The 1153433-nt window shown below is 43.6% G+C and overlaps 9 protein-coding genes and 3 long non-coding RNA genes across 32 annotated transcripts; 5 read left to right on the top strand and 7 right to left on the bottom strand.

The window, feature by feature from the left end:
- The first annotated feature begins 279233 nt into the window (after positions 1-279233).
- Positions 279234-850732, top strand: KIRREL3 (kirre like nephrin family adhesion molecule 3). Of its 4 annotated transcripts, none has more exons than XM_079105291.1 (18): positions 279234-279568; positions 282027-282454; positions 719869-719946; positions 749639-749788; positions 755197-755346; positions 800754-800911; positions 809903-810053; positions 816397-816502; positions 821892-822040; positions 822868-822995; positions 823963-824089; positions 827854-827954; positions 830681-830879; positions 832174-832209; positions 835757-835939; positions 837238-837347; positions 842478-842564; positions 843301-850732. In XM_079105291.1, the coding sequence occupies exons 2-18, from the start codon at positions 282400-282402 to the stop codon at positions 843742-843744; spliced, it is 2412 nt and encodes an 803-aa protein (XP_078961417.1). In that variant the 5' UTR covers positions 279234-279568; positions 282027-282399; the 3' UTR covers positions 843745-850732. The 4 variants fall into 4 exon arrangements, with proteins under 4 accessions (XP_078961417.1, XP_078961418.1, XP_078961419.1 ...); XM_079105293.1 differs by having other exon boundaries at positions 279235-279568; positions 835757-835864; XM_079105292.1 differs by lacking the exon at positions 832174-832209.
- On the top strand, positions 406490-421547 carry LOC306640765. Its single transcript, XR_013757887.1, has 2 exons — positions 406490-415041; positions 415498-421547. It is a non-coding gene; the product is annotated as an uncharacterized lncRNA (long non-coding RNA).
- LOC306640763 lies at positions 779669-835398 on the bottom strand. Of its 3 annotated transcripts, XR_013757883.1 has the most exons (5): positions 832980-835398; positions 802088-802189; positions 799701-800411; positions 783968-784120; positions 779669-780510 (listed from the first exon to the last, which is right to left on the bottom strand). It is a non-coding gene; the product is annotated as an uncharacterized lncRNA (long non-coding RNA). The 3 variants fall into 3 exon arrangements; XR_013757884.1 differs by lacking the exon at positions 799701-800411; XR_013757885.1 differs by lacking the exons at positions 799701-800411; positions 802088-802189.
- A 2960-nt stretch (positions 850733-853692) lies between the features above and the next one.
- ST3GAL4 (ST3 beta-galactoside alpha-2,3-sialyltransferase 4) lies at positions 853693-901523 on the bottom strand. Of its 10 annotated transcripts, none has more exons than XM_079105305.1 (12): positions 901383-901443; positions 893327-893406; positions 862078-862153; positions 861691-861799; positions 861123-861203; positions 860808-860905; positions 860528-860588; positions 859887-859982; positions 859582-859771; positions 858730-858873; positions 854665-854808; positions 853693-854373 (listed from the first exon to the last, which is right to left on the bottom strand). In XM_079105305.1, exons 3-12 carry the CDS (start codon positions 862091-862093, stop codon positions 854287-854289), a joined length of 1026 nt encoding a protein of 341 aa, XP_078961431.1. In that variant the 5' UTR covers positions 862094-862153; positions 893327-893406; positions 901383-901443; the 3' UTR covers positions 853693-854286. The 10 variants fall into 10 exon arrangements, with proteins under 10 accessions (XP_078961431.1, XP_078961434.1, XP_078961432.1 ...); XM_079105308.1 differs by having other exon boundaries at positions 861691-861775; XM_079105306.1 differs by lacking the exon at positions 901383-901443 and adding an exon at positions 900919-900991.
- A 9684-nt stretch (positions 901524-911207) lies between these two features.
- On the bottom strand, positions 911208-950358 carry DCPS (decapping enzyme, scavenger). Its single transcript, XM_079105315.1, has 6 exons — positions 949168-950358; positions 947206-947380; positions 923487-923632; positions 918696-918809; positions 913463-913573; positions 911208-911616 (listed from the first exon to the last, which is right to left on the bottom strand). Exons 1-6 carry the CDS (start codon positions 949360-949362, stop codon positions 911350-911352), a joined length of 1008 nt encoding a protein of 335 aa, XP_078961441.1. The 5' UTR covers positions 949363-950358; the 3' UTR covers positions 911208-911349.
- Positions 950359-963914: 13556 nt separating this feature from the next.
- TIRAP (TIR domain containing adaptor protein) lies at positions 963915-977023 on the bottom strand. 2 transcript variants are annotated; one of them, XM_079105317.1, is made up of 4 exons: positions 976764-977023; positions 967384-967541; positions 965369-965950; positions 963915-964522 (listed from the first exon to the last, which is right to left on the bottom strand). In XM_079105317.1, the coding sequence occupies exons 2-4, from the start codon at positions 967448-967450 to the stop codon at positions 964503-964505; spliced, it is 669 nt and encodes a 222-aa protein (XP_078961443.1). In that variant the 5' UTR covers positions 967451-967541; positions 976764-977023; the 3' UTR covers positions 963915-964502. The 2 variants fall into 2 exon arrangements, with proteins under 2 accessions (XP_078961443.1, XP_078961444.1); XM_079105318.1 differs by having other exon boundaries at positions 976883-977013.
- Positions 977024-977219: 196 nt separating this feature from the next.
- On the top strand, positions 977220-981521 carry LOC306640764. The gene is made up of 2 exons (XR_013757886.1): positions 977220-977402; positions 977542-981521. It is a non-coding gene; the product is annotated as an uncharacterized lncRNA (long non-coding RNA).
- On the bottom strand, positions 980969-987175 carry FOXRED1 (FAD dependent oxidoreductase domain containing 1). Its single transcript, XM_079105296.1, has 11 exons — positions 987029-987175; positions 986538-986758; positions 985729-985839; positions 985387-985505; positions 984146-984240; positions 983759-983860; positions 983011-983087; positions 982679-982839; positions 982414-982543; positions 982073-982177; positions 980969-981623 (listed from the first exon to the last, which is right to left on the bottom strand). The coding sequence occupies exons 1-11, from the start codon at positions 987138-987140 to the stop codon at positions 981369-981371; spliced, it is 1488 nt and encodes a 495-aa protein (XP_078961422.1). The 5' UTR covers positions 987141-987175; the 3' UTR covers positions 980969-981368.
- Positions 987176-987370: 195 nt separating this feature from the next.
- On the top strand, positions 987371-993337 carry SRPRA (SRP receptor subunit alpha). The gene is made up of 14 exons (XM_079105295.1): positions 987371-987628; positions 988174-988257; positions 988543-988706; positions 988914-989074; positions 989303-989462; positions 989583-989736; positions 989963-990054; positions 990158-990276; positions 990409-990495; positions 990794-990966; positions 991062-991275; positions 991685-991848; positions 991936-992034; positions 992194-993337. The coding sequence occupies exons 1-14, from the start codon at positions 987512-987514 to the stop codon at positions 992320-992322; spliced, it is 1917 nt and encodes a 638-aa protein (XP_078961421.1). The 5' UTR covers positions 987371-987511; the 3' UTR covers positions 992323-993337.
- A 283-nt stretch (positions 993338-993620) lies between these two features.
- FAM118B (family with sequence similarity 118 member B) lies at positions 993621-1033889 on the bottom strand. Of its 4 annotated transcripts, none has more exons than XM_079105311.1 (9): positions 1033805-1033889; positions 1015282-1015351; positions 1013331-1013423; positions 1009638-1009890; positions 1000848-1001075; positions 998220-998348; positions 996748-997033; positions 994379-994438; positions 993621-994146 (listed from the first exon to the last, which is right to left on the bottom strand). In XM_079105311.1, the coding sequence occupies exons 3-9, from the start codon at positions 1013414-1013416 to the stop codon at positions 994133-994135; spliced, it is 1056 nt and encodes a 351-aa protein (XP_078961437.1). In that variant the 5' UTR covers positions 1013417-1013423; positions 1015282-1015351; positions 1033805-1033889; the 3' UTR covers positions 993621-994132. The 4 variants fall into 4 exon arrangements, with proteins under 4 accessions (XP_078961437.1, XP_078961440.1, XP_078961438.1 ...); XM_079105314.1 differs by having other exon boundaries at positions 994379-994435; XM_079105312.1 differs by lacking the exon at positions 1033805-1033889 and adding an exon at positions 1032582-1032615.
- Positions 1033890-1033957: 68 nt separating this feature from the next.
- RPUSD4 (RNA pseudouridine synthase D4) lies at positions 1033958-1043312 on the top strand. 3 transcript variants are annotated; one of them, XM_079105297.1, is made up of 7 exons: positions 1033960-1034262; positions 1034553-1034718; positions 1036183-1036384; positions 1039199-1039292; positions 1039368-1039512; positions 1040784-1040881; positions 1041546-1043308. In XM_079105297.1, the coding sequence occupies exons 1-7, from the start codon at positions 1033990-1033992 to the stop codon at positions 1041783-1041785; spliced, it is 1218 nt and encodes a 405-aa protein (XP_078961423.1). In that variant the 5' UTR covers positions 1033960-1033989; the 3' UTR covers positions 1041786-1043308. The 3 variants fall into 3 exon arrangements, with proteins under 3 accessions (XP_078961425.1, XP_078961423.1, XP_078961424.1); XM_079105298.1 differs by having other exon boundaries at positions 1033962-1034175; positions 1041546-1043304; XM_079105299.1 differs by lacking the exon at positions 1039368-1039512 and having other exon boundaries at positions 1033958-1034262; positions 1039199-1039314; positions 1041546-1043312.
- A 10178-nt stretch (positions 1043313-1053490) lies between these two features.
- LOC306639935 (small ribosomal subunit protein uS2-like) lies at positions 1053491-1054537 on the bottom strand. The gene has a single exon (XM_079103608.1). It carries the CDS (start codon positions 1054470-1054472, stop codon positions 1053585-1053587), a length of 888 nt encoding a protein of 295 aa, XP_078959734.1. The 5' UTR covers positions 1054473-1054537; the 3' UTR covers positions 1053491-1053584.
- Positions 1054538-1153433: the final 98896 nt, after the last annotated feature.

Here is a 1153433-nt window from a genome sequence, read left to right as displayed (position 1 = left end):
GCCTTCTGTACATACTGTTTCAGATTTTGCTTGTTATCAATTTTCTTTTAATTTTAGTTTGTAGTGACTTGTGTTATTGTGCCTACATGAAGATTCCAGTGAAAGAAGTTGGGATCACTAGCCAAATGTTTTTAAATGGGTACAGTTCTCTTTAAATCATGCCTTACCCATTACTATAGAAGCTGTACTTGAGCTATTTCCCTCTAAACTATTGTAGACCTTACAAAATCTCAAACAGGAACTGTTCTTCTTTATCACATGCTTTTTGAAACAAACTTCAGGTCCTCAGGTCCTCTAGCCAGTTTCAAGAAAGTTTCTACCATCCCACACCATCATACCCCTGTGCCATGCCCACCTCCTTTCTGCCCAATATCCCACTCTAACAGGATAGCCATCTTGTTCCTCACCCAGGCACAACAGGAAGTGCAGGTGAATAACAGCCAGGCACCATGCCCAAATATTGAAGGATGGGAATGAATGCAGGAAACAACCAGCTTCCATTTCTAGGTTAGCCAGACATGAGACCCACCTTCAAAGGGTTTCAGAAGATACATGGTGTCTCTTCCCAGTGACTGATTCTGTCATGCATCCTCCTGTGTCTTTCCCTTCTTCCCCGTTTCACTCGCTGTCTGGTGCCTGCTTTTTAGGATCACTTTCAAATACATTATCTTCATTCAAGACTTTTCTCAGACTCCGTTTTCTGAAATACCAGGCTAAGACATCTCTCCTGCTTAACATCTTGCTCTGTACCTAGGTTTTCAATTCCTTTATGTTTTTTAAAGCATCTTTCTCAAGTCTCTATCTTAACATTTAGGCTTCTGAATATTATTCCTATAGTCTGGTGCTGCTCTTTTATATTTTGCCTTGATATTTATTTTTCACCTTCAATATTTAATATATGTCCTTTAAAAAACAGGAACTCAACTTTCAGCTTCACAGTTCATTAAGATTTATATCTCTTTTCATGATCATTAGAATAATTTCTGATTATACAGCCATTTTCCCCTGAGCTTTCTTACTATTATCTATTCTTACATTGTATCATCGTTTATATCTGTTTCCTTGAGGTTATACACCCACATGTGCATTCTGATTATTTTTAATGTTGCTGTTCTGGAGTCAAATCTCTGTCTTTCCAGGCTCCCAGGAACATCACAAGACTTTCTCCAAGGCCCCTGCTGCTCTCGTGACAATGACCACTTTTGCCTCAACCGTCAGAATTAAATTAGTACAACAATTTCCTCCTTGTGACTCTCTTTTCCATTTAAAATACAAAATAAGGGCAAGTCATGGCATGGCTTTAACAAGATGCTCCACTTTTAGAAGATTCAGACTCTCAGGTGCTGCCTAGGCAGTAAAAATATACCACCAGATCATTATCTTTCTCCTGAAAATATTACACTATGTTTAAGGTATATCTCTAAGCCCGGTTTAGAAGGTCAGTAATATCCTCCACCATTATTACTCTTCTGTTTATTCTTGCTGTGCTGTCAAGCCCCAACCATACACTGACAGATTTCTACGGGTGCAGGTAGCTAACACATGGTGATATCCTCCTGTCCTTTCTATTACTTACTTTTACTTAAACCAGACTTCTTCCCTCTAGTACTACATTGCAATCATGTCCAAAACTCACCAAATTTCAGTAATAGTTTAATAAGATTATATATTTATGTGTTTTTGTGTATGTATGTATTATTTTTAATGTTGCTGTTCTGTAGTCAAATCTCTGTCTTTCCAGTATGTATGTATGTATAAATATGCACATATACATGTATCAAAATACAAAGCCATATTTTGTTTATCAAAAATACTATGTCTGGCATGTATGAGTTTGACCCTATTAATATTCTTTGTATCATAGCCATTATTTATTTGCTTATTGTTTTTTTACCCACAAGGCACACATTTTACCATGGTATTAATTTTGCCATTTAATTTAGACCTTCCTTCATCTTTTCTTAAAATGCGTGTTTATTCTGTTCACTCTGATCACAGTGATGAGTGTGCTTCTGTATTCTCCCAGGGGTTTGAATGATGTCTTTCCCATTTCTCAGAGATCATCATTCTTTTATAATGAGCCATGATCCAGAAAACCAATTTTTTCCTTACTATCCATATAGTCAACAGATTAATTCTCACATCCTCCTCCTAGTAATAATACAAATAACTGGAGTTATAAGTAATTGGGTTCCTTCTACACATCAGCCATAACGTCTTTTACATACATTACATCTAATCCTCCTGGCATTCATAATAGATGAGGACTCCTGAGTCCTTTCTCTGGGTAAGAAGACTAAGTTCTCATAACCAGAAGTTGAGGATCCACCATTCTCCCTATGTTTGCCAGATTCCAAATCTTTTTTTTTTTTTTTTTCCATTACTGCAACATGTTCTCTGAGTATGCTTCAATGTTGTTTTACTGTGCCTCTGCTGTCATTACCCTAGGGAAGATAGGAAAGAAATATACATATATATATATTTTTTAATTTAGTTATTCAGTTGCTTGTCAGGTATTCAGATGCAATAAAGGCATTTGCATGTTGTCTTTTGACTATACTTTTTTCCTTATGAAATAAATAATGTTCTCAGTACTTGGTGACATAGGTGCACAAAGAAGGCAGCATGTTGTGCAATCTGCCATGGTATGTGTACATTGACCATTTCTGTGTTGCTCACCAGTGGCAGTAGGTTGCACATACATCTTGTCGTCTTGGGCCCACAATGGGATTCCCTACATCTGCATTATTGCTCCATGTAGAGCGGGCTGCTGCTGCTTCTGCAAACATCCTGACTTTGTCCTCTACTGGATGACAATCAATCTCTTGGGTAGCACTTTTGTAACTGTTATGTTCACTATTCAGAGATAGAAGTACTGACAGAAATATGTGCCACTATAGTTAATTGACAATTAAAATAGTTGAACACTGTAACGTGACATCCAAATAGATCTTGGAGTTAGAGTCCTCCTTGCCATTTGCAAGTACTTGAAAAGATAACAAATAATTACCTTCTTTCCTTAAATGAATGCCATTATTACTTAAAATTTCACTTCACTCATTCTCCCAGGTGTCTAGAGTCTGAAACTAATGTCCACACTGTCAAACTGAGACTCCACAGAACCAAATCAATGCCCAAAGTCAAATAACCTTGACATTTTCTTCTGGGGGCAATTCATATCAAAGAGCTTTGCAAGTGATCAAGGCTTCAGTCATTTCAAGTTATCTGTTCTTCTGCAACTTACTTAGCCTCTTTGTAAGTCAAGTCCTCATCTTCTACAGAGCTGCACCTCAGTGTTCCTAACTGCCATCTAAATCCACAGTATACCTGAGATCTCAAATACCAATGAATTGTGAAGCTTGAAAATTGGTGAGGATTCCCACGGATGCTCTAAAAGATTCCCTAAACTTCCTGTCCCATTGTTAGAGATTTGTTGATACTGTGATTAACCCACCAGTTTGTTCAATGTTGCAATTACTCTTTTGGACAAGTACCCATAGGGCCTCACACCCCAGTCTCTTTGCCTCTGAAATAGTTTCTTATTTTCTCTTGAAGGACCTGTCTTCTTGTTCTTGGCAGAACAAATTCTTAATAGCCTGTAAACAAGTTATTGGTTTACTTTCCTTCCCAAAGAAAAGTGAGGTTATACTTTTGTTTTCTATGTGAAATAAAAAAGAAAATCTAAAAAGGACCAAACAAACTTCCTCAAATCACATGGCCAATAGGTAAGAAAGTCAGGACCTACATGTCTTCTGGACACTAAATCCTGAATTTTTAAGCTCCACACTTTCAAACCTGTGGGAAATCCCTTTGAAAGGGATTTACTGAAAAAGTATGTCAATGTCATACCACAAGGCAGACAAACTTTAAGAGACAAGTTGCGGTTTAGGACAGTGCTGGATTAAAGTGTGGGGCAGTCTATGTGTAATTCCACATGGATGAGTGAGGAGGATGACATGGACACTGGGAATGCTGAAGAAGGAAGTCCCAGCAGCAGAGCCGCAGTTGCAAGGAGGTAGACCCTTTTGAGAACAAGACTAATCAACCTTACAAAATTTGTCTCAAGCTGATAATACATATTTTTGAGGTTGTTCTTGGGTCAATACCCAAAACATTATCCAGGAGAGACTTCCCTCAGTTGCTAATATGATTAAGCAACAATCTTACTTTGTAGAAAACAAAATATGTGAGGTGCCCAGCAACTGCAATTCTTAATAAATATTAATGGATGAGGAGGAGAGAGAGAAATAGAGATAGCAATGGTGTTTGGCCTTGGGACATCATGCAGAACCTACCTCTTTAGTTTCAATATCCCCAGTGGACTAGATACTAGTTTTGCTGCATTGATTGCTGTTTCATAATATAAAATTTAATTATCTCTATTATTTTACAATAAGCTTTTCTGCCTTGGGGCCTCTGGCACAGGGTACAGTTAGTAACAAATCTAATAAATAAAGAAATAAAACACTTCATTTCCTTTTCAGAAGGAAGTTGTGTTTTGCTCTGTGTGCTTTGAGCTTAGGGGAATTCACTTGAGTTTTTCCAAACACACTTGTTCATTGGCTCAGAAAAGGCAAAGGTATCTTCCAGAAGGAGGATTTCAGAAAGGCGACCATCCTAGGGCTCTGGGATGTTAAGCCACAGGAACCATTGTGTTTCTTCGTAGCAGGGACAGGGGTAAGTGCCAGTGCATCTCCACACACTATCAAGGATTGTTTCTCCCTCTCCATGCTTTTATTACTGGATTCCCCCTTGGTACATTTGTTCAGTCCAAGCAGCATAGAATTAAGAGCCCTGACTCTGATTAATCCTTCACCCATTTACACTTTATTTACTCAATTGTTTTCTTTTGAGCAAAGATTTCAGTATTAGACAGATACAGGTTAGCAGATACAAAACATAACTGTTGAGTGATTTAAAAAGGTTATTGAGAGTGTAATTGAAGTCAAACACTAAGCCGATCGTACACAATGGCCTAGTGAGATGAGAAATATCTAGACTTTAGGGAATGCATAAAAAGGGTTGCTATCCAAATATATACTGTAATTCTCAAAATTATGCATTTAATAAACATTTTATAAGCATAAACAATGCATATTCAATAGGTCTGGTACTATTGAAGACAATGAGATCTGAGAAAACCACCTTGTCTTTAAAGGATTAATAAACCAGGAATAAATATAAGTGAACATGCAAAATTATCTTAGAAGGCAGAATGTAGAAATCCCTGGAAAATAAGAAAAAATAAAATGTTCTATCAATGAGCATATGAGATCTGGTACAGAAATGGGGAAGGCATCAAAAGACAGGGTGCTGAAAGTTGACCTGGAAAATCAATGATCTACAAATACATGTATCAACAGAAACCAATAGAGAATACCACTGAGCCAAGAAGTGATTTCAAAGAATAATTCACTCTCTTTCTATAAATTTTAAAGTTTCAAAAGTTAAAATATGCTGTTTGGAAAGTATACAGAATTAGAAAAGTAAAGAGATAATTATTACACAAATCAAGAAAAGCTATTTTAACTCTGAGGAGAGGCAATAGTATGTCATTGGGTTTAGGTCCAAAAAAACGGTCTCCAGGGAACTGGTAGTGATATATTCTTAACCAGATTAGTGCTTAATGAGTTTTGCTTTATAAATACTCCTTAAGTTATATATAACTATACAATTATGTGTTTACAAATGTTCTTCTGTATTATGTATTTCAAAATAAAACATTTAAAATATATATTTACTATAAGTGACATTTTTAAATAATATGGTATAAAGGAAAATAGTTGGTCACTGGAAAGATCAAGTTATTTGGGACAGTGAGATTATATTATAATCCTATTAGACTTCATATGATTAAAGCAAGATTGAATTGAAAATAATAAGTAACCCATTTGTATTTCCTCATGGGGGAGCATTAAAAAGTGAACTAATTTAATATAAATAGGGATTTAAAAATAATAATGGGAGGGGACTTCTAAGACTTTGAGGATAGACAAAGAATGTTGGTGAGGATCTTTTTTAAACCACAAAATAACAATTATCCTAATAAAAGCACATGCCATAAACGTATAAGTATGTATCATGGAGTCAAGGACTCTGAATACAGTTAGGTCTTAAAAGATGACCTACACAATATTTTTTTTCACTATCTTAGCTTTTGTCTGAGTATCTTCTTCACTATACTCTCTTTTGCTAATCTCAGAATCTACAGTAGGATTGAAGCTGTCTTGGTCTAAGATCTAAATCTTTGGGGATAGTTTCCTGATATGGGGGGGGGGGAGAGGGGAGTGGTATTTATATTCTGAACCAAAAATGATACTATGAATATGGTATACCAATGTTACTTCCACTTTTGAAATTCATATTACCCCTTTCTCACAAACCCTAATCTCCCAACTATTCTACCTTGTCCCTTTGAATGATCTTCACCTCTATTCAGCTTCAACTCTTCACAGCATGATTGCCTACTGTCTTTGAAGCTACTAAACCTCAATATTTCAAATTTAATGAATCCTTTCTTAAATAAATCCAAATCTTCCATATTTCTATTTCTCCCAAAACTTCTTAATTTTCTATTGCCATATAACTGAATACTGTCATATAACACTGAATAATTTTGCATGTTCTCTTATGTTTACTCTTGGCTTATTAGTCCTAGAATTCTTGTCTTAGAATTCTGTTTTCAATAACACCAAACTTAGAGAATATACATAATTTATGCTTATAAAATATCGATTAAATACATGATGCTGAGAACTACAATGCATGTTTGGGTAATTTATTAAAACGTGGAATTCCTTTAGCTCAAAGATCTAGAGACTGGGATGTTCAATATCACAGTTTTAGCATCTGGTGAGGGCCTTCTTACGACTCCATATCATGGGAGAAGGCATCAAATACAGAGACTGAGCAAGAATGCAATCTCATGACTTTCTTTCCCCTCTTATAAAACCACTGATATAACATTATCAAAACTCTTGTGGGTCTCCCATATATGTAATGGAGGTTCAAACCGTTAGACAAGAACACCCTTCACAAATCTTCGTATAACCCCCATCTCTATTCCTTGCTTTTGTTGAAATGATTGAGTGGACCTATCCATTACATGCCTAATCTCTTCAGGAAAAGATTGTCAGTTATAACTGTATCCTTCTCTTATAATCATAATTTTCTAATAGTGAATCTCTACTTTTAGCCTCTATTTCAATGTAGATAGACAAAAATTTACAAATTACTATGGTCATCTTCCTTTTTGTTTAACATTTATTTCCTGAATTCATCTCTTTCTTCTCACATTTTATTATAAGCAACAAAAAGAAATCAGGTCACACCTTCAAAATATTGCTCAGAAATGTCCTCAGCTAAATATCAAGTTCTTCCCTTACACTTTCTGCTTTTCACACAACTACAAGATATAATTCAGCCATGTTTTCTGTTGCTAACAAGGATCACTATCCTTTCAATTTCCAATCCTGTGTTCCTCATTTCCTTCTAATCCCTCATCAGAATACTTTTAATGTTCACATTTATTTCAACATGCTGTATTCTATTACATACACACACACACACACATGCACACACACACACACACATGCACACTAGGACTGTGGACACTTTTTCTATATTATTCCTAACTTCTTTCTGAACCCTTACCAGAGATCACCATATTTCTACCAATGGGCTCTTCAGGGAAAACTAGGCATTATTTATTATACATTGCAAAATTCTTTCATTCCCCACTATTATCCAATTCCAAAGTCACTTTGACATTTGTTAGTATTTGTTATAGCAGTACCCCACTTCCCAGTACCAAAATCTATATTGGATTCATAGAGGTGCTAGAGCAAATTATTACTGAGTAGCTTAAAATAGCATAAATAAATATTTTAAGAGTTCTGGGGGCCAGAAATTAAGGTGTTGAAGGACCAAACTCTTTCCAGACGCCCTGGAAGAGAATCTGTTCCATGCATTTTTCCTAGTATGTGGTAGCTGCCAGCAATCCTTGATATTCCTTGGCTAGTGGCCACTTTGCATTCCCTTCTCCTCTGTATGTGTGTTTTTTTTCCACCTATGTGTTTAAATACTCACTTTATTCCCCATTATAAAGATTCATGTGATTACATTGAGGGCCTATCCAAGTAAATCACGGTAAGTCCTTTTCTCATGATTACTAAATAAATCACATCTTATGCCATATAAAGTAATAGTTTAGTTCCAGGAATAGGAATAGGATATAGACATATATTTTGGGATACCACCATTCAGCCCACTACAGAGAAATGGTGAAAATTTTTGAAGATAGTAATACAAGCATGCATATTATTTCCATTTACACATTTGCATATTTTTAAATCAAATCTTAACCCTTATTGATAGTAATATTTGTATTTCCTCTTGGAGGACTCCCTACCTACTTTCTCAGAGATAGTCTCAATATCTTTTAAAATATGAATTCCTCAATCATATTCTACTTTCAATAGAAAGCCTTGCCTCATATTTTACCAGGAAATGAAGTTCACCAAGTATAAGTGCCCTGGGATTCTCTATTATCCACTCTTCTAATTCATTCAATGAGATAACTAAACTCTTCTGTTTAAGATATATCTGTAAATCAAAATTTTTGAAATGACAAAATTGCATACGTAGGAGGTACTTACATTCTGGCAAGGGAATAAAAATTAAATATAATAAATTACTACATTTAATATGCTATATGATGATAAATACTGGAGTAAAGAATAAAGGGAAAAGGAAATTCCTGGGGATAGAAAGGAGTAGTTAGTAAAATGAGAGTTAGGATAAGCTTTATACAGAAGGTGAAACTTAAGGAAATGATAGAATTAGCCAGGTCGATATCTGAGGTAAGAGCATTCAGACAAAACAAAGACCCTGCTATTGAAGTATTCCTGATGTCTTTAAGAATCAACATGGAAGTGTGACTAAAGCAGAGTAAGAAAAGCAGAGAGTGGTGGTAGTTGATGAAGTCAGAAAGATAAAGGGGGTGCAAGAAGGCGGATTAGTGTAGAGTCTGTCAACAATTCTAAGGACTTGGGCTTTTGCTTGAAAGAAACAAGAAGCTATTCCAGAGTTTTGAACAGAGGAGTGACATGATGTGACATTGATGTCTAAGGCATCACTCTGGTTGCTGAGTTATAGAGTAGATTTTGGGGAATGGGGAGCAGGCAAATGTAGAAGCAGGGAGACTGGTCGGGATCCAATCACAGTGAAATAGATGAGAAAGATGCTGGCTCAGGCAGCAGTTATAAAGGGTTATAAAGTGTTAAATAGCTAGATTCTGGATCTATTTTCAAAGTGGAATCAATACAAGTTGTTGGTAAGGTATTAGAAAATAGAGTTAAGGATGTCTAGAGCAAGTAGGAAGATGGAGATTTTCTCTTTTTATTTTTCCTTCATCTGAAATAAGAAAGATGGAGGATAAATCATATCTGAGGATGGGAGGAAAAGGTCAGTAGTTCAGTTCAGGACACAATGCATTTGAGAGGTGTATTAAGTGGATGTGTTGAGGAGGCAGTTAGATATGTATCTAGAAAGATAAGCCCCAAATTTGAAGGAGAATTCTGAACTAGAGATACAACTTTCATATTTCTGTATTTTCATATTTCTGTCTTTATGCATGAGTCCTTTTTCCTTTGGGAACCAAGAGAAGTGGTGCCTTTCACAAATCTAACACCTAAGCTAAGTCATTGATTCCATCCTTTACTCAAATTTGTTCCTTTAGCTATTTTTTTTTTTTTTTAATCACAAAGTCTCTGATTCTAGTTTGGTTTTGTTCTCTTTTGCCCAAAGTCAACTGTAGAGCCTTTTAGATCCACACCAACACCTCTCAACCTATGTTAAATAGCAAGTCTTCAATCTCTCCTATCACTGGTTCATCTTCATACCTTTACTGTGTCTGGCTTCCATCTTGCAAGATTCAAAATCATGAAAGAGCTGCCTATGTTTGTGTCTCTAATTTCCATGATTCAATAGTAAAACCCGTGAAGGGCTTCCAGTCGTCCATGAGCTCAGCTTCCAACTAATTTTTGATTAGCACCAAATTATTAATCAGACAGGTAATAGTCAATCCTCTCCTTTCTCTAGTGAAAATCCTCATACATTAGGATGAAATCTAGGCACAGTAAAAAGGTTATGACTGAACTTTGATGCTTTAGAATCAACTGGAACAATCTAATATATATTGGATCACTGTGCTCTGGCCACGGGTAGCCCATCTGATGACCTCACATACCCCAAACGCAGCCTCCGTGCCTGGTAACGTGCTGTCCATTGGGTCTGGCATTCATCTTCCCACATTCCCATAGTTTACTCCCTCACTACACTCAGATCTCGTTGCTGACATCAGATTGACCCATCAACTGTCCCTCTCTACACTAGCAAATTTATCACTTCTCATCCCTTTACCTCCTTTCTCTCTTCATTGCCACTTTTAATACCTGACATTTTGTTTGTTTTGTCATCTGACTCCACACACTAAAATGCAAACTCCATGAAAGAAGGGGCATTGTTTCCTCTGTTTGTTGCTGTGTCCCTAGCATTTGAAATGAGGCTTGGCATGCAACAGGCTTTTATAATTATTTGCTACATGAGTGTGTTTATGGTTGAGGGATCTTGATAGATTCAACAGTTCTCGTGCCCAAAGAGCTGGCAGCAAACCTGGCAAACAAATGCCATGAATTTCCTCCTTCCTTGCCCTCTATTAGGACACTACATTGGATGAGAACTTGAATTTAAAAATTGAAGAGAATAGCATGGTTTAAAAAAAAAAAAATCTTCCTTTTCACTTCAAGTAAATAATTTAAAAGATCCAGAATTCCTAGAGTGTCTGAGAGCAGCAGCTAAAGTAAGAACTCCCATCCTTCCTTTGAGGCTACCCAAACAAACAATCAACAAAAAAGGACTTGCAAAGCAGACATAGTTTCAGGATCAGTCACCTTCCTGCTCTGCCTCCCTTCCAGCAAAAAGATTATCTCTCCAACAGAGAAATAATTCAGGAGCTACCACCATTGAAAAGAAAAGTAAAGGTCATTTCCATTCAGTTGTGCGTAGGGAAGCTGTTTCAGGACTCACATATAATGTAAAGGAGCTCAAGGGTAGAGGTGGAGAGGTTCTACTGAGTTTCACTAGAAGAAAGTGAATTGGCAAGGGTGGAGTTGAGATGAAGGGGATTAGAGGAGGGGAGAAGGAAAATTCAAGGTGCGTCTGAGAACCAAGATAATGAGGAGTGCATGAACAAGTCTCCTACTTATGGATGCTGTTTTCAATCTTCAGCTCTACACAGAATAAAGACTTTCCAGGAGCCTGCCCCATACCCCCATGCCAATCTTCTCCTTCATTTCCTACCAGCATCACATACAAGCAACTGATGCATGTAGCTCATTTTCTTTGAGCTTTTATGAGGTTTTTATTGGTGAGACCATCCCACTGTGTTCACATTCTGTTTACCTACAATACCACTATAAGGTATTCACTGGAAGAGCATTTGAAAAGTGGGATGAAAGAAAATGAAAGCTCATCCTCACCTTGAATCACATATCAGGAGCTGAAATTAGATCCCACCTACTGGGAAAGAAGAGAACCTGTGTCACCCAACAAAGCTCAGCCCCCTCAGCACATCCAAAGTCTCATGTCCTTACCCCCTGGGCTTTGGCACCAGGGGTTCCATAGCTGTGCCCAGGATAAAAGCACTGTCCCCAGCTTGCTCTGAGGCACAGACAGCCCGCTTTTAATTAGGTGCAGGAGCCGTTGTTAGATTTGTATTTTTCTATCTTTTTTTTTTTTTAATGTTTGATGGCATGATGTGTGTTACATATTTAATTAAAGAGGATCTAATGAGTACTTCTAACAGCCCTGGGGTCAGAAGAGCCACTGCAGAGATTCATGCAAATGAGCTGAGCTTTATTGGTTTCCTAGTGAGCAGTAGTGATGTTGTCCAAAATGGCAGAGTCAGTGGGAGTCCATCAGTTTTCCAACTTCTAGAGCAAAAACCCAAAGGGAAGCAAACAAAGAGATGGGGAGTACAATTTTCAGGTATCGTGTCTGGGCCCAGAAATAAGTCTAAATTTAAATGGGGGTAAGTCTAAACTTTATGAAATAAAGTGAACAAACAAGCCAAGAGAGCACTCAAGAGAACCAAGACTCAAGACCCAAGAACACACTTTTGGACAAAGGAAGATGAATCAGAAAAACAGCATGAAGGAAAGAGATGAAACAAAATATGCTAACATACTTGGATTTTACTTTATGGGAAATGGCTCATTAAATATTTTTTAATGTGCTTTTTTCACTATGCTCTGTTACAGAGCATGACCTGTGATTTACCTAAGATATATCTATATCCCCATTAGACTCTGAACTGAATCCTCAAGCATCTGTCTTAGCCTCCCATCACTCCTATTAAGTCTCTCTGTTATATCAGGTATCCTACTATCTTGTAATTGCTTCTTGAGTTTGAGTTTCTGTCTACCCTGACTGAGAGTTGATTGACTGTAAGAATTTTGTTTCTTTGATTTTTGATTTTTATTTCCTTTGTTTTCTATTATATTTTTCCTTATTTTTGTTTATATGCCTGGTGCCTAGCAAAGTTCCTGGAATATAATATTCTCTCAGTAACTTATTATTGAATGAATGGATAATCCAAATGCAATCTGTCTTATTTGAGGCTTGTTTTGGTATACTTCTTGCTCCAAAACAAAGACAGACTGCAAAATTGTCCCTGTTTTGTGCTTTTTTTTTTTTTTTTTTTTTTTTTTTTTTTTTTTTAACTAAAAGTCAGCTACTTGGGCACTACTACAAAACATTTTAAACATTCCCTAAACTAAGAGAGAAAATAAGAGATTTAATGCATTGTCCTTGCTAGAAATCTAGCTGTGAAAAGAAATTCAACTATTAAGGACACATTTTGAGATAATGGGGAAATTATTGGTATTGGTTAATATTCAAAAATTATTTTTGTTGATATGATGATAGCATTGTGTTATATAGAATATTGCCTTTGTTGTGCTTTTTGAAAAAGTAGCTACAAATTATTTGACACTTGTCACATGGAAAGGAAGTGATTTCTGTCTTTTCCCATGAATATTGGTGGGTTTCCCCCTGCTCTCAGTGGGTATGAAACCAAAAGTCTTCTAAGGCTGCAACAGAAAAGTCAGATTCCACCTTGATCTTCTGTACCATCAATCTCTGGAAGCCACTTTCTTGAGATGTTTCCTCTCAGAACCCAAATGCCAGGCTATGATATGGGTCGGTTCACAGGTCCAACAAAATCTTGGCTTTGAATCATTCCTGGTCTTATCTGCAGAAGCCTCCAGATAATTCCAGCTGTTTTAATATTCCCAGCTGAAACCCTAGTGATTGTGGAGCAGGGTCAAGTCATCTCTATACAATCCTGACACATGGAATCTGTGAGTGAAATATCATCACAGCTGCTATTTTTTGCCACTAAGTTTGGAGTGGTTTATTAATAAAAAAATTAAATAAAGGATTTAATAATTTTTGGAGAGGCATGCTAAGGTAGTTAGGGATGAAATGCTTACTTTTAGATGGTTTTAAATTAATATGGACAAATTCAGATAAGAAAGATCGAACAAATTCCAAAAATCACTGTCAATTGTCAGAGCTAGATGGTGAATATGTTGTTATTCATTGAACTATTTTTTTTAAACCTTCCTTTGTGATCTTTAAATTTTTATAACAATTTTTAAACAGTGCTTTTAAATCTCTCTTTTCCTAAAGTTTTGTTTGTCAGGAAACCTAATTTGTCACTCACATATAATTGGGTCAGTCATAAATTCCTCTGTAGAACCACCTCTGAGTGGGTCATGAGCCTTTTCCTTGGTTGGGTGTCTGTCCTACTGAACAGCAAGCAAATCACCTCTCTTCTTTGCGATGTGTCATTTTAAAAGGCAGAGGAAGGATTTGGATTATAATTACTAATGCTTTCATATGTTTTCTTTCAAATTAAGGACTTTTTTTGAAAGGCTTAGCAACTACTATGTTAGTGAAACAGAACAAAAGACCTTCATTAAATTTAATATTTGTTGGTAAAACTAGGACAAAAACAAAAAAAAAAAAAACTCTTACATTCAAAACTGAAAAATTTTCCAAAGCAAATCTATAAATTAAAATTCTCATAAAAAAGCATTTTCTAACTCACTGTATGGCAAATCAAGCAAGAAAAGGGGAGGGGATGCTCCAACTGACGTGTTTCTGCCTCTATCCTCTTAGTCCCAGACTTTCATTAATAGCACAGGAGGAACCCCTCCCTCCTTTCCCAGTCTGTGGTCACTTCCCCAATCAGTCCTCCTGTGTTCCTGAAGGCCCCAGCTTCCCTGAAAACAGGTGAAGACTTTGTAAACACAACTCTGTTGTAGATAAAATTCCCTACATTTTTGATACTTTGTTTGCTTTGGTACCTGGGATTGAAGCATAGGGCACTCAACCACCAAGCTACATCCCCAGCCATCTTTAGTTTTTAATTTGTGACAGGGTCTTGCTAAGTTGCCTATGGCCTTGCTAAATTGAGATTGGCTTTGAATTTGCATCCTCCTGCCTCCCTCAGCCTCTTGGGCCGCTTGGATTACAGGTGTGTGATACCGTGCCTGGTGGTACTTTCTTTAAATACTCCTTCTCATGTGGTCACAGAAATTGAAACCTAGTTTTCTTTGTGATAGTACTACTTCCTTTATACGCAGTCAATAATAGTAACCATAATAATAATGAAGGAGGAGGAGAGTGATGTATATTGCATGTTTACTATATAGTTTTTTACTACTCATTTTTATTAACTATTGCAATTAATCCTCAGAGCAATCATGTGTGTGGTTATCATCATCATCGAAGTGATGAGGAGGCCTAGTCCCAGGGTAGTTAAGTAGTTCACCCGTGGACCATCCAGTTAGGAAACAATAGATAGAAATCAGGTAGTCTGACCAAGAACCTGTGCTTATAACCAAAACACATTATTCTCTTCCCCAGAAACTTCTCAACAAACTTTATTTCTGCATCCCACAACCAATCCTTGACACCAGAAACTGGAAGAAAGGGTCACCTTGTGCACTCTGCAGCTCCACACAGTGTCCCTCAACATCCTCAGGCTTCTGCTAATCTTTGAAGCCCATACCATCCTGTCCTCATTATCTGCTAGCTCCAGGACACTACTGGGTTTTTCCTTTACAGCAACCTGTGAGAGCCATTATACCTCTATGATGGCTTCCTAATTCCACGTACCAATATTCATGCTAATGTTCCTATAACTCTCTGACATCTTCAGAGAAGAGCTAACCTCTTTACCATCTGTTTACTCTATCACCTCCACTTAGAAAGGACTTTCTTACTCGGAGGCCTTGAACTTGGAATGGTTCTTTTCTGATATCACCCTTCTTATGCTGTCCTTTCCTTTTGTCATCACATCTACTGAATTGCTTCTTTGTTGCAGCTTCAGTCCCAGTAACTGTGCTATTCCTTGTTCTCTTGTAACTCAATACCTCTATTCTTAGTTCACTCCCCTCCCTATTCACCTGAAGCTATGCTGACTCATTTCTCCACCTTCAAATGCCTCACTTTTCTCAGCAATTTTTCCTTGATTGTTCTCAAACTGGGAAAACTACCCTTTGATTTTTCTATTCACTCTCCAACACTATAAAACGCAGGCTTGGGGTGTGGCCCAGGTGTAGAACACATGCTCGGCATATGTGTGGCCCTGAATTCAATCTCCAACACCAAATTAAAAAAAACAAAACAAAACAAAACAAAAACAAGCAAAAGTGTTTCGAATACCACGTTAAAATTCAACTCTAGAATTTCATGAAAGCACATTGAATATTTGATAACCATTTTATTTTAATTGAACTCAGATGGCATTTTCATTTGACAAAAAATTCTTTTTGTCCTTATCAACACATTACATTTCCCATGGAAGTTGCTTGAACTCTTATTTACTACCCATCCAACCTACCTACATGGCAGCAGATAATCCTGAGAATGTGTGTATAATCTATCCTGAACTGAGATGCCTTTCTTTCCTCACTGTCTCATTCAAATCTCCTAAACAAGAGCAACCTTTTCTCCTTAAGACCAGAGAACCACCTGTTAGTCAGCTTTCTGTCACTGTGACCAACACACCTGACAAGAACAATTCTGAAGAGGTAAAGTTCATTTTGGTCTCACAGTTTTAGAGGTTCAGTCTGTGGCGAATCAACTTCATTTCTCCAGTGAGGGAGAACATTATGGCAGAATGAAAGAAGCACACAGAGCCACAGTCCAAAGCAAATTACCGGAGAAGTTCCCTTTTATTTTAAAAATGCACACACTTATATAGGGCCGGGAAGAGGCTGATTGGTTGGGGCATGAAATGGGGTGAGAGTTGATTGGGAGAGCCTTGTTGCTGGGGGGCAGTGCGATGGTTGATTGGGTGAACCGTGTTGCTGGGGGAGGGGGTGATGTTTGATTGGCTGAGCCTTGTTGCTAGGGGTCTGGGCCAGGTATCTAGTGCCGATTGGGAAAAGTAAGAGCGGTGACCTTATACAGAAGAGCATGGCAGAGGAAAGGAGCATAGTTCATGGCAGCCAGGAAAAAGAGCAAGAACCAGAGACAAAATATAAATCCAAAGATGCACACTGCCGCTTGCCGCCGACCAGCAGGACAAACAACACGTACACTTCAGAAGTTCATGAAGCAGCTTCCACTTTATTCGGATAACACCCTCAATATATAAGCAGTCTCATCCATAAGGAATTGTAATCAGATATGTCCATCCAATCCTATTAAAGGTCAAGCGATCACGAGCTCATACATATAAGATATATCTGTCCACATGCTAAGCGGCTGAACTAATTATCATACAGCCAATGGTAAACGCTTCCTGTTTTTCTCAAGGTACATTCAGCACGCCCTTTGGCTCTCTGCCAGTCGCCATCTTGGATGCATGTGGCATAACCCTGGGCCCCAGGTCTTGCCCGCCACAGCCCACCAGTGGTCTGCTTACTCCAGCCATATTCTACCAGTCTACACTTACCACCCAGTATAGTAAACCTTTGAAATACTCATCCATAAAGTGGATTAATCCACTGATCATGTCACAGCTCTCATAATCTTATCATGAGCTTCTAGGGAACACCACATATCCAAGCCATAACACCATCTAGGTTCTTTTCCCACTACTCACTCCTTTGTCAAAAATCTTGTTTTGTCTACAGTTCCCCACTGGTTGTCTTATAGCTTCAATCCTTCTTTCTCTGATTTTTTTTTTTCCAGTCACATACATATTTCTATCTCTTCTCACCTATTAAAAAGCAATGTCCTCTGCTCTCTTGATAATCTATTTCTTGCTCTCTAAGCTGCTACACTGCCCCCTCAACAGTGCTGTGTCCTGCCCTCTGGGAAGAGAGCTGCATTCATAGTTCCTTCTCACCATCTACTCACTCATGAACCCCCTGCAGGATGGCTGCCCACACCATTCTCAGAAGGTTCTTCAGAGATGACAGTGATCTCCAAATCACTAAAGCCAACAATGGTTTCTTTGTCCTCAAAACTCTGACTTTTCTAAAGAATCTGAAACCTCTTTCTCATGAAATTCTATGAATCTGTTTTTTCTTACCTTCCTCTCTTCTCAATTCTTCTTTCTCTAAAATAGGACCCCAATATCACATCCATGTCTTTTATCACCTGGTTCTACAAGATTCTTACCCTTTCCTAAGCTCCTTTAAATTGTCACTTCTGTGTAAATTTACATAAAAATACATATTTTTGTTGCCTACCTAGTTTCTCCTATCTAGTCTAATTTCTAGTCTAGCACATATTTATGATCCAACATTTAAACCCAAAACCCCAAACGAAGTCACTTACAATAAATAATTGATCCTGTTTAGAGTACTACCTACTACTCAGTGCAATAAGTCATAAAGTCAACCATCTTTGTCTAAGCATTCCCACTCTGACTAAATAATTTCTCTAGGTCTCTAGTTGGACATCAATAGCACATACAAGGCAAGCTCATCACAATGCCCCTCTGCTCAAGAGCCTTCAAACCATCCTGAGTTCTTTGAACTAGTAGCCAAGATCTTCCAGGATTTATCCACTCTAATTTTCCAGCATTACCTCGTCTATCATGTGTTTATTCACTTATCCCATAAGCCAGTGTTTGAGGAGTATAGTTTCTTTTCAAAATAGTGTGCCATTTGCTCATGTACAAGACAATGATGCCTATCTCAACACAAATACTCAACAGCAGAGTGTGGTGATCAGTGGCCCAACCCCTACAATTGAGATGGAGCAGCTTGGAATCCCAGTTCTGCCCATTTGGGAGTTTTAAACCCTGAGGAAATTGCATAATCTCACTAAGCTTCATTTATACAATGAATGTTTTAAGAATCAATTGAGATAATGCAAGCGAAGTGCTGCCCACAGTCCCTAGCATGAATATAGCATTTTAAATATTTACAGATTTTACGATGTCAAAATGTTTTATGATGGCAGGTATTTGCTACTTTCACATGGACTGCACCCAAAGAATCTTTATTCCAAGGTAACTTCATAAGCAAACAATGGATTTCTACCATAAAGAACTGGGACTGAAACTCACTGAGCAGCATTTGGTTGTAGTGGGTTAGAAAAACCATGTGATTTATAGAATCTCTCACTTTCCTCAAGGTCATTTATTTTGATAAGTAAAACTGTCCAAAAGAGCTAAAACTACACCTTCCAGTCAGGGACATGGTGTGGGAAAGGAATAGGCCAAAGAAGACACTCATGTGTCTGCTTCTAGAACTAGCACACAAACATCTGGGTTTTCTATTTGTTTTATTATTTGCTTTTAATTTTCATTGCATTTTATACTTATAGTACTGGGCATTGAATCCAAGGACACTCTACAACTGAATTGCACACCAGGCCTTTTTTTAATTTTATTTTGAAACAGGATCTCATTAAGTTGTCCAGGCTGGCCTTGAACTTGCAATCCTCCTGTCTCAGCCTCCTGAGTCACTGGAATTACAGGTGTGCACTACCAGGATTAGCTACGCCTAGGTTTTCTGAGCATTCAATTAGCAGTCCACAGTAACTCATTTACTCATTGCAGTTTTCTCTGCTTATTTTCTTGAATCAGACTCTGCCCCATAGCCAGCTGATCAGGTTCTTGCTGAATGTGGAATCAGAAGTCAGATTTCTAATTCTACCAGGAGATTCCTATGTGACTGTTACCAGAGTCCTAATCCAGAAGCCTGACTCTGCAGGCGTGAACTGAACAGGTTTAGCCATTCATCCTAAAAAACAAAAGGAAAAAGTAATAGTGAAAAGGAGGAAAGGAACCTTAGTCAAAATGGCCATATTGGAAAGGCCAAGTTAGATCAAGGGTCTCAGTCCTGTCTTTGGGGTACCGATATGAGCTTTAGGATTAAATAGAGAAAGAATTTGGGTAGGGGTGAGAGCTTTGCATAACTAAGTAGTCTTGGTCAAACTGTGATTGGTCATTATCTGGTTGATCATTATCTCAGTTCTAGTTCTGTGATGTGGCTCTGGAAAAGTCCTAATCACTTGAGGGGGCAGTCTCCATTTGCTGCTCAGGATGCTTGTCCATCAGACCTGTGATCCTCAAAGGGGCAATCCAGTTCCCAACAAAGGACAGCTCCTGCTTAAAGTGGGCAGTCTCATCATGTGCCTGCAAGGCTCCATAGTTCCTGGAAGGTGTGGCAATGACTGGAGACTTCCAGGTGCCACTCCAGGGGTCTGAAGCAAATCTTGCCTCAGTCTTGAAGGGAAATGAGTTAAGTTCAATGAATTTAGGGCTAATAAACCCTGTATTTATTTATTTTAGAAGAAAACTCCTTAAATGATTATCATGCCTATGTGTAGAGATGAGCAGGGTTGTGACCCAAAGTTTAAAATAATAAAAAGAGACAGATGTGAAGGTAGTAATGACCCGCTTTATCCTGCTTTTAGTTACCCATCAGGCATCTGTAAGCCCGAATAAATAGTCAATGCTTTTAGCAAAGACAATTTCTAGTTCTGTTATGTGACCAGGAAGAAGAACATACATTTTCTGGGCTTTATTTTCTCATCTGTAATATAAATAAGAATTTCCCCTACTCTCACCTAAAAGCCCAGGGAATGGCACATATTAGGTGCTCAATGAATAATGTGCTAAGTGGAGAAATAACTACTCGGCAGTCAAATGAGCAATTAGGAACAATCACACTTTGAAAAATGCAGCAATAATTTAAATTAACATAACACATTTTTAAATAGAGGATGACAAGTACAATAGCCCCCTAGGTTCAAAGGATTAAAGCATCTCACCGTACTCCTCTGCTTCCCAAAGCCCTCAGCCTCTTGCAAAAATGCTCCTGAAACACTTTGCACTGGCAGTGTACAGAAGGCAGAGCAGGGCAGCCATCCTACTGAGCAGCTCTCTCTGCATTGCCAGCTCTCGGGAATCTAACTAAATATCAATAATTTCTCCAGGATACCTGTTACCACTTCCTTTTAGCATTAGATGAGGCCAGAGAGTTAGAGAGGCTCATGGGTACAGCACTAGCTCCTGGCTCCTGTCACCTGGTCTGTCTGCTCTTCATGTGACCCCAGCCTGCAAGCAACTCCCAGAGGTGCCTCCCTCGCACGCGAGCCCCCAAGCTCACTCTGATTGGTTCCTGGAGTCTCAGCCTCTTGGCTGGGAGGCAATGACTGAGGAAAACCTTGGCACCACAAACCCCACAGCCATAAATTTCACTTACATCTAGTAAAACACAGGCATCCAATTAAACCCATAATCCTATAAACTTGCCAGCAATCAAGCTCTTGGTTTAAAATGAAGACAGACAGGTGCACTCAATCAATACCACTGAGGTTACAGCCTGTGTTTTGTACGCTGTTCCTACATTGAATCTTCTGTTGTTCTTGCTGCTGTTTGTTTTCTGCCTGGGTAGAAATAACAAATGCTCTTGCTTACTCTTCCATTACATTGTCCTGTGCAGTGACGTGTGGCTGAACCCAGAATTCAGTCTGATTTGGGCCATGCAGGAGAGCCCACCCTATACCCGTCAGTCTGGATGGTCATTGTCCAGTCAGAACACAGATTTAGATTCTGGTGTCTCTGGTATACTAGTGAATTTCTTCATCCTCGGTGGGAAGCTCTGCCTCAATGTTCTTGTCTGAAGTTTCCATCGATTTCTTTGGACCTCTGAATACCATCAGGAGCTGCAGCCCACCCAGAATGATTTATGTTACATTGGATCTGTGGTTATCAAATTTATAGGGGACTCAATTTAAGGATTAATGCACATGAAGATTATTAAACAATAATTTATCAGTTAACATTTTGACAGGCAATAGCCCTCTGAAACTACAAGGGGAAGAACTGTGTAGGACTTCTAGAACCTTCCTCAAATTCTAGAGTCTCTGGGCATTTTCTTCCTCTCTTTTCTTTATTGAGGACATGCTTCCTTTTTTTCTTTCTCTTCTCTTCCTTCCCTGGATCCATTGTTTTTCCTCCGACCCTCTACCTATTTGGCCAACACCTAGCCAAGGCCTATTGTACATAAGACTTTCTTTGCACGTGACTTTTCTTCTCCCAAACCAGCCCCTTAAGCTAACTTATCTTACCTTTAAATGAAAGTAAAATCATAGGTTTGTCTTCATTGTGCTCTGATTTTTCCAAGAATAAAATGTCTATATATGCCTCTCAATAAACTTCCTTGACTATGACTTAGTATCTCCCAGAGCTTTTCTCACCTCCCATACTAACTGAAATAAATATTCACCATGGGAAATTCAAATACATCTGAGAAACACATCTGTCATTTGCTAGAATCAAGAGATTTCAGTAGCTAATGACTTGTTTTTGTAAATTATAAGTGGAATTTCAAGTTGGGCCTTTTGACAATTGGCTCCTCTAGTGTGAATGTCCTCTGTTGGCTCAGGGATCAGGGCATGGCATTTGCCAAGACTTGTTTATTATCCTGGGATCATGAATCATTACAACATATAGAAGAAATGTTCCCAGCAACATGCAAGTCTCATCCCTGCAAATAAAAATATCAGAGAGATAGGAAGGCTTTGGAAGACATTCATGACTATTTTCCATGTAAGCAGTCTGTATATCCTTGTTCAGGGAGGTAGCTTTAAAGTTTAGGGAAAGTAATGTGTAGGTGACATCAAGAGAAGTTTGGAAAAAAAATCCAGCCACATAGTGTTACCAGCATCCTGGACAGAAACCTGACTCTGGGAGTACCATCTATCCAGGTCTGGCTGCTAGCCCCAAAACAACAGCAGAAATGGTCACAGTGAAAAGCAGGAAAGTTTAATCAATATGGTCATATTGGGAAGGCAAAGAGAGATCCAACATCTAGCCCTTGTCTTCGGTGTGCTGACAGGTTTGGGCTTAAAAAGAGGAAGAATTGGGGCCAGGAGAGAAAGATGCATGCATAATTAGTCTTGGCCAAACTGTGGTCTGGTTGCTCATTCTTTCAGTTCTAGTTCTGTGAGATGACTCCAGAGAAGTCCTTATCACTTGAGGGGGCAATTTCCACTTGCTGCTCACAATGTTTGTCTATTGCACCTGTGATCCTGAAAGGGAGCAATGGCTGGAGACCTGTGTGCCACTCAGGATCTGAAAGAGGACGCTGCAAATCCTGCCTTGGGCTTGAAGGGGTATGAGATAACTTAAGTAAATTTAGAGCAAATAAACCTTTTATTGCTTGTTTTAAAGATGAACACTCCTTAAATGTCTGACATGCTTAAGTGCAGAACTGAGTGAGAAACGGACCCGAAGTTGAAGATACTAAAGGAGAGAAGTACAAAATTAAGGCAGAGAGGTCAAGCTCTAGTCTGCTTTCAGTTACCCAAAAGGCACCTGCAGGTCTAGGTAAGGAGTCACTGCTTTTAGCAAAGGCAGCATCTCAAAGCTCCTGTTAAAATAGTAATATTCTTACCTTAAAAATCATACAATTCACATCCACAAAAAAATGTGTATGTATTCTCATACAGGCATGGTAATGCTGAACAGTAAATTAGCTCCATGACCTTTACTGGTCAGATACCAAGGTAGGAAGACAACACAAGAGCAAATTTGCTTTTACACCTTCTACCTCTCAGAAAGCTGCAGGTGGATCAGGAAATAAACCCCACCTGATCCCAGTCAAGCAGCTGATTTTACAAAAACAGTTACCAAATAGGTTCTTAGATATCCAGAATAGCACCAATAGCAATCAGAACTGGTAGTCCAGGATTTAAGTAGTCTTGTTTAATTTTCAAGACAGGCTCATGACGAACATTATTTGTTCTCCCCATTAGTGAAATGGTAAGAAAAATAGCTGAAATCAAGACACAAAGTTGGGTCTTCTGACTCTATAGTTTGACCACTGCACTGTGCTGCCCCCACAGGGCTGCACACCAGTAAGAACTGGTCTATACACCACAAGGAAAGCGGGCAAATGAGGACATTACCTGGCAGCCTCAGCTCTGGAAGAGCAGCTGAGCAGCTATTTTCCCTCCTGCTTCTCCAAACGTGGCGACAGGGATAAATCCCAGAAAGAGGGTAGACTTCAGCTAGTGTGGATAATCTCCTTCAGATGCCAGTGGATGGGAAATATATAGATATATATACTCTGTCATTAAAATAACCCCATTTTTCTAAGCTGCTAATAGGATTATTCAAAATGTTTAAAGCAAAATCCCAAAGCCTGTTATTGGTTTGCCAAAGAACTAAGTCCTTTTTTTTTTTAATTTTAATCTTTCTATGAATGTCATTCTGAGGCAGGCAAACAAATGGGCACCAGTCTCTCAGCTCTGCTGGTCATTCAGCATCCAAAGACTTCCAGGGTCTAGTATGATTGGCTTTCACTGAGTCCCTGGATCCGGTTACTTCCCTTAGTCATCCTCTCTGCCTCTTACTTTCTGGATCACCTGCTCCTTCCTTGAGCCATGACAAAAACACAGAATGTATCAAAAGCTAGCTCAGGGAGTTTTCCTAAGGTGCCCTGCAGGTGCGGATTGCCATTTTATCCATCCTCTTAGCACTCAGCGTGGGTTGGAGGAACTGTTTTTCAGTCACTTCAAGTTAGTGTGTTTCCCCCATTAATTAGATTTAAAGGAATTTGAAGACTGAGACAGATTTCTGCTTCCTTTATCTGGATTATTGTAGCCCTCTATCTGTGATTCTCCATCCCCACCACACCTCATGAAGCCCCTATGAATTGGCATATGCACCCTGCATAGTGCTGATTCCTTAGGAGAGGAGTATCAGGCCTTGAGGTAGGCTTTAGCAAGGAAAACTGCCCTTTGAGGTCGTGACCTTAAGACCAATTAAACATTATGGTCCTTTGGAAAGAGAATGCCCAAGTAGAGTGAAAATAGAGAGATGCATAAATATACAGTCAAATGTTTGCAAACAGGTTTACAGGGTGATTGTAGAAGGTATTTATGAAAATTGAAGCAAAGAACCTCTCCAGATAGGTAAATCACTTTTGCATATTTCTTCTGCCTCATCTTCTTTGTTAACTGTTTCTTTCTTCCCATTCTCCTTCCTTCCTCTTCCTCACCTGTATCCACTGTCACATGACCACATAATATCACTAAGATTATGGTTTAAAGATCACTTCCTCTGTGAATACCTCCTCTGGATCACCTATACTGCCCACTCCTCCTGCAGGCCCCTGGCAGCTGGACAGCTGTCCCTTCCAAGCCCTAGTTTCCACAATACTTAGAGTTTAGCTCTACTTACTCTTCTGCTATAATCAGTTATTAATTACTTTAAAATTTTTTCAGTTCTAAGAACATGAAGTGAGGTAGTTGAGCATATTCTGAATGCTCAATGAGTATTTAAGTTATAAAAGAATTGATGAGTGATGGAATGATGCAGCATGGTAAAACTTGTTGCTTCTCAACCAGGTTCTGTCCCCATGTCTCATTCTTTCACGTTTCTACTTAAACACAAACAGCTAAAACTGGAGTCCACCACCCTTCTACCTGAGGGGGGTCAGGTTTTGTAAACAGTAGCAGGAAATCAGAGTGCAATAATATCATTATATTTGTGTTTTAGGTGGTCAACATCTTCCCATAGCCTTATGACAGCACAAACACTAGGGAGATACAGAGACCTTCTACCTGGGTACGTGTTGAAGCCTTCCCAGACTGTTTGGAAGGTTAGTTCATTTGTCTGACATACAGGGTGAAAAGCTGATATCATGGTGAAATAAATATATAATAAGGCCATTCAATTGTCAATGGAAGGAACAAGTTCCAAGTTCCCCCAAAGCCATCAGGGTGCCTTGAAGTGAGAGACAGGTAGAGACACTAAAAGAAATAGAACACAGTCTACTTGTTTTGTAGCCCTTGGGCTTGGATTTCAGTAGAATCTGTATCTGGGGAGAACCTTGAGGACGTGTGCCACACTCAGGTGACTGTGTTCTTGGAGCAAAGTGATGGCACAAGTGCTGAGAGGGGAAGAGGAGGGTGAAAATGTAAGAGGACATTGGGAAAGTGGCCAGTCAATCACAATTTGCAAGTCAAAATCTATTGGGGGGTGGGAGTTTGAGAAGAAGTCAATGAGTTTTGAAAGTTGTTCTTTTCTACAATAAAACATTTGATCAGAGACTTCATCTTTTATTGAAAAAACAACCCATCGCACATCAAGTCCCTCTTCCTGGGAACATCAAAGGGACAGATTTGTTTCCCCTGTTCTGTCTTCACACTGCATATTCCTCCACACTTCTACTCAAGTGAAAAGGGATAGTTATCATTGATTCACCCTGTTTTTTCATCCCCATCAACTGATGGAAGAACAGATTCATCACCCCTGAATCTGTCCCCTAGGTGCCCCTTCTTCAAGGTCATTGCCTTCTCCAGATCGGCTTTGTTCTCAGAACTGGCAGAAATGCAGCTGATCCCTGAGCAGCCCTAAGCCTTCCCTGGCCACTCTATCTAAAACAGAGCCCCTCCATGATTCTCTCCCTGAGTGTTGCCTTAGTATTTTTCAAAGCTTGCAATTATTTTATTTACAGTTTTCATTTTTCTTTTCTTTTACCCGCTCTTTGATCATTACTAAAATGTGAGCATCCTGAGGGCAGATGCCGTATGGATCATTTTGCTTCTTCCGTTATCTCTGGAGATGACTGCTATACCTTGAACATAATAGGCTTTGGGTAAGTTGAGTAAATTCCAACAATTCAGATGAATTTAGAAATAAAATGCAAAAGTGATGTAATCATAAAGTAATGCACTTTTATGACTTTCAGCACATATAACATATTTCTGACGAGCCCTAATTTATTGAACGGATACAACTCATTTATAGCTGGCAGCATCTATTTGTACCCATCTGCATCCCAGTAATTAATGCCAAGTTCTTAGAAGCAGCCTGCTCCCTTAAGAAGACAGAATCTGTGTTTAAATTTAATAGAGGTGGACTGGATAATAGGAGGACTTGATTGTATTTTCTTGAATTGTTCTGTAGTTTTCTCACATGTGAGACTCTTTTAAACCAACTATAGGCTCCTCAGTAGGGAGGATTTTGCCCTATATTTTCTCTTTATTAAAACTCTAAAAGCTGAAAGCTTTTCTTTCAACTAATTCTAAACAAAGGCCATGCCCTTGACATATGAGATAAAGGTTTTATGAGTGTGTATGGGCGCATGTGTGTGAGTGTGTGTGTGTGAGTGTGTGTGTGTGTGTGTGTGTGTGTGTGTGTAAGATCGTGACACCCCATCATTGTTCTAGTCCTGCCTGTGAATAATGTGTTAGAATCTCATATTTGCTAATCCAGGCAAAGACTCCACTTCTGCTGTGCCTCCCTGGTGTTTTCTGTTGCTATTCTGAATATAACTAAAAAGAAAATGTGGTTTAATTTCATGTAAATAGTCTAAAACATTAATTCCATGAGAGCAGGAGACAGCGTCTGTTTGGTTCATTGCTGATTTACCTGTCTGCACAGGGCACAATGTTTGGTGCACTGTAGATGCTCAGTGATAACTAGGTTTGCACAATTTCCACAGGATGCTGCCTCTTCTTTCTGGTCCAGTCCCACTGGGACTCTCAGTAGGTGTTTGCAGAATGAGCACCTTTTGGTTTTCCTCGACAGTTCAGGATCTGCCATCAGTATTTTTCTATGGGTTCTGTTCCTTTGGATAAGCTCTTTCTGGGAAATAATAACTTCCAGCAGTTTGAGTGTCTCCATGCTTTATCTGTAGGCAGTTTGTCAGAACAGCCCCAAAAAGCAAGGGCCCAGGGACCTCAAAGGATCATTTGGTACTCTCCAGCTCACAGGAGCATCCCATAGGTCTGAGCCCTGCAGTGTCCTCAGGGAAGGAAACTTCTCATCTTGACTCCCTCTGGCACTTGCAGAGTTAACACTTTAAGCATTTATCCATGTACCTTTTCTGCTCTCAGATAACTTAGAAATGGTTGGATTAAGAATGTCAAACTTGGCCTTTAGGTAATCCTCAGTGCAGAAGGCAGCAGAGTTAAATTTGAAGGGAAAAATGGTTAAAAGATAAAGAGGTTCTGAAGCAGGATGAGGCGCTGGCATTCCTCTTTGCAGGGGAACATGCACACATTTTCAAAATCCTTTTCAATTAGGTAGCTTGGTATTTTCCGCACATTTGCCATGGCCCCTCTGGTGTGGGTTGCAGCGTGAGGAATGCAGAGGAAAGCCTGGAAGATTCTCCCATTTGGAATCTCACAGCTGGGAGAAACTCCGTGTTTTCAGTTCTGGCTCTGTCCAGCTCAGATTGTGTTCCTGCCACTTACAAATTGTGGGATCACAGACAAATCACTTAACCTCTTGGAATTCATTTCTCCCTCCAAAGTGAAGTTGCTAATAGTATCTGTCTTACAGAGTTGTTACCACGAGTTTACACACACTGATATTTCCTACAGGATTTGGGGCATAGCAACTGCTTCATAAATGTTATGCACGCTGCCATCATCATCTTCTTCATCATCAGCCTTAACGGTCCTCACCCCTCTCCTCTTCTTCACCCAGTAGGACAATGTGGCCAGTCAGCACCATACGATGGGGACTCACTGTCATTGCTCCTTGCTCCCAACCCTGGGCAGGCTCTTGCCAGCTAGTGACTGGATGAGCTCTAGCTGGAAGCTAGCCTCTTGGCTGATCTGGACCTCCTCATGTTCACACTTTCACTTTCTTCCTCACTTTGACTTTGGCTATTTTAATAAATAAGAGTCCTTACTCTGTGGCCAGTGTGGATGTCCTGCTGTCCACTTAACTCATACCATCCCTGTGTCCTTGCTTAGCCACCTCACTCATTCTCCTCAGATTTTCACTTCTTCTCTCTAAATGCAATTCAATGCCACTTTCTGCATGACATTCTTCCTAGTAGTCAGATATTAAACTCTGAATTTCTCTAACCCTGTATATAGCCTATTTCTTTGTCAGGGACTCAGTCAGACACCCGCTTATTCATTATTAATGTAGAATGCACTGTGTGTGACTTTGGGGAAATTATTTAACTCTCTGGGATTCAATGAACCATATACAAAGCAGAACTAATTATATACACCTTGATATGAGTGAACTAATATAAGAAAAGTCATATAGCACAGGGTTAGGTTCATTTAGGTATTGGATAAACAGTGGTTTGATGGTTCTGTATTTATGTAGGTCCTTAAGCGCAGGGTTTTTAGTCAGACTTGCTGTGTACCCTTACTTTATGATGATTAATACCTATTTGTGGAATGAATGCAAAAATAAACTATTTCCTGCTCACAAATCTTTTCCTTTCTCAATTAGCGTTTTTGTCTCCGTGCTATTCTGCTGTTTTCTTTGTATGCACATGAGTGCATATGTGTGTGTTTGTGTGGGTGTGCATGCATGTGCATGCACAGGATTGTTTAGAAGTTCATCTAATAGGCTTATCCCTATATGTAAAATAAGTAGAATTTTCTAGGGATCTTAAAATTGACTTCCAATACCAAGGTGTCACAATGACAGAAATTCTACCATTAGAGATACACTCATATGAGTTAACAATAGACTCACCCAGCACTCTTTTGTAAATGCCAAAACCTTGAATGGAGGTCACTCATGTCTTAATGTGAATTCAATTCTCAGGTACTTTTTCCTTCCTTCAAAGAGACAGTAGGCTTGGTACAAAGTAGGTTTCTCCATGTGGGGAAATGACAGGTTGGGTACTGCAGACAAACTGCCCCTAAGGCCTCCTGAGTACAAATTCCTCTCTGCAAAAGCATTGTCCTTGTCCAAAGGTATCATGCTTTCACTATAAATTTGCCAAAGCAGCTCATGCCCCCAGCCCCAACCCTCAGAACTGTGGCATGGGGGAGGCCGGGTGCAGGCCTTTCACATTCATTCTTGTGACCCCAGTACTTCCATTAAACCTTGCCCTTCCCACCACTGCTGGGAGATAAAGGTCACCTCTCTAGAACTAAAACAGCATAATTATTTGCATGCAACTGTCTTTATACTCAATAGGACACTGTAAAGATCCAAAGCCATGAGGCCTACCATCTGTTCCAAATGCAGCACAGAGATCTCTGTAAGGAAAAGGATATTCACAAGGAAGGAAAAGAGTTTTGAGTATCCAAAGCTCAGTCTGTGTGAGCATTTACAGGTCATTGCCAGTCAGTGTTGCTGTGCCCTTGCAGCTATAGATTTTTGTTATTTTTGTTATTTGTTTTCTAAGTACTTTGGGAGGTAGGGTACTGGGAATGGAACCCATGGGTGCTTTATCATCAAGTTACATCTGCAGGCCTTTTTATTTTTTATTTTGAGATAGGGTCTTGCTTATGGTCTCACCAAATGAATGAGGCTGACCTTGAACTTGTGATCCTCCTGCCTCAGCCTCCCAAATTGCTGGGATTGCATGTAGCACCATGCCTAGATCTCTCTAAGAACTCTTAAACTGCAGTCCTCCCCCACTCTTTCATTTTTAGTTTTTCATGATAAGAGTGATTTGAAAGGTCTCAATTAATTGTTCTGTAGAAAGTTCCTTTTTGTAGTTTCCTATTGTTGCAAAACAAATTACCTTAAAGTTATCAGTTTAATATAACAGAAATGTCTATGTCACAGTTCCCAGGGGTTCATTATCTGAGTCTCAGTCAGCTGGGTCCTTCTCTCAGGGTTTCACAAGGCTGAAATCAAGGGAGTCAGCAAAGGCTGCCTGGTCATTCCAGGCTTAATCCCTCTTCCCAGCTGACTGATTGCTAGAATTGAGTTCCTAGCAGCTATAGGTCTGCTATACAAAATACCTCACATTGGTTAATTTGTAAACAACAAAAACTTATTGCTTATAGTTCCAGGGCCTGGGAAGTCCAAGATAAGGTCATCAACAGATTTACTGACTAATTACAGTTTGCTCTTTGATTGTAAGATGGTACCATCTTGTTGTGCCCTCAGATGATGGAAGAAGTGGGCACTGTGGACTCAAGTGGTAGAAGTGGTCAACACTTTTGTAAGAACACTGATTCCATTCCTAGGATGGAGCCCTCGTGACTTAATCACTTCCCAGAAGAGCCCCCTGTAATACTATCCTATTAAGTGTATTGCTCCAAAATGTGAATTTGGGGGATTCCAATATTTAAATAGTAGCAACCCAATAAGAGGAATTATCAGAAACTGAGAACATAGAACCCAGAATAGGACTTACTGAATTCAAATTCTGACTTCAGCCCTTATCTGAGGTCTGCCTGCTAACTGAATTCAAATTCTGACTTAAGCCCTTATATAAGGTGAAATGTAGACATTAATATTTCCACATCAAGCCCACCTTCAACATATTTAGGGCCCAGAAGACTGAAAAGAATAAAAATGGCAGCCTGCGTGCATGTAACCATAAAATTTAAGCTAACAAAGCATTAAATAAAACATGTTCTATCCTCTCACTGTGACAAATATAGTTTTATAATGACCTGGAAGCACAAGGCTTTAGAATTCTTGGACTCCATGTATATGAGGAGCATGTTCCAGGCTTTTGTTCATGGCTCCCTCTCCTCCCCTTCTCTTCTCACCCCTGGCTCCATTCTTCATTGCATGCTCACAACCAAGACCACATGGAACTCTGTGTCCACAACCAAAGGGTGGCCAACCCAGGGCCTGGAGATCTAAGATCACACTGCACACATGCCACCAGGATAGACCTAGCAAGAGGTCTACTCAAAATCTGAATTGTTCTTGGAAATTTTGAAAAGGGACCTGCAGGGTCCATAGTGACAGCTAATGTATCTTCTTAGCCTCGTGGAGAAGTTTCTTACTGTCTGGGCAGGGGCAACACAAGTAAGGAGAGCCCAAATAGGCCCACTGAAAACGGAGTCCAGATGGAGGCCTCTGTTATCTGAGGACAACTGACCTGTTTCACTGGGTGGCAGTGAGAAATAGTTGAGAAAATATGTGTTGAATACACAAACCAGGGTTTGGTTCACAACAAGATTTTGGTAAAGGTCAATTCTTTAATTTTATGATCTCCTATGAATTGAGAGATGGAAATATTTCCAGTTTCAACAGCAACTGGCACTGAATCCTTCTTTTGCTCTCCTGCATTTCTAGCATCTTCTCAAACCTGAAAGCAAACAGAGAAGGAAATCTACAGGCAAGTTGTTGTTTCAAATCATCTTCTGCAGGCAGGGATGACGTGTTCTAAACCATGCAAGTCAAATTAAAATCCCTACATATTCCTGTACTTCAAATAGAGCCTGCCTGATCAAACCACTGATCACAGACAGGGACAAAACACACATCTCACTGTGTTTGACACCCAGATTCCTTCTTCATTTGGCCTGTATTCATTCCTGTCTCTTTGAATCCCTCATTCTGTTTGTGAGTTATCGTTAATTACAGAATAAATCAAGAATACATGCTAATCTGAGGGATCTTGTCTTTGAAATGCTTCTTTCTGCCTTCCCAGTTTGTGGAGAGCTGTGTTGGGAAGGCAAACACATCCTCGGCTGGCAGACTTTGTCTTCCTTAGAATTTAGGTGTGATCTATATTCAAATGACAGTTTAATGAGCCTTTTCCTATTTCCAGAAACCTTATCACATCATTAAAGTGTAGAAATGAATAATACATCTAGCGGTTGGATTAAGCTGAACTTGAGACCTGATGCATCTTCAAAGGGGGGAAAATGGAGCAGAAGCAAAATTGAGGGATGCTGAGCTAAAGAGAAGGGGTTAAATGAGGAGGGCAGGAGGGGCTATTTTTATTCTTATGTATCAACATAGGTAAATGTCACCAGTATTTTTCAAAGTCTTAAAGTGGTATTCCTATTTCTCTGGGCAGGCTGGAAGAGAATTTTGGAAAATCATCTGCTGCCAGGCGATGGCTGAGAATAAAGAGTTTTGCCTGATGCGACTTGATCAGGAGCAAGCCCCACGCTGCCCACCTCGGTGCCCCCACCAATCCCAACCGCTTTCTCAGGGGAGAGAAGTCACAGTGACTAGTGTCTGAGACTTAGTGTCAGAATCTTTGCTCTATTTCTATCTCCTAGGAGCTGTGTCCTTGGGTTGAGTAGCTTGGTCACTTTCAGCCTGCATTTTTCCATCTATAAAATGAAGATAATAAGGATTCTGGCTTTGATAGATGGTGGTCAAGATCCAAGGAGTAAACGTGACTGAATCCTTAGCATATGCTTGGCACATGGTAGGAGCACAGTGCCTTTTGCCTATTATTTTACATCTCTTGGTATCTACACTGTTTCTTCTGCTAGGAATGAAACTCCTCCTCTTTATCTTCACCCATATCCACTCTCCAAACTCAATTCCCCAGGTCTTTCTCCTTCTGAGAACTCCTGCTCATCCTTCAACCCAGTTGAGATGTTCTCCTCCATCATCTTCCCTTACATCCCAGCATTTCAATCAAGTGCATCTTTCTCCCATTCTCCTTATTTCCCTTGACATATTTTTGTGACCAAATTAACAACTTGCTGAGACTTTGTGGGTTAATAAACATTGGTTAATTGAGTTCAGATTAAATATTCTCTTCTTTTTTATATTTAAGAATACAATGGCAAGGACACATTTGTAGGTGGCTTCAGGATTCTGTGCAATGCAGACAGATGCACATGTGCTGGAGCTATCACCCCATAATGAAAGTCTTCAGTAGGTGCAGCCCAGACTGCAGACGTTCTAACTTCTACCATGCCACGTGCAGAACATGGGCATGAAAATGGCAGGTTGAGTCTACTCCCTAGTTCACTGACCCAGACAAAGTGTTCTTTACTAAAAGGTACCAATCAATCTTCCATCTCTTCTACACAGCACTTTGGGGGAGATGCCAGAATCTCTCAGTTCCACTCAATGACATTTCTCCTGTCTTCCCATCTTATCAGTCTGCATCCCTTTCATGACAATCATGGGATCATCCCCCTCAAGGTACAATTTCATCTTCTAACAGGTTTTCATCCCTCTTCCAGAAGGATAAATATAACAATGCCATTTTCTCACTTTTTTTCTTACAGTGCTTGGGATGGAACCCAGGGCCTCATGCAACCTAGGTAAGTGTTCTATCACTGAGCTACCCCATCAGCCCCATTCTCTTACTTTTAAAAATGCCTTTTTCTTCCTAACAAAAGGAGACCACAATCGTAAGCTACAAGTTAGGAAACACTACTCTGATCCCAGCTTTCTTTCAACATTGCTTCCTACTACTTTCCTTTGTGAATGTTATGTTGAAGCTAAACCTCTGTGCCATTGTATCCCTGCAGCCAGTGACTATTTTGAATGCATAAATCAGATCGTGCCTCTCCTGTGTTTAAAACCTTCCAATGTCTTGTATAACCACATTGCAAAACTGATTGGCAGTTCTACTAAACAGACCATGTGTATACTCTATGCTTTTGCAGTTTCTCTCCTGGATGTGTTTCCCACATAAATTCATGAACAAGCTGGCCTTTTGAAAATGTGCAAAGATATTCAGAACAGCATTATTTGTAATAGCACCAAACTCAAAACTACATAAATGGACTTAACAGGATGATGGATAAACTATGTTATTTTCACACAAGGAATCTACATAGTAATGATAATAAATTTTAGAGTTATATGCAAAAATAAAATGAATCTCACAATATAATTTTGAGGAAAAAAACAAGGTCAAACATGAAATAGTTAGTGCAAGTTGTATCCTTCTATTTGTGTGGAGTAGAAAAGCAGGTGAACTAGAACACCATTAACCTTAAGGAAGGTGGCCATTGGAAGCCTGGAATGGATTAAACTATGCCCCCGCATAGGTACTTTTTTAAGGTGAGCTTATTTTTTTTTAATAATGTAAGCAAGTTAAAAGTTGCTATAATTTGGATCTGCAGTGTCCACAAAGGCCCTTGTGTTGAAGGCATGGTAACCAACCCGTGGCATTCCTGGGAGATGGTGAAAACTTTAGAAAGTGGGGCCTAGTAGGAGGAAGTGAGGTCACTGGGGTCAAGCTCTCTCAAAAGGGATATTGGAACTCCAGTCACTTTGTCTTCCTTTTTCTTTCACTTTCCGAGTGCTGTGGGTTGAGCAGCCTCCTCTGCTATGTGCTTTGGTCAGGATGTACATCACTACAGGCCCAAAAGCAATGAGTCAAACTAAGTTAAGGACTAAAACTTTCAAAACCAAAGCCTATCCTGCTTCTCAACTGATTATCTTAGGTGTTTTGTCCAAGCAATGGGAAGCTGATGAACACATGACTCTCGAGATGAAATCATTTTGGATATCAGGTGGGCCCAAATGATGACTTCTGTTCTCCTAAGACAAAGGAGAGAGAGATTTCGAGACACACAGAGGAAAGGACTATGTGAAGATGGAGACAGAAATGGGAGCAATTCATTGATAAGCCAAGTTGCTAACATCCACCAGAAGCTAAGAGGGAGGCAAGAAGGGTCCCTCAAATCCTGCAGAAGGAGCTTACCCTACTAACACCTTGATTTCAGACATCTGGCCTTCAGAACTATAAAGCGAGTAAATTTCTGCTGTTTTAAGCTACACAGTTTTTCTTAATTGGTTATAGCAGCTATTGAAAATTAAAACAGGTGTGTAAGAGGCTACTGAGATACAGATAAAATTTTGGATTTTTTTGTTATTGTAGTTGTTGTTCTATGTGAGTAAGTATGCTAAGTTTATGAAAACTATTGAGCTGATCATATGTGTTCATTTAACTTCAAAAAATAAAACTATATAATCACCCTTTACTCCTCTAAAAAAAGCTTTCTTTTCATGGTACAACAGTCAGGATAATACAGGTCTTTGCAGAGTAACCAATGATCCCCCCAAATCCATAACAATAATGGTGTGTACTTCACCCAGGCAATGTGTCTTAGAGGTTTAGCTGTGGCCCTGCTTCACTTCATCGTCATGAACCAGATCAAATTTTAATTCCTGTATGAAGCCTTTCCAAAAATTCTCTAGGCAGATAAGTGATACAACAGAAGTGTCTTTCTCCAATTATATTATTTTTATTTTGGCTACTTGCTTGCACATTTATTTCTGGTACTAGGTGTGAATGCACAGATTGTAAGACTATCATCTATATGGAGTATAGCTTAATGATTGGAAGCACATATTTTATATCAAACTTGATGTCAGACAGATTTGGGTTTAAAATCCATTTCTAGTGACCTTGAGTAACTTAATTAATACCACTTATTCTCAGTTTCCCCTTTGTAAAATAAAAACAGAAGTGTGCCTAACTTTAGAATATAGTGAATATTAGAAACTATAACAAATATGAAAAGTTTTAAAATAATCTAAAGCATCTATAAGGTGCTCAATAAACATTACCTATGTGTTTAATATTACTGTATACCCAGTGCATGCCAGATTCTGACCTGAGGTTCTAGGGTTACTGGTGAACAAGACAAACTCCAGACCCTTAGTGGGCTTGGCTGTCATTGAAACTATCACTAGCTGGTATTTGTATACCCAGTAGCTGGCACAGTGCTCAACATACAGTAGGCCCATGATAAGTGCTGTGGAACCACTGGTGCCCATTCTCAATTGTACCCCAAAGTACCATGTTCACTCCTAGCCTCCTCTTAACTTCTTGTCTTTAACAGATTTTCCTTATCATCTTTTTTCTCCACGAGTCATTCCTTTAAAAAATTAGTTTTTTTTTTGGATGAGTGTTTGAACCTGATCACGTTAGTATTGCATACATAATAATCCATGTTAACAGATGCCCTATTTATGAGGAAATGTAAAGCCATGATGTGGGGAAATTATTCATTTCATGTTTTTGTTGAAGAAGCAAAACACACAGTAAATTAAGTCTGGTCTTCTTGAAATTCTGCATTTAAAGAAATTGTGATAGGAGCTGGGGAGCACACTTTGTGCAATGTGGCATTAATTATTCAGTCATTCTGAATAGGCTTCAATTGCATTACAAGGGAAAACGGAAGAGCCCTCCAGTGGCCGAATAATCCCTCTCAAATCCCAAGGGTTATTTGCTGCAGACAGTATCTGCAACTGAATGAAATGTCTGCTTCGCCTTCTGTAGGGAAAGAAAGAGGGCAAGACCTATTAAAGTCCCGTTTTCTCATTTTAAAAAAGAATTTTGTCTGATTTCAAACAGACAAGTTTTGAAGCAAATTGTTTAATGTCTTAAAGGAGAGATCATCCCTCCTTTTCAAATGCTAAGCATTGCAATCTGACACTTTTTTTAATTGAGCATCTATCCTAGGTCCAACTCTATGCTGGGTTTTGTGAAAAGAGATAGCATTTAGAGGAGGAAGAGAGTAGAACACATAGTTTCTATCTTCAAGGGACTTGCAGCCTTCTGAGGAAACAAGATTAATTCATTTGGACAATAGAGTGATCATTTATAGTACTAATCTTGCTCTTCCTTGTTAGAAACATGTTTGATTTTCTCTTCCGAGTAAGGGAAATAAGATGTCTCATGCATAAAGACAATTTTATTTACTATTTACTGAAGGCAGGCGCCGTAGTAGGTATCAGAGTAGGGAAGAGCAATATAAACATGGTCCCTGCCTTCTTGGTACTTACAGTCTGTAGGAGGAGGGTAACAAAAAATAAGTGATTGTAAAAAGTTGTGAGAAATGCTAGGATGCAAAGTACAGCTAGGAGGGCACTGGGAGGAAACATTTATCCAAAACTGAGGAGGGATGGTTTTCTAGGGGAAGTGACATTTTGGGCATTGCCTAAAATAGAGAAGTGATGAAGTTGAGATTAGAATATTCTAGAAAAAGAGATTATAGAAAGGGAACTGCTGACAGGGAGGCTGGTGGTCGAAAGGCTGAAAGACATTGAGTGTCACTGGAGGAAGGGGTGTGAGGAAGGAAGAGGTCGGAGTCCTGCCACATGGATGGCAGCTATGGATAAATTCTGCTGCCTCTAAGACTGATATCTGGATACCACCTAGGCACATCCTTCTGTTATCAACCACCAAATCATGCTTTTTCATCAGAACTTGATTTTGGTTCCAATTGTTATTTTTGACCTTGGATTTTTGTCCAATGCACACCCATGCTCAGGTCAACCCCTTGGTGCCAACCCATTTTGGTTCTGGTTTTCACTGAGACATCCCATGAAGAAACTTCAATCCTCCTCTGACATGATCATTTCTCCAGCACTGTTTTTAATATTATGGCTCCCACCTGTCCCTTCTGGTTACTAAGTCCACACTCTGGATTAGCTCCTCTGCTGGGCACAGGTGAATTCTAGAGGGGATGATCAGTGAGGCCTGAGTCAGGCAGGAAGGTCATACCCTGCAAGTTCCAAAGAGATATCAGTGTTGATACCTTGGTTATTCGAGGGGCATACCTGAGTGCTTTATATTTCACCTGCAGAAATCACCAAAGCAAGACCAAAGGGAGGGAGTGATCCAACATCAAAATCTTCACAGGAGAAAATCAGGGCTGATTTGAATGTGTAAATTGTTAGGAGGGTGAACATCTGTTCTGAGCCTTGAACTTTGCCATGAAATAACATGGTTGTCTAATGCCACCATGCATAAGTCCCTCAAAATGATTTCCTCCACAAGAACAGCAAAAGAGGGCAACACCTTCTTCCAGACCTGACCTGGTTACATGTGAAACCTTTCCAGTACCCTGGCAGACCTCATCCCAGGGCCTATTAAACTTTCCCATGCTTCACTGACATCCAGAAAATGACCCTTGGCCTTCAATATGGAGAAAAAAAATGATTCTTGAAGAGAAATAAATATGCTTTCTTTTTCATTACAGAAAAACACACTTCGAAGGGGTGAAAAGGAAGGTTAGACCTTTGAGCGATGCTGGCCTGAGGGGTCAGGGTGACAGGGTTACTCATTCAGACTTGTGCAGAAAGTAATTTGAGCCCAACAGCAGTTTGCTCAATAGTCAGCCCCAGCCATTCCCATCAGCCAACACTGCAATACCTGCCACTGAATGACTTGCTCTGTCATCACAGATCACAGGGATGCAGACTCCGAAGAGAAGAAGCACCTTGACACTTTTAATTCAGAAGGCTTTTAAAAACATAAATGGTACCCCCAGAACTTGCAGACCCTCACAGTGATGGCTTAGAGCTAAATGCAAATTGAGCTGTTAACTTTCTGTGCTTGCAACTTTGGATTTCCTTCAGGATAAATTTTCAATGCTGGGGCTGATTCTATCTTCAGTAAAAAGATTGGGAAGTATATACAGATTCTCATCAAACAATATTAGACTTTGCTGCCTTGTCCAAAAACCCTGGGAAATAAATGTAGTATTAATTTAATCATCCAACTCATTTTCCATCCATCCTCATTTTCTTGTATGTTTTTGTTGCTGGTTTTTTTTTTTTTTTTTTTTTTCAAATTGTAAGAACACTTTACTTGAGATCTACCCTCTTAACAAAGTTTTGAGTGCACAATCCAGTATTGTTAAGTACAGACACAATGTTGTACAGCAGATGTCTAGAACTTACTCATCTAATATGACTAAAACTTAATACCAGTTCACAGAAGCCTTCCATTACCCCCCCCCCATTTCTGAAGCCCAACATTTTATGCTCTGTTTTGATGATTATATAAGAATTGGTACAACTCAACAGCAAAAACAAAATGAAACAAAAAATATACAAATAATCCAATTAGAAAATAGGCAAAGGAATTCAACAGATATTTCTTCAGAGAAGACCTACAATGGGCAATGGGTGTATGAAAGTTCTTCCCCCTTGGATTCGAAGCCATCTTGAGGCCAGAGAAGGAGAAGGAAGAGAAATGTACCAGTATATCTCCAGATCCATTGATACCAAAAGGGTGTGTGTGTGTGTGTGTGTGTGTGTGTGTGTGTGTGTGTGTGTAAGAGGGTCATGTAAGAGAGACATTGGGAAATTGGGGTGGAGGGGAAGTGGACAGTAGGTTCCCAGAGACTGTATCTAATGCATGGTACCAAAGTAAATGCTTTATTCTGCCAGTCAGGGGTTTGCCCTGCCTCTGATGCTAATCAGTCTGGCTACTCCAGCCATATCACTATTCTATCTGTTTCTTCAACTGCAAAGCTGGAAGAATAGCACCTGCCCACTATAGTTGTGGTATGGGTTCACAAATGAAGCAAAGGAGTCAAACAGCTCAAAGAATAACAAGGTCCAGGCAACAAGATGAAAGTTAAACTCAGCTGGGTGTAATATAATAAGGAAGCCAGGCACTGAGAAAAGGAGAAAGTGCATGCCCCATGTAAAGCATTTCAAATTCAATTTTTAAAAAGTCAGTCAATGCATATCTGGTAGTCAAATATGGCCACAGCTCATCTATTTTTATTTCTTAAGACATACCCAGTCCTAAAATGAGGAAGCATTTGTTTCATTATTGTCATTTCCTTCAGCTGAAGCCCCAACTTGGACGTCCCAGACTCCTCCAAGGATTCCAAAGACCTGAACTGAAGCTTGCCCTGATACCTGGCTGTTTTCTGTTTCTTACCAAGCCATAGGCCGGCCCTCGCCAGCTGGGAAGAACTGCTGATTCACAGCTGAAACCTCACCACGGTGCACACATAATCTCTATTTCTGAATGCCTCCGTGGCTTCCTTCTACAGCATGCCTCTTCCACCTCCCTCTCCACTCTACCCCTGCTGCCAGGTCACATCCAAGGACTGAGAATCACTGGCAAGGATGCCCAGACAAGGATGCCCACTGCAGTCATCTGCCAGCCAATTGTCTGCTCGGAGTCATGTCTGGTCCTCTCTCCCCGAGGCTCCTGCAGGTCAGAATCTGCCACACCATATGATTAGATGTTAGAAGAGAAGCCTGCCCACTCCCAGCTATTCGGGAGCAAGACTTGAGTCTCAAAACAGCAGACTGTTGACCTGTGAACAACATCAGGAGCAAATTAGGTGGAATTTCACTGTTCTCCATGGGAAATCCTTCTATTCTAGAGGCTAGAAGCTGAAAACAGCCTTTGACTCATGTTGGCCACCCCTACAGCCAAGGGCTTCCTTCCAACTCAGGTCTTCCCATGTGAGGCCAAGAACAAGAAATAGAAAAGAGGATGCTTTAGGTTTTCTCTTTAACATGGATTACATTACTATGCCTCATAGTTTTAGAGATACCAAAGCATCTTGCCATTGATCTTCACCTGTCATTTCTCCTGGAAGCCCAAAGGATGGGACAGGATAATTTTCAAGTAGGTTTAGTGGTCCCACTCCCAACATTACTGTCTTATTCTTTTTTATGTAACTATGACAGAATACCATGGACTGGATAATTTATAAAGAAAAGAAGCCAAGTGTGACAATGCATGCTTCCAAGTGCTACTTGGAAGGTTAAGGCAGGAGGGTCACAAGTTTAAGGCCAGTCTGGGTAATTTAATGCAAGTCTATCTTCAAATAAGATTTTTAAAAAGGGCTGGTGATATAGATTGGTGATAAAGCACTTGCCTAGCATATGTGAAATCCTGGGTTCAATCCCCAATACTGGACGAAAGAAGAGAGGAGAAGAGAGGGGAGGGAAGGGAAAATCAGATCCATTTTTTCAAAGTTCTGGAGGCTGGCAAGCACCATATCAAAATGCCAGTGGTTGGCAAGGGCCTTCATTATGTGCCATCCCAATGACAGAAGGCAGGAGCAGGGGTAGGTGAGGGAATAGGGCTATTGCTCAATGGTAGAACAGTATGCATACATGAGACCCTGGATTCCAACCTCAGCATTGCTAGATAATAAACACATAAATAAAACAAGAGGGCTCTGAACATGTTTTTATGACAAATCTACTCTTTCAACAGCTAATCAACTCCCATGATAATAACATTAATCTATCAAGTCACCTCTTATTAGGCCCCACTTCCCACCCTTGTTGCATTGGAGATTGTTTCCAACACATAAACTTTGGAGACATATTAAAACCATATTATTCTATTCCTAGCCCTCCAAATTCATGACCTTCTAACAATACAAAATGTACTAATTCTCTTCCAATGGTCCTCCAAATCTTCATTTCTTCCAGTATTGACTGAAATGTCAAAGTCCAGAGTCTCATGTAAATAAAATAAGGGTGAGACTCCAGCATGACTCATTCTGAGATGAAGTCCTCTCCAGTTTAGAGTTGTAAAATCAAAACAATACGTGCTTTCAAAGCACAGTGATAGGACCAGCATAGGATTGGCATTCTCATTGAAAAAGAAAAGATAGGCAAGAAGGGGTAACTGGACATAAGTAAGTCTAAAATCCAATAGATAAAGCAAGATTGAGTCTTAACCTGAAAAATATCCACACCCTGCCTCCTGGACATATGGGGGTGGTGATTAGACCCCCAAAATCTCAAGCAGTCCCACTCCTATGGCTTTACTGGGCTCAGTCCACATTTCAGCTCTCTTGAGTTGGAGCCTGGTGCCCACAGCTGTCCTAGGCATCAGGTGCATGGTGGTGGTCTTATAGTTCTGTGGTAGTGGGGACTGTCCTACTGTCACTAGTCCAACAGGCATTACCCCAGTGGGTGCTCTCTGGTATGGATATGCCCCTGCAGCAAGTTTCTTCAGGTTATCTGGTAACATCCTTCAAAATCTATGTGGAGGTCCCTTACCCCCAACCCTTGTATTCTTCACATCTGCAGAGTATGCACCATAGGAATGCCACCAATTTTTACTGCTTGTTCTTCAGAATGATGGTATGAGCTTCACCTTGCCCTGAGTCACAGTTGTGGCAGTTACACAGGAATTCAGGAAGCAAAGACCTGCTGTGGCTCTGGGCATAAGCTTGTGAAAGTTGCCCTGGGTGCCTGCCCTCAAATCACATTAGAGGTCTGGATTTGTAATGGGAGGGGTACCCTGAAGATCTTTGAAATGTCTGGGGTGATTTTCCCATTGCCTTGAAGATCCCTTCTATGTGTAAGTTCCCTTGACCACACTCTTGGCTTGTACTTATGAACATACCTTTTCACTTTTCATGTGACCAGTCTGCAAACGTTTTAAGCCTTTCCATTCTGTTTCTCTTTCAATTATAGATTCTGACTTGAAGTCATTTCTTTTCTCCTACATCTTACTGTATGTGGTTAAAAGTAACCACATAGTTCCTTATGTATTTTTTTTAGAAATTTCTTCTACCAGATATCCTAACTCTTAATGTAATACTGCCTAATGCCAGCTATCTCTTAAATTCTGCCTTCTATAAAATCAATTCATCCAAGTTCTTTGCCATCTTGTAACAAGGATAACTTTTACACTGATTTCCAATATCTGGCTCTTTATTTCCATCTGAGAGGTCATCAAAATGCCCTTTTAAGGTTCATATTCCTACAACATTCCCCTCATGACCATGAAAGTTATGTCTAAGAAATTCCAGGCATTTTTCACATGTCCTTTCTTCTTCTCTTCTGAACCACCTCAAAAATCACCCTTTACACTCCACTTACAACAATCTAGGTTTTTGTCCTAGCCTGGACCTCCAAATTCTTCCAGCATCTACCCATTACCCATTTCCAAAGATGCTTACACATTTCCAGTTATTTGTTAGAGCAATAACCACACTTCTTGGTTCCAATCTTCTATCTTACTCCATTTTGTATAGCTATGATATAATACCACAGACTAGTAAATGTATAAAGAAAATAAATTTATTTCCCACTTCTTGGTTCCAATCTTCTATCTTACTCCATTTTGTATAGCTATGATATAATACCACAGACTGGTAAATGTATAAAGAAAATAAATTTATTTCCCAAAGCACTATGGACTGGGAAGTTCAATATCAAGATGTTGGTATCTGGCAAGGGCCTTTATGCTGCATCATCTCATTTGGAAGATGTCAGGGCAAGTAAGCATGTGAGAGAGGAAGAGGGCAAGCAAGAGAGGGAGAGAGCAGGAAGGGAAACTAACTTAGTTTCAAATAAGCCAAGTCTTCCAAAAACTTTTTTTTTTTTTTTGGTACCAGGGATTGAATTCAGGGGAACTCAACCACTAAGTCATATCCCCATTCCTATTTTGTATTTTATTTAGAGACAGGGTCTCAAAGAGTTTTTTAGTGCCTCACTAAATTGCTGAGGCTGGCTTTGAACTTGCAATCCTCCTGCCTCAGCCTCCTGAGCTGCTGGGATTGCACGTGTGCGCCACCATGCCTGGCTGATCCACTCTTTTGATAATAACATCAATCTACTCATGAGGGCAAAGCCCTCATGACTCAATTACTTCATAGGTTCCACCTCCCAACACTATTGCACTGGTAATTAAGTTTCCAAGATCTGAATTTTAGGAGACACACTCAAGGCACAGAAATCATCTAAGAGGATGAGTTCTTCTGCCCTGGGAATTTCCTCCGGATGACAAGTGGAAACCCACTCCACATCCAGTTTTCATTCCTTCCTACAGTCTTCATTGTTATCTATGCTTTCTGATGAAAGCATATATTATATTAATTATATTAATTAATTATATTATATTAATTATATATTAATAAGGATTATATTAATAAGGACATTTCTCAAAGTCCCCAGTAGAGATTGTGCAAAATGTACTTGCCTTAAACTCCCCACAGTAATTATCACTCTATGTTAAGGGTGTACATTCTGGATACTGGAAGGGGAGGTCGTGGATCACTGCTTTAGAGAGCAGAGGGAAGTAAGGGTCTGGCCTTCACCTTCTGAGCCCCAGAAGTCAAGGACCATGTCTTCCCATGTGTCACAGTTGATAGAATCTGGCGCAATCTGTTTCACTGTGTTGGCATTTGCATAGCAATTGCCTAATACGTGCATAACCCAAATAACCAAATAAGCTGATTAAAAATCCCCCTATTTCATGTGGAAATCATGAACGGAGGGAGGAAGGTAAGAGTACCTGAACTAGACAGGCACTTGAACTCTTTTCTAATCTCAGTTTCTTCACCAGTAATAAGATGGGACTGGAATAAATGATCAATAACCAGTTCCCTTCCAAAAGCAAAATTATGTGATTAAATAATTATGTAATGGACATTTAATGAATTTAATTTTTCTTCCTTCCAGAGTATCAATCCTTGGTTTCATGGTCTAGTAGGAGAATCATGACATGAGGCCACTTTAACTCTGTCATCAGATCCCTATTCGACCTTGGCTCGGTCTCTTCTCATTGCTCTGGGCGGATATTCAGGGAAGTAGTGAGTGCTAGCAAAGCACCAAAGTCCCCCTAATTAGGCATGGGACAGCTGGCTCTAGAGTTCATGCTCTAATATCATCTGCAACACTCCAGCTCAGGAGCAAAAAGAAAAGTGCTGCTGAAACTCCTAACAAAACAAGGGTCTTTACCCCAGCAAATATTTTGTCAAAAATAAAATAAATAAAACAAATAAAAGAGGAGGGGAGAAAATGGTTGTATTTGAAGTAGAATCATGAATCTTCAGAGAATGTTTCTGAAGATTTCTATGATGCACCAGCATCTCCTTAAAGTAATAGCAAACAGTTTAGATCCATTATTTAGTTTCCGTGGAAAATAAACAACAGGTTCGAGTAGAATAGTAATAGTGGATTTAGCTCTCATTCCCCATTCATCTTTTGTGCCCATGCATTTTTAAGACAGGAAAGCATTTTCCCAATTATAGCTGGAACAGGAAGGAAAGAAGAAGGTGAGCTGGTTTGCCAGGTGCCTTGGTGCATCTGCAAGACCTGGGATCGGGATGAATGTGTCCCTGGTGTGACAGTAGCTGAGCATCACCTTTAGGGTCAAGGGAGGGAGTATCTGGTCCTGTTTCGGTATGATCAATCCCTAAGTGAGCCCAGGAGGCTGTGGAGGTTTGTGGGTTCACTTTGTGTGGGTGCAGCAGACACGTCTTGAATCTGAGTTGTGGGAATCTCAGAACTGGAGCACCTGCAGCATGCAGGTTGTGTCCTCAAGTCCCCAGTTTCCCCCCTACCACTGAACAAGAGACTGGAGGCATCCAGGTACGCTTATTCAGTGACTCTGCTAAGTAACCTCTGTGATGTCCTCTCTGAGAAATCAGGTCAGTTACCTCCTGGAAAGCAAAGTGGGGAGACTGAGTGTAGCTCTGTGTGTCTCGTTTGCTGGCGGAGAGGCTGGAACTCCTGATTGTGGCCTCTCACTGTCTGACCACACTTCCTTACTTAAGAATAGAAATGACTTCACAAATCCAAAATAGCAGTAGCCGTGAAGCAATACAGCGAGGTTCAGGCACATAGGAGCCAAATTGAGAAATGAAAACAAAAATTAAGATGAAAATTTAAAACCCATCTGGTATCCAACTTGAGATTAGGGTCTTCTTGTGGGGCTCTGCCAGGATGAACCTCTGACATGCTGGGGCTGGAGCTTTCAGAATGGCTCTGTTTAATGAGGCAGCTGTGAAATTGATCTATTTTTTCTAATATCCTGTTTTGGTCACTTTGTAAAAGGATTTGAATATTTCAAATTTTGGTGCTGAATAGAGTTGTTTGTAATTCGTATATATTCAAAGGCATAGTGCACATAGAATTCCAAAATCCATCCTCTCCTCCAGGTCCAAAGGAATCCACTATCCTCTATCTACAGACATTAACCCTGAGAGAAGGAACCAGAGCATGCTGGCTCCAATCGCTCTCATCTCACCTTTCAGGCTAAATTCCTGTCTAGTAATTACTGCCTGTGATTCCTAGTGGTAATACATAGTTATCAGCAAGCACTCGTCAGAGGGGTTAGCAGAGCAGGGCTTCTACTGTAGCCTCAGAGAAGACTCTTCATTATATTTTTGCTGAGTTACTTCACCCCTTGGCTGTTTGTAGAGAGTTATCTCCTCTCTGCAGGGCTAGTTCGCTATGTCCAGTCCTGATTACGGACCATTTCACCCCTTCCTGCCCACCCCCTACAAAAGCAGAGAAGAGTTCAGCAGACCAGATTCTCCCAGGAAGAAGTAAGACTCAGGACTGTTGTACATCTTTGGAACAAGTCCTTTGTTCTTGGGTTTCTCCTACCAGGCCCACCACCCTGCAGCCTGAACTCTCGCTCTTTATCAGATTAGCGTAAGCCATGTACGTAATTGTTCTGTGTCTCAGTTTCCTCATCTGGAAAATGGGGTGCAATGATACCTACCCCATAAAGTATTTGTGAAGATGAAATCAAATAATGCAAATAAAATATTCACTTAGCAAAATTAAATTGAGTAGAGTTTCTTGTGTCTTTGATTCAAAGCTCAACAGATAAGGGTTGATGCTATTATTCTTATTACTGTTATTTCCTATTGTAGTTTTGCTATGAAGTTTGAAAGTAGCTTATATCACACAAAAATAATGCTTGCCAGTACTTTAACTGTGCTTCTTCCTTACCTGGGCCATTTGCCCTGTAACAGCAGGCACTCCCACCTGGGGCAGGGCCTCTGAACAGTGCACATTGCTTCAATTCCACCTCTGATAGCATCTCTTTTTTTCTGCTCCCAGGGTCATTATTCTGCATATGTATGTTTTCTTTCTTTTTTTTTTTTTTTTTTTTTTTTAGCTTATTGGAGAAACATTGTCCTCCTTCCTCAGCTTCTGTCTGCTCAACTCTCACAAGATGGACTTCCAAGAAGAGCTGCCAATGGATCAGAACCCACACACTTCATTTACAAGGTCCCATTTTTGCAGTCCGTGGGATTCCCACATTGACAGAAAGAGAAGGCTCTGTGCTTCACCTTTATGCCAGCCTTGCAAAAAAAGTATCATTAGACAATTTTACTATGTGCTGTAGTCTGTTTAGTGATGCTATAAGAGAATACCCAATGCTAGGAATGTATAAAGAAAAGAGTTTTATTTGGTTCATGATTCTGGTGTCTGGAGGACCAAACAGCATGGTGCCAGCATTCAGCTGAGGGTCCCAGAGCTGTGTCACCACATGGTGGAGAAGTAGAAAGGAAAGGCCATATAAAGAAGAAGGTGCACCTGTGTGAGCAGGGAAGCAAGAGACTGGGGAGAGGAGGTCCGGTTCTTTCTTCTGATGGCAATTTGAGGGAACTAAATGACCCACTCCTTTCAGACCTGACCAGTCTAGTAAGACAGTAGGAATCCACTCATGAGGGCAGATTCCCAGCACCTACTCCGTCCCCACTGGGCCTTGCCTCTTAAAGGTTCTACCACCTCAATACCACTATATTGCTATATTGGGGAACTGAGCCTCAACATGAGTTTTGGTGGGGTAAAACTCACATTTGGACTAGAGCACTGTGATTTTTAAAGTTTGGTGCTTTTCAGCAACTTGTCTTTGGCAGCATAACGTCACTCTGAACGATGGAGAAGGGACTGAGTCCTGAACATTTGAGAGGATCCGAGGACAATACCTAGCAGGATGTGGGAAGGCACAACCTCGGCAATTGTCTTTTCCCTTCCCTTTTTCAATTCTCAGAGTCACCATAGTGTGAATGAGGTCCTGTCAGAAGGCTGACCTGCCCCATGGCTCACCTCTTCACCTCTGCTTCAGTCACTAGGAGCTTCCTCCCAGTTTTATGCTTTGTCTTTTTATATTTCTGCATTGGGTGGGGGTAATCTTCTCCTCCCTCCAGTGACCCTAACCACCCTCCATTTTTAAAATAGCCTCTGATAAAAAAATGTCCTGTTTCCCAAGGAATCGTTGGTCCTTATCTTTTTGCACGTCAACAGCAGGTCCCTACTCCATAGCCCTGAGACAACTTCTTTTTTGGGACTCTCTCTCCGAGTAGTCTCTTAAAAGACTACTCTTATTAGAATCTTGAATGCCAGAGTTTAAGGTTTATCTATTTTTACAGTCGTGGCCGCTAGCAGATAGATTGGCACACAGTAGGCATTTAATACATTCCTGTTAAATAAATTGAAGTTGTTGAATAAAACCCATGGATTCCCATTATTTACTGAATCCCCACTGACTCCCTTAAACACAGATAATGAAGCCTGAATTTCTAGAGTAGTAGTAATTGAGAATCTGGAAAGAAACTCAAGTGAAATTGAAGGGCTCCTTCAAGAGTTATCAGTTTAGTACACCCTTCCTCCATGAGCAGGAGGAATTTCAGTTGTGTACAGTTCCCTGAAAATTCTGGCCACCCCTCTATAGCTAAAAAGAATGACATGTTAACTCTGTGCATGGCGCACAGAGCATAGGGTGACTGGTGTCTTCTGGGCCTCCACATTGGCAGTCAGCCTGACGTCTCACAGAAATTTGTCCAAAGGTAAAGACTGCCAGGCCTGATATTGACCCTACAGGAACCTTGAGAGGCATTTCAGAGGGTAATCCTGGCTAGGTTTGCATATAGCTGCAGAGAACTGTGTGAGTTCCATGAGGGGGCACTGGTATAAAAGTACTAATTTTCTATTTTTTCTTTTTCTCCTCTCTGTGTGTATTCCATGACAGCTCTAGGATGCTCACAATTGCCCAGAAGCACCGAAGAAGGCAAGATCAAGGAAATGGGAATCATAAATGACCAGGAGAGGTAAACAACAGAGACTCAGTCAAATAAACTCATAGGGGATGTAAGGACAAGACAAAAGCAAGGTTGAACGTTAAGAAAAGAGAGTGATCCAAACCGGAAGGCTGGGAGATGGTGCTCCTATAGATACTCCAGGGTGTGATTCACTTCTTCTGAATGAACACTAACTTACCACACATCCATATCAATAAATCCAGGAGAGTAGCATGTGGTAGACATAGCATAGATTCATTAGACTGAAATGTCTCATTAGACTGAAATGTCTCATTTTAAGAATGAAGAGACAAAAGTTCAGAGAAGCTAAGCAATTTGCACAAGCTCAAATAGCCAGTTTGTTATAGAGTCAGGATGAGAACCCAGATCTCTCTCTCCATCTCTCAATCACCAGGTCTCTTGTGAGCAGCATTTCAGATTCTTAGAAGACAACTCTCTCTGCCAAATAAACACACATTCTTGTTCTGTGTTGAAACTGGTGTCTGGAAGGAGTTAAGCACCAGGTCTGTAAGGCCAAGGGCTGCTGAGATCATTTGTCTAAGGTTTGTGCCTATGAATTTGTGTTTGTGGCCAGATGCCACATTGAACATTAAAGTCAGGTAGTCTAAGGGAAATACAACAATCAGCTATTTCTTTCCTTGTTCATGCTCTCTAACCCCTAACTTGATGAGGTCCCGAGGGATTTTTTTTCACCATACTTTCATTCCTGAAGCCTCTGCAATTTGACTTCCCATCAGCTCCTGCCCCGACTGCCCTGGTTTCGCACACCCGCATGCCCACCCACACTTACCAAACAGAAATAATTTTATCAAGTGGCCATGTTGCCGATCGCTTCTAAACAGCTGGGTTCAGGAAAAAGCTCTGGGGATGGGTTCAGATCAGGAGTTATCGTCCCTAACATGCTCTTGCTGGATTTGCATACTCGTGGACTGGATGTTTTAATTAGTGCTGTCTGCTGATTTGGTCACAGCTCCCCATGGACTGCTTTGCTTCTCCAGTGAGTGGTCAAAGAAGACTACTCTTGAGAGGTTGAGAGCTCTGATTGCTACAAAAAGAAAAACAGCACCTGGGCGTCTGCCTCTTATTCATTCTTTCATGTTTAACAACTGTTGAGACTCCATTAAATGTCCAGCATTTGGGCTAAAGGGTGGAAAGTCTAAGAGAAGTGAATGGCTTCTCCTGCTTCTAAGAGGACAGATGATGGACAGCATAATGGCTGTCTTATAAGCAGATGGTAAGTGCGGAAGCGTGATGAGTTATGGAAGACCAGGGGGGGAACTTTTATTAAGCCCTGTGTATGTGTGGTGGGGGAAGGGAGTGGTTTCCAATGCTGAGAATCAGGAAAGGGCTCCCAAAGGAAGAGCTGTTCCAGTGGAGTCCCCAAAGATATGAGGATGATAATAGGGTACAGGGTGAGTTTGGCAAGTCTCTCTAGGCAGAGGGAACAGCATGAACAAATAATTGAAGAAGATGAGCAGTATGATTGGGGGCAGATGAGGAGTATGATTGGGGGCAGTCGAACAGTATAGGTGACTTCATTTTGAAAAGGGTCAGTAGCTGGGAGTGTGTGAGAGGTGGAGAAGGGGAAGGAGAGATAAATGTATGCAGAGAACTCATATGTGACATTTGTCTACCATTTCAGCCTATTGTTTTCCTGCACATTGTCTCTTCAGCCCTGAGAGCAAACTCATAAACTTCACATGGAAGGTTCTGGTCTTTTCTGAGCTCACCGATGGTGCCCCAATTGCCAGCCCAGTGAGTCAGTTTCCATTCATCCATTTCCTGCTCTGCCACACTGAATACTGGGCCACTGCCCTTTCCTCTTCCTCCAGGATGTTCATCAGTGCTGATCTCCCTCATGGCTCTCTGGTTTGCCTACTCAATCTTTCCAACAGCGAAGCTGAGCATAGTAGCATACATACCTTCATGATTATCAAATCCAAGCCTTCAGGTCCTACCCTTCTCTTGAGATCTGGTTACCAATCTCTACCTCACCATGTAGACAGGTCCACTTGAATATCTAATAGGTGCCTTACTGAATATGTCCAGATGTGAGCTAATGATATCTCCATCAGAAGTTCTCTTCCAGCTGTAGTTCTGTGTTTGGAAAACTACATTGTTCTTAAGCAATCTTGTCTTTCAAGATGGAGACCTATAAATGACCTCTGAGACGATCTTTCACTCTCCAAGCTCATCAATCTAAAAATTCTCTTCTAAATCAGAAACAATTCCTAGTTCAGCTCTTCTAATTCTACCACACCTCCTCCTGCCTCCATTGTAACATCTTCCTGTATGGCTGCCTTTCTACCTATGCCTTCACCCCACCTGCCTGGGCTTTTACATTAGTCCCGCTGTCTACATGGGGGATATAGTCCAAGCCCCCAGGGAAGACCTGAAATCATAGACAGTACTGACCCCTACATAGACTATGTTTTTACCTATGATAGATTTTAAGTTATAAATTAGGTACAGTAACAGATTAATAATAATGACCAATAATAAAATCAAACAATTAAAACACTATACTGTAACAAAAGTTATGTAAATGTGGTCTCTCCCTCCCCTTCTTTATCTCTTTGCAGATTTATCCCTCAAAATCTTATACTTACTCATTCTTATTGTGATGATGTTCAAAGGAAACATTTTATCACTGCTCTTTGGCATACACAAATTATTAGCATCACTATGCCTGTGCTTTGGGACCATTATTAAGTAAATTAAGGGTTTCTTGAACATAAGCAGGGCAATACCATTACAGTCTATTTGATAAGCAAGATGGCTAGTAAGTGACTATCAGGTGGGTAATGTACACAGTGTGGATACACTGGACAAAGGGATGATTTGCATCCTGGGCATGATGGAGAGGTATGGTGATAGATTTTGTCATGCTACTCAGTGTGCAATTTAAAAATTATGCATTGATTATTTCTGGAATTTCCCATTTAAGATATCTGGACCAAAGTTGACTACAGGTACTGAAACTGCAGAAAACAAAAACATGGATAAGGAAGGACCCCTGTACTTCTAACATCCAAAGAAATCCCTCCATTCCTCTTCCTCTGCCTTCCACCAACCAAAAATAAAAATAAAAATCTCTCGTTTGATCTGTTTTCCTGATTAAATCTTTCATTGCCTTTAGATTAAAATACAAACTTTTAACTAGGCTTGTGTGACCCTTTACAGTCTTCCCTTAAATCATTCCCCGGCCTAACCAGCTACATTTCTACCCATAAAAACTGTGCTGGGGTGTGCTGTTCCCTTTCCTGATTTATCATCTTGCCACAAACTGTTCTCTCTGCTTGAAATTCTCCCCCTGCCCCAGATTGAGTTTGAGGCCCTTCTGTGTGTGCTCATGGTACTTTTTAATGGTGCATGTTGTAAATTATCTCCCTCTCAATCAGACTAAGAATTTTATGAATAGAATCTTAGGATCTTTGTCTTATTTACAAGCATATACTGGTGAAGCATAGTAACTGGTACATAGTAGACACACACACACACACACACACACACACACACACACACACACACACCAGCAAAATTTAATTTAGTTCCCAATCTAGTCAATTTGTAGGTCTTCAAGACCTGATTTGAAAGTTGCTTCTTCTTTGAAGCCTTCCTTGATTTCTCCAGGTCTTTATTACTCCATTTGTTTTACTGAGTTATTACATTTGTTATTCATCTACCACTGAATTAAACTCCTAAGTAATAAAGAATACCACCCAGAACTGCAGATAATCCAAGGTTAGGACTTAAAATATTACCTGATGAACAAATGAATAATCAATATTCAGAAAAGAAAATGAATATTTGGAGAAGTTAAGAATCTTGTTGGTTGAAAAGTCAACCACTGATATATATGAAGCCAAAATCTTCTTGCTCTGGGTTCACAGATTTTTCCTTTACAGCACAACCAGAATGTCTGATTCCCCTCCACAGGACCACCTCTGTGAAAATTCTCTATGAGACATCACTCATTTTTTTGGGCAATGGAACCTTCCAGTGGGTTCAGAGGGCACTGCAGTAAGCAGCCATCTCTATCCTGAGGGGATGCCAGGAATTCACAGTCTTCACAATGGGGCATCAAGTTATGCTTCTCAAATTACTCTTAGGAACAATGGAGCCTCCTAACAGATGCTAAGCCCACATCCTGTGCTTCTAATGGTGCATGGAACCTGAAGTTGACTCCAGCCATTTAGCAGCTTTGTGACCTTGAACAAGTCACTGTTCCTAACTGAGCTGTGTTTTCTTACAAGGGAAAGAAAGATAACTTTCCTTCATAAGTTTTGAGAAAAAAAGCAGATAACAGACACAACAGCAATAATACATACATTTTTCATGTATCTTGTTATTGAATCTCTGTAAATATATTGGCATAGCAGGAGCCAAATAAATGCTAACCATGAGTGGCGTCAAGCTATTCTTGGTCTGTACAACAATCTGTTCTCTTTTCAACAATTTCTCAGAGCCCTGAATCCTCTTTAGTTCTCTTTGTTAGCTTCTTAGCCCTTCATAGTGCAAGGGAAGAATAATTTTAAATGTGTTTTTATTGAATTAGAAGGCCAAGATTTAGAATTTTCTTACATGGCGCACCTCTCATGAGTCACTCTGGATCCCACGTGGACATGTTTTATTGTATATGACTTGTGCAATCCATATCATTGCCATTTAGCAAAATACTTTGATATTCTCAGGAAACAAAGGATACACAAATAAAATCCAAGAGTGATGAGAGACAAAAGGAAACCTAAGGAAGGACTTGACCATGGGTTCAAAGCACTTTCCCAGATGCACGGTGTGGATTTTCCAGCTTTTATGCTTCTCTGCAGAAAGGAAAAGGCACCCCTGGCATTAGGAATTCAGCCAAGTAATCCAAGCATCTGGGAATGTGTTAAATCTATTTCAAGGAACCCTCACAGGCTTAGTCACCCCAATTTTTATATGTCTTACATTATGAACCAAAGAATTTTCAACATATGAACCAAGTGCCCTTGAAAAATATGGAATTACTATAAGAGGTTTCCAATTTGAGTACACATTCAGTGTCATCTCTCCCACGGGATGAGGGAAATAGTGATTTGCACATACAGCTACATTTATTTCATTTTCAAGTGCATTATAAATTGTTGTAACTAAAATATATTCTATATAAAATCATTACTGAATTTATAATAGCAGTTGGCCATTACATATTTCCCTACAAAGTCAGAATTAGAAGGACTAATGATAACATTAAATTTTATTGTAGAAGAATTGACAAGGAGTGTATTCTGCAAAATATTTGGTTTAAAAAATAGTGCTAGTACTAGAAAAGTTTGGAAATCACCTTTATAAGACAGAACCCAGGTTATCCGCAAGTTGACATGGGAGAAGGTTTCCAAGAGCAACTCAGAAATATGTGCTTATTGCAGGGTGACCTTGAGAAAGAGTCTCCTGTTCCTGAAGATGAAGCTGTTCAGGCCTCTCTGCCAGCCTAATCCACCGCACAGCCCTGGCATGAGATGCAAGGAGAGCTAATCTTTCCTCCTTTCCATCTGGGGGGCCCAGTGGAATGGGGGGGGGTGCACGGCAGCAGCTGCCAACTGAGAGCCAACAGGAGGATGAGCAGGAAAGGGCAAGGGCAGCGCCACCCAGGTAGATGTGAGCGTCTCTCCTCTGCTCCTCCCAGATCGCTCTCCATCAACCCCAGATGACAAGACACCAGCAGAAAGTAAGTCTGGCGAGCACGCGGCCAGGAGAACACAGCGGTGCAGAGCAAGGTGACTAACCTCATCAAGCCATCACAAATTAAATACTGTCTGTGCAAGGGAGTTCAGCCCAGCTTGCTTCAGGAACAGGGAGTCCGGATTTTTCATGCTTGAGCCAGATAAGAGGCTGCAAGCCAGCCAGTCAGCATAGGTGAGAAAGAGATGCATGAACCACAAGCACAGCAGGCTTTGTGTTAGGTTGGCAACTAATTGCCAACAGAACACACGGGTCACTCAGGCAGGTCAGTGCCCGCCACTTTGGTGACAAAAACAGGGACCCTGGTGAACTGATTGAAGGGTCCTTTCTTCCCCACTGAGTGGCAATTGCAGAATAACAAGTCCCTGGGCGAACCACTGATTCCCACCATGCTTTTGTGTCCGTGCTAGAAAAAGGGTGCTATTAATACTTGCTTCCTTCGATTGGGGGGCTAGGCGGCTTCATTAAGTGTGGTTTGCAAAGTGCTCTGAGGTCACCCGATGAAAGCTGAGCTCTGAGTGCAAACTATTAGTGTTAATTAATTATTGTCAGTGGAATATTTACTCGGTGTTTTCAGGTTTGGGAGCCTTTGTTTCTGGTAAGAGAATGCCTTCTCTATCTTCCAGCCTCTCTTCCCATCCACAGATATATATTCTCGGTCTTTTCCCCAGTCCCCTTTCCCTCTTCATGTTTCTCATGTCAGTGACTAAAGAGCACAGTATTTAGCCTCCCCTCTCACCCCAGATATAAACATGCTTTCATATAGAGAAGAGAAATCCTTATTAATGTAAATGTAAGCTGGAAAGTAAGAGAGGGATCTGAAACACAGTATCTGTAGCTTTAGATAGGAATAGGAAATGCAAAGTCCCTTTGGGAAAAATATGCAATTAATCCTAGGCAGAATATGGAGCTGAAATACGGAACTCTTTCTGCCAAGATGGTTTCTGCCCATGCACGATTATGACCTCTGAAGAGCAATTATACGCACAGGCACAAGAAGGTATCGGGAATTCTCTGAGCCAGAAAGCCTACTGACAGGACCAGGGGCATTTCTTTTTACAAACTTCTCCCCACCTAAAAAAAGGAAAAAGCCAGTTCAACTTTAATTTGTCTCTTCAATTAGTTAGGATAACAATCGTGTAGAATTCCTAGAATAAAGTGTGCCTCTGAGATTAAAAAGAGGGAGACCACAGGCATTAAGGGAACAAAGCAACCGGATGGAACAATGCAGGTCTTCCCATCTTGGCTGCCACCTGGCGCTCACCACGCTGGCATCTGAATCAAGGGCATTGTGGATGCAAGACAAGAGAATCCCCAGCGAACTGTAGCTTTTATGAATAAATTGTACTTGCCAAAACTGGTCGGTTGTTTGTGGACATTGATTTATTTTCTCTGATTCTTTCTGATTGTTAGATTTTGGATGGTGCTCACTGATGTGAAAAAGCCATCTAGTATTGCTGATAAATCTAGAGATAACGGCAGAGGTCAAAAAAGTGGGAAGGAAGGAAGGGAAGGTGTACCTGCCATACAATGGTGAAACTTTTTATATAAAGAGTATGCCCATTTCAATGCCATTTCAGCTTATTCTACGATTGTGAGATTAGTGGGGTCATTTGCTTGTGTTTATGTTTCCTGCTGGAGTTAAGGATAGAATAGAGAGTGGAGTGGAACTGCTTTGTTCTCAGTATTCAGATATTCCTGCTGGATTTCCTTGTCACTCATTTTCCTTCTTCACTCTTGACTCTGTGTGTGTGTGTGTGTGTGTGTTTGTGTGTGTGTGTGTGAGACATGTGCATGAGAGAGAAAGAGATGTGACAATGAGCAGTAAAAGAGATCAAGAGAGAGCTTTCAGGGTGGTGAGGGACAATGGGACATTATTCTTGACTGTTTTGAGTGTGCCCTCCTAATATCTTCAAGGTCATGTGGATGGGAGCATTCAGTGCCTTCAAGGTCAGCCAGAATCTCTCTGATTCACTGGGTCTCAGTTCTTCTTTTCACTAGGGTCCTAGCTCCAAGCTTGCATCTGGCAGGTGTGCTAAAAAAAAAGAAGCAATGAACTCGGTTTAACTTCCAGGTGGAATAGCCAGGCCACAAAGGAGGAGATTTGGGGAGGGAAGCAAAAACTGAGAGGGCGGCAGGATGAGGCTGATCGACTCTGGCTGTTTCCACCTTTGGATCACAACTCTTGGAACATTACACCTAAAATAGGTCAACAGGGATTTGGGATAAAGTGGGATAAGCTTTAGTTAATTATCCCAATGAGCAGAATGCCTGCTTTTAAATCCTGAGTTGGATTTAATCACAGAAGCTGAGGATATCTTCCAACATCCAAATCCATTTGAAAATTGACCGGAGGGGCACTCTATCCAAAGAGATAGCTTGTTCAATAATCGGGTAGAAAATGCAACAATTGCACAGAGACGGGCACTTACAAGGGCTCATCCACGTGCTGGCTCCCAGTGTCATTTTAGGTAGCAACCCAGCAGACAGAATTAAAGGAGTGAGTGCTGGCTCTGATCATTTTTCCACATCCTCCCTGTCAGGCTGGGTCTCCTCAGCAGAACAAACCTCAAATTCAATACAGCAGAGACACAAGAAGAGACAAGGAACATCTACAATCAATCAGTGGGGAAACATAAATAATAGAAATGCTGGACATGGAGGAGGAGAGGTATTTTAAAGCCTCACTTTAAGGACACAATTGGTATTTGGAGTTATCCTTCCTCTTCGATAAACTTAGATGAATGAGGATACAGCATAGCCCACCCATTTTAAAAAAGAATATGAGCCCTCCTCAGGTGAATTTCTGCTAAAAGGACTAACTTTCACTGTAGGTCAATAGCAAATTGATTTACTTTGAGAACAATTTGGAAACCACTAGAGAAAACAGTTCAGATTAACCTCTACTGATAGCTTTAAAAAAAAAAAAAAAAAAGGTTTCTATTACCTTAAGGAAGCAAAAATTTCCAGAAGTGAACTTCCCACACATTCTTTCCCCAACCATTCTGCATCCCATTGATACACATATCCTATCCCCACCACTCGAAAGGGCTTGTCCACAGCAGGTCTGGTGCTGAAATTATACCACCAGGTCCCATATCGATCTGCTGGCCATGTATTTTAAATACGAGTTTCTTCATTTGTCTGCTTCCTTACTACACATTACATGTTTTGAGAGGGTAAGAATAATAACCATTTAGGTATTTTTATTCAAAATCTTAAGAAGTACTACTCTTGCCTTAAAAAGTGTTAGGCATATAGCAAATGTTCAAAAAGTGGTATTAATGAAATGGATTGGTCTGACAAACATCTACCAAGTACCTTATGTGCAAAAGATCTTATAATGTTTGCAAAATTTCAAGAGTCCTTACTCTCAGGAAACCTGCAAGCTAATGGAAGGGAGGGGCATAAGCAGAAGACAAGTAAATGAATACCAATTTGGAGGGAGAATCAAGTGAGTGCAACATTAGTGGTCCCGATGATACACTGTCAGAGTTCAGAGGAAGAAAAGATTTGACTGGGATAACCAGTGACAAGCCTCATAGAGATGGTAGCATGTGAGCTAGATTTTAAAGCAAGATTAGAGCTTTGGTAGAATTTCATCAGGAAAGTGATTTCAGGCTGGATGTGTAATAAATAGCACAGAAAAGCAAAAGGGATGGTGAAGTCAGACCATAGCCATAGACTAGTGTCTACTCCAGCCCAGGGTGTCTACCCAGATATGATGAGAGTCAAATCTAGGTTTTCACTGCAGAATCCTTTTACTGGCCTGCTTCTTTATTAATGAAGTCTCACTCAGGAACCAAAGAAACAAGGTGACTTGCAAAATCACATAGTCACTCCAGGGCAGAGTTTATCAAGTGGTCATAGGATTTCCACTCCCAAATACCAAGCAGACGAAGACCCTATCCATTCCTCTGAAAACCTCAGCCCACTGCCTCCCACATGGGCCATTTGAGAGGACTTACATAGTCACAGATACAGAGCTTTCTGCCAGACTTTCAAAGCAGGCATTTCACTTCTAAGGTGAGAACGGATATGAGAAAATTTCAGCCTAAAGAGTGATTTTCCCCCAAGGCTGTCATGAGCACCTGAGAACAAGGGTTTATAATGGAAGTGCCATCGCAACTGCAACTACGTTGCCATGATAGTGTGACACTGTCCTCAAGTATAAGCACTATAATAAGAAGCAGCATTTAAATGATGCTTGGAAGGACACCCAGGATATGTAGTCATCTTTTTCTAGATCATCACCTCTCCCAATCTATTCCATTTCCAGCTAAAAAGACACACAAGTTTCATGAGGAAAAAACTTAGTGCAAGAACAGAAAGTTTTGTAACTGGAGAAAATCAATTATGAAGGACGCTGGTCTCTGACTGGAGGCAACTGTCACAAGGAGACTCTAATAACCTCAGGGCTCTTGGAGAGTTCACCAGGGTTCAATTCCCTCCTGGCCAACCCCTGAGCCTCGGAGCACTGCTCAGGTATTGTCCCAGAGCCAGCTGTCTTAACATTCCAGTGACATTTAGAATCAATGGGACAGGACTGGGCTCTTCTGTTAGCACAGCATAAAATGCAACTCGTTGCAACAAAGCTGTTAACTGCTGTTAACACAAAAGGAGGTTCTTTCTCCACCAGTCATACAAACTAATTTATTGAGATGCTTCCGTATGATCTTGGCTTCAGCAAATTAGAAAAAATTTCTCAAATTATGAGAAAGAAAAATTTGAAATTCACATGTCACATGAAACATCATGTAGAAAACAGTCAGCAGAAAATATAAATCACCACTTCCCCACCAGGAAACTCTGCGCGTATGTATGTGTGTGTGTGTGTGTGTGTGTGTGTGTGTGTGCATGCATGTGTGCATGCATTTGTGCACATGTGTGTTTATATATACAGAGAGACACATCTTTAATTTGAAGTAGACACATAGATTTCTGATCCTCTTTGATTGGCTTACCAAGATGAAGAGTAACAAAACCTCTTCCTCCACACTGTGCTCCAGACAACATTTACCAAGGAATGTTTGATGTTCCAGGAAAACAGGCATACCCAATTAGGAAAGTCTTTGTGGTGAACACAAGACCCCGTCAACCCTTACTGTGCATATTTATATAGTAAAGGCTCTGAGGAATCCAGCAAAACGAAAACACAAACTTTCCTCAACTTTTTCTACCATTCTTTCCCACCTCAATTTTAATTATTTTCCTAACACTACAATTCTTCCTAGCAATACATGTGGAAAATGCTAGTGTAAAGTCAGATGAGGAGAGCACAGAAGTATAACAGGGTTAGCAGTCAAGGTGACCAGGCAAGCCTGTGGTACCAGGAGAGTCTACTGTACTTCCTTGGCTTTGCGTTTCCATGTGGCCGGTCTAAAGAAATGCATCCAGTTTCTCTCCCTACCCCTCACTGGGTGTACTCTCCTTCTTGTCCTGATGGAGCAGCTAGGGCAGTGACAAGGGATGAGATGACGTTAATCTGTCTGGCTCGTGGGTAACGTTTTACAAATGTCCTGGGAAGTATGTCTAAAGCTACAGTGTCCAAACAGTGTCCTCTCCAAATGGATGAAGTTTTTTAATTTCTACCCCTCAAATAGTCCCAAACTTGGGAAAACAAAAAGGGGTAGTTATTGACTCCCAAATTTAACTAACAGCAAAAATTATTTTTTCTCCTAAATTCAGTAATATTAAGAACAAAATATTGAACTCACTTCATGGGGGTACCATTCAGCATGACTGTTTTCCATAGCCACAGAACGATCTCAGGACTACCATGGTGAGAACACATGGAAAGATCTCAAAGTCAATACTGACAAAGAAATATGTAGCTCCCTGGCCTATCAATGATTAAAGTAAATTCTGTGACTTGAAGGCCTTTTAAAATATTTCAAATGCCCCCGTGAAAAGTGCACAGTAGTTTCCATAGATGTTCTTGCTCTGAACTGAAGAAGCTGATCATATTCTTTCCTAAAAGCCGGTCTGGAGGAAAAGGAAAAAGCAACAAAGCCCCAGCAGGATATTGGGAGGCGAGGTAGTGGTGTAGGAGACAATGCTTCTCAGCAGAAGGACAGAGACCAAGAAGGGGAGGCTGGAGAACTCAAACAGGGCTACTTGACTTGGGGCAAGCCACAGACCAATGAACATTTCTGACTCGCGTGCCTGTAAGTGACTGAGAAAAAATCTAGTCCGTTTTTTTTTTTTTTTCTTTTTTTTTTAAATGGTTAAATCATTCTCTAATTACATAAGAATATGGATGATCAGAGAAAAACTGCTCAGCTCATGGTAACTGGGAAGCAGGGGGCAAGGGGCTGCAGGGAAGATGAACCCTTCTAGGCACACCATGTGTCCAGAAACCCACCTCCTCTAGTCACGCCCCACTTGCCTACACTTAGTCCATTTAATCTAGGTTGGACAGATTAGATTACAGCTCTCATTATTCAATCATTTCACCTCAGAATACTCCTGCGTTGGCACAGGAGATTTTGTGGGACACTTCATATCCAAACCATAACATATCCTGATAAATCTATTGCAAGTTGAAAATATCATAAATCGGAAATTTGTGTAGTATACCTGCCCTGCTAAACTGCATCGTTTAGCCTGGCCTACCTTAAACATGCACAGAACACTTACATTGACCTACAGTTGGGTAAAATCATCTAACAGGAAGCCGACCTTATAAAACTTTTGGATATCTCATGTAATTTATTGAGTACCTGTATAGAAATAAAAAAGACATTGGAATTATAGTACACTGTAAATTATCCATCGTTTATTCTTATGACCATGTGGCTGCCTGGGAGCTACAGCTCACTGCCACTACCCACCATCTCAAGAGGGAATCATACACTGTATCACTAGCCTAGGAAAAGATCAAAATGGGTATTGCTTTTACAGCATCATAAAACCAGAAAAATCACAAGTTGGGGTTCATCTATAGTACCTAAAATCAAGATCTATTTTTTAAAGATGATGAATGAAGAATAAATATACATACAAAATAAGAAGCTATACCAGAGATACAAGTACAAAGACCTTGTTGAAATGCTTGGGAAAGCAGGTAAGAGAGTCGGATGTGGAGGCCTGGATCCTGGGGCTTCAAATTCCAGTTCCACTGCTTTGGATATGTATTATTTTGGGCAAAAACTTTTTCTCCAAGCTTTGGTTTCTTCATCTGGAAAATTTAGTGGTGCTTATTCTATATAATTGTTCTGTAGAAACAAGAAAGACTATAACTCATTCAAAAGAGTATAAATTTTTAGTAAATAGTAGACTCATTAAATGTCAGTTGTTATTAGTACGAGTACCAGTAGTTGTAGCATTAGTAGTTACTGCAAAAGCATCACTATTCCTTAACTAGACACCTGGAGTACATATTCTATGAGTGGTGATTCAGTGGGATCCTCTTCATATTCAAAATAATTGCTAAGCTTATTATATTACCACTCCACATATGAGGAGTTCAGAGAGTTTAAGCAATGTATCTAAGATCCCTGTGAACTAGTGGGGGAGGATGACTTGAATCTACATCTCTCTGATTGGCATCACCCCAACTTTTCACTTTGCTCTCCTTACTTCCTCTCAAGCAAAACCCATCTGCACAGCGAGGGTAACCAACCTAGGACCCTGGAAGACTATTTGTGTTGTAGCACACATTCCCAGTGCACTTCTATGAGCACAATAGGCTCACTTGCTTGCCATGTATCTTGAAAATTTAAGAATTTGCTCAGTCTTTCTGCTTTGTTTGTGTACTGTTTTCCCCAATCACCTCATTTCTCAGTCATTTAAACATTTTTATAGCCAGGTAAGTTTTTTAAGTTGCTTTGCTTTCTTCTGCTGAGACACTTTTTTCTCCCACCAACTCTTTGGGCTAGATTTTATTCATCACTAGAAGTTTTACTTGCCAACTTTCCTGGTTCTTATATGGACAACAGCCTTACTTTTGAAGGGTTGCTGTGTCTTCTCTCTCAATACACTGCACACCTACACCTCCTTCCACTAACTTTTCAACATGGTGGTGATCAAGTTACAGGTGAGTGAACCCAGAGTTAAAACTTGAAAAATTAAAATTTAAATGTATCTATTCAGTCCATGGTTTCTTTCTTCAAATGAAAGACTTATCAACCTGCTCAGAAGGAAAATGGGAACTAGGAATAAAAAAAAAATAGGAATCTAATCCCCTAAAATGTCACCATCTATTTATTAATAACTTCCAAGATGGAGATGCTACATCATATTATCAGTGTTTCTTTTAAAAAAAATTTCAATTTGTTTTAATTTGTTGTACATGACAGTAGAATGCACTTATACATTTTGGTATAGCATACATAAATGGAGTATAATCTCTCATTTTTCCGATTGTACATATTGTGGTATCACATCAGTCATGCAATCATATATGTACATGAGGTAATAATGTCTATTTCACTCTACTATCATTTCTACCCCCATACCCCTTCCCCTCCCTTCAGTCTCCTCTACCTAACATAAAGTAACTCTATTCTTGCCTATCTCCCCTGCCTTATTGTGAATTAGCACCCACATACCAGAGAAAACATTTGGCCTTTGGTTTTTGGGTTTGACTTATTTCACTTAGCATAATAACTCCGTTAACTTACCAGCAAATGCCATAATTTCATTCTTCTCTAAAGCTGAGTAATATTCTATCATATATATGATAGGACCTAAAATATATATATATACATATATATACATATATAATATAATAAATAAATATGTATATATACATATGCATAAAAATGTGGTGTATATATATAGTATATATAGTGTATATATGTATATATGTATATATATGTGTGTGTATATATATATATATATATATATATATACCACATTTTTTTATCCTTTTATCTGTTGAAGAGCACCTAGGTTGATTTCATATTTTATCTAATGTGAGTTGAGCTGCTATGAACATTAATGTGGCTGCATCACCGTAGTATGCTGATTTTAAGTCCTTTGGATATAAACAGAGGAGTGGGATAACTGGGTCAAGAGGTGGTTCCATTCCAAATTTTCTGAGGAATCTCCATACTGCTTTCCATAATAGTTGCACCAATTTGCAGCCCCACCAACAATGTATGAGTGTACCATTTTCCCCACATCCTCGTCAACATTTATTGTTGCTTGTATTCTTGATAATTGATATTCTGATTAGTTTTGACTTGCATTTCTCTAATTGATAGAGATGTTGAATATTTTTTCATAGTTTTTCTTAAATGAAAATAATTGGACCCCTAAGGGAACATTTCACAATGTCTGGAGATATTTTGGGTCATCACAGCTAAGGGTGCTGCCAGAGTCTAGTGGGTTAAGGCCAGGGTTGCTATTCCAAATCCTATAATGCACAAAACCACTCTCCTTCCCTGAACAGAATTATCTGGCCCAAAATATCAATAGGTTGAAAATGCTGTATGAATATGATATTCCAGAAACCATGGATATTTGCAAAGCACTTTAAAATTTACAGAAGGCTTTTGAATATGTCATTTCATTTGAGCTTACAACATTTCTCTGAAGTAAGAAGAACAGATTTCACAGTGTCCATTTAACTGACAAAGAATGGGTTCAAATGGTGGTGACTTACCAGAGGTGACACAGGTGTAATGCCAACACTCGAACCCCTGGGTCCAGAGCCCTGTCTCTAGGGTGATCTGCATTGTTACACAGCTATGTTCTTCCTGCTCTATAGCTTGCAACCATCTCTTTCCAGAAGTATTCATGCAGTTATAAACTCTTCCAATAGCCTATGAAAATAACAGGGAACAAGTGTTTATTTCCTTCTCAATAATAAAACAAAACTGAATAATTTGAAGTTTGTGAGGCACATCTTACATAAATAAAAGTTCTACAATTTGTACTTTAAATCAATGAACACAACCTTACCAGCAAGCACACACAATTTACTAGTTGCCTCTTTTCCTTTCATAGCACTCATTACTGGCAGGTGGGAGGAATGAGGTTGGTCCATTTATCAGATTTTTTTTTAATTCCCACCTGCAGAAGAACCTTCAGTTTTGCAGAAATCCCCAGTATGTGGTTTTTGTGGATACAGCTTACTCCCTGCATTTTAGTTTCCTTTAACCAGTCTGCATACACATTACCTTCCTATATTGGTGAGACCATGGAGAGAATCATAATTCTTTTTTTCTTTTTCATTTCCCACAGTAGACTAAGACTTTTCCTAGGAAAGGTACTTCCGCAAAATGTTTTAGTTGTCACAGAGAAGGGGGATGCAGAAAGCTCACACTTTTAAGTAAAAGTAGTATTTGTGATGTGACTTGAGGATTATAACCTGGAGAATCCCCAAAGATAACTCTAGTTCTTCAAAATTCAAGTTATACCTTTTGAATTCACCTGTGTCATCTCAGTCTTTCACTGAAGTTCTAGGGCTTTGCCCTGCAATATGGTGCCTCTAGTGAACAGTACTGTGTTGTACATTTAAAAATTTGTTCAAAGAGTAGATCTCATGTTAAGTGTTCCTACCCAATTTAATTTTTTAAAACCTTCTGAAAATTATTACTATCCTTAAGAGAATTACAAATTTAGTTTTTAGCATGACTTAACTCTAGCAATAGACTTTATTAGACAATGCATGGCCTTTGCAAGAAAATGGGGCCTCAATTCAAATCTTATATCTCCCTCTTGGAGTGAGATTCAAAACACTTAAATTACACATGACTTGAAACTTGTATAGATCAAGTGACACCCTACTCCGCAAATATCATTGCCATGAACAAATACAGCAAATTACTGATGTCAGAGACCCCACCCATTCCCCCTCAGGCATTAAAGAAACGGTATACTGTCCTCCCTGGAAGAAGTGGGTTCAGAGTAGAACCACAGCCAAGCCAGCAGAACCAAGTGGAGCCCTCCTTCTTGGGGTAAATGGGAGCAAGACCCTGGTGAGAGCCTCGTAGACTGAGGCTCCTCCACCTCCACCTGGAGATTGTATCCTCCACAACTCTGCCTGAGCTACTTCTGGCTAAATAAATCTCCAGGCGCTAATCATCTAGCAGTAGATCATTTCTTAGGATATAAGAGGGCTGTGGAAAATGTAAGGACCAGGTCCAGAATGTTCTGATCTGAGACCTGACTAAATGTGGCTCCTGCCCAGCTTCTCAACAAGCCAGGCAGGCTTCCCAGCCTCTCTGCAAACCTCGCTTTACAGGGCCCTCAAGGGAAGGGCAGCAGCAGCTCTGCCCATTACAGGGAAGCACTTCTTGCAGTGTATGTCATTTTAAGTCTGCACCATCTGCTCTGGGACCTCAGTATGAATTCATATTGAACATATGTAACAATTACATCTGCAAAATGAAAACAATGGAATGTTTGTGTTTTAATTGTAAGTAAATACCCTTTGTACAAACCAGCCTATATTAGTTTTTGGTTTTTTTTAACTTTTATTTTACTTTTCTCCTAGTACTTGAGAAACCACTTGCCACCTTAAGGTATGTTTTTATTCTAAGTTCTATCATTCAGCATAGAGTGAGCAAAGGTGAGATGCTGGAGCTCCCTGCCTAAGAATAAGAAATTAAGCAAAATCAAAAACTAGGCTACTTAGAATTGAGTTACTTCAAATTAGGTAGAGGGGAGTGATGGGAGGAAAAGGGGCACTGGGATAGGAAGCTTGTAGAGTGAAACAGACATTATTACCTTACGTACATGTATGACTACATGACCAATGTGACCCTATAACATGTACAATCAGAAAAATGAGAAATTATACTCCATTTATGTATGATTTATCAAAATGCATTCTACTGTCATGTATAACTAATTAGAACAAATTTAAATTTTTTTTAAGAAGAAGAAAACAAGGCTGTTAACTAAGAATTGCAATTGAGTCAGAATGCAATAAATAATTGTGCAAACAGCATGATGAACTTGGAGTCTGACACCTCGGATTTGAACCTTGATCCAATCTCTTCCCAGGTGTGTGAACTGAAGACTGTTGTTCTTCTCCTCATAAGAGAAATAACAGTAGCCACACTGTTGTAGAGTCATGAAGAGCAGATGGAGTCATCCAAGTGATCAGCATGTCACTAGGCCACAGGCCAGGCACAGTAGACCAAATAACTTATCGCAGGTTCTCAGTTCTCTAAATGTTAAGGAGGAGGAAGGTTGACATTTTATAGACAAGCAGTTAGAAAAAAATCTGACTTTCATGTTCCAGAGGTCTAGAATCCTAAAATGATGAACCTAGTTTTGAAACCTAGACATGTGTTTGTGTGTTTGTGTGAATGTGTGCATATATATATGTGTAGGTAAATTGGTCATCTTTTCATCATTGTGACCAAAATACTTGACAAGAACAACTTAGAGAAGGACAAATTTATTTTGTCTCATGTTTTCAGAAGTTCAGTTCATGGTTCAACTTCATTGCTCTGGACCCAAAAATTAGGCAGAGCATCATGGTGGAGACCATGGTGGAAGAAAGCTGCTCAATCCATGGCAACCCAGAAGCAGAGAGAAAGTTGCCAGGGATAAAACATAATCCCCAGGAGCACACCCCCCAGGGACCTATTTCCTCTAGCCATAGTTACTACCTCATAGTCCATTCAAATTTTTAATCCATCAAGTGAATTCATCCACCAATGAGGTGCAGCCCATGTGATCTAATCATTTCACCCCTGAACATTGCTACATTGAATATCATATTTCCAACACAGGAGCTTGTCTGGGTTTATATCCAAACCATAATAGTAGATATATAGATAGAAATAAGGAGATAATAATAATAGATAATAGAAAAATGAATCAGTAGGTAGATGATTGTAGATTCAGAGATGTGTTTCACACAAAAAAATGTGGGAACCATATTTACCATTTTAATGATGAATATCTCTGTAATGTAAGAAAGACAGGGGAGGGAGAAAGTTTAGAAAACCAAAACAACCACACACACACACACACACAAATAGTAGCTATGGGAAAGTATTAGAAATCAATGTCCTGAGGAGTTTGAGGTCTGCTGTGTGGATGAATGTAAAGGAGAGGGAATCTCTGCTCCTGGCAGTCAACATGGAGAAGAATTACAGAACACTCTGGATTTATTTGCATTTATATAAGCTGCATTAGAAGACAAGGAAACAATTTTAAAGTGTAGGAAACAGGATTCACCACCTCACTCATGCACCCCTCAGGATAGTTTGCTAATTTTGCAAAGCACAAGTTAATTCCCTCCTACTGGCAGCTGCAGGGTGCCATATGCATGACTGGGAAACTTACCACATGGACCCTGCCAGCAACAGGAATCAGGATGTGCTGGTCCAGGACAACACCTGTGTAGGGTCTCAGAGCTGGCAAATCTCATCTGAGCACTACTGAGGGGGAAACAGGTAGAAAAAGACCCATGGCCCATGCCTGTGCCACATGGGGTAGATTTAATGAGCTTAACGCTTCAGTCAGTTGCTTTTACCCCTAAAAGCAAAGAAAAAGCTTAGGGCCACCTGGTGAATGGTAATTGCTATTTCTCCATCCAGGAGCAGATCAGGCACAGTAATAATAGATTTCTTTTTTCCAAGAAGAGGTAGAAGTGGATGGCTAGCAATGCTTTGCCAATCCAAACTCTGCAGCATCTGTCAGCACAGACTAGTACCAATGGCAAGACACAGGGGATTAGGCAAAACTTTGGAGGGGGCAGTCTATGTACCAGAACACTGCATAGAGAGTTTGGAGGTTTATTCATCCCAGGGTGGTTAGTAAGAACACTTGATAGATGGGAATTTGGGGATGGCATTTATCCAAGTAGATGGGCTGTTGGCAATGACATGTGATAGGACCTTAATGTCTCCTAATCCTATATTTCACCTCTTTCCTTCTAGAGACTTGATCAATGGAAATATGCAGAAATTGCTAACAAATTGAGAACCTAGTATCCCCCTTGTTAATCTGGGCAGTTACCTCCTAGACCCACAGCATAGGACTTTAGTAAACACTTGTGCAATGCACTTTTCATTGTTGTTATTGAGGTCAAAATGAGGAATACTGCTTCCTACACTATATCCAACACCTTGTCCATATGTGCCTATTTTGAAGAGATAGGAAATCAAAATGACCACTATACCTACACCCAGAAAAAACCCACAGTCTGGAGAAAGGATACTGCTGGACTGATTCCTGCCTTCCAGGTCCATAACTCCACCTGCCAACAAATAGATTCTGATTGACCTCCATCCCCAACCATCTGGCTTGGTTGCTTCTCCTCCCAACAGGAGACAGGGAAGAGACAGAAGGATGGGAAGTGATTTCTCCAACATTTCTCTGGTGGGGCACAAGCAGCAAATGTTCTCTCCTTTCTAGAAAAGAAAATCAGGGACAACGTGTGCCCCTTTCCAGCGTGGGCACTCTAACACGTCGGCCATTAGGAAGACAGGGAATTTCCCTCCTCCTGAGGTCTCCTCCCAAGTGCTAGGGATCTTTGCTGCTAGCAGAGCTACTTCCGGGCTCAGCGCCTTCTGACCTCTGTCATTTAGATTTCTCACTTTCCTCTAAAGAGCTCTTTCTCTGTGCAGCCAAAAAGAGGTATACCTGGGGAAATGAACCACAGCATGCCATAGCTCAGAAGACTCAAATTCAAAATTAGATCTGATTTAGTTGGGAACCAATTCAAAGGTTAATTTTTAGGAAGACCTTTCCAGTATGCACATGGGCTTATGCTCAAATACCACACCATCTTTTATTGTTTTGACTGGAACTTGGATAATAGTGCTGCAGGTACGTCTTAAGGATCCTCTTGTTCAATCCTCTTCTCCTGTTTCATAGATAAGAGAAATGAATGCTCAAAGGGGAAACTTAATTGACAAGTTAAATTTAGCTGCAGACTTGAACAAGCATTGTAGCTTTCTAAACCCTGGGGAGTGGTCTTAGTGCCTCCATGAATCAACCTTTCTCATTTCTCTCTCTCTCTCTCTCTCTCTCTCTCTCTCTCTCTCTCTCTCTCTCTCTCTCTCTCTCTCTCTCTCTCTCTCTATCTCTCTCATTACCTGTGGTTTAAAGTTTTCCATTGTTGAAGGATTAAGTCCTACTTTGCAATGTGGCCCAGTTCTCAGCTCTCAATTCCCTCCTTCCTCATCTGCAGCATTGCTCTGCTGGTAGTGGAAAAAAGGTGTGGTCTGATTAATTTGAGATGGGTTAGAAGGGAGAACATAAACTTTTGCTCTTTCCCTTCATCATATTTGTAAATTATAGCTGAGATGCACTTGAACTAGCCCTGGATGGGAAGTTTACCTACCTGGATCCTCTGCCTCCCTGCCTGGGTCCCCTGCCTGTTGACTTTTAGTGGCTCTCCACTTGGATTAAAGCACCTGACACATAAGAATCCTGAGACATAATAATTTTTAGAATTTTTTAAATTCATGTTTTTATTTCAAGTGACATAAAAATCAACAGAAGCATAGTCTGGGTCATTATTGGGATGGCCACCTTATAAAAGAACACTGCCAGGCAATTACAAGGCTGTGTTTGTGTTTGTGTTTACAATAGTGAGGGTGACAAGTTGCACTCCTTTAATACTGAAAGCTAATGAGAAAAGAACAGAGGCTGACTAAATACATAAATTATGTTTTCTTTCAAAGTGAAGGTCAAATGACCTCAGTGTTCACCATAGGAATGACGATTTCCCAGGAGTTAGAACAGAGATAGGGTGGAAGAACTGAGTCATTGTGCTGCTCAGGGCAACAGAGGTGTGCCAAACACAAAGGAAGACACATCATGGCAGCCAGTGACCCTCTCACAGCCGCCATTTAGTTTAGGCAAATAACCTAAGGTACCATATGAAAGCATGGTGCTGATATTTAATTGATTTTAGTTTCCTGTGTACTTAGTAATGCATTTCTTTTGATGTTACAGTGTTCCTAGAACCACATGGCAGGCATTCTATAGTACATTTGTACACATTAAACTATTACAATAAAATATTCCATTGATATGGGAAGTCCGTGAGCATATCTATCAGGGTACCCACAAGAAACAGGGGGTACATATTGAAGGATTTACCTGAATATAATTTAATGAAGGGGCAACTCACAGAGATGTGAGCAAGATTAAGGGAAACAGATAAGGTTGGTGAGGCATTCAGGAGCTGACAACAGTGAGAAGCCATTTAGCATCCCAGGCCTGGAGAGCGGAGAGTCCGAGGGGCTACCTGGTGGGAGAAACAGAACCACACATCCAGAATACAGTACTAAAGCAGGCGGGGAGTGTTCAGGCTTCTGAAACAGCACTTCAAACACCACGTCCTGCTTTTTTTTATCACTAGATTCTAAGTTTCCAAAGGCAAGGGTCATGTCTTAGTCATCCTTTCATTCATAGCATTTAAGAGAGGCTGTCCTAGAACAGGACTCCATTCTAGGAAGGAAGGGAGGGAGGGAGGGAGGAAAGAAAGAGGAAGGGAGGACAGGAGGGAGGAGGGAGGAGGTAAATGAGGCCATGAATATCTGTTTTTTTTAATACATGAGCTTGCACATATTTATAGCTTCTCTGGGTGTCGATGTCCTTACAATGAATGAATAGAATAACATCTAGGTTCTCATGGATCCTCAAATACTAAAGGAGGAAAGAAAGTATAAGTTTCCAACACAGTAACCGACTTATCAAAGTCCACGAAAAATGCTCATTTGCCCACCTATCCAGTCTCCATACATCCACTGACTTTCAAGAACTGGAAACTTTTGGAATGCTGATCCATCCAGATGCTAGATTTACTCCTGAGTCTAATAAAACAATTGTGAAGTCCCCAAAGTCAGTGGGTGCTTGTGTTTCCCCTGAGAAAGAAAAAATGCTGTTTCCTTCTTGGCTGAGTAGGAAGAGAGAAAGATGTTAAAGATGTGTGGATAGAAACATGTGTTTTTCCAGCTGAAGAAAGAGCAAACACCCACTAAATATTTTTTCTTCAGATGACTGACTAAATGAATGAATGAATGGATTTTCTCCAGTGAATAAATATTCCACTTGCCTGACTGGTACCCTGCTAATCAGGTTAATTTTACCCATAGAGAAAAATTTTAGACCAGCTCAGAATGTTGCCCTCAAAAACAACAACAACAATAAGAAACAAACAAACAAACAAAAAACTCTGTGTGGGAAGCAACAGAAAGAAGTCAACATCTGCTACCTAAAGTCAAGTCACATCAACTTGGCCACCGAAGTTCCTGCCTATAAGGTCATTCACCATTCCAACTGTTTCCCAACAGCAACCTGAAATAGGACCAAAATAAATTCAAAACAGAATGTACTATAAGAGACCCTAAACAATTACATGAGTTTTGACTTTCCATATAAATTCCCAGATGTACAATGTACCTTTATTCACTGATGAATTTTGACCAAAAAATCCTAAACAAATGTCAAATGCCAGTGCATTTGAGAGGAAGGGATTTGATCCCAGGCTCATTCTATTGGAAATACTGAACCAACATTGTGAGCCTCTGTTATAATGCAACAACTCTAGAAATACCAATGTTATTTTTTAGTTGACTGACATATTACATCTCAAACTGTGCATTGGCAAAGAAGGAAACTTACTAGTTTATATAACTTGAATTTCAGACATGGGTACTTTAGAGAGGCACTGACAAATTTAACAGGGGCTCCTGTTGGATAGATATCTTACTGCAGCTCTATTTTATGTAATGTTATAAATGACAAGAATAAGAAAATAAACCAATGGGGAAAAGAGGGGAAAACTGAGGACTCTCCAGGGATAGTGGAAATTTCTCTTACCTAAAGTCATGCGAGGTTGTTACCTTTGAAGTCTTCCCTAATTTTTCTATATTTCCTTTAAGATGCTTTACCTAAAACCGTAATAATATAGAGCAAAGCTCTACTGGAAGCACCACTTTAGACCTTCAAGAGTATCTTAGTTCTTTTATTTCCATCCCACTGCCATGTTCTGTTGCCAATCCATCTGCAGTTTGTGATTTGGTGTAGCCTTCAGGTCCTTGCTTCCAGTCTTTCCTTCCATTCTTCCCAGTCTTAGTAAACTTTATGGTTGTATTTTGGTTTTGTGGCTTTGAATATATCACTTTGTACTTGTTTCATTTGAGTTTTACCACAGTTTTAATTTATAAAACATATTTTATTGTTCTTTCTTTTTCTTTGCAACCAGGTGTATGTTAGGACTAGTTTCATATTCTCTCATTCTGTACTTGGGACCTGCAATGACTAGACCATTATCCAGAGCCATTCTCTAAAATTCATTTGAAATGTACCTCTGCTTTACTTATAAGGTGAGAGTAACTACCTTCTGGGAATGGTCTTGAAAAGGATGGTTCACCCAATGGTCAGGATCATAACCTCCTAAACCTATAGTTAAAAATATTGTAGTCAACACAATTTTAAGAAACTTATTGAGATTAGCAGGCTTTTCTACAACATCTAAGAGTCATAAAAAGAAAATATACTTGTCTGCCTCACTTCTCAAAGTATGGTCCAGGGACCAACTGCATCAGCATTGTCTGGCTACATCTTGCAAATGCAGAATCTTCAGCTACACCTCAGACTGAGTAAAGATTAACTACTGAATAAAGATCTGCATTTAACAAGATCCAGGTGACTCAAAAGCACATTCATTCGAGTTTGAGAACCATGGCTGTAATTGGTTTTTATATAGCAACCTATGCTTTCTTGAGAGATTGTAAATTGATAGGTTAATGATTTGCCTTGTGATTGCCCAGATATTGGTAATTTGTAGGGTAATCACTTTGCAAGGACAGTGTTGCATTTGCCCTCTAAGTGTTCAAGTGATTTTCTGGGCCTCTAGAAGCTCTCTATGGAAGTATTTAGAAGTCCTGCATTACCAACTCATTTTAGACTTTAGTCCCCCATGCTGAAAAGAACACTGAATAGCAGTTTATTTAAGAAAAAAATAAGATTATTGATTCAACACCGACACCAAGGGCAAAATTTCTAAACTGATTGAAAAGAGCAATGTTTAAATGACATACATATTCACATTTACATACATGGTTATTTAAGTCAGAAGACCCTGACTCTTGTAATAAACTGTTCTATGATCTCATGGGCAAGCATCTCATTTCCCTGGATCACCAAAACTTTACTGTGCAATGTTGAATGATGTTTTGGAATGAAATCTCGGTTACGATGCTAACTCTGTTATTAATTATGTGATCTTTGGCAGGTTGCTTAATCTTCTTGAGCTTCTGATTTACCATTTGCAAAAGAGAAATAATAATAGTACCTAAGCAATTCTTATAAGTGGTGCACTCCTGTGCCAGCAACTCGAGAGGCTGAGTCTGGAAGATCACAAATTCAAAGTCTGCCTCAGCAACTTACTGAAGTCCTGTCTCAAAATAAAAAACAGGGCTGAGGATGTAGCTCAGTGGTTAAGTATCCCTGGGTTCAATCACCAGTACCAAATAATAACAGCAACAAAAATACAGTACCTAAACTGGAATATATTTATAATTAGCAAATAGAATAATGCCCTTTGTTTTATAGTTGCTATTATAGTTGTTAAAATTAATCAAATATCAGGTTAAGGATGTTTTAGGTCAATGGTAGAGCACCTGCCTAGCATGTGCAAGACCCTGGGTTCAATATCTTTAGCAATACACATACACACACACACAAACACAAACCTCAATACCTCAGGGAAAAAATCAAATATCCTCAAATTCTCTGAGAATTGAGAAACCCTATCTTGTTCAACTCCTATCTTGTTCAATATTTTATGGCTATTGTTTAGTATATAGTAGGAGCTATGTTTTAGGTGAAATTAATGATTAAATAATGAATGGACAGATGGATGGATTGAGAGATGAGTCTAGGATTCCTAACCAGAAAAAGAAGAGAGTTGAACCAAATGATTACCAAATTTTCTCTGGATTCTGACATTTTGATCTGCATGTGACCTAATCTCTGGATTTGGGGTTAGTACTGATCAGAGATGTACCAACTTCAAAACACAAAAATACGGGCATGTTTAGAAAAATGATGCCATGGGCCCGAGTTCAAGTTGCCAAACATTCTAGTGGACGCCGAGGGAGAAAACCATGATAGAACCAGGGGACACGTTCAGCCCATTGTTCTGGCTATGAACGTCATCCATTGTTGCTTTCAGCAAACCAGGGATCCAGAAAATAGGTAAGTGCTAATGACCCCAAGGAAAAAGCAGGCTATCTATTTTCATACGCACACCTAGAAGAAATTACACCTTCCTGACAACTTGATTTAGATGAAATGTCATGGGAAAAAGAATGTGCTCAATTTTTCAACAAGAAGGGAAAAATATCCAGTAAGGAACTCTGTCAGGTCTTAAGGGTGAGATTTTCTTGATATTAAGCTAATGATGTCCTGTGTATAATAACAACCCTTGACTTTTATTTATATAAAAATGGTTTTCTTCATAGGATCAATCATTATAGTCATTATCCATGCCTGGTTCTGTACAGAGAAAGAGCTTGGAAAATATTTCTTGAATGGAATTGTCTCATTTAATTCTCATACTATGATTCTGGTTAGTAGGTATGATGGATTTAAATGGTTTCATTTTGCTGATCAATGAAGTCTCTGAGAGATTAAAAAGATCTCCAGAGCATATGACAAAAAGTAGTAAAGTCAAGTCAGAACCTACTGACTTTATCCCAGAGTCAGTGCACTCACCATTGCACCACACTGCCTTCTGGGGTAATTGAAACTGGATGAAACTTGAATTCATTTATGCTATTAATATTTATTGAATAGAATCTAAGCCATTAAATATATAATGACCAAAATATAATTGCTGCCCCAGGTAAAGTTGTTAACAAACTACAAACTGAAAAAAAGACCAAGAAATATCACCTATTTTCCATGAGGGTTGTCCTTATACAATTAGATAATCTATTTAAGTAGCTCAAAACAAATCCATAACACCTCAAAGGACCCAGGGATAGACTTCCAAACTGAATAGGCTCATGTTCTGTCATCAGGAAGATTTCCATGTGAATCTGCTCTTTACCACTGGTAGGCCAGAAAAGACCTTGGGAAAATCAGGAGGTTCAATTTTCTGAACATAGGTTTCATCATCTGAAATAAAAAAAAAAAAAAAGAAAGAGATATATGATGTACATTTGAGGAACTATGAGAATTAATGAACTCGAATACAAGAAAACCTGTATGGTATTGTATGTCACATGACACAACTTTGGTAAACCTTATTTCCCTTCCTTTTATCACTTTCCATCCTAAGAGTCAAAGGAAAGTACATTTTCTTCACAAGGTCCTATAAAAATAAACAAAAGAAGAATGGAAAAGAGAAACAGGGTGATTGCCTACTCCTGAACAAATGTCTAAGAGAGCTAAAGCTTCTCCTCTTCTGGGGGGGCTTAGCATGGGCGGGGCCAGCCAAGACTTCACATCTAAGGGCTTTAGGGAGGGCTATCCCCAGAAACCAGAGACTGGAGTGGACATTTGCCAAGGGTCTCTGGCACCAAGCCTTCCAAATGTCTATGAAGAATACCAAGGACAAGAATGCTTACTAAAAGCCATTGTGGTGCTTCTGTGACTTGATCCCAATCTGTCTCTCTGTTCTTTACACGATTCATCCCTCCCAAAGCCATTTATACTCAATTCAAACCAAATTGTTTGATTTTCCCTCCATTTGCTCTGAGTTTCCATGGCTTGAATCATGCTGCTTTCTACCCTCATGGAGTAACTTTTCCTTTGGCTACTTCAAATCCTATTTACACAATAAGACCCAGACCAACTACTCCTCTTCCCTCAAATTTTCCTTGAAATGCTCTCCTCTTATCCTGCTGCCAGCTGAAATGAAACCTTTCTTGCTTTGGTCTCTCATTGTGTGTCATATCTATTTCTTGCTGCACTCTCATTCTCTATCTTGTATTAGTGTTATTTCTGTATGAGTTTTATCATCCCTTTTAAATCAGAAATTCCCTGACTGCGGGAACCACACCAGAATCATTTTTATGTCCTGAGGGAACCAAGAAGAGTGAACAGGAAAAAAGGCTAAACAAATATGTGTGAAGTGAATGGAAATGGCAATGGCAATGATGATGATGGTGATGAGAATGAGCAATTAGCCTTTGATACAGTCGTACTCTACATCAGTCATTGTCTCAATTAGCTTTACTGTCACTGTAACCAAAGACCTGACAAGAAAAACAGAGGAGGAAGCTTATTTTGGCTCACGGTGTCAGAGATTCAGTCCATGGTCGGCCAACACCATTGCTCTGGGTCCCATAAGGTAGAACATCATGGCGGAAGGGCATGGTGAAGGAAAGCAGCTCAGGATTTGTTAATCAGGAAGCAAAGAGAGAGCTCTCCTCACCAGAGACAAAATATATTCCAATGGTATTCCCCCAATGATGATCTCCTGCAGCCATACACTTTGTACCCACAGTTACTCCCTACAGGTGGATTACCTCACCATTATGTTATGGCTCTCATAATCTAGTCATTTCACCTCTGAACATTCTTACATTGTCTCACACATGAGCTTTTGGGGGACAGACACCTCATAGCAAAGCCATAACACTGCCCTTGTGTCTTTATACGTCTTATTTCACTGAATCCACTAAGTTTTTGTAATAAGTACAGTTATTATCCTTGCATAATAGATTACACAATTGAGACTCTGAGATATCAAATTACATACCCAAAGTTGGATAGGTAGGAAACAGGAAGAACAAGGATTTCGACCAAGTTATATTTCTTAGGAGACTATTAGGAATTAAAATAATTACCTGGATTACCCCCTTTCTTATCTACCCATTCTCATAATTTTAGGAAAGCGCTCCCTTAATTTTAGAATCACGTAGCCTCTGAAGACAACTTTCAGGCTCCTTTATTTCCTTTCTTCTTCATCTCTTTGTTTCCACTCTCTCTTTCAAAAATAAGGCTTTTAACAACCACTTAATGAAAGGACATTTGTGGTTAATTCTGTCCAGAGGAGCACTAAGAGGACAGCTCCCGCCGAGCAGACACATGCCTTTGATGTAGGCTGAGTTAAGTGCTTTCAACTTCCCTTTAAAATGAGTTAGTCCCACAGGATTCTATTTAAAGCCCTGAAGATATGCCCAAAAGCAGACGGCATAGAACAGCACTGCGTCCCTAGAGGGCGACAAGAGAGAAGGGATCCCCAGGTTCCTACTCACCCCACAAGTCAAGTTAACACAGCAAGTCTTGTTGCAGAATGTGGATGTCCACAAGAAACGGGTCTGTTTCCACCACTTAATGGTTGAGTGGTTACATATGATCAAGAACCAAAATGGGAGGTTCCAATGAGCCATAGGTAGATTAACCAGGGAAAAAGCAAAGAAAATAGCAAAAATGAACTAAGGTCTCGCAGAAGTGAGGGAATGTGATGGAAAGGGGCAAAGTGATAAGTCTCCAGATTCTTTCAGCACTCTACAGCTTAGCTGCCACATCTGGAATGTCCCTCAGGGGTTCAGAGGCAAGAGGAAGCAGTCCAACTTGGGATTTATTGACATGGTGTGGGATGAATTTTCTTTTTGGTTCTTAATGCCTGGAACCTCAGCATTTCTTGTCATCCCCTGGTCTTTCTTGTCCTGCCATAACCCAGAGTCTTACTTTTCACTGGGGTCACTGTTTAAGCTATGGTACCATTTTTCCTATATTCTGATTTCCTCAGTTATTTTTCTTTATACTCTCCATTTTGAACACAGCACGTGGCCTCATACTTTGATGGTGCTCAAGAAACATTTATGGGGCGATTTGGCAAAGACATCTAGTCTTTGTAACCCTGGCACATAGTTCATGATCAATAAATGATGATTGGAAGGGAATGAGGAATGTGTGGCCAAAGAAGGGTCTTTTGAAGCTCAATGAGCTCAATTGCTTGATTTCAGAGAGCTATTGTGCCTTGGCAAGAAGGTAGCCATTTCCAAATTTGAAACATAAATTCCATTTAATTAGTGGCATGAACTAGATGGCCACAGCTGCTGTTTCTTGCAGTGGCCAAGGACCTAGAGGGAAATGGCAATGAGGAGCACAGAGTGAATCAAATAGGCAGGGAGTGGAAAGTGGTGGGCACACACAGGCCTGCAGACCTCTCTCTGCTCTGCTGATTCTGGCCCCAGTGGAAGAAATGTCAGAGATGCAGGACACACAGCTCCTGGCACTTCAGCCTTGATATTTTCTCTCAAAGAGTCTTGGATGCTCAGTAAATTTCCATTTTTTAATTCTTCAAAAAAGCTACAGATGTGCAAAGAGAATCTATGAAGCAGCATGGTTTATTGGACTAAATACACAATTTTGTGCAAAAAATGAAAAGAACAAATTTGAAATTAACACTTGACTCCAAGTGCCTTGAGCAACTCTGCTCCTACCTGACTTCATGATCTTGTGATTATCGAGTGAGTGTATAATACAGATAAGTGTCTGGTAAAAAGTTGTATATTATATAACTACAGACAAATTAATAAGCAGTTATCAAATAAAAGAACTCTATTTGAAACCTTCTTACTCAATGATCTCATCTACTTATCCCAAAACCTCTGTGCAGTTAGTATTGCCCTGATGTACATGGGAGGAAATTTAAGAGAGTTAGGATTTACCAGTAGTCACACAGTTCACACATCTGGATTTACAAAATTATCTTTCAACCCTTTTCATTTATTAGTTTTGTACTGACTTGCTCATAAAGCAAACCCTTGGCCATGACGACCTAATCCTCCCTGTGGTAGAGCTTTTAAACCATGGGATGATTGCAGTCCTCTAGATCACTAGGCTCACCTGAAATTCAGACACAGTTTACGCAGCCCTGCAGTGCACATGTCCACACTCCCTGTAAGGCAGATTTTAGGATCTGCACAAGATTTCAAAATCTATTAGTATCAATATTTCCCTTCAAGGAAATATTGCATTCTAGGAAGGAAGATAAGCAGAAAAATGATTCACAGCACCTGATACGCAGACAATGACCACCACCACTTATGGTATTGGATGTCTAATGTGGGCCAAATTGTCTTCTGAGCTTTGGACATCTTCTAATATCAGAAACGAAGCTCACTCAAATGAGAACAAGCAACATCTTCAGAACTTGTCATAGCAAGGGAGTCAACCACCATCACTTGTGCTAGGCAGACACTCAGATGTAGACAGAGGAGTGAGAAAACCGAGGAAAAAGGGAAGTCTTCAAATGTGCCTCACTAGGAGGTCATTGGCGTGGATGAGCTGGATCAGGGCAAACAGGAAGCAGGGTACTTTTGAGATAGGTTAAGGCAGCATACTCACTTTTTTCTGGTTGTAAGTAGGGACAAAAATTAGGTAAAGTAAAGTTATTGATTAAATTGTGACCAAAAGGGATTCATTGCAACTGTGATTATGGTTAGGCTTCCTGGCTTTATCACAACAGATCCTGGGTCAGAGCTCTATTTGTATATATGGTCTGGCCATTGTCTATTTGTATATGCAAATCTCTCATAATTCATTTCAGCTTTTCAATAACCATATGACATAAGTCGTATATTATCCAAAGGAAACTGAGGCACAGAAGGATTAATTAACCTGACCAGGTTCATACAGCTAGTAAAAAGAAGGACCATGATTTTAACTAGAGAATCTCCAGAACCCATTCCCTCCCCACTAAACTAAACTAAAAGTAGAAAAATGTCAACAACATGAGAGGAAATGGACAAAGAATTTAAGCATAGAGTTTACACAAAAGAAATGCAATAACTTTTAACATAAAAAATGATGCTCAAACTCAATCAAATCAAGGGAAATAGAAAATGAAATTATAACCAGATATCATTATTTATCCATCAGGTTGGCCCATATCAAAAAGGCTGATGATGTATATTGTGGATGAACTTGTAAATTGAAAAATCTTCTGTGAAGGAAAATTTGATGATATCTATCAAAATTAAAGATACCCCTCCTTGACCCAAAAGTTCCACTCACAGATATATTTTACACAGACATCTTCTCATCTGGGAGCCACAGGTGCAATGGCTTACGTACGAAGATGTTCACTGTTGCATTTGTCAGAGCAAGCACTGGAAACGACAGAAAGGAAGAGTGAGTGGACCAGTAACTTACTGTATGTCCATACCAGGCTTATCCATGTCACCTGCGCCACATGCTATTCAAGCTGTGTTATGTGAATTCACTCATTTCAACCTCCCAACAATTTCATAAGGGAAAATCTTAACACACCAATCCATTAGTTGACTCAATCAAGGTTCAGACAGACCATGTTGCTCAAGGTCCTACAAAACAGAATTTAAACTCAGGTGATCTGCCTCTGGATTCTAGGTTCTTACCCACTATGCCAGGCTGATAACTCAGCAATCATTAAAAAAAAAATGACATGGTTCCATGTGTACCTATATATAAAATGATCTCAAAAATATATTCAAGTGAGAGAAAAAAATGGATCGGTAGGCTAGAGTGGTATATGTGTATTAATTATCTATGTTCATATATGTGTGCATACCCCCCTCACACAGTCATGTGTTGTTTAATGACAGGGATATGTTCTAATAAATGTGTCTTTACACAAAAATGACTACCATGTCACTAGACAATATAAACTTATGGTGCCTCCATCCTATGTGGTCCATAATTGACCAAAAGGTCATGATGTAACACATGACTGCATATATTAATACATATGGAATATATTAAGAAGAATATATGCCAACCTCATAGAGGAACTGGGTGACTGAAGGGCAAGAATAAGGAAACACTTCCACCATAAAAATTTTTATTTTGTAGCTTTGAGCCATAGATATGTTTTTTCTATTAAAAATAATTATACAATGAAAACACACATCACTTTCCTGCTCTAAATCCTTTGTTTTCTACTACTCTTCTTTCTAACATCTAAATCCAAACTGCATAGCATGGTCAGCCAGACCCCTCCTGATCTCCTTCCTCTCCCTCTCAAGTAAGCAAGGCTGACAACTCAACAGCCATTAATATTCTCCCTCAGGTTGAGGGAGCTCTTAGGCCTTCTTTTGTAGCTTAAACGTGACAAGCCCTTTCCTATCTCAGGGCCTTTGCACTTGATGCTTCTTCTGCCAAGCATTTCTTCTCCCATGTTTTGCAATTGCTTGACTGCTTCTCATCCTGCAGACCTTGACAGCCTCCTAAGCATTCAATTGCAACATGTTTCCCGGCTCCTGTTATTATCTACCACAGTATCCTGTTTCGTTTCATTTTTTTTTAAGTAGCATTACTCATAAGTTATAATTATTTATTTTGATTCTACTTTTTTAAATGCCTTTTGAAATTTCTTATTTCCTTCCCAGAATAGGATTTTTCTTCTCTTTTTTACATGATAGAAACAACATCTAGCAACATGCATGGCAATTAAGTAGGTACTCAACCGTATCTATTTAATGAATTAACCCTGTCATTCATGGAGAAAGAAACCCAGAATGTAGGGGAAATTGAAAGAAAGGATATCCTTTCTCAGTCTTACAGCACAAATATGTAAGAGAAAGGCTGATCTTACCAGAAACCTTTCATTCACTTATGTAAAGTGCTTGAATTATGTCAACTGCAAAATCAGGATGATGGAAATACTGTGAGGGTTGAGTAAAATAAAATTGATACATCCTGCCTTGTGGTAGCCCCTCAGTTATCACTAATTAGAAGTACCTCCTCCTCCATCTGTAAATATTTTCAGAGGCCAGAGACAGCAACTGCTGACGTCAAAGCCTGTGCAAAGAAGGGTCCTCCCGCAGGGTTGCTACTGCTATTGCTCTGGGCCTGGGGGTGATGGTGGTGCAATGAAAGCCCCTAAGTATAATAATCCTGCCCCCACGCAGGCCCCACTGTCTCCTTCTTGCAGCTGCAAAGCTGCATTTCTATACACAGGTCAGGGTGCTCCAACAGATTGCTATTTCATTAGTATTACTCAGGTTTTGTTGTAGTAATGAATTTGGAGCACAATGACTGCATGTCAGGTCTTTTCAAATGCTTTGATTAAGGAGGATCTGGACGTCTTCTTTTTACTATTATTATTTCATCTCTTCTTGGAATGTGGACTGCAAGATGGGTGGATCCTAGAAGGCAACTGATTATCACTGATCTACCTTTCCCTCTGTCCCCAAAGATCAGGGAAGTTGAGTACACCCACACAGCAAGCACCAGGACAACAAACTGTGTATGAGAGGGGCTTGAACTACTAGCACACAAATCACACTCCTCCTGACACTGTCTGTCATGACTCAGTGGATTTGTCAGGACAAGGCACTGTCTGTAGCTGTGTCCTTGGAACAGTGTCCTTCAGCCCATCTGTAAGGTATAATAGAGACGAACAGGAGAAGAGGGAAGCTGAGACTTCCCAATGGATTCCCTCAATGCCCAAGGAAGAAGATGGACCCTGGGTGTTGTTTTCCTAAGTCAAACTTCCAGGTCCTCTCAGTCGTCTTCCTGCCATTCCAGGAGGAAGAACTAAGTCAGATAGCTAGCCAAAGAAAGGAAGAAAGACTCCTGCCAGCGAGCTCATCAGTCTGTCTTCAGGCTCTGAGAGCATGAAATGGAAATGGATGGGATCCAGTGAACCTGCTCTGATTTCATTATTTCAAAATGTTCTGGACACAGATTGACTCTCTTTGTCTGGTGTTTAGCTCTTTAAAAAATATTTTCCCCCTTCTCTTTCTTCTTCTAGGGAATGGAAACAAGATGCTTAGTGATAAATTCTTTGGACAGCCGTATTTCTCCACCACAACTCTTCAACATGCCTCTCTCATCACTTCTGCATGGAAATGCTCCATCTCTGAGCCATGCCCCTCATTGAATCAACCCAGACACACTCCCTCAATGCCACCCCAAACAGCCAACTACACTTGTCAGGGAGCAGGGAGGAGGGAGCGACAGCAGGGTGGCCATTCCTCTCCATGCAGGGCGGATGGTGCCCATCAATCTCCCATCAGTCTGCTTCCCATCCTATCAGGGTTTCCATCCACTTCACAGTGATGCCCACGGTCTTTCCCTGCAATGTTTAGCTGCTTTGCTTCCAGCACCTACAGGAGCCTTGGCAGGAGGTGGGACACCTAGAATGAATGATGACGTTGGACTCATCCAAACTGTAGCTGAGGGAAGTCATACTAAACACGCCAGACACCATCTGTGCAGGACACAGACATCCAGAAACAGACTGATCATCCTGCAAAGCAAAATAGAGGTTCCATGCCAAGGGGTAATCAGAAGGCAGTGATGCTGGCATTAAATAACCTAAGTTCTCCTCTTTGAATAACAAATTTCCTTAAGTTATGCAAATATTTTTGTCAGTCTCAGTTTCTCCATCTATTAAATGGGAACTGGCTCCAAACTTTAAAAAAAAATCACACTTCACTATTTTGAATCCTTTGGCTTCTGTCAAAGTGTGCAGTATCTTCTCATCCAAGTCGACATGGTAGTAAAATTACACATAAGTCAAAAGAACACTAGCTGAGCTATTCTTTGTATGGTCTTGAAAAAAAATCACTTAACTCTTGGTACCCCAGTTTTCTCATTTACCAAGTGGGAATTCAGGTTATCCTTCTTGGACAGAACTAGAAGATGATCTGAAATAGCCTAACATAGGCATTCCAGAAGTGGTAGCTACTATGGTTGTTACTAACTTCCACATAAATTTCCACCTCCTTTCATGCCTAGCCCAATGTTGGCATATAGTAGACACTCAGTAAATATTTGCTAATTGATATACTTTCAAGCTTCAAAGCAGAGCAAAACTGTATTCGCTAATGGTGTCATTCTTGTAGAATGATTTTATAACCCCATTAGCTTGAGAGAGCTAAATGGAGCTAAAAATGTTCACGTCAAGAGTTGTAGTATCCAGGCCACTAAAACATTTGATTTTCTTCTCTTCTCCGTCAAGTGCCAACATGTGAGTGAATTTCTCTCTGCTCTCCATTTTGATGTCTGTCTCCACGCGAAACCCATTCTGGGAAAAAGCTGAAGACACCCAAACCATATCCTATTAACACATCTTCCTTTCAGAAGCTGCTGCTATTTTACAAAATGCCTTTGGGTGTGTTGCAGAGAAAATGCCTGTGACAAAGGAATACAGGCTTTGATCAGGACTGTTTTCCTTGGTGCTTCTCTTTAAGCACTGCAGGAAGTTTGCTCTCACAACAGATTGACACAGTTATCAGTGATACTCATAAAAATCATTGTGTGGTAGTATTGCTTCTGTTACCCCTGTGTTTCTAGTCTAAATACGGGTTCTGGGACATGCACTCTCCAGCTCTGATCCCTTTTCCCCTGAGACTTTAACAGTTTCACAGGGTTGGCTTATTTCCAGGACCCTGAGCATCCCTGACCTGTAAAGCTGGAGCCAATCAGCCACCAGCTGCAGGTTCAGCTCTGAACCAGCCTCTGAAACTGATTCCATTTCTAGGTAGGAGGAATGCAAATGACCCAATTCAGCAGCAATGTGGTGTCACTGCAGTTATCACCCTAATAACATGTATTGCATCAGATAGCTTGTAAACAAGTGGCCTGCATTATCTCAGTGATTCTTCTCAAAACCTTATTCGGTAGGTAGTGCTATCATTGTTTTACTTATAAAAAGACTGAATCTCAGAGAGGTAAGAATCTTGCCAGGGTCCTGTGGACTGGTGCCCATCAGTCGCTTCAACTCCTTGCATACTGCTGCCTCCTCTGGCTATTCTGCAATTTCTGCCTGATACTGTAGACTTGAGAATGCACTTCTTTGTTTGCAAATTAGAATGACCTTTTTTAACTTTATCTACTTGTTAATTTATTTCCTTGACACACAACAATTGTATAACTTTATGGGATACAGTGTGCTAATTTAATCCATGTATATATTATACAACAATCAAATCAGTGTAATGAGCATATCAGGCCACTCAAACGCATCCTTTCTTTGTGGTGAGATCATTCAAAATCCTCTCTTCTGGCTGTTTTGAAACATGTATTGCATTATTGTTAACTATGGTCACTCTACTGTATAATAAAACATCAGAACTTATTCCTCTGACGAGGAAGAGATAAAGGAAGAAATAGAGACAGGGCCTGAGAACCAGCACTTCAGGACACACAAGAGCAAGCCAGAGGTGGGTTACCTGAGAGCCATATGCAATGAAAAAATGCAAAGGTTGGTCTCAAAGTGAAGAGAACAGGTTGAACATAAGATCTGCTATTTAAAGTTTCAAAGTGAATTAAATATCCCACATGTCTTTTCCAGTCGGGTTGAGCCAAGAAAGTACAAGGGAGCTCAAAGCTCCTGGCAGGGAGGCCATCCCTGGGGGAGGCATTGGTAACCAGTATTGGTGTCCAACCCAGCATTCAATGAATTCTTGCTATTCAAAACGTGGTCTGGGGCACAATGTCACCTTTCTTCTATCCCTGCCAATGATACATACCTGCATCTAATTGAGAGGAAACATCAGACATTCTGAAATAGAGGGACATTCTACAAAATAATTAGACTGTACTATTCAAAATTGTCAAGGTCAAGAAAGACAAAATCGGTTAAGCAATTGTTCCAGATTATAGGAGATTCAAGAGACAGAACAATACCCAAATGCAATACATGATTTTGGCTTGGATTCTAGATCAAGGGAGAAAATGTGCTCTAAGGGGCATTATTAGAACAATTAACAACATTTGGATAAGGCCCATGGAATAGAAAATAGTACTGTATCAATGTTAAATGTTCTGATCATGATAAATGTAGAAGATTACCCATGTTCTTAGGAAATACACAATGAAGACTTTAGGAGTAGAGAAATAAAATAGCACCAATTTAATTCCAAATAGTTCAGGGGAAAAATCATATAAATATGTAGAGAAACAATGATAAACAAAATAGGAAAAAAATAATTGGTGGGTTTGAATTGTGGCAAAAGTATGCATTTTTTTCATGCACTATTCTTGCAATTTTTTTCTTCAAGTTTGGAACTGGTATCAACATTTTTAGGCATTAAAAAAAAGAGACTTTAGAGACATATGAGAAAAAAGAATGTTTTTTAAATCAGCTGTGTATTAGATAGATACTCTCAATTCCAACTGCAGACTGAATTAGAATCTACATTTTAACCAGAATTTCAAATGATTTAGTGATATGCCCATTCAAGTTTGCAAATCTCTGCTGCATTAGATTCAGAGCTGTGTACTTGGTACACAGTAGTCAGGCACCTTGATCAGAATCACCTGAACTCCTATTCACCCCTCAAAACACAATTCAGAATCATCTTCTCTATAAAAACATTTCCTATCCCTCCTCATAGCTGCATTCCAGAATTTCACACACTGGATTTAGTGCTTCCCACAGACACTTTCACATTATGTTGAAATTCGGTTTCATTTTCCTGTTAGATTCACAGGTAGTTAATATTTGTTGTATCCTCAGCAGTGAGGAGGCAAATGCTGGAGTGAAAGAAACTTTTTTAAATGAATGAATGGATGGATATTTGAATGTATAAATTCAACTCTGTGTATTTCAGTTCCCATATTATATTCATGACTCCAGGGAGATGCTCTGGAGTCCCAAAGAGGACAAGAGGTAATTTAGATTTGAGCAGACACCAGCAGGGAACCAAGGAGTTGGTGGGAAGGGAAGTCTCAGCACACTGATAACCAGCCTCTAACCCAACACTGCTCCTATGTACTACAAAGACAGCTAGTTTCAGATTTTCTCACAGTTCTTAGCAGCTGTATAAATTTCCACTGGCTTTATGACCCAGTAAAGTGGTGTTATAGCAACAATCCATTGGCAATATCCACTTGCCAGGAGATGTGTGGGTGTTATGAAAGTACAATAAATAACAAAAGATCAGCTTAGCCAATACTGTGGTCAAATCAGGGTTCCTAGAGAAAAAGGAAGAAAGGCCAGAGTGGCAGATAGGAGGACCTACCTGTGGGAAGCTCGAATCATTGTTATCCTAGTGGGGACCGCTTCTCTTAGCTCTGGAAGGTTTGGGTGGAAACACAGGGCAGAACATCAGAAAGCACAAATGACTGAAGAAAGGAGCAGCTTTGGTTTGGAAGCATGGTCGCTCCCTCTTGCCCTCAAATGCACGGCTAAGGAATGGATTTATAATGAGCTGCTTCTATCCAAGAAGCAAAGCAAATTTGAAAGAACCTACTAGTTACAATGTAGCCTCCCCGGTGTTTTCAGTAAAAGGATAATTTCAGATATCAAACGGACACATCCATGGGCTATGTAAGGCTGTGTGGACTCCGGGCCTTTCAACACACATGAGGTCTGCTACCATAGTACTTGAAGAAGAAAAGTTTTATTTTAACTCCATGTGGGACTTTTTAAGAATTCCCCCAGGAACAGGGTTTTGCCAAAAAATGGAGCTTAATTTAATGAGGGTGAAAAGTTTAAGAAAGAAATTTAAAAGGAACGTCCTAAAAGGACAGAAGAGACTTGGAGCAGACCTGTGCTCAACTAGTGGAAAAATATCAGTGATGGCAATGAGCAGATTCAGGCCATTAGGAGATACTGAGCCTCTCAGGGGATTTTCAATGAGATTATCTTCTGCCTGCTAGTGCAGGAAGCTTCTCTTTACTCTTAAAGGACCAGTTAGAATCACTCGAGGGTATTTAATTTACTTATTTTAACACCTACTATGTGTCAGGTAACTTCATTTGAGTCTGTAAGATAGGCAACATACGCTTTGTTACAAAGAGAGAGACCAAATGACTTGCCCAGGGACAAACACATTGTCTTCAGAAAGGTCTCCTTCCAGAGGGAGGACACAGCAGACCTTTAGAAAGCCACCTTTTGTTTATAAGGCGATCAATTCACATTCCCTGATACTTATTCCCACAGGAGGCTCTCTGTCCTGTCTGCTTGAAGATGCATGCTGTGAATCTTCATGTGGGTCCCCTTTGACTCTCCGTCTGGTCTCTTATGGGTTTATAGCTTCAGTATCACAACCTTCCTCACTCATGTTGTACCCTCATTTCACTCACCAGGAATCGTTTGGTTTCTGAGAGTAGTCAAGAGCCCTTGCACCTGGCTCCATTGCCCAGGGCTGGATCCCCAAGTAACAGTTGAAAAAATGAGGGTCCCTGGTCCTCAGTGAACTAGGATTTAAATCCAGATGTCTAAGTCCAACACCCAGACCCATTCTCCTGTGCCAAGAGTCTTTGGCACATGCGGGAGTTTTGTTTCCATCCACAGAATAAGAAGAGACTCAAGGATGCTAAGCAAATCATACAGGGCACAGATGTGAATGAAGTATTGAATTCTTAAATTTGGACTCCACTGATTAAGGATATGTGATTATTCCAATGTTGGCAGGCCTGAAAATTACCTCGGTACCACCTATGAAGAAAAAAAATTGTGTTAAGCAAATGAGTAACAGAAACTGAATCAAAAGGGAGGAGGAAAGAAGAGCTCTTGGGGAGTGTTCAGCCTATTTTTCTGGGTGAATTGTAATTCAGAAGTGGCCAGAGTATAATTGGATGAATGGAAGGACTCACACTGGAGTCTGAAAATATCACAGAAAGGGGAATGAGAAGAAAGAAAGTCAGGAGCAACTCCTTAGAAGACTTCAGAGCAAGAAAAAAAAAATAAGGTTTTCAAATATTGTATATTAGTCAACTATTCAAATAATCTTTTATTTGTTTTTACATTTAAGCAGATAACTGAAGGTTTCAGTTTTCATAGTATTAAGATCTAAATGTTTGTGTCCCTTCCAAAATTTTTATGTTCAAATCCTGACCCTTAATGGGATGGTATTTGATGCTATGTAGAGGGCTTTGCAGAGGTGATCAGATCGTGAGGGTAGAACCCTCATAAAAGGGATTAGTGCCCTGAAAAAGGAGGCCAATAGTAACTGGTATGCCCTTTTCACCATGTGAGGGAACAGCAACAGAACACCATCAATGAACCAGGAGACAGGTGCTCATCAAACACCTCAACTTCCTGGGCCCTAATCTCAGATTTCCAGCCTTCACAACTGTGAGAAGTAAACATAGGCTGGTGATAAGCTGTCCAGTTCATGGCGTTTTGTTAAGCAACTCAAATGGGCTGAGACACACAATGGTCTTCCTGTTCTGAAACAGGTATGTACCCCTGAGTCCTTGTTGGACTGAGAACCCTGGTTGAGTGTGCTCACAATAGCACCCTGTGCCTGGAACATAGATATTACCCATAAATGTGCACATGAAGAAACACTTGATTTTAACTGATGTATTAGTTATCTATACTGTTCATTTAATTGCCTTTCTCTGTGTATGCCACTAGTCTCTGAGGTTCATGAGCGGAATGCCCTGTCCTTTTGTGTTAATTAGTTTCTGAGAGCCAGCCAGAGTGCCTACATAAAACAAAAGCTATCTGTCATTCAAACAAAAATTTGAATATCTATATGTATAATACAATCACATACATATGCATATATGGATATTTATGTGTTTATGTATATATACACATTGTGAAAAGTTTAACAATCAAGCTAATTAACATATCACCTCACCTTGCTACTTTTTTGTGTGTTGTTAAAATATGACCAATCTATTCTTACAGCAAATTTCAAGGATATAAGTTAATAACTGTAGACTCCATGCTATACAATAGATCCCCAGAACTTACTTGTCTTATAACTGAAAGTTTGAACCTTTACCAACATCTCCCCATTTCTCCCACCTCCACCCCTAACCCACAGTAACACCTTCAGTTCTCTGCTTCTCTGTATTTGACACCATTAAAATTCTCATGTGAAATCATGAGTACTTTCCTGTGTCTGGCTTATTTCACTTAAGAAAATGTCCTCCAGGTTCATCCATGTTGTTGAACATGGCAGAATCTCCTTTTTAAGGTAGAACAATATCCTACTGTGTACACAAGTCACAGTTTCTTTATCCATTCATTCATAAACTAACACTTGAGTTTTTGAGTTTCTTTTTTTTTTTTTTTTTCTTTCATACCTTGGCTGTTGCACTCAGGCTGCAATGAACATGAGAGTGAGATGTCTCTTCAAAGTACTGACTTCATTTCCTGGATTATAAACTCAGAAGGAAGATTGTTGAAGTATGTGATAGTTTCAATCTGACATATTTGTACATGTGCATAACATAATCTGACAAATCTTATGCCCCAGTTTTCCCTTCCCTCCCTTCTTCCTTCCTACTGATTCCCTTCCTCTATTCCACTAGTTTCTCTTCTATTATTTTTAAATAGCACTTTATAATTATATATAAAAGTGGGATTCATTGTGGCATTGTGGTATGTTCATACACAGACATAGCATAATTGGTCAATTTCATTCCCCAGGACTCCCTTAAGCTCATCTTCTCTATCCCCTTCCTCTATTTTATTGGTCTATCTTCTATTTTCTTGAGATCCCTATTTTATTCATTTTTTCCCTTTTGAACTTAAACATACAGGAGGAAATATTCAATATTTGAAGACAGAGTCTACAGAATACGAGAAAATCTTTGTCAGCTATTCTTTTGACAACAGATTAATATCCAGACTACAAAAAGAACTGAAAAAATTCACCATCAGAGAAATGAATAAGCCCATCAATAAATGGGCACAAGAAATAAGCAGCTATTTCTCACAAGAAGAAATACAAATAGTGCACAAATATATGAAAAAAATTCAACAATCTTAGATACCAGGAAATGCACATTGAAACTACACTGAGATTTTTTTTTAATCTCACCATAGTTAAAATGGCATACAAATAACAATAAATGCTGGTGAAGATGCAAGGGAAAACATATCTTTACACATTGTGGGTGAGACTGCAAATTAGTACAACCACTTTGGAAGTCAGTGTGGAAATTCCTCAAAAGACTAAGAATGGAACCCCATATGACTCAGCTATCCCACTCCTTGGTATTTATCTGAAAGAACAAAACCAACATGAATTTTTCTAATTAGTCTATGTGGAGGTTTGGGGCTTTGTTGTTGTTTTGTTTTTGTTTCTGCTCTTTAGTTGTGTGAATTTGTTATATATTTTAGATGTTAACCACTTACCATATATATGGTTTGCAAATATGTTCTCCCAATCTGTGGGCTGCTTTTGAGTTTGTTCTTTCCATTGCTGTGCAGAAGCTTCTTAGTTATATGTGGTCCTGTTTGTTTATGTCTGCTGTTGTGGCCTATGTGTTTGATGACATCTCCAAAAAACAAAACAAAACAAAACAAAAAAACAAAAACAAAAAAAAAAAAAAAAAAAAACCAAGGTAACAGTCAAACTCCAGAAGTTTTTTGCCTCTGTTTTCTTATACAGTTTTATGGTTTCAGTTAATTTAGGAGTATGGCATAAGATAAGGGTTCAATTTTATTCTTTTGTGTGTAGAGATCCAATTTTCCTAGTACTATTTGTTGAAGAAACTATCTTTCCATGTATTTTTCCATGTCAAAAATTACATGAGCATACACTTGGGTTTTCTTTCCTCTGGTCTCTTTATTCTGTTGCATTGGTCTGTATATCTGTTTTTATGTCTGTACCATAATGTTTTGATTCGTATAGTTTTGTGATATATTTTGAAACCAAGATGTGTCACGCCTCTAACTTCATTGTTCTTTCTCAAGATTTTTGGCTATTTGTGCTCTTTTGTGGTCCCACATGAATTTTTAAAGTATATTTTCTTTCTATTTCTATGAAATATGACATTGGAGTTTTGGCAAGAATTATTTTGAATCTATGTTGTCCAGGGCAGTGTAGACATTTAAACAATATCAATTATTCCAATCCATGAAGACAGGAAATCTTTCCATTTACTGTGTTTTCTTCTATTCTTCATCAAACTTCTGAATGTACAGATCTCACACCTTCTTAATTAAAGTTACTTTTAAGTCCACTTTTTCATGATATCATAAATAACTATTTTCTTTATTTCCTTTTAGGATAGATTGTTACTGGTGTAGAGAAACTAAACTGGGTTTTGCATGTTGATTTTCTTCTACCTTACAAGTTTACTAAGATTGTTTACTAGTTTTAACAGTTTTATTGTGTACGTGGAGTCTTCAGGATTTCCTACATATATAATTATGTAACCTCCAAACAGGGAAAATTGTAATCCTCCTTTCTGATATGATGTCTTCCTTTTCCTTTGTTTGATTGCTCTTACTCGTATTCCAGTATTATGTAGAAAAGAAGTGATAAAGTGGTCATTCTTGCCTTGCAACTGATGTTAAAGCAAAAGCTTTTGATTTTCTCCAATTATGATGCTATCTGTGGGCTTTTCAGAAGTGGCCTTTATGGTGTTGAGGAAATTTCTTTCTATACCCATATTCTTAAGAGTTTTTTCATGAAAGGAGGAAATCAGTCAAATGCTTTTCCTGCATCAATGGAGATAATCATGTGGTTCTTTTTTTTTTTTTTTTCATGATGATAATATACCACATTGATTGATTTGCATATGTTAAACCAATCTTGCATCCCAGGGATAAATCCTACTTGGACATTGTATATAATATTTGTTATGTGTCACTGAATTGGTTTGCTAATATTTTATTGAAGTTTTTCATCTCTGTTTCTTATAGATATTGGCCTGTGGTTTTCTCTTCTGTTGTCTTTGTATTGCTTTGATATCAGGATGATGGTGGCCTCAATGAATTAGTTTTAATGTATTCCCTTTGCTACTATTTTTGGAAGAATTTAAGAAGAACTAGTATTAATTATTCCTTGAATGCCTGGTAAAATTCAGCCGTGCAGCCATCTGGTCCTGGGCTTTTCTTTGTTGGAAGGTTTTTGATTTCTATTTCAATCTCATTATATTTTAACTGGTCTGTTTTTATTTCTTCTTGATTCGTTCTTGGTCAGTTGTATGTTTCTAGAAATTTATCTATTTCCTCCAGTTATCCGATTTGTTGGCACATAAGTATTTATAACAAGCCTTTACAATGCTTTTTATTTCTGAGGCATTCATTGTAATGCCACTTATTTCATTTCTGATTTCATTTAAGCCGACTCTCCTTTTCTACTTAGTCTAGCTAAGTATTTGTCAATTTTGTTGATTTTATTAAAAACCAACTGTTCTTTAGCAATCCAAGGCTATGGTGCCCTGTTCCCCACCCACCTGTTGTTTATAATCTAAACACTATCTCCTCTTTTGGGGTGACTGAATTAAGTTTCTATGGAAATGTTCAAAAGTCAGATTGCTTATGAAGCTTTATCTAATTTTCTCCAGAAGAATAAATCACTTCTTCTGAGCCAAGGAGGGAAGTTTTTATAATTCTATTTTGTTCCACTTATTCTGTAGTTGTTTGCATGATGACTGATCTTTCACTGGATGGGCAACAACTAGCATAGAAGGATCCTTTCACCTTCTTCCCTCCATTTAATTACCCATTCATGTATTTGGGGAAAATCTTCTACTATATTCTGGTGCTGGACTTGGCCTCAGATATAATAGGATCCTAGATGAAGGAACTCAGCTCTCATGGAGAGGAGAGTCTGATGCATAGCAAATTATAATGCAACATGATGGACTGTGGTAGCTACTGCCTTGAACTTTATCATATATTACATCTATTAAGGCAAATTGCTTTATCTCTGTATTGGAGCTAACATTGGAAAAGGAAAGGATTCACTATTGTAAAGCTTTTATTCCTTATTTTTTTCTTTCATCCTAACCTAAAAATCTTGTGGATTAAACAAACATTCTCCTTCATGTGAGTAGTGGAGGACAATTGATTTTTCTGCATGGTTTGCTTTGCCTCTCTTAGAGAACAGTTGTGATATACCTCCCACGGGCTACTGTGCTCTTGAATTCTCCTGGTTACAGGGCTCATCATGTGACCCAAGCCGAGTCAATCAGAATCTTTCTCTGGTAAATTCTTTTGAAATAAATCTAAGAAAAGAGCCTATCTTATATTCTAGCAGTAAAGACAAGGAGGTAGGAGTCCTGGAAGTGCAGTAGAAGTGGACCCAGCATCAAGAAAAAGCTAGTGTGAAAAACTGAAGGTGGCATTCATAAAGAAACATGATAAGAACAAGAGCCCCGTCAGCACCAACTCCTGGCATGTTATGTCTGTGGTCTCATAATGAGACAATAACTTTCCATACTGCTTAAACTTATTTAAGTTGAATTCCTTAAAAAACAAAGAATTTGACTCATACAAGATCTTCTTATGTCCATCCTGTCATTTGTCACTTTCTAAGAACTTACCATACACCTTGATTATCAAGGACTTGCACATTTTTAAAAAATTGAATGCATGGTAGGAATGGTATGTCATTTCTTCTTTTCCTGTCAACATTAACTGTATTAGGACTTAAATTAAAAGGTAGAATACAAAATCTGTGATTAAGCATTATCATTCACTCCTAAATAGTGTGTGGAACAATAGAATATGAGCAAAGAGTTCTTGGATTTGATTTGCAAATCTTGACAAAATGACTTTGTAGCTTAGGAGACACATTTCTGATAGCAGAAAAGTTTGATACCCAGTCACAGAGAGGAGAAAGCATAGTATTTCTGCAGTTGAAGTGAGGAGGAAAGAGAAGTATGGAAATTTTTTAAAAATAACAAATAATATATTGAAACAATTATATAGTGGTGTTGCAAGCCAATTTCTCTAATTTAACTGCTAGTCTTTCTTCAGAACCATAGAGTTACTTACAATAACTGAGGTGTCCTAATTTGGACCTTAGATACAACACATTCTGAATTTAGGACAACATAAATATAGTTTTATTATTATTATCTCTGACCCCACAAAAGTGTTGAATTGTTGATCTTTGCTTAGTTCCATTTCTGGTATGGCCAGGGATAAAGCATATAAGGCAAGGGTTTTGATGTCGTATTTCCTCTAACTGTATTGAAAAGACCATATATACACTAAAAGGCAAAGAGAGAGAGAAAAAGAGAAAGGAATTTTTGAGACAGGTTAAACTAAAAGGTGAAGAGATTTTATCTGCAAAAGTGTGGAGAGGAGTGGTCCATGGTGGCTAATGGAGGTTGAACTTGAAGAGTAGGGCTATGCTAGTCAGAATGCAAGTGAAACACAGGGTCAAATAGAAAGTCAGAATGGAATTTAAAAACATCTTCTGACAAACAAAAATAGAAACACACCTGAAGGAGAAAGTAATAGCATCCCTTTTTAACTATAGGGAAGATTTCACCATTGTAAAGAATATTCAGAGAAGAAAAAAATTATAAAAGCGTATCTCCATGGCTCAAAGAAGTGATTTATTCTGCTGGAGAAAATTAGACAAAGCATTATAAGGAATCTTTTTTTTTTTTTTTTCTTTAATTCAAGAGAGCTATTAGTTCAGAAGAAAGAGAAAAAAAAATGAAGAGAACACTTTACAATAGTGAATTTTTTCCTTTTCCTATCTTAGCCCCAATACAGAGATAAAGCACTTTGCTTTAATAGATGATAAAGCTGAAGTCAGTAGCTACCACAGTCCATCATGTTGCATTATAATTTCCTATGCATCCGACTCTCTTCTCCATGACAGTTGAGCTCCTTCAACTAAGATCCTATTATATCTTTACTCCTGAGGCCAACTCCAGTGCCAGGATACAGGAGATTTTCCCCAAATACATGAATGGGTAATTAAATGGAGGGAAGAAGGGGAAAGGATCCTTCTATGCTAGTTGCTCCGCATCCAGTGGAAGATCAGCCATGATGCAAACAAGTACAGGTCAGAACAGAATAAGCAAAGCTAAATAAAATTATGAAAGCTTTCCTCCATGACTCAGAAGCAGCAAATTATTCTTCTGGGGAAAATTAGATAAAGCTTCATAAGTCATCTGACTTTAGAACATAGAAACTCTAGAAACTCAATTCAGGCACCCGAAAAGAGGAGAAGGTGTTTAGATTACAAACAGGAGGGAGGAGAATAGAGCACCACACCCTTGGATTGTTCCAGGACCTGACTTATACAAATAGGGTGATTTCAGTAATCCAAGGAAAACCTTTCCCTTTGACTTCATGAAAGAGCTCACCCTCACATATGCCTGTGATTTCATTGTAAGGAAAAAGTGTTCCAACCAATAATTTAGGATAAGATTTTCAATGCAAATATTCCTTGGAATAGAAACAACATAGCTTATAGTACATAGTATAGCATAACTTGGCCTTTCCTAGAAGTTAACTACAGAAGAAAAGGGAGGGGTGAAATGGAAGCATTAAGTGGTGCACATCAGAAGAGACCAGGGAGAGTTTTGTTGAGCATGAAGAAAACTGGGCCAATCCTGGGCCAGTATTTCCTGCATTAGCTACTGGGATGAGAGCATAGAGTGACAGTCCTCCTGATGCTCGTGCCTTCTAGAACATTAAATAAGCAAATATTAGCTAGCACCCTAAGTCATTCTTAACATGTCCGGTATTAGGAGATAGAGTTTAGGTAGAGACACAGCCTATCACTGAACCCCAAGCCCTACCATGCCAGTGAGAAACTGCATTTTTATGAGAATCAAATTAGTTCATAAAAATTAAGACAGTGTTTTACTTTAGTATATCTTTTATCACAATAATTCTACATAACAAATTCAAAAATCTAAAAATAATCTTGTCATTGTACACAGGTACATGGTGTGGTGGTTAGTTTTATGCACCATTTTGGTTAGGCTATCATGCCTGATTGTTTAGTCAAACTCCAATGTAGATGTCATTGTGAATTTTTTTTTTTTTTGTAGATATAAGTAACATTTATAACCAGTAGACTTTAAGTGAAGCAGACAACCCTCCATAATATGGATGGGCTTCCTTCAATTCACTGAAGGCCCTGAGAGCAGACTGAGGTTTTCTGAAGAAGGAATTCTACTTCAGGACTGCAACATAGAAAGCTTGCCTGAATTTTTCACCTGCTAACCCATCAGGCACATTTCAAACTTGCCAGCCCCCACAATTACCTGAGCCAATTCCTTAAAGCTTCTTTCTGTGTGTGTGTGTGTGTGTGTGTGTGTGTGTGTGTGCACGCGCGCGCATGTACACATTCATGCAATAAAATTATATATATATATATATATATATATTTTTTTTTCTTTTTAGAACCTACTACACAGTGCTGGGTAGGTACATCTGTGGGTCTCACCTAAGCTCCCTGGGATAGTCAACTTTTCATTGTGAGACCAAGATACCTTTCAAGGATAACTTAGAGGAGGAAAAGTTTGTTTTGGCTCATGATTTCAGAGGTTCAGTCCATGGTGGGCCAACTCCATTGCTTTGGACCCAAGTGAATCAGAACATCATGGCAGAAGGGCAGGGTCAAAGAGTGCTGCTCCGCTCATAGCAGTCAAGAAGCAAAGAGAGAGCACGGGGAAGGGGTGACAGGGAAGATGAACTTTTCCAGGGCACACCTCCCAGTGACCAACCTCCACTAGCCATGCCCTACCTGCCTACTATTACCACCCATAGTAATGTTTGGGTAGTTGGAATGGACTAGGATGAACCCCTTAGATTATAGCTCTCATAATCTGATCATTTCACATGTGAACATTTCTGTATTAACATAGAAGCTTTTGAAAACACCTCATATCTGAACTGTAAAACTCCATATATACCTGCACCCGTGGTCCTGTTCGTCTGCACCGAACTCTCTCACCTGCCTGGTTCCAGGTGCTTGAGCACTGGTGCCTCCAATTCTGGCAAGCTAGCAAGGTTTGTTCTCTGGGTAGTACAGGCACATCTCACTGTGAAGGTAAAGAAGCAAAGGTGGGAATGGAAGACCTCCTGAGACCTAGACTCGAAAATGACACAGCAGCATTTCCACCATATTCACAAAGGCCTATTTAAAATCAAAGGTGGGAGAAAAAGACTACCCCTTGATAGAAAAAATATCAAAGTCACATTGCAAAAGGTGTGGATACAGAGAAGACTTTAATTGGGGCAATTAATGAAGTCAATCCAATACCTTTACAAACAGACCAGCTAGATCTTCAAATTGATGCAGTTATTATTTATGCAACGTGACTTGATGACTACTAACCCTCTGCTGACCAGGGGCATGTGACTGTCCTCTGAATCTGTCTTAAATAGAATTTCCAGTCAGGCTATTAAGAGGAACAAGTGCTATTAGACTAAAATATCTTCCATATAACAATATGTTGATCGTATAGTTCTGTGTATTGAAAGAGCACTCTGCAGCTTGCAAAGCATTTTTACATTCATTATCAGCATTGATACATAAGACCAGTGAAATGCTAAGTATATTAGCAGGACTAAAAAAAAAAAAAAATTAAACAAAAGGAACAAAAAGATGAAGAAAGCAGGAAGTTGAGCTCTGAAGCATTTTGGCCTAAAGACAAATGCTAGGATGAGTATTTCTGGGGTGAGTTCTGTGAACCTAGGGGACAAATCTGAATTGGATTTGGAGATGGATCGAGAGAAGATGAAGATGATGGATGATGCAAAAAGGAATATATGGCACCTACTCCTAGGGCAAGAGAGCAAAACAATATCTTTGGAAGATGAATGTGGGGAAGAAAGTCTTTGTAGGTGTAAGCAAGAGTATATTAAATGTGGATATGTTTTTATTTATTTGTAATATGTTTCTTTCTACCTCTTTCTCTCCTTTCATGGAAAAATGGAGCAATGACCAGAGAACAATAGAAGGCATGACAGAGAAGAAAGGAGAGGAGGAAAGAGGAGAGGAGAGGAGAAGGCACAAGAGAAGGGAGAAGAGGCAAGGGAAGCCATGAAAGGTATCCTCTGCAAATTGCTCCCTAGAGCCCATTAGGAAGACTAGGTTGCGAGGTCAGTGGGGTATGATGTTCTGAACCAGGAGGGTGGAGAACTACAACAGCAGAGTTCCCGTCATCCTGTGAGCTTGCTGTGGCGTGCAACTAGGAAAACAAAGGCTGACCTGAGATATTCACAGCCAAGATTCCCTCTGAAACGACAGGAAATTCTGTGTGGAGAATTTGAACATCACCGCTCTAGTTGGAGTGATGGTGGAACTCCCTAACAGCTGTCCCCAGAATAAGGTCAAGAGTTACAAATGTACCCAGGATGGGACTGTCTGATCACAGCATGCAGACTCTTCCAATTGCTCAGGGCAGCGTTTTGATATTTATTAAACATCAGCAGGGTCTCTAACAGAGTCCCAATCCCTATGAAAGCCCAGGTCCCAGCCCCGAGGAACCTTAAAGGAAGAGAGCAAAAAGAGAGGCAGCCACCATAAAGTGGGGCTGAACTTTTATGGTCACTGTGAGTAGGGAAGGAGTCTGCTTTTAGGATGAGATGCTGTATTAACCACCTCCCTCCTGGAAACTTTTCTATATCAGCTGTCAGAGAGAACCCTAGACAATCAGGAAAAGAAAAATCATTTTTCTACAGTGAGAGTATGAAGAGAGACTGGAAATCAGTGATGTTAGAAGGCAGTAACAGCCCCAATCTATCTATCCCAGCACCTTTGCAAGTTGTGTGCATTAGTGCAAGTTGGGCTAAGGGAGGGGGTCTCACTAGAGGCAGATGGAAGAGAATTTAGTCTGAGTGAAGGCAGACAAGGAAGTCCATATAAGAATTTCCAAGGGATGAGAAGTGATTTGTAAAAGTATATCCACTACTTCAGACCAAACAACAACCACAAGATTGAACACAAAACTGAGTGCTTCAGTAATGAGCCAGAACATTTGCTCTGCCACTTACTAATTAACACTTAGTCTCCCTGAGTCTCAGTGTTCGCCTAGTAAATGGAATAATAATCCTCATGCACATGATTATTTTGAGCATCAAAGGAGAGAAGACCTATGGATGTGCCCAGTAAGCTATAAATGTAGCTTATTCAAATGTTAATGTCTGTAATTGGTATTATCATCATGTTTGATAAAATGGTGATTCTAGCACATATATTTGCATATTCATTAAAAGCTACAAAAATGCTGATGCTATAACTGTAGTCACTACTGAGGAACCTGAAGCAGTCTAGATCTGTCAAAAAGAAAATTACAGAAACATGACTCAAGTAGACCTGCCCTCCCACCAGAGCTGATAAGAAAAATGAAAAACAGGCTATATCCTTAGCAGGAACTCTCTTCAAACTAAATATGCATTCTTGCCAACTCTCAAAGCTATTCTGAGACAAAGCAGAGATCACAGTTTATCTCCTGGGCTTTTAATATCCCCCATTTGTATGGACTGAAAAATTGAGGTGCATGGAAATACAAAGAGGCTTGCACCAAATCCGTGTCTGCTGCAAACAGCCGGGCCTTTTCTACCCGAGAGAATGCCCCTTCAGAAGCCCAAGCTCAAAAAACACAGAAAAGATGTAAAATATTAAGCAAATAAAGACCAAGCAGGGAAAAGAAAAAGACTATATTCCAAGACATATTTTCAAAATAAGGGAGATAAATTCTGAGAATGAAACATGTTGGTAGAACAAGACAAATGATGAAATAAATATGAAAAGAAGATAAATTTCCTCTTATAGAAATATAGAAAGTCAAACTCTAAAATGTTAGACCACGGTTGAAGGAAAGGTAAAACTGGAAGAGTAAGATAAACACCAAAGGGCAATAAATCATGGGAATAACACTTCTGAGAATTATTGTGAATAAAACACATCCCACAAAGTAAGCTTGCAAGAATAAGACAAATGCAATGTGACTAACAAGTACAGATATGGTGACAAGGATGGAAACCACTGTTAGGAAGACAAATGCCCCAAGTAACACTGACCGCCCTGGCCTTCCTCAGGGAATCCAATTTACATGCATTTCCCTTAACTCTTCCTCTTGGGCCTTTCTCCAGTCTCTTTCGATTCAGGACAGGAGTGGAGGTCACCTCTCCTTACCTGATAGTGGCTTTCCTTTACTTCATAAGTGACAGCTGGCACAATCCCCCTCAGAGGAGACACTGCTCTCCTCCTGTCACGGATAACTTCTCCTTCTGTGAAAGCCAGAACCCTCCTCTCTTTACTCCCAAATCCAGGTCTGTTGCATGGAAGTGAGCAACTCCAAGTATGGCACATGTTGTCACATAACTGGCCCACCTTTCCCCACACACTCTCACACTGCCTTACCATAGGATCCTCAGATTCAAGGCTTCCCATTAAAGTCTGTCACCAGAAGGCAACTGTGACTATTCTAGGGCAAGAGGGAAGGACAACAGTTTTCATAATGACATCAAAGCAAGCTTTGAAATCAGATGTCCTAAGACATGATATTCTGTAGCAATGTAGGTCAACTGTGTGACCTTGAACCAATGATGTAAAATCCCATCCCTAAAATGTGAGTAATACTAAATATAACAGGTAATTAGAAATACATGTGTTTGAAACAACTAATGGATCTTAGGACTCAAAAGTGATAGCTTGTGAAATAACAATGATTCAACAAGATCATAGTTCTCTCCTAAATGCAGGGTCTAAGTCCTGATGGACTGGGTCCTTACCACCACAGAAAGGATCAGAACAAGAGATGAGGAACTCAACTCCCAAAGCAGAAATGAGCCCTTCAATTAAGGACGCATGCACGCATTCCAGAGCACAGTAATAGCCTTTACCCCTAACCCTCTCTAACACACATTACAATTTCCTCCTGCAGTTGCATTCAAGAGAAGGTTTAGACTGTGGATACTGGGCATAAATTACAGGGTGGTAAGTTTACTGTCTTGGTACAACAGTTTTACTTTGCTGAGTATTTTCACATCTGTCATCTACCATTATCATTACCACTCTGTAAAGTAAATAGAGCTCAAATTATTCATCTCATTTTCATATGCAAGGGGCCTTAAGTCCAGAGGGGGTGTGACCTGTTCAAGGTCATTCAAAGTCATACGACCAGTAGGTGTCAACTCCTAAATGTCTCTTTATTTGCAACAGAGGATGTGATCCCTCCCAGTCAATGCCATTTCTCTGGAAAAAAATAAATGTTCCTATTTCTGCTTCATCAAGAGGACCTTTGGAGCTAAAAATATCACATGCAAATGAATTCTCCTTGAGAGAAGATAATACACAACCAAACAATCAGTGGGGTTTAGCACAACAATGGGGAGCTAGGCAATTGCCTCTCCTTCAGACCCTCAGAGTGTGGTCCTCAAACCAGAAGCACCATGATCACCTGTGTGCTTATAAAAATACAGAATCTCAAAGTCTATTCCAAACCCACTGAATCAGAATCTGCATTTTAACAAAATCCCCAGGAGATTCATATGAAGATTAATATTTGAGAATCACCAGGAAATTATTTTGCTATTGATGTAGTTCTGAATTCACCTTGTCAGGGAAGAGTTGTACTTTACACTACTCAACCAAGATGACTTTCAGGATCTTCCTGTCCAAGAAACCATGCCCGCCTCCTTCCCCAAGTACATCCATGCAATCACCTAAATTGATCTGTCCACCTCCATACCAGTTGGCCCTTACAGAACAAAGCTTGGGAAAACTTCACTTCAGAAACAAATTCCAAAGAGATAAAAGAAGCACACACCAGACCTGACCTAGATCATCTTAAATGTCTCTTGCATACCTAAACTGCTGTGGTCTTATGTTTTTATTTTGTTATTAGTTCGAAATTTTCATTCTATGTCACTTTCAGAAGCATCTTAGCTTTCCCTGATTTCTGGCACTTCCCTGCCCTGGTAACCTGTTTACCTGGGTATATACCTACATACATAGCTGAGTGCTCTCCTTACTACTTCTACTCTTTATTATATGGAGAGCCACCCAAAAGCACTTGTCTCTACAGGGTCACTCTTATTCAAACTGCTATATCTATGGTCCATAGAAATGATTCTCTCAGAACATTCTTGGGAGAGATATACTCAGTCCATGACCCAGTTTCATTTGTTTAGAAAAATAAGGCAGTTATACCTGGCTAATTCCCCTAGTGATGTGGGACCACATTGCATCATGCATGGGAAGGTCTCCAAGGTTCTCACATAAAGGCACACCATTATTTCACAGTATTATTATCCTATTGCCCCTCAATTAAAATAAGTGGCTCTTTAAAATGCAGTCACAGCTGCTCCCAGAACATCTCCTTCTGATGCATTTGTTCTCAGTTTTCCCTTTTTCCTACAACCTTTGCATCTTTATTTAAGCTATGTTTCATACTCACCATTGTGAAATCCATGGGAATCTCCGATATGAAAATATGAAATACCCAGTTCAACATAGACCAAAAAAAAAACCCAAAGACCAAGTAAATGCTATGCGATTCTCATATTCAGACCTTAAAGACTCTTGCCTAAGAGTATTTTGCAGAAATAGCTTCCTACAAAGCAGTCAAACCCACAGGCTTCACACTTGGGCCCCATAAGAAGCCAATGGCACGCAGTGAAAGGCAACACAATATGTCAACTACATATGCTTAAAATTCGGGAAAAATCCAAGCGCACCTGACTACAAAAAGAAGATCATCATGCTTATTTTCCATGGTATGTTTTATACCATAAATGATTAGTGTTTATGATACTGTGATTTATTATAAAAAATGCGTATTTTGGTCTTTATTCCCTTATCCTAAAATCTATGGAATCTCTAAAGTGATCAGTGTCTTTCTGTGTGCTAATGAAATGACTGATGGCTAGAGGCTTATTATGGTTTGGATCAGGACTGTTCCCCCAAGGCTGGTGTGTTAAAGGCTTAGTCCCCAGCACAGCAATGTTCAGAGGTGGGACTTTTGGAAGTCATTCACTCATAAGGGCTCTAACAACAACAATGGATTAACTCATTGATAGATTAACAATTTGGGAGGTCGTGGAAACTTTAGGAGTACGGTGAGTTGGAGGAAGTAGGTCACTGGGGGACCATGCCTTGGAAAGGCATATCCTGTCCTTGACCCCTTCCTGTCTCTCTCTCTGCTTCCCAGCTACATGAAGTCAGCAGTTTTGCTCCACCATGCCCCTCTGCCATGATGTTTCTGCCTCACCTCAGGCCCAGAATCAATGAAGCCAGGCGACCATAGAATGAAACCTCTGAAATCATAAGCCAAAATAAATATTTCTTTCTCTAAGTTGATCTTCCATTTACTTTGTCACAGTAATGAAAAACTGACTAACGCAGGGCTTATGGACAGCCTTGGGATGGGAACTGGTTTCCAGGGGAACCAAACATATGATTGGAGGGTTGCAACCTTTAGCACTACTGTCCCGGTGGAAAGGGAGGTTAAAAGTTGAGCTGTTCACCAGTGACCGAGTATTTAATCAATCATACTTATGTAAGAAAGTCTCCATTTGAGAAAAAACAAAAGAGCAGGGTTTGGAAAGTTTACTGGTTGCACAACATTTGGAGGTGTTTAGAGAGTTGTGTACCTAGAGAGGGCATGGAAACACAGCATCCCTTCCCCCAGACTTTGCTCTATACATTGCTTCTATTTTGCTGTTCATCCATATCCTTTGTAACATCCTTTGCAATAAACCAGTAAATGTAAGCCAAGTTCTTTCCTCAGTTCTTTGATTCATTTTAGCAAATAATAGAACCTTATCCAGATAGTGTAGTCCAGAGGGGAATCATGGGAAATACAAAATTTATAGCCAACCAGTCAGAAGTTCAGAGGCCCAGAATACTGACTAGCATCTGATGTAGGGATCAGTGTAGGGGTGGTGGGGGGACTGAGCTCCTAAGCTGTGGGATCTGACTCTGACTCTGGTAGACAGTGACAGAATTAAAATGAATTTAATTTAATACCCTGTTGGTATCTACTAGAGAATTGCTTGGCAGGTGGGAAAAATTATTGATGATGTTGTAGTGATAGTGTAGTAGGAGAAAACATTCAGTTTGTTGCAGTTTTTCTATTATACAGTTTAAATTTTTAAACAAAAGAAAATCAAATGGAATAAGTTCAGTCTTCATAGCTTCTGTTCTCTTTACAAAGCAAGAATTCCTTCCTGTTCTTTACTCTTTGCAGATAACTTTGCTTCCTATTTCTGAGAGCAAAGAACTTTCCTAAACCTGGGTCTACTCACATCCAAGTGCATATCCTACTCCCTTATTCTCCCCATTGAAGAACAATGTTTATAACTAGCCCAAACCAGACCAGATTTCATCACCTCTCCATACTCAAGGACATTGCATGGAGATTCTCTCCAAACTTACGAATTAGTCCTTTTCCCCTCTCTACTCCTAGACCATTCCAGTCATATCCAAACATTGCAAATATTCACATTAAAAAAATTTTTAAATTATACCCTTAACTGACTTGTCTTTTTTCGTACACCCATTTACAACAAAATCCCCTGGAGGTATTTTCTGTATTTACTGTCTCCAGTTTCTCTTCTGCTATTCCTTCTTGAACATTTTTCAATCAGGCTTCTATACCCTCTACCTACCTCTAATAAAACTGCCCTTGTCAAGGTGAATAGGGATCATGATGAGGCTAAAAACAACTTTTAACTTTCAGCCCTCATTTTATTTGATCTATTGGAAGCATTTGATGGCGTTGATGGCTTCTTCCCAACTTTGAGACACTTTCCTCACTTGGCTACAAGGACTCAGTAGAAGATAATGAGTTTTCTTTTCCTCACTGGTGGATCTTCTTGGTCTTCTTTTCTGTTTTCTCCTCAGTTCCCTAACCTTTAACCATTTGAGCCTCTAAATATCTAAGCCCCAGAATCTGAGGCTTAGTCTTCTCTATTCCCCATCTGCATGCATTTCCCTGGTGATTATCTCCAATATCAGGGCCTTAGATATGATATTCAAGTGGATGATCCCAAATTTAAACAGCTGGTCCAGACGTCTGCACTTAACTTCACAGTCTGGATATTCCAAGGCATTTCAATATGCACGACATTGAAATACTTATCTTCCTGAAAGTTACTTCACTCATAGTTATTCCTTTTTCAGTTATTGGAAGATTGTCCTTTATTTGCTCAGACCAAAACCAGGGTTTTATCCATGACTTCCTCTTTTTTCACACCCATAGATAATCTATCAGAACTTTTGCTTTATTTACCATCTCAACCAACTGTTGAGAGTGTGACCACTTTTCATTGACTACACTATTCCTACCTTGGTTCAAGAATCATCATTTTTTATCTTCTAAATGATCTATGGGTTTCTGTCCTTGCCCCTACAGTCCATGTAGAAGCCAATGCAATCTTTTAAAAATATCTTAGATTATGTCATTTATTCTGCTCATACCCTCCTAATGGTTTCCAATCTTGCTTAGTGCATGGGTCAAGTTACAATTTCCCTGACTCTGTTGCTGCATGCACAAAATGATAAAAATGGTAAACACCTCATAGGATCATGGTGACAAATAAATACAATGTCTGGGACTTGATTAGGAATGTTTCTGGGATATTCTAAGAGCTAAGAAATGTAACCTATCATCCTCAACATAATCATCATGCATACATTGATAATATATTGAAGAAATAGGATTAATAATAGTGTATATTTTTAAGTTATAGTATCTAAAAATCAGAAAAGTGATTCTGCTCTACTCTCTGTCCATTTATTTGTAGAGGGCCAGACTTTATTATCAGACAGAGTACATAGCCCTCTTGGGCATGGGGCTCCTTTTCTCTTTTTTTGTGTTGTCTTGTGTGTGTGTGTCTGTGTGTGTGTGTGTGTGTGTGTTATATGGGGGTTTGAACCCAGGGTCTGGTAAAGGCATTGGTCATCTTGACAGACGCATTAGCTGACTCAGCTGGAGATGAAGGTCTCTAGAAGTGGAGACAAAATGAATGACAATAACAAAGTCAGGAAGGGAAGAGAAGTCAGTGACCACTACCAAGAATTTTGACAGGAAACCCACCCTGGCCTAGCCTGTGGGCATTCTGTCTCCCTGGCCCGCTTCTTCCTGCCCTAACCTGTGGCAGCTCTGCCTCTTGGGGAATAGGAAGCACTGGGACATTCTCAACACTAGACAATTGAACCTCTCCAAGCCCAGAGGCTCCTTGCCTCCTCCCCTGCCTCTGATCCCCTACTCCTGCCCATTTCGAGACTTCCCCACTGGGACCCTCTCCTGCTGCGCTCGGTGCCTGCTCCTTGGGAGAGCTGTGTCAGCTTCAGGCCAGCTGGCAGAGACCTATGAGAAAGTGAGCGAGTCTTCGTGCTGGCGTCTGGTGATTTTCTTCCCTGTGTGTGTGGTTTCTATTCTCCCCTAAATTGACTATTACCATTTTCCTTTATATATATATATATTTTTTTTTTCTTTCTCATTTGAATGGTGCCACTAATGCAGTGAGAGAGAAAGAAAAAGAGCCAAAACCCATTAAAATACTACAACAAAATAACCCATGGCTCAGAATGCTGAGGCGGCTTAAAGGAGTCTTCCTCCTCTTTCTCGTTATCTCTATTTTCCAGCCACCACCCCAGACCCCAAATTGGTCTCTCCCTTCAGTCTCTTCCTCAATGTCTTTATCCCCATCATTTTGTGTGCCTGAACTCCCACCCCTTGGCCCTCCTCCCATTATCCCATACTTCTTCCTTTCATCCTTCTCTGAGAGCTTTCCTGTCATGGCCTCCATCTTTGTTCCCTTGGGTCATGTTATAGGCCAGTCTTCCAGGGTCCCCAGTACTAGGGATTCTCAGAAGGAGCAACATCCTGAGGAACCACTGAGGTTAGTGGTAAACAAAAACTAGTGGAAACAGGAGGCAAGTCATTCCTCCTCAGAGCAGCCTAGTACCTGGATGCTGCTGAAAACAAATGATGAGGTAAAGTAGGGACGAGGATAAGGAGCCTGCTGGGAGAAGGCTCCTCTGCACAGGGCTCTGAGCAGCAAGGTGAACCAGGAGGAGAAGACGGCTTCTGCCACTGAGTCACTTTGTAGCTAATTATAGGTCCTTAAACCTTAGGAGTCTCATCTATAAATGAACATCATAAATTCTACCTACCTCTTAGCATTTCTGAAGACAAAATGAAAGGTGTGGAGCCAGAGTTGGGATGACCACAAACTGCTATACAAAATAAGGTGGTTGCTTTACCACTCGAGGAATCTCTTTTGAAGACAAGATATATGTTTACTGATCTGCGGCCCCAACAGATGAATTGACAGATGACCTTGCAGGTGGTAGGCAGTTACTACAAGGAACTGAATTCCCATTTTCTTCTCACACACTCTGGATCCTCCCAACAACAGTCATTGCTCTCAAAATTACTAGGATCAAATGAAACATGTTTCTGCCCTATAATAAAATATCTCCTATGCAGCCCTTAAAAACTACTTCGCTAATGAATATAAATAACCAGAACAAAATGTTCTTGCTGTATTATTATCTTAAGAGGTACAAGATACAAAATTGCCTTTATAGTCTGGTTTCAAATATTTGGTATACTGAAAACACTAAAATGAATATCCAAAATATTATTACTTCAAAATATTAATTTTTTTTTCTAGATTGTGAAGTTAAGGTGGATTATGACATTTTTTTCTTTTACAAATTTTCAATAAGGATTAAGTAACACAATGACCATAAAAGCACAGAAAGCTATTTTTAAAAAACACAACAATGGCCAGGAATAATTATATGAATACTTGTCCAATCCTACCTTGTTGTACTAAGTTCAATAATACTGAGGTCTTCTAAGATGATACATGATGTAAGGACAGAAAACCTGTAAGAGGTGAATGATCATAGAGTTATTTTATTTCTAGGATATCATACCTATATCATAATGCCTTCATTCTCTCAAATACTGATAAATCTCTTTCTCTTTTTTTTATTGTAAACAAATGGGATACATGTTGTTTCTCTGTCTGTACATGGCGTAAAGGCATACCATTTGTGTAATCATAAATTTACATAGGGTAATGTTGTTTGATTCATTCTGTTATTTTTTCCCTTCCCCCCACCCCACCCACCCCTCTTTTCCCTATATACAGTCCTACCTTTCTCCATTCTTGCCACCCTCCTTAACCCTAACTGTAACCCTAACAGTAACCCCTCCCACCCCCCATTATGTGTCATCATCCACTTATTAGCGATATCATTCGTCCTTTGTTTTTTTGAGATTGGCTTATCTCACTTAGCATGATACTCTCCCATTTCATCCATTTGCCTGCAAATGCCATAATTTTATTATTCTTTATGGCTGAGTAATATTCCATTGTATATATATATACCACAGTTTCTTTATCCATTCATTGATTGAGGGGCATCTAGTTTGGTTCCACAACCTGGCTATTGTGAATTGAGCAGCTATGAACATTGATATGGCTGCATCACTGTAGTATGCTGATTTTAAGTCCTTTGGGTATAGGCCAAGGAGTGGGATAGCTGGGTCAAATAGTGGTTACATTCCAAGTTTTCTAAGGAATCTCCACACTGCTTTCCAGAGTGGCTTCACTAATTTACAACCCCACCAGCAATGTATGAGTGTACCTTTCTCCCCACATCCACAGGAACACCTGTTGTTGCTTGTATTCTTGATAATCGCCATTCTAATTGGGGTGAGATGGAATCTTAGGGTGGTTTTGATTTGCATTTCACTTATTACTAGAGATGTTGAACATTTTTCCATATGTTTGTTGATTGCTTGTAGATCTTCTTCTGTGAAGTGTCTATTCATTTCCTTAGCCCATTTGTCGATTGGATTATTTGCATTCTTGATGTAGAGTTTTTTGAGTTCTTCATAGATTCTGGAGATTAGCGCTCTATCTGAAGTATGATTGGCAAAGATTTTCTCCCACTCTGTAGGCTCTCTCTTTGCATTGCTGATAGTTTCCTTTGCTGAGAGAAAGCTTTTTAGTTTAAATCTATCCCAGTTGTTGATTCTTGCTTTTATTTCTTGTGCTAAGGGAGTCCTGTTGAGGAAGTCTGATCCTAAGATATGATTTGTATTCCCAGTCATTTGGTTCATTTTATTATTTTATTTACTTATTTATTTATTTGACACAACTTGGTTCCTCCTTTATTTGACAATTCCTTTAGGATAATTCCTCCCTTTGCTGATTTGCTTCTTTGTTTTTCATCTCTTTCTCATGGAATATTTTGCTGAGAATGTTCTGTAATGCTGGCTTTCTTTTTGTAAATTCTTTTAGCTTTTGTTTATCATGGAAGGATTTTATTTCATTGTCAAATTTGGAGGTATGTTTTGCAGGGTATAAGATTCTTGATTGGCATCCATTTTCTTTCAGGGCTTGAAAAATGTTGTTCCAGGCCCTTCTAGCTTTTAGGGTCTGGATTGAAAAATCTGCTGATATCTGTACTGGTTTCCCCCTGAATGTAATTTGGTTCTTTTCTCTCACAGCCTTTAAAATTCTGTCTTTATTTTGCATGTTAGGTATTTTCATTATAATGTGCCTTGGTGTGGGTCTGTTGTAATTTTGTGTATTTGGAGTCCTATAAGCCTCTTGAACTTGATTTTCCATTTCATTCTTCAGATTTGGGAAATTTTTTGACATTATTTCATTGAATAGATTGTTCATTCCTTTGGTCTGTTTCTCTAAGCCTTCCTCAATCCCAATAATTCTTAAATTTGGCCTTTTAATGATATCCCATAGTTCTTGGAGATTCTGTTCATGATTTCTTACCATCTTCTCTGTTTGTTCAACTTTGTTTTCAAGGTTAAATATTTTGTCTTCAATGTCTGAGGTTCTGTCTTCCAGGTGTTCTATCCTATTGGATATGCTTTCTATGGAGTTCTTAATTTGGTTTATTGTTTCCTTCATTTCAAGGATCTCTTTTGGTTTTTTTTCAATATCTCTAACTCTTTATTGAAATGATCTTTTGCTTCCTGTATTTGCTCTTTTAACTGTCGATTGGTGCGATCATTCAATGCCTGCATTTGCTCTTTCATCTCATTGTTTGCTTCCCTGATCATTTTAATTATGTACATTCTGAACTCCCTTTCTGTCATTTCTTCTGCCATGCTGTCATTGGGTTTTATTGATGTAACATCTAGATTTGTTTGCAGCATTTTCTTCCCTTGTTTTCTCATATTGTTCAGGTATCAGTGGACCGCTGAGATATTGCAGATTTCCTCTATTGACTTATAAGGTCCCTGAAGATTTCTAGTATATCCCCTCTTAGCCTTCAGTAGGCTGAAGTCTTGGAGGAAGTTGATAGTGCGGTGCTCCACAAGGAAGCTGCCTCTCTAGGGGTGGTGGCCTTCAGGTGGGGTATATTCCCTGCTAGTGGGCAGAGGTGCCTCCACTTGATGACCAATGGTCATCCAAAGGGGAACTAGGCTGTGGGCTGAGGCAAGGCCTGTTTGGGCCTGTGTCTCTGGTTTTAGTGTCCTTGTGGGGAAACCTCACCCGGCAGGGAAGACTCACCCGGTGGGGAGGTCTAGCTGGTCAGTTCCCCTCCTAAAGGTTCCTCTCAATCTACAACTACTGCCTGGGCTGGGCTTCCTTCCTCTGCAATGTTCCCAGGGGCCCGGACCTACCTCCTGGGCCTGGGAGCCTCACTCTTCGCAGACGAGTCTCCTTAGGCTGCCTCTCCTTAGAGAATCTGCCTGCAGTCCTGGAACCTTTGCTCCGCCCCTAAGCGTGTCTCTGTGCGGCTCTTCCACCAAGAAGCTTCCTAGGTCCTGGGACCCTGCTATGCACCTAATCGCCTGGCTATGCAGACCCTCCTCTGAGCAGCCACCTGGAGCCCTGTAAAATGGCTCCGAGTCCCAGCAACCCGCCACACACCTCTTCCTCCAGACAGCCGCCCGGAGTTCCGGTGTGGTCACTAGGAGTCCAAGCAACTCACTGCGCACATCCTCCTCCCACCAACCACCCATAGCCCTGGGCAGGCACTCCGAGTCCAAGTGACACGCTGCACACCTCCTCCAGGCAGACGCCTGGAGCTCTGGTGCAGCCACTCCGAGACCAAGCGAGCCACCCCGCTCCTCCTCCAGGCAGCCCTCCAGTGTTCAGGGGTGGTCGCTTTGAGTCCAAACAACTCACCACTCGCCTCCTCCTCTGAGCAGCCGCCTGGAGCTCTGATGCAGTCACTCCGAATCCAAGCGACCCACCGTGCTCCTCCTCCTCCTACGGTCAGCCCCCCCCCCCCCCCGGTGTTCAGAAGCAGTTGCTCTGAGTCCAAACAGCTCACCGCACAGCTCCTCCTCTGGCAACCGCCTGTAGCTCTGGTACAGTCACTCCGAGTCCAAGCGACCTGCCGTCCTCCTCCTCCTCCTCCTCCTCCAGGCAGGCCCCGGTGTTCAGGAGTGGTTGCTCTGAGTCCAAACAGCTGGCCCTGCAGTTCCTCCTCTGGGCAGCCGCCCGGAGCCCCAGTGGTTGCTCCAAGTCCCAGCGCTGTGCTGAGCGGCCTCCTCTACGATGCTCCCAGTTGTCCGAGTTCACTGCTCCAGCGGGGGGAGGGGTGTCTCACCGGCAGCTCTACTTCACAAAGTTCCCTGCGTTCCGGGACCACCGCCCCATCCGGGACGCCTCCCCTACGGGAGAGACTCACCCGGTTGCTTTGAGTTGGTCCCAAGTCTCTCAATATCTCCTCTTTTGAATCCTGAGTCCTGGAGCAACATAAAATGCAGCCACCCTCTAGTCCGCCATCTTGAAACCCCCCTCTCTTTCTCTTTGTAGATAATCTAGTCTTGGATTTCATGTTAGTGACATCAATATGGGTTACCACGCAGTAGAAGGAAGAGGAAAGTGTCCACATTCATAGTTCACATGAACTTCCTAATCTCTTCCCTCAGTCATCTGACCCCTAGGGTCTACTGGTAATTCATTTCTACTTGTCCTTGAAGGACACATGCTCAGTGACCTCTGAGGGAGATTTTGCCATTGTTTCAGCCAGTGTGGTATTAACAGAGTTAAGATATCAAAGCCTTGATGGGATATGCAAAAGAAATACAACCTGGGTAGAATGTGGCACCTGGTAGTGGACAAGGAAGAGGAAAGGATTATGAATAACAACTTCAGTGTTCTCATTGCCCTTCTAAAACATACAACTTTCATCCAAACATTGACTCACGCATTACCATGTTCCCAACCTTCCCCTAGAACTCATAAGTGAATTCAGTAAAGGAGCAGGATATAAGATCAATGGATATAAGATAAATCTAATGCATTTTTATACATGAGTGATGAATCCTCAGAAAGAGAAGTTAGGAAATCTACCCCATTCATAATAGTTTCGAAAAAAAATAAAATACTTGGGAATCAATCTCACAAAAGAGGTGAAAGACCTCTACAATGAGAACTACAGAACAATAAAGAAGGAAATTAAAGAAAACCTTAGAAGATGGAAAGATCTCCCATGTTCTTGGATAGGCAGAATTAATATTGTCAAAATGGCCATACTACCTAAAGTGCTATACAGATTCAATGCAATTCCAATCAAAATCCCAATGATGGACCTTACAGAAATAGAGCAAGCAATTATGAAATTCATCTTGAAGAATAAGAAACCCAGAATAGCTAAAGCAATCCTTAGCAGGAAGAGTGAAACAGGGGGTATCACAATACCAGAACGTCAACTATACTACAAAGCAATAGTAACAAAAACGGCATGGTATTGGTACCAAAATAGACAGGTAGATCAATAGTACAGAATAGAGGACATGGACACAAACCCAAATAAATACAATTTTCTCATACTAGACAAAGGTGCCAAAAATATGCAATGGAGAAAAGATAGCCTCTTCAACAAATGGTGCTGGAAAAACTGGAAATCCATATACAGCAGAATGAAACTAAATCCCTATCTCTCACCTTGCACAAAACTCAACTCAAAATGGATCAAGGACCTGGAATCTGACAAGAGACCCTGCATCTTATAGAAGAAAAAATGGGTCCAAATCTTCAACTTGTTGGCTTAGGATCAGACTTTCTTAACAGGACTCCCATAGCACAAGAAATAAAAGCAAGAATCAACAACTGGGATATTCAAACTAAAAAGCTTTCTCTCAGCAAAGGAAACTATCAGCAATGGAAGAGAGAGCCTACAGAGTGGGAGAATATCTTTGCCACTCATACTTCAGATAGAGCACTAATTTCCCAAATATATAAAGAACTCAAAAAACTCTACACCAAGAATACAAATAAGCCACAACAAATGGGCAAAGGAAATGAACAGACACTTCACAGAAGAAGATCTACAAGCAATCAACAGATATATGAAAAAATGTTCAACATCTCTAGTAATAAGAGAAATGCAAATCAAAACTACCCTAAGATTCCATCTCACCCCAATTAGAATGGCGATTATCAAGAATACAAGCAACAACAGGTGTTCCTGAGGATGTGGGGAGAAAGGTACACTCATACATTGCTGGTGGGGTTGTAAATTAGTGAAGCCACTCTGGAAAGCAGTGTGGAGATTCCTTAGAAAACTTGGAATGTAACCACTATTTGACCCAGCTATCCCACTCCTTGGCCTATACCCAAAGGACTTAAAATCAAGCACACTACAGTGATGCAGCCATATCAATGTTCATAGCTGCTCAATTCACAATAGCCAGGTTGTGGAACCAAACTTGATGCCCCTCAATCAATGAATGGATAAAGAAACTGTGTTATATATATACAATGGAATATTACTCAGCCATAAAGAATAATAAAATTATGGCATTTGCAGGCAAATGGATGAAATGGGAGAATATCATGCTAAGTGAGATAAGCCAATCTCAAAAAACCAAAGAATGAATGATCTCGCTGATAAGCGGTTGATGATACACAATGGAGGGTGGAAAGGAGGCAAGAATGGAAGAAGGAGGTACTGTATAGAGGGAAAAGAGGGGTGGGAGGGGTGGAGGGTAAGGAAAAAATAACAGAATGAATCAGACACAATTACCTTATATAAATGCATGATTACACAAATGGTACGCATCTACTTCATGTACAGAGAAACAAGTTGTACCCCCATTTGTTTAAAATAAATAAATGTAAATGAAAACAGTGAACCCATGATTTCAAAATTCTGAGGTAAAATAAATCCAGTGTATTGTTCTTCCCCTATTTAAACCATCAGTGAAATTATGATAAAAAATTAAAATTAAACTATATGAGGCACCCTGGAATACTAGGATGAGAGGACAGTACAGACCAGGCTTCATATCAGCCCCAAAGAAAGCTTTTGACCCCTTGAAAAACCTGTGCCTCCTTTCTAGGCCCACACTGGCTACATCCTAGAGAGTTGCAGTTTAAAAAAAAAAAAAAAAAAGAATAGGGAGAGCTCTCACTTACTTGTTCTTATGTTTGTATGTATCTAGAGTTGATAATCCTCACAGTTCAACTATCTTGGTCCCATTATTTGTCAGAGAGGACTTCCATCTGCTTATCTGGGATCACTGCTATGTGAGGTGAGGTGTAGTGAGGGTTCCTGTTTTAACCATAGTAAATAAAGATACTCTCCTAAAGAGAAAGGTTAAGTATTTAAAACCTTTCAGACAATCTGAGCTGAATCAGAAGAAAGTGCAATATAAATTCACGGCCATAAAGCAGGTCTCCTATGAAGTTCTAACTTGAAATTTAATTCAGCTACTTCATGGGAAGCTAGCTATTGGCAAAATTAAGCAAAGACTCTGAAGATAAAGAGAAATCACTTGGACTCCAGGATTTATCCTATTCACCAGAGATAGGATCTTTGCAGAGAAAATCCTATTCCTGGGTCTGCCTTTTCTTGAACTCTATCCCTGGGAGATTTTTTTTTAAACATTTGAACCAAAAATATGCTTATTTTTAAGGCATCGTTTTGGAACCAACCCATGCTTTGTTTTTGTCTTTTGTTTTACCAGAAGAACAACTTCAACCAAGAAAATCTTAGCTGATAAACCTTTATATCTGTTGGATTTTACAATTGTTAATTTTCTGAAAGACTTTTGGAAAGAGAACACTGGTTTATTATGTGTGTTCCTCTAAGCCGCCATCTTGGAACTTCACTTGTTTTGCTATACAGACGTAGGATGTATTCTAGAACTTCTTTGTGTCTGGGTGATGTTTTTGTTTGGCATGGTAGCATGTATGATGCATTCCACTTGGCCACCTATCTCACCCCAGCTTCTTCTAACAGTGAATTAATGTAACAAAATTCAAATGGAATCCCATCCCTGATAATGAAAATGGTGAATAATTTCCCTGAGGCCATCTCTCTCTATATATATGCCAAGAATGGTATATACCTGGTATGCTATTTTTATTTCAAACTTTTACCTGGACTCACTCTGCTCTCACTAATATTTGAGCCATTTATCTTCACTTACACTCCGAAAAGAATATTTTTAAGCTTGTAAGCTTTCAAAGTTTGGTTCAATATTGCTCCTTGGACATATCTCAACCTTCAAAATAAATCTTTCTTCTTGATCTTGGGTCACTGGGTGCTTCATACTTTCCTGTGATGCCATTTATCTTAGCCAAAATATTTTTCTCATTGGCTGTAAATACATATACGTTTTCTTGTTTTATTCACCTTGTGGTAGTGGGGGAGAAATGAACTTTGACAATGGAACTTAGTTATTCCTTCTCTGCCATAGTCACAGGAAGGAAAAAGTAACACAGAGAATGTCAAAACTCAGAGAAAACCTGAAGTGCAAAGTCTTTTGTAACTAAACTTTACATTATAAGCTACTTTCAGAAGCCTCCAAAATGGTAGGCACAATAGTAAATTGACAATGCCATCTGCCAAATGGCCTGGAGATGCAGAGAACCATTGAGCTCATTAATTATTGATGACGATCAGAGTCAATTTGACTTCATTATAGGCCAAGAAGAGGAAATCATTGAGGAGCTTATTCTTAATGGACCTAAGTGTAATGGGGATGTTACGATAGTGGGACAGTCCATCTCCCCACCTCCTCTCTTCTATCTCTTTGAGAGCACCATTGTGACCAGAACTAGATGAGGTCTGTAAATAATTTAGGCAAAAGTCAGTTGGTGGGAGGCCCTGAATTTCAAATATCTAATATCTCTGTATGCGGCTCAAGGTTCATCAGATAAGTATACTATTCTCTCTTGAAAGGAGGGTGATTGTTTAACCCAAAGTTGGTTTTCTTCAAGAACACTTCCCCCTCTTTCATCCCCTTTTCAGGAGATGATGCAAGTCAGCTCCCTGAAAATAATAATGAGAAGCTAAGACAGGCCAGTCCAATGGGATGTAGGGAACTACAGGGAAACCCTCAGGCTTTCTGTCTGGTACTCAGCTTCCTGGGCCTTTCCCCCAATCCTTGCATGCAGCCTCTATTTATCAGAGCACAGACGTTAGAAAAGAAATGAAGCTGAGTACCATATCTGATTGGAACTGCAGGGGGCTTTCGGTAGACAGGATGCAATTACTCATCTTGGACTGCAGCCAGAGCCAACACTCCTGTGATCATTCCGTTTCCTTTGTATTTCTCTAGTACCTTCTCTAGCCTCGCTCATTGCAGTTCTCTCGTTTGAGCTTAAGAAGAGTGTCTGGTTTCCAAGCAGCTTTCCTTTTAAGCAACTCACTTCAACAGAATAGCACTGAGCCTATGATAGTCCCAATGCTGTGCAAGGCATGTGGGCTGTTCTAATCAAAATACAAGGCATAATCTACATGATCAAAAAATTTAGTCTATTGGTGAGAACAAAATCTGGATGAAAGAAATAATCAGAGAGCAATAAAGAGCATAAGAAAAAACATTACAGTCAGGGAGGGGCACAAGCTAATGTTATTGTTATTTTTAGCTAGGAAAGTATACACTTTCTTCTTAGGTACAGGTGGTAAAAAAATTTATCTTTAAATTAGTTAATTCACTTTTGGTCATATCTATACATTGAGAAATTAATTGGTAGAGAAGAGCTGGGGTTTGATCACCTATACTCTTCCAGTTAATTTTTCAGTGTGTAGAATCAATCTTTCAATCATAGGTCTACTTCTTTAAAAAAAAAAAATCATCCTTACTCTTAAAGTTGATTGATCAATGTCATACCCCACACAACTCATCTTTACTCAAAATTAGTGTGTTTTGAGCTTCAAAGCAATTTGTGTTCCCTTTGGTCCTGAGCAGGGTGGCATTTCCCTTTTCAGTATGACATATGCTTGCGTTCCTTTCTCATTAGGAACTATAAGCAATCAAATCACAACAACCTCTTCTGCTTATTTTTGAAGTATCTATGCACTACATTTATATGTATACTTTGAAATCATTATTTCAAATTTTAAATAGACATGAACTTGACTGGATATTATTGCTAAATTTACGAGGAAGCAAATCAAATGGCAATAATTAGAAATGTCCAGACTCATTAGTGCCCACTATGCAGCTACTGTGGTCTCTCTAAAAGATCTACACTAGAAAGAGCATGTTCCTTGGAAGAGTATGTTAGGAAGACTACTGTTTTTTTGATATAAAAAGTATTTTCATTACTATCCAACATACTTGTATAAGTATTATTGTGTTTGATTTCCTTCCAGAGACACAGTGAGGCAGGTAAAGTATAATGTATGATTCCCACATTCATGGCAAAGAAATGAAGGTTTAGCAAGCTTATGTGACTTCTCTAAGGTCACACTGCTAGTCAGCATCACAGCCACTTATGCTGACTCCTGGTCCAGTGCCCTCTCTGCTATAATCTCTCATGATATTGCTAGATGCTATGTGTCAAGAACTGAGAAATTAGGTGTGATAGACTTTACCCTACAAGTTAGTCATCCATAATCTCAGGAATGCTGTCAGAAGACGTGAAAGTCCTGGGTCAGAATTATTCACGGCTGTAGTTATAGCCAGAGAAATATCCCCTAGTTCACTTTATTCCAATTGCCTCACAATGACTCCTGAACATTTGATAAGTTACAAGTGAGTAACCCTAAGTATAGGGAACCTGAGACTTTTTTAAGGAGTTTTAAGCGTGCTTGCCATTTTCCCCAAAAGGAGACATTATCATTATTATTCTGGACAGTAAGAAACGCGTTCTCTTTCCAGATGGACTTATTACACACACATATTTTTAGAAGGGTCTAGAATAAAGTCAGTCAATATCCTTGTTTGCAAAATGTGCAATAATGAGATTCACACTCGATTATCATGCATACTTGTTCAGATGCACGTGTATTATGTTCTGCTTGAGTTTAAGTACCCTATGTGACAAAAACTAGTAAGTGGCTAGGTTAGAATTTAGATCAGTGTCTTCTGATTGGAAGTCTGAATTCCATATTCCACTATTCTGTACTGCCTTTCCAAGATTGAGTCAACATCTGAGGATATTGAATATTCCTACTTCCGTTAAATCATACTGTGTGGTCAACCAACTCTCATTCAGTTCTAGTGTAGTAGGAATACCAATCACCAGCTTCCCAACTGATATGCAACAACCATAAATGCTTGGAAATGTCACCTTAAAAGAGTGGGTCTTAATCACAGATGGATTTTGATGTACTGACAGACGTACCTATCTGTAAGTAGTGTGAATCCAAGTTTTGGAACAAGGGTAAATTAGATTGGACTGAATAAAAGATTGCGCAGACATTGTAACACAGGGGTGGGGACCTAGTAGGGTGGAGGAATGCATAGAAGAGTCTAGGGGCTGAATTATGTCAAGGCAGATATTTAAGAGAACAAATTTATATAATGTGATACTTATTTTTTATCTTACACTTTGGTGTTTTTGTGGAAGTGGATTCTTTGGAAGAAGAACTGGAAGAAATGCTGAGTTGCATTTCTGGATCTCTATGACTTATAGTGGTAGAACAGAGATTTTGAGGGAAGAGGAAAGAGAATCAAGAGATCATACCTATCTTAAAACTTACCAACCTGTCAAGAAGGTTTAGGATGTTTCCTGAGATGTTTCATGCTACCAAAAGTCAGTTTTTCTGACTCACATCAGTAGCCTCCTTCCTCTCCAGCTTCCAGTTGGGTTCAGCCAATGGAGAGAATTGACAAAAGGTTCAAGGGGCAGGAGGAGACTGTAGTGAAGAGCTTTTCTCTCTCCATCTCACTCCATCAATTGACTGACTCCTTCTACCTAAGGTCACAGTTCTTGACAGCCAGTCTTCACTAGTCATTTATTCTCTCTGGCTTCATACCTTGAGCTTGAGAGTATGTTGCCAACAGAATAGCTCAACATGCCAGTTATTGGGTTCTTAATTAGGCTTTACCTTTTGCTAGCTGTGTGACCTTTAGTGACCAATGAACTTTTCTGTGCCTCAAAGTCTTCATGTGTAAAATTGAGCTAATAATAGTACCTATAGTAGAGGGGTGTGTGAGGGTTAAAAAAAAAATCCTTAATGTAGTTTCCAGCATGTGGTAGAGTCAATAAGCATTAAATAATTTTTATTATCATCTGTGTTGTTGTTATTGTTATCTTTCAATGTCAACCATGTCGAAAGAAGGAAGTTTTGTTCTCAAAGGTCCATTAACTTTTAAATGGAGACCCAGTAAATGTCAGTGAACATAAGACTCTCCTAAGCTAGGCAAATGTCTAGAACACATCTTTCTAGCATATTCAGAGCATAGGTTGCAAATGTTTCAATTGGCATGTCAAATATTAATAATCTATGTTTGAATATGTTCACTCAATTCTAGAAAAGATGTCATCTCCATATCAAGGGATTAATATCATTGCTTGAATGCTTCCTCTAAGCTGAGATTTCTTTCACATTATAGGATTTTTTATTATTAATCATTTTCTTTAATATCTTAATAATGTGATAGGAAAATCAAATTAGCCTAGTAGAAATTTCCCATCAAACTGTATTAACTTCGTCTAGTAAAGATGTCAGTAGTCTTCCTAATGAGAATGCTAACAGCCATCTTAGCCTGCACACTACATAGATCAGACACACTCCCAGCCTCTTTCTTGGAGACTACATCAGTGTCATATTGGACTCCTTCCTCTTTATTACCATTTAAAACAAATCCATTTCTGATGCTTGTCAATTCTACCTTTAAATTAGTTTCCTATTTTCTGTTCCCCAAACTATTGCATTGTCTCCCTCAACTCTTTATTGCAGATTCCAACAATGGTTCCTTCCAGATCTGTTAGCATTCTATTCCATCCTACACAGCGTTGCCATATTAATCTATAAAGGCATGCCTATGTGTTTTAGTCAGCTTTTTTCACTGCTGTGACCAAAAGACCTGACAAGAACAACTATAGGAGGAAAAGTTTATTTGTGGACTCATAGTTTCAGAGGTCTCAGCCTATAGATGGCCAACTTCATCCTTTGGGGCCTCTTTTGAGAAAGAACATCTTGGTGGAAGGGTATGGTGGAGGGAAGCCACTCAGGACAAGGTCATCACAAAGCAGAGCGCTCTGTGCAACAAGGATAAAACATAAACACCAAAGACATGCTCCTGTTGACCCACATCTTCCAACCACACTGAGTGGTGCCTATAGTCACCACTTGGTTAATCCGTATCAGAGGATTATTGCACGAATTAGATTAAGGCTCTCATAACCCAATCAATTCACCTCTGGACTTTCTTGCAGTATTTCACACATGAGCTTTTGGGGGATACCTAAGAACCATAACACTATGATTATGTCATTTCAAAAGCCTTCTGTATTTGCTATGGATTGAATGAATACCCTAAAAATTTATGTGATGGAAAGGTAATCCCCAAAGGCTTATGTTAATGGAATTTGGAGGTGGGGCCTCTGGTAGGGAATTGAGATTGGATGAGACCATGAGGGTGAGGGTTCCATGATGATATTGATGGTTTTATATGAAGAGGAAGAGGATTCAAGTTAGCAAGTTTGTTCCATCTCTCCACAAGATGCCCTCTGCCAGGTTATGATGCAGGAAGAAAGCCATCCCCAGATGCTAAGCAGATGTCAGCGCCATGTTCTTGGACTTCCAGCCTCCAGAATCTTAAGCCAAATAAAACTTCATTCATCATAAGTTCTCAGTCTTAACTATTTTGTTAAAGCAAGAGAAAACAAACTTACACAATCTATTATCTACCCAAGGTCAGAGTTGGGAACACAGGTTCTTGGCATTTAAAGTACCTTGTATGTTGATCTCGAATTATTTTTCCAAATTCATCTTTCACTACTCTCTTCTCTAAATTCCTTTGCTGGGCAAACCGGATGTCTCAGCTATGCTGAATATTCACTTTCCCTTTGCATATTTGTGCAATGTTTCTAAATGCATTCTCCAGCCTGCTCTTCTGTGCACCAGGAACTAACCTGTTGGAGATGTCTTGTGTGTTGGTTCCAACCATTGGACAACATAAACAATAGGTGAGAAAGCTGGATAAAAGTTAGGATAGGACCCCATATGCCCCTTTGCTAAAAGCCACATGTGCTGTCAGGTAGCCTTCCCCATGCAGCCTTCTCTGGGTTCGTTCTACTTACGTTCTAGTAACTATTCCATCTCCTTCTCCTTAAGACAAGATTCAAGACAGGAGACCATCCCTTGTAGGTTTTGCCTGACCACATTGTTGTAGAAAATCCCTTTATTCTTCTCTACTACAGAGTTTGAATAATTTGTACCCATCTGGTCCCTGCTAGTTCCCTGACTGATAGAGCATCACACGCCAGGAGCGTCTCCAAGAAACCAATCCTCAACTGTGATTCAGGGGATGGATTTGCTAGGAAGAAGCCAACCTTTCAAGAGGGAAATGAGACACTGGTTATCTGACTTGCAATGGCATAAAGATTGCTCAAATTAACACCCATCTGGTGGCATAGGACAGGTAGCAATCAAGCAGCTGTGGTACTCTAATGACAGCAGTGATTCTAAATGTGTGAGAGAAGACGATATTGCTCCTGACAGCCATAGAGAGAATACATAGAGAAAAGGATATATTGAAGCCCTTCAACTTCCACTTAGTACTTGGGTAGAAAATCAAAATTCTCCATGACAGTCCTGAAGGAGGCTTCCACCCCAGAGTTGCTGGGCAGAATAGCTGAGCAAAGTCACAGCGGCAATTAAACATCAACATCTGCCAGGTGTCTATGTCAAGGTAAGAGCATTGGTGGGAAGGAGTGGAATCGTGGCTGTAAAAGGGGACATCCGGGGGGATAGATCCAAGTAGCTGAAAATTCTGAATCTGCGGATTCCTATGAACCTCCACTGTCTATAGAAACAACTACTCCTCATTCCAACCCTTATCATTCAGAATGTGCCTTCCCTTGCATAAAATATTTCAGTGACTGAGATGAGACAATTATAAGGCAATACTAATTCCCCTGAGAAGTTACTTCCTCCTACCAACACCTCCACTCTGCTTTGCCTCCAGGACCCTGGGAAGATTAGGTCTCAAACAGAGAAGTAGAAGGCCTGATCCTGGAAGGGTTGGCTGTGTATTAAAAGAGCTGAGGGCATCACCTACTTGTATTGCTGAGGAATAAAGAATGTAGGAGGGCAGATTCTAAATCAAGGGTGCTATGACGGTGCCACCCAGTCCCAGTGAAGCCACCTCCCTGCAGCTCCTTCCTCTGGAGCTGTAAAGTCACAGCTCCTTCCCCTAGCCTGCTCAAGCTCACAAGTGATTCCACTGCTGTCCCTGGTCCCAAGGTGCAGACTTCCCTTACCCTGCCCACAGCTCCACCACATTAACTTCCCCTAATTAGCCTGTCTAGATGTGCCCATTCCTGCCAGGACCCTGACTCATCCACATCCGATTCCATGCCTCTTACTAGAGTGCTTTTTATTCATGCCATTCATATAACTAGAAAAACCAACTGTTTTCCCTCTACATTCACACTTAACTCAGAATCCTTCACCTGTGGTCACCAAAATATGTTCAGAGTTTTTCTCACATTGACCAGTTCTCTGGCAGACACAACTGGGTGTCCTATAATTCAATTCACTTTTCACACTATGTGCCTGCAAACAGCATGAGAGCCCACAGGTTAAGGGCACGGTCCCACACACTACCCCCACTTTAGATGCCGTCACAAGTAGTAGGTTATCACCTAGACTTCTGAATAACCACCTATAAATCTGAGTTCCTGCAACCTCCTTCTTGAGTTTGATTGATTTTCCAGGACAGTTCACAGAATTCAGGGAAATTATAAATGATATTGTAAAACATACAGACAGAACAGCCAGATGAAGAGGTATATAGGGGTGAGGAAAGGGGTAGGGGTGTGATATGTCTATACCCTCTCCAGACACACCTCTCCAGGACCTTCCACCTGTTCAGCTATCCAGAAAGTCTCTGATCTCCATCCTTTTGGGTTCTTATGGCAGCTTCATGGTCTTAGGAATGGTAATCACATCACTGGCTGTGGGTGACCAAGTCCTCCTCTGGTCCCCCTTTTCTTCCTGGAGGTTAGGGATGGGAGAGGGAAGGAAAGTTCTCAACTTTAATCATATGGTTGAGTTCTCTGGATACCAGCCCCCATCCTGAGGCTTTCCTGGAGCCCACCATGATTACCCACATTAGAACAAAGATACCTCTAGCACCCAGGAAATGCCAAGGGACTTAGTAGCTCTGTGTTAGGAACAAAATCAAAGATCAAAAATTACAATGAAAATTCTCCTAGTGCCCCTAACTACAAAGGGTATCAGGAGCTCAATGTCAGAAATCAGAAACTAGAGGAAGACCAATACAGACACATTTCTTATCATTCCACATTTTTCCTTGCTCAGAATTCTTTTCCTACTGGTTCCTCATTAAAAGTACAAAACTCACGTTTTAAATGAAATTCTTCTATTCTTGAAAATGGTAGGGATTTATCTGTCCCTAACGTCGTATTGCCCTTCTAGGCACATGATTTTAGTTTCTTAGTGGTTTCTTCTTTGCTTTGCTGCTATTTCATTTTAATTCTTATTTTTATGGACCTTGTCAAGCTGCTCGATAAGTAACAACAACAACTAGTTTTTTTTTTTTTTTTTTCTTTCAGGTACTATTGTTCTGTGCTTCTTATATATATTAGCTTATGCAATTGATAAACTTCAGAAGTTACTGCTATTATAATACCTATTTTATAGGGCCCAAGTAATTTGCTCAAAGTCATATAGCTAAATGACAGAACAGATTTTAAGCCCAGCATTCTGACCCCTAGGCATACACACTTGACCATAGCAATACACAATCTCTGTTAAATCAGCAGAAACTAACTGAAGGAAATTCTGACACAAACTGCAGTATGGATGAGCCTTGAAGACACTATGCTAGTGAAATAAGTCAGTCACAAAATGACAAATATTGTGTGACTCCATTTATGTGGGGTGAATTCACAATAAGTCGCACGGTGGTGTCCAGGGCCTGGGAAGATGCAGCAATGAGGAGTCAGTGTTTATGGGGTGCAGTGTTTCAGCTTGGAAAGATAAAATAGTTCTGGAAGTAGATGGTGGTGACAGAAACACAATACTGAAAACCTGCTTGATACCATCCCACCATGTGTTTAAATTGACTAAGGTGGTCGATTGCCTATTACGTACAGCTCACCACAATAAAAAAATAAGTAAAAATGAACAGAAAGAATGAACAAATCAACAAATTAAGGAATGATGGAAGATTTTCCGGTTGACAGGACCATTTCTTTGCATCCGATTTTATTGTGTAATTCAGGTCACTGTTGTGTTGCCTGTGTGACTTTAGCCATTGATTTCAATACACAGACACTGATCTTCCCAATTTGGGGGTCTTTGAACATCACCTACAGCCAGCATCACATAGCCTGAGGCAGAACCCCAACTACCACCCCCAGCCAGTGGAGTAAAGGGTTAATTGTTCTAAATTGCTTTAAAAAATTCATCCTAGGCCTATACCCAAAGGACCTAAAATCAGCATACCACAGAGATGCAGCCACATCAATGTTCATAGCTGCTTAATTCACAATAGCCAGATTGTGGAACCAACCTAGATGCACTTCAATTGATGAATGGATAAAGAAACTGTGGTTTATATATACAATGGAATATTACTCAGCCATAAAGAAGAATAAAATTATGGCATTTGCAGGCAAATTGATGAAATTGGAGAATCTCATGCTAAGTGAGATAAGCCAATCTCAGAAAACCAAAGGACGAATGATCTCGCTGATAAGCGGATGATGATACACAATGTGGGGTGGGAGGGAGGCAAGAATGGAGGAAGGAGGAACTGTAGAGAGGGGAAAGAGGAGTAGGAGGGGGTGGGGGGAAGGAAAAAAATAACAGAATGAATCAAACACCATTACCCTATGTAAATGTATGAGAGTTCTTGAATAAAACTTGGGAACCAAAAAAGAAAAAAGGGACAATTAAAAAAACATTCAATCATGTCTGAATTTTCTAAGAGAATAGAGGTATTTCCAGGGCCATGGTGAATGTGAATAGAATTTTGTGGCTTTTTGTGCCTAGGCTTCTTTGAGACAAGAGAAAGGCACCTGGCACTACGGGCTCCATTCCCATACCCCTTCTCTTCTCTCACCTACCTGCTTTCCCTGATCCTGTGCAGAGTGTTAAATACTCTCAACCAGTGATTCTGGAGTCTGTATCTCCAACTGTGACCTCTCCCCACAAGTCCAGACTGTCTATGGGAACTCTCCATTACAGAGTGTTAACATTCACTTTAAACACAGGTGACCACAAAGGCTTGATTCTGCCCTGGTCATCCTTACCCTTACCGAAATCTGTTCCTCTCGGCAATTCTCTCTGTCAAAATAATTAACACTGCTATCCAACCACTTGCTCAAAATTTAAAGGTGATCCTTAGCCATGTCATTAACTGAATCTACCCATCCCCATATTATGAGAAGCAAATTCCCCTCCTCCTCTCTGAAACATACCTGAAATTCTATTATGATGACATCTATGATGCCCAACCTCATTTTCGCTAACTTCTATAACTCCTAACAGTTCTTTTTGTTTCTAGTCTTTCTTTCATCAGTCCATTCTCTATACATGGAGGCCAGTGATAAAATGTTAAACCTAAAGAATGTGATGGAATCCTCCTGCCTAAAACCCCCCAGTGCTTCTCCTTTTGAATTTAGAGTATAACCAAATTTCTAATGCTGCCTGACAAAACCCAATGGAATTGGGGCCCCATCTGAGTCTCAAAACTCACTTTTTTTTCTTTTCTTTTTTTTTTTTTTTTTGATACCAGGAATTGAACCCAGGGGTCTTTAACCACTGAACCACATCCCCAGACCTTTTTGTATTTTATTTAGAGACTGAGTCTCCCTGAGTTGCTAAGTGCTTCACTGAGTTGCTGCAGCTGGCTTTGAACTTGAGATCCTCCTGCCTCAGCCTCCTGAGCCTCTGGGATTACAGGCATGTGCTATTGTGGCAGCTTCAAAACTCACCTCTTACCACTCTTCCCCTTGCCTGTCACGCTGTCACCTCACTTACTCTTCTTCCAACATGTTGAGCTCTTTCTTCTGCAGCACTTGACCCTCACTGTTCCTCTGCCCATCCTGCCCCTTCCCCTCATGATTCCATGCTGTCTTCTGTTATTCAGACTTTAGCCCCAATATTGCCTCTTAAGAGAAGCTTTCCTCCACCACCCAATGAACACCAGTCACCTACTTATCCATGAATGTTCATATTTCATCATCCATAACACTTGGCACTACTGCTTTCTTTATTCCCTTTTTTACTCCTTCCTTCTCTTTCTTTGCTTTTTATCTCTTTTACCCAAGTGAAAGAGAAGCCCTGTATAAATCAGCACCATCTCTATATTAAGTATATTTTCCACAATATCAAATAGTGTCTCACAGTAAGTACTTGGTATATGTTGAACATTGCTTGTAGAAGGTATTTTCATTTCTGAGAAACTACTGGTCTAATGGAGTAAGTATTTCCTTGCCTTTAAATTTATATTTGAATTTAAATATATATTCCATCCTGGGAACCAAAATAGCAAGTTAAACTCCAGTGTAAGAAATTATTTGTAATAATTTAGTCAAATGTGAAACACCTCAAATACCTATCAGCTGGTAAAAAGATACATGAAAAGTGGTCTATCCGTAGTGTGGAAAGTTAGGCAGCAATGAAAAGAAGTGATAATGAAAAGGGTCACTGATACATGCTGCAATGTGGGTGAACCTTAAAAATGGTGCTAATAAAATAAAAGAGACACAGAAGATGACACACTCCGATTCCATTTATATAAAAAATTGAGAATAGATGAATCTATAGCAAGAGAAATAGATCAGTGGTTGCCTGAGGCGGGGTGACAATGAGAACTAACTATAAATAAGCTGTAACTGTGCGTGAGGGGTCCTGTTAGGGTGACAAAACTATCCTAAAATCGGAATATGTTGATAGATGCACAACTGGATGAATGTGCAAAAATCATTGAAATGTAAATTTATAGTGAGTGAATTTCATGATGTGTAAATCATTCCTCAATAAAATTTCAAAGGTAGAAAGCACTCTTTCCCAAGAAAAGTCTAAAAACTGAAAGCACTTGAGAACCACTCCCAAGCAATGCCTGTTTTGGTGTACCATCTCCAACCCCCTTCTAAGTAACTAAATAAATAAACATTTTTTCTCCAGTCAGTAATCTATAGTTTTTCCATTTCCAGTAACATCATGCTTAGCTCATCGACAGCTTCTCCCTTTCACTGACACTTGGCACCTCTCTTGCTGTAACATAAACACAGAGTAAATGAGTTGTACTTGCAATTCATCGAGCCCACAGGAAGAGCAAGAGATTCCAAGAAACAAATTTTGAAGCAAAAACATCAAAAAAAAATAAATAAATAACAACTCATTCTAATAAATGGCATTTTTCTAATCTTATATTTAACAAATGGGTAAAGGGTTACTTTATCACTTATTGTAAATATTTTACAATATATACATATACTTTACATTCCATAATGGCAAACCCCAGGGAAACAGCCTGTGCCCCAAGATGTTTTTCTTAACCTCCCAATGCCTGTTTCCTCTTCTCTACAACGTAGATGAAACGTGATGGACCTCACAGGAATATTTGGAGCATGAGATAATGTTTTCAAAATTCTTAGCACAGTGCATGGTAAATAAGCATCCAAAGAAAGTTACCTTTTATTTCCTGGAAAAGTTTGTGAATACAAGTATTTTATATATATATATATATATATATATATATATATATATATATAATATATATATATATTTTTGTAAACGTCAAGAGCAATGATCATGATACTATCCATGTGTGGAGTTTTCTCTGTGGGATCATAAATTTAATTTGTTTAGTGGTTATAGGGCTATTCTGATTTTCTATTTCATCTTATATCAGCATCAATGATAGCTGCATTTTCCAAAATATTTATGTCACGCTCATATTTATGGTTTCACTCTCATTCCTGATGTTTAGAGATTGGTGGGTTTTTTCTCTTTTCTTCAAGATAATTCTTGTTAGAAGTTTATTAATTTTCTATTTGTCAGTTTTCTTTTTCATCAATTTCTTTATTATTCCCTTCCTTCTATTTATTTTGGTTTTACTTTGCTTTTCTTTCTCTAACTTTTTTAAAACTTCAAGTCAGGATCTTTCTAAGTTGCTTAGGGTCTCGCTAAGTTGCTGAGGTTGGTCTCAAACTTGCAATCCTCCTGCTTCAGTTTCCTGAGTTACTGGGAAATTACCAGGGTGGCCAGTGCCATCATGCCTGACTTTTCTAGCTCCTTAAGGCAATTGATATTATGACCTTCTTCCTTTCTAACAGAGACATTTTAATGTCAAGAATTTCCTTCTAAGCACTGCTTTATCTGCAAACAGTTTAACATATTGCATTGTCATTATCATTTAGTTACAGTTTCTAATGTTCTCTGTGATTTCTTCTTTGGCCATGGATTATTTAGAAATATGTTGATTAACTTCCAAATATTCAAGTCTTCTAGATGTCTTCTTATTTATTCATAATTTAATTCCATTTTAATCAGAGAATATGCTTTATGATTTTAATCCTTTTAAATCACCGAGACTTAATTTATGGCCCAACATATGGTCTATCTTGGGAAGACATCATATGCGCTTAAAAAGAATGTTATCCACAGTTGTTGGGCATAGTGGTCTCTGAATATTAACTAGCTTAAGGTGGTTGGTTGTGTTGTTTAGATATTCTGTATCTAGGAATTTCATTTTATTTTTTGGTCAAGTAGTTCTATCAATGGCTAAAAGAAGGAGGTTAAAACTATGATCTAAAAGTGGATTTTCTATATCTTCTTTGAAATCATCAATCTTGCCATACCTTTTCTCTATCATTAGGTATATAACCCATTGTTATGTTTTCCATTTTTGATGAATTGGCCGCTTTGTCATTGTGAAAGGTGTCATTTTATCTCTGATAGGACTTGGACTGGAAGATCCTTGATTTGATGTTCATGTGGACACTGTAGTCTGCCTATGATTATCCTTCAGATGCTGCGTCTTCTCCCACCCATTTTCTTTCAAATCTCTATCTTTGCTTTTAAAGTACATCTCTGGTAGATAAACTTTTTATTCACTGCAATCATCTCTGCCTTTTATTTAGAGGGTTTAAAGACTGCTTACACTTAATGCAAATATTAATAAATTGGAATTAAGTCTATCATTTGATTATTCTCTTCCCTGTTCATACTCTGTCTTACTTCTTTTTCCTTTCCAGACATCTTTTCAGTGCTGGGTGTTGAACACAGGGCCTCACACTTGCTAGACACACATTCTTCCACTGAACTGCATACCTACTGGTTCTTACAGCTATATGCCTTTTCGTTTTTTAATAGTTGCTAGGGATGAGAATTTACATCCTTAATTCTTCACAATATGCTGTCAATATTGTACCACATCACAGAGTTTGTAAGAAACATGCAATTATATGAATCAATTTACAGCCCTCTAGTCTTTTTTTCCTGCCCTCTGATGACTGTATACATTTTATACAGGTGTTATAACCTTCTCAGTTCTATATTATAATTTTTGCTTAGTGACATGTATTTTTTCATTTGGACAAAAATCAAACATCTCTATTTTCTTATGTGTTCGCCATTTCTAATGATTTTCCTCCTAAAAATCCAAATTTCTATTAAATATCATTTTCTTTCAGCCTGAATTACTGAGTATTTCTTGTCAGGCAGATCTGCTGATAATAAATTCTCTGATTTTGTTCATCTGAAAATGATCTGTATTGTATCTTTATCTTAGAAGCATATTTTTAGTACAGCATTCTGGTGGGCAGGCTGTATCTCCAGCACTTGAAAGGAGGCATTCCTCCATCTTCTGACCTCCACTCTTTCTAGTGGCAAGTTTGTCTTCACCTTGACAATGTCCCCTAACTACTGTGTCACTTTTTTCTCTCCACCTTCAAAATTCTCTTAACCTGTCGTTTTCAATAGTTTGATGTGATAGGTGTGATTTCAGCACTTCCTGAATCTATTAAGTTCATGCATTACCGAACTTGAAAATTTTCCAGTCACTGTTTATTTGCATAGCATCTCTCATCTCTGCCCCATATTCACTTTCTCCTCTCCTTTTGAGATTCTAACTACATGTATTTCAGAATTTTCCCATTGTTGCATGGTCTCTGTGACCTTTTTTTCTTTTCCCCCTTTTGAAAGTATTTGATTTTTTGTTCTTCAAATGGTAATTTTTATTGATGTATCTTTGAGTGTACTAATTCTCTCTTCTGACTTTCTTATAGCAAATATGCTATTGAGCTTATCTGGAGAATATTTTTATCAGACGATTTTATTTTATCAGAAGATTTTATTCTTTAGTTCTAAACTTTCCATTTTATTTTTATTTTTTTATAATTTCTATTTCTCTACTGAAATTCCCTACTTGTTCTTTTGCTACAGAGGTTATTTTCTTTCATATTCCTGAATACAGTGAGAATGGAAAGCAGCCATTTTTTGTCTACTAAATCCAGTATCTGGGTCAGTTTTCACTGAACACAGCTGTCACACTTTCCAGTTTTGTCCTATTGACTGAGTCTAAATTGTCTTCTAAATACTATGTTTGAGACAGTGCAGTGATTCTGGATCTAGTTATATGGCTAGAAAGAGTTTTGATTTTTGTTTTAGTAACTTGTCAACTTAACTGGACATAGACTCAAAGTTCAATCCGTCTTTTGACAGAAAGCAGTTGATATCTGTTCTTTTTTTTCATATGGTAATGGGGATGCTTGGGGTATGTCCTGTGTGTACATTTCCAAAGTCAGTCAGAAGCTTGGGCAAAGTTTGTACAGATTGTGGAGCTTCCTTTCTCTGTCTCTCTTCTTCAAGGATTCCTCTTTTCCTCACAATTCAGCAGCTGTAAATGCTCTACCCCATCATCCAGTTCTTCAAGACACGATGATTGTGGGTTTTATCCAGTTTATCCTTCTGTGCCTGGAATGTGCTGGGATCTGGGTCCAACAGGGAAAACTGAAAGGAAAATAATGAAACCACAAATTTGACAGGTTGAGAAATTGCAGATAAGGAGTTGACAAACCTAGCACCTGATTAATCATATAGCAAAGTGAAGGATATAGTGTCACCCTTATCTGAAGAACCCTTCTACTTCTGTGCACAGACAGCCAGTTCATTACACCAGGCAGAGTTCAAGCTTCCTTGCCCTCACCACTGTTTCTCATTTCCACAAAACAGCAAGCAGGCACTGCCTTGGGTAGTGTAGGACTTTGTGGAGTGTATAACTTGCATTATTCAAACTGATATCAACTTCTCAGAAATTAAGAAACTTGCTTTACGCATCTTTGTCAATCATAGGGCCTGTGATAGAGCAGGTTCCCCAAACAGACTTTTGATTAATCGATTCTCTCCCTAATCTTATTTTGTAATGCCTCTGGTAATACAGCAACAACACAGAAGCATCTCTCAGCCTCACCTGCTTTCTCAATATTTGCTGAATCTCTTCTTGAAAGGCATTACTACTCTTGCCTATACTTGCAAACTTGATAAGTTTGCTAATTAAAGTTAGCAGGTTTTTTTTATTTTTTCAAGTTGCTCATTTTAAAGGGACAAAATAAATTATACTGTACGGAGAAAAGGGCATGATTCTTTATGAGTATTTTAAGACCTGAGAAAATACACTGGATTGGTAAATATGTCCCTATACAATGAATCTAGCAACACTCGCCCTGTCTCAAGGAAGAAGTGAAAAGAAAAAGAAAAAGATTTTCGATAGCCATAGGGTCCTTTAGCCCTTACCTGTTGATATTGGTGCAAAGAAAATCCTGTGCGGTTCTTAAAAATATGGATGCACTACATTGTCGGCATAATGAATGTTAATCTGCAGCTGCTCATACCCCAAGGCTTCTTAGTATAAATAACAAAATGCAAAATTATAATAAATGGAGGCTCTGTGCCTCTGGAAAGTTCCCAGAAGGCAGCAAATTGAAACAGTACAAAACCCCAAAGCAACAGTAACAGAAAGGAAAGTCAAGGTGCCTTGGATTGCAGAGCCCTGAAGAACTCCCAGTGAAGCCAATGGAGAGAACAGCTGGAATTCCCTGTGGGAAAAAACCAAGACTAGCTGACAATGTGACAAAGCTTGTTTTAAAGCTGCATGTACACATTTCATTCCCTTCTGCAAGGACCAAAGAGGAGACATAGAAGTCTCCAACATTCCTGGCCCTCGCTGCTTCACATTCCCACAGTTGATCTGATTTGTCTGAAGATAAAAGCAATTGTTTTAAAACACCTGTAAATTAAGGATAGCATAAGGGGCCAAAGCACAGGCAATGACGGGACAAGAGAAGGAGAAGAGCAAGAGACTAAGGGTCCCACCACACCACCCCCACATCTCCATCCTACACTTCTCTCCTGGAAACACAGGGAACTATGCAGTTGCGCGCCCCCTTCAGCCTCTCCTGGATCTTGACTAGTGAGCCTGAGTGCATTTCTTCTTGATGGCACCTAGTGGGATCCCTCTTTCTCTAACTTCCCTGAAACCTCCATGACCCTGGGTGGGATCAGTTCAATTTAAGGACGTGGTTTGTTTCCTGGTCTCACACTCCATTACTGGATGGAGAAGTCCATGAGGAGAAGGGCTCAACTAAGTCATCCTAGTAACCAGCATGACCAGCAGTACAGAGCTTGGCACACAACGGGTTGGGCTCAGTGGTGAAGTGTTTGCCGAGAATGCACGAGGCCCTGGGTTCAATCTCTAGTACTGAAGGAGAAAGAAAAGGAGAGGAGAGGGGAGGGGAGGGGAGGGGAGGGGAGGGGAGGGGAGGAGAGGAGAGGAGAGGAGAGGAGAGGAGAGGAGAGGAGAGGGGAGGGGAGGGGAGGAGAGGAGAGGGGAGGGGAGGGGAGGAGAGGAGAGGGGAAGGGAGAAGAGCTATGTGCCAATGCACAATGCATGCCTCTTACTAGCTTTGTGCCTCAGTTTCCTCATCTTTAAACAGGGATTATTAAAGTATTTAACTTATAGGATCTCATTATTGCAATTTACTAAATAAATTTAAACATTTAAAGCATTAAACCAGTGCTAAACCATAGTCACTGTTCGATAAGTGTCATTCATTATTATAATAGTTGATACTAATATTACTAAATTGGAATGTCAAAACTGTTTTATATGAAATTTGAGATTTTTTTAGAACACCTAAAAAAAGACCCTCTGTTTATTTCCCTCATTGAAATAAAAAAAATTTCATATAAATATTTAATATCTTTTTAAAAGAATTTGTTCCCTTTACTTACTGATCTTTTCTGAATAAAGAAAAGATAAGTCTCTAAAAGTTTGTAAGTTTTCTTTCCTAGTTTTTCCCTAGACAGAATGGAAACACTGAGAATCTCAAAGGGAGAAGGATAGGAGACCCAAAGAGAAAACTAGTAGAGGAAGGTGAGGAAAAGAGAGATAAAGATAAATTTTTCTGGGTTTCAAAGTTTAAATTCATAAGACAAGTGACTGGACTAGATGATTTTTAATGTGCTTTCATTTCTAAGAAGTCACAAACTATGGGACATAACTTGGTGGAATTTAAAATTTTGTTTAAGTTCAGATTTACCAGTTGTTAGGATACAATCCAATTTTCCTAATTTACTTTGGAATCTAGCCTTCTCATGATCTGGTCTTCCATTCTCTTATATGTTGAACAGGTTGAGCAGAAAGATGCAAGAATCTCTCACATAATGTGGCTCACAATGAAGGAGAGAACTGTCCCAGTTTCTGAGTGAGAGTCCAAAGCAGGTCCCATGCCAGGAATTCAGGACATAACTGCTATTGCTGGAGTCAGCAGCCATGTAGCCTACAGGCTTCTGCCCAGCTACTCTTTCTTACTTCTCTGTACCTCAGCATTATATGCAGGCAAGTTCTTCAGTGCAAAATTACTTACTTACTGTCCTAGTTTTGTGTACTTGTGTGTGAGTGTGTGCATGGGCAGGCATAGCATATATAGAACAATGCTATCCTAGAATATTTTTACAAACATAAATTTATAAAGTCACAAAATATTAAACCCACTTTATAGGTAAACTATCTACAGACTCCTACTCAAAGTTTTCCCCATAGAACAATTTGGAGCACTCTGCCTCTGAGCTAAACACATGTGGATCCTTAACTCTCATGAGTGAGCCTTCTCAAAGCACGCAATTACATTTAGAGAATAAAGTAACATATTTTCAAGGAACAGAGATTATAGAACCAAGATAAAATTATTCAGATTCTACTTTTCCATCAATGCCATCTCAAATATTGTACATTCTCCAAAGAGAAATTTAATAATAAGGGCCAGAGATCCTCAAAATAGGAAATGCTGTTAAAAAAGAAAAGAAAAGAAAAGAAAAAAGAAAAAAGAAGAAAAAAAGAAAAGAAAATCTGGTGTTACATCCAATGCTGGAAATGAGACCTCATGTATAACATGGCACCTGACTTCACTGATAGTACCCAGATCTCTTCTTGGTTCTTCCCAGACTGTTCAGGACCAATAGCACCACTCTGGCTGCACAGTCCTCCTCCGCTTTATGTCTCTGCTGTTAGATGAAGGTGCCCAGTGGGTATTTTCAATCATTCACCCTCCTCACCTCCAAACCTAAGAAAAAGGAGTGGGGGTAAAGAGAAGGTTAAAATGTCAACCTTTTCCTCCCGCCTCTTTTAGCTTTTCAAATGGAAAGAAAGGTGAAAAGTGAGATGTTTGGCTGGTTTCCAAACCAGGAAAAGAAAGATCTGAGGCCTGCCAGGGAGAGTAAAGAAAAGGGCCTCTTCTATCCAGAGTTGAATAATGAGGCATTTCATCTTGCCAGTAGAATCTGAAGAAAATATTTATTTACTGAGATGCTGCCCATGCCTTCACAATTTTTAGATGGAAGAAACTAAACTCATTGACTTACTGTTGGCTATTCTGAGAAATACAAAGTATTTAAACACAGAAGTGTTGCAAGGAAAAACCAATCTCCCCTGCCTGTGATTTCTTTAGTCTCTATAATAAATGGCAGGAAGAGGGATGGATCCTCAATGCTGGGACTATGGGATCCTGGGCCCCCATCCTGGAGGATATGAACAGCCAAGGAGAAAACCAGGGAAACCTTAGAGAGCTCTGGGTCATGTTGTAGTCCTAGAGAAGTGAAGAGTTTTGTGTCTGACAGCAAAGGTGAGCCCACATTGAAGGGTATTCATTGCTCCCAGTCTGGGATGTAGGTTGTTCTGGTTTGGATGTGAGGTGTCCTCCAAAAGCTCACATGTGAAGCAATGCAGGAAGGTTCAGAGGAGAAACGACTAGGTTGTAAGAGTCTTAAACCAATCAGTGAATTAATCGCTGATAGGATTAATTGAAGTGGTGGGATGTGGTAGGAGGAGATTGGAATTGGGTTGTGGCTTTGGGATATATATTTTGTATCTGGAGAATGGAGACTCTCTCTGATTCTCTCTCTGCCTCCTGATGATGCAAGCTGCTTCCCTCTGCCAGGCTCTCCTGCCATGATGTTTTTCCTGACCTTGAGCCCCGAGGAATGGAGCCGACCTTCTATGGACTAAGACCTCTGAAACTGTGAGTCCTCAAATAAACCTTTCCTCCTCTATGACTGTGTCAGTCATATTATTTAGTAACAGCAGCAAAAAAAGCTGACTGAAACAAAGGTGGATGGTGTTGCTACTAAGTTCCCAGAAAGATGTGCAGTGCTCAGCTAGAAAGGCACACATTAGTTCAGAAAGGGATGGCACCAGGGAATGGAAACTAAACTTATTGCCACTTGAGAATCAGGAAGGAAAGGAAGACAGAGGGAAGACTTGGTTTATGGGGCAATAGCTGGCATTGGGGCTGCTGTGGAAAAGAGGAGCCACAGGCCAAGGCTTCTGGGTAAGAGCCTGAACTCAGGTTCTTAGATGACTTGAACATCCAAATGCCCACTCAGGATGAGTGTCCAACAATCAACGCTCTACTTTGGAACTTCTTCTGGTCATTTGGGCAGGGAATGGTGTTTGGACCACAGAATGACTTTCCTAGGGATAGCTACTGTAGGGAAGTTTCTGAAACCCAAACCCATAAGCTCTGATTCTCATCAGTACATTATTTTCAGCAACATGGCAACAACCCAATGGGTCTTGTTACATTTAGAAGAATCTGATAGATATCTCATGGTTGAGGATTAGAGACAACAGAGAAACTTACAGGTTACAAATGTTTGTTGAATAAATTTAGTCCAAGGGTTTTAAATTAGTGGTTAAGGTGAAACTGACTCCAAGAATATATTCAATTAAATGAATGTCTTCAGAAGGGGCACATACTTTCCAATTTCCCAATTCTACAAAATCCTCACTATTCCCAACTGCAACGGATCTTAGCTGTTGAATGTTGTAGGTGTCTGAGCCTGTTATCCACTGTGATTTTTATTCCAATTCCCTTTTCATTGATGAGGACACTAAGACCCAGAAGTTGTGGGCATGTAGCCTTTTATGTTTGAATGCTGTCCACCATGACACATCCCTTCTTCCATGGTATATAAATAGATACAAATAGCTGTTGTATTTCCTCTAGTGCCCCAAGGTTTTCAGCTCCGCACTAATAACTGAGTCATTTTCTGCCTAGAAATTCTGACAGCATCATTCCCTCCTGCACATTGGCCTTGGGATGGCTTTGTTTCTTTGTAGACCAAGCCTATAGTAAATGCTCTGGATTTGAGTGAACTTTTCCATCTGGGTTCTCCTGACCTTTCCTGCATACATCAAATTCTGCCAGGTTCTAAGAAAGGTAATAATGCTTTTTCTCTCTTCTGTTCTCACAATTCATCACCTGATCCTCAATTCAAGTCTATTACCTTTGAAAACATTATGAAGAATTGTTTTCCCTTTGTCTGATCTCAGTTGAGCCAAATGCTCTTATTCAAGTTTGAGCCTGAAACTTCATTGGCATCATCTCTAGTATCACATTTTAGATACCTACTTGGCAACTAAGTTACTTGAAATTTGTTGAGAATTCAGATTTTCATGCTTGTTTTTTTTTTTTTTTTTTTTTTGCTAACGAGGTGAACTTTACCTTGATACTTTCTACTACTCAAAATTAAAGGGCACATGGACCAACTGTTACAGAGATGAGTCTTACTTAAAGGCTATATACATATCCATCAGACCTAAGAACAGTACTCTTAAAGCAACTTCCATAAAGGATGGAAGTTGGCTTAAGTTTCTGATCTTATGGCATTTCTTCTATAAGTTCTTCTATTATTTGATCAAAAAGCATATATTTGAAGTCTTCAAAGCCCATATGAATAATTGAATGAATAAGCACATAAACAAATTGATAAGTAAGCAAAAGAAAATAGTGAGCTGAGTGGAACAAGCTACCATTAACAAGAATCACTTCTATATGCCTAGAGAGTGAAGACAGAGTTGCTTAAGATGGTTGAAGAATTTTAGTTCAGTGATTAACTTAGAATACAATCACTTCCCCATTTTTCATAATAGAACATTTTTTTTCCCTCACATACTCTAAGTCACCCTAAAGGGAGGAGATGGAGAAAGAATCCAGGATTCCGTTTCCCAGGCCAAGTTACTCTTCTCCATCCCAGGCCCCTGTCCCCATTTGTCCCCATTGTCAGGAAATTTTTGTGTCTAGCAATGCAGACATTCCACTAGCTACTCTACTGCTCTGTTTTTAACATAGTTGTTTCTTTTTTGTTTCCTAATGTGGATACCAATCTATGAAGGATAATGCACTTTTTAAACAAAAATTTTGCTTGATACTCTATTCTCAGAGAATGGTCAATAAATACACATTTCCCTGAAACACATATAAATGGCAGAAAAATGATTATCTATCAAGCTGGCTCAGCACCAACAAGAAAGGTTTACATTATGCCTAATGGTCAATAGCCTGGGGTCATTTAAAAAATCTGATATCTTGACTGAAAAACTATGTTCTTCCTCAAGGAAAAAAAAAAAAAAAATACTATTAAAACCCAAGGACAGGGTAAAGGGCAGAGGAAACTGATGTGACTTGAGCCACAAGTGCCCCCTCACAGATGGGTAAGGTTAAACAGAGGAAGACAATGGGCAATTCAACAGGTCAGGAAGGAAAGCTGAAGTTACCAAGGTTATCTGCTGCATGATTGCTGTGGGCAAATCCTCTCCACCGCCCACCAACTCCAGAAAGGCCCCTGTGCACAGCAGCCTTCGATCCGGTCCAGGCACTCCAGCAGAATCTTCATAAGGGCTGACAGCTTGACAGACAGATGGCCTGCATATTGACAGCACAGACACCCAGCCCTGCCGCCTCACTGGTCAACTGTCAGTACTTTTAGAAAGGACACCAACTATCTCATAGAGGAAGCACAGGAAGGAAGAAAGGGAGGCACACCTTTCTCTGCAAAACAGTCACAGAATTTGTTCCAGTTGGGGCTCTGCCCTTGCTTACTTGCTTCTCTTTAATGCCAGTTAGATTTAGGCTCTCCTAAATGACCTTGACCTAGGGCTGTCTTTCAACCTGTAGACTGTTATGGGTTGCTAATCATCTGGCCAGTCATCGCATGGCTGGTCAGGCCTTGGCCTCTTTCTGCCTTCTCCTGGCTGATGCAGGCATGCCTAAGAAACATGAATTTCACCATGAAATTCTGACTCACACTAATGGGCTGTGTTCTTCCAGTCCCAGGCTCTTAACCTACCTCCCTGAGCAAGGAACCTTCAGAATCCTAAGAAACAATCTATATCTTACTTGTTCAGTTATACAGTGGCCAGGATCCCATGGATGTGCACGAAGCACTCAAACGTTTGTTGAAAGAGTGAATAAATGAGCAAATGAATGGACAAAGGGATGTTCTTGTGACATTCAACTGTAAATTGCTCCAGGAGTCTTGAATTCTCCCTCTCACAATAACCAGAGCTGGATGGAATATCACCTCTTTGAACTTGGGCTTTGTCTATACTTTTTATGGCATTTGCCACTCAGATTTATTATAGTTATTTTTAACTTAGTAATGAGCTCTTTAGAGCAGAACCTGTGCTTGCTTCACTTTTATATCACTCATTCGACACATGTTTATTGAATACTAAATGTTCTAAGAGTTTTATAGAATAAAGAGATAAATCAGGTCTGTGCTGTTTCATCCCCTGTGTGTTCTGGAAGGAGGCGGGGTGGGAGAGAAAGCATGCCTGGGTTGAAAGGTGTGGAAATGAGTAAAAGCAGATGAGAAGTAGATGATCGTAAGAGTAGATCATGTTTATTGAATGCTCTCTGTGTCATCAATACCTTAGTAAATATAAGCATTGTTTCAATCCTTACAAGACCCCTAGAAAATAGGCACTAGCATTATGCTTATTTCACAGATGAAGAAACAAACAGAGGTTCAGAATGGTCAAGTAATTAGCAAGTCAAAGATCCAGGAGGACTTTGATGACTCTAGAACTAATTTCTCCCTCCAATCACATACACATGCACACACATACACATATACACATACACCTGTACAGTGGCGCACGCCTGTGATCCCAGTGACTCTGGAGGCTGAGGCAGGAGGATCGCGAGTTCAAAGCCAGTATCAGCAACTTAGCAAGGCCCTAAGCAACTCAGTGAGACCCTGTCTCTAAATAAAATACAAAATAGGGCTGGGGATGTGGCTCAGTGGCTAAGTGCTCCTGGGTTCAATCCCTGGTACCAAAACAAAGGACCCCCTCCATGCACAAAAAAAAAACATATACACATACACATTTTGGACTGAGTTTGTACTTTACTGAAAATACTTCTATCTTGTTTCCAAAACAGTCTCACATGTATAACTATTTCATTCTATGATATGAACTGGACTTGGTAAAATGCAACCTAAAGTGCAAATGATTTCCTTCTTGCACAATACCTACAAAATCATTCTGGATTGGTCTTCTCTATCCCTGGGGTAAAATTCCAGGGAAACCTCCTAGCTATTCAAGCTTCTTTTAGTGACAAGGAGAGTCTCAATTCAGTAATTAAAACACCCAGCCCACTGTAATCATCAAAACCTCAAACTTCTTCCAATTTGAGGACTTTTCATAGACCAAAATTTGGTCTCCTTTAGGCTTGAAGCCTGAAATGAGGCCATGGGTATGGATGGATTCTTTTCACTTTCCCCACCTGCACCAATTGCCCAGGGTGGGAAAGACTGAGAAAAAAAAAGAAATAATTTTTCATGGAAGGGATAGTAGTACCTGGACAAGGACATGGAAACACACAACTGCTAGACTTTTCACCGTATTTAGTTTGTTTTGTTTCATTTTCTAAACCTCCTGCTGAGACCACTGACTCCATCTCCCTTGGTAGGATTGAAGGCTCTGCTCTCAAGACTGCCTAGGACTTTCAGAAACCCAGCCACCTGGCTCGCACTGTAGACGTTTTGCCCTTTCCTAGAAAATCTCCTTTAAATATTCCCAGCCCAACTCCCCAATGGAGCTCACATTTGGGCTTTGAGAAAACACTCCTTTTATATCAAGAGAAGGGAGGTCACTCCCAAGAGCCTTTTCGCCCATTAGTCTTCCTCAGGCAGAAACAAAACACCAGGCTCCAGGGGGATCCTGATAGGATCTCTGAGAAGCCTCTGCAAGATTTCTCCTCTGCTTTGAGAGGGGGAAAAAGGACCTTGGTGCTTTAAGACCTCCCTCCTAGTCTCTTCACCCATAACTGCTCCTACAGGTGCTGTGGGCAATCCCCACCCCTGAAAGAAGCCGGTTCAGAATCCTCTTAGCAGGTCCTGCGTAGGTGGTGAGCCCTCCCCACTGAGGCAGAGTTGCTCAGCTTCGGTTGTGCTGTTCTTAGCCTATCAGGCCTCAGGGGAACTATCTGAGTGACAGGCCTATATGTGAGACCCCATACATATTTAGCCATTACTAACAGCAGTGTCTCTCTCCTACAAATGTGTGCCAGGGAAGCTATAAGCATTTCCATTTCGTGGTCCAGATTCTAAGCATTTGCTCTAAATCCAGTGTCCACAGATTGCCAAGGTTCTTCTAGCACCCTGATTCCTCCCTGCCTTAGTAACATGTCAGGCAGGGCTGAGAATCTACTCCTGGACATCAGTTCGGGTGGGTAAGGTAGGGGTTACCAATTTATGGTTCTAGATTTGAGAAGGTGGAAGGAAGTGAGAAAGAAGTTGAACACTATGAGCTCAGCTGTTAGGGAAGAAGGTCAACAGGGACACAGTAGTGCAATATGATCTTAACAGCTATCTTATGAAATGCTTGCTAGACAGACATTCGTTATTCAAAGCAAGTAACATGTGACAACACTCCTGGAAGGTGTTTTTATAGTTTGAATCTGCAATGTCCTCCAAAGTCTCATGTGTTGAATGAAGTCTTGGTCCCCAATGCAGCACTGTTCTGAGGTAGGGCTTTTACGAAATGATCAGATATCATGAGGGTTCTGACCTCATCAGTGGATTAATCCACTGATGAATTCATAATTTGAATGGACTATTTGGAGATTGTGGAAACTGTAAGAGAGACCTAGCTTTAAGGAGTAGGTCCTTGGGAGCTACTCCTGGGGATAAAATCTCTCTGTGACCCCTTCCTGTCTATCTCCCTACTTCCCTACAGCCATACTTACCTCAGGCCCAAAGTAATGGAGCTAACTGTCCATAGACAGAAACCTCTTAAATCATGAGCCAAAATAAATCTTTCCTCCTCTAAGTTGTTTTACTTATGTCTTTTGTCAACAAGAAGATGATTAATACAGGTGTCTACCATTAGCTCCAATTTGCAGATGAAACACTGACAACTTTGGTTTCCCATGACTGCACAATAGTTTTCATTGTGTCATTCTGAGTTACTGGGATCTACAAAGACCTCAGAGACCATTAAGAAAGCAGTGGAGGATCAAGCACAATGGCACACTCTTATAATCCCAGCAGTTCAGGAGGCTTAGGCAGGAGGATAACAAAAATCAAAGACAGCCTCGGCAACTTAGTGAGGGCCTAAGCAACTTAGTGAGACCCTGTCCCAAAATATAAAAATAAAAAATAGGCCCGGGAATGTGGCTCAGTAGTTAAGCACCGCTGGACTCAAATCCCCAGTACCCCCCCCAAAAAATGCAGCAAAGGGCTGGAGTACAGCTCAGAAGTAGAGCATGTGCTTAGTGTGTGCAAGGCCCTCAGCTCAATCCCCAGCACTAAAAATAAACTAAATTAAAAATGGGCAATATAGGGTAGAGACTACCAAGAATTTCTCTGGGTTTCCTCTTTCAAATTCCATAAACAGAATACTTCAGCATTCTTAAATTTTATTTGGATTCTGCATTAATATTTAGCTTTAAAGGATTCTACCACACAAATATGACTGAAAATCTGTAGTATGGATTATAAGAAGTCATCATGGTCCCATAATTAGAGAACCAGTCTATGGAGCCAAGATAAATATAGGCTGGTGGGTATTCAGGATCAAACAGAGGAAGAGAAATTCAAAAAGATGGGGAGAAATGATCAACAGTCAGACTCACCCTCAGTGAGACCCTGAGGGAGGGGATAGGAGCGATGATGAAGTGGAGGTGGATAAGGTGGGGACATCGCACGGGAAGAAGCTCGATGGGCCTTCGCGAGTGACTACACCCGGAAAAATGGAAATCTCCGGAATAACACAAAGTTTCACATGGGGGTATTGGAAGAAAAAGGATTCTGTCAATGGAATCGATTAATGGAATTTAATGTGGATAATATCCAAAGGAAGACTTAGTTTGGATGAAAAGATGTTGAAGCAGATTTTACATGTGCACTTTTTCTCTAGAAGATTCTAAGAAAAGAGTTTGAGGGTTGTCCTTGCTATTCCCCAACCTGAGTATCAAAGAACAACAAGGAAGTGGGCCAGGGAACACTAACCTTAACCATTCAAAACCCCATCATCTTGGCAGATAGCTGATACTGCACTCCCAAGATGGTGGGCTGAAATAGTTTCCCTCTCTTTCTCCTTTTGAGGAGGAAAACCAGGAGTTTGGGTTTTACAACTTTCTTTCATCTCCTTTTCTGTTTCAAGAGATATTTTATCAACAGATAGTAACAGTAATGACAAGAAGATCAGATATTTAACCTGCATAACTGGATCAATTTTCGTATGTTTTCATTTTTTCCTTCTCTTCCCCGCAGACAAGGAACCTCAGAAATTGGTCTTTCCTTCAGAGACAGTTGCCAGCAGCAATGGGTCCCTGGTACTGGATTCAACTTCTAGAAAAGAATGTAAACCTTCAGCCAGAAGATTTTAATTCTCTCCTATTCCTTTTAGATCCCTGCCTGTGTCAGCAGGGTGTTATTACAACAGGGGACTTTATTACATCTTATCCAACAGTTGGCAAGTTCTGAATCTTAAAGAGCACTGTTTTGTAGTACACAGATTAGAGTGCTCCACAGAATTCTAAAAAGGGAAAGGAGGAAAACAAAAAACGAAGTCATCAAGAAAAGTTTCTAAGAACCCTCTCTGTGTATGCTTATTTGAAGAGCCTGTGTTATGCACTTGGAATTTACTTTAATTATTAACATTGAAGGAAAATGTACCTTTTAAGCATAGCAACTTCAAAAGGTAAATAGTCAGTAGGGTTCAGGTACCTTTTCCTTAAAGTGCTGTCATAATAGCAGTTGCAGCCACGCAGCTATTTTGGCAACTTGGTGATTGGAGTAGTTGTTTGTTTGTTCTGTTTTGTTTCCATTCAATAATCACAGAAAGCTTTATAAGACAAAAATAATAATAATCAATAAAGCTTTTACCTGATCAGTGCAAACAAAGGCACAAACTATGGCCTGGCCAAAGGTCATTCTGTCAATCTTCAGAGAGCCCTCTGCTCTCTACAATCACCAATGATTGAGGATCTGGTTTCCAAGGAAAGGCTGAAAGAAGAGATGTGTGTGTGTGGCAGTTTGCTAAATGACTAATATCTGACACATGCCAAGGATCCCAGTGCCAGGAGAAAAAGGATTAATTAGGGAGATTCAAAAGGAGGAGGATGCAAAGAACAGGTGGAAACCATGTGGAATCCACTGGATAGAACATACATACTTAGATGTCCAGTAAATGACCTGTCATTCCCCAGAGCAGTCTCTATCATTGGAGTGATTAAAAACCTAAACTGAAGCACACACCAGCCCTCTTCCCCAGAGACAATGGGATGACACACTAGTTATTTGCCATTTTCATTTCACATCTGCAGCACTGTCTAGATGGAGGTACACTCCTGGTTGTGGAACAATGGCTCGGAGGTCAGGGAAGAAGAATGGGTAAACAGTGACTTCTCCAAAGAGGCCATCAGCCATTTCATGTTATGGGGTAATTATTTCCCAATCAACTTATACTTGTCCAGGTTTCCTTGCACTTCTTAAATATTCTTTCTCACCTAGACCGTCCTTCACCTTGTTACACTTAGTGGAAGAGTTTCTTTTCGACTGCGGTCTCATGACCTTGTCTCTGCCAATTAGATTCTAAGTGTATTTTCAAGGTTAACCTGCAAAGGAGAATGTTAACAGGTACACTCTAATATTCCTGCAGGCTACCAAGAGACTTATCGCTAGGAAATCACCTGTTAGGTTCTGTTGGGAGTCATGCACATTTATAGGACAGGACACACTCAATGTATGTTGGTGTTTTTTTTGTTTGTTTGTTTTTTTCCTGTGACTGGATTATCGATGGATTATTTTGAAAATGGCCAAAGAATAGAGAAGACAACATGAAATATGGATAACATTGAGTATTTGTTCACTACATCATTCAAGAAATATTTGTTGAAGTTGTACACTCAAAATGCTGTTCAGCTCTACTCCTCAGTGAGGTTGATTCTTCATAAAGTTCAGCAAGAAGCAGTTATCTAAGGAATTTGGGCCTCATCAATTGACAATTTCAGCTAAGCAAACCCTGTACACTCTCTTTCTTGACTTAGTTTTTAGACAAATGCAACAAAGAATTCTAGGCCGAGCACCCCTTCCAATATCATACACACAACCTAATTTCAGTCTTATCATTCTTAATAATGACATTTAATTAATGCTATCACTACTATAGTCATTTTCAATAAATATTTATGGAACCATCACGGAGTATCTTGTAGTAAATCTAGATCCTTGAGGATTTTATAATCCCAGAGATATGCAGTCCCTTCTCATCTAGAAGTTTAAAGAGGTAGGTGTTAAGAAGTCACAGAGCTGACCAAACCTGGAAAAAAGTGTTCTTCTGTATAATCAGTTATTTTTGATTATGGAAAATATACTCTCTTCCCTTCTAATAACAAGCAGGGAAATAGCTATTTTCTGTTTCGCCCATAGGGATCTCTGCATACAAATAATTCAAACAAAACTAAACTTTCAAACTTCACGCTTTCCCAAGGGAATCATCTTTTATTAGAAATAGTCACTTCAAAGGTTTGAATAAATGTGAGGGTTTTTTTTAAACACTGGAAGCAATTTACATTTTTGTGTGTACATTTGCTAAATGATTCTGATCAGATTCAGGGAATTCATCCTGCCAGAAATGTTATGAAAGTGTGAAACTTCATAGCACAGTGATATCAACCAATTAGTGACAGAAATTGGCTGGGTTTTCAAAACCCCCAAATAAACTTTGGATCAGATGAATTTCTGACCCAAACTAACTGAAAGTAGGAGTTTGTGTTTATTTGGAACCTCTCATCCAGCAATATCAAAGTCTTTTAAAACATCCTAGTCAGACAAATCTGACAAATGTCATTTACAACAATAATAACCTGACATTTTCTTTAGCACCTTACCAAAGTTTACAAAATACTTTCTCACCCAATATATTTTATTTTTGTCTTCTTTATACAATTCTATGAGTTTTATCTCGTTATTCTTCTAATTTTAAGATCAGAAAACTATCGATCAGACTCAATGAGAATTGTATAGCTAAAACAGGGAAAAACAGGATCTTGATGCCAGATTTTATTTTAACATATCAGAATCTATTCTGAGCTGTTTGGGCCTGGAATCCTCAGATGGTTTTATATCAAGCAGTACGGGGACAGTATTAGTGATGGTAAAGGGAACTAAATTATCCAGAATGACAGCATATGCATTACAAATATTCTAGATTAATAGTGACTTTTATACGTCCCTTGATACTAAGTTGAACTACATCAATAAAAGACTTAAATCAAACTGCTAACTAGCCCTGTCTTAGTGACCATTAAAACCATGTAATGTGAATGAACTATCAAAGACCTGATGCTTAGTTAGTATCCAGGGATGATAATCATGGGTATATCTGGTACTGCTACACTTTTGTTAATGACTAGTATCTTTTCTGATGGATGAGTATTTGCAGTGAAATACTAAGTAATGTTTTCTCTAAGTCTGACTCTAAACTAGACAGTTTCTGATACTTTAGCTCATAAAATACTTGCAACAATCCTTAGCTATGATAAGCATCAGCTAACTTATTTTCTTTGATACACCTTTTAAAAGTTATAAAATTTGTGATGGTGAAGTTCAATAACACACAGGCTGTAGCTATAGGGACACACTAGAAAAAGCAAAGCCAGATATATTTAGATGGAGGGGAATAGCAGTAGGTAATTCATACTCGGGACAATTTTAATCTATTATGTAGCCATTGTAGGAGTTTTTATTTTTTAATCTGCTTATCTTCCATTTGGGTTTTATTCGCCTTTGAGGAGACCTCTCCTCTCTCTTAGCATAGTCTTGCATGACACACAACAGATGCCAGTGAAAACGATAGCTCATAGTCCTACAAATCCTTAGGAAATCATCAGTTTCCCACAGGGACTGGAGTCATTGATTCCCTCCTGGGAACTGCCTTTGGAAAGAATGATCTCAGAGGAATTTAGAAGCATTAATTCTGTCAGTAAGCCCAGAGGGGAAAAGTAGACACAAATTCTACTCTCAATTCAATTCAATTCAGCAAGTATTTATTGAGTCTAACACAGTCTTCAACATGGAAAAGTAGAAGATAGCCCTGGTCTGGTCTTCAAGGAGTTTGCCATCTCAGAGTGGAGGAAAGGTAGCCTGCTCCTAAAAGCACTCTTCCTGTTTCCTATTGAGTGGACAAATAATACCTAGCTCTAAATCCCGTCAGAATCAAATAATACAATTCATATGAGTTGCCTTGATACTGTGAGAACACAAGTGAAGGTGGTCTTTATCACCTAACCGTTAGATATTGTTGCTTTACTGACTTGCTGAATTTTACCAAATTTACCTGGACTCAAGTAGATTGCTGGTGTGGCGATTCTAATATGCTTCCTAGGTTAATTTTTGGTGATAAGCTAAGGAAGGAATTTATTTAAACTGGTTACAGGTAGATCTGGGCACCAAGGAAGAATATTCTTAAGTGTTGGGAAGACAGCTCAACCTGGTCTACAAAAATTTTCCAGCTGTGCTCTGTGCAGTCTTCCCTCGCCCTGTCCACAATAGTTTGTCAGCTCTTGTTTTGTTTGTTATGCATACTCTCTTAACATTGCAGACACAAAAATAATTAAAGCACAATGGTCTTTTAACACTATTCTGCATTTCCTAAAACCTTACTAGCTCACTCTCACTCTCTTGTTCTTTCTCTCTCTTTCACACACACACACACACCCATGTGCACACACACATGGGCGTGTACACAGAAACATACAGTCCCTAGAAAGGATAGAACGATCTGGATTTACTTTTCACTTTGAAGTTCTTTTAATGGAACTGTGGTATGCCTACATATGAATTGAATTTCCTTATAAATAAAGCTAATGAAGAATGAGGTTTATACAGAGTCTGTCATCTTGGGACAATGATGTGGGTAAGAGACTTAAAAACCAAGAAGTTTGACGCATTAATAAATTACTAATTAAAATTTCTTTATTTCTCCTACCTTAAAAAGCATAACTCAATGCGACCTGAAAGATCAGATTTGAGTTTAGTATTATGGTATTCTCCTGAATCCTTCTGTGTTGCAACTGAGCAGTAAAGAAAGAACTGGCACCTAGCCCATACCTCTTCTCTTCCCACCTCTGGCTCTGATCCACAAGGCAAGCACACTCAAGCTCTATCCATGCCCACTACTAACAGCCATTCCTGGTCAGCCACAGGCCTAGCAGTGTGCACATCAGTGACAGGGTACATCCTCCAAAGACAGAACAGGGAAGAGGCCCTTCCAGGTGTCATAAGTAAGCTAAGAGACATATGGGTGAAGAATTTAGGGATTCAGGGTACCCACAGAATAATCTAGAAAAGAATGCGGGCTCAGCGTGTGCTCTGATCCTTGACCACACAGAACTTTTTCCCCACAGAGATAAGCAACATTTCTACAATCCTTAAAAAGTAGTTCATGGATGAGCATCAACTATATCACATGAGTGATTCAGAATTTGCATTTTAACAATATTCTCAGGTGAACAGTACACACAGTGATGGTCAAGTGCCATGCTAAAATGCAAAGCTCAGCAGAGGCCTATCTTGTGGGGTCAAGGGCTGCACTGGCCACAGTAGCATTCTGTTCTGCTACTCAGAATATAGGATTCTTCTGGGATTCCTCCCTTGTTCCCTGATGCTAGTCTATAGTAAGTGATCGCTCTTATTCAGTTGTGAGTCATTCAGCCCCAGTGGGACTACTGAGTCCACTTCCTGCTTGTTGAATGGATGTGAGAGAGCTTCAGAGATAAGCACAATAAACACCATTTCAATATCAAAGAGCATGCTCTTCTTGCTAGGATTTTTGTGAGCCCAATACAAAGTAGGTCAAGAAACTCAAAGATAACCAATGCATTTTAAATTGGGAATCAGTTCCCAGTTACCCCATAATGGTTTGCAAATGCAGGCTTATCGCTTTCCTATTTAATTCCTTTCAGTAGATGAAGGTAGAAAGGGACCTTTATCTCAAAATATCCTTGAGTTATTGCTACTGGACTCCAGTTCCTGAAAACATAGCAACATTGATCAGGGCTATGATTCTGATCTTAAAGGGTGTCTATTATTGCAGGGACCTGCTGCTAGGCAACATTAAGAGTGCTAGAGGGACTTTAAGAGGATATTAAGAGGTTCTAAGATATGAAACAGCTCCTCTGACTGCCATCATTTGGATGCACAGATCCCTAGATGAGGAAAAGTATTGAAGGCAGACACCCCATGGGAAGAGGAAGATGGGACTTAGAAGACTCCATATTCTAGACAGGTTTCTTCCCACCTATTGCATATTTGATGCTGAGATTTTTGGAAGGATCAAAAGGTCTGTGAACATTATCTTCTCCAGAGTTATTTCTTCAGCCTAGATAAGGCAGAAAGGCTCTTTTGGGAACATTTTAACAGCAGCATCTTTTATAAGAATTTCATGTACACATGCTCCCAAAAGTACAGGATTTGTCATCTTCATTTTCTAATTCATAACCAAATAGAGACATTTGGAAGGTTGAATCTTTGTTTTGATATTTAGAGTGGGAAGATATGTACCAGAAGGTCCATTTTTAGGAAAATGACTAATTATTTGCTTAGAGTCATTACTAATAGAATGGGTTGACATAAAGTGGAAAGCAAAGAATTTTCAAGATAATTTATAATTCAGTCCAAATGTTCATAATAACTGATGCCTTAAAAATCCTAAAATAGCAGTGATTCTCAAAACAGAACCCCAGACCAGCAGAGACATCATTCAGACCCCACTCCCTGTACCCAGTCAACATCACAGGGAACAGAGCATAGCAATCCCACATTCTGATGCACACTAAATTGGGAGTTTCTCTAAGTCATTGGTTCTCAGTTCTAGATGCTCATTAGAATTACATGGGATGCACTTATCAAATGCCAGTGCTGGACCCCACTTAGACCAATTAAAATATAATCTATGTGGGGTGAGGCTGAAGTTTCTCAGTAATTTTTAAAGTTCCCCAAGTGTTTCTACTATGTAGATAGTGGTTACCAATCCTTATGCTGGATAATTTGGGTTTGATATATCCAGTTTTCATTTATTTTTTAAGTGAACTTTCATCCATGATTTGGGAGACCATTTACAAACAAGAGCATGTTGTCAAGGCCCCTGCCACCAAGGTGTGTTCACAAAGTCAACCTGGGCTATGGGAATAACCTAACTCAAAACCCCTGTGTTCCAAGCTACCAAGCATCATTTGCACAGCTACAATTATTTCAACCATGGCTAAAAATGAGAAGGGAATTAAATTAGCTTGCAGTCTTTTTACATGTTTCTAGAGAACATGTCACCTGTCACTCGGAATGAGATGTGCTTCTCTCTCTCTCAGGATGTGGTATAATGAGGTCTCTCTCTGAGCTCTGAATGCAGAAATGTATTTATGGCACAAAAAGAGATTTATGTATTTTCTAAAAATCCTGGCAGCCAATAATAGCCTTGACTGACTCTCTAGGGCTCCAAATGCAACTACATTGTATTTGGATATAAATCTGGATGCATTGTAATCTTAGCCCTGTTTCCCTCCATTAAAGGCCAGATGGGGCAAAGGGGTTTGGCGTGGAAAAGTAATAAAATTATTGATAAAATGCATAAAAATAAAATACTAAGCCAGGGAAGACCATTTCAGTATATTCTGTGCAAATTCTCAGAGATATGTGTAAGTCCCATCCTGGTGACTATGCTAATGAATTCTGAGATAAGAAGGAGTCTATACAATCAAGTTTGATGGTAACTTATTTTTTCCTCTTTAATGTCATAGAAAGTTGTAAAGAAAACATATTCAATAAAGGATTTGTTCCAGGGTAAGGACAAGATTCCAAAATTGTTTAACATCTGCCATCTGATATATCCTTTCACCTCCATCATAGCATCACTCAAGGAAGTATTAATAAGACAATAAAAAGTCGGATCTAACATGCTTCATATCTGGGTCTGTACCAGATTGGATGACTCTAGTTCTAAGGAGGCTTTGAGTGAAGCAGGGGGGTGAACAGTTTTAGAATTACTCTGGCTCTGGTCATAGCATAGATTTCAACAGTTAGATATTATAAGTACTGAATAAGAACTTAAAAAGAATTAACACAAGGCAAAATATGTTAAAATATACTAAATAAGCAGCACAATCAATTTAGGAACTTAGATAAGGAAAACACATTAGGAGTGAGTGGAATTGGAGCCAATGATACCAGAAAGTCCAAGTCTAGTGAAGTCCCTATTCCAGACCAAAGCTTTCTTGGAAAAAAAAAAAAAAATTCTTTTAAACTTAGCATCCCACATTGTTTCATCTCAATAAATTATATTCATCACTTATTAGTTAAAACCAGTTGTAGATTCTTTACCACATAAAGAAGGACATCAACAAAAGACCAAATCTGTGGAAGCTGGACCATAGAGAGTCAATTGTAAATGCCCAGGCAGATCAGCATTCCTGTAAATCCCTATTCTCTTAGATGATAGTGACCTATATTAGTTTTGGCGACTTCCATTTGGGGACTCAATTTAAAAAAAAAAAAAATGTCCTACAGAGCAAAATCAAGAGTAACTCAAATGCCCTAAAGACATATTTTTTTTTCCAACTAAATTATATGCATTTATTTTTCACCATGGGGGTCAGAATCGGAAAGCTAACAGGCTCCAGAGGGACAGTGCATGCTAATTCCACTCATGGTAAAGGTCCTTTAAAATGCCACTCATGCCTAAAGCACTGATGAGTTTGCGAGTTTGCAGGCACGAGGTTCTCTGCACACACTCCCATTGGAACCCATTAGACGGCCTATAGATAGATGGGCGCTGAACAGCCACACATGCATACACGCCATTCAAAAGTTTAAAAAAATTACTAAGCAATTACACAGATTTCCCAGCTCTAACAACAAGGCTAATGGCAGCCCATTTGCAATCAAGTACAGTAGATTAGTATGGCACAAAGAGAGCTAAACTGTTTAGCATCAGGCTCAAAGCTCCCATAGAAATTACATTCAACTGCAATTTATAGAAAATGACGGGGAGGGGTTGTGTTTTATGCCACACACACTGGGTATCACACTCATCCTTTGTGGATACAGGCCATACTCAACCCCCACCCAATGTGCATACACCGAAAGCTGCATCAATGTGCTCCCACCAGTCTGTGGAATACCCACACTAAACGCCCTCGTGGGGTACTCATAAAAAGGCAGAGACATTTATGCTGGAATGGAGCTTAGTTTTCTCATTCCCAATTTACAGATAAACCATGCCTTAACACATGTACATAAGGGCACATGTGTTTGTACATGTGCACACACACCATTCCAGGATTACCAACTGTCTCAGTATGCCCAGGACCATCTCAGTTTTAGCACTATGTCCCAGGTCCTGGAAATCCCTCAGACCTGGGCAAACCAGGACACTTGGTCACCCAGAAGAAACATAACTGCAGTGAAAACTGTCAAAAAACTAAAAAGACCAAGTAGCATTAGAGCTTTTTGTAGAGCGTTATCTAACGAAATTCTTTTTGAGGGAAAACTAACCCAATTATCCATCTTGGGTTCCTCTTAGAACCAAAAGCACAAAGTAGAGACACTATCTGTATTTCTACCTGTTCTTGCATAAATAGCAGTACCATAGAACTTACCACAGTTAAAATTAATGAGCCATCTTCACAATTGCTTGTTTAGTACCTGTCACTTGCTGTTGTAACCTTCTCATGAGGTCAAGCTGTGGTCACAGTTTTGCTTACTATTTTATACCTGGAACAGTGCCTGACCAATAGCAGACGTTCCATAAATATTTGTTGAACTGAAGGAATAAATTAAGAAGAAAAGCCTGTGGGTGTTGTGGTATTGTGTGGTGGAATATTTAAATAGAGTCACCCTAGTGAAGTGTTCTTTCTCTCTACAAATAGAAAACTCAGAGAATACACAGCTGATGCTTCACAGGCAAAAACTGACCCCATTGTACCCTTCAATCCCAATTCATTCTTTATTTACTGTGTGTAGTAGTCCATCATTGCTACAGCAAAGGACCTAAGGCTAGGCAATGTATTTAAAAAGGAGCTTCATTTAGCTCTGAGTTTTGGAGACTTAAGGGCATGGCACTGGCATCTGCTTGTTTCTGGTGAGGGCCCCTTGGTTGCATCACATCACAGCAGAAGGCACCATGGTAGAAGTGCATGCAAATGAGAGAGAGATCACATGGCAAGACAGGAAGAACTCAGCGAGGGGCCAGGCTCGCTCTTTTCACAAGAACTTGCTCTCCCAAGAACTAACTCAAAGTCCCACAAGAACTACTTTAATCCCTTCTGAGAGCAGTGCCCCCAGTGACCACTCACAAGACCTCATCTCTTAAAGATTCTACTATTTCCCAACATTGCTACATGGAAGACCAAGTTCCCAGCACATGAACTTGAAAGAGACAATGAACCATATCCAAGTCATAGCACCACAAATGCCAGTATTGCTTCAAATAATAATAATAATAATAGTAGAGGAAGAATATTGAGTGTTTTCTACATGTCAAAAAAATTTAAGGTAGAGCCTTTATCCTGCCTCATCCCAGATTCGCTGTTCTTGTGGCACAGGACATCTGAGGCAGACTGTCACCTCACCACCATGCTACCAGTGTCTGGTAGGAACAGACTGGACCTAATTCAACTCCATCACTACCCCTCTTTGAATGTGTGTGACCTACAAGAGCAGGCCTGTGTCTCACTCTGGAGGCTGATGTCTTTTCAGATAGTAGTTTCTGTGATCAACATCCCATCCCCAAAGCCTAGAAGAGTAACAGCACTGAGTAGGAATTCAAGAAATGTCTGTTTTACCAAGTGGGAAGGGGTTATAAACGATAATGTTTAGAGAAATAAATGAGTGGTGACAGAGATATGTCTTGCTTACTTTGTTTCCCCAGTCTTTGCATAGAAAATGAACACGGTAAGTGTACAGTGATGGAAATATTGGTGATTTCCATTCTAAACTCAGTCATGACTTTCTGAAATCTGAAAGGAAGAATCAAAAATAATTATTGCTATTTCTTTGCATAAATGAAGGAAAATTACCTGACCCCATTGGTTTAGCAAGAAGCTAAAGTCTCATAATATGACACAAACTTCACTTGTGACACAGCCCTTCCTTCTATTCCCTCTCCAAGAAACCTTGGCATCCACTGGCAGCCTCTCCATTTTATTTCTCCCCTCGTCTGTTTAATTTCCTCCTGCAAGACCAGCTGCAGCTCAATTGTGGACTATGTAATTCAATAGATTTGCAGATATGTCTTGAGTCAATTTTAATTCTATTTAAAGGACAGTCGATAGAGTCATCTCTGGGGCTTTCTGAGATGAATTTCATATTCCATCCACTGTACAAAGTGGAAGGGAGAAATGTACTTCTCTTTAAAGATATAACGCGTTAGGTTTCTAAAATGTTCCACGTCTGTCCTACTTCTCCATTTCAACAAGATTTGGGCTCAAACTTAGGAGATTATTTAGGAAATCTGAATGACAAAGGAGAGATATATTATAGAGAGAAAGTTATAGACTGACCATGGTCTCTTGAGTTTGCCAAAATAGAACTGATGGTCACAGTTCTTCTCAGGAATTTCTTATCCCAGTGCCTTTCCCTTTGCGGATACTACCCCTCCACCCAGAAGCCGTTCCTTGCCTTTCCATATGCTTCCATCCCTCTGTGAGAATGGAGACCATGGAGCTTCATGATCCAGCTCAAATGTCACACATACAGTGAAGCCTTCTGCTCCTCCCTCCCACTCATCCCCACTCCCACGCTGGAAGGACTCTCCCTCAATATCACTTCTCTTGGGGAACTGATCATGTTTTATCTCTTAGTTTTGCTAATAAATTCATTTGCTTTATTTTCCTAGTTCATCTCCAAGCTTTTTGGAGATAAGGATTTGTATCTGATTTATTTTGGGGCCCAACATTTTTGTCGTTTTGTTGGTGCATTATTTTAATGATGTACAACCAATATTTCCCAAAGTTTCACTGGCTCACAATAACAACAGTGATTTTCCTTGCTTGTGGGACTGGCAGTCAGCAGGAAGAGATGTTAATGTGGAACCCAGGCTGAAGAAGCAGCAGCTACCTGGTGCAAGCTCTTCCTATTGTGAATAGCAGAAGAGCAAGAGGTCAGGCCAAGTCATGCCAGTATGTTTAACTTTTCTGCCATGTCACATCCTATGCCATTGGGCATGTCACTTGACCAAGTCCCAAGTGGTATTCTCTGCACTGCACAATCACATTCAAACATAACTGTATTCCATTCACTATGTCTCTGTAGTCCGCCAGCTGCCTGGGTTGCTGAACTTCTAGGAAGTCTGGTAGAGGCCCTAACTATTCGCAAGAAGCTAAAACATGCAGCCCACTGCCTGTTCCTGGCCCAGCACAATCCTGGAAGTTAAGAGTTTGACACATGAGCAAACAGGCAGGGACAAGTTAGTCACTATGTGTGTAGCACAGTCTAGCTCCTGGTATTCCTCTAGGTTGGTGTGCATGCACATGTGGAGCAGAAAGCAGATAGGCATTACTGAGGCCTGGTTGAAAAGTTTTGGGAAAAAGTAATTCATTTCAAGACATCAGTACTAACAAGAGAATTGCCACTGGCCTTTATTACCAGAGTTCTGGAGATGAAAAAAGATCTTTGCTACTTAAGATTTTCAATCGCCCCTGCTGCTTTTTTCCCACCTGAAGTGCTAATCCTCAGCTGGCCACGTCATAACTGCCGCTGTGGCAGCATGCACTGCCGTGTGCAAATACCCACTTGTGGGTTCAGGTGGTGAATGACCAGCAGGTGTGTCTGAATCAGACAAACAACTGTAATCCTGATTTCTCTGGGACTATAGAAAATAAAAACAGGGAAAGGAAAACAGATGCTGTAAAGATAGGCCTCTTGCTTATACTTGATTTAGCCAAGTTCAAAGTGTTCTCCCTACCTTAATACAAAAATACAAATACTGTAACACAAGTAGGTTGGGAAAAGGGTTTATACACACATGCTCTCCCTCAAAAGATGAGAAAGGGGAGCCCAGAACAGGTAAGTCATTGTGGAATGGTCAACAGGGATTCAACGACTGGGCAAAGTCTGGCATGCTATGAGGCTCCTTCCCCAAGGCACCGGGCTTGTCATTAGACCTCACTCTGGAAAAGTGTTATTATTAAAGCACTTATTCCGCTATTGGATTTCATTCCAGCCAGTGTTCAAGTAGGTTTTTAATTGTACAATAAAGTCCATTTGTTTGATGCACGATCCCAGCTTTCTAAATTGTGTTTGCTCCCGTACACTCTAATCCACACTGTTCACAGCTCAGTAATTAGTCAAGTCAATCCCAGCTCTTAGTGCAAATTAACGAGGTTCTACCAGAATGGGCTTCTGAGGTTTTGATGAGACATGAGAATGTTTCTCTCTCCCCTCCTCCACTCCCATGATGTATGATCAATTTATTTAACTCAAATTGCATTTTCAATAGTTCTCTCTTTCCAGAGTCAGCATGTCTGCCGTAACTTATATTTGAGAAAGGCAGTCAGTGCCAGAGTGGTGCGGCTAGAGGAAAACTGGGTAGTAATGGAAGTGGTTGCTTGTGTGCTGCCTTGGATAAGCACAGGGACATATTTGAGCAAAGACAAAACTGTCGGTAGTGGACACTGTCCTCCTCAGCCTCCAAGAAGTACCAAGGGGGCTGTGGCTCTCTGTAAGTTCTGTTGATGTGATGCTATTAGAATAATTAATGTATATCAAAGTGGAACCTAGTCCAAGAAGATGTTTAAACAGGATAGAGTGTTCCCTCATCACATAGCTTCTTTTTAACTTCACAGAAAGCCCAAGTGAACATTTACTTCCCTATTACCCCTTGGAAATGAATTTCGATGGTGCTAATAATAGCATCACTTTAAAACATAAAGTCGTGAGAACATATTCTCCAGTGTCACCAGTATGGCATATTTGTCTTCTGTTTAATTTGCCCTCACTGTGTATTATTAGGAGTTAACACTGTAGTTTTGTTTAATAACTGGCTTCACTGCCCATGGCTGACTCCAAACTGATCACTCAGGCCTGCTGATGAAGGTCCTAATTCATCCTTGTTAGAGCAATTAGAGGGAAATTGGATAAGCGCGCCACTTCTTGCAAAGGTCTACATGTAGCTGTAGCCTGTTCCCCAAGAGGTTAAGCAAACGCTCACTTTAGCTGCAAGTGAAATAGACACTTTCCCTGTAAGTGAGATAGGACCAAATTAATTTAGACTTCAAGAAGTTTTAAGTGGGAGCTGGAACTCGACTTCTTTTCTCCTCCTCATTCTGTTCCTCTCTCTGTGCATGGCCAGGTTAAATGTTCTCTGCTATTAGAAATCAATTATGATTCTCTGCTATATTGCATACACTGTGGTGGCATGAGCTGTACCCAGCATGCTGCCTTTTCCTCTTACCCTTGACATCTGAGTGGTAATTTGAAAATTGAAAACTTCTTAGAGGATTGTGATACATCCTATCTCAGACTGGTTATATTTGATGATGAGTAAGTAGCCGTAGATGACCTGGCTTATGACTGGGAAGATGGTGTTTCTTCTGTATGTGGATTTTTTTTTTTTTTACCCAGACTGAAAAGGCTCAGGGGTGATACAGAGGGTTAAAATGGGTTGGGAGATTAGGGACCAGAGGGGAAATGCAAAAATCAGCTGAAATATGGGGGGAGATCTGTTATGGCAGAATGGTTAGGCCTCAGAGAATAAAGAAGGAAAAAGAAGTTCCATAAAAGAATCACAAAACTTCTAATCCCTAGACTGACACTTCTGCTAATTTTCCTGTGTCTTGGGAATGTCATTTAACTTCTTGGGTCTTGATTTTCTTACCTGTTCAACAAATACCTTGTGATCTCCAATGTTTCTGCCAAATCTGTGCCAGGATTTTTTTTTTTTTTTCTGCAAGTGACAATAAAATTCTTTATGTCATATCACAAGAAATCTAGAGATAAGTGGCTATTGACCTTGATTCAGCAGTTTGAGATTACCAAGGTCAGCATCTCTGCAATTCTTTGGACTTTTTTTCATCTAGCCTTGGATGATCACCAAGATACATATTGCCTTTCAGGTGTGATGTCCACATTTCCAGACTGTGCAAAAGGACAAGCAAGGAAGCTTATCTTCCTAAACTTTTGTCATTCTTAAGACAAAGATTTCCTCCTATACTGTGTGTCCCCAGATATTGCACCTGGGCACTCATGGGTGCAAGAGAAGCTGGGAAATCCAGTTCAGTTTTTCAGACACTAGAAAAAAAGGCAAAGCAGAAAGGTGTTAGGACCAGGTGCTCAACCTGCAATATCTGCCAAAGTTTGAAGTGTAGAACCACCTCCTCTTGCCTCTCTCAAACATACAGAATAAAGAAACCAGTAGGCATCACTATTGCTAATCCATATTTACAGTTTTTCTCCCCTTTTGGCCATACTGGAGAGGCCCCCTCTCCACCATGCAAAGCCAGGGACAAACAGGCAACTTGCTCTGTCCAATAGCATGCATGCAGAAGTTGCAAATGAAAGAGTTTATGAACCAGTGTGCAATTCATGATGTTTTCTCATCTCCCTGTGGCTTCATCTAGAAATATTCCAATGGTGGACCCTCCATCAGTCCAGATCTGGGGATAAGAATGAAATGGATCGGGGACCCGGACGGAACTGTTTTAGTGTGTACTGTAACAAAAAGACCTGACCAGAACAATTACAGAGGAGGAAAAGTTTTTTAAGGGCTTACAGTTTCAGAGGTCTTAGTCCACATAAGGCTGGCTCCATTCCTCAGGGCTTGAGGTAAGGCTGAACATCATGGCAGAAGTGCATGGCAGAGGGAAGCAGCTCATATGATGATCAGAAAGCAGAGAGAGACCTCAGTCACCAGATTCAAATATCTACCCCATAGCCACACCCCCAATGAACCACTTCCTCCAGTCATACCCGACCACTTATCAGGGATTAATTCACTGATTAGGTGCAGGCCATGACCCAATCATTTCTCCTCCAAACCTTGCATTGTCTCACATGTGAACTTTTGGGGGACACCTCACATCCAAACCATAACAGGCACACAGTGGACATATGCTATGACCATGACTTGAGGAATTGCTTGTTAAGACTGTATAACATACAGTACCCTCACCAAAGAAGTGGTTATTGTTGAAAATCTCACAATTATTGTCAGGTGCCAATCTAAACTCCAGCATCTCCAGCTTTTCCTGACTATGGTCATTCCAACTGTGCCTCTTCCTTCATTTTTCTGCCCTACAGTCTTAAGAGTTTCTCAAATGACCAAGTGCTACACTGGCCTTGGAGACATGATGACAGTGCAAATTGGCTGAGATGAGTGGCTTTTCGAGCTCTGCAGCTCTGCGTTGTGATGTGCCACCACCTGGAGGGGTTCCTTTCAACATCTCTTTGTTACATTTTTCTCTGGCTCCTCAAAGTGAGAAGAGAATTGGGACCTTTTCTGAGCTGCAGCACTTGAAATCATTTTTGTGCTGCAGCAAATACAATAATAATAATGGCAATGGTTTTGTAACAAAGTTTTGTGAACCCCATTATCACCATCATCATTATCACCACCACCACCGTTGACATTATTGTTATTGTTGCCTCTAATAGCATTTAACATCTAGGCAGCACTACCATGGGGCTGGGTATCTGCCGCATATAATCTCTTCCTACCGAACATATGTCTTTGAAACGCCACTGGGATAAGCAAGTCATAGAAATCCCAGGAAAGTTGGAAAAGACTTACCTGTAAGTGCAAGGAATGGTGGGGTAGAGGTTGGAGAAGCATTCCATTATAAGAAGTCAGGAAATTCATTTCTTACTCATTTGTGCACTCCCTCTGTGACCCTAAACAAGACTGTGGTGTTTGTAGGGTTCCAATTTCTCCAATATAAAGAACATACTATCCTCAAATCCTTTCTGTATTTTAATAAACCTAGGGAGACAACCATTGATCTTAGGAAAATCTACATAGTGGTCAACTTGCCAAAGTCAAGTCTGGGGGTGTGGCCAAGAGATTCAGGGCACCAGTTTCTGTAAATCAAAGGGGATCCCCAGTCTGTCAGCATGCTTTTCCTGTCCTGCAGGGAGGTCCATGTGCTTATTTAAAGGAGACAACATGAACAGGCCAACAGAACCAGCTAACTAACACTAGGCTATTTACTCTGAAATATCTGCAGTCCTGTGGTGTGTGTATATGCAGGAAAATATTGGATCAGAAGAAGCAGGGCTGGTCCCAGCAACTCATCAGCCAGAAAGCCACATTTCTGGCTAAACTTTCACATGCCACTCGGACACATTAATGCTTCATGTCCTTCCCTACATTGCTTGGTAACAGTCTGAGCATGGCCCTGGGGAATTGTCCTACACCTGTATGAGGCAGACTCAGGGGTCCCCTGGGTATTCTGAGGAGCAGTGCGTCTCTGCCCCCATTGCTATTGCAAGGACTGGCATATTCCACGGTAAATGGAACACAGGGAGGGTTAGTCCCCTAACAGCTTGCAAGTATCATTTGAAGGTCTGTTTCCCTTCAAAAGGAAATAGGAATATTATAACTCTTTCCTAAGATGCTTCTCTTTCTTAATCTTCTTGGTATTTTTTTTCTGCTGCTATTAACGAAATAATGAGCTTCGTTGGAATATCACCCGTTTCTCCATTCACTCTTTTTTGTTTGAAGGGACCACATTGCATTCAGTGGTCATGTCTTCTGAGTCTCCTCTGATCTGTAAGTTTCTTGGTCTGTCCTTGTTTTTTGTCACCTTGAAAATTTTAAAGGGCACTACCCAGGGATTTTATAGAATGTGCTTCAATTTGGATTTATCTGCTGTTTTTCTCATGATAGACTGAAACTGTGAGTGTTTGGAATGGATGACAAAAGGGAACCTTGTCCTTATATCACATATGGGGGATTCATAGTGTCAGGATGACTTATTGCTGGTGCTGATGGTGCCAGTCACCTACGTGGGTAAGATTTGCCCTCCCGCTTTCTCTGCTGTAAAGTTGCAACTGTTCCTTTTGCCTGGAAGAGAGTTTCTAGGTTCAGACCACATTCAGGGAAGAGGGTGACTCCACCTCCTGTGGGGGTGGCTACATGTATTATTTGAAATTATTTTGCAAAGGAGACTTGCTCTTATATCCTAATTTATTTATTTATTTTTTTCAGCAGGGACATTTGTATTCTTTTCAGACTTGGGGTTATCATTCACTATTATGTCACTTATTCTCTTGCTCAGTATGTTCCTGCTTTGGCCATTGGGTCTGTTTCAGGCTGACTCTGTGTCCTTCTGATATGTTTCCATTTTGCTCTTTCTCTCCATCCTGTCCTTTCTCTCCCTCCTTTTATTTTCCCCTCCCTTTCTTTCTTTTTAAATTGTCACTTCCTGGCTTTTTCTGATCCAAACTCATCTTCTGTTTGCTCTGCCCCAGCTGTATCTGCAGACATTTCTCCAAAGAGTCCTGGTTCTTTTTATTGAAGATTGACATATTGAAACCAAGACCTAGGTGAGTAGTGTGTTCCTTGTTACTGAGTGTTATTGCTTCTAGTCCATGTGAACAAACTAAATATTTTTTAAAACTATTCTTTTCCCATCACTAAAACAAATACCTGGGATCATCAACTTATAAAGAGGAAAGGATTTATGTGGCTCACATTTTTAGAGACTTCCATCCATGATCAGTTGTCCTCATCCTTTGGACTGTGGAGAGTTGGCATTCCATCATGGCAGGAACATGTGATAGAGGAAAGCAGGGGACCTCATGGCCAGGATGCAAAAAGAGGAAGAGGAAGGGGTCAGAATCCCATGATGGCCTTCAACAGCACACCTCCCAATGACCAGCAAACTTCTCACTAAGCCCCACCTCGTAAAAGTTTCCACCACAATCCAATAGCACCAAACTGGGGGCCAAACTTTTAACACATGGGCCTCTGGGGATCATTCCAGATCCTAACTACAGCAAACTACATCCATGCACATACCTCTATCTATCTATCTCTGTGTGTCTGTGTGTGTGTGCGCGCGCGCACATGTGCCTATATACACACGAGTTAATGCCAGCGTCTCTTGTCTCTGCATAAATCCAGCACCACATAGTTTCTTCTGGATTTTGTTCTGTCCCATGCTGCACATTGGTAACGTCTTTCTCTGACAGTAAAAAATCTGGCTCCTATTATCTAAAATGCATTTATTTATTTGTTCAACTCTTGACCTCATGTGAAGTCTCCTCCATCTTTTTGTCTCAGTTGGGTTTCTGGGCTACAATCTCCCAGCACATCATTCACATCTCACTCAATATTTGAAGTGTTCAAATGACTATTTGTTTAACAGCTGCCCACCCTGCCATATTAGTTAGCCCTTGCTGACTTGCTCACTGTGGTGTACCATGCAAGTATTTACTGAATAAATGAATGCCAGAAGTAAGAAGGTTAGCTAACACCCTACCTGGTTTGGCACAAGTCATTCCATCAGTCTCATTTGTGGTATTGTGCCCATTATACAGATGGATGTCTTTCCTAACTCCTCCTTGGTGTTTAACAGCAGCATCCTGTCTTTTCATGTTCAAAGCAGTCACTGTTATCTGCTGTCATCTTGGTCATTTATTTTGTCTCCCCCACTAGACAGTAAGCACCAAGTGAGTGGAGACCTGACTTTTAAGTCATTTACTATTGTATTCCAAGGACAGTATGCAATCCAAAGACGCTTGATAAAAATTTACTGCATGTTAGCAGTAAGCAGGAATGTTATTAAGATTGATGGTTTATTAATGCAGATGTTAATAATGCTCAATAATGTTAATAATGAATAATGTTATTTTTCACATTTTGGTGACCTTTATGTATAGCTGGAAACAAAACAAAGCTTAAAGAAGAAAGGAAGAAAAGAAGGAAAGAAAGAAGGGAGGGAGGGAAGAAGAAGAAGAAAATAATGTGGTGGGGGAAAGGAGAAAAAAAGAAAGAAGAAAAAGACAAAGAAAAAGGAATGAAAATCCTAAATAGTCAGTGTTAGGTTCCAGTAAGAAAACAACTTTTAACAGATGTGGGTTTAGAAATACAGAGAGTTCACAAACCCAGTCATTTCCAGTCTGACTGAGTTTTTCCAGTATTTTCTTATAATGATTCTCCGATTTATTTGCATTGCATTGTCTGCACAAGCTACTGTTACATGCCCTTTCCGGGTTTTCCTCCATCATCCATCTTTCCTCCAACAAAAATTATGAAACTTATGAAAAAATATAAATCATTCAAAACACTTCTAACTAGAGACTTGTTGGCTGAAGCAAAACATGAAAAGATCCATCAAGGGGTAGAGAACCGAGGCAGGTTTGCAGAATCACCCCATAGCCCTTGGCCCTGAGCCCCAGTTCTTTCTGGGTTTTTCTTCATTTAGCACCACCTTGAGAGTTGAAGCTTATTAATTTGAACATTCTTAAATCAACTTTAAGAAGATTCTGAAAGGCACCAGGATAATACCTCCTTCATCACCACGTGATAGTCCTACCTTGGCAAGTGCCACAGCCAACTGGGGATCTTGTTTTGAAAGGTACCCTTTCCTGGAGATCACCCCAGACCTACTGAGCTTCGAGGAGCCTTAGAATATGAGCTTTACATAAATCCCGCAGGGGATTCATATGCCAGCAACCCAGCACTGGGCTGGGCCAAGTACACCAAATAACAGTGTAAACAAGTTTGTAATAGCACTGTTTAAACTAAAAGATAAAATCCAGTCTGTTCTCAAGTATTGGGAGTTTGTTTTTTCAGACCACTAATAAATTAATTTTCAGCATTCTGTTAAATAAAGGAAGTCAAATGTTTTCCCATGGCCCACAGTAAGAAATACTGCATATTTTACATTGCATTTCAGTATACTGACAGCACACACATCGGTGTGTGGATAAGTATGTATGTAAATCAATAAAAATTCACAAAATGATGCAAATTTGTATAGAGGATAATAAAGTAAAAACATAATCGATATCAAAACTGATGTTTATGTGATTAAATATCAAATATAACATGGAAATAGGTCTAAATAAAAATACAAAAACATTCTCATCAAAACCCATACATATTGATCTCATGACCCACTAACGAGATGCAGTCTGGGTTTTGAAAATCTCTGCACTTATCACTGCCCAAATAGCTCTGCTTGTTGCTTCAGAGAACTCAAGCAATTGAAAATAACAAAACTGCATATAAAAAAATCCAAAATTTAGAAAATGTGCCCAAACGATGAGATGTTAGTGAATTTTCAAAACTGTTTCAAGTACTTTGGATCAAAAGAAACACACCAGTTATGATATTTGCTGTTTGGAGTGCCATTAATTTTGAGACCTCTGTGACAATTTTCCCATTCCCTACCACCGCTTTCTTGCTACTGACTCTATTTCCTCCCTCAGTTTGAACTCAAGGTTATCAGGTATTATTTCCTCTGTGAAGATCAGAGTCAAACAGATTCCGATCACAAATCGTGACATAGGCTATACTCAAGGAATCACGTTCTCTATTGGTTGTCCTTTGCCTTTTCTCATTGGTGAGTCCTTTCTGAAAAATAGGCAACTACTTTCTCATGTCCCTTCACTCCTCTAGAATCCTGCTTAATTTTTAGCCAAAACAACTCTGTCCAAACCAACTACCCTGACCACAACCTCTTCTTTTTGTTTCCCATCCAAATTCTCCCTGTGTGCCCATGTCTGCCCACTCACATTTGACACTTCCATCTGCCTTCATGCTGTAAAGTTCAAGGGAGTCAGAAACAATAACTTCACCTTGCTAGATACTAAGACAATATCAGAAATGCTGACAATGCTGACAATACATTGCATTTATTCCAGTCCCTCCTGCAACACCTTAGGGTGTCCTGAACTTACCAAGATACTATATACTGGAAACTCATTATGTTAGCCTGGAAAAAATGGGAAAATAATTATGCATCTTTTAAAATCTGAATGAGTTAATGTGTCTTTAAAATATGAACACATATACTAAAGAAGTTCCATTTGATTTCTTTGAAATACAATTAATAATGAAATGCAGGTTTAACGATTATGCTGAATAGAGCTATTACAGGACCTGCTTTAACATAAATAAATACTATATACCTCATATTTCATTGTTGATCCTAAACCAATTTTAAATGCTTGTTTTTATTTAAAAATATGGAAATAGCTGACTTTTATCACATGCTTATTATGGACTGTCACATTTGAACCTAACAACAGTGCATTATAATTATTCTCGTTTGCAAACTGGCAACTGAGACTTTCAGAAATCACCTGCCCACAGGAGCACAACTAATAAATCCTAGGACACAATTCTAAGGTCTGAAGCTCTGTCCTTAACCTCAATACCCAAAATATTATTTATTTTATTAACTTTCTTTGAAATCCCTATAAGAGTAAAACTTCATTCCAAACCCTAATGCAAATCATTAGGAATCTGGAAGGAGAGTGGTCAGAGTTGGGAAAATATCACCATAACTGCCTTGAGATGTTGGAAATAAAGGAATGAATTACCAGAAATGGCTCCATCAGTTTACATTTTGAAAACAATTCCCCTCCGGACCTTTATTCTCAACCCTTATAAATATTACCAGAACAATTCTCGGGGGAGACCCCTTGCTCATACCTCGCTTTGATTCAGAGAAGGGTCATTTTGAAAGTTTCAGCGAAAGCGAAGGTGCCCTTTGTGAGTTACAGGCCTGAGAAAAAATGAACGTGTGTTGGTTTGCTTGGGTATTTTGTTTTGTTTTGTTTTTAAAAAGTCAAGACCTTTTTTCCCCCAGCTCCCCCATAAGTCACAAATAGCTTTTCTTTCAAAGTTCAACCTTGTCAGGTCGTTAATCCTCCACAAGGAAAAGCACACTGTGATAGGTTTAGAAAGGTTTAGCTTTCAAATAAGGAAGTTATTAACTTTTGCATTCCTGTTTGGCCACCTTCTCGGTGGTTCTGGAAGTCTCTTGGGAATTATACACCTGAGGCCCTCTGACAGTGGGATCCACAAGCCATCCACTGCCTCTGTAATCCTCAGGGCTTAGCCCTGCACTCGCCCCAAGAGAAAACATGTCCTGGGTGGGAGAAGTCACCACAGACAGCGAGGCAGGATAGGGAGAAAGGGCAAGCTTCAGAAGGGACACTCAGGGCTAACCAGAATCCGGTTTGGGTGTCCTTGGTATCTTAAAAGATTCCCAAGAACACTCTTTTCACATGGGCTAAGAACATAATTGTGTCCTCAAATGCTCTTTGAGCACATCTCCTTCAGAGTCATTATCCATTAACAAGTATATTGCTAAAACTAGATTTTTCCAGGTAGTTTTGGGAAAGAGTAAGAAAAAGAGAGATTTTTAGTCAGAAGACCTGGTGTGAAATCTTCATCCATACTAATCCACACTTCTTAAGGTTTTTATGAAAATAAAAATAGCTGACATTTATTGAGCATCTACTATGTGCCAAGTACTATGCTATAATTTAATCCCAGCAATCTGGGCTGAGGTTATAGCTCAGTGGAAGAGCACTTGCCTAGCATGCTTAAGACTCTGGGTTCAATCCCCAGTGCCACACAAATAATAATAATAGTAATACCAGCAATCCTAAGAGACATACACACTGTTATTAACCTCATTTTAGGCATGAGAAAGCTGAGGTTTACAGAGATCAGATATCTAACTCTCAAAAGAGTGAATTCATTTTCTAGTTAACACAGTTCAGAAGCACCCCGTTCTCTTAGCCATGGGATACACTGCCTTAAATCAGGTAAGGGGTGTGAACGCCTCTTGCAAAGTCCAAGGGAGTCTGCACAAAAGTGATCACTTGTCTTGTCTTTCTCAATTATCTTTCTCAATCAGTGGCATGCTGTGTACAACTCCAGGTTCTCAAAGTGACCTCAAAACCAATTCAGCAGAGGACAAGGAGCCATCAACCACTGACAAGAGAGGTGCTCAGCAGCGTTTCTCAACTTAAGCACCCTTTAGGCTGACCTGGTGGGATTCCTGAAACTGATCGCCCAAGTTTCCTATTCAGTGAGTCTGGTGGTGTCAGAGAATCCGCACTTGTCACAACTTCCCAAATGAAGCTGCTGCTGTTGGCCAGGACCCCATCAAGAACCTCTAAGGTGATGGTTAACAGCACAGCCTTGAACTCAGAAGTCAGGTTTGCCCCTTGCTGCTTTCACAAGCTTGTTTTTGTCTCAGTTTTCTTCTCTGTTAAGTACAGATACTCCTAATGTCTACCTTGAAGACTTCCTGTAAAGATAAAAATAGTATAACATACCTAAAGTCCTTAGATTCCTACATGGGACACAGGAAGCTTGGCAGTGGCTACTGGACACCCTGTTCCCTATGGACTCACCTTGAAATCCTTTAAGGAGATTTAAAGGACTCAAATTCTGCAAGCATCAAATAGATAATCTTAATTTTGTATCCTTTTAAAACTGTAGTTTTGTTTTCCTTTGAAAAGGAGATGAAGTGACACTGGCGTCGTGTGATATATCAGTCAGGTACCAACAGGAAACAGACATTACAATCAAAATGAGGAATTTTCTAAATGGGTTTATTAACAAAGGGACTGTCCATGATGTGTGGGTGTGGGGGGACCACAGGGATAGTGCAGTAACCCAGAGTTTAATGACAGTTAAGCTGATCCCAATGCTGGGTCAGAAGAAGGAGGAGGAGAAGGAACAGGTATTATAGCCCAGTGAGAAAGAATTCTTTAGTCCAAAGCCTTGAAAGCAGCAGTAATCTCTGATCAAAGGACACAACCAGCTCTAGGCTTGCTGACAGGAAGAGAGCCCCAGGAATTAATGTCCTGAACTCACTCTCCTCCCTCCCTCTGTCACCTGCCAGAGGTCCCAGTGACTGAGCCTGCAAGACAGAGAACCTGGAAACCAGCAACATGTGTGTTGACACGTATTATTTACAGATGAGGAAACAGTGGAGCAAAATTTAAGGAACTTGTCCCGTGCTACCCTGTTTGGAAGTGGGTAGATACTCAAGCCAGGATGTCTCATTCCAGACCCTATCCACTGAGCAAGAACAGCAGAGGAAGCCTCCAGAGAGAAATAAAAGAAAATGAGATGCACAGTGTTGGTTAGTATAAAAATAAGTACCACGAGTGGTGGATATTACATAGTTGTGGGATTTAGGGGCTCAGTGACCTCATCTGTCTTGTTAAGTTTAAAAACAAAAATAAAAGAAAACAACCTTGTCTGTTTATTACAATTACAAGTTGGTAAAATATGCATATGGTAATTGATTATGTTGGCTATAAAAGGACATTAAGATGATGAATGATTTTATTTTTATATTCTCCATTTTCTAAAGTTCCATAATATGGTCAGATTGAACTTACATCTTTTTAGCATAAAAGCAATCAAATAAAATTTTTAAAAATAAAGTAATATGAAGGGTGAACCAGACAATCTCCAAGTTCCCTTGAATGTTTTATGAGCCTACAATCTTGATGTCAATCTCTCTATCTCTCCTCTTTTAATATTAAAGCAATCCTACAAATATGAATAAAGATCCACAGAATACACCTCAAGCCTGTAGGACTCAAGCTTTAGGAAATCTCTGGTGGTGGAAGTGACATGAACCAATGCAGCAAAATTGCAGAGGGTCCGGCAGGCGAGGGAACAGTTGTTTGCACCCTCTGGTTGCATCTGATCCATCTTGTATAACATTTCCATGACCTTCAGGAAGGTCATGAAGGTTGAGAAAGGGGACTGGACAAATTCATTATGGGAGATATCCTTCTTTGGAAGCAACCCTGGTAGAAGTCACTGATGAAGCATCCTTGAGACAGAAGTTGCAATGTCCCCAAATGGGCATCTTGCTCACTAATTAGACATGAATGTAAAAGGCTTCGGAGGAAAATCCTGAGAGGACAGAGTATGACATTTCAGAGATGGCCCCTGAATTAGCCACTGAGTCCCCCTAGGCATTAGGTGTATCTTCCACAAGCGTTTTCCTACAGGTAGGTACAGAAAGCCAACTCCAATGCCTCTGCCAGAAAATAGCAAATTACTCAGGAAGGACTGGATGAGGTCAAGTCTCTATATTTCTAATTGTAATAATTTTAAGTGTCATAACTACAAATACAGGAGGCTAACATAAGACTGTCTTGTTCATGGGCATGATACTTTCTCCCTTATGTTCTCACTAGGAAAAGTGACCATCCATTTCCAAAATGACTGAGTTCTATTCTTAGCATGATGATCTAACCTGGCACATGATCCAGTTTTCCCTCAGCATCTCTGCAGGGCAACAAGTCAGTGGTCACTCATCCACCATTTGCTTTGTAACTCTTCTCAAGCCAGGTTTACAGAAGAAGTGTAAGTTTACTCCAGACAGGCAAAGTGTCAAAACTTTTCAAAACTCTGCAAAGTTCCCAATGGTAGCCTCTATGTTTGGGATGGACAGATGTGAATGTATTGGGAAGCTAATAAATCTTAAATATCAGTGCCTCTCACTTATAAGAACCCATGAAGCCATGCCTAGGTCCTATAACTGATTTTATGTTCTGATTTTGTATACTTTTTTGTTGTTGTTGTTGTTGTTGTTGTTGGTTGTTGTTGTTTTTGTTGTTGTTGTTTTTAGAAAGTCCCCTTTCAGGCATCACAAAGCCTGGATCCATTTTGTACATACATGAAAGAATTTTTGACTATTCTAGGAATCTATAATTCACCCATGTTTAATTGACCAAAGGCCAGTATATGGTCCATCTTGGCTGCTATAACAAAACAGCATAGACTGAATGGCTTACAAATAGCAAAAAATTATTTCTCACAGCTCTTCAGACTGTAAGTCAAAGATCAGATTCAGTGTCTGGCAAGAGCACATCTCCTGCTTCACACACTGAATTTACTCAGCATGTCCCCACATGATGGAAGGAGGGTCTCTTTTGGGCTTTTATATAGGAAACCCACGAAAACCACTCCGGACACGAGAAATCATATAAGGGAGTTTATTAAGCAAACAAAGTGTCTCCCTGCAGGGTAAGAGGGAAAATGAGAGGAAAAGAGAAAAGGTGGGCACTAGAGAGAGTGGAAAAGCGAGGAGAAGAGAGAAAGAAAATGAGTAGGAGAGAGAAAGCAAGAGAAAAGATGGCGGGGAAGCTATCCTTAAGCGGTTGAATTCCGCAGGGCTCACAGGAGACCAATAACAGAGTAGGATACTTGCAAGCTGACTGATGAACCAATAGCTAGCTAGGATGTTCACAGACTGACAAGTAGTTGGGAGGCAGGGAAATAGCTGCAGTGGAAAGGGTGGGGAGAGCAGCTTTGTATTACACTACTAATCCCATTCATAAAGGCCCACCTTTGTGGTCCATTCGCCTCCCAAAGGCCTTAACTCCTGATACCATCTGATTAGGAGTTAGACCTCAATATGCAAATTTGAGGGACACCAGCATTCAGCCCGTTCATAGACATCCCCCCTGCTCAGTGTGCTCTTCACCACTAGTTTCCCGCTAGCTCACTGAGTAGTGTTAAGCAGGTTGAGAAGAGGAACAGTGGTCACCTGCATTGTTTAAAGCTGAAGAGTGCCTACCTAACCAACAGACTGCACACCAACGATCACAGAGGAAGTAACTGGATTACACAACAGTGACAGTGAAGAATGAGGGGGAGCTGAGATCCCCCCAGCTCCTATGGATGTTAGCACAGGGAGCAAATCCAGCCTGGTAGTAAAGAAACTGAGCTTGGGGCCGTGTTACTCAAGCCTCAGTTTCTTCATTTATAAAATAAAAACAGTAATGCTTACCTCATGGGGTTTTACGAAGACAATGTAAGACAGTATGTGTAATGTGTCCAGTGTGTCTGGCACACCCTGACTTTTCTGTAAACAGCTTCAACCATCATCATGTAACAAGATAAAAGATAACAAGATAAAAATTCAGGTCATCTCAGCATGACATGCTGTGATACTCTTCTTACATCCCATGTTACTCCCCGGTCCAAACCTTTCTCATGCCTCCCATCAGTACCTCACTGTAACTACTAAAACTTCCTAACTATATGAATTGGAAAATGTTCCCCAGAATTAAAGACAAAATTTTAAAATGACTTGTCCAAATTGACACAACAAATGAATTACACAGCCAGAATTAAGAATTGTATCCAGAGGAAGTCCAAATCATTTATGATGCCAGTAATAATTATTTTAATATCCATTTATTGGGCACCTACTATATGCAGGCACTTTCCTTGATACTATGGGAGGGTTAAAGATACAGAAGATTCCCTACTCTCAAAGACTTGATAATATACAGCTCTCTCAAAATGGGTCCTGTCTGTGGAATATTAGTTAATACGTGTAACATGAAAAAGGTGTTCTGTGAACAAATAAATTTTAAAAGCATTGGGTTAAACAAAAGTACACAAGTTTCTTAACTATACAGCTTCTCTGAAACTTATAATGCTAGTGTGCTTAACGAAACTCTGAGAGGAGAAAAATATTTGCAGCACAGTTCCAGCTTATTTAACTTTCAAAACTCTTTACTAGTGTGTTTTCTCATGGGTGTAGTGTTCCAGGAAGACACTTCAGGAAACTCTGGATTAGGGAACCACCACAGATACACAAATGAATCTCAGAAAGATCAAGCAAGTGAAGTCACTATGTCATTAAAAAAAAAAAAAAAAAAAAAAAAAGAAGAAAGGATAGAGAGAGCAAATATTCTAGTTAGTAAGATTTTGGAAAGGCACCAGCGGGGAGAGGTGGTTTAAAACAGACATTCAAGGATGGATCAGAAGCTAGGTGATTGATGCCCAGACAAGAGGATTCCACATGGCATGTCTAGCATAAATCAGCCAAGGAACAAGGCCAGGAATGTGAGTCAGTGGGTTGGCTCCATTGGATTGGTTTACAAATGTTAGCAAACAATACAAGGAAAATCAGACACAGAAAGGGTGGAGTCACGATATGAAGCAGCACAAAACCACAGCAAAGAGTCATCGGAGGTGGCTGAGCAGGGCCTGATGTGCACTTCAGAAAGAAAATTCTTAAAAAACTGTGAAGCCTGTATTGGAGCGAGGAAAGTTGGGAGGCAGAAAGCCCAGGCAAAGGTTATCTCATTAATCTCTACAAGAAGTAATCTGTCCTGAACTGAAGAGGTGCCAGCTGGGAAGCTGAGACTGAAACATTTTAGAAAGAAATATTTTAGAGATAAAATCTAGGTGATTTGACAGCTTGTGTATGTTTGATCATATTGAGTGACATCTTTTATAGTTATAAGTGGTCAAGTCGTGCATGTTGTGTTTAAGAGATTGAACCTAACTTATGTTATTCTCTGCTAGCATGGCATGGTCTAAGGGGAAGATGACAAAATTGTTAATGGACAGGAATATAAATTTTCACCACAGAAGACTTCTCTGGGAGGAACCAAAGGAGCAGACAATGACGCAATCCTTTGATGCCCCAAAGGTGATTCTTGGGTGAAACTGACCAGGAGATAGAGCTGAAATCCAATATGTTTCTCTTCCTGGATACTTTTGACTGTCAGAGGACCCCCTGAAACACCACTCACTTAAAATTCAAGGTTCTGCCATCTAAAAACCATATTTAAAATTGTTCCCCACTCTGAACACAAACAGGGCCTTTGGGCAATTAAAGCCCTAGGCCTCTGCTGTCTTGCAGACTAATTGGACAAGGTACAGCATGTGCTGCTGGGAGTCTAATTGTCCAGAGGGGCAGCAGGCTCTCTCAGGTCTCCTGACCTGGATTCCACAGCCGAGAGACGGCTCACCCACTGCTGTCTCTGGTGAGCAAGGCTGAACCGAGAAGCCCTGTACTTCATCCGTCACATAGAGACCTTGTTGCCCCATACTGTGGGTGGCAGATGTTTTCCTCCTTAATTGTTGAAGATTAAGATTTGCAAACCAGAACATAAAAACACTTCCCTCAGGCAATTACAGCCAACCAAATCCCAGGCCTTGGGAGAGAAGATGATGACTATGCTACCCTCCCTTCTTGTGAGTCAATCACCCTCGCCTGAGTTTATTTGGTCACACATGGATTTGCGTTGCCCTTCTGAGCCCATTTTTGCTCCAGTTATCTATGGCAGGAGCTGCACAATTGGGCTCCTTCAAAGAATACTACTCAAATGAAGAGTAAGTATGCCAGAGTAAGGAGGCTACATGCTTCTGTCCTTGGGGAGATTGGATTGCCATGTACTCATTTATTGAAAACTCTGTCTATCTGTCTATTTATCTATCTATCCACAGTTTCAACATAAAAGTGCAAAGCACTATGCTAGATGCTATGAGAGATAAAAGTGGAAATTCAAGTGTTCAAAAGATCACATCTAAATGACAGAAGTCGTCTTTTAACTGTGCTTTTAGCCTAAAAAGGATTTTAACAGACAAATATGAAAGAGAGAGAGAGAACTAGTATAACAAAATAGGATACGAGTAATTAAAAGTCATATTTGGGATCCAGTATAGTAAATCAGATTGAAGGCATCAAATGAGTAATTATATGCAGTTTATGCCTGAATTATGTGAACAGATGAATAGATGGATCTCAGATTATTTGCATGACTGATAAAACAGCAATAACTCTATTTATAGCTTATGAAAAATTTGCACCCTCTAAAAAGGTTTCGAGGAATTAACTTGGTTGCAGAACAATGTGCAAAATCAAATTAGAATTTAAAACACACCCACATATACACACAAATTCTAATTGTCCTATAAAAAGGAAGAATTGATTTATCGGCAATTGTTCTTAATTAGACAAGTCCACTCGGCTGTCTGGCTACCCAGCTGGCAGACACAACAATCTTCTCACATCTACACTTGGCAAAAATGAACTGCAGTTCATTTTAAATCTCTACATTTGTTTTGGAAGCATGTACACACACCCCTTTGGATATAATGAAATACATTCTGAATGATAAATATCAGTTGATTAATGTATGCAGGATGAGTTTAATAACTGTTTAACAAAAAATTATTTGACTATTGTTAAACCTTAATAAATATTTTAAATGATAAATCAGTCCATATTAAAGGCTAGCTATTAGCTCTCTTACTTGTTATTAGCTACTAACATAATTCCCTAGATTTAATATGGTATTTATCATTGCTTGTTTTCACAATCATTACTGTATCTTTATTCCTCCACATTGTCTGAGTTTATTTCTAATATTAACAATGACGTCTTTTTCTAATCCTTTCATGACTTCCACCCAAACACCGCTGCACAATTGGGCTCCTTCAAAGAATACTACTCAAATGAAGAATCTGCTTCCAGATTCTTCCCAAGCTCTCATCTTTCTAGGACATGGCTTTGACTTGGTCTCCATTTCAATGCTACTTCAGAAAGTATTGAAACCTGTGACTCCCCAGAGTGATGGACACCTGTGGAAGGGACTTCCTGCATGGGACTCTTCATCAATCTGAACTCTTCTCCTCAGTCCCGTTTTAATGAGGAGATTGAAGGTACATTTGACAAGAAAGAATCTGAGGTTCCCCAGCACAGCAAGGGGTATATGGTACATATGTCCCTCAGTGCCAGATCCCAGCACCCCTTTGGAGCATCTTTTCCACTTGAACCCTCAGAACAGGGCTTGGCTCCTTTAAGAACCTCCTGTGAGAATTCAATAATTGTCTCTGTGGAAAGTACGAGTTCCCCCTAGTGCAGCGTGATAAATCATGGATAATAATAGCTCTTTCCAAAATAATCCTTAGGCAGAAGCAAAATCCAACCGAGAAGGTTGTTCTGAGTCAAAACGTGGGACCTGGATCTGTCTTTTATTTAGCTCTATAAATACATTGAGTGCTTCCTTTGTCACTGCTGTTGACATAATGTATTATTATTACTATTCAACTATTATTCCCTTAATGTCTATATTTTGATCTCTTTATTTCCTGACAGGGCTTCATCCAATAGGTCGATTGTCCACTTTTAACCCTTAGTCCTCTGCTGATCATAGTACTGTTTCGAGTCTCTCCACTTTTAACACCAAGAATCAGTACCATACTTTAGAGAGGATTCTAGAAAAAACATCTTAATGTGAGTAGAACAGATCCTAAATTTCCCTGATTTCTCCTCCATGGTGGCAGAAATTATTAGAGATGGGATTTTTATTCCAGACATAATTCCCATAATATTTGCTACATCATTTTCATGGTGTAAGAGCAAATTGAACTTTTTATGTCTATACACAGGAACCCTCGAAATGATTTCCTCCACTGTTCTTATTATAACTCATCATCCTGTATTGGCCAGGATTGTGATTTAATCTGCAGAGATCTGGAAGTTCCACCAGGATGGTGTGTAGACTGAGTGATTCATTACCTTGTTTGCATGAGTGATTCTTAGTGGAAGCCACGGCATTCTTCAGATGGCCTGGAACCTTACCTTGAAGGCCTGTGTCTCCTACATTTCTGCTTACAAAATTCTACCTATTCTCTTGAGAACAGATAATTCATGTCCAAACACAGAGCACTTGAATCATTAAACCTACGTTTCCAAGACCCCAGGTTATTACCTTATCCACAAGTTTGTGCCTCGCTTCTTTTGATTTATGGAAGAAACCAAAATCATAATTCTATTTTAAAAGATCATAAGGCAGATTGCTTCGTTTTCTTCCCTTAGAGTGTAATTGTTCCTAATTCCACAATTACTTTGCAAAGTGACAGTGTAGTGATTAAGATCACTCGCTTTTAGCAAATTTTTCCTTATCACCAAACTCTATAAAAATTTAACTTCCTCCAAAAATTATGACGTTTTGGGGTAGCTTTTATTAGACAATTTTGGGACTTGAAAATTCTTTGTGACTGGTTCCCCCATACTCTTGCATATATATAATTATAATTAATTGCTTCTCTGCACATTTCCTTTTTCTCTGGAAGGAAAGAAATAGTTTTGGGAAAAATAAGAACAGTGGGGAAAGTGGGGAGGGGCCCTTTTCTTTGTTAATCGTGCAGGGCTGACTGCTTGTCTAGTGTACAGTCAGCATTTCAATCAGCCCATCTTTTCAAGTAGTGGCTCTGAACAGCTGGAATGTGCTATGAGACATAGGCCAAGATGAAAAGTCACAGCACTGTGTGGCTTCAAAACCAGCAATCAATTGTATAGGCACATACACACACACACACACACACACACACACACACACACACACACTGGGACTAGGAATTAAACTCTCCCAGGGGCTGTCACTATGCTTAAGGATATGTGCTTTATAAACTTGTGAGTGGTAAACCTATGCTTTTGACCTTCTCTAAATCCCAAGTCAGGTCTACACCCCAAGTCAGGAAAAACCCAGGAAAACCAATTGCTTGATCAATCAGGTGTGTGTCTCCTGGTGACCCCATCATTGGTCTTGCACACTTATGGTTTAGAAAATCAAGCTACAAATCTCGGAAGCCTCACCCCACTGTAAACCTGTGACTGAGGCTGAGAGATAGGTTGAGCTCTCCAGGCATGTGTTCAGAGTCTGTAGCTACCAGAGAAATAGACTCACATGGTCATTAGCTTTCTCCCATTACCACAACTGCATCAGTCTCTGTTTTGGGACAGTTGTTACAGATTAAGACGAGAACCATATTTGCTAAACCAATTACAATGGAAGACTTGCAGAAAAATACACAGCTTGGCATTTGATGGAGATCAGAGAGATGAATAAGTCCTCTTACTGGGGTCTCTTAATTATCTAAGATTCAACAGACTCTGGTTAACCTTCCCTTCATTATCTTTGACCCCTGCTTTCTGACTTTGGACAATGGAATTTGAAGCTGGAAGCTGGACGAAGGGCAAGGAACATATTTTCAGACTACTTCCAGGAGGAAGTACAGAGAGCTTGTGAAACTTCTGTTTTAGCAAGCCAGAGAGGTGGTGGATAATAATAGCCCACTGCTGTGTGTGTGTGTGTGTGTGTGTGTGCGCGCGCATGCACACAATTGCTGGGGCTCTCTCACGCGCATGTGCGTATATCTTAAACGTGCTAAGTGCTTTCTAGACATTAGCTCATGCAGCCTCTCTGTTCTCTGGTGAGGCAAGTGAAAAGTTCTTAATACCTATTTCACATGCATTGAGCATCAACAAAAGAAGTATATGGCATAAAACCTCAGAGAAAGTCACAGTGCTGAGTCATTTACCCTAACAGGTTGACACCTACTGCGTGCCACAAGTTGTCCTCCATGAAATAGACATACTGGAGAAAGGGGAGATAGGCTCTTTCTTCCTGAGTATCAAATGTTTTAGATCAAGAAATAAAGCAATGTATAGATATAAAATAATTAGAGGAGAAAATAGAACCACATAAAGCCCAATGTAACAGTTGGGATATGGAAAATCTCATGCTGTGGGCCCCAAGGCCACACCTTCATAGGAGACTGTTGCAGTCCTTTTCTAATGCCACAAATAAAGTCACTTGGGATGGGTGGCTCCTCTAAAGGCCTGCTGCTGTGACTTCTATTCGAGTAGGAAGACTTTGGCGGTTTTCCTTTTCAGACCTGCTCTCGAGACTTGATCTCCCTTGGAGTGCGCCAGCCCAAGCACTGCAAGGACAAATGTATGTCCCAGGAGCGGCTAATGACCTAGCAGAGATGCAGTTGGCACCCCTCGATGTTCTGGAGTGGGCAGCTGACGGCCTCCAGATGGGAGGGCGCACTTCTTCCCGTGACCTCGCCTGCCGCGGTTCCTCCATTAATGGGCCCATGGGTCACACCAAGAGACAAAGGTGGCCCGCGCCTCCTCGCTGCCCTCAGCCTCCCACCTCAAGGTTGCCAAAGGGAGCCCCAAGGGCCCAGCGGGGCGGAGAGAGGCGTTTCCCCCTGTCTCTCTGTCAAAAAATAAAATAATAATAATAATAATAAAGTCGATGATGAAAAGCCCATTATGGCTGGAGGGTGAAAATAACATTTTCATGCTAAAGTCCAGATGAGGCATCAAGACATCTTCCCATAGAAAATGATGAACTTGCACATCGGGAAGTGCAAAGACTATTTAATCAAAGCCTTTAAGAAGATCAAACCTAATCATAAGATGTTAAAAAAATATATAAAAGCAGATAAGAGGAGTTTTTGGCTGCATGACTAGAATCTGAAAATCAGAAAAGAGCCTTTTAGGTTCTTTCACGACAAGAGAAATATGTCATTTTTTTTTTTTTTTTTTCTCACTCAGCAATCCAATTTATTCACTACAGTGGGACGAGATAGGACTTAAACAGCACGGCCGGTCGGACAGCCCGGAGGACCAGCGCGCTCTCTCCAGTCCTCACTCTGCAGAGGGTCTGTTATTCACCACTCCTATTTTCCTACTTTGATTCATTTTATATGTGAATTTTAAAAGAGAGGGAGAATAGAGCAAGGGTACAATGTGGAAAGAATAAACAAGGTCTGAGAGGAATGCAGGAACCCCTGTGCTGGTCCCCCTACAGCCTCGGGGTTCAGATCTTCACTCTTATGACCAGGCTGGGATCAGCTTCACGGAGGGCCCCACATAGACAGGGGGATGCAGGAACACCAGAGAAATTCTTGGGTGGAAACAACACAATGAGGGCATGATCCAGGACTTAGGGGGTTGAAATTTAATGCCAGGGATGCTGGCCTTTCTTGTTATCACTAATATGCCAGTGTGGTCACAGGTACCCTGGCCATCTGTACTGTGAGCAGCACGCATCAGGAAGCCGTTATCTCCAATAGCTACCAGTCAGCATTTACCATGCACCATGTAGAAGCTAAACACGTTCATGAGTTATACCTAATTCTCTCAACAACCCCTCAGGATAAGCTTTGCTTTACCTCACTTGGTCCAGAAAATTTAAACAATTCAATCTCAATCATAGAATTAGGAGGAAGAAGAATCCACTTCAGAGAAGCATAATTACAAAGTCTTTGCTTTTTTACTTACCAAGCAATCAATTCTCAACTCTTTTCAAATATGAAGACCCCTTTCTACTTTCAAAAGAGAGAAAAAAAAAAAAAAACAATTCTAGAATTTTTACAGAAAAGTAGTTGTGTTTTCATATACGCTGCCTGCAGGCAGAAAATTGGTACGTACCTACATTCATAGGCCCTTACTAATCTCTCCATAGCCCCAGAGACTGCCATCACTCATCATAAGAAACCGACTGTTCGAACCATTCTAAGAAAAGCAAATGCATTGTAGTAGAAGCTGCGAATATGCTAGTTCCCCTGGTGCTCACCAGTAAAAACTGGGAAGCAGTCAACAGGCAAGCAGAGAAAAGCTGTAGCAGCTACCCCATCTCTCCTGGTATCCCTTGGAGCTCCTTGCCCTTTTGTCATGTCTTCTTCCTCCAACATATTGCCAGAAAACTGTTTTTCTCCCATTTACTCTCCAGGCCCCCTTGATTAGGGCAACTGCTATTGATGAATCAGATTTCAACTATAAGAAAATCATGGAGTAATTTCCCAGGCCCCTCATGCCTGCAAGAAATGACTCTCTGTACAGTTGAATGCATGCAAAAACACACAAAATAGAACAAGGCATACGTGTGTTAGTCAGCTTTTCATTGCTGTGACTATGATACCCAAAAACAACGACTTAAAGGAGGAAAAGTCTATTTTGAGCTCACATTTCAGATGTTCAGCCCATGGACATCCAACTCCAAGGTGAGACAGAGCATCATGGCAGAAGGGCATGGTGGAGGAGAGATGCTCAGCTCATGGAAGCCAGGAAGCAGAGAGGGAAGAGGAGGAGGAGCCAGGGACAAAATATATAATCCCTAAGGGCACATCCCCAACATCCTGTTTTCTCCAGCCAGGCCCTACCTGCCTAGAGTTACCAACCAGTTAATTCCTTCAAATTAGTAATCCATCAAATGGATCAAGTCAATGATTAGGTTATAATCTTTATTACCTAATCATTTCCCCTCCTGCACTGACACAGGAGTTTTAGGGAGACATCTCATATACCAACCCACAATAATAAATAATATATACTACTGACATACACAAAATACATATGTACTAATAACAGTACTAATTACCATAGCCTAAAATGTAAAGATGTGTCAAGTGGATTGGACAAAACAGGCATAGTAGCCATATGAAGTTATTTGAAAACATTTTACTGATGGAAGAAAATGAATTATAAGTCGATTTTGAACGGCAGACAGAAGACAAGAAAAACATTCATACAACAAGAAATAATCAAATAGTAGTGAATCAGGAAAAATAAAGGACATAGGTTTTGATGTGTTTACATATAATTGAAGACAAATAAATAATTCATTTTTCAAAAGGAAAAACAAACCCTAAATCATACACTATAAGGCCTCCTCTAAAATGTATTGCTAAGTTTTATGCTACACATGACCTTTATCTTTCTTATCACCTCCAGGGGGAAAGGACTATTCTGCAGTGAAAGGAAAAGACTGAGGACAAATGCTGGGCTTCTGCCCTTCCTCCTTGGCTTCTGGTTAAGTTTCTAAGCCCACGTGAGACCAATGGAAGAACCACCTTCGGGTGCACATTTGTACCCCAAGTTTGCTTTGGAGGATGCAGGTAGACCTAGACCTCACACCTAGAAAAGAACAAGAGGTGGACATAAGTAATTCCATAACGTCTGCCTATGCCTCTGTCTCTCTCTCTTGCTCCAACCTGTGAGAGCAAATAGCGAGTCACCTTTGGAAGGGAAGCAGGCATGCTGGACTGGCTCTGCACTCTGAGACCAGTGTTGTTTGTCCCTGGTGCCTGGGCTACTTGGAGGATATGGACCCCAACTTTGGAGTAGTTATTTTCACTCTCCTAGGAAAGTGTAACAACTCACTTTCATGATCAGCAAATGTACCTGAGGGCTTATAGTACTTTAAGACTTTCAGCAAGAAGCCCTCACTACTTTCAGGAAGTTGCCTTTAATCTTCTCATATCACATATACCTCATCAGACACACTCAGCATTTATAGATCCAAATCCTACAGGAAGCCATTAGCACACTGGTGACCAGAATGGGAGTTGTGGATACCAGCACATCTACGCTCAGTTCTTACCTTCACAGCACTTCTTTCTAGATCTGACTTGGGGAGAGAATGCTTCCCAGGTTTTCTGAGTAACCTCTCTGCACTAAATCCTACCATATTCATGATCTCCTCTAATCCTTCCCATAAGCCTTCAGGGCAGATAGCATGATTATCCTCCTTACTTTATCAAGGAGGAAATTATCTTGCCTAAAATCCAACTGTCAAGAGGGGTTTGAGTCCAGGGCAGCTCTGTCTGACCCAAGCCCCGAACTCTCTACTACTACATGTTCTGAAGACCAGAGCACTGATCCCAGAACAGGGTTGGCGTAAAGAAAGCATGCAAGATGCCTGGCAGAGAACACTGTTGAGAACAGAGTGCCTAGGAAGTGCAGGGTTTATGTGAAGCATCCAGAACAGGCAGATCCAGATTGTGGCCCCTGAGCTGAAAAGGTGGAGCACAGCAGTGAGACCATCTCCAGCAATGTCCTAGGAATGGCGATATCCTATTGGGTCAACATGATATCTTTCTGGCCCAGGAACCAGGTCCTTTCACCCTCAGCAAGATAGTGAAGGATTAAATTTTGACCTTGGGGTGCCCTTGCACCCTGCACTATTTCTCTTTCCCTACCACTCCTTCTCTTTGCCATTGTTTTAAAGATACACGTCCAAAAAAATCTTCATGTATGTGTTCATTGCCAACCATTTAATTTTATGAGTTGTTCTTTTTGTTTTTGCTCTTCTCCTAACCTTGGATCTTCTTTTCATCCTTCTCGACATTGCCCCTTTTGCTTTCTGTAATATTCCTCAATTTCTTGCTCTAATTTCCTATCTACTTTTCTCTCCTGAGATAGAAAGAGAACAAAAGAATGAAAATGGGAGCCATCCTTTGCATCTCCCTGAATGATTCATCATTTGATTTTTTTCATTACATTCTTTGAATGAACTTCATAAGATCTATGGTAACTAGATACCCCATTTGTGTCAAATGTTCTTTTGATATGTTAGCACTGCCTAAATAAGAATTTCAGAGCATCTTCATTCCTCTTTTCCTGGTTCACAAATCTGGTGGTTGGGTTTTCAGCTAACAGAGAAGAGAAGAAAGAGAAAAGAATATTTGCAGTAAGGCCAGACACCCTGAGAACAAGCCCTTGTCCATTTCCTGGATTACTCAAACCTTTGTACTCTATTGGGAAAGCGTGAATTAGACAACAATTTGCGTTTTGTGTATTCTCTCTCTCTCTCACACACACACACACACACACACACACACACACACACATGCACACACACATAACACACCCTTCACAGACTCCGAGAATGTCAGAGTTGGAAAGATTGGAAAATACGTAAACCAGACCATTCACATTAGAGATGTAGAAACTAAGACGAGAGAATCAAAGTAATTTGTTAAGATCATAAAACCAGTCAATGGTTAACCTAGGACCAGAAGGCATCCTGACACCTGTTTTTTATGTATTCTTTCTACTGACCCATCGAAAGATGGAGCTCTGAACCTTTCTGACTTCCGCTTTAGTAACCATTTTTTGGTTCTATTATCCATGAACATGTCTGAAGTCTTCTTGAAGCTATTTCTGATTTCAGTGTCATGCTCTTAAGCAGAGTCTGAAGCTGCAGGGATGGAGGGAAGTGGGAATATGAAGGGGTTTATTTTTGTGCTCCTCAGATCCCTGACCTCTTTCCTGCAGGAATCAGAGGCCTTACAACATAGGATGGAGATTTTGAGGTGAATGGTTTTGTTTGGGGAGCGGCCTCAGGGCAAGCTGCTCACTAGAATTTCCCAGGAAATGAACTATCATTTGTTCTAGAAGTGGGGTTTGCAGCAGACCCATAGTAAATCTACTCCAGTCCCACCTCTGGTCCTGGACACCTGTCTTGTTCTCACATCATAAACCTGGATGTCTCAGTCAAGGGCTCAGCATGCCTCAAAATTCTCACTGGCAGATGTGAGGTCAAACTGCTCAACTGGCTCTAAATATTGTAGAAATAACTAGCCATTCCTTCTCCAGGACAAGTTCATAAGAGATTCAAGAACAGAACACAAGGGTCCCGATCCTTGGGCAATCAGCAATCTCTCTGCCTTGGTCAGCTGTTCAAAAATGGAGACATTTTCAAATGTCTCTTAAAAATCAAAAGTAGAGGAAAAGTCCTCTTTTTAATCATCTCGGCCCCCTCCTGTTAATTTCCCAGCCACGGTGGCCTTTCATCTTACCTCCTGTTTGATATAAAAAGGCCTGGATCTAGTGGAGAACCTACAGGAGGAAACAGATAATCGCAGGACTTTGGACTGGGTTCTTTCCATTTAAACTACAAGATTACAAGATACTAGCTGCTGGAAGGATTAGCATAACTAAAGGAGTCTATGATGCAAAAACTGGGGTGACGGTGGATGAGAAAGGCCATCTAAGTGTGTGGGGGGAGTGCTACCATAAAGAGAAAATGACAGCTGGTCCCACGGGGAAATGAACCAAACTGTTCCTTTTCTTCTTAAGGAAATTATCATTTCAACTTTGCTCTGTCTTCTCTGTGACCACTTAGAGGAAGGAAGGCTCCCAATCTGCATTTAAATGGAAAGATTTCAGGAAGCAGAGAATAGCGCATAGGCTTTTCAGCACTCTCCCCCTCAAGGAGAAGGCCTTAGATGCATTAAAATTGACAGCTGCTCTTTGCAGATGCTAAGGGCTACACTCACCCATTTCCAGTGACTCTGATAGGCCAGGGGCTTTTGTGGGTTGGTTTCTCAGATGGAGAAGGTCCTTTGCTCTAAGGAAAGTATCAAATGCTGCTGTCTGGAAATCTACCGTACATTTTAATGGAACTTCTTCCTGTGTTGTTTTGATCTGTTTTTGAAGTACAGATGTCCCAGGAGAAGTGATAAAGCTCTAAACTGCTATCAGTCATCTACGTCTTGATGGTAGCTTTGAGAAGAGATCTTCATTCCTTGGGCAAGTATTTTAAAAGCAGGAACCGCCACACATATTGGAATAATTTCAGGGAATGTGATGATGAACAAGGTTTCCTGGCCTAAGGATGTTCATATCCTATGAGTTTCCCTGCTTAGGAAAAGGGAAGAGGGCGGGGAGTGGAAAGAGAGGGAGAGAGGTTGAACTCTGTGGAAGGGTGGAGGAGCTAAAGGAGGAAGCTGGAGTCCTATGCCTTTTTGACATCTTTATGGGGTTTTCCTCTGTGGTGGTAAGGTCCTTTCTGATAAATGGCTTCCTGTTTAACTTCGGGGGATATACATACCTCTCTGTTCATTCTTCCTGTCACTGAGAGCAAGGAAGAAGGGAAAAGAAGCCATTAACCTACACCAGGATTTTTTAAATTCTAAGTCTCTGCCATCTGCTCCCCCCTCCCCGCCCCCGCCAGGCTGCTTTGCTGCTAAAAGCAGAGTCCCATCCTCTTATTAAAATCTCCCCTACATTTTGCTTGGTCAGCATGAAAAGGACTGAGGGATGTGCCTTTTCATTAAGATTATTTCTATTTCTGACAGGCCCCCAGGTGGGTCACGGGATAGACTTCTCAGTCCAGTGCTGAATGATGGTCCTTCCCACAAGGTCCGTCCTAGTAATTACTTTTGGAGCTGACACTTGACAACCACTACTGCCTGGGGACCAGGACAGCCTGGTAACCCCTCTAAGGGTCTGTTGGAGGCCTTGAAGGTGCGAGTAAGTGGGGGCACATGGAGAGAGGTGTTATTTTGGTTTGAATATGAGGTGTCCCCCTAAGCTCCTGTATTAATGCAGGAATATTCGAAGGCAAAATGGTTAGATTATGAGAGCTGTAACCTACTCAGTCCATGCTAGTTTGAACGGACTCTGTGAAATGAGGCAGGTGGGGTGTGGCTAAAGGAGGCAGTCCACAGGGGGTGTCCTGGAAGAGTTCATCTTCCCTTGCAGTCCCTTCCCCTCTCTCTGGATTCCTGTTGCTGTGAATGCAACAGTGCTCCTCCACCATACCCTCTGCCATGATGCTCTGCCTCACCTCGAACCCAGAGCCGCGGAGCTGGCCCACCATGAGCTGAACCTCTGGAACTTGAGCCAAAATCAACTTTTCCTCCTCTAAGTTGTTCTCGTTGGATATTTTGGTCACAATGACAAAAAGTCAACTAACACAGGTGGGCTATGAATAGTAAGGTTTGTATGAAAGAAGCCTGGTAAATACTCCACTCTGGACTTCCAGAAGAGATGAATCTGGGTTCCCTGAGGAAGGAGGGGTGATGTCTCCAACCACGTGAAAAAGTCACCAAAACAACGAACCCATTGTAACAAGACAGGCTTCTCATATCACTGTATTTGTCCCATAGAAAAGGTCTTTATTACATTCTTTTCTTCTCAGAAATTAATTCTGAGCTCTGGCTTTGCTACATGGGGTATAGAAACTTTTTTACGTGGGTTACAGAGTCCCATGGGGGAGAAGGCTCACTGTTAGGGGAGTGTTATAGGCAGGACGTCCCAGGAAGATTGCTATCCTGTCCCCTAACCGTTGCAAGAACTGAGAATTTCCCAGGTAGATTCATGGAATTCGGGGGAAGTGAGTTAAGGGTCAATCACATGAATTAGCAGTCAGGCTGATATAGTTCCACATTCAGTTCACATTGATTGGACCTGTACGTTCAGGTCTCATTGATGGGCAGGAAAGATCCTGAGGGTAATTATATTTTATTTTATGATTTAGGAAAATAAGATCCCAAAATCTCTCAGAGATATAAGGTGCTAGAACCCTGATCTGCTGCCCCCTCAAGCACAGATTTACCGAGCCCTCATCTGCCTAAATAGGATTTAGATGATTAAGAGGCCACTCAGGACCAGGATGCCACACCTGCCAAGAAGTCATGCACCCTTTCTGGGAGGAAGAAGCCAACAAGGTGACTCTCAGAGACTGCCCTCAGCTTCCTGCTCACACTCAGGACCCAGGGCAGGTCATGGCTCTCCACAGTGTTGGTGGGGCCAGGAAGAGGGAACAACTCCAAGGCATTTAGGGGACAATGGAGCTTCCGAAGCAACTTTCCTTGTTGAGTCAAAAAGGTGTTTTCCAGAGATGCTTCTCCTACAAATATGTATTGAGACAGGTAGCAGAAGTCCATGTTGGTCAAGCCAACTGCGTTGACTTATTTATACGTTCATTTGTTCATGTCAAGTGCAGCTGGCTGACCTTATGAGTCCACTGGGGGATACAGGGATAAACAGAATGAAGACCTTGCCCTCTGGAAGCTTACCATCTCAACCAGGCCATGACATCGCCCCTCCTCTCCTGGAGCAACTCTTTATAAAGCAAGTTCCAGTACTTCCTCCTTTCTAGTATTATGTCCTGACACAGAGCAACCCCACAAGGCAGTACAAAGTGGCCCAAGGTCACACTGCTTGCCAAAGCTAAGACTTGCAGCTGACTTTCTGCCAGCAGATTGCTTTTTTATTGGCCAGCACCTGAACAGAGATAAGCAAACCGGGAAGTGGAAGGTGGCATGGGGCATTGCATTGAGAGATTGCTGCAGTAGTTGGAGAAAGGGACTGTCTTTTCTGCTGCTGCAGCTTCTTTCAGGTGACTTTCTAGTGCTGCTTCTGGATATCCCACCAAAAAAGACTGGCAGCTTCCCTAGGCCAGCTTACAGACAGGGACAAAAAGACTTTGCTGGTGGATTGGCACCTAGGACCAAGAACAGGAATTCTTTCTCACTCCTTGGCTTTCCAGAGACTTCAGGCTCTCTGCCTCCTAGAGGTCAGATCAGCTTTTAAACTGGGAAGGACTTTAGAGATAAACTAGTCAAGTAGTCCATTCCTAACCCCAGTTTACAGGGAAGAAAAAAATAGGCTCAGGTCAATTTACTATAGCCCTGAGTTGAGGCTTACCTGTTTCCCGACATTCGAATCTTCCACTGTTCCTGTAGCTGGGCTCACCAGACAAGAATGAAGTCCTACTTCAGGGAGGAGAGTGACTGGCTTTCACATGTACAGTCTATTAGGTCAGAATGAGGATAAAAAGAGAAGCCCTGATTTGAGGGTCTTAGCTTCTGTCAATCTCACCTCTTTCTCAAGCTTGATATTCACTAAACACCAGATTCTGAAAACTTCCATTTAAAGGAAATCTCTTGGCTGATTAGCTCTCTGCTTTATCCTAACCAACAGCCTTTATTGAACACACCCCAGAAAGCTAAAGTTCTCTGGAGAATTGATTGTACAATTCTTGCTTTCCTATTCAGGGACCTAAGTCTCTGGGAACACCTGGACTGGAATTCCTCTAAATGGTCTGGTTTCCACATTGACTCTTCTCTGACCATCCATGAATGCACAACCATGAGCAACTTATGGATTTATTGAGGCCAGTCAGATCTGGCAATCTGCAGTGTATGCATTTCATATGAACGCTCTGCTGCCACAGAGGTTTTGAACGAGGACCCAGCATCAGGCTCGGTTCTGAGTTTGGAAAGGATGTGTTAACTAGGGGTGTCTCCTTAGTAGCTGGGATTGTGGAAACAACAGGAAAAAGAAGGCTGTGGTGGAGATAACATCTCAAATGAAGAACCAGGGGGGATGATTTACAGGCTGGGGAGTCTAGCACCTGATTCAGCAGAAGTCCTTTGCTTTATTGCACCCTGTGAAATTCAATCATTCCTGGGGAGGGCCTTTGGCCAGGAATGGGGAGATACAGGCTCTGGTTAGGTTAGGATTAAATTGCTGATTTCAGCAAATGAAAACTAATGACCCCATTTGCAGGGGAACCTGCAAAGGTAACTCAGCCTGCCCAGTGAGAGGAGCTTGAATAGGATGAGGTTCGGGCTAAGCTTCTTAGGGTGGGCAGTGCTATTCAGATGCTTTTGAGCAAGTGACCCTTACCTCTAGGATTCTGACATTTTAAGGGTGAGTTTCTTGCTGGTCTTTATTTTCTTTCTGTGGGCACAAGGAGTGCAAATGAGAAAGTCCAGGTTTCTCAGGAACTCTTACCCGAGGGATGTCTTAAAGACTTTTGCATGGGTGAAAAATCACTTAACATTGGCCCTGTGTGAGGCTGTCAACCTTCTGCATTTGGTTTTTGCATAACTTAAAACATCTGCACCTCCCTTCAGCTGACCAGCCACAAGGGTTTGTCCAATCATTGTTTATTCCCTCTCAGGGAAGGAAAGAAGATGAATGCTCTTCTAAAGGCAAAGTAAATTTTTGTCTTCAAGTGTCTTCATCTAAAACGCAAATACAACTTAGGCCAATGCCTCATCAGGCAACACATTAGCCTGGCTTAATAACAATCAACTGAGACCAAAAAATGAGGCTTAGCATCCACAATAATGATATTATCTATCATCTATTGAATAATTACTATGTACCAGGCACTATACTAAGCTTTCCACAAAGGAAATGTCTTTCTTTCTTATTTTAATCCTCACACAGTTCTTAGGCTGGTATTTCATGTTAAATTCAGAAAAACTCAGCCATGTATCCAGGGTTACACCCTAAAGCAGTGCAGAGACAGGTGCCCAACCCAGGTAGTTGGAACGACTTACCCTTTGCTACAGGTGCTTAGGGTTCATACAAAGATAGGAGAAAGGCAGCACGGAAAGTGGGGTTTTTTGCTTCCCAGAGGAGATGGGAAGGGACAAAAGAAAGCATGGCATTGTCGGACAATTCAAGTCCTTAGAGTCACACAGACCCTGACTCATATCTCAATGCTGACAAAACCCAGCTGTGTGGGGTCTTGGCAACTCACTGGTCTCTAATTGTTGGTTTCCTCATCTGGTGAATAGGGACCTTGATACCCCTTTTCATTCACCTGTTCTCAGGCCTTTGCATGGGGTTGCCTCCTCCTGGAAGCCTTCCATAGATCTCACCTCATACCTATTTTACTCTCTTCTGAAAAGCTCATGGCACATACCCTCCGTGCTTTAGCAGTCACTTGGTTATCCTCCTTGAAAGCAGGGAATGTGTCCACTCCACTGTGATATGTTCAGACTTTATGAACATCGAAGGGATAAACGGATAAAACAAATAACACAGGACTAAAACAACATGCGGCACAGAAGATAGTCAGGAGAATAGCTCCATGCACCCCCTTACCTCAGGGTAAGGCCCAGCAACACTTTCAGAAGAGAAGATAGACATCTAGCACTTAGAGATTCAAGAGACAAATTATGTGCGTATGTGTGAGTGTGTGTGAGTATGTGTGTGTAGGATACACACACACACACACACACACCACACAATCGTTTCTGTTTCTCTGGAGAATCCTGACTAATACACAGAGCAACCACTTACGAACCAATTTCTCCTCTCCAACTTCTTTTCCCTCTCAAATCGCCCCTCCCATTCTCCTAATTATTTCACCGCCACATTATATGCATCCCCCCAACTATTCCCCATATTAACATCTGGTAGTAATACTAATAAAACTAGTAAAGGAGAGATTGCTATATGCCACCCACTGATCCAAACTGTCACAATAAACCTGAGAGGTGGATACTATGATACTCCCCATTTTACAGATGAGGAAATTGAGGCACAAAGAGGTTAAGTAACTCGCCCAGGGGTTTCTAGGTGGGGAAGCCTGGAATCAAACCCAGGTGTGAGAATGCTCATGGGAGACAAAGGGGGAGAGGACAGAGGAAGGGAAAAGGGATGTTGTATGAAGAGAAAAACGAGAATGTCCACGGTCCCCTTTGGTAGATACTGTTTATTCTCAATCTCTCATTTATATGCATCTGTTTCTCCCATTCACTACCTAATGTTACATATGTTGGGGACCATGACATGGGGGATGTTCTCTTCACCAGACAGCAGATGATCATTCTATCCTCCAGGTAAATATCAAGTCTGTCCCCTCACCTTGCCAGATCAGTGGGGTAGAGATGCCCATCTGCTGATCTATACATGGGTTGTACAAAGCTTGCTGGAAGTGAGTGCAGATATTGAACCTTCTAAGACTTATCTCCATCTCTCTCATCTCTACACACACACACACACACACCCTCCACCTTAGGCCCTGCCACAAATACCTGCTCTCACCCTCACCATGGAATGGTACAGATTACCCTGTGCCACAGATACCTTCTTCCTGGGCACCTTCCTCAGCTGAACTGATTTTTGACAACCAGGCAGATATTTTTCAAACCATTTTTGTGTTTTACTGAACAAAGAAAAAAGATGTTCCTGTCATTGTTCACTGTGCTGTTCCTTCCTCCTATTAGCTCTGCTAAGATGCACCCAAAGAAAAGAAAATACAATTGCATACAATTAGCAATGGAAATTATTAATAGGAGCAAGAGATCCAATCCATTCTACAAGTAATTCTGTAGTGATTTTAGTAATTGATAGTAATTAAACACTAATTAATTCATTTCCTAAGTAATGTATTTACTTTATTTATGGGTCTTCACTTTAATTACACTTGTTTGCATTCCTTGGGTTAAGTAATACAAATTTGCTCTCTTTTCTGAAAATGTTTATTTGGGCTTCTTTAAGTCATTGTTTGAGAAATTGTGGGAATAAAGACTAATTGCTTTGAATTGCTGAGTACATTGATTTCTCACTTTGGGGTGGGGAGTTAACAGAAGGTGAGGCTGCTGCCTTTCTCATTTGGGCCTTACCTCCTTACCCTTCACTTTTGGTCCAGCTGTCTGGCAAACAGTTTGTCTGAGTTCATCTCAGAAAAGAGCAGAATCTTGGCTATGGGAATAAGTTTCATGTGGACCTCAAATGTCAGGGAATGAAAAATCCTTTCTGTGGGCCTACTTTTGGAAGGAATAAGATGATTCTATAGGGACATGACAGGTGTGTGTCTGTTCTTTGGATCGAGTAGTTGTTGTTACTTTAGATAGATTCCCAGGACCAGAAGTAAAGTGTTAGGGCCACCTGCTCCAGTCCATTGGTGTTCAGTGACATCTCTATGAACAGGTCCTGTAGCCTGTCTTCAGAAAGTGCCCTGAAGGGCGCACTCCCCAGAATTCCGCCTCAGGACAGCTCCAATTCTTAGAAAGTGTTCCTTGTACTGAGCCTAACTCTATTCCTTCTTCCCAACTCCACCTTCCCTCAACTGTTGCCATATGGAGTATGTCAGGCTGTGGTCTGACCAAGACAACAAAAAAATGGAAATGACCTCTCTCAGTCAAGATTCTATTCTTCTCTTAATGAGTGAATTAACTTGGGTTGGCCATAAAAATAATGACTTATTTTGAGTTGCTGGCTTCTGCAAGGAGCAACAGGTAGCATGCTTAGTGTCTCAGAGATCTGTTAGAAATAATTGGCACATCAAAAGTATGAAAGAGACTCAAGGTCATGAAGACATTTCAAAAAGCCCACCCAGGCAACAATCCTACAGAAAGAGAAGTTTCTCAGTCTCACTTATTATACCTCCATTTATTTTTTAATGTTTAATTAGTTATACATGACAGTAGAATGAACTTTGATACATCATATATAGTGGAGTATAATTTCTCATTCTTCTGGTTATACATGATATAGAACAGTAGAAACTGGTCATATGGTTATATATGTACATAGGGTAATCATATCTGATTCATTCTACTATCCTTCATATCCCCTATCCCTATCTCCCCCCCTTTCAATCTCCTCTACCTAAACTAAAGTAACTATATTCTTTCCAGGTCCCCCACCCATTGTGAATTAGCATCCACATATCAGAGAAAATATTCAACATTTGTTTTGGGGGAATTGGCTTATTTTGCTTAGCATGATATTCTCCAGCTCCATCCATTTATCAGCACATGCCATAATTTCATTCTTCTTTAAGACTGAGTAATATTCCACATTACCACATTTTTTTTATCCATTCATCTGCTGAAGGGCACCTAGTCTGTTTCCATAGTTTAGCTACTGTGAATTGAGCTGGTCTAAACATTGATGTGGCTGCATCACGGTAATATACTGATTTACCTAAGTACCCTGTGTATTTGAATATATTCAATGTGTACAACCTGATTTGGCAGATGTATGCATTGCATAATAATTACTACAATCAAATTAATTAATGATTTTCTTACCACCCATGCTCTACATTAGATCCTCGGGATTTGTTTGTCTTTTAACTAAAAGTTTTTACCCTTGGACCAACATCACCCCAATTGTACTAAGACGCGGCCCCTGGAAACACCCTTCTGTTCTGTGCTTCTGTGGGTTTGACAGTTTTAGATTCTGCAATGTTACAGTTTAGACACACAGGGCCCCCAACAGGCTCGGGTGTTGAAGGCTGTATCTACAATGCAGCAATGTTCAGAGATGGGGTTTGGGCAACGTGACTGGATCATGGGGGCCCTGACCTCATTAGTAGGTAAATCCATTGAGGGATTCGTATTGTTGGCATTATTGGAGGTGGTGGAAACTGCAGGCAGTGGGGCATAGTTGGAGGAAATAGATCACTGTGGGTGTGTCCTGGGAGGATATATACTTCCCCTGGCCTCTTCCTCTCCCTTTCTCTGCTTCCTGGTTGCCATGAGGTGAGCATCTTTCTTCATCATGCCCTTCTACCATGATGTTCTCCTTCAACTCAGGCCCAAAGCAATAGAGCCAGTCAACTCTGGACTGAAGCCTCTGAGAAATGAGCCAAAATAAATTGATCTTCCTCTGAGTTATTTTTCTCAGGTGTTTGTCACAATGACAAAAAGCTGGCTAACACACATGTAAGTGAGATCCTATCATACTTGTCATTCTATGCCTGGCTTATTTGATTTGGCATAATATCTTCCAGCTTCATCACTGTTGTCACAAATGGCAGGATTCCTTCTTTTTTATGTCTGAAAAATATCTCATTGTATACACGTACCATGATTTCTTTACTCATTCATCCATTAATGAACACCTCAGTCGCTTCCACATCTCGGCTATTGTGAAAAATGGTACAATGAAGCTTTACTACTTTAAGATACTGACTCCACTTACTTTGATTATATACCCAGCAGGGGGATGGATGGGTCAGATGATAGCTGTGGTTTTAAATTTTCCAAGGAGCCTCCATGTTGTTTTCCATGGTGGCTGCAGCAATTTACACTTCTGCCAATAGTGTACAGGTGTTTCCTTTTCTCCACACCCTTGCCAACTGGTCTTGTCTCTCTCTCTCTCTCTCTCTCTCTCTCTCTCTCTCTCTCTCTCTCTCTCTCTCTCTCTCTTGATAAAGCCACTCCAGCAGGTGTGAGGTGATTTTCCAAAATGGTTGGATATGTATTTTCCCAGCAATATGTGATATTGAGCACCTTTTCATGAAAACAATGTTTTACTCCAAACTACTCAGGTGCAAAATTGGTCAGGGATCAATGACGGACTGAAAACGTACAGGATTAGGATAGAAAACAGTTTGTGTTAAAGATAAGTCATTTTGACAGCATTCTGGTCCTGTCAGTCTCTATTGTTCCACACTACAGTCCTCCCCTTCATCTTAGGAAGACAAGAACAAGTAAGAGAACAATGATTCCAGCAAGAAGGGACAGGAGAATTGAGGAAGGTACTATCCTCTGAGAAGTTCCAAGACAGATGTCTCCAAGAAGTAAACTGCAATGATAAAAGATGGAATCTCATATATATTTAGTTGCTACTTAGGGTTTTCCAATAATACATGATCAGAAGAGTCATTTTTGTCATCACGAAGCAAGAGGAGGCTCTACTGCTGTGAACAACATGGAATGAGAAGCTGAGGCTCTGCAGAAGGTTCATTGCTCACTTACTGACCTTTGTAGCCACCGGGGCCCTGACCCTGAGGCTAGAGCCCCACAGAGGAAGGGAGGAGAAGGACAGTAAAGGTGAGGTCAGAGGCGTTCACCCAAGCCTGTCCACCCAGAGCTGTCCAGCAGTGGAAGTGCTGAATCAGCCCTCACCTCTTGCAAGGAGGGTCCATGGAAACTACCTACTGCCAGTGTCTGTCTTCTGGAAATTCACCTTTGCAAGGAGGGCAAGAGGTTATGTAAAGAGCCATAGAACCGAATTATTACAGAATCATAACTGGAATTTGAGCTGCTAAAAGAGTTCTGTTGGAGTATGGGTTGGCCATAGTCATGGAAGAATGCCCCATGCTAGCCCTAGAGAAACATGAACTTGGTAGAAGACAGCTGGACACTTAAAGGAGAAGAATGGCAAGAATGACCATCATTTTCTCCCATGGTCGATGGAAACTACCTTCTACAGGAAGATAATCCTTGACTTTCAATTCCCCTGTTATTATTTGATCCTTTCGAAACCCCTTCCATTCTACTACATAACTTCTGCCCAAAAGTCTTTTGAAACCACCAAAGAAAGTATTTTCAACTATATGGAAGTGAATGTAGCAGTAATATGAATGTGCATTCATTTTAATGAAAATGGTGTGTGTATGTGACTCTGTGCACGTGTATACCATCCAGAGATACAGGCATGTATGGTTCGGTTTTGCCAGCATGCAATGCAGGATTTGCATCTTTTAATCAGCTCAGGATCCAGAAAAGGAGATTCTGATAGAAGAATCCCATTACTAACCAGCAGACTGTGAAATACTGTACCTGTTACATCCTTATAAAGAAAAATCTCTTTCATTTTCTACAAATGTGAGTATATGTGCAGGTGTGTGCTCCTGCATGTGCACACACACACACACACACACACACACACACAACCAGTTCATGTGACCCTGGTATGTCATAAGGAAAATCAGCTGAAAATTCCTGACATGGTCCCTAAAGGGTGGTGGGTACAGAGGAGGGGAACCAAGTTTCTTTGAATTTGGTTTCTCTCTGAGCTGAAATGAGATTTCAAGACCAGAATGTTCAACGTGTTTTGGAATTAAGGAAGGAAAGAAAGGAGAGAGGGAAGGAGGGATGAAGAGAGGGAGAGAGGACTCTTGCAGATGCAGACAAGTGTGAGCCCAATAAATAGTCGTTAAGTGGAAAATAGCAATGATGGGAATAAAGTGCACATGACAAATATGTAAGCCAAATCATCTCATCCTCTTCCCTTATCTCACAGTCTTTGGAGGAGTGGCATTTTAAGCACTGACTGGCAGAATATCCATTCCTCACTGGGATATCATTCAGATTATAATTTTATCTAAACTTTAAGAAAATGAAGGTCTGAAAGAGAAATGAAATCAAATGGAATATAATGGAGGAAAAAAGGATGGAACATTATTAAGAATTGACTCCATTATTTCATTTGTTGCTAATCATGATCCTTTGCCTTGATTTCCTGTCCCAAAATAGATTCTCTTCATATTCAATGTGAGTTGAGTATTGGACTAACTTTAGATAAGGTGATTCCTAATCCAGAAAAATAAGTAGAATACAATCTCTCCTACTTAAAGTGAATAATTCAAATTGGTCATCAAGTACCATGCTCATCTTTCAGTGAATATATGATATTCTGGAACAAGCTAATATTTCTGACCAATTTTTCATTCAAAGCAAATTTCATAATCAAAACCTAATTACTGAAAGACTCTCATTGACATGAGGGAGATCTGGGGCAAAGAAAGTGACCCAATAATCCACACCTAATGAAAGACTAGGATCCTAAAATGAAGTCAAATTAGCTGATCACACCACACAGAATCAAATCAAGGCTCAGAATCCAAGTGAAGGATTTCAGGAATCAACATAAGAAAATCAAGAAAACATTCAGTTTAACATATACCTCTTCTAATTTATCATGATTCTGCCTATTGCTCTCTCCCATAAATAACTTTATCTCATTTCTCTCCTATTCTCTGCTCCTATAGGACTTCCCCTCCAAACACTTGGATGTGCATGCACAGGCATGTGTGCATGAACACCCATGTGCACATATCCCATGTACTTTCTAGTACCATATGAGCATCCCACCTGCACACACAAAACCAGCTATTTATTCATTCTCATTTCTGGTCCTTCTCCTTGTATTAAATATCGTTGATTATCCCTCTTCTCCTGGTCACTGAAGCATTACCTCCTTCCTGTTGTCTTCCAACTATGTGAAATCAAATGTACTACTAATGTGGATGTGTGCACATTTCAGTCTAAACTGTGTGTGCACTGTTGTACTAACTGGGAAAAATACACAAATGTGTGTCTCCTCATTCTCCTTTTTTTTGTTGTTCTTCCTGAATGCAGAGGGTTACACCCACCATTTCTTTAGTCCTTTTGTGTGTGTTCTCCCCTAATGACACATTCACCTGGGAGGCTATAACTATCCCTCTGTACACACAGTGATCAAACTTAACTTCGGTTTTGAAATCATTCCCAAATGCTACTTCTAACCATCCAATGGCTTACTGAACTTCTCCATCTAGATGTTTCTACCAGTGTCTTAAACTTGGTACATCCAAAGTAAACTCACCATTTCTCCTATATCCCATCAAAACAGGAAATAAGCTGCCCTGCCTGCGCTCCCTGTGTGTTAGGACACTTCCGTCACCTCAGGCTCCAAACCCCCCTCATCATGCTCCTTCTCCACTGCAGTAGATTCTTTTCCAACACTGTCAACTTAGGCTTCATGATATCTCCTTTATCTGCTTCTGCTTCCTCCATACTTCAGACACTCACTGTATTAGTCAGCTTTCCATTCCTCTGACAAAATACCTGACATAAACACTTTAAAAGAGGAAAAATTTATTTCAGATCACACTTTTTGAGGTTTCAGTCTGTTTGTGTGGCCCTGTCGTTTTGGGCTTGTGGGAAAGAACAGTATGGTGGAAATGCATGGCAGAAAAGGAGGCAAAGAGACAAAGGAAGGGGCGGCTGGAGTTCTAAAACCCCCTCAAGGACATGCCCCCAAAGACTGGATTTCCTTCCAATTAAGCCCCATATCCAAAAGAACCTCCCATTGGGAGGTTATATCACCTCCCAAGAGTGTGGCCAGTTGGAGACCAAGCTTTCCACACGTCAGTCTTTGGGGGACATTCAAACTCCAGGCTATAACACTCATTTTTTAATCTCTGGAATTGCTCTTTACTGCTCTTGAGGTCTCTAGTCTTCTCCATCTCTAATTCACTTTAAAAATCCCTACCTGTGCTTCCTTCCTAAAACACTACTCTGGCCTTTTACTTACCTATCTCAAAAACTCATGTCTCCTTTTCACCAGTTCCAAAATTTAAACTCTTTAATCTGCAACTAGAGTTCCCCACAATCTAACATGAGCTGACCACATCTCCCTGGATTGTTTCACCAGCCCTGGTTCATCAACCCCACTGAACCACTGCTACTGCACACCCACCAGCACTCCTTGCTCACCTTTGTTCCTGGGGCTCACTCAGCCAGGAACACAGTGTTCATTTCCAATTCCACCTATATCAATGTTCATACCTGCTCACTAAATAGACAGCCATTCATGGTGACCATGAACACTGTGTTCAATACACATCTCTTATTCAAATCTCTTCCTAGAAGTCATCCCTGATCTCCAGCAGAAAGCAATGTTGTATTTCTCGAATCTCATTTTATCTGTTTCTTTCCTGACCCTTCTTACTTACAAATTTGGATTAAAGTTACATGGTAGTATCTCATCTCTTTCTGGAAATAGTAAAATTCCTTACAAGCAAAGCCTTTATCTATGTCTTATATGACACAGCCTAGTTCCTTCAACACAGAAAGTGATTAATATGTATTGAATCAATAAGGACATGTTAATGCTTGCATACATGTGCAATACACCTATATAAATGCTCATACCTGCTCACTAAATATGCAGCCATTCATGGTGACAAAAATATGGCTCAATCGCTTATAAATCAATCATTTAATCACACATTTATGATGTGCTCATGATGAGAACTGTATATTTAAAAGTGCATGTCCACATTTAGGCTGAAAAAGATAGAAAAACGAACTCTCTGTACAAATGAGCAATGACTTTTTCTGTGTATTGCCAGTCATTCTAAGCATATGCACCTGTGTGAAAGAAAATGCAAACACTGGTATGGCTCTGAAAATACCAGACCAGATGAAAGAGCTTCCAGGACTGGGAGAGATCCGCATGCATCGAATAGATACAAGGTCAGAGATCCAGGCCAACCCAGGCTACCACTGATGGGGCAGAGAAACCTGACCAGAGGATGTGCTCAGAACTGAACTACAGACAATCCCAGAAGGGTTCTGTACGAAAAATAGCCGCCCAAATATACAGCAAACAAGGTTGATACGGCTGATGTGTAGAAGGCTGTGTGTGTGTGTGTGTGTGTGTGTGTGTGTGTGTGTGTGTGTGTGTGTTTATCTGTATGCATGTGTACAGGGTGGGGAGGAATACAAGAATGAATGAATGAATGAATTCAGGACACCCCGATAAACTCCCCCCGGGATAAAATCCAAAGCATCTGCTTCTAAGAGATAAACAGAAAGCTCTTCTCCTCAGAGGCATGGCCAGTGGCTGAACACCACGCTAATCTCCTTTGCACCAGGTCCCAAGCACCACGGCAAATGTGTGTAGAAAAAAGAAAGAAAAAGGAAAAAAGAATGGAGGCAAAGGACAGGGAATCTCACTAAAGGCAAAAATATGAATTCAAATACTGTTTGCAGTTTGGATGAAAGCAACCAAAATTGATGTTGTTTCAAAGAGGGTCTAGGAGCAAGAGCAGAGAAATAGATTAACTTGGCTGGGTAGATGAAGAGGACTCTATGGCTAACGGGGTGGGGCCAGGCCAGCTGCCAATGAGCATGGAAATGCCACACATTTCCTAAGCGCTGTGTGCCTCAAGCCTCACAGAGCACTTTCCCATTTATTGTGTCATTTGATCTTCCAAGCACCGTGGTGAGTTAAGCGGCAGAGAAGCTATTATTCCACCTCCACAGAAGAAGTTAACTGGGACTCAAGAGATCCCCAGTCTAGCATCCATCTCCTTGACACCAAATCCAGGGCTCTGGGCCAGTGTTTCCCAGGCTTCAAGGTAAACATCACCTGGAGAACGTATCGAAATTCAGATTTCGGCCCTGTAAATGTGGAGTAGGGTCTGAGTTTCTACATTTTAACAAATTCCCAGATGGACTGGACCCTGCCAGGCTGGACATTACACAGGTTGGCACACCATATCCCTGAGTGCTGAGTTTGAAAGACTAGTCTCCATAAAAGCCAGATTGTAAGCTTTCTTTGACAGAACATGGTGTAAATGACTAAATGCTAGACCAAACGTCAGAAAAAAAATCCTAGCAAGGACTGAATAGCCTTCAGCTCCAAGACACATGAGGAACCAAAGGATGTCACCCTGTGGTCAATTCAGTGAACCTGGAAGGCCCCAGTCTCTCTCTAGGTTTCTGTTTTTCCCTTTATACAAAATCAATACACATTCTCTCCTGGCCCCAGTCGTTCCCCAAATGAAGGAGCCCAAGAAGAAGTGCTTGTTTGGATTTATTTAGCTCTGGTGAAGCCCCCCAAACACTGAGACTACAAAAGGAGCTCATCTGTACCATCACACATGAAAAACTTGACTCCTTGTTTTCCTTCAAGAATCCTAGGGTAAGAACTCAAGCAAGTATCATTCCTCGGGTTTGTTCTGAGAATGAAGGGGTGCACAAGGAGAAAAGAGCTCTCACCCAGCATCCTGTGACAAGGTGGAGACCAGACACCTGATGCTCTGGCTTTTAGTATTCAGAGTATAGCAAAGAACCTGGTTCCCAGACCTTCCTCACTGATCAAGCACCACACCTGTGTTCCATCATTTAAGGCATATTCCTTTGGGATCATAAGTCCTTTTTCACTTTAAAAATGTCTTTCAACAGCTGTACACATTCCTGGAAGGACTGCTTAAAACCTTTGAACTACAGTCATTTCACCACATTGAGGGAATTTATATACTAGATTCCGTGTGACAACCAGCTGGCATGAAGGCACTGCTGGAATGTGGAGAGGAAAGGGCACCTGGGATAAGAGATGTCCCCCTGATAGCAGTAATGAGATATTGCCAAGATCGGCCTTTGCCTGCTTCCCAGCTTTGCTGAAAGTCAGGCCCATGTCCATGTTTCTATAGGCACCACCCACAGCCCATTCTAAGTCCTTGGACTGACCTCAGAACTCACGTATCCTCCAAAGCCTCCTCTGTCCACTTGCTCCACCCATACCTGGGCTGAACTGACTGTTTCGGCTGTGACGAACCTGTGTGCTCTCTTGGAGGATGTGACTTTGGGTCTGTGGGACTCAGTTCCGATTTTGCAGCAGGTCAGCCCTGGTCAAGGTCCCCTCATGCAGCCTGTCCTCAGTGGGCTTCATTAACATGATGATGATGATGGTGATGATGATAATGATAATGATGATGATGGAGGAGAGGTCCCATATCCTGACTCCCCTCTCCAGGGCCTGCCACTTCAGCCTCAGAGAGCCCTAGATGCCCCTTCAGAGACTGCAAATCTCCAGGAAAAATTAAATCCTCACCAAACAACCTTTAATTTTATCCACTTGCCTTAATGAAGGTTCCAGTATTAATGACCTCAGAGGTTTCTTGTCTGACAGTTCTGCTGGTAACTAAATCCTGTGCTGTCCCCCCACCCCACCCAGCCTGAAATCTCAAGCATCGCCTCTAATCTTATTTTCTATTTCTGGGCTATATTGCATTAGCACCTTTTTATTTCTCCTGGCATGTTTGACAGTGAGTTCAGGCTAGTGAGAATCATCTCTTTGTGCTGGCAAATGGGGATTGCATCGGTTGTTTTAGAATAATGACTTATACTTAAAATTACCCCCAGGATGTCATAATTACATGGTTGTAGCTTTCTTCTTTGACAAGGTGGAGAGGCAGAGCTGAGGTGGCCTATAGGAAGTTGGTTGGGATGGAGGAGAGAGAGGGATAAACAGATGTGTACCCAACCCCCCTCACCCCCACGGAGTATGAGGACCCAGAAAAGAGGTCTAAACTGAAAATTTGCTGTGCTCAGGTGGGAAAGAGCCCTTCAATACACATCCGCTCGCCCACAGTCACCCCCACTTACTCCCACATGGGCACATGTGCATGGACTGTGTCTCTGCCCATCCAGAGCAGAAATGGGAGAGTGTTACCCCCCCAAGGGTGCCACCATTTTCAGGATCCCTCCAACTTCCCCAAAGCATGAATATCACATTTTCTGAGATTCACTACCATATCTGAAATTCACAAATGAAATTTGCCTTTGACCTAGCTCATTAAACAAAAGGTCTCAGCTAAAAGGCAAGCATTATTTGGGAGGGGCCCATCATTAACATTAATAGCATGAGCTGGGTTAATTTGTGGCTGCTCTAATGCAATTTTTTAAATATTTGCTTTGAGCAGTGAAATAAGCATTCTCTTCCATGAACCACATCACAGTAAGCTGTGGGTACACATTGCTGTGGACAGAATTCTGCCATGGAGCCCTCCACTCTGTCCCACTCAAGGAGCTTCCGGTGAGAAGGGAGCTGGAACTCTGGTCTGATAGCCACCATTCTGTCTAAACTTCTAGAAGGAGCTTGAGGGGGAGAACTGAGAAGTTATAAATTTTGATACCCAGAAGTTAAAAATGCTGTTTCCTGCCAAGGTCAAAGGGGAAGGACCTAACACCTGCTAGGATGATGGAGATTCTGATCCAAGAGGAAAATGAGGTAAGTCAGAAAAGGAGCAGAAATAGGACAAGAGATGAGATAAGCACACTTGAGGAGGGGTGCACATCACACTGAGGGGTCCATGGAGAAGTAGATGTGAACATGAACTTGGAGTCAGACCTGGGATCTAATCTCAATGCCATTGCCACGGTTGTTTCTCCTGGGGCAGATTATTCAGAAGCTGTGACTCAGTTTCCTCAGTTCCAAAATAAGAAAAAAACATTACCTAGGTTATGGCTTCTGCACCAACTAAACGTTAGGCGCAGGTGAACAGTGCGTGGCATGAGGTTTGCCTTTTCATCAAAAATACTATTAATGTTGCTATTTTCAGACTGCTTTTGTGACTTGAACTGATCTGCCCCCCCACCCTTCCAGCCTTCAGATTGCTGTTACCTTTCTCTCCCACTTTGGAAGCTTCTAAAATGCTACATGCAGTCCCTGGGAAGAAGGTCACGGAAATTCCTGAGGAGGTATGGAAGCTGAATCTGTTGAGTCCCAAGCAGCCGCAGTGAGGTGTGGCTGGGGTGACCCTGGGCAGGACCTCAGCCTGTATTATTTGTCTGGAAGGTGAAGAGGTCCCCAGCGTGGTGCTGGGAATTGAGGCAGGTACATGGGAAAGACAGTTTTTAAACACATCTACTTATCTGTGTAATTACTGCCACTGGGCCAATACTCAAGGGAGGAGGAACATTGTAGACCTTCTTCTCTTTATGTTTTCCTCTGCATGGGAAAGACCAGAGACCTCCCCAAGGTTTTTGAAACAAAATTACATTTTTTTTCCTGCAGCAGGGCAGACTCAGCCCCCAGGAAGGAGGCTGCATCAGGGCCTCCCAGGATTGCAATTCAGCCTCCAGCAGAAGCAAATGTTCCGAGGGCCATTTTTGAAAATGACACTAATTAAGATGGAGATTATCGGAAAAGTAAATTTCCTTCGACTCCTTGTTGAAAACACTCTGTTCTCCTCCAGTGACCCCTGTATGCGTACATGGCTTTGGCAGCCACTTGTGCTGTGGCAGCCGTCTGCCAAAAGGGGCATCTCACATGATCCCCTGCCCCCATCCTAGGTCTGTCACTCCAGCTAATCTGTCACCTGGGGGCCTGACTCAGGTTTCACCTGGTCACATATCCTGGCAGAGCCAGTGCAATCAGCACCAGGGAGGGAGGCAGAGAGGCTGTGTGAACTCATGCAAGCACTTGGAAAACACCAAGTTAAGGCTAGCTTTATTATCTGCAAGTCAGGCCCCCCTAACCTCATTGTCCTTGACTGCTGTAACAACCATACTGAACACTTCCACCTTACAAGCTGGTAATGGCTGGAAGAATTATGATAGTGGATACTAAAAAACCTTTAAACCCCAAAGCACTGCACAGATGTAATTACTAGGATGGTACCTGGAGACACAGGAGGAGAAAGTCCATCCATCTAGGAACACCCTACACACCCAGTGGAGGTCTTGGTGCATGTGTTGGTGGGGAGATGGGGGAATCCATCTAACATGGAGATCAAGGTCACTCTGACCTCTAGTGACAATGCACAAATGTGGTACTCAAGAGAACACCAGATCGGTCCCCTCAGTCCTTCTTTTCATTTATTTCTCTTTTAATTATTTTAGTCAACACATAAAAATTGTGTCTATTTATGAGGCACCTCATGATGTCTCAGTACCTGTAAACATTGGGTAGCATCCCAATGCGGGTAAGCGAATCTAGTCCTCCAACATTCATCATTTCTCTCTGTTGAAAACATTCAAAATGCTTTCTTCTAGCTTTTTTGAGACACATAATACCATTATGGTCTCTCTTCACCCTTTTGTGCAATAGCACATAAGAACATAGTTCTCTGTAATCGTAGCTTAGTACCCGTTGACCGACCTTTCCCACATCCCCTCCCCCTACTTTCTCCTGCTTTTTAGTAACTACCATTCCACTCTCCACTTCTGGGAGGTCAGCTTTCTTAGATCCCACTTATGAATGAGGTTATATGGTACTTGTCTTCCTCTGAATGGTTTATTTCATAAAACGTAATGACCATGAGGACGGTGTCCCTGTAGAGAACTTCCCAAGCCCTGCCCCTACGTGACACTGCCCTGCAAACCCCAGTCCACAGGAAGCTCTTCCTCCCTCCCCAAGTGGGCAGGAAACTACTCTGGGTCAGCAGCGTACCCTTGCTTCTCTTTCTCATGTAGATGTGTTGTCTCTTGTTGTACACAGTAAGATCTTGGGGACTCTCTGCTGGACCTCATATACTTATGTGTGGATGAGTGTCTTGTGGCCCCTCACCCATGGCCGGGAATACATAATAAGCTAAAAAGCAGATAATATCCCCTTGCTTAAACTGTGTTGACCCTCATTGTCTCAATAGCTGGCTATGTGAGGACCCCCTGGCTTCTTCATCTTCTTCATCTTCATCTTCTCTCTCTGACTCCTTTCCTTCATAAGCTTCCAGAGACCCTGACTTCATCACCCTACCAGGAAGATTCACCACAAAGGCCACACTAGGGGTGGGGAGAAGGCCCCACACAGACACATAGGTTCTCTTGTAGTGAAAAGAAATGACACCTTTCCCCACCCATTCACACCCACCAGAGAAGGAACCAGGACAAAGCTTTGCAGCAGAGACTTTTGAGGGGGCATATCATCAGGTCAGTAAAACTGGGTTGTTGTGCTCTTTGTCATTAGCACTCATCCTCTTTATCTCTCTGGACTTCAGCATCTTCATCTATAAATAGAAAGGCCTGGATCAGGGGATCCCTGCCGACCCCCACCTCCAAGGATAGCCCGCACCAAGGAGACAGCAGGGCAGCCAGGAACTACACAAAAGAAGACTAAGACCATAACTGAACCTGGACACTGGAGCTTCAGTTGTGCAGAACCCTCCATCCCCTTCCTTCCTGACCCTGGACAAGAATGACTTGAGTAGCAGCGAAGGTGCGAGCAGAGCGATTAGAACTGAATCCCCAGCCATGGCACTGGGAGGAGGAGCAGCCTCTGCCCTGGTGCCCTGGTGCCCTGGTCAACAGAAGGACCAGACCAATTGGTCTTTTACTCACTGCCCTACACACACACCGTTGATTGTCTGTCAGTTACACCTCAGTAACACTGTTAAACTTTGAAAAAAACAGGGTTTCTAAAGTTGTGCTAAAGAGAGCATCTACTTATCCCCCGTCATTTTTACAATATCATTTTGCTCTTTATATACGGGCCAGAGAAAGAAAGGGATTATGCAAGAGGATTTGTCTGTGCCCTATTATCTGGCTTTTTATGGTTCTCAAATAAATTCTCTGTTACTCTCAAAAAATAAATAAATAAATAAATAAGGGATAAGTCCTTTCAGGGTAGCAGCTAGTGTTCAAATCCGGGCTTTGCCTCTTTCAAACTGTATGATTTGGGACAGGTAATAATTACCCTGATCCTCAATTTACTCATTTGTAAAATGGAGGACATTTATACCTGTCAAATACCATCATGGTTAAGACTAAGCAATACACTTGGCCACCGGCATATTTTTAAGTGCTCAGTAAGTGGTAGTTTCAGGATAAACAGAGGTGCCAGAATTACATATGGAAGTCAGATCAGGACCACTCTAAGACTTAAACTGCTTTTGAGGTCCAGTTGGTCCTTGTGAATTTTTTTAGGTAATTTTGTTTTAAATGGAAGACATCTCAGAAATTATTCTTCAGGTTCCAAAATGGGGAAGGATTACATGTTAGTGTCCAATGCTAGCTAGACCAGCTTTGCATCAAAAAACCCAGGGCTTCCTGGGGTTCCTTTCTTCCCCTCATACAAGCTCTTGTCCCATTTTCTTTTAAAAGTAGGACCTTACACCTTGTCTCTCTCCCAGGCTCCAGCTCCAGGTTGAGACCCCCTATTCCAGGAGAATACACACAGTCTGCCTCTTGGCATCTTAGAGCTGTGTCATACCACTCTCTTGAGATGGCAATTTCTTTTTTTGTTGTTCTGTTGAATACATTTTTAAAGAAGATTCCCTTGGCCGCGGCTTCCTCGCTTTTCTTTGTGGTTAGATGCAATGACTAGAATCTTGCACGTCCTTACAAGTCAATTTTCCTTTAATGATGATTTCACCTGCTCTGAAGCTTATCAGAAGGAGGGTTCACGCACCCGGGGTCTCGGTTTGAAGCTTTCAGTGGGCTGAGGCAGCTGTGCTATAGGCAGTTGCACCTGTTTTGAATGTCATCAATGTAATGCTAATATGCAAAGCCATTTGTGATGCAAGAAACCGGAACCAACAGTGAAAGAAACTGCATTTAGTATTATAAATCACTTCCCCATCAGCCCCAGAGCTTTCTTTGGGATTCTGCAAGAGTTTCTGTAGGCAATAGGACCCTGCAACTTTCTCTTTACTGACTTCTGTTCCCTGGGAGAAAGGTTCAGAAGTACATTGTTAAATCTGAGCAAGAAGAAATTAGAGGGGGTGAAAGTGAAATAGAAGTTGTAGGTAGAGTGGGAAAAGGAGGGAGAGAGGGAACTCATCAAGCTAAAGGTCCCAGAGAAACTTGCAAAGATCTGCTCCAAAGTCCATGGTTGACAGCATTGGCAGGGGTTTTGATGGAGAGTTCAGAAAGTCAGATGCTCCACATCTGACTTCAGTCGGGCTTATCAGAAACTACAGTCTATAATCCTCACCCAACATGTCAAACAGTGTTTTTGTCACTTTCAATCAACCTACTTCCATTAGCAAAATACGAAGTGTAAAAGATCAGCATCCATAAAGGAATAGGGACAATCTGTCTAGTATAGAGTTTCTGGATTTCTGTCGTCCTTCAGAAATGCAGGCAGAACAGGGATTGCTCTCTCAGCCACCACATCTTTAAAATGGATCCAAGCTATTTTATAAGGTTTTAGGCCTGCAGAGTTTCTCTTTGATGAGAGTTTTACTGTTTTTTTATGTATATTTTTAGTTGTTGATGGACCTTTTTATTTTATTTATATGCGGTGCTGAGAATTGAACCCAGTGCCTTACACATGCTAGGCAAGGTTCCTCCACTGAGCCACAGCCCAGCCCCAGTTTTACCGGTTTTTAAGTGAGGCCCACCTCCTCTCTTTTTCCCAAAATTCATGTGGCTGGATATAGCATAAAACAATATGTAACCATGGGACAAAGCTCTAAAGATAACCATCCTCTAATATCACTTAAGCTACGTGTTCACCACAATTTAAAATAGGTTTGCAACTAGGCTGGAATCCTTTAGGCCAATACAGAGAGATCACACTGGGTTTGGCAGAGCTGGGAACTCAGAATTTTTTATAAAGTTGGCAGAGAAGATTTGGGTTTGGGGTGACAGGACTACACGATAGGAGGTAGGCAGGAAGAAAGGTCACCCTGTATCTAAGCTGCTCTGATGGCAAAGGTTAAAGTGCAGGTTGCTGCAGATTTTCAGCTCTGTTGGACAGAGAAGACTGACCATCTGCCACATGCAAGACATCCCTCACCATCTCATCCACCGAGCTCTTTTGTAGCCATAAAAAGCTCAATAGGAGCACAGGTGGCATATCCCAAATACAAGACACTGGTATCTTGAGGGCAACAGAATTTGAAGGCAAGGAGAACTATTCTAGGGCAGGGCACAGAGAAGATGACACTTGATCTGAAACAGAAGGAATTGGAGTGGAAATAGAAGGGAGAGGGGAATGAACAACCTGCACAGGGGCAGATTGCCAGACGTACAATGGAGTCACCATGGAACATAAAATCAAGAAATTCTGAACCCATGGTCTCATCCTATGTATCTGAAACATAGAGAGTGGGAGTGGAGACGACAACCCACTCAAAGATTCACCACCCAAACCTGCAGGGTCTGTTCTCCCAGTAGCATATATATATATATATATATATATATATATATATATATATATATATAATTTTTTTTTCTTTTTGTAGTGCTGGGGAAGGAACCCAGGGCCTGTGCATGTTAGGCAAGCACTCTACCAGTGAGCTAAGTCCCCAGCACCCAACCCCACCCTACACCTTCGTTTTTTCCTTTGTGGTGCTGGGGATCAAACCTTCAAGTAAACTATTTTTATCAACACTAGAGGGGGTTAGTTGCCAACTTGTGAACCCACAGGTGTCAGGTAGGGTAGTCCCTGTACTCTGCACTTTCAAGCTGACTCATGAATGTGTTGGGTGACAGCTGAGTCCATTCTGTTCTAAGCTCAACAACTAGAATCACCCAGAGCTGTTCAGTGGCATAGGCCTACAATCACAGCTCACTGGAAGGTGAAGACAGGGGGATTACAAGTTCAAGTCCAGCCTCAGCAACGACTTAGCAAGATGCTGTCTTAAATAATACAAATGAATTACCCAGAAAATTTGTGTGTGAATATTTCCTCCTCTTATTCCTAGTATAACCATTTTCAAAGCTGCAATAGAATTCTAGTCCCTCTAGATTTCCTGGGGAGAAAATACAGTTATTTACTGATTGGCTTTATTAAAAATGCACCCATTACCTGAATGCCTCTAGGCAACAGCACAAAAATATATTTTTGAGAAGATGAGAATTCAATTAGGCAGAGATGCAGATGCACCTCCAGCAATAGGCCAACTGAGCTGTCCCCTGAAAGATGGATGGGAGCCCAGATATGAGATGTCCTTGCCTGCAGATCCATAGATTCAGGCTCCCTGAGCCGGTGGGGTGGGGGAGTGCTGTGGGTATGTAAGTACCCATCACCTGGTCTGCTGTATCCCATTCTAGGATGGGGCTTCTGCAATGGCACTCAGACTGAGCCTTGGGTCTATGATAAGGCCAGGAAGGAATGCAAGATTTCAGGTAGCCAAGGCAAAAGCATTCAGATAGGATGTTGGAAACACTGTTAATTAGCTGCCTTGTGTATATTTTGGATGCATGCATCTGAATTGGTTTTGTGATTAGGTTGTGACTATTCCAGCAAAAGCCTTGGGTGGTAGTAGTGATCTTTCTGAAATTCAAATCTGATGATGTCACTCCCTACTAAGAATATCCATGGGCCCTCAATGCTTTAGGATCCAGATCATCCCTCCTTAACATGGGATAGGCAGCACACTGAAGCCAGACGTCGTGCTAACCTTCCTCGCACTCCCACCCCATCCCCAATCTGGTCACACGTGATTATTTATAGTTCTTCAAACTGTGCTGACCTATTCCACATCTCCAGGTCTTTGAAAAAGAATTTTCTGTCTGGAATGTCTAGAATATCCACATTCACATCCTACCTTCTGCAGCAGGGTAATTTCTGTTCATCCTCAAAGTCAGTACAGGTGGCAATATATCCTGGAAGACTTGTCTGGTCTTCCATCCTGGAACGAGTGCTTCCCACACACACTATATTGCAACCCTTTGTTGACATGTCTGTCTCTCTGGCCAGATGGGAGCCCCTGAAGCACCAGGCTTTGCCATTCAGGGCAGGATTCTCCCTGACTAGCAGGAAAGCATCAAAGCAAAGACAAAAGCAAAGTGTACAACCAGGCTCTGAACCTTAAGTTCTTGAAACCTTGAACTCTGCTATAAAAGAAAGATTATAGTAGTACCCATATCATTAAAATTGTTTTTAATCATGAGAATGAAGTGAAACACAGCATAGAGATAACCCAGCTCAGTGTCTTATGTCAGATACATGCTCGTGGTTAACCAAACCAAAGAAACAGGGATGCAACATACGTCACTAACATTTTCTAAAGAGACCGAGGTCAGAAAAGTTGTCCAGAGTTGTCCAGCAAGGAAGTTGAAGAACTGGAATACATGCCTGGGCTTGCTGACTCCAAAGCCCCCTGATCTTCTGTGCCATCAAGGGCTCTGGAGAGAAGAGACCCCCATTGCATGGCTGATATACTTTCAGATGACAAACTCAAGGCAAAGTGACTTCCTCTACAGAAAAATGCAGACTTCTGAGTCCTTCTTGGCTGAAGTATTCAGGAAACTGCCTTCACCCTGATCACCTAGGGCAGTGATTCCAAAAAAAAAAGTTGGTAGAGATGTGTTTATGTCTAAGAAACAAAGTAGTGTACTGGAATGAGCAGTGGACTAGAAGTCAGCTAACTACTAGATGGAATGGCATTATCAAACTAATTCCTTCCTAACTCTTCTTTTTCCCCTTTGTAAAATACATGTTTTAGAATAAGTCATCTCTGTGGTCCATCTCTAAACCTTTGTGCTACACATGGAACAAATGACCTAATGCACTTAAAGCCAAAATTAGTCTTGAATTGCCCACTCTTCTGCAGGACACACCTCTGCTTCCCTCCATGAGTGTGGATAATCAATAGTTAGGAGTACATTACTGCTCTCCACCAAGGTGAGGGCAGCCCCAGGGAGACAACAGTCATGCCTAAGGAAGATGGTTCAAACCTCCCCACGCTCCACCACTCTCCCGGGGAGAGGGAAGCAGGTGCAAGATACAGAGCTTGCACTTTCCCCCAGCACCCTGCTCAGAAGCCGGCCCACTCTGCCCTCAGGTCCAGGGAGAGTCTGTCATCCTGGAGGAGGAAACACATGAAAGAGTTGCTGTCTGCCCGTCAGCAACACTGCAAGAGACTGATTTGCCTGCAAGTCCAGCAATTGCTACTAAGAGACCATTCTCCACTGAGGATAGCAGCTGTGTTTGCATTAACTGTCTAGGGTGCCCTGCCCTCCCCAGAGGCTCCTGCACACGCTTGGCCCCATGGCTCAGCACAGAAAGGGCTTTGCTTTCAAGGAAAGGAGCGTGTTTACCATAGATGTGATCACGCTACTGGGAGACTGAGATTTGGCCAGCTTTGCAACAGCTCCCTGTTATAAAGTTTTCTCTGCCTGAACCAGATCACTGAGAGCCACTAGATAACCCTTAACACTTATCATGTGACTTGAGTCAGGAGGCAATCACAAAGACGTCATCTTCACCGTAGGCTGCTTCTTATTTACCCAAGAGAAAGCCCAAGGTGTAGCTAGCAGGAACATGGTTAGGTTCAGATGATGCTCAGCCTGCTTCATCTGTTCATGGTAATACCTATCCCATAGGTTTGTTGTGGAGATTCAATGAATTAATCCCAGCAAAGTCCCTAAAACCGTATCTGGCGCATAGCAAACTGGATACAAGAATCTGTTGGTAATTTGATTCATTCAACAGAGTGAGCATTTGGGGAGCAGCTACTAAATGCCAGGAACCCCACCGGACACTGAAGATAGAACAGTGGATAAGGAGGGCCTGCTTCCTCCCTGCCCTCAAGGAACTCAGAGTCTTTGTGCAGAATTCACGAGCATTACTGGGGACTTTCTCCAGGGCATGGTACCTGTCCACTGATGAACAGGCCTTCAAATCTCCACTTGCCAAGAGGGTAGGTGAGAAATCAGCTTCAACTATCCTGCTGCCTGAGAGGCAGGGGAGGGCCCTGCCCTCTGAACCTCCCCTGGAAGGAATCAAAGCAAGTCCCTGAGACTAAAAATCTGTCCCATTTTATTTCAATTCCATATTTATCTACTGAAAATCTATCTTTTTGTCAGGGCCCCCTGATTCCATTTCCTAGCAAAGTCATTCCAGAAAGATTTAACCCCCGAACCAGCTCTTTTACCCAACAAAATTACACTGAGATAAAGACCCCATGGCTACTCTCAATCACCCAATGCATAAGTCCTTGCTGTCAGGTGGTTAGAAAATGCTACACAGCTGGTCTCCGCTGGCAACTGAAACATCTCACCCTGTTCCTCCTATCAGACGTGGAGAAGAGCCACTCAACCGCCACAGGTAAGTGACCCCGGCAGGTGTGCCCAATTCTGAAATGCCGAGCACATATGGTCTTAAGAAAACCCAAGTTTCTCTCTGGAATTGATTTTAGTCAATTCATCATTCAACAGATACTGAGTACATAGTATATGCTAGGCACTAGGGGTAAAAAAATAAGAAGAAACATCTCTTCATTTAAGGAGTTCACAATCCTTTAGGGAAGACAAATATAGATAGCTTGCAATACAGTTGGATGAGTTTGATAATAGAAATATGCATCCAGTGGCTTCCTACTACAGCAGGGTAATTTGTTTAAAATGTTATTCCATTGTTGGCAGGTTTTTTGTCCTCAACAATTGCTACCCTCCTCTTTTCATCTATTGTCTGGCAATTCCCTGAGTATACCGTGTTGATTAATTTCTCTGCTTGTCATACCCACCCCTCCTGCTCCTTGTCCATCTGGCAAACTCCTATTCATCCTTTAAAACCCTTTCAAATTATCCCATTCCTTTAAGCATTTCCTTTTCTATACTATTGCCCTAACTTTTCATATTTCTATTTTTACATATATTTTTCTATCATCCAATGAATTATTTGTGTACCCATATCCTTTGGTGGACTATATGTTTCTTTAAGGTAAAATACAATGCCTAACCTATACTAGGTTCTCTTAGATGGTCACTGAACTGAACCCTATGTAAGATTCAATAGTAGGGATCAGGGGTTAGCTCAGTGGTTGAATGCTTGACTAGCATGTGTGAGTCCCTAGATTCAATCCTAGTGCTGACAAAATTTTAAAATAAAAAAATAAAAAGCATTCAATAGTACTACTATGACCATCAACAATAATTACTGTTTTTGAGAATTCTTAGGAGCCAGGCATTATGATGAGTTCTTCACATACATTTCCTCAGTTTTTCCTCAAAGCAACTTTGAACAAAGGAAGTATCATAGAAGAATACATTGTATAAATTATTACTTTCCTCCCTCTGTGTGTGTCTGTGTCTTTATAAATATTTCTCTGTCTCGGTCTTGGTCTATCTCATACACACACGTGTGCACACACACAATTCTATGAGCCATCTTAGAACTTCATTTGCTATTTTTAGGAGTTGATAATCTGACTTAGATATCTCCTTTCTGTATTCCCACCGTGCTCTGTATAGGTCCACATAAGTGCACACCAATCTAGCGTAACTATTGATTTGGTTGTTTGCTTCCTTCTTTAGAACTGTAAATTCCTTGAAGTCAGGCATGCCTCACCCATATTTTTTTTTATTCCAAATAACTCATGTTGCCTAGAGAGCAGTAAGTATTCAATGAATATTTATAGGGGAAAAGAAAGGGAGGGAGGGAGCAAGGAAGAAGGTGGAGGGAGAACAGGAGGGGAGAAAGGCTATAACCACTGTGGACTCGGTGGGTTATTTAGATAAAAGATATCATTCCTCTTAAAACCCCAATACTCTGCAGTCAGGAAAAGTAAAGACAAGAAGACCAGGGAGCATATAGAAATCTTTGGAATTCGTAAGTTGACTAATCACCTGCTACACGTCAAGCATCCTAGAGAGAAAACTAAGGGATACTGGTGAAGTAAACAGCCTGCAGATTCTCAGTAGACTTTATTTCTAGCCTGCTCCTTTAATGTGTGGGCCCAACACTTCCCAAAGACAGTTCCACTGACCTAACACACTCTCCTCTCTTCCTCCACGCATGCAAAAGTGTGCAGGGCCTATGGAAATTGTGTGAGCCTTTATTTAGTGCCAGCAATCTCGAGTCAGGTTTTCTATCTAGACTACCTTTCTACACAAAGCCCTGTCCTTCAAGAGCTCATAGTTTACCAAAAGCAATGGTACCACTGTCTTCATGCACCCTACAACTCAGACCATCCATAGTTGGTACATCAGTGGTGCTGACTGTGTGTGCTCAACTCGCCTAAATAGCTTCTAAATCTACTTAAGGAGCAAGGAAAGGGAAAGAATAAACACCTGAAATTGAATTGGCCTGTGACTTCAGCCTATGAATTGATTTGGAGAGAAAAAAAAAAAAAGAGTTATGCATAGAAAATAAATGCAAAATGTTCCCACATTATTTTTTTCCTGAAACTTATTTAACAAGCATTTTATCTGTGGCAAATGCCTTCCCAGAGAAAATCTCCAGATTTGGTAGAAGCTACCTATAGCCCAAAGCCAGACAACCTGAAGTCCCTCCCACCCATAATTAGCTTTCTGACTTGTAGATGGTCTCTGCAGACTCCATGGTAGAAGGTAGTGGCCACAGGACAGACAGAACTCATCTTTCTCCCAAGACGTAGTGCAGCAGAATGCTCAGAAGTCCCCACAGATGAGGGTACTCAAAGGCCCCTCAGTCGTCCCTAGATCTTTCCCCATCTTCCCCATTACTTGGTACAATGTAATAGGTGCATCTCTCCCCTCCCTGTGAGGTCCCTGTGAGACTGTTGCTTAAGGTCAGTCTTGTCACCAAAGGGTCACCCAGCTGACTCTGCTGGCAGTGCCTTAACAGGATGAGACAGACTCCCAGTCAGCCAGGAAGGAAATCCAGCCCCTGCGGTAGAGGCAGGCACTTCCCCCAGTCAGAGCCTGATGCTTCCTTCATCCTTCACTCCTCTTCGCCACCCCCCCCCCCCCCTTCCCACACACCTGTGGCTGCAAGGCCCCAGGCAAGCGTTGAGTTGTCACACCACAGCATGATGCCCAAAGCGAGCCCCGCCCACCAGGGCTCCTCAGACGACGGGAAGGCGATTATAACCTGTAATTTCTCATCTCGGTTAGCAGGTGACAGGCTCCCATAGCATGGCATCCATATGGCGTCACCCCTTCTGTTGAGCACAATTTTAGGGCAAGATTCATACCGCTTCTCCCCGTGCTCAAAATAGATGCCCAAAATTGGGATAGAATTTACATAAGTTGGCTGAAGAGACTGCGTTCAATTAAAAAGCTTTTGTTGCCAAGGAATTTTTTTAGTTGATACATATGCTCCTTTATTGCGGTCCTAAGTCGGATTTTGGTTCTCTCTCTCTCTTTCTCTCTCTTCCCCCTGCCCTTCTTTCTCCTTTACTTCCCTCCCTTAATAAATAAGAATGGGGATAGGTGTCTGTCCTGAAGGCCAAAAGAGAAACAACGGAGAAACGTGTCAGATAGAAATCACAGGGACTCTGCCCCACGAGATCTAGAAACCAGTAGTGCCCTCTCGCCTAGCCTGGGGCAGGGCAAGCCAAAAATGATCTTTTCCATGTGTATTCTGGGCTCTGCCCCAGAGAGAATGGGCTGTCCCACTTTGCAGTTACCATAAATTCAGTTTCCAGTTGTCCTGAAGCATGCATTTAAAAATACAAAGCATGTTTTGTTTAAATCATGAAATAATACTGTTCTTGAGCAAAAATTGGGGAAACAGAAAAGCATAAAGGAAGGAAAAATTCATGGGTAATTTTACCATTCAGAGAACTCTTAACATCTGAGTATTTTCTTCCAGCTTTTACTACAGCTATGTATATTCACACAAATTTGGGATTATAATATATAAATACTTTTGCATCTTAGCATTTTTGTTTAACATTGTATCATAATTCCCTGAGCATTTTTCTCTATCCAATACATTTTGGGAACAACATTTTTAATGGTCATGCTATAAGGTATGTAACCATTTCTCTATTTTCAATATTTGCTATTTCCAACTATGTTGCCATCCTATATAAATATCACTGCAATTAACAGCCTTGAATCCTTGCATGCACCTTGGATTACCTCTTCAGGAACAATTTGCATGTGTTATGATTCCAAGTGTGTATTCCCTAGTGAAGACAAGTCACCCTGAGCTTTTCACATGCTTTGGGAACGGTTCATCTTATGATTATTGCATGCATTTTTCACAATGCCTGTTTAGCACCAGAAATGAAATCGGTGTTAAAGCACATAATTTGGTAGTTGAGTATTTTCCTATGGAAACTTAAATAACCCTGGATTGGGCAGCTGCTATTTTTTTTTTTTCCCCTGCTCAGCATTCATTTCCCTTCTTTCCTGTGTGAGAGTGTACACCTATTCCCACTCTCCATTTTTAGGGTTCAAGTTGGTGGGCAGAGTTTATGACCTTTGAATTCATGAGTAGCAGCCAGTCATGATTCACAGTGGAGGGTAGTTCTGGAAATTTCTCTTTCTGGAGTTTGTCTCTTTCCTCTGTGATGACTGAGCAGGTAGAACCTAAGTCTAAGAAAGCTGGAAATCATCTCTTCTACCAAATGGGCAAAGTCCACCCAAGAACCAAGTCAACAGGGAAAGAAAGCAGAGCTAAGAAAATGGATTTCTGACATTTATAAACTCTGATCTCCTGTACCTGAAACTAGCAAAACTACCCCCACAGAGTCTGCAGTTATGTGAACCATGAAATCCCCTTTATTACTTAAATTGATTGGAATTAGATTTTCATTTGGTACAACCCAAAACTGCCAGCTAACGTAATTCACTTCAAGGATCAGTCTGGGCTCATTCACGTCCTCTGTAAATAAGCTACTGATGAACTATATGATTATCTAGCCCCGGCTGTGTGTAGGGTTCTCTGCTTAAATCTACTGGTGAAACCCAGTAAGATCAGTTTCAGGCATCTAGGGGCTTAAAACCTGGTAAGGTTATGGGGAAAAAAGATAATATGAGCTGGGAGCTGAATGTGGGGCCATGAGCAAGGCATTAGTGGATGATTCAGAGGATGCGCCCATCATGTCTTACTGAAGAGTAGGAATCACATGGTTATAGTGAAATTTAATTGGAGTTTGAAACCTTGGCAGAATTGTCATGAGTAGAGATAGAGAAGGAGGATGCTTGCCAACTAAGCACAGTAGGAGCAAAAGGGCAGAATGTAGAAAGCTCTAGTGTAAGGTTAGGGTGTGTTGGGGGACTTACAGGGGATCCTCTCTCATGCAGTGTCAGAAGCCATTAGCTGAAGAGGGAGCTAACCATTGCCTGTAGCACTGTAATTATAGGATTGTAATTGTCTTGAATTACATCTTACAATGTCATATTCTAACTATTGTCTCACCTACTTAACTGAAGGCTACTTGAGTCTGGACATAGCTTTTACTCCATATCCCAAGCTCGTGGCATATTGCCCTATATTCTTCAGATGGTCCCAAAAAACTCACTGGCCAAAAATAGCTTCAAGCTAATTGCAATGTTAGACTGAACAAAAATCTAACAGACAGAGATAACATCCTCTCCTGGTGTCAGTGCCTTTCCTTGGAAGTAGGACAGGAAAGCAAGAACATAAGTTGTCTGAAACCACCAAAGGCTCTGCAGCTCTGATAACTGGCTGCCTTTTTATTTTCCCCTCTATGACATTCCTGACACATCATGCAAGACTCAACAGGCACTTTGCTTTGTAAATAAGGATGCGGCACCTATTTAGTGAATTGCTTTAATAAGCTGTGGACTCTGTTGCTTTATTCCTCGAACTAGCCACACACGCCCACCGCTGCTCAGATGTTCCCAGTGCAGATGGTTTAGTATATGACCAAGTGCAAAGCTGGCTGGTGAGTTGTCCTGACAGAATCATCTAGCCCAGGATTTCCCAACTATTCCTGAACATAAGAGTCATCCGGGGTGCTTGGTAAACAAACAGATTACTAAGTCTCTCCTTTGGAGATCTCCATGAAGTAGGCTCAGATTGGAGCCTAGAAACCAGAGTTCTAAAGGACCACCTGAAATGACGCTCTGGGTAAGTTTAGAAAAATCTGTGACTCCACAGAGCTACTCTGAATGCATCATGTTAATTAACCATAATCATAAGCAACTATTTATCAAGTAGAAAAGTAGTTTTGTAAAGTAGAAAGACTACCATCAAAGGAATTAGACATCATAGATGCAGATCCTGCCTCAACCACTTGCCAGCTGGGTGACTTTGAACAAATTATGGAAACTCCTTGAACTTGTACTTCTGCCTTCGTAAAATAAGGAAGACACTACATGACCCTTTCCCTCCAAGGAACCTAATTAGATGGTGTGTGTAGAAGTGTATCATCGATGGGAGGGATTTTCAGGTTGCCATCTTGTCTGTGAGCAAAGACCATACAATGATCTGCTTGATGGAAGAGAAAGGTCTTGTGACAGCTGCTATCGATTTGTAAATATCAGCTCCACTGCACACTTACCCTGTGGGTGCCAACACACCAAAGCTGGAAGGTCATCTCAATGAAAAACAACTAGCATTTATAGAACATTTGATTGTCTACACCAGGCATAACTCAAGATTAATTATTCAGATCCATCAATTTGATCTTCACAACACTATGAGGTAAGAACTACTTTTACTGCTATTTTGTGGTTGGGGAAAATTGAGATATAAGGAAGGTCTAGCTAAACGACCTACCGAAAGTATAACAGAGATCTGGTTAAAGGTGCTAAGAGAGGTCACACAGGTGTAAAGGAGCAGAATCAAGCTTTGAACCCAGACAAATTGGCACCGAGCCTATAAACCTCCTGATTTCTAAGGTAATGAGCAGTCCCCACAATGACAGGCAGTTGCTTCCTTCATTCCTCCTATACAAAAATGCAAAATTTGGTAGCTTCCTTTAGACCATAGATTGATAAGCATTCACCTTCTATGGAGTACAGCACTATCCCAAGTGCCTCTTCACAGTTGTTACAGAAAATTAGAGCCTGATGGAATGTCAGCAAATATTTTGTCTATGGGTCTCAAGCTAGAGACCCATAAAAATGTGCTTCACAAATTCAAAGTGCTAAGATTTTTGGAATGACAGCACCTACATTAAGAAAGGCACAGGTTAGGAGATTTGGCATTATCTACACCTGGTCATTTGATACCAGCCCCAAGACACTTGGGTCTGCTTCTTCAATCCAATCCAACCTCTCTAAGGAGGAAACGAATAGCACAAACCAATGAAATGAATTGTCCAAGTGCAAAGCAAACTAATGACAGAGTCTGCTATAGATCCCAGACTCTATTCCACCTTTCAGATCAGGAATCTTCAAAGCCACAATGAGGAGGCACCTCAGAAGCATCCTAACAGTCACACACAACACACAACAAAAACCAGGAAGCACAGCAAGGACAGTGCAAGCCAGGCACATGGACACACACCTGTAATCCCGGCAACTCCAGGGGTGGAGATAGGAGCATCGTACTATGTAACTCTGTGGTAAAGGACCCTGGGATACAATCCCCAGTACTGCAAAAGCAAACAAACCAAAGGGACAGAGTAAGGAGGCCTGGAGACAGGGGGCACTTGACAACCCCTCCAAGTGGACTTCCCCTATGCTCAGAGCCTCGAGGGTGGCCACTCTGCCTGAACAGCACCCACTGGTTAGTGGCACAGCCCCTGTGTCACCGCTCTTTATCACAGCACCTGGAAACTGGGAGCACGTGGGAAAGACCACCGCTCTCTCAACAAGGCAGGACAGGCCAGGCTGCCAAAGCGATTGTGGCATTTTAATTGAAGTCAGCAAAGAAGAATAGGGGAGACTGGCTGCTTTCTCCTTGGCCCTGGGAAGAAAGGGATGGGGGAGGAGAGCCACACAAAGCCTCCGCTGCCGGGGCTGCATTCAGGTTGCCGCCTCGGAGCGCCTTGTAGCTCTGGAGAACTTTTAATAGAAATCTGCAGAATGAAATGGGCTACAGCTGTTTGCCTTGATAAATATATTTTATGCTACATGCCTCAGCCGCCATCTGTTTGCTGATACGAGCACTTCTTCGTGGCAACTGAGGAGAAGTCATCAAAAGGCACAGCAGGAGGTGGGTGTGGGAGCAGGTAGAGAGGGTGAGGAGGGCAGGGCAGTGGGATTGTTTTCAGGCTGGAAAGGGGACGGCCTGGGCCCACAAGGAGGAGGGAGGCAGGTGCAGAAGAGGAAGGTGCCCTGGGCAAGCCAGATGCCCACCTGTCCATGCAGTCCTCGACATGCTTTCAGCATCTGTCCCCATCCTCCTTGGATCCTCAGTCTCTCCTCCCTCCACTTTCCTTTGACTTCTAAAGTTTTAACCATAATGGTGACCCACCTCCCAGTCAGCACTGTCCCACACAAGTATGCCCAGTGGTGCCTAGCAGGAGTAGCTGACCACTGACCATCAGTCACGGCCTGACTCCCCACACCTCCCCACACCTGGTTCCACTATCCACTGAGCCCACCTCCCAACTCTGATCAGGACTGAGTGTCCAACTGATGTGGCAACAGGCAGCAGCAGCCCATGCCCCTACAGGTGACACAAGCTAGTCTGGAGTCAAAGCAAATCAAGTAGTGGTTTCAGAGTCCTTCATCCAAGCCTTCTGGCCACACAGCTACCCAGTCCTATTGGCAATTGTTACAAAAAGAGCAAATTTGATTCCTGAATCCCTCTGGCTTCCAGCCTCGCTGTGTGATCTCTCCCTCTTATACTCACTCCCACCATGACACCATCATCCATGTTGTGATGTAGCCAAAAGGTCCTTACCAGAGACTAGCAGATGCCAGCACCAGAATTTTGAACTTCAAACTGGGAGCTCAAATAACCATTTTCTTTATAAAGTACCTGGTGTCAGGTATTTTGTAATAGCAACAGAAAATGGGCTAAGATGTCTATTCTGGAGCTACAATGTTTTCATGAAAGGCAACAGATTTTTCTGACTCTTGACCAGTCATAGCAACAGAACATATTGCTTGCTTATGAGAAACAAGCATTCACAGGAATTACGAAGATATCTGGAGATTTCTTTCATTTTTTTTCCATCCATTTCTTTGGTTTTTTTGTTTGTTTGTTTGTCTGTTTGTTTGTTTTGCAGTATCGAACTCAGGAACGCTCTACCTCAAGTTACATCCTTGGCCTCTTCTATTTTATTATGTTTTGAGAGAGGGTCTCACTAAGATGCTGAGGCTGGCCTAGAACTCATGATCTTCTTGCCTCAGTCTTCTGAGTACCTGGGATTAAAGGCATGCATCACTGTGCTTGCTGCTTTCTGCTTTCTGAGCACAGAGCTTATGTGAATGTGTCTTTCTTTCTTTCTTCTTTAGGGAAAAATATGAGACGACGATATGACTCACTGCTGTCCTGAGCAGCTCCTGTTTCTGGCATTCCATTGACATTACCTACTGTTTTTTTTCTCCCACCTACCAGCTCTTCTGCCACTCTACTAAGAGGAATTCAGCCTGCCTGAAGATGGGGTAAACAGGCATCCATCCCAGGAAGCATCATGCAGGAATAAACAGCCTCCAGGGCGTCTCCCTGTCCCCTTCATCTCTACCCCTACCTGATCATCATGTCAATCAGAGAGGAAGGCTACTGCTCTGACTGCTCCTGTTGGCAACCCAAGGGCCAAAGTGGCATGACTGGCTGCAGCCACGCACCTCTTTCCATATCCTCTCAGAGTTTTAAGACTCTAAAACAGGTGGGCAGGAAGCAAGCTTTGATATCAGGGTGCAGAGATAAGCTATTATCCCTGGCCATGAAAAGCAAATGGGCAGCCCAGAGATATGTCAAACTGGCTGTCTGAAAGAAGACTGAGGAACTGGAAAAGGGACAGGAGCTTCCAAAAACTTATTAGTCAAAAACAAACGACTGAGCACACACAGCTCAGTGCCACCTCCGCCCAAGGACGTGGGCAGGGTGACTGCTGGTGACATGCTTTGAGATCCTCTGACAGAAGGCACTAAATCATTGTGTACTGAGTACTATGATTTTGGGTCCAAGAAAACAAGTGCTTTGGACGAGCTTCAGAACTGCTGGCTGTTACTCCGAGCCAGAGCAAGCGCCGGTTCCATCGAGATCCAGTCCCTGGTATTAATAAGTGTTTCCATGGCACTTGATATTTTGCAATTATCTTTTCTAACACGTCTGCTTTAGCAGAAGTAGCAGGCCAAATGTAAATCCTCCTGCCCTCCCTTCTGCCTGCAGGCTTTGAGGAAGGAGTCCTGGCTCCCCTGTACACTGTGAGAGGAGATGAGAAGGACCACCTGAAAAGATCCTAAGTTTCCAGCCTCTTCCATCCCTACCCATTTGCTGGCTTCAAAGTCACCTCTTCTTCTGCACTTCTGCCCACGTTCCCAGGCCAGCTCAAGACAAACTGCCTTCCTTATTGGTCTATTTTCAACAATCACATGTTAAGCATTGATTGTGTCCTGGACACTCATTTAGGCACTAAGATACAGCAGTGAATAAAATAGAAAATAATCCCTATCTTCATGGAAAATACATTCAATTAGGAAGTAGATAACTTGATAAATATTTAAGGCTATAAATAAAAATAAAATTGGGCAAGGGATAGAGAGCAAGAGGAGGGATTTGATTGTGTATGTGGTAGTCAGAGGGACTGATAAATGAGCAGAAATACAAAGGAAATGAGGGAACATGTTAGGCAACATGAGAAGAAGGTAGAAGGAAGGAGGACCAGCACATGCAAAGGCCCTGAGGTGAGTTCACCATGCATGTTGAGGAATAGCAAGGAGGCCAGTTGGTTGGACTGGAGACAGGGTGGGAGTGTGTTGTCGTAGTACACTGTGTGATCAAAGAGATATCAAAGGCTCTGATCAGAAGCCCCTACCAATTCAGCCAACCAAGCCCAACTGGACCCCCTCTTCCTGAACTCCTGTAGTCAACCAGCCTGAAATGGTTTATGTAGCCCTTATCTCACACCTGTTTTGTAGCTCCACCATTTCACACTTGTGTTTTCTTTTAGCCAAAGCAGTCTCAGGATCCTCAGATTTCCCCTTAGATCTCTGCATCTTTTCCAAGCCCCAAAGTCATCCCACTCACCCTTCCTTTCTGACACCCTAGCTTCTTTCCATTGCCTCCTTGAAGATGATTGCAGCTGATGAGCTGCCACCCCGTCAGCAATATAGCCTGTGAATCCACCCAAGTCCCCAGCCTCACTTGCATCCAGCTTTAATTTCAATCGGACCATAGTTCTACTGTTCCAATTAATCAGTAATCCATCTTTTGAGAAGGCATTTATTCACTCAGCAGTCATTGATTTATTCATGTAACTTTTTTATTTTAATTTGCTACATGCTAGACACTGTCCTGGGCGCTGGGAATAAGAAGATGGACAAGTGAATCTACTGGGCAAATGAGCTATAATTGAAGTAGTAAACGCTAATGTATAAGTACAAATGAAGTGCTATGAGAACACAGGGGACAAAAAAGTTAACGTTTGACTCTTTCTGGAGTGATAAGGAAGGCTTTACAGTAGGACTGACATTGTAGATGGGTATTGAAGGATGTGTAGGAGCTTCCCAGAGAGAGAAGGGAGAGTAAGACACTACAGCAATGGTTCTCATCTAGGGGAAATCGTGTCTCCCAGGGGATCCTTGGCAATGTTTGGAGGTATTTTTGGTTGTCATGACTGTGGGCAGGAGAGTACTACTGACCTCTGGCAGGTAGAGGCTAAAGATGGTGCTAGACATCTTAAATGCACAGAACAGTTCCCCAGTGAATTTTCCTGCCCTAAAATGTCAGTAGCACCAAGGTTGAGAGAGCCCAAGTTGGAATTAAAAGGAACAATACAGGAAAAGGGTCTGGCAGGTCTAGAGAAAGCAGGAGTTCAGGTGTGAAGAAGAAATAGGAGTAGATGAAAGCCAGGGTGGGAGATGGAAATGTAGTTTGAGCTGAAAAGGGAAAGGACCCGTACCTTAAATGTGAAGCTTTACCCCAGAGATAACGAAGAGCCAATTAAAGAGAAGGCTGAAGTCGATGAAAATAACAGCTGTCAACTACTGAGCCTCATCTCTGGACCAGGTGCTTTACATTACTTCTAATGAGACAGAGAGGGAGGGGGAGGGGGGCAGTAATTATTCCTTCTACTTTACAGATCAGGAAACAGGGAAATCAAAGCTCAAGAAAAAGAAGGTGTTTGCCCAAGGTCAGACACAGGGGTGATTCTAACAAAAGATCCAGATTCAAGTGTAGATCATCTATCCTCTGAGCAGCCTCCTCCAGGCTGGCCTCCAGTGGGGTAGTTTGTCCCCAGAGAGGCTGCGCTATGGGGGCAGCCATGCTGCTAGGAATATGGCAGCTGCTGGGCACCCCTGCTGGAAGAAGGAAGGACAGGTAACAGGTAAATCATTCTGGAATCCATGGCATTGGATCCAGACTTGCTGGTGTCGTCTGTGTCTCAGGAAACATGCTTTCATTACCTCTAGAGAACAACTGAGCATTTAACTGGTCTTCTTTCTTTGTTTCCTCTCTCTTCCCTCCCTCCCTCCTTCCTTTTCTTATTTCCCTTTCTCTCTTTCTTTGAATGTGTTTGGCAAACAAAGACATCTTCACCAAAACTCATTTCCTTTCCCTTCTGAGCACATAACCAGATACACCTCCTTGCTCCCTTGGTGGCCCTGTCACTGAATTCTAACACAGTGTACCTCATCAGGGTCTGGCCCATCCAAAAGCACCCATGTGCTCTTCTTGCTCACTGTTCCTGCTGATGCCTGCAGAAAGAGGTTGTGGAGGGCATATAGTTCGGTAGAGACAGGACAGAAGGAATAAGGGCCCCTGGGTCCAAAGAAAGTTGCAACCAACCTTTTACTCCTTCATCACTATTGGTGCAAACGGCAAACATCTACTGGTCTACACTACCATGATTCAGAAGTCGTTTGTTAGGGCAGATAGACTTCCTTGCCCAACCTAATGCCAGCAGTTTGGATGAAAATAGCACTCAGAAGAGCTCCCTGCAAGTACAGAAAATTAAAACTAGTGGCATCTTAGGCAGAAGTTCCAAAATAGGCAGACTGAGCGGAGCAGTCATCTACATAGTATCCTTCTAAATGTTTGCTTTATTATCTCTAGCATGTCATTCTGTTACCAAATTTGCCTCAAGATCCAAGTAGAAGTCCACAGATTCAGCAGAAAGAAGAGGAAGAGCCAGGGGAAGCAGCCCATAGCTGAGTTGCCCGTTGAGGGGCTTGCCTGAAGCCATGCCCGATAACCTCTGTTCTTGTCTGATGGGCCACGGCCACTTGCCAGATGCACCAGCAATCTGCATCTTTTGACTTGGCACCTTGCCACTCAGGACAAAAATCAGAGCTCCTTTAGTAAGGAAGAAGGCAGATGGAATATTGGTTGGGAAACCTAGAGTCTTTGTTGAAAGAATCAAGGGAAGAAGGTTTTGAATGAGAAGATACAGCCCAGGCTAGGTACGTCATTGCTTCCTGTCCTGTACATGCTGGACTTGTTTCTGGCTTTAGTGGTCCATGAGGAAAAGGCACAGATGACTCCACCCTAGGAGGAGGTGCTGGAGGGCTGGAGCACTGGCCACCCCATCCTCCCACTCTCTTGCACTCAGCCCAACCCTGCTCACACTCTTCTCCCAAGAGCCATCATCCCACTAAAGCAAAGCATCCTTCCTTTCCCTGTTGGCACCCCTTCCAGCACAATCTCCACAATAGGGAAGCAGCCAGGAGCCACCCTGTGGCAGCTTCAGCGTTCCAGGGCTCCTGGGAAGGAGTCGCGTTGGCGCTCCTGAGCACTGGCTGCTTTTCGCTCCTTCACAGTTAACACCATAAAAACACACATTCTCCTACCATAATGCTAAGCCAATTTCCATGTGGAGTTAACGCTGCTCTCTCTGCCTCTCCTGCTTGGTGTTGCTAAATGCTGTTCCCTGTGGCACTCAGCACAGGCCTGCAGGGAGAAAATAACACAGAATTAACCTCGAACATAGGTGTGGGGGTGAACAAAACAGCTTTACCAAAATGAGGATAATCATGCCCTTAATGTCAGCTCTTGGGGGTGCCACGTGGGGGAAAAATACTGCGTGGATTTTCCCATTTGATAATAGGACTTATTGCAGAGACTCCATCCCCCTCCTTCCCACTGGCAAGCCCAGGCAGTATAAGCAAAGAAGCAAGCTGAACTGAACTAATGGAAATCTGCTGCCCGACTGTCTGTCCCCTGCATAATCAGGTATAGGAGGAGAGGGACAGTCTAACTGAATAATGCACTGGTCTGGAGCCACAGCTGGCTCCCACAACCTGTGCTCTGGGCACCTGGATGCTGGGATTTCAGGTACAAACTCACCTGGCTTGGCATAATCCAGTAATTTCCCGACAGGTCAAACTGCTACTACTTCTATCTCACAGAGTCTGATTCTCTTCTATCCCTCTCATATAAGAACTGTCTGGCTCCCTAGTCAATGAAAATTCAAGGCAGTGGTTCCCAGATGGGGATTTGCTGAAGTGTAGATCCTGATGCAGTAGGTCCAGGGTGGGTCCAAGAGTCTGAATCCTAAGGAGCTCCCAGGTGAAGCCTGCTGCTGGTCCCTGTCCCATACCTTTGCCTGATGTCCTTGGCCAATAACTTTATTGAGTTAAGAAACCTGAGATTTGGAGTTATATTTGCTAGGGCATGAGTAAGAAAGTAGCCAGAACCTTGAGTGGAAGACCTTGTGATTTATAGAATTATTTATCCCTGCACCTCAAAAGGTCATATGTCTAAGACAGAAAAACATTCAAAGTCAGAGTACTCTGGCAAAAGAACCAACCAGGCAACATCAAAGTGTGTAGGAGAATAGAATCATCATTTTCAAGAGGCAACACTGACACTTCACTCTGGCAAACCAATCCAGACTTCTTGTAAATGGCCTCTCTAGAGGAGGGACCAAAGAATCTTACACTGCCTTCCCTCTTTGATATTACCAACTGACTTTGTCAATAGCATCCCAAAACTTGATGATCTTGGGAAACCAAGGCAGAGCACAAGGTGCTCATCAGAGCACAAAGATGAGGATCTTTTCATTTTAAGCTAGCTATACAAGGATCATCTGACAATGTTAGGAAGAGCAGTGCCCAACCCAGCAAAGCTTTTCAAAAGCCCATGACCTCTTTCAAGCATGTACCAGATATCACATGACAGGCCTCTTCTGGCCAGAGCTTCCTCAAGGGCAATACACTCAACCCACGAAGTTCTTTACCCCTCACCTAATCTTCTTCCTCCCCTCCTAGACATTTAACTAGCTCTTTCTTTTCTAGATTGTTCCTCTTGTTCCTCAGTTTGTCCTTGCTTCACACTTTGGATTCGATACACTCCATTGCCTTCCCAATTACAACTGTGGAACTTCAGTTTCTCCTGTGTCTATTTCTGGCTTTCGAATGAGCAATATGTCCTCAGCCACCTCAGATGAGACTCTTCCCACATTAGACACTCTCCCAGGTGATCTTAGCCACTCCACGGTGTCATTGAACATCTGTGGGCTGATAGATCCCAAATCTGTATCTTCAATGTTCCAGACTCAAATATCCACAAACACATCAATTTCAAGGTGTTCTGAACTTCACTGTTCAGCAAACCTGAAAGAATAAAGAGAACAAAGGAAACAAAGAAGGACATAACTTGCTTTTTAATCCCATCTCACAAAATGACACAGTTGCCAACTCAGCTGCTCCAGTCAGACGCCTGGGAAGCATCCCTGCATCTTCCCTCCCTCCCATCATCCCTCAGCTCTGTCAAGTTTTAAGTCCTGTAACTTCTGTATCCTACATTGCTGTAGAATGTAGAACTTGCCATTGATTTGATTGATTATTTTCAGGTCTTCACATAACTTCTTCCTCTTTTTAAAAATGATGCACTGTTAACCACCAGTAGGGTTCTGTCCCCATCTTCCTTGACTCCCTTGCAGATTATTACCATTGGTGGCTACATGAGTGGCATGAGAGAGTAATAGATGAGTGACGACGAAGTCAGTTAGGAGAGACTTCAGTAATTTGGAATTTTAATGGGTGCTATATGCCATGGCATTCATGTTATTTAGACAATATTTTACCTGATATTTTACCCCAAAAGAATGATGATTTCCAATTATTCCAAGAAAGGAGAACCACCCCCCATGACTCAGCATACAATACCAAACTCTGTCCACTGAGATCATGTCCCTGCAGGTGTAAGTTTACCACACAAATTCCCCTAGGATTTATTTCTGGTCAGCAGGGAGATAGGAGAGATGAGAGATTGTTTGGAAGATGCTAATGAGCCCATGCTCTGGCTGTTCCAGGAGCACTCTCTTCCTCCCTTCCTTTTGGCCTCCCCTGCTAATGCCGAGGAACACTTGTCAGGCAAGTCTTCCTCGTCCATGAAATGAGCCCAGTTTTCAGTAGCACCTTATATACATGACTCAACATGCTTCTCAACATGCTTTGTGGGAGCCAATAAACAATGCAGACAAGCTGCATGATTTCCTGTGATTTGAATTTGAGATTTCCACGCACTGGGGTTACCACTGGCCTATGACCTGGAAGTAGTTGAATTTCTTAGCATCAGTGTCTTCATTTATTAAACTTTCCCCTGCGCAGTTATTATATTATCATCAGAGGTGATATCAGCATTTTATAAACCATGATTCATATTGCAAAAACAAAGATTGTTACTACCAATAACAGTAATAGGTTATAAAGAGATTTTAGGGGGGAGCTGGTAGCAATTGACCAAAATCCTTAAACATGGTCAGAGAAGAAAATGAGCAGAGGAATGATAAAAATGAGTTGTGAGAAGACGACAAAGATCCCCAAATGAGAAAGCTTGGTGGGAAGAGATTGACACTCAGATTCAACAAGCAGGGGTCCCAAAAGTAAGTGTGGGGAAATAAGCAGCCTCATTTTATGCAAACTTTGGAGGCCATGACAGGAAGATTGGGTGTTTTTCTAAAGATCATGGAAGCAAATAAAGTGTTTAAAGCAAAGGAGCATTGTCATAAAGTTTTATTAAAGACAATCATTTATGCTACAATGTGAATATTAGACCCAAGTGGGACAAGACTAGAAAAAAAGAAACTTAAGACTCTTTTGCCATAGGGATATAGCTTGACATGACTATAATCATCTTGGTCATCACTATCTGGCCTGCCAGGTGACCCTAGCATGCAATCCAAACCCTCAGTGATCAACTAAGTGATTAAGATAGCCAGCTAAACATTCAGCACCAGCCAACAGACACTCAGACCATGTCTTAACTGATGTTCCACAGTTAATTATGTCTGAGAAAGTCCAGGTTCATTCTGGAGAGCTATGGGCCACATTTCTCTAGCTTAGCATGTAAACCTCATCTTCCTGACCTGAGAGGCAGAGATCCTCCAAACTTTCTGCTGCCCAAGGCACTCTCTGTCCATATGTCCCCAATAAGTTGCATTCTGTGCAATCCTGAATTTGCCTGCCTCTTTCTTTGATCTCTCATTATCTTCTGCCTTTGGTGACCAGTTCTCATTTTCTGGGTTTTCCCAAGACAGTGGCAGTGATAAAAGTGAGACATGGCAATGGCTGGGTGGAGTAGGCAGTGACAGAGGAGAAGGAGGGACTCAAGAACTGAATGAATAATAGAATCTCATGCCACAACCTCATCTCAGAAACCTCAACTCAGCAACTCTGAAGTACTGCCTCTAGGAAGGCAGTCTGGATTAGCAGGAAGACACAGGGCTTCTAATCAGAAGATACATATTCAATTTCTAGCCTTAAACATAATTAATTCAGTAATTAATTATTGAATTATGCTCGTTTCATGGATTGGGCAAGCTGCTTAATCTCTACAAACCTGTTTCCTGGGATGATAATAATTGCCCTGCCTCACTTACTAGGTAGTTGCAAGGTTCAAATCAAATACAGTAAATTTACACTTTGTAAATTGTCAAACATTGCATAAGTGTTGAGCAGTCATAGCATTCTCCAGAGATCCAGTCACATCAGAGACAAATGTAAGAGCTGAAGAACATTCAGCTTCTCATCTGGGCCTCCTGCCTGATGCTTACTGGGCCTACCTTGATTTGTAATAGGCCAGGGCTTATTTCCATGGTTCCTTAAATTTTATAAAGCCTCTCGTAGTGAGAAAACTTTGCAAGAATCTTATTAGACACAGCAAAGACCAAAATCAGCACAAAGCTCACATATAAAAGCTTTAGCAAAAAAAAATAAGGATTTCTCTAGAGGCTCTATATGTGCTTAAATGGCGCAGAGAGCTAAATTGTGAAATTACAAATGAGATGTGGAATGGCATATTTGATTATACAGAGTCATCTGCAATGCCTCATAACATGTAAGAAATTTGAGAGACTGTTTATCTGGCACCAAACTCCAGGAGGAATCTGCAATAGAGCTCAGTGAGTTCTAATAGGCATTCAGAGGAGAGGGGGCGGGCTTCTGGGGGGATTTTGTGGGCTCCCCTTCATGCTCACAGCCTTAGTCCCACTTTCTCCCCCTAAATTCTAAAGGTTCACATGGACATAATTGATTTATTTGAGAAGAAATGGAAAGATCAGCCCTGTTTGACAGGTTAAAGAGACTGTATTATAAAACAACTAAAAGGCACGGTCTCTATTCTCAACTTATGAGGAACAGGGTCCATAAGTCAGGCCTTTGATAGAAAGAATTACCCTCCCTAGCCTAGAGCTGATGGGGCTCCACACCTGGTGGGAAAGAGCACTTCCAGGCCACCCTGCAATTAGATCCTGACTCCACTGCTCACTTTTCAGGATCAGGATTTCCTCAGCTGTAGAGCAAGAGAGGGCTGTTTTGGAGTGCTGGCATTCTTAAATGAAGTGGTGCATGTGCCCAGTACCCCCACATTGGAAGTGCTCAACAGCTAGTAACACTCCCTGTGTTTTGCAGATGGTGCTATGTCTAACGGTGTACTGAAAAGTCACTCAGTGAGCCAGGGCTGAATCCTATACCTGGCACCTGAATACTAACCACAGTATCCCAAGATGTCAAGGATACAATAGCACCTTAATGACCTCAGCGTTCTACATTTCTCAAAGCAGAAGCCAAGAAGATCCAATAAAAGTTGTCACTCCCTTCCTGACACCCACCTTCCCCTGGAACAGTCAGTGCCAGTCTTCCACCTCAATTTCACCTTTGTCCTTGACTTTTCACCCCCTGCCTCCAGTCTTGGGACCCACAGGCCTCAGCCAGGCTGAAGGTGCTGTGGACAGACATTTGCAGAAGCTCAGCCTCTGGAGGTGCTGATGTTGCAACAGCGCCCAGCAGGCAGGTGCTGGGGATCCATGCGCAGGAGAGAACAGATTGAGAAGTGCATTGGGAAGTCTCTGGCACAGATGCAAAAGCAGAAGGGAAATGTTACTCTGTGCTACATCTTCCCACTTCTTACAGCAATTCAAGGAGAGGGGCAAAGAATTTGAGCTCGGAACTGTTCATTTGAATCCAGCAATGTCCTGTGTCCTCCTCCTTGTGTCTAAGCACTGGAAGTTGTGATCCGGGAGGTTGAAGTCAAGGCATATTTTTTTAAATGTGTACCCCTAACTCCAGTATTTTATAGTCTATAATATTATAGAGAAGGCAGATGAATTCAGCACAGAGGACAAAACAAACATAATAAATCACGTTTGTGTGTGCTGGGATAGAAGGGATGAAAAGGTAGGACACTTACACATTTTAATTTAATTTTACTTTTTGGGTTTTTTTCCTTTTTTTTTTTGTACTGGGAATTGAACCCATGGTTGCTTTACCATTGAGCCAAATTCTTAGCCCTTTTTATTTTGAGACAAGATCTTGCTAAGTTGCTTAGGTCCTTGCTAAGTTGCTGAGGCTGGCTTTGAACTTTCAATCCTCCTGCCTCAGCCTCCGAAGCTGCTGGGATGGCAGGCATGTGCCACCATGTCTGCCTGATTTTACTTCTTAATCATTATTAAATTAATGAGGATGGAGCTTGGTTATAGTGATAAATTAGGGTCAAGGCATCAAGGAAAAACTTTCTCTAGTTGTACCCTACTTCTTGCCCTCACGTCACAAATACCACCAAAGAAGAGTCTACAACAGCATTTCCTAAAATTTGTTCCATTTTTATAATTCTTACACACATATGGCTTAAGTAGCATCTTTCAGTTTGGAGATACATTGTTTGTCTAACCTCTTATCTTAGAGCTTGTCATAGAAAAATACTTTGGAAAACCCTAGTTATGCAATCCTGAGAGGTCAGAATTTTTTAAATCCTGAATAATGTCTTCCCTAATTTAAAAACAGATGTTTCTGAGTATGGTGGCATAGGCCTGTAATCCCAGCTGCTCTGAAGGCAGAGGCTGAGAGGATTGCAAGTCTGAGACCAACCTGAGCAACATAGGGAGATCCTCTTTAAAAAAGAAACAAATGGAGGGGACTGTGTGAGAACCTGAGTTCAATCCCCAGTTCTGAAAAAAAAAAAAAAAAAAACCAGGATGCATGTTAAAATGTCCTACATGTGCAATATAATTGTACAGCACTTCTCAGAAGACATAGAAAGTCATAAGATTATGGTCTATGCACCTACAATCTTAAAGCCCTACTGATTGGCTCTGCTAAATTTATCTTGAATGTGCCAGTTCTTTCATGTCCCCCTTGTCAGCATCTACTTTCCTCAGACTTCCAACTGGTCAACCAGGTGCCATGTCCTCCAGGGCCCTGACATAACCCTCAGCTATGATCAGCGTTCCTCATCTGCATCCTCAGAGACCCTGGGTTTACATTTTATAGCACTTACCCTATGATATTAAAATCATGTATTTTGGGATCTGCCTATGACACTAAAATGAGTAAAACCTCTTAAAGGACTTTGTAACCCATTGGTATACAGCATGGTATCTGCCACTCTTATAGACAGATGCTCCTATGACATCTGCTGACCAGCATGTAGCCTCCATTATGCACATTTGGTCATGGGTTATAGTTGCTCATGTATCTGATCACCCCACCTGGCAGGCAGGGGTTCCTTAAGAACAGGACCTGATTCATCTTGGAGTGTCCAGTGTCTAGCAGAGTACTTAGAACCTAGTTATGAAAAAATAGAAGAATGAATCAATCAATTCCCTTTGTGTTCTCTAAATTCTAACTCTAAAATAATTCTAACTGTGATTTTTATTGTCCGTGTACCCCCAGAGCACACATAGACAATAAGTGCTATTGCATTTCACTAGGGGAAGATGACTTTCAGAGAGCAGGCGTGGGAAAAGTTCTAAAGAGAAAATGTGATTTAAACTGGGCCTGGAGAGTGGCCAGAATTTGGGATTATTGATGGGAAGGAGAGGACACCCCAGGAGGAAGACAGAGCAGCAGAGAGGGTCAGTGACAGGAAAGGTCAGACCCTCTGGCCTCTACACTTGTTTTCTGGGTTTGATCTTTACAGAAAATTTTAAAATGGGGTTGGCTTTTTTTCTCCTTCTCTTTTCTCTGCATCCCCTTCAAAATTCTCAGAGATCACATGTCACCTGACTTGTTTTTCATGTAGGATCCTTCATAACTAAAGATACTGGGATAAGAATCGGTGACTGACTTATCCAATTTGCCCAGGACTATGGGCTTTCAAGAACTCAGAATTTTCAATGCTAAAATCAGGGAAATCCCAGGCACACAAGGATGAGATGGTCACCCTAACCTTACTGAAGAGATAAGGGGAAAAATGTAAGTAGCCTAATAAAACTTGCAATGAACCTTCCACTCTCCATCCCTCCATTATTGTGGACCCTAGTTCTTGATTTATTTTCAACCTGTGGAACAAAAGAAAATAGACTTACAGCTGAAAAAAAAATGTTTTGCCTAATCTATGAAGTTTTCTTTCATACATCTAGTTCCTACGCTAGGTTAGGTGCACCACAGCTCAATGCCACAATATCATTCATTTACCAATTATCATGTGGCTATAGTCTATATTCCCCAAATATATAATATACTCTTTTCTGACAAGGGTCATACCTTAAATTTATCTTTGCAACTCCAATATATCACACAAAGCAAGCAACCCAATGCACATTTGTTGAATGAGTGAATGCATTTACATCTTATTTGATTTACTAGCTGGTTAGACACTTGTGGCTCATTATTTGAATAGTCTAGTTCTGATAGATCCATCACTGGTGTAGACATTCCTGGAAACAATCAACCCTATTTGCAGCTCCCCTGTTTTAGTCAGCTTTTTCACTGCTATGACTAAATGACCCAACCAGCACAACTGTAGAGGATGAAAAGTTTATTTGGGGGTTCACGGTTTCAGAGGTCTTAGTTCATAGAAGGTCAGCTCCATTCCTCAGGGCTCAAGGTGAGACTGAACAGCATGGCAGAGGGAAGCAGCTCACATCTTAAGGAAGCAGAGAGTGAGAGAGACTCCACTCTCCAGCTACAAAATATATATCCCATAGCCACGCCCCAAGTGAACCACTCCCTCCAGCCACACCCCACATGCCTTCAGTTACCACCCAGTTAATTCCATTAGGTTAAGACACTCATGACTCAATCATTTCTTCTCTGAACCTTCTTGCATTGTCTCACACATGAGCTTTTGGGGGATACCTCACATCCACACCATAAGACCCCCATTTTGTAAGGAAGGCTGGGGCAGCTCTTGATGTTGGGCAGAAATCTTCCTTTCGATTTACACCAGTTTGCGGTCTCAGGCACTAGCTCTAAACAGAAGGGGTCAGTAAGCCTCAGGCCACACTGACCCCATGCTCCCCAGACATTTTCCTAGGTTCAGTGATGAGCCAAGCAGTTTGCACTAATGGTTCCAGCTGGTGTGGCAGTGCAGCCCAGAGGTGGAAGGAGGTGGCAAGCCCTCTCTGCAGTTTCGGGAGGCCCCGGACCCACTGAACCATAAGGTCCTGTGTTAGTTTTCCATCACTATAATAAATACCTGATATAATCAATTTATAAAGAGAAAAGGTATATTTTGGCTCACAATTTTGAAGGTTCCAATCCACATTAGTTGGCCCCATTGTTTTGGGACTGTGGCAAGGCAAGAGAATGTGGCAAAGCAAAGCAGCAATCCCATAGCCAGAAAGTGAATGAGAGAGACACAGGAAGGGACCAGGGTCTTATACTCATATTCAATGACATGCTCCCAGTGACCTAAGGACCTCCCACTAGGCTCCACCCCTTAAAGGCTCCACCTTCCTTTAGCACAACCTCGGGACCAAGCTTTTAATACACAACCTTTGGGGGACGCTTATCCAAATCATGTAGGTCCCAAGCAGCTGAGCTCTGGGTGAGGGATTGAGCTGGAAGGGGAGGAATTCCAATTTGAATACAGAATAAAGAGATAACACATGAATGACCTAATATTAGTTTATTATATTTTTCCCAAGTTTTCATTTTGAAAATTCTCAAACCATAAAAATTATATGGCTTAAAATATTATATGGTAGAAACTCATAGGCCTTTCTTTTCCCTGGATTGCTAAAGTTTTACTCTAGTAGCTTGAGATCTTTCTCTCTCCACTCCCTCATGTATGTCTTTTTCTATTGAATATTTTTGCTAAATCATTTGAGGATAAATTAGATATCTTGATCGCTTCACCCCTGAAATATTTAGCAAGTATTTTCTAAAAATTATTGCATTATCCTGTACAAGTACAATGTTTTCTGAACTCTCAGAGAAGAGAGCTCAAGATATCATCCAATAAACTGTCCATGTAAAATTTTTTCCAGTTACCTTAATAATGTTCTTTATAATATTTTTTTCTGACCTAGGTTTCAATAAAATAACTGTATTGCATGTAATTGCCATTCTCTTTAGTTGCTTTAATATAGAACAGTCTTCACTCTGTTTTCCTTTTTGATCTCTCATAGAGTTTTGGAATTCGGGCTAGTTTTCTTGTAGAGTGTCTGTAATCTAAATTTGTATGTGTTTCCTCATTACTGGCTTCAGATTAGGTCTTTTTGGTATAAGTGCTACCTAGATCATGTTGCACATTTTTTTATCCCAACCTATCAGGAAACTCCAAATGCAGTTTTGTTCCAATACTGATAAGGACTCTACATGGTTTTGAAATTTCAGGAGCCAGAACTTGTAAGACAGTCATTTTCTTTGGTTGTTTGGTGAAGGTGATGTCTGCCAGATTTCTCCACCATGAAGTCTCCTTTATCCTTTACCAGTGTGAAGTAATTTATGGGGTAAGACTAGGTAACATCCTGTTATCTAATAACTTCTACCCAATGACTTTATCATCCCTTGATTATCTTTGCCTGAATCAATTACTGTACTGGTGGTTGCAAATGGTGACTTTTCTAATTTTATTATTTCTTTCATATATATAAGTGAACATTCTTTTGTTCAGAATACCACCCTACCTTCCACAGATATACACCCTCTTTTGTTAATTTGTAATCTTAAAATATCAATAGACCCACAAGAAGTTGCAAAAATACCACAAAGGCCCAGTATTCCCCAAACCTAGCTTTCCCTAGTGATAACACTTTACATAGTATATTTTCAAAACCAGGAAATTGACTCTGGCACAATGTGATTAACTAGACTATGGAACTTATGTGGATTTTACCACTTTTCAACATTTTTAATTTTTAAATAACACTTTGGACTCTATTTCTTTTCATTGTGTTATAACCTATTACCATCATTATTCTTTTTGATGTTCACATTGTCTCAAATTTGGCTAGCAGGAACCCCTTCGCTGGCTCATGTCTCCTTTTAACAAGGGATCATCAGTCTTTGAGCTATTCTTTGCTTCCTGGTGAAACGAGATGTTCCAGGCTCCATTCCTGTAATTAGTCATTTTTTCAAGAAGCCTGGGTTTCTTTAGTAGGAAATGGTGTTTAGAAAGTAAGACCTGGTGGTTAGGTGAGCTGATTGCTACTGGCATTACTGCTTGCAGACCTTTTTGATGGGTAAATCTGAATACAGACTGATTCTTCTAATTCAAATCCCATATCCCTCACCTTTCTCATCCTGTATTTGCTTATGCTTTTGGTTCCTAACACCACCAATTTAACTCATGTGCTCAGTTTTCAACATATTCAAAATAGTTCTAGAATTACCATGCCAATACTATTACCAAGAGCAAACCTACTTAGTGAGTTCAAGATGCCTTTATAGGTCTTTTTTTCCCCCCTTAGACTATCAGTTACTAAAGACTCATAGGCAGAACACTGTTCAAAAGTTTTTGAATTAGATATTTATTTTCTGTGTGGTTATGTTGTCAATTTGATATGTGGTTAGCTTCCTTTGTTTCATTTTGTATTCAGCTTTAAGATCTGCTTTATATTCTCCCTTACTGATTTGATTTAATTTTATTTTAACATACATGAAACATTTATATGATTTATAAGTCAAAATTATATTAAAAGTTATACTCAGAGACTCGTCACCACCAACTTAAACCCATCACCCTATTCTCACACACCTTAACAGGCAACAATTTTCTTTAGATTCCAATTCATATTTCCTGCCTTTCTTTTAGAAAAAATAAGCAGATAACTACATGGGTTTTTATTTTGTTTGATTATTTCTTACACAAAAGATAACATACCATATGCATCCTTTCACACTTTGCTTTTTGCTCTTAATAACCTTTCCTGGAAATCATTCCATATCGATTTATGAGGAGCTTCTTCACTCTTTTTTACAGTGTGTGTACTCTATTTCATGAATGTACCAAAAGCTATGCAACACATCTACCATAGACAGGCATTTAAATTGGTCCCAATGTTTTCATACAATAAATAACATCTCAATGCATAACCTTATTACAAGTGGTTCATTATTTGTGGAAATTTATCTCATGGTAAATAACAAGAGTTGTGAAGGTCAAAGGGTAAATGCATAATTTTTTTTAGATATGTCATGTTCTCTCCATGAAGACTGATCATTCTACTCTCATCAGTGGTATACAAAAGTACCTGCTGCTTTACAGTCTCATTCAACTATGTTGTCATCCTTCTGAATTTTGCCAATCTAATAGGAAATAAATAGTATTTTGAGAATAGTTTTATTTTATAATTCTTTAATCATGAGCAAGTTCAAGTGAATCTTATATGTTAAGCTAAAGTGCATATACTCCTCTGAGAAATGTCTGATTCTTTTGTTCATGTTTAAGGTTTTCAGACTTTATTCATTTCAAATATTTTTAGGTGGTAGAGAAGCAACCTTTTACCTTTGAAGTATATTACATATACTTCAAGTCTGTTACTTATGTCAGCTTTGCGATTGTTTTATCATAAAAAAAGTTGGTTTTTTAATATAGTCAAACTTATTAATATTTTTTCTTATTAAATCTGGATTTTGAGTCATGATTAGAAAAACTTTTTCTAGACCCCAAAATAAAATAATTTACCCATGCTTTCTTCCAGTAGTTGTGTGTTTTCATTTTTTGAATTTAATTCTCTGATTCATATGGAGTTTATTTTGGGATAGGGTGTGAGATATGAATCCATTTTTATCTTTTCCCAAATGGGTACCCAGTTGTCCAACTCTTTAATATTTAAAGTCCTTTTCCCGAGTTTCTTGAACTAGAGGCCTTCTGCACTAAACAAGTCCCATAGTCAGTATTAGACACATCAAAACAGAAATCAACACACACAGTTTTTCTTCTATGTTTGTTCAAAATAATACTGTCAAACCCTGAAAGAAAGAGAGGACACAGGAAAAAAAAAAAAATCCGAGAATAAGGGACTCCAAATTTCTGAGTATGAACATTTTTGTAATATCAGCAGTCCGTGCTAATGGCAAAAATTTTAAGTAGTGTGAAAGGTTGTATGATGAAAAATAAAATCATCTCTATATATCATCTTACATTCCCTCCAGAGTTAATCAATGGCATCAGTTTCTTAGGTACCTACCACAGATGATATATGTCCCTGCAAAGAAAGGAAGAATAGTGAAGAAAAAGAAGGAGGAGGAGGAAGAAAGAGAATTTACACCTTTTAAAAGACCTCTGAATGCAAGCAAGCACACACATTTTCACAATTTATCACCCAATGGTCCTATGGGTTCCATATTTTTATTCCATCTTATTAGCAAAAACTAGAGGTTTAGAAAGGTAAAGTAACTGCTCCCAAGATCTCAGAAGGAAAATAAAGGATCTTGAATCTACACTGTCCCCTCTGTACCATGATATGGATATGCAAGGAGTGGATGTTTGAAATTCTTAGAGGCACTCTAAAAGTAGGGCCGATGTCCCCACAGAATAACTTGACAGCAGGAACAAAGGGGTATCCAAGCTCCACCAAAAAATTAGCATGTCCTGCCATACTTGTGTTCTGCTTTGACAGGAAGCTCAGGTGATGCTAAGGGTTAGTTGATGTGAACCAGGGCAAAAATCTACCATTTCCAAATACTCAAATATTTCTATCAACCTTACTACTAAGAGAAAAAAAAAATCACAAGAAAAACTAGATTGTGTCAAGAAATGTTAACAGTTATGACTCAAAGACACATGGCGGGGGGCAGGTCTGTTGACTCAGAAAGGTCCATTTCTTAGTCACTTAGCAGTTTTTACCACACTTTAATCTTCTAGAAAAAGAAAGTTTTACAAAGTGGAGGGAGGTAAAAATAAAGGATTGCAACAGAAGGATTTGCTTCACAACAGCAGTTCGTGGCAGCATGCAAGGAAAATATAGAGGAGAAAGCATCATTATGCTGTTCCAGAGAGAGGGCTTTTGAATAGGGAAGTAGATGGGTGTCAATTTCTGTGTATTAAAACATTCAAAACACACTCCCTTCTCACAGAAGTTCTGCTATTGTAGTGGAAATGTATTTTTTTCCTCTCATCTTCACAGATTACAGACTCTGTAGAGAAGTACACATGTTAAAACCAGAGAGTGAAGGTTCAGATCCCCTGGAAAGTTCACAGGCTGTTTTTGGCTCCCACAGGATTTTACTGCTTCTGGACTAAGATCCTTGAACTGCTCCACTTCTTGAGATCCTGGGAGTCTCCGATAGATACTTTATCAGGAAACAGCAGAGATCTACCTCGTGATCAACCTATCCATTCCATCCCATCCCCTTTCCACTGATCGTTAATTGTCTCCACCATGAAAGATTTTGGAAGCACTAGAGTTGGAGATTTGTACCTGAACTTGACATGCCTGCATTCTACATGCTCTGTTCACCAACTGCCCTCTGTACTTCTCTTTCTTTGTGTGGATGCCCATCCATGCATGGATGCAGAGACTTTCATGGATACCCACGTGTACATGAATGCCACTCATTGCATGGATGCCCATCTTTTCATAGATCCCCTCTTCTCACCGATGCCTATCTTGGCACAGATGGACATATGCCCATGCAATTAGCTATTTGCTGGAAGGAAATCTCCACCCCAGCACTTAAACTCTGACTTGTGGGCCTTCCATTAATCTTCCTTTTCCTTATTTGCTTCAACTTCTACTCAACTCTGATTCCAGCCAAGAAAATATGTATTTCCCCTCAGATCTTCTCTTATCTACAGTCAGGATTATTGTTCTGCTCTTCCTACCATGACTCTTCCCCTTCCATTTAAAAATTATATTAAAAATCCATGATTTATAGCAAATCTCCTTGAATTTTCCACATGATTCAAAGGACTCTATTCTTACCCTTGACATCTTTCTGTCAATCCATCAAAGAGCTTCTCTATTAGTTACTTGCTATGTGCTAGACGTTGTGCTAATATCAGGATACATGACATTTATACAATGCTTTCCAGATTGGAAGGCATTTCACATTGCTTTTCCTACTTAATCCCTCAACAACCCCCTGAGGTAGAAAGGGAAAAAAATAATTATTAGTCCCACATTGAAGATTTTAAAATGGAGACTCAGAAAGTCAGGTTTCTGCTAAGAAGTGGCAAAGTCAAAAGTTCAAATATACATCTCATTTCAGAGCTTGAAATGTCTGAGTTCTATGTACTCTGTTTACCAACTAGCATTCTGCATTTCTCTTGCTTTATGTACATACCCATCTATACATGGATGCGTATCCTTTCACAGATGTTCATGTGTACATGGATGCCCCTCGTTGCATGTGTGTTCATCTGTTTATTTACCATAAAGTTCTATGCATGTTCAAATGCATATAGCCCTTCTCAAACCCCTGCCCCCGCTCTACAGCTGTGATTAGCTGTATGTTTTTCTCTCTTTTTTTTTTTTTCTAAAGTGTTTGTTCTACCTTCACTTTAGTCAATAAGGTCCCCATAGGCTGGTACTCAAAGTGGCCCTGTGGAGCCCAAAGTGGCCCTGTGAGCTTGGTGCTGAGAGGAGTGAGGAAAATCAAATCACAAATTTACAGGAAAAGCTAGATATAGGTTTCAACATGGATAGATGCAGCCCCATCTGAGACAGAAGCATGAGTCATTGGGAGCAGATGCAGGTGGGCTCCCTGATGCTTTATCCATTTAATAAGTATTAGTGTTTTTTGGAGCGATTTCCATTCTGTCAACACAGCACTGAATGAATCAGCTCTGCAGTCTCCAATCTAGTCATACTCCCTCCCCTCCATAGAAAAGCCAGCACACATGAAAAGCCCCCATAGTGGGCATATAATTATCATCAAACTGCAAACCCATTTCTCAAGGATCCTTCCCCATTGCTAGAGAGCTGGATTAATCAGCACGGCTGGCAGTGGTTTTTGCATCTCTTAATTTACTACCAAACACTCCTTCTCTCCTGAGAGGAGATGTTTTGTTACGTGTAATTAGACCATGTACGCAATCCTATGTGGGACTTGTTATTTTTGCACAGGAGGATTACTGAGCTGTCTCCAGGTGGGGAATGGTGACATGCTGCATGAACAAAGGTATGCTGCGCGTTCATTTGCAAACCTCCACCGGAGTGGCGCAGGCTCAGTTGGGGAGATGTTAGGGCTGGAGGCACACGTGGGCTCAGCTCCTCTGCCTAATTGTCTGGGGCCCTGAGGTTCAGAGGATAATGGCTGAAGCATATGCTCTCTGCTGTTTCCAAGGTTTTCTGCCTCCTAGGAGCAAGGCCTAGCAGCAACCACCACAGGGCTGAAGGGCCTGGCAGCGACTTCAGACCCTATCTTCCTAGGTTGCAGGCTGGGGACCATGAGCTCTGTGTGGGGCTGACTCTCAGTTCAAGAAACCACGTGGTGGCTGGGCTTTGGCAGAGAGGTGTCCCTGAGGGTCTTGAGCCTAATCCTGGGGCTTTTCCTTGTGAGTATCCAACACCATCCTAACACTCAGCCCCACCTGAAATGAAGCTCACAGAGCTCCCTCTTACACCAGAAGCAAAATGAAAAGAGATGACTGAAGGACGACCTTGCCTCTTTCATACATTCTTCACCAACTTTCTTAGAACTTCCACTCAGGACTCAAATTGCACTAGAAAAAGCTATTTAGAATTAGTATCAATTGGAGGAAAACATACCACATTTACATTATGCCTCAGCTATCTTGATTTTCCTAATAATGATGAAGTTGGGTCTCTCAGGATGACTTCGAAACATGTGTTTCATAGACACCAGAAGTATGCTGGAAAGACAGGAGGAGAAAGACACTTGACACCATCCACCAGACCATCAAGTTAGGAGGCACTGGAGCATAGATATGCTTTGGATCAGAGGTCCTAGTTCCTGCTTTATCACTCACTAGCTGTGTGACCTTGGGCAAGTCACTTAGCTCTCTGAGCCTCCATCCCTTCAACCGTAGAAAGATGATAATAGCAATAGCGTCTGACCTACCTCCTGGGTCTTGGCGAGGAGCAAATGAGATAATGGCAGTGAAAGAGCTTTGTAAACCATATTCTGCTGTACAAAGGACAGTCCTTGTTATTAATAATAATGACTCTTCCCACTGATAATGGCTCCAACCTGGGAGTTGGGGTGGTGTTGCTTTTCTAACAGAGCTTGTCTCCCTGACGGCAGAGCCCTTTGTGAAGAAACAGCACTGAGGAGCAGCCAGCGTGTGCCCTGTCACTCACCGGGCGACATCTCAGGAGACAGCAGTTGAAGGTGCTGGAGGAGAGGCGCTGTGGCATCCTGTCCCTCAGATTGACACAGCATAATTGTTTTGACATATGATGGAATTTGTCCTCGCATGGGTCAGAAAAAAGCCCAATACTGATGCTTTTCATCTAATTTCAATTACAGTCATTAAAACCCTTACTCCTGAGTCGAACCTTTCCAAAAAGCCATCAATGACAGTCCATTACAGATGAGTTATTTATAGCGGCGCATGTTAATTTTACAGTACCACAGACCAATGATTCATGGCTTGGCATTAGTGAGAGACATCATTCACAGCACTGAGTGATCTCTGACATAACAAGCATCACTCTGTATCTTTGTGAGGACAATTCAAGGCCTCAGACTCAGAGGCCAGACCCCAGCCAGAACTGAAAACCTGCAGTGTCTGGACCTGGCCCACCCCACCCAAGGACACATACTGCCCTAAGTGGGGAAGAATGGCACCACATGCTGTAGGATTGGGGTGTAACATCCACAGGGTTTCAAACTGACATGACATTCGACCTGAGTCAGAGGTTCAGCATTTCTTCTCACGCTTATAGCTATTAGTATGAGCATCCAATAGACCTCATATTATTTGCTGCTGCTGCTCAATAACTCCGAGGGGATGTCTGATACTCACCTGGACTTGATGGAAAAAGATGTCTCTGGAGCCATAGAAAGCCCAGCATCCTTTTATCCAAACGGCTTCAACCTCAAGTTCATAAGTGTCACTTTGACCGATCAATATTGGGCCTCTTGGTTCTCAGTCTATTTGTAGCTGAAATTCTCCCCCTTGATTAAAAATTCACCAAGAGGCAGCCTGATGTGACATTTATGAGTTCCTGGAAGTGCATAAATGTTGAATGTTAGAAATTAGCACCAAGTTGTTTAGATAATAGAATACAATAAGCAAGCAAGAAGGCTAACATTCAACACTCTGATATTTTTTATTGTCTCTCTCTGTGGCCTCATGATAAAGCGGAACTAAAACTTCATACCAAGCACCTGCAGATTGGACTTAGCCATGGTACCAATCCCTACTTCCAAATTAAACTCCTCCCTTCCAAATGAAACTGAATTTGATGCAATGAAACTGTTTGACTCCCCTATTTCCTTCCAAGTTTGCAGCACTTTGTCAATTGGTAGCTTGCCCAAATCCCTTATATTGTAGTACAGACCATGATAACAAACATTGAAATGTATTATTTTTTTTTCATATAATAATAACCCAGAAATTACCAAGAGAATAGGTTGTTGGTAGAAATAAATGTACGACCTCATTATTTGGGAGTTTTAAATCACAGGAATGCTTTACATTCTACATATATATATATTTTGGGGGGCGTACCTGGGATTGAACTCAGGGGCACTCAATCACTGAGCCATGTTCCCAATCCTATTTTTTATTTAGAGACAGGGTCTCACTGAGTTGCTTAGCACTTTGCCTTTGCTGAGGCTGGCTTTGAATTCATGATCCTCCTGCCTCAGCCTCCTGAGCCACTGGGATTACAGGAGTACACCACTTTGCCTGGCCTAAATACATATATTTAATATTTTTTAATTTTTCCCTGCCCATATTCTGAGCCTCTGTTCCATTTTTTATTGATTTCTTGGGACATTTCTATAATGCTCACTCTATAGATCTTATGTACCATCGATCATGGTCCTGAGAGCTTTGCTCACTTCCTGGGAGGCTTTGTCTAGTCTAAGCTGAAGGCAATGAATAAACATAGAAGGTTAAATGACTAAAGCTCCAATCAACTAGCCCAAATATCATTCTATGTCCTTTACTTCTTGTCCACCCAGAAAGTCATTTGTACATGGAAACTTAATCCTGTCAGGTTGCTGGTACATTTTGCAGAAAACAATGAAACATTTCTCTTGACTTTTAAAAATATATTATTATTTATAAATATATTATGTATGGATGAAGGAAAGTGTAACAGAAGAATCAGAGACAAGTTGTTTGTGTTGACTTGAGTTCAACCATTAACTGGGCTTGTGACCTTGCTCTTTGACCTCTCTGCCTACTGATTTTGTCTTCTGTAATGGATGTAATGATAGTACCTGCCTCAGAGAGTTGTTATGAGAGTAAATGAGTCACTATTTGAGGGCATTGCCTAGCACACAGTAAATACTGTATAAGTGTTTGTTCAAAAAGGAATTTTTTAATTTAAGAAATATTTATGAAACACCCACTGCCCACGGTAAGATGTAGTGTTAGACACTGTAGGAATAAAGAAAATTAACAAAACATTATGTCAACCTTTAAGGACAGTTTCTAGAATGGAATAAAAGTATACAGTTGGGCTGGTGGATACTGTGTGCAGATGAATTCACACAAATGCAATGGAAATACAGAGGAGGGAGGATCACTTTGGCTGAGAGGGAACTGAGGAGATCCACAGAGAAGGTGAAGCTGTTCCTTAAAAGATGAGTATTTCCACTGGCAGAAAGATAATGGAGGTAAGGCACAAGGCGATCGCAAGTGCGCCCAGAACATGCATAAAAAGACAAATCGCCACCTCCACGTTCACCAATTCCACATTTGTCTCCTCCACCACCACCACCCTCTCCGCTTCTCCTATCTACCCGCCTTTCTTCCTCTTTCTCTCCCTTCCACTACTTGGCAAATTTTTACACTGATCTCTCCTTTTCCCCAAATGTTTTCTTTTGTTTCATTTCTCTTGTAATCTCAAAAGTAACATGGGTGATTTTCAAATAAATCGAGTAATGTAGAAGGATATAAACTGAAAAGCAAGATCTTCTTCCTCCACCTCCTGTTCCCTGGAGGTAAAGACTATGTGATGGTTATAAAACATGGCCACAAATTCTTGACACTCCTCTCTCTGAAAGGCAGAGTTTATATCCCTCCCTTTGAATCTGAGTAGGCTTATGACTGCTTCACACCCATAGAAAAGTGCAGAAGTCGCACTGTGTCTTTCAAGGCTAAGTCATAAAAGGCCATGAAGTATCTACCTTATTCATCCAATGCTCTCTCTAGAGCCCTGAGCAGCCATATAAGAAACTCAACTTCTCTGAGACAGCCTTACTAAAAGGGTTACATTCTGGAACTCTGGTTTCAGCCTTTCAGCTTTCCCCAGTATTTGATATATCCAAGTACACAAACATATCACAATTTATTTAATGGTTCTCTAATTATATTGTTGCAGCTCCCAGTGTTTGGGGCATTATAAAACAATGCAGCCATGCACATTATTTTTCACTTAGCTTTTTTAATTACACAGATTATAATCTTCTAGAAATAAAATTGCAGAACCAAAGAGTAAGTGATTTAAAACAAAATACTAAACTGCTTCAAATAGGTATGCCAGTTAAGATTTCTGGTGGTAAATAAGAGTAGTGGTTTCCCTATAACCTTACCAACACTGAATATTATTAAACTTTTTAATCCTTATCATTCTGATGCTGTCTCTGCCATTGTTGAGCTCCAAATGTGTGCAGTGTTCAGCAAACTGTCCTATGCATGACTTGTCCATGCCTCAAATCCTCTGAACTAAGGGAAATGTGGAAGTGAGGAAGGGGTGCTTAGCTTGGTAAAAGAAAAAATTAATGCAAAAGGACATGCTATTAATAGCTCAGGCAGATGAGAACTCATTTAACATAAAGACGAGTCACAGAGCATCTTGAACCTGCCAAGAAAATGTGTCAGGACATGATGAAATTCAGCTCAATGACATTCTGCTAGTGGCAGGTGTTATCTGAAGTCCAGAATGAACCTGTTGGAAGAAGATGGTTGAGGCATAAGGAATGAGGGAGGGAGGGAGGGGGAAAAAAGTTCTCTTGGTTAATCAAAATGCTCACTGGATGGTTGGCTAAAAATAGAACACTTTGCAATGATTGATTTCAATCTGAATGATTCCAGGGGGCAGGTAAGAATAGAGGTTCTTTTTAGGGGGGAAGGGTACTGGGGATTGAACTTAGGGCACCCAACCACTGAGCCACATCCCCAGCCCTATTTTTGTATTTTATTTAGAGACAGGGTCTCACTGAGTTACTTAGCACCTAACTGTTGCTGAGGCTGGCTTTAAATTTGTGATCCTCCTGTCTCAGCCTTCTGAGCCACTGGAATTATAGACATGCACCACTGCACCTAGAAAGAATAGAGGTTCTTTAACCAGGATTCCTAGGAATAGTACCTAGAGTGGGATTTTTCTTTTTTAGAAAAATGTAGATATTTCGACCTCCTCACATAACCCCTCAAAATACATACAAAGAGTCACCAAAGTTGATAATTCAGTTGGCCTCAGGTGGTTCTGAGGCAGAACAAGGTTAAGAAAAATTGTCTAGAACAGAATAGTCACCCTGGGTACTTACTAAAATGGATTTCTGGGTCCCACAACCAACACTAGGGTTTTAGTAAGTTTGGGGTGGAGTTTGAAAATTTACAATTCAAACAAGCTCCCAGGTGATGCTGGTCCAAAGTCACTCCTGAAGGACCATTTCCATAGCAACAGTAACACGTAAGAGCTTGCTGGAAATGCAGAATAGCAAGCCCTACCTCAGAGCTAATGAATCAGAATATGTATTTAACAAGATCTGCAGTGACCTGTGTGCACATTTAAGTTCCAGAAGTGATGCCCTACAAATCTACCTCCTTTTCATTACATTCTGTTCAGAGGGAGGGGCCTGCTGAAATGGAAAGCTATGGGGGACATCCTGGGTTCCAGTTCCAACATGGTCACTGTGAATCTTCACGATGAAATAAATCCAGTTTCTTCTGGTTTCAACTTCTTCATAAATAAAGTCAAGAGACTGGGCTAAATAATCTTTTGGATTTCATCCCTTTTTCCCTATAATTCTAATTTGGCAACTTAAACATTGTTACAAGTTAAACTGTAAACCAAAATCCATACATTGAAGTTCTAACTCACTATCTCAGAATGACTGGATTTGGAAATAAGACCTTTAAAGAGGTAATCAAGTTTAATCAAAATCCTGCAGGTAGACCCTAAATCAATCTGACTGGTATTCTCAGAAAAGATTTGACCAAGTTATGCTATGTGCAGGTATAGATATATCACAATGAAGCCGACTATTATGCTTAATCATAATCCACCAACAAAAAAAAATTTTTTTAAAGGACATTAGGACACAGACACCCACATGCAAAGCATTGGCTTGTGAGGACACAGTGAGAAGACGACCATCTGCAAGTCAAGGAGAAAGGCCTCAGAAGAGATCAACCCTGCCAACACTTTGATCTTGGACGTCTAACTTCTGAAACGGAGTAAAATAAATTTCTGTTTAAGAAAATCAGTCTGTGCCTAAGCAGCCTCTTTCCCACCTTGAGCTTTATAACTAAATCAGATTAGACTCGAAATACAACTCACCTCATTATCAGACTAACTAGCTTCTGTAGCAAAGTTCCCCAAGGACATTGGTCCTTCCATCTTGTCATTTCTCATGATCTCTAGGCAATGCTGGTGGACATTCATTTCCCTGGATTCCATATCCAAGGGCCTTGGAGTCTTCCTTTAGCACTCAGCTCCCACTTTCCCTTTTCTGATTGCCACTCCCCTACCCCCACTCCCACCAACCCTTCCCATTCCACCTGGATTTAGCTTTAAATATTAATCTCTGACCTCTGACCTCTTTGATCCCCTCTTTTTACAGTCAAGCCAAATACATTTCTATACCTGGTTGTTCATAATCTCTCCACCCAATTACAGATTTATGTTTATGCATTTACATTCAGATTTTTGCCGGGAAGGGGCTTGGCTACCCAGGTACACTCACAGTACAAATACCAGGAGGAAGATGATGAGGGATGGTCCCTCCAGTGTAAGTGCATGTAGCCTCTCTGCAGTTCCTAATATAACTACAGCTAGAAATAAAGATTTGAGAATTCTCCTAGCCAAATGCAAAGACTCAGGCATCAAAACATCAACTCAAGGATTGTCACTGTTTTGAAAGCCCTAAAAGTGAACTTATTTTCTACAAGCAATAAGATTTAGATATCTTGAGGCATTTTTCAGTAGAGACACAAAGCAGTCAAAGTTCCACAAAAAGCAAAAGATTTTTAGACTTTTTAGACTTTTTCTGAAGAACAAGGAAAATGTCAGAACTTGATTTTTCTTTTTCCCATAGAGATGGTCTGAGGCAGTACTTCTCAGCATGAACGTGCACACAAGCCACCTGAGGTCTTCTCACAGGGTTGACTCTGATTCACTAGGTCTGGGATGGAGCTTTAGAGCCTGAATTTCCAAGAAGCCCCATGTAAGCCCACAATGCTTAGTTCATCAATTACACCTTGAATGGCAAATATTTAACAGCCACAAGGTGGCTGAAGATTCATCCATAGCTGAAGTTTAAATTTTAAGGTCTACTCTGGATGGTGATGGGCATTTGAGAGATAAAACTCAGACTCCATTCACTTACCATCTACCTTTATCTTTAAAGAGGCCTTTGATGGTCTCCAAATTATTGGTTATTACATTTATCAGTCTATCCCAGCTCACTCTTCTGCACCAACATGAATAAAGGGAAGCAGACAAACTAAGGAAATCATGAGTTTAAATTTTGTAAATAAATTAGCCTAACAAATGTTCATTCTCTTAGCTTTTCAGGTCCATGGAGATATACCCTAAACCTGGGCAGAAAATCTCAAGAAGTGCCTTGCCACCATTACCCAAGGCACCTACCAGAAGAGGCAACCATGATACCCTGAACATTTCACTGAGTTTCTGAGTAAACCTATAGAGTAGCACTTTCCAAAGTTGTCTGTACCTTGGAGTCACCTGGGGAGTTTCAAACATAGCTGATGTCTGGTCCCCCAAATATTGTGACTTATTTGATCTGGAGCTTTAAACTTTCTTTTTAAAGACCTCATGTGATTATGATATGCTAGTAAGTCCGGAGTCACTGTTATAGGGTATATTGATTGAATGAAGACAATAAGGAGGGAAAGAAACTGTAGCATTCTGAAGGATTCAAAACAGCAGCCTCTCAATCATTAATTTAGTTTTTGATTAATTCATGCATGCATGCAACAAATAACAATTGAGGACAGACTTTGTGTCATTGCTGTACTGGGTCCTTAGGATTCAAAAAGGAAAGATGTCCCATGTCCTCATAGGGTTTCCAGTCTAGTGGAGTAGGTACAGACAAGCAAATTGCTATGAAAAGTCATTGTGTGACTATGTGATATAGTCATGTATCACTTAATGATAGGTATACATTCTGAGAAATGTGATGTTAGTTCATCTTGTCATTGTGGAAACATCCTAGAGTATACTTACACCAACTAAGGCAGCTACTTTAATGTCACTAGGTGATGTAATCTTATAGAACCAAAGTTATATAACATACATGGTTCACTGTTGACTAAAACATTGTTATGTACCATATAACCATAGTCCTATGAAAGTGATGTGGAATACATGAGAAATGGGCACAGAGCCATAGGACACAGGGACAATTATATCTCTCAGATTCAGGAAGTCAGGCAGCAGTTCTGACAGGAAGAGCATATTGTATTCATGCATTCATTTTTCCATTCACTCATTTAACAAATATTTAGTGAGTAGAAATTATGCTCCTGTCACTGAGCTTGCCTGTGAGTAGATTACAAGTGCAGCAGTAGACTGGATAAACATTGAATCTCCTGCTCCTCTCAGAATTTTTGAATTTCTTAATAGGGTAGATAGTTCCTACCTTCACCTGCTTGTCATTCATTCTCTTTTGGCACCAGTACTTGGAATTTCTTTTGGTAAACAATTTCCTCACTCACAGTCTATGTTGTCTGGGGAAATCTTCTTTACTTTCTCTGGAATACCAAAACTGTCTTGCTCTATTTTGACCTTGGAAATTAAGCCCAAACTTGTGGATAGGAATGTAATGATTGGCTACCATCTTGGGACCAATAGGTGGAAGGTAAGGATGAAACCAACCTGCAGAAGAGAGGCAGGAAATAGGGACTGCATCTGATGACAGTGTTTGCCTGGAAGAAGCCAGACTTTTTATCTTTGCCATATATGATAATAAATTGCCTTTAGGGCCTCATCTGGTTTGAGTTAGCTTTTCTATTATTTGTAATCCAAAGAGTCCTAACTGCTATACCTACAACAGACTTTCAAGAAATATTTTCCTTGAGATTAAAAAATAAATAAGTCCATACATTCATGAATTGCTCATTTTTCTGTCTTGTGAAAATATGTTTTTAGATAGCCCATATTTTAATATGTCTTTAGGTACATAAATGGGATTTTTAAAGGTAAGTCAAATCATGAGCTCAAGATGTTCCAAGGAAAAGTATTTAAATGATGCTGTACCTAGTTAGCAGCTGCCAGTTAAAGGCTCAAAGAGCAGATGGAGGGAAATATTCCAGGTTGTTCTGTTTGCCTTCTAACAAGTGCTTGAGAAACCTTCTAGGTTTGAAAAGTCTGCTTGAGAATTTTGACTTTCTGGGTGGTATTGCTGCATGATTGGGAATTATAGATGAACAGAAGCCAACTAAATATCGTGAAAGCTGTGAGGTGAGCTGAAGCATAGTCTACCTCCTCACGAAATATTGTCATTTTTTTCTAAATGGCTTTCATATTATCCTCTCATTTCCAGTGTCCTAATATTTTTGTCCAAATTCTCATCATCGCTAACCTAAACTCATGTAACTACCTCTTAATGGTTCTTCCAACCTTGAGAGCATAGCATCCCTATCTCCAGGCACACGCTCAGTCCTTCCTCCACAGTGTGGTCAGAGAGACTCCATCATGCTCCCTACTTAGAAACCTTCACCTGAAGAATAACACCCAAGATTTCTTCCCAGGTGTATTTTGTGTCAACCTACCTATCAAGCCTCTACACTCAGTTCCCAGAATGTGCTAGACTTTTTCAAGTATTTGTGCCTATGCTCACTGCATTCTTTCTGTCTATAAGCCTACAGGCAAACTCCTCTTCATCCTTCCAAACCAAATTCAGACATTGTCTTCTTCAGGAAACCTTTCTTAGACACTCCCACCTCCAAAGCCAATCCCTCTCTTTTCTGTACTTTGTTTATAATTTCTACATATTTTTATTCCCTAACATTCATTATTATGTCTTTGCCTTCTGTGTAAATGTGAACTCCTTTAAGATGGGGCCAGTTTCTTATTCATTTCCTTGTCTTTGGTGCCAAGCATAGTGCCTGATGCATAGTAAGCACTCAGTAAATGTTCCATAAATAGAACTGATTGCCCTTGTTTCCAAGTCAATGTTGAAGGCAATTTAGAAAGAGCATTCTGATCATCTAAGACAAGATCAAAATTAGGTTCAAGATGTAATGAAGAGTAGCTAAGAATTAGTGATAAATAAATTTTAGTGATAAAATTTATCCATATGTTTCCTTCTCCAAAAGATCATCTAATTTGACATGTAAGGCTTGCCATGTATACCTTTAGCATTATGAGTAGTATATTGTTGGCTAATATCTAAAAGTCATATATTTATAAAGTGTATACATTTAAGTTGAAATCTCCATAGAAATTTCAAAAACACATTTGTGCATATGCCCAAACACTTTTTAGTTTACTCTGGAAGAAAAATGGGATTTTAATTCCCTGCCCTAAATTAAGTAAAAATATCTGAGAGAAAAATTCTTAAAAAAAAAAAGACATTGCCTAAATCCTAAATACAGAAACTAAAATCAACTCATTGAGACCACAGGCTGAATCCAGAAGGGTCAAGGTGGGCAAGGGAAGAGAGCAAACCCTTTTTGCCATCCTGACAGCCCGATTCAGGTGAACAGCTTCCTGAGCAATGATTTCCAAACGACCCTGCTCAGACAGGGACATGACCATGTGGCCCTTCAGTATCTCTTCTGCGTCTACACTCATTTTTGTTGGAGAAGCCCTACTGGATCTGGGTTGGGTTCACTCCTAGCAACAGTTAGAGGCACAGCATCACTTTAAACTGACTGCAGGGAAAAAAGCAAGCTGGGGGTGGGGGAATGGTGTGGGGAGAGAGGGAGGGAGAAGGAGATTGCCTTGTAAAATTGGCAAGGGCTTTTGCTTGCTTTTTTGCTGGTGCTTTTATATTCAAGGCTGGTTTTAATGTTCCAGGAGCCACTATTTTGTTACTAACTGACACTCAGTGGAAAAGGTAAGGAGTATAGGGGCAGTTCCTCCCCGGTTTACCTCTTTGTTTAGCATTGCAATTTCCTTGTTAACATAACAAGATTAGCTGTGGTGAGAGTACAGCCTTCCCCATGCCAAGACCACCAGCATGTAAATAACCTCAATAAATACATTTTTTTTTAAATCTAGCAATCAAGAGACAAATGTAACAACCTGGAATTTCTGGATTCTCCACCAATCTAATTACAGCAGCAGTGAAAGGACATGTACCTAATTAAACTGCCAATCACACCAAAATGATATGCATTCTATTTATACAAATATTTACTCCTGAGGCTGGAACCAGCCATTTTGGCAGAGGAGGAAGCAACTGGCAATTAAAAAGTAAGTGGGATGACGTGTCTGCACAAACCAGGTAAAGCAATTTTACCCATAGGCTCAAATACATCTTATTCTTTCTTTTTTTTTTTTTTTCCTTCGATTTGTTTTTACCTTTTTAACAGAAGTGCACATGATCTGTGAGTCTCCATTTTCCCAGTGTGAATGCATGCATTTACCCTAAAAACCCACCTCTCACCCCTTCTAGGAACTCATCCTTCTCCCGTGGGTGACAGCTATCCCAACCTCTCTCAGCATAGCTTGATCTTCCCTGTTTTTGTCCTTTATATAAATGGAATAATGTAGAATGTACTCTTTAAGCATCTGCCTTCTTTCATTCAACATGCTGTTGTGAGGTGTATTCATGTAATTTATAGTGTTCATTCTTATTATGGTGCGGTAACATCGTATGACTTGTACCACAACTCATTTATCCATTCTATATTGGCATTTGGGTTGTTTCTTGTTAGGACTATTTATAAGTCCTAAATAGGACTATTTATATGTTCACAGGTCTATGAACACCTAGGTGCCATAGTTTTTATTTTAAATGTCCCCCAAAGGCTCATGTGTTGAAGGCTCGATTCCCAACTCATTGCACAACAGAGAGGTGGTTGAATCATTAAGAGGTAGAGTCTTAAAGGAAGAAGTCAAGTCTTTGGGCATGGACCTTGGAGGTGATATTGGGACGGTAGTCCATTCCTCTTTCTTTGCTTCCTATCTGCCATGAGAAGAGCAGACCTTCCCCATCATGCAGTTCTACCATGATGCACTGTACCTTCACAGGCCCAAAACAATAGAACCAAATGGGCATGAACCAAAACCTCTAAAACCATGAGCCAAAATAAAACTTTCTTCTTCTTAAGTTGATTATCTCAGGCATTTCATCACAGCGATAGAAAGCTGACTAACACAGGAGGGCTGTAATCACAGATACTAGATTATACATCTGTTTAGCTCTCGTGGATGCTGCCAGTTTTCCAAATGCCTGTAGCAATTCACGCTCCCACCAGCATGGTGACTCTCCAGCTACAACTTGAATTCTACCCACATGACCTGCACAGGCAAAATGTTATTTAATTTTCACAGCAGACCCATTTTCAGATAAAGAAATTAAGGTCAGGAGACTTGTCAAGATGATACGAGGTAATAGATTGGGGCTATTGTCCCTTGAAAGCTGACACTCTTAGTCCCTGTGTTTGTGGCCTCTCAGTTGTTTTGATTTGGTGCAAAATACTGAATACACTTTATTCTGGACATAACTCCAAGCTCCTTTCTCTCCCTGTTCCTTTGTTTCATTTTGTGGAGTTTCTTGACTTTACTTACCTCTACCCTTTTGTTTCTTTCTCTGAAATGTCTCAGTCCAAATGACAAAAGTCTCACTTGATTTTGGGCAACCTGAAGTCTCCTCATTTTCTTTCTTTTCTCATGCCCTTGACCTCTGAACGTGCAGGTGCCCCAAGGTTCATCCTTTGGCCACCCTGCGTTCTCCTGTGGTGACCATTACTGCTCAGTACTCCAAATATGCCTGTCTCCCTGGCTTCAGGAACAAATGCCCCTTATATTTGGCTGGCACCATGTGGTTAGTTCTTGCCAGTGATTTGTGAGCAAGAGTGGTGTGTCTTCTCTGAACAGGAACACTTCAATGCCAATGCAGATACCTCCAGAGCTCTCTCTTCTCTCTGCCTACTTTAACAGCCTGGCTCCTGGAGTGAGGAAGTGTGGATCAGAGGTACCAGTCAGTCCACATGAATATACAGCATAAACAAGAAAGAAAAATTTGAAGGTACAAGCCACTAAGATTTGGGGGTATATGTGTTCCATAGCATAACCAAGTTTATTCTAACTAATACAGTGAAAATATTTAGTTTGGTGAAGTTAGTTATAGTCATCTCTGTTTTGAAGTTCCCAAATTCTATCTCCATTCCTGAACCATGAACTTCAGGTTTATTTAGCCTACCATCTTTTCTAAATCTTCTCACAGAAAATAAATATACATCTCAAACTCAATATATTCAAGCTGGAATGCTTAATCTCCCCTTTCACTCTCAAATTTGGACCATCTAGAATTTTCCCTATCTCAGTTAATAATAGCTATAGTATTCCCAGTCCTCAGCTATTCAAAACATTCTTCTCTCTTCTTTTTTGCTTACATTGAATCCATCAACAAATCATGCATGCTGGCCTACTTTCAAAATATATCTAGAATCTGACCCACCTCACCAATGTTTGGTTGTTTGATTCTTCATATAATGGCTTTTTCAAAATTATATTCTAGATATTGGCTCCTTATTACCAGTTGTTCTTAAAATTTTAACACAAACAACCCTCATGCTCTGACCCCAACCTACTGACGTGACATTACACTAGGCTGGTTCTCCCACACTCCTTTCTTTGTAGCTCTTTGGCCACATTTTCTCCCTCACTTTAGCTTCCTGATCTTCTTGTTATTCTGTTTTGCTGAGAAAATCAGTGTTTTATGTGACTTTAATTTTCATTTTTATTCCGGTTTCACAAAATGTATGTATAACAATGATGGTTCTGGGAATGATTTTAGGAGGTATATGGATGAATATTTCTATTTTAACAGTTATGGTTTTATTTTAATGCATATTAGACAAACTATAACTGGCATGTGAAGTCTGAGATTTCACAGATAATACTGCTTAGAGGAAGCCAAATAAATCAGTTTAAGTCAAATTGAAGTAAAATATTAAATAAACAATACTACAGGGAGGAAATGTAAGTAGTATACAAATGAAATTTAGGGGATACAGGATTGCCCTTCAAATAATCAATGCAGTCAGTTCTCCCTAGTGGGCACAGGGTTCTGATGGTCACCTGAGAGGTCCATTGAGATGGCCCACCATACCCTCAACATTGATTAATAAATCTCAGGTGGATACCTCCTCTAAAACCTGTTCCTCCATTTATTTAACGATGCCACTATCCAAACAGGCTGAGCCCAACAACTAGAAGTCATTTTTTGCTCATATCTCTCTTTTGTCCTCTTTGCTCATGAGATTTTTAAATCCTGAAATGTCTGTCACTTTTACCCTTTCCCTTTTCATTCTCATTAACATCATCCCAAGCCATGACCCAATTACCTCATACCCAGATTATCATAATGACCTCCAAGCCATTCTCCTACTTCCATTTAAATCCAAATTTCATTCTGCTGGTGCCCTAAAATCATAAGTCCCATGTTCAAAACCTTCACCAGTTTCCTCTGAAGGCAGTGCCCATGCTCCCTAGTACCAAGTCAGTAGTAACTAACTTTTATTGACTATTAAAAGCTAACAAACAGAGGAATATTTTTAAATAGCATATACTGAGAATTGTAAGCCAAAAGATAAAGGGATTTTCTCATTTAATCTTCATGAAGACTATGAAGTAGATGAAGATATAGATGAAGAAACTAAAGTTCAGGTGTTAAATGATCTGTTTCAAACTGGTATGTGAAAGAGTCAGAACCCTATCCAAGTAGCCTAATGCCAGTATCTTTACTCTAAACTGCCACTGTGCACTACCTAGTGACAAATTTAACATCATTTCTCATGATAAACCATTCCCTTGTTACCTTTTCCTTCATTCAGGCGAGTCTCATTTCAGCATTTATTTGGTCTTTATTAAGACCCACTTAGGTCTTGATATTCTACCTCTCCCACACACATACCACCTTCAGCTACAATGCAGATTGTTATTCTCCTTTAGGATGCATTCACATTCAACCCCTGCAGTCTCACTAAAGCCAGAATTATCACTGGAATAAACAGATATCTGTCCTTTCATATCTAAAATGTATTTTGCCCCAGCCCCTGAATTATTCAACTTCAGTCCTGATATCAACTTGGCACCGTGGGCAAATAACTAGAAGGAAAAGAACTGACACCCCCATCTTATGTCAGGAGCATTTCAAAGTAGCACACATGACACAGCTTTAAGGCATTGCTTTTCAACTGTTTAATGTGCATGGAGTCTTTTTTAGCTCTCAATTCTTTGTGTTTAATACACGTTCAGTAATTGTAATAACACAGGCTGATTGCCAAATGCACCAGTATTTCAGAAAACAGACAGCCGGGTAGGAAGCCTGCCTAAAGAAATCATGACTCAACTGAGCATTTAGTTGACTAGAACACTTGGAGTTCACTGATCATTTTTCAGCTGGTCAATTCTTTCTTTGAGTCGTTGACCACAAAGAAGTGGGGAAAGAAATAAAGATGTTAAAGATAAACTGTGTCTTCTGTTCTTTTTATATAATAAAATTGTCACAGAGAGGAGCTTAGAATTAGGAGGAAGTTGGACATCTTCTGGCCCCACACCTTCATCTCAGGAATAACCAAAGGCTCTGACAAGTGAGGAGATCCAAAGAGGATCATGTAATTCACAACTGATAAATCCAGAACTGGAACCCAGGACTTTAAGACCCAGGGCAGTGAGTCATTTCTGCTTTCTGAGATTCAGTTTTCTAAATTCTGCAATGGGAAAAATATTAACTACTATACCCATTTTGGAGGATTACTATAAGAATCCAATGAAGTCGAATGAAATAAATAGTGAACATATACCTGACACATAGTAGTTACTAAGCAAACATTCATTTATTCACTCAACAGTTAGGTCAGCTGTCAAGAATTTAGAAAAGACATTTTAGGAAGATGAGTAAATGTTGAATATCACATTACACGAAGTTTCTGAAAATCTGAGAGAGCCTAGAAATCAGGGTGGGGAGAAGGGAGGAATCAATAAAGGAGGAGATGTTGAATGCAAAGGTGTTTTTCAAAGGAAAAGGTGTGTGTCAACTAGGCGACTGATGAAAAACACAAATTAATTTTTTATTCTTTTATCCCCATAAAATAAACCACTTTTAGTAATACTAAGCTTTCTGCAGACTCAAAAAAATAATTGCCTGAGTTTCACACAGTAATTACTTTTAAAAATTAGTTCGAAGTTTTAAGTTTGGAGTTTGTTTTCTGAGATATTAAGTGAATGTTAGAGCTAAATTGTAAGTCAGATGGTGACTTCTAGTCTATGTGAAGAGAGACAGCCACTTCCCTGCTGGATTTGTTTAGCACAGAGTGAACAAGTTATCTGATCCTTCTTCCCAGCTAGGATTTATACCTCTTTCTACCCTCAGTTTTCTGAGACCCCTTAGGAAGGCAATTTCTCTGAGTGCCTCTTTCTGTCCTAGTATGGGGAGCTGGAGTAGACTGTGAGTGCTAATATTAAATATTTAATGGTCAGAATAATACTGATCTTGCAAAATGTTTTGAGATTTTAAATAGTGAAAAATTTAGATACATTTAAAAGGACAGAAGCAGGATGCCTGGAGTGGTACACACCTATAATCCCAACTGCATAGGAGGCTGTGGCAGGAGGATCACAAATTTGAGGCCAGCCTGTCTCAAAAATTAGCAGGACTGTTTTAAAATAAAATATAAAAATGTCTGGGAGTACAGCTCAGTTGTAAAGCATCCCTGGGTTCAATCCCCAGTACCACTAAATAAATAAATAAATACAGATAACAATTTAACATATGCCCATGTACCACCCATTTGACACATTAAGTGCCTTTTTTCTACCCATTTTAGAAACAATTTTACACTAAAAATACGTGTAATTGAACCCTCACCTACACCATTCATTTTTCTTCTTCCTAGGAGTAATCGCCATCTTGAAGGCAGATTTTGATTATATCTTTATTATTTATTGTGTTTGTCAGCTTTTATCCCAACTGCCTGACAAGAACAACTTGGAGGAGGGAAGATTTATTTCGGTTCACCCTTCCAGATGTTTCAGTCCATGATCTACCAGGTTCATTGCTTCAGACCGGAAGTGAGGCAGAACAACATAGCAGAAGGGAATGGTGGAGGAAGGCTGCTCAACTCAGAGCAGCTAGGAAGCAAAAAGAAAGAGGGGAAGGGGCCACTAGGGACAAGATGACCTTCCAGGGCATACTGTCAATGCCCTACTTCCTCCAACTACTCCTACCTCCCATTCAGCCATCAATGAATTAATCTGTTGATAATGTCAGCGCCCTCATGATTCAATCATATGATCTCAAAAGGCCCACTTCTGGAAACATGAGTATCTGGGGAACATTCCAGATCCAAACTACAACATTTGTATTTTTACTACTATTTATTACAACCCATATGTAATGTTTTATTCTTAAATTTTATAAATGATATCTGAACATGTATTTTTAAACTTACCCTTTTCATTCAATATCAAGTTTTTGAAATGTATTTTTACTGATAAATATGTCCAGCTCATTAACTACTAGAGAATATTTCTTTATATAAATGGACTACAAATTATCCATTACTTTATTGATGAACATTTAGCTGTGTACTATTTTTTGTGAGTACTAATAAAACTGTAATGAATATCTTTGGTCATATCTGCTTGTATACATGTACAAGATTCTCTCATATACATTTAAAAGTTAGATAAACATACTCTGGAATATAGTGTGTGTTTACCTTCAACTTTACTAGGTATTATTAAATTATTCTCAAAGATCCTGTACTAATTTATGCTTGTATCCCCAGTTTATGACAGTTCCGTTTTCCTCTCCAATGTTTGATATTACAAGAATTTTACATTTTATTTCTAAGTAGATAGTAATAAATATGACTCTTTTTATTTTAACATATGTTATTTTATTTTTTACTAACACATTTTTACATTTAAAATTATTTCCTGACTGAATTTTCTCTTTTGTAGATTCCTTGTTCACGTCCCTGTTAATTGTTCTTTGGTATTTTGTTTTTTAAGTGTATTTGTAGAAAAATATTCTTTAACCTTCTGGAAACAACCCTTCATTAACTTTGTAATACTGATTTGCACATTCCTGATCCCTCAGTTATTTCTGTTGCACATATCCAAGTGTGAGAACAGCCAGGAATAAGCCCTCATGTTCAGAGTTTTGAGACACTCTGCCCTGTATAATCACAGATATCCAAAGTAATATGGTAGAGTGGCCAGAGAATAGGCCTAGGGTTCAGAGCCCTGAGTTCTAGTCTCACTGTGACCCCTGATTATCTAAACATTCTGAGCCCTCTATTTCCTCATTTCCAAAATCAAAATATTAATAGCAACTTGAAGTGCTTTTGTGGGAAGCAAACAAGATACATAAAATCACCTTGCAAAATGCTATACAAATGCTAGCCATTATTAGTAGCAATGACCCAGATACAAGTTTACTATATTAGTCTGTTCAAGATGCCATAACAAGATACCATAAACTTGGTGGTATTAAACAACAGAAATTTATTTCCTCACAGTTTTAGAGGCCAAAAGTCAGATATAAGGGTGCCAGCATGACTGGTTTCTGAGGAGGGCTCTCTTGCTCGGTTAGTACAGTCCTCTGTCTTGTCGCTGGGTACTCAGCAATCATGTGACATCTTTGGATGTCACATGGACAGAGGAAGGAGGGGGGGTGGGGGAGGGAAAGAGCACTCTGATGTCTCCTTCTTTTCTTATAAAGGCATTAGTCATATTGGATCAGGATCCCACCCTTAGGACCTCATTCACCTTTATCACCCTCTCAAAGAGAGTGACACTGGGGACTAGAGCTTAGACACAGAAATTTGGGGGAAGGACACAATTCAGTCCATCAGAGTCATGGTCAATTGATGCCCAATCATTTACTTTCAAATAGACCAAAGTGCCTTCATCTTTCATTAGGACTTGGAGACATAGATAGGAACACCATTAACTTTGTCATCTCTGGCTTATACCACTCAATGGTATTACTGTTATCAAACCAAGATCTGACCACTTCTGTGACTTTCATTCATAAGGGACAAACCCTGATTGTCAGTCATTATCCCCTATAGCACCAACTTAAATCTGATTGTGTAAAGAAACTAGACCAATTCTGTTCAAAAGAATTTTCTGTACTGATAGAAATAATGGTCTCTCAAATCTACAGTATCCAGTACAGTCACCACTAGCCACATGCAGCTGTTAGGGACTTGACAAGTGACTGGGTTGCCTGAGCGTTGTTAATTTTATTTGATTTTAATTAATTTAAACATAAATAGCCACATGTGGGTAGTAGCTACTGTGTTGGGCAGCACAGTTCTGGCCTATATGTGCTCTCCAGTCATGAAATAATGTTTCTAACATCTGATTTCTCCCCTTTTACTGTGGGGGTCTTTGTTCCCAGATTCTGCAAGATGGCACCTGGTGTCTCCCTCATAACATAACAGGGATGTGTAATAATAAACAAGGGAAAGAATGGAAGTTGGGAATGTGCATGGCGATTCTGAGCCATTGTATAGGGATGAAAGGACTGAGGCTTAGGAAGTCAGAGAGGCAGAATGAAGGAATACTGTGGAGTAAGAAGGGAAGTGTTCTGCCAGAAATACCCCTGCAGAAAGTGTAGCCCTGGCATGTGCCTCAAAGGTCAAGCATTTGGAAAACATCATGTTTTTACTTTTCCTATTTTCCTTTTACTTTCAGGAAATCTGTGAAATAATCCTTAAGTATAGATGGTTTCCAGATTTATGATGGAGAGGTTCCTTTGCAACCTCTCTGAACTAAAACTCAGCATGCCTGAAATGAGAAGAGAAAAAAAGCAACCACTTGTTACTTCAAAAGCTTTCAGCTTTAAGATGATTTTCTCTGGGTCCCAAATAGAAGCAGCTCATTGTGGGGGATCACAAGGCACAGAACATTCAATCACCAGTCAGCCTCTGAGACCTACCACAGCTGGTCCCTTTTAGGCAACTGTGCTGTGCCCAGTTCCCACTAGAATATCCCAAGGAAGGTGGAGGCATGTAAGTCCCAGAGCATCTGAAACCAAGAACAACCAGTTTGGATGAACAAGTTCCCCCACCCCAAGCTATTATGAGACAGGTATTTGTAGATGCCATGATTCTGAATTATTGGTCAAAGTAGAAGGTGACTTGAAAATACAAGTTTTTTGATAAGGTATACACAATCCTTTAAAAAAAAGAAACAATCTTTAATGGGTGAATATTCATAATATAAAGCAAACTAATTATTTTACTTCAATTATGTTGAAGACTGTACATAGGAAAATATTAGAACATATCAACTCTTTAAGTAGTTATCTTATTTTTAATAACCTTAGTGAACTTTGTGAATTTTGTTTTTCTAACATGTACTTATTTATATGATGACAAAAATATTATAGAAAAGCACAGAATTGTTAATAATTTTCAAAAGAAGTTTGTTTTCCATTGTGAGTTTTTTTTTTCTTTTATCATGACATTTTTATAAAAATAGCAGTTTTCAGAGAACTGATTAGAAGAAAGGGAATAATGGGACTTTTCTCTCTTTTTAAATTGACAAAAGTTGTATATATTTTTGGTATACAACATTATGTTTTGAAATGTGTATACATTGTGGAAAGACTGAATTAAGCTAGTTTAACATATGCATTATGTCACATACTTAACCCCTCCCCCCCTTTTTTTTAGTAGTAGAAATTCTTAAAGTCAATTCTCTTGGCAAATTTTAGGTTAAAATGCATTACTATGAACTAGAGTCAGGGGTGTTTGGAAACTTGAGAGCTCCTTCATCCAAACTCTGAACTTTAATTCCCACCCACTGTCCCTTCTCTTGGCTCACCCCTGCCACTCACACACTCCCAATTGTATTTACTTTGCTTGTGATTGAGCAAATGGCTTTGTGTGTCTGACAACATAGGCATCAAATTATGAAAACTGTCTATTGTGTTCAGATCAATAGGTCAAACCCATACTTCCTTTTCAGTTCAGAAAAAGCTCTCTATCTCCCCTTCCCTGATGGCCTTTAACTTCTGTGCCAGTAACCATCAAACCAGGGGTAAGTGTCCCAAAGCTTGAACAGGGAGATGAGACAGGAGCCAGGGACCTGGATACGTCTTCATCCAGCTCCTTGGAGTCTGGCATGCACAGAGTTTCCATAGGAAACCTCCCTCTCCATAGTCTCCCACTCCTTGGGAAAGCCACTCAGCCCCTCCCTCCTTTCCCCTGTAGACACCTCTGAAGGCCATCCTGTGCCCTGGCTCCCTGTCTACCATGTCACACGTCCCTGGCTCTCCAAGCAGTATCAGGATTCAGATTAATACAGTGACACAATTTGGGCCCAAACCAAAGAGGAACAAAGGCCACAGAAATGCAGGGAACTTTTCCAAAGTCTGGTTCTAACTGTATTATTCACTCAGCCAACCCAATTGTCATTGTTATTCCTCACCATTGGTCCTGGCTTCCAATCTGAGAATAAGAAGAAGCAAAGTTTGCACAGCAGTTTACAATTATTCATGCACTTTCCTGAGAATGGATTTTAGTGGCTGCCAACCCCCATCCCTCCCACTTCACCACTTGGCCATGGGGAAATCACTTAACCTCTCACTACCTCTGTTTCTCATTCATTCCACGGGGATCATAACAGAAACAGCCTTCATGTACTGAGATATTTGACAGAGATAATAAATATATAATATCCTTAAAGGGGCCACCCCATTTCCAGGCATTTGCTGAACTTGATTCCCTGTCTCTGTTCAAACTTACAGCTAGGGGTGAGGAAGAACTGTTTTCTCACCACCTCATCTCTCACCTAGTCTCAGGAACAACAAATCATAACAGGCTTAACACTATCCATGGTGGCATTTGGGCATGTCTTGCACTTATAAATTTGAAGAAAAGAAAAAGTGTCATTTGGGCTGCAACACAGAAAGGCCAGAGAAGAGCTAGCTAGCTCCAGGGTGTGTCGTGTCTAAATTCAACCCAATCCAGGCATCTTCTATGAGTTCTCCCTTCCTTCATTGCTTCCCCTAGGAAATTGCTTTACAAACTCACTTGCTGACAATGTAGGTCTCTCAGAATGTCCACCCTTGTGGAACCCAGTGCCTCCTGCATGGACTACAAGGACTCTTTAGTCTTCCCCTAAAATCCAAGCTCTCTCTGTTTATCCCCAAAGTCACAGACGTACAAGAACCTCCAGGTTTTGTCATCTCACCCTTGCCAATTCCATAGCAATAAGCAAAGACAACTGGGGAAGACAGAAATGACTAGGTCTTGCTTTTAAAACATGTCAGCCATGCAGATGAGAAGTTAAACCATCCCTCCCACCTTGGGATAACACAGCATCTGTCCCTCCCCTTCTCCTATCTTCACAAAATTTGGGAGTGACCAACCAATCACTCACTTCATAATTCTGTATGGAGTTTCCAAGTCCAGGCAGGGTTCTCCAGTCAAAATTCTAGCAATCTCGAGTATGTGCTGAGCAGGACTGTGTCCACCTACTGGCAAAAAACAGGAAGAGACCCTCAGAAGAAGTCCAGCAGGGGAAGGCTTGCTTCAAGCAGTCAAGTAAACCAGGACCCTACAGTAAGAAGAAAAAGGAAAACAGACAAGGAAAGATGCTTTTAAAGTAAAGAGAGTATTTGGGGGTAGAGTTTGAAATATCATTGCAAAATGGAAAATTTAGAAGGAATTTCTTTCCCAAAAGGCCTGAATTTAAAATATCAGATTCAGATATATTAAAGGGGGGGGGGGCATGGAAAAATCAAGTAGCACAAAATAATCGTGGGTTGTAGAAAAACTGATCTTAGTATGTCCTTATATTTTTTTAATAGACAAAATCAGATGCATCTTTGTTTTGAATGGAAGTCAGGCCACCAGTAGTGATTTACAGCTCAGTCAACAGGACCCAGAGCTCAGTCCCTTGTGTATATTTACCCTCAATTGCTACCTACCTACCATGTGTAGGCAAGGTCCATTCCCAATTGCAGAGCTGCAAGGGGGAGAGAGAGATTTTTCCCTATGCATATGTTGATATGCAGAAAAGAGGACAGCACTACTCTGCAAGCTGTCCTATTGAAGCCTCGTTTCCTGTCAATCTTCCTTTTTTTTCCCCCTTTCCATGAAGCTTTAATTTTTTGCCACAGCGCTTTCTACATTTTAGTTTCCTGCAAACCTCAGGAAATAGACTGAAATTAATATCGTCAGATGCTTCTGAAAGTGCTGGCTTGGCGGCATTGCAGAGCGCTTTTCAGATGCCATTTTGGGATTAAAATATACCAGTTATGCCCCATTGTTTATATGAGAGATCTGGGAAGGGAATTGTGTATGAGATTGGTCCAAACTGAAATGTAGGTTAAAAAAAAAAAAAATCAGGAATAAAGACCTGAACTTTCAGGATAGACAAAATCAGCAGGTACAAAATGAAGAGCAAGTTAGGACAAGAACTCCTCCAGGGATTCCAAGCAGCAACTGAGCACCCCACTGATGCAGGAAACTGAGGCAGAGATGCCCTGCTTTTATTTTCCATGTAGAACTATAAAGCTTCTGGTAGGACTAGCACCTCTAGATCTGACTTGAGAGAGAAACATAATGTGTCACAAGAAATAAAAAGAGGCAGAGAGATCATTTATTAGCTCATGCATTCTGTAGTTTTTAATGTGCTAAATGGGGAGAATCCAGAGCCCAGGTTTTCTCACATCTTGCAGGCACAGAGGAGCCCCAGTGTCTTAATCTCTGCTCTCCTCTGTCCCTGACTGGCCTTGGCACTCTGGGCAGATCCCTGCTCCTTCAGACAACAGTTTCTAGTCAATCTAGTAGAGAGAGATGACATGCTCCTGGCTTCTTCCCTGTGCGAGGACATTGCAATGATAAGCTTGCAACAACTACATAAACATGCTTTGGGTTCTTGAGGGGGAACGTGTGACATGAATCAAAGTTATTTTTATTATTGTTGGCTTCTGCATCTATGACTTCCTAAGAGTGAGATAAGGCCACACACTATTTCTGCATCTCCAAAAATCTATTCAAAATTTTTGTAATATTGAAGAATACTTGGTCCTTTAACATTCTTTGTTAAACACCTTTCAGGTTAGTCCACTCCAACTTCTCTGTTCCACACAGCCTCCATCCAATCGATCTGAGAGACCCATTGACTTTATAACCAACTCTTTTCCCTGCCTCTCTTTGCCCTTAGTTCAAATTCTTACTATTTTCTACCTTTCCAGTGTAATAACCACATGCTGAGTCTCTTCACTGGCTTTCTTTCTCTGGACTCTCACTTCTGTGGCCAGCTTCTATGTCTTCACCTGCCATTTTGGTCAACTTAATAATTTAGTCAAGTTTGAAGCAGGAACCTGGATGAAACCTCAGAGACCTTCTGAGAAAATCCATATCTTCAAAATGAGGATGCTGCTCCCAGAAAAGCTAAGTGAGCCACCCTGAGTCACCTGACTACCCAGGGATAAAGACAGACTAGAAGCAGCCAGTTCACCTAATGCCAGCTCTAGAATATTCATTTTCATGTTCAGAGATGAATTTCCCTCATGCCAGGTCTACTTTATCATTTAATGGGCTTCAATTGTCCTAATATCCTAGGCCATAAACTTCAGCAACAGGCATGGACTGGTATACTCAGCTACATATAACAGAATGATGACTATGGAGACTTCAAAACTTGGGTTTCCCTTCTTTCCCTGTGTAACAAGAAATGAGGAGGTAGGCTTTTCAAGACAGACACTGCTCTTCCAGGAAGTCACGATGGACCCTAGTTATTTTTCATTTTTTTCTGCCCTCCTAAGCACAGGCCTTTGCTTCAAGGTCACCAGATGCCTGTTTTATCTATAGTCCTTAGATTCACATTCTAGACATGGAGAGAGAGAGGAGCAAAGACAAAAGGTGTGGGCCAGCTGAGTCCCTTTTATCAGTCATACAATAGCTTTCCCAGAACCTGACCCTGCAGATGGCTTGCACATTGTAGGCAAGAGCTAACCACATGATGTCCCTCTACCTGAGAAGGCACCTGAGCAGCTTCATAGTTTTGAATAAGCATATGCCATTCAAAAAATAAAAAAATGGGAGTTTTTTTAGTAAGTATGCTAGCCAGCTTTTCATTGCTATGACAGAAATGATAATCAACCTATAAAGAGAAAAGTTTCATTTTCAGCTCATAATTTTAGAGGTCCAAGTCCATCATCAGTTGACCCATTCCTTTGGGTCAATGGCAAGGCAGCACACGACAATGGAAATGATGGGAGAGAAAAATCACTCAGTTCATGATCCAGAAAGTAAAGAAAATGAAGAGGCAGGGATCCCAGAATATCCTTCAAGGACACACCCCAGGTGTGACCAAAGGATCTCCCAGAAAGCCTCACCTCTCCAAGGTTCTACTATCTCCCAGTAGTGTCATCCTGGGGACCAAGTCTTTAACACATGAACTTTTAAGGAGCTCTTCTCCAAACTGAAGCAGTTAAGGACAAAGAGGAGAAAGTATTAAACAGGCAACTGGCAGCCTCAGCCCCAAAGACAGTAGAGTTGGGATTCACTATTCTGTGATCCAACCCTGAGGGTCTTTTCTAGCTCCATCTCCTACAGCCTCCAACCTCTCACTGCACACTTCAATCATCCCAGACCTCTCCACATCCTGCCAAGCATGATCTGTGCTTCTCTGCTGCTACCCATCTCATTGTACTCCACTTCTCTGAGACCCAACTGAAATACCTCTCTGCTTTCTTAATGTGCAGAGTCAAAATTAACCTCCAACTTTGATCTTATTTCATAATATATTTTGTTTACCTCTACTTGAGCACTAATCCCCTCCCATTTTGAATTCTAATCTTCCAACACTTATCTGCTTCATTCATCAGGAAAAGCTTCTGAAAAGAAAGCAAAAATTATATCTTGCCCATCTCTGTATCCAATACAAAATCTAAAATTCTGTGTGTCCCTTAGTAAATGCTTAAGTGTTTATAACTGAGATTACTTTTTCAGGTTGCTTGGATGGCTGATGATGAATCAAAATGCATATCTCATCACAGTGTACAAGTAAAGAGTTCCACATGGTCCATGTCCCTGGAAGAGTCCAGCATTATCCTCCGTAGAGGCAGGAAAATGGCCTCCAGAATTCTTTTCCAGCCTATGGAATCTTGAGTGAAATGAATACCCAAAGAATTGGGGCTTCGAAGATCAGTGACAAGTGGTTTACTCTCCATCCTTTAAGCTCTAAGAAACCTAGGGTAAAATAGACAACACTTTATTCACCCTTTTGATTTGATCCTGATCCTCAAGCAACTCTGCCAAGTTTCCCTGCCCTGACCTCTCCAATCTGAATCTTCATTAGCTTAAAGTCATGATTATTCTCTATGTCTGGCCCATCATCATCTCTACCAAGATCCATTTTCTGACCTTCTTCACTTCACTCTATGCCCTGAGGTGCTAACTCTGTGGAATTCATCTTCAGATTCCTTTCCCTTTGGCTTCCAGTTGGATTCAACCATCAGGAGGCACCTTTGAAAGATGGGAGTGGGGACAGGAGGTATACAGAAGTATTTCTTTCCCGTTACCTCTCTACTTCAGGGCTGGGATCTGACATTGACAGTATCCTGCCCTTTAGGTGGCCCTGCTAGATGGCCCTTCCCCAGGGGCCTCAGTTCTCACCAGGTACTGGTAACACTCTTCACTCCCCTCCCTAGTTCAGGGCAAGACTGGTAATGGCTTACGGTTCTTCCTTACCCCGCCTGCCTTCACACCACTCTCATTGGTTCCCTTAGCCTTGCCCAGACCCTGTAAGTAGTCACTTCACAAAATATCATTCAAAATCCCATCCAAGTGCACCATATTATATGCCAGGAGGAGGATGGACCTGCATTAAACTTCTTCCACATGATAAAGACTATCTGAATTTTTGAACTGGCTCCTCAAGCATACCCTAGCCTCCCTAGAACCCCTGGGCAGTATTTTTCTTACGTTCTTCCTGGACTGAGTAAAGCTTCATCCAATGTTCAGATGTCCTGTTTATTTCTACAACTGCACTAAAATATCTTGTACATTCAAGTATTAATCTTCTCTGATACAAAACCAATGCTTCTCCTTTATAATTTGATTGCTTGTGTTTCCAGAGATGAGGAAAGAATAGAAGATAAGGGCCCAATAGACATCAAGGTCTCCAGTTAATTGGGTCTTAAACCAAATACATTAAAGTCTGCTTCCCCCAAAGACTCATCCTACTCCAGAATGAACATGGAGTCCATGTCTAATAAACACCAGATGAACATATGGTGAACTCAGAATAAGCCCTTTTCTGCTGTGTTGTGTTCCTGGGGGGCTGAGAAGGTGGGAACCTCTAATCTCTCCACAGATCAGCATTGTAGGAACTAACTTCCAGAGGTCAGATTGGAAGTCTTCTTTCCTCCTTCTTCCCTCTCTCCTTCCTCACTCATACCTCTCTTAGTCTCCTCTCCCTTTCTACTACCCCCTCTGCTCCCCTCTTACACCTTTCTCTTCCTCTCCCTTCCTCTTTTTTTCTCTCTTTCCTCTTTTCTTTCTGAAGTGCAGGGGAGATAGATGGAACATCACTAAAGCTCTTGCACATTTTTGCACATAAAGTTCAACAAATATGGACTTGATAGTGATCAGTTTGGGATCAGTACCATCTTACTTCCTAAGGTTAGCTGATCACAGTTTGCCTAAAAGTCTCAAGAATTAATTTTGGTCTCATTTCCATTCCTGTATTTGGGCCAAATTTAAAAACCTGGAAACTCACTGTGGCTCATATTATCTCCAATAACTTCACCCTTTCCTTTCTGCCCCCTTTCCCTGACCTGGATAGCAATTATTGCTTCATTGGAAGGCTAGATCAGATATGGATGAAAGAAGCTAGTCTTCCCTTGGAAAGCAGAACACAAAAGGAAATGAATGATTCAATTTCTGTTTCCTTCAGGCATATTAAAGCAGAATATCATTGGAAAAATCTGTGTGATATGTTGTTAAATTCAAAGAAGATGTAATTGCAGAATAACACACATGATAGGCGACTCCACTTATGTATGTATATACAGGCACTTGTTCTTATATATGTATATAACTATGTAATAAGAGACTAAAAAGATTAGTAATGGTTACTTCTGTGAGTAGATCTGGGGTGAGGGTGAAATAAAAAGACATTTTCATTTTACTCAATATACTTCTATAATATTTGATTTTTTTAAAAAAATGTGTCTTTTTTAGTTTTTGCTTACATAAGTAATATATGAATTCCATCACTAGTAGTGAATTCCTTAACAATTTTTTTAGGTCTTTTCTTGTCCGTATGTTCTACAAGGAAAAACAAAATTATTCAAAAAGAAAGTTTAAAAAATTAAGATTTCTTTGCTTGAAATACATTCTCTGTCATTTTGGGGTGTCATTGTGCTTCCTGATCGTGATTTAAAATAGATAGTAATGAATCATCTTCCACAGCAAGCTTGACTCAGTCAAGTAAAAATGGTTCAAGGAAAATCAAAATTGGGAATTGATCTTCTCTGTTACCACATGATGCCTTTCCTATTAGGTTGTATTGCTTATGTTTGGGAAAGTGGAACATGAGGTGGAAAATAAGAGGGCAAAATGTCTCCGGGTCTCAAATTTAGATGTCAGACTTGGCTCCTGCTCCTTCCTGCTCCAGAGGCCTGGGTGAGCTCCTGGCCTGGAAGCTGTTCTGTCCACCTGGCCCACAGCTAATGTTCCCTTTTCAGAATATTGACATCTCTGAATCACTCTCAGCTTCCCTCAAAAGCTTATACAGCTGTCCTCTGCATGTCCCAAGACCACACCAGTTCCCCTGAGGACAGAATGTGTCTCTTTCATTTCTCTGTTGCCAGTACCTACATATAATGCCTGGCACAAACCAGGTGCTCAATAAATATTTGTAGCATGAACAATGGAATGAATGCACAGCTATCTGCCTGAGTCAAAAAATACCTCTGTTTGGTGTCTTCAACTGGATTAGAAGGGACTTGAGGATGGGAACTATGTGTCTTAAACCTCCTGCATTGCCTACAGTACCTTAAGAAAGCAAAAACTTAACAAATGCATATTGAGCAATTTCCCCGATGTGAATAGATGATTTAAAATGTTCACAGAGATTTGGATCTTGATTTGTTTACCAGCCCACTGACAAGCAAGGCAAAGAAGGGTATATTCTTTACCTCATTTTGCAGGTAATTCCAATGAGGCACAGAAAGGTAAGAGGTTCAACAGCAGAGGAAAATGGCAGTTCTCCTCCCGATCATTTCTGACTCCTCTCAGGAACCTTGCAATCCCCTCAAAAGCCAGTATTTCTTTACTGTGTCCTTTTTCCTCACTTCAGGGAGCAAGCCAAAGCTCAGTAGAGAGTCATTGCTAGGTGATCTCTGAATTTCAGGTAGTTAAAGTAGAAAGTGGCACTTCTTAATTAGATAGTAATAGCATAATTATTTGAAGGTGCCTTATAATTACATCCTTCCTCCCCAAGCTCCTTCTGCTGCTTTGCCTGGGATCACCAGTTCTCATCCCTTTCCTGTCCTGTGTCAGCCCAGAGCCACTGGGCCAATATTAAGCATTTATTAGAGGTGGTTGTATCTTAACAAGAGGGGAACCCACCAACAGTTTCTCTCTCAATTGTTGCTACAACATGGTAAGCTTTAAATTGTTTTGGCCATGGTGCCTGATACATGAGATGGGAAATTGAGAGATCACTGTGGAGCCATTTAAACTGGAAGCCTCTTCAATGTTTATCTCAAAGGGACTCTGTGACCTCAGCAGACCATTCTGAGGATTCCCCTTACTGCCATATGCAAGTATTCTTTATTTCTTACTTCTAGTCCCTTATAAAAACAGGTTTCCTACTGGTTCAGCCTTAGGAGGAAAGAAAAATCACCACCCACCTCCAGCACCACACAAAAACTCTGTACTTTTTTTTTTTTTGCTTTGAAGTGTAATATATCTCTAAACTGACAATCTCTGAGCAAGCAACACACCCCAATATAAGGGCAGATGGTGAAAGCAATTGGCTCAGGTGTGAATAGCCTGGGAGCTTTCAGTCAATAGCATACATACCCCATTTGGTAAAACTGCTGGTTGAATGAACACCCCATCTGAAGAAAGGAAGGGCCAAGGGAGTCATTAATGAAAGCAAGAAACTCAGTTTTACATCTCATTCAAAAGATGGATTCACTGTATTCCTCCTGATCCAGGTGGGTGAGTTAGTTTAGTGTAGAATTTGTCTGCCCTCACTGAAAACTCCAGTTAGACAATGAATTATTCCAAGTAAATTAAGTGTATCGATCCCCTCCCCTTTCTGACACTTTGTAGATATTGCTATCAAATCATGCTCCATGCAAGTGTCAGCTTTTGCCACAGACATCAGAAGAGGGGAGCGAATATTCACCTGAGTTTCTCAGCATCTAATAAGTACTTGTGGGGTGTAGAAGGACTTGGGGAGACCAGGCAACAGCAGAGTCCTATGCTGAGACAAATGGTCTACCTTAGAGACTTAGCACAATCAGCTAATGAAAACAGGGTGGTGGGTTGAATCCCTGTATTCTTCAGGAACTATCAGATCGAAGTCATGATGTGGGTCTTAATTTCAGCCAATATTCATACAAATGCAAATGGGTCAGAATAAAGACCAGGCAGAGGATTTTGGAAAAAAATTGTAAATCAATCACAATTCTGGGAAAAAAAAAAAAAAAAAAAAAAAAAAAAAAAAACAGATTGCATACCCTGTGAATAGGAGGTAGCACAATACCTTTCTCAACTATAAGAAGTTGGTCTCTTTCAAGGAGAATATTACATAATTTCATCAGGACCTTAGCTGGGACTTGCTTCTTTGATGTGCATTTACTTCTCTCCCCACCGACCAAATTCCTCTGTTGAAATCCTAAGCCCCAATGGGATGATGGTATTATGATGTAGTACCTTTCCTTTGGGAGATAATGAGGTCATGAAAGTGAAATTCTTCTGGATGGAATTAGTGCCATAATAAGAAGGTATAAGACAGCTTCCTCTTTGTTCTCTGTCATGTGAGGATATTATGAGAAGATGACCAACTGAAAACAAGGAAACAGGTTCTCACCACCAGACAGCAGATCTGCCAGGACTGATTTTGGACTTCCCAGTCTCCAGAACTGTGAGAAATAAACTTCTGTTGTTCAAGCATCTAGTCTATGGCATACTCTTATAGCAGCCCAAACTAACTGACCAGATTCATTCATTTCTAAATGTTAAACTCTTCATCCTCATGAAAGAGGACTCTATCTAGGTGAGTTCTTTTCAGATCAAAAACTATGATAGTAAGGCTCTTGCATATATTCTAAGGATGAATTTTCTGAGGATGAAGGTCCAAAGATGAATGGCCTGACCCAGATATTTCACAAATGTATGCTATAAGTTCTTATTTTCTTCTTATTGAAAGTCATTATCACATATGAAAATACTTATGGGTGAAAGGATATGTTATCTGAATTTGCTTCAGAATGATACAGTGAGATGGAAGGAAGCAAGGAAGATAAATGGAAGTCTTAGCCATAGCTTGAGAGCTGGGTATTGAGGTATGGGGGTTATAACAGTGGTTATGAAATGCGAGCATGCATCAGAATTATCTGGAAGGTTTGTCAAAACACAGGTAGCAGGGCCACAACTCAGAGATTCTGATACAGGAGGTCTGGGGTGAGACATTGCAACAAGTTCTTAGGCAATGCTGTTGCTGTCAGCCTAGGAGTTCATGTTGAGAACCACTGTATTATATTTACCCTTTACTTTTATATGATCAGTGGTTGGGGATGTAGCTGAGTGGTGAGGCACTTGCCTGGAATGTGCGAGGCCCTAGGTTCAATCCCCAGTAATGCAAAAACAGTAAAAATATTTTATATGCTCAAAAAATAAAAATAAAATGAAGCTGTACTCAGCTGGAACGACAAAACAAGATGTAAGAGACTCTATGCCTCTTCCTACTTCTAATCTCAGACAGTTGGCAGCTGAAAAAGATGAAGAGACACAGACCCCAGAAAAACAATGAACCATCAACTCAATTCAAATTGGACCTAGCATGGGAAAAATTAATGTTGGTTTTCCTCATTTACTTTAAACCTATGTCTGCATAATTGTTATAGAGTGTGATAGCCTCTCAGCTGGTTTGGGACTGTGCAGTTAAACAATATGAATAACTGGGGTTTTCACTTTTTTTTTTTTTTTTTTTTTTGATGCAAGAGTTAGAATTTGGTGGTGATTTATACAGATTGATGGCACCACCTCCCACATTTGCCTGCAATTCTGGTTGGATTCAAAATGGATAGTCAGAAATCTTTCTCTCTAGCCTTTCAGATGCATCTGGTTCAAGAAAATGGATGTGGAATTTCCTGAATCTAGTTGAGTCAAAAGGCATCAGATGATGAAGAAGGAAACTTTTGAGCTTGAGACTAGCTGGGTGCAGGAAGGGCACCAGGAGTTTCAACTGAATTTTTACTTCCTTCAAACACTACTTAGTAGACAATTACTATATTCCTGGCATGGAGTTTTATAAACTCTGAGATGTGCAAATTTAAATTCCAAAAAGATGGTCCTTGGCCTTGAAAATCTCACATCTAGTTTAGATGGTAGACAGGTAAATTGCTATAATACTAACAAGTAAATAATAAGAGATTGTAAGAATGTTATGGAAACCTAGATGAATACATTATTCATTTTAGACTGAGGGGAAGAAGAGTGAAGTAAATTCCTCATGGATGGCATTGGCTATGTTTTGGATAAGTGTCTTCCAAAGACTCATGTGTTAAAGGTTTTGTCCCCGGCCCATGGTGCTAGGGGAAGGTGGTAGAACCTTTGAGAAGTAAGGCCTTGTAGGAGGATCTCAGGTCCTTGGGGTATAGTCTTGAAGGGGGTTGTGAGCAACTACCTCTTCCTCTTTGCTCCCTGACTCACAAGGTGAGTATATGTGCTCTGCCATGTGCTTCTGCCATGATGTGCTGCCTTACCACAGGCTCAAAATAATGGGGCCAATTGATCAAGATTGGGACCTCCAAAATGGTGAGCTAAAGTAACCTTTTCCCTTTTATCTCAGGTATTAGTATGGTAATAGAAAGTTCACTAATAAGTCATTCTAACTGATTCTTGAACAATGAGCACCCATTTGCTAGACAAACAGATAAGTGAAGGGTTGAATATATGCCAGAGAGAAGAAACAGGATAAGAAAGCAATGGAAATGAAAATGTGTCTGCTGTCTCTACTCAGCAGAGTCATTTGGTAAGACTAAGGTTTGGGCTATGAAGGAGACAGTTGTTGGGACAGGAAAGGAATGTTAGTTTGACTAGCCCCATATATCATAGGATAAAAGAATATGCTTATCTTGAGAACTGCTATGGACTGAACTTTATCCCCTTCAAATGTTTATGCTAAAACCCAATACCTCAATGTTGCTGAATGTGAAGACCGAGCATTTAGGGAGTAATTTAGGTTAAATGAGGTCATTAAGGATGGGGTCCAAGTCCAATAGGGTTAGTGGTCTTATAAGAGAGAGGAAAGGCCATGTGCACACATAATAATAAAGTGACTATCTACAGTTCAGGAAGAAAACCCTTGCCAGAACCTGACCATGCTGGCACCTTGATCTTGGACTTCTAGCCTCCAGAAATATGAAAAAAATGACCATCAGTCTATCGTATTTTGTTATGATAGCCCAGGCAGACTAACACAGAGACCATCTATATTTTTTAAGCATGGGAAAGATTACAAAACTGAATTTCAAACAGATATATGTGGTGGAAAAGTTAGGTTAGCCAGTGGAGGGGGTCTTGTAACAGTCTGGGGACCAGGCAATGAGTTGAGGATACATGAGTTCAAGTGGACATGATTAAAACCTGGCCTAGGATTGAAGAGTTTGGAATATTTAAGTAGAAGACAGATTGCTAGAATGCTAATAAAAAGTTTTATGTATGAATGTGAAAAGTTTTGTATATAACTTCATATGTTATAACTTTTATACCTATGCATATGGATTTATATAATTACTCTATATGAAGGCAGGAAGGAAGATGGGGAGAATACTGTATGTAATAAACAGAAATGAGAAAGGGAAATTTGTCATTGAGGAAGAACGCTTATAGGGACTTCAAGAGAGATGCACCTGCTCCCTTGGATGCTATAAAAGTTTACTAATTTATAGCACAGGCCTGTGTGTGTGTGTGTGTGTGTGTGTGTGTGTTGGCAGAGGGTGGGGAAAGGGACATGAAAAGAATAATAGAGAAAAAGAATAAATGCAGTATAATTTCTCTCACTTTGAATACCACAAATGAATTGTAGAACTAGAATTTCACTTTGTCTTCCAATATTTTCCGCAGAATTAGCCTTTTCATATAGACAAAAAGAGCACATGGTACCTTCCAAAATGACACTAGACTGTTTCAAATACTGAAGAGGGACGCTGAGGCTTGATTTGGTGCCATTCCTGGAGTTTGGATGCAGGTACTGACCTGTGCACTTGGTCAGCAGTGAAACAAGTCACATGGGCACTACCACCTCCTTTCACAATGTTTCTCAGATCTTTTATTCCCTGTAAACTGTCCACTCTTCAGGTCTTTGCTGAGTGAGATAATGCCACTCCCATATGAATTGGATACCCAGTGCCCTGCATGAATGACTATACCAAGCCTAAACAGGTCTATTGTTCTTAAATAGTACTGCCAGAGAATCATATCCTTGTGCAGAATGATGCTAAGAGATAAAAATATCTTTCATTTCTATAATGCCATGCATCTTAAAGTGTATTCCACATTTTGCAAACTATATATAGTCTCAATTCATTACCCATGCCCACAAAATACAGCCAGTGGCAGGCACATGCCAGATGTTTGACAATGGTTTGATAACAGTGTGAAGAATTAGTTAAATTGGATTCAGAAAATAGGAAGTGGGATGTGGGGCACTAGGTAAACTTTGGTATTCATTCAACTGTGTGTGTCGAGTGTCTTCTGCCTACCAAAGTAAGAGCTGAGGACACAGATGAACTAGCAAGACACTGTTCCTGTCCTCCTGGAGCTGCCAGGGTATCAGAGAAGATACAGGACTGTTATACAGTACAATGTGATTCATACAAAGATGGAAAAAGTATCTAGTGTCATGATTTTCACCTCCTTTTCTAATTAGCCACTCTGTCATCACCAATCCTGTATATTAATAAAAGTTAGTATCCAACACTGTGAGAGAATGTAGATAGAAGAAAATCTATTCTGGAACCCAAACCCCAGGTTGGATATGAGTTCAGTACTAGGAAAAATATAAAGAGAAAGGAAACACAGTTAAGTAAGTTGGGGAAAGATTGAGGACATCCAGAGAAGAAAGCAGTTGAAACAGTTTGGGGAGAAGTTGGAACCCAGGAGAGCAGAGGGCCCCATACAGATTTCAGAGTCATCACTTGTTTCCTTAGGGGTAGGAACTGCCTGTAACACTGGTGGCATTGGAGAAGCTCTCCCAAATCAGACTGTGCTGAAAGCTGTAGCCTCTGGAAAATGAACAATAGGATTTTAGGGTGGAGAGAGATCACAAAGATCCACTGGCTCAAACCAGTCATTTTATAGCTGAAGAAAGATGGGCCCAGGTTCATTAAATGACTGTAATAATTAGTCTTGGTCAGGCCAGAGCCAGGACCAAAGGCTCAGTGACCCGCTCAGTCAAGCCTGGTCTTGCATGATCAGTGGGGTGGACATCTTGCTCTTTGGAGGATGCTTCCAAAAAGCTGAATACCCGGTTCTCTGGGTCCTTTCCACTGGCAATAGAGAGAGACCAACCACAGTGAACAGGGGTTAAGGTCTTGTAATCCACCTACATGGATGTGAACAAAAAATCTGGTTCAGAGAAATAGGCTGGAAGATTGTGACTGCCCAGGTCAGGTAGCTGCCACCCAGAGAGGACCTCTAAAGACCATTTGGTCTTTGGAAGTGTATATAGCTTCAAGCCCTTATTAACTTACCCAGGACTGGAGAGGCAGGTTACCCTGAATTCCCACTAGGGGCCTGTTCAAAATGTGTTAAATCTCTGGGCAAGGAGGTTTTAACAAGTACAGGCAGGACATATAAAAAACAAAAAGAGAATGTGGTTTATAATGTATCTGTGCAACAGATATTGCAAAGAGGCATTAAGCAGGAAGTTCTTTGCTGATGATCATGGCCTGTCTCACAAAAGAACCACTCCCTTTCTTTATCCGTGGTGATGGTACACATGACCACGGCAAGACAGTTAAAGGGAGCCAGGCCCAGCAAGAGCAGTAGAGAAAGAGCAGACATACTGGGGTAATGGTTGGGGCCCTGGACTGGCATCTCAGCCCTGCAGCTTCCTGGAAAGCCTCAGGAAAGTCCACCAAAAGGACCCATCTAGAAAGGAAGGACCCTGACAGATGACCTTGAGGGCAATTTCTGTCTTATTAAAAAGTCAGTAAGATGCCTTATTTTTTCCCCATGTATGTATTTTTGTATCCTCCCCTAGTAGAGGACAAACTTTCCAAGAACAGGAATTCATCTTTAGGTACTCTAAACCGGCCTTTACCCAAAGCAACGGAATTGTAAATGTTATTGATATTGTACTGACAGTCCCCAAGGTCACGGAAAGGCAGGGATGAGCTGCCTTCATAGTCTCCATAGGGTCTGGCTGAACAGCTAGACTGTTGGCACTGAGCAACAGTACTCCTCAATCCTGCATCCGGGCCCAGGACTTTGTGCTTCACTCTGTCCTCGATCTCAGACACACCAGGGAAGGGGGGACACACTTGCTACTAGGAGAACAGGGCTTGGAAGCTGTCCCAGCCTTGCCCTTCTGTAACTTCTTGGCTAGCTAGTAGCAGAATCTGGAGCCAGCCCTCATTCTCTGTGGGCTCCGACCTCCTCACTGCTTTCCGCAATCCCACTCCTGCTGGCCCTCTGGGATGGGATTATGTGTGTTTGGGCGAGGTGTGGGGGGCGTCAAAAGACACAGCACTTGGAACCGAAGGCCTGGAGGGGGATTGGCGACTGATGAAGTCGACCTCCCCGACTAGGAGCCTGGAGAAGAAACGCTGGAGAGGATGCCACCTGCTGGTGAGGGACCCCGGCTTGCGTGGTGGGCGCAACAGAGATCTGGAGCCTGGATGTACAGAAAATCAGAATTGGGGCGGCTTTCCAAGTTGCTGGTTTTCGGCTGTCTCTTTGGGCTCTTACCTCCACCGACTGTGTGCAAAGACCCGGTCCCCCGCGAGCCACCCCACAGACGCGGAGGTTTCCAGCAGAGACCGCGGTCTCGCTTCTCGCTTCGCCTCGCAGCGCACTCGTAAGGACTCTCCACGCTTCTCCATCAGGTGGAGCCGTCCGCTCCTCGCCGCCTCCCCCCTCCCTCCTCGAGAGCGAACTGCGCGCAGGCCACCTTGCAGCGCCAGGAGGTTAACCGAGCCCCCGGAGGAGGTGAGGCCACGAGCCGGCCCGGGCGGAGATGGCGGGGCCGCCGTCGGGGCTGGCGCCAGAGCCCGGCTGGCTGTGGGTCCTGCAGGTACCGCTCGCGTTCTCTGCCCCACGTGGTGGCTGCTGAAGATTGCCCGGGTTTTCCGGCACTCAGGGTTGAAACGCCTCCTGGTCCTTTTAGAGGCGGGCAGCTCATCACTTAATCCAAGCTTTTTCTCTTTCTGCCGGAGACCGGAGACCGGAGGCTGCAGAGATGGGATCGAGGGAGGGCGCGGAAAAGGGAACAGGCCCAGCTGGCTCTGGGGGTGGGGGTGGGGGGTCCGGAACCAGTTTGGGAATCATGAGGCCAGCCTCAGGACCAGTGGGAAAGCGAAACAGGATCCTTCCAACCTCGGACTCCCACTCCCCACTCTTCTTTCCAAGATTGGGTGTGCGAGTGTGGTGCGCAAACGCCTGTTCGTGTGCCTTGCACAGTTCACTAGCCTCATGACCCTGGGTTTCTAATACTTCCCTTGGGGGCTGAATTAAAGCAAATCTGGGCCCTGGGCCACTTGGAATTAGCAATCAAAATTGAACAACAGCTTATAGGATAAATGTTTAGTTAAAACATCAAATGTTGCTCAGGCAGGTACCATCTACATCCGGATACTAGTTGTACTCATTGCAAGGTTTGGCCTTAGGAGTTGTTTCCAGACCTTTTATTCCCCTCTATAGATTTAGTAGAAAGGTACTACTAACCTTTCCATACCATATTTTCATATGTTCAGCCTTAATATGGTATTTGGCATATGTTGTTTGAAATTATTTTTCATCTTTTGTGTGTGTTTCTGATTCACCTCTTGTGTTCCATTGCATTATCTGTCATACCATGCTAATGGGCTAAGGCTGTGCTGACACAGTTGCTTCTGTACCTTGTTTGTTAATTTAGCTGATGGGTTGCCTCTTTTGTGTCCTCCTAGTTTCTGTTGCTCAGCATCCTCCCCCCCAACACACAAAGCTTGCTTACAAACTTCCCTTTGATATGTTTAACAGCCTCTAAGGAATGCAGTTTAATAAACTATTAAGTTAAGAATAGAAAAGTCAACAAAGCAGACACCTACTAATTTGTAGATCTCAAATGTCAACTACCAGGTGTCAACTCCTACCAGCACACACTTTTTACATGTGCCCATGCTTCCTTTTCCCTTGTTCATAAACATCAAGGGATAATTTTTTGAACTTAAGATCCTCCGCATGGCAACTCCAAGTTATAATGTGCCTTGGAGTTAGCAAAGTCCCCCAATCTGTGATACTGATAGAAAAAAGGCTAAGAGGTTCCCAAAAGACTTTCCTAAGGTCCAGGGACTGAAGAAAGTAATGACTGATTTTATAATTGAATGTTGAATGGCATACTTCCAGAAAGCATCTTTTGGTTTCCTCTCCTTTCTCTTTACCTCCCCTTCATCTACACCATATACCTGCTGCATATTTTTAAATATTGCTTTGTAATATTCTTATAGTGTGTGTCTTATGTGTATACTCTGCTTGCATTCTAGATTATGAGCTCCTAAAGGCATGGTCTGTGCTTACTATTTTATTTCCCCCCATGGCCTGCTTATTCCAAGCATGCCTAAATGTCTATCAAATAAATAGACCTAGATAAATTCATGTTGATATCCTAGAGGAAATAAGAGTTTGATTTGAGTGTGAATTTCATGACAGGTAAAAGACCTGAAGGTTCTTAGGAGGTGGTTGCCTATGACCTTGGCCTCTCCTTCGCAATCAAACTCACAGCACCTTTTGGTGAAAAGATGCTCAGAGTGACGGAGTGCTCATTAGCGCAGAGGCTCCAAATACAAAGACAGGCTGCTCTCCTGTCCTTGTTAGGAAATGCACAGACCAGGATAATAATAATAAATGGGTATGTGTCATAAACCTACTTGTTTTCTCTCCCATTCCAGCATTTGATTTTCTTGGAGCAGTGCAAAGCAAACTAATATCCAAACGTTCAGGTTTTATTACCTACCCCGGTTAGGAAGTCTCAAAAATGCAAAACATGCATGTCTTCTACAACTCCCTAGCCTCCTGCTGGGCACATTAGCCAAGTCCTTGCTGAGGAAAGATCCCTCCATCCCCATGCCCCTGCTACCTCTCCCTAGCTCTCTCTCAGCCCGGTTTCCAGTTCCTTATGCAAAGGCAAGGCATGCACATTTCAATGCGTTTGCATGCATATAGTCGTCTTTAACTTCACTTCCCTTAAACAACATTACATCGTGTAGACAAAAAGTCACAGCTCTGCTCTGTGTTCACGATTTTTTTTTAAATCAATAATGGTGACAAAAGCTGAATATCCTCCTATTTAGGGAAAAGAAGGAAAGAACACAGCCTTTCCCCCAGCCTCCCTTTTGCAAAGATCTTCTTTTTCCAAGTATTTCCTCTTTAATTATGACCTGTTTCCCCTCCCTCTCCCCCCCCGCCCCAGCTTCTGTGAAAGGAGCCCTTCTGTCACTCGTCACTCGCTCGCTCGCTCGCTCGCTGTGGGAGGAGCCCGCCGGAGGAAGCCGTGTGCCTGGGATGCCAAGAGCCAGAGAATGGATCTGCTCCGAGTAGGGACATTGCTGAGGAATCCGGCTTCCCGAGGCGGCTAAAAACAGGCAATTTGTCTTGGCTGGCTGCAGACACCCGGAGACACAAAAAGACCGAAATCACCCGAAGGGACCGACAGGAGAACAGACTGATGGTCGGCACGAACCGGAGAGGACCGGCGGTGGAGGCTGAGCACCGCGAGCCACCGAGGAAGAGAAACTAAGTACACCCCCAAGTTGCCCGCCGGCTTTCCCTCGCTGCGCTGAGGAATGAAACCTTTCCAGCTCGATTTGCTCTTCCTTTGCTTCTTCCTTTTCAGTCAAGGTAGGACCCGCGCGCTGCTGGAGTTGAAGGAAAGTCGGCGGGGCTGTCAGGGCGCGGGAGGCTGAGGGTAGGAATGTGGGCAGGCTTTGGAAACTCGCACTGATTGATGCTTCCCTCGGTGCCTGGACCGAGATACTCTGGTCTTGCTTTTTTGCCTTTGCAAATGCAACAGAATGGTACTGTTTATTTTCCTTTGGAAGGAAGGGACTGAGAGGGTGGTGGGGGAGACTTTCTGCTCTTACTTGTCAACATCCAACTCAAACTCTCTAATGCAAATGAGTTCTTTATGTTCCTAGTGTGTTAATTGGGTTGTAGGTATGTGGCCATGTGTTCAGAACTTCAGGGGACCTCCTCTCCACACCCAGGCTGCGGAAACAGAGGGGCAGAAAAGGGAGCCTTTCTTAAGTGGATATTTCAGTTCTGATAAGGTCTACCTTGCATGAGTGTATTCAAAAGGCAACATGTGCAGTTCGCACAGTTGTAGAAGAGGTTGCAATTACAGAATGTACTGTGGGGGTAATATGCAGTGACTGGGGAAAGCTTGTCAAGAGTTGCACTGAATGCCGACTTCCCTAAATAAGACTGAATTGTGAATCCTACACAGCACTGGATTCAGGGCATAAAATGGAATTTCACCCCTGGTGCTGATTGTTTGCTTTCTGCAGCCTGGCAGGGGCAGAGAAGCCAGTGAACTGTCAGGAAAGAACTTTGCCACCCCTGGGCTCCCTGCCACTGGGAGCCATGGGGCTGATGGTGGTAGAGGGAGAGGGAGAAAATTCTAGAGAGGGATTGTGAGTGCCTACTTGTTAAAGGCATTTAAAGTCACCTGTGGAATGGAGTTTGAAGGGGACAAGTAAATCGGTTCCTTACTATTCTTTTGGAATGCCAGTGTTGCCTCTGCCATCTGAGGCAGCACATCTCTTAGAGGGACAAAACTCTCTTAGAAAAATCCACAACAGAGCACATCCATCTGTTGATTAAATGAAGGGTAAAAGTTTTTGAGAAAGCAGAGCATCACCATGGGTGACTGCTTCTGCAAGCAAACAGCATGCATTCCTTGCTTCCTCTCTCGGGAAGAAGCAAAATGTAAGCAAAAACCCACCTTCTCTCTCTGCTTTTCTACTGGTCCTTGTGGTCCCTGCAGATTTACTCCTTATCAGTACAGTTCAAACTTTGCCATTGATCTTCCTGATTAAACTGGAGCCCCGCCATGAGAGTATATGTAGACCCATTTTCTTGCATAATTATAATGTGTACACACACACACACACACACACACACACACACACACACACACTCATGTATTCATGTGGTTCTGTGCATCTTACCAGGACTCCCTGTAGCAGCAGGAAGATAAATTGCCTTCTCCAGAGTTTTCAGGCTGAATGAATAAGAACTATCCCAGAACACTGGTATAAAGACAGATTCGGTTATATTACCATTTTGTGAGATTACCCTCTTTCTTGGAAGTGTATGTGCTTGCTTATAGGTGCATGTGCACGTGCATGTACACACACACATATATGCACACTGACTTACATTCTTCTCTGCCTCTTACCAATTCCCTCAGGAAGTTGCATTAGAATCCCTGAGAGGAAGAGGGAATCTTCCAACCATTCCCCTCACCCTGCCTCACACCCACCTTTGAATGGGACTAGTGCAAGTTTTAATCAGTCTTTTGTGTTTTTAGAAGCTTGATCTGCTATTCTCTAGATTGGCATAAGAAGCCTGTAGGTGTCTAAGTGCCTCCCTGCCTGTCTGAATCATTACAATGTGCGTCCTCTACTTTGCTTTCTCCTTTCTCAATACCCAGCTATTCCTTGACTGCCTCATATGAACTTTTAAATATTTACCTACAGAGGTGTAATGTTCCGCTTCATCTACCCTTAGCCCTGAGGGCACGGGGAAGAAACCACAGCATCATACAGTTCATAATGCCTTGTTATTCCTGAGTGTTCTGAGCTGGACCAGCACTACCCATTCCCCCAAATGGTAGATGCATAATCCACAGGAAACTAAAGCAGGTCTCAAGAAAGTCTCAGAGATCAAAGTGGACTTAGCCAGTCAGAATGGCCTCGCTCACTGGACTCTATAGGAATCTTGAATAGATAGCATCTGACTCTAGCAATTAAGGGTCATGAGAGAAGATGTTTGGTGGACTTCATTGATGTGATGGGGATACCTTGGAATTGATCCACAGATATTTTAAAAAACATGGATGTTGTTTGGAGTACTGCGAATTCCTCAGAGGATATGCGCTTAGCTCATATATGGTGCCCCACCCCACACAGTACTCTACGTTCATTCAGTTATGGGATAGGGTATATCCACTTTCAACAAGTCACAAGAAGACTAGCCCAGGTGATTCTAGATGGTCCCCCCCTATGCCCCACCTGTCTGGGGAATGAGGTTTCAACCCCACCTGACCACCCCTCCACATACACACACACACACACACACACATACACACACACACTTGCACACAGAGACACCTGCCTAACACATGCTTTTCCTCTAGGGATGCATTTCTAAGGAAATGTGCGGAGGCTGAGGATGGCCCTTCACTCAGAGAGAACAAGCTTCCAGGGTTATATTTAGGCCCTTATCTGGCACTCTGGTGATATGACCATCTGCTGTCCAATGCCTCTCACAGTGGGGATCTGCAGGTCATTTTGGAGTTTCTGGAAACACAGTCCAAGACCTCTGCTGCCAAGGTCTTCATTCCTAAGCAGAGCGAATGCTCCAACAATGTTCTAAAGACTTTAAGAGCAAACAGTTCAGCTGAATTCTTAAATTTTATTTCAACCATCCTTTCTCTCCTAATTTGTTGACTATATTTATTCACCTTTACTTTCTTCCATAACCCTTTAGAGAGAGAGCAGAAATTAATGTATAATTAATGACACTAGTATGCTGCGTCTTTTCTCTTTTAAAGTTCGAGTTTTTCATGTAGATATGATCAAATGTTTCTTTATCTTTCTTAAGGTGGCAGTAGAAAGGCTAAATGACATTACTCCCCCATCCTGCCCCTGCCAATGTCCCTGGATTTGACTCACAACAAGAAAATGGAGAGCTGCCAGTGTGTGCTGTTCGTGGGTTTCTCTCTTGCTGGGGATGCCTCCTCCCTCAGCTGCCAGGATGGTCGTGCTTTGTACTGAGAGGGATAATGTCACAGCACAATTTGCCTCCTGCGGAGAAACGGCATGTTCTGCCCCTGGGTGAGGAAGAATCGATTCTCTTGTCATCCATAAACTTAGAACTTGCTATATTTTTTTCCCCTTATCATTTCAGTTGGCTCCCAACTATTTCCTTCTATGCCCTCCTTAATCTTCAAGCATCATCCCAACCAGCCTGTGCATGCACATCTAGGTACCTTTGGAGAAATAATGTCTCAGCAGGACTGACGACTCCCTGCCTCCATTGCATCTCAAGTTCTAAGATAGTTTGGGGGATGTGCAGTGGTGCAGATTTGGTGGCCTTTACTTCAGTCACTCTAAGAACCATTTTTTCCCCACTCTCTGACAGATTTTCTGGCATTGCCAGAGCATCCTGTCCTGCCCAGGGACTTGAGGTTCAGAAAATTCCATTTCTGCTTGGCTTTGCACATGCATCTTGCTGCTGTAAACATATTAAGGTGAAAGTGAAAACTTGCATTTGACTGTTAATGGCATATCTGAGCTGCGAATTAATACGGGGCACCATGTCCCTGTTGGGGAAACACTTCAGTAGCCCACTTGCTCTCTCAATTGGCAGGAAACATCAAAAGGGAAGTCAGGATGGCAGAGGTTCAGGGCATCCTGAATCTTTAGGAGAATAAAAGAGCATCAAGTCGACAGGCGGGTAAGACAGAGTGGGTGAAGAGAACTGGCCAGGGTGGAGGGAGCCACTGGGTGACAAGAAGGGTGGAAGGAGGAGTCACTCCAAGAAGCTTTAATTTGCCAGGAGCTATCTTGGCAGGGTGTGGGGAGAAGGGGACAGGGCATCAGAAGACACCAAGAGCACATCAGAGATGGCCCAGAGGATGAAAAGGAGGGGAGGGCAGAAAAGGATCAGAAAATGAAACTGGGGATGAGCAGCAACCTTGGAGATATTTAACCTTACCCAGAAATGCCAAATAACAAAAGATGAGGCAAGTAATCAGTGTGATTCTCCCCACCACTGGCACTGGTACCCCTATGACATCTTGTCTTGGGGAGGAGGAAGCACTTCTTTTGTCCTGGAAGGTCAACACAACTGCCAGAGGATGTGGCAAATCTTCTGGGTGGAGGACCAGGACATGCTGTTGGGTGTGGGGGCTGTCACAGTGTCTGCTGCCCAACAGGGAGCACTTTGTTGTCACCAGACTTATTGAGGATGGAAAAGAAACTCCCCAGGGGGGTCAGGGGGCGTGGGTGTGGTCAACGCCTTCCCATTGCTCAGGGTACGAAGGAGGATCTGGCTTGGAACATGGCAGCAGTGAGCTAGGCATGGTACCAAGGAGCAGCCCTACTGGTGTGTGCCTGTGTTGGTAGAAGCCAGAGCCAGCAGGAGACGGGTGGAGCAGGGGATTAGGCCTGAAGATGCAATTTTTCTTTTTTGTTCAACCCAGTGGGGGTGACTTAGGCAGTATTATATTGCAGACCCAAAAAAAGCACATGAATAATCCAGAGTGAATTCAAGAGATTTCAATAGCAAAATAATAACAATACTAATGATACCTTTGATTTGCTGAGTACTTTTCTTCCAAGGAGATAAAAAGATAAACTGTTTTGGAAACATGAACAAGGAAAATAAAATTGCCTGTGATAGAGGAGTGGGAAGAAAGACCAAGAATCCTTGTTTTAGGGTCTTAATGCAAATGGAGCTGTGGGGGGAGATAGGTATAGACATTATATTTTTCAACTCCAGTCAGTCCTCATTCTTATCAGATGTCAAAATGACTTTCAGAAGAAACCAGGGCAAGCATTTTTTGTAGGGGTCAGTTAAGCAACAGCAACTGGGAGGACCTGAACTGAATGTATCCTCTGCCTGGGAACAGGGATGTTCTAGCAGAACAGGCCAGTAGATGTGAACACACTGGAATCCACACTTGACTGTCACCACCAGTGAGATCCTGACTTTTATGGTGGTTCTTGTAGCTTCGTAGTTGGAGCCCCAGTTTTCCCTCAAGGCCAGTGAACACCCCAGGATTTATGGAGCAGGGATCAGCTAGAGCTGCCACTCTGAGAGCTGTCTGTTCCCTGGGGTGTCGTCTCCCATCATTGTTAGCCACAAAGTTGTGAGGAACACAGTTGGTCAGTATGCTGTGCCCTCATTGCCATAGCTTCTCCCTATATTCCAAGTAGAGTGGAATTTTATTTTCGGTTAGGGGAAGGAGGCAAGAATCCACTGCATGGAGACACAGTTCTGCTCCATATGTCATCACATGACATTTTATTCTCCCAAGGGGAAAGCCAGAATTTACCCAGTTAGGTGTGCATGTCAAGTGAGAATATAGATACCTTCTAGATCATTGAATATCCTCTCCCCGTCAAGCAAGGAATGCTGTGCTCTGCTTTATTATTAGGCAGGGGAGGGCTTCACTCTCCACCCTGTTGGACACCCACTGTGTGCCGTAGAGTTAAGGATCGCAGGAAGGCTGTGGGCCTTTGTTGTACCTTTGATCCATTGAATGTTAACTTTTATTTATTTTCTGCCTCTAACTCACTGATGGAGCTAAGTATCAAACACTAGGCTCCCCCCACCTCTCCTCTTCTTCTAATGGTAAAAATGAGTATTCTGGCTATATACTTCTAGAAGTCAGTAAATGTCAATATTGGATAAGTGTTTCCTTTATATCACTGCAATTTAGCATAAGCTGCTTGGAAACAAATGTCTTCCATAAGCATACAGTGTTTCAGTGAGTACACAGTCAACACCACTATGAGGATTAAATAAATGTCAGCTTTCCCTTGGTACACTTGGTAACAAGCAAAAGCCTTGGAAATAGTGGCCAGCATGGGTGGATCCTGCTTCTTGCAGAGTTCTTTTGTTGCAACCCCCAATGGACTGTGGGGTGTAGGAGTAGGACAACCACTCATCTCCTTCCCAGGAACAACCACCAAGCAAGCGACCCAACACACACACCTCCTACGTTGTCTAAGGAGATTCTTATGGAAGCCTAGGAATCTTTCTACACCGTCCTGACCCCAGTGCACACACACACACACACATGCACATACCACTTGCTGCTAAAGGGCAGTGATGTCTTCAGGACCGAGAGCAAGTCAACAATGTCCCTCAAATGGAAGGAATATGCTGACCCTCATTTCCTTATTTCTCTGTGTCCTTAAATAAAGCAAAACCAATCAGATTTATCTGAGGCTGGTTTGGGCATCATTGAGACTATGACTACCAGGGCCCTTGTGCCTGTCGATGTTAGAAAAGATGTGCTCACATTGAGCTGATGCGCTCACATGGATTCCTTGGGCCCGTATGCACTGGACGGTGGTTGCAGCGTCAGATTCTTTCCAACTTACGCCTGCAGGACAGAAATTAGAAACCAGATGCTGGGAGACTTGATACTTCAACTCCGGTTACAATATGATGAGCTCAGAGGTGTCACAGTGCCCTGGTAATAACTGAAACAGCCCAGAGCATCAGAAAGGCTGCACAGAGGAGGTGACATTTGCACTTGGTTTTAAGGGATGCCTAGGATTTTTCCAGATGAAGCATGAAAGGAGTGTTCCAGGCTTTACCTGAGAGAGAGTGCAAAGACAAGAAGGCAAAAGAGAATGTGAGCTGTTCAGAAGCCCTGGGAATTGTGGGTGGCTGGAGTGTTGCTGTGTTAAGGAAACAGGGGAGGAAACTTGGGAAAGCAAGGGTCAGCCTACGAATGATCATGAATACCATGATACGTCTTTTGAGAATGGATTGACAGAATTAAGCCAATACTTTAAAAAACATTACTAGTAACTCATGTTTTGTCTTCCCAATGTCATGGGATTAGGGATCTGCATGTTATTTATCCTTTTTGATATTTTCTGTGTTTCACATGGGCTGAAATAATATAGAATTGAATGGGAATATACTCACCTTTTCTAGCATATCTTCCTTTATCACATGTATGTATAGGGACAGAGAAGTGAGTAGAGAATAATAGGGAACTGACCTTCACTGTTGCTCTGCGTTCCAGAGGGGAAGCAGCAAAGGGGAGTAGGCAGATGAATGTTTGAGTGGTACCTCGGATGAAGAATGTAGACAAGGATGCAGAGCACAGGGAAGCAGGGATTTCTGAGGACATAGCAGAGTGTAGGGCAGGGAAGTGCATGGAGGAATGAGCTTTGCTTGTTTTCTGGGGCCCCTTGAAGGCTACAGAGATGGAGCAGCCTAACGTTGAAGATAAGTAGTAAACCAGAAAGAGAGACAAGGACAGTGAGGAGGAAAGCAAGAAAATACCTGGGGACATTTTGCTGATGATGTCTTTCTTGTTCTCCAGAGGAAACTAAGCTGTACTGGCTTTGGGGAAAACAAGGTTACAAGTTAAATGATTCTACGCAGAAGATGTTAGAAATGCTTTACGAGTCTCCTGTGCCAAGTAACCTTTCATTCAAGGGGAGACGGTGTCATCAGATCTACCTGTGTGTTCTGAGCTCTTCAGAAATTATGACGGACTGGCAGGACAAACAACTCGGGGAACAAAAACCCGAGTTGTTCTGTAGGAAAGGATAGTGTCTTTCAAAGACTGGATATCTAAAACTCAGATTGAAAATGGGTGCATTGAGCTAGTCTCCCATTGCTGGATGTGTTCTAAGAGTAGACTTGGGTCATCAGAAATGTAAGTCAATGCCTGAGAAGTAGGTTGAGGGTGGTCTAGAGGACTGCCAAAGTCTCTCCAGCTGTATGATTCCCCGAGTGTTATCTCTTAGCAACAATGTATTTACTTTGGATAACACATTCCTAGAAGGTCTTGGATCTCTTTGCCAGTGCGTTTTCTTGCAGGTTCTTGGCAAATACCTTTGGTGGTTGTTGATGGCAGTGGTAACAATTGTGTTTTCATCATGATGACTGTGATGATAATTAACATTTGTATAATGCTTCACACGTTGCAGAGTGCAACTTCCACAAGCAATACTTCATTTTGTCACTGTGATAGCAGTGAGAGGAAGGAATAATGCTGTCACACCCCCAAAAGGCTACCTTGCTTGACCAAAGTCCTTCCCAATCTGGTGCACTTTGTCATACGCCTTGATACTTCTCAGGGTACTAATAACTCCCGCTGCTCCAAATCATCCACACTAAAAATACACAGGAGAATGCTCAGCTGTGGCCAAGACAAGCCATATTCTTATAACCTGTAGTTATCGTCAGTGTCCAGGCATGGAAGAGAATTTTAGGGGTTCCCAATGAAGATCGGGGAGCTGATTCCCAGAGATGATCTTCAAACAAACAGCAACCCAGCATTGTAGTTCTATTTTATTTATTTATTTTTTTTAATTTCAGACTCTGAGTTCATAATTATGGCTTTACCTGGAGGACTCTGGTTTCTAGACCACTTTGGCCTAGGGAAGTGACAGGCCAGCCTTTGGGGATGATGAGTAACCAAGGAAAAAGGTACTTGGGTAGCTCCTTTTGTGGCTCCTCCCCCCCCCCCACACACACACATGTGCACCCCCCCACACACACACACAAAAGGCTTGGAAGGAAGCAAGGAAATTTTCTTCTCTTAATTAGTTGATCAAAATATCTGTCTTTTATCATGACCAGAGTCTAGCACACTACTGGGCACAGAGAATGGTAGGAATAAATGTTGAAATATTGGGGAAAAGTAGAGAAATAATGAACGAAGGAGAAGAAAACAGAACATGTAATATCAGCAAGAGATGTTGAGAGGGCCCTGGCAGGAGTCAGAGCAAAGAACTCAACTATTTAAAGTTCAGCCTTTCCCTATAGGAAGTTGTTCCTCTCTGCAGAAAGCCTTGAATGCCCATCAGGTCACCAGGGACACTGCCAAGAGAAACATCCTCTGGCAAGCAAACTACTCCTGGGCTTCAATAAGAAACCATTGCACCCTTCTGTTCTTTAATGCATGTCAGTGCCCATTTCTGTCAGTCACCTGCAAATGTCACAGGTGACTCCACTCTGGTGCAGTGTGACAGTCCACCTGTCACCCTTGGCAATGCTGGGAGCTATGCACAGCTTTGAAGTCACATTGGGGCCTTGTTGGCTCATTGTACAGGCATTCAGGGGACAGAACCTTAGAGCATGCATCTGGGTGCTGTTCAAGAATGGAATCTCACCCTTTCCTGCCTCACTGTCCCAGTGGCTAAGAAAGAGAAACTGCCAATTAGTCTAGTGGCTTTGTTCCCATATTCTGGGACCAACACTTGTCTGTGCATCACTTGTGGACAATGTGGGTCCACTGCACATTCACAGGGAGTTGCATTTGTTCAGGGAACTAGCTTCTGAAACCTTTTCTAACAAAGGATGCTGCACCTGTGTGAAGGGCAACTGCAGATTAAGGACCCGCATTTTTCTTCTGACTGGGAAATGTTTGGGGATCAGATACCTAGTAAAGACTGCAGTTCCCAAGTAAGCCTGATGGTGGCAGCAGCAGCGCTTGCAACACCCAGGAGTGAGCCCAGAGCAGACTGCTGAGGGAGGCCCAGTAGTATTAGGTGGATCAGGGCTGCCAGGCAGGAGGCAGGGGGCATAGGCCAAGGAGGAGACATGCATGGGCTCTCCTCATCTGCCCCTGTGTAGTGAAGGGGGTGTTTCAGATGGTAGTAGCTCTCCAGGCAGGGCTAGGTTCCTCCCTCTTGATTCTGCTTGGATGTGAGGGCCAAGTGTTAAAGGGAATCCCTATAAAGAGTGGCAAGAGCTAGGTGGGTACAATTAAAAATGATCAAAGAGGCTTGGAAGAGCTGCAGATAAAGGGAGTGAGAAACTTCAGCTCACTTTGTCGGTTTTCCTACAGCAAAGGGTGATGTTTCTCCTGTGTGAGCTGAATATTATCCTCCCCAGGATGGGACAGGGTGCCAGGAGCCCCCATAACCAGCAGCCCTCACACCTGCAGGCACTGCCCCTATCCCTGGTGTCTGCCCCCTTCACCATCTGGGAGCCAATACTGCTGCTGTTGCCCTCTCCCTCACATCCTGAAAAAGCAAAACAGGCTTCACTGGGGCTTCATTATTCCTGATCTCTCAAGCAAGCTCTTGATGTGCTACTGTTTTCACCTCTGAACAGGATCACTCTTTCTAATGGCACCATTAGAAAAAAAATCTCCACGAAACACAGCTGTTTAAAAGTGCATCCTTCCAGGTTAGGTAAACAGATCCTTGTGACAGGTCCTGGTGTCCTGCACTCTGCAGGAGAGATGGTGGAAGAGTCCTGGGGATACCAAGAACTCCTTGCCACTCTTTATCCCTTAATCTCCAAGGACATGGCAGGTAGACAGTTTTACCTTTTAAGAATTACAGTGGAGCTGTATCTAAGACCCCAGAGTTGACCCATGTACAGCATCAACTAAAGCAATGGAGATGAAATGAGGGAAGGATGAGAACACCATTGGAGTGATCTATTCGCTTGCCTGGTCTTTGTGACCTGAGTTGCTAGCACTGGTCACTTATGTTGCCTGCAGTTGTCAGATATCATCTGGCCTTTCTTGTAGGTTGGGTGGCCAATGGGCTTTTCTGTGAGGTTTGCCCAGACCCAAGGAGCATCCTTCACCTTACACCATCAGAGTGCCTTGCTGCTTTCTTTGGAGCAAGGTGAGCTGCTGTCTGCCTGATTTGTCCTCTCACTGTTTCCTGGCAGGGCAGTGGGGTGGGGACAGTGGAACTGGGGAGAAAGTAGCATTGGTCTCTTCATTTCACTGATAGTTCTACTGACAAGTGCTGAGGGACCTCTGGGCATCTCACGTTAGAGAAGAAAACTTCTTCATAAGGTTTGCAAAACCTTATTGCAAACTGCAGATTTGATGCTATGTGGGTCAGAGAGGAATTGTAGAATTGCATAGTTCGAAAACTTGCTGGAAAGAATGGGGACTGATTTTCTTCTCAACTTAAATGATGCTGCACCAGTGAGGTCCCCAACCTTAACTCTGCTTTACTTCTGGTCCCTTAACTTAGCTGCCTACTCTCCTTTCTCCTTCACACAGGAGACTTCGTCTAGTGCTTTGGGATCGCTTAATAGAATTCTGAACTGGGGAAGGAGGGGAGTGGTGAGAAGAAAAAACATTTATAACCTGCACGGGCCTCAGACTCGGGCCTCTTTGTGTTTGTCTCTCAACCCTGAAGCCTGTGATTACTAAATTGGGACTAGTTGCAGGGAGGTGTCACTGAGGTCTACCTGTGAATGCATCCTCTGCTGATCTTTGCGCTTGTTCTCTTATTTACTCTTTATAGTAACCAAATAAGGCAGATATTGTTATACCCATTTGCCATGAAAACTACGGAGGTTTAGATAGAGTCCATTCTTTGCCCAAAGGTCACATAACTGGTAAGTGACAAAATTTCCCATCAAGCACCCATGTGCAGACCCCGGAGCTCTTGCTGCCAGTTCCTTTGTGAAGAATTCCAGTCACAGTGGTACCTTGGCAGTTGTTGTAACTCAGAGAGCCACAGAAGTCTTCTGGCCCAGCCTGTGTTTCTCCTCCATAACATGCAGGTTTTGTGAGGAGGAGCTGGTAAAAATGGGAAGACACCCCTACCCCAGGACAAGAGGCCAAATATGAACTTGAGGTTTTCTGCATGACTAGTGGGTGCTTTTTACCACCACACCCAGCTCCAGTTTGAACATTTTGAAAGCCAAAAGCTGATTTTTTTTTTTAAACAACCACCAAAAAAAATCCATTACCACCTTACTTCCCTTCAGTGAATTTTTTTTTTTTTTTAATTAAACACCATACTGCTTAGGGAGAGGGTCGTTTCATGGTAGCTGTGTGTTGTAAGAATGAAGCTATTCTACATAAAAAGTCTTTCTAGGACGTCAAAACACTCCGTTTTCTCAAGTCTAGAATAGTAAAAATGTCAGGATACTCTGTGGTTTTGAAATGATTAATAATGGTCGTTAGGAAGAAATAAAAGACTCCCGGAATGCATGAGAGCCTGCATGTCTTTCAGCCTGCGATTCTCCTCACTTTGGCTTCGGCAGGTATGACTTACCTTGCGTCAGAAATCATTTCAGAAGATGGCACATATCTACCTAGGCCATGCTTCAAATCACAGTATTGGCTTAAGATAGACACTTATGATAAGCTAGCAAAACGTGAAGGTTCTTTGAAATTTTAAAAGCCCCTTTCGATGGAATCAGAGGACTACAGAGGAAGAATGCAAGGCAGATCTTGGCATGGAAGACATCAGATTTCTTCCTTTCATTCTACAGCCTGAGCCCTTCCATGGACTACACGCATCACATCAACAGTGCGCTCTCAGCTCTTGCCAGGGTTCCAAATCCATATGGATGCCCCTTTCTTCAGGCACAAGCTTTGCTTTGGTTTTTCTCTTCCTCCAACTAGGGCAAAGGTAGTCACAGATGGAAATTCATGCTTTATAGGCAAAAATAACTGACTGCTGGAACTGGTCAGAATCAAGAAGTACCATCTAAAACAGTGTTTTACTATCTTCCCCTGTTTTTCTGCTAAGACAACAGGAAAACTGTATTCTCTCTCATACCACTGAATACACACACACACACACACACACACACACACACACACACACAATTGACTTTTTTGGGGGGAGTTATTGGGGATTGAACTCAGGGGCACTCGACCACTGAGCCACATTTCCAGCCCTATTTTGTATTTTATTTAGAGACAGGGTCTCACTGAGTTGCTTAGCACCTTGCTTTTGCTGAGGCTGGCTTTGAACTCTTGATCCTCCTGCCTCAGCCTCCACAGCTGCTGGGATTGTAGGTGTGCACCACTGTGCCTGGCAACATTGACTTTTTTTTTAGTTAGATTGTCTTAATTTTCTTATGTTGCTAACTTTAGACATAATACATAAATCTGTTCATTCATAATTACAGTGAGGAAAGAATCTTAGGGCATCACTATATCCCCCTATTTTCCCTGCTTGTAAGTGTGGACTTCACTTATGTGTTCCTGACAGGTAAAACTGACATACCAAGGATATGTTAGGACCTGCTTATGGTTCCTGGTGCTCTCTAACAGTGGCCTTCCAGGTGTGATCTGTAGGTCACCTATTTCGGCAGCGTCAACATCATACAGGAATCTGTTAGAAGTGTATTTTCTTAGGTCCCAGCCAAGACCTGCTCTGGGACTCCCAGAAACCTGTGCATTTTAACAAACCTCCAACTGATTCTAAGGAACGCTGGACCTTGAGACCTTGGACTCTCACACCTGGACCTCATAGCCACCCCTTGTTCCCTCGTCCCATGAACACTGCTGACATGACGCCTGCAGTTTGAGAGTACTTTCCAACCAGAGGACTAGAGGTGCTTCTCCAGAGCTGCCCCTGATGGTTTTCATATCCCAGTGCCTCGGATGACTCACCGACAATGAGAATGAAATCAGGGCTCAAGCTCCCGAATGATACTGGAAACCAAACATTTGATTAGGTCACGAATGGAGGATTAGGCACATAGTAGTTTTGCCAATCTGTCACTAATCATTGTCTTTCTTACAACAAGGCAGAAAACCCTTCCTTTCAGTAACTTGCAGCCCTGTCCCACCTCAGTGGAACTGAGGGAGCACAGTGAGAATCTGTTTTGACAGAGAAGAACGCGGCTATGCATGGCCATCATTTCCTTCCACCTGCCCTTTAGAATGATTGGAAAGTCGACGTTGCACACCAGAGATGTTCATGTCCACAAAGGGTAGCTTTCCTGCTTTGCACAGTGAAGAGATTCAGAATGTACATCACAGTGCACCCCAAAAATTGTTGTTCTTTTTCTTTTTTTTAAATCTTCAAAGTCAATGGGACCTCAGACACTGATATTCATTTCGTTGTGAACTGGAATCTTCTAGTTGCTTACTGCCATTTTACTTTTCAGTTCATAAAAAAAGGCGTTCTCATCACTAGGCCTCTGGACCTCTTTCTTCAACCCAAATCACCAAAGGGAAACCAAATGCACAAGGTGATGAATCCAGCAACCAAGAGGAGGGAGAAGGGAGCCAGCAGCAGACTTAAAGGCACCCCACCCTCATACTGTAATTGGACCTCAAAGGACTATGTGTTAAATGCTGGTCCCCAGGGTGGCACTCCTACGAGGTGGTGAACCCTAAGAAGTGGGGAGTAGTGAGAGGTTTCTAGGTCATAGAGGGTGTGCCCTTGTGTCCTTGAGGGGAATTGTGGAACCACACCCCCTTCCTCACTCTCTTTGCCTTTCTGGCCACAAGATGAGCATTTTTTCTCTGTCATGTACTCCCGGCCATGATGTGCTGACTTGCCACAGGCTCAAAAGCAATTGGCCCACCCAACCATGGGTTGAAATATACAAAACTGTGAGTTATAATGAATCTTTTCTCTTTATAAGTTGATTCTCTCAGGTGTTTATTACAGGGATGGAAAGCAGATTGATAGTCCACAGAGACCCCTGTGCCTTCCAGTGCACATCCCAGATGGCTGAGGGGTGTGGGGAGGGTAGAGAGGCACAGGTGGTGGGTTGTTTCTCTAGGGAGGAGATAGAGGTGGACAGAGAGGAAGGGTGAGCTGACATTGTAAGAGACACATAGTGTGGTCTGAAGATTACTGGGCTCACAGCTTGACCTCTCCCCAATCCAGACAGGGACCATGAATGGGCACTCCTTCTATTCAAGAAAGTGTCAGATTTTCCATTCATCGGTGAAATAGTTCAGTAGCTTAGCCAGGCATAGCCAGATGTGCTGGACTTGGAGGTCCCTGTCTCCTGCGTGGTTGGAGGTACCTTTGACAGTACCAAACACCTTCCGGTAAAGATATTCAGGAGAGAGCTCTGGCCTCCTCACTGCACCCTCACATGCCCCTTCGCTCCAGCCACACCAAGAGATTGAAGTTCTCGACCCCCTCAAGCCTCCTGTCCTTCTTCCCCTCTGAAATGACTGTCCCCTCTCCCTACATTGGTCCATCTGACTTCTGCCCTCAGGTCCCAGCTCTTTCTGCCTCCCAGTGGAAGTTTCCTTCACCTCCCTCCCCCGAGCTCATGGAAGCATCTCTCCTCCTCCCACAGCCCTCTGAGGAAGCGCCTTGTGATTCTCGTTACAATTATTGAAGGAGCTCGTTTCCCGTCTGCCTTCCCTTCCAGAGCCCTAGAAGGCCAAGGCTGGGTCCTCTTGATCTTATAAGGCAGTGTTTTTCTTGGACTTGGATATACAGTGGACACTGAACCAGTATTTCTTAAGCAAGGCAAGAATGTCATTATTTGTTACTGATTCTGGATAACTTCTTCCTTTCTGTGCTTGGTGTTTTACTTGCCAACCCATGGAAGAGCTTTATCAGAGACTCTGCTCTATTTATCATTATTATTGCCTTTTATACCAGGAGTACCTGTGAGCACCAAGCACTCCGTGGGGAAAAGGTGATAATAATTTAATTTCTCCTTGCATTTATATAGTCCTTTACAGTTTCCAGAACACTTTCACATTTACTAGGATCTTCCTCTCGAAATCCACTTGCACCCTTGCTTTAAAAAAATAAGGAAAACGAGGAAGCCCAACTTATATTAAGTGGCCTCTGTAAGTTCACACAGGTAGTGTGACAGTTAATGAGAAAACCCAGGGGTACCAGATCCAAGATGTGTGATTCCTCCAGTCCCCCTCCTGTCCCCTTTCCTGGGCTCCTGCCCCAGGAGTGCTCACTTGAAGGTGCTTGAGTAGAGTTTCCTGAATGTTTCCTGGATCCTTCCTTGGAGCTAAGTGCCTTGCTAAGAGGCAGGACAACTCCTGCCTGAGGCTCAGGCAAGGTTCCTGATTCTGTAGTGATGGCTGATGTCCACTAAGGCCCACCGGTCTCTGCACAGAGGCTGGGGAAACCCATTCTTGACTGAAGCTGCCTTGTTAATGTGGCAGAAAAACAGTGGTTTCACTGGAGTAAGACCTTAATGGCAGTACCAAGTGAGAAGGGCCCGGAAGTCTCTTCCAGGGCAGTCTTTCATCAGGCATCAGGCAGCTGGTCCCAGCCCCTCTCACCTACACCTGCCATGGAGTGTCAGCCTATCACTTGAGGAACTCTTTGAGGATCCAGAATAGCCACCACAACTCCTAACCCCCCAAACATGTGACTCAGGACCTAAACCAGGGATCAGGAGACCACTGCTCAACCTCATACCTGGTGCAGGCTCTAGGTGTGGCCCTTGTATATAAAAGGGAAACGGCTTTTCTCTTTTACTCACTTCGCAAAGTTGTGGATCTCCTGAAAGAATACTTTTGGGGAAGAGCTTTGAAACACTGTGAAGAGCGTATTCACAGGTGAGGATCTTACCACCCTCTGGTTCTGTGTTCTCAGATGTGTTGAGCTGGTGTTCAAGGTCAGAACAGATCTGCTCAGCATCCTCATTCTTTTTTCAAGGCAAGACACCATGTGGCTTTCCAGGGGAGCAGGGCCTTAAGAGAATGGTGACGTCTTTAACCTTTCCCAGAGGGGTTTGTCAAGAGAATTAACTTCCGATGACCTAAAAGCCTTCCATGGTTATGTACTGAATTAGGTTATTTCCTATGCATCTAAATGACACTAGTTATATACGATCCTTGGTAGAAGTGAAAGAAGAGGAACTCATGATTTCGAGTACCAGGGTTATCTGTTTCAAAAAGGAACCCCAGTTGGGAAAGATTATGTAGGGACTATGTTTGGTTTATATTACCTGCTGCTCTAACAAATTACCACAAACTTACTGACTTAAAACAACACACGTTTTATCTTATAGTTCTGGAGGACAGAAGTCTGGACTGGCATCTAGGTGTTGACAAAGCTGGAACTTTCTGGAGGCTTTAGGGAAAATCCTTCCTTCGCCTTTTCTGAATCCAGAAGCAGACTGCCTACATTCTTGACTGGTGACCCTTCCTCCCATCCCCCACCTTCCTGCTTCCAGCCTCACATCACTTTTATTTTCTGATTTATTTTTTAGTTGTAGGTGGACACAATTCCTTTATTTAATTTTTTTATATATTTTGCTAAGGATCGAACCCAGTGCCTCACACGTGCTAGGCAAGCGCTCTAATGCTGAGCCACAACCCCAGCCCCATCCTCACATCACTTCTTCCCAACTGATCTTCCTGCCTCCTTTTATAAGGAATCTGAAGATTATATTAGGCTCAACAGGATAGTTCAGGATATCTCCCCATCCCAAAATCCTTAATCAATCTATAAAATCCTTTTGACCATGTAAAGTAACCCGTTCAAGAGTTAGAACATGGGCATCTTTGGGGGACATTATTCTGTTTCTTACAGGGACCAAAGCAAAGCTAGAGGTTCCTTCCTTTTCAGGAAAAATGTAGGCTGTCCCATCAGATCTGTCTCTATCTATAAGTTAGAGAAAATGACCCCGCCCAACACCACCATCTATAGAGTACTTGGGGATTGTTAAATAAGGAATACTTCATGTGACATAGTTATTATACTATTATTCTATGGCTTAGCATAAGTTATGCTTACAGTAATCAATGGAGCCACTACTAGATACAGCTATCATTGAGTTCCGTAAGGGAGAGATTAAGGGGCGCATCTATTAGATTCTGTAGTTAAACCTCACTAAATGATTCTTAATAGCAATTTACTTGGGCTTCATTAGCATAGAGTATGAGAACTCTCCTTTAAAATACTATATACCCAGGCTGCCTTCTGTCTTTGGAGTAATTGAAATGAAACAGAGATCAACAACTCTAACAACCACGCAAAAGAAAGGACAAATGGGTGTTGTGTTTTTCTACGTTTGATTTGCCATAGGCAGGAGGTTTAGTGCCTTTGCTTGGGTTTTTCTCTCCTTGCCAACATTCATGGTTGAGCTTCTGGATTCTGACTGAAGATCTGGGTAGGACAGAGTCCTGGTGGCCCTGGCAGGAGGGAGACAGAAGTAGGGGAATGAGTGGCACTGGGTACCTGGACTGAGGGCTGGCTGCTGGAGGGTGAGTTTTTGCCAAAGCAAAGCAGATTGTATACCACTGTAGTTTTAGATACCACTTTGGATCGTTTGGGTCTTCAGATTCAGTTAATAAAGCTTTTATGGCATTTCCTGCACATTAGAGAAAAAATTTCAAATGTGAAAGTTTAACCCCTCCCCACCCACATAACCACCAGATACATTAAGACTCCACAGGCTTGAGGCTGTGAGAACCCTCCCCTAGGGCCTGAAGGTCAATGAGCACTGCCAAGGACCCAGTTGGGACCCTGAGTCTGTCCCCAACCCCATACCCATCCACAGACCCCTATAACTCTACCAGAAGAACCAGAGAGAGAAACAGTCTGGGCACAATGATAATATCTTTAAACAGGTTTATAAAATGTTGAATCCTCAAGAACCTTTGTCCAGGAGAGGTTATGTTATTGCCAAACAGTCCCAGGTAGCAGCATCAAGACTGGCACTAGGCCTCAGGGCTCTGAGGAATTAAAAGAGAGAGAGAGAGAAGCCCTGAGAATGATTATAATCCCATTATGCAGAGCTCCCCCTATTTATTTCTTCATATGGATGAATTTGTATATATTTGCATTTTGTTCTATCTGATAATATGCATAGAATTCAAATTGAAATGACTTGAATAGATTTGAATATTAATGAAGCATTTAAAGGCTGCTGTCCCTGGCAGAGTCCCCCAGCAAGGGAGTATGCTGTGTGGAAGCTCAGATCTCTCCTCCAGGCACTGCTATCTGAGGCCCAGCGGGTACAGGGCTAGGGGGCACCCTGGAGGAGAGCTGCCCTCTGAGAAAGAGCTGGTGGCCGCCCCCCAGCTCCCAGGCCTGGGGGACACACTGAACTGAGGTGCGTTGAGAAAAGATCTCCTGGGCATGCATGGCTAGAGGCCTCCTTAGACCTTCAGACACATGGGTTTAGCAAAGCTATTGCTATTCAAGGTGACATGTTTATTCTGATTAAGAAAAGCCTCATTGCCTTTCTCTCATAGAGTTGAGTGATATGGGCAGGGTCTGTTTCAGGGAGATAGGGACAAACATATTTAGCTCTTCCTCAGTGACCCAGGAAGGTGCTAGACTCTCTTTTGCTTGGCATCCCACAGCCAGAGCACATTTAATATCCCCTAGTCATTTCCCTACAGAATGATGTCAGTTGGGCAGTGTGTTCAGTGTGTGTCTGAAGGCTGGCAGCATCCTCTTGGAAGTTTTCAGAGGAAGTCACATGATATGTGTGCTGTCACTGTAGCACATTAGCATTAACATCAGTGGACTGCCTAGGCCCTGGCAGTCCTTACCATAAAAATAAGAAAGGTAGAATAGCTTGTAAAACTAAGGCCTTCTTGTGGTTCAGCTGACCATCTTTTCCTTCCTTTACCTAGACATATGGGTAACAGGCTATGCTAAGAGGTAGCCTATGGGACCAGGCTTCAGATATTTAAAACTCAGCATTGAAATATTTAGACCAATACTGAAAGAATAGTACCTCATAGCAATTTACATAGAGTTAATGGTGGTCCGCTATATAAAGATCTAACTATATTCATTGCTAAAGAACTGGGGAATCAAAACTTCTATGACTCCCCCAGATGATTTTATTTATTTTTTCTTTTTGAATTTGGTTAGTTTCAAGTTTGTACTCCTAGCACCATTCTGGTGGCTAATTGTAAGAGTAGAAATGGAAAATCTGCCTGTGGGTCATTTAGTTCACTGCCCATGATGCTCTTGTGTGTGTGTATGTGTAGACAGTGATACAGATAGGTATGTAGGTAGGTAGGTAGATAGATAGATAGATAGCCCATGATATTTTTTATTACAACATTCTGAAAACAACATTCATGATTTCAGTCCCCACTGTGGTCCTATGATGGTAACAAGTATTTCTAATACTTGTTCTGGAAACTGAGTCACCTGCCCCCTCTCATCTCCTGTATCCAGTTAGTTCTCTTGTTATGACCCATTTTTATCTACACCATCTTTTCATTTTCTCTTCCCTGCATATCCTTCTCATTTTCTCCCAAACTATCACAGCATTCTATCAAGCTCGTCACTTGTTCCAAAAGCATCTATCATCATCACTCTCCTTCACTACTTGTATCTTCGCAGGATACAACTCAGGTCTGCTTTCCCCTCCTCAACAAGTCCATTGCTTCCCTTTGCCTACCAAGCAGAGCACACATGCCTGGAGTCTAAGACGACTCCTTCACCCCACACTGAAGGTCCTCCCCATCTGCTACCAACTCTTTCCAGCACTATGTTCTTCTCCACCCTTCTTGAAAAAAAAAAAAGTAATGAATTTAATATTCCCTAGCTATACCATGCCCTCTTGTGTTTGCTTATACAGTTCCCACAGCCTAAAATATCTTTTTCCTCATTATTTATTGAAATCTGTTCATATTTCAAGACTAGGCTCAACTGTCACCTTTTCCATGAAGTTATTTCCTGTTTTCCACTCAGACTTGCCATTCTTTCTTCTTCCTCAACATAATGTGTATATTCTCTCACATCATGTGTTCATTCCTGTCCTGCTTATTTACCTGATGTCTCTCCAACTCAACTTCGAGAGAAACTCTGTTTTAACCTGATTTTTTGTATCATCCCATCTCTGACAGTGATTAACAAAGGTTTAACGAGTGAGTAAGGAACAGAGTAAGAGATGCACTACTGTGTGCGGTTGCTCTCGTTCTGTGGCATCCTTCCTGTGCCACTCCTGCCCCCTCTAGCAGCTGACTGTCATGAAGAGACACTGGCATTTCTTAAACACATGCTACACATGCCAGGTATCTTCCCACAATCTCATTTAGCTCCTCACCAAAGCACTGGGATGAAAATATTCTTATTTCCATTTTACAGTGGAGGAAACTGAGTCTCAGTGAGCTTAAGAAATTTGCCCCAGCTTTGGATAATAGAGTCAAAATTAAAGCGTGAGCCTTCAGTCTCCAAGCCTAGATCTCTCCAGAGCTGCTCTAAGTCAGCCAAAGAACAGCCAGACTCGCTTCCCCAGACTGTGTCAGGCTTCAGTGCTCCGGGAGAATGAACTTCCTGCAAATCAATCCTGGATACAGTTATTATTTTATAGGGATGTTGTAAGTTGATAAGGTAGCTGTTATATGCTAATAGCTATTGTAATGTTGTTCTTAAGGCCTATTACTTGTGCTAGTTTGTATTTTAATGTGTGCAAAGGTGATTACAACTTTAATATGAATGTTAAACAGATTAGCTGATTTATATGTAAAATAAATAAATAAAACGAAACTCATACTCTCATTTCTATTCATTTCTCTCTGCCTTTCTCTCTTCCCCCTCTGTCCAAAGGCAGATGTGGTCTGTGGGGCATTGACAATGGAACAAAAAGAGAGTGTTTGCTGGGTGATAAATAATGGTTATAGACAGGTCTTTTGTTCTCGGTGAATTCGGACTCTGTGTCCTTAATGGCAGCTTGTTTGAGTTGTGCTTTTGACTGTATTGGGGAATTGGGTTTTGTTTGAGCCTGTGCATCCCCCACTCCCCGCCCTTGAAATCGGGTCTCCCACCTCTGGTAATATCCTGCTGTGTTTCGGGCACGTAGTGGAAAGTTTGCCAAACTTCCAGAAAGGCAAATACAACTTGATGTGTTCAGAAGTATGGGGCATGGAAATTAAACCAGATATGAAAGCAAGCAATTAGAGGAAGACGGGGGCTGAGGAGAGATGTGTATAGGACTTTTTGCAGAAGCAGACGGTAGGGATGCCTGGTCTACCTTGCGGAGAAGCGCTCAGAGAAAGCCTCCTCACTAGGCAGGGCTCCAAAGATAAGCTGAAGTTAGCTAAGAAAGTGAGCAGGGAGTGGAGCTGGCTGGGGGTGTGGAGAGGAGGGAATAGTGTGTGCTAGAGGGAAAGAATGTAGCCCATTCCCACGGCATGGAGCCTGGTGTAGCCTGAACCCAGGGACCCTGAGGCCACTGGGAGCACCAGGGGTTTAAATCATTGTCCACAGAACCAGAAGTCAGGAAGCTTCCTGGTCAAGCATCATAAGTAATACATTGGATAGAAGAGGAAATAATCCATGTGAGGTTGCCAGAGTGCTTCTCTGTAAGGTATGGTTGCTTTGAAGGTCCCCGGGGAAGGAAAGAAAAAATGCAGGCTGGTTACAGAGATTACCTGCGTAAGGGTGAAGGAAGCCTCATTAGTGATTCTTTCACCTGGAGTTTGAAGAGGAGGTTGAAAAACATACCCACCTTAGAGGACAACAGCCACAACACAGTGGGAATGTTAGTGGAAAGCAAGGAACTTGGTGAACGTTCAAAGAAAGAGACAGGAGGGAGTCAGAAGCAATACTGAAAGAATTGCATATTTTTTTAACCTACACACCTTTAATAAGAAGAAAGTAACATGAAAATCTAACTCCCCAAAGTGTTCACTGAGGTGCCCAGGATTGATGTCACAGGCTCAATAGGAGGCACATTTGAGGACCACGGTGTTGGCAAAGATGCTTGTCCACAGAGTGAATCTCAGGGAAGCATCTTCTTGGTGCAGAAACCTGTGCTCTGAGACAGGTGCTTCAGGGACAGAGGCTGAGTGGGAAGACAAAGGAAAAAAGAAAGGAAAGTGATTGCTCTCTGATGGTCTCTCAGATAGGTTAGGGTCACTCTTTACTAATTCAAAGCTTAAGTTGGGCACCAAAATCAGTTACAGTCAAGGAGGATGTCAGCTCTTAAGGTAGAGTTCTTGACATAGTTTTTAATTGCCTTACCAGGCAGTAGGTGGCTTAGAAAGTTGTAGGTGGGGGAATCACTGAGAGACCCTGCTACACTGGACTCAAGTCTAACTGATTTTCACTTTTTCAACAAATATTTGTTGAACACCCAACATGTGCCAGGCATGTTGCCAACAAGGCATAAACCTGTCAATGAAGTTGATAGGCATACAATAGGCATTCCATGAATGCCTGTTGAAAGAACACAGGAATGAATGAGTGAATATAAGGGAAACTTGAAAGAAAGTGGACACACTAATCTTAGAAATTCATAATGAAAACAAGATACCAGGCATGGGCAGGTATCTGTCCTGAGGCTTGGGACTATCACCGAATCCATCGAAAAGAACAATGTAAAAAGATGGATGATGAAAAAAAAAAGGTGCCTCAAGCAATATAGCAGCTTCAGAAAATAAAATGCTTTTGACGGTACCGTACAAATTAGCCCAGTGCAGAAGGTAAGGGCGGTGGCAACTGAAGAAATAACGTGGCTGCACAAGCAACTCTCCCAGAAGCTCAGATTTAAAAAGACACAAAGGATGGAAGGCGAGGCACCTAGCAAAGGATGAGGACAAAAGAGAAGCAGGGACCTGCAACAAAGATGCCCAGTGACATAAAGACCCAGTATGAGCCAAGGCTAGCAGAAACAGCAAAATGGAAAGGAAAGCCATGAGAACAATGAAATGGACATGTTTAGGTTCCAAGAAGGAAGAGGGCAAAAAAGGGACAGTTTTCCTTGGAAATGCAGCATGATGCTAATCAGTTACAAAGGACTTCTCAACTTGTGTTTTGGTATTATCTTTTTTATCATGCTGTTCATATTTGAAGGAGAATAGCTCGATTTGGGAAGAATTAAAGCCTGAGATAGGAGATGTGATGGTAGGAGATTACAGAAGGGTGTGGTTTGGGGTCGCTGAGGTCAAGGATTAAGAGTGAGCTCTGCCACGTAGTAATAATCTTATGCCGGCAGTACCCTCGCCTGGATCTGTTTATCCTTCTGTAAAATAGAGATAACAAGAGTATGCATATGCCATAGATTTGTCATGTGGATTAGAAGATACATTGCAGGTAAAACACTTAATATCTGACATGGAGAGACAATCAATAAATGTTAGCTATCATGATGGTGGTGGTGACGATGTGTCTAAAACAAATCTGATTCCTAGGCCCCATGGAATTAGCCTCACAGGATACTGAAGTAATTTGAAGATATGATGATGGAACCATTCTAAGTGAACAAATGTCAAGAAATACTGGAAAAGAGGAGAGTCTGGAAAATACTATGCTTTTTTTAGTTCCAGGTAGAGTAAATGGCAGTAGATTCTGGTAAGCAGGCATACTTCATATATAAATCTCTAGGAAAAAAAGGTCTGTAAGAGATTAATTTGATGGTTCTTAAACACCCAGAAAAATCAGTCATGGTCACAGGAAGCTCTGTGAGGCTAAGAGCAAATACTTCACTGAAGAAAAAAAAAAAAAAAATGGTCACAATTTCATAATCTACCTCTCATTTGTGATGTGCTATTCACAAATTTGATAAACAAATCTGCCAGATGTATTCCAGAACAATAACTGAAGGAGTATTACTCTGTCAAAAGCTCAACAGGAGCCAACAGTATGGCATGGTTACGTATAACATACTGTGTGACTTCCTCTACAAAATTAATGCTTTCATATTGAAGATGCTAACAAGGCCTGGTACCCTCTGCAGAGGTGACTACATCTGAAATAGGTGTGTTCCACTCTGAGGGTCACATCTTACAGAGTCATTTACAAACTAGGGCTTTGGAGAAGGCTCAGAGATGTGGAAAACCTAGGAATTATTTAATAAGAGGAAGGGCAGAGGAATTTAGCATTATATAGGAAGGGAAGACAAGACTTGAGGGGTCTCCAGCTTAGTGCATGAGAGTCACTTGGGTGCTCGTTCAAATTGTGGATTTCAGTGATTACAATCCCTAGATCTATAGGGGAAGCTCGGGAAATTATAGTTAAAGAAATCTATGGATGATTCTCACTCCTCTGGTCCAAGGTTTATACTTGAAGAAACATTGGCTTGGTAGTGAACAACTTATTGGTCCTCAGATATAAGTGATTAAACTCCCGCGTATGTTTGAGAGGACAGAATCATAACCTCTAAGTCCTCTACTTGACTATCAGCCACTGGAAGGTGGGAACCCTGTGTTCTGACTTCTCTACCCCGATTGTAAATATGGCAGTGGCACACAGTAGGTGATCAGCAAATACACGTTTAGTGAAATTACACAAAGGGAGGAGAAGAGACCTTGCAAGAATGAAAGTTTCCTAAAAATGAAGCAGGTGGCCTTTCTAGGTAGCCAGCCTCCCTTCCATGCCACGCATCTGCGTGGGCTGATTGGGTAATGAGGCATTGGAAATAGCAGAATGGAAACTGCTAAACCAGAAGACAGGTTCAAGGAAGGTGACCTCCAGGAATTTCCACATTCTTAAAACTCAATAGAAAACATAATATATTGATAAAAAAAAAATTCAGTTACAGCATGGAGGTAATAGAATCAGAGAGGTATAGATAAAGAAGGAAAGACAAGTACCACAGAAAGAACTAAGGAGCAAATATTTGAAACATGAAGAGATGATCGAATCTCAAGAAGCACTTAGCATAAAGCACCTCATTTGCCTTTACCAATGGATACGGGATCTGTAGAGTTTTACATCATATGTAACTTGATCACTCACACATTCATTGAGCATGTTATTCGCAAATTGGAAGCAGTCAGACGTGGTCACTGTCCCTAGGGAACACACAGGATTACTGACAAGATCATGAGCTCTAGTTCCTCCCCTAGAATCACAGAATGTAAATCTCACTCTTTTAGTGGGGAGAGAAAATGTGAGAGTCCCACAAGCAAAGGACATTATCTGTCTCAGGTAGTTCTGTATTCCCAACACTCTATGTAAACCTGGCACATCATCATGTTTGATGAATAAATGAATGAAACTAGCATTCATTGATTCATGCAGTGCATACTTTGTGCTTATCATTCCTCTAATTCTTCTCAACTCTATGCAAAGTATTATCATTCTTGTTTTATAAATGTCAAAATAGAAGTGCTATTGAGTTACTTGCCCAAAGTCATAGTTTGTAAGCCATAGGGCTGAAGTTCTTGAACTTGAGTAATGTACCTCCTATGTTTAGCTGTTTCTATCACACTACGCTAGGGTAGATAACTTGATTTTCAGACAAGTGAATTGATATCAGAGAGGTAAAATGACTTCCCAAGGGTCACTGTGATAATTTGTAACAGAACTGGATCTAGACCCAAGCCTTGAACTGTGATTTAAACAGCAGCCAGGACTTTTCCTCCCATCGAAATAGCTGACCTTGTCCATCTTCTGACTTGTTTCTGTTGATCCCTGCAAACCCTCTGCCTTCACATAGAGAAGAGCATGTGCCCTGGCCAGCTCTCTGGGCAACTGAGGGGTAACCTCTGAGGCTAAGTCAACATTGGTTGAGTTAGGTCGAACTTGGCAATGTGAGGCTGATAATCTTGATGACACAGAAACGCTGAGAAGACCCCTCCACCATAAAAATGAGCAGAATTGTATGCCAGGAGACATTGGACCTGTTATTCAAAAGCCTGTGACTAACATACCCATGCAGATTGGCCTCAGGATTCAATTTCTCTCCTCTTTTTTTAAAAACCCAGTATTGGCAATGGAATAAGTTGTATGCTAAATTGTTCTCCAGTCTCTCTGGGTTCAGCAATACCCTTCGTTATACAAATATAATTCCCATTGACTTTGGCTAGCATCCTGCTTCAGGGAAAGGGCAAGTGGAATTTAAGGCTATCAACTCAATCAGAGGAGCGTATTGTTTCTTCTTTTCTGTCACTTTTTATGTGGATGATGGAGGAAAATGAAAAGAGGAGTTTTTTTGTTTGTTTTTTTTTTTCACTCCCCTGCAGCTGTCTTTAGCTAGCTACAACAAAACTTTGTTTAAGGTAAGGCAAGAAGGATATGTAAGATGAGAAGAGAAGGTGTGTGCCCACACATGTGGCATTCCTGTGTACACACGTGGCACGGTATCAGTCAGGGTCCTCAGTGGCAAGCGACAGAAGCCATCTGGCTGATATAAATGGAAAAGAATATTGGGCAAGTCACAGAATTGCCAGAAGAGCTGAGGAGCCAGGCTCTGAGGTGGTCTAAATAATATCCCAAACAATCATCAGAATGACTGTTCCTGCCAGCAAACACAGCTGACCCCTGCATCGATCTTGTCACAGCTGCTGGCCCTGCTAGAAGGGATGCTCTGCTTACCCTCTCTTCTCAGCATGGCTAATTCCCATGGCGGGTCTGGGAAGTGGGTCAGATTAACAGTGACTAGGTCATGAATGGATGCTCTAGCTGCAAGGGAGGCTAGGAAAACCAGGATCTGGAATTTGGGGCTTCTGCATAGAATGGGAGGGATCTTATTTTCCACCAAGATTCACAGAGGGAAGAATTTTCCGCAAATGTAGGAAAGGTTTCTACTGTGGGGCGGCCTAAAGGAATAACAAGAACCCACCACCAGCATCCCCGAGAACTTTTACTATTTCACAGGGACCCTCAGTGTGTGCAGGAATAGACGTTCTCCCTCTGCGCAACTGCCAGGTCTAAGGAAGATGTGCAGATTTACTATAGCCTGGGATGGTTTTCAGTGACAGAGGCACTGAGGTGTCATGCCTGCCAACTCAAGTAGTGTTTAACTTTCCAAACAAGGGAAAGCAGAGGAGCTTCTGTGTCGCTTCCGCAGCAGTAGGTAGTAGTCATGAGCTGAAGAAAGGGCCATGTAAATTCATCCTGGACTGATTGAATCTTCAATGTTGCTTTTACCTTGTTGAGTTCAGTGACTGGGCATCTTGTCTGTTCTGTGTCCCGAGCCCAAACAGTCACATTTGGAAAGCTGCTGCAAGTGAATCATTAGAGTCTTTTGAAATAAACAGCAAGATTTTCCTGCCTCTTCCCTGCAAGCTTTGAAGGATGAACCATAGGAAAGATACAGAAGACTAGCTTGGTACCTTTTGCTTTTTTCTGGTTAGGGGTGTTGATTTATAACAAGTGACTTTCCTTACAATACCATAGATCAGGCTTAAAGCAGAGAATCAGACTAAGGAAATGTTTACATGTCCATGGTTCCTTTCTAAGTTCTTACTATAATGACTCCCCATCCTTGGACTGTTGAATTAAAGCAATGAAGTCCTATTTTATGGGAACAAAACTCAGTAAGAAAGAGATGGTAAAGGCCAAATGACATTCTAGGAAGATAGACCCAGAACAGAACATAAAGTCCTGTCCAGCTCCCAGCAAAGTCTACATCTTTCACACCTAGCTGTTACCACTTGAGAATTTCCAAGCAATTTGTAATGATTACAGTCTGTTAGATAATGATCATTATTCTGAGGTCATAGGTGGGAAAACAGGGACACTGAATGAGTTACCTGTACAATGCCTCTCCATTGAAAACTCAGATGCATTCCTTAATGATTTTCCAATAATGGCTTAAGTGCCAAAACATTGCACATTTCCTAATGTTTACTCAGTTCTATTTCTGTTATGTCATTAGAAATGTGGATAACAGTCCACATTTCAAAAAAAATAACTAAATGAAAATCTGCTTCTTTGAGGGAGATGGCAATAAGGGGATAATGAGGAAGACAAAAGCTATCTTTTGGTGGGGTGGACAATAAATAAAAGGAAAATTGAGAAGCAATATTTATTTAATATATCAGATCCTAAAACTACCTGAACGCTTCACAGCCACTGTGAGGGTAATAAGTTGACTGGAAGCAAGGGTAAAGACCATAGAGTCACCACACAGCTCTGTGGTTCCATTGCTGCCTAGTTAACTGGTGGCAAGGGGGCCTCATCGAAACCTCACTTGCAAATGTCTCAACAGTTCCTTAGATGCCACTTATTTAGAAAGATTTGTTTTCATAGAAGCAATGTTCTCAATAACTGGTTTCCTTCACCAGTTCAGAAACTTTTATATAACCAGGGATGTGGTTGAAATACCTTAAGTTTATCATTTTACATATAATAGAAAAAAAATCCTGTCACAGTATTAGTAAACTTATTATAAATTCAATAATTGAATGAACCAGAGAAAAATCAAAACTGTTTTGTTTTGAAATAAAATCAAAACTGTTGTTTCTGTTTTGTAGTTTTATACTTAATAAAAATCATATTTCTTCAGATGACAATATGTTGGTATTTTATCAAACTTTGTGGACCCTCTGAGAGGTTCACCAGGTACTTTTTTTTTTTAACAGTACTGGGCATTGAACTGAACTTCATCCCCAGCTCAGCTCATCTTATTTAATTTTGAGGCATGATCTTGCTAAGTTGCTGAGTCTGGTCTTGAACTTTTGCTCCTCCTGCCTCAGCCTCCTGAGTTGCTGGAATTATAGGTGTGCACCACCAAACCTGGCAACTTTTAGGGGTTTAAAAATTTCTGGTACTGGTTGCTTTATGTCTGATTTTTCTTCAGTCTATAGTTTTCTCTTTCTTTATTATGGCTATATCACTCAGTTTCATACCTAGCTATTTATGGTCATTAGAGTACTAGTTCATAAAGAGAATGTAGGAGAATTGAAGAAAACTCAATTAGGAGAAATTAAAAGAGAGTCAGAGGAAATAGACACAACCTTAGAAAACGATGTGTTTTCAGTAAAATTGAGTAAGATGTGAAGAAAGAAAAACCAGGAGCCAAAAGAATTTTGCAAACAGATAACATATCTGAGAAGGGAGGCAGTAGAGAAACTGCTTTTCCCAGTTTTACCTCTAGGTGGCAGTGTCAATAGAGGGCAGCTTGGCTGTTCTTGCCTCAAGTAAAAAGCTAATTTCATTCAAGTTTTTGTGTGTATTAGGTTGTCTTAATTCAGGTAGAGTCGTATATTAATCACATCAACATGAAACTTTCTTTACTTCCTCTCATTGGCTTTGCTGGAACTACCAGCCCTTCAGTGTCCACACGGTATAGAGAAGAAAGTAGAAAAGAAGACATTTCTGAAAGATTTTACTTCTCCCTCTTTCCTCCGCCAACAAGAGAATTCTGGAAGGCTCCCATCTTCATCTTTAAGAGATTCTCAGAAATGAGCCATCAACAGAGACCACAGGTCCTATAGCTAAATCGTTCAAATTAGCCTTGTGTCATGTGTGGCCTGAATGAGCATGGTGGCTACCATCACAATTCATGGGGCCTCTTTTACTACTTAAAGGTCTTTCTTCCCTTTGTCACTTGGGTAGAAGGTGCATCGTGTGCACATTTCTTGTGTTCTGCTTTTGATCAACTTGCCCTGAGCACACATGGCCCCTCATTCCTTATCCCCCCCACCCCCCCGCCACAGGACCTTTCCACTCCCTCTTCCCCTGGCCACACCTGCTCATCCTTCCAGACTCTGCTTGACTGTCACCTCCTCATTAGCTTTCTTTCACTCTCTTGGCATTCCCATCGCACTCTGTGTTTACCTCTAAGTATGTGCACAGAATCACCCATTTTCCGCAGTAGACAGCCGCTTCTACCTGGAAGACAAGTATTCCTAAGCAACAAAAATCTGTCTTCTCTCTTCTTTCCCTGTGCCTATGGGAGGCACTCAGGAAGTGTGTCTTGGGTACATGAGTGAAACACACCTTTACTGCAATGATTCCTGCCCTTGTCTTTGTTCCTCAGTATAAAGGAGCTCAGTTGGCAACTTCTGTCCAAGCAGAAGATAACTATGCATTAAGCCTGGTTCTCTGATACAGGAACCATAGACACCACAGCCTGACCTATTGCTCCCTTCTGAGACCTATTGGAGGTTAAGGCAGGATTTCTCTATCTGAAGAGAATGTCAGAAACACCTCTAAGCAAAACCTGTAAGAGCTGATGGGGCATTAGAGGCTGCCCACTCTTTCCAGATGAACCGTGCCTCAGAGAGGTGTAGTCCCTTTCCTAGAGTTACACAGTAAACCTGACAGCAGATCTGGGACTGGAACTTTCATCTTTCACCCCTTCCCCGTTTCCATTGCTAAGTCCCTGTTATATACAATTCCTGATTTGAGGGCCCCTCAGAGAACCCATTGCTAGAATAAGTAACTAAAAAGGGGGACAGTCTTATAAATGGTCTGAATAAATAAATACTGCTATTTATCCATCTTAGAGCAGCTTTCTTCAGGAGGAGCTTTGCGCATTAATAGGGTGCTTGTAAACAGGAGCAATTTGAATAGTTTCTCTGGCACACTGTTAACGTTTATATGTGCCCCATTTCATCTGTAATCTGCTTTTACAAGGCGCTGGTGAGCCTTTGATGTCAGCAATGAATGACCCAGACGGCTTCATCCCAAATGTTCAAACTGAGTTGAAAATTTGGGAGAATCTAAGGTATTCATCTCTGGAAAAAAAAAAAAAAAAAAAGAAAGAAATCCAAACACATTGACTAAAATTGCTCTTCTCCAGCCAGATATGTTAACTTTTCCTTCTTTTCTTCTTCTTTCCCCTTTCTCTCCTTTGCATTTGCCATTACCATGTTCTGGTTATTGCCCACATCTGGAGCACGGCAGCTGTCCTTGTAATGCGCAAGCTGCGGTATGTAATTTGGAGAACTTGAATACAAATATCTGTTAATTAAAAAAAAATACAGAAGCATGTTTGTCAGCTTGTAATTATGGAAAGAAGAACACCAACTCCCAAACTAATTTAAAAAGCAAAATGAAAATAACTTTACCAGCAGCTTTACAAAAATCCAGCAACTCTACATTTAGCTATTAACTTTCTTCAGAGTATCCCAATGTCCTTTGTAAATGCCTGTGAAGTTTCTGGGTTGGGGCGGGGGGAGCAGGTTGGCCAGCGGGATAGATAAGAAAACAGGATGGGGGTGGCAATCAGATTGCTGAATTCTCTTATTGCTCCCCTTTGGATAGTTCTAACACAGGTTTTCTCAACCTTAGCATTATGGGTATTTGGGGTAGGAATATTCTTTGTCATGAAGGCCTGTCTTGTCCACTGTAGGATTTTAGCAGCATCTTTGGCCTCTTCCTACTAAATGCTGGTAGCACATACCCCTTCCCCATTGTAACTAACAAAAATGTCCCCTGACAGGGTGTGGGGCTAAATTGCCTCCAGATGAAAACCACTGTCATTTTCGTTCACTGTGTAATATGCACAAAAGAGCTCAAGGCTTGGCCTCCGAAGACTTGAGTTTAAGTGGACATTTCTTCACTCTAAGTTCGTGATCACAGATGAATCCTGGTCTTTCTCCACGCCTGCCTCCACATCACAGAGATGGATGTAACAAGTCCGATCACGGCATTTCACAGGGTTGCTGCAAAGAACAAATAGGATGAGGAAGGTTTTCAAGTGTAGGAAAGGGCATTAGAAAGGTTAGGTTTTTATCATGGTTCTGATTATTGCAAGATAGCTCCTGAAGTGAAAGGCTGCAACCTGGAGGCCAGAGGGCAGCTCTACCTCCTGGCAAGCCATGGAGAAGCAGTCTGTTGACTTTGACCTTATGTGTACAACGCCCTGTTGCCTTCTAAGGTTCGAGGGGCAAGTAGAACTTGCCCTTCGAGAAATTTTTGGGCACGGGTAAAAGAGCACCAAGGAAAGGAAGATTGCTGAGGAAAGACTAATAGAAAAGGAATAGTTTTACTACACAAGACACAGCACTGGAGGAGGGCCCCAAGCCCCAGGCACTGAAGAGATCGTATCTACTCGCACCACTGCTGAGAGTGTAAAGTCTGAACTCCGGGTCAGAGAAAGCTTTATAATATTTTCTGACCTTTTAATTATAGCAACATATTATATTACACCTCATAACTATATATACACACACACACATATATATACACACAATTATTATTTGTCAACTAAAAATAAATTTTAGAGAGCAGTAAAGAGATTGTTAGCTATATGGGCTCTTTAGGGAAAGGCAGGTGGATAGATGAGATAACCCCTCAAGGACCTTCCATCCCAAGATTTCTGGGATATGGGGTGTAAGGCCAATGATTCTGCATTCTAGAGCCTAACCTTAATTAATAACAGTAGCTGTTCCCATTGAAGACAGCACTGGACCAGAGGTGTGCTGGTTGGATCAGGCCTATCTCATTTAATCTTCCTGACAGTTCCATAAAGGAGGTATTACTACCATTTTACAGATAAGAAAAATGAGGCACATATCAGCTAAGTGACTTGCCACAGAGCAAGTTTGTCAGTATCTCAGCAAAACGGATGAAGAGACGAGACAGTGGGCTTCCACTAAGACTCAGAGAACCCTGGCATGTGGGGAACCAGCCCATGCATGTGCCCTGGAGAATTGTCACCAGGCTGCCACTCACAGGCAGAGCTGACTGTCAGGCACACCACTGGGGTCTCCTCCTCCCGTGGCCTAAACTGTGAAGGCCAAGTGGTATGTGAAGGTTTAGGAGGATGCCATGATGTAGAAAATAAAAAATAAAGTAAAGACAGGAGGGAGAAGCTGACAGCTTGAGTGGTACACACACAATCAATACACCCAAGATAACAATTTCTGCAGAACAGCGCCTCGCTTATTCAGGTCCCCAGGAGACACCCGCTGCTCTGACAATCGGCAGAAATCCTGACTTGATACAGATCTTTTCATCTCCAGCCTGCTTTTGCCGACTTTTTCATTTGACGTGATTAAATATTAAACCCTGTAAACACTTTCATTTGTCTGTACCATATTGTCAGTCAAATTACCCTTTTATGACTGTATCAAATCATATCGGCGGCATCACTTACTTGCCTGGGCAACAACCGCAATTCCAAAATCCTACCATAAGATAAAACAAGATGGTAACTAAGCAGCTTGGGGTCAGGACTCCTAAATTCTTTTTCTCACATCCTGGCATTCACTGCTCTGCATTTATATCTCTTCAAGTCAAATTGTTTCATTTGTAAGTGAACTGAACCGTCTTGCTATTAAGACTCTTCTCCTTCCTTCCATCAGATTTAAAGTAGATTGAAATAACTTTGAAAATGTAGAATTGTTAAAGTTGAGCCCAGTCCACTCTACTGCTTGCCTGTGGGTTTCATAGAGCACCCATGGAGAGTACTGCCTTGTTGTCCAGCATGCATTCAATTCTGTCCCCTCTTTCTCTCCCTCTCTCTCTGGCTCTCATTTGCTGGTTCTTTTGGAATTGCTCATTATTTCCTAATGTTAAATATCTAGATAAAAACATAATGAGGCCAGCATGATACATGGGAAAATAATGTATTCCCAAGTTAGGAGGAAATAAAATCATTGAGTTGGCTGATGTTTTGATTATCCATGGCTCTGTCCTCTCCATTAGCAAAGATAACCAAAACTTTATAATATTTAAAATTCAGTTTCGAGATAACACAAAAGAAAACATAATTGGATCCATGCAGTCAAATGGGAATTACTTACATGTCAGTACTTTATGGTGTTCCTCCAAATCAGCATCCTAGGTCCCCACTGTGAAAGCCAAGGGATCCCTGAGATTGGAATCTGAAGCTAACTGTTGTATAAGCAGAATAACTAACTTGTTCCCTCCTGGTGACACTAATGTATTCACTTCTTAAGAGTTTGGTACCAGGATTCAAAGGTAAAACTTGTGTGTGAACACCCCCAAATCATCCCTATAAACAAGCAATACAATTGACTAGTCCATGCAAGTTTGTCGATAGTGGGAAATATGTGAGCTAAATCAAAGTCATTCAATCAAGTGGGACTATAACTTTACCAGGAACTTTAATTAAGAGCACAGTCCTGTAATCTTTGTTAGCTCCCCAGAGCTCCCAACTCACCCTTCTTCTCAATTCATCTTTCTGTTCTTGTGCTGCTTTTTCTGTGGCCTAGGTAAAATTACTTAACCTTTTCTTGACTCTAATGACCCATCTGTTGAGTTGGTAGTTCACACTTTTACACATGTGGCAGAGGGTGGGTGCACTTTAATGAGTGTTTGGAAAGTACTTGGAACATGAAGTGTTTCTATTAATATTGCTTTCCAATGCCCTAGACAACATAATGAAATGGTATCTTAATCTATGTTGTAGCTAATTCATTTTGAAACTGAGTCTACTGTATACACAGATTTCAGTTCGGGGGGTCACTGGGAAGATTTATTTGTCTTGGGGCAAATATTGACCTCCTGAGCCTCCATCAATATTTACCTCTTGGGTCAATAAATCTCAGTGTTGACCTTGATAAAAAGTCAACATCTCTACACAAGCTCGGGGTCTTCATTTGTGCAGCCTTGGTTTTGAGTCTGTCGCTTGACTTCATTCTAATAAATTCTTATTTGCAGGAGTTTATAATGCAGCTGTTGGCATGCCTTCAGGGGTGAAGTTGCTGGGTGCCTCACTAGGCATTTGTGTAGAAATGCTAAAGTGAAACTATCACAGTGCTTCTAAGACAGTTTGATCATATGTTCTCGCTTTTCTTCATGCAGGGAGGGACTTTCTAAGAGAATCTATCCAACACAGAATAAAGTGCATACCGTACCAACTCCTAATAGAATCTGTCAATTTGGACAATTACATTCACCAAGAACTGAAAAATATCTGTTTGGGAGAAGAGTGTTGCCTACATGCTCACCAGCCTATATCCATGGACATTGAACATTGGACCCAAATCTGGCCATGCTAACTGTGATTGATAATAATTTTCATGACAAAGTTGACCACGTAGCTTTCACCGCAAACCAGGAATGTGCCTGGAATCGTGTAATCAGCTGGACTGGGTTCTGTTGCTTGAGAGGTGAAGATTTAGTTTCTCAATAGTTGTCTGCTCACTATTGAAGATTTATTAAGAAACTACTCTGCCAGGCCCTTTGCACAAATGATGTTCTCTCTCTTGGATCCTGTAGTCACCCACCACTTGCTATGGGTTAAGAATGCAAAAAATCAATAGACAGGGCACTTGCCCTGAGGGAACATCCAATCTAATATGAGCAAGGTTGAGTGACTTTCTTATCTTTCCTGTATCTCTCCTCACTCAAATCCTCAGACATATGCCATTTCCATTATACACAAGTGCAGACTTGGAGATGGCACATCTGTACATACTCAGCATTGGAATCATAGCCTGACCTCCATGTGGAGGGTCACGTGCTCCAGAGACAGTTTTTCTAACCTCCTTCACACATGTTATCAGCAGCACATCATTTTTAGTCTTTGGGGAATACTCGGAGAATTTGTGTTGGTTGAAGGCGTGAGAAATGTGTTCCATGAGCGTGGGAGGTGTCTGCCTTCGGGGGGGGTGTGGAGAAGCTGATATCCAGAAGGGAGAAGGGTGCTGTGAAATGCCAGATCAATAACATGGCTGCTGTGTTCATCACGCTTTGTCTTTGAGGTTTGAATTTAATTGCTTTCCATATAGATTCAAGTAGAAAGAATGGTTCATCACAAAGTGTTTTGCTCAGAAAAGTTGCACAGATAAACAGATTTCTAGAATAAATGTATGTAAAACTCAAAACCCTGTCCAACACGTCTTATGATAAATGAGACGTTTTTATGCATTTCCCATTGATTTATCTGCTTTTAATGGGCCCATTTGCAAGCAGCAGTGCTTCCAAACTTTCAAGAATGTTGTGTGCGTGCACACGCGTGTTTCTGTTTGGCGAAGAGTGGTGAGAGGGAAGGCTAGCACTTTATTATTTCAGAAAGCTAAGTGTTAGAAGCCTGGATCTGTCCTACAACTGTTGCTCTCTTCCCCATTATTTTATCAGCTCTACCAGTAATTCAATCTATAAAAGCCTACTTTTCATTTGCCTAGATTTTTCCATGCGGTTCAGAAAAACACATTAATAAGTGATGAAAGGGAGGAGGGCAGAGGCTTTGGAGTTATTTGCAGCTGGATCCATGTAGACTGAACTTTTAGCTTAATTGTCAGTTTTTTGTCCCGTGTTTTGCTGGATATTCCGGGCTGTGTTGTTTCCAACCAGCACTTAGCTCAGTAGTCTGGCCTCTGGACTGTTAGCAGCTGCCTGGAACCATAGTTCAAATCATAGCCATCTTGATGAGTTAGATTAATTGAGTTTCAGTAGTTTTGTTCTGTGCTGGTTGTTTGAATCAAAGCCTTAAAATCCCAGGCAATGACCATATGATGAGTGTTGGAGAACTTTAAATACACACTAGAGCCTCCTCAGGAAGATTGGGTTGGTAGAGCTTTCTGTAAATGGCAAACAAAACCAAAACCGACCAAATAAACAAACACGAACCTCTCATAGCTGAGGTTTGTCCTAGCCCACAGGGGTCCCTTAGGATGTTAGCTACCCTGCTCTTAAGATAACTACTTGTTTTTGTTTTCCTCATTTCAAATTTAATCAAGGAGAATTTGCATTGTATTTATTTCTGGCAAACACATTGACTTCTCTTTCTGTTTCTTATCTCCCTGGTCAGGCCAAGATTTTATCATATGCTCTGCTTTCTTCCCAATACCCCATGAGCTTACAAGGGAAGTCATTCATTCATTAAATCATTTATTCAGATAGCAGGCATTTATGAAGTATCAGATATTTGCCAACTGCATAGCTGGGAACTAAGGGATTTAAAAAATGGATCAGGGCTGGAGATGTAGCTCAGTGGTAGCATGTTTGCATAGCATGCATGAGACCCCAAGTTCAGTCTCCAGCCCTAAAAGAAAAAAAAGTAGATAGTCAGGATTTATGCTCAAAAAGAACACAGAATCTAGCATAGAAAGTCATGAGCAATAAACATTTACAAGAGACCGTGAAGAATGACCTAAATCAGTGCTAATGGACATTAAGGGGGAGGTTAAGATATGAGAGAAATCAGAGAGGAGAACCTATCATGCTTGAGGCCTAGTGGGACTTAGGGAGTGCAGAAGATAAGGTCACAAGACTGAGTATAAAATGGAGCATGCCCTCCCCGCTAGCCGGTGAAGGAAAGGCAGGTGCTTGGGTGGTGCTACTGACTTGTTTGGACAGGCTGAGTGTGGAAGACCTGTGAGGAGTCCAAGGAGGGACAGCAAGAGGATGGTTAATGATATGAGATTGGAACTTGGCACTCAGGAGGAATTTGAATTCATGAGAAAATTGTTGAATTTTATGACTTAAGTGTAGTGGTTGGAGCCGAAGAGTAGGTGAGTTTAATTCAAGGACAGCACACAGAGGGAGATCAAATTCCAAGACAGAGTCCTGGTAAAAACTGACATTTATGGGTGTATTAGTCAGAATTCTCTAGAGAAATAGAACCAATATAATATGTGTGTGTGTGTGTGAGAGAGAGAGAGAGAGAGAATCAGAGAGAGAGAGAGAGAGAGAGTCAGAGAGAGATAGTAGATAGTTCATAAATACATCGCCAATAGATAGATAAATAGTAAATAGAGAGTAGATACGTAGCGGTTGGCTCATTGATTATAGAGACTGAAAAGTCCCCAGATCTGCAATTGGCAGACTTGAGACCCAGGAGAGCCCATGTTTCAATTTGAGCTCAATGTCAGGGTTCAAAGACAGAGTTGGCCTCCCAAGTCAAGGCAGTTTAGACACAAGGAGTTCCCTCCAATTCAGGATAGGGACACAGGGATCTGCTTGTTTATTCCATTCAGATCTTAGAATGTTTAGATGAAGTCCACCCACATTGGGGAGGGCTATCATCTTCACTCTACGGATTCAAATATTAATCTCACCCCCCAAAGTTCTTCCAGACACAGTGAGAATACATTTGTCCAGATGTCTGTGCTTAGTCAAGTTAATACAAAAAATTAACCAGCACAGGGGACATGAAGAAGAGAAAGAAAGGGCACAGGAGAGTGAGAAGGGAAAGCAAAAGATAAGAGAAATGCTGCCATTTGTATGACTAGTCATATATAATGACTATAGTACCCAAACCATCTTAACCACCCTTTGCTAAGGAGGTTTTGCATGAGCACTTGAGTCTGTTTGTGTGCACATGTTAACATGACTGAGCATAAAAACTACATGCAAAAGCATTGTACAAGACACTGTAGGTGAGTTCACGGACAAAACCAATCCCTGCTATCCAATTTAGGGAAACACGTGGCATACCCCCAGATAAAATGTAAGAGCTAGTGAATGTGCCCATGGGGGGTAGGGATGGGGACCCAGGCAAGTCTGAGTGTCACTAAACATCAGGCTGGCAAAGCTCAGGATCTTAAATGTGGATTCCTAATTAATGTCACCTCTTACTGTGGCCAGTGGGAGAGAGGTTCCAGTAGTAAAGAATGCAGGGTGGGCTCAAGCGGAGGAGCATCTTGCAGACGCTTGCTTAGTGTCAGCACCGGCCATGTAAACTCATTTAGGATCTGGGTTTCTCTGGGGACATCCCCACGTTTTCAGCACTTTGTCTTTGTGCTTGGTGAATGGTCACAATCACACAGTTATTCTGTCATAGTCACACTCCCAGCTGTCCTTTTATTTCATTATTTCATTATTTTTTACATTCTAAGCTGCAGCTACTGGAAGGAGTGAGTTAATTCGTTAAGTGCCAGGCACTGTGCCCTACAGACATTATCTCCTTTAACTCCTGCAGCAGTCCTTTGAGATGGTCCAACAAAGCCGAAATGTCAGTCCACATGACATCATAAGAAGCTGAAAAGCTTTGGAGACTGTAGAGGAGTCCCATTCTTCATTGTGCCTTGTAGCCTGAAAAGTAGCACACAATTGGACAGTGTTCTTATGGAGTGACATGGCAGCCCTTGAAATAGATGGCACCCTGCCCATTTGACAGAGAAGGAAACCTAAGTTCCTTGTGATGATTTGCTAGTGAGTGATGGTACCATCACCAAACCCAAATCTCCACACATCCCGGTCTCTTGATACCAACCTGTTCTCCTCCACTTACCCCTACCTGCCTGTTCAGGCAGCGGTCACATTGACTCAGCAGGCAGCCTCTTACCTACAACAGGGCCAACTCTATTTCCTGCTTCTTAGAAACATTTCCCATCCAAAAACATACTAGACTGCTGTGGTCCTACCATTCTTTGCAACCTGTGCTCTAATCTTTAGACTCAGCAGTTGCAAGCTGGCTAGGATAAAGGCTCTATTCTCGAATTTGCTGAACATCAGGTAAGATGGGTCTGAGCTCTCACCTTCCCCTGGCAACCTTTGACAAGCTTTCGCAATAAAAAAATTAAATATTAATACTTGACAATCAATCTCTGACTTGAAAGAGCCATATATACCATATGTGTAACCCCTGGACATTTCCATTTCCAATCTGCGCAAGTAAGATAACATCCCGAAAATGAAATGTAATCATCAATTAGCAGTGTTCCTTGGGACAGATGGATCTGCAGTAGTGAGCAGTTTTCACAACCTGAGCAATGGATGATTCTAAGGGAGAAGTGGGACAGTCAGAGGGAGAAGAAAGATGAGCCTTCAAGCCTGGTGATGAGTAGCAGAGGATGCAAATTGGAGGCCAGCTTCTAGAAAGCACTGGGGAGCTCCTTCCTCACAGGCTCAGCTCTCTTGATTCCTCAGTCTGCAGCAGCCATGAGCTGGAGCACAGTAGGGCCAACTGAGTCACGGTGGGAAGAAGTCACAGAAAGACACTGGCTTCGCCACGAAAGTCTTTGGGATCATGTGGCACCATCAGATCACAGGCATGTGAAGTGGTTACACCACCCAAGAGGCACACACACAATGTTACAAATTAATACCGGGCCATGCGCTCCTGGACCTGCTCTCCTGCTTTTGTGTCACCAAGGGTGGCAACTAGAACTGCCTGGCAGCAATTGCAAAAAAGTGCTTGTAGATCGTTGGCAAGGAGTCATCAGGCCAGAACGGTGCCTTGTGATTTCTTATTATATTTAATGGAAAATTGAAGCACTTGAATATTTCCAAAGTGTAATTTGTTCTGATGGGTAGGCCGACAGTAGATCGGGCTGCTTCACTAGGGAAGAGGCAAAAAAATAAATTAAACAAATTAATGACTGTGACGCATTCCAGGGGAAAGAAAATGCAGTTGCTAATCCACCCCCCCCCATTCCCATCCCTAACCAAAAAAAAAAAAAAAATCATCATTTTTATTGCAGTCACATCTCCTTGGGGCTGCTGCTTCTTGTGGGTATTTTTAAAGAAAACTTCCCCTCCAGTCGTTTTCTTTAGCCCAATAAGCACAGTTGCTAATTTTCTCTCATTTGGAGATTTCCCCCCTGGAACCATATGCCATTAAAATGCTTAGACATGTGGAAATGGACTGATGGAGATATGAGGAGACAGGGAGTTTCAGACGAGGAGAGAGTGTGTCAGATGGAATGACTCTGACATCAGATTCCCTAACCAAAAGAGAAAGATTCAGCCACAAGAAGAGCGAGGACGAGAGCTGTACCCAAGCTCCAGGCATCAGGAAAAGGAAGGAGGGGGGCTTTATTCCTGGGCACAGCTCAGTGCCTGGCCTTTAGCAGGTACTCGCGGATTGAATGAATGAATGAATGAATGAATGAGTGAGTGAGTGAGCAAGACAGATGAGAGGCAGAAGCAGAGAGACTGACAGAGTTGGAAAGCTGGTGCCAAGGGGACACCAAACTTGCGAGCAGGTGGGGGTAGGTAGCCCTCCCAACAGAACACAACCCTGAGGGCACAGCAAGTGGACTTTGGCACCTGTTCCTGGCCCCATACTTCCATGTCTTTTTCTTCACAGGACATTTTATAATTTCATTTATTTGTGCAATTATTTAATTCATGCTTCCATGGTGATATTCAAAATATTTCATTACTGGTCTATCAGTGGTTCTGACTGATAAGAACAGATACAATCAAAATGAACTCTAGCAGGAAAATGCTAGTGCCACCATCTAGAATTGTCTGGAATCAGCACTGTATCTCTTTCAATAGAGCTGAGTGTTCTGAGGACACAAATCATCTTTGTTTTTACACCCCATTAAAGCATCTAGCTCATTTTTTTTTGTTTGTTTAAATATAGTTTCTCAGTTTAGACACTCTGCCTGGTTTATGTCTAGTAGCCACTCAATAAATAAATCAGTCCTGCATCTCTGTGGGTTCATGTGGATTCAACCAACCACAGATAGAAAATATTCAGGGAAAACAAAAGCTACATCTAACCAGGCACAATGGTACATATCTGTTATTCTACATGGGAGGCCGAGGCAGGAGGACCACAAGTTCAAAGCCAGCCTTGGCAACATTAGCTCAAAATAAAAAAAATAAAATGGGGGGCAAGAATGGAGGAAGGAAGGACTGTATAGAGGGAAAAGAGGGGTGGGGGGAAGGGAAAAAAATAACAGAATGAATCAAACAACATTACCCTATGTAAATTTATGATTACACAAATGGTATGCCTTGACGCCATCTACAAACAGAGAAACAACATGTATCCCATTTGTTTACAATAAAATAAAAACAGGGTGGGGATGTCGCTCAGTTTTTGAGATCTTGGGTTCGATTTCCAGTAACACATGCACACATACACACACAACACACATTGCATCTGTACTTCACAGATATAGGTATTTTTGTCATTATTCCCTAAACACCACAGTGTAACAACATTTTCTTAGAAATCTTATTCTATTTCATTATAAATAATCCAGAGCTGATTTAAAGTATATTGGAAGATGTACATATAATGTGCAGATACTGTGCCATTTTTTATACGGTACTTAAGCATCCTGAGAGTTTGGTACTTACAGTGGAGTAGTAGATTCTGGAGCAAATCCCCTTTGGGTACCTAGGGATAACTTTAGGTATGAAATGAGGGAGTGAATGACATAATGAAGGAATGGAGTTGAGTGGAGTAGAATAAATATATCAGGGAAATCTCCCTGGCCTACCCCAACTGTGGGATAACTTGCCCTCCCACTTAGACCCACATAGGTCTCCCCTGAGGCCTTGACATGCAGGGAAGGGGAGGCCAACACAGACACAGGCCCACAGGCAGCCAGGACATTTCCTCCAGAGTGCTCTCCTGGGCTCGGATAAGTAAATCTGTTAATGCTCTCCAACTTCTTCCCTTTGTTAGAGAGCCCAGTGTATTAATTAAAAACTGCGGGCAGCTGTAAGTATCTCCAGAACAAGGATTAAGCCAGCTTTCTGTCAATTGCTTTCAAAGCTATTGCTATTTGCTAGAGAAATGCTTTCTTTAGGGGTTAAAGCAACTTGCTTTTCACTTTTCCATCTCCTCCATTACCACATTACCCTGCTGGCCCCTTCCCCTAATTCATGCTTCAAACCAACTACAATAGAAAGACCATGTGAAATGGCATGTGCCTACTTCAGCACAGCCTCAGACAGACATTGGTCTTTGGATATTCACATCACTTGAGCAAAGCCAGCATAGGAGAGTACCAAATCATCTATTTTTACTAACCTCTCAGCTTTACCTCATTAAGGCACAAGTGACATTTTGATATTAACCACTGCTTAGGTGTGTCAATGAGAGGGAAAGCAAGACAGAGCTACTGCCTACGTAACATTTCAGTGAACTCTTCTTTTTGCTTCCGTGACCTAAGAGTTTCTTGCTCTATGACAGTAAGTGAGCATTCCAGAAGAGAAATGTGTGCCTGACATGAGAAGAAACTTTCCAATAGAGTTGTTCAAGGGTAAGCTGGGCCGTCTGCGAAGATGAAGTTCATGGTGGTAGGCACTCAATATATGACTACTGTTAAGATGAACTGCTGTGAGATCCAACTGGATGACCTTTAAGGGCCTTCCTAGGCTGAAATACAATGTTGTGAATCAAACCATCTTGCAAGGTTTGGGGAAACTGGCTTTCCTCCCTCACAGACAGGCAGGAATGGGGCTTTTCTTCTCTTCCTCTCCTGTATAAAGGGCTAGAGAAGGATGGGGAGGGTGGAGAGATAGAACACGAGAAAGGCAGGGCATAATTAAGCATCTCTGAGCCCCCAGACAATTTATAATTTACAGATCTTTCATGTTATCAGCAATGAATATTAAGTAAATCAATAAGTTCTCCATTGAAGTGATAAACAATCAATCAGCTATAATAGCACAAAGTAAGTCTGAACTCAACTCTAATGTGACTATAAAATAAAATGTCAAATATGAGCAGGCCTTTTTTGTTTTTTTTTTTTTTTTTTTAAGAGGCCTGATAGGAATTACCCAGAATTCCCCTCTAATCCTAACTTGGGTCCAGGGAGCAGCTGACTCTGTGTCCTCTGGTGCTAATGCATTGCCCTCAGTACATCAAAGCAGCCTCATTGGGAAACCTCAAGGAACTACATGGACATGAGATGTTCACAGTCCCCAGTGATAAACCAAATTCTGCTTGTCCACACATGTGCACACTCATGTGCTCACTCGCACACACACGCACACACACATACATGTGCATGTGTCTCTGGTAGACATGCATCTTGTTGGTATGCCACTCAGCAGATTGCACTGTGAAACCCAGCCTCAGCAAAGAAGTAAAGGGGCAAAGGAAAGATCTAACTCAGGATAACATAAATAAGCCTGTGGCAGGCAGAGAAAAACCCAAACAACTAATAGCACTGGGGAAAAGTCGCTGCAGAATTTATATAAAAACAGTATATCAGAAAAGCTGTTTGAGAGACCTTAGAGAGGCAGAAATCACGAAAGAAACTCTTGCTTGCTAGTCTGTGGCTTAAACATGTAAGAATTACTCTTTTGTGAAAAATTGGAGACCGATTTGATTATTTTCTGGCAGCAATCAGCCCTTTGGTCTTGCCATCATACTTGGTGGTATTTCTCTCTCTCTCTCTCTCTCTCTCTCTCTCTCTCTCTCTCTCTCTCTCTCTCTCTCTCTCCCTCCCTCCCTTCCTCTCTCAATATGAGTGTACATGTGGTATTTTGACCCACACTTGCATCTTTAATCTTCTTTTCTACAGGCTTTTCTCTTTGGACTATCAACATCTTTAAGTCCTAAAAAAGGAAATCCAAAAGCCTATTTATTCTTAAATCGTTGTTTTTCCTCTATCTCTATTTTTTCAGCCTTTGCGAAGGACAGATATATAGGATAAATAGGTATATGTTTGTCCTCACTATTTTTGAGCCTTCCTTTTAAAGGCATGATTCCAATTCTTCTTTCCCTTTGTCAATTACTTATTTCATCGTGATAAGTTCATTTACTACAGATTCAATATTCATGTGGCAAGGATGTCCAGGGAGCATTTGGCCAATTCCCCTGCCTCTTTGCAAGACTGGTCGGATCAATAGATTTGTGCTCCTGCCTTCCCTTCCATTCCTCTGAGGTGCGCTTCTCTTTCTGGTCGTGTTAGCTCCCATGCCTCCTATGCCAACAAAATGATGGGCACAGCTCTCTTCACATAAAGCCTGACTCTTGAAGGTAACTGTCATTCTCTGATGATGGGGAGGACACAGGCATGCCTTGTTCATTGGAATCTCTGCTTTACATCCTAGTCCCCCTGACAAGATGAAATCTTGTTCCAGATTGTCTACTACTCCGTCTCATTCCCAAGCAGAATCTATATCCAACTACCAGTAGCAGTTGCCACTATAACTTGCTCCTGATACCCAGCAATCACACTGATCAGTAAAACATCCCTGAGCATCTATTGTGTGTCCTTCAGTGAGCCAGATGCAACGGGCAATAAACTGGAAAATGTAAAACATGGTTTCTGCCCTTCTGAAGCTTATGTTCTAATTAGAGAAAATTCAAAAATATGAGAGCCTATTATCAAACACTCAGAGCTTCTCTGTTGATGTACCCATCTTTCTTTTCAATCTTAGGTCTCTAGATTGTTAGATCTTTACTGTTTCTTCTGGTTCATCTTAAAGCAAAAGGTGCACATGCTTCCTCCCCTCCAAATCAATTCTCCTGTGATAGGCAGCCCACAGATGGCTCCCAAAGATGTCCATATCCTAACCTGCAGTCTGTGAATATGTTTCTTTCCATGGTGTAACGGTTTAGATCTTAAAATTCTGCCAAAGGCCCCTGTATTAAAGGCTCAGTCCTTGGGAAATGTTATTTGTAAGGTTATGGAACCTTTAAGAGGTAGGGCCTAGTGGGAGATGTTTAGATCACTGAGGATGTGCCTTTGGAGGAAATTGTGGTACCCTCCATCCTCTTCTCACTCTTTTTGGCTTCCTAGCAATGTGATGAATGGTTTCGCTCTGTTACATGCTCCCTGCCATTGCTACCCAACACCCCCATCAGAGAAAGCAATGAGTCCATTCATGAACTGGAACTTCTAAAATTGTTTCAAAATAAACATTTTCTTTCTTTTTTCTTTTTTTTTTTTTTTTGGTTACTTATTTCTGGTATTTTGTTATATTGATGGAAAGCTGACTAACACAAAACAAAAGGAACTTTGCCAGTATGATTAGATTAAAGAACTTGGGAACATTTCATGCCATCCACATTCAGAAACTCTTTTCTGAGCAGGAAAGGTCACATATCTTTGAACTTTCTTCTACCACTGAGTAAGTTCTATGCTCTCGAGGAACAAGAATTGACTTGGCTGATCTTGGCAACTTCCCTTTGTTTGATAGGGTCCATCTTTGTTCCCCAAGAGACCTGTCTTTCAGTCAAGATCTGTTCTATGACTTTTTCTACTGAGGAGTTCAAATGCAAATGGGACTCCTGATATGCCACCTCAACATCTCAGAATTCCTGAGAGAACCATGCAGAACAAGACTGGCGGTTCCCCACACCCGTCCTCATCTCTGTAATGTGAGGTGGGAGAAGAGAGTGAGCAGCACAGAACAGTGCTAGCTGACCAAAGCATCTCCAGCCATACCTTAGAAAATGATACATCTTTTTACACGGAGGAAAAAGGTGTGTCTTTTGAAATATGTCAAGCATGACCTGGGACTTGATTGAAGAAACAAAAATGAGTTATGAGAAAAAAGTAGGTGGGAGGAGGAAAGCATATTAACTGAGCTGGAAACAGTTAAGTGGGGCCAGATTCTGAAAGATCTTAACCACTGGCCAACAGAAATGAGCCTTGTCGTTGTGGGCACTGGGCATCCTTGAATACTTGAAAGCTGGAAAGTGATCTAACACTTAGGAGAAGAAAAGAGTGGCCAAATGTCTTAGATTACTCTTGGGCCCATTGCCTGATTTATCTTGGACCTCAAACACACTGACATGTGCAGATTTTCTTAGATTATTTATTTCAGTTTTAATGTACACAGTGGAGAACTCGATGTGAGCTTGGCTGGATGCTTTAGAGGAAAGGGCTGTGTTGTGTATGCATCTGTTGATGCAACTGGTAACCAGACCATCTGTGGGTGGTTCCTGCCATTCTTAGCAACCCTCCTCTCTTGGAGAATGAAGGCTTCTACACTGAGTCACTTGGTGGCTACTGAATTTTATTTTAGGGATGTGGCCTAGATACAGCAGGCTTCCCACTCACCATGCAGAAGAGAGTGCCACTCTGGAAGAGGATCCCTATTTGTCTAACGACAGCATGCTGCTCAGGCAGTCTCTCTTTTGTCAGAGGCTGGATGAGGAGATGCTCAGCCTTTGATCTCCACCAGTAAGAGCATCCAGAGAGAAAGCTAAGCAGCCCATTAGGCTTCTAGTCTGAAATACACCTTCATGTCACTCCATGGAAAGATGCACGTGCATATTGTTTCAGAGTTTCAGAAGAATCAGAATCGTAAAATTTAAGAACTAGAAGGGATCTGAGAATCTAACTGCCTACAAATCACATAAATTCCCTTTACAGCAGTTCCAATAAAAGGTCATTCTGCTGCTTCTTGTTAGTGTCCCCTGGCAGAAGACTCCACCTCACAAGGATTTCTAATTCATGGTATCTGTGAGCTCATATATTGCTAGGTACAGTATTCTAGAGAGATCGAGTTGTAAATCTAAAACCTTGACAAAAATCATACCCAGAGATCCAGCAAATTCATGTCTAGCAGTTTATCTAAGAAAAATCAATGAAAGAATAAACAAATTTATTAGTATTCTTTTCTGTGTCCAGTAGTAAGGGGATCATTTGAGTGAATTTATACACATGTTGTAGAATGATAAATATTAATATAAAAAACAATAATAGCTAACATTTGCAACACTAACTGTGTGCTGGGATCTTTCCTGAGAGATTTACATATATTATTTCATGCATTCTTCCCTCAGCCCTGTGGGTTTTGTGATATGCACGTATGCATGAGTGTGTTTTGGAGGCAGTGAGAGTTGGGGGTGGTGTGAACACTTCAATGATTAGAGGACCAGCTAGAGGCATCTCCTCCCACACATCTGCCTGGCTTCTGTATTGCTATTCCTCTCTTGCTGGCTGCCTCCCTGGAGCTGAACAACCATGAACCACCTTGCTGACCCTATGCATGGGCACAGGTACCTTTGACTCCCTTCCTGTCAAGGCAGACTCCTGAGGAGATGGGGATTTTAGGAAGCCTTAGAGGAAAAGGGAAGGAGCACTGTGCAAAGCTCTAAAGAAGGAAACTGAGTCCTGTGGGTTTTGCAAATGCATAGTCATGTTTAATTGTTTACCATGTTTCTTGGAAGCTGCAACACCTACTGGTTTTCTTGTTCTGTCCAGCCCGGGGAAGAGCTATATCATCTCTCAGGATCTTGAACGGTGAACCAGGGTCCCCTCGTGATGTCACTAGTACTACTCTACTGTCTTCGTAGCCTTGAGCATAGCACTTGGCTTTCCTGGGTCTTAGTTAATTTCTGATGGTTGGAACAGGATGGAAGCACTAAGTTCTCAATTGCACTGAGATCCCTCCATAAAAGAGGACAGGTTCACACCAAAGAAGTTTTTTTTTTTTTCTTCTTCTTTTAATGTTACTCTTGAAACTTGATCATTTTTTTTATTATCAAGTATAATTTCAATAATATAGAATTGGGTTCTTATTAAATCAAAGGAGAAAGATATCAAGTGCGGTAGGTATTGTACTTTAAGTTGATTACAAAAAGCATTTATTGAGGGCTAATCACTAGGAAATGGATGGAAAATCAATTACACGGTAGTTAAACATCCAATAATATGTGTTTTAATGAACAATTCATATTAAATACCTCTTATGAAATAATGAGCTATGTTGGAGATTTCAGGTAGTCAAGCTGCATTGGGAAATCTGAGTTAACTCTCAAGGAGACTGCTGTCCTGTTTTGTCAAATAGAATCTCGTGGCCTTATGGTAACGGTATGCAAGTGTTGGTTCACTTCACGTTCCAGCGTCACGCCTTGTGACAGCATAAACACCCACACAACTTCTAAGAGCCACCCATCTAGACTGGGGTCAAAAACTGTACTGATGTCGGATTGGTCCAGAAGAGCAATTCAGACCAATTGAAGAACTCACTCAGGTGATGTTGTGCATTATGATGTTAACACTTCCAGGTACTCTAGCTAGTTTTTAATTCAATTCCAGTCAGTAACAGCAAGAGGAGCCCATCTCTCCACCATTGGCCATATCATCCCCCACATGATATGGGAGAAGCAGACACAGAGCTCTTATTTTGAAGCTGTTTGTACATACTATGTGCATGTGAAACTCAACTCAGCTACTTTTCAGGCTTTTCCTGTCAGAGACACTGTCAAATCAAATGTAATTTCAAGGCTGGGAGTATAGCTCAGTGGTTAGAACATTGACCTAGCATACCCAAGGCTCTTGGTTCCATCTCCAGTACAGAAAAAACACTGATGTCATGATAGGAAGGAACCGCCAGTTTCAAAATCTGCCAAAACTCTCCCATTTCCAACTTTGTTGGAAGTCGGTCTTGAATTCCTCACCTTTACTTTTGTCCCGGGCTCTATAATGTACACTAATATTTTCAAAGGGGTTCAGTCTACTCCTCTAAAATCAGGCCATGGTAGAGTTCTTCATTTTAGCCAATTTGCAGATATTTTGCAGGGTTATGGGAGAGGTAAAGGAGAGCAAAGAGTGGAAGACAAGAAGAAAATAGCAGTGTTCTGATGGCAATTGGAAATGAGAACCACTGAAGCACAGAGAATACAAAACGGCTATTTTGGAGGTAAAGAGACCTCTGTGGGGAAGGTCAGCCCACAAGTTGGGAGAAGCTGGGTGGGAAAAGAGACCAGGAGTGAGTGAGCTATTATTTCAGAAGACAGACTTTGGCTGCCTTCATGAAAATCATAAAACTAAGTCTGGTGGGTATGAGAATTAACAGATAGGAATTTGGAATCTAGTCCTGGTTGACTTGATCTCTAGTTCTTTCTGCCATGTACTAGCTGTGTGGGTAGGTAGCTCCTTTACCCCTCTACACCCAGAGATGTGAGGTCTTAGTGCCTATACCAAGTTCCTAGCACAGAGCCTGCCACACCCTCATTACACAATATTTATTGAACAATGTATGTCTGATGGCATTTACCTCACATGGTGGTTTTGGATGAATTGCAAAAACCCATGTAGAACATTTAATGTGTTGCCTAGTACATAATAAGAACAGAATTGATAATAGCAGTCATTATTATTACCACTATTATTAGGATATCCCATCGTTTGACTTTCTGTAACCATTTAATCTTATTATCTAAGTAATGTCCTTCCCATTATGGATATTAGCACATATTTTATGATCTTTATCACAGTAAATGACATAAAACATGTTCTCAAGGTGTGTTATATAAATGAATCAATTAATTCATAGAATTTTAGAGTGGAGAGAAGCCTTACAGAACATCTAGTCTAGTCTAGATTTTATGGACAAAGTCTATCAATCCTTTTTGATCATGAATAACTAAATACAGTATAATAACATTTTATTAATAGGAAAGGTGAGGCCAGACAGATCAGTGGTTTGGGTGAGAGGACTCAGTGCGTGATGGACAAACCACAATGACAGCCCAGGTCTTACAACTCCCATTATGGTGGGCATGTCATATCACCCAAATCTTCCCTTCCTAGGGACAGCAGTGAATGGCTAATTGCAAAGCCTCAGTACCACAGTCTTGGGCGTGAGCACTCATTCTGCAAATTTGGAGGCTTCAAGGTCATTGCAAGGGGAAGAGCTACAACTTGAGTTCTGGTATCTAATCTTTGGGTTCTTGTTCTCATAGGGGTTGAGGGCTCCTTCTGGATGGAATGCTGGGTTCCAATTTGAAAGCTCTGCCATTCTGATTAGGGCTTCAGATGATCCGAATTTCCCAATACCCAGCTCAGTGGCCCCAGTGATGCAGCAGTCACTATGGGCTGTAGGGCGGGCTCATGAACAGTGCCAGGTGAATGGTGGAGGAGGGCAGTGGATTTGGGGAAGAAAGCAGTGGCTCCTCCATTGCTTGGACAGCACATCACTGCTAACCTTGGTTCACTTGTTGGATTGGTCAAAGGAAATGTGTAGAAACAGAGACCAGAGCAGAGACCATATGGTGACAAGGGTCACTGGAAGCTAGTAGGGTGTCTGGGGACCTGTATCCAGGAAAAACTGGCATCATTTCCCTTCCATCCTCCTTTACTATAGCTCCACCCCTCCGGGACTTCAGGGAATTCTTCCAAAAGGTCTTGACATAGTGATGGAGACTCAATGTGTATTTGATGAATGAATGAACAAACACATGTAATGAACAGAATTTTACAAATAGAAGGGATCTTAATAGACCTCAAGCAATGAATACAACCAATACCATTGCAGTCTTTGATTCCTACAAAGCAACTCATCAAGTACTGATAGAAGCTTAGAAACAGAATTCATCATCATTAACATGCTTAGTGTTGTCACCATCTCGATGGTGGCCTAACTGGGATATTTTTCCCCCTCTCTGTTCCACCTGTCCCACAGAAACCAGAAGGCTTAAGTGCAGGAGGCTGTGTGGAGGAAGGAACATCTGTTGTGAGTCTAATGAGGCAATTAGGGTGGAGGTAGGTTAGCTGCTTCCCCTGAAGGTACCAAAAACCTGAAAACGATTTGCCCACAGCCTGGGGGGACATTTCTAAAGATTTGCTAAATTGCAAGTACAGATTGAAATGGTACCGAATGGCCCCAGGCTACATTCTTCTAGAGACCTTCTGGAGAAAAGGAGAGGGAAGAAGGGCTTCTTTGAAAAGAAGTGGTTGTGCCCCACCTAAAGAGGGTAAGTAAAGAAACTTAGAAACACCCCACAGTCTGTCCAGGAATGAAGGCATTTTCCCTCTTCCTCCTGACCGAGCTGTCAGAGTGACTCAAGAGGTTGAGTGTTGCTGATATGCAGCTGAGAGGCTATAGATACTGGGACACCTGGGAGGATTGCAATAGTTTTATCATTACAAAAATCACACTGGACAGCAGAGAGGTTTGGGGGTGGGGGGCTCCCCTGAGAACATGGGCGAAGAATCTGCAAACGTGTCAAAGCAGTTTTGTCATTGCCAAAGCAAACCAAAAGTGAAGCATAATGGAGAACTCGAGGCAGATAGAGTCTGTCAGTGAGATTTAATTTGTTTCAGAACAGAGAGAGTTGCGAGGGCCCCAGCCCTTGATTGGAGTGGACAGCAGAGAGGTAGAATCGCACAGGGCTGAAGCGATTCATTCCAGATAGTACTCTGGTAAACCAATCAGATAAACCTCTTCATTAGGGTCTTGAATAAAAGGCAAGTGGAAAGAGGGCAGAGCACAGCCTGTAGATTAAATTTGGTCAGAGCCAATATCTGACAATCCCCCATGCTGTTATCCAAATGAAAGCTAATGCAACTATGAATTAGCAGCCCCAGGAGCAATGGAGGAGGGAATTCAATTCTCTCTGACTCAGCTCCAGCCCAGACTGAGAGGAGTAGGAGTCAAAGGAGACTGGTGTGGCTGTCTCTTCAGGCAAGCAGGTGTTGGGCAGAGGTGACAGGGAAGCAGGGTGCCCCACGTGGGCAAGTCTCAGAGTATGAGCTACAGCCTTGCCTGTCCCAGATTGGCCAGCTAAGACAGGAAGGCAGATTTTTGTTATGATGGTGACTGGGAGGCCCATGCTGAGTTCTGGAAGGTGTCAATGACCAAGGACCCCCACACCATTCTCTTAACTTCCTCCTGACAAACTTGAGTATTATTTTTTCTTCACAGTGAGCCCTAGACAGTTTCCTGCTCTGCTGTTTGACATCTCAGTTAAGAAGTCCTCACTTGGCCTGAATCAAATAATAGTGTGTGTCCCCAAACCTTGAGATTGTCCATTTGATTATTTTGTTTTCACTTATTCAAATGGGATATTACTGAAAAGAAGGGGACATAGGGGAGCGTGGGTGTCCTTCCCTCACTTACGGAGATTGCCCTTGAATGCATCTCTTGTAAGAAATGCCTGCCCTTGATCCCTAGCATCAGTTATTCTGGTCCCAGTGACCCTGCAGCCCTGCCCTTTCCCCTGCCCTCCACTCCAGGTGACACTTATGCCTGCTCTCTATTCGATTTGAAAGCATTACTCTTCACTTATCTTTCGTCTGCTGATTTAATCTTGTTCCGGCTCACCCTTCACCCGTGCTCCGTGGCATGTTGTAAACGTACTCACTACACTCCTCGTAGGCAAAGTTGGCCACATCTGGGCAATTCTAGTTGTACATAAAGGGAGCCTTCTTTGGATGATGTTGGAAATAATGATATCAGATTGTACCAAGGAGAGCAGAGAAAAGCTGTGATTTGTTCCAAGAGTGAAGCATCCCGTGGTAGAGAGATGGAATCTCCCTCATCCCTGGAACAGGAATCTCCCTCAGCCTGGAACTAGGCTTTAACTGTGAGTAGGTGGGTAAGAGAAGAGAATAGATGAAGATGAATGTTTTACCATGGGAGCAGCTCAAGGTCCAGAGGCCCCAGAGATCAATCCTGAGGCCCCAAAGAGAGAGACCCAGCAGATCAACACCTGGACCTCTGGCCCTGATGAGGACATTGATCAGAGATTGGTGCAAGTTAGTGTGCTAAAGTGGAGGCTTTTCCCAAGAAACTACAGTGGGTGGAGGTTAGAGGAGATATTTTAGAATAAAATCTTATAATGTTCCTGTCCATAGCAATAGCTTCCTTAATGTAACAAATCGGAGCTCCTGCCTTACTACCTGCGTATCAATGAGCGGAGCCTCAGAGTCCTATATATGTGTGTGAGGACAGCGGGGAATCGCCAAACAACTTGGCTTTGAGATCCTGGGAGAGAGTGAGAAGGAAGTATGAGATTGTGAGATCACATGGAAAGAGCAGCCCTGAAGGTGGAGGCTGCCCCTGCCAACCCCAGGCTTTGGGGGGAGTCTCCAGGCGAAGTGTCTGTGGAGTGGCCCTACAGAGAGAGCAGGGGAGAAGGCAAGTGCATTTAGATCTCTGAGATTTCATTGCACTGAAGGACTTCATTCATTAAAATAATACACAAAACACCCTCCGGCACACACCACATGACTCCCAGGATGAATGCAAACTGTGGTCCCAGTCTGGCTGCCTCTCCACGGTGCTCCAGTCATGAGTGACTGTCTCCAGCTGGGAGAGGAGGTGGGGGTATGGACGTGGCCTGGGGGCAGGGGTTCCCACAGAATAAGTGGAGGATGCCTGGATCCTTTGTTACCAAGTTGCTGAGGTCACATCATTGCCTTGCCAGAGTAATAAAGTGGCCAGTATGAATGGGGCCCTTTGCAACACTGGAGATCATACTTTTGTTGATGATGATGATGATGATGACGATGACAGTGACATCACTAACATTGGGTCAGATGTATCCAGTGCCTACTATGTTTCAGCTATCTTGTTAGGTTGAATTTATCATTTAATCCTTACTCATCTGTATGACTGAGAATGCTATTATTCCAATTTTATTAAAGAGAAAACTAAGGCTCAGATTAATAACTTGATCACAGTTATAAAGTTCCTTAGTGATGGACAGTGCACAAATATTGATCATTGGGAGAACACGTTCAGGACTCCACTGGCGTATGCTAAGTTCTAGAATACTTGAACTAGAAGGTATTTAGAGATCATCTTCCCCAAGTCTTTCTTAAAAATTGAAACCTGGAGAACTGAAAATTTTCCTCAAAATTATACCACTAGAAAATGAAAAAGCTGGTGTTAAAGTCTAACTCTTCTGAATTCTCATCCTCCGTTCTTTTCCCCTTGAAACATGCCTGTGATGCCAGCTAACTCGAGACGTGGAGGCAGGAGGATTGCAGGTTTGAGGCCAGCCTGCGCAGCTCAGTGGAATCCTGTCTCAAACTAAAACGGGTGGGGGATACAGCTCAGTGTGAGAGTGCCCTTCAATTCAATCCCCAGTGCCAAAAGAAAATTCTTCAAAAATAGTTGTCCCTGCAATCTCTGCTTATCCAGGCTTGTGCCTAAAGTTTGAGAAAGATTGGCAGGACAGAATGGGAAAATGACTCAATGTAGGACTTTTTGTCATTCACCTGAGTGTACCCAGGCAGGATGAACATCAGTGCCAATGTGTGTGCCCGGCCGGGCTGTCTGCCTAAGAAGCACCTGGGGAGTGATTTTAAAATGCAAATTCTCAAGCCCCACTCCCAGAAATTCTGATCTGTAAGTCCAGGTTAGGCTTCACTTATATAAACATATTTTTAAATCACTTCCCAGGTGATTCTGATTATGGGCCAGGCTTGAAGCCGGTCCTAAAGGCTCTAATGTCATCAGGCAAACACAGGGAAACTGAAGAGATCAAGAGGCAATGTTGGCCAGCAAAATGAGAGATGGTGGTGTGAGGGTTGTTCCCTACCTTGCTTGACCATAACTCCTGCTCCACTGTCCAAAAAGACAGTGAGGATGATTCCGACAGGAAGGAAAAAGAGAAAGTGGACAAGAAAAAGAATAAAGGATCAGGGACAAGAGGAAGTGGAATGTGTAGGACCCATTATTTTCATGTGGATGGAATTTTCCATAATTGCAACTTCTTGTCCACAACAAAGGTTCAATTGAAATAGAATCATGAACAATGTCTGAATGATCTGGATCAATTCCCCTGTATGCATTGTACTTGGGATCAACAGATCAAGCTTCCATCAAGCCAGGTAATTATCTGGATAAGTGAGGCTACTCATAAGCCAAAGCCAATCAAAAGGAACCCAGTCATGAATTCACTGGGGCAACTCAAACTGATATAGGAGATGAAGGAACCAGAACACAGTATCCAAATAGCTTCATGACAGCCATGGACTCATCTGGTCCTGTTGCCGCTGAAGGAGTAAATTACTACCTATAGAAGCAAAGAAGTAAGAAGGAACAAAGCCTAGTTAGAAGAATTCGGAGCTCGTCCCTCAGTTTTCCAGGTTGCAGGCTCCTAAAGTGAACCAAGATGAAAAACAAGGTTGGAAAGTATATAGCAAGTTCAATACTAAGAACATGGTCTTAGAATTTAAAATGAATGTCTGGTCACTTTCTGGCATCGCAGAGGGAGAGTGAACACACACACACACACACGCACACACACACACACACACACACACACACACACACTGTAGAAATGGGGAAAAGTTACTTCTCTCTGTTGTAAATTTAAATGAAGTCCGGAGTAGTGAAGGCCATTTGTAAGGTCTGCTGAGCTAATGGATTCATAATGACTTTTAAAGCTTCACTCGGGTAAGAAATACTGTTCATTTTTTAATTGCATATAATTATACTTTTTCATAATCTAGGGCGGCATAGCAAAAGTAAATCTACTAGCTTAATTATAAATCTTTTTATTATCTGGAACCCTGCTGAAACAAAAAGAACAAGAAACAACTATTGTTTTTCTAATCTAGGAAAAAGGATTTAAATAGTATAGACCTTAATGTTAAATGAATTACGATGCTTTTGATGGGAAAACACTGGTCCGTCTCACGTTCCTCTCTCCTCTGGGAAAGGCTGACTTGGGTATGCAGTTCTGCCTGTGGTGCACACTGCATCTTATCCTGGAGCATCTGTTCAATAAGCTAAGAGAGTCCATTTCACCCCAGAGGTGGACTGTGGGTAAAGTTTAAGGCTTGAACAGGATGAAGGTTGGCAAAGGAGGGTGTAGGAGGAGAAGCTCCCTGGAGCCTAATCAGATTTTTCTTTTTACTGCGTTTCTCCTAATTATTTCCCCGGGGCCCTTGTATGACACTGTGGCTCTCTCACGTCACCAAGAGTGACTCTGGGGAAGGAGACTTGCCTCTGAGGTGTACAGGATGATAAGATTCATTGCTCTCATGCTAGATTTGCTGAAACCTCAGTTTCTCCTAAGGTAGAAATGCTGACTCAATCATTCATACAGAATCTGGGAGGAGCAAGGACAAGTTTGGGGCTACAGAATGGTGACAGGGGAGAGGAAGGGACATTTCTTTTAAAGGTACCAGGTGGACTCTCCAAGTTCAACTCTCCATTTTGTCTTTTTATCTCACAAATGGGAAAGAGTCTCGGGGCGGGCCAGGGGAACCTGTCTCTAGGAGGCAGCAACTGGGGTTGTCAGGAGAGGCTCTTAGCATTGGAACCTGGGAAAATAAGGGGGCCCCTGAGCGGCACCATCCAGAGCCCTTGCGGAGAAGCACTGAAGCCTGTTTTTTCCCTAGCTCAGAGATCCATGATCCCTTGCAAAGACTCCTCCATCAGTTCTGGATGCCCCTCGTTTAAGTGAATCAATTATTCAGTCATTGTTGGGGAGGGGGGCAGAAAGAAAAACCAATTAAGCTTTTAAAGGTTGAACAACTCATTTGGGTCCAATGGAGATGAATGATGTTGCTGCCCATCTCAGAAGGGGGAGATGCGAAGCGACAGCAGTTTGCAATTAACATCTCCAAATCCCTCTGCACAGCTTTTTACCACCTTTCTCTGAGTCCAATCCAACAGGCACAGACCCCCGTGACAGCTCAAGTGTGCGCACACTGCCAGTCCTGTCTGTAGATTAGCAGCAGCAGCCACTACTGGTTCTACTTTGTGTTCCTGGTACCAGGTGCATTTTTCTTTCACCTTTGCCCCCACTGCAAAGTCTGCTGGTCTGTACTGGAGACATCTTTCTCCTCTTGCTTGTTCTGGGCCCAACTGTTGTCATTAGGCCTAATGTTACTGGAAAGTGATGTTTTAATATATAACTCCTTCTCGAGACAAAGTAGACGGCCTCATCTTCAGTAGAGAGCTTTCCTAAATTCCCCTACCTACTGCAGTCAGTGTGGGCTTCCTGGAAGAGGTAGACTTGGAGATACAAAAGTATTATAAGCAGTGAAAACACAATTGCATTCAGAAACTTCCTTCTGTTTCAGTGTAAAGTATAACAATCACAACACACACACACAAACATTGGCTAGTTATCCCAAATCCTACTAACAATCATCCAGGTCCATTTCCTAGTCTATAAGGGCTTTAATTCATGGAGACAGATAGCTGGTCACTTAATCCTAGGAAGTATGTTTTTTTCCCTTTAAACTTCCCTCATAGCAGACTTACTACCCCTGTGATCTTGAACCATTTACTTCACCTTTCTTGGCCTCAGTATGCTCATCCATAAAACAGGGAGAGCAATACTTTACCTGCAGGGTTACAAGAATTTCAGAACATATCAAAGTCAAGTGCCTAGTAGGATCAGAGACCTATGCAGTGCTCAGGAAGTGATTTTTGTTTTTCTTTTGTTGCTACTATGATTAGATTCAGAAACCTGCTCTTCTTGCTGGCAGTTTGACCTTGGATGGGTTACGTAGTTTTTCCAAGACTTAGCTTCTGCATCTATGAAGTGTGACTGATGATTTCTGCCTTGTCAGGTAAGTGCAGGTTTGGCAACAATATGCAGAAAAACCAGGCGCAGTGGTTTCTCAACAAGAAGGAATGCCTTTGTCTCACTGAGCTCAACTTCCAGGGAGATGCTATTAGAGTGAATTCCCCAGCATTAACTGCATCAGGACCCAGCATCTTGGTGACGCTCTGGGGTCCCCTTGGCCTTTCCTACCTGGCTCTTCCCTCACCACACCAATGGGTCACTGTTCTTTCAAAGCACATTCTGGTTCCAGGCATAAAGAAGTGGGAAGAGGAAGAAAAAATATCGCCTCTTTGTATCTGAAAAGCAAATGCTTTCCTCAAAGCTTCTCCTCCCCTCCCAGCAAATTTATGCTCATACGTCCTTGACCGGAACTGGGACAGCTACTAAGCCGTCAACCAGTGTCTACCACTTCTAATGATGGAGTCACTCTGAGAATAGACGAGCTAGTGTTATGTGAAAGCACTATGTAAGTACTCTACAAAAGTAAGTTGTTATCCCTGCCCAGGCCCTGGTACCAAGGAGAGGCCGGTCAAGTGGTAAGTGATAACTATATTGTTCAAGCCTTTTAACCCACACTGAGATAAATGGAAGGTAGTGGAAAGGCGATGGTTGTTTTAGTTCTAGCTGACAGGTCATATCCTCTTTCTGGCTAAGCTGGAGGTTATCCTGTTTCATTCTGCCAGTGAGATGATGCTTGGATTGGACCTGTGGCTTCAATCGTCTCTGATTGATATAAGGGTGAGGCTACGTCCTGGATAAATACGGCGAATTTCTAGGAACAGCAGGAGGTATTCCTGAAAGACTCATTCACCAGTAATGGGATTATGTTAAATCACTGATAAGCAGTGTCCTTAATGTGTGCCCTCCCCTTTCATGTGGCCTCCTAACATCCTTAGTAAACATCTGCTATTTTTTAACAGCTTTATTGAGGTATAATTTATGTACCATAAAATGCACTGTTTTAAGTTTACAATTGAATGGATCTTAGTAAATTTACACAGTTGCGAAGCTCTCACTACAATGCCGTTTTAGAACAGTCCCATCTCCCCGGAAAGAACCTTCCTGCCAATTTGCACACAGGCCCAATCCCGCCCCAGCTGCAGACAAGGACAATTCTACTTTCCATCACTGATGATTGGTCTTCTTTGGACATTTCATATCAATCAAGTTGTATAATTGTTACGGGGCACAACTTAAGAACAGACCGATCACCACTGAGAAGTCCAAATTTGAGAGTCTTTATTAAGCCGGCCGGCTGACTGTCTCACACATTGCCCCCAAAAATGGCTATTGGGAGAAAAGCCCTGACCACAGGGTCGTAGGGGTTCTTATACCAAAAATCACATCAATCATAAGTGTCTGTTGCTATGATTCGAAATTACACATTAACATCATGAGATCATCAACAGAGGGGGAAGTGGGTCAAAATGACCCTTACCTAGGTACAAACTAAAGAATGGTTACTAACATCCACACAATCACTGTTCGCATGGTACATTGTTTAGGAGCAATAGGGATCAAAAGAGAGCAATTTTTCTTTACATAGGAATTATCATTCTGTATTGTTAAACATGTCACACTAAGTAACTGATGATGGGCACAGAGGTGGGGTGTTCCCATGGGAGAAGCTTATTTCCTACATAACATGGTCTGTGTAGTCATTTCCCTTAGAGTCTGGCCTGTAACATTCTCGTGGAGTCAGATCTGTCAGCCCATCACACAATACATGGTCTTTTGCATCTGATTTCTTTCACCTAGCAGGTTTTTGAGTCATATCCATGTTGTAGAGCAGTAGTGTGTTGTTTTGAGTGCAGAACTATTCTGCTATATAGATAATACTGCATTTTGCTTATCCTTTCACAAGCTGATAAGCATTCAGATTTTTCCCCTTATGACTTTTTGTGGGGGTGACTGAGGGTTGAACCCAGAAATGCTTTACCACTGAGCTACACTCCTAGTCCTGTTAGTTATTTATTTTGAGACAGGTTTCACTAAGTTGCCCTGGCTGGCCTCAAACTTGTGATTCTCCTTCCTCAGCCTCCAGAGTCACTGGGATTTACAGGTGTGCACTATGTGCCTGGCTGTGTTTAACATTTTAAGAAACTGCCCAACAGTTTTGGCTGCAACGTTTTACCTTCCACCAGCAGTACATGAGTTCCATTTACTTCACATCCTCACCAACATCTATTATTATTATTTGTCTTTTTTTCACATTTTTATTTGTTCTTTTTAGATATACATGACAATAGAGTGTATTTTGACATATTAAACATACATGGAGTATAACTTCCATTCTTGTGGTTGTACATGATGTGGAGTCACATTGGTGTGTATTCATATATGCACATAGGAAAGTCATGTCCCAGTCATTCTACTACTGTCTCTTCTATTCCCATCCCCTCTCCCCTCCCTTTATTACCATTTGTCTAATCCAATGAACTTTTATTATTCCCTCCCCTCCCCCTTATTGTGTGTTAGCACCTGCCTATCAGAACATTCAGCCTTTTGTTTTGGGGGATTGGCTTATTTCACTTAGCATGATAGTCTCCAGTCCCATTCATTTACTGGTAAATGCCATAATTTCATTCTTGTTTATGGCTGAGTAATATTCCATTGTGCGTGTGTATACTTACATATATATATAATATATATAATATATATATTATATATATATACATCACATTTTCTTCATCCATTCATCTGTTGAAGGGCACCTAGTCTTTTTGATCATAGCCATTTTAGTGGGTGTGAAGCAGTAACTCATTGTGATTTTTGTTTGATTTCCCTAATGACTAATGATGTTGAACATTTTCTTCATGTGTTTATTAGCTATTGACATGTCTTATTTGGTGAAATGTCTCTTTAAGACTTGTGTCCATTTTAAAAGTAGATTTTATTTTTTAGAGCACTTTTAGATTCACACCAAAATTGAACAGAAAGTACAAAGTTGCCATATATGCTCTACTCCCGTTCAGGCACAGCCTCCCCTGATAGCAATATTACCCCCTAGAATGGTTCGTTTGTTACCTGCATCGGCAATCATCATCATCACATTGTGGTTCACCCTTGCTGCTGTGCATTTTCTGGGTTTCAGATAACATCATGGCAGGTACCCACCATTACAGTCACTATGGCAGTTTCACCAACCCTAAAAATCTACAGCGCTCTATCTGTTCATTCTTCCCTCTCCACTAACCCCTGCAACCACTGATTTTTTTTTTGTACTGTCTCCATAGTTTTGCCTTTTCTAGAATTTCATGGAGTTGGAATCATATAACATGCAGCCTTTCCAGATTGATTTCTGTCACTCACTAACATACATTTAAATTTCCTTCCTGTTGTTTTTATAATTTGATAACTCACTTCTTTTGACACTGAATGATAGTCTGTTGTCTAGGTGTATCATGGTTTGTTTATTCATCCATCTACTGGAGGACATTTAAGTTGTTTCCAAGTGTTGGCAATATGAACAAAATTGCTATGAACACCCGTGTGTAGGTTTTGTATTTGGGTGAACACCAAGGAATTTAATTCCTGCATCATACAGTAAGAATATGTTCCATTTTGTCAGAAATTACCCAGCTACCTTTCGAGTGACTGGACCTTTGTATATCCGACAGTAATGAATGAGAGTTCCTGTTGCTCTGTATCCTGTAGGCATTTACCATTGTCCGTGTTAGACTTTGGCCATTTTAATAGATGTGTAATGATATCTCTTTGTTGAATATGAAATTCTTTCTTAACACATGATGCTCAGCATCTTTTCATTGTCATCTATCGTTCTTCTTTAGTGAGATATCTATTAAGATATCTGGCTCAGTTTTTAATTGGGTCACTTGTGTTCTTATTGTTGAGTATTCAAAATTCTTTATATATTTTGGGAATAGTTCTTTATCAGATATAACTTTTGCAAATATTTTCTCTCAGTCTGTGATTTATCTTCTCATTCTCTTGACTTTGTCTATTTTTGCATTATGTTATTAGCTTTCATATTATTGAGCTTACGCATCCTTTATAAGCTCTGAATACAAGTGTTTCATCAAGTGTATAATTTACAAAATGATCTCCCAGTGTGTGGCTTCTCTTTTCATTTTCTTAATAGTGTCTTTTTGAGAATGTGCAAAAGTTTTTAATTTTGTGAGCTCCAAATTCTTCATCTTTTTCTATTACTTGTACTTTTGGTGTGTATTGAAACACCTAAGGTCACAATGGCTTTCTATTATGTTTTTATCTAAATATTTTATTCTTGTAGCTCTTCCATTTATATCAAGATCAGTTTTTTGGTTAATTTATGTGTGTGTTATGAGACCAGGGACTAGATTCATATTTTTCTATGTGAGTACATGGTTAAAAGAGCAACATTAGTCCTTGCTGAGAAAACTGTTCTCCCCTTGAATTGCCTTTGGTGCCTTCTTTAAAAAGATTAGTTGATCATAAGTCTAAGAATTTATTTCTGAACTTCACTTTGCTCTCTTGACCAGTGTCTGTCATTACGTTAATACCACACCATGAGGATTACTATAGCTTTATAACGTGGTTTAAAAACACAAAATATAAATCTTCCAACTTTGTTTTTTTTCCAATTTTTTTCCTATTCTGGTCTCTTTGTATTTTCATATAAATCTTGGGTTGGATTGTCAATTTGTGGGGGAAAAAAATAAAGCTTGGTGAAATTTTGAAAGGACTTATGTTGAATCCAAAGCTGATTTGGGAAGAATTGCCATCTTATAAAATATTTTAATTTTCTAACCAATAGGAAAATGTTTCTCCAGTTTAGATCTTATTTGTTTCTCTCTACCATGATTTTTATTTTTTATTTTCTTTAGTCAGAAGTGTATAAAGGTTTCACTTCTTTGTTCAATTTCTGGTATTTTATTTTTTATGTTATTGTGAATATAATTTTTTTTCTTCATTTCATTTTTGGATTATTGCCTATATACGGAAATGAAATTAATTATTGCATATTGATCTTGCGTCTTGTGACCTTGCTGAACTCATTTATTAGTTCTAGTATTTTTTTACTTTTTTTGGTAAATTTATTGGGGTTTTTTACATGTAGGATCATCTACAAACAGAGACAATTTTCCTTCTTCCTTCCTCTCATCCTGGTTGCCAGGTATCTGTTACTGAATTTGAGGTTTATAAAATGCTCGGAAGAGTGCAGAGGAGGTCCCCAGGACAGATGGTGTGACGACCTGGAGAGGGAAGGGTTTGCAAATTGGCCTGGGATGGCAGAGGGGACCAGAAAGTCCCAACCAGGCTGCAATGAGGTCGGCTCCCTTGGTCACTTTCCAAGGAATCATGATAAAGGCACTGCCACAGGAAAGACATGTGAAGGTTTGACAATGGGGACTTTGACAATGAGACACAGAAGAGGCGTGATTACTGAGCCCATTTCAGAGAAGTTGAATTGCCTGTATTTTCACTCTGTCTTGTGAAGAAAAGCTTTGTTCCCTTCCCATTAATTTGGATGTGCTTTCCTCTTAATCAGACACTGGCTACCCATCCCTTTCAAATGCAAACGGGGCAGTAGGGACACAGGTAGCCATCTGAACAACCCAGAAGGCCTTGTGTACTTGAGCTCATTTACCATTGCAGCAGCAATTCCCAGCTTTAACAGCCACGCCTTCTCTCAGCAAAGCCACTTTTCAATAATCCCTCATTATTTAACATGCAACGGCTATTACGGCTATGTGAGCTGCTATCTGTTTATGTTGACTATTAATAAATTATTAGACCATATTGTGTGGGTTTTAATAACTCCATAGGAAGAGAAGTGTGGCCAGGAGGTGAAATCTCAAGCAATTACACATTCGTAGTTTGAGTTTGTTTTGTTCTAACACATAGAAGCTGTTCACTTACAGGCAAATTAAATACGTAGGCCTTTTGCCCTCACTTAGGATTCTGGCCATGTACGGGGAAGGAAGACAGAGCAGATGCACCATTCCTGGTGGGAATAGCCTGTCGGGGGTAGCTGTAGCGGGGACTACCCAAGGCATGAGCCTGATGCTTGTGAGGTTGAATGCATTCAGTCTTGCCTTTTCTGCATGGGCAGAAAACCTCTATAAGGACAGGAATGTTGACGGTCATAGTGGTGTGTGGCTAAGTGAGGCTTTAAAATGCATCATTCTCAATCAGCCTTGAAATAGGGCCCCCCCACAATTGGACCGCTTGACTGCTTCCCAGATGAGACCCGGGAAGCCACGCTATACCCCTCACATGCATGTCCTTGCTTGTTGGAGACAAACCGGGGAGATGCTGTTTGGAAACCAGGACGAGAGCATCAGAGGAGGGAATTCTTGATGAACTCTGCTCTGGGAGGTCAGGCAGAGGCAGAGAATACACCAGGCTTCAGCTGCAAAATGGAAATGGACTCAAATCATTTTTGTGTCAGCCAGGATTTTAAAATCAATACCAAGCCTCCTTGATACATTCTTATTCGTTTTCTTCTTTTCTTGCTGTCTACTGAGGGTTATGATGAATTTCCTTCTCCAGGTAGCTGTGGAAATAAAATCCTTATCCTCTCCTTGGGACAAGTGAGCCTCCTCCATCCTCTCCCATTCAGGTGAGGATGCTGCTCCTCACGCCTGGTGCCCCCAGGTGTCAAGGTACCTTCATTCTCTGCATCGCTTGTCACCTCATTTTCCTTTTGCTACAAGGGATCTGGATCTACTGTCTCTGCCTCATTGCTGCCATCTGGAAACAGGTGGCCGTCTTTCCTTGAATGTTGTAAGGGGGAATGGATACATGTATCTGACTGCCTCTATTCTACCTTTGAATTATTTTTTTTTCATGTGTAAGAATTATATATTTAATAAAAACAATGACAAAAAAGTGGGAGGGGAAATTGGTGGATGGTATTGTCTTTTTAAATTTTTTTTTTATTTTTACAGACTGCATTTTGATTCATTGTACACAAATGGGGTTCAACTTTTCGTTTCTATGGTTGTGCACCATGTAGATTCATTCATGTAATCATACATGTACAGAGTGTAATGATGTCTGTCTCATTACACCATCTTTCATGCCTTTGAATTATTTAGACAATACTACTCCTTAGAATCCTCATTCTTACACTTGCTGCTAGAAATCTAGAGTTGGACATAAAACAGCTTCATTCTTTATGACGGCAATCCCAGAAGGTTGACTTAGGGCAGTGTTCAGAAGAATCGTACTTAAGATTGTCCCAAAGTCAGAATCCCACAAAACTGTATGTTCCTGGAGGACAAGGAAGTCCTTCTTTGTATCCTTTTACTCTTTTACATCACCAACAGTGAATGCTTGTGAAGTGATAGACAGGAAGGGAGGGAAGTGTGAGCAAGGAAAAGAGGAAGGGAAGAAGGAACAGATGAAGGAAAGAAGAAAGGAAGGAGGGAGAGAGGAAGGGGCAATGGAGGGAAGGCAGAAAGGTCAGTTCTAGATTCCAGTCTATTCTTTCATGCATTCACTCATTCGGTCAGTCTTGCTTTCAACACATGCCCTGTGTCTGTCATCTGTGCCGGGTTCTGAAGATGCAGCAATGCCCATGAAACAGGCCTTTCCCCTGAGGAGCTTGTTGGTGAGCTGGAGAAGCAGACATGAGTGGATAGACAGATGGGAATCTAAGCTCTCTGCTGGGATAAGCACAGAGGGCAGTGGGCACTCAAAGATAGAATGCTCACCCCTCCAAAGCTGTCAGAGAACTGTCCACACTCACCTTGTATACGAGTAGCGGGTGAAGGGGAGAGATTCAGGCAAAGAGAACAAATGTGCCAAGTCTGGAGAGAAAACCACTGTCTGGCGAGTCCAGGCTGTCAGGAAGGCTAGGAAAGAGCGTGTGCACTGAGGTGAGGGTGCTGCCCTGTCTGTGGATCTTCAGAGCCTACTCAACTGGGCAAAGAATTTGGGACACAATCCTGAGAGCAAGGAGGGGTGCTGAGGGCGTTGGTGTAGGGAAGCGACATGAGCAGATACACAGTGTGGTCAGACCCCTGTGACTGTAGTGGGCGTTGAATGGGAGTGGGAGGCAGGGTGGCAGGCAGGGAAGCCATTGTGAAGTAGACAGTGGCCTGCACCGAGGTGGTGGTCTGGGGATGAAGAGACTCCAGTGGCCCACCCCTGTTCCACAGTGGGCTTCCTTAGCTCAGGGTCCAAGATTCATGGCAGGCAAGGGTGGAAGATTTAAGCCAAGAAAACAGATGTGTAATAAAAAAGGTTTTAAGTTTGGAGAAGTCTTGAGGAAGGAAGGGAACACTCCTGCCACAAAGCCTTTAGGAAAAGTGAGGAGGGATCAGCAGCTAACTCTGCAGTCGGGCAGGGAGGTGAGGGCATAGAGTGGGGACTTGGACCCTCCTGGAACAGCCCCATTCCAGTGCACTGAACACAGGGCTCCGCAGGCAAGGGTGAGGCAAATGTTGCAAAGAAGGGTGGAAGAGAGGGCTTTGGAGAGCACAATGAGGTTCATTCATGAACTTACCAAGTTGCTTCTGTTGCCACAGTAACATGTCAAGGGTTTTGCAGATCTGGGAGGGAGAGAGGAAAAGAGAAAAAAAAAAAAAGAAACCAAAACAAAAAACCCCGAGTTACAGTACTCAAAGCAAATTAGGTCACTGTTACGAGTTATTAATTTTAATGCATTAAGAAAAGTGTGCAGAGGGGAGTGAAGGGTTTTTTTTTTTAACTCAGCAAATGGGAAACAGCAAAAAGTACAACAATAATTATGCTGAAAGCAAAGCGAAGTGTTCCATAAAATGTAAGAAATGAACAAATTACATGCCCCTCCTTCCTCTTCCCTCAAGTGTAGTTAGGAGTCGGTGAGGTGGGGGTGGGGTGACTCCCCCACCACCCCCTGATGCAATTACAAGCTCTCATCGCTCTTCTTTGTGTATGTCGCGTGGTGTTACTTAAGCCAGGCTGGAATTCAGCAATGGAAAGAAAGCACAGAGGGCCATTTTTCTGGGCTGAGTTATGTTTAGCACGGAATTGCTCTTAGGCAAATGTGCAGCCTGATGAGGGGAAATTGGAAGCCATGAATAGATTCTCCAGGAACTCTTGTACCCAGGGGACTCCGGGCAGCCTGGTGTTTTGGTTTCTGGGCCCGTTGACTCACTGCTGCAGCCTACTTCCCTGATGGAGCTCTGGGTCTCGCTGCTGCAAAACTGGGTCATGTGTCGCTCTGACTTGAAGAGGCTTTGTTTGGCTTCATTCGGTCTTATTTTACTTTTTTCTTTTGTTGTCTTATTTTTATTTGTTGGCTTTCTGTCTGTTTGGTTTTGCTTTGCATTTTTGGGGGGGCAATTCAAAACATTTGCATTCTGCAAGGCATCCTGTGTGCAATTGACCTCCTTTATCCCACACATGAAAATGTCTCCCTCTCATCCAGACTGTCTGTCCGTCTTTCTGTGAACACCCTTGCTATCACATGCCCAGGTCTCGCTCCTTGACTCACTGTCTGGGTGGTATTCAGGTCGTTGAGTACATTTTGGGCAGGGGAAGAGGTGCTGGGACTTAATCCTATGCTGTAGCGACATCATGTCCTTGACTTCCTGGAGTGTTAACCATCCTATCCCCCTGAAAACTCCCTTCTTTGGCTTCTACAGTAATTTTCTCTCTTGTGCCTTCCTTTCTCTCTGACCACACTCAGCCCTCATTCACAGTTGACTTTAAACCCTTTTCCACTCTCTGAACTCAGCTCCTTGTCTGCATCTCTCTCTCTCTCTCTCTCTCTCTCTCTCTCTCTCTCAGTACTAGGGATGGAACCCAGGACCTTGCACATGTTAGGCAAGTGCTCTAACTGAGCTCTTTCTTGTCCACATTCTTAAAAATCCCCAAGGGACATGTACATTTGAACTTCACCTCTCTCTTCCTCCTCTCTCTTCCTCCTCTCTCTCTTTCCTCTTTCCCCCTCTTTTCTCTCTCTCCATTCTCCCCTCTTTATTCTCTTCTCTGCTCTCTTTCTCACTCCCTCTTCATGTCAACTTATTTCTTTCATTTATTGTCATAGTTTAGCCATTTATAGATTTGCTCATGACTCCCAAGTTCGAACTTTGCCAGTAACCATTTTTTTAAATTTTCTTTGTTCTTAGTTATACATGATAGTGGAATGTGTTTTGACATGGTATACATACATGGAGTATAACTTCTCATTCTTCTGGTTGTACATGGAGTAGAATTGCATTGGTCATGTAATAGATATGCACATTAGATCGTAATGTCTGACTCATTCTACTGTTCTTCCTATTCTCATCTCCCTCCCTTCCCTTCATTTCCCTTTGTCTAATCCAAAGTACTTCTATTCTTCCCTGCTAGTCCCCCCTCCACACCTTACTGTCAGTTAGCATCTGCACATCAGAGAAAACATTCAGCCTTTGGTTTTAGGGGATTGACTTATTTCACTTAGCATGATATACCTGAGCTCAGAGAAACCGAGTAGAAATCACCATCCATGTAGCTTATAAGCACCACAAATCCATTTGTTTAAAAACTAAATTCAACCTCTCCCTCTCTTCAGTGATCTCTTCCCCTACTAACCCAACAAACAAAATAAACCCACATTAAAAAGAAATTTTTTTTAAAAAATCCGTTGCTTTCTCTGTTCCTATTGCCATTAAAACATAGCCTTTTCCAGACACTTGTGTAGTTGAGGCACTTGAGTTGTGTGGACCTTACCTCCCCCTGAGCATGGAAAATACTTCTGAAGATCCCCTTACCTCCTACCCTGGCCTCCCTCTCCTCCCATACTGTGCTGCTGGGCCCCAGACTCCATCCCCCCATCTGTTTACAGTTCTCACAGAGACAGTGTCTGTCTGCAACTCTTCCTTTCTCTAATCCATTCCCTACATTGATTTCAGAGTTGTCTTTCCAAAATTCAGACCTATGGAAGTATCCCCAGCCTGTGGACTTATGGTTTGGGAATAGCTTCCCATTGCCTGAAGGATGAAGTACAAAACATTTTAAGGTCCCGTGAAATCTGGCCTCCAGTCAACCTTCCCATTTCCATTTCTGACCATTCCTCCCCACCCCATGATCTGGTGGTACAGCTGCCATTCTCTAAATGTTCTGGCCATAGGTCTGAACCTTGGCTCCTGGTCTCCTCTCTGCTGCTATTCATCCCATCTCTTCTCTGTCTAGCAAATTCCTGCTTATCCTCAAGGTCACTGATGCCCCCATGCGAAGCAAAGCTCCCTTCTCTGGGCTCTATTGAAAAATACTTCAACTGTAGCACATATAGCACTGCCTTGTGTTCAGCTGGGCTCATCAGAATCCAAATCCCTTGAGAAGCACCGTCTCTGAACCCCCATCCAGCAAAAGGAAACACAGGAGCACACCTAAATAGTTATTTTATTCATTTCCTCTCCTAAATTCTCCACTTAAAAATGGAAAAGCTCTAAGGCTTCATCATTAACCCATTTAAAATTTTAGATCCCAAAGTGGCAACTCCTAAGTGAATTGCAAGGTTGGAGTGCTAGAAATCTTGCCTGGGCAGTCTTCTTGGATAATGTTTTCTCTCCAAGGTCATACAGCCCAAAAATGGCTACTCAAAGATTTCTAGAACACAGGAGAGCCCCAGCTCGATGACAAAGCAATCTTAGCTCTTATGTGACTGTCACCGGAGGTTTGGGAGGTAGGGTCAGGGATAAGGTGGAAAGTACCTTTGAAATCCTGGTTTGTTTTCTACTCTTTTTTTTAGGTGGCTATAGTAAAGGTCATGTCCACCTATTCCTATAAAAGTAGTTCAAAGGGAGAGCAGCTAAAGGAGAGCTTTTTTTTCATTTATTAAAATAACATTATTTTTATGATAAGGAGAGAAAGAAAAAATGTAAGTCTGATACAACCTCATAGAAGTCTGACAGATCTTGTGCACAGCATTGCAAAGTAGGAATGAATGTGAATGGTGTATAGGAGACTGGGTAGCACATACAAATGTACAAGTGTGTACATACGCAATCATAAATTGAACCAATATTTATTGAGTCACCACTATGTACCTAGTATGCAGTGTGTGTGTGCATGGGTGTGTGTACCTGCACACACTGTAGTGGGAGTTTTTCATTTCAATCTTTTGAGTGACCCAGACACTGGAGGGAAAGGCAGGTATTTTTCCAGAAGCTAATTTACCTGGCAAGCAGAAAGCTCCATTTTAATTGATTTCTATCTTTTAAGATCCAAGTAACCTATATCTCAGCTCAATCGTCAATATTTTGCCTGCATCGTGCCTCAGCCTTTAGCATGCAGATGGGGCAGGCAGAGAGCTGCTGTCATGGCGCAGGATGAAAAAGAAGAGCAGCTCAGGATAATAATCCGCTTTTGATTTTTTTTTCTCTTTCTTTACCTACACCCTCTCTCAAATCCACTAAAACAGAGGAAAATCCATAGTGATTAGAAAAACTTCTGACTGAGACATCTTTCTCCCTTTTCTTTTCATTTTCTCCCCACCCTCTTTAGTATTCAGAAACCAACTGAATATCAGAAGTTTCCATGATGCTTGGCTGTGCACAGCATCCCAACCACAGACTGGGGAAAGGAAATGCTCATTGGAGATTTTGCAGTTCTTTTCAGACTGATGCCAGGTGGCTTCAGTCACACTTCTAGGCAGAGTTCTGGCAAAAGTCACTGGGGCAGTGCTGGTACAGTGGAGGGACTTCTGTGACAGCCAAGAGCGTGTACATATGAATTAAGCATGTCCCAGCTACTCAGATGACTCTTGCCATATTCCCTCAGAGCCATTTCGCCTCAGCAGAGCCCCGAGAGGAAAGTGCAAAGAAGACTCCGGTGTGGTTCTAAAGAGATCCATACTGATTATCACCTGACAAGAAAATAGTCCAGTGGACCTAACTATATTTACCAGAAATATTGGGCACTGCATTAGGAATGTTCACTCTTAACTTTGTTAACTTCCATTCTTACAACCCAGTGGTGAAATGATCCCCTCTCCACCCTTATGGAAGAAGCTGAATTACTTAGTGGAGTTCACACACCCTCATAGGTGCAGCGCTTGGCGCACCTCTGATCCTCTGTTTACCAATAATCTCCTCTGCACCTGGATCAGTGATCAATGGGGCAGTGTGGCTGAGTGGTCCAAGGCATGGGCACATACAGACAAGCTTAGGATCATAAAAAGGGCATCAGAGGAAGAGATCCAGAGTGTCTCCATCTTTACATGAGTCACTGTTGTACATAAAACAGTTTATGCATCCACAGTTTATGGATGTCTCACATCCAGGTATGTCTGTTAGCTGTCACTTTGAAACTGGTAAAGAGCACTGTTTTCTTGAATGTCAGAGATGAAGGAAAAAGGAAGGAGTGTCTGGAGACACATAACAGCAGGAGGGGAAAAGGAGTCAGGTATCTGCTCTCATGGGGTAGCTGCTGCAGCCCAGCCACACTGCCTGGGGCCTCAGTCCATAAAGGAGCACAGGAGATGGGAGGTAGGAGGAGGCAACTCTTACCTCAACCCAGTCCCTGGGCCAGGGGGCCATCAAGGATACTGGTGGTCTTGGGGCCCAGTGGAGAATGAAGTTGGAATGACCAGCCGTCATGGACAGCAGGAAGTCACAATGCAAAGAAAGAGTAGGCAGGAGTGTATAAGCTCCCAGACCCTGGCAACCGCTCCCACTCAGCCCACTCAGGTTGCTGAGCTCGCTGGAGCCTGACGGCCTCTTCCGTTTAATCCGTAAATCTCCCCAATCTGCCACAGGCAGCCTGTGTGACTCCTTGCCTGTATCACAGGATGGCCACTCCATCTCTTTCCATTCCCAGACCTCTCCTCACTCATGTATCCTGGGCTGCTGGCCAGGAAAGCTCCTTGAGCTGTTGCCCTTCTCATCCTTCAGGACACCTTGCATTTTAGATGCCAGGGCCATCAGCAGCCGGGAAGGGCAGGGAACCCTTTTGGCTACAATGGACTGCAATAGTCAGTAGTGGCAGGTGGAATATGACAGAGGAGGTACATCTGCCAAAGCTTTGCAAAGGCTTGCAGGATTCTGTAACTCACTCCCTCTTCTTTTTTTTTGGAGAGGGGGGAGCTATGGAAAAGGGTGCGTCTCTCTAGGATGATTGTGTGCACCTCCTTTCCCTTTGCTCTAAGGACATCGCTCTTTTCTGAATTTTGAATTCCTTCCCGCCTCCTTCTCCACAGTACATACACACACACTCACACACATGTACTCCTGCACATGCACATGAAACGCACACAGACACAGACACACCACACACACACACACACACACAGGATATCCATGATGTTAGGAAATAAATCAAGCTAATGACAATCTCCATTCTCAACATCAGAGAAGCTACCCAGGCGAGTTGGGGAAATTGGAGGAGGGTGTTAATGGAACAGGATGAGCACACAGCGGGCATCCAGCTAATCAGCATAGTTGAGCCATGGCAGAAGCAAGGGTAAGCATGAGAGCCACCATGTTTGCCTGGAAAGACAGGGAGTTAAACTCTGGTGCTAGTTTCTGGGAGACAGCCAGAGGAGGCTGAAGAGTGGTATGTGGGTCTGATGTGTGAAGTCAAATACATCCTAATTGCAAATGAGCAAACACAATAATGGCACAGAGTTAATGAACATTAGACTTTCTGTGTGCTTAGAAATCCTCTTTATTTTAGATCCCAACTTTTTTTTTTTTTCATTAAACAAATATTTTTTGAGTATTTAAGTGTCTCGTACTATGATAGGGACTGGGAGAAAGCTCTCAGAAGAATGTAAGCAGGAAAAAAAGATCTCATTGTTTTGAAAGAACACTCCCTCTCAGTATGGCAAGCGGGGTGAGCTAGAAGAGGAGACTGGGGGCAGGACAAACCAGGTAGATGGATTCATCCGGGTGAAAGATGGTAATGGCTTGAACTAGGAAAGGGAAGGAGTGGAGAACAGAGTCAAGCAATATCTAATCTGCAAGCCATAAAGTACCTATTTATTTTTTGTCTACCTACAAGGCACTATAATACATTCTGAAAATAGAGTGAGGAGCAATCTTAAGAGTAAGAAAAAGATTTTAGTGATTGGCCGCAGGGGCCAAAGGCAAGAAAGGAGTCAGGGATGACATTGTTTGAGCAAGTGGGTAGATGGAGGAGCTACTCACAATAATTAAGATTATGTGAGGAGGAGGTTTGGAGGAAACCCAGTGGATTCCATTCTGGACATACTGAGCTGGAATTGCTTAAGGAGCTTCTAAATGAAAATGTCCTGTAAAATTTGGATATATACATCTGAAGCCAAGAGAATCCTGCTCAGGAATTGTGGAAATAATCTGGGTAGATCTCTCAAGAAATACCAACATCAAAGGAAGTGGCAAAAGAAGAGGTAACAACAAGGCAAATGAGCAGAAACCTCCAGAAAAGTGGAAGGGAAACTAGGAGAACATGCTATCATAGAAACCGAGGCAAGAAGGGAAGTGAGAGGCAGCTGGCTCCAGTGATGAGTCTTGATGGGGAGCTCACCATAAAGATGCAGACTGGCCAGGGGCATTGGAACTAGGAGCAGTGAGGCCGCTCGTGACCTTGGAGAAAGTCATTTAGGAGGAAGGGCAGACACAGACACCAGAATGCTAGGGTTGGTGGGAGGAGTTGAAAGCCAGTGAATATGAACAGCTCTTTCAGGAATTTGGGTAATAAATAGAGAAAATAGGGAAGTAGTCACAGAGTAGTGTGGACTGAAGGCAGAGTTTACTATTATTGCTTTTGCCAATGCTCCTTTTTGATTTTTTAGTATAGAAGAGACTTGCACTTAGTTTAATCCTATTGGGAATAAGGATAGGGGTTCAGATGGACAGAACAAGACCCAAAGAAGTGAGAGAAAAGGGTATTCACAGTGCAGCCAGAAAGATGACCCTCTGCTATGGTTTGGACATAATTTGAGCATGTCCCCAAAGGTTTATATGTTGAAACTTAATGCCCATTATGAGGTGTTAGGAGAATGGAAACTTAATCAGCCACGTTTAGAGATGGGCATTTGGGAGATGAGAGGGGACCAGAACACATGCATGTGCTTTCTGTCTCTTGCTATGTGATACCCTGTTGCACCTTTGGACTCTGCCAGCAAGACTATCACTAGATGTGGATCCTCAAACTTGGATCAGAATCTTGAGCAAAGTAAACTTCTTTTCTTTATAAGTACCCAGCATCATACTATTTTGTGATAGTGATGAAAAATGGACTAATACTACCTGGTATGGGAGGAGTATTGCAGTCCTCTCAAGTCTCAGGAGGAAAGGTGGAAAGGAGGAGTACAGATAAAATATAAGATCATGAGTTCAGAAGTGGAACACTAAGGAAATGCTTACCTGTGGGCTTCTATTTTCTTTGAGAACTAGAAAGAGATTATCACTGAGGGTGTGAACAGGGAAGACAGTGTAAGGTTTAAGAAGAGACAAGAAGATTCAACTTAGTCTTTGTAGAGAATGGAAGATGATCTGACCCCAGAAGCAAAGAGGGATTGGGGTAGCATGGGGATGCTGGTTGAGGTGGGAGATCATACATGGCAAATGGGGCTGTATTCATCAGGAGTCTCCAGAGAAATAGAACTAATGGGATATATAGGTACAAATATATGAGAGGGGATTTATTGGTGGAATCAGCTCACATAATTATAGAGGCCAAGAAGCCCCATGGTATGCCATTTGCAAACTAGAGAACCAGGGAAGTCAATATTGTAGCTCAGTCTAAGCCCGAGTGCTGCAGAACCAGAGTTGCTAGTAGCATCTAAGACCAAAGGTCTGAGAACTGGGGGGGCCACAGTGCAAGTCCCAGAGTCTAAAGTCTGGAGAAGCTAGAAGTCCAAGGGCAACAGAAGAAGAGTGTTCCAGTTCCAAGGAGAAATAATTGGCCTTTCTTCTGACTTTTTCCTCTATGTGGGCCCCAGCAGGTGGGATGGTGCCTACCCACACCAAACCATATATTCCTTTTTCAGTCCACTGATCAAAATACCAGCCTTGTCCCAAAACATTGTCATAGACACACCCAGAAATATTGCTTTTTAACTATCTGGACTTCCTTTACCCCACTCAATTAACCATCACTGGGCTCAATGGAGTGTTGGGGTGATTTTGTCCAGCACATCTTCATAGCCCAAAATTAGGTACAGAGAAGGCAAATCATTAAATGTCCTGGTCTTGAGATTTTTTTTAGTAAGATAATATGTAAAGACAATGGAGAAAAACTGAGGTTGAAATGATGAACCATGGAGTCTGAACTAATTAGGGAAGAAAGTACACATGCAGAAGTCTGTAGGGCAGGGAAAAAGTGAAGGGTCCAAAGAGGGGAGGGGAGGCTTCGATGAAGTCAAAGAACATAACTGTCCTAAGCATATTCTGAGAAATAGCCAAGTACAGACAGAGAAGTTAGGAAGCATGGGCATAAAATGTAACACTTGAATTGATCCTTTCAAAGAAAAGGGTACCTCCATAAAAACAAAATGAGCAACAGCAGTATCCCTTGACAGGAAGACTTTAACTGGAATCCCAAGTCAGGATCAAAGGAACTGAGGTCCAAGTACCATGAGGATCTCCTTTGCATTTAGGGAGATGTAGCTCTATCTTTTGTTCATTGATGCAATGATTTGATAGCACTATTAGAGTGCTGTGTATTAGCTTTGTCTAATCAATAGGTCTCCTGGGATCTACAGATGTATCTTATGGTGACGAAAAAGCAGGGCATCTTATAGAGTTTACCAGGGGGGAACAAATCAGACTGCCAAAAAAGAATGGTTGTTAGCAGCATGAGTTCTGGGGTCAGATTCCTAACCTAGCCACTCATTGTCTGTTTGACTCTAGGAAAGTTAATCTGTCAAAGCTTTCATCTCTACAAGAGAGAGAATAAGGGCTTCATGGGATTGATATGAAGATTAAAGGACATCATTAAATGATAACATTAAATGATATCATTATAAACACATTTAGCATCATGTCAGGCATGTGGTTATTGCTCAATAAAGACATGATTAGTGATAGTTAGTAGTATTGTTACTGCATCATTTGGAAGGGCAAGTTAGACTGGAGGACATCTCTAGGTATCAACATCATGCCTGCGCTTGCTGTTGCCAGCCTAAGCCAGCCCCGCACCTATTGGACCTGATCCCAAGACTGCTCCAGCAGCAGCTCCTGCCTGTCATCTTTTGGTCATTTCAACTCTGAAATGTCCTTGCATATAATCTGAAGCCATGCATGCCTGTGCAATCCTATGTTCATGCACATATCAGGGAAGGGGCTCTCTTCCAGACCACAAAGACCTCAATTGGCTGTGAGTTCAAAACAACTTCTGCACAACTGGCAGCACTAGAAGGAACCATGTCCTTTGCCACTGTGGCTTGAGCAACAAAAGGAGCCCAATCCCAGCTCTGTGATCTACTCCAGTCAGAGAATCAGGCTTGCTGCAGATGTGCTACAGGCCTTGGGTGGTGACTCCACATCAAGGACTCAGTTATCAATTATTCTAATTGTTATTCCTCTCCACGGCCAGAACTGCCAAGCTTTAAAGTAGTTTCCATCCTCCAGATCCATAAACTTGCCCTTGGCTTATTGAGCCAACCACGCTCGTTTAACAGAAGTGATTTTAATTACTCAACAGGAACTACAGAAAAGTGGAAGTGGGGAGAGTATGTGGCTGTGATCAGTGTTTAACTCAGGGGCCCACCATTCTCCTGTCTTAGGGGCAAAGCCTTTAATGAAGGCTCCACATACCACAGGGCTCTCTCCCACCCCAGCACATGAGCAAAGACACTGGGAAATCACACTCTGTGAGACTCACAAAAGGTCTACGCCTTGACTCTACAGATAACAGGTGCATTTGCTACTCAGAAGACATGAGAACCTAAGTTGATGGTATAAATTTCCTTTGGTCTGCAACAGTGCACTTCTTTCCCGCATCTGGATGTCAGAGGAGTGTCCAATATGCATAGAGTGAGTCTTGCACACACTGCAGTCAATTAGTAGTGGCTGCCTGGTACCAATGCAGGAAAAGATTCTGAGAAGAATAATTCTCTGTTAGTAATGTCTGCCGTGGCACAGGGATGAAGAATGGAATACCTTTGTGTATATTAGCGATCTTTATCGTAGATTATAAACTTCCAGGAGGTAAGGAATGTATCATTTTTGTTCGCTGTGTAAATGTAGCTAACATATGTCATGAGTCGTTGATGGGGAAGAATACTTATGCAGAAATCAAATAATTTAACAGATTAACTAAAATCTGACCATTGCTCTCTGCCTCAGAAGCTGGCTCATCACCTTAACAGAGAATATGAAGCTCAGTCTACAGAGACTTCCTTACACTAAAACTACTTGAATAGTCTAAAACAGTGCCATAAATATTAGACACCAAATTGTCAAAATAAATGAAGGGGGAAGTTTTGTGGTGTGGCACATTCTTCTCTTCTACTATTAAATCATGTTTATTTGCTTACTTGCAATGCATTGGCTCTCCCAGCATTCGGTAACATTATTGAAATCCAACTGGACACACACAGGGGGAGAGGGAACAGCATTATGAACAAGGGAATGATAAACATTTCTTTTGCCTCCTCAACATCCATCTCACTCACTCAAGCCGTGTGTCCTTCAACTGCTGCACCTGAGTCTCCGTCCTCCCTCTGAGAGGCATGTATATCATTATGTGCTCACCTCATAATTCTGAGAATGCACAAAACCAGTTTCCAGGCAGCAATAAACATGCCAGAGATCAGTGTGGAGTTGTGGAAGCCCCACTTGGAGAGATGAGTCACAGAATCTAAATCCTGCCCCATCGCTGTAAGAGGTGTGATCACATACCAAGTGAAAGGGGAGCTCAGCATCTTCCTAGCACAGCCAGGTACCTGGACTGGGAACAGCTAGGTTGTAGGAAAGGACAAAAACCTGACTTCCCTGCCACTCCATTCTCCAGAAACTTCATCCCAACTCTGAAGCTCATCCTTAAGGTTAGGAAGTAAGAATAGAGGCACAAAAGGAAGTGTTTGTTGCCACCAGAAACCATGGCAGTCACCAAAAATCTCATACTGGGAAGCAGATTGCACCATTTCGTCAGTACTCATTACCCACAAAACTTACACATGAACGGTGCTTTATGAGAGACAGATCAGGTATTAAGGTGTGTTACGCAGTTTGGAAAGATTTTTATGTACTTTTTGAATTTTTTTTCCATTTTTATTGTAAAATATATATATATGGAACATACACTTTTACATCATAGCCATTTTAAGTGTACAATTCAATGGCATTAATTACATTCACAATATTATACAACCTTACCATTTTCTGTTTCCAGTACTTTTTCATCACAGCAAACAGAAATTCTGCCCCCCACTAAATAATAACTCCCAAACAGCTCTAGGTAACTGCTCATTTATTATCTGTTGTTGTACATTCAACTATTCTAGATATTGCATAGAAATGGAATCATACAATATTAGTCCTTTTGTGTCTAACTGACTTGATTTAGCATAATATCTTAATAGTTCATTCTTACTGAAGCCTCTATCAGAGCTTCATTCCTCCTTATGGCTAAATAATATTCCATTGTATGGATGGATTACATTTTGTTTGTCTAATCATCTTTTGTACATTGAGTTGTTTCTACTTTTTTGTTGCAATGAACATTGGCATACAAGTTAAAAATAAAAATTTACTTCCATAGGTGTCCCTGCAGGAGTAGGTGTGGGAGAAGCAGACTGGGAGGGCATCCTACCTTCCTTTGATTATGGCCTGAAGCTGGAGAATCAGGCACATGGATAATGTGGTATGCAGGGTTAGGTATTTCACCTCTTTAAACCTTTATTTTCTTACAAGTATGAAAATGAAAAGGTTGGACTAGCTTGCCTCTAATGTCCTATGCAACTCCAAAAATCTCTATTCAAAACATAAATTTACAGCTGATTTCAAGTTGGAGTATCCCTAAATTGGAACATCCCATTATATAGTCTACATTAATAGCATTTTCTGCTTGTTTTACCTTATTATAAAGAACAATGTCTTCTTCTGCAATTGAACGCCACAGCCTGGTTTTCTATGCTGATGAGTTGAGTCTGAAGCTCCAGTCACGGTCTCAGAGAACAAGAGGTGACTCTTTCTCTCATCCATGCCTTTGCATATTATGTCCTTAAGAGTGGTCTCAACGTGTGTGGCCCCCAAGACCAGAAGTACCAGCATCAACAAAGAACTTGTTAGAATGCATATTCCAGACCCTAGACCTCTTGAATTGGCACTCTGGGGGTGGTAACAATTTGTGTTGTAATAAATCCTCCAGCTAATTCTATTGTATGCTAAACCTTCAGAAACACTAATCTATGTGAAAATAGTACATGCTAGGAATCAGGTGATCTGAAATCTCCGTTTACACCATTGATGAGCCATGAAGTCTTAAATTAATGTGCTTAATCTCCAGGCTTCACCTGCTTTAGAAGTAAACTAAGAATCACTCCTCCTTTTGTACTAACATTAGAGTATGATTCATCAGTAGGTGTGAAAGTGCCATGAAAATGTGAATGTCTTTTACAAAGGCCTAGACTTTTTATTTATTCATTCATTCAACAAATGTTCATCATCTACTGCATTGCCAACACCACCCAGGTCTGGGGATAAAGCAAGAAGAGGCCAGATGAGGCATCTGCTCTCAGGCAGCCTGTATCTAGACTGGAACCTTTGTAAAGCATTTTCTTTGTGTATTTGCGAATAGTTATGTGATCCATTTCAAGATTAGGTTCAGATCTGTCAAGAGACTGAGAAAATGTGAAATGCTCTTACCTGAGAGTAAGATCAGGCTATGTCAGACACAACAAAGAATGGGTTGACTGCTGTATGACAAAAACAATATCACCTACCAGGAGAGAACTTATGGAGAGATTTAAGCAGGGCCTTGCCTTGATGAGGGCAGGCGACGTGGATGAATGGTACCTATGTCTCATCCAGTTTATAATGCTGCAGTTCTACCCTCTTCATGCAAGTCAACAATTGCAGCTTCCTTAGACAAAACTGTATACTACAAAGAGTCAAGTAAAGAATATAACTCCTGAGCTCTTTTCCCGAGTCATGATTGGTCAAATCTCTGCCATCAGAGATACTGGTCTAATGATGACAGACATTTATCTGATTGATGGACCCCAAGACAAATTTTTAGAATTAGGGTTTTAATCCTGAGCCACTATCACTGACAAATAGCTGCCATTTTTTTTCCTTTTGAATCCAGAGCTAAAAATTCAATTTCCTAATTTTATGAAAAGAAATGAAAACCATGCTGGGGGGAAAAAGAGTGGCTCAGGAGAGTTATTGGACTTCAAAAAACCCTCAAAAATCTTTTAATGATTTAAGTGTAAAGGAATCAGAAACATACTGATGAAATTCCCCTTGATATCCACATGGTGCTTACAGATTCTGGAGGGAAGTTTCCAGCAATGAAATCTGCTGTTTTTTTTATCAACCCAAACCATTTTGAGATGCCTGGTGAACTTCCATATGGTGTAATCACATCTTTCATAACAATCCCTTCTCCCCCAAGGCAGAAGGGAAAGCAAAGGCATCGGTTTTTAAGGTCAGTCTTTGGGGTGTCAATTTATAATATGCAAGTGGTTTGTGATGTTTATGCTGACCCACAGATGTGCTGGAATGCACAAATGAAATATTAATTGTCTGATCTCGAGCTACTTTTCAACATACTCTTGGTGAGGACTTGTTGCACATTTAGTTCGAAAACAGTAAATTTCCAAGCTGTCATAATATTGAGGGTCTCATATGTATTACTTGCTCTGCATAATTAATTGTAAAGTGATAATTTGTACACTAAGATATTTTCATTCAACGTGAAAGTGAGTGTTCTCAGCATCTTTTGCCTCCGGTAGGCAGAAGAAAGAAAAAGTGAAATAGTGAGCACTACCAGACATTTCAAGGCCTCTCCTTCCCTGCGGCCATCTGACAAGCCAGGTTGGGAATCTTCAGTTGTCTTGGCCCAGGCACCTACCTGTTGTTACCCTCCCCACCACCTTCCAAGATTCATCTGTTCTCGAAGGTCACTCTGGCTGCTGGCCTCCTTCCCTCTAAATTCCAGTGGTCCCCACGGTATCCCTGAATTCTGCAGGCTCTGTAATTCTTTCTGGTGTTTACTTTGACTGTAAACTCTCTGAGAACAAAAGCCATGTTTCATCATTCTGTATCTTCCAAGTCATCCTGTAGAGTCCTAGGAATATAATAATGCTTAGTATGTAGTAGAATCCCTGTGGCCTACAGCAAGAATGATTTCTCTCATTCATGTCACAAATAGGTCACAGGTCAGCTGTGACTCTATTCCACATGTCTTGTCATTAAGGGGTTTGGTCACAGGAATAATACCTATCTCACACATTTCCTGGTAGAAATTGGCCAAAACAGACTCAAAGCACCTGCTTACATGTTGCATATGTCATGTTCTCATATTCCATTGGCCAAAGCAGAGCAAAGGTCAATGACTGCCTGAGAAGTAGCTGGGAACAAAATACTATAGCTACACTCTTTCTCATTAACCTGCTGCCCAGCAGGGAATTGCCTCAAGCCACTACATGAGGAATCAGTCAAGAGAGGGTCCCTCTGCTTTGCTGGCCTCCTGGTCCACATGTATTCTGCTCTGCTGGGGACTTCTGATGTTCCTCTGTTTAGCCTCTTCCCAACCAGACTTGAGAGGAGCTTTTTTTTCTTACAGAAAACATACTTTGAGGTTCCAATAACAAAAACAGACTCCAGTTGGCTGAAGCAGTAGGGATTTTGCTGGTGAGTAAGCAGAACATAAGCAGAAGTCTAGAGACAGACACTGTTCTATGAAGGCAGTCCCCCATTTGTCCTTGTCTGGTCCCTTCCTCGTTTCATGGGGTGCCTTGTGTTTCCCAGGCTAGCCTCCTTCGTGGCCCTAAGTTAGTGACCAGCAGGCAACCTAGGTGAGACACTTCTGGTTTACATCCAGTGGGATAGAGCACATAACTTTCCATCCTTTCTCTTAAGAATAAGAAGTTCCCACTACACCCCTTCAGCCATCCTCTCTAGCATCTCCTTGGTCTAAATGAGTCACTAACCCATTCCGAACCAATCATTGAGGGGGTGATTGAGTAGTCCTTAAGCCCATTAGGCTTGTCCAATAAGCTGATTTTCCTAAAGATTATTGCTGCTATTCAATGAGGGAAGAGATGGAATAGATTTACCAGGAGTGGACCATACTCCTTAACCATGTTTGTAAAATGTGGTGTCACTACTGTAAATCGTGATCCCTACTACCTCATGGAGAAAGGCATTGGACAATGGGAAAGGTGAACCCATATGTCCAGCCTCTGCTTCAGGCATAGGAGAGCAGCTTTGTAATCTTTGAGTAGTTAAGGCCAGAGATCCATTCTAAATATCACCTACCTAACGGCCACTTCTGTCAACTACACGTGCTTGGCTGAGAGTGTCTTCAAAGGAGCTGGGGTTCCTTAAGGCACTGCTCTCATGGCTACTTTGAGTGACTGGTGCACCCCAGATGTCACCAGTCAGCACCCTTCCTGTGTCATCACCATCAAATAGCATTGCTAATTATGATAATGAATGGCTAGAGTGGCCAAGGAAACTCATCGCTAGGTTTCATTATCACAACAAGTACCTGTTGGCTATGCTTCACCTGCCAGGCTGGTGGGAATGGAGAGAGAAGCTAGTAATGAGGTGGATGCAGCAGGTTGCTTTGTGGTGCTTCAGATTGGAAACTAAGGCCCCTGAATGTAATGAATGGCACAGGCAGAAGCCCCATGGCTACCCAGCATGGTTTCTTGAAGGAAGGCAAAGCTCTTCTCCCTTTCCCTGGTTCATCAGGTTCTTATTTCAAACTAATAGACAAGATGAGTTATTTCTATTCCGAGCTCCTGGTGAGTTGCTTGTTTTGTATGTGCGTATGATGTATTCTTGCTTGACGCCTAGTGTGAGAGGCACTCAGGACTGGGGCCTTCAGAAGTGCTGAAATCTTTACCTGAATCTTCTGGAGGAGTGTGAGCTGGCAAGGAGTGATTAGTGTGGAGAGAAGTGAAGGTCACAGATGTTGGTGACTAGGCAGGTGAAGGGACAAGAGGGGATGGGAGCCAGGACTCACTCAGGACACATGTGGACAACACCTCCAGGTATCCAGAGCTAGTCCAGGCCAGGTTAGCTTGCTCAGAGGTGTGGAACATCTGCTATCTCCAGAGAGAGTGGCCACGCTCCTCCTGCTTCAGCTTTCCTCCTACCTTGTCTTTTCTGAAAGGCCTTCTCTGACTTTTCCAGGGGCTTGATTTTACTTCATCTAGGCCTCTAGACTTGGCCTAGCTCTTGCCCAAATCATCATTGGATCTTTTGTGGGTATGTGAGGCTGGCAGCAGTTCTTCAGAGCTTCTTAGTCTCTACTGAGCTGTCCCAGATGTTCTCATTAACACATCCCACCATCCTCTGGGATCCAGAAGAGCAATGTCCTTCCCAATAGTACCTCCCTTTTATCCTCATCTCCTTCCTACCCTAATACTTCCTGGTGGCCTGTCCACATGTCAGATCCTTACTCTGGTGAAGAGGGAAAAGGGGCAAGAGAGAAATCTGTGCCAAGCCTTCCCTTTCTGGCAGTCTGTGACCAGCAAGACCATGGAGGTAATTTAATGACTGGGCAGTTGTAATACTAGAGTCCCTGCTCCCTCTCTGCAACAAAGCACACATTGCATTTGGGCCATATGGAGACTTCACCAGCAGATGCACTGGCGGCTTCCCTCTGTCTGCAAAATCTCTATTAGGTTTTTTAATTAGACAAATGTCAGTGTTTTATTCAGGGTGGGAAACTGTGTTCCGAGTTTGACAACAATGCCATTTTCAAAGAATCTCAGCATGGTGACTGCCTTTTCTTTGGCTTGCCTCCTTCCACCTTGTTCCTCCTACTTGGGGAAGCTATATCTGAAAATATGTCACCAGCCCTGGCATCACCAACTCCACCCTCTCTCCCTCTGTCATCCCTTGGAGCTTTATGCTTCTTGTTGCTCCCCCTGTCTCCCATCCCCTTCTGCCTCATCTCCTCCTGTTTAGGAGGAACCTGCTTGCTCATGGAAGATAAGATGCAGAAAGAGTCACTGGCCAGGGCAGCTGCAGAGAATTGTTATAAAGCTTATCCCTCTTTCCTGCTGGCAGTGGGAACATGCATCTTTATGTCTTGCTCATTGCTAAGCCCAACAACCTAGTCCGGGTTATACTTGGGTTTTTCTACTATTGAACATCATCTATCAGGAAGGATGCTAGGCAGTGTGACCTCTACCAGATGCACTGGGGCCTAAATTATTGGGGGTTCACTGCATTCATCAGAATAATATACAGACTCCTGGGAAGATGGCATGTTATAGCTAACACATGAGAATGGATTGTTTTGTTGGGGTTTTTGACCACAGTTGAGCTATATTATTAGCTATGTGATTCTGAGTCTTAGAGTGACTGAAAAAAAATGCCCAATTTCCTTATCCCTAACATGGGGACATTATGATTTACTTCATGGAATCATCATAAGAGTTAATGAATTAGTTTATGAAATCCCAACATAGAGTCTGGGCCTTAGTAAGCTCTTTGTAAATAGTAGCCAGACTTTTCATTAGAAACTACTCACTGACTCATGAGTCTGACCATAAACCTTCCCAAATCCTTGTTATGCCCTCTGTTGCCCATACAGACAAACCACAAAGCCCTAATCAGGGATTTAGAAGCCTTTTCTCCCTGCCAGTTCCCAACACCAAGAAGACCTATGGTTCCCCAAGCAGGCTCTTCTCTGCAGCCAAAGTCCCCTTGGTTGAACCCTGCCTCTTATAGACTAAAGCCTTTCTTCTCCAAGGGGCTGGGTATCTATCACACAGCTGCTCCTTTCCCTCTTAAGCACTCAAAGTCATCTCCTCTAGGAAGGTCTGGGATTGGTCTTTTCAAAGCCCTGGTGCCATTGGGACTTAGTCATCTGTCAGGCCTAGGGAGAGATGAAGCACTGTAAAGAAATAGGTATCTGGTGATAGACTTGGGGCTGAGTTAGGTTTGTTGCTGTGAGTTCAGATAGACAATTTAGGCAGGTTTTAATGACTGAAATGTTTTATCTTTTACAACCCTGGAACTGCTGCTCTGCAACCTTAACAATTGCCAGCTCTCTATCCCTTGCTCCCTGTCATCTTCAGTTAATACAGGGTCCATTAGGAGTTGAGAAACTTATTATTGCAATAAAAAAATATACCCTATCCATATCACAGACCATATATCTGAATCTTGCATAACACCCTCCCAGGGATTAATCCATATTTTAACCCAGTATTTTATAATGGCAATGCTTTGGTCCCATGCTCAGCCACTTCCATGAATGCTGAGACCATAATGGTGAAAGGTCACCCCTGAGGTCAATGTCCTGTGTCTCCTGAGTTTATGGAGAACAGAGGAAATTTCCCCATCCTCTGACAGGCTTCCCAGGAGACTCTTAGCCTGTGGGAAGAGTCAATGATATCAGAGACTGGTGCCATTGTGACTACATTCACAGGAGCTTGTTCTCCATTGCAGATTACCCCTGGGTGCATGATGGTGATGCATTTCTAAGCTTGGAACACCAGCTTATCATCAGAGTCATACCCTGTGAGTTGGAGCTGAAGGAACAGGTTATTGCCTTCACTCTGTGGGCACCCTGAGTGCCAGATATTATGTCAAGAGCAGAGATCAAGAGATACAGGATCACCTCCATAAGTCTTGGCTCTCTCGCCATTGGACGTACTACGCTAGTGAAGAAGTTCATACTCGATCCTGCAACCTCACAGCTATGATGAGCTATGATGAAGAGCCCGGACTAGGACCTGGTTTTAGTGCCACACCTCCCATGGATTCTTTCCATCCCTCCCCTTCCCTGGATAATTTCTACTCAACCGTCAGTTCTTAACATGCATACCATTTCTTCAAAGATACCATCCCATTTCCCCTCATCCCCCTGAAATACAAATTAAGTCCCTGATTCTTCATGGCCATAGTGTCCTACATCTTCACAGTGCTCTCCAGATTGCCATTGTGTATTATATCCTCCATGTCCAGCACTCATCTCTCCATGTAGATTACAGAGTCAATAAAAGCAGGAACTATTGTTTCATTCGTTTTGGAATTCTTGATTTCTGATATAGAGAAGCACTTTAGTATCTGTGAACGAATTAATGAATGTGTGATTTTGAGCAAGTCACTTCTCTCTTGTGCCTTCAGTTTTCTTAATAGCAACTCTTCTAGAATGTTTATACTATGCCATAAAGTACTTTATATGATTATAAGTAGTCTTTGCAACAACCCAATAGGAGGGTCACTATTTTCTCCTTATATTATGTATGAGAACGTTGAGGAACATAAAAGTTAAGTGATTTGCCCAAGGTCACACAGCTAGTAAGTGATAGAGCCCAGGTTTGAACACAAAAGCTGGCTCCAGAGCCCTTACTTTGGTCAAACAAAATTATCATAGAGATCACTTCAGCTCTTGGTGTCTGTGAATTCAGACGCTACTAGTTGGAGTGTCTACCTTGATTTATTTAAAAGATACTTACAAAGTATTTTTTTGTACACTGGAGATACAGCAGGAAATTTAAAAATAATACTAATAAACAAAAAACAAAACCAAAAATCACCCCTTTCATGGAACTGACTTTCTGTTGGGGGAAGCAGAATCATTAATAGAATATTTCGTTTGTTAGATGCTGATGAGGTTGTGAGGTAAGGGAGAAAGCAGGGAAGAGGTCTGGGGAGTCTTGCTGATGGTAATGCAGTCTCATCTGAAGTGATCAAGGAGGGCTCCATTAAAAAGGCAAATGGAAAGATCTGATGACAGCTGGAGGCATGTCTCTTCATCCTGGAAGAAGAGCAGCCCAGGAAGAAAGTGAGCCAGTACCAAGGACCTCAGGGGGGAACAGCTGGGCTTGATGGAGAAACTGAGTCCTGTGTGGCTGAGGCAAATGCAAAGAGAGAAGAGCAAAGCAGAAGGCAGAACCTACTGGCTTTGTGTGCAGCTCCATCTCTCATTCCCATTTCCCACTTATGAGACCTGTGCATCTTCCCATTAGACCAAGAAAGGGATGCGTTCACCTTTGTACTGCCAGGCTCTAGCCCTGAGCCTTGCCATAGTTGGTAGCCAGAAGGCTTTTTGAACAAATCGTAGAAGAACTCCATTATTTTTTTCTGTTTTGAAGTTCTCTGCTTTCCCACCTGTCCTTCCAGTGAAATGTTCCTTGCCTGGCCTCATATCTGCAGGTCATCTTTTCTTATAGTACCTGTGTTATGTGCCATTGGAAATGATCTTGTCATTCAATTTCTTCTCTATCACAGCCATCACAAAGTGTGGAGGAAACTATGAAATTCTTTGATGAAAATAATCATAACTGTATTTGACACAGATAATGATTTGATAAACTTCAGACCTCTGCCTCTACTAGGGTGTGATGATGTCCTCATAGTAGACTTGAGAGACACCATCAGGCACAGTGACCATAATTGATCAGTGAGGGGTTCTCAGAGAGAGTTAGGGGACATTTCCAAGCAGAATAGAGGTAGCTTTACTCTTTGATCAAGTCTCAATTAAAAATCCAAATACTCCAACAATGACAGTAATCCTGATACCATCTATTGATAGATTCATTATTATGTGTCACAAGAAGCAGGTTGATGTGCAAGACAGATAAGGAAGCTCAGGACTCCTTCCTGAATGGGATTCCCTCCTCTCTTTGCATGTCCAAATGATCAACCTCTTTTCATGGTTTTCCACATAGAAATAATCACAAGCAGAAAATATAGGATTCAGCCAAACAACTCTGACTGCCCTTCGTGGACCTCAGAGGGCAGAGCAATCCACGATGAGCAAAGCAGGCATCCTAGAAGGAAGCCAAGGGCAGCCTCACACTTCTAGCTACAGAGGACAGCTTTCAGCATCTGAGGGATTCCAAACTTTCAGGATCTAGTGTTTCATAATGCATGCAAATTCACATCTTCTGGTTTTGGTTTGTTTTTCTTTTGAGACAGGGTCTCACTAAGTTGTTTTGGGCCTTGCTAAGTTGCTAAAGCTGGCCTCAAACTTGTGATCCTCCTGCCTTAGTCTACCAAGTTGCTGGGATTACAGGTTTGCGCCACCCATCCAGCACATCTTGTTTTTAATAGTATTTCTGATTCTTAATGAACATAATGCTTCCATAGCTGCCGAAAACCAGTGAAAGGAAATGAAATGTAAGCAAAAATGCTGCTTTTCACAGTAGGAGAATCCCTATCCTCTTATCTGATGGGAGACAGTTAAAGTTAGTGGGCAGGGGCAACAGGGAAATAATTTTAAGGTCCTTCTTGCCATCTTGCCATTGAGGCAGATGATCCCTCAATTACAATGTTTTGACTTAAATATTTCCACTTTACCATGGTGTGGAAGTGATATGTAGTAGGAAGAAAACCTACTTCAAATATTGAATTTGGTTCTTTTCACAGGCTGAGAATAAGATAAGGTCCTTTCTTAAGGTGGCAGGCAATGCAACCAACACCACAGTGTGCTGTGTTGCTAGGCTAGGATGTCCAGTAAGTTAGGTGTGTTCCATGTGTTTTCAACTTACTGTATTTTAAATGCATGATGGATGTAGCCCATCAAATATCAATGAGCATTTGAGCTTCCTTTTTCTCAACCTATTTCCCTCTCTTGATAAATGACTGAGAATCCTGGTTCTTCCCCCATTCCTGCCTGCGCCCCCTTTAATGCTTCATTTTAACAAAACAAACAACAGCAGAAAGTGGCTTTGCAACTGTGCAAGGTAGAATGATTTTGATTTCAGTGACTGGGAGCCACATCTTTGAACATCCTGCCTCTTGAGTGGTCAGCAGGCAAAAAGGGGGCCCATCAGAAAGTCTTCAAAGGCAGTGGGGTGCATGGAGAGAAAAGAGAGGCTGTGTTTGAGGGAAGGATTCAGAGAAGAGCTGGACAGGCTGGTGCCTGCTGCCTTCTGATGGCAGCCCGGGGCTCCACACACCTCCCAGCATTGAAGTCAGCCTGCTATTTGTTCTACAAAGCATCTGCTTCAGCAGATAAAGTGATTTTTGACCTGGAGACCTGAACTGACAACTCTGTAGACAAACCCCTAGCACAGTGACTCTGCCTCTCAGCCCATTTCATCTCCTGTGCGTGCTCTCACTTTGCTCTGCAGCACCAGGGATTTTGCACAGCTGGCTGTGGACCAGGTGACCCCTGGAGCACTTTGGGGGGCCATATCCCCACTGCAGCCTCTCCCTATGAGCTCCTTAGCAATTGGCATGGATTGACAGCCAGCAGATAGGGCTCTGTGTTGTCAGGCTGTGGTGGTGGGCGATAACTCCAGCCCATATATGCCTCTGGTGTTTTTAAAGAGTTCATGGCCAGGTAGATTAGACAAAGGTGAGATGCCTCCTTTAATGCCATTCCAGCATGTGGGATGAAGCTTGTGATGTGCATGCAAACCTCACATGGGACAGGTCTGATAAGACCTGCAAAGAAAAAGTCCCTCTTCCCATTCTCTGATCTGCAAATAGCAAATGCTATGAATTGCCTCAGAGGCTTCAAACCTCAATGAGAAGGGCATCATATCATGGAAAGGCCTACCTCATGGGTGTCTCTCTGCCAGGTTGACACATTGCAGTTCCTTAGGGATGCTTACTCTACAATATCACTTTGCAAATGAGAAAAAGAAGCAACTGAAAGTTTGGGACTTATCATCTCCTGGGAGACCTGTGTCAGTATGTGTAGCCCCTCAGCTTGCAGCCCCCTCTAGGGGTCCTTCACTAAGAAGTATGAACCCCCATCCCTTCCTGTGCATGGCAGTGTTCTGGACTCAGCCAATCCCTGCTCCTGGAGGGAAGCCTCTGAATCAAGCCTGGGTCTCCTCTGTAAGAGGGGTCACGTGGCCTCAGAGTCCTCCATTGAGGGCATGCAGATGTCTTCATCATACTTCATATACACCAAGCACAGTGCTACCCTTGGTGCCAGGGACAACCCTGCTTCCCGCAAATGGCTTTCTCCTCTAAAGCATGGCCACAAATTTCCATTTCAAGATGGACTTTTATACTGTGAACCTTTCTTCATCATCACCATCATCATCTGTAGTCATTCATTATACTTTCAGGTATTCTTGGAGCTGTCCTAGATACCTTCAAAGAATGTGTTTACAGTTTCTATTCTCCGGAGTCTTAATTTCTCAGAGGAATAATACCATTGATGCTTGTAGACACAAAGAGAATGCTACAAGTATTTAGTGTACATGGAATAAAAATAGATAAGACAAGATTAAATATGTGCATTATGCATACCTTCTCACTTGACCTCTGGCCCCAAGCTGAAGAAGCTGTGCTAAGCTGCAGCAGGAGACAGGTTTTTCTTGGTGCAAATAAGAACAGTCTTATAAGACAGATTATTTCTTTTCCTACTGTCAAAAACATACACTTAAAGTCATCAGTAGGAAGCCATCAGTGGCTAAGCTAAGAAGTGTGGCTAAGAAGTTTTAAGGAAATGCTATTAGCAATGACCTCTTATTCATAAAAGATATTGTGACCGAATGTCTGCTGTGCTAGTGCTGCTTTAGGACAAGTCCCTTTTACCAGCTGCAATATGGCTACTAGTAGTTGGCCTGATTTGAATCAGAGATGCAGCATCAAGACACAATTTAACCAGCAATAGCAAAATAGCAAATAATCACGAATCTGGGGACCTTTAGCCATAAAAATGTAGATATCTACCTTGAATGCCAATTTAAACCATCTAGATTTTGTGCCAAATGAAGCTTGAAATGGATCATCTGAGGTACAGCATCCAAAAGATAGAGATAGTCCTAAAAACTTTACTTTCATATTAAAAAGAAGCTTCAAAGGGAACAGTTCTCTTAGAATAAGGCAGTTTGCTCTATGCTATCTTTATAAAATCATAGTATTTTCAAGTTGGAAGAGACCTTCAGGGTCTTGGAACCTAGCCTTCCCCTAATGCAGAAATCCCTGCTTGAGACACACCCTCCAGGCTGGGTCTGAAATATGCTATCCACCAAAGGCACATTCATTACAGTCGCCCTCTGGAGGGTTAGTTCTGTTCTGGCGTGAACCAAGGGATTGCTTTCATTGCTGGGCATCTGAAGCTACTATTGTGAGTCTACCAAGCAGGTCCCCAGATTATCCAGTCTCCCCAGAGGAAGGAGCAATAAGACATTTAATGTATTAAATTTTCTTTGATTTAGGACCATATTCTTATTTTTCCAGCCAAGAGCATCCCTTGTTATGGTGACCTATTAAGATGATTACAGAAAGCGTTGGTGGCCCAACATATCTCATTTTCATCATTGTCAGCCTCCTACAATTGCAACCCTATGAACACGTCATAAATCCAATAGACCAAGTGTCTCCAGAAGCTCAGCAAAGAGGCTACAGCTTTTTTTTTTTTTTTTTTTTTTCCATTTAGGCCAGGCATATGAGTAGTAATAAACTCAGCAGTCAAGGCCAGAAATGTGATAATAGTTGGAAATGAGAAGAGGGTTAAAGGAAGAAAAGCAAAGCCAGAAAAATGCTCTGCTCTTCTTGCTTTGCTGAGTTTTCAAATTCATTAGCAACCTCAATTATTCAATTCCTCAGTTTTAATCTCTAATTAAACACCGCCACAGACACTGTATCTATGGAGAGTTGAATTTAAGTGGCCTCTTTTTAATAATTGTGCCACTATGATCCCTGCATTGTTAACCCAGAGGGAAAAAGGAGGAAAAAAATTATAAAAAGAAAAAAAAAAGAAAAGAAAGAAAAATGTGAGTGCCTAAACTTCATACCAAATGGTAATTGCAGAGGGATGTTATTTTCCCTCTAAATATAGCAAAGATGACTACAAGGCTTCCAGCATTTTTCTATAATAATTTCCTAAATCAAAAGCATATTTGCTGACAAGAGAGTGCCTTACCACAGCTATTCTTTTTGGAATAATTAGACAAGCAAGAAAACAACAGGCAGGTACAATCTGTTGCTGAGTGAATGATACTATTTTTTGCTTATTTCACAAGGTTGTAAGACCCTGGGCTTCCTTTAAAAAAAATTGTTTTGATGAAGTAATGCAATAAATATAGACAAAAACATTGGATTGTGGCATTTGGGAAACCAGATTTCTGTTTATTTAACTAAAGGCCTTCCTGAGAGATGAAGGCATTTCCACACAGCCTCAGAAGGAGATGTGGCTAAGACAGGTAGGAGGAAAACAGAATACAAGATTGTACATCTTCCATGATCATTTCATCCCAAATATTGGAAGGAAGCTGTGCCCTAATGCTTACCCAGCATCCTGTTTGCTTCCTGACACCCTGCCTTATAGTTGTCAGTTTTGCTGTTTATCTGCCTCAATAGATTGTGGACTCAGAGGCAAAAGGAGTATGCCTTCTCCTGAACCCGTGGGAATTAGTGCCTTGCTGCAGAAAGCAAGTACCAAACAAATATTTGTGAAGCAAGTTTGCTACATGAGGATGGCATAGTTATGAGGGCATTCTTTTAAATTCCCTTCCATAAGGCCTTAAACGAGTTTCATAAGAAACATGCATTTTCAAGTCATGAACAAATATATATTGCATAAACGTGTATATATGTGTGTGCAGACACTTACTTCAAATAGTCCTATTAATTTGCTCCAAAGAATCAGACTGAGTGGAAGACAGAAACTGCAAGCAATGAGAACCTCTTTCTACATAGCAAAGACACAAAAGTATATCCCAGCTGACTGGGATAATTCTTTGGTGAATTATCTAGACTCCTCACCCCGATGAGTTTTTGCCTGCCAGTGCCAAGCACAGTACCTATATATAGGTGAACCAGATGAAGGGCCCAGTGGTCCCAAACCCCTGTGCATGCTCTAGGGAAGTGACACCACTGCAGCAAGACTCTGGAGGTCTTTCTGACTAAAAGGTAGCACTTAGGAGCTAGGGTGCGCTTTGCAGTGTGCCAGAGCACTGGACACTGGAGGATATTCATCATTGTCCCATGGAAGCAAAGAAAGCAGCAGCAAGCCCTGTCCTACTATTCCTGAGATGTCCCATACTGCACTGGAAGTGCAAGTGTCTCCAAGGCCACAAACTGGTATCACTTTAGCTGCGAACTCTAGGATGACATCAGTTGCAGGCAAACTCATGGTTTCTTGTTTCAAAGAAGAAACAAGCCTTGAAGGAAGCTGTACCGAGCACTTTCCAGAGACATGAATTTGAGACTATCAAATAACAGTTTTATAGTCTCTGCCCTCAAGAAGGTTACAACCATGTAGCGGAGATGAATTAGAATTTACAAACCCACACGCAGGGTGAGTCATCTGTGTGTCAGCATCATACATGATGGCTTTGGACACCCAAGTCGTGACTGAAATAGCTTAATGATTCAGATGATTGGATGAGGTGTCAAGAGCTTCTGGCTCTTCCAAAAGCTTCCCAGGAGGGCCACCCAAGGTCACCCAGGCTTTATCCTCCTTCCTTGCCTATGGAATGTCCATGAGCTCCCTCTGGCTCTTTGAGTTGCCTTCTTGAGGGAATGGAGATGGATTTAATAAGATTGTGCAGATTTTTCAGACTAGCAGCTAACTGTCTGTACTTCAAATAGTTCCCTGCTCCCCAAGAGAAAAGGCACATCTTTTTGACACAAGGGTGAAGAGGACTCTTTGTCAGCTCTTCCCACAGAAGAGAAAAAGCATGTGGGCTGAAGTCTAAAAAGAATCTTCAACTTGTAGCATGAGCTGATTAGCCTGGTTGTTCGTGCTGTAGGTTGGTCTTTGTCAATGATTTCTACCTTGAGTTTCTACCAGGTTTCTATGTTCCCTCTCCTTCTTCTTTTCCAACTTGCCCCTTTTGCTATAGTTAAAAAAAAAAAAAAAAAAAAAAAAAAAAATCAGTTACTTGAGTTAACTTGCAACTGTTTTGAAAGTGTCTTTAAATAAGTGCAATGCTTTCCCTCAAATAGAATGCCTTGAAAGGGCCCAGCAGCCCTGAAGATATACAATCAATACTTTGCCTGAACCATTGATACCCTTGCCCATCACTTAAATATCATTACAGGAAAGATTTCAACAAGATCACGGCACATTATACTTTAAAGTTTGAACTTTAAAGGATGCCTGGGCTTTGCTGAAAGGGCATTAGTAATGGAATTCTTTATCTCTGAGCTTAATTTATTCTGAGGAGAATAGGGCCATTATCTTAAATCTATTTTTTTTTTCCAACAGAGAAAACAGGCCTCAGAAGTCCAGCACTTATAAAGAAATCATTGTTTAATTACCTTTATGTTTAACCCTTTGCAGAAGGAAAGGGAATGAAAGTGTATTCTTGAAAATGAATATCATTCCTCTCAGGCTGCCATCAATAAACTTGCTGTTTCTTTTCCTTTTCCTTTTTTGGGGGAGAGGGGATGGGGGTCATTGCTTCTTGCATTTTGCACATGGAGTCAAGGAAATCTTTGAGTATTTCTGAACCTCATCTGAATTCACTTTCCCCATGGACCATGAGTGAGGGAGAGGTTTGGGGTTTGAAGAATGCAGGAGACCCATTACTGAAGGGGTTCCAGTATTTGGCTACTTGCTATATATAGGCACGAGAACTGTGCGTGGGAATAGACACACTCACTGTTAGCTTCCTGACCCAAACAGTATATTTCCTCTGGGCAAAAACAGCTGATCCGAAGAGGAGAGAAAGCATCCAGGAACTGACTACTCTTTTTTTTTTTTTTTTTTTTTTTTTTTTTTTTTCCACAAAATTGCCAACCCCCCAACCATTTATAGGACTATCTGTCACCTCCACCCATCAGCACATTTACTTATATGAAGAATGATGCTAGCTTTATGGATTTGAGCACTGGCCGAATCTCTAAAGATGCCTTAGGTCCTGCAATAGCTCTCAGGGTCTCCCCTTGCTTGCTTCCTCTGTTCTAATATGTGAAGTTCAGCCCCTAGTTTTGGCTAGGCTTGGGCATCCCTTGTGAACTAAATGGTGCATTCAACTGTTGTAGAGCTTCACCTTTGTCACCAAAGAGCACTTTTCACTACTACTGCTTCCAGAAACTCAGTTCTAGGATTCATCTGGTCACATATGCCAGTTGGTGATAATTGGTAAGAAGGCCCAGCTCCAGAGGTTGGGGGACCCATCTTCATGGAAGTTTAATTTTCCACTGCATTGTCTCAAACTGGTTAGGCAGAAGAGGCAAAGTAGGCACTATTATAATTCCAGGAATGTGAAGCCAATCAGCCTTCCACATCTGGCTGTGAGCTCTTTCCTTTCCTTTTCAGGTAAGATAGGTGACAGGCTTTTTTTTTTTTTTTTTTTTTTTTTTTTTTTTCTTTCTTTTTTTAACTGCTATTATCAGAGATTTTGTGTTTAGTGGTTACTGGGTCACATTTTACAAGTGCAAATGACTTTGATGACCTCCATTCACTGCTTCTGAGCACCTTCATGTCTACAAGGAGTGAAAGTCTATAAAGAATTCAGGTAGGCTCCTGTTTTGATCAGCCTCTCTGGATGATCATTATCCCCAAGTCAAAAAGTCTACACACGTCCCAAATTAGAAACACACACACACACACACACACACAGAGCACAGGAAATCTCCATTTTATGTGATTGGAGTGAATCTCCTGTTTTCTTTTGTTTTTTGTTTTTGTTATTTTCCATCCTTGTGGGTCAGTTAGTCTGTAACTGACTTTAATTGGCCTCCCACCTTCCCTAAGCCTTTATTACCTGCAGTCACAGAGACATCAGGAATGAGAGAGATTTTTTCCCCCTTTTAAATTCCCTCATCTTAAAGCATTCCCACTGATTGTGCAAGAAGGTTCAGAGGGCTGCTGGGAAAGGGAGCCTGGATTGTAACCATCAAAATCACCACTTACCTTGTCATTTACTCCATGTTCTGAGTTATGTGATAGTTTCTGAAAATTGAATATAAACTGCAAAGACTTGGATTAGTCATATTTCTAGTTTATGGCCATCATCAGCCATCTAAGAACTCTAATATATATATATATATATATATATATATATATATATATATATGTATGTATTTCCACCTTTATCCTTGGTCCTAACTCCTATTTCCCTTCCTTTACCCACAGGTAACTATTCTAATATTTTATGTATGTCTTCGAATATATATATGTATATATCTAAAATATGCAAAATTATATATATACATAATATATACGTTATATGTATTACACATATAAAATATAATAAATATTTAAAGACATGTATAAAAATACTTGACTAGTTACCCATGGGTAAAGGAAGAGAAACACACACACACACACATACATTTTACATATAATATTTGGCATTTTTATGTGAAAAATTTTAATCTACCCATACAGTATGATACTGCAGATATAAATCTTACTTCTCTGTCCAACACTGCTTTTAAGAATTGTTCATGTTAGATATCTGTCCTGTTCATTATTTCCGATTGGTGCACACACAGAGTTCTATTCATCCCTTCCCTTTTGGCAGATCTCTCAGCTGCTTCTAATCCCCCATTCCTGTGGAACTGTGAGAGAATCCTAGCATTCACACCTCCTGACAAAATTTCTTCATCTTAAGATATTTGCACAGATAATTTCATTAAGTACCACCAGGTATGTAAATTCACCATTTTACATTCTGAACACTGGTTCGTGGGACTTCCAGTGTCTCCGCATGCTGAACAATCCATGATAGTCCCCACTTTTCTAATTCTTATTAACTCAATTGGCAGAAAGTAGTGTTTCTTTGTTATTTTCATTTTCCTCATCACTAATAAGTTTGATCCTAACTCTTTACTCTCAACTGTCTGCAAGGTAAGAAGCACTGACATCAGAGACTAGAACCAGGGCAAATACAACCCAAGACTGCCCAACATTGAATGCTCGATTCTACAAGGCAGTTGTTCAGAGTTCCCAACCCCTATGAGCTGGGACCATGCAAAGCCTGGTAAGAGTCTGTAGGAAGTCAGTGACTCCATATGTTGGATCAGTAGTGACAACTCAAGCACCTACCCCGTTCCCAAGCAGAGGCAAAATTGCAGGTCCTTCCCAGTCCCAACTGCAACTGGAGGTGCTACGTTAAGTGGGGCTATGCAGACTCCTGGTTTAACATTTCTGTCAAAGTAGCCCACGAGTGCCATCTTATCAGAGGATCAATTTTATATCAGAGGGTCATTAAATTCTTTTTTATGAGAATCAAATGGGCTTTTGCTGCAGCATGTTGTACGGCCGCTCGTCCGAAACTGGAGATGAAATCAAAGTGGAAGAGATTTAACCAAATTATCCATCTTCAGAAATAAGCTCCACTGCAAATGTATTTTTGATGTGGTATTGTGCAACATAGAGAGAGGAGAAATAAAAATACTCTAATGGTCCTGTTATATACAAACAGGAAGATGCTATGAATTTAACCCTCGGTGGGAGCCATCTCTCTCTCTCTCTCTCTTTCCCATTGAGAGCAAGGGGCTTTAGGAATTGGAGACTTGAATGACAAAGATACAAAGCGCCCAGTGGACTATGCTGAGTCCACTTGAATTGCACATTCATTTTTTTTCCAAAGTAAGAGAACACTGGAGAATAGCTCTGCATTTTCTATGAAGGTTTGAATACCTAACATGGAGGCCTCTCTCAAAGTTTGTCTTGCATCCTTACCTTCCAAGACTGACTTTCTCATCATAAAACTTTCTCCCAGGCTAGAAAGAAGGGTCAGCAGGATCCCATGGTAGTCCTGCAGCCAAATCAAGTCTCTTCTTAATGTGCTCATCCGACCCAGTGCAGCCAGAGGGTTTGCTTAATTGTGGAGTTATTTGCCGTGCATATTCATGAGATTGTTTTTCTTATTTTGATGATTTTGATAGTAGGAAGAACAGGAAAGAAGTCCAGGGAGCATGCCTAAGATTGCTTACCACCTTGAAGGTACTGGGAGGGATTATCTGCCCCTGCTACGTTCCTGGTCTCTTCTTAGAATCCTTTGACCTGAAAAGTCTTTGAGTAGCAAAAAAAGAAATCAAAAATAAAAGTCAGAAGAAAGAAATGGCACTGCTTATTAAATTAGCCACTGTGTGTACAGCTCATGATTATATGATTGGGGATACAGATGAACACAATAATTAAGAAGGAAGAAATGTGTTTGGATGAGAGCTGAGTAGAGCATTCTCAGGATGAAATGCATGGTAAGAGTGATACCCATGTGCAGAGATTGTCGGAGTGCATGCTGTGACCATGATATGTCTCTCCTGGGGAGCTGAGCAAAGCTAGGATACTGGGAAGAATTAAAGTCCCAGGCATCTCATTCAGTCTCCTGTGCCCTGAATGGTGGACATTGGACCCATGGATATGGGACCCATATGGCTTTTCAGGGCATCCAGACCATCTTTCCATTCCCTAGAATACCCTTAGTTCCTGCTTCTCAGATTTTGATGTTTTCCCATTCTGAGTAAGGATCAGAAGTCTTTAAAAAGCATGTCTGACACTGGTTCTGCAAAGGACAGTGATACCTCAAGAGGATGCAGAGGATAGCCGCGAAACACATCTCAGAGGCCAAAATCTAATGCTGGGAGAACTCAGAGAGGCTCCCCTGACAGGTTCTTGTTTGCTCTCTGATGCCATTTCTCAGGGATCATTTTCCTCTTTGCAGACCAGCAAAGACACAGCTCTGCATTGATGATATAGGGTTAGTTTCTTAGGTGTCCAACTGCCTAGCAGTGGATTAGAACACTCTCCGGGTCCTGAAGGGTGATTTCTCTCTGACTAAAGAAGCCCTTGCCTCTCAAAGGTCCAGCTATGTTTTATATTTTCCATAAGCCATGCATATGCTCTTTGGGGTAAGAAGAATAAAAAGAAAACTATTTGCAAGATAAGTAAAGAGAAATGTAATCCCTGAGTGGGATGAAGGGTGCTTTGAAATGAATGGGGGATAATCCTTTTGTTGTCTATTACAAATGTACTTTATTTCTGCATTATCTGGCTATGAGAATATGCCATTTGCTTTAGTGACAAAGCCATTGCAGTTTCTTCTCTTTATGTCATCTTAAATGTGGCCACAAGTAGGTTTATTGACTGGGGTCTGAGGCAGCCAGCCCAATGGGGGCAGCTGGGTCATGTGGCCACTGTGGCTTCTGACAGATTGAGTTTTGTAGCAGGCTCAGGACAACAGTATAAGGAGGTTAGGGAAATGACTACACCAGTGTCCCACCCCCCACTGGCTTCAGAGGCTGCGGAACCTAGTGTTCTGTGCACAGGGATTTTCAATAACCAGAAAAGTCATAACTCTGTCCCTTGCTCTGTCTGAGACCTGGACTAAAGTCTCTCTTTCATGTTCTGGCATTTGGTTCCCTTAAAGGTATGACAGAAAAATTTTAAGGACTTGTCAGCCAGCATTACTTCAGAAGTTCCATTCTTCTTTCTGTTTCTCCCCTCAAGCCCTCTCTGCTTCCCGTCTTCCATTTTCTTCCCTCTTTTGCAAGAAGGAAGCTCCCTGGGGGAGGTAAGGATGTTAGTCAGCTTTTTGTCACTATGACAAAACACCTGCAAAAATCAACTTAAAGGAAGAAAGACTTACATTGGCTCATGGTTTGAGCAATTTCAGCTCCTGGTCATCTGGCTTCATTGTTTCTGGGCCTGAGGTGAGGAAGAATATCATGGTGGAAAGGTGTAGTAGAGGAAATCTGCTCACCTCATGGTCTCCAGGAAGCAAAGAGCGTGAGGAAAGGGCCACACACCCTTCCAGAGCACACCCCTAGTAACCTACTTCCTCCAATTAGGCCCCACCTCCTACAGTTTCCACCATCTCTCAATAGTTAATCCAATCAATAATGAACCCATAACCCTCGAAGAGATCAGAGCCCTCGTGATCCAATCACTTTCCTACCTCTGACGTTGCTGCATTGGGAGTCAAGCCTTTAACACACAGGACCTTTGGAGGATCTTTATATCCAAACCATAACAGCAGGTATCATGGGAGCACCAGAAATGGTCACAGGCTGCAACCTTTGGGAATAGAGTCTTCATTCCTGCAAGGTACTTACTTTAAAGCCCTTTCTTGGGTCTAGGTTTGTAGTTCAATGGTAAAGCACATGCCTAGCATGCTCAAGACCTGGGGTTCAATCCCCAGCAACAAAAACAGCAACAAAAAGAAAAAAGCTTGGTCTTTTGGCTATTAATCTGTCAATTACCCAAGGGGGCTTTGGAATTGCATACCTTCCAGGGACAATGAATGCACATTATGAATGTTCTTGATATTCACCAGTGTTGGTGGCTAAAATTATTCCCAGTATAGTACCTAGAAAGCTTAACAGTGTTTCTCTGACCATTGATAAAGAAAATATATATGATGGGGAAGGGACATAAGTAATTATGTCATTGTTCTACTTAAAAGACTCCAGTATCTTCTCGTGGCCAAGGGTACAAATGGTGCTCTGTGACATGACCTGCAGAGTCCAGGCCCCAGTCTGACTGGCCAGCTTCATCCAACACTACCCTCTCTTGGTATATTAGCTCTTTGCTATCTTTGCCTTGGGAACTTCTACATGCTACTGTCTGTCTAGAATGTCCTTCCCTCCCCCGACTGTCTAGCCATCCTCATCAGAGCTCTGCTGATATATCACTGCCTCAGGGAATCCCCTGGGCCACGCTGAATAAATAGAACCAACGATTCACTCATAACATCCTGGATATCTTTACTATGCTTAACAGGTTTAAAATAAAAATCAGCAAGAGAATTAAGTGCTTATTATGGGTGCTCCAAACTGGAAAGCAAGCTCAAGAGACAGGGATAATGCCAGTCTTGCTCAACACTGTAGCCTATACCTAACACTGAGCTAGCTCATAGCTCAGAGGGGATAGACATTTGCAGAGCAAAGAAATGAAATTAAGACAACTCCTGCTTTCTCTCGTTTGCATATTTATTTCCTCATTCATCACCTCCCTTCACTCCCTTAGGAGGGAAGCAGGAAGCCTGAATCCCAAAAATACATCATCCTATAAGGCCACCCAGACATCATGATATAGACATGTCAGCTACCGAAATATATTTTGTCAAGTTTTCTAACTTCACTGGGGAGAATTCTGCTTAGGCTGCTTGAACCTCAGCACTGCCTCATTCTCATTATCTGCAGTTCATCCGAGAGCACCTGGAAACTACTGAGTCACACATGGTCCTGGGGTAGACACTTGTTGAGAGAGCCCATTGTAAGGGTTTGCACGGTGCTCATGAGAGCTTACTGTTTCAGAGATAGAAAACTGATTCTAGCAAAAAAAAAAAAAATAAATAACCAGAATATGCTGTTGGCAAGATTAATACATGGAACTGTAAATGTTAAAGTATTTGCAATATACAAATTTAATAATTGTCAGTTTAATAATTGTTTGAGTCCATTTGCTATTGTTAAAACCAAATACCAAAGACAAGGTAATTTATGAAGAATGTGAATTTATTTAGTTCAAAGTTCTAGAGATTGGGAAATCTCTAACAGCTTGTCACTGGTATCTGTCAAGGGTCTTCTTGCCACATCCTAACACGATGGAGGACATCACATGTTATGAACAAGTTGCTAGTTCAGATCGCTCTTCCTCTTCCTAGAAAGCCACTAATACCATCATGTGGGTCCCAAAATTATGCTCTCATCTAATCCTAATTACCTCCCAAAGGCCCCACCTCCAAATACCATTTACATGTCAATTTGATGATTAGCTGTCCAGCACATGAACTTGGGGGGAATACATTCAAACCATAGCAATAAATTTTTTTAGGTGGGAAGAAGCATGTTTAAGTACATTCAAAAGTGGGAGATGGAGGTTGGCCAGCTAAGATTTAACAATGAGAATGTGAAGCTTCTAAGTTTCTGGGGGAAAACAAATTATCTCATGATAATCTGGATAGCCAAAACTTAGATCGAATTGACTGCACTGGAGTCTAAAACTTCTAGGCTTTCAGGTGGCTGGTTCACTGTTTCCATTTAGGACATGAGCTCAGCAACAAATTAAGTCAAGTGTCCCCAATAAATGCTAATAAGCCCCAAGAGGAAACAGGGGCATCCCCATGCATACCAAGTGCACTCATTAACATTCCTGCTATTATGAAGAATAGCAAAATGACCTTGCAATCATTAGAAGCTTAAAATGCTATGACTTAAGTTTAGAGGGACACAAAATACATTGTAAAACCTAATTAGTGTTACCTTTGCTAATTGCTGCCTAGCACTGAGTTGGATAAAATAAATGCATGATGGACATTCCAGGGCATCAGATATAACCCCATCACTATTTTTAAAAGAAGTGAAATTACAGAAGGAGAGCCATTTAGATAGGTGTTTATCTGAGTTGCTGTGAGTGGATTGAGGGAAGTGGTGGGGAGCATGAGCAGTCGGTGTGTTTATTTGCATGAATCCTAAATGCTGAAATTTTCTCCTGAGAACATTGTTCTTCTATCCCTCTCGAATATGAATGCAGGGATACCAGACAATGGGGGAAAATTACTGTAGCGCCAAAATCCAACCCCAGCATGAAAACAGCTGTGCAGTGGGGGACAGTGAAATCATATCCCACAGGCAATTAGAATCTTCAGCATTATCCCAGCCTGAATCTGTAGTGAGGATGACAGGCAGCAGCCTGTGTCCAGGTGCAGATTTGTCCACTAGATAAGCTCTACCTGTATCTGCCTTTTGCTCACTCTCGAGGGAGCCCAGTGAGCTGCATGCACTGCCATGGAGACAGGAGAAAACTTTCCCATCTGGGGATGTCCTGGTCATAGTGCCAAGGCACAGTACTCAGGTCATGGAGCAGTTTCCCATTACTCTGTCACTGCAGATGAAACCAATATCAGCAAAAAGGTTGAACCTCCAGCCACACCCAGCACACACACAACCACCCCCCCCACACACACACACACACACCATGCACAAAGAGCTGGGCCTTACTCCCAGCTGTGCTCAGCATTTGTAATAAGGTTGTAAAAGTGAAATCATTTTCTCAGGGTTGTCATTTTTTTTCCTCCTTAAGGATAAATGATAGCTGATTCTTCAAGAAAAAAAGCCTGCCACTTATACCTCTCTCAGGGCCCCTCCTGAGTAGATCCTAAATGGTACAGATTAAAATCAAGTCATAAAATTCTACAGCCAGCAGTCATAAAGATGGTTGAGAGCTTTGTTTTCATGCTGGGTTCTGAGAGGACTAGGGGTCCTCTGAGGTCCGTTGACTTCTGCTGGGGCAGGAGGCAGGAAAGCAACGAAAGCAGAGCAGGCAGATACCGCCCTCAGTCAGGGCAGCCTCTCTTAGCGACTTCAAATATTGAAGTTTCATGTAGAATTTCATATGGGAAAAAGAAGACGTTTCCTCTGCCAAAAATTGTTGGAAGATCACCAAGAGGCCATGGAGGGCAAGGGAGGCCATGTGACTTCCCTTGAGCTGCACTGAGACACTGAGAAAGTCAGGACCAGAATCCAGGCCTCCTGAGTGCATGTGGAGCATGGAAGGAAAGGGGACACAAGCCAGCTGTTCAGAAAGTTGGTAATGGCTTAGAATTCATGACAACAGATGTTAAACTCTGACCTTATTTTTGCAGATATACTTAGGTATTCTTAGGCAAGATTCATTTCCTTGGGCTACATTTCTCGGAGGACCACACTCCTCTGAACTGTTCAAGGATAACAAGGAACTCACTGGTACAGGGAGCGGGGGCTTAGATGGTGCTTCTGCTGCTGCTGCCCCAACATGACCTCCACCACTGCCCATGCTCTAGGGATAGCAGACCCTCGTAGTCATTCTTTTGTCACTCAGCCGGCCACGACTGAATTTTAGAAACTAAATTGTTTCTATGCAATTACTAAAGTCTGTTCATTTGTCTTGATTGCTAGACCACTTGGGTTCTCTGGTATAGGATTTTGCTATTTGCTACCCAACAGTAGCAGGACTAGTAAGACAGACCTACACCTGGAACACCCCATGTCTCCAGCCAAGGAGTCCCTTGCAGAGGCAATGGGACCCTGTCAAAGACAGTGACTGCACAGGACTTCAGTGGAATGGCTAGTTCACTTCATTCTTCCTCTTCCTCTTCTGCCCTTCTTTCCAACTCCCCTGCCCTTTACAATAGCCGAAGATTAAAAAAAAAAAAAAAAAAAAAAAAAAGGAACTGCTGATAATTAAAATTATATCTATTTTGCCCCAATGTCTGAAACTCTGGGAAGTCATTATCAGAGTCAGACAGTGATATTTTGATATCCCAGAATCTTTTTGATATAAGGAATAAAGTTCTAAGGCATGAGAAGATAGAGAGCCATGCTATTTCCTAATCACCCTTTATAATTTGCAGTATCTTGGGATGCTTCTCAGATGTTTCCACTGTGGCTTGTGTATACTTCAAACCCATGTGCCGTTAAATGCAGAAGCTAGGTACTGAATTAATGAAAGGAACTTCAAAAGCCCACCTCTTTGGCAGGCTGAAGATCTAAGGGCGAACTCAAAGAGGGTGATGGGCCTTTGAAAATTACTAAGCACAAACAATAAACCTCATTAAATAAAGTCAGCAGAGTGGGCTTAGAAATGCAGTGAGACACGTGGGGGACAGAAGGAGCCAGAACCCGTCTGAGAATTGACGCCTGTCAGGGATCTGGGGTAAGAGTTGAGGAATAGATTATATTTGGGAATATCACGGGACCTGAAGAGACACAATGCTAAGAAGAGTAGTCAGGAGGATGCTGGGGGCACAGGGCAGGCTGCTGAGGGATCAGGGTTGCCCTTGTGACATGAGAGAATGCTCTGGGCTGGCAGGCGTTCCATTTAGCCATCAGGCTCACTGACCATCTTTTACTGTCTGCAGCTCTGCAGAAGACAGAGCTTTTGAGCAGGGTCTATAAAGGAAGAGCAAAACAGAAACTGCATGATCATCAAAATAAATCCCCTGGAGCCCTTGGTAAGGATGTGCAGTCATTTTGTTCAACAGAACCTGATCAGGGACTCCATGATACCCTGTCCAGACACCTCTGTCCACAGCCAGGAGGTGGGGAAGTTGGGGATTCGGTTGCTATTAAATGGCAAAGTTCTTGATGAGATCCAGTTGAAACTGACCAGCAGATTGGAAAATCATTGTGCCAGACCAGCATGTGGAGTTTCCAGAAATAGATTGGGGTTGCTGGATGCCATCTGGAGAGATCATATTAGGCCACAGCAGGACATGGGAAGGAATGCTCAGTGCCCGGGCCCATGCTCTCTATCTCCAGGATGACCAGTGAAGCCTCTCCTGACTCTTGTTGTGTTCAGGGCTGCCTGTCATAGATGTGCAGTGCTCTCTAAAGACAGCAGTGACGACACCAGTTCTCTTTTGTGAACCTACAAAATGCCACAAATCATTCTCCTCTCACTCCTACCCCCTCTCTGGTCCTTCTCCCTCTCTAATAATCATATCTTCATTTTAATTCAAGAATTTAACTACTGAGATTGCATTGACCCTTTCCCCTAGAATGAAAGAATGCAGGTTCCTCCACCAGATAGTTATTGTGGCTGGGGGTTTATTTAAACTAATTTTATTATTCATGACACTGACAATTTATGCAGTGAATGCAATTAGAGGCTATGATTGGCTGCCACAGCTAAGGGCTAGAAGTGCCACTTCCTTGGATCTGCAGGGAAGAAAGGCGAAGAATATTAGAAAAATAATCAGTCGCAGCAATATTTTTTACGAAGTGATCCCCACAAACCTTCATTTAAAAAAAAAAAGCTAATTTAATTTCCCAAACACCCTGCAAAAGATATCTAATTATCCACTCTTAAATTGCTCTCATAATTTTTGCAAAGTTCTCTATTGTTTATGCCTTTGCAAGTCCTCCTTCTTTACAAGCAGAGAAGCTGCCACCTTGATATGCAGGTCCCAATAAAACCTCGTTGAGATGATTCCTCGCCGCACTGTGCATGCAGAAACCCCGATGCAGCCTCTAATGTGTTTGTCCATTTCATCAGGAAATATTTGATAAACGAGACTTGAGTTGTAATCATTTACAGTCATGAGCAAAGAAGAGGGAATTGACCTCCCCACCTCCTCTTCTTTTTTCTTTTTTCTAAGAGGAACGTAAAAAAAAAAAAAATCATTGGACATCAAATCAAAACAAATCATGGCACATCCACACAATGGACTATTCCTCAGCAACAGTAGAAGGGAATGAGGTACTGATACTGTGCAGTAATGCGATGCCTCTCAAGATAATTATGCTAAGTGAAAGAAGCCAGACAAAAAGGAGTTTATACTTTGTTATTCCATTTATTGAAAGTATTAGAAAAAGCAAATTAATCTCTAGAGACAGAAAGCAGATCTGTGGGTACTTGCTGGGGATTGTAGGGAGAGAAAGTGGGTGGGCAAAAGAGAGGGATCCCAGAGAGGCACAGGAAAGCATTGGGGGGTGATGGGTGTGCTCACTGTCATTGTGGTTATTGTTTTGAGAGTATATATGTGTCAAAACTTGTCATATTGCAGACCACTTTAAATACATGTGGTTCATGTGCCAGTAAATTTGTTAAAGCAAACACAGGTTTGGGCTCCACCGTTTACCTATATATGGGACCTGATGTCTCTGGACTTAAGTTCACTTGCCTGTAAAATAAGAATGATAAGTCCTTCTCTGCCTACCTCTTATGGTTTAGATATGAGCTGTCCCCAAAAGCTCATGCATCAGACAATGCAAGAAAGTTTTGAGGATAAATGATTGGGTTATGAGAGCCTTAACCTGACCAGTTAAGTTAATCCTTGAATGGATTAACCAGTTAATCACTTGAATGGATTAACTGGGTGGTAACTGTCGGCAGGTAGGGTATGGCTGGAAGAGGTAGGTCTCTGGGATGTGCCTTTGGGGTATATATTTGTCCTTGTTGAGCACCCTCTTTGCTTCCTGGTGGCCCAAATTGCTTTCCTCTACCTTCTGCCATGATGTTCTGCCTCACTTTGCCACAGCAGTTGAATCAGCCATCAATGGATTGAGACCTCGGAGAACTGTAAGCCAAGTAAACTTCCTCCTCTGAATTGTTTTTGTCCAGTCTTTTGGTCACATGAGTGTGAAGGCTGACTGAAACACTACCCCAAAGGGCATGTGTTATGAACATCATCAGCACACACAAAAAAGTACCATACAGATCCCTTTTTATACTAGTAAGTTCACCAGTGAACTTTAGTCCACTTAAACAACTGTGAAAGGGATGGGTGCTATTTTTCAAGAGCCTAGTCTGTTGCCTGGGAAACCAGTGCTCAATGGTGTGCACTTGAGCTGGAGGAGGTCACTTTGTGAACCTCAGTGGGTACATAGTCTAATTATCATCTATGTATTGAACTTCTGATTGGGAACCACAGAATTCTGAAATGGTACCTCTTAGGGTGGGAGGACCTGGAAAGAGCTTCCACCTCACACATCCTGTCTTCAGGTAGGTTGGACAGATGGAGTCTAGTACCTGACTCAGGGCCCCAGGCCGAGCCTCTGAAAAGAATGATTAGTGAAGGAGAGAGCAGTGCCTGGCAAGCTAGACAGAAGTTCCAGAATTCTGGGTAAACTCTCCTGTACTCTTCCCTGCTGCAGGAAGGATCCGGAAAGGGTCCTTGAAATTCACAGCACAGCAGAGTAGCATTGAGGTGGAAGAGCCAAAACGAGCTCCCTCACTTCAAAGACTCTCAGGCCCCTGAGAGCTCTGCACTATCAACTGTCTTACGTCAGTCTTTGTGACTGCTGTCTAGCCTCCCAGACTCTCAGAATTTTTTCCCTAGCTTCCTGACAATCAGTTCACTTAATGACACACCTACCTCACTCCAGAATGTACTGTGTTTATTTATATCTCCCTTTGTGGATTCCAAGTAGTTTCACATAGTTATCACATGTAATTCTCACCTGAGTACTGGGCGGTATGGTATGGGTCCTCCTATGATTCTTATTTATGGTGAAAGGAATTGATATCCTCATCAATACAAGATTTGCCTGGGATCTCCTGGACAAAGGGTCAAGATAGAAGTCAAGCCTCTTCCTTCTAAACACTGTTCCCATCCTACTCTTCCTCCTGTACCACGCTATCTCGTTCTATCCCCAGGGACGAGGGTGACCTCACCTCTGGTTAATTGATGGTAATATGGCTTACATAAAGTCACATCGTGGTTGAGTAGAGATTAGATCTTGCAAATGCAGTCTTCTTCCCACTGTACTGGTTTCATCCTCCTTATTTGGTTAATTTCAAACATAATTTCAGCCACGTGAGTCATTCTGTCATTTTGACATTCCTGGGCATGTTGGGAACCCCTAGGGGAGTGGGGAGGAGGAATTGAGAGATGAAAACTCAGTTAGTGGGTGAGCCCAGATCTCTGGCGCTCCCAGCTCCTCCCTGTGGTGACGGATGGGTTATAGAACAGAGTGCCTCACTGCTTAAGGAGAAAAGAGCAGTGACCCGGCTGACTTCGTGAATTTGGAAAAAGAACAGCACAGAAGCTATACCTGGGCAGAAAGGAGAATCCTCCTTGGAAAGTGCACTGACCGTGACCATAATCAGTAATGCTCCTTGCTCCGTAGTCTCCAATCCCCAAAGCATCTCCCTACCGTTCCACTGACAAGACACGCTTGTCTTTTAGTCTTAAAGTGATGAATGCATGCTTGCTCTAATCCTCTTGAGCTACATTCAGAATGGAACCTGGGCAATTATCAGGAGTTTTGGACAGTCAGGCTCAGACGTTGCAGATGACATGATACCTCAATTATTCAGAAGCTATCATTTCCAAATTGCCTCCTATAATTCTGTGTGCAGTTCACCTTGTACGAATCCCTACACGCACCCTCCATCTGGGAGGGCAGTCAAGGTGAAGCAGTGTGGGACAGGGAGACCAATCCCTAACTCATTTCTTAACCTTAGATTTTGACTTCCCTCAGCCCACTCGGAACTATTATCCTTTTCTCTTGAACATTGAAGCTTTCTTTTTTCCCCTGAGGAGACATTTCTGAAACTGATCACCACTGGAATGTGAATTTTCCTGTCAAGGATGGGACAGAATAAGGAATGTGACCATTATTCTCTGCTCATAAAAGAGGCCTCCCTCCAGATGTTATTCAAAGGACAATCTAACCCCTTTTGGCACTAGGTCACCCTGCAGACTGGCATTCCCCAGTCAAGGATCAGCCTGATGCTTAGGCCGTGGGACCAAGCTGTCAACTGATTGTAGAGCTTGGCTCTCCAGCCCAACTCTTCAATAATGCTCTAATTAACTACTGAAAACTTCAGCGGACCCAGCTAAATATAATTGAGAGATCAACAGAGGCTGCATGGAGTTAGATGTGCATACTAATTACAGAATTATCCAACACCTGTTTTGGAATGTAGCCCTGAAACATGGCTGTATTTTCCAGCAGAAGACCTTCAGTTTAAGAAAAAAGTTTGTCTTTCGTGAGCAAAATGAAACCCACTTCTTATCTGATGAGCTGTCCTCTTTAATTGGCACTGGTAGGAGATATAGTGGGGGCAGTCTGTACAGATGAAGCCAGTAAATGAAATATCCATGCACTTAGATCTGGGGTGAGATTCTGAAGGGGCAGTATGAGGCTGCTGAAAATAGACATTAATGAGTATATTATCATCATGGAGGGAGTAGTGCTCAGGATTTATACATTTAGAGCTCTATCTGGAATTTGACACTTTCTTGCATTGTTTGCATCTGGCTCCCTCCCTCGGAACTGGATTGGCACCACCATCTAAAAGTTATCAAGGAGTCAGAACCACTTAACATCACCACTAAAACTAACATAAGAGTGATGCAGGCAAGAGTATCAAAGGACAGCAAATAGGAAAGGGTGTAACAGAGTCAGGAATTTGAGCTAAGGAAGGGCAGGAGAGCAAGAGAGCAGAAAATTAAAGTGGGAAACAGATTGACCATGGAAAGAAAAAAAAAAACTTCCTTAGTTTCATTCCTCATTTTTACAGATTTGGTTCAATAACCCATAATCTGTGGATTCAGACCATGGTAAAATCATGCCTATCTGTGAGCCTCACAATTTTTTAGATGAAGCATTTGTCACCAAATAGGAAAATGAAACCTCTTTTCAAAGTACCCTAGAATTAGGCAGCACAATGGGGCACGCCTGAGGCATACAACTGGACATAGCTTGGGACGGCTGCCCTCTGCTCTGTCCTCCAGCTAAGTAATGTCATCTTACTCTGAAATGAAGAGACTCCTCATTACCCCGAAAGAATTGCCTGCAAGAAAATAATAAGGCAGATTCAGTATTGCTGGCTTTTTCTCAGTTGGAAGAAGGATTTTGATGATGATAATGATAATGAGGTTTGGCAATAATGGTGGTAGTGATTAATATGATCATTGGTAATCACAAACAATGAAAACAAAACTTAAATAGATCTTAGGTGTGCTGAGATTCTAGGATGTTCTCTACTTAAGCTGCCTTTCCTAGAAATTCAATACATTTGTCAATAAATTTGACAAGGAAGTTTCTCAGTGTATCCATGTCAAGAACACATTTTGATTTCCTGTTGCCACCCTTGTCTTTCTCTCTAGGAAGTCTGCGCTGGTCATGAATCCAACATGTATGCTGTAGATGTCACCATACAGAGATTCCTGCTGTTGCCCACCATATTCCTACTATGGGATCCAGTTATACTTGAGAGTGGATCTTTTCAGATTTGACATGCTTTTGCATTTGGAATCTTTCTCATTGTTGAATATCAAAAGGAAAAAGTAGTCCAAGAATGAAGAATATAGTACCTATAGCCATTCATTGGCATCAGATTTTTCTCACACGTACAAGACCTTACCATTCTTTGGGGGGGCGGGGACACAATTTCCTGTCACTGTCTAATCAAAATCTGCAGGTATTTTGTACTAACGTCAAATCTGTGGAACTTCAAAATTGTTTTGTATGTTCAGGAGTGTCTTCACATGTTATCCTTTCACCCAACATTTTATTCACAAAGTGTTGGGTTAAATTCTCAACTCCAAATGGTGTGCAACTTTGTGAACATTGTCATGTGTCGCCTGTCTAATTTGAAGATGCCCCATTGCCCCCACTCCTCTTCTGTGCTGAAATATGACTATTGTGCCTTTCCAGAGGCCTTGACCTTTTCCACTTCATTAGCCTCTCCTGAGAGGTGACATCATTACCTTCGAGCTCTCCCACAATCTTGGCAAAGCTCCTTGTCTCATTTCTCTAAGAAGATGCTTCAGAACCTGTAATCTAGTGGGTCCATTGATGAGTTTCCTGGTTCATGTTCCTGGCTTGCTTGCACATTTGCTGTTTAACCCCATGGGGGGCTGTTTGTCTTTGACTTCAGAGATGCAAGACTTGCATCATTTTGATCATGTATCTGTCATGAATCTGCCCAGCCATTCTCAGAACTCTCCAAGTGTGTTTTTCCTGGTTATCAGGCTTTCTCAACTTGCTGTTTTCCCTATGAGCTTGAAGCCCAAATTATAAACTTGTAACTTGTTCACACACATGTATTGGGAGATACCTGCAGGTTGAGTCATCTTTACGTCAACATAAAGAAAGATGTGTTGAATAGCAGAGGTTCAGGTCTGTTTGATTGATATGCTCTAGAACAACATGTCTTCCATGATAGTCCTAAAGTTACTTCCAACAGAATCACCTGGAGGGGTTGTTTAAAATGCAGATTCTCAGGGGCTGCCTCAATAATACTAAACAGATTCTCTGGGGTGAAGCTAAAGATTTCTAAGAAGTTCCACAAATGAATTCTATACATGCTGAGAAGTATGGTACTAGAGAATTTTTTTCTAACTGGTAGATTGAAGTATGTTTTAATCCATAAAAGCTGAACACGTCTCAGTCTTAAAATGGAAACATATCACAAGGATCATTAAGGTCATTTGAGCATTTCCCCAGGTGGCCTCACATCTTCTACTGCAGTGATAGAGCATGCTTGGCTTCAAGAGACTTCCATTCTAAATTGCTTCAATGATCAGACAGTTCCTGTGTTTATTCAAAACCTCTAGCTTCACTCCTCTCTTCTACTTTTGACTCTTACACAGCATACTTTCTAATATTGTATCTTTAATTCAAATCAAGAAGCATTTTTGACCACCTTTCATGAACCCATCATCTAACCTGTGAGGCCCACGAATTTCAAACCAAAGCTTTGGGCCTGTGTTTGTCCATGAGATTCTTATGATGTGATGTGGAGAACAGAAAAGTATATGTGTAAGGAAGTAGACGCTAAAAGTAGAAGCATTATGTAAGTGCAAAGGTGAATGAATAAGTTCTTCCTGGAGCATTGAGGGAGATGCTTCAGAAGTAGTAAACTTCCCAAAATTTGAAGGAAGTGTCAGACTTCTTTCTTCCAGGGGAAGAACTGAGTAGAGAACATTCCAGAGATATAGCATGAGGAGAGCCATGGAAATTATCACAGTGTCTAAGTCCTGTGTGTGTGTAGAACACAGGTAAATAGGGATGCAAGATGGGAAGGTGGCAGGAAGTTAGATGAGAAGGTAAGTTGTGGGGATTGGGCTGGAAATGACTGTACATGCTGTGCTATTGGAAGATCTCTCTCTTACCACCTCTGGTAACTGCTTTGCATTCCAAAGTTGTCTCACTTTCCTTTAACTACATCTCATCATTACAGAAGACTTCGCATTTATTCCAGAGTGCCTGGTCACTGTGATAATTTCCATGACCCTATGTGTACTAACACGACTATTTGGAATGTCCTGTACTCATTTCTTCACCTGGAAAAGGACTCTCAGTAGTATGTGATGGTTTTCCTATCTTCTGCTCAATTGCTGTGGAAGTAGGCCCCAGATTATCCTTTTGCTGAGAGGGGCAAAGCAAATGAAAATTGTAAATCCTACCTACTGTTATTTAAATAAGAGCAGGAATATTACTATTTACTACAATGATGTTGGCTACAACAGGAGACCCATGCAGATCCATTGATCTCTATCACATGGGTTCAGCAGACAGATCTTAAGGGTCTCTTGTCTCTACTGCAGTCACTGACAGTCTAATAGGTTGTATTCAAGGAGGTAAAAGTTTCTGAAGTCATTGTCTCTGAAACCAGAAACTCTAAAGGTTTCTGTGAGTGAATTTTTATAGCTTTTAAAGAACTGGAAGTCTGCTATTCAACATGCACCCATTCATCAGGCTGAGGGTGAGAGAGAAAAATTTTCCTCCACTCACTGCAATCACCCAAAAGAGATGAAGTCAGCTCTTCAGTGAACTTTAGGCAGACTGTTGCCTTTGCAAAATTCTTTGGTATCATCAGAAAGCATGAAAAATAGTGGAAATAAGATTGCCAAAGAGCAGTGGACTTGTGGACCTAGTGTTTTTCTACCTTCTGCTTTCCACTGGGATTCTTTCCCACTCTCTTTGTACCTAGAACAAGGGCATTTCCCCTGGTTACGAATGCATACTTACAGAAAGGGCAGGATGGGCAAGCCATCCCAGCATCTGGTAACAGCAAAATGCAGATATGTAGGTATGATTTGCATTGAGTTCAGTTAACCAAGTAAGTGAATTAGAGAAAGTGGGGATTCAGCAATGGAAACAATCCTGGATTGTTAAACAATCCTGTCCAACAGCTGCATTGCACACAGACAAGGTGAAATTCCAAAATGGGCCACATACTAAAAAGAAGGTCTGTAATTATAATCTAAAGAAGGTGATGAATGCACCTGCTCACACTTTAACAAGTGGTTGGCAATTTTTAGATGCATTTGAAAGGATCCTTCAGTAAAAAGTGTCCTCAGAGAAAGTCAAGAAGGCATGAGTCAGGGCAAAGACAAAGTTTCCAGAAACAAAGTGCTCATTTCCTTGATGTTCCAGAACACATGGAAATGATCATGGAAAATGACGTTATCAGGGACCTGTTTAGGACTTGACCCACCCTCACATTCCAGGAAGGCTGCGGGGCCTTGTATCCTCCAAGCACTGGTTGATTCATCCCGATTCTCTTGTAGTTGGGCACTCATTCTTCAAAACTGCCGGGGACCAGCCCAAGCAGCAGAGTCCAGGGGTCCTTGATGGCCTGAAATATAAAAGCCCCGAGTGATTAGACGGCGCAGTGTCGGCGATGGACAGCAACCACACTGACTCAGGTCAATGTTAGGATGCTGACAAGTTTATTGAATTTTCTAACAGTTTATATACTTTTACACTTTTTACTAAAAATATTTATGATTTCATATGAAGAAGGAAGTTCTTAGAAGTTTATTAATAGATAACAGAAGTTAGGTCTGCACAGTTAGTCAATTAGCGCCATCTGGCACATCTTACTCAACATTTCCCTACAATGAACCTTTTTTGACCTGAAACTTACAAAAGCAAGTTGATGTACACTACTTGTTTTTTTCTTTAAAGTTTAACTTCTATTTGATCTCTTACCGCTAAGATTAATTATAACTTCTAGTAATTTGTTATTAATTTTTTGTGACTATAATTACATGTCTATGCTATGTTAAATCATATTATATTATTGAGAACCAAGTTATTATCTTTAAAGTAAAAAATCTTCATCTAAAAGAACTAAAACTTCTCTTTTGAACTAAATATAATGTATTTCTGTGGGAGGCTTATTACTTTGTAGAAGAAACCAGATGTAATAAATATGTTGATCACTGAAGCTAAGGGAATCACTTATATGTAACTAGATGTCTGGGAATCTTGTAAAAGTTAACAAAAACATCACAAGACATATTGCTTCAGAATGTCCACCATTCCCTATAGGAATATTAGTGCTTTGTGTAAACAAATGAACTTTATTTTACTGGAATTGGGTTGACTCATATGAACTGTTTGTGTTCCCATCATCCTTCAACCGAAGAACTTTATTAAACATGATTAATCAGCGTAATATTGTGAGTTCTGGTGAAAAACAAAAAAGGAAGAGAGATTAACACTCTGAGGAAGGGGCTCCAGCTTTACTCAACTTACGACGAGTCCTTGCTATCGTCTTCCAGAGGAAGATTACCAACCTCTGGCATGGGTCTTTATGTGCCAGGCACACTTCCCTGGCATGAGTTTTATGTGCTAGGCGCCCCCGCACAAAACCAGGCACCTGTTTGGTTTGTTTGGTTTGGGGTTTTTCGTTGTCATTGCTTGTTTTGTTTTTTTTAAGTTGCATGAAGAGCTTTAAGCAAAACACACTCAGCCAATCGCTGCAACAGTCCTAGGCGAGGACTTTTCATGTACTTGACCACAAGCAAGGAAAGAATAGCAGGGTTTGCTGCTAACCAATCGAACCAAGTCAGTTGAGAAGTCAGATCTGATCAAGTACTCATAATGCCAGCCCATTTGTGGGCTCTGTAGCCATTCTCAAAGGCACTGTTCTTGAGGGCTGTGAAGAAAGGAAACAGGATGGGGTCCTCTGGCCCCCAAGAGAGAGGCCCCATTAGCAAAACACAAGGTGGGGAGGGGAACCACATACAAAGTTCAGCCCATTTATGCCACTTGGTTCCATTCCAGCTAATAAAAGATATACTCCTCCTATTAGGTACATTACAGTGACACTGTGATTGGTGGAGGGGAGCGGAGGACTTGTCAGCTGAGTGAGTATTGGCTGTCACTCCTGTTCTCAAGCTGCCTGCTTATTTGCGATTTTATTTTCAGATGTGATTGACAGCTGGATGGCTCTGACATTCTCGGTGCAAACATACAGCCTGTTATTATGCTTGCATTAACATTTTGATAAACACACGGTGCAGCATTGGAAAAGTAATTACATGTCATCACTTCAGTGCTTCATCAAAGAAAAGTTTACTGTGTAATTGCTCTGTGATTTACCTAGGTAGAATGTGTTACACTCCACAAAGGCTCTCTCTATTTAATAGTTTACATTTACTCTTTAAAATACACAATATCCCTTCCCAGGGGCTTCTTTGGTCTAAAATAAACTTGGCAATATAATTTAGCTTTCCATAAATATACTTAGATATTACTGTGGAGTACTTTTGCATAATAGTTATTTAATGCTAAGCGTAAATATGCAGTGCATTATATTGGCTGAGCTATCAAAAAAATAAAGAACTTTTTGACGACAAAGAAAAATAGGCTATTGTTACCTTGGTTTCTGCATTAAGAAAAGGGCCTTTTGCTCTTATATTTATATCCATGCTTTTCACAATGACATCTAATTTTACAATAAAGTGACTTGAGCTGAAGCGCCTAGCAGTAGAATCTAAAATATTGGTTCTTGTTAGCGTTTAAAGAGCTCTTCTGATGTGGCACTGAAAGAGGTTTCTAGAGAAAAGCACAAATGATTGCAGGGTACTTGGGAACCAGAGACGAAGGGACGATTTGACTGATGTTCACTCAGTGGGATCCGTCTGAACAGTTGGATATCAAGGAAGTAAAAGGTGGGGGGAAGGGGGTGAAGCATGCAGTTGCTGAAGAGTCCCCAGCAGAATCTCACACGATAAACTGCTTTTACGACTGACATTGGGTGGGCACCTTGAATTGCCATGTGCTTTGTAATTATTAATGAGCAAAGCCTTACAGCAGCAGCCACGGTCAAGTAGATGAAGTCTTCCTAGGATGCTTAGTGATGATTTGCACATCTGGATTAGACTCCGTCCAAGAGAGGAGAGACACAAGAGAGGGGAGAGAGAGGGAGTAAGGTGGTCAGGTTGTTTTCACAATGTAAGTCAAACCTTTAGCCTTTCTAACTCAAGGGATCTTCATAAGTACAACACTTTCCAGTAAATACCACAGCTTCCTCCCTGAATGACTGAGATGATGAGGCAGGGGAAGGGGAGGTACAATGTCCATTACAAAAGCGGGCCAGCCACTCAGTAAAGGGGGCTTGGTGGTATAAGATTTTGGAGATAGAAGCTCTGGGTGGGGAGATCAGTTGAGTCCTTGAGATATCCTATACCATTCCTCTGAATGGTCTCATTGACTAAGGGCTTTTCTCCCACTCAGTACTGCACAGAGTTTAAATGACTCACCCAGAGAAGTGGGGGTGAAGTCCAAAACCTTCTGATTCTCCTATGTGAGACCACGTAGCTGCATGGAAAGTGGCTTGACTGTGGGAGGATCGGGGAGAACGGAGGAAACTGTGGCAAGATCCTGAAAATGAAGGTGAGGAACTCACACAAAGGCAGAGATAAAGCGGAGAAGTGAAAGGGTCCTTGGGGGTGAGGAACGGGGTCTTCATCAGAAGAACCTATGGTCATCTTGACAGCACCATATTTATTCTGCTGAGCCTGGAGAGCAACGGAAACCCCATCAGCTGCTTCCCCAGTGCAGCTGGCAGCTGCAAAAAAGAAATGGTTAAAAGTGTGCATTTCCAGATGTGTGGAATGGTTCAATAATTCCACGCTAGTGTATATTAATCCTCTCTGGAAATTGGCATTAACTCAGCTTTAGCACTAGTCTAAATAAACACATCAGCTCTGAGAACAGGAGCTTCTTTGCATAACAGCTGCATATAGCATCTGCATCCTGGTTGTAGGTTCCCTGTATGTTACCTCTGGAATGGGTTCTGGTTTCCCTCTTTATGTGCGGCTGGACTCAGAATATTTCCTCCTTTTGCTGTCAGTGATAGGAAGAAAGATGCCATTGTAATTGCCAGTTGGCCTGCAGAGTAATGCCCTGTAATTGACAAAGATTGCTTAGCTGCAAGGAAGAAAGATACACTGATTAGGAGAGATCGTCTTTAATATTGCATTTAACCTGTACTCTTTTTTCCCCTTTCTTTTCACCTGAGCCCTGCAAGGAATGGCTCACATTCTTTGCCATGCCATTTCTCTTGGAGGGAGGAAAAAAAGAAGGGCAGCGAGGTCCACATGGGGACACTTAGTTCCTGCACAGTAATTCCATTGAGTTGGGAGGTTTAAAAGCTTCAATATGAATATATGCTGAACTATCCAAAAACAAAATTTGTTCCCCATCACATTTAATGTACCTTTGACCTGCCAGTCTCAGAGGTGGCCAAGGCTGATACCATTTTTCATCTGTGCTTCAAATTACTAGGTCGGATCTTTAGATCTTTAGATCTTCATTATTCTTGTTTTTTTTTTTTTTTTTTTTTCTCTTTACTCCCAAATTCAGGGTTATGCTGAATTTTTTTTCCTTGAGAATCACATTGACTGTTTTTTTTTCTTTTTTTAGAGAGCTTTAAAAAATTGCACTGTTAGGAAAAAAAATGGGTTAAAATGCATTTTTCATGTCCTTTCATGCTCTATTGATTTTTTTTTCCTCTCATTTTTCCTTACAAAAGAAGTCTTAATGCAGTTTTGGCGGGAAATAGTCAGCAGTTGTTCCCTCCCCCAAGAATAAAAAGGCCAGACATCTTGCTTAGAAATGCAATGCTATCTACATATCTATCTACCTGTCTATATTGGTATCTATATACAATGGAGGTAGGAGGTGGTAACTCCATTAGTCACCTGTAACCCGACTCTTCTCACTACCTACTATTTTAATAGCTATAAGGGACTTTTAACTGTCCACAGTTTTTAACTATGCAGTAAAGTTTAAATATCCTACAGGGAATTATTTATGTACCTATGGGATATTCAATCTGAAGACAAAACAATCATGTCTAAAACCTTAACACTGTCTGGAGAATATTTATTTGTCTGTGTATCTCCCTTCCACCTATCTTCTTGTTTGTCTCTATGAATGAAATATCATTTGGTGGAATAGAAAAGCAGTGTCAGAAGTTGGGGTACCGGGTTTTAATCCCAGCTCTAAGACCTTAGACAAGTCACTTCTGCCTCTTTGAGTTTAGGTCCCATTATCTGTGAAATGAGAAGCTTAGATGATATTTCTGAGGAGAAATCCTATCCTAGTGCTCTGCACTGTTTTGTATCTCCTATATTAATATACTGTTTTCCTATGCATAAAAAATGTGGATGATAGATTCAATAGCTCTCTGCTCTGGCATGCTACTGGATGTTGCTTCTTCTATGTTACGTTGTTTTTGTCACTCCTGTGTTTTTCTGTACCATCCTGTACTCGGAGATATTTTAGCAACAATTCAAACAAGTTCTCTCCCTGTTCAAAGTTTTACTTGCACACGGACAAGCTATGCTACCCAATGATAAATGGGGATAATTTTCTAAATAGGCCAAGTTCAAAATGCTTACATCTAAATCAATTGATGCTGAAATAATTTTAGCTCTAAATATAACTTACTTGATTTTAGGGAGTAGACCCTGTGGCATGTGGGTGTGTCTGGGAAGTTAGGGAGGGAAGTGAAAGAAGGAGAGACAGATAAAGTCATTTATCTGTCATGCATAATAATGTTTTGGTCAACTGCATATATACCACAGTGGTCCCATAAGAATTTGATACCTAGTGACATCATAGCCATCTCAGAGCAGTCTGTGATATTCAAACAGCAACAAAATCACCTAACAGCACATTTCTCAGACTGTGTCTCCATCATTAGGAGGCACTTGACTGCACTTTCCAATTCAGGATCACAAACATTGGCTATAGACTGGGTTTCAGAAATCAGATGATCTTCCCTGGCCTCTTTACTGACCAAACCCAGTCATTCATACTCATATTTGACTTGAACATGCAGAAGCCACAGGGAGATAAATACATGTACAGACGAAAACCAATTTTCCTGCCTGAACCTATTTCCAGGAATCATCAGCTCTTTGCTGGCTGTCCAGGAAAAGAACTTTTCTCACCAGTGAATCCAGGCCTCTTGCTGTCAGCTAAGAAGCATGACAGTGCTCCTGCTCAATCAATGATCTCTTAGAGCTGGACATCTGCTCAACTTCCCTTCTTCCCATTCAGAACATCTGCCAGGCCTCCTCGCTGCCCAGCAAGGAGTCCCCAGCTCTGCCTTGGCTGAGTGCCACCAGTAAATTCTCTGCTTAAGCGAACTCGAGGAAGTTTCCCACTACTTCCTTTTCCACTTTTTCCTTTTCATTGGTCCCCCTTAATAAAACTCTTCTTCAGTTATCTGGTTTTTCCTTTTTCAGTTATCTAATAAATGGGTAATATTTGGGTCAGACAGTTCTGAAGGGTAGAGAGAAAAACAAATGCACTTTGAAGTGATTATTTCCATCATGAGGTCACTTCTCCTGCCCTCTTTGCGCCCCTCCTGTCACCAAAGTCAGGCAGTGCATGCTGTGCTTACTGTCTCCAGGGAATCCGGAATTTAATTTGTTTCCCCTCCAAGTCTTTGCCTGTTTCTAACATCTAAGGATACCGGGACAAGTTCTCCCATGGGGATGCCAAGTTTTCTCTCAAAGTAGTCATTTCATTAGTGATCATCGTGTGTTGTTATGTTTTCCCTCTACTGTTCTATAGATCATCTTTATTATGTAGATAGAAACTCTTTGATATTGTAATTGTGCAGTACATATTATGAAGACAAATGCATTGGGCATAATGAGAATGGATTGCCAATAAAAGTTGAAAAACAATGAACCGTTTTTAAAAGCTAACCCTTATCCAGAGCACTGTCACTTTGAATGCTCTATAGAACAGCCCTTGGATGGAAGTAGCTTATTTTTAGTCTAATGTTGATAAAGGTTTGACTTTGGTAGCATCTTAATTATCTGATAAAAGCCAGAGTCTTCTGCCTTGCTCACCTCTAATGTCGAATGCCTTCTGCTGGCATTAAAATTATTGCTATGACTCCAGAGAGAGAAACGAGAGATAGCAGCATTGTATTTCGAGATGTGAATTAGAGTTTAAAGAGTCACTTGGTTTTGTTTAAACAAATTACAAAAATAATGGGTTGCCCTTAAAAGGTCTGTTGCATATATTGTTATCCTTCACTTGTGACACCCATGAGAGGACCATTCCCCATATTATGACTTCCATTAGTGGCTAGAGGAAAAGAGGGATTCCCGGAGGGTCCCATTGGTGCTTTTCCATTTTGTCCTTGAGTGAAGAACAGAGAAAGGATGGGAAAAAAGTGATCCAATGATCCTGTACTCTGGACACAGGTCACAAATAGAGGGTGTGCTGAAGAATATACTGGCTGATTGATTGATTGGATGATTGATTGACATGAATTCATCATCTGAATTCACTTGAGGTTGGGGTAATGTGAAAGGGGACCGGAAATTGAGATATTGGTCCCCTAGAGGGCAGTGGATATTGTTAAACACAGGGAGGAAATGAAAAGAGCAGACACAGGCCTGTGCCCATTTAGGGGCAGGAGACACAGGGAGGCATAACATAGGCTCTGTGGTTGATTGTGCCACCTTGATCAGGTCACCTCCCTGGGCTTCTGTGTCTTGCTATAAGACGAGGAGACCAGGCCAGGTGACCTCTGAGGTTGCTTCATTTTTAAACATTTACTGAGCCTCTGGGGACTGAAAACTCTATAGCTATGATTCCAGGCGCAGCCAACTGGGACTTTTGATTCTGCAAACCTCCCCTCTCACAAAGAAAATGTGCCAGTTTAAGTATTTGAGGAAACATTTTGTAGGGCTGACCCAGTTCCCACATTAAGAAAATAATGCCCAAGCCCATATGGCTAATTCCTTCCCAAACTGTTTGTTTGCCATCATGCAGACCTACCCTGAAAATAAAGTGTCTAGTTGAGATTCAGAATCCAAATGGAGCAGAATGCAAATGAGTGAGATAATAGTGAAAAGCACATTTACTTTGAAAATTCTTCCGGGTGCCGTCACCAGCAGCAGAGATGCCAATAGTGTTGAGTTTAAAACTACGCTGCTTTGTGATTCCAGCTTGTAATGTTTGCCCTGAATAAGATGTACCTTTTCTTGTGAACCTTCCCCACTCCAATTTTACACTCTTTTACTTTGGCAGCACCTATCCTTGCCACAAGCATGGTCACAGAGCTGAAGTACCAGGATTTTCTATTGCATCCCAGCGGAAAGAACCTTTGACTTTACACCATGACCTCTAAAAACACAACCAGAAAGGTCAGGAGAGTTCATGAAGCCAGGTTGCTACTTTATCTCAGCATCCTATCTGAAATTGATGCCATTTGGGGAAAAGAAAATGAGACGAAATGAAGGATCGGCAGATGCAATCAGGACAGAGGGTTTAATGAGTGATGGTTGGGAATAGGTACCCTTGTTTCACCTTGGTATATCTGATCTACACCAGAATGGAGGATGTGGGCATTATTGAGTTAATCTTGATAGTGAAAACCACCAGGTTGGAGAAATAGGATTACGTAGGGAATTTTTTTTTTTTTTTTTTTTTTTTTTTATAAATCTGAGGAGCTGAAGGTGGGAAGTGACATGGAGGCTCCAATCTATGACCTTGCTGATTGGATTAATAGTACAATTTCATACTATGTTGTCTTTTATACTAGATAGATGGCTAGTGCGTCTTTGCTTGAAAAAGCACTTCTGTCCAAGCACCCAGGGTAACCAAGTTAGGGATGCCATTGCTGACTGTATGGATGAGGTGGACAGATGCTTTGATTCTTGCTCACCTGGAGGCAGCTGGTCCTTGAGTGTGTGGTGGTGTCTCTGAGGCCTTTGTGCTGGGGTGTGACTCACTCCTCTCTGAAGCTTTTAGTAGGTTGAAAAATAATTTTCCATGAGCTGGTAATTATATAAAAATTGCTCTTGCTTTAAACAAGAATTATGTTTGAACCTTTTGAGCAAAAAGAAAAATGTACAGAGGGAATCATTAATTTTGAATAAAAACAGGTACTTTCCTATAGCCAACAAGGGAGGGAAATGTGAAATTGGTGTTTTCTATAAACAGCACAGCGTCGCTCCCTAATCTGTTTGCTTGATCTATTATCCATCACCTGCAAAGTTGAATGTCTTGTTTGGCCTGAATCTGACTTTTATTCTTTTCCCTCTACCTATTTTTTAAGGACTGTGTTATATGCATACCTCAGCCTTCATTTGCATCACATTAAAGTAAAACATTTTAAATTTCTTCACAGCAGAAGTAAATCTGACAGACTTTATGAAGCTATTATACCTGCAGGTATTTTATACTTTTAAAATACATTCTTGTCAAGCCATCTTAATTATATTATTATATGTACTTTTGAACTTGTATCCTCTATTCTATGATATATTACACTTTTGACAGAGACGTCCTAAAAAGCTACAATTTATACCCAAGTTAGTTGGCTGAACAAAGATGTATCAGTTATGGATTCTGGGGGGATCTGTTAATTTACACACCAGAATGTGTAACCACTGTAGGAACAGGCTACTTTAATTTTCCATCTGGGTGATTATGGAAAGAGGATGTGACCTCTGGTGTACTTAACAACTTGATACCAGCTGATGAGTACTGGCCCTCACATGGGTGTCTGGGAGGCCGCCATGGAACCCGGCTAACTTTTAAACAACTACAGTTGTTGTTCAGGTATTATTCAGCACACCAAGAAAATGGAGAGTAGACCAGTGTCAAATTGACTTTCTCATTCATATTCAGTACCATTCTGGAAGCACTGAGCAAGAAAGTGCCCACACACAGAGAGATAGAAACCAGGCTAGGCCAGGGTGGGATGAAGAGGAGGGAGACAGAGAAAGAATCCCGAACACTAAAAAAACTTTTCTTAAAGGTATCAAGATCTGAATACCTTAGAGCAGGTGTTTGATGTTGCTCTTCTCTGCATACAATGCAAAGTTGGGGAACTGTGGTCTGGGCCACCCAATCAAATAGGGGAATTCCCTGAATGACTCCAGAGCATGCTCTTTGATAGAGGGTGTTCCGTGGAGATGGGCAATATAGGGTTCTTTGTCCACTCATGTCTCCAGTGTCCAGGTCCTTGATGAGACCATGTGCAGTGAAGGCAGATCTAGTTTCCATTCTAGGCACACAGGCCTCTCTTGATTATGTGCTCATTTATAAATGGTGTGACAAGGGAATTGCCTGATTTGTTCATTCTTCCTTCCTGATACATGGCCTGAACCAAGGCATGGAGCAGACAGAAGATGCTTAGCATGCCCCGAGTGACATACACACAGCTGTTTGAGGGATGAGTTACTCCTGAAGAATCCATTTGGACTGTTTTAGGCATCACTTGCTTCTTTTATCAAAGGGGCTCCATGGATGCTCCTGATTTTTGCGTCTTGCTCCAGAGCCCACTCCAGACCAATTACCAGGGCCTGGGAAGGCCTACTCATCTGGAGATAGGATCCATGCAGCTTAAGGCCAAGTGGAACAGTTTTGGCTCAATCTGTCTCTGAGATGTGGTGGGGGGATTAATCCCCATTGCCTGAATAGAGAACACACTTCCCAGTTCCCACCACAGGGATGATATGGCCTGTACAGCACCATGCCTGCCAACCCCCCTTTGTTCCCTGCAGAGCTTCACATTTTGTGGGCAGCAAGCCAACGCCTCAAACGAGCATCTACTTTGGAGGTGGGTGGTGGCCAAGGATGTGTGCCAGCATGTGCTCTGGGCTCTCCTCCTTCGTCACAGCAGGAGGTGAACTGCCTCAAGGCCTCCTGGAATTCCTGCTCATATGCTTGCTGCTACCTTCCTGGATGATCTGTGCAAATAGATGGGGACTGTGAGCAGAATTGGAAGAGAGGTCAGAGGGAGCATCTGTCCATCCAATTTGGGGCCTGCCAAGCCTGGCAGCTGAAGGGCATGGTGAAGCCAGGAGAGCCTGCTATTGGGTCGGTGGCATGGGCTGGCCAGGAAGCTGCATTCTACCAAGTCATTTGCCTCTTACAGTGTGCCCTGTGATTTATCCCCAGGGGTTATCTCTGCTTGCATCTCTAAGGACCAGGGGTGGAAGCCTCATGGAAAGCTTTCCAGCTGCAGTTTAGGATTTTGGTTCTGCCCCAGGCATGTTGAGGGTATTGATCCATTTGACAGGATGAACCCTCTAGCTGCCTTCCGTATGGAAAACCAGTCTGGCTCAGGTGCCACCTTTGATAATTAGAGTCTCAGCAGTAGTCAGCTATCTTCTGGATCAACTGTCAAGTGGGTGTTGCAAGCTGCTTCAGTATCTCAAGAAGGGTGTTCAGTGTTGGTCATACTGCTACAGAAGGGAGGAGGAGAAGAGTAGTAGAATATGAGGCTGAGGCAGAGAGAATGTACGCTGTCGCTTTGGACCATGGTCAGGAGCCCTGCTCTGGGACGTAGACACCTGTGCCACCCACTATCCCACTCTCCTTCTAATTAATCATGTGTCCTTAGCCCTGGTTTTAAAGGAGTTACCAGTCTTCCCATGGACCCAGTGAGCTTTCTGAAAGATCAGGGACCATTTAGGGACATTTGGAATGGATTTCAGCAAGGATGTGCATGAGACTGTTCGAAAGGTCACTTAAGACTGGTGCAACAGAATAAATAAAATAACGGACCTGTTATAAGGCCTAGTGAACTCTATGTCTTTGGGACTGATCATCACCTTGGAAGCCAGAGAAAGGTACAGGGATGAACTTGCCTTTGAACAGAAGGCTTTTTGCTTAGCAATCCAATGTAAAGATGATTCATTGAGCACCATTCTTTGCAAGGGACTTACAGTAAGGACTCAGTGTGACACAGGCCCTGCTTTCAAGGACTTTATAATCCTAGTTGGGAGTGGGGCAAGGAAGGGGATAGATGAGCCAGACATCAGAATGAGTGTTCCATGGGGATGCTTAGTGCTGAGTCTGGATGTTGGGAGTGAGTTGACCTGAGCAGGGCCCATTTGGACAATTTGGGGAACCCATTATCAAATATGCATATCTCTACAATTAGTAAAGACAACAATGTCTTACTTTGGTTCTTCACAGAAATAGACTCCATAAGTCCAGTGCCAGTGATTCATGTGGGAGGTGATCCCTGGAAACACTGCAGGAGACTGAGGAGGAAGAAAGGGAAGAAGGCAACCAGTAAAATGTTCATTACTGGCAAGTCACCACAGTGGCAGCCAGGCTTCATTCTACACAGAATAGACCCCAGAATCATTCCAAACAAGGGATAAAGAAATGGAGTGTTTATCTATCATCCCCACCTATCATTGGCTGGGAGCCACTTCTCAGGCATTAATTCCCAAGGCTACTACTTTGTCCTGCTAGAAAAAGAAGGTACAGGGTCACCCATATTCATCATAAGCAAATTTCCAGATGTAGCTACAATAGATGAATGTTTACATATCATCCCATTGGTATGTTGAAATCTACCCCTCAAGGTGGTGGTATTAGGTAGCAGCAAGGATTTAAAGGTGAGTAGGTCATGAAGGTGGAGCCCTTCTGAATGGGATTAATGACCTTGTAGAAGAAACCTCTTGCAGCTCCCTCCCAGTTCCACCATGCAAGGACACGTGAGTAGAGAGGAGGAAGTAGACCCTCATGAGACACTGAATCTGCCTTGATTTTGAACATCCCAGCTTCCAGAGCTGTGAGAATATATTTCTGTTATTTATAAGCCCCTCAATATGTGTCATTCCATTTTAGCAGCCCATGGCCTGAGACAGTGGAGTTGAACCCTGCTCTGACTGTGGCCAGGCACCAATGGCATCAAAGACAATTGGTGATCAAACATACACAGGATACATATGTGTAGAACTTCCACTGTGCACTCTACCTTATCAAACTTTACCTAACCAACCTATATGAAAGGCTGAGAAGGTACCAGCTCAGGAGCCATCAAGAATAGTGGCAAAGATTTATTAGATACTAATCCCGCCCTGACACAGTCACTACAGAGAGAAGGTGATGAATCAGAGTCATTCTCTTTCTCATGACTGTGAGCCTCCTTTTGTCTCCACCTAGGCCAATGTCACCCATCCTCAAAACTCCACCGACCCCACCTTCTACTGAAGCTGCCTTCAAGCCATGCTGGTGAGCTCCATGCTGGTGAGCTCAATGCTGGTGAGTTGCATCGACCTGCAGGGCCCTATAATCCCCCTTTCTCATGCTCTGTACTCACCCAGGCCTCCTTGCTTCACTCTCTGTTGCATATTTCTCCAGTTGGAGCTTTGCCATCTTGCTAACAAGAAGGTTTTCAATTCTCCCCCATCTTCTGTATGCCTAGTATGCAGTAGTACGTGCTTAATGTTCATCTGATTGATTTATTCAAAGTAGTCCAATATAAGATTCTCTTGATGAGAGACTGGTTATGCTCATCCACCCCACCCCCAGCCTTCTCTGAGAGCTGTATTACTTAGGTCTTTCCATAATGAGAAGAGAAAGAGAAGTGGCCGGGTCTGGGAGCTGTCCGACCAATCAATGAATGGTCAAGTTTATATTGAATACCTATTGCATATCTAGCTCGGGGATACAGATATGTAAGACTTGTGTGGCATCCTTGGGGAATCCATAGTTTTATTGCAGAACTAAACTAAAACCTAAAAATCAATTACCTTAGAAGTAATACTGGACTGAGAGGCAGTAAAAAATAGTGGTTAAAGGCTCATAAAAAAAGACAGAGAGTCTGAGTTCAGATTCTGGCCAAGTTACTTACATCCTAGCTGAACATGGGTTTAAATAATTACCTAAGATGGGCTGAGCCTCCGTTTCCCCCACCTGGAAATACTAACAGCACATCCTGGTGAGGTTACTCTGAGAGCAGAAAGAGGTATTGTGTATAAACCGCATGGCACTCAGCAGTCACTCTATGAAATGTTTTAATGTCATAATGTAATATTATTATTATCTATTATCTAATTCAAGCCATTGTTGGCTAGAAGTGCTGTAGAAGTTTGGGGACATGAATAAGCAGGCAAATCTGAGTTGGTCACTGTGGGTGTCAGGTTGGTCCTGGAAAAAATTTTATCAGGGAAAGAGTGGTCCAGGCTGAAGAACAACTGCATGGGCAGCTTGGTGGCTAATGCTTGCAGGGTGCAGCTCACTGAATCACCTGGACATGGGAATTCAGGTTTAGTGGAAAGAGAGTCAGAAACTGAGATCCTGAGGTCCTGGCATGGCTGACAAGGAATGACTCAATTTCCCTTGGGAAAAGAGTTTTGGCACTTAGGCATGGAATAATATGACAATGGTAAGCATTTGGGAAGATAAATCTTATCAGGTTCCAGGCTAGATCCAAGTGCAAGGACCTGCAAAGGAGAAGACCACACAGGCTGTGGAGCTGGAACTCCTCTGCCTGTCCAGGACAGGTGGAAAGGGAAGTCATATCTCCTTGTGAGACACAAACCACTGTCCTCTCATTCTCTTTCTTCTTAATTCTGGGCAGTCTTTGACTTCTTCATAGCATTTAGACAAGAAAACCCAGCCCACCTCCTTCCCTCCATTGCTCTCCTAGGATCCCAGTCCTGTTACACAATGGAAGCACGCATATTTCTCTTTCTTCTCTTCTTGTACTCCAAAGACAGGCTGACATTGGTAAATCACTGTAGCAAGCTTTAAATGATGTATGAAATGAAAAATCTCTTCTCTGTGTATTGGGAGCCTCCTGCCTAGCCATGGGCTGTCTCTGCTGGGCTGGCTACTGTATTATTCAGCTCCAAGGAGGCAGCTGGAAACTCCATGGAGGTGAGAATCTTGGGATCACAAAGAAAAACAAAGTTAAAAATTTTTTAAAAAGGAGAAAAATAAAGAAAAAATATCTACTGAAACAGACAAGTCTCTCTCTGGCTCTTGTCTTTTTTTTTTTTTTTTTTTTAATTTCTAGTGAAATGTTTTAGAAAGGAAAACTTTTTCAGTTCTTCTGCGTGCATTTTTTTTTCCCACGCAAGTTCATGTTCTCATTAATTTCTTTATTCACAACAAAAACTTTGCCAAACTCTTCAGGGTCTTCTACAGTTGGGAGTATTTCTGAACACTTCTCAATGACCCTCTTTAGTTTGGCCTCCTTGTGGGCAATTTGGAATGTCCACTGTGGTCAAGGTCTGCAGGACATTGGTGATGTGTCAGCCTACATCAGCTCCCCACCCCAGGGAACCTTGCCGTGGGGTCCTGCAGGGTACACAGGCACCAGTGCTTGTTGAGAAGATAACCTGGGTCCGCTTTAAGAAGCCCATCAGACCTATACCTCAGTATCTGCTGATCGCAGACTAAACACATCAATGACCCACTCTGCAAACACTGTCGGTACAGAAAGCAGCAGGCAGCCTCGACTCAGAGCAGCCGCCTCTTGCACATCAGACTGAGCTACAAATAGACTGAGAGCCTTCTTAGTCTGCAGGGAGGGCAAGCTTGATCAATTTGCTTTTAGCCGATGAAATAATCATTGACGTTTAGGCGGACTTCTAATCTTGGCTCAGAGGAGTCAAGAGGCATTTTAGCTACAGATGGTAAATGGGTTCATTCGGGGATATATTTAGCAATGTGGCCTGGGGGCAGAAGGGAAAGAGGCCTTGGAATCCAGGAAACCGGCAGGACCTGGAGCTGCTTTAGTGCATGGAGTCACGTCATGTAATTCCCGGAACCTTATCTCAGGTGTGCGTCACGGGTTTGTTCATACGCATGCACAGGGAAGGGCAGGAAGGGGCTTTATGCTGAGGTGTGGAATCATAAACACAATGTGCACACTCCCTGTGCCTGAATAGGAAAGTGAGTAAAAGAATGTAGGTGACCAGCTTGGGAAGGACAGTGTGGTTGGTACATGCAGTGATGGAGAAAAAGAGTTCAGTGGGTCCACCATACCTGGATTTGAATCCCAGGCTTATGGTTTAGATGTGGAAGTGGAGTCTCTCTCTGCTTCCTGATGATGTAAGCTGCTTCCTTGTGCCACACTCTTCAGCCATGATGTTCTGCCTCACCACGAGGCCGAGGAATAGAGCTGGCCTTCTGTGGACTAGGACCTCTGAAACTGTGAGCCCTCAAATAAACTTCTCCTCTACAGTTGTTCTGGTCGGATCCTTCAGTTACCAGTGAAATAGCTGACTAAAACACTCAACTCCATGAGTTTCAATGGCCTGCACTCGAGGCAATTTATTTCTGCTCTTTCTCCTCAGCTTCCTCCTCTGTAAATCAAGGAAAATTCTATACCAAATCCTTCAACATATGAGAAGGGACAAAAACGTGTAAAGCATACTGCAATTCAGTGTTGGTTACTATGTCTTATAGAAGATGCGGCAAGTTGATACCTAAGTCAGAGTGAAGTATGTAGAGATAGTCTGCTCAAGACCACATCACACATAGTCAGGTCCAGTCTCATGTTTGCTTCTAAAAGGAAAGGAGCAATTTACCTTCCCAGGCAGTAATAATTATAGAACTCAGTGGATGCCCTCTCAGTGGATGCCCTCACCTCCAGTTGTGTGGTAATCACATGTCACTGTGGCCAGGCAGACCATAACTGCTTCTGGCCTACTTTTTTTCAGATTACACAGAAGAAAGGGGAGAGAAAATGCACCATTACTAGCATTCTTAGGATCATGTTGGAAGCCACTATCCCTTATGCAGGAGATAGAGATCCTGGGATGGAGTGAGAGACTGGGTTTGAACAAGTGCCTTTCTAGGACTCAGTTTCTTCATCTGTTAAATGGAATAATAACCCCACTTTCTAGACTTTACTTCATATGAAAAATTGATCAGGTAAATGTTTTTATATTCTAGAATAAGTCCTAACTTTGTAACATGTATTGTCTGGTCAGACCTTCTCTTCAACCAAGTCAACTTCAGTCAGAAAGCCCAGAGAGGGGAAAGAAAGAGCATCCACTTTACCACCTATATCATCTGAACCAACCTGGCTGTCAGTGGGTTAACAATGTGCATCCAGGTTACAGGGTGCCTGAAGAACTTGCTCTTGGACCCCTGGTTCCAGGAAAACTTTGCAGCCTCCCTTTTTTATGTGAGCTTTGGCAAGGAGAGAGGCAGGGTAGAGGAACAATAGCCACTTGGGGTTTCCCAGAAGCCAATAAATCCAACTTCACAAGACTTCGCTACTTCATTTGTCTTCCTCTCCTCTTTCTGCACTACTATGCACATCCAACTTGCATGCACACATACCTGCACATGCATACATGGGACACACACACACACATTCTTCTGGAACCCTGACTTGGGCCTCACTATCTTTTCCAGGAAGAGGAGGCTGGGATCCCTGCAAACAACAGCAGCTGAGCAGTCTTCTGTCTTTCCCCCAGGTAGCAGGTTCCAAACCAGCAGCCCAGGTGCTGCAGAAACACCTCCATACTTTGTTCCACACCTCCACATAGGGAAAGAAGGAGATGAGGCCGCAGCAGCCAGCCATCAGCAAAAGCTGTTGACAGCTTTTCAGATGGGTGGGAGAGAACGGGAAGGGGAGGGCTGGTCCCTAACCATCACACTTCCTAAGCCTTGAATTAACGCCTTGTCACTCACAGCTCAGATCTCCCAGTGCTGGCTGTCATGGCCGTGGAGCAGGTGTGATGCTCGGGCTCTCCGCGGTCAGAGAGCCACGACAAGCAACTGCCAGCAAAGCCCCCACTCTCTCTGCTTCTTGACTGCCTGGCAGTGCAGATGGACAGCACCTCAAGGGTCTACACTGCCAAATGTATCACTCTCTGGCAGACTGGTCTCTCTGTACCTGTTCTGTCTCTCAGAATCATAGAATGTCAGAACTGGAAGGGAACTTCAGTGTTATTGAAGGAATGAGACCCAAATGGAGTATTGGTGGGAGTGGCCCATAGTAGCTAGGAAAGCCAGATGTCCTGTCTCCTGGTGCAGGGCTCCCTCTGTGACCTCCCCATGGAAAGCATTGAACCTTTTTTTGTTCAGGGCTGCTTACTGCCAAGAAGGGACAGAGTCCCTTCCCAAGCCTGCTGTTCATGTGCCCATGCATGTTAAACTAGCACACTGGGTATCCGCTCAGATGGGTTCTGATTTACCCAGTGGAAGAAAAGAAGTTCCCGAGAGGAATGGAGTTTTTGTCAATACCCACAGCAGAGGGTTGGCTTGATTTCCAGTAAGAGTCAGTGAAGCTGGGAAAATTACTCATTACAATTTTATTGATATTCACTTCACTCTGCAAATGACGTGGGATGGTTCTGACAGGATGTCTTAATGGGACTGGCTGAGAATCCATTTGGGTGGATGTGGGTTAATGGGGCTGAAGAGTAAAAAGGGCTCAACAGCATCAGCCCCATTACCCAAGCATCTTCTCTGTCGTCTAAAGCAAACAACATGTGAAGAGTGCCCAGCATGATGCAGGCGGCAGAGCTGCCACTCACAACCTTCACAGGTGTCTTTTCTGTTCCCTCCCTCTGTCACCTCTATAGCTTTGAACCTCTTCACTTGGTGATGGCTTCATATATCAGGGTTACTCACTGACAAGAAGAGCAGGAGCTGGAGAGGCCCCTTTCCAAGTCACATGCCCATGAGCTGCACCCATGTGCAGGAAACTAGTCTGATACTAAAGGTTTAGAAACAGACACTAAAGCTCATCATCTACTGGGAGATGTCTTATCACCTGGTACAGTCCAGACATCTGGGGCAGCCTGTTGAATGGACATGCCCTGAGCGCTGGCTCCAGAGAAACAGTCCACAGGCACAGTCCACATATTAACTGGATGACTGCACAGTTAATATGGATTTTCTTGACTGACAGACAAGACTCCAACATCCAAGCACACATTTCAGTAACTGTGATTTGCAAAGGGTTCTCCCATACATGGTTCCATTTGAGTCTCATTGATATCCTGAGAAGTAGAGTCCGAGACATTTTTGTGAATGCCCTGTATTGATTAGATGACAGTTTGGGTCCATGCCCTGTGCTTCTTTTGCAAACTACACCTCTCAAAATTCCTTGCCAACTGGCTTTTGTGCAGGTTCAACCAATGGTAGGCACCATTAGGGGTTACAGGGAAGAGGACTGAGGAGGTATGTTGGGGTACCCAGTTTATCCTCTGCATCTACTCTGGGTGGCCTCTAAGAGAGTAATCATGTCTGTCAGGTGGTCCCAGTTCCCACGGGGCAGTTTTTGCTCCTGGAGTTCAGGAAATGCCACTTCCTTTCTTTGTGCCTCTAGCTCCCAACAGGCTGCTCCCTATTGCTAACCTCTCCCCTGATTCACTCTCCCTATTAGACTACCTGCATGGCTCTGTATTCCTGACTGTAACCTCAGTGGTACATTCCCAGAAATGATAAACCCAAGTCTCAAAGGAGGTGAATTGATTTGCCCAGAGAAATGTAACTACTGAGTAAAGTACTGTGTTCAAAGAACAAAACCAAGTTTTCAAACTTCCAAAACTCTGCCCTTATTGCTACTCATGTAAGAGCACCGAAAAAGACTGTCTCAATTAATGTAGATTTAGGAAACCCAGGGAGAAAACCACAGGCACAGAGCAGGGGAGCATGGAAGAAGAATTCATTTGCCATTGGAAGCACAATGGAGTCTTTGCAGAAGAGGTGGCATTCAAGACAGGTGGGAGGTGAATATACCAACATTAGAGTAAAGGAGGTAGCATTGTTTAAACCACAGAGAAGGATGAAGTGTAGGACCATTCAACTTCAGAATGTCCTCAGATGCTATCCTGCGTTTGTATGTCTGCCTCCCTCCTCCTGGCTTCCAAGATTTGCATCCTCTTTCCCTTGGACTATGTCAGTAACCTCCTTACTGGCCTGCCCGTCCATTCTCCACCCCAATGTTAGGAGTCCCTAAAGTACATATCCCACCAACCCATCCTCCTGCCTTTGACAATTCCCCAGGGCCTAAAGGGCCATCCCAGTTCCTGGACCCTGAATCCTAAGGCCCTGACAATCTGGCTCCTCTGTCATCACTCAGCCTTCGGCCTGGCCATATCCGGACAACTGCTAAGCCTCGAGTAGGTCATGCACTTCTTTGCTCATGCTCTTCCCCCTGCCTGGAACATCCTTCCTCCTTTCCTCATTCAGCAAATTCCTTCCCATCATCTCTTAAATCATATCTGTTCTGTAACTTTTCAAGGCACCTTTGAAACAAATAGAGGCACCATTCTCTGTGCTCCCAGACCCATTGCCCATCCTTCTATTGAATTTTATCAGATTATCCTATCATTATGCATCACACATTAGTTTGGACACTCTAGGAGTTGCCAGTTTGGTGAGCAATAACTAGTCTCTTGTATTCTTGGCACCAAGCACCAGGCAACTGGTAAATGTATGATGTTTTGAAATGAATCCCAATGACATCTGCCTCCTCATCTCCTGCCTCTCCTTGATCCCTTTCCTGAAATCCCTCTACTTAAACTATCATTCAGAAATGCCTGTCGCCTTTCATTCTGTGCTGGGCTTTTTCAGAAGTGTCTGTACAGCTGGATGATAAGAATGATAGGAATGCAAAATAACAAGGGGTACGAGCATGGCCTTATTTTAGGTTGTGTTTCTCACACAACAATACATTGTCAGAGTTAGTATAGCTATTAAGATAAAGAATAGCAGGGAAGAACCGAATTAGAAAGGAATTCCAAGAGAAAAGATCTATATTCTATTGAGATCTGTAGAGAAAGTAAGACAGACATAGACAGAGGTGGCCAACAGAAACAGCAAGACTCAGGTGAAGTTTGATGCTGTAACAAGCAATCTCAACTTCTGTCACCTCTTGGTTCATCGTCTTTTGTCTTCTCCAACTTGGTTCCTTTGAATGTCACTTTCTCTTTCCAGGAGCTAGACTCCCCCTTGGGGAAAATTATCTTTCCACATCTATGTTTCTTCTCTGAATTTAGTTAGTTTACTCTTTAATGACTATTAGATTTATATGTTTTAGTCAACATTCCATGTCTTTTCCATGTGTGCATATGTGTGATTTCTCCCATTTGATTATTAATGAACTCCTCAAGATCAGATGCCCTGGGGGGGGGTCATCCTTTCCCTCTCTTCCTCTTGGCATGGCTCCCTCCTATCCTTTGGGACTGCTGTCCAGTGTCCAGCCCAATACCTCTTCATCTTCAGAAAGGCTTATATAGCACCATGGTTAAAATGGAGCTGAGCACGGTGGCACACACCCATACCCTCAGCTACTTGAGAGTCCGACACAGGAAGATTGTAAGTCCAAGAACAACCTGTACAATTTAGTGAGCCCCTTTACCAAAATTTTAAAATGTGTGTGTGTGAGTGTGTGTGTGTGTGTGTGTGTGTGTGTGTGTGTGTGTAGCTTAGTGGTAGAGTGCTTACCTAGCATATGCAAGATCCTGGATTCCATCCCCAGTACTGAAAAAAAAAAAGTGTAAACTGGAACCAGATTGCCTGGGTTCTAATCCAGCTCCACTAAGTGTGACTCTATAACCTTGAGTAAGTCACCATATCTCAGTTATCCTAGTCAGTGAAAATGGAAATAATGATGGCAACTCCTTAGTGAGCCTATGATGAGGATTAAGTGAGCTAATATAAATAAAGTACTGAAAACAATACCTGGCACAGAATAATGAGCAATATTAAATATTTGCAATTATTATGATGATTATTTTTCACCTACAGACAGTCAGTATTCCTCTCCCCTTCAATTTCCAGGACCAGGGACAGAACTCCTGTTTCTATGATGTGTTAGAAAATCTCCTTTATAAGACTCTGTCTACAAAGGAAGCTTAGCAATGAGCTACTGTCATCCTTGCAGAACTTCTTTAGGAGGGTGTTTATGCTTCCACAGCTTGTCAGGTCAATTTGAAGGAAATCAGAAGCCCCTCATGTAGCTTGGGTCCTCCTTCAGTGACTGACACCTCATTCTCAGGGGCCCAGCCAGTAGCTGTGTGGCAGCCTTGTTTAAACTATGCTTGCCTCCATAAGTATTCTTTCCCCAGGAAAAACCACAGTCCCTTCTAGCAGCCAGACATCTAGCTAAACAATGTCCTGCCATTCCAGCCATAAATAGAACTGAGATGGCAGTGAGGACCATCTTTCCCTTGGTGTCATTTTGCTGAAGATCCTGCCTGTCAGTGTCTCTATGCAGAGCTGTTTGCACATCCTCCAACACAACCAGGCCTGTCCTCACTCTTCCTTCTCAGATTCTTAGAGCCCAAGCAGAAAACAACACACACACACACACACACACACACACACACACCCCACACACATATGCACACAGTCAGTGTTCCCGGCTTCTTACAAGATCAAAGCCAAAATATGAGTCTGCCTTATGGATGACAGATGAAGACTCATATTGGATGTGTGTGTGTGTGTGTGTGTGTGTGTGTGTGTGTGTGTATACGTATGTGTGAGAGAGATTGCTGACCTCTTAGGAGGTCGGAAGAGAATTAATCTCCTTCACCAACGACAAAGAGCACCCAGTGGCAAGCTGTGTGCACCTTGCTTTGTCATCCTATCCTTTCTACCCCTCCCCCACACCCACTTCTCAGCATTTATGATGGATCTGTAGTGTATTAAGAGAGAAGACACATTTGGCAGTGCTAATGTCTGCTATTTAGGTCCTATTGCTTCATCGAACCTGGCCTCTTATAATCAGAGACTGGAGCTGCCGTTGACAGGATGGGTGTTGTCCTTCAAGGTTAATGAGAGGAAAGCTCCTCTGGGTGAATCTAGCCTATGTGTGTGTATTTCTCTGCCACGACATGTGAGCTGAGATGGACCCAATTGCTTCCCAGCAGGAGCCCACAGCCGTATTTCTCTGGCTTTCACACATGAGGCTACTGGCTTGTGTGGCTGGGGTGGTTTGTGTGGTAAGTGGAGCCCTGGCTGGTATCCAATGTGTTAGAGTTGTGTGTCTATTGTTTTTTTTTTTATCTTCAGTATGAGCACTGCACCCTTTTACTCTTTGGGGTATTGATGCAGGTTAATATTTTCGGAGGTATGTGTGTGAGGGGCAGAGAGGGCATTCTTGAAGTCCCTCTGGAAGCCTCCCACAGTCTACACTCCCTTCCTGTTTTTGTCCTAGTCATATGCCAGGCAGCTGGAGGGCCCAGCCTCATCCTGCAGCCCGAGACTATCCTCCCACATACACCTCTGCCTCCCTTGGAATCAGGCAAGGAACTAGGATAGAAACCTGTCAACTCTGCTTCTTAAGAGACATGACCATCCAGAAAGTGCCTGTCTCAGGTCAAATTCCCAAAGGCAAACCCTGAGCAAGGATTCCTGGAAGAAACAGGAAGGAGAAAGGGAAGCAGAATAGAGACAAGGAAGAAGCCAAGCAAGAGTGTGATTTAAAATGGTACCCCATTCTTAGCTTGATCCTTCAGGTAAGCTCTGGAATGCAAATTACACTCTGGAGTTTATCTGGCTCTCAATAAACACTCATCCTTCCATGCTAGTCATTGGCTAAATAAACTCAAGCAGTTCCCATTCTGTGCAAGTCAAGGCCTAAGTAAAGCTGCTCATGGGGCCACTGGGCAATAGCTTAGAGTCCCAGGTGGGCCATTAGAAGCAGAACAGAGGATGAGGCAGGAGGTGACACCAGGTCCAATGGAAGAGATGCACAGGGTCGGGTGGAGCACCAAAGGTGTCCCCACTACCCAATGGCCCACAGAAATTCAGGTCCCTAAGTATAATTGAATGGTGCCAATCTGTATACCACGAAGTCACTGTGAGAACAAAAGGCCATCCCAAAGGCAAATGATCCACCACCCTGTTGTTGCACGTAAATGTTGGCTCCCTTCTTTTCCATATACCTGTCAGCTTCTCTGCCTCACAGACAGTTCCACTGAGTTAAAAACCTGAATTCTCATGCTATGAAAGTGGGAGAAAATCAAAATATGAATTGGTATCCCCCCTCACCATTTTATAAAAATAGAATATAGATGCATTGTATGTAAGTGAATATGTATCTATTCATTTAGAAAAATAGTGTCAGAAAATATTCGACAAGCTAGTAGTGATTATCTCTGGGTATTGGGATTATGAATGATTTTTCACTTTACTGAATTTTCTACCATGAGCAAATGTTATTTTTATGTTGAAAGATACTTTAAAACACCAAGGCTTAGAAAGATCAAGCAGTTTAATTAAATACTGTGAGAAAAAATTTAAAGGCCATCTTGTCTTCACTTGTTCCCAATTCCTACATTTACATGCAGAGGAAAGTTGTCAGGTACCTAGATGGTATCTTTGGTTCAAAATTCCTATCCTACTGTTATTTTGCATTTTAACAGAGATCTTGGTTAATAGTATGACTGAAATAAAATTAAATGGGTTTCAGACTATAGAATTTTCATGCACCTCTGCTGTATTAATGTATATTATGACTCTCCTGGAGACAGGAAACCCACAGAGTGCCTGGTTTTGGAATCCTTACCATGGAGCACCTGAGGAATTTTTATCCCAGGAGCCAACTTTGGGAAATACCACCCTTAAGACAAAGAGAACCCTGAATAGCACATGGCATAAGGTATTAAATAAATTCAGTTGAAATTTTTTTGAAAAAGACAAAAGGATAGAGGGGGCCTCTCAGGTGCTCTTTAAGGGGATATTTGGGGAAACAGACATCTTTTGATGACTCTGATTCTCCCTATGTGAGACCTGCAGGGCCCACAAACCCTCTCACCCCTCACAACCTAGACCAAGTCCAGAAAAATTCAGCCCTGTTGGGTTAGCCCAGAGTACATAGAGATGGTGCTGGGAGGGAAGATAGCCCAGGCCACTCCCCACAGGTATGGGCTAATGAAGTCATGTCGTATATTAGTTTTCACCCAAAGGTGGCCAGAGACACTCTGGAGATTGATCCTGAGGACTGGAAAGGCTAGTGGTAGGACTGACCAGAGAACCTGACCCACCTGGCAGTTAGCCCTGACCTTCAACAGCACTATCGCAAATAGTGGGCCTAAGGCTACTCATCACAAAGCAGTTCTGAGATGTAAAATATCAAATTTGGAAGATAAGTTTACAAGATGGGCTGCCCTGAGAGCAGTTTCCCTGAGAGCTTTTTTAACACTGACAAAGTGTCTGAGCTCCTAAGCAGATTGCCCCTAGGATAAAGCCTGCCCCATTATGCCCCAGGCTCTCTCCTGGGGCTTACCAGCACTGTGCCTCAGACTCATCTGTAACATAGGCATTGCCTAGAGACCATGATGAATCTACATCTATGGGAGGATTGTTTTAATGAGGGCTATTGCTAGTTACAAGTGGAGAGGAAGACTGAAATGACTGAAGAGGAGAAATGGGAACTTTTGTGCAATGTTGGTGGAAATATAAAATGGTGTAGTCTTTATAAAACAGCCTGGCTGTTCCTCAAAAAAATTAAACCTTGAATTATCATATGGTCTGGCAATTCTACTTTTGCATATTTACCCCCCAAAATTGAAAGCAGGGATTCCAGTAGATATTTATACACCTGTGTTCATAGCAACATTATTCACAAGAGTTAAAAGGTGGAAGCAACCCAAGTGTCCAGGGATGGATGAATGGATAAACAAATATTTCATATCATGTAATATTATTTGGCTTTGAAAGGAAATCACGACACATGCTCCAGCAGAGGTGAACCTGGAAGGCATTATGCCAGACACTTAACAACGAACACTGTGTGATTGCACTTATTTGAGGTGCCTAGAATAGTCAAATTCAGACACAGAACACAGAAGGGTAGTTGCCAGGGCTGGGGGAAGGGAGATGGGCAGCTCTGTTTAAGAGTACAGGGTTTCACTGGAAGGGTGAAAGAGTTCCAAAGGCAAATGTTGATGCACAAAGGTGTGTATTAATACCACTGACCTGTACAATTAAAAATGATTAAAATGATAAATTTTATGTGGGTATATTTTGACACAATAAAATGTATCAACCCCTGAAAAGAAAAAATAGAATTTTTTAAGTGAAAAATAGAAATGGATGACAAGAATTGAAACCATGAGTTAGGAAGGAGTTTGGTACTAGAAAAAGGTTCACAATCGAGACTGGAAAGCCTTTTTCCTTGAATATTTTAAAAGGAGACATCTGTGAGTCGATTCATGTGCATTTTTTGTTGATGTAGAGGGTTGGTGATTAACCTTGAGATCGGTCACCATGTATTTATTTTCTGCTTCACTATGAGTATCGTTAAGAAAGATTGAGAAATGCATTCTTCACCTCTGAAGTATGAAGTTCCTGTCATATGTTTAGGATGAAATATGGAGAAAAGTTTCCTTTAAGACGGGTCCAGAGATTCTGAAAGGCATTCAAGAAAGTTTCAAGTTTGTGTAAAAATTATTTCGAAAATTATTTTTACAGAATTGTTGCAACTTCATAAAACCATATGCACAGTGACAAAACTTGCCTGGAGCCTAGGTAGATGTGAAGAGCTGTCTTAGACTGGGGAGGCCCTGGGTGGATGTTTCTTGAATTTCAATTTCTTTTGTGGCATCAAATATTTTTTTAATAATAAGAAATATAGACAAAATTGTAAAAATAAGATTTGAAAAACTAACCCCCTGAAAAGCATATTAAGACTGACATCACTTCTTTTACTCATTTAAAAACACAGATATGAGGGTGGGATTACATAGAAGCAGAATGCACAGCTTATTACAAATGAAAACATTCTCCTCCTATTATAAAGAGACTCAAATTAAGTCCACAAGATAACTCTATGAGATAGCAGCTCACAGAATCAATAAAACTCCAGTTTGTTTGGAAAGCTAAGTTGCCTATATGCCAAAATACATATTTTGTAAATTGCTTAATTTACATTTGAAAGGACCAGATCTTAATTCTTCAGGAAACTAAGTGGAAGTATTGAGAGAAATTGAAGGAAACTCATGTGCACGTGCATGTACACACACACACACACACACACACACACACACACTGAAGTGTCTGTTTTCGGTCCTGCAATATACATAGTTTGAAATTGATAGCATTCAGAAAAGGGACTATTTTTCCTATTGAGGCACTGGGTTCAATCCTCAGCACCACATAATTAAATAAAATAAAGATATTATGTCCATCTGTCCATCTATGACTAAAAACAAAAAAATTTTAAAAATAAATAAATAAATAGTAGCAACAGACCAAAAAAAAAAAAAACCCCATTTATGACACACACAAAAAAATCTTGAGCTACATGAAGTCCTTGTTGTCAATAAACTTTTACCGACTCTGGAAGAATAAAACTCTCAGCCCCACCCATGTGCCTGCCTCTGTTCACATATGCACATGGCAGAGGATGCAGAAGGAGCTTGATTTTCTTAGACCTTCTCTCAAGGCCTTTGGTTCAAATCCAGCCAAGGGCAGCATGGCTTCCACTCAGAGCCTTGCAGAACCCAACAAAGAAGAAAGGGCAAGGAGACCAGTGTGCACAGCATGCCATTGCCTGGCTAGGGGATCTTCAGTTCAGTGCCTGGACACCCATGTCTCAGTTTCCCTTTTGAAAATTAGTTTGATGAAGGAACGACATTATTTTGAGCTCAGATGCAGTGTCTTAAATCCGAGTTGGGATTTAAAACTCATAAATTGCTTTCTCTGCTGTAACTTAGTCATGACACTTCCAACTCACATCATATTCAAATGGAGAAAGCTCAGGCTTTGGAGTCACAAAGCTGGGTGACAATTCCTCAAGACTTCTTATCTTAAGACATGAATTCCTGGTTGTGACAAGAAGTGGAAAAATATATATGTACAAATATGTGACGACAGGCACAGAGTAGATTCTCAGGAATGGCCCGTGCTCTTCTTTCTTACCATGCAAATTGGTATGAATAGCATTTTATTAAGCAGATGCATTTAAGAGGGATTCGATGATTTGTCTCAGGCTAGATAGGTAATAAAATAGCAGAGCTGAGATTAAAACCATGATTTTCTGAATCTAACCAAGCCCAGGGGTTGTTCCTCTCATTTTCTCTCCTCCCTTTTCTCTATAATTTCTGAAAAGCTGTGCTTGTGCAGCTTGGAGCAAATGGAAAGCTTGCTGGGATCAGGCAGGGAGGTGGGAGGCAAAGGCCTCTGTGCATGACCCCTGCCAGCACCACCCTTCCCACAGCGAGAGGCCATGGCCTGCCTTACAGCAGCTAGTGAGTCCCTGGCCTGTTTATTGGAGTCACCTGCCCACGTGGACTTTGATGGCCCTGAGGAAGCTCAGAGAAACGATCCAGCTTTATGCTCTCCCATCAAAAATGAGCAAATAAAGAGCTCACCTCCCTGCCAGGATGTCTTAATCACTCTCACTGGGAGCCTGAATCCACAGTTCACATCCTGCAGTCCAGAAAAGAGAGAGAGAGCCACATTGGAGAGATAGGGTGGAAGACCTGAATAAAGGCACCTTAGGTTTGGTCAGAGCTAAGGATGCTGTTCCAGGGTCAAGCAGAGAGGGTGTTCTGGATGTTCTGTCTGAAACATGCTGTGCAGCTCAAGGACTGGGGAAGGTAGTTGACATTTCCCAGAGTGACTCCCATAGCACTCCTTTTCAGTGGTTCTGACGATCACATCCTCTCATTTCAATGTGACTATTTGAGTGTGTAGCACTAAGTGGCATTGCTGAGACAGTTTCCAGGCAGCCATTTAAGGAGATCCCTCCCCTGCATGGACTCAGCCCAAATGCCTGAACAGCCTTTTCAGGGCCAGCAGTTTTTAAGTGATCTTTTGACTTCTGGTTCAGGACTTTTTCCCGTGAACCACCAGTGCTTCATCTAAGGCACTACAGTCCAGTGACCTACGTGCTCACATACCTCAAACATGGCTCTTTCATTCAGTAAGTCGCCTTCAAACACAATATGCACATACACACTGGTAGTCTTGACCTGTGTGTAGCTGGACATTAGCAAAATGATTTGGGATCAAAGCCACCTCTGTGCATAGACCTTCTCTTACTCAACCCTTAGAACTCCCACCAAAGGCAGTCCAAGGCCCTGTCATCTCCCGAGCATGAACAGTCAGACCCATGTGGGCTGACCATCCTAATTATCTCCACTTCCAATAGCTAGAACTGCTCTGCATTTGGCTCCATTGGAGGTAAGCCTTTCCTTTGCAGTCTTTCTGTGACCCGGGGTCTATTCTATCTGCTTGTCTTCTGGTCAGACAGCCCCTTTGGCCTGGCTTTGGACCAAATGAACCAGATGAAGGTTTCTCACAGGCAGAAACTTCCAGGGTCCCAGTCTGTTATTGTCAGCTCCCCTGCAAAGCTGAGGCCCCTTACAGTCTAGATTGCCAGGTGCAACTTTCAACCAGTTGAGTTCTTCCTGTTATTTTAGTGATGAGCATTATTTGAAACACCATCTTCTGAAGTTCCTAGCTAAAGTGTTCCTTGGTTGACAGCAGAGGTGACAACCAAGGGCAACCAAGAAAGTCCATTCACTTTCACCCCTTGGCCTTACTAGTTTCATGATTAGCTCATGGCCACTCTAGAAGGTGTAGGGACCCTGAACCCTGAGCAATGAGATATAGAGGGAAGATTTGGGAACATCCATGAGGTTGGGACTAGATGAGCTTTGTCTCCAACCCACTCCAGACCTCTCCTCTCAATCAAAAGGCCCTCTCCCAAGGAGAGGGCAGGGGGCTGAGGGCAGGCTCTTCAGCTGCACACTGTTCCTGGAGGACCAGTGGCCACATATGCAGAGCATGAGCATATCCTCTCCACTTCTACTTCCTCTTCAGAAAACTGGAGATAAGAAAATCCCACCTGACAGGGAACATGTGCAGCTCAAATGAGATAATGTGGGTGAAATCTCTTTGGAGATTTCAGTGGCTTTGCTGATGGTAGCTGTGGTAACTTTTTTGCTGTTTGACTCCTAACACACCAGGCCCAGCTGTACCGGATTCCAGGGGCCTCACCTTTGACTAAAGGAAGATGTTCCATCTCTACCTGGCAAAAATGGATTGTTTGTGATTGCTGTTCACCTCTTATTTTAGAAAGTGAAATGAATAAAATGTATGCAGGTCATGAACACTAAGGAACCTTTTCATATCAATTTAGGAAGAGTTGTCAGCTTTGATTTATTAAATAGAGCTCTGAGACAGACTGTGGGTGTGTTGTCAGTCTCCTGATAATAGAAGGACCTCATAGCTGGCTGTGCCATGATTGTGCATCTCCAGTAGAGGTATCCATTGGGAAAGTAGCACATGTGTTAAGATGGCCTCACCTCCAGGTGCTGCCCATTTCCCATCAGCCCTCCATCTTTGGTCTCTTTCCTTCTCACTAGTGCCCACCACTACCACCACATGCCAGCTCTTCTCCCACACACACTTCTCTTTAGTCAAGAGACTGTGCAACATGTCTGGATTTTCCAGACCCGAATTCCTGACTGCTTACCTGTCAGGAGGGGAGGAGACAATCTGAGCAGGCTGTCCTTGCAACACCATTTGGTTGCCAGGCTGCATGTCCTTGCTCACTAGACTTCTGCACTCCAGTTATCAATTTGACACACTTTGTGTTGATCATACAACTGACTGTGTTGTAAAGACCTTATGTGATGAGACTGGGCAGATCAAACCTGAGTGTAGAACTTTGGGGTTGGGGTTTCTACATGTTAGGATGAATCGTAAATGAATGAGCTCCCTGCAACACCTGCCATGAAATCTCTCTCACTGTAAGCATTTCACAAGCACCTGTACACTTGGACATCTTCCAAATTCCCTTTAACGTTGAGGCAAGATCAAAGCCTATCTCTAGGCCTGCATGCTTGCCTTTCATACTGATGGGGACACAGTTTGAACTGCACCAGTGAGTTTTCCATTAGTGTTTTTTCTTGTTTTTGTCTTGCTCAGAGACCATATCTTCCTCCCGGAGAGCTACTCTGTGTCATCTCTTGCTGCTCTGATCATGCAGGATATTGTCCTAAAGGGCAGGGAGAGCAAGGACACTGTTATACAGAAATGTGGACTGGCCCCTCGGTTTGGTTTTGGAATGTTTGCAGTTAGGCAGGGAGTCCAGGGATCAGATGAACTTAAAACTCTCTAGTTCTTCACAGCACCACGCAAAAGCCCTGCACTCACAGAAAGAAAGAAAAAAAATGATGCTTGGTCCCTCTGAACTTGATCTATATTCTCTCTGGATTGAGAGGTCAACTCTCAATCTGACTAAGAGGATGTCATATTGAACCAAACTGTGGTCTGCCAAGTGTTCTGTTTATGATGAGACCAAAGGGACATGGAGCCCTGCTTCTGAGAATGAATGTGAATCCTCATCACCAATTAGAGTCATTTGCTCATCATGGCTCTTACATGTGGCTCCATCATCTCTGGGGCTAGTTGAGAGAAACTCATGAAGACCCCTGTCAACAAGAACGTAGAAGGATGTCTACATATTGAGCAGAGTTCTGAGGGGTCAGGTGACACTGTAGGTATGCTGGAGCTAATGAGGCCCGGTTTTATTGCCACAATTAAGTGCGATATAATGGATACAATTTTGTTTCCTTCAATAAACAAACATTTATCAAATACTTATAGTACTTGGTACTGGGAATTCAAGATCAATAAGATAGGACCTCTGCTTTTGAGCGCCTGGCATATAGCAAGCCAAAGTAACATGTAAACAAATAATTAATTACAGTTGTTCCTTCTTATCTATGAGGGATACATCCCAAGATATTCCAATGAGGCCTGAAACCATGAATAGTACTGAACCTTACATATACATTTTTCCTATGCATACATACCTACAATAAAGCTTAATTTAAAAATTAGGCACAGTAAGATATTAACAATAATAGCTAATAATAAAATAGAACAATTATAAACAACATTTCATAATGAGAGTCATTTAAAAGTATGAATTGTTTATTTATAGAATTTTCCACATTATATTTTTGGACTATGGTTAGCTGCATGTAACTAAAACTTTGAAAGTGAAGCCACAGATAAGGGAGACTACCGTACAGCAGTCTTATAAGTGCCATAGAGAGATTGACTCGATAAGAAGCAGACACCAGAGGAAGGATTCAGCTTTGAATGCATCCTGCATGGTTGGCATTGTGCTGGAGGCTGGGGAGACCTAGTGAAGAAGGGGATGCAGGCTTGTCCTGTGGGGGTTCAAAGTAGGTGAACACAGCTCACTCTGCCCAGGGAGCTTGGACAAGGCTGTGTGAGGGAGGAGACCCAAGATAGAATGCAGAGAGCTTTGTCCCACGGACAAAGAGAATGAGAAGGGCTCTCTAGACAGAAGTAACAGAATACACAAGAATACAGAGGTGTCAAAGCCTGGTCTTTGGGGGAAAATTTGAAAAACTTAACTGTTTTTGTTTTAGGGCCCAAATCACCCCTTTCCCTTTCTATTCAAATTCTTGCATTCTATGGGTAATAGAAAATAAGACTGTGTTGCAGAGATGAGACCTGAAAACATGAATTGCATTCTACCAAGCTTGACCCTAGGAGCCATTACATTCTTGAAAACTTAGATTCGAATGAGTCAGTCATTTTGTCTAGGAGATTCCTATAGAAACTTTATGCTATAATTTGTATCATAAGTGTCCCCCAAAGGCCCCAGCATGGCATTATTAGGAATGTTAGGACATTTCAGAGATGGGCCTAGTGAGAGATCTTGGGTCAGGGACATGCCCTTGAAGGGGATATTAGGATCCTAGCCCCTTCCTCTTCTTGTCCTTCCTTTCCTGGACATAAGGTTCTGCTCCAACTCTTGCTCCTACCATGATGTGCTGCCTCACCACAAGACTAAAAGCAATGGAGCCAATCAATCATGATTAAAACCTCCAAAAGTGAGCCAAAATAAATCTTTCATCTTCCACAGCTGATTATCTCTGGTGTTTGCTATAATGATGGACACACATCATATATAAACTGAAAAGAAAGCTAGTCTAGATTTCAATAAGTTGTAGAGTTTCAATTTGTCTGAGATGCCTTTTCCCACTCAAAGATAAAAATGATAGCTCTGCCTTCAAACTCTGAGCATCCAAAATTGAGTGAAAAGGCAGCGATTACCAGTGTCTATAGACACCCATACAATTTAATCTCCATAATGGATCTTTTTTAGATGTATCACTCTTGAAATCCAAATTTCTCAATAATATGTCTCTAGTGAGGAATCAATTTTGTTTCTCTAGTCTTTGTGTGCTACACTTCCTGAAAAATTAAAAATATAGAATGATTCTGTAAGAAACAGCAGGAAGAGGATTCATCCTTGTCTGCTTAAATATTCATGACAGCTTGCATTTCGGTTCAAAAAGACACTTGTTTATTTAGATAAGATTTAATTTATTCATAATTTACCTAAATTTGCAGGAGCATGCATGTACTTTTTAGCGTATAAGTAGCATAATACATAAAACATTACCAAAGCATGCAAATTGTACAGTGGCAGCAGTGGAAAGAGCCTGGATGTTCTAGGGAGATAGCACATTTCTGCCAGAGCAGAGACTTTAGCATACTGGCCTGGTATTGTTTGCTGACTCATCATATCTTTTTACCCAAGGCAAACTTCTCATTAAAAAATCAAAATGTATATAAGAATGTAAAGTGTCGTTGAAGAATAGCTTTATGGAACCAATATTGTATTTCCTCCTCTTCTTCCTGGTCAGGAGTCACTTCCTTCATTGTTATATATGCAACCCCTTCGTTCTTCCAAACAAAACAAAATTTTCCATGCCTTCCACATTCCCAGAGTAAATTAAGAGCAACCTTACGTGGGTAGTTTACTTAACTGCTAGGCATTTTCATCCATTGCATGGAAAGACTATTCTAGCCTATTTCATCTGACTTCTGTTTTATTTCTTGCAGTACTGGGAATTGAACACAGGCCTTCCTATGAGCAAGGCAGGGACATTGCCACTAAGCTACATCCCCATCCCCTCTTCTAGACTTTTTCAGCAGACTTGGAGTTTGCCTCATCTAAGAGACTGAGCACTCTGCGTTTACCATGGTTTATTTGCCTCTACATTTGCAGCACCTAACCCTGACCCTGGAATGTCTTACATGATCAATAAATGTTGATGGTATTGATCATTATTTTTCAACAGCATATGGACATTTTTTATAAATACAGACAAAAAGTAACTCTCCATGAAACTTGTTTTCATGAAAAACTTTCTCACAACTTAGAGCCAGCTATGAGTCTGACATGTTCTTCACCTTGACCCTTATGAAAGAAGAAAAGCCAAGTCAGTCCATAGAGTCAGCTGAGAGCATAAAGGCCTTTTCTTTCTTCATATTCAGGGTCTCTCCCACCAGGAGCACCACCGTTTATAGGCTTTGGAGCAGGAACGTGAGAGACACATCTGAAGAGAGAGTAAGATTTAAAGGAAGGGGATTTGTTTGGAGTCTTTGCTACCTAAAGGTATTAAAACTTTATAATGCCAAACAAGTCCCGTTTTTCTTTATTTATGGATCATATATTTCCGCCTTTATTACAACTATACATTTTTCCAGCCTGACAGCTGATAACACCAAAAATTCACTGCTAGCAAAAAATTCCATTTGCTACTCTCCGAGATAATAATTTTGGAATTAAAGAGAAAAATATGTATACATGTATATGCAAACATATCCACGTTTATTTTTAGCCCCTGAACTTAGCTACATACTGAATATGGATTTGGGGTTTGACATCACACATTTTGATCAGAGTTCAAGGGATTGTTTAAAAAAAATATAGCCCTCTGGCTTCCTCTTTTTCTTGTTAACTCTTAACAGGGAAGAAATATCAAAGCAAGTCATCTTGGATTCTCCAGAGTTGGTTCAATTTAATTTCAATTTGTCAAGTGTAGCATGATGGCAGAGATTTTTTTTCCCCTCTTGATTTATTAGAAATATTCTAAATAGAACCCTCTGTCACTTAGGTTATTTCAGCCATTTTCTTGAAGTATCGTTTCCTTTGGCTTGCTATCGAAATCCACAGGAAGTAGGAAAACAACCTAAGAAACATCAACCACAAGGGGGAAAAGAAAGAGAGAGATCAATGTGTTTTAAACATGATGATGGGATGGGTTGTTTAAATTGCTTCTGCACATTGATTTAAAGCATGCCCAGCAGAAACCTCTATTATATTAACAATCTTTCCCTTCGTTTCAATCATTGTAGTTGCTATATCTTATTACCTATCAGAGAGATGATGTCTAAATATAATGTTGAGTAAGATTTTTTATTATTATTTGTTAGAGGGATGGTGGGTAATGACTTATAGGTCTGGGGACAAGATTAGTAACACAAGTAATGTGAATTCCAAATAACCCAAGATAATGGTAAATCCACTATGTGCTTATATACTAAACATATTTCTGTAAAATGCAGTTCTCTCCAGTTTCAGGAGTGTAGGGAGATAGAGTAGATTCTTGGCCATAGTCTCCATATTTAGAAATGGACAGCAAGTTGTTGTCCCACATGAAATAAGCAAGGCTTCCAGAGTGAGAAGTGTTGTTTTGACAAAATCACCTTTAATTGCAATAGTTTCTTATGGAGATACCACGACCACACCACTGACACCTTTTGTAAGATTTCTTCTGGTTAGCCCACCTGTACTTCAGATCAGAGGAAATAGAGCCATTATCCACCTGTTGAAGTTTTAACAGCAGGGCTCGGCTCTCCGCCATGTGCATGAGAACTGAAAAGTGTGGGTAGGGAAGCTCTTCCACATCTGGACTCATGCCCTCATGAGATCTGGTCCCCCTATAACTTTTCTGGAAATAATCCATGATAGAGACTCCAACCCACCAATACCTTAGATTCCTATTCCCACAGAATCTCGAAGCATCCTTATCTAATAGGTTTGTAGTTTTTAATCTGGGGTTTTGAAATACTCCCTATGTGAAATTTTTATTTTTTACACTTAAGAAAAAAGGAAAAGAATGAATCAGACCCTGAGCAAGTGTTTTCACGTGTGTTACCTCCCTGTCTTAAAAGACTGGTTATATTAAACCCATTTCACAGTTGGACAAACTGGATTTTAGGCAAAGTTGTCATTCATTCAAGGTCACACACCTGTTAAAAAGTCACTTGGTTTGGGTTTGAACCCCAGTGATTTCTTTTTTACTCCAAAACTCTTTTTTCTCTACACCTCACTACTCTAAAGCTGTTGTTTTGTCCATTTGTTCAACCAAAGATACTGAGTACTTTCTATGGGTCACGTCCATCAATATCCAAAATGCTGAGAAAACCACATGTCTCAGAGGTTGTCAGGGACAACACACAGGTAAGTTTGCTGTTCTTTTAGAATAAATGCAGCAGAGGTTAGCACAGGGTGTCTTGAGAACATAGATGCAGTCTCCATGACCACCAGTTTCAAGAAGTCACTTCCTGGAGGAAGTGACCTTATATCAAGTATTATCATGAAACACTTGGATGCTTCATCCACTAGACAATGTCCATCTTGTGCATCAGAAGGTCATTGCCCTTTATATAGACTCATTCTGCAATGAGGACTTCAAGGAAGAAAATCTCTGAACATTTTCTCTTCTTTCCACAAGTCATACACACAGAGAACAACATGGCCTTCTTGCTACCATATCCTTTCATTCAGTGAAAAAGAAAACCAACTCCTTTCTCTAAGAGTCTCAGACACATAGTAGGTGTTTAATAGGCATATTTAATTGAGTTGTCAGAATAGTAAAGACTGTTTGAACTGCTCAACTGAACTTAGTTCACACAGTCTGTCCATCTGCCTCATATCTACTTGGCTCAGATTCTTGCCATATACCCTAGAATCCTGATAGGGGAAACAAGGGCTATTTATCAAGACTTTGTTGGTCTTGGGATCTATACAGGCAAGATCCTTAAAGATATTAGATTTAATAGTTATCCCACTGCACCTTATTATCTCCCTGGGAAACTCCTATTCATCCTTGAGTGAGTTAGACTAACTGTACATCCTCTCAAGAGATCACATCACTTCTAACATTAGCTGCAAGTTCAGGAGGGGTCCAAAACTACCCTAAGTTTGATAAGTTTCTGGAAGGACTCAACTCACTGAAAGCTATTATACTCACAGTTAAGTTTTATTACAGGGAAAGAATTTAAATCAACCAAAGAGGGGAGAAAATACAGGGCAGAGTCTGGAGAGGTATAGAATGTGGAGCTTTCAGTTGTTCTCTTTCCATAGAGTCAGGGAAGATTGCTTTTCCTGGCATCAATGCATAATAATGTGCACAATGTATTGCCAACCAGGGAAGCTCACCTGAGCCTCAGTGTTCAGAGTTTTAATTGGGACTCCACTGCAGAGGCATCACTGATTGACCTACTGCCTGCATGGTTGGTCTCAGTCTCCAGTCCACTGATGCCACATGACCCCAACCCTCACCCTAAATCACTTTGTTAAACTAAACAAATGTAAGCCTCGGCTCCTAGGCAGACAAAGTCAGTAGGAACACTAACAAAGACACTGGGGAAAGCCAGACTATTTGGGCAAGGCAAAATTCTTTTCAATGCCATCCATCAATACCCAGCTCATTCTATGCCTCACCATGCAGAATCTGTGCCCGCCACCTGGGTCCCCATAGCACCTTGTTCATGCTTTTGTTTGTCTTGATCATAATGTAAATATGGGGGTGCTGAGGACCACATCTGAATATTCATTCTGTTTCCAGCACTGAGCACCCATAGGGTAAAGCACATAGTCGGTGTTTAATAAGTTTTAGTTGGTTTGAATATTTTCTTTGATGGGGAAATCCATCTTTGTTTCAATTTGTAAGGAGTTTGCTTTTCTTTTCCTTTCTGACATTGTAATACTTCCCTTTCCTCATATCCAGAGCATCACATAGATTTTTAAAATTTTTCTACCAAACTGTAAACCCCTTGGCTGCCTCTTACTTCCATCAGTAGTTGAAGAAACTTCCTGGGCATGTTGATGATATTTACAGGAGAAAATTATTTTCATACCCAGGAGGGATAGAGCCCAAAGCAGTCATTTGTTGCTTTGTATTTTTTTATCCATTGATGACATTATTAAAGATAAGTTTGCAGAAGAATTCAACCCACTGAAGATTAGTCACAGGACTTTGGTTGGGAAACTTCACTATGGCAGAAACAGAACATTTCAAACAAAATTGTGGAAAGGAGGCAAACAGCTTCCGCCAGTGCAAAACACACAACTGGATGCACCTGCTCCCCGCCACCATATCTGTTTGTTGTTGTGTGTTTGTTGTCATGGGGGTGGAGCTGCTATGCTCTGAGCATGATCAGTAGGAGGAACACTCACTAAAAAGCAATGATTTGCTTGCTCTGAGCTTCTAATTATGTGCCAGCTGTGGAGTGTTCCTTGCGTGTCTGGAATGGAGGCCTAGACTTGCGGCCACTCTGCCAGCTGTGCATGTGAGAGTGTGACTGGCAGGGCACTCCTGTGCAGCCTGGGGTGGTGTGCATCAGTGGTGAAGGACTCCAAGGAAGTGGTTCGTGTCATCAGAATTCTCTTCTTTACAAATTGAGATGGGGCAATACTCTTAGATGGCAGAATTTAAAGTCAACACCGTCTCAGGATAATACTTGGTAATGGCACTCTTAATGCTCCAGAGTGATCTAATTTCTAATTTTTCCTCAATAGTGAGCAGCTGAGATGATTTATAACGTCATTGTGTTCCCTCCCCTGCCAAGAAGTCAGAGTCTGATAGGATTCTTGGGGCTTCTGAAAAGGAAAACAACTTCCACATTGCCTGTATGACTAAGGTTGTTGTCTTAGCCCCAAATTGGATAAGATATTAATCATTATCCTAATTAGTAGTTTCACTCTAGCATTGACCCATTCTGCTGGCATTAATCTTCTGAAAGGTGAAAGCTTGAGAGAGTCAAATGCTGACCCAATTTCTGGGTCACTTGAGCTCTGGCAACCTTAGTCCCGAGCCTGCAAAAGTGGGGGTTACATGCTGGGATCACAAGGTCCTACAACCTGGCTCCAGGAATTATAGGGGAGCTGTCTTCAAACCACAGCCTAAAATTCTAAATGTATTGTAATAGAGTCAATGGTAGCATTAAGTCTATTTGTGGCACATAATTATAAAGAAGAAAAAAATTCTTCAAGGAACATGAAACATATTCACAAACATTTGTATATTTAGGTGAATGCATTTGAAAGCTCAGGCACTCAGAGCAATAGAATTCACAGGGAAAATAGTGGACCCCAAAGGCTGAATCCAAAAGGAGACATTGGCATAAAGGCTTGGGAAGCAGCTGGGTGTTAATTCTTCCTTCACAAGTCTGGAGTCTGATCTAGGCTGAACCTCATTTTCAGACCTGTAAGATCTAATGAGACCTGCAAGAACAATGAGCAAAGAGAAATCTGAACCTCAGGAAAATGGAGCTGTGTGTGTACGATTTCAAATCAGAGTCTGTCGAACAAAGCAGAGAGCCCCAGGTGTCAGCAGCCTGTCCGTCTACCTGGAGACACACAGAGCTCTGGGACTAAAGGTGTGAGGACGTACATTCCTTGTGCATGTTAGTATGTCACCGCTGTCCTCACAAAGCAATTCCAATTTGCATGTTTCAGTGGGAGGACATGCTTTTCTTGACTCCCATTCCAGGGCTCTCCAAGTGGAATGCTGCTGATATCCAAAGGGTGCCGATTAAGTGGGAGCCATACATGAGTGGATAATGAGACATGCATTTAGCTAATACAACAAATGCTGTGCAGGTAGATGCAATCAAATGCATTCCTTTGTTAATGGGGAAGTTCCTGCAGACTCTCCGTGGGCAAACTGGTCTGGGAACTACCAGTGAACCCAGTTTGCCATAAATTTTTTTAACTTGTGCTTGGGTTGTACTTTTTGGTAATGTGTGGGTATGCCTATTTCACACTTCTAAAGGTTCATTACCTCTGTAAATAAAGTACTTGACTGAGAAGAGGGAGGACTGAGTCCCCATTAAACAAGCTGGCTGCATTCTTGTGCCATTTGCAGCAGGAAGGGTGCTGCTGTGTGACAAATCACTTCTGTTTGAAATAGTTGGAACAGAGCATCTAGGAGAGCAGATAAGAGAACTCGAATGATCCTATTATGAGGATAACAGCAGTGAGAAGAGTCTACGGACAGCCGTACATGGGCACATTCAGTTGATTTAGAGATGCCGTGGCAACCTGAATCTCAGAATTCTCTGCTTTGGATTGCTTCAATGCAGACCTTTAACATTATTTTAACATAGCTGGTTTTGTGCACCACAATGAAGTCTACTTGAACAAATTCATGTTAAAAGAAATATGCCTTCTATGTACCAAACAGAAACACAAAATAAAGCACTGTTAGGTTCTTGAAGAATACGAGTGCAGGGAAAGAGTCCAGACCAAAAAGGAATAGACTTTCTATTTTGGTGTATTCTGGGCCATGCTAACCCTTTTGGAATCCACATCTGTTTGTTAAGACATTACCACTGAGCAAGCACAGTGCCACCTCTGAGAGTAGATGCCTTTGAAAATAAGGCCATTTTGGAGCATACAATTTGCAAGAGCAATGCCATGACACCACAAGTTTACCTCTCAATCTGGTTCTACCATAAGAGGTAGATCTTTGATTGTGGATGTGCAGGGAACCTGCTCTCGTGACATATCCAGACATCCTGTCTCAAGCTTTGCTCAGGATAATCGCAGCTACTGGGAGGAAGAGGAGGTTGTGGGTGCATGCACTTCAAGGGACCTCCTTACAGGAGCAAATCAATCTTATGGCAATTATAGTTATCCCATCTTTATTTATTTTGTCTATCACATTTAACTCCTAAGCTTACAATCGTGGTGAGAGCTTAACTTTCAAAATGAACATACATTGACCCCTGGGCTTCACAATAGGAGGTACTGTTCATGCACATTTAATATAGCACTAAGCTAAAGGGAGAAACATCTCTACTCAGCATCCACACTTAGGATGATTCTTACATGACTTCCAGGGTGACAATAACTTGACCCTATTGTCCTATTGTCCCATTTGGACTTCTGCTTGTTGTGGTATCTGGGACATGTGGCTTCTTTTCCTCATCTTAAAAGTAAATGCAGCTATGAACATTGATGTGGCTGTATCTCTGTAGTATGCTGATTTTAAGTCCTTTGGGTATAGGCCAAATGGATGCAGTGGGAGAATATCATGCTAAGTGAGATAAGCCGATCTCAAAAAAACCAAAGGACAAATGATATCACTAATAAGTGGATGATGACACATAATGGGGGGTGGGAGGGGTTAGTGTTAGGGTTAGAGTTAGGGTTAGGGAGGGGGGCAAGAATGGAGGAAGGAAGGACTGTATAGAGGGAAGAGAGGGGTGGGAGGGGTGCGGGGAAGGGAAAAAATAACAGAATGAATCAACCAACATTACCCTATGTAAATTTATGATTACACAAATGGTATGCCTTTACGCCATGTACAAACAGAGAAACAACATGTATCCCATTTGTTTACAATTAAAAAAAAAAAAAGTAAATGCAGAAAACTTGATAGGAAAATAATGTTTAATTTTTCAGAGTTTCCAAGATGTATATAGTGTAAAACTCATGAAATATAAAGACTTAGAGAGAAGCTACTTCAACAGTTTAGATAGGTAGATAAATGGTACATGCATTAATATCTGCATGTAACCATACCCCACAAGAAGGTCGTGTCCTGGCTTAATTCACTGAGTGCATCATTGTTTTTCTGGCCATTACTCTTCTCCTAGAACATTCTCTTGGTGAAGGGGATCTTGCACCAGTGCACAAATATAATAATAATGATCTTAAAATTGAATCTAAAATAATAGCTGTCAGTAAATATCATGCCAGATGTTCAATTTTTACCCAACAACCAGAAAATAAATGCCCCATTTTACAGATGCAGTGAGGCCCTTACAGAATAAACCATTGCCTTAAGACCAGACAGCAAATAAGGGCACTGCCAGAATTCTGCCCAAACACAATCTATGCTCTTAACCATTATGCTGAGGCTTAGCATTTGTAACATCCAAGTAATAATAATAACCAGGATATTATTACTCAACATATAAAGGTGAGCTCTTTACCCATAAGGCAACATTCTGGTCATTATAATGTGATCTCTCTTCAAATGCTCTAATGAAGAGCCAGAGGTGACAAAATGTATGGAGGCCCGGGATCCAGTCATTAGGGACATAAACAATGATGCCACTCTGTGGCACAGAGACTCCACTGTTTGAAAAGAAATCATTTTGAGAGCTCTCACACTCAGCTGCTCTGCTAAGTTAGTTTTGCATCCAGGCAGTTAGACAATGAATGCTTCTGGCACTAACACCTCTCTAAATGCCTGCCTGTCCAATCCCTGCTTAGCTGGCTCTTAACAGCCACACTAAAATCGAAACACTAAGAGACGACTGTCACCAAGCCACCTGTAGAATCCAGGGATGCAGAGGATAAGTCCCTCATTTAATTGTAAATATGAGTTCCTTGCTGTCCAATTCAGAGGCCTGTCACTTAGAAATGCTAATGCTATTTATTGTAGCATGCATGGGATAATGGTATTTCTCAACATCTGTTTTCATTTAAAATTTCCAAGTTGCCTTTGTGTTCTGTTCTGTGGGCACCTTTTGGTAATGTTGCTGTTCATGCTCATGAAGGAGGAGGGTGGAAAATGGCAAGTGGGAACCTAAACAAAATATCATTAATGAATATTTGCAGCTGCTGGTGGGATTTGGTGAGAAGCTGCCAGCACTGGTGACAGAATTCATCTTGTAAAATGTACCTATGATAAATATCAACGAGGAGTGATTAGCAGAGATTGTTAATTTATGAACAACTTTGAAACAAGCCAGCAATCTGATTTCCACCAGTCACAGATTGATTTTTTTTTTTTCCTTTTACAAGGAAACCAAGGGTTAGGATTGTAATGTGCCTGCCATTGCCACACTCTTAGATTTCTTTTTGTACCTTGAGAGGTTTTTTGTCTCGAATCTTTTTTTAAAAAAAAAGAGGCAGAAGTGTCCACATGTTTGGGGAATTGAACTGTGGAAAGATGACGCACATCTTTCAATGCCCAGGTCAAATTGTGTTTCTCTTGGCAATCCCAGCCTTCTGGAACCCTCCCTGAGTTCCGTCTGTACTCATCTGACTCTTACTCTTGTTTAGCATTTAATCATAGTTTTCTCTCTTAGGGGTAAAACCTTTCAAATGTGTATTTCCTATCTTCCTCTGTCTACTGCAAATTCTTCAGGGCATCCATACCTACCTCTTTTCTCCCTATTTTGACCCCACCTTAGCCCCATGCTTAGTCCCAGGCACCTATTAGATTTTCAGTAACAATTTCCTAATGAATCACTATGTGACTGACTTGTGGCCTTCCCAATGCCAAGCACTGATGTACCAAGCCAAGACTTTTAAGTAACTTCAGAGCAAATGGAAAGGCAGTATGGGGCATGGGACCACCCTGAAGACTTTGAAGTCACATTTGGGAGGCAAATAGCTTTACCCTACCTCTGTGCTGGATTCAAGACTGTGGAATCTAATGGATGACTCTTTGCTCCAAAAGATCAACATAGCTCTTTTTTTTTTTTTTTAATTGGTTCTTTTTAGTTATATATGACAGTAGACACAATTATAAAAGCATGGAATATATCTTGTTCTAATTCAGTCCCCACTACCTCTCCTTCTCCTCCCCACCCCCATACTAGGAATGATTAGCAAAAGCAGTTAATTCATGGATGCTGACACAAAATTTCTTTCACATCTGTTTCTTGGGTCTTGTGACTTTTACCCTTGGTCGTTTATAAGATGCAGAAAAATCCTGTTGGCTCTGCAATTAGTGCTCTGTGTCACACCCTTGATCTGCCTCTGATGTTAATCGGAATGGGGCTGGACAGTTCCCTGGGACCTTGGACTCATCTCCTGTGTCCACTGTACTACTGTCCACCTCAGAGGTTTTGCCAATGCTGTGGAAGTCTCCTCCGCCACAAACAAGCGTGCCCTGACAGCATCAGGAACTGCCACTACTGGGGGGACGCATCGATAACCCTCCAGCCTCTGTCCTTTGGGGTAAATCTGGGAGGCATTTCACAACCTTCGCTGGGAGGGGAATCACCACAGTCGTCTCAAAAGCATTTTCCCTCCTGGTCCTTCCTCTCCCCCACCTTAATCTTCCCCTCTCCCTCACTTCTACTTCCTGGAACCAATCAACCCCGTCAAACACCTACATTTAAGTCCTGGTTCCAAGCATGACTTTTGGAGGAAACACACTGCTCAATTGGGCTAAGCTCTGATATTTAAAAAATAATAATAATTGAAATTCTCAGAACATAAACATCTAACTGGGGATCCTCTCAAAGTTGCCCTTTTTAAAGGCTGCGCACTCATTCTGGAAGGGGCTCTTGACCCTAGCACTCTTGAGAGACCCCGCAGAGCCTGTTTGCTTGCTTGCTGAGGCATGATGTGGAATGCAAGGTGATGACACTCTCAGGGTTGGACAAGGGCAGGTGGTCACCTGAGAGTCACGCTTCCTCCAACGTTGCTCCCTTGGCGCCCGCTTGCCTTCTTCTATTCCTGCTGCTGCTATTTATAAATCACAGTAGACAGCTACTCTCATTTTCAGAATTCCATTTTATTTTAAACTGCCACATTCTAAGAAATGGAGACCCCTTATGCAATGACCTTCACAATGCCTTCATAGGAGAGAGCAAGGCTCCAGGCAAAGAAAGCCACCCCAGCTGAGGCCAGGAGAACTGCCTTGCTGGATGGGTCTCCCAGCTACAACCTACTACTTCATGCATGTCTCACTAGCACTTCCTAGGATCAGAATGGGGAAAATAATGCCACACTTTGGAGGGGATGTTGGGATTAATTGGAGGTTAACACTCCATACAAGTAGTAAGCCAGACTACGTGGTCAAGCATTGAATGAATTACTTCTTTTTTAAATTGCCACCACTTAATGAATGTTTACCATGGGTCATACGCTATACTAAAGGTTTTGAATACTTTGCTTCATTTAATGCTCATGACAATCCTTTGAGGAAAGTAATATTATTCCCATTTTATAGACGAGAAGCTGTGTCAGAGAAGATGACTACCACCCCCAAAGTCACAAATCAGCTAAGACTTCACCCATCTATTTGGTTCTAAAACCCAATGCTCTTACCATTATATAATCCATTGGAACTTTATCCAGTAGAGAGAATGTGACAAGGTAGCATGGGGTCCTGTTTTGGAAAAGTTTAAGTAAAAATGGGAAGAAAATTGCTCCCCTCTACTCCCTGCAATTTGAGGAGCTTCTTCTCACGCCTGGAAAAAAATGATTCATTCCTAAACTTCTTGCACCAATGAGTGTTATCAACTTTAAAGCAATCACTTTAGAATATGCCCTCCATTTAATGGCACAGCCATGCACTTATATGATTTTAGAAGTTCCTTTAGAATTATTTTCAAAACTGGTTCAAATGAATATCCCCCAAAGTGCATTGCTATTTTCCTCACCCCCAGGAAGAAGCAACACTATCATTCTCTAAAGTAACACAAATTGCCCAAAGCAAAGAATTTAATAAAACATCTGAATCCAGAAAGACCTCCCTATCAGTTCTTAATATCTGGGGGCACAGAGGGGTGGATGACATTTGATTCTTCTGCATTATTGATCTAAATATTGAGAAATAATGTAGGAAAATACAGACTGAATGAAAAGCAGCAGGGGGGGAGCACCCCACAAATAACAGACTGAGGTAAGACCCTGTCCCCACTCCAACCCAATAACTGAGAAGAGTGAATTCCACTAAGCAGCTTCATTTTCAACCTAGCAACAAAGAAGCTGAAGCAGGAATTCATTCTTGTGCAGAAGGAAAGGGTCAGAAATTAAATGTCCTTGTGAAAACCTGTTATTTGGGGGGAAAACACTTCAGGCATCGTGATAGATACCCATTTGTTACCAGCCTACACTTTTATTGCCAGACTTAACAGCTCATTCCTAAGGCAAATAGAAATGGCGGGATGGAGTGGAAACCCCATAGGCTTCCACCTTGCAGCAGACTAGACACATGACTTGGAAGACAGCCAGCCTCTGTACTGAGCTCTGTCTCCCAACACATCCAACTGATATTTCCCAGAACATTAGAGTCCTAGAAGTTCAAAGTAGAAATAATGTTTGAAAACATTGGAGGAGATTCAGAGGAGAGAAAGAATGATGATTCAAAGGCCAGGGAGACAAAGGGACCCATTTAATAAACAGCAATGAAATAATTTAGCTAATGATAAGAGGGTTGCATGGGGTGCTGGGGGATTGAGTCAGTCAGTCAGCATAATGAGGAAGTAGGTTGTATCTCTAGAATTATAATGCATTCATTCTCCATTCATTCATTCTGCAGATATTGAGCCAGGCGCTCGGATGGGGGAGATATAAAGGTGATCAAAATCAGGCAGAGTTCTGCCCCATGAACTCACTCATAAAGTGTCAATGATCACACAGATACTGTATTTCACTGCAGATTTTATGCCAATTTATTTTGCAAAAAAGTGGTCCACATCCACTATATGAAGCCTTTTTCAAAAATTGTGCCAGTATTACTCCAAAGTCATTTATTACTAAACTATCTTTGGTGGAAGATCAGGATACATGAAATGCTGATGAATATATGTCAGTGTGGTGGGAACAACTATGGGCACAATACAGTGGAGGCTCAAGTGACTATGAGGAACAGGGAGCTATGGGTCAGTGTAATGGGTGGGGTCTATTAAAAGGGAAGACTTCCTCAAGGAGGGGGCAACTGATGGGTGACCAGGAGTTGACAGAAGGGAGGGACCAACAGTCAAAAAAAGAAAAGAAAAAATGTGCAAGTAAAAGGCAACCCAGACTGGGAAAAACCCCAAAGGAAGATTCTCCTTGAAATGCAATTCCCCAAAAGGGCTGCATGCTCTTCCTGTCTACTTGGAGACGGGAAGTAAAACTGACTAATGGTATCAACTCAGTGACCTTGCACAATCTTGGTCAGGTTACTTAATCTCTCTGTGCCAGAACTTTTTCATCTGTGAAATGGGAATAATGAATGAAAACATCCACCTCACTGGTTTGGGGGTAAAATAAGCAAACATATGTAAAGTGCTTAACCTTTAAGAATTCTAAAAAGCCAAGGAACTTGGATACTGGGGGGAGGGATCACATTTTATTTTCATTAGATTCTAACAGGAATTTGCTATTCCCTTTAATTATTAAAAAAACCCAACAGATCCAGTGCTAACAGCAGTTTTGTGACTTTGTCTCTAATTAAAATCTCAGGTATTTTCATATCACATTGCTGTTTTTGCAGAAATCCAAAAACATTATTTATGTTCATCACCACTTGAATTACAGTAGTTAGACCTTTGATAGATCTTTTTACTCATTGGATTAATAAATAAGTATGTATATGACCATACCACAAATTTGTTTTTAATGTTTTTGTAATTGCATTTCATTGTGATTCCTTCCACTTGAGATCCTATGTATTCTTGTTTTCTATTTTAAAACATTCTGAACTGGGATTCTTAGAGTCACCTGACTACCAAAGTTTAAGAATTCCCATTCTACATTATGTTAAGCAAAAGAAGCCAAACTCAGAAAATAAGGGTCATATGGTTTCTCTCGTATGTGTGGAAGCTCGAGAGGAAAAAGGAAAAGGTGGGGAACAGATCTCATGAAAATTGAAGGGAGAGGAAAGATAGAGGAGAGGAAAGGAATAGGGAAGGGAATTTGATGTTGGTCAAATTATATTGCTATATTGTGTGCATGTACCAATATGTAACAACAGACCCTACTATTATGTACAACTATAATGTACCAATAAAAAACATGGAAAGATCATACATAAGTGGAGTGTAATCTCTCATTTTTCTGATTGTACATATTGTAGAATCACATCAGTCATGCAATCATACATGTATGTGAGGTAATAATACCTGTTTCACTCTACTATCCTTCCTACCCCCACACCCCTTCACTCCCCTCTACCTAAAGTAACTATTCTTCCTTATCACCCCCCTCACTGTGAATTATCATCCACATATCAGAAAATATTCAGACTTTGATTTTTGGGGTTTGGCTTGTTTCACATAGCATGATATTCTCTAACTTCATCCATTGACCAACAAATGACATCATTTCATTCTTCTTTATGTATGATCTATCAAAATGTATAAATGCGGGCTGGGGTTGTAGCTCAGTGGTAGAGAACTTGCCTAGCACCTGTGAGGCACTGGGTTGGATCCTCAGCACCACATAAAAATAAATAAATAAAATAAGTATTGTGTCCATCTACAACTAAAAAATATTTTAAAAAGTATAAATGCATTCTACTGTCATGTACAACAAATTAGAGCAAATTAAAAAATTAATTAAAAATTTTTAAAATATAATACAATAGAAAAAAGATTATTTATATCTGTGTATAAATTTATATTGCTTTTATTGTGTCTTTTGCAGTTAACTGCTTTAGACTCTTGTTCCACATAGAATGTTTGAAATTTTAACAAAAGAATACATACTTTAGCAATAGCACTTTCACATGTAGTATGCATGAATAAATGAGTAATTACAAACTAAAAAAAACCATATTACTGAGCCCCTTCAGATACATTTCATCACAATCTCTGAGAGGAGGCCTGTGTACAGCTTTCAAAAGCTCTACAGACCTATGTAAAATAAAGAAGATTTAAGAACTACTGCACTGAACCCGTCTTCACAGAATTGTCATGATGTTGAAATGATCTTGTAAGAATTCCTAGCACAGCAAGTAATAGCAATGAGCACTTTTGATAATAAAAAATAGTATAAATGGTGAAAAAATATGGAAAGAAGGAAAAAGAATTGTTATTCCAGCTCAAGTGTCCAGACTCTAAGCATAATTTAGAGAGGCATTTTGTACCCAAGAACCCTATTTTTGTTGTTCTACCTAGCACGTTATGTATAGGTATTCAAATTAGAGATAGAAGACTCAGACTTAAACCTGGAAACTGATGCTCCCAACTACCTGTGCAACTTTCAACAGTTTGTTAACCCTCTCTGAACTCTAATGTGTCCTAACAAATCTTGGGTAACTTAATACCCAGCTGCCTCACAGGGTTGCATATGAAATGAGACCATTGACTGTAAGCACCTGGGACAGGTAGGCCTTCAGTGAACCTTTTTGAATCCACTGAAAGCTGAGAGCTTTTCAGCCCACTTGCATTTGCAGACAGGAGCTTGTAGGATGAGAAGGCTTTTTTGTTTCCCTCCTGCTGGGATGCTTTGGGGACGGCTTTGACAGCTAGGTGCCAAGAGGAAACCTGGACTTCCATTTCCAGTCTTGTCCCCATGGGCAAGCCAGACTGAGCCAAAGAGTTCACAAGGATCGGCATGAAAAGGGAAAACAATTTGTTCAGGGACCCTAGAGTCAGATACTCAGCATGCTGGGCTTGTGAGGTTTTTTCAGCTTTAATCAGCATCAATTTGATCTTATTTTGAGAGATGTTAACGAATCCAGAAAAATCTACAGGTCGCACCAAGCAAGATACTCCCACCCCACAGCTCTGCACCTGGTCCCTGCCCACTCCTCTCTACCCTCCTGGAACCTGCTTGGCACCAGGGTGCCCGGACTATTCTAGCCCAACTGCCAGTGTATGCCCCCATGTGTCATCTGGGTTCCAACTTGGCAGTGGAAATGTTTTCCTTTCAGCTTTGTCAGATTGGCTGTATTTCCCCCCTTCTTTTCTTTTGTTGAGTTCCATTTTTCTGAAAATTAATTGATTGTGGCTAAAAAGACAGCAGACAGAAAACCCTAGAGACTGATTGGCCCCTATTTATCCAAGACACCAGCCTGGTGCCTGCAGTGACAATGCATGTTCCCTGTTTCAGGGACCCACCAAGGAGACCAGCCAGGCTCCAGAGTTCAATAGCTCAGCTCTCTGAGATGCTCGGAGCTCTTTAGAAACATGAGCTCATTTCAGGTTCATTCTGTCCTGGATTCAAAGCACCCCAGGTTCCTCCCAGGGCACAGATGTCTAAGTGTGTCTGCATTTCTGCAGAAGCCATCCTGAATGCCTGGAGTCAAAAAGATGGAAGCACAAAGCCCACTGTTCCTTAAGCCTGTCATGGAAAGCAAATGCCCTGAGGTTAGATGAGCAACATTCATTCGCCCCGTGAACCCAGGCTTTGGTTTATCTCTTGGCTGAAGCATGATACTTTATTTTCAAAGAATGCAAATTAATCATGACTATGAAGGCTCTAGCACTGCTCTTTCTAAATTGCAGATACTCAAAAACAGGTTAGCTGACCCTGGGATGCTGCAAGGAAGCTGGCCAGTGGACTCAGGGTTTGTCGTATTGCCTTGAAGGGGCAATTGAATCTCTTACATTTAGTCCGTTTCTCACTCCCCGAGTTCTCTCAGTGAACACAGTCATGCATTCTTTGACACTCGTCCCAGGAAGAGATGGGGTTATTGGACCCCACTGTGTCTAGGTGGGATCTCTGTTTTAACCTATGAGATGTGGTGGGTGTAAGACAGTATATTTCCTGACTAAACCTTTCATGCAATACCTCTGGAAACATTTTCCAGAACCCTCTTCTGAAAAAGACCAACCTAGCTATCTGGAGAGGCCATGAAAAGAGAGTGATGTTGACTGGCCCAGGCTCCTCTGGCCAGCACATGAGGGAAGGTGATATGGACCCTTCACCTCAGATGGGTGGAGTAAGTCTCAGTGACCTCAGCTGACGCCATGTGCAACCAAGCCCTGCCTGAATTCCTAGCCCATGCTCCATGAGCTGTAATAAAATCATGATTATTTCAAGTCACTAAGTGCTAGAGTTGTCTATTGTACAACAATAAAAACACCTCAATACAGTCTGAGTTACAAAAAGTAACCAGGTTCAGTCCACCATCCTCGGGAAGTCATATAAATTCTCATTTAAACAGAAACTAGGCACAAGATGCAAGGGCTGGTTCTCCTGGAATATGTGATATATGCCAGGATTGTGATCATTTCTACCAAGATTAGAGGAAGTCCTAGAGCAGTAGACAAAGCCCCTTTTCCCTTTTCCTTCTCATATAACAAAAAATAATCATACTTATGTCTGAGAATATGCTACGTGGCCAAGCTAATTGCTTTATATTATAGTAATACCAATAGCCAACATTTACATGGCCCTTAGCATATATCAGCATTCTAATATTTGATGCGTATTAGCCATTTAAGTGTGAAGGAAATCCCATAAGATCATCCCCATTTTATAGTGAAGAAACTGAGGGACAAAGAAGTCACATGTCTTACCCAGGGTTACAAATCTAAAAAGTATATTGTAATATCCCACTCATTAATTCTATATATTAGTTTCCTGTTGTTAATATAACCATTTACCGCACACTTGGTAGGTTAAAATAACAGATGTATTATCTTATAGCTCTGGAGGTCAGAAGTCCACAATGGATTTCACTGGGTTAAAACCAAGGTATTGGCAGGACTATGTTCCTTCTGGGGCTTCTAGAGAGAATGTGTTTCCTTCTCCATCTTCTGGAGACTGCTCATGTTCCTTGGCATATGGACACACTCTTCAAAGCCAAACATGGCCAACAGAGTTTTTCTCATACTTCATCATCTGACATTTCCTTCTTCCATTCACAAGGACCTCATGATAACATTTGGCCACACAGATAACCCAGGATGCTCTTCCCACCTCAAGATCAATGATGAGTGACCCTAGCTCTATCTGCAAACTTCATCACCCCCTTGCAATGTGGCATAACACATTCACATGTTCAACTTTGGGGGTGGGGTATGGTGACATTTGTATGCTTACTAGAGCTTACAAGATGGGAATAATTGTCTTCCCTTTTATCAAGGAGATAACTGAAGACTATGGTAGTTAAGTAATTTTTCCATGGTCATACAGAAAATGCCACTTCTGAAAACTATAGGGTCTCAGGTTAAATAGCAGGAATATCCTGGAGGAGGGTCTGTTAATCCTTCCCAAAGGCAGGGACATTGTTTGCAAGCGAACTTAAAAAAAAAAAAGAAAAAAGAAGATTGTGCCCTCACACCAATCCATGAAAATAATACTTTCTATCAGCTTTATTGAGGTTAAAAGCATTATTGGGGGTTTCCCCCTGTCATCTTCTCCAATCCTAACAAAAAGGAGAAAAATCATGTGCAGGAAAACCCTTCTGAGATGGCTTGCTTATCTGTCCCCAGGATTTGAAGAAGCAACATTTCTCATACCCACTAAAGCCTTCTGATAGTGAACTCTCTGATAAGGAGACTCCATTCACGGTGAAGCCACAAATCGTTCCAGTGCATCAACCCTTCAGTCCCAAGAGAGATAAAAAGAGGAAGTTTTGGAGTTCTTTAAAAACATTTGTGTGCTTATGATATCTCAGACCTGGAAATATCTGGAAATGTCCAACCCAGCACTTCGTCCACCTGCCCCAGGTGCAAGGCCTCTCCTTACTCCACTGCATGCACCATAGAAATGGCAGCTGTGTATTAAGCCCTGTGGCTAGAGAAAAATGACCTAGGATCCCCTCAGAGTGCCTGTTAACCTCCCTTACCTTTCGTTTTCACATCTGAACATGAACTTGTCCCTAGACGAAACCTATCCCCACTTACCACAGCCAGTGAAGGACAGACGTAGGATGCAAGCCCAGGTCTGTTTGGCAGACTCAGGCGTGCTGCCTTCAACCTTCTTGCTCTGTGCCCAGCCTCTGCTCATTACTTGTCCTCCCAGATATTCCTCACCACATCTCCCACCGGTCCAGAACAACTCATTCTTCCAGTCCTGGATCAATACCCCGCCCCAACCCTGTCCACCACGAAGCCTGTTGCTGCTGCTTCAAATTTTCTCTCTCCTTTGACAAAATCATATGCCTCTTACAATGTGTTTTATTCTTCTCTATTCTTGGGTTTCATTCATTTTCCCAGGATAGATGATAAAATCCTCTGAGTCAGAATCCACACACTTGAGACCATTATGGAACCTACAGTTACGTGAGCTGCACAGGTGTTCCATAGGTGTATGTTCCTCTGCAGATTGACTTACTTTATCTTCAGACCTTCTTGGTTATTTTTTTAAAGAGGATCACCTTGAAGCTTTGTTCAGAAAATTAAGGAGCATGTCTAGCATACATGGCCAGTTCATTACTGAGTTACACCTGAAACTCAGGTCTCTTGACCCTCTCTACAAGTGTTCTCTCCAAACTCCACAGGGCTAATTCATCTTATTAAAAAATGATCATATGAATAAAATGAGTAGGGCAGATATTTTTGTCTCTTTTGTTTATTGGTATACCTCTAGCACCTAGAACAGAGCTTGCAAGTGGCAGGTGTTCTAAGAACATTGTATGAATGAATGAGAAATATTGAAAGCATTTCAAATATGAATTCCAGATGACTACTTTAATGAGCTATGGATTAGATGACTAATTTAATTATCCAGGGTCAGATGGAACCCAGGTGTTCTGGGCCCCCATCAACAGCAGAGTCCAACTCTGAGTGTTTGAAGTGGAGTCTGGAGAGTGGTACTCTTAACATCCTCCCTGCTCACAAAGGTCAAGAGGCACAGCCTTAGGACAGCTGCTGGTTGTTGGTTCTGAATCTGGCCTAGACTCTTAAGTATACTGATAGATTGTCTGCAGGTAAATTCCTTTTGACAGGCGCAGGGGTTGGCCCTTCACCCTCTGCTCCCAGAGGGACTGAGGGTCCTTGCCTCCTCTAGTTAGTCTTCCAAAGCCTATGTGAGCCCCATCCAGAGGCCCCTATGCTATCGTCACTGTAGGAGCAGGGCCGCTAAAGTGCTCTTCATTGTGGCAGCTGCACACATGTAATTGGGAGGCCGCCTGGAAGAATCATCTATCAGTTCTGCCAGTGACAAATGGCAGGAAGGAGCAGCCTCCTGCACAATGGTCCTGCCCGCTCCTGCTCTTCCATACCTCATTATACCCTAGAAATTAATATTCATGTTGTTTTGTCTTGATCGGTAGGGCGGAGTGAGGTCAGGTAGTTGTTTCCTGTTTCTTTGTCCTTTTTCTGCATGTTCTCCTGAGTGGCACGTGAGCCCACACCTCTACTCAGAAAGCTTTAGCATCTTTCAGCTCAGGAGAGAACAGTGTTGCTGAGAGACACCCTTCAGGGCAGTGCTCAGGCTGGCCAACTGGCCTGTCACCCCAGGCTGCCCAGGATGCTAGAGACCCCTTGTTTCCTTGCCACCCCTCTGCTGATGTCAATCTCTGGGAACCTGCCTCTTTTTCCCTCCTAACCCTTTTTCCCTGAGGATAGTGGGGAGTCTGGGCATGTCTTCACCAAATATTCCACTGCCATTTTCCTTCCCTACTCTTCATCCCCTAGTATTCTGGTCCATCAACTAGGTTCAGTTCAGTTCAACAAAATCCATGGAGTGTTTGCCATGGGCTATGCATGGACCAGGGTGGGAGTGTAGGAGATACCGTCTAATAAAAGTCACATGTCTAAGGAAGTCGAGTGGTTGTAAAAATCCCTATAGAACTTGTAAAACAGACACCAGTGGACTCAATGTTGACACAGACCTGGAATCAACAATGCCAATAACTTTCTAGAGTGCATGTGATGGGCAGAAGGCAGAGTGCTTTAAGGGGAACACCAGCCAATCAACAAAAACTTATCTCTCTATAATATTTCCTAGGCTTTCAGATGAGCCTAAAGCATCCTGCACTCAACACACACAAAACACTACTGCATAATTTCTACTTTAAGCAACACACATAGTAAAGTGACATGGTTAACATTTTACTGAAACCTGATAATATTCTAGGTGTTTTACATACCTGCTTTTATTTAATATATGTGGCAGCTCTGTGAAAGAGATGTCATCATAATTAATCAAGGAAACTAATACTCAGAGAAGATAGAAACTTGCCCCAAAACACACACCTAGCAGATGTCAGGGGCAAGATTCAAGTTCTTTCTGCATTACTCCAAAGCCCGTTGAGCTTCTTAAACTGTGCCACCCTGCCTCCCTAAAAACATATACTTTCTTCTCCATTCCTTTTCCTAAGTCATCTTGCCTTCTTGATGAACCAGAAGCAATTGCAAAGAGCTGGTCTATAATCTGTACCTTTCCTTCGCCCAACTGTGAAAACACTTCATCTGGCACACAGCTGATGGCTCTCCTGGATGTGCAGTGTCCCTGGCCCTAGACATTTATACTCGCCTCACAGGCTGATCTCTGACAGATGCTCCTATGCACCTGAGAGAGCTGGCGTGCCAACTGTCTGCTAAGATGAGACAACCTCAAAAGGTTCCTAATACTCTAATCAAGATTGATCCACACTTCTGTGGAGCACGGTGACTATCCTTAATCAGTGTGTGGGCTCTTTTGAGCCTCTCCTCCCACTGAAGTCACTGATTTGAGAGCCAGCTGGCTCCGTGGAGGCATTTGTGAAGCAAGCCACCCTAGAGGCAGGCAGAAGGGGTGCCAAGATTTGGAGTCAGGGCTTCTGGACTGTTAAGAAGTGAGCAGTCAGTTTCCCACCTGTAGGTTACAGTGGGTTCCCATTGTGACCCCTGCAGTCCTCAGATCAGGGTGAGGTGGTACAGTCAGAGCCCCAGAGTCACCTCTAGATGTGGGTTCAGTATCTGTTTACTCCAGGTGTCAGAGAAATGTCACCATTTTCCATGTGTCAGGACATTGAACAAGGTAGAGAACTCAGTGGAGCATCCTGACCTGTCCAAGACCTACCACTGGATCTGACCGACCTTCTGTGTATCATTTCATGTGTTCATTTTGCTGCCACTTAGGCTAGAAGGATGCAAAAGCAAAGTGTCACCTCCAGAAGCAGACACTCTGAGCAGGGTTTTGCTGTTTAAAGGGGTAAAGAGGCACTGACCTGCCAGCAGCTTTGCTGCCCCGGAAGTCACAGTTCCTGGTCACCTGCAATCATCCACCGTCCTGTCGCCTAAGACACCATCAGTTTTTGTTGCCTGGCTCTGCCAGCACCACCGCCCTTGGCATGCTGAGTCCTCCCTCCTTGGAAACCCATTCCAACTCAGGCAGAGCCTCATTTCCTTCCTTTTCAGTTGACAGATGCAAAAGTAAACATCCTCAACACAGTGTGAGCTGTTTATCCCTCTGCTTCCTCTAATCCTAGATGGGCCATTTCATACACTTGGTGGGTTTTTTTTTTTTTTTTTCCCTGATTTTGTTTTTCCTGTATCCATGATCCAGCTTCATTTTCTTCTCTTTTCTGTTAATTTCAATAGAGTTGACTTTCCCCTGTTTGACCTTCCTATAAGAGCACTCCTATAATTACATGCTCTTTACCTTAGCCTAATTTTCTGATGCAGCAGGTTCTCCTGTTCGTCAGATAACATGTTCCTTTTAAATGCACTTGATTGTGCCCAGGATATTCACATTTACTTAACCAAGGCTTCACTCATCTGCTCCCCTTAGGTGCTCTGCTTATGATTAGAAGGAATGCTTTACTGGTGCCATTTCTGGGTGCCTTTTCTCTTTTCTGAGTTTGTTTCCTGGACAATTATTGGTTGGAGTGAGCCTCCCTCAGTTCCCAGAGTGGCTTCAGTCTAAACAGCATGGCAAGTGGTCTTTGGGGCAAAGACAAGCCCTAGATTTTGCTTTCTTGTGGCCACTGACCTCTCTATGGGGGTGGGAGGAGGTTGATGAGCATCCCTGAAACTTTGTGAGCCCTTTTGATTCCTGGTGTAGAGATTTGTTCTCAGGTCTCACCTTAAAATTCCACTGGAAAGGTTATAAAAAGGACTTTAAGGTGGCTGCATTATAAAACTGTCAGGTCTCTATTTTTCCACAGTGGAAAAATAAGCTTTTCCAACACCATTCAGTACTGAGGCGGTGAATCCAGAGCACAGAGAGATACAGCGTGTGTCAACCCTTCCTAAGTAACAGTGCCAGTTGTGACACTACTAGTGTGTCTCACAGTAGACTTCTCACTCAAGCTCAGGAAACATAAACTAAAAAGGAAGTCTTCCCCAAAATGGAAGAAAACAATTTGCCTATTGTCTGTGCAGTTTTAGGATAATTAAGCTAACATGCATTTGAATTATAATGAATAAATGCTGTTCTTATTTGTTATTTACCTACTTTCTAATTTTAACATGTAGCACTAGTGATAATTACCACATTTTATATTTATAGAACACTGACTCTTTCTTAAGAATCCAATGGGGCAATTATCTCCAATACAGTATGTGCTGTTTTTCTATAAATGTTAAAAATTCAATAATTATCACAAAAATGAGCTGTGGCATTTTGAATGCAGATAAGTAACAAGGAGAGAGGTCATTTATTCATTCATATTCAAAACACACCTAATTCCTTCCCTTTTGTGATGGTTGAACTCAGCTTTGGGTTCTGTAAGAATTCTACTTAAGCCAGTTAAAACTCTTTTATTAAGAATCAGTGAGAACTGTCTCAAAGAGAAAAGAGAACAAGAAGTGTACCTCATAATAAAAATAATAACTCACATTTATGGAAGGCTTCTTACGTGCCAGGTATGGTGTGACTTCAAAAGTGTCCTATTGATTCCCTCAACAACCTTACAAAGTAGTTACCATGCTTCTCCATGTCACAGAGAAGTTGAGAGCTTAAAGAAGTTAGTTGTGTGGCTGAGGTCCCACAGCGAGAGAAGGGAGAGCTGAAAACTGAGGCCACATGGACAGGTTCCCTGGCTTTGTCCCTCCCACCCAAATTCTAGAGTAGACTCAGGCCATCTCAGTGGTTAAGCTGGAGCTCATGAACCCATCCCTGACTCAAGCCAGAGACAGTGTGCCAAAGGTCTTGTGGCAGTAAACTCTTAAGTGCTCCTTCTTTCTAATGGTCCAAGACAATGATGATAAATCTGCAAGCAAGAGATGCTTCTTATTTATTTTTTAAAACACTAAGACCATGAGTGTAGACTTCCTATTTCCTAAGTCTGTAGAGCCAAAAGACTGGATCAACAAGTTTAGGTGCCTTCATGTCAGAGATGAGTCCTCAAATTTAGTGTACAAAGGCAGGAGGGGGACCTAACGGAACTCTTCTCTCTTTCTCTTTCCTTACTTCATTACTTTGTAGATTCTGAATGAGAAGAGTTAAGGGTCTGATTTTCTTACTCATGTTTGAGCCCTCTGTTTGAAATTCATCATATAAATGAACCTTAACACCAGTTGTCTCTGCTCATGGGTCCTCATGGCTAAAGGGTTAACATTAATTGAGATACTGATGATATGAAGCTGTCAATAAGCAAGGGAATTTAGTCTTCATTCTTTCTTTGGGAAATATACTATCTTCCTGCAGTGAAAGTCAGGTGGAGCAAATCTCAAGGTAATATTTTGGTCCCAAATATTTATAAATATTTGACCAAAATTATCATCCTGGCAGAGTAAATGTGTGATGAGGTAAATGAGCACCAAGCTACATAGATCAGAGATTCCACCAATTTATTTACTTCGTACACAGGTGGTGAGAGGTGCTTTGGACTAATGAACATGTTTTTAATGATTTTGAAGTAAATCCCAAAAACCTTGTTAATGCTCCAGTCACAAAGGAAAACAAGGTTGCAAATGCCTTCATCTTTGTGAGTCCCAAGTATCTGAAGGCACAGTCCTTGAATCAAGTTATTTTCAGCTCAAACGAGTAACTGAATTATTTTCACTCAATTTCTACCACCTCCCTAAAGTCTTGCAGTGATTACAAGGAGAGGCGGGTCCTATTTCAATGAAGGAAATCTGTTTCTGAGTCTGCACTGGGGAAAACAGAACCTGACACAGGGCGAGCTGTGGCTAATGAAATGGGAAAACAGGCATCATTGCATTGACCTGTTCATTATGTTCTGCATTATGGTTCCATCTGCACTCTGAACCAAAGTCTGTGGTCCTCCAGTCTGAGTAGAGGTGATGAACTCCCCTAGGCTTCTTTCTTTAGACAGAGTCACATTTCTAGCAAGTGAATGGGAAATGGAGAGACAGTACCCAGCCCAGAATCTGGATCATAGTGGAGCTTCACTGAAACCCACCGATCAATTGCCAGAACCTGTATCTCAGCACCACAGGGACACAGCTGCTCATTCCAACCAACAGAACCTTAACTTCCAGCACTGTGCTACACAAACAGAAGCCCAAGGTCAAGGCTGGCTAAGAAAGCATAATTACTAACCATTACCTTGCATCTGAAATCCACAGATTGTAATCTGGGAGTCAACTCTTTGTTAGCATTTGTCAAATGTCTAGTTGTGCCAGGCACTATGCAGAACTGACATGTCACCTTACCTTTAGATGGGAAGGATTCTTAGCGTGCATCATCCTCTTCTCTGGACATTTCATTGTGAAGTAGTGTCAGACTTTATCAAGAAGAACTGTCATAGAGACTGAATAAATTCTGAAAGGAGCTTTGTCTGCCCAAACCAGAAATGGTCAGCCTGTAGAGTATGCTTCACCCTCCTCCACCCCCACCCAGCCTTCCCTCCCATTATCAACATCAGTCACATCTACAAAACAATATTGAATGCTTGCTCTATATACAGAGCTATCATAAATACCCCCAAGTTCCATAGTAGGGAGAGTAAAGATCCATGGCCTTCTGTTTCTTAAGATCACAATAGAAAGTATAGGTTAAATGGTAGCAAATGGCAAATGGTTTACTTTAATGGGCTGCATCTATTAGAGCTGGGCATCAGGATAAATGGTTTTACATAAATTGAGTTTGGAAATTCTCTAATCCTGAAAAGTGCCTTAACCTCCTCATATTTACCATTGATAATAGAAGATGTGTAAGTGCATCAATAGCCATGCCAGGGTAGTGGGAGGGCTGGATTCAGACATAATCTCTTGACTGCAAAAACATTTAGAAGTCTTGGTCAGATTTCTTTTGGAAGTGCATCGCTCATGTTGAATGTGGAAAAAGAAGATCTAGCTGTAGCTGGCACTGGTCCTATTTAATGCACACTCATCCCTGTTCATTTACTCATCCATCCATCCAGTCCATCAGCAACTGCTTACTGAGAATTTTCTGTGTGCCAGGCACTTTGTAAGATTCTAAGGGATATAGCAATAAACAATTGAGGTGCAGTTCCCTACCCTGTGAAGTTGACAGGCCACAAACACATGCACATTTCAGACAAGGAGCTCATGGCTCCTAATAAAGTCGTTTGGTGACTGGCTGGGTCAAAGTTCTCCCTGGAGAAAGAGGAGGATGGAAGGAGAAGAGGAGAATGTTAGGGGGCTCCTCCTGGAGAAGAGGCAGGTTTCTCAGAGCAGGAGAAAAGAGACAATTGTGAGCTCCCATGTAGGGCAACTAGCCATGGAGCTGTTTGCCGGCTGCTTAAGAACCTGGCTGCAGTAGAGCTTAGAATGGGGAATTTAAACACTCCTGTTCAGCCCTAGGCAGGAACCACCAGGTGCCCAGGGGCACAGCCAGGGCAGGCAGAGAGCCTGGGTGGCCAATAGAATGAAGCAGATGGGGTTGTCAGACAGGCTGCACGGCTCATTAGTGTGCTACCTCTTTGCCGCACACACTCCAATATGCACACGAACGCCCACAGCTGTCGGGGAGAGAGCAAGGGGCTTGGGGGGCTTAAGACAACCTCCAGAACAGTCATCATATTCTCAGAGTTGCAGCCAGGGCTTCAACCAAAGGTAGAAACTGCTCTTTGTTGCTCAGCCTCCCAGATTAATTTGGTGTTTCTGACTCTAGCCCATTAGGTCTTCATCTTTCAGCTACTCCTCCAAACAGATGTCCGTTTTATGAACCATTCCTGAGCCTTTCCTTGGGAACCAATTTCCCTTCCTCAACATAAACGCCTCTGGCTTCAGCGGCCTCTAAAATGCTAGCAATGCCCAGGTGTAGGACCTGAGCTCAGAGAAGATCTCCGAGCTTTTGGTTTTTCCATGTGATTCCAAATCCCCATTTTGGGGATGTTTGCAAGCTGTTTTATTGTAATGAGAGGAAACAAGTTACAGATTGGAAGCATGTGGAAATCAGAGATTTTGTCGGGGCCCAAAGGGACCTGGAAATATACAGAAAATATTTTTAAAGCGCTGTCCAGAAAGAAGGTCTCCCAGAAAGTCCCCCTTGGTCTTCAGAAAGCTAATATATGGTAATCAACACAGCGTGGAGCTGCTGTAAGTTTCAACAACATAACAAGAAACTTATCGCTGTTTTCCGCTGTTGCTGCATATTCCTGGAATCCTTGCTTGCTGGAGAGGCGTGAATAGAAGATTTATTTTGTATTGTTAGACTGTCAAGGCACTCTAGAGCAACAACTTTCAAATGATAACTTCCCAAGCTTACAGAAGTTGTGAATTACATGCTTTTAGTCTGGTGTGAGCGAGGGGCTGACAGCTCCTCCCTCCCATCAGCCTTCACTTCGCTGCTTCAGTGCCCCGCGTGGTCAGCAGCTCAGCACGCTGCCCTTCCCAAACCAAATGGGGCCATTATTAAGAATGACAGAAATCTATTTCTAGCCACGAAACAAGCTGAGGCGACCGACATGGCACCAGGGAAGGAGAACTTTTCACGCCTAAGTCCCCAAAGCCCCAGGAAAACTACTTTTGCCAAAACTCAGACCATCTCAAGTTAACTGGATTTAAGAAAGAATTCCAGAGGTTGGTGGGGAAGGAAGAGAGGGTCTTTTGCTTCTCCTCCACCTCTGCTGGCCACTTGGATCTTGGGGTCAGGGTAGCAATTTCCTAGAGGCAGGGAGAAGAGTAAACCTTTGCTTGGGGAAGGATTCCAGGATTTTTGCCCTTGACCTCTAAGCAACTGGTGACCTCTGATGAGTCTTCTAATCTCTCCAGCTAACATAGAGGGATTGAATTAAATAATTAGTTAATTAATAGACCTCTCAAATAAGATTACCAATAGATCATTGGTCTAAAGACAAGGGATGGGGACCTTCCATTTTTACTTGTTATCTCTCCTTCTCGGCATACACATATTTCTTGTGACCCTTATTATTCCTCCCAGCAGTGCAGATACTTATTTCCCTGTCTCCCCTATCTGCCTGATTGTAGGATCTTTGGGGACATGCCCAGGGCCTTATTTGACTGTCTTCTGTGTTACCCAAAATACGTTGCATTTAGTGTGCACCTAAATAAGTGGTTATTAGACTGGATTAGAGACCCACCTGATAATAAAGATCTATGACTTTATAAATGCCTCTCCTGGAGCACAGAGAAACACATATTCCATTTTCTCTCCAGAGTCCCACTCAATTTCATTTGCTTCTAGGGCAAGTGAGTCAGGGCTTGTTTTCTAGACCATGTAAAGCCCCTGTCCTCCACCACCCCTTAATGAAAGTTCTGCTGAAACCAAAGGCTCCAGGTCTTGAGACTCTGTTATTGTAAGTTGCGCATGACTGCTGAATAACTGGCCGTGCATTGGAGTTTATTATTAGAGGCCTGTACACAAGGGCTGGCTCTCTGCCTCTTTTTTTTTTCTTTTCTAAGGCGGAGAAAACAGAATAGATGCATTTGTTTTTTGGGGGAAGAAAAGAACAAGAGATTTTGCAAACAGTTATGAATAAAGCAGAATTGGTCCATTTTGGAACCTCCTGCCCTTGACAGTGTCTCTCTAATGCTATATAAACATTTGTTTTGGGTATTTAATAAGCTGCCAGCTGACAAATTGTGGAACTTTTTGCAAGAGCTCCTTATCTTCTCTAGAACCACTGAGATGGCAAAATATATTCTCCGTCTCAACAATTCACTCTATATTTGCATGTGGAAATTGGAAAGCAAGTTGTTTTTCTTCGTTTGCATGACAAAACTCAGACCCCAAAATACAATTCAGCATTTAATTTGAGCTAGTTAGAGAGTGCAGGAAAGGGCCCTAGCCCATTTGGCTCCATTTTGCTGCTGATGTTTCTGTTGTTAAAATTGATTTATAAGACTAAGGACCTAAAATACCCCCAGGTACAGCACTGCAGTGAGCCTATTGGTCTGCTTCCTCAGGAGGTCACTGGGGAAAAAACACTCCATGAAAACCTGATCTGATGGCCTTAGTGAGTGTCACACCTTAGCAGAGCCCCTGATCCCCCACTCATAGAGTTAGAAGGGGGGCAGTCAGGCCTGGGGCAAGGACAAAGTTGCTGGAGGGATATGTGAAACCTTCTCCCTCAACTACCAAAAACAGGTGGTGGAGTCTCCTGAGAAAGAACTTAAGCCATTTAGTATTTAAGTAGATATTCTTTGCTGATGACTCCCCTGCAGTAATGTCTTCTAGTATGAATGTGCCTTACCTTTAGCTTCCAGCCTCAGGAGGGGGCTTTCTCCAAACTGTGCGCAATTGTTCTTCATCCTCAGGGTCAGTATCTGCTGCTTGCTGGGGAGCATCTGCAGTTTGCTGTGAATCCTCTTTGCTCACCTTTCCCCTGATCCACATCAATTTGGACACTAATTCATTCCATATTTATATTTATTTGCCAACCACAAGCCAAGAATTATGCTCAGCACTGAGAGAATAACCTCAAAAGCTTTCTAGCAATTTGTTAAAAGATGATTTTGTAAAACTCAGGTGAAGGGTGAGGGGAAAAGATGTTCCAGGCAGAAGGGACAAGTTGAAAGATATGAAGATGAGAATAAACAGAACGTAAATTGGGACCTGCAAGTAGTCCCATGACTATCAGTGGGTGAAACCCGGGCTCTGTACCATGGTGCACAAACCACTTGGGGATTCCAAGTGACTTTTTACATTTTTATATTGAGACATATTTTGAGGAGGAGGCGTACCGGGTATTGAACTCAGGGGGACTTGACCACTGAGCCACATCCCCAACCCTATTTAGTATTTTACTTACAGACAGGGTCTCACTGAGTTGCTTAGTGCCTCACTTTTGCTGAGGCTGGCTTTGAACATGCGATCCTCCTGCCTCAGCCTCCCGAGTCACTGGGATTATAGGCATGTGCCCGTTCGACTATTGAGACACATTTTTAAATGTTAATAGTTATATATGTATTTAAATGGGTAAACATATAATTAGTGCAAAGGTCTCAACCACCAGAAGCCGAGGGACTGATTAGAACATTTGTGCACTCCAGGAATATTTTTTTCCTAATATCTTTTTAAAGTATCATAACATTTTAAAATATCCTTTTCCCTAACATCTTTCCCACCACGTGAAAATTGGATCCTGATTCACCTCAACAATCCAACAGGACCCTGTCCTAAAATCCAACATTTCAGGGCACAAAAGTTTCTTTATTGCATGAGAAGTGTAGAATGTTGTCAGTAGAGATCAGTGTGGTCAGAAATAAAACTCTGATGGGGGTGGGGCCAGGAGCAGTCAGCATATCCTGCTCACAAACATGCTTGGGACTTGGAAAAGGAGAAAGTTACTCTCTTCCTGTCTCAGATTCACCCCCTTTGCAGGAAACTGATCCTTACTAGGAAAGCTGTTATTTTCCGCAATTGATAGGTAAGGAGTTGGAGGCAAAGCGAGATATAGGATACAATTAAGCACTCGGTACTCCATAGAGAGCAACTGGTACCCTAAGCTGCTGTCTCTGGCTCAATAGAAGACTTCCATAATTACTAAAACTTGTTGGGCTCCCTATCATGGAACTGTAGAATCTTAGGGTTGGAAAGGACTAATTCTCCCACCAACCCATCCAGTTTCCAGAGAGAGATATGTGGGAAGAAGTGGCTGCCAGCCCAGGGTCCCAAGGCTACTTTGGGGCAATACTAGGCAAAGGATGATATTTGAAGGCAATATATTCCTTTTATTACCATCACTATTAGTACTCATATTGTTGTGAGTACATGAGGGGGAATATTATTCATGTTTTTATTATCTCCATGAGGCTCATCAAGGCAGCAAAATCAAGACAATAGCTGTCCCTGAAGATCTTAGCTGGGCTTTCATCTTATTGATTCCCCAGCCTCTTTTTTTTTTTTTTTTTTTTTTTTCTGTCTTGTTGCAGTTTGAACTGAAATTGGGATTCAAGGTCTGGATGTTTGTACAACTGTCAGGCAGGTGACTCTTCAGGCATTTAACTGACACGCGGCAGGCTTGGTGTGACTTTTTCCAATGTCCTGGTATTGTTGAAGGGAGGAGTCAGGGCACAGGCACATTCAGAGGACAGCCAGGGAGCAGGTCGCACCAGGATGATAGAGAGGATGGCCGGGCACCTTCTAGACTTCCCAGTGGGTTGGGTGGAGTGGGGGCTTGGACAGAGAAGCTGAGGGGAAATACTAATGATTCCTTCCTTCCCCTCCTCCACTCCTTCCCTTCATCCCTCCCTCTCTCCCTGGGTTTTTCTTCCTTTCTTTCTTCTCCCTCCTCCCTTCCTCCCCTCTGTTTTCTATTACTTACATAGTAAATAAATATTTAATATCTATTACATACTCTGTACTGTGGAGATTCGCAATCACCCTGAAAATAAAAGCTCTTCAGGTGACAAGATGACAGAGTGAGGAAGTACTGCTTAATTTATTCATTAATTAATGAATGGCAACTCAGAGGCAGCCTGCAATCAGATCAAGGTTTCTTTCTTCTGTCGGGACACCACTCCTCACAGAACACTGGAGTTCAGAGCCAACCAGATGAGATGGGGTGAAGCCACTGGAGAACTGCCCAACCAGGTGCATTAGGATCTCTGAGGAGGATGAGAAGAGACTTTGAGTCACTGAAGCACCCCCACCCACCCAGGAGGGCTTGTAATAGGTTCGTGTCCTTTCCTCCTCCAAATCGATGCCTATCGGTGAGCAGGAGCCCTTCTCCCGACTTCAGTATGAGACCTAATTTTATGAACAAGTCCCAAACACATGTCATCACTGCATTGTTTTATGCACTCATTCAGGAGGAAACTAATCTGAATACAAAGATGGCATTTTAATGCATGAATACATAAATACCCACATGCACACAAATGTGAGTCTTTCGTTACAGGTTAAGACCCAGCCATTAAAATTCCTCAGACCTTATGAACTGTGCTCCTTAAAAAATAAGCAACTGTTTTGAGTCATAATCCCCTCATAGCCTCTTACAACCAAATGCCCTTCCAAACTCATCCGCACTCTAATCTCAATCCCCGGCCGAGAAATGTGGAACAAGTCATTAGAATGTGATCCTTGACCTTTTTCATATTAAGGAAGCTTTTGAAAACCTAGTTACATCCCATAACTCAGAACCCAGCACAGGGCTTCAGGTAGTCCATCCTAGGACGGCTTGGAGCATTCTGGGGTTATGAGCCCTGCCTGAGGGGGAAAAAACAGGGGTCAGGGGTCCTATATAGCAATAACTTTTCTGTTTTTGTTAGTAAATGTTGTTGAAGATGTGATCCATCTGTGACTTAGATTCTTTCAGTCTACAAATGTCCAAGAATGGTTTGAGCAAAGAAAAGCGACAAATTAAAGTGGGATGGTATATTTCATTGATTCTTGCTCCTTCACTAAAATACTCTTGTCAAGACATATTTATTCATATGCCACCTTGTTCTCCCCCTTCCCAACCAAAACCTGGCTTCAGGAATACATTCCACGGTGAAGTTCACCAGAGAATCCACACTGGCTTCCTCTGACATTTTCCTCATAAATCCCTAACTGGATTGTCATCCTTTACCTTCCACAAATAAAAGGAGACTGGCCATAGGAGAGCATCTTTCAGTTCATAGACATTTCCCTTCCACCCTTATGTATTTAAGGAAGGAAATTGCCACTTATTTGTACAAAGTAAATTGGCTTATGCTCCATAATAGGCTTCTCCACTCTCGCCTCTGCCAGGAAAAGGTCATCTTCAAACTTTTGCTCTCCGCAGAGCTCAGAGATTCTTGACAGCAAGTAGAGAAATCACATGCTCTTAAAACTATAATTTCCTTCTCCGATTAAGACCTCAATGGTCACAGGGTTTTGGTTTCAACAGGTTTATTTCCTAGCATGTTGCTGGCTCTCGACTGGAATACAAATGGTCGATCACAGGCCCTTATTGAAATACAGTCAGAGGGTGTGGAACACACACACACACAGACTCACATACTTCCAAGCAAATGTGCATGTATGTATATTTACAAACACAGACATACATACATGCACACAAACATAGACATACAAGAACACACGCCACTTCTTCCTCTTCAGTTTGGGTAAGGCTTCAGTGTACCACTCTGCTATGTCCTACCTCAAAGGGCCCTGTTCCAATTTGTTGCTGTTACTATTGCCTTGGCAACTCTTATAGGTATGGCAGTAACATCCCAGGTGCCTGTGGAGTTTTTACCCTTGAGTGTCTATCTAGTTGATGACTGAAACACAGTGCACTTAAAACAAGGTTAGAAAAGAGGTAAAAGCCCCATGTTCTGTCTAGGGGATGCCTCAGTTGACAGTCAGCAATTGCCCCAGTGTGTTTGGAAACTTAGCTCAGTCATCTTTTCACTATGAGGTTATTTGTCTCAGTCCTAATCTGGTGAGTGAGTACTTTACAGGAGAATACTATAATTTTTTATTTTATAAATCCCACTTATAGCTTGTGGGATTTATCACTGATATTCTCCCAAACTTTTAGGAGAAGGCAAGAGTTTCCTAACTTCATTCTTTTCTTGATGATCATAGAACTAGGCACCTCTCCAAGAGTGGATAGGGTATTTGCATAAGTTGTTCCATTTATCTTTATTTTAGTTAGTTTAGTTTAGCTTAGTTTTTTGGTACTGGGGATTGAACCCAAGTCCTTTTCATTTTTTCAGACAGTTCTCACTAAATTGCTGAGAGTCTTACAAAGTTACTCAGGCTGGCCTCGAACTTACAAATCCTCCTGCTTCCGCCTCCTGAGTCACTGGGAATACAGGTGCACATCACCTTCCCTGGTTGTTCCCTCTATTGTTAATGCTGTTCCTTCATTACTGCGCTTGGTGATCTCTGTTTCTTATGTTGAGGGCCCAGCTGGGTTGTGTTCAGCTCTGTGAAGCCTGTATACATGTATCTAAATAGAGCTGATGAATGTCACTTTTTATACTTCTTTCTTTCTTTCTTTCTTTCTTTCTTTCTTTCTTTCTTTCTTTCTTTCTTTCTTTTCTTTTCTTTTTTGTGGTGTTTGGGATTGAACCCAGACCTTGTGCATGCAAGGCAGGCATGCTACCAACTGAGATATATTCCCAACGCAAACGTCACTTTCTTATGAGATCCCACTGCCTGATGAGCTGCCATGGTTGGAGCATATATTACATTTAATCGGTTGAAATTGGACTCCTTGGACTGGGTGCCCCCATCAGTCTGTCCTCCTGCTTCTCAGAGCACCTGGTGACATGTTTGAACTGGCACTTTATTTTCACACATTCAGTGATTCTGAATTAACGAATGAAGGAATCAATTAGGTAAGTCAGTAATACCCATTTAGGAAGCACCCAGGGAATGCAGCTCCCTCCTGTAGAGCAAGCATTTCTCCCAGCCATATGAGTGATGAGCCGCCTGGTGCAGTTGTCATCTCTCTAGGCCGCTCTTGCCTTGCATCTGCTCCCCCTGAACCGTAGCCCATCCACATATTGGACATGCAGCTCCTCTCCAGTTGAGGGAAGGCTGAGGCAAACAGCAAGAAGAACTGCTTGCAGGTGATTAAGGCGCTGGGACTCAGGAGTAGTGACCTGTGATGTTATACCAATGTCTGGATGTCTATTGTCTCAGTTCTTCTCTCTCACATCCGCAAACAACCAAGGGCCACATCGTTCATCTATGGAATAGCAATTAGTCAGGTTGAAACTGCCTGACTCGGGATTTGGGGTGTTTGGAGGCAGTGAGATGGAAACTTGTTTTATTTTTGCTTTTCTTACATTCTGGGGAAATGATTTGATAATTTTACTTATGTATGTATTTATGTACATATTTATTTTTTATTTATTTTGTAGGGTAGGGATCCAACCCAGGACCAGCCTGGCAAGTGCTCTAACACTAAACTACACCCCCAGCCTTCAATTTTTTTATTTTAAATAAATATTAACAAAGAACTTATTCCACAACAGGTGCCACACTGGGCGTTTGTGGGTTTGTTCCCCTTTTGTAGGTTAGGTATTGTGATTCCGCCTTACAGATGAGGAAACAGATCAGGGAGATAAAGTACCAGGTTCCACAGCTGGTAAATGGAAGAGTGAGGGTTTGAACTTGAACTTGAAGCCTCTTGCTCTGAATCATGTTCTCTTTGCACCACATTCCAATGCTAACATGACTCACTTGGGTGGAATTTTGCTCTCATCTGACTTCCACGTGTTGAAGACTTGGGGATGGTTACACGGCATTGAAATTCTGCATGAATCAGGGCATTTGTCTTGGGACCTGTGCTCAGGTGCTACATCAGCCACAACCATGACTGTCCCCACAGCAGCACTATTTTAGCAGCTTCCAGGGTACTTGATTTAAAGTGGAAATTCAAGAAATGCCTCAGTAAATGAGTCCACAAAAAATGATCTATCTGTCTGATGTCCCCAAAGACTCTGAAATCATCAATTAACTATAATTCTTAGGATAGAAAAGAAAGCTAGTGCATTTAAAGACTATTTTCTATAAAAATTGAAATGTAAGAGGGGTGGAGTTTCTAGTTAATCCTCAATTATGCAGAGTACACTTAGTTAACTGTAAATCTACATCTTTTTCAAGCACTCGAGTTAATCAAGGTTTTCCTAAAAATTAGGAAGCCCAATGGGATTGAATTTTTTGCAAATATCAGGTCTGTGGGTATGCATGCACCATAGATATTAACTGCTAAAACAGTGCGCCCAATGTTCTCCTTAATGTCCCTGTCCCTCAGCAGCCCCCACCGCCAGCAGACATCCTATTAACTGGAGCTTCCTAAAAGGGGCTTAGAACCAGTCAGTCTGCTCTGCCATCCCATTATCCCCATCACAGCTGCATCCACTGTCTAATGATACCTGGGCTTCCTGTTCGCTCCCTCATTGTCCAGGGGTTGAATAGTCCTGTACAGTCAGAAAGCCTCAAGTCCCCTCCTGGCCTCAAAAGTGTCCTGTTTGTATGCTGGGGACAAAGTGTGGCATATTTCTTACTAATGGGGCTGCAAAGGTGCCTGGAGCTCATTATTCCTGAAGTAATCCTTGAAGGTCGCACAACCGCAAATGCTGTTTGCAGGCAGAAAAGGGAGGAGAGGAGTGTATTTGAGAATCCTAGCACTGTTTTACAATCAGGAGGTATAAGCTTGCTGATGTTTATCTGCAGCTGAATCTTAATCTAGGGAAAAACCTCAAAGGGAAACCTGAGTTCCCTCTGTTTGTGCCACTTATGCTAATACCCTAATGGGGTTTAGCCCCCAGATTCTGTCACCCAGGACATCACAGTAAAAGACCCTGATGTATTGTGAAAACCTACCTTTCCCTAGACTAGACAGTGGAGGAGGATCTCAGGCAGGTGGCCAAGAGTTCAAATGGGGAGACCCAGGGATGCACCGAGGTTCTGGCAGGAGATGGAGGCTCTTGGTCAGACAGTCAGATTTTAAATGGCCTAACTTCATTAGTTTTCAGTTGGTCTCAGCTACTTCCTTGAGATCTCTCAGGAAATTCTAGTAATGCCAGACCCATTGTCATAACTGATGTGCCCCAGATGCAACTGAGGCCCCGGCCCTTTGAGATCTGGTTCCAGCGGCCAGTGAGTGACAGCATATATTCAACGTTGGTCCACTTCTGGGTCTCAGTTGGAACTTCAAAATAATTCCAATGCATGGAGCCTCACCCACAGAGATTCTGATTAATTGGGCTGGAGTGGGGCCTGAGTATTGTCATTTGTTCTAACTCAGATGATTCTAAAGAACAACCAGAGTTGAGACCCATCACTGAAATCTTCCTCTAGACCCTGCCACTCACTTCTTGTGCTGAGCTTCTATGTTCTTAGGAGCTGTCTGCTCTGGAATTTCTCCTGGGGCTTTAACATTTCCATAAGAAACCACTGGCAGCCAGTCTCCCACCCTTTTACTAAAAGAAGTGAGTGAAAATTGGGGAATTGGGGGCTGAGGGGTTTCCAGGGAGGGAAAACAGGTTCTGCCAACATTCTGGCTGTCCCAGTTTATCCTGCCCATTCCCTTTCCTTTCTTCTGGCTCCCTGCTCTTTCCAGAACAATGCTGATATGGCCCTGGTTTTGTGTAGAGCAGTTAGTTCCACCTAGACTCAAGTTCCAAGGGTGTCATCTTTTCCCCAAGTCTTTACCATCTTATTTTTCCAACAAATACTCAGGTAAACATATACATATTCAAGAAATCTAAGAGGCAACTGTTAATGTAAAAGTTGTTCAAGCTGTTAATGTAATAGTTGTTCAGACTTTCTCTCTCTCTCTCCCTCTCCCTCTCTCTCTCTCTCTCTCTCTCTCTCTCTCTCTCTCTCTCTCTCTCTCTCTCTCTCTCTCTCCCTGTACTGGGAATTGAACCCAGGGGTGCTTAACCACTGAGCCACATCACCAACCCTTTTTATTTTTTTTATTTTGAGACAGGGTCTCACTAAGTTGCTGAGGCCGACCTCAAACTTGCAATCCTCTTGCCTCAGCCCCCTGAGTTGCTAGGATTTCAGGTGTGTGCCACTGTGCCTGGCTCAACCTTCTCTTTCACACACACACACACACACACACACACATGCACACACTGTTCAGAAAACACTTTCATATAAATCCTTTCCTGTGCTCCTCTGTGGAAAACCCTATTGTGACCTTAATTTTACACATGAAGAAACTGAGGCACAGCATGATTAAAATCACAGCGACAATAAGGACTTGAACGGAGCCTTAGACCTCATGCCCATACTCTTGCCTTTTATAGCATGCTGCTTCCTCTTCAATAAGTGTTGTTTAGGCTGATGCTCCTACCACACAATTTCTCTAAAGAGATCTCCAATGCTATTTCTGAATCTGTGTCCACCCATCAGTTAGAACTATAGAACTCAAAAGGACCTGGAAGGACCTGGAAGGGCAGGGCCACAGTGGCATACTTAGAGGCTGCATGTGTTTAAAAAATTACATGAAGCCCCTCCACATTCCCCTTGAACCCAAGGCCATTATGAATTTCTAATCATTATCCATAAGTCAACAGAAGAAAACCCGACTCACTTTTCCTAGTGATAATAGCTTCAGTTCTTTTGATGAAATATCAAATACCAAATTCTTTACAGAATATGTTTTCCTAATTCTTTAGTTACTTCTGCTTTTATTGAACCCATAACATTTCTACCACCTGCTAGACACCCAAACCCTGGGCGAGTCTTATAGGAGGTACCTGAAAATCAGGGAGCAGGTTAGGAATCTCAGTCAGCAGGGGCCTGGCAAAGGAGAAGGCTGGGAGAGAAAGAAGAGAATTGGAGTATTTTAAGAGAGAATGGTGTAGTGCGCCAAGGAGCTGAGAGCAGGTCCACCTTTCACCTCTCCAGGGCGCCCTTGGGGGCTCTTGAGTCAGAGGAGCAGAAAAGGACTACACAAAGGCCTACCCAGGGCCCCCGAGCACAGGCCAGTTTTTCCTCTCCACCTGGCTGTCGTAGGTGCAATGAGCCATCACTTCCTCAGTCATCAGATTCTCACAGTCAGGGAGCAGAATTCCACCTGACTCCAAATTATTAGCCTTCCTCCTCCTTTCCAGGCACTCAGGAGAGTTGGAAAAAACAGTCCTGGGCATTACTTTGCAGGGTCCATAGGCCCTCAGGATTGGCATGTACATGCAGATGAATTGTTTGGAGGAGCGAGTCAGAATGCAATTATTTCATTTTCCTTCCAATTCCGAATTGTTGATGTTTAGATATAAATTGCTCCCGGTGCTTCTGATTTACAAGGACAAAATGCGAATACAGAAAACAGGTTCAGTGGAGTGATTTGAATTTCCATTACAATTACAGTTCTTTTCAACCATATGATTCTGTGCTTTCCTCATATACATCAACCCAATGCTGATTGTGCTTGGATGCTAAGTCTCACACTGCCAGGGCCCCATCAGTATCCCCATCATACAACCCCAGCTGCCACAGGCCACTGGATAGATTAGGACTAAGCTCCACAGTAAGCCACTAATGAAACCAGAGTGCCCATCAGGGCTTGCTTCTGGGTCTCAGCAGGGAAGGAGGGTGTGGGGAAGTCAGCACACAGCGAGCAGATGAGTGGGAGTGGGGAGGACAGCGCAGGCAGAAGTTGGAAGGACCCAGACACTGACCGGCACATTCTTCTAATAACATCTGCACCCGTAGCTAGTAGTATCAGGTACATCTCTGTGCCAGATGCTACGCTAAAAACTCAGTGCATCTGATTCTTCTAATAGCTCTATGAAATAAGGTTGCTATTAGTCTGTTTTATAGATGAAAAACTGGGTCTCAGGTCAATAAGTGACAGAGGCAGGGGCTAAATCCGAACTGATTGGATATTCCAAGCCCTAAACCCTACGCAACATTGCAGCTCTCAAATTCAGTGGCATAAGGTTCAGAAAGCTTACACAATCTTCAGGGTTCTGGTTTGCTAATTCCAGGTGGTCCTGAATGTGCACTTCAGGGAGTTTGAATGATGATTTTCCCTCCCTCCCTTGAAGGACCCCTCTCCTCCCGCAACAGCGTGCAGAGAATCTGCATAACTCATGCCCACAAATGTTGTCTTTGGTATCTTTCCCACTTTCCTACTCCATGTTAGTTCACCCCACTATCAGGGGAGGGCCTCCTGAAGTCCAGAGCTCTGCTGATAAGTCACAGATACTCCTGTGCTTTAAATGCAGCCCTGCTAGGAGCATCAGTATCTTAAAAGATCAGGTGAGTGCAATGCTTAACACAGAGGGAACCCGTGTCAACCTCTCTAGAGCCCTCTTGCCTGTTGAGTCCCTGCTGGGGGCATCCCACAAGGAAGAATTTCAGGTCTCCACAGCAGAGACCCCAGGGACTTTTCAGATGACACCACTTCAACAACCTGCTGTGTTTAAGGTGAAGACCAGCTCTACTGCCCACAGCTGTGAAATTCCCTCCTTTAGCTGTTCTCAACAGACTCTCCATACACTCTTGACCTTCCCTATAGACTCAGCCACTGTCCACTCCCTGTACATCAGGACAGGCCCTCTGCAGAATGAGATCCCTTCATCCAGATGGATGATCTCCAACCCTGATATCTTGGCTCAGCACAGGCTGGGGCCAAAACACCAGGGAATTGACATGAACTGCATCCCTCCCTTGGTATCCCGCTGACCAATGATTATTATCTTTTTTTCACCAGTTAACATTTAGTCAGTCTGCACTTATTCTGTGTTTGGTTAGCTACCTCCTACCCCTGCTGTTCCCCCATCACCTCTAAAAACTGAAGAATGTCTTTAGAATTCCAACTTTATTGCTTTAGTAAAAAAATAAAATAAAACCTACCCCCCCATGAATACACAAGTGCCCTAATGAAGGTTAGTCTAAATAACAAATTCAATGAAGACAAGATAGCAGCATGCCTTATTATTGGCAGTATGAATAGCAAAATAATTAGACAAGGTAATAGTTCAGCATGAAAAATGTGCTGTCATTTTTGATTCATGCTTTTTCTAATACCTGTGTGAGCCTTTACCCAGGGTGGCAAGGCGCTTGGCAAAACAGAGGCCAGACTGACGTGGGATAACTGACATGCTTCCTCCTAAGAGTCGGTTCTCTTGGTGTACATAGTGGGGAAGAAGAGCCAGTGGTTCAGACAGCTCTATAATTAAATTTCTTTTAATTAATAACTTCATTTCTTAGAGCACTTTTAGGTTTACAGAAAAATTGAACAGAAATTGCAGATAAGTCTCACAAAGGCCCTCTCCCTCTCTGCCCTTCCCCCACCCATTGCCCCTCTTGTTAGCATCTTGCAATAGTGTGGTATCAATATACATTGTTATTCATTAAAGTCCTTAGTTTACATTAGGGTTTATTCTTTTAAAAAAATATCTTTTTAACTGTAGATGGACACTATGCCTTTATTTTTTTATGGGGCGCTGAAGATCGAATCCAGTACCTCATACAGACTAAGCAAGCGCTCCACCACTGAACCACAATCCAGATTCACTCTTTGTATTGTACATTCCACCAGCCTGAAGAAAAGTGTGACGGCCGGTATCCAGGGTTACAGAATCACAGAATCACTCTCAGTGCCCTAAAAATCTCTGTGCTCCACTCTTCATCTCTCCTGTTCCTCCTCCTTCTGCCCAACCCCCAGTGACCACAAATCTTTTCACTGTCTCTGTAGCTTTGCATTTTCCAGAATGTAATACCATTTGGAATCATTCAGTACTTATTTAGCTTTTTTTTTTTTTTTTAACTGACTTCCTTCATTTAGCAATGAGCACTTAAGTTTTCTCTGCATCTTTTTTGGCTGGGGGCTCATTCCTTTTTATTGTTGAATAATACCCCACTGCATGGATGTGTCAACATTTGTTTATCTCTTCACCTATTGAAATACATCTTGGATGCTTCCAAGTTTTTGGAAATTCTGAGTAAAACTGCAATAAACATTTACATGCAGGTATTCAGGTGGGTGTAAATTTTCAACTTTTTTGCATAAATACCAAGGACAGTGATTGCAAGAAACTACCCATTTTATAAGAAATGCCCACTTTAAAATATTTTTACAATCATACAAACCAACATTATTTGACATTTTCACATTTGTTCTCTCATTTTGATTTTTGTGACCATCTTATGAGGAAGTTTTGTTATCCCCATTTTACAGATGAAGAAATTGAGGCTCAGGGCAATTATATGGAAAAACCCAAAATCACATGGTAAGTGCAGAGAACAGGGGATGGAACCTAATCTTCTGACTACAAAGTCCCTGTCCACTGAATCCGTCCCATTAGGCCAACCCTCACAGATGCAGAGTAGATATACTGAGGAAGGAGATATTACCCATCCTGTCAGGCCCTGCTAAGGCTTAATTACTTACTCAGTAAATAAACTATGTCCTAAAGATATCAAAAATGTCTTTTGGAGAAAATCCATTGTATTTCATGTTAAATTAATCTCAGCTATCATGAGAAATACCAAGACTCTGTTGGACTTCCTTAACCTCATCTTACATCCTAGAATCATTTCATTTTTAAATAATGTAGGAAGCTATACTGTAATATTTTCAGTACTTTTTACCTCTTCAGGGTTTTAATCCTGACCTGCTCTCACCCCATTCACTCCATGTCAGCCTATCACCAGCACCAAAGATTCGACCAATAGAAAGGCATGCTTTTAGACCTTGCTGAAACTTCCTGAATTTTCAATAGGCACCTGTTAAGACCCAGGTCCTGGGAGGGAGTCAGAGAAGCAACATGTGCATTTAGATTGCTAATCGATTCACAGTGGAGTTGAGATGTGCAGAGGAATCAGAGTTATTCATATCTGCCCATTCCTTATCTGAACTTCTCATGAGCATGAGCAGGCTTTTGGTCCACTCCAGTAAACCCAGTCCAAGGCAGTAATTTACAAATCCCCCCTCAATTCTGTCTCCTTGGGTGAAATTGTTTAGCCTCTCAAATTCCAGCCTCCTCCCTTGAAGCAGGATGTACCTGGCCTTCCATTGGCTCCTCTGTGGGAGTTGCTGTTGCAAATTCATTGTCCCCTTGTGCGAGTCCTGGCCATGAGGCTGGAGTACCCTGGTGACATGGGGGCTGTATACCCATCATCATCTGTCACTTTTCTCTTTCTCCTTCACTCTCTGGTAGCTCATCAGACCCTTGATTCAGCATCGCTGTCCAAGGGTGCTAAGAGGGATTCAAAAGGCAAAATTTAACCCTTCCTCAGTTCCACCACTTACCCCTCCCAGACACTGAGTGCACTGTGGCTTTCTCCCAAAACCCTAAGGAATTTTGAGAATTCCCTACATGCTCTGGCCTGCTGTCTCACTAGAAAAGTCAAGTCATTTTCTTGCCTTCTGCTGCTTTGGGGGCAATAAACCTTATAAGTTTTTATTGGAGTGGATAGGGATGAGGAGCTAAAACATTACCGATTTATACATGCAAAATATTAAATGCTTTAATTTATCATCTAATATTTGGAACATTAAAAACAATACACACAGCAGGGATATCAATAAGCTTCATAATGACATCGTCACCTGTGAGACCCCCCCAGGTAAGAACTAGAACTTGCCCGTTGCACCCCATTCCTATGTCATCCTCCATCTCCACAAGAAAAAAGCTTTACTCTTTCTCTTTTGCTGTGTTTCCTCTAGTAGTTTTATCTCCTGTGTTTAGCCCTAAATAAAATATTTTAGTTCCGCTTCTTTTTGAGCTTTATAAAAATGGATTCAGACTTTATGTGGTATTTTGCAACTTGGCTTTTTTCCACTCAACATTATATCCTAAGATTTATCGGTCTTGTTGCTGGTAACTGTCATTCATAGCATTGTGTGCATATACCATAATTTATTTATCTGTTCTCCTATTAGTAGACGATTGGGTTGAGTCCAGTTTGGAGGCTGTTAATAAACAATGCTGTTGTGAACTGCCATGCATGAGTGTTCCGAGGCACTTAGATTTGTGCCTGGAAGAACTGCTGGGCCATTAAGAAGATCCAAGTTCATAACCTAGTGGAGTGGAGTGGCTAAGTATGTGGGTTTTAGCACTAACTGCCTGGCTTCAGTCCAGCCTCTATCATTGACCAGCTGTGCGACTTGGGACAAATTACTTAACTTCTCTGCATCTCCATTTTCTTAACTATAGAATGAGGATTATAATAATACTGATCTCACAGAGTCGCTTTCATTAGATGAGTAAAACTTTGTCCATACAACTCATGAGCTTTTCTAATACTTAATGAAGTGTTATTAACTGTTCCCATTTTACAGATACTGGAAAGCACTGGGGTTAAATAACTCACAATGGTCAGCTGGCAGATAAAAGACGGAGCAGATATCTGACTCTTGGTCCACCTACCTCAGAGCCAGGTTTTATATACATCATGTCACACACCCCCACTCCTCCACCCCCAACATTTTTAAGACTTTACTAGCTTGATTCCTTCACTAGCCAGCTAAGAACAAATTTCTCACAAAGGGGAGGGTGGAGCACCAGGAACTAAGCAAGGTGGCCTGGAAAGAGGAGGAGGACACCACACCTGAACTTCACCTGCTCTCCTCTGAGAGCAGCCCCTCCCTCCCCCTGGGTTCCCTTCAGTTGCCTCCAGACAGTTTTGGAAGCAGAGAGCAAGTGTGAATTAATGACAGAATCACATTTCCACATCTCACATTCTGAGAGCACTATGACACCAACCTTACCTGTCCGTCCACTTGCTAAGAGGCTTCTAGAAAGAATGGGAGACTTCTGTAGGCAAAGGAAAGCAAGTCCTGACCACCCCTCTGTCTCCTGCCCCTCTTTTCCCAGGTTTGAATTCACTCACACCTGACCTGGGACTGGGAATCTGAGCCCTTGGACCCTGGGGTCCCCAGTGGCAGGGCCCAGGGCAAGTGAGGCCCACTGGGCCAGGGCCACGGCCCTACCCACTGACTCAGAAACTGCTCCCAGATCCCTTTGTCTCCAGAAGTCTTTGCTCCAGCCTCCTTTCGTGAATCACTCATTTTCATAAGCACACAATTAATTCATTGCTTTCAAAAGAAAAGCAAAAAGGGTAAGATGATCTACATGGTATATACAGTTTTCTGCAAATTCCACAAAGATCCAGAGTGGCCAGGTTTTATTTTCCCATAGTTGAAGGCCAAGATGAAGCTCCTGTGAGCTGAAGCCTGGTAAGCTGGTAGCTGGCTGCATTAAGCCGGGGCCAGGGGTGATGAATCTGGGTTTTATTATGCCCTCCCTTCAGGATTAATACCTCAACTCTTTCCCATCTCATCAGGTCCAAAGTATCAACCAAACTGTCAATACAAGGCCCCCAAAATGTACTCTTTTCTCAATAAGAGACTCCTCAACACATCAATTTCTTCTAAGCAGACGGCAGTGCTGAAGAAGCAATTTCAGACCCTTTGTGAGCAGAGATGGTTTTCCCTTACTACCCAACAGAAGGCAAAGACCACCTTTTTTTTTTTTTTTCTTCCTGAACCTACAAACTGACCTCATTCTCATTTGCTGATCCTCCTCACCACCCAATTTAGTCAGTATATTATCTTATTCAAATTTTTAAAAGAACACAGGCCATTTCTAAGCAGAGCACAATAGGCATTGTTCTGGTTTTCGATGCTTCCATCTATCATGGGCCCCCTGGGAGCCAGAACAGGAGACAGTAGCAAAGGCTGGGCTGATGGTGGTTACAGGGACAGAGGTGGTGGACCAGGGCCACCACCCATGCCTGATGTGGCTGCTTTGCAGCACTGAGCTCTGGTCACTCCCGGGCTCACCCACATCTGGGATTAGAGTTGAAATCACTTTTCCCTCTAACTCACAAGTAATGTTCCCTGCTCATTTATTCATGTGTTCACATGCTGTTTAGGTTTACATCAAGCTGGGTGTGACACAGACCAAAAATAGGGGGAAAAAAAGGGTCGAATGGTTGGGTTGTCTTATAGATATTTGTTTTTCCTCAAATTAAGCATGAACTGAGTGCTAACTGTATGCTAGATATTAAGTCCTTACAATAACTCAAACATCAGATGTTGTTGGTCTCATTTTAGTGATCAAGAAACAGAGTGTTAGGGACAATGCTGAGATTCCCAGCTTGAGCAGCTAGCTGGACAGAGATTTTAGTTACTAAGGTGAAGAAGATGAGAAGGCATGATGGGGGTGGGGGCAATGAAAAACCAGTAGACTGTGTGGAACCTGGTCACTCTGAAGTCCTGTGCGACAGCCAAGCAAAGGTGTCAAGTGGGCAGTTGACTGCAATGGAAAGGTTTGGGTGGGAGACGTAAATAAATATAGGAATTGCCATCTGCATAGGATGGAATTGACGAGATTACATATGACAAAGAGTACAGAATGAGAAAGGTCAAGGTCAGAGTCCTGTATCTAAGGAGTGGGAAAGAAGACAGGAGACACTAGAAAGAAACTGAAACAGAGATGGAAAACAACCAAGTACGTAGTTCACCATCTTCAAAGCTGAAGAGAAGTGTTTTGGAGAAGCTGGCAGTGGGCAGTCATATGGAATGCTTTCTTGAACTCAGATAAGGCAGAGACAGAAGGAGCCCCAAGACTTGGCAGCTTAAGAAGTTGACAATGGGCTTGATCAGAACAAATCATTTTTGGAAGCATAGAGTACAAATAAGAAAGAATGGGCTCAGAGAATAGAAGAAGGTAAAGTGGAGTCTGTGTGTGGATGACTTTTTCAAAAAGTTTCCTAAGAAGAGGTACCGAATAACAGAATAATAGCTAGAGGAGTATTCAAGAGCTGACAATAATTGAATATGGGATTGTTTGCTTTTTGCCATATGGGAATGATCCAGGGAAGGGAGAAAGAGCTTTGGTATGTGTTTCAGCTGTCTGTTACTATAACAAATAAGCCTGAGATAATCAGTTTATAAAGAGAAAAAGTTTATTTTGGCTCACAGTTTTGAAGGCTTCAATTCAGAGTGAGCTGGCCACATTGCTTTTGGATCAGTGGCAGACAGTAAATCATGGCAGGAAATACATGGTGGGGAAAACTGTTCATCCATGATGACTGGGAAGCAAAAAAAAAAAAAAAGAAGGGACCTTCTGGGTCCACTATCCCCATCCAGAGCATGCCCCAATGACCTGAAAACCTCCCACTCGTCACCACCCCCAATGTTTCCACCACCTCCCAATAGCTCCAAGCTGGAGGTCAAGCCTTTAGCAATATGCCTTCCGGGGAAATTTCAGGTCCATACTACAGGAGTATGCAGGAAGAAGAGGAGATAGCTGAAAGGTGGAGTTCTTGAGAAGGTGACAAGAGATGGAACACAGAGCACAAGAGCAGGGTTGGCTTTGACCATGAGCAACACTAAATACAAGAGAACAGAAGAAGGAAAAGGAATGAACATGCAGAAGGGTCATAGATTTGGTGGTGGAAATATGAATCATCAATATTTAACAAATCTGTATTAAGGACCTACTGTGTACCTGGGTTGCTGGGAATACAAAGATGATGAAAACTAATCCCTACCCCAACTGTCCCTAAAGAGCTCATGACCACACAGGGGAGATGGACACCTGTTACAACCTCACACTGGCAACAGTAGAGCAATACACAGGATGTCATGGGAGTCAGGGACAGGGGCCCAACCCAGCTGATAGCAGATAAAAGGCATCTTAACAAGGATGTGCTAAACAGGATGCCCAGTCTCATCTCACCCTCCAATAGGGACATAATAGATGGAACTGCTTGTTGATAATGATGGTTTAGAATGCTAATTCCCTGTAAATAGAAGTCATGAAACTGAAATCTACAGAAGAGTCCTTTATTTCTCTTTGCCTTATGACACAGCTAATACAACATGCAGCTGCCTGAATGACTACAGATTGAATTCTGTCTGTCCCTGAGGACAGCCTTTGTGGTCAGTACTGTGGAGAACTGGTAATGATGGATCTGGTGAGGCTAAGCAGGTTTTTAACCCAAGCAGCATAGAAGCTACTGTGCAGTCTGGCAGTACATAGCCTCCCCTCCATCCTTAAGACAGACCTCACAGAGATGAGCTTGATTGCTGGGAGAAATCTTAGTTCTTGACTGGCAGCAGTGAACGTCTCAAGTGTATAAGGAAAACTTTCCGGGAGGAACATTCTGCTTAGGCTACCTAGGAAAGTAAACAACTGCCCCAAATTGATTCAGTGTTACCAAGGGAACCTGTATAGGAACCTGGTGGACAATACTTGATGCTAGAGGTGTCTCACCAGAGGGATTCCCCAAGAAGTGGCCGTACTGCTTCCTTGAACTTCTTTGGCAGGAGTATTTGTCACCATGCAGTGCAGAGCTTCTATTAGGAAACACACTGGGAGATAAGAAGAGGAACACGACCCTGTCTCAGGTTCAAAGCCAAGGGCTGCAGACCCTGCAGAAATGCAGAATGTAATTTGCATATCCTCTCTGAGTAGCCTAGTGAGAGAAATCTGATGCCAGCAGGTGGAAACTGAAGACCAGTGAGAATAAGACAAATGCAAAAGTACTGGGACTCATAGGGCAGCCTGGCAGGCGGTGCCCATAGGAATGGAAAAAGGACAGTTAGAAACAATTTCCTTCCAGATTCTGCATTTGTCATCTTTGTCCCAACCCCAGCACCATCCCCACTCCCCGTGCACACACTGCCTAGCAGGCATTGGATCCTATGGGAGGCAGAATATGGTCATGAATGAGCCTATGGTCAAGCTTCTCACGCATCAGCAGTTAAGTTACTTGACCTCTTTGTGCTTCAGTTTCCCCACCTGTAAAATGGGTGTGATGAAAGCTATAATAATTATCTTGCAGAATTATTGTGAGGATTAATTAGAATAGTGCCTGCTGCATTGTAGATATTTAATAAATTAAAACTTGACGACGCCAAGAAGAAACAGAGTGAAGAGTAGGCGTGTCAGGGTAGACCCACTTTCGTTGTTCGAAGACAATCCAGTGAGGCCAGCTCATCAGGAATGTTCCCTTCTAAGACAGGCTGTCTCTGCTGGCTCAGGGTATGGCAAGCTCAGAAACAAAGGCTCCAGCAGAGAGCATCTGTGCTTCAGTGGGTAATGAAAAGGGAACGAAATAACAAGAAGCAAGGCAATTGTGTTCCTGAGACTGGCTGTCCAAGATGTACCGTCCCTTCCGCCAAACTCAGGAACTGAAAGAACATTTACATTCATTAAAAATTTATCTTTCCAGGGAAAAAGAACCAGTCTTCTTTTGCTTGAGTGAAAAACATGAAAAGAAGATGCCAGAACTTCTCATGAAAACTTGGGTCTCCCTTCTTTAGCTTTGGCAAGAAAAACAATTTTGAGGAAGTTTTGTTGTGTGTTTGGGATGTGTTCTTGTTGATTTGGGGTGAGGTGGATTCGTGTTTGGTGAGGATTGAAATTATGTGAAAAGTAAATGCCACCAGGTTGCTGGCCCTTGTGATGCTACTAATTGGGCGAACTCCCCACACAGGCTGTTTCCTTGTGGCCCACATATTGCAAATCAGAGAGAGTCCCATAAATATGTACAGCGGGGGATGATAAAGCCCATCCAACTGGAGGTTGATTGGCTCCATCATCTCGTCCTTCTTCCATTCATTCCATCAACTGTTCTTTCCTGTGAGTGGCCCCCTGGCTCAGCTAAAATTATATTCAGCCCACACTCTTACTGATAACATAACTGGCCCCCTGTGCCGGCCCTTTCCTTACTGTTAATGTGGGCAAAAGTCCAAGGCCCACCATGTTCCACCAGCTAAGATTCCCTCTAATTTAGATAAAGGAATGCAGAGCCACCATGTGTCCCTTCAGACCCCCTCTTGCATGCAGAGCCACTACTGATTGCTCATTAGGAAGGACCAGCTCCTCTCCCGTCCCACTTTTCAACTGGCCTTCCTTTCCTTTGCAACAGACTGCCCTTCCAGAAGCTCTGGCCGAATTAGGAATCAAATGAGGACTTCGTCCAAAGTGTCTTCCAAGCCAAACCAGCCAAGAAGCCCAGACCAGACCAACTAGTGCTCTGTAGCGTCAGCCCGAGGAGTCTGGTGCAGGAACATTGGCAGAGGGTTAAGCAGGGCATTTGCTACTTGGCTGCCAATCTGTGAGCAGCATGCAAGCCTAGAGCTGCCCTGCTTTTCTAATCAGCTGAAGTTGACAAAGCTCCAATCACTTTGATAAGAAAAAGGCCCTAAATTTGATCCTGGAGAAAGTCAGTATCTCTGTTAGGAAATCATTGCCCCATTCTTTCCTGGATTGTTTTTTCTAATGTTATTAATTTTTATTAAGGTTATTTTATTATTGATGACCATTATTACATTCTTCTAGCAAATACAATAGAACTCTGTTCTACTATTCATATGCATTTGGGGACAGGACTTGACACATGTTAAAAATATTATTTCCCATTATAATGCAATATTACCGCATCATAGAAAATTTGGAAACCAGAGGGAAAAAAATTTACTCAAATCCCACCAGTCTAATACAAACACAGTTAGCATTTTGGTGAATTTCCTTTGAGTCTTTTTCTTATGCATATTTTAAATGGTAATAATTATCTTTACTTATATTTTTTATCTCCCCCTTTTTTCACTTAGCATGGTTATCATATGCAATTTCCCTATTATATAATTCTTATAAATGATCATTTTAATGATTCTATAATATTCCATCAAGTCTATGAACCCGAATTTATTTAACTGTTGAATATTTAGGCTGCTTTAGCTATTACATTTAACAAAATTTTTCGGAGTTTAGGATTATTTTCTTAAGTTGACAAAAGTAGCATTACTAAGTCTAAGCGTGTGAATGTGTTTTGGGCTTTGGGTGTATGCTACCACTTGCTTTCTAGCCTAAATATATTCTGTAGGGTTTTTTCCCCCCATGGGGAATTGAACCCAGGGGCACTTTATCATAAAGTTATATCCTCAGCACTTTTCATTTTTTTATTTTAAGACAGTGTCTTTCTAAGTTGTTGAGGGTCTCACCAAGTTGCTAAGGCTAGTCTCAAACTTGCAATCCTCCTGCCTCAGCTTCCCAAGTCTGTAGGTTTTTTAATCAGGACTATTGCTTTTGTATTTGGGGACATGATATGACTGCTGCATTGTATCACATGGTAACACTCTGGGCTCTGTTGCCTCTTAGAAAGAAGGCCCCTAGAGAAGCCCCTCCCACTCCTGGGATCACATGTCACCTCAGGGAACTTGATGAACAAGTAAGGGACAAATGAGGCTTCTGACCCTGCTGGAGGTGGATGCAGTCTTGGGAAGAAACATAACAGCACATTAATATCAGATTTGTCATGCATAACTCAAAATGTTTATTTCTGCTGTATTAAGAGATTTCCATACTGAGAAATGTCTGGCTCACTGTCACTGGGCCTCATGTAAATAATGAAAAACATTCCTCTAAGGGGAAATGTAGAACAAGCTTTAGTCAAATAGTGATGGAGGGGGAGTTTGACTTTAAGACTGCCACACAGGCTGTTCACTGCACAGGGAGGGATCTGGCTGAGGAGGTGTGTGGAGACTGATACCCAGTATGCTAATCACGAGCCACGCCATGTACCCCACTGTGAGGCTATATGCACTTATTTATATTATTCCTTTTTTTATTATTATTTTTATTTAGCTTTTAATTTTTTACAGACTACATTTTGATTCATCATACACAAATGGAGTACATAATTTCGTTTTTATGATTGTATACAATGTAAATTCATACCATTTGTGTAATCATACATGTATATAGGATAATGATGTCTGTCTCATTCCACCATTTTTCATACCCCCTCCCTCTCATTTCCTTCTACATATTCTAAAGTTTCCCCATTATTCTCTCATTCCCCACCCCTACCCCCATTATATATCATTCCCCACTTATCAGGGAATACATTCAGCCTTTGGCTTTTTTGGGCTTGGCTTATTTTACTTAGCATGATATTCTCCAATTCCATCCATTTATTTGCAAATGCCATAATATTATTCTTCTTTATGAATGAATAGTATTCCATTGTGTATTCTAAGAGCACTTTTTTAAAAAGAGTATTTTTAAAATATTTTTACTTTAAAACAGTTTTATATTTGTAGAAAAATTGCAAAACAGTAAAGAGTTCCTATATACCCCATACCCAGTTTCGTCTATTGTTATTATCTTACATTGGCAGGCTATGTTTGTTCTAAGTAATGACCAATATTGATGGATTATTATTAAAGTCTGTATTTATTCAGATTCCTCTAGATTTTCATTCAGTGCCTTTTTTGTCTGCCCCAGGAGTCCATCCAGTGTACCACATTTAATCTAGTAGCCATGTCTTCTTAAATTTCAGTTGGCTGGGACCATAGCTCAGATTTAGTTTTTGAAGACCTTCATAGCTTCAAAGAGGAATGGTAGGCATCTAAGATATTCCCTGACTGGTGGCTGCCTGGTGTTTTCCTCATGATTAGACTGGGATCATGGGTTTGATGGAGGAGGTGGAGGAGGGCCACTAGTACTGATGAAGTGCCGCTTTCATCACATCCACCAAGGGCGTGTGCTGTGAGCACGACATCACCTCACCGCTGATGGAGACCTTGATCTCCTGGCTGAGGTCGAGTTCACCAGGTTTCCCCACTGCACAGTTGCCCTTTCCCTGCACTTTTCACGCCACACCTTGGAAGGAAGCCATTATGTGCACCCCACATTTAAGGACTGGGGAGTTATGCCTCACCTCCTTAAGGACAGAAAATCTACAGAAACTATTTGGAATTCTTCTGCACTGACACTTTGTCTATTCTCCTCCATTTATCTTTTATTTATTTATTGATCCAATCACTTACTTAGCTCGGTAAGAGCTTGTGCTTTGGGTTATAATTTAATACTAGTTCACTTTATTGCTCAAAGTATTCCATCTTTGGCCATAGAGGGTTCTTCCTGTTGGCTTCTGGGTCGCTTTGTCACACCCTCATCATTATGAATTTTTTCCCTTTCTCAGAGTGTGTTAAGGGTTGAATTGTATCCCTCAAATAAAATACATTAACGTCTTAGCCCCCAGTACCTCAAAATATGACCTTATTTAAAGTAGGGCTATTTCAGGCATAACTTGTTAAGATGAAGTCATACCGAAGTAAGGTTGGACCTTACCTGGTGTTCGTAGAGGACAAAAGATAACAATGAGGAGGTACATGAGGAAGATCCTGTGAGGCAGAGTTGCAGTTAGTCATCTACAAGGCAAGGAATGCCAAGGATTGCCTGGATGAACACCAAAACCCAGAAAGAGGCGAGGAAAGATTCTTCCCTCCAGGGTCCAGAGGAGAATGGCCCTGTAGATACCTTAATTTTAAGCTTCTAGCCTCCAGGATGTGAATGAATAGATTTTTGTTGTTTTAAGACTCCTGGTTGTACTAACTTGTCATGGCAGCCCTGGGAAAGTAACACAGAGCACTTACTTATTTTCTGGCACAATAAGATGTTCGAGGCTCACCAGTGTTATTTCCTGCCCTAGTTCTGGAATCAGTCATGGTTTTTCAAGGAGTTCTGGTTCCTTTTATTAGAGATGGCATTAGAAACCAAAATCTGTGTGTTAGGTGTGCTTATTGCTCCAAGAGTTTCTCTGCTTCTAGGCCCTGTCAGCGGATAGAACAAGGAGGTGCATGTGTGTATACTAGCCCTCACCTGTGTAAATATTTCCATGGGTAACCATCTGTATCTACATTACACTAAACACAAGTTCATACTGATACCTCCACCTCTCTTCCATTACCACATGGATCTTTCCAGCCTCTTCCTTTTGCTTCTCTGTAACCTCCCACTCCATCTCCTTCTCCAAGAGAGAAATCTGGTTCCTACCATCTGTCTTGCATTCACTTAACTGTTTGGTTCCCATGTTCATGGATAGCATACAGAATTGTTAGCCTAGGGATTCCTTTTAGAAATTCACACAGAAGGTGCTATATGCACTGGAGCATCCATGTGTCTTCTCCAAACTGATTGTCCACCCAACCAAGTTTAAGACCCTGTACTTTCTCTCTCTCCCCTTACCTAACGCCCAAACCTGATCTCACAAAAGAATCTGTTACCAGTTATTGATATCTCTGTACTAGTCTGAATAAGCTAGGCTAAGCTTCCAGAACAAACAGACTCCAAAATTTCAGTTAGCTTGATGCAACAAAGCTTTATTTCTCATTCATATCAGATTCCGAGGCAACTTGGGCAAACCTACTCTACTTTTAGCTATATTATCTTGAACTCATGGCCTCCAAAGTGGGGACAGAAGGGGAAGAGAGGACTGAAAGATGATGCAGGATTTTTTTTTAGATCAAGTCCTAGAAGTCACTTACATTTCCTCTTCCTACATGCCCATAGCCAGAACTCAGTCTCGTGGTTTGAACATTTGTAACAAAAAGCCTTATTTATGATAAAGGCATTTTGAGCATCCACAGCCGGGGGGAAAGGGAAAGGGAAATTTAGGAAAATTTTTAGTAACTGTACCCTTGCAATTCTGTTTATAGGTAGCCCCTTCTTCTGCCAATGTGTAAGGTCATTCTTGATGATATTTAATTTTTTTAAAGCATCATTCCTGTTGATGGCTCTTCCAGAGCAGCTCTGCATTCCCCTTTATTCTCAAGAGCTAAGGTGCTAAATCAATGTGGGTAAGCCAGGTGGTCCAAGGAGCCCTTTGGTGTCCTTGCATGATACATAGGCCAAAGGGAATTGAGAGCCACCATCCAAGGGCACCTTCCTCCATATGATGTCTGCTGCTGTAGGAGAACAAATGTTTTTTTAATAGCAAAGGAGATGAGCCCCATTCTTCACAGAATTTCAGTGTCAGAAGAAACCTTAAAAATGAGGTCCAGATAATTCCTTAATGACATAGGGAGAATGCTTATGATAATTTCACATTGGCAGGGGGAAGTGTGATACAACATTGTAAACACAGTAGGATTTTGCTCTCTAATACACTCTGCCCAGGGAAAGCAGAACACACCAAAATATGAACAGCGGTTTTTCTCTGAGTAGTGAGAAGCTTTCCAAGCTTTCTGTAGTGAATATCCATGACTTACAATCAGAAAAGGAATGCTAAAAAAAAATTTTTTAAAGCATCCAATTCGACTCACCTCCCCATTGTAGAGAGGAAGAAACCAATACCCAGGAAGATCAAACGATTTGTTCAACATCATGCCGATATTAACTTGAAAGGTAAGAGCCAAAGTTCTAGCATGGAGCATGTTCTCCCTCATAGCTCCAGTAAGAAAGTCTGACAGATGGAGGTAGACTGAGCCCTGGGGACAAGTCACTCCTGCTGATATCCACACAACATGCCCATCCACACCCTCTTTCATCTTGATCCAAAATTCCCAAAGTTAAAAATGCTGGTCAGCCCTTCCTTCCATTTCAGCCCAGAGGCTTGGAGCTCTTAAAACCTCTAGGTTTCTCTCCAGGAATGGAAAGGATCTTTCATTTAGTGTATCTGTTGTTGCCCAGGCATTGTGTTGGAACTTAATAACTCCCTGAAACCCTGTAGAGAGAACGAGAAAGCCAGAACGAAGAGAGGATGACCAGCACTTGAACTCATAGCAAACAAAGCTATGTCATCCCATCTTATGGGTGAAGAAACTGAGGCTCACTCAAGGCTGCCAGAGGCAGAGCTTAGAAGTAGACTCAGCCCAGGTTTTCTGATCCACGACCCACACCTTACCTTACATAGACACCACTAAGTCTCCTCACCATATCATGTTTCTGATGTATACTAACAGCTCAATATATATTAGCTGTGTTCATGTGAAGTCCACAACTGTATCCTATCCCTGAGATGGCAGCAGGCTCTCAAGCCAGCCCTGGATACACCTGTCAGCCAGCACAGGTGGCTTGGCCTATGTCCCAAGGTGATGGATCTGTTGCCAGATGTAGACATCTGGGCACTCCTGGATACCTGCTTACCTGCGCACAGGACATCCCCCATGCTCACTGCCCTGTCACGAGGCTGCTCGGGGAAGATATATACTGATGAGAAATCTCAGCCCCCAAATTCATTTTTCAAAGAAGCCAAGCAAATCTGGTGATTTATTCTCTGTCATTCTGATCCCAGCATATGTTCCACATCAGGTAAGTGAGATAGAAGGGATGGTTCAGCAAACATTAAGTTAAAAGAAACCCTGTCAGGCTTCTCTGCGAATAGCTGGTTTTTATTTAAAGCCACAAAGTAATTAATTACTTTGAGTAAAAAGCTAAGCCTGTCTCCTCCACAACACTTCTCCAGTACTCTTCTCACACAATCCAGGCGCCCACGCCCACGCTAACTTGGGCTTCTGTTCCTTCCTCTTTCCTCCCCTCTTCTCTGCAGTCTCTCCCTGTTTTCCTTAGGTGGACTCTGAAGCCTGTACTTCTAAGCCCGGCTCCACCTCTTCCAGTCACATTCTTTCTTTTTGCACTGTGTTTTCTGTCTCCGAAGCACAGTCCTCCCTTCCCCATGGAGCATGGTGCTTCCCATCCATGCCAGGAAACAAATGTAGCCCAGTTTCCCTCCAGCTGCTCACCTTTGCTGAGCCTCTGGAGGACCAACCTAGCCCTTGTTCTCTCCATCCCCTGCCAGCTGGGTCTCCTCTTTGATACAGATGATGGCAAAGCACTTGGTGGGGTCCATTTGCCTGAACCTAAGAAGAGAGTATTATAACGTGTCATCAATCACTACGTGAAACCTGGAACACCACTTGAATAAGAGAAGGTGTCACCATAATCCCAGTGTGTTACCAAGAATGACACTGGACAGAACCATGAAGATGGATGGGCAGATGGAAGGGAGGAAGGGAGAAAGGAGGAAGAGAGAAAAAGAGAGAGAGAGAGAAAGAGGGAGGACATTATCATTTCATTTGTGCATGTATTTATTAATCATCAACTATGTGCTTAACTTCCTGGTGGTGTTGAGAATACAGACAAAAGTAAAACAAGGTTCTAATTCTAAGCAGTGTGGCTGGGGAGTTGCATGTGAAAACAATAATTATGATGCAATGAAAGACTTGCTCTAAACAGTGATTGGGCACAATTTTCTGGCAATATAGGAGAGGATAGCACTGCTTGGGTGGGGTAGGTACAAAAGGCTGTCCATATAGGTTTCCCTGGGGGAAATTCTACAGCAAAACGAAGTAGGAAAAGAGATAAACGTGTTTCCAGGAGAGAGAATAACCTCATGCCAAATCACAGGGGATAAAAGATAGAATCATGCTGAAAGACCCATGACTAGGATGGCCGGGGCATGGACAAGTGTGGGAAATTATACATCTATGGGAGATGAAACTATGGGGTTTGGGGTCAGGTCATGGAGCTTTATGAGCATCACCAAGAAGTTCAGACCTTAGTATATGGACGTTGAATGCAGCTGAGCTTAAACTATGTTTAAACTAGGAAGAGACATACTCCACCTTGGATTCTATTCAAATCACTCTGGCACGGGTGTAGATTGGCTTGTCAGTTTCTGAGACAGGAGGCTGGAGACAGCATCCGGATAAGACAGGAAAAGGTCTATAATCACAGCAGCAGTTACAGGCACGGGAGGCAAGATATTTGCTGAGTCTATGCTGTGTACCAGGCACTGTGCTAGGTACTTTGATATATATTTCCTCATGGGTGTGTTCAGAAGCATGGGCACAACTAACTGATTCATCATACCAAAACTGAGCACACACATCTGTTAGGTTGTAAAAATAGCAAGATGGTAGTTCCTCTGCACTGAAATAATAGAGATGGGGCCTTGAATGAATGGAAATGTTTGTCTGGTTGTTTACACAGGTCCCATGCAATAGCTTTTGTCTGGAAAGAGCTAACATGGCACTCTCCATACAGCACTGGTGGGGATGTTTGTTGACAAAACCTTTGTTGAGAGTCACATGATCATACTTTTCAAAAGCTGTAAAATATGCTTTTTTGTTGTTGTTGTTCCTACAATTTAGTACTCTACAAATTCGAACTAAGGAAAAATTAGGGATATGAGCAAAGATTTCACTAAAAGGATATTTATCACAGCACTGTTGTCATAGTAAAAATATAAAAGTAATACAGATTCCAACAATGGAGGACTGGCTTAATACATTATAGCACAACTGTACAGTCACCTAGTTTGCAGCCATTAAATGCTATGGTGTGGAATTATATTTACGGATATGGAAAGATGTTTACATCATTTGAGTCCCTCTTCGAAGATGCATTTTAAATAAAACAGGTGATTGCTATGCAAACACAACTTCAAAACAAGTCTCTCAGCTACCTCTGTACTAGTTTTCAATATATTTTAAGTGAAGAAGCAGGATACAGAACAATATGTATATATGATCCCATTTTAATTAAAAAGAAAAATATGTGCATGTGACTCATAAATACACAGCCTTAGGAGGGGTGGCAGGATACCCACTAAAATGTTAAATATTTTTATCATGGGGTGGGGAGATCCTCAAAGTGGCATAGTTTTAATTTTATTCTTCTGAATTATCTATGGGTTTTCTCCTTTTTTGCTACAGTAAGCATGTATTTCTTACATTCCAGAGAAAAGAGTGCAGAGTTAAGCCCACCCTGGTCCTTACAACTCTGCAGCTGGTTGGACTGCCTCCTCTTATTGCTTTATTTATCCAGCCATCGCACCTGCTATGCCCACCATCTCCAGTCCTCAGAAAGTACCAGGGCTGTGAGCATGGTTAAGATTTAATTCCTGTCCTCAAAGAGCTCACATTCTAACAGGAAGGTCGGTTCATAGACAAATAATCATAACGTGGTGTGGTAGGTTAACTAGTGTGTGGTCTTATGGGTTCACAGAGGGGTCTGATTTCATTCTGAAGGTTGTTAAAAAATGCCTGGCTTTGGGTGGCTGTAGTTCTGTTCTCTATGACTCTCTTTTTACCAAACCAAGTGGTGGGGAAAGAAGCAGCATGGTGAAATGGGCAGATCACTGTGCTTGGCATCACTCTGGTCGACCCTTCACTAACCCCGTGAGCTTTTGTTGTTAGTGGAGCAAAGTTTTGTCATCTAGCATTAGACTCTTCCCTCCCTGGCTCCAGCCACTTTTCCATCCTCATCATTGCCTCAATTAACTCCATATTCCAAGTTCACACCTGGACTATCTTTGCTCCACAGACCTGCCAGACCCTCCCTATTAGTTCATTTTTGTTGCTAAAAACACGATCCCACAGGCTGGGTGAGTGGTTAAGAAAAGAGGTGTCTTTGGGCTTGTAGTTCTGGTCCAAGTTCAAGGGGCTACATCTGGCAATGGCCTTCCTGCAGGAAGGGTATGAGGCAGTGTAGGGCACCACATAGCAAGAGGCAGGGAGCATGCCAGTGTGTCCTCTGGTCTCTCTTGTTATATGCCAACAGTAAGTCATGGAGGCTTCACACTGATGACCTTATCTAATCTAATCACCTTCCAAAAACCCAACCTCCGAACACCACAGTCAGGTTAACTTTCCATCCTCTTAATACCTCACAGTGGGGATTAAATTTCAGCATGAGTTCCATTCTCAAAGCACAGCACCCTCATACAACCTGACGCCTCCTTCCATGCCACTCTTGATATGGTCATCCGGGCTTTCTTCACCTTAGTGCTGTTGGCATTTGGGGTCAGATAATCATCAGTATGTGAGGACTATACTTTGCATTGTAGAATGTTCCAGCATTCCTGGTCTTCATTCAGTAGGTACAATAGCATCCCTCCAGTCATGATGATCCAAAATCCAGGCATTCCCAGATGTCCCCAAAGGACAAAATTACCCCAGGTTGAGAACCACGGCAATCACTGACCATGTAAAATGCAAAGGTCACTTAACATCTTTGTGCCTGAGTCCTGATTCAAAAAGTCAGGACATGGAAACAGATGCAAGGTGATGTCCCTGTGGTTCTGACTGCCCAGGGCTGCCAGTGGAGCGGTGTTTACTGAGTTCCTCCTGTCTGCTCAGCCTTGTGCTGTGTGCTGAGGGGGTGCTGAAGAGCATCCTGTTCCTGCTCCAAGTTGCTGAGACATGCATATCAAACAATAGCATACCAAACAATTAGTGAGCAATACAAAACGGCAGATGCCTTGGGTCCAGTTCTGTGGCACAGAACACTCCCATACCGCAATCTAACCAGGACCCTGTGGAAAGGAGACAGTGTTTCTCCTGACATTTTTAGGGCTAGGACAATTCATAGATGGCAGCATTATCATCTCTCAAGAAGCCACATGGCATCTGGGATTACAAATCCAAGTTCCTGAGTCCTTTCAGAGGCCTCCTGGGAACATTCTGACCTGAACTTCAGCTGTGCTGCCCCAGCTGAGGTGATGTTGGCTAAGTGTGAGCAAGTCAGCAGGGCTTGTCTAGAAATGCTTCCTGTGGGGAAGAACAGCAGGGTCAGGTCAGGTCTTGGTGAAAGGACTAAGAGTATGCCATAAACAGGCTCTCCATTCTCTTTGGATCACCATGAGGTTTGAATAGTTGACCCCAAATCTTTGGTGTGTCTCAGAGATTTGCTTGTTCTGTCCTGGCTTTGGAAGATAGCCTGGCATTGGATCATACTAGGGCTTATTGCTAGAGAGAGACTCAGTCTTTCTTAAGGTTCCTGGATTAACCTTAGCATTGACCCATCAATTCCTGAAATTCAGTATAGACCTGACCTTGTAGCCAGTGCCCTGCAACATGGACCATGTCTACTAAGACATTTTTATGGCACTGGGCATAATCTCATTCAACTCTCCTTGGGCAGGAGTCTGTGACTTTGTTCTACCAGCCGGAAACCAAGGTCTAACAAGGGTTCATCACATGGTTAAGGCAGACCAGGGGTTTTGACCCTCAGTCTGTGGCTCCTCCACAGCCCCTCAGCAAATTCCACCTGAAACATGCTTCCCCAGTGCTCCTACATGTTCCCTGTGCAGAGGTCATAAAAGAGGCCTTGGGAGACAGCAGAGCTGCCCCTGTGGTGGCCATAGGAGGGAAGTCTTCTATGGACAGGCCCAGACCAGCTTTTAGAGGCCAGGACCCTGGTAGAGCTGTCAGGGATTATAGGAGCTCCCAAAACAAAGGTTACCCCACCATCCCCTAAGCCAGGCCTGACTTCCCTGAGGGATAACTTCCCCTGGATCCCTGCTGCTGCCTCAGGAGCTTGGTTTCTGGTTCACATCACTAGCTAACAGGAAAGGCTATTGTCTCAGCCATGTCATCTTCCCTGAGCCAGGAAAGTCACGGATCTGCACTTTCTCAGAGTTCTTCAGGCAAAAAGAGCAGGTACATTGCCAGTGTGATATGGCTTGAGAAGATATGAAATCAAATCAAATTCCAGCTCCATTCCCACGGCTCAGTTCCCTCCTCTATTATATACAAGTGTCAAACTATCACACTGTATCCCTAATAACACAAAACTATTATGTAATAACAAAATTTTTTAAAAATGCAAATAACAGGACTTCCACCTCTGAGATCAGTGTTGGGTTAAAAAATAAAAAGTAATACAACACATGCATACATAAACCAGCTTCCAATACCTGGTACATCAAAGGTGTTCTTTTATTGGTGGGTATTTCTTGAATACCTACTATGCACCAGGAATGCTAGTGGGCCCTGAGGACCCAGCAGTGAGTGAGCCAGGTTGGTCCTGAATTTGGCTGTTCAGATGCACCAGGAAAGATGAATTAGGCAAGGCTGTTACAGGAATAGAAGGGCAATGCCACTGCCCCAGAACTCATATTTATCTCGTGGGGACCAGGATGGGCACCCCCATCAAGGAGTTGCCAGTCTGCGTCCCCTACACAAAGTTGACTGTATTGGAAGTGTCCATGCTGGCAGAAAAGATATGTAACTTGGTGCTTAACTCAGTGGGACTGGGGAGAATTCCATTTTGCTCTCGGGAACCCACTTCCAGCACATCTATCTGAATTTTTTAGATCAATTGACTCCTTAAGTAAGCGCATCTGGCACACAGCTCCTTGTGCTGGCCTCCCATGACTTGAATATTCTTTTGCAGAAAAAAAGCTGGGAGGCAAAATGCAATGATGTCTAAGAATGAAGTACTGGTCTGGGGCTGCGGAGGTGGGTATTAACCATTTGTCCCAATTGCTCAGGAAAACTGAAGGCTGATGGACGACTGGTCACCCACAGCATCTTGGTAAACTTGTTATTTTATCAATACAAACCACATTGCAGTTTTCTGGGATATCATAGGGTTCCATCCTGGAGTACTGTTGGGTGGAGCAGTTTACAGGCAATGACCAAGACTTGTTAAGGAACAGACAGGAGCAGGAGCAGCAACTTTAAAAATAGAAGCTTCAGGGAGTGTGAAGCTGGGCTCAGCAGAAGCCAGGCTGTCAACTGGGTTTCCATTTAGAATGCAGATCCGGTTGGTTCAGAAGATGGGACCATGTCTGAGACAGCCCTGTGACAGGACAAATCAACCAGCCCAAGGGCTCGGCTGTCTACAGGAGAGTTTATCCAGCTAGAGCTGAAAGAATTTGACAGGAGCCCCTTTCCTCCCCTGCCCTGAGGGAGACATGGGTCAGATAAATAGAGTGTTGGGGTGCTGGGTGTTGCACCCCCAATCCACTCGCAGTCTCACTATCTGCACACTGCACACACCACTGCACTATGTTTGGGTAGGGCATGCTGGTGATCCCAGCACAGGGGGCTCAGAGTTCTAAAGCCAAAGGAAAATTCCATAATGAAATTCAAGTCAGACCACTTCCAAGGCCTCTTTCATCTGTGTATGCAAGAATAAAGTCAATCCCAAGGGTCATGCAGATCCTGCTCTTCTACCACAGGGGACCCAATGTGTAGGTTATGGACACCTGCTAGAGGTGACTATGGTGGCCACTAGCACAGACCCAGAATTTTTCTCCCTTCTCTTGCACATGAAGTGTTCTTTCCTAGAAACTGTTTTCCCGCTGGAATAAAGTTAGGTTTTAAGACCTGTCTCTAACCCCGTCTGAATTTCCTATCCCTTCTTCATTTATTTTTAAAAAACTTTATAGTGATTCTTCATATTGACATGAATATTAATTAAATGCAGGTGCCTGAACACAAATGCCTAGCAGAGTGGCAGCCACCAAGAGGAGTTCTCTGTCCCTTAATAAACTTCTTCCTCCAGTCAGAGGTGCTACATCTTCTCCCAGGCCTGTTCCTATTGGACAACATATTCACTGATGGTGGGGACACAGGGGGAAGACAAGCTCCTCACTTCCCCAGGATGTGTTCTGCTGCCTAGAGCTTGGGAAAGACCCCAGAATATCGGAATAGCTTAGAGTCACAGAATTTTTCATTTTTATCCATTCATCCATCACCCACTAAACACTGTCTATCTGTCAACTTCAGAATTAGGGGCTGGGACAATAGAGATGAACAAGAGGTGTGAGTCCCAGCCTCCAAGGAGCTCACAGGAACATATGCACATACACATACAGCTTGCTGCCCTTCCTGTGGTGGGGGCTAGAGCACTCCCTGTAAGAAAAACGGAATGGAATCCTTTAATACCATGTCTCTGTAGTGAGTCAGAGTCTGGATCCAGCTTTAGCACTCTTGAATTATTCAATTATTCTTCAGAGAAACAAAACCAACAGGTTGTATGCTATAGTTTGGATCTTAAATGTCCCTAAAAGTCTGTATGTTAAAGCTTGGTCCCCAGCTTGGTACTGTTAGTGGGTAGTAGAACCTTTGAGTGGTAGGGCCTAGTAGGAGGTCTTCAGGTCATTGAGAATGTGCCATTGAAGGGGACTGTGGGACCTCCATTCCTTCCTCTTTTTCTCTTTGCTTCCTGGCTTGTGATGTAAGCAGTTTTTCTCTGCCACCTGCTTCTATAATGATGTATTGCCATATCTATTGATCATGAACTGGAATCTCTAAAACTATGAGCCAAAATGGTTGATGATACATAATGGGGGTGGGAGAGGTAAGGGAAGAATGGAAGAAGGATGTTGTGTAGACAGAAATGAGGGGTGGGGACTGGGGAGGGGAAGGAAAGATATGGGACAAACATCATTACCCTATGCACATGTATGAAGACACGTGTATGGTATGACTCTCCTTCGTGTACAGAGAAACAAGTTATACTCCACTTGTGTACAATGAATAAAAACTTTAAAAAAAAATAAAATAAACATTTTCTCTTCATACATTAATTAACTAAGGTATTTTGCTATAGTGATGGAAAACTAATTATCATAATGATATATATAAATGTGTGTGTATGTGTATATATATATGTATACGTATATACGTATACATATATATATATGTATCTCTCTCCATATATATATATATGGAGAGAGATTTGTGTTAAAGAACTGACTCATACAATGATGGTGGCAGCTAAGTCCAAACTGCATGACACACTTGTAGTCTAGAGACCCAGGAAGGAGCCAATATAAGTCCAAAGACTGTCTCCTGGTAGAATTCCCTCTTGATCTGGCAAAGGCAGGTTTTTGTTTTCTTGGGGCCTTCAACCAATTGGATGAGATCCACCCATAATAGAGAGGGCAATCTTCTTTACTCCAGCTACTCATTCAGATGTTAATCTCACCCCAAAACACTTTCACAGAAACATTCAGAATGTTCTACCACGTATATGGGTACCATGGCCCTACTAAATAGACATATGAAGTTAACCATCACTATAAACTCTAAAGATTAAAGTCTAAGGATTTCAAAGATTTCCTCATTTCCAGTATTTTAGGAGTTGAACAACTCTGGCACATGAGACAGAGACAGTCCTTTCCCTTTCGAAACTTTTTAGAGAACTGTGATGCCCTTAGAAGTCTGCTCAACATCAGCATCACTAAATGTTTCCACTTTGTGCTCCCCGTACTTGACTTCAGATGATGGAATCTCAGGACCCGAATTCTAATGTTCATAAGAATCAGGGGCTGGAGTTGTGGCTCAATAGTAAAGCACTTGCCTAGCACATGTGAGATACTGGGTTCAATCCTCAGCAGCATATAAAAATAAAATAAAATAAAATAAACAAATGAAGTAATTAAAAAAAAAAAAAGAATCACCTGGGGACAAGTGGATTCCCATTCCATCTATGAGGATGGAAATACAGTGGGCATAGATCCACTGGGGGCAAGGGTTTTAAAACCTAACAAGCAAAGAAATAGCTACTAGGAACCTGGGAAGACATCCCCAAGGGCAGGTAGAGCAGAAAGCACCAGAATCAGAGCCCAGGAGATTGCGGGCCACACTCAGAAATGCTGGCCTGGTCTCAACGCTTCCATCGCTAAGGTAGTGAGAAAGCTAGAGGAGCACGAAGGAGATAGGTGATGAGAAACATCAGCGAGCCACCTGCCACTTACCGTTGCTCTTTCCTACCCACCCTGACTCTGTTCACTAACCCTCCTTCCCTGTGAGCCCCATTGAGTGACTCAGGAGGTAAGGCGTGCCATTTCACATCCTCAGAATAGCACAGGTGTCAAAGCATGTTAGAAAAAGAGCAACTGAAACCCCCACCCCAACCTCTTCCTCAAACTGCAAGCCCTCCTTGTCTTCAGGGTGCCTCTGAGTTCAGTCTTGCCCCTGCGTGTTCTTGCTTGCTGTTCTGTATCCCAGAATCCATCTTAGCAGCCTCCAGTTTCACTCTGGTCTTAAAAAACTGACCAGGAAGAAATTGGCATTCTTCTCAAGGCTTCCTACCTCCAATCTTACCACTGTTGTTCTGAATTTATAATGCATCTTTCCTCCCAACTAACACTTGAAGATTTCATTAAAGCCATCTAAACCAGCTCATGTGTAGGGAGTACAAAGTAGACAAGAGTTCAGCCATTGATGACAGTCTGCTCCAGTGTTTTCTTCCCAGAGAACCAGTTGGCAGATCCTTTCCTTAGGCAAGGTGGAAAGGCCATGGTTTCCTGAGAGTGCCTCCTCCTCACTACCCTAGGATGCAGGAGATGAGGAAGAGGTTTAGGGCAGCTGGACTGCCTTTGAGGATAATAGTAGAGAGTTAAGGCAAGAGGACATTGTTTTCTATTGATGCACGCTCAGCCTATGAACAAAAGGATTATAGAGACGGGCTTCATCTCTGTTTCAGAGGAAGATCCTACATCATGACTACCAACCAAGACTACCTGGTTTAGCCAGTACCAAGTCTATTGCTTCATGTGAAAGTGTTGTGGGTTTTTATGCTTTTGTTTTGTTTTGCTCTGTTTTTGCAGGTCTGGGGATTGAACCCTGGGGTGCTCTACTGCTGAGCTACATCCCAGCCGTTTTTATTTTTGATTTTGAGACAGAGTCTTGTGAACTTGCTAAAGCTGGCTTCAAGCTTGTGATCCTTCTGCCTCAGCCTCCTGAGTCAATGGGATTATAGGTGTGCCCAAACACACTCACTTGTTTGTTTGTTTGTTTGTTTGTTTGTTTGTTTGAATAAATGTAGTGCTTGATCATCAGATAGTCACTCCCATGATTTATGTCAGGCGGGGGAACTAGTCATTCACTCAGCAAATGAATGGACTGCCTATCATTGGGATATCCACTGAATATACAGTGCTGAATGCAAAAGACAGTGTCTCTCTGCCCTAGTAAACCTTACATTAAAGCCAGGAAAGGGGACCAATAAATAATCAGATAGGTGGATAATTAATATCAGTTTTAAATACTGTGAGGGAGAAGTACAGGAATATCGTCTAGTAGAAAAGGTTATGGGACCCATAAACACACACTGCAAATCTAAATCTCATTTCTGCAAACTGGCCTCAAGCAAGTCATTTAACCTCTCAAAACCTCAGTTTCCTCATCTATTTTTTTTTTAAAGTAACGGAATAAAACTCCCTGACTAGGCTGTTTAAGGATGGATTGAGATATGGAGAGTAAAAGTTGCTAATAAAAGACTTGCTGTGTGATAAATGTGAGTTCTTTCTCCTGCTGTCTTCAAATGGTGGTGATTTTCAATTCTTTCCTACCCTGGGATATAATGTGGAGCCAAGGAGAGGGTTTCAGATAGGTGCCAAAGTGAATCTTCCTCAAATACCATCTGTTATAGTTTGAATATGAGGTACCCCCCAAAAGCTCCAGTGTTAACACAGGAATATTCAAAGGTGAAATTATTGTATTGTGAACTCTGTAATCTAGGCAGTCCATCCTAGTTTTTTGTTTTTGTTTTTTTGCGGTGCTGGGGATTGAACCCAGGGTCCTGTGCTTGCAAGGCAAGCACTTTACCAACTGAGCTATCTCCCCAGCCCTCCTAGTTTGAATAGACTGATTGGGTGGTAGCTGTGGGCAGGTGAGTATGGCTAGAGGCATGGGACTTGGCTGACCATGGACTGAATGAACCTCTATAACCTCGATCTAAAATAAAGCTTCTCTCCTCTAAAGTGGTTCTTGTCATATATTTTGGTCACAGCAATGAAAAGCTGAATGACACACCATCCTTGAGGAAGAGAACCGTGGGTCACAGACTGAAAGTTGAGGGAACATGTCTCATTCAACATGACTGGGTGGAAATATCAGGTCATTTAAAACCCATGCATAACCGGCTGCCTCTGTAATTACTCACAACAAGAGGCTGTGGTCTGCTTCACCTTCCTTTTTATAACCATCAAGACATTTCTTAAAAAAGATGCTGTTAATTGCCATTTGAAGTCAATTATTATCTATTCAGAATCCCCCGGTGCAAATGAATCATACCACACACCATGTCTGAGCTCTCTCAACCCACTCACTGACCCCAATGGTGGTTGTGACATAGGGACAGGTAAAGAAGTGAGTGACTGGCAGAGAAGGGGCAGAAGTCTTGGGAGCCACCCTGAAGACTCTTCCTGGTGTCTATAGGTCAGGGGGAAATCAATTTATGATCTTTCTGGGGCATATTTAAGGCAAGAAAAGAAAGATGAAGCAAGTGGGTGGATTCTGCTTAGAACTGAAGAGCCAGCCAAGGTGAACCCTTGACAAACACAAAGCAGTAGCTCTCAACGTCCCCTCCCCACCCAACTCAGCATGCCCACCCTTGTCCCAAGTAAAACTACAGTTTATTTGGGTTCTGAAGGCTTGCAATTTGGGAAGGAAGGAATTTGGACACACCCAAACCCAGGGGTGCTCCACCACTAAGCTACATTGTCCAGCCCTTTTTATTTTTTATTTCGAGACAGGGTCTTCTTGCTAAGTTGCTCAGGCCTCAAATTCATGATCCTCCTGCCTCAGACTCTTAAGTTGCTAGGATTACAGACATGTGCCATTGTGCCCAGCTTGGGATATTTTTAATGGAATTTATAAATCCTCCCATAGGTGCAGCTGGGAGAAAAAAAACAAATAGCTAATATTCACAGAGATCTAGCTGTGCGCCCTGCACCCTATTAGGTAGTAGACACCCCGACTTACGTTTTGCTTCCATAGTTTGCGTTTCTCAAGGTCAACTGCAATCTGAAAGTATTAAATGGAATAGTCCAGAAAAAAATAATTTTTAAACTATATGCCTTTTTGAAGTAGCATATTAAATTTCCACACCATGCTGTTTGATCTTGCATGGGATGTGAATCATCTCTTTATCCATTATTCTTATACTATATATGCTACCCACCCACTAGTCACTTAGCTTTATTCTCTTTATCAGTATTTAGTACTATCTGTGACTTCAGGCATCCATTGGGGGGTCTTGAATTATATCACCTATGGATAACAGGGAACTTATATGTTATTGCCCTTATTTCACAAATGAGAAAATCAAGACTCAGAGAGGATAAACCAGTTGCCCAAGATAGTTCAACTCATCAGAGACACTAGTCACACTCACATGATCTGATTTCAGAATTGGAAACCATTGTCCTTTCCTGGTTCTCCCTGGATACTGTTCCAAATGAACTCACTAAAACCAAATTTCTACTTGCTTATCCATCACAGGGCCTAGCATCGTGCATGATACTCAGGAGACATTTAATCAAAAGTTGTTAAATGAAGGAAAGAAGAAAGGAGGGAATTGAGAAGTCTGTCCATGCATTTCAATAGTAAATGAAAATATGCAGAATGCATGAATATCATATGCAAAGCATCATCTATCATTCTCATTAACTGCCTGTGTTCCTGTTGGGCTGCAGAAAAAAGTAGGTCTTGTGGTTTTCACTGGGGTTGGGCTCCTTTTCTCCACGACAATTCTTTGCAATCATGTCTCACATGAACTTAAGCAGATGTTGCTGGATTTGTGTGACTCTGACCTCTCTTTATCATCTATCAAAATTCTACTCATCCTTCAAGATTTACCTCCATGAAGCCTACACTAACTACTGGCCCTTATCAAATCTATTACGTCCCTACCATGTTCCAGGTCCTTCACTAGGGGAGACACAGGCAAGCAGGTAATGGTGATATGTTTAATTATATGCACTATTCAAGGTATATTGGAAACATGGGAGAAAGAAAAAGGAGCACTGGCAGGGGGTGGAGCCTGTAGAAAAAGCAGAGAAGGCTTCAGCGAGGAAGATGTGCCTAAGGTAAGAGTTCAACGCTGAGAAAAGTCTGGCAGGTAAATAAGGTCCCAGGGGACAGCTATGCAGAAGCATGGAAATGTATATTTTGGAAACTATAAGTTGTGATCATTTGAAAATAAAATATGAAGCAGATTGTGTGATTTCTTTGCTGAAAGTATTTACTGGCTGGCACACATTGTATAGGAAGCAATCCCAACTTCCTACCCTGACTCACATGTATGGTCCTCTCCATCTGGTCCTGTTTCCTACTCCAGTGTCATGTCATGTCACCTGTTCTCCAGGACCTGCAAGTTCCACCCACAGAAACCTTCCTTTTGTTCCTGAAGTTCCCCCAGATCATTTCCACCTCAGAATCTGAACTAGCAGTTCCATCAACCTGGAGCTCCCTTTCCTTGTCTTCACTTAGTTTGGGGAGACAGGGGTTTATATTCAGTTCTCAGCCCAGATGTCACATTCTCCAAGGGTCCAACCTGACCACCCCATTTAAGGGAGTCTGCCAAACCACCTCCAAACACTCTCCTTCTCATTGGCCTGTTTGACGTCCTCCCTTGTATTTCTCACTATTTGAATCTCTTATTTATGTCCTTACATGGTCTGTCTCTTCTACACACACTAAAGCATAAGTTCAGAGATTCTCAGCCTGCCTGATTGATATATCCACATCCCAGAGATTGGGACACTTAGCGCCTGTGCATAATAGGCAATCAGTGTTTGTGGAGTAAGTGGGCGGGTGAATGGATGAATGGAATGAAGGATGGACGAAATGAATGAATGATAGTTGCTAGACAAGGGTGCTATGAGGAACAAACTTTGAGGATGAGAGACATTCCAGGAGCTGAGGACACAAGCTGTTGTGTTTATTTGGATTTCATCCTGTAGCTTATGGAGACTCTAGAGAACTTATCATTCTCACCAGACAATGTAGTATGTGATTATTCTTTGTCTTCATTGGCTTCAACAGTTTCTTGTGCCAGCACCTTATCTTACCAAATTGTCAGTCATATAGCTTTTGCAGAGAATTCTATATAGTTTTTAAACATTCTATATTGTTTTTCATTTGATTCTTATGGTAAGTTTCCTCTCTCAAACTTCTCTAGTACCAGATTGAACACATTGTATGATCTCAATGAGATATCAGTTGACTGACTCAATGTCTGAGGTGTTCCCTTAAGAGTAAGAAGAGGACTGGAGATGTAGCTCAGTGGCGGAGTGCTTGCCGAGCATAGGAGAGGTCCTGTGTTCCACCCTCAGCATCCCATTACACATGTGTGCATTTGCATGTGTGTGCGTGTGTGCCTGTTTGCACACGTGCGCGCGCACACACACGCACACAGTAAAAGGAAGGAAACTAATATCCATCCAACATTGCAACTCTCTGGACCCTGTGTTATTTGTATCATTTTCCCCATTCATGGGCAAACTAAGGCACAGAGAGGATAAATAACCCGCTCAAGGTCACACAGCAGAAGTCCTGAGGTTCAGGACTTCTTGTTCTTGCTGATCTCGAATCCCTTATGCATCTGCATCCCTGGCCTTCAAAGTTGCTGGAAAGCAGACCCAATGGCCACAGCTAAGCAAGAATTCAGGGGGCTCCCTCTCTGTAGCCTGATCATTAGTGGTATGCATAAGCACTACCTTGTGTTCCAAGAATGCCACCAGGGCTCCCTATCAGATCTTGTAGAAAATACGCTCATTTTTTCCAAGTCCTTTGGGCTGGGTACTTGGTTGAAAAGCATTGCCAGGAAGGCTGATTCTGAGTCTCACTGTTTCTTTGTGAGCACTTTGTCTCCCCATTTGAACCTGGCAGTCCCTGGAAAACCCAGTACCTCACTGATATATGCTTCCAACTAGACATCCACACTCAGCAGGCACTCTGCTGAGTTCTGGTCCAGGCTGTCTCTTTGCTGCCTTAAACCGACCCTGTACAACTCATACGAAATGCACCTTTACCCACAAAACAGCCATTCCAGCACCACCTCGTCTAGACAGAGTCCCCAGTCTATTTGCCTAGACCTGTCTCGTGAGATCACACGGGACTAGTGCTTGGTCCCAACTCTCTGTGCCTCAGTTGGCCCATACAAAAAACAGAGAAATCTCTTTGTCTTACCTCCTCGAGGGAGTCCTAGGGACTAATTACTGTAAGCAAATCACTTTAATTATCATAATTACCAACAGTCCTTTATGATCCCCAGTCAGAAAGATGATCATTACATTTTGCAACCCCCCATGTCCCTCAGCCCAAGGCAGAAAGTTAATTCTGTCAGAGCCTATTGAGATTATCCAGGCCCCAGCAAAGAGCTTCTGTGTACCCACACCCCCATTTGAGGAGATGACAATGGAGTGACAGTCCTTCCTCCATCATGAGGCACAATAATCTCTTTCAGATAGTTCCCCAAGACCCAAGTGATACCATCACCTTCCCCGAAAATTCGTTCACTGAGTTAGGGGGTTATGATTGCATGCTTGCTTATCTCTTTAACAGCATAAAAGAAAAAAGAGAAGAATGTCACATCATAGGAGGAAGGAAAAGAAAGACAGCAAAGTCATATAACATTCCAACCCTGCCCCCCTTTCCCCATTTATTTTTCTTGCCTATGTAGAAGTGAGTGTTCTAATTCTGCAGCGCTGTCATTACTGTAATGGGTTTGGCAGGCCCGTATTACAGCTCCGAGGCTGTCAAGAATGGATGACATGCTGCCTGTTATGAGCTCCTACTGTTCTCAGCCAACCGAGGGCCAGGAAGACAAGGGAAGAGGGAAATTCAGAGAGAGAACTCCAGTTAGTTCAGGAATCCGTGGTCATTAATCCATTCACAACATTAAACATCAAACAGTACCAGATGCCATCCCAGGAGGACTGGTAATAGCAATGGGTGGTGGGACGTGAGCAGTAAAGAGTAAACCAACGAGGTGAACTTACTGGACTAAAAGCATCCTCCCAGGGTGGCCAACCTCAGATTGTTGATGGCGGGTTCTGCAAAATACAATTGCAATAGAAATTATAGAGCCCTAGATTATGGAGCTAGAGGATCAGGGAGTGCCTCCCTGCCCAGGTAGCAAAATTGAGAATAAAAATGATTAACTAAGAAAAGAAACAGTGAACTTGAACCTAGTTGGAGATCATCACTTTCTCACCTTTCAACCAGGCTTCAGGAGCCAGGAGCAATTAATTCCCTTGGGGAGTGAGTTATGTTTACCTCTTCTGGCTGAGGTCAGCTGGATTGCTGGGTCACTTCTAAAACTATCCAACTTCCTTTGCCTGACCTTAGGCCTCATTAAAGGGAAACAGTGAAGAAAATTATAGTATTGCCCTCTTGTTGGAACCCAGAGGAAAAGGGCTTTCTTAAATAAAAATAACTATAGAAGTAAATAACCATGACCTGGCAATTTTCAGAACTGCCTTTATTCCACAGCTAAATGCAAGAGCCACAAAACCTTTGAGATGTAGCATTATGAATACCCATAATAAGAAAGATTAAAAACCGTTTGCTCTGTGAGGGTTGGTTGAGTAGGTGTGGCAATGGGGTTGCTCGTTTTGCTTTGAATGCCCCTCCCAGTCTTCAGGAGGACTTGACCAGTGTTGAAACTTTAACAGTGGTCTTTCCTCTGTCATCTCAATCACCTGTGCAATGTCTGCCAACAGGAGCTGAGCTCGGTAGGTGCTGACTTGGTAAGAAAGTGGGAAAGAACACAGGGGCTTAGCTCTCTGGGATTTTAGTACAGGCTAAAATAAGACTTACATCTCCTCTGCAGATATACTTGAAAACAACTTTGGTAAGATATTTTGTCCAGTCCTAGACGGTTGTCCATGATCATAGTCTCCATTTTACAGATGGGGAAACAGATGTCAAGTCATTAAAAAGCATTTACAGAACCATGGGATATGGTTGGGCCAGGGCTCTCTGTTGACCAACAGGGGCTTCTCCATTTCTATTCTGTAATCGCAGCTGTCTTGAAGACTCCAGAGACCTCTTAATGCCCTGAGATCTCTGAGGACTGGTCTCTTGCTACATCTCTTAGAACACCATCATCCCCTTTGCTGACACCTTGTACTGTTTCACCATTGTGCTCTTTGTTTCCCAGAATTCTTCAAACTATAGCAATGAACTTGTCCCTTAAAAAAGAGCTACAGTACCAACATGACTCATACTTAGTTGATTGAAGAGGATCCAGGCCAAGAGAGTGGGACTATTGGCCAAGACCCAGTCCAGAGCAGAGATACCCCTATGAGTATTGAAGTAGGACCACAAAAATAGCTGTGTTTGAGGGACCCCAGAGGATGACAACACAGGCTTTACGCAGCTGCAGACTATATTCCACTTGTGAAACAGCACAAAACCAGCACTTGGGGCCAATCTTAAGAGAGAATGGGTGTACACACATGTATCTATATGTGCATTTGCTGATGAAAAATCACCTAAATGGAGACTCATGAGAGGAGCAGGGAATTGTTTGAGGAATGAGGTACAGTTGTCATTGGCTTACAGAGAGCGGGCAGGAGTCTCATGAGGCAGTAGGAGAGGCTGGGGGTGGTTTGCAACAAAGAAAGGGATAGGCCTCTGAGACAGATGTCAAAGAAGATCCTTAATACCTGGCCTAACACTGCTCAGCTTCCAAGATCAGACAAAATGGGACACTTCCATGGCTGTAGACTGGAAAAATTTCTCTGCAGTCCACCAGTGGCCACATAACCTGGAATCTGTACTGCCACCTGTTTGTAGAACAGAATATGTAGCTTTCATTTGAGGCAGGATTCAGCACAATGCAGTCATTTTCTTCTATCTACATCTAGCTAAGAGGTGGCAAGAGGGAGGACACATGACAGGATCGACATTTGCCAAGACCGTGGGAGCCACGGCTGTCAGCTGGTTGACCAAAATGACCTGCCGCCTGATGCCTTTCCTGGAGAAACTGAGTTATGCTTCATTTTGCCCCAGGGTATGCGGGTGAGTGGGTTAGACAGGGGAGAAGTTAGCATTTTATTCATTCTGAGCTGAATCCCTTTTAAAACTCAAATGGCATGCATAATCTTCCCTTAATTAGAGCTTCTGAAATATCACTGGGCATCTGTATAACCCCACCTTTGCCTGCCCTCTGCAAAGAAGGAACAGTGATGGAAGAACTTTGCTGCAGATGCGGGGAGGGATACAGTGCTGTAAGAGAAAAAGATGCAGGAAAAGACAGGGGAATCCCAGGGGACAGAAGGCAGAAAGTTCGTGTGGCCACTGGAAATAAGTAGGAGCCCTGATCAGACAGTCTGTTCTTGTCAGAAGTAGGAAGGAAAGAGGGAGCCAGGGAACTAGAATCAACTCAGCACCTACTGTCAGGTACCTTATGAACTGTCCCATCCTTCAAGAAGGTGTTTGCACTGTCCCTGTTTCATATCAGAGGAAACTGAGGCCCAAAAGCTTGGCAACTCATCCAAGGTCATAAAGCAAGCTCCAAAACTGTGCTGATCCCTCCCCCCTTCTTACCTTGTGCTTTGGTCCCACTCCAGGGGCCCATTTTATGACTGTATTCTTACCGATTTCAAATGTGCATGTGTGTGTATGTGTGTGTGTGAACTCCATATGGTCCCAGAGAGACTAGACTCCCAAAAAGAAGGATCTGTCACTTGACACCTTTGCAGTACCGTCTGCCTCCCCTGCCCTCATGTCCTCTCCCCTCCTGCCTATACCAGGACTCCTTTCTCTGTTCAGTGAGCTACTGATAAGTGAGTGGAGCTCCTCTGTCCAACTCTTAGTACAGATGCGGACCTCTGATTCATATATTGACGATGACACTGGAGCCACAAGGCTGGTCATGGAATTGTCACACTGTAGCATGCTAACATTGGAAGACATTCTAGAAATCATCTAGTCTAACTCCCTCATTTGAGTCAGGGGGGAGAGTTGCTCAATATCACACAGCTGGTGAGTGACAGCGCCAGGATCAACTCCCAAACCCAGCACAGTACCTTTCTCTATGCCAGGCAATGGTAGCAATGTACTCAGAAATGGAACGACACTCCTCCTGGCCTTAGCCCTTCTCCTCCTATCTTGTGATTCTCTCAAACTTGAATCCCAAGAGCTCTGAGTGTAAGTGGCCTCTGAGGGTGTATCTCTAAGACTGCCAACCATAAGCAAAGGGAAATGAAGAAATGCAAGATATTCAGGGCCAAGTGTGAGCCAGAGAGTCTATTGCATAAGATGGGCCCGGATTCAGTGGAGTTTTCTCCAGCTCCCACTTAGCTTTTAACCATGTAGAGCTTGCAGCACAGGTTGATGAAGGAGAGTCTGAGTCCATACTCTCAGATCCCCCACTGAAGATGATGTCTATAGCAAAGGTCTCTATCAAGAGTCATGTGATAAAAACTTCAACCATAAAAAGAATGATCACTCTATCGTAGCCACTCAGGAGGTGAACAGTAGAGCTTGACTTCCACGTCTGATCCACAAGGGTGCTCTAGCTCCCAGGTGCCTGTCAGTGGGAAGGCTAGAAGCAACTGGGAAAGGCATCATCCAGAAGTTGTATAGAGTCCTGCTGTCCACATGGCCAAGACAGCGACAAGGGAGCCTGGGAATGGAGCCATATTTGCTGTTATTACTTAGCGTGTCCTTCAGTCATAAGTAAAGAAGAGTAGAAGAGTGGATATTAAAGACAGCTCGTGATTTTTGTCTCAGTAGGTACTATTTACTTTTATTTTTACTTTTTGAGATGAAGTTTTACTATGCTGTCCAGGCTGAAACTCCTGGGCTCAAGTGTTCCTCCTGCCTAGGCATCCTAACCACAATCATGCACCACAGCAGCCAGTTCAGTGGACACTATTTCTCATGAACATTATGCATCTTCTGTAGTAACCCAACCCAGTTCCCCAGCCAAGTGGTCCTGCTACAGAATGTAGCACTCACCAAGGTATTTGCATAAGGAGAGACAGTAAGCTAGGATGGATAGCTAGGAGACTGCATTCAGTTATAGGAAATTCAGAACAAGGCATCAGAAAATTGAAAACAGGATACAACTTCCTCCTCCTCAAGAGACTTTATAGGAATGAAGATAAAACCAAGAGGAAATAGTGCAGATCATAACACTGCTCCAGTACTTAAGGGTTGAGTGGGGCCCACTGATCTACCTCATAAGATCTGTGTTATAAAGAAACTACACAGTAATTACATTTCTACAAGATGAGCTAGCATTAAGAGTAACTATGAACCAAAGTAATGACAGTGTAACCACATCATCTGCTCTGCGATTCAGGCATACGTTGACTTTTTAAATCCTCTTCCCATTTACTACTACCCTTGACACCTCAAGTGTTTACACTGAACTGTCAACTGTTAACCACACACTGAAGGAGAAAAGAGCAGGGGGTGGAACTGGGGTAGTTTTGCTCCTCAGCAAAAGAAGGAAGACTGGACTATGCACACTGCCCTTTGTTGATGAGTCACCATACACCAAAGACCCAATGGGCAGGAGACTTTCCCAGGGAGCCAATCCATCATGGTTCCTACCAGGGAATCTCTGGGGATGTCTAGTAATAGCTTTTGCCTTGGCAGAACACAGCAGTCTGCGAACTTCATTTTCATTCTTCTTCCTCTAACCCTTGCATATCCCTGTTAACTCTGTTTCTACCTAATGTTTCCATTGTTCTCAGATGTGTCTTAGGTATCCCAAGCCTTAGCAGATTCTTCAGAAGAAGAGGTGGGTTAAAGGAATGAGCCACCCCCATGCCCATCCCATACATCCCACATGGTCCAACATCACAGAATCCTTCTAGGAACTGGCCTTTGGCTTCCAACTTCTACCCATGTTTAATAGTACCTGTCTAGAAAGTACAAGTGGACAGCAGAATAAAGTCTTCCCTTATTACTCCAACCAACATGATCACTTTCCATTGATAGTAATTCCTAAAATGTACTTAGAATTTTCTAGGTTATAAAGCATTTTCATATCCAGTGTTTCATTTAATCCTCAAAACAATTCTATCAATAGGTATTATCATTCTCATTCTAAGAGAATTAAAGATAGATAGAAGTGGTTTGCGCTTATAGCTAAAGAGACAGAGCTAAGATCCAAATCTTTAAGGTCTGATTTCAATCCTAAACCAAGTCCTCCTAACACCTAGTAGGTACCGACTAGAGCTTTGCCATTAGCCTGTGTCCTGCTCTGGGCTAGTGCTTCTCTGTAGCCTTGGGTTTATAATTAATTCCCTATCTCCTGTGCAAGCTCAGGAAAAATAGGGCTGACTCTTAGGTGCTTGTTTGGATCTCTCTCATTAAACCCAAGACAGAACATAAAAGAGGTGTTCAAAAATGAATGGAGTATTTGTTGATGGTCCCTAGAAGTGCAAACTGAAAGGGCATACCAGCACCAGCCTGAAACTCTGAAGGGGGGATAGTGCAGGGAGGCTGAGTATAGAAGGCTCCATTCTCAGTGAGAGTTCTCGCTTTTACTCCTCCTTACAGCTTTGCTTGAATATATTTGATGATCTAGGTTTCATAGTAGGGGAGCAATGAACAATAAATAGGAGTCATGAGTTGGCAGCCTTTCAAAACTCCTGCCCAGAGACCTATGAGTGACCCCCAGACAGAGAGTAGGGAGGAACAGAAAACATCTCAAAATTGCCAGACATCTGGCAGACCTTAAATACCTAATAAACATTCGCGGTTGTATGAACGGGGAACAAGAGCAGAAGGCTAATGGGGATAAGGAGAGAAGGGGATAGATAAAAATGAGTTGCATGGGAAATCTCAGAAGTTCTGTCTGTGTGGGAAGTCCTAGGGTTGGGCTGAGATTGGCATTATAGTGCCTGTGTTAACATAGCAACACTGGATATCAGGCTTAAATTCATGTTTCAGCTCCTTCTCCATGCTGGCTATTCTGCTCCAAAAATATTCCCTCCTATCTAATTTGTTAGATTTCCATCACTGTGACAAAATACCCAAGATAAATAATTTAAAAGAGGAAAGGTTTATTTTGGCTCATGGTTTCAGAGGTTTCAGTCCATGGTCTCTTGGTCCCATCACTGGGGGGCTCTGGAAAGGGAACATATCATGAAGGAAGCTCATGGAAGAAGCTGTCCACCTCCTGGTGGATAGGAAGCAAAGAGAGAGTCCAGTATCCCCTTTAAAGGCACACCCCTCAATGACCCAACTTCCTTTTAGTAGGCCCCACCTCCTAAAGGTTTCCCCATCTCTCAAAAGCAGCACCCTGGGTACCAAAACTTTATTATTAAGCCTTTGGGGGACATTCCAGATACATATCATAGCATTATTCCAAATGTATTTTCTTCACCTAAATAGAATTGAATCTGTGATTCTTTATTTGAACATCTACATTGATAACTGCATTGTTTTTCAGAACAGTTTATTTCTTGACTGTCTAAATAGAAAGGTATATAAAATGTTAGATATAGTCATGTTCAATGCTTATAGTCAGACTTCTTTATGTCATGGAAATACCTTCTCTGACAATATATTTGTAGATACAGACAATGAGATTATCCCTATAGAATATTCTCTTTAGAAGTGCACCATCTTTCTGACAACATAAGAATATGTATTGTCTACTAGTGGTTTTCAAAGATTTATCTTTTATCACTAACCCCATTGGAAAAAATTAGCGTATACCCACAATGTATACAGTTATGTATAAATTACATGCAATTACTCTAATTCTAATATATTACATGAATTTGTTTTAGTCAGTTTTTTTGTTTTGTTTTGTTTTATTTTTGCTGCTGTGACTAAAGGACCCAACCAGAACAATTGTAGAGGAGAAGTTTATTTAAGGGCTCACAGTTACAGAGGTCTCAGACCGTAGACAGTCAGCTCCAGTTCTTGGTGGTTTAGGTGAGGCTAACCATCACGGCAGAACAGTGTGGCAGAGGGAAGCAGCTCACGTGATGATCAGAGAGCAGAGAAAGAGACTCCTCTTTCCAGATACAAATATATGCCCAAAGCCATGCTCCCAATGCCCCACCTCCTCCAGGCACACCCCACGTGCCTTTAATTACCTCTCAATCCCATCAGGTGATTAATTCACCGATTGGGTTAAGGCTCTCATAACCCAATCATTTCTCCTCCAAACCTTGCATTGTCTCACACATGAGCTTTTGGGGGACACCTCACATCCAAACCCCAACAGCATTAAAAACATTTTCGAAACAGACATTACAGAATTAAGAGATAAAACAGTTTCTTTCTGTACCCCAAAGGGACAAATGATTTCCTTAGCATACATATGACTCATTTGGAGGCCACCAGCTTACACATAGCACCTAATGTGCCCAAAGGAAACTATATCAAAACAAGCACTCTAAATTGTTTTCTTGGGTAGTTCCTGTTTTCCAAATCAGTGCTCAAACATCTAATTTCAAGAGGTTCCATTCCATTTTGTAAGGGTTAAAAAAATAACAACATGCCACACTTCATATCGGTCAAAGCTTTTTCTGCTACAGAAGCAGTTTTGAGGAAGAAATTGTAATCTAGCCCCACAGTTATGCAAATGGGCTAGTTATTTTTGACACTGGTAAATAATAGTTCTGTATGTACCGACACCATTTTCCTACCTTATCATGCAAGGTCTCAAGTCATAATTTAGATGTGCATAAGTGATTAGCATTTGGGGTTTATGGCAAGCAATTTGTACAGTGTTTCCCATCTATCTTCTATCTCAAAAAGGTGATTAGCAACTTTGGTGGGAAGAGGGGAGGGAATGTCTCACAAATTGCTTCTTTGATCAAGGCAAATCAAGATGTGTGATGAGATGATTGGCTGATGTGTATACCAGTCATACCCTGGGTTGTCCCATCTTCAGATTGAAATTAATAAGGACTGCCTTTATCAGAAATTCCTCTGACTTCTCTTCAAATGGTTTGAAAGTGACTACCCTCCAGAATAGTATTACAACAAATCATTTGCTGCAGAACAAAAATAGAATGAAAAATATACATGTGACACTGGAAATACAACAAACATAGCACTGTTATAAAAATCTTTAAAGAATGCAAGACAGCACTTCCAGCCCACTCTAAAAATAGTTAATTGAGAAAGATGCCTTTATGCTAATGTTCTTAATTGCCTGGTCAGCTTTATAGAAAAGTCAGTTAGTTGCTGGCTAGTATTTTGAGAGTGTCAATAGCCAAAGCCAAGGGCTGGGCAAAATAATGTCACAGCAGGAAAGCTGGTGTCTTCCTGTATGACTGTACTGGAAATCTTTCTGGCTAATTAGTGAATCAGTCATTATGCAAATGAGCACCTCCTGATTGGCAACAGCTTGTGTCTCTTCTCCACCACCCTTGCAAATGAGGCCACTGAATGGTTGTTTGTAATTTAATGCAGAATTAGAGAGTGATAACATTTTAGAGACAGCCCCCTTTGAAGAACATAGGATCTAACATCTTGATTCACAGGTGAGGAAACTGAGTCCTCAGAGGTTGGGATCCTTGTCCAGAGTTTCTTAGTCACCTAGTGGTAAAGCTGAGCTTAATTCAAGGCTTTTGACTTCTAATAGACTCTTTTTCCCCCTCTGCCCTTCATTTTGATTTCAGTCTGTGAATTTTGGCATTGCGCATGCAGAAACACATGGGACCCTGTTATAACCACAGGGAAACAGTCACCAGATCAGAGACTCAAAAGACCTATACTTTGCGGTGATTAAACCGCTGGGTCTACCACCCATCCTGTGGCTCTTGAGCCTTTCTTTTCCCAGGGGAAAATTCCTGTGTCTTCTGATACCATTGGGAAAAGAAAGGGGCTTGACTTTGATGAGTCCTTGAACACCTTTCCCACATTACTTAGTAAATACTCAAGTTTTTTGGTTTTGCTCCCCAGAGGTCTGAGCTGAGGTCATTGGTTTCAGTCATAGCAAATTTGTGTTATGAAACCTGTGCACTTCTGAACTGTTGGGGCTGGATTTTTCTTTTTGTTTTCTTTTCTTTCCTTCTTCTTTTTTTTTTCTTCTTTTTCCAATTCCCTTTGTAATCATCTCAAAGCCAAGTGCTCATTTCCACCAGAACTTTAAACATTGTGCCTTTATGTAGCACAGCTTTTAATTTTCTTCCCTAACAGAAGTGATTGTTTATGTTGTAAATGCCACATTAGTCTCCATGAAATGGAGATGGAATTGATTTTCATTTCAGAGATTTCACAGCTTGCCCCAGAACTTTATGCTTGATTGCCAATGCTCAGAAATGCATGGGCTTCTGAGAGGTTCAGAAATGATGTGTGTAACATGGCATATAAAAATGTGAGAATTGGAGCCACATTTGTTGCAAGGCAGACCCCTGAGTCTTGATGGATGTGCCTGGCCAGGCAGTCAAGGAAACCAGTGTCCTGAGTACAGGTGGTGACATCTTTAAGGAACCCACTTAGTCCTTCATCAACTTACCCACAATAGCACCAGTTTTCCCCACCAGAAAGGCTGGAAGATTTATCCTTTGATCCCCTCTTTCGGCAAGTTTTCCTGAGCACCTGCCCAGAACTGCTTAGGCATTCTGGGAGTAAGGAGAGGGGTAGATTGTGGCTTAAGAAGCTTATCATCTAACTGGGGGGAGAAAACACAGGATGCCACCAGTGAATTTGGCAGGGATGTGGGAATGTAGTCCAAACTGAATTTGGAATATATGCTGCTCAAAAGCCAAGGAAGGGGAAAGCCACACTGGCACATTGGGCGTGGAGGTGGGATGAAGGGCAGATGCCAGACTGACCAAAAGAAAGGTTTGATTATTGCCTTCGCTCCCCTGATGCCTCTGGAGTTGCAGCCTCCTCCTCCTCGGGGAACCTGTTGAATGTGACTACTGAAGCCAAGATGAGCAGATGGCTCTACTCTCTTCCAGGGATGTGAGATAATGCCACTGGCATTCTATGGGCTTGGATGATAATACATCTGGTCAGCTCGTGGCCTGATCATCCAGAGGCCACCTCTTCCAACAGACCTGCCACACTTGCAGGTTCACCTTGTTCTCCAGCCCTACAGAAGCCCCTTCATCTTCAAGAAGTCCTCCATAACTGGAAGTTCAGAACCCAGCTGACATTCCATACTGTACAATTAAGATATTCATTATCTTTCTATTTATCTTTTGACCATTTTAAAGCATTTACATTTAAATAAGGGGTAGGCAGAACATCATCTCTGCTGCACACAACCTCCATGGCAGTGTTGGGGTGGATTCCACTGCTGGAAGACATCAGGGGAATCTCATTTTGAATGATTATCATCATTGTTAATTTGAACATTTCTACTTAATTATGTCTAGCTCCATTGAGTTATAAATATGTATATATTAATGTTAACAATATGAGCTTTATTGGCCAAATACATAATTGGTGATTAAAACAGAAATCTCCTAAAACTGCCACCCTAAATGAATGATAAGGTTTTAAAGAGCCACAGTTCCATGCTAGTCAGTTGACGACACCCATTCCTTATACCAAGGTAACAGCTGGATGTGCTTGAGTACCCCTGAACACCGCTCCAAAATGGGGTACTGGGCTCTCACAGTCCCTCTCTCTCCCCACCCCACACCGCTACCTCTTCCTCTGTCTGCTTGAATGGCAGATGGCAAGCACACGTGCAGAGTAAGGATGAGGAGGTAGGAAAAAATGTAGCTACACAGCACGAAGAAGAGCTATGTGGAGCTGGCAGGGAGATGCATCTTGACAAGGAGAGCTGGGATTAGGTTTTGCCAGGGGAAAGCAGCTCAGCAGGAATGAATGCCAGGGCACACAGGGAGGTTGAGACTGTGAGTACTTGCCCATCTTTCCTATTACAGGTCTTCTTCTCTACTTCATTCGTTCATTTTTATTTATTTCTTAAACTTCATGGCACATTGCTTTTTTTTTTTAAGAGAACATAGGGAGGAGGTGGCCTTATCTAGTCGAGGTCTCATTTTGTATCATGGGGTAGTATTGATTTTCCACCCATGACTGCTGAAAATTAGAATTTCTTCATGAAGCCGGGTTCTTTTCTTGTCCTGTCCCTTATCTTTTTAAATATGATTACCTGCACTTCAGAGCTTCATGGCTAAAATAGTAATGAACTTCCCCACCCACTCCAGGGCAAGGGATCAAGAGGGAACTGCCTACAGGCCTGTTTGTGACTGGAGGAGGGCAGTCAGGGACCTACCTTGTCCTGGAATAAATTTTTCCTTCCCTCTGCTTCCTTAATGCCCTATCTTTGGGCCACAGACTTATTGACTTACTACTAATTTTCTTGTCAGGATAATTCTTCCAATCAAGATTTAAAACAAACTAGAAGGTCGCTAAAGTGCTGGAGATTAAACCTAATGCTTTTTTAAAAATTTGATTAAGATACTCTTATCTGTTTGGACCCAATTTAAACTTGCACAAACCTTCCTTAAAGGGCCAGGTTTGTTTGTTTCAAACAAATGCCTTCCCTTCACATTTGCCTCCCCTACTGTGTATTTGCTCACCAGGAAAGAGATTATTCCCACTATATCAACTTACAGGCGGCTGCTCCATGCGGTTTTCTTCAGTGTCTTGCCATGGAAAGAGACCAGTCATTTTCTAAGTGGTGATTTGGAGTGACCTATATTTTAAGACACTGTCGGATTCACCACCAGCACCTCTCTTCCAACCGGTAGACCCAAAGCCTTAACAGGGAACCGCGGTCAGAGGAGAAGGCAGCTCAGGAAGACCAGCATGGCTGCCCGGGCTCACTAAATGCACACTCCCTGGTGTCTTTAAATGTGACCTTTTAATCTCATTCCCATTCTTGGGGCTTTCTTGGCCCCTTGAATGATGTTGATCTCCTTTGCCAATATCTGTCGAACATATTATCCAACATACAGGCTTTCAGTCAAGTAGACCCGGCCCATTTTTCTCTTCTATTTTCTGTACGTTAATTTGCGTTGTCAAAAAGAAAGCTCTCCAACTAAGCATCCCACTTAGCTGCATGGTCTAAGTTGAAGACTAGAGACAGACAAATAGAGAAAATAAAGTTTTTGAAGTAGGTTCTGGGGAATGTTGTTTTCAGCACCGAATATCTTCATTTTTCATCAAGTTTTCTTTTAATCTCGCTTTCTATTAAAAGTCTTCTCAAAGCTAATGCAATAAATTTAGATCTGTAGCCAGATGCAAAGCAAAACTTTTGGCAGGGAATACTCCATCAAAAGACATTGCAAATGAAATATGGTCTCCCTTGGGGATTATTCTACAGTTTAATTTAATTTGATATTTCAAATTAAATTAATTCAAATGGTTATGCAGTTTCCAGGGAAAACAGACTTCATTTATGATGTTCTGCCACCAAACTGTTTAGCAGCCATCATATATCTTACATTGTTAACTTAGAATGATAAATAGTGACAAGGTAGTCTCTTGCCCTCATTTCCCAGTCCCTGTCTTAAATAGAATGCATTCGAACTCTTCCAATGCCACACACTCCTTTATTGGGTAGCATAAATATTTATTAAGATTGTTGTAGTTGGAAGATGCATACTAGCTGTGGACCCTTCTATCGAATCCTTTCTATGCCCATAATGAAGATGCATGGAGCATCATGAGGGAACAGATGTGATGATTCCCATTTTATAGATGAGGAGGCAGGTGGTAATGGAATTACCCAGCAGGCTCCATACAGGAGACCTGGGATGGGAGGCAGGAGCTCAGATCAAGTGCCCAGGTAAAGACAGTGCTTTATCCAGCAGTGTTCCCAGTATGCAGCCCCTCTCTAGATCTTCGTATAATCGGAACTAGGTCTATACTGTCCAAGAAATTTGAAAACTAAGTTGTCACTGATTAAATGAATCAGCACAGACATGCCATCTGGGGAGTAGGGAAGAAGACTCCCAACCCCCACAATTGTCTTCGTTAATTTTATTTTTATTTAAAAATCTTCATGCATTAAAAATGTCCTTTCTTGCTCGTATTTTTTTTTTTTTTCTTTTTTTAACTCTCTTTCTAAATGATCTAGGGAAAGGGACTGTCAACATTCCTATGGTGTAGGATTGTGGGCTGAGGTTCCTTGGGATAACTAAAGGATCCTCTGCCTGGTTCTGCAGATCCTGACTGACTGCAAGTCCTAGAGAAAACCACAAAGCAGCTCAGAGGCAGCAAGAGATGCTCTGGCTGTTCTGAGTTGGGTCCCTTTGATTCGAGAGGCCTCCTCTGGTGTAGGCAAACAAACATTTATCAATACTTTATGTCCTGGGGAAACTTTTTGCCTGCCTTTCTCCTTTCTTCTGTAGAGCAGTTTTACTGAACGTATGCTGTCCCTTGAGTCCATTCGCATGTGCCTTAATGTTGACTTGAGGAAGGCAGTATCATTTGTGGAGGGCTTGCCTCTGTTACCATCTTTGTACTCACTGGCCACGTGAAGACCCCAAGGCTTTTTTGCTAAAACATAAGTTAATATTATCACAGGAGACTCCAGAAAATCTCTAGAAAAGCTGGATTTGCTGCAATCCGCTGCTGTTTCTCTCAACAAAGGACACACGTTTTAGAGAATGAAGAGGGCTTATTGCCACCCACATCTCACTGCCTTTGGCACCACCCATCCCAGTTCCATTTCCCCCTGAAATCTGCAAGGAAACATGCAAAACCAACTCTTCTTTCTTAGGCTCTTCACTTTGGGGGAATTTTCTTGCAGGGATACAGCTAGTCAAATCTGTGAATTTAGATTCTTTGTCAGGAGAAATGAAATCTGCATTCCTTCCCAAGTGAATCTTTTGGGAGGAAAATATAGGCATTTGAATGCCAATAATACAAAACCCAAAAGATGCAAATTGTACCCAAACTGAGAAAGTTAAGTGTTCTCTACCTCTGCATCAGTTTTCAGGTACAACAACACCCTGTGGTCTTCTTGGGCTATAAGGGCAATGCAATCATTATTATTAGCACAGTAATGATAATGTTAATTCCACAGCTACATAATTAACTTTTCAGCTAGTTAGTGTCTAGGATCCCTTGAACTCATAAATGCCTAACTAGTTCTGGTATTTTTTTAAAAGTCATCATTTCAGTTCTTGGGAAGAGGAATCTACAAAATCCAATAGTGAGGGGGCTCCTAAAGATAGTCTCAAAAGCCCAGACCCTCGATAACTGTTTGGTTTCAGGGAATAATAAGACCTGTGAAGTTGAGCACTTTCCATGACCCTGGGAAACCTTTAAACGTGGCATCTTATTCCACCCTCAAAACTCAGTGATAGATATCCTCACTGTACCTGTTTTACAAAGAAGAAACTGAAACACAGGGAAGTAGAATAATTGGGTCAAGGTCACACACCATGGCAGGGTTGAAATTTAGAGCCAGTTCTTTCTTACCCTAAGCCCCCATTCTTAGTGATGGTAGTATTCTACTACTCTGGCTTACACATAAATGCAAATTGAGGAGTATGGACTTTTGCCCTTTGTCGTTCATCCTCTTTCACTTATCCTTTTATTTTTTCCTCTCTAACTTTCTTCTTCCCATATAGACACTTCTAGATAAACACTAAAATCTACCAGCAGTCTCACTCTTTTCTGTTTTTCACACACACACACACACACACACACACACACACACACACACACACAAATATGTAGTAAGAATACACTTGTGGCAGGCATTGTAATAATTAGTTTGCACAGCTGCTTGTTCACTGATGGTCATTCTTGCCCCTAAGATCCCACATTCCAAAATTATTGTGACTCTCTTAACAAATGGCTAGATCTGTAGAGAATTGTCTCTCTCTCTCTGTGACAAATGCTAAAAGAATCAAGTTCGTTTGGCCAGCGGAAGGGAAATTGCAGCAGTGTTTTTAAAACAGCTTTCAAGTTCATAACAGCTATCGAAACCTTCCCAGCTGCTCTCCGTTGCCAGCAAGAATGGAACAGAAGGAGAAGTGATTCACTCAAAGTAATAGACATTCTGATTATGTATAGGAACTTTCCGGCTGTGAAGAATTGTTAGAGAAGGAGCTGTTGTACCGAGTCAGGTTGTCCTTGAAGGTCTTTCAGAACGAGAGTTTGCTTCCTGGGGCCTTCTAAACTCAGGGGAGTAGGTGGAGGGAGCCAAGAAGAAGGATCAACTGGTGTGGGTCTCGGGTTCTACTGGATTCAGGCATCTACACTGTGGACACAAAGAGCAAGTTTTATCAATTTCCAGATAACTTCTACAACATACACATAAGATAAAATATAATTGGTCTAAATAATCCAAATTGATTTCCCTGCCCAAGTCAAATGTTTATTCATCCATATGGAGAAATTAGACAAGATCATATTAAGATAACTAACTTAATTGGATTTATAAAAATCTATAAATGTGTTTAGCTCCTTAGATAGGTACTCTGTTAATCCAAGGCCTCTCCAGAGTGATTACCACCTTGCATTTTATTAGCACACTCATGTGTCGTTTTCTAAGGAACTGGGTTCAGATGTCCACTCTGCCATTTGCTCTCTTATATGATTCACCGGATATATCTGAGTCTCAGCTTCCTTATCTATTAAAAAAAAAATTTCACCTACTACCTATTATGGGAAGGGAGATGTTAAATTAGACAACATTTTAAATCACCCAGAAGAATGCTGGAATCACCCAACAATACAGGTTGGTACTTTTCCAGGAAAAAAATTTCATGGAATGTTCTTGATTCCAGCTTTAGCTGGCTCCCTGAAAGGCCTCACTGCTTCATGCCCTGATACATTCATGCTATATTCTCATGCCTTTCTCAGTCAAATCTCTCCAGTCCTGGTTCTTGTTTCCAAAGAGGGCAAGAGTGCTCTTTTCTGGATAACCTCACCTGAAGTTCCCTGTGGGCTTGGAGCCTCTGCACATTGGAGCACTGAGTGTCTTTACAAGTGTCATTACAGCCAATGGACTGTGATAGAGAACATTTTCAGGAATAGAAATGTCATCAATGGGCTAGCTACTGAGGGGGACTTACCAAATTGGAAGGGAAATAAAGGCCCGAAGTTCTGGTTCCAAGGTTGCCAAAGGGCTTTGGACAGATACTACATTGTCTGTGCCTTAGTAGTAATTATTATTTATTCTGTACCCACTATATGCAAGGTACCTATTTATTTCATTCATTATTTTCAATACCCAGGACAGGCCCCCAGGTAGGTAGCAAAATTTGCATTTTATAGATGAGGAATTGAACTAAGGTTCAGTACTCCTAATCAAAGACCACTGATGGCTGCTAGTCAGCAAATAAATAGACATTGGAACCCAGGATTCATGACATCAAAAGGGGCACTTTTTCTCCTATCTGCCCTGACTTGGTTTTCTCATGTAGAAAATGAGGTTAGACTCTGGTCTCTAGGGCCTTCTATAGCCCAGAAAGCTGATGATCATATTTCTGACTCCTTCCCAACTCCAGAAGTCCCCTGAACACATTGAAGGCTGAGTTATAGAAATGATCACAACAATTGATTCCCGTCGCTCCACCCGCTTCCCTTAATATGTGCTTCCTTTTCGCTGTAAAAATGGGGGACACTTTTTTTCCTTCTTAGAGAAATAATTGTTGACTCCAAATGAAAAGGGGGGCTTCTCGTGAGGTGGGGGAAAGAATTAAACTGAGTACTTTGGTAAGAAAGTCACTTGAAAAATGATCCTATTTCCCTTAGAGATGCTCTTGTGATATAATTATGAGCCATCTGTTAACCTCCTCTTCCCTTGCATGATCTTCTTGATTCCCAGAAGCTGAAGTCCCCTGGAGAAAACCAACAAGAACCAGGAGATGGATTTTAGTTTCCTGGTACTGAGGAACAGGGCAACTTGAGCAGCTCTAGTCAGGGCAATTTAGAAAAGGTGTAGAAAATCCAAGCAAAACATAAATACCAACAAATGTTCTAGGGATTAGCAGATAAGTCGTATCAGGTGAGAGCAAGAGAACCAAATTTATATAGTTGGGAAAGGATCCGGCTCAGAGGGAACACAATCACAGTTTATAAATACCTCTACGAAAAAAGTATAAATGAAGGCAGGGAATGATCAGTGTCTCCAAAGCCAGGGGGGATAAGGTGCAACAGCCCTCAGCTTGGAGCGGGGAGATGGAAGGCACACCAGTGATAAGTTCAGAGCTGAGAGAAGCAACGGGCAAAGGGACAGACTCTCCCAGGGAAGGGGCCACGACTCCACTGCTACGTGGAGACGGAGACAAGAGGACACTGAATGCTAATAGGAACCCAGTCCAAAGAGGCCCTGAGAGGCTAGCTGGAGGTCAGATACGAGGACCTAAGTGGTTCTCCCACCTATGAGTCAATGAACTGAGGAGTAATTACTTGCTCTTGCAAATTGCTTGGTAAATATGCTGAGTAAATCAAAGAGGCCCATTTCAACAGCTTGCTAGCCAAGGGAAGGAGTAGACTGAAGGCTACAGATTCCCAAAAAGATCCCTCCCCCTCAGGATTGCATGTGCCAGTGAGATTTCTTACCCTCTCGTTGAATGGCACCCTCACGCCAGTTTAATCCACATCTATTAACATGCATTGCAGCTTCCCCCGTCAGCCAGAAGGCTGAATCGGCCTGGCCTCCTGCCCCTGCCCCCTCCCTGAGCCCTCTGCCTCCTTCCCTCCCCACAACACAGACTCGGTCGACCTTCCTGCTCCGCCCTCCCCCTTCAACAATATTAATGGTTCCTGCCTAAGTACTTGAGTGGAGCCGAGGCCTCTCCTCCACAGAGCCTGTTTAGAGATGGCCTGAAATGCCTGCTGGGAATAATTCTCGCCGTAGGCAAGCTCAAGAATTATTGATGAAATAACCTTTTGGGTCCTGAGTCTGGGGTTTTGCAGATGCAATGGCAAGATTATTGTTTAAGTGGGGACTTGATCAGGCGGTGACCTAGAAAACATTTAGTTCTTTTATTGCTTTCACAGCTTCCTGGGGCGAACACTGTCTTCTGCTGCAGAAACAGTGAGCCTGTCTGCTCACCCAGAAGGCCAGAGAGCATAGAGGTGGGAGGAGAAGGCCCTCAGCCCCTTTAGAATTCCTGGAACTGGAATGGTGCTTTTTTTAAAAATGCAGTTTTTCAGGGATAGTCTATTTTCACCTTAAAAGGTCAATCACTCCAGACTCATGGATCCAATAAATCCATCCGTGGGAAGTCATTACTAATGGGACAGACCTCTGTAGGGCCACTGGGCTTGGTTCAGATGGAGACTCAGAAGGGGTAGAGTAGAAAGCTACCCAGGGAGGCCACATCCAGGCCTGAATTACAGGAAAAGAGAGTGAAGCTGTTTTGCAGGTGTGAGTTAATAAGGGGAAGAGCCACTGAGTGTCCCATCTGTAAAGGTCAGCTCTGCAAAGCAGAGGAAAGGACACAGGACTTCTTTTATGACTCTCTGTGCATAGGTCTTGCCCACCCCATCCCTTCATTTGCTTAATTTTTACTGAGTGCTCACTCTGTGCCAAGCACTTGGATATATTTAGAGATTCCAAAATAAATTCCCAAATACATAAAACAGTCCCTAGTTCCAAAGAGCTCAAGGGAGATACATTCCCAATCATAACAGGTCCCTAATACCATGAAGGAAGTCAATGCAAGGATTTGTGCTCTGTGAGCACAACAGCAGCTGCAGAGAGCACTGCCATGCAGGGAGCTAACATATGAACAGGGCTTTGAAGGATCAATAGGAGTTTTCTGGTTAAGAAAAGGCAATCAAAATGACAGTGAGATTGGGTGACTTAATCAGGGAATGGTGAATGGTCCAGGAAAATTGTGACAAGAGCTGACTTTCTGTAGTTGACCTTTGTTTTATTTAATCCTCACCAAACAGCCCTCTCAAGTGTCCAGTCATTGTGTAATATGCTGAGAGTCAGAGCTCATCCAGGCAGAGCACGGGTGTGACGTTTTCTGGCCTGGATGAAGCCAGGCACCACGCTCCATACTATAAATGAGGGAATTGGGAGGAGATTGAGCGTTAGAATCCAATACACCAGACCCAAACAGCATCTCAGAGGCCAGTGAAGTCAACTTGCCCATTTGGTGGAGAAGGAAAAGAAATCCGTTACATGACTAAAAGAACTCCAGTCATTTTGCAAAAGGTTTCCAATGCCACTCCAAAGTCGTCCAGATTCATTTGAGGTGTTTAAGCCATGAAATGACATGAACCAGTCTGTTTTCAGAATGTAGCATGGAGGCACTAAGGTAGACCAAATCAGGGCGACGCTCCTTCTCCACCACCTGGGACATACACAAGCCACCAACCTTGGGGCCACCAGACCGAGAGCCAGAATCTCTAGGGGAGAAGATGAAGAATGAATGCTTGTAGTAAACTCTTCAAGTGATTGGCGAGCTCTCTGGGGTTGGAGACAGAAGAGTCGGGAAGTGATTGCAATACTGGTTATACTCTAGGTTAGTGATATCAAGAACCTCAACTTGCACAGAATCGTGGTCATGTGTAAGGAGGTAGAACTTGTGTAGAGATGTCATCATCAGCATGTGGTAGGGTGAGGGAGGGAGAGAAGGTCTAAGATCATTCCAGGATTTCCAGCTTGGACAACAAGGTGGCTGATGTTGTGAATGGAAGAAGTTTGGGGTGACATGGGAGGGGGAAATCTTCAGTTTGTATCTGAAAAATGTGCCAGCAGAGATGTATTATCATTTGAAAGCCAAATGTGGAACTCAGAAGACAGGAGCAGGTTATGGCTAGAGATGTGAATTTGGGAGTCTGGGCTTACTGCCACATTCTGTGTAAAGTAGATCTTGAAGCTTCAGGCAGAGTTAATCCCATTCTCCTCTGCACTTCCAGAACAACCCATACCACATGGTGCTGTATCTATTTGTTTTATGCACCTGCTCCATTACTAAATCACGGGCTGATTAAGGGCAAGGACCCATCATTCTTGTTCATATCCCAAAGGCCCAATACCATGTCTGGCACATATGAGGTTCTTTGTAAAATTTGCTTAATAATCGAAGGAGAATAGAGAATGTAGACAATATTAAAAAGAGTGCTATGGACCCAGTTTCAGGGATCATCAACATTAAAAGGGTGGGTGGAAGATAAATCTGTGAAAAAACCTAACAAACAGCAGATAGAACAGCAGAAGGGAAGCAACAGAAAAAGTGACATGGAGGAGAGAAAGGGGGGAAATCCTCAGGAATAGTAGGGTGACCTCCAGCATCAGTTACTACGTACAGGCCAAACAGAGCTCTGGCTCATTGCAGTGACCATTGGTACTGTCCCTTTCAGGAGTAAGGCTGTGACTTGTACAAAGACACATATCCAACAGCTAGCCTGGCCTCTAGAACTTTCTGATGGTTTTCTCCTTGCAAGTCCAAGCAGCCCTTGCCTCAGAGGATGTGTTGTAAAGTTATAGTTGGTAACAAGCAGTGAGGTGACCAGAGGAATCCAAAGAACCACTGAAGGCTAAGCTCTGGCTTTAGATTTCCAAGGAATGGAATTTTCTGTTATTAGTCCATTTATTGTTACTATAGGAAAATACTTGAGACTGGGTGTTTTATAAAGACAAGAGTTTTATTTAGCTCATAGTTCTGGAAGCTAAGGGTCCAAACAGTATGGCTCTGGCTTTTATGAGGGCCCCTATTGGCTATATCCCATCATGGTGGATATCATCATGGTGGGAGTAAACGCAAGAGGGAGAGATCGCATGGAGAGATGGGAAGTCAGAGTGTAGGGAGAAGTCAAGATTGCTATTTTATAACAACTGTCTCTCAAGAACTAACTCAGGGGTCCCACAAAAACTGCTTAATCCCTTCTAAGGGCAGTACTTTCAGCAACCTAACGACTTTCCACTTGATCTTTCCACTTTAAACTCTTAAATGTACCACCACCTCTTAAAAATACCTCACTGGAGACCAAGCCTCCAACACATGTCCTTGGGGTACAAACCACAACCAAAGTCATACCTGGAGGGAAACTCAGTGGTTAGACCACCCACAACTACCTGGATACATTTTTTTCTTATCTCCTTCACTCTTGGCTTATTTTCATGGTATTAGAACCACTGAAAATTGCCAGGCTAAGTGTCTACAATAATGCAGCCAGTTATCTGTGTTCTTTCCGTTTGAGTTTCATTTTCTTTGTTCATTTTTTACTTTTTCTTTCTGTCTTTCCCCCCACCATCTTGATCTTGCTTCACTAGTTTCAGCTCATGTGGTCACATTGTCAAATTCCATTTTGTCTTTTTCTCAGATGTTGAAATGTGAATGAAATGCTCTTTTTAATGATCTAAAAATTGTTTAGCCTTCATTTTTTCCCTTTTGAATTGCTATAAGGTGTACTATAAACTTCATTTGGAAGTCTACAATTTCAGAGTGGTTTTCATTAGGCAAAGGAGGCTCTTCTCCATAACAGGAATATGGTCAGAGCTCAAATTCAAAGTCTCTGGTGGAGAAACCAGAACATGGGACCTGGAGAGCAGAAGCTGATTTGGAGGGAAATTCAACGTGATCCTTTTAATGGAGGGACCAGAGGTAGGATGAATGCCTGGAATGGAAGAGGGTCCCACTGTGGATCAAGGTCTCTCTCTTAGAATTGAACCTCTAGCCCAGAATGTATAGCTACACAATGGACATTTCCACCAAGACATCCCCATCTCCTCCAACCTGAAGTGCCTCAAACCAGGTCAACGACTCTCTCAGTAAACCAGTTATCAATCATTCTTTCGACTTTATTTAGCGTCTACTTCGTGGCAGCTATAATTTTAGGTATGGAGAACATGGCAGACACAGTACCTGCCTCACAAAGCCTACACTAGCAGGGAAAGTGGCCTGAGCATTATTGGCATGAGCGTTATAAATAAGTCATTTCCCCATATCTGTGGATCTGCTTTCCAAAGTTTCAATTACCCATGGTCAGCTGTGGTCTGAAAAATGCTGGAAAAATCCAGAAATAAATAATTCATACGTTTTAAATAACTTTCGTTACAGTATGTTAATACCATTGTTCTATTTTATTCTTAGTTATCGTTAATATCTTAGCTGCCTAATTATACTTTATAAATTATATTTTATCAGAGACAGCTATTTATAGGGGGAAACACAGTATGTATAGGGTTCAGTACTAACCATGGGTTTCAGGCATCAGGCATCTACCAGAGGTCTTGGAGCCCATTCCAAGTTTCCCAAGTGGATAGGTGGGGACTACTGTGATACATATTGCTAATGCTCTTTAGGGACTTGCTGACTACCAGGCACTATTGCTGGCTACATCACAGGACATCGAACAGGGTGCCTAGTATAAACTGGAAGGGTAGAAAGACCCTGAGTCCTTTCCTTCAGCTCCACTGATTGGCCCTATGCACTCTAATATTCTTCCAGATACACACTTTGAAGAGGGCTCTCAACCTCTTCTTTATACCTCTCTCCATCTGATCAGTCACCAAGGCTTGTCTTGGCTTCCACAGAAACACATCCTGTATCAGCCCTCCCCTCAAACCTCCTGGGCTCTTCTCCAGTCCAGTCACCTCCAACACACACTTGAAATACTACAATAGCCCTGACCTCCCTGCCTCCAGACACCTTCCATCTTTCTGGTCTGCATACCACCCCCAGAACTTTCTAGAAAGACTGATTTCCTGTTCAACATCTTAGTCACTTATTCAACAAACACTTATCAAAAGTCTTGCCTTCCCCCCAAAGTCAGATTGCATGTTTCAAAAGAGAAACTGATGTCAGTCATGTCCCTTGACCAAAGATAAAGCCCAAACTCCTCAGCCTGGGATTCAAGGCCCTTCCCCCAATGGCCAGTTTTTCAGATTCATCTCCACAAAGGACCTGTTTACTGCATCCCCAAACACACCACTGCCTTCCTTGGTCTTCTATCCTTTGGTTTATACCCCACTTCCTGGAACACTTCCTGCCCTTCTCCATTTCTACTTATCAATATTCCACCCATAGCCAAGATCCAAGTCTGATGTTACCTCTTCCATGAGTGATATCAGTGGAAGACCTGAAGTAGGCACTCCAATCTCTGCATGCTTGTGACTCTCACACACTGTCACATGCATATCACACATCCTCTAAAACCTCCCAACCGTCTGTGTGTGTATCTGCCATTGAAGAGACTTGGCTATGCTCCAGAGTTCTGTGCTGTGCAATGGTCGAATTATCTTGTGTGATCATCACAATCATCTTATGAAGGAGGCACTGTAATGATGCCCCCATACAACAGATGAGATCAAAGAAGTCAGGTGAATCACATGCATAAGGTCACACAGCTAGGAAGTGGCAAAGCAAAGAATTCGAATCCAGGTTTGGCCATATTCCATACACATAACATTATACTACCATTCATCAGACAAGAGTTGTTTTTTAAACAAGTATGTACCCTGGTTGCTCCACATCGCTCTTTGCATGCAGGGTGCATTTACAATTATATTCCCGGCACCTCACCCAGGATCCAGAACATTCCCTAGATGTGTAGCAAATACTTCTGAATGAATGAATGGAATTATTGTTGGGTACCATGCCAAAGCTTCTAAATCAGAAATGCTGAAATTAGGGCCTAAAAGTCTCTAAGTTAATTAATCATCCAAGGTGATTCTTTTATAGCCAACTGGCACCTATTCATAGACTGATGTTATGAAACTAGTGCAACCCCACCATTCTATGAAGGGAGAAACTGAGGCCCACAGTAGTCCAGTGACTCATCCAAGGTTAACAGCAACCACCTCCCATCTCCAAGTCATCTTGCTGGCTGTGGTTTTTTTAGCTAACTCTCGATTTTTAGCCTGTCTGTAAGATAAGATATAGTACTAACACTGGGCAGAAAACAAGCCCATATCTCCATCTGCACTGGCTAAGGGGATCTTAAATTGGTTTTCCTGAGTCTTCTCTCTGAGGAGGTCTTTACTGATGGCCTCATCTCAGATAAGCTGAGCAGGGGACAGCCTCTGGGCAGCTGACCTAGAAACTCCAAACCACAGAAAACCATGTCTTTGACCTGAAAGTGCTTTGTTATTGGGTTTTGCTTAATGCAGATCCATCATCTTTGGGATCTCCTTCTTGCCTCTTCAGAAAGGAGCCATGTTGCCCAGCAACCAGCATGTCAGTGATGTGCCAAAGCTGTTGATCAATAAAACTCTAGCTACTAACCTCTCCCTGAAGCTGTTCTTCCCTGCTTGGTTCTAAGAACTACTGTCTACTGGTTTCTTAGTAGCTGTGTAATATATTAGAAATAAAATAAGATTTGAAGTTAGACATAACAGGAGCTGATATCACAGTTCCTGTACTGGTTGTGTGACCTTGAAAGTTATTTGGCAACTCTGAACCTCAGTTTCCTCATCCCTATGGTGAAAAGAGTCTTATGGGAAAATCTCTGCTTGACTTCCAGTTCTGACATCGACGTTGTGTCCTGTGCCCTGGGGTGTGAGCTGCTCCTTATAACTTTAGTTCAGCCCCATGAAGAGACTTGAGTTCTGTTTCATGTTGGTCATTCCATGTTATCAGTCCAGCTCACTGAGGCATGAAAATAAATCAGAACCACTGAGAGGCTAGGATATGTTATCTTCCTGTGAATACTGCTCTCCTCTCACCCCCTGGTTTTGCTTTGATAATAAACCTCCCCTGCATACAGACAGACAGCAAGACTCTCTGGGAAATCCTCAAGAAATGCCGTCCATATGTTTTTGAGTCATTTACACTGAACCCATCATAATATTGTTCTTTGAAGATCCATTTACATTTGTTCTAAAGGCTTATTTTAAAGCTTATGCAAATGAACTAGATTAAGGTTGCATTCTGGAAGCTGAAGTTGGAAAATGGGAAGTTCAATTTAAAGCTTGGTGTAAATAGAGTTTCACATGTGTTCTAAATCGCTCTCCCTTCTTAGCCAAGTGTCCTCCATTCAACCCCCTGGTACCCTCAGACCCACAGAGATTCTCTACCAGCAAAACACTAACGGATGGCAGTTAGGGTAATGGAAAGAGCAATGAAATGGGAGTCTAATCTCTCCCTCTCAACTAGCCGTATGGCATTAGATGAGTCACTTCATTTTCCCAGGCATTAGTTTCTTTTTTGGGGACTCACCCAGGACCTCAGAGGTTCCCAAATGTCAGCTACATTTGAGTTCCCTAAGAAGCAGAGTTTAGATGGCCCTGATTACTAATTCATAATCCAAGGGTAAAGCCCCAGAATCTGAACTATTCACATGCTCCCCGCTGTCAGAATCTCTCTGCTCTACCCCAAAGATTCTATGATTTATTGCTAAATAACTCTTTTCAATTCGTATTTCTCTACCTGTATCCTAAACTCTAATAGGTGCTAAAAGTTCCTACTTACCTAGGACCCCATTTGTGAACTCTTGGGGATTCAAAGAATCATGATAAATTTGTTGATTTCTGGTTTAATGAAAAAGATTTCTTTCATCAACCTCAACATACTAGTATGGGTTCCTGCAATGTGGAGCTCAGTATCTGGCTTTTTGTGAATCGCAGAGTCCCTTGAAGGATCATTGTGCTTGCCCCATGGAAACTAACAGATGAATTGGTGAACAGACACAAAAGTATTAAATAAGAGAATATAAAGACTATAAAGACTATATCATAAAAATGACATGCGTATTATCATCTCTATGCATGCCTAGGTAATAGATCAGAAGCATTGTTAAGGATTTGGACTAGAACTTTGATGTGTTTTCCAAAGAGCTGGGAAATGTGCAAATGGGGAGGAGAAGGTACAGCTCAAACAAAGAAACTACAAAAGAAACAAGAGACCTGTGCGCAGGAGAGGATGCTCTGTCTTTGACCTGAGTAGCTTCCTGCTACTGTTAAGAAGAAAGAGTTGACTTGTGTTATATAATGCTTGGAAATAGTTTTCCATTCAGATCATGTGGAAATGAGTTTCTTGTGGTAGAACCTCTTCCCTGGCCTGTCACTTTGCCCAGTGGGTTAGTCAGATTTTTGTCACTGTGCTCAAAATATCTGATAAGAACAACAGACAGGAGGAGAAGTTTGATTTGGGATCATGATTTCAAAGGTCTCAGTCCATGGTTGGCTGACTCCATTGCTTTGGGCCTGAGATGAGACAGAACATCATGGCAGATGGACATGGTGGAGGAAAGCAGCTCAGCTCATGGTAGAAAATAAGCAAAGAGAGAGAGAGAGAGACAGAAAGAGAGAGGGAAGTTGGGGACAAGATATATAATACCCAAAGCACACTCCCAGTGACCTACTTCCTCCAACCATGCCCCTCCTTCCTACAATCACCAACCAGTAGTCCATTCAAATTATGAATGCATGAAATGAATTAATCTGCTGATTAGGTTTCAACTCTCATAATCTAATCATTTCACCTCTGAGCATTCCCGCATTAAACACATGAGCTTTCTGGGGACACCTCATACCCAAACCATAACACTTAGCCTCACATAAGCACTGTCTGATGATATTTCCAAGAGCCTTGTCACTTGTTGTACCTTGGGGGAAACTCATGGAACGATGTAGGCCTTCGGCGTGGTGAGTCTTCTTTTTCCAAGAAGCATGACCTCATTTTAATGCAAATCAGAGTTACCCTCCCTGCTTCCAACAAGAACAGGACATATAAGAACCTGGCTATACAAAATTAAGAATTTATCTCTGTCTATGCTCCAAGCTGCTAGCCCCTGCCCCTGCCCTTTACTCCATCAGGACACCAGGCACTTCCCTACAAGCCTCTCCTTTTCAGAGAATCTCAGTCAAAAGAAAGAAATCTTGTCTTGTTAGTTTTCCCTCCTAAGAGGATGCTGGGAGAAAGCAAAACTTTACACATAGCCAGAAATTGCAAATATAAGCAGCATGCTTCCTGAGTAGGAGAGTAGTCTGTGAGTGGGGGCTTTCCTGTCACCCCCAAGGAAGAACACAGAGTGACCACTGAGGTTGTCCTGCTATGCAGATGGACTCTTCTCTAGACCAATTCCAGACCACTACTGCGGCACCAATAGAGAATGAATACCATCTCCACCAAGCACTTTAATTTCTTTCAATCCTATTTATAAAGCCATATTTTTCACTGTTGCTTCAATTCAGCCCCATCTACATTTTCTTCCATTAATCACAGTAGAACTCCCCACTGTAGCCTTCATTACCTGCTCAAAATGAATGTGGAGAGAAAACATAATTAGATGCCACTTTAAAAAAATAATATCTTGAAAATAGAGCAATGACTTAAATAAAAAGGGAGGGAAGGGGGAAATACACATACACAATTTGAACTAATGGGCCAAATTATCTCAGGTGAAGCTGCATTTTCAATCAGCACTGGCTTGCTTGCTTTCTCTGCCCCCTGCCCCCCACTCCTCTAGTGAATCACGACAAATCTAGAGTTCAGCCGGATGGATGATTAGATTTCCTCGTCTCTGCTGAAACAATGAAATATTTCTATAATATTAAACCCGTCAAACTGATCAAAGCGCAGTGTCAAAATTCTAAGTGCTACTTCTTGTCCAATCCCCTCAGCTCTGGCGAAAAAGCACATTTTATTTTTGGTCCAAAACTCCCTAAGGTTTTTTAAATCTGATGCATGTTACCTGAGTCTCGGTGTGGTTGCATTTCTGCTGTCGGTGTCTGCATGCATGCGGGTGGCAGGAGTATTCACTGTGAACTGTCTCACCCACCAAGCACCCACAAGCTCATACCTGAAACACAGACCCTATTAATATGTTATCAAATAAAGCAGCGAAGCCAGGTGTAAAGCGGGAAGAGTCTGAGCAGGGACTTGTCAGTGTGTTCTGCCAACACAGGGACCAACACACTGGATACAACTCCAGAGCTGTTTGATTTACCCAAAGTCTAAGTGTCACAGAGCCTCAGTTTCTCTATCTATAAAAATAAGAGTAGTTCACAAATTCCTGCCCAACCTACCACATGAGGTTATATGGATGATACGATAGCAATTTATGGAGAAGCCCGGGGACCTACCAAAAAGAGGTCAAATGCATGTCATTATCCATCTCATCTAATGCGGCATGGTCAGTGGTACACAGAAGTTCAGCAGTTCACAAGGGGGCTGTCCATGTTTCAAATGAAAACAGTGGAAAAAGTCAGTTTGGGAGCCAGGCCAGTGTGAATTTCATTGAGTTTCCATTCTGCCATTTTCTAGCTACATGGCCCCGAACATACTACTTAGTGTTTATGAAACCTGATTTTCATTTGTACAATGGAGACAATATGTACCTGCCTTTTAAGATTGTTGCAATGTTATGAGAGTTCAATGGAATACATATTTGAGCACCTGGCCACAGTAGGCATTTAATAAATAACAACTTTATCAACCAAGGGTACTTTGTTTACAACACTGGAATAAAAGGAAGCAAAGACCCCTCCGCCTGTAAGGAGTCTCTTGTCTGACACAGCTCTGGCCTGGGGATGGGTAAGAGTCTGTTTCTTTTCTTTCTTCACAAACCTCTTTTTCAGTTAATGGTTTCGCTAATGTAGCCATGAACCTCTCTCAGTGTTTTTGGCCTTCTGTTCCTAAGACCTGCTAGTGCTGAAATAGGGAAGGACATTTCTGGGAAAGGAAAAGGAGAGAAGGAGCCAAAAATGGGGTGGCTGTGTTAACTTCATTTCTTAACAAATGAGAAACAAGCTCCAGATTTACAGATTAAGTGCTATTAATTACCACCCAGCAAATATTGAACCACAATGTTGCACTCTTAGGGAAAAAGAAATGGGAAACTCAGCCTGAATATTAAAGGACTCCATTAGTTCTCTGTGTAGACTCGGCATCAGATATGGTCCTTTGACACTGAGCATCCCAGCAAGGAACAGCCAGGTCACAGCAGGTGGGACCCAGCCAGGGATCCTCCACGAAGCCCACTTGTATCTGTAGCCCATGTCTGGGAGTCTGGGGATAATGAGGGCCAGATACAGTAGGGTGACGTGGAAATGGGGCTAAAGGGGGGCTGGTGGAGGCTTCTGTCCTGTGACTGAAAGATACTTTGGGTTTTGTTTCTGAGCTAAGCTGCAAGTTTTGCAAGCTTCATTTATATCATTCATAGGAAAATTTAGATATATAGTCAGCTCTTGATATCCCTGGGAGATTAGTCTAGGACCCTCCGCAAATACATAAAGGTGCAGATACTCAAGTCCCTTAAATAAATGACATATTTAAATAAGACCCTGTACACATCCTCCTGTATACTTTAAAGCATTCCTAAATTCTCTATAATGTCTAATACAATATAAACACTATATAATATCTGTCATACTATAGTATTGGGGGAATAAAAACAAGAAAAATGTTTGCACATGTTCGGTAGTGATGCAATCTTCTTTTTCATATATTTTTGATCTGCAGTTGGTTGAATCCATGGTTGTGGGGTCAGCAGATACAGAGGGCCAACTGTACTATATATTTAAAATTCCCTGCCTTAACCAATACTCTGTGTACAGAAGCTTCCTCTACCTCCCTACACTCAAAAACACCCTCCCACACTAGAAGACTCTGAGGAAACTAGAATGTATTGAGGGGTTCTATCTGTTGGCACCAGACAATGTACTTTCCCCCCACCCTGGTATTATTGTTATCATGGCACCAGTAAAGAAACTAAGACCAGGGCCTGCCAACCAGAATCAACCTGTGACCCAGAGGGCCCTGTTATTTCCCCTCCAGCTTGGCCCTGGATGCCCAGGACTGTGGAGGCTGCCCCCAGAGTCATGCGGGATGCTGGGGTGATAAGGGAGCTGGAGGGCCAGCCTCCCACTCTCTGCCCTCTGTGGTCAGGGCCCTCTCCATGCTTTGGAGTTAGAAGCCAACAGTTTACACTCTACTGTGAAGGTGAATCCCTGCCCACCCCTTCCCTGAGATCTGGGCCCCAGACCAATATGCTGGCAGCCACCATTTTCTATAAGGCCCACCCCACCAAGAGGACACTCATTTCCCTTTGGTGAGTTCACTACAGAATTGCCAACGAGAAAAGTTGGGAAATTTAACATTTGAGAAATTCTAGCCTTCCCCCCGCCGAAATCTATATCAGGATACCACTCCTGAGGATAATGTTTTCTGATGTAACAAATTGTTGACTCCCCGGATGACTAGGTAGTGCCTCTACCCTGCTTGCAAACAGCCAAGGGAGAGAACACCCTTTGGATTCTCTTTCCTGGTAGCTTCTTTCTCCTGGTAGCAGCATAGGGTGCTGGAAATACTGGAGGTAGAGGGAGCAGAGTATGGTGATCCTGAGCAGCATCTGTCCTAAGGAAGTAAATGTGAGCTTTAACCGGATCCTGCCTCAGTTTTCTCCTCTGTAAAATCAGGTGATAAGTCCAGTCCAGGATTTCTCAACCTCAGCATTATTGACATTAGTTTGGGGACTGTCCTGTGCATCATATAGTGTTTAGCAGCATCCCTAGCCTCTTCCCACTAGATGCTAGCAGCAGGTGATTCCCTCCACCCAGCTGTCACAACTAAAATATCTTCTGACATTGTCACATGACCCCAAGGGGGCAAATTGCCCCCAGTTGAGAGCCATTGTCTTGTACGATCCCTGAGGATCCTCCCAGCTCTCCAGTTCTCTGGTTGGAAAGTGGCACGTGTGCTCAAATCAGCTTGGGTCGAGATGTCGTATGTATGTAAATGCCACTCAAATCCCAATTCCAGTATTTACATTTTAACTTTTTATAATTGGTCAAATTACTTCACCTTTCTGAGCCTCAGTTTGCTTATCTGCAAAACAGAGATTATAGAGCCTATTTTGTAGGGTTGATTGGAGAATTAAATGAGGAAATGTGTGTAAAACTTCTGGTACATGGTATATTGTTCCATATATGGTGCTCTTAATGCTATCACTAGGATTGAAAGTAAACCAGACCATCTGCTCTCTCTAGACAATCTCTTCAGACCAAATGCACACAAATGCAAGGAGCCAGCAGCAATAGCTATGCAAAGAAAGAGACCAATAAATGTATGAAACATCTACTTTGTGCTGGGCCCTGTGCTAGGCAGTTTCACAAAAATTCTCAGGCTAAATCAGAGCTAGTTGAGAATTGATAAATGTAGCAATAACTGATGGACAAACTCAGAGCCCTGCCAGCCTACCAAGGCCAAGTTCAGGATCTGCAAATACCTGAGTAATTATTTTGCACCTTCAGTATCAGGAATTGTTCCCCTAACTTTTGCCATTAAATTAAGATGATCCATTCAACTGTTATCCACTCTAAGTGACATCTATAAGAAGTGGGGCAGCAGGAAAGTAATCTTTAGCTAGATTTGTTCCCTCGCAATGAGTTCATGTCTTCTCTTTGGTTGGATTCTGCCTAAAGGGCAATTGACTTCAGTTCATACAGAAAAAGACAAGGAAATAATATCTGTCCTTAAACCTGAGTTACAGGTTTCGATTTCCGCTTCTGTCATTTCCCATTTTCCGGGGTCTGACAGCTGCCCGTTACCTCCAAAGCTACCTTCCTCCAATAAGCCCCAATTCCCCAGTGCACATTACTGAGATCACATCTCTGCTCTGGCCTGCCCCAAGAGAGGTTTTATTCTTCACTGAAAGTATTGATCTGTCGCCAGTTACAGGCCTAGTTTCTATATTAAGTGTCAACAAAGAGTAGGTGGGAGGAGGCTAGAAAAGGGGCCAGCGCATACTCCCTCTCAGGACTCTTGCACTAGGTTCTCAGGGATGCTAACTAGGGCTCGGTAGTCTCCTTGTCTTTGCCATTATTCCCCTCCTGCTCAGTAACCTCAGCTTCACATTCAGATCCAGCAAAAGTTATGGCTACCAGTTTCTCGTATTTTATCTCCGCTAGCCTTCACAGGAACACTTCGTACAGCTTTTACAGAGAGGCATCGCCAAAGACGACACCTAGCAATGGGTAGAACTGAGTTTGCAAGCCCCTCCCAGCTCCATGTTCTAGTGTATGTTCCTCCATCCTGCAGAAGCCAATATGATCCTGTAGGGAAACCTTTGCAAGGATGATAAATGTCCATTATGAGACTTTCTGCTGCAGGTGCTGTGATTACGCCAGGCAATGCACATTGGCCCTGCCCTTGACCAGAGCCAGACAGAACTAGACCAGAAGACGATGCCACTCCAGCCACAGACATCATCCTGCCTCAGTTAACATTGAACACACCAGCCACTCTTTCTCTTCCACCTGGTGAACTGCTATTAATCATGCAAGAATCAATTCAAAAATCACCTCTCCAATGAAAAGTTCTCTCACCTGCCCATTAGTCTCTGCTGCTATGTGTCTTTAGCACTTTGACACATCTCTGCTATTGTGTATATTATCTGTCCTATCACTTTTCATAATTCCTGGTACAAAGTACTAAATAAAGATATCTTAAATGAATGATTAGATGAATAAAACTATGGGGGATGGCTGTCCCAAGGTAGATAATGAACACAGTATTTAAAACATTTATTTAGAAGTGGTCTAAAGAATTTGTTATATAGATCCTGAAACTAGAACTTTTTTTTTTTTTTTTTTTTTTTTTTTTAATCATGAAAGTCTGGGTATTCAGGGAAGGAGATAAACCAGAGCCTATTTTCTTCACACCTCCTAATTGGTTTTCTTTAGTGCAGCGCTTCTCAAAACTTCAGTGGCCAAACAAACCAGGCGTGGCTTTGGTTAAAATGCAGATGCGGACTCAGGGTGGGATTCCCAGGTAACATCCATGCTGCCAGGTCACACTCTGAGAAGCTGACTCTGATTTCTTCTGTGCTGCATCCTACCGCATCTGAAGTTACTGGCCTGTCACTCTGAGCCCCCAGCAGGGCTAGAACACCCTGGCATCCCTGTGCCAGCTTGGCAAAGCAGATGTCTGCTGGTTTATTTATTCCTTCCCATTATCACCGGGGGAAGAGAATCCGGAGACATGCCACATCTTGTTTACAGCAAGCATCGGAAAAGTTAAAAGTGCAAGTTTAAAAAAAAAAAAAAGTATCAGCAGCCCCTTAGAATCACACATATCAGGGGAAAAAGGGCTAAGGGAAATTCATAAAATATTAAATGACACTGTGTCAAGACACAGATAGGGGCAGAACAGTAATTAAAGTAAACAGCACATCAAAACCCTGGCTAAAACCGTTATTTAAATTGAAAGTAAATGCAGGAACTGATCATGTAGCTTTGTATAAATGTGTTTCCAAGAGCCTTTTAAGAATATTAATGATTATGGGACTATAATGGCTGAATATCAATGATTGTTTTTACAGGGAATGACAGCTCAGAGGGAGAAGAAAAGAATCCAGATCTTTCCAAAGATACAAACTGGTTTGATCTTCCCAGCACATTGCATCCCTTCAGGGGACAGAGGGAGGGCTGGGAAAGATGATTAAGGTGTCCTGAGCTTAGGATGCAACTTTCATATAGCTCTAAAGGGATGAGGGGCAGTTCAAAGAAGGTGCCTTAACCATGACTGTGGTCCTCTTCCTCCTCATCTAAAACGCCTGCCGAGCTCCAACTGTATGCATGTCCCTGTATATCAAGGAGCCTACTGTATGCAGGGCTCCAGTGAGTTGTCACCATCTCTAAAAATACTTTCCCACCTTACTTTAAAGGTTTTGAAAAGTTCAGCCCAAAGCCCAAAGTGAAACTGTAAAGTGCCATAACTGACTTTTCAACAAAGATATTAGAAATTACACATCGGAATTGTAAGGCTGTACTCTTCAGAGGGGAAATGCTCAAAATAGCTCAAGATAGCTCCCGAGCCTGGGGCTCATTTCTTCAATAGTCACAATGGGAGCCAGTCTTCCTCCTTTGACATTGTATTGAAAAGTCTTGCAATATCTGTGAGTGCAATGGGTGGGCACGCTGTTTGGGGTCCAAAAAGAAACACTGAAGCACTGCTATTTAATGTAGGTCCGGTTTCCTGCTGCTTTTTGGTTTGCTTGGATTTTTGGTAAGATAAGCGACCCACCGATTTTTCCCTTTCCACCTTCTAGTTCTGTGGGGTCAGATCTCAATCTCCATCCCACACTGTGTGTGTCTCTTCCCCTTTCCTCTGTGTCCCCCCAGTTGGCACCAGCTCAGACATGGTTCTGGTTCAGGCTTGGGCAGCTCATGTCCATCCAGACTCAGAATTCCAAGGAAATGTCCATCCTCTCATTGTCGTTGTCTCTTACAGCCTTCCTGGGGCTGGCAGGTGTATTGGATTGACCCCTGTTAGGAAGATGTTTGGTCCTAACTTGTTTAGTAGAAAATGCAACCTAGTCCAACTAACCAGAGAGCTCTAGATATCGGAGCACAAGCCCAACCAACCACAAAGCATCACTTTGTTTTCATTTGTAGGATCCTGTTTTTTCAAGAGCAACTCAGGAGGAGGGGTGGTTATTTCAGGGGACAGGTTTTGGGCTTTCAAGCATTCTTGGACTTCATGCACTCATGCATTTATTATTTATTATGGTATCATAAACTATGAAACTGCTGTATTGCTCATAACTTCCTATTAATTTCTCTATTATTCTAGCCATTAAGTATAATCCCTCTTCTCAAATCTCGGGCTCAGTTTGCCACTCCAGTAGGAATCCTTAGTTTCCTAATGGAACAGATTGTAAAGGCCCAAGGCAAGGCGGCAAGGAGGGGAGATTAATGAGGCTCCCCACCCCGGTTGCTGGCGTTCACTGGGAACCATCAGAGCAGCCAGCAAGGCCCCTCCCTTCCTTCCTTGGGTGATTTTATTCACCTTCTGGCAGCTCCCTCTCCTCACGGCTGGGGGCAGTCCTCAGTTGCTTCCTCAAAGACTTGCCTGCATTAAAGTAGCTACTGTTTCCAGCTTCTTTCTTTCACAGTCCTTTTTGTTCTTTGCTTTTGATCCAGCATATGCTGGGGGGCCGGGCTCTTGTCTTTTAGCTTGTGAATAAATGGAAGCACTTAGAGAGGCAGCAACAGCCACCTGTGGTTAGTTGCTTGTTCTCCTCCAACAGGGAGTTAGATGGGGAAGTAGCCCAGGACCCTGAGCCTGGCCTCCTTGGAGCCCTCAGGGTTGGCGAAGAGGGCCCAACTTTAAAGTCCAAAGACATAGTTAAATCCCTATCCTGGTCCTTCCAGCTGCAAAGAGTGCCAACTTCGCCAAAGCCCTCTCTCACTATCTGTTCTTTCACCAGGCACTGGGTCTGGTCTGCAAAGATAAGTAAAATCACATGTGTGACCTCAAGAATATTGCAGAAATGTGACAGGTAGATACAGGAAGACACAAAATTGTAGTGTAAGCACAGCAAAGGGAAGGCTTTGCACAGGTAACTTTGGGGCTGAGTCTTGAAGGATTAAGTAAGCTCTAGCCTGATGCTACCCATGAATGTAGTGGGGCAAACACTGGATTCATGTGATTTTTGACCAGGGAAAAGATCAAGAGGCATGAAAGGGCACAATGCAGTCTGGTCTTGCAGGAGCGCGGAGTTGGGGTGGAAACGGAGGCGGGGCTGGAGAGATAGGCAGAGGCTTTGACTGGGAACTTGGCAAATTATGCTGACAAGTTGGGCAATGGAGAAAAGTACACCAATTTGTTTGTAAGGTAAGAATTCTCTTAGGAGGCAATGAAAAGAATGACTTGCAGGGAAACCTGATGTCTGAGAGCCCTGTTGGGAAAATATTGCGTATCGTAAGCCAGAATTCCTTTATCTCAGCACTCACCATCCTTTGGACTCTGCTTCCTTGTGGAGGGGCCTCTCCTGTACACTGCGTGATGTTCCACAGCATCCTTGGTCTACACTCACTTGATGACAGCAGCAAAGGTTCTGCTGTGACGGTCAAAAATGTCTCTGGACGTTGCCAAATGTTCCCTAAGGGCAAAATCACTCCTGGTTGAATTCACTGATTCAAGTAAAACTAGGAAGCCTGGAGTGAGCACAGAGATGCACAGACAGATTGAAGACACGTTTAGGAATCAGGCTGAGGGGAACTCAAGATCGGGTGATGGGTGAGTAGGACAGGGCAGAGGTCAGGACACTCCCTGACTCCTAGTGGACATCTAGGGAATGTTGCTGGTGCACAGATGCAGGAAGAGGGGACAGACCAGGCTCAGAGGAGAAAGAGGTTCATAGATTATAAAGTCCCCCAGGAGGGATCTGAAGTTCCAACACAGAGAGAGCCAGTAGGCAGTGGGGGCTCCACAGGCTTGTGAGTCCAAGCCTAGAACTGGGTGGAGACATAGGTGGAAAAGTCTCTGGGAACCAAGGGCCCACCCTCAGGAAGGCTGTTCTGAATGGGGACAGGGTTGAGAATAGGACCAGGACATCAGCACTTCAGACTCTGGGGAAAAGAAGCAGAATCTGAGCAGGTCCCTGATGAGGAATGAAAATCAGGAAGGTGTCCCTGAAAGAAGATAAGGAAAGAAAGTTTCCGGAAGAATCAAGTCAAGTGTTGCAGAAATGTCAAGGAAAGGAAGGACAGGAAATGTGTCTGTGGAATTCCTGAGGTTTGGAAGCAGGCACGCTTAGAAATCTGAACTATCTTGAAATGGTCAAAAGCACTGTACAAATGTGCTATGCTATAAGTGCTTAGTAGTGATGGCTAATGATTCTTAGGTCTCCCTCCCTTGAGCTTCTAGCCCCAGTGACCTTCCAAGCTCATAAAATAGCAAGAATATACTCTGAGATTTAGGCTGCTAGCGTTTCCCCTGCCCTAGGGAGTGAGTACCCTTAGCCCCACAAATGTCCACACAGGACTCCAAGGCTCACACCCACTTGTAGGCTCCCTGTAACCCTTTTCTGTGCCCTAGAACTCACTCCTGTGTCACCTGATGCTTCATTGTTTACAGAGGAACCACCTGGCATATTAAGGCTAATAGCTTCCCCTGCAGCGGAGGAGATTGCACCTGTTGACCCATTGATTCCCTTCTGTGGCTCTGCGAGGGCTCTGGCTGCTGCTGATCTAGTAAAAAGGCCCAATTTCAACTTCCTGTCTCTTCTGCATCATATTCTTAAAAATGACCCTTGCTGACACCTTTTATTTTTTTATTTATTTATTTTTTGACTAGGGTTCAAACCCCGGGGTCTCACACAGGCTAGACACGCACTCTACCGCTGAGCCACCCCCAGCCCCTGCTGACACTTTTTATTCTTCTCCAGTCTCCACTTCCTCCTTCTTCACTCTCTTTCCACACTTTATCTATGCACTACCTCTCGTCCCTAAAAGAATTAGATTTATTATTAAAGCAGAACTCTTGTGTTTCTGGAAGTTTATTTCCCAAGAAAGATTTAGCCCTACTCTGATGGCTGTTCCTTTCTCATTCCCTCTTTGATCTACTCTGCATCTTTTTGTTTTACCTACCAATTCTGGTAGGGCTCAGGCTGGACTAAGGTGGTGACCATTCTGCTAGAGTTGACAGGTGAGAGTCCAGCTCATGCTTCCTGGCCTAGGACACGCTGCCCATGGTTTTGAAACCATGTAATCAGGCATGTCCCCCCAAAGCCACCTCCTTCAATGTCTCTCAAAACCTGGGCAGCACACTGCCCAGCTAGTCCCACTTCTCCTCCCAAGCTTCGGAGTCTAACCTCTGCTTCCTGAATAGACAGCCCTCTGATAATGGGGCACCAGTTGAAAAGTGCAAGGAATTCTGGGAAGCATCCTCAGCCCTGTGGTATTTGAATTGGTGCAGGATGGAAGAGAGGCCATGGAATCAGCACAGGGAGCAGAAGGGACCTAGGGGTCCAGAATCTTTCATCCCAGGGGTCCAAGTTACATTCTGAACTCAGTCTGCTCCCCCTTGAATCTTAACAGCCTTCATTCCACTGATACGCACTCCAGACTTCTCCTGCCTCTCCCTCTCCCTGCACAAAGTCAAGGTTGTCCAGGTCCCTGTGGGTCCTACCCTGGCATCTCTTCAGCCTGCAAAACAATAAGTGTGCAACAAATGACAAGCAGTCTAATATTCATCATCTCAGCTCAGGTCAGCAGACACCACTGAACTCCATGGGGAACAGGCAGGCTGCTTAGAACTAGGAAGAAAGCAATGAGTGAGACTCATCCTTGTACTCATCCTTGTTCCTCTAGAAGCCTATATTCTATTGGAACACTTTTCCATGGAGAACTCTCTTTAACATAGCGGGAAAGTGTACTTGCCTGAGCCATAGAGGCACGTATAACATGCTACAAGAGAACGTTGATCCACGTAACACCAGTGAGAGAGGTTCCAGAGCTTCAAGTGACTCCTCCAAGACTACATGGCTTTTTAGAGGTCCTCTGACCCTACATCTTGAGCTGTAGTTCTGATAGTCCTTGGTGATCACTGCTCTGACAGCCACATTTTGTCCACTTGTAACATGGCCTTACAGCATCATTACTTTGCTGTACCTAGCTTCTCTGTCACTCTGATATGCCCAGTGGCATAACGATTGCCTTTGACACCCCCTCCCATCCTGCAGGATGTGCTGGGAGATGCTGGACAGTGCTGTCCTGCTTCTCTCAGAGTTCCTGGAGTGGCAAATGGAAAGCAATGCTCATGCCCTACTTTACACACTTCCCTCTGGTCACTGGACATCACTGAACTTTGAGGACCCAGGGCTTCAGATCCACATCCTTCTGCCTGCAGCTGTCTCCAGCTGGCTCCATATCAGATTGGCCACTCAGGCACTGTTGCATCCTAGGTCCACCTCTGCACTGGAAGTTTCTAGTTGGGCCCTTTTGTGCTCAGAGACAATGTTTCAGAAGCACCTGGGTAAATGGATGAAGCTAAGTCAAATCTGATTGTCTTGGGGAAGAAAATCAAATTCTCTACTTGGTGAGGCAGACAGAGATTAGAAAAAGGAGGACCAGAAAAAACACAGCTCACCCAGAATTGGATATCCAGTGCCCTGAGGGGCAAAGGGGATCAGCTCATAGAGAAATGCCAGCCAGGTGGGGCCCAGTGCCCTGTAGAGAGTCAAGCACATTCTCCTCCACAAGAGGGTGGCCTCCCTCAGCCTGCTTGCTTCCTGATCTACCATGGATCCCAATTCCTCCAAATTTAGACTCAAACCCTGAACCTGGGGACTAATGTACATTTACTTATTTTAATTTAAAGGTCTGTAAGCTCTGTTACCTTTATTCTCAGATAAAGTGTGCCCAACAGCCACTTCTGGTGGGGAACACTTCACCATCACCTGATGGGACAGATAGGAGGTAGGGACAGGAGTCTGTGGTGATATGGAACAAAGAATGAGTGTCCACCCTGGCCTCCAAGAGGAGCTGCCCCAGCAATTGTCCCTTCCAGAAAATACCCAAATGCACATGAGTCTTTGCTGTTTTGCTTAGTAATTTTGCAATCATGTATAGGGTAGTTTCTATGCATCAACGTCTGTGCAAAGCCCTGGGAATTTAGAGCTAAGTCCCTGCTTCTAAGAAGATTTTCATGTGGAGAGGAAGATGGCATGTCCAAATAAGCTCTGATTGACTTTTCTGAGCTGTGTGACAGCTATGTGCCCCAGAGGCCAAGTTCTCAGGGAAAGAAGCAGTTGGTTTCCTGTGTGAGTGAGAAGTGAAACCTTTCAAGAAAGGGGGCATTTGAGTCAGGTCTTGAAGGATGTGTAGGAGTTTTCCAGGGAGAAAGTGGACAGGGAATATCACAGGGAATAGCATAAGGAAAGGCACAGAGGCACAAGAATGCACAACATGTTCAGAAATGGTGTGTGGCCCAAGACAGTTTTGAGACAGGGAATGAGAGGGATAGAGACAAAGGTTAATAAGGTAGGTTGGAGTCACTCATAAAGAGGTATCTTGAGAAATTTAGACTTTTCCTAAAGCCAAAGGATAACCCCAGAGACATCCCAGGAGAAATACAGGGAAATTTCTGACAGAAAATTCTAGAACACATGATGGCGATTTTTTGTAGGCTGGTGAGGAATTGAAACATAATTAAAGTATTGGATGTCAGAGACTTAAGAAACTCAAGCAAATATATAATGTGTTTGTCAAACTGGGTACAACAGAGCCTAAGGGCTCCACAGAAGGGTCTTAGAGACACACACCAGGGTGCTGGAGTTTAGAATGAGAGGGAGGGTGCTTGGGCAGGAGGAGTTCTCCAGGATCCTACCCACTGCAGTCAGGCATTTCCATTCTTACATTATAGATTTGCTCTAATTCATTCATCAGTTGTTTACTGGATACCTACTATCTGAGTTTATGATTTGATTTGAAAACAATGTGCTGCCAGAGGACGTAAGGGTGAAAATTTCTGTCATTAGACCTGCCTGATTTTGCAGAAGAGACTCAGTGAGGTGAAGCAACTTACCAAAGTCCTGCAGTGAGTTGGTGACCAGCTCCTGACTCCTCACTCCAGGCTCTTAGTAGTCCCTGGCCCTGCCTTTGCATGGGCTGGACCAGGGCTCAGAGCACCTCCACCCCTGTACTCCAGCAGCCCTGCAGCAAGGTCAGGGAAAGTGTGCTGGGCACAGTGAAGCCGTGTGCTATCTCACACTCTCTCCTTCACAGGAGGCTGTCCTCCCCAAGGAGATAACCCAAGACAGGCAGAAAAGCTACTGAGCACACATCCACACACTTAGAAGAAAATGGGAGACGAGCCAGCTTCTGGATGAGCAGGGACAAACTGACAGACATGACAGCATTCTTGCTTATGGACAGACAGCAATGAGATATAAGGAGATGTCAAAAAAAAAAAAAAAAAAAAAAAAAAAAAAAAAGGTCCAGGTGGGTATTAGCCCAGTTTCCAAACTGTGATGGTTCCCTTTGTGCCCAGAGTCAGCCAAGAAGACTGCTAATGCACAGGGCACTGAAATGAACCCTTTTGTTTTGCTTTGATCGTTTCTGATAGCACACTCTGCCAGAGATATCATATCTTTGATCTCTCAGCACTGATGTTAAGTCTCTGGAGCTCAATAGCATCTCCTTGAGATTAATTCTTCACGGCATACCCGGCACCACGCTGTCCTCTCCCATACATCACACTAAGTCATGTGTCTTTCTGGTCTGCTGCCTCAGTGGTTACCCATGGGCTTAGGAAATAACCCCTGTGTCCTCCCCTCTTCTGGCATCTCCTCACCTGATACCCACATGGGTTAAATCTGGTGAAGCAGAAAGCCCTTTAAGCAAGCACCAGAAGACAGGCCTTTGATAGCGGACTCAGCCACTTTCTAGAGCAAGTGACTTTAAGCAAATCCCTCTTCTCTCTGAACCTCCTTCTTTTCATCTGAAAAACAGAAATGAAAATGCTTCCTTTGGCATCAAGCACACTGCCTGACACAAAAGAAATGCACAGTACCTATTTCTTAAATGAGGATTAATTGGTTGATATAAGATAAAGAGAAATGCAGCAAAGTTGTTATTATGATTATTCAAAGTATAGTATGTATATTCCATCTTGACACTTACAAGGTCTCAGTCTTGCTTCCCAATCTCAACATTCAAGTGATGTCTCACTAGAATTCAAAAGGGACAGGGAAGACTCAAGACAGCTATAACACGCACCTGGATTCCATCTCAGCATGACATATCTACAGAGCAACTGAAGAGGCTTCTCCATGCCCCAAGGGAAGAAAGGTTTTACTCCAGCTGGAAATTCATAGAGCCCACGCATCTCATCAGCAGCCCCTCCCAGATCCTGCCGAGATCTTTGGAGAGGGCTGATAGGGAGTGACATGGCTCAGAACCTTCAGGGTGTCCATCTGCTAGCTCACTCATTCTGCATCTTGTCTGTAAGAGGAATGAGCTATGACAATAAGTCAATTTGTGCATGTGTGTGCGCGTGCATGATTTTGTATGTGTGCTGGACTAGGGCCCTGATTCATAATTAGAATTTAGTGTGCTGCACCAGTGTTTACAATATAGAGAAAACTAGCCAACCTCAAGGAGACAGGAGAATCTTACATAAGAACCAGTCTTCCCCTTGCCATGACAGAAGCCATGGGGCCAGTTGAGATAGGTCTGGTCTCCATATTCCCAGAAGAAGACTTGGTGTTGAGGAAGATCCAGGCAAGACACAAAGGCTGAAAAGAGAAAGCCTCATTAATGCTCTTTCCATCCTGTGTGGCCACAGATCTGCCTCCATCTCCCTTAATTATCACAGAGTTTCATGAAAGCAATCAGATCATCAGTCTAATTTTCTGTGATTGTGTTCCTGAGTAGAAGAAAATTCCCAGGAGCCCTAGAGAGGGAAAAAACAACGACGATTTTTACTCTCTTGAAGTACATTGAGTATTTTGTTGATTGTTGAGCTTGTTTCTCAAGTTCCAAGTCCCAACAAGCATTTGTGCAAGCCTCTTTCTTTCTTCTTCTCTTCCTTCTATCCCTTCTTCCTTCCTTTTTTTGTTTAATATCATTTATGTAACTCAAAAATTTAATTAAGCATCTATAATATAATCATGGTCTAGGTACTAGAAACATAAGTGAATCACTATTCTCAAAAAAACTTACAACATAGAGGAGTAGAAAATGTTTACTTCAGTTGAAATCCACCAGGACCTTTAATCTTAGAAGCAAGGTGGAGAAGGGTCCAGGAAATGCTTCTTTCTTCTCACTAAGGATGTATGAAGGAAATGTTGGCCTTAGGTGTTTAACGATGCCACAGGGAATGTGCATCAGAGGCCAAGGGGAGTAGGTTCCAAAAAATGGTTACCTTTTCGTGACAGATTGGGATGAAACAAAGTATGTCCTCTCCATTCTATGCTTAATCACTTCTGGCTCCCTCTCCATAACCCCCACCAATGCAGTGTTCTCTGGGTCAGCCCTGTTCCCCTTGCCTTCCATTCTATTCCACAAGCATAGCTTAGACACAACTAAATATACACCTGCCTCTCTGCTAGGAGGGCTGCTGAGATTTCTTTTTTGGGGGGGAAGAGGGAGATAACCAGGGATTGAATTCAAGGGTGCTCAACCACTGAGTCACATCCCCTGTCTGATTTTGTATTTTATTTAGAAACAGGGTCTCACTGAGTTGCTTAGCACCTCGCTTTTGCCGAGGCTGGCTTTGAACTCACGATCCTCTTATCTCAGCCTCCTGAGCTGCTGGGATTACAGGTGTGCTCCACCATGCCCAGCTGGCTGCTGGGATTTCAATGGGGAAGCCCAGCTCTTTCTCAGAGTCCCTGTTATGTGCCAGTGCTGCAGGCTCCTAGCCAGAGTCCAGCAACAAGGATGACTAGACCATAGTCCCTGCCCTACTACAATACGTTGTGCTATGTGCAGCCATAAAAGACTATAAAAGGAACAGAGAGAATAAGGGTCAGTTCTGCCTTAGGAGACAAAGGATAATTTCATGATAGAGGTGACACCTGGAGCTTGCCATCTAATGGGAGAAGTGAGATTTTGTGCAGAAAGCACTGTGCCACAAAAGAAATTAAAACATTAGAGGAACAAACAGGAAGGCGGGTATGTCTAGCTAGAAGATCAAGGAGTGCTTCATTAAAAGGTGATATTTGACCTTGACCTTGCCAATGGGTGGAGTTTTCAGCATTCATTTATTCTACAGACATATCCTAAGTCACTAAGCCTTATCCTAGGTAAGGCACAATGCAATAATTTAGAAGATGGATACAAGTCCTTGCCCTCATAAAGCTTATATTTGTTCTAGTGCTGATGTAGAAAAATAACAATAAAAATAAGCTAGCATGTGAGCCAATAAACTTTTCCTTCAAAGTGTCATTTAGTAAATACTCTAGTCTTCATGGGTTCTATGGCCTCTGTGACAACTACTTTGCCATTGTAGTACAGAAAGAGCCATAGACAATACATAAATGAATAGGCATGACTGTGTGCCACTAAAACCTTATTTACAAAAAGAAGGGGTAGGCTGGATTGGGACTGCAGGCCATAGTTTGACAATCCCTGACACAATGTAGGGTAGGTAGTCAGAAGTGCTAAAAAGAAAACAAATCAGGAAAGGAAAAATAAATGAAAAAAAAAACAATGTTAAGAGAAAGGACTTGAAATTTTAGTAAGGAGAAGATACCTGAAGAGGTGACATCCCTACAGTCAAGTGAGTGAGTTCCAGGATTCAACACTAAGTCAATCTGAATTCAAATTTCTTTCAAATCGCCATGATAATTTCATTCATTCTGTACCAGAAACACTTTGGCTCCCAACCAAAGTTGTTTCATTGTACCCTCCCTTGTCAGCTCTGCTGGCACCCAGACTAGGTTTCCTGAAGGAAGTAAGGAAGTGAGCCATTCAGGGGACCAGGATAAGAACCATCTGGAGAGAGGGAAGAGTAAGTCCAAGGCCATGGAGGCTGGAATGAGTCTGCCATATTCAAGAGCAAGCAAGGAGGTCACAACTGAGAAGATGTTGTCAGGCAGATAGATTTGGCATGGCAGACAGAGTGATAGCAGGCGACTAATCAGGGACAATAAAATCACCAGTGGAGCAATCTGACAGGAGCATGAGGGTTAGAACATAGCATTATACACAGAAGGTAGGTCTGGAAATGGAAAACACAGCACATCCTCAGGAGACTTGATGTCCAGGGGAAGAAGTCCTGACTTTGCTCATAGGAAAGGACTTTCCTTGAAATCTTTTTCTTCTGACTAGAGCACGCACAAATGGTTCAGTACTGCAAATAATCCTTTCAACTATAAGACTCCATCCTAGTGTCAGCCATATGTAGCTGCCCTAAGTCAAGGACAGTGCTGGTGACCCAGCTGGCTTTTCACATGAACTGCAGGCATCCCTTTAAAGCACCCTGTTATCCATCCCTGCAGTGATGTACGGATCTCCTTGCCTGAGCCTAACAGAAAGTGCAGTTACAGGGCCTGGGAATCCCCTGACTTCTCTCTGCAAGTCCCAGTCTTCAATCCTATCTCTGTCCTCTTGAGAAGCAGGTACCCTCTGTTGACAGAAAACGCACTTACTACGTGTGTGTTGTGTTAGATGTCTTCCGTGAATCATTTATTCTTCATGGTTCTTTAAGGAAAGCACTATTACCCTCATTTTGTAGATGTGGAAACTGAGGCTGAAAACCATCAGGTGACATCCCCACTGTCAAGTTAATGAGTGCCAGGATTCAAGAAGAAGGCGATCTGGACTCAAAACTCCTTCCAAATCTCCATGATAGTCTCATTCAGTCAGTCCCAGAAAGCACTTTGGCTCCCAGCCAAAACTGTGCTCATTTCACGGCCCCTCCCTCACCAGCTCAGCTGGTGCCCAGTTAGCTTCCTTCTTAGAAATCCCAATCTCTCTCTCTCTCCTCTCTCAGGCATGTGAAACAGATCCTTCTCCCAGACTGTTCCCAGCCCCGTCTTCCTAACGTGATACTGGATCTCCCAGCACTTTTCTCCCTTTCCTGGTGGTTTCTCCTGGAATCAGTAACAAATATTCTGAGCACTGGAGATTCATTATTGGACAAAAAAAGATAAACTGGAGAACCTATATTCAAATGGGAGGAGACAGAAAATCCACAGGATCCAACTTACATTGTATTAGAATGGCTCTGGCCACTGAGTTGGAAAGAGACTGTAGGTGAATGACAAGAAGACAAGAATGTAAGCTACATTACCAGTCCACAGGGTACTTCTTTGGAGCAAATACTGTCATCCAGGTACATAAAGGTTCTTGTTGGGACCAAGTTTACAGCAACAGAGGTGGTAAGAAACAGGCATTTTCTGAATAAAAAGTTGAATAAGAATTGTTAGAGGAAGAGAGATATCAGGATGACATCTAAGGTTGGAGCCTGAGCAAGAGGAAGAACAAGTTCCTATTGGCTAACGGGGATGATTTTGACAGAATCAGACAGGAGGGTTATGTGACGAGGGAAGCTTGAGATTCACAGCTGGTTTTGGATGGGTTACCTGTCAGATGCCCCTGAGACATCCAAGTGAAGATGTGAAGGAAGAGGGGAGACGGCATTGAAAGACATGGGACAAAATACAATAACCAAAAGAGAGCACGGAGAAAGACCAGAGGGACCTGGAGGTTCTCCAGCATTGGAGAGCTATTCAAGATGGGGAAGAAGCATTAACAGAGATTGAGAAGGAGCAGCCATGGCGTAACGGTGGGACCAAGAGATAGCTCTCCAAGGCTAAGAGAAGACCGCATTCAAATAGGCAGAGCAGGTGGTCATGTCAAGAAGTTGACCACTGGACTTGTCCATGTAGAGTCATCTGTTGGAAACCTGCATCCATCAGCCTTGGCAAGAACTATTTCAGTGGAGTGTTGAGGCAAAACCCGAGCAAGTGAGTTCAAGAGAGAACTGTGAAGGGAATTACGTTCTCCAGAGGGAACAGCCAGGGAGAGGCGGTTCTTCTGAGTTCTGTGAAGAATAACACAGAAAAGGAGCTGTAGCAAGAGGGAGATAAGGGTCAAGGGAAGTTCCTTCATTTAATTTAAAAAGAAAATAGAGAGAATATAGAATACTTATAAAGAAAATGATTAAATGAATGGGGGCAATGATGGCACTGGAGGGAAAGGGGACAAATATTTGGATCAATGTCCTTGGGTGGGAAAGAGGGACTGGGATTGAGCCTCAAAGAGGAGGGTTTGGTCTCCTTGGGGTCAGAAGGACTCAGTGAGTCACCTCTTGTATCACACCAACAGGGGTGCCTGTGCAGATGGTGTTACCCAGAGCCCAGGAAGATAAGTGAGATGCCCAGCAGCTCGATGTGTGGCTTGCCTGCCCCTGGTGAACTTGGAAAATTACTTATTGTCTAATTCTCAGTTTTCTTATCTTAACTATTTTCTTCCCATGGTCATCTCAAATAATCATGGTGAAGAGGAAATCAAATCCTGTGTGTCAAGCCCAGGGCTTACCTCACAGAAGGAGTGAGCTGAACTGGAGGCTGGCTCCCTGCTACACTTCCTCCCTAAGTTTGCCCTGTAGGGTTTCTCTGGGGACCTCCGATTACTTTTGAGACACTGGGATGGCTCTTCTGCTTCTAATGCTGCTCAAAAGCCAGCAGTGCTAAAAGTAGGGGCAGCCATGGACTGCCAGTGTCCCCAAAGAGCCCCTTCCTAGATTTGCCTCTGTAGCTTTTTGCCTGTGAGTTTGATGAGTCATTTTCCCATGAAAATTTCTCATTTCTGTTCAGAATCTTGGAGCTGGATTCTATAACCCGCACCTGTGTGCGGCTAAGATCTTCAAAGAGTTACTTCCCACGGAGTGGAGTCCAGCCAGGGAGTCTCTCCCTTCCCTCAGAGCAACCGTGCAGGAGGCCAAAAGGTGGCTGCAGGAGATGAAAATCTATCCCCTGGCACAACCGCAGGGCAGGCAGGGAGGGAGACGGTCCCAGCCCCAGGATGCAATTCCTCCTCTTAGCCAGGCTGCTGTGATGCCACCTTGCCCAGGTAGGAGATGGCTGAATCCCTGACCCAGAAAGACAGGGCTCTTGTCATGAGAAAAGGGACGCTTTAACTTCCATCCACGAACCTCCCGAGGAAAAAATTTAAAGTTCTGTCAAAACAGGTTAGCATATTAGCAATCACGGCTCACTACCATCTGTATTTGTTCCATTTGTGGCGTTTATGATGGTTATCCACATTAATTATTTTGCTGCTAAAGTCCCTTCTAATTTCTGAACACTGTTATTTCTAAGAAAGATGGATATTAGATATGCCACACATCAGCACAGGGTGGCATTACAGCGTGCTATTAAGTTCAGATGCTGAGGCTCAGCAGAAATAACTTTGCTGTTTGTAATCGCAATAAAATGTTTTATGTTGTGACTCAAAATGAAGGATAGCATTGATGGAAACTGACTTTTTAGTTTGGCAATGACTCTGAACTCACCAAGAGAGATAGGAACCACTAGGCTGGGGTGGGGGGCGGCCTAAGGAAAACCAGGAATCCAGAGGAGGAGATGTGTGTGGGAACAGTCAATCCTGAGTCCAAGGAGGTTTTACAAGAACCTGTTCCCAATGAGAACCTGCAGAAATTCAGTAGGTCTAGGGTGGGGCATAGTCAACTTCTAGAACATTCTTTCACTGCTGGTTCACACAGTCACTTGAAGAACAGTGGCATACCATGGATAGCAACTTATAACTTGTGTAGGCTTTCAAAGGACAATCACAAGTCCATAGTGCCACTAAATATGGTGACAGCCTCAGAAATGAACTTTTATTATTATCAGTCCCAGGAATAACAGGATAATAAACCTTTCTCCTAATGCCCTGCCTCAGCCCTAGCAAAGGACAATAATGGGTTAAACAGTTAACAACCAGGAAGGACAATCTTCAGTGAGGTGATGGTCAACATGAAGGTCTAAGGAAAGCAACTCTTTTTGGAGTTCTTTTTATAAAAAAAAAAAAAAAATAACATTTGAGATTCTAAGGCCAGCAAAGTTAGTTTGGATCAAATGCTTCTTTGAGATCCCTTCCTGTTCAAGCATGTCTTCATCCTCTCACTTGCTCATTCATTTGTCAAAAATGCTCTGACCATCTGTGATGTGCCCGGTGCTATGCCAGCCCCAGGCCCATTGGTGTGAGTGAACATTCCCTGCCTCTCGAGAAACAGCTAATCAAAGCAAACAAGTCTGTGGCCACACACTGGAAAAAGAAGCAGCAAAAGTATCCCCAGCAAATAATAAGAGGGTCCGATTTAGATGAGGTCCAGGACAAAATGAAAATCAGCTCTTTTAGTCAGCTTCTTCACCACTGTAACCAAAAGACCTGACAAGAACAATTAGAGGGGGAAAAGTTTATTTTGGAGCTCACAGTTTCGGAGGTCTCAGTCCATAGATTGCTGACTCCATTACTCAGGACCTGAGGTGAGGCAGAAGGATATCATGGGAAGAGTGTGGTGGAAAAAAGTGACTCAGGACATCTCACCAGGAAGTAGAGAGAACTCCGCTCAACAAGTACAAAATATATACCCCAAAGTCACACCCCCAGGGACCCACCTCCTCCAGCCACACCCTACCTGCCTACAGTTCCCTGTCAGGGATTAATTCACTGATTGGGTTACGGCTCTCATAACACAATCATTTCACTCTAAGTTTTCTTTCTTGCATTGTCTCACACACAAGAACTTTGGGGAACACCTAATATCTGCATCAAAACACCAGTCAATAGGAATCTTCTTTCTCTGTTGTTGCCCTCCACTGTTGATCACCAACCCATGTTCTACAAGTTCAAGTTAGTAAATAACTTCTCTGATATGGCTAGTTCTTAGATGAATTGATTTTCTGTTTCTGCTGGGGAGATGGCTCCCCCTGGTGGCTGGAGGCCTCAGATTTTACCATCTACAGTGTCCCAAGTCTCTTGAAATTCAATAGGTATCACTTAAATAGGTATCACTTAAACAGAATCATGACAGCAAATGTCTGCCTGTTTTTGTGGGAGGATGGGGTAGATCTTGACTCATCTGAAACCTCCTGTATTCCTGCATCTGAATCCCATCCCTACTTCCTCAATGTTCTGTTTCCAGACAAAGTTATTGAAATATTCAGAGTCCCCTTTCAGGGCAATCGCATGAGGCACTAGTGCAAATATTAAAAAAGATAGTGGAATGAGTCATAGCTCAGTACTGGCACCTAGCAGGTCCTCCTAAAACCTTAGCTGCTTTGTGCTTCTTTGCATTATAGTTAGTTTCACAATCTTTCTTGCAGGTCCCTCCTCTCCACTCCCTCTCCTCTATCCCAAATCCTCATCCTAACCCTATCCTTTCTCCTAACTCTGTCCTTCCTTCCCTCCCTCTTGTCTCCCTCCCCCTCTCCACATATCCTTTCTTCTTTCGCCTTCTTTCTCACCTCCTCCCACAACCCCCTCTCCTCCCCGTTTGCCTCTTTTCCCCACACCTCTTCCTCCACCTTTCTCACGCCCAACCTCTTGCCAGAGCATCTAAGCACTAGCATCGGGCATATCAAGGGTACTCTGTGAAGATAAATTGCATCCCACGCTAAGTCAAAGAGGAGCCATTTTTCCATCAGTCAATAATATTGCAGCTTGCTCTTGTATTCTTCAGAGGGACACCAAGAGCTTGTCTGCATACTTCACGCTAGAACGCTGGTCCCTCTGTCCCTGCCTTCATCTGCGGTGATGTTTGAATGCATTCCGTCTTCCCTTTCCTTTTTTGAGTTCTCTCTAATGTTTGCATCCCCTCGCTTTCCCGTCCCTCACTTTGCCTGCCTGCCCTCTCCCTCTTTCTTGTCTCATCTTGTTTTTTTCTTTTGTATCACTTCACGTGCTAGAGTTCCTTCCCTCTTGTTTTTGATTTGCACAATGGCCCATGTGCCCCTCTATTCCCAAACTACATTTTCTCAAGCAGCCTGCAATATCTCTTCCCTGTCATTGTAAAAGCTTTTTCATCTCCATTTGGAGCCATTTGCCCTGATCATTCCTCTCTCTGAGATCACACTGATAAGCCCACATGGTCCTCGGCTGTCAACAATCCCCAGGAAAGACAAGCACGTACATAAAACTTGCATTTTAATTTGGAGACCCTTTAGGGGCTTGTGGGTGTAGGCAGAAGCCCACTGATGGCCCAGTCTGGCCCTGATGGTGTACCTGAGCTCTTTGAAAAGGAAACAGAAATACTGAATAGTGGTGTTTTCTACCCCCACAAAGCAGATGGAAATGGGGTAAGTAGGCCAAGGCTGTTTTTCTCAACTGATTTCTTTCTCTGCACAGTTCTCTGTAAGGAGGAAAGAAACAGACAAAACAGAGACTACCTCCGTTGTCTGGGCATTGTTACCAGGGCTAAAGGGTAATAGGCTTGCACAGGACCCAATTGTTAGGAGTATAGAGTCCCCAGCCATGCAGTCATATAGAAAGGTAGGGTGAGTTTGGAATCTGAGAAAAGGATTAAGTCCCAGTCTTCACCCTGTGGCTTGAGACTGGGGACAGGTGGAAGAGTTCATACCAACAAAACTCTGCTAATCCAGAAAGGAGCCCGCCTCCCTCTAAATAGTGGGACTCCCTACATGTGCCCCCACCCTGCCGTGGGAAGCTTGGGGATATCCCACTGTCTTTTTTGGCCTCTTTCAAAGCAGATTCTGAGACAAGGATTCAAATCCAAGTAGTTTATTTCAGGTTGTGATCGGGGGATGCTCCAGCAGGAGAGTGAGGCAGAGAACTGGGAAAGGAGGGAAGGAAGACAACAAAGAATTCACCATGAAGCCAGGTACCTCTGCTTGCAACGGGTCCTCAGCCCCACTGAGGAACTTTAGATGTTACACGTCCCCCTGAGAGGTGAGGAAATGGGCATCTTGGTCCCCAACTGCTCATCTATCATTCATGGAAGGCTGCTTCCCAGGGCAGTAACTGTCACATGCCACTGCCCTGTGTTCAGATGGAGCATGAAAATGTCCCTGTCCAGCATGCCCCACTTCACCCAGAGAGAATCGCTGGTGTGAGTGCAGGTGACTTCTGCCTGCCTAGCTGAACACCGAGGGATGTGGGCAGTGCTGCAAACATCATCTGGAATTGGCAAGGGGCCCTGTGCCCCCCACTCATGCTGCTCTAGCCCACGAGTCAGTTTTCCACAAAGAGCCAGAGAGTAAATATTACAGGCCATGCGACCGGAAGGTCTCTGCTGTGACTCCTCCCTCTTCCATTACAGTATGGCCAGGGGCTATATAAAGCAAGTCAAGCGCCCAGAGTACAAAATTGAGGAAGACACTGGCTGTGTCAGGGCTGTGAACTGTAAGTTGGGCCCTCCTTGAATACCACACCTGGGCACCTCCCTTCTCTCCTGCTAGAACTGATCTTATAAAGTATAAAAATTGCCATTTCCAGGAAGTAAGCACACAAAAACGGGTGTGGCTATGTACCAATAAAACTCCATTTATGAAAAACTAACAGAAAAATTCTTTCGACTCTCGGGACATAGTTAGGTCACCCGGACTGGTCGTTTAGGCCCTTAAAGCACCCTGGTCTTCCTGCACCCTTTCTTTTTTTGGTACTGGGGATTGAACTCAGGGGCACTCGACCACTGAGCCACATCCCCAGCCCTATTTGGTATTTTATTTAGAGACAGGGTCTCATTGAGTTACTTAGCACCTCACTTTTGTGAGGCTGGCTTTGAACTCGAGATCCTTCTGTCTCAGCCTCCCTAACCACTGGATTGCACACGTGCAGCGCTGCACCTAGCCTGCACCCAACTTTGCAGGTGTTTTTCCCTGTTCCCCACTCATCTCCTTACCTGGATATTCCTTACTTATCTGTCTTTCAGCCTTCAGGCAAAATCACCTCCTCAAGGAAGCCTCACCCACTCCCTAGCCAGGTCAGAGCTCCCTAAGAGGTCCCCACCCCTCCACTCTCCTTGAGATCACTTATCACAGTGGCATTTGCATAATTAATTGTGTAATTAGTGCTTTAATGTTGATCTTCCTGTGCAGCATGCCTGCTCCTTTCACTTACTAGGCAGGCCCATGGAGTGCACTTGCTAAATTCTTTCAATTCTTTCCTATCCTCATCACCCCAACCAGTCCAACTCTGGTCCAGATCCATCATTTCCTACCTAGACCTCTACAGGGCTCCCGATTGATCTTCCCGATACCTCACTCCTCAGCTTAAAAGCATCCAGTGGCTCCCCTTTGCCTTCAAGAGAACAGATGGACTTTTAAGAACTGCCTGAAAGGCTCTTCACAGTTGGGCCCCTGACCACCAACCCAGCACTCATTCCTCTCCCACCTCAGCCAACTCACTTCATTTCGATCATGTTGCCCTAGGAGTTGTCCTTTACTTATCGAGTGCCGGATGCTCTCTTGGGCCCCCACGTCTTTTCGCGGGCTGTGTCTTCTGCCTGGGATGAACTTCCTCCCATTCTGCACTTCCAGGCATCCGTCCAGGCTCTCAGCCTCCCTGAGAGCATTTCCCAGACCATTTATCATCACACTCCCAAGTCCCTAGTCTCGCTTAGGAATCCACACTGTGGATATCCACGGCCTCCTGGGCTTACCAGATTTCATGTCTTTCACACTGCATTTCAACTATTTACCTGTCTGTTGCTTCTCTCAGACTGTGAGCCCCTGAGATCAGGAGTGTAGCACCCAGCATCCAGCACCTAGCATGTAGCATCTAGCACCTAGATCCCAGCACCATGACACAAAATAGGAGGCAATCAGTAAATATCTAATGAATGAACAGAACTCCCTGGGACCCCCAAAGTGTTATTTCTCTTTGTCAACTGTCAGGGGAGTTTGAGAGACCTATCTTTCCTTTGGTTGGGAGGAGCAAGAATGGAAAAAGGAGGTCTTGACTGAAAAGCACTATCTCTTGTTGAATCTTTTCTGTCCTCTCGCCAATCTCAGAAAGCCACTGTCCTAAATCCAAAGGCCCCTTCTCCTTCCATCCCTTCCCACAAGCCTCACACAGTGATGGACAGAAGCTCTGACTCTTGATAGCAGCCATCCAGGGCACCATGCCAAGGCCCTTCCTGCATCCTGCCTCCTCCTCCAGAGGCAGAAGTACCAGCACCAGGAGAATAAGGGTAGTGGCCACAGGTCTCCATTTTTTCTTCTCCTTCCATATCCCTAATAAGCAAGGAACAAGCTGAGATTGAACTTCAGTCCAAAGACCAGAGACTTGGGGCAGGCTGCAGAAGGGGTTCTGGGGCCTGAAGATGTACTGGCCTTCTGCCATCAGAGAATTATCCCGGCAGAGGGGACTCTGAAGGACTGGCCCCTCCTCGCCTTTGCCTCATTCAGAAAGGCCCTCTTAGGGATGGCTTGGGTAAGTGCGAACAGTTTTGCCTCCACCCCATACACAGGCATGCACACAACGCACACACACTCCTTCCTTATCTGCAATACACATTTCCTCCAGGCTCCCAGCAGCCAGCTGTACTGTCACTTTTATGATTGCAGATAATTCACATTCAAACAAACTCTGACTCACCAGAGACACAGGAAGAAAAAGCTACCAGAGTGGGAAATGCTGCAGCTCGCGGGTTTGCTCTCGCCTTTCCTGGCATCTTTTTGTCCAAAGAGGACCAGTGGGAAAGGAGCTGATGGCAGAATCCCAGGTACCACTTCGACTAAGAAACCATAGGTCGATGTCACTGCAAGTGGCCTTCCTGGACCCCTAAGAGGCATTTCCACTGGAGTGTTAGCTTGTTCATGTCCCTGTAATGCCATCACATTCTCAAGGATTTTATTGCTCTTCATAATGAAGTGACTCCCACAGCTGGTTTGCATCAGCATCACCCGGAGAGGTGTCTTGATGACTTGAAGAAGCCCCATCCTTTGATTGGCACAGCATCGTTAGATAGGAAAACTGTACTGAAGATACAGGTTCCTGAGCCTACTGAATTCCACCTTATTAAATCAGACCTCTAATCCCATCCCTACTCAAGCAGAATTTCTAGGTGACTAGGGCCCAAGACAGAATTTTATTTATTTAATTTTTTTCTACAGCTAACTTGATACTAGTTCTGCTGACTATTTGGAAACCACTAATTTAGTGAATTGTATCAAGCCTTTTTCTTAAACTCAGGAGGTTTTTTACTCACACATCGGGCAGGATAAAGATCACTATTTTGTAGTAACTCTATTCCTTCTGTTAACCACAATCCATGAAAGATGGTACAGACACTGTAAGGATGCCAAAGCACTTTACAGTCTCTTGAGCAAACCTGAATGCTCGTAATAGTTGACAACTCGGTTATTAATTTGATTAGCATATACTATAGATTTTTCTTGGGGAAAGGTGAACGTGGATGATCCTTCCCCAGCTGAGCTGAGGCAACTGCATCTCTCCTTGCCCCAGGGACAGGGCAACTGGGACCCAGCACTTCCCTCCACTATTCTCTGATATACATCTTCCTAGACACCTCCAGGCCCATCACAACCTGCACATTGTAAAGAGATCTATCAGGTTCAGACTGCCGCCATGCATTAATTAAAGTTCAATTAATTATTAAAATGGTATTTATTGAGGTTTAGCAACTCCAACATAAGATTCGTGTTTCTGCCTGTTGTTGAACTTTAGTAATTCTATTTTTAATAATCGATTGTGATCTGTTTGACTTGGAATCATTTTTTTCTTATTAAACCTAAATCAAATCTTTATTTGAGACACCTAATTATAAATGAGACTAATTTGCTTTCCCTCCGGGCACCAAGGGACTCTCAGTCCAAATGGGATGAGGAAATCCCACATCCGAGGACAGAGAAGGGGCACCCTCCCTAGTAGATATGCAGGGTGATGGTTATTCATGTGCAGCACCGTTTAGAGAAACAGTCCCCCGAGCTCCCATCTGCACACACGTTAACTGGAGCTTTAAAGCCTGCGTTCTCATCTCATTAGGAATGTCAGCACGCCATGGAGGTGTCCTCAAATGATACTGAATTGTCTCAGGAAGCTGAAACTGGCTCCCCATTCAGGAACTTCTGGGACCATGCTGCATATGAATAGGAAGGGGGTGGAAAGAATGGGAGGCCGCACAGCTGGTCCTCCTTTCCTCAGCTTCCTAAAGTCCTGTGTTTCTGACCACGTGCATCCAGTGACCATGTCCTCTTGGGCAGTTCTCCTGACCCCACCTGGTATATAGGGTTCTGCTGCTATGGACAGGCCAGGGGTCTATTGTCCACAGGCTGATGGGCATAGCATGACATAGTAGAATGATCACAGGCTTAGCAAAGAGGACACTGGGGTTCTAATTCCAGACTTCAGTAACTCCTGGGGAAATGTACTACTGTTCTGAGCTTTAGGTCCTAAATTGGTATCTCTAAAATGTTTGTGACAGTAACTACTTATAAAAACACTGTAGGGTTTTTAAAAATCAGAGGTAACAAATGTGAAGTGCCTCTATAGGAGCATGGTGCCTGATGGACAGAAGATGCTGAATAAAGGTGGAAATTATTATGACCCACCCTCATGACCTAATGCCCAGCTTCCTGACTTCTTCAGACAATACCTGTTTGGCCTCCATAATAGTCTGCTAGGTCTGACATAGCCATGCACCATGGACTGGTAGCTTAAACAACAGAAATTCATTTTCTCACAGTTCTGGAAACTAGAAATCCAAGGCCATGAGTTCACAAGGCTGTCCCTTGAGGCCTCTCTCCTTGGCTGATAGATGGTTGTCTTCCCCTGTTTTTCCTTGACTGCCTCTTTCTGACCTAATTTTCTACTTGTACAAGAACACTAGTCATGGAGGGCCCACCCTAAAGACCTCATTTGAACTCAGTACCTCTTTGAAGATGTGATCTTTAAATTCAGTCACTTTCTAGCATACTGGGGTTCGGACTACAGCAACTGCATTTGGAGGGACACAAGTCAACCTCTTACAGTCCCCTATCACCACCACCACTGTTCATTAGTTGTTGTCTGTTCGGGTGTTAGCCAGTTAGGTGTGAACTCCACGTGCTTCCTGTTTGACGGCACCTCCTGTCCACAGTGCCTTCCCCTCCACCCCAGCCCTCAGGAAAGAGGCCTGACCAGATTCATACTTGGGATAAGGCCAAGTAGTCACATCAGAGTCATGATTATTTTAAATTATCATATATATATATATATATATGTGTGTGTGTGTGTGTGTGTGTGTGTGTGTGTGTGTGTGTATTATGTTACTGATGGACCTTTATTTTATTCATTTATTTATGTGTGATGCTGAGAATCAAACCCAGTGCCTCACGCATGCTAGGCAAACACTCTGCCACTGAGTCACAACCCCAGTCGGCAGAGCCACAATTTGAAGAAAGTTTTGATGGCCAGGAAAAGGACTTGGAATTGATGTCATAATTTCTTGGTTCTTTTGTTTGAGGATTATCAAACCCACCTCCTATGGTTGTTGAAAGTATTAAATGAAATAAGCACAGAGCACAACACAGTGGTTCAGTGCAAAGTGGGCCTTGCTTGCCTTTTGTCTTGATCAGGGGGAATGAGCTGAGCATAGTGTTGTACAGAAAACTGTCTGGTCATTCAAGAAATACCCTAAAGAAAGGAACACTGAATTTAGTGATAGTTTGCTTATGAGGAGGGAAGAGTGGAAATGAAAGGGAGAGATCATAATGGATTCATGCTCTTAGACCCAGCTTAGTAGAGAAGGGTGTATTTGGCAGAAATGGGAACTAGAGAATGGATGGAGGAAAGTAGTTGAATTCTGTCCACAGAAATCATCTTCAAAGTCAGGTGAGGCCTCTGCAGGCAATGGACAAATGGGAGGGAAGGTCTAGCACCAGCAGCCACAGCGAGATCACTGCTCTTGTCTCCTTATTTTCCTGGTGCCTCTCGTGGATATTGGACCTCCCTCCCCAACCCCTGGAAGGCTAGTGGGAACAGCAGCTTATTAGTTATGCTGTCGTTACTGATGGTGGTAACTCCTGATTCTTCTGTGCTGTGGGCCAGGGTTTGAGGTCTGAGATAAAGGACTCTATTTCCTGTCTTCCCCTCCAGTCATTTTCTTTAAAACAAAAATAGGGTATCACAGCTAAATTTCAGATTAGCTTTCCCATTTTCCAAGAGGAAAACAAATAGGATTCCTAAGAAGGAGTACTTTTCTGGCTAAAGGCCCTTGGTGAGTAGGACACTGTTAATCTGATATTGTTTATTTCAGACATTCTGGGCCTTCTCTGATGCTTGGCTTCACATACTCATTTGGTTGCTTTAGTAGCAGAATAATATTATGAACTTCTGGGAGGAAAGGGAAGCAACTTAGGCACATGAATGTTTTTTGACTCTCTGACCAGGGATTCCTTTCACATGTGGAAAAGAGCAGAAGAGGGAGACTCAGCCTGTTTCTTGGTGATCAGATGGCACTTGGGGGTCTAGGGTCTATGGAAACCAACATCTCATTCAGGAACGTCCAGAGAGGTCCCTCAGTCTTCACTTCCCTGACCAAGCTCCCAACGTAGCAATGCAGGTGAGTGAAGAGGCAAGAGAATGAATGAACACAGGTGGTTCACAAAAACAGAACTCTTTCCCAGAGCAGGCAAGAGGAGTGAAGCTTTGACCCACAGGAGAAGGGTTTCTAGGAAATCCAGAAAAGAAAATCACAAGGACTAAGAGAAAAAGCTTAGGAGCCATGATTGGAAATAATTTTTCTAGTCAAGGAAAAATGATCCAGAGAATGGAGACTTTCTTAAAAAGAGTTAAGGGAAAGGGGAAACTATTGGGGAAAGAATGGGTTAGATTAGAATTGAAATGGGGACGCTGTATTGGATTGGAAACAAAGTCTGGGTAACTTACTCCCTGACTCACAGAGGAAATTGCAGGCTGGAAGGAGCAGACTTAAGGTATTGGTATATGAACAGAGAGAGCAATGGAACAAAACAGTACAAAAATAGACCCAAACACGTATACGAGGAGATAGTATACGATAGTATTTCTAAACAGTAGTCTAAAGATCAATTAGTAATAAATGCTGTTGTGCAACTCATTAGAACATTTGGAGAGAAAAATTAAACAGGATCCCTTCCTCACTGCATCTAGCAAAACAAATTCTACCTGAATGAAAGCTAAACAAATTCACAAAGTGAAAAAAAGATAAAAATGTGTCACATACATACATGACCGTGTGTCTTTATATGAGTGTATGCACAAAGTCAAAAGCCAAAAATTAATCTATGAAAACGTATTTGCAACACAAATGACAGATAATATGCTAATCTGTTTCATTTGACATCTGAGAGTTCTTATAATTCAAAAGAGAAAAAGAATTTTTAAAATTCAATAAAGGAAAAATGTTTTATGAACCAGTAGAAAAGCAGGAAAAAGATATTCACAGAAAAAGAAAAAGAATCAAAAGATGAATTGCTTCAATCAGCATTAGAGAAAAGCAAAATAAATGATAGATTTTAATCTATTAAACAAAAATATAATGAAAAGTTTGATTAGATCCTCATGCCCCATAGGTAAGGGGATAATAAGGTAGGCACATACATATACTTTCAGTGGATGGGCAAAATGTGGTACAACACATTTGGGGGATAATTTGGTAATATCTATCGAATTCTTTTTTTTTTATTTATTTTCGTTGTAAACAAATGGGATACATGTTGTTTCTGTTTGTACATGAAGTAAAGGCATGCCATTTGTATAATCATATATCTACACAGGGTAATGGTGTTTGATTCATTCTGTTATTTTTTTTCCTTCCCCCCCACCCCTCCCACTCCTCTTTTCCCTCTATAAAGTCCCTCCTTCCCTCATTCTTGCCCCCCTCCCACCCCCCCATTATGTGTCATCATCCACTTATCAGCGAGATCATTCATCCTTTGGTTTTTTGAGATTGGTTTATCTCACTTAGCATGATATTCTCCAATTTCATCCATTTGCCTGCAAATGCCATAATTTTATTATTCTTTATAGCTGAGTGATATTCCATTGTATATATATACCACAGTTTCTTTATCCATTCATCAATTGAAGGACATCTAGGTTGGTTCCACAATCTGGCTATTATGAATTGAGCAGCTATGAACATTGATGTGGCTGTATCTCTGAAGTATGCTGATTTTAAGTCCTTTGGGTATAGGCCAAGGAGTGGGATAGCTGGGTCAAATGGTGGTTCCATTCCAAGCTTTCTGAGGAATCTCCACATTGCTTTCCAGAGTGGTTGCACTAATTTGCAGCCCCACCAGCAATGTATGAGTGTACCCTTTTCCCCACATCCTCGCCAACACCTATTGTTGCTTGTATTCTTGATAATTGCCACTCTAATTGGGGTGAGATGGAATCTTAGGGTAGTTCTGATTTGCATTTCTCTTATTACTAGAGATGTTGAACATTTTTTCATATATCTGTTGATTGCTTGTAGATCTTCTTCTGTGAAGTGTCTGTTCATTTCCTTAGCCCTTTTGTCGATTGGATTATTTGTATTCTTGGTGTAGAGTTTTTTGAGTTCTTTATAGATTCTGGAGATTAGTGCTCTATCTGAAGTGTGATTGGCAAAGATTTTCTCCCACTCTGTAGGCTCTTTCTTTGCATAGCTGATAGTTTCCTTTGCTGAGAGAAAGCTTTTTAGTTTGAATCTATCCCAGTTATTGATCCTTGCTTTTATTTCTTGTGCTATGGGAGTCCTGTTGAGGAAGTCTGGTCCTAAGCCGACATGTTGAAGATCTGGACCTACTTTTTCTTCTATAATCTGCAGGGTGTCTGGTCAGATTCCGAGGTCCTTAATCCATTTTGAGTTTAGTTTTTCACTTTCTGCCAGGACTTGAAGCAGCACAAGGCCTTCTCTGGTGCCATGCTCCTAGACTTCCAGACTACAGAACCATAAGGCAAATAAACCCCTATTTTTAAAAATGAATTGCCCAATCTCAAGTAAGAGAAAACAAGAGAAAATAGGCTCAGTTTCCCTACCTAGCCCTAGGCAATCACTAATTTACTTCTGTCTATACATTTCCTTAGCCCATTTGTTGATTGGATTATTTGTATTCTTGGTGTAGAGTTTTTTGTGTTCTTTATATATTCTGGAAATTACTGCTTTATCTGAAGTATGAGTGGCAAAGATTTTCTCACACTCTGTAGGTTCTGTCTTCACATTGCTGATAGTTTCCTTTGCTGAGAGAAAGTTTTTTAGTTTGAATCTATCCCAGTTATTGATTCTTGCTTTTATTTCTTGTGTTATGGGAGTTCTGTTAAGGAATTCTGATCCTAAGCCGACATGTTGAAGATTTGGACCTACTCTTTCTTCTATAAGATGAAGGGTCTCTGGTCTGATTCCAAGGTCCTTGATTCATTTTGAGTTGAGTTTTGTGCAGGGTGAGAGATAGGGGTTTAGTTTCATTCTGCTGTATATGGATTTCCAGTTTTGCCAGCACCATTTGTTGAAGAGGCTGTCTTTTCTCCATTGCATATTTTTGGCACCTTTGTCTAGTATGAGAAAAATTGTATTTATTTGGGTTTGTGTCCGTGTCCTCTATTCTGTACCATTGATCTACCTGTCTATTTTGGCACCAATACCATGCCATTTTTGTTACTATTGCTTTGTAGTATAGTTGAAGATCTGGTATTGCGATACCCCCTGCTTCGCTCTTCCTGCTAAGGATTGCTTTAGCTATTCCGGGTTTCTTATTCTTCCAGATGAATTTCATGATTGCTTGCTCTATTTCTTTAAGGTACATCATTGGGATTTTAATTGGAATTGCATTGAATCTGCATAGCACTTTTGGTAGTATGGCCATTTTGACAATATTAATTCTGCCTATCCAAGAACGTGGGAGATCTTTCCAACTTCTAAGGTCTTCCTCAATTTCTTTCTTCAAGGTTTTGTAGTTTTCATTGTAGAGATCTTTTACCTCTTTGGTTAGATTGATTCCCAAGTATTTTTTTTTTTTTTTTTGAGGCTATTGCAAATGGAGTTGTTTTCCTCATTTCCCTTTCAGCTGTTTCATCACTTGTGTATAAAAATGCTTTAGATTTATGTGTGTTGATTTTATAGCCTGTTATTTTGCTGAATTCATTGATGAGGTCTAGAAGTTTTCCGGAGGAGTTTTTTGGATCCTCTAAATATAGAATCATGTCATCAGCAAATAGTGACAGCTTAAGTTCCTCTTTTCCTATTTGTATCCCTTTAATTTCTTTAGTCTGTCTAATTGCTTTGGCTAGAGTTTCAAGGTCAATGTTGAATAGAAGTGGTGAAAGAGGACATCCCTGTCTTGTTCCTCTTTTTAAAGGGAATGGTTTCAGTTTTCCTCCATTAAGAATGATGTTGGCCATGGGCTTAGCATAAATGGCCTTTACAATGTTCAGGTATGTTCCTACTATCCCTATTTTTTCTAGTGTTTTCAGCATGAAGGGGTGTTGTATTTTGTCAAATGCTTTTTCTGTGTCAATTAAAATAACCCATATGATTCTTATCCTTAAGTCTATTGACATAATGGATTACATTTATTGATTTACGGATGTTAAACCATCCTTGCATTCCAGGGATGAACCCCACTTGATCGTGGTGCACAATTTTCTTAATATGTTTTTTGGATACGGTTTGCCAATATTTTGTTAAGGATCTTTGCATCTATATTCATCAAGGATATTGGTCTAAAATTTTCTTTCCTTGATGTGTGTTTGTCTGGTTTGGGTATGAGGGTGATATTAGCTTCATAGAATGAGTTCAGTAGGGCACCCTCCTTTTCTACTTCCTGGAATACTTTGAGAAGTATTGTAATGAGTTGTTCTTTGAAGTCTTGTAGAACTCGGCTGAGAATCCGTCTGGTCCTGGGCTTTTCTTGGATGGTAGATTTTTAATGGCTTCTTCTATTTCATTGCTTGATATTGATCTGTTTAAATTGTGTATGTCCTCCTGGTTCAGTTTGGGAGGAGCATATGTCTCTAGAAATTTGTCAATGTCTTCGGTAGTTTCTATTTTGTAGGAATACAGATTTTCAAAGTAGCTTCTCATTATGTTCTGTATCTCAGTGTTGTCTGTCATATTTCCTTTTTCATCATGAATTTTAGTAGTTTGAGTTTTCTCTCTCCTTTGTTAGTGTGGCTAAGGGTTTGTCTATTTTGTTTACTTTCTCAACCAACTTTTTGTTTTGTCAATTTTTTGAATAGTTTCTTTTGTTTCAATTTCATTGATTTCAGCTCTGATTTTAATTATTTTCTGTCTTCTACTACTTTTGCTGTTATTCTGTTCTTTTTCTAGGGCTTTGAGCTGTAATGTTAGGTCATTTAGTTGTTGACTTTTCATTCTTTTCTTAAATGTGCTCCATGAAATGAATTTTCCTCTTAGTATTGCTTTCATAGTGTCCCAGAGATTTTGATATGTTGTATCATCATTCTCATTGACCTCTAAGAATTTTTTATGTCCTCCATGATGTTTTCTGTTATCCATGTTTCATTCAATAGCATATTATTTAGTCTCCAGGTGTTGGAGTGATTTCTGTTTTTTATTTTGTCATTGATTTCTACTCTCAGTCCATTATGATCTGATAGAACACAAGGCAGTATCTCTATTTTTTTTTTTTTTTTTTTTTTTTTTTTTTTTTTTTTTTGCATTTCCTAAGGGCTGCTTTGTGGCATAACATATGGTCTATTTTCGAGAAGGTTCCATGTGCTGCTGAGAAGAAAGTGAATTCACTGGTTGATGGATGGAATATTCTATATATGTCTATTAAGTCTAGGTTATTGATTGTGTTATTGAGTTCTATGGTTTCTTTGTTCAGTTTTTGTTTGGAAGATCTATCTAGTGGTAACAGCGGTGTGTTAAAATCACCCAGAATCATTGTGTTGTGGTCTATTTGATTCCTGAAATTGAGAAGGATTTGTTTGATGTACAGGGATGCACCATTGTTTGGGGCATAAATATTAACTATTGTTATGCCTTCCTAATTTATGGTTCCCTTAAGCAGTATGAAATGTCCTTCTTTATCCCTTCTGACTAACTTTGGCTTGAAGTCCACTTTATCTGATATAAGGATGGAAACCCTTGCATTTTCACTGAGTCCATGTGTGTGGTAGGTTTTTTCCCATCCTTTCACCTGTAGTCTTTTTCTATGAGATGAGTCTCTTGCAGGCAGCATATTGTGGAGTCTTTATTTTTAATCTTCTGCCAGTCTATGTCTTTTGATTGATAAGTTTAGGCCATTAATGTTCTGGGTTATGTTTGAGATATGATTTGTATTTCCAGTCATTTGGGCTTATTTTTGGGTTATTTACTTGGTTTGGTTTCACCTTTGAGTGAGTTTTTCTCTAAGGTAGTTCCTCCCTTTGCTGACCTACATTGTTGTTTTTCATTTCCTCCTCATGGAATATTTTGTTGAGAACATTCTGTAGTGCAGGCTTTCTATTTGTAAATTCTTTTAACTTTTGTTTATCATGGAAGGATTTTATTTCATCTTCAAATCTGAAGGTTAGTTTTGCTGGGTATAGGATTCTTGGTTGGCAACCATGTTCTTTCAGAGCTTGAAATATGTTGTTCCAGGCCCTTCTAGCATTTAGAGTCTGGGTTGAGAAGTCTGCTGCTATCTGTATTGGTTTCCCCCTATAGGTAATCTGATGCTTTTCTCTCGTGGCCTTCAAAATCCTCTTTTTATTTTGAATGTTAGGCATTTTCATTATAATGTGCCTTGGTGTGGATCTGTTGTGATTTTGTGCATTTGGTGTTCTATAAGCCTCTTGTATTTGATTTTCCATTTCATTCTTCAGGTTTGGGAAATTTTCTGATTTTATTTCATTGAATAGATTGTTCATTCCTTTGGTTTGTATCTTTGTGCCTTCCTCAATCCCAATAATTCTTAGATTTTGTCTTTTCATAATATCCCATAGTTCTTGGAGATTCTGTTCATGATTTCTTACCATCTAGAGAAGATGGTTTGGGCAACTTTATTTTCAAGATTAAATGTTTTGTCTTCATTGTCTGAGGTTCTGTCTTCCAAGTGGTCTAGTCTTTTGATGATGCTTTCCATTGTGTTTTCTATTTGGTTTATTGTTTCCTTCATTTCAAGGATTTCCATTTGTTTGGTTTTTTTTTTTTTTTTTTTTTTTTTTTTTGAGAATCTCTATCTCTTTGTTGAAATGATCTTTTGCTTCCTGCAGTTGCTCTTTCAACTGCTTATTGGTATTATCAATCATTGCCTGCGTTTGCTCTCTTATCTCATCCTTTGCTTTGTGAATCATCTTAATCATGTATAATCTGAAGTCCTTTTCTGACATTTCTTCTACCATACTGTCATTGGATTCTATTAATATAGAATCTAGATTTGTTTGGATCATTTTCTTCCCTTGTTTTTTCATGTTGTTCATGTATCTTCCCCTCTAGCAGTGCAGATCTGGGGTATTGCAGATTACCCCCACAGGCTTATAGTGGCCCTATAAGTTTCCAAAACCTTTTCTTTAAGGGGACATTGATATTAGCAGTGTCCAATTCAGACACTATGCAATCCTAGACCAAATAGCCCCTATGAGGACATTAACAATGTTGTCATAATAAACAGAATGAGATCAAATATTATCTTCAGTATAACAAACAGATTTGCAATAAGGTCTGCAGTTTCTAATGGAGAACAAAGAGGATGTAGAGGGATGTAGGATGTAGCTGTTTATGGGATAAGAAAAGAATATACAGAAGTTCTAGATAATAGAAAGGGTGAGAGTATAATGAAAAGAAATTGGATGTTAGCATGCAAAAAGGGAGAAAGAGACTCTGAGGGAACAGGTATACAAAAAGGAAAAGGGAGCAATAAAAGTAAAGAAATAAAAACTTCAAATTGTCCAATAAGGCAAAAAAGAAAATCTACACTGTAACAATCATATAGTATTCAAACCTCCCAGTCTTCAGTAGCCTGATGCATGAGAGGTACCTGACAATGAGATTCAGGTCTCCAGCAGGCTTCTCAGGATGGGATTTGCCCACCTAAAGATCGGAGCTCCGTCTTCCAGGATTATCCAAGATGGCCGCTTTGGCTTCCAAATGTGTTTGGCAAATGGGGAGCTGCAGCTCAGGGTGTGGATGTGGTCGGCTGGAGGTCCTGGAGGCGGGGTGCGGTTGGTCAGGCAGGGGTCCTGGAGGTCGGGTGTGTTTGGTGTGGTTGCAGGATCCTGGAGGCGGGGTGCGACCAGTCTGTCTGGAGTCCCGGTGATAGGGCGCAGTCAGTTGTTCTAGGGGTCCTGGCGGCAGGGAGCAGTCTGTCGATGTGAGGGCCCTGGAGGCAGGGAGTGATCGGTCAGGCTGAGGGATCTTGGAGATGGGGCTTAGTCAGTCTGGCCAGATGTCCTACTGGGCCTGGCTGTTGTCTCAAAATGGCGGCAGCCACGTGTAATCAAACCTGCATGTATTGTGACAGAGAACTTCCAGGCAACAGCAGGCAGCTGGTGCTCCACCGGCGGTCGACAATCAGTTTGCTGTCGTCGGACGATTGGGAGGTGAACTTCGTGCGGTGGGTGATAGATAGGTGTAAGGCAGGCGATAGGCGAGAGGCAGGCAAATGGCAGATGATAGGTGCCTGACAGTGAGCAATCTGCACTCAAAAAAGGCGATGCACCCTCTTTTGGTTAAGTCGCCACTCTCAGTTCAGGCCACCCTCGGGTCAAGGCAAGGCAAGGCAGGGCAGGGCAGGGCAAGGCAGTGCAAGGCTGGGCTTCTATCAAATTCTTAAATGTGCATGTCATTTATTTCTAGAAATTTAACCTAAAAATATATATTTACACATGTGAACAGTTACACAGTGTCTACTGCTTTATCCTCACAAAGAACTAGATAGAACAGAAACATCCTTTAACATGTTATTAATTTTAAGAGACATTACAATACAGTCAAGCAATGAATTACTAGGTAGTTACTAAATTGAATAAAGGAAATGGGTTTCATTTCTCTATTTCTATGTAACAAACCACCCCCAAAATGCAGTAGTTGAAAACATAAACCAGCATTTACCATCTTTCCGTGTGCTGCCTTCTCAGTTCTCCTTGTTTCCCTCCACGTGGTGTAGTCTTCTTACAGCATGGCTACTGAATCTGAAAAGGAACATTCCAAATGCCTGAAAGCAAAATCTGCAAATCTCTTAAGGTTTTTATTTTTTCTCGCAAGTGACTTGGCATCGTTTCTTCCTGGTTCTAATAGGCAAAGCAGGTGTCAAAGCCATCAGCGCTCTAAAAGGGGAAGAATGAGAGAAGTGGCAAAGAAATTGTGGTCATCTTAATCCACCAGCATGTATTTTCCATTGATACAAATACACATAGATGCACATATACATGCCTATCTATTGTACATGCATAGAAATATGCAAAAATTATAGACTGATCCCTGGGAAACTGTTCATAATTTGGGCACCAATGGAAAAGGACCAACATCTTTGTACTTTTTATGTTCTTCCTATGAATATGTACTTTTTAAATTAATAAGCACTTTTTAAAAAGAAAACCAAACCCATTTATTGGATTATAGTGAGCTGCATTCAGTGGATAAGGTATAAATTTACCACCCACGCAGAATGAGTTACAATGGTTCAACTTAGAATTGCTTGACTTACAATGTTGCCAAATCAACAGGCATCCAATAGAAACTATACTTCAAATTTTGAATCTTGATGGTTTCCATGATGGCCATATGCAATACGATCCTCTCTCTCAATGCTGGGCAACAGCAGCCAACCTGAGGTCCTGTCACAAAGGTTAATGACCCATGACATGCAGTGCACTTTGTTGCTAAGCTGCGGTGTTCCGTAGGTTAGGTGGATTCATTTACAACTTTTTTTCTTTTTTTCTGTACTGGGGATGGAATCCACAGAAGCTCTACCACAAAGTTGCATCTCTGCCCCTTTTTATTTTTCATTTTGAGACACAGTATCACTAAGTTACTTAGGGCCTCACTAAGTTGCTGAGGCTGGCCTCAAACTTGCAATCCTCCTACCTCAGCCTTACAAGTAGCTGTTATTACAGGTATGTGCCATGATGCTCAGCTCATTTGCAACTTTTTTTTTTATGATGCTTAAAATGTATTTTTTAAATTTATTTTTATTATAAACAAATGGGATACATGTTGTTTCTCTGTACATGAAGTAGAGGCGTACCATTTGTGTAATCATACATTTATATAAGGTAATAGTGTTTGATTCATTCTGTTATTTTTTTTCCTTCCTCCCAACCCTCCCACCCCTCTTTTCCCTCTACAAAGTCCCTCCTTCCCCCATTCTTGCCTACCTCCCACCCCCTATTATGTATCATCATCTGCTTATCAGCAAGATCATTCATCCTTTGATTTTTTGAGATTGGTTTATCTCACTTAGCATGATATTCTCCAATTTCATCCATTTGCCTGCAAATGCCATAATTTTATCATTCTTTATGGCAGAGTAATATTCCATTGCATATATATACCACAGTTTCTTTATCCATTTATCAATTGAAGGGCATCTAGGTTGGTTCCACAGACTGGCTATAGTGAATTGAGCAGCTATGAACATTGATGTGGCTGTATCTCTGTGGTAGGCTGATTTTAAGTCCTTTGGGTATAGGCCGAGGATGGGATAGCTGGGTCAAATGGTGGGTCCATTCCAAGTTTTCTGAGGAATCTCCACACTGCTTTCCAGAGTGGCTTCACTAATTTACAACCCCACCAGCGATGTATGAGTGTACCTTTTCCCCACATCCTCGCCAACACCTATTGTTGCTTGTATTCTTGATAATCACTGTTCTAATTGGGGTGAGATGGAATCTTAGGGTAGTTTTGATTTGCATTCAACTTTTGATACTTTCAACTTTATCAGCATGTAATCCTAGGATAAGTGGAGGAGCATCTGTATAGAATTTTACTTCAATTCTTCAAGGAGCTGATTGTTTCTAGAAAATTATTCAGACATAAGAGGTAGAGGCTATAGTCCAATGTCATTGTTTAAGGAGAAGAAGGCTACTTCCTTTTAGATAATGGCCTTGTCTGGGCCCTAGCACTTTCCTTTTGAAGAATTCTTGGCTTATTGTTTCACCCACCATGATGGGGTTCTTGTGGCAGGCTGTAGGAGTGGTATAGGCAGAAGCCAAAGATGGTCTTCTAACGCAAACAGTCAGAAATCATCATGGAAACCCAGGTATCTGGAGGGACTCAGATTTTCCCATTGAGCCACAACTCAAGACATCCAAAAATAAGGATTGTCTGGGTATGGAGAGATAGCCTGAGCCAGATGCACATGTGTACAAGGGCACATGACATGGATAGGCTGGTCTTCAGATAGAAAACTGAAGAATTGTGCTCCTGAGCTGAAGTAGCTCTCCACCAAGATCTCTCAGTCAGACCTTCAAAGTGAGAAGGCAGGGAGCCCTGACTGTCAACGGGCGCTAGTTGCTGCAGTCTTTTAAAAGCCTTCTTTTTGATGGTACTTACTTCTTCCTGCTCCACCTCCTCCAACCTCCACCCCATGCACGTGCACGCACAGGCGCATGCACACACACACACACACACACACACACACACACACACACACACATATTGACAGGTCTCTTACCAGCTCTTGCCATGTGCTGCTGCATTCATTTCATTCTACAATCAAATAGGACAGTTGTACCCAGGCAGGCATGTGAACATACATGTGCAATATGTGAACATATATGTTGAACACATACTGCTCAGATGTATGGGTAGGCACAGATGTGCAAGTGTGAGTTATGTGACCACTTTCCAAGCCTGCATATCAAAAGCAGGTGCTGAGATCAAGTGGTAAAGTATGTAAATGTGTGAATGTAAAAGTACATCTAATTGTGTTTCTAACTGTGTGTGTGTGTGTGTGTGTGAGTAAGAGAGAGAAAAGAGGCGAGAAGGAATGAAAACAGGTGAGAAAGGAGAGAGAGAGACAGAGAGAGAGAGAGACAGAGAAAGAGAGAAAGAGAGAGAGAGAGAGAGAGAGAGAGAGAGATAACTCCAATAGCAATATCTCTGCAAAGATTGGCATGGCAATTCTGAAAAGTTGGTCCAGACAATCTGACAGTTCCATTTCTTCTTCCTCTTTGAGAAAATGAATCAAGCATAGCTGCTGTGTCACTGGCCCCTGAGTGAAAGTCACAATCTGCATTATGGGAGAAAACCCACAACAAGGTCATCAGAGCCCAGTGAGAAGAATCCTGCCCTCCGAGAGATGGAACTTCTGGCAAGGGAGCATTGGCCCTGTTATTCAAAGGACCAGCCTCTGCTGCCCATTGATCTCAGGGAAATCAACATCTCTTGTGCACAGTAAATGCAGATTAAGAGCTTGAACTTTGGTGTCATCCTGCCCTGCATTCAGATTACAGCCCCATCACTCCCTATTTAATTGACCTTGGAAAAGTTTCCTGATGGCCTTTGTTTTCACATCCATAAAATGGGGTAAGATAATAACAGCACCTACCTTTTAGGGTGTAGGGGAGAATAAAATGTGACCTGACCAATCCATAATTGGAAAAATGCTATTTCTGCTACTGATGCTGCTGCTAATGATGATGACAGTGATTCTGTTTGCTTCTCACAAGATCCACATGAACAAAAAATAGTAGCTCCAAGGAGCACTCTTCATCTATAGTTTGTGCAAATGGAATTTGTGCCCGGTGTAGCCACCCATGCTGGCCTGTGAAGGAGGCCAAATGGAGTAGCCAAGAAGGAAGTAGCACAGCTGGCATGAATGCAGGTCTCCTGGCATACTACAGTGTCCGCGGCCCCAGCCCCAGCTTTGCCAATCTGACTAGTTTTCACAATTTGGAGAGTATTCCAACCATTCACCCTCCTCACTTTGGTCCATGCTTTCCATAAACTGTCCTCCCTGCCACCCTGAAATTAAAGGGAGGACTCAGAGAAAAAAAGCAACAATCGTCCTTCAGGAGCTTGCCAGGAAAAAAGATCACAGCCGGCACGACACTTCAATGAATGAGACAGAACTGGGGCTTGTCCCCTGGTATAGGCTTGTCCATCCTGGGGACAGCTTAGACACAGGATGTCAGGGTCCTATCTGGCCTTCCTCAGGGGACAACATGACCCCTTGTCAGATTGGACACATATACACGCTCTGCCAAGTGCCCGCTTCCTAAGGCACACACAGGCACTGTGAGCAGAGTGGCAGTGAACAGAGGGATGCTGGGCAGTCAGGGCCAACGTAGGTGGCAGGGCAGGACAGAGCCTGCCAGCCTTTGTAGAGTACGAGTGCTTTGTATCCAGCAGCAGAGGTGTAATTTGCTTGTTCCTCTGTGCTTTGTTCTGAAATGGTCACTGAGGCCCTGGGGCTCTGCTGGGAGAAGAAAGGATGGAAGGAAAGAGCTGAGCTCTGCCTCCCTCTAGCACCCCTGACGTCAGCCTCACAGAGGAGGCCTGTGCCTCCCAGGCCTGAGCAACAGGGCTAACGCCCACAGCACTCAGCTTTGTGTGAAGGTGTGACATTTGCGATGATGATCATAGTAATCATGATGTCATAGATTTGTGGATTCCTATGCTGTTTTCAGGGAGATTTTTCTCTCTTTAATTTGTTTTTCAATACAACCTTGTCCTTCACATCAATAGGGTATATTGTACGTGGCGGGCCCGTGCTGAGCATTTTACATGCATTGTCATTTCATTCTCACAACAAACCTGAGGCGGGTATTATTCATCCACACATAGAGGTGGGGGTTGGGATGGGAAGCAGTGAACTTAGGAGACTTCCCAAGATGACGTACCAGAGGCCCAGAATCCAAGTCAGGTGTGTTTGGCTCTAAGCCCCCCATTTGCAGCTATTCTGCTTACTTATAAGTTATGTAGGGTCAGGGGACAGGTAAATTATTATCCTTTGTAAAGAAAGAAATGGGGCTCTAACAAATGTCAAATGACTTGCCAGAGGCCAGACAGCAACTTAATGGCAAGCCTAGAACCCAGGGTCTGCCTAGTATTGACTGGTCTAAGGATCTTAATATGATAAATTTTTAAGACCCTCCTTAAGAATCCATTTATAGCAACTTCATAAGATGTTTGTCTTCCCACTTTATAAATGGAAAATCTGAAGAGGAGGGCAGGAAAGGACTTGTCCAAACTCATCAAATAAATAATAGGAGCATGGCTCCTCCCTATTGGGAGTTGGCACCAAACCCCTTCCTGGGTGCTGCCTCTGGAGTCCCTGGTCTATCTGCACCTCTGACCTGCCATCTTCCTCTGCTAATGAAGACAGTCGTGTGGTCTCCTTCTCTTAGCATTCTGTGAGAGTTCTAAGCAGAATAGGAAAGAAGTACCCAACATAATAACCTTCTAAGGAGTCTCCAGTTATAAGATGATGGGCCACGGACTGACACGTTGCAAACTCTAAGTGACCAAGGAAAAAGAACCATTGACTTGGAGTGCAGAAGCTCAGCTCCCTCCCTGCTGCTCACCTTAGATGTCCTAGCTCACCTTAGATGTCCTATTGCAGCAGCATGAACACAGTCCTCACCCCCTCTCCCACCAGGACTGAGAGAATCCAGGGACCCCGTGTTACTCAGCACATCCTAGGTTGCCTGGGACTTTGGTTGAGAGTTGGACTCATAGACCAATCACCTGTGATGTTGACGCATCTAAGAATTCACCCGGAAGGAAGGTCGCACACAGATGCCCATGCGCGCGTGCACACATGCACACCTATTGTGTAATTCATTTATTATCAAAGGGCCTGTGTTACTGAGAAATGGGCCTTGATGTTTCCAGGTGATTGAAATGCATTGAGATAATTTCACTGTGGCTACCTTCTTCAAATGGTCCTTTCATGACAATGCAGTGTGGTTTCTGCAAAGGGACACTGACGTATGCCCAGGCTTTCAGAGGCTATTTTGGGATGAATGGGCTGCTGAGATAGCTTCGTGGGTTCTCATGAAATGAAATGAAGCCAGAGGCCTTAATTTTGGGCTTTGTCTTCATGGCTGGACAAAAAGCCTGGAGGTGCCGGATGGGCAGAGACAGGAGCTGAGTTTGAAAGGACTGGGCTCATTAGACCAGCACTGCTGAGGTACAAGGGTATGGGAGACAAATGTCATGCCTGCAAAGAAGCTCCCAGAGAGAGATTTGCCCACCACACATTCAGGCCTGTTGGATATTGTGGGTGAGAGAGGGGATTAAGGAAGAGATTTGCTGTGCTGAATAATGGGATGAATCTTGCAGAAGAGACAATGCCCAGACACCCAGAGGTCCTGGCTGCTTCCTGGGGAGTCCCCAGGCCTCTTAGAATGGTGTTCACCAAGTCATGATGGAGACAGAGGGCCCTCAGGGAAGGCAACTCAGAGGATCTGGGACAACGGCAGATGTTACTGAGGGTATGTGTAGGGCAATGTGGTAAATTCCAACAGTTGTCCTGCCCTGCTGCTCAAAGGTTCTTAAGAAAAAAGAGACTGTAATGAAGCTTAAAATGAGCCTAATGGAAGAGCTTGAGTAGCTAAGGATGCAAGGTCACTTGTTAGATGAGCTCACACAACCGAACACGAATAGTAGAAAGGGGTTTGCCTCCCTCCAACCTGACTCCTTCAAGGATGTGCATATTTTCAAGCTCACATGAGATGTTCCACAGATCCCCTGAGCTGAATGAGGAGGATAGACAGGATCATGACTAGAATCCGTATTCCTTAATTATAACCACAGGGTGGTGGCCACTGGGAGTTTGGGTGGGAAAATGGTAGGACACCGGATCCAAGACATCAACTTTGAGCTCTGTCCCCAAGGGACTTTGCTTTTGGATATGGTTCTTTGAACTACTCTTTCATTTATTCTGGAAACATTTCCTGGGTGTTACCATGTGCTGGGCACCTTGTTAGGAGCCGGATGCAAAAATAAACGAATAAGACATTTATTTCCCTACCCTTGAAGAGTTCATTGTCTAGGGACAGATAGGGATGTATATGTTACTATGAGAGCATAAAGCATTACAATAAATGACAATAAAAGAAAGAAAATGCTGTGAGAGTCACTAACTTTTGAATGGCAAGGGATCTAAAAAGTATTCAAAGAATGGACTTTGAACTGGGCACGGTGGCGTACACCTGTAATCCCAGTAGTTCGGGAGGCTGAGGCAGGAAAATCAGGAGTTCAAAGCCAGCCTCAGAAACAGCAAGGCACTAAGCAACTCAGTGAGACTCTGTCTCTAAATAAAATACAAAAAAGTGATGGGGATGTGGCTCAGTGGATGAGTGCCCCTGAGTTCAATTCCTGGTAACAAAAAAAAAAAAAAAAAAAAAAAAGGAAGAGGGGAAGGGAAGAGATTCCTGAAAAAGAGACAGCACATAATACAAAACCCCTGGAGGCAAGGAGCCAGGCACTAGCAAGAAGTTGGGGAGCACATGGTAGCAGCAGGCAACAAGTCACTTTAGATAATGCTCTCTAGTCTGCAAAGGTTCTCACAGGATTTCATTTGATTCTTAAAACAGCCCTGTGGGCATTAGACCCATTCTACAGATGGGTCATGAGTCTACAGAGTCATGAGCTTGAGTTACACAAAACTCATCAGTTGCAGTGCTAATGAGAAGGGCAGAGGGGACAAGAATCCATAGTCCTTACTCCTGCCAAGGGCGGTCCGGAGTGTAAGGACAACCATCAGGAGAAGAAGAGGAAGAAGTTAACCAAGACATCCTTTTCATTATCCTAAAAGGAATAAACTCCACCTCACCAAGATATGTGGCTTCCAATTATTACCTGGTAAGATGTATGAACTGTTTTCTCTTAGAGCCCAGAAACTATAAGCTGGAAAGGGAATATTAAGACATCACCGGACCCATCCTGCACCCTCTCCCCCTCCTGGGGAGCCCTTGAGGCCTTCCAGAGAGTTTGTTGACAGCTCAGCAATCACACCTGCTAGAACCACCCCAACTGTGTGCTTGGAAGCACTGTCCTTCCTGTCTCCCTAGCTCAAACCATGGAAGTCACTTCTGGCCTCTCCTTTCTTCCTGCATCCTAGGGTCACAACAATGACTATACATACCTCTTCCATCAACCCACGCCTTCCCAGGCCCACCCTTCTGTGCTGCTCGAAGCCTACTTCATGAAGGGGCTTCTCTGCTTTCCCCTTCTCTCCCTGGTCTCCCATCGCAATCCACTCCAGGTGCCACCATGAGATCACTTGGCCTAAGGCAAAGCTCTGACCACTCTGCTCCCCCATCCAAAATCATAGTTGCCCATCATGAGTGTTCAATAACTGTTCGACGCATGGTGTAGTCATCAGTAAGTCTAAGTTGCCTGCTCGGTGAGGTCAAAATTCCTCCTTCTGCATTCAAAGCTTTCTGTAACCAAGTCCGAGTTCCCTTTTCAGCCTCATCTTTGACTCCCCCTCACACTTGACCTGCTCTACAGATAATCAGCCTGAGCTCTTCTCCATGCGGAGCTTTGGTCATAGAAATTCCTCAGAGGACAAATCCCCACCCACCCACCCTGCCCCATCTCTGTGTGACAAATGGAATTTGTGTTGGAATGCCACATCCTCCAATGAGCTATGCTGGGCCATTTCAAAAAGATGTGTGTCCATGTGTTTAAGTGAATTTAATATAAAAAAGGATGTTAAATTACTTCTCTGAGGTCACAAATCACTTCAGTGCTCTGAATCTCATTTTTATTTAATCTCTTAAATATTTTACATTGTTTTTGCACTACTGGGGATTGAATCCAGGGTCTCGTACACACTAGACAAGCACTCTACCACTGAACTACATCCCCAACCCTTTGATTTCATTTGTGTTTAAAAATAGCAATAACTGTCATTTCACAAAATTGCTAAGATTAAATAAGATACTGCATTTGACCTTGTTTAGCAAATGATTGTCTGGAGTTTACAATAACTAGTATGCACATATTAACATTATACTCATACACACTTTTTATTCTCCTTAATAAACTCTTGATCTATACTCTCTAATATAGTAACCACTAGTCACATGTGGCCAATGAGCACTTGAAATGTGACTTCAAACTGAGGTGAGTGGTAAACAGAAATATCCATCAGATATTGAAGACTTGTTACCTAGAAAAAGGTAAAGTAGCTAATCAATAATTTTATAGAGATTATATGTTAACTTAATGATATTTTGGATATATTAACTTAAGTAGAAATCACTAATAAAGAAAATTTCATATTTCTTTTTACCCAATGAATACTACTAGAAAATTTTAAATTGCAGAAGAGGCTTGCATTCCATTTCTATTGGACAGCACGACCCTAGAGAATTGAAAACAGGCTGTATTCATCTTTCACAGCACCTTGTGGGAACACTATCAATATTTGTGGAATGAACTGTGACATGAGCTTCTCCACTGCTCAGCAGTCGTGGGCGGGGGGAGTTGCTCCTGCTGTTAGACCAGGAGAAGGTGAGTGGGGTGGAGGGGCTCTGGCTCTGGCCCAGTCCACGTCTGGAAATAGGTCACACCCCATAGTGCCACCACTGTGACACCTCTCAACCTTCAGGAGCCACTTGGGGGATGGCCTCCATGCCCCCTTTTCACCTGTTCACCCCTCTTCCAGCATCCGCCACCCCAATAACTATTAGAAACCAATTACTGGGGGAGGAGAGATGATTGGGGACATGATTTTTCACAGGAAAACAAAGTTTGCTGATGAATAACTGGCAGGCACTTCCAAGCACCCCAAGATCACATTCTCAGCAGCATCCTAAGATTGCAGCTCCCCACATGGGGCAAGGAAAGGAGACAGGCCATGCCACCTGCACAGGGAGGCAGTGATGTGGGTGGGAATCCTGGGGCCTTTCCTACTGGGCTATGTGTACAAGGTCACCTGTCTTCTCTGGGATTCACTGCCAGAGCAGGGAGACCAGCTGAAAGCAGTTGGAACCACACAGAGCACTGGATGGGAATGGTGGGTAGCGCTCCCAGACCAGCCGAGCTGAGCTAACACTCAGGCCGTGGACACTCCCTCACTCCTCCCACTCAGCTTCTCTTCCATTAGGCTTCCTCTTCCTCCCCACACAGCAGAACCCTGGTTCTCACACCTGAGACACACTCAAGGGACAGCCCTGGACATCTGCCCTCATAGCCTGTCACCTGGGTACACACAGGCCAGTGTCCACCAGCCTCCTCCTGGCTGCAGCCAGTGACCAGTCATCTTTCCAGAGCTGGCCCACCATGACAAGTCGACAGATGAGTGCCCCCATACTGGGGGGACTGTGTGGCCCTGCCACCTTTTGACTCCATAATAGTGTTTGAAGAGATTATATGACTTTTAAAACAGTCTTAGCAGGCCTCAGAGAGGGATTTGTCTCTCCTGAGTGTCTTTTCTTCAGGATGTGTGTCAGAAGGATTCTTAAGTCTTCAGAAACCCCTCATCTCTCCACAAGCATGAGAAGGCGGTAGCAGTAAGGCACAGTAAAAAACCTGCTGATAGACAGATGGAATGGTGTAATTATACGCAGGAGGGAGAGAGGGAGCGTTTGCTGAAATTATTAGTGTGGGCAGACAATTAGAGGCTTTTCCAGAAGATTACACTTTTCCCTCCCATCTGCGCTCCATTTAGGAGTTTTTACATTCACAATGCTATTTCCTCCTCAGCTGTGCCATTTGCCATTTTGCCCAAATTATTATTGTGCTTGACTTTGCGTTTGTGCAGATTTCACCAGCATTGCCATCTTCTCTTCTTGGCAGTTGCGTGGTGTCTCTCTCTCTCTCTCTCTCAGCCTCCTTAAGTCTCTCCCTTCTTGCCACTTTTCATCCCTTCACTCTCCCTTCCTCCCACTTGCCTGGTCCCCAGCAAAGATCCTCAGATGGCAATCAAGAGTAAGGCTGCTTACCTGCAGCCTGAGTGAGACATGATCTAATGTGAGACAATGGAGAAGGGACCAGGACATTCAGAAACCCTGGCTTCTGCCCCAGGCTCACTCAGAAGTTATGAGAGAAGTTGAAGAGAAGTTCTTTTTTAATACGTCACAACTTTTATTAACTTTTAACTCAGAGGCTAGCATGTAATCATTGTACATATTGATGGGGGGCAGCGTGGTATTGTAACACATGTCTACAGTGTGTATCCATCAGAAAATGGTAACTTGTATTTCCATCTCCTTATTATTGCTTTATATGGGGAAGCCTTCAAGCTCCTCTAGTTCTTCCTAAGATATTTAGTAGGTTACTGTGAGCTACAGTTGCCCTCTGTGCTGTAGAACACTGGAACTTATTTCTTTTATCCACCTGTGTTTGGACATCCATTTGGAATCCATGATTTGGGAGGAGAGAGCCAATATTCTGCTTTCATCCAGTTTTACCTGGATTCAGGTTATCAGGGGTTTTCCCAATATTGTGACTTATGTGGGCTTAAAGCTCTATAAACTCATTCATAAGCACTTATTCACATATTCATTCAGCAAAGAGTCATTGAGCATCTACTATGTCCTAGACACAGTACTTAACACTGGAAAGTTAACAGCAGTTATTGAATATCTGCCTGAATCAGGGTCTGCAGATGGTGCTTTGGCAAGTAGGAATTAGTGTCTTCATATTTTAGATGAAAGGGGGAAAAAATTCCAAAATTAGGTGTTGTGGCTCACTCCTGTAATCTCAGCTACTCAGAAGGCTGAGGTTCAAGGATCACAAATTAGAGGGTGGTTCAAGTGTAGTAAACCTCTGGGGTCAATCCCTAGTACTGAAGAGAGTAAGAGAGAGAGAGAGAGAAAGACAGAGAGAGTGTGTGTGTGTGTGTTTCTAAAAGGTTGAGTTGATTCCCCAGATCAGAGACATAATGCAGTGCTCAGTTGGTCTGTGGAGCTAGTGCTGTTGCAGTATTCCCCAGGGTCTAGGAAAACAGATGGATACCACCCTCTTGAAGTCCTGTCATCTTATGGACAAAGAAGCACATGAACAGTTATAGTAGAAACTAAGGAGAGCTGTAAACCAGGTGGAGTCAGAAGGAGCCAGAGCAGGAAGTGACTGTCTTAGTCCATTTTCTTTTGCTATAACAAAATACCTGAGATTGGATAGTTTATAAAGAATAATGTTTTATTTGGCTTGTGGTTTTAGAGACTGGTAAGTCTAAGAGCACAGCACCACCATCAACTTAGCCTCTGGTGAGGGCCTTGTCACCACATCATAACATGGTGGAGGACATCACATGGTGAGATAGAGCAAGATGCTAGCTTGGTCTCTCCTCCTCTTCTTATAAAGCCACTAATGCTGTCCTGCAGGCCCCACCCTCATGACCTCATCTAATTCTAATCACCTCCCAAAGCCCTCACCTCCAAATACCATTCATAAATGACTTGAGAGATTAAGTTTCCAATGCAGGAACTTTGGGGGGAAGTATTTTAAAAGCACAGCACTTCTATGCACACTTCTATTCTCCAGTTGCCTGCAGGGGACATGCTTAAACAGCAGCCCCAAGAAGAAATAGGAGTATGCCAGGAGAGAGATCAGGGAAGGGTATTCTGATCAAAGGGAACAACAGGGGTGTAGAGGCAGTTGAAGAAGGAGCTGACACTTATTAAACATAATTTTTTTGTCCGGTCTTCTATGTACCTTTAATCCTCAGGGCGGACTGTAGGTAGTCTCCTTCAATAAAGATGAAGAAAATTGAGGCTCAGAAGGTTAACTAATTTGCCTGAAGAGCAGGTGGTATAGCAGAGCCAGCATCTGAACGCTGGTCATCCTCATCTCCCTTCCACAGTCTAACCTGTATCTTTAGTCTGGAGAGGGCCACAGTGTATCTGGATATGAGGGACATTTGGTGTGATCAGCATGTGGTAGTGGAGGTGCTTGGTGTGAAAGGGAGTCTAATGTCACCTGAGGACCTGAGGGCCATGCAAGGTGGAGCGGCATCACTGCAGGTTTTAGGTTGTGGTGTGATGATCAGCAATGTTTGGCACTCGTGAGGAGGATGGTGGGGAGAACTAGCTTGGAGGCTGGGAGACAGGTTGGAAGTCAGGAGGTGGTGTGCCTCATCTAAAGCCAGGGACGTTTAGAGGCAAATTTAATACCTGACTGGAGGAAATAGCAGGAACTGAGGATGACTCAGAAGTTAGAGGCTAAAAATTGGATGATGTTGTCATTAACCACACTAGGGATTCAAGGGGAGGAGATGGTGAAGGAAAGGGAGAAGGATAAATTGATCAAGAAGAAAACTTCCACCAGGGCTTTGTGAACAAAGGCATCTCGGGAGGTAGCACTGAATTAGAGATGACCTCACGCTTTCCCTACCAGAAATAAATCACAAAATAAAGTCTTTCAGAGGTGTGGCTTTATACCTGCCACCCTCTGGCATGTCCCAAGGGGAAAGATTCTCCAGGAACTGAAGCTCTCTCTCTCTCCATGCCTTTTCCTCCTCTTTGAGATCTCTGTCCAGCACCCCCTTTGCAATGTGGCAGAACTCCAGAGACAAAAGAGCCCAAAGACAGGCAGACACCAGAGAGGTGGGCAGAAGAGCTGGCTTGACCCTTGTCAACCTGGAACAGAGGCCAACACCGCTGGCTCATAAAGCACTCAAGGCAAGGAGATGCTAGCTTCTAAATGTTCACCAAGCCTGCAGACATAGGGGTACAGGAACCAGGGACATAGGAGGTGGGGCTTTGGAAAATGTGGGAGGGAACAATGCCAACTTTACCAGTCAAAAGGAACTCAAGTGCCATGCCATGTGACTTACTGACTTTTTTTTGTTTTGTTTTCCTTCGAAAGCTAATTCTAATGGCTTTGTGAGATAGTGCATTTACATAATGGGAAAACTCTGGGCCAGAAATTGGAAAATCTGATCGACGTTCTAACCCAGACACTAACTTTGCAATCTTGAACAAGTCACTTCCTTTCACGGAGGCTTAGATCACTTCCTGACCTAGCATCATATAGATGGTGATTCCTTTGATCACACAGAGATCCCTAGAAATACAAATGAATTAGAACAGGGTTGGCAAACTTTTTCTGTAAAGGGCCAGGTGGTAAATATTTGGGGCTTTGCGAGCACCGAGTTCTCTTTTACCGTGGCTCTGCTCTGCCACTGTTTCACAAAAGCAGCCAGAGATGGTGTACAAACAAGTGGGCATGGCTGTGATCCAATAAAGCTTTACTTACAGAAATGAAGGCCAAATCTGGACACTGCTTGCTGAGCCCTGATGATGTGAGCATTCTGAACAGTGAAACTTGTGTCTAAACTTCCAATCAGGATTTCATTCTTTCAAGAGTGAGTAGGCATGAGTTAAGAAAATGAGGAAGGGGCGGGGGGTGGCACAAGCCTGCAATCCCAGCTGCTCGGGAGGCTGAGACAGGAGGATCTGGAGTTTAAAGCCAGCCTCAAGATTGGTGAGGTGCTAAGCAACCCAGTGAGACCCTGTCTTTAAATAAAATACAAAATAGGGTTGGGGATGTGGCTCAGTGGTCAAGTGCCCCTGAGTTCAATCCCCAGTACAAAAAAAAAAAAAAAAAAAAAAAAAAAAAACACTATATATATATATATATATATATATATATATATATATATATATATGAAAAGAAAATGAGGATGGGGTATGTGTCAGCTTTTATCCCTTTGAACAAAATACCTATAATGAACAACTTAGAAGAGGAAAGATCTATTTTGGCTCATGGTTCCAGAGATCTCATCCCATTGTCAGCCATCTCCATTGCCCTGGGCCTGAGGTGAAGCAGAACATCATGGTGGAAGTGTGTGGCAGAGGAAAGCTTCTTGGCTCATGGCAGCTGGAAAGCAGAAAGAAAAAGAGAGAGGAAGGGACCAGAGACAAGGTACAATCCCCAAAGGCAGGCCCCACTTGCATACTGCCTACAGTTACCACCCAGTGGTCCATTCAAATTATTCATCCACCAAATGGATTTATCCACTGCTAAGGTTAGAGCCCTCTTGATCCAATTATTTCCTAAAAACTCCACCGCTGGACTTTGCTGTATTTCCTTTACCACATGAGCTTTTGGGGGTCCAAATCATAACAGGGTACTTCCCTACTTCTTCTAACCCCTATTCCAGCTGCTCTTGGAAGGGTATTTTGCATTTAGTGAGCTTGTTTCCTAAACTAAGTATATAAATACTAAATAATATATAATAAATCTCCACAATTATGAACGTCATTATGATTATTAACAATAGCCAGGTATTAATAACCTCTTTTATAGATTATTTTTAATGCGGCTCATGGAGTTTAGATAACTGCCCTGAGATCACATTGCTTAGAGTAGAACCAGATTAAAACTTCAAAGACTTCAAAAGGCACGTGGCCCTCCATTAATCCAAACACGCAGACTCCTCTGTGTGAAGGCATGGTCAGCACCCACAAACCCACACTCAAAGCTACTCTCCTGCACCCACCCAGAGCTGACGGAGGCCTGAGCAATCACTCTGCACACTTTCCTTGCTTCCTCTGCAGTATTTTCGTTCCCCACTTTTAAATGTCATGGAGCGTGATGCTGACACAATCAGACAGAATCCCCAGTCCAGACAGCCCCCCAGCCAGGGGAGACACAACTTCAGCACACGCTCGCTAGGATACAATGGAAAAGTGCAATTCACTTTAAATAGATTCCCATAAATAAGCAATAAAACAGGAGCAGTCATTTGCAGTGAGCATTTCCAAGGTTTGATGAGCTAGGAGTTCGGACTGGGGGGAAAACAAAGAGCCTTTTTCATTATTTCCCCATCCCTGCAATTTTCTTTTACTGCCTGACGACTTTGAAAGGGAAAAGAGCGAATGTGTTTCCCTTAGGGATGGAGCCTGTTTTCCCAATGCCTGCTGCAACCTGCCAAATGCAACTTTCAAATTGTCCAAGAGGTACTGTGTGAGCTGAGCATCTTCCCTCTACCTCTGACCTGTGACTGCCTCGCTCTGCCCCCTCCTCCCACAGACCCACCCAGGATTCCGTCCTTAAGTTCTGAGCATCCAGGGAGATGAGGTGGGCAGATGGGCAGCATCTAGGGAAGGGCCAAGGACTAGGAAATTGATCCCCAAACATCCTGAGTTTTATAAAGGCGTGTCTAGCTGCTGAGTGGAATGAGGCTGCAGCCAGTCCAGAGCACTGTTGGAAGCGTCTCCATTTCTTCTCACATTTTCTCTGAAGTCAGGTGCGACTTGGTTACTAAGAGGTAGTCTATTTCAAATTTACATTAACGTGGACAGCTAGAGACTGTCCTTGTGGACTAATGAAATTTCCCCTTTGGAAACTCAGCCTGATTTGAGGCTTCCTCTGACTTTGTGTGTGTGTGGTGGGGGGTGTGCACACACTCACATACACTTGCACACATGCACCTAAGGATGCAAGCGTGACACAGCACAGACTTACATGTTCCTCTGCCATGACTTACATGCTTTATTGGCATGCCTGCACAGTCTCTGTTTTTCCTTAATTTTTAAATGTGTCTTTCATCTCCCAGTGGGAAGTTTTCCACTTTAGAACTTACTGAAACCCAACAAAATCACCTGTCTTCTGGTTGTAGCCGGCAGACATTTAATTTTACATTCTCATTTCCTAGTCTCAAAATATTTCCTGTTTGTTAGTCTAGTATATTCTCTGAAGACAAAAAACTGACACATAAACACAGACTTTCCTCAGTCTTATAGGATCAGTCAGCTATTGCTGTGTAAGAAATAGTACCACTCAGTGACTTCACAATAAGGGTTTCTATTGCTTCTCCCTCCAGGTGTAAACTGAGCAATTTTGCTAGTCTAGCCCAGGCTCAGTGGAACTTAGCTGGATTCTCATCTGTCACTAGTCACCTGAGGGTCAGCTAGGGGATGGCTGGCCTAGAATGGCTTCATTTAAACATTTGACTATTGGTGGTAACAGAGGTGAATGGGCTGTATGGCTGTCATCAACCACATCAGCAGTCTTGTTCATACAGGGGCATATTTCCAAGGGAGCAAGAAGAAGTACACAAAGTCTCTCGAGGCCCAGGCTCTGAGCCAGCACACTCTCACTTCCATCACACTCTGTTGGCCAAAGCAAGTCTCCAAGCCAGCTTGCCAAGCGATAGGCAAAAGGCCTCCACAACTTGATGGGAACAGCCGGGAGTCACATTGCATAGGGGTAGATCCAAGGAGAGATGGAAAATTGGAGATGTTTTGCCATACTCACTAATAAATAGATACATAACATAAACTGGCACAAAATTTAAAAAACAATTCTTTTGTAATTATGTTCATTTCTGTATCCTCTTTGGTACCTAGCTCTGATCTCTTCCAGGTTTGGTCAGGGTATAGTCATCCCAGCTACTGATTAGGGCAAGAAAGTCTTTGTCACAGTCAAATAAGTAATCTAATTAAATGGGATCAAGGGATCAATTCCATCTATCATTAGATGAGCCAACCTGTGAATTCATAAGATGATAGTAAATCAAATGTGAATCCAATAGGTTTTATTACTTCCATTAATAAGCAATCAACGAGCATTCAAATTGTCTTCAGTCAAAAATACTGGCCTGTCCATTACCCAGAGAATAATCCATGGGTCATGGAAACTTAGAAGGAGCTGCAGCTTTGGCTTTCTGGTCAGTCCCCTCCTCCCTGGTAGGACTCAATAATTATGCTACTTTGAAGTTTAATTCAGTTCTGATCAGAGCCTTTGGGATGTTTCTAGTTGTGACCTTACTTTATTTTATAAGTAACAACAATCCAAGGTGCAAAACAGCTGTATTAAATACAACTAATCACACACTCCCACCATTAGTCCCTGAATGGCTCTCATTATTTATTTTTTAGTTGATGCATTTGTTGATTTATGTTTCTTATTGTTTGTTATGTTGGTTGTTATGTTGAAATTTGTGGAGTTGAGTGTGATTTTTTTTCTTTAATGCCAAACTGCACCCGAGATTCCTGATTTCAGTGGCGATAAAGCCTAAGGTGTAGCTCCTACCTTTTTAAAATGTATTTTAAAACTGTGATTTAAAAAACACTCACAACATAAAATTTACCATCTTAACTATTTTAACTGTCCATTCAGTAATATTAAGTATATTCATATTTTGTGAAACAAATCTTTAGGCTTTTTTATCTTGTGTATCAGTCAGTTTTCATTACTGTGACAAAATACCTGAGATAAACGATTTAAAAGGAGGAAAGACTTATTTTGACTCATGATTTCAAAGTTTGATGTCCAAGGTCAGCTGGCTCCATTGCTTTGAGCCTGAGGCAAGGCAGAATATCATGGTCGCAGGAGCATGGGGCAGAGGAAAGCTGCTGAGCTCATGGCAGCTAGGAAACAGAGAAAGAGGAAGAGTACAGGGACAAAATACACCCTTCAAAGGTATACCAACAGTGACTTCCTTCCTCCAACTAAGCCCTGTCATAGCTCCAAAGTGCCACCAGCTGGGGACCAAGTCTTCAACTCACAAGGTTTAAACACGTAAGCCTTTGGGGAACACTCCAGATCCAAATTATAATACCTGACAATCCTGAAACTCTGCACCTATTAAAAAAATAAGTTTCTATTGCCTTATCTCCCAGTCCCTACTTTCCATTTCTATTAATTTCACTACTCTAGACCCTTATATAAGTGAAAAGACTCACACAGCATTTTTATATTTTCGAGTGGCTTATTCACTTTGCATAATGTCCTCAAATTTCACCCATATTGTAGTATGTGATAGAATTTCTTTATTTTTCATAACTGAATAATATTCCATTGTATGTGTATACCATGATTTGCTTACCTATTCATCCTTGAAGAACGCTGGGGTTACTTCTGTCTCGTGGCTATTTTTAAAAATTTTTTTTAGTTGTCAATGGACCTTCATTTTATTTATTTGTATGCGGTGTTGAGAATCGAACCCAGTGCCTCACACATGCTAGGCAAGTGCTCTACCACTGAGCCACAACCCCAGCCCAGCTCATGGCTATTTTTAATAATGTTGCTGTGAACATGGGCATACAAATATATCTTCAGTATCCTGCTTTTGATTCTTTTGGATATATACTTAGAAGTTGAATTGCCAGGTTAAATGGTCATTCTACTTTAATTTTTTGAAGACCCTCCCTATTGTTTTCCATAGTGGTGGTATCATCTTATAACCTACCAACAGTGCACAAGGGTTCCAATTTCTCAACAACATTCTCAACAACTTTTATTATTTTCTGTTTTCTTGGATAGTGACTATCCTAATGGATATGAGGAAATATCTCATTACGGGTTTGATTCACACTTCCATGACGACTAGTGATACTGAGCATCTTTTGATGTGATTTTTGGCCACTTGTATATCACCTTTGGAGAAATGTCTATTCGAGTCCTTGACCATTTTTTGATCAAGTTATTTGATTTGAGTTTTCGCATTTTTGTATCCCTATTAATGCCGTAATAAATATTTATTAAATTACCAATAAACAAGAAAACTAGAGCATCAATATCCATCTCTGTCGTAGCTCATCTTCCTCTGCCCAAAGTAACCAAGCACTGTCTTGAATCTTATGTCCATCATCAACTTGTTTTTCTTTTCTTCAGCTACAGTCTTCAGCCTTCAGGGTTTGTTTTTTTTTTTTTTTAACAGCAATATATATTCTTTTACAAAGGCATATTTTGGTTTGTATTGATTTTAACTTCATACAAAGGGTATCATGCAATATGCATTCTCCTTGGATTTGCTTTTTCACTCAAATTCTATTACTAAGAGTAATCCATATGGTTGCATGTGGCTATTATTCATTCATTTTGACTGAGTTTATTATTCCATTATATACACACACTGCAATATATTTATCCATTCTCCTGTCAGAGGATGTTTGTTTTGTTTCTGGGTTTTGCTTTTTATGAATAGTGCGATGTGAGCATTCTCAGACATGTCTGCCAGTGTACATATGCAAGAGCTGTCCTTATATACTATGTTGGTCAGGTTTTCATCTCTGTGACTAAAATAACTGACAGGCACAGCTTAGAGGAAGAAATGTTTATTTTGAGCTCACAGTTAAAGAGGTTCAGTCCGTGGTAGACCAGCAGCACAGCTCTGGGCCCAAGGTGAGGCAGAGCATCATGGCAGAGGGGTGTGGTGGAGGAGAGCTGCTCCATTCACAGCAGCCAGGAAGCAGAGAGAGAAAGAAGGGGTCACGTGGAAGATGAATCCTTCCAGAGCTGGCACTCCGTTACCCACCTGCCTCCAGTTACCCCCCAATTAGACCATTCAAACTAGCATTTCACCTCTGAATATTCCTGCACTAACCCAGGAGCTTTTGAGCTATGCCTCATATCCAAACCATAACATGTACTCAAGGGGTCTAATGGCTCCTCGGTAGTGAAATGGCTGGCTTAGGAAGCATTCAAAGTCCAGTTTTACAAGAAAATGTCAAAGTGGCTGTACAATTTCGCACTCCCACCAGCAATAGACAAAAGAAAGGTCTTATAGATCCACTTTCTCTTCAATATTTGATATTGCCACACGTCTTCATTCAAGTGGGTAAAGACAGTCTCTCATTTACCCTCATTATGTGTTTCCCTGCTTATTAATGAGGTTCAACATCTTGTCACGTGTTTATTGACCATATGTGTTTCTTTAATCAAATTAAGAACTTCTGCTCACCAAGACACTGCAAAGAAAGTGAAAAACAAGTTAAAGACCAAGACAGGTTTTTTTGTTTGTTTGTTTGTTTTTTTAACCACACACATAGCTGATGAAGAATGAGTGTGAAGAACATATGCAAGTATAGGACAGCTCACTGAAAATGAAATGGGAAGAAGAAATAACAGACATTTCACAGAAAAATCCCCCAGTTAATACTGTCAGCCATAAAGATGCATTTGTGTTCACGACAGCAGCTAGTCATGGAGTCACATTTCCTCAACACCAAATGGAAGCTTCTGTGATGGAGACACAGCTATCTGAAGCCTTGTCCTTAGCTGGTTCAGAGATGGTCAGAAGAGACCGCGGCTCCTTCCTGTGCCAACTGGAGAACTCTCCTGAGTTGAGACAGGGTGTTCACAGGGACATGAAGACATGCTCCCAGATGGTAGACTAGGAGCTCTCACACCTAGGAACCTCTACAGCCTAAGACATGAAGCAGTTATTCTTCTCAAAGAGAACTAGGTAACATTCTCCAAACCACAGCCCTTCCGTGATCCAGAGGAAGTGGGGACACTTTCCATCACTAGCCATCCACTAAGAAAAGGGTAATCGTTTTTCTTGCCCTAAGAACTGCCCTACAATGAATGGGAAAAAGGAAGGAAGGAAGGAAGGAAGGAAGGAAGGAAGGAAGGAAGGAAGGAAGGAAGGAAGGAAGGAAGGAAGGGAGGAAGGAAAGAAGGAAGGAAGGAAGGGAGGGAGGGAGGGAGGGAGGGTGAGTGGAGGGAGGAGAGAGAGAGAGAGAGAAGGAAAGAAGGAAGGAAGGAAAGAAGGAAGGAAAGAAAAAAAGGAGAAGGAAGAAAGGAGGGAGGGAAGGAAGGAAGGAAAGAAAGTAAGAGAGGAAAGAAAAGGAAGAAAGAAAGAAGAAAAAGAAAGAAAGGGAAGAAAGGAAGAAAAACCCTACTCAGAACTAATTTCTCTCAAACATTCCCTGAAATCAAAGAAATGGTTAAGTATTTAGACTTCAAAGAATTCCCCCCCCCCCCCCCCCGGGGTATGAGTTTCTGGTGTGAGTGAAGAAACAGGAGAAAGTTATCCCTGACAACACGTGGATTAAGGAGCAGGGACAGCAGCTGCAATGACTTTAAGCAGAGCCTGCCCTGCCCGGCAGATAAGTCAGAATAAGTTCAATTCTGAAGTAGTACGACTCAAACAGGGAAAACATCTTAGTCACACAAAAGGGTCAAGGTTCCTTTCTCGGACTTGTTCAGTGGCTTGGGAAAGACGGCAAGAGGGGATTCAAGCTAGTTGGGAAAGCAATGAGAGGCATGGGAATAAATAGGAACTGAAACAAATGTCTCCTGTCCCACTCCTGTCTCTGCATCACTAACTAGCTTTCTAAGGTGTTGCTTGCCATTTGCAGGTAATAGCAAGTGTCCAATGTCTTCCCGTATTTATTCACTTTCCTGTCAAGAGTACCTGTTCCCTGTGCAGCCGTGTGAAATCTGACTAGCAGATTATGCCTTTGCTGCTAACCTGTCAGTCCTAGGAGAGCTTCTGCTGACACCCAGGGGGCCATAGAGAAGTGACAGGCAGACAGGTAACTAGGTGCAATGACTCAAAGGGGAAATAAGTAAAAGATGGTCCTTTGCAATAGCAGCTACACTAGCGACTGGCTAACAGGACATCTCTTTCAATCTCCCAGTTGGGTTTGGATAGAATGATCAGATATGTCTCCCGGGGAAGTGTCACGGTAAGACAGAGCTGAATGACAGGCAGCTGAAAGTATGAAGCCTCCTCTTCCTCCAGAGCAGAGGAAGCTCCTTCAGTCGCCCTGTGATCTCCTACACACATTGGACAAAGGTATCAAATGATCAGTTGTGAGATGTAAAACCAGGATACCTGAGTTCATGGGGGAACATGTGACTCTGGGACCTGGTTTGGGCTCATCCTCCGGAGTGATTCATTCTCCCCCAAGGTTTGAAGGATAAAATTCCTATACCCTATCTTAATCTCAGGGGCCACTGGGAGAGCACTTTGGTTCACTGAAAAGTCATCTTTCTTAACTATTTCCAGGATTCTTTCTAGTCACTGAAACAGCAATCCTTAGGCAACTGATGTTTCCTGTGAGATCATAGAGGGTCAGTTTGTCACCTAGTGAAGATGAGGCAGCTCATGGTCAATACATGACTGCCTCTCTCTCTCTCTCTCTCTCTCTCTCTCATACACACACACACACACACACACACACACACACACACACACTTCTATGGAGCTTCTTCAAAGTCCATCAAACAAAAACAAGGCTAGACAAAAAAAAAAAAACAAGGCTAGAAGGACGGGGGGGAATCCCCCTTTCCAACCATTTTCTTGCTTTTATCTCCTCATCATCTTCCTACTCTTTTGGGGGGGCCTAGGGAGGTTTGGATGGTTAGTGTTCAATGTTATTGAGCAAAAACTCTTTGTGACAGCTATCATGTTACCTCTGAGTCTTTCAGCATTGACAGTGACAAGAGCAGAGTTTATAAAATACACACATTTCCTTCCTTATAGAAAACTGGGACAGCAGCAGTTTATAAAATACACTCTGCCCCCATACAGAAAACTGACACATATAATATATGTATAATATATGTAAATGTGTATATAATATACACATATACATATATATGTATATACATTCAAAGCAAGTAGCAGTCTCTTCCTTTATTGTTTAATTATGAGCTGATTCAGTCAAGATAAAGGCCCGACCAATCCAGGGCTCAAAAGTGCCAATCATTCTCTGCAAAGAGCCAAAGCTTACTCTCTCCTTTTATTATATTTGTTTTGATTTTAGTTTGTTCAGCAGTAAATGCAATATTGACATTTAGAACCTCAAGAAACAAAAAACAAAAGGAAGGAAGAAAAGAAATAGGCAAAAAAACATCATCAGCTTCAAATATGTGAGTAGCTCCTAACTGGAGGCCATGGGTATGCTTTCGCTCTCTTTTTAATTTTATTTCCTCTCCTCCCTCTTCCTAACATGTCCACAGAGGCATGTCTTCCAGTCAGCAACATATTCACAATCAATAGCTCTTATGTACAGCATGCGTGCTATCATGTTCCAAATGGAAGCAATCATCTGACTGTGGCCAGAGTCAGGTGAGGAGGTCGCCAGGGAGCAGACACGGGACAAGTGGGAGAAAGATGCTCTTGGTCCACTGATTTATAAGGCTGGCAATAATGCCAAGTTTTCCAGCTCCATCTGTCTTCAAGCCCAAATTGTTGTAGGCTTCTTGGTGTTGACATGAGTAGAGGAAGGAGTTATTCTCGAAGAAGTTATGCATCTCTTTCCCCTTGACATTTTTCATAAATAAAATTATTTACCCCTCCAATTTAGCTAGTGCCCTGGATACCTTTTATGGGTATTAAACCTTGATTTTTTTTTTTTTTTTTTTCTTTGCTAGACAGCTCTTTTCTCTCCTTGGTGGATGGGAGGGGTTTCTTCTTGAGAACAGTGCAGCTTGTTCCTCACTTGTGTGCCTCTCTAAGACCTTGTCTCACTGCCCCTCTGCCTGTCCTTATTCGTGGACTTAACTAGTTTTCTCCCTACATGGGGAGTGCTTTGGAAAAGTGGCCTCAGTGGCATTCATCTTTGCATCCCATCCAAAACAACGCTTAGCACAAGGAGGAGTAAGCACAATGTATATTTATTGAATAAAGAAAGGGGGAAAATGCATTCATGAATGGATCAATCAATTAACCAAAAATGTGAGAGGTGGTAACACCGTCTCAGGAAATAGTAAAACCTCCTTGGAGCTAAAATAATACCCTGCAATTTCCCCCCCATGATGGCTCCAGAACTAGCAGCTCCAAAAGGCCAGGGGAACTCCCAGAGGCTTTGGTGTATCTTTTTGTAGATTCTCTACAGGAGAACTTCCAGCTGGGTGAGATTGCCTTGTTTCCAAGGCTTAATTGTTCAGAATGAAAATATTTTTAAATAACTCTGGGCTAGGTAAATTTGGGGATGTTATGTTAGGAGTGTGTGTGTGTGTGTGTGTGTGTGTGTGTGTGTGTGGTGTGTTTATTTTCCCTCTCTGTGCTAACCTGAAAGAGATTTTGTAATGCAAATGACTCGAATTAGAGCAACTTTCAATTAGCTTTGGCATGAAAGCTAGAAGGGAAAATAAGGACTACTTCACTGCCTGGCACCAAGCAGGACTCAACACACTTGGTGGTTGCTTCATATCAATTAATTTGCTCTTTGATGCACCTGCTCATGAACTTGAGCCGTCTTAGATGGGCCTTCAACATGCTTCATGGTCTTGACCCTAACTGCATCTGCAGGCTCCCCTCTTTCCTCTCCCCTGTTGAATGCTACCTTACAGCCATTCTTGCTTCTGATACTTCTCAGTGTGACCTCCCCCCGCCCAGCATCTGAATAATGCCTTCTTTTATTATTCAGCACAGGGTCACATGTTCAGGAAACTTCCTCCCCTGCCTATCCCCAGCCTGAGTCAGGGTCCCTCCCTTGCTGCTCGTACCAGCCAGCAACAACTCCATCACTCAGACCTGGAATCCCTTTGTTCACGTATCTTCTATTCTGTTTCACGGATCCATAAGGCTCATAAGAACAAGAGAGTATCTTATGTCTCTACAGCCCAGCACCAAGCACAATACTAAAATGGTCCTAAATGTTTACTAATGAATGCAAATCCGTGGCTGAATCAATGAGTGCTAACCACTGCAAAAAGGCCATTGATGTGGAGATAGCCTTGGGGGAGCTACACATACTTGGAAACCTGTCTCTAGACATGAGCCACGAGACAGTGTTATGGTTCGGATGTGAGGTGTCCCCCAAAAACTCACGTGTGAAACAATGCAAGAAGGTTTAAAGGAGAAATGATTGGGTTATGAGAGTCTTAACTGAATCAGTGAATTCATCACTTGATGGTATTAGTTGAGTGGTAATTGAAGGCAGGTGGGGTGTGGCTGGAGGAAGAGGGCATTGGGGGCATGGCTTTAGGGTATATATTTGTATCTGGCAAGTGGAGTCTCTCCCCCTCCTCCTCCTCCTCCCACTCCCCCTCCCCCTCCCCTTCCCTCTCTCCCTCTCTGCTTTCTGATCATCATGTGAGCCGCTTCCCTCTACCACACTCTGAGGAACGCAACCTGCAGTCTAGGGACTTAGACCTCTGAAACTGTGAGCCCCCAAATAAACGTTTTCCTCCTCTACATTTGTTCTGGTCAGATCTTTTAGTCACAGCAGCGAAAAAGTTGACTTAGAAAGTACCTGCGGATGAGCGGATTGTGCAGGAAAAGCTCAAAGTGAAGTCAGAAAGCAGAGATTCCAGCTAGTAACTGGAACTGGAAGGGAAGGAGCCCCTGATGGCACCAGGACTTGCTTAAACATCAGGAATGGTGCTCAGGGAGGCAGAACCCAGAATGCTTTTCTTGGGTCTCACAATGGCCAGAGAACAAACAGTGAAGGGAGGCGGAGGCAGGCTGGGACCAGGAGGAGGGAGGCTTCGTGTGGGGGAAGTAGACTCGGCATTTACCAGGCATGAGGAAGGAAGAGTTGGAAAGGTCCCTGATCCAGTGAGTTTGCTAGCTGACCCCAAGGGGTGTGAGGCGTCTCTGGCGGACATTGCTGAGAGATGCGTGGGCAACTGCTCTGAACTGCCAAGATGCTGCCAGCAGTGGGGAGACATTCATCGTCATCAGCAAGAGCTCAAAATGAGATGAGAACGACATGTCACAGCATTTTAATTCAGCCATTGTATTTTGGAATGTTTTAATTAAGGTTTATCTGTTACCATTATGACTGTAATCCTGAGAAGCGCCAAGCCTGCCCTGGCAGGGGAAAGAGAGGAGGGAAACATGTCATAATTAAAATAATTATTAATTTAATCTCATTAAGTATAAATTATTAATTATCATTGCTAGACTTATGTGCAGGGGGCAGACCCCTTTCTCAAATGGGTCTCATCAGCTTGTGTGGAGATGGGAAGCATAACTCTGCCTGGGAACCCTGCTCGCTCCTCAAGGCAGCTACCCCATCTCCTTCCCGTAAACTTTCTGCTTCCAGGTCTCCATCCAAAAATTCTCTTGCACAAAATATGCTTAGTAGAGCTGGGGATGTAGCTTTATAGCTCAGTGGTTCAGCACTTGCCTAGCATGTACTTGCCTAGGCACTAAGCCCTGGGTTCAATCCCCAGCACACCCCCAACGCCACCACCAAATCTGCTTAGTTCTGGTGAGAGAGAAGCTTTGTGTGTTCACATAACCCCAAGCCCCAAGGCCCTTCATTGCCCTGAGTGGAGTTGGCTCCCTCTATTCTCAGGAGCCCCCTGAGGATACCCCTAAATCTTTGTTGCACTGGGTTTATCCCAGAACCCCTCCCACACTTGGCCATGAGCCTAAAGAAATTTACTATTGTGTTAGAGTTGTGCACTGACACCAAAATACTTCTAAGAACAACTTAGAGGAGGGGAAATTTATTTTGGCTCCGGGTTCCAGAGGTTCAGTCTATGATCAAGCCAAGTCCATTGCTCTGGGCCCATCACTGGGGAAGGGTACAGGGAGATGTGCTGTTCCTTTTGTGGAAACCAGGAAGCAGAGAGAGAGGAGAAGGGGTCACAGGGCAGAGGTACCCTTCCAGGGCACACCTCCAGTGACCCACCTTCTCCAGCCATGCCCCACCTGCCTGCAGTTACCACACAGTTAGTCCATTCACCCTAGGAGGGGGTGACTAGGTTACAGCTCTCACCAGTCCAACACTTTACCTCTGACCACTCCTGCATTAATACAGGAGTTTTGAGGGACACCTTATATCCAAACCATAACAACTACATCCTTCATCTTTGTATTTCCTCCAATCTCTCTATTTCAACACCTAGAGGAATGTACTTCTGATATTACTTCAATATTAAACAAGGAAGAGAAGAAGGAGGAGAAGAGGAAAGGAGGGAGAGAAGAAAGGAGAAGGGGACTCAGGGGTGAGTGAGATCAAAGCAAAGGAGCCCTTCCTGTTGAGGATCATTGGTGACCAGGAGCTTTTCCACGTTCCCATGTGCTGCACTGATATGGTTCAAGTGAATGCTCACCTCCCCTCCACCCACAAACAACTACTGTGTCTCTCCATTCTTTTTAGGTGTAAGATGACTAATGAATACCAAAGCAAAGTGATTAGGTGGCCTTTACAAGCTTCAGTGCCTACCAGGATAACTATAAGTCACACTGACATCATAAATACATAAATGCCTTCTCAGAAAATACAAACAAAAGAAGAGAACTACCCAAAGAAATGAACTTGATTCTAAAAAGTGTTCCCTCCTATTTGGTCATCCGTGAGTGGAATTAGGCTGACCTGATAGGGGATATTCATCAGAATCATACGAGGACACAGTGGGTCTGATGGACTCAGAATGACTGACAAAACACACTGGACGCTGATGTTTTCCCTAACATCCCTCAGAGCTCGGGGGTTTTGTCCAGGTGACTTAGAACCACTTTGGGGATGAGGGAAAGCCAGTTTAACCAGGAAATTCTGCTTTGGTGTGGCTTTTATCACTTCTTTGTTTAGATTCAACTCGTGCAAAGGATTCTGCTGTTTGAAATAATAACAACTCCAACAGCCCTTGATCTAGTCCAACTCCCTCTTAGAGTGGAGGAAACGGGTCCAATGAGGTTGGGGCCTTCCCACAGTCCCCAGCTGCCTGGTGGGCATAGACGTTGTGTCTGCACACTCTGGTCTGGCTCTTTCCACATCACACACTCTCCCTTCCCCTCAGCCCTGCACAGGGAGTCTTCTGTTCCAGGGCTCTGAGCAGCTGTCCCAAGCTGGCATCTCTCCGACGGGCGTCAGGCTCAGCATGGTCCATGGCTGTCAGTGGTTGAGGCCACACCACACTGAGCTGCCTTCACAATGAAGCTGGAGAGGCCCAGAGGCCCAGAGTCAAACTCTGGGTTCCAGCTCCCACCCCCTGTGAAGGAGCCTGAGACCACAGTCCAAGGAATTCCCTGAAAGGATCCAGGCAGTGTTGGTGCCCTGAGCAGCCCCATGATGGGCGGACCCACGCTTGTCTGGGGCCTGGCCACGTGTTTCCAGGCTTCATCTTGTTTGTACTCAGTAAGAGAGTTTGCCTCCTGAGAAAAGAGGCTGCCAGTGCTACTGAATGCAGCCTAATTGGAGACTTTTGCTCCTTGTAGACAAAATGGGAAGGGACTGAGATTAGCTCACTTATTTTCAGCTCCTGTGCTTCAGGCCAATGTTCCTGAAGTCCCAATGGTCCCCAGCTTTTGAAACTACTGCTCTGGCTATCACTAACATTGACTAACTCTGCTATGTGTCAGGCAGCGTACCAAGAGTGCTGCAAGCCAAATTCCATTACCCTCTGTTATTCTCCTCAAAGACGGCTGCCATTACTCTTCCCATTTTACAGATAAGAAATAGAGGCTTGGAGAGGTCTGGTCACTTGTCGAAAGTCCTAGGAGACTCTTTGTAAAGAGCAATGGATCCCCAGACCCACTACTGAGTCACATGGGGAAGTGTTGCTCGCTGGGGGCTGCCATTTGGAGGAGTTTTCTAGATGCTACACAGTGCATCCCTCTTACTCACAGGCTGTCCAACTAGCCAGACATTCCAGAACCTCAGAATCTCCACCCCACCTCCAAAATTCAGTTCATGTTTTTTGGAAGTAGCTCCAGAAATTCTGGTGGTGCCAAACACCATGTGTCCCACACTGCACACCAGCTTTGTGACATTGAAAATTTGGGTCATGGTTACCCATATGATAAGGATAAAAGGGATCAGCACTGAGTCTCATTCCTAAAAATATCTCATCTATGGAAAGAAGATACCTAAAATTCTATCATGAACTCTATTCCAGTTTTCATTTTAAAACATTAACCTCTCCCTGTTGCATTTTCTTGAAATGCTAATATCCCTCAAGGGTAACTTCATAACATCTCAGGGTGAATCGGTTTACCAGATTTCCTGTCCTCTCTTAGAAGACTAAGGAACTCAGCACTTAGAGATCACTGCTCACTTGTAGAGAATCAACCTCAAAGGGGAATGAGAGAGAAAAATGAATATTGACCAAATTCCTCTTCTGTATCACCAGATGTTTTAAGCCCATTCTCTGAATTCTCACTGCAACCCTGGAAGGAAATATCATTAACTTCATTTTACACATAGAGAAACTGTGGTTCAGAGGGGACAGGTTGCTCACTCCAATCACCCAGTCCACAGTAGGGGAAGAGAGCATGACTGTGGGGATGGAGAAGAGGGAGCACATTCGAGATGTTTCAGAAAGAGGAGCAGATGCTTTTGAGTCCTGTAGACCCAGGGGTCTAGTGCACAGAACTTGGGCACACACTGCACACCAGCTTTGTGACATCCTCTCCCTTTCCTCAGGTACTAAATATGACCTGTCTTTTCAACAGCTAGGGGAAGGAGGAATATTTTATTGCTTTGCATCAAATAATGGATAACATAGAACTTTAAGTCAGGAAACAGCTGTAAAGATGTAGTCCAATCTTGACATCTGGTCTCCTGATTCCCAAACTAATATGTTCTTTCCTCCATCTAGATTGTGTGACTTTTTGAAATTGAATGCATTTTTAAAAAGTGGAAAAAACCTTTCTGTTGCATGATTTCATTTTTTTAAAGGTACATTTGATTTACTTGCCAAATATTTCTTGTCTCTTAGGACCTGGGATTCTGAAAAGCAGATTCTTCAGGAATACTGATGTAACATTATTAGCCTAAAGTACATTGAAATAGAAGAGAATGGAAGTGAAACTAAGAAATGCAATTAAATGAGTACTGACTGAGCACCTACTACATGCAAGGCACCACGCCAAGTCCAGTGACAATAGTTTGTAAATCCAAAGAATCAACTGCTAGGTTATATCATTGATCCAGGGTATGTGTGTGTGTGCGTGTGAGTGTGTGTGTGTGTGTGTGTACATGCACATGCCTATGCTTACAGTCCCATGAGCACACAAGCAGGTGAGTTATTGCCCCCTCAACCTTCCATTTTTCCCATGGTGAGCTGAAATGAATAAATCCCCCATAAACTGCCTTTCTCATGCACAACCTTGGGAATAAGTCCTATTTACAAATATTTTATCAGCCCACCTACACTAAGCCCCATGTTCCCCTGGTGACTGTAGGCAATAACATGAATAAAACTCAGAATGATTTCTTTCTACTGAGCATCAATCATCACTTTTCCTGGACAGATAGGCAAGTGGTCCAGTGAGAGGCTGTGCTGTAGGAGTTAGGGAGTATCTGCAAAATCTGGACACGAGAGCCCATGACTTCAGGTCTTGGACCCCAGATAACCAATCCAGGGAAAGGTGGGCTGTATTCAGGCAGGGGACAAGGGATGTCTTTGGGAAGCTTCTGATTTTATTTCTCACATTTTGCCACTTGGGAGGGAGCTACAAGTCCCTTTAGTCATTGCTGCGGGAAAACATTTTGACATAAACTCTCATACATCGTGACGGAGGTTAGTTACCAAAATGCACACATTTGCCTTAGCCGGTTTCATTTACTACCCTTTAAATTATTTCTCAGCCTTGCAAATCTTGCTGTGACAGACAGAGCAAGGGAGGGGGGGAACCACTAAGTGTTCATTTTTCATATAATATATTCCAATCCTGTTAGGTCATGCTGCTGAAGGTAATATTTCTGGCATTCATTTAATGAAATTGACATTGATGAATGGTTAATTATACAAATTACATTCTTATTAAATCCCCTAGAATCAGTGCCTTAAAATTTCCTAGCTATGGGCTTCTTATAGTTGATACCTTTTTTTTCTTCTAAGTATCTCCTCTGTTGGCTGCTATAGGACTCACTCTGCATATTTTTCCTCCTCTAAGAAACTTTGAAAAGCATTAAAAATCCCCTAGTTAAGGCAATTACTGAAGATAAGTTAATCTTCATGGGATGTTTAAGCCCCAGTTCTTGCATATGTTTATTCTGATTTTTTTTTCCCCTCTCTAGACAGCTCCTGCCCTGGTGGGGTGGTAGGGAGGGGAAGACTCTCTGCTGAATAATGGTGTGATGGGCCGTGGCCAAGTCCCTCGGTCGGAGGCTGGAGAGTTGATGAACATTGGGCTAATGGGAAAGTACCAATAAGTGGCCCCTCACATGCTAAGAATCACCAGCTGGCATGCTACCAAGATAGCATATTTTTTTCCTTTCACTAGGGAATAGAAGGATGGATCATATTCATTTTTTTATTATCCTGGCTGGTCACAAAGGCAACAGATATTTACTGAACACCTATTATGTGACCAGCGTTCACTCAGCACCACCGAGAATTGAAAACAGTCTCAAGTAGTTAAGTTTGAGGGGTTTGGTTAATTGGCATTCTGTTTTGTGAATGTTAGCCATTTCTTGTGTTTTGAATAAATACACTTTCCTTATTTAAAAAAAAAAAAAAGAACAATTGTGTACTTGGACTATCTTCTCCAACTAGGAGAAGCAACAGAAGTATTGCTGGGAGAACCAGACCAGGTTTTCAACGCTGTCCTAATCTTTCTTAGAGTTTTCCAGTGTGTGGATGAGATGCTGCCTGGTCTGTACTCAAGAGCTAAGCAGTGGGCTCTGATGGGGTCCACAGATTCTCAGGTCAAGGGTCTTTTAACTCAAATTCTGTCCCTGAGAACTCTTCTCCTCATAACCAAATCTCTCTTTGGCCATCCAATAGGTTAAGGTATGTGAGATTAGCTTGACTCATTTCAACCTGTTAATGCCTATTTGGGCTATTTTGGGGAGTTGGGGTGGGAGAGAAGCACTCTATGTTCAATCACCAATTAGAGTGTATCATATCTTTTCTTGGGGTCCTTTGGATATACCTGATAGATGCTCAGTCCTCTTAAGTCAACTAGACTCTAAGGAACATTCATCCCAGGGTTCCATGTGCAAGTGTCCCATTGATGAAGTGACAGAGTGTAATGATTAATTGTAATTGAAAGCAAAAATAACCAAAGTGGTTTTAGCACTATTATGGAAGGACAAATAGCCAGGACACGAGCAGACCTCAAACAGATCAGCAAGCTTTCCTTCATTCCACCATGAAGTCAATCAATCAGGCACTGGAGGGGCTCACTTTATGGGTAGGAAAATGGCCACCAGCTACAGAGGGAGTCTGAGTTTTATAGTTTACAATGAGGATGGTTTAATTATTGGAGACTGAAGCAGGACTTGTTGGTTTGAACAGTCAGGAAAGAAGACGTAAAAAGCCTGGAACTCATTGTCACTGGGAAAAGCTCAGAACTCAATGCTCACTGCTTATCTCCCTTCCTCTGGGATCATTTGTTACCTAGAACTTCACTATTTGCTTTTCTCCTTCCAGGACTCATCAGCAATTGGAAAGAGTAAAAGTCCAGGGCCTAGTGTCCTGTGGCTAGGAAGAGGTAAATGTTTGCTTTTGGTGGAGATGCTTGGGACGAACCCAGGAGGAGATGAAAGTTTGCTTTCTTTCCCTCGGGGCGCATTGTTACTGGGAAAAGATCTACTGGGAAACAATTAACAATTGCCTTCCTCCTCCCTCTTCCTCTGGGCCAGACAGTTTTGTGGGGTTGTCATTTTTCATATCCTTCAGTAATCACTCTCTACAGTCAGAAAGACCCAGATTCAAATTTTAGGTCTGCTATTTCCTAGATCATGACCTTATGTAGTTAAACCTGTGTCCTTATTTACAAAATAGAGATAAGAGTAGTACCTTCAAAAGGAACATGCTGTGAAGCTTCAAAGTGAAAACAAAGCACGTAACAAAAAATGCACCTGAAGTTTAATAAAGGGCAGTCATTTACATTATCTAGGAAAGTTTTTCCACTGCGAGTATCACAGTGACCTTCTGTGTTTTTTTTTTTTTTTTAATTTAGTTGTAGGTGGACACAATACCGTTATTTTTATGTGGTGCTGAGGATAGAACCCAGTGCCTCGTACGTACTGGGCAAACACTCTACCACTGAGCCACAACCCCAGCCCCCTAACTGTGCTTTAAATCATAGTCATGTATTTACTTATAAAAGGTCCAGAGGTAGATGACCTGGGGGTTAGTCTGCCAGTCAGGTAATGTAATCAACAATCCGGGCCTTTTCTGTTTCAAGATTCCACTACCTATCGCATGTTATCTTTTCATTCTCATGCTTACAAAATGACTGCCAAAGCTTCAGGCATTACACCCACATTTAGGAAGAAGGAGCAAGGGGAAGCACCAGCCAGTCCTCCTAGTGTGCCTTGCCAGAAGTCTTTCTCAGAAACATCTCAGAAGTTTTCTTTGTATAACATTTCATTGATGAGAACGTGGCCGTGTAACCAGCTCTTTGGTAGCAGGCATGTGAGAGAGCAGGAAGGTGTGAATCACTCTTCAGTGGCTAAATCTTTATCTTCTAATCCAGCCTCGTGCCTTCTTAGTTTAGTGAGTGAGATTAAGTCCAGCATCTTTCTTTCTCTTTTGCTCAATAAAGGGTATGTGCCCACCTGCTCTGCTGCCTTTCTGTGTGTAGGCCTTTCTGTGCTCCTGCCCAAAGGTCAGGGAATGGGTAAGACCAGGCCGCAGGTAGCAGAAGGGGCCCCTTCTTCTCAAATTTATTGAATTCTCCAAGGTCACTGCATTAGAAGCATTTCTTATTTAACCTACAAGGGATCTGATTCTACCCTCATGACCCAGGAAGAAAAGTCCTTCTCCACTGCACATCTCAGGCACCAACTCCACACCCCTATGCTGCAGTCAGCTTGTACAATCAGATATTACTAGTTTTAATTGTCTAGCAAGTGGGGAGATGAGCGATATTAATCAGACGCTGTAAGCTCACAGAGTGAATGTAATAAATAGACTATTAAGTTAACCAGGTTTTCGGCTCCACCACTGAAAGCTGCCATCTATCTTGTGTGGTTTTCTGCATGCTTCATTACCGCATATAACCATACTGAGAAAGTATGCCTTATTCTTTATAATGAGATGATAAGTTCCCTGTGGCGACTGTCCTGGAACCCCTATTCTGAAGCTTCACAAAGCTGGAGCCTAGAGAGGGGCATCTCTCTGTGTTCCAGAGCCTAACACACAGGCCAGTGACATGGCAGAGATTGATGATGACGACAACCTTAATCATGTGGTTCCAGAATATTCTCAGAGCACCAAGTTCCTGGGGGCTCAGACTATGGCCACTCCCTCCCGGTAACAGAGAAGCAGCAAAGAGGGAAGTTCACTCCAACCACTGGGCAACGTGTGGTTGTTCCTGAAATCGGCACATGCCACTCTGGGCTTGCAGGTTCTGTGGAACTCATTCTGGGAGGGTGGATATTTTGTCTTCCTTCACCATCCCTCATCCAGCATTTAGCGCAATAGCAACTCAGTGAATTTGCAGTCAGACAAAGCTAAACACACACCCCAGGGCTATTGCCCTTGTCCTCGGGGCCTTTGACAAGTCATTTAACCTCTCTGACCTTGGCTCTCTCATCTGTAGAATGGGGTGAATGGGGCTGGCTTTCCAAGGAAGTGGAGCAATTTATAAGAGACAAGAGGTAGAAAGACACTCAGCACTCTGCATACTGTCAATGTCCTTGCTCCAGAGTCAAGATTAAGTAATCAGATAGAATGGTGAAAGTTTTAAAAGGTATAGCAAACCATTTGTGTTATATGACCCCATTTAAACGAAACGTCCAGAATAGGGAAATGTATAGACAGAAGTAGATTAGTGATTGCCTAGGGCTAGGTAGGGAAACTGAGCCTATTTTCTCTTGTTTTCTCTTACTTGAGATTGGGCAATTCATTTTTAAAATAGGGGTTTATTTGCCTTATGGTTCTGTAGTCTGGAAGTCTAGGAGCATGGCACCAGAGAAGGCCTTGTGCTGCTTCAAGTCCTGGCAGAAAGTGAAAAACTAAACTCAAAATGGATTAAGGACCTCGGAATCTGACCAGACACCCTGCAGATTATAGAAGAAAAAGTAGGTCCAGATCTTCAACATGTCGGCTTAGGACCAGACTTCCTCAACAGGACTCCCATAGCACAAGAAATACAAGCAAGAATCAACAACTGGGATAGATTCAAACTAAAAAGCTTTCTCTGAGCAAAGGAAACTATCAGCAATGTGAAGAGAGAGCCTACAGAGTGGGAGAAAATCTTTGCCAATCACACTTCAGATAGAGCACTAATCTCCAGAATCTATAAAGAACTCAAAAAACTCTACACGAAGAATACAAATAACCCAATCAACAAATGGGCTAAGGAAATGAACAGACACTTCACAGAAGAAGATCTACAAGCAATCAACAAACATATGGAAAAATGTTCAACATCTCTAGTAATAAGAGAAATGCAAATCAAAACCACCCTAAGATTCCATCTCACCCCAATTAGAATGGTGATTATCAAGAATACAAACAACAACAGGTGTTGGCGAGGATGTGGGGAGAAAAGTACACTCATACATTGCTGGTGGGGCTGCAAATTAGTGCAGCCACTCTGGAAAGCAGTGTGGAGATTCCTTAGAAAACTTGGAATGGACCCTCCATTTGACTCAGCTATCCCACTCCTTGGCCTATACCCAAAGGACTTAAAATCAGCATACTTCAGAGATACAGCCACATCAATGTTCATAGCTGCTCAATTCACCAGAGCCAGTCTGTGGAACCAACCTAGATGTCCTTCAATTGATGAATGGATAAAGAAACTGTGGTATATATATACAATGGAATATTATTCAGCCATAAAGAATGATAAAATTATGGCATTTGCAGGCAAATGGATGAAATTGGAGAATATCAAGCTAAGTGAGATAAGCCAATCTCAAAAAACCAAAGGACGAATTCTATCGCTAATAAGTGGATGATGACGACACATAATGGGAGGAGGGAGGGATTAGTGTTAGGATTAGAGTTAGGGTTAGGGAGGGCGGCAAGAATGAAGGAAGGAAGGACTGTATAGAGGGAAAAGAGGGGTGGGAGGGGTGGGGGGAAGGGGAATAAAACAGAATGAATCAAACAACATCACCCTATGTAAATTTATGATTACACAAATGGTATGCCTTCACGCCATGTACAAACAGAGAAACAACATGTATCCCATTTGTTTACAATTAAAAAAAAAAGAGTAGCTGTGCTCAGTATAACGACCTACTCTTGCAAGACCTAACCCACTACTGTAAGAAAGGCTGTTACTCCCTCTTAATGACCTAATTGCCACATAAAGTCCTCACCTCCCAACACCTCAATAATGGCAGACACATTTCAACAAGAGTTTGGTGAGAACAGACCATATTCATACCATAGCAGAGACTAAGGCTGGGGTATAGCTAAAGGGCACAGGGTTTCTCTGGCACGATAATGTTCTAAAATTGTGGTTGTGGTTTCACATATCGGTGAATATACTGAAAACCCTTGAATTGTACACTTTAAATGGATGAATTGATATGGAAACCATATCTCAAACAAATGTTTAAAAAATAAAAGCATCAGCTCTATATTAAAATTTACAGTAGAAAAAAAATGGAACCACTCAGTGGCAGGGAAGTTACCACTAAGTTACAGATGGCCCCACAGAGACCTCTAGGTAAGCCAAGGCAGTTACCTCAAGTTCAGGTGAGCAGAATCCAGTGCCACATCAGAGTATCTTAAACTTGAGAACCCAACACTATGTATTCCCAGGCTGTGAAGGGAAGTTCTTTAGAGAATTCTCAGCACCTTTCTCTCAAAACAAAGCAATACATTTGCAGATGTAGGTTTGAGAAACACTACAGCATTGGTGAAACCAGTCTCTAGAAGCAGCTCTTGTGGGTCCAGGGAAGTGAGAGGCCCCAGAGTGGGAAAGAATTCTTCCCTTGAGTGAGACAGCATGTATGTCACAGAGCTCACTCCAGGATACCAAGAGCATCCTTTCCCTTCAGGAGCTTCTCTGCCTCTGCCTGCCCCTTAATGTTACACTGCTGATGGGTCTGTGCTTTCTTTTCTGGAAGATTTCATCTTGATGCTGAACATACCCCCTATTTTTTTTATTTCTAATAAGATCTCTCTCCAGGCCACGAGACCAACATGGCCAAGGTATCTCCTGAAACAACTCCACCTGAATGTCCCCAAACCATCTTAGTGCAGTAGGTCCTAAACCAAACCTATCATCCTCTTTCTCAAACATCTTCCTCCTATTGGATTTCTTACTCTGGGTGTTAACATTATCATTCATCCAGTTTCTCAAACCAAAAGCATGGCCTCACCAATGCTACTCTCTCCTTCTGTCTCTCAGTCAACAAGTTCATTGGGTTCTGCCTACTAAATAACTTCCTCTCCTTTGCTTGGATTACCACTGTGGCCTCCTGAGTGGTTTCTAAGCTTCCAATCTCTCCTCTTTAATCCATTACCCATACTGCTGCTGAAGGGATCATTTCCCTGCTTCAAATGGCTTCCCGTTGCTTACAGAATACAGTTCAAATCCCTATGCTTGGCTTACAAAACCTTTCATGCACTGACCCTGTTAGTTCATCTCATTTTACTCCCTATCTCCACTATGGTCAGCCCCCAGACAAAAAGCAAGCTTTTTGTTCTTGGGAGTGACAAAGACAGACAGTGGCATTGGGATGTCCCATTACTTGCTGACTTACCCTTTCATCCCCCTCCATTCCCAGGCCTCTCGCTAGAGAGAAATTGTCTGATACTGATCCTGGCAGTCTTCAATTCCATCATGTCAACTTTGCTCCCTACTGTCCTACTCCATCCCTCTTTCCCATGTGCAGGCAGATGTATGCTGGTGCTAAATGTTTTTGTCATAACCTCAATCCAAAATCATGGGCTTTTTAAAATATAAAATAGAGCCATAATTAATAACATGCCCAATGCATAATCACAGAGCAAGGCAAGGAAGGTCCAGCCCATTAGATTAAACAAACTGAGTGCTCTGAATAGCAGAAATCCATTTCTAAAGACATGAATACTAGCTGGAAGCATAAAAGGTCAGATCATTGGCTCAGTTGAACTTGATTATATGAGAGTCATGTATAGATAAAGACCCCAATGTTGGATGGTATGTTTAAGAGATAAATGAAGCCAGCAGGGAGGTAGGGCTGACCTCATCCCCCCGAAGGTCTAAGAGGCGGGCAGAGTGGGGCCTGGACAGACGGCTAGCCCCGAGGTGAGGGTTTTCTTTGAACACTGAATTGGGATTTGACTCCGAAGAGCCAGGTGCACTGTCCTCCTCTTTACACGAGACAGACCCTTTCATGTGATCGCTGGTCAACATGAACTGCACCCCTACAGTTTGATCCCCACTTTTCAGTTTGAAATAAAACTCACCGTGCCATCTCCTGTAGCCATCCAAATGACAGACACAAGAGTAACACATTTTCCTTACGGACCCAGCCTCCGAGATCAAAGGTAGTGTACAGAGAAAGCACATCAACTTCTTGGAATCTATTGACTATGACCATCTCTTAAGAAGTTAAAATTCTTAGCACCCAAGTCAAGGTGACATCTAGGATAGCCTGCTGTCACTTCCTCACTAACTCCTTCCAACATCGTTACTGTGAAATTCAGAAAAGAAACAAATAGGATCTCCTTTTGCACATCCCCAAGCAGTGGGAGTGGCAGGGGTAATTATCAACATTAGAGGATGATTTCTTGCTTGGGATTAGGAAAGAGGATGGGTCCTGGGCCAGGGTATCAGGATTCTAAAAGTCCCTGGGCAGGTATTGGAAGCTCTGTCTCAATGAGTGGACTCCTTATTTAACTGTTCACCACTTGGGACAGTTCAAACCCTCTCTTATGCCACCTCTGACTGCTTATCTTAGTATGGAATTGGGACTTACTGGCACCAGTTTGGGCTTGTGGTGGATGCTCAATAAGTCCTTATAATGACTAGGGAAACAGGAATGGAGATGACGTTTTATGTCTTTGAAATTCCATCCCCTTGAGGTGCACACTGGGGATTGCTTTGGTCTGAGTATTTGTGCCCCACCGCGCCCACCCTACCCCCCTGCAATTTATATGTTGAAACCTAATCCCCCAACAATGTCACAATACTCAGAGGTGTAGTCTTTGGGAAGTTTGCAGGTTGTGAGGACTCTGCTGTCTTTAATGGAATTAGTACCCTTATGAAAGAGGCCCAAGGGAGCTTATTCGTTCCTTCTGCCATTAGAGGATACATCAGAAGCACCACCTATGAGGAAAAGACACTAAATCTGCTGGCACCGCGATCTTGGACTTTCTAATCTTCAGAACTGTGAGCAATAAATTTCTATTGTGTATAAATTACAGAGTTTAAGGTGCTTGTTATATCAGCCCAACAGACCAAGACAGGGATAAATCTGACCTAGAAGCAGAAGAGATAGTCTGTAGAGTCTTCGAAGTCTTTCAAGCTATAGAATTCTCAAAACATTCCTCAGAAAAGAGCTGCCCTTGCCTTCTTTCAGAATGTTCCAGCAGAGCCAGACGATTTCCAGTGCAGATCCTAGGAGTGCTGCAGCTTGGAGCCCGTAAGTGGCCTTGTTGCCTCTCCTACACACCTCTCCCTGGATGGCCGAGGATGCAGCGGCCCAGGGAGGGTTAAGGGGTCCACCCAGTGTCACACAGTAGTTAGTGGCAGAGCCATGATCAGAAGTCACCGCATTCTGCAGAAGCCCTCACATAGTCAGGTCATCGTAAAATCTGCTGAGCTCTGGTCTCCACTCCTCCAGCAGTTAACTCACAGAGAAACCTGGATGGGGAAGGATGAAAAGCTGTCCTGGTGTTTAGTGTTTCTTTAAATGTTTCTGTGAGCAGAGAAAGAATTAACAAATTCCTAACTGGAGGAAGATCTTGCAGGCCCAAGCCAGAATTGCTCCTGGATTGGGGGATGTTCCAAGACATTCTCTCTGTTCCGCTGCAGGATATGTCACAGAAGGCATGCGTGTGATGAGTGGGGCCCTGGGCTCCCATTTATTTTCCCCTCCCCAGTCTCTATGCCAGCCCTGACTATGGTGATGAGTGAAAACACAGATGAATTTTGGAAACACATTAAGAAGCAATTATGGATTCCTTGCCTTTAGATGCTCCTCCTTCCCCTTGGGTCCTGAGAATTAGCATAAATTCCTTGGTCAGGAGAAGCTATCAAAATACTATCCATCTGGATCTAATTTCCAGAGCTCTTGGGCTCCAAAGTGACCAGAGTTAAAGGTCTATTCATAAATTTTCCTTTTGGTACTGCCCGCTGGAGCCCAAACCCTGCCTGCAAGCCGCCTGTCCTGGACAGATAACAGATGGGACCAGCTCAGATTCTGCACACGCAGCACAACTCGCTCGCTGACCAATCGACCTCTCTGCCCTTCCCAGCCGACTGTGGACTTGTTTCCTTGAACTTCATTTGTCTGGGTCATCGCTTTCCCGCATCTTGGCAGGTGCGGCTGTCTGAGTTAGCAGGATACAACCAACGGCCCTCCTCCAGGTCAGCTTCTGCTTTAGTCGCCCGAGTCCCCGGCTGTAGTCCCCCTCCCTGGTCCCAGGGTTCACAGGGGCCATTTTTATCTTTACTACTTTCCCCAGAGAGCGAGAGCCAGGAGAGGGGAAACGCAAGCTTCATCATTATGCTACCTTATATAACTTGACAAAGGGCAGATGAATAAAAAACACAGCTTAAAAACAAAACACGAGACTTGAAAAAAGTTTAACCCAAAGCAATTGAGGCCCTGATTCAAAGTGGAATGAGGAAAATAGCTAACTAGTTAGTCAGTAGTTAGTTAGCTCAGATAAGTACCAAGGGAGGAACACCACTATACAAAGAAGAAAAGAAATACTTTATCAGGTATCTGACTAGATAACGAATTTCCTAAGTACTCTTGGGCTGTCTTTCTTATTCTTTGTATTTTCTTCGCTCTACGTGAGTAACCAAGGACAAATACAAATACCTCTTTTTATTATTCCACACCACCATTATAGGATATGGAAGAATATCACTCCCTCAAACATTCCCCTGAGCCTCATCTAGTCCACCCTCTCCCCAGACCACACCCCTGGCAACTACTGTTTACACTGTTTTGCTTTAAGTATCACATAAATGAAATCCTACAATATGTAGTTTCTTTCAGACTGACTTCTTTATCTTAGCAATGGATCCATCCATGTTGTGGCCTGATAGATCATTTCTTTTTTATGGCTGAATAGTATTCTGTTGTATGTATTTACCCAATTTTATTTAAATATTGACCTACTGAAGAACCTCTTGGTTGCTTTCAGTTTTTGATAAATGCAAATAAAGTTGCTAGAAACCTTCACATGAATGTAAGTGTTCAAATCTCATGTGTAAATACCTAGGAGTGTGATTACGTAATCCTGTGGTAAGGCCATGTTTTGCTTGTAAGGATCTCCCAAACTATCCTCCAAAGGGGCTGTCCCACTGTGTGTTCCCACCAGCAATGAATGAGAGTTCCTGTTGCTCCATGGTCTTTACAGTACCCAGCTTTTTGGATCATTACCATCCTAAGAGATATGTAGAGGAATCTCATTGCAGTTTTAATTTGCATTTCCCTATGACAAATAATACTGAGCATCTTTTGATATGCTTATTTGCAATTTTTGTATATTCTTTGATGAAAATTCAGTTCAGATCTTTCACAGTTTTTTAAATTGGACTGTTTTCTTACTGTTGAGGTTTAAGATTTCCTTTTATATTTTGAATGCAAGTTCTTATTCAGATATGTGATTTGCAAATATTTTCTCTTACTAACTTGTTTTTTCAATCTCTCAAGAGTGTCTTTAGCAGAGCAGAGGTTTTTAAATTTAATAATGCCTCAATTATCAAGTCTTAGTTTTATGGATTGTTTTTTGGTATTAATTTAAAAATCCATCACCAAACCCAAGGTTAAACAGATTTTCTCCTACATTTTCTTCTGAAAATGTTATAGTTGCATATTTCACATTTCAGTCTATAATTTGTTTTGAGTTCATTATTATGTAGGGTTGAAGATCTGCATCATTTTGTTGCATATATGTGGCAATTGTTTTGTTGAAAACATTGTCATTTTTTAATAGAACTGCCTTTTTGCCTTTATAAAAAATTAGTTGACTTATTGCTGGGCATATTGATGCACACCTATAATCCCCCCAGTTTAGGAGGCTGAGGCAGGAGGATTGCAAGTTCAAAGCCAGCCTTAGTAACTAAGTAAGGGCCTAAGAAACTTAGTGAGACCCTGTTTCAAAATAAAAAATAAAAAATGAGCTGGGGATGTGACACAGTAGTTAAGCACCCCTGGTTTAATCCCTGGTACCAAAAAAAAATTTTTTTTAAGTTAGTTCATTTTACATTTTTTTTTACATTTAAATTTTTTTTTTTTTTTTTTTTTTTTTTACAGACTGCATTTTGATTCATTGTACACAAATAGGGTACATCATTTTGTTTCTATGGTTGTACATGGTGGGTTCTGGATTCTATTCCTTTCATCTTTTTTTTATCATTACACCAATACAGTACTGTTTTGATTACTATAGCTCTATATTAAGTCTTGAAATCAGGTAGTATGAGTTTCCCACTCTGTGTGTGTGTGTGTGTGTGTGTGTTGTTCAGGGCCTTGCACATACTAAGCAAATGCTCTACCTCTGAGCTACATCCCCAATCCTTTTATTTTATTTTGAGAATGGGTCTCTTTTCTCAGCTGGCCTCAAATTTGTGATCCTTCTGCCTCAGCCTCCTGAGGTACTGAGATTACAGGTGTGTACCACCATATCCAGCCCAACTTTATTGTTGTTTTTTCTTTAGTATTATGAACATTCTAGGTCCTCTGCCTTTTCATATAAAATTTATATTCACTTCATTGATATCACAAGCTAATTTTCCAAAATTTTGATTGGGAACACATTGATTCTATAGATCAACTGAAAAGAATTGACACCTTAATAACATTGAGTCTTCCTATTTATGAATATGGAATGTCTCTCCCATTTATTTAGATCTTTTTTTATTTTTACAGATTGAATTTTGATTCATTGTACATAAATGGGGTACACCATTTTGTTTCTATGGTTGTGCATGATGTAGATTCATACCATTTCTGTAATCATACATGTACATAGGGTAATAATATCTGTCTCATTCCACCATTTTTCATATCCCCCCCTCTCTTTTCCCTCTATGTAATCTAAAGTTCCTCCATTCTTCTCTCACCTCCCACCCCCACCACCCCCATTATACATCATCATCCACTTATCAGGGAAAACATTCAACTTTGGTTTGATTTCTCCTGTCAGTGTTTTTAGTTTGTCCTCTAGGTCCTGTACAAATCTTATTAGGTTTGTACCTAAGTACTTCATTGGGTTTTTTTGTGTGGGGGTACTCATACAAACGGTATTGTTTCCTTGATTTTGAACTCCATGTGGCCTCTGTTGGCACAAGTAAAACAGTTAACTTCTTTTCCATTCAAGACACTAATTTTTAGTTCTTTTCATTAAACCATTTATTCCTATTCATAAAAGCTAAAATGTAGTCTCCAAAGGTAGGACAAAGTAAACACCTTGCCATGACTCAAACCTTCTATTAAAAACTGTTAACTTGTATATTCATCTTTTATCCTGCAACCTTGCTAGACTGCCTTATTAGTTCCAGAAGTTTTGTTTTGTTTATAGATTCTTTGGAATATTCTACGTAGGTAAACATGTCATCTGTGAATGAAGACAGTTTTATTCCTCTTCTCGGTCCATGTAGTTTTTTTTTTTTTTCTCTGCTGCTTGTCTTACTGTGCTAGCTGGGACTTCCAGTACAAGGTTGGACAGGAGCAGGGAAAACAGACATCCTTGTCTCTGTGCAGCTTCAGGGCAAAAAGCATTCAGCCTTCTGCCACTAAGTGCAATGTCACCTCTTGGTTTTTCTTATACTCTTTCTGTTAAATATGACCCCTATTCCTAATTATTTGATAGCTTTTCTTATGAATGCATATCGAATTTTGTCAAATGTTGATTTTTTTTTTCTTCACAAGATAACACTGTCAGTTATGTGGAGCATGAATTTTTAGGGAGCCAGAAAAGTAGCAGAGAGACTCCAAGGGGAGACTAAAACAAAAACCCCAACCAGGGTTGGCGGTAGCTTGTGCTAGACTGCCATGGAGAGAAGGGAACAGATTCCAATGTACATTGGAAAAAAAAGCCAACAGGATTTCCTGGCGTGTTGAACGTGGTGCAAGAAGGAAAGACGGAAATCAAGGGAGCATTTCCCCGTCGGGGCAAGCAGCTGGGTGGATGACTTTCAGAAGACTGGGGAAGGTCTGCGTTGCACATCTATTTGGGACATGTTATAGTTCTCAATAGCTACTAAGCCTCCAAAAAATATATATATATTAAGGAAGGCAGTTGAATCCACAAATCTGGAGCTCATGGGATAAGTCAGGGCTGAATTTATAATTTTAAAAATTGTCTGTATCTCAATGGTATTTAAAACCTTAGAATTTCATGCAATTATCTTGGGAGAAAAATGTAAATGGAGAAGAGAGGAAAGCCCACGAGGAAGCCCAGGAGTCCTCCAACATTTCCTGGCTGACTGGCTAATCTGACTCATGGGAGGGCTTGAATGAGTCAACCACGGAGTTAACAATTTTCAGTGTGTGCTGCTGAGATCCGTAGCTGTGTGTTAGAGAAGATGTGTTGGTTCCAAACCAGGAGTTAACACTGTAACTGCTCCACAGTTAACCAAGAAAACTTGAAATACACAGATACCATAAGAATTAACTAATGATATGAACAGACTGCAGACTGTTAATAGGTTAAAAATAGAGTTAATAAAAGACTGTTTTCTGGAGGAGGGCAGGAAGGTGTCCCAGGGAAGGAGAAAGACCAGGTAAGCGTTTGAAATAGCCTGGGGGAAACTGGGCTCAAGGCCCCTCTTGTTGTCATCTGTACAATGGATCTAGCATCTCCCCACACTAGGCAAAAAAGGGAATCCCTGCCAAAGGAGACAAGAGGCAGGTGCACATCCCAGAGAAGCAAGAAAACAACAAGCAAACGAGTTGGGAAGTAGAATTCTTTGGCTTCATACTGGCAACACTTCTTTCCATTAGTTGGGCTGGGAAGTTCTCGATGGATGAGACTTTGGGGTGTCACTGGGGTCACCCTCCTCTTAGTACATGTCACCTCAACCCTCCAGTACATATCACCTCGACACGGACAGGAAAGTGGGGTGAAATTTTCCTTAGCTGTACAATAAGCAAATACTCAGAAATAGATTCTCAGCTGCACACTCAGAGCTAGGAGTTTAAAACGGAGCTGAAAGTTATTAAAAACCAAGGTGAGCCACCTAGGGGAATTATATTTAAAAAAAAAAAAAAAAATGAATGACCTGCCAACAGCTCTTTATAGATTTGAGACAGAAAATGGCATATTATCTGCCAACTCCCAGCCATAATGAAAAGTGAGAGGGGGCCCTTTTTGTTATCCTGGGGAGTTGGGAATAAACTAATGAAAAGAAGCGGGAAGAGAGGCCATCACATCTCCCTGGGGCCAACCGACAGGGCCTTTCTACCCCAGGGGACATTCCCCAAACTCGGACAGCCAGTCAGACTCTGGAAAAAGGTAAGGGAGATCAATTACAGTGTCCTTCTGAGGCCAGCATGCTATGATCTGAGTGTTTATGTACCCACAAAATCTCCCACTAACATCCTTCCCTCAAGGGGATGGTACGAGGACATGGGGCATTCAGGAGGTGATGGTGCCTATATTAGTTGGCTTTTTAGTACCTGTGACAAAATACCTGAGGCAAGCTACTCATAAAGAAAAATAAAGAAGCTGATTTAGCTCAGAGTTTGGAGGTTAGGGGAATGACCATTCAGCTCTTGTGAGGCTCTCGTGTCTATTTCCCATAATGGTGGATGCACTGGCAGGAGCATGTGGGAACAAGCAATCACATCTCAATACAGGGAGCCAGAGAAAGTTTGCTGGGACCTGGCTCTGGCCTTTAAACAGCACTGTCTTGAGAACTACCATGCAGTCACATGAGAACTATCTTAATCCCTCCCTTGGGCAGGGCCCCCAGTGGCCCGAGGACCTCCCACGATGCTGCACCCCTTAAAAGTTCCATCACTTTCCAATACTTCCACCTTCAGCACGAAATCCCAACATTTAGACCCTTGAGGGAAACCAGATTCAAACCATGGCAGTACCCTTATAAAAGAGATACCCCTTTCCCCTTCCACATCTGGTAGTGACACAGCTAAATGTCACCATCTGTAAGGACATGAGCCCTCCCCAGTCCCTGAACCCCTTGACTCCTTGATCTTGCACTTCCCAGCATCCAAAATTGTGAAAAATAAATTACAGTTGTTTATAAGCCACCCAGCCTATGGCATTTTGTCAAATGGACTAAGTCATAGGGATTCAGCTATCAATCCCCCAGGAAATACGGATGTGGCTCAGAGACATAAAATTCCCTATAAACACAAATCACCGACGAGTGTGATCAAACAGTGCCAACCCAGGAGTTAGCTATAGGATTTTTCTCCAGGGCACGTGAGTCCCAGGATTTTAATTACTTTGTCCCAAGGTCAGGAAATACCAACCTCCCACACCAGCCAAATTCAGGATCTTAGCTCTTCTGTACGGTGCTCAAAAGGTCTCCCAACTCTTGTCCAAAGTAAGGTTTTCCTAAGCATCACTCACTGTCCTTGTTATTTCTCTAAAATAGTGCCACAGAAACATATATCCACACTTACACACTTCTCAGTAATGGAAGTTGTAAATATCTTAGATGAAGTCCCGAGATGGGCCTCAGAATCCACGTGGTTGACCATTCAGCTGGGCCGGCCAGAGTGGAGATTGTGTCTGGGAGAGAAGTCCTGGCTAAATTGTTCTTTGAGTCCATCCCGGCAAAGTAGAAGTCATCCCAGGCATGGCTGTCCAGAGTAAACAGGCTCTGCAGAGGCTGCCCGTCTCTACTCTCCCCCAATCTTCCCTCCACCCATATCGGGAGTCAAAAGTTCATCCTTAAAAACCCACTGTTTTCCAGGCAATTCCCTCTGCAAAACTCCATTAAACTCAGAGGCTACACCTATGTGCAAACAGCCAGTTCTTTCTAAAGCCACATTATTGTTGCTCCAGCAGCCATTTCTAGGCAGGCAGTTTTGATTCAAAATGTTTGCCAAGCAACTTAATATCCAACCGTGTGTACAGTGCTTCTGAAAGATATTTGCAACTGGAAATTGTTTGCGTGGAATTCAAGGGAATAGAAATGAACTTTTGCTGTGATTGAATTCATTAGTGACACATTCTCTGATTTTTTTTTCCTCTCCCAACTTTCAAAGCTACTTTCTTGAGATGCTTTGTCCTCCATCATGAAGAAGCCCAGAGCTTTCCCCTGAGTTTTGTTTGTTTGTTTGTTGCTTTTTGTTTTTATCCAAAGTGGTATCTCTCTCTCTCCCTGAGATTACTTGGTCAAATGATGCAGAACTATTGACCTTGTTCAAAAAGTTTTCAGATCACCCCAGAATTTCCTGAGAGCAACATCAGGGATCTGAATTTCGTAGAACTGGGGATACTGACCCTGGGACTCATCCAAGCTCTCTCCCTCGAAAGGAGTCTTTCCACAAGTATTAACCCATTCCAGACCCAAAGTCAGCAACCTGCCCCAAAGGGGCAGACTAATCAACATAAAAACTTAGAGACTGACTCCTCTAGAACATGGTCTTTTATCCTTCTGATGAAAGACCTCATAGTCAATACAAATAAAAGCAGTAAAAGCAAAACCTTCACCAGAGGAAAAACAGAGCTGTTCTCACCCTTCGGTGTTAATATCGTGCAGAGAGAAAATGAGCCAAGTTGGTGAAGAAGCCCAAAACCAGGCAGCACAAATCACTGATATTGTTTTCCTCATGCCATGGAAGCAAGAAAAATGTTTCTTCATTGTTTCTAAGTGAAGGAAATGGGTTATTGTTCAATAAACTTTGCCGTAACTTTCTTATCATTAGATTTGTCCCATCTTGGTTAAAAACCCTCAGGCAGCTGAGATCCCCTGGCGAGCTCTGTCGGTGGACAGCCGTCCATCATCCAGGAGCTGGCTCCTGGTTGCTGCACCACCCCCACTTTTGAATTCTTCCCTTTTCTGATTCTCATGCACTTCCACGCCCACTGACATGCAGGCAGGAAGAAGAGCTGGTACCTTGGCAGGAAGTGAAGTTTTAGACTCAGCAAGGAGGAGGATGGCCAGATAACTTGAAATCATTTGCCAACTGAGAATTGGATGCTAGGATTCCGTGCTCTTTCTGGTTAACCAACATTCCACTACCCTTATTTATTATTAATTAACGTCTCCTCAACTTCTGTCATATAGACAATTCAATAGGCAAGTAAGTGGTTCTGAAGCAAGGACATAAATCAGAATCTCCTAAGCAGCACTTTCCACATAAAGATGCCCAACTCAGACCTCCACGGTTTCTGATTCAGTAATAACAGCAACAACTTAGACTCACACTGTATAAGTGTCAAGTACACTAAACCCTTTGTATAAATTCCCTCGTGAACTAAGTGAGATAAGCCAATCTCAAAAAACCAAAGGACGAATGATCTCACTGATAAGCGGATGATAATACTTAATGGGGGTGGGAGGGGGGCAAGAATGGAGGAAGGAAGGACTGTATAGAGGGAAAAGAGGGGTGGGAGGGGTGGGGGGAAGGGAAAAATAACAGAATGAATCAAACATTACCCTATGTAAATTTATGATTACACAAATGGTATGTCTTTACTCCATGCACAGAGAAACAACATGTATCCCATTTGTTTACAATAAAAAAAAATTCCCTCGTGAAGGTTCTATTATGATCAACAATTTACAGATGGAGAGCTGAACACACACAGAGGTCAAGAAACTTTCCCAAGGTCATGTGACTGAGTTAGACAGAGGTGGCCATCCCACATTGCATGTTGCAAGTCCATGCCCTTTGACACAAGGTTTCAAGAATGTGCCTTAAACCATTCAAGCTGCCATAACAAAATTCCTTAGAGTGGTGAATATGTTGATCAACTTGATTTAATCAATCCACATTGCACCCCATAAATGCATACAAGTATGATTTGTGGATCAAAAATTATATTAATAATAAAAAGTAATAAAGAGGAAGAAATCAAGACGCAGGGAGATAATTAGCTTGCCAAAAATCAAATAGCTAGTAAGTAAGGGAAAGTAAATTTTAACAAAGAAAGGGGATATTAGAGATTCAAGGTGACATCAGATTTTTCACACCCAAAAAATCATGTCTTAGCTGGGTGCAGTACACATGCCTGTAATCCCAACAGCTCAGAAGGCTGAGGAAGGAGGATCACCAAGTTCAAAGACAGCCTCAGCAATATAGATAGGGCCTGAACAACTCAGCAAGACCCTGTTTCCGAGTAAAAAAATAAAAATGAATGGGGATGTGGCTCAGTGGTTAAGCCCTCTTGTGTTCAATCCCTGGTATCAAAAAACAGAAATTATGTCTTTTCTACCAGGCCTCATTTCCTGTCTGCCAAATAAGTTAACGCCAAGTCTTATAAAAAAGCACCTTAAACTGGGTAATTTTGCAAACAATAGACATTTATTTCTCACAGTTCTGGAGGTTAGAAAGTTGGAGATCAAGGCACCAGCAGACTTGGTATCTGGTGAGGACCCACTTTCTGGTTCATGGATAGCACCTTCTAGCTGTGTCCTCACATGGTAAAAGGGGTGTGGCCGCTCTCTGGAGTCTTTTATAAGGACCGCCCCTGTTTGTGATGGATCCAGCCTCATGGTCTAATCACCTCCCAAAAGTCCACCTCTTCATAGTCTAGTGTTGGGGATTAGAATTTCAACCTATGAATTTAGGGGGGAGATATAAACATTCAGACCATAACTGTCAATTTCTATTGAAATATATCCTGAAAGGCATACCTGGCAAAGAACCACTGCACTAAATCTTATACTAAATGTTCTCATAGTCGAGTGTTCTCCCCAGAGCTGGCAGTCTCATGTAGCAAACACAGGTGTGGCACAACAGAATGTGTCAACCGCATCATCCCACAGATACCAGTTGCAACGCACGTTGGCTGTGTTTGGATTTTCTTTTTAATGAGATCTGTTTTTCTGCATGTGAATTGTTTTGTTGGTAACAGCAATGAGACTTGCTTCAAACAGGTGGAAGGAAGTTTAAAATTTTTAAAAATTTTACAAGGATCTACTATGTGATTTTCCCTATACTTAATATAGAGAATACCAATTGAATAAGGTAGGGTGTGTAGGGATAATATTATAGTATGATGGGAAAAAGGGACATGGTCCCAAATAACACTAATGTTATAAATAGTATGTTGAAGAATGCAGAAGCCTAGAATAAGATCACCGTTAATTCTACCTGAATGGAACATGATAGTGGCTTTCAAGCTTGTCATTGAATGATGAGCATGGGTTACCTGTGAATAAATAGAAGGACATTCCTATCTGTCTTAGTCTGTTTTCTATTGCTATAACAAAATACCTGAGGTCAGGTAATTTATAAAGAATAGAACCTCATTTGACTCACACATCTGAGGATTAGAAGTCTAACATCAAGGCACCAACATCTTGTGAGGTTATTCTTGTTGCTTCTTTACATGGCAAAGGGCATCACATGGTAAGACAGCAGGTGTGCTAGCTCAGGTCTCTTTTCCTCTTGTAAAGCCACTAATGCAATCATGGCGGACCCCACCCTCATGGCCTCATCTGATCCTAATTACCTCGCAAAAGCCCTGCCTCCAAATAGCCTCAATATATGACTTCGGGAATTATGTCTCCAACACATGAACTTTGGGGAGACACAGTCAAACTGTAACACTAAGGGCTCAGGATGTCTGTGGACTAGAGCACAGAGTCATGTTTCTATACCTAATGATGGAAAGGGAAGTGACTCAGTGAGGTGACATTGAACTAACCTCCAGGGTCCTTCAAACAAGCATACCAGTTCTGAGGTGTCCCACAACTCAGGCAGCAGTAGTGGGCATCTCCAAATGGAATTGGCCTTGGCTGTGTAGAAGGAGCATAACACAGCTGGTAGGGATGTTGAACCTCCAGGAGACTCTGCCATAGAAATGTCCCCGAGAGGCAAGACCCAAATTCCTTCCTGACACCTACCCTCCTGTGACTTCTCCAGCCAGTGTTAGCAGAGCAGTCTCATTTCAAGGAAGTACATGGGAGAAGGCAGATGCTTCTCCATGCTGAAGAGGTGAAGTTCATATTCAGGAGGTCTCACCCTACTTCGCTTCTACCTCCGCGTGCCTCTGCTTCCACTTTTGCCCTTCCTGCCACGTAGGACAAGACGGGTACTGTGTATAACAGGACTTTGCCTCCTCTATATAACAGGTGCTGGGGATGGAGATAATCACTGTGGGAAAAATGCTAACAGCCCCAGCAAAAATGCATGACCTCACTCTGATCTTCAGATGGATAATGGAGGATGGAAGGTGCATTACAGATATTCCCACTCAACTTGATCTAAAGAGCTTCAGTATTAATGGAAATTTTAATGAAAAACTAAGCCTTGATTAGGTTGCCATGCAAAATTCCCACAATATGCACAGTCTGGTTAATTTCCCTCGTGCCAGGGCATCGGCTTAAAAACATAGACACACAGACCCTCAGGCAAATGGCTTTCAATCCCCAGACTTCAGGTTTCCTCTGCTATCCCAGCCCCAGAGATCTACAGGACTGGGGTGGCTCTCCAGGCTTATCATCAGGGTAGGATTTGTGGCATTTTGGGAAAAGACAATTCTTCCATTCTTCCATTCTTGCTTAGAGCTCAGGAATTTCCAGGGAACTCTAGAAAGAGCATCCAAGTCTCTCATCTCTCCCTGCTGCTCAGATGGAATCTGGAACTGGCTCCAGGGAACAGTAGGCTCAGAGGTTAGAAATCCAAGAGCCTATGTGCTGTGTCTCTCCCTTGCTGCATAGCCCTAGAATGTCATGTGCTACCTCCCTGCCATCCTCAGCTGTTTGTGCATCTTCCAGAGAAATACAGAGGCATCTGCTCCCATGAGGTGTTTTAATCATGACAAGCAGATCTATCTATCCCTGTGTACTAAAGCCCAGCACCATGCTAGGGGACGCAGGGGTTGCAAGAGAGCAGCAGTCAATGGCTTTGTCTTGTTAAATCCCAAGGTGATATAGAGACTTCCTCCTGCCCCCACAGCTCTCTGCTCACACTGCCCCGACCCCTCTTCGTGAATCCTGCAGGTGGAAACACGCTGTGCTCTGCCTGTAGTTCTTGCCCTTCCCTAGAGCAGTCCTACCGACATCAGCTCTTCCACAGAATTTCTGCCAGAGAGGATAGTGAGTGGGGAATATGGATTCCTGGCTTCTATTTGGAGTAAAAATATGTAAGAGGAAGAGAGATAGAGCAAAGACAGAAAAAAGAAATGACTTCGGAAGAAGTAAAATCCTATATTCTACAAAGGTGATGTTGAGAACCCATTCGAAGCTGAAGTGACTCACTGGGTCTCTGAGTGCTCTGCTCACAGGTCACTTCCATATCATGACACACACTGCTTTGCCTTCTCTCCCACTTCCTATGCACACTTTTCAAATGCCTTGCCATAGATCCAGTAAGGGGCCCTTCAGGTCCCACAGGCTGAAGACCTAGTGGCCAGTCTGTGGTGCTATCGGGAAGTGGCGGAACCTTTAAGTGGGGGTGCCTACTGGAAGTAAGTCAGGTCATGGGGACGTGCTCCTGTGACCCTGGCCCCTTCCTCTCTTTCTTGTTGCTTCCCAGCTACCACTTGGTGACCAGGCCTCCTTCTCCTCCTCATGTACTATGACACCACAGGCCCAAAACAACAGGACCTAGTGACTATGGGCTAAAGCCTCTGAAACCATGAACCAAATTAACCTTTCTTCTTCATAAGTGGATTTCTCTCAGGTACTTTGATACAAAATCAGAAGCCTTTGTTGTTCTCCAAGGGCCCTCAAACCAATCCATTTTCTGGTTTCTTCCGTAGACAAGAGATAGATTCCAGACAATTGTTGTGGTAATGGTCATGGTAATGCATTTTGCCTTCTTTGTGTCCCTAATATTGGGATTCACCAACTGCCTGACTCCTTTGTGATCATGAATAGAAATACTGGATTTTCCAGGTGACATATGTTTTACCAGGTAAACACAGACCCTGACTACAAAAGAACTGTTTGGAGAAAGCCCTGTCAATAAGCTATTTGACTCTCTCTTTTTTTTTTTTTTTCTTCCTCTTCCCTCCCCTTTTGCCTTCCTATATGCACCTCATCCCCCATGGCCATTTCTTTACAGGAATCTTTTAACGATAAGGAACACTATTTCCAAAAGCCGGGCTTGAAGTACAGCCTCCTCTTGTTCCTCCCACCATCGAGAAGGCTTTTGCTTGGACATCCTCATCTCTGCTTGCAGTAAAATCTCCTTGGTGCTTTTGAAAATCACCCGTGCTGGGCCCCCATCCCAGACTAACTAAATCAGAATTATTGGCATTAGAGTTGTTGTTTTATTTGTTTTGTTTTGTTTTTTACTCGCCGAGGATATTCTGATATGCAGCCAATGATGAAAACTACCATGTCTAGCTCCTACTCAAAACTATAGACAGGGGCTGGGGAGATAACTCAGTTAGTAGAGTGCTTGCCTTGCAAGCACAAGGCCCTGGGTTCAATCCCCAGCACCTCAAAAAAAAAAAAAAAACTATAGACAGTCACCCCCAGAAACCCACATGTAATCATCCTGGTTCATGTCCTCCAGTTCTGATTAGGAGGTAAGGGACAGGGATTGACCAGGCACAAGTGGAATCAGCAGACCTTGTAGTTCGCAGAGGACACACAAAGACCCCCTGAAACCCTGGACAGAGGTTCTGTAACTCTCCTGAGTAATGTGCCTCTGCCTTCAATAACCCTTCAGCCCAGGTGATTCATGTCTCATTATTATTTGGGACAGAACACAGAATTGTAAAAGTTGTAGGGGACTTCTCTCATTCTTCTTGCAAAAGGCAGCTGCTCATGAGCCTGTCTGACAATAGTATCTGTTCTCTTTGTGATAAACAGCATACAACCAAACAATACTTATCAGAAACCCACATGAGGCATGACCCTCTGTTAGTTGCTATTTATTCTAAGAGACAGTGTCTATGCCATCTGGGAGCTTATGTCATAAGAAAAATGACACCATCCAAAACATGGTTACCCAGAAGGCAGTTACAACTTTGTGCTCTTTTTTTTAGCATGTTTTGGTTTTGAGATCTATTTGGGGTATTTTGCCATGATGTTGTATGACAGAAGAATATGACTGAGACACATAAACATCAGTGGTTTCTTTAAAGACTGTGTTTCTGTAGAGGTGTATTCCTCCCAAGTCCTTCATTCAGCCTCAGGTGATTTCCCCACTGACCTGTATCTCATCCTCACTATGCAAAAGTCAAAGTAAAGCACTTATTTGCCAGGCCTCTGTTCCCTGTAGCCTCCAGGATGGTGTTAATCTACAGCCCAGGGAAAACCATATTGCATCTTTTATTGGTCCTGGGATGGCTTCATCCTTTACTAACCAAGCCTCATCTTTCTCAGAGTCAGTGCATGTTCTAGCTGGGGGACAGTTTTATGGTTTACTGACTTGGCAATCAATGTGACATTCTGAACAAGATTGCTTCTCCTGCCTGGGAATGGTCAGGTCATCCTTAAAATTTTGCTCCTCCTCCTGCACTCAACTGAATGTCTCCAGAGACTGATTTGGCTCTCTTGAGGAGTCCATATCATCCAAGCAACAGGTTCCCTGCTTGGAAATGGTCCAAGACACACAGTCAGTTCTTAATTGGCTGTTCTACTGGAGGGGAGCAACAATGGAGACAATACAAACCAGCAAATTATCTGAAAATCACTTTTATTGGCTTCAGAACAAAGGCAATGATGTGACACATGTAAGTGTGCATATTTGTGTGCGTGTCCAGCAGCATCGTGATATCTGGGGGTTGTCCGTGGTATATGAGCCTCAGTGTCTTGACTCGCTGAGGTAACAGTATTTGCAGGGGGCGGTAACCAGGGATTGAACTCAGGGGCACTCTGAGCCACATCCTGAGCCCTATTTTGTATTTTATTTAGAGACAGGGTCTCACTGAGTTGTTTAGTGCCTCGCTTCTGCTGAGGCTGGCTTTGAACTCGTGATCCTCCTGCCTCAACCTCCCCAGTCACTGGGATTACAAGCGTGCACCACAGTACCTGGTTTGAGGTAACAGTATTTTGAAGTGGGAATAAGTATCCCAACTGCATCAGGAGTGACAAAAAAAAGTCAGGATGGAGTATAAGTGCTTCCCCAAGATTTTTACAGAGGCACTGAAGAGGGGCGGGGAGCTCTGTTTCAGCAGTTCTGTGGGTACCTCTGGCTTCACACCATCCCTTCCCTCAAGGGACCCATTTTTCCCTGCACATTCTCTGATGTTGGGGGGCCCACTCTCTGCCCCAGATCCCAGCAGAGCTATTGGAAAATATCCAAGCCACTCTCTACAGACTGTACATTTGCCCCTGCTTGGTAGTGACCCCAAATTTTTATTGCCCCTTTCAATACCAGAATGCCATGTGGGATGTGGAGCTTGTCAGATGCTCTTACAGAAAAAAACACTAAGAAACTTCTAGACTTGCTTGTAAGCTTATTGCAAGTTTTGGGGTTTTCTTTAAAGGGACGACTTAGTGGCCTGTAATTCTCAAATTTATTGAAGTTAAGAATGACTGTGGAAAATTGTTTTACTTGCAAATGCCTGGACCCTGCTTAAAGAAATTCCAGCTGATTTGTCTGAGACACATCCTTTAATTTGCATTGCTCTCCAGTGTACTACCCTTTACAAGACACTCTCTGGGAAGCTTTGTTTAGACAAACATTCTGTCTGTGCTTCTGATCTGATTTTGAGTGACAGCTTGAAGATCACTTGCCTCTTCAGGGTCTAAGTCACTCCATAATCCATGAGCTTTGCTCCAAGACTAACTTTGATGTTTCAGTAAGTACCTACAATGCCAAGAAGCAGAATGGCACGGTCAGGTGGGCTGGGCAGAGCACCCGGGTACTTGGGCCAGTTCACCTTCTTCTCCGCCTGACCATATCCAAAAATCCATGGGTAACACACAAGCTACAGAGCCATCTTAGATGATACAATGATTATAGCTCCTATTTATTGAGCACTTACTTGGTGGTAAGCATTATGGTAAGTGTTCCACATGAATTTTCTGATTGAATTCTTTTAATCCTATGAGGTGTTATTCTCATTTTTGGGAGAACCCGTGGAGAAGCTATCTCAGCCTTTGTAGAGCCAATTTTAAAATAAGAGAAACAAGATAAACAAACTCAGCATGTTTGAGATTCTTGAAGGAAAGACAGCATGTAAATCAACTAATTATTATTAACATTTGTGACTATATCCTTGCAGGCAAGAGGAAAAGGGTCTGATTTTCTGTAGTGGTCTAGGAAATAATTCTGAGCACAGTGATTAGTTAATTGGCCAGTCCAAATGGAGTTTCTGTTGATGGATGCCCACTGGCCTATTCTCCTTGCAAGACATAGGAGTTAGGTCAATCCAACAGCTGTGACCACTGTCTTAAACAGGGTTGTCACTGGAGAATTTCCATGCTCCAAAGATCAGGATGGACTAAGTAACAAGCTTATTGTTTATATGATTACTGACTTTCTAAAATAAGCTGTGGGATTCATGGTCCCATAAAGAACACTATTTCCTATAGATTAACTGAATGTCAGTCTCCAGGCAGAATCAAGCAGATCTAGTGGAGGAGCAGAGAATGGAATAAAAGCCTAGAGACAACAGGAAGAGGAAGCTACTGAATGGGGTCCTAAAAACAAAGAAAGGAGCTTAACAAGATGCAAATCCCATTCAGGAAAGCTCTCCAAGTCAGTAATTAAAGTATATCCAGGAATGCAGGGCTGGTGAGGTATAAAAGATCAATAGGTTAAATACTTTATGTTGTTTAATCAGATACTTAGCACAAATCAAATATTACCTTCCTGAGGTTATTAGGCTAAATGAGGGCACTGCGGTGGTGAACATTCATTACTGAGACACCAATGGATCATGAAAATAGCAAGGTACATCCCCTCCAGCCTGAGATGAGGAACAAGGAAGCCAAAAAGTCTTTAGTCTCTGTGTGGGACCGAAGGGGCATTTGTGCTTTTCCATAAGAGTAGCTTAGGAAGTTGGGGGTTATGGATTTCCCTGGAGAATTAAAGGCACCAATCTTGAAATAAAATTAAAATAATGATCTCCTTGAAGCTGAGTATACCCATTGTTGTACAAAACTGAGGCAGAGATCTGTATTATTCAGGACCATGGAAAGCCCCCTCATTCTTGCCTAACAATGACTTCTTTATTTTGTTCATGACCATTGCCGACTTGGCAGTGTTGGTGTGTAAACATGTAAGTCTTGAGCGGTCTTGGATTCTGAGAAGGAAGCGGGAGAGCCATGACTGAATCGCAGAGGGACTGGGGAGCCTCACAAGCTTTGACAGTGCCCATCTCCTCTGTTAAATGGGCATTCAGGGAGGAGAACCTTACAGATCGATCAGTAACTGGGCTCTGCCATCTTTGGCCTTCATCTGGTCAGATGACATCCCTGTCTTTTCCAGTGGTTTGTAAGAAAACCAGATTGGAATTTCTCTGAAAACAAAGAGGAAGCCAAAGGCAGTAGAATTACAAAAATGTCACAATTTTTTTGACTATAAGCAGCACAGGTCTCTGCATGGACTTGATCCAGTTGCACAGATCCACCTGACCCCACCTCTAGAAACCCTATCAGTTCCTATCAAGTCTACTCATGGACTTTACTGAGTGTGTTTCTGTATCACTGTCTCCACCCACTTAGTTCCCCTCACCCCAACCCATTTCTACAATTCCTTCTGGATGAGAAAAGAAAACAAACACTGCCCTTCTTTTTCCCAAGAGCATGGTATCATTTAGGCACCAGTCCTGAAAGCACTCCCCTTACAAATCTGTGCCCTGCCACCCTGGAAGTTTCTCCTGAGTCATTTCTTCCTGGGTTGCTTGGCTTGGTTCATTAAAACATGTTAACCAGCTAGATATTAGGCAGGGTTCTACCTTCATGGAAATGCTCTACTGATTCCCTAATATTCTAACCCAGTAGTTTTTTTAACTGGGCTCCTCAGAGCCTTGGGGTTCCCGGAAGGTCCAAAATGCCTCTACGGTCAATGCAGAGGCTGAGTAGGCAGCGCCCAGGGCCCATTCACTGCCTTATATCTCACACATATCTGTTTTGTTCTGCTGAGGTTCCATGTAAAATCTCACTTAAAAAAACCTATTTAAGATAAAAATTTCGGAAGCTATTATTCCAGGATTTCTGAAGACTCCATTGATGATAGTATCTGTCTTAGGGCGTTTCATGCTGCTGAACAAAATGCAGCACATTGGGTAACTTATTAAAAATAAAATTTATTTCTCCCATTCTGGAGAAGTCCAAAATCACTGTGTAAAGTGATACCTGAGTTGTCTGGTGAGAGCTGCTCTCTGCTTCCAAGACAGCACTTCATCGCCGCCTACAGAGTAGGAATACTGTTCCTCACAGGGAGGAAGACCAAAGGGCAAAAACAAAGTAAATAAATAAAGGACAAGTTCCCTCATCAACCCTTTTATAAGGGCACCTGAACCCTCGCAGCCTAATCACCTCTTAAGGCCCCTCCTGAACTTTGGAGATGACATGCCTAACCCTATCATCTATTGTATTTTCTTCCCCAACAAACATGGAAACAATCCTAATGATAACTAACAATTTTTTCAGGTTAATTATCTGTCAAGGATGTCCAATATATTGTCTTACTTAACCCATTTTGCAAAAGAAAAAAACCTGAAGAATAAAGACCATGATGGAGAAACTAGCCTGAGACCTCACAGGTACCTTAGTCACTATAAATAGTGTCAGAAACAAAAAAGAGAGAAAGTCACACTGTACTCAAAATATAAAGGAGAAATACTGTTTGCTGTGGTGGTCACTGTTATTGCCTCTGTATGTACACACAACTGAGTAGAGTCGATGGGACTTTTATCATGTTATTGTCACGTAGAAACCTGAGCCAGGACACACCCAAGGAATCCAAGTCACCAGGACTGCCCTGTTTCCCAGCCCAGGGTTTCCCCCAATACTGCAGCTCCCTGACGTGATCTGACGTAGCCTTCCTAAGACTCTCCTAGGGCAGATTGTCACACGGTGCTCCAGGACAACGATTGTGTTCTGAAAATTGCAGATCCATCCTCTCCTTAAAGTGGTGTCTGGACTCCAGAGTGATAGCACAGTGGCTTCCTTCCTGCCCTGGGTAGGGAGTGAAACAACTTCAGAGCAGAAGGGAGAGCTTTGGAGTTGAGAAGTCAAGGGATTTTTAACCTTCCAAATTCAGTTGTTTGTGGGGAGAGCAAAGGGGAGAAGGAGAAAGGAGCCGATGTGAATGCTTCGGCAAGTCAGACTTTTCAGGGAAACAAAAGAAGCATGTGTCAGAGCAGAGAGCTGCATAAACCAATGGAGAATTCAGGCAGTTAGCACCCTGGCAAGCCCCTGCCTCTGCCAGCCCTGACCCAATTTTGAGAGATACCGCTCATATTGTTTTCCAAATAAAAGGAAGTTATAGCAAAAGCTCTCCTCCGTGAGGTTTTGACCCCAGGAAAAATGATCCTGACTCAAGTGACTCTTTTCCTCTCTTAGCCCTTTCCTCTGCCCCAGCCCTGTGCCCTTCCCTCTCCTTCTTACGAATCTTCCTCAGAGCTGCCAAATCACAAGCCATGACATGGAGACAGATGCACCCCACCACCACCTGCCCACAGCTGGAGCATCTCTCCATTCCTCCTTTCCTCCTGCTTAAAACTGGGCAGGTAAAGCTGTCTTTTGAAGGCCAAGAAAAAACAAGGAGTTAGCTATGGGTTGAATGAATGAATTCTGCAGACTCCTGGCCTATCACCCAATAGGTTAGTGCCAATATTTAAGTCATATGGAGGAAAACAAGCCAAACCTTTAAAGAAACAAACCCTTAAAACCCCCAAAGTTTTGTTGTTGTTGTTGTTTATTGGTTTATTCTTAACTGAGAGACATTGAGGCAGCATGGAAGGGAAAGGGGGTAGAGGCTTCATATGCAAGATCCATGGAAGGCCAGGAGAAAGAAAGTCTCCTCCATGTCAGCCATGTGACTGTCTGGTGGGAAAGCACCAGGATATAACCAGGCTAACACCCTCTCTAGACAGATGCAGGAGGATGGTTCTGGGGTCATTGTGTTTTTAGCATGGTGAGGGAAGGAGATAACTGAAGCTATGCACTGAGACAGGACAGGGACTCAGTTTCCTGATGGGGTCCAGTGGGTGGCCCTGCTGCCATCTTGTGCCTGCCCATCCTCACTGAGCAGTTTACACCCCACTTCCCCTACAGAGCTTTCGTGGGCTCTGGCAGGCCCCAAGGCTGCCTCCTCCATTTTTCTATAGCAAGCTTACTATCTGCATCTCTCAGTTGCCTGGTTATTCAATCACTCTCTTGTTTACTTAACTTTTCAGCTGTGTACATATATTCTTCACAAGAAAATTATAAACAAGGTGTCTGCATAAGCTTTATTATACCTGCTCTCTTTTCCTCCTCCTCACCCCCCCTCCTCTACAAAAACCAATTAAGAGTGGAAGAGACATTTAACAAATACTGGCTGCCAAATGCATGAATGAATGACTTTTTTAATCAAATATAAATTAAACTGGTGTCTCATCCAAAAAAAAAAAAAAAAAAAAAAAACCTTCTTTGCTTTAACCCCCATGAAGCTTTTCTTTAATGATAAATGGTAATAGGGGACCAGTAAAGTGGCTGGTCCTTTGGCTGTTGTTCTGGGGACTTCAGGGGGTGAAGTCAAAGGGCCTGTGTTCTAGTGGTCACCTGAAAATCTGAGATTAAGATTTCAAAAAGAGTAACTCTTCAGAGTTCCCCATATGGTTAGTAATATTAAGGGTAGTAATGACGGGGTTATAATAACAGCACCAATGGCTGGGAGGCAGCAGGACTTATGGGAGGCCATGGGCTCAAGTGCCAGGCTCCAGAATCAGACATTTTGGGAGCCTCAACTCCACTAGGGATTGGATGGATGATCTTGGGCAAATTACTTGACCACAGACCCCCAACCTGTAAAGTGGAGATAAAAAGAGACCTATAAGGAGGATGAAATGATACGTATGTAAAGTACTTGGCATGAGCTTAGCATTTGTTTGTTGTTTATGCAATACTGGGAATGGAACCCAGTGCCTCACACATGCTAAGCACATGCTCCACCACTAAGCTGCAGCCCCAGCTCTGCCGACATTTTGAATGTGCCCAGAGTGTAGGAGCTCTTGCTCCTATTACCATAGATTCTCTGGGAGAACTTGGCCAACAGCCCTCCTGCCTTGGTTCTTCCTGATGCCCTAAGGAAAGGAGACAGCTGATGTCCACACCCACAGAGACTCCAGCTCTGGCTCCTGGCCAGCAGGTGTCATGTCCACCTAAAGAACAACAGGGGCTAACAGATGCTGAGGCCCAATCCAAAGAAGCCCCTCCTTCCCTTCCAAGGAGCTAAAATCCCAACCTTCCAGGGACCCTCAAAACCTTGGGTTCTTCTTAAAGCAATCCTCCAGACAGATCAGAGATCATGAGTGCCCGGCCCCAAATTAACAAGCCCTCACTGCTTCATCTTTTCTTCTTTGCTTAGCACAAGGTCGAATTCCCATTTCTGCCTCATTTTCCAGTTGGCACAATGACTTCCCCCACCTTCTTTTAAATATCTGAATTCAGAAACGTTAATTAGGGACTTCCCACGACTTTATGGAGGTGTCATGATTAGACCTATTATTACCACCCCAAATGGGAAAATTGAACATCTACTGCTTTATGAACCCTTTATCACAATTAATGCTGTCTCTAAAGCTTTCCATTTATTGGGTTCTGTAGTATAATCATTCCTTATATGTGTTTCAAGACCTTGTACAAGTACAAATAATTTAAACTAATTAGCTTATTATAAAAAAGGAATGAAAACAAATGGCACATGAATGAATTGTGAGGTTTCATATGGAATTAATATCTCCCTAATACCCACAAATTTGGTAAATTCATTATGCATCTATAATCAAACCTGATGAATCCCCTAGATAATTCAGAAGTAATTATGCATGAACTGCTGCCACTTATTTTAAAGTGCTACCAAAATAAGAGATTTATCCCCAAGATCCAGGCAGGCTCCAGGATAACTAGCTCTAACCTGACAACTCCTGTCAAGATCAGCCAGGAGAAATTACACCAACTTTTCATCTCCCAAATGCTTTCCCCTGACATCTGTAAAGAGCAGCCACAATCCTCAGCAATAGTCTCTGCTGGGGGCACAGGGTTAACTCTTCACTAGGATCTGTCTGTGAGGTTTGGGGAGGATGGAGAAGAATTGCAGGTTGGAATATGTACCAAAGTCCTCAGAATATCATACTTCAGGCAAAGTCACCAACTTCAAGGGCCTTTTTTGGTCTAGTGAAAGAAATCTATAGCAAGGACTCTTTTTCTCCCCTTGCTATGGTTTAGATATGAAGGGTCCCCCAAAACCTCATGTGCAAGACAATGAAAGAAAGTTTAGAGGTGAAATGATTGGGTTATGAGAGTTTTAACCTAACCAGTGCATTAACCCCCCATAGGGATTAACTGAGTGGTAACTGAAGGTAGGCAGGGTATGGCTGGAAGAGATGGGTCACTGGGGACACGCCTTTGGGTTATATATTTTGTCCTTTTTGGGCAAAGTCCTCTCTGCTTTCTGGTGCTTTCCTCTACCACACTTTTCCATCATGATGTTCTGCCACACCTTGGGGACAGAGCAATGGATCTGGTTGTCTATGGACTGAGATCTTTGAACTGTGAGCCCCAAATAAACTTTTTCCCCTCTAAAATTGTTCTTATCAGGTCCTGTGGTCATATCAGCAAGTAAGCTGACTAAATCACCCCTCTCCATGGGTTGCACTTATTTTCCAATATGACCCTCCTGTAGTTGTAGGGCCCTGATTTTAGTAGGCTGATCCAACCAGTCAAAATGAACTTTCTACCCTTTAAACTACCATTGCTTTCAATTCTTAGCTTTCCTTTTAAAAAAATCCTTATTTATTTTTAGATATCTCTCCTATTCAATAGTATGTTCCTTGAAGACTATGATAGTGCTATTTATTACATGTGTTCATTATATACATAATATTCAACAAATATTTTTAAATACTTGTGTGCTAGGGCTTAATTTTTTATACATCAGTAAGTAAAACAGACAATTATCGAGGCCTTCATGGAAGATATTCTAGTGGGGGAAACATAAAATAAACAAGTAAATAATATGTCAGGTAGGGATAAGCACTCTGGGATGAAATAAAGAAGCGTGTGAGGGATATGTGTGTTTATATGTGTTTCAAGACCTTGTACAAGTACAAATAATTTAAACTAATTAGCTTATTATAAAAAAGGAATGAAAACAAATGGCACATGAATGAATTGTGAGGTTTCATATGGAATTACTATCTCCCTAATACCCACAAATTTGGTAAATTCATTATGCATCTATAATTAATCCTGTACTGCCAGTACAGGAGCAGGTGCACACTTTAAACAGGGTGGTCAGCCCAGAAAAGCTGGTAACTGGGCCATGTCCTGAAGAGGTAAGGAGGTGAGACTTATGGATGACTGAGGACAGAACATCTCAACCAGAGAGAACTGTGAATGTGCAAAGGTCCTGAGGCAGGAGCATGCCTGGTGTATCAGAGGAACAGCAAAGAGGCCAGAGTGACTGGAGCAGAGTGAGCAAAGGAAGGGCAGGGAATGAAGTCAACAGGGCAAAACCATGGCAGACTCTGGACATCACAGAAAGGGCTTTGGCTTTTCCTCTGAGTAAGATAAGAAGCCTCTGAAATGTTTTGAACAGAGAAATGATTCTACCCGACTTAAGTTTTAAAAAGCATAATTTTGCTCTATTGAGAATAGACAGTGGGTGGTAAGGACAGAAGCAGGGTCACCAATCAGAAGGCTCTGGCCATCATCTAGGATCTCTGTGACTCAGCCCAGGGTGCAGCCATGGAAGGGTGAAAAGTGGCCATATTCCAAATTTACTTTGAAGGAAGAGCCAATGGCATTTGCTGACAGGTTTGGTCTTCCTTGCAAACGTCTCAGCTCCCAGAAGTGCATCTTCCACCTAGAGTGTACCTGAAGAACGTTAGATGAATCAAAGGAGCAAACACATGCATAAGGGAAGCATTCAAATAATTTGGACCCCAGCTAGGGGGATGGGGTTGAACTTGATTAGTGGGAAAAAGAACATACCTCATACATCTCAGCCTCTCTCCTAGGGCTGTTTCCTTACATAGTAGAAACTCTAAATATTTGTTGAATAAGTGAATAAACGAGTTAATTAAAATGAGTGTGCTAGACCTAGGCTTCCACCAAAACACAGCAAACAGCCATTGCATCTGGAGGCTTCTCTTTCTTTAACCCCTGGCAGGGTAGCAGGGAAAGGCTGAGCTCCCTAAATACTGCAAAATGGTTTCAGTACCGAGGTCCAGAAACGTGCCTCAAATGATTGTCTGGCCTTGTGTTTGTCAGCAGTTGGAAGATGAGAAATACTTTTTAAGGTCTTAAGTGCCATCATCATTACTAAATTGCTGTAGGACTAAAAATTCAGTTTATACTATTGAGGATCATTAAACTCTCTTCTGAATCTGATGCCAAAATTGAAATAATTGGCTCGTCGTTGGTACAACATGGAATGTAACTACTACATCGGCTTGTGGAGAAAGTGTTGTCTCAACATGAAGAATGGAACAGGAACTTGGGTAGGTAGATTGGTTTTGTTGGCAAAGTGTTGCTATGTTGCAATTACAGCTGACAGCATAGATCCTGATTAAAAATACTTGGAGCACAAATTTAGGGTTGCAGGAAAATAAATGGATTTTGCAATCAGACAAGAGTTTCTAATCCATGGATTTTCCAAGGCCTGGTTAAATTCTGTTTCAAGAGGTCACCTGCAGATTGGACTTACTGATACCCAGTGCAGGGGAGGCCCTAAACAAGAACAAAATAAATAACGATAATAATAGATTGAGCTATAGTCTAAGAACAAAGATGTGTTTTAAATGAAAATCATTACTCACAGATGCTGGAGCAAAACCCCAGACTGATTCAATGCCAACTCTAAGGTAGGGGGTGGTGCACCAGGAGATCAGATCACCGACCTGCGGCCACTAATGCCGACCTGTGGCAGGGGGGAGGGGGGAGGCAGGTTAATTAGCTGCCGGTTGTAAAGCATTATTGCCTTGCTGAGTATTATTATTTTAATAAAAGAGGCTCATGAAAACGTCTCTGGTGGTAACTCATGAAGAATCATTTTGAGGACAAGAGTCCTCGTACATCATTCTGAGTGCCGCCTATGTATTTGAGTATCAACAAAAAATTTACTGTTTAAACATAAATCTCTGGAAGAAGTTGAAGTTAATTAAAAAGGTTTAACAGCATATGCATTAGTATTAGCCCTGGCCCTCTTTAGCATGGAAGGAAGGAAAGGAAATAAAACAAGGTATGTGAGGAAGCAGTCAATGTAGGCATTTAATTAAATGTGGTCCAAAGCACAGGTAAAGATGCCACCTTATCTGCCATTCAATGCAAGGAGAGAAAATGGGAGGTAGAGAAGGTTTCCCTGAAGAGCTGTGCATGTTTTTAATTAACAACGGCTTTGAGAGTCCTTCCTACAGTTTTGCTTTGTTTTTTTTTTTTTTTTTTTTTCTTTAGAAACCTAGGATTTTAACATGTGCCATGAGGCTTTCTGCTCAGATGCAGGAGACTCTGGCCAAACACTGGAGACCAGTGCCCAGGCATAATCTCTGACTTATGCACCGCCATTACTCATTGATTGGTTCATTCATGCTGCAGATATTTATAGAGCTCTCACTCTGCACTCTGCACGACACCCTGTTGCCTGAGGGGGTACCAAGGTGGTCTGGTCTCTGCCTTTGACTGACTCCCCAGCAGAGTGAGGAAGACTGGCATAACCACCAGCACCATTTGCTGTGCCACGAGAGGGTTGTGAATTCAGCATGTGGGGACCATAGATCAGGATGTTGGAGGTTCATGTCAAAATTAAATAGTGCAATTGGCTCAAACCTGTGCCTGCAGGAAAATCAAGTGGGGATGTATCATTGGCTTTTACAGTTTCATAATGTCAGTCTTCATGCCTGTGTTTTCTGGCCCCACTCTGTGTTCCCCAACTTTCTCCTTTATATTGCTCAGTTTGCATCCAGCACTAATTCGGGAATACACCATGTTTATTCCTCCTCTGCTCATTTATTCCCTGTCCTATTGCTTCAAATCTCTCCTTGCAATTCCTCCCCCTCCCTCAAGGTTCACTGCAGATCCATCTCTTCCAGGACATGAGTCTTAAGTCTCCTAGGCTGTGATGGTGTCTCATTGGACTTGGAATGCTCACCATTTGTCAAGAGGGCTGGTCAAAGGCACCACTCTCAAGTGATATGTGACCAGTACCATACACTTTAGCACTTAAAATATTTGCTAGCTTTATAAGCTATTGATTATTATTTGTTTCACAGGATTCTTTGTCCCATCAAGTTAAGATGTTAACTCATGGAGGCATTTAGTAGGAAATCGATCAATTGATTCTGCAGAGTGCTTTCTCCAGACCTACTTCACCCCCAAAATTCCATCCACTGTACCAACTCTTTATTCTTCTCACCTCATCCTCAGCTTTTCTGGACATGACCCCATTCTTCTTGAGGATTTTAGCTCCAGGATCCCAGTTTCCTCATCCAACCCATCCCATTACCCATTCCATCCTTGGTGACTTCAGACTCTTCCAAGCCTCTGACCTCTTCAGTTCCCAGCTGTCTTCACTCTCATAATCTTCACCTCTAGTTCTGCATCTTGAAATTCATGACTCAAAAAAACTGAATATCCAGGTCCAATTGTCATCAGACTCCTTCTCTGTCTTCACCCTTTTTCTCACTCCCTCTTGACATGCTTTCTGGTTTTCCTTTGACCTGTGGTCCTTTCATCCTTTCTTAACTTTTCCCATTTCCCTCCCTGGCTTCAGTCATTCTGAACTCTATGGCCATAGACTTCCACCTTCACTCTTGCTAACACTCTAGAATTCTCTCTTTTGTCCTTCTACCTACTTGATTTTTTTCAGTCACCGATTCTCAGTCTACCACTCACTGATCCATTTCAATCTAGCATGCTATTCCCATAATCCAAGAGTTATTTTAGCTCCTTTCCAACCATATCAGCCTCCACACTTACAGTCATAAACATCATAAACATGACGGCACATCCTTACCTCCAGCATTAGACTGGAACCTGGGCTGACTGCAGGTGCACAGTTTTAGTTATGAACTACTGTACATGAATTTCCTGCAAAGTTCCTAATTCACCTTCCATAGCAGTTTACCTGCCTCCAAAAAGTCTTGCATTTTCTGTGTTCCACAAACTACAATCACCACTGTCTTCTCAATTCTGCCCCTAAATACAGAGCCAGCCTTGACGCTTCCTCTCTCTCACTCTCTACATCCCATTGGTCGCCAGCTCACACTGATTCTGTTTCCCTTCCCTTCGTCTCTACTGTCACCAGCTTTGTTAAGATCCTCATTTGATCTCTCTGAGATTATTATTGTCCCCAAACTCCTCTCCCTTTTTCCAACTCATCTTCAGCATAATCCTACCCATTTAATCACCATATTGATGTTCCCAAGCCTCAGTCATACCCTCTCCGAAATCTCCGATGATTCACATTTGCACCAGGTTCAAGTCCTTATCCTTCGAATGGCAACAAAGGCTTGCTAGGATATAGCCTCATCCTTCATCTTCAGTCCTGTGTCCCACTGCTCACCTCTCCTGGAAGTACAGCCTCCTCTCTCCCACTTCAGTACTTAAGCTGGTTCCTCTGTCTAAAATAGCTTTCATCTATCTGTACATGTCAAAATCCTCTTTGCCCTTCCTGACCATCTCAAATACTGTCCCTTCTATAAATTTCAGCCCAATCTTTTCCAACTATTAATGAGCTCTCCTCTGTGGTTCCCTAACATTTTCTTTATTTGGTAATTCATTCATTCAACTAATATTTATTAAGCATCTACTATGTGCCAATAACTTTAATATACATCATCTTGATTAATCCTCATGTTATCCCTATGAAATAGTTATCCTTAGTATTCTTGTTACAGAAACAAGAACGTGAAAGCTGTGCGAGTTGGAATTTTATACCCAATATTACAGTTAGTAAGTGGTAGAACCAGTTTTTAAACCTGATTCCAGTGTTCTTCACATCAGCCCAGAGTTCCATGTCCTTTACTACATAATTCACCTTGTATTGGAAGGAAAGAGAAAGAGGAAAGAAAAGGAAGGAAGAAAAGAGGGAGTGAGGGAAGAGACAACAGTGGGATGGAAGGAAGATCCAACTGCTTTTATAACCCTGCTAAGATTGCAGGATCCTTGAACTCAGGAATCATGCCTTGTTCACCACTGAATTCTTCACTTTGAGCCTTATGCAGAAGAAATCCTTGATAAATGATAAATGTTTACTTTGTTTAATAAAATATACTGTTCAGAATTTTGCACATACAAAATCGTAAACCTGGAAGGGGCATAAAGACATTATTTCACCCATCCCCTGCCTGCAGAAGACTGTCCCTATGCTCCTGCCTAGTTCCAGTCCACCTCTTGGGTCATCACCTCCTCCGACTCCTATCTGTCCCTAAGACCTTCCTTTCCTACCAGATGCTCTTGTCTTTTCTGAGGCATCTTGTTTGTTCGTACTTACTCTTGAGCCCTTCTCTTGGAGATGGTGGTCACCCTAGGAAATTGAAATTGATCTTCTTAGATTGAGAGCTTGCTAGGAAAAGGCAAAGGAAAGGGAGGGAGTAGAAAGAGGAGGACAGAGTTAGCATTTCCGGTGAGTTGAGCTTGTAATGCTCTTTCACAGAAAGGCAATTTCATCCCCCTCCTGTTCCCTACAGGAGTCTAGAGCAAATGCAATGTTATCTCCCAGGAATGTGTTGCCTAGTGTGGGCATAACCAGGATATGTAGAGGGAGACTTGGCACAGACGGAGCCTCTTGCTGGTCTCAGAAGTGGGAACAGTGAGAACTAATCACTAATCCCAGTGAGACCAGCGCAGAAAGGATTCTGAAGATGGAGCTAGAAGGCAGGGAGGCATCTACCAAAAATCCATTATTTGATGTGCTAACAAGATTGTTGGAGCCCCCTCCCCTCCTGTGGGTTATGGAGACCTACCCTTTCTTTCCAAAGGGGACTTTGATTCTCTGTGAACAGCCCAGCAGCTGCCTGTTGAGATCTGGGCTCTATCCAAAACATCCAAAGATATTCACACATTTCTGAACATTTCAGAGGGAGGCCCCTTCCCACTGGGCATCTGCTTTTTGTAAGATGGAGAGAGGATCTTTTCATAGCTGCCACTTAGAGCCATAAGCCTTTATTTCCCTAAGTAAGAACAGAAGTTGGGAATATGCCAATCCAGGCAAGAGGACCATCATGGGGGGTTTGCTGAGTAACCAGTGGTTCTGTACGGAATTGGGTTCACTCTGAGTTCTCAAGTACACTATAAGTTGATAAATAAATGGTTATAGTATTTAAATATAATGGAGTCTCTGGATACAAAGAGAGGTTTTTCTTGCACAGTGGGGAAAGATCTAGTTGAAAGGATGTGGTGGCACATCATGTAGACCCAATGTCCCCACAAGAAGCCAAGAGGCCCGTACTGAATGTAGCTTGCAGAGATCTTGGTGGGACATTTCTGACTGACAGGAACTTTCTTTCCTTATCATCTAGAAGGGAGGTGCAGTTTTCTCCTTTCTTGTCACTAATACCAAAGTTAGACCTTTAGCTCAGATCTTTGAGACCAGAATCTATAAACTTCCACCCTGAGCCCTGATATGATGAAATGCAAATAGTTTGGTGAACACCAGGAGATTCCTCTGAGGCCAGGCCTAGAGTGGAGATCCTGCTAAACTCACAACCTAGAAGGGGCCATAGCAACCGTCTGGGCAGCCAGGGATGATGGCTTGGGCCAGGGTGATAGCAGAGGAACTGGTGAGAGGTGGTTGCCTTAGGGATGTATTTTGAGACAACATGATATGTTGATAGACTGGATATGGCTGCAAAAGAAAGTCTAGGAGCATCCAAGGTTTGTGGCCTGAGTAACTGGAAGGATAAAACTTCCATTTACAAAGATCAGGAAGACTGTGAGAGAGACAGGTCTATGGGAGAAGATCAGGAGTTCTCCTGGGAACTTGCAATGCCTGTTAGACATCCAAGAGGAGAAGAGTAGACAATTAGTGTGTGATCTGGAGTTAAGGGTAGTTCCCCAGGCTGTGAAGAGAAATTTGAGAGACATCAGAATAGAGTGGTATTTAAAGCCCTAAGATTGAGAAGATGTCCAAGAATTGAGGCAGAGGATGCTGCTATGAAGGTCAAGGAGAGAAGGGAGAAAGGTCAGTGACCTAGGAGGAAAATGGTCAGTAGAGAAAACCCAGGGACATTCTTTCTCTTGTGCCTCTACCATGAGTTACTCCTCACAGAGTTGTGCATAAGGCCCTGTTGTTCACCCCAGAGATTCAGAAAGAACCTATGTGAAATAGCAGCAAGCAATATGAGAGGGTATATCTTTAAGACCAGTCATGGGGTTCAGACAAGAGCTGTGGGGCGTATTAATCTGACTGCTAGACCCTCTTAGCCACACTTTTCAGGTACAGGCAGCCAGGAGGAAAAAGCTGACTTTAATTCAGAGGCCAAATTCTTCCCTCAGATCTATGCATGTAATGTATGCAGGAAGCAGATTGGAGTGCTTTTGATGTTGCTAATCTGAATTGACAGTCTGTTTGCTGGTTCCAGATGAGGACGCCTTTCAATTCCGTGTGTGTGTGCGCGCGCGCGCGCGCGTTCAGTCAGTCTTAACAGCCTCCTTTCCCAAACCAAATGAAGACCCTCAGATCCCCTCCTCTGCACCATCCATGGCTACTGCTCTGTGTGGCTCAAGCCAGTCTCCATCCTGCAAATAACAGGAGCTCTTGGGGACCACTCAGCAGTTGCAGGGAAGTGAAGTGATGGACTTAGAAAATCAGAGCTTCTCTGCCTTCTTTTTTAGTCAGTGCAGGAAAAAATAAAACAGTAATGGCTTGGGAAGGTGGGAGATTAATTGTCTTCTCTGGGCACGTTCATTTCATATTCATTGTCACAGTGCTGATCATAATGAAGTTATTTAGTATTCATGCAGATGTCACATCAAGTTCCTCCATAGATGTTTTACTGTAATTTAGCATAAGTTAATGGATATCTATATTAAAGTGTTCCCAATTAAGCAAGTGGCCTTTCTATTCTACAGGCCAGATTGGATTGGATGGCCATGAAGTGTAAGCAAACTAAGCCTTCTCAGATCCCAGCCGCAGAGGTCAAACCTGAAATGAGTTTAGCTCCTTCTTCTGTCTATTTCACAAGAATCCTAGTGGCTCAAAAATAACTTTGTAATTGACTGATCCAGACAGATGAGTTGGAAAGTGGGTGATTGATGGGCCCAATATATTTGAACAAAATCAACACCAGGGAGAATACTAATTGCACAGTTGGGCCAGCTAGCAGAGCTGACACAAGAACAGAGTCCGGATTAACCGATCCCATCTCTAGCTTGCAGAATCCTGAGACTTTCCAGCAACTGTCCTGGGATGCAATTGGTGGTTATTTAGCATCTGTCTCCTGAACTCTCCTGGATTAGAAGCTGCCACATTGGAAATGGTTTATTGAGCTCAGTGGAGGTTACTTTTAAAGGCTTAAGGGATTGGGTTCCATTAAAAAAATACAAACAATTTTTAAATGAGGTTTGGTCAAGCAAAGAACTTTTTTTCCTTTATACTTACCCAGAAGTAGAAAAAGACAAGAATCAAGAAATTCAAATAGAAGTACAAATAACTGCTTAGACCTTCATTGAAGATAGAACTGATTCAGTCAATACATAGGTTTCTTTTTTCAAATGTTACCAAAAGGTCAGAGCCAGTGGCCTTTGAAGGCAAATCTCATCTGACAGGTGGCCCTCCAGAGCTTAAGTCTTCAGATCCATTAGCACTGAAGTGTCTCTCTTGATGGACTTTTGGATGACTGGGGGCTGGCCAAGTCACAAAAAGGCTGCAAATTTTGGCAACCCAGCCCAGGACTGAGAGACAGCAAGACAAATGGACATTTCTCTCATATTACTTATAAATCTCAATTCATCGAGCAAAAAAAGTCATTAAATGGCACTGTCCCAAGCCCTGGGGACACAGAGGTAAGCAAAACAGAGCATACACAGTCTAGAAAAGGAAACAGGTAATTAAACAATATCCAAACACTGTGCCTTCAGTCACTGGGCTGGGGGGACTGGGTGATGCTTCAGTCACCACCTGAATCTTAGACTGAAGTCCTCTCACATAGTGGTCCCCCCACCACAGCAGCAACCTTCTCCCCAAGGTTCCTACATTAAATGAATTTCATGCCCTTAGACTGGATCCCCAAAGTTGATCTATGACTACAACCCATCACAAATGACTGCAGTGGTGAGAAAGTGTAGGATAAGCAAAGGAAAGATAAGAGGTTGAATCGGTATGTCACCCAGGATGCAGATCCTCCCTAGTCCATCTAAGGCAAGATGGCTACCCTTCATCTGCATATTTCAGTTTTTTATTACCATTGCTCCACCTCCATGGAGATGTCTTGTGTAGATTCCGTGAGCCCAGACAGACACAGGACAGAGTATGAAACATCTTCCACAAGTCTTGGACTTAGTTAAATGAGGGATGGTGACACAATGAGAGTCCCTGGATCACCTACCTAGACTGACTTCAATCACAGCCAGAGGATAGACAAGAAAGTTTTCCCAACAGCAAGAGGTCATGGAACAAAAAGGAACATCATGGAGCTTTGGGTTCTTTAAGAATAAACAAGGTGTCTCTCTTCCAATCTTTCTGGCATGGAAAATCTTGTCAAAAAGAAGTTGGATTTCATAAATGTTCTGTATTCTTTAATTCAGAAAAGTCAGCACTAAACCCCAAAGCAAAATCTGTTATTTTCCTGTTCCCAGCTCCCTATTCCCAAAACATTATAATTCTCCCCAGAATTTGAGAAGGTAAAGACCTTATCATATTCTACAGCTTATTGATCTTTGGTACCGTATGCAAACCAAGAAAAGCAAACTGTAAAGCTAAATATTCTTGGTTCTTCAATCTTTAATTCAAGTATTATTCCTTAGACAAGTGGTCCGATTCTTCCCACTGACCTAGATATCCTTCCTCATGCTTCCACTGTGCTGTTAGCAAGTTTCACGGTACACCATGATCATCAGTTTACTTGACAGGCTTTCCAGCCATGGACATATCCCCAAAGCCTCATGCTAGGCTCAGCACTTTGTAAACATTGCATCAATGTTTAGAGGATGGATGGATGAATGGGTGGGTGGACGGACAGGTGGATATTAATGCATGAATGGAATCACTTACCATTTGTTTTTTTTTCCCCCTGAGGAATATCCTCCTTTATTAAAAATGACTAATCCGAGCCAGTGGCACATGCCTATAATCCCAGCAACCGAGGAAGCTGAAACAGGAGTTCAAGATCAGACTTAGCAATTTAGCAAGGCCCTAAGCAATTTAGTGATACCCTGTTTCAAAATAAAAAATGTAAAAGACTGGGATATGGCTCAGTGGTTAAGTGTCCCTGGGTTAAATCCCCAGTATCCCCAAAAAACAGTGACCAATATGCAGAGGCTTCCAGCCTGAGAGAAAAAAAATAGGTCCCCTACTCTTCAAGCAGGATTTCATCAGCCCAAACAGCACTGGCCATATTTTTACCAGGATTTAGACATTATTCATTTTTTCTTCAAATTGAAATAGATCCATGTGTATAATTTTCAAGAGAACAAGCTAGTTATATTTGCCTGCTGGAGTTCTGGATAATCAAATGGGCAGACTTGGATAGGAGACTCTGGAGAGTACCTAGAGACTGACTCCTAGTGCTGTGGAGGAAACATGGCTTCTGCAGTGGGAAGAGTGGGAACATGAGGCCAAGGGCCAGGGGAGGGTCAGGCAGTGCTAGCAATGGGTTTGGAGCTTGCAGAGGGAGAAGGGAAAAGAGAGTAATTGCAACATGAATTCACTAATGCTGCTACTGCTAATTACTGAATTTTCCAAGTTACTCTGAAATCAGTCCAGATGGAAATCATAACTTAGCATACCAGTGAGGAAGTTCTATTCCTTACCTCTCAAAATCAGTCCAGCTAAGAAACCTACTCTAGTGTGGGTTTTCCAGAGTGTAATGAGGAAATAAGGATGAATGGAGAGCAGAGGCTGGGTCATTTGAAGAAGAAGCAACTCACCACCCTGCCCTCTTCCATGTCCCTATGCAGTGTTCAAGACCAGAGGAAGGAGGAGGAAAAGAAGAATCTAGTGTTGATTAAGTTCTTAACCTCTTAGTTACTTTCACATGTCTTCTCTCTTATCCCTCAGTAATGCCATCATGGAGGTACCATCGTCATTGTACTGATGTATGGAGACCCAATGACATTAAACCACATGCCTAAAGTTACACAATTCGCAATTAAACCAGGATTCAAGTTCAAGGCTAGGTCATCCGGACTTGCAATTGGTATTATTTCCATACCCTCCACAGATCTGTGGAGGCACAAAGGGATTAGCTCAGCCCATCAGGCAGAGGTCATAAGCAGCAAATCAAGGAACTTAGATACCAAGGAAGGCCCAGCCAGGTAATGGGTGCTGGGAGCAGAGCAAGCAGTGTACTGGGATAGCAGAACAAAGACAAAAAGTAAGATCGAGGAGGCAAGATGAGCCAGTGTGAAGGCAGAGCTCTCACAGCCTGTGGCTTTATACCCTTTTCTCATCAGGGTTAATTCCAATGTTTGGGCATCACTGAGCTCTCAAAAGAACAAACTCCAAGAGGAAGAAAAAGAAAGACACTTATTTATAGAGCATCACTTACCTGCCAAGCACTGTTTACCTGTCTCATTTTATCCTCTGAACTCTTTGAAATGGGCATTTTCTCCATAGTAAATAAAGAGAATTAGTTCAAGAATACAAATAATAACAATAACAGTCCATTTTTATTGGGTGCTGAGTGCATCCCCTTCCTTGGGTATATTCCTAGCATCTATTATCTTGTAATTCTAAAAATAGTGCTGTGCTACCACTTCTGCGTTTCACAAATAAGAAATCTGAAATTCAGAGTTTCACGTGTTTTTTTTTTCAACATTCTAAAAACAATAAGTGACAGAGTTGAGATGTATCCCCATGTCTGTCACACTAGCAGGGCTGCTTTGGGGAGCAGTCTTTGACCTGGGGACATTTGAGTCTTAGAGGAGTCTCATTGCTTCCTTCCTTGATCCCTCCCACTACCTGAAGGTCTTCTGTGACTTACAAATAACAAACAGTTATTGTTTATTGTTTTCACCTTGAGAATGAAAAACAAAGGTAGACATCCTGGAGGAGAAGGACGAGGCATCTCACCTAGGCCTTGCTCTGCTCTTTACCAGATATTTTTATACCCACCACTTCTTCACCACCTGAGGTAGGCAGAGCAGGTATTTCATTCTCATTTTACAGATGAGGCATTTGAGGCCCCAAGACATCTGGTAACTTGACCAAATATCCTATTGGTGACAAAGCCACATCCTAGACCTAAATCTCTCCAACGCCTAACCCAAGATTTCTGGTCACTCCAGTCTGAGTTGCTTATCTCTATGGGTATGTACCCAGCCTTGATGCTTCCCCACCCCTCCAGTGTCCTCCAGGCCATCAGTCACTGTTCAGCCTCCCAGCTCAGGATCCAGGGGAGATAAGAGCCTTAGGGACCCAATCAGCCCAGCCCTTTTAATGAGGAAGCTCTCCCTAAGCCATAATGTAATCCCCATTCACTTACAGGGGACAAGGGGAGAAAGAAACTAACAACAGTGGTTTGCTCTGGACCCAGTGGTGCTATGCCTGTCCGCCTTTGAGAGAAGCACGGAACTCTCCAATGAAGGGTTTTAGAGCAGAGGCCCTTCTGCAGGAGATGATGTATGCATCTGCTATACCTGCCTACAGGCAGAGATATCCAGTCTGGCCTCCTGCAGACCCTCTTGTTGTGAACCAAGTTTTAGGTTCAGTCCTGCTTGCTGAGCAGAACTGCAAAACGTCAGTCCTTTAAAAGTGTTCTTTGTGCTCATCCACTCAGACAAGCATGATTCCTGATCTAGGAGAAAGTTTAGGGGTAAATAGTTGTCAGCAGTTAGAACCATTCCCACTGGCTGAGTGAGCTAGCTATGGCTCAGGGCTGCATGAGGTGTGCTACGAGCTTTCTTTCCTAAGCATATACATGCTCCTCCTGGCTCTCCCTGTGAAACAAGTCCTGTTGGAGACCAGGGAGGTGACAATGCATAGTGGGGAGAGCACCAGCAATGGCTGCCAAGAGGGCCTGGATTCATAGTCTAGGGCCAAGGGTGTTGTTTCTTGGAAAATGTGATCTATGTGAACAGAGTGCAAATGGTCCAGGCAGGATGGAAATAGGGTGTGAGGAGGGCTTGATGAAGGAAGGAGGACTATGTTCCACCCAGTACACTCTTTGCAATATACCCCAGGCAATGCTAACCAAAGACTTGACTCCCTTTAATGTTTTATTTTGGTTTTGGTTTTTGGTTTTGGTTGTTTTTTGTATTTTGTTTTTGTTTTTGTTTTAGAAAAAAAGGCAAACCCCCAACTCTGGGAACCCTTGTCAAGCCTCGTTTCCTCCACAAAGTCCTGCAAGCCTCTCCAGCTCAGGTGGTCTTCCCCTGGATGCCATAGAGACTTGCTCTGCCCAAGCCCCCTGACTTTGGGTTCCATTGTCTAAGCACATCAGCTGCTTCACCTTGATTAGGTCCTGATGTACCCCAGGTGAGAAGGTAGAGGTGCACCCACAGGCACTGGCAACTATGATATTGTGACAGTACTGGCTTTGGAGTCAAGACTTCTGGCTTTGTCACTGGTCAGCTGTATAAGGCAGGAAACAATGGCCCCTCCTGCACTCAATTATTAGAAAAGACTGCATCGAATGATCCACATAAAAGGCAATCACAGAATCTGACACAAAGTAGAGGCTCCAAGGTCGCTTCTGCTGCTCTCACCACTCAGGGAAGCTAAAGTAGGATCTGATTCAACCCTACCCAGAGTCTTAAGTACCTGTGAACAGGGCAAGATAGACAACACACTGTGTCTGCATGCAAATTGACCTTCAATTCTGTATCACCTCAGAAAAAGAGAGCATTTTTCCCTTACAGCTCGAGCTTTGGAGGGAGTTAAGCCACATCACCAGGCCAGAGCTCAGAAGAAGAGGGAAAAATTCCCCAGAGCGCAGTTCTGATTCATGTGAAGTAGACAGTACTTTCTGAGAAGGTGGAAGAAGGAAAGAAATGGTGTCTGAACAGGGACACTGCAGCAGAAATCTGACTACACCATGTGAAACAAAATCTCTGTTGGATACGTCCTTCCTGTCTTTCATATCCATGCTGTAGTTAAGTTGTCACCACCCGGGTTCTGTCTAACTAAACATATTTGCTGGTACAAAAATATACATTGATGGAGGATGAAAAAAGAAGACAAGATAATATTTAAACTGGATTTTAACAGCTAAAGGGTGGTTTTAAAAAAAAAATTAGACTCCAAGTGACTGGGCATAGGGAGATAAGTACTGACAGGGCAGTCAGCATAGTCCTCACCCCGTGCACCCACCGCCAACATGCGACTGAGGAGGCTTGTGGATAAACAACTGTGGAGTTGTCCAGGGTGCTGACAGCAGCCTTTGGAAGCCTCAATGCCCAGAGCGCCTGAGGGCAGAAATTAGGGGCTCAGATGAGTAAGACTTCCCAGAATCAGACAGCTGGAGGCAGAAGATGCATTCAGGATTGAAAAGGGATTGGAAAACAAGGAAACTTCTACTAGGAGCAGAATGCACAGACCCTGACACAACAACTCCAAGGTCAGCTCACTTCTGTCATGAGATGGAGAGCTGAGTGGCAGGTTCCCTGCTCCTGAGTGGGCATTTCAGGGACTCGAAATAAGTGGAATGTGAGGGAGAGTTCATCCAACTTTATGAGGATTAGCTGAGGTGCTCTGGCCACTCTGTTCACATAGTCCCTTACTCCGCTGCCCACTCCTCAGCGCTGCTCTGTGGACAGGACAGAAAAGAAACTGCACAGGGTAAAGGGGGCTGGTGGCAGGAAGAGGGGTGAGCGAGAAAAGAGCAGAGACAAGAAAGTAAATGCTCAGAGCCGAGAGTAGGGAGAAGGGAGGGTAGGAAGGTAATCTGTGTTATTGCCAATGTGTCAGTCACAATTACTCACTAGCGAGAAAAGTAATAAAGTTACATTATTCACACATTACGTGGAACAAGCTATTCAATGCTGCCTTCCTCCGAGCCAAATATTGTGATAATTTTAGAGATCATAACTTAATTGAACAATGAATTAATAATCGCATGTGTGGACATTTTCTTTTTGTATGTATGAACCAAAAAGCCTGAGGTTTTCTTCCCATTCTCTGGGCCACACAACCCTCAGTCAGTGAAGCAAGGCACACACAAATTGCTCATCTCAGGGAGACACACACAAAGGGCAATTCTCTCTATATCTGAAGTTTCCTTAGCCCAGAAATATAAGCCTGGGTGAGAAAAAAAATCTAGCTAATTATCCAAAAGGTATTGCTCTACTTCAGGGGTTCTCAAAGTGTAGGTCCCTGGACCAACAGCGCCAATCATGTGGGAATTTAGTAAAAATGCAGAATCATGGCTCCACCTAGCAGAAACTGGAGGAGTGGGTTCTGGAAATCTTTTGTGATAGCCTTCCAAATGATTCTGGTACCAAATTAAATTTGAGAATCACTGCTTTATAGAACCTCCCTGGCCTGGAATCCAAGAGTCATTGATTTGAGGGAGTTTAGGAAGCCATTTTGTTTTTCCTCCAAATGGCTTGAAATTAGAATGTGGTGCTGAGAAAAAGTAGGACACAGCACACACACCATAGAGCAAGAGTCAGGAATCCAGGGTCTCATCCAGGCTCCATGACTTGGGACAAATTACGCAACCTCCAAGCCTGTTCATCTGCAAAATAAGGGTAACAATTGCTGCCTCTTTGCAAGATTGTTGTAGGGATAAAACGAGCTAATGGATTTGAAAGTGCTTTGAAAACTACAAAGTGCTAACAAAAGTAAGGGATTGTTATTATGTCAATATAGGAAAAGGCTGTGACAGCAGTGACATGTACTCCCTTCTGCTACAGATGCAAATCATCTCAGGGTGAACTGGTTCCACCTGCATCCACCCCACTCTTCTACCTGGACATTTTCTCTTCTTATCTCCCCGCATTTCTCTACTTCCTACACACATAGTTCTACCTGCTCTCAGCAGAGCCAGTGGACATGTAGTTTGCAGGAAGGAGAGACAGAATCTGCTCAGGACCTTCTAATCCTACGTAGGAACAATTTCAAATTGTAACTAACATTGAGTTGGAGTTTCAGAGTTCACATTTACCAGCTGCCTCACCTGTGACTCTCAAGAAGCCTCTTAGTCCCTCTGACTCAGTTTCTTTGCATGTGACGTGACAATGAAACACACCTGCCAGAATTCTTAAAAGAATGAAAGGAGATGATGTTTGCAAATTCTGGCACCTAGAGGTTACTAAATAAATAGCAGAATAAATGAATGAGCAAATGAATGAATATTGACTGATTGCAACAGACAAATGAATGGAGAGTAAAAACAAAGAAACTACTGGATCATTATGTGAGATAAAGTTTCATTTAATATTTTGATGTGGAGAATACTCTGCAAGGGTGGAACTTTAGGCAAAATGTATTCAAGAGAAAGTGTCTTTCTCTCCCAGTTCAAGTAGTGTAGAAAGGAAGAGGATAGAGGGGAGCAACCAGAATACAGTGCAGCTGATCACACTGTCTCTCAAGAAGGCATGCTCGCCTTGTAGAGTCACTATGGGTGATAGCACTAGCTGAAATCTGGTACCACATGGAGACTGAAGCAGCAAGTTGAACATCAGACAAGAGGGCCAATCAGAAGTTAAAGACAAGCTTTTTGCCTGGGAGGGAGCATTCTTCTTAAAACCTCAATCTTTGGAATGACGCAAAAATAAGAGACAACTAGTCTGCTCAGTCAGGTTAATTGACTCAAGAGTCCACACCAGGTAGAGACAGGAAAGTACACCACTGTGGGAAAAAAAAAATTCTGGGAGCTTGACATGCAGGCAGTACCTCAGTGGAGTCCTTCCCAGCCCAAAGTCAGGGCCCTACTCACTTCCCCTACAATATACTAGAAATCCAGGACCTCATAGCAAATGAGGCCAAATAACAAAAGAGGGAGATTCCCATCACTTGCTCTAGAATACCTGCTTTAATTCTTTGATGAATATTAGTTGGAGAGAGCATGCCTCCTTAAATCCTGGTCACATCACTCAACTGTAGTGTTCTTATTCATAAAATAAAAATAGCACCATAGACAAGCTGAAAACATTTGGGGAAGCAATGAACCCCACTCCTACCTCACCCCTTCTCTACTCACTGAGAGGACTTCTATTCCACCCACCACAAACCTCTGTGTAAGGACAATCATTGGTTTCTGGGAAACAAACTCACAAACACTTTTCTAAACCCAACTCATCTATGTGGGAAAAGGAAATTTCATCACCCACAGCCTGTTCTACATCAAAGCTGTGATCCTGGAAATAACCTGAAGTCAACAAGATACCTCTGACCATGTGTCTGGTGCAAAGGAGGAGCCTGAAGATGACAATCCTATCGGGATACTGACAGAAAACTGAAGACATTCTTGAATTGGGTCATCTGGAGAGAGTAATAAAGGGACTATAACTACAAGGTAGTACCCAGGGGATAACACATGAATAGTATGGTATCCTGGTGCTCGAAAGATTGGCAACTTCTACCCTCCCACCACCACCAGGGACATAGAAATGAGGGGCAAGAGTAGTTAAGAGAACCAGAAAGGAGAACTTCTTACTCAGAAGCCACACTGACAAGGAAGAATGTGCTTTCAACAAAAGACACAACCAGTCCTAAGATGGTCCTCAGACAAAGAACCACGTGAAAGTAGTTCAACCTTATCTTCCTACCTCCTCCCGTGTCCTGCCATGGCCTCCCAATCTGCAGCCTACGGTAAGGACATCCCCTGATGAAATCACATGGCTCAGACTCCTAAGATTCAGGGAAGGGTGGACTTGGATCTGGAGAAGCAAATGGAAGTCATCCAGTGGACAGTCACCCCATCCAGGGACAACAGTGCAAAGCCCTCTCACAGCTGCTTTGCCTCCCCACTCCATTTAGCCATTTGCAAAGAAAAGTATCATAAAAGACCCAAGAAACACCCCTTTGGCCCAGAAGTCCCTCAGCTGGTCCCCATCCCTCACCCCAGAGCTTCACCACAAGAAGCTCATGAGTCTGGCAGCTGCCACTCATTCATGAGCACTCTTGGATCCCTGCTGTGCTTCCTGGGGTATGGACATCTGCTTGGCTTGGGCAACAGAGTCCTAATCCGCCTTCAGCCATGAGTGCACATTCCCTATGAAACCAAACCTTCAGCACATGCCTTGCCAAAGAAGAGCACCAAATCCCCCCAAAGAGCAGTAGAAATATGAGACACCCACTCTTCGCATAGGCCTGGTCCAGAAGTAAGATATGTGCTTCTTAGGAGGTGGAGGGGAGTAGGCAGAGAAGAACTAAAAACACAGAAGCATTTTAATTAAAATCCTCAGCCTGCATTTCATGGACAGTCATTCTGGTTCCCTTCATTAGAATGTGCCCTTTAAATGCTCATTATCAAAGATTTACAAATTGTGTGGGTTCGGTGCGTCTGCTGGGCTGGGAAAGTCGGCCTCCCTGCTGCTGCCAGATGCTTTCACAACATCTCAGTTGCTCAGACTTCACCCAGGACAGACCCAATACAGGAGCAGCACTTCTGGAGGGGGCAATAGAGATGAGGCTCTGGCTCCAGGGAGCAAGCTGGAGTCCAAGAAATCTAATTATTAAGAAAATACAAGAAAAGATAAGATAGAGATGCTCAATATCACCCTTGCAATATAGGTGGAAAGACCAACAAGTGTCTAGTCTCTGCTGGGGACAAAGAGGTAATAGATCTGCCCTGCCTGCCTTGAGGAAGACATGAGTTAGTTCCCAGAAGACCATAGAAAGATTGGCAATGCGACAATCCTTGAAAGACATTGAGTTCACCCACCATTATCATGAGAGTTGCAAGAAGAGGATGTACTGCCTTTTCCACTCAACAGACATTTAGCCACTGCCTACTCTGTGCTCTCGTGGATGCAAAGTTCAGATGTGCTCAGAACCCCGTGGGGCAGTGGAGTAAGGCAGGTCTACACCATCACTGTGAGGCAAGTCACTGCTTGTCCCTACTGCCTGGATAATTCTCCAGCAACCAGAGGAAAGGGAGCATTTCCTGCTGGATGTTCTCATTTTTCTTCTTGTGGAGAAAGGGAGGTTGGGCTGGGCCTCCAAGGAGGAAGAGGGTTTGGGCAGTATTGGAGGATGGAGAGCCAGAGATTGATGAGTGAGCCCACATTATGGGTAAGCAGGTAGGAAGATCTGGAAGGGTAGAGGAGGTGTGTTCACAAGACCAGTCCTGCCTGAGAATGACCCCTGACATCCCAAAGCAGATATGCCCTGGCCTCATTTCTGTCATTTTTATGAGTCTGATCCCTCAGAATAGTTGAGGCCATTTTCTCATTAGACCCACTCAACAAACCTCAGAAGTAGGCTGAGTTGGGATCATTCCCATTCCTCAAGGGAGGAGACTGAGCCTTACTAGATGATGGGAAAGACAGAATGAGGAGGCAGGCGTCTGGGTTCTGGACTGACTTTCTGACCACGCTGTCACCCACCTTATCTTCAAGGAGAAAAAAAGGCCCATGTGCACAGAGCCAAAACCTCCACTGGACTCTGTGAGTTCTCTCTGCACATCTGATATCCTGCCAACACCCCCCATAGAGCGTTCCTCTCCCTCCCCCTGCCACCAGTGCCATCTCCCTTCTCTCGAGCTAATGAGGCAGCAGGCCCCATGCCGGGTCCCAGTGACAGCTGCTCAGAGCTTGTTTACTAAAGCCGACCGCTGGACCTGACAAGACATGTTAATTAGGCGATGATGTACCGTGGTAGGGCACATCGGCCACGTGGCAGCTGGATGGGCAACGTCAGTCAACAGGAGACAGGGAGCCACCTGACATTCTTAATTAAGGAGAAGCTTGTTCCCATCTCCTGGTAACAGCCTCAGATTTGGTGAAGACAGAGTCACTGGTTGTCCAAGCAAGGGCCACCCTGAAGCCTGCCCAAGCAATAAGTTTTGGCTAGAGGGCTACCTGTGGCATCTCAGACAAGATAACAACACTTCAGTGTGGCTTCCAGAGCTCTTGATAACTGGGCTTTGGCTGCTTCTCCTTCTTCATCTTTCCCAGAAATCCCAAAGCACATAACATCACCTCTTCCACACAGGCCCACACATACTTCTGGGTTCATTCAGTTCCTCGCCTGAAATTCCCTCAAATCTATCTCCTTCTCCTTATATTGAACTACAACTAAAAATGAAAAGCTCTTCCTTCTTCGAAGTTTTGCTTCATTCCCTACCCCACCTCTCTCACACACACACACACACACACACACACACACACACACACACACACACACACCTTCCTCTGTGGCTTCAAAATTGTGGCTGCCCTTTAATAACTGGCATTTACCAGTATAGCAATTCCAGGGCCAGTTGTAAAAATCCTGAAATGTGTTCATACTTGCTGGTCAGTAGCCACCGTTCCTAGTCCCCTCACCCAACCTGCTTCTCCTTGTCCTCCCAGACTCTCCTGCAAGACACCCTCTACTGTCCAGCAACTGGAGAGTTTACACCTGGCAGAAAGGGCACTTCCAGGACTCTGCTATAGCCCTATGACCTGTGTCCTTTCTGGCTGGTTCAAACACCTGGCCTAACGGTTATTGAAAACTAAAATATCCATTCTGCTCACCAGGCTGATGCCTGTCAAAGCTGGTGTGCTGCTTTCTCCATTAGAATGTCAGATTCTGTTCTGCCGGAGGCACATGATTGCTCAGGGTCACTATTTTTGAGGGACATGGTGGTAAAAGGGCCCACTTGGCCCCACTGAACCCCTCCAAGGTCCCCAACATGCTTCTGAGTTACGATACTATCTTTCTTCCCCCAGGTCTCAGTCCCCTGGGGGTCCCTCTTCCTAGAACTGGAACTACAGAAACACCTATTTTTTAGGATTCTGGTTTTTTATTCCAGAATCCTTTTATTCATTCAGTGAATAAGCACATATAGGGCACCTACTATGTGACAAAAAGAAGGTTATACAAGATATTATAAGATAAATATGTGTGTGTGTGTGTGAGTCTTTAAAATACAAGATATATGAGGCACATTCCATGACCAAGAAATTCAAATTCCAAAGGAAAAAGATAAGAAAATAAATACAGCATCAAAGGAAAGCTGTCAGGATAAGATGTGATAAAGGGATGGTGATATTCTATGGACTATCAGCAAAGGAGCTGTTCATAACTCTCCCAGGAGAGGCTGGGACAGTTCCCAGGGGCAGGCAGAATAGAACAGGCTCTTGAAGGATGGATAGGAGCTTCCTCGACAGTAGGTGAGGAAGAAATGTTCCAGACACAAAGAATTCCATGCCCAAAATGTCAAGAGGATGAAAGGGCATAAAACGGTCAGCTGTGTTCAGAATACTGGAAACAGGACTGCAGACTCCGGGAGAGAATGTAGCGGATGAGGAGTTTATCCTGTCGGCACAGAGAGGCTGATGGAGGTCTTCATGCTAGGAAGTGACAAGATCGGATTTGTCTTGTAGCAAGATAATGCGAGCAGCAGTATAGAGAATGAATTGAAGTGTAGAAAAGATTGGGCAGCCTGCAGAATTTGACTGAAATGGGATTTGTTTGAGAGTAATTGATTCCCAACAATTACCAACCCCGAGATTCTCACAGAGACTTTTTGCAAGGAAATATCACTTGTTTCTGGCCATAATTTTATATGGTTTCCAGAAATCTTACCAAAAGGTGATTAAGAACAGAACTTAGTAGCTAGGTACAGTGGCGCACACCTGTAATCCCAGCAACCAGGAAGGCTGAGGCAGGAGGATGACAAGTTCAAAGCCAACCTCAACAACTTAGCAAGGTCTTAAGAAACTTAATGAGACCCTGTCTCAAAATAAAAAATATTTTAAAAGGGCTGGGGATGTGGCTCAATGCTAAGCATGCTGAGTTCAATCCCCAGTACCAAAAAAAAAAAAAAAAAAAAAAAAATAGATGTGGGTAAGAAATCCTGAGACCTGGATATTCTAGCCTACTCCATGACCACCTTACTGTGTGACTTTGAGCAAGTCACTTAAATTCTCTGAAGGCAATCACTGGAATCATACACTGAAGTGGTCACCTGACTCAGGAGCTATTAAGATTATAGTAGTTCTGCTGCATTATTGTCAAGGATAACTACCAGGAATATTTCACTTCTGGCTAAAGAGGAGAGGAAACCCTTTCCATTTTCTGAATCAGGGAAGATTCTGACTTCCCTGTACCCATGGGAGGTCATGATGAATGTTAAGGATGCCCATGCCTTCCAATGATGAGTGACTTTTGTGATAAGTGGCTAGGAAAGACTGTCCACAGATCACCTCTGCTTCCAGCACCAGTCTCCATCATCCTGGCCTTGGTAGGTCTTGATAAAGTACAGGCTCCCTCCCTAAACCCTAGGTCAGTACCCCAGAGACCCTTCCCACAGCCCCACCCTTCATGGGTGGCCTCAAGTCAAACATCTTGAGGTCGCCCTGCATTACATCATGACAGATGTTATTGATGCTTGGGAATTACTCAGCCCTTTGAAAAATCACAGCCACAATATTTGTCTCCATTAACATCCATGGCAGCACTTCAGTGAATCAATAGGATACTTAATGCTGAATTACACGACATGCCCAGGCAGCCTGTCTCTGCTGAGCTTAATCTGTCAGGTGAATAGCACAGGAGAGTGTTCTGAACCCACTCTGAAGGCACCCAGAATGGGAAAGGGAGACTGAGGTTTTTACACCCAAACATGCATTTGTTTATCTGCTAGACATGAATCACTAATTCTTGCTCTTCCAATTAGCATTGCATTTTAAGCTTTCCTCATCTTTCTGGTGTAAGTGATTCATGCTTCTTATTCTAGAAAAGACCTTGGGTTTTGTTTTCCTCCTAGTGGAATCAGGAGAAAAGAGGATAATCTGTTTAGGGAGACTAACAGATAACCCCAGCAATAAACTTGCCCCACTCTCCGACCTACCCATCGTTCACTCTGGTTTCCCCTCCGAGGTGTCCTACTTCTTCATTCCTATTGATTTGACCCAAAATACCATTTGCCTCCCTGGTTGCCTGACCTGTCCTCCAGAGATCTCAAAGCACTAAATCTACATCCATCACCAGGATGGTCCTTCCCAGAACACAGACAGAAAAGCCACCGTGGCTGATAAAGAGTCTCGCTCCTTTACTCTCCTTGTCTGAGTTGCTGTGTCTCCCACATTAACCAGGACAAGTATTACCAATTGAATTCAGAAAACTGCTCACAATGACTTTCTCAATGAGCTAACATATCTACCTGCCAGTGCCTTCTAAACTGGGGGTTGGAGGGACATGTTATTGCTGGGTTCAATGGAAGATCCCAACCCTGAGAAAGAGACTTCTATGTTTGATTCGTTCAATATTTTGAGGACATAGAATGTTAATGTATGTCCATGTTTTTATCTTAATATTTATCCATTGGTTTTCTTTTCACCTCTGTTGTTTAAGAAAGCAAGATGGGGTGCCCTGCATAGAACCTGGCCATGATCACAGGGACCCTTTCTCCTTCCTTGCAGGCCCATAAACTGTGGCCCCTTGTGCCTTCCTGCTTGCTCGCTCAGATCTGGCTTCCTCTTCTGTCATTCAGGAGTCACAGACACTTTGCTGATCATTCCAGTGGCTAAAAACCTCATCAGCACATCAAGCAGTGAGCGTGGAGGAATACTGACATACTGACACAGCTCTTCCTTCAAAGAACTCAGAACGATAGTGAAGGGGGAGGGAGCAAGGAAGGCATGGAGGAAGCAATGCCCAGAGATGTCAGAGGATCAAGAGGGTCGCTCTGTGCATTTGCACTTAATCCAGACAGAGTATTTGCTGCTGTGAACATTGACCCCAGGGGCTTGTCTCCAGCACCACCAGGGAAGGGATGGATTCTCTGGTGAAATAGCCTCTGTGTGTGGAGACGCCTTTGACTTCCCTTCCTCGGGGCATATGTTGCTAGATCTTCCACCCATGTAAGTGTGTTTAAGAGAGGGAGAAACCATCCCACTAGTGAGTTTCAGCTGTATCACCTTAGACAAATGACTACCTATTTCTGTTTTCTTAGCTCTAAAAGGGGACCGAAGGTTGTTGGGAAAATCAAACTCGAGAGTCAGCGTGCGATTCTTTGTTAATTACCAATATGATATGCCTGTTAAATAATTAAGCACCTAGACACTAAGTCAGATTGGCTGGCCGTGAACTCTGGGACCAACCCTCAGTGTAGCTGTGTGACATTGGGCAAAATACTGTACCCGTTGGTGCCTCGGTTTCTTCATCATCCGTCAGAGTGCCTGATGCTATCTGCCTCAGGAGATATTGTAAGGATGGGAAGGAAGGGTAGGTGAAGCACTTGGAGCAGAGTGGCGAGCACTACAGGAAGCATAACTGTTGTGATTATTTTCCCCTTTAGGAATTTGAGCCTTCTGAATAGTCAAGAATCTGGTCCCCACTAAAGTGTAATGAAGGTGCCAAGTCACTTGCACCAAGACCTGATGAGTGTGTGAGGTCTTGCTGTGGTTCCAGGTTTCCTTTGGCCCTTTAGTTACAGCCAGAGGGCTTTTCAGGAACTGTCCTTCCTCCAGTGAGTTGAGAGCATTGAGCCAGAACTGGCTCCTGACTCTCCCTACACACCCCAACACCTTTATTTTGAAAATGGGAGTACCAGGTTCAGCCTAAGATGAGATATGTCACCATTTTTAACAATGTTTAGGTGGCACCTTGCAAAAAGGTATTAAAACAGTACTCAAAGATTCCCCATAACTTTCTCTAAGAACACCAAGTTCTCCACTGGCTGGTTTAGCAAATGAACAATTACTGTATGCAAAGTACCTTGTAGATGCAGTGTAAGTCACAAACCCCAAGGGAAAGTGGCAAAATCATGAGGCAAATGCCATCCCAAATTCCTCCTTTAATCTGGGATGAAAATGATGACCACACCCATCAGCATCCAACCCAGGATGTGGACAGCACCACAACAGTACAGAAATAAAACAACCAACAGTCCCAGAGACCCCAACGTACCTTCCCCAGCCCAAACCCCCACCTCTGTCAGCATCCAGAAATGAACATTTTTTATCCATGTTGGACAAGATCATTATCTTCAGAAGTTTTGAGAAACATGATGATACATCTCATTTTATATAGCACATTATGGTTTGAGTTTGTGCAAGGCAGTAAAACAAATCTAAAAATATAAGGTAATATAATAAAATCAATAGGGATTATTAGGAGCAAAGTGTTATATCTGAAGCAATAAAGCCTTGGAAATCCAAGAAAACAATGTTCTTGTAAAACTATAATAAATGACTATGATTTAATCACTTGGTAAATAACTTGGTGTTTCGATGGGTTTTATAGTTTCATAGTATTAAAAAAAAGGCACATTAGGGATGCATCCAAGATGTGTCTTATAAAGAGTGTATTCAAGACTAGTATCATTTTGACAATTTGTGCTTTTAAATAATAGTATATTATTTTCTCCATGGATTTACTTTTTAAGCCTCTGGCATGCTTTTAAGATATCACTGACTATTAGGCTATCACACAATCTCAAGTCTTTTGAACACATGAAATTGTTATTCAGAACCTTCTCAAACTATGCTATGTGCATGTATGGATATATCACAATGAACTCCACTTTTATATATAACTCTAGTGTGTCAAGTAAAAATTAATTAGTAGAAGGAAGCAATAGCAGAAAGGAAGGAGATGAGGGTTCAGGAGGCGGGAAGGGAAGCAGGTAGTATTGAGAATTGAAATGGAGCAAATTATGTTATGTGCATTTATGAATATGTCAAAATGAACCCCACGATTATGTGTAACTATAATGCACTAAAAATTTTTCAAAAAAAAAACTGACTTCCAACTTCATAGAAAAGGCAAAGACTTGGAAATTCCTAGAGGAACTTGGTTTTCCTAACTGTTTTTACTTCAGCTGGGTACTAATTGCAAGACATCCAGACGCTGGTTTAGAAAATAGGAAGCCATTTTGTTTGAAGTTCTCATCACCTATTTAAATAACCCAAATCAAAAGGGGCTCTCCCCATCCCCCGCTCAGAGCTGTTCTGAATAGTCAAATGAAGATTAAACTCTTGATTTAAGTAGCTACATCTTAGCAGTAATTAACACGTACATCAAATACTTTTTTCCTTTGATATGATATGGTACTAGAATTTAAACCCTGATGAAGGTGCCAAAATTAACTGCAATGGGAAATGAATAATAAATCTTGTAAGATGACTTTGCCCTTTGCATTAGCTTACACTCAAGGTCTTTACCAGGTTCCGTGTCCTGCTCTTTGGGAGTCTGCAAGTCAGGAATACAGGTCAGTTCCAAAGATCCAAGTCCAGAAAAGAAAAGGAAAACAAAAGAAACTAACGAAAACCCCTCTGACCCTATACCCATTTCTCTATATGTTCTCATCCTGCTAGTTGCGGGCAGCCTTCCTCACCAGTGCCTGCCCTAAGAAAGCAGAAGTTGTCTTCTTGGGGTTTGGATGATGTATAAGGAGCTAGAGAAGGAATTCAAAGTGGGGTATGAGGCAGGAAGAGGAGATCAAGAGATCTGTAAAGGCATTTGAAACGGACAGGAAAAAAGCAGAAGTGGGACCAGAGAGAGACTAATTTGGAGCTTTTGCCTAGTATAGAAATCCCTTGATTTAACTTCCTAGGGCAGTGAATCTCAAGGGTGAGGGTCTGTTTGAGACTTTAATGAAGGCTGTGGAACTTCCTAGAAATGCATACACAAAACACACATTCACCATTGTATATAGGGTGTGTGGACAGACCCTTCCATGGGCGCAGAAGCCCCAAATTAAGAACCCTTACCCCTAAAGACATCATCTGATATTCTTCATTACTTGGTATCCTCAGAATGAACAGTTCTTTGGAATCCTGGGCTAGTCAAAAGTGGGTGCCACATTTTAACATGGACAAAAAAGAGAGAAGTCAATGAAGAATGACCAAGATGGTAGGTCTAGAATCCAAGGACCATTGAAGGAACAAAGGACATTGACAAAGAACAACAGGGAAATATGATAGCTGATTAGAAAAAATGGAAGAGGGAAGTAAGTAGCCTTTGGTTTGGTTGGTTTACAGACCCATCACCAGATGAACCACATTTGATCAGTAGGAAAGAGAGTAATCTTGCCAACAATTTGAATTACCTCCTGCAATTCAATCTCTACAGTCTTTTTAAAAATTAGAATCACATTATGTCACTTTTCCATTCAGACCCATGTGATGGCATCCCATACTTAGGATAAAATCCAAAGCCCTCACAATAGCAGGTGGGCTCTGTACCATCTGGCTTCTACCTCCTTCCTGAGCTCATCTTCTCTTGTCCTCCCCCAGTTGCATTCTCTGGGCTGTTGGCCTTGTTTAATGTGCCAAGCTCAGCCTTGCCTCAAAGCTTTGGTATCTCCTATTTCCTTTGCCTCAAATGACCTTCCCCCCAGATCTTTGGATGGTATATCCTTCTTGTCATTCGGGTCCAGGCTAAATTGTCAGCTCTTTAGCAGAATCTTTCCTAAGTATTCAATCCAAAGTGGTCCCCATGCCCAGGGTCACTAGACCATTCTGTTTCCTTATCTCCATTGCATTTATCTCCACCTGAAACTCTTGTTTATTTATTATTATACTTACTAGTGCTCACTTCCTTAAACAGAAATCAAGATCCAAGAGAGCCAGGCCTTTGTCTGGCTTTACAGATTCTAGAATAGTGCCTGACACATAGTAGAAATTTATTAAATATTCCATGGATGAACAAAGGACCAAACAGTGGAATTGCTGCCTTGTAGAGTGAATACTGACTTTTTCATTAGCAGAGGTGGGTTAATCAAGTCACAGCCCTATCAGGGATGCTGGGAAATGCTCTTTGCCTCAAATAGGTAAGTTGAGATGTACTCCAGCTTTCATAGTCACATGTTCATAGCCTCATGTCACAGAGAGGAAGGAGCACCTCCTGCTATGGGTGCTATGGTTTGAGCTTATACCCCAAGGGTTCATGTGTAGGAGCTTGGTTCTCAGTGTAGAGATATTGAGAGATGGTGGAATCTTTGGAGGTGGAGCCTGGTGGAAAGTCTTTAGTTTTCAGTAGGATCCTGAGACAGTTCTTGCTGGAGCCAGTTATTATAAGAGTGATCCTGATCCCTGAACCACACTTAGCTTCTTGTCTCATAATGTGATCTCTGATTCACAAATATGTTCCAGTCATGGTCTGTTCACTATTAGGCCCTCACCAGAGGCCACACCAATGGGGCTGCCCAATTCTGGACTTTGAACCTCCAATATTATGACCCATATAAATCTCTTTTCTTTATAAAGTCACCCAGCCTCAGGCATTTAATTATAGTAATAGAAGATGGGCTAATGAAGTCAGACACACCTGGGTTCAAATCTTAGTTTCACTACATATATTTGGCAGGACTCTGGGCAAGTCAGTTAACCTCCTTAAACCTCAGTTTCCATGTCTGAAAAATGATAATAAAAATGCCTACTTGCAGAATTGTGGGAAACATTTATGTAGACAGTATGTGCAATGTTAAGTATCTAGTAGGGAATCAACAAATGTCAGCTGCTGTAGTTATGTATTCATAATTTGCTCTACAAACCACCAACAATTGATAAGAAGGCTGATTTGCTGGTAATAGTCAAGCAAGAAAACTATTAAGAGGGTGTCTTTTATTTTTCTGAGAAAATAGTTTGCCTCTTCAGATTCTTTTTGTAAGTAGATAGGTGTAAATTTTGAAAACCAGAAATAAGAATGAATATCCAGCCTTGAACTTCTGTTCTACATATCCCATTCTCTAGAGTTAGCCCCAAATTTCTCTGCAGTGAATGTTCTGATCCCCTCTGCCCTCTTTCACCCTGGAGAAGAGGCCATCTTTCTTCGTGGTCTGCCATCTGACCATATCTGTGTCAACAACTTCCTTTCAATTTGCAAGGGTCAGTGTCTCCTGCCCTGAGGGTTGAGTCTGCACCCTCAGTCTAGCAGGCCTCCTCCAAAATTCACTTAGCTCTCTCTGCTTGGGAAAGCATCCTTCCCACATCCCCAACTTCAGCACAACCTGCCCTTATGAAGACCTGGAGATGGCATGAGATGATAAAATGAGTGTAAGTTTTTGAATCATATTTAGGTAAGACTTGCTCATTCTAGTTTCTAAATTTAATCTTGGAAACACCTGTGAGTCTCAGTTTCCTCATCTGTGAAACAAAAATCCAATCACCACCTGCCTGGGTTTATTATGAGCAACAAATGGGATGAGGCACAGAATTTCAAGAGCCCATCTCTCAACTGTTGCTCCCCTCTAGAAAGAGTTTTCTAGAACACATCTATGTCAACTGGAAGGGCCACCTCAGCCTCTAACTTGATCCCCTCTTTCTATGAAGCCTTGGTGTGGACGTGTCTAGGAAGTGTGCCATTTTAAAGGGCTCACCATCTCACCATTCCCACCCCTGTGTCCTCCCCACCCCCCATTTCCTTTTCCTGTGACTCCCTGGCCATACCAGCCCCTCTCCCATCCATTCTCCCAAACCTCCCATTCACAGGTCCCCTTGCTGCCATCCACTAATTGGCAATGCCATCTCAGTAATATGACTTTGGTGCCTCAGGCTATGCCATCACTTTGATGAAAGTTTTCCTTGGAGTACCCACGCCCGGCCCCTGCCACGCACTCTGAGCTGCACGGTCATGCAGTCACTATCCGTGTGAAATGAAGGGAGATGCTAACACGCTGTTTCACAGCCGTCACGCATCTGCCCACCCCACACAAACAAACACCCGGCACTTCTCTCTCCATCCTGTCCTGTCGCCAGGGGCATACAAAAGAGTCTGCTCCCCAGACGTGTGACCACGGGACTTAATGAGAAATGCAGGGCAGGTGGCCAAGAAGGCCACGTACCTATTTCCTGGAGATGACCATCCCTGCCAAGAGAGAGGTGCCATCCTAGAGCTGTGCAGCCACAGGCCAGCCCCTTGCTGGTAGAACCTGGAGTAGAGGGCTGATAGAAACAGCAACAGGGTGACCCGGCTTGAAAAATCTGCTCAGCCTCTGGCTCCTCCATCATTCCAGCCTGTTCTAACTCATTCCACACTCACTGCCATGGCATAAGCAAATCACCCAAATGGTGCTTCAATTGGATTTCCTGAAGTTGGAGAGTTCTCTACCTCCCCAGACAGCCCACTCAGGGCCTGGCAGCCAGGGTAGCAAAATGATCAGGAGCATGGGCTTTTCAGCCAGGCAGGCCTGAGTTCACTCCAACCTCTGCTGCCTACTGGCTTTGATCTTTACACTCTTTTGCAACCTCCCTAATCTCCAGTTTCCTTAACCATAGAGGGTTCATAAATGTACAGACCTCAGAAAGCTTTGGAAGGGTTAAGAGATGAAGCAAGGAAAGTGCTTTGCATGGTGGGCATTAATGAGAGACATTAAGAATCACAGAAATGATGATAAACATTTATTGAGGACAGTGTCAGGAAGTGGATTAGGTGCTGAGAATATAGAGATGAAGACGATACAGTCTCAATGTAGAGAAGACGGTCATAAAAGCAGACCCTAAGACACAGGTACGCACAGGGAATGCTGGAGCACAGTTTAACATTACAATTCGTCCTTATAATGCACCAAAATCTGCTCCCCTGACTTTACCCACTGGCCTGGGTTCATCCACCCCTGGAGCATCTAAAATCTCTCTGATCCCTCTGCCACTTGACAGTCCTTCTGCCTTTTGAAGACAACAAATCACGTCCCCCCTAAGCCTCCTCGTTTCTAGGCTAAACAGCCCTGGTTCCAGTCTAAAAATAATAAGCCTGCCTTATCTCTCTACCTTCCTTTCTCCAAGGAACAAAAGCTATTTTACCAGCCCCAGCTCATCCATCTTCTCAGCACCCTGGGCCCACAGAGAAAGGAAGATTTACCTGACCCAACCCAGGCCTGAGACCAAGGGAAATTCAATTCCATCCAGACTATCCCCATCCAGAGTCCCCCACTGAGACATCTCAACCCCTCGCACAGATCACAATTCTGTGACCGTGGCCTCACTTGTCTGCAGACCTATCTCACCAACCTCTGCTGGTGAGACACACCCCCAGTTCATAACACCAGACAACCAGAAATCTGGAGGAACCACTGAGATCATCTGAGTCAGGGGTGCTCAGCCCTGGATTCACGGGAATCATCAGGATAAAGACACCAGCGCCCGCACACATTCACCCTCCCCACAAGAAATTCTGATTTAAAGGATCTAAGGGCCTGAGCATCAATATAGTTTTCAAAGCTCTCTGGGGCATTCTAATATGCAGCCAGGATTAAAATCCATCTATTCTAGCTTAGTACGACCTTTTGCACTTGAGAAAACAGCCCCAAGAATGGAAGTGATTTGTCCAAGGTCACAAAGTTACTTAGAGAAAAGAACAGGATTAGGACTCCTGGCTTCTGGTTTTCAATCTAGTATCTTTGACACTACTTGAAAATTAGCATTCTGACTTGGAATTGAAATCTAAAGTGTGTGCCATTAGACATCACAGAGAAGTAGATAATAGAGCCGACTCTTCCAGCCCCTGAAACTCACCATGCTAATTCCCTCCTCTGATTTATTTTTATTTAATTTCGTTTATTCATTTATCTGGTGCTGGGGATCAAACCCCAGACCTTGTGCATGCTAAGCACATGCTGTACCACTGTGCTACACTCCCAGTCCTACCTTCCTCCTTTCTTGGATTTCTCTCTTCCCCCCCTTACCCTCTATATTCTGTCTTAAAATGTGGTGTCAAAATGCCATCCACAGAGGGAGACCTCTATTGGGTTTTCAGCCAAGAGAATTACACAGAAAGAACCTCATCGTAAATCAAGAGCCAAAAGCAATTCTTAAAACCAAATTAAGGCCCTGAGCATTCAGCAATGCCTCTTTAGAAATCAACCCGTCAGGTTCACCCCCTGCTAGATAAAGGCTATAGGAAGGGAAGAAAAAGCAACAATATTAAAATTCCAGAAATGTAATCTGAAATAAATAAGTGATATTTTCTGGCCAAGGTAATGCAAGGGTTTTAGTTCCCAATGTGACGGAGCTACTTTACATTTTAATAAATGCACATTGAGAAAATAATATTATTGCTCTGATATTGGGAGATTATTTATGAACATAAAATATTAGAACTTGTCAGGAAGGCATTTATTTTCTTTTTCCTTCTTTCTCTACTGCAATATTCTTTCACCTAATAGAAGATGATTGCAAAAATAATTATATCAAACAGTGGCCAACACACACAAAATAAATGGGGAAAAATGAAGGTTATCTGGCATCAGATGGGAAACATGAGAAGGGGAACTGTGTGTCAGATCAGGGGGAGGTAATTGCACATCAATCAGATGATTACAGAGTGGGTGGAAAAAATTAAAGCAACTGATTGGTTGCTGAATGTTCCGATCCCAAATGGAAATCAGAACACGGATCGGAACTCATTAGCCAAATTATCCATTTCCCATATCCATGTACAAAAGCCAAAAAAAAATGTAGATGGGTTTTTATGTTTAGGAAAATAATCTAACCTTAAAATGCTTCCATGCATGAGGCTGTAATCACAAAAGATGGGAACCCATCATCAATTTCTGATGGTGCTTGAACCCCTGAAATTGTGTATATTCACACATATGCATTTTTCTGGAAAGAGGTTCCCTGGTTTTTAATGTGTTTCTAAAGGGGTTCTTTATCAAATATTAATAAAAATTTAAAAAGTAAGAACTGCTTAACTGGTCCATCCCTTCTTTTAAAAATAAGGACTGCAGGTGGTACTCAGTGGTAATGTGTTTGCCGAGCATGCATGAAGCCCTGGGTTCTATCTCCAAGACTGCAAAAAATAAAAAAAAAAAAAAAATTAATTAATTAAATAAAAAGAAAACTGTCCCCAGAAAGCAGTTTTGAAGTTCACAAAAATATTAAACAGAACTGTCACAGAACCCAGCAATTGTATTCATATATATATACACACACACACACACACATATATATATATATATGAATAACCAAGAGAACCAACAACATATTCACACAAAAACTGTTCCTAGCAGAATTAGTCAAAATAGCCAAAAAGTGGAAATAATCTAAATGTCCATCAACTGATGAGCTGATTTTTTTAAATGTGATATGGCCTTATAGCAGAATATTATTTGCCCATCAAAAAGAATTAAGTACTGACACTTGCTATAACATATATGAAGTTTAAAAACATTATGCTTAGTGAAAGAAGACAGCCACAAAGGCCACATATTGTATTATTCCATTTAAATAAAATGTCCAGAATAGACAAAGCCATAGAGACAGAAAGCAGATTAATGGTTGGTGGCAGGTGGAGAGGAATGGCGATTGATTGCTTAGTGGGTATGGGGTTTATTTGGGGGGTGCTGAAAATGTTCTGGAATTAGAGGCCCTGCTTGCACATGTTGTAAATACACATAAAAACTAGTAAACTATATACTTTAAAGGGGCAAGTTTTATGTTATAAGAACAATATCTCTTTTTTTAAATGAGCGTGATAAAGAAAATACTATTCCTAGTCACTCACAGATTCACCAGTTAGCAGCAGACAGACCCAGATAATAGAAAGCATAATAAACACAAGTATGACACAGAAAAAATTAATTCCAGTGGGTGTCACCTGAATTTATTCACTCCAGTACTGATAGAGCTCTTACTGTAAGCCTGCGTGCTTAGGCCCTGCGGTACCCTAGTGAACACGCAGACGTGCTCCTTGCTCTCTTGGGGTTGTTTGGTCAGGGGACAGAGTCCACCACACAGTGCCCCAAACTATGTGGGTGCAGCTGTGGTGAGAAACCCAGGGGAGGTGGGAAGAGCGGGCAGTAACGGACCTGGGTTGGAAGGCTTCCTTGAGGAGATGGACTCTGCAGGGAACCAGGAGCAGTTTTAAAGAATTGAAGAAGATCCGTGTGGCAAGCGCAGAGGATGAGGTGGGTTCTAGAGGAACAGCAATGGCTGCAGGTCTGGTGAAGGGCTAGATGTTCAGCCTGAGCTTGACCAAGCTGAGACGTGATCTGCTCAGTCACTGGATGGTGGAGACAGGACAAGCGATGATGGAAAGAGAGGCAGCTTGGACATGCAGAGGGTGCGTGGAGACTTCCACGGTCTTCTCTGGCCCTGGGTTAGAACGTCACCACGTGTGGCCCAAAGAGCTGCCCACAGTGGGATACTTACCACTTGGACAAAATTATGTGGCAACCACATCTGGACTCTGCTGGCCACACCTCCAGAGAGAGAAAACAAGTGAAAAGCAAGGACATGAGATGGGTCAGAGGAAGATGCACTGTGGTCCTCAAAGCCCAGGAGGACACCTAGGCAGAAGGGAGTATAGATTCTCCTCGACCGAAAGCAGGTTACATACCAATAAGCCCCTTGTGAGCTAAAATGTCCTAAGTCAAAGATGCACTGGACACACCTAATCTGCCGCACACTCTGGCTCAGCAGGATAGCACACCACTGAGTGTTCGGGATTCCCCTCACTAATGGAGGAACAGATGGGGAGCTGAGCTTCACTGCTGCTGCACAGCATGGCGAGAGGATGGTCCTGCAGATCTCAAACCCAGGAAAAGATCAAAATTCAAAATCTGAAGTAGAGATTCTACTGACTGTGCACCCACTTTTGCACCATTGTAGAGTCAAAATGTCTTAACTTGGACACTTGTATGTCGAGGACCATCTACATAGCTTAAACATATATTCTCACCAAGGACATGAGCAAAGTGAACACAGACTGTTGAATAAGTTAAAGGGGACTTCAAAGTTTGAAAGAAGCCTAATTCTACAAAAGGCACCATCCCTCCATATGAGTGTTTTCTGTTACTGTATCTCAATACCACAAACAGGGTTATTTATAAAGAGAGGCTTATTTGACTCACAGTTCTGGAGGCTAGGAAGTCTAAGAGCACTGCACCTGCATCTGCTAGGCATCTGGTGAGGGCCTATTACATGCATTAATGGCAGGACAGAGCAAGTGTGCCAGCCCAGGTTCCTCTTCCTCTTCTTATAAAGCACTAATCCCATTATGGTGACTTTATACTCATAACCTCACCCAGTTGTAATAACCTCCCAAAGCCCCCCTCCAAATACCAATTGACACATGAATTCAGGAATTAGGTCTTCAACACATGATCTTGAAGACACATGGAAACCCCTTTAGCACCCTGAAAGGTAGTAAAGGCTGAAAATGCAAATAAGATATAGAAGGAAATAATGAGAGGGTAGATGGTGGTAGTAACAGTAACAGTAATGTAACATTGAGCATTGTGAGCCAAGAACTGAGCTAAGTTCATTACAACTATTATCTCTTAATTTCCCCTTTTCCCCTCTGAGTTGGGTTTTATTTTTTCGTTTGTTTGTTTGGTTTGGTTTGGTTTTTTTCCTTTGGTGGTGGTGGTGTTAGGAATTGAACCCAGGGGAATTTTACCACTGAGTTACATCCCCAGTCCATTGATTGATTGATTGATTGATTGATTGATTAAGTGAGTAAGACAGGGTCTCCCAAAATTGCTGAGGGTCTTATTATCTGCTGAGGTTGGCCTCAAACTTGCGATCTTCCTGCCTCTGATATAACAGGTGTGTGCGCCCATGCCCAGATGAGGTAGGACCTATTATTCTTCTCACCTCTCAGACTTTCAGCTTCCATTAAGAACTTCCCCAAGGTTACACAACTAAGAAGCAGTGGAGGTAGATTTTTAACATAACAGGCATCTCCTGTATCTGTTCTCCTAGCCCCTAAGGCATCCTGTCTTCTTCTATAGGCGCCTCCATCACAGGTTGTCCAGAGGCCTCCAGATGAGTCTGGTTTCTGCCTGCATCCAGGAGATGTTTCCAAAAGCTGCAGTCTCCAAAGCCCTGGCTATGTCAGGCTGAGGAGGCCCAGAGCATCTTGGGCTGAGTTCCATCTTAGCCATCTGCAAGGAACAGATATTCTCAGCTCTGTGAGCAGGATGCTTCTGTCCAGATCTGCATGGACCTGGGGAGACAGCTGAGGCAGCTTCAAAAGTCCATGTAGGAAACTGCTCTAAGGGAGACGACCAGCCTTCAAAGGGACCACAGGGAAGGATGGCTCTCCAGCAAGTCCCCACTCTCCCTAGCCCTATAGTCCTGGCACCTGAGGGGAAAAGAATGACCCCTGCAGATTCTCATTGTTGGCTCCTTTTCATGATAGTAACAGAGACTCCCATTTAGAGGTCTCTGCAGCCCATAGGCCTCCTTCCCGAATATTCTGTCATAGAGAGTAGGTGGAAATCATTATCCCATAGTACCAGTAAGGTCACAGACCAGGCCAGGTTAGCCTATCATCCAAGGTATGTCCTTTTAGTCCTCGTGCCCTTTATGCTCATTTATTAATAAGAATTACTGCTTGGGAAACTGTTCAATAAGATCCTCGTAGGGATGAGAGGTTGAAATCCCCCCACACCTTTAGCACAATTCTCATATTTTGAAGTGCGATGCAGCATTGTACAATGGTTAACAGCACAGGTTTTGGAGTCAGGTCAGGACTAACTTTGCAACTGAATTAATGTTGGACTAGTTTACTTAATCTCCTTGAGCCTCAATTTCTTCATCTGTAAAATGGAAATAATACTAGTATCTTCCAACAACATTAGGTAGTTCTGAGGATTTGTTGAAGCTACCAACCATTAAGTCTTATTTTGTGCCTACCACATAGTAAATGTTCAACTAATGTTCGCTCTTAGTTTGTTAATAATTAACAAGAAAAAACAGTCACAATAAGAATGAGCTGGAGCTATGGGTGATTCTTGGCTTTTGTTTCATATTAGAATCACAGGGAAAATTTAAACCCCGAAGTCCCTCCCCTATAACTATTAAATCAGCATTTCTGGTAAGGAAACAGACTTTTTAAAGTTCTCTCAGATGATTCCAAAATGCATCCAAGACTGAGAACCAATGGAAGCAGATGATCCACAATCCCAGTTCTTTCCAGATCCACCCAGCTCAGTTTCCCACAAGTGAGCATGGATCTGAAGTCACCCGCCCTGCAAGGAGCAAGAGCAAAGCTGTTGACTAATGCTGACTTCAGAAACATTTGTGCACCCCTGCAGTTGCCTTTCTTAAAGTCACTCTTGGCCTCAAAGGCAGGTTGAGAAAGAGACCTTCCTTACACATGTCCCAAGGCAGGAGTGACTCTGGTCAGTTAGCTATCATTGTCACACTCAGTATAGACAAAAGGAAATTATAAATAATAAATGCCACATAAACAATGTCCAATTAACCCAGCCACCAGCCCCTGGGGGAAGACATGCATTAGTTCTTCTGGCAAGAGGCTAAGCAGAGACATTAAGGGAGCTGCCTAAGGCTACACAGTTGTGCTCTCAAGCCTGCCCAGCCTTCCACCAGCTGCCCCTTCCCGCCAGCAGGAGTGACACACACCCAAGTCACATGGATGGCAAGCTCTCCCTGAAGCGCTCCACACTTAGCACAATTCTGCATGGAGTTCAGGCTGGCAGGGACTTTAGCCCTATCTCCAAGCGAGCTAGATTTCCCCCGCATTCTCCTATAGTACTAAGCACATTACATGTCGTTTTCGCAACAAATACCCCTCTAACCTGAATGTGTCTGCTTCCTCCTTCCACCCACAGTGATTCATTTGTTTATCAGGGTTCAGAGTGAGCTGCCTGAACTGTGCATCTTCAGCCAGACTCCAGGGCTCCTCTGTGGCCCTACTCCTCCTGCGGGGGCATGCTCTCCTCCCTGGGCTTCCTTATTGCCCATCTCTGTACCAGAAGCCCACTGCAGGCAGGTAAACCCCAGGAAATGCCAGTCACGTGTGCTAGTGCCCAGTTTGCAGCTAAGTCCAGTGCTCTGTCTCTGATGGCCCCTGCTTCCCTCCTCATTGAATTCCTAGCACCCCAGGGACCATCATCCCTTTAGCCAAGGGTGGTGAGGAGGGGTACCTCCTACTGCAGCCACAGGGCTTTGTGCATGGATTAGTTCAGGGTGATTACTGAGCTCAGAAGAAAGGAACTTGGTGATTAAGGGAGCCATCGGGGGAAGGAGAGAGGGGGGATCCTAAAAACACCTGCTTGGGAACGCACTGGAGTAGCGCCAGGCAGGCGCCTCCCACAGACAAGAGGAAGGGCACCAGAGGCTAAATGTAGCGGAAAAGCAAGGTTAGTGAATTTAATGAGGTGATCTTAGGCAGCTTAATTCAGCTCGATAGCCTGGGGCTAGAGGAGGAGCCCCGTGTAGGAAGTCAGAAGTTAGGTCTGCACTAATTAGATTTCACAATCGCCTTCGCCTTTGTTATTCAGCACCTTGTTTCTCCAGCCTGCCAGGTAGATGGGAGGCTCCTCAGAGGGGCTTCTGGAACTGCCCCCTTCAACTGCCTCCTGCCTTTGTCTCCCACCTGCCCTGACCCAACGCCACCCCCCACCCCCACCTCCAGTAGTGTCCCAGGAATTGGCACCCAGCTCAGACTCCACTGGGACCACACTTCCCTCCTCGGTACAACGAGGGTTGGTGTGATAGCTTCAGAAGAGCCACTGTAGGCTCAGCAGGACCCTGGCTGCTACAATGGCTGGACAGTGGCCCTGGTGCCTGGGTAGGTCCCTTTCCCCCAGCTTTTTACCCAGGAGTGATGTTTGTCCCTGTGGTGAGTGACGGTCCTGTCTTATCACCCCTATTGGTTGCAAGCTTTCAGCGACCCTCTCTGTTCATCTGTGCACAGAGACCCTGAAGGGGAAAGAGATGGAGGATATCCTTAAGCAAGACATTGAGGACTCCATTTCTCCATCTGTAACATGGCTAATTGCAGAAGGCTATCATAGGAGGCACATGGAGCAAACCCTTGCACAAGTGAAGCCTCATTTTGACCTTGCTAGAAGCGGCTCTAAGTGTTAAGACTAAGGACAGAGGCAGCCACTTAATGCCTACACGATAATAACAGCTGACAATTAATAATGGCAATAATAGTTCTTCAAATACGGAGAGCTGCTTATCTCTGGGCCAGGGAACTAAACTCCTGCTCCCAAGGGACAGCCCCACCTGTGGAGAGGCTGCTCCCCCTAGTGGACGGAGGCGGTCATGGCTGGAGAGAGCCAGGCAGGACATCCTGCTCCTCCTGCCTGCTTACTCCACTGGTCCTTCCTCTCCCAGCCAGATTGCAAGTCCACACCAGAAAACAGCCCCAGCCAAATCAAACCTGATCCTTCTGTCCAAAACCACACCAAACGCGTCAGCAAGCTGCTCACTTTGCCTCTGAGGCCTCTGGGTCTTTTTTTTTTTTTTTTGGTTGAAGAGGAGGTGCAGATACTGGGAATTGAACGCAGGGGCATTTTACCACTGATTTCCACCCACAGCCTTTTAAAATTTTATTTTGAAGCAGAGTCTCACTAAGTTGCTTGGGTTGACCTTGAATTTGTGATCCTCCGGCCTCGGCCTCCCTAGTCCCTGGGATTACAGGTGTGTGCCATTACACCCAGCTCAGTTTCTTTTCCTGTAAAAGCTGGAGGTGGGTCAATCCCAGCCCTGCTGCTCCATCCATCAGGTTTAGGAAGTGGGAGGCCCCACTCATTCCCATGGCTGAGCACCCCCACCCACTCTATGGTCTCCTAGGGAAGCCCTGGTTACTCAAACACCCCACAACAGGACTGGCTACCAGAGGGAGCCCCTCAGAAGCGGGTAACTGCTTAATGAAGATTATATAACCCTGGAATACCAGGCTGTGTGGCAGGCAGGTTCCAAAGCTGCTTACTTCAGCTACAAATTGCCTTCTGGCTACGTTGGCCCATCCTCCTTATCCTCTGAGCTTCTGCCACCCCCCCTCCCCCGCTCCACATCCAGAGCCTTCCCTCGCCCCACAGATCCATTCCCAGGTTTGATCAGCCTAAGCTTTTAGTAAACGTGGACGGGGCGGGAGCGCTGAGGAAAGCAAACCTGTCCATGCATGGCGGCAGTTCAGGGAAGCTTTAAGTCCTCTGCAGAGTTCAGGGGGAATGTCCCCAGAATGTTAAACATGCCCCCCACCCCTCCCCTCGAGTCAACCTTGAATTAAATTACACAGCTTGGAAACTTGGACTGGAGTTCTGTCCCTGCTCTGCAGCAGCCTTCCCTTGCTTCCCACACCTGGTCTCTGGCTTGCATCAGCCCCTGGGATGTGCAGGGCCACCTGGGATGTGGCCCAGTGACCACCTGCCGATGGTGAAATGCAGAAGGTGGTTCCCACAGAGTCTGGACTCCCCTTTTTTCGTGACCTGTGAAGTCAGCAATGATACTAATAGCCCCCAATGTTTATTGAGTCATTACTATGTCCCTATTCTAAAGGATTTACACATCTTAATTTGTTCAGTCCCCATGACAACACTATAAGTACTGTTACTCCCCCATATTTTACAGATTAGGAAACTGAGACACACAAAAAGTTAAACAACTTGTCCAATATCACACAGCTACTGTGTGCTAGACGGGAAATTCAAACCCAGGCAGCATGCCTCCAAAACCCATGTTCATAAACACTCACGAAACAACATCTTCATAAAAAACAGTACTTTAATACCACTGGCTCCAATTTGAGTACTTTGTTTGCCCAGCTCTGCATAAGAGCTGTGCATGCCTTCAGTTATGTAATGCTCCCGAGGCGAATGCTGTTATCATCTCCATTTTATAGATGAAGAAATGGAAACTCAGGGAAATTAAATGACTTGTCCAAAGTCACACAGATAGTAGGATTCCTTCCCAAGTTGGACTGAATCCACAGCCTGAGTCCTCTGGGCAACATTATAGCTCACAGCTTGCCTTCAAAAGCTATGATCTCACCCGGCACAGTGGTGCAACACCTATAACCCCAGCAACTTGGGAGGCCAAAGTAGGAAGCTCACAAGTTCAAGTTCAGACTGGGCAATCTACTGAGGCCCTGTCTCAAAATTTAAATGAACTAGCTATGTAGATCAGGGATAAAGCCCCCCTGGGTTTGATCCCAATACCACAAAACACAGGGTAAAATCTCAGTGCCCCCCTTCCCTTCTGCATTCATTTGACCCCAGAGAAAAAGCGCAATGCTTCACTCCAGGGACCAGGTCCCCAGTCCTCCTAGAACTCAGCTCTCCAGGAATGGGCCGTGTGCTACCGCCTCCCCTGCTCCCTGTATCAGGCAGGGATGCACAGCTCCAGGCCCAGTGTGACAGAGATGCATAGCCAAGAATGGTGATGTATTTATTAAGTGAAACCGACAACTTTCATTAACCCAAGTAGACATTATTAAAACACACTGGTTGTCTCTGGGAAATGAAGTGCCCAGCGCAGACTATGAGCAGAGACCTGCATACATGCGCCAAGCTGCTCAGTGTGGGTGAGGCCTCTGCCCGGCATCCTGCATCCCATCCATCATATTCCATGAAATGGGCCCCACCTTGAGCCCCCACACCATTCTCCTTACAGCGGTGATCACATCCCTCTGAGTGTAGTCTGAGGCCTGGAGACCATGGGTGCTGTATTATTCCCACGGCATCCACCTGAAGATGGAGCTGCCTACTGGGGCCCTGATTGACAATATTAAATGCAGCCCACGAAACCCCACCAGAATCCTGGCAGTGACAGAGGAGAGATCAGCTGAACACGTGTCTTGGTGGGATTCCAGCTTTCAGCCCACTGGAGTCAATTACTAGAGAGTCATCTACAGGGAGCCCAGCCAGGGTCGCAGGAGGGCACAGAATGCAAGAGAAATGGCAAGAGGAGGGGAGGGACCAAGAAGAAGGGGCAGGACCAAGAAGGGCTGGCAGGGCTGGGGCCAGTTGGTCATGCACAATCTGTGGCTATGGGTCTTTGCCAAGGTGCAAGAAGCCGTAATAACAATCACATCTGCCATTTTGCGATTTGTAGCATGCTTTCATATATGCCTTTTTGTTGGCTCCTCCTGGGTCCTGCTGTGAGGGCCATCTCCTGGGCCTCATTCCCTTTTGCACCGATGTTGGGAGGAAGCTCAGGGGCAGAAGTGAGGCTGCCATGAGAGGATAAGCCCAGCATTGCTTCTCCACTTTATCTCCAAGATCTCTTGCTTCATTACGTTTCAAACAGAAATGCCTGGCAGAGTCCTGACGGTCCAGGTTAAGAGGATGCTAAACAGCCCAGACACACCACCCTAGGCACCATGCCTTCAGTGTGCTGTGTGCATCCATCTTCCTCTTGTGACCCACACGACACATCTGTGCAATGGGCCCAGGTGTTAGGGCTGGGTGACAAGGACTGCACTCTCAACTCACTGTGCATTGCCTGATCCTCCATTTCCTTACCTGTACAAGGGGCTGCAGTGGAGACTAAATGGGATACCATGCACTTGCGGTCTCATGCTAACCTGGCACATAGTATATGTTCAACAAATGATGGCTCTTCTTGTTTTTATTAAAGAATAGAGCAAAGCTGCCATCCAAGAATGTAGTGCAGTCAGGGTGAATTGACTATGCTGGCTTCTTCCTGGGACAGAAGGTCTCAGACCTTCAAAGTGGTCTCCATGCCTGTCCCCATATGGACACTCATTCACCCTTGTCAGCTGGGAGTCCTCATCATGGGCTCAGAAATACAGTGGTTACCATACTAAGGAGAGAGCACAGGGACAGGGGCCACTGCTTATTCACCTTTTCATCTCCACACCGTGGCATTGTACCTTATGAGAAGGAGCATCAATAAATATTAATGGATGAATAGACTTGAGAGGGGAAAGGAGAGAGGGGGGAAAGGGGGAAGGAAGGAACTTAAAAATAGTTGTGTGACAAAAATAATGACATTCTTGGGAGGTTCCTTCATTCAAACCAGATTTGGTTTCCCCTTAAAGACAGGACTGTGAAGCTGATCCTCAGTCTCGGGGCTAGTGGGAGGAGGGATCTGTTCTGCAGGGACAGGGAAGGGGGAAAGCCCTCGTATCGGGAGTGTGGGTCCTCTCTCCTCCCTGGCCTCTTCCGTAGGTCTCTCCCCACCCGCAGCATGGACAACCCAGAGCTGCCCGCCACTCAGGGCCAGGAAGGGCGACAGCCCCAGCACACCTGCCAGTCAGGTGGCTGCTGGGCATTTGGCTCTGGAGGCCGGAGAGTTGCGCAAACGCCGCCAGTGTTAGGAAACTGCCACGTGGCCCTGACAGCTGCTCAGAAGGCCGAAACCCATCCGCATTTCTTCCAGGCTGGCAGGTCTGTGGCAGGTCAAAGAGGCAGGGACCAGACAGGAGCCTGTTAGGAGCAGATTTCCCTGCTGTTCCTCTCTGCTGCCTCATCCCTCCCAGCTTGGCCAAGGCCCCACATCCTCCCTGCAGAGGTGCACTAGCCCCCAGTCACGTTGCCCTCCTTCCTCAGGCACCAGGGTAGCACTGATCCTCTATATCAGGAGCCCGGGCTCTCGCAGGAAGGGAGGGAGGGAGACACCTCTCTCCAAACCAGCTGCTGGGAGAAGATGCCAGGAGGGAGCTAGAGCTGGCATGAGCCCCCACCTGCCTGCCCATCGGTGTTCAATGTGAATTTATCGTTTTAATCAAAGCACTAAGCTAAACAGGGGGCCCCGGTCTCCTCACCCTGGCACAGGGCACCACAGCTCAGAGAGTGTGGAGGGGGAATCTCAAAATGAGAGTCTACCATTGCAAAATGGATTCCCTTCTTGAGTGTGCAGACCCCTCCCCTGCAGGGTGGCCAGGTGGGCAGAAGGATGGAGGCATGCCCTAGGGTCCCTCAGAGTCTAAGCTAGCACAGAAAGCAGCTCATAATGTCCTCTATGCCTTAGTAATCAGACCTCCAATGATGGTTTCTTGAAACCCCTGCAGGTGCGGCTGATGGGGAGAGGCCTGCCTTTGCTTGGCCCCTTGAACTGACCCTGACCATGGCCTTTGACTTTGCCAAAGCAGTTCTTAAAAAGCTCACCCCTCTCACCAGTGCTTCCAGCCACCAGAACAGGAAGTTCAAGGCAAATAGGTTTATCAAGGCCAGGGTTCCAAGGTCAGAGTAAGAATTACAGATTAGAAGCCTAGCCCAAGTGACCTCCAAAGAGAGGTCAGGTTTCTACATTGACCCCAAAGCCACACACCATCCTTTCTGTGATGGAGCTATGACAGAATGATGAGATCAGAGGCTTTGAAGTTCAAGTGTTCAGATGCAGGTCCTAGTTCTGCCACTTACTAGCTGAGTGACCTCCAACAAAAAGCTTGACCTCTCTGGGCCTCTCCCTCATCTGTCAAGTGAGGATGATACTGTAGAATGGTTGTGAGGATCAAATATGTTAAGTCCTATAGGGGCGCATAAGCCAGGAAGTGCCTTTGAATTGCTATTATCAGGGTTTCTCTGGACCAAGTCAAAAGTGCAGAAGACCAGAGGCCAGAGAGGAGTTGCAAACCGGGTTCCTCCGAATCAACCCCTCGCCACAGGCTCAGTAACCTCCAGACCTGGAAAGCTCCCAGGGCCAAGGTCTCCCTGCTGGAGCCACCTCTGACCGTGCGCACACAATAAGCTCCCTTCCTCAGAGCCGCCAGATTCAGCCTCCATCAAAAGGCAAATAGAAACGCTGCTGGGCTTGACCTCTCTGCCACGGCTCCTGGGGAAAGCCTTTGTTTTGCCAGGAAGGAGGGGAGCTGTTCCTCCTCTCAGTAAACAAACTCCGCCATTCAATTAGCTCCTGCGTGGTGTTGATCACTCAACGTGAAAAGGCTGCAGCCCCCACAGAGCATCGGGTCCCCTTTCCTGGCTTTGCTGGGCGAATCAAAGAGGAAGGATCCCTCGCCCCCTAAAACTCACGCTGTCCCCAGTGTGCAGTCCCTGGACTGAGATGGCCTCTTTTAGGAGCTGAGATGGCCCCTTTTAGTGCAGAGTCCTTTAGTAGGGGAGATGGCACCTGGGGAGGTCATTCTGGAAAATGAGCACAGCGGGGAGGTCGTGGTTTGGGGATTAGCAGGAGACAGAACTCAGGGGACCAAACGCCAGAGAATAGCCTCTAGGGACACAGAGGGAGGACGATAGCATTGTAGGATGACCGTGAAGGATGCACAGGGGGTGGCACAGACCAGGTGCAGAAGGCAGCCCTTGCCTGGGCCTCCTTCCTCTGCTTCTCTTTAGGTACCTGGGGAGAAGGCTGACTGAGGAGTGAAGGAGAAGTCTTCTGTTTACAGCCATCTATCTCCCATAATTAGCCATTTAGGAAGAAAATAGCCTTCAAATTCAAAGGTAAATTGACTTACATTGGGATAATAACGTTTGATTGAGCACGGGAAGTTCATCTTTAGAGTATGAGAGCAAACAAATTGCTTTTCTTCCCCGGAGCTGGGAAAGAAACAAAATGAGATTGCAGGTGCTCCCAGGGCTGTGTTCCCACCGCCTCGGGGCATTAGCGGCCTGGCCTCGGCTGCAACACCAGAGGTGCCCACCGCAGCTCCTTCTCCCTGCCAGTTGTTTTCTGATCCTTGTTCTGGAGGGTTTTAAAATTATATTGCATCACATTGATGCAGCAATCAGTTATTATTGTCAACAAGAGCATGAAGAGACATAAATTCCCTCCCTTAGATAGAGGCTGGTTCGTAAATACATTTCTTTATTGCTTCCTAGATTGGAGAGATGGCTCCACTCTGGCTTCCTGGAACATGGGGAGCTGAGGAGGGAGGAGGGACTAAGGTTGTGAAATCCGGGGTGATTTCCTGTAGATGTCACTGCCTGCTGAGCTTCCTGAGGTTGGGATCTGCGGAGGGGTGAATGAGCAGGGGAGAAGGGGACCAGCAAATCATGCAAACAGACGGTGTGCGCCTCACTCTGAAAGGCGAACCCTGGGCCTGAATTATCCGAGATCCACAAGGACCCCCAAGGCCTTATCAATCAAGCCCCTCTGGCTCTTTGGATTCTGGCAAAAACTCAAATTTTACACATGATCCTAATAGAAAGCAGGAATCAACTCAGTGGAGTTTTTGGCTCAGTGATTTCTTCCTTTTTCTTTTTTTCTTTTTTTTTTTTTATTTTCTGATCATGGATTTTTGGAAAAGGGGCAAAGGGACTCAGGAACCCATTGATTTCCAAGCATGTGGGCAGAGGGGGCACGTGTGACTTACATCCCCCAGTAACACAGTAGTGGATTTGAATAGTTTAAGAACCTTGAGTCCAAAGATAGAGAAATGAAGCAAAGAAACTCACCTCTCTTTTGCTAGTGAGGACCTGCATCAGTTATTTAGTGCTGTATTAACAGCCTAATAGTATGCATATTTATCATCTCCAAATTCAAGTGGGTGAAAATCTGGGCATGGCTCTGTGTTCCCTGCTTTGGCCTCTCCCTAGGCTGGAATCAGGTGTTGACCAGGACTGGAGCCATCTCCAGGCCTCCCTGGAGCAAGGTATGCTTCCAGGCTGACTCACAAGGTTGTGGGTTGGATTCAGCTTCTTGTGAGCCAGAGTTGAGGCCTCCATTGCTCCTGGGATACTGGCCAAAGGTCACCCTTAGTTCCTGCCTTTTGGGCTTCTCCTGGGGAGCAGCTGAGAAAGACAGATGGAGAACAAAGGGGAGAAAATCAACAGGCAGAGCACACCAGTCAGTCCTTTTATATCCTAATTGCAGAAGTGATCCCCCCCCCCCCCCCCCCCCCCCCGTGTGTTCCCTCAGTGAGAAGCAAGTCACTAGGTCCAGCCCACACCCAGAGAGGGGACTTGCTGTAGTTTGAATCTGGAACATGAGTCAGGGTGTATGAGTCCAGGTCCATGTGTTAGAGACTGTCCCCAGTTTAACTCTGTTGGGAGGTGGCAGAAACTTTAAGGGGTGGGGCCAAGAGGGAGGTCTTCAGGCCACTGGAGATGTGCTCTCCAAAGGGATTATAGGACCCCGGTCACTTTCTCTTTCTCTCTCTTTCATTTCCTGGCCATAGTGTGAGCAATTATGCTCTGCTATGCACTCCAGCCACGATGTGCCACCACAGGCCCAAAGCATCAGGGTCAAGCAATTATGGACTGAAAGCTTTAAAACTTAAAATAAACCTCTTCTCTGTGCAAGTTGATTATTGTAGGTATTTGTTATAGGGATGGAAAACTAACATACAAGCATACAAGGGCTTGAAGACCCGTAGACAGGACTTGTTGGAAAGCTGCCTACCACAGGATTGGCAAGTCAAGCCCCTGATTTTAGACGAAGAAAATGGAAACCAACAGTGAGTGGGGACAGGACTAGATCCCTGGGCGTCCGACTGGCTCTCCTTTGCAGAGAAGGCTCCATACCTGAGGGTGGTGGATGGATGGACTAGAGTCAGGTGTTCCCTGGGGAAGCCAGCTTCTATGCCCAGTAAGCTGCAGCGGCCTGTGGGGATCCCAGGCAGAGGTTTTCATTTACAAGCAAAACCAGCTGGGCGCCAACTTCCCATGCACGCCTCTGTATGGCCGACCCAGATCCAGCCAAATGCCAAGAGAGGAAAGAGGTGAAGTAGACACACCGGGAGTTACAGGAACAAACAGCCCAAGAGGAACCGGTCACCTTTTCATTTTAAGAGTTAAAGGGAACAGAGAAGAAGAAGAAGAAAGGAGCCAGGGAATGAAATAGCAGGCGCAGCCAAAAGCCCGCCTGCCTCAGAGAGAGTCCATTAGGGGCCAAGACACCGAGCAGGACAATACGGCTGAGACAATGGAGGCAGCTGAAAAGCCTGGAATAGGGTGCGTGCGCCAGCTCCCAGGACATCTCAGCAGATTAATAAGGCTTTTGAGCATCTCCAGAAACGTCTCTATGAGTCAGAGCCTAACGGGGCCAACGTGGGCTCTTTGAAGCCTCCTTTTTAGCAGCTTGAAACAGCAGACCTGTCTTCGCCCAGCTAGGAGGGGCGAGGTCTGGGCGAGGTGGGAAGAGCTATTGTGTCTCTGGAAAATGGAAGCCCACGAGGGGACTTTCTAACAGCCTGAGCAAGCCATTGAAGTTGGAAGGCAGGCACATTCCTTGGTTCAGGAACAATTATCTGGCTAAACAATGAGAGGGAGGCAGCCCTGCTCACACAGGAAAGCCATGTGATCTTCAGAAGAGGTTGAGAACATTCTGGGGAGCCTGAGATTGGGCCTTGCAAGTCAGAAGTAACATTTACAAGGCAAAAAAGAGAGTAGTATTCCCACTGCAGGAGTTAGGAAACTGAAGCTCAAAGACGTTAAGTCACTTACCCAAAGTCCCTCAGGTGTAAATGACAGCATGGGCCATCAATCTGTGTCACTTTGGTATTCAACTATTTGACATAGATATCCAAAGTAATATTTAGTTGCATAAGCAAGCCAGGGACTGACTTTACCTCACCCAACATGAAGTCTAGGGGTAGGTAGGCAGCTCATCTTTAGCACTGGTTTCCCTTCTCAGGGCATAACCTCAGGTCATAAAATAGCTGCTGAAGCTTCGGCCACCAACTCGACATTTCAGATAGGAAGAAGAAAGTACAAAAGAAGTGCACCTTCCAGGTGAATCAGCTGTCTTTTAAAGAAAACCACCCAATGATTTTTTTTTTTTTATATCACATTAACCAGCCCTAACTTTTCAAGGGAGGATATGAAATTCATATTAATGGAGGCACATCGTCATGCCAACAATGTGAGCATTCTTATGATAAATACCTGGGAGATGTATATTAGATGGATAAAAAATACTCTTTGGTGCAAGACCCAAATTTCCTGAAGGTAAATCTGAAGTCCTTTCCATTTCCTACTCTTCTTATGTTGACCATGAGCAGAATATAGCCCCAGACTTCACAAAGTCCCTGGTTACCCTGAACTATTCACCTTCCAGAAAGTTCTGCTGCCCCGGCATGGGTGCCAGCCAAGGAGCTCCAGGAAAATGCTCTCATGCTGCCAAATCCTGAGCTTCAGGCTGCTGGCCAGTCCTCATCTCCCTTAGGGGGCACTGTCCACTCTGCCCAGGCTCACTCACCTCAACCACCTCTTGGGCCCCCATAGGACCAGACACAGGTCTTCACTTTCACTGTGGTATCACTATGGAAGGTGGGGAGGGGGTTCAGGGACTTACTTTAGGAGAAATGTATTTCCAAGTGGTAGAGTATGGGTCCAGGTTTGTAGAGAAGTCTGGAAGGAAAGGGTACAGAAGAATGAGAGCCAATTACATATACTTGTATTAATTCCCCAGAGATGGGGTGAGCTGCCATATTCTGCCATTGATACCAACTTTCATTCCACATCAGGGAACACAAGGGCCCTATTTTTCACTGGCATAGCAAACAAGGAGCCCCAGGGCAGCTGTCGGGGAGGCACCCCAGAGAGCAGAGTGGGGCCCTTTGCCCTTTGAAACCAAAATAGTTTGGAGCACCAAGTGGAAACCGTAAAGCTGATGGCAGGACAATGTGACAGCATTGTCCTTCCCACCAGCTTCCTCTTCTCCCGTTTCCAAATTTCTTCCTGTGACATTTCGAGTTACAAGGCTCCCATCTCAGAACTTTGACTTTGAATGTCTTTTCATATTGGCCTTAAAGAACATGGTGTCATCAGTGACCTTTTTAAAGGACCACGGGGGCTTAATTAAAAACTAAACTTGGCCACTTAATTCAGACGGTCCTGTCGACTCCTCAGCACTGATGTGTGTGCACCCAGCCTTGTCAGCGGCTGGCACTGCCCGTTAGTGTCCCCACACTGAGGAGCCCAGGGTGACAGGCCGGGGTCTAGGCACCAAGACCAACCACACTGTTCTCCATAAGAAAGGGCTCCAGCCACTGAAAACCGCTGGCTCTGATGTGAGGGGAATTCTTGGATCACGTGTGCTGGGAAGGGGGCCTCGGAGGAACAGAGGGGCCGGGCTGGCTTCTGGTGATGTCTGGTCTAAAGCAAGGCTTCCTGAGAGGTCAGTCCAGATGCCACACACCAAAAACTCCCAGGTCCTGGCTCTTCTAGAATAACTCAGAGGAGGGTCCAGAATCCTTGCAATGCTCCATCCTGCTCCCTCTTCCTGCTTTGAAGAGATTCTAGGACTGGGCCTGGGAACCTGGGCCCAGGCTGTCTCTCTCAGGGCCCCAGCACCAGAGGGACCGTTGCTTCTGTCTTCCTACTTGACGAGTACAGTCACATGCAGTGTAACGACAGGTGTGAGGTTTGAGAAGGGTGTCATTAGGTGCTTTCCTCACTGTGTGAGCAGCACAGAGTACACTTAGCCCTAGATGGTACCACCTATGTCACACCCAGGCTACATGGTAAACCGAGAATGGCCTGCTCCTAGGCAGCGATCAACCACACAAAGTCCAGCTGAGCACAAGGTTCTGACGTGCTCCAGAGACCTGGGGAACACGCGGGCTATGAGGCTGCTACCAGCCTGGTACAGCAACTGCCCTTCAGGAAATTTTTCATTTATATGTAGAAGGAATGCACAGAAAAATAACTATTAAAAAGTTAGAAAATCATTTAGTGTTGTCATCAAGCATTATTTACTATGCAGTTATAACTGAGCCCCGCTTCTGTCCTACAGTGCGGTGATTGTGGAGACATCATCGCTAACATCTGAGCGATGTCTTGTGCTATGACGTCACACATGCCCACGTTACAGCGGCGTTGATGTCACTAGGCGGTGGGAACTTTTCACCTCCGTCATAATCCTACCCGATCAGCGTTGTATGGGCGTGTGTCTCATCACTGACCCAACATCCTTGTGCTGTGCTTGGCTGTAGTGGTTTTATTGCCCCTTTCTGGAAGAGGAAAGCTGGGGTCCAGTTGGGCAAGTGAGCCGTGGAGAGCTGCACACTCCTAAAAGAGAATGTAAGGCACTGGAGAGACACCTCCTCCCTCTTCCCATGTGCCCAAGATAGAGCTGAATCATTTCCAGATGAACCACTTCTTCTTTACCAAGCCCCATCCACTAACTCAGCACAGCTAAGAAATGTGGACAGACTTTCCCAGAAGTCGGATCATCTGCTTGACCCTGGAGCCAAGGGCATCACATTCCTACCTTCCTCCTTAAGAAGGAAGAGAGGAAAGTGAAATGAGCCCTAAACTCTAGTACTTCCCTCACTCCTAACTAGCTGCATCACTTTGGGCATGCTACTTAACCTCTCTGGGCCTCAAAAGTCACTCCAATAAAATATGGTTTATCTGCAGATGATGGTCTTCTAGGTTTCCTTTCACTTAATTAATTCACTGAGCATCTGCTATGTATTGGATGCTATAACAGTCTGAGTCTAAGGCAGTGAATAGAGCAGTCTTGCGGGGTCACTTCAAGGGCATGCACATTGGGTTTCAGGGTTGCTGGGACTTCATGACAGGTGCTTCTGGACACTGGTGAACAGACTCTGGAGAAGACAGCTCAGCCACAGCCTTTATGGCTTTCCCTGAGATTCACCAGCACCTCCAACACAGACTCCTCCTGGGAGTCTTTCCCTCCTAGGGGTCTAGGGCTCCCCATGGCTTGGAGCCCTCAGTCCCTTCCCCAGCTCCTAAAGGCAGAAACAGTGCCAGCCTATGACGCCAACCTTTAAATCCTAATTTATTCCGATTCTTTCTGACCACACACACCCACCACAGAAGACCTTTGAAAGGCAGACGGTGCTGGAGGGAAGGATGTCCTGGCTGACTTCAGTCGCTGCTGGGCCTGCGGAAGCTCTGCGTGCCATCGGAGCTGGTCAGTTCTCGCAGTCCTTGTCACTCCACAGGGGACAATGTGGCCTGCATGAAGGCCCTAGAGGGTTGAGACTCAACCAGATCCTCTTGGGAAAGGACACCTCCCTGAGGTCCTGTCTTTGCCACTGACCTGCTAGGTGACCCTGGGCAAAGCACTCAATCTCTCTGAGTCACAGCAACATCATCTTCCTCTGTAAATTAAAGAGGTTCAAATCAAAGCCCAGGTTTCTGGTTAGGGAGGAAAAGGCCGAGTCACAAGTCATCCATAGAGCAGGGGCTGCCCAAGCTCTCTCCTCCCAGCTATGGCTTATTCTCACCTACCTCCCGGCTGGGACCTCCAGGCTGCATGACTCAGCCTTGCCAGGGGTGCTCTGCCCACTGCCCCCGACCTTGCCCCCACCTCTGGGTCTCCGGAGCCAGGCTGAAGAGGAGGCTGACTGGGGCTCCCTTGTCGGCCCAAATGAGCGTGCACCCCCTTCAGGCCCCTCCCACCCTCAAGTGGGTTAAGAGGCTTGGAAAGAGAAGAGAAGGTCGATGAAGTGGTTCTCGAGTGCTCTCCAGCCGGCTGACAGCCCACAGACCTTGTCACTGTCCCCACAGCTGCACGGAAACAGTGCCATGGGCAGCTGAGGGAACTCTGCATCCATATTCAGGGCATGCTTAGGAAGAGATGCTGTACAAGTTGCCACCAGAAAGGCCCCCACGGGTCTGAGGGCCCGGGCCAGCTGCAGGGTGGCTTTTGCCAGGAAACACTGCTCCTCCTCCCGGAGGTTGGGACCACTGTTGCAGAGAGCGGAGAAACGCAAGGGGGATGTTGAGAGAACAGCGAGCCGTTCCTGAACACGAATTCCTTCTCGGAGGCTTCTGAGTTTGGTGTGTTCTTTAGGACAATGACTTCCTCTGTGTTCTATTCAGAGGCTCTGGCTGTCTGTAAAGACCAAAGATGGCCAAGAGTAGACATTAGGGAGTCACCGGGCTGACTTTAGAGACAGCTCCTGCAGGACCTCATTGGACTTTTAGAGATACCACCCATGAGAGGAAAAAGGACCAGTCCAGTCGCTCCAGCAGGTAGAGGCTGTGCTGTGTGGGAAGAAATGACTGGCCTCTCACCCCAGAGCCAAGCCTGCCCTTCACCTTGGTTGTGGTTGGTCATGGTTTGTCACAAGAGTTCATGTGTTAGGTGACAGCACTGTGCAGAGGTAAGAGATTGGATTCGGAGAACTGTGACCTCATCAGTGCATTAAACCATTTGGTGGATTAATAATTTGAATGAACCGAGTGGTAACTATAGGCAGGTGGGGCCTGGCTGGAGGAAGTAGGTCATTGGGGAAATGTCATTGGGGATTGTAATCTGTCCCTTGCTCCTTGTATGCACACTCTCTCTCCCTCTCTCTCTCTCTCCCTCCCTGTTATTCTCTCTCTCTCTCTCTCTCTCTCTCTCTCTCTCTCTCTCTCTCTCTCTCTCTCTCTCTCTCTCCCAGCTGCTAGGAACTGAGCAGCTTTCCTCCACCATGATCTTCTTCCACGATGCTCTACCTCACTTCAGGTCCAGAGTGATGGAGGCAGCCAACATGGACTGAATCTCTGAAACTTTTACCCTCAAATAAACTTTTCCTGCTCTAAATTGTTCTTGTCAGGTATTTTGATCACAGCAACCAGAAGCTACCACAACCTTGCCCCTCTGTTTTCACCAACCTCTCCATCTTTCCCCACCTACTTCTTCTGCCTCTCTTCTTCTCTCAAAAGCAGTCCCACATCCTACTGCAGAACTTCACACTCCGCAGGGCCTGTGACCAGCGGGGAGGCACAGGGATGGGAACCAGATGCACTCTGCCAACACACAGAGGAGAGGGAACTGTGGGACATTTCTTCGCCCCAATAAGGCAAAAAGTGAAAGTCGGGACTCCTGCAAAGGCCCAATCCCTTCTGTCTCTCTGTGACTTGTCAATCAGCAAGCAGCCACCTGCATCCCCAGGTGAACAGACTGAAGATCCAGTTCTTCCTGGAGAAGTGTCTGAGAACCATGCCGCAGAACTGGGCTTCCCAGCTCTCTGGGGGGTCACGACCCCTCTTGAGAGTCTGCTGAAAGCTTTCATGGGAGCCATGAATGTGCTTTCTCCCTAAAGGCTTGTGGTCACACTCACTCAGAATAAAGGAATTGCAAAAGTTCTGCAAATCACCCTGCTTTGTACTCCCCAGGCCCCGGTTGAGGACCCTGTTCTAGGTGGGCTCCTGCATACAAGGCAATGCAACCATCAGGAGATTATTGGAAGCAGGCAGGTCATGCTAGACAGGCAGCAGGGAGCAGGGCAAGGTGAGTAATCATCGCCTGCCTGGTACCCAGAGGGGCGGCTGCAACCAGGCACGTTGGCCTTCCTGCCGCGCCCACTTAGCACACTGCCCAGTCTGTACGGAGCACAGGGAGGGCTGCAGCTCAGGACTGTGGAGTGTGCGACAAGTCTGCTTGCTGCCGTCAGCCAGGAGAGCTAGTGGAGTGGAAATTGCCAGGGCCCCTGCAGCCTTCCGATAACGGTGCTAAATAAAGGTGATTTTCAAGTCACCAGTTAACAATGGCTGAACGCGCAAGCGGTGACCGATGAGTCAGTCAATTATGGGGCGAGCTGTGGGGAAACGACTGTGAGGAGCTGCCTGGCCCTCGGTCCACATCCACACAAGGGTGACCTGCAGGAGACAGTGCCTTGGCTCCATGGGAAGCCAGGCCCACAACGTTTGTTCCTCCAAAGCCCTGGCATTTTTCCTATTGGAGAACCAATCAGACGAGACACACGTCTGCAGAAGAGGTTGGCTCTGAGGCTTTGGCAGGCTAAGAAGTTCCGTACACAAGCTTCCTGATGTGACTGGACCCTGTGCCTCCTTCCCTCTGCCCTCTGAGCCCCAGCCTGCTCCCAGCTCCCTCATGGGAAAGGCATGAGGTGCCTGTCCCTCTGCTGTAGGCTGCAACCTGTTTCCGCCCTGAGCTGACCTCTTGCGGCTAAGCTGAGGGTCTTTTGCTCCAGGCCCCTTCCTGCTCTGGCCACGCCCACCTCAGTGCAGCAGCTTTTACATCCCCAAGCACTAGAACAGAGCCTCCCCAACTCCTCCCAGATGGGCCTTCTGGCCCTTACCCAAACTAAAGGGCTCTCTCGGGCCCTAGGTGCACTGCCCACCCAGCTGGTGTCCTGAGCTACTAAGAGCAGGAGCAGGGCCAACCAGGTAACTCTTGTCCACCCTGGACCCAGAGAGGATGCCATGGTCCTTCCCATCCTAATGTGGTTCTGTGTCCCAAAACCAATCAGCAGCTCCAGGAGGAAGCTCTGCCTTCTCCGGGCCCAGCCTCCCTTGAAATGCCACGTGTGTAGGAGGACTCACTTGAAACCATCCGATTTCAGCTCCGCCACTTCTGAGCTCTGCGACTCTGTGGTTCCGCCTCAGTTTCTCATCCGTATAAGGGAGGGAGGGATGATATCTACTTTGCTGTGTTGTGATTAGGATTAAAATAAGAACTGTTTGGAAAATCCCAGAATGGGGCCTAAGACCTCAGAAGCACATGTGGGTCCACAGCCAAGGGGCTCTATAGGTTCCAGAATTTTATTTTATGTTCCACCCAGGGCAGTGAGCAAGCCCTCAGCTTCCTCAGACTCCTCTTTGGAGAGTCCACAGGCAAGCAGCACCCTGCCTGTCCTTGCAGACCCCACCACAGCTGTCCGTGCCCCCAGGAGATAAAATGGGGTAGGACTGTGGCCCAGCAAGAGGCCTGGGGTTGTTAGGACTCCAGGGATGTTGAGTAGGCCAAATGCTGACTGAGGACTATGTGGAAGTGATGTGACCTTTCTGATCTTGAGTTTCCTTACTGATCAGACTGAACATGATAATATAACTTACAACTTGATCTGAGTATTTGAAGATCCCGAAATAGAGTCAGGGCATAGCAAGTGACCAAGAAATTGTAGTGATATTTATAGTTCTTCTGCCCCTGTCTCCAGGACTGCAGGACAGAGATTTCTCTGAACATGCCAGATCCTTCCAATAGCACTACACCCCTGATGGGACCTGCGTTAGTCAACTTTACATCACTGAGACAAAAATACCCGAAATAATCAACTTAAAAGGAGGAAAGTTTATTTGGGCTCCTGGTTTTAGAGGTTTCAGTCTACATTGTCTCTGGGCCCTGTTGCTTTGGGCCTGTGGTGACTCACTATGTCATGGCAGGAGCAAGTGATAGAGAAGGGCTGCTCACCTCACAGTAGCCAGGAAGCGAAAGAGATAGGAAGGGACCAGGCCCCAGTACCCCCTTCAAGGACACACCCCCAGTGACCTAACTTCCTTCCACTAGACCCTACCTCTGAAAAGCTCCACCACTTCCTAATAGCACCACAGGCTGGCAATCAAGCCTTTAGCACATGGCCTTTAGGTGACATTAAAGATCTAAACTATAGCAGGAACCCCAGAGTTAGCCTTAGGTTCATGTGTGATGCAGGATGTGGTTTGGATGCCTTAGGCTGTACAGGAAGAGCACATCACTCAAAGTAACCAATCTGGGCTCCCATCCCTGCCCTGCCACCCACTAGCAATGGGACCTTGAAAAAGATGCAGATCCCTAGGAGCTTCCATTTCTCACTCTGTGCAGTGCACAGTAATCTCCTCTGCATGATAACCACTTGGGGCTGACATTGCACAAACTATCTTTCTTCAAGAACACATGGAATTTCATCCTGAGGGACATATGCCTTTAGGTGAAAGAACCCTCCTGTTCAAAATCTATACCCTTGGGATACGGCTGGTTACGAACATCAAAACCAATTGTTAGACTTTAACATCTTAATGCCACATTAGTGCGTTAGATCACTCACTAATAAGACAAGTCCTCAAGGGAATGAGGTGAAATGAGATACTCAGGACAAATAAATTTTGATGAGAGAAGAAGTGGGGAGAATAGTGAAGGAAGGCTTGGGTCCTGGATCCCTTGAGGCACCTGTCCTGAGCAGCTTGGGCTCCCGATCCCAGGATATCTCAGAGGACAGAGACTACTGCCTGTGTCCCCAGCTTCCTTGAGCCAACACAGCAACCCACAGGCACTGCTCAGGCCCTAATTACACCCTCCATCACTTTCCTACTGAGGCTGAAATGGGGACAGATCGCTCACTGAGAAACGGCAGTGACCTTCACAGGCTGTTTTGCCTCTACCCAGCCCCGCTTAGACCCAAGATCAGGTTCTTTCCTCTACCACGTCCACTGTGAGCCACAGTGGGAGCCCCTGCAGACACGACCTGCCAGGGGGGAGTATGGCTGGGGGCCTCAGACCTCAGCCACACAAGAGGCTTTTCTGGAAGGCCTGGGGAGTTAGGCAGAGCCCTATAGATGGAGGGCTAACTGAGCAGTCTATGAGGAGTCGACCCTGGAACTGGAGAACCCAGGAAAGGAAGTGCAATTGGAGAAAGCATTCATTGAAAGCAATATTGAAACACAAGAAGTAATGTTCCCTGGACTTTGCTTGGTCAGACCACATCTGCAGTTTGGGGTTCAGTTCTAGGAAAAGATTTGAAGGGAGATAGTAAACAGAGACTCACCGAGGTGCTTAAGGTCAAAAGACCATGTCAAATAAAGAAGAGGCAGGGGCTGGGGCTGTAGCTCAGTGGTAGAGCACTTGCCTTGCATGTGTGAGGCACTGGGTTCAATCCTCAGCACCACATATAAATAAATACATTTAAAAGAAGATGTGTCTATTTGCAACTAAAAAAAAAAGAAGAAGAAGAGGCAGGACAGTATGGTGACCAAGATCACAGACTCCAGACCTTCAGTTTCTAGGTTCAAAAGCTGTTCAACATGATAAGTCAGGGTTACTATCAGTAATGGTGTTAAACTCAGTGTCCAAGGGATTGTGATACATTTCTGCTGTTGGCCCTGATTGATATTCAAGAGGGAGACCCACTCCGAAGGATGAGGCACATCAGAAAGGTCAGGCACTTTCACTTGGCAAGTGAAACAAGGCCTCAGCCAGCAGCTCAGGTCCCAGGACAGGTCCTGCCCAAGCCCCCCGGGGCAGCAGGGAGGACTCTGGCAAGGTCAGGCAAGGTGGCAGAATAAGCTGAGGTTGAGGTTCAGGGCACATCACCTAGGCACTGATGGCTGGTATAATAGTGAGGAAACTGAAGCTGGGGAGCAAGGAACTGCACTTAACCCCCACCAGGAGTGTCTATCCCGCAGAGGATTCAGGGTAGCATAGAAAGAAGCACTTGGGGTTTGCAAACATGGAAGTTCCTGCCCCAACGTTGACAGTTAACATGTTGCATGTCCAACCAATTACAGTCACCCCCTCGGTGTCTGGGGAGATTGGTATCAGATCCCCCATGAACACCAAAATCCATGAATGTTCAAGTTCCATATAAAATGGTATAGTATTTGCATAGAACCTATGTAAGACCCAACCTCACACACACACACACACACACACACACACACACACACACACACACAAAGTTTAAATCATCTCTGGAGTACTTATACTACCTAACTCAATTTAAAATAGTTGTTATACTACATGGTCAAAGGAATATACAAAAAAAAGTCTGTACATCTTCGAGTCTGATTTATTTTCTTTATGTTTTCAATCTGTGATTGGTTCAACTTGTGGATGTGGAATGTGCTGATACGGAGGGCTAACTGTACTCAACTTCTCTGAGCTTCTGTTTCCTCATTTAAACACAGTAGCTAGCTATTTCACAGGGTTTTTAAGTGGAGGGAAAAGTACTTAGCAAGACACCTGAGGCAGGTGGTCCCTGATGGCTTGACGGCTCCTCTGGGTTGGTGCCTAGCACTTTCCCAGGAAACCCTACGCCCCTGCCTGCAGGTGGGTGAGTGGGCTCAGCTACCACAGCCTCGTTTGCCTTGACCAAAAGCAGCACAGGTCACAGACAAAGTCAGCCAGCCACCACACCAAGAGCCATGACCGCTATTTCCCTCCATGCTGATAACTGCCACCAGCCCCGCCTCCTTCAGCTCTGGAGGGCTTGGAGGGCTCTTCTTCGGCTGCCCTATTTGTTGTCATGAAGAACAGAAAAGAAATATTGTCTCCAGCAGAAGCCACAGGAGGCAGCCACCTCAAGAGGCAGGAGTTCCAGGACGGCAATAATTACTCTGATTGGAAGGCATTTTGTCAGGTTGCTAGGAGGGGACAGGGAAATAAAGCAAGGTTGTGGCTGCTTCCAGCATTCAGAGAAAATCCTGGGGCTTATGGCACCCTTGAAGAGTGGGTCCCAGGTTCCATGCTCCAAACTGCGGCTCTTTCTCCCTGCAGCAAGCTCCCTACTAGAGTGACAGATGCACTCCATTTACCCTGGTTCCCCAGCCTCGGCTCGGTTATTCCCAGGAGATGGAAGTTCAGCCTCACTCATAAATTCATTCACTTGATATATCTTTCCTGGGCTCCTCCTAACTGGCCAGAGTGTGCTTTAGGTGTTTGGGATACATCAGACAAAGAAACAGCTCCCTGTCCTTTGAACCAGGGAGGCTGACTTTAAACATAAACATAATACATAAATTCTTCATACAGAATGAATTCAGTGAGTTCAATACTACTTGGGAAATACAGAACAGGAGAAGGAAGATTGGGGGTGCCTGGGGCAGACGCAAGGCTTGGAATTCCAAAGGGAACCGTCTCCTGAGGCTCCTCTCCTTCCCTGCCCCCTCTCAGAGCCCCCAGCAAAGCTCCACCTTGCCATGCCTGGTTGCTATTCCAGGGAAGAGATGCCCCCAGATTCCTGTTTCTACCTCTACCAGCCATATAGCCGTCCCAGGTAGCTTACATGATGCAAAGCACTTTTAACATGGAAAAATCCCATTTAAGCCTCTTTCCAAAGATACCCATGGTCACATGCACTTATTCCCATTTTATGCATTGGGAAACTTGGGCTCTAAGAGGCTGAGTAATGAAGGTCAAGGTCACACAGCTCCAGTAAGTGGTAGACCCAGAACTTGACTGAGACCTTCACTCCCTATCCAAGTTCTTGGTCCATCTACGCGATTGCTCTAATGTATCAGACTTCATTCCATCCCTGCAACAATCCCATGAACCAGGAATTAACAAGCCCATTTTGCTAAAAGAAACTAAGACTCAGAGAGTTTATGTAACTTGACTAATGTCACACAGCTAGCAAGTGACAGATGCAGGATGGCCTCCCATCAGCCCAGCGCCACGGATACTGAGGCATCTTGTCAAACTCTCCCTTCCCCTGAAAGGCCTCCAGAGACAGACCCCTCCCTGCCTCCACCCCAGCTCTCCTAGGAGTCATTCATTCCTTCCATTCAATCACTCCCATGAACACTAAAAAGAAGAAAAAAGATAGATGGCAATAAGAATGGTGTTCAACTATTTTACTTAAGTCATAATCATTCCTAATCTAAATTTGCTGGAATGTATTACACAACCTAATCATTCACATATATTGTACTGCGGTTTCAATTTAGTGAAAAGTAAAAGCCATTCAGAAGGCAGAAATATGTTAAATGAACATCTCACAGATTACAGTCCTTCAGTTAGATAAAGCACAGCCGGATCCTTTTGATTGGGGAGTTGGTGCTGCCTGCTCTGGTTTGGGTGTGTTTCCAGCTCCTCTTTCCTGCACAATTGAAGGCTAAAGAAGTCCAGAGCAAAATGAAGACTTTCCAGGCTATGGGGTTGAGGCAGGGAAGCACTAAGGGTTTGGGGAACATGGTGGTTCCATGACTCTCTGCTCCTGATTGGAAAGATGCCCAGACAGAACAGCTAGCTGCTCCTGCCATCTGACCGCTGGCCTTTGCACATGCTGCATCTTCAGCATAGAATACTCTGCAGCCCCATCTTTATCTGCCCATCTCCCATCTGTCCTTCTGGCTTCAGCACAGATGTCACATCCTCTGAGTGTTTTCCAAGAACTGCCATGTCTGATGAGGGGCTCCCCTATGCATGGCCTTGGTGCCCTGGATCTCTCATGTGAGAGCGTTCATCTCACTGTACAGGTTGAGCATCCCTTATTCAAAATGCTTGGGTTCAGAAAGTGTTTCATATTTTCCAACTTTTGGGGTTTTAGGTATTTGCACATACATAATGAGATATCTTGTGGATGGTTTCTCTATAAACACAATATTCACTTATGTTCCATGTGCCCCTTTACATTTGTCCTGAGGGTAATTTTATACAATATTTTTAATGTGCCTGTGTTTTGATTATGATGGGTCACATGAGGCCAAGTGTAGAATTTTCCACTTGTGGCATCAAATAGGCATTCAGAGTTTGGATTTTCAGATTAAAGATGCTCAACCTGAATTACAATGATCCATTGACTTGCCCTCTTTCACCAAACTACCAGCTTCTATCAGGTACTCTCTTATCTATAGTTGTGTCCCTGAGCTCGACCATAATAGGTGCTCAATAAATGTTGACTGACTGAATCAACAACTCTTGAGACCTTGCACACTGCACATTGATCTACCCTTCTCCCAGAACTCCTCAAGACATACCAGCCTCAAGACCTCCCTATAAACCTGACCAGTGTTATCCTTAGCTGACTGAGTGACTTCAAGTGAGCCCCCAGCAGATCTGAGACCAACAGAGTAAAATTGTATCCTTGTTCCCAACTCAGTGCCTTCACTGTGCCAGTGCCTTCACTGTACCACCCTGTAATGGCTGCTTCAACATGAGCAAGTGACATGCCAAAATCCTCACAGCCCAGAAATCATAATGAGACCTGATGTAGGATCATAAAATTTGGATTTGAAGCCAAAAGACTCAAGTTTGACCTCTGTTTCTGCTCCGTGTACTTTGTTGTCCTGAATAAGTTCTCTGATGAATCTCTTTGAGCCTGTTTTCAGGTTTATAAGAGGGAGGGTAACTGTATTAGCTTCCTGTCACCGTGACAAAATACCTGAGATAAACAACTTAAAGGAGGAAAGGTCTATTTTGGCTCAGTTTCAGAGGTTTCAGTCTATGGTCCATTGGCTCTGTAGTTGTAGGGACTGTGGTGAAATGGATCATCACGGTGGGGAGCTTATTGTAGAGCTAAGGAGCTCAATTTATGGTTGCCAGGAAGCAGAAGAGGAAGAGGCCAGGGTTCTAATATCCTCTCCAAGAACACGCCCCCAGTGACCTAACTTCCTCCCTCTAGGCTCCACCTCCGAATGGTTCTACCCACTTCCTAATAGCACCAAACCTTTAACACATGGCCTCTGGGGTTATTTAAGATCCAAAGCATAACAGTAATAATACCTGCTAAAAAAAATAAATAAATAAAAAGATAAAAAAATAATAATACCTGCTACCTCTATCAAAGTGTTGTTATAAGGAACTAATGACAACAAAACACGGCAGAAGGTTATATACCTCAAGGTGGCAGTGGCCAGGTGAGCAGAGAAGAATCATTCTCCAGCACCCTGCCCACAGCCAGACATGGAGAGACAACAGCTCAGTAATACAACTGGGTAGCTCCTGGTGAACGTCTAGCTCAAGTCCATTACCTAGTTACCCAGTTACTTCATAATGATGTAGACGGGGGAAATGGCAGCACTAAGCAATGTGATTCTTATTGACTTTGGCTCTGCATCCCTCATGAACAAGGACACGTGAAGAGTGGTTGCTGTCATCTGAGGTCCTCAGGTGCCTTTTCCGGGCCAAATGCCTCACTGTGTTTTCCCAAATGTGCACTATAATCTGATCTCATCGCTCACATCCTGTCGTCAGAATGCAGTCACGTCTTGGGAGGGATCCTGCGGCTGAGTAATGCGCTCCAATAGAGAGTTTGTTTTTAAAGAGAGGAAGTAAAGAATAATGTTCCTGTTCTGAGCTGCTGAGGGAATTAGGAAGGCAGACGGCCATTACTCAGGTTGGAATCCTGCCAGGGCTTATGATATCATATTTATTTGCCAAGAAAAACACCTCCCTCATATCGCTCGGGCAGGGAAAGGAGCAGAAGCCCAACTCCAATCACATTTTGTGCGGTGGGTTTAAGACACACAGACGGAGTTTAATGATAACAACGGCCATTTACATTTATAGAGTACCTTTTAGTGGGATGGACCCCTAGAGTTTGCCAAGCGTTCTGGACAGATGAACAGACAGGCATGAAGGGCTAGGCACCAATCCCTACCTCCCACATTTCTTAGAGGGGGCCTCCCTTGGGCCCTCTTTGCTGTTTGGCATAAAGGTAGAAATAAGGCCGTTTTCCTATGCAGTACCCTGCTTCCAAACACTGTTAAGAAAACAGTGGATGGAAATACATCCTGCTGGTAAAATTCCACAAACTATCTTGGCAACAGTTAATTTCTTTATGATACATTCCAGCAAACTCTACCAATGAATTCAAAGTTGTCTAGTATTTGATTAAATCGTGTTAAATGCCCATTACTGGGGCTCTAGCTATTGATTGTGATCTATGTGTGGTAGAGATGTCTGACCTGCAACTTGAAGGGTGTCATGGTGGAGGATCTCTCCCAAAATCTAAATAAAACTCTCCTCCTGCTTCACTGCAGCCCCATGGGTCTGAGCGAGAGAGACCTGGAGCACCAATGTCTGTTATTCTGAGCACCCTGACATAGGAGAGATAGGCCCATGTGGTAAGTTTGGAAAAGCCATCTTTACCACACACCATCTTGCTCTACAGCCAGGTTGGGTAACCCCTGTGGGAAGGGGATAAGAACACACAAGATGAGTTTTCAGACCACTGGGGTCACATATCCTAAAGAGAAGAAGGTGAACATCTTAAAATCCAGAAAAATGAAGAACAGCCCTCAGAAAGGGCGAACTTTGACAAATTCCAGGTGCAGGCAAGAAAAGAGAAATAGGAGTTGGTCACACAGTGTAGAGTTCTGCAGAATCTAGATCTGGCAGCAAAGAGACAGGAGGGTACCCCGATCCCTTACCTCCAGTTCCCCAACCTCCACACACTCTCCCAGTAGCTGAAGTGCGCTACCAGGTTCATGTTTATTGTCTGTTTTCCTTGCTTGAGCACGCAGCCCACGCCTGCAAGCATGCACCAGTACCCCGACCGCCACCGTGTTGAATTTCTCAAATTTTGCTCACGAGGACGGCTTTGTGGCAGATACATCATCTCATTTTCCTGGAGGTCCTGAGGGGCAGCCACCAGATTGCACACGCTGAATGTCAGTTACATTAAACTAACACATTCACATCCTTGAAAAACCCTATTTACACATAATAAACATGGGGATAGATGCTGTGGAGGAAATAATATAGTATTGATTAAAACAATGTCCTATAATGCCTTGTGAAAGGCTGCAGCCACCAGCGGCTTCGTGGCAGCCCCAGACAGGCAGCCTCCCTACCTGGCAGCCTCAGGCCTGCTATCAGCTGTCACTCTCCAAATTGAGAAGACAGGCGGTGATTCCACGGGCCACAGGCGCAGTAGCAGGGACCTCTATTAATGGCGCCTTCTCTGCGTGCCAGGCACTGTGCTTGCTCACATTTGGTCCCATAGCAACATCTTGAGGTGAGTGGCATTACTGTTTCCATTTCACAAAAAAGGAAGAAGACTTGAGGAGTTAAATGTGTTGCCCAGGGTGGCACAGTTAGTAAGTACTGGAGATGGGATAAGTCTTGGTCTGTCTAATTCCACTGCATATACAATACTGTCCTCATTATGCTAGACCCCTTTGTGTATTCAGTTTCTATCTAAATGTGTAAATATATAAAGAGCGAGAGAAGTTCTACGAGCTAACCTGTGTACTAGGTGCTGGGGTCCTGGATGGGTTGTCATCCATGGTTTGGTGGAGTTAGCCAGGAGGGGACTCCAAGCAGTTCAACCTTGGCAGTGATCCCAGTCATCCTGAGCTGGGAACGACTGCAGTTTGGCAGACCTGGAGGTTTCAGAGTCTCTGAAATGGAAAACCTCATTTTAGAAAGATAGTTTATTGCTTTAGAGCTGCTGGCAAGCCTAAAGCCAGAGCACATTCTCCCTGGTAACTGCACAATCTCTTTAGCTCAGAAGGAGGCCACCACAGTCAGCCAAGGACAGCAGGAGGGTCTGGGACCACAGGTGGGGTGTATCAGATGGAGGAGGCTCCAGAAGCACACAGGACTGTAGGCCTCCGAAGCAGGCTGACCACATCCGGGTAATTTTCCACGATGCCAGGTAACTAGTGTGCTAGGGGACACAGGGGAGAGCCTGGCTGTCAAGGATAGATAGTGGTGTCCCCTGTCAGCAACAAGCAGCTCTGTTTTGCTCTGCCTTTGACTGATTGTGTGACTTTGGGCAAGTCATTTAGTCTGTCTGAGTCTCACACCAAAATTAAGGATGATCCTGCTTTTTATGTCAATGGTGTGAGGACTTAATAGGAAAATGTGCTGAGCAGCGACAAGCGCTGGCCTGCTGCGCAATCCACACTCCATTAAAGTCAAATCGCGATCTTTGAACCTTTGTGAAGACAGACCGACCGACCTTCCCCTTCTTACTGGGGCTTTAGGCCTGCGGAGACCCCAGTCTTCTACATTCAGCTCTCGCCCCTTCCCCACCGGACCCGGAGCTGCCTTCCCTGCCACGCGCCTGGATTTGGAAGGTAAATGGGCAGATTTTACATCTGCTGAAATCCTTGCTTCCCTGCGTTTCGCTTTCTTCCCCTATAGCGGAGGATTTCCGCTAAACCCCCGAACCGTGTCTGGATTATTGCTTCCGGCAGCATCGGGGGAGTGCGTTCTGATACCAAGGCGCAGAGGCAAAACAGCAAAGGCAACAGCGCCAACCCGGGCTTAGCGAGGCTGCTGCCGCACCACCAGGCTGCCGCTGGCCGCCTAGCAAACAGCACGTCCCGGCAGCGAGTGCGGCAACCGGCTCTGCTCTGACCCCGGCCAACGGCCAGTGGGGAGGACTGGGCCTGCGGAGGACTCACTGAGAGAGCAAACAGACGCCCAGAGAGGATCAGTTATTTGCTCAAGACCACTCAGTAAAGCCAGACCACTGACACAGGCAGAACCAGGGTTAAATCAAGGGGAGGAGCCTGATTGGGGTTGATCGGCCTGCTTTCCAACCCCTTGGTCATTTAACTGTGTGACCTTGTTGGGCAGGTTACTTAAGTCCCAGGAGTCTTTGTTTTCCCTCTGTGAAATAAATATCTGCTTCTTATGAACAGGGTTGCATGAGGCCCAGTCTGGTCAGTTATGGGTTCTCAGCTGGTGGACGTCCCCCTTTCCAGCACCTTCCCCTTGGCACTTCAAGGTCCTTTCTCCTAGTCATTGGACCCTAAGGCTCTCCATGCCAGGAACTTAGTCTCCCACTCTCTGCCTTATACATAATCCTTGTTCATGAGGAGTCTCCTGCCTATTGTGCAACAGGGTGATTATAGATAGTTAACAACATTGAAAATTGTTAGAAGAGTAAATTTTAAATGTTCTCACACCGCCCTCCCCAAATATGTGAGTATGTGAGTATGTGAGGTAATGGGTACATTGACTAGTTTGATTTCGTTTTCCCTCAATGCACAATATAAATATATACAACTTCTGGTTAATAATTAAAAGAAACAAATGAAAGTCTTCAAAAACAAATATAACATGGCCAGTTCTAAACCCTAAACCATAGCAAAATTATATTTGATAATCTAATTAATGAGCGGATGACCCGGCTTTATCACTGAGCCTTGTCTCATAAGGTCGTTGTCCTTCCTGCACAATCTGTAAACTCTCATTGGGGTGGTAGACTGAGAAAGACTCAGACCTATTCAGGAGCTTGGGCATGGTGTTTACATTAATATCTACATAACAATAGGATGCAGATCTTCACAGATTTATGTATGAGGCACATGCAAAGATTGATAGGGGAAACCACTGAAGGATAAGTAAAACTAAGTAACTGTAATGAGAAAGGAAGGGAGGGAGGAAGGGAAGGAAGGGAGGAAGGAAGGAAGGAAGGAAAAAGGAAGGAAGGAAGGATTGACTGATTCTGCTGGTGTAGGCAAGGTCAGGGAGAGGTTCCCTCAGAAAAGAGTCCACACCTGCTTCTTCTTCTTGGGATCAGAAGGGATGACAGGGTAGAGCAGTCCTGGGCCACGCATGGCCAAGCTTGTCCTGGGTGCACAGGACACCCTACCATAGGATACTCATGGGGAGGGCAGTGAAGGAATATCCCTGATGCTGAGTTTGGCCTGGGCAAGCGGCAGACATTCCATTATGAAGGAGAAGAAATGTCAGGTTCCACCCTCTGCAACAAAGCCCTCCACAGTGTGCCTGAACCTACCTTTCAAGACTTCCCTGCAACGCTCTTGCCTTCCTGCCACATGCAGGGCCTCCCTTTGCTCATTCCTACCCAAACCTTAGCTCAATCCATTCCTCCTGCCTGCAATGCCCTCCCTCTGTAGCTGACGTTCTAGGTGGCCCAGTCTAGTCCCACCTCCTCCCTGAAGACTCCCTGACCTGACCAACCATGGTGGCTTTGGTTGCCCTTTGCATGTGCATCATGTCTCCCCAGTGAGGGTGGGGCCACTGGAGAGACTGAGGTGGAATCCGGTGCATTTTTATTCTTTCAGTTTTCCTCTGTAATGTGCCCATTCAGCAAATAGATATTAAACTCCTATTGTGAACCAGGCACTGTGACAAGCATAGAAAGACAACTTGGCTTCTGCTTTTAAAGACTTTACAACCCAAGGAGACAGACACATGAACAGATAAATGTAGTACAGTATTAGAGAGAGGCAGGGGGATTAAGGGGACAGCGAGGAGGCTTGGGGACAATGATGACCAAGAATGGTAACTTGTAAGAACTGTCCAGATCCAGGTGCAAATCTGGATGTGGAGAATGACATAAATGACATCCCACTCAGCAAGCTGCCCCTCTGGTCCAGAGCTGCTTTCATCTCCAGTGCGCCTGTCCTCTGTGTTCCTCCCCTTCTTTCTCCTTCTGTCTCCCTGTTCTCCTCTTCCACAGGCTGATCCCCTGCCCCATCTTGTTCATGAAAGAAGTTATTGGTTAAATTAGAGAGTGGTTTTTGGAGACACTGAATGTACAGCTGAGGAAAGGCCTAGTAGGAATCTAATAAGTAAATCAGAGGGATAAAAGCTCAGAAAACAAGCAGGAGGATTTAGGAAAATGAGAAGTTGAAGTCCCAGGTACCTGAGCAAGTCAAAATTGACAGAGCAGCTTGAGCTCCTCTGGCCCTGAATGGAATTTAAGAAATTGGATTTTACACTCACCTGTGTTTCTGGAGTCTGCACTGCCATTGTGTGTTTTGAACTGTCTCCAGGGTCATGGATGACTGGCAGGAAGGGAGAGCCTTGCAGAGACCCTGGCAAGCTCTCCCAGAGACTCCCTTGGTCACTGCTTCATGGAGGTGACACGTGTTGGTGGACAGTGCATGGGCTTTGAGTTTGATGTAGATTCAGTCCTACCGTTCTCTAGCTGTGTACCTCAGACAATTAGACCACCTTGCCCTCGTCTGTCAAGTGGAGATAAATTCTAATCTTTGGGAGTGCTGAGGATAAAATGAAAAGCATCCTTTCTCATAGACTGTCCTCAATACGTGGAGGTCCCTTTCCATCTTGGAGTTAGCAAGCGCAGGTGGATATGACATGAGAGGCTGGAGTTTTTACACCGTCAAGGACACACACACCTGGTCCTAGAGACAGAATGAGTGGGACTTGGGCTTAGGCGGAAATACAGGTGCTGTTGGCCACACACATTCCAGGACCTGTGCTGGCAGTGTACACACACATGTGCTTACCACCCCCCATGCTCAAACAGACCCACAACACTTGAAGCTCACCACAGGTCCACATACAGGGACATGCCACCCCCTTATTCACACTCCCATCTTCATATGTGAACACATACACACTATCACTTGAACTAGCATGTAGACACACCACCCATGTGGAGCCACACCAAGATCAAGACCCCCTTTCCATTTTCCTAGTTTCTTAAGTCAAGCATCTCTGATAGTAAATTTCCATTTTGCCCTCCTCCTCCTTCATGAAATCCCAATGAAGGGAAGTCAGTAAAGGAAGCCAAGGCCTGAGATAAGCAGAAGAACCAGGGGTCACTTCCTGGACTGCAAGAATCCCAGGACCCAAAATTCCCAGGGTTGTTCCTCATGAAGAAGAAAAGATATATGCTAAACTTCAGGGTAGCTGAATGGAAGAAAGATTGGGCTCATTCTGTGTGGCCCTGCAGTGCAGATTTGGGACTAATGAGTTCAATTTGTGGGTCAGGAGAGGATATATTTAAGCTCAATAAAGTAGAACTTCAGAATTATTTTAACTCTCCAAAAATGAAAAGCACAGATTGTATAATGAGCTCCCTGTCTTTAGAAGGATCCAAGGGGAAAACACATGATTATTTCTCATATCTGCCATAGAGAGAATCCTGCACTGGGTGGAACTGATTACCTCGAAGCTCCCTTATGTGTGAAGAACTTAGAACTGGAGAGTTGTCACTCAACCCCTCGCCCTGAAATGCCCCCTGACAGGATAACATTCAGAACACTTTCGTGGATATGGATGACAGCTAGGACCGGGATCCCACCCAGGTTAATGGACTCTCACTGGTCCAACAGGTGCCCCTGACCTACTTCCCAAGAGACCTGGCATCCCCCAGATTCTGCCTGCATCCTCTGCCATTGACCTGACCTACGTGAAGAAGCCCAGAGACTAAATTTGCTTCAGGTGACATTTTGATGAATTTAGATCCAAACTCACTCAGCTTATTGATCCCAGAGAAAATGTTCATCCTTTAAAGACCACCCAACTGCATACTTAATCCATGTGCCACACACCAGGTCGATATGAAACACTGCCAAGACAAACATGTTGCTGAGCCCTTTATTGAAAGAGGGCTCGTGACATTCTATTTTTCTCTTCCTTCCATGCTATCAGGAGCCCCCACTGGCATGTGGAGAAGTGTTCTCAGAGACTGTCTTGACCATCAGCTCCTTTGCTTACCAGCTGTGGGACTTGCAGCAAGTCAGCCCTTCAGCTTCTCTGAGCCTTCACTTTCTGAGAAGTAAGGAGGTTACTCCCGCCTCTCCAGTTACAGTGTGGAGAAAAGGCATCACTGTAAGTCTGTAATGGTGCCGGACACATGGCAGCTGCTCAGTAAATGCTGACACACTGTCCTTCTGCATTCCTGCACAGAGAACTTCACCGCAGCTCAGGAATTCTTTGTTTCTCAGCAGATTAAAAAGGGTCTTCTCGATACACCTCCAAAAACAAAGCACCGGGAAGACAGGAAACAAATGAATTAGCTCTCACATGTTTTACACCTTCATTCAACCAACCGACGTTATTGAGCCCCAGCCACACGTAGGCCAAGGCATGGTGAGTGACACACACCACCACCTGAAGCAGGCGCTAGTGAGAGCGTTTTGTAGATGGAGATGCTGTAGCCCAAGCACATTAGAAACTTGTCGGAGCCCACAGGAAACTTCTCGTCAGCAACTTCTGTGCATGAGACTAGATGCTGTCTAAAAAGGAAGCTTAGGAAAGCAAAAATTATCGTCCATCCTGTTTACCATTAATATCTATAGCCACCAGAACTGACACAGTGAGCTCTCAAAAATTGGTGAATGGATGGATGGATGGAAAAAGCTCAAGGACCCAGACCAGAATCGCCTGGAAGGATAAGGCCAACCCATGCCTATGACTGACTTGTGGCATATTTCTATGAAAAGGCAAATAATGGTAGAGAGGTGCAAGGTCAAAGAGCCCTGCTCAGAATCTTGTTCTCAAATACCAGAAGAACTGTCAGACCTGAGCTCTTACCTTGACTCCCATGATTTTGACAGAACATGAGGTACCTAATCAAATGACCACCTGTTGAATATCAAGGTAGATTCTCCCTTGAGTCACTCACCCCATATGAGTAGTCACAGTCCACTATGTGCCAGGTTCTATGCTACATACCATGGTTGCAAAGGCGAATCAAGATGACTCCACCTCTCAGTCAGAAGAATGGAGCAAAGATAAGAAACCAGTCGGGCATAGTGATGATACCTGTAATCCCAGCCACTCAGGAGGCTGAGGTGGGAGGATTGCAAGTTCAAGATCAGCCCTGGCAACTTAGCAAGACCCTGCCTCAAAATAAGACAAGTCAGGGTGTAGCTAAGAAGTAGAATGCTCCTGTGTTTAATCCCCAGTATGGGGAAGAAAGGAATGGAGGGAGGGAGGGAGGCAAGGCCATAGCCACATCTGTTGAGTCCAGTCATAACAAAGGTTTGTCCTGTCAACCTCTGTATCTTTGGGTTCTGCATCTACAAACCAAATGCAGATCAAAACAAGTGCATCTGTACTGAACATGTTCATCCTTTTTCTTATCATTCCCCCGACAATACAGTATAACAACTATTTACACAGCTTTTACATTGTGTTAGGCGTTACAAGTAATCTAGGATGATTTAAAGTATCATGGATGTGTTTAGGTTCTATGCAAATATTACACCATTTTATATAAAGGACTTGAGCCTCTAAAGATGTGAGCTTGCAGGGAGGAGTCCTGGAACTGACGCCCAATATGCCCAGGGACAATTGTGCAAGGTGTAGATGTGGGAGGGTGTTGCCAGAGGATGGAGTGTCCACACATCTGGATGGAGGAGAGAAACCACACTAAGTTTCCTGTGAGGGTCTTGAAGTATGGGTGGAATGAGAAGACTCCAGCATCCCTGGTGGAAGGAACAGCAATGTCAAAGGCACAAAACTGGAATTGTTCAGACATCTTCTCAGAACAACTCATGCAACTAGCCCTGCAGGATGAGGGACAGAGGGAGGCTGAGTAAGCAAGCAGGGATGCTCTTTCCTACCATTCGGGGTGCTCTCAGGCTAGAAAAGACACAGCTCTGCCCTAGGTGACTCCGGACAATCCATTTCCTCCCCTGAGTTTTTGGTTGCTCCTCTGTAAAAGGTTGGATAAGATGACTTCTGAGGTTCCTTCCAGCTTCTAAAATTCTATGACATTTCTGACTAATGCCTAAGATCCCATATGTACACAAGACCAGAGGCATAAGAAAACACACAAAGAAACAAGGGTTAATCTAGTGCAAACTGTCTAAGACCTGCATGGAGTGGCTCTGCTGGCAAGTCTCAGAAATATCTGCAGAGTCATCCCCTGGCTTCCAGAACACCATAGTTCCTCCCTCAAGGAAGGAGAAATCCCAGTTGTCCTGCAGCAGTCTCTCCCTGCAAGATCTGAGAGCCCCTAGCAGGAATTATAGGAAGCAGCAGACAGGAGGGCTGCCTTCCTGCCTCAGTGCTGGACCAGGGACTCAAGTAGAAATTCGCTTTACTTCACAGAGCTCCCAGCACTCAGAGAAAAGGTACTTTGGTCAAAAGTTCTAGAAATTCTCCCCATGACCCTCAGTTCCTAAGATTGACTTTATTGTCAAACTGCACTCATCATGGAAGGGGAGGACTTTGGGACCCAACAAATCCTAACACTAGAAGGATTTTAGAAAGGTTCTTAGTTTGGGGGCTGCTCTGGTATGAATGTTCATGTCTCCCCAAATTTCACATATTGAAATTCTCACCCCAAAGGTGATGGCATTAGGATGAGGGGACTGTGGAAGGTGTTTTCTTCCACAGAGTGGATTCCCTTGTGAATGGGACTAGTGTCTTATAAAAGAGGTCCTAGGGAGCCTGTTCCTTGTACCATAGGAGGACACAGTGAAAAGACACTAAAAGCCAGGGAACTGGCCTTCACCAGATGCCAAATCAACCTTGATCTTGGACTTTCCAGCCTACAGAACTATGAGAAATGTAGTTCCCTTGTTTGTAAGCCTTTCAGTCTATGGTATTCTAACCATCCAAATGCATAAGACTCCACTTGGCGATGGGGTGACTATCACCCCTTTTGAGAATCATAAAAGTCACAGTTGCTTTCTGTAAAAAGACACAAACATATTTGGTTTGTATGCAAGTTCGGAAGAGTGTCAGAAACCTCTTTTGCAGAACTTAGAGATCCTCAGACATGGGGTTCAGGGTTCAGGATTCTCCTGCCCTAGTTTAATCTATTTTGCTCATTGAGAAAATTGAAGCTCAGAATGATTAAATGACTCCCCCAATGTCACCCAGCTAATTAGAGCAGAGTTAGGTCTCAGAAAATCAAGCCAGCATCAGCCCTGAACAGGGAGGGTCCTGGGAGGCACAATCATGCCATCTGACCCAGAGCTAAGCCTCTGGCAGATGGCGTACCTCAGCCCTGGCAGGAGACACAGAGAAGGGCAAGGGGGCAACCAGGTGGGGCTGCCAGGTACTCAACCTTGAGCATCGACCATCCCCAAGTTTCTCTCTGCTGCTTCATTCACTCTTTGTGACAGCTCGTCTTTTCCATGGTCCCAACCAGAAGGGACTTGCCTAATGGTTCCCTGACTTAGCGCCCTCTGAACAGGCCCTGGGATCCAGCCCACTCACCACATAGAACACTTCTCTGAAGGAAAACCAGAGGACCCAGTCTCACTGGGGCTCTTCCAGCTTCCAGACCTCCTTGTCCCCATAATGTGAGCAGGAGATTTGGATCTAGGCATGGCAGAAGTCTACACCTGGGAGGAGGTATGGGATTTAATAGGACTCAAGCTCTGAGGTCAGACAGGCTCAGATTCAAATGTTGGTTCAGCTACATTATAAATGAGCTGTCATTTGACCTTCACAAGCCTCTGTTTCTCCATCTAAACAGTCAGAATAATCACTTCATAGAGTTGGTGTCAGGATTGAATGAGATAATGCACATAAAATGTTTAGCTGTTTTATCACACTGCCCAGTGGTTCCCAGGAGAGTAGATCCTCTTCAAGATCCCAAATCCAGCTACATATTGTCTCCCTAAACAGTGGAGAGAAAGGAAAGCATCTTCCATACTTTACATTTGCAAAGAGAACGAAAGACTCCAGAGAAGGCTTGGAAGAGCTTGCTGCCATTGGCCATCGCTGCCCCTGAAATGTTTTAAGTTTGCTTTTCTGGACATTTTAAAGGCAAGTTACCACCTTTCTGGAAAGGTTAAATGGTAGTCCAGCCAGGAGACAAGGGAACTAGCCACATGAGCTCTCATGGCCTCCCACCTACAGGCTTCTCTGGCAGGAGCTTCACCTCAGCAAACACAGGATGAGGCAAAGAGGGCAGGCACTCACCTGTAGGGAAGCAGAAACCACAGGTGATGTCCTCAGTCACACCTACTAAGGGCATAGAAGCCAGACTCTGGTAAACCATTTTCTCTTCAAATACTAAAAGCCCAACCAGTGTTGTGCTAATCAGATGAGCTCTCAGGAAGGGAGGAGTAGGGGAGGGAGAATATCCTGACGGTAGCTTCACCAATTCTCTTAGTGTAAATACTCCCACTATACTGGATTTGAAGCTGCCACTATGACATTCCTGAATGCAGAGTTGGGAAGAGGTGCACACATCCACTCTTCCAAGCTGGTACTAGGTAACCACTGCATTGACTGTGACCTCCAGGCCCAGCAGGACAGGACAGGGGATTTCCATCCCCACCCCCTGGTCCTGACACTTTCCCTAAGGACATGGTCTCTCTCTCTCTTCTACTGCAGTTCCCTCACCTGTGGCTCTCATATCCTGGTTTTCAGAACCTGGCTGTGTCCCCAGCTTTGTCCATGTGCTTCTTAAAGCCTGGCTGACAGAGCTGGAATCCCTACCACATGGTCTAAGCAGTATCCCATAGAACTTTTCAACACTTCCTTGGACTGGACACGTCATGAGAGGATCTGTTTTTAGGTCTTTCTGCCTATTTGTAGTGCCCAGTATGTGCCTTGGGTTCACTCTGCACTCACTCAATAGCTTCTGGTGAGGTTGACATTGACCATTTCCAGGACCTGTTGCTCCTCTGCTCCTGCAGAACACTAGCCTGGGACCCACACTACCATGCAAGCCAGGAGTGGGCAGCCACTACCAGCATTTCCCAGAGAGTGGCTGTGCAGCTTAGCTCAACTTCAACAGGATGGGAAGGAGCCAATCTCGGGACTATCTTAGAGTACATTATTCTTTTCATGACTTTTAGCAGACCTTTTTCTTCATAAGTACATACAATATTTTTATTCTTATAACTAACAAACATGTACAGTACACTTACAATGTGTCCAGACTTGGTTCTATACCTTTGGACAGATGACAAGAATACCCCTCTCCTCACCTTTATCTCCTAGTATTTGACATGCATTATCTTAGGAACTCTCCATTCTGCAAATTGAGGAGACTGAAGGTGGACACCTGAGATCAAGAGTCAAGAAGCAGTTGAAGGGACTGCACTGCTATGTGGGAAGTCTCAAGGGCTTGCAGGAGGAGGGGTTATGGTTTAGACCTGGAATGTACAAAAAGTTCATGTGTCAGACAGTGCTGCACAATGCGGAGGTGAAAAGATTGGATCATGAGGGCTATAACCTCAGCACAGGTTTAATCTACTTGGTGGATTAATGATTTAAATAGAATACTGGGTGTAACCCTAGGCAGCTAGGCATGGCTGGAAGATATAGGTCACTGCAGACATGATCTTAAGGACTATATCCAGCCCTGACACTCTCTCTCTCTCTCTCTCTCTCTCTCTCTCTCTCTCTCTCTCTCTCTCTCTCTCTCTCTCTCTCTCTCTCTCTCTCTCTTTATTTCTCAACTGTCGTGAGCTGAACAGCTTTATTACACCCTTCCAACATGACACTTTGCCTCACCTCAGGCCCAGAGCAATGGATTTGGCTGACCATGTACTGAAACCTCTGAAGTTGTGAGCCAAAATAAACATTTCCTCCTCTAAGTTGTTCTTGTCAGGTATTTTGCTCATGGTGACGAAAAGCCAATAGGATAACACAGGGGGTCAATGACCCAAGCATCCTGAGCTGGCTTATTGTGGACTCAGGAGCCAAGAGAAGACCTGGCTCAACAGGTCTTCCATTTAAATGACTCTTTTTCTCTTAGACCAGCCTCCCTCCTTGATGCCTCTGGCCAGAGAACTTTCGCAGGATGAATAAGAAGTGTGAATCCTCCTACAGTTCAGGGCCTGAACCACCAAACTCCTTCACATGGCTATGACCCCTCTGTGCACCTACCAGGGCTTCACACAATATTCCTAATGCTTTCATATGGTCAAACAGGTCACAAAAACACACTGATGCCCACCTCCCACTCCACAGAAAACCTCATAAACTCAATTATTCCAAACAGACAGAAAATGGCTAGTGAGGACCCAGGGCTTTTCCAGTACTGTTCATTCCTGTTCCTAGTATGAAACAGTTCCTGAATGACCCTGAATGGGTTGGTGGGAGTAGTTAAGTAAAGGTAAAGGTGATGAATAAATACTGTTACTCTTTAAGAGGAGTTCAGTTTAAAGTCTCAGCTCAAGTCTGGAATTCCTTCCCATTCTCCCACTATAATATGTAAGCAGGCACATATGCACGTGCACACACACACAAACACACACACACACGTGTGCACATGTGTGCTCTCACACCCTCCCAGTCACCCTCATCCTCTGCTCTGGTGGGGCTGTTAGGTGGGACGGCTCCAAATGGGGTCACCTCTCTGGGGCCCAGCTATTGATGTGCAAGGTTTGCGCAATCCCTGGTATGCCTATTAGCAATCAGCCTCCCACTGGGCCAGCCTCTTGGAAAGTAAACTTTCATGTTCACATTAAGTGATGGCTGGTGGTTCAAAATCACTCCCCTGGATCTGTTTGAAGCTGAGTCCTTAATCAAAGCTAGCAGGCTCTCCTTGGCCCCCTCATCACTGAAAGGTTATCATTAAAGGGAAGAAAGGAACTTTGGTTTTGTGGTTGGGCTGCCTGCTTGGATGTAGGGCTCTGAGGGAAGTAGGGGAGCTTGGTTTTACCCACAAGCCTGTATTCAAATCCTAGCTCTGCCATTAGTGGCTGGGTGACTTTGGGTAAGTCTGATCCTCAGTGAATGTTCCTAGGTGCTGTGAGGGGTGAAGGAAAATATGTTCAGTGAAAGCCTGTTCAACTATCAAGTCCTGCAGGTGCGCTTGTTGCTAATAGTCCCCAGTCACAGCCTGGTCTCCACATTCTCTGACCTGTATTCTAGTCCCTCAGGCTTTCAGCTCCAAAAGCCTTCCAAGGAACTTTCTAGAAATAGTGGACCCTCTATAAGGCATCCATAACAAGAACAAGGCTGGTAGAATCAAGAGCAGGATCCAAGTCATGGCTGGCAGCAAAACGTCCCCCATGGTCTTCACCTGAACCAGCCTCAGGGACGGATTCCCACTGTGGACTGGCTGCTACCCAGCTGTCCCCATCTCCTCCTCCCTCCTCTCCCTGAAGGCAACGAGGAACAGGGAGAGACTCTATTTGAACTTTCTTTTTTTTTTTTGGGGGGGGGGGGGGTTAAAATTTTTTTATTTGTTCTAATTAGTTGTGCATGACAGTAGAATGCATTTATACATTTTGATAGCTCATACATAAATGGAGTGTAATTTCTCATTTTCTGATTATACATATTGTAAGATCACTTCAGTTAGGCAGTCATATATGTACATGAGCTTTCTTGTTTTTGAAGGCAAAGGAAACATTGGTCTAGGGCCTCCTCCTATCTAGATAGCTAGATAAATAATTACTAAATAAATAAATAAGTGGAAATAAACAAAGAAAGCCTCCAATGAGCTTGAATTGCTGCCGTGCTGAGAGGTAACTGGCAGATTCAATTTAATTATAAGATACAGAGTTGTAATGGAGTGTGTGGGGCTTGAGGAGAATCTCCGTAATGGAGGGCAGCAGGGTTCCTGCCTGTTCCGTTGGGTCTGCTCCTCACCCTGCTGCTTGCTTTTCTTCCTTGCTGGGTGGACTGGGGTGGGTTGGAGGAGCAGCAACTGCCAGGGCCTTGCTCTGCCCAGATGAGTGATGTCTCACCAATCCCCAACTCTCTGCTCCTTGATGGCCTCAGCTCCCAAGGTGGCCCCGGGTTAGGACACCCTAGAGGACTGATGCAGCTCAGAGCAGGAGCACTGCGTATTTAGAACCCGCCCTCCTTCCACCCCAGTGGATGTGCACAGTGTGGATGGATAGGGCTGACCCTAAAGCACAGCAAATGGAGGCACCTCTGACTGTGTCTTAGCTGGGGACAAGCACCTGCCATCAACATTTGACCTCCCTCCTGTATTGCTTTTCCTCCAAAAATTGGAATGGGCATTCCCAGGCCACTGGAACCCAGCTTACCTTCTCCCACCCCAAGGTCCCTGAAAACCCTACACTCTCCCATTCTTAAGAGAATTTTCCCTTCTCTCTGTCATCTGCCCTGAACCATGTGAAAGCAGACATCTCCCTCCACCCCTACCCTGTGCAGCAGGACATGGAGGTCTCAAGAGCAAAGGCTAGGCACTCCTGCTGACTCCAGTGGTAAATTCTTATGGGACCTCTCAGTTAATCCTCCTCATTCCCAGTTTTATTTAGGCCATAAATGGTGGCGAGGTGGTTTGTAAGCACATCACTAAACAGCAGCCTACTGCCAGCCCACCCCGAGCAAGCAGGCACCTTCCACGCTTCCCTGAGTCTCCCCAGGAGGCGGTTCACCCTGACCCATCCCCTGGGATCCCAGGAGGGTTCCCAGGGCTCCTGACCACTGGGCAGCAATGCCCATGACAATTGGCCAGCACTTCTAATGGTCCTCTCTTCCCTGGGTCTCTGCTGTTCCCTGGGCAGTGAGCACACACTCACGCTGAATCCTGGGAGAAGGGACTAAGACTGGACTCTGGAATCAAACAGGCCTGGATTGTAATCCTGGATCCTCCACTTCCCCATCATGCAAGTTCAGGAAAATGGTTCAACTTCCCAGAACCTCACCTGTGCAAAAATTCTGTATCTTGATTAATCTGTGTGAAGATTAAATCCACAAATCATGTTTCAATTCAAAGGTTCTTATTGGCCTCTGCCTTTGCAAAGATTTGGACCTTAAGAAAATGGCAGCAGATGACATAGGAGCACTTGGCAGCAGGGTGGGACTTTGAAGGCCCCCTCATGCTTAGTCTTTTGGGGACTCTGTTGGTCATATAAGAAAAAAAGAAAAATAAGAGATGCCCTCTTTCTGCCTGACCTCCCAGACATGATTGACTGACTGTACCAGGTGGAGCTCCCCAGGGGCAGGGGCATACAGCTGCTGTGCATCTGGCCCCATTCAAACATATACTCACTGACTTCCAACTTTCTCTTACAAGAAGTCTTAAAGGTTTCCAGGCATATGGTCCTCAGCAGCTCCTGCTCCAGGCCAGGGAGCCAGAATGACCTTCATGATCCTAGGTTCCCGCACTGAACAATTGACCCACTGGGATTAGACATCTTAAATCAGAGTTGGGCTGCTCTATTCCTGTCCTATTTCTCATAAAATTCTTTAATCGACATTATTAACCACCCTCCCCCAATCTTCCTCACAAAGAAATCTCAATTAGTTTTACTTTCCTTAACACATATTAGCTATAGGGCCCTAAGAATGTTACTTAACCTTTTGGAACCTCAGTTTCCTCTTCTGTCAAATGGGTTTTTTGAGAATAAGCAAAGATAATACATGCAAAATTCTTAGCTGAGAGAATAATTATTTGCAAGTAAATGAAGTAGGCTTGGCCCCAGGTGGGTGAGCCCTTAGTGATTGCTAACTATGGAAAGGAACAAGACTTGGCTGTGTCCAGCCCCCAAGGGGGATAGCCAGTGTCCCAATTCCAGAGGGGTACAGGAGGGTGTGGTGGACTCTGCCAACCTGGGGACCCTTCCTAATAGCTAAACACCCCAAGGAAGGTCACATTTTGTGTCAGTTGGTAGTCAGGTTTGAATTCCAGGCAGTTCATCAGTTGAGAGAAAGAACCCAGGCAGTGACTGAGAATAAGGGAGAAGCCCAGCCCTCCCGGGAAAGAAAGGTGACAAGAGTCAGCCAAGGGACTGGGACTCAGAATTGGTGAAGGGTTGTATCTCACAGATAATGGAGTCAGAGCATGGTAGGATGTACCAAGCAGTGAGTCGGGCATATGGGCTATTCCAAACTTCAACACTTGCTAGTTTTGGGGCTCTGGGCAAACTCCTGGCCCCTCTGAAATGTCAGTTTCTGGGCTGCAGATGCATCTCAGTGGTAGAGTGTATGCCTAGCAGGTGCAAAGCCCTGTGCTCAATCCCTAGCACAGAAAAAAAAAAAAAAAAATCAAAAGTCAGTTTCTTTATAAATAATAATGGGGATAATAGTATCTGTTTTCATGAGGTTGTAGTGAAGGTGGAACAAGATGAAAAATTACATGTTCATTGCTACTCTGTCAATGTTGGCATTCCCCCCACCCCAAGATGTGCAGACTTGGGCCAGTAGAGCAGAGATATGGAGAAACCAAAGGATTGATGGCCACATGGGCACCCAGATTTCCTGCAGGCACTTGGGATCTGGGGCCAATGGCAACACAGGCAATTCTAGACCCCACAGCTGGTGGTAAAGATTTGCTAATAATGCTGACTGCCTTGGTCAGCAGTGATGAGGGCTGCGCCAGCCAGTAAATGACACAGCTGAGGCAGGCCTAGGAGGGCAGGGCTGGCAATCAGCTGCCCCAATGTCAGTCATTGCTCTTGCTGCACAAAGCCACAAGCAGGTGCCTAAAGGAGACTTGTCCCCACAGGAGTGAGTAAGGATGGGCTGATGGTCACAGAACCTTTTGGGAATGACCACAAATGATTGTCAACTTCCCCTTAAAAACAATAACTTGACATGAGTTTTCTATGTAATTCATTATTTTAAAAACTTAATTTAAGACCACAGCTGTTTCAAGTTTCTCTTATAAGAATTTAATTGGTATGTAATAGCACAGTTAATTAAATACAAATCAATAGTTTAAAACAACTAATTGATACTTAATATGAATGGGGGAAACAGTTCTAATATAATTAACTCATATTAAGTAAGCTATGAAATAGCAATTATGTCTTTACAACAATGTAAAGTTTATAGTTCTTTAATAAACTTAGATTAGCAAGCAATGAGACTCAAAAATTATGAAACAGGTATTATTGGGCTATCAAACATTTGTTATTTGTCCTAGAGGGCCAGAGTCAGACACTAGTCAAGATTAATAAACTACCTAATCCTCTTCCTTAGGTCTCTTTACTATAGAAGTTGATCAGAAAACGGTGATCTTTGCATGATTTATGGACATCATTATTGCCTGGGATGTGAGTAATTATGCTGAAAATAGAACTAGGCAGACTGGAGGCAGAAAGCAGGAGTTTAGCAGAATCAAGGTGAAAGCTTCCCCTACACAAGACTCCAACATCCTGCAATGGGAATGAAATCGTGAGGCAGAACGGCTAGTGATGGAAGATCTCCTGTGCGAGGCAGGTGTGGGGCACCCAACAAAGACAAAGCCCAGGACAGTCCAGCCTCTGCGGCCCTGTGCAGGGCATCCCTCAGCAGCCCACAGCCTGCAGCTCTGCTTCCCACTCTGGGCTTCGGCAGCAAGCATGGCCACTCATGTGGAAATAACTTGTATGCTGCTCGTGATGCTTTCTCTACTGAACTGTTACTTGTCCTGACTTTATTTACCTTTTCACAAGTGCAGGTTGAGCACTCATTATCCCAAAATCCAAAAGGCTCCCAAATCTGAAATTCTGTGCTCGAAAAGTTTTGAATTTCAGAGCATTTTGGATTTTGGACTTTTATATTAAGGATACTCAAAAAGTAAAATCTATGCAAATATTCCCAAAGTCAAAAAACTCCAAAATCTGAACCACTTCTGATCCCAAGCATTTGGATAAGGGCTACCTGACCTGTTTGTGCCTTGTATAACCCAAATCGGATTATAATCTCCTTGGGATAGGAAGCTGCCCTTACATGGTTTTTTGTCTTACACATTGTTATGACATGGATCTGGATGTCCCACAAAGGCTCATATGTTGAAACCTTGGTCACCAATGCAGGCATGCTTAGGTAGGGCTTTTGGAAAGTGATTGGCTCATGAGAGCTCTAATCCCATTAGTAGATTGACTATTGATGGATTCATAATTTGATGGCATTGTTGGGAGGTGGTAAAAACTTGAGAAGATGGAGTAAGTCAGTCACTAAGGGCCTGTTCTTGAAGGATGTATGCTTGCTGGCTACCATTAGGTGAGCAGACCTGCTTTACCATGTGCTCCCCACAGTGCTGGGTTTAAGTAACTATGGACTGAAACCTCTGAAACCATGAACCAAAATAAATATTTCCTCCTTTAAGTTGATTTTCTCAGGTGTTATGTCACAGCAATGGAAAACTGATCAATACATGCACAGCAGACTCTCAGGGAATGTTTGTGAGGTGAATTTTATTCCAGTCAATTTTTTCACTAAGTGCTGGATGTGGAGGGTGCATGAATGCTTGCAGCAGAGGCTACCCATGGTGCCCCACTGCTGTTTCTCCAAGAACAAGCCAATCAAGCTCTGAGTTCAAGGCAGCTGGTTAAATATGTATTCCCTCAGACTGAAAATTCTGCTCATGTTATCATCTGAGTCCGCTTCATTGGGGACCTTATACCTCAAACACAGGAAACTTCCTTTGTCAGCACCCCACTTTGATCTTGTGCGGACATGACACTTCCTCTGATCTTTCCTGTAAAAGACACCATGGTCATCTTTGCCCCCTTCCTCTGCTTGAGCCACTCAGTTGCTTAGCCTCATAGTTTCTCCCTGGAATGTGTTTCAGACTCACCATTTCCTTTCTGTTCCCAACACCTCTAGTCCCTTAGCCTCCTCTGCTTCTGCCACCTAGCTTGTCTTCCTGACACTCTTGACTTTTCCAGTCCATCTGACTTACAGCTACCACACAAAGACCACCTGATAGTTCATTGCATGACCTTGGCAAAGTCATTCTGCATCTCTGTGTCTCCACTTTCACATTTGTTAAAAACAAACAAACAAAAAAAAAAGATGGGGGAGTGCTTGCTGGTCTCTAGACCCCACTCTGATATTTCATTTCTGATTACTGAACTCACCCTCATTAGGTACTTCATTTTCAGCACTTTCACAACATATTGGCTCATTTGGTTTTCTTGGTAATTATGCAGGAAGGGTCTCAGTATCTACAACTTATATACGAGAAAAGTAAAGTTCAGAGAGGCACCGAGGACTGCTCACTGTTAAGTGCACAGCACGGTGTCAGAAAGCTCTATTAGTTCAGCAGCATCCGTGGCCTCCCAGGGACGCCAACCGGGTCCAGCTGGCATCTTCTCCATATGGCCTCAGACACCATCTGGGGAATTGGAGCTATTTTCAGCCCCTCTGCTGCTCTTTGTGTTGAGGTGGCAGGGACCCGAAAGCTCTGAGTGTCCCCCTGAGAAAACTCGGCATTCTTTCACTTACTTTCTGATCTCTGTCTTCAGAGAGCAGGAAGGGGAGAAGCTGGAAAGCCACCATCTTTCACCTCGAGTGTGGCAATGGTCTCCCAGCTGGTCTCCCTTCTTGGGCTTTTCTCCTCTATCATCTGCACCAGTGCTAAAGTGATCTTCATTCAATACAAGGCTGGCCTCTCATCCCCTGCTCAGCCCTCCTCTAGGCTTTCTGTCCCCTATAGGAGAAAGTTCAGATTCCTAAGGAGGCTCCCAGCTGCTCCAAGGTCCAGTCTCCTAAGTCTCCTTCATCTCTTTCCTCTCCTCCCAAAATCTTTGCCATAACCACACCAAACTGCCTATCAAAGATATCCAATCTCTTGTTTGGTGGATTTCTTAAGTATGCTCAACTCAAACAGCTTCAGGTGGAAATGGGTGATTTTTGGCAACTGAATGAGATTTTGAATATGACTGAAAAAATAAATATCCCACAAATGTGAAATCATATCACCATAACACCTGAACTATTGTGAGTGGACAAGTTGGGAGCAGGACAGGAAGTCCTCCTACAAGCAGCCATCCCAATGTACTGGATAGCTTCAGACATGGGGAAGGAGCAGGGGCTGGCACTTGTCCATTGCCACCAGTCTTAGCCACAGTTACTTGACAGCTCATTAGCCTCTGGATGGGGTGATAAACCAGCACTATGCTGGCCAGCATGGTCCTCACCCTGGAAGCAGGAATTCCAGAGGCACCCTGGGCTGCCAATGAGTGCTCCTGGGTATGCAGACACAATGCCAGTCCTCCCCTTTCCCATCGTCTCTTGTGGCCACCACCCACACTGTCCCATCCTAGCAGGCCTGATGGTCACCGCCCCCCCCCCCATTATTTGGGGCCCTTCTAAGCAGTTTTGTGATGTTGTCCACATAGGCAGTTCTGTGACCTGGGGAACTGGATCCAGAGAACTGCAGCCAGTGGAAACAGCAAGGCCCTATGAGAAGACCAGCTTCTTCTCCCCATCCTGTCAGTATGTGTTTGCTAGAGCTGCTGTAACAAAGTACCACAAACTGGGGGTTTACCCAGCAGAAATGCATTGTCTCACAGGTCAGGAGGCTTGAAGTTCAATACCAAAATGTTTGTAGGGTTGGTTCCTGCTGACAGCTACGAGGGGAAGAATCTGTTCCAGGCCTCTCCTTGGCTTATAGGTAGCCATCTCCATGTTCATGTGGTGTTTTGCCTGTTATGTGTTTCTGTCTCCAAAGTTTCCCTTTTTGTGAGAACACCAGTACATTGTACTAGGGCCCATTCCAATGATCCCATTTCAATTTGATCACTTCTGTCAAGTCCCTATCTCCAAATAAGATCCCATTTTAAAGTATTGGGATTAGAATTTTAGAATATGAATGGGGAGGATCTGATTAGACCTATAACACTGCCCTAGCCCAGACCACTGATGTCTGGCCTCTATTTTCTGGTCTGTCTTGATTTGTAGCACCAGCAGCCCTGGGATCCCACGTCTTTCCCCACAAATTAAACCAGAAACCAGCCCTGAATTCTGGGATGAGCTAGAACTTTGGCCTTGAATTGTTATTTTACATCTCTGAGTCTTGGTTTCTAAAACCAAAATGTAAGAAATAATTTCTGCCTGGACTGCTTCACAGAGCTGCTGTGAGCACCTAATGAGACAGTGAATGTGACAATATGGTGAAAAAATAAGCATCTCACAAATGTGAAATAGTATCACTGCATCTTTATTATTACTAAGATTAAAGAATTCTACAGCTAGAAAAAGTTCCATCTACACCCTCTGGAACTGAAGAAACCCATTGCATTTATAAAGCCATCCCTTTTTATTCCTCCCAAGAGGAAATCCCACAATGTTCCCCGGGTGCAGAACTGTTCTGTGTCCCTTTGAATTACAAGTTTCATTCACTCTACAACCATCGTTGCCCCACCTAAATGCATTGTGCTATAGCTCAGCCCACCTGTTTTCATTCTGACTTGGACTGGGGAGAAATGATCACTCCCCAATATTTAGTCAGCCCCTTCTTTAAGTCAGCATATTTTTCCCAATTATTTGCTGTATAACAGACACTGAGCTTGGTACTGGAACTTAAAGCCGAAAAAGGCACAGTCCTAACCCTTCTGTTGCTCACAATCCAGAAGCAAAGAGTTCTCAGGGTGCAAGCTTCCCTTCTCCCTAAAAAACATACCTTGTCCTGATAACTGTTTCCTTGCACAGGCAATATCGTCTAAACCTTTGTTCTCCCAGACACTGCCCTCCACACCTCATTTGTAGATGACCCTGAACTGTTTTGTTATGAATTTCCTTATTAAGCCAGGACTCCATTCATATTAATCATTTTCCATGAACGCCTTCAGTGTTTCTGGGTGGTTCTGCTACTAATGAAGCCAAAGATGGCAGCCAAGGGTCTTCTTGGAGAAGACCCCATCATCTTGCTGTTCCAAAGTGGGCATCTGTGATCGGACTCCACCAACCATCTCAGTGCCATATGGCAAGGAAAGTGACCGTCTGGTGGCTGATCTACCTCACAACGTGAGCAATTCCTGTTCTTTCTGCCATATTCTATCATCTCTCTATTCAGTTCTGCTCATTTACATAAATCGATACCCTAGTTAGATTGACTTGGTGGAATTGCCCTCAGGTCAAAGTGGTTACTTCCTGCTTCTTCCTCCTTCTCTCTGCAGTCTATCTTTGACAATGGTCCAATTCCCCAACTTGTTTCCTCCTCCCTTCCCAGACTTCTGCCTCGTGCCTCCACATGTGGACTTAGTGACCTCTAATTTAGCTCCACATACCTCTCTAGCAAGCATCTCAAATTTTCATGCACGGAAAACTAGCTAATTCTCACTTGACAAATCCTCCAACCTGCTTGTTCTTGCAGAGATTCCAGTGGCTTCTTCCCACTTCCCAGCAAAGACTCTATCAGAGAGCCCTCTCACTTAATAAATATCTGCAGTGTGCTTATTAGCGCCTTGTAATGTAGCCGCCTAAATAATTAAGACTAACCCACACGTGTCAAATTAAATGAGCCAAATACATTGAGAAATTACCTCGTCCTCAATTTCTTTTATTAATCAGGGCTTTATAAAAACTTTTTTTCCTGCTCATTTACAAAATCAAACTTGGTTAGGGAGACTCTTGCTCATAATAACTGTATGCACATGCAACATCTCCTCAGGCAATCACCCCCCGGGGGGCATCCTACCATATGACAAAGGACAGGTTGAGCTGGACTGAGAGAGACAGTCAACAAAGATTTTCAGATGCAACAGGTTGCTTCGACTTCAAGTTTTTAGGAGAATTATTCCCCCTTACACTTTCCTATGAGTTCAGGGAACTATTCAGAAGACCAACTAGAACACTGGCCAAATCCATCTAGCATCTTCTGCTCTCCTTCCTCAGAATTCCCCTGGTCTCATTCCAGAATCTCAGACTCCCTTTCTCATTAGAAACCATTGCCAAGGTTCCTATGTGCTTTCGATGGACATAAGAAGTCAATGGCAAATATAATAGGAATCATCAGCAATTGTATCCTTCCAATGACAGACAATATGCCCGCAATTCTAATGCCTGTCTTGAGCATGCTGAGGTTTCAATACCATCTCCAGCAAGAGGCTATTGTTGGCTGGAGCTCAGTGCCTCCTCACAGCTTGCATTTCCACTGGCCCCCTCCTGGCATGCTGCATTCCTGCCTCTTGGAGGTGGTTGTTAGAAAGAATCCACAAATATAGTAAGTAAACATCAAAGGGGCTTTGATCCACACAGCCCTCGACAGAGCAGGAGCCCCTGAAGAAAGGGCCAAGGCCTTGGATGGGAGAACTTAACATCGTCAATTTGGGTGCCTGAGATGTGATGCTGTTTGAAGTGAGGGCGGTTTGGCTGCGCCTTCAGATCAGCAAGAGAGTGTGCAGGGGATGGAAGAGAAGTGAGTGCCTTTGGAAACGGCACCCTCAGATCTGCCTCTCTACTCTTTACTGATAGTCAATAAACCCCTTTAAAGAATCAGGAGATCAAAGCAGGTGACCTCCCTGGGCCGTGGCATTCTGCCACCGCCTGCCACGCTTTGTTTTTCTCTAGGGCATGAGCCCCCAAGCTTGACTTATCTGTCTCTCACGAGCCCTACACTCCCTTTTATCCTGCTACCTTGGAGGGTGGACCTGAACAGCAGAAAGTGGATGGAGAGGCAGGAGGAGGAATGAATCCACTCTGTCTGTCCCTACCAGCCCAGGCACTGACTGGCTGGAGCTCAGACACATGCAAGTCTCGTGGAGAAGTTGCATGACACACCACTCACTGGGAGCCTCCTCTGAGAAACCAAGAGAGGAAGCAGCCAGGTGCCCAGGAATCCTGGCAAGACCTTAGGGAAACAGTAATCACTTCCCCTCTTCCAAAAATCATACTCCCCATTTTCCCAGTTTATGGCAGTTGTCACATTTGTATGACATGTACACAAAGAGGTGGAGATGAGGAGTCTAAAATAATCAAGGGTAATCATTTAACGTTGCTGAAACTCAATTTTCCCATCTGTGTCATGTGAATAGCATTAGCCCATCTGCTTACCTCCAGCGGCTGTTGTGAGCATCAGAAGGGAAATTGGGTATGGAATTGTTTAAGAACCATGATTTGCTTAAGATAAATCAGGATCAAAGGATGAATACCAGAGAGGAAAGCTTGCCTTCTCATGAGGCAGATGTACACTACTCTAATGCTCCACACAATAGGCACTGATTTATAAAATACTGTGCAAAAATAAATAAATGTCTCTTGCATTTGTTACCTGAAATTATTGTTCTATCTTGTTTTTCCAGTTGGGTCAAAGCTCTGTGGGTTCTTGTGTCTCTTAGCTCTCCAACCCCTTTCTCCCAAATCTACACTTCTTAAATCCTGGACAACATTTAAAATAGAAATGCACAGGAGTCCCCGGTCCCAGAAACTCACTCTTCCAAAAATTAGAGTCCCCGTGCCTGTGCCTCAATCCCTATGTCTTCCCTCAAACTTAACTAATCACCTTTTCACCCTGGGTTACCCACTGTGTCTGATTGTACCGTCCCACTTAAGACACCAGCAGCTAGCCTTGCCTCTTCTCTGGCAGGTCTGACCACAATCCAAAGGTGATCTTGTCAAGTTCCTAAGACTGGGATATAAAGAGCCTCAATAGCACAAAGTAATGGCTATGATCATGGATTCCAGAGTCATACTGCATAGGTTCAAAATCCTGTCTCTGCCATCTGCTTCCTCATTCAGCTAAGGTTTACTTACTTAATACATCTGTAAATGGGGATGATATAAAATGGGAAATGATCTCACATGATGCTGTGAGACACTAATAAGAATTACTGACTCGAAATTATGCCCGAAATATAGTTAGTGCTATATAAGTGTTTGTTAAATAAATAAGGAGCCCTCTGTATAAGAACAGCAAACTCCACAGCTTCCTACAGAGGTGCTTCTCCTGACATCAGGCTCATTCTCAACTCACCCACCTATGCTTTTCTTCCAGAGCTGGGCCTCCAGAAGAGAGGATGCTGTCTGGTGCTGGGCTACATGGCCAAGGACAAGTTTCGGAGAATGAATGAAGGTCAGTTAGAACCTCTCCACTGTTTCAGGGGTGATATGGAGGGAAGAAGCTATGCCCTATGGCTATGGTACAGAGGAACAAGAAAAAAGAATCTGAGACACCTCAGAGAGTGGGCAGCTCCATTTGATTATCATGAAGCTATTCACACAGTAATGTGGGGAAGAGCAGCTAATGCCTGGGACACAGGATGCTGACCCATAGCCTTTTCTTTATACTATCGTCCCTCCTCCCTTTGAATCCCCTACTTCTCTTCCTGTCTCTTCCCTACCTTTGTTTCCCACCCACCTTCCCAGCCATTTAAACTTGCTTCTCTCATCTTTCTAAATCAAATGTCTCTGTCCTTCTCTTCAATCATTCACACTTCTTGAATGTCTGTTGAATAAATAACACCTTGCAGGGCACTTTGGAGAATCCTAAAGAAGAATAAGGCAGCGCCTAGACTATAGTAAGTGCTATCTGAGTGTTTTATTCTCAAAGAGCTTACACTCAAAAATCTGTCCTTTTCCAACTCCATTGGTCTGCCTCTCCCTCCTACTCACAGGCCATTCTGCTTTCCTCTTGCACCGGGTCTTTCCTTGGAGGCTTGTCTGAATCACAGAAGACTTAGAGAAAGTATTAACATTGACTCAGAGGCTTGGATGGGAGAGGAGTGCCGTCACTTATGGGCCTGCTGTAATAAAGAACCAATCCTCTGCATCCCCAGCCATCTGTCTTCGTGCAGCTAATAACCCTCTTCATCAGATGCCACAGACTGTTTGTCAGGATTCAAAAGTAGATAAACAATGGCTGGGGATGCCATTTATTCATTAAAGGCAGACAAATGAAGCCTTGGCTTCCCATCAACCCTGCTTGCCATGAGCTGGGCCCCTTCCTCCCAAGGCTCAGAGCCTCTATAGCCTCATCCCCACTGCAGGAAAGGAGGAGGAAGCTCACCTCCATAACCTCTGTCCCCCAGAGGCCAACCATAGCATAGTTCCAGTGCCAATTTCCTATGACCTGCAGCTGACTCTGCTCCCAGCCCACCATACATAACACCAACGCCCACGTGTGCACCAGATGTGAGCATTTACCAGCTATGATTCTGCCACAAGCACCCATCTTGGTGACAGTCTGATAGGAGTTAGGTCAGCACAGTTAAGCCTAGGAAGCATTCATCTCCCCTTTGCCAACTCTCTATGCAAGAAAGCAGCAGCTCCAGAAGCCACTTCTCATTTATGGGAGCCCCATGGCTGAGCACAGTCAGATCTGGGTCTGCATATTCTGTGTCCTGCCCATCAATCTCTCTCACTGACCATGTTTCTCACTGACCCCTTTCCAACACTGCCGCCTTGACAAGAGTGCCAGGCTAAAACTTTCTATTTGTGGGAACTGACAGTGTGCCCTTGTCCATGGTGCTGAATAGACACGTTCTCTTGCTGGTGGTGCTCATTAGAGAAGTTGCACCAAGGTTCCTAGGGATTAGAGAAGCCAAAGAGTCAGGAGTTGGGTTGTATTTGAAACCCCAAGATCCACAGGTCTGATCCCAGCTTCTAGGTGACCAAGAAGATGAGGGGAGGTGAGCAAACTGAGCCAACATGGGTGATGAGTTACAAGTCTCAACTAACAAAACAGACAGGATGGGAGGAGGGTGTGAGTGAGACAGGAGAGATGCACTAGCCACCTAGTCAGCTTGGGCTCTGGAGAAGTGGAAGACATGAGGAGAGGAGGAGGGAGGGACTTCTTCCACTCCAAACATCCTTGCTACATTATACATCTTTCTCTCTCTGTAAAGTTCACGTGCCCAAACTCCAACACATCTTCAGATAAGAAAAGGCATCTGCAAGCTTGGAGAGCTGTTTTATGGTTTATAATTATCTCATACTAATACCCAAAAATAATTATAATTTCCACATATTAATAATTGAACTGGGATAGCAGTCACGACATTAATCAAGAAATAGAAATCTCTGTCCATGCCACACAACACACCTTGGTATAAATTGAACAACTGACAAAATAGTAAAAAATAATTGTTTTTCTTCCAGTTACTGGAATTAGTAAGATACCGCAACAATTAGCTTCTTCTTCTATTAAAGATAAGGTGGCGATCATTATATTTCCAATTCAGAATGAATACAAAAGACCTGCTTGTGCTGTACAAAAGCATATTTGTTTTGTCTAACAGTATCTAATAGGGTGTCTGTCAACCAGGGAGAAGTGGTCCCCTATTTCACTTGTTTCCCTGTTAATTTGCTATCCTTTTATTTTCTTCTCACTCCACTCTCCCCTCTCCTCACTACATTCCAAAAAAAATAACAACTTGAGAAGGAGCAAGAGGAAAATAATGAATGAACAGGAGCTTTATAGATCCGGGGTTTATCATAAGTTAGAATAATCGCAATTGGTGCTGTTAAACTACACAAAGCAATAAAAGGAAAATGCAATTCAAAGATCATTTAAGGAGGCATGTGATAGTCAATGAGAGGTTTGCTCTATTTGGGAGTGCTTAATAGCTTCACAGAGAGAATCTGCAGCATTCACAGGAATGGAGGTGGTTGGTAATGCAGGGAATGTGTGTGTGTTTGTGTGTCTGTGTGTTTGTGTGTGTGTGTGTGTGTGTGTGTGTGTGTGTGTGTTCTTTCCTGTTTAGACTCAACACATCTGAGGCATCCAACGGAGATATGAACAAAAATCAATGTAGGGCAGACAAGAAAGAAGGGAATCAAGACAGGCTGGCCATAAGAATATCAAATTTTTCTGTCGTCTCTGTCTTCCTGTGATTAAAAGCACCACATTTTAAAGCAATTGCAGAGAGGAGATCATTTCTTTTATGCATCAAACATTCATTGGATATCAAAAAAATTAGATCAATTTTTTGTAATAAGTGTCAGGCATTCTTGTAAGCACTGGAGACATAAAAATGAGTAAGACATCATCCCTGCCCTCAAGGAGCTCACAATAAAAACCACTTAGGCACATCCACAGAGACCCTGCCTTACACCTTACCTAAGTTGGGTAGCCCTCTTCCCCACCATATGCTCCATCATGGCAACCAGTCTATTTATTTTGCTGCACTTCATACAATTTACAATTACATATTGGACCTAGAGTTAGCAGCAGGAGGGAATAAACCTTGCTTTCTTCTTCCTCTTCCATGCTGGGCCTTAGCCTATTGTCTTGCACATATGAAGATGTCACTCAAATTTTATTTAAGCATTTTATTCAAGTGAGTGACAATAAAGGAATGTGCAAAGTCACCTGTAGGTACCAGGTGCATCTTGAGAAGAAGCTTATCCAGCAGAACAGACAGATGCAGAGAGTTCCACCAAATGAGTCTCCACATTTAGCAACTCCCAAACCCTCACTTCAATCCCAGGACTAAAGTCCCTTCCTGGGAGGCCAGAGCAGAGGCAGGTAAACAGATCAGAAGGGCCAGGTCTTCCCCGGGTAATCTTCCTCCTCTCCACACTGGCGTTCCTGCCTCACCCCACCTACTGCTGGGCTTTCTTGGGTGTCTCTAGACAGATATTACCTATCATCTCTGTTCTCATTGTTCCCTCACCCCTCATTCCAACACACACACACACACACACACACACACACATACTCTTCACCTCCCTTTCCCAGATCTCCCCCTGAAGACTCTTTCCACCTGAAGCCGCCAGAACCACTCACCTTCTTACTGCACGTGGCTCACACAGAGCTGGTCCTCTTCCTAGGCAGAGTAGAACGCTGTCACAGGGTGTCAGGTGAGGAGCTTTACCTGCTGCAGAAAGCCATGTCCCTCCATGTTGGAACTATAGACAACCTCGGAGATGACAGTGCAGCCTGCCAACTCAGGAACATTGAGCAACTTACCAGGATCAATCGGAAGTAGACTCTAGTCCAGTTCTGTGGACACCCAGGACTCTGGGAATTCTTAAAGAGGAGGCTGAGATTATGAATAGAGCACAAGCCCCCTAACTCCTTAGCTTGGCTTGGTTTTTCAGGGTGGCTGGAAAGGCAGAGAAAGTGGTGATGGCCGGGATAAAGAAAGGGCAGAACACAGGAAAGACTTGGAGCAAGGAAACAGCCAGAAAAGACAATTCCTAAGGAACCAGAAAATTCCATGATAGAACTCCTGAGAAGGGGTCATGGGGAAGAGGATGCTTAAGGGGTGAGGAAGTATGAAGCTTTGACCTCCCCCGCCACCAGTCCCTGAGGCCAAGATGCGCCTGCAATGGAGGGCTCTCCTTCTTCATGTGGGGTGCTCTCCCCAGTTGTAGAGGGGTTGGACAGCAGATTTCTAGGACATTCAGAATCACAGTGACCGGCTGCTTCTCTCAGCTCAGTGAAGGCAAAGCAGAAATGCCTCCCAGCACTGTCCCTTTCATCTTCCCAGGAAGAAATACTCACGAGTGATTAGTAAAGGCAGCTATGCTCACTGCACACTCCAGGCTTCCTGGGGAGGGGCTAGAGCACCCCGGAAAGAGAAAGCAGGATCTGCAGACAGCTGGCCCCCTACAGGCTCTTGCATGGCCCAAAGCTGCTAGAAGTGCCATGGTCCTAGTCCAGGTTCTGTGTGCAAATGCTCCTCCACTGTGGTGTCCAACTTCACCTCCCAGCCCTATGAGGGAGACGGAGCAGAGACAGAGCCCTGGGAGGATGGAAATCTGGCATCTCCAACAGCCCTGAAATTATTTGTGATGGTGTGGGAGTTTGGTATTTCTTTCTACATCCCATCCCCTAATCCATAAAATTGAGCTTAAAATTTCCACCGTCTCCTTCTTTATGAAAAGAGAGAGAGAGAGAGAGAGAGAGAGAGAGAGAGAGAGAGAGAGAGAGAGAGAGGAGAGACCCCACAGTCAGGGTATGCAATGTGAAAGGAACACTTTGGAGTAAGGTGCCAACCATGAACACGTGTCCTTGGCAAGTCTCTGGACATATGGGTTTCAATCTTCTTATTTAAGAAATTAAATAATGTCAGATAAGATCACCTGTAAGGTTCTAAAATGTCATAATGCAAAACCAATTTGGCTCTCAATACCCTGTCTGCACCTTGTTCTCATCTCCTATCTCATAATTTTTTGTCTGTGTGGTACTGAGGATTTTGGTTTTGGGGGGGGGGGGCGGTTTGGTGCATTTTTCTACCACTGAGCTACATCTTGAGCTCCCATCTTGTGATTTTTAAATGCCCTGGTCACCAAAGGAACCAGTACAAGGACTCAACAGACGTTGCTTGACGACCTCCTAAGAAAGACGTGTTTCTTTCTTCTGTGTATTCCCACGGAGCCAAATCAGGCCATGTCATCTCCACTCTTGGTGGCTTAGAGGCAGTTCAGAAGGACTGCAGATGAGCTGCACTTTTCTCAGAGCAGAGGGGAAGCAGGAGTGGGGTGGCCTGGGGCCTTGGCCTGAGGACCTGACCCCAGGAAGAATGAGCCTCGCTGGTACAGCTCTTCTCACCCACACTGTGGCAGCCACAGTCCAGCTCATGCTAAGGGTGCACAATCATTTTCCTGAGACAGTTTCTCCACTGCCTGCCAGAGCCCTGGGGATGTTGGCTAACACTATCATTTTGTTATTTGGGGCTTTTGGGTGCGCTTTCTCTTATTTCATTTTTCTTACTGATGTGTTTTCTTCCACTGGGGCTGCAAAGCTGGTTATTTGTATAACGTCCCTGTTTATTATTTATGGCAAGACTCAGATTTCCAGGGTACTTTATGTTTGTTATTTAATTCACTAGCATCTTGGAACAAGAGACCCACTATTTCCATTCTCTTGCCATGATCTGATGGTGGATTCGAGAATTGTGTCCCAGGTCCATTCCTCTGGCCACCAGACATCTCCCCTACCAGGAGAACTGTTTATCTAAGGCTGGAGTGTCTGCTAGGCTGCAGAGACCACCTAGATCCTTTTCAGATTTCCCTTTCCCTCATGCCTATATCCAGTCCTCACCAAGTTCTAGGACATTTACCTTCTGAGTATCTCTAGAATCCACCCACCTCTCTCCATCCCTGTCCACATGCCCAACACCCATCCCCATCCCCAGTCAGTTCATTTTTCACACTTCATCCAAGGCATATTTCCAAATACAAACCCAATAATGTCATATTCCTCTGGAAAATATTTCAATGGTTTTCTATTACTTTTTGGGAAAATGCCCAAATTCTTAGCATGTTTTGTAAGTCTCTGCATGACCTGGTTCTTGCCTACCTCCGGGGCCTCATCCTACTCCCTTAATATTCTGTACCCCAGTCACATGGTCCTTCTTCCTGCTCCTCAAGGAGAGTTATGCTCCTGTCTGTATGGGGCCTTGGTTTCCCCTGTTTCCTCCTCTTGGGATAAATGTCACACTGGACACACCCCCTTCCTCAACCCCTCACATGTTAATTCTTGCTCATCCTACAAATGTCAACTCAATTTTCCACCCCACTGAAGCCTCCTCTATCCACCCTCCCCAGTTTAGGTCAAGTAACTATACTATGTGCTCTGGTAGAAACTTATCCCTTTCCTCTTAATTCTGTTTGCATATAAGTTCACATTACAATTGTCTAACTGACAGCCATCTCTCCTGTCAGTCAGTAAGCTCTGTTTTGTCTCTGAGCCTAGCACAGAGTTTGCACAGAATGACCAGTAACAGCAAAGTAAGGACAGTGACCTTTTCAGCCCCCGATCCATGGCTTTAAGATGCTGGAACTGGGCAATTTGAGAATCACAAACTCTTAGAAAAAAATTAAGCAATCACCTGGAGAAGAGAAAATTGCAACTCAGGAAAAGCATGTGACTTGCCATATAACACAGCTAGGGGACAGTCAAGCCAGAACTGGAAGTCGACCTTCTGATCTATCAGGTTCTGTCTCCACTTCACTATGCTATTCTTAAAGTCTGAGGGTGACATGGTTAAGTGGATCAATCAGGGATACCTGCCTGCCACAAGTGGGTTTGGGGCCATGCTTTGAGATAAGAGCACAGGTCCTGGGGGACAGGAAGGGCAGTAGGTTCTTTAGATATCAACCTGGGCAAATACACAGAATCAAGTCATCCCCTTCTGTGGCCCAGCACTGCGCCAGGCACAGAAGCTCCCAAGAATCTGGACATGATCTCTGTTCTCAGAAATTGTGGCCCTTCACTTGGAGATATGGGGCACACTTCACTCCAGTTGTTTCATGCTTGTTTTTGGTTTTGGCTTTTCATTTTAGCATTGTGACTAGTTCACATAATGATCAAACACTATGGCTTAGGAGCCAGAGAAATCTAGATTCAGTCAGAGCTAGCTTAGCACTATATTACTAGAGATTCTTGAGGCTAGGAGGGGCAAAATGTCATCTAGTGCATACCTCCTCTGACAGTTCAACCTCCCCACAGGCACCAGCATAGTAAAGACTGAATGAATACTGAGATACTGGTGCTCACTTATTCACTAACCATATACTCAGTCTCTCAATACCTGGCACCAGGCTAGACCCCTGGATGTAAAGGCACAGCCTCTGCCCCCGAGGATGTCAAACATACAAGCAATTATAATAGAATGTCACAATTACAGCAATCAAGGATGAATAAAGAACTATGGGAACAGAGAAGGAAAGTTCCATCAAACTGTAGGCCAGGGGAGAAGAACCCAGGATGGCTTCTGAAGAAAGTGAAAGCTAGCTGTTTTTATTATAAGAGGTCATTGTAATGGACTTTTATTTAACCATAAAGAAGAATGGAATTATGTCCTTTGCAGGAAAATGGTTGGAACTTGACAGCATTACGTTAAGTGAAATAAGACAAACTTAGAAAGTCAAGGGTTGGATGTTTTCTCCATACATGAAAGTCAGAGACAAAAAAGGGAAAAGAAAGGTGAGGATCTTGTGAAAATCAAAGGGAGATCAGTAGAGTACAAGAAAGGAATTGGGGAGGAAGGAAGGGAGGAAAAGGGTGAAATATTGGGGAATGATATTGGCCAAATTATATTGCTATATTGTGTTCATGTATGAATACGTAACAAGGAATCTCACCATTATGTATAATTATAATGCAGCAATAAAAATATGGGGAAATAAATAAATAAAAAGAAGCCATTGCAATTTATGCTTGAAGCCCTCCAAAGACAGGAAACTCACTTCTAACCAAGCCCTGGGAACTCCTCGACCAGGCTCTCACATAGGGATTCCACATACAATGCCCCTTCCATCCAGAGTCTTCATTTTAACATTCCAACTGCACTGATGACAAAGGGACCAATTGACTTGAGCAGTAGCCACTGACAAGATCCTGTGGTCCCCCAGTGCCACCTGTGTCCTGAAGAGGCCTCCTTTTTTCTCTCTACCTCTCCTTCATCCTCATCTGGTCTAGAAACTTCATCTTTGAATTGATTGAATGCTGACCCTCCCCAGGGTCTGCAGGAAGTCACAGAGGAGTGGGAATAAATGAGGGTGCTTAATGGCCTGCAGTGCCATAAAGTTTTTAGAGCTGTGCACCAGAATGAGCCAGTTCAGGCTGAGATGAATTATCCAGGGCTTTTATCAAAGGAAAGTCAATAAAAACCTGAAGGAGCTTGCCCCACCTCCACAGAGCGGTCATGTCACAGCGCCAGGCCAGGACTCCGGAGGCAGCAATCCCGAGGCCCTGTTTCCCCCCACCCACGCCACCTTCTTCTTCCCTGTGCCTTCCCTTCTGAAATGTATTCGTTTCTATGGAAACGGTGTTGTTACTTGTATGGGAGGAGTTTAATGACATTCAGAAGTACCAAATCTAGTCCATTTATATAATGGTTTGAAATACACATAATGGCCTATGGAATATAGGACACCGTGACAGTTTCAGTAACTACATACGGAGTGTGGGATAAATAGAGCAATGTAATAGTCCCCAGCTCTAAGTCAAATGGACTAGGAACAACCACCATTCTTAGTAGTAAAGGGAAGCACTTCTCAACCATTATTCATGAAAGAATCTCAAAACCCTACAACACACCGCTCTCCTCTCACCGAGGCTGGACACAGGACCATGGCCCCTCTGCATCCACTAAGGTTTGACCAGGAATCAGGCTGGACAGGTAGAGAGGGGAGTGTGTGGCTGTGGATGATCCCTGACATGGAAGGGAGCAGGTATTTTGTCTGGCCACTGCTTTGGTCAACTGCTGTCCTTATTGTGCTGATTGAGAGGCCGCACGTGTGTCCGTTCTTATGTCTCATTTCTGTTCGATTTAGGATTTATCAGGTTGCCAATCGTGTGCCTGGGAGAGGGGGAGGGAGAGAGATTAGTCAGTTGTGGAAGATGGTCCCCGAGAGGAGACCTGAAGTGAGGAATCGAATGTAGTCATCCATCTGGAGGTGCAGAGGGGACCAGAACGACTGTAGGGGATTGCTTTAGGAAATAGGAGGTCAACACAGGGGTGTCATCCGACCCTCACCACTGCAGGTGACTGAAGCCTGATCTTAAGGGGAACTCTGACAAGTGCTGTGGAGTACAGGCCTCAAAGTTAGGACACGCGAGGAGTTAGGTATTTAACAGCAGCTCCTACAGGGAATCAACTGGTTGAGGGCTATTGGCTGCAGGTACGGTTGTTCTGCTCTGTGTGAGAGTAAAGTAGCCTTTGCAGCTGTTGGAAGCTGCCCTGCAGACTCTGAAGTGGTCATCCTGCGGGATCCTGGCAGGGCGACCTTAGCCCTCAGAGAACTTTGGGTCCAGTGGAGAGACAACATATAGTGAAAGAGCTGAAGCCAGGTGGTACAAGAGCCAAAGAGATGGACAGATGTCACACTCTCGGGACACAGAGGGGGAGAAAGCCATTTGCTTTGAATGGAAAGACACTGGGGGACTCTTGAGAGCTTAGGGGAAGGAGCTAACCTGTGAAGACATGGGAACAGGGTGGCACTTCACACACTTATATCATTTAAACCCCACCACATCCTAAGGTATGTGGTTTTTAGGATGAAGAAATAGAGGTCTACAGAAACTGAGTCATTTAGATATAAAGACATGCAGCTGTTATAACATAAAGTGAAGAGGCAAACACTGGTCTTCTTACCTCCACTTTGCTTCCGGGAGCTTTGTGTGTTTGGGTTATGTGAGTGGGGTGACATCCCCCACTGCCATCAGACAGACCTGAGTGAGACCCAGTGTGTGTCCCTACTTCTTCTTAGCCCAGGACTACCTCCCCACAGTGCACTGCCAACAGACCCTGCTGGGACGGTCAAGTGGGTCCCTCTGATCCTGCCCCAGATATAGGTGGGGCTCACTGTGCCTGATATTGAATGCACTCTCTTGGTTTCTCTGCCCAAGGGATGCAGGAAGAAGAGGAGTCACCCTGGGTAGGAAACCCTTCAACTGCTATGATCCCCTAAAGCATGCCTTTTCTCTATCCCCAACCCCTGTGCTCTTCCCTCCCAGCCTTGTCTCCAAAAACGCAGGGCAGGAAGGACAGCATACACACACTTCCCTGGAGCAGCATTTTTATGGCACGTTAATAGGTTTTCTGTGAAATACAGCCTCCTCGGTCAGATAAGGTGGGAGAAGGCTAGGTGAGGCCTAATTAAACAAGTATCGTCTAAGGAACGTCTCAGAGACTTTAATACACCAAGGGGCATGATGAAGCATCAGAAGGGGACACAGTTCACAGAGTTTCCCAAACTCATTTGCCCTCAGAATCATTTTTCCTATAGCATGCAGTAGGCCTAGTGTTCCTTTGAATCCACTTTGGGGAATAACTGTTTAAGGCCTGAATCAGACACTAGCTAGTTATGGGAGCTTGGTCAAATAAGAATAAATTGTGCCTACCTTGCAGAGACAATAAAGAAGCATGAATGAGCACTCTTTATAAAGTACTACTCAAAATCACACTATTATTGATTTACATGGAGCAAACACACTCCATTTTGGAGAACAGTTCATTAGGAGTCAAAACAAACAAAATAAATGTTTTTAAACATTTGTTCTGTTGCTGACTAGGTATGTGACCTTGACCTTCATCTCTTTTAGCCTATATTGTCTCACCTGCAAAATGGGTGTACTCTGGATGCTAGCCCTCTACCCTCCATGTATTCTCTGTAAGGATAAAATATGCATAATGGCTATGCAAGGTGCTTGCGAAAAGTATAAAGTGCCATCAAATGCAAGACATTGTTATTAGTGTTTCAGGTTAATACCCTCAATTCAGTCCCATTTGTGTGGAGATCAAAACAGAAGGTGTGTTGAGGGAGGGGTTGGGATAGTGGGAGAAATAACAATGACTAATAGTCTTCATCCATATTTATAGTGTTAGGAGCCTTGTATGAGCATGTCACCGAGGGGAAAAGCATGAATATTTCATGAATAAATGGCTAAATGTATATTAAAATGAAATGGTCAGAAAAAAGTCCTGCTTGCCTGTGCTGGAGAGGTCAGCACAAGCTCTGGACCTGTTCTCCAGGGAGTTGGGACAGCTAGTCAGGGGGGATGATCTCAACTTCTCAGTATGAGAGTGTGTCCAGGGAAGACAGGTGAAAAGAGTACTGTCCTGGGGTATAGAAGAACTAATGCCCACTCCATGTACCCACTGGGTAGCCTTGGGCAACTTCCTATAACCATTCTGGGCCTCCATTTCCACACTGTAAAATGGGTGTGAGGAAAATCAACCCTGAACATTGTGAGGTTCCAATCCAAGCTCAGCTGTTTGGAAGAAGGTTTTGTAATACACATAAGTGGGACGTGTTATTTTTCATTTATCTGCTCAATAGACATTTATGGAACATCTACTATATGCAAATCCCTGCCACCACAGATATTTATTTATCACTTATCATTTCACCTGGTTTAATCATCGCCACAATTCCGAGAGTTATCTTCTATTACTCCCATTTTCCACACAAGAAAATAGAACTCAGGAAAGAAATAACTTGCCCAAAGCCATACAGCTAGTAAATTGCAGAGCCCAGGGCTACACATAGCTAAGACTTTGAGTTCTACACTAAATGACCCATCCTGATCCCTGACACTGCTGCAGAGTCAGTGGGGCACCTTGCCCTCCAACCCCTGCCTGCTCTTCCTTGGTCTGTAGGTTCCTTGTTCTTCCTATCACCAGAACATCGTCCCAAGCTGAACACAGTAGCCCTACCATCCCCTCTTTAGACCTGCAAGGATCCCCTCCCTTTGTTTTCCATCTCTGCCTCCTCCTCTTCTAAGCTTCCTCCTGGCTATCTGTCCTCATAACATAGTCATCCTGGGATTCTAATTTCCACCTCCATTCATCAAGGACTCAGCCTCTCAAGACCTTGGGCAATGAATATCACTTATCTGGGCCAGCCATCAGGTGGTGTGAAGATTGAATACCTCCCACCCCTAAAAAGCCCTTAGAAGATGGAGCAAGGACAGATAGGGCAGTACCAGGTTAAATACAGCCAAATCTACTCCGCTCCCGATGGATGTCCCTGGAGCCTCCCCTCGGTGCCAACTTGATGCTCCTGGCTCTGTCTCGTCCATCGCACAGCATGAAGACACAACCATCTCTGCAAATCTCCTCCCTGTAGGGCAGTTTTATGTTATCTTGCCTCATTCCTTCTCCAGAGATGAGGAGATTGTTTTAAACCTGCTGCCCCACCAGTCCTGCTCCTAGCTTCCAATGCCATTAAGTTTCATTATAACAAATAAACACCACAATGACATTTATAAGTTACCACTGAGCACAGAAGCACAAATATGAAGCAGATAAACTGCATTTGATCCAAATAATTACTGCAGGCAATATTGGGCTTAGTCTGAGCTGGCAGCCGGCTACCGAGTAATTTATTAGATTGCGTAAGGCAATGTTGCACGTTGAGTTTTTCATTATTGTGTCTTTTCCCCTCTCCGTGGCCTAAATAGGTTAGAGGAGTTTAGACAGTGCATGGCCAAACAAAGACAGTCTTTGCTCAAGCAGATTAGGGTCGGGAATGTTGGCCAAGTGTCCAGGAATGGCTGCTTCCCAAACAACACCAGTGCTTGGGAAAGAAGAGAGGACTTTGGCGATCACATTAATGTTGCCCTCCAAGGATGGTTCCCTATACTCCCCAACCACTGGCCCAGATACAAAAAAGGGACCCCATGGAGGGAGTAAATGACAGAGGCTGGATGAAGTCCCCAGGACACACAGCCTGGGTTTCTGCTGCAAACTCTCAGCCAAAGACCCTCTCTATCAAAAGGCCCCTCCATAATGCCAGGTAGCCCTAGGCAGCCCCAGACCTCAATCCCAGACCTGTCCTCCTGCAACCAGTAAAAGGAAGGAAGGAACCGCCAGCCAACTCTGCAAAACAAAGCAATGAGAGCTGGCTACAAGCAGCCGCGTCCCTGCCAAACACAAACTCATAAAGTTTGATTCAAGGGGTTACAATACCTCCTATTCAGCGTCCCTCCTGCCCCATTCTCCCAGCCTTAGTAAATTACCCAATAAGCAGCAAGGACCTGTAGTTATTGTGCAGTTAAATGGTATTTGCCCAGTAAATCCTGAGCAGAGTACTAACGGTGATATACAGTAACTAATTACGGACATGAATTCTCTCCCCAAGACGCCAAGTGTTACCAAATATTGCTGCGTTTAGGGGAGGAGATTTGAAAGCTGTTCTGTTCTCTCCAGTGAAGCCATGAGTAACTCTCCTATTAGAGAAGCTGTCGACATCTCCAGGGGCACTCCAGCTAGAAAATAGAGATGTCCTGGGAGGTAGACAGGGATGGGGACACATCTCACAAGATGGCCATTCACTGCCCCGATCCCATGCCCCAGCAGAAGGGCCTACCCAGGCACCAGCTGGCCCTCTCTGGGTCGTCTAACAACAAATAAGTGGCTCAGTACTACAGTGGCTGTTGCAAAGGCCCAAGGCTCCAGCAGTGCAGGGAATGGAAGTCATTACTCACTAAGCCCAGGATGGAGCTAAGAAAGCTATTGCAGGATCTGCTTCTGTATGGAGTTGCACCAGGGTAGGGTGAAAAATGGCAATCCATCAGCCTGGGTGCAGATGATTTTTGCCCTAAATTATTATTCACAGAGCTGACCTCAGTCCCAAGGCACTGCAGGAGTATTGAAGGTTTCTGTGGTCTGCAGGTGGGGCAGGGGCAGCATGAAACAGATGTCCCCTCGCATCATATCTGTTTCTGGAATACAGTTAGTGGGCACAGAAGTCAGTCCTCTGCTTCCTGAAGAGGAAACATACAGATCAAACATCCTCTGTTGAGTACTCTTGTATAAATAAAGACCAGAACTGGAATTCAATGATTGAAATCCTAGATCCTTGATTGGGTTACTTAATGTCTTTGAGCTTCTATTTCCTCATCCATAAAATGGGAATGGTTCTGTTTCTAAGGATCGTTGTGAAAATGGCTAGACTGGAGTTGGGACTACCCCTGCCTCCAAAGAGCTCTGTTCCTGACAATTCCATCTTCCTGAGGCCAACCCATCTTCTGAGATCCTGGGCTCAGAGACCCAGACTGAGCCTCCTGGAAAAGAAGAAAACCCCTCCTCCCATCCTAGGCATCCCCAAGGAGCCTGCATACCTCCTCTCCTTTTTCTCAACTGCTTCCAGTACAAAATCTCTCCTTCATCAACATTTCCACTTCAAACATTCAGGAAGACTGGGCAGTCATTGCACGTGAGCTTTGTTCTCTTCGCTGCTGCATCCTCAGGTTGCTGCAAATAATTGAGCCCTTGCCAGGGCCCGTACTAGGTGGTGATAAAAGAGGCAGAGGGATGTGGAAGACGGTTGAATCAGGAGGTAGACTTACATTGGGGCATTAGGCTTTGAGCCCAAGTAATTCAAGACTTCACATCGGGGCTGATGATCGAACTTTCTCCACAGGGTGTTGTGAGGGTGGATTAAGTAAGAGAATGTATGTGAAGTACTTTGTGAAGTATAAAGTGTATACAAGAGTTAGTTGTAGTTAATATCCCAAACCAACAGGAAGACTGGGCCCAGGATCCCAGGGCAGCGAGAAGAAGAATCGTTTTTTTTAATTAGGACACATATATAGTCAGCTCTCAATTATCTGTTGGCAAATTGTCCCCATTCCTGGCAAATGCTATCACCAAGATTGCTTAATGAAGTCCTCTGTTAGCATTTCACAGCTTCTTATTTTGCTCTTATTTGCATGAGGCCCAAAGGGAATGAAAGTCCTTTAAAGGCAAATTCAGTTCATATCTCCATCCCTTCCTAGGGAAGGTGTGATCCAAAAAGGTATAAACTTACATGGGCTTTGGACCAGTATCAAAGGTGATGTTCTTCACACAGCTGAGTAGGAGACGGGGAGGGCACTCCATCATTGGGTTCTGTGTGTGTGTGTTTTAAGTATTAAGAATTCCCAGAACATCAAACACATCCATATTCAAACATGATTACCAAAATGCATTTCAAAGTCAAAAATAAATGTTACTTTGGATTATTCATTATTTTGGGTTGTCCATCATTTGGATTATTCACATCCCTGCTCCTCTCCATTAGCAAAGATAATTAAGAATTGATTGTATTTAGTCTCCAAGAGGAGAGAGATTCAGGACATTGCACTGAGATTATTTACTTCCAGTTGGGAACAACTCCTGCAGCCACAAGAAGACTCCTCTCTGAACACCAGGTTTAAGCTGTGATTCTCACGGCAGGCTTAGTGAGGGGGACCAAAATACCTTGCCTGCCTCAGCCACACTGCATCACAGGGTGCTGGGCTTACATTCATATATATCAATGGAACATAACCACCTTGCCCTTCATGGAGCACCTGCAGATCCTGAAAACCACACTGTACCTTCTGAACCTCTGAGCATTGCACAGAGACTTTGGTATACACCATAGGGGGCCAAGGGCAAGATGGGTCCCTGGGCTCTACCTCAGCTCTGCTTCCACCCATTGTATACATTGGTCCCATGTGAGATTTCCATGACAAAAGAGTTGCATAAACTTAAAAGGATGTGAAAACTGCAAACTTTGTCCAGAGCCTTCACTGAGCAGATGGAAAAACCAAGCACACTCAGAAAGAGACACCGGTTTGATCAAGGTCACACCTTGACCTTGAGAACCAAAGTGAGAAAGAACCCAGCCGCTGAGCCCCATGCTGTTTGCATACAAGGATGCTTCTCAGATGTTATCCAGAAACCATCTGCAGTGGGATTTTGGAAGGAAGCTGTTAAATACAGATGCTCAGCCCAGCATAGCCCCACTATCTCAGAACCTCTGAGCTGGAGTCCAGGAAGGTATATTTTTAGCCATTTCTACGGCTGATTCTTACGTATGGGGAAGTTTTAGAATCACTCTAACTGGCAAGGCCTACAATAGCATAAAGTGATTATTTTAAGATATTTGCTTTTAAAAAAATAATGTTTAGGAAATGAATTTTCCCCTAAAAAGTCGAGTCCTTCAGAGATTTTTCTTTTTTTTTTTTTTTTTTTTTTTTTTTGCTTTTGTATTATTTTCTCCCCAAATTGAACTTTGGATAAATTAGAATGAAGAGCATTAGGTTTGGGAAGAAGGGGACTACAGATTAACTAATAGTCTAGACCCTGAATTTTATGGAAATGGAATCTGTGCTTCAGGGAAGGGCAGAGTTAGGCCCAAGGGCACACAGCTAAGAGGTGGCAGAGGCTGCACCACACTGGTCACTGGTACCTTCTGGGCCTGGCTACTCATGGCAAGGACCCAGTTTTGCATGTCTATACTGTAGCCTGTAGAAAAGGGAGCAAGAGACTCTGAGCACCATGGAATCAGCCAGTCCACAGCCCAGTTTCCAGCCTATCTCAGTGGTACCCAAGCTGATATCCACTAAGAGGCCACTGTGGACATGCTTTCTGCCCACAGTCAAGGCTTCAATTCCCTCTGGGGCTAACAACACATAGTTCTATCACCACTCTTTAGCTCTACTTCCTCCCCTGCTTCCCGCTAGTCTTCCTTTGGTGATGGTTCCAATGAGTGCATATCCCAAACCAGAAATTACAAGGACCTGAGATGCAAAGACAGGAACATGGGAACATGGCCTGAGTCCCTTAACCAGACAGTAACAGGACTGAAACAGAACCAGTGTCTCTGCTTCATGGTCTCCCTTCTGCACTCTCCCACCACTACCACATACCCTCACTGCTCTGTCTGTCCCCATCCACCTCCAGGTGACCTCTGGCAGGGATGGATGGGCTCCCTTACAAGCACCAAAGAGTCAGTATTTTAAGCAGCACTTATCAGTGTCTTCTTGGCATCCAGACCTTGGCTGGATCAATAAAGGAGCCCCTCTCCCTGCCACTAATGAGCAGAGGGCAGGCTCTGGCTGGGACTGCAAGACTGGTAATCAGTAGGCAAAGGATTTATAGTGACTTTGGACTCACCCTGCCTTGGCCAGCCCAATTGTTCTTCATTAAAGACCCAGGCTGTCCAGGACAACCTTGGCAGGTTGTGTGTGCTGAGGAGAGATGTGTGAGATTGGGAGAATCACAGGCTGCCTGGGCTTTCCCAGCTCAGGCAAGGAATAGGGTGAAAGAATGGGTGCTTGCACTTCCTGCCCATCATCTGACCTGGGAAGAAGGGTCCAACTCCCCTATATAAGCTCAGACAAAATTCTAGTCCTTTCTGGAACATTTGTGATATTGGCAAGCTTCTCCTCACTTGCATATCAGAATCAAGTCACCAATGGTTGTAGATGACAATATTGGGGTTGAAGGTGTTTCCAAGTCAATGAAAGTCTAAGAGAGACTATGGCAAGAAGGTCCCCTTTTCTACCCTTGCTTGGTTCTTCTAGCTTTTCTGCTTATAATTCCAATCCCAGACTCAAGGATTGGGCTAGATGACCTCCTAACATCCCAACAGAGTTCAAACCCTGTGCAAACTTTGACAAGAGTTAGATGTTCCAGCACAGGCAGCTGGTCCCAACAATCCAAGCCTAATGTAAACTTGTCCCTCTTAGGTAGTCATATTAATGTCTACAACTTTTCATTGGAAATAAAGTCTCAGATGAACACTAGATGAGAAGGTGTAGAAACACTTCTCCTATGCCTGGTCCCTTGTGAGTGTTCAGTAAGTGTGAGGTAGTCACACCTTCCCCCAGCTGCAGACCCAGAGATCCAGGGTGTCCTCACCTATGTGATTCCAAGCTCCCCTCCAGTGACACACCAACAACTGTACTCACTGCCTCACCTGAAACCAGCTTTCCTTTTGAGTGGGGGGGGGGGGGGGGGGGGGTGGAGCAGGGGATGACTGGGGCTTGAATCCAGGGGTGCTCTACCACTCAGCTACATCTCCAGATCTTTTTATAATTTTATTTTGAGACAGGGTCTCACTGAGTTGCAAGGGCTGGTCTTAAAGTTTTGATCCTCCTGCCACAGCCTCCTGAGTTTCTGGGATTACAGGCATACACCACCACGCCTATGCAAACCAACTTTCCTTCTAAGAGCATGTGGCTCCACCATCTTCCTGCCCTGCAAGCCAGGACCTAGAGACCCATAAGCCTCCAGCTCCCTCATCCCCTATCAATTCTGTCTCCAAATGGCTTCTAAACCCATTTCCTTCTTTCTGCTGATGTAGCTTTAGTCTGAGCTCTATGACAGCAAAATCTTCCTGATCAGTCTTCCTATCTTCAGACAATCTCCTTCGCCCATCCTCCTGTCACTACTGTGATCTTTCGAAAACTCAGATCTGAGCTTGTGGGTCCAAAACCTTTATGACTTCTCATTAAATGCCAGCTTCTTAGCATGCGCTTGTGCCCACCTAGATTACATCCTACTAAATACATCCCCACACACACTGTATGCACCAGTCACACTGGGTTTGTAAGAGAGGGGTAGCTGCCATTGTGGAAGGCAGGAAGGGCTTTGTGCTCTTTACAACAATGTCTATTCTATTTTAACAAATAACCCAACAAATAGTGTCTGTTACCCCAGTGGGGAAACTGAGGCTTAGAGAGACTAAGCAGCTTTCCCAGGGGTGCACGGCTATAATGACAATACCAGAGATCAACCTGAGGTCTCACATGGCCTGGATGATTTCTCTCCTTCAACACACTCTGACCTCCACACTTTGCTTAGGTTGTTCCCCATTCCAGGGAACATTCCTTGATTCCTCCACCTTGCTTATCCTTGCAGTCCATTTCAGAAGCCAGCCCACTGTGACTCCTCCCTTGGGACTTTGTTTATCTTGCTTTTGCCTTTGATCCCAGCTCTTTGTGCTTATATCTGCTTCTTCCAAGTTCTAAGCCCTGATCAGCAAAAAGCATAGCAGCTTCTCTTTTGTACCCTGCACCCAGCCATGGCTTCAGAAATGCTGAGGTGGCCCCAACTCCTGCCTAAGGCCACCAGAGTATGCCTAGGGTTCGCACAATCCCTGACATCCCTTAGACCATCCATAAAAATCAGATGTATTAGTTAGATGCCAATCAGTGGACTAGCACATTCCCATCACTCTTGATCCTGTGCCCCTGTGTCACAACAGGGCATTCTGGAAATCTGAAGCTCACTCCTCTGCATCAGAAGCTGGCTCAGTACTGAGTTGCAGTAAAAAAAAAAAAAAAAAAAAGCAGAAGTCAAGACTTGGGCTACCAGAAGGAATCTGAGCTATCCTGCCCCACCTAGCGTCATTCTGCTATCCTCAGGGCTGGCTCTTCCTTTTCTCCTTTCTCCCATTTGCTTGCGTCTTGGGACAAGGATGGTTTTCCTTAAGCTCATAAGAGGCAATTTGCTGCACGCTCAGGCTGGGAGAAAGTTGGCAATAAATATTCCCAGTATAAGTATTCATAAGCCTTCCCCAATTGGTCACTAATAAAAGAGCAGACAGTGATACCTGAGCCCTTTCTGCATGACTGACCTGCCGCTCCAGGAGACTAAGGCCAGCTGGGACAGGCTGCAGCAGAGCCAAAGAGTCCCCCACAGTCAGATCCCTCACCTGCATGACAGATGGATAGGAAGAAGTAGATATCTGATTGGGTCCTACTTCAGATATGGAAAAACTCCATTCTCAGCTGGATCCAGGACCCCTCATGACAGATGCTGCTCTGGTCCCAGTTTTAACAGTCCCAGGCTCAGAAGAAACTCATGGATTATGATGCAAGTAGGAATAATCCTTCAGTAGGTGCAACTCCACATGCCAGGATCATTTACACACAAGGCCTGTCATCCTCACAGCAGATTTGCCGAGTAGGTATGCCCTCTCTATTTTGCAGATGAGGAAACTAAGGCTCAGAGAGGGTGAGGAGCTTTCCCCAGATCACACTACTAGTGACAGGTCAGAGTTCCTTCCCAAACACGTCTGACCCTGTTTATTCTCTACTTTCCAGGACTCAGACCCTGGCATGTGACCCATTGGTCAGGTACTCCAAGTGGGTGGCTAAGGGTGGGTATTCACTCATACTTCTTCCTGTACCAGAGCGACATGTCTCCTCCATCACATTCCCCATATCGTGATTCCTCCTCCGTGTAGTTCCTCTGTATCCCCCTCCCCAACTCCCACACTTAAAGTAAGCCCCTCTTAAACCCTCAAATAACTTTATATGACCTTCCCATGAAACTGATCACTTGATCCCTTGTAATTCAGTGACCTGTAATCAAGTGTGACTATCCACAGACTCAGTAAGTTTTAATGCATGTCCTGAGAGCTGAGACCAGGGTAGCAGGATTTCAGCGGGGCAGCCATGCATGCACATGTGTTTGCAAAACACAGGCTCCTTCAAAGCAAAGGCACACATCCCAAGTGACTCAGACATTCTGTCCAGGTGTGGTTAAGGACAATGGTCATCCTCACCCCTCAACCTGCTCCTGTGATGAAGGCCAGGTCTAAGTGGCCAGTTCAAGATGGGGGAGGAGAGTGCATGCACCATCCTCTTGCACAAGTCCCATGGCCTCCCAGCTGACCTCCAAGCATGGACAAAAAGAGGGAGATTGTAGTGGGACAGAGGGGCATGTAGTATCCCTACTACCCTCATCAGACTCAGTGCAGAGCGTGCACCAAGTCTCTATTTCCTCTGTCACACAAACTACCCCAAATCCCAAGCTTTTACACTCATCTGGGTGGTTGCCGCTTCCCACCACGGCGCAACTGTGGTACAAAGACATTAGCTACAGAGTGACAACAGACTTGGAACCAAAATACCACCTCAGAAGACTGGGATCTGACAGTGGGTGGCAGGGATGAGTCAGTACCTTGGCTCCATGAGCCCAGATTGGGAAGACCCCAACACCATGGGCCTAGTGACACTGGCTGTTTTCCTACTTGCTCTGTTCATAACACCATGAACTCCTGGGTCTTAAAGACCATGCAGACAACTGTCACCTCAGAGCTCCCATGTGCTCAGTAGGGCCTGGCCTGTGAAGAGAAAAAGTTTCACAGGGGAGGAAGGGTTCAGAGGAGCTTGGGGCGAGGCGGGAAGAAGAAGAGGAAGTGCAGAGGGAGGCGCCAAGATCCACAAAGTCTTGGGCACAGTAACCTTGCTTCCTCCACTAGCATTTCTGCTCTAGAAAAAAAATTCTCCCAGAAATTCTAAACCTGAGGCTTTCCGACATTCTGTAAGAACCAGAATTTTTCAATCAAAATCTGAAGTGGTTGACAAGGAACAGAAGCAGAAAAGGTCTGACTGGGGAAGGGGTGGGACCCAGAGGGCAGATCCATCAGTCTCCCAAACACCTGGTGCGCAGGCGCGGCAGCAGCGGGGCCCCAGTGCACTGCTGGAAATCCATCACTCTGTGTGAGTCGGGCTTCGTAACCTCAACCTCCCATGTCAAAACAGCTCTTCCCTCCCCAGGAAATAATTGGGATAGAGGGATGATCCGCAGGGAGGTGGGACGAGAAAGAGGTTTGTAAGCTCTTCCAGAAACATGAGGTCTTCAGCTTTTTAAATGTTTTGCTGCCAGACAGCAGAGACCTCCTGCGCCAGATGGTGATGATTTTTCCATGCTGTCTTACGCTGCCAGTCCCCCAAAAGAGACCAGGGTGAGGGGGTGCAGTCTCGGCTGGGAGCTTGGGGGACTGATGGAGAAGAAGGAAGCAGTGAGGAGAGGACTTCTATGGAGAAATGAAGAAAAGCAGTCTGGAGGAGTCCTTAGGAGGGAGAAGCCCTGTTGTCCTGCTTCTGCTCTGCCCTGGTCTGGACAGTGGGCTGGGGAACAGCTGGCAGGAGGAGTAGGACAGGAGGGGAGGGCACAAGGCTGTGCTGAGAGAGAGGCTGCAAGACACCAGCAGCCTGCCCCCAACCCTCCTCAGGACCAGAGCCCTCTAAGGACCACCTGATGCCCAGCTCCCCTGTCCCTCTCCCTGGATCAGTCTGCACCTCTCTTCCAACACCAGTCGCCACTGCTGCCCCATTTCCTCCCACTGGCCACTCACCAGCACCCACTGCTGCCAGTCCAGTCATATGACTCAGCACCTCTGCGTGGTGCTCATGTGGCCCCATCAGGATGGCCCAGATTGAGCTCACCCTCCTTTTGAGCCTTCTCCGTCACACCTGTTCAGCCCCTCCACCTCCTCCTGCTCCTGGTTCCTGCAGGGTGAGGGTGAGGGAGAACTGCACAGGAGGGCCTATCAGACCCAGGTTCCAAACTGCCACCTCTCCACTCTCCTCTCAAGCCCAGCATCCCTCCCTTCCTTACCATGGGATTAGAAAAGTCCAGGGGGCTCCTTGGTAAAGGGCTCTCTCAGCCTGCCCAGGCCACAGCAGCCTGATCATGCAGGGGACGCACATAGGGTGTGGCTGTCACCTCAGGGCTCTGGCATGGCTTCATCTGAGTCTGGGTCCCCAGGTCTGGGTTCTTGCAGGAACAAGACCCCTCCTTGCAGTGAGCAGAACATTTTTCTGCTGACCCTGAACCCCCCAAATGTGGGGGAGTTCAAGTGTGTTCCCCTCCAGGCCCACTGCCCCACCCTGCACGGGACACGCTCACACAGCCTCTCTACAAATGGAAACCAATTCAACACTAGTCAAACAAGGAACCCAACAGGCCCTCAATGGCCCACAGGATTCCCCCAACTCCACGAAGGCTAGCAGCCACTTGGGACTGTTTCCCACCTATCCTACCCCACCATCAGTACATGGCTCACAGCTGGCCACATGCCTCAGACATTTGTGCTTGTCCACCCCAAATGCCATCTTTGAGACCCACCTGAAAACACAAGGGAACCAAAAACTGTGGTCTGCCTGCAAACAGAAGCAGCTGTTCTCCACAGTGAAATACCATCTCCTTAATAAGCCATTGATGCTAATTGAAAGTCCACCTCGCCTTCCCCTGTCCTGTCAATGGGGAACCATCTGTTGTTTCTGGGCTATGCTTCCCACCCATAATCACATCCCCATCCCCATGAAGGTCAGCAGCCCATGACCTGGTGTTCAAGATGGAGGGCAGATTTGGGGAAGAAGAAGAGCATTCCTGAGGAAAAAGGGTCATTTCCACTGAGCACTTATTGTGAGCCAGGCCCTAAGCCAGATGCACACTCTCAATTTCCTCAGTGACTTTCTGAGATGTGTGGTATTGTCCTCATGTTACAGATAGGAAAACTAAGGTTTGTCAAATCAGTGGTGTTCATGCCAGTTTTCAAACCCAGATCATTCTGAATCCCTGGCCCCCCTCATTACCACTACTCTACTTCCTCCATCCCAAATGGCCCAGTCCACAAGGTGAAGGGACAGATTCTTTGGACTGAGTGGTTGTTAGGGACAGGGTGATCAGAGCACCCAGAGGTTCTACACTCACCCTCTCAGGAGGCTTCCCTGGCTAGGCAGTCAGCTCTCATCCACCCAGAGAATCATGCCCATGAGGACATTATACCCAGCAACGATGAAGGAAGTCAGCCCACTTCCTCCTTTAGTACTGGCCTAGGGCTTAAGGAGGTTCTGTGAGTTCCCAGAGGTGGGGACTGCATAGTAAAGTGTGTAAGATCCAAATAAGGACCTTAGAATATGACTCTGAAACAAGACTTTTGGGGTTGATGTCCTTTCTTGCTGCCAGAACCACAGACTCCAGACAACCTCATCTTCACATGGGTCTAATAGAGTACCCACCTCATAGGACTCAAGAGAATTCAATAAAATAATCCATGAAAAGCTCTTATTATGTGTTTGACCTTCAATAAAAGTTAGTTATTATGAATTTTATAATAATTAAAATATTACTTAAAATACTTTCTGACTTATGAAGGGATTGTGTCTTGACAAACCCCTCATCATTTAAAAATATTGCAAGTTGAAAATGCATGTAATATACCTAACACACCGACAGTCACACCCTACAACACAGAACGAACGCTGCAGAGTGTGGCCCCCCCTCCAACTCTCACTCGTGTGACTGACAGGCAGCTGCTGCTGGTTGCCACCGCCCACCATCGCAGGAGATGACAGTGTCAAGTATTGCTAGCCTGGGAAAAGATTCAATTCAAAATTTGCTGTATAGTTTCTGCTACATGTGGATCACTTCCACACCCTCATGAAGTTGAATCGTTAACACAAACCATCATAACCTGTGAACTCTGTATATAATTATAAAATATGTATATTATTTATAGAATGTATGTAATATGCTCATTATATAAATAGCAGTTATTTGTATTATAAGTAATGGTCATATACCTCCTTTCTTTTATCCCTCCTGGTGGTGACCAATACTATAATTCACCCTCAACCCCAACTCAGCCTTGTTGACCCATAACTGGGAAGCAGGCCACATAAGAACCAGGGAAAAACCTTCACTCCAAAGATTCTATGCCTCCTTTAGATGGTTTAAGAGGCTGCCTGGCTGGTGGGGTGAATACTAGCTCAAGAATCAAAATTCAGGCTCTAGGTTCTTAATTCAATGTCCAATATGGGATAGTGAACATAAACTCTTGGGTTTGAATTAAACCCAGGTTACCCCTGTGACCTTGGGCAGGTCCTTCATTTCTGTGAGCCTCGATGTGTCAGTTTTCCGTCACTATAACAAATACCTGAAATAATCAATTTATAAAGAGAAAAGTTTTATAAAAAGAAAAGTTATTTTGGCACACAATTTATTTTTTAAAAAAGTTTTATTTTGGCACACAGGGAGTTTCCAGTGCATGATCCAGCAGATACCTTACTTTTAAGCCTCTGGTCGGGGGCCTGGATTGCAATGGCAGGGAGCATATGGAAGAGCAAAGCCATCCACTCCCTGGCCGTGAAACAAAAGAGAGAGGAGGAAATCAGGGCCCCACAATTCCATCCAAGGACGCACCCTCAGTGACCTAAAGACCCCCTCCCAGGGTCTACCTCTCAAAGTCCCACCACCTCCCAACACCTGGGCCTTTAGCACCTGGGCTTTTGGGAGACATTTAGATCCAAACTCCAGTGCCCAGTTCATCTGTAAAATGCAGGTGACAGTGGCCACCACACCTTGTAGGTGTGGTGTGTGCAGGTAAAACCCTGGACCTGGCAGTGATTTTTTTTTTTTTTAATTTTTCTTCTGTAAAGCCTGAGTCCTCAAGATTCTGGCCATTCCCCTTTATTTTTCACCTTTTTCCTGTATGGTGTGCTCAGCACAATATCTGCCTAGTCAGTGGTTTATAATGCAAAAACAATTTTCCTACAGTGACCACCAATCTCAGAGCCTGTAAGGGTCTGTAAGATACAAGCACAAGGAACGTTCAATAGACAGGCATGCCATGTTCACACAGGGGGGCCAGGCCCTGGGGACAGAAGTGGAAGAGACAGCTGTGACCTCTGTCCTCAAGTGAAAAACACTGTTTCTTCACTTTTGCTTCTTCAACATCAGACATAGTAGGTGCTCAATAAATATCTGGAGAAATTGAAGGAGATGAAAGGGAGGAAACGGGGGGAAGTGAGGAGGAAGGGGGAAAGCAGCAAAATTCCTTTGGGTAACAGCAGTTTTCTGGGAACAGAACAGGGCCTTGGAGGATGGGCAGGGCCGCTGAGGGAGGCTCAGGTAAGGAGGAGGGTGCATCCTAGGCCAATGAACAAGGACATTGAGCAGGTAACATAAGTGAGCAACCAGCACAGTGTGCTGTGGACCACACAGAGGGAAGGGGAGTCAGTCTGTGGAGAAGCAGGTGATCCAGGACAGGAGGTGACATGTTGTGCTGCAGACAGTGGACAGCCATGAGAGGGAGGCAGGAAGAGAGTGGTGACTTAAGAAAATTCAGGGTGGCAGGTGCAACAGAGGGGGGTGAGGAAAACCTCAGGGTGTGTCAAAAAAAAATCCAGGTGGTGGCAATGAAGGCAGGGTCCTTGGGTTGCAGCCAAGGAAATGGAGATGAAAGGATGAGTTCCAGAGAGATGTGGAGGAGGTCTGGGCCAGACTCTGAGATGGTGACGGATGGGAAATGACCCAAGAAGGTTGGAGATGTAACTCAGAGGTAGAGAACTGTCCATCATACACAAGGCCTGGTTCCTTCCCCAGCATCACGGAATTAAAGAGAGAGAAGCAGGACAATGGAGGTGGCTTCTCGTCATTGTCATCAGGCAAAGTGGAACCTTGAAGTGGCAACCTGGAGTCGTGGTGCTGGGCGTGTTGAGTCTACACTGAGAGCAGGAGCTCAGTGGCTGCAGCACCTGCTCCGTGCTCACTCAGGTGGTCCAGGTCCCATGACAACGCTCCAGGCCCATCACCTATTTCTCACAAGGCCACAGGGCTCCTGCCTCACTGCAGGTCTCAGGCAATGCGTGCAGAATACACATGTGCTGGAAGAGTGGCAGTCCACCCAAGATCACCTCCAGGAGGTTAGAGAAAATGATTCCAGGCTCATCACATTTCACTTCTTTGGAGTAGGAAATCATATGGGAAAAGAAAACAAGGAGCAAGGGAACTGATAAAGAGCATTCTTTGGGCAATAACCCACATCCATGGCTTGTAACCCAGGAGCCCTTGGCAAGGAAGACCTGAAGGTCTGTCCTATGGGTGAAAAGAGAGTGGGCCCATCCCTCCACTTTCTTCCCCCCACAGCACCCCAACTCTGGTCTACTCCACACAATCAATGGCAATTTAAGATTCATCTGAGGGGCTCAGATGAGGGGCACTTGCCTAGCCCATGTGTGGCCCTGAATTTGGTCCCCAGCACTGTAAAAACAATCCCCCCCCCAAAAAAAAAATCTGAAAAAGCATCTCAGGTTTCAAAGAAAAAAGGATTTTTAGTAACTTAACATTGTGTACAAAAATTAAAATTGGACTAAATAGGAAAATTGTCAATTAGAGTACTTACCATTAACCCCCACAAAATAAATAACATGTCCTCTCAGTGGCTTCTGAGATGATCTCGTGTTTCCATGTCCCCAGAAGCATTCTTTCCATAGAAAATCCAAGCAGGTCCAAAGAGACAAACTTCTTCGAGGCAACTACGGGGCTCTGTGCCAGACACTCTCTGGAGCCACTCACGACCCTCTCCTCCTCTGCACAAGCCTCAGGTGTTATGCAGAAGCATCGTATGCCTGCCCTCAACTCCTGGTCCTGAGACACCAGCCAAAGTGACTTTGACCATGCCCCACCCCCACCACATCCATTGAGTTGGAAGACACTGAGGACAGCTGGGTTTCCATGGTGACAGTCCAGGACTCACCCTTGCCCTGGGGATGCCTCCTGCACCCCCGATTCCCCAGGTGTCCTCCCCAATACCTCTTGCTCCCTCCAAGTAGAAGCAGGGTTGAGGGGTGGAGGGTGAATGGGACAATTACCCGTGGCTAATAAGGGACATCTGGGAGGACTCAGACACCACTTCATTTCGGGACTTCTCATTATGGTTTCTTCAGCTCCAAGCTGACAACCTGATAATTCTCTCTGATAGCACAGTATTTGGCGGCTACCTTGACATTGTCCTTCTTCTAGGAAAGATTCTGAGATAAAAGAATGAGCTGTAAAATCTCCATTAGAGCAGGGAGAAAAGGGCCTGGGGGAAGGAGCTCTGCTCCCCACTCTCCTCCCTCCCCCTCCGGCTCCTCCCTCCAGCCCCTCCCTCCCCACCTCTCCCCCTCCTCCTGCCCCTCCTCCTCCACCCTCCCTCCCTCCTCCCTCCCCTGCTGTCCTCATTTCCCTCTTCAGCTCCTTCTCCAGCCTCTCCCTCGGTTTCCCTTTTCTCCTCTCTCATATCTTCCCTCTTTTTCTCTCCTGTTTTGGTGCCAAAAACAGTCTAATTACAACAGAAAACTTGAAGAGACAGAGAGAGAGAAATCCACCACACATAGCTGATTAAAATGTCCTATGAAATCTAATTTGTGAAGCTCAAATCAGAATAAAAAGTGTTACTCCCACAATTCAAGGCCAATTTGATTTTTAATGAGACTCCTCAGAGACACGGCCGGGATCTCATCAGGCTGTGAACCCCGCTACCTGCCCGCCTGCCACACGCTCTCTGGTGTGGAGCTCAGCTCTGCTCCCACGGAGCACCACCACACCCTCTGCTGCCCCCACCCGCTTTGTTGAGGTCCCCTGCTGCTGAGAGTTGAGCCCTGTGTGTGGTCTGGGCCTGGGGCCATGGCCTTCCAAGAGCAACAGTCAGTGTCTAAGACATCTGTGAGGCCAGGTAGGAGAAGAGAGGCTCACTGACTTCTGTTTCTCTTGGTCATTTGTATCTGCAGGTTAGCAGGTAGGGAAAGAGTGAAGGCTCAGAATTCAGATGGACCCTAGTCCAACTCCATTAGCTGTGTGACCTTGGGCGGTTTGCCATGGCTCTCTGAGCCTTGTTTCTTTGTAATAAAATGAGAATATTTCTGTCCTGAAGTGCATTAAATGAACCACAGATCACACTGTATGCCAGATGTTCAGTGACTGTCAGTTTCCTGTTGTCCTGTCAACTGTAACTGCCCAGGGAACACAGAACCTGTAAACTCCCCTCCTCACTCAACCCAGGACCAGCCTTAGGGAGCTGCACCAACTTAGCTCAGTAGATGGGAACATGGTCCACAGAGTCAGAAGAATTACATTTGCAGCCCTCACCCCGCCACTTTACAGATCTCGAGGCAATTGAGTTAACCCCAATGCCCCTCTCTGCCCACTCCCTGCGGAGTGGGGTGGGTGGTGCTCAGATGCCCATGACAGGAGGGGCAGGGACCAGTGTTGGTGAGTGATCAACCAGCACAGCACAGCTTCTCTTGCTTTTTCTCACCTCCCTAGCTCTTGCTTCCTCATCTGGAAAATGGGCATAAAAATAGTGCCTACTATTTTTAGGTTTTTGTAAGGATGAAAATATTAGTGAGCTAATATCCGAAAACCTCAGATCAGAGCCTGCATCTTGTAAATGTGGCCAGTGTGTTTGTTTAGTAAAACACGAACTGATAGCTGGGACGGTTTCAGTCACCTTGTTTCGAGGTGTGGGTGGGAGATGTGGACTCCACTGGTGGTTTTCCCGAGTGAGAGGAAGGCTGGGAAGGGTCCACTGCAGCAAAGGAAGGAGCTAGAGAACCTGGTGAGACGTGGCCACCAGCTCCCTCCACTGCACCTTCACCCACACTGCACCACCACCTGCCCCTCTGGGTCACTAGAACAGTAGTAATAGAATTAGAACCACCATCTTATTTCTTGAATTAAAACCATATCATTCCCAAGCAAGTGGGGATAGGTAGGAATTCAAACAAGGAAAAGGGGGAGTGGTTGGCTCTAAGCATGTGGGGTTGGGTGACCTCTTGGGGAGCTGGAGTGTGGCTGATCCCCAGTGCCAGGAATGGGCATCGAGGAGCAGAGGGGATGGAGTCTGAAAGGAGGGGACAAAGCTAGGGATAGGCAGGGAGGCACTATGGGGAGGCCTGGTCTCCTGGGTCAGCCTCAGCTCTACTTCCAGCACTGCCGGGGAGCCCTCCAGATGCTGGCTGTACCTGACCACTATGCTTGTCTCCTTCCTAGGCCAAGTCTACTCCTTCAGCCAGCAACCCCAGGACCAGGTGGTGGTGTCCGGACAGCCAGTGACGCTGCTGTGCGCCATCCCAGAATATGATGGCTTTGTTCTCTGGATCAAAGATGGCTTGGCTCTGGGTGTAGGCAGAGACCTCTCAAGTGAGTACCTTCAGACCCCCAGGCAGGCCTAGCCCCGGCCATTGCCTGATGCACCCGTTCACTCCCCTAGGGAACGCCCACCTTTTCCATCACAGGCATGGCGGGGAGGCGGGCGGTCAACCCCTGCTGTCACTGCAGCTCCCAGGGAAGAGCCAGGCTAGGCAAGGCCTGAGCCTAGACTCCCTAGAAGTTCAAGGGTCTCTGACTGCCAGTGATGACCTACAAGTAAGCCCTCCATTCTCAGGGTCCTAAGCCTAGCCCAATGTTGCCCTGGAGAATCTATTCCAAAGTTAAGCACAGGAAGTCTGATTTCCAGAAATTAAGTGTCCTAGTTTCTTGGCCCAAAATATTTCCCCCTCATATCAAAGAATGACCTGGCTTCCCACCCAATTAAGGAAGCCAAGTGAACTAAAAAGTCATAAAGAAACCTGGTGAGCCGTAGAGGTCATGTTATAATGGGGAGAGAAAACAGGAAAGTTGGGGGCTAGGGAGATGGTTCAGTGCTGGGTTCAATCCCCAGCACTGCAAAGAAAAAAAAACAGGAAGGTTTTTGTTGTTGTTTTGGTACTGGGCATTTAACTCAGGATGCTCTACCACTGAGCCACACCCCAACCCTCTCTATGTTTGATTTTGAGACATGGTCAAGTTGCCCAGGCTGACCTTAAACTTGCTACCCTCCTATCTCAGCCTCCTAAGTCACTGTGATTACAGGTATGCGCCACCACACCCAACTTAGACAGGAAGGTTTGACAATGAATGCCAAAACTTGTTCAGCTGCCCAGGCTGGTGTCCCCCACACTGAGCTCCGGGGTTCCTGCAGCTGCTGGCCGGTGAACACCCTGATTGGTATCCATGCTGTGTCATTCGCAGACTATTGTGAGTGGCTACCTATGAACCCATCCAAACATCTTTCCAATCCACCTCCACCCAGCAGAAAAAGAATGGAGTTATCCTCCTGGTCACTGCCCCATTAGCCATTGTTATTCCACCCAGGGTTGGGTAGACACCTGCTGCTTGCTAAGTTTGACATAAACAGTAAAATCCAAAAGGACAGATCTTGGTATCATTCCCCTGTGATTTGACAATGGCTGAGGGTGGCTGCTGAGTGAAAAATATGTATTCAACTGAGAAGTAGCTTTTGCCTTGTTCATGGTGTACAGCTGCAGGAAAATAAAAATCGAAGTGCACTCAGGAACCTGATGGCTAGGAAATTAATATTTTAAAATGTGAGTTATGTCTTGCCAAAAATGTATATTGAAACATTATAGCAATGGTCAATAGCAGTCACAGGGTTTGAATGCTGCAGCCCAGCTGAGCATGGATAAAATACACAATAATATCTCCAAAATATACTGGGCCGCCATAAAGTTTAAGTATTATGGGAACCAGCCAATTTCAGAGACTCTGAACTCCCTTACCCTAGAGAAACTGGGAGAATGATACGACCTTCCCAAACAAGAATTGCTCATGTTCTGGGCGGCTCTGAGTTTGGCCCAGCTTGTTGCCACTTCAGGAGGCCGTCTGGGCCCCTGGTCAGTGGTTTTCAGTCTTTGGTCAGGGGCAGGGGTTTATTAGGTCAGTGACCACGAGGAGGTCCATGCTCACCAGGGATGGTTCAAAGAATGTCCTCATGGCATGATGATTGCCCCCATCCAGGTCCATAAATGGTTTTCTGGGTCCAGGCTCCGGCCTGCTTGGTGGTGAACTGGAGTCTGCTTCCTCTCCATCTTGACTCCAATTAGAGGAAGAACCTGGATCCTCTTCCTACAGAGCCCATACGCTCACGCTCCTGATAAATATCTGTTCTGTATTTGACCACTTGTCCCTAAAACAGCATCCTGATAATAATGATAGATATTTATCAGTCTCGATAAATGCTCCTAGCCTGCCTGATGAGGAAAGGAACATGACAGGACCCACTTCCATTCAGCAGGCACTTGCAGAGCTCTTAATACCTCAAGAGTTTTCCTGGAGGGAAACAGAGGCCCAGTGTTGGACTTCCGCCTGCTATCACTTTGCCCTCTTCCATTTGAACCATGTAGCCCCACTTAGTGTACCAGGCATGAGACCCTCACCAAAGACCTGTCTTTCTGGTCACCAAGGCTGGAAACACTTCCTCATATAGATAGGACATTTTTCTCCAAAGAAATTCAAGTACTTCTCAGATATAATCTCAAAATCTACAGTTATCCACAGGGACAAAAGAGTTTTCCCTTTTATTTAATAAATAAACAGAGTCACAGTAGAGGAAGAAATTGTGTCATTTGTAACCAATCCCAATGCACAGGACTCCCATCTACTAGCCCCAAAGGTGGGAACCTCCTCTCTAAGTCACTATGGTCTTTTATTTAAATTAACCTTTAATACGCCAGGCACTTGACATTATTCTGTTTAGTCTTCGCTTGTGAGGTCCTTGCATTGTCTTCATTTCACTGATAAATAAAGAAACCAAAGCACAGCTAACTTAAAGAAACTCACCCAAGTCCAGCACAGTGGCATGGACCTGTACCCTCAGCAACTCGGGAGGCAGAGGCAAGAGGATCCCTAGTTCAAGGTCAGCCTTAGCAATTTAGCAAGGCCCTAAGCAACTTAGAGAGACCCGATTTCAAAATAAAAAAATTAAAAGGGCTGGGGATGTGGCTCAATGGTTAAGCACCCCGGGTACCCCCCAACAAAAAAAAAAGGAAAAAGGAAGCTCACCCAAGACAGCAGAGTGAGGCTGGCATTTAAACCCAGGCAGTTTGACTTTAGAACCCAGACTCTAAATAATTCTGCCTCCTTTGGGAGTAGACAGAGAGTAATGATACTGCGGAAGGAGCTAGAAAGTCCTCAGAATCTATGTTTCTGAATCTGTTTTCCAAAGATGATGCCAGTCCTTGGGATAGCATCGCAGCTCGCCGCCTAATTAGGCAAATACAAACAAACCCATCACTGATGTTTTCAGCAGCTCGTGAGAGTGAAATCCTGCTGGTGATAGACAATGAAAACACCAGCTCCAGCCAAGATGCCTGCAGGGGACCAGGGACTAATCACAGGACAGCAGGATCCAGAGGCTGGGCTGCAGGGGCTGGGGGCGGTGAGCCAGCTGCATTGAGGGCAGGCAGCTGCAAGAGGATCTGACTGGAGGGCTTCCAGCCCTGCCTCACTCAAAGCCCCTCACCCAGGACCCAGAGTGAGCCAGCTGCCCTTACCTGGGCTCCTTCCCCAGCCAAGGGCAGATGGGTGGGCAGGAGGAGAGCGGCTGCCCTCAGGGGTGCAGCTGATTGCCTTGTGAGCATCTCTGGCCAGGCCTGCACAGCTGTGGAGGGCAAAGCCCCTTGCTGGCATGATGAGGACAGTGGTGGCTATAAAGGGCACCCACAAAGCATGCTACCAGGCCTGGTGGAGAGTCACAGCTATACACCAGAAAGACACACTGGTGGCCCAGGGAGTCCTGCCCCACCTCTGGACCACCCTTAGCTTATGTAGGTGGAAGGGTCTTAGAACTCACCTCGTCCAAGCTTTCATCCAGTGTAGACATCAACTCAGCAGCATCCTGGAGAGGTGAGCATCCAACCATTGCTTGAATATAGGCAGGGATGGGGACGTCACTACCATTCCTGGCAGCCTGCACTGGATCCTTGTTGGACTCCTCAGATATCATGAAGTGCTGTCTGTGGGTGTTACTGTTGTTCTTGAGAGCAAAAGAAAACATCTGACCCACTCCATGAGACTTGGAAATATTTGAAAAGAGTATTTGCACGTCTGTCTGTTCCCCCTCTCTCTTTCTCTCCCTCTCCCCACCACCTTATCTCCCCTTTAAAAGGCCAAATGTATCCAATTCCCTCTTCCCATGGTAGGTTCTGAGAATTCCCTATCCTGGGGAAAATCCTTCAGAAACAGCATCCATTTGGGGTGGCTGAAGAACCAAGAGGGGGCAGGGGTGTCTGTGTGAAATCCCAGGTGCACAGGTTTCCTGGGGGAGGTAGAGACCGGTGAGGGATGCCCGGAAGATGGGTCCTGGTGAGACAAACCAAGGAGGTTTAGGGCCCCAGATCCAGGAAAGAGAGGAACGGCCCAGCCTGGCCAGCTACGATTTAAGTTAGCATTTATATTCAGCCCTACACAGCAGCAGGAAAGCTGATTAATGATTTATCATTCTCAAACTTTTATTTATCTATTATTCATCGCCAGTGGTAGAAGGAGCCCCAAATTCCTAAGTGTCCTGAGCGCCTCAAGTGCTTAATCAGGCCCTTGGGCTCTGGAGGTGGGTAGTAGAAATGACTGGAGAAGGACCACTTAGGGTTCAAAGTGTCCCAAGGTTTCCAGGCCCCAGTAAGGTAGGCCTGTATTTCTGCTCCTCTCCATCCCGAACAAAACTTTTCCCCAAAACAATTCACCCTGGATTTTTTTTTTTTTTTTTTTCTTCCTTCACTCTCTCTGTTTTCTCTGTGAATCGCACCCTGGCTTGCTTCTCTCTCTCTCTCTCTCTCTCTCTCTCTCTCTCTCTCTCTCTCTCTCCCTCTCTCTCTCTCTCTCTCTCTCTCTCTCTCTCTCTCTCTCTCTCTCTCTCTCTCTCTCCCTCTCTCTCTCTCTCTCTCTCTCTCTCTCTCTCTCTCTCTCTCTCTCTCTCTCTCCCTCTCCTCTCTCTCTCTCTCTCTCTCTCTCTCTCTCTCTCTCTCTCCACCCCTCCTCTCTGTGTGTCTCTTTATCAAAAAGCTTGTCTTCTTAGTAGACCACAATACTGATCATACCATTTTCTAGAGCAGTAACCCAGCTGTGTCTGACCATACTTAGTAATTCCATTTCTTTTTCTTTTCTATACTTTCCTAATAGTGGCTCTGCTCCTACTTTCCTAAACTTAAAACCAACAGTATCTTTGCACACACACATGCACACACATACTCATGCTGCCCCTGGGAAACTCTGGCTTTTTGGCTTCTCACAGGAGATCAGCAATAGCCAACGTAGTAGGAGATTCAAAGAAAGGGTCAGATAGTTGAAGCTGAAATAACATCTTGAGCTCCTGAAAGAAACAGGTTCTTGAGGCTGCTGAGGGGAGGTGGCAATGAAAGTTATGGAAGAGAGAAGGGAGGGGAATGCAGGGAGCAAAGGTTGTTTTACCATGCAGATAAAGTCTCCCAGTACCAGTCATCACAGGCCATCTCTGTCTGGGCCAGGTGTCAGGTCCACAATCCTTTTCCCTGTGAAAAGATCTTCCCTCAGCAGATGGTGGAGATCAGATGTAAGAACCTCTGCCTGCATTTTGCACTGCTCACCAAGTACATTTCTTTTTATAAGAGGACAGCTTTTCAGAGTTGTTCTATCTGGTGCCTCTGGTACCTCCAAATAGCCATCTGGAAACAGGCTAAAGAAGTACATTTTGGTGGAGTGTTTTGATCTCTCTCATCTGCCTGCTGCCTCCACAGGTTACCCACAGTACCTGGTGGTGGGGAACCACCTGTCGGGGGAACACCACCTGAAGATTCTGAGGGCAGAACTGCAAGACGATGCTGTGTATGAATGCCAGGCCATCCAGGCCGCCATCCGGTCCCGCCCCGCGCGCCTCACCGTCCTGGGTAAGAGCCATCTACAAGCAGGGGGCAATGAAGCTCTGGCAACCAGGCTCAGCTCCAGGAGGGGCCTTCTGGGCAGGCTGGAGGACTCACTGCTGGCAGCATCCCACAGGGCTCCAGCCACTGCTGCCCCCATGGCATGTGTTCCCTCCTCCCTCATCCCTCCACCACAGGGACGAGTGAAGCCTCCTGCCTTAAAAAATCAGAAGGCCAAGGCCTACTGACTCCAGTGTGCTTGCATTTTAGGAGCTAATGAAAGATCATGGGATCCTGGGTGCCTGGGTGCTCTGCACATGTGAACAAGACCAGGCTGCAGGCCAGTGCACAGTCTGTCCCTTCTTTCTGAATGGTCCTCTGCCAGGGTGCCAACAAAGCCCTACCTGACTCCCTCAATTGCAGAATTAGTCTTAATATGGATTCCCCCATAAATTCAGTCTTCATAGGGATAGCCAGTGACCCCTGTTCTTTCCCCACACCACACAATTCCCCAAGGATCTTGGTTCTCAACTCATTCCTAGAAAAATGTATTTTAGGCCCTTATTCCAAATCACACATTTCCCCCTTGGTCTTTCTTCAAATGTCCCTGGGACAGCTCTCCCGAAGAGGTCCCCACTCCTTCGTTCTGGCAGACGGTGGGATGGGTTCACTTGTTAACCCCTTAAACCACTTCTGGTTGAGAGTCCAACCCCCAGGAGTCTCCTTCCGCTGGCCAGATGTTCTGAGAATCAGTGCTGCAGGGAAACAGGTTTTGCTCATAAGTAATAATAGCTCACATTTGCAGAGCAGTGTACAGCAACTCTCAAAGCCCTCTTACACACATAACCTCCGCCATTCCTGAGGCACTCTGTCAGTCAGGGATTATTACTCCAGGTAAGAAACTGAGGCTCAGAGAAGCAGAGGGGCTGGCCCAGGTTCTCCCGGCCAGGGCTCCTTGCACCACCTCCTGGCTCCTTGTGGTCGAGTCTTGGCCAGGCACATGTGGGATGGAGCACGGACGGGCAGAAGAGGGAAGCCCCAGTCTGCCCCAGCTGCCTCTTGGCAGCTGCATGGAGCAGTGACGACAGGGTCAGCAGCTGGGGTGCAGCCTCGTCGTCTGGAAGATAAGGTGCACGGCTGCTCAGAGATGAAATATTTAAGAGCGTGTCAAGTTATCTTCAAATCTACATGGCCAAACACACTGGAGCAGATGATTCCAAGCAGGGCAGCAGACAGGCCCCGGGGGAACTCTTACAACTCGTAGCTGGGCTTCTTGGGATGGGGAGGGGGAGTTTGAGGCCAACCTCACTGCTTCCTCCGATCTCTCAGTCTCCTCTGGCCTGTGAGGAAAGGATGGAAAAACAAACTGTCCTGCAGGATAAATAGGTTGGATGATGGACCAGGAGGAGGGGCTTGAGAGGGGCAGCCAGTAATGCTTCAGAGAGCGGCAGACTTAGTGCCTAGTGGTCTTTCTGATTTTAGGGTTGCTAAATACCAAAACAGATTGACTAAGTGAAGTTGTAGGATCTCCACCTTCATAAATGATCCAGTCCCCATCCTCCAAAGAATCTGCCTCTGCTGGCTTGCCTTGGGGCAGGGGACTGCTACAGAGCGCAGAACCTAAGCATCGTTCACTCCTCCAATTTCACACAAGACCTAAATTAGATGGAGACATATCTGGTCCTTAAGGCATATCAGCCTCACCAGCCAACCCTGGCCATTTATGTTTCCTTCCTTTCTACCATCTCAGTAAACCACAAATGCCAACATATTAACTCTAAATTTTTCCACGTGTTTTGCAAATAAGGAAATAGACTCAGAGAGGCAGAGATACTCACAGGAGGTCACACAGATTAATTAATATCTAAAATCAACTCTACATTTCCCAACTTCAAAACAGTGCTCTTTCCCCAGTCTCCTCATCTCAAATGCCAGCAGAATGTCATCTGTCCGACTGGTTAGAAGCCAGACTTCTCAGAGCAGGGCCTCGGGATCCAATCTAGACAGACATGATTTGGTCTTGAGTCACATCTAAAAGACATTTGCTCCCCACTCTCCAGGGCCTGACTTGGCATTGTGTTCTGGGCACAGAGATGGGCTTGTGGGGGAGAGGTGTCTATTCAAGTCTGGAGATCAGCTGAAGTGGAAGTCGTCATAAAGGTCCCCAGCAGGGTCCCCTCAGTACAATTCCTGAGCATCACAAAAGTAACCTGATCGGGCATCTTGTCCATCAACCTTTCATGCAGTCTCTGTAAAAACCATTCATCCTAAGTAAATTAAATTCTGAGCTCTGCCTGTAGCTCTTCCTGATTCCTTGAAGTCTGCCCACACTCCCACCCCTCCTCTAAGGTGCCCCTCTTCCCTGCCCCAGCTGGTCCTATAGGTCCCCCAGCCACCACTCGTCCTGCAGGACTCTGCCTGGCTAAGTTTCTCCAGGTGTGGAGCCTCACCTGCTGCCCTGAAGGGAGGCCCCACAAGCAGAAGCCGACTCTGCTTGCTGACAAGGGAGCCCTGGTCTAGGAATAGTGGGTGGACAGACACTGTTCCACAGAGGGGAGGAAGGTGCTTGTGAACCCTGGCCCAGCCACCTTCCTTTCCACCCAAGACCCCATCTGCTTTGCTGTGACATCTTAGCCTGGGAAAATGTCCCAGCCGGCTCCCCTAGGGGTGCTACCTTTCCTGTGTTCCAGGAATGAGAGAGCTTCCTAATTTAGTCTGTATTTGCCTGAGATAGATTTTTAATTAAATAAAGTAAGAGCCTGATTAGAACCTGCAGAAGATGTGAGAGCAGAATCAGATGGTATTCCTGCAAAATTGCAAAGCAAACACTTTGGCTGGAACAGAGAGAGGCCCCCAGGGGTCTTCCATCAAAGCACCAAGTGAGGAGGGCAAATACGAGAGATTATATGGCCAACAGATGTGCATTGTTAAAATATGCATCTGCCGGCAGCGTGCTGGAAGAAGCCAGAGGGCCAGTTCGCAGGGCCTCCCGGGCTCCAGGGAGGGAATGGGGACTGGGCCCGGCAGGCAAGCCTAGAGTCACAGACACATTAATTAGCATTGTGTTTCCAGCTCTCAGATGCAATCAGGCAAGGAGTAACTTTGAGCTGAGCATTTGCTACCCCGGGAGGCAGAGAGGGAGAGAATTAGAAAATGAGGGGAAGATGTGGGGGAAGGAGTTGAGCTTGCTAAGCTGAGAAAAGTGTAGTCTGGGGAGCCCCGTCCAGGCCCATGGTCAGACTCCATTCCCTCTGCGAGACAGCCAGCTACCAGGGACCAGCCCTTTATTCAGTCCAGGTCAAAACAAGCATCTTTCCGCATGCAGAACAATTCAGGAATCTTGGCATCATGGAAAGAGATGCGGACTTAGAGGCAATGATCTTGGTCCTACCATTAGGACCAAGCACCAATTCTGGTGCCATTACTCAACCTTTCTGGTCTGTTTCTTCATCTGTAAAATGAGAGATGATGAGAAAAAAAAAAAAAAAAAATGATGTCTAAGAACTGTCCAGCTCCCCAAAAGGCTATACTTCCACAGTCAGAAGTCCAACATGCTACGCCATCTATTTTAGGAAAATGGGCCATCCCCCATTGGAACCAAGATTCATTTGGTGCCTGAGGCATAGAAAGTAACTGATTAGGATGGTTTAGACAGCATTGCACCTTGAGGCTGGGAGATGGATCTCTCAAAGTCCCACCCAACCCTGGGATTCTGGGCATGGCTAGGTACCTTAACCCCCAGGCCTCCCTCTGTATCCATCTTCCATGTATCCCTGGCCTCCTGTGCAGAGACTCAGCTTAGGTGGACATCACAGGACCCCATGCACATGCACAGCGCTGTGGTATAGTAAGAAAAGCCTCAGGCTGGGAAGTAGAATACTGTTTGCAGCTGACTGTGTGACCTTGTAGTGTCCTTGGAGCCAGAACTGAGCCTCTTGTGTTCAACTCTCTACAAGCAGCACTTACCACAGAGCAGGTATTCAATAATATTTGTTTGGTTTTATTTTAAAATGAATATGAATGAATGTGATTTCTGTTACTTCATCTATAAACGGGGATATCAAAAATATCAATCTGAGAATCATTGTGAACTTCAGATACACTCTATAAACAATCAAGTGCCATACACTAAAGCTGTACCCACACACACATGCGTCTACACTTTTTCCAAGTGCAGGAACTCCAGGGTTCCTGTCACAGGTCAGAACTGTAAGGATGATTCTGCACTTGATCTTTCAAACCACTTGAAGATGGGAAGTAAAGTCCCTTGCCCTTTGGGGACCCAGGGCAAGGAGGAAATGGGTGCCAAGGATCTGATCAAAAATATTTACTGAGCACCTATTATTCACCAAGCCCGGATCTAGGGTTCATTAGTAAATGAAAGTCAAGACCGCTCCTGCCGAGATGCAGTTTGCTTTCCAGGAGGAAGTGAGACCATCAATAAAATTATAAACAAATTAAACAAGTAAATCATGTCATTAGAATGCCCTAGAATCTTAGGTGGCAGTTAAGGTTGTAGAAAAGAAAGAGTGGAGCAGGGTGAGGGGATTAGAAGTCGGGGAGGGGTGTCAGGTATCTGACTGACCATTTTAAAAAGGCATTTTCCCAATCTTCCTCCCCATTTCCCCTCTTCTTCCTGGATTGTTCCAATATTAACTCTGCGGTCTTGTGACTCTGGTAGGAATAAAGCTTCCTAAATCAACATGAATTATTAAAATTGGAAACCAAGTCAATTCAAATAAAGAGGGTGTCTTTTACAATGCCAGCCCAAGAGACTGAGAGGCGCCTCAATGAGGTCCAGTACATTCTGTGTCCTTGACTTGCTCTCCTAAGTCCACAGCATGGGCAGCATCTCCCAATTCTGATGCCCAAATCCTATGGTTACAGGGGTCCAGAGGGGAGCTGTGAAAAATCCAGGCACTTCCAGCAAGGGAACGCAGAGGGAAACGGAGCCTGGGAACCCGGCTTCTAATCAGTCTTCCCAAAAACTGTTTGCTAGAAACCCACTCACAGGTATCCCAACACAGAAGGGCAAGTCAGTACGGAATAGTGGGAGCAGTTTTTCAGGACAAGAAAGTGTCTCTGCAGAACAAAGCTTGCCATGGCACACAGAGCCCTCCCAGGCACCACCCAGCCCCAGCTCCACCACCCACTCGCTTGGACCACAACCAGCTTGTCACTCCCTCCACTAACCACGCCTCTGGTTAGATGTAGATGTTCTTCCCACCTTTCTTGGCTAACTTGCGCCTACCTATCAAGAGTAACGTTAGACATCACCTCCAGGAAACCTTCCCTGAAGCCCACATGGCCTGACTGTCCCCTCTGTCTTCCTTGTGCCTTCTGAGGGCACCTTGATCACAGGACTCAACATGTTCACGATGAGTAATCGTGTTCATGTCTGTTTCTCCCGCTGGGTCTACTGGGGGCATCTGGCATCCTTCATGCCCAGTACAGCCTGAGAACACACATTTGTTGACCAGTGAATTCCTTTCATTTAATTGATGCAACAGGGCTTGAGGGCAAATCATGAGTAGTTTACACTGGATCCCACCATAGAGAATAGTGCCTGGCAGACAGTACACCCAAACACATGTAAGTGCTGGGTTGGGTTGGGTTGGGTTGTCTTGTGTTTAAGGAGTGCTTTCTGCCACTGTGACAAATTAGCTGAGATAAACCAACTTATAAGGAGGGAAATTTATTTTGGCTTGGGTTTTCAGAGATTTCTGTCTATGGTCCCTTGGCCCTATTTTGGGGGAGCCTGGGGCAAAGCAAAACATCATGGCAGGAGCACATGGTGGAGCAAAGTCACTCAACTCATTGTGGCCAGAAAGCAGAAAGAGAGGAGAAGAGGAAGGCACTGGGGTCCCAATAATATCCCCTTCAAGTATATATCTCTAGTGATCTGACTTCTTTCCAGTAGCCCCACCTCCTAAGAGATTCACTGCCTCCCAACAGCCCCACAGGCTGGTGAGCAAGCCTTTAACACATGGGTCTCTGGGTAAATTTCCAATTTAAACTATACGTTTAGAGCCCAGGCTCGAGCCAGATTACCTGCACTTGGAACCTAGCTCTGTCATTTCACCAGTGGTTCCAACTTGGTCAAGTTACTTAACTCCTCTGTGCCTATTTCCTTGTGTGTAAAATGGGAGGCATAATCCTAACTGACATCGTAATTGAAAAACATTAATGAAACAACATAATGCAAAGCATGTCTCAAAATAGTGCCTGATATGTAACAAGACAAATAAGCCCATGGCTGTTATTGTTGTATTAACTATTTTTATTATTGCTATTATTGTACAACGTTAAGAGACACCAGCAAGCAAGCCCTCCTTCCAGGGCATCAGACACCATGTCCTGGAGAAGCTTTCCCAAGCAACAAGCAAGGCAGAAAGACCTGGTTCCTGCAGGCCCCTCCCAGGTGCATGCCTGGGAAGACAAGCAGAATGGATTTCCTTATCTTCTTATTAAGCATGTTTTGCCTGGGCCCCGGCCTGGTCTTAGGTGCTATATCTCATTTGTGCTGCGTGCCTGTTTCCTGCCACATTCATTACCCTGCAAACAGGGGCAGCAAACAAGGCAGAGATGGGAGAGAAGTGCAAGAAAACATCCTTATCTCCTGAAGGTCCATATGGGAGCCAGTCTGAGCTATTGTGCACCCCATTCCCACACACCCCACCCCAGCACCAGCTCCTTCCCTCTTCCTCCTGGCTACTCTGCCCTTCTTGGTGGCCCTGACCACCCCCAGTGTCCCTCCTCTCTTCTCCCTCCCTTTAGCCACTGCACACGTCCTTTCCCTCTGAGTTTAACTCTTCAATTACCTGCCCTGACTGGCAATGAGAAGATCCCAGTGCAGAACCATGGAGTTGCCTTAACCAAACTAATAAAGTCTCCCTTCTAAATTAGAATCCCCTTGGGGGAGAGCTAATCTCTGAGGTCCACCTAATGGATACCATGCCACGTGCCACCCTGAGTGGCTATCCACAGCTGCTGGGGGCGGGGGCAGGGGCAATTGAGGGCCTCCCTGGAGCTTTCTGTAGCTATGGGGTTGTGGTGAGCTGACCTCCAGAGCTTGGTCTCCCTGGGCCCTCCCTCCTCCTGCACCATAAGATCGCCCCTGTGACCATGTCCCTACACCACAGCTTGCATATTGCCCCAGAAAGGAAGGGCCTCTCTGACTTCTTCTCCCTACCTTTCTCCCCGTTCTTCATCTCAGCCTCTCTGGAATGTGAGTCCCCTCCCTAGCTGGGGCCATCCACCAGGCTGAGAAATGTGGAAGGGAGCATAGTTGCTAAACCATTCTCAAGACTGCAGAAGCTGTCAGGGATGGAGGTCAACCTACTTCCTTTTCCTGCCTGCACATTGGCGGCAGTCGCAGGCAGGTTATTCCACAAGAAGGGGAGACCAGATGCCAGAGATACACATCCCCTAACTCTAGCCCACCCAGCACCACCAAGGACGATCGAAACAGACTAGGCTAATTGTCTCAGCAGCCTTCCCAGAGTGACCTGGAAGTTGGACACTGCCTGTCCCAGGACTTACTCAACATATAAAGCTGAAAGCAGCATTCCAAATCACCACCTCCAGAGGCAGCTCCTTCAGATCCTTTGGCTTTCAACACCAGGATGAGGCAGGGAGTTTCTTAGAGCCCACTCAGGGTCTGCAGCACGTATAAGGTGCTCAGCTTCCTGCTCCCTCCCCTATGGTCCTAGTTCTGCCCATCCCCAAGTGTCTCCCACCCCCATCACCAGATGACGTAGGCTCTCCAGGGCATTATTGTGCAGTCCTGAAGTGTGACACCACCATACCCAGAGCATTGGCAATTCTCCAAATCCAAACAGAATAAAGAGCCCTCTCTGGGAGCCAGGAGGCATGCTTTGCTGACCCAATCCAGCCCACTGTTCAGCTGTGAGCCACAGGATAATGATGCTTAACTTCTCAGGTCTCTTTTCTCTCTAGTAAAATCAGGAACTGGGAAAGATGAGTGGAAATCCACTCCGCAGTTTGACAATGTTTCTCCCACAGTTGCTTATGGTTTGGGGGTCCGTCATGAGGTGCATTGTTCCCTAAGTCCCTCTTCTCTTGCTCCTGAGAGCAAGGATAATATGTCCTTCAGCTGCTTTAACCAAGCATGACCCTGGGAGATGCTGAGCAGGCTCAGCTACTCAAAAAGAAGAGCGTGAGCTCAGACCACGGAGATTTGCAAAAGGCAGGACCTTGATCCTCTGGTGTCTGTCATTTGGCATGAAACCAGAAGTTCCAGTGTCACCCGTGAAATCCAAGCACCTCTTCTTCAACCCTTAGAGTGCAGCTGCCTTGAGGAAACCCTCGCCCACTCTACCCTTCATTGGGCTGGCTCCTCTGGCCTGGGTGTAGCTTCCAATATCCCTGCAAGCCTCAAAAGGCACACACAAGGGTCTGCCTCTGTCCTGGTATCCTACTGGGGTCCTCACTCAGGTAGTCCAGCTGACCATTAGCCATTTACAGAGTTTGATTATGCATCATTCATAGTCATACACACACAGACTCCTTAGCTTCAGGGAAAATGTTCTATCGTGCACACATGTACACACACACACACACACGCACAGCAAGTATGGCTAAATCATCAGTATCCTCATGGCGGAAAGACACAAGAATGCCCAGTCAAGGGAATCAGTCACTGTTGGGAAACAGGAAAGTTCTTTTTGACTTACAAAAGTATTGACTCTCACCCTTGTCGGCCCAGAAAAGAATGGAGTAGTTGGAGCATGGTATCATCGGCATGAGCCCCGCTTCTCTATTGATTCCCCTTAATGACAAATGAAATGCAGGAGAAACGAGTCAGCAGATGAGAGGGAGGACAGGCCCACCAGGTCATCTGTGAATGAATCCCCAGGACTGTCTGAAGCCAGCCCCCGGGGTAGACCCAGAGAGGCTGGAGCTGGACAGGGAGCCCTCTAAGGATTAAAAATAGCTCACTACTTCCCCGCTCTGACCTCAGCCCAGGCCTGAGACGAAGCTTTCATGGCAAATTATGGATTTAAAACTGGCAATGAATCTCCATTACAGCATGAAATGAGAAAGGAAAATGCCACTAAATGGAAGCTTTCCCCCCGGCAGCCAGTGGGGTAAGGGAGGGTGTAGTTTTAGGAGAGAGTTTAGAGACAAAGTCACACAACCCACATTACACTGGAAGCAGCCAAGACCAAGGAGAGAGGGGATGTGAGAGAACGGGAAGGGACTCCAGTCTAAGGGAGACCTCCTCTGCCCCACATAGGACAGATTACTACAGAGGCAGAGGATGTTATGGCCACTAGCCAGGAGCCAGGACCTGACTGTGGTCAGTTTTCTGCAGAGAGGAGACACGCTGCACTTCAGGGGTGAGAGTGGGATTGCTGTACTGTGGTGGCACCTGCTGTAGGTCCCACTGGAGGCACTGAAGACCCATGACCCACTGCCTTTCCAAGCATCCTGGGGGTCAGTGTAGCTCCTGAAACCATCTTCCTTTTCATTCCATGCCGGGTGACATCCCTGCAGGCTCTAGAGATGAGGGACACAGTCAAGAATTCTCTATTCTGTTCCAACACATACACACACACATATGTGCCCACTCACATACATATTCTCAACACTGCAGGTCTCCAGTGTCCCTATATTCCCAATTTTCAGCCATTTACTCTCCCTATGTGTGCTGACCCTGGAAGGGAGGGGGTTGTCATGATTTGACTCAGACATTGGAAACAGACAAAGAGGAGCAACAACGGAGAGAGATAAGGGGTCAGTACAGCCTGGCAGCACCAGACCCAATCCTTGGCCCTGTTCACCCGAGCTCAATCAGCACCACGGACAGCGTGAAGTCCCTGAAGTCAGCTGGTGCCCGGAAAACACATGATATATGAAATGTATACACATTAAAAGAAGTGGGGAGGCTCAGCCTGCTAGAGAGAAGACAGGAGAATATGGTCCTTCCCAAATATTTAAAGAAGAAAAATAGATTTATTCTGTAGAGCTCCAGAGGGCAGAACCAGGGCCAAGGAGGAGATTCTTTTAATCTTGACAATTAAAACCAACAGTCAGAGCGTGGTGATGTAGTAAGTTCTCTGTCTCTGAGAGTATCCAAGCAGAAGCTGAGTTTTCCCATACGCCTGGTATTAGAGGGAGGAAATCAATTTATTCCCAGAGGTGAGATAATGGCAGCAACAATCCCAGTTCTGAAGCTGAGCAGGAATTGGTGGGCTGGCCCAAGAAAGGGGAAGATACACAGAGAAAAGCAGAACCATTTAAGAATGCTCCCTTCCTATCCAGATGTCCCTGCATCACCGTTTGTCTTGAATTCTGCAGAGGGAACTCCAGCTCCAAGTGGATTATTAACCAAGATCAAAAGTTGTAACTAAGAGAACTGAAACTTGGTAGAAATTGGCACAAAGGAAAGTAACAAAGTCACTGAGTATCATTCTAACCCAGCTATTCTGCAGACCTCCTGGTAAGATCTGGGTCCACCATAGGACTGTCACAGATATGAACATGAGTTTAATGGCTGGGAGAAAAGGGAAGGAGACCACAATATGTCCTTTCTCATGACATGCACATCAGCTACAACAATGTCTCAGAATTTGGAGAAGGAAAGGAAAGGTCAAGGGCAATGGCAGTTAAACAGAGCCCCCTTCCTGAAGGAATTCCATGTGAAGCCAAGCTTGGAGGACATCAGAGATGCCATTTAGAATGAAGAAGGGGTGAGAGGATTCCAAACCTGGGAGTGACCTCTGTGAAAGGGCAAGAATCAATCCAGTTGGAACAGGAACTCTGTGAGTCAGAGTTCCCACCGGAACAAGAGGTATATGCCAGGACAGGGTAAGAAATGAAGGTGAGATATCAGAGCAATGGCGGCGGCTTCTTCAGAAGACTGGCTTTCACCCACAGGAAGATCTGACCAGTCAAACAGGGTACTAATAAGGACAGGGACAGCGTACAACTTCAGAACCCTGGTTCAGGGGTTCTGATCTTTCCAGACCTCAGCCTATAGCTCCCTGAGTTTGTGCCACTGAGCATGTCATCTATACAGAAAGAGCAGCACACCAGTTGGTTCCAAATGGAGATAAAAGAGAAAGGGCAACAGCCCCCACTGTACACCAGCCACCACTCTGGGGTAATCAACGCACGTACCTTTACTTACCTTCTTACCAACTCCGCCAGGCAGATCCCATGCCCCTTTTATGGATGAAGAAACTGATACACACTGAGACTCATTAACTTACCCAAGGTTTCCACACAACAAAAGTAAAGAATCTGAACTTGGGTTTTTCTGGTCCTAAACCCTTTCCTTTTCCAAGTGCTGCTCTGTCTTAGAGTTGCCTGATTCCCCCTTTAAAGAAATGCACAATGATATAGAACTCCCTCCAGTTCTGGGGTCTCGGGAGGCTTGTCTGAACCCTCACAGTGCTTGGGGCCCTCAGAGTCAGGGAATTGGCCTGAATAGTGAGCCCAAGCCTTTCAAAAACCCTTCCCGGCAGTCCCTGTTCTCCAGTTGTGCCTGAGGATCCAGACCCTAAGACCCAGAACACCCACTTACCTAGGGACTGTCTGCTACTTCCTGCCCCATAGCTCTGGACCCTGCATTACTCTCTCTGTGTGGAGGAGGTTCTTCTGAGAGGGAGGTTCTCAGGCCCCCAGAAACACCTAGTTACCTCCATCTCACAAAAATAATTAGCTGAGCCCCGCAACCCGAGAAGGCTGTCTTCCAAGAAAGTGTCACATTTTCACAAGTTGATCAAGGTGTTTGTAAATGTTTATCTAAGGGAAGAACTTTTCATGTGTAAATATGTCAGGAACAGTGTGAACAGCTGGGAAATCACCCAGGTGGCACCTTCAGGGTGGAGACAAGGAAGGGAAGGGAGGAGAAGACTGATGGGCACACAGCGGTCCCCCTGCAAGGACCGGCTCTGCTCTGCCCGCAAACACACAACTCCTCCCACCTCTGCTCACTTCCCCCCACGTGCAGTCACTAGGGTGCTCAAGAGAACCCATTTCACAGATGGGTCGGCTGAGGTGAACAAGGAGAGGAAATGCTGTCGGCCTTCCTTATCTAAGAGCTCAGCATCTATGAAAACACTTGAGAACAAATTGCAAAATTGCATCTGTACTGAACATCATCAGACCTTCATTTTCTTTCTTTACATGATTCCCCAAACAACTATTAACATAGCATTTCCACTGTTTTATGTATTACAAGTAATCTAGAGATGATTTAAAGTATGAAGGAGGATGTGGATTGGTTATATGCAAATGCCATGCCATTTTATATAAGGAACTTGAGCATCCATGGATGTGGGTATCTGCGGGGGTCCTGAAGGCAATGACCCACAGAAACTAGGGATGACTGTATGCTGGAGGCTTCACAATGTGTGGACAAGGGATAACAAGTCCTGTGGTTCTTCCAGACAAAGCTGAGTCCTGAACCAATGTCACTCCTTCTCTCACCTCTAGGCCTAGCCCCAAATACCCTTTATTTTTTTAACAGCTTTCCTGAGTTAAAAATGATGCAACATTCAATTATCCATTTCAAGCACACAGCACAATGATTTTTAGTAAATGTGTAGAGTTGTACAATCACCATAATCCAGTATCACAACATTTCTATAAACCTCAAACAACCCCTCATCATTTCCCCTCTCACTCCAGTCTTAGGTGTCGGGGCTCATCTGGTTCACTCTCTACGGATTTGTCTCTTATGGATCTATAATATAAATAGTTCTGGGGTTTTTGTTTGCTTGTTTTTTTGTTTTTTTGTTTTTTTTTTTGTGCTACTGGGGATCAAACATAGGGCCTTGCGCATGCTAGGCAAGCACTCTATTCCTGAGCTGCAAGTCCAGCCCTATCATATAATAGAATCAGACAATACGTGGTTTTCTGTATCTGATTCCTTTCACTTAACATAATGTTTTTTGAGATTCATCTATGTTGAGGCACGTATCAGGGATTTCTTTTCATCGCTGAATGCTATTCCATTGTATAGATATACCACATTCTGTTTCTCCACTTGCCAGTTGGTAATTATTTGGATCTTTTCCAGTTTGGGGATATTATAAGTACTATTGCTATGAACATTCACAGACAAGTATATGTGTGGAGACCTTCTCATTTTTCATAATTGTATTTCTAGGAGTGAGATAGCTAGGTCATGTGGAAAGTTTATGCTTAACTACTTAAGACTGCCAAACTTGTTTTCCAGAGTGGCTGTATCATTTTACTCCATTTCTACCAGCAATGTTTAAGCATTCCAGTTTCTTTTCTTCTTGCCAATACTTGCTATTTATCTTCCTATTATGTCCATTCTAGTATTTTTGAAATAGCAATCTATCATGACTTTAATCTGCATTCCTCTAATGACTAATGGCATTGAGCATCCTTTAATGTGATAAACAAGGTGTATATCTATCTGTGTATCCATTCACATCTTTTGCCCATTTTTAAAACTGGATCTTTTGTCTTGTTATTGTGTCATAAGAGTTCTTTATGTATTCTGGATACAAATCCATCATCAGATACACAATGCGCAAATAATTTTCTCTTGGTTTGTTTTCTTAATGATGACTTTTTTTTTTAATTTTTGTCACATTTACATTTGATACTTTACACTGGACATAATACCTTAAAAATATGGAATGCTGTACAAATTTGCATGCCATCCTTGTGCAGGGGCCATGCTAATCTTCTCTGTATTGTTCCAATTTTAGTATATGTGGTGCCAAAGCAAGCACTAATGATGACTTTTGAAGCACAAAAGCTTTTAATTTTAATCAAGTCCAATTTATTAACTTTTTTATGAATTATGCTTGGGATACTGGATCTAAGAATTCTACTAAGCTAAAAGTCACAAAAATTTACTCCTATGCTTTCTTCTAGAAAATTTACAGTTTTAGCTTTAGTCTTTAATTCATTTTAAGTTAATTTCTATGTAATTTGTGAAGGACTTAAATTCATCATTTTTGCAGATAAATATCTAATTGTCACAACACCATTTTTTAGAGATACTATCTTTTACCCCACTTAATTGCTTGCACATTTTTGTCAAAATTCAACTGACCAAAACATAAGAGTTCTCTGTAGTGATATTTTGATCTACATGTCCATTCTTAAACCAGAACCACACTGTCATAGTTAGTATCACTTTGTAGCTAGTTTTGAAATCAGCAAAGGTGAGGACTCCAACTTTTCTCTTTTTCAAAATAGTTTCATCTATTTGGGTCCCCTGTATTTCCACTTAAATTTTAGGATCAGCATAACCTCTGCAAAAATTCTTGTAGAATTCTAATAGGAATTGTGTGAAGGCCATAGGTCAATTTGGCAAGAATTGCCAGCTTAACAATATTGAGTCTTCCCATCCATAATCATGGAATGTCTTTCCACTTATTTAGATCTTTTAATTTTTCTCAGCCATATTTTATGTTTTATACTTCTTTTGTCAGGTCTAGTTATAATTATTTTGTTCTTTCTAATGCTATTGTGAATGGAGTTGTGTTTGTTTTTTTTTTTTTTTTCATTTTCAGATTATTCATTGCTACCATATTGAACTACAATAAATTTGACTTTTATACAGGCGCTCCTCAACTTACGATGGAGTTATGTCCTGATAAACCCCTTTGTAAATTGAAAATGCATTTAATATGCCTAATACACTAACATCCTTGCTGAACACTTCAGAGTGTCAGTTGTTTACTCTTGTGATCCAGTGGTTGTTGGTGACTGTGACTTGGTGCCACTGGCTAACCAGCATCACCAGATGCTAGCCAGAAAGTGTGGTACCACATATTGCCAGGTGAAAACTAAAAGTTGAAAGAATGTGTATTGCTTTCATTACATCATGAAATGAAAAAAACATTAGTGGAACCATTTTGCATTAGGGACTATCTGTTTATGAATCTTGAATCCATAAACTTGCTTAACTAATTTTTTAGGCTGTGTGTGTATGTGCATGTGTGTATATGTGTGTAATTTCCTTAATATTTTATGCATACAGGATCATGTTGTCTGTGAACAAAGATTGTTTTGCTTCTTCCCCAATCTGATGCCTTTTTATCCTTACTGTACTGGACAGAACTTCTAGTACTACAATGCTGAACAGAAATGGTGAGGACAGACTTATGACCTTTGTTCCCAGTCTTAGAGGTTAGCACCCAGTCTTTTACCCCAAAGTATAATGTCAGCTGAAAGTTTTTCATAGATGCCCTCTATCAGGTTGAAGAAGTTTCCAATTGTTCCTACTTTGTTGAGATTCTTATTAAATTTTATTTTTTTAGTTGATACATACTTTAAGTTTATGGGGTAAAATATGTCATTTCAATACATGTATACATTATATAGCAATTAAATAGGGATAATTAGCATATTCATCATCTCAAACATTCAACATTTCAGAGTCTGCTCTTCTAGCTATTTTGAAATACATATTACACTATTGTTAACTATGGTGAGCCTACTGTGTAATAGAATATCACAACACATTCTTCTTAATTATAACTTTGTACTCATTGACTATTATGTTGAGAGTTTTTGTCATGAATAATGTTGGATTTTGTGACATGCTTTTACTGAATCTCTTAAGAGGATCATGTGGTTTTGTCATTTATTCCACTAATACAGTATATTACTTAATTGATTTCAGATATCAAACCAACCTTGAATTCCTAGGATTAAAAAAAAATCCTGTTTGGTCATGGTGTTTAATCTATTTTATATGTTGCTGGAGTCAGTTTGCTGATATTTTGTTGAGGGATTTTCATCTACATTCATGATGAATAATGGACTGTAATCCTCTTTTCCTGTGATGAGGTATCAGGGTAACACTTGTATCGTTGAATGAGTTACAAAGTGTTCTTTATTCCTCCATTTTCTGAAATATCTTATGAAGGATTATATTATTTGATAGAATTCACCAGTGAGGTCATCTGGAACTGGTTGTCTTTGTGGGAAGATTTATTATTATTAATTTAATGTTCTACCTAATACAGGTCAATTCAGACTTTGATAAGGTGGCTTTTGAACAAAGACTTATAAAGTGAGAGAGTTAGCTGTGGATCTTGGAGCTAAATTCCTACTTGAAGTGAAAAAGCAGAGTCATTGAGGGTTTCTAAGAAGATAGATAGCAGGATCTGACTTGTATTTTAAAAGAATCACCCTGGCTGCTGTTGAGAACATACTTGTAAGCTGGCAAGGAAGAAGACTATAAAGAGGCTCTTGCAGTAATACATATGAGGGAAGAGGGACTTATCAGGACAGCAGCAATGGAAGTAGAAGACATCTGATATGAGAGAGAGGGATCCAGGATGGTGCCAAATTGTTTTTATATGGGGCCTTTTATTACTACAAGTTTGGATGTGAAATTCTGAATGTATGTGTGCATTTCTAGGAAGAAGTTCTATATTCTCAAAGGAGTTGGTCAGCTCCAAAACATTTAAGAACGTAGACCAATGTCTAGGTCAACACAGGCTGCTAAAACAAATACCAAAAACTGGGTGGCTTAACCAACAAGCATTTATTTCACATAGTTCTGAGATCTGAGATCAGGGTGCCAGCATGGCCAAGTTCTAGTGAGGGCCTACTTCCAGTTTATGTCCTCATATGTCCTTTCCTGGGTACATGCACACAGAGAAGAATCTCCGGTCTCTTCCTCTGTTAATAAGGCACTAATGCCATCAGGAAGGTCCCACACTTGTGACTTAACCTAACCCTAATTACCTCCAAACTCTCCACTCCAAATATTATCACATTGGGGATTAGTCTGCAACATATTAATGTAGGGAACAAAAACATTCAGTCCATAACAACTCATCTCTTCAGTTTTGGGAAACTAAGGCTCAGAAGGATAGGGTTACTTCCATTTGTCCAGTTAGCTAGTTAGCTGTGAATCTGGGGCTACCTGAATACTTTTGTACTGCACCAGGCCAGGACTGGTCTAGTGGGATGCATAATCAGAACCCCTCCACTCAGACCAATGAAACCATTCACACAGTCCTAGGAGTACCCATGGAGAGAAAGTGCACAGAGGTGGCTCCTCTGCCCCTTCCAGCTTTCAGTGCCCACCTGCCTCACAGGCCAGAATGTCCTCCTCCAGGCTTATAACACCTGGACAGCTGCCCACCCACCTTCCCTGTCACTTCTGGTCCATCTGGGATCCACAGGCCCTGAACCATTCCCCCACCCCAACCCTGGGAAGATCTAAGAGAAAGTCTTTCTGCCAACTCAGCTCCCTTTGCACACTGAACCTCACCAAAGCAGCAGCTTATCTGCTCAGAGAATGAGACCCCTTGTTTTTTATCAGTGCGGCAATCTTATCTAAACAGGTTAGGTGGCAAGAGTGAGGGAGAAAAATAATTAAAGGGGAGGTAGGTGAGATGTTAACATTATTATTACTTAAGTGCCGCAAAGCTTTTGGTTCATGTTTTTATACTGGTGACACCCAATGAGGGGGAAATCAGCGTGGGCGATTATCTGAGCTGCACACTGGCTCACGCCACCTCCTTGCCACCTATAAATCTTATTGAACAGGTTCCACTGGCAAGACAGAAAAATAATTAAGGCAAAGGGAGGTGAAATGTTGATGTTATTACTGTAATACAACAGCCTGTTTAGTTTGTACGCCAATGAAATGCAACCGAGGGAAATCAGTTTTAAAGATTACCTTTCAGAGATGCAAACCGGAGCTCCCAGAAGCTGGGCCCAGAGAAGGAAAATCAGCGACAAGCCAGGGAACATTTCCAAGTCTGTGCCAGTCTCATAGGGACTTTTAAGTCCACAAGTTACTTTTTGACTGTGTTCTATTTTCTCACAAATCCTTTATTTCCCACTTATTTATTGACTAGAGACATCGCACCAAAAAAAAAAAAAAAAGAAAGGAAAAAAAAGGAGAGTGATTCTCCAACCACTGGTCTCAAAAATCCATAGCAGAAAATGGTTCTCTGGAGGGAGGATTTTAGCACTCACTGGGAGCCAGAGCTTAATTGAATTGCTTTCCCTCCAAGGCGTGCATGCCCCGGGACGGCTCCTTCTGATTACATCTGGACAGGGGGATCTGTCCCATCTCATCTTCCCAGAGGGAGCAGAGGGGTTGGTGGGCAGCACACCCAGGACAACCCTTGGGCTCACACCTATGAGGGGTCTGGAACTCTCTTCTTCCCTAGAGACGTGCTGGTCCAATGAGGTGAGTCAATGCATACTCTGTGCTGGGCAGCATGGGTTTGCCCAAAGAGCCACCTGCCAGCAGCCTCATTTTTAGAGTGAGCACAGACCATTTGAATGGCAAAACCTAGCTTTTCAAAAGTATCTGGCATCTGGTAAGCTGAAGCTAGCTCACAGACAGGTCTGGTCAGTTCCCAGGGTATTTTTAGAGTATTCTACAATTGTTGTCAACATTTAAGATACTAGAGGTTTTTTTGATTAAAATTCAGATTTCTGATCAGTGCAGTGGCACATGTTTGTAGTCCCAGTTACTCAGGAGGCTGAGGGAGGAGGATCACAAGTTTGAGACCAGACTGGGCAACCTAGCAAGATCCTTTCTCAAAAAAAATTGTTTTTAAATATTTTTAAGGGCTGGAGATGTAGCTCAACAGTAGAGTGCTTGCCTAGTACATGCAAGATCCTGGGTTTTTCCTAGGCACCAAAAAAAAAACTTCCTTTTTAAATTTCTGATTTCTCCTCCAAAGACCAGGCAACACCAGGCTTATTTGTGTAGTGCCTGCTCCCTGTGGGGGGATGTGGTCCACCAGTCCCCACCTCTCTGTCTCACCTCAGCTGCTCCGTGTACAGGTGCCACCATGTCACCAGCATTTCACTTGCGGCTGCCGATCTCATCCACCCCTGAGGGAGACGTACCTTCAGGGGACTCAGAGTGTGGAGGGTTAAGGTAGGAACAGAAGCAGGAGGTGAAGGCCAGCAGAGCAGGCAGCGCCACGCTGTGCCGAGGCAGGCAGCTGAGGAGGGTGCGGGTGAGGTCGGAGACGTGGGTGGACTTTGGACAGATGACTCCATTTGTCACAGATCAATGAGCAGCATGTTACTTCCCTGATAACCGCTGTCCTAGTTTAAAGAGCCCAAAACTTGGAGTCTGGGTTCAAACCCTGGCTGGCACTGACTGCCTAGTATGAAGATGCTCCTTTCCGTGTGTGGCAACAGGTGGCCGTGGAGTCTGCTCTGATGTGACCCTGCCCTCCTCTCCCTGTCACCCTCACTCCCCAAATGAGCCTCCTTAGCCGCTGCAGCCGAAGCCCAGGCCCCATGATGGTTCCTCCTCGCCCTTTGAGGTTGCAAAGATAGAGGAAGAGACTCTAGGACCGTTACTGGTAATCCAAGCTGGGCCTAAGCCGGGCTAGCGCCACAGGTTTGCCCAACCAAGCCACTCCTCTCAGAGTCCCCAGACCAGAGAGAAAAGGGTGGCCAGGTCCTGCCATCTGCCAGTAGCACCTTTGTGTTCAAAATATCCTGCCCCCAGGGCATGAGGCTCTCCCAAGGAAAGGAAACCCAGAGGAGGCTGAAAGGGCAGATCTGTAGAGCTGGGAAGAGCAGTCTCTCCAGTGGGTAGCAGGTGCCAGAAGAAAAAAAGATGACAGTTGGGGTCTGTATGCAGATGCAAACAGGCTTTCAAGTGCAAGAAACCAGCAGCTGTCATTGGGAGGAGGGTTGTAAATTAACTAAAATTATACTTCCTCTCCTGATGTGGTCAGGGAGTAGCATTTCCCCTGTTAGTCTCGTGTTCTGGTTAATAGTTATCAGATCAACATACTCCATCAGCAATGAAAAAAACTAAAATGTAGTAAAAAATATATCCTGGGTTTTTGTTTTCAAGTAAATTAATGTGAGTCATTGTAATAATTTGTGGCCAGATTCATCCGGCACCAAAAGAGTTTAGGCCCTCTACACTGCCCACCAGGGCTCCCAGATGAGCTGCACCATCCAGTGTCCAGTATGGCTGCTGGGACCAACAAAGTTCCCAACAAAAGAACCATGTAGGGTACAAGGTGTGGGTCTAAAAGCAGGAAAGTTCATTAGAACCTGGTTAACAGAAAGTAGGCAGCTCAGAGTTTGCAGAAGTGCTTGTTAGAGACAGAAAAGAAGTGGACAGACAATCCTGGACCAGGGGATATCATGTGGGGATGGAGAGTCAGTCCCCAGAGGGGTCCTATGTCATACCTCTATTGCCATTCAATTCAGCAATGATTTTAGCAGTACATATCCCATGCTGCCTAAGCAGTGCTCAGTTTCTTTAATAATCCAGAAGTTTCTCTGGGTCCTGAGTCATGGAATGATTGGCATTTGTTGAGGGCTCTACAGGTGGCTGTGTGGTATGAGAGACCTCAACCTCAGGTAGACATAAGGAAAGCGCTCTTCGTGGGAACAGGCACACCAAGATGCCAGGCAAGCTCTGCCCCCGTGGGCCAGCCATCTCTGGTCCCCTGAGCCACACATTGCAGGCACTGGGTCTCCTTTGCTCACGGGCAAGTCAGAATGGAAGTCACCGGATGTGAGGTCACCTGTTCCTTACAAGCCCCTTTGCTTGCATCTGCAGCACTCAGCATGCCCTGGAGACCATTAGCGCCTCTATGGGAATATTTAACTGAAAACAATTTCTAGTCAGGATCTGTTATAATTACTAATTAGATCTGATTATAATTATCTCTCATTGCCATCCCTTACCTGACACACAGGGTAGCGCCAATGCCTTGCGACAATTAGCAGCGAGGCTTTCCCGATACACTGGCTGATTAGAAACACAATTGCAGGGTCGAAGGAAGAGCCTGGCTTATTAAAGGGGGCCTGCTGTTTACCAAGGAATGTTGTGAGCAAATTAGATTAAATTAATGAGGGGGAAACTTGGAGTGAGGAAATGGGCATTTTTTTCCTTTTTGTCTCAGCCGATGACATCATTTGGGGGAAGAAGCTGAATTCCCCTTTGTGTTCCCCATCTCAGGTTTTCGGGGTTAACTGATTCTGCCCCTTTCAATTCAGTCAGCCCAGTCCCAAAGAGTGTGATGCAGTGGACTGAACGAGCAGACCCCATAGCTGTGTGACTTTGGGCAAGTCGATTGCACTCTCTCGGAGCCTCAGCCTCCTCATCTGTAAAATAGTGACATCACTTGTCTTCAGGGGCTCTGGGAATGTTAGGAAGGGACCACGTTTGCACAATAGGGACGCACAAGCTGCTGGGGGCCAAAGACCACAGCGTAGGCATCTTGGAATTGCTGGGCTCAGCCTCAGGCTCAACACAGACAAGTGCTCGGGAATTTGAAGGAGGGACTGCACTGAACTCCCATCTGGGACCAGGTAAAGCCACAGTCAGATTCGAGATCCTGGCCTATGAGCCAGTGTTTAATCCCTGGCTCTCCAGGGCCCAATGGAGGCAGAAAAGGTGTCTGCTACCCTTGCTCTGCTACAGGCCTCCCCCAAATCCCCTCAGAGTCACTCTACACAGAGGGCAGGGTAAGGCTTGGGGTAGACAGTACTGTGCCTGGATTCTGTTCACAAGATACTGCAGCTGATGGGGCCCCCCAGGCCAAGCTACGCCTCGAGGGCAGGGCAGGGGGCTCCCTCACTCGAGTGCTGATAAGATTGGGGCAGGTGGGCTGAGGCCAGACCCCATCCTGCTTTCACTGAAATTTTTGTCTTCATGTTTGAAAGAAAATAAAACACACACTGGCCCAGGTTCCCTAGTGAACAACAGCACACTCTTTGTAACATTTGGCAGTGGGGACCACACAGTGCTTTGGACTGCTAAGTAACCATAGGAGTCTGGCTACCCTGAAGCCGTCTGTCCATCTCGACCACACAGAGGTAGATGAGGTTCAACACTCTATCCAGCACCAGGCAGGAGAACACAGAGGTTGAAGATGGCCCCAGCCCCTCCTACATCTGATTGCAAACAGACTCCCTCAGCCAGAACTTTCCAGCTGAGTTGGGTTCAGCTTCTTGACCTGCAGAAACTGTGAGAGCTAAAAATTGATTCCTGTTGTTATGAACCACTGAGTTCGGGGGTAATTTGTTATGCAGCAATAGGCAATCATACAGATATTGCAGAAATGGGTAGTCAATCCTCAAATGTACCTGTGCTCAGAACATGGTGAGGCACTATGCAGTTCAGAAGGTACCTTCCTATACATATTCATCTTACTCTTTACCACAACCCTGAACACTTCTAGGGCAGATATACTTAATTCTCATTTTACAGATGAAGAAACTGAGAGTCAGAGAGGATAAGTGATTTGGGCAAGAGCACATGGCTGACAAGTGGAAGGGCCAGTTCTAGGTCCTAGGAATTCTGAATCCAGAGTGCAGCACCCCTAATCCTCCCTGCCTGCCCTTAATAAGTCATTCAATCTTTCTAAGCCTCAGTTTTCCCATCTAAAAAATGGACATAATAATAGCTGCCTGTATAAAAGGGTTGCCATGGTGATCAGGTGAGTGCTGAATGTGGAAGTGCTTTATAAACGACAAAGTTTTGAAGAGAAGGTAGGAGCTGTCACCCTGGCTCCATGGTATGCTAGAGCTGATTTGTCCTGGCCCATTAGAGCAGGTGGTGCTTTTTTCTCCCAACTCAGCCTTGGTGACAATGTGTTGGTGGCTTGAAACTGGTCTTGATGGGAGCATTTGCAGCACAGTAATTGGCAACACTACAAATTAGAATTTTGTGTATTTTGTCTGGAGAACCAGTTTACCAGCACAACACTGCTCAGGCACGTCTCCTGATTTAATCTAAAACCCTAGGCAAGTGGCTGTACCTTTCTGAGTCCCCAGTTTCCTAACTGGGAAGTAGGAACCAGTGTTCCTGCCTGTCTATGAACATAAAGAGGTTGTTTGAAGTGAATGGAAGCACCCCAGACTCTTTAACAAGGCCAGGCTGGAGAACCCCCAAGTGTGAGCCATCATTCCCCCCAATTAATGTTCTTTATTATAATCATTCTACATCATGAAATAAGCGAGAGCAGGAAGTGAGCAGTGACTGACAACAGGAACCGGGCCCAGACCAGAGAGACTGGGGATTTGCCAGCTGCCTCCCAGAGGCCAGCCTGGGCTTGGGCCCCAGTAGAGCAGGCACCGTTCAGGCTGCAGGGCCATCCTGGGGGACGGGGATGCCAATGCTGGGCCCAGGATCCGCCTCTAACTTGAGAATGGCACTGGGCATCTAACTTGACCACCATGAGCCTCTGAAGTCCTGACTACCTCCCTCTAGACGTTGCCAAGAAGATGAAATAGAATCCTGCATGACAAAGCTATCAGAAAAGCATGAAGTGCTAACTTAATGCACAGTGGAGTCTGTGGGGTGCTGAGGGGGGCTTCTACCAGAGCATGAGATTTGTCTGGGCCTTGATGGGATGTAAGGCCATTCACCCATGTGCAGAAGGGAGAACCAAGGTCAAGTTAGAAAAAGGAATTTATCCCAACTATGAAGCTGGCAGTAACTTAGCCATTCTTATTAAGCCCCTACTGTAAACCATCACTATTCAAGGCACTAGAAATACAACAGAGCACAGAACAAAGTCACTGTTCTTGAAGAGCTTATACCAAGAAAGGAGTTAGACCATAAATCAACAAATACTATAATGTCATGAGTACCATAAAGCAGGACAAGGAGGAGGTGAGGGAAGATACAGAGGAGCCATTTTACATGGATAGGGAAAGCCTCTTTGAGTAAGAAATACAACCAAAGACCTGAAGAAAACAAGGAAGTATGCCAAGCAAACATTTGGATAAAGAACATTCCAGACAGGGACTACTGAAAGTGCAAATGTCCTGAGGCAGGAGTGGTCAGCAAAGAAGCCTGTGTGACTGACACAGAGGGAATAACAAAAAAGTAACAGAGATGAGACCAAAGAGAGCAGGGGCTAAATCTTGCAAAATCTCATAGCCCTGATAGCAACTTTAGACTTGACTGTACATGAGATAGGACACCACCAGAAGCTTTGAGCAGAGGAGTGACACAATATAAACAGAACTGGCCTGGCTGGTATTTTAAGGAGTCAGCATAAGATAAGGGTGAATGCAGGAAAGTAGGAGGCCCTGGAGGAATACAGCGGTGATTTGAACTTGGGCAGGAACAAGTGTTGAGAGGCAAAGAAACCTGGGTACGTCTATTTTTTTTTTTTTTTCTTTCTCTCTTACTTATTTTATTTTTTTAAATTTTTTTTTAAATATTTTACAGACTGCACTTTGATTCATTGTACACAAATGGGGTACAACTTTTCATTTCTATGGTTGTGCATGATGTAGATTCACACCATTCTTGTAATCATCCATGCGCATAGGGTAATGACGTCTGTCTCAGTCCACCATTTTTCATACCCCTCTCCCTCTCATTTCCCTCTACGTGATTTTTTTTTTTTTTTTTTTTTTTTGAGGTGGATCTGGTTATGCTGCCCTGCCTGGCCTCAAACTCCTGAACTTAAATGATCCGCCTGCCTCAGCCTCCTGAGTAGCGAGGAATACAAGTCTGCAGGGCTTGAGATCTGTATATACTTCAAAAATGGAGTCCATCGTAATTAGAGAACTAGCAAAGTCCTAGAGGACCCCGAGGGATTTGGCCGGGGCTGCTGGTTGCAGGGAGTTGCCACTTGCTGAGATGCCACTGGGAACTCTGGCATTGTGTCCTGCACTCAGCCTGGTTCACAGCTCTGCTTTTTGTGAGGAGAGTAGTAAGAAGGTCAGGGAGCACCCCCAAGGACTCGGAGAGGACAGGGTGACCTGAGTTCCCCTCCTGCTCCAGGTTCCGACTGTGACATCAACGGGGCCCTATTCCCAGGTGGTCATGTTCTGAGAGGACCAAGCAGGGTCACTTCAATCCTAAGGCACTTGCTGCCCCTGGGGTGCAAAGCTCTGAGGAGAAATTCAAGTGCAAGCAGCAATTCAGGTGCTTGGAGAACCCAGAGCCTGCTTGGGGCAGGGTTACATGTGGAAACTGGCCCTGAAAGAATAAGTGGGACAGTGAAGAATGTGGACAATCAGAGGAGGCTTCTGGAAGAAACAGAACCTGGGTCTCAAGGATGAACCACTCTGGGGTCAGCTAGGGAGAGCAGAGGACCCTGGATATGGGAGCAGAGAGGAGGGTTCATGTAGAGACCTTCGGTGGGCACAGGACCAAAGAGGCTGGGGTCAAAGGTCAGAAGTCCTGGTGGTCATCCAAAGGGTTCAAACTCCATACTCTGTAGAAGGGGAAGCCACTGGAAGTTTCTGGAAAGCATAGAAGAGCAAGTTTTTAGGTCCTTCCCTAAGCAGCCCTCTTCTATTTGTTTTCACTTGGTTCCCTCTCTTGCTAGTCTCTTCCAGCCCCCAGTCTGACCTGGGGTCTGAGCAGCAGGACTTGGGGTCTGCCTGGAAGACAGGGGGTAAGAGGGGCCAGTTAAGTACACAATGTCCCCTGGAATTGATCAGTGCACAGCCTGGCTGCCTGGCTGAACCTCATGGCTCTCTGGGCACCAGCTCAGACCCAGGAGGAGTCTCTGCTCAACTGGTTTCTCCACCTCCCCCATCCTTCCTGGCCTGATTAAGGTGAGTGTCATCCCAGGGGGACTTGATGGATGAGCTCAGTAAAGGCTGCCTGCTTCTATCTGGAGGCTTTGGGAATCCATCCATCTTCCTTTGGCAGCCCACGCCAGACCCGGCGCTCACCTCCCCTGGGGCAATTCCAAGCCTGAACATGCCCCAGGTGATTCCAGGCATCCAAGGGGTTCCCTTGTGTTTTGTCCTCACCAAGGACAGGCAATAGGGACAAGGGCCAAGTTTAGGGTGAGGGACCCCTCCTTGATCACAAAACTTCAGGGACATCAAAAAATTCTGTAAGCCAGGCAGTAATCTTTTAATGCAACGTCGTGTGTGTGTGTGTGTGTGTGTGTGTGTGTGTGTGTGTGTGTGTGTGTTTAGTGCTGGCGGTGAAACCCTGGACCTCACACATGCCCTCTACCACAGAGCTACATCCTCAGCCCTTCATGCAAGTTCTTTAAAAATCAAAATGAATGCAAAAAAAAAAAAATATTCTCGATGAACGAAATATCAAACTGTTAAAGACAGGATCAGGAACAGCACCGAGCCGAGCCATAAGCGAGCCTACGGCAAGAGGGAAAATGTGGACCCCGTATGTGTATTTTTAAGTACTTTTTTAATGGTTAATTTTTTTCTAGGACATTAAAGTAGTTGGGAAAATATTGAAACATTTAAAAGTAGGTATATTAAAACTCATAACATTATTTTAAGCTTAAATATTTTGTTTACAGCAAAAACTGGATGTATTTAATTTCACTACCCTGATTTCCATGGCAGTGAACTCGTTGGCATCTCTAGTTCTCTACCTCTTATCTCATTTCCTATTGAGAGAGTGGCAGTGTTGGACCATTTCCCTCGGCCAAGTGGCCATTTTAAATAACGTCTTGTTAACTTCAGCTTCCTGGTCCTGTCTTTATTTAAATTGTACCATTTTATATTTTGTGGTCTTTTTAAGTTTGCCTTGAGATATTATTTACCTCCATTATGGGAGTCTGGGGCACATCTGTAAATTCTGTACCCAAGGTGAATGCCCCACTTGCCTCCTCCATTTCTAGCCCTGAGAAGGGGCAGAGGTATTGGACCCCCCTTAGCCTGAATCAGGAGATTCTGGGGACGAGCCAACTCTGGGTAGTGACTGATTCAGTCACCATGCATTTGTCCAGGCAGGGACAGCTGAAGAGGGTGATTATAGGTGGCTGTGACGTGTGAGGCTGTAGGGAAACCATTGTGGACGACAGTCAAGGTTCCGGCTCAAATTCTTGCTGTGGGTGTTGGGCAAGTTCCTGGTTCCCACTGAGCCCTTGACTCAGTTTGTGCCGTTCTAGGTAAATAACTGTCAGAAGCTGATCCGTAGCATGCAGTTCAAATGCCCACTCCTTGCTGGTTAGCCTCAGCACCAAGCCCTACACCAGCAGTCTAGCCATTAGGAAGTTCTGCTTCGAGTCTAATTTCAGTCTGTGTCCTTATTCTCTGATCTGTCTTTTCTGGAATGCCAGCTCTGCTGTCTGGCATGGAGGTTTCTGTTTAGCCTTCCTCTGTTATTCTCTCCAACAAGACTCCCAAAGGTGGGGAAGATCTGATGGCTCAGGACAGGTAAGGAGTCAGCCTCCTTCTGTTCGGCCCACCCCACAACCCCATCAGTATCTTGATAGTTCACCATTAAGGATTATTGAGGCATAAGCTGCTGTAAAACCTTTTCAGAGTCAATTTATCAAAGTTTGATAGGAAGCCATAGAAAATGCCTGGTGGCTCTTCCCCCTGCGACAGCCGAGTGGGTGAGACAGGGCCTGCTGGCTGACAGGGGCAATTAGCAGCCATCGTCACAACCTCCCTTCTCCCCACTGCAACCCCACCCCCCCGGCCCCTCGGCCCCTACAGTCTTCTCCCTTCCACTTCTGCAAATAGAAATAACTTTCAGAAAACTGGACAGGCAGAGGCTAATTGGGAGCAGGAAAGTAACTTCAGGAAAACTAATGAGCAAGGGTATAAGTGGACGTGAGCTGAGAGGGGACTAGGAGAAACCATCAGGTCCATCCCCCTGCCTCAGAGGCATATCATCACATCACATCCAACTCATTTCTGAAAAGAAAAATGTAAATAAAAACAGGAATGACCTTCCTGAGAGAGGCCCAGCCCTCTCCTCTCAGCTGTACCTCCAACAACTGTTCTTTCTGATGTCTAACATCACTCCCTCATGCTGCATCTTGAGCCCATCTCCCCCTTTCAAGGAAGAAGAAACTATACATAGAGACCATCCTCTCAAAGGCCACTCAATTACTGAGTGTCCATCTATAAGTTATCCTTGCATTTTATAAGCCCTGAGGAAACAAGGTAAGCAAAGATGGGGTCATTTGGGCTCACTGAAGTCAAAAAAGAAAATAAAAGTCTAGATTCTGAAATCACCTTTTCAGTACCTCAAATCTGTGGGAACCCCAGAGAGATGATAACTTGCTGTTGCTTTGGACATTTCACTTAACTTCTCTGGGCCAGGTGCCTTGTCCATCAAGTAAGGAAGGTACATGAGGTTGGATCAGCTTCAAGGGCTTCCCATGCTGACAGCCTGGGTCTGGTCCACTTACATCTTCTCTCTGGGACACATGTGGGACATAGCCTCTTTACCTGCCACACATCTTGACTAGGGGACACACAATACAGGGGCGCAAGGAAGCATGAACAGGCATTAGCCAGTCTGGTGGCCTTGAGTTAATTCTCAGCCAGCCAGTCAGGAAGAGAAATGAGAAGCCATCTATGCTTCCTCACAAAAGCTGGTCTCCTCCACTGCCAGTCCCGTGCAGAACCATCTGACATCCTGACACCACTGCAAAGCTCCATGCTTACCAGCCTGGTGGTCTTCATGACCCTCTGACAGTATTTACTGTTATGCCCACTTTACAGACACAGACACTGAGACTCAGAGAAGGGAAACCTGCCCAAGTTCATGCAGCTAAAAATTTATGGCCCTGAGCTTCAGGTCCCATCTGTGGGATCCACATTCAGGAACATCTGAAGCCCTCCCTCACCACTCAGATGGACATGAAATCCAAACGGAGCCCCACCTCCAATCTCCAAGCAGACATCAGGCTCTCCTCCACTGCCAATCCCTGTCCAGGCAGGTGGCCTGTGGCTTCTTCAGCATTAATGCACTCACAGTTTCTTTAAGAAAAATGATTACTTCTGCCCAATCTTGGGCTCCAGCAGAAAACTGGGGTGTCTTCCTGTGTAACCCCAGGGACTATTGCTGGCTGTGCTTGGAGCCTCAGACCACCAGGTGGAAGGGGAGATGTCAGAGGCAGAACCACTCCTTAGGGGATGAGAGAGGAGACAGAAGAAAGGAAATGAGGATTAGCTGAGCCCCGGCCCTGGATTTGACCACGCCCATCTCACGGAACCATCCCACAATGCTTCCCACTGAAGTGTTTTGTTTTGTTTTGTTTTGTTTTGGGGGAGGGGTTTATACCAGGGATCTAACCCAGGGGCACTAAACCGTTGAGCCACATCCCCAGCCCTTTTTATATTTTGTCTGAGACAGGGTCTTGCTAAGTTGCTTAGGGCCTCTGTAAGTTGCTGAGGCTGGTTGTGAACTCATGATCTTCCTGCCTCAGCCTCCCGAGCTGCTGGGATTACAGGCAGGCACCACTGTGCCTGGAGCTTCCCACTAAGTTTTATTATTCTTCTTGTTTCGTGACAACAAAGGCTCAGAGAGCTAATCAACTTATCCAGAGTCACACAGCTGGTGACAGGGAGGCCAGGCTTCCATCCCAGTTCTGACAGCAAACGGGAGCACTACATCCCTGGCCCAAGGGCACATTCACAGAGGTAGTGGCTCAGCCTTCAAGAATGCTGAGCACCCGTGGAATACAGGCCTGGACAGTCTGTTTTCAATGACCCACCTCCTGGACAGGGCCAGGTTGATGTGCTTTAAACAGTCCCTGCTCACCTCTCTCCTGGCCTTGTCTAGTGAATGCAAATTAACACTAATGGGAATCTAAAATAAACACTCAGAAAGTGAAGCTGCCTGCTTCTTCTCTAACACAAGCACTCATGTGCACGCACGCACACTGCATTCCAAAGTCAAATGCAAATGATATTTTCAATTATATACCAGATTTGGATTATCCATGCCTCTGGCCACAAACATTAATGCCCATCACGGGAGCTGACTATGACGTTAAGACACATCCAATTCATTTCTCCTCACACCAGCGCCGAATACCTCACCCCATCCACTCCTCAGAGCAGCTCATGTGCTGTTCCCAAGCATCACGCTTTCATTTTGACCAATATATGCAGCACTCACACACCAGATTCCAGCGCAGTGACAGTGATGTAGATCCTAGTTGAAACTCATATATCCTAACACAGACTGATGCCAGGGCCCCCACAGCAACCCAGTGCCTTTCTGTCTCTTTTTATAGAGCATCCACTACATACAGAACACTTTCCAGAGCACTAAAGTTGCTAATCAAAGGGAAAAGGAAACCCTGGAGGGAGAGAAATGAAAGAAAGGGGGTGATTAAGGATCCAAGCATCCCTGGGATTGGCCAATGAGTCCCAGAGAAAGGGGTGTTGAAGGTAGAGAGAAAAGAACACCGAGGTCTCAGAAAACCAAGGGACATCAGCTGTCCTGGTCCCAAACTCATAGTGATTCAAAAGCATGCAGCCATCGCAAAACCAGCAATGCCCTTATAGACCCCAAATCCCAACACCTCCCAAAATTGGTCTGTGAATCCAACATGGAGTGCCAGTAGGGCCAAAGGAATCTTCTAGAACCTAGCAGATACTCAATTCACAGGAGTGTTCTCTGGCTCTGCCTTTCTCACAGTATCCACATCTGGAAGCTTTGTTTTTCCTGCCTAACTCCCCATTTCACACAGGCATCTCTTCTCCCCAAGGCGGGGCATGTGTTCCGTGTTCATCTGTTCAGCACCTGTTCTGCTCAGGCCCCAAGTTGGGTCAAGTGGTACCATGAGGAACTTGACAAGGTTGCTCCTCTTGGGATGCTCACAGCTGAGCCAGGCACCTTGAACCAGCCACTCATGACTCCCAGGAACCAGTTCTAGAGGTAAAGGGAGCTTCCGTGCAGCTGGGCCATGGCTAAGGCACCATGCTGGCTGCTGGAACATGCATGGATGACACTGGTCCCTGCCCCCCAGGTGCTTCATCCAAGTCCAGTGGAAGTAAAAGGGTCATTCAAGCAAAGCCAGTAAGTCACATAGGTGACCACAAGTTAGAAGAGGGAAGGAAAGGCATTCCAGGAAGACAGAGCAGAAGTCTGGGTTCAAAGCCTGGGAAGCCATGGCTGCTAAGAGCCATATGGCTGCTATCAAGAACCATACGGCTAGAGGTGGGCCTGGGGTCAGGCTGCACAGGTGAGTCAGGCCCAGGTGCAGCAGAGCCTTGAACACCATAAACAAAGGAGCAATGTGATTGACTTGTCATTCCAGGGAGGTCACCTAGCAGCCTGTGGAAAGCAGATGGGAGAGGGAGAGGAGAAGGTCATCTTGCAGGTTCCTTCTGTATCCCTCATGAGTGATGGCGGAGCATGACATCCAGTCATGGAGCATCCATCTTCACTCAGCTCTCCATGGGCCACAGGTCAGGAAGCAACTCCTCACTGGCTTGCACCACCTGCCCCTCCTGCTCTTGGGACAAGCTCCACTCATCTCCCATCCTGCCTATCAGGCCACCCAGTTCCCAGGCGCCTGCTCCCAAGACCCAAGAGATGGATGATAGAGAGTGCTCACACTCTCCTCAACTCCCAGATGAGAACCAGCCTCCCCAAGACCAGTAAGAGGACGGCCAAGCCAAAGGAGAGCAGAGAGAAAAGCACCCCTCCCTGACTTGGAATTTTCAGAAAGAAGAAAAGAAAAACTTAGCGCTGAGGTCTGGACCACACACTGGTGTGAATTCACATTCCGAGGGATAATAGTAAACCCAAGGATCCCATCAAGATCCCAGATGGTAGAAGGGGTCTGCCAGATTGGAGTTCCAGGGTGTCAAGAGAGCAAGAGCACAGGGATCAAGACAGGAAGGAGGACCAGAGAGTAGAGCTTGAGATCCCTGCTTCAGAATGAGGAGGGGGCAGCTTGCCTGTGAGGCCACTGGGAGAGAGGGAACCTTCGTCCTGTAGCCCTCTCAGCTGCCCAGGCTGCCCAGTCTCTGCTGGGGAAGGATGAAGTGGAAAGAACCCTATGCTTCACATCAAGAGGGTGAAATTAAAATCCTCATTTTTCACCTGAATATCTCTACTTGGATCCCAGCTTCAATCCCTGGATCCCTCATCACTAGACCAGCCCCTTCGTGCCCGCTCCCTGGGATGGGAGGTCATTATACAGTAGCTGACTACGGGGCAGAATCTAGTGCAAGAGTCTGTCCCTGGTAGGTTTGTAATCATTTCTATCATAAAGTAGAAAGCTGGTAAAAATGTTAGGAATATCTCAGGAGCATCGTTCTCCATCTGGCCAGTCTCCCCACCCAGAGACTGCACCTCATCACAGCTCACCTACCCACTGTGGCATTAGCGGCAGATCTGATAAGGTCACCCATGGTCATTGTCAATATGAGACACTGTGGCTGCTCCCATGTGCCTTCCCATCCCATTGCATATTTGAATTTGATTTGAGGTTCCCTAACACTCTGTTACCCCAGGGGAGCACTCACCTAACATGGGCAAAGGTAGTGAGGGCTCCCAGCAGCCTTCATCTCAGGCAGACCAGCTGGTCACTTCCAGCTCACCAACCACATCCTAGCACATCATCATTCTTAAATCCCATACCACACAAGGGATATCTTAGCTTCACTTACAGAGGAGGACGCTGAGGGTCTGGAAGTAGAGAAGTTTGTTCAAAGTTACCCTTTTGGGCTGTATCCTTTCCTCACCTTGCCTGACCCTAGTCCCCTGGGGTACCCAACCCCCAACAACACCAGCAGTTGTAGGGATGAGTGGAATCCAGTGGAGAGTCCTTCCTTATCCCCAACAAATAGAACTTACAGACACATAGAGTAGGGCCATGATCTCCTTACCCGTATGCAAGCACGTCTCTTATTCTAATGCAGAGCACTCTCTGTCCAAGCCACAGTCCCATCCCACCTCAATAGTGATGGAGAAAAAGAGGACATGAGAGAAGAGGCCATCCCTCCACAGGTAGTAAGCAACACCTTGTAGCAAGCGTGGTGTGCCACCCAGGTTTGCCGCTTCAGGCAAAGGACATAAAGACCTTATCTCAGCTGCTGGAGTGTTGGAAGCAAACAGCTCTCTGCTAAGTACCACAACGGGGACTTCCTGTGGCTGAAGAGAGGAAACTTGTTTCGAAGAATGATCCCCCACAGGGTACAAAGGCCAGGAAGGTCCTTCCACATCAGAATGGGACCACTGTAAGAGTCATTCAAGCTTCAAACTCCCTGAAGTAGCTGCTGAGAACTTTTTGCGGCCAGCATCTCCCTGGGTCCAGTTGTGCTTTCTATACTCCCATCAGGGCCTGGTCCAGAGAGCCCTCCCTGCTAACCTTCTGCTCGCTTCTATCTGAATATCCGCTGGCAGGACCCAAACCTGAAACAACTCCCAGTCTAGAGCTACTTGATTTTTTTTTTTTTTTTTCAGGGATGCCCTGAAGCCACGAAGAGACAACAGCTTTTTATGTCTCCCATTGAAGCATCCTAAAAGACGCAGCACAGGAATGTTCTCCTATAAAATGTACCGTCTCTATAAAATGAAATGCGATGCTCACCCACTTCTGTGGAGAAATGTAACTTGCCCTTGTGAAAAATGAGGAAGACGGGAAGTTCCAAAAATATCTATAAGGCCAAGCTATAGATGAGAATTAAAACATTTTTCCCATAATGAATTCTAAAAGCATTAGTTACCCTTTTTCAAGTTTAGAGGCTTGTACTTTTTGGAATAAAGGCTGGGGTCAGAAAAAAAGAACTTGACTTTTTTCTCTTAGGATTCTAGCACATATTTTTTTCTCTTAGGATTTGCACATAGTTATGCAAAATTTGAAAGGTACATTTTAATGGTTTTCTGGGATTCCCTGAAATGAATTTTACAGCAAGAGGCTTGTTTCCTTCCTTGGCATGCTGCCATTTGGTTTTACTGTTCCCTGCCCCCAAGCATGGCGTGTTTTCTCTCTTCACATCTGACTTCTTCCTGAGTGGGCGACTCGAACCCCACCTGGCTCTCTGATTCTTCCTCTTTGCCTGTCTTTACAGTTTGTGCCCTTCTCTCTCATGGTCGCTTCTCCAGCTCCTTCTCCTGTCTTCCCTGCTGTCCTTTAACCAAGGTGCTCCTAGTTTCTCATTCCAAAAGACAGCTGGCATTTCAGAGGTTTATATTTTAGACCATTAATGAGGTGACCCTTTTCCCAGTGCCCCTCCACTTCCGTAAAGACTTCCGAGGCTCCAGGCGCTCAGTAGGGAGGATTCTCATTCTGGCCTCATTCTCCTCCTTATTGAAAGCCACAAAGATCCTTGAGAAGGTGGATGTGCCTAATGGGGTGCCCAGAGCAAAGCCAACCCATCAGTTCTGCTTTCTATTTATGGGATGGATAGGGACACTCATAAGTCCCTGCCTGGTCTTTTGCTGGGTCAAGATGACTTCGTGAAGTTGTTGAAGCAGCCAGAGTAAACAGAGACCGGATTCTAGTAGACATGCCTCCTAGCACTGCCATTAGGAGTCGACCAGATTGCTGCCTCCCCCACATGCCAGCGATACGAGTTGACCCAAGCGGATTGAGCAGTCTAAACCTCAGGTTCTCCATCTGCAAAGTGAGTAAACTACCAGAAGGGCCAGCACAGGCGGTGACTGCGAGGTTTAAACAAGCACGTGCCAGCCACCATGACGAACTTCTCCCTGAGATCCGGCAGTGTCGGCAGTGTCGAAGGGGAGAATTCCAAAATGAGGTCAAGGTCAGAGCTAGCAGAAAATCTTTGTGAGCCCTGGAAGGAAGCCCGAGGAGGTGTCTCCTGGGTCCTGTGGTCAGCACAAGAGCTGAGCTGCAGAAGGAAGCTGGCCCCTTCCTCAGCGGGCCTGGGAGAGCAGTGGGTACACACCTCCTAGCTGGCCCAAGGGGCTACCACAGCTTCTGCTGCTTTTTCTCCTGGTCCCTGCCCCAGCCCCTCCTCTCTCCCACCCCACTCCATGCTGTCCCTTCCCTGCTGGCACCTCCCCAGGGAGACTCTGTCAAGCCCTCCCACACTTGCAATTCACCTGGCAGTCACACACTGCCTTCCACTGTGCAGAGCTGGACACACGTGTGGCTGCCCGCACATGCACACATGCAGCGGGTCTGTTTCCCACAAGAGTACTGCCGTGGCGCTTGCGGTCCCCTGCTGTGCATGCATCCTGTGGTTTGTTTGCCTGCTTGGTATTACTGAAACATCCGTCTCCCTATAAACAGTCCCTCCCCGATGAGACGACTCAGATCCTCTTTGCAGGGTTTTATCGGAAATGTTCTCCGGTACTAATTTAACAGGGAAAACCAGGAGCCAGTACGGTGGCACAGGACTGTAATCCCATCCACGTGGGAGGCTGAGGCAGGAGGCTCACAAGTTCAAGGCCAGTCTGGGCAAATAGGCCAGACCCTGTCTCTAAAAAGTGATAGGGATATAGCTCAGTGGTACAGTGCTTGCCTAGGTTCCATCCCCAGTACTGCAGAGCCACCACGGCAAAAGGGAAACATGGAACTATAGATACTGACAGCATCGGTCTCCCTTGCCCTCACCACCCACCCGCTTCTCCTCTGCTATCTTTTGGGTATGTGGCCTCCTTACGGTCAGTGTGGTGGTTTTGTAGGTGCTTAAGGAAAGATAACAACAATCTATCTAGAGAATCTGGGGCTGTGGCACAAAGCAAGATGGTAACAGAAGAAGAGATCAGAATAAACCCATTTCACACCATGTGAAGTGGAGCTACTTGTGGAATAGGCAACCAGAATATGCAGAGCTAAAATTGACTGAGTTCTTACTATGGTGCCAAACTATGGGGTAAGGCACAATTCCATCAATTCATTTAACCAGCACGACGCCTTGTGAAATAGATCCCATAATGTCTATGACATTGTCTAGCACAGACAGTTAAGGAGTCAGGCCACAAGACCAGTGAGTGATAAGGCCAGGGGCCAAATTAAGCATCCCAGCTTCAGAGCCTCCCTCCTTACCCCCAATCCATATGAGCTCCCAGTGAAAAGAACTTGGAGGTCTGCCGGCCCAGGTCTCTCCCAGGATAGGGGCAGAGCTGACTCTAAGCCTCCAGCATGCCTTCCTCTGAGCCACATGCCATCACCCCAAGTCTGTGCCTGCTCTTCCCTCTCCCCCTTACCCCCAGCTGAAGTTCCTGTGCTGTTGTGCCACAGAGTGTGTGGGGAGCACTGTCCGTCAGCTTTCCATCACTACAACAAATACTGAAATCATCAACTTATAAAGGGAAATGCTGATCTGGGCTCACAAATCTGGAGGTTTCAATCCGTAATCTGTTACCCTCTTCCTTTGTCCTGTAGCAGCAGATCGCAGCAGGAGAGCGAGGCAGAGCACAACCATTTACCTCGTGCCTGGGAGCACAAAAGAGAAGAAGAGATGGAGGTCAGGGTCCCACAGTCCCCTCCAAGCATACCACAATGACCTGAAGACCTCCCACTTGTCCCACCTCTCAAAGTGCCTTCCAAGTGCTGCTGACCAAGCTTTTAACACCTGGACCAGAAATTCCAGATTCAACCTATAACAGATACCTCCTTCTTAAAAAAAATCCCATTTGTATCCTGTTCCAAATGGAGAAAGAAGAGAATGAAAAGACAACAATATTAATTAAATCACATACATGTAATTAACACATCTACAGGGTCACCAGATAAAATACGGGATGTCTCACTAAATGCGAATTTCAGATCAACATACTTACATTAAAAATATTTTCATTTTCTGAAATTCACATTTAACTGGGTATCCTACATTTTTATGTGCTAAATCTGACAACCCTACACATATTCCATTTCTGCTACTTACTAGTCATGTGACATTGGGCCAATAATTTTAATTTGTGCCTCAGTTTCCTCCCCTCAAAGATGCACAAAATAAATGTATCTTCCTTTCATAGGGTTGTCATGAGGCTTAAATGACATTTGCAAAGTACCCCAAAGAGTTTCTGCTGCCCTATAACCCTAAATCAATGCTAGCTATTATTCATATTGTTATATTCTTACAACTATCCAAGATAATGTACTAAGTGGTGGGAGACATACAAAGAAGTAACAAGACAACTAACTACCTTGGAACAATAGGGAACCTAAAGCAAATCCACAAGTAGATGTCATCCAGATGTAGTGAGGGCCAGGGTAAAGGGAAAAAGCAAGGTGCTCAGGGGCAGGAGGGAGTTTGCTTCCCATCCAGTGGGATCTGGCCAGGACACCTCAAGAACTCACAACCTAGTGGAGCCAGCAGATGGAGAGACCACCAAGTGCCACAGGTACCCAAGGAGGTGATGGCACCAATGCCCCATGTACTGGTGGAGGTGCATGCATGATCTCATGGCTGTGCAGAGGCTAGAGAAGGGAAAGGCAAGGACTGGGATCAACAAGAGATTTCCTGCAAGAAGTGACAATTAAAAGAAGTGAGTTTTAAAGAATGACCAAGAGTTAACAAGGCAATAGTAGCCCTTGCACTGATTGAGGATATGATGGAACTCCAGCAAAGGTTTGGGGCAAGAACATTCCCAGCAGAGGGGACTTCACAAGGGCAGGCTTTCCTTGAGAAACGTGAACTGTCCAAGTCAGCTAAACATGGGGAAATAGCTAGAGAGATAAGTGCTTGTTGCAGGAATCTCGAATGCCCTCTGACCCGGAATTAGTTTTTATGCTGAAGCAGCAGAAGCCATTGAACATTGTGCTCACAGAGAGTATGCTTCCAGAATAGTCCCCTTAACGGGCTATAATGAAGGTAGACTGGTTTGGAGTGACATGGAGAGAGAGTGGACCCAGTTCTGAGAGTCCTACAGGAGCTCAGAGCCTTGGGCAATCATACAGGACTGAGAAGATCAAAAAGCTTTGAGTAAATGAAAAAGTTTAATATCTTTTTCTCCCCCATTGAAAGGATCCTGGCTGATATCCCCTAAAACAAAAGACTGCTTTAAAAAAGAAAAGTATAAGAGCTAGGGCGTCCATTTTCCCCAATACTTAGAACAGGGCCTAACACAGAGTAGGTGCTCAATACAAATTTTCCAAGTGATCATTCAGTCCCTGAATGACCTATCCTTGAAATGAGTTCCTTCTCCTTTCTGTCCTGACATCCTGCAGTACAAAACTTTGACCATTAGGTGGTGCATTTGTGTAAATGAGGAAGCTGGAGTCGGATTCCTCATGACCCAGAGCCTGAGACTCAGGCAGAACCACAAAAGTGAGCAATGAGTGGATCTGACCTGCAAAAATCTGCTTTCATTCCTTCAGCAGACATTGCAAAAGCACCAGCCGTGAGCCAGACTCATGCTGCCTGTAGCCCAGAGAAATTCAGGTTAGGGGAGAGCAGGGAAGAATGTGAGTCTGAATGGCCACAGACATAGGCTGAGACTGTGCCCAGGAACTATAGGACCAGGATAAGGGTTGCTGGAAAAGGTTGGCAGGGAAGGACGGATGAGGTGCAGGGACTGATTTGTGAGCTGCTCTGATTCTAGCAGAATATATCATTGTGTTAAACAAACCTGAATCTCAATCCCAACTACACCACCTACAGCTAAGTAATTTGCTCTGTTGAGCCTCAGTTTCCTGACCTGTGAAATGGAGGTCTTTTGTTTTGGTTTGCTTTGGTTTGGGTTGGGTTGGTTTTTGTAGTATTAGGGATTGATCTCAGGGGTGCTCTACCTCTGAGCTACATCCCAGTCCGTTTTATTTTTTATTTTGAGACAGGGTCTTTCTAAATGGCCCACACTGACCTTGAACTTATGATCCTCCGCCTCAGCCTTCCAAGTCACTCCTACTGGCATGTACTACCGTGCCTGGCTAAAATGGAAATCTTAATAAATCCTGTTTCAAGGGATTTTGAGAATAGAACGAGAGGCACAGTGCCTCTCACATAACCCCTAAACATTATTCTTCTTAAAACTTAAACATAATGACCAAGATGTCTATAGCCCTTTGCAAAGCCCTGGCTGCATTCTTTATATCTTAAAGATGATTAATCTACTTATAATCCTGCTGGATAAGCATTTTTTATCCCACTACCCAGATAAAAGGAGTAAAGTTATCAGATTATGTCACCTGTCCACAATCATCCAACTGGTAAAGTGACGGACTCCAGCTAAATGCAGCCCAGCAACCATCATGCTGCCCTGCACCTTGTGTGGCAGGTGCTCTACCAGGTGATGGGGATTGAGTGTGGATGAGGGTGTGGCCTAAGGGAGAGAGCACACGAAGATATTTCCATAAGATGTGTTAGATATTGAGATGGGAGGATGACCAGGATGACATGGGATAGAGACAGAAGTCACCTGGTCCTACTGGGAAATTCTGGAAATACTTCTTAGAGAGGGTGACCCCTTAGCTATGTCTCAAATGTTGGATAACAGCGACCCAGAAGAAGAAGGCGAAAGAGAAAGTCAGCATCTCAAGCTAAAGAAATGGCATTTGTTCTGCAATAAGGACCTCTAACTTCAAAGCCAGTGTGCAAGGAGTCTGCGCCTCTTCTTCAACCTAGGCCAGGAAGGACCAAAGCTAGCAGGAAGTCAACGAAGGAACCAGTGGGGGCAGCAATTGGTGCTGTCCTCGTCCAGTGCCCTTATCCTTCTAGAGCTTTGAAATTTCAGTTTGAAATTCCTCCTTAAATTCCACCTTAGAGCAGAGCTCCTCAAACTCAAAGGTGCATGTGAATTTTCTGGAATCTTTTTCAAAAACAGAATCTGAGCTGGGTACAGTGAAGCGCATATATAATCCCAGTGACTAGGGAGGATCACAAGTTCAAGGCCAGGTTCAGCAACTTTGTAAGACCCTTTTCCGAAAATAAAATTAAAAAGGCCTGGGGGTTAGCTCAGTGGTAGACTGCTTGTTATATGTGTGAGACCCTGGTTTCCCAGGGGGAAAAAGATGCAGATTCTGACTCAAGAGTTCCAAGGTGAAACACTGGTACTGTTTTTAAAAAAACCCCAGAGGATGCCAGTGCCACACACAGGTGCATCCAGGGGCGGGTTTGAGCTACCAGGGTCTCACCATCAGCTCCATGATGGCAGCGCATGTCCTGTCACTCAGTTTGTAACAAGGAAGAGGCCTGAAAAAGAAATAAAAGGCACAATTTGGGGGATGGAGGGAGGAGGCAGGGCAGAAAGAAACTCTGGCTGGCTTCATGGGGACATTGGGACAAAGAAGATTCTCAGGGTGTGAGAATGGAGCCCAGAGGCCCACCCCTGTCTCTAGTCAATAATGGGACTCAGCACAGGCTCAGCCAGCTTTCCCAGAGCCTCTAGGGCCTGGGCTGAACCCCAAAAGCAAAGAAATGCAAACTGCCAATCACAAATCTTACTCAGCCACGAATCTGATCTGTCACCATGCTTAGCCTGCAGTCTTCCCTCTAGCTTGTCATCCAGGCAAATCAGACTGGGGTTCCTCTCCTACCAAGAAGGCTGGTGCTGCTGAGAACCAACCCCAGTTCCAGCACCAAACCCTCCCCAGCCCTGGCTTCCCTCTCCCCAGGAAAAGTCCCAGTGCCACACCAGATAGTTCCAGCATAGCATTCCCAGTCAAGTCTAGGAGGTGCCTCCCCTTGGTCCACTACTCCCCCCAACACTCACTCATCCCACCCCCACCTGTACCCTACACACACACACACACACACACACACACACACACACAGTACAAAAAGTGCTAACTTCAGAAGCCAACATCTGTGCCCTCTACCTGCTGAGGATTTTTCATTTATTTGAAAACATTTATTGAGCACCTACTAAGTGCCAGGTAGTGACTGATCTAGGCAGAGCAATGCCACAATGACCAAAACAGATAAAGCCTTTGTTCTCCTCTTTACTAAGAGGTATCAAGAAATAAAGTCAGTAATGGGGGACATGAGGTGGGATGGTATAATGGAGAGACATCAAGAGGCTATAACAGGGAAGTCCTCTCTGAGAAGGTGACATTGAAGATGCATCTTGATGGACAGGAAGAAGCCAGCAGAGCAAAGACAGAAAAGAGCATTCCAGACAGACAGCGAGGGAAGGCCCTGTGCAAAGAAGGAGATTGGCTTGTTCAGCAGACAGCAGGGCTGATGGGACCAAGACCTGGGAAGCAAGTAGCAGGTGGAACCTTCCAGTGGGCAGCAAGAGCCATGGTTATGGATACTTGCAGGCAGCACCAAGTTCAAGTTACATTCCAAGTGCAGTGGGGAGCCCTCAAAGCAGAGGAGGGTCCTGTTGGATTCTGGTTTTTAATAAGCACATGCTTTGTGGAAAATGCACTGTTAGTTGGTTGGAGACCCAGGCCTGCTCTGCAGATGGCTAAGCATCTGTAAGTTTCCCCACTGTGCTGTCTTGAGGCAGGAGGATGATCAGACTGACCTCTTAAACATTCCAGCTGCCCTGTCAGTACTGCTGATTCATGCAGCAGTTGTGTCCCAGAGGGGCCTTCTGTGGAAACCCAACATCTGAGCTGTCAGAGCATCTGAGGAATTCCTGAAAGCCCAGCCAGGGCTTCACCTGAGTGATCAGGTAGACTCTGGAAGAAACCTGTGGTGTTGTCCCAAGAGAGTCTTCCAGGCTGTTCAGTCAAGGTTGGTCAACAAGTCAATGAGCTTGACCTTGTGCAGTCACTGAGCACAGAGGCAGTGAGTGGAGAGCAATCCAGAACAGAGCATAAGGCCTCTGACCCCAGTCCTCTTTCCAGTCATTGTCCTACACCATGTCCAGCATGCCACCACATGCTGATGTCCAAGGTCTTCATGGGAGCACCCCTTAGAACTTTAGAAGTGGGTAACAGTTTCAGACAATTTTAGCTACAGAGTCTTGTTCAAGTAGAAAGGAAGAGGGAACCTTAGTTCACCAAATAGATGAAAGCTTTACCTCCCTGGTCGGAGCCAGGATGCATCCTTCTTCAACCTCACTCACTTTGGGCCAGCCCCTTGTGCTATCTGGTCTCAGTTTCCATCTCTGTCAGTGAAGAACTGAGCTGTGTGGTGTCTCCTCACCCCACCCTTCCACAGGGACCCCCTTGTGCTTGGCAGCAGAGTTCATAGAAAGCCTTCAGGGGCTCCCTGCACACAATGGGAGAGGGACAGATGCCCCACATTGCCCACCGCAGAGCAGGTATCAGGGAGGGGAAGAGCAGGGATGGGACCCGCAGCTACTGCCCAAATCCTAGATAATAGGACAGTAAACTGCAAAAATCCACCACCCCCGTGGTGATAGACTCTTCGTTGGAAAGTTTGTTCCTTTCCTAAACAGTGCCCCAGGAACCGGCTGTGTGCTGTAGTCTCCCTCATGCTAGCCTGTCTGAGGCACGGTTGCGGCCTCCTCCAGGGCCGAAGTCCAGCTCCGGCCATGCACTCTGCCTGAGATATGCTCAGGTCTTCCCCAGGCCTCCGTCCCTCAACAGTTAATGCAATTTTTCTTCCTGACTGACAATAAGCACAACACCAAAACAGTCAACTATTTTTATCTCCAGATTAATCACAAAAAGACTAACGCTTCCACCTTCCTTGTGATTAAAAATTAGGAGACCAAACTCTATAGTGGTTCAGGATAATAACCAATCCTGGGAGGGGGGTGTATGAATAATGCATCTCCAGGCTCCGGTTGCTCCGAGACTTCCTCCCCTCCCAGCTGCCCCAGCCCTGGGCCCCAGTCTGAATGGAGAGGTAATGAGTCGGCCCCACATCACCACCATCTGAGCTACAGCTGCCAAGAGTGACTGTTGATTTCTATTCAGAAGGCTGGTCCCTAAACATCCTCCTTCCTCACCCATCCCCACCCCCACCCACCCCAGCCCCCACCCACACCCTCCTACCCCCATCTGGTGTGCAGTGAGGCGAAGGCCAATCAATAATGCATGGCTACATGAATAACCAGCATGATAACCACTTATTTGGGAAGATGTAATCAGGACCCATTCTGAGGGTGGATGTTTGTGTGTGTGAATGTGTGTGTGTGTGTTCTCCTGAGAACTCCCACAACAGCCCCACTCCCTTCTCCCTCATCCACACTCCCTCTAATCCAATATCTCTGAAACACAACACTAGAGGAGCAAGAAGAAATGACTGAGGCCTCACCACATGGGTTTTGGGGGAAGACCCCTCCCCACCAGCCTTTACACCTCCATCAGAGTAATAATGGTTCCATGCACCTGAGCAAAAAGCCCAGAGAAGACTGGTTCTCAAACAAGGTCACACATGTGGATCCTGGGGGCACAGTTAGAACTTTTAAAAATTCCTAATGCGGCTGAGTGTGGTGGCACACACCTTTAACTCCAGTAGCTCAGGAGGCTGAGGCAGAGGATTATGAGTTCAAAGCCAGCCTCAGCAACTCAGTGAGACCTTGTTTCTAAGTAAAATACAAAAAAAAAAAAAAAAAAAAAAAAAGGACTGAGGATGTGACTCAGTGGTTCAATTTCCAGTACCAAAAAAAAAGTTGGTCAGGGTGCAACCTGGTAACAGGATTTTTGAAACCTCCCTAGAATAGTCTAATGGGCAGCCACTCCTGCAAACCCATCTCAAACCCAACAGCTGTCAATGCTGGAGAGAACTCCCCACATCCTCTGTTGAACTTTCACATTTCACACCCAAGAAAACTAACACAGAGCGGGGGACCAGCCTTCTGGTCCTCTTCCTCAAACCCACATCTCTTGGTTCATCGCTGGGGAGGCTGAGGAGAAGAGGCTGGGCCAGTTCATTCTGTGGCTCTTTCCAGGTGGCTCTTTCCGATTCTCCTGGCCCACAGCAGCTCAGGTCTGACTTCCCCTGAGGACGCCCAGTGGAGGCAGGGTGGCGCCACGCAGATAGAAAGGGCAATGACCCCAGCCTTGTGAAGGATGAAGGCTGGCGATCTTCTCCAAGCCCCTGCTCTCCCTGCTGGAAGGGCCCGCCCCATTGCAGGCAGATGAAGTCCCTCTGCTGGGCAGCTAGTCCACAGCCATTGATGAAAAGTCCTCATTAGCCTCCTGGCTGCTCTCCGACCACGCCCAAACCAAAGAGGCCTTGGGTGCTAATGAGAGGTTTGGGGTGGGCGAGCTCGGCTGTCTTCATGGTCCTGCCCACACCCGCCTGCTTCCTCTGAACCTGGCAGCTCCAGGGCCCCCTGGGGAGGTCTGGCTTGAGAACCCAGGACCAGGCAGGGTTGGACTAGGCTGACTTCCTCCCTGGGCCAGGATCATTGTAGTCCTGGACTGGCTACCATGGGATCAATGTCCCATCTTGGAAGCTCTTTGGGGTTGGTTTTCCTCAAGAAATGTCACTGCTGAGTTCTTAGTGCCAGGTCAATTCTCTTCCAACGCCAGGCAGGAAGCAGGTAGAACAACCAACCTGAAGGTTTGATGCTTTGCGTACTGATCTGGCCCCAGGTAGGGCCCTCTCAGAGGTTTTAGAGAAGCCAGAGTCGACTAAAAGAAGGACCGATGGTTGGTGGTTGGAAGGGAGATGCCCCAGGAAGACACGGCAGGTGGGCAGATTCTGGGAGCCACCCTGAGGACTGATACTGGAAAACAGAGTCCCCTATGTAGAACTCCCAGGTCCATAACCACAAGCACAGACTCACAGAGTCTAGGTGGAAGGATGGACGTTCTCTAACAACTGAGCAAAAAGACCCTTTGTGCTAGGTCCCCATTCCCAGTCATCTACTTACCCCTCATTCCCTGAGCACACACACAGCTCACACCTCCAGTGTGTCAGGGGAGACCCTGAGCCCCTCCTAGACTCCAGAGCTAACTCACCTAGTTCTCCCAGTGGAAAGGAGACAGGTTCCTCAAGAGACAGTGGCCACAGGTAGTCTCCAAGGAGCCCTTCCCTTTCTGTGTCTTGTCCAGGGAGCAATAGAGTCCTGAGATGCTCAGTGTGTCCATGAGCACAGTGAAAGAGGCTTTGTGTCCTTAGACAAGTTACTTGACTTCTCTGGGCCTCTTCTCTAAATCACAAGGGTCTACCATTGTAGCAACCATGGTCATCATGGAGATCAAAGGTGTGATTCCTCAGAGTTAGCGATGTCTGTCGAGCACAGGGGCTCTGCTTCACAGAGGGGCATTCCAGTGCCCTCTCCTCCTGGCACTCCAGGTCCCTTGGCAGGGACCGCCAGTCACAACCATTCTACCATGCATAGAGGGAAGTTCAGGGCAGGAGAGACTCATCCTGACTCTGGGGATGCTCAGCCAATGCCAGGGCTTCACAGCACTCTGAAGAGCGGTCTTCACTCTGAAGCATCACCTTGTCACCTGTGCCTTGCTGGGGGAGGGACCAGCCTGAACTCCAGGGGTCAGGACCCAGCTTCCTGTCCTGGCTCTACCAGGTATTGGCATTTGCTGTGTGATCTTGAGCAAGCCGCTTAATCCTGCTGAGCCTCAGTTCCTAGACCTGTGTAATTGGGATAGTAGTGTTTGCCTTGAAAGACTGTAGTGAGGACTAAATCAGAAGACAGGTATGACGGTGCTCTATTTAAAAAAAAAAGAAATTAAAAAGAAAGAAACCACCGATATTGTCTGGGCCACACAGATCTGCTTCCCAATCTGAAAGGCTAAGGACCAACACCTGCCCTGTCCCCTCACATGCTCAGCATGAACCAGATGATGAACCGACACATCTTCTGCAGATACGCATGTGTCAGGAACCAGTGCTGTTGTTGCAATTATTGTTATAACACATGGGATTTTGTTGATGATTTGGTTAATCATTGTCTCTCATCCTCTCCACAAGACCCACTCAGCCCAGCCAGCCATCCTGAGGGAAGGAGGAGGGCAGCCCCCAGCCTAACTTCTCTGCTCCTCTTCCCGCAGTGCCACCCGATGACCCCGTGATCCTAGGGGGGCCTGTGATCAGCCTGCGAGCGGGGGACCCTCTCAACCTCACCTGCCACGCAGACAATGCCAAGCCAGCTGCCTCCATCATCTGGCTTCGAAAGGGAGAAGTCATCAACGGGGCCACCTACTCCAAGGTAAGCCGGGGCGGCGGAGAGACAGGGAAGGCCCAGAGGGGCCCTCTGCAGAGGGGACGGCTCTCCCTGTCTCTCTCAGCTCCCTCTCTGTCGCTGTTCCTCTGCCTCCTTCTCTCTCTATGTCACTTTTTCTCTCTCCCACCGTGTCCCCCACCCCCATTAGTTTGTCTGTCTGTCTCTCTCTTTCCTAGAGTAACTGCTGGACAAGGTAAAACCCTAGAATAGGGTCTGGTCAGAAGAGGAGACTCATGGATAGAAATGACTAGAACCTAGTGCTGCCAAGCTGGCCCTGCAAACCTCATAGGTTGAAATCCTACTGCCAAGGGATAGCTCAGGAAGGGGGGTGCCTTTCAGAGGTGATTAGGTCATGAAGGTGGGACCCTTATGATCCTTATAGGAGATCCAAAGGGTTCTTGTCCTTTCCACCACGTGTGGTCACAGAGAGAAAACTACCACACAGGAACCACGTGTCTGGCCCTCTCCATACTCTGCAGCCTACAGAACTCTCAGAAGTAAGTTTCTATAGTTTACAAGCCACCTAGTTTATGGTATTTTGTTATAGCAGCCTGAATGGACTCAGAAAAAGTGCCTAATTAAATTTAAATTTTAGAAAAACAAAAGTAAAATTTTAGTCATATTATGTCCTAAATAAATATTGCATGGAATGTAATAATGACTGATAATTATGCTGAAAAATAATGCATTGTGTATCTGAAATTCAAATTTAACTGGGCATCCTAGACTCAGGATTGGCTGGTCTGAATATCAAAGGAAATTGTTTGCTTTCTCTGAGAGTTAGCTAACCCTGGGAGGGGCAGCCCTGCCAGGGCCTGTGGGGCCCCAAACTGTCAAAACATTGTCACACTTGGCAGGATCATATCCCTTCCCCAGGGCTGCCAAATAAAGCAGTTTCTGCCCTGTCCAAGGTTCCTGACTTAGGGGCTATTTTTTAAAACCCATGGGAGCTATTTTTTAAAAAGTACTTGGGATTTGATTTTCATTCGGGTAACGAGTGCAGCCCAGACTCACTGAAGTTATTCAAGCTGTGCAAACCTAAACCTGCTCAGCTGCCTACCCTGCCTGACCCGTTCCTTCCCACACAAGCCATGACCAGGTTCAGCTCCCCTCCCTGCCTCTGCCCCTGACTGACCCTGGATCTCCCCCATGTGACCCTACCTGGCATATTGTGCCATGACGTGCCCCTTCCTCTTGGGAACTGTGAGTAATAAACTTTCTATTCAATGGCAGTGGACTCCTCTTCTGTTGACCTCACTGTACCTGAATAAAAGTAAAATCCTAAGTACTTTTTTAAACCAAACCTTTTAGATGAAGGGGACCTTCGAGGATGGAGGTCTAAGCTCTTCTATCTAGGGACAGAAAATTGCAAGGAATTTCTTCCTCTTCTCAGCAATCCAGAGAGCAGTATCAGGATGAAGCCACGGTCTCCTGACACCCAGGCCTGTCTCTTTCCTAGGTTCTTCCCAGGACAGCCTTCAACAGATGGGCAACTATCCCATAAGCCCACCCAGAAGCTGTGTTAGGGTCCATGGTCTCTGGGCTCTGAAGCTCTCAGAACTCCAGTGCTCTCCTCCACAACCTCTGAGAGGGAAGAGGTACTCAGCTTGCTCCCTAGACCCAGCCCACCCCTGGCTCCTTTTCATGGATCCTGGAAAGAGAAGAAAGGCTTTTGCCATCAGCAGAGGATGTGAGGCAAGGCTGTCTCTCCTCTGAGAATATGTCCTTCCCATCCAAAACAGACGACCCTGCCAAAGGTTCATGCCAGGGCTGCTGATCAAAGCTTGGCTGCCACTCAGAGCCAGCAGCCAGATCCCAGGACCAATGCCTTCTCCTGGGCACAAGTCCATCCAGGGGGAAGCTGCCTCTTGGGAGATAAATCCTCTGTTCACATCCTGGGCTGGAGCCACCCTATTATATTGTGAAATACAAAAATATGACACAGGAAATAGATCATCCAGAGGAGGATGGGAAGAAAGGGAGGGGGTGTTTCTTCCAGTGTGGGTGCTGGTTCAGTCCCTCCCTGAAGCTGGGCCAGCCTGGCCCTCCGGGGGTTTGTGTCCTGCAAAAACCTTGCATCTCTCTTCATCTGGTGAAGAGAGAGGTAAGGGTCACCCTGTAGGACCTGCCCCCACGACCACCCTCTGCCCCAGTCCACCCCCATACAGAATCTGACAAAGGGAAGGGCAGTAGGAGGCAGCAGGGCCAGGTTCACTCCTTGCTATAACCCCAGGAAACTCACTCCCTGGGCTCAGTTCCTCATCTACAAAATAAAGGGTTGGATCAGATGCCCTGGAAAGGTGCTCCAGTTCTGGCAAGCTGCAGATCTATGACTTAGAGCAAGCTGAGAGAGGTGGACAGTTCAGCAGGGGTCATGGGGAGTAGGCTTTAGGGGCGTCAGAGTGCCCTCCCCCTGCTCCCCACCAACGCCTGACTCTCTTCCCTCCTGGGGTCTTCAGGACTTCAAGGACCATCATAGGACAAACAGTATGTCTGATTTCCAAAAGCAGAGCAGCTCCAGAGGAGGGGTTGGGGCATCAATAGATGAGAGAGAGAGAGAGAGAGAGAGAGAGAGAGAGAGAGAGAGAAAGAAGTACACAAAAACCAAGCAGGCTTCAAGGTTCACAGAAAAGATCCCTCAGGGCAGCCTGGCAGCTTTCCAGTCTGAAGCCCTTAGCATTTGTCGCATGGGTATTATTAAGCCTGTGGGCACAGGAGCTGGGTGGTCTGAATTTGAATCCAGACTCTGCCACCTTCCAACCTCCCTGTGCCCTGTGTGTAAGTTAACAGTAAACCCAGCTTTTTGGACTATCACCTGTCCTTCACTGGATCTTCACAAGCCCTGGAATCCACCTGGACACCTGCATTGCCTAGATGCTGTGTCAGTGTCAGAGTAGAACAGGCCACCGAGTCCTACAGACCTGGGTTCAAAACTGGGCTCCATCACATATTATGTTGCCTTGAGCTCTCTGTCAGTTTCCCCAACTGAAAAAATGGGGATGATAATAATCACAAACATCTGTTATGCTGCTGATGGACTTAGAGTGTGCATTGAGAAGAACTTGTAAAGAGTATGGCATGAAGTAAGGGCTCTATAAATATTTGGAGTATTGTGGTCCCCCTTTCCCTGGAGCCTGCATCCCCCAACCCCAGCTCTCCAGCTCCAGAGGTCAGACAGCTATAAAAATCACAGCTATGATATTTGATTTCACTTTCATAAAAACCAGCCCTGGCTTCAAAGTCTCCAGATTGCTAATCAATTCTGCTCATGTGACCAGCAGAGGAAGGAAGGGTCTCATCCCTGCAGGACACTAGGCCCCTGCGCAGGAGGAGTCCCAGGAAAAGAAGATCCTCTGGCCCTTCACCCAACCCAGACTGGTGATGTTTCTCCTGTGGTCTGGGGTTTAGCACTCTCCATGTCTCCTCCAAGATTCCTAGTCTTAGGCATCTGGGTCAGGCGGCCTCCTTCCTTTTTCCTCCTGCTTCTCAGGGTCTGATATCAGAAGGTCACATGGCCTTCATGTGGAAAGCCAGCAGATCCACAATCCTGGAGGAAGAACAGGTGATGGGGGCGCTGAGGCCGTAGCTCAACGGTAGAGTGCTTGCCTAGCACGTGTGAGGCACTGGGTTCGATCCTCAGCACCACATAAAACTAAATAAAATAAAGGTATTGTGTCCATCTACAACCAATATATACTAAAAAAAAAAAAAAAAAGAAAGAAAAGAAAGAAAACAGGTGATAGGAAAGGAGGGAAGAGAATGGGCTAAGCCCAGAGGAAAACCTTCCCCCATTCTCTAGGAGTTAGCTTCCTGCCCCACTTGCTGTTCCCCAGGTAGAGGACAGGCCTTGACCCTGGTTTGGGGGCCAGCCAGGCTGGTGGACTGCTTGACCTTAGGCACCGTCTTCCAGCGGTACCTCTCTGTTTCCTCCAGCTTCAAGCTGCCTGCTGCCCCAGGAGGCCACCGGCCTACCCACCACTGGCCTCCACTGTCCCCATGTGGAAGAAGAGATCAAGCGCTCCTGCTCAGAAAAAGGGTGAAGGCTCGAAGCCCCCAGGGCCCTCACTCTCCATTAAGCAGCACTCCCCACTAGTCACCCCATCTCCCTGTTTCCCATCTGTCTAGCGTAGAGCCTAGAGCCTCTAACCCACCCACATCATGCGGCAGCCACTTATCCTGGCCTTCTCTGTGAAAAGTGTCCCTTCTGGCTCTAGGGCACAAGTCTGGATGCAGGGTCGGGGACAAATGGCACTGTGCAGTTCTGTACCTTACCCATACATATTCAGTGCAAGTGACAACAGGCCTACATGGATCCCCAAGCAGCTATAACCCAGGAAAGGGATGATTTAAAAAAAAACAAAAAGGGACACAGCAGGTGGGGGATGTGAGTCGGGAGGGAGAAAAGAGAAGGCCCTGTTGCCAGGCAATCAGGCCTGCTCAGGGCCTCTCCAGGCAGTTTGCATATCAATGAGCAGCCCAGATTTAGTACCAGGGCTGGGACACCCACACACTGCATTTCCTCCAAGCCGCCCATCTCTGAGGGCTCAGTTAGACTCTCCACTGCCCATTGGGAGGCCTGGGGGCTTTGCAAGGAGCAGAGCAGCCACTGCCAGCCACACTGGGCAACTGCTACAAGGATATACTCTGCCCCCACAGTCCAGCCTCCCAGATCACTGCAGGGAAACCAGAGAAATAAATGTCTGCTGGGTGGCCTCAGGGATGGATCAATGAGAGGGCGGGTGTGTAGGTAAGTGTACACAGACAGATGAGGGATAGAAACCCAGCCTCAAAGAAATACACCCTGGCATGCTCATTCCTGGGCACACGATATGTGTTCTGCATGGTATATATGCCGCAAATGTGCCAACCAGGTCCATATTTGCACACGCACTTGAACCCCCAGGAACTGTCATTACAGTAACACGAATCAGCCAGGGTACCTAGGAGGCTGGAGACTGGCAGCACATTAGCACCCATGAAGCTGGAGGGAGGCCTTGAAGGGAGGCAGTGGCCCCAGAAGCTAGTGACTTGCCATTAATAATTCACCCCCCACCCCCAGCAGATTTGCATGCTAGTGGAGGTTTCTGAAGCCCGAGGTGGGGGGCTCAGTGCCTGAGGCGTGTCCCTAGAGCAAGTTCGGTGAGGGGAAGAGATAAAGGAGGGGGAGGTGAGGGGCACAGGGCTGGAAGAGTGGGAGAGTGGGCTGTGAGGAGAATCAGCAAATGATAGAACGTTCCACCTGGAAGATACCTTCAAAGCCACCAAGTCCCAAGACTTCATTTGCATATGAGAAAAGTGCCAATCAGGGGAGATTTGTAAAAGAGAAATGAAGCAAAAGAAAAGAAAGAAGACAGGAGAGGTGAGAAGATCAGGAAGCAAAGAGGGAAGGAGAAAAACCTGGGTACCGTAGGCCCAGGCACCAGCTTCACACCCAGGCTAGCTCAGTCCTCTGTCCTGGAGGGGTCTGTAAGCTCGAGGGCGAGGGCTGGTGGCCAAACAAAGCAGGCAGAAAGGGTCGAAGCAAGCTTTATTGGAATTTGGCTCTCGGCGAAATTCCCAGGCCCCCAGATCAGGGTGGAAAGCCAAAAATGGCACATGGCCCTAGCTGCCCAGGGTCTTTATAGGCCAGAATAGACGGGGGCCCTGCTGAGTGATAGGTGGATGTAAGGGTCAGTGGGGTTTATGTGTCCATGTTTGATTGGTCTCTCTTTGGCCCGCTGCCTGCTGCCTCAGCCGTTTTGCTCCCTTCCAAGTAGCCGCTCAAGTCCCTACCTAACAGGGTCCCTTCCAGACTCCCTCCCCACGATCAGCCTAAGGCCAGCAAACCTGACCTTCCTCCCTGGACCTGCTGTCCAGGCTGAGTTCCCATGAGAGTCGGGGCCCAGGGACCCAGGGTCCCCCTCAAGGGTGGGGTAGCCCTGGAGTGCTCGCCTCCTCCTTGCCTTCTCCTTTGTTTAATGAACACATCTCCCTTTTTCTCTAATTAGGTGGAACAAACAACTTGGACTAAAATTTGTATTTCCCAGAAAAGCACCCGCCCGGACACAGTAAATATGTCATTAATCATCATTTCAAGGCAGAGGAGCACGCTGGGCTGGGGAGGAGGGGAAGCAGTCAGAGGACCTAATTAGAGCCCAGCCTCCCTGCCCCCTCCCACGGGCACCCACACACAGGCTCCCTTCCACCACACCCAGAGTCCAGCGACGCGGAGGTGGTGGTGGGGGGGCAAAGTCAAAGTTATGTAAATGTCCCTTGTTAGCTCCTCAGAAAAGTAAAGAGGTGAGAAGAAATGCAGGTCCCCTCCTCCACTTCTCCCCTCACCCAACCCCACACCCCCAGGTCTTGTTTTCATCCAGGAAATTTTTCTTAATATCACTTAGCTATTTATAGTCACAGTGAGGTTCACTGAACAGCCCCAAGCCAGCGTGGTACTGTGGTGCTGGCTTTGGTTTGGGGATAAGTTATATACCCTCCAGCCATATTTTTGGACCTCTAGGCAAGCACCCTGGCCCAGAAGCTGACCTGAAGCCTGTGGTCCTGTGGAGCTACATGGCCTGGTTCCTCAGCCTGCTAGGACTGGCCACATCCTTCACCTTTGGTTCCTGTGCCCAGGACCAGTGCCTCCCAATAAAGAAAGTGCAGAGTCTTCAGGCCACCAAGGCCTGGCTAGTGTACAGTGTAGGAGAAAGTCCAGAGCTACAGCCCTGAGGTTTTCTCTAGAATGTCATAGTCTGGCATGGCCTAAAGCAGGATGCATTGTTTTTTGTTGTTGTTTTTTAGTTTTGAGTCACAATCTCACTAAGTTGCCCAGGCTAGCCTCAAACTTGCAATCCTCCTGCCTCAGCCTCCCAAATTGCTGGGATTACAGGAGTACACTCCTGTACCCAGTGATGCATTGGTCTAGGCTGAGGCTCAGGCCAGGTTCTCCTAACCCCAGAAATCAGAAACTTTGCCCCAAATTGAGACTGGATCCCTGTAGCTCACAGGTTGTTGCTAACTACCTCAGTAGCCATCCTCCTCCAGAGTACTGAATCACTAATTGTTTCCACCTGCAAGGTCCAAGTAACTGAACTCTTGTATCTCAGGGAAGCTGGATGGGGTTATCCATTCTGAAATGCCAGTCTATGCTCTGCTTAGCAAGTTCCTGACTCATGTTGACCTCAGTTTTCTCTTGCAAAATAAAGATAATGCTCATGAGAATGAAAGGCAATGCCATTGTTATGTTACGGGATATCTTGAGGAGGCGGAGTCATCTATCCCCTGGCTCAAATTGAGGTAAAACATGGCTGCTTCCAGCACCCCTGCCAAAGTGAAGTCCCTCCTGGGATGGGACAGAAAGTCTTCAAAAGCTGAACAGACTCCAGCGTCTATGTAAAGTGGCCCTCTCGCCCAGCACACCCTCCCCAGCATGTGACTCCCTTAGTGGGCCCTGAACTGATAGGGAGGTAGCTGGAAAGGGGCACAGGGGAGGGCAGAGGGTAGCAACCCTAATGAAGAGAGGGGAGCAGCGGCTTTAGGACTTGTCTTGGTTTCCTAGAGCTGCCATAACAAAGCACCACAATCCGGTGATTAAAACAGCGGTACTTTGTTCTTTCATAGCTTCAGGGGCCAACAAGTCAGAAATCAGGGGTTCGGCAGGCCACGCGCCTTTAAGGTGTCTAGGAAGAGGCTTTCTGTCTGGTCCAGCCCTGGTGGCTCCTACTTACATTATGGCAAGCGTCATTCCAATCTCTGCCTCTGTCTTCACACAGTTGCCTCTGAGCCTGTGTCATCTGCTCCTCTCAAAAAGACACTGACATTGGATTTAGGGAGGAACCTCACTAAACCCAGGAGGATCTCGTGTCTAGATCCTTAGAGATTCATTAGTACCTAACTGATCTGCAAGGCCCTGTTTCTAAATTGGATCACATTCTAGGGTTCTGGGTAGACATGGATTTGCAGATACAGTTCAACCCACCGCAGGACCCTGGTCTTTATGTCACCACCAACACAAAGCGTGAGTTCGATCAAGTTCCATCTCCTCTGTCAATTTCGCCAATCAGATGGAAAATAATGACATCTGTCCTGCTATGGTTTGGTGGAGGCTCTAATGAGATCAGGAAGGGAAATGGCTTGAAAAGATGAAAGGGCTTATATAGGGAAATAGCCAAAGAGTGGGTGTGCACTGATTCTGTCTACATCCCTCCAGCTCTGTCCTTTCTCCATGCCCGAAACCGCACCTGCTTCTTCAGACTGTCACCTTTCAGGGGCCATAATGGACCTAATTAAAGACTGGTTTTATTAGACCTGATCCTGTATTTTTTTGTTTTTGTTTTTGTTTTTTGGGTTTTTTTTTTTTAAATCAGGAATTGAACTCAGGAGCACTTAACCACTCAGTCACATTCTCGGCACTTTCTTATATTTTATTTAGAGAAAGGGTCTCACTAAGTTGTTTAGTGCCTCTCTAAATTGCTGAGACTGGCTTTGAACTCACAATCCTCCTGCCTCAGCCTATGGAGTCACTGGGATTAAAGGTGTGCCCCCACCACACCCAGCTGTCAAACCTGAATTATTTTGTGCTTTCGGTTTACAAGTCCAGTTTAATTTTTTTTTTTTTTTTTTTTTTAGTTGTCAATGGACCTTTATTTTCTAAACTTACTTATTTATATGTAGTGCTGAGATTCGAACCCAGGGCCTCACACATGCTAGGCAAGTGCTCTACCACTGAGCTACAACCCAATCCCCCCAGTCTGATTTTTGTGCATGATAATAATCTTTCTAGTTCCTTTTTCTTTCCACAGCCCAGTTCTCATGCCAGGAAGCAAAGTTACCCCCAACCCAGTCTGCATGGAAACTGAAAACTTTGGTCTCCTGAGCTGACCCACACACACACTCCATCACAGCTCTTTCTTCTCTCTGAGCTGGGGTCTGAGCCACCCAGGTCAACCTAGCCCAGTGACATGGGGCCTTCTATCCCTTCTCCCCCTCCTCCTCCAGACCCTGCTTCGAGATGGCAAGCGCGAGAGCATCGTCAGCACCCTCTTCATCTCCCCTGGCGACATAGAGAATGGACAGAGCATCGTGTGCCGTGCTACCAACAAAGCCATCCCTGGGGGGAAGGAGACTTCAGTCACCATCGACATCCAGCGTGAGTACTGACCAGCCCCACCTGGTCTGGCCAGGCCCAGTATGGGAACCCCTGCCCACCACTGAGGCCATCTGAAGGCAGAGGATGGACCAAACAGCTCTGTGGATTGGCCATTTTTTGGGAATGGGCACAAAGGACTCTCTTGTTCTTATTACCATGTGAAGCACAGATGAGGGTTCTCTGCAAAGGACATCTTCAAGTCATATTTTAACACCTATATATCCACATCAACAAACAGTCAGTCACTGCCCCCACTGGCTTGCTGTTGGAAACGCAGCCTGGGCAAAAATGCTGGGAGCTGACTCGGGGTCCAGAATGGGTCATATCCCTGGGCCCTAGAGAGGGTCTACAGAGCTGCTCTCACAAAAGGGTTAGTCGAGGGGCTAAGAGGAAGAGGAGGAAGGTGAGTGTTCAGTCAGCTCGTACTTTGCATGCATTGTCACATTTAGTCTTGGAGGAAATATGACTGTGGTCCCTATGACTGGGGAAAGTGAAGCATCAAAAGTTTGGTTAATTTTCCCAAGGCCACATAGGTGGCCAGGCAGCTGAGTTTTCCAGAACCCACCCTGAGAGTCCATCTTCTCCACTCCCCGCCAGCCTTTGGCAGGTGTGGCTATTACAATGATATCAATAATATCATGCTGTTAAGCTCCACCAGCATCGCATTTCAAAACTCACCTAAAGGAGACCCCTAAAGATTTCCTGAAAGTCCCCCTAAGTTCCTGTAAGCCCCAAGAACCAAAGAGACCTCAACAAGGCCTTACTCACAGGGCCAGTTTTGTGTAGGTTGAAGTATCAGCCTTCAAAGGTGGACTTCTCCCTTCTCAGATGCCCTCCCTGCCATAGAACATAATGCCACTGCGTGCTGGTGACCTCTTGGTCCTAGACTCTGGGTGACATGGCTGGAGTTGTAGGCTGGCATTCATATCCTCCTCAGTACTTCACTCATTTTAAAAGAAATGATTTAAAACACTTCCAAACAGCCCTGACTCGTCTAAGGGTTCTTGATTCTGGGCTCCATGTGACTCCCCAGCGATCTGGAGTCCACAAGGGCTGTGCCTTAGGATTTCTAGAGTCTGTCTGGGCTTCCAGAGAGCAGAAGTTCCTCCTTCATTGTCCAGCATCCTGACTTCATTTAGATTCCAGAGGAAGAAAGAAACGGTTCTAAACATCAGGAGGGTACCGATGCCCAAAGACAATGGTGGAATTCTTGGGAGGGCTTATCTTCACTACCTTGACAGCAACTAACAAACCCCTTGGACCCACAATGCATATCCCAAGGCTACTTCTTCAGTCCTCATTAATGACAGCTGAGAGCAGCAGAGCTTTTACAGAGCCTAGGGTCAGGAAGCTAGAGGGAGGTACCTAGGGCACAAAATTTAGGAAGGCCTACCTTGATGGTATAAGTACAGAGTGGGTCCTGAGAGGGAGGGCCTCCTTCAGTATAGCACCTGAGTTTCCTCCATTTCTTGGCTTTAGTCCTGCCCTGTCTCCCAGCACCACCTGCTTCCATCCCAGTGAACTCTGGTAAGCAGCAGAGGCCCAGCTCTGAGAGGAGACAAGACACTATTGAGCCAGACAGTGCAGCAGCCAAAACAGTTCCACTACCCACGAGCTTGGCAGACCTGAGCTTGTCACTCCCCACTCCCCACTAACTCAGTTTTCTTGTCTGATCTGACCAATGATGCCTAAGATCTTCGCTTGCTCTAGGATTGACCATGAAGAAGAACTCTCTTTCTAGACAAAAGCCTAATCTGGGGGAGGCATAAGGCATCGAAGCCCCCTAATATTTGTGGCCACTGTATGGGCCCCTGATTTCCTTTCCCCCATCCTGGGCAGGAGACTTACGCCAGCTACAGAATTCTATAAAAACGAACAACCTAACTGGCTCCCCCATGACAGCAGCCAGGGCCCTGGCAGGGATAGGAAAAAGAAGCAGCATTTCTGCTCCAGGCCACTCTCCATCACCCCAGAAGAACCTCTCCCAGCAACAAAAGAGTCATCATGGTAACAGCCCACCCGGCTATTCAAAGACATCCTCTAGATGCACTCCAGCAAGAGGATCAATTTACCAGGCTACACATGCTCTGGGGTCTGCATCAAGATGTCAAGGACCTCTCCAGGTCTCTCGGCCCTGCCTGACTTTGCTTCCAAGAACATCTCAACTGTATCAGCGGGGAGGCATCCAGGCTGAGGCCAGAGTGAGGCTCAGGACCCAGGTCTCTGGTTTCCTGGAAGGGCCCGTCCGAGGCAGCATAGGGTAGGGGTTAAGGCTCGACATTCTTCCTGGTTTGAATACTGGTTCTGCCACTTACTGAGTGACACTGACCTGGCTACTCACTTCGTGCCTCAGTTTCCCCATTCATATATGGTGGTAGTCAGACTTACTCCTAAGGTTGCAGTGAAAATTTGATTAAATCATTTGTGTCAACCCCCAGCACTGTGCCTAACTCATTATGAGCACTATAACCAATTCCTTAGGACACACGCAGCCACAGGTACATGGCAGCCGTTCCCCAAGTGACCCCCCAGCCCTAACAGGGGACAGGTATTTATCCTTTTGCACGTGTACTCCATCTCCCCTAGCCAGAGGTTGTTTGTATGTGCCTGCCAAGCAAAAGAACAGCCTCACCCGCAGCTCCTTCTGCCCCCTCCTTCCTCCACCATCGATTCATTTGTTCATTCTGTAAGCATCCGACTGTTTGCCGTGGACATCGTGGGCTGGATCAGAGCCGCCTGTGCAAACCTGCTCATTTTCTCAGTCAACCAAGAAGCATCCAAACTCAGCAAAAGCACATTTGTTGTTTGTTTCCCTTGGTCTTTATATGTTACCCAACGGAAGACAAAGCCCCCAGATTGAGTAATGGGAGAGAAAGCTTAACACCCCCAAAGCCTCGCCACATCTGGACTCCGTGTCCAGCTGCCAAGTTTCAAATGGATGTGCTATAAAATCACTGAGTCATGAAGTTTCTCTTTCCCAGAACCTCCTCCATGTAATACTTGCTCTGAACACACACACACACACACACACACACACACACACACACACAGACGCACGCATGCAGGTTGCTGATAGAAACACTAACAGACTCTCAGCTGTAACATCTGTTCAATGTGATCTCAGTTCCACTAGCTACATCAAAGCTGCCCTCCTGCAAGTTATGCAGCCGACATCACAAGTGGGATTAAAATCATGTTTAATAGTTGGATATGACATAAACTATTTATACTTTGGGAGCTTGGCAGACTCCTGGAAATTCATATCCTGCACATCTAGAGGAGACTGGAGAGGAATGGAGTAGGGACATGGGCATCTCTGGGTCTGGGGTGGAGGTGTGCAGGTAAAACTGGTGCATATGAAGCCCTCCTGGGACTGCTGTCCTGTAGCTCTTCAGGACAGGCTGGGGACTAAGCATATTGCAAAAAGGACTGGAGGCAACAGGAGAGAGGCCTTCACATGCCAAACTGACAATGGCAGGTGTGTGATGGCACATCAGGCAGCAAGAAGGGTCCTCCAACAGGAGTGCTCCATTCCCCTGCCTCCCAAAGGCCCAACACTTTGTAAAGGACACACAGACGAGGGATGGGCCTTTCATCCCTCAAATTTTCCCCCAAATTCTATGGTGGGTTCCTACAGTCTATTGAAATGACACCCTCACTTCCTCAAACAAGAGCTGGTTTCACAGTATTGGAATTCATCATGTGAGGACACAGACCAGCTGCATATTGGATCCAGATGACAATCGCCAAACCCCTATGTCTTCAGACATGCTTCCCCACAGCAAGGTGCAAGTTCCTCTCTGGGTCTCCACAGGTGACCAGCTTGGCTGCCAATCCTGCATGGAAAGAGGATCGGGCACCTGATTTGGTTTTGTCCTGGAATCTGGTGGGCAGCAGCTTGAGAGAGGATGCAGGATTTGGGGGGTAGCAGGAGAGGGTCCTGGGAGGTGGGAAGAGAGTTCTCATGGCTATTCCTTGCTACATACATCTTTATGACCACTTGCATTATACTTGAAATGGTTGAAATAGTCACTTATGTTAGTCAGTTTTTCACTACTATAACAAATACCTGAGATCATCAACTTATAAAAAGGAATGGTTGATTTGGAATCACAGTTTTGGAGGTTCCGGGTCCATGGTCTATTGACCCTGTTGCTTTGGACATGTGGCAAGGGAGCATATCATGGCAGGAGAATGTGGCGGAGTGAGATGGCTCATTCATAGCCAGGGAGCAAAAGAGAGGAAGAGGAAGGGTCCCACAGCATCCCCCTGCCAACAGCCCACACCAGATGACTTAAAGACCTCCTACTAGGGCCCACTTCTCAATAGCACTTTGTAATTGCCCACAAAAAAAGTAGCAGGCCAGCTGCTCCTGTACCAGATGCTTCCCAGATGTGTGGCTCCCTGTCCTGAACTAGAAGATGTTGTGAGAATAGGTTTCCACCTGCTAGTCAGATGATGGAGTTCTCTCCCCAGCATCTGCAGATCCTGGTGAGCCCAGTGGACACCTCAGAGGCCCAACCCCCATGTCCGCACACTGGCAATGAAACATGACGCAGCCTGAGCACTGGCATGCAGGGGGTCGGCAGTCAAATGACCTCACCTCCAGCCTCGGTCTGCAGCTGCGGGGCTGTGTGTGTGACTCTCTGAGAGTCTCAGAACCCCACCTGCCTCAACCAGGAGCCTGGCCCCACTAGCTGGAATCTTTTTCCCTGTGCTGCCTCTCACAAGGAATCAAAGGGGTCAGTATGTTCTTGGTGACCTCTGCAGAACTGGCTTTCTTCTTGTATCTGCGAATGGACTGAACCCCGCAGCAAATCCTCATGATCTTCCAGCAATTTGCTCTTTGTGCTGGTGGGGAGCACCCCAGGGTGCTGGCTAGCACATGGGGACTGAGCTACCCTTTAACTCAGCCTAAAGTTGAAAGCCAGCCAGGACTCCAGGCCATGACAAGGGAGAAGCACAAGCACTGGCTCATGGTCTTCCCTCCCTTGGGGCCCTGATGACTCAGGGGGTAGAGTCTGGGAGCTACTGGGAGCCCAGCAGCAGGGTGACCCAGCCTTAGGAGGAGGTCCAGAGCCAGCTGCCCCTGAGCTGGACAGGGCCAGGCTGACATGAGGCCATTTGTGGGCTGATCTCCACCTCTGCCTCTCTGCTGAAGACCCCTCAAGCTCCATTTCCATCTTTCCATCTCTCAAGTCTCTTTTTCCTCCTCTCTCTTCTCTATTTCTTGTTATTTTGTTTGGACTTTCTCCCAACAGCATTTGTTTCTCTGTCATTTTCTGCCTCAGCATGCTGGGTCTCCCTTGGTCTTCTGCTTTCAGTGTGAGATTTTCCTGTGATTATGCATCTGTAAATATGTCTGTCTGTGTCCCTCTCTCTGCTTCTCTAAGTTTGTTTCCTTTTCTTCTTCTGCATTTCTCAATCTATCTGTCCACCTATTTCTCAGTCCCTTTCTCCCTCACCTTTGATCTGTCCCTCTGTCTCTCTCTCCCTCTCTTTCCTCTCCCTCATCTCTGTCTCTTTGCCTCCCTCCATCTTCCTCTCTGTTTCTGTCTGTCTGTCCCTCTCTGTCAGTCTGTCCTGGGTCTCGGTCTTCCTCTGTGTTTTTGTCTCTCCTTCCTGTGCATGACACTCTGCCTGCTTCTCATCCCATCTGTGCAGATCTCTGTGTCTTACTGTCGCTGGTTCCTGTCTCTCCCTGTCTCTCTCCCTCTCTCTGATTTTCTGTCTCCTCCACTTCCCACCATTTAGCACTTCAGAGTCTGGCTTCTTATTGTGTCAAATGAGAAAACTATAGCCCCAGCCCCAGGAGCTGAGGGCCTGGTGACACCAGTCAGGACTCAGCGGAGATGATCATGCTGATGAAAGGGTGTAAATGCCACTTTCAAGTTACCAGATGCCCCAGAACTTTTGCGCAGAGAGAAACAGACATTTTGAAGACAGAAAGCTGGTATTGAAATGGGGCTGGGTGTCCACACTCCCCCAAGCCCTGTACCAGCTCCTCCTCTGCCTTCTGAAGTGTTTTGTTCTGTCCAGAAGCTGGAGGCTGGACAGAATGCTCCTGGGACCCAAACATCAGCAGCTCCCTGCAGGACATTCACTTCAATACCAGGCCTTGAATCCACAGAGGAGCCAAGCTTCCCCCCAGGACCCAAAGAGGTTTGCACCTCCAAGGAGTAGAAGCCTCCTGCTGAGCCTCTCTTTCTGAAGACCATGAGGGTGGTGGCTATTCTGAGGGCCCCTGAGTGGTGGGATGTCTGGCCTTAACCTCCTGGTCATCCAGAGGGTCTTCCTGCCCCATTCTTCCCCCAGTCTGCAAACAAATCCCTTCTCCCCACAGACCCCCCACTTGTCAACCTGTCAGTGGAACCACAGCCGGTGCTGGAGGACAACGTCGTCACATTCCACTGCTCTGCAAAGGCCAACCCAGCTGTCACCCAGTACAGGTGAGCATCACTGCTGTGGAGGTATAGCCAGGCCTCGGCCCCCAACCCCAAGCCTATCACGTATGATGTCACTTATCGTCCATGCGTGGCCAACGCGCGTGACTCACAGCAGGTGTCCATATAGCCTTGTAATCAAATAAACCCCACAGCCACCCACCTGCTGGCCAGGTGGACTTTTCCTTTCCTTCCTGCAGCACACAGGCCTCTTCCACAGGAGGCAGGAAGCAGGGCCCCTCTTGTTTGAACAGCTTGTTTATTCGGTATTTCAGAAAAGAGGAAGAAAGTCTCAGGAGCAAAGTTAAAATACACCAGGAGAGTCAGTAAGTTTGTACTCGTTCACTCTCAGGGTCCAGAGGGCACCTTAGGATCCTACAGGCCCCAAGGTCCCCATGTGTCCTTTCCACAGCACTGATAAAAGCATCATTGTTTTTATATGCTTATTTCTGCCTTTTTTTCAGTATTGGGGAATGAACCCAGAAGGTTTTTCCCCCAGCCCTGTTTATTTTATTTTGAGACAGGGTCTCACTCACTTGTATCTCTGCCTCTTGACAGAGCTTCTTAAAGGCAAGACCTGCAGTTTAGTCTCATGGCTCTCAGCATGTAGCAAGCACATGGCATAAAACGAGGGCTCTTTACGTGCATCTGACAGATGGGGTCTCTGAAGGCACAGAGCTGCCTCTCCGGGAGCCTCCCCGCCTATGTGCATCACCACAGAGGCTTCCAGAGACTGGTGAGGCTGAGGATGCTCACCTCACCTCCTTTGTATGTTCCTCGGTGAAACTCACCAAGGCCCTAACTCAGCCCCAGCCCTTCCCACCAGCCCAGGCTCCAGGCGGGGCCCAGGGTATCACCTCTGCCATGAATTTGGGTCATTAAGCTGCAGCCTCAGCCAATGCCAAGGATGCTAATGGTCCCCGTGTAGGAAAGCAGCCCGACTCGAGAAGTGGAGAACTGGGGAGACAGGAGGCAACACAGCCCCAGCGGGCAGAAGGGAGGGAAATGGGCCAAAGAGGCAGCTGAGACTCAGGTTGCACATAAGGAACAGCTCCCTGCAGCGTGGATAATTAAGCAGCACTGGAACCAGGAACCCAGGAAGGGCATCAAGGCTCTCCCTGAGGACATTTTAAAATAGGATGGAAACCCGTCTGCCCTGCCTGATTTAACCCTTCCCTTCCCTGGATGCAGGAAAATTAATGACCTTCAGGGTCCCTTCCAAGCTGAGGACCCCTGGCTCCCAGAAATTGTGCAGCCCATTCAGGTCCAGCAGGCAGATCTGGTGTGGCTGGGGTCTGGCATCTATCCAGAAGTGACTTAAAGATGCAGAAGGAAAAACCAAGACTCCCCCTCTCTGAACTTCCACCCTGGACCTGCCAAGCCTGGGCTGCTCTCCTGTCTGCTCCCAGCTCTAAGTTCATGGCCCCAAAATACCAGGTGTAAGATGCCCAGAAAACACTTCTAATGCCAGTTTCCCAGGGCAGCCCCTCTGACTTAGAGAGCCCCCACCCTGGACCTACACCCACCCCATTCACCCTCACAACTGTCCCCAAATGCCTGTGGAATCCCAGAGACAGGGACAGACAGACTCCAATCTCCACTTCTTGTCACTGCCAGACTTCTGGTCACCTGAGTACTTAGTGATCAGAGGCAGGACAGACAGCAGGACAAGTTCCAGGAGATAGGACCTCCACCAGCAGGCTGCCCTACACTGTGACAGGTGATGCAAACACTCAGGAAACCAGGCTGCTGGGCCTGACCGCCAGGGCCACCCACTTCAAAAACAAAACAGAAGACCAATAAAATAAGGATAAGGTTATTATAAAGCACATGTGGCCAAATATAAAAACATGGTATATCTAGATGAAGAAAAGATGGCAGTTAATAGGACTATTCTTGTAACTTTTCTCTCATTTTGAAAGTTGGGATTTTTTCCAACTAAAAAGTTAATAACCACACAGAGAACGTACAGGTTTTCCTAGGTGACAGAGTCCTGTGGGATCCCCTTCCTCTCTGTCCCACTCTGGAGCTTAGGGTACCCCAAATGAGCCCCTGGTGTACAGAGGAACTTAGGAGCAGAAAGGGAACTAGTTCTTACTCACCACTGTACCTCATGATTAGTCAAGGGCCCTAAAAACATGTTAGTGCAGGCTTGGGCCCCCTGCAGGACTCTAAAGGCTTTGGGGGAGCCCTCTAGCACCCAGGAAAAGGTGGGAGAGCCAGGGTGGGCTGAACTACAGAGAAAGGAGGTGGAAGGGCTATGGAGAGAGGAGACCCCAGACACCTGCAGGCACCTGCTTCCACCCACATCTGCTCAGCCCCTCCCCACCCCCACAAGACCTCACCAAGCAGCAGGATTCTCGTTCTAGAGGCAGCGTTGAAACCCAGGAGGAAAAAGCCTTAAGCAAATCTCATCACATAAGTACATTGATTTTTCCCAACTGACTTTGACGCGATTACAGGGATCTTTGTTTCTTTATTTCTATTCGTCTTGATTGCTTCCTTTCTGGTCCACCTAAGAGGTGGTAATCTCTGAAATTAGAGACTGGCCTTCCTCCATGTCCACACCCCGAAAGGGGCATGGCTGGGCTGTTACTTCAGCTGTCCCCGGGGGCTGGGGCTGAGAGATGCTCTAGGCTCTTTCTTCGGAGGGTCTTTCGGGGTATCCCTAGCAGACCTCAGTTTGGGGAATGGCACTGCAGGACTGTTCAGTGCTCCAGCCTGAGCGCTGTGACATGCCAGGCCTCCTGATTCTGTGATATAAATAATTAAGCCTCTTACATTTGTTCAACAAAATTAGACATGGATTGGGAAAGGCTTAAGCTGACTCCATTTCAGAGGGGCTGGGAGAGGTGGTGGAAATAACAGCAAAAGCCCTAGGATGCTCCCACCCCCAGGAGGAAGAGGAGCCACAGACCAACAGGAGAAGAGAGGAGGGATGAGAGAAGGGGTGGGGGCTCTTTGGTTTCCAGCCCTGATGCTGTGGCTGGAGTGCAGTGGTTAGAGTCTTTGGGCTTGGAAAGGGCCCCTCAGAGGCTGTTTAGTGTGGGAAGGAAGAAGAGAGGGGAGGAGAGACCGGCTGGACTGGCTGAGCAAGATGGGAGCAGAGGTCTCTGGTGGGAAGCGGGGAAGAGGCCCTGATCTGAGGCTCCAACCCCCATAGCCCGCTCCTGCTGTAACCCTGAGAGAGGGTCAGAGACTCCCCACTATCCTCCCGCTGCCTCTAAGGAAGGGATGGCCATACAGAGAACCCATCCAGAGAGCATGGCTCTGCTCCAGCAGGAAAGCTTCCTCTACCACCACTGGCTGCATCCTCCTGTCTCTTCCTTCTTGACTCCTCACATGATAGGAGAGGCCAGCCTGGCAGGGACCTAGTGGGCTGAATTCCAGGCCTGCTGGGCCCCAGGAGTTTTCCTGATAACTCAGGGCCAAGTCTGTGTAGCTTTACCCTAGGGAAGGACCCTGGTCAGAGAAGGGAGAAGACCCAACTTCTCTGGGAGGCCCTGAGGAAGAAAAAAACCCAGGCCTGCCCTACAGACCCAGTAATCCTGGACCCCGGCCAGCCCCAGCCAGCCCCAGCCTCAACCCCAGTCCCCTGGTGCTGTAGGCAGCCAGGAGCAGAGGCCTGTTCAGGGTAGAGCAGGGCTTCTTCCTGTCCTCCTCCCCACACAGCCAGCTCCCCCCCTGCCCTCCCCACCACTCCAACTCCCTTGCTTCAGCAGAGTAGAAGAAATAGGGTCTGGACACAGATCCCCAACTGTGTGTCTGAAACTGAATTAATCCACCTCAGGCAGGGGCCGTGCCTGACTATTAAGTCTGGTCATTAAATTAAACTTAGGAATTGAAACGATTCATGAATAACTCATAATGGTTTGTTGGGAAGCTCCTTAAGCTCTCAGGGAGCTATGCTTTGCTCTTGTTGTTAAACTATAATTGTTATTATTAATCGTGTTCTTAATAATTACCCGATATTAATTCAAGATAACAACTGCGTGGTGCCAGCCTAGGTGTTTCGTGGAATGCACAAAAGTGGTGTCTTTCGGGACTAGACCAGACTGAGCCAAGGACTGGTGGAGGGGAGGGAGGAGATGGGACTCAGGAAGACCAGGAAAGGTATAAGAGGACAGGAAGGGGAAGAGAGCACTAGTGGCCACAGGGGAGCCATGTTTGTAGGGAGCCATGTTTGTAGGGAGCCATGGTGGAGACTGGGGAGCCGTGGTTGAGGCTAAGCAGCCTCTCCGGCTTTGGAAAGACGCAGTCCTGAAGCAGCCTTGAGCTGTAGTAGGAGAAACCTGTTTAGAAATTCTGTGATTTCACAGAGTGACTGCTGTCTGCAATAGGATTATACCAGGGAAGCGGTGAACTCTCTTTCGTTGGAGATCTGCAAGGAAGGGTCCCACCTTCCCATATATGCACACGCACATGCATGTACATACTCATTCACACGTGCAAAGACTCACATGCACACACATGCACAATGCATGCAGGCACCCATGTGGGGCTGCAACTCTACAGACACAGAGAAGGGACCTGGTGGCTGGTTCAATGCAGTGATAGCCATCCCAGGGTCAGTCAGAACCAAGCCAAGCCTAAGGCTTTTCGGTCTCTGTCATTCCCGTTCCCTGTGGTACTTCCTGTCTGCCTCCCCACTCTGAATCAGGGTTGATGGAGCTGTGACCTTGTAATAAAGCCAGAGTGGGAGGGCAGAGGCTGGGGAGGAATCAAAGCAAGTGCCACTCCTGGGAGAGAGGTTGAATGGACTTCCGGGGAAAGCAGCAGCACCAGGAGGGACCCACACTGGCAGCAGGAGTCAGGACCGAGAGACGGAACCACATGGGAAGAGAGGGGCAGGCAGGACGGCTCCATCACACCCCTCCAACATCTCACTGTGTTTGAAAACCAAGCTTCCTGGAGCCTCAGTTTTCCCTGTGTGTGTAGGGGTGTGTGTGTGCACGTGCACACTGGTGCATAAGCATGTAACCGTTAGACCTTGAACTCCCAGGTCATAGACTCAGATCCCTTTCCCAATGTTGTCTAGTGTGGAGCCTGTGACAGAGCTCAGGGCAGGACAGCCAGACTGTTTGGTGTCCGACAGTTGGGTTCTCCATACTCCAGCCAAAGAGATAGGCTGGCCAGCCAGAAAACCAAGTCTCTTCTCTCCAGAATAACCCACTTATCAGATGCCACTGCCTGCCTAGTGACTATGGCCCCAAAGCCCACCATCTACATGACCTCCTGGGTGGGTGCAAGACCAACTCTTCCCTGAGCCTTTGAAGTAACCCCTCTGCAGAGACAGCCCCTGAGAGAGCTGTTTTCTTGTGGGATGAAGGTATCCAGCTCCCTGAGGGATGGCCTTGCATTCGAGGTGCACCTAGCATGCTGGCCTCTGTTGCAGGTGGGCCAAGCGGGGCCAGATCATCAAGGAGGCCTCTGGGGAGGTGTACAGAACCACTGTGGACTACACGTACTTCTCAGAGCCTGTGTCCTGCGAGGTGACCAATGCCCTGGGCAGCACCAACCTCAGCCGCACGGTGGACGTCTATTGTGAGTGCAGAAATTTGGGGGCTTCTCTGCATGAGCAGACATGGGGTAGTCTCTGACTGGAGGAACCATGACTGGATTCATTGCATACAACATAAACGTTATGCTTCCCAAGTGTGCAGTGCTTTGTACTTTGCAAAAAGCTTCCTTGTCTAGTGTTACATGCTTATTTTGATCTTCAGAAAGACCCAGCTCAGACTGCTATAACAAATTACCGTAGTCTGGGTGGCTTAAACAGCAGAAACCAGAGTGCCAGTGTGGTTGGTTCTGGTGAGGGCTCCCTTTCTGGCCTCCAGACAGCTGCCTTCTCACCTGTCCTCACATGGACCAGAGAGGGAGAAGAACCAAGTTCTCTTCTGTCCCTTCTTGGTTGTTGTTGTTTTCTCAGTACTGAGGACTGAACCCAGGGGTACTCTACTTCTGAGCTACACCCCAGCCTTTTTTATTTTTTGAGACATAGTCTCACTAAGTTGCACAGGCTGGCCTTAAACTTGTGATCCTCCTGCCCCAGCCTCCAGAATAGCTGGGATTACAGATGTGTGCCACAGCACGTGGCTCCAAGCACTTTTTTTCTAGGGATGGTACTGCCTACTCCTTGTGGATCTGAGAGAGGCTGAGCATGGGGGACAGGGGTCTCCTCATTTCCCAAATCCTACTCCCAGACTCCGATCCAGCCCAGGCAGAAGTGCAAAGGAATGGGCTGAGTGGATTGAGATGGCCCAAGAGCCCTGCTCTTCCCCTTCCTTCTGTCATAATTCGGGGGCAGCAGGAGGGTTCCCGGAGCTCCCCGTCCCACCTGAGGCCTCTCTTCTTCTTCCTCCCCATCACAGTCGGACCCAGGATGACCACAGAGCCCCAGTCCCTGCTGGTGGATCTGGGCTCTGATGCAGTCTTCAGCTGCGCCTGGATTGGCAACCCATCCCTGACCATCGTATGGATGAAACGGGGCTCCGGCGTGGTGAGTCCACAACTCTGACCCCAGGGCACCTCTGGCAGGCTGGAGGCAGAGTGGGACAGGAGGAGGGCCCACTCACAGTTAGGTCAGGAGAGTCAGGCTCCAGAAAAGGATCCCATAAAGAAGAGAGGGAACCCAGGTACCCACCTCTACCCCTCTCACCCTGAACACATTCAGTCATTGCAATTTTGCCCTGTGGTGAACCTTATAAGAAAAGAAGGTGGTAAGTAATATATGGGGTGGGGGAAAGTCACTGGACTTTTCAGCTTTTCCCAAATAACATTACCCTTAACCTTGGACTTACACTTCGCTTTCTTCCTGGGGTCTTCTTTTGAAGTGTATGTATTCTTTAGTGCACATGAGTTTGCCATCCACAGGGGCAGTAGTGAGGACCTTAGGTGAGGAAGGAAGGGGAGGCAGAAGGAAGCTGAGCCTCTGAGATGACCAGTAACTGACCAAAGCCACACAGGTATTAGGTGCCAGAGCCAGGACGCAAACAACAGATCTAGCTAGGGCCAAAGTCTGCTTTCCTGTCATCACTCCAAACTGTATCCCAAAGGGATACTGAACATGACTCAGAACACATGGGCCCAGGACCTCCACCATTCAGCTACAGGGTATTTTCATCCATGGCCAGCCTGGGAGAGGAGGAGCCATTGAAGACAGAGGAAGGTTGGCATCCCCTCTCTCTCTGAGAAAGCTAGGGGTCCTCAGCCAGGGAGTCCCACACCCTTCCTCCCAACGCTGCCCCACAGGGCTGCACCTGGAGCTACTGCAGCAGCATCTCTGTGTAGGTGGGGTCTGCTCTCCACAGCCACAGGGCCCCAGGCCGCCTACTGCCTCCCTACCCAGGCTTTTACCAGGACACTGTCACCTACTACCCAGCCTGCCTCTCAGCCATCTGGTTGAGAGAGGAAAAGAGAGAGTCCCTCCTCTGCTCTTTGTGTCTGACCCTCCCCCATTTTTCTAGGTTCTAAGCAACGAAAAGACCCTGACCCTCAAATCTGTCCGCCAGGAGGATGCTGGGAAGTACGTGTGCCGGGCTGTGGTGCCCCGGGTGGGAGCTGGGGAGCGAGAGGTGACCCTGACTGTCAATGGTAAGACCCCCACTGGGGTGGGCCAGGTGGAGGGGGGATTCCCAAGGCACCTTGGTACCAGGCATTGCTCCAAAGGGGCTGTCACTGTCTCTGAGACTTGCTACCACCTCCAACTACAGGTCCATAGTAGTCATGCCTGCTCCTTTTGGAGTTCCCGTCAGAGGGAAGTTTGGAGGTGAGGAAGAACCTGGGAGTTTTCTGATCACTTCTCTCCTTTTTGTTATCTTTAAAGGGGTCTCATCCCTAAGAATAATAGTGCATGGATTTTGTCCAGATCAGGAAAAGAGTCAGCAGTCACAATTTGACCATATTCCTTGCCCACCCTTTGATAGTGACCTGGCTGTGGGGAATTTATAGACACACACCCCTCTTTCATGACCAGACTCTTCCCATCGCACCAGAGCCACTTAGCCATGGACAGCTGTTACCATCCCCAGGGACCAGATGTGTCGGGTCTCCTTGAGGGCAAGGAACGTGTCTTATTATACACAATGAAAATAAGGACAGCAGGACAGTGTTCTAATCATGGGAGTCAATCAATGGCTATAGTAGAGGAGCAGGATCTTCCGATCAGATCTGGATACCAGGGTGTGGGTGGTCATGGAGAAGCTGGGACCTAGCCCAGGCCAGACCCAAGAAGGTGTGGTGTCAAAACAGAAATTCCAACGTCCCTGCTTTGATGTGTGCTTGGGCTGTGATGGGAATCTAAACTTGCCCATTTGTGAGGGTGAGAGACACTGAGGGGGTGTCCCTCAGTCATCTCCAAGGGTTTGACCTCATTTCTGGTGTGCCCATGGTCCTTTGGGAGCCCCCTGTTCCCAGCACAGGCTGCCTGGGATCAAAACCCTGAGCCACAGAGCCATGTTCATAGGCCTCTGGAACCAGCACCAAAGCAGGGTCCTAGGAGGGGGCTAACGGAGTCCTGGAAATCAGCCTATTGGCTTCATCTCCACCCAGGAAGCCACTCACTGACAGCCTCATCTATTCTCCCCCTTGGCTAGAGAACTAAAACCAGCTTGGTGCCTCCTCAGCATACCCCTCTGCTGTCCCCATTAGCCAGCTTCCACTCCCTGTGTATTTCCTTCCCTCTGCCCCTCCCTGACAGGTGTGGCAGCCCCAGAGGGAGAGTGAATCTGCCCAGACACCACAGCGTTCACAGACCACCTGTCCAGGGCAGACCCCAGGCTCCAGAGCGCTCCTGCCTTTCCTGTGTGTCCCCAGGATGCCACCAATAAATTGGCACTGCAGGGCTAAAAATAACAGCATCTGATCGCGCCTCTGTATATCCATGGCAACACAGGCTGCAGCCTTTTCCTGCCGCGCCCGGTGTCTGACACTCGGCTTAGTGCACCAGGCCACGGTGAACCAGCCACCTTCCCTGCTGCCTGCTCTTGGGAGGGCGCTGGGGAGTCAGGCTGTCCATGCCTGCTGCTGGCTGCAGTTCACACGCCTGGGATCCTCAGACTCACACAGGTCTTCCAGGATCCCGGAGCCTGAAGCTATTAATTGAGCATCCTCGTTTCTGGGGAAAAGGGTGAATAAGGAGAGGCTGACATTTTTCTGTCACATGTAGACATTCAAGCTTCCCAATGGAGATAAAAAGAGGTTTTTTGTTTTTTGTTTTTGTTTTTGTTTTTGTTTTTTTTTTGTTTTTTTTTTTTTTAAGGGGAGAAATCCTCACCCCCACCCCACCCTGGAGAACTCCAGCCTTGGAAGAACATTTCCTGGGCTGGACACAGCATCCTGGGCCCTGGCATTCACCTGGGGTCTGATTTTTCATCTCTTTCTCGACCTCCACATCTCTCAGCAGGAGCTCCCCTAGGTTGCCAGGCAGAGAAAAGCTGAAGGGATTGAAGTGAGGAAACTGCTCTGCTTACTTCTGCCGGTCTAGGGCTGCCTAGCACTAGGGCAGGGTATGGATGAAGTGGCTCAGAGAGAGGAGCCTGCCAAGCCCCATCAGAGAGTGAACCCTCTGTCCAGCTCCGGAGAACATGTGGAGAGATAGTGAAGCCCATGGACAGGGGCCAGGCATGGGTCAAAGGCATGTGATGGCACAGAAGCATCCAGAATGAGCCCAGTTCCCATCACAATAAATCCCTGTCCATGGGCCCCCTTTGAGGAATAAATTGGTACAAATCTCAACTGAGTGTACTTAAACCAGGTATCTGCAGGAAGGGGAAGATAATTGCCATTGGCGGACTCCCCCAACCCCATTTTCTTTTATCCTGGTTTTTTGTTTCCTTTTAAGGAGCCCATAAATGCATATACATCTGCTGATAGCTTTTAGAATCTTATGAACCCCTCTGGGAATTCCTAGTTCCCAGAAAAGGAAAAGATTTTATGGTATCATCACTGTTTAGCCCAGCAGCAAATCAAAGCACCATCCGTGTTCCAGAAATGTGGAGGCTCATCTCTTTGGACCAAAGTCCTCTTGGAGCTAAAGGGATTTAAAGGCAGAAAGCAGGGCTCAGTCCACTCTTAAAGCCATCTGAGGGTAGAAGCCGCTTCCCTAGGTTCCCACCTCTTCCCAAGCTCTTTGCACCCCAACCTCAAGAGAAACCGTGGGAGTGGCTCTCAATACCTTTTTTCCCCTTGACTGAAAGCTACTCATAGAAATGCAAATCTGTTTTAATTAAGGTGGCTAATAAACAGCAATTATGTTTGCAGCAATTTTTGTTTTGTTCCCAGCATAATTTTGCACATCTTCCTGATCCATTGCTCTTACCTGTCTTTTCTAAGACATCACTCCAGGGTTGGGGAAGGGGTCTCAAACACACCCCCATCCCCCAACCACTTATCCCAGCCAGAAAATTAGCTGGGCAAATGGTTGTAGTAGTTGTTCCTCTTTCCCTTTTAACTGTCCAGTTGGTATCACACAGAAAAGATTTAGATTAGATAACTGGCAGAACTGGAAAAGAAGCACTATAGAACAAGTTCTGCATAGGGTGGGCTCTCCTTGCTGCCTGATGTGCTAAATGTGACAGGCCACTCTCAGAACTTGCCACCCATAAACGTGTCACACCAGCACACATATTGGATGGGATAAGATTGAGGTGAGTTTTAGAGCGGTGGTCTCACCTGGGCTGTCTAGGTATACATGTGGAGGCAAGATTATGAGCTACAGGATCTACTGAGACACACATGGGATTAAGGCTGCGAACGTGGCCAACACATTCCACCTATCTGGAGTGATTTCGGCCCCTGGTAGAGAGACAGCACCGGTTTTCTTCCTCGGACTAACCTAGCAGAGGACACCCAGTTTGTTAGGCAAGGGCGCCCTCTACTGGAGAACTAAGAAATGGTTTGAACTCCAACAGCTGCCGCACGGGGCGACATTCGTTAGGGCTGTTTTCCTTCATCCTGACACCTGCCCCCATTCTAGAGCTTCCCAGGCTCACCATCTCCTTCGTAAAGCTTTCCCAGTGCGCCAGATAGAATTATTCTCTTTCCCCTGAAGCCGGTTGGCACTTTATCTGCACTGCTTCTGTAGTATGAACGCTCACCATCTTTTATTACAGTTATTTATGTCTTCTGGGGATTCTGACTTAGAAGCATTCACTCATGATCCCTTGAGAGGTTTACGACTTAATGCCTAATTTATCTTTAAGTCCCCTACCTTGCACTCTACCTTGCACATGCAGACCTTCCGTAAATGTTTGCTGAATGCTCGAATTAATGAATACACTTTTGAAACCCTCAAAGGAGTGTACCGGCTGGGGAATTGCCCTTCCTAGATCCCTAATGTGTCACTGTCTCCCCAACAGGACCCCCCATCATCTCCAGCACCCAGACCCAGCACGCCCTCCACGGTGAGAAAGGCCAGATCAAATGCTTCATCCGGAGCACACCGCCACCCGACCGCATAGTGAGTGCTCCAGGGAGCAGGACAGGCCTGGCGCCCCCACCCCCAGGGCAGGCCTGGCTGCCCCCAGCAGCCCAGAGGTCACTTCTGCCAAAAGCCTATCAGTCACCAGTGTGGGAACACCTCCCAGGCTCATTTTCCTCCAAGGAAAATTACATCTGCCTTGTCTCTCTTGGGAACACATCCTGGAAAAAATTATAGACAGCTTCCTTTCTTGGATCAGGAGTGTTTCCAGGATGTGTCTGCCATTCAATTGAGCTCCAGGGTTAATGATTCTAACCAAATCTGCATACTAGAGGTAGAGGAAAAGACAAACGACTTCTTCCCTTTCCTGGGTTCAAGGTCAGTCTGACAAAATCATAAACTGAGTGGAGTTCATAGCTGGCTGCTGCTTTCTGTACCTCCCAGAGCCCTCCTCTTAAAGAGCCTCTTCTGTCCTTCATGTCAACGGGGAACTCTGCACCCCACACCATAAGGCTCCCCTCTGAAATGACCGATCCATTCTCCTTCCCTTCTTCCAACTCCTACCCTGCAGGGCAGCCAAGGCACCCTGTGAACTTTTGCCCACCCTTACTCCCCCTCCCCCCAGGCGTTTGCATTTTTTAAAGAGAGGGTCTTTCACCCAAATCCATCTGAAATTGGCAGAAGCTCAGGCATGAAAAGAGAGTACTTGGTAACACCATTGGGGAAAAGATACTATTTCAGTAATCCCCAGTGCCTAGGAGAGTCCTGCCCTAAGACTGCCCAGGTAAACACTACAGGAAGGCCTTCCTTTTCACAGGGCAGAAGTGCCAGGAGGGTGGGGTGCAGTGAGGCCAGGTGCTAAGCTGGTGAGAGCCTGTGTGTGCCATCAGTCTGTGCAAATGGTAACTGTCATCCTGGTAAACTAAGATATTATTAGAATATTATTGCTGTTACACATTTTCTCAAGCACTCAGTTCATTCTTGTCTGAAAGATTTAAAAAATGGCAAGAATTTACAATTGAACTAATCCCGACACTCCCCCATTCACTTCACTTTTTAATTTTTTTAAAATATAAATGTAAGGCCACAGATCTGTAATCCCAGTTATTCAGGAGACTGAGGAAAGAGGATGGAAAGTTTGAGGTCACCCTGGGCAAATTAGTGAAACCCTGTCTCAAAATAAGATTTAAAAGGGCTGGGAGAATTCCTTAGTGGTAGACTCCCAGACTTACCTAGCATGTGAGAGGCCCTGGGTTTGATCCCCAGCACCACACACACACAATTTATAAATATAACACATACCCATTGTGAAATATCCCATCCAATCACCCTTGAGCATTTGCACACTCTCGTTATTTCACAGATACCTGACTGTAGGCTAGTGATTCTCAAGTACCAATTTTGTCCCCCAGGAGACATTTGGCAGCATCTAGGGACATTTTTGGTTGTCACAACTTTGAAGGTTGATACTGGTGTCTTAGTGAGTAGAAGTCAGGGATGCTGTGAACAGCCTGCTGTGCACAGGGCAGCCCTACCACCAAGAAAGAGCTGGTCCAGAGTTTGAGAAACGCTGCTCCCAGCTCACCTGATGCCTCTGGGCACTGACCTGCATGACTCATGAACACTGCGAGCCAGTGTGTGCAAGAGGCTTACATGTTGATGTGCTCGCAATGTTCATAGGATGACTCTGAAAACAATTAAATTGTCTCCCCTGTAAACAAAAATAGGTGTTGATCATCTATATTTTCTCTTCCTTCCTCCTTTTCTCTCTCTTCCTGCCCCTCATCTCTCTCTCTCTCAAAAAAAAAAAGACTTTTGAAAAAGCCAAGTCACAAAGCTAGATGGGTCATTCTGGGCCATGATTCTACCTCAGGCTGGGTGAGGCAGCAGCACAGCACAGGGCACCCATGAGGAGGTCCCAGGTGGGAAAGCCACACACAGGGCTCAGCTTGTCACCATAAAATCCCTCTTTGCCAGAAAATGCTCCAAGTGCAGTTGTGCATAAGGCTCTCCTTGGAAGGAAATAGCCTCTAAAGTGGCCCCAACCTCTGTGTATATGTATATGTGTACATGGATTGTGTGTACATGTGTTGTGTGCACATGTTTTGTGTGTACATGCGTGGTACTGTGTGATCTGCTGTGGTGTATCTGTGTGTCATGGTGTGTGCATGCATGCAGTGTGTGATGTGTACATGTGCTGTGTTGTGATGCATATCTGTGTGTGGTGTGGTATATACAGACACAGACTTGTGTATAATGTGTATTTGTGATGTGTGTACATGTATATTGTATAGTGCGCTATATGTGTGTGTATATATGTGTAAATATATGCTATATGTGTATATAATGTATATACATGCATGCACATGTGTATGTGTATGGTGTGGCATGTGTGTGCATTTTGTGTACGTGCAGTGTTTGTAGTGTGTGGAGTGAAATGCATGCACGTGTGCCTGTGTACATGTTGGTGATGTTTATGTGTTTCGGTATGTGCATGTGTGGATGCATGTCTTGTAGTGCATGATGTGTGTGTTGGTGATGTGGGTGGTATGGTATGTGTGTTCGTGTATGGTGATGTGTGGTGGTGTGTGCTGTGTTTATGTGGGTGATGTGTGTGCAAGTACTCCTGTACACTTATTGGTGGTGTGTGGCAGTGAGCATGAATGTGAACCTGGCCATGTCAGCGCCTGGGCTAGGGAGGTCACTGAGGTCCTGGCATGGGCAGTTCCACAGGGGTCTCCTATTAACTCTGGGCACCCCGGCAGGCCTGGTCCTGGAAGGAGAATGTGCTGGAGTCGGGGACATCCGGGCGCTACACAGTGGAGACGGTCAGCACAGAGGAGGGTGTCATCTCCACCCTGACCATCAGCAACATTGTGCGGGCGGACTTTCAGACCATCTATAACTGCACCGCCTGGAACAGCTTCGGCTCTGACACTGAGATCATCCGACTCAAGGAGCAAGGTGAGAGCTGCCAGGGCCACCAGAGCAACTCAGGGATGAGCAGGGTGGAAGGCAGGTCCAAGAACCAGTCACAGCATTCTTCTTTACCTGCTCACAGCCCCACCGAGCTCCCCTCTGAGGCAAAGGGTACCAGCCCCCATCACAAAGCAAGAAGGGAAAGAAACTTCTGGGAGTGATGGCCCCCCAGGGTGATAATTCAGGGAAAGGTGACCACAGAGCAAGCTAGTCTGACCCATCTTGTTGAGCTGCCCAACAGCTTCCGAAGGCCCTGGACTCCACATACTCTGCCCTTCCTTGTGGACCTGATGCAAAAGTGCCCTTAAGAGGTGTTATGACAGAGTAGTAGTCCCGCAGCAGGTGCCAAGCTCAAGTTAAGAGGTGGTGCTAGGGGCCAAGATCCCTGGTGTGGGGAGGCAGAACCCAGACCATCTGCAGTTCTAGGGGTAGACACCTGGACCACAGAGCTGTAAAAGGAAGACTGGGCAGAAGTGGGCAGAACAGCCAGGTTTGTGTGAGGGGAGGAAAAATGTCCCCCACTGTGACAACCATGCACCAACCGTCCCAGCTCCTTGTCGGACAGATTCTAAGAACTCCAGTCTCTGCTCAAAGTTCCTGGGCACCAACTACCAGGTGGAGAACCTCAGAGGGTCACGGAGGGCTGGTTGCAGAGAAGCTCCACACATAGGCAGCAGCACTGCTGGTTCTGAAATGGGCTGCAGATCTTGCCCCTGGACCAGTCAGAGCTCAACCACAGAGGTCCAGGGATGGTGTGCAGCCAGATAGGGCCTCTTGACCAAAGATTCAGGGCCATGCAGGTGGTCCCAGCTGAGCCCCTCAGGCCTCCAGGGATCACATGGCAATCACACCTATGGGTCAAATCTCCCAGCGTCTCCTACCACCTCCTCTGTAATAGGAGCTGCTTTGCATAACGCTTTGCACATGATTTGCATAATATCATCCACACGTCATCCTAACCCGCCGGCCCCCTGTTGCCTACCCTCCTTGTCTTCCCCTTGGTGCCCCACTCCTGTGCCCTCCCCTTGGTGTTTTCACCCACCCTCAGACCCCCTCCCAGGCTTGACTCTCTCTCCCCTCCCTCTCTGGAGTGTCCAAGTCAGTCTGAATGAACTCCAAGTTCAGTTGGGCCAGCCTGGATCTCTGGCAGTCCCAGAGATGTGACGGATGGAGGAGGGAGCCCCTCTTGCCCCAGCCCTCTTCAGGTGGCCAATCCCCGTCCCACCCCACCCTGGCCAGCCAGGCCCTGGCTGTGGACGCTTGCTTTATTTCCAAACAGGTTCGGAAATGAAGTCGGGAGCCGGGCTGGAAGCAGGTACGGAAGGAGATATTGAGAACTTCCCTGGGAAGGGGGAGGGACTTCTTGGCTAGTGGGGAGGGGACTGACACGGGGTAGGGAGGCCTGTGCAGGCCACTAACTTCCCTGCCCTCCCCCCATGGAGGGCTTAGTGCAGTCAGAGCAGCTGGAGAGGGGCTCCCAGACAATTGGGGTCTAAGGACCCCAGAGACTTGTCTGCTGCCATGGCCCCAGGGCTCCTTCCTCCCCAAGACACTGGCTTTGCTCCTGCCCCCTCCATTCCTCCCTTCCCTTCTCTTCATAAGCCCCAGGCCCTGGCTCCAGCCCTGGCACCCCTCTACTTCCAGCTTCCCCTGATTTCTCCGCCATTGCTTCCCAGGATGCCTGCCTCCCGGCCCTGCTGCAGCTCGCTTAATTCTGCTTGCTGGCACGCCACCTCCACCCCCACTGCAGTCCTCCATGAAGTGTCATCTCACCGCCAGGCTGAGGCTGCTGGGCCAGGCACAGACCCCGCCCCCACACCCTCTGCATCAGAGGGTGGTCATCCGACTCCTTGGGTTGAGTTGCTCTGTCTAGACAATTGTATACACAGGCGCGCATGCACACACACACACACACACACACACACACACACACACACACACACAACCAGCACAGGGCAAATCAGACTCCACAGAACCAAACAAGTTCACTCCAAGGACTTGGGAGTCTACTCTCTCAGTTCTCTGCCCACCCTGGCCCGTGGCCCATATTTCCCCCTTTAACTAGCTCCATGTGAGCCCACATACCTCTCCTCTCTGGGCACAATCCAGGTCATGGCCAGCTCACAGACAACTCATGCAACCCACACAGAGGTAGCCCATACAGTTATATTGTCCTGGACTCCCTCACCATCTGGTAGCTCTGTCCTGTCTCCATTCCATGTATGTCTGTTCATACTCATCTGGAGTTTCCTGACACCTTCTTCCCTTAGTGTCTGCAACTCCTCATGCCCAGTCTCCCTCTTTGGATGGAGTTGGGGTTGAGCTTCCCCCCCGCAGTTCCTTGGGGAGGGAGGAACCCTCCATGGATGCTCTGTCCAGAGAGGAACTGCCTGCACGGGCAGCCTAGGCCAGACCTCAGGAGGCCAGGCAAGGAAGAAACACCAGGAAGAGGAAGGGATGCCACCCCAGAGTCCTGCCGCACCCACCCAGGCTCCCTCCTCCTCTGCCTCTGCCCACCTGCTTGGAAACAGTTCTCAGCCAAGATGGTGGCTCCCTCACCCTGGAGTAGTGGGTAACTACTCAAGGAAACGTGGATTCTCAGAATGCCACAGAGTCAGAAAGGACCTTAGATACTGCTGCCCCAGCTCTATGGATTTACAGATGAGAATCTGAGTCTGAGGATGTAAGGACAAATCATGCTTTGGCTCTGAGTTCAGCTGAGACAAGCCCTAGGTTTTTCCAAGAAAACTTACTAAGAATCAGAGAACAAAATAAATCAAACCCCAATTTATAAATTTCAAAAAGCATAGAACCAATGAGTTTTTTCAAAGCAGTTTTCCCTTCCTAATGAAATTAAAACCCAAGAGACAGAAGCATCTGTCAAAGCAAACTTAACTGCGTTCGTTCCTGACTGCGACAGGAACGTTTCTCATTCCTGACTGTTGACAGCAACCCAGACACCACCCTTTCCAATCTTTGTTTGCTGTCCCCACCTCCCCCTGGTCACCTCCTCTATCACTTCTGCAGTGGTCTTGGTCACCTATCAGCAGATAACGTGTGAGTTAGTGTGCAGGTCCTGGTTGGCAAAGGAACCACATGCTGCCAACCAAGAGGTACCAACTCCGGCGGGTAGGCATCCCTGCCACCTCCCACACCTTCCCAGCAGCTCCCTGGGGGCCCAAGTTTGAGGATTCGTTCATCTCATCCTCTCTGTCAAGAAAACAACCAGGGGTCTGGGGATATAGCTCAGTTGGTAGAGTGCTTGCCTCACAAGCACAAGGCCCTGGGTTCAAATCCCCAGCACCAAAAAAAAAAAAAAAGAAAAGAAAACAACCAGGAACTGAGGGTGGCAGAGCATTAACCTAGCATGTGTGAGCCCGGGGGCCCATCCCCAGCACCATGGTAGGTAAACCACAGCCCAGAACAAACACCACATTGTCACAAAGTTTATCCACACTGAGGAACGTAGGGAGGGTAGGGAGGGAGCTCAGTCTTTCAGAGGAACTTGCTTCTCCTCAAGGTTCTGATCTGCTATAGTCATCCCTTCCTGAACAATAACAGGAACAAACACTGGCATTAGGGCTGGGTGCCGGGCTCTACTCCAGGGCCTTCGTACACATTCCTTCATCTAAGCTCTACAACAACCCTCTGAGGTCAGCACTATTATTACCCCAATTTATAGACAAGAGAAGTAGAGTAAGCTTGGAAAGAGTAATAGACCCAGGACTCCAACAGCCAGCAGTCTGGGCTGCATTGTGCCAGCTAAAATTTGGAGGATGCCATGTGATTCAGTGGACAGAGCTGGATGGGATGGGGAGAGTAGGAGGAGATCTGGATTCACCCTGGCTCTACTGCATCTGTGTGTCTTTTGCCAAATCATTGGCCTTCTCTGGGCCTTGGTACCTCTGTCTGTAAATGGAAACCTTGGATTCAGTGAGTCCCTAGGTCACCCTGCCCCAACATTCTCCAGTTCTATTCCTGATGGTCATTTCGGGGTTCCAAATCAGGCATTCAGGCCCCATATCAGCCATTGAAGGGCCAGGGCTGTCTGGTAGTGCGACCCATCACCCTCCCCATCCCCACAGCTAGGGCGGGAGACAGACTGCGGGAAGGGACTGGGGACTGGCCTAGCTGGAGTTCTGCATGCTCACACACTGAAACAGGTGCCAGGTGCTCAGAGAGCTGAGGAGCAGGACAGACAGGTCAAGGAAAAAGCCCATTTTTCCTTAGAGAGGTGGGGTAAGGAGCTCTGGTCCTGTTCCCTGGCTCCTGAGACATGGAACCTGGGGGCTGCAACCCTTGATACCCAGCAGACCCTGAGGGGAGGTTGCCTCAGACCTGAAAACTCTAACCGCTGGCTGTCCTCAGGCATCCTCTGTGCACCTGGGAAAAGGAAGAGAAGGAAGGAACAAACTGGACAAACAAGGGCTGTGACCATAGTCATTTTTCAAAGAAAAACCAGGACTTATGACTCACCAGCCACCACATGACAGATTTCTTATTTAATGCCAAAGAGCAATAAATTACGCCAGCCTCACCCTGCATCTCCAGTGTTCCTCTCCCGGGGCCCTCCCTTCTCTGTGTCTGCTCCAGCGTTCGCCCCTTCTTCCTGTTCCTCCATGCCCTCTCCTCCACCTTGTGTCCTCCACCCCCATCATCACAGTCCCAGCCAGAGCTGACTCTGGGTGGACTCTGCCTGTGCCTATCCAGGCCCCACCAAGGCATTTCCCAAGAAGGGCCCATGTGGCAGTGGTCTGGCCCCAGCTTGACAGGGGCTGCACCCGAGGGGACTGGGTGAGGTCCTGGGAGGACAGTATCCTGTCCCCACTCCCTCATCAGCTGTGCCTATTTCTCTCCCGCAGAGTCTGTGCCGATGGCCGTCATCATCGGGGTGGCCGTAGGAGCTGGTGTGGCCTTCCTCGTCCTAATGGCAACCATTGTGGCCTTCTGCTGTGCCCGTTCCCAGAGAAGTACGGGAGGGAGACCCGGGATCTCAGGGAGGGGGACAGAGAAAAAGGCCAGGCTTAGACTTCCCCGGAGAGCAAGTAAGCAGGAGTACAATGAACAGGGGCCCTAACAGTGCTATGAGCTCCTGGGGCAGGGATGGGTCTGACATGATGGTTTCACTTGAAGTGCCTTGTGAGGCATCTGGCACCCAGTGGGCACTCACTGAAGTGGACTAGACTGACCTTCAGCCAGCAAGGAAGGCAGCCAACAATTTGGGTTGGACAAATCTGGCACCCTTGTCAGGGACAGTATAGAGATCCCAGGGGAAAGAGGTGGCTTGACTCTTGCTCTGCCAGGGCTACGGTAGAATTCAACTGTTTGTGCACTCTTGAAGAATCTTCTGTACTCAGGGCCTCTGTACTGGGCTTAGCTCTGAAGTGATGTGATTGACAGACCGATACAAGGGGAAGACAGAATGGCAGAAGTGAAGACAGTAGAGGTGCAGTCTTCTAGTTCCACCTCTTCCTCCATGTGATTCGGGGCAAAGCACACCTATTCCAGGCCTCAGATTCCTCATTTATAATATTAAGGGGTTGGAGGACTAGAGTTTTATGACCCTACCTGGCTCTAAGCTTCTATGAGCAGAAAGCACAAAGCAAATCACCAATGTAAGTCTGCTCCCTCCCGACTCACATGTTGGAAGGAAGCCAGGGGTTCCCCTTATACTTTCTCCAGCCTTGGCTCCCATGATTACCCCCAATGTTGTTATCTCAGGACCTCCCTCGCCGCCTCCCAGTATAAATTATAGAAGAACATATTTTAGCAAGAATTTTCTCAGAAAACTCTCCAGCTAGAAACAGGCTACCTCCTGTAGGAATAGTAAGAGTCCCATCATGGAAGCTTCCACAGGGAAAGCTGGACCCCTGTGTGCGTGTTTCTGCTCTGGGTGAGGGGCTGGCTATAAGATCTTAAGGTCCTTCTGACACTAAGTCGTGGTTCTATGAATGGAGAGAACAGTGCCTGGTAGCATAGGTCAGAGAAGCTTCTAGAAGGAAGTAAGGATTCAGTAAGATAAAAAGGACCTACCTCAGTAAGATGGATGATGGATGAGGACCACCTCTCCGGCCAGGGGGAATGCCCAAGGTGCATGCACCAGGGAGCCAGGCAACCTTCATGGCTGGCCTCTCCCAAAGTCCACATAGCCCACAGCATATCCACACAGATGTTGGAGGGCTGGTGAAGCTGCTGAGTTCAGGGGTTCAAGGGAGGGTAAATCCTGCAGGGTGGTGGGGTGAGGGGTGGCAGCAGGGAACTGTGGGGGAGCATGACATCTCAGGCCTTGATGTCTGAAGGTGAAACTGAATTTGTCGCCTACACTTTCCTATTTTATGTCCAGATCTGAAAGGTGTTGTGTCAGCCAAAAATGATATCCGAGTAGAGATCGTCCACAAGGAGCCTGCCTCTGGTCGGGAGGCAGAGGAGCATCCCACCATCAAGCAGCTGATGGTAAGGATGCTGCCCATTCCCCACCACACCCTTGACCATGTCTCCAGAAGGTCCTGGGACTGGAGGCTTCTCAGTGTCCTTGACACTTCTGAGAAGCAGAGCATCAGTCGAGATGTGCCCCCTCCTGCCCCTACAATAGACCAGGCACACACTCTCAACCAACAAATATTTATTTGTGGGCCTTTTGTATTGTACTTGGTGATCTGGGAGACTCAGAGACATCTAAGCTGCAGTCCCTGCCTGCAGAGAGTCTGCCTCCTCAGTAGGGAGAAGATATATGCCTAAATTGCTATAGTATGTCACTACATATAATTCCACACACATAGACATAACAGATATTCAGTACATTCCTTTCCGTTCCCTTTCCCCCAAAATCAATCTGTAAGAAGCATCGGTTCCTCTTTGGGAACTGGATTGCCCACCACAGGCAAACTCAGAACCTCTCCAGTGACATAAGGCCTGCTGCACCTCTTCTTGATCCCTCTTCATGGGTCAGATTTCACCCCACTGTCCAGGCAGAAGCCTAGACAACTGTGTTAGTCAGCTTTTCATTCCTGTGGCAAAATATCTGAGAAAAACAACTTGGAGAAGGGAAAATTTGTTTCGGCTCATGATTTCAGTCTGTGGTCAATGGATGCAGTGTTTCTGGGCCTGGGGTGAGACAGAGCATTACGGCAGAAGAACACAGCAAAGCAACATATGGAGCAAAACTGCTCATCTCAAGGCAGCCAGGAAGCAGAGGGAGAATAAGGCAGTGGTCAGGGGCAAGATACACCCTTCAAAGGAATACCAGAAATGGTCCATTGCCTTACGGTGCCACCTTCTACAGTTTCTACCAGCACCCAGTTATGCCATCAAATTCTAAATCTGTCAATGGATTAACCCACTGTTGAGGTTAGAGCCAAAATTCTACCTCTGAACATTGTTGTATTAAGGAACAAGCCTTCAATACATGAGCCTTTGGCGGGGCTCCTGGTGATAAGGGTTGTTTGCTAGGTCAGGAGATGAAAGGAGTGGGGGATGAAGGTCTCCCCAAGGGGAGGCTAGCCACAGAGCCCTTCTGCCAAACAGGGCTGCTCTTACCAGGATACACGGTGACCCCCACTCTTTCCTGAGGGTGTGGAATTATCTGAGACAAAGAGAATATTTCAATGGGAGGGAATTCAAAGACCCATTCAGAAAGAATAAGTCCAGATCCAAACTATAAGAACAACTATACCAGAAACTTCTTGTGCATCCTATCAGGGTTGGAATGTGTTGGAGTAGCAATAGCAGAGCAAGGTGTAAAGAGCTTCAGTGTCCTCACCTATGAAATCGGTGTAACATACAGGGGCCCCGAAGAACTCAGAGCCCATGGAACAGTATGGTTGTTCCTTGGTATCTGTCAGGAGTTGGTTCCAGGACCCCCTGATGATACCAAAATCTTAAGATGCTCAAGTCTTTTACATAAAATTGCATAGTATTTGCATACAATGTGCCCAATCCTCCCATATACTTAATTTTAATTAATTAATTATTTTGTTTGTTTGTTTTGCAAAACTGGAGATTAAACCCAGAGGCACTCTACCACTGAGCTACATTTCCAGCCTTTTTTTTTTTTTTTTTCTTTCTATTTTTGGAGACAGGGTCTTCCTAAGTTTTTGAGACTGAACTTGAACTTTCAATCCTCTTGCCTCAACCTCCCAAATTGCTGGGATTACAGGCAGAACCAGCCTCTTCCAGTGTACTTTAACTCATCTCTAGATTACCTAATACAAAAAAATGGAAATGCTATGCGAATAGTTGTTACACTCTATTGTTTAAAGAATAGTGACAAGAAAACAGTCTTTACATGTTCAGTATACACATAACCTTTTTCCCAAGTGTTTTCCATTCTCAGTTGGTTGAAACCACAGATGTGGAACCAGAGGATACAGACAGCTGACAGTGAATGCTCAGTAAATGTTAGTTACTTGTGTTGCTCTAAAATCACCCACTAGATGGTGAGCAACTACTGTCTTGCTCATCCCTAGCAGAGACTCACAAATGTTTATTGAATTGAACTGACTTTTCCCTCTGCTACTCTTTCTCCATCCAATTGATTTTTAGGGACTGTCAATTCCACTTCAAAAAATGTCTCAAATGCGTGCCCCACCTCTCCTGCACTGTCACTTCCTTATCTCAGGCCTCATCCTCGTTCCCCTGGACTCCTAAGACCAGCCTCCTAATTGATTTTAGTTTTTGCCACTTTTCTCAGCCTATCCTCCAGAGCCCTGCGAAAAGGGTTCTTCTAGAACAAATCTGAACTAGAATTTTCCTACTTCAATCCCTCATTGGCTCCATGTCTACTGGATAAAGTCCGGCTGCCCAGGATGTCATCAGACCCTGCAAGGCAGCTGCCAATCTTTCTAGCTCCATCTCCTAGCCAACAGCATCTGGCTTTCCAGACACACTGACCTTGGAGTCTGGCCTTGGAGTCTTTTATACCTGGAAGTCCTGTGCAAGGCCGTTCCCTCTGCCTGTTGATTTTTTTCTATTGAATTTCACATTCTTTTACAAGAATCAGCTCAAATGTCATCAACTCCATGATTTCCTCTGCTTGCCTGCCCCCTGCCCCACTTCGGGCGAGCTGCACACCCTGTACTCTTCAAAGCACTCCGTGTGTACCTCTTCCATGGTGTGTTGTGCTAATTACATATCAACCTCCCCCCAATTATCCCAGAGTTCCTCAAGGGCAAAGGTCATGCTCTGAGTCTACACTTGTCTAATCCCCCCAGGGGCCAACCTAGCACCTCACTTAACAGAGTGTTTAAATTGACAAAGAAAGGAAACCGCAGCCCAGACCTGAGCAGGAATGAACTCTCTGTCGTTAAGCCTCATGGATCTATCCTTCCTGAATGAGCCATTGAATTCCCTCCCATTGGAACATTCATTCTCTCTGTCTCAGATAATTCCACACCCTCAGGAAAAAGTTGGGGGGGTGTTGCTAGTATCCTGGTAAGAGGGGGTGGTATCTGACAGAAGGGACTTGCTGAGGGTTCTGCCGCTAGCTTCCCCTGGGGGAGATCTTCATTTTCCCATTCCTTTCACCTCCTGACCTCGGAAGCAGCCCCATCATCAAGGGGAGGCAGGTTTATAAGTTGAATCTTGTGGGAAAGAACTCTCAACCAGATAGAGCTGGGGCATTTACTGGAAAATGAAAAAAAAAAAAAAAAGTAGTGGTAGTAGTAGTGAGGAAGTAACAGGATGGAAGCTTGTTGGCTGGTTTTGTGGGGTTTCAAAAGAAGAGGGGAAATAAAGTTGCAAGAGAGGAGAAACATCCTGCTGAGAGATTATGTGGGAACCTGGCCTAGACTTAGCAGAAGTGATACATGGGAGGTATCGGATGTGTCACGGGTGAAGCATCACTGTGGTTATGCAGACTATTGCATACGCCCACTGTGTGCCAAGTGTGCTCTGTTTTTCATCTCAGGTCTAATTACTATTCTCAGTGATTTAGAGCTAAGCTGCTTCACTCATTCAGTCATTCAACATAAACCATTATATTTGGAACAGCCCTACCATTTATCTGGCACTGTGCTGCGCCCTGGTGAATCCAAGAAGTAATATATTCCATTCCAAAAGCATTCTGGTCAGTGGCCACAATATGCAAGGAACTGGACCAGATGTGGAGGGAATCCAAACAGAGCAGGAGTGGTCCTCCGTCTTAGGTCATTTGACATCTGCTAAGGAAGACACCTTCCCAATGCATCTAAATCACTGTTATGAATAACAGATACGGCCAGTTTTCTATTGCTATGACAAAATACCTAAGAAAATTGACTTAACAGGAGGAAAGGTTTATTTTGGTCCACAGTTCCTGTTTCAGAGGTTTTAATCCAAGGTTGCTTGGACCTGTTGCCTTTGGACCTGTGGTGAGGCAGAATATGGAGGATACACGTGGCATAGAAATGCAGCTCACCTCATGACAACCAGAAGCAAAATGAAGAAAGAGGCCAGGCACAGTGGTACCTGCCTGTAATCCCAGCTCCTTGAGAAGCTGAAGCAGGATCACAGCAAATTTGAGGACAGCTGGGCAACTTAGAAAGACCCTGTCTCAAAATTAAAGTTGAAGGAGGGGACAGAAAGAGAAAGAGAAAAGAAAAAAAGGGTTGGAGATGTAGTTCAGTGATACAGCACTTGGCTGGCAAGCCTGAGGCCATGGGTTCAATCCCCAGCACTACAGAAAGGAAGGAAGGAAGGAAGGGAGGGAGGGAGGAAGGAAGGGCGGGAGGGAAGAAGAGAGAAGGGCCCAAGGTCCCAAACTCCCTTCAAGTGCATGACCCAGGGACCTTACTTCTTTCCACTAGGTCCAACCTCCTAAAGGTTCCTCCACCTCCCAATAGCAACACACAACATCACAGTATAAGTATCCATCACATAAAAAAAAAAAAAAAAAAAAATGAGAGAAGAAGCAAATAGTTTTTGTGACACTGAAATTGATGGAAATTTTTCTTTGGGTCTTCCCAATGAGAAACACAGGCTGAGGACCAAGCCTTCAATATGTGGCCTTTGGGGGACATTTCAGATCCAAACTCTAACGCCGATGTTGCCAACACCTCACATGTAATTATTCTTTGTGGTTCCTTCTTAAGGCCTTCATTAAGCCCTAGCACTTAATGTTGATGAATTGCCCTAAAGAGCCAGAACTATACCCTGTGGTTGATGTTCTGTAATTGTGTATCTCCAGGTCCATCTCCCTGATAAGCAGAGCCATATTTTAACGTATCTTAATTTGTGTATCCCTGGGTCTTAGCACAGTGTCTGGCTAATAAACTGCTCAATGAATTGAATTGAATCAGTCAAGTAAAATCTCTGAAGGTGATGCTCCAGCCCAGCTGCAGACAGTGTGGCCGTAGAGACCTGCCTCATGTTCACCACCCCGCCCTTCCTGCCTCTATGTCTCAAGGATGGGGATTCCAGGAATACTGATGAGATCTAGAATCATTTCCCCAACCCCTTCACCTGCCTTCGGTGGTCCAGGCAGAGAGGAGTATAGAGAAGGCGAAGCATATATGACGATCTTCTGAGTTCATTTCCCCATCTTTTCCTTGGAGGAGATGAAGTTGAACCCATCTTGTATGCACTAAGCAGTCACTTTTTGGGTTATAGATGGACCGGGGTGAATTCCAACAAGACTCTGTTCTGAAGCAGCTGGAAGTCCTCAAAGAAGAGGAGAAGGAGTTTCAGAACCTGAAGGTGAGAATAACCACAGGTTCTAAGAGGCAGCCATGGAATCTGTTCCTCAGCTTTGATGACCCCAGCCCCAATCCATAAAAGAATGACAGCCAGGAGAAGGGAGGGGCCGGAAGCCAGTTTGGGGACAGGTCTGTAGCCAATCCCTAAGTTGGGAACTCCCTACTGGAGGCACCTGCTCTCTCCACCTCAACACTGAAGAGGCTGAGAGTTAAGACTCCTCCAATTCACCTCTCCCACTGCATCTCACAAATAGATTTTAAAAATCCATTATCCCTGTTCTGGACAAACACAAACAACAATTAAAGTCTGCTTTTCAAATTATCTTGCAACAAAAAAAATGAATTAAAAAAAAAAAAAAAAAAAGCTCTTGCATTACCCTAACATAAACCCTGGAAGGTGGTGGGGCAGAGATGATCAGAGGCCAGCCAGGAGGTGTCCAATTCTGGCATTCTCGGCTCCCTTCCTTTGAGAAACGCATTCTGATCCCCTGCCTTCAGCATCTTAACCCTCCTTTCACCACCTGGACACCTGCCTTCTCCTGGCATCAAGCTGTGCTAACCCTGCCTGGTCTCCTGTTGAGAGTCTTTCTGCCAGCTTCCATGCCTCCCCTGTGGTTTCCTTCCTCTTCCTCACCCCTCCCTTTGCAAGGTAGGACTGGCTTGTTTGGGACCCCCCCACACAACTGTGTTCAGCAAAGGCTCCCCCAATGAAGTGCCTCTCGCTCTCACCCCCTCAGGACCCCACTAATGGCTACTACAGTGTCAACACCTTCAAAGAGCACCACTCGACCCCGACCATCTCCCTGTCCAGCTGCCAGCCGGACCTGCGTCCTGCAGGCAAACAGCGTGTGCCCACAGGCATGTCCTTCACCAACATCTACAGCACCCTGAGTGGCCAGAGCCGCCTCTACGACTACGGGCAGAGGTTCGTGCTGGGAATGGGCAGCTCATCCATCGAGCTTTGCGAACGCGAGTTCCAGAGGGGCTCCCTCAGCGACAGCAGCTCCTTCCTGGACACGCAGTGTGACAGCAGTGTCAGCAGCAGCGGCAAGCAGGACGGCTACGTGCAGTTTGACAAGGCCAGCAAAGCCTCCGCCTCCTCTTCCCACCACTCCCAGTCCTCTTCCCAGAACTCCGACCCCAGTCGACCCCTGCAGCGACGGATGCAGACTCACGTCTGAGGATCACACACTGAGGGTGGGGACGGGCCAGGGAGGAGGGCAGGGCACGTTCTGGTTCTCTGGGGACTAGGGCTACTTTGCAGAGGACTCCAGAACTGGACACCTCCAGGATGGCCTCTGAGCGCCTCTGCCAACACCTCCCTTTGAAGCTCTGATCAAGCACAAATCTGGGTCCCCAGCAGCAGCGTGCCAGAGGCAGCAAGTGGGGAAACGGATGGAGGATGCAGCTGACGTGCTTGGTGCTAGACACCCTTGTCCCCAGCCCTTTCCTGGAGGCCACTCTACCACCTGCTCTTCCCACAGGCATTAGTGGCAGCTATAAATTTGCTTTCATGAAACTGCTGTCCACTTTCTGGTCTTCCCTGGGATTTCTCCCTTGTTGCTGGTAAGCCCTCCCTGTGCCTGTGCTCCTATACAGCCGTGGGGAGAAAAGGGGAGTTCTTCCCAGCACCAAGCTGCTCCAGAGACCCCAGCTGCCCCCACTGCTCCCAGCCCATGCCTCAGAGACTGAGAACACAGAAATGGCCCTGGCCGAAGGAGCACACCACCTGGGAGCCTGGCCCCAATTTGTTTGGTGTTTTGTGTCCATACTCTTGAAATTCTGTCCTTGGACTTGATGCCTCTGAACTTGGAGGTGGGACTGGCCCAATCAGAACCTGGTGTCCTGGGGGGAGGGAGACTGTGACCGCCTGGGGAACAACGCACCCCTCTTCAGACCATGGGATTCAGGGCCACCCCCGCCCCTGCTTTGTGTACTCCCTACCTCCCCACAGCACAATCAGAGTTAACGTAAGGAGGGAGAGTTGGTTTGGTCAGGGTTCTTTGAACAGTTTCCTGGGTGGTATTTGTTTGAGGGGGCTGGAGGTCAGGTTCTGAAGAGGATGAGACTCGCCTTCACTGCTGTTGAACACGAAGAACAAAGATTCTGTCTCCAGTAAGACTCCATGAGCAAGAACAAAAGTTTATCTGCACCTCCCCTCTCTCCCCACTCACCATCTGAGAATAAATGTTAGGGCCATTACCCCCAACAAGTCCATTCTGTTCTTTTTTTTCCTGTAGAGTTACAGAAAGATCCCAAGAGCTCAAAGTATGCTAAGTTCTTTATCCTTTTTTGATTGAATTTTCCCAGTTGGGAAGGCAGTCCATGGGTCTGGTTGTGGTGGTAACAGAACCTATAGACAAACTGTCCTGGTGGATGGGCCCCACCAACCCCAACTCTTTCCAAATACAACTGAGGCAACAAAGTTATACTGGACATTTCGTCAGGTGATTTTAGTCTTTTCTCTAGACATCATCTGCAGGGGACTCTCTCCATTCAAGTTCAGGGGAGGAAGCCCTCTTGAAAGAATGTAGACCATCAACATCCTAACACTCAGATACAGAACTCAAACAATGTTCTAAGAATGGTTTTGCTTGGGTGGGAAACTGGGTGATGTCATGGTGAATGGGACAGTGGCTAGCTAGATGGTAACATGGAGATTGTGATTTAAATGGAATTTTGAAGGACACAAATTGTCCCCAAAGTTGAAGAGTCCTCATTGGTTTTACAGCCTGCTTCTCCAACCTTCCCTCTCAGTCCTTACCCAGCTTAGTATCCATCACACAGTCTGTGCTTGTTTCCATCACTGATTCCGCAGATGGCCCCAATCTACAGATTCTATGCTTAGCCTTCACAGTTCCCCCCCTCAGGAATTTTCTGCTTCAATCATGTTTCCTAGTGCTTCAGAATCCCCCAGTTCCCTGAATATCTTCTTCTTTTACAGCTCACAAGACTAAGGGAATAGCAACTGATCAGAAGTGGAAGTGCCCATCCCAGTCCCACATCCTGCTCCTACTGCCTTTCTGGTCTGGTGCAGAAGCCAGGGTCATTGACCTCTGCCCTCTCTAGGTTAATCTCAGCAGGCTTTCCCTCTTATATATGTTTTCCCTTTGCCAACAGGGAACAAGGATCCAAGATCATATGCAAAATGACTTGGTGTGCTACAATAAGGACAAGATGTCTTAAGAGAATCTGTCCATTAATTTCTCTTGGACTTCCTCGTCTTAGAGATGGGTGGAGAATCTACACCTTAATCCAAAACCCCATGGACACACACACACACACACACACACACACACACACACAAACTTGTAGGGTGGAAGTGCCCATTCTTTCCTAGAACCCAGGGATATTACAAAATAACCATAACAGAGAAGACATCTGTTCTGTGAAACAAAATGAGCCCTTCTCCCTCCCATGTTGTGGGCACTCCCACGGTAAGAATACGGACTAGCCTGGAAGATGAACAGAGAGCAGGGGTGGCCACAGATGAGGCTGTAGAATGTCCAATCCTTTGAGCTCTCTTCAGTGCAAAAACACAAGAAGAATAGTAATGAGTAGTAGATCACAAGTGCCGACTTTATGACGGGGAACAGCATGCAGGAAGAAAATCAGTGTGACCTGGGTGGCTCTGAAGCATTAAGGTGGTGCCCAGATTGAGCTCTGTGCATCCCCCTCTTGTGTTCAGTTCAATGAGTGAGGGTACAGAAAACCAATACAAGGAATTTAAAAAAAAAAAAAAAAGGCAATGGGAAACAGTGAATTCCCCAGTAGGTGATTTCACATTTAATAAAAAGAGGGCTTGACATCTATAATCTTATTTAATCCTTACAATTCTACAGAGTATCACCATTTTTTACAGATGTGGAAATGAGGCTTAAAGAAGCCAAAAGACTTGCCCAAGGTCACAGAGTTAATGAGTGGCAAACCTGAGATTTAAACACACATGATTTCCACTACAAGATGTTTCTATCCTGCAGTGCAAACTCAAAGCTGCTCTCATCCTAGAATATGGACGGAAGTGGCTGACAGTAAGTCATCTGCTAGCAGTCGCTCTGGGGCAGTCTGGGCGAGGATAAGCCACAGTTCCATTAGGAATGCGGGACTGGCATTCTCCACCTAAAGTCCCTAAATGACCTAGAAAGACCACAACTCCCTGAGAAACAAAGCTATTCTGTGTATCAACTCGCCCCCACCCTACCAAGGCCAGGATCCAGTTTTCTGATAGCTTTAACTTCATTATTGGCACAGAGTCACTGGACAGGAGCCCAGTTTCTAATTCTCAGGCTCACTATCAGTCTGCAAAGGCCAGGGTTATTTCCACCACCTCTTTAACTTTCATGGAGTAGGAAGTGCTCTCACATGAAAAGCTGAAATGCCACATCAAGTCCATTTCTGATGAAGCCTATTTAAACAAATCCTATAAAACAAAAGTCCTGAAAGCACTTTTGAGTTTCCGGAATGGAAAGGACCCAGGGAAATGAAAGCAAATATGATGTAGTCCTTGAGAGGATTCTTAGAAAAGCAGTAAAGGAGTCAACAGGAATTCCACTTCTCACTTCCTGGTTGGGGAAGGATATATGCTGTTTATGCTATTTGCTTATGGAGTTGGAATTAAACTGCAAGGTGCATGGCCACAAGTTTCATTAACTCTTCCCAGACATCATGTGTGCAGTTTGTGGTGGTATGAGAAAAAAAGGCAAAGAAGAGTCCTGTTATTAATGTCTTCTCTAGAACCTTACCCTATAAAACAAACTTTTTTTTTTTTTTTTTTTTTTTACCTGCATGGTGCTGGGATCCAACCCAGGACCTCATGCACACTAGGCAAGTGCACGATCATTGAACCATATCTCCAGGCCCCAAACTCTTTATTAAAATAAAAACATAGTCAGGCTCAGTGATGCATGCCTATAATTCCAGTGACTTGGGAGACTGAGGCAGGAAGATAGAAAATTTGAAGCCAGTTTGGGCAACTTAGTGAGACCCAGACTCAAATAAGGTTAAACGGTCTGGGGATATAGCTCAGTGGTAGAATGCCCTGGGTTCAATTCTCAGTACAGATTTAAAAAATTTTAGACATAGAACAATGACATTACAACTAAATCACGAATTTTCCTTCCCCTTTAAAAAAGTCTTTTGAAAGCCTCTTATCAAAGTTAGTCTTAGAAGCTGTAAGTGCATACTAGACATTTGCAGCTCTACCATCAAAACTAGCAGCAATCTCTGGTAGTCACTGATGAAGAGTTTTCTACTGATAAATGCTTATCATTTCTAGTAAGGCTCCAACTCCTTTTCCCAGCCCCTTATGTTTTCGTCTTTCTAACCAGGTCGTAAACTGGGAAAAATGGGGAAATTTCAAGCTACTCTTCTTTCTACAAATACAGATTGTTTTCCTGGATGAAAATGTGTTTGCCATAAGACCATCAATTATTTCCCTCGATAACTGCTCTTCTTTCTTGTTCTACCTCCTCTCAACTCTCATGCTAGGTCTTTGACATACACTGAAAGCTTTCATTACTACAAGTCCTGTAGTTTTATTACTACCACAATGATCCTCTCTAAAAGGCCTTTTGTAGGGAATAGAGGTATAGTTTAGTGGCAAAACACTTGTTTAGGATGGGCAAGGCTCTGGGTTCAATCCTCACTACCACAAAATAAGTAAAAGGTGTTTTGTGAGCATACATCGTTCACAAGATAAGTCGTTGAATTGTGATCTGCGTCCCTGATTTTTTTTTTTAAACTGGGGATTAAACCAGCAGCGCTTAACCACTGAGCTACATCGATAGCCCTTTTTATTTTTTATTTTGAGACAGAAGTTACTTAGGTCCTTGAACTTCCGATCTTTCTGCCTCAGGCTCTGGAGTCGCTGGGATCACAGGTGTCTACCACCATTCCAGCTGCATCTCTGATTTTATATAGTCACACGCACACTTCCCCCACAGCTGGGGATTGAAACCAGGACTTGCTATACACCACTGAATTACACCCTCAGCCATTCCTGATTATATTTATGCCTCTGTCACTATCTGCCTGCCACTCCATGTTCCCAGTACTCTTCTAAGAGATAGTCCATTCAGCCACCCATAGAGCTAGGGTGGGTCAAGAGTGTCCACTGAGTTCCCTGACTAGGGAACACTAGACAAGCACAAGCATCTCCTTCCGCTGTTCCTTCCGCTGCTCCTTCCGCTGCTCCTTCCACTGCTCCTTAACCATATGGTCCTCAACAATATCTCGGAATGCAATGAGAACTTGCAAAGAATGTTCTTTTATAATTCTGTTCTTTGTAGCAATTCTAAAGTATTAACATTCAAAAAGAAGGTAAGTGAAGTATTGGGAAACTGATCTTCACTGGGAGAACTGGGGTCCCAATGCAAGAGGAAAGGTTCTACTCAGGACAGGAACTGAAGATAGGAGGATATTTGTCCCACCAAAAGTCACCTCCAATTAGGCAAAGTCAAGATCAGGTGAACTAAATTAAAGATACCATCTTCACCACTTTTGCATGGAAATTTAAGAACCAGGGCTTTGCTGGCTGAGGACTAGCCTTTCCTTTTCTTTTTCTTTCTTTTTGTAGTCCTGGGGTTTGAATCCAGGATCTTGTGCATACTACGCAACCTCTCTATCACTAAGTTATATCTCCTATGTCCTTTTATTTATTTGCAGTGCTGGGGATTGAACCCCGGGCTTTGTGCTTGCAAGGCAAGCACTCTACCAACTGAGCTATCTTCCCAGTCCCTTTTATTTCTTTTTTTAAAAAAATATATTTAGTTGAGGATGAACACAAAACCTTTTTTATTTATATATTTTTATGTGGTGCTGAGGATTGAACCCAGTGCCTCATATGTGTTAGGCAAGCACTCTATCACTGAGTGCCCTTTTTATTTCTTGAGACAGGGTCTCACTAAATTTCTGAAACTGGCCTCAAACTCAATCCTCCTGCCTCAGCCTCCTGAGTTTTTGGAATCACATATATGTGCTACCACTTCCCAGCTAAGAAATTGTATTTCTGATACTAACAGGTATTGTACTTTCAAGAAATACTGAAAGAAGGTGGCAAGTCAAGATAAAGTGACACAGATAAGGAATTGGGGCTTTTACAGCAGAATTTTGAGATAACTTTGTTAAAAAAGTTTCCTTTGGTTTCTTGCCATGCAAGAGCTACCTCAGTATAACATAAACCCACAGAGAAAAAGTGAGCACATAACTGTAGTCTCTCTATCAGACTCCAACTTGGACTCTTGAGAATTTTTTTTCTTTCTCAAGTAAAGCAGCTCTGTACTTAGTAAGGATAAAAACCCATTTTTAAGCAAGTGAAGACACCCTGTAAGTGTTATAAAGTTGGTGATGTATGTAAATAGTGTTTTAGAAAGTCTCAGGATAATAGATGGTTCGAGAATAGTTTAGTTCAGTAATTCCAGCTTTGGTCCCCTAGGGTTGTTTCAAATCTGGACCTTCTCTCATTATCTCCACCCAACTCCACCCTCCCAGTCCAGCAAGGCTCTGGAAAAGAAGCTATGGCTCTGTTGACCGGGTATATTTTAAATTGTTAGCCTTCCTTGGGAACCTGATACAGGGCAAAAACCAGCAGCCCACTAGTACTGTCAGCACTGTGGGGTCTCCTAGCTGCCTCTCGAAATCTGCTGTCCTTTTAAACCAAGGAGCAGAGCCTTCCAAGTCATCTGGGCTTCTAAATTTGTCATCTAATGAGACTCAAGGTTCATCCCCCCATCTTATTTCTCGGGTACAGAATCTCAAAGATTTCTAACAAGTTCTTTTGTTGAGAAAGAAGTGGACAGGAAAACTGGTTTAACTATAAACCCGCACACAGACTGCCCTTGATCTCTGATGAAGTTATATACTTGCACACTTCTTGTAAATTAAAAATATCTTCCATTGAAAAGGCATCTGATCACAACACAGCGGCTATAGAATGTGTGGTTTCCCCTTCGGCTAGTGTGGTTTACTGCCACTGCCCAGCATCAAGAAAGACTACTGCATCCCTTAAAGTCTCTGACATTAACTTGAAAACGACTGCTAGAGAGCAGCTTGAACTCACAGTTCATTGATTATGCAAAACCTGTGTTCCAGAAATTCCAACCTCCTTTACTTAGCTTGCGGATGATCTGAAGACAGCAGTTCATGTTAGTACCAGGACCAGCCATGTTAGTACCAGGGCAAGTATTTGGTCCTATGAATGTGGCTCACCTGTTTTATATGCTCCCCAAGCGTTTTCCATTACACAAGGCAGCTTTCCAATCCCATATTTCTATCACACGTTCCAGTCTACAAAATGTCTTTACATGTTCCCATTAGATCCTTAAAATTTCACTGTGAGATAGGCATGCATAATCTGTATTTTTCCAGATGGAAAAGCAGAGGTCTACTTGGCTAATGAAATGACAGAGAGGGGAGAGGAGCCAACCGTAGTTTGTGTGCTATATATACTTCATTGCCTCCCAGACAGTATTTTTTCTGAGCTCAAACTTTTCCTAAGCCAGACAGTCTCTGAGGACAGCATTTGAATGTACTCATGTCCTTACGAAGTGCAAATAAAAACTGTAAGTGTCCAAAATTAAGGCAGGACGCCATGTGATGTGAATATAAAGTCATTTAAATATCTGCCCGGGCTAGAGAAGAGACCTCTCCTGTCTCGCCCAGGAAGGTGGTCCCGAGCCCGGAGTGTCTTCGCTTCGCAAGGCCCGTTTCTCTCTGTGAAGGGCTGGATTTAGAGTCTGAACGGGATGGCGCAGGTCCCCGCAGGTCCTTCACGTAGTGTTTCAGTGGGTCACGTGACAACGCCAGGCGGGAGCCCAGCAGCACTCGCGAATGCCGAGACTACCGGCACCGCGTGCAAAACCCGTGCGGAGCGGCGCGGGCCCTGAGCCGGTTGCCAGGGAGGCGCCGGCCTCGCTTGAGACCGGTAGCCAAGACCAACGCCCCTAGAGGCCTGAGGGCGGCTGCCGGCCCTGCGAGAGTTCCAGTCTGTCCACCGCCGCGAGGGGCCGCCCGACGACACCGACGGCGCATGCGCGGCCCCGCCCCCGCCTCGGGGACCGGCGAAGGCTACCGCTCTGCCCCCCGCCCCTGCTGGCTGCGGAACCTGCGCGTTCGCCTCATTAACACCGTTCAAGGGCACCGGGGATTAGGATGGGCTTTACACGCAGATCCAGAGTGAAACCGTTGCTTGAGCTCATCCAGACTGCTAGAGCAGTGGTTCTGAGGCTTGCTAGAATTCCAGATTTCTGGGCCCCATCTAGGACCCAGGGATTTCCACTCTTAAATCACCGCAGGTAATTCTGAGATCAGCGGTCTTCATTGATTGGATTTACCCTCCTGTTTCAAGACATGCAGGGATTGGGACATAGAAGTCAAGAACCGATGCGCTCCGGATCGAACAGAGGGTATTACGTGGCATGGCATAGCCTGATGTGGAACGGAGATTTCTTGACACATTCTCATACTCCCCCGCCCTGCTCTTCCCTATTTCTCTTTTGCTGCATTTTCAGGGTATGGTTTAATCAACACCAGGCAGGCTGGCAGGCAGTCCATTCGCAATGGTTAGCTAACTGAAGACTTGAAGTCTCTTTTTCAGAACACCAGACAACTCCAACAAGTCCACATAAAAGCTCCACTCCCAACACTGATCCTCGTTCAGCACTGCCTCACTTCTGCACAGGGTTGGGATACCCTGAAGAAAGTTAGGCTCACCCCCAGCAAACAATGGCCTGGGGGGGGGGGGGCGCGGAAAACACACACCCATACACTCTTCTCTGTGTGTAATCATGAAGACTGTCCCAAACAATCTGACAAGAATGTAAAATACTCCCATGTCTCTGTTTGGAGTTTAGAAGAGTCTGCCCCATCCCTGTGTGTTGGATTCTGGCTTAAGTTTAGGCACGTTCAGTATCAGGCAGTGGCCTCAGTCCAAGACAGCTGGATCATGTGCACAGACAGCCACTTTCGATGGCCCTGGACAAGGAAACAGACACTCCCTTGCATATCCTCATAAGAAGCATCTGGGAATTAGCAGAGCTGAGATCCCACAGACACACACACTCACAACTCTGTTGGAGCCAGGACAAAACCTGGAAGACAATGCTTACCCCGCCAATAAAGAGGAGGGGTTGGGATTGCAGGCACTAGGGCCCTATTTGTTTTCAGAATCCCCTGCCCTCCTAGGGGGAGAGTAGCTAACAAGGTGGCCAGACTTCTGAGACTGCAGGCAAATCCACTTCCTGGGATGGTCCTCAAAAAGTGTTCTGAAGGATGAGGTTGGTTGTTCTCTAAGCCACTCCAACACTCTGTCAAGAACTGTGTCATCCTCTGCCCCTCCCAAACCCCTGCCCCTCAGTATCTTTCCCGTCCCAGCCTGGCTCATCTCAAAACCTCAAGGCTTTCCGAGAAAGCCAGGAACACAGCTGAGTTCCAGTCCCCCCAGGGAGTTCCAATGCTCCCTCCTGGCTCCAGATGTAAAGGAACAGCTGTGGGGGTGGCAGGAGGCCCAGTTGGCAGCAGAGTAGGGACTGGGAAGATAGAGAACAAAAGCCAGAGAGACAGGCAAACGGCAAGACTGTTAGAATTCTAGGGACTTGGGAAAGAAACCGTCTCATCCCCTGGCCAGGTGACTGGCTGCCAGGCTTTGCCAGATTCCTCTGATGCTGCCCTCCAATTCTGGCAGCCCGTGTCACTGGCAGAGCCTTCTATAAACTCTGTTTTATGATTCCCACTTAATCTGAGAAGGAAAACTTGGCTTTCTTTGTCTGACCCCACCCCTGTCCTTAAAACATGCACTTCCCAGCATGAGATTTTGGTAACTGAACAATGTGAGGGAGAGAGAAAGGAAGATGGGAAGGGATTCTGCCCCTTCCATCTGGCATCCTCTTTCTCCCTCCTTTCCTCTTCCTGGGAAGTAAACCAGGACGCTGAATGTCAGGCTGAGTGGCCGCAGACAAAGCCACTCCAGGCACCACTTGCTTGCCTGCTGTGCCTGGGTGATACTGTGCAACTGAGCACCAGGCACGGTCTCAGTAATAATGACTCCTTAAGTGATAATGTTTTGCTCTAGATGCACTGCCACACCCCCATCTGTGTCCTCCCCAATCTGAAAGGACACAGGGTCTCACACCTGCTTCCATTTTAGGAAAAATATTTTATTGGTAGGTTTGAAACCTCTCTTTCTGAGGTTCCCTTCTTGGTAGAACCCCTTCACCCATGCTCTTCCCAGGCCTGCTGGGAAGTAGCAGCCCTTCTCTGGAGGATACCCACCCACTCCTGGTGACCTGCCCTCCTGGGAGGCCAGCTCTGGGTCTAGGCTTTGGTGGGCCCATCCACAAGGAAGTTTTTATAAAAAGTGGGCAGAACACTGTACTATGCCCCTTTTCTGGATGCCATGGAACCAGCCCACAGCATTTTCCTACCCCTTAATTAAATAGCCCATTAAATAATCTCTTGGTGCTGGCAGAGAGGGAGTACTTGGCAACAAGCACCCTGGCTTGGTCGGGTCCCTGCAGTCCCAATCCTCCACTGTGACTGGATCTGGCGCCCCTGAGAGCAGCCAGGGGCATGGCCTTATCTCAGATTGGGCCAGTTCCAGGACCCCCTCCCCAAACAGGAAAGAGTGAGTCCAAGTGGGCTGTGCTGGCACCAGGCACCCCCAAACCACGGACAGGGGTCACTCAGGCAGTAGAGTAGTCAACCCTCAAGGGTTACAGCTCTCGCCTAAGTCAGAAGTACGTGAGGTTCTTCACAGCTCCAATCTCCAGCATCCGCTTGATGGCCAGGGCCTCTTGGGACACGTTGTGACCTGACCCCTGTGGAGACAGCCAAAGATGTACATTGAGGGGCTCTGAGGGACTTTCCTGCCACTCCCCATGGCCCCACACTTCTTGGGAGGTCTTTCCCTGTGTTGGCTCTTGGAAGGAAGGCAGAACCCATGTGGCCAAATACAGAGGATACCAGCCAGGGGTCCAGAGCTCTGACTCTGAATGACCTCACAGTGAGCCACCTCTGGGTGCACGCATCTCCCTCTCACCCAGTGTCTCTCTGGTAATCTGGTCTCCAGACCCATCTGGGTCACAGAACTCCCAAACAGGGCCACTTACCGCCATGGACTTGAGTGTGATCTGCTCATAGTAGTGAATGGTCTGCTTCTTATTGTAGGCATCTGGGTAGCCAAAGCCTGCAATGTGCACTAAGTCGCAGAGGTGAAGGGCCAGGGTGATGGCCAACAGGCCTGTGGTTGGTTTCTGAGGGACAAGGCAAGGGAGGCATCAGAAGGTGCCCTGCTCCTCCCTGTCTCCTGTGTCAGTGCTGTGATGGAATTTTTGGAGTCATGGACATGTGCTTCATCTGCACTAACAGAACAGCTCCTAGCCTACTGAGTACCTGAATGGGGCTAGTGCAGATAAAGAAGTGGATTTTTTTATTCTGTGAAATTTTAATTCATTAATTTTTTTTTTTTTTTTTTTTTTTTTTTTTTTTGTGGTGCTGGAGATGCAACCCAAGGGTTCACATATTCTTTTTGTGTATGTGTGGGTTTTTTGTTTGTTTGTTTTTGTGGGATTTTTTGGAAGCAAGGATTGAACTCAGGGGCACTCGATCACTGAGCCACGTCCCCAAGCCTATTTTGTATTTTATTTAGAGACAGGGTCTCACTGAGTTGCTTAGCACCTCACCATTACTGAGGCTGACTTTGAACTTGCCTCAGCCTACCAAGCCGCTGGGATTATAGGGAAGTGTCACTGTACTCGGCAGTGTGTTTTGTTTTTTAAGTACTGAGGACTGAACCCAGGGGCAATTTACCAATGAGCTACATGTCCAGCCCCCCCTTTTTTTCTTATTTTTTATTTTGAGACAAGCTCTCTCTGAGAGAGCTGAGACTGGCATAGAACTTGTGATCTTCCTGCCACAGCCTCTCAAGTCTCTGGGATTACAAGTCTGTGCTACCACTCAGCTCATGCATTCTATTGAGCTATTCCCCCAGCCCTAACAAATTAAATTTTAAATTTAAGTAGCCACATGTGGCTAGTGGCTACCATAATGGATCATACAGCTCTACACATCTGGGGGAGGGTTTGGGCCTTTAAGGAAGACAGTGGGAATCAGAATGACAATAATGGCAATCATCATAATATTATTGCTTTTTGAATACTTACTATGTGCCAGACACTATGTTAAGTGTTAACATAGTATATAACACATCATCGCATCTAGTCCTCCCCCAAACACTTGCCAGTAGATACTATTATTAGTTCCATTTTACAGAAGAAAAACTGAGGCTTACAAATATTAAGCAATTCGGTGAAAAAGGGGAAGGGATTTGCTGTGTGTCCCTTCAGGGAAGGGGCTCTCCTCTTCTATAAAGTGGGGATGTTAACAGCTTTCCTATCCACCTTTTGGGCCGCTATAAGGACCTCACTTCCTCTATTCCTAATTCATTCACAGGGATGAGCAACCTGATGTTCAGACTTCTCAAGTCTTGCCTTCCTCAGCTCTAACAATTATTTTGCAGAGTATCTCGGCTGCCCGCTCCATTTGGGAACTACCTTCTGGATGCATCAGGTCCTTGATTCCATTTTTCCCCAGCATCCCTTGCAAGCTCTGTCTCCTTATTTCTGCCCCCTACCTCGACTCTCTTTCACCCTTGTTGCTTTAACCACTCCTGCGTCTCTCATCCAGTTTAAGCCCTGCAGAACCACACTGCCATCTCCTAGTTAGCTCTTCCTAGACATGGGTTCCCTAAACTTGCCACATTCCTCTTCTTTCCTGCATTCTCTGAACTAACTAAATATATTACCATCCATCCACTTGTCCAAATTGGAAACAAGAACTGGACACAGAGCTTTCAACCCCAGAATCCTAAGAGGACCCCTGAAGACTTTCAGTCTTGCATAATCTATTCCCCTCAAAGGTAGATGGAAATGCCATATGGGATAAACATATTACGCTTCATTATATTACTTTGTATGGCACGGTTGGCCAGAAAAGGGAAGATGATCCTGATAGGCTGACCTAATTACCTGAACCTTTAAATCTGGGTGTTGAGGTCAGAGATAAAAGAAGTCAGAGATCTGAAGCACAAGAAGGATTTATCCTGCTTGAAGTCACCGGCTTGATGATTCTTGCCATATGGATCCCTCACCAGCTGACAGCCAGCAAGGACATGGGGACCTCAGTCCTGCAACCACAGGAACCCATCTCAACAAGAATGAACTTGGAAGTGATTTTTCCCCTAAAGCCTCCAGACAAGAACTCAGTTCTTGTGATCAGTCTGGTGACAGCCTAAAAAGAGCCTACAGGTGCCAGGCGTGGTGGCACATGCCTATAATCCCAGCAGCTCGGGAGGCTGAGGCAGAAGAATTGCAAGTTCAAAGGCAGCCTCAGCAATAGCAAGGCCCTAAGTAACTCAGTGAGACCCTGTCTCTAAATAAAACGCAAAATAGGGCTGGGGATGTGGCTCAGTGGTCAAGTGCCCTTGAGTTCAGTCCCTGTACAAAAGAAAAAGAACCTACAGGAACATGAGCCAATATGTGAGTATTATTTTAGGCCACTAAACTCATAGTAACCAATTAGGTAGCAAGAGAAAACCAAGAAAATGTCAAGTCCATGTCCAGTCCCTCCTTTTCCCTTCCCACTGCTAGGCGCTGGATTCAGTTACTTACTTTCTTGTACCTCTCTTTTCTAGCCTTCACTTTATTCCATGTCCCCATGGCATAAAGGCCTTCCTTGCTGCCCTTCAATTCTGCTTGCACTAAAACAACTTAGTGGCTGAAGGAGTTGTTTGACATTGTCAGATAGAAGACCTTGCCCAAGTTCCCTGCCTAATAGGACCATGATCCCTCAGGCCCTACCCCAGCACCGCTTCCTGTGGGGAGTCCCCCAGATTGCCCTCAGAAGTATGCCACTCCTCTGGGCTCCCACAGCCCTTGCAACATTTTATCCCACCATAGTGCAGCCTGGAGGCTTATTCTGCTAGAATGCATCTCCTTAGGGCAAGGTACCCATCTCTCTCACAGGTATAGAGGCCTGGAGCCTGGCACTGAGCAGTCACACAAGCAGACACGCAACACATGGTGTTGAGTAACAGTAGGTATTCAGTCAAGAGTAAGATTATGAGCCAAGCATGATGACACATGCCTGTAATCCCAGCAATTCAGTGGGGTGAGGGCTGAAGCAGGAGGATCACAAGTTCAAGGCCAGGCTAGGCAATTCAGTAAGACTCTGTCTCAAAATAAAAAGGGCTGAGGGTGTAGCTCAGCCTTAAAGTGCCCTGGGTTCAATCCCTAGTACCACAAAGAGGGGATGTGGGAAAGAAAAAACATTTATTCAAAATTTGGGAAATATTTACTGAGGAGGCATTGTGTTCCAATTTCCATGATAAGCATTTTACAGAATTAATCATCTTCTTAAATTCTATAATGGTCAGAATAACTATTATCCCTATCATATCCCTATCATACAGACAAGAAAACTGAGGGACCAAGTGGTAGAACTGCCCAGAGCTACATAGCAAGAGGTACAATCCAAAGTCCTGACTATTGGTTTGCTGCCTCCACCTTGCCACACAGCCCCCCTGAGTGGGTACAAGACATGTGGAGAAGTTCTTGGGAAGCTACAAAGTGGATTACAACCCACCAGTTAAAGACCTCAGGGCACTGAGAGCTGAAATCAAAACCGTGACTCACAAAACTGTACCACAACTCCTGTGACACACCAGAGCAAACCATGACATGCAAGGCAGACTGCTAAAGCTCAGACTCTCTTAATTCAATCAGACCAAGATAAGATAAGATCACAGACTAAGCATCTAACAACTCTGCACAGGCTTAAGCTGTTCCAAAGATAGAACCAGGGACTCTTCCAGCAGCTCCCAGTTTACAAATTCTGACCAGCGCCTGCCAGAACCATCCTCTAACTCCAGCCCCCAAATCCAACACATATCTCTTGCTCATTCCCCTTTTGGAGATGTCCCACAATTCCCCAAGGCATGCACTCTCCCTGCTACGGCAGGCTAATAAATCTACCTATGATTACAGGTCTGTTCCTGAAGGTCAAGTGCGAGTTGCTATCTCTCATTATTCTCCCTGCTCACATGTTCCTCTGTGTCCCCCGGCCCCTGTAGGACCCCAACCCTCAGGCCTGGACTCCCTGTCACCAGCCTTCATCACCTGTTTAATCTTGCGTGGCTGTTGCATTGGCAGGCTCAGCAGTTTGTCAGCTGCAATCTCCATGAAGAAGGGGTTGAGAATCCGAATCTGTTTGGGGTTGACGTCCCAGATAAGTGGGGGCTGTTTCCAGAAACCTTTTCGCACCTGGCGGGATACAGTTGGAAGGGAAAGACATGAGAGTGGGTGGACACCTGTTTCTCCAGTTAACTCAGTCTGTGGTCATCAGCCTGGAGATAGGGGCCAAGTGTAGGCAGAGGCCTTGGGAGTGCAAGGGAAAGGGAAGGGAGGTGGCCTGTGCCAGGGATGGAGGGAGACAGGCAAGAAGTAGGGTACTACCTCGGGGATGCCAGGTGACAAGGTATGTATGGTATGGGGTTCAACAAACCAAATATCCAAACAGAAAGAAGGGGCCTCAGCTATAGGCTGTCTAAACACTTGGCAGGAATGCCAGATAGGATAGTTCAGCGTTCAGCCAGATGGTGAGGTGAGGGAGTAGGCTCCTTCTGGGGACCATCTGGAAGGGCTCACAGCCTGTTGCCTGGAGGTGACTGCTGGAGGGCCCCTCTTCCCCCATGATTCGCACAGGCAGACACATTCTGGTAGCTGACTCCTCAAGTGTGGGAGGGCCTTTGGCTGCCACTACTTGACTCCTACAGGTTTTTGAGCCAGGCTGCTGGGTGGCTTATCAGAAGCCCTGCAGGACACTGCCCTTGGCAGGAAGCCTGAGGCACTAACTGCTGGGAGCCTGGTTCATGCTGTCCCATCACCAGACCTTTAGGACTGCAGGACAAGCGTTGTGGAGCGTGAGATCCTGACTTGTACAGTGTCCCCATGGCCCTGTCCCCCATTTACCCGCTTCTTATCACTTAGGATGGTCTCAATCCAGTGGAAATCCATCGCCTTGAAAGCTACTAGAACCAGGAGTGTGTCTGGGTTGTTCTCCACTTTGGGGTCAAAGTGGGCAGATTCAGGGTAGAAGAGCCGCATGGTGGTCTTGGAGCCCACGTCTCCCTCATAGCCAGCCACTGGGGCATTGTTCAATCTGGGGCAGGGGAAAGGAAGTCTGTCATTAGAGCCCCCCTTTCCCCACCTGTAACAGCCCCCTGTACGGGACACCGAGTGTCCAAACAGAAGTGGGAGGGAACAGTCATACACACCTGATGACCACGTCGTACTTGTTGATGGCATCTCCCAGGGAACTGTTCCGTAGTCGATGCCCATTGCCCACCACGACACAGCGGCGGCACTTGAGACTGCATGGGAAGAGGAGTCATCAAACCCAGGAGTCCTTGCTCTGTTTAACTCTCACTGCTCTGAATCTGTCTGGGACCCATCTCAGATCACTTCCTTGGCTCTCCACACCCCCTGGTCCCCTTGGAGCAGGCATCACCAAGTAGCCCTGATTATGATCATGATGACTTTGTAATCCTGGGCCTTAAAAGGGGAGGCAACTGAGCAAAGCATGGCAGAGAGGAGAGGAGGGAAGACGCCCTGGGAGTACCAATAAGAAACACCAGTGCAGAGCTACCTTGCAGGCTGCCAGTCCTGCCTCTTGCTGTAGCAATACCCTCAGCACCCTCTGTCTGCTCTGGCACCTGGATGCCCAGGCTAGGTTTCTGTGGGGATTGGCATATGCATATCCCCTGGAGATAAGCAGGCAAGAAAGGAGGGTCAAATTGGCCACAGGGAACCCTCAGCAGGAGGCTCGCTGGGATGGTGCTGAGCCATGACAATTTCACAATGGGGCCCGAAGGAGGAAGGGGCACCCAGTCTTGAATGGGAGGAGTTATCTCCTTACCTCTGGATGCTCTCGGGTATGGAGTAGCTGGTGATGGCTAGCACCCGCAGGAGCAGGTCTTCTACAAACAGAACAAACAGAAAGGAATGAGACAGCAGTCACCAGCATCCTGAAGGCTGCCTGCCCTGCTCCACTCCTCAGAGTCCTGCTCCTTCTTCCTCCTTGATCCTGATACCTGAGACGAGCTCAGAATCGGGCAGAGGAGGAGTGGTTGGTAAAGAATCGGCAACAGTATGGCCAACACAATCCACTGGGCCTACTGAGCTGGGCAGGAACTTACCACTTCCCTTGGTCCCATAGGGTAACTCATAGGCAGACGGTGTCTTGACCCAGAAATAATCCTTAAGCTGCAGGAAGATGGGCTGCTCTCGGGAGTGGCTGCACAGGGTAAGGACAAAAAGGGGATTAATTCAGATGCCAGAACAGGGTCAGGTCTCTGAGTAATATTACATGGCCTTTCCTTTTCTCCCTGGCTTTGCCTAACTTGTGTCCACCAGCACAGCCCCTTCCCTCCAGCCAGCTAGCACAGAGGCTGAATCCCTCAATCCTGGAGCACCCCATGCCCTGTCCTCTCCCCTCATCCTCCTGTACTTACTTGCCAAAGATCTTAGAGGCCTTCCTTTCTGCCTCACCCTGGAAGCATGGCTCCTTCTTCTCTGGGATGGGAAAATAAAAACTGGAGACAGAGAGAGGAGGAGGTAGCCCCAGTTAGATCTGCATGGTCAGGATTCCAGGCAGCCCCTGCTTTCCCCATGGCACACAGGTCTCAAAGCACTGAGGTGGGACTTACAGGGTAGAATTTCTCAGCTCAAGTTCTTTCTTTTTTTTTTTTTTTCCATGTTGGGGATCAAACCCTGGGCCTTGAGCATGCTATGGAAGCACTCTACCACTGAACTACATCCCTAGCCCCTCAACTCAAGTTCTACTTTGAACCCTAAGGATCCAACTCTTCCTGCCCCTGCACTCCCTCTGGGGATCAAGGGAATCCTCCAGACCCAACCCCCAGCAATGGCCACTGACCCTCATGGAAGGACTCTGTCCTAGTAGTTGGAGAGGAAGAGTCAAATCCTGGCTCTCGGAACCCTCCTGCCTTGCTAGTCCTCCACCCTCTGAACGCCCCATCCCTGAGAAGAACCAATGAAAGGACATAAAGGTGCACTCACAGCTCTATGTATCTGTCTTCTCGGGAGATGGAATACCACACCATGACCACCAGGACCAGAGCCAGCATGGCCAGGAGTTTCCAGCCTGCAGGGCACATGCATAGAGGAGCTGGAGGCAGAAACAGGCAGGTACAGCCCCAGTCCACCTTCTTACTGCCCCATTCTGGGACCCTCCAACCCCCAGCTCTAGCAGACCCAGGCCCTGGCCCTCTCCTGGCCCTAGTTCAGGGCTGGGATCTGAATGTTTCTGGTGTTCTTTAGGATGAAGAGAGGGTGCCTGGCTCCCAATCTGACCCTCCACCACCCCCAGGGGGTGCCAGGATGCTGCAGAGGTTGGCTTCTGGAAGCCCATTCTTCAGCGAGGGGGAGCCCCTGGACAACACTCACGGGACTTGCTGATCATGTTTCTCAGCAGGTAGCAAGGTTCCTGGGGAGAACCGTCATCCCGGCTGCCTCGGGCCACCTAGGAGGTAGGAGTCCCAGGTGTCTGTCCAGTGGTTCCACAAACACTCCTGTTTAGACACTAGAGCAGGACACAGCCACAGCCCGCCCCTTTCTTCCTCCTAAAAGCACAAAGCCACTCCCTGGGCAGCATCCCCAGAGACACCTGTCTCATTTTTGACATCCTCCTGACCCCTCCATGGGCAGCATCAGGGATCCAGGTGGAGCCCTGCCACAAAAGGGAAACTGAGGCCCCAGTCCTCAAAGTTTAGGTCCCAGGCCAGAATGGCCTACTCCACCCTCTCTGGTGTGGTTCTCCTTACCATCTTTCTGTATTTTGACTTAGTAAGAATAAACTTGAGGGGGGGAAGTGGAGGTGCTTTTTGGTTTTTTGGGTTTTTTTTGTCTTTTTTTGGCATGTTGGGGATGGAACTCAGGGCCTCACCCATGCTAAGCAAGTGCTCTACCACTGAAATACACCCCTAAACTTCTCCACCCACTTTTCCTTTTGTGAGATGGGCGGGTGGGTCTCGCTATATTGCCCAGGCTGGAACTTCTGGGCTCAAGTGATGGATCCTCTTGTCTCAGCATTCTAAGTAGCTGGGACCACAGGTGTACACTGTAATGCTTGGTTCCACACACTTTTTTTGGTACTGGGGTAGAAAACCTGGAATTTTTACCACTGAGCTATATCCCCAACTCCTTTTTTTATTTTGAGCATGGTCTAGGTTGCCCAAGCTAACCTTGAACTTGTGATCCTCATGCTTCAGCCTCCCACATAGCTGGGATTACAGGTATGTGCCATGGCTCCCGGCTCCACCCACATTTGACATAAAAGTTAAGCTAACTATACCAGGACTTGATTTATATTCTATCTCCTCTCCACCATCTAAGGCTCCCCATGCTATAGCCACCACCTCCCTCTCAATGTCAATCTCCCGCAGCTCCTGCCAAGCAGGTGTGCTTGGGTCATGGACTGGGAATGAGGGTGGGGCTAGGAGGGACCCTGGGAGGCCTCCCTCTGGGCCTTCTAGAGTCTGACCTCAGGCAAACAATGCCTGAGTCCCACCCCACACTTTGTGGTGTGAACTTATTGAGAAGGGGTGGTGAAGTGGGGAACACAGGAAGTGGGGAGCCATGAGGGAGTCGTTGGTCAATGAGGAGTCCAGAGAGTCTTCCTGCAAGGTAAGGGCAAAGGACTGGGTGAATCCAGAGGGGACCAACTGCCTCCTGCATAAACTTAGCCAGGGTCATGCTGCTGAATCACTGCATAACAAATATCTGTGCCTTCCACGGCCTCAGGAAACCAAGTGCCAGCCTCATTCATTGCACACACACATATTCCAGGGCCCTGCCCTGCAGACCTGCCCTGGTCAGCTTGGGTGGAGACTGGGACAGTCATTTTACAGCAACTCAGAATGTGAGTCAGAATGAACCAGGAAAGGGAAGGAAGCACTAGTGTGTGAAGAGACAAAGAAAAAGTCTTCAATTATTTCTCAGGAGTAGGCCTGGTCTTCGTTAAAAATCACAAATTGATGATCCTGAACACTGTTCTATTATGGGGTAAATTCCCAACAGGGTATTCCTCAGGCTCTACTCTGAGTTCACAGACACTGAAAAAAGAGTCTTCAGTGGAGGGACAACCACCAGACTTCCTCAGTAGGCTTAGCAGCAACCATTGTCAGACCTCAGAGGAATAGAGGATGGCCCTACCTGGTTTAAAAAAAAAAAAAAAAGGTAAAGTTTCCCCATTCCTGAGCCTCTCACATTGCAGGCAAGCACTTCATCATTGAGCTATCCCTGCAGTCCTGAAAAGTTAGATTTGTAATCAGAAGTCCCCAGTTAAAGTCATTATTCTAAAGACTCCCCAGACAGTTCTGCCCACCCACAGCAACCTCCAAGCCATTTCCTACCACATGGCCTCTGCATCTCCTTCACAGCCTTCTTTTGATCTGTAATTAGCTTAGTTATTTGTTTGCTTTCTGTCTCCCCTATTGAAATATAAGCGCTTCAAGGTTCAGAAGAGGTCTGTTCTGTTCCCAACCCCAGCCTCCAGCAATGATGTCTGGCACATGGTGGAATATACCAGAAAGCACAGAATGAATGCCAAGTTAGTGGATGATCACATCTCCTTCTCTGACCCTCAGCTGTCAGGCTGGAAAATCAGCCTAATGGATCCATGTCACTCAAAATACATTTATCAGATCAGCAGCTCGGGCATCACAAAGACCCTTACAAGAAATGCAGAATCTTAGGCTTCCTGTAGACCCACAAAATCAGAATCTGTATTTGAACATGATCCCACATTCAAGTCTGAGAAGCACTGATTAGATAGGATGTTTTCACAACGGCTGAACAGAATTTCCTGTGGTACTTAAAAGGAGATTTCTTAAAAAGGGTATATGAATTCCATACTTAGAAAGTCTCAGTGAGTTAGTCTAATCCAGCCCTGGAATTTGCTCACACGCTCTAGGTGAATCTATTGTACAGCTATGGTGGAGAACCACCAGACTGGACAACCTTCAGAATAGACTTTTCAAACTTTGATGTGCACATTCTGATTCTGATTCAGAGAATATGGATGAGGCCAGAGGATCTGCCCTCTGACCAGCTCCCTCACCAGGTCCTGTTGCTTAGTTGAACAACTCTAAGTTGGGAAGCTCTGGGTCCGGGTCCCTCTGGCTCTGATGTTTTGTGACTTTATCAACCGCACCCTCTTCTACCCTCTTGCTCTCCTGATCTTCATTTCGTAACCAGGATTCATTCCCTCTCAGTGCATCTCCCTTCATATCAGTAAGCCACAACAATGGCTGAATGATGCAGTAACCTGAAGAGTTTTAAATATCCAGATGCTCCACTCTCCAAGATTTTTATTTAATTAGTTAGGGGTCCAGGAATTAGTTGTAAAGAGCAAAACAAACAAACAAAAAGAAACACCACCTCTATGGTTCTAAATTGCAGCTAAGATGGAAAACACTACACAGAGCATGTTTCAGGGTAACTAAAAGACAAATACTCAGTCTTGCTCTAAGCAACCTTGAGGATAGAAACTTTGGTGATCAGAGACAAGTAACCCGGACCAGACCCAAACAACAAGGCAACTAGCCCTCCTTTGACCTCTTTCCCAATAAAGTTCTGCATTTCTTTATTCCAAAATGGAGCCAGGGTTGTGCTCAGCAGACTAGCTACACTCGGGGCTTGCGCCACCCCCTCTCCTTGCTGGGCCAAGCCAAGAGGATTGCTCAGTGGCCTCAGGCATTCCAGAAGCACCGTCTTCTCGAGAGCATTGCTGCCTAGGGAGACTTGTAGTTTTTCCCACCAGTTGTCCCACATTGCTGACCCAGCTCCTCAAAAAGGCAGGAGAAAAGTCACAGTAGGATACCTGAGTAGGAAAGCTGGCATCTGATCCACTCATGCTCAAGGTGCCCCAGCTTCTGTGAATGAGCAGCTGCCAAGGAGACCAGCTCACCCAGCCTGCAAGGTAAAGCTGACCCAGGGCAGGAGGGCTATCTGCTCTCACGGTACTCTGCCAAGAACCAAAGTGTCCCTGGTTAAAGAGAACTAGGAGAATGGGGTAAATAAATAAAGCCCACTGGAAGCAGGAGCCAAGGCTCACTCTGCCCCTGGCACTGACTGTGTAATGCACAGCAGGCACCCACTCAACCGAGAGGAGCACAACTAGATATCCCCCAGGGCACCACAGATACCAGGGTCCTGGGCCTCCGATTTCATCACAGGATCATGGCTTAATGTTCTAAATAAGGGGGGCTGAGAAGACCAGTGGGGGGTTGACTTAATGTTGTCGATCAATCTCACTGTCCCTCAGTGGTGGCTGTTTTGTTTTTGGTACTAGGGATTGAGCCAAGAGGTACTTTACCACTGAGCTACAAAGTCCTTTTTATTTTTGTTTACTTATTAGGTAATGGGAATTGAACTCAAAGGTGCTCAACCACTGAATTACATCACTAGCCCTTTTAATTTGTTTATCTATTTATTTTCAGGTCTTGCTAAGTTGCTAAGGCCAGCCTCAGTCTCCCAAGCTGCTAGAATTACAGGTGTGTCTACCTGGATGATCTTAAATTCTTCAAATTTAACATGTCCCAAGCAGACTCATCTTGGCAGCTCCCCTAACCACCACATCCTCATCAATTCTCCCAACTCCTCCTCCTTCAATCCCTCCCAGCTGGTTACTAAATGTTATGGATTCTGTCCCTCCATGAGCTCATTCCAGCCAATGCTAGCTTAGCTGCTTACCATATGCAAACACCAAGGAGGCACTAAGGATGTTGAGCTTTATAAAACTCAGCCCCAGTGCAAAGGCCACCACAAAGACCCTCAGACACACTTCAGAACACAGCCCCCCATCTCCTCTTCTTGAGTCATAGCCTGATTCTAGACTGCACCCCAAGTTAGCTGCTTCTTAACTGGACTCTCTACAACTCTTTCTTCACTCAGACCTCTTCTTCAGAACTGCCAACATGGTATCTTTCTAAGAAATGATATGGATCAAAACCACCTTCTTTCTTCGTTTGCTCCTCATTCCTTGAATGGAAAGTCAGAGCTACTTAGCAAGCAACTAGAGCCCTTCAAACTCAGGCTATGAGCCTGGCAGATGTATTGCCAACCCTCCCCCCTCAAGCACATGAAAGGAGCCACTATTTCCTGCCCACAGTATACTTTTCCACAGCCCCTACCTCTGCCCAGTTTTAATGTGTTAGGATGCCTGCTTTGGTTTGAATGCGGCCCCAAAATTGATGTGTTGCAAACCTGAATCCTTAGTTAGTGGTGTTGGGAGATGGGATCTTTAAGAGGTATTTAGAGCTGGGATCTGTCTCAGTGATACAGCATTTGCCTAGTGTGCCTGAAGCTCTGGGTTCATCCCGTACTGGAAAAAAGAGAAAGAAGTGTGTTTTTTAGGTCATGAGGGCAGAACCCTCATGGACACATTAATGCTTTTATCACAGGAATGGATTCATTACTGTGGGAATGGGTTCTTTATAACAGGACATGTTCAGCCAGCCATCTCTATCTGTCCCTTTTCACCTTTTGCCTCCTGCCAGAAGATAAAAGAGCAAGAAAGCCCTAATCAGCTGGGGTCCCCTTGATTGTGGATTTCCTGATCTCCAGAATCCTGTACCAAATAAACTTCTGTTCATTATAAATTATCGAGTGTGTGGCAGTATTACAGCAGCACAATACAGACTTAAGACAGAAAATCAGTACTGAGGAGTGGGGTCACTGTAAAAATAAATACCTGAATGTGGAAGCAGCTTCAGAACTGGGTGTTGGGTAGAGGCTGGAAGAATCTGGAGACACAAGCTAGAAAAGGCCTAAATTGCTGAAAGCAGAGGTTATGAGTGATCCTGGTGAGGGTTCAGAAGAAGAGAACTGCAGGGAAAGTTTAAAATTTCTTAGAGAAGACTTAAGTGGTCTTTAAAGGCTATCAGGAGAAATATGAATGGTGTCATAATTTAGATATGAGGTATCCACCAAAAGGTCATGTGTGAGACATGCAAGAATGTTCAAAGGTGAAATGATTAAATGATGAGTTATCAGATTAATCCACTGACACAGATTAACTAGGTGATAGCTCTAGGCAGGTAATGGGGTGTTTGGAGGAGAGAGGTCACTGGGGGTATGCCTTTTGGTTATTTATTTATTTATTTATTTTGCGGTACTGGGGATCGCTCCAAAAGGAGCAAGCAGTAAGCACTGGTGGCATCTACATGGTGCTAATTCTGCAGGCTTGCAGAATCCAAGAGCTTGGGGGTCATGGCTTCCCCACTGAGATTTCACAGGATGTCCTAAGCAGCCCTAGGGCCCCAAGTGGACTTGTCACAGAGGTAGTCACTGCAGAGAACCCCTTATAAGGTTTCCTGGAGGAACCTTATAGGGTGCCTGGAGGAACTCTAGGATCAGAACTGCAAGTCCTCAGCAGGCCTGAGGTAGGATAGAAGAAAAAATAGCCAAAAAGGAGACAAAAGGAGGAACAAGGAAACAGAATTTTAAATCTAAAGTTCTTCAGATGCCTATAATCTCAGCTACTTGGGGGGCTGAGACAGAAGGGTTCAAACTTAGCAAGACCCTGTCTCAAAATCAAAATTAAAGGGGCTAAGGATGTGTGTAGCTCAAAGGTAGAGTGTCACTGGGTTCAATCTCCAGTATCACAAAATAGTCAAAAATAAATTTTAAAAAACCTATAGTTCCACATACCTTTCCAGATCAATCACTCATATTGGTTTTTCCTGGCCTGTCAGGCCCAGATTTCTAGAAAAATCTGTAAACTTTAATGTAAATTCACCCACTTAAAAAAATAACCTTTTGCACTGTTAATTAGCCCATACAATAAAGAGATTAAGGATGTGAGGGCAATCTGGCTGGACATCAGTCACCCATTATCACCAGAATTGATTCAGCTGATCTGGCTGGCGAGGTGGAGGTGCTTTTCCTTCCTCCCTGCTCCAAGCACATCCCTCTGAAAGATGTGCACTCTGTTGAAGAGGACCACCTTCCCCAATAGAGGAGGACCGTTCTTCAGTTGAGGGTATAGATTAACTGTTCTCCCCTATTAGAACTCCCAAACAAGCTCTCAATAAGTAGATTAAGCACGGAGAGATACGTTTAGGGAAACCTATAACTCAGGGGACTTTCCAACATCATCGGTTGATTAAATAAGGGAGACCACATCAATATAAGGATTCTGAGAATGACCAGACCACTATAAATTGTCTTGTGATTGCCAGACTGGTGTCATTACCACAAACCTTCCCATACCCACCTCTCACACAGTATCCTTTAAAAGAAGATCCAGAGATGCCCCCACCAAAGCATGTCTCTCTTGAGATAGTTCTTCTCCCTCAAATGTGCATCCTAAATAAATCTGTCTGAGTTCCTGTGTCTCTGATGTGATGTATGCTGAAATTCTTTTCCATCAGGTATGTCAAGGATCCCACTTGTCCTGAGGTGAGTTCTGTCCCCTTCTCTGGGGAACTTGGACCTCCTCTGGTGACAGGCCCTATGGAACAGGAACTATAGAGCCACCAAGATGCAATGCTAGCCTGACAGAGCTGTAGATACTAATGTGTGAGCCCAGGAAAGCCACAGAGGCGGGACTGCCTAAGGTCCCAAGGATTAACCCCTTCAACCCAGTGTGTCTGGAAGGCAGAACATGGAGTCAAAGAAGATTCTGGAGCTATAAGATTTAATATTGTTTTCTCTGTTGGGTTTTGGACTTCCTCAGGACCAGTTACCCTCTTTTCTCACCTATTTCTCCCTTTGGGGGTGGGAAGGTACCTCCTATGCTGCCCCACCACTGTATTTTAGAAGCATGTGACTTGTGATTGTATTTTGATTTCATAGGCTCCCAGCTGGAGAGGAATTTGCCTCAGGATGAATCTTGCCTGGAGTCTTAACCTGTATCTGAATTAGATGAGACTGAACTTTTAAGTTGGTTTTGGAACTGAGTTAAGACTTTGGAGCTGTGTAGATGGAATGAATGTATTTTTTTTTTTTTTTTTAATCAACATGCAACAATCAGTAACTTTTCTTTTTTACCTTTATTTTATGTATTTATATGTGGTGCTGAGGATTGAACCCAGTGCCTCACACATGCTAGGCAAGCGCTCCACCACTGGGCTACAATCTCAGCCCCTAGAATGAATATAATTTGCACATGGGAAGGACATGAGTTTGGAGGGGCAGGGACAGAATTCTATGGCTTGCATGAGTCCCCAAAAGTCCATATTTTGAAAACATATTCCCCAAAGTAGTAGAGGTGTTGGAAGGTGGGACTTTTAAGGGGTATTTAGGTCTTGGGGGCTCTGCCTTAGTAAATGGATCAATGTCATTATCTTGGGAATGGGCTCCTTATAAAAGGCCAAGTTTGCCTTTCTAGCTTCTACCTTCTACCATGAGAGGATGCAGCATGCAGGTCCCCACCAGATGTGGCCCCTCAATCTTGGTCCCAGCCTCCAGAACTGTGAGCCAAAAAAATCTATTCATTACAAATCACCCAGTCTGGGGTATTGTGTTATAAGAGCAGAAAACAGACTAAGGCAATATTCTAACTCCTCCCCACTCTGTCTGAACAATCCCACTCCAGCAGCATCTGCTCAAATGCCTCTCATCACTGAAGTCTTCTCAGACATTTTTATAAACAACTGATGTATTTGTTTCCACAAAATATTGTTTATACCTTGAATTCTGTACTTAACAGGTAAAATAAGGTTGTATTGTTACGGGTTTTAAATCTTGTCCACTATCCTATGACCTTTGACTTATTTATAAAGAGCCTATGAGAGTACTGGGATTATCCAAAATATACTGTCACATAATGTAACTTTATAATTATGTGCTTGCAATGATAAAATTATGGCATTTGCAGGCAAATGGATGAAATTGGAGAATATCATGCTAAGTGAGATAAGCCAATCTCAAAAAGTCAAAGGACGAATGATATCGCTAAGTGGATGATGACACATAATGGGGGGAGGGAAGGGTTAGTGTTAGGGTTAGAGTTAGGGTTAGGAAGGGGGCAAGAATGGAGGAAGGAAGCACTGTATAGAGGGAAAAGAGGGGTGGGAGGGGTGGGGGGAAGGGAAAAAATAACAGAATGAATCAAACAACATTACTCTATGTAAATTTATGATTACACAAATGGTATGCCTTTACGCCATGTACAAACAGAGAAACAACATGTATCCCATTTGTTTACAATAAAAAAATAATAATAATTATGTGCTTGCTTACTTCCTTCTTTTTTACCCCCAGTACCAGGGATTGAACCCAGGGGTATTCTATCACTAAACTATGTCCTAGCCCAATTTTTCTTTTTTTGTCTGTCTTAGGGATTGAACCCAAGTGTACAGTACCACTGAGTTACATCTCCAGACCCTTTAATGTTTTATTTTAAGAAAGGGTCTCACTATGATGTAATATTTTGGAAAACAGTTTGAACAGTCCTGCTGTCAGGCTCAGAGAGGAAATTGTTAGAATGGTTTTGTTGCAATTGTTTATTCTCTCATTGATCATATGGTACACAGCAACAGATTTATTTTATTGTTTGTTAACACTTTATTTTGCAAATAAAAAATATATACATATGAACATATACATATATAAATATATGCATATATATGTGTTATACCATAGGCAATCTCTTAGGTATCCCATATGGTTTTAATGTGAAATTCTCTAACAATAAATAATGCTGGGTATTTTTTCATATGCTTATTTACCATTTGATTATCCTCTTCAATGAAATACCTATTTATGTTTTTTGTTAATTTTTAATTGCATTTGCTGATGGTTGAGTTTTCCAATCTTTATATATTTTGTAAACAAGTATGTGTAATGCATAATTTAATTAATTAATTAATTATTTTAAAAAAAGAAAGAAAGAAAGAGTCTCACTAGGTTGCCCAGGTTGACTTTCAACTTGCAATTCTCCTGCCTCAGCCTCCCAAGTTGCTAGGATTATAGGGATGTGCCACAATACCTGGCTGTTTTATGAACATCTGACAAACAAGTAATATCATGGAATTAAAGATATACTACATCTCTTAGGGGTAACTGAAATGTAGTGCACACTTACTACATGGAAGACCAGGATCTCTCAACCTCCACGCCACCTATTTTGGGGGCCAGATAACTCATTGTTGTGGGGGGTCCTCTAACATGCACTGTAGGATATTTACCAATATCTTTGGCCTTTACCCATCAGGTGCCAGTAGAACATCCCACTCTCCAGTTCTGACAAGAAAAATATCTCCAGCCATTACCAAATGTTGAGAACCATTGTGCCAGAAACTTTTGAAAGAATGGACATTTTTTTAAGCTGTCTGAGGTCACCCTCCCAGTTATCTTAACTCCCTAAGGTCACCCTCCCAGTCATCTCAACTCCCTAAGGTCACCCTCCCAGGAATGGGAACAAAGCCCTTAAAGCTGTTCCAAGAAACAGCCCCAAACAGAGAATAAAAGGGTAAATTGAGCCAGATAGCCAGATAGTGATCAAACAGAATGATTACCAGAAACTATTGACCAGAATCTACGCCCTGTTGTAAAACATTGTGAAACATGCTGTATGTTATCAGCAAACCCAGGCCCCCTTTGGAATTTCCCGGCAGCTTTGTCCCCCTTTTCCCTTTCATGTGTGACCCCTCCCGATGTGTGTTTTCTGCCTTTATAAACCTACAAGATTTTCTGCTAGGGACTTGACTCCTGGAGTTGGGTCCCAGCGCGCTGGAATAAACACCTCTTGCAGTTTGCATCAAGTGACGCCTCCTGCGGCTGATTGGGGTTGCCGTCCATCCATGAGACAGAGTTGGGGTTTCCTTTTTGGGGGCCTTACATTTGGGGGCTCGCCCGGGATAAGACGGCCCCCCCTCATCCGCGGAGTCGACCTTGGAGGTAAGAAGGGGTACCCCGAAGTTGTCTGTCTTTGTCTTGTGTTTTGTTAGTTGGTCTGGTTCTGTGAGCGCGCTTTCGGTTTCGGTGGCAGCCGTTCGGTGACTCGTGAGAGTGGTCGAACAGTGGCCGGCAGACGTGCCTGGGGGGCCACAGGTTGCAGCCCTGGGGGACGCCCTAAGGGTGGAAGGAGAGCCAGGGACGCCTGGTAGTCTCCGTCGGTAAGGGCGCTGATGGGGTTCAATTGGTGGATCAGAGATTGGCGCCCGTCTGTATCTGGTTCTGTTGTGTGTTTGTGGCGGAGGTGGAGGAAGGGTTGGAACAACTGGGGGGTTCTCGGCCCGGGCTACTCTCGGGTGGACCCCAAAGGTTTCTTCTCTGGACTCCCCCTCCCCACAGCCCTGAAGGGTAACTTAGCAAAGTAGCTTCAGTCTCAAAAGTAATGAAAAATAAGGTCTCATAATTTTAACATCCAACCTGTCCGGATGAGATGGCTAAAATGCCTTAGACACAGAGTTTCTGTTAAAACCTGTTAGATCCTTCCAGATCTCAGTCCAGGCTTACACTGAAATATAAATAAAAGAAGCCTAAAGGCTCAGTAGGAGACCAGTCTCAAACCCAGGGAAAGAAAAGGTAAAAAGAGTCTTTAAAACTCCAGCAAAGTAAATGCTATATTTTTAATTATATGCTTTTTTGAGCTCATGATTTTTTGATCAGTTCTATTTTTTATTCAACTAGAGTTTTTGAACATCTGTTACACTGCAATGGAGATTCACCTATAAAGTTACAAGGGCTTGATTTTGTGTTATTTGTATGTTGTGCTGTCTGATGTCATGTTTTGTCTGTATCAAAACTGAGCGCTCCTAAAATTAAAATTTAAAAAATGGATCCAGATACTCTCAATTCACGTGATTTAAAAAGGTTCAAATTGGGTAAACTTAATAAAAGTAAAATGTCTTTGAAAATAACTTGCAAGTCTCTAGGTGGTCAAGCTAATAAAATATTGATGTTAATAAAATGTCTAATATCAATTGTTTCTAGGACTTTTCTTCAACAGGGAAGAGACAGCAAATACTGTTCAGGACACTTGTCTGATATCTTGGTTTTTTTACAGAATAAGTGAATTAGAGTTAACATGTATGGGATTACTCTAATGTGTTTGTAGAGACATCTGATTAATTTACAAAGTTAAAATGCTAATCGTTAAATAACATCGAGTACTTTTAACTCCTTAAATTCCATGGGGTATCATACTTAAACATTATTGGTGTTTTCATAGGTTGGTAAATAAAAGGGTTTAAACTTGCTTTGTGTCATCACTAAACTAAAAACAAGGTTACTAAGAGTTATGTCCTAACAAGTGCAATTCTATATACGAAGGGTCCCAAAAGTTTCAACTGTGTTTCAATTAGAGTACTATAAACAACAGAATATTTAATCTTATTAAAATAGAGTACTTTATCTAAATTCAGAAATTTCATAAGAGTTGTTTCAGAATGTGAACAAAAAGGGGTCAACGAGTAGGAAAGAGAAAATAAAAGGTTCTGGGTATGGAAATATATTTAGTAAAAGGAAAAAGGAAATGTTTCTGGGTAAGAAAGTGCTTGTGTGATGAAATACATGAGGGTCTAAGTAAGTGCTAAGAAAGTCTGTGTAAGTAAAGGGCAAGTTTCAACAAGTTTGTGTGTAACTAAGTTGGTTATATGTATGTGAGACAGCTAAAACTATTGAAGGTTTTTCCTAAGGTGAAATACTAATGTTCTGATATAAACCAAAGTTTAATCTATATGGTAGAATGACATGGTAAATGACAAGGATTTGAAACACTAATTTACTCTTAACTTTGTGTCTATTAAGTTTTATTCTTTAGAACAATTAGTCTTAATAATTGGGGTGTATACAATTATGGTTAAACAACTATTATAGAGTATTGTACTTTGTTACAGAGTATACGTTTCTCTTTAAAAACTCAATTTGGTAAGATAAAAGTGTCAAGGTATTTGTGAAATGGTCACTAGTTGTAAATTAAATGTGTTCATATTTTTCAGGACCACAAGTTTTTAAAGCAGGGAATTTATAAAGCTGCCATTCTCCAGATTAAACTTGTCTGTAATGGTAATTTTAAACTTATAAAGAGCAAATTTTATTGGGGATTTATTTCTATCATTTAATGTTCTATTATAGGACCTGCTATCAATAGGGTATGTGTAAAATTTGTTACTTTTTACACTGAGATAAAGAATTTCAAATGTAAATGTATTTCTAAACATTAGAGTCTGATTTGTTTAAAGGTTAATATTGTGAAATATGAAAGAAACATGAAAACATTTTGCCATTTAATCACAAAAGGAAAGTTAAAAGCTCTCTCAGCCTTTCTTTGATTCATGTTTTAGATACTATGTTAAATTGTGTTAATTATAAAGTTTATATAGACTCAGGAAACAGTATATGTAAACTACTTAATGATATTTAAGAAAGAAGCAAAGATCAACATCAGAATTAGAACACTTAAGATCTGTAAAGAGCCACGCCTTACCTGAGATAAGGCTCTGCCTCCCACCTCACTGTGTATAGAATAGCTCCAAAATAAGCCAGACTTCAGCTTATTTAAAGTTATAGTCAAAAGATTGGTTCTTGTTGTAAAAGTACTGTGATCTCAAATAGGGGATAGAATGTAGTTCTCAATCAAAATTCAAGATAGCTATTATACAAGCTGAATATATTTTTACTCTTGCTAATTTCATTTTGTAAAACTGTTACCTGTTAATGTTTTGCAGAAGTAGCTGCTCCAAGAACACACAACCTAGGTAACTTGTGATAATAAGCCATCACCTATACAATAGATAGTGGTAACTTCCAGTACTAATGCAGACTCCAGTTAGATAAAAGGGTAAATAACTGTAAAGTTATGGACATTAAAGTTAAAGCCCATTACTCTTAATTTATGACTGGTGAGACTGGCTTGCTGGATAATTAAGATCAAACTTAGAAATTGGAGTTAAATACAGAGGTCAAGAAAAGTCCTTATTTGGGTCTTGCCCTCAACGTTAGCCTGAACCCAGGGAATAAGAGAACTTCTCTAAGGAGCGTTGCAACTCTGGGTCACACAACCTCCTGATCAAGGAGATTGTTGAGACTAGAGGATGAAAAATTATCCAGTGCATCTGCTGCAGAGGAGGGTCATGGAAAAGGGGAAACATCCCTTGATGTTTCTAAAGGAAGTCACCTCATCAAGAGACCCTGCCTAATCAAAGTCACTGGTGGAGCTAAGGAGCCGCTCTTAAGTTCTGTACGAGTGACCCCTGTGGGAACTCAGCTGACCCTTTAACAAGACAGGAACTAGGTCAATTTGACCAGCTTGATCTTAGATACCCAGCAAAACAGTTAAAACCAAAATATAGCCATTCTTGGGCACTTAAAGGAAATAACAGTTAAATGTAACTTAAGATGTACACTTGTACTAGTCCACTAGAATAGACTGGAAGCTACAAATGAGAGAAAGATTCTTCAGCAAATGTGCCTGATAACTATCAAGAGAAACTGCCAGAGTCAGAAGTTTTTAGTCAGTTTAAGGCCTGCAGACCTTCCTAAGCTACACAGGTAGACTTAATCTATGTTTGCTAGTATGATTATCTATTCCTAAGTAACAGAAGTATAGAGATCTCTAGTAAACACGGGTTATACCAATAAAGGGATATTTTACAAAATCAGATGACATTAAGTAGCTCAACTATATTTTCTGGGGACATCTATGACAATGTTAAGGTCCCCAAATAAAGGCCTTGTTCTCTCCAGCCTTTGCTAGGCCTAGTTATGGGAACAATTTCTCAGTTCTTCCACCTCCTGGTGAGAGATTAACTTCTGTCATTTTCATGATACTCAGTGGCATGTTTCAGATGCTGCAACATTTACTTTGTGCTAATCTCATTTCAGTACTCATGTCTTTTTGTTCTTCTATCATAGAAGCAGCCGCCCCCTCGGCTCTTGCCTGCCTGAAATCGCCTAATCACCTTCATCAGGGAAAGAATAAGTGCTGTACAGGTACTAATGCTCAGGCAATAATACCAGTCCCTCCGCCAAGGAAATAGCTTTGGAGAAGAGTATATAGAGACAGAAGTTCCATGATTAGAACTTACCAGAAAAGAAAATGGGGAAATGAAAGAATGGACATTTTTTTAAGCTGTCTGAGGTCACCCTCCCAGTTATCTTAACTCCCTAAGGTCACCCTCCCAGTCATCTCAACTCCCTAAGGTCACCCTCCCAGGAATGGGAACAACCTTAAAGCTGTTCCAAGAAACAGCCCCAAACAGAGAATAAAAGGGTAAATTGAGCCAGATAGCCAGATAGTGATCAAACAGAATGATTACCAGAAACTATTGACCAGAATCTACGCCCTGTAAAACATTGTGAAACATGTTGTATGTTATCAGCAAACCCAGGCCCCCTTTGGAATTTCCCGGCAGCTTTGTCCCCCTTTTCCCTTTCATGTGTGACCCCTCCCGATGTGTGTTTTCTGCCTTTATAAACCTACAAGATTTTCTGCTAGGGACTCGACTCCTCGAGTTGGGTCCCAGCGCGCTGGAATAAACACCTCTTGCGGTTTGCATCAAGTGACGCCTCCTGCGGCTGATTGGGGTTGCCGTCCATCCATGAGACAGAGTTGGGGTTTCCTTTTTGGGGGCCTTACACTTTCAAGGGCTGTTCAAATATTTTCTCAACGCTGCGGGTCAAACACTGTAGTCATCTCCATAGTGGAGACAAGGAACTAAGGCATGAGAAGGATGAGTGAGGAGCCCAGGTCACAGAGTTAACGAGGAGTGCAGCCTTGTCCTTCCAGAGCGCCACTTCTAATCTTTAGTCCCTACTGCTCTAATAAAACCATCTCATGAAGGAGTGGCTCCCTAAGCTCCAAGTACCTTAAGGGAGCCCCACACTCCACCACTGCCCTTTGGAACAACTAGAGAAGTGAGGTCTCCAGTGTATCAAAGTCTGTCAATCAGGCCGCTTCTCAGGCAGCCTTCCTTCGGACACACGGTCACTAGCCTCACTGCCCTGGTGTCCCTTTGCAAGCTCCCCAGTGTGCTTTTAATGTACATGGCTGCATTCACTGATACCCTCCAGCTGGACACCAGACTCCCACACATGCTGTCCTTTTCCTTGAAGCCATGTCACACCACAGGCACAGGACTTAATCACTCGCTCCTAAACCAGGTCTCCAGGGCCCTATTCTCACGTGGTGACTCTTCCAAACCTCAGTATGGAACTTGACTGCACCTGCATCCACACATTTCACCAGCCTGTCCAGGTATGTGTGTCTGGTCCTCGTGACCACTGCCAATATCCCAGTGCAAGACATAGCCCAAACTGCACTGTGAATGCAATGTAATTAATGCAGCAGAAAGTTAACACGAGGGTAGAGGTATGAGAGTTCTCCCTTCACATTATAATCTACCATTCTTTGGCATAGATGGCCAACTAATTGCAATTCCCCTGGATAGGCTATTGTCTTTATCACTTTCCTGCTCAAAAACCCTCCTTGGGTTTCTTATCTCAGAGGAAAGTCACATCTTTGCTCTGCCCTATAGCTACCCATATGGCCAGCACCTCTCTCCTTTTCCAATTCTTCCCTCTTATTCCATACCACACAGTCCAGCCTTACCAGTCCAGTCCTTTTTTTTTTTTTTTTGGTGGTGGTGGTACTGGGGATTGAGTCCAGGGTTGCTCTACCACTGAGCTATATCCCAAGTCCTTTATTCAATTTTGAGACAGGGTCTCACTAAGTTGCCTCGGCTGTCCTTGAACTTGCAATTCTCCTGTTTCAGTTGCCCAAGTTGCTGGGATTACCTGAGTATGTCACTGCATCTAGCCACTCAACATGTCTTGATGAGGCTAGCCAGGCACACGCGCTCCTTGGGGCCTTTGCACTTGCTGTTCTCTCAAACTGGAATGCTTTCCTCCTAGACATGGGCTAGGGTATCTATTCATCCAGCTCTTTCCTCAACTTTTCCAATTCCCAGCAGCAATTCCCCACACTTCCAATTTGCAGATTCCCTTCCCTACTTGCAAAGACTTTGTTGTTTTGTTCACTGCTGTTGTATGGCCAATGTCTAGAATAGTGCCTGGCACACAGTTGGCTCTCATACAAATTTACTGAATAAACAAATGGATCCATTCATCAGGATGTCATTGTCCCAGTGCAGGAGGAAGAGTGGAGAAGCAGTAGCAATAGGTCAGGTCCACTCTAGCACCTCTGGTACAGCCTGTGGCTAGACCCCAGATGAACTTGGTGGTCTCACCCCATCATTGTACAGTGATTGAAGTATGCCTGGGGGTATGAGGCTGTGTTCCCCCGTCTCAATAGACAACAGAGGGCAGAGTAACTGAGTACATCAAGGCCACCAGTGGGAGTGTCTCTCAAGTCATCCAAAGAAAAGTCATCGGAGGAAAAGGAATCAGACAAGTTTGCCACTGCAACCACAAGGCTTTCTCTGTTCCCTGCCCTTGGGCTCCATAGGTAGCCAACAGCCTGCACAGCAAAATTTGCACAGAAACACTGTATCATCCATTTGACCAGCTGCCAATCACAAGACACCATGGGAGTCACCTGAAAAGCATACTTCCGGTGTCTGCCTGGAGCGGCAGAAGCTTTGAGTTCTATTCTCAGGGTTAGACAGCTAAAGCCCATGTGACAGGGTGGGAGTCAGCAGGGCAGGCCGGGCCCAGGATAAATATAGGAGAAATTCACTGCCAACATGGACCTTCCCACAACAGAGAAGGCATTAACTTGTACTAAGGATCTCTGACTAAAAGCACTGGAACGTGGGGCTGGTACCCAACATGCCACCAACATAGCCAGTACCTCCCTCCTCTGGCCCCCAGATACCTCTTCTAGAAACAGTGGATTGTACCAACCCTGCCCTTACCCACACAATGGCTCCAATTCCCAGGTGACTATCAAATGTTTGCAATATGGCTGGTCCGCCCTGACTGGCACTTTAAGTAGAAACATATGCTGAATTTCAAACGCTTAGTACATACACACATACACACACGCAATATTGCCTTATAGTGGGTTAAAATATGTAAATTAATTTCACCTCTTTATTGTTACTTTTTGAAAATGTGGCTGAATTTAAAATTTTTTTTGATAATTTTAAATTACCAGCTGTGTATGGTGGCACACACTTGTAATCCCAGAGACTCAGGAGGATCACAAGTTCAAGGCCTGCCTCAGCAATTTAGCAAGAATCTGTCTCAAAAATACATCTGGAGGGCTGGGGAGATAGCTCAGTTGGTAGAGTGCTTGCCTTGTGTGCACAAGGCCCTGGGTTCGATCCCCAGCACTGCAAAAAAAAACAAAACATCTGGAGATGTATTTCAGTGGTAAAGTGCCCCTGAGTTCAAGCCCCAGTACTATAAACAAACAAATAAATGTAACTTACGTTTGTGGCTCCCATCACTGGGCTAGATAATTCTTCCTCATTCAAACTTTCTATTATCCAGTGGAGTCCACCCCTAAATGCCTATTGGAAGGATCTAGAAAACTGCTTCACTTCTTGTGCTCCACATTAAAAAGGCTAGCCCTGGGATCTGAGATGTCCAGGGAGGGGCCCTCATTCGGATGCATAGCCAAGGTGGCTCTAGAGTTCTAAGGTCTTTAACATATCACAGCCCAGAAAACCTCCTCCCTATGTCTCCTTCCCTCTCCTCCTGTATCATGAGTATGGAAGCAAAGTTCAAGATGCCATTGTCCTTGGTCCACAGGCTCAACCTCTGCTCTGCCCACACCCAACCTCTTTCTGACCCTTCTTACCTCAGTGCCTCCAGGGGGCTACTCCTCACATATTTTCCCAGAGTCTACAAGGGTGGGCAGCTAAGTTTGGGTGGGGCAGCAGATCAGATGGAACTGGTTCACCAGAACCTTCTCTCCTCCTCTGGTCAAGAGCAGTGCCCTGGAGGCAGGCCACCAAGACTGGCCTCTGCCTTTGCCACTTGCAGGATATGTGACTTTGGGATGACAGCTCTCCTAAGTCTGAGTCTCCTGATCTGTAACATGGAGGAAGAGTTCCCTCCCACAGAGTTTCATCATGATAGAAAATAAATGACACAAGTAAAACATACCAGGAAATTCACAGTGAACAATAATTTTTGGCAGTGCTCTATCTTCATGTACAAGGTGCAATCCAAAAACTGCAACCATGTAAAATATGGGGTGAATGAAAATATTCTTAATAACACTATTTTTTGATCCACACGCTCATGATCAAAAGGACAAATAAAAACTGTGAATCTTATATTACACATAACTGACTATCCATTGAGCTAAGAAAGTCCCAGATGATTCCACTAGCATTTCCTAAACACATCTTCCCTCCTCAGAGGTAAAAAATTTAGCTTGTATGTCCTCATCTGCATAAGCATGCACACATGCACGTGTGTACATGCACACAATTTGAGATCGCAGACTTGGAGTCAGAGCCAACAGTTTCACTGAAGGGTCCTTGTCCACCAGGGGTTTATTGTGTTATGAATACTGGGGGATCTGAAATCACTAGTGGGGACCCAAGATCAGACTTCCGGCCCCAGTTCCCGTCCTCCTGCCACAGCTTCCTCTGGACTACCCAATCACCAGAAGCCTCATCACTCCACCTATCTTTGACACATCAGCCTGCTTCACTTCCACACTGGCAATTATACCACACTGTCTCTGGTGTATGCCCCAAGAATGCAAGGTTTTCATGTGCTCCATAGTCTCTGCAACATTGAATTGAATGCCTGGTATGGGATAAGTAATCAGTAAATATTTAAATGAATGGGCATCTGAGTATAATATACTCAGATATATTATATAATATAACATATTATACTGCATACTCAACATAACATATTATAGTGCATACTCAAGCATTAAGTAGAACAACTGTGAACAGAAACTTTCACCAAGTTAAAACAACCCAGGCCCTTCTTTTGCAAAGACATGGGCATCTAAGGTGCTGGGGGCTGGATGAAGGCTCAGACTGGAAGCTCACAGAGTCAACAAGGGTCATCATTTTCTGCCAAGTGCATGTCACTGCACTCACAAGAACACTCTTATCACCAGCCAGATGTGGGTTTCTGCAGAACTGGCCGTTGCCAACTTTGACTCAGCTTAACCACTACCAGCTCCCAGGGTGCTAGACCACATCAGGGGCTGGCGTCAGCAAACTTCAAGAGGTCTTGGGAGAGTCACATGCTTGAGGACATCCCATTTCCTAGGAAATCTCTTTCTTCCTTACTTGCTTCTCAAGATTGCCAGCTAGAGATAAAATACCAGGACCCAGCTGCCAGGGACTCAAAGCACTGTTAGCAGTGGAAAGGGATATAGAATCAGAAAGGCCTAAAGTTTAATCCAACTTCTGCACCCACGGGCTTGGTGACTGAGTCTCAAATTCCTCCTCTGAAAAATGGGGGTACCAAGAGCAAATTCTCAGAGATGTCATGAGCCTCAAGATACATTGTGAGCTGGACACAGTGGTGCACACCTGCAATCCCAGTGACTTGGGAGGCTGAGACACGGAGGATCGTAAGTTCAAGGCCAGTCTGGGCAATTTAGCCAGACCCTGTCTCAAAATAAAATTAAAATGGTCTGATGGTATGGCTCAGTGGCAGAGCACCACTGGGTTCAATCCCTGATACCAGAGAAAAGAAAGACCCATCAAGGTGTTTAAAGTCCACAGCCTCCAACTGAACCTGGCACAGAGCAAGTACTCAGCACCTGAATATAACAGTAACATCTGGTCCTGGTCCTGCCTGCCCCTCCTTCTACATGGCAGTCCCTCTCAACTCAAGATCTATCCCACCCCAGCAAAGAGAGTCCTCAGCCACAGCTCCTACTTACTCCACAACCATACTCACCTGTCTTCCAGGCCACCGACTCCACTCCATCCACTACACAAGACGGCAGCTGACCAGGGAAACAATCAGACTGCTACCCAGACTCCGCCTTGCACTGAACACAGATCCACCTCCTGGCCCAGACTCAAAGGCACACTGGTGGGGTGGGTGGAGGGCGGGGGAAGGAGACCGGGAGGAGGCAGCACAGGGGACGTCGATTTTGCTCTGTCTTTCCAAACACCCCTTCTAGAATCTGTGCCCAAGTTCCTGATCTAAGCCCTCTCCGGAGCTGCACCCCTCTCCAGAACAGGTTCTTTCAAAGCTGCTCCCCCACTTAGCAGGGATGCTGGTACATACATACCACTCAAGAGTTCAGGCTTTAAATAAATCACAAATGATGCATATGACCCACAAATGCTTAAATATATCTGCAATCCCACAAATAAGAAAAAAAAAAAACAACCCTCCCCCGTCAAAAAAAAAAAAAAAAAAAAAAGAACAAAACAAAACAATGAGCCAAGGAGAAAAGCAAAGGGACATGATTTGATCTAGCAATTCCACACTGGTATACACTCCAAAGAAATGAAATCAGGAATCTGAAGAAACTTTGTACCATGTTCACAGCTGCCTTAGTCATGACAGCTTAAATATGGAAGGAATTCGAGTGTCCTTTGAGGGATAAGTGGATATGAAAATATGATACATCCATATAATGGAGTATTTATTCATCTGTAAAAAGGAAATTCTGACATTTGCTACAAAATGGATGAAACCTGAAGACACCATGCTAAGTGAAATAAGCCAGCACAGAAAGACAAATACTATATGATTCCATGTACAAGAGGTACTCAGAATCATCACATGCATAGAAACAGAAAGTAGTGGTGGTTGCCAAGGGAAGGAGCAGGGTTTTCAATTTTACAAGATGAAAAGAATTCTGGAGATGGATGGTAGTGAAGATAGCACATTAAGAATGTTCAAATGTGGGCTGGGGTTGTGGTTCAGTGGTAGAGCACTTGCCTAGCTTGTGTTTGGCACTGGATTTGATTCTCAGCACTGCATATAAATAAGTAAAAGAAAGGCCCATTGACAACTAAAAAAAAAAAAAAAATCGAAAAAAATTTTTAAAAAGGGGCCTGGAGTTGTGGCTCAGTGGTAGAGTGCACACCTAGCATGCGTGAGGCCCTGGGTTCGATCCTCAGCACTATATAAAAATAAAGGTATTGTGTCCACCTACAACTAAAACAAAATATTTTTTTTAAAAATTTAAAAAAGAATGTATGAATGTACATAATGCCACTGAACTGCATGTTTAAAAATGATTAAGATGGTAAATATATTACAACTGCCTATTTTACCATGATAAAAGAATCAGGGGAAGGGTTGGGGGTGTATCTCAGTGGTAGAGCACATGCTTAGCATTTGTAAGGCTCTATCTGATCACTAGCACTACTTAAAAAAAAAAAAAAGAATAAGAAAAACAAAGGACCCAAAAAAAGGTAATTCCCAGTTTAAACCCAAACTTAACAGACATATGAAATGATATTGGTGACCAGGGAACCCAAATACAATTTCTCACACAGTACTGATGGGAGTACAAATTGAAACACTAGCTCAGAAGAGTCCTTCACCACTGGGTACAGGGGCTCAAGCCTGTTATACCAGACACTCAGGAGCCTGAGGCAGGAGGACCATAAGTTCAAGACCAGTTTCAGCAACTTGGTAAGACTCTGTTTCAAAATTTAAAAAAAAAGGGGGGGGGGGGGTGCTGGGATGTAGAGCATTTCAGGTTCAATTCCCCAGTACTACCCCACCCCCCCAAAAAACGACTTTACAATATCTAGTGAGTCTGAAGATGTGCACAGCTTTCAATCTGGCAATTCCATTCTTGGGTACACCCCAGAGAAATCCTCTCTTATACCCGTTCGCCCCATTCAAGGTTGCTAATTTAATATTGCTGTAACAGCAAAAAAATGGAAACAATTTAAATGTCCATGAATAGAGGGATGGCCAAATAAACTGTGGTATATTCATACACTTGAATACTATATAGCCATTTAGGCTGAAGAAATGTCTCTATATTGGTCAATTTGGACAAAACCGAAAATATGAAGTTTATTTTTCAAGTATTACCAAAAGATAAAGTGTTAATCAAAAAAAAATTATGTTTTTATGTACGTGCACATGTATAAATTGTATGTGTGCTTATGTATACAATAAAAGAATAAAATTTAAGGTATAACTAATTTTAAGAGAGAATTATATTCTGGGCAGATGGGAAAAATACAATAGGTTGTAGGGGCAAGTCTTCAGCTTTATGCTTATAATATTTTATTTCTTTTTGTTCATTTTATTTTTATATTTTGGGGATCGAACCCAAGGCCTTGCACATGCTAGGCAAGTGTTCTACTCCTGAGTTACACCCACAGTCCTTTTTAGTAATTATGAGATAGTGTCTCACTAAATGCCCAGGCTGGCCAAACTTGTGATCCTCCTGCCTCCCCTTCCCAAGTAGCTAGGATTACAGGTGTGTCCACCATGCCTGGCCCCTTTATTTTTTAAAAGAAAAAAAAAAATATGTCCGACATAATATGAAAAAAAGTTCACATTTGATAATTTTTTATATGATAATCTGGTTGATTATCAAATTTAAATTTTGTTTGAAATATTTTTATATTATAGAGAAGAAATAAATATTTTCAAAAAAATATAAATTTATAGGCTATACAAGAAAAGATGGATATATTTATCTACATTTTTATATTTTAAGAGCAAATAATTAAAAGGTAAATGACTAACTGGGAAAATATATCTACAACACACACACACAGTATGATAGACCAGTTAATTCCCTCAGTCTGTAATGTGCTCATGCAAATTAAAAGGAAAACAACCAAGACACCAAATTTAAAAGTAGACCAGGGACATGAATGTACGGTTTACAATAAAGAAATATAAATGGCACACAGGAAAAGATGCTGTCTACACTTAGAAATCCCAGTGTGGTTGAGACAGTTTCTCATTGATCTTAACAGCAAAACACAAGAGGCCTGAGACACACAGCGCTGGGGGATGTGGGGAAACAGGTCCCCTGACACGTGGACATGAAAACCAGGTCAACCTTGTGGGAGGAGATTTGGCAATATCTATCAACATCCCCTTTACCTGCCTCTAACTGGGGATTCCCTTGCCAGAAGTTTTCTCTACAGAAAAGTCCTATATATTTACACAGAAACTTGTCTATCAAGATCTTTACCAGTGCTGGGAATATAGCTCAGTGGCAGAGGGCTTGTCTAGCATGTGAAAGGCCCAAGGTTCAATCCCTAGTACTGCAAAAAAGAGAAAGAAAGAAGAAAAGAAAGAAAGTTGGTATGCTCGGTGTGGTGGCATAGGCTTGTAACCCCACCTACTCAGGAGGCTAAGGCAGGATTGTAAATTCAAAGTCAATCTGGGCAACTTTGCAACACTCAAAATAAAAAATAAAAAGGGCTGGGAGGTAGCTCAGAGGTCGTGTCTGTGAGTTCAATTTCTAGTAACACACACACACACACACATTCTTTACCACAGTTCCTCCCTCCCTCCCTTCCCTCCTTTCTGGTATTGCTATATTGCCCAGGCTGGTTTTGAACTCTTGGGCTCAAGCAATCCTCTTGTCTCAGTCTCCTGAGTATCTGGGACTAGGGCATGTACCACACACCACCACACCTGGCTCACAGCACTTTTCAACTAAGATTTTTTTTTTCAATACTGGGGACTGAACCCAAGGGCACTTTACCAGTGAACTATACCCCGAGCCCTTTTTAGGTGGAGGGGGACTGGGGTTTGAACTCCAGGGCACTCGACCACTGAGTCACATCTCCAGCTCTATTTTGTATTTTATTTAAAGACAGTGTCTTACTGAGTTGTTTAGCACCTTACTTTTGCTGAGGCTAGTTTTGAACTCACAATCCTCCTGCCTCAGGCTCCCGAGTTGCTGGAATTACAGGAGTGCACCACCGCGCCCAGCTACCCCAAGTCCTTTTTTATTTTTTATTTTGAGATTAGAGTCTCTCTAAATTATCAGACTTGTCCTTGAACTTTCAATCCTCCTGCCCCAGCCTCCCACATCATGGGGATTTACAAGTCACCGTCACTCTTGGCTCAGCACTTTTTATAGCAGCAAAACAACCTGAAAATCTATTCAGAGACCTGTTTAAGTGCATCAAGGCACAGACAATGAAATGCTACGCAAAGGAAAAGAGAGGATGTGTATCTACGCATTCTGATATCAAGCCATCAGAAGTACAGTATTAAATTGTAAAAAAGGCAGGCAGGAAAGCATTATGTGTACTCCAAATGCACTTTTAACCAAAGTTATGTTTATACATATGTTCGTATATGAATATATTACTCAGAAGATTACAAAAGAAACAAAGGTGGTTGCCTCTTAATAGGGTACCCCTTCTGGGGGTACAGAAGTCTAGAATAGGAGAGATTTTCTTTTTATCATTTACCCTTTCGTATGGTTTAACTTTTTTAAACTGATGAGTGCAATGCACTTTCAACAAAAGTTTGATAGAAAGAAAAGAAAAGCCAGGCACAGAACCCGTTGTAATCCCAGCAACAGAAGGCTAAGGAAGACGGCTGCAAGTTCAAGAGCAGCCTCAGTAATTTAGCAAGACCCTGTCTCAAAATAAAAAATAAAAAGTGCTGGGGAGGTAGCTTAGTGGCAAAGCACCCCAGTGTTCTCTCCCCAATAAGAAAGAAAGAAAGGAAAGAAAGAAAGGAAGAAAGAGAGAGAGAGAGAGAGAGAGAGAGAGAGAGAGAGAGAGAGAGAGAGAGAGAGAGAGAGAGAAAGAAAGAAAGAAAGAAAGAAAGAAAGAAAGAAAGAAAGAAAGAAAGAAAGAAAGAAAGAAAGAAAGAAATTGTAAATGTTGGAAACTCACACATCTGGACCTGAATTCCAAATCAACCATCAGTTGTTTGAGGGTGGCCAAGCCACTTCCCAGGTCTTATGTTTTCAGTTGGGTAAATGCAGATCAAAACAGCACTATCTCTGAGGGTGTGTGAACATGACGGAAAAACAGTGACTCCAAGGATCGTTACTGAAGTGGGTGCAGCTGATCTCAGTCCAAGAACATGCACCACTAGCTGCTTTCACAGATCTGCCTTTCTTGTCCCTCTTTGTGTCCCACTCCAAGGACATGGATCGGCATACTACACACATCGGGCAAACACAGCTTGACCAGGGTGGCAAGTAGGGCTGAAGTTCAGCCCTCCCTCTGCTGCCAAAGTATACGGCCTGTTGCAGGGCCCTGTCCAAACAGAGGGGTAACTTTTTCTAATTTACATAAAAGCTTGATGTGGGCTAGCAGCAATGCCATTTACAGCACCTGCCTCCCTCCTCTCCTCTCTTCTGCAAGTTAAAAACAACCCCATGCAAGGACCTGGGTGTGCACAGACTCAGGCTTTGCCAGAAGCACCCCTGGAGAAGCTGGTAGAGCAAGCCCATCTGTATTTATTCTTCTACACTTCACTTCCCTCGTGCCCACAAGGATTCGCTTTTCATGAGCAGCTGTGGTTTCTGCAGAACTGACTCCTATCACCTTTAGTTTAGTCAGATTCACTTCCTAATTCAGAGCCCTAAAGTGAGGTCACCCAGAAGACTAACCCTGTGTGGTCCCAGGAGATTCATGGGCAAAACCTCCCTCTTCCTCTACCTGCTCCTCAGAAAGCCTAGTTTGGAATAATATTCTTATTGTAATGCAGATGGGGACCCCCCAGGGCCTCTGGGGTACAGTGAGGTTGAGCAAACAGCAGAAATAGAAACCATCATGGACTGAGGCCTACTGCATGCAGGGCAGTGTCTTAGGTACTACATTGAGTAGTAAACACGACAGGCCCAGGCTTACCTAGTTTACACATAAGTGGGCATAGACACATGACTGACATAAATGGGGAAGGTAATATAAAAATGACTCAGATCATGAGGGCACTGGAGCAAAGTAATCAGCCAACTCCTTTGCAGCAGGGTAGATCTCTGGCTCTTGACCTGAGATCTACATGAAAAGGTGTCCATGCAAAGATGGGAATGAGCAGGGGCAAAAGAGTCCAGACTGAGAGGTGCAAAGACCCCACACTTGTCAGATGTAAGGAAAAGAAGTAAGTCTGATGTGGCCACAGAGGATGAGGAAGGGTCCAAAGTGGTCCTGGGAAGCCATGGAGACCAAGTGGTATAGGACATTGTGAGTCACCCCAAGTGGATTTTATTCTAGGTATGAGGAAAAGTTATTGGAGGGTGTTAATAGGAGTGACACCACTTTTTCCCAGTGCTAGGGATGAAACCTAGGGACTTTAAAATGCTAACTGAGTGCTTCAACACTGAGTTGAAGGCCCAGCCCTGGATTAATTTTTAAAAGATCTTTGGGCAATTCTGCAGTTATTGTGCATAATTTCATTTAATCTTTAAACTGCTTTATGCAATAGTTCTCTTTTGTTTGTATTTACAGATGAGGAGTGTCAGTTTCTTCCTGCCTAGGGGGAGTTGACTGATCAGGTCTCCAGGACACCACACAACTTGCAAATCCATCCAAGAATGCAGCTAAGCCTCAGGAGTTCCCCTGCCTTGCAGGTCAGTGGAGAGGCAGGGTGGCAGTGAGGAAGTCATCCTACTTTTTCCCTTTCCCAGTGCTGCACCTCCTGGAGTCAGCGTCCAGGCCCCTGACCCAGCCATCCCTTTCAGCCATGCATGCGTCCCCTTCTCCACCCTGGCGATGGCTGAACAGAGTTCCCCTTCACTGAATGGCCTCTTATTTCCAGAGCCATGTTCCCTTGGTAATCAATGTGCTTCTCCAGAGCAGATGCAGATGCACCTTGACTTATGACGGGGCTGTGTCCTGAGAAGCTGAAAATATTACAAGTCAAAATGCATTTAATACACCTCACCAATGGAACATCCCAGCTTAGCCACATAGTACACCATAGAATATTGGTGGCTGCCACAGCCCAGCATCACAAAATGATCATACTACATATCAATAGCCCAAAGGGCAAATTCAAACTTCCATGTAGTTTCAATGGAACACACATTATGATGATTTCACATCATCATAAAGTTAAAAAAAAATCCTAAGTAAAAAAGCTATCGTAAGTCGGGGACTGTCTGTTCTCCTAAATGCCCCAAGTGGGGATAATGTAGAGCAATGTTCAGTCCTAGGATCCCCACAGAGGTGGATAAAATTCCAGCTTTGCCCCATGAATGCTGCTGGCTTTCAGCTCTATTTTGGAGTACATGGGAGCAGCAAGGATCCCCAGAAACCACTCTCCCCTGCTTCCTAGTCACCTCTAGAGAACTTACACTCCCTTCTCCCCTCTCCAGAACACCTGGTCAGAACTGACATGGACAAATTGACCCTTGTTGGCAATTCAGAAACAAAGAAATTTCTGGACATCAGTAGAGGACCGTTTACTCCTAAATTTCTATTATGAGCCAGATAGGGTTAAAAGAGCTGGGTTCAAGAGAAGTAGAAAGGGCTCAGGTGGAGGAGTGATGTGCATGTTGGTGTGGGGCTGGGAATGGGTCTCTACAAGAGAAATGAAGACTGGGGGTGGGGAAAATAAGGCTTCCTGCATCAACCTGTCGCCTGGGAACAGAGAAGATGGTGAGTCCCTCTGGAGGCTATCTAGAGACAGTTAAGACTTGCCAATGAACCAGCTGTACATACCCCACTCTCCTCAGTAAACGCAGAGGAGGAGGGAAGTGGAGGGATAACTGACCTTCTAGGTGGTGCTGGAAAACACCAGACTGCTCTCTCTGAGCACCAGTCGCTCAGGGTGAAGCAGTGGGAATGCTGGGGAAGGGGCTGACTGATCTTTAGGTTATCAGGTAACCCAGGGCCACCTCTCACCTGGGGTTCACCAAGCCCCAGGAGGTGAGTCTGTCTAAGCACCCACAGCCCCATCACACCACATAGCCGGAAGGCACAGGTGGCCCTTCTCAAGCCAACCCTGCCTGTCCCAGTAGCACACACTCATACTCAGGCCCTCCTTAGTGATAACCTGTACACACTTCTCATTGCACACTGGTCCCTACTAACACACAGAAACACAGTGCCCCCCATTCCTCCCCTCCCCCTGCTTGCTCCGCCCCACCACATACAGCTTCTGGGGCCTGCTGGGCCTCAGCCAGGGCGCTCACTTCCTCCATTCCTTGGTAGTGTACTCGCACAGGTTCCTTCAACTTCAGCTCTGGCGCCTACTGTTTGTTTGTCAGGTTGCAGGTCCCTGGAGCTATCAGCCAGGGAGCCTGGAGCCTCAGGAAGAGCAGGGAATGGCTACAGCAGCCCTCTGGGGACCTCTGAAAGTTGGGTAAAGGGAAGCCCTGGGCTCACTGTCCTATGTCTGGCTAAACCCAGCTCCCAAGAACCGAGTCTGGCTCATGCTGAGGTACCAAGGAGGTGGGCTACACGGGGAGGGCCTACAGGAGAGCAAATGAGAGGAAGACACACAGCAGAAGGCTAGGGTTGTGGCTCAGTGGTAGAGCGCTCGCCCAGCACGTTTGAGGTACTGGGTTCAATCCTCAGCACATAAAACTACATAAATAAAATAAAGTTACTATGTCCATCTACAACTAAAACAAAACAAAACAAAACACAGCAAGGGCCCTGGACAGGCACCCCAGCCACGCTGCTGAGCCCTGTGGGTGTGTCCCCAGCAGGGCTGAGGGGTCCTAGGGCAGCCTATGACAGCAGAGGCTGATACCTATTGGAGGGCTCTCCCTGCCCCAGCACCCATAGTACACACTTACCATCCTTCAGGTCTTCCCAGTTTCTGCATCTGTGCCTAATCTGTGTGAGAGGGTCTGTCCTACCAGCCCTCAGACTTCCCAAATCCAGAAAACTTCTGGGCCCTCCCCAGTTGACCCTCCCACCAGCTGAGCCCTTAGGCTGCAGTAATTTCAGAATCATCTCAGCATTCAGACCTGGGGTAGGTAAAGGGAGGGCAAGACTCGGGCTAAACAGAGCCTAAGGACTGGAGTCTAGGCCTGTTCAGTAGGACTAGGCTATGACCCACTCCTACCTCTCCACAGAGAAGCAGGCCCACAGTCCTACAAGATAGCCTATAGGCAAAGACCCCCAAATCAAATGCTTGAAGTGCCAAGGGCCACGCAGAGCACCAGAACCCACTATGAGGCCCCAAACCCATGCTCCTCCTTCTGGCCCTTTAGAACTATCTTTGTGCTTAAGTTGGAAGAACATGGCCTAACCATCCACTAGGTTATGGGGGCAAGGACTGCAACCTCCTCCAATGCAAATCCAGAGGCTCTTCCCAGGGACTTCTGTTACCAGAAAAAGACTCAGAGAACCTTAGGCACAGAGAAGCAGCAGACTCTTGAGATAACCCAGGAGAGTGAGTCCCCACAAGGGCCCTGGCTCCCTCTGAGGACAGAAGAGGCCAGAATCCCACCAACCTGACTTCTCTGTGTCCTCTTGCCTAGGAGGGGCTGAAGGGATCAGGCTCCAGGACATGGTACCCACCCCCACTCCAGGACACACCCAAACCTGGCCAGCTCACCTGGCCTCTTATGAGCTGTTAGTCCAGCTGTTCCAGAAAGAGAACATTTTCTTTCCACTCTATTTGGACAGCCGCAGGGATAATGATGGTGAGAAAAGAATGGTGGAGCACTGGGGGCAGGGGATGTGAAGAGCAGGACCACAGGGCCTCTGAGGATAGGCAAGGCCCCAAGCTGGGGGCTGCTGGGTGGCTGAGGGAGATGGGAAAGGCCTTCAGGCCAGCGTGGCAGAACACAGGGAAGGGCAGCATTGGTCTGCCTCCTGAATGATGGGAAAAGCAGTAGGGGTGAGGGGTGGGAGGGTGGTTCTGGAAACAAGGCTGGCCTGGGAGGAGGGAACAAAAGCCCAAGGGCTAGGGAGGAAAAGGATTCCCTGCTTTATGGAATCTGTTCAGTTAAAGGGTGGAGCCCAGGACTAGGCTCTCAGGCCCAGCCTACAACCCTACCTGATCTTTCTCCCAGATTCCCTGCTTTATGGAATCTGTTCAGTTAAAGGGTGGAGCCCAGGACTAGGCTCTCAGGCCCAGCCTACAACCCTACCTGACCTTTCTCCCGGACAGGTCCCACAGCCTCCTCCTTAGCTAGTCCAGGATCCGTGGGGCCCCAGGAGAGGACGACAGCATTAACTGGCAAAGGTCTGGGGACCTAGAGTCCTACTCCAGCGGGCAGGAAGTGAACTGTGAGGTCAAGACATATCTCCCCTCTCCTCCCATTTCCTCTTCCTCAATGGTCTCTCACCCTCTTCCCTCTCTTCCTGGTCCCTATCCCCTTCCAGCCATCCCACTCTAGTGTCTCCTGGTCTCCATCTCCACCTCCTACTGCTGCCTCCCCCGCCCCACCCCCAGTTATGTAAGGGGCCTGAGAACACACAGAGGAGCTTTGTTGTCAAACCAAATCCATACGGAGCCGGAATCAGCCAACGCAGCTGTTCCCCATTCCCTCCGCCTTGGCAGGGTTGAGACTCCGGGCAGGAAGCCCCTACACGCCTCCATTTGGGGAGACAGGGGACAAACACGGGCCCCAGGGCCCCCAGACAGCTGAATGGGTGGCCAGGAATCAGTCACCAATGTGTGGGACCACAGCAGGGGACCAGCTGGCCCCCTAAGGCAGAACAAAGCCACAGTGCAAAGCCAGAGTCACAAAGACCACAGGGACACAAGCTCTGGGCCAGGGGCAGGCAACACGGTGCCAGGCCCCAGGGGAGGGTATGAATCAGTGCAAGTGCACCCCATGTTCTGCCCACACACTGATGTAAGCCCACATACCCTCTCCCACATATAACGCGTGTACACACTTGTCTGCACACTTACAAGGTACATACGTACACACGAGTACATGCATCAGCCCAAGCACAACAGGTGCGCTCACCTGGCAGGAGTCTGAATAGAAACCTCCTCTCTGCTCTGGCCAGCTCCCTCCATCCTAGCACGTAGCTCTGCGGGAAAGCTCTGGGGAGAGGAAGGTGAAGGAAGTCAGAGGCCAGGAAAGCTGCATCTGACAGCCCTTTTGCGAAGACCCTCTGGCTGCAGAAGAAGATACTGCCTACATGCCCAAGATGTCCAAGGATATGGATAGGGCCCAGGAAGCAGTAATGGAGATCACAGAATTGCATAGTCTTAGCAGGTACTGCCCTTTCCCCACCCAAATGCTAAAAGAGTCAATTTTGGAGGGCTGGGGATATGGCTCAGTTGGTAGAGTGCTTGCCTAGCATGCACAAGGCCCTGAGTTCAATCCCCAGCACCACCAAAAAAAAAAAAAAAAAAAGTCATTTTTGCCCTAAAATTCCAGACCTGCTAACATCTGGGGCTCTCTTTGGACTCCCAGTCTCTCCTGAGTACCCAAGCCTTGTATTTCAGTGAACCCAACCATCTCCCATGAGGACAACCCAAATGCTGAGGTCTAGGGATTCAGGAAGCAGAGGGATAAAGGGAAGGAGAGAGAGAAGAGGTAGAAAGCAAGACAGAGGGACAGATGAGAAGGGGAGGAATGCTGCGGGTGTGCTTAGTGCTGAAGCACTTGCTTGGCATGCACATGACCTTGGGTTCAATTCCCCGTACTGGAAAAAAAAAAAAAAAAAGTGAGCAGGTGAGGTCTGTCTAGAAGGGAAGAAAAGGAAGGAAGGCAGAAAAGGACAGAAAAAGAGGAGGAGAGAAACAGTGGAGACAAGAAGGAAAAGAGGCAGAAAGTCTGGAGAGAAAGGTCCATGCTGCCTCTGCCCCCGACTCCATCATCATACCCTCTGCTCCCAGCCCTTTGGATCTGACCCTTTCAGTTAGACACAGCCAGGCCAGGTCAGTGGAGAGGGCATTTCTAGACCAGATGCCTTAGCCCACCATGTCTGAGGGGTCCACTATGCCCCAGGGGGTTTCAGCCTCGACAATCTCAGAACTTCATGGTCTGGAGAAGAGACAGGCTGAATGAAAAGGCATGAGGGGGAGAGCAGGTAAAGAGCACCAGGGTCACTCCTGAGATATAGCTCAACTGGGCAGTGTCCCCCCTCCTCCCTGCCTGGGGAGAGAGATACTGTGACCTTGAACAATTAAGTGTCTTTTCTGAGCTTTCACTCTGTCATCTGCAAAAGAAATATTTATGGAGCAGTTACTGAGAGCTAATGCGGTACCAGGTGCTGGGGATACAATGGTGAAGGAGACAAGTGACCATAAGCCCAGCTCTGAGGTCTTTCCCAGGTAGAAAAATGTTTATCTCATTTGTGTACGACAATCTCAAGCAGTGGATCAGACACCATTATCTGTACCCCAATGAACAGACATGCTGATTGAGAACGAATCAAATCCAAGACCTGCCTGAGATAACATAGCTTCGGAAAGCATACTAGGCCACCTGTCGTGCTCCATGGGGTGGCGGGGGGGGGGGGGGGGGAGCGCGTGGAGGATAAGTAGGCACTCTTCAGTCTCTGCATTCCACTCTGGAATAAAAGCCAGCATTTACAGAGTACTAGGTTCCAGGCACTGAATGTTATCTGAAATGGTATCTCTTAAGAAGTGTTAATTTCTTGGAGACGTAAACAAAGGTAACAAAGACAGGCTGTGAACTCTGCTCAAAGTTAAGCAAGTAACCGGCTCAGAGTCTACAATCTGCCTCTCAAAATTCAAAGCTCCTGGCTCCACATCACACCCAGAAGCCCTACCCCAGGACCTTTGGTTCAGCTTCTGAGGCACTGAAATCTACTCAGGACTCCCCAGGTTCAAGATTCCCTCCATGTGACAGGAGAGGGAAATTCAGGGGGATTCAGGGAAGCTTCACAAAACAGGGGCTTGAGTTGATGCTGAAGGACACTGGTCATTTAGAAAGGTCATTATCAAAGATACCCAAACCGTGCAAGCCTTGGGGGCGGGGGAGTGCTGGTGTGAGTAAAGGCAAGGAGGTAAAAATACATGTGGCACGCTACAGGATACAAGAACACACTGGAGCCAAGTGGGGGTTTTCAAAAAAAAAAAAAAAGTCTTTCAAGCCAAGAAACCCCCTGTCCCCATTTCAAAAGAAATTTTAAATGGAAACTCAGTTTGCAGGAGTGAAAGTGGAGTTGGTCAGGCTGAAGCAAAAAGGGTGAATCCCTTACTCCAAAAAGGCCACCCGAGTGAGGCTGCACTCCCGGGGTGTCTTTCTTGGGCTCCACATAAGGAGAAGACTGACATAAAGACAGGAGGTGACAGGACCAGTCTGTGTAGGGACCTGAAGGTTACTGAAGAGGGGTGACAGGCACAGAAAAGTGAGCAGCCAGACCTGGGGTGGGAAGAACGTCCTCCTCAGGACCCAGCCCGGCCAAGGCTCCTGCCTGCCTTCTGGTGTCTGATCAGGTCCCCCAAGGCGGCAGCACACGCTAGGGTCAGGCCTTTTTCTGATAAACAACTCACCTGGCAAAGGGGAAGCTATTTTTAATTTGCCCTCAGAAAGGGAGGAGGCAGGGCTGGGAGTGCATAAAGACAATAGTAGAAAACCTGAGCTGTTTTTCATTCATCCATCAAACAAGCATTTATTGAGCACTTATTATTGCTAGTCATCATTCCAGTCATTAAGTATAGAGCAACAAATAAGATAGATAAGTTTCTAGAGTTTACATTTAAAAACTCATTTTTTTTTTTTTTTTTTTTTGGTACTAGAGATTGAACCCAGGGGTGCTTTAGCACTGAGCTATGTCCCCAGCCCTTCCCACCCCTGTCCTTTTTATTTTTCATTTTGAGGCAGGATCTGTCTAAGTTGCTGAGGCTGGCCTCAAACTTGCAATCCTGCTACCTCAGCCTACTTGCTGAGATTATAGTGCATGCCACCAAGCCCAGCAAAGCTTACATCAAAATCCTAAAATACCTTCAAAGTGTTCAAACCCATTCTACACTACAAACATGCTCCAGCCAATGCCGGAATCTTCTCTCTTCTGTCCCTATCAAGGTCACAGATCTATCCTCAAAGACCTCTCGTAACCGGGAACTTGACTCCTCCACAGGCAAAAGCTTGCCCCTGAAATGTACAGGTGGCCCTCCTGACAACCCTGCTGGCCTCTCTCCCTTCTCAGCCTCTTCAGAATCTTAGGCAAGTGAGTTGGTGGAATATTAATGCACTATTAGGATGTACAGATTTTGTATTCAGGCAAAATGTGAGGCTGTATCTGTCTGTTCTGTTAGAATCAATGAAACAAGTAGCTCCATTCTCATATATCCAGAGCTTCCAGGATTCCCTGGGCTCTGCCACCAACAGTCCCCAGAGACTCCCATCAGTGGGAACCTAGGGTGTGCCCCTAGTGGTCTCTATTTCTCTCCTGACAGGCACCCCTCCATTGAAGGTGAGCAACCTCAAAAGAACAGGGAGGGCTATAGCTGCTGAGTCAGTCTGCAAAGTACAAGAGGAGGTCTCAATGGATGGAGAGTGGGGTCTTTGGAGAACCTTTCTGACCTTGAGCCAGCCCTCGGGAAGGGGTGTACAGCAAAAAACGCTCCTACCTGGCAGGAAACTAGGGGTGTCAAATACTGGGAGAAGCCACCTTGGCCGGTTTGGTTCCCCATGCCCAGACCCCAATAGGGCGCCCCCCCCTTTCCCCACATGTCGCTGTGGTTGCCGGATGAGGCCTTGCAGCCATGTGGGCGGCCGAGGAGCCGCATTTCCAAAGGAATAGGAGCCGGCAGGCGGGCCAGATGGAAGCAATTACCGGCGGGAAAGCGGGCGTGGTGGGGGCTGGGAGGGGCCAGCAGGGAGAGGGATGGAAGGAGAACCCTGGTCTGTCCAACTGAGAAGTCTGACAAGCCCAACTCAGGGGCTCAGGGGACTGGGCTCCGATGGGTAGGGCAATGATGTAGGCTCAGAGCAGCACACAGAAGGCTGGGTTTGTGTCCTGCCTTTGTCACTAACACACTGTGGCCTTGAGAAAACCCCTTTTTATACCTCTGAGTCCAGGACCTCTTCCCACCCCACCCCCCATCACAAATCCAACAGGTAAGAAAAGCTCCAGTTCAGGGGCACAGTTGAGAACTGGGCTGAAAAGTGCAGAGTTTGGAAACAGGCCTGAAACTGAGTCCCAGCTCAGCTGCTTATGAGCTCTGATCTTGGCCAAGTAGTTTAATCTTTCCCAGCCTCTGTTTCTTCACTTATAAATGGGCTCAAGAATAGAGATTTTTGAGGCTGGGGTTATGGTTCAGTGGTAGAACACTTGCCTAGCATGTGGGTTCAAACCCCAGCGCTGAAAAAAAAAAAAAAAAAATAGGGTTGGGGGGTTTGGGTGAGGTGGTGAGGTTTATATTAAGTGATGTGAATAAGAGCCTAGCACTTTTTTTTTTTTTAATAGATCAGGCCAGGCCTTTAATAAGTGCTTGGTTGATAAATGATAATTCCTTTTGTGATTTGCTAAGTCCCTTTTCATTATGACTTTTTACTATGCTGCAATGGGCTGATGACACAGGGTAGACCGTGGGCACAGTAGCATTGCTGCAGCAATAGGAGCTTGCACCCTGAACAAGGGGTTGGGACCAATGCAGAAATAACTGCATGCTGATCTGGCACTCCCTGAAGTGCTTCCTGGACTCTTCTAGCTGACTTCCCCCAAACAGGAAAGCAAGATCCTGGAGTCCCCAGCGCAGGCCTAAATGAAGCTGCAAGTGGAAGATGGGGCTATCCTACCACTCCACTCATGGGCTTCTGCAGCCCAGCCTTCCTCACACTCAGGGCACACGTTGAAAACTGAGGGCCTAGCCAACCTACACATCACCACAGTCTTGAAGAGCCGCACCCTCCTCCCTGCTGGGCCAAAAGCAGAACCCGGGGTTCAGAGTGTAGACAATCTACATCATCTCTCTGCATGACAGCATCTGGGGGTGGGGTGGTAGAGATGGGGATGGGGTCTGGCCCTGGCTAGGTCTCCTGGCCTTAGATGAGAAACCAACCAAGACTTAACGAAGAATCAAACCTCTAGACACCCACTCTCCTCATCCAGAAAAGCAACAACCCTTTGATGGAGTTTAGCATCTGGCTGGGACCACAGTGTTATTTGCTGCTTCTCCCACTTGAGGCTACATGGGACCATCTCCTCCACCTGCATTGTATCACGTGAGCCCGGGTGCACGCGTGCACACATGCGCACACACATACACACGCACACGCCCCAGGAGTGTGGTAGGGGTTGGGGAGATTCTGAGGCCAGGAATGGCCAGGAGCGTGCTTAGAATCTATACAGAAGCACTGAGCACCTCTGGGAAGGGGTGAAAAAGGAGAGAAATATAATAATGACTACAATCACCCAAAGTCCCCGCCCCTAGCCATTTCCTCATGGAAACCAAAAGCTTCCAGTTAGGATCCTAGGTCTTGAGAAGAAAGGTAGATCCTGAGGGCCAGGGAACAAGAACCAGGAGCTACACCAGCATCAGCTTGTTGCAGAGAACTATCTAAAACATGCCAGGTGTAAATAAGCAGTCAGGGGAGGGGAGCAGGTGCTGTGAACTCAGGAGTTCCCACTCTTTACCACCTGTTCTGCCTTCCTGTGTCCAAGGTCCATCTCCAGGGACAGTGAGCTCTGCCTTGATAGCACTCTGTAGGCTTGGCCTTCAGACCCTAGTGGAAGTCCAGGCTTCCCACACAACCCTTGCCTTACCTTCCATCCTTTCCCCGTGTCCCCTCCCATTCCTTCACCTTCCTTCTCTGTAAGCCCAGAGACTAGAACCCCGTAGATATCTTACGACTGTCCCATATTAGTCTGAGGTACAGTGATCCCTTCCCTACAATGAATGGTGCAAAACTTGAGACCCTCTGAAAGGAGTTTCCAACTCCACTGGGCAACTGTGGGTGAGGGGCAGTGTCTAAGAAGAAGAGACTCAGAGACCTGGGGTGGTCCCCAAGGCAAGGGCAGATGACAGGCCAGGGCAGCATAACTGCAGGGAGGCCATAGCTCAAGATGGTGCACAGACAAGGAGCTGGCCTCTGATCCTCCTTGTGAAAGGGAGGCCCTTTCCAGGATTTCCTGCAATTTCAGAAAAGAGTAGATTCTTGGTTCTACCCAGAAAATGAAATCCTAAGAGTCTAAAATGGCTGGGAGACTAGAGGGGCCAAGACAGTTTCTGAGGAGTGGGGAGTGAGTCACTGCTTCAGGGAAGGGAGAGAGGGAAGGAAGGAGCGGGAAAGCGGGCCAGAAGGTTCCATGGACTTCCTTGGCCCTTCACTCTCAAGGAAGGGGAGCCCTTCTGTGTTTGAGGAGCAACCCATTCCCAAGCCAAAGATGCCCTCTCAGCACAAAGTCCAAGCAGGTGACTCCGAATTTACTTTTTTTTTTTTTCCAATGCTGGGAATAGAACCCAGAGCACTTGTGCTAGGCAAGTGCTCTTACCACTGAGCTACACTTATGGTCCCTAATTTACTTTCATAATTTATTCCATTTACATCACCCTCCTAACCTACGCTGCTATTTTGGAAGCTGGCCCCAAATTGTGTTCTCCCTCAACTTCTTGGTGGAGCCCAGGGTCCACTGAGCAGCCTCTGATCTCCCACCCAGACCAATCGAGATAGAGCATGAGGAGCACTCTGAGAGTGGAGGCAGGAACAGAGCAGGAAACAGGTAGAGGAAGCAGGGCCACCTCAGCTTGGGCAGAGGGTATCCCCAGACCAGCACCTAACAAAACAAAACAACTCCATAGTCAATTCCCAGGCCCCAAGTAGTCAGCACCTCCCAGGTACCCTCTAGAATTTTATGGCAGTTTTAGAGAGTAAGTGTAGGAGAAATAGTCCTAGTAGCAAACACTTATAGTTCTTCCTCCCTGCAAGTACTTTTCAAGTACTTAATACTGATCAACTCATTTAAAACCTTGTGGACATATGCCAGGACCAGAGGAGGCAGGTGGGAGGGTGGGGTCTGTAGGACTGGTCCTACATAGTAGCATGGGTTTGTGTCTCTTGTGACAACTCAGCCCATACCAGGTCCTTTTCTGAGGTTCCACAAAGAACAAGTCTGCCTGAATGGGGCTTCCACACCATGCTTCCCACCGGTGGTGGAAAGCACAGGCTTTCTTGGGGGTGGGGAAAGCATGGGGTCAGACAGGGCATAGCTGGGCACCAAACACTGCCTACACCTCCAGCATTCTGGCAGCAGCCCCCAAGCCAGGCCCTGTGAACCCAGTATGGGGAACAGAAGAAGCTGCAATAGAACAGGCCACACACAGCCCCAGGCAAGCCTCCTCCAGGACTGGGAATGGAGGGGGCAGTGCTGGCAGACATGTTGGCAACTCTGGGCTGGCCACAGTTGCCTGCCAGCAGGGGTCCCAGGGAGTAACCCAAAGTAGATAGCTGAGCCAGGGTCTCTGCCTCACCTCCTCCCCTGGAGCTCTAGCCCACCCTCCCTCAAAGCCATTCCTTTCCACTGACCACCACCCAGTCAGCTTCGAAGCACGGTGGTCTAGGTCTGTCCACAGATCGCCCACAATGTGGTCCTGGTGCTCTGGGCACCGACAGTATCCGGCTGGTAACCCCACCTTTGGGCTCTGCTCAGCAACCTTGCAAATCCTGCACACAGACACCGCCAAGCTTGTCACCTCCAGCAAAGCCAGTCCACATGTCCCAGACTTGATGGGGACAGCTGTGGGAGAAATCATTCATCGCTCTAAGAATGCTGGAGGTGAGGGATGCCTCTTCAGCCCAGGCACAGGGGTGGGGGGTAGAAACTTTCCGGAGAAGAGGGCTGTCCTGTTTGATCACTCCGAGGAAGCGAGGAGAATCGGGCTTCCCGCGAAAATGTGGTCCAGGGAAAGGGACCCCGGGAAGCAGCTCCCCAGGGCTGTGGCCGCCCCACCCCAACCCCGAGCCGCGCTGCGCCCACGTGCGGGGCCCGACCATCTCCCGGAGCCGGGGCGTTGGACTGGGACCAGGCGGCCCCGGCCCCCTCGGCTCTCCCCGCCCTCAGCCGTGGGCCCCCGAGTGCCGGCCGCCGCGTACTCACCCAGGCGGGTGGAGCGGGGCGGGGCAGGACAGTTCCGCGCACAGCACCGATCCGCTAGGCGCACCGACTGGCGGCGCAGCGCTGGCGTAGCGGCTCCGCTCCGCTCGGTCCCTGTCCCGGGCGCGGGGCCGGCCTGGGAGCAGGCAAGTCCGCCTGCAGGGGAGGCGGGGGCCGGGGCCCGGGCCCGGGCGGGGGGCGGGGAAGGGGCCGGACACGCTTGCGCACACTGCCGGGGAGCCGACTCCGGAGCAGCGGGGAGGAGGAGGAAGGGCGGGGTGGAGGAGGAGGAAGGGCGGGGGCGATGCCGCGCGCGGGCGGGGCGGACGCGGGCGGCCGGCTTGGGATAGCTGGAAGGCTTTGAGGCCGGAGAGACGCAGGCAAGGGTGCCGGGGTGCGGTAGGCGCGGAGCAGTGGAAGAGCAGACCGATGGGGTGAGGGCAGAGCCAGGGTAGGCGCTGCCTGTGAGTGGCTCCAAGGATGGGTCTGCCCAGCGCAGCCTTCTCACACCCTTCCTGGAACAATGAGATCGGAGGGTTCTCTGCTCTCCCACGCGGTGAACTGCGTCCTTCCCTCATTAGAGAAACCGAGGCGCAGGGAAGGCAGGACCGCGTTCTGGGAGCCCTGCCTTCTTATCCGCCATGCACTGAAGGCAGACAGGTGCCCGGGACCACTTTGTGGGCTGTCCCCTACCCCAGTCTGGACCTGTCACCCCAAACTGCTCCCTCTGCACCCCTCCGCTTGCAGACCCTATCTTGGCCTAACAAAGATTCTCAGTTCCAGTTTTACTTAAAGCTCAGACATCCTGTCTCCAGGGGGAAATTCCAATAAACCCCTGACCCTGGTTCCTTGGGCCCTGACATTTCTGGAGTAAATCTGGGAACCACGCAGACTGAAGGAGAACAGTGCAGAAATCACCACGCAGGACCATTCCTCTTATGGTTGCTTTGACCGGATAGCATGATATTTCTCGAGCCCCTAGTGTAAAACCTTTGGGTTTGGAGGCACCAGTAGTGCCAAGTAGAAAAAAAGCACCAGAATAGCTTCTCTTCTGCCCTAAAGATGAGTCAGACTCAGCCCCTGTCCCCTGAAGTTTACCATCCAGCCACAGAGAGAAGGCTTGCATTGGGCTCTCTTAAAGAATAAGGCAGGATGCCAGGCCGTGGCGCACACCTGTAATCCCAGGGGCTCTGGAGGCTGAGGCAGAAGGATGGCGAGTTCAAAGCCGGCTTCAGCAAAAGCGAGGTGCTAAGCAACTCAGTGAGACCCTGTCTCTAAATAAAATACAAAATAGGGCTGGGGCTGGGGCTCAGTGGCTAAGTGCCCCTGAGTTCAATCCCGTCCTCGCCAACCAAAAAAAAAAAAAAAGAATAAGGAGGCAGGACAGCCTGGCGCCATGGGTCTCTAATCCCAGCGACTCAAGAGACTGGGACAGGAGGATCACAAGTTCTAAGTCAGCCTCAGAAATTTAGAGAGGCCCTAAGCTGAGACCCTGTCTCAAGATAAAAAAATAAAAAGGACTGGGAATGTAGCTCAGTGATAAAGTACTCCTGGGTTCAATCCCCAGTACCACCCCTCCCCCCAAAAAACCCAAAAAACAAATAAGGCAGGACAGGATGTGACTAAGTGCAAAATGTAACTGACAGTTAGTACGAGGCGTTTAGAGAAGTGGCAGCTCAATATATGAACCCTGTACAGCTAAGCTGGAGGGTTCACATACTGAGAACCCCTAAAGCAAGCTCTATTCTGCAAGAATAAAGTGAAGCAAGTTCATCTTTAAGTTCTTCCACAGGTAGTGACTGTTCCATCCTGAATCATACTTTGCATGAGCAGAAGCTGTTTGGCATTTCACTCATGCCTAATTCAGTTTTATTTGAGTGTGCCTTTAGCTTTGTCAGTCATTCAACTGATATTTATTGCATATCATGTTCGGATCTGGAACAAGACTGGATAGAGAGAACACAATGACTAAATCTCTTCCTTGGGCAGGTCAGGAGGAAGAAGGAAGAATCCTGTTTTACAGAAAGAAAACTGACCCAGAGAGAAAAGACAACTGTCCTAAGTTATGAGATGTGTCTGGCAGAACTTATCCAAATATCAGCCTGCCCTTCAAAGTTGGCAAAGTCTTTGATGAATTAGATTTAAACAGTTTGCATTTCTTGCTAAGAACCATATCAATTCACTCTGCCAGGAAATCAAACTAGTCAGCGTTTTACTCCTGGAGACATGAGTTCCAACCCTGCCTTTGCCACTAACTAACTGTAGTTTTCTTACTAGAAAATACATAAATAAATAATGAAATAACTGAGCTTATTCAAAAGGCTGTTGTTGTATTAAATGAGGCAATGGAGGTGAATTTGTCCTGAAAACATAATATGCTATATATAACTGCTATAATATGCAGGTGAAATACCTATTTTAATATAAAAGGTTCTTCACCCCAGTGTATCCCAGGTCTGGTTGCTGGGATAGGAGCTTACTGTATTCTGATCACCCTCCCCATACCCTCCAGTGTTCTTATCATTACCTCTCCCCTCCAGTTCTTAAGGGCATAGCCATTAGCTTTCTGCCTAAAAGTTGTATCTGTGAAGCAGGAGGAAAGTGATTCTGGTGCTTTCTGATCCCAGGCACTATGTTCTGGAGCCCCTCCCAACTCCACTGCACTCCTTTGGTCTGTCTACAGGACATTACAAGTGCTTACCAAGAGCCAATGTGATGGGGTAAGCAGGGCTTGTCTCATGGGAACTGTTGTTCCTCTTGGAGATCAGCTGTGGCAAGGGTGAGCCAAGACAAATGGAGAACAACATGAGTCCCAGTTCACTTCTGAGCAGTGCCACTTTTGTTCCCACTTCTTCTACCTTCCTTTTACCTCTTCTGAGTTTCTCCTATGGTGAATGTGGTAGGGCACTTCTCTGCTAGGGCAACCAGAGGTGTCTCCAGAGCAGAGGGAGGAGACCGAGGAGAAAGGCATGGGAGGGGCACAGGTGCATCTAGACTTAGGAAGGCCTGGTCTTGCAACAACTCCCTGGAAGACAGTGGGTGTGGGCAACAGGCAAGGAGACGCTTGACAAATGTGCCTCCCAGGCTTCTGGCTGCTGTCCCTCTCCTGTGCCACGTTAACATCCTGCCCACCAGGAGGAGGGAACAGCAAGATGCCGTTTGAACGAGAAGTGAGCTCAATCCGGCATCTCAGACACTTTTAAAAATAGTAACTCCAGGATGGTATTTCAGCTCCTATTTTATCAGATTTATTGCTGGACCATAGAGCTGAGTTGTTCCCAGGCTTCTCAATAGCAGGGAATGTCACTGGTCGCAGAGTTAGACACCTGCCAGTAGGCAAAGGCTAAAATGCATTCCGGGACCTTTAGGCTGGAGGAGATCCCAAGAAGTCATTCATGCAGCCTCTGCCTCAGTTTAGGCCACAATCAGTTAACCACAGAAAGTTTATGGCTTGCTCTTTCCTTTAAAACCTCTAGACTAGACACAGTGGAGCACACCTGTAATCCCAGGGACTCTGGGGGCAGAGGCAGGAGATCACAAATTCCAGGCCAACCTCAACAATTTAGCAAGATCTTCAGCAACTTAGAGACCCTGTCTCAAAATCAAATAAAGTAAAATAAAATCAATCAATAAATAGGACAGGGCATATAGCTCAGTAGTAAAGAACCCCTCAGGCTCAATCCTCAGTATAAAAACCAAACCAAACCAGATCTCTGGGTTGCGTCATCATCTAGGATTTCATGGGCCTTCTAATCACAAAATTATTTTTAATATTATCTTAGATGAATTGGTCTGCTATAACAAAAGCTGTAGACTAGGTGACTTATAAACAGAAATTTATTTCTTACAATTCTGGAGGCTGGAAAGTCCAAATTCAAGGTGCTGGATTTGGTGCCCGATTGCCTGCTTCCTGTTTTATGGACTTCTTACTGTCACCTCACATGATTAAAAAGAGCAGGGGATTTCTTGGGGTCTCTTTTATTTTTTTGGTACCAGGGATTGAACTCAGGAGTATTTAACCCCTGAGCCATATCCCCAGTCCTTTTTATTTTTTAATTTGAGGCAATGTCTCACAAAGTTGCTGAGGCTGGCCTCGAATTTAATGATTCTCCTGCCTTAGCCTCCTCAATCGCTGGGATTATAGGTGTGTAATCCCACACCTGGCTTTGGGGTCTCTTCTATAAGGCAGTAAGTCCATTCCTAATGTGTCTGCTGTCATGACTTAATTATCTCCAAAAAGTTCCATCTTTTAATACCGTCACCTTGTGATGCAAATTTTAGGGGGACACATTCAGGCTATAGCAAGTATCTAGTCAAAATATCTCTGATTACATCCTTTTTGGTTACTCACAGCAGAAAAATATCACTCATACTTACTGAGTGGTAGTACTGTTCCCCTAAATCCTCTTCTTTAATCCTCTGAAACACCTCTCTGATAGGGTAGGCTCTATTATCATACCTATTTTATGAGGAGTTATGTAACTTGCCCAAGATCATACTTGGTTATGGTGCAGAGTCTATGCTTGAGCCATGGGACCACTCTGCTTTCCAAGAAGAAGAGAAACAGAATGTTATAAAATTCCCCCTTAGCTTTGGCTGTCTTGTCTTTTTTTTTTTTTTTTGTCTCCCAGTGCTAAGGACTGAATCCAGGGCATGCTAGGCAAGTGCTCCACCACAATCCATCATTTCTTCAATATGATTCTGAAGGAAAACTGGCTAGTGTTCTTGCTGTGTGTGTGCCCCATGCTGAGCTTAGCTCTGAGTTCTACTCATAAGAGCCATGGTTTCACTGACTTGTGAACCTTTGCTTGTGCTTGTCATTGTCTGATGATAATCAAATTTTAGTTGAGTGCACAAAAAGAAGAATATTACATAATCTCACTTATAAGTGGAATATGAAAACGTCAAACTCACAGAAACAATGGTGGTTAGCAGGGCCTACAGGGAGTGGACTGGAGAGATGGTCAAAGGATACAAACTTTCAGTTAGATAAGAGGCATAAATTTGGGAGATCTATTGTGCAACATGGTGACTATTTTAATAACAACATATTGTATAATTAAAAAGGTTCAGAGAATTGCTCACCATAAAAAAATGATACCTAATGTGAGGTAAAGCATGTGTTAGCTTGCTTTAGCAATACCACAGTGTAAACAAAGGTATACAAAGTGTATACAAAGTTACATCAGGTTATACACCACAAATACATTTTTGTCAATTAAAATAGATAAATTAGTTAAGAAATTACAGATGAAGTTCCTCTTTGGTTTAGGCTCCCATAGACTTCCCTACCTCTTCAAGACAGTCATTACTTTTGTCATTATTTATAATGAATACCTATGTTCCATATGAAATTATAAGCTCCCTAGGAACCCTACCTGAGTCCAAATTCTTGCAAAATAATAATAATAATAATAATGATAAATAAATAAAAATTTTTAAAAAGCTGGATGCCAAAACCTGTTTATTATATTAAACTGCAATTGAAACACTTTAAGCCAGTTCAGTTCCTGCTAACAGTGTTTACTTGGTAACTTCAAGTTGATATGGATTTCAGAGTCCAATATAATTCCATTAACAATTATAATGGAATAAGCTTCGGGTTGTTGACATTTATTTTGTAAGTAAGGATACTTAGAAAACAACTCCCACTAATTATTACCATCTTCTTATTTTAAAAAGGACATTTTAACATTAAATATGCATTTCTGGAATAAAAAGAATCCTTTCTGGGCAGGAAGTTAGTAGACCTACATAAATAAAATAGATATACAGTCACTTCTCCCCTGGATAATCCTCATGAATATTATGGGTTCCACATCTGTGAATTCAACCAACCTCAGATTGAAAAATATTGGAGAAAGGGCTGGTGATTAGCTCAGTGGTAGAGTGTGTGCCTAGCCTGCATGAGGTCATTGGACTTGATCCCAGCACTGCATAAATAAGTAAATAAAATATATACATAAAAATGTATCTGTACTGAACATGTTTTCCTTGACACTATCCCTAAACAATACAGTATAACAACTATTTACATTGTACTAGATATTATTAGTAATCCAGAGGTATACAATTTTGGGGGGGTGGGGCTGGGGATTGAACTCAGGGCACTCGACCACTAAGCCACATTCCCAGCCCTATTTTGTATTTTATTTAGAGACAGGGTCTCACTGAGTTGCCTAGCACCTCGCTTTTGCTGAGGCTGGCTTTGAACTCACCATCCTCCTGCCTCAGCCTCCTGAGCTGCTAGGTTTACAGGTGTGTGCCACCATGTCCAGTGGTAAAAATATTTTATATGCAAGTACTACACCATTTTATATAAGATACTTGAGCATCTGAGGGTTTTGGCATCTTGGGAGTGGGGCCAGTCCTGGAACCAAACTCACCTAGATAACAAGGGAAGCCTGTATTCAAATGTTTTGGATAAGAAAGTATTATGAAAGAAACATTTTCAAATACTACTTTATAATTGTTTTGTGATTTGTTTCTCAATTTGGGGATTTTTATCCAACAGGGACATGAAAAGTGAAGCTTGGATATGTTCTTTTTCTCAGTTTCATGTTGAAAAATGGCAATTTTGCTCTCTCAGGAAACTCTGGGGCAAATGGACAAAAGCCAAGAAACAATAGCAGTCATGCCTGCAACTGCTTCTTTCCCTCTTTCTCAAACCAAGCCAAGAACAAAGTAGGCCATGTGTTGGGAGCTTAAAGCCACTTGTAGAACTGTCCAGGTTTTATCTGGGAAGGGTGACATCTGCCTTTGCTCTGGCAGAGGGACATAGCACCCACATGAAGACATTCTCTCCAGCTCAGAGGACAACTGCATCACACTGCCAGAGGGCCTGGTGTTTGCTATTTGGTCAAGGTAAAGCTGAGGACAATGTATTTGCTGGGGAAGCTCTCACAGAGGAGGCAGGCTATTGCACTCTCTGAAGTAATAGCAGGAGAAAAGCGTGAGGCAGAGAGGAGTGGCTGTCACCGCATTCCCTGGTCCAGGAACCAGGAGGCCTAGATTCAGAGCCCAGTTCCTTTCTTCCACTCACCACGTGTTCATTGAACACTTACTATGGACAAGGAACTGTCCTAGATCCTGGATAAATGGTGAACAAAGGACCGGAAGTCTCTGCTTCCTGGAGCTAACATACACCCCATAACATCGCACAAAGCATCTTGAGCCTATTTCTTTATCTGTAAAAGGAAACAAGGAGAGTTCCATGAAATAAATGTAAAGCATTATAATGTTGATAAATTTTAAATTCTGCTTTGCTGAGCCAGATAGTATCCTAAGTACTAGGGAGACAGAGATAACTGAAACAAGTTCTACCTTCAGGCCAGTGGAGAAGGCAGACAAACCAATAGTTACAAGTAGGAATAAGAAGAGGTGATGCACATGAAGCTACCTGGACAAGTCATGCAGGAGAGTTTGAGGGGAAGGGCTACACTAAAAAGATATATGAGTGCTTTGGGGGTCTTGACAGTACTCTGCACAACAGTCAACTCTCTGCACCTCCAGTACCAGGCCAGATGACAGGTAGGAACCTCAATGGGAAGAGGCATGGCGGGTGATGGGACTGAAAGGTGCTGTGTTCCGAGGAGAGTCCTAGTTCTGCAGAGGCAGCTGCAGAGTGCTGGCTGGCTGAGGGAGAGCCCTTCACCAGGACTCCTGAAAAGGCTCATCCTCTTCAGAATAAGAAAAATAAGTGCTGAGGTCCTGAGAGGAGACCCCTCTGTGCTGCTGGGAAGATAATTGAGGCTGAGGGAAGCGGAGGGGACACTATCCCAGAAAGGCTCCTCCTTGCAGTATGAACCAAAAGGCAGGCAGGACTGGCCAATCTGCAGGAAAGCCAGCCAGGGTGTGAGCTTCTATCTGCCTGGATCTGTGGCCTGGGAAGGCATTTCTGGCTTTTCCAGACCTGACTCCCTACCCTTTCTGCTCTGACCCCTTACCTTGGTTTGTCCTGCAAGAGGTATGGCTCATCCCTCATCACAGGTGGGTTTTTGTTGTTTTGTTTTTTAACCAGGAATTGGACCCAGGGACACTCACCATATCCTCAGCCCTATTCTTTATATTTTATTTGGAGATGGGGTCTCGCTAAGTTGCTTAGGACCTTGCTAAGTTGATGAGGCTGGCTTTGAACTTGCAATCCTCCTGTTGAAGCCTCCTGAGTTGCTGGAATTACAGGTGTGCACCACTGAACCTGGCTCCTCTTCCATTTTATGCCTCCAGCCATCAAATTCCTACCAGGCACCAGCCATGGGGCAGACACATGAGATGATAGCATGGAACATAAAGGTCAGCCCAAGCTGGGGGCCTGGACTCACAAGCAGCACAGTTGGGGTGGGTAGTGGGGAGCACGTGATGTGGCAAGAGTGTGTGTTCTGGAGGGAGGCCTCACTTGGCACCTTTGCAGTACAGAAGTTGGCAACAGTGTTTGCTTGTCAGGACCATCTGATTTCAGAGGGAAGGGCGGTCAGTTTTTTCTCTTGTGCCTGGAGGGGGAGCAACTGAGACCTGGGGAGCAGCCCTTCCAGCTGGAAACCAGTCTGGGAGAAGCCCTCAGGCCAGGTTCCCACCCTCAAAAGCCCAGTAGTGACCTGTGGTCCTGCCCTCAAGAGTTCGTGCTTTAGGTCCAGGAAACTGTTGGTCAGATGCAGAGTGGCCATGAGTGGCAGCTGAGAAACCCACCTGCCTTGATCACTACCTGAAAGAGTTCCTCACCACCTAATTCTGGGACTCTTGAAGAGCTAAAGAGAAGGCTGGGTCAGGGGGCCACTCACTCCCAGGCGTCATCACCAGGGTCCGAGTCCTGCTCTCCACAGCAGGCGGTGTGGGTCTGGAGCAGGTGCAGCACTTGGGCCACCTGCTGAGGCCTCACCTACAAGTTAAAGAGCTGGGCTCTGAATCCAGGCCTCCTGGGTCCCAAACCAGGAGATGCAGAGTGACAGCCACCCCTCTGCCCAATGTTTTCCTTTGCTGTCACGTTAGCCTCAGTTCTACCCTGACCAAAGAACAAATGCCAGTCCCTCTAGCAATGTGACGCAATTGTCCTCTGTGCTGGAGAGTGACCTCGTGTGCATGTTGTGTTCCTGCTCTGCTGGGGCAGAGGCAGGTGTCACCCTTTCTAGATAATGCCCCGATGGCTTCATGGCTGGTCATCATTCTCTGATTAGTCAAGGTCCCTTCCTGGCCTCCAGATTCTAATGAACCTATAGCACTGACCACACCCTGAACCAGAGCCCCTTTGGAGCTTTTGTACTCAACCGCAACCATATCATTTTGCCCTTGCTGATAACACTGTTTTGCACTCGCTTTTCTGGCTGCTCCATGTGAGTGTTTTGTCTTCCTGCCTAGATAATAAACTCAAGGCCAGGAACTCGCTGACCAAATTACAGAGGCAAAGGCAGGCTTTTGGGGCTTGCATCATCTGATTTTCATTAAAATCCTCCCTCTTCCAGGCATCAATCCCCCATCCTCCTAAACAAGTTTATCTACAGGGTTGAGGCACATGCAGGGTGTGACACCAGTGCTGGGGAAGGAAGGAGGAAGTGGCATCTAAAGCCTCTATTGACTATTTCCGGACAGGTTTTGAACTTGGTATTTTGGGGAACTTCCCCAAAGGACAGTTGGGAGGGGTGGCAGAATAGGAAGGAGAGCAAGCATGTGTGGTGAGCACGGGAACCTGGAGCAAGCTTTCAGCACCCTGCCAAGGTACCGTCACTCTCCAGCTGCAGCCACAACCTTGACTTTCCAAACGTCTGGGGACCTTCCCGCCTGCTCTGTCCAACTGTTGTTCTTCTCCGTCTGCCTCCCAAGACCATGCTATCAGCCTTCACAGATGAGCCTAGTACTTTATTCACATACAAGGAATAAGCCAGTACAAAATAAATGTTTAAAAAAAACCCCGTGGAGATAAAAACATAGCCTCCACACTGCCTCAAATCACAAACAAATGTGCCCTCTCCTGGTGCACTCAGGGCTGCTGGGCTTCTTGCAGGAGCTTGAGTAGGGGGTCATCAGCCCTAAGGGTGAAAGTGAGCGTGCGCTGCTGGTAGTGTGTGGGGTCACACTCCAGGTTCTCGATCACCTCGGCCAGCAGGTGAGCCCGCTCCACACTGGAGCCAGGCGCCTCAAAGCCCAGGGCAGTGAAGTGCACGTGCAGGTGGTAGTAGGAGGGCAGGTAGTGCAGGTACACACGGAGATGTTCTCCCTTCACCTGGTAGCGCTGCAGGATGGCTTCCTGATGAGAAAGGGGGAGGCAAGAAAGGGTCATTACACTGCCCCCCAGTCAGTGCCAGGTCCCCCAACCCAACCCCTCCTCCTGTTTCACCCTGGGCTAGCCTGGGATAGCTTACAAAAACCTTCCAAATGACTCTCTGCTTGCTTCAGACGCCTCTGCCTTCCAGTACAGGAAATCAATAAATGCAGGTGGCAGCAGCAACACAGCTGAGACATTCATTCTCTCAACAGAAGGGGACCTGCTCTCAATCAGCCTTCCCCAACCCAACCCTGATAAAACACTACTTCGTTTGGGAATCTAGGAAGTCCCAGTGTCTATAAGTATAGGGCCCAGATTCCCGAGACTGTGGGGAATGTCCCTTCCCCTGGATAACTTGCAAGCCCTTGATAAACCATGAGGTAGGTGGGAGGAAGCCTTACTCTCTTGGAAAAAGGCTTAGAAACAACAGAGATGGGGCTGTGCTAAGAATCTGGTGAAAGGTAAAGGGTGCGGGAGAGGGCATGGGAAGGGCTACCCACAGACAGACAGAGCGCAGCAGCTGGGCTCCTTGTGTAAGAGGAAAGCATTTACTTTGGCCTAGGCTCCTTCTGCCCACTCCACCTTGCTCAGAGGGAAGTCATTTTCTACCTACCCTGACCTTCCCTGTCTCCTTCAGGAGCCCCCAAGGCTTGGAATTAGGATAAGATACTCATCTCCCTCATGGGCAGATCTCTGAGGAGGTCAAAGGAGAAGAGAAAGCCTCAGGTCTAGTGCTCAAAATATACCCAGGGATTGCTGCAGCAAGGTAAGACCAGGCCCAAAGCACCCTAAAGGCTTCCTGGGAGAAGCAGGGCTGGTTTGTTGGAGTGAGACTGAAGGGCAGGGAGGGGTGGGTCAAATGTTTCATCAAGAGAAAGACATCATTCTGTGCCACGGATGGTATCCAGAGGTTACTTCCTGATAAAAATGAGTTGCTCCAAAAACATAAAGGCAAGTCAGAGGAGGGTGGTATGGGCAGAGAGGTGTTGGAGAACAGGTCAGAGCACAATGACATAGGGAAGTAGGGTCTGGGCAAGGTCCTGGCACTGGCTAGAAAGTGGCAGAGCTCTCTTTGGGCTGGGTATTCTTGTAGCTGTCAGCTCCTGGTGTGACAGGTATATATCTTCACATATTTCAGAGGCAAAAAAAGGGCTGAAGCCTGGCTTCACAGAATGGTGTATTTAGAAGGGATCCCAACCAGACATTGAGGACCACAGAGGTGAAATGAACTGTCCCAGGCCCCTCAGCTAGTTAGGGCCAAAATGTCAGGCCACAACCACAACCCAAGATCCCAGTCATTCTTCTCCCATCTTCCCCTGCCCCCAGGGCTCCTTTTAGTGCTCTTAAAATTTCATGCAATTAGACAAATGTTCCAGGTAGAACATATCCCAGAATATCAGGCGCTACAGAAGCCAGCCTGCCCTCAGCCTAGACGAGGTATGTGTCTATGCACAAGTCACAGTCATGTGCCCAAAAGCCCAAGAAACCTGTCTGGCACAAGGTGGTTATCAGGCATGAGGCAGGTGATCCTGGGGTAGGATGGAGGTTAGAGGGGCATACCAGATGGAGCCTACTGAAAAAAAGCAGGGAGCACTGGTCTGGAGGTGAGGAAAGGTAGCTGAAAAGTAGAGTTAGAGGGTTGGCCAGGATCAGGGTACAAAGGGCCTTGTGAACCAACTTAATGAGCCTGAACACGGTTCAAGACTGGCATCCAGAGAGAAGCCATTTCCACGACAGACTCTGGAAAGAGTGAGGAAAGAGGCCCAGGGAACACACTGGAATCTGCACTTGACAATGGACTTCAATGTGGTTTGGTGAAGCAACTCACCTGCCCTTCACGAAGGATGTTCCTGAGCAGCGGCAGGTGCTCTTGAGTAAGGTCCCGAAGTGATTTGATGCCCCGGCGATGGCAGATGGCAATCAGGTACAGGTCATCAAGCTGCACAGACCGAGGGGAAAATGGGAACAATGCTGGGCCTCTCACGGACAGTGCAGGGAGGCTGCCAGTCCTGATACTCCCACCCTCAGGGCCCACAGCAACCCCATGGCCATTCCATGAGATCCCATGGCAGGACTGATCCCCAGGCACGCTTCGTGTCATGTGCCCAGGGCTGGTAGGATTATCTAAGGAACAGGATTTCTGTGTGTTCTTCCTTCTAACGAACATCCTGCACCAGTACTACCCATTCTTCAGAGCTGATGGGGAGGGTGGAGGATATGGGGAGGCTCAAGGAAGAGCCAAGAAGGATTCTTTTCCTCTAGGAGTTTACAGTCTAATCCATTTACTTAAGTCACTCTCTCTACTGTAAGACAAAGTGTAACAGATTTTTGAGCGGGTTGGGGGTTGAATCCAGGGCCTTGTATGTGCCACTCTACCACTCTACCACTGAGCTATACCCTCAAGACATAAAGTGATCAAAACACAGAAAGAAGAAAGAAAGGCCCCTAATAGCTGAGGAGATCCAGGAAGACCTTCTGGAAGAAAAGGTAAGGGATCTGGGTCTTGAAAAAGTGGTAGGAGGTGGGCATAGTGGCACATGCCTATAACTCCAGCAACTCAGAGGCTGAGACAGGAAGATCACAAGTTCAAGGCCAGCCTAAGCAGCTCAGTGAGACCCTGTTTCAAAGTAAAAATAGGGCTGGGGATATAGCACTAGGGTGTTAGCTCATAAGCATGAAGCCCTGGGCGTGGGTTTAATGAAAGACAGAGGTAGGATTTGGAGAAAAGACATTTTGGGAGAGGGAAAAGTGAAAATGGAGGCTCAGAAGTTGGGGGGCAGGCAGGCCAACTTGTCTGGAATTGAAGGCACGTGAAGGGATGTGTGGGGGTAGTGAAGGAGGAAAGGGGAGCCTGGGGCCAGCTCAGCAACAAGCACTACCACAGCAGTTAGCCCATTTCTCTCTTCCCCTATCTCAACAGTTCAGGGGTGGCCCTTCCTGCTGTCTTTCCTGAAAACGGCGCCTGTCTGAAAACCTGGAGGTCACAACAGAGCAAAGAACCAGAGTCAACAAGATCTTGTGCCAGAGAGCAAATGAACTCTTCCTCTTGTACGGAAATCCCTCCCACACCCTCCCGCTCCCCTAAACCCTGCCATGCCTGGTTATCACACTCATGTGCCAGACAGGTCAGCACTCCCAGGGTCAAGGTGCAGGGAGAATTCAGCAGTGCCCAGTCCTGCAGGCTGACCTGCTGGATTCCTCATGGAGATGATGTGGGGACCATGAATCACACAGTCAAATCCTCAGGGACCCAACTGCCTGATGTCCAATCATGAAATAGTCTCTTCTCGTCATGCACATTCTTTCTGGCTGGAGTTATAAGAATCTGGGTTCTCTCAGCTAGACCCTGCTACAGCTGAACCCACCAGGGCCTCAGTTTCTTCCTTACTGTGGCCTGTACCCAGGAAACCTACTCTCTCACTAGGGAGGAGTCCAAGGAGAAACCAGGAAACAACTACTTGACTTGGGCCAGGGGGCGGGGGGCGGGTGTGTGTGTGTGCACCTGTGAATGTGTGCACATTTTCAGCTGTACCACGTGTCACTGTCACAGGATACCTAAATAATAGTAGCTTTTGTTTTAGATGATGTCTATTGACAAACCCAAACATGACATTAAATCACATCTCTCTGCTCCACTGGCATGAAATGAGGCATGGGACCAGGTGTTGGGTGTCAGCTCACAGGCTGGGTGAGGGAACAAAAACAAACCTCTGCTATCAGACATGACTCCAAAATTTCTGCAGGCAGTCAAAGGGCTTCCTGGCCCATAGGAATGATCTGAAAAAAGCTAGGCAAGGGGCAGGTTAGGGCCTGAGATTGGCAGAAGGTAGCCCACTGACCACTCTGTGGAAACAGACATACTGTCAGTCTCTTTTTATAAAGCAGGACAGTGAAATCAAAGCAATGATTTTCTGACAAGGGGCAAGACAGAGAATGACTAGAACATCAGAGAGCCATCTCTTGACCTCTGGAGTGACTTAAAGGAAGTTCCCTGGTCTGGGAACTTTGGACTAAAGAACAAACTATGTGAATTGAAAAATGCATGTGTGTGTATATATACAAAATATGTCTGTATTATGTGTGTGTGTGTGTATTATACAAAAATTACCCCTGGAAGGAGATACAAAGAAATAGCAACAATAGACAATAGTTGTTTCTGGGGAAGGGAAATGGAGGAAGGCAGGTTGAGGGAACTTAACCTCACTGCACATACTCTATACTATGTGCAATTTTACCGTGGGCACGTATTAACTAACAAAATGAATAAATTAGAAAAAGTGGGTGATCTCTTAAGAGAACTGAGGAAGGAATATTATAAGCTCTGGGAGGCATAACCTCTAGCAACATTAGGCAATTGATACACATTTACTGAAGGGATGGAAGGAAGAATAAATGGGTAAATACAGAGGTTTCGGTGTGAGGACAATAAAGATATAATCCCAGGGGCTGGGGGTTATGCTCAATGGTAGAGCACATGTGTGATGTACAGGTGTGAGGGGGTTCAGTAGGAAAGGAACAGAAAGGGAAAGGGAAAGGAATGAAAGGATAGGAAGAAGGAAGGGAGATATACTTCCAGGAGAAGCTGTGGGAGACTCAAGGGTGCCAGGAAGGCTCCTCAAAACAAATGCTGGAGCACCTCCCCCTCAGTCAGGCCCTGGCCCCAGGATGAGGAATAGAAGCCTGTCTCCTTGCTGGGAATGTTGCCAACTTCTAAGGGAGCAAACAAGTTCGGAGGTGTCACAGCTGGGTGCAGAGGTACAAGCCCATAATCCCAGCAACTCCAGAGGCTGAGACAGGAGGATTGTAAATTCAAAATCAGCCTCAGCAACTTGGTGAGGCTCTAAGCAATTCAGTGAGATCCTGTCTCAAAATAAAAAATTAAAAATAAAAAGGACTGGGGATGTGGCTCAGTGGTTAAGTGCCCCTGGGTTCAATCCCTGGAACCAAAAGAAAAAAAAAGTCCAGTGATGTCATCACAAGTCATGAATCTAAGGTTGAATCTGAGGCACTAAAATATGGCACCATTAGAAAAAAAAAAAAAAAAAAAAAAAAGCAAGAATTAGGCAAGGTTAAGAAGGATCATATTAGCATTAATACCATGGAAGGTATGGCATTTAAACTGGCTCCTTCAGTAACCCCACAAGGGCAGGCAGCTCCAGTCATGTGGCTGAGGGCCCAGTGCAATTCCCAAAGCCTTTCCTGTCTTAAAAGGACAGAGAGGGCAGTACTACTGGCAGGTGAGGCAGATACCTGCCAGTCCTGGATCAGATGGCCGATGACTTTCCCATCTGTGTTGTGGACTCAAATATATTCAGGACTTCTGAAACGGAGATGTACAAGTTCATCTTTATTGTCTTTTTGTGGCTGCAATGCACCTGCAGTCACAAGCTCTTTAGTCTTCAAGAATTTTGTGAGGCCAAAGTTTCTCCTCCCCAACCCCTACCTCCCATGACCAGGCTTCAACTCAGGATCTTTAGGCTGCCTGAAGAAAGATGGGGGTTTGCAGAGTTAACTCATGGTCATAATTCTGGGGCCTTGTGCTAGCTTTACAACTACCTCCAAAGCATGTCCAAGTTCCCTCCCTTAAGGCCTGAAGGTAGCCCAGACAGGGACAAGGGAAGAGGAGACTGAGGTCTGGTATGCTCTTAGCCTCTTTCATTATAACACTCTACTCACGAGCTATCTTTATTGATCCTGCTTGGCTCTAATAAATCATTCCATGCTGCAACTTCTGGAAACTCTTTGTATTCTCTACCACTCCTTGAGCCACATTTGGGAATAACCATGAGCCTCTCATCAAGACATAAATGATGCTTTCAGTCAAAATCTAGTCCCTATACCTCAACCACAGGCCTTTAGACCCCTTTTTTGGGCAGTAGCTTTGAAATTCTAGAAATCAATGAATCAAAAACTAAGCAAACTGCAGGTGAGCTCAATTTATGTCCTAAAGTCCTGAAGAGCAGGCCACAATTGAGAAAGCAAGAAGTAGGGTTTCCACAGAGAATCAGCCAGGGCCCAGGCTCCAGAACCCCTCTGCATGGGTCTCATGACCAGTGAAGGTATGGAAACCAGATGGGCCCACCTGGGGCAGAAAGGCAAATCAAAGCCCAGGTTACTCTAAGAGTGTAATTGGAAAAGAGAGAACACTATCTACTGCCAGATCTCCAGTATCTACCTTCCTGGCCCCTTCTGGTTCCAGCCTGTGAACAGCACTCTGCAACATGGTGGATCTGCCTGTTCCTGAATCCATCAGGGGCAGGGGAGATAGCTCAGCTGGTAGAGTGCTTGCCTTGCAAGCACAAGGCCCTGAGTTTGATCCCCAGTTCCGCCAAAAAAAAAAAAAAAAAAAAAAAAATCTGAATCCATCAGGGTACAAATGTTTCTGATACTCTCAGGGTATAAAGAGGCCACGGCAAGTTTTAACTTGGCAGTGGGCTGGAATGTGAGCGAGGACAATGGAGAGAGGAAGGAGACCTAGAGAGTGCAGATGGCACCTCCAAACCTGCTTCTTCAAAGATTTGGAGAAGCAGAGGTATTTGGAGGTCAGAGAATGGGGAGCTGACACTTGGAGTGGAGGTCTGGAAAACAAGTCTGCAGCTCAGGTGGGGTAGGGGACTCTTTGGATTGGTTACCATGGCTTCTCTGTGCCAGTGCTTCTGAACATGGGCCTGCCTGGATCTGGTGTGTTCAAGGGAACAGAGAGAATGCAAAAGTTCCACTGTGGGCATCCAGGTGATGCTGGAAGTGAAGATGGCAGCCTGAGTCACTAGATCAGTTAAGGAATGAAGGAATGGCCCCTGTAGTTATGAAGACAAACATCCCTACCTGTCACCTCTTAGGTAAAAGCAGAGCCAGAAAAGGCTTTTAGGTGACCACAAAAGCAGAAGCATTTGTGTATGACAAGCATGTGTATTGCCATGGATAACTCTGGCCATCCCTTGATGGGTAATTAGAATCTGCTCAGAGAGATGCCAATGTTGAGGCAGAAGGGCAGTCAAATGAGGCCAGCACTTGGGAGGGGAATTGCCAGTGACCAGTGCACTCCAGCATGTGATCTTTACCTGCTGTTGGTTCCACTTGAGGTCAGGGATGAGAACAAAGCCATCAGAGGGGTCTGGGTTCTCATACACAATCCGGTCAGCTTCAGCCTTCTTGTCAAGAATGTTATACACCCACTGGAAGGAGAGGGAAAGAGATGGTTCACAAATCCACCCGCCTCCAGCTGGGCCAAATTCTCTGGCCCTTCTGGGAAGGATAACCCAGCTATACATGGCTGCTAAATTCGAGAATTGACAAATGGGCTGCTTGAGGATCCACAGAGTGACCTTTCTCCCACCATAGCTGACTCTTGGCTCTCACAGGCCTCGGCTGCTTGAGCAAGGCTCTTTCTGGTCAGCATAGCATCCCTCCATTCTGCTACATGCTCATAGGCCTGGTCCACACTGATCCCTCACAGCAGAGACCCAACCCTTCCACCACCCACAGGACACAGGGGAAGAGCTTTCTCTATGGACCCTGGTTCCATTTATTCAGGGCCATGGGTCAAATACATTGAGGAGGCTGAGAACACAGAGGTTTCCTTCTGATCAGAGGTCAGTAGGGCCTTTCTGAGGAAGCCAGACCATAAGAATTAGGCTGAGAAGACTCCTGGGCTGGTAGAGATCAAACCTGGCTACCTCTGACTCTTCTCTACTTCTCCTACCTTCAGGGCCCTTGCACATGTGAATGCTCTTCAGTCCGAAGAGAAACTTGATGGACACCCACACTGCTGCCCTTTCCTTCTCAAACTCGAAAGGACCTCCAAGACACTGGAGGAGAGGAAGACCTGACAGGGAGGACAGGGAACTGACACAGCCTCTTGGTCTTCTTCCCACTCCCAGAATTGCTGCATAGGCAGCACCACTGAAGGCCAGGGGTGGGCCTGCTTGCCCAGGTCTGCACACCTCACATCCTGGGCCTGTATGGTGGAGCACACCACACTGCATCCTTGGCTCTCAGCTGGGGAGGAAGCAGAGGGAATCTGACTGTGGATATCTGGGCCCCCAGGTCTCCTACAATTACCCACAGGAGGCATTTCAGCTCAGAGGGCCTCTAGACCCCCTAGCAAAACCAAAGGCCAATCATAATGTGGTTCCTCCACCATCAAAGAGGGGCTTCACAGGAAGAGCCTGGGGAGCCACTTCCTGGGAGAGGTCTGGAGGACACCCAGTGGCTGTGTCCTCATTCAGTGCCCATGGCCAGAGCCATGCACGACCAGTGGGTCAAGATTCTTCCAGAGAGGCATTTCCTCTCCCACCAGAGAACTCTCTGGAATGTGCTGCTAGAGGGGAAAAGAGAAAGGGGGGAAAAAAAAGCCAGCTGGAAGCTGACCTGAAGTCTTTGAGAAACACAGGAAATGAAGGAGATGGTGACGTTCCACCATGGAGAGTTCTGGTGTGCTCCATGAGTGGGCCTCCTGGGCTGTCCCTTGGTCACACAGAGAAGCACCTCCTTCACTGGAGAGCAGTGTGGGGGGTGGGGGGGCGTGTCAGAGCATGCACGGATTCTGGGGTTTGACAATGACATCTGTTTTATCTCCCAGCTCCACCACTGATTTGCTGCCACATTGGACAAGTAACGGAATCCTCCTTGATTAAATGGGACTAATAGGATCCACACATGTGGCTTACGTGAGGATTTTTACTCAGGCATGCACGTGAGAGCACCTAGCCCAGAGCCCAGCACAGAGAAATCACCCTAAGGGCAGCAGTGGTGCTCTAAGAGAGGGGATGACGAAGGGATGATTTGCTGGAGGCTGTAAGACAAACCGAAGCAGAAAAAGGGGAAAGGGGGTGAAAGCAAAGGAGGTGGCAGAAGCATGAGGCTGGAGGCTGAGTGACTGACTGCAAAGTGGGTGTGGGGACAGCAAGGGCAGTCCTACTCTTGTACCACTCTAAGGGTCACAACCCTGCTATGATCATCCTGTTTTGCAGGTAAGAAAATGCAGGTGCAAGGAAGTTCACACAAGCTCCCATAGTTCCAAGCCTGGGAGTCTGGCTCCTGAGCCTGCACTCCAGGCCACAGTATATCCTGCCTCCTGGGAGAGCTCCCTGGCGAGTGGCAGGAACCTGCATCCACAGGAAGTCTCGTGGCCAGAAGCCCAGAAAAGAAAGGGAGGGAATAAAGGGAACAAAATCCACATAAATCTCATTAAGGTAGGTGATGGGAAGGTCACCGTCTGAATGCAAGCCCTAGAGACTTGGCCAGCCCTGTCAATGACGGGTCTGTGGGTGACACTTTCTAGGATATATTTGGCTAGACTGTGCACTAGATGACCCTGGCAACTCCCTCTAGAACCTCCTTCCTCCCTGACCTTCTCGTGGGACATCTTAATCCTTCTTCATTCTCCTCTTGCTCTCCACTCTGCTCACTTGGCTTGTCCCCCTTCTCTGTGCTTTACCTTGCCTCTCAGGCACCCTTCCCTGCCTGTTCCCTTGTTCTTCTTGGGTGTGGATAATGGCAGTTCCATCCTGGGCTCTTTTTAGGAAATGGCAGCAGCACAAGCTAAATGATACCTCTCTCAGTTTCTACAACAACCCTAGGAGGAAGGGGTTGTTAGTCACATTTTTTCAGACAAGGAAGCGGGACCAGAAGCTAAGGACAACGCCATGCTGCTCTTAGCAGAATAAGAATCATAACACCAGGCTGATGCTGAGCTTGATGTGATGGCTCACAAATGGAGATTTTTCAGCTGAATGGCCACAAGGCTTCAGATCCAGATACCCCACTGCCTTTTTTCATTGGGGATTTTTATTGGCAAGTTATAAGTACCTCAAATTCGAAGAGTCAAATAGCGTCACCAGCTAAGAACACAGATGCTGGGGCCAGACGGCCTGGATTTGAGTCCCATCTCCAAATGGGCTGTTGTGAAGATAAAATGAGGTAATGCATATAAAATGCCTAGAATAGTTCTTGGCACTTAGTAAGTGCTCAATAAACCCCAAAATGAACTTGCTGTCTTTCACATAAACCCGCTCCACTGTCCGTGCCCCCATCCTGATTAATGAATAATCTTACTGTCTGCTCGACATGCAAGCTAGACCCAGGGTCATGCCCCACTCGTTCCTCCTTTTCTATATCAACCAGTCTAAGCCCATTCAACCTGGTTAAGGTTTACCTTTTAAATCACTCCCAAATCCTTCCCTGCTACCTCTACCTTAGTCCAGATCTATGCTGGGTTTTAGTTCTCCTACATCTATCTTCCCTGTGAGACTGCAGAGGCATTAGCAAGGTTTCATTACCTGGGTATTCCTCCAGAGCCTAACTTAGGGCCTGATACACTGTAGATGCTCAATAAATGCAATGACAGTGCTTATACACTTGCTAGAAATAGCCAAAAAGGAATACAAGAATGCTCATGTCAATGGAAATGTAGCGGAGTTTTTGTTGTATTATTTTCCAAGTGGACCTGTGTACGGATGTGTAATAAAGTAGATATATGACTCACGACAACTACATTTGGGCTTCCTCTCTTGAATCCCAGATAAGTGCAATCAGCACCACAGAACACATTCCAGCAGATTCCTCTAGGACCCTGAATAGAAGCTGTTCAGGAATGTAGAGACATACTTTCTTTCCACTCAGAAGACAGGACAAGTGCTGGGTTTTTTTAAAAAAGAAAAGGAAAAAAAAAAAAAAAAAAAAAAAAAACAGGCCTGCTTCAGTCAGAGGAACCATGTGTAAATCTGCATGGGAGGCATGGCTAATAATAGGGCTGAGTTCTTTTACCTACAGGGAAGAGGGCTATTAGCACACAGGCCTTCCCAGGGAACAGCCTTTCTACAGGTTCTGCCAACCTCCCTCTCCTCACTCTTTCCTGGTACAACTGACCCTGCAGCTCCCTCCCTCCCTCCTGTCTTCTGAGTCAGAATATCTGTGAGCATCCCATATTAGAATACTTCCCACCACAGAAACCTGAATCTTGGGGAGATTAGTGAGAAATGCTCAAAGAGAACAAGAGTATGCAATAATGCGAAATAGCCAGTGAGAGCCAGTGAGTGGGCAAGGAAATGACTCATCAATCAGCATCAATCATGTTTAACTGTGAGTATCCACATGGGGCCAATTCCAGGCAGTCTCTGGATGGCCCTGGGCCTACGCCCAAGGAGCCATCAGGATCTCTAAACTAGAAAGCCTTACATCTGGCCCAGTCAGAACACTCTACAACCTGTGCTCAGAGGCCTGTACCAAACAAATGTCAGGGATGACAGACCACCACTTCTGTGGAATAAATGTAAGGGGGAATGAGTGACAGGGAAGTTTTTTACTCTGAGACTCAACTGGTTTGCTACAGGAGAGATCAGGAGAAAGAAGCTGGACCAAGGTGGGCCTAATCCAACACAGGGAGGACACAGTCATTTTGAACTGTAGCAGGACAATGTAGAGCAGATACAAACTCTTCCAGCAGACTAAACTGCTCAGTAACTCCCAGAGAGCCTCAGTGGCTTGCCCAAGCATCTTGCAAGGGGCCCAAAACCAGGGTCAACTCCCTTCTCCATGAAGCCTACTCTGACCATCCTATATAAAATAGCAACCAGCTACCCTGGGACTCTCTTGTCTCACTGATCTTCTCCAGTCTTCTCCATTGTATTCATAATCTCACATATGTTACATGACTTTATGTGTTTATGTTCTGTCTGACTCCCCAAATTAGGTAAGCTCTATGGGGCAGGGACTTGGTCTGCTGTGCTCTCTGCTATATCTATTGCACTTAGTGAAGTGCCTAACCCCTGGAAAGACCCCAACAGATGTTCATTGGAAGAGAAACTGGCACAGGAATAGCAATCAATCTCTGAGACCTGGCAGTCAGTCACCTGAATGCTGAGGCTCTGGGACTCCAAGTGGGGTAGGGTAATGCTCTTGTAGTCATCTCCTGTCTCTCGGATCAGGTGGAGGTCCTGGCGCAGGTACTTTTTTAGATGTTTCTCTGTTGCAGGGTATACCACCGTCGTCTTTACGTCTGCAAAGACACAGCACGGTCTGTGACTGGAAAGCAAAGCTCATTCAATTCATGAGCTGAGTCACACTCTGAACCTGGAAAACACAAGGCTTTCACTGATGGGTCCCTGAGCGCCTCTCAAACTAACCCACTCCCCCTCCATCCTCCAGGTATAGGAACCCACTGTCTCTTAACTCTTTTCAAGTGCAAATTTCTAGTTTTCTGGATCCAAAGCTGAGAATGTGATTTAAAGTCCAGTAGCCCCCATAAGAGCGACAGTACAGCACAGTGGTTCACATTGTGGACTCTGGAGTCAGACTAAGTTCCTTACCCACACCAAGTGAGACCTTGGCCCCAGATGGGAATTTGGTCCAGTTACTTAACCTCTGTGTGCCGCTAGTTTTCCATCTGCCAAATGAGGATAGCAACAGCTCCTATGTCATAACACTGGAAAGATCAAGTGAGTTAATAACCTGTAAAGCCCTTAGAACAATGTCTGGCACAAAGCAAACACTACATAAGTGCTGTCTACATCTAATCCTCAACCGTGGCACCTCTGACAGCTTGGCCTGGATGATTTTTGTGGTGGGGACTGTCCTGTGCATTGTAGCATCTCTGGCCTCTTCCTGGATGCTAGTATCACCTCCCCCAGCTGTCAAAACATCTCCAGACATTGCCAAATGGGAGGCAAAAGTCCCTAGTGGAGACAAGCAATTTTAATAAGAAGGAAACCCTATAGTTTTTCCTATACAGATCCTTAAGTCCTTTCCCCTAATTTTTTCCCCTTCGGTATGGGGATTGAACACAGGGGGACTCGGCCACTATTCTGTATTTTATTTAGAGACATGGTCTCACTGAATTGCTTAGTGCCTTGCTCTTGCTGAGGCTGGCTTTGAACTTGTGATCCTCCTGTCTCAGCCTCCAGAGTCACTGGGATAGCTGGGATTACAGGCATGTGCCACTGCACCCAGCCCTTTCCCCTATTTTTAAAACATTTGGCACAACCACTGTTATTACTCTAAGCTTTATATATAGTGCTTCAACACAGATCTCCAGGGGAGGGGAGGCAAAATGGTGTTCGAAATCCGTTGGGATGTTTCTCAAAAGACCCATGTATCCCTGACTCCCCTCCCTTGGATCCAGATACATTCTCCCAAAGAAGTCACCCCAGGGAATTCTACTCACCTCCATGGCTCAAGACTCAGCTAAGAACCTCCAGCCTATACTTTTTAATTTGGTCTGACGATATGGCTGGTTTTAATCCTACTTCCATTGGTGAGAAAGAAAAAGGAACAGGGATTCAAAGACTCATCTCATGTCACCCTGGAGACATGGCAGAGGCAGGACTGAAATCAAGGAAGGTCACCTTACTCTAAAGTCGGTACTTTTTTGGGTGTACATGTTACTAAGGATTGAACCCAGGGATGTTCTACCACTGAGCTCTATCCCCAGCACTTTTTTATTTTTATCTTGAGACAGAGTCTTGCTAAGTTGTTGGGTTGGTCTCAAACTTGTAATCTTCCTGCTCAGCTTCCCAAATCATGGGATTACAGGTGTATGCCACCATGCTCAGTAACTCAGTGTTTTCTTGATGCAGAGGATGCCCAACAGCTCAATTCTTCTTTCAAAGCCAACAGGGATGTACGCGTGTGACACACCCAGCACATGACTTTTGGTGACTACTAAGCATCCTCATCATTAGCTCTGGGGGCAAGGGTGCATGGTGGGAAGACTCAGGGTCTGGATTAGAGGAGCCATACGACTCCCCTTTACTCAGTGACCCTGGGCATGTGACCTCTTAAGAGTCTCAGTTTCCTTATCTGTTAGAGGGTGGCTGCAAAAGCTGCCTCATAGAGTTGTTGTTAGCATTAAATAAAACATGTCACCTGGATCACCAGAGGAGAAACTAAGTAAACATCACCCAGACTCCTGGGAATCATGGATCTGAATCAATGGCTTCCTCAACCCTCTGCCAGCAGCAAAACACTGTTACTTACTTTTCACTCTTCAATGCTCTCTAACAACCCAACATTACAGGCCCATGGTCAGAGGTCAAGCACCCCAAGATCCCAAGAGGCAGGAGTCTACCTGAAATCACGTGATTGGCAACTACCATGGAACTTGCAGTAGACATGGGGAAAATGCCATGAGATCTGCAGGGCAGCTCAGTGGGTGAGCAAAGAGGTTTTGGAGTCAATCAGCTTGGTGCAAGTCCTGGCTCTGCACTTCCTAACTGTGTCACCATGGGTAAGTGGCCCACCTTCTCTGTTGCTTTACCTGAGGGTATCAGCAGCACCTCCTTAGAAGGTTTGTGTGAGAATTAAATGAATTAGTAGGTGGAAACCATTTAGTAAGTACCTTCCAACACTCTAAAGCACTCTACAAACACGACCTTTATACTCATTGTCTTTGTTGTGCCTTTAGTCTCCTAGGGTGGGTGGTGGAGAAACAAGGCTCAGCAGAACAGAACTCCGTCAGAGTGGGGGAGAGATGGCTGGGAACAAGGCAGAGTCGAAGCCGGAGAACAGCCTAACTCTGCTGGCAAGGAACACACAGCCCTGGGCTCACAGCCTGGGGCTCTCTGGCTGTTCCAGGGGCCTGCAAGCAAGCCTTGGTCTGCCCAGGCTTGTCAAGGATCTGCCCCAGCCACCCAGGGTGCAGGGAAAACAGGAATCTCACTATATGCCAGCCCTCTCCTGCCCCCATCTGAGGCAGCAAGGAGAAAATCCAGAGCCTTAAGTGACCCAATTGCTCGCTCCCTGCCAGCCGTCCTCTCCCGAGGAGTCCAGAGTGGCAGGTGGAGCCCCGCTACACCCTCACTGCTCAGCAGCCCTGCTACTCTCAGACCACCACAGGGAGCACCCCCTCACTGTCATCAGTGCTGGGGGTGCTCCCCACAAACCATTCTCCACTAGCTCCCCGTCATGGTCCACAAGACTCCTGTCGCTTCATTTAGCCACTCTCCTCCTGGCTGCCTCTGTTCCAGCCACACCAACCCTTCATTGTCCTACCACCTAGCAGTGGCCATGAGCCCTCTCTGGGACTTGTACAGTGACTCTCACTTCCAGGCTGTACAGTGACTCTCACTTCCAGGCAAACCCTCCCACAATTTCCTCGGCTCCCTTGCTTCACCCAGGGCTTCATACAGCCCTGGCCAACACCACCCTCCACCCCACAGCTCTCCATCTCCGTCACCGTCACTGCCTTGCTTTTTCTTCCCTTATCACTACCTGACAATATAGTACAGTTTTACTGTCTGACTACCTGTTGAGAATGTCACTTCCAGGAAGAAAAGGATTTGGTTTATTTCTTTTTACCATTTATCCCAGGCACCTGGAATAGCATCTGGCACAGAGTAAGCACTCGACAAATACTTCCTGGAAAAATGAATAAATGATTCTGGTCTTTTCAGATTTTAAACCCAAGAAGAGCATTTGTGTACCAAATGGAATAAAAGTTCTTTAACATAAATCAATATATTTCCGCACGCTAAGTTTCACATTGGCAGCACCAAAAGGAATTCTGGTTTACTGATCTAAAAGTCAATCAAGATTCTGACCTGCAGCTGAATTTCAGGAGGACTTTGGTCAAAAGTCAATACTCAATAAAACACAAAACTATCGATTAAAAATGTGCTGGGAAACAGTACACACGTGCACAATTTCAAAAATATTAACTACAGAGGGAAAACGATACCACCTCCCTTGAGTGAAGGGGATTAACACTACTCCTAACACTGAGTCTTAATCTAATGACAAGGAGATATCAACAAACCAAAATCCTGGGGAATTCTACAAAATAAGTGGCTTTATAACTCTTCAAAAATGTCAAAATTAGCTGGGTGTGGTGATCTGCATCTATGGTCCCAGCATCTGGGAGGCTGGGGTGGGAGAATTGCTTGAGCACAGGAGTTCAGCCTGAGCAACACAGTGAGGCCCAGGCGCCAACCAAACCAATATACGGAAGTTAGGAAAGACAAAGAAAGGCTAAAGAAGTGCTCCAGATTAAAAGAGACCAAGCAGGCATGACTAAAGGGATTAGAGTAGACCCTGAATAGGGGAGGGGAGTCCTGCTTTAAAGATGGCGTTGAAACAAGTGGCACAGTTTAATAATGGACTCTGCACTACATAACAGTTTTGGATAGATCTGAAACTGACAATTTCCTGAAATTGATGTTTACCCCTTCCTATGCCTGTATACATAATAAAGTAATTATTATAAGTAGAGAGAGAAAAAGCAAATGTGGCAAAATGTTAACAATAGGTAAAGGGGTTTTATAAAGACATCTGCTGTACTAGTCTCACACCTTTTTCTGTAGGATTGATTTTTTTCTTTCCCCAAAATAAAAAGCAAAAACAAAAAAGGTGCTGATACTCTTTGGAACCTTAGCTCAAGTTGCTAACAGATGCGCTAGGTACTATTCTAAACCCAATATGTACATTAACTAATTTATTCCTCACTCCCAAAGTGGCTGAGTGTTCTGATGATCCCATTTTACATGAGGAAACAGACACCTGGATGGCCCCTCAGGTCCCACGGCACTACAGCGGTGGCTCTGACTGCCTATGGTAGGTGAGCAGATGAGGCCTGCTGACCTACCTGGGTTCTTTCTGCCAAATGCCTTTTAGCAAGTTGACTTGAGGGCGCCATCTGCTCAGGATGAACAATAGCTGGCAATCCCTTTAACCCAAAACCTTCCCCTGTGGCTTGAGAAGTAATAAGGAATTTCCTAACCACATCCTCCTGCTGGCATCCTTGGGAAAAAAAGCTCAGGACAATTTTAAACTTCTCCAAGACGCATCAATTGAAAATGTTTTCATTATATTAAGAGAAATTCCCTATACTTCTTACAAAGCCCTGTCATGCTTTTTAAATTTGTTGGTATTTTTAACTCAAGTTGCACTTGTACCGAGGTTAAAAAGGCAAATAAAAGTTGCTTTAAAAACATTTCTGCTCCTTCCTGCTCCCAATCTTCAACTCAAAGACACCACTTTCAACTCTTCTAGCCATTTCTTTGGTTATGCACTTCCATAGTTCTAAATTATATTTTTATGTTCCTTGGCTTTTCAGTTTCACGATTCCTGTATTTATTGACCACCATAACGGAAGACAAGAGTTTCTCTCTTGTTTATTGATTCTCTGCCAAGAACAGCATAGTTTTCCTTTTTTAGCACAATTTTTGGTATATGGAATTAGTAATTACTTTCTTACTTGCTTAATTTTCTATAAACTTATCACTGATTCACCCAAAATGCACTTTCCTGATTTATATAAATCTGACTTATTAAAACTCATCAGGCACATGAGCAATGACTGTGTCTTTCCCGAGTGGCCCAGGTGCTACCATCCATGGGGTTCCCTTCCCCTTTCTCTTTAACTGGGCACATTGTTTTCTGGAAAGATGATCTTCCTCTTTCATAATTATTTCCTCATTTTGCTGTAGCAGTGGTTTTCAAACTTCAAGCTGGCATTATTATTGAAATTTCATTCTTGGAATTTTCATTAGAAAAACCATACAAATATTTTCAATTCTCTGAAATAATTTACCAAGTAGATCAACATGCAGAATTCCATGTTTTGCTGCAGCAAAGTATCCACCAACTGATGAACAGAAAAAGAAAATGTAGTACGGTAAACACAGTGGAATACTATTCGGCCATAAAAAAGGACAAGATCCCCTCATGTGTGATAACATGGATGGAACTGGAGCACACTATTACACAAAATAAGCCAGGCACAGAAAGACAAAAACTGTATGATCTCACTTATGTGTGAAGTTGATAGTACAATGGTGGTTACCAGAGACTGGGGAGTGTGGGGGTTGGGGAATGAGGAAAGGTTGGTCAATATGTAAAAATTAGTTAGGAGAACGAAGTTATGGTATTCTACTGCAAAGAAGGGTGACTACAGATAACAATAATGGACTCTGTATATATTTTGAGTGTTTCTACCACAAAGAAATAACAAATATTTGAGGAGAGAGTTATGCTTCAGCTGATTTGAACATGATACAATATCTACATCACATGGTATCCCATAATTATGTATGATTTTTATATCAATTAAAAAAAAATAAAACCTAAAAATAGTTTCACCACAGCATAAAGCTGAAATAATGCTGCCTTTGCCATTTGCTATATGAATTTAACAAGTGCTTGTAGATATACAACACTAATACTTTTAAGCATTGTTTGAATACCTTGCTCAGTAGAGAACCACGGTCAATGACATACAATGGTTTACCTTACAATTTGTTTGGCTCTACAGTGGTGTGGAAACTATATGTATGCGTTCAGTAGGAACTGTACTTTGAATTTTGTTCTATTCCCAGGCTAATGATATGCAGTTATAATATTCTTGAGACTCTGGGCAGTGGCAAGAGCCACAGTTCCTAGTCAACCATTCAATCATGAGGGTAAAAAACCAAAACTCCATAGTATACTGTGTGGATATACTCTGTGGTAGGTTAGTTGTATTAAATGCATTTTGAACAACAGTATTTTCAATTTATAAGAGGTCTGGAATAACACCATCATAAGTGGAGAAGCATCTCTATGTGCACGTGCATGCTTTATTTAGCATTAAAGCATACCTGCTTTGAAGAATTCATGATCAGTCTGCATATATTATATTAAAATTAAAATAAACACAATGCTTTTAAGGCTGAACTTTCTATCAGTGAAGATAAAAGAGAAATTATATTTTGAAGATAGAGTTTCCCAGATAAGAGAATTAAAATGTCTCTCGTAACTAATGGTAACAGTACAGATTATCAAACTTGTAAATTACAAATCTTAAATTTCTATTTGCTGTGTGTGAAAGTTGGACATCTTAATCAACATGTTAAATATAAATAAAGAGCATTAATCAGCCAAAACACTCACAAAAACTTCAGCAAGCAGCAGAACCACCTGATTTGGGAGGTCTGGGGTGGAGCCAAAGAATCTGCATGTCTAACAAGTTCCCAGGTGGTGCTGATGCTGCTGGTCCCAGGACCACACATCAAGAACCACTGCGCCAAAGCACAAACTTAAGTTGCTTCCAGATCGACAGTGGAAGGGAGATAAATTCTGAGACTTGGAACATCTCAACATATCTTTATTCTAATTGTCAGATTAAATGAAGAGTTTGACTAAAGAATTCTAGGATGAAAAGCTGGGCTGGGGTTGTGGCTCAGTGATAGAGCACTTGCCTAGCATGTGTGAGGCACTGGGTTCGATTCTTAGTACCATATATAAATAAATGAAAAAAAAAAAAAAAAGGTCTATCAACATCTAAAATATTAAACAAACAAACAAAAAACACTGCTATTGAGGAGTCTCAGGTCATTCTTGTTCCCAGTCCTTTGTAAGTGACTTGTTTTCTTCTCTGTTCCCAGTGTCCTGATCTGGTCAATGGGTCTTGGGGTGGGTATATTTTTATCCATTGTGCTTGGTAACTGCTGGGCTCTTTTTTGAGGGAGTAGGGACTCGCTTTCCTTGAGGGGGAACTCTTTGGCTGTTTTGTTTTGTTTTGGTACCAGGGATTTTAACTCAGGAGTGCTTTACCCCTGAGTCATATCCCCTGCCCTTTCTATTTTCTATTTTGAGACAAGGTCTCATTAAGTTGAAGATCTTGCTAACTTGCTGAGGCTGGCTTTAAACTTGCCATCCTCTTGTCTCAGCCTCCAGAGCTGCTGGGATTAGACATGCACCACTGTGCCTGGCTGAGGGGGAGCTCTTTCAATCTTGAAAATCAAGGGGTTGGGGATGTAGCTCAGTATTAGAGTGCTTGCCTAGTACGTGCAAGGCCTTGGCTTCTATCTATCCCCAGTGCCATCCAAATAAATAAATAAACAAATAAATATAATTTTAAAAACTGAAAATCATCTTCAATCCTGAGAAACTGTCTTGAATTAGTTCTTTGATGACTTTCTTCCCTGTTTTCTCTGCCTTTTTTTTCTAGAAGACCTATTTAAATATTAACTTCTTGGTTTTGTCATCCGGTTCTTATCTTTTCTCTCCCATTTTCCATCTGTTTGTCATTTTGCTTTACTTTTTTTTTTTTTTTTTGGGGTGCTGGGGATTGAACCCAGGGCCTTGTGCTTGGGAGGCAAGCACTCTACCAACCGAGCTATCTCCCCTAGCCCCATTTTGCTTTACTTTTAAGAAAATTTTCTTCAACTTCACCTTCTATTCTTCTTTAAAATTTTTTTCATTTCTACTATATTTTCAGTTTTGTTAAAAAGAAATCCTTAATAATCCCAGCAACTTGGGAGCCTGAAGCAGGATTCCATGTTGAAAGCCAGCTTTAGCAACATAGCAAGGCCTTAAGCAACTTGGCAAGACCCTGTCTCAAAATAAAAAATAAAAAGGGCTGGGGATGTGGTTCAGTGGTTAAGCATCTCTGTGTTCAATCCCTGGTACTAAAAGAAGAAAAAACAATCATTATTGATCGAATTTTGTCCTTATGCATTTGATACATTTTTTTTTCTTGAGATTCATAATAGCTTTTAAATTGCCCAGGCTGGCCTTGAATTTGCAATCATCCTGTCTTAGACTCCCAAACAGCTGGGATTATAGGCAATGCTCACTCATATTTAAGAGCAGAGCGTCCCAAAGCTTATGGGCATCTCTGTGGATGTAGGTGCAGTTACATGGAGCTTGGTGTTAGGATGTGTAGGCTATACTTTTGCATTACAGAACCCCCAAGAGTTTGGGTCTCCTCTTGGCTGGTCACATTGTGCATAGATAGCTCTTCCACACACAGTGGTATAAGCCCGGATGGCAACACTCTGGTGACGAGGAAGCACAGCAGCTGGGGATTCGAGAGTCACATCAACATTGAATGTGTCAACTAACTCTACTGATCCTGTTACATCTCAGCAGTGACCCCATCACCTCAAGCTGCACACAGAATCTTCTCCAGATCCTGTTTTTAATTTCTTCAGACATTGGCCCTCCAATCTCCTGCTGGGGAAGAAAGGAGTGGGATCCAGATTCCTGAACGGGAAAGGAGACAGAAGGTGCTGCTGCTCAGGGTTCCCTTTGTGATCTATTCAGTCTGTTTCCCCTCCTCCCTTTTTTTCCTAGGTTTGAAATTTTTCTTGTCACCTCTCATTTCCTCTTAATATTTATGGGTTAATTTTCTTCTCAAGGACATTCCTTTAATGTTATTGTTAGAGAGGGCATTAAAGGAAGCAGGTGAGCATTTAAACACCTCCCTGGAAGTAGAAATCTTTGTGTGTATCCTTGTCTCTCTTCCAATGCCTTTTTTTTTTTGGTGGTACTTGGGATCAAGCCCTAGGGCACTCTATATCTCCAGCCCTTTTTAATTTTTGAGACAGGGTCTCACTAAATTGCCTAGATTAGCCTTGGCCTTGAACTTACAATCCTCCTACCTCAGTATCCTGAGTAGCTGGAACTGTAGGTATGTACTACTGTCCCCATTCCAGGGCTTTACTTTTTTTCTGAGCTACTTACTGCCACTTGGTACATTCATTTGCTCTTTCTTTAATGCCCATCTCTTCCAACTGAACACCAGCTCCTTGAGAGCAGAAACTTTGTTATGTGTTTGTGTATGCACTTTGTACAGTGCCGGAAAAGAACCTGGCCCTGCCTAGATCAGGCTGACAGGATAGAGTGTGAAGGGGAGAGTGTACATTATAATGCCATTTTATTTTTAAGAACACGTTTTTACCTTTGCATGTGTGGGCAACTGCATACACAAAAGCACATGCTGATAAAAGTCTAAAAGTACATACTCAGATGTTGAAGGAGATCATGCCTGGGCAGCAGACTTACATGCGATCATAATTTAAAAAATTATTTTCTGGGTATTTTATAAGTTTTTAAAAACAAATATAAGGGCTGGGGATATAGCTCACTTGGTAGAGTGCTTGCCTCACAAGCACAAGGCCCTGGGTTCAATTCCAAGCACCACAGGAAAAAAAAAAAAAAAAAAAAAAAAAAGAACAAAAAACAAATATAGCTAATTTCACTTGTAAAACAAATATAATACAAACAGAAAAATAAACCACTTCTTAAATCTGAACCCCAGAGTGATTAAGCAATTTACTCAAGATCACACAGCTGTTAAGTGATGGAGCTGGGATTGGAACTGAGGCCCTCGGGTTCCTCCATGTAACACGTCCTTCCCTTCCACAGGGCTATCCTCTTCCCTGCTGCATCCATGTTTTCCAGTTTTCCAAAAGCAGCCCCATCAGAGGGGAGAAACATGGACAGTTCACACTCCTCTGAGAGGTCCATAAACAGCTACCAGCAACACCAAAGGGGATAATGAGGTGTCAGAGGGACTGGGTCTGTGGACCAGGTGTAGGTCAGAGTACGCAAAGAGGACCACTATGCTTTTCTTGCTGCCATGCTTCTTGGGAAGTACAGGTCAGAGTCCCCACTCACTGGACTCTGAAGGGCTATCTGAGGTACACTTGCTGGGGTAAACTTTAGCCAGATGCTACAGGATACCAAGTCCTGGGATGAGCACGGGGGACTGGAGTGGATCCTGTTACTGGATGCTCACTCAGGCAGGGAACAATGGCTGTTTTGACCTACGATTGTAGCACTATCCCTAATGCTCCATCTGATGTATGTCCCATGTATGTCAGCATGAGATCATGGGGAGGCAGGCTCTGGGTGGGGAAGTTTCAGAAATGGGGCGTGGAGGTGGTGTTTCCAGTACTGTGGGGCTCAGGCAGCAGCTCTTGATCCACAGGAATGTTCTAGCAGTGGGAATGGTCATACTGATGTATTCCAGCTGAACAGAGAAAGAACATATGTAGCTCAGATGAGACGGCTGGTGAGGCCCTGGCTAGGGCAGCTATCTTGCTTGCCAAGACCCTGAGGATCTCCTGCAAGGACTTCACCAATAAATAAAGCCACCCTTCCTCCCTGAGATGGACACAAAAGCCCAATGGCTCTCAGAGGTGGGAGGCAGAGCAATCTAGAAGAAAGTTAAGAGCAGCTGCCTCTCTACTCCCTGCCAAAGCCAGCTTAGCCAAAGCCAGCTTAGCCAAAGCCCCAGGAAAATGCTGCAGCACATGAAACATGAAAATGCAAACCACAGACAGTCTGCTCTCCTTCCCATACACATGTTCAAACAAGACAGCCTTCTAGCCGTAGCTGATGACTTCTACAGGATGAGGTCATTCCTATGGCTCCGTTTGTGGCTTCTGCTCTCCTTTCATGACAATGGGCCAGTTTCCACTTATCTGACCCATATGTGCAGACAGGGAATAAGCAACAGCAAAGCATGATGACTGTGAAGTCCCCTCCCCACTCCCCCTCCTCGAGAGCTAGGCAGAGCCAGCCAGGAGATAGGCTGGATAACCCGGTCTAGATCTCTGCAAAGGAGTCCTAGAGAAAACCTGCAGGAAGAGGCTGGTGGTGGGGTCTCCAAGATTTGCATTTTCTTTCTCCTCTGTGGATCTCCCCTGGCTGGGCAACACCCTCCTGAGTCTGAGAGGTGAGGGTGGAGGGCAAAAGGAAACTGGCTGCTGGGGATCCATCCTCTAGTGGCAGGCTTAGGTAATATGTTCAATGTCCCACCTTTAGGGATGCTGCAAGTATTCTGGAGGCCAGAAGAGACCTCCACGTCGAGGATAAACATGGTTGAAGGGTGTGGTCTGAATCCGATCAGAAGCTTCACCCGCTGGCTCTACAGTAGAGCTACAACTGCTAATAACCTTCTCTCAGAAAGCACAGAGGTGCTGCTGGAGATAGAGGAGAGGCAGATACTGACTTTATCAAGACCCTGGAGCTGACAGTCTCCCGATGCAAGTTCTTAGTACCTTCCCTCCCTCTCCTAAGGTTCAGGAGGGATTGGAGTGAGGTGAGTGACAGGACCTGATGGCAAAACTCCAGGGTCTCCTTGCCCCCAAGCAAATCTGGTACCTCTGAATGCAGTCCCAAAGGTGGTGGTTTTGGGGGGATGGCAAATGTTACGGTAGGGTAGTAGTGGGGCTTCTGGCACTCTGCAAAGTTTCATTTGAACATAAGGATTGAGAGTTGATCTGTCATAATGCAGTAGTCATAAATGACAGTCTTGATCTCAGAGCTGCAAACCCCCATACTTCCCTACATGTGGGAAGGAACTATTTAAGGTTAAGCAGACCAGACTACAACAAGAACAACCCTCCTCTCAACTTCTTCCTAAAGGTATTTGCTTAGTTCATTCTGAGAGGAGCATGGATGTCAGGTCTCAACACAGTATCCCTGGACATTGCCAGATGATATGTGTGGTGCGAAATGGAAGGTCACAAACCCAGGACTACAGGATTCTAGGTTATAACTCAGGAGTGGACAACAACCAGGCTGCTACTGTAGCCAGTGCCAAGTGATGAGGTGGAACCAGTATGAGTAATCTGCCTTTGCCCACTGGCCCTGAATAAGCTGACTTTTCTGCTGACTTGAGCATAAAGGCTACCACAGAGTCTTGGGACCTTGCCCCCATCTGAGAAACAGAGAGAAAAAACATGAGTTGAGGTGGTGGCTACACCTCAGGAGCCCTGATGTGTTCATTTCTAAAGTAACTCTGAACACCAAGGCTTCTCCCAGGCACATGGAAACCCAGTTTTTAACCAAGGAATTTTTGCTCTTAGTTGGCTGGTAAAGGAAAAAAAGATGAGGAGAGTGGAGGAGGCCACCACTCAGGGGTGCTCTGAGCCAATGTGGTAGGGGAGCATGGGCCACACAGGCAAGAGAAAAGGGCCAGAGCCACATTCTGCATTAAGAATTTGAGTCCAATGGCAAAGACTTTTCTGCCTTGAAATTACTCAGTTTGTTAATATTCCAGTCTTTCCACACCCCAGAGGCAGCCCTGGCTCACTGGCTTCAGGGGTTTTAAAGCACCCAGGGGGAGAGAGAAGAGAAATCTGTCATCTTTAAATGGCCCCCAATGATGACTCCATTCCTGTGGGTTGAATTACATTTCCCCTGTCCCGTTAACAAAGTCCCATTGCCAAGTATGGCTAATGCTTGTCCACTCTAAGCTTATTCTGCAGTGTTACCCTCACCTGGACCACCCTGTCACCAAACCCAGCCCATTCAGGAGACTACACACCTCTCCCAAGAGGGAGAAGCCTCCTCTGCACACCACAGCCCTCTGGCTCCCAAGTGCTCTCCACTGCAGTGTATTTAATTCACTTCTCACACATGTGCACCCTGTTGGTAGGTGTGAACCACTGGAGCTGGGGCACATGTGGCTTGGAGCTATATAGTACTTGCTGATGAACAGACAGACTCACCTGACAGCGATATGTAATAAGGAAGCAACAGAGACCCTAAGCCAGGCCAATATTTGATTTGTTTCTTTGGTGAAAAGTTATTCTAAAAATTGACTGTGTACCCAATCATCACACCAATGTTCTCCAATAATTCACAAGTCTAGCTCCATCCTTCTCATGGAGGTCAACATATTTGATAATCGTCAAATATTCACCATTCCAGCTTTTTCTTTAATGAGTTTATGTAATTATGAACACATACACCTACAGGTCTCTTTTTTTGTTTTTGTGGTACTGGGGATTGAACCCACAGGTGCTTTACCACTGAACTACATCCCCAGGTCTTTTTACATTTTATTTTGAGAGAGCAGCTTGCTAAATGAAGCACTTGGCTCTGGTGCTTCATTTACCTTCTGAGTACTAGGGTTCGAACCCAGGAGTGCTCTAGCACTGAGCTATATTCCCAGTCCCTGAACTTGCCATTCTCCTGACTCAGTCTCCCATGTAGCTGGGATTCAGGCAAAGGACATTATTTTTCTTTTTATCTTTTTCTATCACACATGAGATGGCAATGAACATTTTTGTATCTCTTTATGCATTTCTATGAGCAACTGTGAGATATCTGGAAGTAGAAATGCTAGCTCATTATAAATGCATGTTTTACAAAGGGTACACATTTGTGGATCTGGTCATATCTAATTTACACCTGCACTCACTGCACAAGAGCAATGAGAATATCTAGGCATGAGAAGAGGGGGAAGCTCAGGTCTCTGTCTCAGTTCTCTTGGAGTGTGCCCTCAATGGGGTAACTTCTCCATAGTCTGTGCTAGCTACACCTATAGAGTCCTCAGTCAGTCTATCCAGACGTATGTGGAAGGCACCCAACTGTTAATTCATGGCAACTCTCAGACTATTAAAAGAGCCCACTATTAAAAGAGCACTAATGAAGTACAAAAGGGAAAAAAGCCATAATGATGACAAGAATGAGGGTGGAGAGAAGCAATGAGAAACAGACAGCAATTCATTTTTTGAAGTTAGGAAGCAGAAGGCAGGGTGTAGATGGTTGAGACAACACTGCAGGAAGCTGCTATCTGGAATGATCAACAATCTACATGGGGGTGATCACCAAACTCGCAGAGGGAGCCTAAGAGGGAAGCTGGGTCCTGAATAACAGGTACAGAGGACAGGAAAAAAGTTAAAACTGGGATTCACTTAAGGGCTGTCTACAGAACGGTTTCCCTAATTGGCTCTATTCGTTGTCACATTCCAAGGGCAAGCACTTACTGCCAGGTGCAAATAAGAGAGCTGGTCTCCAAAAATACTAAACTGAAGGACTAGAGCAGAAGTTGGCAAACTTTTCTGTAAACACTGGGCCAGATAGTAAATATTTTAGGCTTTGCCATCAGAATAGGTCTCTAGCTCTTACTATTCCTCATTTGGGGATGAAGGTTGATGACCAAGAATGGTATCAAACTGCACATCTCAAGCAAAGCCTTCAGCCAATAAACCTCACCCTGATCCACATAGTACCCATTCAGCACAAGGGCCTACTATGAGAGTAGAGTTAAATGCAAGAAGGGACAAAATCCACATCAACTTGTATGAATATCAGCCTGGTGCTTGCTTGCTTTCTTTCTTCTTCTTTTTTTTTTTTTTTTTTTTTGAGATGGGATATTCCTTGTTGCCCTGGCATCAAATTGATCCTGAGAAAGGAAATTCTGCTGCCTCAGCCTTCAGAGTAGCTGGGGTTATAGGTAAACATCACTGCCTCTGGCTCTCGTGCTTCATTATTATTTTGAGTACTGGGATTGAACCCAGAGATACTCTACCACTGAGCTATATTCCCAGTCCTTTTTATTTTATTTTATTTTGAGTCAGGGTTTCACTAAGTTACCCCGAATGGCCTTGATTGAACATGTGATCCTCCTGCCTCAATCTCCCAAATTGTTGGGATTACAGGCATACACAGAGGTGTTCAGCAGGTGCTTCATTTTTCAATGTGAATGAGCTACTGTGAAAAGCACCAAATACTAGGGGAAAACAAGCAGTTTGAAAAAGAGTGACCAAGATAAACAACCAGAACCAGATTCCAGAGGGAATGAAAGAATTTGAGGGTCAGGAGATAATTTTGAAAATAATTCTAATTAGCATACTAGAGACATTCAACTCAATTTGGCCTCTTTGAGAATGGAATAATCAGAGAACCAGAAAAAGGAGAATTAAAAACATCACAACCAAATTAATGCCTTTACTAGAAGCTCTAGAAAACAAAGTGAAGACAATCTCCAGATTGTAGGAAGTAAATCCTACATGGAATGAAGAGACAATAAAATAAGCACACAGGATCAACCCAGGAAATGTAATATTAATTGGAGATAAAGCTCAGTGGTAGAGCACTTGCCCAGCATGTAGCCCAGGGTTCAATCCCCAGGACAGGAGGACAGGGGGAGGGGGAGTTGGAGGCTGTGGTACACCTGGATTTAAAGCAAAAGGAAATGGAGAGAAGGAATTTACCAAAGAAATAACAGAAAAAATATTCATGGAAGAATGCCCTAAAGCTTCCTCAATTTGAAGGGTTCAAGAATACCTAGGCAGGGCTCAGTTTGGCTCAGTGGCAGAGTGCTTGCTAGGCATGCATGAGGCACCACATAAAAATAAGCAAATAAAATAAAGGTATTGTGTCCATCTGCAATAAATAAATAAATAATACAAAGATACCTAGGGTAACGAATGCAAACAACAATAAGAACCCCTCCACCCAACAACCCAAACTAGACACAGCCTTACAAAACTTCAGAAACAAACAGCAAGAGAAACATACTCTATGCTTCCAAAGAGGGAAACAATGCAAAAACAAAGACCCCAAACAAACCCCAAGTTAACTATAAAGAAATGAGCATCAAAACTGGCATCAGATATGCCAACAAATGAAAGCCTGGAGTTAACAGATCAATGACTTAATGTTTGGAGAGAACAAAATTTAAATTCTGTATTCACTCAAACTATCCAATCAAAGTGACAGCAAAATAAAGAAATCAAAGTTTACCTCCCACACATTCTTTCTGAGGAACTTCTTACTAATGTACTTAGCTAATCAAGGAGTAAAACAAGGAAGACACAGAATGCAGAAGACAGTGAAATCTTGACCCAGGAAAGTTGTGAAAGGGCGTCTCTTGTTGAAAGCAATACCCCCATGCCTACAGAATCACCTGCCCAGAACTCTGCAAACAGGGGGATGAGGAAGGAGAGAGATCAAGTTATGAATTATCCAACTAAGTGTCTGGATCATTTTTAAGAGCATGGTGTAAAAAAAGTCCATTATTCTTTAACCTCAACAAGAAGAGAAGCTACTAGAAACCTCCATGAAAAAGCAGTAGTTGATAAAACAATAGTTCAAATATGGAACAAATTAAAGAACAGCATAATTTGGAGGATTTGCTGAAATGTAAGAAAATAGAAGCCATTCAACCTAGACATCAGAAATACTCTCCTTTGGCATGAGGATTATATGCTGGGCAGGTAGAAAGGAAACTAACATGCCACATAATGTAAACATTGTTTACTGGTTTTCAACTGAGAATCAATTTACAGACAAGGCATAAAAGACTTCATGGAGGGTTAGGGACCTAGCTCACTGGTAAGAGCACTTGCTTAGCATGCACAAGGTCTTGGGTTCCATGTTCACTCAACAGAATACACACGACAACATGAAATAAGGGACAATGGTGCAGAGATAGAGAAGGACAGAAGAGGTGGTGCAGACATAGTGGTGATACGGATTTTATGTACTTAGGATTCCACAGGCAATTTAAAAAAAATGATTATAGACACCAAAAAGTGGGAAGAGAGGACAGGGAGGGAGGACGAGGAAAGAATACTTCTACATTCTTAATGAATAAGAAAGGTGTGTATAAGCTGTTCTGGAGTTAAGTGTCTGGAGGAAACCACCAGAAGCATGAAACCCCAGGAATGTTCTCAACAGTAGCTGCTTCTGGGAAGTAGGGCCAGGGCAGGGCAGAGAGGTGCACGAGCCTGTTCCCATCCACTACAAGCCTTTTGGTACTATTTGCTTATTTTACCACATAATTACATATATGGCTTTGATAAACACCCTGGCCCTACCCAGGAAACAGTTATTCAGAAAGGTCCACAATCTGTTTTTTGATTAAGTTCATAAAACAATTCTGAGAGTTCTATAAGAACTATCTACTAATAAAACCTGACATTTTATTATACCTCCATTTAAACCTGAGATACTATGATTCTATGATTTCATATGATAAAAGAACCCTACTAAGGTGAGTTAGCCTAGCTATTTGATTCCCCATGTCATTCAGAAAAACTGACTCTTAACAATTCAGTGACTCTCTGGTATTGCCTGATGGCTGTAAGCCTGCAGTATTTCTATTAGATAATCAAGTCACTCTAGTGTGTCCAGCTAAAATCTGTCTGGCAAGATGTTCCCTGCTGGTCATGTTCAGAGATGTCTCATCACATGGCTCAGCTGCAGCAGGAGGGCTGCAGAGGACAGCCACAGGGGATGGGCTGATAGGCCTGTGCCAGTTAGTGCTAGAGCATCACCTGAGGAGCCTGGTACTTGGGCTTCTCCAATTGCTGCAGGACATGGGTGAGAGATAGGAGTTTAATTTCATTTTGTTACATATGGATTTCCAGTTTCCCCAGCACCATTTGTTGAATAGTTTTTGCACCTTTGTCTAATATGAGAGAACCATATTTATGTGGGTTTGTCTCTGTGTCTTCTATTTTGTACCATTTTTTTGTCCTACTTTGGTGCCAGTACCATACCATTCATCCTGGTCCTTTTTATTTGGAGACAGGGCCTCACTAAATTGCTGAGGCTGGCCTCGAACTTGTGATCCTCCTGAATCACTGGGATTACAGGCATGTACCACTGCATCTGGCTTAAAATAAGCATCATTTAAAGACTTAAAATAAAATAAAAAGAATAATCATGCACAGAATACACAGTCCAAGAAGCCAATCATTTCTAGAACTCTGGTCATTCTCTGCACTGCTCCCACCAAGGATACTCACCTTCTTGATTTGGGGGTTAATCATTTGTTATTTTCATGGTCTTATTACATCTGTATGCATCCCTAAACAGTATGTTGTTTAGTTCTGCTTGTTTTTCAACTTCCTTCACTGGAATCATACTGTGTGAATTCTGCGTCTTGCTCTTCTTACCCTACATGGTGAAATTCATCCTTCATTGATGTAAGCAGTTATAGTTCATTTACATCAACACAGAGAGGTATAAGGTATATACCTCAGAATATACCTCAGTTTATTGATCTATTCTACCATTATTTGATGGTTTCTAGTTTTTTTCTATCATGAACAACACAATTAGAAAAACTTTTCTGGAAACAACTAGTCTTTCAAAATGTTCCTTCCAAACAAATCTTCATCCCTTCCGAGATCTGGGTTTTGCCTCTGCAAAGAGCACAGAGCAAAAAACCCTGGCCTGTGGCTAAAGTACTGGGTGTTCTCTGTAACTGAAAGATGAGGCTCCCTGCCCTGGCCTCCCTTTCACACAAGGATGCCTGTCTCCTCCTCTGAACCTGAGATTCTGCCCGCTGCTTTCCAGCAGACAAAACAATCGGCCTTTTTAGAGGCAGTCTGGGTTTCTGAGTCACACCCTTCTTTGACTATCTGACCCCTTCTTCCCCAGGTAAGAGGGAATGGAGACCTCAATGAAAGAGCTCCATTGATAGGCTACAGGCGTGAGAGCTGAGGCAGCAGGAGGAGCTGATGCAGGCTCTGCCCCACCTGGATGGCAGAGGGAGCATGACTACGTGTGATGCCAGCCATCTGGCCCACTAGTTCCACGTTTGCCACCTGGCGAAGGGAAGAGGAAAGGAAACCTACCAGGGTCAGGACCAGTCACTTTTCTCTGTGTTACATGTACTGTTCCCCTCAAGGTTCCCATGACGAAAAAAGGGAAAAACAGGTGAGACAGCAATCACATTCTTGGATACTTACCATAAGCCATCTGCAGGGTGCTCAGTAGACTGTAACCCATGACAATGGCCATGAAGTCAATTTAAGAGGTTAAGACCAGTATTTAAAAAGAAAATAGACAAGACTGGAATTAAGTAAGGAATACTGACTGGATTGTATCCCACAGTCATTTTGTTTTGTGAAACTTCTGCTTCACTTATATTCATGCATATTTATTTATGTGTACTGGATCACAATGTAAAATGAAATTTGCGGGGGGAAGAGACTAAACATTTCCTTATCTATTTCATAACTGTCCCACGGAAGTATATTCAGTTACTAACCCGATTTAACTAAATTAAATAGCTAAAGCTACTTCCCCAGCTTCATCTGTGCCCCATAGCCCAGTTGCTTCCCCCACCTATGCTCCCAGTCTAACAGCCTCCTTTCTGTTCCTCTTTACTCCCTGGACCATGTGCTATCCTCTCAGTCCAGAACATTCTCCCCATACCTCTCGCCAGCTCTCACACAGCTGGTTCCTTCCCATCTGCCAGGTTTCAGCTTGAGTGTTCATCTCTGATGCAAAGAGTCTTCCTGGACCCCCAGTCTGAGCAGTCCCTTGACTGCTCATGGCTACCAGGACACTTATTTCCCTGTTTGCTGCCTGCCTTCCCCTCCAGAACTCCGAAGACAAGGTTACCATCTGCTGTGCTCACCAGTGCATACACCCAGGAGCCACTAAAGCAGCTGGCATGGAGCAGGCCCTTCACACTTATTAAATGAATAAAGAAAGGTCCCAAGTTCTCTTGTTGCTAAACAGCAGAGCCAGGACTCCAGCCCAGGTCTGTCTGACCCAAGGCTTGTTCTTTACCCCTGCACAGCACTGACACTTGGAAACTGCCCATCACATATCTCTAGAAAGTGTCAGCAACCAAAGTCCATGCTGTCTTCACCATGTCATGGTGGGGGACCCTGAGTGGCTCACAAGGGCAGTCTCTTGTGGTGAGCTGAGAATATGAAGGGGATAAACGAGACTGCAAAACCTTCAGATCTGAAGAAGAAATTTGCCAATGACTAGAGAAATACCAGAAATTGGATGAGTACAGGATTTGTGTTGAGTCCAAGAAGGTGGCTTAGAAATAAGGGATAAGGGGCTCCCCAAGGCAAGTAATATTCTGGGAAGGAGGGCTAGAGATGCTGACAGGGATAGCAGAAAAACTCAGAGGCAACTTTGCAGGAGGAACACAGAACTTGGGTTGCAGTAATTACCCTTTAGGGTACCTCTGGTGGGCAGTGTTGAGTTGTAATTCTGAGACAAAGAATAGAGAGAAAGGAACTCCAGCCAGGACCTGTTCTGGAAGCCAGAGGAGCTGGCTACAGGAACACTTGGCAACACTGCCACCACGTGGCTGCAGAGCTCCTGACCCACAGGAAAAAAGAATTTACAGATAGGTCAGTTTGTGGGTTTATTTTTAAGCGGACACTTATAAAGCACTTAATATGGGTTTGGCTGCTGGGGCTTACAAATGGGCCCTGACATAGCTCCAACGTTCAAGAACTCTGTCCTCTACATCTAAGCTTTAATCGAATCCTCCTCTTTTTTATCTCCATCTTTTGATAGTAATTTGTCCCTCCTGCTACCACCCTAACATGCCTAAGAGCAGGGATGGCATCTAATTCATCTGAAGCTACCATAATAAGCATAGGACCCAGCACACCAGAATAATAGCAGCTACCACTTAATAGGGACTAAGTGCTTCCAATACATATATCCCTGAGTTCTTGCATTTCACCCATGAGGTACCTACCTATGAGGACCACCAGTGAAAATGTCAAGGAGGCATTTACTGCAATATGAGCTGGAAGTTCTTAGAGAGGCCAGGGATGGAGAAGTAAAGGCAGGCATCATCAGCACACGCATGGTGTTTTCTACAGACACCTCTCAAAGTTTAATATGTATATGACTCACAGGGGAATTTTGCTAAAATGCAGATTCTTTCAGTCTGGAGTGGAGCTTTCGATTGTTTCTAACAAGCTCCCAGGTACAGCCCACGCTAATGGTCCACAGACCCACATTCTAGGGCAAAAATCTGGAATAAGAACTGTAGTGAGCAGGCCCATATCTGACCCACCGGCCTATTTGTATACAACCCAGCAAACTAAAAAGGAGTGATATTTTCATTTCTAGAGGGATGGGGAAAGAGGAAGAGGAGGAGATGAGGAGGAGGAGAAGTCTGAAACCATCTATGCCTCACAAAGAATAAAATATTTATTCTTCGGGTCTTCACAAAAAATGTTCAACAATTCAATCTATCTGAGAGAGGATATATAGATAAACAAGGAGGAAACAAGGACCAGATCCAGGCCCTGAAGCAAACTACTGTGACTTCCAAATCCCTAGCCCTACTTTGGGCAAAGAAGGCAAGAGTACAAAGCACAGCATTTATGCTAAGAACGCAGAGAAAGAGAAGTTCCCACCTGGAGCTCCCAGGTATGCAGGGGTGGTCCTGTGGAAAGGGCTATAGAGACATGTAGGGCTCAGAACTAGGAAGAGGACCTTGGCAAGTCAATAACTGACTGCCTTTTTCAGTATTCACCTTGGAACAAAGAAACAGAAAGAAAGAGCAGTGATCACTACCACTTGTGTACAGTGCCACAGAAGTACTGCAAAAAATAAAACGAACCTTGTAGATTGTACAGGGTTGATTTGAATGGCAGAACCTTTTCAATTTTGGCTGAGGGTGGGGAGGGTAAGTGGAAGGATTGATGAAAGCAAAAGAAAAAGCCTGACAGCAAAATCACACCCCCAGAGTCTATAGTCTGGGGGCTTCTCCAAGTCATATTTGGCTACAATGCATTCTGTTACGCTTCAGCCACCTCATGTTAAGGAATACATTTGTTTAAATGTCAATGCTTGGGAAAGTAAATATAGTTGTCCATTTCCATCAAATCAAACCACTGAATCTGGCTCTCTTTCAATGAAGACTGGGCTGTTTTGCTTTCTGTTGTAAAAGGTTTGCTTTTTTCACATCAAGTGTTCACATATATTTCCAAAGGGCAACAATAGCACCCTTTCATTGGGATACAGAAAAAATTGCACCAAAAAGACTGTAGCAAGATATCCGTAAAGCCAAATGGCTCTTAAATGCTGGAGGGCAAATAAGAACAGAAGGATATGACAAAGTAATCATGTGCTAAAAACCAGATCCCAGAATTTCCTAGTTGGTAACCATTAAGGTCAACCAGTCTTCCTCCTGTTTACAGCAAAACTGCCTATAAAATCTAACCATCTAACCAGAGTGGCACAGGCCTGTAATCCCAGTGACTCGGGAGGCTGAGGAAGGAGGAGTGCTAATTCAAGGCCAGTCTCAGCAATTTAGTGAGGCCCTAAGCAACTGAGACCCTACATCAAAATAAAAAATAAAAAGGGCTGGGGATATGGCTTGGTGATAAAGTGCCCCTGGGTTCAAATCCCTGGTACCAAAAATGAAACAGAACAACAACAATAAAAATCTAACCACCTAGAGAAAGAGAGAGAGAAAAAAAAAAAAAAAAAAAACATGTGTCATGAATGGCTTTGGGCATAAAATACTCTTTTTCTTCTTGGTAAATTAAAATATGCTTGCACTCAAAAACAAATCTCTGCTTATTACCCATGAGTTCCTGCCTTCTCAAGTCCATCCTACTTGATTATCTTGTTTGTCTCCCCTAACAAAAATGGGTTCCTTCAGAGAAATGACTATCTTTGCAACACCCAGAACACTGTATGGCCATACTGTATCACCACACTCTTACACCAATGTGTAAGACAACTGAAAAGACAGTTCTGCTGCCACCTACTGGCTGTGTGATTTTGGACAAGTTTCTTAGTCTTTCAAAACCTCAGTTTCTTCATTGTGCAGTTCTCTTACAACAGGATTGTATTGAGGATTAGAAGTGCTAACATGTGTAAAATATTTCACATGCTGGTTAATAAGACAGTAAGGATTTAATAAGTGCTAATAATTATTACCATTAAATAATAAGGTGAATCTATTATTTCAGCCCACAAATCAGCACATTTCCCTCCAAACATACCACAATAGAAAGGTTTTCTCAACCTTGACAGTACTGACAGTTCTTTGTTGGTGGGAAACTGTCTTGTATATTGTAGAATGTTTCACAGCATCCCTGGCTTCTACTCACTAGATGCCAGTCACACACACACACACACACACACACACACAGAGTTTCGACCACAAATATTGTCTCCAGAGATTGCCCAAATGTTTCCTGGAGGAAAAATTTCTCCCTTCTTCACTGAGAACTTCATAGAATATGCAAATTAGGCATAGAAAGTATGGTCACCATAGATCCTAGTTTCCCACCATCCCATCATGCCCACGCACAGCCACCTCAGCCACTATTTGCTTACCACTCAGTTGCCTTGGAGGGAACAGATGATAGGTGCTGTAGATATCATTGGAGAATTGCAACTGGAGCTCAGGGGTGCCTGTCAGGAGCTGGGCCACCTGTTCTACTTGAAATGGTGTCTTCTCCAGGATCACAACAGCATCCTCTCCATTCCCATCCCCAGAGTCCTCATTCACCTGTGGGCAGAGATACTATCAGTGGGTCCACGCACAGAGCCACAGAAGCTTGCAGAACAAAGGCAGAAATTCCCAAAGCCTCTGAAATCACAGCTTTTAGGATTTCATGCCCTGTAGTCTTCTTTCTGAGGAAGTCTAGTCAATGGTACTGATGTTTTTGTTTTTTCCCCAGAGAAAGTGTCTTAACTCAAATCCTTGTGGCAATTTTCATACCTTTCTTCCACAAGATGAAAAGTTTTACAGCTGTCTTCTCTTCTAGGTTCTTGAGACCTCTGTCAAACTGGGGGTGGGGTGGGGCAGCAAAAGGCAGACAGAGTAGGTAATGAATGATGGGGAGGGATGTTAAAAAGGAAAGGAAATAAAATGCTAATACCGTCAGGACACTTTCCCCTTCTCCAACCAGTTGCAAAGGTTACCTGCCTCCCAGGGAGTTGTTCCTCTGAACAGAGTTGTTAATGACCCTGGGGCAGCTTCGTTCTTGCCCTTGGATCATTCTATTTTTTGGTCAAGTAGGCAAGAGGGCATGAGAACAAAGGAAATCCAAATCTGTAAAAGGGGTAGAACACCCAACTTCCTCAGGCACCAACTTCCAACTTGGACCCCCTCCTCTGCCTCTGTGGAGAAGTCTCTGTCTCCCTCTCTGTTCTATCCTTTAATTAAAACTTTTTGCTCTTGCCTCAGGACTCGGATTCTCAACACTGGTATCAAAACCATTCCTATTTTAGAAGAAAAGATGAAGAAACTGAGGTCTAGAGCGATTAAGTGACTAGTCCAAAGTCACATGAACATTCAGTGTTAAAACAAATTAGAATCTCAGTCTCCCAACTAAGCCCTAGCCCAAAGGGTCGCATGCCTTCAGCAGGTGAAGCACACTTAAGACCAGTGAGGCTGAAAAAAATCAGACAGGGCCTTGTAAAAAAAAAAAAAAAAAAAAAAAAAAAAAAAAACAAAAAACAAAAAACAAAAAACAAGGGACACAGAGAGGCATGAAAGCTTAAGCCGCTTGATCCTCCCAAAGACGTGAACGCATGCTAGTAATTTTAGGGAATCTGCGCTTGGCTAGAACTCCTCGCTAATTTAAGATGTTCTCCATTTTACCTGAACCCCTGCTAAACAGTTGAGCACATGATATTAGAGCCAGCAGTGTATCTGTCTCCGCAAAGATAACTCTGCTGTTCTGAAAATCAAGGATGGTACCTATCAGCACGCCATCCAGTCCCTGATAAGCATTAAGTGCATGGATTTAACACGCTGTCTCCTGTTAGGCTAAAGTCCTATAGCACAGGGATCCTATCTCCTACAATCTCAACTTTTTTCCAGGGACAGGACCCAGCAAGACATCCAGCAACATTTACTGGGTTCCTAGCCATTCGTTATATATTGAATGAGTGATGGTGAATGGTGTGTGAAAGTTAACACGGGGTTTTAAATTTGACATATTTTATAAGGATTAGTTGATATTTCCTATTTTCTTTCTTTTTTTTTTTTTTTTTTTTTTTTTGCGGTACTGGGGACTGAACTCAGGGCCTTGTGCTTGCGAGGCAAGCACTCTACCAGCTGAGCTATCTCCCCAGCTGATATTTCTAAGGAAGGAGAAATTTGGAAAAGTCGACCTAGATGTATTCATTCCCCTAATTCCACGGGTAATCCTGTCACCCCACGAATTGTGCGGAGCACTCCGCCTCCCCGGAATAACGTGATTGGTATTTCCCCGCAGGCACGCGAAAAAAAAAATCCGCCTCCGAGGCTATGATTGGCTCCCTCCTTCCCGGGTTGTCTAGTGGTACCTTCCCGTGTAGGAAAATGATTTTGTCCCGCGCAGACTCCCTCAGCACTTTTTGCAGTCTAAAGCCGGAGAACGGCAAGCGAACAGGAGCAGAGGTACCATTTCCGACTCCTGCTTCCTTTTCTCCTGTGCTGGGGGCTTCCGCCTCTGCGTCCGGTTCGCGCTTTCTTTTGGGTTGAGGTGCCGTGTCCGCCATGCTGGGAGGGAGGAGCTGTGCGCCTGCGCGCACTGGCCGCTGGCTCCGCCCCTCGCGGCGGTTCCTCCCGGCCGGGTGGGGCGGTGACTCCAACTCCCGGCGTGCTCCGCGGCGCAATTCACTCGGTAGGTCTTCCGGGGCCTCTGCAGGCCGGATCCCGCTGACCGGTGCGAAGGAGCGTTTTAAATCCTGCTCCTACCCTTGACCTTCTCTTGCCGACCTTGAGAGAAGGGAAAGAAAGGCGGCAAGACCCCAAAGAGGCTGGCTAGAGGTGGGTGCCCAGTGGAGAGGGCCCATCCCTCAGCCCGGGGCGGGAGCCGGTAGCCCCTAAATGCTGGGTACCGTGTTTGAATCCTGACATTTTAAAAGCAGTTATACCCAGGCTGACTAGTGATGGTGGAAGGAATGTTTCTGAAACAAATATGTGAGCCCACTTTATTTCTTGGTTGACTTTTTAAATACGAGTACTTGAACCGTTTCCATTTTTCTGCCCATTTTTGTTATTTTACACAATTTTTTTGTCCTGACCAATTCTGTTCATAAAGGACTTAGCATTTTCTGCTGAAAAGTAAGCGAACAGGGCCAGAGGTATCGTTTTCATCGCCTGCTTCTAATTCCCTGCCCCCAACCGTCTAGAGGGTTCTGCCGCCTCTATCAAATTTGCCTATATTTCTGCAGTGCTATCCTGGAATGTGATTTGCTCACTTATCAGAAGATTTTTTGTTTGCTTTTTGGTTTTCTTTTGGTCATATACAACTTTTATACTTGTAATTTCTGATTTTGTAAAATTTCTTTTGTGGCCATTATTTCTGGCTAGCCCAAATTTAGTTGGTGTTACTTGACAGCTCCAAGTTTTGTCAAAATTTGATACAAGGTTTTCGTCATTATTTTTACTAGTGTTTTGAGTCTTTTTTTTTTTTTTTCCCCACACAAATTTAATGGGTGTGAGACAACTTTTGCAGTTATTGACGTTAATAAGATGCAATTTTCAGGACTGGGGATATACCTCAGTTGGTAGGATGCTTGCCTTGCGAGCACAAGGCCCTTGGTTCAATCCCCATTACCACCATCAAAAAAAAAAAATGGAAAATGCAATTTTCAACATTTGGCTAGTAACAAGGTGTATCATGTTTTAAATGACAAATTGATTTTTGTATTTTTTTCTACTAGAAAGATGTAAGTTGAATAAGACTAATTGTTTTATGAAACAGGACATTATTATAAGGGGGATTTAGAATCTGGATTAATTATTTACAACAACAACAAAAAAAGGTTGCAATTACTCACCTAAGAATATACAGTAAGAGTTTATAAACTCTGGGAGAGCTGGGGCTGTGGCTCAGTGGTGGAGTGCTTGCCTAGCATGCACAAGGCCCAGCTTTCCAGTCCCACTACTGCAAAGCAAACAAATATAATAAGAAAAAACTATGTGAAAGACTAGAACAAAATGTCCTGGAGGCAAATGGCAGTAACAAAACCTACTCAACTCCAAGACCCTGATCTTATGAAAATTTCTGAGCATTTTTTCCAAGTGAGAAAAATTTGAAACATTAGTTTGGAGATTTACAAGCAGATATGGGGAAAATCTAAACATTCAGAACCTAGTCCAAATTGTAGGTAAATACAAGTCTTAAAAACAATGAGGCCAGGCATGGTGGTGTATGCCTGTAATACCAGCAGTTGAGGAGGCTGAGCCAGGAGGATCTGGAGTTCAAAGCCAGCCTCAACAACTTAGCCAGATCCTAAGTAACTCAGTGAGACCCTGTCTCTAAATAAATACAAAAATGGGCTGGGCATGTGACTCAGTGATTAAGTGCCCCAGGGTTCAATCCCCTGTACCAAAAAAAAAAAAGGCAGATTCTAAAAACAGGTATTGTTTTCTTGTGAAAAATATTTTTTCTCCTTATTTTTACCAAAGATAATAATGTTAAGCCCAACATATTTGTAAAATAAGTTCAGTCTCATAAAACTTGGCCTGATCATTTTACATATATTCGGAAAGAATAGTGATTAATCATATGTGCTCCCTTTTAAATCTGCTTTTCTGGAACCTTACATAAGGAATTTCTTGGATTAGGCATTTTTAAGATTTTTCTATTGCTGAAGATTGAACCTTTTATCTTGAGCATGCAAAGCATGCACTGTACCACTGAGATGCATTTCCAACCCCTAATTAGGCTTTTTAAAAGTTTCTGGAGGGTAGGAAACTGAGCCAAGTACTCCTCCTTAAACTTCACCTCTAATGCCTGGGTGAATTCCTCTCTTCTTGAGGTCTCCCAAATATTCTACAGTTCCTGGATCTGTCAGAAAGTGACATTCTTTACTCATTGCAAAGCTGGGAACCCTGTATTCAGGGTAGGAATTTTAATTGCCTTCATAAAGCCTACCTTGGTTCCTTAAATGTGTCTGGTCATATCTGAAAATATGCATTCCAACAAAAGACTTGTTAATATAATCAGTGTTTCTAATTGTCCCGTTATAAAGAGGACAGATTCTTATTATGCAAACAATTATATTGCCATAAAATAGGAATACTCTGTAGTTTCCAAATTTTAGAGAGCTCAGTGAGAAAGGTCAGTCCTTCGGTGCTGCTCACAAAAGTATGCTTTATTAAATTGCTGTCAGCTACACTATAGAGAACTTTAAAGGATTTAAAAAAAAAAAAAAAAAAAGGTTTCTTAAATCTGAAGACCCAAAAAAGAATCAGCTGGGTGTAGTGACAAATGTCTGTAATCCAATTTACTCTCAGCTACTTGAGCTGAGGCAGATAGGTGGCAAGTTCAAGTCTGGCTTCAGCAACTGAGTAAGGCACTATCTCAAAGAAAAAAGAGACTGGAGGATGCAGCTCAGTGTTAAGAGTATCCCTGGGTTCACTCCCCAGGACAGGGAGTCGGGTGGGGTGAGAGAGAATCAGCAGTGTTTCAAACAGAAAGACATTTAAAAAATTATAATCCTTCATAAGTTCAGTCTCATTTAATTAATCTTTGTTTTGCTTGATGTTAGGTTAGCAATTTTATGAGTCTAGTTTTTCCTTTAGAGTTCTGAAAATTCTTAGCCAGTCTGATGATATAATTTTTTTTTGGTACCAGGGATTAAACCCAGGGGTACTAAACCACTGAGCCATGTGCCCAACCCATCTTTTTTATTTTTTACTTTGAGACAGGGTCTCATTAAGTTTTTTAAGGCTTTGCTAAGTTGTTGAGGCTGGCTTTGTGATACTCTTGGCTCACCCTCCCAGGCTGTTGGGATTACAGGTATGTGCTACGGTGCCTGGCTAATGATGCAATCTTAAAAGCTACCAGAAACCTGTGTTCCAAAGTTTTTGTCAGAGTAGTTTCCATCAGTTTTAAGAAACAGTTTTGAACTGTTGCTGATTATTAGATCTTTTTAGAGAAAAAATCAAAACTATTGTCTATAGATGATACAGGCTTAGCTGTGGTCAAAACCTGATGAGAGTTCATTATAACCAGCAATTAACAAAGAAATTTTGTTATTTCTTTTGCATACAATAATTTAGCATAGTAACCAAAATTATGAATGATAGGTAAGTGAGATTTCTAGGCATTTCATACAACTTTGAAATAACACATTAAAGACACATTCTAATAAACAACTCAGAGAACCTTAAACATTTATTATTTGTCAATACTTAACACATGAAATTGTTCTAAGTAGCTTACTGTGTCTCTTTGGACTTCTAAGGACCCTTCTGGAATATCCAGAAATTAGATCAGAGGCTTAATTTTGATTTTTAGGAATTTTGTCAGTTATTCAAATCAGGATCATAGTTCACTGTGAACAAGAGTTATTCATGGGCTGGAGATATAGCTCAGTTGGTAGAGTGCTTGCCTTGCAAGGTCCTGGATTCAATCCCCAGCACCACCAAAAAAAAAAAAAAAAAAAAAAAAAGACTTTAAAAGCAAATATGGCAAGTTACATAGTAATAGGAAAAAAAAAAACTCTTAGTTTTTCCAAGTAATAAAAGGACCAACAAAGTATAAACACAGGGAATCATTCCAATAAAAAGAACCTTTTTTGCAACTCATTCAGAAAGTGAACAAAATATTAATATAGCACAAAAATGTTGTTTTTAAAAGAAAAAATTCTAATTTTGCATCAGTGTACTTTTTAATTTTTGGTACTGGGGATTGAACTCAGGGGCACTCAACCATTGAACCACATCCCCAGCCCTATTTTGTATTTTATTTAGAGATGGACTCACTGAGTTGCTTAGCACCTAGCCATAGCTGAGGCTGTCTTTGAACTCTCAATCTTCCTGCCTTGGCCTCGGAGCTGCTGAGATTACAGGCCTGTGCCACTGCACCCAGCTCTCAGTGTACTTTATTTATTTATTTATTTTTTATGGATGCAATATCTTTATTTTTTTATGTGGAGCTGAGAATCAAACCCAACGTCTCACACATGCTAGGCAAGTGCTCTACCACTGAGATACAGCCCCAACCCCAAAATTCATTCAATTTTAGTCAGTTTAACCACACAAAGTTTTTGTTCTTTTATATTTTCAGTTTTATTCTTGTCTTTTCCTGTATCATTTATCTTGAAACAACTTTTAAGTAAACTCTAAACTAGGCAAAACTATTTTCCAACACATCCTCATACCTTCTTTTTAACATTCCTGAGTGAAAACTTCCTATTTTCCTTTGTATGCTTTGCAAACAGAATTTTTCTTATGTTTAGTAGTTTAAATTACCTATATTAATTACAGTTTTATACTTAAGTGATTGTGATCCCACTTTCTATAGATTAACACTGTTTTTATAATTTCTTGGAGATTTGTTTCCTTATTAGGTGTGATAACACATGCCTGTAATCACATCTACTTGGGAGGCTGAGTCAGGGGTTCACCAGGTCAAAGCCAGCCTCAGCAACTTAGCGAGGCCCTAAGCAACTCAGCAAGACCCTGCCTCTAAATAAAATATTTAAAAAGACTGAGGATGTGGCTCAGTAGTTAAGTACCCATGGGTTCAATTCCCAGTACCAAAAGAAAAAGAAAAGGGCTCGGAATGTAGCTTTGTAGAGGGCCTTTGGGTTCAATTCCCAGTACTGCAAAATAATAATAGTAAAATTATAATAGTAATAACAACAAATGCATGTTTCCTCAAAGTACAGTTTCTTTATTAACAGACCCTAAATATCTTTAATCTTTTGTAATAAGAATCCCCAAATAGGTAAACTTAACCTGTATTCAGCAATTAATGTTTCAGCATTTTATTTTACTTGAAAATGATTGAAAAATCAGTGACTATCAAGCATTCAAATTAATTTAGTCTTGTTTGGATTTTTTTTTTTTTGGTACCAGAGATCAAATTCAGGGTCCCTGAACATGCTACGTAAACATTCTACCACTGCACCATACCCCAAACCTCTTACGTTTGAAATCTTATATGTCCACAAAGATTTATAGGTTAAAGACTTAGCCCCACAAGGTGGCACTATTTGAACCTCCTAGATGTGGAACCTGTAGGAGGTGGGGCCTAGTGGTAAGTGTTCAGATGACTGGGATTGTACCCTTGGAGGGGATAGTGAGACCCCTTTCTGTCTTTTGCTTATTAATTATGAAGTGAGTGGTTGTGCTCCACTATACACTCCCACCATCTATGCCTCTTCACCACAAACCCAAAGCAACAAAGCCAACTGATCATGAATGGGAATCTCTAAAACTGAGCCAAAATAAACCTTTTTTTCTTTATAGATTGATTATCTCAAGTTACTTCTTAAAGTGATAGAATGCTATCACACTTAAAATTCTAAGGTAATAGTTACAAAGAGGTTTTTAAACATAAAACAGAATTCTGGTTAAATTTTTTTCAATAGCAGTAGATACATTAGCCCTATTGCTTTGCACCTTATGACCAGAAAGCAAAAGGGAAGAAGGGGCCAGGGTTCTGTAATCCCCTTCAAAGTTACTTCAAAGTTCAAATCCCCAATGACTGGGTGATTTCCCCCTAGGTCCCACCTCTTAAAGATTCTACCATATCCCAGTAGTGCCACCCTGGGAACCAAGCCTTTACTATATAGACCTTTTGGGAGACATTTAAGAGACAAACTATAGATAGCATCAACACTTTCTTTGTGATGATCCTCCCTGGATTTGTGGTCTCCTGTCTGATCAGGCATGGAAGGGCAGAAGGCCTCTGTGCTTATAATCCCAGCCACACAGGAGACGAAGACAGGAGGAGCACAAGTTAAAGACCAGTCTTAAGCAACTTAGCAAGACCCTGTCTCAAAAATTAGAAAGGGCTAAGAATGTAGCTCAGTGGTAAAGTGCCCCTGGGTTTCCCAGTACCAAAAAAACAAAAACAAAAAACTCTTCCTGCCCTGGAAGGAATAAATCAGGAGGGAGGTCAAAGAGGCCTGAATTCTGAGTTAGGTTCTAAGGCCTCTCAGCCTGTCAAAACACCAGTCTTTTTAGTTTTAGACGGATACAATACCTTTATTTTATTTGTTTACTTTTTTGTAGTGCAGAGGATTGAACCCAGTGCTAGGCAAGTGCTACACTATGGAGCTACACCCCCACACCAGTCTTTTTTTTTTTTTTTTTAATGGTACCAGGGATTGAATCCAGAGGTATTTTACCACTGAGCCACATCCCTAGCCCTTTTTTATTTTTACTTTGAGTCACTTTCTCACTGTGTTGCTGAGGCTGGCTTTGAACTTGGGATCTTCCTGTCTCAGCCTCCCTAGCCACTGGGATTATAGGCGTGCACTACCCATTCCTGGCCAAAACACCAGTCTTTAGGGAGTTGTTTTTCTGAGCCCCAATAGATTCAAATTGCATTTTTGCAAGTTAAGACTGTCTATTGTAGGGTACAGTGGTGCACACCTATAGTCCTAGCAACTTGGGAGGCTGAGGCAGGAAGATCAAAAGTTCAAAGTCAGCTTTAGCAATTTAATGAGGCCCTGAGCAACTTAGGGAGACCCTGTCTCAAAATAAAAAAATAAAAAGGATGGGGATTGGCTCAGTGGTTAAGTGCCCCTGGCTTCAATCCCTGGTACCAAAAAAACAAACAAACAAAAAAACTACCTGTTTACATGGTTAAAACCTTTCACTAATATTAGTAGAAAAGATCTTTAAGATTTTTCATTTGTTCAATTTTGAAGTAGTCAAAAATAATACCAACAAGAAATGAAGTAAACAGTATTTAGCAGGGATTCAAGAAGAGAGGGCATCAGTTGACTGAGATTCAGTATCCAATAGAGATAACCCGAGAGGTCACTAATAAAAATAAATAAATATCAGTTGTTAAATAAGCCAATGTCTGACTCTAGAGCTTTAAAAAGTCTTTTGGTCAGACTCAGTGGCACATTCCTGTAATCCCAGCAACTCAAGAAGCTGAGGCAGGAGGATTGCAAATTGCAGGCCAGCCTAGGTAACTTTCCAAGACCCTGACTCAAAATAAAAAAAAAAAAAATACAAAGGGCTGGAGATGTAGCTAAGTGGTATAGCATCTGTAGGTTCAATGTCCAGGACTCCAAAATCAATAATTAAAAAAATAAAAATTCTTTTTAAGGACTGAGGATATAAGTCAGCGGTAGAGCACTTGCCTAGCATTCAGGAGGCCCTGGGTTTGATTTTCAGCACTGGGGGAGAAAATCCTTTCCAAATAACCTCATCAGGTTTTAACCAAGGCAAGCAGCAAATATTCCCAACTCTTCTCCCTCTCCACTTTTCCCCTCTGATAATCATCCCCCTGAAGTTTGTGTTTTAAAAGGGATGGTTTCTAAGATAAGACTACATAGGAGATTTGCATCTCAAAGGCATAGAGGAATAATTTCATTCAGAAGGAATTTGGAGGGGAAAATATTCACCTATTAGAGGTCTAGGATAAGTACTATTTAACTTTTTCTTTTATTTATTTTTTTTTTTGAGGGTACTGGGGATTGAACTCAGGGGCACTTGACCACTGAGCCGCATCCCCAGCCCTATTTTTTGTATTTTATTTAGAAACAGGGTCTCACTGAGTTGCTTAGTGCCTCTTTTGCTGAGACTGGCTTTGAATTTACAATCCTCCTGCCTCAGTCTCCCGAGCCAGTGTGATTATAGGCGTGCATCACTGCACCTGGCAAAGGCAAAAATGCTATTGTTTGTTTTAATGAAGTACTCGGAATTGAAGCCAGGGCCTTAGAAATGCTGGCTAAGCACTTTACCACTGAGATACAACCCCTTGTCTTAAGGGTAGGTCAGTGTTCTAAGATTTTACAGTATGTGCAGTTGATCCTGGTCTTGGAGATCAGGAATGGGTCCTTGTTTCCTCTGGTGTTGAAGATTAAATACCCAAAACAGCAAGGCAAGCGTAGAAAGCAAGTTTTATTTAAGAGAGGGACAGAGGTAGCAGACTTCTCCAGAGAGGAGGAGTAAGCATGTCTTGCTCTTTTATAAACCCCAGAACCCCCTACCTTTTTTTTTCTTCTTCTTCTCCTACTGTGCCTTAGGGCAGTAAGGAACAGCTCAGGGTAATTGCTAGCAACTCCTTGTGCTGGGAAGTGGAATCCTAAAGATTAACTGTTATAGGCCTATTGTTTTTTCTTTGATAACCAGCCCTCATCTTCTCAACCCCATCATTCAGTTTGTTGAGGAGTGTGACATCTCCTGTTCCCTCAGGCCAGGGGAGCTGCAGAAAGATTGTTTTTTTGGCAAAGAAAACATGTAGGGAGTCAGTACAGTGGCTCATTTTATAGAATTATTCTCTTAACCTTATGTTCCCACCATCCTCATCTGTTTGTCCCCTTACATAGTCATCCTGAGATACATAAGTGCGGTTTGAGAGTTGGAAAGAATAAGGGGTTGTATTTCTGAGCTTTCTGTTACTATAACAAAGTGCTGCAGATAATCAGCTTATAAGGAGAATACATTTATTTTGGCTCACAGTTTTGGAATTTCCAGTCCATGATTGTTTGGGCCCATTGCTTTGGGCCTGTGGTGAGGTAGCACACCATGGCAGGAGCCTGTGGTGGTAAAAAAGAACAACTCAACTCATGGCCAAGAGCAAAGGGAGGAAGGGAAAGGGGCCAGAGTCCCCCAGTACCTTTCATGGGCATACCCCCCATGACCTAAGGACCTCCCACTTGATCCTGTATCTTAAAAGTTCTACTATCTCCCACCTGGGACCAATCCTTTTTTATACATGGGCCTTTGGGAAACATTCAAGATCCAAACTATTGCAGTGGGCTTGCTTTTAAAAACACATTCCTGCTTCTGTAAAGACTTAATTTTTAAGACAGGAACAATGACTTTTTATACCTCTAGGAATTAGGTTATAGCCTGAATGATTATTAGGAGTTGATCTGCCCATCCACTTGTACTATCTTTAAATTGTTTCTATCAGAGAAAATATTTCCAAGATGGAAATCAATATTTCTTTCTTCCAGTTCAGAGTTGTTTGTCTCTGAAATTTTTTATTAAATCAGTTTATTTCTGAATATAAAATTCCATGTTAACTTAGGAGAAAAGGCAAACAAGTTCCTGTCACTCTGTAAATACAGTCAGCCCTCCACATATACAGGTTTTACATCTAAGGATTCGACCAACCATGGATTGAAAATATTCGGGAAAAATATCATATGTGCACTCAATTTGTACATGCTTTTTTCTTGTTACTGCCTAAATAATGTAATATAATGTCTATTTACATAGTACCTACATTGCATTAGATATCATAAGCAATCTAGAGATGATTTGAAATATATGGAAGGATGCAACTAGGTTATATGAAACTACTACATCATTTTATATGAGGAACTTGAGCATCTGTGGATTTTTTGACCCAGGGGTGTTCTACCACTGAGCCACATACCCAGCCCCCATTCTTTTATTGAGAAAAGGTCTTGCTGAGTAGCTGAGGTTGGCCTCCAACTTGCCTTATCCTCCCAAGTTACTGGGATTTTGGGAATGTGTCACCCATTGCACCCTGTACATGTGTGGATTTTGGTATCCTGATTTGGTGTGGGGTTCATTCCTGGAACCAGACCCTTAGAGGATACTGAGAGATCACTGTATAAATCATAGTTTTATATCAAACCTGTACCTACAAATGTTTGACTTGGCCAAAGCAAGTAAGGATCCATGAGACCAAAAACGGGTGAGTCATTTATAACTTAAACCAGGGTTTCCATCCAGAGAAGGAGCAAAAAGAGCCCTTCTAACACCTACCTCACTCTTAAAGACAATCAGAATGAAGAAAAGCTTTGTTAGCTGCTAAAGGGGTGTAACGTGCATTTTTGTCCAGGCATATTCTTGAGGGTCCCAGCATTTTGGTTCACCACCTGCACACTGCAGCCTAATAACCTATTTTTTTCTAGATAGAGAACTGAAAAAGGACCAGAGTAAGACAATAGAGGGAGATAAAAGCTGTCCACTACAGGGTGAAAAGGAATACTAACAAATGGGTACCTCCAAAAGTCAAGCAAGTGGGTAAAATTAAAAAATTAAAGCCAGTTTTTATAAATGTTTTTCCCTTGAGCTAAAAGAATCCATTGAGGAAAGGAATTTATGGTGGGATTAAAGAATTTTAACTCTGCTGTAAATCTGATCTCTGTTCAAATGGGTATAGGCTTTGTTTTATCTACTTCTCTGGATGTTTCAATTTCAAAGACAGGGTAAGATCTCCAAGGGACTGAGAAAGAACTAAATAACAGACCAGAGTGTGTTTTTATTGTAAATCTTCCAGCAGAATTGGAAGTTAGCAGTTAAAAGATTTTTCACTTCTGTTCTAAGTATGATTCTGTTCTTTAATCTTGTTAAGGGAACTCCTAAGGATACTGTTATATTTTGTGTTTAAAATGAGCAACTAAGACAACTCCCTCTCTCCACTAGGCATTACAGATAGAAAAGCAGGAAGATCTAACTTTGGCTAAGAATTCTTAGTTTTTCTGTTTGCTTCCAAACAAATCCTGATTGTTTTCTCCCAGGATTTCATCTGCAGGTCTCAAAGTGAGTAAAGTATCTCAGAATCTTCTGTTTTAGCAAATAGAGGAGGAAAAACCATAATTTTTTCTCATCCCTCATAAATTCATAGTTGGGAATATTCTTGTAAGAAAAGAGATTAATAAGAGAAAAACAAGTTTAGTAACGTGTGTAGTGCACATCACATGGGAGAAAAGCAGCACAGGATGCTCAAAACAGTGGCTTGGGACTGTCTTAAATAGTATTTTAACAGTAATAAATCTCAGAGTAGTGACAAGACAAGGGAGCAAGCAGTTTTAGGCTTTAGTAGTGGGAAAACTAGGAAGGTAAGTTTGTGGGAAGAAAGTGGGGTCTGTCTCCAATAAAGGAGGATTTATATTCTGTCTTTAGGTGGGAAAAGAGGGAGGGGAGGTAGAAAGACCTGTTTTATTAATTTCCTATACTCTTTAGACAGGGAAATTAGATTCCTTCTGCATTTTAATTGTTTTCAGCTCAGCAATCCTCAGTAATTTAGGGAGAAATATTTTGGTTTTAATATGGTAGGTGGATTTTGAAGCTGAAAGGTATTTTAAGAGCAATTACTGATCTCTAGAAATCTAGGGCATGATTCAAGGGACACAAGACCTGAACCTATGCAAGGAGTTGGTGAGAAAATGTCCTGTAGAGCTAAAGCCTCTAAAGGTCCACCCCCTCAATGTAAGGGCCAGCTTAAGAAAAGCACCCCTCTAAAGATGGAGATTGGAAAGCTTACCTGCCTCAACCTCTGCTCCAGGGGAAAAGAAAAAACATCTAAGAATTAGGCTGGTAGTGTAATTCAGTGGTAGAGCACATGCCTGCCATTTGTGAGCTTTGATTCCACCACCAACACCACAAGAAAAATTTAAAAACTAAGAATTCATAACCACAAGCGAGTCTTGATACTCATAATTGCCTATAGGAAACTTAAAGTGAAAAAAAATCCATTTAAACTAATCTTATTGTCTTTATTGACTGCTTACTCTATCCAAATTAAATCCAGAAGAAGCGTAAATTTGTCTATAACTCTTTTCAGACATTGAAATTGTATTTTGGATCTTGCTAGTAAAGAAAATGATAGGCCTAAATGGTTTCACAGGTGAGTCTAACAAACATTTGAGGAATAGTTAATTCCAAGCTTGAACTCTACAAAGAATAGAAAAAAGAACCACTCTCTTAACTATTGTAAAAAGCTGGGATAGCTGGGCACAGTGGTGCATACCTGTAATTCCAGTAGCTCGGTAGGCTGAGGTTGAAGGATCACAAGTTCAAGGCTAGCCTCAGCAACTTAGCAAGGCTCTAAACAACTTAGACCCTGTCTTAAAATAAAAGGGGATGGGGATGTAGCTCAGTGGTATCTCTGGGTTTAATCCCCAGTGCCAAAAAGGGGGCGGGGGGGGGGGGGAAGCTGATAAAACTTTGGCAACAACCAAAAAAGAGAGAATAAAAGAAAGGATAATTAAGGATTATACATACATTTCAGCATAAATGTAAAAACCCTAAAGGAATTATTAACTGAATCCTGTGATTTTTGAAAAATGTAATACATCATAGTGAAGTTTAATTTCCACCAGAAATGTAAAGCTGACTACAACAGAAAATCCTATGTTATTTATTGCATAAAAGGGGGGGGACCATCTCAGTAGATGTGGAAATGAATTTAAAACTTATTGAAAATCATAAAGCTCTTAACCAATTAGGAACAGCAAAAAAACTTCTAACCTGTTAAAAATATACCCCAAATAAAAATATATTGTGGTGCACGCCCGTCATCCCAAGGAGGCTGAAGTAGGAGGATTGAATAATTGAGGCCAATCTGGGCAACTTAGTGAGACCCTGTCTCAACATTTTTTTTAAAGATAGCTGGGGATATAGTTCAGTGATAGAACATGTGCCTACCATGCTCAGAGACCCTGGGTGTGACCTCCATCACTGCCCCCCCCCCACCCCCCAAATATACCAAATAACCACAACAAACTTTTGAGTACTGGGATTGAACCCAGTACTGGGGTGCTGTACCACTGTGATACTGCTTTTTTTTTTCGTTGTGTGGTTGGGGGGTGAGTAGGGGTAATGGGATTGAACTCAGAGCCCTCTACCACTGAGCCACACCCCCAGCCCTTTTAATTTTATTCTGAGACCATTTCTCACTTAGTTGCTAGGGCTGGCCTTGAGGCTTCGATCCTCCTACCTCAGCTTCCCAAGTCACTGGGACCTCAGGCAAGTGCTACCATGTCTGTCTACATCACATTGAAGGTAAAATGTTTGAAAAATTCACTCTAATGTAAGAAGACAAGGATTACAGATGTTGTCATTTCTTTCAGCATTTCACTAGAGAAGGATCTCTAGTGAAAGACAAAGAAGGAACAAAATTTTCATTTTGTTTTGCAAATTATATGACTATTTATAGAAAACCCAATAAAATCTATAGTTTTGTAGAATGAAAAATTTAGCATGTTGTTAGTATTAGATCAGTATATAATATACATTTCAATCTTTTAGGTCAGAGTATATAAGCAAATATATAATTTTAAAATGCCTTTTTACAGTAGCAACAAAATATGAAGTACTAAGGAATAAATCTAATAAAAGATGAAACTAACCAATATGGAAAGGATATATCTTTATTGAGACACATTTAAAGATATAAATGGAGACAAACCATTTTTATAGCTATAAAGGTTCTATCATCAAAACATCTGTTCTCCCTAAATAAATCCAATTCAATGTAAGTTCAATAAAAGTACACTCACAGGCTTTTTCCTGGAACCTGAAAAACTGAAGAAACAAAGAGTAAAGGAATCAGAAAAGTCAAAGTAATATAGATGAATAAAAACAGCTGGGAGAATTGACTGAAAGCCTATAAAAGTTGATTAAAATATTAAGACAGTTTGGCACCAAGACATGAAGGGACAAATATAGGAGAATGACAATGTCATTCTGTAAATGTAACTTGATGGTTAAATGCCCCTGGGTTTGATGCCCAGTATTGTGCAAAAAAAATTATTTTTATTTTCAGTAAAAGAGGAGTTCTAATGAAAGAAGAGGCACAGAAGTACACATTGGGGGAAACAATGAAATTCATTTCAGTTCAATAACAAACTTATTGAGAACAGATAAATGAAACCCTGTCTGTCCTGCAAGGAACAGTCTGCTGCATCAGCTCCAACCAGAGCCAGGCCTCTGATGGGGTTTGCAATTACCACAGGATCAGAAGTTTTTTGTTCTTTGTTTTTTAGGTGCTGGGGAGAGAACCCAGGGCAACAGGCATGCTAGGCAAGCACTCTACCATGTGCTACATCCCCAGCCCAGATCAGTGGACTTTTGACCCAGGTAAAGGTTGAGCCCTGAGCCCTGGCTTTCCTTCTCTGGCTTCCCCACACAGTTCTTCCATCTCCTGTACATTCAGAATGGCTTCTAGGTTTGTTTCTTTTTTGGTGCTGGAGATCAAACCCAGGGCCTCATGCATGCTAGGCACATGCTGTACCCCTGAGCTACATCTGCAACCCTAGATTTGCATCTAATGGCACTTGTGTAATAAATAAAGCACAGTTCTGACTGCACCTTTCATCCAGCTTTTTGAAGTGAGAGAACATGTCTTTTTGAAGTGAGAAGTGTCCATGTCTCTGGGAGAGAACAGCAGAGAGAACAGCAGTAGTGTGTATGAAGGACTTGATATCCGTTGCTTTCTTCTGATGCCTGTTTCAGGGCTTCTCCAGGCAACTGGGAAGAGCATCCATGCTGAGACCTGCAGTCTAGGCTTCCAGCTCATTGATAGTTACATGCTTTAGGAAGGTTGCCTATCTACACCAGTGCCCAGTTCCAGGGAAGGAGACAGGTATGTGCGAGGCTTCCTGTCCGGTTAGGCAGCAGGCAAAACACTGCTGACCCTGCTGGTACCAGCACCTCATACCAACTTCTATTTCTGGCTTCCTGGGGGATTCCCCTGCTTCCTCATGGTCTTCCTTGGGGAGTCCCCAGCTTCCTTGTGGCCTTCCTGGGACAGTCCCTGACTTCCCCATGACCTTCCTGGGGAGCCCACAGTAATAGAAGCCTGATGGGCAGTCTGATCCCAGGGTCACTACAAAGTGCTGCAGACTGTCTCCTGATTCCTCGTTACATCTGCTTGAATCCGAGGCCCTATATGGGCTATGTCCAGCTTTATTCCAACTTCCTGGGTCCCATGGTAATATAAGAAGTGTCAACCGAGTGTTTGCAGATCTGAAAGAGACCAAACAGAATCATAGGAATTGTCACTCTCCTCAAACACATTGTCTTTGTTACTCCCCTTCTGGTCCCTGTGTCTTCATTTTCTTTTTATTGTATCTTCTCTACCCACTATAATATAATTGTCCCTCCCCTGCGTATACTTATTGTATGCAATTCGTTCCAATTATTTTGCCCCTTTTTGCCTTATTAAACTGATATCTCTCCTGGCATCTGCCTAGCTCTTGGTAGACATCTCCAACCCAATCTGAGAGAGAAACTACATACTATTACTACCAGCTAATAGATACAGAGGATTTGATATGTGCTAAGCCCTGCCTGTAATGAATACTTAACATGTACCAGGTAATGTTCTGAACACTAATTGAGTATATATACTATTCTTTTTTTTTTTTAAGTTATGGGGGTTGAACCCTGGGGCACTTAACTACTAAGCTCCATCTCCAGCCCTTTTCATTTTTTACTTTGAGACGGGGTTTCACTAAATTGCTTAGGGACTTGCTAAGTTGCTGAGGCTGACCTCTAACTTATTCCTCTTGCCTCAGCCTCCCAAGTCACTGGGCTTACCTGCCCACCACGCTCAGCTGCACAATTCTTATTTTACAGTAGTGGAAACCTGATGAGCAATAAGAAAATTGAGGCACCCGGAGGTTAAGTAACTTGTCTATGGGAGTAACTTCTCACATGGTCATAGGTGAAGGAGCCAGGATCCAAACCCAGTCTTTTCCAAAGCCTGTACTTTAAACTACTAGGAGCTATAGTGGCTGTCTCCTAAAGGCCAATGTAGATCAGATTCTGAGGTTGACTCCCCTTCCCTTCATCCATCCTCCCATAGCTTACAACGCATGACAGCTTCCTTGACTTGGTGAAAGCCACGATTAGGACCTCTGCCATCCACATAGTACATGAATCGGAGCTCAGGGGGGTAGGCTTCTCTGGTCAGGCCAGTCAGCAAGGGGATGGTGCAGCCCTCAGCCCCTGGGGCCTCCGTCAAGGCCTGCAGCATCTGGTACTTGCACCAAGGGTCGTGAAGGAAGCCTGGGGTGATAAGCAGCACACGACAGTGACTACTGCTCAGTGCTTGGCACAGCTCAGATACAATGGCGCCACCTGGGGTTGCGTCCCTGAGTTGCAGGAAGCAGCGCAGGCTGGCAGTGCTGCTCTCCAGGTAGGCGACCAGTTCCTGGGCAACTAGCAGGTCCTCCTCACTGTGGCACACACAGACGTCATAGGCTTTGCTCCAGCGGCCACTGCTGCTGCTCGTGTCCATGTGTGTTGATGGTGGGTTGGGAGACATGACTGAATTAAGGTATGGGGCTGGGTGGCTGTCCCGTGAGGCTGGCTGGGAATCATCACTGGAGTAGTTTTCTGGGTTAACAGGCATCTTCTTGGGCTTCTTCAACAGGGTCTGCCTGAACCAATCTGTAGTGGGGGAAACATACTGCTCAGGCCTACAGCTTTCCAGGCTACCTCCTCAGGCAAGACTCCTGTCTGCTCCCTGAACTGGGAAACACTGTACTCTCAGATTTAGGTCTGCTAATTTGGTACATCCTTTAGGCCTTGCCTAGGAGTTCCTTCTATCTTTAAAGGGTCCAAGAATATATGAGAACTCTAAAATCCTATGTGGAAGTTTTTATCAGCCTAAGAGATGACCTTAACCAGGTGAGGAATGTACAACAGGGGGATCCTGTGGCCTCTGATGGAAGTGTGTAGCGCTTAGGTAGGCCTGGGTACAAAACGTGGTTTCAGCTACAAATGAGGCTGAGCCAGGAGATCACTTGAGCCCAGGAGTTTGATTCCAGCCTGGACAACAATTAGACACTGTCTCAAAAACAAGAAAAAAAAAAAAAAAAGATTACCTTGCCCTTAGATATCTAATATCCCTTAAGTAGAATGTTTCACTAGAACTAACTGGTCAGCCATCTGCATATAGAGCTATGTATGCTGGTAAGGATCAACCTGTCCTAAACCCCACTTCTAGCACTGAGATGAGGTGGCTTTAGGTTAGGGCAGGATGCCCATTATGAAAGGGAAAGGGCAAGGAGACTGGCATCTGTTTGGCTCCAAGAAATCCTAGACTGTTTCTAAGTAGACAACGTGAACCTGTGGGAGAGCTGCTGTTCAGAGCTCCAGAAGAGCAGAGGGCTTAGAGGTTCAAAACCTACACTTTGGAGCCAAGCACATAGATTTGATTTTGTCCCTTCTGCTTGCTTTTTCTAAAACCTTAAGCAGGTTAGTCTAGATCTCTATTTCCTTTATCTGCAAAATGGGTTCATTTTAGTTGTTGAAGTTTAACTGAGATAATTCAGTATCTGGTATATTATAAGTACTCCATAATGATATTAAAACTCAGCTAGCTATTGATGAGGACAGACTGGTGTTTTGGGGATTAGTTAGTTCATTTTTTCTTTTTCTGGTCCCTTCTTCCAAGGTTCTGGAATAAAGATTTGCATGAAAAGAGTCACATAAGCATTTAGCCTAATGATTTCTAGGCTAGGAAAATTGGGTAAGCAAGCTGGAAAACCTTTGAGCCAAAACGATTGAAGGACCCACAAAAGAATTCACTGATGGGTGTCTCTCTCCTCACTCTCCACAAAGCATGGGCACTGAAGTCTAAGGAGGAGCTTTGCCCCATCATCAGCCTTCCTGTGTTTAGACCAGGCAGGCCTCCCACCTCGCCAATATGGGGACTGAGGACTACACTCTTTTTTTTTTTTTTTTTTTTTTTGGTGCTGGGGGTTGAACCCAGGGCCTTGTGCTTACAAGGCAAGCACTCTACCAACTGAGCTATCTCCCCAGCCCAGGACTACACTCTTTAGGAGCAAGAACAGAAGTAGGAATCTGGTTCCACTCACCAGCCATCTTGCCCAGAGGCTTCTTGGACTGGGATTGAGGAGCAGGGAGGGAGGTCGATGATGCCATAATGTTGGGCTCAAAACTAACCCCATGAGACTGGGCATTAGTGAAGCAGTAGAAGGGGGAGACCCAGTCTTGACCTCATGGAACAGCCATCCTAAAAGGGATAGAAAAAGAGAATCACAAAAGTTGCACCTACCTTACTCCCAGTCCCAGCGTGTGGGCTCCTGGAAATTCTGCCACTCTGCTAATGCCTAAACAGGTCCTAATCATGAGACTAGGGAAAGACAACACTGATTTAGAGCTGGTTTCTGAATAAACCAGGATTTGTGTTGTATACTCAGAATTACAGGGTATGAATTCAGCATGACTAGCAAAGTGACTGTTCTCTGCCCCATCTGGCTAGGAGTGCATTTGGAATCTGGGGTGGCATAGCTGGCAGGCAACTCTTTAGAGGCACTTCTGTGTAAATGCTGAAATGGGAGGACAGCTGGTATTTAAACAGAAAATGATGTGTCCAGGTAGATAGATGCTGGGGCATAGAAAACGAGAACATGTGGGTTCCTTGGGATACTTCCTCCCAGTCTGCTTTCCCTCAAAGCCCCCGTTCTTCTACCCATACAGTCTTCAGATCAGGGAAAAAAATGTCATGAAGTGGTGAAGGCTGCACTCTGCAGGCATTGTGCCTAGATTCTCATTTCTTGTTAATGGTGGCCTTCAGCAATCTTGCTAAGCTTCAGTGTCTCCATCTGTGAAATGGGAATACTGTAATGCTAGAAACTTTCTTGGCATTATTGTGAGAATTAAATAAGATAATTTATGTAAATGCCGATGATATCTGACATATAATAAATGCTCAGAAAATGTTGTGGGTTTGCATGTCTTTAAAATAATCTAAGCTGGGTATAGTTGTGCAACACCTTAATCCCAGTGACTCAGAAGGCTAAGGCAGGGGAGACTGAAGCAGGAGGATTGTAAATTCAAGGTGAGTCATAGCACCTTAGCAAGACCCTGTCTTAAAAAAAAACAACAAAAATGGGAATGTAGAATGTAACTTAGTGGTAAATGTCCCTGGGTTCAATCCCTGGGGAAAAAAAAAAAATGGTGCTGGAGGCTCTCTCAGCCTAGGTTTATGGGAAAAACTGTGGCTCAGAGCCCACCCTGGTACAGGGGGAATCACAGAATTCTAGAGATACTTCTTCAGATGAAGGGCTGGTAGACAGCTTGGTTCTGGACCTACAGAGTAACAGGCAGAGCGCTGTTTTCTCATTCTTTGTCAGATTTTGAGAGGTCAAAGAAAAGTTCCCTTTGGGAACTCCCACAGAAACAAACTGAATTTTTAGACACATTGCAATACCGAGATTTTCATATTTAATGACTGTCACTGTTAGACATTAATGCTCTGTTTACATGGTAAACACTATTATACTAAACTGATGACTAAGACCAGAGATGCTGATGACTGATAAACATTTATCACAGTTTAAGAAAAAAAATCACACTGCAGCAACAAAAGGGGCAGAAAGAAGAGTTGGAATGAGTGCAGGAACCAAAGATGATGTTTGAAAGAAAAAGGAAGATTTAAGTATTAAATTGCAAAAGGACATGAAAAGTAGACTATCTGTGTGCGTGAGTTCCTTTCCCTTCCTGATATCCTTGGGATTTCAGACAACTTAGGTGGCAGGCAGCAGCTACGGCAGGGCTTTATACCATTGTTAGGTTTTGAAATTCTTTTCCTGCTCAAGGGTTGCCTTCTCTGTACATTTTTTTTTAAGGTTCTATACATCTTTATGTAACTATTTAAGATGTCTTTTTCCCCCTAGCAGTAGACATAAAGTCACTTGGTTTTTATATTGCTTAAATATTTTTTGTTTTAATTTTAAAATTATTTGGCCTTGGTAGATTTACAAACTAGAGAATCATTCAATTTTTAAAATGATATTTTAAAAGTTAAAAGTAAACATAATATGTTAATCTAATTAACATGTTGATTCATTTTTAAATTTTATGAAATGACTTGCCCTTTTGGCCACACATCCTGATTTTGGGTAACTGCCTTTTTCATTGCTTAAGAAGAAATGCAGGGCTGGGGGTGTTGCTGAGTGGTGCAGTACTTGCCTAGCAGGCATGAAGGTCCAAATTTAATTCCCAGTACCACAAAGAACAGGCAGCAACAACAATAACAGAAAAAGAAGAAATTCAGTTGTCCAACAGCATATGCTATTGGAAGTGAGGTAATCCCCTGTGGATATCATTATGCAGAAATTTAAGCACAGAAAATAACAGCATCTTTGACAGGATAATTGAGCAAGATGGCAGGTCACTTCCAGTAAACACATATAATGTTTACTTCCTGCAGTCTAAAACCTCATGCACCTTCCTTGTTTCTTGTCAGTTCTTGTACAGCCAGGGCTGTTCAGCAATCACATACTCTAACCCTGCTTTAATCTTTATAAGACTTTATAGTAGTCATCATATATCAAGATATAGTTGTCAAGCAGATATCAGCTAATTAACCCAGAGCTCCAACTGAAAGGTCTAATCACTAGTTGTGTCTATTCTCTGATTTCCTGGGTGGCCTCAGATGTAGTTACTTTCTTGTGCTTTTAAAAAATTTCATAAAACAGAACAACATGCCAATAGGGTGGCATATACCTATATTCCCAGAGACTCAGGAGCTAAGGCAAAGGATGGCAATTTTGAGGCCAGCTGGGCAATGTAGAAGACCCTTAGCAATTTAATGAGACCCTATCTCAAAAAATAAAAATAACTGGGAATGTAGCTCAGTGGTAGCTGGGTTCAATCACTAGTACCAAAAAACAGAATGGTGTATACCCCAAATACCCATTTTGTATACAATAACAAAGACTTGATAGAAAACGAATAAAGAGCTTCAAAAAAGGTGCAGCATGGTACCTTTAGTGCCTTCCAGAATGTTCTTTCCACTATTATATTAGCAACTTAGGAGAAGGAAGTGTTTTGAAGTTTCACTGTATAAAATCCAAAGTGAATTAAGTGTTCTCCAGTCTTTTAACTGGTCTCCAATTTCTGTTATATAGGGGATGTACTGAAACTATGAAGACATACAATTAGAACATGTATCTTTTATAATTCATACTAGACTGCCATTAAGCTTGAATCACTATCTATAGTAGACAGAACAGTTGTCCTCCAAAGATGTCTATATCCAAAACCCTGGCACTGTGAATATTATTTTAAACGGCAGAAGGGGACTTTGCAGATGTGATTAAGGCTCTTGAGATGGGAAGAGTGTCCTTGATTACTTAAAGGGGCCCAGTGTAATCACCAGGACCCTTATAAGAGGAAGCAGGAGGATCAGTCAGGTGAAGGAGCTGTGACCACAGAAGCAGAGTTGGTGTGATGTGAAGTCACAAGCAGGGGAATGTGGGCAGACTCTAGAAGACGGAAAAGGTGAGTGTGCATTCTCCCCCAAAGGGAATGTAGCCTTGCTGATGCATTTTAGACTTCCAGCCTCCAGAACTGTGAGATAATAAATGTGTGTTGTGTGAAGCCAGAATTCTTGTGGTGATTTGTTACAGCAGTAATAGAAAATGAATACACTGTCTCTGATCAAACATCAGGCTAGTGAAAGAAGAAAGCATTGGATTTAAGTTAAATGCCCAAAACAGATCTGTTTAAAGGTTTAAATTGTTTGAAAGTTTTTACATCTTTAAATGGACAAACTATTATTTACACTTCACTTTGATTTTAAGAATTTGGGAGGATGACAAGTTCAAAGCCAGCCTCAGCAAAAGCAAGGTACTAAGCAACTCAGTGAGACCCTGTTGCTAATAAAATACAAAATAGGGCTGGGGATGCAGCTCAGTGGTCAAGTGTCGCTGAGTTCAATCCCTGGTACCCTCTACCCATCAAAAAAAAGAATTCTGGCTTCAATCCCAGTACAGTGGTACATACTTGTAATCCCAGCTACTCAGGAGGCTGAGGATCACAAGTTTGATGTCCATTTTGACAATTTAGCAAGACCCTGTCTCAAATTTTATTTATTGATTTATTATTTTTACTACTACTACTACTACTACTACTACTACTATTATTATTATTATTTTGGTGCTGAGGATTGAACCCAGGGCTTTGTGCATGCTAGGCGAGCAACAAGACCCTGTCTCCAAATAAAAAACCAAGAGCCAGGTGTGGTGGTGCACACCTGTAATCCCAGTGACTTGGGAGGCTGAGGTAGGAGGATCATAAATTTGAGGCCAGCCTTAAGAATTTAGCAATACCCTTTCTCAAGACAAAAAATAAAGAGTGGGTGTGGTGGTGCGTGCCTATAATCCCATTGACTTGGGAGGCTGAGTCAGGAGGATCACAATTTCAAAGCCAGCCTTAGCAATTTAGCAAGGACCCAAGCAACTTAATGAGACCGTGTCTCAAAATAAAAATAAATAAATAAATAAAACAGGTTGGGGATGTGGCTCAGTGGTTAAGCATTACTGGGTTCAATCCAAATAATAATAATAATAATATAATAAAAAGAGATAGGAATGTAGCTCAGAGGTAGAGTGCCACTGGGTTCAACCCCAGAACCACAGATAAGTTAATTAAAGAGCTGGTGATATAGATCAGTAGCACACTTCTCTAGCATGCATAAGGCCCTGGGTTCAATTCTTAGCACTGCAAAAATTCTTCTTTAAAAATTTTGTTTTCAACAAGCTACACTGTTCTCAAATACTTGCTCAAACATTTGTCTGGGCAGGATTCACTGGGGCTTGTAAGACTAAACATAATTCACTTACAACTTTTTTTTTTGGGCAATTTACCACTGAGCTATATCCCCAACCCTTTTTAATATTTTTTTTCTTTTCTTTTCTTTTTTTTTTGAGGCTGGATCTCACTAAGTTGCTTACGGCCTTGCTAAATTGCTGATGCTCGCCTTGAACTTGCAATTCATTTGTGTCAGCTTCTTGAGCCACTGGGATTATAAGCATGTACTACTGCACCCAGCTACTTACAGCTTTTTAAAGTGTTTCTCAAAGAGCGGTTTGTAGACTGTGGGGGACAGACCCTAGGGTGGCTCCCATGTTCTCATGTTTAAGTATGGGAACCATGACTTAACACTTTTTGTGTTTTGTTATTTGAGTAATTTTTTTCTTCTTTTTTGTGCTTGGGATTGAACGCAGGGCACTTTATCACTAAGCCACATTTATTTTTTATTTTGATACAGGATCTTGTTGAATTGATCAGGGCCTCACTAAATTGCTGAGGCTGGCCTTGAACTTGCAATCCTCCTGCTCAATCTCCTGAGTCACTGGTATTACAGGGGTGCGCCACCCTGCTCAACTTTTTTAGTAGTTTTGAGGCACAGTCTGGCTACATTGCCTATGTTGTCCAGGCTAGCTTTGAATTCATGATTCTTCTGCCTCAGTCTCTGGAGTAGCTTGGATTAAAGGCTTGTGCCACCACTCTTAACACCCATGTCTTCTAATCAACAAAACATGGCAAAGGTGATAGAACGTCACTTACATGATGACATATAAGTTTATGTCTACATATACACATATCACATATAAGATTTACATAGATTACACATGAATATTATGTGTGAGTGCAGATGAGAGAGAAGCCCTTGCTGTCTGAAAAAGACTTTGCCATGTTATGAGTGGACCATGTGTGAAGGAACTGTGGGCAGCCTCTGGTTGCTGAGAGTGGTTCCCAGCTGACAACTCGCAAGAAAATGAACCTCAACCCTACAATTACAAAAAGATAAATTCAAGCAACAAAGTGAAGGGGCTTACAAGTGGGTCTTTTCCCACTTGAGCCTCTGCTAACTCCAGAGCTCCAGGGATACCTGGACTATAGCTGGGTGAAACCCTAAGCAGAGGATCCAGTTAAGTCTTGTTTGGTCCCTTAAGCCACAGAAACTTAATAAATAATAATAAATCAGGAACTAACTGAATGTTAGTTTACAATGCCAGGTTCTGTGCCCCATCTGAATATAATCCCTGGGTATGAGGTTTGGGCTTCTGCATTTTAAACTAGAACCTCAGGATTCTAACGTACCTAAGAATTGGTCCTGTGGGTCCATTAAATGAAACTGCATATCATCAGTTCCTCTGTAGCTCTTTAAAAAAACAGATTCCCCCTGGGGCACAGTGGTATACACCTGTAATCCCAGAGGCTCAGGGAGTCTCACAAGCTCAAGGTCAGCCTCAACCACTTAGTGAGGCCCTAAGCAACTTAGGGAGAACTTGTTTCAAAAAATAGAAAGAGTTGGGGATGCAGCTCAGTGGTAAATTGCCCTGAGTTTAATCTCCAGTACCCAAAAACTAAACACACACAAACACATTTTCCTGGAGGTTTGTACTCAGAGCTTCAGAAGTAACGCCCAAGAATCAATTTTGTAAGCGCTCCCCAGGAATTTTTGGTACAAAGAAAGAACTACTTACTAGATCATGTTACCTATAAGTAGTGAAATAATTTAAAAATGCCTAGCAAATCTTGGGATTGGTTCTGTGAAATTCCAAACTACTGATTTTGCTATAATGTCAAATTTAAGATTGAACTCTGACAGGAAACAGAATTCTGGTTAAATGGAGTCTTATGTATTAAAATAAATCATATTTGATTAATACAAGTCAAAGCACATATACTTTCACCAATATAGTTTGTAAGTTTTGAAGAATCAAAAATGTCAAAAAGTTACTGTCATGTATGACTAAAAAGAACAAATAAAAAGTTAGAAAAAAATGTCAGAAAGTGTACATGTGTGTGAAAAAAAGCACCCATTATTTTAAATTTAAGTATAAAAGTATTGTTACTTTGGGCATTAAAATCTAAAACCTTACCTATATTTTAGTCACATAAAAACAAAGCAATCAAATGGATAGAAAACATTGTAATTAATTTTGCTGTATTTTATATGTGGTACTGTGGATTGAACCCAGGGGCACTTTACCACCTAGTTACATTCCCCAGCACTTTTTATTTTATTTTGAGCCTGGATCTCACTAAATTGCTGAGTAAGGCTGGCCTCAAACTTGTGATTTTCCTGTCTTAGTTTTCCAAGTTCCTGAGATTATAGGTATGTGCCACCATGCCTGGCTCCCAAATAACTACTTGCAATATACTTTTTAAGACGGCTTTGTGCTGATTTTGAATAATATCTAAGCTCATGAGAAACAATGCTGAAATGTGTGATGCCAGAATAATAAAGATTGATTATAAAGTAGTCCATTGGTGGGCAAGGAAAGACAACAGACCAATGGAAGAACAGGGTGTCCTGAAACAGACCCATGTCTTATAATCTCCCGAGTTGTGACAGTGGTGACAGTGTGATGCAGCAGGGGAAGATGGTCTTTTCAATAAATGGGTTAGGTCAACTGAGATAGTCAACTGTGAGAAAAAATGAGTCTCAACCCCACATCTCATACCACATAAAAAATTAATTTCAAATGGGTAGTAGATATAACAATAAAGCTTTTAGAGGAAATTATTTTCTGACTTTGAAGTAAGCAAAGATTTTTTTTTTTTAAACTTGATATAAACAATACAACCATGGGGGAAAGGATAAATTGGAAAACACTGAAATGAAGACTTCTGTTCATCAAAATACATCATTAGGAGTGAAAAGACAATCTACTGAGAAAGAGAAAATACTTAAAAGTACAGAGCTGGGCTGGGAATGTGGCTCAGTGGTAAAGTGCTTATTTGTCATGTATAAGGCTCTGAGTTCAATTCCCATCACCATAAAAAAAAAAAACAGAGCCAATAAATTTCTTGCACCCAAATATTTCAAGAATTCCTACACACTACTAAGAAAAAGAGAGACAATCTATTAGAAAACCAGGCAAGGGTTGGTGGTGCATCTCACTTGGGGTGCAAGAAAGCTGTGCCCACACCACCACCCACAAAAAGAAAAATGGGCAGAATAATTGAACAGGAACTTTTATCAAATGGGATATTCAAAAGGCCAACATACATATAAAAATGTGCACAGTTCATTAGTCATCAGAGAAATGCAAATTAAAATCTCAATCCATCACTGCTACACCCTCAGCAGAGTGGCTGCAGTGAAAAAGATAGTATGGGAATATTGGTAAAGATGTGGAGAAACAGGAATTCACACTCTCCTAGTGGGAGTGTAAACTGAGCACTATATAGTAAAGCAGAATGCACCTGCAGCCAGCAATTCCACTCTTAGTAAGAAGTGTATCCATATGTTCATGAAAACAGAACACAGGAATATCTGCAGCACTATTCAAAATAACCCCAAACTGGGAAACAACAATGCCCATCAGTCCAGTAGGTTAGCTAAATAAGTTGGATAAATAAAACACAATGTAGCCATACAGCAGAATGTTATAAATCAACGAGGCTGAATGAATTTTTGCTAAATGAATTACTGCTAAACACAACCAGGGACAATCTCACAAAACATAGTGTACAATGCCATATCCTGGAGAGTACATAATATATCTCTTCATGGATTGGAAGTCTAAAACCAGGCAAAGCTGTCTTATGGCATCAAAAGCCAGGTTAGTAGCCACCCCTTTAGCCAGAGGCAGAGACTGCAAGTGCCTTATAAGGCTTTAGGGGGTTAGTAAAGGTTTATTGTTCTAGATATAGGTAGCACAGGAAATCATCACTTTGTGAAAAATGATTAAGCCCATGCACTTAGGATCTGTGCACTCTTCCATATGTATATTATGTATCACTTTAAAAATACCTTTATTTTAATTTTATTTATATGTGGGGTTGAGGGTGAAACCCAGTGCCTCACACATGCTAGGCAATCGCTCTACCACTAAGCCATAACACCAGCCCTGTATCATCTTTTTTAATTTTTAAAATTTGTTTTACTTAGTTGTACATGACAGTTGAATGCATTTATACATTTTGATTTTAAAAGTCTAAAATACACACACATACACAAACTGGAAGTGGCTTCCTCTGAGTCACTCCTCACCTCTTATCTCCCTGGGTAAGGTGTCTCAGCTAGAGTCTCCATACTTCCCGTCAGCAGCACTTATCTGGGCATGGATTTCTAATTGACCCGTCTCCATGGGGCCCAACAAGACTGAATTTATCCTGTTCAATGTGTCGCTCGCTCTAGTGTTTGGCACAGTGCCATGGTGGATGTTGCGAAATGACTGGGTCTCACAGGTCCTTAACCCTAAATAAAACCATGTTCTTGCCACAAATCAACCCCAATGCAGACAGGCTGTGACCTCAGCGGAGAAGGATGTAAGAAGACGCAGACAAACAGTCTCTGCAGTTTAAGATCGAAACAACCAGAGTCAGGCTATTCAAGCCCAGTTAAAGGAGAGGAGCCCGGCACCAGCTGCTTTTTGAGACAGAAAAGGTGACAGGTTTCGCGGAGGAACTTCTTAAGGCTGCTTACGCGTTCTGAGTGCTGGAGGCGGCCAGTTGGAAGAACCGGGAGAAGAGAAGGCGGTCACTCCGGGACAGAGGTGCCACAGAGTTGGGACAAGGCCTGGTAGGAAGCAGGATGGTTCTTACGGCTCAAAGTCAGGTCGAGACCCACGGGCCACGGGCTGCCCCGGAGCCCCGAGGCCGATGCGCCTCCTCTCTCCGCCCGCCCGCCGGGCCATTCACCTGCGCTCCAGCCAGGGGCTCGGAAGTCGGCGGCGCGGGCTCCGCCCAGGGAAGTGCAGTGCGGACGACTCCGGAAGCTGGAGCCACCGCCCCTCCTGCCCGTGCCCGCCGTCCTGACCCTGGAAGGCGCTTGCCGCCGCTGACCCGCGAGAGAGCAGCACCAGGCGGCCTCTGGGTTAGCCCGGCCTCGCGAAGGTGGGAAGGTGACTTCCAACGGGCCACTAACCTCAGGCACTTGGACATGAGCCTTTCCAAAGTCACCCGAAAACTCAAGCCCCAGTATTGTTCTGGGGGGTGGAGAAGGGAAGAAACTATTTCACTCATTTAACCCTCTACCATCTTGCCTGGGAAGTGTTCACATCCTGTTTTCTTTTATACCGTGGAGAAAAATGCGGCTTAGAGAGATTAAACGACTTCTCCAGAGGTTACAGCAGGCCATATAGCCTATCTCGTAGAGTGCCTGCCTCGCATGCTCGAGGCCCGGGTTCGAGTCCCCAGCACTGTGGGATTGCGGAAATAACATCAAACGAACCCGATTCTGAGCCTCCCCCAACCTTCCAGAGGTTACAAACGGTTAGCCAAGCGGTAGAATGGGGCTGGAGTGCAAGAGATGTGGGCCCAGTGTGGTAGCTGTGAAGTCATGCTTCCAGGGAACAGGAGCGCCAGGAACGCTGATGCCAAAATGCTTTGCCCTCATAGGCATTCCCAAATGGGCGTTACCAAGTCCTACAGGATGCCAACAGAACTGCTGCAGTATGTGGTGTTGGCAAGCCATGGGTTAGTGTTAAGATGTCTTTGCCTCCTTCTTAGAACCCTTGATATTCATGGGCACCGTGGAGCCTCAAAGGGACAATGTAACATTTCCTAACTTGTTTCCTATAGGCGAAATATTAATAATATCTTCTAGAGCAGTGTTCCATAGCATGCCATTTTGGAAAACTGCCTTAAAACTATATACTTTAAATGCTGGAGGTTGGAAGCCGTTTAATTGGGCCCGTCTAAGATTCATTGTCCACCTTCTCCAGTCTGATTTCTCAGCAAAAATGGATGAGTAGCCCATCCTGGGAGGGTCTGTGCTGTAGGGTTAGTCATGCTTGATTCTTCATGACTACTTTCCTCATCAAACTTATGGTCTCTGATTGCTAGTGTTGAAGGATTGAGTATTCATAAGGCATGCAGGGCACCCAGTGTCCACATACTCAGTGAAGGTCCATTTTTGCTCTTTAGCAGGTACACGTCTGCTCTTCCTCCTCCCAGAGTGCCCTCCCTCTGCCCAACTCTGTGCTGCAAAATGGCCTTCCTCTGTCCAGGCACATTTTTGCAGACTATTCAGGAAGCCTTTCTCAGCCCTGCCCTTCCAAGTCCCTATGGTACTTTGCTTAGCTTTTTTGTTATACTGAAGGTTCCCTGAGATAGGGATGCATCTTTGGGGTCCAGCAAGGAGTGCTCAGAGAGACACTCAGATGACAAGCATTGACAACTACAGGACAAGCTCTGCGATGGCTGGGTGTTGGACAAAGATGAAGGAGGTTTAGTTCAGGCCCTCACATAGGTCCAGATTCTGTGATCTCTACCTTTAGACTCGGTTGTCCCTTGAGGTCACTCCAATTAATCTATCCTCCATTAGATGACCCCTCTTGGATATCCTACATGTCCCATGTTAGCAGTACTCTTCAGTTCCTGGTCTCTCTCGTTTTATTCCTGGGGTCGCAACCCTAGGGGCTCTCCCAGTTTGGAGTGCGAGATTCCTTAATGCATGGGATTTTTTTGGTTTTGTTTTTGATACTGGAGATTGAACCCAGGGACACTTTGCCACTGAGGTCTGTCCCAGCCCTTTTAATATTTTGAGACTAAATTGCTGAGGCTGGCCCTGAATTTGCAATCCTGCTGATTCAATGGGATTACAGGCATGCATCACCACACCTGGTCCTTAAAACACTTTTTTAAGTACTTTTAGTTGTAGATAGACATAGTACCTTTTTAAAATTTTATTTATATGCAGTGCTGAAGATCGAACCCAGTGCCTCACACATGCTAGGCAAGCACTCTACCACTCAGCCACAACCCCAGCCCATTAAAGCACTCTTAATACAGCCTTGTGTTGAAGGGCGTTACTTTGGGTATGAAACCAGATGAAGGCCCTTTCCTTCCAACCCTTGGACTGGGATGTCTGTGCTGAAGGGACAGTGTGCACTGGGCATGAGGAGCCACCTTATAGGATTAATGGGATTTTGTTTGCCCTGACCATTCCCTGTGCCCTTGCCTCTAGCAAGTTCCTGCCTATCTTTCAGCACTGTTCTGGTGGCTCTTCCTTTTTTCCTTGCTTCACTGGTCCTGGTTCCACCAGACCTTTGCAACCCATTTCCCTCCCATCTGAGGTCCATCTCATCCTTTACATTTCATTGTCCCTGGAGGCCCCTTTTGAGAGGGAGTGGGCATTTTACCAGCTGGCTCTACTCCATTGACTTCTCTGTAGCTGCCACACTTCAAACCACCAGTCACAGAACTACTGGGTACTGAATCCCTATGATGTCCTTTTATACTGTTGGCCACTTCTTCCTTAGCTTCCACACCACCACATTCTACTGGATTTTTTTCCTGCTTCACTGAGTATCTCTTCAGCACCCTCTTTAGTTTGTCCCTTAAATCTTGGTGGGTTTCTTCTAGCTTCCCTGCCTAGCCTCCTGCTCCTAACCTCCCTTGGTGATACCATCCTGTTCCATGACATCATCTCTACTTACAGCCCAGACTGTCCGAAGGCCACACCAATTAATCCATTCCCTTCCCTCTTAGATAACCCCGCTTGGATGTACTACAGGTACTCTTCACTCAACACATCCCACTTTATTGTGGCTCTTCAGCTCCTGGCCCGCTTCCTTCACTCCAGGACCCAGCCAGCAGTTACTCTGAATCTTGTTATGGCCTAAATGTGTCCTACTTCCTTGCCCCGCCTCCCCATAATGGGGATTGAACCCAGGGCCTCACACATGCTAGGCAAGCCTCTACCACTGAGCTACATCCCCAGCCCTTAGTTTGAGGAAAGGTCTCAGGCAATTGCCCAGGCTGACCTTGAACTTGTGATCCTCCTGCCTTAGCCTCCTGAGTAGCTGGGATTACAGGAGTGCACAGAGCCTGCCCACCCCACAAATTATGTTGGAACCTAATACTCAATGTGATAGTATTAAGGGAAAGTGTACTGAATCATGAATTCTGCCTGTATGGATGAAGGAAGCTACTTTAGTCCTGCCATGTCAGGATGCTGAATGCATCATCTTTGAAGCAGACAGCAAACTCTTATCAGACACCCAATCTGCTGGCACCTTGAGCTTAGAATTCCCAGTCTCTAGAACTGTAAGCAACATAAATTTCTATTTTTTATAAATTACCCAGTTTAAGATATTTTGTTGTAGCAGCCCAAACACAAATCCCCTGGATCTTAATTCTTATCTCTGGGCCTGTCTGTGGTTTTCCTCTCTGCCTGGATTCCCTTAAGTTGCTTATCATTTGGGTTCTGCTTGGAGGCCAACTTCCCTAGGAAGCTTCAGGAGAAACCCTTTCCTATCTGTCCCAGACCCCCAGCCTCGGTAAGATGTTCATGCTTTGTGCTTACTTGGGCTCAGCAGAGGTCACACTATTATCTGATGTAGGGGCAGTGGGGAAGGGCAGGACATAGATATAAGAGCTTTAGTGAAGACCCATACTATGCTTTGCTTTACTTGCTGATGGAGCTCTAATATGTAGCCCTCAGTCTAAACAGAAGTTGGGGCTAAATAAATGTTGAATAGACGAACAAAGCCATTCCTTCCCTCTACAATCAATGTTCCTACAAGAACTTGGGAACAGAGGGCACTACCTTGGAACAAAATACCTACCACTGGGATCTAAGAAAGCTCCTGGGAAGAGGATGGGGCTGTGCTTCCCCAGTGTCAAAAGCTAATGAGATGCTTCACAAGTTTCTACCTTGAGCAGAAAAGTAGAAGCAACAGGAGATGGGAAGGAAGGTGTAAATCACATTTATTGATTGATGAATAGGGTAAACAGATAAGTCAAGGATCTGAGCCAGCCTTTCCCATAATGATCCTGAGCCTGGGTTCTGCCCTGATCTACCCAGAAGGACAGAGGCCAGCTTTCCAGGTCAGCACCAGGAAGGAGTCAGTCCTGGGCCACAGCCTCAAAACTCCAGCTGCCCTGTCAGTTCCCATTGTCCCCATCACTTCCTATTGTCCTGGGCCTGAAAGCCTACCACAGGGGGCCAGAATGGCCTGGATGAGAAGACAGTGGGGAAGGGATGAGACCCTGGCACAGTGCAGGGAAGACTCAGGAAGTGATGGGCTAGAGTGAGGCAAAGGTCACAGCTGGGCCAGTGTGGCCCAGTGAGGAGCTTCCAAGCTCAGAAGATATTGTCCTCCTGGACCTTCTCTCCCAAGTGAAAGCGGCTGAAGAGGAAGGGGCTCATGTCGATGGTCTGGAAGTGGCCTTCCAGCACCATCTCTGCCACAGCTCGCCCCACTGCAGGGGCATGCTGAAGCCCATGGCCACTGAAGCCTGTAGCAAAGTACATGTTGACAACTAGTGGGTGGGGACCCACTACACCGTTCTGGTCGAAAGTATTGTAGTCGTAATAGCCAGCCCAGGCATTCTGAACCTGCAGGTACACAAGATGCTGGGGTTCTCAGGAAAGCTGCAGACATACCCAACCCTCTCCCCACCCCTTCCAGTAGAGGGGCTTGAACCCAGAGCCTCAGGCCAGGTTAGCACTCTACCACTGAGCTATATCCCCAGCTGAGGGTCTCACTAAGTTGCTGAGGCTGGCCTCGAAATCACAATCCTTTTGCTTCAGCCTCCTGAGTAGCTGGGATTACAGGCACAGCCAGCCACTGTGCCTGGCTTCAACCCTTACTGTTCATCAGGAGTCTCAGCTGCTGAGGGGTTCATAGGATGGGATGCGTTCCAATGACTCCTTAGCAGTTGCGAGATGGTGGAAACATGGCAGTGGACAGGTTTAGGGGACTAAGCTACTCCAGTATCATCCGTCCTCTCCAATGTCCAAAAGCAAACAGGAAAAAAAAAAAAAAACCACACCCTGCCAGTTACCTTCAGACTCTGAAAAGCTGGTACCCTCCGGCCCAAATGGGGCCACACCTTGTCCTGGAAGAAATCATGGTCCACGTCCAGGTTTATAGGGTCTGGCTCCTCTTCCTAGATGAGAGAAGGGGATAAGGCTTATATTGCTTGAGACACAGGGAAGACTCAGACCTCACTGATCCCTTTAATCAGGGAATGTGAAGAAAAGGTCCCAGTTCTAAGTGGGTAGGGGAAGGGGCTACAACATCAATGGCACAGCACAGCCCCCATAAAAGCCTGGCTCTTTTATGACAGACTATTTAGTCTCTGACTCCTTCCCAGCATTGCTTGTGCCATCTCCCTTAACTTACCTCAGTGGGGCTAAGACCCCCTAGGTAGTTGTTGCCTAATCCTTCCCGGCGGAAATAGACTCCATTTGTGTCTGCAACGAATGGCATCTCCAGGCCTGGACCTTGGGGACAGTGCCATACATACACATACCTGCCATAATCAGGGGTTAGTGTATCACAGGAACAGCAAGCCTCCTACCCCGATCCACACACACGCACAAGCATGTGCATTTATGCTTCTTTCTTTTCTTTTGCCAACTTTCGGGGCTGCCCTGAGGGAAGCTACCTTTTTCTTGGCTCCACAGGTAGCTTGGTACCCTTCAGGGTGCCAGGTGGCCCCTTCCCAATACCAGCCAGCTCTGCTATTTGCCCAGACCAGGCTCCTGCAGCGTTGATCACAATGGCACATTCCACCGGCTGGTACTCCAGGCTGTTGTTCATTTTCACCTGCAGGCACCAGAAGATGAGGGGAGGGAGGGCCTGGTTCAGGAGACATACACTTCCTCCTAAGCCTTAGTTTACCCATGCTGGAAAGCAGGTGGAAGACCAACATCAGGATAGTTATTATTTTTCTCATCCCTCCACTGTGTGGCAAGCACACACGAACTAGAGACTTACGTGGACTTCATAGATCCTTTTCAAGACCACCTCCTCCCCACTTGAGGTTACCATGCTGTTAGATGAAGTGGTGAAACCTGTAAGAAAGAAATTAAATAAAAGCCCTTCGGGGCTGGGGGTGAAGCTCAAGAGTAGAGCACATGCACAGCATCTAAGAAGGCTTGCTTTCAACCCCCAGCATCACTCACACTATACCCCTAGTAAAAATGTCCTTGAGGTGGGGTGGGGGTGGGGAAGGGGGATTCCATTGGTTTCTGTTTTTTTATAGAATTGGGGATTGAACTCAAGGGTGCTCTACCACTGAGCTACATCCCCACCTCTAAATGTTTTATTTTGAGACATAAGTTGCCCACTAAGATGCCCAGGCTGGCCTTGAACTTGAGATCCTCCAGCCTCAGCCTCCTGAGTCAATGGGATTACAAGTATGCACCACCACACCCAGCTTCACTGGTTTCCTAAGGAAAGAAAGCTGGAATGATGGGTGCTTTCCCAGGCACTAAAGTGAACAGAAATCAGGTAGCTAGGACAACTTGGCCACACATGGGACAGAACAGTGCTGGAACTGTGAAGCAGATCAGAAGTCACAAAGCAGCCTAGTGAGGGGTGAAGACAGGCTATCTAGCACTAGCCCTTAGGGAAAAGGTCTCCCACACTGATCTTTGCTTAACCTATGAGAAGATGGGCCCCAGTCTAGGCCATACCCAGGGTGACAGATGAAAAAGCAGAGGGAATGGTGCCATAGACTCACGTGTCACCTCTCCCTGGCAGAAAAGGACTCCCATGGACTGGACCTTTCGCCGAAGCCCCTGAAGCAGAGACCAGGGGTCAAACCAACCTTCATCCTCCATCCCTGAGATAAGAAAAAGAGCACCCACAGAGGGATTAGGACCCTCTTCTTAGAGTATATTTCCTAGCCAACCCCACCCCCACCATTTTTCTAGGGCTGGGAAGTCAGGGAAGGTCATCTTGACAAACTGGACCAGAGTCCAATCCTGCTAAAGGACAGAGCAGCAGCATGGCTTGGGGCAGACCCTCCAGAAGGAAAGCAGTCCTCCTTCATTGTGATGCTGGCATTTTGAGCCCCCATCCCTAACTTTAGGCAAAAAAAACTGCCCCTTCTGCAGGCAAACCTCACCATAAGATGCCAGGGCCACTCCCTTTACGTTCATCCAGGGAAACTTATTCTGAAGCTGCTGAGGAGACATCAGACCAACTTTGGCCCCTTCCTGCCTGAGAAAAATGTACAGGTCTGCGCAGGTGTATTAGAGTGAGTGTGTGAAAGAGAGAAGTATGGACCCCAACTGTACAAGCAGGGAGTCCGCTCATTCATGTCATTTCCCTGTCCTAAATGCCCCGATTTTTCCTCACTGCTGAATGGGCAAAGACTCAGATTCCTAGTTAAGGTCCCTCAGTATTTAGGTCCTCTTCTCTTCCCTACACCTGCATTTCCTTTTCCTATGCTATACTCCTTCTCATTCCCTACCCATTTCATGTCCATTCATGACACAGTGGGGAATTTTGTTCCCTCCAGTCTTCCCAGGACAGCCGCCCTCTCCACCACCTAGCATAATCCTGTCCATCAGTACAAGTGTCTCATCTGGGACCTTGTTCTCCAAAGGCTGGAGAATATAGGTGCTAAGGAAAACTCATGAGCCATAGTGCCTGGTTTGAATCAAATCCCAGTGCCAACACTTATTAGGTCCTTGTGCCTCAGTTTTCCCACATATGAAAGGATGATGTTCTAATGATTAAATGAGTTAATACCTGCAAAGCATTTAGGACATTACCTGATGTCACTAGTGAGACTTGTAGAGGTTTTATTAAAGAAAGCCTCCACTCATTATGTATTACAAAGATTCCCACCCTTGACTGATTCTGAAATTCACTTAGGGTAGAGGTTGCTAAATATGACCTGTCACCTCTTTTTCTAAATGAGCCACACTGATTCATATGTATTTTTTGTCTATGGCAACTTTTGTGCTTCAAGGGCAGAGCTGAGTGGCTGCAACAGAGATCAAATGACTGGCAAAGCCTAAAATATTTATTTGCTGGCCCTTTACAGAAAATGTTTGCTGACCTCTGACTTAGCGTTCTTGTTTGAAACCCAGCATCCCAGACTCTCCCTACAGTCCAACATGTCCTAAGTTGTTCTTATGATCTGGCAAATTTAAGAACCACTGTGGTGTTCTCTCCATACCTGCATTACAACTGTTACCACTGGTAATCAAGATGTGCGTGTATCTGTCTTTCCTGACAAACCGAGCTCCTACAGAGTAGGCACCTGGGTCAAGTCCAGCTTCCCAGCTCCTAACTTGGTGACAGAACTCACTAAAAATGTGAGGTCGAGAAGCAGCAAGGGCTGTGCTGGGCACCCACCTTTGCATTTTCACGTTGTTCTCCAAGTTTGCAGCACCCTGTTCTGAAGCCAGCAAGAGATAACCTGAGGGGTTGAACTGGAGGTCCAGGGGAGGGGAATCGACCACAGCCAGGTATTCCTGAGTGAAAGAAAAGGTGCTCAAAGAGGTTGACTTAAAGAAGAGAGCTTTCCTGGCCTCTTCACAAAGCAGAAGGAAGCCCTCCTCTAGGCACCCATACTGGGAAGAAAAGCAAGGGTCCCAATTCCTCGTTGCTTGAATCATTCCTGCTCCCTGTATCCCATTACTAGATGGGCTGCTCCTCTCTCTGGGATCACCACCCCTCAAATCTCATTGCACACACATTGATGTTCCGTAGAAAGTTGACTGAAAAGAGGGAAAGCTGGACATTCTCAGGCAATGAAAACTGCTGACGAATCCCGCCTACAGAAAGCACCGTGGAGGCCTTTGAATACTGCAGAAAGACAAGAAAAGTTGAGGTACATCAGTATGTGAATGGAATACTGCAATGGAAGCTGAGAGATATAACCTAAAGTTAAAGGGAAATCTTATTTGCAAATATGTATTCTAAGAGGCACAGGGGTGGATGAATCTGTATGTGAGCCAACCACCAACCCAAAGACAAACATACAAAATTGTTCTTGGCAAATGAGAAAGGTAAAGAGGGTTGGTTATCAAGGGCTTGGGCACAGTGAACCAAATGGAAATGACCTGGAAGTCCAAGGTCAGGGGATTAATATTTGACTGTTTATTAGAAAACACAAGGATGTGACCGAAGTACCAAGACTTGCAGTTAGTTGGCAATGGCAAATACAAACAACAAGTACAAAAAGTTCAGAAGTAACGGAACCTAAAAGATAGCTGCATTAACTAGTAGTTTGAATGTAGGTTCTTTGGGCCAGGCCTTTGATCTTTCTTTGAGATCTAGAAAGACCCAACATTGTTGAATATCTTTTCAAAGCCAAAAACCTTATTGCAAGGCTCCTGATTTGTTGAAGAACCGGGGACTATTTCTTTTTTTATCAAGGTCCAAAGTCCAAAGTACAGTCCCTGCCCTTGGGACCTCCAAAGGTTGCAGTCTTCCCTGTAGTGTCCTTAAAATGCACCATCTTCCTTGCCCCTCTCAAGACTCTGCCCCACTCCAGACCTCACCGTGTGGTCTCTTTCCACCACCAGCACCCGAATGCCATCTCGTTTCTTTTGCAGCTTCTTCAGCCAAAAGGCTACAGAGAGACCAAGCACCCCACCTCCCACGATCACCACATCTGAGTGTTCGGGGGGCAGGTGGCGAGTGTCGTACAGTGGAGCCCAGGTCTCTCCAGGCAGGATGGATCCGATCTTCTTCTTAATGTCAGACACCTTTTCATCCCAGTCTGTGGGACACAGTTGTGGTCAGAGGGTCATTTGTTAACTTCACATGGTAGGGGTTTGGAGGATGGGCACAGGAAAAGGTGGGATAAATAGACATTTGCGGCCGCTTTGGTACCCACACACCTGCCTGAGTCCTACGACTTGTCAGGCAAGCTTACTGTCTTCCCCAGCTGACCCACTGTCCTGCCAGTGTGGGCCCGAGGCCCGGCCCTGAAAGTCATATAGCCGAGGTACCCCAGAACTACGATACCCTCTGTTGCCCTCAACTTTACCCAGAGTAGAGCCTCCTCTGCGCGTGCCTAATCCTCGGACCAAGAGGACCCTGCTGGAGCGGAGCCGCAGCGCGCTCCGGAACATGGTCCAGCCCTTTGGAGAGCCACCCATCCACTAAGCACCACCACCACCCGCATGGTCACAGCCCCGCGCCTCGGGGCGTTCAGAAGGCCGCGCCCATTGGCCAGCGTCCTCCCCAGGCCCCACCCCTCCACTCTATAGGCAACCACCTCCCCGTGACCGCCAGGAGCCCCGCCCAGGCCCGTCCACACCCGCCATTGGCCTGCTTTGCGTAAACGTCAGTCCTGCGCGTCCTCAGGAGGACACCGGATGGAAGGAAACCCGGTGCCTCAGAACGGAAGTGCATTAAGCCGGTTTCCGGGGCCGCTGGTGTGACGTGTCCCGCGTTTGGCGCAGCAGGAAGCGGCGGCGATCGAGGCCGAGTTCCCGGCGCCGGCCCCAAGCCCTCTCCCGCTGCCGCCATGCTCGACTTCTTCACCATTTTCTCCAAGGGCGGGCTCGTGCTCTGGTGCTTCCAGGGCGTGAGCGACTCATGCACCGGGCCCGTTAACGCGTTGATTCGCTCGGTGCTGCTGCAGGTACGCCCCCGCGGGATCAGAACTCCGGTCTCTCTCCCGACCCGTCCACGGTCTCCCTTCGAATGACCATCCCGCGCCCCCACCCCCCCGCCCTCCCTAAATTGGCCACTCTCGGGTCACCCGGACTCTCCTCGGCCCGTCAGACTAACCGCAGCTGTGCTGCTCCCCCGCCTCCGGTGTACAGGCGCTAGCCGGATTCTGCCTCCTTTTAGATCTTCCAGCCGTTCTCTCGCTCCCCAGTAGCAACTCGGTTTTCTGTTATCTGGAGGATGGGTGGAATCACGAACGGGACTATGCCTGTGATAAACTAAATGGTGCACACTGCTAGTAGACCTGATTGTTGATATACCTACCTTCTGGCTCCCACGTGTCTTGCCCCCCTCAACTCTTTTTCTCACTGGTGGGATTCCGGAAATGCCCCGGCGGCCTCTGGCCCTGGAGACAGGTTCGACTGCGGGGGATGTCTCATTCTCCTCCCAGTGCGGGGAGCCCAGGTCTGTGTTCGGTGGGAATAGCCTGAACCCTGAGACGTGTTCTTTTTCTAGGAGCGGGGAGGTAACAACTCCTTCACCCATGAAGCCCTCACACTCAAGTATAAACTGGACAACCAGTTTGAGCTGGTGTTTGTGGTAAGTGGGGATATTTTAGAGACAATGATTACATTTTGAACATAGTGCTGATTATTAAAGAGAATCCTAGTTAATTGTACCCAGTGTATGCGACGAAGTAACAGAAAACTAGGAAGGTAGAGGCGGGTAAAGGAAGCAACTTCTGGGCCTGACAGGGAGCTTGGCTGTCTCTCAGGACAAGGAAACCTGCCAGGTAGCTGAGCTGGAGGCCTGGGTTGGGTTGGCTTCCCTCCATTCTGGTCTGGCATGTAAGCAGATCTGTGGGCTGTTTCCTCCCCTAAACAGGTTGGTTTTCAGAAGATCCTAACACTGACGTATGTAGACAAATTGATAGATGATGTGCACCGGCTGTTTCGAGACAAGTACCGCACAGAGATTCAACAGCAAAGTGCTTTAAGTCTATTGAATGGCACTTTTGATTTCCAAAATGACTTCCTGCGGCTTCTTCGGTGAGAGGCCTCCCTTGTCCAAAATCAACTTCTTTGCCTTGATGAGCCCCTTCCTGAAGGTGTTTCTTGGGGAAGTAAATTGTGTGTTAAAAGCCACTTCTAGTTTGCTACCTAGTTCTGATTGTCCTTTTGGTATGATGGTCCTCTCTCTGGGTTTTATTTTCCTTCTCTGTGCAGTAGAAAGATCAACCATTCTTTTCTTCTTAGTGAAGCAGAGGAGAGCAGTAAGATCCGTGCTCCCACTACCATGAAGAAGTATGAAGATTCTGAAAAGGCTAAGAAACCTGTAAGATCCATGATTGAAACACGGGGGGAAAAGCCCAAGGAAAAAGCAAAGAACAGCAAAAAAAAGGGGACCAAGAAGGAAGGTATGTTTAAGCCCCTTAGATATGCTGAGGCATGAAAGGTTAAGATGGAACTAAAGACTGAGGTGTTCCTTTAATTTGTCATTGTCTCCCTGTCACTCAGATACTCACCACCCTATCATCTCCAAGATATTTGGTCCAAGTTTCCTCTTAAAGATATGGAATACTTTCAGCCATTGTCTAGTTGGGTGGGTTTTTTTTTCCCCCCCTCTAGCGAGCTTCTCCCAACAGGTTCTGATGGCCCTTTGGCTACCAGCAAAGCAACCCCTGCAGAAAAGTCAAGTCTCTCAGTGGGGGCTGAGAATGGAGTAGAACTTTCCAAAGAGGAGCTGATACGCAGGAAGAGAGAGGAGTTCATTCAGAAGCATGGGAGGGGAATGGACAAACCCAGGTGAACATTCTTTCACTAGTTCTAAATACATGAACATATTGGGGCAAGGGAGCTTTCGTCTCTGGCTTATATTCTTTCTTGGTTCACCATCATAACCATTTGTTCCATGACCCTATGCAGCAAGTCCATGAAGTCAGATGCTCCCAAGGAGAAGGGCAAAAAAGCTCCCCGGGTGTGGGAACTAGGTGGCTGTGCAAACAAGGAAGTCTTGGATTATAGCACTCCTACCACCAATGGAACATCAGAGGCTGCCCTGTCTGAGGACATCAACTTGGTAAGAGGAAAGGGCCCAGCATGAAGTTCACCATTAATTAAGAATTAGAAAGAAGCAAGAGACTAACATAGGAGGGTGATGCTTGGATTTAAGTGAGAGGATGAATTATATTTGGAAACTCCCCAAATTGGAGATAGTAATGTGAATAGGATAAACCCTTGGCTCTTTTCCTTCAGAGCCTGTAGTGTTCCTGACCCCACATTCTTCCTTTCCCCACATCTTCCAGATTCGAGGGACTGGGCCTGGGGGGCAGCTTCAGGACCTGGATTGCAGCAGCTCAGATGATGAAGGGGCCGCTCAAAACTCCACCAAACCTAGGTAGGGGGATTTCAAGTGGGGAGAGATATATTTGATTGCACAACTGACAGACCATAACTCCTGCCTGCTGGCTTTATGTGTATTTGATCTCTTGTATCTGCAGTGCTACTAAGGGAACTCTGGGTGGCATGTTTGGGATGCTGAAGGGCCTTGTGGGTTCCAAGAGCTTGAGTCGTGAAGACATGGAATCTGTGCTTGACAAGATGCGTGATCACCTCATTGGTAAGTTCTGAGGTCTGGGCTGATTGATTCACAGAGTAGGGCTGGATGGAAGCAGAATCCAGTTTCTAAGCGGTGCCACAAAGATAAATCACTGTTGACACAGAACTCACACCTGTCTCCATCTCTTCTCAGCTAAGAACGTGGCTGCAGACATTGCTGTCCAGCTGTGTGAATCTGTTGCCAACAAGTTAGAAGGGAAGGTGATGGGGACATTCAGCAGTAAGTATCTCCATGTTAAAATGTGCCTGTGCTTACCGAGAGGTTAAGCACACAGACCTTCATTCTTCTTGGGTATGTGACCTAGCAAATTCCTTGTCTTCTAAACCTTATTATATAGCCAAGACTTTAAGAGGTACTAGGAAGGTAAATGAGTTAATAAAGTGCTTAGAACAGCATGGTTTGAATTTGTGACTAGATCCTAGTTTATGGTTCTTGCCTCCTAGCTCAGAAAGGTGTTGGGTGTTTTCCAGTACATTCCTTGAGTGTCATGGCGAATTACCTCCTGCTTTCTTTTCAGCTGTGACTTCTACAGTCAAGCAAGCTCTACAGGAGTCCCTGGTGCAGATTCTGCAGCCACAGCGTCGAGTAGACATGCTCCGGGATATCATGGATGCCCAGCGTCGCCAGCGCCCTTATGTCGTCACCTTCTGTGGTGTTAATGGAGTGGGGAAATCTACTAATCTTGCCAAGGTCACTACAGTTTCCCAGCCTGTCACTGATACCTCTTTACTCTGTGTTTTAGAACCGTGTTTCTAGGTGACAGTTTTCTTAACTCTTTCCCACAGATTTCCTTCTGGCTGTTAGAGAATGGCTTCAGTGTTCTCATTGCTGCCTGTGACACATTTCGTGCTGGGGCTGTGGAGCAGCTGAGAACACACACCCGGCGTCTGACTGCCCTACACCCCCCAGAAAACCATGGTGGCCGCACGATGGTGCAGTTGTTTGAAAAGGGCTATGGCAAGGATGCTGCCGGCATTGCCATGGAAGCCATTGCCTTTGGTACAGTGCACAGGAAGTGTATGGGCTTGTTGGGGGTTCTTTTATCCTTGGACAATTTGCCCAGAGGATCAGGCTTCTGCTATTACACGCTTAACTGCTGAATAACAGAAAAGTCAGAATTAGTTGCTTGTGATGCTTTGCCTTGGGGTAATATGTATAGTTGTAGGCAGAGCTCATACATCCTAACCAAAGAAACCTGCATTTGATCACCTTTATCCTATTGCCATCCTTTCTCTAAATGTCTTTGGTGGTGGCCAAGCATGGATACATCCCTCACGTTACCTTGTAACTGAATCCAGAGCCTGAGTAAGTAAACAGGTCTTTAACAGCCAGACTAGGACTTCTTGAGAAGAAGTTGGCAGAAGCAGAGTGACAGGTGTTTTGAGTTGACCACTTTTTCTCTCTTTAGCACGTAACCAAGGTTTTGATGTGGTGCTGGTGGACACGGCTGGCCGCATGCAAGACAATGCCCCCCTGATGACTGCCCTGGCCAAACTCATTACTGTCAATACGCCTGACTTGGTGCTGTTTGTGGGGGAGGCCTTAGTAGGCAATGAAGCAGTGGACCAGCTGGTGAGGGCTTGGGCCTAGTTCCCCTTACAGCTTAAACTTTGGCAAATCAGATGGTTCTTATATTTCTATCATCTTTTCCCTTTCCAGGTCAAATTCAATAGAGCCTTGGCTGACCATTCTATGGCTCAAACACCTCGGCTCATTGATGGCATTGTCCTTACCAAATTTGACACCATTGATGACAAGGTAAGTGTGGACAACACCGGACAGTGAGAATGGAGGGAGGAATGGGCTTCCTTTGCAAAGGACCTGGGGCTTTAAGGATTGGTCAACTCCCAAGCTTCCTGTTACTGAGGGTGAGTGAAAAGGGGACTTGAGTTGATTGGCTGTTCCCTTTCTCCTTAGGTGGGAGCTGCTATCTCTATGACGTACATCACAAGCAAACCCATTGTCTTTGTGGGCACTGGCCAGACCTACTGTGATCTCCGCAGTCTCAATGCCAAGGCTGTGGTGGCTGCCCTCATGAAGGCTTAATGTGGCTCTTGCCTAATACCAAATTGCCGCTTTCCCCCACAAACCCCTTTTCCTGTATCAAGAATGTGCTTTAGAGTATGTGAGCAACTTGTCTTCAGTATAGTACAATGGCAGAGTGAGGGAGCTCCAGGGGCTTGCAGCTCCTTCCAATCCCACTCCCTTGTCAGCCCAGCCTCCATCTGCAAGGAGGGCCTAATCATGTTTCAGTCACTGCCCACTGACCACCTCCCTTCCCCACTTTGAGCCTCCTCCTTCCTACTCAGGCGTCCCCTTCACTCTGCCTACAGACTCAGTCTCATTACAGCTTTGACCAATGGTTGGAAAACCTAACATCAGAACTTTGCTAACTAGTATGGTCACAGAGCCATCTAAGCCTAAGGAGCAGTTTGAGGTCCCAGCTTCATTAGGTTGAGAGACTCTTTAGAGCCGGCTTTGGGTCTTAAATGGCACCTCCTCCTAGGATACACAGCTTTCAGGTCCCTGGTGCCAGGATGACATCCACTTCACTGTTGGCAGTGTATGGCCTGTTCTTAATTGCTGCTAATTCTAAATCTTATGATGACCCCTATACTGTATTTTCTCCAAAGCATCAGCTTGGCCAGAGTGATTTGTTACAAATGAGTGAAAAGTGAGTCCCTGCTTCCCTCAAACAAAGGGAGCTGAACTGCAGTGTTGCATTGGGCTTCTCAGCCTTCTAACTCTTCCCTACTCCTGGAATCCAGATGTAAGCCTTGCATGTACCCCTTCCTGGGAGAAAATCAATTATCAGAAGGGTTATCTGTTGCCCCCTGCCCAGCCCTACCCTTCACCTCCCAAGCAGGTCCTGGCTTTTTTTCATCCCTCTCTTCTACAGTGCCTGGTAGACAAGTGCTACGTTGAAGAAAACAAACCTCTTGTTAAGACTTGTCCTGTAGCTTGGTTTTACAGATGTGCTATTAGTGCAATAAGGTGAAGGCTGTCTGCCCAGAGAAATACATAATTTATATAAGAAAATAAATTTCATAAGTAAACTGGCTCTTAGGTCTTAAAGTTATTTTATATAGGACTCAGAACTAAAATCCCAAATCACACTAAGTAGCTCTGGGACTTACAGTGAGAATGGCAACAAAACAGGAGCTAAGGATACTCCTAGGAACTGGGTAAGATGTCTTCCTAAGAATGTATCACCCCACCCCAACGTGAAAGAACAGAACTTTTTAAAATTTAAGTTGAGTTATAAAAATTAGGCTTCTTTAGTACCTTGATGCAAGTTAAGAGGTTTCTATGACTCTCAAAAGTGGAGCCAGGGCCCTGGCAAGTAAATGAACAAGCTTTTAATACAGCTTAGTAAGTAAAATACTGTACACTGTGAAAGATCTAGAAAACTAGAGCTTCAAGTCATGTTTTAAAAAAGCCATTAAGCTTAGTTGAAAAACCAAGTAGAGTACAAAACTGCAACAAAAGCCCCACTGACTGACTTCTAGCTCCCCGAGTCCTTCATGCAGGGCTATAGCCACAGTCAGTGGAGGTGTCAACATTGGTCTGCTGTGTGGACACAAGCATGTCCAGCCTTGGGTGGGTAGAGTGGGGGGGCTTCATTTGGGTCCTGCTGTCACTCAGGTGTTCTTGAACTGGAACAGGCAGCAGAATATCAAGAACCAGCCAGCAGGAAGAAAAGCTGGATCATTTCCCTGCCCCCTCAACTCTGCCCCAAATTTCAACCTCTGGGTATTGCTGCTTCCTGGGAGCTGTGTTGAGTTCTTCTAAATTTGCTTGTTAGACATTGTCCACACTAGGGCCTTACAGCTTGGTGGTGATTTTTCTAGCTCACTCATGTACTACACCCTGTGAAGAAAGAGAAAAAGTAAAGAATGAAATGAAGTTTCACAAAACGGGTCTCAAGCTGCAGACACTTAAATCAGTCCTTACCCTTCAGAAGCCAAGACACAAAGGGTCTAGGAATCTTATAATAGACTAGATGGGGAATGAGAGAATCCTTAGTGGAGAGGTAAATTGTTCTCCAGTCTTATATTTTAGGAAACATTTTTCTGACAGTGATAAATAGGAAATAACATACCTCTTATTTCACTGTGTGCTGCAGATGAGCCATTTAGCTGGCCTTCTCTCACCATTCCTGCTAAATAGAACATCAGTGTCAAGACATTGGATTGAAATGCTAAAACTATTAATACCAAAAAGGAAACTAAAGTGTTGGGCATGGTGGTGCACACCTCTCAGGAGGCTGAGGCGAGGAACACAAGTTCTAGGTCAGCCTTGTCAATTTAAGGAGACCCTGTGTCAAAATAAAAAGGACTGGGATGTAGGTCAGTGAAACCACACCTGGGTTCAATCCCTGGTACCTCGAGTGGTGTCTGAGAAGAGAACAACAAAAGAGAGCTAAGGGCACATGTATGACTAAAAAGTATGGCATTGAGACGTGAAACAGAAGATGAGATAGAATAAATTGGTTTGATCTTCAGGCTGTTCTATTATACAAGCAGTAAATTTCCTTAGTGCACTAAACTGCTTGTAAATGAAGCATTTACATAGGCAAAGTTTTGTTGTTTTTTTTTTTTTTAACCAAGTTTAGGCAAAATTCTGTCTGATCAAGGATAGGGAGCATATGAGTGAACAAATTCAACCCAGTACAAGAGTAAAAAGCAGATTACCCCCACAAGAGAAAATGAACTAGATCTGCATTGTCATGGTCTGATATGGTAACACTAGCCACGTACAGTTATTCAGTGTCCAATTAAAATTAAAAATTCTGTTCCTCAGTCATACAAGCTACATTTCAGGTGTTAAATAGTTGTATGTGGCTTGTGGCACTGGTACAGGACAATAAAGACTCTAGGCTGTCTTTATGATGGCAGAAAATTCCAGTGGACAGCACTGGGATAGATAATGGTTTAAGAAAGTATGCTTGCTTATTTATTTGCAGTACTGGGGGTTGAACCCGGAGCACTCTACCACTGAGCCACATCCCTAGTCCTTTTTCTTTTTTTGAGACAGCATCTCACTAAATTGTTTAGGCTGGCCTTCAACTTTCAATCTTACTGCCTCAAGTCTTCTGAGTAGCTTAGGATCTACATGTGTGTGTCACCATACCCGGCTTAGGAAAAACTAAAACACATAGAAGAAAATAATCAGAAATACAAACATATGGCACTGAAACGTATACATTGATGTGCAATCCAATCTTGGAAGGCAATATAGCAATATTTATCCATCTGTTGATGGGGACACCAAGGCTGGTTCCATAGTTTGGATATTGTGAACTGTGCTGCTATAAATTTGGTGTACTTGTATCACTGTACTATAATGACATTAATTCTTTAGGATAAATACCAAGGAGTGGTAAAGCTAGTTCATATGGTGATTCCATGCCCAATATTTTGAGGTCCACATAGCATCTTAAAAGTTTGTTTTCTGTTTATAATCACAGTCATCATAAAAGAAGATGCTAACAAAAAAACAAACTCAAAACACCCTAAGTTCTACTACATAAAAAGAATTAACTGAGTAAACACTAAAGGTCCACTCTAAATACACACACAAACACACAAAACACACCTACAATTTTACATGAATAGGACTGACCAATTGGTAATTGTAACCTGCTGTTCCTCCTCAGCTCATTCTCTGACATCATCTTAGGTCAATTTCATTTTCTCTTTTATGGCTTCATTGTATTTCATCAGTTAAATAAATGTTGGGGTATTTATAGGGTATCCTGATGGGGACAGGACACTTGGTGTTTTCCAATTTTTTGCCATTACATACATATATAGCACAGATTGCATTCTCACACATACATGTGATGGTGCAATTATCCAATTATTTTCTTAGGGTCAAAGGTTTTGCATTTTTGATACACATTCTATATTCATCTTCATAAAAGTTGTGCTAGAGGATAAGGCAGGAGGATCCCAAGTTTGGGCCATCCTGAGCAACTTAATGAGACATTGCCTCAAATTAAAATTAAGAGAAAAAGAGGATGGGGATTTGGCACAGTGAGGCCTTGGGTTCAATCTCCAGTACCACAAAAAAAACGATAACGACAAACTTTACCTTCCTTTCCACCACCAAACACTATGAGAACACTATAAGAAAAAATTTCTTTCCTCATACCCTTAGCCAAAACTGAGTGATCCTTCTGTTTTAAAATCTAAATTCTAACTGCATTTCATTGAGAACTAGTAAGGTTGTACATCTTTACATGTTTCTCGTTTCTCCTACATTTATACTGAATTGCTAGAGTATGCTTTTTGTCCACTTTCCTATTATCCAAATGGCATTTGAGTCTAACTTGAAGACTGACCTCCCTTTGAATTCTGGTCAGGTATTGTATTCTGCATCTTGGTAATGATATTACCCATCATAAACACACAGAAGGCCAAAGGGTTATTGCTCTCAGACTTCTCTTAGTCTCAAATTGCTTCTTACCTGATCTACCCCTTGTGGCAATCTCACATGTCAGTCGCTTGAAATATTCTGGAAGATCAGCATAGTCATTTCCATAGGAGATGACTTTAATTCCCTTGTCAAGCATGTTTTCTCGAAGTTTCTTGAACTCATCTACATCCCCTCTTCGAACCAACATGAAATGTTCTAAGTCAGATTTATGCTTGACAGCTTCTAGGAAGAGGGCCTGGAAAGTGGTGTCATCCACAGTCCAGCCACATCCCAGGAAAAGAAATGACTTGTTTTCATAGAGTTTCTGAATCTCTCTCTTGAAGGAAAGAAATGACATATTAATCATACCAAAGACCTGATACAAAGCATGTCTGAAACTAAAAGTCAATACTTCATTACTGCTACAGTGAGCAAACCATAATGACAATTAACTAAGATTTAAATTTTTTGGATCCCATTTGCCTTTTTTTACTTTACAAACTGATCCTCACCAGATTTGCCTGAAGAAGTCTGATTACTTAGAATATAAACACATGTGTGAATGTGCTGTGTGTAATGTGTATGTATTTACAAACACACAAAAATTAAAAAATGTTAAGAGGTGATTTTGTTTAAGAAATCACTCAATGTCAGTGACAGATGCAGTTATAGAAGATGTCAAGGAATAAATATTAAATTCCTTCTACATTAGAAAACACATTTCCTTGGGCTGGGGATATAGTTCAGTTGGTAGAGTGCTTGCCTTGCAAGCCACAAGGCCCTGGGTTCAATCCCCAGCACTGCAGAAAAAAAAAAAAAAGAAAAGAAAAGAAAACACATTTCCTGGACTTTCTTTGGCTGCACCATGTAAGAATGCTACTACCATTCTATGTGATCTAGTTCTAAAAATAGCCAGCACTGAGTTGTGAGTTGGGGACCAGTAAATTCCCCACATAACGCTGGCCAGGAAGTACTTCTGGTATCAACATGTACATGTGAGCAAGTCCAAAACTTACACCCTAAAAGATCAATAAACAAAAGAAAACCTCCGTTTTATCATCCTAACCAAAATTTTTCAATTCTTTCCATTGAGCAGTTTAAATGTGAGTAGGTATAGTTAATTCAATATAGGTCATTGCTGTTTAACCAAAAACTCTTTGGACTATATGCTCTAATAGTGACCAGTATGTAAAAAGCTGCCTAAATTATTTTTGGCACAGTTATTAGTAAGTCAAACAATGAAGAAAGGTACCAATGTATTCTTTATACAGGAGGATGATAGTAATGATAAGTACCATCTGTTGGCTGTTCATCAAGTATAAATGAAGAGTCTCTATCCTGACCTGAAGGGAAGTTCTGCATTTCCCAGGATGGCTTACACATTCACAAGCTAAGAGGCACAGGAAGGATGTCTGACCTTCCGGCTTTGATTAGTGAAAATATTCCCCTTTTAAGACCTATGCCATATTTAGAGAGGCTCCAAGGAGAGAGTTGCTGCACTCAGCAAGACCAGCACCACTCACCATAACTTCAGTGTTCCTGAGCACATTCTGATATCCAGCTGGATGAAGGACAATGCCACTAGGGTTGGTGTAGACCCCATGGATGTGTAGTACACTCAGCTTCCGCTTCTCCTGAGCCCACTCCAGGACCTGCACAATACAGAGACAGCTCATCTGCAGTGGCAAAGTGAGCACCTGATTGAAGGTCACAATGGGCAAGAGGCTGTTTTGAGGAAAGGACTTCTGACATAACCTTCCAGCTTCATCATATCCCAGGACAAGAATGCAAAACCTCATGTGACTGTTCCCAGATGCGACTGTCAGGAAGGATGGCAAGAAATCTGATTTCTCTTAGAAAGTAACTATCAGAAGTAAGAATTCATTTGTCATCTTTTATAGAAATAACAGAGACCTTTCTACCAGTGACAAACATGAGAACGATAGAGAACTGCTGCAGTGATGGGTCCAAGAAATCAACCCGGGCCTCCTGTAGTCCCTGTCTGTAATGACTCCAGGATGACTACATGGGCCTGCTTTAGCCAGTGGGGCAATAGCAAACATGACACAAACTGAGACTTGGAAAGTACTGGCAAGACTAGTCCCGTTTTTCTCTCTTTGTTGCTTATATGCCATGCAGTCCTAGACTGGCAACCACATAAATGCAGCTATGTAAAAGCCACAAAACCAGAAGAAGAACTACCCAGCTGAGTCGCTGAGCCTTGTTCCAATGGCTAACTGACTTTATCAAGGGCATATCAACTGTTTGCTGTTTTAAGTCCCAAAGTTTCAGGTTAGTTTCCTGCATAGCAATAGAGAAGTACTAAAAGAATTACCCCAGAGAAACCTAAGTTAGGGCTGCCAACGAAGAACAACTGTTTATATGACAGTGAGCCCTGGGTTTCAGGGCTCCATTTTCCCCAAGGATGGAAAGAGTGAGATAAAAACACAAAGCAAATCTCAAGGCACAAGATGAAATGAGAAGGAAAATACCAAGACTGACGCTAGACCTGATAACCTTAATTTTGGGAAGGCCCTTGTGCTTCTGATGCCTGTGAAAAACTGAGGCCCATCTTTGAAGATTATATCAGAAATGGTATACAAACTGTTCCAGCCACTATTTTTTAATTTAATGTAATCATTCAATTCAAGAAACACCTATTCAGCATCTATAAAGTGCCAGGTACTGAGACATGAAGGGAAAAAAAGGCTGACATGTACCTGTCCAAATGGAGGTGCTATTCCTATGGGGAAACAGAAAACATAAAGAATAGCCAAGATAAAAACTGCAAGTTACAGCCAGTACTATGAAGAAAATGGGCAAGGGAATGAGCCAAAAATAATTTCCAATTTAAAGAGGATGATCAGAAATGGTTTCTCTGGGGAGATAATTTAGTTGACATTTATGGATTCAGGAGGAGCTGGCTATACAAAGCATGAAGGCAAGGAGGAACATATTCCAGCCAGAGGCTGGCACCATGTCTCTAAATTTGATCCCCCCACCCTTTTTTTTTTTTTTTTTGCTGATGGGGATTGATCCAGGGGTGTTTTACCACTGAGCTATATCTCCAGTCCTTTTTATTTTTTGCTTTGAGACAGGATCTCATGAAGTTGCTAAGGCTGGCCTTCAACTTGTGATCCTGCATCAGCCTCCTGAGTTGCCTGAGATTACAGGCGTGTGCCACCACACCTGACTTGACTGCCTTTTAAAACCTGGCTTCCAGGTCAGCAAAACCACAAGAGTGGTGTTAGAGCTACTACCCTGGCACAGGCAGGACTGGGGCAATGAATGCCAATGAGTGAACTGCTGATGTATTGGTTCCACTTAGCTGGGCTCTAAGGTGGCTACAAAGACAAATTCCTGAGAAAAACACTGAGAAAAATCAAAGAAACCTCGAGAAGGACAAGTGAGACCTTAAGCACTCATTCTGTTATTCCTGACAAAGATCAACATCCTTGATTGAGTACTATGATAAGGTTTAGGTATAGTATGGATTACATTAAAAAGACACCTGCTTAGCCAGGTGTGGTGGAACATACCTGTGATCTCTGGTACTCAGGAGGCTATAGGATCACGAGTTCAAGGTTAGCCTGGGCAATTTATGCAAGACCCTGTCTCAAAATAAATTTTTTTTTTAAAGGCTGGGGAATATAGCTCAATGGTAGAGCACTTGCCTAGCATGTGCAAGGCCTGAGTCCAACCTCAGAACCTTAGACATCTCCCAATACAGTTTAAGGTTTCCACTGAAGTGCTGGAACCTCAACCTTCAAGCGATCACCGGGTTTGAAAATGCTCTTCCAATCATTATAGTTTTTCATATATTTCCAAAGGATGCCATACATACTGTATCCTAGGAGAGAACTCTGAATAAATAGTACAACACTGGATATTATCACAGAGATTAAAGAGATCTCACAGTTCAAAGAATTTCCTCTCATCTTGCTTTTGAAATTGGGCAAAACTGTCAAACATTTTAAAGACCTGTGCATTTTACTGTATATTAATTTTTCTCAAAAACAAAAACAACCCAAAAGTACAAATAGGGATGCTTTCTTTCTCAACCTGCATAAACACCAATATGTTGATCAGGAAGAAGCAGTTCTCATGAAGATACAACCCTACCCTCAAGAGACTAATGCTTTACATTTTACCTTTTTTTCATCAGTAAGGTCAAGGGATTCAAGTTGTTTTCCCTGATCTGCGGCATATAGTTCCAGGAGATTATCAAAATTTGTAGTTAATACTAAAGCTCCATTTTCCATCAGGTGGAGAACTGACTGAAGTAGCTGTTTTCCAGAATCTTCCATCTTTGACTCCAGGTCATCAAATACTTCATATAAACAGTCTTTGAAAAATGTGGATCGAACATTACTGGTACGCTGGGGAGGGATTTGAAAGCAGAAATTAATTCAAGGCATTCTGGTAGGATGCTTGTTTTAGTTAAAGTAATTTGATCAGTACTATTTTATCTTATGCAAATAAGCACAAGTACTCTAAAACAGACATTTTTTAGAAGGAAGAAAATAGGTATGTTGAGAGATGTGAATTTTAAAAAATTTGTTCTAAATAGTTATACATGACAGAATGCTTTTGACACATTGTACGTAAACAGAGTATGACTTCATTCTTTTGTGGTCGTACATGCTGTAGAATTACACTGGTCATGTAATCATTCATGCACGTAGGGTCATAGTGTCTTATTCATTCTACTATCCTTCCTACTTCCATGCTTTCTCCCCTCCCTTCGCTCCCCTCTATCTAATCCAAAGTACCCGTATTTTTCCTTAGCTACCCCCCGCTTATTGTGAATTAGCATCCACTTGGAGAAAACATTTGGCTTTTGGTTCTTTGGGATCAGCTTAATTTGCTTAGCATGATATTCTTTAGCTCCATTCATTTACTGGCAAACATAATAATTCCATTCTTCAAGGCTGAGTAATAGTCCATTGTGTACATGTACCACAGTTTCTTCATTCATTCATCTGTTGAGGGGCACCTAGGTTGGTTCCATAGTTTAGCTATTGTGAATTAAGCTACTATAAACGTTGATGTGGCTGGTCACTTAGTATGCTGATTTTAAGTCCTTTGGGTATAAACTGATGAGTGGGATAGCTGGGTCAAATGGTGGTTCCATTCCAAGTTTTCTGAGGAATCTCCATACCGCTTTCCATAATGATTGCACCAATTTGTAGTCCCACCAACAGTGTATGAGTGTACCCTTTTCCCCACAGAGAGATGAGAATTTAACACCAGGATCAGAGGAGAGCAGGGGCAGAAAGTATGGTACCAACTACCATCATCTAATTTAGGTCTCAGATAGGAAGGTTATGCTCTATTAAACTTCCCTTATTTATGGAATAACCACTAAAAGATATAAGTAAATGTGATCAGTATTCTTTTTTCTAATCCTAGGTGTTTTGTATGGCTGCCTATGAAGTTAGGAAAAAACATTTAAGCATCTCTCTGCCTGTTTTTCCTCTGGCCTAACTGAGCAATCTGTTTACAGGTTTATTATGAAGAATATCTAGTATATTTTAAAATTGTTATTAAAAAACTCAATTATACTACTAAAAATATGTATTTTGCAATTGTAAAGATTAAACAGCTGGATATGGTGGCACATGCCTGAAATCCCAGAGACTTGGAGGCTGAGGCAGAAGAATCACAAGTTTGATGCTGGCCTGGTCAACTAGTGTGCTCCTGTATCGAAATAAAGAAAAAGGGCTGGGGATGTACCTCAATGGTAGAGCATCCCTGGGTTCAATTCCCAGTACCACAGAAAACAAATAAACAAAGAACATATTTGTTTTCTGTGGTGCTAATCAATTTGAAATATACTGTTTCTTAACATATGGTTTAAATAAATAATTGCTTTCCCAGATTTATTTTGAATATATGTAAATACATCCTGTGCTGCATAAAGATGTTTGGGTGAGTGGTGGACCATACACTGTAACACCACATGGTCCCATTTGATAGTTTCACCTAGTGGTGTCATAGCCATCTTAGTTTGTTTAAGCACACTCTACAATGTTTGTACAATAAAGAAATAGCCTACCAATGTGTTTCTCAGATGTACTCCATCACTAAGCAATGCATCTCTGAGGACTCATGAGGAAATAGGATACAAACTTCAGGTGGGAAACTGGCTTTACAGACTAAAGGAACAAAGTGATCCCTAGGCGGGAAAGGAATTTGAAATGAGAAAGTAAATATGTATGTGTTGTAACAAATATCTGATCCCTAGTCTATTCCTGAAATACCATTCTTGGACCAAGAATGAGTTAAGTTTTTGAGATGTGGTCTTGCTATGTTGTCCAGACTGGCCTTGAACTCCTGGGTTCAAGTGATTCTCCTGATTCAGGCACCTGAGAAGCTGGGACTACAGGTACAAACCACCTTGACCAGCTCAAGAATTAATTCTTAAAGGCTCTGATTTTTCCCATTTAATCTACAGTTAGTTGCATTTGGCTTCAAGAGAATAGATATTAGCTCCTTATACTTTCCCTCAAAGTTGTCCTGCTACCTTCCTGGTTTCCTCTGTGTATCTTTCTAATACAGCAATGCTCAGAGCTGTTTCCATGGAACCACCTAAGCAGATTCATATAACACATTTCAATTTGCTAAACTCTTTCCCTAATTAGACCAAGTATCTCATAAATTTATCAATTCTTTAATCATACCTACCAAATAAATGGTAACTATAAATGGTAGATTCACAATGGAAGCATAAGAACCCTGAGGTGCTTGGTGGGGATGCAACTCTTAGTTTATTTGGGTTTTGTCAACCAATGCCCCATGCTGCATCCACCAGCAGAACACAGGCTCCTTGCCAAACCCTGATGTCACTACGTTCAGAGATTCTTTTCTAGTGCTAAATAGTTGGAATGATTCATACCATATGTGGCTAAGAATGAGGGTCATGGTCTTCAACATCTGTTCATTATACAACAGCATGAATGATCACATCATATATTAACGGCACACAGGTAACCAACTGGGGACTCACTAACATAATAGATCTGTTGTAAAAAATACAGGGGTCCTTTAATGTCTATCAAACTTACAAACTCATTTACCCTTACATCTTGAAATCCCATTTCTGGGAATGTATTCCAAGATAAAGCTGCAAAAAAAATGAAATGATTTATACAAGGTTAACGCTGGTCTGTTATTTGTAACAGCAAAAGATTATAAACAAACCAAGTACTCATATATAGGAAACTGGTATGGTCCAGTATCATGCTACAGTTTGGACCTTGAATGTTCCCCAAAGGCCCAAGTATTAAAGTTCTGGTCCACAGTATGGTGCTATTAGGAAGTTGTGGAACCTTGTGGGACGGACTTAAGCCATTGATGTGTGTTCCTGAAGGGGACTGGGAGATCCTGGACCTTTCTAGTTTTTTTCCCTTTTTGGTTCATGATGTAAGTGGTTTTGCTCTGCCAAATGATATGCTACCTTACCACAGACCCAAAGCAAAAGGGACAAGCAATCATGGACTAAAACCTCTTAACTGTGAGCCAAGAAAAACCTTTTCACTTTAAAAATTAATTATGACAGATATTTCATTATAGTGAAAAGCAAACACACCATATATAATGGTATGGAAAGACTTCCAGGACACACAGTTAGGTAGAACAAGCTGTAAGACAGTATGCCAGAAAGCTATCTTATGAGTTGGAAGATGGAGGTAGCAAGGGAAGAATATATATATAGTCCTGCTTTGTTATGGCTTAAATATGAGGCATTCCCCTCAAAGGCTCATGTGTGAGACAATGTAAAAAAGTTCAGAGGTGAAATGATTGAGTTATGAAAGCCTTAGCCTAATCAGTTTATTAATATACTGGTAGAGATTAACTAGGTGGTAACTGTAGGCAGACAGGGTGTGCCTGAAGGTGGGTCACTGAGGTTGTGCCTTGGGGTTTATATTTTGTCCATGGTGAGGGGAGCTGTGTTTCTCTTTCTCTAAAGTTTCCTGGTACTATGCCCTGAGTTACTTTCCTCCTCCACACCCTTCCACCATGATGTTCTGCCTCACCTCGGGCCCAGAGCAAGGGAGTCGGCCATCAATGGACTGACACCTCTGAGGCAGTGAGCACCAAATAAACTTTTCCTCTAAAATTGTTCTTGTTAGGTCTTTTGATCACAATGGTGAAACAGCTAAAACATGCTTACATCTGCAAAAAGAAATACTGGAAGGATACACAAAAAACACAAGTGGTGACCTGCGGCAGGTTTGGGGAGAGGAGACAAATATATGGGTAGGGAAATGATTCAATATCTGCAATCTTTTTTATATCCTTTGGATTTCTGCAAAGTATACAAATAATACCTACTCAAAAAAGCAAAATTAAGTTTCAAATTATTGCATTTGTAAAGTATACAATGACTTCCTTCTTTTTGCTATCACGAACTTCCTTGCTACGTTTTATTATAGTTTCATTTTGTACCTTGACTCATACACACAATTATACACAGTATATTTTAACACCGGTCAAATTACCATGCACACAGATGAAAAGTCATGGGTGTAGAACACACTTTCTTGCTTCTAAGAAAAGATATAAAAAAGGGAAAAACTGGAGTCACTTATTTTAGCTAAATATCTTTTAGTCCTATTTATGTAAGTTATTAAATCTTGCATATCAAATAAGAAGGAAAGAGGCCATTTTAGCCACACTGATTTCCTCAGGTTAGAAATGAAACTTTCTCTTAGAGCAGGTGATCCTAGAACTAAATTTCCCAGTGGCCTCTGTAAATAAACACAATGGAATGAAAAACATAAAACAGGGAGGTTCAAAAGTCAAAAGGAAATGCCAAACTCCCACACAACTTTTAAGGACCTATTCCTATTCACTTAAAAGAGTGAACTGAATACAATGCTGCTTCTCTTCCTTCTACCCTATAACACTTGATTTTTTTGAATCCCATAGTAAAAATAAAACATGTTTACAACAAAATAAAATCCTCTCTTCTCCCAAGGTTGTTATGAAAAAAGGTGGCTAGTTCAGCTGATAATTCACTCCTCAAATGTTACTGAATGTTACTTACTCCTCACAAACCCCATGAGGTAAAAATATGCCAGTGGGTTGTGTTTGTTTTTGCAGTACTGGGAATCCAACCCAGGGCTTCTATTATTGATCTCATCCCCAGCCCATATCCCAGGCTTCTACGTGCAAAAACAGATGAACAGAAGTTAAAGGACTTGCCCAGGGTTCCATGTGTGCAAAATGCAGGGTCTTTTTTATTTTGAAACCCAAACTCTTTACCTGGAATCCATAATATCACTTCCCCTGTTCTATGAAAATGGATCAGTAGGTCGGCCAATTAGCCCTGCTATATTATTGTTGATTTTTCCAATTTTTTTTTCTTTTTTTAAATATGAACATTTCCAAACATATACCAAAGTACAAAGAGTATAACCATCTCCCACACCATGTAACCATCACCCAATAACCACACATAGCCAATCCTGTTTAACCTAAACTCCTCCACCATGCCTTCTTTCCTCCACTTAATTTTTAGGAGTCAATTCCCAGGCATCACATAATTTCATTCAAGGATACTTTACACTCCCTAAAACACAAGAACCTCTTTAATATACACGGTGAAAACATAGCTGAAATACCACTATCATGACTAAAAAAGTATTAATTCTCCAGTATCAAATACCCTAATAGTATTCAAATTTCCCCCAATTCTTCATTTTTTTAAAGTCATTGGGTGGTTTATATTTTTTCACACATAGGTAGGGTTTCTCAAAATTTGGCCCATAGACCCCAAGGATCCCCACAGACTAAGATTATTGTGTTTTAAACTGTGTTGACATTTGTACTGATGGTGCAAAAACAATGGTGGGCAAAATGCTGGCGCCTTAGAGCTAAACAAGGTGATGGAGCACAATTGTGACAGCGATCATTATATGCTTCACTACCAGACTCATCATTAGTGAGGAGAGGGAAAAAAAAAAGCCCATTTCACCTAAGATTGGCCTTCGTAAAGCAGTAAAAATTATTAACTGCATTCAATTTTGACCCTTAAGTATATGACTTTTCACTATTCTGTGTGGAAAAAACAGGAAATAGCAGGGCATGGTAGTGCCTACCTTTAATCCCAGAGACTAAGGAGCCTAAGGTGGGGAGGGGGAGAATGACCAGGCCCAGGAATTTAGCAAGACCATGAGAAGTGGGGGTACAGGGGGTGTAGCTCAAGCATCCCTGGGTTAAACCCTCACTGCCACCAAAAAATTTAAAAAAAAAAATAGAAAAAGAAACAGGGCATATGCATTAAAAGTACTTCCGCTACATACTAGAATGATAGCTGAATTGAGGAAAAACTTTTGACAACAATTATTTTAGTTTAAGCTGATTTTGCCACCTGTTTCCTCAAACACTATTTTTACTTGAAAGAATGACAAACTTTTGTTCAACAGATAGAGGTATTCTCAAGCATGTTCTCAAAAATGAAGTGAGCCTGTCCTTTTGAGGAAGACAACTGATGATTGCTGCCACTGTTGTCAGTGATGATGTCTGAGCTTTCAAGCAAAAGTTGGAATTTTAGAAAATTTCCATCTCCCACATTGAGTGTTCAAAGCTACCAAATGTTCTTCTGATGAGACTGGTGATGATATTCATGAATGCAATTCTTTTTGATTGCATAATGAAGTATGTTAACATCTGGAAGATATGCATAACTCAGCAAGCCACTATTTTGCAAAAAATGACCAATGCAAGGTGTTACAAAATCACATTTGGTAATAAAATATTTATTCCAATTGCAAACAGACAAAAATAGATTTTAATGCAACAGAAAAGGAAAAGTTTCACTGATAGTATTTTGTACTCTATACTGCTATTAATATTTAGGAATCCATCACTTACTGAGTTTTCCATATAGTATCAATGAAGAATATCCACAATAATCTGAAAAGATTAGTAAAAGGCTATTCTCTTTTCCAACCAATCTAATCTGTGTGAGATTAGATTTTCTTTATATACTTAAACCAAAACAACAGAACCTCAGAAACTATGGAAAGCAGATATAAGAATGCAAGTTTTCCATTAAGTCGAATACTAGAAGAGATTGGCAAAAATGTGAAACAATACTACTATTCTTATTTATATTTGTTTTAAAAAACATAATTATTTTTTTAAATTTATTTTTATTGTAAACAAATGGGATACATCTTGTTTCTCTGTACATAATTATTTTTAATAAAACATGTATGTCAACATGTAGTGGGGTATTTGTTGCCTTTTTTTGGCTATTTTGAATAATGCTGTTATAAACATTGTGTACAGTATTTGCATTAATGTCTTTCAATTCTCTTAACACCTAAAAGTGGAATTGCTGGGTGCAGAGTAATGGTTTCTTCTAAAGACACTATCAAACTATTTTCCAAAGCAGCTACATTACTTTACACTCCAAGCTCCCCAAAACAAGTAAGAGGGTTCCAATTTCTCCACACCCTCATCAACACCTGTTACTGTCTTTTTAAAACTAGCCAGCCTAATTTAAACATGCCATCCAAGGAGGCATGGGAGGCATGAAATGGCGCCTCCTTGTGGTTTTGTTTTGCATTTCCCCTAATGATTAATGATATTAGCCTCCTCTCATGTGCTTACTGACAATTTGTGCATCTTCCTCAGGAAAATGTTCATTCAAATCTGTTGTGGTTTTAAAATCAGATTATTTACATTTTTCTTAAATCACTGATAAAGTCATGAAGTTTTATATTTTCTTCTAAGAACTTTATACTTTCTGCTCTGACATTTACATTTAATTTTGATCCTTTGTTGTTGATGTTGTGGGGCAGTACTTGGAATTAAACCCAGGGACATCCTACCAGTGAGCTATATCCCTATCCCTTTTAAAAATGTTTTATTTGGAGAAAGGGTCTCACTGAGGCTGGCCTCAAACTTGTGATCCTACCTCAGTCTCCCAAGTCACTGGGACTACAAGTGTGTGCCACCACTGCACAGCTATGTGATCCATTTTGAATTAGATTTGCATGTGGTGTGAAAAGGAGATACCATGAACCCTTTACACCCCATTAATTCCTTACACGGTTTTAAGTAAGTAACAACTTATCCCAATTAAGGCCAAGGAAATGAAAAGAGGAAGTAAAAAGCCCTAAAGTTCTGTAACTAGTTATAAACCAATAGGAATTTATTTTTAAATGCTTGTTTTTTTAACTCTTAAGGACACTTTTTTCCATAGCCATAGGGCAGGTGGTGAGAATGGAAATCATCAATGATAGCTAACTTTTTAATAAGTAAGAGTTTGGTTTAAAGGTGCATTTGACTTATTAAAATTTAAAACTTTAGGGATGGAGATGCAGGTTTACGGTACAGTGTTTGATAAATATCTGTGAGGTCCTCCTGGGTTTGATCCCCAGCAGCCAAAAAGAAAAAGGAAATTTAGAACATGCTTTGGCTACTGAATTATTTCCAAATATATTTTGACTGAGTACTGATTTTTAAGAAATGTTTAAGGCAAAGCAAGACAACGAGGCCTTTTATCCAACTCAGTTTGATAAAACAAAATTCCTTATAAATATTTTAAGTTTCTGTCTCTAAAAAGAACATTAAAAATTGATTTTGCTTCATACATAAAAATGGTAAGAATTATTTCTAATTTTTCACATGTTCCTAGAGAATACAACTTTTATAATGGTGAGAACAGAAAAAGAAAATTCAAAATATAGTGATATTGGGACAGTAACCTCATTTTGGTACAAATAAAGGTCTCAACATCACATACCCACACACAAGCACACAGTGGAAATGGGGTCAAGATAATTACCCTGAATAGGGTCCATAAGTAGACATTTTGCAGAAGAGTCAAATCTACAAGTTATAAAATGAATACCCCTATTACATTCTGCATGCTGGTCATGGATTGAGGATATTTCAAATGCCACGATATATAGAATACTCACAGGAGAGAGTTTCTGAATAAGGTCATGGGCAACATGGACAAGGTTCTTGTCTTCATGGAGACATTTCTGAAACTTTTTGCTCTCCTCATCTTCTAGAAGATCAAAATCAATGGCAGCATCCAGTAAGGCCTGAATTAACCCCTTCCAGGATTTTAAGGCTGGAACCTGAGGAGCAACTGCAGCACTTATGCCTGTTCCAATCACCAGCACAAGTTCCCGAGGTTTCTTAGTTTTTAAGCTTGGAAGTAGCTTCCTGAAAAAGCAAAATACACAAGGGGATTGGCGTCTCCAATAGATATGAAGCACAGGAAAGACCCTGACTAATAAAGCTACGTCAGCTATCACTATGTAACAGATTTTCAGCTTTAACTTTTATAGCTGTGAAGATGCCAAATACATTTCTGACACTTAAACAAAGGACCAGAATACTGTGCCAGTGCCTACTGAAAAACAAAGTGCTTAAGGAAAATAAATCTGTCCAGGAATCCTAAAAGTAAATCTTAAAAATGAATTTTCTCCTTCATAGTCCTCTCAACCAAGAAGACCCACTAATATTAGGAAAAGGCCCAAATGTATTACAACTCAGCTCAGTTCTGCCAAGTTATATTTTAAACTAATATTAAATTTCAAAAGAGTATCTTTGATTTATGTTCTAGAGAGAGAGGATAACCCATACAAATTAAATTCTTATTGTGGAGAAATGTTAAAACAGGAGATGGAAGTCAATAAAAAACTGAATTATGAATTTTGTAAACATTATGAATATAAAACTGAGCATGAGCTAGATAGCCAAGTATGAGGACAAATCTGATCTCAGTTTTGTTTATATATCCCTAGACCAAAAAAAAGGCAAGCAAGAAAGAAAAAGTGTGGGGGAGCAAGAAGGAAAGGAAAATAAAAGGCTATGACAAAAACTGAAAAACATTCCTTTCTTACTATGAGAAACACAGACATGTTCCAAAGCACATGTGAGATAGCATGGGTACAAATTTTTGTTTCTGTTCCTCACTTCCCTTTCATTCTAGAGACTGCCTTTCCCAACCATTTTCTCCCAAATAATAAAATGAATAGAAATAGGATCAGCATTTCAGCAGAATCCAAGAAAGGAACTGTACTTTGAAAGTCTGGAAAATGTGGTTTTGGGGAAACAACATCTCGAAATTTCTTCCCTACCCCTAGCTCTTGCATTCAGTCACTCAAAATCAGGAAAAACTTGTAAACACCAGACAATATGACAGGCATTAGGGATGTACTTAGAAAAAGTAGGGATGTACTCAAGAAAAGTTTTTTCTACTAGAAAAGACTGATAATAGATATTAGAAGCAATGATGAAATATGAATTTCAGTTAAAGGAATCAAGATAAGAGAATTATATACAAATCCACATACACGTGTAGAGAAACCTAGGGAAGAATTCACAAGAACAGCAAATAGTGATTAACTGGGGACTGGGGAGAACAATCAGGACTTTTGATGGACAACAGACAGACATGAGCAGTAGGAAGAAGTTAAGGGGTAAACTCGATAGCAGAGGCCTACTGTGTTGCCCAACCCCAAGTTTACTTCCTTTCTCTCTCCAGTTTTTTTAATTGGTACATTATAGTTGTGCACAGTGACCTGATTTATTGTCACATATTTGTATATGCACACAATATAACAATATAATTTGGCCACTCTCATTCTCCAGTTCTTCCCCTCTCTCTCCTTACCTCCCTTTCTTCTACTGATCTCCTTTTGATTTTCACCACACACTTTCTTCTAAAAAGCAATTTACCTAAGGCAATTCTGGCCCTGACCTATCTCAAGTCAACAGGATGTTATGTTCTTTGGCAAGCAATCTGTTATATGTAAAGCTATATTTCTCAAGACTCTTGATTGTAAGATTCCTCCCTGTTGTTAACAGATGTTACCACTGGGCTGGGCGCTGGGGGGGAGCGGGGGGAGTGGGGGGGCACACTCAGGAGGCTGAGGCAGGAGGACTGCAAGCTCAAAGCCAGTCTCAGAAACTTAGCAAGGTGAGACTCTGTCTCAAAATAAAAAATAAAAAAGGGCAGAGGATGTGGCTCAGTGATTAAGTAACCCTGGGTTCAATCCCTGGTGGTAAAAACCAAAAACCAAAGCAAAACAAAACAAAACAAAAAACCCCAAACAAAACCAACAAACCTAAGAGGGGATTTTTATGATCCATATCAAAACCACTGACCAAAAAAATCTGGAAAAACAAGTTCCAATTAGAACTCAGTGGCCTAGCATCATGTATTAGGCCCTGGGTTCAATCTCCAGTACTGGGAAGAAAAGAAAAAATAAGAGAACTTGGGCTGGGGTTGCAGCTCAGTGGTAGAGCACTTGCCTAGCATGTGTGAGGCACTGGGTTCGATTCTCAACACCACATATGAATAAATAAAGATCCGTCAACAATTTAAAAAAGTATTAAAAAAAATAAGAGAACTCAAGACTCAATCCAGAAGGTCCAATAACTGAATAATGAGTTGAACAGAGGAAAAATTATAATGGAAAGTATCAAGTAAGTAACATAAGACAATTTCTTCGAAGTGAAGAAGCTCAAAAGAGCCACCCAAGGTCTAGACTTACATAAAGATGTATCACATGAAATTTGAAGTTACTGAGGTTACAATAATCTTTAGAAGTTTCTAATGAGCAAAGAAAAAAGATGTCACATAACACAAAGAACTGGCAACCTTTAGAAAAGAGTGATTATTTTGGCAGGAATATTTAGACTTTAGCAGAGAAAATTACTTCCTACCTGTCATAACACCAAATAAATGTAAACATATGATAAAGACATTTAATGTCTCAAAAAATTGTCTCCTATGAATCCTTACTATGAAAGTTACATAAGGGTATGCTTCAGTGAAATGAAGGAGCATACCAACAAACAAGACATGAGATGTAGGAAACAAGATCCAATATAGGAGAGATATAAAGGATTGCTTGGGATGATGGGAAACAAATGATCAATATTAACATGCAGTAGGCCTGGAAAATAACTTTTCAGAATGGAATTGAGTCCAGAGGGAAGAATTCCTGAAATACATTCAATTAGCAAGTTACTGATGGTTTTTTATCATGTCTAGATTTATTCTTCTGTTATAATGACTGTAGATAAGACTGAAATGTACCCAGAAAACAATGCAAACAAACAAAATGAGGCAACCTTTAACAACACAGAGGAGGAAAAAAAAAAAACAGGCAAGAAAGGAAATACCCCAACACATTAATAGGCTCAGCTATGAATACTATTTATACCGTCATAATAATATAAATATTAAAAACTGGTTGAACCAAAAACATTGTTAATATAAACATACTGGGAGGAAAAGGAGGAGGCATGTGGGGCAGCAATGTGGGGGAGGAGATGAGAGCAAACAGAATCATTGTCTTCCATAACTGGAAAAAACTAAAATATTATCAATGCACATATAATATTTAAATATACCGATGTCAGTATCACAAGAAACAAAAAATTTAGAAGTGATTATCTCTGAAGGATAGAGCATTGTGAACCCTATATATGTTTATTACTTTGATAAAAAATCAAATCCAAAATAAAATAAATTTTAAAAATGAAGGTCAATACTGATTAGTGAAAACAACTGGAATGCAGAATAAATTCATGATTTTCTTTACCTCCCACTAATGGTAATTTACTCTGTCCCTCCTTCTTTTGTTTACCTGGGTTTTTTCGTGGGGGGTGCTCCATCACTGAAGAATCCAAAAAGCTCGTCTATATCAGAGGCCTGGCTCCCTGTAGAAGCCATCCAGTTTCTGAAACAAACACCGCATACCACGTTTAGATCTGTGAAGAACACCATTTAAAATAGCACACAGATTCAACAGTTTTAATAAGCTATATGCTCTTTACCTGTGGCAGTGTCTTCATTACTCCAATGACTATTAAGCCATTGAGAAATCCATTAAGGCTAACAGAATACAGCAAAATAAAAAATAGTTGGTAGATACTGAACAAAGTAACAGATTTTTGAAGGCTAACATCTTCATGTAAGATAGAACACTTTTATACTTTAAACCTGTCAACTTGGTAAGAAATAGAATGCTATATCTGGTATATGGGGGAAAAAAGATCAAGGTTGAGTCTTTTAGGGAAAAATCCAATAAGAAAGAAAAGAGTGAAGACAAAACGGACAGAATGAGATTAAATTTGAATGTACTGAAGAACCTGAAGATCTGAAACCATCAGAGAGAATCCCAGAAGCTCTTGACCAAGGACAAAATCTGGATTTTCTCCCCAGTTAGAAATTGAGTGAGGTCTCCTGGTTGGTTTTCCTCATTCTGACATGTGTCTCTCCTGTGCTTCCAGTGTATAGTATTCAGTTCAACCAAGTGACATGCCAGAAGGAACTCAGCACAAGACACTGTGGTAGACTGGCAGACGGAATAAATTGAATGGAGTGAAAAGTTAAAAAACAAAATTTTTTAGCATCACAAATGACTAGCTTGAGAGAATGGTACATTTCTTGCTTTTAAAAAAAGCAAGCTTTTCTCCCTCTAGTTAAAAGTGACTGGAATAAAGAATGGCTTATTTCTCTAACATGAACAAAGATGGGGGTTAACTTCATTTTTTTTAAAGAAAAAAGATAGTCATCTTATGACTTGAGATGAAACCCTAACCCTCCAACTGTGGCTTTTGGACTAATTCCAACACATCTGGTTTTTAGCAGCTGTGGGGGGAGGGAGGAAGGAAAAGATATTCAGAGTAAGATACCACAAAAGAAGACTCAAGTTGTTGACAATGAACAAACTGAATAAATCATTTTGCTTGGTATTGATGAATTCAGTTCATAATGTAGACTGCAGCTTTTCCTATCAGTGTATAAAAGCAAATTTACCATTTCCTTCTCCCAAGGCACAGAGATAGAAATTTGTCTATCTGTGCAGAGATTTGATTCCTCTGAGTATGCCGAAATACTGAGTTGAGTACCCTGATACTTTGAGCTTGAAATATTTTCTCTACCCATGGCTAATTCAGTTAGCTCCTACTTTTATCTTAAGTGTGCCTGACAGCCTTGACTTTCTCTGGATAAGATCTATATCAGACTCATTCCTTGAAAATTTTTTTACCATAGTCACTGATAATGTTAGCTTTCTGTCTCCATTCTTGGCATTTGCCAGCAAACAACAATCCACAAATGAACAATGTGAGAAGAGCCTCACCAGAAGTAGGGTTTGTGAAAGAACTTAAGGACCCAGTATGAGCATAGTGGCACACACCTGTAATTCTAGCAACTAGGGAGGCTGAGGCAGGAGGATTACAAGTTCAAGGCCAGCCTCAGAAACTCAGGAAGCTCCTGTCTCGAAATAAAAAAGACTGGGGAAAAGCTCAGTGGTGGAGTACCCCTTAGTTTGATCACCAGTAATCACTGGCCCACGCTGTAAAAATAAATAAATAAGACCAAAAAGGACTGAGACCCAAACTCTAGTAAGTCACTTAATTCAATATCCAAGTCATACTAGTATTTCAGGCTCATGAGCTCAGATAATGTTTATGTTGATTATTCTCAATTAAAAGCCAAAATAACACATCATATTTAAGAAAAAAATTATTTAAGGAAGGAATAATGCAATTCTTGAATTAGAAGTTGGTGACTGGAAATGACAATTTTACCGTGCGAAGAATGACGACTTCTTTGTTTGTCACTGCTTTCCCTCCTGTGAAACTTCTGAGAAGATATATCCTGCAAACAATGACACACGTTGCTAAGGAAGGAGACTTTAAGAGTATTTAACTCAATCAAAATATTTTCCATGTACCAAGCAGTATAACCTTACAAACAATTCCATCACAAATGACAAGTTATTCATTAAAAGTGAAATACATAAATCTTTAAGGGCAAGATTTTATGTTCTAGTGAACGCTTAAAAATTAAATTCCTTGAGGCCCTGAGTTCAATCCCTTGTACCAAAAAAAAAAAAAAAAGAAAGAAAGAAAAAAAATTAAATTCCTTTAAAATAACATGAGTTATGTATGTTGATAACCTTGACAGCTTACTTTTCATGCTGACAGAGTAAACACAAAATGCTGCCTACAAATGCAGATCCCTGTAAGTCTGGAGAATCCCAGGAGATGCTACCATTACAGAGGATATCTTTATGAGTTGAAATTTGACCAGTCCTTTTTAAAAAATTTCTTCTAATTAGTTACACATGACAATAGAATGCATTTTGACATATCATACATAAACGAAGTATAACTTTTCATTCTTCTGGTTCTACACAATGTAGAATTACAATCGTGAAATCATATATGCACACAGGGTAATTATTTTTGATTGAAATTTGACCAGTCTTAATGATGGAAAGACTTTTCTGTCATAAAAAATATCAAAATGTTAAGTACACCCTAACCTAATTTTCACTTCCTTGAGGATTCTGACTTAATACATGGACATTTTAAAAATAATTTAAAATAAAAAGTTTAAAAAAATTTTTAAATAATAAATAAAACTTAGTCAATTCTATGAATAAAAACTTTCAAGTATAGTTCAATGTCTGTAGTGATTAAGTAAATTCACTGACTTGGAGGTTCTCACATTGTACGTATGGGAACCAAACTCATTAACAGCAAAACCAAGGCCAGAAGAATAACGAAGATAGAAAGTAGGTCTGTTTTACATTGTTGTTAGAATTAACTAAAAGGAAAATAAAATGTTCTACAATATTAAGATACACATACACACAAAAAATCAAGTCCGTCAAGTCCAATCATTACAAGATAACTATTGAATTTATAGTCAAGTGCATACTATTTTAAAAGATATAATGGATAAAAAAATAGATACCCATCATAGGTTTTTAATAACAATTAAAGCAGTTATCAAAATACCCAATAAAGAGGGTTTTAATAATAAGCTTGTTTTGAATGCAATTATTCTCTCTTAATTTTGTTACTTAACAGCTTCAAACTGTTAATGTCTACTAAATGCTAGGCTTCTGACCTTTCTACTAAGAAAAACAATGGAACTGGGGGCCCAAAAGAGGTTGTCACATAACATTTTAAAGAAAAGGAGGACAAACTACTAGATTTGGGGGAGATTTCTATGCGTTTTTTACTCAAGGAGAGAAAAGGTCTGCTAAATTCCTCAAGGGCCCTTCCAATTGGCAGTTATATGAACTTGTACTTTTTTCTTCCTTTTCTTTCTTTATTATTATTATTTTTTTTTACCATGTTTTGCTTCAGAAAGTCAAAGACCATGCTTCTGAATATTTTCCTTAGTAATCTTATCTCAGGTTCAACCTCATGGAAAACTAAGCCAGAAACAATGAATGACAATCCATGGCATGGATTCCAATATAAAACTACTCCAATATGTAACCATCATGACAAACTGGGAAAGGAATCAAGTACAAGTTTTTAAAAGTACAAAAGGATACTGTGGTTATAAAACAAAAATTCAGAATAACAAGGGAAAGAAAAAAAAAGCTGTGGGCAAATATGGATGGAATAAACTATGCTCACTGGATAAACTGAGCACAGTCCACCCAGTACTGGAAATTGAACCCAGGGCCTTGCACACACTAAGCAAGTACTCTACTATTAAGCTACATTCCCAGTCCCTTTTAAAATTTTTATTTTGAGACAGGTCTTGAAGTTGCCAAAGCTGATGATCCTCCTGCCTAATGTCCCAAGTTGTTAGAATTATAGGAATGTGCTATGAGAGTGGTTAAATTTAAAAAAAAGTACTTTAAGATTTTTATTAGTGTATTATAGTTATACATAATATTGGGTTCATTCTGACATATTCATACATGCATGTAATACAGTATGGTTCTGTTCTTTATGAAGAGTATTGTACATCTGAAATAAAAGTGATGTTGGACAGCTATACCTACAGGATACACTTGATATGCACACAACTTTGGTAACATTTTACTATACTGGTCATTGATTAGACCCTTATGAAAGTAGTATGCCCAATTTAAGACTAGAACCTCAAGGTACACATGGAAAACTTCACTGACTCAAAGAACAGAAGATGTGAATCACCAAATAAAAATTTAAAAATGATTTTGTGCTGCTGATGTAGAAACAAACCAGGGACGTGATAACACCTGCTCTTAAAACTGAACCCAGGGGCTGGGGAGACAGCGTGAGTAGAGTGCTTGCCTTGCAAGCACAAGGCCCTGGGTTCGAACCCCAGCACCCCCCAAAAAAACTGAACCCAATCTTCAACCCGTCACACCTCTCTTAGAGATAAGCGCACTTGGTACCTTTGCTATCCTTTCCCAGTAGAACGAAGTCTTCTGGCTTCTAACCTGGAAAGCTATAAATTGGAATGATACAATCTTTAGTTTTTACTAAATGCTAGGTCCATAAGAATGTGATCCAACTTTTGTCTTTTATTCAGAGAAAAAGAGATCTGTTTGTTCAGTAGCCCTGTTAAGTGAATTCAAGAAACTTTGCAGTACTTTGGAATTACCTAATTCAAGTTAAAACATGAGTGTATGTAGGTTTCTTGATTACCGTCTGCAGAACATTCATGGAATGAAAGTTCTCTACTTAATTATTCAGGTTTTGGCATGTATGAACTTTTTCAAACTGACTCAGAGAAACTCATTCCTAGAAAGCTGACATGTTCCTCCCTCCAGCCACACTGGCCTATACATGGCTCTTCTATAGGTCTGGTACTCAGTGGCCTTGAAGGCTTTCTTTGTATTGCCTGTTTCTTCTGTCCACAATGCTCAGGTTTCTAAGCTTTTCCACAAGTTACACCCAGTGATTTAATGCTGCCCTAACCATCCTATTTAAAATTTAAAATGGATCGCACATACTCTCCTCCCCACCACATGTTAACTCTTCCACTTTTCTTAGAATATACCACTCCCACCATACCATAAGAACCTAGGGGTGCTTAACCACCAAAACATATTCCCAGCCCTTTTTTTGAGATGGCCTTCCTAAGTTGCTGAGGTTGACTAAACTTGTGATCCTCCTGTCTCAGCCTCCTAGAGATGTTGGGCTTACAGTCATGCATCACCATGACCAGCTTCCAATTTTATTTATTAGTACTACAATAACCATACTAATTATGCTTATATTTGATAATTGCCTTCTCTGACTAGAATGGAAGCTCCTTAAAGACATGAATCTCTTGTTTGTTTAGTTCAGAGATGTATCACAGAATAATTCCCAGCACATGGGAGTCGTTGAAATATTTATTTCGTGAACTCAAATCAAGGATATTGCTCATAATTAGCATTACAAGAAAGAAATTTCTTATGAAACAAAGAAAGCATTTTCAATATAAAGAAACACTCTGCTAACCAGGCATGGTAGTGTGCACCTGCAGTACCAGCTACTTGGAAGGTTGAGGCAGGAATATCACTTAAACCCAGGAGTTTAAGATTAGCCTGCGCAACATAGCAAGACCCTATCTCAAACAACAACTACAAAAAGAAAGAAATAAACATCCTATTACTGCTTTTAATACAATAAGGACCAAGACCATAAATGCTATTTTAGTTTTTCAATGGCACAAATGGGAAAATTGTAGATACAGTAAATTGACACTCAGACTATCATTTTTCAGATATGCTCATGTTCATAAGAGTGAGTGAAGGAAATCTGCTTCAGCAGACAAAAGGATTTCAGACTTTCAGTTTCTAGACCATCTCTTGCACTAATTTAACATTTTATATATAAATTGCTTTATTTCTGTAATTCAAGTTTCAGGTCTCTAAGATGTAAACTTATTAAGGGTGGGTTGGGGTGGGGATTACTGGGGACTGAACCTAGGGTCTTGCACATGTTAGGCAAAGCGCTCTACCACTGAGCAATATTTCCAGCCCTTTTTATTTTGAGCCAGGGTCTTGCTAAGTTGCCCAGGTTGGGTCTCAAACTTGTGATCTTCCTGCCTCAATCTCCCAAATTACTGGGACTACAGATGTGTGGCACTGTACCTGATTTAATGGTGGTTTCTTAACCCCCTAGCAAATGACTCAACAGGACTAAAAAATTTAGTTTTTATTTTACAAATCGATCTGAAGTACTTTATAGAGAAAAGGAAAAGTTTAGGGAGTAGCAAAAGGGATTTCAAAATACAAACTGGTTTAAGTCATGGTTTAAACTTGTTCCAGGGCTTCTTACTGTGTTTAATAATGTTAAACTACTCATCATACCTACAAGACCTGGCATGATCCAGCAAAACAGGGCTCCCTCACCAGGTTCATTTCAGTTTAACTATTCCTGTCCGTAGCCTGTTTTCCATTCCCTTCATCCAAGTGCCTCATCTATACTTCAGTTCTTCAGTTGCATTCCTTCATACTTGCAGTCACCGTCTTCTCCCACAAGAATAAAAGCTCTTTTAAGCCAGGCAAAGTGGTACACATCCGTAATCTCAGCAATTTGGGAAGCTGAGCCAGTTAGTATCATCAAGTCTGAGGACAGTCTCAGACAACTTAGTGAGACCTTGTTTAAAAATAAAAAGGGCTGGGGATATAGCTCAGTGGTAGAATGCCCCTGGGTTCAATCCCAAGTACCAAAAAGAAAAAAAATATGAATAAATAAATAAAGTTCTTTTAGTACAAGTACAGTATCTGTCTTACTGATAATCCTATCCTCAGTCCCATCCCAGTTTCTATTACAGTCAGTGTTTACACAGTGTAGAAAATGTTAATATTTGCTGATCCAATGAGTGTGCACCTACCATGTGTTAAAACCTAAGACATCAACTGAGGGCTGGGGATGTGGCTCAGTGGTAGTGTGCCCGCCTGACATGTAAGAGGTCCTGGGTTAAATCCTCGGCACAGAAAAAAAAAAAAAAGTTAGTTGAGATCAATTGATATGCCTAATTTTTTGAGCCTTTAAAAACCAGATGGGTAGTAAGGTTATATGATTCCCTTTCATGTTAAACAAATATCTTCTGAGGGTGACATCCATCACCCATCCACCACTCACCTGCTTGAGACTAATGCACATAAAAATGCTTAACTATTTTGGAGGAATTTAATTTTTTTTTTGGTAGTACTGGGGATTCAACCTAGGGCCTTGGGCATGCTAGGCAAGTGCTCTATCATTGAGCTGTACCCCCAGTTCTAGGTGAATCTTTATCTTTCAGGTTTTTGCTTCCCAACTACATGAAAAGAAATTAAGATTACAGAATACTTTTGCTTAAAGTCTACCTACGTGTGTTATGAAACAAAGTTACTTGCACTTAATTCTGTCCACGTCTACTTTGTGATTTTCTTATTGTCTGACCATGATTATATTCTGTACTGTCTGTAGAGTTTTAAATGTCAGAAATCATATTAGATACAAGTTGTTGAATTTTCATGTTCAAATATTGCTAAATGTCAGGTATTGTGTTAAGAATATAACAATCACCGCATCTAGCTCCCCTCCCCCAAACACTACCCAGAATTTACAATAAGCCAGGCTGTTTTCTGTACTGCACATTCACTCTCCTGCAAGACACTCTATTATCATCACATATCATAAATACTGTAGATAATGCAGCTGAGGCACAGATTTATGAAGCAGCTTACTAAAGGTTGCCCAGCTATTACACAGTAGATATGGGACACTGAGTCCAGAGTTCATGTTGTTAAGACCCAAGGAAATACTGTCTCACCAAAGATGAGTAAACAATGGGCCATAACTTTAAAAGTACTCCTTTAAAGAGAACTGTAAAAAAGTACTTAGAATAAGTTTGAACCGAGTTTAATAGGCACAAAGATACTAGATTAACACTTGTGCTGTTAGTGAAGCAAAGAAAACTTTAAGGAAGGTAAATAACCTTGAGGCAAAATTTAGGGAAATTGTTGGTATTATTCTTCCTTTACCTCCTGGGAGCACCTGACACTGAAGTCAATTCTCATGTTTTCCTGGCTTTCCTACTACTCTCTTGTGGAAGATCTTCCTTTGCACATTTGCTAAAAGCTGAAGGTCCTCAGGGCTCTCCCTATTTATCTACTTCACACATTCACTCCCTTCCTTAAACCATTACTCTTATGGTGTAAAATATCAACCAACTGCTAGAGACTCAGTTCAGATCTCTGTTGTGTTTCAGGTCCATGATGTACCTACTTTAAAGTTTCAGTTAGCCCTTCAATACTTACAGTTCTTTGAGGTCGAAATATAGTTCAATAACCTGCTCCTTATCGTGTTTTATAAATCTCTGAATGGCAGAAATAATTCTTGGGTGATAAGATTATGGGCAATTATTTCCTTCCTTCTGGTTCAAGAACCAACCTAAGCATCACTGGTTTTGAAAAAAACTGTCCTATACATGAGGAATGCACCATTAAGCATATTCTGTAGATCCAGTTCCAATAATCCTTTCAGAACAAGAGAAAGAACAAAAGGGAACCTAGAAAAGTGTCTAAATGTGTAACCTTAATTTAGCATGATATTCTTGGCAGGTTATTTTTTTTCCTAACAAATTAATTGAAAATTCAATATTCTCTTTGATATGTAAATGAGTCAAGAGTTGAAAGCACTGGTTAGATTTGAAACAAGAATCTCAAAGCTCCAAGGAGGAAGGTGTTATCTGTCACAAAGTGCACCGAGTTCTAAGTTAGAAGAAATAGCTCTCAAAGCACTGCTTGAGTGGAAAACATCAGTTAAAATGGTCAGTTAATATAACTGAGGAAAAAAAATTCATGAGAGAAAAGCAGGTTAGGGGAACCTAAAAATATACTTTCATAAAGAGCTCTGATCTCTTTCATAAAGAGGTCAGTGGAACATCAATGTTTATAGCAGCTCTATTCACAATAGCTAAGACATGGAATCAACCTAGGAGCCCTTCAACAGATGAATGGATGAAGAAAATGTGGTACATATACACAATGGAATATTACTCAGCCATAAAGAAGAAATGACATTATGGCATTTGCCAGCAAATAGATGGAACTAGAGATTATCATGCTAAGTAAAATAAGCCAATTCCAAAAAACCAAAGGTGGAGTGTTCTCTTTGATATGTGGAAACTAACACACAACAAAGGAAGGGCCTAGGGAAGTACAGAAGTTCACTGGGAAATCACAAGGGGAATGAAGGGAAGGGAGGGGGATGGAAAAGACAGTAGAATGAATCAGACATAACTTTTCTATATGCATATGAATACACAACCAGTATAACGCCACATCATGTACAATAAGAATGGAAAGTTATCCTCCATGTATGTTTAATTTGTCAAAATACACTCTGCTGTCATGAATATCTAAAAAGAACGACGACCACAAAAAAGGTTCAAAGGAAGACAAAGGAGGGCTTCTAGGGAGCACAGACACTTCATCCTGGAAAGAGAGCATCTTTCTTCCCTGGTTGGAAAAGAACAGAGACCATTTAGGTACTGCAGGAAATATGTGAAGTCCAGTTAAGTAGAGAGCAAAATGAAAGGGGTGGGATATGGGTTCACTGACAGAGGGCTTGCTTAGCATGCAAGAGGTGGAGGGTTCAATCCCCAGGCCCGCAAATAAAATAAATGAATAAGGGAAGAACAAAATGAAAATCACCCCATCTTCCACCTGGAGATAACCACTACCAACATTTTGGTTTATAAGGAGAGACTTCTCAGAAGCAGTCCGTGCATCCTGGGTTCAGGTTCTTATTGATCAAAAGAATACTTCATTACAGTGTGCCCCTGCTTCACACTATAAATCTTCTTACATGTTAAGTTCCCTTTCTTAGTGTCTTTTTCACAATTCTTCCCCTTCCATCTACCTTAGTGTCTTACCAAAAATTAACTTAAAAATTCTCAAGCACTTTGTGGATTCATCACATGAGCAGTACTGGTTGGTGCTGGGTGTGCTGCTCAACTGTACAGCACTTACCTAGGATGCACAAGGTCTAGGAGGTTCACATGCGCGTACGCGCACACTCACACACACAAAGCACAGTATTACCTGCTTCCACAAAACAAAGAAAGCATCAGCACATTTCTGGTGCCTGGGGAATGTGAGGCACTGGAATGAGTAGGAACCTGGGACAAAGACAGTGAGGACTACTGGTTCCCCAGGCCACCCTCTGGACAGGACTCCCATGGAATCTGTAGCACTGCAGTGAACCACCAAATTCTGGCAACAGATCTCAAACTGCTCCTTAGGCAGAGGGTTAAAAAGGCAAGGCTGACCCTTAATGTACTTGAAGATAAATAAGCTGAAGGATGAGCTTCCAAAAAGTACAAAGGAAATTTATGAGTAGTTTACTTCTTCTTGCTTGATTTATAGGTATTCTCATGCTGCTGCCTTCCATGAAACTCAGAATAAAAACTTGGTAACTTCTATTGTTAAGAATTCACCTCTTTATGTATTTATTTTGGTACCAGAGATTGAACCCATGGGTGCTTAACTACTGAGTCACACCCTCAGTCCTCTTATGTTTTATTTAGAGGCAGGGCCTAGCTAAGTTGCTTAGCACCTCCCTAAGTTGCTGAGGCTAGCTTTGAACTTGCGGTCCTCCTTCCTCAGCCTCCTGAGCCACTGGGATTTCAGGCACTCTGCCAGGCTGATAAGAATTTACCTCTTACTCTTTTCAAGTACCACCATCAAAATGACAATAGATCTTTTTTTTAAAAGGTATAAAACTAAGAATGAGGGAATAGGAGCTAAGACTTCAGCAGTTGAAGGATATTTCAACAAATTTCTGCAGATAGACAGAAAGCTTTAAATGCTGACCTGAAAACCTGGATTGGCATGAAGTCTCTATTTAAAGTACAATTCTCTTCACCCCCTGCTAAACCACAAAACTATCTCATGTATTTTACCTAACTCCAAATCCAGAAGCTTAGAGAAAAAGGAACCAAAATCTGAAAATATACATATTAAGCCAAAAAGTGCATACGGAATGGCAGCTCAAGCCCTGTCCTTGCCCTGGCAACCAAAACCTTGTCAGCTCAAGAAATACCAGTAATGACATACATCTGTACAAACACATGCACAAAATCCATACATGCCAATTGCCCTACAGTAATGCCCATCATCCAAGACATCACATTGTATTTCACTCCTAACAAAAACAAAGCAAACTAAAGGAACAAACAGCTAGGATCATTAAACCTATGAAGAAATCATTCATGGAAGAGTTTATTCATTCCTAAATCATTAAGAATCTACCAAGTAGATTCTAGATCTAGAGTTATAAGCAGTGAATGAAACAAAACAAAATTTCTGTCCTTGTGGATTTTATACTGTAGTAGTGAGGGAGACAAGTGTGCTAAATGATAAATGTTCCTGAGAAAAACGAAGCAGGAAAGAGAAATGAGGGCCTGAATTTTTAAATAGAAGACACCTTACTGAGGTGACTTTATGCCCTTGAAGGAGCTGAGGGAGCAAGTTGTTGGGTACCTGAGGTAAGATCCAGGCAAAGAAGTACAGGTGGAAAGCCTCCCAATCACCTAGAGGAAATGGAGTCAATGCAGACAGCAGAGGAAATCTAAAAACCCACAATGTGAGCCTATCAATTTGTGTCACAAGAATAAGTATCATAAAAAAGGCAAAAAAAAAAGGAAGAAAGAAAGATGGGAGAAAAGTCAGAGAAATGACTGGTACAAGGAAATGTCCCAGAAGGGAAGAACATGAAGGAAGGAAGGAATGAAACACAATAACACAGCACAAGAGATGAGGAAAGACCTGTACCATGGTACACCATCCTGAAACTGCAGAACATCAGGGACAGAGAATGTCCTCAAAGCTTCCAAGGAGGGAGAAAAGAAAACAGAATAAGGTCACATAAAAGAGTTTAAATCACCAGGCTTCTAAAGCAATTATGAACACCAGAAAACAGTACTGCAATACCTTCAATGCTCTGAAGGAAATTTATTTCAAACTTTGAGTTCTATAACCTGCTGAACCATCAAACAAGTGTGTGGGCAAAACAAAGTCATTTAAATACTTGCCAGGAAATGACTGGAATATGTGCTTCAAAAAATAAGGAGAAAGCTCAGAGAGAGGAAGACCTGGTTCCCTCAGAGGAAGGAGGTGAGAGAAGGGCAGGGCGGTTCTAGGACACTTGGGCAGCAGTGCCTCAGAGGAACAGTAAAGCTGGGAGGAGGAAGAGGCAGTGCTTCAATAAACAAACAAGGTGGTACATGTGCAGACTGTAATGTATAAAGCTGCTCCCCAGCCCTTTCTGTTGCAGCCATTTTCCCTGCCTCCCAACCACTTGTCAGTCTGTGAACATCCTAGCTAGCTACTGGTTCATCAGTCAGCTTGCAAGTATCCTTCTCCAATGTTGGTCCCCTGTTAGCCCGGTGGAATTCAATTGTTTACTATAGCTTCCCCGCCATCTTTTCTCATTCTTTTGTCTCTCCTCCTCACTTTCTCTATCCTCCTGGCTTTCATACTCTCTCTAGCGCGCGCCCTTTCTCTTTCCCTTTCTTTTCCTCTCATTTTCTCTCTTACCCTGCAGGGAGACACTCTATTTGCTTAATAAACTCCCTTATGTGATTTCCTGTGTCTGGCGTGGTTTCCATGGGATCCCTTAACACAGACAATGTTAGTGATAAGAATGTGACAAATATGTTAGCACGCTTGGGAAAAAATTAACAGTAGGTACATGAAAAACAGTCGCAGGTAGTTGCAGGCCAACTTAAACTGGAGGAACAGCTGTTATCAGGTCATCTGGCTCAACAATGAACAATATTTGGCAACAATATAAACACACAAAAGTTGCCTGTGTTAGCCAAAGATGACAATTTAACTCTTTTACAGGGAAGAGGGTGGGGAAAGGTAGGAAAGTGGTCAGGTGGATGAACTATAGGAACTCCACAGGCCCAACAAGAAGGGGAAAATAAGCAATAATGTATCAAATGATTTAGAAATATGAAGATCATGCCAAAGGAAAGGGCAAAAAAATTGGCTGCCTCTAAAGAATAGAACTATAAGGTAGGGAGAGAGGGAAGAGGGTTTTTTTTTTTTTTTTTTTTTTTTTAATGTAAGTCTTTCAGTACTATTGGACTTTTAAAATCTTCTACATGAATTACTTTTATTAATTTTTAAAGGCAGACAAAATAAAAAAGGGAAAAATAGCAATATTTAAAATTGGCTGTGTCTCTTTTTAGATTATTTAGTAATCTTACCTTCCGTCTGACACTAAGTGAAAGAACTCAGCCCAGGCCCTCAGAGTGCTTTTTAGGACAGGTGAGAGGGAGGGAAATTGATTCCTGTGTTCCAATTTGGCATTTTCTGAATCAAAATCTCTACAGCTTTTTTGTTGTTGTTTTGTTTTTTTAAATACTAAGAATTGGACTTCAGGAGCACTTTACCACTGAGTTACACCCCAATCCTTTTTATTTTTTTATTTTGAGACAGTTTCACTAAGTTGCTAGACTGGTCTTAAACATGTGATTCTCCTGCCTCAGATTCCTGAGTCGATGGGATTACAGTTGTGCGAACCATCATGCCTGGCCCTTGTGATTTTTATCATCAAGCAAGTTGGAGAAATGTACATTGGGATTGGTAAACTCTGCATGGATCTAGTTGTAAATCGGTTCACAGTTCAGTTTGCCTAACAATACCTAGTGGAATTTATCATCAGATTAACAGTATCAGTAGGAGAAACACGACAATGTGTGCCCATAATTAACAATGAAAACACTAAGATTCACATCTTTAACTTACTCATGTTCAAATATTCAAATGATGAAGAAAATAGTTTTATCCTACTTAAGTAACCATATGTCACAAACATTTCTCTGATTTCTCTAGGTCTTGATACCTTCTGGTTTTTATTCAACCACATGGTTTCATAGTTCCTCAATTTTCCACTATTCATGTTCTGGAAACCATGTTCGCCCTTCAAGTGTATATTCATTTTCCCCATTTTACTACCTTGATCCTCTTTATTTACATAATGCCTTAAAATACACAGCTCTTTTTTTTTTTTTTTTTTTGGTATGGGGGATTGAACTCAGGGGCACTCAACCACTAAGCCACATCCCTAGTCCTATTTTGTATTTTATTTAGAGACAGGGTCTCATGAGTTGCTTAGTGCCTCTCTTTTCTGAGGCTGGCTTTGACCTCGCAATCCTCCCATCTCAGCTCCCATGCTACTGGGATGACAGGCTTGCGCCACCGCACCCAGCTAAATACACAGCTCTTTACAGTTTTGAAAATGAGTGCTAATGTAATGACCTGTATTCATGATAATAATACACTATTATCTAATAATATACTAATAATGTGAATATCTTCTACATGCAAGGCACCACATGTATTTATCTTGTTGCTCATCACAACTATCTTATTAGGTATTATTAATTTCATTTCACATAACGAACTCAGGCTAGAAAGCGATTGTGCCTGTAAATGACAAGACCCCCAATGTAAACCTATCTTTTATCAAAGTTCATGGGCTTTCTAAATAATGAGCTCTTTACTTTCAATAAGCACTAGAATTTCAGGATCATCTTGCTGTTCAATCCACCACCTTTTCTGGGTGAGAAATTTAAGGTCCAAACCTTTGAAGCAAATCACCTAAGTGCAGAAATAAACTAAGGTCCTTATCACTTGACTCTTAGTCCATTTATGATTTATCTAGCAAATATTTATGTACCTGGTGCACTACCTACTAGGAATAGCCAATATTTATTGACAATGTGCTAGAACCTACAAAAGTACTTTAATATGCATTAACTCACTCAATCCTCTCATAGTCTGAAAGTAGATCACTCACATTTTACAATTTAAAAACACTAAGGTGGGCTTGAGGGGACGGGTGGTATAGCTCAGTGGTAAAGCATATGCTTAGCTTGTGGAAGGCCCTAGATTCCATCTCCCACACCCTCCCCCCAAATTAAAATGCTAATGTGAGAAAGGATAAGTAACCTTCATAAGGTTACACAGTTAGCAAGTGGCAGAGCTAGGATTTGAAACCCGGTCTGCCACGACTTCAAAGTGCAAGCTCTTAGCCACTATGCTCTATCACTAGCAAGATTTACAAACAACATGTCTCTTCTATATGCCTATTGGGTTTTATTATTTTAACCAAAGTGTATGCATCATGTATGGATCTTTCTTGAATGTCAATTCAAACTCTTCAACAATTAAAGGGAAAAAAAGGAGGAGGGGGGCAAACAGGAAATCCATGCATTTACTGGTTACTTGATGATATTAAGTAATACATTTATTATTAAGGTGTGATAATCACATCATGGTTATGTTGAAAACAAATCCTTATCTTTTACATATGGATACTGAAGTATTTACATATAAAATATGTGTGGAATTTGAGTTAAAACCATCTGGGAAATAAAGGTAGGGTATGGGCTATAGATCAAGACTGGCACTGTTTTGGTTAATTGTAGAAGTTGGCTGATGGGTATATGGAGGTTTGTTAAGAGTACCTTCTCTACTTCTGTACATGCACAAATGAAAAAAAAAAAAAGCCATTAAAAAAAACTACAGAAAAACTATGATATTTAGGTATTTGGAAAACAAGCTAAAAATTATTTCTTCCCACTCTCTCTTTTTAAAAAAACTATTACTTTAATAAAAGAAAGCATGAAATAAACCATTCAAAGAAATTCACACATTCCCTTGCATGGTGATCTTTGACTCTGGATAGTCTTTATCTTTAAATAGGCAGACCAAGATTGCCTACACCCTAACAGCATCAAAACATTATAGCAAAAGCATTTCCCATCTCTTCATCAGTTAACTATCATTCACATACTTTTAGAAAGGTCACTGTGTAAAGATAAGTATGATCTTTGAATATAAACTAGCCAAGAGCAGAAAGGTACATAAACACAAAATTAAGATTAGAGAACGATTTAACAAAAATAACCAATGATGTAGTTCCTATTCATAGTCAAGCAGAGTTTGGGGCAAAGACCTTGAATGTGCAAAGCTGACCTTCCAAATGGTTAGACAGGTCTCAGGGTAGGGATGTACCTCCTTAGCCTCGGTGTTGCCAAGTGAGGCCTGTGGACTGCCAAAGTTTCCAGGCCAGTTGCCTTCTGTGGGTCACTTCCAGCTTTCCCCAGTGATAAAACAATTATTTCCATATGTGTTGTGAAATAAAAAAAGGCTGGGAAGCACTGGATTAAGTTAGACTTGACCTGATCATTACTCAAAGCTAAATAAAATTATGAGAGATATTACATGTTACAGATTTAATATTCTAATTTTTTTTTTTTTTTTTTTTTTTGGGTGCTGGGGATCGAACCCAGGGCCTTGTGCTTAAAAGGCAAGCACTCTACCCACTGAGCTATCCCCCAGCCCCTCTAATTTTTTTTTTTTTTCCAGTGCAGAGGATTGAACCCAGGACCTTCTACATGATAACCCTGTGCTCTACCATTGAGCTGTGCCCTCTCTAATATTTTTTTCTATATGTACCCACTCCCATACCCCATTAGAAAATCTTGATTATTTCAACACAATTAAATGAAGTAAACTCTGAATATAAATATTAATTAAGTGGCATAAAGTTAAATTTGGGAGACACAAATAGAATTCAGATTTTCTGTGTCAATGCTAAATGCATTCAAGGTAAGTCTGAAAGAAATTCCACTTGTTAAAGTCAAAAGAGAAACACTGAAGTGTCATTGGAAAATGTTCACAGAGAAGCTTACAGTTTTAAAGTTCTTAAACTTTTTAAGTGACAAAACTGAAACCAAAATTATTTGTTCGGGGCTGGAGTAGTTGCTCAGTGGTAGAGTGCTTACCTGGCATGTGTGACTCTGGGTTCAATACTCAGTACCACATACAAATGAGTAAGTTAAAAAAAAAAAAATTCGTTGACAACTAAAAAATACTTAAAAAATGATTTAAGTTCACAACAGCTGAACTGGGACTAGTCCCCAGATCTCCTGACTCCCAAGGACTGTATTTTCAAGAACACCTCCAGAGAGTTCCTGCTAATTGCTTCTTTTAATCTCTTTAAAACCATAAAACAATGTCCAAGTGCTTTCTGCTCATAGGGGAAATGTGATCTCTGGTTAATCTACAACTAGCAAATCACTATTTGAGGGGTTGCCATTTAACTTGATGCCATTAATCAACCTTATATTCAAGTTCCTTTATCAGTAGTCCTTGTTCTTGCACAGGGTGAGAAATAGTCTTAAAAAGAAGTTCTTCTTTATTTACTTATTTTGAGTGCACATATGGTGATAAATCAAAATCTACATAAATACATCATGTTTGAACAGAACTAGACACCATAAGAATGAAGACCCATTAACAGAATTTCCTTCCCCGAACGGAGAAAACAGTTCAGACGAGGGTAGTCCCCAACCAAAAAGACAAGGTGAGACTGGTGCAGAAGTAGAAAAATGAATGCCTAAAATATCATCAATTGAATGAGGAAGAGGAAGGAGCAATAGAGATTTTAAAAAGGATGCTGGGCAGGGCAGCACACTTGTACTCCTAGCTGTTTAGGAGGCTAAGGCAGAAAGAGTACAAGATTGAGGCCAGACTTAGCAACTCTGCAAGACCTGTCTTAGAGTAAAATAGGCTGATGATATAGCTTGGTAGTAGAGCACTCCTGGTTTCAATCCCCAGGACCACAGACTCACAAAAAAGGAAAGACAGGCAGAATATTTGCATATATTAGCTCGCTAAGTGCCTAGCCTCATAAGAGACACACTTAAGGAAGCTGTACCTTCTGTACCCAAGTTGGCTGAAGCTAGTAAAGTAATAACAAAAACTTCGAATTCCTTAAATTCTTCTTACAAAGTTTCAACAAGAAAGAGAGAGAGAAAAGAAGAAGAAAAAGGGAAACAAAAGTTCCTTCTCCAAAAAAAAGTAAAGTTTTTATTCTTCAGGCACTAAGGTTATGTGTCTTGGGCTAACCCAAAACTGAAGAACACAAGCTGTGTGTCAACAAGCAATGACATATGAGTAGGTTCTTTCTTTTGTTTTCTGCCACAGAATGCCAATTTTGAAGAATTATTTCCTGAATGCCAAAAGGAAAGGTGAAGGCAGAAAGATTCTCCCAGTATTTTCACTCAAACCACAAAAGTCCTCTACACAAAACAGGTTTGTAATTAATGTAATGATATGAATTTAAATTCTGATGTCCAAATTTCAGGGTCCTTGGAAAAAGGGTCTGCATGTAACTAAGTAACAAGTTATGTGCAGCATATTAATAAAATTAGAACCTGGGTCTGGATCATATAGATTAAAAAGGTAATTTTTTTAGAGTGGACTTTCTCAAGATGTATAAATCTATGCTCTGTGAATTTACAGGGGAAAACAAAAACAACAACAGAAGGGGAAATACTGGTTGTTTCCCAATCTCCGTTGGAGTTCTCTGCATTTATATCCAGAGTATGTATCTATCTTATCACAGAAACACACAAGCCTTTTTCCATACCCCTTACAAATATATTTATCCCTATCTTTACTCCAGGTACAAAAAGGACAGAAATAAGACAATTCAAAAAGTCAGAAACTCCTTGGCCTATACCCAAACGACTTAAAATCAGCATACTACAGAGATACAGCCACATCAATGTTCATAGCTGCTCAATTCACCATAGCCAGATTGTGGAACCAACCTAGATGCCCTTCAGTTGATGAATGGATAAAGAAACTGTGGCATATATATACAATGGAATATTACTCCGCCATGAAGAATGATAAAATTATGGCATTTGCAGGCAAATGGATGAAATTGGAGAATATCATGCTAAGTGAGATAAGCCAATCTCAAAAAACTAAAGGACGAATGATCTCGCTGATAAGCGGATGAGGACATATAATGGGGGGTAGGAGGGGTTAGCCTTAGCTTTAGGGTTAGGGATAAGGAGGGTGGTAAGAATGGAGGAAAGAAGGACTGTATTGAGGGAAAAGAGGGGTGGGTGGGGTGGGGAAAGGGAAAAAAATAACAAAATGAATCAAACAACATTGCCCTATGTAAATTTATGATTTTTTAATAAAAAAAAATGGAGGGGAAAAAAAAAGTCAGAAACACCTAACATGTCCGCAATGCACTTCAACCATCTTACAAATATTTGTGAGACCCACAAATCAACAGTAGCTGCCAATAGTATATCTTGATCTGCATTAAAAAAAAAAAAAAAAAAAAACAGTAACCCGTAGGGCAGAGACCACTCCCCACTCCAATGCGGCACAACCTCATTACTGATCACAAAGTTGCAAAGCATCCCAGGTAGTTTCCCTGCTACCAAACCCCTTCCTTTTCAATCTGTCCTGCATTTAATTGCCCGATTCACTTCCAGAATTCCACTTCCAAGGAGTCTCTCAAGAAACTTCATGGAGTCAGGTACCTATCACATACAGTTTAAACTCAAAGTCTTCTTTAGGCTAGTTCCATCTGTTCAACTTTGTTTTATGCTCAATATGACCTCCTTCTGTCAATCTTTTGGAGAGAAAGGACCTAAACAATTCACTTCCTACTCTCTTAACTTCCCAGGCAGACCTCCTGTTATCCTTCTATCGTCACTTCAGTTTCACTGGTTTTTTTCAAGACATTCTTTCAGAACTCAGCATTTTCTTTATTCTTAAAGAATGACACGTATATCCCAAGGCATTTTTAAGACTAGCATCCCACACAGATGTTCATCTTCCCAGCCGTCCCGTAACTGAAACCAGAGACAGTCCTTGCAGTTCAGGAATGGGAGTCTCAACACTGCATCTTATAAAAGGAAGAAGGCGTTTGGGGCAGCAAACTATTGGGGGGCAGGGAATAAAGCAAAAGGGAGAACGGAAGATCGGCGCCCTGTACTTTTGTCTTTTCTCTGGGAGGAGTTGAGAAGGTACGCAGGAGGAGACCGCAAGAAATGAATTCCTGAGGAAGGACAGGAGAAGCTCTGCGCAGGAAATATCGGCTGGGGGGGCTTTGGACGAAAGAGGGGCCATCATCCTTGGAAGACGAAGAGAGCAGGTTACAACATGAACAAAGAGACAAGGAGTCAGAAGGCGAGGGGTGGAGAGGCTAGAGATCCGGGCATCTCCGGAGGCCGAGAGGTAAGGAAGCGAGAGGGTACGCGTCGCGTCCACGCCAAAGGTGTGGTTGCCAAGAGGGGCGAAGTAGGTGTCTGGGAGGGCTGTGGGGCTTCGCTTCTAAGAAGGCGCGGGGGCGGGGAAGCGTTTCTGAATGCGGTCGGGTCCCAAAGGGACAACCGCTTTCCAGGGCTGTGCTTTCCAAGAACGGAGATCCTGGGGACGCGAAAAACCTTGAGGCACGGGCATTTCCCAGTCCCAGCTCGGCTTCCCCATACACTCACCGAGTCTCCTCCAAACGCCACCGCTCCAGCTGCAGCTACCGGCCGGCGCAGCCGCACTGAGCGCGCACCGCCCACGTGACCCGCAGGCCCCGCCCTCCACACGTGACTCGAGGAGCCTACCCACTCCCACCTCCCTCTCGTCACTCCTCTCCACGTGGGTCGTAGCTTGCCCCTCCCCTAGCAAGATGGCGGCGCCCAGCTGTGGTGCGCCTGGCGCCTGGGTCCGGGGTGCCGGCCCGCGTTCGGGGAGTCTCTTCACTCTCGTCTCACAGGCATTTTGTTCCACCGCTGCTGCTACTAGGCCTCTGAATGCCCAGAGATTAGCGGAGAGGCTCCGAGCCCAGCAACGGGAACAAGAGACGAAAAAGCGGGTGAGCCTGAAAGGACCACGACTCCCAAGAGGCAGTGCGCGCGATTTCCCAGGCTGGGTGTGGGGTAGGAGGGTCCTCCGAGAGCAAGTAAGTAAAGGTAGAGGATGTGGGAGAACTGGGAGACCGCGGAGGGGGTAGGTAGTAGGGTCACGTGGCGTTCGGGTGGGCTGGGTCTTTGCTATTGCCTGGCTCAGTTCTAACCACTGCGTGGGTAGGTAGGTAAGAGAGACACCTATGCATGCTCTCCAGCTACTTGAGGGAGGCATGAGTCTAATGCAAAGATAGAGTCATTCCCTACCTAATTTCTCACCCTTATCGAAGGCCTTTCCTTATTATTAATCACCAGGCATTCCCGCTGCTCCTTTTTCTCCCGGTAGGAACCTACTAACCCTATTCAGCGGAGAGTGCAAGAACTAGTGCGGTTCACACGGCAGCTGCAGCGAGTTCACCCTAACGTCCTTGCAAAGGCACTGAGCCGGGGGATTCTCCACCAGGACAAGGACCTTGTGGTCATCAGTAAGCCCTACGGTCTCCCTGTCCATGGTAAGAACCGTGTGGGCAGGGGAGAGGGACCTGTTACTGCTTTCTGCTTCAACTAGGGGCAACTATGAAGCATTACACGTGAGACACTCTTGCATTCAAATTAATTAAACCTCTGTAGAGTATTATCCTTTACAAGTTACTACCAAGGACACAGACATAAATAAGATAAACCCATTTCCAAATTTGACAGCAGCCATTCCTGGAATGTTGTGTGCAGACTACCACAGGGACTACTGTAGAAAAATACAAAGGCTGTATGTTCTTAGTCCTCAGCTTATTTTCCATGAAAACTGGGAAAGAGAGATAGGTACAGTGACAAGTACCTATCATCCCAAATACTTGGGAAGCTGAGGCAGGAGGATTGGGAGTTCTAGGCCAACCTGGGCAACAGACCCTGTTTCAAAAACAAAAGAAAACAAACACACGAAACTGGGAAAGAGGAAATAACATAAGAGAGGTGTGTTTGTGTTGGAGCATACCTGACAAAACTTCAGAATATCTGGAACTTAAGGGACACTAAGATATGCCTTTTTTTTTTTTTTTTGGTACTGGGGATTGAACTCAGGGGCACTTGACCACTGAACCAAATCCCCAGCCCTTTTTTGTATTTTATTCAGGACAGGGTCTAACTGAGTTGCTTAGTGCCTCGATAAGTTGCTGAGGCCGGCTTTGAACTCTCGATCCTCCTTTCCAGCCTCCGGAGCCACTGTGCTCAGATATGTCTTTAAATAAATAAATGCTGAATGTAGTGATAAGGGATAGCTGAAGTGAGTCAGAAAAGATTGATAGGGAAAAATGCATTTGTGAAAAAGTTGGAGAGGGAGAAGGAATATTTTTTCTAGAAGAAGGTAATGCTTTTGGTGGAGAGATAGGGAAAGTGGTGCATAAAGACAAAGAATTAAAGTAGGCATTACCAGGTATTTTACATGATTTTTTTCTCTTTTAGCTCTCAAAACTGTTTTTGTCTTACCATTCCCCAGTGAAATTATTTTCCAGTTACTTACCTTTTTTTTTTTTTTTTAACATGAGAAAATAAAATTGGAAATATAAGTAATCTTCTGAGGCCAAATGGCTACTTAGGTGAGTACAAAGATTAGAACCTAGTAATGTCTAATCCCAAAGCCCATCCCCTTAACCACTCTTCTATAATGCCCAAGAGCGCCTTAAGGTTCTGCAAAGTATGTCCAGGAGAAAGACACATAGTCTAGAACAGCATTTCTTAAACTTTAATTGCCTATTAGTCAGTTGGGCAGTTTGTTAAAAGCAGATTCTGACTTGGTAACCTGAGTTGGGGATTCGAGATTCATTTATAGCTAGAGAGATCTTTGGGTATATTGATGTCGCTAGTCCCTGTACTACTTTAGTAGTACAGCTCTAGAAAACATTGACAGTTTATGGAGTGATGAATTTTCTCCTAAGAAAGTTCTTTGGTGACAGCTCTCAAACCTCTGACTTTTCCCTTAGGTGGTCCTGGGGTCCAGCTCTGCATCAGTGATGTACTGCCCATCCTTGCAAAGATACTTAATGGCCACAAGGCAGAGCCTTTACATCTGTGTCACCGACTAGACAAGGAAACTACAGGCGTAATGGTGTTGGCTTGGGAGAAAGATGTGGCACATCAAGTCCAAGAGATGTTTAGAACCCGTCAGGTGACAAAGAAGTACTGGTATGAGGACCATTGATGGAAGTAGAGGTGGTATAAATGGAGGCATCTCTTTCATCTGTTCATCCATCATATAGCAACAACTATTAGTAGAAGGCCCTGCACTAGAACCTATGAGGATATAAAAAATATTTAAAACAGATTTTGTGCTTGGAATATTAAAGAGTCTGATAAAATAGTGCTTTTTAATTATGATTGCACATCAGAACTATTAATTAATCCTACACAAAATATATGATTTAATTCTTGGTTGAAATAGTGAAACAACAAAGATAAAAGCAAAAAAGCCTCTGGAGACTCAACCCACTCTGCCATTCTAGTCCCTTCCCTTGAGGTAGCAACCATTGTGATCTGTTTAATTTTTATTTCTCTGGTCCTTACTTAATTGATTTATACATGTCTCATATATTCAGTATTTGTGTATGTATCTATATACATGTACGTATACACATCACAGATACCATGTATGTATACATATCACATTTAGACACATTTTTCACATCGTACAGTTTGCATTCTGCTCCCCCCCACACACATACCCTTAACTCATGTTTTAGGGATCTTTCCATGTTAGTACACATAGGTCTACCTCATTTTTTAAAAAAAAATTATTTTATTCATTTATTTTTTTATGTGGTGCTGAGGATGGAACCCAGTACCTTACACATGCTATGCAAGCACTCTACCATTGAGCAACATCCCCAGCCACTACTTTTTTTAATTAAAAAAAAAGGATGCATGAGCTAATGGAGAAAACCTCTGTTCTGCATCTATGCAGTTCCCTTCCCCAAAGGCACTTGCTTTTACCAGTAGCTTATGTAAACTGCAAGAGGTATACTGGGCATATATAAACACATTATTGTATTATTTACACACTGCTTTGCACCCTGCTGATTTCATCTGGATCACATACCTTGGAGAGCATTTTGTACATTTACAGCTGTCCCCTTTGTAGTGTCTCTGTGGTATTCTACTGTATGGTTAGATATATAGATAACTTCTCATTTCTCAGAGTCTATTGTAATGATTATGGAACTGTATTTCAGTTCATTTTTTGTTGCTGTAACAATCCCTGAGCCTAAGTAATTTGTAAAGTAAAGAGTTTTATTTTGGTTTACAGTACTGGCGTCTGGGAAGTCCAAGAGCATGATGCTGGTGTGCTGCTTCTACTCATGGCAGAAAGTGGTAGGGCAAGCGGGCATGTGTGGAAGCGAGGAAACAGGAAGGCAGCCTCGCTTTGTAACAGTTCACACATGTGGGAACGGTCCAGCATTCATCCTTCTTAGCATCCTAATCACTTTTTAAAGTGCCTACCCCCCTATACTATTACAGTGGCAATTAAATTTCAACATGAATTTTGGCGTGAACGACCACACTCAAACTATAGCAATATTTTTAGAAAAATCCTAGAAACAATCACTGGGTTGAAGGGTGTACATGCTTGATATTTTAATAGTACCCAAACTACTCTCCAAAAAGGTTATGTCACTTTATACTCTCATGAGTGGTAGTCAACACCCACTTTCCCTTATACTAACCAAAGCGTTTATTTTTTTATTTTATTTTTTAAGATGTTGATAGACCTTTATTTTATTCATTCATTTATATGTGGTACTGGGAATTGAACCCAGTGCCTCACACATGCTAGGCAAGTGCTCGGCCACTGGGCCACAATACCAGCCCAAACTAAAGCATTTTTAAAAAGCTTGCCACTCTGATGGCGGGGTGGGGGAGGATATTTTCTATTTCCCTCTATACTAGTGATATTTCCTGTCTTTTTGTGTTTATTGGTTGGTTGAATTTCCCTTTTTTAGAGTAATAGACTACTTCTCCTTTGCCTATTTTCCTATTGGGTTATTATTTTCTGTTTGCTCTGTAAAAATTTATATTTTGGATGTTAGTCCTTTTGTTTTTCTACAGATTTTTCAGACAGTTTGTGATCTGGGGAACCCTTTAAAAATCTTTGTGCTATTTAAATATTTTTTAAAAGTCTGTGTGCTTAAGACCCACCCACAGAAGTTCTGATTCATAAATCTGGTGGCTGTGGGGATTGGTGTCTATATTTTAAGAAAAGCTCCACAAACTGGGGCTGGGGATGTAGCATGATGCTAAAGCACCTGCCAAGTGTGTGTGAGGCCCTGGGATTGATCCCTAGTACTGTAAGAAAAAAAAGTTTTAAAAAGCTCTATAAATGACTAGGATGTACAATCAAATTTAAGAACCATTATAATAAGAGATTATTCTTGGAGAATACCACATGATTCTCTTGGTATAATGCTTAGCCTAAAAGCAGGATACTACTTATTACTAAAGTCATGCAAAATATTCTATAAATAATTATAGAATATGTGAGAAGAAGGAAAAAAATTATATTAATAACATGGTCTTTCATTCCAGCCTTTAAAAGTGGATATGCACAGTTAAAAGAAAATTGGGAGAATAGGATTCTGTGTCCTGTTTTTCTTTTTTTAAGTAATAAAAGATAGTGGGTTCTGATTATAGGCTAAATGAACGAATAAATGGACCACTCACAATAAATGACAAACTCACAGGACCACTCCTACCATATTTGTTATATAGGTAAATCAGGAAGGATCTGTGCCCCCAAAAGTCACAGGAACTTCAGTCACAGCTCAGTCTCTCATTCTGAATCTCTTTTATTAGTGGTCTCCCTCTCATCATAGACAGGCATAAAAGCTCATAAGAAATTCCCATTTTAATACAAAAGGTCTGGAGTGAAATCCTCTATACAGGCAAATCCCAGGAGCTCCTCTCTGACTTTCGTGGCTAAAGCAGCTGTCTGTGTGTCTCCCCCAGGGCCATCACTGTGCGTGTCCCCATGCCCTCAGCAGGAGTCGTGGACATTCCTATCCTTGAAAAGGAGGTGCAAGGCCAGAAGCAACACCACAAGGTGGGCAAGCTGCCTCCCCCAGGTATGGGTTTCTGTTCTTCTTTGAAAATTACATTTTGATTACTTTATCTTCAGATGACGTTGTCTCCAAGCTACCGCATGGACAATGGTAAAATGGTGAAAGTGCGGACCAATCGGAGTGCCCATGTTGCTGTGACTCAGTACCAGGTGCTCAGCAGCACTCTCTCATCTGCCCTCGTGGAGCTCCAGCCTGTTACTGGTGAGGGCACCCCATTTTGATGCAAGGTGGCTACCATACTTTGTTCTGCACCTTGTGCTTGGCTCTCCCCTTGTTCTGAGCCACTAATTCTGTGGGTGGTAGGCTGAAGGGTTAGCTCACTTGTGTGACCATATGCTTTTTTTTTTTTGGATCCTGGGAATTGAACTCAGGGGCACTCAACCACTGAGCCACATCCCCAGCCCTGTTTTGTATTTTATTTAGAGACAGGATCTCACTGAGTTGCTTAGCACCTCACTTTTGCTAAGACTGGCTTTGAACTTAGACTCCTCCTGCCTCAACCTCCGGAGCCGCTGGGATTACAGGTGTGCGCCACAATGCCCAGTGACTATGTGCTTTTGTTGCTGCTCTGAGACAAGTCTTCCAGAGGGATGATTGTGGGTTGCAGAAGAATACATTTTGAATAACTATTTAAAAATACAGTTGGGTGTGGTCATGCCTGCCTTCAATCCTAGGACTGAGGAGGTTGAGATGGAGTATTACCAGTTGGATGCCAGCCTTGGCAATTAATGAGACCCTGTCTCAAAAAAAAAAAAAAAAAAAAAAAGAAGTGGGAATGATGTAGCTCAATGATAAAGTGTTCCTGGGTTCAATCTCCAGTACCAAAAAAAAAAAAAAAGAAAAGGAGTTAAAGAAAATTTTGATACATACTACAACCTGGGTGAATCTCGAAGACATTCCACTAAGTAAAATAAGCCAGACACAAAAGCACAGATGGCTGTATGATTCTACTTATATGAGGTAATGAGTGTGGTAAGAAACAGAGACTGGTGGTTGCCAAAAGCTTGGGTTGGGGTTGGGAGGAAGAGGGGAGTGATGGGGAATCATTATATAATGGGTACAGAGTGTCAGTTGGAAAAATGAAAGACTTCTAGAAATGGTGGTGATGCTTACAAAACAATGTGAACATATCTAATGCTATGAACTGCATACTTAAAAGTGGTTAAGTGGGAAATTTTATGTATATCTTATTATAGTTTTTAAATGTGCAGAAAATACTATTTATCAATCATTATGCAGTAAAATTATTAAAAAATTGGGTAATGGTAGATGCCAACTTCATGGTGGTGGTTATGTAAAGTATTTAAGTTGGCTGGTGCTGTATAGCTTATAGCTTATTACAATATTCTTTGTAACTTATTGTAGTTAGGGCTTTGTCAGTTTACTGTGCTTTGATTTAATATGATTTGAAGTAAGATGGCCAACACTGACATTGTTTCCATAGTTTCTCATAAGTCCTTCTCTCTCCCAAGGAGTGAAACATCAACTTCGAGTTCATCTGTCTTTTGGATTGGATTGCCCAGTCCTTGGTGATCACAAGTACTCAGACTGGAATAGGTTGGCCCCCCAGGTAATACTGGCTTAATAGGGAGTATTAAACCAGTAAGGGAGAGCACTGGAGTTTTCTTTTTTTTTTTTTTTTCGGCGGGAGGGGGGGCGGTGCTGGGGATTGAACCCAGGGCCTTGTGCTTACAAGGCAAGCACTCTACCGACTGAGCTATCTCCCCAGCCCTTGAGTTTTCTTTTTGTTGAAACCCTGAAGTGAGTCATGACAAGTATTGTTTCCAGACATGGTACTATATTGATTATCAAACTTTCAAGAATTTAGAAACAGTTCTTATTCTTTTGGAGCTTCAAGATCTATTAGCAAAATCCTACTCCTTTATTTGGTTAGCATCAGATTTTGTTTGGGAAGCTGTGGGCAAGGGGAAGAATCTTTCTAAAACTAAAAGCTACCTTTCATGCTAAAGAACTATAGAGTAATCTTTTTCATCTTTAATCTTGTAGTTTATTCTCTTGTAAGGGCAGAGTATTAGCCAATAAGAGCTTCTTTGGTGTGGTTTTTTCCCTTACCTGGTTTCTGAACCCTTCCTAGACATGCCACTAAAGCAAACTATCCATTACTGGGTTTTCCAGGGGGTGGGTTAGATTTAAGTGGGAGTCCTGACTCTGCATGCTGGTCAAGGGTGTACAAGGGTAGTCTTGCTCTCAAGGGTCTCTCTTTTCTTTTGTAGAAGCTTCCTGTTGGAATTCTGAAGAAGTTGGGACTGAAACAGTCCAAGGCCCGACACATCCCCCTTCATCTGCATGCCCATCAATTGATGCTGCCTGCCCTGGGGTCCAGGAAGGAGGAACTCCACTTGGTCTGCAGGCTTCCTCGCTTCTTTGCACATTCTCTGCGTCGTCTGGGTTTAGAGATGCCAAATCAGGATCAAAATGGGGACCTTGAAGCTGGGCATCTGAGAGCACAGTGAAGACTGTTTGGCCCCTGAGCTTTGCTTTGTTTCATGAACTCTTTAACTTCTCACTTGGAACAGACTCCCAAAGAGCCTGGTGGGGTAAATCGAAGAAACTTAACTGCATTAGGACTTTTAATAAATAATTAAAAAAGCAAACAAACAAACAAAAAATCTATTCACTGAGAATTTGACCATGCTGTGAAAAAACCTGCTAGAAATCTCCCCACCACAGGGTCTCCTTGCCGAAATGCAAGAGAACCCAGGACCAGGGAGATTGGTGCAGTAATGGGAAAAGGAGAACTGAAGGAAAGAATCTGTGGTCAGGAACTGTTTTCATCCCACAGAAAGCTCTAGAGCTATTAGGGAGATTTCTATCATTGTAAAGAATATAATGGTTAAAAACATATTGCAGAATCCAGGGATTTTTTTCCAGCTATCACATGGATCCCTCACTGTGCTAGTGATTATGGAATCCAGGAAGGGAGTGTTCAGGGTCTGGTTGGGGTGGGGCATTTGATAAGAAAGCAGATTTATGTAAATGGAAGGCAGATAACATAAATGAGTGAAACTGGCAGGATGTAAGGCAGGGGTAGGGACAGCAAGGAGCTCACACAGTTTTGTTTTGTTTTTGTGCCAGGGATTGAATCCAGGGGTGCTTACCTACTGGCCCACCTCCCCATCCCTTTTTGTATTTTATTTAGAGAGGCTCTCACTGAGTTGCTTAGTGCCTTGCTAAATTGCTGAGGCTGACTTTGAACTGGTGATCCCCTGCCTCAGCTGCTGAGGTTACAGGCATGCACCACCACACCAGGCTTCATACACCCTTAACAGTTTTTAGCTCCAGATGGTGGTTGCCCTGTGGGAGCAGATTTTCTAATTTTTTTCAGAGAATCAGGAAATCCATATGCTACATGAACTCTCCTAGCCCATCGCCAGCTACATCAAATTTTTAAAAAGACACTTAGCAAGCATATTTGCAGGATGAATTGTCTGCAGGTTGCTAATATGCAATCTGTGTTTAATGAGTAGTGTAGAAGTTTGGAGAGAGAAGCCATCTTGAAAGTTTTGGATCAGTAGCTGGCATTTCAGCTGCCTATACTTTATGTCCTTTCTAGATTAGGGGGGTAGCTTTGATTAATCCATGAATGTGTGATTATAAGGGAGCTGTCATTTAAAAAAAAAATGTTTGTTTTGAAAACAAGCCTCCTGTTCTTAGTTGTCAGGAAGGAGGTGGTCATGGTCAACACCACTAGTGTACAAATTTCCTTGGCCTCCCTGGTCAGTTGATCCATCTGGCTCTCTTCTTTCTCCTTGTACACAGTTCAGTCTTTTTTATTGGGGGTGGGGGTTTACCAGGGATTGACCTCAGGGCAAGCACTCTACCAACTGAGCTATATCCCCAGCCTCTCAGCCATTTTTTGTGTATTTGTTTTTTGATTTTTTTGTAGTTGTATATGGACAGCATGCCTTTATTTTATTTTTTAGGCGTTGCTAAGGAGTGAACCCAGGGCCTCATGCGCTTGGCAAGTGCTCTGCCACTGAGCTACAGCCCCACCCCCAGCCCTTTTTGTACTTCTTTTTTTTTTTTTTTTTTTTTTTGCTGGGGATCAAACCCAGGGCCTTATGCTTACAAGGCAAGCACTCTACCGACTGAGCTATCTCCCCAGCCCCCCTTTTTGTACTTCTTTTACAGAGAGGGTCTCACTGAGTTGCCTAGCGCCTCGCTAAATTGCCAAGGCTGGCTTTGAACTTGGGATCCTCCTGCCTCAGCCTCCTGAGCTGTTGCGATTACAAGCTTGTGCCACGTCACTTGGCCACAGTTCAGTCTTATACACAAATGCATCATCACACACTACTTTGAACTGAGCTGAAGAAAGAGTGACAGCACATCAAAGGGAAAAGCCCCAGAACAGCTTTTATATGCTCCCTCTGTATATAAGTTGACCCTTTTATTCATGGTTTCTTGCTCTTTGGTTCCAGTTACCTGTGGTCAACCACAGTTTGAAAATGTTAGATGGAGAATTTTAGAAATAATTCCTAAGTTTTAAATTGTACACCACTTTGAGTAGCATGATGAAATCTTGCACTGTCCCATCCGTCCCATGTGGGATGTGAGTCATCCCACTGCCCAGTGTGTCCATGCTCATGCTGTGTATGCTACCCATTATTTAGTCACTTAGCAGCTCTCAGTTATCAGATCACCTTTCTCAGTATCATAGTATTGGTGTTCAAGTAACATTTTTACTTGTAATAAAACATTCATGTTTTATTATAGTGTGTTTTTAATTGTCCTATTTTATTATTAGTTGTTGTTACCAATCTCTTACTATATCTAACTTAAGGTTTCCATGTAGGAAAAATATAAATAGACTGATAATATCCATGGTTTCAAGCAGGGCCTTGGAATGTATCCCCCCTTGGATCAGGAGAACTTAAGTATTGGTAATACGGTTTCTAAATCCTCTTCCCTGTTAACACTACCTATTGCTGTGCATATTGAATTTAAGAGCACAGATGAGGTGACTGTTTCTGTAAGGCCTAAATATTTTGGCTGTTTATTTCTAGTAAACCATGAATCTCAAGAAGGATTCTTCAAAGGGAAAAGAATGTGACATTTAGGAACTATTGATAATTTACTTTGGTTTAGTGAGAGAGATAATCAGTGCCTACAAGAGTGAAGAAGTGTATTAGCAAATGATGGGAATAAAAATCGGAAAATGTAGAAAAAAAGCTAACTAATCAGGGCACACTGGGAAAGTGACAGGATTTCTATCCTCATTCTTCCAGTTTCCTCTCAGCATGGATGTATGGTCTCTAATTTTCCAAACTGAATGTTTACTAGGTTGACCGTACATGGCAGCATTCACTCATCTCCAGAGGTTTTTTCATTAACTCTGGGAAATCATCTATGTGATTTACAAACAAGTGTGGAACAGGAATGCTGCTTCCTAGTGTGGCATGAGCCACCGAGGTGGATAGACCCAGCTGTCTTGTGTCCTTAATCTTGATCACTGTCTCCATGAATGCTGCAGTGCCATTCTTTGTGATATTTTTAGCTCTTCATTGCTGTGTTTCACATTTGTTGCTGAGCTGGGAACTACCAAGAGGGAGACAGTTGGTGTTTTGAGAGTTCCTAAGATGCCCTGGGTTACGGGTTCCACATTGGAGACTAGAGAAAGATATCTATTCTGTAGCCTTCCCAGACCTTCCTTAGGCCAAAGTCAGCATCTTTACCCCTACACCCAGGGCTGTCTTCCACCCTGTCTGCTGAGTCACGGGGGTGCCTAGGGACTAGAACAAACTAATAGGGGATTTGCAACTTTGGGAGCGAGGGTAATAGGACAGACCATATGATTTTAGTTAACAAAAATAAACAGACATACTCTGGTATGTCGTTTGGCCAGAGAAAGTGTGATTTAAAAAAAAAAAAGTTTGAAATTCATAAGTATGAATTGTTCTTTTAAAATTAATAGAACACTTAGTATGTCAAATATTAGCTGATATACCCTGTAATAGTTGTCATTTAAGTATTGATAGGAAATACTTGAATGCCTAGTGTCCCCAGAGAAGGGGACCTGTGTTAAGAACTGTGGCAGGTATGTCTGGGACCAGATCTAGAGTCAGAGTTCCCAGGGTTCTGGATGGGCAGGAAGGGTAAGGTGTAGGGTCTGCTTATCAACCCAGTCATTTGGCTCAGGACACTGGCAACAGAGGTGGGAACCAACCCTTTTGGGATTGGAACCTACTGGAATAAAGTGAAATGACCCAGTTGGTGCCCAATACTACTATTTTGATATTTCAAAATAAGTAAAGCCATTTTTAGGCATGTTCTAAGCTCCTTGGCCATGTAACTCCATCTTCCCAGGCAACACTAACCTGCAAAACAATCCTTCTTAAGTATTTCCAGTGATTAAAGAGAGCCACAGTACCCAGCAAAACCCACTGCTTAGGTAGTCCTGCCCAGTAAGGATCAGAGCAAGATACTTAGGCGTTCAAAAGCAAGTGCTCAAGCTGCTTGGAGCAGGACTCAGCAGACATGCTCTGTGAAGGGCCAGGTTGTGAAGGGCAAATATTTCAGACTTTGCAGGTCATGCAGCCCCTGACAAAACTGCTCAACTCTGCCATGTAGCAAAAAACCAGCTGGAGAATATGAAAATGAGCAAGTAAGGCTATTTTATTAACGGACTCAAATGTGACGTTCATATAATTTTCATGTGTCACTAACTGTATTAGCTCAGGCTGCCATAGCAAAATACCACAGATGGATGACTTAAACAGCAGATGTTTTCTCACAGTCCTGGAGGCTGGAAGTACAGTGTAAGGGTGTGTGTCTAGTTTCTCTTGAGGCCTCTCGGCTTGCAGATGGCTGTTAACTTGCTTTGTGCTCACATGGATTTTTTTCTGCACATGTGCATCCCTGATGTCTCTTCCTTATATGAACATCAGCCAGGTTGGGTCATCCCCGCCTTTATGGCCTCATTTGACTATCTCTTTAAAGGTCCTATTTCCAAATATAATTACGGGGGTTAGTGCTTTAACATACAAATTTTGGGGTAGAATGCACAATAATACAACACCAACTATTATTATTTTGATTTTCTCCAACTATTTAAAAATAGAAGAAGTTTTCTTCACTCTGTGTAACTGAGGGAAAACCTAAATAAGCCCTCTAGCTTCACTTGGGTTTTAGGTGATTTTAAAAGTCACTCACTCTGGAGGTGGTGCCACTGAGCAGCATGGCATTAGTCTCCCCCTAGCTTTGCGGTAATTGGCTGCAGCCTGCCATCTCCTCATTTTGCTGGCATTCTCAACAAATCTTTTTCCTTGGTCTCACAACTTGTCCTCAATTCACTGGGCTCCTTTTCAGGTGGTGAGTAAACAGACTTGGGTTTGGTAACAACAGGTGATACAAAAACCCGCTGTAGACAACACTTCTGCTGTGTGGGTGATGATGTTGTCTAGGTCACTTTTCAGGGACTTGAAGGCTGCTTTCGCTGAAAGCACTGACTCTCACTTGGGCCTGCAAAAGTGTCTGATGGGTGACTAAAACAGGTTGACAAAACTTGGCATTTCTGCCTCCATATTGTATCTGACTCCTTTGGTACCTTAACCTTTGGGTCAGATTTCTGCTTGACTCTGCACACATTAGTCATTTAAGGAATTTTTCCAGGACTGGTACTGCAAGATTGATTTACCCTAAACTTCCCTAATCTCTTTCCTCTCCTTTCAAGGCTGAAGACACCAAGATAAGAGTAAGATATTTTCAAGATGTACGGGAGCATCATGACCTTGTGATTACCTGTGTACCAACCTCGAGGTTTCACAATATCTCATTCTGGACCACTGGAGAGGCACCTAGACTTTCATTCATCAATCTTGTCCTAACCTCAACTCCTTTCTTTCCCCCTTGTGTAAGGACAAAAGGAGCTTGAAAACCTATGCTGAGTTAAAACTCCTTCATTGGCCAAAGCTTGCTATCTTCTTATTTTGTTGGCATTCTAAATAAATCTTTTTCTTTGGTCCCACAACTTGTCCTCAATTCATGGGGCCCCTTTTCAAGCAACAAGTAAACAGACTTGGGTTTAGTAACAACAGGTCAAAGAGAAACATGGGCTGCATTCAGTCAGCATGCTATGGGTTGGCTGTTGTTCCTGTCTCTAATAAAACTTGCTTCTCAAGATAAAGGGATGATAATATGACACCTAACAAATATTGATAACTGACTTCGATTCAGGGAGACAGATGATCTAGGGATGTTTGGAGAAAACTCAGGTACCTAGGGAACTATCCCCAGGCCCATGTAGTATCCAGCATGCTGCAGGCTGAACACAGGGCAGACCAGGGCAGTCATGTTGACTGGGGAAGACGTGGATGATTTGAGCTGTGGGTCTTGCTGGGCACCTAACTGGAGGCCTTTAGAGACCTGGACAGAGATCAAATGAGGAGACTCAGGCAGATTTGATGGAATTAAACTGAGTAAGTGAGCTCAGGGTGGGAGAGATCCAGTCCCTAAATGTAGAAAGGTGCTTTGTGAGCTTAGGCCAGGCATGCCCAGCCTGGACAAACACTGTCTCAAAAGAGAGGTGCTGCTTCCAGAGGGGGCACTGGGCCAGCCACCCCACCACCTCAGAGTACAACAAGCACTTCCCAGAGGCACACGCTGACATTTCAGGGAGAATTAAAACCAAAAGCCCCACTTGGGCAAGGAACTGCTATTTTCCATATGCTTTTTTTTATTATTATTTTTTAAAAAATATTTTTACAGACTGCATTTTGATTCATTGTACACAAATGGGATACAACTTATTGTTTCTACAGTTGTACACAATGTAGGTTCACACCATTCCTGTAATCTTTTAGTTCTTGTGTTTAAATCATGTTCATGTAGCACTTGGAAAAAAGATAGAATGAAACATTGTTTTCTTGCACTGAGTGACATGACTTAATACTAAATCAAAACTTTTTCCTGTGCTGGTGACATAGCCAATCACGCAGAGTGCCTGACTCCCATGCTGGAGGCCCCGGTTCGAGTCCCAGCACTGTGGGATTGTGAAAAACAACAAACAAAACCAATTCTGAGCCTCCAAAAAACTTTTTCCTTTCCATCCCCAGTTCCCTTAGTCATCTCCTGGTGTCCTATTAGGGGTCCTTTCACTCTGCCATACCCAGTGAGTGACCAGTCTTGGTGGCTGTCTGCATAGATGTCCCCATCACTGGGGCCTTAGGATCATTTTAGGCAAGAGATCCCGAGACATTCCTGCTCACCTTGTTCCTCACACCTGATTCTGCTACCATCCTTAGCAGTGGGAATGTGGTTTAATCAGGTGTGATTACAAAGCAGATGAAGTCCTTTCTCAGATATTGTCATGACATACCTGAGCACATCCTAAATGCACAGCTGACCCACCCCACCCGAACTCCACACTGTTCATATCACTTCTCTTTAACATCCACCCCTGAGAATTCCCTCTTTTCACACCTTTGGGGCTGTTCACACCCCCACCTCACTCTAAGGAGCTCTTAGTGGAGGCATATAGGATGTTTTGTGGGGTTAAACAGGAGGAGAAAGACCAGCAAGGAGGCTGCCACAATTCTTTGAATGACATGTGACTGTGGTTTGCACTCAGGGGAGTGCTGGGGGAGAAGCAGACAGGTTTGAGAGTTTGGAGGTGTGATAGGCAGAGCTGAATGTGGATTAAATGCAAGGGGGAAAGAGAAACAGAGTTGACCCATAGGGCACTGTTTGAGCAGCCAGGTGGATGAGGTGAGTCAGTGATAGGTGGGAGAGGCGCATGTTTGAGGACTCCAAGTCCCACTCTTGACATAAGTGCTGTCACACTTTTATGCAAAGAGCAAGGGCCAGAGGATGGTCCTTGCTCCAGTGCTGTGAGCATAGACATCTTTATCATTTTCACAAACTGACTGCAACACATCTCCATCACTTCTAGACTCATATCACCTTTCAACCCACAAGCTTCTTGCAGGCAGGCAAGTATTTTCATGTTTGGTCTGACTGCACCCAAGTCTAACACCTGTAAATCCTTGAAAAGCAACTACTGAACCAGAGGGGTTAGCCTAGCCCTGAGGGCAGCTCTCAGGCTGTAGGACCAGGCAGGCTTGAGTTCACATCATGACTGTGCTGCTGATCTGCTGGGACTGGGTCATTCACTTAACTTGTCTAAGCCTCACCTATAAAGTAGACAAAATGATAGTATCTATATTTGTTTTAGTCAGCTGTTTCTTTGCTTTTTTTTTTTTTTGTCACTGTGACCAAAAGAACTGACAAGAACAACATAGAGGAGGAAAAGTTTATTTGGTGCTGATGGTTTCAGAAGTCTCAGTCCACAGATGCCCGACTCTGTTGCTCTGGGCAAGGTGAAGCAGCACATCATGGCAGAAGGTGTGGCAGAGGAAAGCAGCTCAGGACAAGGCCATCAGGAAGCAGAGAGAGCTCTGTTCACCAAGGACAAAATATAAACCTCAAGGGCACATCTCCAGTGACCTATCTCCTCCAGCCACACCCTAACTTCCTAGTACCACCCAGTTAATTCCTATCCATGGATTAATCCTCTGATTAGGTTTCAACTCTCATAATCAAATCATTTCACCTCTGAGTGTTCTTGCATTGTCTCACACATAAGTTTTTGGGGTACACTACATACCCGAATCATAACAATAATAGATATTTGAAGGATTAAATAATTCATACTTCAATTCCTAGAAGAGTTCCTAAAATGTGGTAAGAATCAAATCAATACAATATATTACACTGGAATACATTAAATTGTCATTTAACAAATATCTTTATTCAGATGTCATAAACTTCATTCATTTAAAGTATATAATTGATTCAGTGGTATATTCACAGAATTGGACAAATATTACCATCATCTAATGTTAGAATATTTTCATCCCCACAAAAAAGAAACCCCCTACCTATGAAGTAGTCACTCCCCATTCCTATTCACTCCAGCCCTAGCCAGCCCCCAATCTATTTTCTGCCTTTAGAACTTTGCCAAGTTTGGATATATTGTATAAATAGGAACTCATAACATGTAGTCTTTTGTGACCGGTTTCTTCTACATACCATAATGCTTTCAAGGTTCATCTCTGTTGTAATATTTGAGTGTTTTATTTCTTTTATTGTGCAATATACACACACACACATGCATATATTATATATATATATACATATTACATACATATACATGCACACCACATTTTGTTTAGACATTGGTCAGTTAATGTTTGTTTCCACTAGTGGGCTGTTATGAATCATGTTACTATGAACCTTTATGTGTAGGTTTTTATGTGTATATATATTTTGATCTCTCTTGGATACATATTTAGGACTGGAATTGCTGACACATGACAGTTCTTTAACCCTTTATAGGACAGCCATACTCTTTTTCAAAGTGGTCACACCATTTTACATTCCCTGAAATCAGGTGAGAGGCTTCCAGTTTCTTGTCAACATCTGTTATTAACTGTCTTTCTGATGATAGCCATCCTAGTGCGTAAGTAGTTTCTCATTCTGTTTTTTTTTTTATTGTAAACAAATGGGATACATGTTGTTTCTCTGTTTGTACATGGAGTCAAGGCATACCATTTGTGTAATCATAAATTTACATAGAGCAATGTTGTTTGATTCATTCTGTTATTTTTTTCCTTCCCCCCACCCCTCCCACCCCTCTTTTCCCTCTATACAGTCCTTCCTTCCTCCATTCTTGCCCCCCTCCCTAACCCTAACCCTAACGCTAACTCCTCCCGCCCCCCCATTAAGTGTCATCATCTGCTTATCAGTGAGATCATTCCTCTTTTGGATTTTTGAGATTGGCTTATCTCACTTAACATGATATTCTCCAATTTCATCCATTTGCCTGCAAATGCCATAATTTTATTATTCTTTATAGCTGAGTAATATTCCATTGTATATATATACCACAGTTTCTTTATCCATTCATCAATTGAAGGGCATCTAGGTTGGTTCCATAGTCTGGCTATTGTGAATTGAGCCGCTATGGACATTGATGTGGCTGTATCTCTGTAGTGTGCTGATTTTAAGTCCTTTGGGTATAGGCTGAGGAGTGGGATAGCTGGGTCAAATGGTAGGTCCATTCCAAGTTTTCTAAGGAATTTCCACACTGCTTTCCAGAGTGGTTGCACTAATTTGCAGCCCCACCAGCAATGTATGAGTGTACCTTTCTCCCCACATCCTCGCCAACACCTATTGTTGCTTGTGTTCTTGATAATCACCATTCTAATTGGGGTGAGATGGAATCTTAGTGTAGTTTTGATTTGCATTTGTCGTATTACTAGAGATGTTGAACATTTTTTCATATATCTGTTGATTGCTTGTAGATCTTCTTCTGTGAAGTGTCTGTTCATTTCCTTAGCCCATTTGTTGATTGGATTATTTGTATTCTTGGTGTAGAGTTTCTTGAGTTCTTTATATATTCTGGAGATTACTGCTCTATCTGAAGTATGAGTGGCAAAGATTTTCTCCCACTCTGTTGGCTCTCTTTTCACATTACCGACAGTATCCTTTGCTGAGAGGAAGCTTTTTAGTTTGACTCTATCCCAGTTGTTGATTCTTGCTTTTATTTCTTGTGCTATGGGAGTCCTGTTAAGAAGTCTGATCCTCAGCCAACAAGGTGATGATTTGGACCTACTTTTTCTTCTATAAGATGCAGGGTCTCTGGTCTGATTCCAAGGTCCTTGATCCATTTTAGTTGATTTTTGTGCAGGGTGAGAGATAGGGATTTAGTTTCATTCTGTTGCACATGGTTTTCCAGTTTCCCCAGCACCATTTGTTGAAGAGGCTGTCTTTTCTCCATTGCATATTTTTGGCCCCTTTGTCTAATATGAGACAATTGTATTTATTTGGGTTTGTGTCCATGTCCTCTATTCTGTACCATTGATCTACCTGTCTATTTTGGTACCAATACCATGCCGTTTTTGTTTCTATTGCTTTGTAGTAGAGTTGAAGATCTGGTATTGTGATACCCCCTGTTTTGCTCTTTCTGCTGAGGATTGCTTTAGCTATTCTGGGTTTCTTATTCTTCCAGATGAATTTCATAATTGCTTGCTCTAATTCTGTAAGGTACCTCACTTGGATTTTGAGTGGAATTGCATTGAATCTGTATAGCACTTTAGGTAGTATGGCCATTTTGACAATATTAATTCTGCCTATCCAAGAACATGGGGGATCTTTCCATTTTCTGAGGTTTTCTTTAATTTCTTTCTTTAGTGTTCTGTAGTTCTCATTGTAGAGGTCTTTCACCTCTTTTGTGAGATTAATTCCCAAGTATTTTATTTTTTTTCGAGAATATTGTGAATGGGTAGTTTTTCTAACTTCTCTTTCTGAAGATTCATCACTTATGTATAAAAATGCATTGGATTTATGAGCATTGATCTTGTAACCTGCTACTTTACTGAATTCACTTAGGAGTTCTAAAAGTTTCCTGGTGGAATTTCCAGGTTCCTCTAAATATATAAACATGTCATCAGCGAACAGGGATAGTTTGAGTTCTTCTTTTCCTATTTGTATCCCTTTAATTTCTTTGGTTTGTCTAATTGCTCTGGCTAGAGTTTCAAGGACGATGTTAAATAGAAGTGGTGAAAGAGGGCATCCTGCCTTGTTCCAGTTTTTAGGGGGAATGCTTTCAGTTTTTCACCATTTAGAATGATATTGGCCATGGGCTTAGTGTAGATGGCCTTTACAATATTAAGGAATGTTTCTACTATCCCTATTTTTTCTAGTGTTTTGAGCATGAAGGGATGCTGTATTTTATGGAATGCTTTTTCTGCATCTATCGAAATAATCATGTGATTCTTAACTTTAAGTCTGTTGATATGGTGAATGACATTTATTGATTTCTGGATGTTGAATCAACCTTGCATCCCTGGGATAAAACCCACTTGATCATGGTGCACTATCTTTTTAATATATTTTTGGATGCGATTTGCTAAAATTTTGTTGAGAATTTTTGCGTCGATGTTCATTAAGGATATTGGTCTGAAATTTTCTTTCCTTGATGTGTCTCTGTCTGGTTTAGGTATCAGGGTGATTTTGGCTTCATAGAATGAGTTTGGGAGGGTTTCCTCCTCTTCTATTTCATGGAATACTTTGAGGAGTATTGGAATGAGCTCTTCTTTAAAGGTTTTGTAGAACTCGGCTGAGAACCCATCTGGTCCCAGACTTTTCTTTGTTGGTAGGCTTTTTTTTTTTTTTTTTTTTTTTTTTTTAAGAAACTGGTATTTATTTTCCGTAACCTTATTTCCATTTTGCTTAATAAGTTTCTGCAGAACAGCCTAAGACCACTCCGTGGTTGTTCCTACCCACTCAGTAGCCTGAGCAGTGGGAGCTGCAGACCAGTCTTCAGTGGCCGGCTGGGCACTCCAGTCTTCAGTAGGGAACTGCTGGATAGGCACAGAGGGCACCTGCACACCTTCAGACCAGTCTGCAACCTCAGGTTGAGTAGCAGTGAACTCAGGAGCTGGAGCAGTCCATTCACCCTGAAATTCCTCCTTGGTCACAGCTTTTTCAGCGGCAGCCTGCTCTTCCTTTTCAATCTCTTCAGGATCTCTGTAAAAGTAGAGATCAGTCATGACCTCCCATGGGTGTTCACGGGAAATGGTGCCACGCATGCGCAGAACTTCTCGGGCCAGCATCCACCACATCAGACCCACAGAATGAGCTCCCTTATTCTTGCATGGAATGGCAATGTCCACATAGCGCAGAGGAGAGTCTGTGTTACACAGAGCAATGGTAGGCAGATTGACATAAGATGCTTCTGTAAGAGGCTGGTGGTCAGCCCTGGGATCAGTAACCACCAGAAGACGTGGCTCCCGGAAGGCTGCCTGGATCTGGTTAGTGAAGGTTCCAGGAGTGAAACGGCCAGCAATAGGAGTGGCTCCAGTGGCAGCAGCAAACTTCAGCACAGCCCGCTGGCCAGTATTCCTAGAGGATATGACACTGACATCGGCAGGGTTTTCGATGGCAACAACGGCACGAGCTGCCAGCAGAAGCTTCTCCCAGGTTCTCTTCAGATTTATGATGTATATGCCATCACTTTTCCTTTTATAGATATACTGTTCCATCTGGAAATCAAGGTTGGTGCCACCTAAGTGGGTTCCTGCTGCAAGGAATTTGAGGACATCCTCTTCCTTCATTTGCAGGACATCAAGGGCTCCGGACATTGTGACAGTTTCCCTTTAAGTTACGATGGGAATCAAGAACAACGCCGTATGGACCCCTCCCTGGGTAGCGCAGAAAGCTGTTGGTAGGCTTTTGATGACCTCTTCTATTTCATTGCTTGAAATTGGTCTATTTAAGTTGTGTATGTCCTCCTGGTTCAGATTAGGTAATTCATATGTCTCTAGAAACTTGTTGATGTCTTCGAGGTTTTCTGTTTTGTTGGAGTATAGATTTTCAGAATAGGTTCTAATTATGTTTTGTATTTCACTCGTGTCTCTTGTGATATTTCCTTGTTCATTCTGAATTTTAGTAATTTGAGTTTTCTCCCTCTTTTTCTTTGTTAGTGTGGCTAAGGGTTTATCAATTTTGTTTATTTTTTCAAAGAACCAACTATTTATTTTGTTAATTTTTCCGATTGTTTCTTTTGTTTCAATTTCGTTGATTTCAGCTCTGATTTTAACTATTTCCTGTCTTCTACTACTTTTGGTGTGGGTCTGCTCTTCTTTTTCTAGGGCTTTGAGCTGTAGTGTTAAGTCGTTTATTTGTTGATTTCTACTTCTTTTGTTGAATGCGCCCATGAAATAAATCTTCCTCTAAGTACTGCTTTCATAGTGTCCCAGAGATTTTGATATGATGGGTCTTTGTTCTCGTTTACTTCTAAGAGTTTTTAAATTTCCCTCCTGATGTCTTCTGTTATCCATTCACCGTATAGTAGTGTATTATTTAATCTCCAGGTATTGGAGAAGTTTCTGTTTTTTATTCTGTCATTTATTTCTAATTTCAGTCCACTATGATCTGATAGAATACAAGGTAGTATCTCTATCTTCTTGTATTTGCTCACAGTAGCTTTGTGGCATAAAATATGGTCTATTTTAGAGAAGGATCCATGTGCTGCTGAGAAGAAAGTGTATTCATTCTTTGTTGAATGGTATATTCTATATATGTCCGTTAAGTCCAAATTGTTGATTGTGTTATTGAGATCTATGGTTTCTTTATTCAATTTTTGTTTGGAAGATCTATCCAGTGGTGAGAGAGGTGTGTTAAAATCGCCTAGTATTATTGTGTTGTGGTCTATTTGATTTCTGGAATTGAGAAGGATTTGTTTGACGTACATGGATGAGCCAATGTTTGGGGCATAGATATTTATGATTGTTATGTCTTGCTGATTTATGCTTCCCTTAAGCGGTATGTAATGTCCTTCTTTATCCCTTATGACTAGTTTTGGCTTGAAGTCCACATTATCTGAAATGAGGATGGATACTCCAGCTTTTTTGCTGTCCGTGTGCATGGTATGTTTTTTCCCATCCTTTCATCTTTAGTCTATGGGTATCTCTTTCTATGAGATGAGTCTCTTGCAGGCAGCATATTGTTGGATTTTTCTTTTTAATCCAATCTACCAGTCTATGTCTTTTGATTGATGGGTTGAAGCCATTAACATTCAGGATTATTATTGTGATATGATTTATATTCCCAGTCATTTGACTCATTTTTGTTTTTTGACATGATTTGGTGTCTCCTTTATTTGGCTATTCCTTTAAGCTAGTTCCTCCCATTGCTGATTTGCATTGTTGTTTTTCATCTTTTCCTCATGGAATATTTTGCTGAGAATGTTCTGTAATGCCAGCTTTCTTTTTGTAAATTCCTTTAGCTTTTGTTTATCATGGAAGGATCTTAATTCGTCGTCAAATCTGAAAGTAAGTTTTGCTGGGTATAAGATTCTTGGTTGGTATCCGTTTTCTTTCAGGGCTTGGTAAATGTTGTTCCAGGCCCTTCTAGCTTTTAGGGTCTGGATTGAAAAATCTGCTGATATTCTTATTGGTTTCCCCCTGAATGTATTTTGGTTCTTTTCTTGCAGCCTTTAAAATTCTGTCTTTATTTTGTATGTTAGGTATTTTCATAATAATGTGCCTTGGTGTGGGTCTGTTGTAATTTTGTATATTTGGAGTCCTATAAGCCTCTTGTACTTGGTTTTCCATTTCATTCTTCAGATTTGGGAAATTTTCTGATATTATTTCATTGAATAGATCGTTCATTCCTTTGGTTTGTTTCTCTAAGCCTTCCTCAATCCCAATAATTCCTAAATTTGGCCTTTTCATGAGATCCCATAATTCTTGTAGATTCTGTTCATGATTTCTTACCATCTTCTCTGTTTGGTCAACTTTGTTTTCAAGATTAAATATTTTGTCTTCAATGTCTGAGGTTCTGTCTTCCAGGTGTTCTATCCTATTGGTTATGCTTTCTATGGAGTTTTTAACTTGGTTTATTGTTTCCTTCATTTCAAGGATTTCTGTTTGTCTGGTTTTTTTTTTTCAGTATCTCTAACTCTTTATTGAAATGATCTCGTGCTTCCCGTATTTGCTCTTTTAACTGTTGATTGGTGCGATCATTTAATGCCTGCATTTGCTCTTTCATCTCTTCCTTCAATACCTGCATTTGCTCTTTCATCCCCTCATTTGCTTCCCTGATTGTTTTAATTATGTACATTCTGAACTCCCTTTCTGACATTTCTTCTGCTGTGCTGTCATTGGGTTTTATTGATATAGTATCTAGGTTTGTTTGGGACATTTTCTTCCCTTGTTTTCTCATATTGGTCAGCTATCAGTGGGACTCTGAGATATTGCAGATTTCCTCTTTGGCTTATAGTGTCCCTGTAGATTTCCAGTATATCACCTCCCAGCCTTCAGTAGCCTGAAGTCTTGGAGGAACTTGATAATGCAGTGTTTCCAAAGAAAGCTGCCCCTAGCCCGCTACTGGGTCCAGGGTTTGGAGCTGGCTCTGTGCGGAAAGGCTCTCACTGGGTGGCCTGCTCTGAGAAGCTGGCCGTGAAAGGGAGCAGGACTGCTTGGGGAAGTCCCTGGCTCTCCTGTCCTGGTCCCTGAAGCTGCCTGCAGGCTGGAGCTCCCCGCTGGCTCCTGTAGTTGGAGCTGGCTCTGTGCAGAAAGGTTCTCACTGGGGTGCCTGCTCCGAGAAGCTGGCCGTGTGGAAGGAGCCCACTGCCAGAGGGAGCAGGCCTACCTGGGGAAGACTCCAGCTGCCCTGCCCTGCTCTGAGAAGCCACCCCTGTCCTGGCCTGCTGCCTGGGCCGAGCTTCACCTGGTTGGGGAGACTCACCCCGTGGATCTATTTTAGTCTGAGTCTCTCAATGCTTCCTCTTCTTGAATCCTGGGTTCTAGAGCGAGAGGAGATGCAGTCACCCTCTAGTCCGCCATTGTGGATTGCCTCAATCTGGTTTTGATTTGTATTTACTGATGGCTAATGGCATTGGACATCTTTTTACATGCTTATTGATCATTTATATAATTTATTTGAAGAACTCGCTCTTTAAATCCTTTGTTCTTTTTAACTAAAGCTTTTTATTGGTGTTTTATAATTACACATAATAGAGGGTTTCATTGTGACATATTCAAACATAATTTGGTCATTTTAATTCTTTGTCCATTTTAAATTGGGTTATTTGTCTTTTATGAAGTTACAAGAGTTCTTTATATATTCTGGATACCAGTCATGTCAGATATATGATTTATAAAATTTTTTTTCCTTCTGTGGCTTGTCTTCACTTTCTTGATGATATCATTTACCCAATGAAAATTTTAATTTCAATATAGTTCAATTTATTTGTTCTTTTGCTGCTTATACTTTTGGCACCATGTCTAAGGAACCATTGAGCAATCCAAAGTCATAGAAATTTACTCCTATATTTTCTTTTTTCTGTATTTTTATTGGTGCATTATAATTATGCATAATAGCGGGATTTTTGTTGTATATTTATACATACACATGATATGACAATATAATTTGGTAAATATACGTATTTCCTTCTAATAGTTTTCTAGTTCTAGTTCTTTCATTTAGGTCTGTATTCCATTTTGAGTTAATTTTTCTGTATAGTGCAAGACCAGTGTCTGACTGAATAGCCAGTCCTCCAAGAACCAATTGTCTAAGACTGTTCTTTTCTCCATGGGATTATTTTGGCCTTAGTATTCTTGAAGATCACAATGGGTTAAACACAGACAATTTCACAGGGTACAATTTCATTTTATTATAGGAGTGTGAATGAAATGAAGTGCATTTTCTAGTTTTACCACCAGATGGCAGCAATCCCTCAGATTTTATCCTTTACTGCCTAAGCCACTTCAAGCAGCGGGGATAGGTTTTAACCAGTTGTTAAATGTCTTCTCTTTCTCTAACCTCCTGATAAACATTGTAAATCTCAGTCCTCTAACTTCTTTTAGCTAGCTTAAACCTGGGTTTTTCTATTCCCTGGTGGTGGGGTCAAGTAGTAGGGGGAGGCCATGTTTTGGGTTCCTTGAGTAAATTTGAAATAGAATTTGATTCATACACATACAAAAAATACATACATAAAAGCATTACAGTTCATTATGTAAAAACATGGAGCATATAATCAAGTTATTCTCAACTATCAAAAATCCTAAAAAGAATATGCTTTTCCCACCACAGGGGTGCATGGTTTAGCTAAAACTTCCAGTATCCCTAGTTCTTGGCTGATACAGTTTGGGCCAATGTATGATTTTGATTAACTAAAAATGGGTAAATAAATTATTATTTACTTAACAATGGAGGGAAAAGAAAGGCAACGTGTTTGGAAGCTTCTACTCCAAGAATGAATTTTATTTTAATTAATAAACTTGATTTTTGAAAACAATTTATTGTTCACAGTAAAACTGAGTGCAAGGTACAATTCCCATACATTCCCTGTCCCCCAAATGCACACAGCCTTCCCCAATCTCCACATCCCTCACTAAAATGGTGCATTTATTACCATCTGTGAACCTACATTATCACACTGTTGCCACCCAAGTGCAAGAAAGTATTTTATTTTATTTCTTATTTGTTTATTTATTTGTTACTGGAGATTGAACCCAGGAGTATTTAACCACTATGCTCTAATTTTTTTCAGAGAATCAGGAAATCCAGATGCTATGTGAACTCTCCTAGCCCATCGCCAGCTACATCAAATTTTTAAAAAGACACTTAGCAAGCATATTTGCAGGATGAATTTGGTCTGCAGGTTGCTAGTTTGAAATCTGTGTTTAATGAGTAGTATAGAAGTTTGGAGAGAGAAGCCATCTTGAAAGTTTTGGATCAGTAGCTGGCATTTCAGCTGCCTATACTTTGTGTCCTTTCTAGACTACGGGATAGCTCTGATTAATCCATGAATGTGTGATTATAAGGGAGCTATCATTTAAAAAAAAAAATGTTTGTTTTGAAAACAAACCTCCTGTTCTTAGTTGTCAGGAAGGAGGTGGTCATGGTCAACACCACTAGTGTACAAATTTCCTTGGCCTCCCTGGTCAGTTGATCCATCTGGCTCTCTTCTTTCTTCTTGTACACAGTTCAGTCTTTTTTATTTGGGGGAGGGCACAGGTAAGGGATTGAATTCAGGGTCATTTAACCACTGAGCCACATTCCCAGTCCTCTTTTGCACTTTATTTAGAGACTGGGTCTTGGTGAATTACTTAGCACCTAGCTAAATTGCCAAGGCTGGCTTTGAACTTGCAATCTTCCTGCCTCAGCCTCCCACGCCACTGGCATTACAGGCATGCACCACCACACCCCACAAGGATGCATTTTAGGTGCATAAAATGAGAAATCACCAGGCCCTTCTATTCCTCCTCCATTGCTCTTGGGTGAGAAACTCCTTCAGGGCAGGCCCCGCTCCTCTCTGCAGGATCCCCTGTTGCTCCCACACCCTGTCTAACATGAATTTGTGTCCTTAGGTCTCCTCACCGCTTGCCCCCTGCATCTGTGGCTTTCTGAACCCCAGTATCAGAGCTGCTTGTGAACTGCTTTTCCCAGCACAAGTTGACCAGTCTGTGAGAATGAGTGCAGAAAAGAGGCAGTTGGGACAGCAGCCTTCCCCAGCAGAGAGTCAGCAAGGGCCATCTCTGACCTGAAGTCCTTGTCCCCTTTCAGCACTCGGAGAGCTATTACCATTTGTCCATCAACAGCTCCAAGGCACACAGTGTGATGACCTGGATCAGTTCAGACTGCGGAGCTAAGGGAAGAGGTCCCCACTTTGATGTGAGCCACAAGGTCAGGGAGAGAGCGGGAGGTGAGGGTTGGGGGAGGACTGCTGGACACAATCTCCTCTGTCATCACAGGTTTCTGGGAAAGGACTCCAGCTTGTCTTTGTCACCCCTTTCATCTCTCCATTCTCTGGGGCCAGTTCTGCTCCACCCCAGTCAAGCAACAGCTTTGGACTCCTTATCCTAAACCTCCAGTCTGTGTCCCAAGGGGTTCCTGATGCTGGACCCAACTGCCCACTTCATTTGTATGGAACACCCAGTTCTGAGAGTGAGAGAAGAGAATGTCCCCCTTGCAAGTGAGGTGATCTGGTGCTGGGAGGGACTCAGATGTCTTGGAGCTCTACCTGCAGCCGCATAAACTTCATTCCTTCACCTCTACTTCTAGCAGGCACCTGCCAGGCTGGACCTTACACACTGCAGCAGCAAGGAACTCACTGACCACCCTCGCTGGTGGGAAGAGAATATGAGGAACAGTGTATGGGGACGATTAACGGAAGACAGAAAGATAGACAGGGAGGGAGCAAATCATAGCTGCCTTGAGCTCCCTACAGTCCTCCTGGTCACCCCCACATACCACCCCCCTATCCCACATGTCCTACACTCCCCGCCCTGCCCCCCCCCCCGCCAACACACACACACACACACACACACACACACACACACACACACACACACAGCATCTAGGCCAGGCCTGAAAGGCTGCCAGTTCATCCATGGAGTCTGGCCTTTTTCCTGTCTAAAGTTACAGAATTTTCCAGAAATTTCCCTGGATTTTTAATTGTTTTTCTTTTATGGAGTTACCAACCAGATTTCCCCTGTACCCCTACTTCACCAGCCTATGGAAGAAAAGCCAAAAAGAAGAAATCAAGAAGGCTTAGAGTGCCTGTAATCACAACCCAAACTGTCTCTTCCTTTCTTCCTCCTCCCATGTGAGACCTGAAAAGCTAAGAATAACAGTAATTTCTACATTCAATGTTCATGGCTTCTTAATGTGCTTGTTATTTAAAGTTCCCAATAATAGCCTTTCAAAGAATATACTGTTCCTTCTCGTTTTTATTTCCGTGTTACAGATGAGGAACATGAAGCTGAGAGGGGTCAATTGATTTCCTGAAGTCACATCTGTATACAGCAGAACTAGGTTTTGACCCAGATCTGTTTACCTTCCGAACCCTTGCCCTTAACCTGCATTTCCCCAGTGGCCAATGTGTCTTAGAGATCAACAAAGAAGTCCCAACTGTCCTCTTTCCAAAGAGTGAGGTATGTGTTTGAAGCAGGAAGGAGTATCTATCTCATCATGAAAAGACAAGACAGCTAGGTTCTGGTGTTTATTCTGCCACTAGCTGGCTGCATCACTGTCTCTCTGCACTTCAAAGTCTTTGTCTGCAAAATGGGTGGATGAGACAAAGTCTATGATCTCAGTCTCTAGATGAGACAATCTCTGAGGTCCCCTCTAGTTCCAGGATCCTGAATCTGATTATGCTGAGATTACTTATCTGGGAGAAAAAATAAAACCCTTAGCCTCTTGTCTGAAATCCCTAAATTTGGCATCTCAGAGAAGGGCAGAGCTGTAACTCAATGATTGGATTCAGTCCAGGAATCCAGACTCTCCTCACAGGCACAGCCTCCCAGGAGGGACTCAGACAGGGTGCTGACCATTCTACCCCGTGCCTCCATCCCAGGCAGTGAGTCATCACATTGCATGAATCTGCTGGGGCTGTCACAACAAAATGTCACAGACTAGGTGGCTTAAACAACAGAAATTTGTTTTCTTACAGTTTCAGAGGATGGAAGTCTAAAAAAATCAAGGTTTTGGGCAAGATTGGCATCTCCTGAGGACTCTCTCTTTGGCTTGTAGATGGCCACCTTCTCCCTGTATCCCTCTGTGCTTGTGACCCTGTTCATGTCCTAATCTCTCCTTATAAGGATGCCAATCAGATTGGATTAGGGACACTCTAGTGGCCTTGTTTCAACTTAATCACCTCTTTACAGGCCCCATCTCCAAAGACGGTCACACTCTAAGACCCTGGGGGTTAGGGCTGCAATATATGAATTCAAGGGAGACACGGTTCAGTCTATGACACATACCAACCTTACCCGAGGAGGAGGAAGAGAAGGAAGAGGAGGGTAAGACAAAGACTGGCTTCCACGGAACACTTCTAAAACACCAGGCATTGTGCCATGCTTCATGTGTGACCTCATTAAATCTTCACTACAGTTCAAGAAGGAGAAATTTTGGAAGATGAGGAAACTGAGTCAGGCAAGTTGCCCAAGTGCTCACAGATAAGAAGTGAGGAGGCTGAGATTCCAACTCACATTCTTACTTTCTGCACTGTGTTGGCACCCAATTCAAGAAGCTGTCTAAGATTTCCCCCAATCTTTCTAGAGAGGAGGCAGGTCTCAGGGTTGGGCTCTCTGGGGCCATTAGTCTATTTGTCTATAGTCCCAAGTGTGCAGAGAAGCCCCAATGATGCTATTCTGCTACAGTTTTGAAAAGCAACTGAGAAGGAAAAGCAAAGGGACAGAATCAACTCCTTCCCATGGTGTGACCATGAGTTCCCAGCTGGACATGCAGTGGTCTTGAGCTGGGAGAGGCCAGACATGCCCAAGCAGTTAGGGTTCCAGGGGTTAATGTAAGGGACCCCCAAGCTAGCTTAGGAGATGGTTCCCCCATAATAGGGAATTTCCACCAAAGATGAAGCTGGAAGCATGCCAGTGAAGGGCCCGGCAGAAACCCCAGTTGAGGACTCAGGTCTGGAAGTGGGAAGATGCGAGGGGCACACAGCACTGCCAAGCTCCTGTAGAGCCTTGGGTTCTTTGAGGGGTGTGGGGGGGTTTTAAACCTACTGCATGAAGCCATGGCTCTTTGGTTCCTCCTTTGGGGTCCAGAAGCCCAGAATCCTGGGTCTAAGGGACCACCCAGCTATAAATCAATTTCTTTCCTTGCCCCCAAATGAGGGTAGAGAAGGTTGAGGTTGCCATGTCAGAGTGCTTTGCTTCCTGTCCTAAGCACCTGGTGTCACTCATCCCTGGGCAATTCAGTGGCTGCTATTTGGTGCTGGGAAAGGAGAAGGGAGGTCACGAAGGGAAGGAGGGCAGAAGGGACACCAGGGGCTTTGTTCCCTGTGCCCACCTCCTAGGAGGGAGGGGCAGAGGTCAGTGTGCCCCCCGCCCCCCGCTTGCTATCTGGCAGACAGCCAAGTGTCTGAGGCAGGGAATTACCCTGTCCTCACCTCTCCAACATCAGAGAGGCCTGGGAGATGTGACAAGAGCTGTCAGTGCTGGTATCCTATCCCAGTAATCACTGAAAAAGTTGCCAGCTCAGGAAAATAAAGAGTGGCCTCTGGTCCAGGGACATGGGGGCAGGGGAATGGGAATACAGCCACCTTTGTGTGCACCTGATCAGTGCTGATCACTGGTCATTTCCTGTCAGATGGGCATTGTCCCTGTTCTGCCATTTCTGCCTGGACTTTGTGAGGCTTGGGGCCTTAGGCCACATCCGACTGCACACTATTGCCCCCCAGCACCAACCCAGGGCTGAATCTGAGCTTCTCCAGAAAGTTCATCCTGGAGGGGATTCCAGGGTCCTTCACCAGGTATGGATTCTCCACAAACAGGACAGAAACAAGCTTCAAGGTGACAGTAAATGTCTTGGTTTTGGTGGCACCTGCTGTCCTCTACTGCTGGGCCCCAAGCAGAAGGAGCAGAAAGGACCCAGGGCCTAGACTTTCTCTGCCTCCAAGTCCTCCTAGGCTGTGTGACCTGACAACCCTAATCACACAAGGCCTCACCTGGGACTGGCTTCGTGTGGTGGGGAGTTCTGGGGATCAGGGTTCTAGTTTCCAAGGCCCCAACCCAGCTCATTCCCATACCAGGTCAGGTAGCTGTGGCATCAACTGGGCCAGTGTGATGGCTGGGAGCTGCAGGCAACTTCTCTCCTTGTGCTCTGGCTTGTTGGCAGGTGCTGTCCCGGGATAAAACTCACACTTGCAAGCTGCTCTATGCCTACTCTAATTGCCTCATTATTTTAAGGAAAGTCCCCCATCACCAGCTCTCCAGTTCTCTCCCTTCTCTCTGGCCAGACCTGAAATCAACCTGAATGGGCTCCAGGCCAGGCTTGGTATACTATAAGAAGGGGTGGGGGCATTTCTCCAGACTTGCAGTCCCTAGAAAAGGGTGAACCCTAGGTAGATCTGGCACTTCCTCTAGTGTCTGGAGCTCAGGAAATACCATGGAGAATTCAGGGGGACCGTTGGACACAGCAAGACCTTGAGTCTTCTTCTGTGTGTTAAGTGTCTGGCACTAGAGAAAGGCAAAAGGAGCTGAGACTTGCCATCTAGTTGAAAGACAGAAATGAAGTGGGGAACCAATTAGTGGGATGTGGCTTATAATCATCTTATTGGTTTGTCCCTGTCACCCCATTAGGCTCAGTGCTGGGCTCTGACAGATGCCCTGAAGCATCTGGCAGGGGCGTTCGGGTGTTTCAGATGCATTGTAGGAGATGCATTCAGGGTATTGAGAACAGTAAGAAGGTGCAGCTCAACCTGTGGAGTAGGGTGGGTGTGTGTGACTTAATGGATGCAGAAGAGTTTGCTAGGTCCAGAAGGAAAGGGTGCTCCAGAAGAAAGGGTGTCATGGTGTATACATGGGTCTGCAAGTAGTTTGGTGTCTCTGCTGCATAGGTGCAGGAAGAGACAACTGGAGAGGAAGCAAATACCTGGCAAGCCAGGTTAGCGAGCTGAGTCCGAGTCCTAGGTGAGGAGCTCTAGAGAGCAGCGGTGGGAAGCTCAGGGAGGGTGAAGGGGGCTTGTTCATGGTTCTTGGTGGGTCAGAGTCATGAGACACCTGGGGCCTGAGTCCTCTGGATTACGCTCTTGGCTGATGACTAAAGGTCTAGACTCCAAGCAGCAGGTGTGCCACCTCTTTTTTTTTTAAAATTGTAAACAAATGGGATATATTTTGATTATCTGTACATGGAGTCAAGGCATACCATTCATGTAATCATAAATCTACACAGGGCAATGTTGTTTGATTCATTCTGACATTTTTCCCCTTCCCCCCCATCCCACCCACCCCTCTTTTCCCTCTCTACAGTCCTTCCTTCCTCCATTCTTGCCCCCATCCCTATCCCTAACCCTTAAACCTAACCCTAACCCTAACGCTAACCCCTCCCACCCCCCATTATATGTCATCATCCGCTTATCAGCAAGATCATTTGTCCTTTGGTTTTTTGAGATTGGCTTATCTCACTTAGCATGATATTCTCCAATTTCATCTATTTGCCTGCAAATGCCATAATTTTATTATTCTTTATGGAGGAGTAATATTCCATTGTATATATATGCCACAGTTTCTTTATCCATTCATCAATTGAAGGACATCTAGGTTGGTTCCACAATCTGGCTATGGTGAATTGAGACGCTATGAACATTGATGTGGCTGTATCTCTGTAGTATGCTGATTTTAAGTCCTTTGGGTATAGGCCAAGGAGTGGGATAGATGGGTCAAATGGTGGTTCCATTCCAAGCTTTCTGAGGAATCTCCATACTGCTATCCAGACTGGTTGCACTAATTTGCAACCCCACCAGCAATGTATGAGTGTACCTTTTTCCCCACATCCTCGCCAACACCTATTGTTGCTTGTGTTCTTGATAATCGCCATTCTAATTGGGGTGAGATGGAATCTTAAGGTAGTTTTGATTTGCATTTCTCTTATTACTAGAGATGTTGAACATTTTTTCATATATCTGTTGATTGCTTGTACATCTTCTGTGAAGTGTCTGTTTATTTCCTTAGCCCATTTGTTGATTGGATTATTTGTATTCTTGGTGTAGAGTTTTTGAGTTCTTTATATATTCTGGAAATTAGCGCTCTATCTGTAGTATGAGTGGCAAAGATTTTCTCCCACTCTGTAGGCTCTCTCTTCACATTACTGATAGTTTCCTTTGCTGAGAGAAAGCTTTTTAGTGTGAATCTATCCCAGTTGTTGATTCTTGCTTTTATTTCTTGTGCTATGGGAGTCCTGTTAAGAAGTCTGATCCTCAGCCAACAAGGTGATGATTTGGACCTACTTTTTCTTCTATAAGATGCAGGGTCTCTGGTCTGATTCCAAGGTCCTTGATCCATTTTAGTTGATTTTTGTGCAGGGTGAGAGATAGGGATTTAGTTTCATTCTGTTGCACATGGTTTTCCAGTTTCCCCAGCACCATTTGTTGAAGAGGCTATCTTTTCTCCATTGCATATTTTTGGCCCCTTTGTCTAATATGAGACAATTGTATTTATTTGGGTTTGTGTCCATGTCCTCTATTCTGTACCATTGATCTACCTGTCTATTTTGGTACCAATACCATGCCGTTTTTGTTACTATTGCTTTGTAATAGAGTTGAAGATCTGGTATTGTGATACCCCCTGCTTTGCTCTTTCTGCTGAGGATTGCTTTAGCTATTCTGGGTTTCTTATTCTTCCAGATGAATTTCATAATTGCTTGCTCTAATTCTGTAAGGTACCTCACTTGGATTTTGAGTGGAATTGCATTGAATCTGTATAGCACTTTTGGTAGTATGGCCATTTTGACAATATTAATTCTGCCTATCCAAGAACATGGGGGATCTTTCCCTCTTCTAAGGTTTTCTTTAATTTCTTTCTTTAGTGTTCTGTAGTTCTCATTGTAGAGGTCTTTCACCTCTTTTGTGAGATTAATTCCCAAGTATTTTATTTTTTTTCGAGAATATTGTGAATGGGTAGTTTTCCTAACTTCTCTTTCTGAAGATTCATCACTTATGTATAAAAATGCATTGGATTTATGAGCATTGATCTTGTAACTGCTACTTTACTGAATTCACTTAGGAGTTCTAAAAGTTTCCTGGTGGAATTTCCAGGTTCCTCTAAATATATAAACATGTCATCAGCGAACAGGGATAGTTTGAGTTCTTCTTTTCCTATTTGTATCCCTTTAATTTCTTTGGTTTGTCTAATTGCTCTGGCTAGAGTTTCAAGGACGATGTTAAATAGAAGTGGTGAAAGAGGGCATCCCTGCCTTGTTCCAGTTTTTAGGGGGAATGCTTTCAGTTTTTCACCATTTAGAATGATATTGGCCATGGGCTTAGTGTAGATGGCCTTTACAATATTAAGGAATGTTCCTACTATCCCTATTTTTTCTAGTGTTTTGAGCATGAAGGGATGCTGTATTTTATGGAATGCTTTTTCTGCATCTATCGAAATAATCATGTGATTCTTAACTTTAAGTCTGTTGATATGGTGAATGACATTTATTGATTTCTGGATGTTGAATCAACCTTGCATCCCTGGGATAAAACCCACTTGATCATGGTGCACTATCTTTTTAATATATTTTTGGATGCGATTTGCTAAAATTTTGTTGAGAATTTTTGCGTCAATGTTCATTAAGGATATTGGTCTGAAATTTTCTTTCCTCGATGTGTTTGTCTGGTTTAGGTATCAGGGTGATATTGGCTTCATAGAATGAGTTTGGGAGGGTTTCCTCCTCTTCTATTTCATGGAATACTTTGAGGAGTATTGGAATGAGCTCTTCTTTAAAGGTTTTGTAGAACTCGGCTGAGAACCCGTCTGGTCCCGGACTTTTCTTTGTTGGTAGGCTTTTGATGACCTCTTCTATTTCATTGCTTGAAATTGGTCTATTTAAGTTGTGTATGTCCTCCTGGTTCAGATTAGGTAATTCATATGTCTCTAGAAACTTGTTGATGTCTTCGAGGTTTTCTGTTTTGTTGGAGTATCAATATTCAGAATAGCTTCTAATTATGTTTTGTATTTCACTCGTGTCTCTTGTGATATTTCCTTGTTCATTCTGAATTTTAGTAATTTGAGTTTTCTCCCTCTTTTTCTTTGTTAGTGTGGCTAAGGGTTTATCAATTTTGTTTATTTTTTCAAAGAACCAACTATTTATTTTGTTAATTTTTCCGATTGTTTCTTTTGTTTCAATTTCGTTGATTTCAGCTCTGATTTTAACTATTTCCTGTCTTCTACTACTTTTGGTGTGGGTCTGCTCTTCTTTTTCTAGGGCTTTGAGCTGTAGTGTTAAGTCATTTATTTGTTGATTTCTACTTCTTTTGTTGAATGCGCCCCATGAAATAAATCTTCCTCTAAGTACTGCTTTCATAGTGTCCCAGAGATTTTGATATGATGGGTCTTTGTTCTTGTTTACTTCTAAGAATTTTTTTATTTCCCTCCTGATGTCTTCTGTTATCCATTCATCATATAATAGCATATTATTTAATCTCCAGGTATTGGAGAAGTTTGTTTTTTATTCTGTCATTTATTTCTAATTTCAGTCCACTATGATCTGATAGAATACAAGGCAGTATCTCTATCTTCTTGTATTTGCTAACAGTAGCTTTGTGGCATAAAATATGGTCTATTTTAGAGAAGGATCCATGTGCTGCGAGAAGAAAGTGTATCCGTTCTTTGTTGGATGGTATATTCTATATATGTCCGTTAAGTCCAAATTGTTGATTGTGTTATTGAGATCTATGGTTTCTTTATTCAATTTTTGTTTGGAAGATCTATCCAGTGGTGAGAGAGGTGTGTTAAAATCACCTAGTATTATTGTGTTGTGGTCTATTTGATTTCTGGAATTGAGAAGGATTTGTTTGACGTACATGGATGAGCCAATGTTTGGGGCATAGATATTTATGATTGTTATGTCTTGCTGATTTATGCTTCCCTTAAGCAGTATGTAATGTCCTTTATCCTTTCTGACTAGTTTTAGCTTGAAGTCCACACTATCTGAAATGAGGATGGATACTCCAGCTTTTTTGCTGTGTCCATGTGCATGGTATGTTTTTTCCCATCCTTTCACCTTTAGTCTGTGGGTATCTCTTTCTATGAGATGAGTCTCTTGCAGGCAGCATATTGTTGGATTTTTCTTTTTAATCCAATCTACCAGTCTATGTCTTTTGATTGATGGGTTGAAGCCATTAACATTCAGGGTTATTATCGTGATATGATTTATATTCCCAGTCATTTGACTCATTTTTGTTTTTTGACATGATTTGGTGTCTCCTTTATTTGGCTATTCCTTTAAGCTAGTTCCTCCCATTGCTGATTTGCATTGTTGTTTTTCATCTCTTCCTCATGGAATATTTTGCTGAGAATGTTCTGTAATGCCAGCTTTCTTTTTGTAAATTCCTTTAGCTTTTGTTTATCATGGAAGGATCTTAATTCGTCGTCAAATCTGAAAGTAAGTTTTGCTGGGTATAAGATTCTTGGTTGGTATCCGTTTTCTTTCAGGGCTTGGTAAATGTTGTTCCAGGCCCTTCTAGCTTTTAGGGTCTGGATTGAAAAATCTGCTGATATTCTTATTGGTTTCCCCCTGAATGTAATTTGATTCTTTTCTTGCAGCCTTTAAAATTCTGTTTTTATTTTGTATGTTAGGTATTTTCATAATAATGTGCCTTGGTGTGGGTCTGTTGTAATTTTGTATATTTGGAGTCCTATAAGCCTCTTGTACTTGGTTTTCCATTTCATTCTTCAGATTTGGGAAATTTTCTGATATTATTTCATTGAATAGATTGTTCATTCCTTTGGTTTGTTTCTCTAAGCCTTCCTCAATCCCAATAATTCCTAAATTTTGCCTTTTCATGAGATCCCATAATTCTTGTAGATTCTGTTCATGATTTCTTACCATCTTCTCTGTTTGGTCAACTTTGTTTTCAAGATTAAATATTTTGTCTTCAATGTCTGAGGTTCTGTCTTCCAGGTGTTCTATCCTATTGGTTATGCTTTCTATGGAGTTTTTAACTTGGTTTATTGTTTCCTTCATTTCAAGGATTTCTGTTTGTCTGGTTTTTTTTTCCAGTATCTCTAACTCTTTATTGAAATGATCTCGTGCTTCCCGTATTTGCTCTTTTAACTGTTGATTGGTGCGATCATTTAATGCCTGCATTTGCTCTTTCATCTCCTCCTTCAATGCCTGCATTTGCTCTTTCATCCCCTCATTTGCTTCCCTGATTGTTTTAATTATGTACATTCTGAACTCCCTTTCTGACATTTCTTCTGCTGTGCTGTCATGGGGTTTTATTGATATAGTATCTAGGTTTGTTTGGGACATTTTCTTTCCTTGTTTTCTCATATTGGTCAGCTATCAGTGGGACTCTGAGATATTGCAGATTTCCTCTTTGGCTTATAGTGTCCCTGTAGATTTCCAGTATATCACCTCCCAGCCTTCAGTAGCCTGAAGTCTTGGAGGAGCTTGATAATGCAGTGCTTCCAAAGAAAGCTGCCCCTAGCCCGCTACTGGGTCCAGGGCTTGGAGCTGGCTCTGTGCGGAAAGGCTCTCACCGGGCGGCCTGCTCTGAGAAGCTGGCCGTGAAAGGGAGCAGGACTGCTTGGGAAAGTCTCTGGCTGCCCTGCCCTGGTCTCAGAAGCCAGGCTGAGGCCCACCGCTGGGTCTGGGACTTGGAGCTGGCTCTGTGCAGAAAGCCTCTCACTGGGCGGCCTGCTCCAAGAAGCTGGCTGTGGAAGGAGCGTGCCGCCGGAGGGAGCAGGGCTGCTTGGGGAAGACTCCAGCTGCCCTGCCCTGCTCCGAGAAGCTGCCCCTGTCCGGGATTGCCGCCCCCGCCGAGCTTCACCCGGTGGGAGAGACTCACCCCGCGGCTCTATGTTATTCCGAGTCTCTCATTGCCTCCCCTTCTTGAATCCTGGTTCTGGAGTGATGGGACATGCAGTCACCCTCTAGTCCGCCATCTTGGATCCTGTGCCACCTCTTAATGTCAAAACATCCAGAAATCATCTTTGGCTCTTCTTGGATTTAAGGTCCTTACTCAACTGGTTATATACTGCATAGTCTTGGAAAAAGCCTGGGAGGGTCCATTTGGCAGGCATCCCTTACGGGTCCTTCTGTGCTTCTCAGTGGCTCCTCATTTTTGGCACCCCACAGATAGCCTCCCTTCCCATTCAAGGTTGACACTGCACAGATACCTCCCAGATCTGTGCTGTTCCCAGAGTATTGGGCTGCAGGTGAAACCCCAGAGAGGATGAAGAAGACTTGGAGTTGCCTCCAGGATTCTACCTGGAAGAACAGGAGAGGAAGGCATGCTCTTCCATCCTGACCCCAGGAGCAATCCAAATCAAGAATTCTCACAGTGGCTGAGTGCTGTGGCTCACACCTGTAATCCCAACAACTCAGGAGGCTGAGGTAGGAGGATCTCAAGTTCAAGGCCAGCCTCAGCAACTTAGCGAGGCCCTAAGCAACTTAGTGAGAACTTGTCTCAAAATAAAAATAAAAAAGGGCTGGGGATGTATGTGGCTTAGTGGTAGCATGCCCCTGTGTTCAATCCCCATTATCAAAAAAAAAAAAAAAAAAAAAAAGAATTCTCACAGCAGGGTCAAGCTTCAAAACAGGACTGTCTCAACCATCCATCCTCCTTGCTTGCCTGCCTTTGTTAGGGTTTCCTACATCCCCCAATTCTCTCTTTCTCTCTCTCTCTTTCCCTCCTTCCAGCATTTTCAAGCATTTTCATCCTCTCTGCAGCTTCCCTTTCAAGCAGGGAGAGCCCATATCAGGTGAGACTGTGTCAGCCTGTCTGTGGCACAGGGATGCTAATGAGGGGGCCCACAGACCCCACAAAACCTGTGAGGGAGCTGAGGATGGACAGGCCAAGGTGAGAAGTGGGTGGCATGATGAGGCTGGGCTTTCTTCAGGGACATGCGGGCCTCACCTGTCTCACTAGCCCCAGCCTAAGGCATACTCTTTGCAAAAACCAGAGTGGGAACGGTAAGCTTTTATCTGTCATGCCACAGCTGGGGTTTTGCAGGGGTAAACTTTAGCCCCTGATCAATCTCCACCAGCCTCCTTCATCAAACAAATATAGAATTTAAGGGACAAACTAGTTAGCCTCCTAGACCTCCTTCAATAGGGCTGCTTCCTCTCTGCTCCTCCTGTACAGAAATGTGAAGATCTCTGTCCCTGCCACATTGGCATGACCCCTACACTGAGCCCCAATCCCAAGGGAGGCAGGACAGCACTTTCCTGTGGTGGGAAGGGGGGAAATGTGGGGAGGAGAGGGCATTTCTGTACACCAGGGTCTCAAGGAGTCAACCTACAGTATGAGTTAAACTGAGGGTCCTCTGATAGCTCACAACTAAAAGAAGGGAGGGGGGCACATCTGTTATGGGGCACAACTTAAGAACAGACCAATCACCACTGAGAAGTCCAAATTTGAGTCTTTATTAAGCCGGCTGGCTGACTGTCTCACACAATGCCCCAGAAAATGGCTATTGGGAGAACAGCCCTGACCACAGGGTTGTAGGGGTTCTTATACCAAAAATCACATTAATCATAAGTGTCTGTTGCTATGATTCAAAATAACACATTAACATCATGAGATCATCGACAGAGGGGGAAGTGGGTCAAAATGACCCTTACCTAGGTACAAACTGAAGAATGGTTACTAACATCCACACAATCACTGTTCACATGGTACATTGTTTAGGAGCAATAGGAATCAAAAGAGCAATTTTTCTTTACATAGGAATTATCATTCTGTATTGTTAAACATGTCACAGTAAGTAACTGATGATGGGCACAGAGGTGGGGTGTTCCCATGGGAGAAGCTTATTTCCTACATAACATGGAGTCTCAGAGCAAAATGGAGTCTGTTTAGTCATTTCCCTTAGAGTCTGGCCTGTAACATTCTCATGGAGCCAGATCTGTCAACTCATGACAACATCCATTAGGCAATTCAGCAGCTTCCCCTGTACCTTAGCTGAAGGCCTCCACATGTGTCCAGCAGTCCTCTCTCCAGCCTTGCCTGCTCCCTTACAGTTGTCACTGGATTGCCCTCTACCCAGTTCTTTCCCTCTCAAGGCCTTGCACACACTAAGGGCTTCTCCCTGCACCTAGCTCAGGGATTCACCTCTACACCCTGCTCAGAACTCCAGGTCCTTCTCCATGGTTCTCCAAGTCCAAAGACCTTCATGCAGTTGTCATCACTGAAATTAACTCTATGTGATGCTCTGTTCCGGTAGACATAGCCCTCTGTGAGTTCAGGCACGTTTGCTAAATATCTACAATGTGCGAGTTATAAGCTGGGCTCTTTCATATGGTCCCCCTTATTGAATCATCTTGGTCACCTTCTTCACAGAGGAGAAGACTGAGAGTCAGAGGGTGAAGAGAGCACAGGATGCCCAGTCAATGGCCGGCATTGTCAGAATTGGCTTCCTCCAGGTGTGTGCCTTTCTTGCCCTCCAGGGCTCTGCCTCGAGGGGTCAGCACTGGTTGCCAAGAATAAGTGCCGTTTTGGCTGTTAAAATGCCAGTTTTATGCATTTATACATGCCCGAGTTTAAACAAACATTTGTTGAGTGTGTCCTCTAGTGGGTAAGTTTAGGGAGGATTGTCTCCCCAAAGGGAGTGTGAGTATGTGTCACTAGGAGGAAATCTGTCTGCTTCTGAACCCCTGGTGCTTCGACCCAGTTTCTCTGTTGATGCCCAGCCAGGGCAGAGGGGGCAGGGACGGGGTGTGAGAGGTGAGGGGTGGGCTGTGGGGTGAGGGTGGGTGGGGGTGGAGGGAGACTGGTTTAATGAGGTGACTGCCACTTGTAAATGAAACAGAAGGCGGAGCGGCTTGTGTGAACTTTGACCTCTCCTGTCCTGTCTAGCCTTTCATCGGGAGCTTTATGAGCTGTCTCCTCACTCAGTGGGGACCCACCGCAGCCTGGGGAAGGCAGGCAGGGCCGGTATGCCCAGGTCCAGAAAGGAGAGGAGTGTGGTGCAGGCTAGGTTTCCACAGATCTCTTGAACCCCTGTTGTCCTCCATGGGACTTTTGGAAAATAAATTGGTCAACTGGATTTGAGAAGCATTGCTTCAAACTGTGGATTGCAAACCTGGAGACTTTTAAAAATGCAAATTCCCAGGTCCCATCCCTAGCATTTTTGGTTTAGTAGGTTTGGGTTGGGGCTTGGAAATCTGTAATTTTCAATAAAACTCCCTGTGGTGCCAGTCACAGTAGTACACATCTGTAATCCCAGAATTTGGGAGACTCAGGCAGGCCAGCCCGGGCAACTCATTGACAACCTTAGCAACTTAGTAAGACCCTGTATCCAAATAAAAAATTAAGAGGTCTGGGGATGTAGCTCAGTGGTAAAGCGCCCTTGGGTTCAATTCCTAGTACAAAACCAAAAACAAACAAAATAACTTACCATGGAGAGTCTTCAAATCCACCAGCTTTAGCAATCACTCTCTTGGAACACAAAGGAATGGCAATTGGCACCAGGATCATCCGCTACTGGGAATCTGAAAAATCATGGCTCTGCTTACTGAGTGTTCCCAGTACTGTTTTACAGACATTGCTTCACCAGGTCATCCAAATAGCCCTGGCTAGTGATGGCATTATCTGCATTTCAGAATGAGCTGGAGATCAAATACTTTGCATAGGGAAACAGAATTGAGATTTGGAAATGGTTCTCTCTGACTCCAGAAGGTCTATTGTCAAGCAAATACTAAACATGGGCTTTATAGACCTTCTGTAAAGGTATCCATTAATATCTAGGTATGCAGCATATGCAAACCAAGAAACCATTGCCTCATTCCATTCTAACTGTGGTTTGAGGGCCAACTTTGTGCATTATGATTAAGGACAGTCCTACTGGATCAGAGACACCCATCTGACCTGTTCATGGTGACATCCCCAGTGCCAGACACACAGGAAGTACTTAATAAGTGTTTGTCAAATGGGTAGTAAATCCTATCAAACAGAATGAAATAAAAAGGACTCCTAATACAAAGTCTCAGGCAGTCCCCTCTTCCTTGTTACACCTCTTTCATTGTAAAGATTATTTCCTTTCTCTTTAGTGTAGAGGAAATGGGTTTGACTAAAGGGGATAAAGGTCCTGGGCATGTGGCAGGAGAGAAGAGCAGCTCTGGGAAAAGAAGGTGATGCCCTTCCCTCTGTCCTGTGATATCCTACCTGACCCATGGGGGTGAGTTTATCAAGAGAGGATGGTCTCTGTAGCTGCCCACACCCAGGAACCTGGGCTCTGTGGGGTCCAATGAGTTGGTGGCTTTAACTAAATCTTGCCAGTGCTTCATTCAAAAAAATACTTTTTGAAAGGATTTATTTATCAGTCACCTACTCTTTGCCAGGCACTAAGTATATAAAGTGGAATAGACGTGGAATAGACCTGAAAACTGATGGAGGGTGGGAGGAACAATGCACTGAGGCATTGGGCTGAGTGTGGCAGGGCCTAGTGAAGAATGTCACCACTGTTTTTAAATAGAATTGTACAGGGAAAACCCCAAGACTGAGGATCACTGGAGAAATGGGAGGTGAGACCGTGGGTCATTGGAGAAACCACCTGAGCCCTGATGGGCAGCAACATTCTTTCCTACTGAGATCCTAAACTGAACAAAGTCTGTCTGCTGAGGAAGTGGATGTGATTCTTCTGGGATCTGCTGAGTGCTGCTGGCTTCCAGCAAGCCATGGACATTCCTCCTTTGATTAAGAAAACAGTTATATGTCTTACAAACCAGGATGCTTTTGAGAATGAAAGGTGGCTCTCCACAGTCACACTAGGACAACAGGCTGAAACCAAGGTTGTTATCCACAGGTGACCAGTACTATGGTCACCCCACTTTTGGGCTAGTCCAATGTTGGAGTTTAGGGACCTTGAAACCATGAATCCACCTTCCCAGTTAATGCATTGAGCAAAGAGTAACAACAGAGAAGGGTCAGCTGTTCCCCCCTGGGGAAGCCTGGCAGGGCTGTCCCTGGAGGGGCAACTAGAGGAAGGAGGAGTACCACAGAGGGGAAGGGGCTGGAAAGAGCAAGAGCCAGGGGCTCTGGCTGTGGTCAAAGTGGCTGCTCTGGGTGAGTGCTTGTGAACCCAATTCCACACAGCTGAGCAAAGATAAGTAAACAGACAGGAAATTGAATCTGGTCCCAAGGAGAGGTGGGGGAGGCCTGGCCCTCCCATATCCAACCAGCCCCTAAAACAGGAGGGGGAGGACAAAGAGGCTTTGCAAATGATGCCCTCCCAACCTTCTGGTTCCTGCTACAGGTCAGCCTGAGGGCAGGGATTCTTTTTTGTGGTTTGGACTTTTTGGAGAATCTGGAGAAAGCTGCAGATCACCTAAAAAAAATGTACAAATGCTCTTACATATACTATTTTGCCATTTCATGGGATTTGTGTACCCCAAATTAAAAATGCTTCCTGGGAAAAGACTTTCTTTCTCTTTTTGACAACTTTATTGGGAATTCGCAATACCATAATGCAACAGTTTAAAGTGTGCAATTCAGTGGGTTTTTGTGTATTGACATAATTATATAACCTTTACGACAATCGATTTTAGAATATTTTCAATACCCCTAAAGATGCCCCCTATCTCTTAGCCATCACCACTCAGTCCTCCCATTCTCTCCAGCCTCCAGAAGACCATTAACTTACTTTTTCTTTATAAAGACTAGCCTATTCTGTACATCTCATAAATGCAATCATATAATATGTGGTCTTCTTTGCTCTTTCCTAACATAATGTTTCCCAGGCTCTTCCACATTATAGCACCTGTCTGTATTTCTTGTTACCGTTGAATAGTATTCCACTGAATGGATATGACAGTTTTTCATTCATTTGTTCCTTCAGAATGGACAAATGCATAGACATTTGGTTGATTCTACTTTTTGGCTTTTATGAATATTGCTGCTTTGAATACTGATGAATAAGTTTCTGTGTGGACAGATGACTTCATTTCTCTTGAGTCTAGGAGTGGAATTGCTGAGTCATGTGGTAATTCTAGGTTTTGTCCTTGAAGAACTGTTAGACCATCTTCCATAGAGGCTGCAAAATGTCCTGTTCCTGCCAGCTATGTATATCAGTTATTTCTCCATATCCTCACCAACACTTGTTATTATTTATCTTAAAAAATTCTAGACATCCTAGTGGGTGTGAACTGCTATCTCATTGTGGTTTTGATTTGAATTTTCATGGTTGCCAGTGATGTTGAAAATCTTTTCATGTGCTTATTGGCCATTCTTATATCCTTTCTGAAGAAATTTCTATTCAGATCCTGGTTCATTTTTAAATTGAATTTTTTAATCATTGAATTGTGAGAATTCTTTTTTATTTATTTATTTATTTATTTATTGTAAACAAATGGGATACATGTTGTTTCTCTGTTTGTACATGGCGTAAAGGCATACCATTTGTGTAATCATAAATTTACATAGAGTAATGTTGTTTGATTCATTCTGTTATTTTTTCCCTTCCCCCCACCCCTCCCACTCCAGTGAGAATTCTTTATATACAAGTTCCTTCTTAGATATATGATTTGGAAAATTTCCCTCCCATTCTGAGGGCTGTATTTTCACTTTCCTGATATTGTTCTTCAAAGCACAAAAGTTTAAATTTTGATGATGTTTGATTTATCTTTTTTTTCCTTTTGTTGCTTGTGTTTTCAGAGTCATATCTATGAAAATGTTGTTTAGCCAAAGATCATAAAGATATATGCTTTCTTTTAAGAATTCTATGTTTTTCCTAAGATTTTTATAGTTTTAACTGTTACCTTTAGGTCTTCGATCCATTTGAGCACATTTTTGTATATGGCGTGAGGTAGGGGGTCCAACTTCATTTGTTGGCATATGAATATCAGTTGAAAAGCTCCCATTTTCTTTATACTTTCCTTCTGCCCATATCTCTGCCTCAAAGCAACTTTTTGCTTTTGGTTTTTTCAGCATCTCAATGTTTTGGGACTGTCCTAGTCTCAGGAGTGCCTTTGGTGAACTAAAACATATTTTCTATGAGTAAGAGAATTGTAATTTATTCAGAGAGGAAATGAGAGACAAATGGTGTAGGAAGAGGTGCTTTATGTAATCTGGAGGTAAGTCTTGGAGATTTCTTGGGCTAGGATCTCTATATTCACTTTTTCTTAGTCCTCCTCCCCTTCACACATTCCATCAGTCAATCAGTTAATCAGATAACTTTCACCATTTACTATGAGTTACTCAAATAAAATTTATAGCCTAGTGGGTGACCTCTGGACTTGTGGTGAGTTGAAGATGGGAGGTGACTAAGATTATTCCTAGTGCCTTTCTTATCTCTAAGCAGGTGGCCTGGAACATCTCTATCTTTGTCTTAGGAGTTCTGTGGAGACAGGAAAGAATGAAAATAGGCGCTGGCTTGAGTAGTGGTCCTCTTGTCCTTCTACTCACTACATCCTTTGGCCAAGCCACTTAGTCTCTTTGACCTTCAGTTTCCAAATTTAAATAAGGATACTACAACTAACCTCCTCATAGGTGGGTGTGAGGACTAACGAGGCAGTTTCTGTAAAACTCCTAAATTATAACTGGAATAAAGCATGTGTTCCTAACAATGGTGGGGTCGTCTTCTGCCCTTCATCTGTCTGGACTATTCTTTGGGAGCTTTCTTGTGACTGTGTGTCTATCTCTGGTGCAGTGATATACTCTTTTGGCTAACCTAGTAGTTGGTCCACGTTGAGGATAGGAAAATGGAGAAAGATGAAATGGAAGATGAATGAAGAACTTGAGGAAGTGAAGGAGGAAGGAAGAACTTACTCTGGAATGAATCTTTCAAAGAAGAGATCTAACCCTTACCTCCTAGGTCATTTTGTCTCTTGGCTATTCATGAAAAACAGGGATGATGCCCTCTAAAGATCCTTCTGAAGTTGAAAGGCTAGTGATTGGTGGTAATCTCAGTTCACCTTGGCCAGATGGCAGACCTGGAAGCAGAGCTACAACTAACCCATGTGGCCAATCTATGGAAATTCCTAAAAGACAACTATCCTCTGGGCCAATGTAGCACTGAACTGCACCCACTCTCCCAGCGGGTACCTCTGTGAAGGGCACAACCTGCACAACATTAGTAGTTGTACAACGTGGAGGACGGAGGGATGCCAGCTTTAAAACATTCCCCAAAGTATTTGTGAGCTCCTGAACCTCTGAGTTTCAACCACAGCCTCATATTTCAGGAGCCTGCAGTAAGTGGGGCGAAAGAGTGTTTTATAGCTTTGTGATCACTGAAGCTGCTTGAGGAGGGGGACTCAGAGAAGGCAAAGAATGAGGATGTGTCTGCAGGACATACTGAATTCTGCAAAAAGGTTAATTATAGGGAGATTCTGCACTTCTATTACACAGGATAGTTAGTTTCAGATCTTAACATTCTAATAGACTGATTCCTGGCAAGGGATGGCAAGTGGGGCTTGCCTGAAAATAGATATCAAATGATTGACAAGGGGTGGGATTGCATAATCCATTTTTAAGTTTTTATATGATATGTTCCTCTTTTTGCTTCAAAGGGTAACTAAATTCTTTCCCTTATTTTTGAAAAGCACTGGGCCAGCATAAAATCAGGAACCACACACCTGGATGCTGGTTGTGTCTCTTCTGACACCAGTTCTCCCTCCATGAGTGGGTTCTATGTGTTTTTGTCTCATCCTGAGATGATGCCTCTCTGGTGCTCACCTCCAGCACACGTATCCTTTGGATGTAAGCCACTATGGGCTGTGATACTTGTCTCCACATTTCTTATCAGGGCTGATTCTGCTGAAGGCTCAGTGGGTGCTCTTGTTCCGCCTCCTGTCTTATGGAAGACAGACTCTAAGGTGACTCCCAGTATCTCCATCTGCTGGTACCCTCACCTTGTGTAATGCCCAACTCTTGAGTATGGGTGAGACCTATGACCTAACTTCTAACAAACAGAATTATGACAAAGGCTATGGGATGTCACTTCTCTTGTGTAAGATTGGGACTTAGTTCTTGCCAGCAGACTCTCAATTACCTTCTTGGTTTGCACACTAAGATGAAGCAAAGACACTTTGGGGAATCCAACATGGCAAGGAATGGAAGGTTGCCTCAATTTGGCAGCCCTCAAAGAATGAATCCTCCTCTGTGGAAAAAATATTTTCCCATGTGAGCCTCAGATGAGAACCTATCCCTGGCCAACACCTTGATCTTGTGAGACTGCATCAGAGGACTCAACTAAGCTGTGCCTAAATTCCTGACTCAGAGGAACCATGAGATAATAAATGCATTGTCTAGATATGGCTTGAGCATGTCTCCCAAGGATTCAGGCGCTGCAAACTCAGACCTCAGTGTGGTATTGGATTCTTCAGGAGGTAGGATCTTTTGGGAGGTGACTTGGTCTTTAAGGAGGATTACTGCTTTTCTCATGGAGTGTATTCTCTCTCTCTCTCTCTCTCTCTCTCTCTCTCTCTCTCTGTGTCTTTCACACACACACACACACACAGTCTAAAGAGTGGGTTGTTATTGTTATATGAGAAACTGTGACTTCCTCTGAATCTCTCATATACTCTGTCTCACCAATGACCTCTCTCTCTCCTCTACCCTCTCTCTTTCACATGCACCTCCACTATGCTATGCCATCTTCTACAAAGCCATCACCAGAGCCAAGTAGATTCTACTTCCATGCTCTTAGACCTTCAGAACTGTGAGATCCAGGGCTGGGTTTGTAGGTCAGTGATAGAGTGCTTGCCTAACACATGTGAGACATTGGGTTCAATCCTCAGCACTGCATAAAAATAAATAAATAAAATAAAGGTATTGTGTCCATCTACAACTAAAAATATATTTTTTAAAAGAACTGTGAAATTCAACTTCTTTTCTTTACAAATTATCCAGTCATCTGGCATTTTTGTTACAGCAACACAACACAATTCTTTCTGATGTCATGTTACTCTATCAAAAAGAATGTCCTTTCCAGGAAAGGGAGCATGTTCCAAAATACTGGTGGTTATAATGACTGTCATTTAACATCTGCAGAAAGTATATATTTTTGGGAAACAATCATATAGAATATCCAATATTTTTGGCTAGATCATGTCTTTAGAAGGCTGGGAAAGGCTCAGGAAAAGGAGTTTATTATGATCATGTTCAACCATTGGCACCCTGACTCCATTACTGATTACTAGAGGATCAGGACCTCTGTTTGTGTCCATAGGTGAGGCAGTTCTGCTATGCAGACCTAGAGTCCACACACTTGTAAATTCCAAGTTATATTTAAGTTTATTGAAAAGAAAAGAATCACATCTCCCATTTGTATTTAAGCACTAGTTCCTGTTGTATAGCTTGAATATTTGCAATTATGTTCTGTGTTGGGCATTCTGCTACAAAACAATAAAACAGGACATGGAGTGCCTCTGAAGAAGAAGAGGAAGGGGAGGAGAAGAAGTAAGTTCATTGCATGGATGAAAAACTAGGGCCCAAGACTTGGGGTGTAGCTCAGTGGCAGATTGTGTGCTTAGTATGAGCAAGGCCTGGGTTGGATCATCAAAACAAAACAAAACAAAACGAAAAAACCAACAACTACTACAACAACTAAAAGCAGACCCAGAAAGATGAATAGACTCAAGATCACACAGTTGTTTGGTTGCAAAGCTGGGCTGGAAAACTGTACCTCTCCATATCACTCCCATACCTCTCTGCTTCATTTTTTCATTTTCTGGTATTGGAGATTCCATCTAGGGCATTTTTACTGCTGAGGTACCTCCCCAGCCATTTTTTATTTTTTATTTTGAGACAGGGTCTCCCTAAGTTGCTGAGGTTGAACTCGCACTTGTGATACTCCTGCTTCAGCCTCCTGAGTCGCTGGGATTACAGGCATGCATTGTCATACCCAGCCCTCTCTGCCTCTTGGATGGGGCAATTTATAACCATGGGACCTGGGGCATTTTAGAGCTGTGGATGCTGTGGCCTTCAGGGACTTCCCACACTCGGGGGTGGGGGGTGGGGGGTGAAGCTCAGTTGAGAACAAATATGGGAGTGCCTGGGATGCCGGCCCATCTTCCTGTCTTCCCTCAAGGCTCTAAGAGTTGGGAGTTCATCAGCGGCACGAGGCATCTTGTTCATATTTTCTCAACTGGGCGGTCCTGGCAACGGTTCTTCATTTCCTGTAAGGGAATGAGTTTTTAATCTCTGAGCTCAAATTCGCTTTAGAAGGGGTGGGGATTGGAGACAGAAAAACTGAATCCTAAAATGTTGAGCCCCCTCCTGCTGGGTTGGGTCCCTCTGATGAGCTGACTGTGTCCAGCAGTTGGAGACTAGAGATCCTGTCCATGCAAGCTCTGGGCAGAGACCCAGGAGGCCTGGAAGAGCTGAGAGGCAGAGTGGGGTCCCTCCTCTGAGGCCCCGACAGCACAACCGGGGGCTTATAACAAAGAGCCTGAGTCTTTCTTCTTCAATTTAGGACTAACTGGATATTAAAAATCATTTTTGCCCGCTTCCTCTTCTGGGACATCTCCTTGACACTCTGTGTGGTTTGCATGTGTCCCCCTAGAGATCATGTGTTCAAAACTTTATCCCCAAATTCATGTTACTGTATTTGGAGGTGGGGTCTCTGGGAGGTAATTAGGGTTCTGTGAGGTCATGAGGGTGTGGCCCTGTGATGGCATTAGTGGCTTTATAAGAAGAGGAAGAGAGACCTGAGCTAGCCCACTAGCTCTGTCTTGCCATTTGATACCCTCTGCCACATTATGATACCAGCCAGCAGGCCCTCACTAGATCCTGGTGTTATGCTCTTGGTCTCCCCAGGCTCCAGAACCATGAGTCAAATCACTTCTATTCTTTTTAAATTACCCAGTGTCAGGCATTTTGCTATGTAAAAGAAAGTGGACTAAGACATCCCCCAGTTCTAGATTAGGTGTCCCTCCTGAATATGCCTGTATCGCTCTGTGCATCCCCTAGTCCTAGCCCTACTGACTGTCCCAGATTGTGGCCAGGGAACCAGGTCTTTCTTTCCCTGTACCAGGCCATACCCTGGGAGCAGCACAAAACTGGAGAAGGCCATTCCCAGTGAGGGACAGAGAATGAGTCACCAGCACTGACATTCTCAGTAACTGGGGGATGGGATGGGACTGCCTTCTTGAAGATGGAAGTGGCTGAGCACCATGGCACCCACCACTAACTCCTTGAAGACAGAGACTTTTTTGATTGCCATGGTAACACATCGCATGTTTCCCAACAATTAATCGGCAGTCCATAAATGCTTGGATGTGTAAATGAAAGGTATTTGGAGGCCTTTTCTTCCCTGGGCTGAAAACGTCAGATTCTTCAAACATTCCCTGTAAACCTGCATTTCAGAACTTGCATCCCCCTGGTTTCTGTGTACTTGGAGTCTATCCCTCTATACCAGACCTCACTGCAATACTTCAGGGTGCTTGGGTTCCTGGTGCAGAGGCACATGATCACTCTCCTTAGTCTAGACGTTGCTTTTCTATAACAAAACCTGAGGGTTTTTGTAGCTACAGAAAACTTAGACTCCTACTGTGCTTATAACTTCCTAAAGAAGTTTTCCCCCCAGATGTGTTCTGATGGCTTCCCTAATCCATCCTGATAAAGCTCTCTCTCTCTCTCTCTGTATGTGTGTGTTGTGTGTGTGTGTGTGGGGGGGGGAGTAATGAGAAACCTAAGTGCAGGGCCTAACACTTATTAAATTCTTATTAAATTTTATCTTGATTGATTTGTCCTATAGGTCCAATGTATTGAAATCTGAATTTTTAAAAATTTATTTTTATTGTAAACAAATGGGATACATGTTGTTACTGTTTGTACATGGAGTGACGGCATACCATTTGTGTAATCATACATTTACATAGGGTGATGGTGTTTGATTCATTCTGTTATTTTTTCCTTCCCCCCTCCCACCCAGAATCTGCATTTTCTTAGTCAAGGAATCTGTGTCGTAACTTATGTCCATCTTTGACTTTCGTCTCGAGTCAAAAAAGCGGACATGAATGTACTATGACCTCAGCAGGGAATTGAGCTAATCTTATCATTTTACTTGGATTTATTTTCCCTCTCTCATCCTCACACCAACCTGAGGTAGGCATTTTTATTAGCTCCATTTTACAGTTAAGAAATTGAGAATTAGACAGATTAATTAACTTTTCCAAGATTATAAGAGTGGTATTTGAATCCAAGTCTAATGCCAGCACATGCTCATAACTACTACAATAAATAAATTTTGTTTTCATCCAAATCATTCATTCAAAGGGTGAAAAGGAGAGATCCAGGGATGACACTGCTGAGGAGATAAACATGAAAATACATGTGTAAATGGGGATTTTACTGTGACAGTGAGCATTCTAACAAATCACCATGTGAAGTGAGTGGACATCATCTATCCCAATTGTATCTTGCCACACATTCCAATTTGTAAGGGGTTCAGGAACCCTGTGGAAAAGAACTCAGATATTTATATGTGTGCATATCTCATCTATAAATCTGTAAGTGCAGGAAAACTAAATGAAACATCCAGAAAAATTATGCAAAGAAAATGCCTCAACCCAGGTGTTTGCACATGTAGTTCCCTTTACCTTGCTGCCCTCAAACCTCCTCCCAGTCCCTACCCTTGTATCCCTTTGCCCAAAAAATTCCTATCAATCTTCAGTCTAGTCTTAAATGTCACATTCTCCAGAAAACCCTCCTTGATTACCCGGAGTACTTGGCATGGTTGCTGTATGTCCCTGGAGCACCTGCCCATTTCCTTTGGGATGCTTAGCACTTTAGTAGTGACCCAAGTTCTAGTCTGGTATCTTCTGGATTATGCATTCCATGAAGGCAGGGACCTTGTTTGTCATGCTCTCTACCCTGTCCCAGCTGACCCGGGGAAATGCTCCTAATAGAAAATCAGTGAATAGATTTTGAAATTGGCGGAGGCCCTGGGTCTCTCCTTTTCACCTTCCTACCTGGGTTATTCATCTTTTTATGCCATCTCTGTCCATCCCTCACCTCACATTCTTGCTTACTGTTCATTCACATAAATAAATGTTCACAGGGTTGCTGAACCCACAGTGCTCAGGTCATGGGCAAGACCCTGCCTCTGGAAATGCAGCCAGACCTGCTCCTTGGAGCAACCCCTTAATTTCTGCCTCCAGCCTTGAGAGCTTGGTCTTGCTGTGACTTGGAGGCATCTTTGTCTGCCAAAGCAAGTTAGTGTTGGAAAGGTCTTTAAAATGTTGCTCAAATCACCATTCGCCAACGACTGGACTTTGGGGAAATGGGAACTGTCACTGCACTGAGAGTGAAGGCGTCCCTGGAGTGGACCCCTAAAGTCTGCCTGTCCTCAGGGCTTCTCCCATAGCACCATGGTACCAAGCTAAAACCAAGGGTGAGTCTCCTGAGTTTCCTTCCACCCCCCAAAGAAGTATCAATTCTCCCATCTAGAAGGGAACAAAAAAAAGCCAGCCACGAATTTATATACTTGCAGAGGATTAGGAGTCCTGGCAATGTCCTTACTTTTATATTGCTTTCAGAGTCAATGAATGCTATTTGTCATGTGCCGGACATAGACATTGTATTTTTTTAATATATTTTTTTAAGTGTTGATTTACTTTTATTTTATTCATTTAATTATATGTGGTGCTGAGAATCGAACCCAGGGCCTCACACATGCTACACAAGCGCTCTACCACTGAGCCACAACCCCAGCCCTGGACACTGTATTTTATGTCATCTTTCTAATCCTTACAACCGTAACAAAGATAGAGCTAGGTTCATTACCCCATCTTGCCTAGGAGCATACTAAAGCTCAGGGGTCTTGTGTGTTTTTTCCAGTGGCAAAACCTGGATTAGATCTTCTTCTATGAATCTTCACTTGGTCCCACACTCCTTCTGTGACACCCACTGATGGTTCCAGCAGGACAAGCCCTGTTGCCCCAGGCCTTGGGGCTACTGAGTATGGAGTTTCCTTTTAAGCAGGATGAGATATGGAAGGAGGAGAAAGGGCCACTAGGCATGAAACTGATTTGAGAAGCTGGCAGTTTCCTTCCTTTGCCACGTGAAAAATTTTCCAAATATGGGGAGCCATCTGTTGATGATGTGAGAACTGGGTAACTTCCACTCTCATCGTTAGCTTGGCAGCAATGGAAAGTGAGTCCAGAAAGAGCCCTTGTGTATCGTAAAGGAAATTCAAGCCGTATGTTTCTCATTCATTTATTCTTAAGTCATCAAAATGTTGGTTTTAAGGAGGCTTTTGATGTCCAACTTGCTTTCTGCTTTTTAATCGGGGGAGGGAAAGGAAGTCACGATTCTCAAGCTGTAAATTGGCCAGTTTGGGGAAAACTGGAGATGAATCCAGTACCCCTGATACCAGAAAACTGGAAAAAAAAAAAAAAAAAACAAAAAACCTCCAGGCTGAGGTCTGCTTTAGGAGCACAGTGAGGGACATTAGTTCTCAATAAACATCAAGCACTTAGGAAATGTTGGACTTAGTGACAGGTACCAGGTAAAGAATTCATAATCCTCTGCTGTAAGTAGCAGCAGACAGTTGGGGAGGCAGATATCTAAAAAATTACTGTGATATTCACGTAGAAGACTTCACTACCCCTAGTCATATTTTGAAGCTGCAACCCCAAAGCACCAACACCATGACCAAGAAACTCTGGCTATAGGAGTTAACATGCTTTGAGGTCACTTGTGCAATTGGAACAGTCCTGCAGCTGGATCTGAATCTAGGCTGCCTTCTCTAGAGCTCATGTTTTTAACTTCTCCTGGATCTAGGAGGAGGAGAAGGAGGAAGTATTACTAGGAAGGGAGAAAGGGAAGAATCCTCCAGGCAGAGGAAAGGATACCTGAGAAGTACCCAAGAAGAAAGGACATGCCACGTGTCAGGGGCTGTCCTAGTTCACTTTCTGTTGAGGCTGGATACTTTATAAACAAAAGAGGTTTATTTAACTTGCAGTTCTGGAAGTTAGAACAAAATTGGGCAGTTTCATCTGTTTGGCCTCTGGTGAAGGTCCCTTGCTTGTGTTACAACAGCAGAAGGCATCCTGTGAGTGAGAGAAATCACATGATGAAATAGAAAACCAGAGAGGGATTCAGGCTTGTTCTTGTATAGCAGCTCTTCTGACAACTCATTCCATAAGACTAGCTAGCATCAATTCCTTCTGAAGGGGCACTCCCAGTGATCTGATCACCTTCCACTGGGCTCTGAATCTTTAATTTTTTGGTCCTGGGGATTGAACCCAGAGATGATTTGCCACTGAGCTACATCCCCAGCTCATCTTATCTTTTTATTTTTGAGGTAGAGTCTCGCTAAGTTGCTTAGGGCCTTGATAATTTGCTGAGGCTGCAGTCCTCCTGCCTCAGCCTCCTGAGTTGCTGGGATTAGAGGCATGCACCATGCCCAGCCGGGCCCCAACTCTTTAGAGGTTCTTCCACCTCTCATCACCACACTGGGGACCGACCTTCCATGGACCTTTAGGGGCACACTCAAACCATATCCAAACCATAGCAGGGACACAAAGGTCAATGTGGTGGAGAACAGGAAAGGGGTCCAAGGTGAGGCTGGAGAGGATGAGGGCCAGACTGCCACCAGGGTCTGGCACCAGGGTAAGGAGTTGGTCCTACCCTGAGACCAGAAGGAAACCACTGGATGGTTTGAAAAGTTCTCCACGCGACTTTAATATGGTCATGGAATTGAGAGCCAATGAGACTAGGGTGGTGGCAGTCAAGGCTGGAAAGGTCTTAGACTTCAATTTATAAAATTTAGGTGATTGACTACATGGTGGGGAGAGAAAGGGAGGTACTGAGGATGCAGGAGAGAATAGTGAATGATGTTAATGGAGAAACCCAGAGGAGGCCTCCAGAGACCTCCGGTTGTTAGGAAGTAATAGCTATGCTGAATAGGTGAGCTCAGCAGGACATTGAAGATTTTCCAGGCTTTGAAGTCCTGATCAGTTCTGTTCTTGTAACCCAGACAGCCTAATTAATGTGTTTGCAACACTACTTGGCAACTGTCAGAAGATTAATATACATTAAATGCTAGAGTTGCTGAAAGAACTGATGGATTCAGCTAGGGGATGCAAGGAATGCTTCTCTGGCATTTGAGTTGAATCTTAGAGGATAAGCAGACGTTCTCAGATGAAGAAGGATGTCTGAAGAATGTGTGAAGGACCTGAGTGTGAGAAATGGTGGAAAGTTCAGAATGGTAGTGACTGAGAGAGTGTAGGGATTAGGTTAGAGAGAGGGGGGCCTGGGACCAGCTGAGAAGAGCTTCTGAAGCCAAGTGAAGGACTTGAATCTTACCCTTGGTATTGCTCTTCTTCAAACACAAATTCCCCTCCTCATAGCACTTGGTCTTTGCCTTCTGCTGTGGGCCTCTGGACATAGAACCACCTTTGGCTCTTGAAGCTCATTGACTCCATTCTCTTGTTTTTAGGATGCACCAGGTCTAAACCGTCTTAGACACAGAAGAGACTTTCCTGCTTTTGACATATTTTAAAGGATGTCCTACAACCTCACTGAGTCACCGTCGTTGATGGGTCCAGTTCTTTTCTTCTCCCGTTTCTGCTTATTTTTGTAGATTCTCAAAGAAATGGAAAAGTCACCATTTGATGTAATGAAAGATTCCCATGTTCTTAGGGAATAGCCAATGAAAACCATTTATAGGACTCCTAGTATGTGAAAACATCTTAGAAGCTTGGAACATAAAGAATTAGAAGACACAGTCTTTGGTCATGAGTTGTTCATATAAGGGAGAAAGGAAATAAAAAAGACAACTAGTAACACAAGCTATATATACTAAGTGTCAAATAAAATCCTTTTTTATTTTTCTCTGCCTGTGCTCCCTTTGTTCCTGGTATATACATTGCCTCCCAGACAGCAATTTTCACATGGTCTTAAGTTGTTGGTTTTCATGATATTGCATTTATTGATTTCTTTCTCTCAGCAGCAGACTGAGCTCCATAAAGCAGCACTGTATCTTTTCCCTCTTTGTATAAATCCCTGATCCCTATCTTAGTATATATCTCAATAAATACACGAATCAATACATGAGTAATACATGAATTGGAAAGACAATCGATTTCTTGTAGAGGTTCAAAGGATATAGGGATCCCTGTGAACCAGAATGGTCAGAAAACGTTTGTCAATGACAGCGAAGCATCTCCTACCAGCCTAACTTTTAGGGATGGGGAATGAGAACCAAAACAATGAAGTTAGAAAGTGGTAAATTGGGTAAATGGACTCTCATAATCAATCTCCAGCTAATGTTTTCCAGGTCCATGGCCTCTGCTCTCTAACTTGAAACACAATGGGTTCTGGGATAAATGGCCAATGAAATGTTTTAATTTATGACCAGGTGTTTGATCACAGGGACCCTGGATGTTCTCTTGGGTGTTGGGCAACCAGATGATTCTCTGTTTTTTTCTGGAGGCTCCAGGACCCTACTCTTTCCACTGGAGACTGTGTCCCCTTCTGAGTCAGCCCCTTTCTCTTTTGCTTAAATTAAAACAGCTAATTTTAGACACTTCCTGATTACTCCTAGCTGGGTCTCATTAGCAGATTGAAAACGGTTGGCATCTCAGCTGGGGAAGGAACAACTTTCATTGGTTCTGGTCTGTTTTCCATCTCCACATTGCTGTTGATGTTGGCTGTGTTGGAGCAGAGCACAATGAGCTCCCTCCTAAGAGAGTGGACCACAGGCTGCTGGCCGAGTCCCCGAACCAGTGGTGAGGGGCAAAGAAATACATGTGCAAGGGAACATGACCACCACTGGTGGCAGACACATGTTTTGCTCATAACACATCTCAAAAGTGCATAGGCATCCATTTTTCATTTACTTACTTATTCAACATTTAGCAATCAGTTATGTACCAGGTTCTGAACTATCCCATGTCCCACTTAGCATATTCCAGCTCGTAAGGATAAAAAAGCATTCAATGAATGGCTCCTGCTAATCAAGAACTCAGTCAGGTGGATGTGATGAGCAAAACACATGAGCCATCAACCCATGTGATCCATGCGGTATCACAGGAAGAGTACCATGGTAGAATAACAACAGCAAAGCTTTACTGAGGGCTGTGTCCCAGAATCTTCTAGGGATTTTACATGAGTAAACTCAGTTGTCACAAGAACCCTGTGAACATAGAGAAGAACCACCTAAATCAGTGGGGAGTGGGAAACGAAAAGCATGTGTATCAGGATGAGAGAGCATCTCAGGTGGATGGAATGACACGTGCAAAAGTGTGGAGGTGCCCCTCCATTCCCAGTGGAATTTGGGGTCTACATACCTCTTCTTGCAAAATTTTTCTCTGCCACAGAGGAAAAGGATCCTATAAATATCTTGCAGTTGGTCATGCCTATTGATTAGAAGATGGATAACAAACATGTCCAGGGCATTTTTATTCCCTTGAAAACAATCTCCAGCAATAGATTCTTCTGGTGGATTTGTATCTTATCCAGTAGGACCATGGTTGGAAAACTATTAAGTGACCACCCTCAAAATCACCATTTCTCTCTTTCTTCTGTTCCTGCTCCCATAAGTGGATTCCAGTATTTCCGTCTCACATTTAGTCAAGAGCCTCCAAGCATCACTCTGTTCTCCACTAACAGCTCGTTCCCAGATGGAATAGATCATTAGAGTCTCTCTCATTTCTCCTCTTATGGTCCCAGTCATCCTGGGACTGTCCCTAAGCAGAATCCATAGCCAAAGACTTCTCCAACAAATGCAAGATAAATACATCAGTAACAGCAGCATTATCCATCTGCACATGGCTGGATGCCATAGAGTTCAGTGTCCCCTTCTGTCTGTCACTCGGATGCCAAAATCTGGATTTATGTGAACCTAAAACAAAGGTTTACATGGTACCCCAAACCTAGTGTAGAACTTACAGAAGAAGGGAAATTGCTAGCACAACTTGGAGAAACTTTTGGAATAATGGAGAAAAAGGATTCTGGGGAAGACATTAAGACCCCTTCCAGTCACTTATCCAGGCCCCAGTTAGTGGCACAAGAACCATGACACTTATGGCCTTCACTGCCACTTTTCTATGACTTAAGGCTCTTCCTAGGGCTCAAGGCCAAGAAAACATGACTCTTTGTCGCTCTTCTGCTTGTCCTTTGCCGTAAATCAAATTAAGAGATGTTCCAGCCCTAGATTTCAACAAGGGGGTTGGAGAGCTCCGACTCTGGCTACAGACGGGAAAAGACAGTGCCTCTCAGGGAAGCCAGCTTCCCTCCCGCCTGGTGTCTTGGCTCTATAGAGCAAGCCTCTCAGAGCACTTGAGGCCTAGAGTTGTTTTTTTTTTTTTTTTTTTAATGGGAACAAGAGACTCGTAAATCCCATAGCCAGACTCCCTTGGAAGCTCCTGGCTCAGCTTTTACCTCCTGGGCTCCCTGCCATGAGAAGCGTCTCCCAAACTGTTCTCCCCACAGACTTCACACGCTGACTTCTGGCTCTGCTGGGGCAGCCTGTGCCCCACCTGGCCTGAGCCTTCTGCCTGCTCTGGTCACTAGGATGTGCATCTTTGGGCTAAACTGTTGCCCTCAAGTCCTTCTTAAACTTGAGATAGCTGATCCAGCATTTGGGGGAAAGTATGATAGACTAGGTTCTGGAGAGATCCCAGACAGTCCTCAGTCCAACCCATGGGGGTTACCAAAGGAGGAAAACCAGAAAACATTCAGTCGAAATCTCCCTACAGTTATCTTTCCTTAAGGGAGGCCACAACATCGAGGTTCCCTCTGGTCCTTCTGGCATTCCATCCTGGGGTGCAGATCCCCCACCAACTCCAGCCAGCTGTCTAGGAGTCTGCCTCCCTCCTTCTCTGACAAGGGAACTCCTAGCCCCTCCTCTCATGTCTTCCTTTTCCAGTCAAACTTGTCCTTAGTCTAGAGGTCATGAGCAGAGATCTCCAGGTACAGTCTGCATGGGCTAAAGGAATCAACCCCACACTGGCAGATCTGTCAAGAGAGCTTTAGGGTTTGTAATTAGAAGGGCCAGCTGGACTTCTTTAGTCCTCACCCCCATCATGACTTCTAACTGCTTATCACTTGACTTCTTAAGATGGAACCAAGGGAAGGAGGAGAGGGTGATAGAACTGCTAATCCTCACCTCCTCCCCATGTTTTAAAAATTGATCTGTGCCACATCTTCTCACTGCGTGGATCCTGGTGTCTTGGGTCTCTAAGTATCCTTAGGATTTGAAGGAGAAATTTTTGATGGAGAAAAGTGATCTCTGGAAATTGGAAGAGGGGTGATGTTTCTTTCCCTTGTGATACAGCAGCTCAGTTTTGGGACTAGCACTGGAACCCTGACAGATCTGCTCTTCCACCTTGACTGGAAGAAAACAGGTGGAAATAACCTGAAGGCCCCAGGCAACTGGGTCTGGTCATACTCAGGCCCTAACTTGCAGGAGAACATGCGCTGGATTTTACTTTTCTCAATCTTTCCATTGAAATAGAAGAATAATTTTGCTTTTGAAGCCACTCTGGATAAACAACTATAGGAAAGGGACTGACTCTTCCTAGCAGCCATTTGTACTAAAGGTGAAGGGCTCTAAAAGGATTTGGTGGTGGAACTGACTGGGATGTTTTGATTTAAACACACCAATGCCTGGGAGAGGATGCTGGCCCCTCTGAACTCAGAATTGATAGGACTAGATCTACAGACTGGAAGAGGCTGTTGTGACTAAGACAAGTAGGTCTCATCAGGTCCATAATCTGTTTTCGAAGATTCATTTCCTCTTAGGCCAATTCAGAGGAAGCCAGAGTTGGTGGGCACAGAGCTTTCTGGAAGTGTTTTCTGATTCTCAGAGGCAATCTGAAGCCTTTGGCAGCCTCCCCTTCTCTGCTTTCTCTCCCTGTCTGCCTGCTGTTCTGTCACCAGGTGTGCCTGCACCTCTTGGATCTCACTGTCATAGAGTCTGTCTCATACTGTCCATGGGACTGCCTTCCTCTTTGGGACCCAATTACTGAAAACTCCAGGAAAGTTTAATTGAATATTTATATTGAAAACAGGAGCCAGGGCCCAAGCCCCTGATTAGAGGAAGCAGGGGGACAAGAGGGGATCTTGTGTTTGCTTTTCATTCTGGATCAGAGACCTTTAATTGTGCTGGGAGCAGAGATTGAGGTCTGGTGGATAATGAGTCTGAAGTTTGTTTTCTCACTCAGTCTGCCCCTCCCTCCTTCTACTCTCCCTGCAGAGAAGGGGTTAGGGCAGATGGGCTTCGGGGCCTGTCCCAGCTGCAATCTGCTGGGCATTCTGCATCCAGGGGCCCCTCCTGGGTCTCAGGAGCAGATATCAGTCTGCATCTACATCCAACAGTAGGTATGGGTATGCAGGTGTGTGTACGTGTTCTGCTCATGCCATGGTCATGAGTGCCTGGTCATGAAAGCCTTTCTGGAAGACCCTTGACCAACTATGTGCCCCTGGTTATGTGGGAGGTGCTGTCATTCAGGGCACCAAGTGATTGCCGAGTCCACCTGTCTCCAGGTGGCTGGGCTGGCCATGTGGGTGTGTGACTTATTAAAGCCTAAAGTGCTATCCATCTTTCTCTCCCTGAAGGGCTTCACATACCATTCTAGTGAGCCACTGTGCATCACCACCCTCTTCAAGGTAGAGCCCTGGCCCAGGCTCAGAAGAGTCTGCCTGTTAGCAGGGAGATCGCCTGGGTTCCAACTTTCATCCAGAGCGGAAGCTACAGCACTCCTGGTATCCCCTGTTCCCCCCATCACCCCGAGGCCTCATGGACATCATTGCTTTCTATCTGATCAGAATCCAGAGAGGTCACACAGGGCCTGTTGGCTGTTGGGTATGTTCACATACAGGTCTGGCCAGGTAGGACAGGGGCTATAGCTCAGAACAATTAGGTCATATGAGTCACTTGTTCAAGGCTATACAGCTAGCCAGCCCCAGGCAGAACTGGGTTTCAACCCAGGTTTATTTGCCCCCAGTATGAGCTGGGAAGCAGAATCAAGGCAATGAGGGGCAAGGGCTGAGATGACAACGTGCACAGGAAAGCCTCATTTTCCGCTTCAAGCCTCCATTCTTCTTCTCCCACCACCCTCTCATGCCCCCACCACCTTTGTTGAGAGCTCAACAGCTGCTGTTATTGAACATCTACTAAATGCCAGGTTCATTCGAACTGTTATGTGGGTTAACACACTTAAGGAATTGAGTTCTTTATCCTGATTATAAGGGAAGAACCGAATCACAGAGATGCGTGTGACCTGTATACTCAGATAGAGACTTGTGTTTCTGTCTTCAAGGATCCCAGCACTTAACACTAGACCAGTCAGCCTTGAGAGGAAGGTCTTCAGCCTGGCTAGACTCTCACCCTGCTGCCTCTCCAAAAGGGCTTAATTAGAACTGGAGGAGGTGGAAAAGTTAGGGTCACCTCCTCTGGCCTAGACCAGAGAAAGCAAGCACTGCTTTGGACAAAAGTCACCTTCCTCCTCTGCACTGCCTTTGTGACCTGGTAGCAGCAGAGTGATTGGGTGCTCTGATCAATCCTTGGAAGGGGTTGGGGATGGGAGGTGGTGTCAGAGTCTGTCAGGACCAGACCCAGGGGGTCAAGGTCCACTTGTGATTCACCTATCCTGTAGACTATGTCTTCCTGGCTCTTACAGGAGCCCAGCTTGAAGCTGTGGAGGCCAAGGGGAGTGGGGAGGATGCTGGGTTGGCTTCCTTCTCACAAACAGTAGTAGAAAAATGCAGCTGGTTGTGTATAAACTAAAGCTTGTTACAGTCCCAGAAGCTTCCGACTCGGGGGCCCACAGGCTGAGAGCAAAGAACGTTGTGGGGAGAAACATCATATGTGAGCCGTTAGCACTGGGCCCCAAGCATTCTGCTGCCCCCCCCCCCCCCCGCCCTCCCTGCACTCTCTGGACCTGCCCTGCTGCCTCCCCTCACCCTTGCTGGAGCTCAAACACCACCAGCTGCAGGCTTCTAGGCCTTGATCTTGTCTTCTGGGCTTCTGCACAAACACAGATCTGGGGGGCTGAAGGGGAAAAGGCCAGCAAGCTGGGATTTGGCCTTTCTCAGGGTGCTGTAAAAACGCATCTCCAAGATCTGTGACTGGACCATCAGCAGGACTGGACTGGACTCCAACACTCTGCAGGATCTGGGAAAGAAGTGGCAAACCTGGGAAGAAAAGTTCAGAATCAGAATCACTGAGGAAATCTGTGGTGGAAAGTTGCAGTGGGATGAGGCATTCCTCCTATTTGGGCATTAACTGGTTATGCAAATAACATGCAAATTGACCCATTCTTGTGTCTTAGTCAATAGGCATTTTTCATCTTTGACCCACAGCTTTGGTCTCCTAGAGCCCAGCAGGTCACCAGGTGGGGGAGGGAGAATGTCAGCCTTTGAAGGAGGAGGGTGGGAAGCAGAGGAATCCTCACTCTGTCTGCTCGGTAGCTATCACAGGGAAGGGGCTGCCCCTGACATGCTGACAAGTACTGGCCCAGTGTGGTGCAGGCAGCAGGGGGAGGAAGGCTGTGCTGGGCCTGATGGATGGACCTTGGCAGCAGCTTCAGTCATCCCACTGGGGGTCCAGGCTGGGCTCTGCACAGTAAGGTCGGGTGGAGGGCGCAGGGGACTCCTGGGAGGTTTAGAGGGGTTGAGGATTGGAGGTGGGTGCCAGGGTCCTGCTGAGGAGCTGGGGGCAGGGAGGGAGGACAGGGTCCATGTGGAAGGGAGGAAGATACACTCGAGGGACCACCTTGAGTTATGTTCCCATCTTCCTAAAGGGCTAAAGTTCCTGTTCTCTGTGTGGGTACTGGGTGCATATGTAGGGAAGGGATGGGGGCCAAATGTGGTATGCAGGCAAAGCACTACTACATTTCTTGTCACTGTCCTGTGCCCTAGCCCAAACACACACTCACCCACACTTTCGCTCATAAATACTCCCACACTCATACACATTCACACTCATATTCTCTCTCTCTCTCATGCGCGCACACACACACACACACACACACCCCTTCCTTTCAGTAAAAAAAAAAAAAAAAGGAACCAAATTTCCATGGAAACCCTGTCACTTATATACCTGAAGTGTCTGAATTTACATACAAGAATGTAAATAATGTCTCACCTCTCATCTGTTTCTTCCATGTCCCCAAATGTAACCTTTTAATTCCTTCCTGCTCAGAGTTCCAGAAAAATCCACTCCATCCTGTACAAGTTCCACATCCCCTCTTTCCTTATACATCCAAGAGCTTGGGGGCAGGAATGGCTTAGGGACATGCATCTCTTAGTTCCTGACTTGTGGTCACACATTTGCCTGTCATTGAGGCAGAGACAGCCACATGCGGCACCAGAGGCTGTCCACTTACCTGGAGCCAGGGGCCAGCCCTGGGCGAATCTGCATGTGTCTGATCTGTACATGAGTTGGGAATGTGTGAAAGGGTTGTCTTCCCCCTTCCCAGACCGTTCTATCACCTGTGTTGTGGTGGCATGTGTATTGTTTCCCAAAAGCCCCTCCAGTGGCCAGAATCTTGCTCTAGCAAGATGACTGACTGCTCTCCAGGACTTGGGGAGGGGGAGGTTGTGGCTGTGTTTCTGGGGAGGGGCCAGCCGACAGCTTGTCAACCGGCTGCCTCCTCACTTCATAAATTCCCCTGCCATTCCCTGGGATACCTTGAGTTTGACCTCAGTGCAGGGAGCAAAGTTCTTTCTTTGTCTCCTAATAAACAGCCTCAGCAATGGCTGGCCTCCAGCTGTTCTGCCACCCTCCCCCCCCCCCGCACCCCACCCCCACTCTCCCAAGAGGCACTTTCTCTAGGGGAAGTCTCATTAACCAAAGCTTGGGGCCAAGGCAGGGCTCTGGCTGGCCACCTTTGTCCTTATTAGAGCAATCATCTCTGTCTGGCATGATGGCCGAGCTCCTTAGAAGCTTGTCTGCACACAGCCCCCTCCAAGACAGCTGGAAAACATTGTCCTGTGTCCTCACAGTGACCAGGGCATTCCTCCTCCATGGTCACTAGTGCAATGTGCCTGTGGGTGGGGGGGTGGGAGGCTGCACAGGTCCTTTTAGAGCCCTCACAAAGGCCACTACTGATGGGTCAGATTCAGGAAAGGTGGGTCTCTCAGTGCCACCCCCCTGAAAGCCAACTCTGGTCTTTGCTCAGATTCTCTACTTCAGGGCATTTGCCCATCTGGAAACTCAGTTTGTCCCAAAATGAGGTATTTCTTGGTGTGCACTTGTTCAGTTCCCTGGCCCAACTCTCTCCTGCCCTCAAGTTCAGGGCAAACCCTGAGCTGGGTGAGAAAAATCTCACTAGAAATTTGGGATGTTCTTTGCAGCAGGCTCTCTCCCTGACCTTCAGTGGGAGATTTTAGGCTCATCTCTGTGCAGTACTTCCACTCCTGTGGAGACTTCAGACTGCAAAATCCAGAGTTTTCCTTGTCCTCTTTGTAAACCCATTGTATAGTGGTTAAGAGTCAATGACGTGCATGTGTCAGACAGGCCCAAGTCCAGGGGCATGTTTCTGAAACCCTTTGAGCCTTAATTTGTATGTGTGAGAAATGGGAATGAGGATACTACTGACCATAAGGGTATCATAAGCATTACGAGAGCAAGTGTATAACACACACACACACACACACACACACACACACACACACACACACAAACACATTAACTATTATCATCCTGAGGACAAACATTGTGCATTTGTATGTAAAGTTCAAAGGAGAATTTTGCTAATTCTACATGAGACAGGAATTACGTACTTTTCCCTTTTGCTTTCATGCAGGGAAGTTCCAGAACAGTCTAGAAAGTTTGTTTCAGTGGGGAAGGATATTTTCTTTTTAAAGAAGACAAGCAGGTAGAAACTTTTAGAAAAGATATACAAGGTCCTGGTACATTGGGAACAGGAAGAGGAAATAAGTGGCTAGTTGCAGGGGTTGGAAGACTACTTTTTATATGTTCTTTTGACTCTTGTTCAATGTCAACATCATATAAAACCAACTTTAGAAATGAATAAAATAATTTTTAGCTTTTGGGTCAGAGGAGGCCCATGTGCAATTTTCTTCAGTCACCTAGAATCCAGGGTCATTTGACACTAGCCACCTCCACCATGCCATCCAAGTGGACCCCACCCAAGTGGATCAAAATCAGTGCCCAAGTGCTACTGGTGAAATTGGCACCACGTCTGCCTGGCTCCCAAGATCAACCTCTTGGATCTGTCTCCCAAACAGGCTGGTGCGACATCACTAAAGCAAATGGTGAATAGAAGGATCTGAGAATGACAGTGAAACTGACCATTCAGAACAGACAGGCCCAGGTGTTGTGGTACCTTAGCCTCTGCCCTGATTATCAAAGCCCTCAAGAAATGACTGAGAGACAGAGAGAAACAGAAAACACATTAAACACTGTGGAAATATCAGTTTTGATGAGATTGTCAACACTGCCTGACAGATGTAGCACCACTCTTTAGCCAGAGAACTTTCTGGAACCATTAAAGAGATCCTGGGGACCGTTCAGCCTGTGGGCTGCAATGTCGATAAATGCTACCCTCATGACATCAATAGTGGTGCAGTGCAATATCCAGTCAGTTAAGTACAGAGGAAAATATTTCAATAAAATATCATCTGACAACCCCAAAATTAATAAAAAATTTTAAATGTTAGAAAAGTAACAAAGTAGACATACAGAAAGAGAAAGTCCTCAGACTTTCTAAATTCTAGAGACTTCATGACATGTGCTTCCAGAATCAGGCAAAGGGCTAATTGTGAGGGATTTTTTGGAGGAGAAAAAGGTCTGAAGATGTGGGGGTCTAGGGCCCACAGTCAGGGGCGGTGGTGTGTATCTGTTTGGAGTAATTTCTGTAGCTGGTTGCTTTCTGACCAAGTGCCTTGTCTCAGCTACTCTTTGGTGGTCTGGACACAGGCCCTCAGCATCTGTGTTTTGTGAGCATGGCTCTGTGCTGGGGTGAGGCAGGAAGGTGCAGCTACTGCTCTGGAGGCACCTCAGCTGGGAGTGCTTCTCTCCTGAAGGTCTTTCTTACTTGTGAAAGTTTGTCTTTTCCTTAAGGCTTTATTCAAATCCTAACTGTGTGAGTCCAGTTTGTATCACCATGACCAAAAGACCTGAAAAGAACATCTTAGAGAAGGAGAGTCTATTTTGGCTCATGATTTTAGAAGTTTAGGCCATGGTCAGCTGGGTCCATTGCTCTGGGTCCAAGGTGAGGGGGAACATCATGGTGGAAGTGCAGGGTGGAAGAGTGCTGCTCACCTCAACACCTGGGAAGCAGAGATGTGAGAAGGGGCCACTGGGAAGAGAAGCCCTTCTAGGGTACACCCCCAGTGACCCACCTCTTCCAGTCATGCCCCACCTGCCTACAGTTACCACCCAGAGTTCATTCAAACTAGGATGGATGGATTAGGTTCCAGCTCTCACAATCCAGTCATGTCACCTCCCAACATTCCTGTATTAACAGGAGCTTTGTAGGGGACAGGTCATATCCTAACCATAATACCACCCCTCTATCAAGTCTTCCCTGTTTCTAGCAGATTAGAACTCAAACCACCACCCTCTCAAATATTTTTGGGGGCATCCTTCTAAGTTTTTGTTTTTTGGTTTTTTTGCAGTGCTGGGGAACCGAACCCAGGGCCTTGTGCTTGTGAGGCGAGCACTCTACCAACTGAGCTATCTCCCCAGCCCCTCTCTGAGCTTTAAAGTCTCTTGAGGATTGAGACCATAGCTCACTCATATCACCTTAGCCAAGTACCCATGAAACTTGTGAGTACATTAGTGAGTTTGTGACTTTTAGGCCTCAGAACTCCCTAGATAGATCCCGATATGTCCTGCTACTTTAAATCTGCTTCTTTGAGCATTTTTAAAAAAAAAAATCTATAAGATGGGGGTTGCAATAATGGAATCCACCTGTGAGAATTCAGTGAGGCTGTGCTAGTTCCAGTTCTCGGCTGCACCATGTGTTCTGATGGATGCACTGTCCTTCTCCAGCAGTGCCTCAAGGTCAAGGCTTCCTGTGCCTGTCCTACTTGCAAAGATATAGGAAGAAGTGCCTGGAAGTGAGCGAGAGGGGTGGTCTTGAGGCCTTTGGGGAGCACCCATGTCTGAGCAGGTTAATGCTACTTGAAATACTGACCTCTTGATTCCTTTTTAGTCTTTACTTTGATTTTCTACTTCACCCTTTTGTTCTCTTAACTCTCCCCTTTCTCGTCTCCAAATTATCTGTTTGTTTGAAACTATTGGGGAAGAGGCCAGCAGCAAGATTGTGCATAGGAGAGGAGTTGAGTTGGGCAACCATGAACATCCATTCCCTTCATTATTCCCCTTTGCTGGTCCATCTTCCTGTTCTGCTCCCAGATAAGCTCATGGGTTATGTTGCATGAGAAGAGGCTCCTTTTTTCCCAGTCTGCTGTTCCTACAAGTATGTCTACTAGAGTATGAATTTTCTGTGTAATCCATATAAGGACTTTAGATTTTATGTCTATAGAATCCAGTAATTCTACTCAAACAATATATTCTGAGTCTTTTTTCCAAGGACACTTTCTCTCATGATAGGATACAACAGGTCACTTCTTTCAAAGTACATTAGGATGTGAGGCATCTTGTGGGTGTGGGTGGTAAGGTGGGAGTAGGGCGGTCATAGTGCTCTGCCTTTCCTCCCCAATCGCAGAACAGACTCCAGTCCCCACGGGGTAGTAGAGACCCTGGGCTGAGGCAGCAGCCACTGATAAGGTGCTACACTTTGCACCACCACTTGGCCTACCAATCTCCTCTTCCTTTTGCCCCATCTGTATCTGTTCCACGATCCTCAGACCTCGTGGAAGCGCCTTCAGATTTATATGGTGCTATTTACTGGCCTTCTGCCAATTAGTGACACTTTGAAATTCCCTTATATGACGCACTGCTGCTCTGACAATAAACAAGTCATTAGCTGGGTCGGAGGGCAGCTTCCAGCTGGTTTTGATTCATTGTTTCTGAACCAGCTCAAGAGGCTCCTTAAGATGCGGGGTCTCCAGTGCAAGGTTTAGGAGGCCCCTAAAGCTGGAGGCAGATGGGGCTTCTGTGTCACCAGGTGCTGGGTCGCTGTGGCATCTGCTTTCTCCCTTCTGATCTTCCTGGGCTTATCACTTCACTATTGGAGGGCTCCGCAGGGAGGAGACCTGGACAAATAAGAGGGAGCAAGGGAAGGAGGCTGGGTGGAAACCGAGGCCTAGGTGCTAAAGGAGGGAGAGACAAGGGAAAGCTAGAAACTCTAGTGGGAGATTTGGGGTGGGGAGAAAATGGCGGACACCTGAGTAAGAGAGCCTGACTGGATATATATTCAGTTTGTGTTCTTAACTTGCAGCTCCCAGGGCTGTTTGGCCTGGAGGGGACCTTGGGTATCTCCCAGGTCAACACATTGTCTCCATTTTACAAATGCAGAATCTGATGCCTGAAAAAGGTGCAGTGACTTTTCCAAGTTCACAAGTTCAGGTCAGAGATCAGAGTAGAAGAAGGTTCAGCTCTTGGTCTAAATCATTCTGTATGACCAGCCCTAACTTCTAGGAAAGAAGTGTATTTCCTTGGGACGTGTACTCACTTCTGCCATTTCTCCTCTCCCTCTCCTCCTTGCATCTCTCATGTCCCCTGGCTTAGAACATTTTGCATATAAGAAAGCATCGGGCTGGGGGAGATAGCTCAGTTGGTAGAGTGCTTGCCTTGCAAGCACAAAGCCCTGGGTTCGATCCCCAGCACTGCAAAAAAAAATTGCAGGATTGTTCTGTTCTGTTCGAGTGGATAAGTAAAGAGACCAATGATGTAGTACTGTGCCACCAATCCCAGGAGACTGGGGCATGAGGAGGGCAAATTCAAGGCCAGCCTCAGCAATTTAGCCAGATCCTAAGCAATTTAGTGAGACCCTGTTTCAAAATAAAAAAATAAAAAAGGTTGGGGGTGTAGCTCGGTGATGAAAGCACTCCTGTTTTCAATTCCCAGTACCATTAAAAAAAAAAGTACTATGCTAGGCCTTATAGGAGGAACGAAAATGAATTAGATAGGCTTTTCAGGGAGTAGTTGATTTATTTGCAAAAACTCATGAACTAGAATGTGAAGCATAATGAAAAAGTGTCCAGTAGGCAAATACAGAACTGAAGGCTGGAGTGTAAGCCCGACAAACTGAAGTGATGGAGTCAAGGGGAATCAGATTAGATGCAGCCCTAGGTGCTAGGGACTATGGTTTTGATGCCAACATGGGAGCAGGCAACCTGATCTCTAGTACATAAGAAGCAGACAGCTAAGACTGAGATTTTTACAAACACTGAGGTCCTATAAGGGCTATGCTCTCAGAGAAACCAGGACTAGAAAGCTATCACTCCCAGGCTTAGGGTAGGACAATTAAGTTTGTTTCTACTGGGGCTCTGAGTGGAAAGAAAAAAAAAAAAAATCTGTGAGAAGTAGAAGCTCCAGGCCTGAACCATATGTGACTATAGTGTCTGAATTTCCACTGTTGGAATTCCCAAGCTGAGAAATTAATGTAAAAATAGATTCCAGACCAGCAAAACTCATGGGGTATCAAGAGAAGGAAATGCAGATCTATTCCGGAGGAATGTGCCCCAGAGCAACAGCATTCCCACAGCAAAATATAATCCCCTTTGAAGTTGCCCTAACAATAAAAAAAATTACAAACCACATGAGGAAATGATATGCCATTAGGGAAAGTCAGCAAAAGTATCAAAGTAGTTTAGCGTTCCAATAACATAAAATAATACAATAATCTGAAAGAGACTATATTTGAAATGGTTAAAAAGATTAAAAAAGAAACAAATCATAAAGGATAGGATATTTTGAAACAGGCAAATTGTAAAAAGAGCCAAGTAGAACTTTCTAGAAATGAAAATGATAGTCACTAACATAAAAGTTCAATTGATGTGTCAGAGAGCCAAATAGAACTTTCTAGAATTGACAGTCACTGACATAAAAACTCAAGGATGTATAAGATGCAGCTTAGACAAAGCTGAGCAGAAAATTAGTAAACTGAAAGGTGGGTCAGAGGAAATTCCTCCAATGCAGCACAGAAAGTTCAGGAGAGAGAATATGAAAAAGAAGGAGAAATGAGAATAGAACAAGAGGGTCCAAATTATCTTTACGTGAAGTGCAGAAGAGAAGAATGTAGAGAAAATGGGAACGGTAATATTCAATTTTCCAGTATTGATGGAAGGCATTCTTCCTCCGATGTTAAAGAAATATTGCAAGTTCTAGGAAGGATGCTTAAGAATAAATCTGTAATGAGCTATACTATAGTGAAATCGGACTCTACTACAACCAGTATGTTAAGGGATTAAAGAGAAAGAAGAGGTTAATTTTGTCCAGGAATATCTGGAAAAGTTCATAGAAAACTGAGACTTGAAGGTTGAATAAAGTTTTAAGAGGTAGAAAATATGGTAAGGCAGATGGGGACATCTAAGACGTAGGAGGAAAACATGAAGTCGCAGCCTGTTTGATCAGTTTCTGAGCAGGTTCTAACGCAAGTGGTTCTTAATGAAATTATCTTGACTCTAGATGCTTATGTGTTAACTAAATATTTTCACCTCTCCTGGCCTGCACCTCCACTTCACAACTATCTTTGCTTTTCTTATTTGGATCTCTACCCTGTCTGTGACGGGCCAGGTACAAGTCAGAAGCTGATCCTATTGAGACCGCTCATCAATCTGACCCTAATCACTCTTTGAGGCCACTCGAATTGCCCTTTTGAGATCTCCCCCTCCTCCCGGGGGGCTGAGTTGCAATTGGACTATCCAGCCTTGCTACTTCCTACCTATTGTCCGTTAGAGCAAAGAAAGCTTCTGCTCTGAAGTGGACAGCAGGGGCATGCCCAACTGCATCTGTGTCTTGTTAACAGTGTCAGTGGCTTCAGAGGAACAGAAAAACCTGGGCATGGTAATTGGCTCATGAAAGCTGCATGTTGCTAGAGGGGGCGGGAAGGTCTAGAGAGGAAGGAGAGAGGGCTTAATGGGAAGCAAATGCTATGGAAGAGCCAGTGCATACCCTCCCCCAATCCATGGCCATTAGCATTCCTCAGACACCTGCAGGCACTTGGCCCTGACTGGGCACAGGATGCTGGCTCCTCCCTGCTGGTGCACAGAACAGAAAGATGAAGTTTGGTTCTAATTAAGGTTGCAGGGAACGGGGGTGGGGGTGGGGTGGGGGGGTGGATGTGAGACAAGAGAACACTTTTCTGTATCTTTTAAGAGCACGTGATTTTCTTGGCAGTTGTCAAATTCTGCTTCACCTTGGGGTGGTTTGTATTGTCACAGAGAAAGCACTGGACTTGGAATCTGGTGCAACTGGGTTTGAATAGCAGAGCGTCCCTTTCCTAGGAAAGGGACTATTAAAAAAAGCACCAGATCTCTCTGGTTCTCAACTTTCTCATCTGTTAGGACAATGGGGAAAGATTCCCATGAATCAGGGTTCCTGTGAAGAATTATGTAAGGTAGATCATTTGAAGATATTTGGCAGAATGCTTTTGATAGAATGGGCACTCAACAGACACTAGTTTTCTTTATCCCAAATTGTTAATACCTGTGAGGTAGGAAAGGTCATTTTTGTGCCCCCCCGCCCCCAGGAACCTCACTCAGAGCCGGGCACACAGGATAACCTATGAGTAAGTGAGGGATAGGCTACCCTGGGCACTGTGTTCCCCAACCCCTCACACTGGGACAGGACAAGGTAAGAGATACAAAAAGAAGACTGAGTCCCTGTAGAGTCACTGAAATGGGCAGGGTGGCAAGACATTGAACAACCAGCAAAGAGGCAGTGTTTCTGTGAGGCCATTTGAACTTACTCCATCTAGCACTGGGAGACTCTAGGACCCTCTTTCAGGAGACAGTCTGCACAGATGAGGGACCCAGTCTTGTCCAGGAATGACAATGTCCTCACTCTGCTACTCATGCAGGTGCCAGTATGGGGCATGGGTTCTGCTTGCCCGGGGCCACAGGAGGGTACAGTGGTCTCTGGGGCTAGCTCCCCTTTCAGCTGCAACGAGTTTTCTGGCTGGGGCTCCTGTCCACCTGCTCTCCAGCTGCTGCTGGTGGAGCTTTGGTCGACTTAGGCATCCTCCACGCATCTTTAATCTGTCTTCACTGGTGCCAAACATCTGCAGAGTGGATCTACTGACCGTTTATTTTTTGTTTGTCTTGGGTGTGACACAATCTCCATTCTTCACTTTAATGACTCGTCTCTTTATTATTATCGTCTCAACCACTCTGTTTGTTTGCTTTCCCTGAACCCCCAACCACTTTCCCTCTGCTCTCCCGGACTGGCCAGGGCTGGTGCCAGCTCTCCCCGCTTCTCTTCCCCTCAGGTTGGGGGCCATTCCAGGGCCCTGCTCACTCTCCCTGCTGAGAGCCTCACTCAAACCAGATGTGGCTTCCTCCTCCTTTTCCTCCTCCTCCCCCTGAGTTGCCCAGGGCTGCAGGGGGTAAGGGGAGAGGACAGCCTTCCACCCACATCCTGTTCTCCTCCCTTCTTCTTCCCTGCCCAATTCTGCAACCCTTGCCAAGGGGGTGAGCAATGCATGGCAGGGAGTCCAGTCAGTGCCAACAGTGAGGATATGAGTGATGCAATGCTGGGTGGGAATTGTAGCTCTGGGAACTTGGTAAGTAGGGCTCCCTGTGCCCTTTCTGCAACAAAGCTGTCTGACAACGCCTTCAGCTCCATCCATGACACTTCCGACCCTGGCTTTATCAAGGCCTCTCGGTCTATATATTGCCCAATTAGCAATATCTTACAATGCAACCTTGACATCCACTGTTTCAGTCACCTTCCCCAGAGCCCTGGAATGTAATTATCTCCTCATGATGGAGGAGTCTGAGGCTCCTGCATCACTCATCACTCAGCTGATAAAAGCCCAAGGAAAGATTCAAATGCAAAACTGATTGATGTGAAGAATGACCAATTAGCTTCAAAGTAGGGTTGACTTTTTCTTTTTTTCCCCGTTTTTTTTAAAATTGGTGCATTATAGTTGTACATAGTAATGGGTTTCATTTTACGTATTCATACATGCCCACAATGTAATTTGGCCAACATCATTCTCAATATTTCCCCTTTCCCTCCCCTTCTCCCTCCCTTGGTCCCTTTCCTTTACTAATCTTTCTTTGAGGGCTGACTTTTTTTAACCTGGCCTGGTTTCATTAATGTGTTCCAACACCTGTGGATAAACATCTTTTGACAAATACAGGCTGGATTTGGGGGCACTGTACAGCTGGGGGCACATCTCCCTGTTTCTGGAATTGGTTCTATCTCTAGCCACAACAGGTCCTTGAAATTTGATCACTGGGATGATCAGAGTCAATGTTAGGGGTGAAGTCATAGCTCGTACTGTGCAAAGCATATTCAGTTGGATGAGACACTGGGAATGCAAGACAAGCAGAAGAGCATCTTATCAGCAGAGGGGGCAGGAGTGACAGATCTTCAATTCTGGGCCAGGCTTTGTGGGCTTGGAGCTTTTGCATTGTGGTAGTAGATGGTGGTAACTCTGGATAGGTAAAAGAATCCACAAGTATGAACACAAACTTGCTAAGACTCCTCCTAGGGATCTGCAAGGATCCCATGCAGAGGCCATTAGCTTCTTGGAAAACCTGCTACCGAATAGAGCTACAGCAACTTCACACTGACATAGGCAGATTGTCAGTTAATACTGTAGACTGGAACAGACTAGGACAGTGGTCATCAACTATTAGTGGGCCTAAGCCTCACCTGGAGTGTATGTTAAAATACAAGTTGTGCTTTACGCCAGAAATTCTGCTTTAGTGGCACGTCTGGGGTGGGGAATTCAAGCCTGTATGTTTAACAAGTTTTCCAGATGATTATGTTACTGAACAACTGGGGACTCGACTATTGAGAAGCTTGGCTCCAGTGCAGGACTGTTGGGAGGAAGTGATGCTGGAGAACAGGAAGGCCTTGCCGTAGTCATGGAGCATATCTGTGGGTAAGGCAGGCCTGGGCTCTCAGTCCCGTTCCCTGCTCCCTGGTTTTTCTTCTTGCCATGATGTTTCTAATCAAACTTCACTTCCTGGAGAATGTGGGTTATTAACAGGGGTAGGGATGTGGCTGGTGGGGACAGGGGAAGCAGGCGAGGTAAGGGAGGGGTGTGTGAGGGGTCAGATGACTGGACTTTCTCACGCTGCTTCCAGTATAACTGGGCTGCTTGGACTTGAAAGGTGGGAGACCTGTGGGGCCTAGGTTGCCGGGGAGGGGACTTTAATTGCTGGCAGGTGCTTTATGATGAAGCTTGGGCTTCTCCTAATGTGGAATGCCCATGGAATGGCAGCTCAAAAGCCTTTGGGAGTGCCCCAGGCCAAAGGTCACCATTGAAGGATCTAAATGTTAAGGCCATTCTCTTGTCAAACCAAAATACTCCTGTCTCAATATGAATGTTTTTTTTGATTGTTTGTTTGTTTTGGCTGTAGGTCTAGTCTAAACATGAAAAAATGGCCACCTTGGATTAATTGACCTCCCCTTCTCAGGATTCTCTTTTGCAGACCTGTTACTACAGGCCATGGCTAGAAGATCAGAGGTAGGTAGGAAGGACCAGAAGTTGTCTCCTCACTGCTGCTAGAGAGAGGAGATAGTAGATAAAGAACACTGGATATCAGGAAGGCAGAGAGCCCTTGACTTGAGAGAGACATGGCCATTTCCTGTGTCCAGAGGAGCTGCCCTGGCAAGGGACACTACGGTTCATTTTCTAGGCTGGCTTCCCTCTCCTTTGAGGCTTCTTCATCCACCCTGCAAGGCCCAGGCAGCCCCCCATGTGAAGGAAGCCAGCCCCCTCCTCAAATTCAGGCAAGGAGGAAATTGCTCTAAATTTCAAGAGGAGTCAGGCACAGTGGTGGACATACCTGGAATTCCAGTAACTTGGGAGGCTGAGGTAGGAGGATGGCAAGTTCCAGGGTAGCTTTGGCAACTTAGTGAGATCCTGTCTCAAAATAAAATATAAAAAGGGCTGGGGGTGTAATTCAGTGGTATAATGCCCTGGGTTCAACCCCCAGTATGGAAGGAAGGAAGGAAAAGAAGGAAGGAAAGAGGGAGGAAGGAAGGAAGGAAGGAAGGAAGGAAGGAAGGAAGGAAGGAAGGAAGGAAGGAAGGAAGGAAGGAAGGGAGGGAGGGAGGGAGGACCCTCCCAAAGGGCTGGGGAACTTAACACAGTGTCAGGTGGAGCTGCTCTTGTCTGGGGTTTTCGACTGCACAACCCCAGGGGGCACCATTCACACAGTTTTCCAGAGTTGCGTGGCAAAGTGACTGGCTCTGGAGAGTTCAGATACTCACTCTGCCTGCTCATGGGGAGAAAGGGTGGAGGCAGTAGGGAGGAAGGGGAAAAGAGGGAAGGAAGGTAGGGAAGAGGAAGGGAAGACATCAAAGAAGAGAGTAAAGAAGGAGAGAAGAGAGGAGGCAGAAAGCCGGGAAGGGGGAAGGGAAGAAGAAGAGTGCATCTTCCCTGAAAGCTTCTGCAGTCAGGTTCTGCTCTGGACTGGGAGGCTCAGGTGGTCCCCGGCTGGGGCTGGGAGAGGGAAACCGCCAGAGGAGGGCCGAGCCCCTTGAAAGCTGCTATTGTTTGAGGTCTCTGCTCGGAGAAGCCCTGAGTAAAAAGAGCTTGTTAGAGAGGCCCAGGCTGGAGACAAGCTGCTCTCAGAGAGCCAGTGAACCGTGCGAAATGACTTAAACTAACATCCCTGACTGCACTGGGCTGGGACCCAGGAGTCAGGGCCGCGTGCTCATCAGAAATTCATAGAAGGTGCCCCGCGGCTCGGCTTTCTCTGGCCGCCTTGTTCATTGAGCGTTTTTTTTCTTTCCAGTCCCGCGGCTCTGAAAGGGAGACAGGGGCTGCCTGATGGGGAAGATCAAGTGGCCTTTGAAAACCTCTCTCAGAGTTTATTAAACCCTGGGGCTAGGGCAGGCCAACCTGGAGGCCCAGCCAGGCCTGGCTCCGCCCCCCTGGGCTTCCCAGAGGGGACCTGGCCTGTTCTCGGGTCCCAAATTTGGCAGGTCTGTGAAGAGGAACCAGGAGGAGGGGAGTGGGGTCCTGAGGACCTGCTCATCTTTTCTCAAGAAGGGTAGGGCCTGGGTGGGGTGGAGACCTGCTACCTTCAAAATAGAGGGCCTTCTCTCTTTGAACTCCACAAGACACCCCTGTTTCCTGCTGGAAATTTTCTGTCCAAGAGGGAACCCTCCAGTGTGTTTGTGCTCAAGTACACAGAGAGGAGAGTGGGAGGGGGAAGGAGTCGCAGGGTCTCTAGGCTAGATCATAGCTCAGTGACCAAGTAAGGGCAGGAATGAAGCTCCTCAGACAAAGCTTCACGTTTCCTGGATCTGGAAGGCCCTCAGAGATGGAGAAGTACAAAACCACACCTGCTGAAGATCAGTTTGACTCTCCAACCCTCCACAGATCTCTCCAGTGGGACTGCTCAGCGCTGAGACAGCACCCACACCCACACACCAAAAAAAAAAAAAAAAAAAAAAAAAAAAAAATCCAGCTGAGATGGGCACAATGACCATGCCTGTCATCCCAGAAGCTCAAGAGTCCAAAGCAGAAGGATTGCAAGTTTAAAACCAGCCTTAGCAATTTAGTGAGGCCCTAAGCAACTTAACAAGTTCTTGTCTCAAAATAAAATATAAAAAGGACTGGGGAGCTCAGTGGTTAAGCACCCCTGGGTTTAATCCCTTGTACCCCTCCCCCCGAAAAATCCAGCCTAACATAGACATTCAGCACAGAAACCTATGAGAGTGCTTTTTAAACCACAAGACTTGGTGTCACTGTAGTTATGATGTATTCAGTCTTCCACAAATATTTATTGAGGATCTTCTGTGTGCTGGACATGATCAGAGACACTGGACAGAGATTAGGGAGGCAAATCATGGATTTGTATTGTTAATGTGAGGACATGGGGACCTGTAGGAGTAACAGCCCTGTGATGGACATGTGTGAGTTCTACACCACCAGAGCCACTTCCTAGCCCGGTGATCCCACACTAGTAGGGAAGGAGCAGAGCACGAGGGAGTCTGCTCTTCAAATATAACCAAAGTGCCTCCTCTTTATCTGTGTATATGCTGGGGACCTGAGTAATATTTCTTTCAAAAAGATAATTCTGCTTATTTAAAAAGTCAAAAACCATCGACCTAATTCACACCCACCCATACGTATACACACACATTGAATTTTGGTCAGTTTTTTTGGTGCTGTGACTAAAAGACCCAACCAGAACAATTGTAGAGGAGGAAATGTTTATTTGAGGGCTAATGATTTCAGAGATCTTAGTCCATAGAAGTCTGACTCCATTCCTTGGGGTTCTAGGAGAGGCTGAATATCATGGTGGAAGAGTGTGGCAGAGGGAAGCAGCTCACAAAATGATCAGGAAACAGAGACTCCATTCATCAGATACAAAATATATACCCCACATCCATGCCACCAGTGGGCCACTTCCTCCAGTCATACCCAACCTGCCTCCAGTTACCACTCAGTTAATCCCATCAGAAATTAACCCACTGATTATAGGTTATAACCCAATGTTTCTCCTCCAGACCTTCTTGCATTCTCACACTTGAACTTTTGGGTATACCAAACCATAATGCATTAGAATATTTTTTTGTCCTATTTCATTTACCATGCCCACCTCCCAAATTGTTCCAAGCTGCCTGCTTCCTTTTCCCTGCACCTGACGATGGATGCCTCCAGGAGAAGGTGAGTTCTCTTTCCCAAACCAGCTTGGGATTTGGAATCCAGTTTCATCTCCAACCCTTGTTATACTTCCTCTTTAAAAAAGTTCAAAATCCTTTAACGTTTTCCCTAGTGGTCTTTTTCTCAGCAACTGTAGAGAATGAACAGATGGGGACAGTCTGAGAAGTTAGAGTTCAGTCATATGTTAACAGTGCTTGAACCTTGAATAGACTGCAAGATGTAAGAAATGGCCATATTTTCCTGAGGTTGCAGGCTTCTTTCTCTAGGGCCTGAGTTAAGGCCAGGACTAGTCCTCTGTTGGAAATATAGCCAGCACCCTGTCTACGGCTCCAGGAGTCAGGAAGAATATTGGAATAGGCAATGAAAGTGGGGCATTTTTGGTAGTACGGCCATTTTGACAATATTAATTCTGCCTATCCAAGAACATGGGAGATCTTTCCATCTTCTAAGGTTTTCTTTAATTTCTTTCTTTAGTGTTTTGTAGTTCTCATTGTAGAGGTCTTTCACCTCTTTTGTGAGATTGATTCCCAAGTATTTTATTTTTTTTGAGGCTATTGTGAGTGGGGTAGTTTTTCTAACTTCTCTTTCTGAAGATTCATCACTTATGTATAAAAATGCATTGGATTTATGAGCATTGATCTTGTAACTGCTACTTTACTGAATTCACTTATGAGTTCTAGAAGTTTCCTGGTGGAATTTCCAGGTTCCTCTAAATATATAATCATGTCATCAGCGAACAGGGATAGTTTGAGTTCCTCTTTTCCTATTCGTATCCCTTTAATTTCTTTGGTTTGTCTAATTGCTCTGGCTAGAGTCAAGGACGATGTTGAATAGAAGTGGTGAAAGAGGGCATCCCTGTCTTGTTCCAGTTTTTAGGGGGAATGCTTTCAGTTTTTCACCATTTAGAATGATATTGGCCATGGGAGGGGTTAACGTTGGGGTTAGGGTTAGGTTTAGGGTTAGGGTTAGGGAGGGGGGCAAGAATGGAGGAAGGAAGGACTGTATAGAGGGAAAAGAGGGATGGGTGGGGAGGGGGGGAAGGGGGAATAATGGCAGAATGAATCAAACAACATTGCCCTGTGTAAATTCATGATTACACGAATGATATGCCTTTACTCCATGTACAGAGAATCAAAATGTATCCCATTTGTTTACAATAAAAAAAAAAAAAAAAAAGTGGGGCATTTTTGGAGTCTGACAACTAACCAAATCTAGGCTAGCAGATAGGTCTTAGATCATGTACCAATCTTCCCTATTGCAAGTAGCTGCCGAGTACTGTTTTGAAAGATTCCAAGACTATGTTGTTTTATTATTATCCCAAGCGTTGTCGTTGACTTATGGAGCCTGCTGTGATCACGTGCTGGAGGAATGGAGGAATCTGTGCCCCTTTTTGCCCACCTGTGTTCCCTGCAGGTTTCTTTTTGGTAGGAAGGTTCTCCAACATGTTAGGACTCCCAAGAGAAATCATACGTTAATAATTTTCAATCTATTCTCTCACAGGTGTATAGCAGAAAGACTTTCAAGAAAATCTTCCACAAGCACATAAACAATGATAACAACTGAAACTAAGCTGCTCTGGTTGACTTGGGGACTGGATACAAGGGCCTTGCCTGCTGTGAGCTCTCTCCTTCCTACCCTTTACCTACTGCTTCCCCCTGCCTGATTCTGGCTTTTAGGAGCTCCTAGTGCTCCATGGAGATTATTTGAAAGAGAATACATAGGAAAGAGGCAGAGTACAGCTTAGCAGGAGGTGAAGGTAGGTAAGGACATGGCAGAAGCTGGAGCCATTGCCCCCTCCCCACCCCGTGCACAAAATCAGAGGTACATTCTGGTCTCCTGACTTGTAGGAGAATATTTTAAAAGACCTTTGAAGAGATAAAGGAAAATATGGCGAAGTTAAACACGCAAATATCTTCTCAAATTGTGTCATTTTCCCACACCTACGCCCTGCCCCCCATTACCCTGATCAACGTCTTCAAACTCTCTGTTCCCTTTACTCCTAAACTGTGAATGACCCCTTCCTCATCCTTGATACTCCCAGACCTTGCAGTGCATACCTTTATCATATTTTTATATTTCCTCTTCATGTCCACTGCTTAATGGAGATGCCAAGACCCCATTATGTCCCCTCTTTATTATTTATTTATGTGGTGCTGAGGATGGAACCAAGTGCCTCAAACATGTGAGGCAAGGACTCTACCACTAAGCTACAACCCCAACCCGTGTCCCCCTCTTAGTGGTCATTCTGGGCCTATGTGAGCAGAACTGCCCAGTCATTGATCAGTCTGACTGTTGCTTGGTGTCATTGTGACCCCTTCTTCTTCCCTCCCACATTGTCACCTGCCCTCTCTCTATAGGTCCCAAGCATACTGCTGTTTCTGTGTGCATGGTATGGGGAGAGGTAATGGCAGCTCAGGGCTCCAGCTTCTCAATGTCCTTCCCCATCTCCTCCTCCCACTAAGTAGTTCTCTGCCTCTTTTCCACATACTCGCTGCTGTCTGGGTGCTCTCCTCTCCTTTGTCTGGTTCTCTTGCCCTCTTCCCTGTGCTTATGTTCACTCTACTCCCTGAAATGCCCTCCTGTCTAAACTTTCTCCTCTATTTCCATCTAAAAGCTTTTCGTAAACCAGTTACCTCCCTGGAGTCTCTCTGGATGGTAGCAAAGTAGTTCTTTTTCTCCATATCTCAACTCATTCATCCTCACTTAGCACAAAACCCACAAGCACACTGTACTGGGCATCCTGCCATATTTAGTTTATTTTGCTCTCGGGCGCTGAGCTCTGGTGTCCTGATTTATTTTGTGGTCCTTATGACTGTCCTCTGCATCCATCTGCATAAGCATGGCTGGTTGAGACTGCAGCCTCTGGAGGCAGGCATTTCATAAAGAGCACAATGAGAAAAATCAACAGGCTGCGTTCTGTAGGGAGCCACAGAGCTGTGCGGGTGGGCGTGGGGGCAGTGTGCTGGGCAGGGATGGATAGCTGGATGGAGGAAGTGACTTGTCTTTCAGGCTCTTCAGTCTTAATGGGCACTTTGGGACAATGCGAGCAGAACTTCCCAGTTCCCATCCAAGTCTCCATATCCTGGATTGGGATCAGGGATGCTGACTTTCGAGATAGCGCTCCACCTTCCTCCTTACCCTGACCGCCCCAAAAGGCAACAAGGGACTGGCTGAAGTTCAGTGTCTGTCAACTGATTCAGTGGGAAGAAAACATTAAACACTCCAAACACTGCTTATTGGAGCTGGGTAAACTCTGCACACCACAGTTTACTTTGCTGTCAGAGATCCCTGGGCTTACCACAGAGCAGAACCCCCAGAGGATCAGAACTCCCGCCCTTCTCATTCCCTATGCACAGAAGAGGCCCCATCTCTCCCTTCCCACCTAGACCTTTCTGCAGTCCCTTTATTGCACTTTCGCCCCCATCTCACCTCCATTGCTTATTCTTTCACATTCCTCCCCCTCTCTTATTCCTCCTGTTTCTTTCCATACAACTCTGCTCCATCCTTCCTAAATCTTCTCTCAGATTCTGTGTCTTTTAGCAGTTGAAGGCCAGAAGAGACTCCCTTTCCAGGTAGGGAGCTGGCAGCAAGTACAGATGAGGTCTAGGCATTTTTAAGGGGCAGAGAGAGGTCAGGAGTCATTCTGCCCCCTCATTTCAGGAATCCCTGGTCTTTGCACCATTGGTTCTAGGGGCCATGGGTCCAGGCCAAGGTAGATCTAGTATTAGAGGGTTGGGGAGATTGTAGACTGCATGAGAGGCATTTGAGATGAGAGTAAGAGGAAGCAGCTTTGTTCCTCCATCTCCTGGGAAGGTGATTTGAGGAGTTATGATTTAGGAATGAGGGCGGCACAGATTTTGGACCTTGCTTTGCACGAACTCAAATGTTCCTCAGTATGACAGCTTCAATCTCCCTGACCCCCACCTCTCTTAAGAAATTTTCAGCCTGGGCCAAGGTTTTCTCTTTGGCTCTGCTTGGAAGTACAAACCTTGTGGGCTTGAGATGAAACATATGCTGTTCTGGAATGTGGCTATTAGCCAAGGGAATGCTCAGAGGCCCCTGCAGAATTTGCAGCCATCTGCCTAGTGTTGAGCTGGGGATGTGTGACAGAGCATTTGGGGCCAGGAAGAAGCAATGGAGGCTGAGGTCACCTTCCTTCTCTCCACCCCACTTAGGACCAGTGCCTTTTTCAACACTTGAGTGGATCTCAATGTGTTGCACTTCCTCCCCTGGGGAGACCCAAAGCCAGGCTCAACCTCAGATGCCATGGGCCCAAATGACTGGTTCCAAAGGGAACAGGTGCCGATTAGTATGGCATTTTGCATATTCTTTGAATGTTATTCATTTCTTGCCAAAAGACTCAAACCATTTCCCCTGCCTCTGCCGTCCTCTCTTGGGACCCACAACATTTTCCGCTCTCCCGTTCCAGCTCCGCATATTGTCCTTTGCCTTGCTGAGCCTTTTGCTTGCAGCTCTCCCATAGCCCCACTGTTCTCCTGGCTGGCCTCCTGGAAACTCCGCAGTTGGATGAACCTGCAGTCCAGCCTGACCTTGCCTGTATGTCCTGAGAGCAAGTGCTCAGACCTGTCCTGAGCCTCTATGAAGTTCAAAAACAAATTTGCTTCTTGAAATAAAAATTTCTGTCTCTCCATCTAGGATGGTCTGCCTGAATTTTGGAGGGTCTCTAACTGGGACTAATTACTGGGGCTCCGTGGGTTGTCACAGAAGATTAACTGGTTGATTGATTTGGGTGTGTGTACGTGTGTGTGTGTGTGTGTGTGTGTGTGTGTGTGTGTCTGTGTGTGTGTGTGTGTGGTACTGAAAATTGAACCAGGGGTGCTGTAGCACTGAACTAAATCTCTTGTCCTTTTTATTTTTAACTTTGAGACACTGTCTTGCTAAGTTGCCCAGGCTGGCCTCAAACTTGCAATACTCCTTCCTCAGCCTCCTGAGTTGCTGGGATTTCAGGTGTGTGACACTGCATCTGGTTGACCCCCAGTTTTTGAGACTCAATCCCATCTCTGCTGGAATGGAAGGTTCACTGAGGATGAACATTGCCCATCCCTCAGATGAACCCTAGAGCCACATGGAGGCATGTTAGACATTATTGCAGGTGGAATACCACTAAGGGCTGCTTCTCAGGGAATTCATTTCCCCACCTTCAGCCCCTGCTACCTTAAACATGTTTTGTACCACATGTTCTGTTCCTCAGCCACAACTGATTTGGTCAGGAATTGATAACCAAGGCCAGTCAGCATACTGGCCAAACATAGCCATTCTGTGTTTTTGTCTTTTAGGAATCCGAAATAATAATAATAATAATAAAGCAGATACTGTGTAGCTAATTAGTTGTAGGAACTAACCTAAAATTTCATGATCAATGAGGGCTTGAGTTAGGACCATTTATAAAAGCACAGGCAAACAAAAATTATACACAGAGAAAAGACAAGCTGAGGAGACAGTGGTCTGAGAGAGCACAGAAAGGCCTGGTACTTTATCCTTATAGTGGTTGCCTCTGTACCCAGTTTTCACATGTGTTAGTGGGAATGGGGTTCCACCCCTTGTGCTCAAAAGCACTTTGACCAGGAGTATTAAGGTAGGAAATATTTTAGTACAAGAATCCCCAAATAAGTCCAACTCAAAAAAGATTGGACAACCACTGCTAAAGAACAAGGGACATTCCCACTCAATCAAGACAGAGATAGGACTTCTGGGGTGGAGAATCAGGGACTGGTGCTATTGAACATGATGTCACCAGGGAAGCAGAATGCAGACATTAACCATGGCTACCTGCCTCCACCTTCCTTTAGGGAGGAGATAATCGGGAGATGGCCAGCTAATTGCCAGGACATGGGTGCCAGGGGATAAAGACATAGCCAGTTCTAAGTTGGTTCAAGGATCCCAGGTTGGAAGGAGGCCATAGACCCATGTGTATGCCCACACTGGCTCTAAGCAGAGGGAAACGGGTCCACCTCAGGACTCCCAGGTACTCTCCCATATGGAAGACAGAGCTATATCTTGTAGCAAAGCTACATCTGCCTGCCAGATGAACAGTACCTGTAAAAACTTCCCACATCAAGTCTTTTGGGGCTAAGGCCTCTTCCTGAGTCTGCTGATAACAGGAAAATGATCCCAGAACTGCACTTTCCAAAGGACTCTGAGAGTCTTGCTTTGGAGCAGAGAGTGGGAACTCTGATGCTGTCCAAAGAAATCCCTGGTGACTGTGAGAGTGGGCCAGGGTGACCAATGCGAGCCATCAGGAAACAAAAGCAGAGTCACACAGAGATCAATAAATATTGATGAATTTATTATTAATAATAGTATTTATTGAGGACTCCCAGCATGCCAAGCTCTTACAGACAGGCAAAAGCCTCTTACAGACATTACTTCATTTAATTCTCACCACCCTGCAGAATGTGTATTACTTTTCCTCGTTTTACAGAGGAAGAAACAGCAGCTCTCAGAGGGTACACTTTCAAAGAACACAGTGCTGCCACCAAGCTTGCCACTTCATGTCTGAGTAAAATGGAGCAATCTCCCAGATACCAGAAGACAGATAGAGGGTGATGGGGCCCAAAGAGCAAGTGAGCTGCAAACCTCCATCCTGCCCTCTTGGAACTGAGTTGAAGAGAATAGAAAGGCTGAGAGCACGGAGTTCCTGAAAGCACTATGAGCGTCTTTTTTAGTAAACACACCAAAGCTTGACTCTCCAAAAATGCTTGCTGTGCCTTTGAAGGCAGTTCCCTTGGAAAGTTGTGTTCTCTCAGAGCTGCGATTGCTCAAAACATTTTCAGAACTGCTCTTTGGCAAAGTCCTTTAGGCTCACAGCACATTCCTTTGAAAATCTTCAGTTGTGGCAAATCTTCCTTTTCATCCTCTGGGGCAGATTTGATTGTTGGGCAAGTTCCAGGAGTCATTCAAGATTTGGGTGAATCATCAAACTGGGTCATCTTATTTGGGGTCCAGATGAGGTGGGACCCTATGCAGAGAAGTGTCCAGTGTGGTGGAAAAGACGGCCGAGTCCCTGAGGTTCGATTGAGAGATGAGCCCGGGAGCCCTGGAGCAAATACAATGCCAGAGTCCTTGCAGGGGAATGTGGGGGGAGTCCTTGAGCAAGATCTAAGGGTTCTTCATAGGCAGAGACACGATCAAATTCAATCAGGGCATAAGTGAAAACACACACGGGCCCATAAAGTGGCCTGGGAAAGATGCCACATTAATAAAAGGGAAAAATGCAGAGGAATGTGTGAGGAGGGAGCTGTTAAGAAAATGCAAGTGCCTATAAACTCTGCTCTACAGCCCCCCAACTCCAGCCCCCAGTCATGGCTCCAACTTGTTCATTAGGATGCAAAAAAAAAAAAAAAAAAAAACCTACCCTAAAGAAACCAGCCTGTCTGTGGAGGAAGCAGAGATGGAGCTAGACCCTTGGCTCATGTCTGTCCTTTGCTGACCCTCTGGGTCCTTGTCCAGCCACTTCTCTGCCACATGTCTCTGGATGGGATGGCCCTTGAGTGACGTTTCTCATTATGCAGTAGGTCTTACTAGTACTGTAGTCTTGGCAGGTCAGGGTGCCAAGAGCAAGAAAAAGGTACAGAGCGGCTCTGGGTGCAGTGAGAAGCATAGTTTCTACTCTAGGGCACTCGGAAATACAATGTACTAGGAGTCATTTTCCCCTTCACATCCCAAATTTCCCTTGGGAACCAGTTGGTAAGTTGGCAGCTGGCCAAAGCCTTGTCCCATTTCCAGGCCCAACCACACAGTAGCCAGAGGGTTAACGCTCAGGTGGAACTTCCTGATAGTCAATAATCAGGAAGCACCCACGACAGTTCAGGAGGAAGGAGACCTGGTCTGTATACCAGAGGAGCTCCCAGTTTATGGAGTAGGTTGGAGAGACACTAATTTGGGGTGTGGGGAGAGTAAGAGAAAATAAAGGTAAGTACATTGGCAAAAATTGTCAAGTAATAACTTGGAAGTCTGGGGGAAAAGACAAATGAGGATAAAGACTAACTAGAGACTTCTGGTATTACTCCTAGGACATAATAACTCTTTTTTCAAATATATATTTTTAGTTGTAGGTGGACACAATACCTTTATTTTATTTTTATGTGGTGCTGAGGATCGAACTCAAGGCCTCATGCATGCTAGGTGAGCATACTACCACTGAGCCACAACCCCAGTCCAGGACATGATAAATCCTCAAGCAGAGCTCTGAAGTCATGTAAAAGGCTGGAATTGCCAAGGAAATGGGGAGGACATTTGAGTTTGGGTGACACATCTGCCTTGCTTGATAATGGAGGGGAGAGCTGGGCTCAGGAGACAGGCAGAAGGATGCGCCTTGCTGAAATAGAGAAAGAACACTGTTATAAATAGTTTGTACAAGAGGTTTGACTGTGGGGAGGATGGTTGCTAGCAGATTTCTGTTTGAGTAACTAAATACCAAGAGAGGTGATCATAATATCACCTTCCCAAAGGTTTCTTTCTTTCTTTCCTTCCTTTGGTACTGGGGATAACCCAGTGGTGTTTTACCACTAAGCCACATCCCGAGCCCTTTTTATATTTTAGTTTGAGACAATCTCTCTCTAAGTGTCTTAGGGTCTTGCTAAATTGCTGAGGTTGGCCTTGAACTTGTGATCCTTCTGCCTCACACTCCCAAGCTGTTGGGGTTACAGGTGTGTGCCACCACGCCAGGCACTTTCCCAAAGATTTCTAAAAACTGAGCTCCTGTCACTGTGTCTGGTTTGTGTGTCTGGAAGCAGAGACCCTGGAGCCCTTGGTCCTTGGAGTCCTTTCCCACTGGAGAAGTTTCACTCTTGGCTCTGAGATGATGGTAAAAGTCTTTCATCCCCCACTCCCTCCCGCCCCACCTCCTCCCACTGCTGGGGGCTCTGGTCGGATGTGGAATTGGGCTGATTGTCTTTGCTTAAGAATCTGTGCTGAGACCCAAGGAACAGGAAGCAGCTGAGATGCCTCCACTTAATACTGCAATCTGAATACCCCCATGAAGGAAGGCTCAACAGGAGACCTGACAGGATCTGCATTGTTCAGGCAGACAGCTGGGAGCAGCTGCAGGGCCCCTGGGGTCTCCCTGAGCACTGAGATTGTGACTAACCTTCAGCCCAGGCTCACAGACATCCTGAAGAGATCAGTGAAGTGCCAGCCTGTCTGGTGCAGTACTGGCTTGGGCAATAATCACTGGTCAATGAGAGTCAAGGGCAGAGAACTTTGGAAGCTCATAATCTTACCTGAAAGGGGTCACAATGACATTGGAGGACTGGAAAAAAAGGAGCCAGAAAGGAAGGGCTCTGCAGGGGTGGAGTTAGGGGACAGGGTTCTCCTAGCATATTTGGAGCTGTTAAATACTCCCTATTCCCAACCCAAGTGTTAACTATGTAATAGGGCAAACCATTTCCAGTTGACTTCGGGACTTGTCCCTCCCACAAGGGGAATCACATTAAAGAATACAGTTTTAAAGTAGAAGAGACTCCAAAGATTATTCAATGTATCAGCTTCACATAGCAAGGCCTAGACAAGTGAGATTACCAATTCAAAATCACATCCCTCATTAGTGACAGAGCCAGAACTTAACCCTAGTCTCCAGGTGTGAAGCCCAGTGATCAATTCATTACTAATCCACATGAAGCCAGAGACTGACATAGGGAGAAACTAAGGCCAAAAGAGTAGGAATTGGGCAATAGTAGTACAATTGTACGACTACAATAGTAGTAGAATTGGGCAAAATGTAGTGTGTACATTTCAGCATAAAATGATCAATGTACAAATGATATGCAAAATTAAAGACAAATGAGCACTACAGATTTGGGTAAGTGAGTTATAGTGGAAAAGAACTTAGGTTCCTGCTCTACCACTTGCTTATTATAATGTCATTGGGAAAATCTCTTGGAGTCACCATTTATTCATTTGTTAAATGAGATTAAAACATTGTAGGATTATTGTAAAAAAATTAGTATATGTAAAAGTACCTTGCACATAAGCAAGGCTAGGCTTGGTTATAATCATTGGGATTTATCAAGGGACAGGTTGTTGAGTTTAGAGGCTGGAATATGTCTTAGTTGAGATTCTTCTAGGAAATCTTATGATTGACAAGAGTTTCTACTTCCTCTTGGACATATTCAGATTTGGCAGTAGCAGCTGAATTAAGTAGGGCAAAATCCAAGTCCCAGCTACACAGTGAGGAGCCTTCACAATAAAGATTCCAGTCTCTGGGTTTTGCCCAGAGAGTCCTGGACTTCCCTGGGAAGGAGCTTCCACAGAAGAAGCCTTGACAGTTCTTGACCTGAACGGGATCCCTCAGAGCTGCCTGAAGGAGGTAAGAGAATAGGGAGAAGAGGAGAAGAAAAGGGGACTGCCAGCCACAGCCATGAGGCCCAGATGCTTCAGCCAAAGACACCTGAATGTGAAGAGACAAAGGGACTCACTGCATCTATCTTGTAGGCCCAATGGCACTGCCCTCCTGACTTTTGGTACTAGGCTTGGGTGGGAAATTGTGACTTGGGCATTAATCTAGAGGGTACAGCATGGGGTACCAGGAAGGAGAAGGGTTTGGAGAAGCGAGGGTCCTGTTGTGATCTAGCCCAGAGCACAGCTTTTCATAGGTAAAGCCCTGCTGTGCAGGCTGAGGTCATTCCTGGCACAAGCTCCCCACTCCCTGCAGACGCCTGCAGGTCTGTTTTAATATCTGCAGTGACCACATTCCTAAGCAGGGTGGGTAAGAGACTTTCTGGACAAGACTGCTTTCCATCAGAAATTATTCCAATACACCAGGGTCGGATATTTTAGAGAGAGCTGGATTTTTTTTTTTTTTTTTTTTTTAGGAAGAAAATAAAAATTCAGAAAGAATGACTAAATGTAGGAAGCAGAAACAGAGTAAGGTCCTAAAGCCTGAAAAAGGAAGGAAGGACCTGGGGTCCTAAGTGAGGGAGAGAATGGGACAAAGGATACAGGCAGGGGATGCTGGGAAGGAGCCCCTTCTTTGGATCTAGCCCATCCAGGCCTTTCTTAGGTCCTGATGAGTTTGTCTGTTACCATCATTCATTCATTCATTGATCCACTCAGACCACACTTGACTTCCACTCTGTATGTCAAGCACTGTGTTAGGAATACAAAGAAGTTGTATTAGCTATCCATTTCTGGGTAACAATTTATCATAGCACACAGCATCTTAGAACAACAACAATCTCTTATTGTTTCTGTGTTCAGGGTTCTGAACACAACTTAGCTGGGTCTTCTGCCTTAGGTCTCTTACAAGGCTGTAATCAAGTACTGGTCATGACTATGTCCCCACTAAATGCTTACTTGGAAGATGTACTTTCAAAGTCATGTGGTTATTGGCAGAATTCAGTCTCTGGCAGGTAGTTGGACCACGGGCCTTGGTTCCTAGCTTGCTATGAACCAGAGGATGCACTCATCCCTTTACATGTGGTTCTCTCCAATGAACTAGCTTCATCAAGACATGCAAAGTGAGAAGGTGAGTGAGAGTTGACCAGCAGGACAAGAGTCACAATCTCATATAACCTGACAATGGAATTGACATTCCATGGCCTTTGTCACATTCTATTGATTACAAGAAAATTGCAGTTTCTGCCCTTATTGGGGGAAAGGAATAACGTAGTCCCAGGAGATAGGGACTATCAGGGCTATGTTAGAGTCTACATGCTCCTGAAGCCCTCAGATAACTCAGTTAGCATATAACAGTTAAAAATACAAGTAGTGAAAGTAATAATAGTGATGATGATGATGTTGATGATGATGATGATGAAAAATGCCATGTATTAAATGCTTGTAGTGAACCAAGAGCTCTAGGCATATGTATATATGTAAACATACGCACACATATATATGCCTTCAATCCCTATTAAGCAGGTATAATTATTATCCTCTACTTAGGTGAGGGAGCAGACTTTTAGAGAGATCATAGTATTGCAAAATCTAGGAGTTTGGAAGTCCTAATTTGTCAGAAAATAATATTTGGCTCCTACCTCTTTCATTATATGATTCCCAGATAAATGTCAATATAACATGGAAAGTGTCATGGTGACCCTTCTGCCTGGGGTCCTGGGAAAGGCTTCTCAGAGGCGGTGACTTGGGAGGGGCACTGACATAACGGCAAGCTGCAGGGCCCTAGAAGGAGTTTAGAGAGGGGAAGTGACACAATCCTTTGCTCTTCAGGAGCCCTTGAGGCTCAAGTGGGGAGTGAGACCCAAGGAGAAATCTTGGGGCACTTGCTAGGGGCCGCGGCAAGTGCAAACTGAACAGCTGTTTGAAAGAGGGCTGAGGAGCCCTGGAAGCCAGTGGCTGTTTAGATTAGTTTTCTAATTGGCTGAGTGTTAGCAAAGCCTCTTGTGTATACAATGGGAATAGTTAATCTTGTCTATTTGTGTATCCACTCATGTTCTGTCACTCCTTGGTCTTCTCAGCTGTCTGCCTCTTACTGTCGGTTTTAGGTCAAGGGAGGGTTTATGTCTATGACTCTTCACAGTGAGCCCAGCATTGGTGGGCTGCAGGAGGAATGCACCATGGAGGAAAGTGGTTCAGACCCCCATCCCTGTCCCTTTGCCTTTCCATAACAACCCCCATTCAGCCCCAGGAGGCCTATGTTCCTCCATCGCCCCCCATAACCATCCCTATCATCACAACCCACACATTTGCACAAGTGGACTTACGTTATGTCACCTCATAGCTTTATGATAAACCTAGAAGTTGGCTTTATTATTCCAAATGAGAAATCCAAGAGAGAGGCTAAGTAGCCTGCCCAGTGTCACTCACCAGCTAGTATGCAACAGAGCCAGGACTTGAACTTGAGCCAGGCACTCTCAATCTCCAGCATTGTCTCTGTTGGTCTGGCTGCCCACCTCACACTCCATGTTCATCGTGCAAGTTCCTTGCTCAAGAAGCCATGAAGGCCTCATTCGCTAATGTTGTCAGTCTAGCCACATGTTTTTACTTACCTTTCAAGGACCCTGCCCTGGACCCATCTTAACTCTATGATGGGTTTTGGGGGAACAAAGCCAGATTCTCTGACTTCCTGAGACATTCCAGGCTGGTTGTTTTTTTTCTCTAATCAAACTGTAGACACCTTTAGATCAGAAGTTACAATGTAAAATTATCCCATGGCACTACAAACCCAGGTCCAGAGAAAACATTTATGATTCAATTGACAATGGAGAGAGGGAAAGAAAGACAAGGCTCTGAGGATGTCTAAGAATGAGAAAGTCCTCTTTCAGATGCATTAGAGAGTCCTTTGACTGAGGAACCTTCTGCCCAAGTCATTGTTCACATGCCTTTCTGGGTCTCTCCTGGCCATCTCCTTCTTTTGGAACCTATCTTAGCTGTCAGGTGACTGTTAACAGTTTCCTTTCCCTTTGTGACCTGAGCGTGGTCAAAATATGTAAGAAAAATGTGGCTCAGTTCGGGTCCGAAGGCAGCTCAGACCCTTGAATCCAGGGGAGCAAGTACTCTGGGGTGCCCGGTCTGAGTCGTGGTCCAAAAACAGCACCCAGAAAGCCACTCCGGACACAGGAACTCACACCAGAGATTTTATTAGGCAGACGACCAGAGCGTCCGCTCAGGGTTGGAAAGAAAGGAAAAGAGAGACTGGTGCAGGAGCTTCTCCTAAATATTGGAATATCACAATTTAACAACAACCGACCAATGACTGAGAAGGAGACTTGCAGGCGGACTAATGGACAGATAGCTAGCTAGGATGTTCACAGACTGACAATCTAGGTTGTAAGATGGGAGGGGGAGCAGCTTTATATTATAAAATGCCTATTTGTAATTGCTGCAGGCTTAGTCAGTCAGACCTGCATTTAAACACATACATTTTTGTGTTGAGGGGGAGGAGAGCTGGGAGTTCTTATATGTGGTGACACTCATAACAGAGACCCAGAAGGGATAGGAAAATGAAGTCCATGATTCAATAACACTTGACGAATTGGACTGATGTGACCAGGTTTGCATTTTGGAAATGTCATTTAGAGAATTATAAATAGATGACTGTACATAAGAGATCAGAAGGAGGTTAGAGAGGTGTTGTCTTCTTGAGTCTCTACTGGTCTTATATGTAAGTATAGACTACTATCGATGAAGCACTTTCTATGTGACAGACACTCAGTAAGTACTCTACAAAAATGGCTGTGTTTAGTCTTCGAAACAGCATATGAATGCTATAAAGTAGCATTCATATTAGCCCTGCTGGAAACTTATGCTTATAGTGATTACTTCATTAAGTCCGTCTAGGGCAATGGGACATACTGAGTTAAGTAGGTTATTCAAGGTTACACACTGAAGCACAAGGACTGGAGGTGCTGCCCTCGTCTGTGCAGGACCCTGGGTTTTATCCCCAACACTTGGGGCCGGGGGAGGGCCGGGGGACAGAATAAAAAAAGTCAGGATTTGAATTTATTCTGCCCTCAACCCAGGTCTCTGAGATGGATGGCCTCAAAGAGGCTTGGTTATTTATTTATTTATTTATTTATTTATTTATTTATTTATGTATTTATTTAGGTTTGTTTTGCCAAGAGGGATTCAAATGGAAATCCCTGTTGCCCATCAGCCTGGGGGTTTGTGGAAAGAGGGAGCAGTGAGGAAAATGTTTGAGGTCCCTCCTACTTTTTAAGGAGGGGACCTGGGGCCTGGTCTCCTTCCCATGGAGCATAGCCCTCTACTTTGCAACTTTGCAGAAAGTGAGCAGCTGGCAAGAGAGTTGCATTTTTTAGGCCCCGGGCTGCGTCTTCTTATCTTGAGGAGGCTTGATTTACTTTCCTCTATCTTATCACAGTCCAGGGCTTTGGTGATGGATTTCACCTTCGGCATTTGCAAGGGGAGGTTGCTCCTTGCCAAGAGCACTCCCCCATAGACAGATTGAGAGGAGACAGCTCTGTGCTGGATCCACCCTTCACATCCTGCCTTCCCCAGCTCAGGTGGAAAGAGGAGAGAATGAGATGAGATACTGCTGCTTAGCAAGAATATATAAAAACTTCTTTTTCCCAGATTTGGCCCAGGCCTGCCCTTATTTGAGATAACTCAGGGAAACCGGAGAAGAAAAAATAATAGTATCCATGTAGTGCTCTCCTCTTTGTTATGATCGCTCAAGTGTCTTTTCTAGTTTAATCTTCAAAACAACTAAAGGAAGCAATGTTTGTTTTCCCTTTTTACAGATAAGGAAACCGAGGCCCAGTGGGGCTCAGAGAACACAGACAGTAAGAGACGGGTGTCCAGTCATGCTTTCCGAAGCTAAGTCTATGTATCTTTCATGACACATGGTGGAAGAGAGAATTTTCTTTTTGGGAAGAACATTATCCCCATGAGTTCTCACTTTTCCTTCTTTAAAACAGAGCTTGACTTAGAGGAAGGCTGCCCATCATTTTACAATGGTGGATTCAAAGAAGGGATATCATGCTGAGCCCAGGTCTAAGGACCTAGTTTATTTATTTATAATTATTTATTTGGCACTGGGGATTGAACCCAGGGGCATTTCACCACTGAGCTACATCCTCACCCCTTTTTATGTTTTATCTTGAGATGGGATCTCACTAGTTGCCCAGGCTGGCCTTGGAGTTAGAATCCTCCTGCCTCAGCCTCCAGAGTAATTGTTTACAGACGTGTGCCACTTAGCAGGGCCTAAAGGGGCAAGTATAAGCAGATGTGAGGAGGGAGGTCATCCTCAGAAGGGAGAAGGTGGCAAGTCAGATGTCATCTCTGTGTCTGGAAAGGAATCAGCTGTGAAACAGTCCCTCAACAAACAAGGACTGAAATTTTTCCACTTGCATCAAGCTGTGGGTGACACATGGTCACAGGAGACCAGAGCCAAGGAAAAAGGCAGGCAAGTAGCATTTATTGAAGTCTCCATGCCAGGTGTGTGTAATATAAAGCTGATACTCTGCCTCCCAACCACTTGTCAATCTGCCCTTTGCCCGCCTCTTATGTTACAGGAATTTCCGGCTTAGGCTGTCGCCATTTTCCTGCTTCTCATATTCCGTCCTAACATGCTAAATAGCTATTGGCTCATCAGTCAGCTTGCAAGTATTCTCCTCCGCTATTGGTTCCTTCCAGCCCCTGAGATTCCAATATCTGGTTGAAGCCACATGCCATCTTTCTCCTTTTCCTTTCTTTTTACTTTGGAGCGGACATGCTAGTTGTCTGCATAATAAAGTTTCTTGCATGAGACCTCGTGTCTGTGGTGCATTTTTCTGGGCGCTATTGACGAGCTGCAACTGAGACCAGCGGGCAGGCAACAGTTCAGCTGGATCGGGCAGCGTCGGCTATGGCCGCAGGTCCCAAGCTGCCTTACAGTGTGGAGCCAGGGAGTTCACTTATTTTATTTGATTTTTCTTGACCATCTTATGGAGTGGATTATACTCTCTGCATTTCAGAAGAAACTGAAACTCAAAAAGATTAGACAATTTGCCTAAGTTCTCATTGCTGGTAAGTTGTAGAACTATAATTCAAATCCAGATCATCCGATCCTATATCTGCTAGTCAACTCGAAACCTCTCTTTCACATGTATCCTGGAGTGTAGAGAGATAGATTTCCCTTCTGGAGCCAGGAACATCACTGCACAGACAGACGCTTACCCTGGTCATTTCCACTACCTGACCCACCCTACATATATCTAGAAGATTTGGGGATTGGGGGTGAAAATAGGCATGATTAGGGGAAAGAGTTCAGGCTATTTGTCTGAACTCCAGACAGAACTTGAGAAACTTCCTTGCTGGCTGTGTTTAAATCATTAAGAATGGGGTCTCTGCCTTATTCGCCTTTGAGTTCAATGGTGCTTAACGCTTTGCCTGACAAATGGCAGGACCTCAATAAATGTAAGCTATGGGCTTGAACTGAGAAGACCTTACAATTAAGATATGGAAACTTCAAAACTATAAAAACCATGGTTGGTAGATTGACCCAAAGCACAGATTCATTGACCACAACTCCCTGAAAAATAATAAAGAAAGGGGAACTGGGCAATTCAATGTAAGTCTTGGGTGGTTATTTCAGAAGGTGCATCTTTCATGGGGTCCAGGAGAGCTGGGCACCTGTCACTCTGTCTTGGGCAAGCCCTTGCACTCTGTGAGCCCAAGTTCCTTGTTCATCAAGTGAAGGAATGGGAACTGCATTCTAAGACCTTTTTCAGTGCAAACACACTGAGTTTTGAATCATTACCCACCCTGCCCTTCACCAACAGGTTCCTGGGAGGAAGACAAAGGAGATTGTCTCTTTTCTTTTAATTTAATTTTTCAGTTGACAAGTAAAAATTGTACACATTTATGGTGTACAACATAATGCTTTGATAAATGCATTCATTGTGGAGTGGCTAATTCAAGCTATTTAACAAACACATTACCTCACACTTATTTTATTGTTGTAAGAGTACTTGAAATCTACTCTCTGAGCAATTTTCTTGTACACAATATGTTGTTTTCAACTGTCGTCACCAAGATGTATTACAGCTCTCTCAAACCCATTCCTCCTAACTGAAGTTTTGATCAGTGTCTCTCTAATTGCTCCAGCTCCTAGTCTCTGGTAACCTCTGCTATTCTCTGTTTCTATAAGTTTGACTTTTTTGTACTCCACATATAAGGGAGATCATGCAACATTTTTATTTCTGTGCCTGGTTTATTTCATTTAACATAATATCCTCCAGGTTCATCCAAGAAGTTCATCTCTTAAAATAGAGGAGTTTTGTTTCAACCTGCACATGTGAGGGTCAGTCCTACCTGAAAGCCAGGAATGGGCTGGATGCATTCATTATATAGATCTTTTCATGCCTGGGTGAGTGGCTGATTTTAAAGTGGGGATCGCTCCTACTTCTAAACCTGAGTCGGCAGACAGTCAGACTCAGTCTGCGGTCTACAGAGGCAGCTTCTCCCAGAGGAGGAACCAGAGCAGGGAAACCACCCCTCCTGTGGGCTGTTCTCAGTTCCCCAGTGTGCTGGCCATCTCCCACCCAGGCTTAATTTGCACTGCTAATCTGTTATGTCTTTCTTGGTAATTTAGCACTTTCAGACAGTTATGGTTAGATTCTGTTTATTTTTCTAAACCTCACAGAAACCCCATAATACGGCAAGAGACTGAGCAGGGGGAGGGGGAGTTTTTTCTAGAAATATAAACTCAAAATTCAGATCCTCTTCCCCATCTGCAGGACAGCTGTTGGGGCGCCCCTTCCATCCAGAAAGCTCCAGCATTCCATTTCAAGGCTCTCTTGCTGGCTTCCCTCCACCATCATTCCTTTGAGAGAATATGGCTTTGGGATCAAAGCATGAAGAGCTGCCAGCTACTTCTACCTGACATGAAGCCTAATGGCTCTTCCTATGTCTTCCCCCCTCCTTCTTTGCCATAGAATCAGGATGCGGGTCATTCCTTCCTTTTATCCAGGGTAAGAGCAGGGGAAGAGAGAGCTAGGAAAGAGACTTCTCCCTTAGATATCTGATTAGAAGGAAGTTTGAGGTCCCAGTGGACCAAACCATAACCTAACTTTTGCCCAATTCTTTAGGCCTGGGGCCCCTGGAAGACTTCTTTTCTTCTTTTTCAGGCGGTTGCTGTGTGTCTAATTGCCCAACTCTAGCTAGACTGGTAGAGGGAAATTGGTGTTGATGAATTTTGCAGAGTGACTTAATGAATGGATAGGTGAAAGCTTCGAGAACTACCCAAAGTTTGAGCAAAACACAGGAAGAAACAATCATGGCTGTGCATACCTGTCATCCTAGCTACTCAGGAGACTGAGACAGAAGGATCGCAAGTTCTAGGTCAGCCTGGCAGCTCAGGGAGACTTGTCTCAAAATAAAAAGGGTTGGGGATGTAGCTTAGTGGTAGACTGCCCGTGGGTTCAATTCCCAGTTCTGCAATGGGGAAAGAAGAAGGAGGAGGAGGGGAAAGAAAGAAAAAGATACAGGAAGAACAGGAAGAGAAGGCTAATATCTTTTATCTCACCAAGTGTCCTCATGCCCTGGGGAAGAAAAAGATGAATGTAGAAGAGGCAGAATGAAGATAAATTTAAATGGAGACATAAAGGACTCAGACCTAGATGAGTAAGTTAGAAAAAATAAAAGGTTATTCATCATCTAATCCAAACCTTTCATTTTTCTCCCCTAAGTCTAACTTGGGAAAATGAGCTAGGGGATAGTGACCTGTTTAATATCACTGAGGTCTCTTGACTTTTTATTTTGCCTTGACGAAATGTTGGTCTTCCCTTCTCCATATTTACCTCAGACTTAACTCATTCCAGAAAAGTACCCACCACCTAACCTGGGGATCCTTTTTATCAGGCTTCTTAACACTAAAGAAGTGATATGAACTTATCTGTCCTGAGATCATTTTGACATTTTTCTTGTAGCCTCAAGGCTGCCCTTCACTTAAACAGAAAGGGCAGATGAGGGTAGCCGAGCCAGCCCTTATCCCAGGCTGGCCCCAGTAGAGTTTGGCTTGGGTTATGACCAGGTTGTGCAAGTACTGCCTCCTAAAAGTGAGGCCCAGTGATGTGCAACCTTGGGAATTTCTGAAGCGAAGAACTTGTCCTATGATCAGGGATTGAGACATGAATGTACGTTTTACCCTTTTATAACGACTTGGGTGTCCCAAACAGACCCATCAATTCCAAGTCCCAGTCTAGGATTTTCTAACCAACTATGTAGTTAGAGGAAAATTTAATCCACATGTATCTGACTCACTGATCTCTAAAGCATTCTAAAGTTTGATTCTGGGAATGATTTGATATGTACTCCGCTTTTTTTTTTTTTAATCAACTTTTGGATGAGCGAGTTGGCCAAGACACAATAAACAGCAACCCTGAGAGAGAGGAGGAGGATTCAAGTAGAGGCATGACCCACAGGATCCTCCCCTAGGCTAGCTTGGAGCAGCAACACGGCATGGCAGGAAGCATGCCCCAAACTTGGAAACGTATTTTGGAGTAATAACCTCCCAACCACCTCTTCTGTTTGTACTTCCGGGATGCTGAGCTCTACTGAGGAAAATCAGTAGGCCAAAAATATGACAACATCACAGATTTATGGCATCTGATCTGTGTTGGACTCTTAAGAAGACAGTGATCCCGTCATGTGGTTCCTACTATCATCTGAGGCTATCACACCTTCCTTACGTGTCTGAAGACCCCAAACCCTTTTTCTCAACAACTTCCCATTTTGAAGAGAAAAAAAGAGTCCATCAGAAAAGAACTTCCTCAGCTGCCTGTCACTCTCTACAAACCCATCGGATTCAGCAACCCTCCTCCTCAATTCTTGAGGGCCAGTCCAGCTATAGAGATGCCATGTTCCAGCTACAACATCCTTCAGCTTCTCTCTCTCCACTTCTGCTCCACAGCATTTCCCCAGGGCCTCTGCCTCCTTTCTTCTATTCCTTCACAGGTGCCATTCCCAAGAGGGTGAACCAGATAATTCTCCTTCATGGAAATCTCAGTCTTAGAGTCTGCTGCCTGGGGAATTAGACCCAAGCTACAAAAGAATTTCAGGCAGAGGGAATATGTTATTGAGATTCCACTTCTTCCTATGGCCTCTGGGACCCTGTTGTATTGTATCTTCTTTTCTCTGAAGTCTTCAAGCTCCACCTCTCCTTAGCATATATATGTAATCATGTCTTTCCCATAATAAAAAACAAACATTAAACCTTCCTTCTATTTGAAATCCCTTTCTAGCTATATTCCACACATCTTCCCTTGTGAGCAAGTTTCTCAAAAGAGTAACCTGTATTTTCTTCCTTCATCTTGCACTTACTCCTCAGCCCATAGTGGTTTGGCAGGCACCGCCACGTGGAAGTGCCACTCCATGAGGTCATCAGGGCCCACCTGCAGTCAATTTTCAGACTTCTTCTTACTCCACTTTTCAATGGTATTTTAACCCATTGACTTAATCCTTGATCCTGATATGTTTTGCTCCTTTAGTCTGCATGCTGCTGCTCTTTCTTGGATCTCTCTGCTACTTTCTTCTCCACCAGATTCACGTGTGTTTGTTGGTCAATGCTATCTTCTCACTTTACATGCTGCCTACTTCTAGCTAAGTTACACCCTCATGCCCAAACCCCAGACCTACACTTGCAGCTGGGGGTCTCTTTTCCAAACTTCATCTTAAGTTCTCTTAAGGAAGGAGATCAAAGCAGGATTCCTGAGCAAGACTCCATCTACCTTCTGAATCTACTTAGTTTATATACTTTTATACTTCTATGAAGATCTCATCATGGAGAAAGATATCAACCAACAATTCCCCAGGGCCTCTATCTTCTTCTCAAAACCAAGTCAGTCACCGTATCTTGCCAGTTTCACCCCAGAAGCATTCAACTTGCTCTGCTTCCTTTCTTCACACTCTCACTTCGTGCCTTTGCTATGATCTCCTGTTTCCCTTCAGCCAGTCTTGACTGTCCCAATCCACACTACACATAGCAGCAAGAGTGATATTTTTCTTTTCTCTTTTTTAAAATATTTTTTATTTATAGATGAACTGCTATTTTATTTATTTATTTATTTTTATGTGGTGCTGAGGATCGAACCCAGTGCCTCACATATGCCACACAAGCGCTCTACCACTGAGCCACAAACCCAACTCCAAGAGTGATATTTTTCTAATGCAAATCTTATCCATCACTCACTTATTTAAAATTCTTCAGTGGCTTCTCTTCACTGTCAGGATAAAATAGAAATTCTTTATCACAGCATACAAAAGTTCTCTATGATCTGGTCCCCATCTACCTCTCTAGCCTCAGTTCACCTCCCTACTCCTCCTCTTTATGCTGCAGACACTTCAAGTCATTGTTCTAATCCCAGGACACAGCAGGTTCCTCATAGATTTGTCATGGCACTTTTCCCTCCCTCTTCCTTTGTTCCCTTTTCCTGACTTATCTGTCAGAAAAACTCCTATTCATCCTTCCTCCTGGAAGCCTTCCTGGATTTCTCAAGGCAAGTTTGAATGCTTTTCCTCTCACCTTTCTCCACTGCATTTGTTCTACCTGCCCCTACTGCAGGAATAATTATAACTTACTCTAATTACTCATTCATTTGAAGGAGGAGACTTTGCCCAATCCTCAAGGTCTAAACTCTTTGAGACCAGTGTTCATATCTTTTTATCTTTGTATTTCTTACATAAAGTACAGGGCTTGGCCTAGAATAGACAGTCAATGAGTGTTTAATTAGTATTAATGTCTAACTTTTATTACACACTTTTAATAAGGCCAGGCCAAGCACTAAACACTTTAATACCCATTATGCCATTTCATTCACACAACTACAATTACCCTGTGAGGTAAGTGTCATTATACCTATTTTAAAGATGAGAAAACTGAGGCTCAGAGAGGCTAGGTAACTCTTCTAAGCTAGTAAATGACATGAAAGAACTGTGAACCTTGCTCTCTTACCCATGAGAATGTGTTGCTATTTGCAGTCATTCACTCTGATAAAAATTCAGCATAGGGGTTTCTGGGTGCAGACCTAGGAGCTGCTTTCTATACTGTCTCTCCTACCCCAGTCCATATCTCCACCAGCCTCTCCCAATTAACTCAGACCTTGAAGCCTGTACTTGGCAAAGTTTAGGCATTTCCAGTTCAGCCAATCTTTGGTCCTGTACCAAAATATATTCTGGCTGCTAGGGTCCCACAGTGGCTGCCCAAACCCTTCCTAGATCTGAGACTTGGTCTCCTGTGAATTCTACATGCACTGCTCTGTGACTGTGCAGACCTGTAATCAATCACACTCCATAATGCTTGATTTCTCAGGCTTTGCCAGCCAAGGCTGGGGAGCAGGCAGGATCTCCACCCTCATTTCTGACTGCTTCCCTCTTTGACTCAGTATTCTCAGTATGCTGCTGCTCTAATCCTGGAACCCCCTGGCCTTGCTCTGAGTCTCCCTGCCCTGACTACAGACCCTGCTGCCTGTTCACACTGACAGCAGATCAGGGGCCAGACAGCCAAAGAAAACAGAGAAGTGAGGGACGTCTTAGAGAAGGCCCGCAGTGAATACTCAGGAGGGACATGCTGAAACCAAAGGTCGGGGATCTCCTCAGGGTTCCCGCCCCTCACACCTGTGCTTTTAGACACATGCCTGAATCCCTTTGCCATCCCAGGTGTGCTTTCTCATTATGACAGTTACAATGCAAAAAAAGTGAAATCTTCTTGACTAACAGGATGAATACTTCATATTCAGTTTTTATTGCTATATTAATGATCATCTGTACCTGATTATAAATACAGTCTGCCCTCCTCATCCAGGGGTTCCATGTCAGCAGATTTGACCAACTCCAGATGAAAAATATTCAGAAAATAATTACATCGGCACTGAATATGAACTGATTTTTTTTCTTGTCATTATTCCCTAAGCAATATGGTACAACTCTCTACATAACATTTACATTGTATTAGGTATAATGAGTAATCTAGAAGTGATTGAAGTATATGGGAGAATATGTATATGTAATAATAAGCAAATGTTATATCGTTTTATATAAAGGACATGAGCACCTTAGATTTTGGTTTGGGCAGGGAATGGGAACTAATCAAGGGCTGACTATATTAACCATATGTAGTCATTAATAAGCAAGACTTGAATTTTAGAAATTATAAAAGATCAGATTAATCTGGACAATAAAACTATTTTAAATGAAAATGCCTCAATTTTGTAAATTATTTTTATTACAATGCACTTTCTTTTTAATATTTCTTTTAATTGTAGATAGACACAGTACTTCTATTTTATTTGTTGATTTTTATGTGGTGCTGAGGATAGAACCCAGTGCCTCACATATACTAGGCAAGCGCTCTACCACTGAGCCACAATCCCAGTAATGCACTTTCTCACATGCCATCTTGTTTCAAATATGTTGTTTTCTTTTTAACCTACAATGAAGAGGGGCAGGTAGAGCTGGGACTTTAAATCATGCCAAGTCTATCAATCACTGTAGAAGGTAACAGTGTAGAGTTAGAAACTTCATATACAGCATTTTATTAATCTTTATAGGAACCACAAAAGGTGGGAACGCAGAAGAAGTTAGGCAAATTGCCAGTACCCTCTGGGTAATAACAGAGAAACTGAGATCTGAAACCAGATCTGATACCAAAGCTTATGTGTTCCTCTGCTGGATGCCAGGCCTGGTTGGTCTGGGGACATCTCCAGTTGTATTTCTCTGTGCCCTGGGCTATAGCAGCACCCTAGATGGTCCTGGGATCAACCTCTGGTCCTTCCCTGGCCTACAATGACTCTGTCTTTCTTGTTAGCTCTGTTTTAGTGCAGCATATAGGTAATTGGCATTCTTATCTGACTTCTCAATGGGTGGTAGATGGCACTTAGTTGATGAGTGGATGACACAGGAAGCCACCCTTCCCAAAGAGGAGACAAGGGCAGCCCTGGGAAGCTCCAATTAAGGGAAAAGGCCCATGAGGCCTTGCTGAGAATGTCATTCCAGACCTAAGCAGGAGATTTCACTACCTAATTGCCATCTCTTGAGAATCTGCCATCTGGATGGTACTTGTCTATGTAATGAACTAATGAAAATAATCCAAAGATTGGCAGGGGAAGTAGAAAGATTTTTTTTGACCGGAGTTGTGATCTTGGTTCTATAAGGGGCAAGTGATTTGGGGCAAGTCACCATCTCTCCTGGGGATTCTAAGGTTGAAGTAGTTACTGAGTCATCTTGAAGGTGCCCTTATTCTGTAATGTTCCAAGTATCTAGAGTCTCATTTTGGTGGTCCCTGAGGGTGAGTAGTTCTTAGAAAAGACCTGCCCTTCTGCATGGGCACGTGGGCTGCTAAAGCCAGCCCTGGGCCTGGGGTCTGTGTCTCTGTACCTGAGGCCCTGGCTCGTAGCAGAACCCCAGCAGGGGTGGCAGTCTCCATCACAACAACTTTGAGCATTGTTCTGTTTGAGGCTGGGGCAGACTGAGGCTGCATGGAGGGTAGGGAGCAGTCCCTGGTTCCGGGAAGGAACATGAGTGAATATGTTTCAGTGTGTGAGCGCGTATGCGTGCAGTGTGTGTGAGTGCGTAAACATGCAGTGTGTGAGTGTTTGTTTATTCTGGGAGAGTTTGCAGTTGGAGGTGTTTGCCAGCAGAGAGCTGCTTGAGTGCTGTGTGTATTTACTTAGCAGAGTGCAAGGAAGCACGAGGGGAGAGACAAGTGCAGGCTTTGGCTGTCTTAGGGGTCACATGGCATGAGAGTGGTCTTAGGGGCCATTTTGAAGGGTCTCCTAAGTTTGCTGCTGGTTCTAGAGAGCCCCCTTCTGGGAAAGCCAATAGTGGCTTTTCCCACTATTCTATTCCCATCAACCCTCTCAAGCAGGGTCCAATTGCTTATTCCCCATCAGGGTGTCTGGTCCATCTTCTCTTCAGGCTCCGGGATGTCCTGGCTGCTAAGTGTTAGGGCCCTGAGATGAAGTAGAGGAGAGGAAGAAGGAGCCATAGTCAGGTAACAGAATAATTGGGTTCAAATCTGGGCTCCACTCATCAGTAACTGCCTGTCCTCTGGCAAGTCCTTTAACCTCACTGGGCCTCCCATTCCCCATCTGAAGAATGAGGTTGACTTCAGTTTCCCTGCAACTATACATTTTTCAATTTCTCCTTCTCCTCCTCTTGTTTTTTTTTTGTTTTGTTTACTTGTTTGTTTGGTGTGGGAGAGTAAACTCAGGGGTGCTTTACCACTGAGTTATATCCCCAGTTTTTAAATTATTGCTATGGTCTTTTAAGTTACTGAGACTGGTCTTGAACTAGGAATCCTTCTGCCTCAGCCTCACTGGGATTACAGACCTGAGCCATTGTGGGTGGCCAATTTCTTCTTTTAAGAAGTCACAGAGATACATGCCAGCGTCTTCCCATCCCATGGGTCCTGTAAGCATAGATCCTGCTCTGTAATCTCAGGCCTGCTGCTACCTCTGCTCAAAAACCTTTCAAACCCTTGGCTTAGGCTCAGCTTTTCCAATGGGCAACTGCTTACATCTTCACATGACAGAAGTCCACTGTCTATAAGATCACTGACCTCTGTCTTCCAATTTATAGATCAGTCATGTATTTCTTGTCTTCAGGAGAAAGAAGACAAACCAGTAAGAGACCCTGATGACTCCTGTCCAGCCTCAGCCACAGACATAGGTTGAAACTGGCAGTTTCAGGGTCAGTACTTCCCAGCTGGGTGGCCTAGGGACTCCCCAGAGGGCCCCTCCCCGCTCCCCTAAGGCCCAGCAATGCGTGTCTGCAAGAGTGCACTGGCTCCCCAGACACAGGCTGGCTGGCAGCCAGGGGTGGTGTTCTGGCTCCTGTACCAGCCAGATGGGGTGGCAGGAAGGCCCTGTTAATCCCCCGGGAGAAAGTTATTTGGCAAACAGAAAAAAGTGGTTGCCGGCACTATGCCCCTATCCTGAGGCCCAGGAACACCATACCCCCAAGTCTTTTGGACAGACCTTGCACCTCACATTCTGTCCTCACACCCCAGGGTGCTTGGACTGGGACCCCAGCTGGGCCCATGAAGCTGGGAAGGAAGACTAGGCCCCTCCTCAGGTTAAGACTCTTCTCTAATCTATATTCTACCTCTGTGCCTCTCAAAAACTGAAGAATGATGAAGCAAGGGTGTCTGTGGGCACTTCATCCCCCTCTAGGCCCCAGCCTTCTCTATCTCTTATTAGCTCTTGGACTTCCTGGCAATGTTTGAGGAAACACCCAGGTTTGCCCGGCTCAGGACTATTGAGTCCTTCATCTCCTACCCCTTCAGCCTCCCTCCCACATCTGCCCCTGGTGCTCACGTGCATGCACATACACACATTAGTAGTCAGCCTTCTGCTGCCCAGACTGTCTTTTCTGGTGCCATATAGAACCAGATGAAGAGTTGGAAAAATCACCCCAGGGCCAAAGAGAATCAGTGTGGAAAAATTGGTGGGGGTGAAGGGGGTGAAATCAGATATAGCAAAGGCAGCCAGCTGGGGAGGCTGTGTTCTACCCAGCAGACTTCCTGCTGTCCTCCTTTGGAACCAGGGCTAGCCCCAGGGCCTGGGCCCAGCTTTGGTCTACATTTTCTCCACATGCCTAGCTGGAATATCACCTGTGAGGAACTGCCAGCTTCCTGCTTCTCCAGGGGTCCTTCCCTAGAACCAGATCTGGGAAACAGGATTCTTGCCCTCAAACAAATCCCTCCCCACACTTTGCTGTTGTCACACTTCAGTAGGCACCAAGCCTTGGGACATTTGTGACTTTTCCCTACCTGTCCTTGTCTTGTCTCCATCTTCATTTCTCACAGCCTGGTAAGGCTTTGAACTTGAGGTGAGTGGGGTGGAATTCACTCTTCCCAACAGCAAAAAGGATGGCAAATCTGCTGTGAGTTGGTGAGATCTCTAAATCCCCAAGGGAGTTGGTGCCATTTGGAGCTAGAGAGTCAATTAAGCACTACTTCCAGGATTGGTTCTTATGCAGGAAGGGATGGTACTCTAATTTCTGGAGAGGGTCAGCAGTGAGGGTCAATGGGGTACCTCGCCAGGTCTCCCCAGACCATGACTTGGTTCTGGCATTGGCAAGGGGAACATTGCATACCAAGCAAGGTCCACTGTGTCCAGGTGGAACCATTCCCAAACCCATTTCTATCACGGATCATTTCTCAGAAACTTTCCAAGATGGGAAATCACAACCGAAGCTAGTTGTTTAGATTGGAAAATCTGGGTGTAATGTCATTAGAGAAACCAGTCTCCTCATATGAACCTTTGCCTGCAACCTCTCCCTGCCCCCATGGCCTGTCTACTCCTCTCTGCCTGAGTCATGATAGCAGTCAACAATTTGGACCCAGAGTTTTATGATGTGCCAAGTGCTCCCACATGCACTGTGGCATTTACTCCAAACAGCCTTATTAGCTCCACCCAGTGGAGGCCAGAACAGAGGACCCAGGAAGCCATGGGCCCTACCCAGGTCTTACAAGCCAGAGGCTGCAGGACATCTGACTTAAAATTTTATGTTCTCTCCATGGAATCTTTTCTGCTGGAGACTCAGAGAAGCGTGGAGCATCCCGATGCCTGGAGGGCAGAAAGGAGCTGACTGGGCTGGTTTCTAGCGAGGCCTTTCGTGGTAACCTCTCCTCTCCCAGGTCCATGGGAATGCACTTTCTAAGCGGTTCTGCTCTCATCTGAGACTCTCTCTTAACTCCCCCTGCCAGGTGTGTGAGTCACTTCCTGTGTGTATGCCAGACAAAGCTTCTTCTTTTCTTCTTCTTCTTCTCGGGGTCGCCTGCCGCAGAGAGCCCTGGCTCCTTCTCCCTTCCGTCGCCGGCCCTTCCGTCGCCACTTCTTCCTGCTGGATATTTTTGCCTTGGTTTTGAAAGTGGGGACAGTGGTCACCCTGCAGAGGTGTCAGCACTCCCAGGTGCTTGGCTCCAACCCAGTCCCTTCCCCTGTCGTCAGACCTGCTCTGTGACCTTGAACAGGAATTCAGATGCTTTCTGGCCTTTTTGTCCAGAAGCAGATGACTCTAGGTATCCATATCTAGACTTGGGGAGGCAGAGTGAGGGAAGAAACATGGAATACACCTTAGTTTCCGGAGCAAAACTCTACTGCAGGCCCACTGGGTTCCGTGGGGCCACATGACTTCCACTCTCTGACCTCAGAATCCCTCAGCCTGGCCTCTGGTGGAAGGGAATTGTGCAAAAGCCAAGTTTATCCTAAATAATGTGATGAATACATTGGAGGGGGTGGAGTAGGGGAGGTTTTATACAAAACACATGTTATTGCCACTATTCTAGTTATCTTGGATATTTCCTGCATGTTTGTCACCATGGCAACTACTCAGCACGAAACTGTTTGCTGGGCCCTGGGGTCCGGCATAGTGACCATGTGGTGTCAATTTAATCCTCTCAGTGCTTTTTGGTCTTTCTGTCAGTCTCCCCCAGCATGTGTCTCTCCATCTTGCTACTTTTTGTCTTTGTCTCTGTCTCTCCCCACTCTGTCTCTGGGTGTGTCTCCCCATTTTTTTATTCCAGAACATAGCTGTCCCTGTGTGATACAGGATAATGTAGGTAAACCAATGCCCTCCTCTGCCCTCTCCAAGCCCTCTCTTGGTCCCTGCTGGCAGTTCTTGACTAAGGATGTCCCAGGACAGATGGGAAAGCTGCATGGCAGAGGAAGCAAGCACAGGTCAATTTTTGGTGGAGGAAGAAGGCCTGTGCTATTTACCTTCTAGATTGGGGGCCAAAGGCCTTGCAGAAAGGGTGGACTTGGGATCTGGGAGACACTGGTCAGAAGGATGTGGGCTTTCTCATCCTGATTTTCCTGGTTATGCAGGGGAGAGGGTCTATCTCTGAGAGCCTGTGTCCCTTAGACTTTGGGAATAGATGTGGACAGAAAGGCAGGGAAGGGACTCAAACTCCAAGACAGAAGCAAAGAGGTAGAGGCTTAGGCAGCTGAAGGGTCATTAGGTTGCTAGGCACTCTAGGCTGCCTGGGGGTCCTCTCCATTCCCAGTTCTTTCTCCCTGGGCATTGGGGTGTGGCAGATCCATGGCAGACAGCATGGGGGCACCAAACAACTGGAAGGCTGTTGACCATAACAGTATGAGAAGGAGCTGGGTCAGAAGTCTGGAAAAGTCACTGTGAGCAGACAGAATGTAAACAGGCAACTCCTCGGGAGGTGAGGGTGGCTTCTGGCCCTCTCTCTACCCCAGGTCTTGCCTCCCTTCATGTCTGAGAAGCCCAGGACTGGATAGATCTTGATAGTCACTTTCTACCAAGTTTATGGCATCCACACCCTTTTGGGGAGAACTTCTTAGACCATCTTTCCTACCTCTACGTTTGTCCTTGGCTGTTTCTTATCATGCCCACTCCCTCAATAAGGTAAGCCTGGGGATTATAATGGACCCACATTTCTGGCCGAGTTCACACCCATTATGGGATGGTTTGGAAGAGAGATGAGGAAAGAGAGTGTGGAAGAGGGCCTGGAACCCAACAACGGAGCCAGAAACTGTCTTCACATGGCCACTAGAAGCTCAGTTCAAGGCAGCAGTATGAACTAAGTCAGAAAGGATTCAAGAAGACCTCCAGTCCCAGTGCAGAATTGAAAGACCAAATGGGAAAATGAGGCAGGACCAAGTAGGCAGAGGCTTGATAGTGTGTTGCCAGGAGTGGTCTGGTTTAAGTTACAGAACTAAATAGATCTGGCTCCAGTTTCAGCTCCACCCCTGAACCTTGAGCAAGTCAGACGCTCTGAATGGTGTTCTCACTTACAAGATGGAGACAGTACTGTGGAGTTCTTGTAAGGAGTGACTAAGATATTCTGTGGGATGCTCCCAGAACAGTGTCTAAGGTCACATGGAAGATCCTTAATGTGGTTCTTCCTGGCTGGGGAAGTGGCTCTGTGGTAGAGCAGCTGCCTAGCATGTGTGAGGCCCTGGGTTCAATCCACAATACTGAAAATTTTTTTTTTTCTTCCTTCCCAGGAAAGGGGGCATTTCTAGACCCTTCTTCTAAGACTGATGTGCTTCAAGATCCTGTCTGGGACAACAGTGGGAAGGGGGAATGCGAACGTTCAGAGCAAAGACAGTGGTAGGACGGTTGTCCCTGCCTGACTGCATCAGGGCGGTTGTGAATGGGAGGAGTTCAGTGGGGTCCTTGACAACATGCCAGAAACCAAGTCAGTGTCCAAGTCCCCTCCTCTTCCTGGGGCAGTACAAACTTGATTTAAGAGGCTTCATTGGTCCCATCTCCTGAAGTTCTGGAAAATGCTAAACCCAGATAAAGAGAAAATCTGAGGTTATTGTGTTAGAGAAGAGAGTCTCTAAGGAGCACAGCACCAGCATGTGGCAGCAGGTAGATGCAGAAGTCAGGCAGCAAGGGCCAGAGTGCAGAGTCCAGAACCATCCAGGACAGATGGCTGAGAGAGGCAACGGGAGTCTGGGTAGACCAGACAGACCTCGTCAAGTGGGTCTGCCTTTGTCCTCCTGGTGCCTCCAGAGCTAAGTGTGGAGCAGACAGCAGCCCCTGTTGGGCAGTCACATGCCCAGTCATCCCATCTCAGGGAGAGTCCCTTTCTCCACTACCAGGTGTCTAGTCACAGTTTCCATGGTTTGAGTAAGCCAAAGTTTACTCAAACCAAAGTCCCAAGGCATGGACTTTAGTCCTTGTACTACTCTGTTACCTGGAGTGAGCCAGCTGCCCCTGGTGAAACCGCTCCTTTCCTGTTTGACTAAAAAGGCTGGGAAGAGAAGAAAAAGAAAGAAAGGAAGAAAGAAAGAAAGAAAGAAAGAAAGAAAGAGAGAGAGAGAGAGAGAGAGAGAGAGAGAGAGAGAGAGAGAGAGAGAGAGAGAGAGAGAAGAAAAAAAAAAACTAACGATCATGAAATTGAGATGAATGTTCAAATCAGAACAGTGAGCTAGAAAAGAATCTGGCATGGCCATTGGCTGATTCCCTTGTCTTTCAGGCCCAAACAGGAAAGAACCTAGAGATGAATGGTATTCGGGCTGGGATGTAGCTCAGTGGTAAAGTGCTTGCCCTGAGTGAAGCCCTGGGTTCAGCCCCCAGTTTTAAAGAGACTTGGAATGAAGAGTAAACAAGTTGTCCACAGAAGAGAGTGGATGCCCCTAGAGAAGGCGGTGGGCCTTGGAGACAAAGGGCAGTGAGGTTTGAGATGGCTGCAGAGGGCTCCAGTGCCAAGGAGATAGGCTTTCAGCTCCCCCATGGAGGGGCCATCAGGAGTTCTGGGGTGGAGGGAGGGACTTTACAGCCCTCCCCAGTCTCTCCGCTCTCCCCACGGACACCACAAGTCAAGACCCAACTGTCCCCTCCCAGTGACTCAGGCTTTGGCTGCCCTCCTGCCCACACCCAAGCCTGTCCAGGGCCCCCGCACAGGAAGGGCTGTGGTATGGGTGCACAGGAGGAGGGCTGCTCTGCCCAGAGCTTTGGTGACCAAGGATCTGTTTAGGTGGAGAAGTCCTGTGTGCCCTCCTGTCCACGTCACCTTGGGCTGCCCCAGGAATGTGGGTTTGAACTCTGGTGGGGCTTTGTCCTCCTCTCTCTGCCCAGAGCATGGCAGGTCACTTGTTTCTCACTAGCAAACTGCAGAATTTCCCCATGATAGGGCTATGTGCATCCTTGTCCTTTTGCCGGAGCTGTGGATAGACAGTGGTGGAAGGGTATGGATGGAGCCAGGGGCAGGACAGAGGGCGTGAGAAGAGCCAGTCAGGGCTGGGTGGAGGAAGTGGCAATATGGGGCAAAGTCATGTGGAGGCACAGGACACCACTGTCCCTGCTGGAGCCCAAAAGCACCTGTGCTATGATCCAAGGAAGAGGGAAAGGTGGAACCGATGACATTGACCGTGGTTATAACTAGTTATTAATCATAGTAACTAGCATTCATTCATTGAGGACCAACCTATACTGGCTGGCTCAGATGTATTACTTCTTGTGCTATTTTTCTATTGCTGTGTAACAAATCACCACAATAGCAACAACTTGGACAACACAAATTCATTAGCTCACAGTTCTCTAGGTCAGATGCTGGGCATGGGGTGGCACGGCCAGCCCCGTGGCTCAGAGTTTTACAGGCTGAAATCAAGGTCGGCAGGCTTTATCTTGTGCTTTTCTGGAGGCTCTGGGGATGTGTCTACTTAGTTCTTGGCCAAATTTAGTTCTCAGTTTCTGACATCCTCCAGGTTCCTGGTGAAGCCCCCTCCATCTTCAAGCCAGCAGGTGTGCGAGAAATCCTTTACCATATGCCCCCCTCCTGACTTCTTGACCTCCAATTAGAGAAGGTCTTTTGAAGGACTCGTGGAATTAAATTAGGCTTATCCAACTCATCCCTCTTCTGTCCTACGATATAATATAATCACAGAAGTGATGTCAACAGGCAGAAATCATGGGGCCATCTTCAAAGTCTGCCTACCACACATACTAAAAAATTACGTGTTGTTTCTCCAAAATGAAAATTGCTTCAGTATCCTATATGTTACTGGGAAGCCCCACCAGGGTGAGACCTGCTGTGGACTTTGCCTCATGACCAGGGCTAACTCTCTTTTTTCTCAAACTTAGTTTTCCCCTCAGAGAACGTAATTCTTTAAAATCCACTTGTAGGAATAGGGCACCAACCACCAACAGGGGACAACACAAACAGGGTTTCTAAAAAATGGCAACTGAAATATTCAAAAGTAAAAGGCTAAGAAAAGAATCTCACAATGACTGAGTTGGGGGCCTGGGTATGGGGTAGACAATCCATGTGTCATGGAGAAGAGCAGAGGGAGAGAGCCTGGTTGCTGTTGGAGTGGAGAAGGAAGAGAGGGGAGTTTGGGGAAGCTCGTGAGTGGGATATCAAGGTCTTAGATAAGTAAGTGTCTGCCTTGAGTGGAAGACAGCACAAGCAGAGGCCCAGTAGGAATGGGCCGTGGCTCACGCTGGAAGTAGCCTGTGCAGGGAGGATAGGGAGGAAGGGAGAAGGGAGAAGGGAAGACAGGTAGGAGAGATGCAGGGGCCTGTCCGGAGGTCATGTCTGCTCAGTTGTTGGGATAGAGGGTGTTGGCATCAGATCTGCTGTTATTCTCCCTCCCCTACACCATTTTACAACCCAGATTGTCAGTCTGTGAATATCCCAGCCAGCTATTGATCCACTCGTCCGCCTGCGAACATTCTCATCAGTCATTGGTCGATTATTAGCCTGCTAACTACTTAAGAAGAGCTCCCCGCCATTTTCTCTCTGTCCTCCTCGCTTTCATGCTCTCTCCTCCTGGCTTTCACTCTCTCTTGTGTGTGCATTCTCTCTCTCTCTCTCTCTCTCTCTCTCTCTCTCTCTCTCTCTCTCTCTCTCTCTCTCTCTCTTCCTCTCATTTTCTCTCTCTCTCCCTGCAGGGAGACACTCTGCCTGTTTGCTTAATAAAATCTCTCATGTGAGTTTTCGTGTCTGAAGTGGTTTCTGGGTGCTTTCGGAGGGTCAGACAATGCTCATGAGGCAATGGAGCTACTGTGGAAATGACACAGTGCCCTTGCTGCTGGCAGGAAATAAGGCCGTGACCAGGTGGTTAGGGGGCAGCTCACGTGGAGGATGGGGCTCTGGCTCTGGCTTTGCTGGTTGCTCACAGTGTGACTCTGCGCTGTACCTGAAACATATGAGGAACAGCCAGGAGCCAACATGAATCGAGCAGTGTGGAAGTAGTAAGGGGCAGAGTGTATGTGTGTAGCAGATCACACAGGGTGTTGCAGGCCATTGACAGGACTTTGGCTTGAAAAGTGAAAACAACAGAAATTGTCTTTAGAGCAAGATCTGATTTAAGCATTAAATGGATCACTATAGTTTCTGTGTGAAGAAACTGGGGGTCATAGCCCATGCCCCACACAGTCAGGCAGCATGTGTGAATTTCAAGAGAACTACACTGTCAGGTCTCTATGTGCTGAGAACTTACAGGGCACTGGGGAGACAAGACAAGATAGTGTGGAGGAGTGGATAAGAATCAGGACTTTCCAGATAGAAGAATCTGGATTCAAGTCTTCCCACTACCATTCCCCAACCTAAAAAATTACTTGTGGCCTCAGTTACCTCAACAGGAACGTGGTGTCAGAAATACCTACCTGGTTAGTGTTCTTGTAGGGGTTGACTCCCTCCAGACTGCCTGGCACACGAAGGAGGCACTGAGAAAAATAGTAGCTGTCATTATTATTTAAATAATGATTCCAGGTAGCATTGGGCTTTTCTTTAGGGATGTAGGTGATGGACGTTGATGGGCTTGCAGAGGCCAGAATCATGAGGTATAAGGTTGATAGGAAGAGGAAGGGGGTGTAAGAGGATGGGAACTGGCAGGAATAAGCACAGTGTGTTCTCCACAAAGTGACACAAGAGTGAGGTCAGTGTGAAATCTCCAAAGGAAGCCCCAGAAGCCGAAGGGGTTGGAGAGCGGGCATGGGCAGGTGCCGGATTTAGCTGGTGGGAAGGCCAGATTCTGAAAAGCATGAACATGAATTATCTAATTGGAGGTGACAGGGAGTGGGAGAGGGACTAGATGGGGGAAGCTGAGAGGGGAGGAGCGTGACAGCCCCACAGCCCAGCTCAGCTCTTTCCCATCTCTGGGGGCTCTGGGGGCCAGGAAAGTCGTAAGCTGGGGTGGGCCCCTGGCAGGTGTCCAGACGTCCAGGAGCCCAGGACTGCTATGCAGGAGGAGGTAGGCCTGTTTTTCCTGAAACCTGATCTTTGGGGCAGCTGTCCTTCTGCCTGATGGACCTGGGGACATTCCTTCCCAAAGCATCACTCTCATCAGCATCTGGCCAGGGCTGCCTCTGTGAGGGACAGGAGCTGGGCTGGGGAAGTGGGTGGGAATGACAGGCCTCTAGTCATGTTCTGGGAGAACCCCTGAGAGGGAGTAACAGGGTACAGTCTCCGGTGGGGCAGCCAGATTTTTTCTCTTCCAACTCAGGATCTGGATGGGAGGAGAAAAAGTAGGCCTCCAAATTGGGGTTTGTGCTGCCTCTTTCGGCTCTAGGCCAATGATCCCCAACCTGCCCACACTCTGTGCCTACGTGTCCCTGGAGGTAGAAATGGAGGCTGGGAAGCTATTTCCATGTTTATAAGAGAAAAATAAAAATCACAGAAATCCTGTATTTTCTGCTATAAGGCTAACTCCTATTCATCCTTTGGATAAATGCCAGCTCTCTGAGAAGTTTTCTCTGACCCTTGTATAAGCCGTGTTCCCAGAGGAACAGATGGCTTGTTCAAAGAGGAACACAGAGGAGATGATAGCAAGAAGGGACTAGTGAGACGGCATCCGCAGAGATGCCAACAAGGGGTGAAAAAACTAACAATGGCAGCTGAAATCCTCATCTACAGTCAGTTTAAGGGGGCAAAGATGGGGGGCAGTTACCAGAACCTTGCAAGCAGGGGATAGGTGCTGTGGCATTTCAGAAGAGGGACGTAGCTACAGCAGATTTGAATTCCAGGCGACTGAGTGGCGGGAAGCGCAAGGGGGTGCTTGTCTGACCTTATTCTCCTCCTGCCAGAAAATCCAATTGGCAAAAACCCAGTTGGAATCAGCAGAAGAACCTCACTGATGTAGTCTGCAGCCCTGAGAGTCAGGCCAGGGGTGCAGAGCAGAGTGCATGCAGGTGTGGAGTGCACCTGGAGGGACAGACAAGAGCGCTCAGCTGCAGGCCTGGCATGCCCGTCCTAGCCTGTGCTTACCCACAGAGTAGCACTGTCATCTGGCATTTGTAATTGGCTGTTTCCTCAAATGCAGCGCCCTCAGGACCACAGTCTCTCCGAGGGCAAGCACTGGGTTTGTTCATAAATGCTTATAAACTCCATTGGAGTTTAAAAGAAAACTCAGGCTGCTCAGAAGAACTGAAACATCACATTTATTTTGGGCTGGAATTAAATCATCTCCTTGTGGGAACAGCAGTTACCTCCTGCCATCAGCAGCTCAGATTACCAGTTCTGTAGGCCTGAGTAGTAAAACATGAGGCAACAAAGTTAATTAGTAATTTAATGAATTCAATTTGTTTTAGTAGACAAAAATCCTTCGACACAACTCACCGGGTAAGAGGGAGAACAATAAAATGGAATCCTTGGTGCTGAAAATCTCTGAAAATACCCTGTTAGCACAGAATGGGCCATTCTGAGGGTGTTTTATTTCTTGCATAACTGAGAGTAGTCCAGAGCCTGGTCCCCAAAGCAAACCAAGTGTCAGTTGTAAATGGGTTTTTGTGGAGCAACCCTGAGCGTTCTACCTTCACCTCAGTCTCCATCGTTTTACCAAGCCAAACTCACCCAGTGATACCTCCAGCATGACCTGCACCCCCAGCATGCTGAGTCACCATCTTTATTACTGGTCGTCTGAACCCCTTTCCTTCCCTTCCCTTCCCTTCCTTCCCTTCCTTCCCTTCTCTTCCCTCTTTCCTTTCTTTTCTTTTCCTTTCCCTCTCTATTTTTCTTTTTTTCATGGTACTGAGGATTGAACTCAGGGGCACTCTACCACTGAGCTATATCCCAGTCCTTTTTATGTTTTATTTTGAGACAGGGTCTCAAGAGACACAGGAGGAGTCTCAGTCTCCTGAGTAGCTAGTATTTCAGGCAAGCACCACTGTGTCTGGAATCCTTTCTTTTCTCTATGTGGTAATTCCGGATCATACTATGCTCCTGCTCAAAATCTTACAATGGGTTCTGCTTTCATCTTGGAATACAGCCCGGTTTCCTTATCAGAACACAAAGCCCCCATGCCTCTCATTGCTACACTGGGGCTCTGACTAGGAGTCTCTCTCCCTCTTGCTCCCAACCCTTAGTTCTTCAGGACTCAGCTCAGATTCTCTCAGAGGTAGCTTCCTAGAGCCCCCTGTTAGGTTCTTATGATGGCCCATACTTTTCCAACATCCTGATCATTTCAACTAAAAAAAAAAAACATTACTGCAACTCGTTGCACATTAAATAGAGCCTATGAGCTCTGAACTGCCTTCTCCTCAGCTGGATCCCCAGTGGCCTGCACAGTTCCCTAATTACATATTTGTTGAATGAATAACAAAATCAAAGGTCTTTCCTGGAATGCCAACAAGCCTGTTGGGGAGACAAAGACTGACATATGAAATGATTCGGGACAAGGGATGATTTGTGTATAACCGTTTCCAGATAACTTGGCCCTCATTATTAGAACTTTAGGAATTCAGAGAAAGTAGGAAAATGCATTATTGATCTAATGAAGATTTTGCTTGGGGTCACTCATTGCAGGGGGAAGGGAAGAGAACAGGTAAAGTAACATTGGTTGTGTACCTATAACAGTCCAGGAAACTTAATAGAATATCTTTTAAGATCTTTATGCTAGTTTTATAAATGGGGAAACTGAGGCCCTAGAAAGTGAAGTCAGCCATCCAAGGTCACACAGCAAGTAAGTGGCAGAACTCAGAGTCAAACTAGGCAGGGCAGACTTCAAACTCGCATTTCTGTCACCAGGCATGGGAAGGGGGTGGTGAAATGTCACTCCCAGGCCAAGAGGGCATTTGGGTTTAAACTATGGCTTAGGATCGAAAGGTGTCACATTCATGGGGATGCTGAAAGCTTGCCTTGTTCTGACACTGAACTCAGGCCTGAGATGCCACCTAGGTGCATGCTATGTAGGTTCCGAGGCATCCAGCATCAAGCAGGGCAGTTGGGCCCATGCCAGAGCAGCTGCAAGCCCTTAGAGATGGCCTGAAATTGGACAAACTCTGGAATGATGGTCTGGGCACTGCTCCCGGCATTTGACTTTGGACAGAAACAGTGAAACTGTGGTTTGTGAGATTTTCCTTCCTCAATAAAACCCAGCACAGGCTGTTAGGGAGGGTCCAACACAGGTGAGGAGAGTTGGATGGGGTGGGGTGGGCTGCCCTGTCTCAGTAGGTGGGGGAGGAGCAGAAGGGGGTCATTCCTGCTAGGCTGACCTCAGCTGGGTAATGTGATCAGCCTGTCATGGTTCTGATCCCTGATTTGGGAAGAACAAAGAGGCCAGGCCCCTTTGCCTCCTCTAGCCCAGGAATGCAGCTGGGGGCCAGGCCATGACCAATTGGGAATGCAGGTTGGGAGCGCAGCAAATGCGGTTTGTAGAGCAAGGCTTTCATGCATTGATGGGAGCCCAGCTCACAAAGCCAAGCTGACATGCTTCCGCGCTTCCAACTTTGATATCCCAGCCCCGCCTTGGGGGAGCTGTGCATCCCCAAGCTGTCTCGCCCTGGATTGCCCTGCTGTGGCCCTGGAGGTAGTGGGGTAGCTCAAAATCCACACGCCCTCCCCAACCCCACCAATATTCCTAGGAGCCAGCGTCTCCTCATTTATCTCTCTCCATCTCAGGAAGTCTGAGAAATAGGCAGGGGGATAGAGACGGGTTCCTGCTAAGCCAAATCTCTGCTCCTAGGGCTGGGGAGAGATGGATGACTAGACAGACAAATACACCATGGGGAGAGGCTGCCAGGCCTCAGGAAGTTGCTGCTCTGAGCTGGTCGTAGAAACCTCTTGAGGCCACCCCCTCCAGGGAGATGAATCATGTTGGGGTTGGGGGATCTGACTCCCAGCTTGGACATCTGAATGCTTTCTGCCTTCGAAAGCTTCTGGCTTCCCCACTCCAGTCCCAGCATCTCTTCCCACTGGCAGGTCACTCGGCGCAGGGTCCTCCTGGCCTGCCCTTGTCTGCCCTCCCAATTATCCAATGTCCCTCAGTCCTCCTCTCCCTCTGCTCCATGCACTTCCTTTCTTCCTGGGTGTTAGTCATAATAGTGCTTTACAGTTTACAAAGCATACACATTAACTTATTTGATCCTTGTAAGAACCCTATGAAGTGGGGACTCTTCCCCTGGATATATGTAGGAAGGTAGAAGGCAGGGAGTAGGTGGAGGATGCTGGACCAAAGGCTCACATGGATGCTGTCGAGTTAGATGAGTCCTGGAGTGGGAATGGGAGATGGCGTGATCCAGGGGCTAAAGTAGTCCATGAAGTGAGGGGTCAGAAGCTTGGAGAATATTCTGCTCCTCTTTTCATTCCCTGTCTCTTACACGGAGCCTGGAGGAGTGAAGGTATTTAAGAAATGTTTGTGGTTGATTTGAATGTATCCATTGTTCCCCTGCCTTATCTCCTTTCCCTTAGAAAAGTTTGCTCTCAAGAAAGCATCTGACAGCCACACTGAAATATAAATGACAGATGATAGTTTGCAAATGATGCCTCTCAAAGAAGTTAGTTCTAATATTACAGATGCAATTTCAGTGAGGAGATGCTGGACAATCTTCATGATTAGAAAAGTCACATAAAAAGAATGGAAGAAAGGGCTTTCCCAGAGGCCCCTGGCCTTCCAAGAGTCCAAGGATTCATAGGAAGGAAATGTGATGGGTAGATGGGTTCACTCTCTGATTTCTTGTGTTAATCAGCTTTCTGTTGTTGTGACAAAATATCTGAGAAAATCAACTTAAAAGGAGAAAAGATTTATTTTTGCTCATGGTTTTTGAGATTTCAGTCCATTGGTCATTTGACCTCATTGTTTTGAGCTTTTGATGAGCAGAACACTGTGGTAGGAGCTTGTGGAGGAGCAGAGCTGCTCACTTCATAGTGACCAGAAGCAAAGGGCTGGGGAGGAAGGGGCCAGGACAAGTTAGAGCCTTCAAGAACACACCCCTAGTTCCTCCAACTAGTTCCCATCTCCTAAAGTTTCCACTACCTTCCAAAAGTGCAACAGGCTGAAGACCAAGCCTTCAACACATAAACCTTTGGGGAACATTCTGAAATCAAACTATAATACTCTCCCAGAATGTTAGAAGAACAGGGACCTTAGAAATAGTCCAGACTTTTGGTTCCAAAATGAGATTCTGGGCTGAGGGATTTAGCTCAGTGGTAGAGCACTTGTCTAGCTAGCATGCACAGTCCCTGAGCCCCATCTGCAGCATTGCAAAAAACAAAATAAAAATAAATAAGAGATCATGCCTTGTTCTTTTGCTTTCTGTGTGGGCTTCATTCTCTTGAGCTCTCTGGCAGCTTCCAGGTTCTTGTCATCCCAGCTTCCTAACTAGAAGGCAAACAGGAATTCTCTCTTCTGGATCCAGTTCCCAGGAAAGGGTTTTGCACTGGCCCACTTTGAGGGATGCCTGCCACCCTGACCTAGGACCACATGGTGTTTCTGGAAACAGGATGGGATGACCCCGTGAATATTTGGACTATGGGTTAAAGGAGACTGAAGGAGGAAAGGGCTCTCCACGAGAGGGGACTATCACAGGCATTGCCCAGGGGTAGACCGTGAGCAGGGCAATCACCCTGAGTTGAGACTATTGCAAAAAAAGTTAATTACAGCACTTTTTGTGACAATGAGATCTCAGAAACCACCCATATGTTTATCAACAGATAAACAGATGAATAAGTCATGGTACTTTTTAGGGAACCTCATGCAACTGTTAAAAAGACTAACATACATACATCTCTATATGGAAAAATCTCCATGATATATAAAGTTAAAAAGCATGTTCCAGAATAGTCTGTACGTACGGTATTATTTTTGTAAAACAAAGCAATACAAAACTCCATGTATTTACATATTTATATATTTAAAATTCATTTTTAAAAATATAAAACCAAAATGTTACTAGTAATCGTTTCCTTATACTTAGGTATTCAAAAAATTTTTAAAACCAAAAGCCATTATTGCTTTTGTAGTAAGAAATGAATATAAACGAAAAGTAAAAAGTCCAAATGTTTATATTATTTAGGGTAAAGAATATGTAGTACGTAGAAGTTAAATGACCTGCACAAGATCACACGCAGGAAAATACGTGGATATTTAGAGCCTGAACGTCTAACTGCCCAGGAGGTGGACTTTCACTATCCATCTGTCTAGTCTAGCCATGGGGATGGGATGTCATGAACTGCAAGAAAAGTCCTGGCCAGAGGGCTGCAGGAGCACATCCATGAGGAAGGAGCAAACCTGAGGCTGGGGTGCAGACTGAGTGCTAATTCCTCCCGCCTCATGCGGATGCGGTGGACTCCTCCCATCACTCCGACTGGGCAAGCTCAGGCCAGACATTGGATGGTCAGGAATGGGTTAAGCCAGAGCCTTTGGCCATGGTCTTTTGGAACATGAAAGGAACTCAGTGGCTCCTGGTGATAATGAGAAGTGAAGAGGCTCAGGTCGAAATCAATTAGAGTCTCTGTCTGAAATGTAAACCAGGTTCCTAACCCAAAGTCCTTTTTCCTCAACCTGGTCCTGGAGACCCAGAGGAAGAAAAAGAGAAAAGTTCAACCTCATGAAGGCCACACTGTTTGCTCTGTGGGCACCCTGCCTCCTGTGGCAGTGCTGGCAGTTCAGCAGGTGGGTCTCACTGACAGGAACCCGCAGTCAGGATGGCCTGTGCTGATCCCTCCTGGCACCAGAGCTTCTGCCAGGCACTCGGGGATGGGCTCTGATAGGAGTCAGGTAAGGCCTGGCACTAATCCCAAATGCCTAGGATGCCCTGCCCCTCCACACTTCCACAATTCAGAGTATGTGGATTGACAATGTCCATCCATCCTAATAGGGGTTTGATTCCACTGCAATTTTTTGTGATCCCACCTTTTTGGACACCTCTAGGCCTCCTTATTCTAAGTTTCCTTTCTGAGCGCTCCCTGGGATCCTATCTTTTTATCCAGTCTTGCTTGCTCTGAAATCTGATGTGAAGGAAATTCCAATTCCTGTGTGTTCTGGCTGTGTGACCTTATAGTATTTGTGGCAGGAGTCTCAAGAAGTCATTGTGTGCTTCAGTTTCTTATAAGATGGGGATTACAGTGGGGAGTGACTAAAATAATGTCTCCAAAGCACAGTTCATGGTGAGCTATCTGCCATGTCCCTTTCTCCCTTGCACCTCAGTATCTCATTCCTAACAAAGGGAAATAATGAATCTGCTAAAGGACAAGGAAATATCTGGGAGATGACTCGAGGGCTTAAATCAGGAGGAAGCACTTACTGCAAGAGAGTGCAGGTGTTCTGGCTGATCATGGTCCCAGAGCCAGTTTTACCAGCATAGGAGACGGGTGGATTGTATGTGCCAGGGTTTTCCCAGATGGGATCCATTTCCAGAATGATTGGGTAGTGGGATGAAAACTGGAGGGAAAA

This window comes from Sciurus vulgaris (assembly GCF_902686455.1).
Source record: "Sciurus vulgaris genome assembly, chromosome: 11".
In the NCBI taxonomy this organism is placed as follows: Eukaryota; Metazoa; Chordata; class Mammalia; order Rodentia; family Sciuridae; genus Sciurus; species Sciurus vulgaris.
Note: the sequence above shows the minus strand (reverse complement) of the source record. Positions and strands in the feature narration are given on the sequence as shown.

Excerpts from the sequence above, each read along its gene's own strand:
- ST3GAL4 (XM_079105300.1), bottom strand. The coding sequence starts at position 882,459 with ATGGAGTGGAGTCGGTGGCCTGGAAGACAG. Across the intron at positions 860,906-861,122 it reads GCCTCTAAGATCTTTGGCAA|CCACTCCCGAGAGCAGCCCA; the intron begins GTAAGTACAGGA and ends TACCCTGTGCAG. Across the intron at positions 859,983-860,527 it reads ATACCCGAGAGCATCCAGAG|TCTCAAGTGCCGCCGCTGTG; the intron begins GTAAGGAGATAA and ends CTTCCCATGCAG.
- TIRAP (XM_079105317.1), bottom strand. The coding sequence starts at position 967,450 with ATGGCATCATCGACCTCCCTCCCTGCTCCTCAATCCCAGTCCAAGAAG. Across the intron at positions 965,951-967,383 it reads GCCTCTGGGCAAGATGGCTG|ATTGGTTCAGGCAGACCCTG; the intron begins GTGAGTGGAACC and ends CCCCCACTACAG. Across the intron at positions 964,523-965,368 it reads CAAGGAAGCTGTCATGCGTT|ATCTGCAAACACTCGGTTGA; the intron begins GTAAGCTATGGG and ends GGTCTCTTTCAG.
- RPUSD4 (XM_079105297.1), top strand. The coding sequence starts at position 1,033,990 with ATGGCGGCGCCCAGCTGTGGTGCGCCTGGCGCCTGGGTCCGGGGTGCC. Across the intron at positions 1,034,719-1,036,182 it reads CTACGGTCTCCCTGTCCATG|GTGGTCCTGGGGTCCAGCTC; the intron begins GTAAGAACCGTG and ends CTTTTCCCTTAG. Across the intron at positions 1,040,882-1,041,545 it reads GGAATAGGTTGGCCCCCCAG|AAGCTTCCTGTTGGAATTCT; the intron begins GTAATACTGGCT and ends TTTCTTTTGTAG.
- FAM118B (XM_079105311.1), bottom strand. The coding sequence starts at position 1,013,416 with ATGGCTTCTACAGGGAGCCAGGCCTCTGATATAGACGAGCTTTTTGGA. Across the intron at positions 997,034-998,219 it reads TCAGGAACACTGAAGTTATG|AGAGAGATTCAGAAACTCTA; the intron begins GTGAGTGGTGCT and ends CTTTCCTTCAAG. Across the intron at positions 994,439-996,747 it reads TGCCACAAGGGGTAGATCAG|CAGGAATGGTGAGAGAAGGC; the intron begins GTAAGAAGCAAT and ends TGTTCTATTTAG.
- DCPS (XM_079105315.1), bottom strand. The coding sequence starts at position 949,362 with ATGGCGGACACGGCACCTCAACCCAAAAGAAAGCGCGAACCGGACGCA. Across the intron at positions 947,381-949,167 it reads TCATTTTCCTACACGGGAAG|GTGAATGAGGACTCTGGGGA; the intron begins GTACCACTAGAC and ends CTCTGCCCACAG. Across the intron at positions 923,633-947,205 it reads CCCTCCAAGGCAACTGAGTG|ACGTAAAGACGACGGTGGTA; the intron begins GTAAGCAAATAG and ends GTGTCTTTGCAG.
- SRPRA (XM_079105295.1), top strand. The coding sequence starts at position 987,512 with ATGCTCGACTTCTTCACCATTTTCTCCAAGGGCGGGCTCGTGCTCTGG. Across the intron at positions 987,629-988,173 it reads TTCGCTCGGTGCTGCTGCAG|GAGCGGGGAGGTAACAACTC; the intron begins GTACGCCCCCGC and ends TTCTTTTTCTAG. Across the intron at positions 988,707-988,913 it reads GACTTCCTGCGGCTTCTTCG|TGAAGCAGAGGAGAGCAGTA; the intron begins GTGAGAGGCCTC and ends TTTTCTTCTTAG.
- KIRREL3 (XM_079105291.1), top strand. The coding sequence starts at position 282,400 with ATGAAACCTTTCCAGCTCGATTTGCTCTTCCTTTGCTTCTTCCTTTTC. Across the intron at positions 749,789-755,196 it reads TGTAGGCAGAGACCTCTCAA|GTTACCCACAGTACCTGGTG; the intron begins GTGAGTACCTTC and ends CTGCCTCCACAG. Across the intron at positions 822,041-822,867 it reads CCGCACGGTGGACGTCTATT|TCGGACCCAGGATGACCACA; the intron begins GTGAGTGCAGAA and ends TCCCCATCACAG.
- LOC306639935 (XM_079103608.1), bottom strand. The coding sequence starts at position 1,054,472 with ATGTCCGGAGCCCTTGATGTCCTGCAAATGAAGGAAGAGGATGTCCTC.
- FOXRED1 (XM_079105296.1), bottom strand. The coding sequence starts at position 987,140 with ATGGGTGGCTCTCCAAAGGGCTGGACCATGTTCCGGAGCGCGCTGCGG. Across the intron at positions 985,840-986,537 it reads TGGTGGAAAGAGACCACACG|TATTCAAAGGCCTCCACGGT; the intron begins GTGAGGTCTGGA and ends GTCTTTCTGCAG. Across the intron at positions 982,840-983,010 it reads AAAGGATCTATGAAGTCCAC|GTGAAAATGAACAACAGCCT; the intron begins GTAAGTCTCTAG and ends TGGTGCCTGCAG.